The sequence below is a fragment of the Dryas octopetala genome, chromosome 6, assembly GCF_963921425.1.
Source record: "Dryas octopetala chromosome 6, drDryOcto1.1, whole genome shotgun sequence".
Lineage (NCBI taxonomy): Eukaryota > Viridiplantae > Streptophyta > Magnoliopsida > Rosales > Rosaceae > Dryas > Dryas octopetala.
This window is the reverse complement of record NC_141371.1, coordinates 56,462-1,124,681: the sequence shown is the minus strand read 5'-3', so window position 1 is coordinate 1,124,681 and position 1,068,220 is coordinate 56,462. Positions and strand designations below refer to the sequence as shown.

The 1,068,220-nt window shown below is 36.6% G+C and overlaps 164 protein-coding genes, 4 long non-coding RNA genes, 1 other non-coding gene and 18 pseudogenes across 256 annotated transcripts; 108 read left to right on the top strand and 79 right to left on the bottom strand.

The window, feature by feature from the left end:
- The first annotated feature begins 2,117 nt into the window (after positions 1 to 2,117).
- On the top strand, positions 2,118 to 6,771 carry LOC147280744 (endoribonuclease). Of its 2 annotated transcripts, none has more exons than XM_086246005.1 (12): positions 2,118 to 2,321; positions 2,486 to 2,557; positions 2,714 to 2,793; positions 3,225 to 3,450; positions 3,532 to 3,564; positions 3,715 to 3,797; positions 3,987 to 4,059; positions 4,292 to 4,637; positions 4,769 to 5,100; positions 5,327 to 5,664; positions 5,784 to 6,141; positions 6,253 to 6,771. In XM_086246005.1, exons 1-12 carry the CDS (start codon positions 2,244 to 2,246, stop codon positions 6,466 to 6,468), a joined length of 2,235 nt encoding a protein of 744 aa, XP_086102131.1. In that variant the 5' UTR covers positions 2,118 to 2,243; the 3' UTR covers positions 6,469 to 6,771. The 2 variants fall into 2 exon arrangements, with proteins under 2 accessions (XP_086102131.1, XP_086102132.1); XM_086246006.1 differs by having other exon boundaries at positions 2,253 to 2,321; positions 2,714 to 2,819.
- Positions 6,772 to 10,031: 3,260 nt separating this feature from the next.
- Positions 10,032 to 14,173, top strand: LOC147280743 (Ankyrin repeat family protein). Its single transcript, XM_086246007.1, has 3 exons — positions 10,032 to 10,368; positions 10,776 to 12,742; positions 13,491 to 14,173. Exons 2-3 carry the CDS (start codon positions 11,099 to 11,101, stop codon positions 13,875 to 13,877), a joined length of 2,031 nt encoding a protein of 676 aa, XP_086102133.1. The 5' UTR covers positions 10,032 to 10,368; positions 10,776 to 11,098; the 3' UTR covers positions 13,878 to 14,173.
- A 552-nt stretch (positions 14,174 to 14,725) lies between these two features.
- On the bottom strand, positions 14,726 to 19,859 carry LOC147280742 (uncharacterized). Of its 2 annotated transcripts, none has more exons than XM_086246009.1 (9): positions 19,727 to 19,859; positions 18,501 to 19,017; positions 17,507 to 17,886; positions 16,841 to 17,090; positions 16,590 to 16,755; positions 16,398 to 16,500; positions 15,819 to 15,947; positions 15,288 to 15,503; positions 14,726 to 15,188 (listed from the first exon to the last, which is right to left on the bottom strand). In XM_086246009.1, the coding sequence occupies exons 2-9, from the start codon at positions 18,730 to 18,732 to the stop codon at positions 14,910 to 14,912; spliced, it is 1,755 nt and encodes a 584-aa protein (XP_086102135.1). In that variant the 5' UTR covers positions 18,733 to 19,017; positions 19,727 to 19,859; the 3' UTR covers positions 14,726 to 14,909. The 2 variants fall into 2 exon arrangements, with proteins under 2 accessions (XP_086102135.1, XP_086102134.1); XM_086246008.1 differs by lacking the exon at positions 19,727 to 19,859 and adding an exon at positions 19,592 to 19,720.
- Positions 19,860 to 21,507: 1,648 nt separating this feature from the next.
- LOC147280741 (uncharacterized) lies at positions 21,508 to 23,683 on the top strand. Of its 2 annotated transcripts, none has more exons than XM_086247247.1 (5): positions 21,508 to 21,612; positions 21,726 to 21,832; positions 21,994 to 22,435; positions 22,826 to 23,356; positions 23,488 to 23,683. In XM_086247247.1, exons 1-5 carry the CDS (start codon positions 21,529 to 21,531, stop codon positions 23,566 to 23,568), a joined length of 1,245 nt encoding a protein of 414 aa, XP_086103373.1. In that variant the 5' UTR covers positions 21,508 to 21,528; the 3' UTR covers positions 23,569 to 23,683. The 2 variants fall into 2 exon arrangements, with proteins under 2 accessions (XP_086103373.1, XP_086103371.1); XM_086247245.1 differs by having other exon boundaries at positions 21,994 to 22,499; positions 22,878 to 23,356.
- A 120-nt stretch (positions 23,684 to 23,803) lies between these two features.
- On the bottom strand, positions 23,804 to 26,954 carry PEX12 (peroxin-12). Its single transcript, XM_086247248.1, has 10 exons — positions 26,775 to 26,954; positions 26,561 to 26,666; positions 26,279 to 26,427; positions 25,919 to 26,168; positions 25,652 to 25,761; positions 25,360 to 25,434; positions 25,041 to 25,127; positions 24,723 to 24,809; positions 24,362 to 24,499; positions 23,804 to 24,133 (listed from the first exon to the last, which is right to left on the bottom strand). Exons 1-10 carry the CDS (start codon positions 26,880 to 26,882, stop codon positions 24,062 to 24,064), a joined length of 1,182 nt encoding a protein of 393 aa, XP_086103374.1. The 5' UTR covers positions 26,883 to 26,954; the 3' UTR covers positions 23,804 to 24,061.
- A 693-nt stretch (positions 26,955 to 27,647) lies between these two features.
- LOC147280739 (KRR1 small subunit processome component homolog) lies at positions 27,648 to 30,162 on the bottom strand. Its single transcript, XM_086246379.1, has 6 exons — positions 30,024 to 30,162; positions 29,086 to 29,162; positions 28,878 to 28,988; positions 28,405 to 28,494; positions 27,906 to 27,944; positions 27,648 to 27,800 (listed from the first exon to the last, which is right to left on the bottom strand). Exons 1-6 carry the CDS (start codon positions 30,160 to 30,162, stop codon positions 27,648 to 27,650), a joined length of 609 nt encoding a protein of 202 aa, XP_086102505.1.
- Positions 30,163 to 35,055: 4,893 nt separating this feature from the next.
- On the bottom strand, positions 35,056 to 39,288 carry LOC147280738 (Homeodomain-like superfamily protein). 2 transcript variants are annotated; one of them, XM_086247824.1, is made up of 8 exons: positions 39,072 to 39,288; positions 37,771 to 38,563; positions 37,246 to 37,420; positions 37,071 to 37,147; positions 36,932 to 36,971; positions 36,497 to 36,554; positions 35,966 to 36,035; positions 35,056 to 35,791 (listed from the first exon to the last, which is right to left on the bottom strand). In XM_086247824.1, exons 2-8 carry the CDS (start codon positions 38,344 to 38,346, stop codon positions 35,420 to 35,422), a joined length of 1,368 nt encoding a protein of 455 aa, XP_086103950.1. In that variant the 5' UTR covers positions 38,347 to 38,563; positions 39,072 to 39,288; the 3' UTR covers positions 35,056 to 35,419. The 2 variants fall into 2 exon arrangements, with proteins under 2 accessions (XP_086103950.1, XP_086103949.1); XM_086247823.1 differs by having other exon boundaries at positions 37,246 to 37,453; positions 39,072 to 39,285.
- Positions 39,289 to 40,792: 1,504 nt separating this feature from the next.
- Positions 40,793 to 42,569, top strand: LOC147280737 (peroxygenase-like). Its single transcript, XM_086247792.1, has 5 exons — positions 40,793 to 41,111; positions 41,298 to 41,383; positions 41,496 to 41,590; positions 42,099 to 42,224; positions 42,321 to 42,569. The coding sequence occupies exons 1-5, from the start codon at positions 40,835 to 40,837 to the stop codon at positions 42,472 to 42,474; spliced, it is 738 nt and encodes a 245-aa protein (XP_086103918.1). The 5' UTR covers positions 40,793 to 40,834; the 3' UTR covers positions 42,475 to 42,569.
- A 1,148-nt stretch (positions 42,570 to 43,717) lies between these two features.
- Positions 43,718 to 49,081, bottom strand: SUVR4 (SET-domain containing protein lysine methyltransferase family protein). The gene is made up of 8 exons (XM_086246377.1): positions 48,899 to 49,081; positions 47,905 to 48,319; positions 46,636 to 47,363; positions 45,794 to 46,059; positions 45,245 to 45,311; positions 45,038 to 45,088; positions 44,571 to 44,664; positions 43,718 to 43,994 (listed from the first exon to the last, which is right to left on the bottom strand). Exons 1-8 carry the CDS (start codon positions 49,079 to 49,081, stop codon positions 43,966 to 43,968), a joined length of 1,833 nt encoding a protein of 610 aa, XP_086102503.1. The 3' UTR covers positions 43,718 to 43,965.
- A 4,871-nt stretch (positions 49,082 to 53,952) lies between these two features.
- Positions 53,953 to 55,149, bottom strand: LOC147280735 (Calcium-dependent lipid-binding (CaLB domain) family protein). The gene has a single exon (XM_086246376.1). The coding sequence runs from the start codon at positions 55,147 to 55,149 to the stop codon at positions 53,953 to 53,955; it is 1,197 nt and encodes a 398-aa protein (XP_086102502.1).
- A 1,377-nt stretch (positions 55,150 to 56,526) lies between these two features.
- PDLP4 (plasmodesmata-located protein 4) lies at positions 56,527 to 57,441 on the top strand. The gene has a single exon (XM_086246375.1). It carries the CDS (start codon positions 56,527 to 56,529, stop codon positions 57,439 to 57,441), a length of 915 nt encoding a protein of 304 aa, XP_086102501.1.
- Positions 57,442 to 58,452: 1,011 nt separating this feature from the next.
- On the top strand, positions 58,453 to 71,700 carry ATRX (P-loop containing nucleoside triphosphate hydrolases superfamily protein). The gene is made up of 26 exons (XM_086246697.1): positions 58,453 to 58,560; positions 59,185 to 59,319; positions 59,420 to 59,482; positions 59,619 to 59,714; positions 59,795 to 59,887; positions 60,309 to 60,499; positions 60,575 to 60,815; positions 60,966 to 61,079; positions 61,708 to 61,791; positions 62,554 to 63,048; positions 63,680 to 63,969; positions 64,253 to 64,343; positions 64,426 to 64,641; positions 65,203 to 65,322; positions 65,550 to 65,716; positions 66,490 to 66,631; positions 67,339 to 67,488; positions 67,576 to 67,631; positions 67,732 to 68,035; positions 68,689 to 68,824; positions 69,093 to 69,154; positions 69,287 to 69,513; positions 69,769 to 69,972; positions 70,483 to 70,561; positions 70,637 to 70,890; positions 71,033 to 71,700. Exons 2-26 carry the CDS (start codon positions 59,188 to 59,190, stop codon positions 71,412 to 71,414), a joined length of 4,389 nt encoding a protein of 1,462 aa, XP_086102823.1. The 5' UTR covers positions 58,453 to 58,560; positions 59,185 to 59,187; the 3' UTR covers positions 71,415 to 71,700.
- Positions 71,701 to 72,000: 300 nt separating this feature from the next.
- On the bottom strand, positions 72,001 to 76,035 carry LOC147280732 (hypothetical protein At1g04090-like). Its single transcript, XM_086246698.1, has 2 exons — positions 75,716 to 76,035; positions 72,001 to 73,879 (listed from the first exon to the last, which is right to left on the bottom strand). Exons 1-2 carry the CDS (start codon positions 75,924 to 75,926, stop codon positions 72,285 to 72,287), a joined length of 1,806 nt encoding a protein of 601 aa, XP_086102824.1. The 5' UTR covers positions 75,927 to 76,035; the 3' UTR covers positions 72,001 to 72,284.
- Positions 76,036 to 78,181: 2,146 nt separating this feature from the next.
- On the top strand, positions 78,182 to 86,817 carry EMB2458 (FtsH extracellular protease family). The gene is made up of 19 exons (XM_086249029.1): positions 78,182 to 79,178; positions 79,452 to 79,917; positions 80,078 to 80,278; positions 80,358 to 80,651; positions 80,742 to 81,011; positions 81,464 to 81,553; positions 81,648 to 81,779; positions 82,101 to 82,274; positions 82,420 to 82,541; positions 83,117 to 83,318; positions 83,433 to 83,561; positions 83,786 to 83,968; positions 84,093 to 84,212; positions 85,174 to 85,359; positions 85,484 to 85,558; positions 85,681 to 85,740; positions 85,833 to 85,940; positions 86,129 to 86,209; positions 86,314 to 86,817. Exons 1-19 carry the CDS (start codon positions 78,277 to 78,279, stop codon positions 86,380 to 86,382), a joined length of 3,864 nt encoding a protein of 1,287 aa, XP_086105155.1. The 5' UTR covers positions 78,182 to 78,276; the 3' UTR covers positions 86,383 to 86,817.
- A 224-nt stretch (positions 86,818 to 87,041) lies between these two features.
- LOC147280730 (Leucine-rich receptor-like protein kinase family protein) lies at positions 87,042 to 90,277 on the bottom strand. The gene is made up of 2 exons (XM_086248607.1): positions 87,623 to 90,277; positions 87,042 to 87,516 (listed from the first exon to the last, which is right to left on the bottom strand). Exons 1-2 carry the CDS (start codon positions 90,267 to 90,269, stop codon positions 87,107 to 87,109), a joined length of 3,057 nt encoding a protein of 1,018 aa, XP_086104733.1. The 5' UTR covers positions 90,270 to 90,277; the 3' UTR covers positions 87,042 to 87,106.
- A 2,319-nt stretch (positions 90,278 to 92,596) lies between these two features.
- On the bottom strand, positions 92,597 to 93,367 carry LOC147280729 (uncharacterized). Its single transcript, XR_015123106.1, has 2 exons — positions 92,986 to 93,367; positions 92,597 to 92,873 (listed from the first exon to the last, which is right to left on the bottom strand). It is a non-coding gene; the product is annotated as an uncharacterized LOC147280729 (long non-coding RNA).
- Positions 93,368 to 96,034: 2,667 nt separating this feature from the next.
- On the top strand, positions 96,035 to 99,930 carry PGSIP6 (plant glycogenin-like starch initiation protein 6). The gene is made up of 10 exons (XM_086247628.1): positions 96,035 to 96,286; positions 96,569 to 96,689; positions 96,844 to 97,029; positions 97,613 to 97,776; positions 98,014 to 98,121; positions 98,387 to 98,524; positions 98,616 to 98,753; positions 98,915 to 99,182; positions 99,300 to 99,423; positions 99,605 to 99,930. The coding sequence occupies exons 1-10, from the start codon at positions 96,035 to 96,037 to the stop codon at positions 99,741 to 99,743; spliced, it is 1,638 nt and encodes a 545-aa protein (XP_086103754.1). The 3' UTR covers positions 99,744 to 99,930.
- Positions 99,931 to 107,614: 7,684 nt separating this feature from the next.
- LOC147280727 (bifunctional TH2 protein, mitochondrial-like) lies at positions 107,615 to 112,762 on the bottom strand. 2 transcript variants are annotated; one of them, XM_086247367.1, is made up of 8 exons: positions 112,372 to 112,503; positions 111,223 to 111,283; positions 110,964 to 111,072; positions 110,486 to 110,779; positions 109,920 to 110,334; positions 109,520 to 109,783; positions 107,997 to 108,613; positions 107,615 to 107,884 (listed from the first exon to the last, which is right to left on the bottom strand). In XM_086247367.1, exons 2-7 carry the CDS (start codon positions 111,225 to 111,227, stop codon positions 108,201 to 108,203), a joined length of 1,500 nt encoding a protein of 499 aa, XP_086103493.1. In that variant the 5' UTR covers positions 111,228 to 111,283; positions 112,372 to 112,503; the 3' UTR covers positions 107,615 to 107,884; positions 107,997 to 108,200. The 2 variants fall into 2 exon arrangements, with proteins under 2 accessions (XP_086103493.1, XP_086103492.1); XM_086247366.1 differs by lacking the exon at positions 111,223 to 111,283 and having other exon boundaries at positions 112,372 to 112,762.
- Positions 112,763 to 115,295: 2,533 nt separating this feature from the next.
- TRNAM-CAU (transfer RNA methionine (anticodon CAU)) lies at positions 115,296 to 115,367 on the top strand. The gene has a single exon. It is a non-coding gene; the product is annotated as a tRNA-Met (tRNA).
- Positions 115,368 to 115,452: 85 nt separating this feature from the next.
- LOC147280725 (uncharacterized) lies at positions 115,453 to 116,558 on the top strand. The gene is made up of 2 exons (XM_086248117.1): positions 115,453 to 115,864; positions 116,042 to 116,558. The coding sequence occupies exons 1-2, from the start codon at positions 115,752 to 115,754 to the stop codon at positions 116,280 to 116,282; spliced, it is 354 nt and encodes a 117-aa protein (XP_086104243.1). The 5' UTR covers positions 115,453 to 115,751; the 3' UTR covers positions 116,283 to 116,558.
- A 2,606-nt stretch (positions 116,559 to 119,164) lies between these two features.
- LOC147280724 (Nucleic acid-binding, OB-fold-like protein) lies at positions 119,165 to 121,664 on the top strand. The gene is made up of 6 exons (XM_086246152.1): positions 119,165 to 119,455; positions 119,941 to 120,015; positions 120,119 to 120,207; positions 120,400 to 120,484; positions 120,823 to 120,904; positions 121,360 to 121,664. Exons 1-6 carry the CDS (start codon positions 119,288 to 119,290, stop codon positions 121,449 to 121,451), a joined length of 591 nt encoding a protein of 196 aa, XP_086102278.1. The 5' UTR covers positions 119,165 to 119,287; the 3' UTR covers positions 121,452 to 121,664.
- A 658-nt stretch (positions 121,665 to 122,322) lies between these two features.
- Positions 122,323 to 123,686, top strand: LOC147280723 (tRNA-splicing endonuclease subunit Sen2-1 pseudogene; annotated as a pseudogene). Its single transcript, XR_015122771.1, has 2 exons — positions 122,323 to 122,488; positions 122,797 to 123,686. The product of XR_015122771.1 is annotated as a tRNA-splicing endonuclease subunit Sen2-1 pseudogene (transcript).
- A 75-nt stretch (positions 123,687 to 123,761) lies between these two features.
- LOC147280722 (LEAF RUST 10 DISEASE-RESISTANCE LOCUS RECEPTOR-LIKE PROTEIN KINASE-like 2.1) lies at positions 123,762 to 126,858 on the bottom strand. The gene is made up of 4 exons (XM_086245966.1): positions 125,946 to 126,858; positions 125,807 to 125,830; positions 125,573 to 125,599; positions 123,762 to 125,354 (listed from the first exon to the last, which is right to left on the bottom strand). The coding sequence occupies exons 1-4, from the start codon at positions 126,649 to 126,651 to the stop codon at positions 123,943 to 123,945; spliced, it is 2,169 nt and encodes a 722-aa protein (XP_086102092.1). The 5' UTR covers positions 126,652 to 126,858; the 3' UTR covers positions 123,762 to 123,942.
- A 308-nt stretch (positions 126,859 to 127,166) lies between these two features.
- On the top strand, positions 127,167 to 129,635 carry LOC147280721 (rust resistance kinase Lr10-like). Its single transcript, XM_086245967.1, has 2 exons — positions 127,167 to 128,000; positions 128,284 to 129,635. The coding sequence occupies exons 1-2, from the start codon at positions 127,184 to 127,186 to the stop codon at positions 129,381 to 129,383; spliced, it is 1,917 nt and encodes a 638-aa protein (XP_086102093.1). The 5' UTR covers positions 127,167 to 127,183; the 3' UTR covers positions 129,384 to 129,635.
- Positions 129,636 to 138,271: 8,636 nt separating this feature from the next.
- LOC147280720 (uncharacterized) lies at positions 138,272 to 141,172 on the bottom strand. The gene is made up of 4 exons (XM_086247242.1): positions 140,353 to 141,172; positions 140,214 to 140,237; positions 139,978 to 140,004; positions 138,272 to 139,757 (listed from the first exon to the last, which is right to left on the bottom strand). The coding sequence occupies exons 1-4, from the start codon at positions 141,053 to 141,055 to the stop codon at positions 138,346 to 138,348; spliced, it is 2,166 nt and encodes a 721-aa protein (XP_086103368.1). The 5' UTR covers positions 141,056 to 141,172; the 3' UTR covers positions 138,272 to 138,345.
- Positions 141,173 to 141,750: 578 nt separating this feature from the next.
- On the top strand, positions 141,751 to 144,330 carry LOC147280719 (rust resistance kinase Lr10-like). 2 transcript variants are annotated; one of them, XM_086246326.1, is made up of 3 exons: positions 141,751 to 141,866; positions 141,960 to 142,715; positions 143,003 to 144,330. In XM_086246326.1, the coding sequence occupies exons 2-3, from the start codon at positions 142,112 to 142,114 to the stop codon at positions 144,100 to 144,102; spliced, it is 1,704 nt and encodes a 567-aa protein (XP_086102452.1). In that variant the 5' UTR covers positions 141,751 to 141,866; positions 141,960 to 142,111; the 3' UTR covers positions 144,103 to 144,330. The 2 variants fall into 2 exon arrangements, with proteins under 2 accessions (XP_086102452.1, XP_086102451.1); XM_086246325.1 differs by lacking the exon at positions 141,751 to 141,866 and having other exon boundaries at positions 141,877 to 142,715.
- Positions 144,331 to 146,761: 2,431 nt separating this feature from the next.
- Positions 146,762 to 149,402, bottom strand: LOC147280718 (uncharacterized). Its single transcript, XM_086246327.1, has 9 exons — positions 149,115 to 149,402; positions 148,930 to 148,989; positions 148,775 to 148,822; positions 148,362 to 148,494; positions 148,203 to 148,279; positions 147,780 to 147,878; positions 147,585 to 147,655; positions 147,385 to 147,475; positions 146,762 to 147,299 (listed from the first exon to the last, which is right to left on the bottom strand). The coding sequence occupies exons 1-9, from the start codon at positions 149,340 to 149,342 to the stop codon at positions 147,186 to 147,188; spliced, it is 921 nt and encodes a 306-aa protein (XP_086102453.1). The 5' UTR covers positions 149,343 to 149,402; the 3' UTR covers positions 146,762 to 147,185.
- Positions 149,403 to 152,387: 2,985 nt separating this feature from the next.
- Positions 152,388 to 155,036, top strand: LOC147280717 (uncharacterized; annotated as a pseudogene). Its single transcript, XR_015122794.1, has 9 exons — positions 152,388 to 152,694; positions 152,819 to 152,878; positions 152,986 to 153,033; positions 153,314 to 153,445; positions 153,528 to 153,604; positions 153,925 to 154,023; positions 154,143 to 154,213; positions 154,323 to 154,413; positions 154,499 to 155,036. The product of XR_015122794.1 is annotated as an uncharacterized LOC147280717 (transcript).
- A 3,842-nt stretch (positions 155,037 to 158,878) lies between these two features.
- On the top strand, positions 158,879 to 160,773 carry AMT1;2 (ammonium transporter 1;2). The gene has a single exon (XM_086246151.1). It carries the CDS (start codon positions 158,983 to 158,985, stop codon positions 160,573 to 160,575), a length of 1,593 nt encoding a protein of 530 aa, XP_086102277.1. The 5' UTR covers positions 158,879 to 158,982; the 3' UTR covers positions 160,576 to 160,773.
- A 1,719-nt stretch (positions 160,774 to 162,492) lies between these two features.
- On the top strand, positions 162,493 to 162,864 carry LOC147280715 (auxin-responsive protein SAUR68 pseudogene; annotated as a pseudogene).
- A 3,301-nt stretch (positions 162,865 to 166,165) lies between these two features.
- Positions 166,166 to 166,615, top strand: LOC147280714 (B3 domain-containing protein At2g32645-like). The gene has a single exon (XM_086246371.1). The coding sequence runs from the start codon at positions 166,166 to 166,168 to the stop codon at positions 166,613 to 166,615; it is 450 nt and encodes a 149-aa protein (XP_086102497.1).
- A 623-nt stretch (positions 166,616 to 167,238) lies between these two features.
- On the bottom strand, positions 167,239 to 172,643 carry LOC147280713 (carboxyl-terminal peptidase (DUF239)). Its single transcript, XM_086249024.1, has 8 exons — positions 172,531 to 172,643; positions 171,690 to 172,333; positions 171,447 to 171,533; positions 170,795 to 171,115; positions 169,718 to 169,888; positions 169,437 to 169,490; positions 168,136 to 168,282; positions 167,239 to 167,885 (listed from the first exon to the last, which is right to left on the bottom strand). The coding sequence occupies exons 2-8, from the start codon at positions 171,975 to 171,977 to the stop codon at positions 167,508 to 167,510; spliced, it is 1,446 nt and encodes a 481-aa protein (XP_086105150.1). The 5' UTR covers positions 171,978 to 172,333; positions 172,531 to 172,643; the 3' UTR covers positions 167,239 to 167,507.
- A 3,237-nt stretch (positions 172,644 to 175,880) lies between these two features.
- ILA (putative protein kinase regulator ILITHYIA) lies at positions 175,881 to 197,620 on the bottom strand. Its single transcript, XM_086249022.1, has 58 exons — positions 197,386 to 197,620; positions 196,296 to 196,672; positions 196,052 to 196,192; positions 195,548 to 195,929; positions 194,851 to 194,997; positions 194,439 to 194,623; positions 194,207 to 194,333; positions 194,029 to 194,102; positions 193,865 to 193,941; positions 193,735 to 193,771; positions 193,485 to 193,651; positions 192,861 to 193,044; positions 191,878 to 191,955; positions 191,292 to 191,411; positions 191,131 to 191,190; positions 190,823 to 190,948; positions 190,624 to 190,714; positions 190,348 to 190,517; positions 189,333 to 189,635; positions 189,130 to 189,246; positions 188,927 to 189,028; positions 188,697 to 188,846; positions 188,307 to 188,471; positions 188,044 to 188,220; positions 187,674 to 187,796; positions 187,423 to 187,503; positions 187,214 to 187,330; positions 186,875 to 187,047; positions 185,308 to 185,385; positions 185,028 to 185,175; positions 184,528 to 184,650; positions 184,378 to 184,434; positions 184,188 to 184,298; positions 183,735 to 184,100; positions 183,115 to 183,225; positions 182,911 to 182,980; positions 182,716 to 182,794; positions 182,029 to 182,131; positions 181,778 to 181,948; positions 181,438 to 181,674; positions 180,958 to 181,064; positions 180,813 to 180,864; positions 180,616 to 180,722; positions 180,460 to 180,519; positions 180,261 to 180,375; positions 179,915 to 180,025; positions 179,632 to 179,769; positions 179,433 to 179,555; positions 179,236 to 179,307; positions 178,963 to 179,075; positions 178,144 to 178,302; positions 177,763 to 177,859; positions 177,494 to 177,676; positions 177,078 to 177,272; positions 176,825 to 177,004; positions 176,596 to 176,728; positions 176,398 to 176,476; positions 175,881 to 176,241 (listed from the first exon to the last, which is right to left on the bottom strand). The coding sequence occupies exons 1-58, from the start codon at positions 197,498 to 197,500 to the stop codon at positions 176,199 to 176,201; spliced, it is 7,887 nt and encodes a 2,628-aa protein (XP_086105148.1). The 5' UTR covers positions 197,501 to 197,620; the 3' UTR covers positions 175,881 to 176,198.
- Positions 197,621 to 199,720: 2,100 nt separating this feature from the next.
- LOC147280711 (uncharacterized) lies at positions 199,721 to 200,329 on the top strand. Its single transcript, XM_086246370.1, has one exon. It carries the CDS (start codon positions 199,721 to 199,723, stop codon positions 200,327 to 200,329), a length of 609 nt encoding a protein of 202 aa, XP_086102496.1.
- Positions 200,330 to 203,600: 3,271 nt separating this feature from the next.
- On the top strand, positions 203,601 to 206,132 carry LOC147280710 (GDSL esterase/lipase At5g33370-like). Its single transcript, XM_086246546.1, has 5 exons — positions 203,601 to 203,943; positions 204,061 to 204,188; positions 204,352 to 204,594; positions 205,331 to 205,583; positions 205,724 to 206,132. Exons 1-5 carry the CDS (start codon positions 203,709 to 203,711, stop codon positions 205,954 to 205,956), a joined length of 1,092 nt encoding a protein of 363 aa, XP_086102672.1. The 5' UTR covers positions 203,601 to 203,708; the 3' UTR covers positions 205,957 to 206,132.
- A 2,533-nt stretch (positions 206,133 to 208,665) lies between these two features.
- LOC147280709 (GDSL esterase/lipase LTL1-like) lies at positions 208,666 to 210,730 on the top strand. The gene is made up of 5 exons (XM_086246225.1): positions 208,666 to 209,031; positions 209,144 to 209,271; positions 209,476 to 209,718; positions 209,815 to 210,067; positions 210,206 to 210,730. The coding sequence occupies exons 1-5, from the start codon at positions 208,776 to 208,778 to the stop codon at positions 210,436 to 210,438; spliced, it is 1,113 nt and encodes a 370-aa protein (XP_086102351.1). The 5' UTR covers positions 208,666 to 208,775; the 3' UTR covers positions 210,439 to 210,730.
- A 1,144-nt stretch (positions 210,731 to 211,874) lies between these two features.
- Positions 211,875 to 212,405, top strand: LOC147280708 (two-component response regulator 24 pseudogene; annotated as a pseudogene).
- A 1,454-nt stretch (positions 212,406 to 213,859) lies between these two features.
- On the top strand, positions 213,860 to 220,823 carry PTAC3 (plastid transcriptionally active 3). Its single transcript, XM_086249172.1, has 13 exons — positions 213,860 to 214,301; positions 214,415 to 214,586; positions 214,687 to 214,904; positions 215,159 to 215,219; positions 215,657 to 215,729; positions 215,912 to 215,989; positions 216,478 to 216,635; positions 217,049 to 217,217; positions 217,477 to 217,939; positions 218,088 to 218,537; positions 219,058 to 219,261; positions 219,786 to 219,919; positions 220,269 to 220,823. The coding sequence occupies exons 1-13, from the start codon at positions 213,939 to 213,941 to the stop codon at positions 220,414 to 220,416; spliced, it is 2,691 nt and encodes an 896-aa protein (XP_086105298.1). The 5' UTR covers positions 213,860 to 213,938; the 3' UTR covers positions 220,417 to 220,823.
- A 1,176-nt stretch (positions 220,824 to 221,999) lies between these two features.
- On the top strand, positions 222,000 to 232,389 carry PIR121 (transcription activator). 4 transcript variants are annotated; one of them, XM_086247468.1, is made up of 31 exons: positions 222,000 to 222,091; positions 222,179 to 222,294; positions 222,418 to 222,490; positions 222,736 to 222,800; positions 223,149 to 223,226; positions 223,344 to 223,463; positions 223,547 to 223,617; positions 223,789 to 223,881; positions 224,321 to 224,390; positions 224,547 to 224,611; positions 224,860 to 225,055; positions 225,168 to 225,319; positions 225,416 to 225,509; positions 225,642 to 225,857; positions 225,968 to 226,179; positions 226,322 to 226,463; positions 226,932 to 227,100; positions 227,647 to 227,723; positions 228,070 to 228,240; positions 228,396 to 228,472; positions 228,553 to 228,655; positions 228,802 to 228,921; positions 229,000 to 229,143; positions 229,517 to 229,666; positions 229,888 to 230,031; positions 230,239 to 230,326; positions 230,641 to 230,768; positions 231,149 to 231,356; positions 231,464 to 231,636; positions 231,801 to 232,007; positions 232,112 to 232,389. In XM_086247468.1, exons 2-31 carry the CDS (start codon positions 222,241 to 222,243, stop codon positions 232,304 to 232,306), a joined length of 3,855 nt encoding a protein of 1,284 aa, XP_086103594.1. In that variant the 5' UTR covers positions 222,000 to 222,091; positions 222,179 to 222,240; the 3' UTR covers positions 232,307 to 232,389. The 4 variants fall into 4 exon arrangements, with proteins under 4 accessions (XP_086103594.1, XP_086103593.1, XP_086103595.1 ...); XM_086247469.1 differs by having other exon boundaries at positions 222,025 to 222,091; positions 222,197 to 222,294; XM_086247467.1 differs by having other exon boundaries at positions 222,016 to 222,294.
- Positions 232,390 to 236,632: 4,243 nt separating this feature from the next.
- On the top strand, positions 236,633 to 241,487 carry LOC147280705 (uncharacterized). Of its 2 annotated transcripts, none has more exons than XM_086246930.1 (2): positions 236,633 to 240,148; positions 240,915 to 241,487. In XM_086246930.1, exons 1-2 carry the CDS (start codon positions 237,211 to 237,213, stop codon positions 241,310 to 241,312), a joined length of 3,336 nt encoding a protein of 1,111 aa, XP_086103056.1. In that variant the 5' UTR covers positions 236,633 to 237,210; the 3' UTR covers positions 241,313 to 241,487. The 2 variants fall into 2 exon arrangements, with proteins under 2 accessions (XP_086103056.1, XP_086103057.1); XM_086246931.1 differs by lacking the exon at positions 240,915 to 241,487 and having other exon boundaries at positions 236,633 to 239,428; positions 239,545 to 239,765.
- A 780-nt stretch (positions 241,488 to 242,267) lies between these two features.
- SEC (Tetratricopeptide repeat (TPR)-like superfamily protein) lies at positions 242,268 to 251,899 on the top strand. Of its 2 annotated transcripts, XR_015122833.1 has the most exons (29): positions 242,268 to 242,582; positions 242,888 to 243,033; positions 243,152 to 243,250; positions 243,356 to 243,406; positions 243,680 to 243,796; positions 243,936 to 243,992; positions 244,523 to 244,642; positions 244,904 to 244,966; positions 245,062 to 245,140; positions 245,789 to 245,898; positions 245,999 to 246,052; positions 246,154 to 246,221; positions 246,315 to 246,417; positions 246,869 to 247,071; positions 247,734 to 247,830; positions 248,067 to 248,138; positions 248,279 to 248,355; positions 248,446 to 248,562; positions 248,686 to 248,770; positions 248,855 to 249,022; positions 249,288 to 249,398; positions 249,480 to 249,566; positions 249,707 to 249,834; positions 249,957 to 250,039; positions 250,226 to 250,331; positions 250,441 to 250,587; positions 251,053 to 251,173; positions 251,316 to 251,505; positions 251,663 to 251,899. XR_015122833.1 is itself a non-coding variant. In XM_086246684.1 (28 exons), the coding sequence occupies exons 1-28, from the start codon at positions 242,429 to 242,431 to the stop codon at positions 251,427 to 251,429; spliced, it is 2,937 nt and encodes a 978-aa protein (XP_086102810.1). In that variant the 5' UTR covers positions 242,268 to 242,428; the 3' UTR covers positions 251,430 to 251,661. The 2 variants fall into 2 exon arrangements, 1 of the variants encoding a protein (XP_086102810.1); XM_086246684.1 differs by lacking the exon at positions 251,663 to 251,899 and having other exon boundaries at positions 251,316 to 251,661.
- A 271-nt stretch (positions 251,900 to 252,170) lies between these two features.
- On the bottom strand, positions 252,171 to 254,042 carry LOC147280703 (Pentatricopeptide repeat (PPR) superfamily protein). Its single transcript, XM_086246685.1, has one exon. The coding sequence runs from the start codon at positions 254,029 to 254,031 to the stop codon at positions 252,604 to 252,606; it is 1,428 nt and encodes a 475-aa protein (XP_086102811.1). The 5' UTR covers positions 254,032 to 254,042; the 3' UTR covers positions 252,171 to 252,603.
- Positions 254,043 to 254,205: 163 nt separating this feature from the next.
- Positions 254,206 to 260,727, top strand: LOC147280702 (U11/U12 small nuclear ribonucleoprotein). 3 transcript variants are annotated; one of them, XR_015123126.1, is made up of 8 exons: positions 254,206 to 254,345; positions 254,662 to 256,028; positions 256,769 to 256,883; positions 257,655 to 257,762; positions 258,220 to 258,926; positions 259,030 to 259,079; positions 260,127 to 260,204; positions 260,467 to 260,727. XR_015123126.1 is itself a non-coding variant. In XM_086249304.1 (6 exons), the coding sequence occupies exons 2-5, from the start codon at positions 254,698 to 254,700 to the stop codon at positions 258,904 to 258,906; spliced, it is 2,241 nt and encodes a 746-aa protein (XP_086105430.1). In that variant the 5' UTR covers positions 254,206 to 254,345; positions 254,662 to 254,697; the 3' UTR covers positions 258,907 to 258,926; positions 260,467 to 260,727. The 3 variants fall into 3 exon arrangements, 1 of the variants encoding a protein (XP_086105430.1); XR_015123125.1 differs by having other exon boundaries at positions 259,030 to 260,204; XM_086249304.1 differs by lacking the exons at positions 259,030 to 259,079; positions 260,127 to 260,204.
- Positions 260,728 to 261,510: 783 nt separating this feature from the next.
- Positions 261,511 to 264,159, top strand: LOC147280701 (U-box domain-containing protein 9-like). The gene is made up of 2 exons (XM_086247884.1): positions 261,511 to 262,011; positions 262,834 to 264,159. The coding sequence occupies exons 1-2, from the start codon at positions 261,724 to 261,726 to the stop codon at positions 263,911 to 263,913; spliced, it is 1,368 nt and encodes a 455-aa protein (XP_086104010.1). The 5' UTR covers positions 261,511 to 261,723; the 3' UTR covers positions 263,914 to 264,159.
- A 3,959-nt stretch (positions 264,160 to 268,118) lies between these two features.
- LOC147280700 (uncharacterized) lies at positions 268,119 to 270,578 on the bottom strand. The gene is made up of 4 exons (XM_086248952.1): positions 270,130 to 270,578; positions 269,798 to 270,013; positions 268,691 to 268,963; positions 268,119 to 268,315 (listed from the first exon to the last, which is right to left on the bottom strand). The coding sequence occupies exons 1-4, from the start codon at positions 270,133 to 270,135 to the stop codon at positions 268,265 to 268,267; spliced, it is 546 nt and encodes a 181-aa protein (XP_086105078.1). The 5' UTR covers positions 270,136 to 270,578; the 3' UTR covers positions 268,119 to 268,264.
- Positions 270,579 to 273,407: 2,829 nt separating this feature from the next.
- LOC147280699 (transcription factor MYB113-like) lies at positions 273,408 to 274,596 on the top strand. The gene is made up of 3 exons (XM_086247210.1): positions 273,408 to 273,507; positions 273,760 to 273,889; positions 274,104 to 274,596. The coding sequence occupies exons 1-3, from the start codon at positions 273,408 to 273,410 to the stop codon at positions 274,594 to 274,596; spliced, it is 723 nt and encodes a 240-aa protein (XP_086103336.1).
- A 447-nt stretch (positions 274,597 to 275,043) lies between these two features.
- On the top strand, positions 275,044 to 277,870 carry LOC147280698 (uncharacterized). The gene is made up of 8 exons (XM_086248514.1): positions 275,044 to 275,174; positions 275,536 to 275,869; positions 275,976 to 276,150; positions 276,339 to 276,516; positions 276,620 to 276,709; positions 276,945 to 277,052; positions 277,184 to 277,453; positions 277,562 to 277,870. Exons 2-8 carry the CDS (start codon positions 275,569 to 275,571, stop codon positions 277,658 to 277,660), a joined length of 1,221 nt encoding a protein of 406 aa, XP_086104640.1. The 5' UTR covers positions 275,044 to 275,174; positions 275,536 to 275,568; the 3' UTR covers positions 277,661 to 277,870.
- A 4,311-nt stretch (positions 277,871 to 282,181) lies between these two features.
- Positions 282,182 to 283,613, top strand: LOC147280697 (uncharacterized; annotated as a pseudogene). Its single transcript, XR_015122980.1, has 4 exons — positions 282,182 to 282,482; positions 282,590 to 282,764; positions 282,963 to 283,293; positions 283,487 to 283,613. The product of XR_015122980.1 is annotated as an uncharacterized LOC147280697 (transcript).
- On the top strand, positions 283,494 to 283,967 carry LOC147280696 (uncharacterized; annotated as a pseudogene).
- Positions 283,968 to 284,943: 976 nt separating this feature from the next.
- Positions 284,944 to 287,176, top strand: LOC147280695 (uncharacterized). The gene is made up of 7 exons (XM_086248720.1): positions 284,944 to 285,244; positions 285,352 to 285,526; positions 285,715 to 285,892; positions 285,995 to 286,084; positions 286,352 to 286,459; positions 286,661 to 286,930; positions 287,047 to 287,176. The coding sequence occupies exons 1-7, from the start codon at positions 284,944 to 284,946 to the stop codon at positions 287,143 to 287,145; spliced, it is 1,221 nt and encodes a 406-aa protein (XP_086104846.1). The 3' UTR covers positions 287,146 to 287,176.
- Positions 287,177 to 288,109: 933 nt separating this feature from the next.
- Positions 288,110 to 291,570, top strand: LOC147280694 (uncharacterized). 3 transcript variants are annotated; one of them, XM_086246406.1, is made up of 9 exons: positions 288,110 to 288,226; positions 288,764 to 289,061; positions 289,161 to 289,335; positions 289,435 to 289,612; positions 289,708 to 289,791; positions 290,102 to 290,206; positions 290,440 to 290,709; positions 291,187 to 291,291; positions 291,373 to 291,570. In XM_086246406.1, exons 2-8 carry the CDS (start codon positions 288,788 to 288,790, stop codon positions 291,283 to 291,285), a joined length of 1,185 nt encoding a protein of 394 aa, XP_086102532.1. In that variant the 5' UTR covers positions 288,110 to 288,226; positions 288,764 to 288,787; the 3' UTR covers positions 291,286 to 291,291; positions 291,373 to 291,570. The 3 variants fall into 3 exon arrangements, with proteins under 3 accessions (XP_086102532.1, XP_086102534.1, XP_086102531.1); XM_086246408.1 differs by having other exon boundaries at positions 289,435 to 289,606; positions 291,187 to 291,570; XM_086246405.1 differs by having other exon boundaries at positions 291,187 to 291,570.
- A 626-nt stretch (positions 291,571 to 292,196) lies between these two features.
- On the top strand, positions 292,197 to 295,691 carry LOC147280693 (uncharacterized). 7 transcript variants are annotated; one of them, XM_086246402.1, is made up of 10 exons: positions 292,197 to 292,305; positions 292,877 to 293,070; positions 293,152 to 293,201; positions 293,300 to 293,474; positions 293,571 to 293,748; positions 293,846 to 293,929; positions 294,209 to 294,316; positions 294,554 to 294,823; positions 295,323 to 295,375; positions 295,509 to 295,691. In XM_086246402.1, exons 2-10 carry the CDS (start codon positions 292,901 to 292,903, stop codon positions 295,657 to 295,659), a joined length of 1,239 nt encoding a protein of 412 aa, XP_086102528.1. In that variant the 5' UTR covers positions 292,197 to 292,305; positions 292,877 to 292,900; the 3' UTR covers positions 295,660 to 295,691. The 7 variants fall into 7 exon arrangements, with proteins under 7 accessions (XP_086102528.1, XP_086102527.1, XP_086102526.1 ...); XM_086246401.1 differs by having other exon boundaries at positions 293,291 to 293,474; XM_086246400.1 differs by having other exon boundaries at positions 292,877 to 293,201.
- A 2,070-nt stretch (positions 295,692 to 297,761) lies between these two features.
- Positions 297,762 to 300,090, bottom strand: LOC147280692 (bidirectional sugar transporter SWEET9-like). Its single transcript, XM_086246366.1, has 5 exons — positions 300,042 to 300,090; positions 299,355 to 299,391; positions 298,654 to 299,026; positions 298,267 to 298,386; positions 297,762 to 298,163 (listed from the first exon to the last, which is right to left on the bottom strand). Exons 1-5 carry the CDS (start codon positions 300,088 to 300,090, stop codon positions 297,762 to 297,764), a joined length of 981 nt encoding a protein of 326 aa, XP_086102492.1.
- A 2,409-nt stretch (positions 300,091 to 302,499) lies between these two features.
- LOC147280691 (putative leucine-rich repeat receptor-like serine/threonine-protein kinase At2g19230) lies at positions 302,500 to 305,545 on the bottom strand. The gene is made up of 8 exons (XM_086246363.1): positions 305,440 to 305,545; positions 304,463 to 305,047; positions 304,315 to 304,338; positions 303,795 to 304,226; positions 303,460 to 303,575; positions 303,044 to 303,304; positions 302,724 to 302,924; positions 302,500 to 302,574 (listed from the first exon to the last, which is right to left on the bottom strand). Exons 1-8 carry the CDS (start codon positions 305,543 to 305,545, stop codon positions 302,500 to 302,502), a joined length of 1,800 nt encoding a protein of 599 aa, XP_086102489.1.
- Positions 305,546 to 307,262: 1,717 nt separating this feature from the next.
- On the top strand, positions 307,263 to 310,929 carry NPQ1 (non-photochemical quenching 1). 2 transcript variants are annotated; one of them, XM_086249240.1, is made up of 7 exons: positions 307,263 to 307,426; positions 308,258 to 308,394; positions 308,517 to 308,568; positions 308,690 to 308,862; positions 309,221 to 309,317; positions 309,425 to 309,816; positions 310,266 to 310,929. In XM_086249240.1, the coding sequence occupies exons 2-7, from the start codon at positions 308,324 to 308,326 to the stop codon at positions 310,765 to 310,767; spliced, it is 1,287 nt and encodes a 428-aa protein (XP_086105366.1). In that variant the 5' UTR covers positions 307,263 to 307,426; positions 308,258 to 308,323; the 3' UTR covers positions 310,768 to 310,929. The 2 variants fall into 2 exon arrangements, with proteins under 2 accessions (XP_086105366.1, XP_086105365.1); XM_086249239.1 differs by having other exon boundaries at positions 308,258 to 308,568.
- Positions 310,930 to 311,408: 479 nt separating this feature from the next.
- Positions 311,409 to 314,992, bottom strand: LOC147280689 (putative serine/threonine-protein kinase PBL25). The gene is made up of 6 exons (XM_086246012.1): positions 314,905 to 314,992; positions 314,256 to 314,276; positions 313,657 to 313,853; positions 313,332 to 313,521; positions 312,752 to 313,134; positions 311,409 to 312,487 (listed from the first exon to the last, which is right to left on the bottom strand). Exons 1-6 carry the CDS (start codon positions 314,990 to 314,992, stop codon positions 311,609 to 311,611), a joined length of 1,758 nt encoding a protein of 585 aa, XP_086102138.1. The 3' UTR covers positions 311,409 to 311,608.
- A 6,857-nt stretch (positions 314,993 to 321,849) lies between these two features.
- Positions 321,850 to 323,962, top strand: LOC147280688 (putative F-box protein PP2-B12). Its single transcript, XM_086247002.1, has 3 exons — positions 321,850 to 322,310; positions 322,987 to 323,105; positions 323,240 to 323,962. Exons 1-3 carry the CDS (start codon positions 321,942 to 321,944, stop codon positions 323,730 to 323,732), a joined length of 981 nt encoding a protein of 326 aa, XP_086103128.1. The 5' UTR covers positions 321,850 to 321,941; the 3' UTR covers positions 323,733 to 323,962.
- A 5,898-nt stretch (positions 323,963 to 329,860) lies between these two features.
- On the top strand, positions 329,861 to 333,713 carry LOC147280687 (uncharacterized). Of its 2 annotated transcripts, none has more exons than XM_086249313.1 (3): positions 329,861 to 330,085; positions 331,026 to 333,304; positions 333,468 to 333,713. In XM_086249313.1, exon 2 carries the CDS (start codon positions 331,092 to 331,094, stop codon positions 332,880 to 332,882), a length of 1,791 nt encoding a protein of 596 aa, XP_086105439.1. In that variant the 5' UTR covers positions 329,861 to 330,085; positions 331,026 to 331,091; the 3' UTR covers positions 332,883 to 333,304; positions 333,468 to 333,713. The 2 variants fall into 2 exon arrangements, with proteins under 2 accessions (XP_086105439.1, XP_086105438.1); XM_086249312.1 differs by having other exon boundaries at positions 329,862 to 330,085; positions 331,011 to 333,304; positions 333,468 to 333,712.
- Positions 333,714 to 334,037: 324 nt separating this feature from the next.
- Positions 334,038 to 339,110, bottom strand: LOC147280686 (tryptophan--tRNA ligase, cytoplasmic-like). The gene is made up of 12 exons (XM_086247236.1): positions 338,867 to 339,110; positions 338,652 to 338,771; positions 337,960 to 338,145; positions 337,815 to 337,866; positions 337,621 to 337,686; positions 337,095 to 337,181; positions 336,592 to 336,684; positions 336,310 to 336,390; positions 335,801 to 335,872; positions 335,397 to 335,465; positions 335,160 to 335,270; positions 334,038 to 334,406 (listed from the first exon to the last, which is right to left on the bottom strand). The coding sequence occupies exons 1-12, from the start codon at positions 339,079 to 339,081 to the stop codon at positions 334,356 to 334,358; spliced, it is 1,203 nt and encodes a 400-aa protein (XP_086103362.1). The 5' UTR covers positions 339,082 to 339,110; the 3' UTR covers positions 334,038 to 334,355.
- Positions 339,111 to 339,849: 739 nt separating this feature from the next.
- Positions 339,850 to 341,227, top strand: LOC147280685 (uncharacterized). Its single transcript, XM_086247874.1, has one exon. The coding sequence runs from the start codon at positions 339,919 to 339,921 to the stop codon at positions 341,089 to 341,091; it is 1,173 nt and encodes a 390-aa protein (XP_086104000.1). The 5' UTR covers positions 339,850 to 339,918; the 3' UTR covers positions 341,092 to 341,227.
- Positions 341,228 to 349,127: 7,900 nt separating this feature from the next.
- Positions 349,128 to 351,573, top strand: LOC147280684 (subtilisin-like protease SBT3). Its single transcript, XM_086247218.1, has one exon. The coding sequence runs from the start codon at positions 349,153 to 349,155 to the stop codon at positions 351,442 to 351,444; it is 2,292 nt and encodes a 763-aa protein (XP_086103344.1). The 5' UTR covers positions 349,128 to 349,152; the 3' UTR covers positions 351,445 to 351,573.
- A 1,813-nt stretch (positions 351,574 to 353,386) lies between these two features.
- On the top strand, positions 353,387 to 355,678 carry LOC147280683 (subtilisin-like protease SBT3 pseudogene; annotated as a pseudogene).
- A 413-nt stretch (positions 355,679 to 356,091) lies between these two features.
- On the bottom strand, positions 356,092 to 357,317 carry LOC147280682 (F-box protein PP2-B11-like). Of its 2 annotated transcripts, none has more exons than XM_086247232.1 (3): positions 356,927 to 357,317; positions 356,724 to 356,842; positions 356,092 to 356,640 (listed from the first exon to the last, which is right to left on the bottom strand). In XM_086247232.1, exons 1-3 carry the CDS (start codon positions 357,269 to 357,271, stop codon positions 356,232 to 356,234), a joined length of 873 nt encoding a protein of 290 aa, XP_086103358.1. In that variant the 5' UTR covers positions 357,272 to 357,317; the 3' UTR covers positions 356,092 to 356,231. The 2 variants fall into 2 exon arrangements, with proteins under 2 accessions (XP_086103358.1, XP_086103359.1); XM_086247233.1 differs by having other exon boundaries at positions 356,092 to 356,631; positions 356,927 to 357,316.
- A 2,844-nt stretch (positions 357,318 to 360,161) lies between these two features.
- Positions 360,162 to 371,853, bottom strand: LOC147280681 (putative F-box protein PP2-B12 pseudogene; annotated as a pseudogene). The gene is made up of 5 exons (XR_015122805.1): positions 371,518 to 371,853; positions 371,298 to 371,416; positions 368,147 to 368,635; positions 360,550 to 360,721; positions 360,162 to 360,479 (listed from the first exon to the last, which is right to left on the bottom strand). The product of XR_015122805.1 is annotated as a putative F-box protein PP2-B12 pseudogene (transcript).
- Positions 371,854 to 373,199: 1,346 nt separating this feature from the next.
- Positions 373,200 to 382,384, bottom strand: VPS54. Of its 2 annotated transcripts, none has more exons than XM_086246731.1 (19): positions 381,429 to 382,384; positions 380,735 to 380,797; positions 380,518 to 380,597; positions 380,016 to 380,133; positions 379,828 to 379,905; positions 379,080 to 379,236; positions 378,812 to 378,900; positions 377,638 to 377,894; positions 377,032 to 377,203; positions 376,835 to 376,918; positions 376,314 to 376,738; positions 375,839 to 375,992; positions 375,421 to 375,502; positions 375,152 to 375,231; positions 374,769 to 374,930; positions 374,580 to 374,647; positions 373,933 to 374,013; positions 373,604 to 373,849; positions 373,200 to 373,412 (listed from the first exon to the last, which is right to left on the bottom strand). In XM_086246731.1, the coding sequence occupies exons 1-18, from the start codon at positions 382,260 to 382,262 to the stop codon at positions 373,714 to 373,716; spliced, it is 3,120 nt and encodes a 1,039-aa protein (XP_086102857.1). In that variant the 5' UTR covers positions 382,263 to 382,384; the 3' UTR covers positions 373,200 to 373,412; positions 373,604 to 373,713. The 2 variants fall into 2 exon arrangements, with proteins under 2 accessions (XP_086102857.1, XP_086102858.1); XM_086246732.1 differs by having other exon boundaries at positions 379,828 to 379,902.
- A 637-nt stretch (positions 382,385 to 383,021) lies between these two features.
- On the bottom strand, positions 383,022 to 387,120 carry LOC147280679 (putative disease resistance protein At1g50180). Of its 2 annotated transcripts, XR_015123062.1 has the most exons (4): positions 385,919 to 387,120; positions 383,845 to 385,637; positions 383,413 to 383,456; positions 383,022 to 383,315 (listed from the first exon to the last, which is right to left on the bottom strand). XR_015123062.1 is itself a non-coding variant. In XM_086249101.1 (3 exons), the coding sequence occupies exons 1-2, from the start codon at positions 386,964 to 386,966 to the stop codon at positions 383,875 to 383,877; spliced, it is 2,811 nt and encodes a 936-aa protein (XP_086105227.1). In that variant the 5' UTR covers positions 386,967 to 387,120; the 3' UTR covers positions 383,022 to 383,456; positions 383,845 to 383,874. The 2 variants fall into 2 exon arrangements, 1 of the variants encoding a protein (XP_086105227.1); XM_086249101.1 differs by having other exon boundaries at positions 383,022 to 383,456.
- A 123-nt stretch (positions 387,121 to 387,243) lies between these two features.
- On the top strand, positions 387,244 to 388,542 carry LOC147280678 (receptor-like protein kinase ANXUR2 pseudogene; annotated as a pseudogene).
- A 25-nt stretch (positions 388,543 to 388,567) lies between these two features.
- LOC147280677 (uncharacterized) lies at positions 388,568 to 405,050 on the top strand. 5 transcript variants are annotated; one of them, XM_086249097.1, is made up of 39 exons: positions 388,597 to 388,706; positions 388,857 to 388,926; positions 389,059 to 389,113; positions 389,211 to 389,267; positions 389,390 to 389,491; positions 389,982 to 390,062; positions 390,177 to 390,229; positions 390,343 to 390,412; positions 390,940 to 391,003; positions 391,251 to 391,399; positions 391,479 to 391,606; positions 391,697 to 391,754; positions 391,966 to 392,063; positions 393,974 to 394,058; positions 394,232 to 394,297; positions 394,375 to 394,434; positions 395,306 to 395,392; positions 395,849 to 396,035; positions 396,842 to 396,885; positions 396,973 to 397,104; positions 397,191 to 397,322; positions 397,433 to 397,485; positions 397,622 to 397,670; positions 397,963 to 398,021; positions 398,167 to 398,306; positions 398,407 to 398,588; positions 399,176 to 399,304; positions 399,385 to 399,470; positions 399,651 to 399,766; positions 399,861 to 399,973; positions 400,250 to 400,373; positions 400,606 to 400,727; positions 401,127 to 401,304; positions 401,383 to 401,608; positions 402,196 to 402,520; positions 402,948 to 403,087; positions 403,960 to 404,084; positions 404,254 to 404,458; positions 404,651 to 405,050. In XM_086249097.1, the coding sequence occupies exons 2-39, from the start codon at positions 388,910 to 388,912 to the stop codon at positions 404,766 to 404,768; spliced, it is 4,215 nt and encodes a 1,404-aa protein (XP_086105223.1). In that variant the 5' UTR covers positions 388,597 to 388,706; positions 388,857 to 388,909; the 3' UTR covers positions 404,769 to 405,050. The 5 variants fall into 5 exon arrangements, with proteins under 5 accessions (XP_086105224.1, XP_086105225.1, XP_086105223.1 ...); XM_086249096.1 differs by having other exon boundaries at positions 393,971 to 394,058; XM_086249098.1 differs by lacking the exon at positions 388,857 to 388,926 and having other exon boundaries at positions 388,568 to 388,706; positions 393,971 to 394,058.
- A 2,568-nt stretch (positions 405,051 to 407,618) lies between these two features.
- On the top strand, positions 407,619 to 408,903 carry LOC147280676 (receptor-like protein kinase ANXUR1). Its single transcript, XM_086249042.1, has one exon. It carries the CDS (start codon positions 407,633 to 407,635, stop codon positions 408,824 to 408,826), a length of 1,194 nt encoding a protein of 397 aa, XP_086105168.1. The 5' UTR covers positions 407,619 to 407,632; the 3' UTR covers positions 408,827 to 408,903.
- Positions 408,904 to 409,388: 485 nt separating this feature from the next.
- Positions 409,389 to 410,039, bottom strand: LOC147280675 (NDR1/HIN1-like protein 10). The gene has a single exon (XM_086246361.1). The coding sequence runs from the start codon at positions 410,037 to 410,039 to the stop codon at positions 409,389 to 409,391; it is 651 nt and encodes a 216-aa protein (XP_086102487.1).
- Positions 410,040 to 411,470: 1,431 nt separating this feature from the next.
- LOC147280674 (putative wall-associated receptor kinase-like 16) lies at positions 411,471 to 413,883 on the top strand. Of its 2 annotated transcripts, none has more exons than XM_086247862.1 (2): positions 411,471 to 412,388; positions 412,616 to 413,883. In XM_086247862.1, exons 1-2 carry the CDS (start codon positions 411,581 to 411,583, stop codon positions 413,752 to 413,754), a joined length of 1,947 nt encoding a protein of 648 aa, XP_086103988.1. In that variant the 5' UTR covers positions 411,471 to 411,580; the 3' UTR covers positions 413,755 to 413,883. The 2 variants fall into 2 exon arrangements, with proteins under 2 accessions (XP_086103988.1, XP_086103987.1); XM_086247861.1 differs by having other exon boundaries at positions 412,574 to 413,883.
- Positions 413,884 to 414,869: 986 nt separating this feature from the next.
- On the top strand, positions 414,870 to 416,217 carry LOC147280673 (uncharacterized). The gene is made up of 2 exons (XR_015123087.1): positions 414,870 to 415,369; positions 415,959 to 416,217. It is a non-coding gene; the product is annotated as an uncharacterized LOC147280673 (long non-coding RNA).
- A 7,777-nt stretch (positions 416,218 to 423,994) lies between these two features.
- On the top strand, positions 423,995 to 425,771 carry LOC147280672 (putative receptor-like protein kinase At5g39000 pseudogene; annotated as a pseudogene).
- Positions 425,772 to 425,856: 85 nt separating this feature from the next.
- Positions 425,857 to 431,881, bottom strand: LOC147280671 (sterol 3-beta-glucosyltransferase UGT80A2-like). Its single transcript, XM_086246785.1, has 14 exons — positions 431,618 to 431,881; positions 431,336 to 431,523; positions 430,904 to 431,152; positions 429,762 to 429,873; positions 429,384 to 429,554; positions 429,117 to 429,180; positions 428,952 to 429,009; positions 428,657 to 428,834; positions 428,137 to 428,267; positions 427,555 to 427,657; positions 427,376 to 427,452; positions 427,132 to 427,179; positions 426,897 to 427,046; positions 425,857 to 426,404 (listed from the first exon to the last, which is right to left on the bottom strand). Exons 1-14 carry the CDS (start codon positions 431,730 to 431,732, stop codon positions 426,222 to 426,224), a joined length of 1,827 nt encoding a protein of 608 aa, XP_086102911.1. The 5' UTR covers positions 431,733 to 431,881; the 3' UTR covers positions 425,857 to 426,221.
- Positions 431,882 to 432,140: 259 nt separating this feature from the next.
- On the top strand, positions 432,141 to 436,055 carry LOC147280670 (ferrochelatase 2). Its single transcript, XM_086248090.1, has 9 exons — positions 432,141 to 432,569; positions 432,704 to 432,847; positions 432,993 to 433,094; positions 433,241 to 433,344; positions 433,427 to 433,553; positions 434,141 to 434,293; positions 434,733 to 434,833; positions 435,044 to 435,245; positions 435,447 to 436,055. Exons 1-9 carry the CDS (start codon positions 432,204 to 432,206, stop codon positions 435,669 to 435,671), a joined length of 1,524 nt encoding a protein of 507 aa, XP_086104216.1. The 5' UTR covers positions 432,141 to 432,203; the 3' UTR covers positions 435,672 to 436,055.
- A 941-nt stretch (positions 436,056 to 436,996) lies between these two features.
- LOC147280669 (uncharacterized) lies at positions 436,997 to 443,160 on the top strand. Of its 3 annotated transcripts, XM_086247621.1 has the most exons (7): positions 436,997 to 437,112; positions 438,047 to 438,368; positions 439,071 to 439,799; positions 440,842 to 440,891; positions 440,970 to 441,262; positions 441,373 to 441,677; positions 441,771 to 443,160. In XM_086247621.1, exons 2-7 carry the CDS (start codon positions 438,183 to 438,185, stop codon positions 443,022 to 443,024), a joined length of 2,817 nt encoding a protein of 938 aa, XP_086103747.1. In that variant the 5' UTR covers positions 436,997 to 437,112; positions 438,047 to 438,182; the 3' UTR covers positions 443,025 to 443,160. The 3 variants fall into 3 exon arrangements, with proteins under 3 accessions (XP_086103747.1, XP_086103746.1, XP_086103748.1); XM_086247620.1 differs by lacking the exon at positions 436,997 to 437,112 and having other exon boundaries at positions 438,044 to 438,368; XM_086247622.1 differs by lacking the exons at positions 436,997 to 437,112; positions 439,071 to 439,799 and having other exon boundaries at positions 438,044 to 438,368.
- Positions 443,161 to 448,050: 4,890 nt separating this feature from the next.
- Positions 448,051 to 450,872, bottom strand: LOC147280668 (putative wall-associated receptor kinase-like 16; annotated as a pseudogene). Its single transcript, XR_015122898.1, has 2 exons — positions 449,870 to 450,872; positions 448,051 to 449,515 (listed from the first exon to the last, which is right to left on the bottom strand). The product of XR_015122898.1 is annotated as a putative wall-associated receptor kinase-like 16 (transcript).
- Positions 450,873 to 452,119: 1,247 nt separating this feature from the next.
- On the bottom strand, positions 452,120 to 459,626 carry CYP97A3 (cytochrome P450, family 97, subfamily A, polypeptide 3). 2 transcript variants are annotated; one of them, XM_086247050.1, is made up of 17 exons: positions 459,386 to 459,624; positions 459,149 to 459,299; positions 458,461 to 458,677; positions 458,270 to 458,341; positions 458,049 to 458,159; positions 457,000 to 457,191; positions 456,707 to 456,868; positions 456,002 to 456,097; positions 455,826 to 455,927; positions 455,534 to 455,566; positions 455,341 to 455,421; positions 455,157 to 455,239; positions 454,027 to 454,158; positions 453,619 to 453,679; positions 453,358 to 453,423; positions 452,548 to 452,710; positions 452,120 to 452,398 (listed from the first exon to the last, which is right to left on the bottom strand). In XM_086247050.1, the coding sequence occupies exons 1-17, from the start codon at positions 459,477 to 459,479 to the stop codon at positions 452,391 to 452,393; spliced, it is 1,824 nt and encodes a 607-aa protein (XP_086103176.1). In that variant the 5' UTR covers positions 459,480 to 459,624; the 3' UTR covers positions 452,120 to 452,390. The 2 variants fall into 2 exon arrangements, with proteins under 2 accessions (XP_086103176.1, XP_086103175.1); XM_086247049.1 differs by lacking the exon at positions 452,120 to 452,398 and having other exon boundaries at positions 452,522 to 452,710; positions 459,386 to 459,626.
- Positions 459,627 to 460,379: 753 nt separating this feature from the next.
- On the bottom strand, positions 460,380 to 462,489 carry LOC147280666 (CBS domain-containing protein CBSX1, chloroplastic-like). Its single transcript, XM_086246975.1, has 4 exons — positions 461,441 to 462,489; positions 460,868 to 460,937; positions 460,660 to 460,731; positions 460,380 to 460,518 (listed from the first exon to the last, which is right to left on the bottom strand). The coding sequence occupies exons 1-4, from the start codon at positions 461,621 to 461,623 to the stop codon at positions 460,466 to 460,468; spliced, it is 378 nt and encodes a 125-aa protein (XP_086103101.1). The 5' UTR covers positions 461,624 to 462,489; the 3' UTR covers positions 460,380 to 460,465.
- A 65-nt stretch (positions 462,490 to 462,554) lies between these two features.
- Positions 462,555 to 464,628, bottom strand: LOC147280665 (cytochrome P450 714C2-like). The gene is made up of 5 exons (XM_086246974.1): positions 464,289 to 464,628; positions 463,960 to 464,186; positions 463,614 to 463,861; positions 463,145 to 463,499; positions 462,555 to 463,029 (listed from the first exon to the last, which is right to left on the bottom strand). The coding sequence occupies exons 1-5, from the start codon at positions 464,557 to 464,559 to the stop codon at positions 462,604 to 462,606; spliced, it is 1,527 nt and encodes a 508-aa protein (XP_086103100.1). The 5' UTR covers positions 464,560 to 464,628; the 3' UTR covers positions 462,555 to 462,603.
- Positions 464,629 to 478,827: 14,199 nt separating this feature from the next.
- LOC147280664 (DExH-box ATP-dependent RNA helicase DExH12-like) lies at positions 478,828 to 486,693 on the top strand. 3 transcript variants are annotated; one of them, XM_086246665.1, is made up of 5 exons: positions 478,828 to 478,955; positions 479,057 to 479,144; positions 479,270 to 482,245; positions 482,687 to 483,076; positions 483,266 to 486,693. In XM_086246665.1, the coding sequence occupies exons 3-5, from the start codon at positions 479,288 to 479,290 to the stop codon at positions 486,455 to 486,457; spliced, it is 6,540 nt and encodes a 2,179-aa protein (XP_086102791.1). In that variant the 5' UTR covers positions 478,828 to 478,955; positions 479,057 to 479,144; positions 479,270 to 479,287; the 3' UTR covers positions 486,458 to 486,693. The 3 variants fall into 3 exon arrangements, with proteins under 3 accessions (XP_086102791.1, XP_086102793.1, XP_086102792.1); XM_086246666.1 differs by having other exon boundaries at positions 478,883 to 478,955; positions 479,061 to 479,144; XM_086246667.1 differs by lacking the exon at positions 479,057 to 479,144 and having other exon boundaries at positions 478,872 to 478,955.
- Positions 486,694 to 487,493: 800 nt separating this feature from the next.
- Positions 487,494 to 488,117, bottom strand: LOC147280663 (Late embryogenesis abundant protein (LEA) family protein). The gene is made up of 3 exons (XM_086249275.1): positions 488,019 to 488,117; positions 487,837 to 487,923; positions 487,494 to 487,715 (listed from the first exon to the last, which is right to left on the bottom strand). Exons 1-3 carry the CDS (start codon positions 488,115 to 488,117, stop codon positions 487,494 to 487,496), a joined length of 408 nt encoding a protein of 135 aa, XP_086105401.1.
- Positions 488,118 to 489,313: 1,196 nt separating this feature from the next.
- Positions 489,314 to 490,533, bottom strand: RGP5 (Alpha-1,4-glucan-protein synthase family protein). The gene has a single exon (XM_086247249.1). The coding sequence runs from the start codon at positions 490,531 to 490,533 to the stop codon at positions 489,478 to 489,480; it is 1,056 nt and encodes a 351-aa protein (XP_086103375.1). The 3' UTR covers positions 489,314 to 489,477.
- Positions 490,527 to 492,358, bottom strand: LOC147280661 (UDP-arabinopyranose mutase). Of its 2 annotated transcripts, none has more exons than XM_086247251.1 (3): positions 492,047 to 492,346; positions 490,768 to 490,897; positions 490,527 to 490,668 (listed from the first exon to the last, which is right to left on the bottom strand). In XM_086247251.1, exons 1-3 carry the CDS (start codon positions 492,158 to 492,160, stop codon positions 490,649 to 490,651), a joined length of 264 nt encoding a protein of 87 aa, XP_086103377.1. In that variant the 5' UTR covers positions 492,161 to 492,346; the 3' UTR covers positions 490,527 to 490,648. The 2 variants fall into 2 exon arrangements, with proteins under 2 accessions (XP_086103377.1, XP_086103376.1); XM_086247250.1 differs by having other exon boundaries at positions 490,529 to 490,668; positions 490,757 to 490,897; positions 492,047 to 492,358.
- Positions 492,359 to 493,012: 654 nt separating this feature from the next.
- LOC147280660 (uncharacterized) lies at positions 493,013 to 497,155 on the bottom strand. The gene is made up of 4 exons (XM_086249333.1): positions 496,922 to 497,155; positions 494,540 to 496,482; positions 494,316 to 494,431; positions 493,013 to 493,464 (listed from the first exon to the last, which is right to left on the bottom strand). Exons 2-4 carry the CDS (start codon positions 496,479 to 496,481, stop codon positions 493,249 to 493,251), a joined length of 2,274 nt encoding a protein of 757 aa, XP_086105459.1. The 5' UTR covers position 496,482; positions 496,922 to 497,155; the 3' UTR covers positions 493,013 to 493,248.
- Positions 497,156 to 498,962: 1,807 nt separating this feature from the next.
- LOC147280659 (S-protein homolog 3-like) lies at positions 498,963 to 499,424 on the top strand. The gene has a single exon (XM_086246356.1). It carries the CDS (start codon positions 498,963 to 498,965, stop codon positions 499,422 to 499,424), a length of 462 nt encoding a protein of 153 aa, XP_086102482.1.
- Positions 499,425 to 500,734: 1,310 nt separating this feature from the next.
- Positions 500,735 to 505,335, top strand: LOC147280658 (eukaryotic translation initiation factor 3 subunit B-like). Its single transcript, XM_086248976.1, has 11 exons — positions 500,735 to 501,007; positions 501,146 to 501,383; positions 501,497 to 501,643; positions 502,241 to 502,369; positions 502,478 to 502,606; positions 502,685 to 502,768; positions 502,842 to 502,966; positions 503,057 to 503,255; positions 503,382 to 503,914; positions 504,043 to 504,151; positions 504,780 to 505,335. Exons 1-11 carry the CDS (start codon positions 500,886 to 500,888, stop codon positions 505,113 to 505,115), a joined length of 2,151 nt encoding a protein of 716 aa, XP_086105102.1. The 5' UTR covers positions 500,735 to 500,885; the 3' UTR covers positions 505,116 to 505,335.
- Positions 505,336 to 505,818: 483 nt separating this feature from the next.
- Positions 505,819 to 511,566, top strand: PEL1 (Eukaryotic release factor 1 (eRF1) family protein). The gene is made up of 16 exons (XM_086246559.1): positions 505,819 to 505,979; positions 506,124 to 506,206; positions 506,425 to 506,503; positions 506,624 to 506,698; positions 506,783 to 506,839; positions 507,010 to 507,055; positions 507,592 to 507,667; positions 508,135 to 508,210; positions 508,339 to 508,371; positions 508,455 to 508,523; positions 508,761 to 508,867; positions 509,445 to 509,517; positions 509,778 to 509,816; positions 510,378 to 510,472; positions 511,062 to 511,168; positions 511,278 to 511,566. Exons 1-16 carry the CDS (start codon positions 505,929 to 505,931, stop codon positions 511,349 to 511,351), a joined length of 1,140 nt encoding a protein of 379 aa, XP_086102685.1. The 5' UTR covers positions 505,819 to 505,928; the 3' UTR covers positions 511,352 to 511,566.
- Positions 511,567 to 512,412: 846 nt separating this feature from the next.
- LOC147280656 (sugar transport protein 4-like) lies at positions 512,413 to 516,199 on the top strand. The gene is made up of 6 exons (XM_086246355.1): positions 512,413 to 512,536; positions 512,732 to 513,066; positions 513,189 to 513,821; positions 513,924 to 514,353; positions 515,982 to 516,076; positions 516,176 to 516,199. The coding sequence occupies exons 1-6, from the start codon at positions 512,413 to 512,415 to the stop codon at positions 516,197 to 516,199; spliced, it is 1,641 nt and encodes a 546-aa protein (XP_086102481.1).
- A 1,637-nt stretch (positions 516,200 to 517,836) lies between these two features.
- On the top strand, positions 517,837 to 523,711 carry LOC147280655 (ALBINO3-like protein 2, chloroplastic). Its single transcript, XM_086247896.1, has 14 exons — positions 517,837 to 518,213; positions 518,314 to 518,420; positions 518,715 to 518,842; positions 519,592 to 519,663; positions 520,184 to 520,288; positions 521,336 to 521,395; positions 521,516 to 521,581; positions 521,700 to 521,747; positions 521,986 to 522,162; positions 522,256 to 522,311; positions 522,428 to 522,545; positions 522,862 to 522,951; positions 523,205 to 523,314; positions 523,445 to 523,711. The coding sequence occupies exons 1-14, from the start codon at positions 517,837 to 517,839 to the stop codon at positions 523,557 to 523,559; spliced, it is 1,629 nt and encodes a 542-aa protein (XP_086104022.1). The 3' UTR covers positions 523,560 to 523,711.
- Positions 523,712 to 523,999: 288 nt separating this feature from the next.
- On the top strand, positions 524,000 to 529,742 carry LOC147280654 (ALBINO3-like protein 2, chloroplastic). Its single transcript, XM_086247533.1, has 14 exons — positions 524,000 to 524,450; positions 524,742 to 524,848; positions 525,521 to 525,648; positions 525,752 to 525,823; positions 526,569 to 526,670; positions 527,289 to 527,348; positions 527,479 to 527,544; positions 527,661 to 527,708; positions 527,926 to 528,084; positions 528,167 to 528,222; positions 528,360 to 528,477; positions 528,781 to 528,870; positions 529,199 to 529,308; positions 529,441 to 529,742. Exons 1-14 carry the CDS (start codon positions 524,071 to 524,073, stop codon positions 529,595 to 529,597), a joined length of 1,653 nt encoding a protein of 550 aa, XP_086103659.1. The 5' UTR covers positions 524,000 to 524,070; the 3' UTR covers positions 529,598 to 529,742.
- A 441-nt stretch (positions 529,743 to 530,183) lies between these two features.
- Positions 530,184 to 536,218, top strand: LOC147280653 (uncharacterized). The gene is made up of 9 exons (XM_086247048.1): positions 530,184 to 531,148; positions 532,011 to 532,102; positions 532,234 to 532,934; positions 533,689 to 533,759; positions 534,400 to 534,489; positions 534,581 to 534,772; positions 534,910 to 535,014; positions 535,528 to 535,666; positions 535,748 to 536,218. Exons 1-9 carry the CDS (start codon positions 530,780 to 530,782, stop codon positions 535,909 to 535,911), a joined length of 1,923 nt encoding a protein of 640 aa, XP_086103174.1. The 5' UTR covers positions 530,184 to 530,779; the 3' UTR covers positions 535,912 to 536,218.
- Positions 536,219 to 537,398: 1,180 nt separating this feature from the next.
- On the bottom strand, positions 537,399 to 540,828 carry LOC147280652 (uncharacterized). 2 transcript variants are annotated; one of them, XM_086247492.1, is made up of 6 exons: positions 540,679 to 540,828; positions 539,868 to 539,968; positions 539,689 to 539,766; positions 539,458 to 539,529; positions 538,647 to 538,744; positions 537,399 to 538,574 (listed from the first exon to the last, which is right to left on the bottom strand). In XM_086247492.1, exons 1-6 carry the CDS (start codon positions 540,700 to 540,702, stop codon positions 537,964 to 537,966), a joined length of 984 nt encoding a protein of 327 aa, XP_086103618.1. In that variant the 5' UTR covers positions 540,703 to 540,828; the 3' UTR covers positions 537,399 to 537,963. The 2 variants fall into 2 exon arrangements, with proteins under 2 accessions (XP_086103618.1, XP_086103619.1); XM_086247493.1 differs by having other exon boundaries at positions 539,864 to 539,968; positions 540,679 to 540,715.
- Positions 540,829 to 546,390: 5,562 nt separating this feature from the next.
- LOC147280651 (uncharacterized) lies at positions 546,391 to 547,204 on the top strand. The gene is made up of 2 exons (XR_015123103.1): positions 546,391 to 546,526; positions 546,898 to 547,204. It is a non-coding gene; the product is annotated as an uncharacterized LOC147280651 (long non-coding RNA).
- Positions 547,205 to 547,402: 198 nt separating this feature from the next.
- On the bottom strand, positions 547,403 to 551,508 carry LOC147280650 (nuclear/nucleolar GTPase 2-like). Its single transcript, XM_086246354.1, has 8 exons — positions 551,407 to 551,508; positions 551,316 to 551,322; positions 550,344 to 550,556; positions 550,005 to 550,102; positions 549,689 to 549,829; positions 548,831 to 548,930; positions 548,256 to 548,314; positions 547,403 to 548,037 (listed from the first exon to the last, which is right to left on the bottom strand). The coding sequence occupies exons 1-8, from the start codon at positions 551,506 to 551,508 to the stop codon at positions 547,828 to 547,830; spliced, it is 930 nt and encodes a 309-aa protein (XP_086102480.1). The 3' UTR covers positions 547,403 to 547,827.
- A 735-nt stretch (positions 551,509 to 552,243) lies between these two features.
- Positions 552,244 to 554,702, bottom strand: CXIP1 (CAX interacting protein 1). The gene is made up of 3 exons (XM_086247700.1): positions 554,346 to 554,702; positions 552,929 to 553,198; positions 552,244 to 552,550 (listed from the first exon to the last, which is right to left on the bottom strand). Exons 1-3 carry the CDS (start codon positions 554,569 to 554,571, stop codon positions 552,495 to 552,497), a joined length of 552 nt encoding a protein of 183 aa, XP_086103826.1. The 5' UTR covers positions 554,572 to 554,702; the 3' UTR covers positions 552,244 to 552,494.
- Positions 554,703 to 556,139: 1,437 nt separating this feature from the next.
- Positions 556,140 to 559,022, bottom strand: FHY1 (Haloacid dehalogenase-like hydrolase (HAD) superfamily protein). Its single transcript, XM_086248057.1, has 7 exons — positions 558,772 to 559,022; positions 558,329 to 558,404; positions 557,898 to 557,949; positions 556,920 to 557,034; positions 556,769 to 556,839; positions 556,566 to 556,653; positions 556,140 to 556,477 (listed from the first exon to the last, which is right to left on the bottom strand). The coding sequence occupies exons 1-7, from the start codon at positions 558,978 to 558,980 to the stop codon at positions 556,363 to 556,365; spliced, it is 726 nt and encodes a 241-aa protein (XP_086104183.1). The 5' UTR covers positions 558,981 to 559,022; the 3' UTR covers positions 556,140 to 556,362.
- A 3,526-nt stretch (positions 559,023 to 562,548) lies between these two features.
- LOC147280647 (loganic acid O-methyltransferase pseudogene) lies at positions 562,549 to 565,826 on the bottom strand (annotated as a pseudogene). Its single transcript, XR_015122804.1, has 3 exons — positions 565,797 to 565,826; positions 563,221 to 563,565; positions 562,549 to 562,944 (listed from the first exon to the last, which is right to left on the bottom strand). The product of XR_015122804.1 is annotated as a loganic acid O-methyltransferase pseudogene (transcript).
- Positions 565,827 to 566,093: 267 nt separating this feature from the next.
- Positions 566,094 to 568,285, top strand: LOC147280646 (uncharacterized). Of its 2 annotated transcripts, none has more exons than XR_015122843.1 (4): positions 566,094 to 566,230; positions 566,801 to 566,873; positions 566,956 to 567,027; positions 567,611 to 568,285. It is a non-coding gene; the product is annotated as an uncharacterized LOC147280646 (long non-coding RNA). The 2 variants fall into 2 exon arrangements; XR_015122844.1 differs by having other exon boundaries at positions 567,125 to 568,285.
- Positions 568,286 to 569,757: 1,472 nt separating this feature from the next.
- Positions 569,758 to 572,535, top strand: LOC147280645 (putative glycosyltransferase At5g20260). The gene is made up of 4 exons (XM_086246030.1): positions 569,758 to 570,057; positions 570,188 to 570,339; positions 571,047 to 571,401; positions 571,867 to 572,535. Exons 1-4 carry the CDS (start codon positions 569,758 to 569,760, stop codon positions 572,533 to 572,535), a joined length of 1,476 nt encoding a protein of 491 aa, XP_086102156.1.
- A 6,065-nt stretch (positions 572,536 to 578,600) lies between these two features.
- Positions 578,601 to 583,059, top strand: LOC147280644 (dicer-like protein 4). Of its 5 annotated transcripts, none has more exons than XM_086246298.1 (7): positions 578,601 to 578,704; positions 579,009 to 579,061; positions 580,335 to 580,478; positions 581,008 to 581,134; positions 581,319 to 581,415; positions 581,690 to 581,882; positions 582,583 to 583,058. In XM_086246298.1, the coding sequence occupies exons 1-7, from the start codon at positions 578,686 to 578,688 to the stop codon at positions 582,748 to 582,750; spliced, it is 801 nt and encodes a 266-aa protein (XP_086102424.1). In that variant the 5' UTR covers positions 578,601 to 578,685; the 3' UTR covers positions 582,751 to 583,058. The 5 variants fall into 5 exon arrangements, with proteins under 5 accessions (XP_086102424.1, XP_086102428.1, XP_086102425.1 ...); XM_086246300.1 differs by lacking the exon at positions 578,601 to 578,704 and adding an exon at positions 580,574 to 580,697 and having other exon boundaries at positions 578,732 to 579,061; positions 582,583 to 583,056; XM_086246301.1 differs by lacking the exons at positions 578,601 to 578,704; positions 579,009 to 579,061 and adding exons at positions 578,799 to 578,828; positions 580,574 to 580,697 and having other exon boundaries at positions 582,583 to 583,056.
- On the top strand, positions 582,956 to 584,643 carry LOC147280643 (subtilisin-like protease SBT3 pseudogene; annotated as a pseudogene).
- Positions 584,644 to 585,167: 524 nt separating this feature from the next.
- Positions 585,168 to 587,701, top strand: LOC147280642 (putative glycosyltransferase At5g20260). 2 transcript variants are annotated; one of them, XM_086246297.1, is made up of 4 exons: positions 585,168 to 585,452; positions 585,587 to 585,738; positions 586,468 to 586,828; positions 587,008 to 587,701. In XM_086246297.1, exons 1-4 carry the CDS (start codon positions 585,168 to 585,170, stop codon positions 587,668 to 587,670), a joined length of 1,461 nt encoding a protein of 486 aa, XP_086102423.1. In that variant the 3' UTR covers positions 587,671 to 587,701. The 2 variants fall into 2 exon arrangements, with proteins under 2 accessions (XP_086102423.1, XP_086102422.1); XM_086246296.1 differs by having other exon boundaries at positions 585,584 to 585,738.
- Positions 587,702 to 590,694: 2,993 nt separating this feature from the next.
- On the bottom strand, positions 590,695 to 594,263 carry CBSX6 (Cystathionine beta-synthase (CBS) family protein). Of its 2 annotated transcripts, none has more exons than XM_086249151.1 (3): positions 593,746 to 594,263; positions 593,284 to 593,656; positions 590,695 to 591,850 (listed from the first exon to the last, which is right to left on the bottom strand). In XM_086249151.1, the coding sequence occupies exons 2-3, from the start codon at positions 593,625 to 593,627 to the stop codon at positions 590,920 to 590,922; spliced, it is 1,275 nt and encodes a 424-aa protein (XP_086105277.1). In that variant the 5' UTR covers positions 593,628 to 593,656; positions 593,746 to 594,263; the 3' UTR covers positions 590,695 to 590,919. The 2 variants fall into 2 exon arrangements, with proteins under 2 accessions (XP_086105277.1, XP_086105278.1); XM_086249152.1 differs by having other exon boundaries at positions 593,284 to 593,637.
- Positions 594,264 to 594,805: 542 nt separating this feature from the next.
- CLV2 (Leucine-rich repeat (LRR) family protein) lies at positions 594,806 to 597,690 on the top strand. The gene is made up of 2 exons (XM_086247566.1): positions 594,806 to 594,829; positions 594,943 to 597,690. The coding sequence occupies exon 2, from the start codon at positions 595,216 to 595,218 to the stop codon at positions 597,409 to 597,411; it is 2,196 nt and encodes a 731-aa protein (XP_086103692.1). The 5' UTR covers positions 594,806 to 594,829; positions 594,943 to 595,215; the 3' UTR covers positions 597,412 to 597,690.
- Positions 597,691 to 597,828: 138 nt separating this feature from the next.
- On the bottom strand, positions 597,829 to 602,598 carry ABCI13 (non-intrinsic ABC protein 11). The gene is made up of 10 exons (XM_086247051.1): positions 601,809 to 602,598; positions 601,094 to 601,222; positions 600,132 to 600,227; positions 599,914 to 599,991; positions 599,742 to 599,803; positions 599,564 to 599,639; positions 599,190 to 599,297; positions 598,742 to 598,917; positions 598,558 to 598,642; positions 597,829 to 598,311 (listed from the first exon to the last, which is right to left on the bottom strand). Exons 1-10 carry the CDS (start codon positions 601,998 to 602,000, stop codon positions 598,273 to 598,275), a joined length of 1,041 nt encoding a protein of 346 aa, XP_086103177.1. The 5' UTR covers positions 602,001 to 602,598; the 3' UTR covers positions 597,829 to 598,272.
- Positions 602,599 to 606,751: 4,153 nt separating this feature from the next.
- PIN5 (Auxin efflux carrier family protein) lies at positions 606,752 to 609,612 on the top strand. The gene is made up of 5 exons (XM_086246134.1): positions 606,752 to 607,590; positions 607,711 to 607,796; positions 607,950 to 608,107; positions 609,024 to 609,100; positions 609,237 to 609,612. Exons 1-5 carry the CDS (start codon positions 606,860 to 606,862, stop codon positions 609,307 to 609,309), a joined length of 1,125 nt encoding a protein of 374 aa, XP_086102260.1. The 5' UTR covers positions 606,752 to 606,859; the 3' UTR covers positions 609,310 to 609,612.
- A 1,122-nt stretch (positions 609,613 to 610,734) lies between these two features.
- Positions 610,735 to 616,175, top strand: LOC147280637 (uncharacterized). 6 transcript variants are annotated; one of them, XR_015122790.1, is made up of 14 exons: positions 610,735 to 611,167; positions 612,051 to 612,173; positions 612,512 to 612,568; positions 612,703 to 612,798; positions 613,161 to 613,280; positions 613,376 to 613,494; positions 613,590 to 613,691; positions 613,966 to 614,082; positions 614,288 to 614,356; positions 614,554 to 614,620; positions 614,800 to 614,853; positions 614,962 to 615,051; positions 615,218 to 615,542; positions 615,658 to 615,765. XR_015122790.1 is itself a non-coding variant. In XM_086246131.1 (14 exons), exons 1-14 carry the CDS (start codon positions 611,111 to 611,113, stop codon positions 615,751 to 615,753), a joined length of 1,209 nt encoding a protein of 402 aa, XP_086102257.1. In that variant the 5' UTR covers positions 610,737 to 611,110; the 3' UTR covers positions 615,754 to 616,175. The 6 variants fall into 6 exon arrangements, 2 of the variants coding, with proteins under 2 accessions (XP_086102258.1, XP_086102257.1); XR_015122791.1 differs by lacking the exon at positions 615,658 to 615,765 and having other exon boundaries at positions 615,218 to 615,388; positions 615,501 to 615,517; XM_086246131.1 differs by having other exon boundaries at positions 610,737 to 611,167; positions 615,501 to 615,542; positions 615,658 to 616,175.
- A 2,149-nt stretch (positions 616,176 to 618,324) lies between these two features.
- Positions 618,325 to 619,211, bottom strand: LOC147280636 (ubiquitin carboxyl-terminal hydrolase). Its single transcript, XM_086248661.1, has 2 exons — positions 618,793 to 619,211; positions 618,325 to 618,668 (listed from the first exon to the last, which is right to left on the bottom strand). Exons 1-2 carry the CDS (start codon positions 618,880 to 618,882, stop codon positions 618,387 to 618,389), a joined length of 372 nt encoding a protein of 123 aa, XP_086104787.1. The 5' UTR covers positions 618,883 to 619,211; the 3' UTR covers positions 618,325 to 618,386.
- Positions 619,212 to 626,227: 7,016 nt separating this feature from the next.
- ZFN3 (zinc finger nuclease 3) lies at positions 626,228 to 630,978 on the bottom strand. Its single transcript, XM_086247924.1, has 7 exons — positions 630,512 to 630,978; positions 629,486 to 629,643; positions 629,209 to 629,271; positions 628,942 to 629,061; positions 628,154 to 628,444; positions 627,413 to 627,721; positions 626,228 to 626,819 (listed from the first exon to the last, which is right to left on the bottom strand). Exons 1-7 carry the CDS (start codon positions 630,597 to 630,599, stop codon positions 626,538 to 626,540), a joined length of 1,311 nt encoding a protein of 436 aa, XP_086104050.1. The 5' UTR covers positions 630,600 to 630,978; the 3' UTR covers positions 626,228 to 626,537.
- Positions 630,979 to 634,171: 3,193 nt separating this feature from the next.
- LOC147280634 (GDT1-like protein 4) lies at positions 634,172 to 638,195 on the top strand. The gene is made up of 9 exons (XM_086248631.1): positions 634,172 to 634,533; positions 634,629 to 634,694; positions 635,370 to 635,510; positions 635,786 to 635,884; positions 636,085 to 636,157; positions 636,467 to 636,552; positions 637,290 to 637,373; positions 637,566 to 637,625; positions 637,804 to 638,195. Exons 1-9 carry the CDS (start codon positions 634,453 to 634,455, stop codon positions 637,990 to 637,992), a joined length of 879 nt encoding a protein of 292 aa, XP_086104757.1. The 5' UTR covers positions 634,172 to 634,452; the 3' UTR covers positions 637,993 to 638,195.
- A 741-nt stretch (positions 638,196 to 638,936) lies between these two features.
- LOC147280633 (pentatricopeptide repeat-containing protein At5g04780, mitochondrial pseudogene) lies at positions 638,937 to 641,463 on the top strand (annotated as a pseudogene).
- A 210-nt stretch (positions 641,464 to 641,673) lies between these two features.
- On the top strand, positions 641,674 to 643,113 carry RIC4 (ROP-interactive CRIB motif-containing protein 4). Its single transcript, XM_086248634.1, has 3 exons — positions 641,674 to 642,185; positions 642,350 to 642,496; positions 642,602 to 643,113. The coding sequence occupies exons 1-3, from the start codon at positions 642,056 to 642,058 to the stop codon at positions 642,874 to 642,876; spliced, it is 552 nt and encodes a 183-aa protein (XP_086104760.1). The 5' UTR covers positions 641,674 to 642,055; the 3' UTR covers positions 642,877 to 643,113.
- A 140-nt stretch (positions 643,114 to 643,253) lies between these two features.
- PSAL (photosystem I subunit l) lies at positions 643,254 to 644,340 on the bottom strand. Its single transcript, XM_086248632.1, has 2 exons — positions 644,045 to 644,340; positions 643,254 to 643,834 (listed from the first exon to the last, which is right to left on the bottom strand). The coding sequence occupies exons 1-2, from the start codon at positions 644,204 to 644,206 to the stop codon at positions 643,343 to 643,345; spliced, it is 654 nt and encodes a 217-aa protein (XP_086104758.1). The 5' UTR covers positions 644,207 to 644,340; the 3' UTR covers positions 643,254 to 643,342.
- A 1,818-nt stretch (positions 644,341 to 646,158) lies between these two features.
- Positions 646,159 to 648,826, top strand: PFA-DSP5 (Phosphotyrosine protein phosphatases superfamily protein). The gene is made up of 5 exons (XM_086248633.1): positions 646,159 to 646,524; positions 647,060 to 647,153; positions 647,380 to 647,437; positions 647,546 to 647,589; positions 648,282 to 648,826. The coding sequence occupies exons 1-5, from the start codon at positions 646,367 to 646,369 to the stop codon at positions 648,537 to 648,539; spliced, it is 612 nt and encodes a 203-aa protein (XP_086104759.1). The 5' UTR covers positions 646,159 to 646,366; the 3' UTR covers positions 648,540 to 648,826.
- Positions 648,827 to 649,483: 657 nt separating this feature from the next.
- On the top strand, positions 649,484 to 650,228 carry LOC147280629 (zinc finger (C2H2 type) family protein). The gene has a single exon (XM_086248635.1). It carries the CDS (start codon positions 649,618 to 649,620, stop codon positions 649,939 to 649,941), a length of 324 nt encoding a protein of 107 aa, XP_086104761.1. The 5' UTR covers positions 649,484 to 649,617; the 3' UTR covers positions 649,942 to 650,228.
- A 455-nt stretch (positions 650,229 to 650,683) lies between these two features.
- LOC147280628 (WRKY transcription factor SUSIBA2-like) lies at positions 650,684 to 656,143 on the bottom strand. The gene is made up of 5 exons (XM_086246750.1): positions 655,630 to 656,143; positions 654,785 to 654,964; positions 653,085 to 653,956; positions 652,838 to 652,996; positions 650,684 to 651,653 (listed from the first exon to the last, which is right to left on the bottom strand). The coding sequence occupies exons 1-5, from the start codon at positions 655,885 to 655,887 to the stop codon at positions 650,921 to 650,923; spliced, it is 2,202 nt and encodes a 733-aa protein (XP_086102876.1). The 5' UTR covers positions 655,888 to 656,143; the 3' UTR covers positions 650,684 to 650,920.
- Positions 656,144 to 657,877: 1,734 nt separating this feature from the next.
- On the bottom strand, positions 657,878 to 660,686 carry LOC147280627 (pentatricopeptide repeat-containing protein At3g26782, mitochondrial pseudogene; annotated as a pseudogene). Its single transcript, XR_015123002.1, has 2 exons — positions 657,986 to 660,686; positions 657,878 to 657,910 (listed from the first exon to the last, which is right to left on the bottom strand). The product of XR_015123002.1 is annotated as a pentatricopeptide repeat-containing protein At3g26782, mitochondrial pseudogene (transcript).
- Positions 660,687 to 660,995: 309 nt separating this feature from the next.
- LOC147280626 (Putative adipose-regulatory protein (Seipin)) lies at positions 660,996 to 662,748 on the top strand. The gene is made up of 2 exons (XM_086247310.1): positions 660,996 to 661,524; positions 661,629 to 662,748. The coding sequence occupies exons 1-2, from the start codon at positions 661,033 to 661,035 to the stop codon at positions 662,412 to 662,414; spliced, it is 1,278 nt and encodes a 425-aa protein (XP_086103436.1). The 5' UTR covers positions 660,996 to 661,032; the 3' UTR covers positions 662,415 to 662,748.
- Positions 662,749 to 662,861: 113 nt separating this feature from the next.
- LOC147280625 (putative 4-hydroxy-4-methyl-2-oxoglutarate aldolase 2) lies at positions 662,862 to 665,452 on the bottom strand. Its single transcript, XM_086247309.1, has 2 exons — positions 665,274 to 665,452; positions 662,862 to 663,700 (listed from the first exon to the last, which is right to left on the bottom strand). Exon 2 carries the CDS (start codon positions 663,685 to 663,687, stop codon positions 663,187 to 663,189), a length of 501 nt encoding a protein of 166 aa, XP_086103435.1. The 5' UTR covers positions 663,688 to 663,700; positions 665,274 to 665,452; the 3' UTR covers positions 662,862 to 663,186.
- A 1,466-nt stretch (positions 665,453 to 666,918) lies between these two features.
- IPP1 (isopentenyl diphosphate isomerase 1) lies at positions 666,919 to 669,850 on the bottom strand. The gene is made up of 6 exons (XM_086246884.1): positions 669,580 to 669,850; positions 668,973 to 669,028; positions 668,377 to 668,468; positions 667,911 to 668,013; positions 667,676 to 667,813; positions 666,919 to 667,444 (listed from the first exon to the last, which is right to left on the bottom strand). Exons 1-6 carry the CDS (start codon positions 669,813 to 669,815, stop codon positions 667,191 to 667,193), a joined length of 879 nt encoding a protein of 292 aa, XP_086103010.1. The 5' UTR covers positions 669,816 to 669,850; the 3' UTR covers positions 666,919 to 667,190.
- Positions 669,851 to 673,455: 3,605 nt separating this feature from the next.
- On the bottom strand, positions 673,456 to 674,010 carry LOC147280623 (uncharacterized). Its single transcript, XM_086246349.1, has one exon. The coding sequence runs from the start codon at positions 674,008 to 674,010 to the stop codon at positions 673,456 to 673,458; it is 555 nt and encodes a 184-aa protein (XP_086102475.1).
- Positions 674,011 to 675,100: 1,090 nt separating this feature from the next.
- Positions 675,101 to 675,693, top strand: LOC147280622 (basic leucine zipper/W2 domain protein). The gene is made up of 2 exons (XM_086249250.1): positions 675,101 to 675,295; positions 675,377 to 675,693. The coding sequence occupies exons 1-2, from the start codon at positions 675,232 to 675,234 to the stop codon at positions 675,547 to 675,549; spliced, it is 237 nt and encodes a 78-aa protein (XP_086105376.1). The 5' UTR covers positions 675,101 to 675,231; the 3' UTR covers positions 675,550 to 675,693.
- A 3,030-nt stretch (positions 675,694 to 678,723) lies between these two features.
- Positions 678,724 to 683,668, top strand: LOC147280621 (uncharacterized). The gene is made up of 8 exons (XM_086247867.1): positions 678,724 to 678,864; positions 679,617 to 679,640; positions 680,052 to 680,157; positions 680,266 to 680,334; positions 680,997 to 681,490; positions 681,986 to 682,247; positions 683,091 to 683,299; positions 683,408 to 683,668. Exons 1-8 carry the CDS (start codon positions 678,860 to 678,862, stop codon positions 683,472 to 683,474), a joined length of 1,236 nt encoding a protein of 411 aa, XP_086103993.1. The 5' UTR covers positions 678,724 to 678,859; the 3' UTR covers positions 683,475 to 683,668.
- A 1,964-nt stretch (positions 683,669 to 685,632) lies between these two features.
- LOC147280620 (cytidine/deoxycytidylate deaminase family protein) lies at positions 685,633 to 689,196 on the top strand. 2 transcript variants are annotated; one of them, XM_086247563.1, is made up of 9 exons: positions 685,633 to 686,128; positions 686,207 to 686,341; positions 686,501 to 686,600; positions 686,722 to 686,847; positions 686,947 to 687,260; positions 687,399 to 687,518; positions 687,614 to 687,859; positions 687,949 to 688,065; positions 688,754 to 689,196. In XM_086247563.1, exons 1-9 carry the CDS (start codon positions 685,763 to 685,765, stop codon positions 689,003 to 689,005), a joined length of 1,776 nt encoding a protein of 591 aa, XP_086103689.1. In that variant the 5' UTR covers positions 685,633 to 685,762; the 3' UTR covers positions 689,006 to 689,196. The 2 variants fall into 2 exon arrangements, with proteins under 2 accessions (XP_086103689.1, XP_086103688.1); XM_086247562.1 differs by having other exon boundaries at positions 685,637 to 686,128; positions 687,940 to 688,065; positions 688,754 to 689,195.
- A 770-nt stretch (positions 689,197 to 689,966) lies between these two features.
- Positions 689,967 to 691,812, top strand: LOC147280619 (melianol synthase CYP71BQ5-like). Its single transcript, XM_086247013.1, has 2 exons — positions 689,967 to 691,014; positions 691,197 to 691,812. The coding sequence occupies exons 1-2, from the start codon at positions 690,037 to 690,039 to the stop codon at positions 691,806 to 691,808; spliced, it is 1,590 nt and encodes a 529-aa protein (XP_086103139.1). The 5' UTR covers positions 689,967 to 690,036; the 3' UTR covers positions 691,809 to 691,812.
- Positions 691,813 to 692,155: 343 nt separating this feature from the next.
- LOC147280618 (cell division cycle 5-like protein pseudogene) lies at positions 692,156 to 693,268 on the top strand (annotated as a pseudogene).
- Positions 693,269 to 694,141: 873 nt separating this feature from the next.
- Positions 694,142 to 695,866, top strand: LOC147280617 (melianol synthase CYP71BQ17 pseudogene; annotated as a pseudogene).
- Positions 695,867 to 696,401: 535 nt separating this feature from the next.
- LOC147280616 (melianol synthase CYP71BQ5 pseudogene) lies at positions 696,402 to 698,309 on the top strand (annotated as a pseudogene).
- A 400-nt stretch (positions 698,310 to 698,709) lies between these two features.
- On the top strand, positions 698,710 to 700,397 carry LOC147280615 (melianol synthase CYP71BQ5-like). Its single transcript, XM_086249005.1, has 2 exons — positions 698,710 to 699,663; positions 699,777 to 700,397. Exons 1-2 carry the CDS (start codon positions 698,710 to 698,712, stop codon positions 700,395 to 700,397), a joined length of 1,575 nt encoding a protein of 524 aa, XP_086105131.1.
- A 1,337-nt stretch (positions 700,398 to 701,734) lies between these two features.
- Positions 701,735 to 703,431, top strand: LOC147280614 (melianol synthase CYP71BQ5-like). Its single transcript, XM_086249121.1, has 2 exons — positions 701,735 to 702,694; positions 702,808 to 703,431. Exons 1-2 carry the CDS (start codon positions 701,738 to 701,740, stop codon positions 703,429 to 703,431), a joined length of 1,581 nt encoding a protein of 526 aa, XP_086105247.1. The 5' UTR covers positions 701,735 to 701,737.
- Positions 703,432 to 709,406: 5,975 nt separating this feature from the next.
- LOC147280613 (putative protein phosphatase 2C 33) lies at positions 709,407 to 714,744 on the top strand. Of its 3 annotated transcripts, none has more exons than XM_086249346.1 (7): positions 709,407 to 709,775; positions 710,150 to 710,657; positions 711,406 to 711,795; positions 711,890 to 712,007; positions 712,435 to 712,658; positions 712,780 to 713,283; positions 714,605 to 714,744. In XM_086249346.1, exons 2-7 carry the CDS (start codon positions 710,403 to 710,405, stop codon positions 714,698 to 714,700), a joined length of 1,587 nt encoding a protein of 528 aa, XP_086105472.1. In that variant the 5' UTR covers positions 709,407 to 709,775; positions 710,150 to 710,402; the 3' UTR covers positions 714,701 to 714,744. The 3 variants fall into 3 exon arrangements, with proteins under 3 accessions (XP_086105472.1, XP_086105473.1, XP_086105474.1); XM_086249347.1 differs by lacking the exon at positions 714,605 to 714,744 and adding an exon at positions 713,390 to 713,725 and having other exon boundaries at positions 709,412 to 709,775; XM_086249348.1 differs by lacking the exon at positions 714,605 to 714,744 and having other exon boundaries at positions 709,416 to 709,775; positions 712,780 to 713,725.
- Positions 714,612 to 720,007, bottom strand: LOC147280612 (serine carboxypeptidase-like 20). Its single transcript, XM_086249349.1, has 14 exons — positions 719,247 to 720,007; positions 718,957 to 719,093; positions 717,816 to 717,892; positions 717,489 to 717,611; positions 717,290 to 717,392; positions 716,645 to 716,682; positions 716,390 to 716,491; positions 716,227 to 716,307; positions 715,830 to 716,078; positions 715,650 to 715,715; positions 715,422 to 715,543; positions 715,193 to 715,306; positions 714,891 to 714,936; positions 714,612 to 714,750 (listed from the first exon to the last, which is right to left on the bottom strand). Exons 1-14 carry the CDS (start codon positions 719,384 to 719,386, stop codon positions 714,667 to 714,669), a joined length of 1,482 nt encoding a protein of 493 aa, XP_086105475.1. The 5' UTR covers positions 719,387 to 720,007; the 3' UTR covers positions 714,612 to 714,666.
- A 1,892-nt stretch (positions 720,008 to 721,899) lies between these two features.
- LOC147280611 (transmembrane protein, putative (DUF2358)) lies at positions 721,900 to 723,512 on the top strand. 2 transcript variants are annotated; one of them, XM_086247520.1, is made up of 5 exons: positions 721,903 to 722,141; positions 722,283 to 722,515; positions 722,630 to 722,710; positions 722,808 to 723,170; positions 723,285 to 723,512. In XM_086247520.1, exons 1-5 carry the CDS (start codon positions 721,979 to 721,981, stop codon positions 723,384 to 723,386), a joined length of 942 nt encoding a protein of 313 aa, XP_086103646.1. In that variant the 5' UTR covers positions 721,903 to 721,978; the 3' UTR covers positions 723,387 to 723,512. The 2 variants fall into 2 exon arrangements, with proteins under 2 accessions (XP_086103648.1, XP_086103646.1); XM_086247522.1 differs by lacking the exon at positions 722,630 to 722,710 and having other exon boundaries at positions 721,900 to 722,141.
- A 553-nt stretch (positions 723,513 to 724,065) lies between these two features.
- Positions 724,066 to 727,334, bottom strand: LOC147280610 (aspartic proteinase 36-like). The gene is made up of 10 exons (XM_086246100.1): positions 727,099 to 727,334; positions 726,842 to 726,974; positions 726,522 to 726,766; positions 726,162 to 726,389; positions 725,905 to 726,067; positions 725,742 to 725,815; positions 725,422 to 725,512; positions 725,150 to 725,225; positions 724,971 to 725,042; positions 724,066 to 724,329 (listed from the first exon to the last, which is right to left on the bottom strand). Exons 1-10 carry the CDS (start codon positions 727,332 to 727,334, stop codon positions 724,181 to 724,183), a joined length of 1,467 nt encoding a protein of 488 aa, XP_086102226.1. The 3' UTR covers positions 724,066 to 724,180.
- Positions 727,335 to 729,248: 1,914 nt separating this feature from the next.
- On the top strand, positions 729,249 to 731,454 carry LOC147280609 (thioredoxin F-type, chloroplastic-like). Of its 2 annotated transcripts, none has more exons than XM_086246101.1 (3): positions 729,249 to 729,643; positions 730,874 to 730,973; positions 731,066 to 731,454. In XM_086246101.1, exons 1-3 carry the CDS (start codon positions 729,309 to 729,311, stop codon positions 731,201 to 731,203), a joined length of 573 nt encoding a protein of 190 aa, XP_086102227.1. In that variant the 5' UTR covers positions 729,249 to 729,308; the 3' UTR covers positions 731,204 to 731,454. The 2 variants fall into 2 exon arrangements, with proteins under 2 accessions (XP_086102227.1, XP_086102228.1); XM_086246102.1 differs by having other exon boundaries at positions 729,250 to 729,643; positions 731,069 to 731,454.
- A 350-nt stretch (positions 731,455 to 731,804) lies between these two features.
- Positions 731,805 to 738,612, top strand: GFAT (putative glucosamine-fructose-6-phosphate aminotransferase). The gene is made up of 11 exons (XM_086246099.1): positions 731,805 to 732,145; positions 733,249 to 733,421; positions 734,251 to 734,362; positions 734,968 to 735,113; positions 735,800 to 735,964; positions 736,522 to 736,873; positions 736,961 to 737,211; positions 737,296 to 737,410; positions 737,539 to 737,794; positions 737,878 to 738,046; positions 738,277 to 738,612. The coding sequence occupies exons 1-11, from the start codon at positions 731,902 to 731,904 to the stop codon at positions 738,358 to 738,360; spliced, it is 2,067 nt and encodes a 688-aa protein (XP_086102225.1). The 5' UTR covers positions 731,805 to 731,901; the 3' UTR covers positions 738,361 to 738,612.
- A 1,882-nt stretch (positions 738,613 to 740,494) lies between these two features.
- LOC147280607 (KRR1 family protein) lies at positions 740,495 to 744,189 on the top strand. Its single transcript, XM_086249319.1, has 2 exons — positions 740,495 to 742,771; positions 743,876 to 744,189. Exon 1 carries the CDS (start codon positions 740,728 to 740,730, stop codon positions 742,735 to 742,737), a length of 2,010 nt encoding a protein of 669 aa, XP_086105445.1. The 5' UTR covers positions 740,495 to 740,727; the 3' UTR covers positions 742,738 to 742,771; positions 743,876 to 744,189.
- A 501-nt stretch (positions 744,190 to 744,690) lies between these two features.
- On the top strand, positions 744,691 to 747,076 carry LOC147280606 (uncharacterized). The gene is made up of 2 exons (XM_086247805.1): positions 744,691 to 745,256; positions 746,620 to 747,076. The coding sequence occupies exons 1-2, from the start codon at positions 744,816 to 744,818 to the stop codon at positions 746,680 to 746,682; spliced, it is 504 nt and encodes a 167-aa protein (XP_086103931.1). The 5' UTR covers positions 744,691 to 744,815; the 3' UTR covers positions 746,683 to 747,076.
- Positions 747,077 to 748,099: 1,023 nt separating this feature from the next.
- LOC147280605 (U1 snRNP-associated protein usp106-like) lies at positions 748,100 to 753,407 on the bottom strand. Of its 2 annotated transcripts, XR_015123100.1 has the most exons (13): positions 753,135 to 753,407; positions 752,839 to 753,060; positions 752,698 to 752,761; positions 752,058 to 752,137; positions 751,766 to 751,919; positions 751,303 to 751,364; positions 751,061 to 751,123; positions 750,605 to 750,663; positions 750,196 to 750,277; positions 749,496 to 749,542; positions 749,097 to 749,342; positions 748,309 to 748,898; positions 748,100 to 748,271 (listed from the first exon to the last, which is right to left on the bottom strand). XR_015123100.1 is itself a non-coding variant. In XM_086249246.1 (12 exons), the coding sequence occupies exons 1-12, from the start codon at positions 753,279 to 753,281 to the stop codon at positions 748,880 to 748,882; spliced, it is 1,245 nt and encodes a 414-aa protein (XP_086105372.1). In that variant the 5' UTR covers positions 753,282 to 753,407; the 3' UTR covers positions 748,100 to 748,879. The 2 variants fall into 2 exon arrangements, 1 of the variants encoding a protein (XP_086105372.1); XM_086249246.1 differs by having other exon boundaries at positions 748,100 to 748,898.
- A 148-nt stretch (positions 753,408 to 753,555) lies between these two features.
- Positions 753,556 to 757,027, top strand: LOC147280604 (ER membrane protein complex subunit-like protein). Its single transcript, XM_086249248.1, has 8 exons — positions 753,556 to 753,944; positions 754,571 to 754,633; positions 754,727 to 754,822; positions 755,238 to 755,285; positions 755,610 to 755,681; positions 756,130 to 756,188; positions 756,463 to 756,553; positions 756,677 to 757,027. The coding sequence occupies exons 1-8, from the start codon at positions 753,606 to 753,608 to the stop codon at positions 756,830 to 756,832; spliced, it is 924 nt and encodes a 307-aa protein (XP_086105374.1). The 5' UTR covers positions 753,556 to 753,605; the 3' UTR covers positions 756,833 to 757,027.
- Positions 757,028 to 757,451: 424 nt separating this feature from the next.
- LOC147280603 (calreticulin-3-like) lies at positions 757,452 to 761,534 on the bottom strand. The gene is made up of 14 exons (XM_086249245.1): positions 761,368 to 761,534; positions 760,823 to 760,930; positions 760,271 to 760,463; positions 759,847 to 760,105; positions 759,550 to 759,606; positions 759,426 to 759,473; positions 759,082 to 759,168; positions 758,929 to 758,986; positions 758,744 to 758,811; positions 758,574 to 758,666; positions 758,437 to 758,493; positions 758,253 to 758,348; positions 757,878 to 757,907; positions 757,452 to 757,700 (listed from the first exon to the last, which is right to left on the bottom strand). Exons 1-14 carry the CDS (start codon positions 761,507 to 761,509, stop codon positions 757,689 to 757,691), a joined length of 1,308 nt encoding a protein of 435 aa, XP_086105371.1. The 5' UTR covers positions 761,510 to 761,534; the 3' UTR covers positions 757,452 to 757,688.
- Positions 761,535 to 763,293: 1,759 nt separating this feature from the next.
- Positions 763,294 to 765,234, bottom strand: MTACP2 (mitochondrial acyl carrier protein 2). The gene is made up of 2 exons (XM_086245955.1): positions 764,924 to 765,234; positions 763,294 to 763,739 (listed from the first exon to the last, which is right to left on the bottom strand). Exons 1-2 carry the CDS (start codon positions 765,140 to 765,142, stop codon positions 763,563 to 763,565), a joined length of 396 nt encoding a protein of 131 aa, XP_086102081.1. The 5' UTR covers positions 765,143 to 765,234; the 3' UTR covers positions 763,294 to 763,562.
- A 67-nt stretch (positions 765,235 to 765,301) lies between these two features.
- LOC147280601 (NAD(P)-binding Rossmann-fold superfamily protein) lies at positions 765,302 to 772,050 on the top strand. 2 transcript variants are annotated; one of them, XM_086245954.1, is made up of 13 exons: positions 765,302 to 765,530; positions 765,639 to 765,694; positions 765,825 to 765,858; positions 766,483 to 766,581; positions 766,671 to 766,819; positions 767,303 to 767,341; positions 767,479 to 767,571; positions 767,995 to 768,093; positions 768,611 to 768,712; positions 769,105 to 769,188; positions 769,596 to 769,661; positions 769,886 to 770,011; positions 771,910 to 772,050. In XM_086245954.1, the coding sequence occupies exons 1-12, from the start codon at positions 765,443 to 765,445 to the stop codon at positions 769,970 to 769,972; spliced, it is 996 nt and encodes a 331-aa protein (XP_086102080.1). In that variant the 5' UTR covers positions 765,302 to 765,442; the 3' UTR covers positions 769,973 to 770,011; positions 771,910 to 772,050. The 2 variants fall into 2 exon arrangements, with proteins under 2 accessions (XP_086102080.1, XP_086102079.1); XM_086245953.1 differs by lacking the exon at positions 771,910 to 772,050 and having other exon boundaries at positions 769,886 to 770,123.
- Positions 771,015 to 781,306, bottom strand: DCL2 (dicer-like 2). 2 transcript variants are annotated; one of them, XM_086245950.1, is made up of 22 exons: positions 781,122 to 781,306; positions 780,874 to 781,051; positions 780,186 to 780,299; positions 779,560 to 779,694; positions 779,363 to 779,447; positions 779,194 to 779,258; positions 778,910 to 779,050; positions 778,313 to 778,441; positions 778,098 to 778,227; positions 777,901 to 777,997; positions 777,441 to 777,636; positions 777,193 to 777,353; positions 776,721 to 776,939; positions 776,415 to 776,626; positions 775,982 to 776,253; positions 775,461 to 775,894; positions 775,253 to 775,356; positions 774,774 to 774,970; positions 773,835 to 774,044; positions 773,143 to 773,553; positions 772,223 to 772,498; positions 771,015 to 772,042 (listed from the first exon to the last, which is right to left on the bottom strand). In XM_086245950.1, exons 1-22 carry the CDS (start codon positions 781,187 to 781,189, stop codon positions 771,704 to 771,706), a joined length of 4,173 nt encoding a protein of 1,390 aa, XP_086102076.1. In that variant the 5' UTR covers positions 781,190 to 781,306; the 3' UTR covers positions 771,015 to 771,703. The 2 variants fall into 2 exon arrangements, with proteins under 2 accessions (XP_086102076.1, XP_086102077.1); XM_086245951.1 differs by lacking the exon at positions 781,122 to 781,306 and having other exon boundaries at positions 771,019 to 772,042; positions 780,186 to 780,295; positions 780,874 to 780,994.
- A 703-nt stretch (positions 781,307 to 782,009) lies between these two features.
- HCF109 (high chlorophyll fluorescent 109) lies at positions 782,010 to 786,565 on the bottom strand. Its single transcript, XM_086247000.1, has 7 exons — positions 786,285 to 786,565; positions 786,093 to 786,164; positions 785,780 to 786,000; positions 784,791 to 784,994; positions 783,762 to 783,977; positions 783,151 to 783,337; positions 782,010 to 782,533 (listed from the first exon to the last, which is right to left on the bottom strand). The coding sequence occupies exons 1-7, from the start codon at positions 786,457 to 786,459 to the stop codon at positions 782,229 to 782,231; spliced, it is 1,380 nt and encodes a 459-aa protein (XP_086103126.1). The 5' UTR covers positions 786,460 to 786,565; the 3' UTR covers positions 782,010 to 782,228.
- A 1,485-nt stretch (positions 786,566 to 788,050) lies between these two features.
- LOC147280598 (large ribosomal subunit protein eL38z/eL38y-like) lies at positions 788,051 to 790,145 on the top strand. Its single transcript, XM_086247623.1, has 3 exons — positions 788,051 to 788,118; positions 789,481 to 789,664; positions 789,942 to 790,145. The coding sequence occupies exons 1-3, from the start codon at positions 788,116 to 788,118 to the stop codon at positions 789,962 to 789,964; spliced, it is 210 nt and encodes a 69-aa protein (XP_086103749.1). The 5' UTR covers positions 788,051 to 788,115; the 3' UTR covers positions 789,965 to 790,145.
- Positions 790,146 to 790,947: 802 nt separating this feature from the next.
- LCAT3 (lecithin:cholesterol acyltransferase 3) lies at positions 790,948 to 795,923 on the top strand. 2 transcript variants are annotated; one of them, XM_086247015.1, is made up of 11 exons: positions 790,948 to 791,240; positions 791,397 to 791,488; positions 791,889 to 792,016; positions 792,108 to 792,243; positions 792,366 to 792,417; positions 792,958 to 793,058; positions 793,631 to 793,810; positions 794,431 to 794,588; positions 794,693 to 794,747; positions 795,292 to 795,404; positions 795,518 to 795,659. In XM_086247015.1, exons 1-10 carry the CDS (start codon positions 791,015 to 791,017, stop codon positions 795,385 to 795,387), a joined length of 1,224 nt encoding a protein of 407 aa, XP_086103141.1. In that variant the 5' UTR covers positions 790,948 to 791,014; the 3' UTR covers positions 795,388 to 795,404; positions 795,518 to 795,659. The 2 variants fall into 2 exon arrangements, with proteins under 2 accessions (XP_086103141.1, XP_086103140.1); XM_086247014.1 differs by having other exon boundaries at positions 790,949 to 791,240; positions 795,292 to 795,345; positions 795,518 to 795,923.
- Positions 795,924 to 796,689: 766 nt separating this feature from the next.
- Positions 796,690 to 802,793, top strand: LOC147280596 (Nucleotide/sugar transporter family protein). Of its 3 annotated transcripts, none has more exons than XM_086247054.1 (7): positions 796,693 to 797,104; positions 798,679 to 798,773; positions 798,881 to 799,086; positions 799,163 to 799,256; positions 800,359 to 800,525; positions 800,640 to 800,810; positions 802,228 to 802,793. In XM_086247054.1, the coding sequence occupies exons 1-7, from the start codon at positions 797,032 to 797,034 to the stop codon at positions 802,499 to 802,501; spliced, it is 1,080 nt and encodes a 359-aa protein (XP_086103180.1). In that variant the 5' UTR covers positions 796,693 to 797,031; the 3' UTR covers positions 802,502 to 802,793. The 3 variants fall into 3 exon arrangements, with proteins under 3 accessions (XP_086103181.1, XP_086103180.1, XP_086103178.1); XM_086247052.1 differs by having other exon boundaries at positions 798,622 to 798,773; XM_086247055.1 differs by lacking the exon at positions 800,640 to 800,810 and having other exon boundaries at positions 796,690 to 797,104; positions 798,622 to 798,773.
- A 5,212-nt stretch (positions 802,794 to 808,005) lies between these two features.
- Positions 808,006 to 811,570, bottom strand: EIR1 (Auxin efflux carrier family protein). Of its 9 annotated transcripts, none has more exons than XM_086248937.1 (7): positions 810,307 to 811,570; positions 809,952 to 809,955; positions 809,435 to 809,680; positions 808,902 to 808,987; positions 808,615 to 808,772; positions 808,322 to 808,398; positions 808,006 to 808,072 (listed from the first exon to the last, which is right to left on the bottom strand). In XM_086248937.1, the coding sequence occupies exons 1-7, from the start codon at positions 811,568 to 811,570 to the stop codon at positions 808,006 to 808,008; spliced, it is 1,902 nt and encodes a 633-aa protein (XP_086105063.1). The 9 variants fall into 9 exon arrangements, with proteins under 9 accessions (XP_086105063.1, XP_086105066.1, XP_086105061.1 ...); XM_086248940.1 differs by having other exon boundaries at positions 809,435 to 809,697; positions 809,949 to 809,955; positions 810,354 to 811,570; XM_086248935.1 differs by lacking the exon at positions 809,952 to 809,955 and having other exon boundaries at positions 809,435 to 809,717.
- Positions 811,571 to 814,295: 2,725 nt separating this feature from the next.
- Positions 814,296 to 816,813, bottom strand: LOC147280594 (auxin efflux carrier component 2-like). The gene is made up of 6 exons (XM_086246348.1): positions 815,775 to 816,813; positions 815,409 to 815,691; positions 815,096 to 815,181; positions 814,808 to 814,965; positions 814,543 to 814,619; positions 814,296 to 814,362 (listed from the first exon to the last, which is right to left on the bottom strand). The coding sequence occupies exons 1-6, from the start codon at positions 816,811 to 816,813 to the stop codon at positions 814,296 to 814,298; spliced, it is 1,710 nt and encodes a 569-aa protein (XP_086102474.1).
- A 4,924-nt stretch (positions 816,814 to 821,737) lies between these two features.
- On the top strand, positions 821,738 to 823,212 carry LOC147280593 (putative WRKY transcription factor 17). Its single transcript, XM_086245944.1, has 3 exons — positions 821,738 to 822,416; positions 822,511 to 822,636; positions 822,770 to 823,212. The coding sequence occupies exons 1-3, from the start codon at positions 821,821 to 821,823 to the stop codon at positions 822,942 to 822,944; spliced, it is 897 nt and encodes a 298-aa protein (XP_086102070.1). The 5' UTR covers positions 821,738 to 821,820; the 3' UTR covers positions 822,945 to 823,212.
- A 4,326-nt stretch (positions 823,213 to 827,538) lies between these two features.
- On the top strand, positions 827,539 to 833,838 carry LOC147280592 (DNAse I-like superfamily protein). 2 transcript variants are annotated; one of them, XM_086245943.1, is made up of 11 exons: positions 827,539 to 828,200; positions 828,411 to 828,457; positions 828,667 to 828,730; positions 829,419 to 829,506; positions 829,635 to 829,739; positions 830,213 to 830,738; positions 830,851 to 831,044; positions 831,163 to 831,271; positions 832,496 to 832,644; positions 832,722 to 832,931; positions 833,266 to 833,838. In XM_086245943.1, the coding sequence occupies exons 2-11, from the start codon at positions 828,452 to 828,454 to the stop codon at positions 833,270 to 833,272; spliced, it is 1,458 nt and encodes a 485-aa protein (XP_086102069.1). In that variant the 5' UTR covers positions 827,539 to 828,200; positions 828,411 to 828,451; the 3' UTR covers positions 833,273 to 833,838. The 2 variants fall into 2 exon arrangements, with proteins under 2 accessions (XP_086102069.1, XP_086102068.1); XM_086245942.1 differs by having other exon boundaries at positions 828,411 to 828,484.
- Positions 833,839 to 835,267: 1,429 nt separating this feature from the next.
- Positions 835,268 to 841,653, bottom strand: LOC147280591 (uncharacterized). Of its 3 annotated transcripts, none has more exons than XM_086246629.1 (8): positions 841,436 to 841,653; positions 840,504 to 840,596; positions 840,237 to 840,304; positions 839,340 to 839,412; positions 838,630 to 838,742; positions 838,428 to 838,532; positions 837,300 to 837,399; positions 835,268 to 836,784 (listed from the first exon to the last, which is right to left on the bottom strand). In XM_086246629.1, exons 2-8 carry the CDS (start codon positions 840,585 to 840,587, stop codon positions 836,608 to 836,610), a joined length of 720 nt encoding a protein of 239 aa, XP_086102755.1. In that variant the 5' UTR covers positions 840,588 to 840,596; positions 841,436 to 841,653; the 3' UTR covers positions 835,268 to 836,607. The 3 variants fall into 3 exon arrangements, with proteins under 3 accessions (XP_086102755.1, XP_086102753.1, XP_086102754.1); XM_086246628.1 differs by having other exon boundaries at positions 835,269 to 836,784; positions 841,411 to 841,652; XM_086246627.1 differs by lacking the exon at positions 841,436 to 841,653 and having other exon boundaries at positions 840,504 to 840,605.
- A 1,387-nt stretch (positions 841,654 to 843,040) lies between these two features.
- Positions 843,041 to 847,009, bottom strand: LOC147280590 (obscurin-like protein). The gene is made up of 5 exons (XM_086246626.1): positions 844,753 to 847,009; positions 844,470 to 844,620; positions 844,238 to 844,385; positions 843,902 to 844,144; positions 843,041 to 843,579 (listed from the first exon to the last, which is right to left on the bottom strand). Exons 1-5 carry the CDS (start codon positions 846,410 to 846,412, stop codon positions 843,301 to 843,303), a joined length of 2,481 nt encoding a protein of 826 aa, XP_086102752.1. The 5' UTR covers positions 846,413 to 847,009; the 3' UTR covers positions 843,041 to 843,300.
- Positions 847,010 to 847,886: 877 nt separating this feature from the next.
- THX (thioredoxin X) lies at positions 847,887 to 849,646 on the bottom strand. The gene is made up of 2 exons (XM_086247818.1): positions 849,254 to 849,646; positions 847,887 to 848,322 (listed from the first exon to the last, which is right to left on the bottom strand). Exons 1-2 carry the CDS (start codon positions 849,608 to 849,610, stop codon positions 848,116 to 848,118), a joined length of 564 nt encoding a protein of 187 aa, XP_086103944.1. The 5' UTR covers positions 849,611 to 849,646; the 3' UTR covers positions 847,887 to 848,115.
- A 541-nt stretch (positions 849,647 to 850,187) lies between these two features.
- Positions 850,188 to 852,747, top strand: LOC147280588 (E2F-associated phosphoprotein). The gene is made up of 3 exons (XM_086248750.1): positions 850,188 to 850,325; positions 851,032 to 851,197; positions 852,406 to 852,747. The coding sequence occupies exons 1-3, from the start codon at positions 850,268 to 850,270 to the stop codon at positions 852,659 to 852,661; spliced, it is 480 nt and encodes a 159-aa protein (XP_086104876.1). The 5' UTR covers positions 850,188 to 850,267; the 3' UTR covers positions 852,662 to 852,747.
- A 13,152-nt stretch (positions 852,748 to 865,899) lies between these two features.
- LOC147280587 (transcription factor TCP21-like) lies at positions 865,900 to 867,751 on the top strand. The gene is made up of 2 exons (XM_086247296.1): positions 865,900 to 866,990; positions 867,575 to 867,751. The coding sequence occupies exon 1, from the start codon at positions 866,122 to 866,124 to the stop codon at positions 866,965 to 866,967; it is 846 nt and encodes a 281-aa protein (XP_086103422.1). The 5' UTR covers positions 865,900 to 866,121; the 3' UTR covers positions 866,968 to 866,990; positions 867,575 to 867,751.
- A 3,178-nt stretch (positions 867,752 to 870,929) lies between these two features.
- On the top strand, positions 870,930 to 873,984 carry LOC147280586 (pentatricopeptide repeat-containing protein At3g09040, mitochondrial-like). The gene is made up of 2 exons (XM_086249122.1): positions 870,930 to 873,743; positions 873,817 to 873,984. The coding sequence occupies exon 1, from the start codon at positions 870,945 to 870,947 to the stop codon at positions 873,354 to 873,356; it is 2,412 nt and encodes an 803-aa protein (XP_086105248.1). The 5' UTR covers positions 870,930 to 870,944; the 3' UTR covers positions 873,357 to 873,743; positions 873,817 to 873,984.
- An 815-nt stretch (positions 873,985 to 874,799) lies between these two features.
- Positions 874,800 to 875,527, top strand: LOC147280585 (uncharacterized). The gene is made up of 2 exons (XM_086248973.1): positions 874,800 to 875,176; positions 875,263 to 875,527. Exons 1-2 carry the CDS (start codon positions 874,987 to 874,989, stop codon positions 875,382 to 875,384), a joined length of 312 nt encoding a protein of 103 aa, XP_086105099.1. The 5' UTR covers positions 874,800 to 874,986; the 3' UTR covers positions 875,385 to 875,527.
- A 6,724-nt stretch (positions 875,528 to 882,251) lies between these two features.
- On the top strand, positions 882,252 to 883,678 carry LOC147280584 (putative xyloglucan endotransglucosylase/hydrolase protein 23). The gene is made up of 3 exons (XM_086248971.1): positions 882,252 to 882,563; positions 882,678 to 882,871; positions 883,124 to 883,678. Exons 1-3 carry the CDS (start codon positions 882,300 to 882,302, stop codon positions 883,512 to 883,514), a joined length of 849 nt encoding a protein of 282 aa, XP_086105097.1. The 5' UTR covers positions 882,252 to 882,299; the 3' UTR covers positions 883,515 to 883,678.
- Positions 883,679 to 885,161: 1,483 nt separating this feature from the next.
- On the bottom strand, positions 885,162 to 886,427 carry LOC147280583 (F-box/kelch-repeat protein At3g23880-like). Its single transcript, XM_086248923.1, has one exon. The coding sequence runs from the start codon at positions 886,389 to 886,391 to the stop codon at positions 885,162 to 885,164; it is 1,230 nt and encodes a 409-aa protein (XP_086105049.1). The 5' UTR covers positions 886,392 to 886,427.
- A 3,470-nt stretch (positions 886,428 to 889,897) lies between these two features.
- LOC147280582 (ribosomal RNA processing-like protein) lies at positions 889,898 to 891,850 on the bottom strand. Its single transcript, XM_086247748.1, has one exon. It carries the CDS (start codon positions 891,722 to 891,724, stop codon positions 890,105 to 890,107), a length of 1,620 nt encoding a protein of 539 aa, XP_086103874.1. The 5' UTR covers positions 891,725 to 891,850; the 3' UTR covers positions 889,898 to 890,104.
- A 4,039-nt stretch (positions 891,851 to 895,889) lies between these two features.
- On the bottom strand, positions 895,890 to 898,648 carry ABCI17 (non-intrinsic ABC protein 3). Its single transcript, XM_086247194.1, has 4 exons — positions 898,489 to 898,648; positions 897,947 to 898,282; positions 896,639 to 896,826; positions 895,890 to 896,330 (listed from the first exon to the last, which is right to left on the bottom strand). Exons 1-4 carry the CDS (start codon positions 898,517 to 898,519, stop codon positions 896,076 to 896,078), a joined length of 810 nt encoding a protein of 269 aa, XP_086103320.1. The 5' UTR covers positions 898,520 to 898,648; the 3' UTR covers positions 895,890 to 896,075.
- A 574-nt stretch (positions 898,649 to 899,222) lies between these two features.
- On the bottom strand, positions 899,223 to 904,883 carry ATSRL1 (PRP38 family protein). Its single transcript, XM_086248506.1, has 5 exons — positions 904,767 to 904,883; positions 904,249 to 904,546; positions 904,063 to 904,143; positions 901,603 to 901,674; positions 899,223 to 900,338 (listed from the first exon to the last, which is right to left on the bottom strand). Exons 2-5 carry the CDS (start codon positions 904,534 to 904,536, stop codon positions 899,523 to 899,525), a joined length of 1,257 nt encoding a protein of 418 aa, XP_086104632.1. The 5' UTR covers positions 904,537 to 904,546; positions 904,767 to 904,883; the 3' UTR covers positions 899,223 to 899,522.
- Positions 904,884 to 909,401: 4,518 nt separating this feature from the next.
- LOC147280579 (uncharacterized) lies at positions 909,402 to 913,244 on the bottom strand. Its single transcript, XM_086246347.1, has 9 exons — positions 912,968 to 913,244; positions 912,109 to 912,551; positions 911,846 to 912,069; positions 911,633 to 911,715; positions 911,202 to 911,290; positions 911,013 to 911,086; positions 910,820 to 910,870; positions 910,565 to 910,641; positions 909,402 to 910,489 (listed from the first exon to the last, which is right to left on the bottom strand). Exons 1-9 carry the CDS (start codon positions 913,242 to 913,244, stop codon positions 909,402 to 909,404), a joined length of 2,406 nt encoding a protein of 801 aa, XP_086102473.1.
- Positions 913,245 to 922,488: 9,244 nt separating this feature from the next.
- LOC147280578 (protein FAR-RED IMPAIRED RESPONSE 1-like) lies at positions 922,489 to 925,465 on the top strand. The gene is made up of 3 exons (XM_086247785.1): positions 922,489 to 922,665; positions 923,119 to 923,654; positions 925,008 to 925,465. Coding segments are annotated over exons 1-3 (750 nt in total). The 5' UTR covers positions 922,489 to 922,664; the 3' UTR covers positions 925,221 to 925,465.
- A 2,589-nt stretch (positions 925,466 to 928,054) lies between these two features.
- Positions 928,055 to 930,966, top strand: LOC147280577 (protein FAR1-RELATED SEQUENCE 5-like). Its single transcript, XM_086248103.1, has 3 exons — positions 928,055 to 928,187; positions 928,825 to 929,363; positions 930,635 to 930,966. Coding segments are annotated over exons 1-3 (741 nt in total). The 5' UTR covers positions 928,055 to 928,186; the 3' UTR covers positions 930,836 to 930,966.
- Positions 930,967 to 931,109: 143 nt separating this feature from the next.
- On the bottom strand, positions 931,110 to 933,293 carry NPQ7 (antigen receptor-like protein (DUF565)). 2 transcript variants are annotated; one of them, XM_086248806.1, is made up of 4 exons: positions 933,068 to 933,293; positions 932,808 to 932,929; positions 932,401 to 932,585; positions 931,110 to 931,750 (listed from the first exon to the last, which is right to left on the bottom strand). In XM_086248806.1, exons 3-4 carry the CDS (start codon positions 932,580 to 932,582, stop codon positions 931,306 to 931,308), a joined length of 627 nt encoding a protein of 208 aa, XP_086104932.1. In that variant the 5' UTR covers positions 932,583 to 932,585; positions 932,808 to 932,929; positions 933,068 to 933,293; the 3' UTR covers positions 931,110 to 931,305. The 2 variants fall into 2 exon arrangements, with proteins under 2 accessions (XP_086104932.1, XP_086104931.1); XM_086248805.1 differs by lacking the exon at positions 932,808 to 932,929 and having other exon boundaries at positions 933,068 to 933,290.
- Positions 933,294 to 933,469: 176 nt separating this feature from the next.
- Positions 933,470 to 936,982, top strand: LOC147280575 (Calcineurin-like metallo-phosphoesterase superfamily protein). Of its 2 annotated transcripts, none has more exons than XM_086248803.1 (4): positions 933,470 to 933,772; positions 934,068 to 934,309; positions 934,547 to 936,109; positions 936,525 to 936,982. In XM_086248803.1, the coding sequence occupies exons 1-4, from the start codon at positions 933,484 to 933,486 to the stop codon at positions 936,693 to 936,695; spliced, it is 2,265 nt and encodes a 754-aa protein (XP_086104929.1). In that variant the 5' UTR covers positions 933,470 to 933,483; the 3' UTR covers positions 936,696 to 936,982. The 2 variants fall into 2 exon arrangements, with proteins under 2 accessions (XP_086104929.1, XP_086104930.1); XM_086248804.1 differs by having other exon boundaries at positions 936,325 to 936,667.
- A 935-nt stretch (positions 936,983 to 937,917) lies between these two features.
- ARI8 (IBR domain-containing protein) lies at positions 937,918 to 945,936 on the bottom strand. Its single transcript, XM_086246758.1, has 15 exons — positions 945,473 to 945,936; positions 944,819 to 944,943; positions 944,444 to 944,549; positions 944,203 to 944,293; positions 943,487 to 943,659; positions 942,758 to 942,862; positions 942,192 to 942,280; positions 941,413 to 941,520; positions 941,120 to 941,210; positions 940,936 to 941,025; positions 939,941 to 939,988; positions 939,661 to 939,732; positions 939,488 to 939,587; positions 939,293 to 939,419; positions 937,918 to 938,638 (listed from the first exon to the last, which is right to left on the bottom strand). Exons 1-15 carry the CDS (start codon positions 945,659 to 945,661, stop codon positions 938,365 to 938,367), a joined length of 1,788 nt encoding a protein of 595 aa, XP_086102884.1. The 5' UTR covers positions 945,662 to 945,936; the 3' UTR covers positions 937,918 to 938,364.
- A 2,305-nt stretch (positions 945,937 to 948,241) lies between these two features.
- Positions 948,242 to 956,213, bottom strand: LOC147280573 (CMP-sialic acid transporter 4-like). The gene is made up of 16 exons (XM_086246982.1): positions 955,985 to 956,213; positions 955,393 to 955,586; positions 954,989 to 955,105; positions 954,830 to 954,886; positions 954,203 to 954,280; positions 953,955 to 953,999; positions 953,551 to 953,610; positions 953,303 to 953,425; positions 952,104 to 952,181; positions 951,436 to 951,505; positions 951,168 to 951,275; positions 949,809 to 949,942; positions 949,660 to 949,739; positions 949,037 to 949,088; positions 948,881 to 948,933; positions 948,242 to 948,599 (listed from the first exon to the last, which is right to left on the bottom strand). Exons 2-15 carry the CDS (start codon positions 955,555 to 955,557, stop codon positions 948,883 to 948,885), a joined length of 1,218 nt encoding a protein of 405 aa, XP_086103108.1. The 5' UTR covers positions 955,558 to 955,586; positions 955,985 to 956,213; the 3' UTR covers positions 948,242 to 948,599; positions 948,881 to 948,882.
- A 1,002-nt stretch (positions 956,214 to 957,215) lies between these two features.
- LOC147280572 (phosphoglycolate phosphatase 1A, chloroplastic-like) lies at positions 957,216 to 962,010 on the bottom strand. Its single transcript, XM_086247185.1, has 11 exons — positions 961,635 to 962,010; positions 961,269 to 961,336; positions 960,947 to 961,039; positions 960,796 to 960,867; positions 960,352 to 960,423; positions 959,611 to 959,670; positions 959,337 to 959,389; positions 959,058 to 959,155; positions 958,490 to 958,589; positions 957,594 to 957,697; positions 957,216 to 957,507 (listed from the first exon to the last, which is right to left on the bottom strand). Exons 1-11 carry the CDS (start codon positions 961,924 to 961,926, stop codon positions 957,401 to 957,403), a joined length of 1,119 nt encoding a protein of 372 aa, XP_086103311.1. The 5' UTR covers positions 961,927 to 962,010; the 3' UTR covers positions 957,216 to 957,400.
- A 5,478-nt stretch (positions 962,011 to 967,488) lies between these two features.
- On the top strand, positions 967,489 to 969,659 carry GLC (HXXXD-type acyl-transferase family protein). The gene is made up of 2 exons (XM_086246942.1): positions 967,489 to 968,025; positions 968,436 to 969,659. Exons 1-2 carry the CDS (start codon positions 967,534 to 967,536, stop codon positions 969,435 to 969,437), a joined length of 1,494 nt encoding a protein of 497 aa, XP_086103068.1. The 5' UTR covers positions 967,489 to 967,533; the 3' UTR covers positions 969,438 to 969,659.
- Positions 969,660 to 970,858: 1,199 nt separating this feature from the next.
- Positions 970,859 to 974,773, bottom strand: FT (PEBP (phosphatidylethanolamine-binding protein) family protein). The gene is made up of 4 exons (XM_086246943.1): positions 974,327 to 974,773; positions 973,595 to 973,656; positions 973,456 to 973,496; positions 970,859 to 971,523 (listed from the first exon to the last, which is right to left on the bottom strand). Exons 1-4 carry the CDS (start codon positions 974,522 to 974,524, stop codon positions 971,300 to 971,302), a joined length of 525 nt encoding a protein of 174 aa, XP_086103069.1. The 5' UTR covers positions 974,525 to 974,773; the 3' UTR covers positions 970,859 to 971,299.
- Positions 974,774 to 977,816: 3,043 nt separating this feature from the next.
- On the bottom strand, positions 977,817 to 978,998 carry LOC147280569 (protein ANTAGONIST OF LIKE HETEROCHROMATIN PROTEIN 1-like). The gene has a single exon (XM_086246346.1). It carries the CDS (start codon positions 978,996 to 978,998, stop codon positions 977,817 to 977,819), a length of 1,182 nt encoding a protein of 393 aa, XP_086102472.1.
- A 7,167-nt stretch (positions 978,999 to 986,165) lies between these two features.
- Positions 986,166 to 993,365, top strand: FAS1 (chromatin assembly factor-1 (FASCIATA1) (FAS1)). The gene is made up of 12 exons (XM_086247545.1): positions 986,166 to 987,057; positions 987,672 to 987,771; positions 988,819 to 988,966; positions 989,053 to 989,176; positions 989,256 to 989,623; positions 989,709 to 990,029; positions 990,716 to 990,797; positions 990,876 to 991,013; positions 991,567 to 991,980; positions 992,194 to 992,331; positions 992,826 to 992,871; positions 992,963 to 993,365. The coding sequence occupies exons 1-12, from the start codon at positions 986,581 to 986,583 to the stop codon at positions 993,124 to 993,126; spliced, it is 2,520 nt and encodes an 839-aa protein (XP_086103671.1). The 5' UTR covers positions 986,166 to 986,580; the 3' UTR covers positions 993,127 to 993,365.
- An 873-nt stretch (positions 993,366 to 994,238) lies between these two features.
- On the top strand, positions 994,239 to 998,691 carry LOC147280567 (stearoyl-[acyl-carrier-protein] 9-desaturase, chloroplastic-like). Its single transcript, XM_086246154.1, has 3 exons — positions 994,239 to 994,523; positions 996,453 to 996,957; positions 997,826 to 998,691. Exons 1-3 carry the CDS (start codon positions 994,408 to 994,410, stop codon positions 998,399 to 998,401), a joined length of 1,197 nt encoding a protein of 398 aa, XP_086102280.1. The 5' UTR covers positions 994,239 to 994,407; the 3' UTR covers positions 998,402 to 998,691.
- Positions 998,692 to 998,810: 119 nt separating this feature from the next.
- LOC147280566 (uncharacterized) lies at positions 998,811 to 999,552 on the bottom strand. Its single transcript, XM_086246155.1, has one exon. The coding sequence runs from the start codon at positions 999,519 to 999,521 to the stop codon at positions 998,943 to 998,945; it is 579 nt and encodes a 192-aa protein (XP_086102281.1). The 5' UTR covers positions 999,522 to 999,552; the 3' UTR covers positions 998,811 to 998,942.
- Positions 999,553 to 1,002,356: 2,804 nt separating this feature from the next.
- On the top strand, positions 1,002,357 to 1,009,633 carry ELF9 (RNA binding (RRM/RBD/RNP motifs) family protein). Its single transcript, XM_086246208.1, has 14 exons — positions 1,002,357 to 1,002,508; positions 1,002,631 to 1,002,708; positions 1,002,913 to 1,003,053; positions 1,003,152 to 1,003,321; positions 1,004,788 to 1,005,003; positions 1,005,228 to 1,005,320; positions 1,005,395 to 1,005,433; positions 1,006,134 to 1,006,223; positions 1,006,318 to 1,006,420; positions 1,007,426 to 1,007,506; positions 1,008,066 to 1,008,142; positions 1,008,496 to 1,008,576; positions 1,008,859 to 1,008,950; positions 1,009,141 to 1,009,633. Exons 1-14 carry the CDS (start codon positions 1,002,439 to 1,002,441, stop codon positions 1,009,262 to 1,009,264), a joined length of 1,455 nt encoding a protein of 484 aa, XP_086102334.1. The 5' UTR covers positions 1,002,357 to 1,002,438; the 3' UTR covers positions 1,009,265 to 1,009,633.
- A 3,645-nt stretch (positions 1,009,634 to 1,013,278) lies between these two features.
- On the top strand, positions 1,013,279 to 1,022,876 carry BGLU42 (beta glucosidase 42). Of its 2 annotated transcripts, none has more exons than XM_086246207.1 (13): positions 1,013,279 to 1,013,564; positions 1,014,819 to 1,014,885; positions 1,015,002 to 1,015,060; positions 1,015,506 to 1,015,581; positions 1,016,605 to 1,016,679; positions 1,016,751 to 1,016,838; positions 1,017,892 to 1,018,117; positions 1,019,392 to 1,019,507; positions 1,020,383 to 1,020,600; positions 1,020,686 to 1,020,720; positions 1,020,815 to 1,020,917; positions 1,021,265 to 1,021,373; positions 1,022,288 to 1,022,876. In XM_086246207.1, the coding sequence occupies exons 1-13, from the start codon at positions 1,013,460 to 1,013,462 to the stop codon at positions 1,022,481 to 1,022,483; spliced, it is 1,473 nt and encodes a 490-aa protein (XP_086102333.1). In that variant the 5' UTR covers positions 1,013,279 to 1,013,459; the 3' UTR covers positions 1,022,484 to 1,022,876. The 2 variants fall into 2 exon arrangements, with proteins under 2 accessions (XP_086102333.1, XP_086102332.1); XM_086246206.1 differs by having other exon boundaries at positions 1,013,311 to 1,013,564; positions 1,020,386 to 1,020,600.
- Positions 1,022,877 to 1,023,835: 959 nt separating this feature from the next.
- On the bottom strand, positions 1,023,836 to 1,035,261 carry SYN4 (sister chromatid cohesion 1 protein 4). Of its 2 annotated transcripts, none has more exons than XM_086246204.1 (14): positions 1,034,332 to 1,035,261; positions 1,032,732 to 1,032,993; positions 1,032,534 to 1,032,631; positions 1,032,356 to 1,032,405; positions 1,031,484 to 1,031,533; positions 1,030,853 to 1,030,964; positions 1,029,502 to 1,030,666; positions 1,029,189 to 1,029,333; positions 1,028,457 to 1,028,593; positions 1,027,286 to 1,028,274; positions 1,026,530 to 1,026,563; positions 1,026,006 to 1,026,111; positions 1,025,362 to 1,025,491; positions 1,023,836 to 1,024,260 (listed from the first exon to the last, which is right to left on the bottom strand). In XM_086246204.1, the coding sequence occupies exons 1-14, from the start codon at positions 1,034,453 to 1,034,455 to the stop codon at positions 1,024,162 to 1,024,164; spliced, it is 3,501 nt and encodes a 1,166-aa protein (XP_086102330.1). In that variant the 5' UTR covers positions 1,034,456 to 1,035,261; the 3' UTR covers positions 1,023,836 to 1,024,161. The 2 variants fall into 2 exon arrangements, with proteins under 2 accessions (XP_086102330.1, XP_086102331.1); XM_086246205.1 differs by having other exon boundaries at positions 1,029,502 to 1,030,621.
- Positions 1,035,262 to 1,036,746: 1,485 nt separating this feature from the next.
- Positions 1,036,747 to 1,045,452, bottom strand: LETM2 (LETM1-like protein). Of its 3 annotated transcripts, XM_086248956.1 has the most exons (15): positions 1,045,261 to 1,045,447; positions 1,044,069 to 1,044,732; positions 1,043,686 to 1,043,998; positions 1,042,689 to 1,042,835; positions 1,042,468 to 1,042,556; positions 1,042,249 to 1,042,341; positions 1,041,250 to 1,041,376; positions 1,040,350 to 1,040,414; positions 1,040,088 to 1,040,262; positions 1,039,690 to 1,039,884; positions 1,039,549 to 1,039,596; positions 1,038,595 to 1,038,741; positions 1,038,342 to 1,038,424; positions 1,037,738 to 1,037,853; positions 1,036,747 to 1,037,245 (listed from the first exon to the last, which is right to left on the bottom strand). In XM_086248956.1, exons 2-15 carry the CDS (start codon positions 1,044,665 to 1,044,667, stop codon positions 1,037,163 to 1,037,165), a joined length of 2,280 nt encoding a protein of 759 aa, XP_086105082.1. In that variant the 5' UTR covers positions 1,044,668 to 1,044,732; positions 1,045,261 to 1,045,447; the 3' UTR covers positions 1,036,747 to 1,037,162. The 3 variants fall into 3 exon arrangements, with proteins under 3 accessions (XP_086105082.1, XP_086105083.1, XP_086105084.1); XM_086248957.1 differs by lacking the exon at positions 1,045,261 to 1,045,447 and having other exon boundaries at positions 1,044,069 to 1,044,752; XM_086248958.1 differs by lacking the exons at positions 1,036,747 to 1,037,245; positions 1,037,738 to 1,037,853; positions 1,038,342 to 1,038,424 and having other exon boundaries at positions 1,038,611 to 1,038,741; positions 1,039,535 to 1,039,596; positions 1,045,261 to 1,045,452.
- Positions 1,045,453 to 1,046,940: 1,488 nt separating this feature from the next.
- LOC147280561 (Zinc-binding dehydrogenase family protein) lies at positions 1,046,941 to 1,050,364 on the bottom strand. Of its 3 annotated transcripts, none has more exons than XM_086248511.1 (5): positions 1,050,041 to 1,050,364; positions 1,049,554 to 1,049,731; positions 1,047,827 to 1,047,975; positions 1,047,545 to 1,047,627; positions 1,046,941 to 1,047,382 (listed from the first exon to the last, which is right to left on the bottom strand). In XM_086248511.1, the coding sequence occupies exons 1-5, from the start codon at positions 1,050,269 to 1,050,271 to the stop codon at positions 1,047,004 to 1,047,006; spliced, it is 1,020 nt and encodes a 339-aa protein (XP_086104637.1). In that variant the 5' UTR covers positions 1,050,272 to 1,050,364; the 3' UTR covers positions 1,046,941 to 1,047,003. The 3 variants fall into 3 exon arrangements, with proteins under 3 accessions (XP_086104637.1, XP_086104638.1, XP_086104636.1); XM_086248512.1 differs by having other exon boundaries at positions 1,047,827 to 1,047,993; positions 1,049,554 to 1,049,674; XM_086248510.1 differs by having other exon boundaries at positions 1,047,827 to 1,047,993; positions 1,050,041 to 1,050,363.
- A 1,823-nt stretch (positions 1,050,365 to 1,052,187) lies between these two features.
- On the bottom strand, positions 1,052,188 to 1,053,195 carry LOC147280560 (uncharacterized). Its single transcript, XM_086248513.1, has one exon. It carries the CDS (start codon positions 1,053,096 to 1,053,098, stop codon positions 1,052,337 to 1,052,339), a length of 762 nt encoding a protein of 253 aa, XP_086104639.1. The 5' UTR covers positions 1,053,099 to 1,053,195; the 3' UTR covers positions 1,052,188 to 1,052,336.
- A 100-nt stretch (positions 1,053,196 to 1,053,295) lies between these two features.
- On the bottom strand, positions 1,053,296 to 1,062,090 carry FRA3 (Endonuclease/exonuclease/phosphatase family protein). The gene is made up of 11 exons (XM_086248509.1): positions 1,061,178 to 1,062,090; positions 1,060,818 to 1,061,064; positions 1,059,395 to 1,060,187; positions 1,058,471 to 1,058,595; positions 1,058,237 to 1,058,321; positions 1,057,390 to 1,057,555; positions 1,057,249 to 1,057,289; positions 1,056,876 to 1,057,143; positions 1,056,214 to 1,056,337; positions 1,054,808 to 1,055,168; positions 1,053,296 to 1,053,994 (listed from the first exon to the last, which is right to left on the bottom strand). Exons 1-11 carry the CDS (start codon positions 1,061,968 to 1,061,970, stop codon positions 1,053,638 to 1,053,640), a joined length of 3,360 nt encoding a protein of 1,119 aa, XP_086104635.1. The 5' UTR covers positions 1,061,971 to 1,062,090; the 3' UTR covers positions 1,053,296 to 1,053,637.
- A 2,147-nt stretch (positions 1,062,091 to 1,064,237) lies between these two features.
- Positions 1,064,238 to 1,067,748, top strand: LOC147280558 (uncharacterized). Its single transcript, XM_086246345.1, has 4 exons — positions 1,064,238 to 1,064,424; positions 1,064,795 to 1,064,882; positions 1,065,037 to 1,065,145; positions 1,066,933 to 1,067,748. The coding sequence occupies exons 1-4, from the start codon at positions 1,064,238 to 1,064,240 to the stop codon at positions 1,067,746 to 1,067,748; spliced, it is 1,200 nt and encodes a 399-aa protein (XP_086102471.1).
- The last annotated feature ends 472 nt before the right edge of the window (positions 1,067,749 to 1,068,220 follow it).

Genomic DNA, 1,068,220 nt, shown 5'->3' with positions numbered 1-1,068,220 from the left:
TTATGGAGGCATTGCATAACTACTCAGCCATCTTTGACTCCCTAGATGCAATGCTGCCCAAGTATGACACAAGGAGAGCCAAAATGGAGCATAGTCCTTGTACTTCTATATATATATATATATATATATATATATCTCTCTCTGTTTTCTTGAACTGCGTAAATCCTAGAATTGCCTTTTGTTGTGGTTATTAAGATTTAAGACCATCAGTGAAGATTTCTTGTTGGTGTTGTCAAGGGTTTTTCCCTCTCAATTTACCATTTACTGTTACATGATTGCTTGTTTTACTTATCTGCATTGTATAGAAGTCCACAATCTACAATTCTGTATACATCAATCAAGCAGAATAGTATCCAATATGTATATCATATCATTTATGGAACAGCGCTCCCCTATCATACAGGTTATGCAATACAGTCCTCTGCATTTACACAATGGATGACCATAGTTCAAGTCGAACAAGTAAAATCTGAAAAAATCAATCCTACATATATTACAGAAACATTTTGGGTGACCATATTTCAACCTGTCACAACTTGATTCTCTATAGATTTAGCCATTAATGCAAACCTGCCTGCACCTTCTATTTAAGATTTTGTGTACTCTCATGCCTCAAATTGCATGCATGCATTAAGCAAACTCTTTGCACTTTTCTTCTTGTAACTCTTTGGTTTCTCTCTTATGGCAGCCATGCCAGCCACATACACTACCTTTTGTCATTCACACTTTGGTGTAATGACTATTCTTTTCATTTGTCTTGTATTTCATTTGTTCATTGGCTTGAATGTTTTGAATATAGCTTCGATCAATTCCCCTGATATCATTGTTTTCTACTTCTTTTCAGCTGTTGCTCAGCTATATATATATATATATAAATTTATTCAGGTGCGAACGAGCGGTGTGAGACCGTTCGCACGGTGCGAATCGAGCCTATATATAGCATAGCAGTGAGCGTGTGAGAAATTAAATTAAGAATTGATGAATTCTGGTATTGTTGGTGAATTGATCTTCCTTGATGGGGTGTTTTTTTTGTCTGTTGATGGGGTGTGCAAAGGGAGAAATGGAGTTGGACTTGGGTGAGGGAGGGAGAGAGAGGTTTTTTCACTTTTGGTTTTTCCTTTTTTTAAGAGAGGTGTGAAAAAAAGGTAAACAGCACAGCACTCTAAAAGAAACTTACAACTGAAAAATGATAGGGATTAATGTCATTTTACTCCCCAGATTATTACACATGTATCAATTTGCTCTCCAAACTTCTAATTTGAAAAATTAAGGACCCTGACTTTTTCAATTTTTTCAATTAAGGTTATTTCGTCAATTTATATATTTTTCATCTAAAATGTCGAGATGATCAACCAGAATTTAGCGAGAAATAAAAAAGAAAAAATGATGCATGAGAAAAAAATGATAAGATCTAAATGGAAGGGACCATTTTGCCTTCAAAGATTTGGATAAAAAATATGTAAATTGACGGAAGAATCTCAATTAGCAAAATTGAAAAAGTTAAGGGCATGTTTGGTATTCTATTCAAAAACTATTTTTTGCTTTAAAAAACAAAAAAACAAGTTTTAGTCAAGAAAACGTGTTTTGTAGATCATTTTTAAAAACAGTTTTTAGAAAAAAAATTCAAAAACATGCCTTTTTTAAAAAATGATAAAACATCGTTTTTCTCTTTTTTTTTTTACATTTTTTTTTTCTTAGATGTCATCATTTTTTAAATTTAAAAATTGTTTTCAAATTTCATACCAAACACGCTTTCAAATTTTAAAAATTGATTTTGAAAACTCACATTAAAAAAAAATTTTAATTTTTGAAAAAAAAAAATTTGAGTAGGATACCAAACGGGTCCTAAAAATTCTTAATTTTTCAAGTTAGAAATATGGGGAGTAAATTAATACAAATGTAATAGTACGAAGAACAAAATAGTATTAATTCCAAAATGATAGGCATGTTTATGCGTGGACAAATGAAAAATACAATGAAAACAAAAAACCAAAAACAAAATGGTGGTAAGTGGTAACTGATCGAACGGTTAACAAACCAAGAGATGCAAGTATGCAACAGCTTAATGTTTTTAGTTAAAAAAAAGGTTTAACACCGAGTCCAAATCAGTCCACTACTCAACCGTGGAAGGGGAACAACTAAACACAGAAACGCAAAACCCTCGCCAATCTCAAAGACACACAGAGAAGCTGAAAACCCTTTGGTTTTGGTGCAGCGGCGGGTGCGGATAGCAGCAGGCAGAGATGAAGGTGGTGGCTTTAGTTAGCGGCGGCAAGGACAGCTGTTATGCCATGATGAAATGTATCCAATATGGCCACCAGGTTCCACCCACTTCTTGCTTACTCAACTCTGAGCTCAACTATTTGATCCAACCCCTGATTTTCTTCCTTTTTTCATGATATATTTTGCAAAATATGAAAAGGGAATTCCTTTTTGAATGCCATTTTTGAAGCTTGAAGATTGATATGTATTTGTTGTCACCCAGATTGTTGCAGTGGCAAATTTGATGCCAGCTGATGATTCAGTGGACGAGCTTGATAGCTACATGTATCAAACTGTGAGTCTCTCTTTCACCCCTCTCTATAATTTTCACCTTATTTGATTGCTTTCCTTTTTTCCTTTTAATGTTGAGGACTACGTTATATTTATACATATCCTAAATTCTCATATCAGTTTATGTACTGCTTGTTGAGGTATTGATTGCTTTCCTCAGGTTGGGCACCAGATAGTTGTCAGCTATGCAAAATGCATGGGAGTGCCGTTGTTCAGAAGGCGAATACAAGGATCCACAAGGCAAGCCTTTTAAGAAGGAAATTTTGGTAAAACAAATTTTCTTATGTTTGTGGAGTTACAATTTCTGTTATTATTGTTGACTAAATACTTTCAAAACAAAATATTGCCTTAGAAAGCTATCTCGCTATGACACCGTCAAACAAGTGATTGTCCTGTCTATTCAGCTTTAATGGTGGGGATATTAAAGTAGCAATATGATTAGTTTCATGATCAGATTCCACCTATATAAAAATATTTTCAAGTTATGTTAATTGCTCCAAGGTCTTCTACAATCAAGTTTATGACTAAGATCATTTAAAGTTCAAACTTAAATCAAAATATATTTTCAATTGAATATTGTGTTTTACAGGAAAGAATTTTTTATATACACTTGATTACTTGATTGCATAGGGCATATTTTTACTTTCCAATGGCTTCTATGGGTTATATAGGCATCAGAAGCTTAGCTATAGAATGACTCCTGGTGATGAAGTTGAAGATATGTTTATATTGTTAAATGAAGTGAAAAGACAGATTCCTTCTGTCACAGCCGTATCTTCTGGTGCTATTGCATCAGACTATCAGAGGCTGCGGGTGGAAAGTGTCTGTTCAAGGTTAGGGCTTGTTTCTCTAGCATACTTATGGAAACAAGATCAGTCATTGCTCCTTCAAGAAATGGTAATATGTATTTTAGTAATACAAATGCAGTCATTTTATATTTATATCATTTTCACTCAAAAACTTTCTTTTTCCAACCAGATAACTAATGGGATTGTGGCAATTACAGTAAAGGTAAAATTTTCTGTGTAAATTGCTATTTTGTTTAGTTCTCCTTTTGCGAATATCATGCAACCTTTTTGTTTTTTGTATGAAGATAGGAACTAAAGTTTTCCCCCTTGTTTTACCTGGTTTTTGTGTGCTGATATTCTTTCATTGTCATAGGTTGCTGCCATGGGGTTGGACCCCTCGAAGCACTTGGGCAAAGAAATGGCAGTCTTGCAGCCCTATCTGCATAAGTTGAAAGAGTATGTCAATCTCTTTTTTTGGGTGTGTATTGTATACTTCCGTGCCAATATGGATATGTCACTGAAATTTCGGAAGGAAGAAACCATAACCCTCTCCCTCAGAAGTTCTCTGATATATTGATATTACCAGCCTTGATTATAATGAGCATAATCCAAAAATTGGTTTGTTAATATTCCATTTCTTGACAGGTTGTATGGGATTAATGTATGTGGTGAAGGAGGGGAATATGAAACATTGACACTGGATTGCCCTCTCTTTGTTGTAAGTTTATACCATTCCTCATCCTCTGGTTAAAATTTAAAAAAACGGAATCAGTTGTACACCACTGATGCTCAAAAATGGCCTATGATGTGCTGTGAATAAGCCGGAGTGTGCAGTTGTCTGTAATATATTATTCAGTTCTCTTATCACATTTTACAAAGTTTTGGTCATTGTATCTTTGCATTTTAATTATTTATATTTTTGCCTTCTCCGTGATATTTGAAATTTCCAGAATGCTCGGATCATGCTCGATGAGTTTCAAGTTGTATTGCACTCCTCAGATTCTATAGCTCCAGTTGGGGTGCTTCATCCCTTGGCTTTTCATTTGGAAAATAAGGCAGAGTCCTGTTCTTTGGGGAGTAGTGACAAAACCCATGAGATCTGTCAGGAGAAGATGGGTTTTATATTTGAAGTGCAAGGAGACCACCCACAAGAATATGATGCCACATGCCAGGCTGATGCTGAAGTTGATGATTCAGTTGAACTTCCTGAACATAAACTTCACATTTCGAGAACACAAAAGGGTGATGCATTTTCAATCTGTTGCTGGTTGCAAGATTCATGCACAACTTCCACAGGTAAACAGTAGATGAAATATACTTCTGCAGTTGCTTTCCCTGCAAGTGTATTTCTTCATTCAAATTCATTATGTTTTGTCCTTCAGATAGTATGATTACAATTTATTAGTGTTAAATGATTTAATTGACAGGTCTACAAGAAGATCTGGGGGCTGTTCTAAAGAAAATTGAATCACTACTTGTAGAATATGGTTTTGGTTGGGAAAATGTTCTCTATATTCATCTTTATATTGCTGATATGAATGAGTTTGCTACCGCGAATGATACATACGTGAGACATATAACTCAGGAGAAGTGCTCTTTTGGTGTTCCATCCCGCAGTACAGTTGAATTGCCCTTGTTGCAAGTTGGTTTAGGCAGTGCATACATGGAAGTTTTTGTGGCAAATGACCATACCAAAAGAGTTCTACATGTACAAAGTATATCTTGTTGGGCACCCAGTATTATTGGACCATATAGCCAGGTAAAAGTGTAAAATATATGTTATAATAAGTTGCTAATCAGCAAAAACAAGATTCTATATTGCCTTGTATATCACGCTTGCCTTGCTTAGTAATTCCCATTCGAGTACCTTTACCTATGCTTTTCTTTTTATGAACAATAGTTTGGCATCTATTGATGCTACAAAATTCCATTAATTCTGAATATGTTGTCGATCATTTAATTTCAATCAATTTGCTTGCTTCCAGGCAACTTTGCATAAGGAGATACTTCACATGGCTGGACAGTTAGGGCTTAACCCTCCCACGATGACATTATGTGACGGAGGCCCCATTGATGAGCTGGAAAAAGCACTAGAAAATAGTGAAGCAGTGGCAAGATGTTATAACTGTTCAATATCTACTTCAGCTATTGTCTTTGTCATCTACTGTTCAACCAAAATTCCGTCATCGGAGAGACTTAAAATTCAGGACAAGCAGGAGGCTTTCATCAAACAAACAAGGGTCTTCAATTTGGATAAAGGAAGCTATTCTGAAGCATTTGATCCCATTTTTCTATATATCCTTGTCCCTGATCTGCCGAAAGGGTAATTTATTCTATGTCTCTGAATTCAGCTTTTCTCTTCATTCTGTGCACTCAGAAGAAATCTGAATGCTCCTAATTTAGTTTGATTTTATCTCATCATGACTTTTTATGGCATTGCAGGGCACTTGTAGAAGTAAAGCCCATTCTATTTGTTGCAGAAGATATTGAAACAACAATTGAGAATGCGAAAGACCAATCTTGCTCAAGGACCCTTGGTTACTGGGGTTTTCAGCATGCAAACTGGCATGATTCTTGCATTGAAAAATGCATTGTCCGTGGAAAGTTATGTGCAGTTATTTTGTCTGTGAGCAGTGAACTTGTTGCCATGATCTGTTCTGACCATCAAGGTGGTGACAAGAACATAGCTGATCATCAAAATTCTCTCATAGAGAGACAGATGGATAAAGTATCAAAATTTTCCTTCTATCTTCTTGATAAAGTTATAGTGGAGAACGATTTCTCTTGGGAAGACACAATGGTTTGTTTCTTGTCTAATTACTTACATCCTGGTTAAAGTTGATACATTATCTTGATTCTCTTTACTTGTTTCCATTAATATTATTCTCACTTGCTGTCTTTCCTTACATAGTATTTGAGGTTCTACTTTCCAACAAGTCTTCAAGTGCCTCTGGATGCACTCTCTCTCATGTTGACCAATGCATACAATGAACTTGCTGAGATGAGTCAGCTGATGAAGATTGGTAAGGAGCCCATCTTCAACCTTGTTCCTGTCTTAGGTGCTGGGAGGTCTTCAGCATCCATGGATGATATAATAACCTGTGAACTATTGGCTCGGAAGTCCTGAGCTTCATTGCTTTATGTGAGGGGGAAGATCAATTTATTCTTTTAATTATATGATCTGTACACCCAAGGGCAAACTTGGAAATCTCAGAAAAATGTTTGGGTGCTGGGTGCATGTAGAAGCTCCCTAAGGAAAACTGCTAGTTGTATTAAAAATTTTGTAAAATTTAGTTCATAAACATAACTCCATAGCTTATCTGGCCAAAAAGAAAAAGGCTCAAGAACTTGTGTTTCTGTTGCATGCTTAATATTGTGTACTGGATACTTGTGACACAAGCTGTCACAATATTTTGTAAATCAAATTTCATAAAAACTCTGCGTTTTGCATTATTCAAATTTTTTTATGATATTTAAAATGAGTTGAATCTCAGAATTTGGTTCTCAACCATGCACAAGGCACAATTTGGATGGACAGGAATTGTGATGTAGTTGGAATCGTGACATAATGTGATAATGCTTTATAAAGGCAGCCAATAAAAATAATGTCATGGCCTCTATTGGACAAAAGCCTTGAATGTGTAATGTGCAATGTTCTGGTTTGGGTTTTGGCTTATCTCCAAACAAGTACCTAACATGAACACTGACGTGTTGCATTGCTAGTTGTTACCACCCTAAAGACCCGACTAATGTGATGGCTAAATGTCCTATCATTCTCAATGAAATCTCGACTCAGGCCAATATCTATTTCGATGCTTTATGGATAACATCCTATGATTACTTATGATTGCCTTAACAATTACTTATATGTAATTATTAAAGACAACAAATCAGTAGTGCAAATTCCTCATCCGTGTTTTTCTGACTTTTAGATATAGACATATAGTGTTCGTTTTTTTTATATTAGAGTTGTGAATCATTGCATCTATTTATGTGACGTGCGAATTCACGTTATAAATAAATTTTATTAAAGGGTATTGCAAGTAGCAGTCTTTCAGATCTACCCAAAAACAAAACATTGACAAACAATTTTTTTTTTTTAAATCAATAACGGAAGGAAAAGGAGAAAATTAAACAATTATGGCTTGTTACCACACCCTGTCGTCTTCATAACATCATTTCATTTCACATCATGCTCTCTCTTAGTCTTATTATGCATGCACTTAAATTATTATCAAAGAACGGTGACAGTTGCCTGTATGCATGTGTAACTCTGTATACGAGTACTAGCTAGTAGTAGTAGTAGTAGTACACAACTGCTTTGATTAGCCAAAATTTGATGGTGAGGTGACCTTATACTAGGAGCTGTCTAGCTTAGCCAGGACAACCCTCCCTCCAAAAGTCCGAAGGAGTTTAATTGAACCCATCAAAGTCATCTTGCAGGTGGAGGGACACAGAGAACCAAGTACCAATTTTTTCAGTTGTTTCCATTGCCAAGAGTGAAGTGTGGGGGCTTTCACTCTGAAAAAGCAAAAAAACAAATAAAAAGCTGTAGTTTTGGGTAGCCATGGCCACATGCATGAGGGGACCATAATATATATTGCCAATATGCCATTGCTGGTTTGAGAGGGCAATGCATGTACTGAGCAAGAAAAAAAGCACCCCACAATACCACAGTGAGGTGTAGCAGTTGAGAATTAAGCATCAAAGGGACAACAACCACATACAAGCATAAAACTCACTAGCAATGAAATCATACGGCCGTCTGGGCCTCTGATTATATGGTCCCCAATGGCCAACTGGCCAAGGCCTTTTAATCAAATACCAAAAAAGAACAATAAAAATAAACATAGGAATTGCTTTTGTTACGAAAAGGCATATATAAATTAAAAGATAATTAGAGAATATCAATTGTAAGGTTTGTGCAAAAAGTATAAGAGGCAAAAAGGAAGGTGTTTGATTTAGCTCATTGAATGTGTTGAGGAAGAATGTCATGGAGGTAAGGACTTTGGCCAAAAAAAAAGGACTTATTCAAAAGTGTTTTTTTATAGGGTTTGACAAAAATAACTAAAAGTGATTTTAAGTGTATTTACAGAAGATATCACATAATAAAAACAGAAGTCTTTATACATAAGCATGATACCCTTTAGGTGTAGTTCTCATGATTAGTATATTCCTTAACAAATTTGAGGAAAAAAAAAATGAAATAAATTAAAAATATATATAGTTAGCCCAATCAAGTATCACGTGAGGCTGAGATGGCTGGCTCCTACTCCTAATAACGAGATATTATAAGTTGGTGATGCAATCTCTCATGTTCTCAGCAGATCAAGTAGATGGCAATTTAGCATACTGTCGGTGCTCTGGTGGTGGTCCTAATTCTATGCCAACTAAAACTTTGGAGTTTAGAATTATTTTCTAATTTTTAAGTCTCTTCTGGTGTATGTCATGGGACACAATACCATATTAGGTTACATGACATAGTTCTTTTTTCTTTGTTTTTGTTTTTGTTTTTATAGGATACATGACTTGGTCCTTCAAAGAAAATATATGTCAAGTTGTGTAGATGAAAGTACCTCAATTGAGTACTTTATCACCCTTGTTAATAATGTAACAACATTCATATGAATTATATAGATTATATATAAGTCAAGAATAATTAAGACAAGAGGATGTTCTAGATCCTCAAGGTTATAATGTATTTTTTAATTTAAATACTATTAAAATCTAAACAAAATTGGAGAACTTCTGAATTTCTAGTGAACGATTTACAATGAGAGATTCCAAATTCATGAATTCAAATTCATGATTAATAGAGTTGTGCTATATGTAGTGGGAACTTTTCTGCTCCAATAATAAAACACTTATATCCGCAACATAAGTTTTATATTTTCTCACATTTTCTACCCCATATAAAAAAAAAAAATAATAACAAAAAATAACAAAAGACAAAAGCTTTCATACCATTCTTTGGTCAATGTCAAGGATCCATTGCCCGTTGGATCATGCATGACTTGGTCCAAAAAATTCAATCCATTATGTAACAAAATGACTGCATGTAATTTCCTGAAATCAAGGGGTTAGTAACGTACTTTACGTTTGGAATCAAAATAGAATGGAACAAAAATTCCGCACACCTAATCTGAATTCAAAAATTACGATAGTATGCGGAAAGTTTCTTATTCTTGTATAAAACTATTTATATATATTTTGCTATTCATCCAAAAAATGTACAAAAGTATTTATATATATTTTGCTGTCAAGGTGTCTTGTATATTTGGTATTAAATATTCGCACCTTTATTATTCGACTAACAAGTAACACCTAATTATTATATCACCGAACAAGTTTTCAACTAACTTTTAATTTAATATTATTTTCTTCATAATGATACATACTGTATGTTCCAAATTCCAATATCTACTCTTTCACATTAAAAAAAAAAACTGTATATATTTTTAATTAATACGAAGCTTTAGAGCATTTACAATCCTTGATGATAGCATATGGGAACTAAATCGTGATAATTATTACGACGAAGAAAAGTAAACTGTAAGTCTGTAACGAACTAACAACTAATTACCATACCAAGATTAAAAAAAGAAAGAAAATTCAAAACCAAGGATGGCAAGTAAGTAATTTACGACATAAAGGGAGGCAAAGGTGTAGTCTGGCTCCAAAACTGTGACAGAGAAAAAGCAAAGGTGAAGAGACTCAACCTGGAAGGAAATACAGAGAGAGATCTGAGCTAGGTGCGGGAACCGAGTCAGGGACCGAGTCGGGTCACGTCCTCTCCACTTGTGCTTTCAACTCTAAATATACTGTGAACCAGAAGAAGAAGAAGGATAATAGGATCCTGACCGTTAGATCCCATATCTGAAATCCCACACCAACCGTCCGATTAACCCCCATCTCTCTCTGTCCTTCTGCAGCTCAATTTGGAGCCCACTAAAGCTAAACAAGCAGAAGGAAGGAGAGAGAGCTTTGCTTGACTTTGAAACCCAATCAATTTTTTTTTATTTCTCAGGTATTTTCTTACTTTCTTGTTCTATTTTCTAGAGATAAAAAGAAAGTGAATATCTTTTTGGTTGCACTTGCTCTTGCTCTTTGCTCGGAAAGTTGAGGAAAATACAAGATAAAGAAAAGCAATGAAACTGAAATCATGAGTCTTTTTTTAGGTGGTATTAGGAAAATGTAGATAATTAAGTTAGCTATGGGAATTGGTTGCTTCATTTTCGTTAGGGTGTAAAGAGTTTATACATATACATATATAATAAATTGGATACACAATTCTCGGTAACCAAACAGAAAATTATGATTTTGAATTTGGGTTATTGATGCATAAATCTGAGCTTCAGTTGTACGAGATTGTCTGTTATTTTGTGCTGGTTTGGTTTGAGCTAAAAAATTTTAAATCTTTTGTTTGTTTTACAGGTTTGAAGCTTTCTGGCAGCGTCGCTATGCTATGACGGAGCTCAAGATCAGGTGGTGTAACGTTTGAGCTTAAATTTGCTTAAAGCTTTGACATGGTGAGGAAATTAAGTGTCATTTGATTCTTAAAGCGAAGTATTCAGACAGGTTTTTGTTAAATTTTCTGGTTTGGGAATCTATAGCGCTAAGCAGTAGTGAAAAGCCCTAATTGGTAGATTTTTCTGGTGTGAAACCCTAGGCATTGTTTGTGGTTCTTCGAATTGTGAACTTGAAGATATGAGCACAACCGTTTCAAATTTGAGTTCCAAAGCTTTAGGTCACCCAAAATGAAGGGAACGTTAGCTTTAGGAACAGAGAGAATAGTAAAAGCAGTAGAATCAATGGAAGATTTATCCAAATATTTCCACAGTCCAGCTCATTTGGCAGTTGCACGCCGTGACTATGCAGCCCTCAGGCGCATTATCTCTACCCTCCCTCGGCTTGCCAAGGCCAGTGAAGTAAGCACCGAAGCCGAATCCCTTGAGGCTGAGCTCCAAGCCGATGCTGTCTCAGCACTCATTGATCGCCGAGATGTTCCTGGTCGTGAGACCCCTCTCCATCTTGCAGTGCGTCTCCGGGACCCAAACTCAGCAGAGATTTTGATGGCCGCTGGTGCTGATTGGAGTCTTCAAAATGAGAATGGTTGGAGTGCTCTCCAAGAAGCAGTCTGCACTAGAGAGGAAGCAATTGCTATGATTATTGCGCGGCATTACCAGCCCCTTGCTTGGGCCAAATGGTGTCGTAGACTTCCTCGTATTGTTGCCTCTGCAGCCCGTATCCGTGATTTTTACATGGAGATAACTTTTCATTTTGAGAGCTCAGTCATCCCGTTTATTGGTCGAATTGCACCATCGGATACTTACCGCATTTGGAAGCGTGGTTCTAATCTCCGCGCTGATATGACCCTTGCTGGTTTTGATGGGTTTCGCATTCAAAGGTCTGATCAAACATTTCTGTTTCTTGGAGAGGGCTACACTTCAGAGGATGGTAATGTGAATTTGTCACCTGGTTCTTTGATTGTTCTTGCGCATAAGGAGAAAGAAATCACAAATGCTTTGGAAGGAGCTGGTGCCCAACCAACCGAAGCTGAAGTTGCCCATGAAGTGGCCTTGATGTCACAGACAAATATGTATAGGCCAGGCATTGATGTTACTCAGGCAGAGCTTGTTCCCCATTTAAATTGGAGGCGTCAGGAGAGGACTGAGATGGTTGGAAATTGGAAGGCCAGAGTTTATGATATGCTTCACGTGATGGTGAGTGTGAAGTCGAGGCGGGTTCCTGGCGCTATGACTGATGAGGAGCTCTTTGCAGTGGATGATGAAGAAAGGATGGCAAATGGTGGTGATAATGATGAATACGATGATGTTTTGACTGCTGAGGAAAAAATACAGTTGGATTCTGCACTTCGTGTGGGGAATGCAGATGGTGTTTGTGAGGACGATGAAAATGGAGCCACTGACTGCCATGAAAATGGTTCAGGAGGTTCTTATGAGAACTGTGAATCCAATGGTGTTGTTAAGGAGAAGAAGACTTGGTTTGGTTGGAACAAGAAAGGTTCAAAGGGAAATGATGAATTAGAAGATCCGAAGATTTTGAAGAAGTTCCCAAAGTTGGCCCCAGAAGGTGGCAACCAGAAATCATTTGATCATCAAAAACCATCATCTGAATTACCTAGAGATGATATAGCAGATGCCAAGAAGGGAAAAGATAAAAGTAGTAAGAAGAAAAAGAAGAAAGGGTCTGGTGAGGCTAAGCATGAGAGTGAGTACAAAAAGGGTTTGAGACCTGTCTTGTGGTTGACACCAGATTTCCCTTTGAAAACAGATGAGCTTCTTCCTTTACTAGACATCTTAGCAAACAAGGTCAAGGCCATAAGGAGACTCAGGGAACTTTTGACTACTAAACTGCCCTATGGGACTTTCCCTGTCAAGGTAATCCAAAAGTTTGAGCTTGATAGACTATGGTTTCATCTATTTTCTTCTGTTTGGTTATTTATGCAATTATGATTTTGACTAGGCTTATGTTACTGGTTCCAGTTTCTATTATAATTCACCTGATTAAAAATTCATAAACAAAATTCAACTTCTTCTGCTACAATTCCTTTGATTTATGCCAAATAATTTTCTTGTTATATGGTGTGAATGCGTAACAAAGCTCAAAATATTTTTCAAAAAAAAAAAAAAAAAAAAAGAGCTCAAAATATTCTGGATGAAGTCTTACTGTCACTCTCCTTGAAAGTTCAAGCTTTGCTCTATACAAATGGTAGATACAGATAATCTTTGGTTTAAAGCTGGGAACTTTTAAAATTAGGCAAGTTCCAGGAAGGCATATAATAGAGCAGAAATTGGATATAATACTGCAATTCTTTGTTTTAATGGAGGACCACTAACTCTTGAAGACATTTGAAATATCCAATCTTAGCATGGCACATTTGAAATCTATAAGGATTGACTAGCTCTTCTTTTTGTTGATCGATTTTGTATTTGTATTTGTATTTGCTTTGTGTGGAAGGAAAAAGTGGTGGCTTAAGGTTGTAATGTCTTATTTCATTCATTTGGTATTGTGTTGATAAATCATTGTTCTAAAAAGAATTACATCTTGTAATTATTAGGTTTACCCAATATTGTTTTGCAGCTTCTGCTTTTAATGTTAACATAATGTTTCATTTCCCTACCACAGGTTGCCATTCCAATTGTCCCAACAATACGAGTTCTTGTAACGTTCACAAAATTTGAGGAGCTCCAACCAATGGAGGAGTTTTCAACCCCTCTCTCCAGTCCAGCGCATTTTCAGGATGCAAAGTCGAAGGAATCAGAGGGATCCTCATCATGGATTTCATGGATGAGAGGGAGTCGTGGTGGGCAATCAAGTGAGAGTGATAGTCACCGATATAAGGATGAGATTGACCCTTTCTTCATACCGTCGGACTATACCTGGGTTGATGCCAATGAGAAAAAACGCCGCATGAAGGCCAAGAAAGCCAGGAGCAAGAAACACAGGAAACATGCAACCGCCAAGGGTGGTGGTGATGGGGGACATCAGGCGAGTGAGGATGTTGAAGAGTAGTTTTGCATGCATCAATGTTACCTTGCCTCTGTGAGGGACTTGGTGGGACAAAAAAGAGGTAAAGCTCATTCTTGTGCACTCCTGACCTTTATTCTTCTCTTTGGATTCCATGGTGGAAGTCTTACCAGATACATTTTAGGCTATTAATTGTTGATTTAGAAGAAGGGTAACTTCTTCAATTGTTGTATCGTTATGTGCTTTGAAATCAGAGAGGAACCTGCTTCTCTTAGTCTAATTTTTCATTCACATCAATCTTTGTATGTAAGTTTTTATCGATTCCACATTTTTGTGTTTGATATTTTCTTGTGCCTGTCATTGTAGCTAAAACTATCTGTTTCGGTTCTGTCTGTTTTGTACTGATAATTCATGAACATGCTTTAACTTTGACAAGATGTTAACAAGTTAACAACAAAGTTTGGGTTTGCCAAAATATATGCAAATCGTTGCATCTCCCTTCAAGTTATAACTTCTGCAGTATTGTTGTCGTCCTGACCTGGCTTAGAAAACTGAGCTTTGAGTAAGCATTTTGCAATTATACCCTCGTTTTTCACGTGGATTTTCCAATTGTGCCACTCCAATGAATCACAAGATGCCCTTCAATTTTTCAAAAGTAGCATTAATTCTAATCATAACCCTATCCTATCCTTTGTTTTCTGTTTTCCCTTTTTTTTAGCTATGAGTGGTTGCTGCCAAAAACCAAAAAAAAGATTGCTGCATGGCCATCCCAAACCATATCAGTGCCCAGGCCAATAACATTATGAAATTAATCAATCCCAAGCCTCTTCTATGAGCATACACTTAGCAATAAGCTCGTTGACAGTAAATTTGAGTCATTTGACACACAAAAATGAGAGTGATTCAGCACATCTACTTTTATGGATATTTTCTTATACATTTGGGCATGTACAGAACTAACATGATTAAGGATAGACGTGTATACTCTAATACTCAGTCTCATATACAGACAACAAAATTGTTGACCTATTATTTACATGCCTATTAACTGCCAGTTTAGATGAATCTCTCTATTCTCTACCAGAATCGGTCCTTGTTGACGCTCAAGTATCCAGCCATAACTTTCCCCCCAGTGTTTCTCATTCCATCTATAAGGAAGCACCAAGTAGAACCCAATGCTCCAATGAAAAAGTCAGCTTCAGTTGCCATCAAGAAATTAACAAGCGGATAATTCGTGCTAGTTTCCCTCCCAAGACTCGTCTCATATGTAGCCATCGTCATGTTTCCGACTTGGCGTGTCACATTTGTGTAGTAAAAGTCCCAGTGAGGGTACATTTTGGATTTATCAATCACTTCCTGGGTTTAGATTGGACCATTGTTAGTGTTAGATTTAATCATAATCCATAACTTCTATAATTATTTGGAAAAAATGATGCTAATGCAGCAAAATTTTACCTGCATTTCAGTAGAGAGCCAAACACTCTTAAGCTGTGGGAAGCGCTTTCTAATGCGGCCAGCAAGACCCATGTATTCTTCAAACTCAACTACCTTCATTTCGCATGCTTTGTCTCCCATTCTTACATGCATGCTGAGCAGTGGTCTAGGCATCCACGGCTTGTGATCAGACCAAACAAATTCTTCAATATCTGACTTTTGGTTGATTGTACCATCCTGCGAAAAAAGATTTATCATAAATCTTAACCATTTGAGAAGATTAGACTTGCAAAATATGTGATAGATTGAGCCCCAGAATGATGATTGCCGTTCACAGCGCACATGCATAAAACTGGATGGTTTTTTATGTTCGAACAGTTTCAGAAAGACGAAGATTGTAATGCTAAATAATATTATCTTTCCTTAATAAACTTTAGAAATGGATAAGGGATACCCCTCCAAGAATTATGAGATCAATATATGATTCCCAAATTTTATTGTCTACCACTGTCCTGCAAGCAAAACAGGGCAGAAGGGATAAAAGCAACAAACCTTGGGCCATTCCTCGTCAAAACTTTTTACAACCATATTGGCAGCTTCCTTTCCAAATGCAGCATGGCGAGCAACGTTCAATAAGCCACACGTGTACTCAGTTTGAAATCTCATCAAGTATCGTACTGCCTGAAATAATGTAAGTATGTAACCATTTACAACCAAATCTGGAAAACTAAAGTGATTATCCATAACTGAACAAATGACAACACTTGGATGCCTCTTTTAGAAGTATTAATGATGCAAGGAAAATGCTCCATGTGTCTGTGTTTACTAGAAAATGAGCTCTGACAGTGTTCCAATGCAGTCGACTATAGTGTTTTCTTTAAAAATATGTATATCTCCTCTTGTTGAAAGTAGGAGGGAGAAAATATAAGGAAAGAAATGAGACCTTAAAGTCACTATCTAACAGTAGATAGCATGGGAGTGTAGGTTTCAGATTTGCATTTATTTCAACATTTCCATAAGAAGGGTAGGAGTCTGGTAGATCTTGCTTTTCTTTGACTAGAAAGTCTAGAATGTCTTTGGATTTGTAAAAGCAAACATATCACACATTTATAGAAGAACTATAGGCGTTACCTGTGCTCTCCACCACCGACGATCCATTTTGCGATGATAAGCAACCAAACTTCCATTTATTTCTGTTGTAGGTTGCAAATGACTCCAGGGATTACCCCATATTCTGCATTAAATATTTGACATAATGACATGAAAGAATATACTCTGCCAATTACTGAGAAGTGAACTGAATATGAAAATGCAATTTGTTACCTAGGTGTGTGTCCAGCCCATATTTGCTTCGAATTATAATTTTCTTTTGCCTTAACAATGCCTTTTTTCCAGGCTTCTTCACTTTGCATAAGCTCAAATGCACGATCTCGACATTCTAGGGATGTTTCTGGAAAGAAGTAGCAAGACCAACTGGAGCGGGATGAACCTATAAATACATGGAACTTGTCATTATTTATCGAAGAAGTTATGTACCATTAAAACCACTAAGATGATATATATTTATGTTATACCTTTACAACCATCATGGTCTGCCCGATTATAGTAGTTGGTAACAAGGACCCTTTTTTCATTGATTGCAATAGCTAGAAGCCCACACATTCCGGCGATCTGAGCTCCAATGCCAAATCCAGGTAATCTTTCCCAGTCAGCTACAAGAAATTTTACACTAGGATCACTACAGTTCAAAGGATGCTGATGCATCCATATGTCTCGTTGCACTTTCCTTGTTAAGGGGTAATTTTCTTCATCAGACCCTGTAACCTACAGAAGCTTGCATAGTTGTGAAAGATTGCAGAACAATATCATGTTATCTCACTAACACTGCAGTGATTAAAAATGTTCCATATAGCACATTCTGTGCTTAAGTATGGAGCTCAGCAATCATCTATGATTACAGGTTAGAATGTTAGGGAAATAATGTTAGACTCATTACAGATCAGAATGTTCCCTGAACTTTCTGCAAGACAGTTCACGGTTACTTGGCATTCTTGCTATGCACTTATGCAGAATGGAGGGTCATGATGAAAACAAGAATTGATTGGTCTTGAAATTATAAAAACATGTGTATATATGTACAAATCATAAATATATGCATAACATTGACTAATAGCTGATTCTCCAAATTATTGTTGTAGAGTAATATAATAGTTATTGGATTATAAATCCTAGAAACATACCCAGGGAGCATAAACACCTTCAGATATAGCTTGATGTCTGTAATATCTTGACTGCTCATCAGTTGCAGCTGTTGGGTACCTGTCCAACAAACCCTTCCAGCTTGTCCAAGGAGGATAGCTCTCATTCTCAGCATGCTTATCAAGGCGCTCATTTACTTGTGTTTTCAACTTGCAGTTTTCCAAATGAGAGGCATTTGGCACACTGGATCTGCTTAGTCCAAGTCTCAGCAAGGAATCACTTTCTCCAGAATCTGATTCAGTTAGCAAAGAACTCCAAGCTGAATACAATAATGAGACTCTCTCATTATTGATCATTTCTTCACTTCTCTGTGAATCAACTTTTATCGCTGTTTTTATGGGTTTAAAACTGCTGTCTGTGCCTGTAACCTTATCTTTAATTCAAAACCAGAAAATAATCTCTTGGAAATTCTTTTGAATTCACTCAACTATTCAATGCATACCAATTACTGAAATCATTGTTCATATCTACTCATAGAGGTGCCATTAGGTCCAAATGTGACTGAAATCTAACAGCTAGTAATTGATGGTGTGTTTGGAACTAATTTCAAGGATCTAATGGGTTCAACTGGAAGAAATTCTGTAAAAGATAGTGGATGGACTTAATAAAGCAGATATTCAAGAAGCAACTATAATCCAAGTCAAATATTGAAGTGAACGAAATCTATTCATCAATAAGTTATTCTAACTTTAAGTGGCTTTGAATACACCTTTTAATAATTCCCACCCTGCTTTCTCACCCCTGATTTTAATTAAACCTCATTAAAAGTTTCTAAGTGACCAAACTCATTAAAGTTAGCAAATTATACTTCCCAAAAATTTTCAATGCATAATTGCTTCATTCCAAGTTTCCTTTTATTATAAGCAAAGTCAAGTAGAGCAAAGAAAAGCAGAAATGACCCAGGTCCACTAGAACAAAGAAACTAAAGAAGCCAAAAATTGAAACATGAGATAATAATGAGGAAATCTCACTCACTGATAATCTCTGAGCTTGAATTCCCAGTTGAAGGACCCTCAGAAATGGTTGAAGGAGAAAACCCGCCAAACTCGAAAGTACCAAGTGAAGTAAGAGCAGACATGAACAGAGAAGTAAGACAGATTCCACAGAGAAAACCCACCACACAAATTTGGCATGGAAATGAACTCCCCATTTGCAAAGCCTTCTGAGAAACAGCTCTCTCAAGCGACTTCTGATTCAATGGTTCCATAATTATTACTTCTCTTTTTTTCTTTCTCCAAAATTCTTTAACTTCAAGAAACAAAGAACCCCAGAAAACCTTTTTCACCAAAATTCCATGGCACGCCAACTAACTCATTACTAAAATCACATGAAGCAGTTTTAACTTTTTTTTTTTTTTCTTTTTTTTTTACTTCTACTTTTGTTTATGGGAATAGGTTCCAAACTATACCAAAGGACCAAAATCACAAAATTGCAATCTCAACCTTCCATTTCACCTTAAAATCTTGGTGGTCCACCTCTATCTTCCTTCCAACTGCAAAAATAAATGAAATTTCTTATCAGAAATGCATTATATGTGCCAGAATATCTAGAATATATAAGGAATTTTTTACTATAATCAGTTAATCACTGTAATAAAAATGAAAAAGTAGCAAATTCACTAATTCAACCAGATAGATAAAAAGCAACTGGAAATGGAAATTCCAAAACTATGTAAATAGCAAAAAATTAATTTTGCTGATTAACAATAAGAAAACTCAAGAGACCCTGTGTTCCCATTTGGATTACAAAAGGCAATTCAAAACCTTTAAATGAAGAAGATAGAAACGGAAGAATCGCAAAGACCCATTTTACGTTCTGAGGTTAAAAAGAAAAACACAGGAAGTTAAAGAGATAATGATAGAGACGAAATATTACAACCATGACTCGTAAACTATCTTCTTCCAATCAAGCTGTAAAAAGAAAAAATAGATACTTTCACTTGGGTAACAAGAGAGAGCCCATGCATAGAGACACATACCACAAAACAACAAGCAAACAGTTTAGAAAGCAGACACCAAAACACCAAATTTGGAATGAGTTTTTCTTTATTTCTAAATTATGGGTACCTTGAAGAAATTGAAAAAGAAAAACTTGCACCAAAAGTCCCAATGGATATCTCAGAAAACCCAAAAAAAATTAAGAACAGTATTTTCACAGAGAGAGAGAGAGGAAAAGAGTGTAAGTGGCATTGGGGTGCTGACCATGTTCAGTTTCTCAAGAAAGAAACAGACATATCATCCTCTGAACAACCCCAGTCATCCACTCAATGCTGTTAAGATTTTTGTGCAGCTGATTCAGTCTCTGTCAGCCGAAAGAGGGAGGTGCACAGTGCACATATGGTACACCCAAATATATAGAATTAGCTAGAAAGATGGTTTATTTTATGCAGTTATTAGAAGGGTGCCACATATCCCTTCTCCTTTGGTCACTTCTAGTTAAATATGATCATTATCAAAAACACCAACTCCCTCCCTTTAAAAAAAATAGTATTTTGAAGTGACCAACGTCTCTCATTATTGGCTTGCAGACTTGACACTTTACACTTTTCTTCCCCCCCCCCTCCCCCCACTTTCTTAATTTTGGTCCGGTCACTGGCCGGTGTCACGTATTATTGATTGTTCTAATATGCTCTTTACAGTTAATTAATATAAATTATCTAGGAAAAAACTAATTAGTCTAAATTATTTATTCAAGCGTAGTTGTATATGCAAATAGTTTAGCTGCTTCTATACTACATTATACATACTAATGAAAAACCCAAGATATAATTAAACTAGCTGACATAATGAATATAATGTAGTCTAGTAGGTAATGAATATAGCATTGCCATGCCATGGCCACCATGAGATGTATATGATCAGCTTGTAGTTGATATTATATATATAGCTGGATAAAAATTAAAAAGTCATACCTGTCAAATTATTTAATTACTTTGCCTGAAAAAACACGTTTTCAAAATATTTGAAAGGTTAAGATAATGCATTGATAATTAATGATAGAAAGTTTCTTTTATCCAACTAATTAAGGATAGAGAGTTAGGTTTGTTAGATATGATCATTTCCTTTGAAAAGTTTGAACAAAATTTATACTTCAGTTTCCTTTTAAATGCTCAAGAATTTAACTAGTTTCAAATTTTTATTCAAACTTTCTTATCTGGGCTGACCATTTTATCTTACACTTACACTTACCTGGTAATAGAATTAGGAAAATACGAAAATAGCAAATTATATTGAATAAAATTTTATGATAATTAAGCAGTTGAATCTTGGCATCAATAATATTAGAGACCTTAAATTTATATTCTAAATTTGAATTTTAAATATACTTATCAATGTTTTATTTATTATAAAATTAATAATTATTTAAGTGGTCCATATATAAATTAACGAAGTACTAACATATAATTTGACATCTTTGAGACTTTTAGCACCGCTCTCTTGGCATAATCAATGCAAATTTTAATTTTTTTTCTTAAATATAATTATATAACAACACTATCTTGTTAGTGGACGACCATGAAATGTTAACAATTAGTGGACCTTTTACCGAAAAAAATAAAAACAATTAGTGGACCCGTTGTGGGCCCCACGTGGGGGCCACAACACAGTCTTTTTGTTATCGAGAAAGAACATATTCTTCGCAAATTACGAATGGGTCCTTCACCAAGTCACCATTGTGCTTTCGTTATCACATTCAAATGTTTTATTTTATGGTTTTTAAGAATTGATGGTTTGGTAGACTTCAATTGTGATGGACTTTGTTACGATTGCACAGGCTCAACAGGCCCAAACATACTTGGGCCGTAAGAAGATCCATTTAGTAGATACTCGGTCACTCAAACTGACTTCCATTAAATGAAGCCAAACAATCTCAATTTCCAACGGTCATATTTTGAAGCTTGAGATTCTTCAAACTTTCTTGACCGTTTTTCTCTCTTTTCTTAAACCAGTCTCCATCTTTTCTGAATCAAAAGGCATCTGCAGTCAAAGCAAAGTAGCTAATAATGGTGTGCTTTCTAGCTTGTTTCACTTCTTGTAAGCACCGAAAGCACCCAAAATCAGTGACTGTAACTCCCTCTAAACACCAAGTAATTAAGCACCCCTTTCCAAAAGCTGCTTTACGTTTTTTTTTTTTTTCTTCTGTTGATTTTTATATTATACTTCGTTTAGATTTTACTTATCTGAGATTTGCTATATATAGAGCCTTGAAGCTGCTGATGAGGAAGTTGTTCAAATTCAACCAGCTGAAACCACAAATCTAGAACTAGAAGACATTGTGAAAGCCATTATACCCATCACAGAATCAAAGTAAGTTATCCATTATTATTGTTACAGCTTGGGTCGCTTCTTTTTGGGAGTTTCTGAATTTATGGGTTTTGTGTTATTTATGGTAATGTAGCACATGCTATTTAATATGTGTGAATTTATGATGATCTATATGTTTGTTCATTAATATGATGTGTATCCAGAGAGGAGATTGAAGAACAGTCAAAGAATGGTGCCAAAAAGGAAGCTGCATTTAATTTGAATGTCAAAGAAGTCACCAGTGATCTGGTGGAAATCAATGAGGAGAAAGATAATGAAAAGAAAGAGGAAACACCAAAAGTGATCGTACCAGTTCTGGGTTCAATTGTATCAAGTGTGGTATCATCTCATCGATTGAATCATAGATATGAAAATTTTCAAAACAGTGAGGATGAATATGAAGATGTGGTAGATTTAGAAGGAAGTGAATTGAATGCAGATGAGTATGATGGATGTGTTGATGATGGGGTCCAGAGTAAACAAATGCTAGTTCAAGATGAAGAGTCTTCTGAATCGTTGTTTTCGTTATCAATAAATTCTAGGAAACAAGTTTGTGATGCTGAGACAGATGAGAAGGAGGTCAATAGTCCAATGCCAAAGTCTGGTGTCCCTGACCATGAAGTTGAGCCAGTTGGGTCAAACCAAAATGCTAGAGATAGGAGTCAGCATTGTCATTCAGTGTTGAACCCAATTGAAAATCCCACTCAATGGAAGGAGATCAAAGAGAAAGCAACAACTTCAACAGCTTCAGAGCACCAAGAGAAGGAAGGTGTAGTAGGCAGTGAATTGAATGAAGATGATTATGATGGGCATGTTGATGATGAGGTCAAGGGTAAACAAATACTAGTTCAAGAAGAGTCTTCTGAATCCTTGTTTTCTTTATCAATAGACTCTAGGAAACAAGTTTGTGATGTTGAAACAGATGAGAAGGAGGTCAATAGTCCGGAGGTCAATAGTCCAATGCCAAAGCCTGGTGTCCCTGACCATGAAGTTAAGCCAATTGGGGCAAACCAAATTGCTAGAGATAGGAGTCGGTATTGTCATTCAGTGTTGAACCCAATTGAAAATCTTACTCAATGGAAGGAGGTCAAAGAGAAAGCAACTCCAAAAGCTTCAAATCACCAAGAGAAGGAAAACATAAGCATGGAGCAAGATTTCTACATACCCATTAGTCCAGAGCCTACTTTGAAGCTATCAAAACACTGTACAAGACCAAAGCCCAATGACCTGAAGCTTGCTGACCAAGAAATTGGGGTTGATACCAGCCTTTCAAGCTGGTTGGTTGAATCTGAGACCACACCCAAGTCCAATACTAGTAATAATTCTGTGGGGAGCTCACTGTGTGAGGAAGTAAAGTCACCGAGAAGCCGTGAAGATAGGCCAATTTTAGGAGCATGGACCGCCAAAGAGCTTAAACAGTTGTCTGCTTCTTCCACTCCCAAACGGTCGCGAAGCCCAAGTCCTGATGAAATACCAATCATAGGTACTGTAGGGAGCTACTGGAGTCGTACTGATCAGAACAGAGAGGTAAGAGTGAAGTTCATTACAGGTTTTTCTTTTTCTTTGTTTTTAGTTTTGATGAAAATATGCTTTGAATGGTTTTTCTTCTTCTTTTTCTTTGTTTTTGGTTTTGATGGAATGTGCTTTGAATTGTGCAGGATCAGAATGTGAAATGGAAGTCTACTCCATTCCAGGCAAAACTGGAGAGAGCTTTAGACATAGGTATTCTTGAAGCTTAGCATGTCTACCAATTATACCTATGGAGGATGAGATGGGGTATTCCGTAAATGTGTTGTGAATATTCATGTAATCCCATTTGTTTTGAATTCCAATTTCCAACACTCAGGTTTGTCTGATCAATAATAAGGAAATTTGTTAATTTTCTAATTGTCTTTTCACAAGTAAATTATCTTACATTTCAGTATGCAACTAACTAATTAAATCCTGAAAAATTCAGCTAATGAACTTGTCATGGAAATACAAATATTAAACATATCACCATCAATTGACAGTGCAGTTTGCATATCTGTGAATTTAATCTCGACCTGCAAGAGAATACATGAAATATATAAAAGAAGGAATTCGTCTTTATTCTTCCTTTTTTGTTTTCCCATACTACAGTTTCCCTAAAGGGACAATACGACTCCCCTAACAGAGCCATATCCCAATCACAAAATCCTTTGGCACAGGAAATATGTTATTTTTCCTTCAATATATACCCTGCTGGGTTTTCTAGACATCGTGAAAGAGCCTCCTTATCTGGTCGACGGTAGAAGGCATCAATGTGATCGGACAGCGCTTATACTGCATCAACAAAAATCCGTAGACAGACATTTAGTCACATGAGATAAATGTATTGATAATAGAGTATTGGCTCCAAAGAAGATTTAAGCTCTTCTTTTTAGCCATTAACCTTAAACAACTAAAACAGGGAAGTCCAAGGATACATATTATAGATCTTGGGATTCCACTGTATGGAAGCATAAGCTTTAGAAGTTCGTCAATTAAAATTAACACTTCTGGAGGCCTCACCTGGGAAATATACTTGAAAATGCAGGCATAGCAGAAGACAAACCCAGAAACTGTAACTACAGATGGATTCGCACGCCTCTGTGAACAGAGAGGACAAAGAGCTCTATTGGGTGGCAGTGGAATCCCCTCTTTGGCAACCTGTTTAGGATGATGGGTTAGACTTGATTATTTAAGCAACATAACAGGACTAATGATAAACTGGAAGTGTCAATTGTAAGCGTTTCAATAAAACATAAACTTCATAACTCAATCTCATTTTTAACCTAGGAGAACTTTTCATTTTTATTTGTGATCACTAGATACTTCAATTCAACTAAATATTTGGACTTGCAAAAGCTAAGATGGATCGTAAACACTTCACCTGGGGAGGAGGAGGTGGAGGAGGTGGGGGGTATATGGTAGGAGCTGACATTCTCTCTTCAGCAGATTGGTACCACCATTCCATCATCTATGAGTTTAATTCAAATCAATTACAGTTATGATGACTAAGAGAGAGAAAAAGGCAAAAACAATAAAAATGAAAGGTCAGATGTTTCATTCAATGTGAATTGAAGAACATGAGAAAACATGTATCCTGCTATTATTATTACTTAGAAAAGGAATATTGGGGGGGGGATAAGAGAAGATTTTTCCATAATTACAAAAGTCATAACATCATAGATAGGTAAGCCACACTCACTTTAAAAAAGAATACTGCTGCAATTAACCCAGTCTGTGCATAATCAAGCACTGTGTATGTACAGCTGAGCAATGTTCCTTGTAAAGCCTGTATGGTAAATTATGTCAGAATTATCACTAATCAAATAGAAATAGAAAAGCTGATTACTTGCATATGTAAGTAAGGCCTTAGTATCATATGATTCAAACCAATATGACTATGAATAAAACTCATAAACAGAGACAAAAAGCATTGGTCTTGTTACTTTCCACAAATAAATATAGTACAGAATGAGGATTTGGTTAGAGCTATTATCCAAACTAACCAAATGAAGTTATACCTTCAACCATGGAGGACCACGAAGTCTCTCACGTTCACGGCTTCTTGTTTTTGAAATTCTAGAAGAAGTATCCATCTACCTTGACACCAAAAAACTGTATTTCAAGTATTGAATAATAAAATTGAAAAATAAGAAGTCACGACCAAGTCAACTATCATTTTTCTCACTCTCATAGATTATTTAAACATTCAACAGACAAAATATATGGTACCAGAAAATCCCTGACTAAATGCACTAAAAATATAAACAGAAGAATGCAAGAGAACCACAAGAAATTCTAGCCACACTGTACCAGCTCTTGCCCAGTAGCTCGACAGACATGAATCCCAAGTGCATGTAATCCTAACGAATAAAATCCAGTCGCATCCAACAAGTATAACATCTGATAAGCAAATGAAAATCCTGCATCATCAGTTCTAGGTTAGAATGGATAATCTAACCAGAGGTTCATAAGGTGACGGTTTACATGAATAAAGAACCTACAGTACTTCTAAGCAGACTTCAGCATATAGATTCAACTCATACAAAATCAAGGATCCAGCTAGGAAGATGCACATACCTTCACTGCTAGCATGTAGGCACGGGTAGCAAGCACCTATAAATTTCTGGATCTTCTTTGCCAAACGTGCCCGAACTGATGCTTCCACATCCAAAGTTCCTCTTGAAACAACAGAAACCTCCCCTCTATCGAACATGTCAGCATCATCAAATCGTTCATCACCGTGTCCCCATAAACTTGCTTGAAGCCTGGCTTCCCTTTCTTGATTATAGATCGAACGCAATTTTGACTTAAAGTAAGGCAATACAACCTAGTACACATGAGTTCACAAATCATTACTCTTTCATATACCTAGAGCTATCAGAGAAAAGAAATCGACATAGCTAAAAAGAATGATGAACAAAATAAGCAGGGGAGTACCAAAAATACGACTGAAAGAACTTTTTGGCGCTTCTCTAACCCAGAGTGATGAATTCCATCACCTGGGTTCAATCGAGCATCATCCTTTTTGACTTTTATCTTCACAGCCCTCCTTCTTAATCCATATAGAGACTCAGAAAACGAAGCATCTGAAGATAATAGGACCCAGAAAAAAAAAAAAAAAAAAAAAAAAATACTGTAGATGGTAACAGTCATTGAATCAAATGAAAAGGAGAGTAATTCCTGTAATTCCAAAGGAGGAAAATGAATTGAGAAAATTACCTGTAGTTCGTAAGCTATGGGTTTCGAGAATGAGCATGAGGAAGGCAAAGAACTCATCCTCATAGTCTAAGACCCGGTGGAGGAAGGGTCTTCGTAAAGCTAAAACCTGTGACATTTTACATTTACAGAGAAGTCAATCATTCAATCCTCAACCAACCAAAACCCAGAAACAAAACCGGAAATTGAAATTGAAAGAAAAATGAAGGGAACTTACGCCGACGGAATAAGTGAGAGCGGCGCGGAGACTGGCGGGGAGCTGCTGAGCCGCCGCCATCTCGAAGAAGGTGGGCCGAGTCCCTTGTCCTCCCACCTGAAACAACATCCTTGCGAGCCAACACCCAGCTTGCTTCTTTTTCACTATTCTTGCCTTCTTGGTTATGCCTTTTGAGTCCACTTATCCATATACTCTATCACCATAAAATGTAATTTTAATATATTGGCCTAACCCTTTTATATTTTATTTTAAGCCTATCTTCAATGATGATCTATGAAAAACCAAAATCAACCAATTGTTTGTTTTTTGTTACATGGCCAAAAAAATAAACCAATTGTTTGTTTAACCATAAAATCGTTTATGGTATCAAACTATCAACTTCTTCTCTTGACATAATGAATAATTTTTGTTCAATTTTCATTGTTCAATGCTAGTGATGTTATGAGTCGGATAAGGTCGATCAAAACTCTTATCATGTAATAAATAAAAAATGCTAGAGAAAGAAGTAAGAAGTTTACTAATGTTCACCTGTTTCTTAAATCAAAATTTTATATAATAATTTTTTCGCAAATGCGTAGTAACAGAAATTGATACTCTTAACGTACGCACATATATTTTAATGCGTAATGTTAATGTATATGTACATTGTAGATTATGAATAATGCATAGATAGTTTTTATGCAATTTTTCATTATTTAATGCTTGTGATGGAATGGGCGGGAGAACAACAATAATAAGAAATAATAATCAAATGTTTAATAAATTTTCAGAAGTTTTAAGTAGTTGGAATAACATTTGTAACATGGTAACCCTCCATATAATATAAATTTAGAAACACAAAGTTTTTTTATGAAAAAAGCCTCAAGATCTTGATTAATCCAAAGTCTCACGATTCATCCGATCACACACCATTTTGAAATTTCTTATACCAGATGTAGGAGGCACTTTATGAACAATGCAATCTTTAACGATCTTCTCTACTATTCTTAATCCTAGACATGAACCTGTAACTGCAACAACATCTTCCTATTCATTTACAAAAAGATTAAAAATTATTAAATTTGTAAATGAGGTGGGAAGACAAAAAAATATAAAATAGAATCATCAAAATCACAAAAAGTTAATACTTACCAGAATAAAAATATCACAGCCTGTTAATTCTCCAAGTACCTACATCTCAATTATATTGTGAACAATTAGGGAAGCAACAATCACAAATTAAGAACCATATATATATATATATACATGTACGGATGTACCTAAAGGAGTGAGAAGCTATACATATATATTTTTTATTTTACGTGTAAAAGATGATTTAGATGACTTTACACACGTGCAAGGGGGAGCTCGTGAGAAATTTCCGCCTTTCAACAAATTGCTCCTGCAGTACACATAGACACATAGTAGAGGTTAGAAGAACCCTACTTACATCAAACAAAAGCTCTAATCACCATGCATGTTACATTATACTGCTGAAATTAAAAGGTCCTTGCTTCACAACTATATATAGAAAATGCTTCCAATTAAGAACATAAATGATAGCTGTTCAATAACTTAGATTTGTTTTAATAAATTTGGCAGGCACCTGCAACACAAAAAAGAAATAAGATGAAATTTAAGCAAAACTCACCTTCTTGATTCCATAATTTCTGCAAAGCCCACCGTCTATACACCCAATTTTGATGATAATAAATTGTCTTTCATTCAGTACTTTTAATGCCTGCAATCAAAATGTTGTGCGCTTAAATTAGAAAATTAATAGAAAAAAGTATGAAAAATCAGTTCCATGAAAAAGCAATACTTAAAAATCAGAATAAATATCATATCATAATTAAAGGTGGATAAAGTGAACCTAAGCTTTTGGTTGAGCTAGAAGTAAACATTCTGACATAAAATTAAATATGTGTGATTACTATTCGATCATCTTGCAACCAAAATTATTGACATGTTGTTGCCCTAGAAGATAGAAAGAATTACATTGAAAGATCAAATACCTTAGCAACGATTTCAAATAATTTGAACTTATAGAATATAGCTTATAGAGTTATAGGTTACAGATAAGAACAACAACAAAGGATCTGCCACGCATGCATTAATTCATACCCGAGGTGCCAGAACACCTATTGACAAAAGTTTTAATAGACCCCTAGCCTTGGGAATAATATCAGCTGCGTCCTCGGTTTTGGTTGTTGAGAAAGTTAAAACACTAGCAACCTGAACATAATTAAAAAAAAAACAACAAATTACAAAGATCAATAATTCAATATTACAAACTCAACATTTTTCGTAAACAGCATTTATTTTGACATACCAGATCAATTGCACATGAAATACCATACTCTTCTAAAGCAGATCTCACCATCGGCCACGCATCTAGCAGATCTTTTTCTGCGCGCAAAAAACAATGCAATTTAATTAAGGTTCATAAGTGAAAAAGTATTTGTTTACTTTATGCCCTTTTTACTCCCCCTTTGACTTTGGTTGCTTTATATATATATATATACAGCTCCTTCTGTTGAGGTATATCTCAATTTATTTATGTTAAGGTATACCCTGTTGGGGCCCACACAAGTCGTTTTGTGTCGATCCAAACTGTTCAATTTTTACATCTCCATAGATAGATCATCCTTGCAAAAAATTAACCAAATCGGAAATCATTTGCCTATCTAACTTTGATCAAATAAATAGACGAACCAAATATTTTCGATGAAACTGTCAATTTGTTTTATCAAAATTAGATAGGCAAATGATTTCCGATTTGGCTAATTTTTTGCAAAGATGATCTATCAATGAAGATGATTCTTGCGAACGGTTCGGATCGACACAAAAGGACTCGTGTAGGCCCCAACAAAGTCATACCTCAACATAAATAAGTTGATGTATACCTCAACAGAAGAAGCCTGTATATATATATATATATACAGACCAAAGTTAGATATTTGGTGGACAAAAAGACGGTAAATTTTATTGTAAATGAACATGTCATTCCCAGGCTTGCACTTTGCAGAGGGATATTGAACGTACTACCAGCTGACACATACAAAATGGGAACGTTTTATCCAAACATAATATGCACACACGTACAAATATGCATTCAGTAACTCAAGGATAATGTTAAAAAAAATACCTATATAATATATGGGTGAAAATTGTAGGATATAGCATCCCAATTGGCTACAATAGGAAATTTCTGAGCAGCCTAACAAACAAAGAAGAATAAGAACCCAAGAGAGCTAGGAAGGTACGTACCTATTGCTATAGGGATGTACCTAGAGAAAGAGGTGACTTCAAGCATGCCATCTTTGTTCCATAAAGGGCCAAACTTCTTGTTACCAAAACCAAAATGGCCAAACTTCTCCATTTTCAAGCGGCCCTCGTTGCTCTCCATCGTCACTGCTGATTTTGTTTCAGTTTTTGAAACGCTATATACACAGAGAAAGAGACAAAAGTCAGATTCTCGCTGCTTATCAAACTTAATTCACCAGAATTGCTTAGTTATCGGATCGGGTTCAGACCCTAGGCCTCCACATAAATCTAATGCAAATGACGGTCATGAGGCAAAGGCTAAATTAATTGTGAGATCTGGGTTGAAAAAGCTTCGGAGAATCCTTATTCAGGATGTTGTAAAAAGAAAAAAGAAAAAGGAAAAAGAAAAGGATATATAAACGCCTATTGAACTTGAAAAATATTGAAAAATATGTTATCAAAGAAAGAAATTGATCATAAGAGAACCAACCAATTAGTGGCTATATATAATTAAGTTTATCATATGACATAGGAGATTGTGGCTACGTACCTAACGAAACCGCTTCGCCCTTCCTTCGGCGCAAGTTCTTAATTCGAATATACTTATCCATGTAACTATGTGCTCTAGATAGATACTTATCCATGTAATTAATTAAGCCAAACTTATCCGCTACTTATCAGCTCGATCTGCTAATATGGGGTATAAATGTTAAACTTCAATCAAATCACCAGCATCTTTTCCAATTAAGAAATCGAGAAACGGAAAGCAATTAATAAGCCTTCCTTGACCCATCTAATTATATACATGTACGCTGTGCACGATGGCAAAAATAACTATGGAAAGGGTTTTTCATAATCGATCCCTCATACCCAAAGCCTCTCTCATAAACCCTAATGCCCCTTCTTGGAACAAGATAATGCTCTTGGTTGAACAAATTAAGTGCAAGGCATACACCCATACAGGATGATTGAAGAAAACATATATGTACATTGATTCATCCTATAACTTACTTCACACGTACGGCTTTGCTTGTAAAATTTGGAATCAATCTGTATATATGTTGCTTGTTTTAGAGCTAGCCTTATGGGATTCTATGAAACAAATTTCAAACCAACAAAAGCAAAAACTATGAAATTAAGCTAGCAAAGCCATATTACAATCTTATGTACAAGTTTTCGACGCATGCAGCAAATGTTTAAGAAACATCATCCATCCTTTATAATTTTTCATGATGAATTCATATTGGCTGAAGGGATCGAACACTAAAGGTCCTGCCCTTCCATCCCTTAGATAAATATATAGAAGGGAGGGCAGATCTTTTTGTTGCTCATATTGTCAAAATGAGCTGAATACAATACAAGATAATGAAAACTAAGTAAACAATATTGCTCTGAGCTTTCAGTAATGTAAGAAAATCTCATCCAGTACGTAGTAAAGAGTCATTAACACAAATGATACGGAAAACTAATTAATTAAGTAAACAATTGCTCTGGGTTTTTCAGGTAAACAAATTAATGCAAACAAATGATACTGATAACCAAGTAAACAATCTCATCCAGTAAAGAGTCATTAACACATTGATGCATGGCATCATAGCTAGCTGGGAATTTCAGATCGAAACTCATAGTCCTCATTTACCCTTCCACTGAAGCCATGGCCGGCTACCAGCACTGCCACTGCTGTTGTTGGCCCGGGGACTGCCAATGTTGGCGTTGGCTCCCGGCGCTGCCACTGTGGTGACTGGTGGTTCTGCAGAAGCAAAAACCAACTCTGCCTCTGAATGATTGGAAAGCCTACAATCTTCTAAAGATAGTGCTCTAGATAGAACATCGGTTTTAAGTAATTCATATTTCCCTCCATTGGGAAGCATCAGTACTGAACTACGTAACCCGCCCACGAGTTTCTCAAAGATTTTAATTTTCAACTCGCCAAGAGTCGATTTTGAGTCAATCTCTATGCTAAAGGAAGGCACTTTTACATCTATGTGGAGTTTCTGGTTAGCAGATGGCCCATTATTAGTGAACAATTTTACCTTGCCAGTGTACTCACCACCAAAAGTTTGGAAAATTTGACAGTTATCGTCTATTAGCTGAACATTATTCAAGAATAAAACTTGTCTGTCAATTGGTATTTGCAAGGCTCTTTGAATACGCTCCTTGATGCTTCTGACTGTGTCGAAGCTGCCAACTTTAATAACCAAGTCATTTTCTTTGTCCCGCTGAATCCGCTGAATAATCAGATCCATATATAGACTACAACATACATGCAAACACATGTATATACAACGTTAAAACTTATTACTCTATCTCTCTCATATATATATATATATATATATAATTATACTCACTCGATATTAATAAGTATCATATATACAAACACTTACCCCTCCATATCGGAGCCTTCTGATGAGACTTCCTGCTCAGGTACTGTACTTGAGCTTGGAAAATTGTGTGACAAACTATATGATAAAAAGCAATTACTATCAGATCAACACAAGAAGAATGAAACAACTATATCAAACACAGTACAATTAAACACAAGAAGAATGAAACATATTGAAACAACTACTAGCTAATACATATCATGTCATTAGAGAACCTCAAAATGCAATTATGCTACTCCTAATCATTTGAACATTATTAAGAGAAAATTAATTAATCTAATGAAGAACTGATTTTTGAAAAAAATTGAGGCTGAAGATCGAATTCCACCAAAACCCATAATCAAAATAATGACCAAAAATTAAAGATTCTCAGAAAATTAAACATCAAGATCTTGATTTCAATAAATTACAAAGGAAATTAATTATACTAGCTAATTACTTCTGATTGAGGATAGCCTCCCAATCTTGCATATCGATGTCAGTAGGTGCCACTGCGGCCATGGGAGGAAGATGGGTAAGGGAAGTGCGAGCATCATTCATATAAACAATGTGGATGACTCCTGGTGGATATTCCGAAACAGTGTTTCCATCTAAAAGTTCTTGACCCTTAAAAGTTAAAGCTTGCTGGGTAAAAACCACATCGGGGTGTTCCCTCTCAATTCTTTCTTTCACCTGTAGAACAGTGTCATGGGGGTTCACCTTGATGAGGAAATGGATGGGTGGTCCTAAATTTGATGGATGCTTTGCAAAATGTAAGTTCATAGTCTGCATATCTTAATGGCCGTATAGGGATTCACTTGCGACTGCCAAGGATATTCAAGTTAAACAAAATGGCGGAATAGATCGAACTGCGAAGAAGAAAAATTGCATCGGATTATTGCTTGCTGTAGTAGGTAACTAGGCATTAGGCTTTCTAATAGGAGCTGGCCGAGTCAAATTACGGAAAGGGCAATCTCCTATTAAATTTTAATCATCAAATTTATTAAAATAATATCCAACGGTTTTTAACTTGATTTTCTTCTAAAAAAAGTCAAAGAATTGAAGGGAAAAAACTAGAATCAACTAGCTAGCTATAGCTATAGATCTAAATTCATGCATATCATATAAATTTAAACACTATATATAAGAAAACAGAAAAAGAAAAGGATAAACGCGTATTGACCTTGAAAAATATTGAAAGATATGTTATCAAAGAAAGAAATTGATCATAAGAGAACCAACCAATTAGTGGCTATATATAATTAAGTTTATCATATGACATAGGAGATTGTGGCTACCTAACGAAACTAAACAGATGCCCGTTGCTGCTTCGCCCTTCCTTCGGCGCAAGTACGTTCTTAATACGTTGCTTTGTTGCTCGAATATACTTATCCATGTAACTATGTGTTCTAGTCTTCTAGATAGATATGGGGTATAAATGTTAAACTTCAATCAAGTCGATCACCACAATCATTTGCTCATATCAACTTCACTCCAACATATATCTTGATCGATAATGCTTAGTTTTTATGCATATTATTAATGAAAAGATTATATGCTTGCTGAGGCTGAAACATAAATGCTTAATTTTCACCAATATTTAACTAAATAATTTCAATAGTGTCTAAAATTTATTTTATTTTAGTTAACTCTTTCCATTCTTAAAAAATAATAATATGAAATTATTAAGTTGTGTACATATGCATATATTAAATCTTCATATAATTAGTTATGAATGGTATGACACAATCTTTGAATGGCACTACGTACACCCAAATTATATTCATAAGAATTTTCTAAATTCATATAAATATTTACAATGAGTTTATTTATATTGAGCATGTTAAAAAATTATTGTTAGAATTAATACTATGTTTTACACATTTGTGGCACTAATCATATATGCATCATCATCATCAATTGTCTTTGTTAGAATATTAGCTTGCCGTGCCATTTCTCTAGCAGAGACCCTTTGCTCTGAGGTGGCCCTTGGCGCTGCCCTTTGCCATGACAGTGCCATTGATGGAGTAACGACTTGTGGTGCACAAGGCAAAACCACCTCCACTCCTGAATTATTCGAAAGCCCTATGCAAAGAGAGAGAGAGAGAACCGTCAGACTCTCGCTGCTTATCAAAAATTCCAAAATTCAAGAAAATTGCTTAGTGATCGAATCGGCCAGCATTAATCTAATCTATGTATATATTTAAAATCAGACCCTTCACTTAATGTAAGCTAAACAGTGAGATTTGGATCAATGTCAGGTAATAGATAGTGATCATGTTTATTTAACGTCTATCAAGCAACCACAACCAAATGATCACATCAACCTCACTCCAGCATATGTGTTAATTAGCGTGTACATTTTAGATTATGGGATCAATGTCTTCTCTTGACAAGTAGATAATGCGTAGATTTTGCAGATTCTATTGTTCAATGCTAGCGATGAGATTGAGTTCAAATCTCATATACAATAGTTGATTAATCAAAGAAAAAAAAAATACACTAACGAGTAACAAAACAGATGCCCATTACCCCAATGGCTTTCTCGCAAGTTCTTAATTCGTTGCTTTGTTGCTCGAATGTACCTATCCATGTAACTATGTGCTCCAGATATAGATACTGATGATGCATGGTGAAGATTAATCTCATGCATGATATTATTGATGGCACTGTTAAGGAGAAAGGGCACTATAATATTGAACAGTATTCCATCTAACAATAAGCATCTCATAAGCATAAAAAGTAAACCCATCATTCTAGGTGTTGACATTTCCCAATGCAGAATCTATCCCTAGTCAGAGAATGCTAATCAGGAAACTCATAGACTCAAAAGTTTATACCACAAAAACTGGAGCCTCACTTTCGAAAGAAGCAAACATGTCAACGTTTACACAAAAGGAATAGGAAACCTTAAACTCTAGACGCTTCCTCATTCCAGTAAGCTTGGTTCAACGTCCTACCATAAATCACATGCTCTCCATCAAATCTACCAGCCAAGACCAACTCCCATGATACAAGGTTTCAATGCTATGAAAATCAACTGATAATACTTTCAGTCCTCGCACGTTTTGTGGGTGGGGCAGACTCAACATCACCTGGGTGGTCAGGATCCTCGTCATTTTTGGTTTCTTGTGCCTTCTGCTTCCTACTTACCTCTTTTGAATCTTCTTCCAAGGAAGTGCTGGCATTACTAGTGCTAATTCCTGTTTTAGTATCATCATGTTTGGAGATTTCTGACTTGTCATCTCCAGGGGAAGGAAGCACAATATTTGATGGGGCAGTAGAGTGATCATCCAAGGGGAATGATGCGGGCTTGACCTTGTTGTCTTCCATCTTTCTTTGTTGCTCAAACATCCTCTCAAGGTACTTTCCTTGTTCTTCAAGTTGCAACTGCAACTTTCTCTGGTTCTGCAAGAATAAACTATAACATCAGAACATGAGAAAGACCAACCCCACCCCCCTCCTTCTCTCGTTATAACATCAGAACTTGATGATAATGATTGTAGCATTAATACTCTTGTAAGTTGTTACACACTTCTAAACAGAAAGTAAAGAAGGCAATGCTAGCCTCCAACTGCATACCTCAAGTTGTTCATGAAGTCGCTTCTGGAGTTCCACCTGCAACCGCAACGCTTCAGTAATCCCCATACTCCTGTAAAAGTTGCAGCCGGATTTCAACTTAATAGCTCACAAATAAATCAGAAGATATATAGGTGAAAAACTATTTTAGCAGCTAAAATTACATTAAGAATGCTATTCCAAAAACAGATAAAGTTGAAAATTTTCTCTAAGGACCACTTAATGAAGAAATGGTAAAATGTAAGAAGTAACTAGAGTTGTACGGAAACTATTAGCTTTCTTATATAATAGAGTTTGGTCCTACAAGTAGGACAGATCTCTCACTCTGTCTAACATTCAAAGTTGCATGGCTTAAATTTAATACATGAAATTTCTGTCCTAATAGAAAAAAAAAAAAAAAAAAAAAAAAAAGTCAAAGTAACATAGATATAGCTATGGGACCAAAATATAGAAGATAAACGGGGGAAAAAAAAATTAAAGATAAAAAGTAAGATGCATATTCTTCAATATTCAGGGTGAAGGAAAAATACATACGCTTTCAAGTCTAGAGAATTAATTTCTTCAACAGGAGTCGGATTTTTCTCACAATTTCCTGAAAAAAAAACAACAACATAACTTACTCATCACTTAACTACTAGATTCTTTTATGTATATGTATATATATATGTTATACTTGAGAGCTTTGTGAAGTTAGAAAACAAAGCAAATGATCTATTGTATACACACAAAAACATAGGAGGTGAGGGAAAAGAGAAATGTATATATGAAACGCTGCTTAGTATTGTAAGAGTGTGAATAAAGTTTAATCATCTAGCAACACAAAACTGTTCATCACTGCCAGCAGGGCTAAATAGATAAACCACCTAGCAATCAAAACATTTTTGTAAGTGATAATTTTGCAAGCCAAAAGTGTCAATGATTCTTTCAAGCAAAACATCAGAGAAGAAGAACAAAGGAGGTGATCATTACCTTCTGATGACTCTGGTTTGTATCTGGCTGTTCTATATTTCTGAAATTTAAAAGAAAAGTAAAGGTCCAGCAAAAACAATAAAACTAACCACCAGGTTGTTATAGGGAAGTAATCAAGGATAGAAATATATCAACCTACCTGTAAATGGCTTTTTACATGATAGATTGTCAGGTTTTCAACTTTCATGAGGTTTAAGATACCCTTGGGAGTGGCTCCTGTTTGTTAAAGTTATTAGTCAATGACAAAAAAGCTCTGTGATTTCTCTCAGACCTACAGAAATAAAGAACTAAAGATGATAAGATGTGTTACCCACGTTCGCTACCACCAAGCTGGTTGACAGCTTCCACAAAGGCCTCATGAAGTTCTTGTGTCCAACGCATTCTGGGTTTGGTTGGGGCTGCAGTGGACAATGAGTCGGGGCCAGGACAAAATTCTCCAGATTGTACTGCCTGATGCTGTTGCATCTGGGGCTGCTGCTGTTGCGGTTGCTGCACCAAGATATCAGAATATGGATTCAACACCTGGCACATTGTTAGAAGTTCTAAATTAATTATAAGCAGAGTAAAGATATTGAAGTAAATTTCAATGAGAATGTTCAATTTGTTGAAATCTTAAATATGGTTCAAAAGAAAATAGCTGATACATGTCATATATTTAGGTCACAAAAACAGCTGAACAGAAAAAAAGTTCTCAAAGTAGTCTCAGGAAACTGAATATATTAAACATATTATTCTGTTAAGAATAGAAAAGCCATGAAATTCTCAAGAAGTTTCAGCTCCATTGGAAACACTGACCATGTAATAATGCAACAGGCACTTCAAAAGTACGAAAAACACACCTTTGGTTTGGGATCTACTGCATTGGCATCAACAGGAAGCTCCCAATTTGGGTCCAGAGCATCATCAAAGGAAATTAATGGATCCCAATCAGACCAATCCGTCTTTTCAGCATGATCCTCTGATGTTATGACACCAGTACTACTATCCACCATCCCATTCAGGTCAGTGACATTTTCGGAAAAATGAAGAAAATCCTGAACTGAATCTGAGCACCAGGAAATATCTTTATTTTGTACAGGGTAACTACTCAATGCTGTAGATTGTACTTCTGAATGGGAAGAATGGGTCGGTGACAATGATTTTCCGTCACCTGATGACTTAAAAATGACTGGAGAATGTTGGGAATGCCTTTCACAAGGGGAAACTGAAGAAATATGAATGTCATTGGGAAGCCTGGAAGATGATGAAAATAAGTGCGCTGGGGAAGAAGCCTGTGGTAACATAGAACATATAGTCTTCTCCCTTTGTGAGGAAACCTGAAAAGAATCTGGCAATTTGGGATACTTTTCATCAAGGGAGGTAGAGAGATTTGGAAATGATGAAGACATAGCTTTGGAAGCTCCCAAGTTACTCATCTGGTTTGTATCTTATCTTTAAATATATAGAGCAGGGTGCATGTTCATTATTGTCTGTATATCAAGAGTGCCCAGGTAGTGTCTTCTCAGCCACTCCCACAAACTTCTTCTTCATTGCCAACATAATAGGAGCAACATTCACACTATAAGGAGAGTTTTAAACCAATTCTGGCTAATATTCACATTCACTATCATTCAAAGAGCCGATTTCTGGTAGCTGTGAGAAGAAAATGACAGAACAAAAGATGCTGGTTAAAGTAAAGTATTTTACTGTATGTAAAAAAACCAAAATGCTTAAACTTCAGGGCCCAAAAAAAAGCCTAAACTTATTCTCAAGGGTTTAATATTACAAGAGTTTCAAACTTTTTAATTTTTACCAATTCCTTTCAAACCATCCAAATCTCAACACCACAAAGATGATCCATAATCTCAATCCCTTAACTATAATCAATAAATTCCCACTTAGCATCACAGACACATGTAGAAGCACATAAACCAGTAACACCGAAACAGCCCGAAGAGCAAAAGCAAGGTAACCCAGCAGCCCAAAACCGCATATTATCAAATTCTTCGTTCAAAATTATAGACAACCCAGTACAAAACACAAGAAGAAGAAGAAGAAGAAGAAGAAGAAGAAGAAGAAGAAGAACGCACTGATTTCCAATAATTTCAGAGAATATAATCTATATAAACAATAACTCAAAGTGGGTATCGACCAATCTTACCCAAGTGATAAAACCGAAAATTGAAACGCAAAAGCTGGACTTTAAATCAAAGTTGAGAGCTTTGAGGCTGCTGTGTAGCGGAAAAGCACGCAGCGAAGATTAGGAATTGGGAAAACACTGTTTGTGAAAGATTCTGAAAGATACAAGGTATGATATGGCGATGAGCCGATGGCTGTTGTCTTCTTGACTTAATCTCACACGAACTCCTCTCTCACAAGAAAGAGAGAAGAACTTACTTGTCTTGTTTTGTCTCTCTTTCTGTGATGGTGACTCGGAAAATGTTAAGCAGCAGCCAATGAATTTTGATCTTTACATTTTGGCCGTTCGTTTGGCTTAATTATAAGTTTATCATTGAGTAATTAACAGTAGTCATTTGAGAAGAATATTGGTGGTGGTCTAATTGGCTGCCACACAAGGCCAGTGGGTCCCACTCAAGTGGTCCCTCTTTGTCTTTTTATGATATTATTAATTTATTATTTCTTATTTATGCTCGAGTGTACTCTCCTTTTTTCCGGTGATTACTTAGTGCTCCTTTTTTGGTCAAACTTAGTGCTCCTTAGTCCTTGGACTCCTTACCACAGAAATTAATTGGATAGAGCTGTGAATGACGCCGCCACTTTTCTTTCTTTCTATTTACCACACTTATTTTCCAGGTGGCGCCATTTTTGTCATGTAAGTTTTATCACATATAACCAAAAAATAAAAAGAAAACTAATTAACATTTCATATCATTCCTAAATATTCTATATTCTAGAGGTCTGCCTATCGAATTTTAAATTTGTCAATAATATAATGTATAGGAAGAAAGTAAGAAACCATGTATGGAAGATGGGTGAAAAGAAGATATTAATGGTAATGGCAGTAAAGCTAATAAATCATCCATGGTGGAAAATTTATTTTGAATAATTGTAATACCGTTTATGTGGTATAATTTATATTTATATAATAAAATATAATTATTTTTGAATTATTTTTTAGTTCGAATGACTGAGATCGTTTCGGTTTAAATTCAATAATCATTTATTTTTAGAACATAATATTAATAATGTCCACTCAAATTAAAACATGTAAATTAATTACATTATGAGACAATATTATAATTATACATAATGATTTCTCCATAATGCAGAGTCAAAACATCTCATTTTAAATGTTGCACTAAAGATTAACAAATTTCAAAGGCACTAGGGAAACTCTGCGTAGTACAACAACATTAATTTGTCGCATATGGACTACACGTACTTGATCTTAGCCAAAAGGCCAAGAAAGCTACACGCTTGCTAATCTAACTTGTTGCACAAGGTAAACTCCCCCATTAACAAATTTATATATTGAAACATTGGTGCGATGAATAAATTATCGGGTATGAATAGTAAACCTATTAATATAATGTAATGGGTAGCCTGGTTTGATCGGTTGAATAGTCAAATGTTACTCTGAGAATCAGACCCAAACTTAGTTATGACTTTTGATGAATAAGTCATAAGCCTAAGAAATGATTACCTACTCATGAGTGCATGCAGTTTGCGTGAGGCAGCAGGTCCTTCCACGTATATACAAAGTTACCAACCCATACGAGTGTCCAGCGGCAACCAATGCGAGTCACTTGGAGTTTGTTGTGCTTAATTTTCAGCTAATTCTTATCTCTAATTTTCAATCAATGCATATTTGATATTAATTAATTGATAATTAGAGCAGGGTCGACCTTCTAATAGGCAGTTTGTAAGCAACTTGAGGCTGATTAATCAATTGAGGTTTGAAAGATGGCAACAGAGCAGCAGCAACAGCAGGAGGCATCAAAAGAAGCGATGGCAACGGTGGCCGAGAAGGCACCGATCACGGCGGAGAGGAAGGTCCGGACTGATTTGGAGACGAAGCTCCCAAAGCCTTACATGCCTCGAGCTGTGACTGCACCTGACATGGACAACATCAATGGCACTTGGGGCCATAAGCATTCCAACATGTCTGTGCTTCAGCAGCATGCAGCTTTCTTCGACCAAGACAATGATGGCATAATCTACCCTTCCGAGACATTTAGAGGTATCGTACGTGTTGAGAGTATATCCCACATTGAAATTGAAATATTGTTAAACTTGGTTTTGCGTTATAATATATAATGTTTTGAGTCTTTCTACCACTTGATCTGGATTAAATGTTGTACCGCATTTTTTGAATTATGTTGGTATACATTTAATAGAGATTAATTAAGATTAGTATTAATTTCAGGATTTCGGGCACTTGGATTTAATTCGGTTGCTTCTTTCATTTTCATGGTTCTTGTCCATGGAGCAATGAGTTATGCCACTCTGCCTGTAAGTTGGCTATGTTGTAAGATCAGCTAGCTACCTTTACTGATTCATTTGTCACTCATTACAAGTACGTACTGCTGTTTATTTTGTATATTTGGATTCATTTCTTTTGCAGACATGGATACCTTCTCCCTACTTTGCAATACACATACAAAACATACATAGGGCAAAGCATGGAAGTGATTCAGGGACCTATGATACAGAGGGAAGGTAACGATACTTGCCCATGTATAATATACCTAAAAAAAGATGTATTGGTAATTTGTTTAATTTGTTAAAGTTTTCAATGTGAAAAAACTAGTTAAAATCAACTTAATTGTATATGCTGATAAAATCAACCAAACTTAGCGATCATATATATACAGTTAATTTTTATTCAACTTTCAAATTTCAGTTCTTATTATCTATGGATCCCTGTTGTCCAGTAAACGAAGTAGATATGAATGATGACTTCCATTCTGTGGAGATAGGAATCCCATTCAATATAATTAGCAATATTTGTTATAGGCTGTCTATTTTGGCTAATGTGTTCACACTAAAAAACTTGTGCACAAACTAATTTTGGTGTAAATTTCTGTACTTCAAATGCTTTGGTACTTCATTTGTCTGTGTGTATCATGTATTAGTTGTTGGAAATTGCAAAGTCATTAAACAATCACATGAAATTTCAGCTGCTGCAAATTTAAGTCATGTTGTCTAATTCCATGTATGCTTGTAGGTACATTCCAGCAAATCTTGAGAACATGTTCAGCAAATATGCCCGTACGGTGCCTGATAAGCTTACGTTCTGGGAGCTTTGGCACATGACTCAAGCTAACCGTGACGCCTTTGATTTCTTTGGCTGGTCTCTCTCTCTCTCTCTCTCTCAAACACGCACACATGCAGACACACCCACATAAACATATTCAAAAGTGTAGTTAATTTTCTGTTACTGTCGCAGGGTTGCAAGTAAACTGGAATGGGGAGTTCTATATCTTCTTGCAAAAGATGAACAAGGTTTCTTAGCGAAGGAGGCTGTGAGACGCTGTTTTGATGGAAGCTTATTCGAATACTGTGCCAAGTTGCAGAAGGGTGCTGCTGGTAAGCTGGGTTGAGGCAGAGCATCATACTACGTGAATTATGGTTTGTGTTTGTATTAGTTTTTTGAGCTTCATAGACTGATAAGTGATAACAGAGAAGACTCAAATAATGTGACTTTACGAGTTGGATGAACAATTCCTAGACTTTTCAGTTGATCCTACTCAGTTGAAGCATCAAATTTTCCTATGCTTGTCACTGTATGATTAACTTGGTTAGATGGCACTAGTGCAACTTTTTTTTTTTTTTTTTTTTTTTCTGATCAAACAATATAGAGGGACAGGATTTGAACACAGAACTTCGTATATAGGAATAAATGTTCTTAACCACTAAAACAAAGTCTCAATTTTCGTCTTCACAAAGAAGCACACCATTGTTAAATTTGATAAAGAATTCACACACCAAGATAGTAAACGAATAAAGAGAAACCATGTCTTTTGCTCACACACCAGTAAAGCCTAGTATTTAGATAAATATCATTACCAACACAATCTCTCCAGATAATATAAGCAGTAGTGCACTTACTAGAGGCATACGAATTCAATAGTTGAAGGCACTTTTGGTTTAAGGAGTTGCATAGCGTGATGTCTGGCCTCTGCTTCCATTGTGGCTTGTTCAGTTCCCCTATCCATTTCAGTAGGATACAATTCAGGATGATACATCCAACCCGGACAGGATTAATAACAATTTTCTCCAGTGCAGCAGCATTCTTTATCAAGCACATTACATGTTCAACAACACATCTACAATGACAATACCCCTTGTATTGGAAGAAGGCATGTGAGAGAGTGAGAGAGTGGAGAGTGGGTGGTTATAAAATTTGGGGGCAAAAGACAATGAGTTGGGGCATATTGCTTGAAAACCAGTGTATCTCTCTCTCTCTCTCATGTTGTTTCAACTATTTTAACTGGTATATAATCATCTTAAGAGTTCAGAAGGTGAAATCCAAAAGAAAAAGTTTTTTTTAGTTGTTATGTCATATAATATCACTTGTAAAATTGGCATGATTATTGAATTGGCGTATCACATTTATACACTATAGTATAAAGTCCAGCCATTGGAAGTGGACCTACATATATAAAAACATGATGACTGTATTCATGTTTTTCCACAACAGATTTCATTTCGGGAGCAGGAAACTCAAACCTGAAGTCATTCTCTAAATTTTCAATGACAATAGCATTTGGATGATGAAAGAATTCAAATGAAGTCAATTACTATTTTCCCATTAAAACTAAAGGAGAGAGTTAGCTTTAGAATTTATAAGGATACTGTGTATTATAAACAGTATCCCGATAGAACTTCTACAAAAATATCTCTCTAAATTCTAATCATCTCCATCTTTCTTACATTTTCTTCTCTAACTTTTACAGCAAGGGAGCATTGTCCATTCTGGAATGATAAGTCATTGACACGCTTCAAAACATCAGCTATCATAAAGTCAATTTAAGCAAAAGACTAATTACAACATTGCTCATTGGACATCTAACTGCAGCAGCCAGCAGTCTTCAGGCAAATGCAGTCATCAATCTTTTCCCTGCACATGAAAATAGTGATAATTACCGGCAATAAAGAGGAATTAAGATGTAGATACACTAGAAATTTCATAATTGGAGCATAATGCACATTGACCCTTATCGTTTCTTTCAAGTCCTGTCTGGTATTTGGGATTCCACTATTGTCAAACCCAGTGTAAAAGACCTACCAACACAGATCATCCCAGATGATCATGTGGGTACATGCAGAACTGCAACCTTAATCTCATATTATAAACACACTCATAAAGTTCTAAATTTATGTGACATTGAAGACCCGGCCAGTAGCATATCATAGTCCACAATGGTCGCAAGGAAAGCCATCTTTTATACTTTTGTGTTCTAGGACATAAAATGTGGGTTTCAGTTCATAGTTTATTGACAAGACTGTGATGTACTCACCAACAGTTCCATGAAAAACTATACTGGAAAGCAAAGTAAAATATACCAACCTCTCTAACCAAGAACAAAAGTTTGGCCTTGCCATAGAATCGTAGAGAGGGTATGTTACATTATCTTCGCAGTAAAAGAATAACATATAACTCTTTTTTCTCAAAAATATAAGATCATATACTTGCCTTTTTGTTTCCTGGTCCGGCAATATGGACTTCCACAAGTACACTGGAATGCCTTAATAGGATGATTTACATCATCAAAATCAATCCCATAATCCTGTAAAATGATTTTGCAGACCATTTTGTCAACAGAAAAATTCAAACTTCATGAAAACCCAAATAAGGCAACTAATGGAATCAGTCACATCGATTACAACAGATAAATTAGCAAAACATATAACAGTGTGCATGGCTCTTTTGTTATCCTGTGTTGTACATGAAAGACCATATCCAGTTGTCTCTCCAAGTTCTATATTTTCATAGCATGTCACTTCCAAAAATAAACCCCAGAGACGTCCAACTCACCAAAAACTCAAACTCAAAACACCAACCCACCATTATCCCTACATCAAAACCAAATAGTTCTTTTTTTCCTTTTCCAGTCACCAAAGAAGAATTCAAATAGTAGAGGAAAAAACAAGCTCACTCACCCACGTCAGCTCTTCAAAAGCATTCACTTTCCTGGTAGTAAAAAAGGCAAGCTGCATACAAGGAACAACAGGAAGACACTCAGACACGCTTCTTCATACACAATGTACAAGCACAATCCAACAGAAAAACCATTCAAACTTTACAACACATACACACTCTGTGTGTGTGTGTGGAAGCATTTACATAGGAAGCAGGTGAATCCATACATGATAATAATGACGGTCAGGAGTCTCCACTTGGACTGGAATATCGACCAAGTTTGCATCAAAGCATCTGCGATTATAAAGGGAAGTAATCATAAAGTAAGGACAAAACAAGGGAGCAAAATCATTAAAAAAATGAACTATGCTACTCTAAGACAAGCTATTTAGTGAACCATCTTCATATCCTTCTCCCAAACACAAGTACAATAAAAGTAGACAAAAAATTAGCATCTAATTGATTAGGAAAAGTTGTATTTGGATGATCTTTGTCTACATCAATGAATATGACAATTACTCTTAATACAATGTAAAAGATTCCACTCATTTATATGACTCAGTAGGAACTAGTGATGAATTTTCTGACAACTTATGCGAAGATACCTCAATTATAAATCATAGGCAACAAATGGGTAGTGTGTTGAGGGATTGAAAAGGCAGATGTATAAATAGAACATATGGCCACTTTAAAAGAAGACACAAAGCTAAAGCAGTAAATGAACTCACTAAAATGGACTTAGAAAAAATGTACAAGCACACTTTGGAAAATCTTACCTATGATTGATAAATCTTGCAATATTTCCATGAAATGTTGCATCAAGACAAAGTGCGTTGTCATCCTCCAAAACTTTTTCCGAGCCCCAATCTCCATCTAGATTTACGGGGTATGTATGTCTCTCATTGCCATTTCTTTCCATATTCCTCTGATACAACTCCGAATTGGTCAATATCTCCCCAACATATTCACAGACAAATGTACCCTTCTCCAAGACCTCTAGGGTTCTAACACCCCAGCCTTTTCCTTCACGGGTCAAGAACACCTGAAGCATATCAGAACAAGTATCTACTAGTTTGTTATGAATAATAATTATTACCATACAGAAATTCTAACAGCTAACTGACATATTAATATTAATATAATGCTTAATGAACAAAAAGTACTAATATTGACAAGCATTAGCAATGAAAACAAATTCAGAAGAGCTAGTGGTGCACATACACTAATTATCATTGTTAATAGCCAAACAATGGGTGCTCAAGAAGAAACTACAAGATTCAAAGAGCATCCAGTACGACCTAGTGCCCTCTTCTAGAATTTCTGAGCAAATAAATGGAAATCGTGGTGAAATATTATGCAGCTTCAACTAGTTAATTATTTAGGAATATCCAAGATAGCAAGAGTTTGACCTTCAAGAGGCAAAAAGCACCTCTTGACTCATGCACAAATATACTTCTTCAAAGTTAGATAATCTCAATTTTAGTTTTAGGGAAGAAAAAAAAAGTAGTTAAAGTCATTTTCTTGAAGTAGCTTCCACACATTTCAAATAAATAATTAATTAGCCAAATAAGGTATCCAAGGTGAACGTTACTACCAAGAGATAAAATGGGAAACGAACCTGTAACTTGCATGAAATACCCCGTTGCACTACCCGATTTCCACACTTCAAATCACATCCACATTTTCTCCAGCATTCTTTAATAAACCTCCTGACCAAGTGTCCTTTGCATTTTTCAGGCATGTACTCATTTTTGAACCTCTCAAGGGGGCAGTCTTGACAATAAACTAAAGGGTGCTTCTCTGGTTCCCTCTTCATAGACATACAAGCACGTAGAAAATCTTCTTTTAGCAGGCCTTCTGGTGTGTACACAAACTCCCCACCAGTTTCGTGAGCACATGCACACGGGATTGCCGATGAAAGACAATTTCCTGAACAATCTGAGCAGCAATCCTCGTCCGCAATACGAGCCAGTGAGATATTCACATTAGCATTTTGGTAAATTATATTGTGTGGGATGTAATTAAACTTTGGCAAACACTCATTTCCAGTTTCATCTACCAATGATATCTTCACTTTTTCTGTCGATTTTGTGATGTCAGGGAGACGATTGCCTGACTTCTTGTCCTTATGGGTGATGGGTTGCTGCTGAACCACAAGATTAGGTGTACCTGTAGCAGAACAGCTTCCTACACCATTGAAATCTGCCTGAGAACGTTGAGTTCTTAAAGCTCCGTTCTTTGGTCCTGTAACATGAAGAGCATCTCGAGCACTTGTAACCACTTCAGTAGACGCCGTAGGTTTGACAGAACGACCCCCAGTTGAACCCCCTGACGAACCGGGAAGAGCTAGACAATACAATGCTAGGTAGTAAGAAAAAACCAGTTGCACAAAAATAAAAGGTACTAGGCTAAGGCTTATTCAAAAGGATGAACATATAGATGGGAAAAAAAAGTATCATATTTTTGGAGGCCAGTTGTCTTCATTTTTTATGAATTGGAGCATCCACGTCAAAATCATTTGACAATAAATAAAGAAATCTACTCCTTATAAATTACTAGACAATGTTATAATTTTTTAACTTGGGATAATATTCGACATTCTTCTATATCCCCGCATGTGTAGCGTCATTCAAACCAAATACGTGGACAACTCATAATACCATAAAAAATAATAAAATATATAACTCAAAACTAATTGACAATAAATAAAGAAGTACAACTCTTTATAAACTATTATACAAGACTATAATTTTTTAAAATAACATTCAACATTTTCAAAATGACATTTGAAAGTTCATTGCCGCCCAAGAAAGAATGAGAATAAAGGAACAGATTTCGACCATCTTGTAATAGACAATAGTATCTTGTAGTGGAAAGATATAAATACCTGGACGTCTCATTAATGTGGGTTCTGCAGAGACTGGAACACCATTTGTGGATTCCCTGGTTTTTGGTTTCATGAAGTCTTTCTTGTGATTACCATGTGAGATTGATGATAATGGTGCCCTCTCAGAATGTAATTTTCTATCTCCATGGGGAGTGGGAAGGGGGTCTTTTCCTCTGTCCCTGAACTGTTTGAGGGGCAGTTCAGAACTAGATCCAGTTCTGCCGTTTCTTAAACAAGGTTGAGATGACTCCATGACTCCCTGTCTTCTGACCATTGTTGAAGGATTTTCACTCTGCGCCAATGATTGGCTTGACATATCCATTTTAGAGTCCTCGGCCAAATGCAGTCTTTTACCTGGTCTTTCTGACGCATCATTTTTTCTAGTTGCTTCAGACCCATCATTTCCCACAGCAAGCTGAACAAGTACAAGTTTTATTAGTTTATAACAAAAGAATTTATATGTAACAAGTATATACATTTATTCTCTCATATCAATGAGTATATATATTCGTTATGTATAAATTTTTTTTATTTGTAACTTGTACAAAAGCTCAAGTGGCTTAACTACACTATTTGTGCACTCAATCCAAGGTTGGACCATGCTAGTTACTGTTTACAGGACAACTAATCTACCAAGTGAGTGAGTAAAATATGTCCTAGCAAAACTTGCAATGCAATTGCCAATTATCATGTTCCACTAAAAATTTTGAGGGTATCATTTTTTCTAGCAAATAAAATTTGAAATAAATTTTAAAAAGTCCATAAGATGACCTTTCAATTTTTCAACAAAATTTTTCTCGAAAACAATGGATTGTTTACCTCTAAAATAAAAATATGAGATTTTTAACAAAATTTTAAAATTATTTTAAGATTGCAAACAATATACTAAATTCGCAAAATATAAACCACAAAAACCAGATGTGATTTCTGATCAAAACACAAGAACCAAAAATTTAGTTTCCCTTATAATTAATAAACAATTAGTATAGAGTACCTTATTTTCCTTAGACTCAAAATATGCATCTACAAGAGTCCGGTAGTTGTCTTCTTCAATAAGCTCCCAATTTCTATCGTACAACTTCAGCAGAGACTTAAGAACTGGTTTGACCTCTTCATCACGAATATGCAAGCCCCTCGTCACCTTAAAGGCCTCAATAACTCTCGGGTCGGGAGACATGGCCAGAGCAAAAACTGATGAACAGTTGAACACTTAAATCTAAAACTAATTCAGAGGTCACTTGCTCCTTATGTTCCACAGCATTAATTAAATTGCTACCTCTCCTGCATTAATTTCCAGGGCTTGTTAGATAAAGCACAAAACCCATTCAGTCTTTTACGTCCCACCAATTTAATTTGCGCCTCGTTAATTTCTTCCTTTGTTCTCTGCAAATATAACAAATACAAGTAAGAATTTCAATATTTCATTTCATGCATATGTACAGGACATACTATGCTCCTAGAATAATGTATCAAATTAAATTGCTAAACATCCAATTAAACAAATTTGTGAAGATTTTTTTTTTAATTTTTCCCATGTTATACCCTTTTGTTTCTTATTTTGACTAATCTCTTTCTTTAATTATATTTACATAAAATAACGGTATTTTAAAGCATTTGGTTATGTTAGGAAATGAATCTTAACAATGTTATTCACTCTTATATTCAAAGGAGAAAATCGTCTCTCATATTTAAAAGTTCTTTTCACTCACATAATATAACCACTTAAATGGAAATGAGATTCTCAGATTTGGTATATGCACATTAAGAATCTCATATCCATATAAATCGGGATTCTCGGCTTGTTTTTGTTTTACCTAATAATATTAGTTAGTCGTGTATTTTTCAAGAATATGGAGCAACCGAATAAATAGATTCCTAACACTTTTTTAAATACCCAACAGAGTTACATAATTTTTTTAATTTATATTACACAACAAAAACAAAGAAAATGAAAAATGTGAAACCCATCAACTTCACAAACGCTCAGCTAAAATTTCCAACCCCCGATAGCATCAAAGTGAAAATCTAATAGCATTCCACAGTTTTCCCCTGTTTTCTCAGCAGCCAAAAGCACGTGGCACAACAATATACCCGTGACTGGTTCCCCAGAAGATGTACGGAAAAACCCTAAGTTTTTCTTCTTTCCCAGCAAATATTTCCCACCAACCAAACAGTAAATACAAAATACAATACGATAAATAAAATGACACTAATATAATTCTGCAGCTTGGTTCTAGAGAAAATCTAAGGAAAAGATGTTCTGCAATCCGCACTTGTATACTTTCACCATCAAAGTAATTGTTTCTCTACCAAAACAAAAAAGTAAGGTTTTGTTTCGTTAACCCAGAAAAGTTCAGGAAAAATAGGGATCACAGCTCCAATGGGTTCCCAAGAAAGTTAAAGGGAAAAGAGAAACATTCCCGCTGACCAAACAGTGTAAACCCAGGTTTTCTCTTCGTTTTCCACAAACATTTCCACTTACCAAAGAAAATATTAAACCTAAAATACAAAAAATAATTAAGTTCTTTCAAGTTCTAAAAGTAAAAATGTACCTGTTAATTTGTGACATGGATTTCATAATCGGCCCGTAACGCTTTCAAAATAAACATAGGTGATAGAATCAAAAGAGTTACACACAAATAGATCAACAAAGTTAAAGAAAAAACTAAAGGGTCACACATAAATAGGTGAAGAACACTAAAAAGTTACTTACAAATAAACGAAGAACGCTAAAGAGTCACACACAAATAGATGAAGAACGCTAAAGAGTTACACACAAATAAGTGAAGAACGCTAAAAAGTCACACACAAATAGGTGGAGAAAACTAAAATGTCACACACTAAAGACTCCCTCACGAATAGAGAGAACTTTTTATACATACTAGAAGTTTGGACCTATTATTAAAAAGAAGTTTTGAGTTTTGGGTTTTGTTGTAACTTTTGAGAACCTAGGTATTAAAAAATTAAAAATGTAAAGCCCACATAGAGATTCCCGGGCAGTGCTTGCTTGCGAAGTTGCGACGGAGTTGATAACAAAAGTAACTTGTAAAGCCGTCGGTGAACTTCGAAATTACTATAAAATTGTAGGCATTATCCTTCAACGAAATTTTCAAATAATGCCTACAATTTTACATTTTTAAAGAAGCCCACAACACCTGCAATAAATAAAGCCCAGACTCAACAGAAAGGGCCCAGCCTAGTCCAAACATAACAAAATAACATGAGCCCAACAAGAAAAACAAAAGCCCAAGCAAAATTTAGTCTGAATCAATAAACGGGTATAAAGATAAATTATTTAAAAAAAAAAAACCCATATCTAGAACCCCATGAACAGCCCGGCCTGGTTGCAAAAAACCAGTACCAAGCCGGTCCTCCACCTGCCTGCGTCGCAGCTACCTCGCTGCCAAGCTTCCCTGTCGAGCCCAGCTGCCCTTCGCACCCAGCAGCCAAGCTCCACCTCCTCCCTTTTCGCTGTCACCAATCACCGAGATACTCCCCACTACCATCAACGCCACGTCCTGTTTGGGTTTTCTGTTTTTGAGAGAACCAGGTAAGAGACAGAAGAAAGAAAAGAAAAAGAAGAAAAGAAAAAAGAAGATGAAGAATAAAGAAATGAAAAAAAGAAAAAAAAAAAAAAAGCTTATTCACACCATTGCCTCTTGTAAGATATATTTTTTTTCACTTTGCCCCCTGAAACTTAAATTCTCTCAGTTTGCCACCTGAACTTCACACAGTTGTTGCAAAACACCCTATGTCGTCAACTCTGTCAATTTTTTCGTTAAAAAAGCTGACGTGGCACCTATATGGCATGAGTGAGACCTTTTTTTAGTTAGGTAAGATCCATGTGGACAAAAAAACTAATAAAAAATCATTTTTAAACTAAAAAAATAATAAGATTCATGTCAATTTTTTTTGTCCACATGGATCTTACATAACTAGAAAAGGGTCCTACCCATGCTATATAGGTGCCACGTCAGCTTTTTTAACGAAAAAATTGACAGAGTTGATGGCATAGGGTGTTTTGCAACAACTGTGTGAAGTTCAGGTGGCAAACTGAGAGGATTTAAGTTTCAGTGGGCAAAGTGAAAAAAAGTGTATCTTATAAGGGGTAATTGTATGAATAAGCCAAAAAAAAAAAGATAACAAAAGGAGATTCTCCTTGCCGCACATGAAAAGAAAAAAAAAAAAACATAAAAAGTTTCTTTTTGCTTTTTATATTATATTGGAAGAATAAGAAATTGATTGCAGTTGCAATTAATTATTAACTGCCACTGTTTAGTAGTGTGAATCAGACCATTAACTATTTAAATTGTAAACAAATTTTATTAGTTACAGTAACAATCATTGTTAGTGTGAGATATTAACTCTTTAAATTATAAAAATACTTTATTAATTATTACTATTTGACAATAGCAATTATTGTTACAGTGATAATTTACTTATTTAAAAAAAAAAATATATAACATGAACTTATTTGTACAAAATATGAATTTTATTTATATAAAGTGGACTTATTTATCATTCTAACTTTTTAGGTGACTAAAATATACTTTGTAGTAATTTACTTAAAAAAAGGGTATGTTTTTCTTTATTCCAAAACTCCAAATGAGTAAATAAAAATTGGTGGCTTGTTTTTTTTGTTTTTTGTTTTAATGGAAAATCGGTGGCTTGTTTGAGAGTGTTTTTGTGGAATGCATTTTTACTTAATAGCGCTTATATTTGAAGCACATAAATTTAAAAAAAAAAAATCAAAGTGCTTATTGTAAATCAATAAATGTACTTGGAACTTGGAAGTCTAAAGAAACACATATTAAGTGCTTCTATAACTCAAAAATGCATTTTGCCTAACGCAAACAAAAGTGTTTTTGACTATTTGAAATCTTTTTTAATCATTCCAAAAATATTGCCAAACAAGCTCCAGTCTAGTGTTCAAATGCCCAGTGCAAAACTTTGAATGCTCGTTTGTAACTCATTTGAAACTGTTTGCTATATGTTAATTGCAATTCATAATTACATAAAAAAATAGTCACTTAATTTGCTTTTACATGTTACTTTTAAAATATTATTACACAACTATAATGAAAACAAGTCTAAAGAATTTAAAATCTTTAAAAAAAAAAAATGTGATTTGTCAATTATAACAACATATGTTCATAACTATTAATAGTTACGAAATATGAACGCCTACCAAGAGCATTTGAACGCTTATTAAAATTCGTCAATGTTATTTTATAACTTAGATTCTTGGAGCATGTTGTATTAATTGTAAAAAGTAAGTATGAACATTTATAAAAAAATTGTCAGTATTATTTTAATATGTGGAGTATGTTGTGCATGTTAATCGTAAAATATGAATTTATTTAACATTGTAAAGTATGCATTGCTGTTCTATTTGAATAAAGAAAGTATGCATTGCTGTTCATTGTTATATCGGAAAAATGAATTAGAAAAAGAGGACAAATCCGGTATTGAGTTACAAATAAGTTGACATTAAATTCATCTCATAAAAATAGTTACATTCGGCTGAAAGGTTAAAGCCTTTCGATCTCTCAATAACCAATGTAGAGGTGAAAAAAACAAAATTAAATATGAAAAAAATTGATCACACCGTCACCCTCTATTCCTCTAATTCTACGCACCAGTCTCCCGTCCAAGCCACCCCAGTGTTCAACTCCAACGTACCCACAATGCTAATCATCATCACTAACCATCGTTTATTTTTTTATCAGATCTTTGCTAAGCATCTCTTTTTTTCTTTGATAAAAAAAAAAAAACTAATCTTTGCTAACCATATTATTTTTTATTTTTTGGATAAAATCTTCCCTAATTTTTTTGGTTTTTGATCAAATCTTGGCTAATCACATGATTCACATCTTAACCTTAATTTTAATACAAGTTACGTATCAAACATACAAACCCAACCTATTTCCCATCATACCCTTGCCAAAGATGTGATGAACAACGTTGTAAAATTCACGTCAAATTCTACCGTTCGATTTGGTCACCCCCCACAAAAAAAAAACAAAAAAGGTGTCGTCGTTTTATTGGCTATCGCAAGTATGAGTCATCTTCGAATGTGAGTTCAGATGGAGTTAGATGGACCTTGCCGCCCTTCTTCTTAGCCTTCCCCCCGCCACCACAAGATATAGAAATCTCGCAACCCAATGCGAAGCACGAGAACAACCCTTTTCCGGAGCTCTGGCTCCGCCTTGTCCTCCGCCGTTGGTGGCCGCCGGTAGACGGGACTACTTTCTGAGTTTGGCTCTTGCAGTCGTACACCGCCGGCAGCTCCGTCCGCCACCTTGCAATCTTGGTCTTCAGCCCTTCCACACTGTCCTGGTCCGCCCATTCGTCCAACAACGAGTTGGACGCTCCACCCTTAGCCGCGCTATGCGGCGTAGGGTAAAGTCCCTTTGCTATGGCGGCCGCCACCACAGATGGTGACGGTCCCACGTCAGAGCAAAGAGACCCATTACCATTGACATTTCCCTTAGTGCCCTTTGGTGCAGCACTAACTTCTGAACCGTTTACAATGGAGCTATTGCAGGAACCTGCGGGCTTTTTCTTGGAATCACCTGTAGCAGAAATGCAGGAGCTCGGAGCCTTTTTGGCGACGAATTTGCCATCGCAGATGGAGTTGGCAGGCATGTTCTTGGAGCCAGAATCACTGGCCGTTCGCTCGCTTTGGGAGCGTTGTAATATTTGGAGTTTGTCATCCACTTTTGAAGAAGAGTTTTGCTTTTGATTCCAAGAACCTTTCCCATTCATTAAATCCCAGTATCCAACGGCGGAGGCGCTGAGCTCGCTGTAGAGTGGCATGCTTCGCATGGTGCTGTCGAGGAGCCCCAACCCGATGTTGAGAATCCCCTGCGGGCGGCCCGAGGGTCGGCGCAGCTGGATCGCCATGAACCGCATCTTGGAATTGTTCTGGAGATTGCTGACGACCACCGCAGCCGTGCCGATCAGCATGTCTCGGAGCCACGCGGAGGCGTAGATCTCGATCATGATCTTGGAGGTGTCGTCCCGGAGGAACTCCTCGTCGACCCGAAACACGAACTTCTCGTTCCAGGTCGGGTTGGTGTGCCCGCTTTGGTCGACCCGAGTTGTAAGTTTACGCTTCGGGTTCACCCATGCCACGGCGAACGTGCGCATGGCCTTCGATACAGGCGTTAGGTCTTGCGCGGAGATCAGGTTGATCTCCAGGAGCTGGAAGGCCGAAGCCAGTAGTGCTCGTGAAGCTGTCATTTTGATTTATTGATTAAGTAATTAATTAATTGAAGCTCCAACTAATTAATCACAGAATTTCGCCGTACGTACGACGTATGAATCGTACGGCGGCGGCAGTCTTCACGTCACCCACTGACCAACGCTGGCTGCTGGCCGAGGGGACGATTGCGAACCAGGAGGAGATCGAGGATGTGTTATGCATGCAGTGATGAATGGTTTGCGGAGACAATGAGAGGCTTTTATTGAAGGCGTGGTGTTAGGGAAGTTCGTTACAAGTCAAGGTTTTACAACCGTGATTTTCTTAACAAACCTATAATTACAAAGCACATATATATACTTCGTGGGTTGGAAAAACAAAACGAGTATAACTAACTAAATTGATGAATTCATCTCGTCATTAATTCACATTTATATATATCATTACTATTATTGTTTCATAAACATAATCTCAATTAATAAAATGCTTCGATTTGATAAATAAAATAAAATAAAATGTTCTACTCTTATTTTGCTTTTCTCCTTAACAGTATCCAACTGCTAACTAGCTTTAATTGTCATTAATTTCGTTACAATCATTGGGATACTAATTAGTTAATTACAAATTTGCTAGCTAAATTGAGCCGTTATAACCTCACATTGTATATTTGCTAGTCAGCTAAAAGTTTAATTTTGTTCGAAGTCACAAGTTTTTCTTTTTGCTAAAAAAAAAACTTTCCTCAATTGTCTAATAATTAATTCATACGATGTGTTTGTGTACGTCTACCCTGCGGACCCTGCATCCATCTTACCACATCGTAATATTTTAAATTTTTTCATGTCTTTCTCAAATTTAAAGCATGTAAATCAGCTAATAACTAAAGGATTTTGGTTTGTAATCTGCCTTTCTTCCTTGACCTCTAATAAATTAATTATGAACTGTAATTACCTCATGATCATGTCCGGGATTTTATCCCAAATTGACGAGTTTAAACAAGTAAATGATAAATTAATTTATAAAAAACCAAAGTAAATCATTCCAAAGGTGTTATACACTTATACGGTTATACCTAATACGTACCAACTTTTTACTTTATTATTTTACTCCTCTTGTTTTCTCAGCAGTCTTCTCAGTTAATTTTATCATACGAAATGTTTGATCACCCTCCTTTTGCTTTTAGGTCTCATCTAACGAGTTGTAGTAGGCCGTCAGGTTTAAAATCGCACGCCATTAGCATATGCACGCTTTTCTGGTGAAAAAGATTCACTAGTTTCCACCAAAGTTAGATAGAGGTGGGCAAGAAAAAGAACCACATTGGCATTGCAATGTTCTCTTTAATTACCTCCATTTTTATTGCATTGTACCCATTTTTGATGTGCATTGTCTCGATCGAAACCCCAACAAAACCAAAACCCCAAATGGATTTAACCTTGAAATCGTTGATCTCTCATTCATTTCATACCCTGCCTCTCCTCCTCTGTTTTGCAGCACTGTTTTCTCTATCGTCTGTGAAACCAATCTCTGACTACAGCACCTTGGTATACAAAAAATGTGCAAATCAAACATTCACAACTCCAACTCAATCTCACATACAGCAAACCCTTTCATCTCTTTTCCAAGAACTAATTTCCCACTCCTCCCAGTCCAAGTTCTTCAAACACACCGAAGCTGATCATGACGATATGGGCATTTCCGGTCTCTTTCAATGCAGGGGGGATATAAGTAACGAAGAGTGTTACAGCTGCGTGAACGCGCTGCCCAATTTATCAAACACCTTGTGTGCAGACTCTGTAGCGGCTCGGGTTCAGCTACACGGATGCTACATGCAGTACGAGCTTGATGGGGTTAACTCAGACTCATCAGAGTTCTCATCCAACCATAACTTGCTGCACAAGGCTTGTGGGGATCAATCAAGCTCAAATGGGGTGGTGGTTGGTGGTGGTGGTGGGTTCGAGGAGATGAGGGACGCGGCGTTTGCGGCTTTGGAAAGTGGGATTGTGAAGGGTGGCGGGTTTTACAAAACGAGGTACGAGTCGGTGGAGGTAATGGCGGAGTGTGAGGTGGGCTTGGGAGGTTGCGAATGTGGGGAGTGTGTGAGTCATGCAGTTCAATTGATTGATGAAGGAGAATGTGGTGCTGCTGTTTCGGGACAAATTTATTTGGAACAATGCTTCTTCAGCTTTATTTACCATCCACCGGAAAATCGCAGAGACGGCAGGGGTAAAAATGGGAAATCGATGGCAATTGTTGTGGGAGGGGCAGCAGCTTTGTTTTTTGGGTTCATTTTTTTCTTGTTCCTCAAGTCTCGCGCAAAGAAAGATGATGATGACTAAGTTTAATTGATTTGTTACTAAATAAATATCACCTTCATTTGTTGTTTACAATATATTACTAACTTGAATGGGAATGGAAGAAATGTAAATTCTTCAAGTAAATATTACTATAGAAAATAATTATTTCCAAAAATATTATGGTAGGCTTATTATTGCTAATAGAATTCTTATCATGTGAAATTCTTTGCTAATAACTTATAAAAAAATAAATACTTCACTAATATATAGTTGACAAAAAATATTAACTACATTTGGAGGTTTCTCAGCTTTTTTGGGTTATGGGCAAATCTTGGAAGCTGAGATTTGGCTTGTACTTGGCTTGGAATTTTAGCTGCAGGGTCTTGGAGTTGTTGAACAGAAGTTAGATTTGTTCCTTGCGCCATATAGAGAGAAGTAGAGAACCAAGCTTTGGGCCTTCATGTATTCAACTCCCCTAACCTTTTGTTGTTGGACTGTTGTATGAGGACCTTTTGAGCATGACTTGCTCTAGGCCCATGCCAATGTAGCACTTGTTGTGTTTTGAGCTTTCTGACCCACCAATTTAACTAAAACAAATGTAAACTATTTTGCAAGGGTATTTTAGTACTTAATTAATTTTAAGTCATATTCATGAAGGTTGGTATATATTGCAACAAAAAATTTAACAGTTTTGAAAATAAAGCCAATACTTGAAAGAAAACTTTAATTAAAATTAAACTATTTGAATTAGGTTCATGATATCGTGCAACGTTATGGATATTAGATAAAAAAAATGTTTATTTTGTATGAATAAAAAGTAAAGTATGTTAAATAAGAGTAAATAGGATAAAATGATCATACTATCTAAATAATACTAGTATTAGGCTATAAATAAAAATAAAATAATACTATAGTCTATAGATTAGGTTAATAGCAAAATTGCGTGACCAAAATAAGTAAAAAACCCGAGTTAGTGGGTAGGGTAGCCCACCCGGCCTATTGAGTATTGAACTCAGTGCGTAATTCAATTCAAACAATTTATTCTGCAAAAAAAAGAAAAGAGGGAGAGGGAAATACCAAGAGGCGCAAGGAAAAGAGCAAACACAAGGAAGAGCTCTACATTTTTCCCACCACTCGCAGTCACGCGCCGACGCTCTTCCGGTAAGCCCCGCCTCACTTTCCCTTCCTCTTCTCCACTTCTTATTGTTCTTATTCTCTGCCGAGTGCTGCGCGAAAACGGCGCCGTATTACTGGAAAATACCTAGTATTTCTGTTGCTCGATGCCTGCGAATCGACGCGAAATTTTGAGTCCTTGCTTATTCGATGAAATAGCAACTTTGTTTTTGTTTGATCGGATAAAAAAAATATAGGTCTGAATGTTACTTTGAATGCGTGCTTAATCTGTTTAACGAAAATCATTTTGAAAATTTTGAATTCTAACTTGTGCGTGGAAGCCTTGCTTAAGTAAGAGTTTGGATTCTAACTTAGCCATTGATCACAGAGAGTAACAGGGTTTAAGAAAATCGTTATGGATGAAATTTTCATATAAACTTTTCAATCAATTTTACTTAACTGTTGGAGAGTTCGAGTGTAAATTGCACCATTTCTCCGAATTCAAGTATTTAAACTGATTACGGTGGTTTTGTCATCCCTAGTTTTGCATTTCGGATAGTAATTTGGCGTTCGTTATTATTGACTAAAATGTGTGTTTATTGTTTTAGCCTTTTTAGGTATTTGTTTTGAGGCTTACTATTAAGTTTTATGTGTATTTGACCTGTCTGATAGATAATGGAAGAAAACCACGAGCAAGTGGAAGATATTGAGAGTGCTTCTGGTGATAGTGATTCAGATTCGTTTATAGATGACTCGGAAATTGATGAAGCATTGACAACTGGACAAGATGACGGATTGCATCTTGAGGCATGTTCTCACTCATGATAGTTCTAATTTTTTCTTTATTATCTTGCTTTTTTTTTTTTTAAAGAATAAATATAATGATTTTTTCATTTTTGTTATGCAGGAACCTTTATCTGATAAAGAAATTGAGGAAATAATTGCTGAATTTTTGGAAGTTGAGAGTAAGGTATCAAGCTCTTTGTTTTTTTTTTTTTTTTTTCCTGACATTCCGTTTATGTATACACACAGATATATAACTATATGTATTTATGTTTTATGCACCTGCTATGCATAATTTATTGGGTTCTTGATGCCCAATTTAGGCTGCAGAAGCTCAAGAAGCACTTGAAAAGGAGTCTCTTGCCAAAGTGGAGAGTGAAGTTAGAGAGGAGTTGGCACAAACTCTACATGGAGATGATGTTAGTTTCTTCCTTCAAATTCCTCCTTGTGGATTACATTGTATTTTACCAATCACTTATGTATTTTTACTTGTCTATAGTTGGAAACGGCTATTGCAGATGAAATGGCTACTTTGATAGAAGAGTGGCAAGCGGAGCTTGATGAGCTTGAGACTGAGAGTGCTAATTTGTTGGTCTGCTTCTTTCTTCAATTCTGAGTAAATCTTTGGTTCTTATTACATTTTTAGAGCTTGCATGTATTTTGTTGTGATAAATTTCTGCTGGATATATAAATCAGGGGAGAAAGAATGATTTGCCTCTGCTTGTAACTTTATAATACAAGCTGGGCATAGTTTTGGTCGGTCTTCCCTGTAACTCCACAAGATAAACAAACCCATGATGCCACCCTCCACCCACTGTTTACCTTTATAAAAATTAGTGAGCGCACTGTTGAAAACAATATAGATTGTGCCTTTTGAATTCGTTGAAGGTGTTGAAGGCAGTTTACTCATGCTATCTGTTTTTTTATTTTTTACTTTTAATTTCAAATATTATAAAGAAGTGTAACTGATTTTTGGTTTCTTCTCCCTTTCATTTATATGCTTCTCCAAATAGGAACAACTTGATGGGGCCGGCATTGAGCTACCAAGCCTTTATAAGTGGATTGAAAGTCAGGCTCCTAATGGTTGCTGCACTGAAGCTTGGAAAAGTCGGATACACTGGGTAGGATCTCAGGTGACTGGAGAATTTACTGAGTCAAGGGCTGATGCTGAGAAGTATCTCCAAACCCACAGACCTGTAAGAAGGTACAGTTCTGCCCTTATAGCATTGTTGATTCTGCAAGGTGTTGATTGTACAATAATCTGCATTTGTGGACTTAGGCGACATGGTAAACTATTGGAGGACGGTGCTAGTGGATTTCTGCAGAAAAAACTAGCCATAGATGGAAGCAAGGATGCTGTGACAACCGAGGTTGATTGGTGTTCTCTCAACAAATTATTTGCTGATGGTGCAACTGAGGATGGTGCTTCATTTGGCAGTAAGCACTGGGCTTCTGTATACCTGGCCAGTACGCCACAGCAAGCTGCTGAGATGGGACTCAAATTCCCTGGTGTCAATGAGGTGCCTAACCTTTTTTTATTTTTTCCTTGAGTTTGGTGGTTTTTTAAAATAATGTTCTTTTTATTTCTTTCAGAAACTATCCCCTGCAACTCATGCTCTATTTTAGCTCAGTTAATTCTTACAATGAGTTTTTACGAATACTTCTTCCAGGTGGAGGAGATCGATGACATTGATGGCAATTCTAGTGATCCATTTGTTGCAGTTGCTATTGCAAATGAAAGAGAACTGGATCTCTCTGAAGAACAAAAGAAAAATTATAGGAAGGTATGCATGTGCTGCCCCATGATTGATGTTGTTACTGTTAACATCAACCTTGTTATTCAAAGATAAATTTGTGTGTATATATGAATTTGGCTACATTTACTCATGTTGTGTCCTACACCAAGAATTTGTCATGATTTTTGTTTGCACATTCACATGTTAAGGGCTGTCAACATGGGAAATCATATTAGTTGCGAGATTCTCGAAACTTTTGTACTGTTGTCTGGGGTTGTAGACATTCTTTTTTAAAGAAATCCATCTATAAACCCTGGCGTAGGTGTTTCAGTGTCAGTGTATTTTTGCAATATTTGCATGAGGATTAGGTGGTCTTACCTTTTTGACCTACATTATAGTTATGGGGTTTTTTGGTTGAATGTCTTTTTTTCTTATTATCTCTTTGGATCTTTGATGGCTGTCTTATTGTTGCTTACAAACTGTATTGACATTTCCAGTATCAGGCATATGTCGATATATTTTATTTCTCTTTTTCAGCAGTAGATAAATAATCCTTTGCTTCTATCAGACTTAACATATAAATACATTTTCTCTCTTATCAATCACAAATATTCTTGATAATGCCTGTTTGAGTTGTACTTAAGTTCATCATGTTTATATACTTGTCCATTGAAAGGTGAAAGAAGAAGATGATGCAAAAGTTGATCGTAAGCTTCAAATCCATTTGAAATGGAGGAGAAATCAAAACAGATGTAAACAGGTATATTGTGCTTCCATTTTCCCTGTTTATCCCTTCTTGAATTCGTAGTTGCAGTTTAGATAACTTTTTAAAGTACCATTCATATTACTAATGTAGAGTTTTAGACAAAATTATGGTGCTCAGTGCTGCATTGATTTAGTTGGTTATCCACTTATCCTTGCTAGAGTCTAACAGTCATTGATTTGCTTCTGACTATTTTATTTTCTCAACTAACAATTTGGCAATTCTATTTAGAGACATTCTACGGTTTTTCATTTAGAGAATTTTTCTTTTGATGTTTGAATTTGTAATTGTTAATTTGACTAATAAGATATAATTTGTTTGCCTTATGGACTGCTCAATATTTAGTGTTTTTCTAATAAATTGTGTTTCTTATTATAAAAAAAGAAGATAGAATTGACTGTCTTATGATACTACTGACTGTCATATTATTATAGTAAGTTTTCTTTTAAACAAACAAAGGGATCAAAAAGAAAAGTCTTCTTGATGATTTTGGACATGAATGTATGATATTGAATCATTGATAGATGATGTTGGAGTGATGGAATGGTAATGTAGCACCAAATTTAATCGGGGCTTTTTTGTACAAGACATGGATCTGTCCTGCATTTAGGCATGCATTTAACATTCATTTCCTGTCATCGATTCAGGATGTTAGCTGGAAAGAAGCTTTTTCCCAGTTGATTGGGACATGGATATGTTCTGCATTTAGGCATTCATTTAACATTCATTCATATACATTTTTTCCTGTTACTGGATCAGGATGTTAGTCGGAAAGAAGTTTTCTCAGTTGATGGGGTGATAGAAAGCAACATGGGCCAGTCTCTGTCTTTGCTTGATGAAGATGGTGAAAATTTTCCGAATGATGATAATAATATTGACAAAGAAAGCATAAAGAGTAACAGTGCTTCTCCAATGCTTGATTCCGCTGAAGCCAGAGGGTCCAAGCGTCAGAATGAGAGTGAGGAGCTAAACACTGATAATAAGAGGAGTCGAACTGTTATAATAGGTAGTGATGATGAAGCTCCAATGAAAGATAATTCAGACTGCAATGTGATAAAATCCGAGGACCAGTCCTATGTGAATGAGAATATCTGCATATCTGCTGTTGATGGTCTTCCTTCACAGAGTCTGAATGAGAAGCTCTACTGCACTGCTTGTAATAAACCTGCTGTTGAAGTGTGCTCACATCCACTTCTGAAAGTGATTATTTGTGGAGATTGCAGATGCTTATTGGAAGAAAAGATGCATGTGAAGGTATGTCCATTAGTAACTTTTATGCTTTCTCTAAAATCTGTTTGAACTATAAATCAATATATTTTTGACTCCATTTAGAACTTTTTGATGATAATGAAGGTGATAGAATGAACTAAACCTAATTAGTGTTTTTTTATTCTTTTGGACCCTGTGCCTGATTACTGATTACTGGCAGCTGATATTATAGTTTCCAATGAATACATAGCTAATAGCTTCAATTAGAAAGCTCCATCTCTCTCTATCTATCTGTGTGAGTGTGTGTTTGGTGGAAGGAGCTATGTGCTCAGCATTTATAGAATTTTTATAATGTAATTTCTAGTTGTTGTCGTGTTCATCCAGAAAGCAATAAGAAGGTTTTTAAATGACTACAAACTATAACCTATGATAATGTATGATGTCCGACTTCATGGCTATTCATGATAGGAGGCTTACATAAGAGTTTTGACTTGCTGATAAATTTTAGCTCTTATATTGCAACCGAAAAAGAGAACCGGAAAGCTAAGATCTTATTAAGGCATCATGTTACATAATTTTTCTTCATCCTTTAATGCTAAATTCTTTTGTTTAATTAGTTAGTTTATTTTTGAATAAGTAAATGCTAGATCTTTTATTGACCTAAGAAGGTGTGCAGGATCATGATTGTTCTGAGTGTTATTGTGGGTGGTGTGGGCAAAACAATGACTTAGTAAGTTGTAAATCTTGCAAGACATTATTTTGTGCGACTTGCATAAAAAGGAATATTGGAGAGGAATGCTTATCGGAGGCCCAGACGTGTGGCTGGCAATGTTGTTCCTGTTGCCCAAGTCTCCTAGAGACATTGACGTTACAATTTGAGAAAGCAATGGATTCTGGAGATTTGTTAGTTTCTAGCTCTGATAGTGATTCAGATAATTCAGATGCAGACGTGGATGTTGCTATCAGGTACAATGATATTTAGTATGCTTTTTTTTTTGAAGAAATGATTTTTATACTGATTTCAGAGATGTGAATGAAACCTCAAGTAAGGATGTCAATCCATTGCTGAGGCATGTAACTAATGAATTGACGTAATTTTAGGACCTATTAAATTGTAAATGTAAAAATGTGCCATCTTTTGGTACTTTATAGTTTATGTTTGTTGCGGTGAGCTTTCCTTCTTGAGCATTAGATTTTATTGTTTTACTTAAGTTATTGTGTTTCTGAACATATGTTGTCTTTGTGCCAGTTCTAAGAGGAAGAAAAAGAAGAAAATTCGAAGGATCATTGATGATGCTGAATTAGGAGAAGAGACCAAAAGAAAAATTGCAATAGAAAAGGTACTACCTTTTTCTCTATTTCATCATCTAAAACAGGCCTTTTGGTACCAAGCAATCTTGTCATGAACCCATTCTTCCATAGGAACGTCAAGAACGTTTGAAGTCTTTGCAAGTACAGTTTTCTGCGAAATCTAAGATGAAGTGCTCTGCAAGCTGTAATGGGAATTTATCTGAAGGTGTTAGTGCTGAAGTGCTGGGTGATGCGTCAGCTGGTTATATAGTTAATGTTGTGAGAGAGAAAGGTGAAGGAGCTGTCAGAATTCCTCCAAGCATCTCAGCAAAATTGAAGGCTCATCAGGTTTTTCTCTATTTTATGGGTTTTCTTTTACGAATTCCACCATCGTTGTCATTGCAGCCACCACTATTACCACCACCACCCACCATTACACCAGAATTGCCCATACTATCGCCACCATACCACAACCATCATCCCTGCTGCCACCAACCACCATTTTCACTCATTTACATTTTTGATGCATAAAAAAAGTAGATACTATTAATTCTGTATGTAAATCCCATTATGCTTAATAGGTTAGCTAAACAAGAAACTAGGACTTAAATCTCATCTTTTTAAGCTCCATTTTCAATCTCCCTCATCCAAACGCATCATAAAGGGATAGGGGAGTTTCATGCCTTGCTTTTTCTCTTGAACTTCTTTATTGCCTTGTCCTGTTAGACTTTCAACTATTGCTTTATGTATCTAAACTTAATTGTAGCTTCTTGATTGCGATTTCTGGTAAGATTTTTCTGTTATTGCTTTATGTATCATTAAGTATCTATGATTCAGTTTTTATCTGTCATATCTTTTTTTTTCCTCTCAATTTGTACCATGAATTAAAGATCTGAGTTGTTATCGCAGATTACGGGGGTAAGATTTATGTGGGAGAATATCATACAGTCGGTCAGAAAAGTGAGGTCTGGGGATAAAGGTCTTGGTTGCATTCTAGCTCACATGATGGGCCTTGGTAAAACTTTTCAGGTATTATTCTCTGTCTATTAGAAACTCTTCCCAAGAGATGTGAGTGTTTGTTTACATGCGCTACTTTCTATTTGAAATAGCTGTTGGTACATTTAGCACTGACCCTGCAGCCTAGTGGCATAGCCATCTTGCAAAATGCAAGGAGGTGTCTCATTTGCTTTTGCAGGTCATAGCCTTTTAATGGGTTGATGGATATACTCTGCATAATTATCAAATTGCTTTTGCAGGTCATAACCTTTCTGTACACTGCAATGAGAAGTATTGATTTGGGATTAAAAACTGCACTTATTGTCACTCCTGTGAATGTGCTGCATAATTGGCGGCAAGAGTTCATGAAGTGGACACCTTCAGAAGTAAAGCCTCTTCGTGTCTTCATGCTAGAAGATGTGTCAAGGTTCAGTTTAATATTTCTATATTGCTTTTTTTGTTTTTTTGTTTTTCCATATAGAAACAAGGACTTTATTGATAAAAGTGAAAAGTTACCAAAAATTCTCCTACCCATGGACAAGAGGTCCACAAACTAGGCCAAGCTAAACAAACTTAGCATATTACATCCAGGAAACAAACTACAAACTTCTTTCTAACTACAAATACCCAAAACGAAGATCAACTTGAAGCTGCCCCTCAATCCATATGAAAATATATAAAGGAATCTCTCTAAAAACAGCAGAAACTGATTCCCCAAATACCTCACTTTATCCCCATAAAAATGTCACCTCATCCCCTAGACTTTCTTCAAAAGTTATAGTGTTCCTCTCTAACCCACCCACCCAAAATAAAGCCAACACACGACAATTCCATAAAGTTTTTGCCATCTATTTTCCCCCAAAAGCACAATGCTTCTCAAATAATAAAGACACACAAGAGGTTGAATCACCCAACTCAGTCTTTCCTCCTCAAAAAGGTTTTACCACAATCCAAGGGCAATTGGGCAATGGAGAAATAAGTTATTAATGTTTTTCTCTCCTGTCTTGCCTGCTTAAAACAATCGACAAATTGCTGTGTTCTCTTTCTTATTTCTATGTTATGTCTTTTTCGGGTTAGATGAAATCATCTTAATTAACTTTATATTCAGAAAAGAAATAACAATTCCATTTTACTTTTTCATTAATTAAAGTCTATTAGGTATTTTTCTTGTTGCTGACATGATTCCTCTTTGTTTTCCAGGGAGAGAAGAGCAGAGTTGCTTGCAAAGTGGAGAGCCAAGGGTGGCGTTTTCTTGATTGGCTACTCCGCTTTTAGAAACTTATCCCTGGGAAAGCATGTGAAGGATCGGAATATGGCTAGAGAAATTTGTCACGCATTGCAGGTTGGTTGACGTTAACCTCTAAATTTGTTTTTAATACCATGTCTTCTAATTCTGTATTATCATATGGATTATTTCCTCTTCAACTGGCCAGTCTTAAACCAATCTTTTAGTTACTTTTATTCTTATTAAATTGCTATGTAACTTGTTCAGATATAAGTAAAGAAATAACTTCTCTTCCGATTCAATGCTATTCTGATCTCTTGTTTGATCTTTTTTGTTGTTGCATACAATAGAGTGTTGCATTGTGCCTAGGGGTCAATAAATAACTCAGGTCCTAAGGTTTTATTTCCTGTCTTTTCTGTTCTACCTTTTCAGTGCACCTCTGTACCTAGGTACTTTCTTTATATCTTAAGTCAAGCATGAGTGAGGATGTTCCCTTAAATATAAGTCTTTGGAGAGATGTTTGTGATTTCAGTTATGACATAAACAAACTAGAGATTGCATGTTTTGTAACTGGATGATTTTAGTTTTTCTGTTGAATTATCTGCATCACTGGATGATCAATTGCTTCTGACATTCTCCAAGTAATATGCTCAATCATGGCACTATATAATTTAGTAGCAGCTTGTTCACTTCCCATATTTAGTTTTCATGTTCTGAAAACATAGTATGCATTTTTTATCTGAATTTTATGCTTTTTATAAGAGCTTGTGCGTTATACTAATCCAAACAATCTTGTTTCTTATTGTTACATTTCCAACTGTCAGGATGGACCTGATATACTTGTTTGTGATGAGGCCCATATTATTAAGAATACCAGGGCTGATGTAACCCAAGCCTTGAAACAAGTGAAATGCCAAAGAAGGATAGCATTAACTGGATCACCTCTTCAGAACAATCTCATGGAATATTATTGTGTGAGTTCACTTGACAACTATTCATTTTGCTATTTGTTATTACATTGTCTACTGTCTTGATTCCTTTGAAATTTTAATTGATTACAGATGGTTGATTTTGTAAGGGAAGGTTTTCTTGGAAGCAGCCATGAGTTTAGGAATCGGCAAGACTTGCTCACTCATATAAAGCCTGTTTGCTCTCTAAGTGTTTTTTAGTTATTGTCGTGTATGATTTATCTTGATCCTGCCTCCCCTTACATGCAGATTCCAGAATCCCATAGAGAATGGTCAACATACTAATTCAACTGCAGATGATGTGAAAATCATGAATCAAAGGTCTCATATTCTTTATGAACAGCTAAAAGGATTTGTTCAGAGAATGGACATGAGTGTGGTAAAGAAGGACTTACCACCTAAAACTGTCTTTGTAATAGCTGTGAAGCTTTCTCCCTTACAGAGGAAATTATACAAGAGATTCCTTGATGTGCATGGATTCACTAATGACAAGGCTTATAATGAAAAGATAAGGAAGAGAAGTTTTTTTGCTGGCTACCAGGCCTTAGCTCAGGTATATTTTCGCACATTTATTAAGTTCCCTAAGTTCCATGATTTACACATAATGACATGCACACGCTCACTCACACACACACACACTCAGACGCACACATGCATGTATGGGGAAGCATCCACTCCTCTGCATGTAGAAAGACTCAATCACCGTTCTCAAAGTAGGGTTCCAAAATGAAAATAATATTGTCCAAGTGATTAGTTAACCTTTACTTTATTGACTTTGTATGTGATGATAATCAATCATCCAGAGAGATTTGAAAAGTTACTTCTGCAAAGTGAGTGTTTCTGTTGGAAACTTTTCTAATATCCTGTTCTTTTGCATGACAATTTCTGTGTTATGTCATAATTTCCATACTTATCATGAAATAGGACAAAAATGGCATGGTTGGTTGGAAAAAAAGTAAGAGGTGTTTGAATTTCCCAAGCAATAGTTATGGCGCTATTGGATAGCGTTAAAAATGCTTCATAGTTGTCGACTTGATTGTCACGCTCTTAAATCTAGTAAAATTTGCTTGGATAAGGTGAAGGCAATTTCTATGGAATGTTCTTGATGCATGACAGGAGCCCTATATTATAATATCTTTTAAGTTATCATGCTTCTTTCTTCATGTAAAGTATTGTAATGAAAAATGGTTTTTTTGTCTGTAGTAGATATGGAACCATCCGGGGATCTTGCAACTGAGAAAAGATGACAAAGACTATGTGAGACGTGAAGATGCTGTTGAGAGTTTTCTTGCAGATGACAGCTCTAGTGATGAAAACATTGACTCTAATTTGGTTTCCGAAGGTACAAATTTTTTTCTCTCTGGTTTTTGCAAGACTTGCATGGATGTTCGTGGTACTGTTTTGATAGTAATGGATATACCATGCCAAATATTTCTGCAAATAGCAGTTATCAGTTGAGACTCAGAATTGTTTGTATGTTGTGGAGGCATGTTAAGAAGTATGACCTTTTTTTTTTTCCTCTTTATGTGGTTTGAATGTGTGTATATATTTATGCATTTGACTATAATTCTCTAAAAGTATCTAATAATGGTACATATCTTGCTTTACAGATAAGCAGAGGAATATGAACGAAATTTTGCCAGGAAAAAAAGATGATGGCTTTTTTCAAAAGGTATAGTTTTGGACAAAATATACTGTTGGATTATTAGTCTCTTTGCTCTTATTACTATTTGATTTTCCTTCTATTTGACTCTATTTGAGATGTGCTATTTAAGCGTAATGATCTGCGTTTATCGTTTTTCAGGATTGGTGGAATGATCTTCTTCATGAAAATAATTATAGAGAGCTGGATTATAGTGGCAAAATGGTATTGCTGGTTGACATTCTAGCCATGAGTGCTGATGCGGGTGATAAGGTATTGGTATTTAGCCAGAGTATACCAACCCTTGACCTGATAGAACTTTACCTTTCAAGACTACCTCGGCATGGGAAGAGATGGAAATTTTGGAAGAAAGGAAAAGATTGGTATAGGTTGGTACAAATCACTGAAAACAGTTTACAGTTAACGTAGATCTTAGTTCTTTTTGTCAGCTTCTTGAGTTTGTAATTCCTGTATTCATCCATTGGATCTCCTAGTTTAGCAAGAGCTTGGCTTGTACTATGTTATTTGTTACCTATCTATCCAAATTCTGACTCTAATTGCTTCGGATGTAAATGTAATAGCCTTTATATAAACTTGGAATGCCCTATTTTTAACAAAGTTACATGTCTTTTTTTGCACTTCAGGCTAGATGGAAGAACAGAGAGCTCAGAAAGACAAAAGCTAGTTGAGCGCTTTAATGATCCCCTAAATAAGAGAGTGAAATGCACTCTGATTTCCACCAGAGCTGGATCTTTAGGGATAAATCTTCATGCTGCTAACCGTGTAATCATAGTTGATGGTTCTTGGAATCCGACATACGATCTTCAGGCTATATATCGTGCTTGGAGGTGGGTTGGCATTCATCCTCTTGTGGTTCCTAACTTAGTTTTTATTTAATAAATTCGTTGATATTGTGTAATTCAGGCTAAACACTGATACTTAAAAATGATGAAATTAAACCGCTCGTAAAGTGATCTGTGAGGAAAATTTTAAGGAAGTAGGAAAACAATACAAGAAGCTCTTTTCACATACTTAAAAGCAACTAACTCAAATTTGGTGCTCAAACTTGGGTTTCCTCTGATCAAAGGTGTAAATATTTACTATGACCTTTTGAGCCACATTCTCATAATCACTAGTGTCCATTTCTAAGAGGCCGTGCACAAATTTCTCCCAGAAACTCTTCAAGATGGCCCCCGCCCCTCAAATTCTTACATATAGCTATTTTATATAGAATATCATATCAAAGTCCTTGGTAGGCAGGGAACAACTAGCTTGATTTTTGTACTTCTACGTAGCAGGAAATCTTTCCGAACTTATGTGACAAATTGGTGAAGATATGTGCTTTTTCATTATTTCAGGTATGGCCAAACAAAGCCAGTGTTTGCTTACAGATTGATGGCACATGGAACTATGGAAGAAAAAATTTATAAGCGTCAGGTATGGGAGAACAAAATGGACATATATGGTTCTTGTATCTGAATGAAATTTTAATGAAGTAAACTTGCCAAATAGGTAACAAAGGAGGGCCTGGCTGCTAGGGTCGTTGACAGACAACAAGTTCATCGGACAATATCTAAGGAAGAGATGTTGCATCTTTTTGAATTTGGCGATGAGGAGAACCTTGAGATTGACCAAGATAATGGACATGAAAACCAAAATATGACTGGTCAAGTTGAAAACTTGCCTAAGCATAAAGTGCCTCTTTCTCACGGAAATTGCTCTTCTGACAAGCTAATGGAAAGTTTACTTGGCAAGCATTATCCAAGGTATGTTTCTATGTTCTTTCTTATTTTATTCAGCATCTGTTGGTATGAATTGGTTTCTGGATTACACTGTCCACAATTGGCAACTTCTTAGCACTTTCTATCTCTCCCTCCCTCATTCACGGATGCACTACCTCGTTTTCAGGTGGATTGCCAATTTCCACTTACATGAGACCCTTTTGCAAGAGAATGAGGAGGAAAAGCTGTCAAAGGAGGAGCAAGACATGGCTTGGGAAGTATTCCGGAGAGCATTGGAATGGGAGGAAGTGCAACGCGTTCCTCTCAATGAATCTGCAGTTGACCAAAAGCCAGCTCCATCATATGTGGCCTCACCTGCACCACAGATGAGCAGTGTTGCAGAATCTAAGGCAAAGGATAATTTTGTGCAGCGCAAATGCACTAATCTTTCGCATTTGCTGACCCTTAGAAGCCAGGGCACAAAATATGGTTGCACTACTGTGTGTGGGGAGTGTGCTCGTGAGATATGCTGGGAGGAGCTGCATCGAGATGGCAAGTTCGCAAAGTGAATGACATTGTCCTGCACTTTGTTCTTGTGGTTTGTTGTAAATGGTTCGATTGTATATTGCAGTTGCTGTAAGTTCAATGCCCATTTGAACACAATTTGAAAGTTGAAACATTCTTTTTTGTATGTATGCGTCTAAATTAGTGTCAAATATGGGGAGCACTTTCCCTTCACATATTTATGTTGTTTTGAGGGGGAAGAAAAAGTGTTACTTTTTGATAAACAAAGAAATAGGCTTGTATAATTCAAAATTACGAGAATGAAATGAGCAATGAAAATCTGAATTGACTTTTTTCTTGGCATGAATTTCTTGTGATCTACCCAAAAGAGTTGACTCTATTTTTAAGAGGATTTATTCTCCCTTTACTCCTTTAGCGGCAATCGTATTCCTTGACAGACTTTTATTATTAGCAGTTTAGCACTTTCGGTGATGGTTTACATTGTTTTGAAATTATTTGGAACCCTACTTGTCATGATTTTAATCTCCTGTAGTGGGTTCAAAATAAAATCTCATTCATTGCAGACACTACAACAGTGTTAGCAGGTTATCCTCAGAAACGTTTTTAGTGAGCCTACAGTACCTCCTACAGAATTTAATTGCCTTACCATAATTTTCTTGTATCATGCATAAACTTTACAATTAGCAGTCAAGACTTTTCAAATACAAAGCATTTGACAAATTGAATAGAGAGAGGTCAAGATTGTATGGAACTGCATAAACTTAACGATTCAGGAGCCAACTTTCCCAAACCTCACACCTCTTCTTCAGAGAGACTTTGATCTCTAACAACCTGGAAGCTGAAGAAAAGGTCAATCCTCTTATTCCATGGCCACCCACTGAAAAGCAAGGAAAGATATAGTAATATGAGAAGAGCTAGCATCTCTCATCTCCTAACCAATTATCCTTCTCTTTGGGGCCTGTTGGTCCTTCCTCACCATACAGTTGAGTAGGAAACAAATCAACTAGGTTTTCCACGGAGAATCGAACAAAGAATGGAAGACGATCAATTAACTTTTCTAGTTCAGATCGTGAATCATACACAATGGTTGGACCCCAGTTTCTCATATACTGCAACCAACATGGTTCTGTAATAACACCATCACCAAGGTACTCAGCTGCAACAATCTGATACTTGGTGCTTGAGTCAATATAAATCTTGCTCCGAGCACAATCATTCCTTACTCCTATGTCAAACTTCGACGATCCCTGCAGGTAAGTCCCTGGATGAGGGTAGCTACTATGACCATGTTTTGAAGAATAAACAATTGGCCTATTCCCTTCAATGAACTCCAAGTCAAAAGGATCCACCCATTTACCACCACTGTGTTCTGAGAAATACACTTGCCAGAGTTCTCCAGTGTAGTTGCTCACTCGCAGAGTGAAGTGTTCCCAGTCACTGACATGTTGCCCTATCTTGTTCATTGCAATATTTACTAAACCAATTTTAATGGCAGCTGGTCCATTGAAGGGACAGAATACCCACATAGCAATATCAGTAAAAGTTCCTCCTAATGCTGGTTTTACATGAACATATAGCTCTGCACTCTCAATGTTTCCACTCTTGAGATGATTTCTAGCATCATCATCATCTGGCAAATCTATCCAGAATGCAGCATCATTTTCCCCTCCACAAGGCAAATTGGAGCCTCTATAATTAATAGGTTCACCATTCTCAGAGTCATCTCTGTACAAAAGTGCCCCATTTTTGAAAAACCATTGTACTGATGATGGCAAATAAACCTCACTAGGATGGAAGAATACAGTAGGCCCATAGTGCTCAATGAGTGTGTGAGCTTGGTTTAGATTTGGCATTGAATGTAGGGTGGAATCATGATTCTTCAAGCATGCAACTTCTAGTTCCTGATCAAAGTAGGTACTGCAAAAGAATGTACCAACTGAAACACCTCTACACAACATACCCCGTTTGCAGGGTCTTGTATTCCACACCTGAAATTGGTCCTCAGAAATCTTTGATTCCATGGCAAGAATCCGATCACTTGCTTCACAAGTCTCTGTAAGATCTTCTCGTACACATCTAACTTCTTCAAGTTTGGGCTGCTCAGGATTGTCAGTGACCACAAAACCCATGGCCTTATAACCCACAGGTGGGTTTGGGAACCAAATATAACCACACCCATCATGAGTTGAATCTGCATTCCAGACTAATGAGTAGTTGATTGGCTTTCTTAAAGCTGGTAGCTGTAATACCGAGTCTTGGATTAAACCATCTTGCTGCTTGGTAGCAACCGTGTCACGAGCCACAAGAACATACCCTCTCAATGGCTGGTCATTGGGCTGGCAGTAGTAACCAAGGCAAAAGAAGTCATCAGGGATCCCTGCAGGTCTATAAAATGTGATACCTTTTGGTTTTCCATGCAACAGATTGCAATTCCAGATGCTCTCAAACTTGGTGATTTGGATAACTTCAATTTCTCCAAGGCATATTCTTCCAGTAGCAAAACCTTGGCCTAAGGAAATGATAGTACACATTGTTCAGGAAAATGAGCTCATAATAAGTGACAGTAGAAGGTGCAAAAGCTTCAAACTGTTTCATACGAGATTAAAGAAACATTTTGGAGCTTAGAGACTCCTCAAAAAAATTCGGCATTTTAAACTATATATTGGAAGAAAATGGTATTTCACGTTCATGGATTAGGAACCAAAAGAGCAGTTCCCTCTAAGAGAAAAAAAAAAAAAATGAAAAAGGAAAAGGAAACAGAAACAGAAACAAAAAGAGTCTACGTAGTCACATTTATTTCTATACATCCCCTGTATGCTAGTGCTACATACAAACTAAAGTAGAAATTGATGCCATCTTTTGAACAAAAAGCTGTTGTCGAGCATCAAACCCTTTTAGAGTAGAATATTGAAACTTTCAAATTCCAAGAAAATTCAACTTTCAAGGCATTGCAGAAATCTCTAGGCTTCCAATTCCAAACATTGACCAAGTTCATGAATTTGTTGACCAAGTTTATTGGTTCACGCTAGGGGTGTGATTTGGATTGGAAAATCCGAATCTGACCGATTCCAATCCGAAAATTTCCAATTTTGGAACGTTCGAATCAAATCCAAAATCCAAAAATTCCGAACAAAATTGGATTGGAATTAGAATGTTTTTGTAAATTCCGATCCGAAAATTTCCAAAGGCATTCCAATTCGATATTTTCAAAATTATGCCGATTTATTCCGTATTTATATTAATATTATATCATTTATTTAGTTTTCTACTATATGTTTCATTAATTTGTTATTTGTTTCAAACATACATATACATATATATATTACAAAAAATTAACTAATACTATTAATATAAACATATGTATATTATAAATATATGTGTATCATAATAACATAAATGCTAACAAAAACACCTACATTTTTTTGTACGTGTAATTACTAAATATTTGAGTTTATTATATTTAAAATTTCAAACATGATATATATATCATGTGTGTGTGTATCTAGTAGTGACATTTATTTTCACCATGTTGGATGGTCCAAAGATTAATCCCCTCCTCTAAATATTAGATATGGGCTATTATACTGAAAAAAAAAAAAAAAAAAAAGTTGTGTGAAGATTTCAATTTTTTATCTGAAAATTTTGAATTTTTATCCGAAAGTTCCGAAATGTGATATTCCAAAAATTCCGAATTGGAATGAGACGTTGATATTCTGATTTTTTGGAATGGAAATTAGAATATAAGTTTTATTCCCAAATTTTTTGGATTGAAATTGGAACACCTTGTTTCTGATCTGATCCATCCGAAACACACCCCTAGTTCACGCCATTGATTATTATTTTTTTACTTTGTATGAAGATAAAAGCTATAACAAAGTCACTCATAATTTTTTAAATTATTTCTATTTTTTTATAGGAAAAAATACGTGTACCTCAAGCAGCCACCACCCATACCAAACAGGCAAACAGCCACCACCAAACAAAATTTCAAAAGTATGAGGAGGAGCAAGCAAAAAAAATAATAATGGAAAAGGCATATCCAAATGACCAAAGCATATTCTGATAATCAAGAGCTCAATAACCTTAAAAAAAAAAAAAAATTACGGAAGATGAAAGAAAATCAAGAAAAGTGCAATTTATCAGAATTCATGAAGCCATCCCTGCAAGAAAGTTTTTCCTAAACAAATTTAATTAAAAAATATTAAAGAAGTTTCATTCTTTTTAGAGAAAAAAAAAAAGCAATAAAACCCAAAAATTGCAACATATAATGATACAAATCTCTCTCCTTTTTTGAAGGAAAAAAACAAAGAAAGAAAGAAAGAAAGAATGAATCTTGATGGCTCACCTTGAGGCCACTGTGGAAGAGGTGAAGGCGGTGAGTAGGGTTGTGGCTCAGGCTGATGATAAATCTCAGAGTAGTCACTGCTCCAGCACCAGCACTCACACCCAAACATCTTAGCTATTATGCCAACTCTCACAAATTCAACAACCCACAAAAGTATGCCAAAGATTATGATCCTCAGTCTCTTAAATTCCTGTCCATAATTCCTAAACATACACTGAGCAAGACAGAGAAAGAAAGAAAGGAGAGAAAGCTCCCTCTCCCTTTACACTTGAGAGAGAGAGAAGGTTGAAAAGAGGTTGAGTGAATTTAGAGAAAGCTGGTTGAGACACAAAGGCATAGGAGGCTGTTAGATGTTTTTGGTCTGCTTTGCGTAAGTTTTATATTTGGAAGGTTGTTTTGTTTTAAGCTTGTTTTTTAATTAGTGGAAAAAAAAAAACTTATTTTTTAATTTGATTTTATTATACTTTATCTATCTGAACTTTTAATTCAATCTCATTTTATTATCTAAAAAAAAATTATCTTAATTTACCACATGAATTAAAAATTTATTATAATATATTATTTCTAGCTCATTTTATCTAAATTTTTGTTAAAAATAAAAATATTTTAGTCTTTTTAAATTAATTTTTTATTATGTCAAAATAAATAAAGTATAAAATTTTTTTTTTTCTAATAATAAGAATTTAAAAAAGACCAAAACACTCTTATTTTAAACAAAAATTTAAACAAAATTAGTCAAAAATTATATATTGTAACAAATTTTTAATTCAAATAATAAATTAAAATAATATTTTTTTTAAATAATGAAGTAAAATTAAACTTAAAATTTAAATGAATAAAATATAAAAAAGCCTTTTAATTATTACAAATTTACAATGCAATCCAAGCAGGCCACCAAGAACTGTCTTCCTCTACTTTGATTATAAAGTAGCTAACAGTAAAAGTCATGATTTTAACCTCACACACTCCCATTTCTCATTTTAAGTTTTAACTCCAAGGTGATTGGATAAGGATAAGCTAGATGTTAAAACCAATCATATTCTACTAATCACTAATCATTGTTCTTTGACACCGTTTATGCATGTAGCGGAGGAGATTAAAATTATGACAAGAATATGATTATGTAAATAGATAGCTGATTAGACGAAACAGTAATGAATAAAAGAAAATAAAGGCTTCAATCACAAGACTATATTATAATAACATAAAAGACACAGTATCATTCATTTGATACCTAAAGATGCTTTGTTTTTTTTTTCATTCTTTTATGAATTTGCCCTTTCATTGTCATGTGCCTATCCAATTTGGGTTCGTGAATATCCATGACCTTTAACTAAGTGTAGGCGTCGAGCTTTATCACTCTACTTAATGCCTGTCACATGCTATTAATATAGTAATTATGTTAATTTTTATAGTAAGTACAACCTCTTAAACCATGATTAACTAATTGTTCAAAGATTTAAGGTCATTTTTTATAGAAACAAAAACCCTGAAGCATTTTTTTTTCTGGCCACAAAAAAAAAAAAAAAAAAAAAAACCCTGAAGCATAAATGGTCCCAACTTGTCATAAAATTGAGTGGGGTTGGCTGAGAGCCTGAGATAAACAAGTCTAATAAAGCCGCCTCGTCGGACTTCACATAAAGAAAAGTAATATATACAAAACAAAAAAACTAGGCTTTTTTGTTTTAAATGCTACAATAGCCCATGGTCGGCACCCAAAAAAAAAAAAAAAAAAAAAGCTACCATCAATTTATCCTAGGTTCACACGATTCCAACCACAAATAAAGATACTCCTGTAATTTAATAAGATTAAAAAAAGAGTGAGGTTATGCAGACCATCCTTAACTGCTGAGTTGACCATCCTAATATATATTTTTCAACTTTTTTCCTATTTTACCCTTTATTGCAAAAACATGATAAAATCATCCAGATTCATTCGGTGGTCATCTACCGAAACATTCATCAATGTTCGGCAGATAAGTGTCGAATAAATACAAATATTTCGACAGATAACTGTCGAATGCCTTTTTCATTTCCATTCGGTAGTTATTCACCGAATAATCCACCAATGTTCAGCAGATAACTGTCAAATAATCATAAATATTTCGGTAGATAACTGTCGAATGACCCGACGAACAAAATTAAAATTTTTTGTTTTAAGGGTAAAGTTGAAATTTTGAAATAGAGTGGTCAACTCAGTAATTTAGGGTGGTCAGAATAGCCATGGCCAAAATTCAAACACATAATGGGTGGGACGTGCTTTGTATTTTATTAGTTGGGCCTGTCTAACGCCTTTGTCCAAAATTGATTGGGCTTAATTTGTGTGAGACAGATTTGGGCTTAAATTGCAATCAAATTCTGACAGAATCTGGTTGGGCCAGTGATCTAAATACAAATAGGCCCACATCCAAAACGTAGATAAAATCCAAAACCCAACTTTAGACCCTTTCACTGTTTGCAGCTTCGGCTTGCTCTGAGTTCTGGTCAATCCGTTAGAAACAATGGCGAGGAGCTTCAGCTGGAACACTCCCTATCCATAGTCACTGTCCCTCTCACTTGTCATGGACTCCATTCTCGCTTTACGTCCTCTACCCAACTGCTTCGCTCCACGCCGAGACCCTCCACTATTCTCAATTTTCACAACAAGCCGACGCCGTTTCAGAATCCAAACATTCGCAGCTTCCAAATCCCCGAAGATATTACCCCAAAGTACAATCCCAATTCCTTACATTTCCCGCGCATTCAGCTTTATAGAAGCTTCCAGAATCTCAAAGGAAAAAGAAAGGCCAGTTTTTTCCGTCGAATGCATTGCAAGGGAAATAGTGTTGGCGTTGTTTTGTTTCGCAATCGGGTTTGGTCCGTTTCGGACGGCTCGGGTTCGTGCAATCGCGGCTCCAGTGGTTGCGGAGGCTGTTTTGGATGAGAAGGAGGCGAATTCGAAGGGTCATGAGTACTCGGAGTGCACTAAGAGGTTGCTGGAGACGGTGTCCGAGTTGTTGAGGCGTGTAGAGGAGGTTAGAAGAGGAAATGGGGATGTGAAGCTCGTTGAGGAGGCGTGGAAGGCTGTGAGAGCGAAGAAGGAGGAGTTACAGGAGGGGATATTGAGCAGGCTCCACGTGGAGCTGAGGGAGCTGAGGAGGAGCAAGGAGGTGCTAGTGAAGCGGTCCGATAAGGTTGTTGATGAGGTTGTGAAGGGGAAGAGGGATTTAGAGAGGTTGTCGGGCAATGCCAGTAAGGAGGATGTGAAGGAGAGGGTGGAGAGGTTGGAGGGGAGGTTGGGGAGGTTGGAGGAGGAGTATAATGGGGTTTGGGAAAGGGTTGGAGAGATTGAGGATCAGATTACAAGGAGAGAGACGTCGGCATTAAGTTATGGAGTGAGGGAGCTTTGTTTTATTGAGAGGGAATGCGAGCAGTTGGTTAAGAGTTTTACCCGCCAAATGAGGCGGAAGGGTGTTGAAAATAGGTATTACATGGTTATATTTGAATTATGATATTGAAAGTGACTAAACTTTATGGAAGTTAAGTTGATTTCTTTCACTCTTTGCAGTATATAAATAGCCATTAACTGTTGGTGGTTTTGATAACATGAAATCATTACGTTGAATTTTTTTTTTTTGGTGCAATAATTTGTTTGAATGGTTGCACATTCTTCAACTTTGCATGCGATTTCATTCTGGGAAAAGAAAATTTAATTATCAATTTCGTTGTGTGAGTATCAATTGTTATGTTGTTGCAGTGTGCCAAAACACTCGGTTTCCAAGCTTTCTAAATCTGATATACAGAGAGATTTGGAAAATGCGCAGAGAAAACATTTAGAGCAAATGATTCTGCCAAGTGTTTTGAAAGCTGATGATCTGGGACCTCTCTTTGATTCAACGGATTTTGCTAAACGGATAGAACAAGGCCTTAGAGATTCAAGGGAGCTGCAGAAAAAGACTGAGGCTCAAATAAGGAAAAATATGAAGAAATTTGGTACTGAAAAGCGTTTTCTTGTAAAATCACCAGAGGATGAGGTGGTGAAGGGATTTCCAGAAGTTGAGTTGAAATGGATGTTTGGAGATAAGGAGGTTGCGGTTCCTAAAGCTATGGGCCTCCATTTGTACCATAGGTGGAAGAAGTGGCGTGAAGAAGCTAAGGCAGACCTCAAAAGAAATCTCTTAGAGAATGTTGATTTTGGTAAACAGTATGTGGCCCAAAGACAGGTAGCTTTTGCATCACCACCATCATTGTAGCTAGAATCATGATTAATTTCTTTTTAAAATGATTTTGTGTTCATGTGAAGGTTGACTGTTTTCATGTGAGGTTATATGGACTTGTTCGGTAGACTTAGATTATGTGCCATTTTTCAAATGTTTATTGCAGGAACATATTCTTCTGGACCGAGATAGGGTGGTGTCAAAGACTTGGCACAATGAGGAAAAAAATAGGTGGGAAATGGATCCAGTGGCTGTTCCTTTTGCTGTCTCAAAGAAATTAGTAGATCATGCCCGAATTAGGCATGATTGGGCTGCCATGTATATTGCACTTAAGGGTGATGACAAGGAATATTATGTTGACATCAAGGTAATACATGTGTACGCTGTGTTCAATTTCTTGGTGTTTGTTATTTCTTTGTGTTCTAATCTTTAAATTCTCATTCCAGGAATTTGAAATGCTATTTGAAGATTTTGGAGGGTTTGATGGGCTGTACATGAAAATGCTTGCCTGTGGTATTCCAACTGCTGTTCACCTGATGTGGATTCCTTTGTCCGAGTTGGATTTCCGTCAACAATTTCTCTTGACCCTAAGGCTGTCTCATCAGTGCTTTAATGCATTGTGGAAGACAAGAATAGTATCATATGCAAGAGATTGGGTTCTTGAGAAATTTAGAAATATAAATGATGACATAATGATGACAATAGTGTTTCCTATTGTGGAGCTTATACTCCCCTACTCTGTAAGCTCATAACCTGCCAGTTTACATGCTTAGTTTTATTATTGTAATTATTATTGTTGTTTTAATTTCTATCATTTTTTCTTATAACAGGTAAGGATACAGATGGGGATGGCATGGCCTGAGGAAATTGATCAAGCTGTTGCCTCAACATGGTACTTGAAATGGCAATCTGAGGCAGAAATGAATTATAAAGCCAGAAAAACGGATGACATCCAGTGGTATTTTTGGTTCCTCATTAGAAGCATCATATACGGATATGTTTTGTTTCATCTCTTTCGTTTTATGAAGAGAAAAGTTCCAAGACTTCTTGGTTTTGGGCCATTACGCAGAGATCCAAACTTGCTGAAGTTGCAAAGAGTGGTATTGCTTTGTTCCTTTTCTATTGCAACTTTTTATTTATAGTTTATGACAATAAAAGTGTTGCATATGCTTTGGGACATTGTAGTATTGTTTCTTGAATCTTGCCATTCCATTGTTATGTTAATGATGACTAACATGGTTCAATAAAACTTATAAGGCCTTTATGTTTAGCAAGTTTGTTAAGAGTAATTTTAGTTTCAGATTCTTTTGAGGGTGTGAGTATATCTTCTATACATCCTCTGTTTTCGTTTTAGTTTTTGAAAGAAATTGGGATACTAGACTTATATGACCATTGATAATCAATACTTTCCTGAAAAACAGCCTTTTGTTTTCTTATTTACTTATCATGGTAGTGATATATTATTAGTTCATATCTAGAGCTTTTTCTATAATGTTTAGCTACATAATTGTGCATATTTTAATCAATCCTCTCTTTTGCTGCTATCTTGCAGAGATACTATCTTAATTATCGAAAGAGGAAAATTAAAGGTAATAAAAAGGCTGGCGTTGATCCTATCACACGTGCTTTTGACCAAATGAAGGTTCATACTTGGAACTTAAAGTTTTCCTTTTTTTTTTTTTTAATAATTAAATGAATTTTGAGAAATGAATTTGTGAGATGTGTCTGGTTTGCAGAGGGTGAAGAATCCACCAATACCTTTGAAGGACTTTGCCAGTATTGAATCTATGAAAGAAGAAATCAACGAAGTTGTGGCATTTTTAAAAAATCCTGGCGCATTTCAAGAAATGGGTGCCCGTGCACCTCGAGTATGCTATTCCCAATATAATCTTTAGACATTTTCAGTATTTTTCAGTAGGGCATCCCCATATAATTCACTTTTAAAACTGTTATTGGTAATTGGCTTTTCAAACTTCGTTTGAGAATTTTGCAGCATGTAAGTTTTTTTGCACGCCGAATACACAATTCTTGAATGTTAGCTTGTGCTGCGAGCATCTGTTAATGTTTCTCCTTTTTGTTTTTGTTCAATAACAACTCAAGAGCATACATCACCCTTCTTCCAGTTTCCAGGGTGGATACTAACTTAAGAGGTTGATCTGCTTCTGAAATTGTTTATTCTTATATTGCAGGGAGTTCTTATTGTAGGTGAGAGGGGAACAGGAAAGACATCTCTTGCACTAGCTATAGCTGCTCAAGCTAAGGTGCCTGTTGTTAACATTAAAGCTCAAGAGTTGGAGGCTGGACTATGGGTTGGGCAAAGTGCATCAAATGTTAGGGAGCTGTTTCAAACAGCTAGAGAATTGGTAGTCATTTTAAAAAATTCACTCTCTTTCTCTCTCTCTCTCTCTGTCTATCTATATTTATTTTTCTCTTATTCGTGAAACAGATAAGTTTCTTGATCTTTCTACGTCTGTATTCTTTTGCTGAGTCGCTTTATGTCACTTCTAGGCACCTGTAATCATATTTGTGGAGGATTTTGACCTCTTTGCTGGAGTTCGTGGCAAATTTATTCACACTAAAAATCAGGATCATGAAGCTTTTATAAATCAACTTCTTGTGGAACTTGATGGGTAACTCTCAACTCTTCTTTCATTCATTGGACTAGCAATCCTTTGAATAGAATTCTTTTATGGGCTTATTGTATGGTCATTAATGACTCTTGAGGTAATGGGCATTTTGTATGCAATAAACTAAAGGAGACCTGAGTGGCATTTTTGTTATGTATATGTAGATATATACTTGATGTGATTTTAGCTAATAGTAACATAACATATCCAAGATGTTGAGTTATGTGGTTCCTGTGGGTACATGTAAGGAGGTAATAACTATGCATTCCAAACCTTTGTTTTGTTAAATAAATAAAAGAGTAGGCATTTGTCTATTTGAAATTTATAGATAACACAATTACACACTCACAGACATGAACATACCACATGCTCTCTCTAAGTTTCCATGTTCTCTTCTATTCTTTCTTTCTTTCTTTTATATTACATTTTTTTTTTAGTTTGCAGTTTTGCTGTTGTTCTTACTTCACCTGCCCTTTGTCTGTGTGCTTCCTAACTAATAATTTTTAGTCGAACTGTGTTAGTGATGATGGAACAATCTGCATGTTTCTGTCTCCCAATTTATTCTATGCTCTCTGCAGATTTGAGAAACAAGATGGGGTTGTATTGATGGCTACTACTGGAAATCTCAAGCAAATTGATGAGGCCTTACAGCGGCCTGGCCGTATGGATAGAGTATTTCATCTTCAAAGGCCAACTCAAGCCGAAAGGGAGAGGATATTACACATTGCTGCAAAAGAAACAATGGATAAGGAACTCATTGATTTCGTAGACTGGAGAAAGGTAATTGCTGAATCAGTTACTAAGCCAATAGCATTAATTGATTTATGTTGTTATATTTATTCTTAAGCTTTTGCAGTAATTTGCTCTTCACATGTCAACATTCTCTGGCTTCAGGTTGCTGAAAAGACAGCTCTTTTACGACCTATAGAATTAAAGCTGGTACCTGCATCCTTGGAAGGTAGTGCTTTTAGGAACAAGTTTGTCGATACAGATGAACTTTTGAGCTACTGTAGTTGGTTTGCGGTAAGAAGCAATTGATGCTGTTCTCTTATTGTCTTTAAAAGATGCATATGTATCATTTGGTTGAATGTGGTGGGATTTAGGTTCACATGCTTGCGATAATTTATCAATTGTCCTCTCCCCCCCCCCCCCCCCCCCTCTCCCCCCAAAAATAACAAACTCATGCATGTCACATTCTTATGCATTTTTCCTAAATGATATGGATGTAATCTTTATTACTTTTGCAGACTTTCAGCACTATTATTCCTGAACGAGTGCGGAAAACCAAAATTGCACAGAAGTTAAGCAAAATGCTGGTGAATCATCTGGGGCTAACATTGACTAAAGAAGATCTTAAGAATGTGGTTGAACTAATGGAGCCATATGGTCAGATAAGCAATGGAATAGAACTTCTAAACCCTCCTCTTGAGGTGAGAAACTAGTACATCTAGGTTATAAATCAAAATCACATTGCTTCTACAAAGCCTCTTAGTGTTTCATCACTGAATTTTCTTCTCTCATTTCGAAATTAATATAAGTTTATTAATCTGCCAGTGGACAAGGGAGACCAAATTCCCACATGCTGTTTGGGCTGCAGGTCGTGCTCTCATTGCCCTTCTATTGCCAAACTTTGATGTCGTAGATAATGTATGGCTGGAGCCATTGTCTTGGCAGGTATGTCCTCTCTATATCATCATGTTATTATATCTCTAAAGCTATGTTAGAAATTTAAACCTGTGGTTGTGCTTCAAGGGTTTCAATCTTGCTATTTATAGTCACTTTAGACCTCAGGTTGAACTGTTAATATTGGTAACATAAAAACGTCGTGTTTTCATGCCTAATAATTTTAACATGTTGATTTTCTCGTACAGTTTTTCCTGTTGTCTTGCTTTTTAAAGTCTGAAATAGTCTATTTGTTTTCCTCTTTGAAGTCTTCTGATGGTAATATGATCTTTTTAATCTTATAGTAGTTTGCATTATAAGTTATACCAATATACTGTTACTGTTTTATGGATCTTACCTAAACAATTTTAGCTTGTGCTGCTGACTACTTAGTCTACTTTAGGTACTTAAAACCTATGGTGATGGAAAATAGAAGTAAATCTTGTTTATGTTGGCTAGAAAAGAACTAGGCGAGACTTTTGTATTGCAAAGAAAAATAGGAAGTTCATCATTGTCCTTGGAAATATCAAAGATTTTAAACCCAACAAAACTATTTTATGATAATAGGTATAATTTAAAATGGCTTATACTGCAGCCTCCTTCATGTATGGTGAATTTTAAGTGCTAACGTTGGATCTTCAGTACAAAGAAAATGGACTTAATGCCATGCATGAGTATGCAGCATACTGTGATATGCCTATCATGGACCTTGGAGTCCAATTTACAGCCTAGCTGAACTGAGGGGGAAGGCATTGCTACTTGTTTTGTTTGCTATAAAAATGGCTTTATATTGCAGTCTCCTCCCTATATGGCGAATTTATATGCTATAGCTGTGGTCTCATTGTCTCAAGAAAAAAAAGGGTGAAAACCATATAGGTGTCCGATTTATAAATTTTGGGGGCATGTTAACAATGAAATTTTTTTTGGAATTAAATCTGGATAAACACTGGAGAAATTTGGCCTCTTTTTACAGGGAATTGGGTGTACAAAAATAACCAAAGTGAGAAATGAAGGTTCCATGAATGCGAATTCTGAATCAAGATCGTACCTTGAAAAGAAGCTTGTGTTTTGTTTCGGTTCTCATATTGCATCGCAAATGCTACTTCCTTTTGGGGAAGAAAACTTTCTTTCTTCTTCAGAGTTAACGCAGTCACAGGAGGTTGATTTTATCCTATGCTTCTGTAAGATTTTTAATCTATAAGAAGCAAAAGATATCTCAAGGATTTACAATGCATAATTACTTTTATGTTTCTCCCTTCTGTCTTTTTGTCAATTTGCAACAGATAGCTACACGGATGGTCATTCAGTATGGGTGGGGGCCTGATGATAGCCCCGCAATATATTATCACACTAATGCGGTACTCTTCTCCATTATATTCAAGAGTTGTAATGTGATACTTCTCACATGTCGTTCAGTAATGTGCAGATTATATTTCTTTCTTTATTATTATAGAGGTCTTACATGTTTTCATTGGAATAGGCTACTGCTTTAAGCATGGGGAACAACCATGAGTATGACATGGCAGCTAAAGTTGAAAAGGTATGCATGACCGTGACTCTTATTTTTTACTAATCAATTGGTGAAATATTGGTTGGTGTAACTTTCTATAATAATGCTTGCTTATTCTGTAGATATATGATTTAGCATATTATAAAGCGAAAGAAATGCTTCACAGAAATCATCGAGTTCTTGAAAAGATAGTTGAGGAGTTGCTTGAGTTTGAAATCTTGACTGCAAAGGTAAAAATCTATATTGATTTCAAATGGGCATCTCTTAATTTGACTGGTACCTTTTCAAATCTCCTTTTATCTATTACCTGTAGTCTTGATCTGTATATATTGTTTGACTTTGTTTTATGACTGCTGGGAACTACAAATAGCATTCTATTATCACTGATATTGAGATTGACTCTTCTTTATATTGGCAGGATTTGGGAAGAATTCTTGAAGAAAATGGTGGGGTTCGGGAGAAAGAGCCCTTTTTTCTATCTGGATCTCATGATATAGAGGTATTTTCTTCTGTTAGAAATTTCCTGCGCTGATGGTATCTCTCTCTCTCTCTCTCTCTCTCTCTCTCTCTCTCATATTTCTTTATCATCTCCCTTCTTTCCAGCCACTGTCTGGCAGCTTTCTTGAAGGTGGGAGTGTTTCAGGAACTGCTCTTTTAAGTGGAGCCACATAGATTTCTGAGGAATAGGCAGCTGTAGAACCAATACCTATTTTTGGCTTGAAGGTAAGAGCCCAATGAGATTCAATGTATGTTTTTGGTGCAATATGGTCTTCCGTGTCATCAGGTCACATGTTTTTTCTTAATCCTTTTGGCATAGGAGATGTAGGCCAATTATAGAGGAAATAGTTCTGGCTTGAGAAGAGGCAAAATTTTTCCTTCTCAACCATCATTTTTCATTATTGTATGATTAGAAATCCTTTACTGTATTCCCTTTTGCCAACGTTGTAAGTATTTGTTAATAGAATGATACATTTCGAAAGTATGTCTTCTGTTTTCTTTGGTGTTCATCCTTCAGGACACCCATAACTTTACTGTAAAGGAAGTTGGGAAAAGTTGTGAAAAAAAGTTGGGTTACATAGTATTTGTCCACCGCCATCAATTAATCAATATCCCTTTCTTATTAACATCATCTCTTCCTTTTGAGTTACAAGCAAGACCCCACCTTTATCAAATGATAAGGTATAACTTTTTTTTTGTATTTGTTAAGCGGCATAAAGGTTCTTGGTTACAAATGTAGGTAAAAAGAATTTTCTGTTTAGATAAAATACTTTTTTTCAATGAACATTCAATTGCATACCCTGAAATGAATGCGAGGTATAAATTTACTCGAGAAAAGGGAAAGAAAATTTACATGAAAGAAAATAATACTTGAATAAAAAGCCTGGAGAACAAGTTCCTACAGAAGGCCTATGACTGGCGAGGTGCTAAAGATTGGCTTCTCCTTGCTAGTTTTTTGTCCTTTATTCTCACATACGCTTTTCCTCCTTGGTTTTGCCTCTCCGAGCATTGTTATTATGTCTCTCATAGATGGCCTGTCTTTGGGGAGCTTGGCAGTACATAGAAGTGCAATTCGCAGGACAAGAAGCATTTCTTCTTGGACATGCTTGCATTGACCAGCTATGCTAGGGTCCAGTGCTTCTTCTAAGGCTCTCTTGCTTCTCATCTTCCTTCGAACCCATTCGACAATGTCCACAGATTCCCCAAAAGCAGGGTCTACAGGCATCTTTCCAGTTATAAGCTCTAAAAGAACAACACCGTAGCTATAGATGTCGGTCTTTTCATCAACCTTTAGGGCGTATCCATATTCTGCAGCCACAGACGATAGAAAATAAAAAGGAAATTCAAATTAATTAACATGGCTAACTAGTTTTGACAGTATGGTTTCTGTTAGAGGTCATGCTTAATAACTTACCAGGTGCAATGTACCCATAAGACCCTGCCACCATTGAAACTGTCTCATTCTTGTGGAGCATCATCCTTGCCAACCCGAAATCTGCTATTCTGGCATCAAGATTTGTATCTAGAAGAATGTTGTTTGATTTGATGTCCCGGTGGATGACCGGCGGCTGACAGTCATGGTGGAGATAATTCAGACCTTGTGCAACACCAACTGCTATGTTATATCTTGAAACCCAATCTACCAACAACTTTCCTGCGTGATTTCCATGCAATGCAGTCCCAAGGTTCCCATTTGGCATGTACTCGTACACCATCACCACATCGGTCTCATTGTGAAGGTACCCTAATAGCCGGACGATGTTCCTATGCCGGAGCCTGCCCAGGAGATTCACTTCACCAAATAGATCATCACCATTTTCAATGTCTGTCCCTGGTCTCCATAGCTTCTTCACTGCCACAACTGAATGTGGTCGTTGGATTTCAGCCTTGTAAACAATTCCAGCCCCACCCATGCCAATGACATTTGATTCTTTTATGCAAGCTAGAATTTCACTACTTGTGAAGTTAATTCTCTGAAATGCTACTAGCCTCCAAGGCCATTCTTGATTGCTCTTCTTAAACTGACTGTCAAAGAAGCTGTTACACAAGTACCATTTCCTATATACCCATCGCCCAGTGAAAAATGCGATGCCAAGAGATAAAATTACTGAGGTTCCAATAATGAATCCAGTAATGATGTGTTTGATGTGCATGTTCCGATGCTGACCTGCTGTTGTAGCCAAACTTTGAGAGCATGGTGGAAGTATGCCTCCACAAAGACCAGCATTGCCTATAAGATCATTAGGATTTATGGTCATTAAGATGCCATTTGCTGGTACTGGACCCTCAAGTCTGTTGTAAGACAAGTTAAGCATCTCCAGGGCTGGTGAGCTTCCAAAACTCTCAGGGATTCGACCAATCAAAGAATTGTTGGAAAGATCAAGAATGGACAATGTGGGCATGGTTGCAATGTCTTTAGGGATTTCCCCAGTGAACTGGTTATTTCTAAGGTTCAGATTTACCAGCTTCTCACAAGAAGCTATGCTCTCTGAAAGGTTTCCAGAGAAATGGTTGTTAGAAATATCGAGCACTGAAAGCGATGGGCAATCTTGTAACTGGTCTGGGAGTTTACCTTCCAAGTTGTTATGGGAAACCATGAAGGTTTGAAGATTTGGAATGGAAAGAATGCTAGAAGGAAGAGAAGATTCAAGGTGGTTCCAAGAGACATCAATGAAAGAAAGAGATGTAGACAAAACAATGTCCTCAGGTATTTGGCCAGTAAGATTGTTTTTAGCCAATTCTAGCCTTTGAAGAATGGGAAGATTTCCCAGGCCAACTGGGATAGTTCCCGAAATAAGATTGTTTTGCATCCGAACACGGACCAATGACAAACAAGTTGAAAGGCCTAATGGAATTGAACCAGAGAAGGAATTGTTGAATAGGATGAGTTTAGTGAGATTACCAGAATCACACAAACCTGGTGGGATATCACCTGATAATGAATTTGATGACACATCTAACCATTGCAATGGAGATTTCTTTCCCAGGTTCACTGGCAAAGGACCTGTCAAAGAATTTTTCCAGAGCTCAAGTACCTCTAACTTGGTTAACTCGCTAAGCTTGTTAGGAATTGAACCAGTTAGTCTATTGCACATTAAGTTCAAAAGCTGCAAATTTCTCAACCCTGCAAGCTCTGCTGGAATCTCTCCTGAAATCTGATTGTCAGAGAGATCCAAAAACACTAGTGATGTAATGTTACCTATTTCTGGTGGAATTTTGCCTGTAAAATTGTTTTTGTACAAATAAACTGTGTTAAGATTTTGCAGCCTACCCAATTCAGGTGGAATTTGGCCATTGAGACTGCCATCTGCCAAGTCAAGATACTGAAGATTGGTAAGATTGCCAAACTCCGCTGGGATTTCACCTTCAAACTCATTGTATCCGAGAATAATAGTCTCTAAAGACCAAAGTTGCCCAAGTTCTTTTGGAAGGTTTCCAGTAAGATTGTTACCAGAAAGGCCAAGAAATTTTAGCTTCTGCAAGTTCCTGTAAGATGCAGGGATAGTACCTTCAAAGAAGCTCCCTCTGAAATCTAGGCTTTCGAGGAACGTGGCATTTCCGAGATCCTCTGGAAGAAAGCCTGAGAAGTTATTGCTTGATGCATTCACTGAAGTCAATCCTGAAGCCCTTCCAAGACCTGCTGGAAATTCACCAACAAAGTAATTTTCACTCACATCAATGGTATGCAGTGAGGTAAGATTGGATAATGATTTTGGCAACGATGATGCAAACCCATTACAAGAAATGTTGAGAATAGAAAGACTGGGTAAGCCTTGAATGTGATCTGATACATGGCCACTGAGGTTCATGTTGGAGATGTCCAGCTTCTGTATAAAGCCTTTGGAGTTGCACCCAACTCCAGTCCAGTTACAATGGGGTGAACGTTCCTCAGCCACATTGCTTGGCATCTTCCAATCTTTGAGGCCATCCATTGGATCAATAAGACTGGCTTTGATTGACAGTAAGGTTAATAATTCATCATTTGGTACAGTTTGAGCTCCCTGAGCAAAAACAAAAGAGAGGCCAATGTAGCAGTAGAAGAACATCATAAGGGTTGACATTTGTTGTTCACTTGTTCTTCTGGTCTGTTCCTCTTAACAGAATAGTGGCATTTTCTGGGTTTTTGGAACAAAGGGAGTAAGAGAGTGGCAAGAGAGAGAGAGAGAGAGAGAGAGAGAGAGAGAGATATACAGATATTGGTTAATGGGTTCAGTTCTAAGAAGTTATAGCAGATGAGGATTAACTTATTGCGAATACGTGGGTTCTTGGGATATGCAGCAGCAGCTAATTATATGCACCTAATGACTGTCAGGCTTTGGAGTTATTGGAAATCTTCTAGACAGCCAAACATGGAGGGAATGTGTTTCCAGAGTGACTGATGATTATACTTCCACATTCTCATTATTGATCATGGTCAACTCCAGTGGGTATTAACTATTTACTAATAATGGCACCTTCATTTCCTTTTGCTTCTAATTGATCGTGGGAAACTGTACTTTCATGATTTCATCTTCTGTCTTAAGCAAGAAATATTTTGTTCTCCATCTTCCATGATTAATTGCATGATTTCCCAATAGCATTAGCACTTCAATCCCTTGTTACTTCGAAAAACATTGAGATGTATATGCTTAATTTTTAGTATTTTAATCCTACCTCTGTCTGTCAAGGCTGTTTGTGCATATAAGAATGTGAATCATGGACTGAACTAATTTGCTTTTGGGGTTAATAAAATAAAATAAATAGTTTTGTTTATTGAGCTATTGGTACTTGACATGATTACTGGGCAGAGGAGAATCTCTCCATGTTATAAGGTGGAAAAAGATTAGAAGACAACTTGGAACTTTCTCTATGAACGAGAAAGAGAGTGAGAGAGAGGGAGAGGAGGGAAGGAGAGGGCGGTGGGTCCCTATTTTGCAACAATCACATTCCATGCTCATCAAATTCCAGTCCCTCCCAAAAAACAATTACAGCCCATTTCGAAGGCTCCGCAACATCACATGCACACATCTGGCCGCTTGCAATTATTTTGTCGATATAAAAGAATGCAACATGGAAACAAATATTTGCATTTGTGGTATCACATAGAGGATAAATAATTGAAAGCATAAAAAGATGAAGAGGCTGGAGGCCATGTGAAACAGCAGCTTCCTAGGGAAAGGACTCAAAACATCTCATTATTGTCATCCATAGGACATTATACATACATATCATATATTTATATACATACATATCATATATATATATATATATATCTATGCATCTTTTGTGCACATTTGAGAATCAATGAGAGGGTGCATGATTAGTTAGGTGAGACCCCTCACCCCACATGGGCTATGCCAAAGGCATTAAGCCACCACCACCACTAATCAATCCTTTTATGATTTAAGAGAAAGACGGAGGAATCAGAGGTGGTGTTGCGGGTAGCATATGAGAGCTTTTCTCTTATAAGATAAAAATATATATAAGAATGTAAGGTTTCAGCCAATTACAAGATTTTAAGTTAGATGTACCTCTGGCCCTTATCACAAAATCAAATATAAAAAAATAAAATAAAAGGGAATGCGATATTGACACTCTTAAAATGAAATGCCTACGTTCCCAATACCTGTTTGTTTATTCTTTTGATCATGTATATCGATATAATTTCTCAATATTTGGAGCACTAAACAACGTTTTTTGCCTTCATGTGGGCAAAGCGCATTTGACATGTTCTTAACGTGTCATGACCTGCTATTACATTTCCATGATGTGCGTATGACCTTTCCATAACTTATTCATGGACATTGTTATGATTTCTCAATATTTTGAAGCACTAAACAACGTATTTTTTGCTTGAAACGTGGGCATAGCGCATTTGATTTGCCATGATATCCCGTGACTTGCCATTAAATTTCAATAACATGTCATAACGTGCACATAACGTTTCTATGATTCATTTATGTACATTAATATGATTTCTCAATATTTTAAAACGCTAAGCTTAACAACGATTATTGTGCTTCAAACGTGTGCAAAACACTTTTGATGTTCCCAAGACGTGCCTCTAAGACACCGTGACATGCCATAACCTGCCATTTCATTCTCATGACATGACATAAGATGCTCATAAGGTGTCAATCACTCATTCATGAACATTGATATGATTTCTTTATAATTTAAAGCTCTAAATAGTGTTTTTTTAGCATCAAACGGGGCAAATTGACGTGACCTTAATGTGGCATGACGTGCCCCAAAGAAAAAATGAACTGTTCGCTGTTGCACTATGCATAAAAGTTGAAATGATTAGAGCCATTTAATCTGGGTTTGGATTGAAGAAAATCCTTCAATAAGATGACCAATAAAAGAACAGAGAAACAATAAGAAATGAAAATTAAGAACAAATTACAACTGAAGTTAAGATAATATGTTAGTTTATTGATCTACTTCAGATTCATTAATTTCTTCACAACCAACATGGATAGATTGAGAAGAACTAGCAGAACAAACAAAAAAGAAATTAAGTAAATATGATCATGAGCCAAGAACCAGACTTGCCGGGTTACAATATCTTCCTTTTTTTTTTTTTTTTTCATGAATAGCGAGGAGGTTGCATTTCTATATATAATAGTCCAACCCCTTTGCTTTGGTTTCCTCCTATCTTTTTGCTGATGAGCTTCACTTGAGCACTGCATGTAGTAGTAATTAAGCCTTAATAATTTGGTGAAAGCTGTCTAATTAGTACGTACCATTAACCCCCCAACCCAAAAAACCAAAAAACAAGAAATTAAGCTGTCTAACCATTTCTAATCTCCATGGAAAGTGATGATGATGACTTGATGGACCTTAGAATAACATGGTTATTCCACTTCCACAGATGATCAAGTTGAACTCTTATGCTGAACAACTCAGTAATAAGTGGCATCATCATCGATTCTCTGTCTCTTCCTCTGCTTGAAACCAAAATTTCTTAGTACTTTGTGTGGCTTTTCTTAGTGATAAGTGTGAAACTGTTGGTCATAACTTATATATATACATAGAAAGAGAGGAGAGAGGTAAGGATTTCAATTTCTTAGTTCTTGGTATCACAGTCTCAAAGGGCAAGGATAAGCCAGCATAAAATAAAGATATAAATAATATGTAGTAAATATTTTACACTCTTTTTGGTATTCCTTGGACCTTAGTTATTGAGGAGATATCCCATAGGCACAGAACCTTTTAAAAATTAGAGTGTGAATCTTAGATCAACCAAGTTATGTGGGTCCAATATTCATCAGAAATTAATTAAAGTTCATATCCACTTAAGTCCACAATCTATATTATACATCTATAATTACTTTGTGCATTTGTAGGTTTTTCAGCCCACCACCGCCACCACTCAGCAAATTATATATGGCATGCAATATATCTCTACTTTTTCTTTCTTTTATTGAAACCCAGTTGGTGGAGTACTATATTGTATAACAATAATGCTATTTGTCCAGCATTTTTTTTTTCCACATTTGTGTATCTCAGTGTCATTACTTTACTGGACAAAGTATTTTTTTTTTTTTTTAGATTTTAATTTTAATTTTTAGTGTCCAATGCATGAATGTTATATAAAATAGTATGAAATTATGATATCAAAATGTGATAAGTGTAGCATTACTGATTGTATAATCTATACTCCCCAATTAACAAGTAACAAGTAACAACAACAATATCATAATGGTAATGACCACTAAGATTATGACCAAATTTAATTTAATAGTTGTGAATATCCTAAAAATCTATATACCATCAATAATCGACAGATGCCACAGATTTGAACGAGTGATACCAAAAAAAAAGTTTGACCTTTTTCCTGATGTCCTTCAACAGGAACTTAATGCTCTTTAGTCTTTAATCAATTAAGTGGTGGACATAAAGTTTATGAGATGTCATGTTAATAAAAAAGGAACAAAAAGTAGGAGAAAAAATAAAAAGTTTCCATAACAAAACCTTTTAGCATTCCTGAAAGAGGAGGATGACCCCAACCTTTTCACCCTTTGTTCTCAAAGTTTTATTTTTTTGGCCAGTACCTTTGATCTCAAAGGATTTTTTTTTTTGGGTCCTTTACTCCTTTTGACGAGTGATCTTTGGGTTTATTGAAAGAGTGGAGAAAGGGAAGAGAGTTGGCCCTTTCTTTTCCTGAAATTGGAGAATTAAAGAGTTGAAAATGGAAAAAAGTAGAAGGAAAATTAGACGAGCATTGCAATTGAGGTGGATATTAATCATAGAGACAAATAATTAAACAAGGGCTTGAAGTACCCTTTGTGACAATTGAACAGTTACTTTAAACGGTAGAAAAATGTTGCTTGGGTAACCAAAACGGCAGTAACAATTCTTAAAGAAAGGTGGTGAAGACAAAGACTAAATAATTGCTCATACACGTATAAGCTTTTGGTCGCACATATCAAATTATTACTGAATCTACCAAACCCCAGAATGATCCAAATGTTTTAAAGTGACTTTAGTTCTTATCCGTTTGTTTGAATTACAAGTGTGTTGCTTTCCCATCCACCAAGCACCAAGATTAGTTGTCTTAACCATCCCTTGCCAACCTAATACTTGTAGTTAATTCCATCTATGTGGTTAGATACTTGGACTCATTCATTTTTTTCTAATATTGGTATTGTGTGGCTTAAACAAGTCATGAGTGTAAGTAAAGTTACTTATATATATATATATATATATATATATATATATATATATGAAAAATGTGGTACAACAATTTATGTTATATAATCGGGTAATTCACTATTAATAGTATCGAGATTTTTTAAATGAACGCACACTTAGATGAATTTAGATGGGCCTATTGAATTCTTCATTATTCCATATTTAATTTAAATGGTTAAGTTAAAAATAATATTAACCTGGATCATAGATGACTAATATTGGTTAGTTGGCCAACATCGAATACATTAGAGCTCCCAAGGTAAGACAGAAAAACTTTTAACTCATTCTTCAGTAAATTATTGATCCATTATAAAATTAATCATAGCGAGAGTAGCTAGTTTTAGTGCATCATGCAAACAAAAGATAAAAAACAAAAAACATAAGGTGTAGGTCTAATTTTGGAGTGTCATATAGTTATTTAGATTTGTACTCAAATTCATTTTTTTAGACTAAGGTCTAAAAAATGGTATAAGATTTTAGGTTCAGGGTATTTGATAGTATTATTGTAATATAATATTAAGATAATATAATATGATAATATTAGAATTAATATGATATGTTAATATTATGATAACACAATATAATAATATTAGGATAATATTATGATTTAAATCTCATTAATTTTAGGATAATATTAGGCAGTTTTGAAATAAATAACGTCTGGACAATATTTTTGTACCTCAGTCAATTTTTATATACTATTATGGTTTTTATTAAAAGATTACTTATGAAATGGACTAAATTATGAATCACTCAAAAATAAAATAAAATAAAGTGTGGGAAGTGGTGAAAATAATGGGTCTAAAGCTGCAGTGGGCCTGTCATGATTGCCAGTGTCTCGGCCTGATCAAAGTCCTATTGGGCCTGTTCTTGATATAGGAAGGGCTCCTCCTAATTGGTTATGACATGATACTACGGTAGACTCAATTGCAGAGGATCATTCCTCTGCTTTGAAACAAGCAGGACTTTCCAAGTCCAAAATCCAAACTCGAAAGCGAGGTCAGAGACGACAAAAACACATGAAGATGAAGGCAGCATAAAATCCCAATCCCAAACTCTTTGAATTTCTCGAGAAAATCCCGCACTTTCTCGAGAAAGTTTTGTTCTTGCTTAGCGAAACAAAGGATTCAAACAAAATTGAAGGATTATAATGAGACTACACGCATGGTTTGCTTTGATAGCGCTTGTGTTGGCTGCTGCGATTCAATCGAACGGTGCGTCTGATTCGTCGTCGTCGCGGCGTCAGACTACCAAGGAGGCTTACGTCACGCTCTTGTACGGAGATGAGTTCCTATTGGGCGTTCGAGTCCTTGGGAAATCGATACGGGACACTGGAACCACCAAGGACATGGTGGCTCTGGTCTCCGACGGTGTCTCCGATTACGCCATGAAGCTTCTCGAGGTAATTATGTATTCCTATTTTGCCCTTGGGGAAATTGAGTTGTGGAGAGCCAATCTGATTAAGGGAAGTAAACGAGTTTAGGCTTAGTTGAGTTAATAAGCTTTCCTTTTTTGAGCGCGCAAAGTTAGCTACTTGAGTATCTATTAGGTTATTGGAATTAACTGAATTGAAAAGTGATTTTATAAATAAGCTAAAGTTCGCTGGTTTTTTCTAAAATCATTTTTTGCGACAAATGACCCTTAAATCAGGTTTATTGTAACTTTGGTTTGTTTTGGTGTGCAGGCTGATGGATGGATAGTGGAGAAGATTAGTTTATTGGCAAATCCTAATCAAGTACGGCCAACCAGGTTCTGGGGTGTCTATACAAAGCTGAAAATTTTTAACATGACTAACTACAAAAAAGGTAAACTTTCACTCTCCTAGTTCTCCATATGGTAACAAATCTGGGATGCAATTTGTTCTAACACGACTAACTACAGAAATCAAAACATACCCTTGTTAAGTTTCAGAAATTTGAGTTTGATTTTGGTTCTTATCTCCTGAAATTGATTATGCAGTTGTATATCTTGATGCGGATACTATTGTTGTCAAAAGTATTGAGGATCTTTTCAAATGTAGCAAATTTTGTGCAAACTTGAAGCATTCTGAGAGGCTCAACTCTGGAGTGATGGTAGTGGAACCATCTCAAAGTGTTTTTAACGACATGATGGGAAAAGTGACAACTTTGGCTTCTTACACTGGAGGTAAATTAACTCTCTCTAGTCACTTTCCACTGCCCCTCTTTCTACATTATGTTTCTTTCATATGCATGTCATTGTGACTATTTGCTTAAGGAATGGGTATGTTTCATGTAGATCATAATGTTCATATTGTATAAGGATTTGGGCTGTTCAAATAATAAATTGACTGTTACAGGGAAGTTTAATTATATTGTCAAACTCAGTGTGGGGAGTAAATTGTGAGCTTCCAACTCAAGTTTATATTTTGGCAAAGAAATTTAGTTCAACCTTCTAGTTTACAGTATGATAATGCCTAATGGTGCTGATATTGTAGACATTGATTTCCGATGAAAGTAAATTGCATCATTTATTTCTGATATTTATGTGTCCCAGTCTATGAAATAGAGTTCCTTGACATTGTGAGTTCAATAATATTAGTTGGGTACTGGTTAAATACTCAAATACATGCTTAGTTTATCATTGTCAAGCTACCTCTAATATTAGGTGTTTTATATGTTTCTCATTCATTTGGTGTTCTTAGGAGAAAGCATTAATACATTGTAGTCATCCTCTCTCTCAAAAAATTTCTGTGCTTTTTTTATTGTAGGAGATCAGGGATTTCTGAATTCCTATTATTCTGATTTTCCCAACGCACATGTTTTTGAGCCAAATTTACCACCAGAGGTGCTAAAGTCTAGACCGGTTCCCAAAATGGAGCGACTTTCCACTTTATATAATGCAGATGTCGGTCTTTATATGCTGGCAAACAAGGTACTTCTGAATAGCCGTTAGCAAAATCGTTTATTAGCAGTGATTGACTAGTTTAAAATGTTTTCACTAGCATTAATGATATTATTACCTGCACATTTACTGCCAAATGTAAAGTAGCATAGAATTAGTGTTTCTTTGTTAGTTTTCTCCTATGATATGTGCTTTACTGAGGAATAATATTGGAATATGACTTTGTGCCAATTAAGTTTTTTAATCTGCTTAGCATTGTACTTTCAGTGGATGGTAGATGAAAGAGAACTCCATGTCATTCACTATACGCTTGGTCCTCTCAAACCTTGGGATTGGTGGACATCTTGGCTTTTGAAACCTGTCGATGCTTGGCAGGTAAAATCTTTTTGTTTTGCTTTGTTGGGGGAGGGGCGGGGTTTTAGGTATCATCATTTTGGTCTAAATGTGCTTTTGTATCAGTGTGCAATTTGACATGTTTCGGGTGAGTGGTGGGTTGGTAGAAGAGGAGGATGTTGAATTGCTTATGTATTTGTCTTACATGGTTTCCATTTTGTGTTTGATCTGTAACTTTTGCATTCAAAGAGGATATAGGTAAATGATTCATGCAAAATTCTTCTTACTTTATTCACTGATACTGCAGAATATTAGGGTACAGCTTGGGGAATCCCTTCCTGGAACTGGAGGAGGCAGAAATCCAAATGATGCTCTTCTTGTTAAATTTCTTTTCCTGCTACCATTTTGTGCTCTCCTCTTTGGTTACTATCGGTCTTTTCTTCAGGTTAGCTCTTACATGATCATTTTAGCCTAAAGAGTTTGACAAATAGATATTTGGTTTTTTTGGATATCAAGGTATATCAATTTTGGTGCAGACATGGGAGTACTTTGGCTCGTTATGCAGAAGTTCAATTTATGACCAAATCAAACACCTTTACTACAAAATTAGATCTGCTGGGACTCTTAATTATACTGTTGTTTCTCCATCATCCACCATTAGTCCCAACCATCAGGTTAGATCCCTTTTCCAATTTTCTTTCACTTTAAAGCTCTTCTTATATTAAAGATTTATTTCTTATTCGCTTACCAAACTATGTAAAATATTATGTGGTCATTAAAATTATTTTTATTTGAAGAGACTTGTGTTGTGAAACAATTCTTTAACGGTGTGCAGACCAAGGTGCCTGTTTACTTGGGTGGAATCTCTGTTTTTGTCTGTTTCATGGCTGCCGTGGTGGCCCTAGCCCTTGGTCTTGCAATTGTGCCCCGACAAGTTATGCCATGGACTGGTTTACTATTGATGTATGAGTGGACATTCACAATCTTCTTTATATTATTTGGAGGTTATCTCCATCTAATATATCAATGGGGAAAGACAACAGCAGTGCAAGCAGGTACCTTTTCCTCTGGTCCTGAATCCGTGGATGATGATTCTGGAAAAGGTTAGTTGACTTGGATTGTTTAATATTGACAATCATGACTGAATTCAGTGAGTTAGTTCCTTGTTGCCTTGTAAATTTATTTTCTAAATTAGTTTATGGTTTTTGGATGTGTTATAGGTCATCAACGGCAAGTATCTTTGTGTGATAATGCTACATTGTATTATGGGCTAGGAATGGCTTTTTTGGCTATTGCTGCTCCATCTTTGCCATTTCTTTTTGGGATCACGGCTCTATTTTTAAGGTAGTTTGCTTGACCAGTAATATTGATGTCAGTTACAAGAGTATTGTTGGTTTACCCTATGTAAAATTTGAATTACAGCTGCAGCATTGATTCATTCAAATGATTATCATGATATTAGTGGAATTAAAAACCATAAATTTTAAAAAAGGTTTATATGATTTTTTAAAATTATTTTTAACAGGTTAGGTTTGATGGTCGTGGGAAGCCTAGTGTTGGCATCTTTCATGACATATGCTTCAGAGCACCTTGCAACTAGGTCATTCTTGAGAGGCCTTGAAGACCGAGATGCTACAAGAAGTAGGAGCTTATGTTTGCTGTGATGACCAGTGAACTAAAACTGACTATGTAAACTGTAAGCAGTGTTTGATTCCTTTTGCTGTAATCTGTTTCACATGGAATGCCCTACGATTAATTTGTAAAATATTGAAGAAATTTTGTTGATTTAGAATTGCTTTTTCTGCGATAAATTTTGTCATAATATTCTTTCAGAAACTTTTAATCATAATCACAACATTCTTGTGCACAATCTTAATCTTTGATCTCAATGATTAGTGCTGCTATGCAACCATTTGAAGCAATCCACAAATTTAGAAGTTAAGGTTTGGTTTGGCTAGATTACAATGGTTACTGGTCGTATCTCAATTTAATCATCCACATATGGCTTAGGCAATCCAAATGAACATTGATATCATAGCAATGCAATTATACAAATCATGTCCCATTTTTGTAGGTCTGAGACTTTGAGCCTTCTCGTTAATCGGCCAATATAAGCTCTATGCCATGTGGGTTTGTCCAAATCAGCTTTTAGCAATCCTGGGATCCATTGCAATGAGACCGTTGCTTGAATCTTGCTTTGCTATTCGTCATTGTCTGCTAGATGTTCACTTACAGCCTATTGGATTTGGATGGTTGGCAATGGACAATGATAGGGACAAATGGTTATCAGAGAGTGTAGAGGTGTTGATTATCTAGTTGGTCTGTATAACTTCTTGAAAATCTAATCTGATTTTATTAAGAGATGAAGAATTGAGGCAGTAAGCATCATTTTTCTTTTTTGTTTAATAGTTTTGTTTCAGACATTTACTTTGTAGCTTGTTATGGGCCAAGCAATGTAGCAGACTGAATTTTAGGACTTCTAGGCTTCTAGCTAGACAGTTTCAGTATGAAACATACACAGAAATATGATTAATTAGCCATACCAAAGAGGTATTTGCTTTCAAGTTGTGGATGTAAGTGAGACCTTTGGTAAAATTTACATACATAAGCAGTTGAAAATTACGTGCAGACTTCACGTCCCCGAGTGACTGTTATTTAATGCATATATTCATGAATGATTTTCTTAATGCTCTGCTATGTGTGTAAATTACGCAAACCCATTAGACCAAAATTGCATAGTATAGGACCACCTTCACACAAAAAGTTGCACGTGTTCACTATGCTTTAGTGGTTCTAAAAGTAATAAAAAAAAAAAAAAAACCCTCCTCCATTAGCAATATTCACTGATAATTGAAAGAGCACTACCATAATATGTTAGGATTCAAATCTCATTCCAAGTTGCTGATTTCTTATAAGCTATAACCTCTAAAGGTGTACGGACAACCCAACAAAGTGTTTGTTTACCTAGATGCAATTCTAGAATGATATCATTGTTTGTTGCCACTTGAACTAGGAAGGATGCCATGTCAAAGCTGCAAGTGAATTAGAATATTGAATATTGATGAAAAGGCAACAAAGTTGGTCTGTCTGTTTTCTCTAATTTGCTTATGAGATTCTGAATCTTATTCCTGCTTCAATGAACTGTCATTGAGCTAATCATCAACCATATAGTACTATATAAATTTATTAGCTTGTCACGCTGAGTCTTGGATGAGTCATGGACCAATTGAAAAATCTGAATTTGATTTGTCTTTTATTCTTCTTTTTCTTTTAAGCTGCACGTCATTTGGCACTAGATGACACATGGTGACTAACTCAAATTTTTAATAATATTGAAAAGGAGAGGAAAATGATCAATGATGGAGGAAGGCAGACTTTAGTGATATCCATCGTCCTTATCCTAAACAACTGTAGCAGATTACAACTACGTACTACATAGTCTATATTAACAAAAAAAGGATACACAAAGCTACAAATATGGCCCCCCCCCCCCCCCCCTCCCTATGTTCTGGCTTTTACAATGTGAGGAGGTTGGACAAAAAGATTCCATCTTCCCAATGAAGGTTCTTGGGTAAACTCATACATATATATATATATATATAATGATATATAATTAATGGGAAATGTTCTATTGTTATTGTTAGACAACTATAAATTTGAACCATACATTCAGTTAAAAATTAATTTAATTAATGATTCCTTTTACGGGATAATAGTGTGTTTATGTACAATTATCTATCTTCTTATCTTCACATTATGTTGTTAACATTCACAATGTGAGCAGCCCTGCAACTTTATCATAGAGGATTGTTGATGAATACATGTACATTGTCTGCATGAGTCCTTCATATATATTAAAGAGGATTTTAATACATTATCCAGCAGGGTGTTTTGTTGTTGTTCTTCTTCTTTTCCTTTTTCTCTTTCCCAACTATTTGGAGCCCTAGCATATATAGCAATTCTACTTCTCCATTTTATCATATGTGCTAGCCCCCCACCTTCACTTTTTAGAACAAGCTAGCTTGGCTAGATCTCAAATCTTCTTTATTCTGGTGCCATACACATGTGCTGGGGAACAATGGTAGGGGTCACATAGTCGAGTCATCAGCTAAAGTGGGCAAGTACTACATGATCTTTTGATTCTGCCTCATCATTACTATCACATTATCAGGGCCTAAATATATGATCCATGTTTTGTAATGCTGTGCTTCACACTCTAATTAAGGCCCTTCAATTTAAGCATGGTAGTTTTGGCTTATAAATGCTTCTACAAAAAGCTGGATTACATGAAGATTTTAATTAGATGGGGATTACTAAATTTGAGCTTTGGGAACCCTTCCATTTCATTCATTTACCAACATGAATTTTTAACCATTGTGTCATATATATAAAGACTTGTTGACCCGAGCCGTAGATATGTGGTTTTTGAAGGTCTGTTCAAAAGGTTAAAGCAGAAAAATTAATATCCCTTCATCATTCAACAGAGCCAGAGTGGGAGGATCATGTATCGTCTAATTCAAACTTTATATATAATGATCTGTCTAACATGCTATTATTATTTGGAAAGAATCAGACACGCGCTAGCTTTGTACCAAGATTCTAGTTTGGGATAAGATTCCAGTTTGGATTAGTGCAGTAAATTTAAAAGGACATGTAAAATAAGAATAATAAGCTGAGTTTATGAATAGATTAAGCAGCAGTACTTCTGAGGTGTCGATGATTCATTAATTGAACAACAAGAAACAGAGAAACCATCAGCTGTGTTTTACAAAGATGATCAAATAGGTCTCTTACAGCCATGGAGCACACAAGTGAATGCATAAAGATGATCAAATTAAAACAAAGGAAATACAATATCTATTTGGCTGCATATGCCAAAGGGGTCCTAACACTCCATAGTTTATTTCAGTTTCCTCCATTAATTTCTTGGCAACGAAGCCAAGAATTAACGATCGATGGGGAGAAAAGAAGGTCATTCATTCAAGTTGAGATAAAAGAAACAAGGATAAGCCAAGTATCAGACTTGCCTGAGGTTACATTTCCTCAAGTTGATCATCTTGTTTATACTGAGTGCAGTAAATTAGGCCATGGCTGAAGGATGAGGAGGAGTCTATAATCCCCAGCTGGTGAACTTTTGAACATGGGATTAGAAGAATGATGATCACCTCCTGATGACATTGGTGTTGATGATCTTCTCAACTTTTGAAGCAGCACCACCATGATCGATGTTAATTTCGTAGCTTGGACAAATTCAGTGACACCCAAAAGAAAGAAGCTTGAAATAAAATCTTAGTGATCTAAATTTAGCAGAAGGAAGAGGAAGAGAAGAAGAAGAAGAGAGGTAGCTAGCTAGGCAATAGAATTTGGGGTAGTTGAGGTTATACTTATATTAACGAAGGAGAGATGGATATTGTTTATGTCTTAGAAGGCAAAGCCAAAGCAGCCAAAGGCAAGGGTGAAAAGGAAATGAATTAGGCCACGTACAATTACAAATATTACATTACATGGGAGGGAGGACCTACTTCACATGTCTGTATATGGTATTACTGATAAAAAGAATATCCCATTAAGCAAAGTACCCCCTCTGGCCTTATAATTAAAGTGGGAATCTGAGGTGATCGATCAACTATATCTAATTTAATTTTGATCCACTTACCAATATATATAAAACAAAATTAAGATTTCTTCTACTCAGCTCCTATATACTTATATAGTTGGCTAAAACTACCCATTGGACCACCCAATTAGCTGTCTTCTAACTTGTAAGTCTGTCACTACTCACTAGGTTCTATCATAACCCAAGAAATTAATTGTTTTTGGGTATCATTGCATATAATTTATGGCATTTTCATTGATAAAAAATTAATATTTTAGAGATTCTTGCAAGTTTCCCGCTTTGACTTTACCTCTTGTGATTTGTGTCAATGCCTCAATGGTCCTCACCAGCTATGGTTGATTTAAATTATATTTTGTAACGTGTGTCCTTTTCATTCCACGATGAATTTTTATGGATTTCAAATGAAAGAAATATAGAGTTTATTAATTATAAAGTACTAATAAAGTAAAATATTAACAAAAAACACTCAATCCATTTCTATTAACTCTATTAACTTGCAGACATTTTTCACCAGCCCAAAACACAACATGCGGAGACCTTCCAAAAAACCAGCATCAACGCATCATAACCAAACCAACTACACAAATAGCCCAAAATCGATCTCTTTTTTTCTTGGCCAAATTGATCTCTTTCTTCAACTTTACCAAATCGACAATTGTTCATCTTCACTCTCAAGCATTCTTCTACAACTGCTACAGCAACAACGAAAAAAATAGGTTCAATCTTTACAGTTTTATCTATAGTAACTGCAACTGTAAGTCTGCAACTTCAAGCATGCAACTGTAAGTCTGTAGATTCACTTGCAATTAGTAACTACAACTGCAAGCATGCAACTCCAATAAACTGCAGTTTCAGTTCACTTGCAGTGAATAACTGCAACTGCAAGTCTGCAACTCCAAGTCTGCAACTCCAATAAAAAAAAATTTCAAGAACCTTCTACTGATAAGAAATCAAAGTAGGAATCTACCACGAGCTGTGATCATGCCTAATCGAGGAGAAGCCGGAGTGGTCGAAGCAGATCCATAAGGCTTCGATCAAGCTTGGAGCAGATTCATTGCTTCTTGGTCAGCACTGGATTTTCAAGGTCGTTGACAGCAGCGCTGCTCGTGGTAGTGGTGTTCGTTCTGAAGGTGCTTGCTCTGCGAAGAAGATGATGATGAAGATGAAAGAGAAGAGAGACATAGCCGCATAGGAGGAGAGAGAGAGAGAGAAGAAAGAGAAAGACAAAAAAGAAATAAAATAACAATTGACCAGATTTCAAAATAAGTTGTTAAATAAAATTTATTGGTGCACTAGAGAGTAAAAACAATAAGTAAAATGTAGCCCAAGGTAATTAATTCATAAATATATGGTATACCTCATATGAAAGAGTCACATGATCCACCTTAATTTTGTCTTAATCTGTTGTGCAAAGGAATCTAAGGTAAGCATGGTTTATATAATTATTAAATAATATTTAGTGGCAGTTTATTATAGCTTTAATTCTAAAAGACTTACTTCATTTTATACTTATTGTAAGAGTTCGATTATTATTTTTTTTTTATCAAAAAAAAAAGATTAAGATATTTTCAAAGAATTAGGTTATTTATAAACATGAACTTCTCACCCTTATTCTTAAAGGAGATAGCTAGATTTCATATGAATTGATAATTTGATTAGACTTAGAGGCTATTGGCTAAATAAAGATCTATTCAAGTGAAGTGAATCCAACAATTTGTAGCACGAGAATAGTGGCTCCCTATGTAATGACTTGTAAGTGGGCAAGATCTATTGGAAACATCGTTTGGTTGAATAATTAGGATTAAGTGAGGCCGACTAGCAAACAAAGTCAAGGAAGGGTACGTACGTTTTGTTTGTTGGATAGTTCACATTGATTGGATTTGCCAAATTAAGTGGGAGAGCCTTTTCATTATTTAGGGTGTATCAAATGCCTATCCAATTAATCAACTCTATATCATCAAGGCACTCAGGGCATGCATTTGTCTTAATAAGTTGGATGAGTTAGTAACTAATTATTGGTTTAATAGTATTTTTTTTTTCACTTTATTTAAGAGATTCTAAGTTCGAATTATTGTCTTTAAATTAAAAATAAAAAAGTGATTATTATATTGCAATACTATTGTTAGAAGAGATTTTAAATTTGAATCATTTTCTTCAAATTGATAAAAAAAAAATGATTCTTATATTCAATCACTATCGTTATAAGCCTCCATAAGTTGACTATAGATTCCAATTGAAACCCTGTTTAAATTTGTCTAATAGTCAATCTTGGATGCTGACATGGCAATGAATTGTGAATGATTTTTTGTTTTGGGGTCTATTAAAAAACATAGAAATATAACAATCCAGTGCATTAGCAATATGTGATGAAGGTAAAGAACACCAATACTTGGAATTGAAGAAGCTCATGAGTTTCAGGGCATATTAAAAGATTTATAAGTGTGCTTCAAAAAGTCTATCGATTTTGGCTTTTCTTGGTCCAAACCAATCAGATTTTGAAACATGTCCAAGCACACTGAGAGTGACTGCATCAGAGAACCAAAAAGCTAGACCCCACTGAAAAATATTTTCTTTTCTTCTTATGAATTATAATGATTTTATGAAATCTTCAGTACGAAGCACATCATTAATAGTGATGATGATGGTATAATCCCTAAACTATTTTAAAAACGTTATTCTCGTACAGGTAGGCAAATGTCCCCACCATATGATGGCTTCCACCAAACAAACAAGATTTTCTTGACACCACTCAAAAAAGAAAGAAAAATTAGTTGGAAGCCAAATCACTTTTTAATGCACAACTAAGCGTGATAAGTGAGAAAGTAGGAAATGTTGGTTAAAGAAAAAAAAAAAGAATGAGGAATTTGCCTTGGAAAAGCTTTAGATGGGTTCAATTATTATATCCTTGTTTACTTTGTTCAAACATAGACAAATGACAAATGTGGGACAAATGGAGAAATCCTTGTCCGAATGCATGTACAATTGTACAAAGTGGGGGTCAACCTGTCTGTCTTCTTCTCTCATCTATCCATTACCTTATAACTTTTTGTGTATGCCAGTTTCAGTGCATGTACGTTTCTCTCACAATTAATATTATTAGGGATTTTGTTTCATATGTTTGGGTTTTCAATTGCTTAGACATTGATGTTGGACTTGTTCTGACTCCAATAACTTGTTTTGAATCATGTGGCCGACTAGGATTTGGTATCATCTTATAGACTATAGTGCATATCATGGATGTCATGTTGACTGAAAAGTCATCTATACTCTTCCATTTCATATTTTTCCAATTTGGAGCATCATATAAATGTCTTTACACTCTTTTCAAAAGTGTGATGCAAGCAAGCATGCAAATTCAATAGTGGACTCCGAAAAAATATGGACCCAACCAAACAAAGTATTCATAAATCCAATAAGTTGTTAAAAGGCAAAAATAGTAGACCTGAGGAAATTGGTGGGATTTTATCTAATGCTGCTGTTCCAGAAATGGTATGCAGATCCAGCAGAAGGGTTTCCCTTTGGTTTAGCTTGGCAAGCAATTGGGGGGGTATTACTCCTAAAGTTCTTTGGTTCAGTCAACTTCAGTGTGAATGTCTGAAGTAATCAGTTTCAGTTATCAGTGGATCAGTTTGTATATAGCTTGTACCAATGTAAATTTGTGGTTGGCTGTAACTTTTAGATCAACAAAATAAACTCTTTCCTACGGATCAATAAGGTGGAAATATAGAAAAATAATAACTATCATATATATCCACCCTACCCCCTGCAGCTGAGTTTAATTTTCATCCTGGTAGATGCATCTTGTGAGACTACTGTGCTAGCTTATTACAAGACATACTAGACTACTAGTACAAGACCAGTGGGGGCTAAATGATTCAAAGGGAAAAGTCTAAAAAATGTATACACACATGTAAGGACATGTCTCTAATCATAATAGAGGGTCACAAAGATCAGATCAGAAGCAAACAAGTTAGTGAGAAAGCTGCAACATATAGCATAAAATTTGCATCTGCATTTATAATAGGACACTGGTATCATCAACATACACTATCTGAAACTGCCATCCATCCCAAATATCGAATAGCAATCAGCTATCAAAATACAGATACGGAACTTGAAATGTTTATATGGACAAACGGATGTAACAATCTCTGTTTAATTCGTTGCTGCCTGTAACCCTCCTGGTACCTGAAAAAAAAAAAAAAGAGGATTTCAAGAAGCAGATAAGACAACTCAGTTATAATAACAAGAGAAAGATCACAAGGAATATGATGAAAGAAGCCAAGGAAATTGAACGTACCCTTGTTTACAGCATCCTCATAGGCCAACATCACATTTCTGAATGAGATCACCCTGTTCAAGAAAAAGAAGAAGAGCAAGACAGCAGCAAATCTGTGGCCCTTATAAAATCAGCCACCAACTTTTATCTGTGTTCCACTATATATGAATGAGTCCTTTGTCCAAGCACAAAGTTTAGTGCATACGAACAAAAAAAAAAAGAATCCTAACACCCCAAAATGAAGGCATGTATTTCAGCCCAACTACACACAGTGTAAAGAATGCCAGTTAACCCTTTCCAATTAGAAGACCTTCCTTCCTTGTATTCTTTCTGTTTCTTAACTAAACCAGGGAACAATGGAACAAAAGACACACCAAATTGAGTCCCCACTCTCCTCAAGCTTGAACTTGACCCAATTACAATCCCTATATCTGCCTCAAGCAGACAAAGCAAATCACCCACCGAGTCTCCAATGTAAATGGTCAAGTTCTTTCTGTCATCATGACAACTTTTCAAAATTTCTTTGAAAGCCTGAACCTTGTCAATAGGAGACTCCACCTTTTTAACTATTTTACCTGTGGAAGTGGATTCTTCAAAAGTGAACTCATTTGCATGCACATTCAGTTCCTCTAAATCACCTGCCCCAAAAGTAAATAAATAGATAATGATGACAATTGATATCGAGTCACAGTGGAAAAGGGACAAAAATACCACACACAATAAAAGGAGCTTCAAACAACCCATAATCAAGAATGAAAACAAAGCCTACATAGCAACATAAAAAGATGTAGAAAATCTTGGGTTGAAATAGTTTTTAATTTGAGTCATGATAGTCACAGTTATTGGTGTTATTATGTGCAGTGTCTATGAATTTTACACACACACACACTCACAAGAGAGGAACCAGGACAGACATGAGTTGAAATCATCCAATAACATATTCGTTCAGAATAAACACACAGACATGTAGAAATTTAGTTGCTGCTTTACATTTTCCATTTTTGGCAATCTGGGATCTCAATTTGTAGGATTCATATGCAACAAAGCCTACATGGTGTCAAATTGCAACATAAAAATATATAAAAAATCTTGGGTTGAAACAGTATTTAATTTGAGTCATGATATTGACAGTTAGAGGTGTTATTGTGTGCAGTGTCTGAACTTATTCTCAAGAATCTTGCACACAGTTATATGTGCAGATTGTGCAGGGTTACTTCAAAATCATGTGTGGTATAGGGTTCTCACTTCTCTGGACATCCCTATCATATTTATCTTCGGGTATTTTCACAGTTTTAAGTTGTCTATAAGGTCACCTAGGATCATGTTCAAGTCATTTTTACATAAGCAAGAAGGATCGTATTTCAATAACTAACTCAACTTGTTCCTGACAATCAAGATTGTCATCAAGACTATAAAACTGTCTATTATCTGATAAGAGTACTTCCACGAGCGCAAATGAAAAAAGCTAACAAGAAAATAATAGTAAATTTAGCTTGTGTAAGAATATTTGTAAAAGTTTAAGAATGTTCAGAATGAAAGTATACCTGATGAAAAAGCTGATCTGATGAGATCACCACACCAACAGTATGAAAGAACATGAACATTTGCATTCAAGTTTTCACTCTTAACAATTTTCTGGAAGAAATTGATACAACCATCTTGAAGAATGAGACGTTCACCAGCCTTTTTAATATCTTCAAAATTAAGACCCTTGAGTACCCCAGACTCTATAACTCTATTGTTTGCATTTTTCTCAAAATCTGAAAGTTGCTCAAGTGCTTTATGCAGATTTTTATAGACAAACTCCACTGCAAAACAACAGAAAGTAAAAACGGCCAAACCTTAGAAAGTAACCTCCATAAAAGTGCTTCCGTAACAATTTTGACACTCAGAACATAAAGTTGAAAATTTATGAACAAGAATTTCTGTACTAGTTTAGTATACCTTTTTCAGTCGGAGCAATGCTTTCTATGCATTGCTCATACTCTTCTGTGAACTGCCTGGAAAGAAGGCCCCATGTATTCCTGAGATCCGCTGATGACATCCGAGCAATATGATTTTCAGATTGATTTTGATCAGATTTTGGTGCTGTCACTATTGCAATTTCAGCCAAAATGGCAGACGAGTCAACAACAGTACAAGTTAAATCAAAATCAGAAAATATCATGAGCCTGTCTTTTTCAGGATTATGCTCTTTGATCAGAGGAACTACAGTTGGCTGGACAAGTGACTGAGCAGAGAAGAATTCTATTTCAAGTTTCATTGCTTGGTGGTAAAGCTTTTCGATGACGTCAAGCTCCTCGCCTGTCAAAGAGACACTTAGTTTATCGAGCAACTCTTCGGTTTGCACAGCTGATGCCTAAATTCAAAGATAACAATAATTGAGCTGTTGAAATAAAGAAAGCCATTTATGCAATGTATGACCTCCAAGACCGAAATCAGCAAAGTATAATCAGACTGACCATATAAAACAAGGGGAAAAAGCCCCAATACAGAATGATATAACAAACCTGAAAACTTTCAGAAGAATAATTGTCAATCCACTTTTTGTATGGGTGACTGCCTTCATTGGAATTCAGGAGTTCCTTGAACTCCTTACCTAGAAAGGCATACAGTCTCATGCAAGGAGTCATGGCACCAAGGGTGTAAGCAGCAACTTTGGTTCTTTCAAATGGAGTTGCAAGTTTACCGGGGCCTTTTACTCCTTCAACTTTACCAGAGGCTGTTGACAATAAGAAATCTATGTACTTTACTGCCGCAGAGTTGATAGAGGTCTCTTTAGCACCATCTTCTAAACCCCATTCCTGCATGACTCATGTTTAGACAATGGAAAATGTAATGTAACTGGGTAAGAAACAGTAAGTTTCAGCCAATATTTGAATATAAAGAATACATTCAATTATTAAAAATACGAATTTGAAATATTACAGGTCAATTGGAATTACATGTCTACTCTTATATCGTAGACAAAAGAACCCTTCATCTTACCTTGACAAATGAATCATGCATTTTCAACTCCTTTTGAACTGCACTCCTCAACTCAGAAATCGTGACCTTTGCATCATCATCATCTGCACAATCTTCTGCCAATTCATACCTAAAAATCCACACATAAACAAAGATCAAATAAATAAATCACCTAAGAATAGATATCTATATCCAAACTCCCCTAGGTCTGAATAAAACTATGATAACACCTTTCCTATCTTGTACATTTTTTTCGGATTCGGGAAAAAAAAAAACTTACCTCATTTAATGCACATAAATATTTCCAAAATACCTAACCCTCCATTTGGTTGCTGAGAAAACTGACAAAAAGAAAATAATAATTTAAATAATAAGATTTTTGTTACTCCGGTTATTAAAGAACTATAAAGTCACCCAAATAAGCCAATCAATTAAATTATGCTCAGCCAAATTACAATATAATTCTCTCCATCAGTCCATCAAAATCTAAGGTTTAAATTTAGTTTTTTCATTTTCTTTTCTTTTCAAACCCTTTTCTCTGCAACAAAGAAAGCTTTGAGTTCAATATCCTAGCGATCTTCTGGTAGACTTTTAAGGGAAAAAACTTTCTTTAGAAAAATCATGACATAATAACAAAATAAATTATTTTTAAGAAAATAACCTAATATAAATACAAAGGTAAAGCATGGAAAGGTGCATAGACCAATAAATGTCAAATTACTAAACAACAAAAATTGTTTAAAACGAATGTTGTTACTTCTTTGCCATTTCCTATGTTTCCTCAGCAACCAAAGAGACCAAGAAGTCAAGAACAGATAAAAAAAAAAGAATAGCTTTCTCAGCCTTTTGGCTAAGATCAAATAAAGAAACAGACAGTAAAATCCCTACAATGAAAAATCAAGAACTCTGTGTCTACGCAAGTAGATGGTAGATACTGAGTTTTCATCAAACCATATATCCTTTCCTCCTGCTGATTAAAACTCTACATCCATAATCTAATTTCCTTTCTTTTCCCATATTTTCCTTGACAACAAATAGACCAAAAAAATGAAAGCACGAAATTCACCAGACCTTTATAATTTGTGTTAGGGGTAACACGATAATATGCAATTTCAAGCAATTCATGAAGCTTTTTCCTAAAAACTGTCAAATTTTTTCCAAACTAACAATAAAAATAATCTAAGAATTACTATGAATACTCTGAGCTAGAGTTTCTCGGGAACCGAATACGCCCAAAGGCATACACTTCAATCCTTATTTACTCAAATACTTGAGCCATTGCAAAATAAACAAACCCAGATTCAGATTTGGATTCAGATTGAATCACAACATTTTCCCAGCAACCAAACAACCCCAAAAGAAAAAGATACCCGATGAATTCATATAAAAAGAATACATAAGAATGAAAGTAAAGAAAATAAGGACTCACGCTTTAGCGAAGGCCTTAAGAAAGTGAGCATCTTGGGCGATATAATGGCGGAAAGTTTCAATCTTGAGATTCCCAGAAGCCAAACAGAGCGAGAAGGGAGTGTACATGGCGAAAACGGATTCTCGATGGAACTTGATCCAGAAGCGGCGAGCGAGACCAACCTCGTTGTCGACGGCGGAAGCCATAGCTGACTTCGGAGGAGGTACGGCCATTGAGCTAACACAGTGGGATCGGGCCGAGTTGAACCGCAATCGGAGGAGGAGCGAGTTGAAGAGAGCTGGGGTTTTGATTGGGTTTGGGGGGAAGAGTATGCGCATCAATCAAGAGGAAGAAAGAAATCGAGAGAGAGAGAGAGAGAGAGAGAGAGAGAGAGAGAGAGTAGTTTGCTATTTGCTGGATAGTGGGTGTGTGTGAAAAGAAACTGAAAAGAGAGGGAAGTTTTTATCTGCTGCCTATCTGGTGGAGGAGCCTGTTTTTCACTTTGTCTTTCTTCAATAATATTATATTCTTAATATTAATTCATTGTATCACTATTTCTTTATAGGAATTCATTTAATTACTTAGCTTTTTTTTTTTTTTACTGAATTTAAATTACATGTGTAGCAGTGTGCACAGTATGAGGCTTAAGCTACATAGTAAAACCCAACATTAAGGTTAATTATAAACTTGGCTCATCTTATGCTAAAAATAAATGTGCCCATGAATTGAAGCATGAGAGAGGCCTATTGTGTGGGTCCATTCCAGTGAAAGTATGCCCATGCACGTTTATTTAGTATAACTAGGGGCTATTTATAGCAGGTGCAGCGCAGGAGAAAGACATTGTTATATATATATATACACGCGCGTCCAATATTATACCAACGTCTCTTTCAGATATATATTTTGCTGATTGAGAAATGTGTATTTATTTCCATTCATCTGCCTGCTTTTGCTATTCAGCAACTCCTGGAAACTTGTTCCTTAACAGCACACACATACTTTCAGATACATAATTAGCTGCAGTAATCCATGTGAAGTTCATTTATTCACTTTGATGATCGAGTTTTTTTTTTATCATTTCACTTTGATGAGTTTCACTTTCAGTACTTTATTCACATTATATATATAATATGTAGCTTTTAATTGTTAATTAGTGTAAATAGTGGACAAATACAAAGACATATGCATGCTCGACAATAGCTATGACTAGTAGATATAGACAGGCAGCTGTTTTATACGTTAGCTTCCAAATTTTTGATAGAAATTAAGACATATATATTATATATATATTATGTGTATTTGGTCATTTGCCCTAAAATATAATGATCAGTCATTCGATCAGTACGTCATTTTCTTCTAGTCATGTTGGTATATATATATACTTCTCGATCAACATGTCCTCTCTTGAGGTTTACTTGAATGACATTTACTGCTCTTATTTTGGAAATAATTACTTGTGTCATATATGGTGACATGATATATTTAGACTAATTTAGAACCCATTTCAAAATGTGATCGATCGAGGTTCCAAAATTTTCAACATGATTTATAATTAAATTGCTTGAAGAGCATTGAACAGAATAATGTGAAATCCCATACCAAATTTAGCAAAAACTCACGACACAAATGTTAATTTTGTTTTTTCATATATTATTTATAATTAGATGGCATCATATTTGAAAATGTGGTGCTGAAACCTTATTGCAAAGCAGTACATAGCATGCATAGTTTTTAGGCTCGCCATGCAACACCACATAGCTAGCTAAAATTAATGCCATGTTAGTTAATTAGAGGTTTGAGAAGGAGAGCTGATGATTGGGCGTCCGACGCAGTCACATATGCCATCATTACAAAGTTTGAGACCCGAACATGGAATTTGGAATTCGCAATCAATGTCACGCGAACACGTGGCACTGGTATGTGAGTCCACGACATCACTGTTAGCAAGACGAGATGAGCTGCTGGAGGTTTGAGAAGGAGAGCTGATTGGGCCTCCGACGCAGTCACATATGCCTTCATTACAAAGTTTGAGACCCGAACATGGAATTTGGAATTCGCAATCAATGTCACGCGAACACGTGGCACTGGTATGTGAGTCCACGACATCACTGTTAGCAAGAGGAGATGAGCTGCTGGTAGTTTGGCCTGAGATATCTGCACTCATAATCCTACGTGCAGCTTCCACTTCTGATTCACTTATCAATGATACGCCTGCAGATCATGTAATAAACATTATATTAGATGATTAATTTCGTCTTAATTAATAATTAAGAACTTGACATTTATGCATGCATGTGTGTGTGTGTGTGTGTGTGATAGAGAGAGACTCACATATTGCAATAGTGAATAGAGTGACCAAGAAACCCAACCCGAAAGAAGCCATATCTTCTTGTTAATTTGTTTTAAGTTGCGCTGGTATGAAGACTACAAATTTAGTTGATATGGTTTTTGTTGTGACTCCTCTACTCCTAACCTGTAAGTATTTATAGGAAATCATATGACTCCATTTATGCCCAGAGAAATAAAAAATGCAACGTATAATTAATTTCAAATCCAGAAAATTATATTGGAATTAAAAAATCCAGAAATTTATATGCACTTTTGGTAAATAATCGATATGCATTTTCTTCATAAAGAAAATTATATGCATTTTGCTACCTATTTGGACATAAAAATATATATGGATCTCGTCCCAGAGGGGGCGTGGGTTCATGTTCTAAAATGTGGGCCTATCTAAGTTTTCTTAGTTATGGTTTAATTGCTTTTAGTAGGAAACTAGTTACTGGGCCTGGTCTACCAAACTTGCTCGTGTTAATGGGCCTTTTGTTCGGCCTAATGCATCTGGGCTTATTACTGCTTAAACAATAGCTTTTGCCCACGCTATTTAGGCCCACTATTTCACTTTTAATTATTAAAATATAATTTTATGCATAAATTATTAATTAATCAGAGTAGCGCAGCGGAAGCGTGGTGGGCCCATAACCCACAGGTCCCAGGATCGAAACCTGGCTCTGATAAAAGATTTTTTTTATATTTTTTCTTCCTGTTTTCCTACTTATCTTTTGGGAACCTTTGTACATATGGAAAGAATTCTAGTCAAATTTCATAGATGAGAATGAGATTCTAAAATCACATAGTTTGCTTTAAGCATTTGTTGTACCATTGTTTATTGGCTTTAAGTAGACATGTAAAGATTCCTCTATCTCCAAAACTCCAATTACTAAAAGTAAAAGCTCATTATATTCACGAGTAGGTCCAACAACCCCATTTAACTCCTTTCTCAGCCCAGTCTCTTTCATCTTCTTCCTCTCATTAATTGTTTCTATTTTTCTTCAGTTTCTCTGTTCAATTAATATATTTCTTTTCTCTTCAAACTATATATATATATATATATATATGTCATGGCAACAACATCATCAAACTCTGCAAATCCATTTCCAAATCTAAGGATCATAGTAGAAAGCAATCTCTCGGATTCGCGGTTATCTGAATTGGGTATCAACTCATGGCCCAAGTGAGTGCTTGTGGATCTCTCCTAATATCAGTTACTGAAGTTAATTTGTTTCCATGATGGTTTTAGTTTATATATATAAATGTTATTAGGCTTCTTTGCTCTGTTTTAATCTATTTTTGAATTTTTAATCTGAATCGATTGATCATATATTCATCATATATACTGTTATACTTTTAGATGGGGGTGTCCACCTGGGAAGTACACACTGAAGTTTGATGCAGCAGAGACATGTTATCTGGTAAAAGGGAAGGTGAAGGTATACCCTAAAGGAGGAGGCTCATCATCATCTGATAATCACCATGATCATCAGTTTGTAGAGTTTGGTGCAGGGGACCTTGTGACCATCCCCAAAGGACTTAGTTGCACATGGGACGTCTCAGTTGCTATTGATAAACACTACAAATTCGACTCTTCGTGATCTTAGCCACCCAGTCATCATCCATTTACTGATTAATTAGTTCTGGTTAATTATGTTTATATGTTTAATAAATAATTTAGCTGGTAGCTGGAGGCAGTACTTCTAAACTCCTTAGTCCTTATTACTGATTTAATGCAGTTGAAAATATATGTGATTTAGGATTTTTTTTTTTTTTTGGTAGAATGTGATTTAGGATTTTAGGGTGGTGTATTTTTGTTCTTTTGACTTTTCAGCTTAGCCTTAGGAGATTTTAATATAGCATGCAGGGAAAGCCTACTCTTTTTTGTTGCTTTGTGCACGTTATACTCTTGACCTTTTTGACAATGTGAACATACGACCATACAAGCATACAAGCAAAACCAAAAATGTTATCTTTCACACAATTCTAAATGCCCCTAATATGCAATGTCAGTCAAATGGACATTTTGGATTGCTTGACGTTTGTGTATTGTAAATTTTATGGCACCCAAAAATCAAAATCTTATGATGGTTGATGGATAAGGTTGCAGAAGAATTGCAGAGCACATGTGTCCTCTCGCATCTTTTTGGTCACGCAGAATATGCTTAGAATTTGTGCTTCCTTTCTCATCCAGAGGAGAATGTGACTATTGTGCTGGTCCACTCGAGCCTCTGTGTTCAAGAAAGATGGTATCAAGATTTGAATGCCAATGAACTTTTTTTTTTTTTCTCTTTTAACTAGGAGGCTAAAAAGAGTTAATGAAGTCCAAATTCTGATCTTAAATGTAGAGGCAAATACACATTAGTACTAAAGCTCCAAACCCCTACTATGCGAAGGGGCTCTCTTATTCAGCATAGATGCATGGGTGAATATTGTTCATTCTGCTTAACATAATATTCAAGGTCTCGAGGCTAGAAAAACTAAAAAGAAAACAGTATATGTTAATTAGAAATCCATAAATTTCACTAATACGCACTACCACATTAATTTCACTATGTAAATAAGGAATCATACATGATTATCAATGTTCAACACTAAAACCTATTAAAGTTGGGTTGCGCGCGGGTCAGTCACACTCGACTCAACCAAGTCATTGACCGTATTGGATGAAGTATTTTGAAATTACTAAGAAATTCACAAATGACAGAATTTAAAACGATGTGATTTAAAAATCTAGAATATGTAAATTCTCTTGTTTGGATAATATGTAAACATAATGGAGTTTTAAACACGGAATTTATGGTAGTTTTAATTTTTGATACATTAATTCAAAAGAGTGATAGTGATGGTGGCAACAATAAAAATGATGTTTATAGTGAGTTGACCAAATTGGTAGGGGTAATGTCCCATAAGCGGTAGGAGAAATGGTGGTGGCTAAAATTGGGGTGTTGGCGGTGGCGGTGGCGGTGGTGGTGTTGGAAATGGCGATGATGGTGGTGGCGGCGGTGACGGTGATGGTGGTGGTGGTGACGGTGATGGCGGTGGTGGCGATCTTGGTGTTGGTGTTGGTGTTGGTGGTGGTGGCGGCAGCGGCAGCGGGGGTGGTGGCGGGGGTGGTGGTGTTAGTGGTGGTGACGTTGGCAGCAGTGTCAACATGGTCGACACGATTTATTTTTCTTTTGTAAAAATTGGAATTTTGAAAATGACACCAATTTAGGTGGAATTTACAGCCTTCAAATCCCAAGTTTTTTTCCACCTAGAATTTACAAAATTCTGTATTTATTAACCCAAACAAAGAAATTAGAGCATGTAATTTCTTAAATGCTGAGTTTTGTTTAAATTCCGAGTTTTTTTCCTCCATCCAAACACACCATAAGCGAATCAAGCCAATTCCCAATCAAAATATATGTTTTCGTTTTTGGTACAGAGTGTTTATATATATATATATATATTTTGGTCGAAGGAACATGATATTAAAAAAGCAAGATAATCAAAACGACTGTTACAGAAAAATAAAACGACAACCAAATTCTCCAAATTTCTTCAACAAAATCAAACCCTAAACAAAACCCCAAAGTAATCAGCTTTCTACCCAAACCACAACGCAACCAATCCAACTTCAAACCCGAGCCGCTGACAGAAACACCGCCACACGCAAACAACGGCCACCAACACAGCACCAAATAGAACCGAAAGCATGACAATCCAGAGGACGAGATAAAGGGGGCAAAGAAGATCGTACCCATGCATTTAATCCCACAACACCACTAGGAGGGTCTCGCGAGCGAGAAATCTTCGAACCAAATCGACCCGATCTACCTAGCACAATCGAAGATAAACTGCGGAGCCACCAGGAGAACCAAGCCGTCAAAGTCGCTAGCTGAAGTCGAGTGTCTGAAAGCTGTCTCAAACAAAGACTTGAGGGAAGCATCAACCGGAAGGAAGTGGAGGAAGAAAGGGGTAGGGATCTCTTGTCCCCAAATCCTCTAGTTCCCTCTCACATATTTAAAAATACATATATATTTTTTTAAGTAAAACAAGAATTATGAAAAGATCCTCAAAATTTGTGAGAGGAGACAGAGAAGGACAGAGGATTTGGGGAAATGAGATCTCTACTCAGAAAAAAGGGATTAAAAAAGGATTAACAAGTAAGGGTTAATAATAAAAACGTTAATACATCAACAAGTAAGGGTTAAAAAACGTCTACATATAATTTTCGTCAAAATATATTGTCCACATCCCTACTCTTGATGGTCAAGAGCCACTGCACCACTAATGGATTAAGTTGTAGGTTTGTCACTGTAGATCATAGATAAAAAATTTTAAATTAGGGTCCAAGTCATACATTTATGTCACACGACTCACACAAATGTAAATATTATTTTGTTTTTAAGAAAAGAAAATGGTGTGAGTTGGGAAAATAAAGGAAATTGGTCTGATTTATTTTTTTTCTTCTAATCTTAAGAAAATAAAGAAAGCAAAGAGAAAAGAAAAAAAAAAGTTAATAAGGGAAAAGAGAAGTAGGCGTCCCGCCGCTAAGCAAGTTTTAGTGCACTGTTTGTAAAGGCTGAGCTGCTTCTTCTTCTTCTTCATTCAGGTCTTGAGAATGGGTGAAGGTAATAATGAGTGGGTGACGCCTGGGGAAGTTCTTGGGAGAGCGTCCGCATTGAAACCAGGGAGAGGTGCCTACGTGTCCCCAGACAAGCTCACTGTATATGCTTCCCTCACTGGACTCCGCCGCATCCTATCCCCCCCTCCCGACTCACCCGACCAGGTATTAGCTTTCGTTCTGTTTGCCTTCTGAGAAAATGCAACAAAATCAAATATACCCAAGATTCTGTTTTTCTTCTATTCAATAGTAGACAGCTGTTTGACTGCCCAGAAAAGTAAAGGAATTTGTTCTGGGAAAATTTTAACAGATAAAGTTGGAATTTTTTGTCTATTCTGGCCTAAAGTTCAAATTTTTAATATTGGGTTGTTCATCATTGACAGTAAATTTGAAATTCAGACATGAATAATCCTATCATTAGTTATAAATTCTCCATTTTAGAGCTGTGCTATTGTGTGTAGTTTCTGTTTGAAATACGTGGCCCTTAAGTTTTGAATCTTTGAAGTGTTTTACCCAATTAAGGAGGAAAGTTTGGGACTTGTGAATTCTCACTTCCTTTCTACTGCTTCTTCAACTCAGTGTTAATTTAACTTTTATGATATGGTGGTCTTGGCATTTTCATTGATGATATTGTTTGTTATGGTTTGTAGAGACCCACTGTGGAAGTATCTGGTCACAAGGCCCATGGTGCCATTCCAGAGCCTGGTTCTATTGTCATTGCCAGAGTAAGGGCTCATCAACTTATTACCACAACCTATTCATCAACCGTGAAGGTTTTTGTTTCCTTTTGTGTTCTTTATTAGATCTGTATTTATCTGGTTATGGTAGGTTACCAAAGTGATGGCAAGAATGGCTTCTGCTGATATTATGTGTCTTGGCACTAAGTCTGTAAGAGAAAACTTCTCTGGCATTATTAGGTATGCAAAATTCCTTTTAAATAATAAGTGGAAACTTGAGTTGCATCTATCTTGTACATATTTGGTTTGTAGTTTGTCTAATGAAGTTAGTTGTGGCTGTAGTTATGTGTCATTTAAGATTGTAAATGCTGTTTTGCTGATGTTAGTATGTTACAAGTAAATATAAAAGCTCAGAGCTATTTCTCTTAACAGGCTTCAAGATGTTAGAGCAACTGAGATTGATAAAGTGGATATGCACATGTCTTTTCGCCCTGGTGACATTGTCAGAGCTATTGTGGTATCCTTTGTGTGTTGAACACCCCTGTTAATGTTAGATGAAAATATTGCAATATTCAATCTACTGTTCAAACTAGTCAGCAGCTCATCTGAACAAAAAATCCATTCAATTAAATTGGTCAAGGAGGGAAGGTCTTTTAGGCATATACTTATAAATGCTTCAATTTGCATTTCATATTTTATTTCTTTTTTTGTGAGGATCAAGAGTTGTTTTCTGAATATAAGGAATACCTCATCTGCTCCACTTCGTTTTTATATGGTTATTCTCTGATATCCATTTAATATCTACATCAGTTAATGATTAATTACAAAAGGAATTTCCTTGATTCTTTCAATAAGCTGTCCCTTGGAGATGCAAGGGCTTATTATCTATCAACCGCGAAAAATGAATTGGGTGTTATTTCAGCAGAGAGTGCAGCAGGTAAATGAATTTTCTGAGTGTTTATGGAAAATAAACCAGAGTCTCTGCCTTTGATATGTTGTGTCGGCATTTTCTTGTTCATTTGCCTGTTCAAGTGCACCTTAGTTTTTCAAGCTCGTAGTGTCATCCCTTTCTTAAACAGTTTGTTTTCTTGTCTACTTCTGCTATCTTTCTAGGTCAATTTTGATTCCCCACTTTGAATTCTAGACATTTAATCTGTTTTCTTTTGGATGTCATGTCATGGAAAGGGATTCATTAAGAAAGATTAACAAACCTGATTAAAATTTGTTTCTCTGCCTACTATAATCTTTTGACAATATGGAAATTGAAAGATTTACAAAAGGTATACAGCCGTTTATGTTTTATCTTTATTTAATGTGCACATGGGAGTGTAATGACCCAGTCGAATCTGAATGATATGAGCTCGCATGTGGTTTTCTAATTGTTCACTGCAGGTGGAGCAATGGTGCCGATAAGTTGGACAGAGATGCAATGTCCCATTACAGGGCAAATTGAGAACAGAAAGGTTGCCAAGGTTGGAGGATGAGAAGCTAAAGTCAAAACCAATGTTTCTTCTTTCTTTCATGTTTTCCAAAGAGAAAGTCTTTACCCTTAAATTCTTGTAGAAAAAGTGTACTCAGGATCGTGGTTAATGTTAGAAATGATGATAATTTTATCTACGATTGGTAACCTTCATTTTCTACATGAAGCTGCCCCATGCACTTCTGTAGGCTATATAGCAAGGGTTTTACAAACTGGATCTGTCTGATTTATGGGTTTGTTTATGTTTTGTGCTGCATGTCACTGCATTTGGCTATATATATAGATTTTGTGGGGAGGTAAAATACTGAAGTTTTCACCTTTCCCATATGTATTCCAAGAACACATAGGTTCCAAAGCTGGAAGGTGCGTTTGACATCTTTCTGATTAATTGATGGGGATTCTTCGAGTGTTAGGTCCTACTCCATCCTATTCCCTTATCAAGCTAGAGATCATGAACAAAGTACAACGAGTGTGGTAACTATGGTTGCCTTATGATACTAGGGTTTGAAAAAGTAATCAAAATTTGGGCACTTCAACGTCACTTAGCAATATTTTTCAAGTGATGTTTGAATATTGCCGAGTGGTGCTCAATGAAGATTGAGTATCATTTGAGGAGAACTTAAATACTATTCGGTGATAATTATATGTTTAAAACCCTCAAATACTATTGATCGCTTTTATTTCTAAACTTTTAAAAAGATGAACTTTAAATATTTAATAAAAAAGGAGTTGGTTTCTAAAAAATTTCGAGAATAACCAAAATTTTTGATTTTTCAAGTAAAATAAAAATTATAACTGTGCTCAAGAAGAAAATAAAAGAAAATAAAAAATGGAAAAGAGAAGTAGGCGTCCCGGTCCCGCCGCTGAATAAGAAGAGTGAAATAGAAGTGAAGGCTGGGCATCTTCTTCTTCTTCTTCTTTCAGCCTTGAGATTGGGAAACAAAAGATAGTGGGTGAGTGACAGTGACCCAGGGAAGTGCTTGGAGAGCGTCCGCTTTGAAAGCTGGGATTCATTGTTCCTCTCCTGGCTCACTAGACCAGGTATTAGCTTTCGTTCTGTTTGCCTGCTGAGAAAAATGCCAGAAATCCAATTGAACCAAAGATTTTCTTTTTCTTTTATTCATACTTTTGACTCTTCTGCTTACAAAAATGAATAAATTTGTTCTGAGAAAATTAGTTTAACAGATAAAGTTGGAATTTTTGGTCTATTCTGGCCTGAAATTCTTATACTTTTGATATTAGTTCGTTCATCATTGGTAGTAAATGTATAATTCATCCGAAGATTGGTTATAAATTCTCCATCTTGAGGCTGTGCTAATGGGTGTAGTTTCCGTTTGATGTTGTTGTAGAGTTTAATGGGGCCTAGATGGAAAGGAAAGGGTTCAAAAGCTAATGCTCTTGCAGACCCCATGTCAAAGATAGTATTGCAGCTTCAGTCTTCTCTAATCCGATCAGATTCTCAAGGATTGCTATGTGGGAGCAACGTACTTCTTGCAGTGGAAGAAGAACAATCTGATCTCCTTAATCGTGCAGGCTTTGGTGAACCCATTATTACAGCAGAGAAGGATAAGCAATGGTATCAGTTGGGTATGGAGGAGGCCTTTTACCTATGCTATGCTCTAAAATGCCTAAAGATAGTTGAAGACAAATGTCCTAAGAATGATGACCAGCTATGGCAGTCCATGAGATCCAGAAAAGCATTGTTCCCCTATTTTTATAAGGCTTTTTCTCATCTTAGAATGAAGAATTGGGTTGTCATGTCGGGAGTTAAATATGGTGTGGACTTTGTTGCCTACCGTCATCATCCAGCTCTGGTTCATTCTGAATATGCGGTGCTTGTGTTGTCAGAGGAGGATGGCGATGCAAATAAGCGAGTGAGGGTGTGGTCTGATATACATTGCACTACTCGGCTTTGTGGAGGTGTCGTAAAGACATTGTTAGTTCTTGATATCAGTAGAAACGGTCATTGTGCAGATTCCCCATCATATTTGGAGAGATACACAGTGGAAGAGTGCACAATCACAAGATGGAATCCAGAACAATGCCGAGAAGATCATACAATAGTTGTAAAAGAAAATGGAACTAAGTCAGAGATAGTGTAGAGTCTTTTTGGTCACTTTACAGTTTGCAGCTTCAGATCAGACATGTACTTTCATATTTAGCTAGAGTGAACAACTATTGATGTGTTATAGGAAATCAGCAATGAATTTTATAAAGTAAGAAGCTTCTTATGAATTTATACTGAATCTGAAAGATCACTTTGATAATTCATTAATTTCCTCTAGACTTCTACTTAGGAACCAATGAAATAAAATAATTTTCAACAGATCTTGGTAGTGCTTATCATTTATCTGTTTTTCAAGATGAGTTTAAATTGCAAAATTGAAGCTTAAGATGAGGGATACATTTGACAGAGAGTAGTATCTATTATGAGTATCTCTGGTTCTTCCTAGGATGTGGGATATTACAAGACTAAGTACAGAACTGCTTTTCCCTTATACCATGGAGGTCGTTTCTGTAGCAATCTCTGTATGTGGCTCGGTGGATACCTCTTCATCATCTGTCTCATCAGGTAGATCCTCTGTTGGCATCTGTTGTGGACAAAAGAAAGGTTTCGGAGGCATTTGCAAGAGTTCATCTTCACCTTCAAGCATCTCTAAAACTCTACTCATAGCAGGGCGATCGGCAGGCGTCAACTGTATGCACCACAATGCAACCATGATCATCTTCTTTGCTATTTTCTCGTCATTCTCATGGGCACCCTCAATTTCAATGCCCAATCCCTTCTCTAGTTGATCATAAATCCAGGAAGGGAAATATAATTGGCTTGAGTTTTCTGCATCTGCATTCAAGTTCTTCCTCCGTCCTGCCATTTCCAATAACAACATTCCAAAGCTATAAACATCAGCTTTGTACGAAATGCCTCCAATGGTTTTGTAGAACATTTCAGGAGCTATATATCCCATTGTACCTCTTATGGCAGTAAGAGAAACAGTGTTATAATCTTTAGGGTAAAATCTTGCAAGCCCAAAGTCTGAAATTTTTGAATTAAAGTTGTCATCAAGAAGAATGTTGTGGGGCTTAATATCAAAATGCAGAATCTGCATATCACATCCCTGGTGCAGATAGTCAATGGCACGAGCCACCCCTAGGGCTATCTCATGCATTCTATCCCAACTTAGAATATGATTGTTTTCTTTTCCGGGAAAGATATATTTTTCTAGAGATCCATTAGGCATGAAGTCATAAACAAGAGCTCTTTTTGATCCCTCAGAACAAAATCCAATTAGTTGCACCACATTGACATGATGAATTCTTCCTATTGTGGCAACTTCATTGACAAAATCTTGCCCTTCACCTTTGGAACCACTCAACATCTTTACTGCAACAGGATGCCCATTTGACAGCTCTCCTTTGAATACAGAGCCATAACCTCCTTGACCAAGTTTATCTTTGAAATAACCTGTCATCTTCTTAATATCTAAATATGAATACCTTCTCGGCATAAGATTCTTGTACGCGTTCAAGAATTCTTCCACTGTATCATCCTTTAGAAACTTTTTCCAAAAGCATCCCTGACCGAGTTTATCTTTGAAATCAATTGTCATCGTCTTAATATCTGAAAATGAATACCTTCTTTGCATAAGATTCCTGAATGCTTTTAAGAATTCTTCAACAGCCTTTAGGAACATCTTCCAATACACTCCCTGGATCAGTTTATCTTTGAAATCAACTGTCATCTTCTTAAATTCTGAATATGAATACCTTCTTCGCACAAGATTATTGCATGCATTTGAGAATTTCTCAACTGCATCATCCTTTAAGAACTCTTTCCAATACAGTTTGTAGCTCAAGAAACTCGACAAAATAATAATGCCGAGTATCATTCGTGCCATCAGAGTCCATCCTGCCATAAGAGTACATGCATGTATTAGAAGTTCAATCTGGATTGATATTTGCCTAAATGTATTCAAAATTTTGATCCACGAAACCTGCTGTGGAATCAAATTATTCCAAACTTTTACTTTTAAGAAAAAAAAAATATTGTTTCTTTTTCTTGCATGTTGTTTTCAATTTAATTTCACCTTTTTTAAAGAACAAGATATATTGTTTAGAAGGACTTACCAGTGATCTTGGCGGCCTTTATGAAATCTGTGAAAACAGAATCAACGGAGAAATGATTTAGGTTCAAGGAAGGAAAGGAACTCAGATATCAATCTTAGTGAGATAGCTATATATAGAACAAGCCCAACATCAAGTTTGGGCAAATTGAAAGTAATAAGGTGCAACTCACATGATTAATTACAATTTGCTTTATTCTAATACTAGAGTACACAAAATGGAGCTAGTCAAACTTACCACGTTTCAAGTAATCACGAAAACCTGCAAAGTACAATAGTGTCAGTAAGAGATTCAAGAAGAAATATGCATTCTAAAATAATAAAATCAACCTTCACATACTGAATTAGTGTGCCAAACTGATCAAAACAATACTCACAATAGAAGGATTGGGACCGACTGTAGCAGTACTCGGGGGAGAGATAATTCTCAAATGAAAGAAGAAAACCCCTTTTCAACTGCTCACGGATGAAAGAAAATGTAATGACCTCCCCAGTTTCTCCTAACATGCTAAGAGTGATGGACAAAGGACAACCGTGAAGATTCCCCACTCCATGTCCCAACATAATGTAAGAATACGAAGTAGTATTTGTACTACTATTGCAATTGATTTTCACGTACTCAGGAGACTCAACTCGCGACGAGCAATCGAAGAAGGTTACATAACTTGGTTCTCTGTTTGCAAAGTATTCATCTCCTGGTTCTCTGATTGGATAGTATCCATCTCGCGACGAGCCATCGGTAAAGTTTTTAATTGTCAAACGGTAGAGTGGCCTGAAGGGACAAGTGTCACTTAACAGACCAGGATCGACAACTTGGATTGTATGGGTTTCATAATCAATATCTTTGACATAATATGTACCGTCGTGGAGATTTAAAATTGTGCGATTCTGCTGGCAGGATAGTTCAGCTGGATGGTCGAGACAATCAGGCGCAGAAGAACCATTAATCTTCAAGCGAAAAGGGTATCTAATGTCATGGAGATCCCCACAAGAAGCAGTCGGACAGTGTTTATCTCCCTTGGCATCATGAAAAATTACAAAGCAAATAGCTATAACACATGTTAACAAGACACTTTTTGGCATGATTGCGAGGGTTGAGTTGAAATCACAGGAAAGAACTAGGGGAAAGATAAAGAAAGAAAATTTATCATCACAAGTTTTAGGCTGGATTCATATTCTTCTAAACTACCAATCCACATGCTGATTGTTTTCATATACTTTCCTTTGTTGTCTTAGCAAGAAAATTGGGAGGTAGGATCCACTTGAGACGCTTCCACTTGCCAAGAAAGTTACACTAGAGTTAATGAATGAATGATGACAATTAATTACAATGGAACCATGTATAACGGAGGACCATGATGCGGTGATCCTCCAAGTCTAAAAGTCAACCAGTCAAGTGATAAGGTACCATATACATGGTAATTTGGGTGGACATGGCTGCAGTCTCCAAAATATGACGTGTGGATATGGAATGGACTCAATGGGAAATATGAATTTTCCACCGCATTGCATGAAAATTCTAATGGACATGAGTAAATGAGGTCTGTTGCTTACTGCTTGGTCAATGACTCAATAAATAGCATCTGAAACTGGTATGTTTTTCTTGCTTATTAAGATGAATATCCCGCAGCTGTTTCTGTTTCTGTTTTTCTTGTTTATTGTCTTCCCCATTAATATTCTTGTAGTTGTAGCCAGAAAAGCAGCAACAGCTGATGGTCATGATTGCCCAATTTCAAACTGTAGCTCTGATGGTCCTCTTATCCGGTTTCCTTTCCGTCTAAAACACCATCCCCTTCACTGTGGCCATCCACAGTTTGAGGTTTTTTGCCTCAAAAATATGACAATGATTCAGCTCTCATCATCATCACAACTGTTTGCCATACAAACGATTGATTACGAAAACCAATATTTCAAAGTCTACGATCCAGATGGTTGCCTTCCCAAACGCCTTCTTAATTTTACCATCTCCAGATTCTCCACCCCCTACTACTTGTTTCAACCAGACTCTACTTTGAGTCAGGAATATTATTTTCCGACGTTAACACTATTAAACTGTTCCACAGCACAAAATTTAAGCACAACTCGGAGCTTCAACTATCTCACAGACTACTCTGTGATGCCGATCAGATGTCTGAGTAACCCGGGGCATCATCAAGTTCTTGCTACCCCACCCTCAACTTCTCTGGATGACTTGCCGGTATCAAATTGCAGTACTTTGATTAAAGAAATCTCTCTTCCAGTACGACCTGTGAATAGTAATAGCCCCTACTATTGTGAACCGGACAATGCTTTACTTCTGAGATGGAATTGGGAATATTTTCCAGCATGTCAAAACTGTACGAGTGGATGGTGCCAATTCAATAACAGCACCAATCAATTGGAGTGTAATACTGATCCTTGTATCTTTCAGGATCCCTTAAAAGAGCCAAAAGGTACGTAGTCTACCTTGCCAATTAATATAGAGCAAATATTCTGAGATGTGGTATATGTGTGTGTGTGTGTTAACATAGCTCCTACTCTACCACTAATGTAATCATATCAATGATTTCTTTCTGTAAATGTTGCTGAAAGAATTGCAAAAGCAAAATTATTATCCAATATGTGTTCAAGATGGCTACCAGGGCCTCCTCAAGGGGTGCATTTTGAAAATTTGCAAAAGCAAAATAATTATATCTCCTGAATTAATTCACTTTTGTTTTCTCCTAATAAATTCAGGTCATGCATCACCAACTAAATCTGTTATCATAGGCGTGAGCATAACTTGTTGTTCTATGCTCATATCGGTGGCGGTGGTAGCCATCTTCTACCATGTAAAACAATCAAGGAGGATAGAGGAAAAGGAGAATCAAATGAAGATTGAAAAGTTCCTGAATGATCACAAATCTCATGTACCCACAAGATACTCCTATGCTGATATAAGGAAGATGACAAATGGATTTAAGAACAAGTTAGGCCAAGGAGGTTTTGGAAGTGTTTTCAGAGGAAAGCTTCCCAATGGAGTTCTAGTCGCTGTAAAAGTCCTGAATGATTCTAAAGGAAATGGAGAAGATTTTGTTAACGAAGTGGGAACCATTGGCAGAATTCACCATGTTAATGTGGTTCGCCTGCTGGGGTTTTCTGCTGAAAGTGGCAAGCGTGCTGTTATTTATGAGCTCATGCCAAACAGGTCCCTAGAGAAGTTCATCACTTCATTTGCTTGGGAGAAACTTCACAACATCATCACTGGTATAGCAAAGGGAATTGAGTATCTTCATCAAGGGTGTGAGCAGAGGATCCTCCACTTTGACATCAAGCCTCATAATATCTTGTTAGACCATGACTTCAATCCTAAGATCTCGGATTTTGGTCTGGCTAAACTCTGTTCTAAGGAAGAGAGTATCATATCTATGACTGCTGCTAGAGGCACTGTAGGCTACATTGCACCCGAAGTGTTTAATGGGAACTTTGGAACTGTCTCCTACAAATCAGATGTATATAGTTTTGGGATGCTGGTGCTTGAGATGATTGGGGCTAGGAAGGAAACTGCTCATACATGTAGCAACAGCGAGGTGTATTTTCCTGAGTTGATTTATAATCATCTAATTCAAGGAGAAACATTGGATTTGGATCTAGATACTGATGAAGATGCTCAGATTGCTAAGAGACTAGTGATTGTTGCACTTTGGTGCATCCAGTGGTACCCAGTGAATCGACCTTCCATGAAAGCAGTTGTTAGAATGCTTGAAGGAGCCTCTGAAAGCTTGATCATGCCACCCAATCCGTTCGCTTCCACAACTACGCAGGCAGATCAACCAAGAACAGTATTGTCAAGTTAATTAAAATTAGCACACTATTACTATAGAGCAAGTGATGATTTCAGTAATGTTCTTCTGCATGTCTGTAATAGTAATTAATAGTAATAATATGATGATAATAAGAATAATAGAAAGGTGTGCTGGTCATGCTGATGTCCAAATGATGCACTAAAATTAGTATTGCGAGTGTTTTTCAATAGAAATCAATCCAGAAAGCAGGTATTTTTCTTCTGGAAAATATAATAAACTACATACCTCAATCTCTTTCAGACATTTCATCGAGCACATTTTGGTCCCACCTTAAGAAAAAAAGTCTTAACTTTAGCACTAAATTTCAATAATCTTTTTGTTTAGATATCAAAATTTAATAGTATTTTAGATTAAGCACTAGTTGAAACGTTAAACATAATAATATAGTGAAGGGTATTATAATTCACAAATATTATATCACATGTCACATTACAATAAAAAAAAAATATAGTCAATTATAAATAAATTAATAAAAAAAATATTAAGTTTGTATTTAACTGTTACGTAGCAAAACGGCTTAGGGTTTAACTCTCAATAAAAGGGTCAACATGTTTTTGACCTAATCTAAAAAACTATATTTAAATTTAGTAATCTAATTAAAATATTATATGATCTTCATGCTATTCTAAAAAATTATTAAAATTTGATATTTATTCTAATTTTATATAAGAAAAATATAAATAAATTAATTAAATTGCTAACACGAATAAATGAGAAATTTTGTTTCGTGGGATGGTAGGCCTCACTCGCCCCCTACATAAATACGTCATGGCAAAAAAACACCACATTTTTCCTGCAAAGACCAAATGGCAAATGAATGGACTTAGATTTTCAATGAAATCAAAGTCTTCTCTTAAATGTCTATTTGATTAGATTGACTCCAGAGCAGCACCACATGATATTTTGTAGACTTAAGGTGTAATATCAAATGAAAGAAATTGACATTTCGTTTAATTTTCTCCGAATCAAGTATAAAAATATCGAAAATTTCTTAAATATCAGTATTCAGATTTATAAATATATTGATGAATATATTGATTTTGATAAATATCGGCTTAGGGTTTAACGCTCAATAAAAGGGCCAACATGTTTTTGATCTAATCTAAAAAATTACATTTAAATTTAGTATGATGCGCCCAGGTCAAAGTATGATGCGCCCAGGTCATGTCTTATGGCATGACCGGTTGGGACACCCAGGTCAAAGTATGATGCGCTGTATCCTCAATTCATCACACGGGCATCCCCTTACTAATAAGGATCTTGTGTTTAGTGACACACTATGCCAAGCCTGCTCGCTCGAAAAATTGAATACTAGACCATCATATGCAAAGACTAATAAAGACTCCGCCCTTTTCCTGCAAAGAATACAAGGGGATATTTGTGGACCTATCCAACCACCATGCGGACCATTTAAATATTTCATGGTTTTGGTTGATGCATCGACAAGGTGGTCACATGTTACACTATTGTCCACAAGAAATGCTGCCTTTGCTAAACTCCTCGCCCAGATCATTAAATTGAGGGCTCACCACCCAGATTATCCCATAAAGTCCATAAGACTTGATAATGCCGGAGAGTTTACATCGAAAACTTTCGATGATTATTGCATGTCCCTTAGGATTGATGTTGAACATCCAGTTCTCCATGTTCACACCCAGAATGGTCTCGCAGAAGCGTTCATTAAAAGATTACAAATGATCGCACGAACCAAGCTTCCAATTTCTGCGTGGGGCTATGCAATCTTGCATGCAGCCATGTTGGTCCGGTTGAGGCCCACTGCTACCCAACCTTACTCTGCGTTACAGCTGGTGACTGGGTACGAACCTGACGTTTCGTACTTACGCATATTTGGGTGTGCAGTTTATGTGCCAGTTGCGCCGCCACAACGTACCAAAATGAGTCCTCAACGAAGGATGGGCATATATGTCGGTTATGAATCCTCATCTATTATACGCTTTTTAGAGCCCTTGACAGACGATCTCTTTACCGCCAGATTTGCGGATTGTCACTTTGATGAGACAGTCTTCCCGCCGTTAAGGGGAGATAAGAACGTCACCGTTCCTGAAGAACGACATGAATTGACGTGGAATGTCCCCACTATGTCTCATCTCGATCCCCGAACCGCACAATGTGATAGTGAAGTGCGGAGAATTCTAGATCTACAGAGTGTAGCTCATAATATGCCAGACGTTTTCTCTGATCTAGCTAAAGTGACGAGATCACATATACCTGCTGCAAACGTGCCTGCAAGGATATCCGTCCCCGAAGGACGTGTCATCCCAGGAGGACGTGTCGTCTCAGATGGACGAGGTACAGCCATAGCGGCTAACCAGTCTTATGTCCCTGCCCAGAAGCGAGGTAAACCACTAGGTTCGAAGGACTCTTATCCCCGGAAGAGGATAAATTTGGCACAAACGAGTCCTCTTGACATCGCAATCTCAACCGATCCATCTCACGAAATAGTTCCAGATTATGGGTCCGTCCTGGAAGAGACGGTGTTGAGGGACGCTCTAACATCTGAACCCACTCCCGAGAACAGAGAGATCTCTATAAATTATGCATGCTTAAAGTGAGCTCTGGAATCGAAACGAGATTATCATCGATGATATATTTGTATTCGCGGTAGCTACCGAAATCATAACTAGCGATGACATCGAACCTCGCTCCGTTGATGAATGTCAACGTCGAGACGACTGGCCAAAATGGAAAGAAGCAATCCAGGTCGAATTAGATTCCTTGACAAAGAGAAAGGTGTTTGGGCCTGTCGTTCCTACACCTTCTCATGTTAAACCTGTAGGATTTAAATGGGTATTTGTAAGGAAGCGTAATGAGAAAAACGAGATTGTGAGATACAAGGCTCGTCTAGTGGCGCAAGGATTTTCTCAACGCCCTGGGATTGATTACGAGGAAACGTATTCTCCCGTAATGGACGTGATAATGTTCCGCTACCTTATCAGTTTGGTAGTTTCCGAAAAACTGAGTATGCAGCTTATGGATGTGGTCACTGCTTATCTCTATGGGGATCTTGATACAGAGATATATATGAAAGTTCCCGAAGGACTTAAGATACCCGATGCAAATAGTTTCAGAATTCAGACCACGGAACACGCTCTCCATTCGTTTGAGGCGTTCACTATATGGATTGAAATAATCCGGACGGATGTGGTATAACCGTCTAAGTGAGTATTTAATCGGGATAAGATATGTGAATAATGATCTATGCCCTTGCGTGTTTATTAAGAAAATAAGTTCTGGTTTTGCTATTGTAGCTGTTTATTTCGATGACATGAATCTAATTGGTACTCCTGAAGAGATCAAGGAAACCGCTAAACACCTGAAGTTGGAATTCGAGATGAAAGATCTTGGGAGAACAAACTTCTGTCTCGGCCTGGAGCTCGAGCATCGTGCAGATGGAATTTTGGTCCATCAATCGAATTACATCCAGAAGATGTTAAGGCGCTTTAATGAGGATAAAGCGAAGCCTTCTAGCACACCCATGATCGTCCGTAGTCTAGATCCTAAGAAGGATCCGTTTCGTCCTGCAGATGATAACGAAGAGATATTGGCACCAGAAGTCCCATATCTAAGTGCAATAGGCGCATTATTGTACTTGGCTCAATGTACTAGACCGGAAATCTCATTCGCTGTGAACTTGTTAGCTAGATATAGCTCTGCGCCAACACGCCGCCATTAGAATGGCATAAAAGACATTTTCCGCTACCTTAGAAGTACGACGGATATGGGCTTATTCTATCCCTATGCATCAAGGAATGGATCGAACCCCCTCGATCCTCGGAACGATGCTCGCCTTGTTGGATATGCTGACGCAGGGTATCTATCAGACCCGCACAAGGCGCGTTCTCAAACTGGTTACGTCTTTACCATTGGGAATACAGCAATATCTTGGAGGTCAACGAAACAGACCCTTGTTGCTACCTCTTCGAATCATGCTGAGATTATAGCCCTTCACGAAACAGTTCGTGAATGTATATGGCTGAGAGCAGTTTCCAAACATGTTCGAAGTACGTGTGGGCTGAATTCCACCACTGATGAACCAACAATTATCTATGAGGATAATGCTGCTTGCTTCTAGCAAATGAAGACGGGTTTCATCAAAGGAGACAACACCAAGCATATTGCACCGAAGTTCTTCTTCAATCAACAGCAACAAGAGCATCAGATGATTGAAGTCAAGCAGATCCGATCTCAAGACAACCATGCAGACCTCTTTACCAAGTCACTGCCAAAGTCCACGTTCTTGATGCATGTTCGAGGTATTGGTTTGCGTAGATTGGCTGATTTACCTAGTATGTAATCTTCAGGGGGAGTCGACATCAGGGGGAGTATCCCGAAGCATACTCACTTGACCATCGTGTACTCTTTTGTCCTTCGTCCAGGGTTATTTTGTCCCACTGGGTTTTGTTACCTGGCAAGGTTTTAATGAGGCACATCTTGGCATGGTCACCCTACTCATACTACATCCTGAAGATGTGTTGATCTGATATATATGCATTTGCTCATCTTTTCCCTTCAACCACGGGTTTTTCCCATTGGGTTTACCGGGCAAGGTTTTGGTGTAGCAACTCTAATGCACCCCGCTCCCATAGACATACTATCTGCTTATGATCCAGAAGATATGACTTCACCTACTTTCGAGGTTCTGATGCGACTACTCCACACTCACGCGCGTTGCACTCTTTTTCCTTCGACCAAGGTTGTTTTTGTTTCCACAGGGTTTTTATTACTTGGCAAGGTTTTAACGAGGCAACTTAGAAGCGCATAGTAGAGACAACACTAATGACATGAAATATCCAAGGGGGAGTGTTGTAAATATATTGTTATATATGGCTATCCCTGTAATTAGTTGTAGGGGCATACTAGTAAATATACAAAACCTAGTAAACCCTACTTCTATATAAGGATATTTATAACATGAATGAAATGGACTGATCATATTCTCTCTGCCTCCTTTTTTCCACAAACCCTAATTTTCACATACTTTTACAACAAATAATAGAAAGGTGTGCTGGTCATGCTGATGTCCAAATGGTGCACTAAAATTAGTATTGTAAGTGTTTTTCAATAGAAGTCAATTCAGAAAGCAGGTATTTTTCTTCTGGAAAATATAATAAACTACATACCTCAATCTCTTTTGGACATTTCATCGAGCACATTTTGGTCCCACCTTAAGAAAAAAGGTCGGTTAACTTTAGTACCAAATTTCAATAATTTTTTAGTTTAGATACCAAAATTTAATAGCATTTTAGATTAAGGGCCAGTTTGATATTGCTGTGAGAAAGAACAGCAGTGAAGTAAAGTCAGCTGTAAAGTAAAACAGTTGAGTGTTTGGTAAACTATGTTTTCAAAAGTGTTGTGAGTACAAAAAATAGTATCAAAGTGTTTGGTAAATGTTAATATAAAAATGTTGTGATTGTGTATAATTGCTAAAATGGACATGATGTTGAAAGTGCATTTCACTTTTTTGTTTGGTAAAAATAAAATGTTTTTTTACTTGTTTTGAAATTTTTAACTACAACTTTTTATTAGCTTTAATTTTTCTAAGAACAACATTATTAAATAAGTATGCCGATTATTTTTTTAGGTATATTATATTTTTAATCGTATAAATAAAATATCATAATTAATTATCACAAGATAAAATATAATTAACAATGGACATATTTTTTAATTTAAAATAAACAAATAAAAATTATAGAAATCAATGAGGGTATTATGGGTAAAATAAAATATTAATTGTTGTTGTGAGTCACTGCACCTTTCAAAAGTACCTAAAAACCTCTTTCTGTTTTTGTTGTGGGGAGTTGAGAATTGTGAGGAAAAACAATTTTTTATTTTTTTACCAAACACCAAAACTGTTGTATGTGATTGAGAATTGTCATCCACAGTAGCTTTTGGGTCCTCCACCGCAATTCCAAACGGGGCCTAAGTACTAGTTGAAACGTTAAACATAATAATATAGTGAAGGGTACTATAATTCACAAATATTACATCACATGCCACATTACAATAAAAAAAATAGTCAATTATAAATAAATTAATAAAAAAACTATTAAGTTTGTATTTAACTGTTACGTAACAAAACGACTTAGGATTTAACTCTCAATAAAAGGGCCAACATGTTTTTGACCTAATTTAAAAAACTACATTTAAATTTAGTAACCTAATTAAAATATTATATGATTTTTGCTATTCTAAAAAATTATTCTAATTTTATATAAGAAAAATATAAATAAATAAATTAAATTGCTAACACGAATAAATGAGAAATTTTGTTCCGTGGGATGGTAGGCCTTACTCGGCCCCTACATAAATACGCCATGGCAAAAAAACACCACATTTTTCTGCAAAGACCAAATGGCAAATGAATGGACTTAGATTTGCAAAGAAATCAAAGTCTTCTCTTAAATGTCTATCTGATTAGATTGACTCCAGAGCAGCACCACATGATATTTTGTAGACTTAAGATGTAATATCAAATGAAAGAAATTGACATTTCGTTTAGTTTCTCCGAATCAAGTATAAAAATATCGAAAATTTCTTAAATATCAGTATTCAAATTTATAGATATGGATATATTGATTTTGGTAAATATCGGCTTAGGGTTTAACTCTCAATAAAAGGGCCAACATATTTTTGACCTAATATAAAAAACCATATTTAAATTTAGTAGTCTAATTAAAATATTATATGATCTTCATGTTATTCTAAAAAATTATTAAAATTTTATATTTATTTTAATTTTATATAAGAAAAGTATAAATAAATAAATTAAATTGCTAACGCGAATAAATGAGAAATTTTGTTCCGTGGGATGGTAGGCCTCACTCGCCCCCTACATAAATACGCCATGGCAAAAAAACACCACATTTTTCTGCAAAGACCAAATGGCAAATGACTGATCTTAGATTTGCAAAGAAATCAAAGTCTTCTCTTAAATGTCTATCTGATTAGATTGACTCCAGAGCAGTACCACATGATATTTTGTAGACTTAAGGTGTAATATCAAATGAAAGAAATTGACATTTCGTTTAATTTTCTCCCAATCAAGTGTAAAAATATCAGAAATTTCTTAAATATCAGTATTCAAATTTATAAATATATCGATGAATATATTGATTTTGGTAAATATCGGTGTAAAGAAAGTTGACTTAGATTTTGTTCTTTTGTTAGTTTATTGTTGATTAATTAGGATTAGTGGATGAGTTTTGATCTAATTAAGGCTGATTTTGGTTTGATTTCATCTTATTCCTCTTTTCCTTTTTAAATTTTGAAATTTTTTACACAATTCTGTTGATATATACCGATATGCTATCGGTATCGTGAATATTTTTATCCATGCTCCGAATAGGTAGGTCCTATCTCCTTTGGTTATTGATCTCAAAGGGAATCAATGTATCAATCCATCACCCAATTAACTTATTCATTGAATTTCTATTTTGCATACTTTTCATGCATTCACCAATCAATCACCATGCATGGAGTTTCCAAGAAATTACAAGAACCAACAAAGTTTCCTTGGAAAAACTTGACCCATTCAATGACAATGAACAGTGAGAGGTGCATTAGCAATTTGGCATTACTGATGAGACGTGCCATTTGGTTTTCATTTACTCAATATTTTGCTGAACCATTATGCAATTTATAGCTTCTCTTTGTCAGCTTTAAGAGGATATTGCAATCTAATACACAGCCCAAACTAATCCACACCAATGGGCCTAGGCCCTAGTTTGAGTTGATTGGGACCAAACTTAATTTTGGGCTGACAAATGATTGATACCTGCTTTTTCTCTCCTGTATTTTTTCTCCTCAGGAGAAAAAAAAATATATATGCAAAAGGGTTAGTGTTAGTACTGGAGAAATTATTTTGTGTAATGAATATATTATTATGTAGTATAATTGATATATCATAACGTGTGTAATTAGTTTAATGTATTATAATATGGGTGAATATTATTAATATTATATTCTACTAATATAAATATACCATCAAATAATACTCTTATACATTAGATTGATTACACCACACGACGGTATATCGGTTACACCCAATAATTTTTCAATCAACTCATCATAGAAACTTCAATCTGACGGCTAAGATTAAAGATTATGGAATAAAAAGAAAGTTTTATTAATAGGAAATTATCACCCGCCAAAAAGCAAAAAAAATAAATAAAAAACTTCCCAAAACTGGCAAATTTTCAGTGGCTGGAAACTGAACCCAGCAGCAGCATACATGATACACTTCTAAAATGGCTTCTCTTCTCTTCCTTCAACCTCTCTCCAATCTTTCTTCCCCTACTACCCTCGTCTTTCTCCGAAATCCCCACCACATCCCTTCTTCAATCCCTCTGAAACCCTCCAATAATATCCCCAAACCCCTCCAATTCAAATATTTCACAACTTTATTCTCTCTAGCAGAATCATGTTTGGAGAGATACACAGTGGAAGAGCGCACAATCACAAGATGGAATCCAGAACAATGCCGGGAAGATCATACAATAGTTGTAAAAGAAAATGGAACTAAGTCAGAGATAGTGTAGTCTTTTTGGTCACTTTACAGTTTGCAGCTATCAGATCAGACATGTACTTTCATATTTAGCTAGAGTGAACAACTATTGATGTGTTATAGGAAATCAGCAATGAATTTTATGAAGTAAGAAGCTTCTTATGAATTTATACTGAATCTGAAAGATCACTTTGATAATTCATTAATTTCCTCTAGACTTCCTCTAAGGAACCAATGAAATAAAATAATTTTCCACAGATCTTGGTAGTGCTTATCATTTATCAGTTTTTCAAGATGAGTTTAAATTGCAAAATTGAAGCTTAAGATGAGGGATACATTTGACAGAGAGTAGTATCTATTATGAGTATCTCTGGTTCTTCTTAGGATGTGGGATATTACAAGACTAAATACAGAACTGCTTTTCCCTTATACCATGGAGGTCGTTTCTGTAGCAATCTCTGTATGTGGCTCGGTGGATACCTCTTCATCATCTGTCTCATCAAGTAGATCCTCTGGTGGCATGTGTTGTGGACAAAAGAAAGGTTTCGGAGGCATTTGCAAGAGTTCATCTTCACCTTCAAGCATCTCTAAAACTCTGCTCATAGCAGGGCGATCGGCAGGCAACAACTGTATGCACCACAATGCAACCATGATCATCTTCTTTGCTATTTTCTCATCATTCTCACGCGCACCCTCAATTTCAATGCCCAATCCCTTCTCTAGTTGATCATAAATCCAGGAAGGGAAATATAATTGGCTTGAGTTTTCTGCATGTGCATTCAAGTTCTTCCTCCGTCCTGCCATTTCCAATAACAACATTCCAAAGCTATAAACATCAGCTTTGAATGAAATGCCTCCAATGGTTTTGTAGAACATTTCAGGAGCTATATATCCCATTGTACCTCTTATGGCAGTAAGAGAAACAGTGTTATAATCTTTAGGGTAAAATCTTGCAAGCCCGAAGTCTGAAATTTTTGAATTAAAGTTGTCATCAAGAAGAATGTTGTGGGGCTTAATATCAAAATGCAGAATCTGCATATCACATCCCTGGTGCAGATAGTCAATGGCACGAGCCACCCCTAGGGCTATCTCATGCATTCTATCCCAACTTAGAATATGATTGTTTTCTTTTCCGGGAAAGATATATTTTTCTAGAGATCCATTAGGCATGAAGTCATAAACAAGAGCTCTTTTTGATCCCTCAGAACAAAATCCAATTAGTTGCACCACATTGACATGATGAATTCTTCCTATTGTGGCAACTTCATTGACAAAATCTTGCCCTTTACCTTTGGAACCACTCAACATCTTTACTGCAACAGGATGCCCATTTGACAGCTCTCCTTTGAATACAGAGCCATAACCTCCTTGACCAAGTTTATCTTTGAAATAACCTGTCATCTTCTTAATATCTAAATATGAATACCTTCTCGGCATAAGATTCTTGTACGCGTTCAAGAATTCTTCCACTGTATCATCCTTTAGAAACTTTTTCCAAAAGCATCCCTGACCGAGTTTATCTTTGAAATCAATTGTCATCGTCTTAATATCTGAAAATGAATACCTTCTTTGCATAAGATTCCTGAATGCTTTTAAGAATTCTTCTACAGCCTTTAGGAACATCTTCCAATAGACTCCCTGAATCAGTTTATCTTTGAAATCAATTGTCATCTTCTTAAATTCTGAATATGAATACCTTCTTCGCACAAGATTATTGCATGCATTTGAGAATTTCTCAACTGCATCATCCTTTAAGAACTTTTTCCAATACAGTTTGTAGCTCAAGAAACTCGACAAAATAATAATGCCGAGTATCATTCGTGTCATCAGAGTCCATCCTGTCATAAGAGTACAGGCAGGTATTAGAAGTTCAATCTGGATTGATATATGCCTAAATGTATTCAAAGTTTTGATCCACGAAACCGGCTGTGGAATCAAATTATTCCAAACTTTTACTTTTAAGAAAAAAAAAAAGATTGTTTCTTTTTCTTGCATGTTGTTTCCAATTTAATTTCACCTTTTTTAAAAGAACATTATATATTGTTTAGAAGGACTTACCAGTGATCTTGGCGGCCTTTATGAAATCTGTGAAAACAGAATCAACGGAGAAATGATTTAGGTTCAAGGAAGGAAAGGACCTCAGAAATCAATCTTAGTGAGATAGCTATATATAGAACAAGCCCAACATCAAGTTTGGGCAAATTGAAAGTAATAAGGTGCAACTCGCATGATTAATTACAATTTGCATCATTCTAATACTAAAGGTACAAAAAATTGGAGCCAGTCGAACTTACCAGGTTTCAAGTAGTCAAGAAAACCTGCAAAGTACAATAGTGTCAGTAAGAGATTCAAGAAGAAATATGCATTGTAAAATAATAAAATCAACCTTCACATACTGAATTAGTGTGCCAAACTGATCAAAACAATACTCACAATAGAAGGATTGGGACCGGCTGTAGCAGTACTCGGGGGACTCGGGGGAGAGATAATTCTCAAATGAAAGAAGAAAACCCCTTTTCAACTGCTCACGGATGAAAGAAAATGTAATGACCTTCCCAGTTTCTCCTAACATGCTAAGAATGATGGTGGACATATTACAAAAACCGTGAAGATTCCCCACTCCATCTCCCAACATAATGTAAGAATACGAAGTAGTATTTGTACTACTATTGCAATTGATTTTCACGTACTCAGGAGACTCAACTCGCGACGAGCAATCGAAGAAGGTTACATAATTTGGTTCTCTGATTAGATAGTATCTAACTCCTGATTCTCCTTTACCAAAGCCTTCGGTAAAGTTTTTACTTGTCAAACGGTAGAGTGGCCTGAAGGGACAAGTGTCACTTAATAGACCAGGATCGACAAGTTGGATTGTATGGTGTTTATAATCAATATCTTTGACATAATATGCACCATTGTAGAGATTTAAAATTGTGCGATTCTGCTGGCAGGATAGTTCAGCTGGATGGTCGAGACAATTAGGCGCAGAAGAACCATTAATCTTCAAGCGAAAAGGGTATCTAATGTCATGGAGATCCCCACATGAAGCAGGCAGACAGTGTTCATCTCCATTGGCATCATGAAAAATTACAAAGCAAATAGCTATAACACATGTGAACAAGACACTTTTTGGCATGATTGCCAGTGTTGAGTTGAGATCACAGGAAAGAACTAGGAGAAAGATAAAGAAAGAAAATTTATCATCACAAGTTTTAGGCTGGATTCATATTCTTCGAAACTACCCATCCACATGCTGATCGATTCCATATACTTTCCTTTGTTGTCTTAGCAAGAAAATTGGAAGGTAGTATCCACATGGTCATTGGGTCAAGGAAGAAATTGAGACGCTTCCACAGTTCCACTTGCCATGAAAGTTACACTAGAGTTAATGAATGAATGATGACAATTAATTACAATGGGACCATGTATAATTGAGGACCATGATGCGTTGATCCTGCAAGTCTAAGTCAACTCCAAAATATGACGTGTGCATATGGTATGGACTCAATGGGAAATATGAATTTTCCCCCGCATTGCATGAAAATTCTAATGGAAATGAGTAAATTGGCCCTAGGCCTAGGTGTGGTGCTTGGTCAATGACTCAATAAATTAAATTGGCCCGGTCAATGACTCAATAAATTAAATTGGCCCTAGGCCTAGGTGTGGTGCTTGATCAATTCCATATACTTTCCTTTGTCGTCTTAGCAAGAAAATTGGAAGGTAGTATCCTCATGGTCATTGGTCATTGAGGACCATGATGCGTTGATCCTGCAAGTCTAAGTCAACTCCAAAATATGACGTGTGGATATGGTATGGACTAATGGACTCAGTGGGAAATATGAATTTTCCACCGCATTGCATGAAAATTCTAATGGAAATGAGTAAATTGGCCCTAGGTGTGGTGCTTACTGCTTGGTCAATGACTCAATAAATAGCATCTGAAACTGGTATGTTTTTCTTGCTTATTAAGATGAACATCCTGCACCTGTTTCTGTCTCTGTTTTTCTTGTTGATTGTCTTCCCCATTAATATTCTTGTAGTTGTAGCCAGCAAAGCAGCAACAGCTGATGGTCATGGTTGCCCAATTTCAAACTGTAGCCATGATGGTCCTCTTATCCATGTTCCATTCCGTCTAAAACACCATCCCCTTCACTGTGGCCATGCAGAGTTTGAGGTTTTTTGCCTCAAAAATATGACAATGATTCAGCTCTCATCATCATCAGGACTGTTTCCCATACAAACGATTCATTACGAAAACCAATATTTCAAAGTCTACGATCCAGATGGTTGCCTTCCCAAACGCCTTCTTAATTTTACCATCTCCAGATTCTCCACCCGCCACTACTTCTTTCAACCAGACTCTACTTTGAGACCGGAAGCAGGTATTTATCCCATGTTACCGAAGTTAACACTATTAAACTGTTCCACAGCACAAAATTTTAGCACACCTCGGAGCTTCAACTATCTCACAGGCCACTCTGTGATGCCGATCAGATGTCTGAGTGACCCGGGGCATCATCAAGTTCTTGCTACCCCACCCTCAACTTCTCTGGATGACTTGCCGGTATCAACTTGCGGTACTTTGATTAAAGAAATCAGTCTTCCACTACGATGTGTGATTGGTAATGGCCCCCTCTATTGTGAACTGGACAATGTTTTATTTCTGGGATGGAATTGGGAATATTTTCCAGCATGTCAAAACTGTACAAGTGGATGGTGCCGATTCAATAACAGCAGCAATCAATTGGAGTGTCATGATCCTTATATCTTTCAGGATCCCTTAAAGGAGCCAAAAGGTACGTAGTCTACCTTACCAATTAATATAGAGCAAATATTCTGAGATGTGGTATGTGTGTGTGTGTGTGTGTGTTAACATAGCTTCTACTCTACCACTAATGTAATCATATCAATGATTTCTTTCTGTAAATGTTGCTGAAAGAATCGCAAAAGCAAAATTATTATCCAATATGTGTTCAAGATGGCTACCAGGGCCTCCTGAAGGGGTGCATTTTGAAAATTTGCAAAAGCAAAATAATTATATCTCCTGAATTAATTCACTTTTGTTTTCTCCTAATAAATTCAGGTCATGCATCACCAACTAAATCTGTTATCATAGGCGTGAGCATAACTTGTTGTTCTATGCTCATATCGGTGGCGGTGGTAGCCATCTTCTACCATGTAAAACAATCAAGGAGGATAGAGGAAAAGGAGAATCAAATGAAGATTGAAAAGTTCCTGAATGATCACAAATCTCATGTACCCACAAGATACTCCTATGCTGATATAAGGAAGATGACAAATGGATTTAAGAACAAGTTAGGCCAAGGAGGTTTTGGAAGTGTTTTCAGAGGAAAGCTTCCCAATGGAGTTCTAGTCGCTGTAAAAGTCCTGAATGATTCTAAAGGAAATGGAGAAGATTTTGTTAACGAAGTGGGAACCATTGGCAGAATTCACCATGTTAATGTGGTTCGCCTGCTGGGGTTTTCTGCTGAAAGTGGCAAGCGTGCTGTTATTTATGAGCTCATGCCAAACAGGTCCCTAGAGAAGTTCATCACTTCATTTGCTTGGGAGAAACTTCACAACATCATCACTGGTATAGCAAAGGGAATTGAGTATCTTCATCAAGGGTGTGAGCAGAGGATCCTCCACTTTGACATCAAGCCTCATAATATCTTGTTAGACCATGACTTCAATCCTAAGATCTCGGATTTTGGTCTGGCTAAACTCTGTTCTAAGGAAGAGAGTATCATATCTATGACTGCTGCTAGAGGCACTGTAGGCTACATTGCACCCGAAGTGTTTAATGGGAACTTTGGAACTGTCTCCTACAAATCAGATGTATATAGTTTTGGGATGCTGGTGCTTGAGATGATTGGGGCTAGGAAGGAAACTGCTCATACATGTAGCAACAGCGAGGTGTATTTTCCTGAGTTGATTTATAATCATCTAATTCAAGGAGAAACATTGGATTTGGATCTAGATACTGATGAAGATGCTCAGATTGCTAAGAGACTAGTGATTGTTGCACTTTGGTGCATCCAGTGGTACCCAGTGAATCGACCTTCCATGAAAGCAGTTGTTAGAATGCTTGAAGGAGCCTCTGAAAGCTTGATCATGCCACCCAATCCGTTCGCTTCCACAACTACGCAGGCAGATCAACCAAGAACAGTATTGTCAAGTTAATTAAAATTAGCACACTATTACTATAGAGCAAGTGATGATTTCAGTAATGTTCTTCTGCATGTCTGTAATAGTAATAGTAATAATATGATGATAATAAGAATAATAGAAAGTTGTGCTGGTCATGCTGATGTCCAAATGATGCACTAAAAGTAGTATTGTAAGTGTTATTCAATAGAAGTCAATCCAGAAAGCAGGTATTTTTCTACCTACCTCAATCTCTTTCAGACATTTCATCGAGCATATTTTGGTCCCACCTTAAGAAAAAAGGTCTATTAATTTTAGTATCACATTTCAATAATTATTGTTGCATGCATCATGCATGTGAAGGGCGAGGGAAACAATTGTTTGGTAATTGGCACGTAGAGTACTAGACTAGTAGTTTGTTTCTGTTTGGTTTCCTTATCATAATGTCACTGTTGTGTCGACTAATACAATTTCAATTGATTAGCAAACTTTAATTTGTTAGGGGTAACATTGATTAGTCAATTGAATTAATCAACTATACGTAGCTTCTTACTTATAAATGATGATTACAGTAATTACCCACCCACAGCTTAAAGTTTGGAAGTTCTTGATTTAATTAATTGCACACAGGGCCGGTCCTGAATTTTGAAAGGCTCAGGCGAAATCTAAATTGGCCTCTAATAAAATTTTTTGCAAAACAATTTACAATTGACAAGAAATCAATTAGAAAATTTTTTATCAATAGATAACTGACACAATAAGTAGAATGACCTAATTACAACGAAGACATTATAAATAGACCCAACAACTATTTTTTTTAATATATAAATATATATTAACATATACATAATATAAAAATTTGTGAGCCCCCCTTGAAAGTGGGCCCTAGGCGGTCGAACTCGATGCCCCCCTTCTGGGCCGGCACTGGTGTTGTTAATGTATAGTTTACAGTAGCATATTACTTTAATTTGATCAGTAGTTCAGCACCACATAATATTTCAATTTAAAACTAATTAATTACAATATGAATATTACTACAAGGTTCAATACATACACATACACAAAGAATCTTTAGCATGATTTATAATTTAAAATGAGGGGGTTGCAATGTTCATCACCATCAGTATATATTCTATTTATTTTACACGCACGAGAAGAGTCTAATTAATATATCAGTCGCGTTGTATCAAATTGGCACTTTGGATTTTATATTTTCAAGGCATTTGCATCATGATGAAGACCTTATCAGATGAGGATTCATTCAAGGAAGCAACTGGTGCTAGCATTAAACAAGTGCTTGTTTAATTTTCCTCTTGCTTCATAATTTACAATTGGTCTAATAATTTCTGAGGCTAAGAATAGCTCTTTCTGTGATAATGTAGGGAAAACTGTAGGTGTGCAAATTATCCCTCTTGTTTTTTTATTTTATTTTATGTTTCTTCTTTTATATATAATTTTTTCGTGTAAGAAATGTAAACCACATTATGTTAAGTTTTTTCTTCTTTTACTTCCCAAATGATACAACAATACATGATTATTTTAAGCAACATGAATATTCTCATCATAAATGGCGGTATTAAAAATAGTCACTAATTTTTCAAATTAAATATTGGATATGGAGCTCAAGAAGGAGAAAGAAAAAAGAAGGTTTCGCTGCAATGCTTGGCTAGCTGGTTGGCATATCTTGGAATGCTTTGGAATGAAGAGACTTTGGTCAACTTTCCATGTTTGATCTAAAAACCACACTCAATTAGTATACACACCCCCCAGAAATTAGAATAATGAATTTCTCAAATAAAACAATGAAAGGTGCATTAATATATGGTAAACAAATCCACAACCTGCCCTCTCAATTAAGCTGGAGTCACTTAAACCAAGTAACCAACAGATCTGGTAATCATAGTTTCCATTTTTTCAACACATACTACGTTAGCAATAATTAGGACATGGCAATAACCAGAATAAACCGACAAGTCTTGCCACATAGCAAAGTTGTCTGGCTCATTAGGCTGTGACAGCAGCAATGTTGATTATTCTCCCAGACACAGTTGGCTTTCCTATAAACAAAGATTTTAAGTTGCTGAACAAACACATTAAACTATTAAAGTCTTTAGAATATTCATGTACATGCAAGTCCACATAGTTTTACTGATGCACAACAAAGAACATAAGAGCAGCAGGAAAGTGACAACCATGGCCTGCATAATTAGAAGCAGAGAAGCAAAGATTTGAATTCTCAGCTCGTTTTTGTTTGACTTTTTTTTTCTTCTTCTATATGATTGCATGAAATTTAATCTTAGGAAAGGTAAACTTCTTGCTAAGTCCTGTCCACTCTCCCTTCCCACTCCCATGTATTGAAGAGAGGTGCCAGTATCTTACAAGGGCCTGCAGCAAAATCACATCAGTAGTACAGAATGATACCCAGTTGTGGGAATTCCACAAAAGACATTGTCCAAGATGTCCAATGACCTTCATACCTTGGGTATTAGCAACTTAATTCCCAATGATCTGTTAGTCCCGTGAAATATATCACACCTTTTTAGTGATGAGTGTTCAAGATTCCAAATTGGAGCTTAAGGATAGAGGACTAATGGATTGACGTTAGAAAAAGAAAACTATCTTTTCATTGTATGATCTAAGCAAATTCAAAATAATGACAAAAATCAAACAGGGAATAAGCTGACCCCAAGGCTCATGAGAATCAACTGTAAGGAACAACAGTCAACAAATAGATTTTACAGGGGAAATGCCAATTTGGATCAAACGATCATTGTTGTACATATAAAGCCTTTGCTTTAGCACAAAATCTTGCAACTTGCAGCCACAATACTCTAGGTTCATATATTCTCCCAGTACAACTTTCCCAAAACAATGTAAACATAAACAATAATCAGCATTAACTCAAAAGAACTCTCAATTTGGTGCAGTATTCTTAGAAATTACATCATACAATTATATTGTTAACTAAATAACTTATGTACTTCTTGAGACCATTATTGAGCAGTACTTAGTTCCACTTCTTTCTACTAGACAATTCTTTTACACAAAACACACGGACCAACCTGTGCATATACAAGAGAGTTAAAGGCATCGCCATGGAAAACAGAACACCAAGAAGCTCACTTTTCTTTTGATGACTTTAGTTGTCTTCCAAGTAAGACAAGTCCCAGACTGGTGAGACCAGATAAGAATGCTGATGAATAGCAGAGTGCAAGTAGTGTTCCTCTCAAAGACTGCATTCAGAGATTTTCATATTTTAGTATGCAGTACTAGGTTTTAATAAAGAACAAAGGCTACAAGTACATTGTTTTCAAGCACCTTGGCCAGCAGCAAAGCATTGTCATTTGCATACTGCAATGAACTCTCTGGGATGTTTTGGATGCCCTGAGCTAGTTCCCATGAAAGAATCCTACATTTGAAATTTTGAAGGAAAAAATAAAAAAGAAATCTCTGTTATACCTCATTGTTACAACAGAGTATAAAAGAGAACTAAGTTCATTACAGTTAAATATATTTACCCAAAACCAAAGCTGATAATAGCCCCAATGCTGGCTTTTTCTGATGTTAGCTCAACCTGAAGTTCTCCAAACTGCAGTTGGCAATGACATTAATCTTCATATCAAATGCATCTATAGTGTAGCCTAAAATTTGCCATTGGATATAGGAAAAATGCATCCATTGGTACTTCCAACTAGTGCAGTGGTCTTGTCTACCTTCAGCATCCTGCTTTCCTTCTTTGATTGTTCATCAGTCACCGTGGATGTTGATCTCTCAGATAGAAGCCTTCCAGTCGTAATCATTGCTTTTGCAATCTATAATGGTTGAACAGAGTCCAAAAATACTGCTAGTTTAGAGACGTATGACATCTAGGTATATTACATTATTAAAATAATAGAATAGGGAATTGTTCTAACAACTTCTAAAATATAACTAGAGGGTTTGAGGCCAAAGTCCTTGGATTCACATAGATTTTACCCAAAGTATTCCTCTAGAAATTTCACTCAAAAGAGCAACACAAATAAATTTACTTTGGCTTTTGGAGCAAAATAGTGAAGGAACAGAAATAGATATAAACTTTTGAAAGATTATTTAGTTCCCCACATTACACTCAGTCTTTCTCAAGTAATGTAACATACCTTTTGCAGTTCACCTTCACCATACTGTCCCATAGACTGGAATCTTCTTCCAGCAGAAACCAAACGCTTCCCAAATGCTATAACGAAATAGATATAAACTTTGAATCAAACTCTGAAGGATATATTTGAACATCAATTGCATAATAATTTTATTCTTGCCTGATTTGGCATTGTCTGTCAAAGATTCCTCCAACCCGGGGAGCTTGCTAGCTAAAGTATGGGAAGTTGATGTGTCAGCTAGTTCCCATGCACGAGAGAGATTTAACAATGTCTCTCCCAACTCTTGACCACACTGTAAAAGAAATTTCAAAGACGATAACTTACTCAGTAATTTGATAGTAAACTCTATTTTGTTCCACTCAAAAGCAGATATTTTAGACAACTATGCAAGAGAATAAGGATGTGGGGAATGTATTAGCATATTGGTGAACAGCTTACCTACAGTTGTTTGTACCACTTGGCGATAAACATGATAAGAATGACATGGATTACGTGTGATTATTTCACACCAAAATTAAAACTTTAATCCAATTTTATTCAGAATGCAGAGGAAGATAATTTAAAAAACTAACCTCATCAATGACCCGCCCATTTGAAAGATCAAAAGCTGCGTCGTTTAGCTTCACACATGCCCAGAAGAAAATTTCAAGTACTCTCTCAGTTCAACTATAACATTCTTCAAATTAAAACAACTGGGTTCACAGAAAATTTATAATTTTCTACTTACATCAAGTCGGAGGTCGCGCGGAAGCTGGGAAAGGTAGTCTTGCGGAAGATCAAAACTGTCCTGCACAGCAAAAAAATGAAAATTGAAACTTAAAGTTAAAGAACGCATACAAAAATTTATGGCAGTTTGGCATTGAAAACATGGGTGGTAAAGATTGAAAATTTAATTAGGAGATGGGTGCCTACAGCGAGTTCTTGAAGGAAGGATTGAAGGTTGGGTTGTAGGGATTTAGGGGAGTCTGATTCTGCTAGAGAGAATAAAGTTGTGAAAGATTTGAATTGGAGGGGTTTGGGGATATTATTGGAGGGTTTTAGAGGGGTTGAAGAAGGGATGTGGTGGGGATTTCGGAGAAAGACGAGGGTAGTAGGGGAAGAAAGATTGGAGAGAGGTTGAAGGAAGAGAAGAGAAGCCATTTGATAAGTGTATCATGTATGCTGTTGCTGGGTTCAGTTTCTAGCCACTGAAAATTTGCCAGTTTTGGGAAGTTTTTTATTTTTTATTTTTTATTTTGCTTTTTGGCGGGGGTATAATTTCCTATTAATAAAACTTTTTTTTTATTCCATAATCTTTAATCTTAGCCGTCAGATTGAAGTTTGTAGGGTGAGTTAATTGAAAAATTATTGGGTGTAACCGATACACCATCGTGTAGTGTAAGCAATCTAACGTATAAGGGTATTATTTGATAGTATATTTATATTAATAGAGTATAATATTAATAACACACCCATATTATAACACATTAAATTAGTTACACCACGTTATAATGTATCGATTACACCACATAATAATATATCTATTACACAAAATAATTTCTCCAAGTTACTAACACTAACCCTTTTGCATATATATATATATATATATATTTTTTCTCCTGAATAGAAAAAATACAGGAGAGAAAAAGCACTAGCAGGTATCATTGTACAGATGATCCAAGTAACGGGCAATCATTTGTCAGCCCAAAATTAAGTTTGGTCCCAATCAACTCAAACTAGGGCCTAGGCCCATTGGTGTGGATTAGTTTGGGCTGTGTATTAGATTGCAATATCCTCTTAAAGCTGACAAAGAGAAGCTACAAATTGCATAATGGTTCAGCAAAATATTGAGTAAATGAAAACCAAATGGTACGTCTCATCAGTAATGCCAAATTGCTAATGCACCTCTCACTGTTCATTGTCATTGAATAGGTCAAGTTTTTGCAAGGAAACTTTGTTGGTTCTTGTAATTTCTTGGAAACTCCATGCATGGTGATTGATTGGTGAATGCATGAAAAGTAGGCAAAATAGAAATTCAATGAATAAGTTAATTGGGTGATGGTTTGGTACTTTGATTCCCTTTGAGATCAATAACCAAAGGAGATAGGACCTACCTATTCGGAGCATGGATGAAAATATTCATGATATTAGTAGCATATCGATATAAGTGGAAACTTGAGTTGCATCTATCTTGTACATATTTGGTTTGTAGTTTGTCTAATGAAGTTAGTTGTGGCTGTAGTTATGTGTCATTTAAGATTGTAAATGCTGTTTTGCTGATGTTAGTATGTTACAAGTAAATATAAAAGCTCAGAGCTATTTCTCTTAACAGGCTTCAAGATGTTAGAGCAACTGAGATTGATAAAGTGGATATGCACATGTCTTTTCGCCCTGGTGACATTGTCAGAGCTATTGTGGTATCCTTTGTGTGTTGAACACCCCTGTTAATGTTAGATGAAAATATTGCAATATTCAATCTACTGTTCAAACTAGTCAGCAGCTCATCTGAACAAAAAATCCATTCAATTAAATTGGTCAAGGAGGGAAGGTCTTTTAGGCATATACTTATAAATGCTTCAATTTGCATTTCATATTTTATTTCTTTTTTTGTGAGGATCAAGAGTTGTTTTCTGAATATAAGGAATACCTCATCTGCTCCACTTCGTTTTTATATGGTTATTCTCTGATATCAATTTAATATCTACATCAGTTAATGATTAATTACAAAAGGAATTTCCTTGATTCTTTCAATAAGCTGTCCCTTGGAGATGCAAGGGCTTATTAGCTATCAACCGCGAAAAATGAATTGGGTGTTATTTCAGCAGAGAGTGCAGCAGGTAAATGAATTTTCTGATTGTTTATGGAAAATAAACCAGAGTCTCTGCCTTTGATATGTTGTGTCGGCATTTTCTTGTTCATTTGCCTGTTCAAGTGCACCTTAGTTTTTCAAGCTTGTAGTGTCATCCCTTTCTTAAACAGTTTGTTTTCTTGTCTACTTCTGCTATCTTTCTAGGTCAATTTTGTTTCCCCTCTTTGAATTCTAGACATTTAATCTGTTTTCTTTTGGATGTCATGCCATGGAAAGGGATTCATTAAGAAAGATTAACAAACCTGATTAAAATTTGTTTCTCTGCCTACTAATAATATTTTCAGTGGCTGGAAACTGAACCCAGCAGCAGCATACATGATACACTTCTAAAATGGCTTCTCTTCTCTTCCTTCAACCTCTCTCCAATCTTTCTTCCCCTACTACCCTCGTCTTTCTCCGAAATCCCCACCACATCCCTTCTTCAATCCCTCTGAAACCCTCCAATAATATCCCCAAACCCCTCCAATTCAAATATTTCACAACTTTATTCTCTCTAGCAGAATCATGTTTGGAGAGATACACAGTGGAAGAGCGCACAATCACAAGATGGAATCCAGAACAATGCCGGGAAGATCATACAATAGTTGTAAAAGAAAATGGAACTAAGTCAGAGATAGTGTAGTCTTTTTGGTCACTTTACAGTTTGCAGCTATCAGATCAGACATGTACTTTCATATTTAGCTAGAGTGAACAACTATTGATGTGTTATAGGAAATCAGCAATGAATTTTATGAAGTAAGAAGCTTCTTATGAATTTATACTGAATCTGAAAGATCACTTTGATAATTCATTAATTTCCTCTAGACTTCCTCTAAGGAACCAATGAAATAAAATAATTTTCCACAGATCTTGGTAGTGCTTATCATTTATCAGTTTTTCAAGATGAGTTTAAATTGCAAAATTGAAGCTTAAGATGAGGGATACATTTGACAGAGAGTAGTATCTATTATGAGTATCTCTGGTTCTTCTTAGGATGTGGGATATTACAAGACTAAATACAGAACTGCTTTTCCCTTATACCATGGAGGTCGTTTCTGTAGCAATCTCTGTATGTGGCTCGGTGGATACCTCTTCATCATCTGTCTCATCAAGTAGATCCTCTGGTGGCATGTGTTGTGGACAAAAGAAAGGTTTCGGAGGCATTTGCAAGAGTTCATCTTCACCTTCAAGCATCTCTAAAACTCTGCTCATAGCAGGGCGATCGGCAGGCAACAACTGTATGCACCACAATGCAACCATGATCATCTTCTTTGCTATTTTCTCATCATTCTCACGCCAAAAAGTTTTATTAATAGGAAATTATACCCCCGCCAAAAAGCAAAATAAAAAATAAAAAATAAAAAACTTCCCAAAACTGGCAAATTTTCAGTGGCTAGAAACTGAACCCAGCAACAGCATACATGATACACTTATCAAATGGCTTCTCTTCTCTTCCTTCAACCTCTCTCCAATCTTTCTTCCCCTACTACCCTCGTCTTTCTCCGAAATCCCCACCACATCCCTTCTTCAACCCCTCTAAAACCCTCCAATAATATCCCCAAACCCCTCCAATTCAAATCTTTCACAACTTTATTCTCTCTAGCAGAATCAGACTCCCCTAAATCCCTACAACCCAACCTTCAATCCTTCCTTCAAGAACTCGCTGTAGGCACCCATCTCCTAATTAAATTTTCAATCTTTACCACCCATGTTTTCAATGCCAAACTGCCATAAATTTTGTATGCGTTCTTTAACTTTAAGTTTCAATTTTCATTTTTTTGCTGTGCAGGACAGTTTTGATCTTCCGCAAGACTACCTTTCCCAGCTTCCGCGCGACCTCCGACTTGATGTAAGTAGAAAATTATGAATTTTCTGTGAACCCAGTTGTTTTAATTTGAAGAGTGTTATAGTTGAACTGAGAGAGTACTTGAAATTTTCTTCTGGGCATGTGTGAAGCTAAACGGCGCAGCTTTTGATCTTTCAAATGGGCGGGTCATTGATGAGGTTAGTTTTTTAAATGATCTTCCTCTGCATTCTGAATAAAATTGGATTAAAGTTTTAATTTTGGTGTGAAATAATCACACGTAATCCATGTCATTCTTATCATGTTTATCGCCATGTGGTACAAACAACTGTAGGTAAGCTGTTCACCAATATGCTAATACATTTCCCACATCCTTATTCTCTTGCATAGTTGTCTAAAATATCTGCTTTTGAGTGGAACAAAATAGAGTTTACTATCAAATTACTGAGTAAGTTATCGTCTTTGAAATTTCTTTTACAGTGTGGTCAAAAGTTGGAGAGACATTGTTAGATCTCTCTCGTGCATGGGAACTAGCTGACACGTCAACTTCCCATACTTTAGCTAGCAAGCTCCCGGGGTTGGAGGAATCTTTGACAGACAATGCCAAATCAGGCAAGAATAAAATTATTATGCAATTGATGTTCAAATATATCCTTCAGAGTTTGATTCAAAGTTTATATCTATTTCGTTATAGCATTTGGGAAGCGTTTAGTTTCTGCTGGAAGAAGGTTCCAGTCTATGGGACAGTATGGTGAAGGTGAACTGCAAAAGGTATGTTACATTAATTGGGAAAGACTGAGTGTAATGGGGAGCTAAATAATCTTTCAAAAGTTTATATCTATTTCTGTTCCATCACTATTTTGCTCCAAAAGCCAACGTAAATTTATTTGTGTTGCTCTTTTGAATGAAATTCTAGAGGAATACTTTGGGGAAAATCTATGTGATCCAAGGACTTTGGCCTCAAACCTTCTAGTTATATTTTAGAAGTTGTTAGAACAATTCCCTATTCTATTATTTTAATAATGTAATATAACTAGCTGTCATACGTCTCTAAACTAGCAGTATTTTTGGACTCTGTTCAACCATTACAGATTGCAAAAGCAATGATTACAACTGGAAGGCTTCTATCTGAGAGTTCAACATCCACGGTGACTGATGAACAATCAAAGAAGGATAGCAGGATGCTGAAGGTAGACATGACCACTGCACTAGTTGGAAGTACCAATGGATGCATTTTTTCTATATGCAATGGCAAATTTTTTCTATAGATGCATTTGATATGAAGTATTAATGTCATTGCCAACTGCAGTTTGGAGAACTTCAAGTTGAGCTAACATCAGAAAAAGCCAGCATTGGGGCAATTATCAGCTTTGGTTTTGGGTAAATATATTTAACTGTAATGAACTTAGTTCTCTTTTATACTCTGTTGTAACAATGAGGTATAACAGAGATTTCTTTTTCATTTTTTCCTTCAAAATTTCAAATGTAGGTTTCTTTCATGGGAACTAGCTCAGGGCATCCAAAACATCCCAGAGAGTTCATTGCAGTATGCAAATGAAAATGCTTTGCTGCTGGCTAAGGTGCTTGAAAACAATGTACTTGTAGCCTTTGTTCTTTATTAAAACCTAGTACTGCATACTAAAATATGAAAATCTCTGAATGCAGTCTTTGAGAGGAACACTACTTGCACTCTGCTATTCATCAGCATTCTTATCTGGTCTCACCAGTCTGGGACTTGTCTTACTTGGAAGACAACTAAAGTCATCAAAAGAAAAGTGAGCTTCTTGGTGTTCTGTTTTCCATGGCGATGCCTTTAACTCTCTTGTATATGCACAGGTTGGTCCGTGTGTTTTGTGTAAAAGAATTGTCTAGTAGAAAGAAGTGGAACTAAGTACTGCTCAATAATGGTCTCAAGAAGTACATAAGTTATTTAGTTAACAATATAATTGTATGATGTAATTTCTAAGAATACTGCACCAAATTGAGAGTTCTTTTGAGTTAATGCTGATTATTGTTTATGTTTACATTGTTTTGGGAAAGTTGTACTGGGAGAATATATGAACCTAGAGTATTGTGGCTGCAAGTTGCAAGATTTTGTGCTAAAGCAAAGGCTTTATATGTACAACAATGATCGTTTGATCCAAATTGGCATTTCCCCTGTAAAATCTATTTGTTGACTGTTGTTCCTTACAGTTGATTCTCATGAGCCTTGGGGTCAGCTTATTCCCTGTTTGATTTTTGTCATTATTTTGAATTTGCTTAGATCATACAATGAAAAGATAGTTTTCTTTTTCTAACGTCAATCCATTAGTCCTCTATCCTTAAGCTCCAATTTGGAATCTTGAACACTCATCACTAAAAAGGTGTGATATATTTCACGGGACTAACAGATCATTGGGAATTAAGTTGCTAATACCCAAGGTATGAAGGTCATTGGACATCTTGGACAATGTCTTTTGTGGAATTCCCACAACTGGGTATCATTCTGTACTACTGATGTGATTTTGCTGCAGGCCCTTGTAAGATACTGGCACCTCTCTTCAATACATGGGAGTGGGAAGGGAGAGTGGACAGGACTTAGCAAGAAGTTTACCTTTCCTAAGATTAAATTTCATGCAATCATATAGAAGAAGAAAAAAAAAGTCAAACAAAAACGAGCTGAGAATTCAAATCTTTGCTTCTCTGCTTCTAATTATGCAGGCCATGGTTGTCACTTTCCTGCTGCTCTTATGTTCTTTGTTGTGCATCAGTAAAACTATGTGGACTTGCATGTACATGAATATTCTAAAGACTTTAATAGTTTAATGTGTTTGTTCAGCAACTTAAAATCTTTGTTTATAGGAAAGCCAACTGTGTCTGGGAGAATAATCAACATTGCTGCTGTCACAGCCTAATGAGCCAGACAACTTTGCTATGTGGCAAGACTTGTCGGTTTATTCTGGTTATTGCCATGTCCTAATTATTGCTAACGTAGTATGTGTTGAAAAAATGGAAACTATGATTACCAGATCTGTTGGTTACTTGGTTTAAGTGACTCCAGCTTAATTGAGAGGGCAGGTTGTGGATTTGTTTACCATATATTAATGCACCTTTCATTGTTTCATTTGAGAAATTCATTATTCTAATTTCTGGGGGGTGTGTATACTAATTGAGTGTGGTTTTTAGATCAAACATGGAAAGTTGACCAAAGTCTCTTCATTCCAAAGCATTCCAAGATATGCCAACCAGCTAGCCAAGCATTGCAGCGAAACCTTCTTTTTTCTTTCTCCTTCTTGAGCTCCATATCCAATATTTAATTTGAAAAATTAGTGACTATTTTTAATACCGCCATTTATGATGAGAATATTCATGTTGCTTAAAATAATCATGTATTGTTGTATCATTTGGGAAGTAAAAGAAGAAAAAACTTAACATAATGTGGTTTACATTTCTTACACGAAAAAATTATATATAAAAGAAGAAACATAAAATAAAATAAAAAAACAAGAGGGATAATTTGCACACCTACAGTTTTCCCTACATTATCACAGAAAGAGCTATTCTTAGCCTCAGAAATTATTAGACCAATTGTAAATTATGAAGCAAGAGGAAAATTAAACAAGCACTTGTTTAATGCTAGCACCAGTTGCTTCCTTGAATGAATCCTCATCTGATAAGGTCTTCATCATGATGCAAATGCCTTGAAAATATAAAATCCAAAGTGCCAATTTGATACAACGCGACTGATATATTAATTAGACTCTTCTCGTGCGTGTAAAATAAATAGAATATATACTGATGGTGATGAACATTGCAACCCCCTCATTTTAAATTATAAATCATGCTAAAGATTCTTTGTGTATGTGTATGTATTGAACCTTGTAGTAATATTCATATTGTAATTAATTAGTTTTAAATTGAAATATTATGTGGTGCTGAACTACTGATCAAATTAAAGTAATATGCTACTGTAAACTATACATTAACAACACCAGTGCCGGCCCAGAAGGGGGGCATCGAGTTCGACCGCCTAGGGCCCACTTTCAAGGGGGGCTCACAAATTTTTATATTATGTATATGTTAATATATATTTATATATTAAAAAAAATAGTTGTTGGGTCTATTTATAATGTCTTCGTTGTAATTAGGTCATTCTACTTATTGTGTCAGTTATCTAGTTTCTTTCTTTAGGCTTAGGCTCCCCTTTGTACAAAAAAAAAAACTAAGTTCTTCTAAGATATAAAGTTTGGATTCTGCAACTTATTTTTCCTTGATTATTAGTTGAAAACCACTTTTTTATTTCCTTAATTTGTGTTTGGCCAACTTGCTTCATTTTTCTTTGTCTTCTCATGTGAATCACAAGAGAAGCAAGCCAACATCCTCATCTGCATGGCAGTGGATCTTTTTTGCCCTTGGGTTTACACCTTTTTTTTTTTCATCAAAAGTACATGTCTTCTTTCTGGAAAGTTGGATTCAAAAAACATGTTTGATTTGAATTGACAAAGACGGATCTCTGCCTCTCCATATAGTCTTGTGGAAAACTGGTTTTTTTTTTTTTTTGTTCTCCATAGGTTCTTTCAATCTGAAAGAAATTAGAGATGTCTCATTAAGGCAATAAGGTAATTAATGTTTGAGTGTGTTTTTCTCTTTTAATTTTTCCTTATATTCTTATAAATTATTTTTTTTTCAATTATTTTCTTGACGTTCAACCAAAAATTTCTTAATTAATTTTTTGATGTGATTGAAAATTTCTTAATTAATTTTTTGTTAATTATGAATTATTTTACAAAAAATTTTATTAAAGGCCCAATTTAAATTTCGCCCTGGCCTTCCAAATGTCAGGGCCGGCCCTGAACAACACGCAAGGATTTGCTCAACATCTAGAGACTTTTTTAATGGATCACAAAATCAAAAAAATAGAAATTCAAAGACTTTTACGATGTAGACAATTAAAAACAATAAATTAATCTAGTCGTCTCTATCACGATGATGGTCATGAATGTGACTGTGCAATTAATTAAATCAAGAACTTCCAAACTTTAAGCTGTGGGTGGGTAATTACTGTAATCATCATTTATAAGTAAGAAGCTACGTATAGTTGATTAATTCAATTGACTAATCAATGTTACCCCTAACAAATTAAAGTTTGCTAATCAATTGAAATTGTATTAGTCGACACAACAGTGACATTAATTATGATAAGGAAACCAAACAGAAACAAACTACTAGTCTAGTACTCTACGTGCCAATTACCAAACAACTGTTTCCTGGCCCTTTGAGTTAATTACACTTATACCTCTTAAGGTTTATCGTTTTTTCACATACACCTCTTAAAAATTTAATAATTACACATATATCCCCTGAAGTTTCAAAACTGTTACATATAACCCCCTATATGAGATAAAAAATGATAAGAAATTATACAAAAAAGCATGCTAAGAAGTGAAATGACCTAATAAGATTACTCAAGGTGTAAGGTCTAATCTCAATATAAATATTTATTTATTTTTATTTTTCTCTTGTAGGGGTTATATGCAATAGTTTTAAAACATCAAGGAGTGTATGTGTAATTTTTGAAATCTCAAAGGGTATATGTAAAAAAACAATAAATCTTAAGGGGTATAAGTGTAATTGATTGCTCGGCCTTCACATGCATGCAACAATACTATACCTAAACATGGGAGCTTGGCTAGCTAGAGTACCCTTATGGGCCTTATCCTCCAACATTAATTTTTATTTACTGCCGTATACCCTTATTCAATAATAATATTGCTTTCTACTAGCACTAAGCCAATAATTAAAAATTAAAATGTTATTCATTTTTATAATTCTTACAGTTTATTTATTTCTTTGTTATATTCTATAATTTCCTAAATTTAAAATATAATAAAAAACCATTTTCTTCCTTTTTTGGTAATATGAGGCCTAAATCCAAAACAAAAATTGTCATTTTCATTTCATCTGGTCCACTCTGTTTTTTGTTTTTTCTTTTCTTATATTTAATCTTCTTGATATATGCTCCTGCCTATTCCATAATCACAAACTTGCATAACCACTGCACGTCCACACACACCCAGTACTGCCCTTTGGCCTTATATTCGTCTATAACAAGAAGAAGAATCTGTCTCCACTTCTTCACTCTCTCTCTCTTAGAGACCCTCACACACACAATGGGTTCACTGAGCTGCTCAGCCTCCGACCTCGCCCTCCTTCTGGGCGCCACCACAACCTCCGTCAACACCACCGCCGTCGCCAACTTCCTCTGTGGCCGCTTCAACACCATCTCCACCAAGTTCGTGGACACCACATACGCGGTCGACAACACGTACCTCCTCTTCTCCGCCTACTTGGTCTTCGCCATGCAGCTCGGCTTCGCCATGCTCTGCGCCGGCTCCGTCCGCGCCAAGAACACCATGAACATCATGCTCACCAACGTCCTCGACGCAGCAGCCGGCGCCCTCTCCTACTACCTCTTCGGCTTCGCCTTCGCCTTCGGCGGCCCCTCCAACGGCTACATCGGCCGCCACTTCTTCGGCCTCAGCGACTACCCTTCTCCCACCTCCGGCGGCGACTACAGCTTCTTCCTCTACCAATGGGCCTTCGCCATAGCCGCCGCTGGCATCACCAGCGGCTCAATAGCCGAGCGGACCCAATTCGTGGCTTACCTCATTTACTCTTCTTTTCTAACCGGCTTCGTCTACCCAGTCGTCTCCCATTGGTTCTGGTCTGCAGACGGCTGGGCCAGCCCGATCCGACCCAAAGATTTACTCTTTGGGTCAGGAGCTATTGACTTTGCCGGTTCAGGTGTGGTTCACATGGTTGGTGGCATAGCGGGGCTATGGGGGGCCCTTATTGAAGGTCCACGAATCGGCCGGTTCGACAGCACCGGCCGGTCCGTGGCGTTACGGGGTCACAGCGCGTCGTTAGTGGTTCTTGGCACGTTCTTGCTTTGGTTCGGGTGGTACGGGTTCAACCCCGGTTCGTTCCTCACGATCTTGAAAACGTACGGTGATGGTGGTACTTATTACGGTCAATGGAGTGCCATTGGAAGGACAGCTGTAACCACGACATTGGCCGGGTGCACAGCCGCGCTGACCACCCTGTTTAGCAAGCGCTTATTGGTGGGTCATTGGAATGTTCTTGACGTCTGTAACGGCCTTTTAGGGGGTTTTGCTGCCATCACCTCAGGGTGCTCGGTGGTAGAACCGTGGGCAGCGATCGTGTGCGGTTTCATAGCAGCGTGGGTTTTGATCGGGTGCAACAAGGCCGCAGAGATTCTAAAATACGACGATCCATTAGAGGCTGCACAACTACATGGAGGGTGTGGTGCTTGGGGGTTGATATTCACTGGGTTGTTTGCAGCAGAGGCTTATGTGAATGAGGTGTACTCTGGTAGGCCAGGGAGGCCATATGGGCTGTTCATGGGTGGTGGTGGGAGGCTGTTGGGGGCCCAAATCGTACAGATTTTGGTGGTTTTGGGCTGGGTCTCGGTCACCATGGGCCCACTGTTCCATGGGCTTCATAAGTTGAAGTTACTGAGGGTGTCAAGAGAGGATGAGACTGCAGGAATGGATCAGACTAGGCATGGTGGGTTTGCTTATGTGTACCATGATGGGGAGGATGATCTATCCACTAAACCAGAGTTTATGATGAGAAGGGTTGAGCCTACAAATGATTCAAATTATGCCAGTCCTGCAATTAATCCACCCTCATCAGATGTGCTCAGTACATTTTGGGGTGCTTTTAGTAATTACTTGGCATGAATGGCATGTTTGTACGTAGCTAGCTAAGAATAGGATGCTTACGTTTGTGCTTGTGCATGTGATCAATTAGGCAAGGAAAAGATATGAAAATAGCAAATTCAATCTGCCTAATTAAGAACTAACAGCCATGTATATTTTTATTGGAGTGGTCATGCTTTTAAGCAGTAAATTAAAGGAGTACTAACTATTAGTAGACAACATGCATTGCCAACTATATGTCAGTATAAGAACACAAAATTTGATTTAGCAAGCTATCTATGCACTACGGTCAAGTCCCATCAAGGAAGACTTGATTTCTAGAGCTATCTGTCAAAGGGTAATTTTCTAGGCCATTAGAGAAATAATAATACTAATAATAAATAACTAAGCCAGCGTTCGTCAAGAGTTGTGGAAATTTTTTGAACGTTTACCATGCACCTAAAATGTATATGGAAGAATGTTAAAGTTATAATGTCATTGGTAGATCCATATATAACTAACCCCCTCACTATAATTGACTTGCATATCTTTTAACAATTCTATCTTAACATGAAAAGGCACTGCTAAGAGACAATATTCTCTGATCTATGAGAATTTCTTAGGGTCACAAGTCAAAAAATCTAGATGGGTCTTTCTAGATAACCTTTAATATGTGGTGTGCGATGAATGGCCAGAGAAATTGGCTCTTGAACATCTTCTTGCAAGGTGATCACAAAAGTTTATTTCATATCGACAACTTCTAGATAGACCTGCTTGGTTAATTTATGATAACTTATGGCTTTCTTTGGGTACATTGGACTCCTTAATTAGGCTGCAGTACGTTTACATTCTCTAAGCTAGCTAGCTTTTCTTTATTGTTCCACATATATATAACTATCATGTTTTCTATGTTAAATTCAAAATGGTAGGATTAAGTTATCTGATCCATATGATCAACTTGAGTTATGGACAGTTTGTGGGATCAGATTCAATGGGACAGTTTCTTTTAGCTAGCATGCATTATGGTGTTTGCTGCTGAATCTCTGCATAATGCATTGCTTACTTCTTTTTCCTTCTGCCACATATAATATATATATGTGTGTGTGTGTGTGTGTGTGAACACTGAAAATGTTCACCGCTTGGTCCATCTAGATTGAATTATTCAATCAAAGCTCTTCACTACTCTCAAAGCGTACTTCAATAGGTTGAAAATTCTTTTTAAACTTAACAGATAAAATAAATTTGAAGGATATGTGTTCCGAGGAGAAAGATATTGGAAGGATATGTATGTGTGCAATGAACATTAATTAGGATATGCAGCATTTTATCTTTAGGAGAATTGATTCCCATATTCATGGTAAACATCTCTCAACTGTCACGGAATCAATGCCCCATTCCCATTGGCCAACTTAATTCATCTGTCCTTTACAAAAACCTACAGATAATAATAGTAAACAGGTCTGAAAGAACATTGTAGATTGTCCAGGTGGCCTCAGGCCCGGGAATAACCTGGTTTGGCCCATTGGGCCAAACCTCAATCTGAAAAACCAATGACAGGCCCACAGGGCTTGGGCCAGCTTTATTGAGTTATCCTGGTCTTCTTTCACCTTGAGGTTTGGCCTGCATAACTCTGCCAATGTCCCTTGTAAACTATGATGAGAAGCTTCTAGTTTGAAATTGTACCTATTCTGTTCCTCCATGATGTGCTCATTGTCAAACACAGGAGATTTGGGAAGCATGGAAATCATGAAAACAGGCAACAGCCTCTCATAAACACAACCACCCATCACATTACTTTGCTCCCCTTGAATTAGTGCATAAGGAAAACTGCTCACAAGGGATTGTCTCTCCAGCTTAATTCTGTGCATATATAAACCATCAATGTCCACTACTGCCTCCCATTTCATATATATTTCAAGGACTCCATCGTCTCTTACATTATAAAGTAGCAATACCAATATGATAAGTGCCAAGAAGCTCATCCAAATGGCAAGCAAGTGGCAGAAGCTCACCGCTATCAGGCGAAAAAGAATGAAATTGCCAAGAATCATTGGGGTACTAGATGGACAATATTGCTGCAGAACATGTTCAGTGACGACTAAGGATCACTTTGTTGTTTGCACAGCTGACCAGAAACGCTTTGTTCTTCCATTGAAATATCTCAACAAGGATATCTTCAGAGAGTTGCTTAGAATGGCAGAAGAAGAGTTTGGACTTCCAGGAAATGGACCAATCACATTGCCATGTACTTCAGCCTTTTTGGAGAATGTCATTGCTTTGATCCAACAAAATAAAGCCAAAGATTTCATGAAGTTGGCAGTGCTTCTCTAATTCATCTTCCCATCAAGAACTAAACAATCAACTACTACTAATTTGCAGCCACTGAAGCCAACTTTAGAAAGTTTTTTAGGTTTGTATGTATAAATGATACAATTTAGGAAACTCATGCGTTAATAATCTTTTAGGTTTGCTAACTTGTACCCAATATCAGGACATACAATTACTGAAACTTACAGGTACTTCTTGCTGTTACATTTTTGTGATCATGATTGTGTATATTGTTTGTGATCTATTGTTCACATGGTTCTTGCTTCCCATGAATATTGGCACTAAGTGACAATAAATCAAGGGGCTTGTATCTGGTTTTTGAGAATAACTAACGTACCCACCTACATTGCCTTCCATCCAGAAGAAGACTGTAATCAGTGTCTAAAGATCTAATATTCCTTTTCCTCTATATGTCAAAATTAACCTTTATTCTCCATAGAAATACCATGAGATTGAGAAATTATGACTTATCAATATGGCAAGAAAGTAGCAGGAAATAATCTCAATGCAAAGAACCACAGGTTGTATATATAGATGCAAAAGATTGCATTACAACACAAATGCATAAGGGTTTACTAGTTGGAACATGGCCTTAGAACTAGCCATTAATGTGCAAGGACTAACAAAGATTAATTCTAACTTTATAATTAATTAATCTTCAAATTAAGGTTCTAACTTAATTAAGTACTTCTAGTGCTGGTCACATGAGCCACACAATTCAGTGGTTATGAGAGCCCTAAAAACAGGGGAGCTAGGCAACAGGTACTCTTGGTCATGTAAAGAAAAATTAATATGAAAACCATCCATTCATTCATCCATCATCAATAAATTGACAATTACAGAAAAAAACAATATATCCATCCTTGAAATTTAAAACAGTAGTCTCAATTTTGACATTTAATTTTTATTTTGAGGCGGGGTTGCTCCACACTCTGGTTCTTGGTCACAGATGAGTCATTAGTCTGCCTGGAAGTGCCACTAGAACCAGTAGTACTATTCGTATCTTCTTTCCCTAAATATCCAAGATTAACAAGCGCAAAGCAGAGTTGTGTTTCGGTAAGGTCTTGATTGTTAACCGAAAACCACCACAACTGAATGGTATCATTTAGCTTAAGTTTCTCCCTTTTATCCGTAAAAATAGATTTCCAACCACTGTTTAACGCATACATATACCTGCTGGTCATCTTCCACCTCCTCAGGCATAATTCAGATTCTTGTAGACTTGGTGTTATGAATCTCACTGGTATACCTACCTTGTCCTCGAATTCTTTCTCGAATGTATCGAGAAAGTCCATGTTTCTCGCTTGCTTTGGTGGTATTGCCAGACGATCATGATGCGTGCTCAAATCAGTACTGGTAAGTGTCTTCTCTATTACCAATTTCACTTGGGAACCATTCAAGGATTTGATCTTGTTCATGAATTCTATAGGCAAGTCTGATCGTGCTAAATCCGGTTGCATGTTCACCTTCTTTGCCTTCATCTTCTTCTTCTTCTTCCTCATCAACTTGCAAGCATTATCTTCAATATACGGATCATATTCTTCAAAACTTCTCTTTCTTTTCATCATCAGCTGGTTGTTTCTAGCACCATAAGGCTCTTTTGATCTCTCCTTGCATAGCTTCTTAAAGCTAACTTTGCAGTACTTCTTCTTCTCAACTTGGACTTTGTGTGCTGCAGTTTCCTTGGATTTTCTCGTACCAAATCGGCTTTGAATGAGATCAATGAGAACTCGTTCTGTCAGCAATTCAAGTTCTTCCTCTTGGTCTTTTGCGACGGCTTTAACCTCTGCCACAAGTTTGTCAAAAGACTCCACACCCTTGTCCAAATCTTCACGGCACCTGATCATCACCATCTTTGATTTGTTTCTGAGTTAATTTCTTAAACAAAGGTTATGTGAATGTGATCATCAAGCTTCGGGGGTCATTACTATTTATAAGAGGACCTGAGAGAGTGATCCAGCAAAACCCCTTTCCTTATTCATCAAGGGAAGCTTAATTATTTCCTAAACGAACAAGGACTGATTTTGAATTACTAAAAAGCTTTCTAATTTTTGTTTATTCCACCTGGATTTAATTAAAAACAGCTTCTAAGATTTGATTCATTCGGATTATGATTTCCTATTTTCTTTCTAGTTTCTTGTACTAGCCGTTGCACATGTGCTTACCAGAGACTCTATTCCAATACGCGGTTTTAGAAGTTTGGCGCCAGAGTTCTCATCAATTTACTTTTATACCCCTACGCTTTTGACTGAAATACGTACCAAACCGGTCCCAGCTATTTCCTAGCTCGATCTTCTGCAAGATTAGGACGCTTTGCTAATGCTAAATCCTTTCCTTGTTAAATTAGGAGGATCTGGTAAATCTTGCTAAAATCATTGAATTACTGAAAGATCTCTTACATTAATTGTCTCAAATATTCGAATCCCAGCTTTCTAAATTTGATTCGTTAATATTTGAGTTGTTTGGTTTTCGTGTTATACCATATCACAAAAAAAATAATAATGAAAATCTTTATGGGCCGGATTCGGATATAAACAACCCATATGAAAACCCAGATGGACTAAAATTTAGAAAGTTAATTGTGATGTAAACAACCCATATGAAATAAAATTACAAGGGTCTAATTTGGTACGTAATTAATAATTCAAGAAGCTAGTTATTGTAGGTTTAGGGGAATGAATGCTTCTCCTACATCAATAAGGAAAGGTCTTTGAAGTCGATCTCTGGTCCTCTTACAAAAGAACAATGCCCCAAAGCTTGAAAACCGGGCACTTCAATTCTTCAATTCAATCAAGTAGCTACCATTCTTTGATCCCCACCTTTGTTTCAGAAATTAATAGAATTAGTAATTCAAGAATTCAAGCCATGCCACCAGCAGACATGGCTGTAGAATTCAAGAGCAAGATCCGACCCTTGAATGATTCCCAAGTCAAATTAGTAATACAGAATAAACAACTTTTCCATACTGAAGTTATATTATTGGGAGGCTTGCTAAATCCTTTCCTTGTTGAATCCTGGATTCGCTAGCTAAACCCAGATGGAATTAATAAAATTACAAGGCTTTTAATTTGGTAATTCAAATTGTTCTAGCTAGGTTTAGGAAATTATGTTTCTCCTACATCAATAAGGAAATTAAGGGTTGTTTTTGAGTCTCTCACCCTCTATAAATAACAATGCCCCAAAACTTGAAGGGACGTCAAATTCCAGTAGCATTCTTCCATTCTTCGATCACTTTCGTTTTAGAAAATAATTAGGTCACTACTCACCAGTTGATCAAGAAGAATAAGACAATATGAACGAGAACATGCAATCGGCTTCACCACCACCACCACCAGCAGACATGCCTATAGAATTCAAGAACAAGATCCAATCGTTGAATGGTTCCCAAGTCAAATTGGTAATACGGAAGAAACTAACTCTCTCTACTGATCTTGATATGGAGAAACGTCTCTATAGTCTAACGATACCAGAGAGCCAAGTGATAGCGAAGGAGGTTTTTTATGAAGAATTGACCAATCATAGATCTATAAGAGTAAAAGTGATAGAACCATGTTTAAAGGAGTCTGAATTATACTTGAGGAAGTGGAATTTGGGGCGCAGCTATTGCTATGTGTTGAGCAATTTTGGGAAATCAATTTTTGCAGATAAAAATAATGAGCTTGAGGAAAATGATATAATTCAGGTGTGGTCGTTTAGAATTAACAATCGAGAACTATGCTTCGCGCTTGCTAAAGTTGAGAGCACAATTAATTAGGACTATTGTGTACTTCTTATAAATAGTTTATTAATTTTATTTTAATGATTGAAAGGTTTTTGTGATTTTTGACATTGATCGATGGTAAGTTTTATAATGGCTTATTTACATATTTATTCTCTGAAACTATAGTTTCGTATCACTTTACCCTTTTAAAGTTTATTATCTCAATTTACCCGGCCTCTAATCCCCTATAAGTTTCTTCTGTATTTCACATAATCTGAAACGACCGTCAAGTTCATTGCTAATTTATCCCCTACCATGTAGATGCCACTTTAACAAGTAATTGTGCTCCAAGTACACAATTGTCCTAATTAATTGTGCTCTCAACGTACTTTAGCAAGCTCGAAGCATAGTTCTCGATTGTTAATCCATAAGATGACTTCTAAATTAAACATATATGTATTCTAATTTGGTCAGACTGCGTGCCATCACAATTCTGAGTAAACAGCTACACTTTCTGATTGTCATTGTGCTGTTGTAGTTTTTTTTTTTTATAACTAAATAAGGCATTATATGTATTCCATTATGTATAACTCCTCTTCTAATCTGGGTAATAGTAGAGAATCAAAGTGGCAAATGGTAGTCTTCTTCAGTACATCAACTTCTACACAATTCATAGATACCCATAATCAATCGAATTAAATATTGCTATTTCCAGGCCTGTTTGTGCAATACAAGTTTTGTTTTTATTTCCTAGCAAAAACAAAAACAAAATGTGGAAAAAGTACAAACAAGAGTGGAAATAGCATATTCCTATAATTACATAATTAAAGAATTTGACAAAATATATATATATATATATAGAAATTTGAAGTGGACAATTGGAGTAGTACTAATAATATCTTGCATTAATATGATGAATGATGATAACCAACGGTGATGGTGATGATCAATGGCATTGTGGGTTTTTTCCGGGCCCACCATAGTAGAAGTAAGTGCCCCAATCGTTGTTATAGGAGCTCTTGATGTTGTAACAGTTGGTGTTCTCAGCCAGAGTTGACACATCTCGGACCGAGCTGAGGCTGTTGTCCGAGTCCACAATCTCAAGGTTCCTAAAATAGCTTGCTTTCCCGAACCCGTCTTCGGCGAAATGACCCGAACCCATTTGCGTGGAGGTGTGCTCGCCGTTGGCCCTTGTGTTCACCACCTCACCACCCCATTCCACCATTGTCGCTCGATCTGCCAAGTGTGTGAATAGCTCTGCTGGCCAATACCCCACTAGAGTGTTGTCTCCAAATCCCATCCACCAGTTCCCTACCTTTGGATCCTATATATAATATATGCATACATACGTTAATTAACAAAAATTCATCATTTTAATTTCTGAATATTGAATTTTTAGATTAATTCGGAACAGGTATATTACTTGGGTCTAATATAGTATATAAAAATTTAAATAATAATTCATAAAATTTGGGGGTCCTTCAACATTTTGAGATCCAAAACGATTGCCTCATTGGCCCGCTTTAATTTGAAAAATAAAGAATTTGTATATTTATGAATAGATGATGGATTACCTTCCAAATGAGAATGGAGACGTCGTATTGGCTGCCTGCATAGGAAGAGACTGGGGAAATGGAAGCTCCAATGGCAATCCTACTATTTGTTTGCACAAATCCAGAACACAGAAGGTTGTAGCATCCAGTCGCTTGATACGAGTCACTCTGTGTATATGCAATTTATATATATGCATCATATATCAAACAAACAAATTAATATTAATCAATATTCACATATATAAGTTGGAGTGAGAGAGAAGAGCTGCTACATTAGACCTAATTTAACTGAGATATATATTATATCCTAGCTAGCTTTGTTTTAAGGAAATATTCTCTTATCAAACTGTTCATCATTTCACATATAAACATCTAAAGTTGTACTCTATCTAGTAAGACTCTTAAAAATTAAATATGTTATAAAATTAATGAAAAAATGTATAATGTGGATATTATTTTTTGGCATGTGAAGTTGCTGTTGTTGGATAAGGGCCACATTTACATTCATTGATTGATGAAGCCTATAGATACCTGTTTTGGTTAGTTGGGGGTAGGGTCTAGGAGACTAGGACATTAGAGATCGAATGGAGCCCATATTGGCATATAGCCAAATCATCGACTTCCAATCTCTTTCAGTGTTGACTGCCATGCATGTGTGCAAAAAAAAAATATCTTCAACTCGATCTGTAGCCCATGCTCGATCTAGAATATGTTAGTTTGGCACATAAAATGTACTACACTTCGGAAAGTTCTAGCCTCTAGGGGAGTTATTGAATGCAATTGGAAAAGTGTATAAGTTGAAGCAATTTCTTCATTACCAAGGATGTCCTACATTGAAGACTTTCATCACTACTCTACACACACACACACACACACACTTGTAGTTTTCTGTGTAGATTGATCATCTACAATTTCTGGTAATGAAGCCAATGTAATATTTAAAATTTAATTATAGATTTGTCACTTGTGCAATGTAATATTTAAGCCAATAAATACAAAATTACACGCACAACTATGCATGACCTGCATATGTAAGGCAAGACAAAATCATGGGTTGAAGTCATGATCCGAAAACTTATGAGACTATCTAAATTAGTACAAACCAACTGAGACTCACAACCTTAGATGTTAGTGTACGTTTGACTTTGACTAATTAAATCCGGCCTTATTAATTAGGAGAGAATCATGGTACACAGTACACACACATAAAATTAACCTATATTTAAATTCTATAAATATTCAAGCATAAAAAATAAGTAAGCACAATTTAAATTTAAATTGGTTAATATATTAATTATAAGAGAGAAAGAGAGAGATCTGACCGTCCAGTAAGTGAACAATCTTGGCCTGCTGTCACCATAGAGCTCCGGACTGACCTGACTAGTGGAATAATCAAGGCTTCAGGAAAATATACTATCAACAATATATATCTTTTTTTCTTTAATTTAGAAAAATATAACAAATATTAATTTATATTTCCATTACGCTTCCATTTAAAGAATATAATAAAATTGTCGAAGTAATAACTGATGCCTACATAAATGCATAAATAAATAATAAATTAAAATTGGAAAAATAATAGTAAATTAAATGGAAGAAGTACCTGCCATCCAGCTTCTATGCTGTTGAGATCTGAGCCGTCAAATGATCCCGAAAGAATCCAAATCTGTGAGAGACTGAACTCGTTTACTTCTTCGATCGATGGGGTCCACACATTGATTGTCGCCTTTGCCCCATACACCTCTTGCGATGATCCAGTGTACGCGATTGCATGCTACACATGATTTGAAGTCATACAAATTAAATTTAAATCCTCATTTACTCGGAACCATTCTTTGCGTATAAAAAATTTTCAAAAACTTTTTGTTCATAATGTACGTCACAGTTGAAATTTCTATCCCTTTTTCTTTTTGAAAATAAATTTCTATCCCTTTTACTCTAAAAGGTACTACCAGCAGCAATGACTCAATTTAAATTTTTAATTAATTTCGAATGAGAATGTGAGCAATAAAAGGAGAATAAGAAAATAAATGTACCAATGACCGAAAAAATAAAAGAAGATAAATGTACATAATTTTATAAATGACTGAATTTCTTGCAACATTTTAAATAACATTAAATTTAAATCTAAACTCTACCCAAGAAAATTAATGTATTTATTAAAAAACATAATCTACTTGGCTTTTGGTGAACTAAATTTCTATTCTCAAAGTTTCATGTTTTAAAGTTCCACTTTTGAACGTACAAGTGGTGTCTTCCATTTAATGTTCTCGACAACTATGCCATACGAAAATTAATTTACATTTAATTCCTTTTTTATTTATCAATATTTAAGGATTGAGAATTTGAGATTCAAACATGAGACCTGAAATATATTTAAGGAAAATACTCTTAATCAATAGTGTCGCAAATTCCCACATGTTTAATTATTTTTCAATTAATTAAAACAAGACAAGACAAGACAAGCAGAGAATTAGAATTCATTATTAATTTAATATTAATATAGTGGATCAAAATTCAAATTAGATACATGAGACTAATTAAGATTGGCATAATCAATATATTGATACTAATAATTAAAGTTAGGAAATGATGATGCACTTGAAAACTAAATAATGGTGAAGATGATATATAATACACAGACATAATGGATGGCAATGATGATATGATGATATGATACCTCATGGCCATTCCCGCTGACTACATCGGGCGCATCGGTGCGCCTAGCAAGGGCAATGGTGTTGGTCCGTTGTTTCTTGCCAAAGTCAAACAAAGACTTGGCTCTCAGAACATCATGCACTGTGCTCCGCCGTATGGGAACCGTCCCTCTTGGACATCTAGTCCCATTTAAATGCCACATTTGCTCCCATGAACCCTTTAATCCTTCATTAATATTACTAGACCTATTGCTCATCCCATGCTTTTGGTCTCCCTCTCCCACCACATCATCATTTTGCTTCTTCATCATCTTCATCGCTTTTGGCATTTCTGGTGCCACTTTCTGTTTGGTTCATTAAAACATTATATCAAACCCCTCATCACCTCATCAACTAGCTAGCTTTGAAGGCAAAACTAACATTTAAGAGGGTAGATAGAGAGATACATATATACATGTACATATACATAAGCCACATTGAAAACCCATTTCAATACAGATTAAATTACAAAAATAAAAATAATTAAAGACAACAAATATTGTGAATAATTAAATTGTTAGCGCTGGAGAGAGAAAGTCATATATATATTCATGTGGGTTAATTGGTATCTTTTATGAAGCTAGCTTTAATAATTTTTCGACCAAAAAAAAAAAAGCTAGCTTTAATAATTTGTACCTGGATCTTGTGATTCTTTAAAAGAGGGTGATCCAAAGCTGGCTGCTTTCTTTTATGGACGCAATCTATGATATCTCCATCTGGGCTCTGCAAACATCAACCAAACAAACCAAAAACGTACAGGGAATTAATATTTACCCACATCATGAGATTTAATAATTTATTTATAACTTGAAACAAAATATAAAACAAAATCAGATCTTTTGAAATGTATATATATATATATACAGGTACATTACATACTTGTAGGGTCATGACAGCAGGTTTGTTAATCTTCTCCAAGTGCTTCTCAATCCTCTCCAGTCTCAAGCTACTAACTTGTTTATTATAACTTGGGCCAGAAGAAGCGACTGAGAGTGAAAATCTTTGGAAGATGAAGGCTACAAGTAGAAGATGAAGAAGAGTTGATGATGATGATGATGATGGTGATGGTGATGACAAGCACTGATGATGATCTCTTTGTTTCCTTCCAATTCCAACAGCATGAGTAGTACTACTAGTACCCATATTATATATTATGATCTCGATCATTCAGTGCCAAAGAAATTGACAAATTAAGGCATGTATACGAAACTAATGTGTAGCCTAGCACACCATTACTGGTAATACAAAGAAGAGAAGCAAATCTGACTTTTTTGCTTCATATTACTTGCACCAAACACCCACACAAACCACAAATGAACAAAGAAAAGGACTTGTAATAGCAAGCAATAAGGGAGGGGACCTTCCCCTCTCTCTCTCTCTCTCTCTCTCTCTCTCTCTTGTCTCTCTCTGATGTAATTAATGGTGAGGGAGAGGAGGTGGGTGAAGGATAATTAAGCGCAGTAGAGCACAGCAGAGAGTGGAGACCCCCCTTAGACCGCCTTCAGCATCAACATCATCATTGCCTGCATTGGTTTCATATGCATACATGTATACATATATATATATATATATTAATTGGAAGCAACTCTTTTTTTTTTTATTCTTAATTTGTAACAACTTGATGAAGCAAAGAAATGAAGGAGAGGAGGCCAGGCTAGAAAAGCTTTATAAATATATAATAATAATATATTAAATAATTATAAAGCTTCCAGAGACCTACGCAACTGAAACAGCCACCTTTAATTGCACTCCAATTCAATGTTTGTATCTGCCACCATACACATTGCCATAAATATTTCTCTTGAAACCGCACACCTTCTGACCTTCTACATGCACCACCTGTTTGTTTTGCTTTCTTTCCTTCCTTAATTCCCAGACTCTCCATTTCCCTTCATTTGTTTCACCCTTTTATAAGTCTCCACTAGTAGCACTCAATTCCCATGCTTTCTACCCCTTCCTACTGCCACATGTCATTGCCTAGATACACCTTTTTCTCACATACATGTAGGTATAGTATCCGAATGTGAATATGATAGGTTACCATCTTCAACATAGACAATTAATCATACGTTATTAATACCATAAACACTAATCAATAATCATGGGATATGTTACCCGGCCAATTAATTGATAGGCATACAATTTGGTGGGCGTGGCTGATTGTCCAAATTAAAAAAAAAAAAAAAAAACCCATAATATATATAGCAAGCATGTAATTAATGGTTTAGTTTATTTATTTTTATTCAAGTTGTCATGTAATGTGTACGCCTAGCTAGGGTTTGGACTTTGAGGTAATGAAGCCAAAGGAAGGAAATAGCTGTTGTTGAAATTTCAATGTATTAATTTATTTTATTTTTTTCATAGGAAAGCATTGGGTCGCAAGCAGTTCCTTGATCTGTGCTACAAATGCACCCTTCTCCATGTGGTATACATTTTAGAAAAATGTATAGTTGAAGGGTAGTAAAATAATGAAAGAAGAATATGAAAATAATAAATGTGTGTTAAACTAATAAGTAATAAATGGGGTAACCTTCTATTCCCGAATCTCGAATGCTGCTTCTTTGCTCATTAATAGAGAAAAATTTGGTTGTCAGTCTCCTCAACTCCACAAGCCTGGATTTGACTCAAACATTTCTGAACTTGAAATTACATAAATACCCTAAACGACTTCTCATGATATTTGTACTGTATTATCTCGTAGGGTTTGAGTTCATGAATTTAAAAAAGTTGACGGTAGTACTTGCAGCCTTTGGTGATAAAAGTGATGAGTGGTCCAACCTCTGAGTCTCCGATGAGTTTGAATCAATTAAATTGCCTAGGAGAATAAGAGAGGAGCACCCTAGGACTTTTATGCACTGTAAATTCTAACATCCTCACAAAACTACATGAAATTAAAATGACCTATAGGCTATAACAATTGCATTCATCCCTTTTAATAACGAGGAGTGTACTGAATATTGATACAGTATTTGGTGAGTATATTTAGTAAGTTTGACATTATTAATCATCAAATTTAATTAACATAAATCCTAAAAAACATGAAAAAGCTCAAATTATGTTACAAGCCACATATATACATGAACCTTATACAATTACATGAGGCCATTTTTCATTAAATGCATTCAATCAATTGTATGAATTAACATAAATGTGTGAATTAATGCACATAAATGAATTCCTAAGGGGTTTATTTTTAATCATTTTAAAGTTACCTTCGAAAGATATGATTGAAGGTCAGCCATATTTCCATAAATATGTTTCATTTTAGAACTTGATCACCATACAATGTATATACAACCTTGTGAACCATGAATACACCAAGTGATTCACAAATTTGAAATCTCAATCGTGCATGGCATGGGTCACCATAAATTTCCAAGTCTGATTGAAATGATATCTGCTACTATTTTGCTAACACTACTGAGACTGAGAGTGATTAAATTGGACAATGACCACACACCGTCTGGAGGGCAGGATCGAGGGTCCCTTGGTTTTTTTTTTTTTTTTTTGATTGCAGGGTCCCTTGGTCTTAATGATATACATATATACATATATATATATATAAATATAACTTAATGAATAGCCTGTGCATTAATTAATTTGGTGTGTGTCTACAGTACTCTACTACATATATATAATACTGCACAGTGCAGACCACTGAATTTTGAAGGGCATTCTAGTCATTGCACATTATGCTCGCTTCCAAGGCAAGAAGAAGGCTTGAATGGTGACTTTGGACGTAATGTTTATTATAGGGTGTTACCTAACTACACAAGTCTCAGGTAATTTTACCAAAATAACCCACCTCTCTCTCTCTCTCTCTCTCTCTCTCTCTCTCTCTCTCTCTCTGTTGTGGCTTGCAATCACTGATCATGAACTTTAACGGCTAAGGAAAGATATATATACCATGAACTACTTCACAGGTGGAAAAACCCTTGGCTAAGCAAGCTAGATATACCAACTACGACATAATTAATCAGTACAACATGACTTGCTTCTTATTTTTTTTTTTTTTTTTTTTTTCTACCCAACAGCTAAAGCTTTCGACCAAAACAACAACCAACAGGTATAGGCTGTATAGCCATAAAAGGATCGGAACAAACAAGGTCCATAGCTAGAAATACAGAGGGCGCAAAGAAAATGTGAACTACAGGTAATAGAGAAATCAACGCGCCTTTAAACTGCATGTCATTATTAACTATTTTATTTGGGAAATCTTTAGCTAACAGCCATCTTAAACTCACTTCACCCCATTAAGTATGCCGGAAAAATAGTAAGTTCTAATTGGTTGAATTAAATGAGGCCGTCCAGCAAGCCCTTGGGTTAGCAAGCAGTGAGAGAGTGTGGACAAATGGGTTAGGATTAGGGCTGACCAGGAATTCAATTTCCTTCAATATACCAAAAAGCAAAAAAAGTCTTCTAACAAAATGTAATTTAATATATAGTGCATGCTTTGGGAAAACAGGATATGTCGTTGACAATTAATTTTGGATTTGTAGCATCTTCTAAAGGGTAGTCAACTGGAGCTCTTTAGCTAAAATAGAGAGAAATGTCAAAAAGTCATTCTCCAACCCAAAAACTCTTAAGCGAGCTCAACCAATTTTGACTAGCTAAATTAGAGGTGAGAATGTGTCTCCTAATAACTAATAATTGATGACATGTAAATTGGGAAAGAATAGTTGAAAGAAAAAGTTGGAGCAAATAAGAAATTAAGTCCTAATGTAGGCAAGCAATGTGGATTACAAAGTTTTCATAAGGCCCCATTCAAGCCTCTTACAACACCCTAAATAGGGGAAAAAAAAATCCTCTGTTAATTAACGCCAAAAAACTAACGCTAATCCGAGTAAGCCCCTGATCACAAAACCAACCCTTTAAAATTACTCATTTAACATATTTGACTTGCGAGGTCAGCCCTTTGTAACCTAATAAATTAGTTATAATCATGAGTCTCCACAACTAAAGGCATATAATTTGATGAGGGGGCACATATGCACGTACTACTACTAGTCTACAATAACAGAAGAATAAGAATTAAATTGAGCAACAGAAATCATTACACTAGGAACAGCATTCTAATATGAGATCGAAAGATGGAAATTATATGGAATACAAAATATAGATTACAAAAATTGGAAAGCCCACATGCGCCCTCCTTCTATACATGATCCTTTGGACATATTCAACTAACAATTACATTGAATTTATAACACCCAAGTCTGAAAAATTGGGTGTCCAGGCCTCTCTGATTTATATATTTGTATAATCCGCAATTATATATGACTGAAAGGTACCATGAAAACATGGCTGCAGGAATCCCAAACATGTGTATTTTCTATACCTCCAACTCTTGAACTAGGAAAACAATAATTAGCTCGGCAGACCAACTGTTCAGCCACTTGCCACGGTGTCCTCACCATCTTCGCTATCATCACTGCATTTCCAGATGAAACCACCGGTGATTACAAAAAAATTAGAAAGAGAACAATAACCAAATAACTATCCAAAACACGAACATGGACAAATTTATTCGAATGATGGTGTGTGTGTGTGTGTGTAGTATATTATAACTCCAGGTACTGATATATACCTATGTTCAGGAAACTTTGACAATCGTCTAGCATCCAAGCCTGTGATGAACTTTTGTGCAGCTTGAACATTTTCAGGACCTGGAAAATATGAAACAAAAACACTGTAACAACTGCACTTCCCAGCTTCATGAACTGGATCATTAGTAGATTTTCATGAACTGCTGCAATATAACTGTACTCAAGCATAAAAAAAATACCCTTCGTCAATTGGAAGGCATGCAGAGCACATCTTTCTGCTGCAAGTCTCACGGGAGTACTTCCATCCTTCAAACACTCAGCAAGTGCAGGTCCAATAATATTGATATGGGCCACAATAACTGAAGAATTTTCCTGTAACACAATTTACCATGTATAAAATCCCTAATGATATGTAGAGTACAGTTCAGGATTTGAACATGAAAATTCAAAAACCAAAAGCATATATACCTTAGAAACTGCTTTTATAGCAGATAATGCCTTTCTTCTAACTTCACTAGAATCATCACGCAAAGCTGACACTATGGATGATATAATATCCGAAAAAACTGAGCTATTAGATGGATCACTTCGGACTTTATGAATCAGAAGTCTCCCAAGTGCCTTGGTTGAAGTTTCACGAAGAGGGAACTGTTTGAGGGAAAGTGTGTCACTAGTTTGCAAAGCATAATAAAAAATAAAATCAACTCTCAGGATTAAATACCTTCTCATCAGTCAAGGCGCCCTTAAGCTGGTTCAGAATAGACGGAAACACTGGAGACATACAAATAGCGGATGGGTTGTGCCTGAGAATGGATGAAATTGTGAGTACGGAGCCATGCCTAGCGGACCAGCTAAGAGACAATGGCAAATTTGAGAGTTCCTGAACCAGCTCCACCAGCTGAGCATCTTCCACGTACTGCAAATTATCAGAGGAAAGTTAGATCAATAACAAAAGAAAACAACATAGAAAGGAGCAGGTTCTAATATGGCTGTTGTTCAGGTGTCTGATGGACTCCTAGTCCATTTTGCTTGTATTTCCTTCAGTTTTTATTTTCTTAATAAAATCTGTGTTTCTTAGAATTAACAGCAGAATACAAGATAAATATTGGGGCAGTTCTTCAATTATCCAGGACATACCTGAGTCATGATACCCAAAATGCTTGCAGCAGATATCCGAACCTGGTCATCATCATGATGAATCAAATCCTTAAGGTGCACGTACACACGAGCTCTAACATCACTGCTCACACTCTTCCCAGCATGCTTTAGGACACCTTCAAGAGCAGACAAAGTTGCCTCCCGAACCCCACTGTCAGAAGCCTGAACAGTGAAATCCAGAACAATTGTACAATCAGTCAATCAGATTTTGGAATTCAAGTGCATCAAAGATCCTAACAAACAATCACCTTCAAACTAGATAGGAGGTCTCCAACTAAAGGGTCAACCCGGGTACTGAGAGCACTAAGCTTTCCGAGTGCGAGAGCAGCACTTGAACGAACAATTCTGCACTTGCAAAGTACTACATAAGCAGGATATATGGAGCATGCAAGCTGGACAACTTATGGACCACTGATGAGTGATGACATGTGTACCAATATATGAAAATCTAAAACACAAGTAGTTAAATGTAATCTTAAATTATGATTACAGCTATTTTTAACATCAGGGATATTAACTGAGATATCAACACATAAACAGGAACCAAGATACTAATTCCAGATGCAATGACCTGTGAGCAAATGCCATTATCCTAAAAACAATACTAGATCATTAAACTCCAACCTAACCTTGTGTTATCCTGTAGACACTTCACAAATGTTGTTTGAAGCTGAGGAAGAAAAGGTTTCAATGCCATCCCACCCTTTCTTATCATGATTTCTAAAGTGGATAAAATAGAACTCTTAACCTGCCAAGGGAACCGATCGCCTATTATCCGGATAAGAGGACTGCAGCCACAAATAATAGCCAGTCAGAATTTCTAAAGTTAAGCACAAGCACGAGAACTGGTTTCTTATGTAAGAGTTACCATGCAGCATACCAAGCTCAGTTACTAAAAAGAAGTGATCTTGATTCATGAAAGTCAAACAATGACATAAGTACTTCTTATCAAAACAAACAGTACTGGAAAAAAAAAAAAAAAACAGGTAAAACATAAAATAACAAATAAACACTCAATTTAGGAGGAAAGAAATTGAATCTGCAGTCTACGCAGCATGTGTAATACAATAATATAAAGATCATGAATATTTTCAAGAGTTTGCCTCCCACAGACCATTTCTGAGGTATGACTCAATTTCTTTTAGTAACTTACTAAGAAGCACAAAGATTAGACAAGAGCAAAATTAGACATTTTAAAGATGAAAAGCCGTGCGTTTCATTATTAATGCCTCCTCACAAGTTACAACTTCAGTCATAAGAAATCGCTAAATATAAAAAGTTTCTAAGAAAATTTTGGTCAAAGGGAGTATGTGCTGAGTTTTAAGGAAAAAAGTGCATTCTTCCTCTCAAGGGAAAAACTTTATACAAATATGACTTCTATATGTTCAAATTAGATACCACAAATTTAGGGAACAATACACAAGTTACCATACTTTAATCATACATACCCTGTTATTGGGATGACAAACTCTTTCAGTGCCTTTTCACTAGTCACTTCAATTAGTTCACCAAGACCCAGTGCCGCTTGCTCTCTTAATTCAGCAGATCCACTTATTAAACCCTAAAGGTGCAGCACAAAAACCCAGAGGTATTTAAAAGCTATGCTAAAAAGGAAACTTGTCAATCATGTAATATTAATCGGTATATCAAATAAACAAGACAATGGCTTATAGCCTTTCATTTGAAATCTAGCATCCAAGGAAAAAGAATAGCTAGCATACTTGGAGAAATATTGGAAGCACTGGTTGAAGTGCTTTTGGTAAACAAAATCCAGGTATGAGAATTGGTCCTCCCTGCATGGTCACAAACATAATATTCATATCAAAAGACCTTTCACAGAAAAACATTTAGAATGCACATGGAACTTAACTTGTACTAAAGCAACTATTATATTTAACAATCCAAACAACTTTTCCACCTTCTTTTTCCTGCGCTCCTTATCTCTGGAAGTAGATACAGCATCTCGAACTAATTTAATATATGAAGGAAGTACCTCCTTGGGAACAGAACTTACAACCCTTGATAAAGCTTCCCAAGCAACCTGTTGTACAGAAGATAAAATACAACGTCATGTACACGGGATCAACAATAGAACCTGAATTACTCGTAGCACATACCGCCACAGTAGCAGAATCTGAATCACTGAGCAAAACAATCAATGTAGATATCATGTTTGGAGCTTCATCAACCAAATATAATTTGCTGTTTTTGAAGAAATATCCTGTAAGATATGAAGCACTTCTTCTAATTGATGCCTGAAACCATGGAATACAATATCAAAGTGAGTGAGATATGTATATGTGTTTGTATACATATATATAGAGAGAGAGAGAGAAGGGGGGGGGGAGAATAAATAGGATTAAGCCTTCAATTTGCATAGTTAATAAATCAAATTAATACCTGACTATCACTGACAGCTCTAAGAAGCTCGGACGTAAGGGATTCAACACCTTCATCATCTATGACTAAGACCACAGTTTCAGCGGCCTCCCTTGCCAAAGTTTGAACGTCCTAAAATTTCCAAAGGAACAATAGTCAAATTCAACTTCAGCCTGATTAGATCTTAATAACGTCCAGCCAGTTACTGTGAGCGATTAAATAATAGTATACAGCCACTAAGATGCATTTAAACAGCCTACAAAGCAAAACCACAAGGCCAAAAAACAGAGAAAAAGATGTGTTCTTAACTAAGCATAGAAGGTTGCAAGTACAGTGGAAACATGAAATGGGCATCCCAATGGCATACCTTGTCATCAACATCCATTGCAGAAAGTAAAGCAGGAAGAACAGTTCCAAGATGAGTGTTAAGACCAGGGCCAGCAACCTCAGCGACAGCTCCAAGAGCATGTGCATTCAACGCACTGGATATTCAAAATATTTCGGTAAACAAGTAGCATTCAAAAAGGCATTTGATACACAGTAATTTTAAAAAGAAAAGGACATACGTAAGAGGAAGCTGGACCAGCTTGGGCAAGATGTGGGGCAAAACAGCCGAAATCCTGACACTAAAACAGAAAATGCAGCAACTTAGCACTAAAACAGTAATACAAGGGGTAAGAGAGAGCGAGTGAGAGACATAGGAATGTAAGTGGGTATTTCACCTTAAGATTTGTTTGAGACCATCAAGGGCAGTATCGGAAGTTTCATCATCCTCCAAAGCATGCAAAAGACTGGGAACAATTTCATCGATTGCTTGCATTCCAGCATTCTGCATTGTGACATCATAGTTATAACTATATCCCAAAATGACCATTTTAAAAAAGAAGATTCAAATTAAATAACAAACTAGAAAAAGTACCTTGTACAGAGTGTTGAATGCTAAGCCAGCAGACTCACGAACCTCAGGCATGCTATTAACAAATAAAATAAAGTAAATAATAAAAAAAAAAAAACTTGGAAAATCAGAAACAGCATAAAGGGAAATAAACCAGAAAAAGAAAAACCTATCAGAAAGAGCAGTTCGAATGGTCGGAATAAGCTCATCCATGAAACTCAACAACTGACTTTTAGCAGCACTTGCCATTACTTCACTCAGACCAATGCATACACCCTGTCGGTCACGGGAACATTAAAAATGTGTTATAGTTGTCAAACAGGTTATATATATATATTTATCAAGGTCGTAATAAGGTACTCAACTTGTTTCTTTTCAAATAACCAATAAAAGTACCCAAACCACAAGTCACACTTGCACTGGTTGGGCATTAACCCAAATCGAACTCAATAACTAAGGTCACCTTTTTTTTTTTTTTTTTTTTTCAGTCTGAAGGTCATTAAGAGTTTAGGAACCACAAGAAGACACAAAAATATCAATTCCAAAACAAAAGCCTTTTTATCTACAAGACTGAATGATAATATGAAAATATTCAGTAAATAGCAAAGTTGCAACATCAAAACAAGTAAAAGTGAAATAGAATTCTCACTTGTCTTCTGCTGGTGTCAGAGTCCTTCAGCCCTTGGGATAAAATTGGGATGATCAAAGGAAGCACTCTCTCACCAAGTTTCCTAACAAGCTCACCCAGTGATCGTGCAGCAACCTGCCGCCTTTCAGAGGACGATGATGCAAGAGAGGTAATTAGAGTATTCATCAAAACTGGCATTATTTCCTTTAGAGTCTTTGGAGTATTGGCTACAATAGTTTTCCATACATGCAACGCAGCCTGAAAAAAGAAAAAAGAAAAAAAAAAGGTTAATTTTGATTTGCAAGTTACAATTGTGTCAAAAAAAAATATCAATTCATGCCAAACAAACTACTCAGATTACCTGTCGCACTGATAGGCTGACATCAGTCCGAACCATATATAATGCAGCAAGAATTTCATCACGCTTATCTCTTCCCAGAACCTCAATTATAGCCCGCCCATGTGCTTCAGTACTAGCACCTTCATCATCACTGCCACCCTCAAGTAAAGCTTTTCCAGAAGTTCCAGCAACCTGGATTAAATACAGATTAGAAACCAAAGACTTATAAACTCCAAGAAAAAGGAAACTGGATGACAGTGAGATGAAATTACCTTAAATAAGAGATCACCCAATAATTCCACAGAGCTTTGCCGAATCCGCCAACTATCATTAAATATGCCATCCTCAACAGCAGGAAGGAGCAAAGGTAAAGACCTGAAATAAAAAATAAAAAAAAAACCAAAGAAAACAAAAGGCAACCCATCAGATGGAAACCATTGATACAGCAATATATATATTTTAGGTAAACATCCCAACTAATGAAAAGGCTTTCCACTCAGATACGAGTATAGCCCAAATGCCAAATAGGCAAATATTATCACTCACTTGTAATCCAGTTACTCACAAAAGGCTTGGATTTCCCAAGTTGCAAAACATTCCAGATTCAAAAATATATTAGAAAATTAAAGATTAGAACAATTTGGTATTCCCAGAGAAAAGTCAGTTTTGGTTGCCTTCAAGGTTATTTAACAGAAGCCAACTAGCTGTAACTGCTTAAGTCCATGACAATGTCAAGAGACCGAAGAATAAATCCCACCTTCACCGGGACTAGGAGGGTTTATGGGATGAGAGAGGGCTACCTTCCATTGTGTAGCCCCATAGGTCCAATGGGCCTCCAATGGACCAAGGTGAAAAAGTTACTCAAGACATTTTCTAGAATAGTACTAATATCCAAGACACTCCCAGAATCAAATTCCACTAAAGAGTTCATTACAATGATCAACCAGAAGAGTGCTTACGTTGTTGCATAATGCTCAACCAAGACATGCCCCGCACCGAGTGCTGCATCGCGTACAGACTCATTTTCATCGGCAAGACCTATCAGAGTATAAGCATGCATTAAGTTTATATGGGGAACCAAAATCCTATAGTGATAACATGCAACCGTATAAGTTTACAGCCTACAAATAATCCGCAGAAGGAAGTGTACTTACCATCCAAAATAGCAGGTAGCACCTGCTGCAAATATTTCTGGAATTGGATGCCTAAGGACCTCGGTAAATACTACAAAAAAATTCCGGAACAAAGGCAAACATCAAACAAAGCCAATGAAACAAATACTTGCACCAGTGGTTAACATGCTTTACGACATCTGACCGAAACAATAATAAAAATGTTCTACAACATGCAGTCCTCACCTTGAACAATGTTAAGTGTCCGTCACGAACTGACGCTTTTTGATGAGAACAGTTTCGGATAACATCAGGAAGTATATGCTCAAAGTACTCAGTCCCAAGTGCAGATAATACCTGCATTGGGATTAACCATCTCTTAGAAACCAAAAAACTATTTCTTAAGTTTATATCAAGAGAAAAAAAAAAAGACTCAGTTTCTATAAAAGAATTGAAAAGCATGACCTGAAACTTAGCAGGAATTCAGTGAAAGAAAATGTATGCGCAATTGTAAAAGTAACCAAGTAATGAAAAAGAATCAACTTATTTCCAAAACACAAAAAAATACAATAAAATTATAGCACATATGATATACAAGTAACACTGGAAAAATAGTTTCATACACCCAAGACAAATGCATATGAACATGTTTCCTACTTTTCCAACATGCAAACATATTTCCCTATTCACATTAACAAATTAATCGAGCCACTACATCAAATAAAGCAGGTTCAAATCAGGACCAAATCCAAATAGTATCATTCATATCATTCACATATATCGATTAACAGTACAACTGTACAAGTTTAATCGAAGATGAAAAAAAAAAAACAGAGGAATTTAAATTTTATAGCAGTAATACTGACCTCACTCAACCCTTGAGCGGCTCCAGAGCGCTCAACATTACTATTATCAGATTTAAGTGTATCCAATAACCATGAAACAAGATCTGGGAAGTTCTCTTCGCCCATTCCCCTTATAAGGGATCCAAGGGCCCTTGCTGCAACTGACCGAACTTCTGGAATCGGATCCACAAGAACCTTTTTCACTTCAGGAAGAAGCAACCCTATATAGGGAATCATATCCTTTGGTTCCGTAACTAATGAACACATATTGCCAACTATTTGTGCTGCTTTCTTTTTAGTCTCTGCACCCCTCTCCCTTAACCCTCTATGTACTATAGGCACCAACAGTGCCAGTGAAGGAGCATCAATTGAATTAATAAAAGTTGTCTGCGAAGAATTCATAAGCATTCAAATCAACAAATAAGGGAAACAAACTTATAAGAACAAAAGCAGAGTTCAATGTGTTATCCTTACTTGTAAGAGAATATCAAGAGAGTATCTTGTATAGTCATTTGGATCCGTAAGACCCAGTAGAAGAGTAGGGACCAGGGTTGCTATTTCAGGATTCTTTATTACACTCCCAACCTAAGAATAGCACATAAAAATATTAAGAACAATGACTATAAAAGGAGCAGAGGTAACAAATCACTGGACAATCAAAAACCTGTTGAAGCGCCGTTTGTCCTGCTGATTGAACTTTGGGATGGGTATCTGTTAAAACCTGCAATTATAAGAAAAAGGTGAAGAATGAAGCATAAGACGGTTTACATATTCAAAAAGTGCCACAGAAACTCATGTTCATATAAAGACAAACCTCAGTCAGTTTTGGTACAATCTTAGGGAGACACTGAGACAGCTGTTGAGGAGCACAATAGGCCATAGCACCAAGCAGTTGGACACTACTTTGCTTTGTTCGCCAAGCTTTATCTTCAAGACCCTATTCATATAATGTATTCACACAGCCAATTCATCAATTAAGAAAGAATTAAAGGAATGAAGCATAAATTTTGTGCAAAATAAATATGTTTGAGAACATTAACTAAGAGACCAAAGATAAGTCTTGCAAACCAATAAAACACATTATCTATGATTTAACTTTTTTGAATAATTTATGAAACTTTGTAAGTAGAAAGAGATTGTAGCATGGATAACTCTAGTCGATGATATTGTGTCAAGATGATGTTGGTGAAACCAAAAGGCAAGCAATTACCTCTTACATAATTCAAAGACATAAAACAACATAAACTTGACAATTACGCAAATTTTGAACAAGTACAAAGAAATAGATAAATAGGTCAGATATAAAATAAATACCTTTAAAAGAGATGGAAGGACCAGTTTCACTCCCTGAGCACTAAGTTGAGACATCATTGCACGAGCAGCACACTCAGCACCTTCACGAACTGCAACAACTTGATCAGAGAATGAAACCAACAGTAGTGGCAACATTTGAATTACATACCTGCACCAATAAGATGATGAATAGAGGGAGGGAGGGAGGGAGGGAGGGAGAGAGAGAGAGAGAGAGAGAGATCAGATGTATAATTTAGGCCATATGTAAAAATTACTTCCTGGTACATAACTGTTCACTTACGGTTCAAATAGTCTTCCAAGTGATTCACAAAGACACTCAAATCCAAGCAAAGCTCCTTCCCGACACTTTGCAGAATTTCTGTTTTTTTTTTTTTTGGATAAAAACAGAATTGTATTAATTACAAAAATTACATGCAAAGTGGATAAGATATCCACCAAGCGCAAGTTATAAATAACCAACTAACATAGCTTTTCACACCAGCCTAACCAACAAAAAAGCTATGTTAGGCTTGTGTAAAAAAAACTACCAAACACAAAAAAAGCAAAGACTACTAAGCATAGGAAAAGCAAAAGCAATAACTTTTTTAGGAAAAAGAGAAGGATTTATTAAAAAGAAAAGAGGAAGTACAATCAAAGTGGACCAGTGATCAACTAAAAGATACAACCCCCAAGCTACAAAGGACAGAAACACCAGGTCAAGTCCAAGATAAACAATATAACAGCAACCAAACCATGCGGAAGACAGACCAGAAACCGCCAAATGACATCTCAAAACCTAAGAAATATCTGCTTCCCAATCCAATAAGGAAAAAGAGGCAGTCACGAAACACAAAAGAAAATGAAGTGCAGAAAGAGGCCCAGAATCTGCGTTATCCCATAAGAAGTCCACTACCTCACAACCCTTACACTTGAAACTAAGTTATTCCTTTCCAACCAAACCACCCTAAGAATCTCTACACACTACACATTTACACAACCTTAGCCATCTCCCCTCCGCCAAAAAACACAAAAGCTCTCAATAAATAAAGTGTCAAAAGAACAGGCAACACCCAGCTCAATCTAGCTGCCCAAAAAGGCTTGTACCAGAGTCTGAAAGCCATGGACAATGACGGAAGGATTCATCAATGCTCACAGAAGGCCCTTTGTACCTAGTGCACCAAAGGGGGGATAAACAAAAATAAGGCCTCTTCCGTTTAACAAACTCAAAATTATTCATTCTTCCATGAGCAACCTCAGTCTTGCAAACCATTGGGGATAGATTGAAAATAGGGAGTGTGAACCTCAAATAAGGTACTAAAAAAAGACTCGCACGAAGAAATAAATGAATCAAGATACCAAAACCTTCTGTCTATTATAGAAGTTGAAAGGTGAGTATCTCAATCAATGAAATGAGGGAGGAAAGCTCCACAACCTCAGGATCAAGAATTATTCGTCTGCACAGAATATACCAACTTAAAGGAAGAATCACTCTGCCACAGAAGAGAAAAACAAACAAACAAACAAACAACCACACACAGAGATGACCACAAAATTCATTGGTAGCACCTTGTGCTGTCAATCTTCAAAGGCACCATGTGATTCTCATGATATGCTGAACTTCTATCACCACTTTGCATAATACCAAGGGAGAAGCAACACCTGTGTGTGCATGCCCTCCCACCCACAATACAGAAGATCCCTAGTCCAACCACACACTCATAATATCTATCATTCATTCAATGACAAATCAGTTTACCTGACCTACATCTTTTGGAATAGCAATAGCACTATCTAAATCTCACAAACATAATTGTCCACAGCATATGTCAATACCAGTCCGCTTCTTAACCCAGTGAAAAAAAACCAACCTATCTACAAGACCTTCTTGTAGCTTAGCCACAATCCCATACTTCTTCAAGCAAGAAATACCGAATCCCTTGACCACTCCAGCAAGCCCAAAAGCAGCTCCACGACGTTCCCCATATTTGTCACTCTTCATCAGTTGATCCAAAAGCCTTGAAACAAGAGCTGGTCCATCATCCTTGTACAGGGAAAAGAATAAAATTAGCTTTCCTTTCAACTGGTGAACCAATACAGTATCTATCAACATAAAATGGGATAAAACAATAACTGAAATAAAAGTAAACAAGGAAGGAAGTGTTAAGGCTTCAAATCCAAATTGTAACTACAATTGAGCGGGGTCATACTTGCTTTGATTGCATTAATGGAGATAGGCATGTTGAAACCGCCCGTTGAACAGCTTCCGATGGAGTGTTTAACACATCCAACAACTTCTCTACAACTGTATGAACTTTTGGATCATCCTGTTCCAGAATACAGATTGAAGCTAAACTGTAAATTCCAGAGTGCCATCCCTAAAGGGAACCAGGGGGAAAGAAGGAAAGAAATACAGTACCTTTGCCAAATGTTTTGCCAGCGCTCCAGTGAAAATAACAACACCCTCACGAACCAAATCATACTTCTCTTCATCCGATGCCTATGAAAGTTAAACTATTACGAAAGATAAATTGAAAGGCACCTACAATAGCTTTGCATAGAAACAACAGTTTCTTCCTCCCATTTAACAAAAAAAAGCAAAAAAAAAGACATGAAAAAACTAATGCTCCAACATGTGGTTTTGAAAACAGTTTGGAAAGGGAGAATAACCTTTTTGTTTAAGTAATTCTCAAAGATGGGAAATAGCAAGGAAACATTATCTCTGCCATGCTTATCAATAATCATAATACCAGCATTAATCATTCTTCCCCGAACATCAGCATTAGGATCTGCCTGCATATTGTGAAGCATTCACAAGACGGTTACAATCAACTCTTCTTTTCCTTTCTCATTTGAAAGGGGGAGGGAGCTTAAAACAGCAATGCTTCTAATATTGTGAATAAATTTTTTTTATTACCAAAAAAACCTACAAGAACCAGTCCCTTTTTTCTGAAAAAGATTTAAAACTGAAGAATATAATATCTTTTGTCAATTGAAAGCATAGTTCATGCTCTGAAAAGAACTGCGACCCAAATCTTACCAATGCTCTTGAAATCAGAAATGTCATAACTACAGGAAGGTCTTTTGTTCTCAGTACATCAGCAGAGGAATGTAATGCCAAGGCTACACCTTGTCGGCCCAGCCAACCAGCATCAACATTGTCCTCAGTCAAACCAGCATCACGGATATACAGAGAAAATAAAGTAGAAAGAGTTTCCTGAATAATAAGAAAACCACTTTATTGAGGCAGGAACAACATATCTACATCATTAATGCAGGTTGATAGTTCAAAGTCACACAAACCTGTATAGTATCTGGACATTCATCCAAAGCAGCAGCTAATGCTTCTGCAGAAGCCAAACGGATATTATAATTGATATGGGAAAGTGCTTTGAAAAGGCCTGAATAGTCGGTCCCAAAGTCATATCCATATCGATCCCATAAATCTTCTGCTGCTTCTGCAACTGACTGAAGCAAAAACAAAAATAGAACAAAGTGAATGAGCTATCTTTATAAAAATGTAAAATAAAAATTTGAGGCAAAGAAGGCAAGAAATCTTTTCTTCAATGAGAATCGAAATTTTATTAAAATGATCAAGCATCCAAGCATACATAAGATGAAAAAATAAAAATTAAAAAAATTTTGTACATACATCGGGAATGAAATTTTAGAAAAATAATTAGTCAGCCAAACCTTTTCTGGATCATGTAAAGCAACCCAAATGCTTGTAGCAACCTCAACATTCTGAGGAAGAGACCGACTAGCAACAGCGGGAATGCATTTGACAGCACTTAGGCAGGCCATTCTAACATGAACATCTTTTGCATAAACCCCATATAGAGCCTGAAGAAAGCATATTCATCAAGGATAACTACAAATAAAGAAAATCAAACAAGAATAAACCAGAAATGAAAAGAGCATACAGGTGCCACTTCATCTGGTTGTAGACCCAGACACAACTCGTTCAACGCAGGCCCAATAGAGGCTTGATAGGCTGGAACAACACCAAGAACATGATAAAGAACCTGAAAAAAAAGAAGTAAATAAATGAAAAGAAGCAAATAACAACGAAATAAAACTGATGGAAAATTGAGGTAAATTTGAGCCATAAGGAATATTGGGTAACTGAAATCATTCGAAGCCTAGGAAGAGGTAAGAGGGGGTCCATGTGCAAATAAAGAATCCGAAGCACATCATCATGAAGTCCTGTCTTCTTCGAGCATAACAGAATTCTCTCCATTATCTGACAACATAAACATCAAAGAAATATTAGCAAAAGAGAACCACAATTGAGCGGAATCTGTCATATGGAGAAGTAGGAAAACTTACAGGGAAGACAAAAGTAAAAGAATCTACAGGTAGAGGTCCACATTTACAAGAAACAGAAAGACCATTAATTATCCGCTCAAATAGACTCAAAGATGGTCTTCCACTGGCTTCCACTTCACCAACCGATGGAATCATATCCAACACAATCCGAACTTCTTCAGTCACAACCAAACGCAAAGCAGTAGCAATGTCAAGGGCCCAATTACAAAGAGGTGGAGCAGTACATCTAGAGAGTTTCACCATTGTTTCATATGCGACATCACTGACTATTGGTGACCTTAGTAATGGATCAACATAGTTAACCTGATATTAGATGAAAGATTAACAATCTATTAAAGCAATACATCAGATCTTATTTTTTTTCAAAAAAAAAAAAGGTGCTTGATAATATAATCTATCAGAAGAATTTGGTCTGAAATTTATAATTAATGGCCAACGAAACAAACAACGGGTTATAGGCTGTAAACCAACAGAAGCAAAAGCAGAAATGTAACCAACGAAACTAAATCATCAAAAAGCAATTCTTCACACTATAAATTGTTTCCTTTTGAAATGTCAAGGAAGGGTGGGAGATCATACCCTGCAGATATGACAGCAAACCAACCAGCCTAATTATATTCTTTGAAGATGGGTAACTAAGTACTTCCCCAAAAGACTAACCACAACTAAAATACTTTCTTTTTTGGTAGAAAATTTCTCCAGCCTTTCATCACATGCAGAAACTATAGATAATACAAGTAACAACATTGATACAAGACAAGTGTATTTCAAAGCAAACTTTCTTTGAGTGTGTGACTGAAAAAGAAATCACTAGCTCAAAGTGAAGTTTCCTACTCATGCACATTTATAAAGTTTAGGAACATTTCACAACATACAACATCAAAGAAAATTGACAGGTAGAAAATAAGTTTAAATTCTGAAATTAGCAAAATCAATGAAATCTATCTAAAAAGTGGGAGAAAAAATCAAGAAATGACACACAAGATTCCACAGATGCAGGATGCTAGGGACATACCAGGGAAGGAAGTCGACTGTGTGCAAAAATGGGATTAGCAATGGCCATTTCCCCAAGCGCTTTAAGCATGGAAGATAGATTTTTCTGTATTTCTCGGACCTTTTCACGTATGGATGCCTCCTCCTTAAGTAGTAATTCACGTGCCTCCTCTTTTGCAGTCTTTCCTTTATCTAGCAAATCAAAATGATTGTAACGCTACGGAATCAATAACAAGAGTAAGCGAAAAAATAAAAAAGCAAATTCCAGTACAAAAAACAGAGTGCAACAATAATTCACCAGGTTTCTTTGTCAATTTTCCAGTTTCCCTTTTCCCGACAGAACTACTGGCTGGCTCTATTTTTGCAGAATGATTAGAACCACCATGGCCCTGGGAAAAAAGACAAACACATCAGCCAAAAAACTTAAGAATTACTTTCAATGTTACAAAAATAAAGAGTCCCAAAATTAATAAAAAAGAAGAAATGTTTGGGTGTACCGTGTCATCTAGATCCTCGTACATCCGAAAACGACCCTTCGCTTGTTTCAAGTTCTTAGCAGAAACAGACTCTGCAACGTAGACACCTTGCTCGTTGGAAAGCAAGCCTTCAGGAGTATGAAAAATCTAAAACAATATAAGTGGAAACAAATTTGAAATAAGTAAGAAAACAAAAACGATGTAAACATTTAGTGAAAACAAATTTGAGATAAACCACAATATAAATGTACAGATGAGCCATCTAACATGTCAACAATGCACAAGAATTGTTTAACTGCTGGTAAATCAAGATGATAAGCTGAACATACCTGAATATCATTTTCTGAAAGTGTATCATGTGAATAACGGTATGGAAGATTTTTCAAGTGCTGCCACAGAGAACAATGTCCAGTAAGCATCCACTAATGTGATCTCGGTGGCCCTAATAAATAAACATCTATTGACACTGAGACATATATAAGCAATTAACCTTTTCAAACTCCACATAGATTTCTCCAGGTGCAATGGACATCAAAGTGCATAACGAGGAAATTGCTGCTTGCCGTTCAGATGGATTAGAGCTGGACAACCACTTTGGTCCCAGTAGGTCCTGCAACCACATTGATCCCATAGTTTCTCTTAACTGATAATTGCAATTTAAAAGACAATGGTGATCCAAAGACTGTTAAATGGTTGGCAACTTGGCATCCACACTGATGGTGTTTACCACATACCACAAATGAATACTATAATTGAGTAAAATGTTTCAGCTAAATGCATCTATAGTTTATATGTTTGTAAGACACATGAGCTCAGTTTGTATGGTCTTTTATCATGAAGATCTAGTACTAGTCTAATAGATCAACATTAGAACCTAAGCTCATATCCACCTTCCCTAGTTACCTTTTTCACATTATACCAGGCCACAAATCGAGAATTCCAATGCAGGATGTATATAAGCAACAAACTGAACTTAGAATTCATAATGAAGGATCATTAAATTAAATGAATGCATAAAAAAAAAATTAAAAAAAAAACTCAATAAAAAAATTCTCCATAAGAACTAGTTAGTTTACCTTGCACAAATTCTCCACATCAGCCAAAATATTGCCAGTGATGTCAAAACCACACGTATGCAAACATTTATGTAGCCTCTGAAGACAAAAAGAATCAATCCAATCAGCTAAAAAGTGCTTGTGTGATTTAGTCATGCCACAACAGCGGAAAATTAGCACAGGAAGGCAATACAACTCTATTTGAACAGACATGTTTATCTGTTAAAGATGGAAAGCAAACCTAAATACGCCAAAATATAGGCAAGAACTTACATGGACACATTACCACCACATAAATATAAGAAATTTTATTAAGCTTCCTTGGCGAGAAGCATTTTTTTTTATAAGAAGCATAATGCCATTGAATAAAAATGACCTAGAAAATAACAGAGGACAAGTTGTACACTGACACAGGAAATCTTCTGATCAGCTCCTAGAAGCTACATCACCTAAGAATATAAATACAAAAGAGACTCTAGGATACAACCACAACCCAATTAGAAAAGATAACAGAAAAGAATAAGTCCTCAAATTCTGAAGAAATTGATTTACACCTCCTCCCCTTAACATCAAGAAATATCATTCACATAATAAATCATTACATGAAGGGAATCAATCTTCAAACACCTTGATGCTTAAGCTTCATATTCTAAGCAGGAATGCTCTTAGGCATATACCCCACCAGCAAAGACTGATAAAAGGGCTTGCACCTTATAACTAACTCCTCCCCCCCAAAAAAAAAAGTGTTTTAACCAGCCTCTTTCTTTTTATAGGCTTACCTATGAACTTCAAGCTTGTTCTTAAAAGAACTCACCAGCTTAATCTATTTTTGACTTTTTTGTTTTTAATGATATAAATATATCTATTATTGTATAGGATCACACTGCTTCAGATTAAAACTGAAAATACAAAAACAAATTTTATGCAACAGAACAATCCTGCTAAATTAAGCAAGATAATAGAATACATCTTTTTCAATTAACAAACAAAAAAAAAAGATTTACCCTCCAAACTGCATCTCTTTTTGCAGTTCCAACCAAGTAGGGATGATGTGCACAAAATAAAACTCGCACTGATGCACTTGGAGCTACAGGTAGAGCTGCTGATGATATCACAACTAAAGCCTTTACTGAAACCTCAACTGATGGAAGGAATGGTACTTGAGTGTCCAATGAATTATCTGTTTCGCTATATACATAAAAAATTAAATCCCCACCACCAGATCAGAGAGGAAATGAGAAATTTTTATTTATAAGAGGAAATGAGAAATTATATGCACAAATATACACAAACCACCACAAACAATATTTCATACATTATTAGTTATCCAATTCACATATATGAGTATGCTGGTATCAAACTTTTGCTCAATAATAAATGAAAACTATATCAATATATGATTGAAAGGAGGAACTACTAACATTAACTAAATTCAAGGAAACTTAAGAAGAAAAAATTGCACCTCCTTTTCAAAATGAAAGTGTATGTATCCTTTTAACTTGAAGAAAAAGATTTAAGATTTAAAACCAACAATAATGACAAGGTTCAAGTAACTTATTCTTCCCCCACCCAACCCAATGGGGAGAAATAAAAAGGGAAAAACAGTGTACACCCAAAATAAGCTGTACCTTAACTTTGAAATACGAAGTTTCTCTGCAACTACAGACATGAAATTCGTGAATTCAATTAAAAGATGTTCGGTTAATTGGGGAGCAACAGGAACTATACTTCTGGTAGCATCATACATCCTTCTTCGAATTTCCCAACATGGGTGGCATATGAAAAAGATTATCAACTGCAACATACCAATAATTACTTAGTAACAATGATAAAATTCTTTCCTGAGAAAGCACATCTGAGTGGTGCTTGTTTATTTACCTGTGACAGTAATCTAACTGAAAAGGAGTCTAATACCCTGCATGACGAAAAAAGGTAGCCAAGTCACCACTAACAAATTTTCAACATAAGACACTGATAGTTATATTTTGCAATGTGAATTAATAATAACCTCTGCAGATGTTCCACCAGCATCACTTCAAGAAGATCAATACATGCCAGGGAGTCCTCAGTCGATATTTTTGAAGCCTGTGGTGCAATACATTTTCTATATAAGGGAGTATTTATATATAAAATATATATATATATTCTAAACAACTGCAAGGCTTTGAATACCATGGATATTGGTACAACTGAAGGTTCATTTTGAGATATCAAAGACCAGATCTTCTCCTTCATCACAGTCTCCTCTGAGGGTAAACAGAGAGAAATATGAGGAAAGGGATGGAAGAGCCATCAAGTTGAAAATAAATGCTAAATAATGAGAAGAAAAATGTCAAAACAATGGCCAGACCTGCTTTGATGTCAACAGCTGCAATTTTCCCGACCAATAGCAAGGCATATATACCATCCAAACGCTGAACTGCTTTAGTAAAACCAGTTTTGACAAGTTGGATGAGAGGTTCCAGTAAGGATGATATCTGCAGCGAAAAAACTAAAATGTCAACAAAGAGATGAAAGAAATAGCATAGTCAAGAACAAGTGAACCAAAGCACATCCAAATAAAACTTAATCAGCCAGCTAACCCGGAAAACAGCATCTGCATTTTTGCATATGGATCGTAGACAACGAAGATGCCCTCTTCTTAGAGCTTCCTTCTCCTTAAGACCAGAAGAAAAAAAAGAAACCAAATTTGATTGAACAGCATCAGCAGATCTTGCTGCCCATGAACCTAGAGCTGACAAACTTGCAAGCTTCACCTCCTCATTTCCTAGAAATAGAACATTCGACAGAAATAAACACTCAAAGCTTTAGGAAAAAAAAAAACAAAAAAAAAACAAGAAGGATACTCAATTAGAAAGTTAATTGAAGATTGAAACCCACAGAGATAAAATGAACATATATTTCAGTGTCCACACAAAAATTGAAGAATAAAGTTCAATTAAATACTGTAAAAAAGAACAAAATTGATAAGAAGAAAACAAATTCACATGTTACCATCATCCTTGTAACAAGATAGAAGGAAACTGCATAAGGTTTGTGACAGGCAGTTGAGGTGCTTCCCATCTGGCGCATTACACAATTCTTGCAGTGCATTGATCATGCCAATTCTCTGGTAAGGAGATATAAGTCTTCCCTCTGAACCTGTTCAAATTGAAACCTTGAGTTAAAAGTAGTGCAGCCAGACATAAGAGACCATCTTAATTAAAGATTCAAAAAATGCATCATCCAGCAGGCTGCAGCAAGCAATAATGAGAATATTTGGAACCACTAGCAGTCCCATTCAGATGGAGGGAATGGACAGGAAAATTGGTGGGAACTCTTGGGTTCCCTTGTTTGGGATGTTAAATGGAATGATCGTAAGTGAATATGGTATTACCTCCTAACCCCACTTTTATGTTCAAATGAGTGAGGGAGACGAGGGAATCAAAAGAAACTTTTAGTAAATTTAATAAAATACCTACCTTACCCATCAACTACAGATGAAAAAGAACTAATAAGGATACAATGATAAAATTATCACAAATTTACAACACGATTTTGTTCTCTTCCATTAATACTTTAAACATCGAAACAAAGGAAAGAAATGCTGTAATCCTTTCTTTCCCATTCCATTCCCTCTTTGTTACTAAATTTCCATTCCATTCTTTCCAAAACTCCCAAAAAAATAAAATACACGGGAAAACAGGCCAACCTCCAATCACAGATTTGACAGCATTGAACATTGCTTCTAAGGCATCTGGATTACTAGACTTTTGGCTCAAACATCGTACAATTGCCAGTGCCCCAACCCTTCTGCCTTCATCTTGATGCCGAGCCTGTGGCAGTACCACCGAAAGAATTTCGACAGCATACTTACTCAAATCAAGGTTGACTGATTTCAAGAGAATCCCAATTGACTCCAAGACAATCTCAGGGTTGCGTTTCAGCATTTTAACAGAAGATGGAAGCACGATGTTTTGAAAATCTTCATGTGACATATGTGTAAAAAGTGGATGAAAAGCTTCACTAAGACCCTTTGCTGGCTTTTCTCTTGCATCTAAAATTGCCTTAAGATATATATCCAGAAATTTTGGCTGTGAAAAGCAAAAGTTCGGGTAAGAACTTTGGCAGAAAAGCTATACATTAAATCAATTTAAGGAAAAATTAACATAGATAGCCCCTCTCATACACAATCATGAAACAAATAATCTCTCACCTTGCACTGTTCAAACAAAGAAGATGATTTGCTTGAGGTACTTGAGAACTCCATCAACAACCATATTAATTCAGGACTATCTTTGTATGGGATACGCGCATCTTTCAATTCCTCTATATACATTTTGTAGATGTCCAGGGACTGAAAAGGAATAAGAAACATAAATGTTAAAATAAAATAAAAATGTACTGGTATGCAAAGGATACTCATGCTTAAAGATAAGTTCGGGTTACATGGGCCAAACCTGAGAAAATAAGTGACAAAATGTCTTCTTGCAAGACCTTCGTTCACGGAAAGATCTTTTCATGACAATTTGAAGCAATGATGCCTGCACTGTGGCAACTCTACAGAACGCATTCTTTGAGACCGTCACAAACTTACTCTTACCGAGAAGGAGACACGACCAATGAAGAAGTCTGTAACAGCCAACATGTGATTGCAGCCTCACGTGTTTTTCCATGACCTGAACAAGGGCTGCTGCAAAACTTTTCATGAAGGCAACCTCTTGTAAACCTTTTGTGATGATGTCATCAACAGCTTTCTTTGACCCACGATCATCAAAAATAAACAATGTTTTAAATATTATATCTACCAAAGGCAATGCAAGCTCTGTACACATTTCTGCAGAAATAAAAATGAATCAGAACAAGAACATGTCTAGATGATCAGTTCATAGCAAAACTGCAAGAGATTATGTAATGGACATGGTAAGCACATCCTAATCACAGTACTGATTTATCTAAATGCCGAGTATTATTCAATGTTAAGTGCACAAATATTCAAACAAGTGATCAGTAAAAGAAAAGAAGAAAAAAAAAAAAAAATACTAACTTTTGTTTTTAAAGTTGTATAGCATAACAAGTTAGTTCCATTTTGGATTTCTGGAAAGTAAAGGTGATACTTAATTCCCTCCTCTTGATTATTTAAAATATAATAAACAGATAATACATGATTTCGTCCTCATTGCACTAGAAAATTCATCCTCTCTGTTTCCTAGCTAATTATATAAAGCTAAGTCAATTTCATATGTCCAGGTATGCCACTGAAGAATAAACTTACTCTGTAGACCCACCCTTAATTAAGAATATTAGATTAACTTCAACAGTTCAAGAAGATAGAGTTTGCTTCAAAACTCAACTTACTAAAACAAATATGCAATTCAAAAGAAACTTTAAACATTATTCTTAAATTATCATTAAGTTTCATATGTACTACATTACGTATAAATTTCTAGAAATTTACGTATGCATGCACATAATCCATTTAAAAATTTATTCACAAATGCAAATAGAATTACAGTGAAACTGCAATCGAGAACTAAGATTAAGACTAACCCGAGTTGTTGATAATGGAAGGGATTTCATCTCGGAAGATCCGAACCCGTTTCTTAGTGGAGGAAGTGGAGACCGACCCGGCGACGGAGAGGAGAGACTCTGCTGGAGTCGCCATTGGGAAACGGGCGGATGGATCCGAATGAAAGATCCGGTTGAGAATTTGGATGGTTTTTTTCAGCTGGCTTAGGGTTTTAGGAGCTGACGAGAGTGAAACAGAGGATATAATATATATTTATATTTATATTCTGGCTTTTGCCAGAGTTGGAGGCTTGGCTTGGAGTAGCTACTAGCTCGCATAGTCGCATGAGGATGATGATGGTGATGGGCTTTGAAATTGGGCTGTAGTCTTTGGGCTTTAGTTTTTGGGCTTTAGTCCTTGGGTTTAATGATTGTGGTTATGGCCCAGACGGTGGTGGTCGGCTTGGGTCGTTCACTCGTTGGACTAGTTGGCAAAGCTTTTTTCTTTTTTTTATCAAAACGCAAGCATTACTGAAAGAAACGCACAACCGGACCAGTTGGCAAATTGCTTTCAGGGATTAGATGAACAAAACCGAAATAAAGCGTAGCAATATAAGTAATTGCAAATAAAATATTGTCCTCAACTGCATAAAACTTTGGACTAATAAGCAAATTTCAAAAGGATTTTTCGGTTTTGCAGATCGATCCAATTGGACTAAATGTTAAATTTGGAGAATTTGCAAAGTCATAACTACCCTTCACTGTTTCACTAGAAACAAAAAAAAGTAGGGGCAATATTGACTCGTGAGAGTTTGTTTATGCTCGAAACCAGTCATTTTTACGAGATCTTGCAAGTTTATAGTTTTGGCAGTGTTTGTTAAACTGTATTTTTGATTAGTCGTCGTGTCTGTAAGTAACATGTTAACAACATAGACAACAAACAAGACCTCATTTTTGCAGTTCTCACGTGTAGATTTCAGACCTGAATCGTGCGAGAAATGTGTTTGAAAGCGACGGCACTTTTCGCAAAACCCTAGCAACTGCCCACTCACAGAGAAAAGCGCGTGGGACGCGTGGGTCTTCTTCTTCACTCTTCATCTTCCGGCGATGTCTCTGTGAAACTCCCCGACTCAGCATGTCCATAGCTACGGTGATGTGCTACATTGAAAGAGGTGAGTGATGATATTTCAGAATTCAGAGCCTTAAGTTAAGTTGTTCTTACTCTGCTTCTTTCACGTGCGTTTTGGTTTCTGTCACTATTCAATTACATATATAATTATATATAGAAAAATCCCATTTCCTGACAAAAATAAATATCTCATATGGGTTTTTGTGATATATAATGAAATTGGCTTTTATATATTTTCGTTCAATAAAAATTGTGTGCGTATGTTCATTCAATAAAAAATGGTTGCTAATGGTTAACTTTAACTTAACTGGTGAGTTCTCAAACTACTTTAACTTTCACTTAATCAAGACTTTTAAATGCAAACTAATAAGTAGTACTGCTAAGCTGCAAGCCTCCAATGCAATGCATGCATCTTATATATATCTATGCAAGTTTTCTTCATTAAACCTTCAATGTTGGAGCTAGTCTGCTAGAATGGATATGTTGCTTTGGTTTGGTTTTTATGATTGTCTTCGCTTTTCTGGTTTACACTGACAGAAATATTTGCAAATATCTAGCAAATAGGATGATCATCTTTCGGAAATGCAGTGCAACTGCTGTGGCTGCAGACTATCTCAATCTTGACTCTTGTGTCATTCTGTGTACCTCTGTCTATGGTCAATTTCCTTCTCTTAATTTTACTGATTTCTCAGCTATTTGTTTAGTTGGTCTCATAGTATTTCTATCCATTATGTTGGAGAGGTCCGAAGTTCACCTCTCAAGTTTTGAAAAAAGAAAATAAATTTCTTTTTGTACTCGGTGACACTCTACAATTAAACTATAGGCACATGTGTCCAGCTCTAACATCATAAGCTACTCATCTGCTCACATGTAGTATGCACGTGTGAAAAGGATATCAAAAAAGTAAAAATTAAGCATGAAAAATAAGGAAATTCAACAAATTCATGATATATCTTCAAGCTTAAGGAGGTTGAACAATTAGACAGGTGTTGTTTGACTGTTTGACATGTGTTCATCAAAGGGTGGTGTGCTACAGAAACAGCCAGTCTATTGTTTTACACATGTCCAATGCTCACTCTCCTCCTAAGAACCAAACCCAAGTTCTAATTAAAGCAATTTGGATATGCACAGTCCATTGCTTAGTAGTTTTGCCATCAAACACACACATTGACACACTTGAGTACTAGTAGTTCAAGCAGTTTTAGGTCACTGTGTGCCATATCTTGAATTACACAAATGAAAAATATCATGGACAAGGAGTTGGAGAGAAAGGTGGCAAAGAAACCCAGTATGGGGCGCTCAAGAAAAGGGTGCATGAAAGGGAAGGGAGGGCCAGAGAATGCTCTGTGCAGCTTCAGAGGAGTGAGACAGAGGACTTGGGGCAAATGGGTGGCTGAAATACGAGAGCCTAATAGTGGTAATAGGCTGTGGCTAGGCACTTTCAACACTGCAACAGAAGCTGCAATTGCTTATGATGATGCAGCAAAAAAGCTCTATGGCTCCTCTGCCAAGCTCAACTTGCACCAGCCACACCACCCAGCTGACCCTGCATCATCATCTTCAAGTAGGACTAATTCAAGCACCTCAGCTGTTGATATTGGGGAGTCTCTGAGGGATTCAAGTGCGGATGGTTCAGCTGTTAAAGGTGCTGATCATCATGAAGCTGATTCATTGATGTTTGGAGGGTGGGATGGAGATGAGTTCTGGGAGAGTACTGCCCCTGAATTGAGTAATTGGGCTGGATTTTGGGCTGATCACAAGACTTTTCTAGAGATGAATGACATCGGAGGAGTTATGATGGGTGGAGTTGATGAATTTATAGATTGGGATGCTTTAGAAGTTCCATGGAGTTTCTGAAGGGGCACATATGCATATGCTGTTGCTATATATTATATAGGTTATATATAGGCTTACATATAGCCTTATAGGAATTTTTTTTTTTTTTTGTGGTTCTATTTTCATATATTTCATCTTTGTATATGTTGATGGGTCAAAAAATGATAAGCATATGAACATATGAAGTTTTTTTGCTTCTTTTTTTTTTCTCAAGGCTCCACCCAGTTTGACTCATATGGGAAAATTTCCTAAACTTCTTATGAAAATGAAATAGTCACCAATCTCATTTTCAAGCTTTGATTTCTTATGTATTTGAGAATTAAATTTGGGTTGAATTTGGATTTGGATAATATTATTTTTACTTTCAAAATGGTTGCATCTAGTCCTTATGTCCTCTACATGGTTGATTTTTGACTCTTATTACATGGGACTGTAATGTTGCTCTAACAATTTCTAACCTTAATGCAACATTATTGAGGGTCTTCCTGACAAACTCAGCTCATCATCCATGGAATGGTTTTGGTATCATTGTGGGTCTTATTGCCTGACCCGAGGCCCATATTTTGTTCTTGGTAATGTTCTGGGCCTGAATGCCAATACAACTTGTGCCATTCTCGGCCCTAGATATTGGATGTGTATAATGCCCAGAGAATAGCACTTAATTGCTTTATTAGCCTGCATCCCCCTCAAAAGCAAACCAAAAACCAAACATGAAAGATTCAATTTGGATTTCAGAATTTGGTACTATTTTGCATCATTAATGTAATAGTGTCACAGTCCTTTTCTTTTGTTGTTTTAATGCAAGAATCATTTTCGCAGCCATAACATGTTTTTCCACTTAACAAAACCTGCAGTCACACTCATCCTGAACAACTAAAACAAAAAGCAAATTTGTGCAACAATGATTTTGACATATAGCTAATAGATTTGCTTGAATTGCAAACTCTCTCATTTGCAGAAACTAAAACACCGACTGCCTAGCATTTCATATAAAACCACAAACATGACTGTTTCTTCATAACCTCACAGTCACTCCAAGATTGCCATTTGGTAAAGCGTTGGAAAACTGTCAATAATCTGTACTTGGCAACCAGAAAGTGAAAGGATTGTTATACTGCATCTTGGGAACTAGAAGGTTAATTAAAACTTACAAGGATATGAATTTTTATCCTTCTTTGTACTTCATGGGAATTGAAGAGCCTGAAAAGTTGGCTTCAACTTTATGGTCTAACGCTTTGAGAAATGTCTGTTTCTTGGACAGTTGTCTGCTTGTCTAATTAAGCTATGCCACGTGAAGGCATTTTGTTGCAGAAGAAGCTGCCTCATTGAAACTTATACCACTCATAGCAGATATCTTATTTTATCACAGTAAGTATCACATAATCCATAAAACACAACTTTTGTGACAACCCTTCTTTAAAGAAGTTTTCTTAAATATTTGCTCCTAACGTTCTGAATATAACTAAATTCTTTGTTACACAAATTCAAGAAAGTGGTCAGACTATTCAGAATCTGTTATGATTTTACTGAATTAAGAAATACTGTTATGACTTCCACAATCTTTGATTCATCAACTATGAAAGAAATTTATTTTTCTTTTCATTGTACTTAGAAGCATTACATTTAATTTCAACTAATTCTGGATGCGAATAAAATGTAACCTCACCAAATTCATTGCACTCTGCGTGGCTGCAGATATAATCTCCCGCCTTTGATCTACTTCCTCTTCTTTAATAAGTGCATGTGTGTGAATTCTGTAGGATCTGAATGATAAATGCTTTGGAAATTGGCAGTTTCAGTACTGGCAAAACAAAATGAGGTGTTGCTTTTGCTGTTGTTGTTCTTGTTCTTGTTCTTGTTGTTATTTAACAAACACTTAAAAGAATACTTCATATTGACATAAACTTCATTTATGCTACTTTATAGTTCACTGGAGACAAAACTCAATCACCAACAAGTAATTGAAAAATCTAACAGTCCTTAATCCTGTTAACCCTTTTTCAGTCAAATGATATAATTTTCATTCCTTATCATCCCACAAATCTTCATCAGACTTGATGGGTTTACTACATTAATCCCAAACCATTTTCTTTGTATTGTCAGTAACCTGAGAAGGATCTGGGCTTAAATGCCTTTATTACATATAGTTTAATGTACATTCAAGTGGCATAGGATGTGCCTCTTGGAAGTAGTTAGATCACACCCCACCATATTTATTTTGGTCACATGGCTTACCAATCTGTTGTTCTTAGTCTGTCCCCCTTTTACCAGTACTTTTACCATCATCACCTTTGTAAGGCAAAGCTACAAATGCACCACACATTTTGAATAGTTGGGATGAGAGGGCTGACTCATTATATATGTCAGAATAATTATAATTCTGTACACAGCAAATTGCAACCTGCCAATAGAAACCTACCCTAACTGAATAAATTTGGAGAGTGATAGACATCCTTCTGTTCTGGGGGTACCATAAGGCATTACAAGAATAATAAACTGTCTCAAGAGGTTAGGCAAGTAATGTTTCTCCTCTGATTCTTAGTTTATCAACATAATTATGCATTCAAATTTCACAAACAAATTAACATTGTAGGCTAGCTGATCATGATTTAGGGAGGTGAATGGCTATGATCTTCAACTTATGAAATTCCATCCTTTAAACGAAGAAAAGAAAAAAAAAATGCAGAATATAAGAAAGAAAAGAACTGCTCTGACAGTGTTAGTGCTCCTTAAATGAGCTTATGATACAACAGCTCACAGAGATGGCTGCAGAATTCTAAAAGCATACTACAATTATTCTGAAAAAAAATGATATCTTCCTTCATGATTCAGAATTTTGTTTTATTGACACAGGAAACTATATCACCGCGCGCCAATTTGCCAGAAAAAGAAAGTGGTTGATTAAAGCTGCAAAAAGTAGGTAGCAAAGTAGAAAACAAGGATTGAATGCAAAGCTGAAAAATCTAACCCAAAACTTCAATTGTAATTTCATATTTTTTCACTGGGTAAATTTTGTCATGGTGTTTAAACTTGGTATAGCCACCTATATCAAAATTGCCAACACAGCAATGAAAGCGATGCAAAGTAAGTTGTCAATGTAGCACATATATTTTATATATCGCCATAGTGGAATACAATAACTACTGGCTGCCTAAATAATTCTCCATTTAACCTCCTGGAACTACCCGAGTCAGCTTTTGTAAATGGTTGTCCAAAACCTATAATCTGGTGGCGGTAGAACAGCCATTAATATGGTGCCAAGTATGAGTGAGCAATATATAAAGCTATATAGCTCATTCACTTTCCAGTGGAAATACTATCACTAGCTAGGGTGCACTAATTAAAGAGCTGGTCTGGGACTGGACTGGGATTGCATAGAGCTAGCTAGCCATATTCCATCATGCATAGAATCTTTGTTTCATGGATTAGTTTAGGCCTCCTGCTTATAATTTGTGCTGGCCGTCAAGCTGAGGGACGGGCTTTCTTCGTTTTCGGAGATTCTCTGGTGGACAATGGCAACAATGACTTCTTGGTCACCACTGCCCGAGCAGACTCATATCCTTATGGCATAGACTATCCAACTCACAGACCAACCGGCCGTTTTTCTAACGGCCTCAACATACCTGACCTTATCAGTACGCTTCTTAATTACTACATTTGTATTATATATATCCCTTTAGTGATTTTTTCCTGTGGAGGACAAGATTAATGATCATATTTGAACATATTAATTTGCATGCATTCATTTTCAGGTGAGCAAATTGGGTCAGAGCCCACATTGCCATACTTGAGTCCACTGCTCACTGGAGAAAGGCTACTTGTTGGTGCCAACTTTGCTTCTGCTGGGATTGGAATTCTCAATGACACTGGAATCCAGTTTGTAAGTAGTACTAGTACTCCTTTTTAAGCTTATTAAGTAGTACTAGTACTAGTACTAGTAATATATATTTTAAAAAATGCATGGTACTTTCTTTTTTCTTTTTCTTTTTTATTATTGAGCTATATATGTCCAATAATACATGTTAATTACCTTGGATGTGCAGCTTAACATAATCCGAATCTTCAAACAACTGGAGTACTTCGAACAATATCAGACAAGGGTGAGTGCTCTAATTGGAGCTGATCAGACTCAAGCACTTGTGAACCAAGCACTGGTTCTTATCACTCTTGGTGGCAATGATTTTGTGAACAACTACTACTTGTTGCCCTTCTCTGCTAGATCTCGCCAGTACTCTCTCCCAGACTATGTTGTCTACCTCATTTCCGAATATCGCAAAATTCTAGCGGTATATAATTTTATGTTTCCTGCTCTACTTTTTAGTACTTAATTGCACATATTTCTTTCTTTAAAGTCTTTTAACTATTTCTGCTACTACTATTTTATGCACTATACATGGAAGGTGTAACAGTAACACCATGCATGCATATATATATATATATATATATATGCCTAGAGAACTGGTCAGAAGAGAGTAGGAGGGTGTGAGTAATGGTGATGTGACTTGAAAGGAAGCAGGGAGTTATGGAAAGATATGTTTGGTTGGTGAGACCAGCAGGCATTGTGAGATTTTCATTAATGCCCTTTTGACAAATGCACTTATGATTATCTACTAGCATTAAAGATGTTTGGAGGAGAACATAAATAGTAGGGAATGTTCACAGTCCTTAGACAAATTAATAAGCATTAAACTTTTAAACTTTAAAAGTTTAAGTTAATTGTTAGGGAATGGACCAACAATATATATTAAGTTAACACATTCTATCATATGCAGCGCACCTAACATCTTACACACTAACAAATAAGCGGGGCTGGGGTTTCAAACTCGGATGTCGTACAATCATGTTAGGCAATCACTTAACTCCAAAAGTGAGCTTAAACTGTTAATTAAGAAATAAATCAATAATATATATTTAGTTAACACTATCTAAGGTGCACTAATGTGACTGATACTGACTGCAAATGCATGATTCATATGACTTAAAAATTAAAATGCATGATGTGTGGTTTCACAAATAATGCAGAGGCTATATGAATTGGGAGCGCGCCAGGTTTTGGTGACAGGCACTGGACCACTAGGGTGTGTTCCTGCATCGTTGGCCCAGCGTAGCACAAATGGCGAGTGCGCTGTTGAGCTGCAACGAGCTGCCAGCTTGTTCAACCCACAACTAATCCAAATGATCAATGATCTTAACAGTCAAGTTGGTTCAGATGTCTTTGTTGCTGCAAATGCAATGCAAATGCACATGGATTTCATCTCTGATCCTCAAGCCTACGGTACGTCTTGTTAAATTTATAGGTACAACTTATTTTTAAAAACCGGCTTGGGAAAAAAGTGTACGTGTCCAACATTTTATATTGTATTGTCTCATAGGTATGCAATAATTAAGATACATAATATTGATATGGTTTTGCAGGATTTGTGACTTCAAAGGTAGCATGCTGTGGGCAAGGACCTTACAATGGCATTGGGCTGTGCACAATAGTCTCCAACTTGTGCCCCAACAGAGATTTGTATGCATTTTGGGATCCATACCATCCTTCTGAGAAGGCTAACAGAATCATTGTGCAACAAATCTTGACTGGAACCAACAAGTACATGCACCCAATGAACCTCAGCACTATTTTGGCCTTGGACTCTAGGACCTAGCTAGCTATAAAGGGTGCTTCTTTTTATAATGATTAAATGATCATTCCATCTATATGTGTGCCCTCCTTAGTAATATTTCTATTAATTATATATTTTCCTTATATGATTATATCACGAAAACTTTAGTATAATGTTGTAATTTAATTTGCAAGTTAATTTCAAGCTAGCTTTGTATTTGTTTGTCTCTCTCACAATCATTGTCAGTGATTAATAAAAGTGACAAATGCCTCTAGTTTAAGAGGTATTTAGTGTTGGAGAAATTTTAAATTCAAATCTCTCCCGTAGATTAAAATAAAATATAAAAAATTAAGCATAATCATGGCAAGATAGCCCATCAAGGCCCAAAACACAGGATTCTTCTCAAGCATTTAAGGCCCGACCCGTTAAAATTAAGAATGATATGAAAGCCCATGCCCAATAAGCCACACCTACATATGCACGTCATTGGCCCATGTTTTTCTTGGGAAGTTCTTTGGTCCATGTTTGGCATGACCATGATTAGGGCTGTGTTTCACACGAGTTCATTCCAAACTCAACCGCTAAGACATACATTAAACAAAACAAGCCTTTATTAGTTTATTTACCTCTCGCAACTACTAGAGTGGCACACCTGCACACATCAATTGCTCAACTGAATGCATAGTGTTGTGTGTCTTTTTTGGGTAGAAATGTAAATATTTATGTTATTGTTATTATTTGTCATGCATAATTCACACAGCCACAGTGCTAGTAGTCATTTCAAAACAATTAATTGACAAAAAAAAAAATCTAATCAATGATATGGGCCATAACTTCATTAGATAATTCAGATTTCAGAGTTCAGACAGCTGTGCATGTTGAAGTACTTCAATGGTGCAGAAGTGCAGAACTACAACCTAACTATGAAGGACATGAAAACAAAAGCAAACTCTAGGAGAAGACTCGACAGCTAATGAGCTATGTACGTATGCAGTTATGAACATTTCTGAAATAAATTGCTATGGTCCAATAAAAGGACCAATGGCAGTGTGATATGAACCTATCTCTCCTGTGACATTAACTTAGCCTCCAAATGTGTTGAAGCATATATATATTTTTTCTATTTTCCTTTGCCAAACAAGTCTCGGCAAAGAGAAATCAAGAACAATAATACTAGTAGTACTCTCTTCTTTCAAACTAGCTATTTGTATATAACATCATTTCTCTCACAATTAATGACATGACTAGCATGTGATGACCATTTATTGTGAGAGAAATGATATATGTACATGTTACATGTAAGTTTTGATAATACAAACATCATAATCTGATCAAGAAAAATTAAGGATACCTACAAAGGAATTTAACCTTGATAATTACTTGGTCAGATAGTGGTTGGTTGGTTTAATTTTCCTTCTACTCTTATTAATTGATCCTATATATATATATTTAGCTTATGATCAATCTACAATAATGTTGCACTTGAACCTCATAACTCATAAGATTTAAGAACTTAATAATATATATACCAAGATTAGCTCAAATTAATTGGTGCAGTAGCAGCACCAATTAATTTGAACTAATTAATCTTGCTTAATTAATTGTACTAGCTCTTGGACATTTGAAGCTAGCTAGCTGCTTAGCTGGTCCCTTAGTATCAAATGCAGCAGAAAATTAAAGAGCCTCAAAAGTAGGTTGAGATCAAAAAGTGTTGAATAAACTCCACACAATCCCTTGGAAAAAGCTAAGGCTTGTTAGTTGAACCGTTTCTCCAGCTAAAGTTAATATTGTAGGAACCATGTTGTTGTATAGTAGTTGGTATTATAAAGGCTCCTACAAGGCTACAACTCATTTTACTATATAATATATTACTTCGTATAGTAGTGGTCCAATAATTTTGAGGGAAAGGTTCTTTGGGGGCCCCAATTAATCCCATGTTTGGTAGTACAACTTTTCTGCTAAATTACTGTTTTTGAAATGCTGCTAAGTAAGAGATATTAAGCATGCAACTATGCTTTTGAATTTAGGCTCCAATCAACCTTCTAATCATTCCAATCAGGGCAACGAATTCAGAACCATACTACAGTGTACATGGAGAATGATTGGCTGCAAATTTAAAAGCTGTGATAGTAGGTTGGCTTGCCATTAAACCTCTGCAAACTTTTTGACTAAATTATTACACATTGTAAATTATCATAATTAGCTTGAAAGGCGCATGCAGAAAGTGAATGTTCTGCACAGGCCTGTATGATGGAAAAGTAAAAATGGGGTTGGAGGGTGAGTTAAGAGAGAACAAACTTGAACCACATATATGCAGGTTAATTCAAGCTGGTTTTAAAATATGGCATGCATGTATTACTCTTAAATGGGTTGGCAATTCGGGTCAACCCATTTCCATTGGTAATTAAATCTAACATAACCGGGTTGCATTGATCCAACCCATAGGGCTAGAACCTGACCCAAATGACACCTATACTAAAATTTTTCTCACTTGTGAGCTCTGCAGACTTGGCACGGTAAGCCTATAAGGAAGATATTACTGACCAAATTTACAAAGCTTGGTTGGCTGGTTGGAAATTCACTTCCCTTGATCACAAGTAGATATTTGAAAGGTATTCAAATATCAAGGATAGCCAGCAAACACATGGTTTTGCCATAAACACAACTACCCATATAGCTTTCTTTTGTTCAAGTGGCCCTTGCTTTTCTCCAATTGACTAGCACCCCTACCTATATATAAGACCACCTCTGATATCTGATCTATTCAAACATCCACCCAAGCTCATTGCTCAAGCATAGATAAGATATAATACTCGAGCTTCTTCGTTTTTTTCTTTTTGTTTACTTTCAGACCCAACTCCATGGCTAGTTCATTGGTTTTGGGTTCTTTAATGGTGAACATTGTTGGTCTAGTAGTACTCATGGCATTGGGTAGTTTCAGTACCCAAGCTGAGGCTAGGGCCTTTTTTGTGTTTGGAGACTCACTGGTTGACAATGGCAACAACAACTACCTTGCAACCACTGCTCGAGCTGACTCTCCCCCTTATGGCATTGACTATCCAACTGGTCGACCCACTGGCCGTTTCTCCAATGGCCGCAACATTCCTGACTTTATCAGTTGGGTTTACTTAAAATTCCTACTCTGTTTCTTCTTTATATGTATGTGTCAATGTGTGTGTGTATACACAAAATTGACTTAAAATGCTTGTCTCTGTGTGTGTATATGCAGGTGAACAACTTGGTGCAGAACCTACATTGCCATACTTGAGTCCTCAGCTCACTGGACAAAGGCTACTAGTTGGTGCCAACTTTGCTTCTGCTGGCATTGGAATCCTCAATGACACTGGTGTTCAGTTTGTAAGTTCTAATTACTTTTACAACCTCAATTTTGGGGTAAAAATCTTTAGTAAGAATTTGTAGGCCGGGTTCATTTTTTAACAGTAAAGTTTAGATTTGTTAGACGAACTCAAATTTCTAAATGCCTAGCTTCATGATGAAATTATTGCCAACAAGAAATTGACTCCTAGAAGTTGTTAAATGAATGCATGTGAATTTTTTCAGATCAACATAATCAGAATGTACAGGCAATTGGAATACTTTAAGCAATACCAGCAAAGGGTCAGTGCCCTTATTGGACCTCAACAGACCAAGCAACTTGTAAACCAAGCACTTGTTCTCCTCACTGTAGGTGGCAATGACTTTGTGAACAACTACTATTTAGTGCCTTTCTCTGCAAGATCTCGCCAATATAATCTGCCAGATTATGTCAAATTTCTCATAACCGAGTTCAGAAAACTTCTTTTGGTAATTAAGTAACCGCTTAAATTTAATTATTGACTTAATTATGCAATGTAAGTGTACGTTTGTTGCTAATTGATTATATAATGTGTCATTTTTCAGAGTCTATATGACCTGGGAGTACGCAGAGTTTTGGTGACAGGTACAGGACCTCTGGGGTGCGTTCCAGCGGAATTGGCCCAGCGAGGCAGGAATGGTCAATGCGCACCTGAGTTGCAACGTGCTGCCGCTTTGTACAACCCCCAACTTGTTCAGATGCTAAAAGGACTCAACAGTCAACTTGGTGCTGATGTCTTCATTGCTGCCAACACACAGCAGTCCCGCAATGATTTCGTCGATAACCCTCAAGCATTTGGTATGCATACTAAACTATATATGATCCAACATTAAGAATTATGGTGTTCGTGTTCGTGTTCGTGTTCACTTGGGAATGTATTATAATGTTTTTGGCCTCCCCAAAGTCGTTATTGACATGCTTGATTGGTTTGTACAGGATTTGTTACATCAAAGGTTGCATGCTGTGGGCAAGGACCTTTCAATGGGATAGGACTGTGCACTGTGGCCTCAAACTTGTGCCCCAACAGAAACCTATACGCATTTTGGGATGCATTTCATCCAACAGAAAAAGCAAACAGATTGATTGTTCAGAACATCTTGACAGGCTCTACCAAGTACATGGACCCCATGAATCTCAGCACCATCTTGGCTATGGATTCCAGGACCTAGATCAAGAGTAGATCCAAAAGATTATTTGTCTTGATTTCCATTCCATTTTGAAACTATATATGGATGAGGACTTCAATTAATATTTATATATACTAGATGTGTGTGTTGCATGCCATGCTAGCTAAATACTATGATTCATATTTCTGTGTGTGTTGGAATTAATGTCTAGTAAAAGTGTAAAACTGAGCTTCCGAGGCCAGTTACTTTATTTTGTAGTGGTTGATGGGTAAACATTGACCAGATTTTATCTGTCTTTTAAGTAATAATGTCAAACTCACAATAATTACTTCCACTGAGTCTTCATTCTCTGGTTTTATTTTAAATTTTGTAAATTTACTGATCTTAACCTATGTTGCTTGGATACAGATATGCTGACAGTGTAAAATCAACTAATATCTCCAAACTTCTTTAAAAAGAAAAAAACGACTATTCCCGGAACTCAAATTTTATGGTAGACAATTACGTTGGTGTTATTTCTAATTTTCTAGGAAACTGAACATCCTTGCCTAGGCCAATTGCACACTTATGTATTAATATTGCAGTCCACTCCATACATATATACATGATGACTCTTATAAAAAAGGGGTGTGCACAGGTCAGTTTGGGTTGGGTTGAGGCCCAAATCACCAACCTCGGGTTAAGAGATAAAATAGGCTGATAATGAAATGGGCTGAAAAGGCCTTCCTCATAAAGATGCCCTCCAATAGTCCAATGAAAGGTTTCAAACTTCATTTAAGCAAAAAGTTCTCTTAATTACAACAAAATTGTTCAGATGACAGAGAACTTTTGAGCAATCGTGAGGGATAATTTGGATTAAATTAGTTTATGAGCTCAATGCTTTTGCCAACAAACTCAAGGCATCCTGGTTGACTTGTCCTTTGTTTGACACAACACGCTGGGTGCATTTAAGCTATATCTTCAAATTATTGTATGCAAAAAAAAAAAAAAAAATCTTAGTAAGCTCTTAAAACAACATTTTGCAGGTGAGGAATCTGGAAATGGCTTATTTAAAAATGTGGTGCATTGCTCAGGCCAGTGTCCCCAGCATTTTAAAGTCACTGAGAATGATAGATAATGGGTTTAGGGAAGTCACAAATTAACATTTTGCAGAATGTAAAGTACAAATGCAAGGTTTCTTTTTCATATATTCCGTACAGGTTTAACAAAGAGAAATCACCTTTTAGAGATATGAAATCTCAAAAGAATGTGTGAATCAATATATTAGATTTTGTTCTACACGATGAAAATATAGATGTCATTAATGATGTAATCAGTAATTTAAAAGTACAACTTTAGAGGTTATAAACTTGGAAAGTAACACAAAATTTAGAAATTTAGGATGAAAATGTATTAGGAGAGGATCCTTAACTTAAATAGATATAGATAGGCTATAACACAATATTTTGTTCTACATGACTCATCAAAAGATCGATCATATGGAAAATGTAAAGGATGGTGTCAAGAAAATTTCGGTGCTGATTGTGGACGATGACTCTGTCACTCGGATGTGCTATAATGCGCTTTTAAAACGTTTTAAATGTTGTCATATACAAACTCAAGTTGCAGAGGATGGGAAACAAGCAGTTAATCTCTATCGTTTTGGGACTACTTTTGATCTCATTCTTATGGACATGGAGATGCCTATCATGACTGGACCTGAGGTTGATTTATTGAACGATTTTCATGATTATATCTTTAATAATTTATATTGAGATCCTAAATAGTAACATTAAATTTTTTTTTTTAAATTTAATTAATATGCATGACAAATGGTTGACTGAATGTTGTAGGCAACAAAGGAACTAAGAAGCTTGGGTTTCACTGGGATGATCGTGGAAGTCACTTCATGTGATCTGGATTATGCAAAACGAGTTTTCATTGAAGCAGGTGCAAATGCATGTTATGCAAAGCCTCTAACTGCTGAAAGCATTACCTCCGTCCTTCAACTAGATCGATTTGGTTCATGATCGAGCTCCAATTACAACATCGACCGCCTTTGGATTTGTGCTTTTCCTTTTATTTTCAAGTCTTTTTTGTTACTTTGATCTCTGTAGTGGTGCTTGTAAGGTTTTAGTTAATTTTCTCAAAAAAAAAAAAAAAAAAAGGGCCACAAAGATTTGGACTATAGCGTACATATATATAATGTGATTCATTCGTCGTCTTTGTGTGTACGCTAGGAGTGTGATTTGGATTGGAAAATTCGAATCCCACCGATTCCAATTTGAAAATAACCAATTTTGGAATGTCAGAATCAAATCCGAAATCCGAATATGCCGAATTCCGAAAAAATAGGATTGGAATTGGAATGTATTTGTAAGTTTCGATTAAATTCGAATTCCGATCCGAAATTTTTTAAAGGCATTCCGATTCGATATTTTTGAAATTATGCCAATTTATTCCGTATTTATATTAATATTATATTATTTATTTAGTTTTTTACTATATGTTTCATTAATTTGTTATTTGTTTCAAATATACACATACATATATATTAAAAAAAAATAACTAATACTATTAATATAAACATATGTATATTATAAATATATGTGTATCATAATAACATAAATGCTAACAAAAACATCTACATTTTTTGTACGTGTAATTACTAATTTTTTTAATTTATTTTTACTAATAACAAAAAGTAACGTGAAGATTCTGATTTTTTATCTGAAAATTTCGAATTTTTATTCGAAAGTTTCGAAAATGTGATATTTCAAAAAAATTCGAAAATTTTGAGAAATTCGAAAATTCTGAATTGGAATGAGATGTTGAAATTCCGATTTTTGGAATAGAAATTTCATTCTGAAATTTTTTGAATTGAAATTAGAACACTCTATTTTCGATCCGATTCGTCCGAAACACACCCCTAGTGTACGCTTTCATTATTTCCTATTGAACAATGAATGTGTTTGTTACTTTGATGATATAAGTAAATGAATTTCATAAATTCTAAATTCTGATGGATATAATTAATGAAAAATCAATTTTATCTGACTTTATTCTAAACATATCAACGCAACTTTACTTTTCTTAATTTTTAGAGTATATATGGAGATCCATAGTTAATAAGACTAAGGTCTCATTAATTACTAATTAGTGTTTGATTTTGTCCTTTTGATTTTTTATATTTGATTCTTAATTAATTATGTATTTTAGGAATGCAAATCTTTAATTTATATGTATACGTAAATATTTCTTGTAAATTGTATTTCATTCTCCTATTATCAGACAAATGAGATCCGATATGAGGTTAATTAGATCCAATTTCAAAATTGAAAACCCCCTCAATTTTCTTACCAAAATTGAAAAATCCCTCACTTTTTGTGACTTTGTAATGTGTGGTAAAAAACAGTTAAACCCCTTGATTTTATAAAAGAAAAAACAGTTAAACTTAAACCCCCTCCCGCTCAGCCGCTCTTGAACCCCTTAAACCATCAACAGAAAAGCACCCGCCTTAATACCTTATCCACTCACTGCATCACCCCCGCTTATGCACTCAAATGTCCACTCTCCTCCTCTCCTTGAATTCATTCCCTACCTTCTTCCCCTGCAAATTCAAATCCCCAAACGACACTACCTCCCTCGTCGTACGCGCATCCGCGGTCTCAGCCCCAGAGAAGCGAACCCGAAGGAAGAAGAAGCAGCTCAAGGGAGACGATGGCTCCTCCTCCTCCTCCTCCGCAGCCGAGAGGAGCCTCCGCTTCACCTTCATGGAGGAGCTCATGGGCCGCGCTCGAAACCGCGACGCCAATGGAGTCGCCGACGTTATATACGACATGGTTGCCGCCGGTCTCAGCCCCGGCCCTCGCTCCTTCCACGGCTTGATCGTCGCTCACGCTCTCAACGGCGACACCGAGGCCGCGGTACATTCTCTTTTATTTAAATTTATATTTCCCCTAATTTCTAAAAATAATGTTCTCTCTTTCATTTGGGATTTGAATTACTGACCGTTGCTATGTGGAATTGTGAATGGAAGATGCAATCATTGAGAAGGGAGTTGAGTGCGGGGCTTCGCCCTCTCCACGAAACATTCATTGCGTTGATTCGATTGTTTGGTTCCAAGGGTCGTGCTACAAGGGGATTAGAAATTCTTGCGGCTATGGAGAAATTACATTATGACATTCGCCAAGCTTGGCTTCTTCTTGTTGGTACAAACTTCACCCTGTTGCTCCTAAATCATAATAATAAGTTGCACGTTGTTGTCCATTGCTTCAAATGTTAGGATATCTTATTTGAGTTTGTGAACAGAGGAGCTTATTCGGACCCACCATTTGGAAGATGCCAACAAAGTGTTCTTGAAGGGTGCCAAAGGTGGGCTCAGAGCTACTGATGAGGTCTATGATCTTCTTATAGTGGAAGACTGTAAAGTTGGGGATCATTCTAATGCCTTAGAAATTGCTTATGAAATGGAGGCCGCTGGGCGGATGGCGACAACGTTCCATTTCAATTGTCTTCTTAGTGTGCAGGTGACCTTTTCTGAACGTGTTGTTTTTTGCTTACTTTATCTGCAAATAATATCCATTTAGCAATTTTTCTTGGGTTAATATCCTCTTTAAAACAGTTTAAAGAAAGTGAACATGTTTGATTTGAAATATTTAGACCTGTTGGTATGAAATGTTTACATGTTGCTAGTAAATTATTGCAAGCATCTTTACCTAGTTGTTTACTATCATAGGTTCTCTTGTCAGCCTGATATTTTTCTTTCCTTTGAATGATATAGGCTACTTGTGGAATTCCAGAAATAGCATTTGCTACGTTTGAGAACATGGAGTATGGAGAAGGTTAGTTATTTTGTTTTTTTAATCTTTTAGTGCTTGTATCTTTATTAACAATTTCCTGTAAGCTATTAATCTTCTTATGATTAAGCATTGATAATCAGCTGTGTTAAAATTATTCAGTATTTGACTTTAGGAATGCTTATTTCTTTTTTCCATCTTGTGTGTAGAAGAATGCACTAGCCTTATGTAATTTAGCATTGAGTTAGTCCATGTGTCACACTCATTCTCATAACCATAAATTTGGCTTCTGTTAATTTTGGTCCATATTGAAGGAACCTTTCTAAGAGCTTATGTGGTTTATTATAGTTGTAGATTGTGAAATTGAGTTATATATTACTTGCTGCAGAGTTAGATCTATGTTTATTCAAGTTTAATTCTTCTCAGAATCCTTTGTTTTCTGTTCTTCAGGGTTTATACTCATAGTTTTCTTTACAAAACAGAATACATGAAACCTGACACGGAGACATATAATTGGGTGATCCAAGCATATACCAGAGCTGAATCGTATGATAGGTAGTTTCTGTAGCACATAAGTAATTCCAGCTGTCCATTTAATTTCAAAATTTATTTTTTTATTTTTTTATCCTATGCTTTGGAATTTCAACTTCTTAAGTTGTTTAGACTTAAAGATTTCAATCCACTGTGTTTTCTGTTTTTATATTTGTCATAACATTGGGGTTCAATATGATTTGTAGAGTGCAAGATGTTGCTGAGTTACTTGGCATGATGGTTGAAGACCACAAGCGTTTGCAGCCTAATGTGAAAACCTATGCGTAAGCATTTTGTATATTTTATTAATTATGTAAAAGTTGGTGGTGTATCATTTGTTTTTTTCTTAGTCTTTTTAATCTCCCAAGATATTTAAAAATGCACTTGAAACATTTTAATTAGAGATTTCTAACCCACGAAAGACTCTTTTTACCTTGTCATTCTTGGAGTTGTGAGACCCACACTAGCCCTAACTAGAACAATGCTATAATCTGGGCTGAAGGTATATCTGGAATTGAGTCCAGTACTGTAAAGGCCCAATGTGCTATTTAAAAAGACATTTGTTAGCCAATGTGGACTATCTACTTTGATTAATTGTTGAGCTTTGGCTACCAAACAGTGTATTTTTTATAGTTTTGTTATCTCAAAAGTTCCATTTCCTTTGGGGCAGAGACATTCTCAAGTTCAACCAACATCTTATGTTAGCATTGTATATTTCTTCTTTATTTTTCCCTTTTCCTTTCTTTTGAAATATGTTTACCTTGATGTTCAGGTTGTTAGTTGAGTGCTTCACCAAGTATTGTGTAGTAAGAGAGGCAATACGGCATTTTCGTGCCCTCAAAAATGTTGAAGGGGGAACAAAAGTTTTACATAATGAAGGAAACTTTGAGGACCCTCTGTCTTTGTATCTTCGAGCTTTATGTCGAGAAGGTATACATATGTTTCATTTATCTTCATAACAAGCGTAATCTCATTTCTTCCTCTCATTCTCTGTGTAGTAGTTGTAGTAGTAGCTCTTCCATTTTTATATCAAACAAGTTTTGGAGAATTGTTAACAAAAACTATTGAATTTTCTTTATGGATCATGTGATGTATAAGGATTTGTGCAAGTGTAAGGATTTGTGCAAGTGATGTTGGATCCTAGCTTTTCTAAAAATTCACTGTGTTGACTTGTGGTGTCAGTAACCTACCAAAATTTTGTTGCATGCTGCTATTGATATCTTGGTTGACCTGTTAGGCTCATACAATATTTTGTATGCTTTTTTGACCCATATTATGGATCTTTCATTCTTAGACTTTACTAAGACCCCATTGATTTGATTAATGGATATGTTTGTTTCCAGGAAGAATTGTTGAGTTAGTAGAAGCTTTAGAAGCTATGACCAAAGACAACCAACCAATTCCACCACGAGCCATGATTTTGAGCAGAAAGTACCGGACACTGGTGAGTTCATGGATTGAACCTTTGCAAGAGGAAGCTGAACTTGGACATGAGATTGATTACATGGCCAGGTGTGTGTGTGGGTGTGTCATGTGTGTGTTAATAGGTACTCCAGTTGCTGCAAGTCTTTTTGTTCATCCAGTTCTACAGTAGAAGGGGGAAAGAGGAAGTAATGAGTTAATGAGCAGATTTTGGCTCCCACTCACCCTCTCTCCCCTTTTCTTGTTTCTATTTACTTGTAGTTAATCTACTATAGTTTGCATTGACGATCAAAAAAAGAAAAATGATGTTAACCTTGTTGGTGTGTTGACTGATTTGTACATGAATCAGGTACATTGCAGAGGGTGGGCTTACAGGTGAGCGCAAGCGATGGGTGCCTCGAAGAGGGAAAACTCCACTAGATCCTGATGCTGCTGGGTTTATATATTCAAACCCTATGGAAACCTCGCTCAAGCAAAGGTGTCTTGAGGATTGGAAGATACACAATAGAAAGCTTTTGAGAGTGTTACGGAATGAAGGAATTGCAGCTTTAGGAGATGCATCTGAAACAGATTATATTAGAGTGGAGATGAGGTTAATGAAAATTATAAAGGGTCCTGACCAGAGTGTTTTAAAGCCCAAAGCTGCTAGTAAGATGGTAGTATCTGAATTGAAGGAAGAACTAGAAGCACAAGGTCTGCCAACTGATGGTACTAGAAATGTTCTTTACCAGCGTGTCCAAAAAGCAAGGAGAATAAATCGCTCTCGTGGTCGACCCCTCTGGGTTCCTCCTGTGGAGGAGGAGGAAGAAGAGGTTATTTATTTATTTATTTATTTTATTTTATTTTTTCCTGCTTGTGTTCTTCCTGTTGGCGGGGTTACACATCTCTGCAAGAATTTTCCCCCCTTTTGGCTGCACTTGAGTGTTCACTCTGTACTGATAATCAAATCTGATCTCACAGGTTGATGAAGAGCTGGATGAACTAATCTCACGGATCAAGCTGGAAGAAGGAAATACAGAGTTCTGGAAGCGTCGTTTCCTTGGAGAAGGCTTCAGTAGTGATCAGGAAAAGCCACTAGATGTTGCAAAATTTGAACCTCTGGATGTCTCAGATAGTGTCAGTGTTGTAGATGTTGCAAAAGAGGTTGAAGATGATGAGGCTGAAGCTGATGATCTTGATGATGATGATGACGATGACGATGATGTTGATGATGAGGAGGGGGAGGAGGAAGAGGAGGTAGAGGTAGAGGTAGAACAAGCTGAGAGACAAGATGTAGAGAGGGTTAAGGAAAAGGAAATTGAAGCTAAGAAGCCTCTCCAAATGATTGGAGTACAGTTGTTGAAAGATTCTGATCAAACAAGTACAACATCTAAAAAGTCAAGGAGAAGAGCTTCTCGATTATCAGCTGACGTATGGCATTATAGTTTTACTTATGTTTTACATTTTTTTCCCGAGGGTATGAAGTATAGAGGCACCTCATCAAACTTAATTTTTCTACGTTTTTCAAACAAGTCTCTTATGTTTTTTTTTTGTTTTGGATAGGGAACAAGAAATTTTATGACTTAGTTCTAGTCACCTCTCATGCAATATATATGACAAATATGAGGCTAGAGTGCTGTTAGCGAGTGAAATGTCTGAATTGTCAATGGTTTGTCTCTATTTTTTGGGTCTAGTGGAGGCCTTTTGGGCCTATGCCTATGATTCTAAAGAATGGGACGTAGCCCTCTCCCATCTTATAATTCTCTGTACCTTGGTGTGGGGGGGGGAGGGGGGGGAGAGATTCAATCACAGGTCTTGGTGACAGTAATAGAATTTACTAAGTGAGATGCCATGCCACCCTTCTTCTTTTTTTTTTAAATCATTACCTATTTATTTTAATCCTTCTTAGTAGTTTTGTATATATTTATACACATTTTGTTTATGGATGCAGAACGATGATGATGATGACTGGTTTCCTGAGGATATAGTTGAGGCATTTAAGGAGTTAAGGAAAAGGAAAGTTTTTGATGTATCTGACATGTATACATTAGCTGATGCTTGGGGTTGGACATGGGAAAGAGAATTGAAGAACAGACCTCCTAGAAAATGGTCACAGGAGTGGGAAGTTGAGTTGGCAATTAAAGTTATGATGAAGGCAAGTTCTTATATGTGTATAATGTACTCCATTATTCACTTGCAATGCTATTTTCATTTTCTTCTCATTAACTGTTATGTATTTTCTGTGCTTCACAGATTCTGATCCTTTGTACAAAAAATTTAACAATTCATTCTAGATTACCAGAAGTGAGTTAAAATATATGACCAATTTGATGGATTACCTCAATGAAGTCTTCAAAAAATTCCTTGTTTGTCAGTTTTCCTTATGATGCAAAATTTTGTAAAGTGGGGGAGGAAAATGTTGAGGAGAACATGTAGAGAGGTTTATAAATTTCTTGATTTTTGTTTTTGTTTTTCAACTTTTATATTACTGTGCCTTGAGATTATTTTAGGGACTGATGTCTTTTGGAAGAGCATTTGGAAACTATGGGGCTGTCACAACCCCTTTATGACTTAAGCAATGAGCAAAGGAATGCCGGCCATTTCTTAATGAGCTTGGAATAGTATATACATTTATCATTTACTGTTCCTAATCTGAAGAATTACTGGACTTCATTTCAGGTGATAGAATTGGGTGGAACACCGACAATTGGGGACTGTGCCATGATTTTGCGTGCAGCAGCGAGGGCTCCTCTACCATCAGCTTTCTTGAAGATCTTACAGACAACACATAGTCTTGGTTATGTATTTGGCAGGTAAGACCATGTTTGGTAATATGAGGAAGATGAAAATAAAAACAAAGAAGAAAATGGGAGATGATATAAACAAGGACCACGATTCCCATCCTGATGGTGATTTGAAATTTGATTCAGTAGCTTTAATAAGTTGCAGGATCACAGAGGATGGTTTACAACATATACATTTTGAATTGGGAACTTTTAAATTAACAAGAGATATGGAGATGGAGATGTATGCTTGCTTAAATATGCCTAACAAACAAGAGATGCATTCCCACACAAATTGTGTTTGCCAAAAGCTGCTTTGATTCCATTTATTGGAGATCTTGTTTTGTTTCACATCTTATTTTGTTCTCATTTTTCGCAGTCCCCTTTATGACGAAATCATCTCGCTGTGTATTGATCTTGGGGAGGTAGATGCAGCTGTTGCAATTGTTGCAGACATGGAGACTACTGGAATCACAGTCCCAGACGAGACCTTGGACAGGGTGATTTCTGCTAGGCGGACAACCTGACTGTACTGTCAATGATGCATCTTCATAGCTGCAGTTCTTAGTTTATTCTTGAATAATCTGATTTTAAAATCATATATAGCTCGTTGTCATCTGCAATTTATAGTTTTCCCTCTTTTGGGGGGTTTAGGGTTTAGGGTTAATTTAAAGTTTTTCCTTGCTGTGTACTTAGAGCTAAATTTTGCCTACTTAGTGATAGTGTCCAATGGTAAAATCCTTAGTTTCAAAAGTTTCAAAATGTTTCTTTTATTCTTTGGAAGCGGGTTAACCCCAATCTCCCTATAAGGACTAAAGGAGGTGGCCTACAGGAGTAGGTCAGTAGGTGCTAAAGTCTTTGTTTTGTTGGTCGAAAGGTGCTAAAGTCTTTAGTTCTGTTGATGATCTGTCTAATGCAATTTTCTTTTAACTTTTTTAAGTATTCTTTGCTGTATTCATTTACTATATAGCTTAAAGATAGTCAAATTTTCTTGGCGTAGAAGACATTTGATTAATGCTTGATCCTGAAGCAAACCAAAGAAATGATGGACCGACTTCTTAAATAAAACTGCAACTGGAAATATTACGGTCATCAACTCATCATATATCAACTCTAAAGCAATCAATGAATGGATGCATAAGGCCCACCACCTTAACCAATTCCCATGTTGAGTTTGGATGGTTGACAAAGCGAATTATTTATAGAAAAGTTCCTGCTTACAACCTTAAATATTCACTGATTTAAAAAAGAATTTCCATTCTTTATTGGGTTGACAAGCTCAGCGTCAAGTGTGAAATGGGGTTGGTTTATTTGGCTGAGGACAATAACTCCTCCCTACACACCCGAGTTCGAGCCCTCCAGTGGCGAAACTAGGTGCATGACTAGTTGTGCTATAGTACAGTCGAGAATTCTGCTAAAAAAAAATTAATATATATTATATAAAAAGTTTAAAAACTCAACTCATTAAAAGGGTAAAGTTAAGGAAAAAAGAAGTAAAATTATGAGCCCAATACAATCAATAATCACTTTTCATTAGCCCAATACTTTTATGATCTTCATGATTTTTTTTTTAAGTTCTTATATAAATATTTTATGTGTATTTTTTTTTACTAGAAAAAAAATTGTCTAGAGATTTAGCCCATCCGAATTTTAAATCCTAGTTCCGCCACTGGAGCCATCCCCTCCCCTGTAATAAAAAGAAAAAAAAAACTCAGCGTCAAGTTGAATTTATCTAAAATCATACGGTCATTTTTTTTCTGTAACCCATAAATATGAGCGTAAGTTAAAAAATTACAAAAAACAAAATTTGTAGTTTGTCATTTATAGTAAATGGATCTAAAATGTAATTTTCATTATAATATTATTTAAGAGAAAAGCAGAGTAGAGTATAGTATTAATAACATCCACTCATATTATAACGTATAGACTGGTTATATCACATGTCAATATATCAGTAATATAGAATAATTCTTCCAAATTAAGAGAATGCGCAATCTGATATATTTTAGGTTCTAATTAAAAAACCAAAATAAATTAATTTGAAGTTGAAAAAAAAAAAATGAAACAAAAAAAAGACCCTCAGACAAGTGTAGTGTTTTGTGGAGTTGTGTGTACCCACTCCACTCAACGGCCCTCAGACACATCACCGAAAACGGCTCGCTCGCCCGCGATCTCCTTCCCACCAAAAAAAGTCCGATAACGGTAAAGTCATTCAAAGCTTTCCAGTTTGGATCTCTGCTCAAATTAAAGCTAGAATGTGACGATTCTGCTCCATCTAAGCTTCTGCAGTGCTCCAATTTTGGTCAGGGTCAGATCTTATTGTACTAGACTGATTATCTACTGCATTCACCATGGCTGTTCCTGTTGAAGAGGCCATTGCTGCCTTATCTACATTCTCACTGGAGGTACCTGCTCTCTACTCTCTCTCACAAATGGTTTCTTTTTTTGAAGTTTGAATAAACGACTCCATTCTATTTGTATGTACATAAATAAGATTTAAACTCTATTTTTTCTTTTTGTTAATGTAGGATGAGCAAGCAGAGGTACAAGGACCAGGAATTTGGGTTTCAACTGATAGCGGCGCAACCGATAGTCCAATTGGTAAGTTTTCTTTTCCCTTTCTTTTACGCATTTGGATTTGGAAAAGATTTTGGTGTTTATTTGGAAGCCTTAAGCCAAGTGGTTGAAATTTCCAGAAAATGGTTGTAGAATATTATGAACCTAGTTGAACTGTTTTTGCCAAATATATCAAATCTTCTGAAGTTTAAATTTTAAATTTGAATGTTGAGTATGGATTAGTGGTGGAGGTATGTTGAGTACAATTCACTATTATTTCCATTTTGTAGAGTATAGCGATGTTTCTGCATATCGCCTATCTCTATCAGAAGACACAAAAGCTCTCAATCAACTGGTATGCAGCTCTTTTTTCCTGTTTTGCTTCGTCTTCTGAGGGCATTGAACTTTATTTATATAATCTTTATTCTTCTGTTCAGCTAAGTTGGTTATTTACAATATCAATGCATATTATGGATACACAATTACAAGTATTTGTTTCTTTCCTTTTCCATTGTTTCTATTGCTGTCTCTGGTTTTGTTTTCACTGGACTGATTCAAAAGAAGCATGTTTTATTCAGATAATTTGGTTATTTACCATATAAATGCATTCTATGGCTAAATTTTTTTACATTTGTTTATTCATTTTTTATGTGTCTTAATGCTCTCTTTGATTCTTTTTTCGATAAACACGGGGAACATGTAGAATGCTCTTATCCAAGAGGGAAAGGAGATGGGATCGGTGCTTTATACATATCGCAGTTGTGTCAAAGCACTTCCTCAGGTTAACTCTTCCTTAAGTTATCATTCTTACCAACTAGCATTGAATGGGAAAACATTAATAAGGTTGAGCTGACTTGTGTGAGTTGTGTCTAACATGTGTATATATACATTATGGCAGCTTCCTGATTCTATGAAACAAAGTCAAGCGGACTTGTATCTAGAAACATATCAAGTTCTGGACTTGGAAATGAGTCGTCTACGTGAAATACAGCGATGGCAAGCGTCAGCTGCATCAAAGGTATGAGCTTGTCTAAACCTCGGTTTACACTTTCTTTGCTATACTTGAGTTGAATTTTCACTGTAGCATGAATGTTTTTACAGCTAGCTGCAGATATGCAGCGCTTTTCTAGGCCTGAACGACGCATTAATGGACCCACAATAACTCATCTCTGGTCTGTCATAACATTCTTCTGAATATATCTTTTTATATACTTTTTGATCTAGTCCTTTATCACGGATATATTTGAACTCAAGCTACTCACTGATCACTGCCATATTAATGGCTATATCATTGTGAAAAATCATATGTTCTTATGATGAGGGTCAATTTACTCTTACTCCAGGTCCATGTTGAAGTTACTTGACACTTTGGTGCAACTTGATCATCTTAAAAATGCAAAAGCAAGCATACCTAATGATTTCTCTTGGTATAAAAGGTAAGACAATTCTTACCGGTCTATATCTTGTCGCTATACCTACGTGACATGTCATGTGATTCCTTACAAGTTCACTTATTTTTTTTTTTCAACACCACTTTTGTGGGGTTACTGAAATTTTAACTTCCAGGTCAGGTTTTTCTATGTTAGTTCATTGTATTGGGTTCATCATATAGCTTACATTTCCAAATTACTAATGTAAACTTTGTCAGTACTGTTTTGTGCTATGGAATTGAAGATATGACAAAGAAAGGGACAATGACAAATTTTTTTGTTTTTTTTTGGATAAGAAACAAAGACATTATTAAGTGAAAAGTCTATGAGTTACAAAAACAGTGAACCAATTGCAAGGTTCTTTTTCATATTTTTTTCTCTTCATCTGATGGTACTTTACTAGTGGTTAAATTTCATGGTTTTTGACCTATTCTGGATTTGTTAGGACATTCACACAAGTAAGCGTACAGTGGCATGATACTGACTCAATGAGAGAGGAGTTGGATGACTTACAGGTGTGACTGTTGTCCCATCACTATATGCAGGTTTTGATGGATATATACTATGACTGTTTATCTATCTTGGAAATACTATTTGTTTTTTAAACACTGGTATGATACCATGACGTGATAGTCTAATTAATACAACTATTTATGAAATATCTGCCACAGATTTTCCTTAGCACAAGGTGGGCTATCTTATTGAATTTGCACGTTGAGATGTTCCGCGTGAACAAGTATCCTGTGTTCAGTACAGTCATAGATGATTTCTTGTCTAATGCCACAAATTCTGTATAACATGAGGAGAAGAAATGATGACTTCTTGTGATACTTTCATCTCAACTTGTTTAGCTTATTATGAGCTACTAATTTGTATTTATCTTGTCCAGAAATTACAATGTATTCTGCCTTTTGTTGTTATTATTACATTCGCAATTGATGATACATTCCACTAGTATCTTTTGAGTTCCTTGACTCGAAATAGTGTAGAAGACATCCTTCAAGTTCTCATAGTCTTTGCCGTTGAGTCATTAGAGCTGGATTTTGCTCTTTTGTTCCCGGAGCGGCACATTCTTCTTCGTGCTTTGCCAATTCTTGTTGTCTTAGCAACATCATCTGAAAAAGATAGCGAGTCTTTGTACAAGAGAGTGAAAATCAACAGACTGATCAATATATTTAAGGTAATGTATAGTGATAGAAAATTGCAAGAATCAAATGGGTTGAAAAGTTACAATGATTTTGTGTCCCCTCCCAAAATCTAAATACTTATGTTGTTTCTTTTTTTTTTTGCAGAATGATCCAGTAATTCCTGCATTTCCAGATCTCCATCTTTCTCCTGCTGCAATCATGAAAGAATTATCCATGTACTTTCAAAAGTTTTCTGCCCAAACTCGTCTTCTCAGTCTTCCATCACCTCATGAGCTTCCATCCCGTGAGGCGCAAGAATATCCTTTGGTTTTATTTTTATTTTTCAAAGTACATATGTAGTTTTATTACTCCTAGTTGATGCATCTTTCCAGTGAGGCCTTGACATGCTTTACTTATCAGAGACATTATCTAATCATCAATCACATTGGATCCATCCGTGCTGAGCACGATGACTTCACAATTCGCTTTGCTTCTTCCATGAATCAGGTCTCCTCCTCCTCAATCCTCCCAAACCACAAAATAAAAAGAAATCCTATATTTACATATATGATTTCTTTCTGTTCCTCTTATGTAATTTTCTGAAGTCCATTACTTTGCCGTTTGTTCTGCTTTGTGCAGCTATTGTTGTTGAAGTCAACAGATAGTGCAGATATTGAGTGGTCCAAAGAAGTGAAGGGAAACATATATGATATGGTTGTTGAAGGTTTTCAGCTTTTAAGTAGATGGACTGCACGCATTTGGGAACAATGTGCATGGAAATTTTCTCGCCCATGCAAGGATATAGTTCCTTCTGAGTCACAAGAGGCTTCAGCATCATATTCTGACTATGAAAAGGTATTGTATCCCATATCTGAAACATTGTAATTTCTTTTGTTGATCCCAGACAATGTACTCAATATCCATCCTATGTGATGACAGTGACATGATCGTTTAATATCTCTTAGGTGGTACGATATAATTACAGTGCAGAGGAAAGGAAAGCACTGGTTGAACTTGTTAGCTACATAAAGAGCATTGGATCAATGATGCAGTACAACGACACATTGGTAGCTGATGCTTTATGGGAGACAATACATGCAGAGGTCCAAGATTTTGTTCAGAATACACTGGCCACCATGTTGCGGACTACCTTCCGAAAGAAGAAGGACCTTTCTAGGTGAGAATTTAATTTAGTTTAATATGATTTGAACTTTCTGTTTAGAAATTCCTTTATGTTTTCTACTCGGAGTTACAGTTGTTGTACATCTGTAGAATTCCTTTCTCTGTTTCATATTGCTTATAAGTTCTATTCAATTCAGGATCCTTTCTGATATGCGGACTCTTTCGGCAGACTGGATGGCGAATACAAGCAAGTCTGAATCTGGATCCCTACAGCAAGGAGGTGAAGAAAGCAAAGCAAACTTTTTTTATCCAAGGCCAGTAGCACCAACAGCTGCTCAGGTTTCCCACATCGTCCAACTTCTTTCATGCAATTTAAGATGTATTTATTATTGGTTAACCACTTATATTTGCCTTACCCAGTGTTGCTCTTTCTCTTCTTTTTTTTTTTCCTTTTTTCTTTTGTTCTCTCACAAAAGAAATAATGAGAAAATGTCCATTTTTTATCCAACTGGGACTTCCTTAATAGTCTTGCTTCTGGGAAGAGGCACATTTACGATGAAGAAGTTGATAACTTTAATTTTAAACGTTTATTGAAATTCAGATGCTTTTCCTCTAGAAAGTAGATCATCTTTTTTGTTTGGGTCTCAATATCTTGCGTATTCTTCTTTTCACCCATGTACCATAAATACTCAAATGTCTGAAATGTCAAATTTTGCTAAATTATAAAATACTATAAATTTGTGCATTATAGCATAATTGTCTTGCCCTGAGATTGAACTAACTGATCAATTCATTTTCTATTTTAAGGTCCACTGCTTGCAGTTTTTGATATATGAAGTGGTGTCTGGTGGCAATCTTAGGAAGCCTGGAGGGCTCTTTGGGAATAGTGGGTCTGAGATTCCTGTTAATGATTTAAAACAGTTAGAAACATTTTTTTACAAGCTTAGCTTCTTCCTGCATATATTGGACTACTCAGGTATTCTTTCCAACTTTACTCTGGTCTTAATTCATGTTGCAGTCTTAGATGTTTGCACTTTATATATTCCTGGCAGGACCAAATTCTCAAAAGTAACTTTTGAGTTGAAACTCTTTTCATAATGGTTCCTCCTTCTAAACGGATGCATTATAATGTATAAATGTAAATACTTTGCATGATCCTGGCTTGTCAAATTATTGGGTCCTTCGAGATGTGCATGATTAGCATAACCATTTTAAGCTCGTACATAATGCATCCTTTGAGGAGCATTAATGTAGTAATCTTGATGCTTCCATCAAAGAAAAAAATTGCTGAAATCTTGATGCTGTTTTACTTATGTTATTGCACTGGCCCAATGCCAATCATTAAAGGGCTGGTTAGCTTGGCACATGAGCATACATACCCATAGTCATAACAGTGCTAGTTCTTATTTCTTAGTGCTAGTCATTGTGTTTGAGACTGATAAAAATTGGTTTACTCATCTCTTAAAATAGAATTTTTGGCCACCTAGTAAAATTGGATTTTGTCTGTTTGATTCTGTTGCAGTGACTGTATCAACTTTGACAGATCTTGGTTTCTTATGGTTTAGAGAATTTTATTTGGAGTCTTCTCGTGTTATCCAGGTAAAACATTATTCCACAAAATAACTGGGGAGCTTCTAAGTTATACTAGCATTTTGAGCTCATATAAAAGTGCACTGAAATTTATTTTCCATTCACCGGAAAGTTCTTCACATTCTTCCCATTGGTACTGTTGGAGCCTAGAGGGACCAAGATTATTAGAAACATGCTTTACTAGTTTTTTTATGCCCATGATCCAGTTTCTTATACGTTTATGAAGGTGAAAATGTTTCAGCTCAAAAAATTTCTAAAATTGTACTTGTACAGTTGTACCCTCAAGTTTAGCTCATATTTTCTTTGCTTTCTTCACACTTATATTTGGTGAAACATGTTTGTTCTCTGTGTGCAGTTTCCCATTGAATGCTCTCTTCCCTGGATGTTGGTGGATTATGTTCTTGAGTCACAGAATGCAGGTATTCTAGAGAGTGTTTTGATGCCATTTGACATCTATAATGATTCAGCTCAGCAAGCATTGGTTTTTCTCAAGCAACGGTTCCTCTATGATGAAATTGAGGCCGAGGTACCTGAATTTCTGCACACTTGGTTGCACCTCCTGTCTTTGTTTGATTACTTTTGTTTATTATGAAAGATATTAGCCAGAACAATATGTTTGAGAATAGATTGTTGTCGATTTCTTTGCAGCTTGTTGATTTATTATTTTCTTTTCCCTCTTAGGTGGACCATGGTTTCGATATATTTGTTTCAAAACTATGTGATACTATTTTCACATATTACAAGAGTTGGGCAGCAAGGTATGCCAACTTCCTTTGGCTAATCAGCTATGCCACTAATAGATTAACCTTTTGTATGTGTTGGTTGTCATATCTTGCAGCGAGCTACTTGATACGTCATTTCTCTTCGCATTGGACAATGGAGAAAAATATTCTGTTGAACCTATGAGGTTCACTGCACTACTAAAGATGACCAGAGTGAAGGTGATTTCCAATCTTGATATGTGATTTTCATCCCTTTTTCCCTATTACATAATTTATCTGCTTATTTATGTATCTATATTTTTAGAATATTTGAGTTTCGTTAGTATCTCTTTCCTCTACTTAAGTACAATTCTTATTGCATACAGTTGCTTGGGAGGATGATTGATTTGAGAAGTTTGATTGCTGAGCGGATGAACAAAGTTTTCAGAGATAATATTGAGTTTCTATTTGATCGTTTTGAGTCTCAGGATCTATGTGCTATTGTGGTAAGTAGTTTCACTTATGGTATCTTAATTTTATGTTAGCAATGACATTGTTAACATATATGACTCTTTGGTTGGTAGGAATTAGAAAATCTGCTGGAAATCTTAAAACATGCCCATGAATTGCTGTCCAGAGATCTCTCAATAGACTCATTCGGTCTCATGTTGAATGAGATGCAAGAAAACATATCACTCGTGTCATATTCTAGTCGACTTGCTTCTCAGGTTTGGAAAATGTTTCTCCCTATCATTGTTGTTATGCTAATTTGTGACTTATCTCTCCCCCCATTTTGTATTAGCATTTATGCAGTGAACTTAACGTGGACATTATGTGAACATGCCATGAATGTAAGATGGGATATAGGTTGGGGACATTTATCATTGTCACTTAAGGCAGTTCATTGAGAAATCTCATTCATTGTATTTGAACTATTAAACTTCCCTAACCATTTGGTTGTTTAAATGCATCATAAACCTATATTTCATTGTTATTCAAGCTCTTTTACAGAATGAAAATAATTGGGTTTCAAAGGTTACTATAGTCTTAATTACTGGAACAAAGATAATGATGAGTATGCTCATTTTGTTTGTCTGTTAGATTTGGTCAGAGATGCAAAATGATTTCTTGCCAAACTTCATCCTCTGCAATACTACCCAGCGTTTTATCCGATCATCAAAGGTTCCTCTTGTTCCTGTTCAAAAGCCATCGGTTCCCTATGCCAAGCCTAATTTTTATTGTGGTACTCAAGTAAGAAATCTTTCTTTAGGATTTCATTGTTAAATGTTCTTATTTGTTACTGTAAATGCAATTTTTTCGGTTTTGTATAAGAACCATCCTAGATCTTTATCACCTTTGTGATTCCCATATATTTTTTTTTGTTACTAATAAAATAGGTAATAGGTTTTCTTAACATTGGCTCGTCCTCGTGATGTTTTTAACTCTTTTGTTTATTGACTGTTGTCATGTAGGATTTAAATGCAGCTCATCAGAGTTTTGCACGGTTGCATAGCGGATTTTTTGGGATGCCCCACATGTTTTCCATTGTTAGGCTTCTTGGTTCTAGATCATTGCCCTGGCTGATCCGAGCACTTCTAGATCATATATCAAGCAAGGTAGGTCATGCTATGCAGAAATCAGTAGTTCATACACAAATTGCAAATGTAAATCAATAAATGGTTATTTGAAGTTGCACATGTTTCATCTGTTTAGTTATCTTCATCATGTTAAAGAATTTTCTGTGTTTAATACATGTCAAGTTTTTATGACACCTAAAGTTTAATTGAGGTTCACCCTTACTGTTTCATGTGTGTTTTTTTCAGATAGCTACACTGGAACCAATGATAACAGGATTACAAGAAGCATTGCCAAAGTCTATTGGATTGCTTCCTTTTGATGGAGGTGTGACAGGTACATGGCAGCATTGTTAATTTTCACATGTGTTCACATGCATAGATTAGTCTAGACTGTCTTTAAACTTATTGAATAGGGCTTATCTCCTTTCTTTTGGAGCAGAGTACAATTTCTCTCTTAATGTAGTTTTGAAATGTGAATTCATTAGGCTGAACTTCAGTCCACTTTTTGTATTTCTTTTTCTTTCTTTGAAAACTAAAAAGAGAAAAAGAAGTGAACTATAGCTGAAGTCCCCCCCCCCCCCCCCCCCTTTTAATTTGTGGGGTAGTTTTGGAATACCATGATTTGTGTTTATATTTCTTTGAGTACAGGTTGTATGAGGCTTGTCAAAGAACAACTTAATTGGGGAACCAAATCAGAGCTCAAAGCAGAAGTTCTTCGAGGGATAAAGGAGACTGGAAGTGTACTGTATTGGTTGGGGCTTCTTGATATCGTTTTGGTTAGTGTTCCAGGTTCTACATTTACAATTTCATTGGAGATGTTTCCATGGTGTTTATATATCTGTATTCATAACAATTTATTCTACAAATCACTAGGGACTTCTAAGGATGCAATGAAATTCAAACTTGCGAGTGATTGAAATTGCATATCTTAAACTGTTGAAAGTGTGTTACATAATACACTTTCCTGCAGCATATACACAAACACACACATGTTCATGCGTGTGCATGCTAGTACATACATGTTTCCTATAGATTCTTAGCCTATCCTGTTCAGAAAGCGTGCGAGTAGCTTCTATACTGATTACTATTTTAATTGAAATGAATCGTTATGGCTGCTTGATCAATCCTTACTAACGCTATTGCACATGCTTTACAGAGAGAAACAGATACAATTCATTTCATGCAAACAGCCCCTTGGTTGGGCTTGCTTCCTGGTGCAGATGGACAAATATTGCATTCTCAAGATGGTGGAGAAAGCCCTATTGTCAACCTCTTTAAATCAGCTACTTCTGCAATTGTGTCAAATCCTGGGTGCCCAAATCCAACTTCCTTCCATACCTTATCAAAACAGGCAGAAGCTGCAGGTGTGCAGTTGCATGTTATTCATAAACAGTTCCTGCTTGTACTGTATAATTATGCAGTTCTGTGTAAAACTTCTCTGGAGATATTTAGATTCACATGCTTTTTGCAGATCTTCTGTACAAGGCTAACATGAATACTGGAAGTGTGCTGGAATATTCCCTAGCTTTCACTAGTGCGGCTCTGGATAAATACTGTAGTAAATGGAGTGCTGTTCCCAAAACAGGGTTCATTGACATCACAACTTCAAAGGATTTCTATCGAATATACAGTGGCCTTCAAATTGTAAGGAGTAACCTTGCACAGTTTGTTTCTCTAAGATCATTGTATTGGTAGATACTTGAAAAAAATAAAATAAATCAGTGGGCATATTCAGATAACCTTTTTTAAGTAGTTTGGGTATATTATTATGATGTCACTGCTAATATGTTCTAGTTCTTAAATTGTAGTGGTATCTAGAGGAGTCTGTTCGAGTATCACCAAGCAGTCATGAAGTGCTGGGTGATTCTGTAGCTTGGGGTGGTTGCACCATAATATACTTGCTGGGGCAACAGCTGCATTTTGAGCTCTTGGATTTTTCATATCAGGTCCTCAACGTTGCCGAAGTCGAGGTTGCATCATTTACCCAAACCCATAAGAGTCCTCATTATGTCCAGGTATACAGGTTACACATTTTTATCTGATTTTGAAAATTTAATCATCATGTTTAGCTTTGTTTGCATGGATATTTGGTTTTGTTTTTGACTGGATTGTTTATCAGGGCTGGGATGGGTTGTTAGAAGTAATGAAGAAAGCAAGGAGGTTAAACAATCACGTGTTCTCCATGTTGAAGGCACGTTGCCCACTTGAAGATAAGACAGCTTGTGCTATCAAGCCAAGTGGTGCCCCTCTGCATCGCATTAAGTTTGACAACACAGTCTCTGCTTTTGAAACACTACCACAGAAAGAGGCCTGAATTAGTAATAGTCCATTACTTGTTATGAATGTTGCCTTTGTTCCTTTCGGTTTCTGTACCTACTTAATCATGATTTGAATCAACATTCTGTGTATGAGTGAGAGAGAGAGAGAGAGAGAATCCACTATAATGTCAATTGGTTGGGTGAAATTTTGTTAGACAAAAACTAAAAGAGTAAAGAAATGATAATATTGACAAAGAAATAGTTCTTTGTAAAAATGAGAGCCACTTGAATAGGAACTCACCACAACCATTAATAAACATGGGAAGAAGTCTATAAACAAGTCATAAATCAGTACCCGATAAACTTAAGTTGGAAATCACCTAACATATTATATGTGAACTATATTAAAATCATACCATATAAAAATATCTTTCATGTAGGGGGTCGTCAGCAATGACATGTAATTTGAACCAGGTCAAAATCATAAACTAAGTTGAAAACAGGTAAAGTATGAGATATAATATTGTATACCTACTAGGTCAGCCCAATTTTATATTTTATATCAAGTCGGTCTTGTTGCCACCATTTACAACTCCACTCTCAAATATTGAGAGAATTTTTTAAATGTGACCGATACACTATTATGTGATATAACCAATTCAACGTGTAAGGGTATTATTAGACAATCTATTTATATTTAAGTTTTGTTTATATATCTTAATTTTTTTTATTAACCGACCCCTTTCAAAAGAAATAAGAACCAGTGAATCAGAAAAAATTAATTAATATAATTTTTTTTAATATACAGTAAGATATAATATTAATAACATTCATTCATATTATGACACATATACTAATTAAATTATGTGGCAGTTTATTGGTTACACCAAAAAAATCTCTCCAATATTGCTCCCATAATAATAAAAAGGCTTAATTATCGATTTACCACCCAAAATTGTAACTTATTCCCACTTTGCCACCTGAAAGTTTTTTTGTCCCAGATTACCACCTGTAATTTATATCCGTGTCCCATTTTACCTTGTTCCGTCAACAATTCCGTTAAAAATGATGACCTAACCGTTAATGCTGACGTGGCGCGCTGGATGTGTGCCACGTGTCACATCTTTCTTGTATTTTCTGATTTTTTTTATTTTCCTATTTTTATAAACTTTAAAAATTAATAAAAAATAGCTCCGAACTTAGAAAAATACACGAAAAATTCCTATTGACTTGTCTTGACTAGTACTAATTTACTATGGGGTCAAAATGCCAATTTTCCCTCTAAAAATTTCTTGAAAATTTGGAAAGTTCAAATTTATTTCTAGAAAATTAAAATACTCTAGACTCTTTGGAAATTTATAGGAGAATCTCCCGAATTCCAAAAAATATGAGGTCTGCACCGTTAGTCTTTTGAAAACTAACAATACATTTCTCGTGAACACTTGCTACTCAAAAGACCCCTCGGTCTTAGAGGAAAATAAATTTTCCTATAAAATAAATTCTAAAAATTTTTTAGAATTTTTGTAAAGTTTAGAAATAATTCTCTAAAACAGGCTTTTAGTAATTTCCAAAATATTTTTGAGAATTTGTCCAAGAGTTTACAAAAATTCTAGAATTTATTTAATAGAGGGAAATTTATTTTAATTTTTTAGAAATAAATTTAGACTTTCTAATTTTTTTAGAAATTTTTAGAGGGTAAATTGGTAATTTAACCTGATAGTAAATTAGTGTTAGTCAAGACGAGTTCGTATGAATTTTTCGTGTATTTTTCTGAGTTCGGAGCTATTTTTAATTAATTTTTAAAGTTTATAAAAATAAAAAAATAAAAAAATTTGAAAATAAAAGTAAAGATGTGACACGTGATGCACATCCAGTGCGCCACGTCAACATTAACTGCCAGATCATCATTTTTAACGGAATTGATAGAACAAGGTAAAATGGGACACGGATGTAAGTTATAGGTGGTAATCTAGGATAAAAAAACTTTCAAGTGACAAAGTGAAAATGAGTTACAGTTTTGAATGATAAATCAATAATTAAACCTAATAAAAAACATGGGTTTATTTCATATTTAGTACCTAAACTTTGACCCTTGTCTTAATGTGGTACCTAAACTTTTATTTGTCCCAATTGAGTACCTAAACTTTTATTTTGTGTCTAATAGGTACCAAAATGAATTTTTGTTAAAATTGTCAATAAAAATTAGGGGCAATATAGTCAAAGTATATTTTAATTATTTTCTTTATATGTTTAAAATTATTAAAAAAAAACACACAACAAACAAAAAAAATTAAAAATTAAAATTAAAATATAAATATAAATTTTTTGAAGTGACTATGTTGCCCCTAACTTTTGTTGATAATTTTAACAGAAATTCATTTTGGTACCTATTAGACACAAAATAAAAGTTTAGGTACTCAATTGGGACAAATAAAAGTTTAAGTACCACGTTAAGACAATAGTCAAAGTTCAGGTACTAAATATGAAAAAAAATCAAAAAACATATAAGAAGGCTAGCAGCTAGTGGCGGGGCCCTGCCTTGTGCTGTTGTGCGTTCACGGTGATCGGTCAGTTGAAATTTGAAAATCAACGCACAATAAAAAAAGTGCGTTCATCTGTTTTAAAAATGATTATATATATATATTGTCAACATAATACTTCATTCATTAAAAATGATTACAGAAAAAAGATCGCCTCTCCGAATGGCATACCCAGTCAATTCATGGGCAACCGGATTTTCCTCCGGAAAGCATTGAACAACTATATATATATATATATTACATTAATTTGTGCTACATTGCAACTCATTACACCTTCTACATGAATATGCATGTGCTATTTTTGATCTTATGGACAAACATGGAGATGCCTAACATCATTGAACCTAGAGAAACGTATCAATCTAAAGAAAGTAAACTTGCATATTAATTTCTTTTAATATCTCATTTGTATTTATTTTTAAGATACATTTCATCAAACAAATTATTTAATTGACATCTCATTCTTATTTAACTATATGCACTATGCATATAAATGTAACCACAACATCACAAAAAAAAAATAGTATGATTATTTCCTAAAAGATACATGTGTTAGTATGCAATAAGAAAAGCATCTCGACATAATAGAATTTCTTTTATAACAAGTGTGTAAACAAATTAGAATAATAGAATTTTTGTTTGTGTTTGTCAGGCTAGTAAATTATTAAAGATTGAGTTTTTTTTTATATTTAAGTTCAAAATGAAAAAGCTCATGATCGACTTGATAATCTTCCATGGTTAAGCATAGTGTTTGGTTACAGAGAAAATGAGAAGGAAAGAGAAGAGAAAAAAAAAGATAGAGAAATGTAAAATGTGTACTTGTAATGATTAATCGAATGAATTGACAATTTGTTGTACATTAAGCGTATATAAAGCTAAGCCTAGCTGTTATAACTAATACAACTAACCAACAACTCTAACAACATCATAACACCCACAAGCTTAACTTAGTTGCTATCCTTATTACGATTGACCCACTTGCAAAAATACGATGACAGACCAGTCCACTTTAATGAGACTGCGAAGTAGATCTATTTATTATTACAATTTTTTAAGTAAATTTATTTATCATTAATGGCTCTAAAATGAACTTTAGAGTAATTTAATTTAAAAAATTATGTTATAAAGTTTACTATATTGTCAAGACTAATAATCATATCGCGTTTGATTATTCTCCACCTCCGGACCTCCATACTTATTTGTTTATTTATTTATTCTTGAATTATTAAAAAATCTCTTATAAAAAATAAAGAATTATTATGGAATCTTTAGTCAACTTGAAATTCCAGTCCACCCTAGTTAAATATATATTTCGAAGATACTTGTTTATTCAGCTTCGATGCCAACAATGTGCAACCCAAATATTTAATCCAATTCTATCCACAGTAGTGCCAAAAAAATAAATGTTTACAAGACTATGAAAGCATACACTCTCCAACCAAAAAAAAAAAACCAACTATGAAAAAACCAAGTGATACCCAAAAACAAAAGGACAAAAATATGGAAAACCTTACAAGGCCGGCCTCCAAGGGGTAGCGCTGGCTTAAACAGATTGCATTAAAATATTAAACAGTCAAAACTTATCTTAAGCAAGTGATGAAGATGAGGTCAAACTTGACCTCAAAACTATATGACATTTTAACTAATTAATTAAGTCTCAAGAATTTTACTGGGCTCAGTTCGTTCCCATCTCTATTCTCTCCAGGGTAGCACGCCTTGAATTTCTTTCTGAATTCCTTGCTTTGTTTTTTGTTAAGTAAAAGTGTAAAACAAATTAAACAATACAAAACTGAAAGAAAGAAAATGGAGAACAACAGTTGGCTTTGTGAAGCACTAAAATATTATGGAAGAGGAGTAAGAGAGGAGAAAGTGTGTGCATGCTTTGTCGGCCATTCCTGGCTCACTATCTCTATCTATCTATCTCTCTCTCTCTCATTCATATCCTTGTCATTCACACAAAGTGGGATCTTGTAAATCATTTTGTAGAAGACAAAATGAATACTTGGCCTTTTATGTTCTTTATTCTTTAAGATTATCTTTAGAAAGGTGGCAATTCACTGCACCTGATCATGGGTTATTACTCAAGAAAGAAATTAAGAGGAAGACAAGCTCACCCATTTTCAATGCACCAATCTTTTCAGTCAAAATCCAATGAGTATTCCCAGTAATTTTTCTTTTTCTGGGAAAGTGAAGTATATTTCTTGTTGGTTCCTAGAGAATTGGTTGGTTCTCTTTGATGGGTGCTTTTTGTTTTCCATTATTGGTCATCAACTTGAGGTATGTAAAATAATTGTTCCCCTTGTAGTACTTCTGTACAAGTTATGGAATGCTGATTGTATCATTCTGATGAATCTTTGCTTTGGTCCTGTTCATGTTTGTTTGTGCAACAACTTCCTTGAACTGTAAATTAATTCCATTTGATGGTTATGGAGAAAATATCATATGGATTGTTAACTACTATAATTGTTCTTGTTGCTGCCCTTATGGTTTATGAATCCGAGGGGATTAATGATGAGGGTCAATACCTTCTAGAAATAAAGAGTAGATTAGTTGACGGATTTGATCATCTTGGTAGTTGGAATTCCAATGATTCCACACCTTGTGGATGGAGGGGAGTGAATTGCAGCAAGGGATACAATCCAGTGGTCTTGTCTCTTGACTTGAATTCAATGAATCTTTCCGGTTCTTTGTCTCCAAGCATTGGTGGATTGGTTCACCTGAACTATCTTAACCTTTCTTACAATGAATTGTCTCGGAATATACCTCAAGACATTGGAAATTGTTCAAGTTTGAAGGTTCTTCATTTGAATAACAATAATTTTGAAGGTCATATACCCATAGCAATAGGTAGACTTTCTTATTTACAAGTCCTGAATGTGTGCAATAATAGAATATCAGGGCCTTTCCCTGAAGAAATTGGAAATCTCTCTTCCATGTCCAATTTGATTGCATACAGTAATAATCTTAGTGGACCACTGCCACCTTCTCTTGGTAACCTCAAAAGTTTGAGGACTTTTCGGGCAGGGGAGAATCTGATATCAGGAAGCTTACCTTCTGAGATAGGTGAATGTGAAAGCTTGGAGTATCTTGGGCTAGCTCAAAATCAGTTAAGTGGAGAAATACCAAAAGAGCTTGGAATGCTTGAGAATTTGAGCACTTTAATTCTTTGGGGTAATCTGCTTTCCGGGGTTATTCCAAAGGAGCTTGGCAACTGTACAAATTTGGACACTCTGGCCCTCTACGAGAACAAGCTTGTGGGAGAGATACCGAAGGAGTTTGGGAGCCTTGCGTTTCTAAGGAAGTTATATCTTTACAGAAATATGTTGAATGGGACAATTCCAAGGGAGATTGGTAATCTTTCTCTAGCAAAAGAGATTGATTTTTCCGAGAACTTGTTGTCAGGAGAGATACCAATTGAGCTCAGTAAGATAGCGGGGTTGCGATTGCTTTATCTTTTTCAGAATCAATTTACAGGTGTTATTCCAGATCAGCTCACAAGCTTGAAAAACCTGACTAAGCTGGACCTCTCTATCAATTACCTCACCGGTTCAGTTCCTACTGGATTTCAATACATGACTGAACTGATCATGCTACAATTGTTTCATAATTTTCTGAGTGGCATAATTCCTCAAGGACTTGGGGTGTATAGCCCACTTTGGGTGGTTGACTTGTCTGAAAACAACTTAACAGGAAGAATTCCTCGTCATGTCTGCAGAAATTCTAATCTGATTTTGTTAAATTTGGGTTCTAACAGGCTCACCGGGAATATCCCAACTGGGATCACAAGCTGTAAGTCATTGGTGCAGCTTCGTCTAGTTGGAAACAACCTTACAGGGCTTCTTCCATCCGAAATGTGCAAATTGGTTAACCTTTCTGCAGTTGAGTTGGGTCAGAACAAGTTCAGCGGTGCCATTCCTCCAGAAATTGGGAACTGCAGAACTTTGAAAAGGCTACTCCTTTCATACAACTACTTTACATCCGAGTTGCCAAGAGAGATTGGTAACCTCTCACAGTTGGTGACCTTTAATGTCTCATCAAATTTACTTTCTGGAAAGATACCACCTGAAATTTTCAATTGTAAAATGCTTCAACGGCTTGATCTTAGTGATAACAACTTTTGGGATGCCTTGCCAAGTGAGATAGGATCACTTTCTCAGTTGGAGCTTCTCAAGCTTTCTGACAACAATCTTTCTGGGAATATACCAGTTGCTCTGGGAAATCTCTTGCATTTGACTGAGCTACAAATGGGTGGCAACTCATTCTCTGGTGGTATACCGGCTGAGTTGGGTGCCCTTTCAGGCCTGCAGATTGCATTAAATCTCAGTTATAACAATCTTTCTGGGGAGATACCTCCTCAACTTGGAAATCTTGTTTTACTGGAATTCCTTATACTCAATAACAACCATTTGACTGGTGAAATTCCAGGTTCTTTTGAGAACCTGTCAAGTTTACTTGGCTGCAACTTCTCATACAATGACTTGATGGGGAGCATTCCTCCTTTGCCACTCTTACGGAATATGGCTATTAACAGCTTTGTTGGGAATAAAGGACTTTGTGGTGCCCCTCTTGGTGCTTGCGAAACACCACCATCTTCAGTCTCTTTCCCTCCAGATATAGGGAAGAAACATACTCGTTTAGGTAAGATTGTTGCTATCATTGCAGCAGCCATTGGTGGTATTTCTCTCATTTTAATTGTACTACTTATATATTTCATGAGACGCCCTGTAGACAGTATAGTTGCTGCTTCTTTGGAAGAAAAATCATCGTCTTCTCCAGTTTTGGACATGTACTTTTCCCCAAAGGCAGGGTTCACTTTCCAGGACTTGGTTGTGGCAACTGAAAACTTTGATGAAAGCTTTGAAATTGGGAGGGGAGCTTGTGGAATTGTGTATAGAGCAGTCTTGCCAACTGGTCGTACAGTTGCTGTTAAGAAGGTAACATCCAACAGGGATGGGAGCAGTATGGATAATAGCTTCTATGCTGAAATTCTAACTTTGGGAAAAATCAGGCATCGAAATATTGTAAAACTATATGGTTTCTGCCACCACCAGGGTGCCAATCTTCTGCTTTATGAGTACATGGCAAGGGGAAGCTTGGGAGAATTGCTTCATGGAGCATCTTGCAGTCTTGATTGGAGAACTAGGTTCATGATTGCTCTTGGGGCTGCCCAGGGTCTCGCTTATCTGCATCATGATTGCAAACCTCGGATCTTTCACCGTGATATAAAGTCCAACAACATTCTTCTAGATGATGAGTTTGAAGCTCATGTTGGAGATTTTGGGTTGGCAAAGGTGATGGACATGCCACAATCCAAGTCCATGTCTGCAATTGCAGGTTCTTATGGATACATTGCCCCTGGTAAGCTATATTTTCAGACCTTTTATTCAACAATGATTATCTTTTCTTTATGTTTTTCTGATCACTCCTGCTTTATCAAATTTACTCTCAGTATTGTTTAAGGCTTTTCTTTTTGAGTGAATCCCTCATTATGTTACTGGATAAAAACCATTAATTGCATTTGCATCTGTGTTAAGGGCTGCACTAACACCTAATTGCATATTGTGTAAGCATATTAAGTCATAATGAATTCCATAAGATGACTTCTAAATTAAACATATATGTATTCTAATCTGGTCAGATTGCTTGCCATCACAATTCTGAGTAAACAGCTACACTTTCTGATTGTCATTGTGCTGTTTTAGTTTTTTTTTTTAAAACTAAATAAGGCATTATATATATAACTCCTCTTCTAATCTGGGTAATAGTAGAGAATCAAAGTGGCAAATGGTAGTCTTCTTAAGTTTATAATTTCTATTCAACTTCATTCTCCAACAAGCAGCTCATACTACTAATTGTTGTTTAATCTTCATAACAGCCTTATGCTACTAATTGTTGTTTAATCCCAACCACAATGCAACTTAGAAGATCAGATTATAGATCAACTTAGTGCACTATGAACACAATGCCTTGGAAATTCAGACCTCAACGGAAGTTTGGGGTTTATATCAAATAAGGCCATGAATGTTATTGTTATTATTGAATTTCGTCTCTACCAATACCTGTATATATAGTTAAACTGGTTCATGATGCTATAGTTAATGATATATGATATCCTGAAATCCAGAGTATGCATACACCATGAAAGTCACAGAAAAATGTGACATCTACAGCTATGGAGTGGTCCTTTTGGAGTTGCTGACTGGCAGAACACCTGTGCAACCACTAGAACAAGGTGGTGATCTGGTAACATGGGTGAGAAATTACATTCTCAACCATTCACTGTCACCAGGAGTACTGGATGCTCGATTAAATTTACAAGATGATGATGAAGCTGCAGCCACTGTCTCTCACATGATCACTGTCTTGAAAATTGCTCTGCTCTGCACAAGTTTGTCTCCTTTTGACCGCCCAAACATGAGGGAAGTTGTTTCCATGCTTATTGGGTCCAATGAGAGAGGACACTCTGAAAATGATTCTTCTTCCCCAAGTGATGATGCCAATGAACCCACAGATGAACCTTGATTAGTCTAAATGTGTATTAGTATAGTAGTAATAGTCATTTCAGTTACACCAGAATGCATGATTTTATTTTCCTATTCAGTGGGAGAATTTGTTTTTTTTCTATATTCATCCTTGTATTATTAATTTAAACAAGTATTAAACTTTCTTGTATATACGTTATACATAAGTCCTATGATATTCGGTTAATGTATAACATCTTCTATTGTGCATATAATACTAGCTATACTTATAAAGTGTGACAAAGATTTATTGTGAGAATATCATATATCTTCAGAATAAAGTCAAGTCATTTTCTTTGATTGATAATTAGGTGCGAAAGGGTGACCAACAAAGATCAATAAAAAAATCAAAGGAAAAAGGAAAATGTTCTAAAACAAAGGGGGGGTCATTTTGTATTTTTAATTTATCCACTCAAAACTTATCATACGAGGTTTTCAGGTTCAAGACAATTCAATAATTTATATCTTAATGCATTCTAAATAAGTATAGGTTATCCTTTTTCTTTTTCCCAAGCATTACAATTTTTTTTTTGACAATTGGTTGATTGAAGATAAATACAGTTTTACTTACCAAAAATAAATAAATAAATACACTTTTTCTTACCAAAAAAATTTAAATTCTACATGCTAAAAAAAATAAACACGGTTTTACTTACAAAAAACAATAAATACATAATGAAGAGTTAAATAAAAAAAGACTTAAATATTTGGATACACAAAGTAGTCGATCAAACTAAAGTTACGTGTCCAAATAAGTAACCGAATCTCGTGCAATTACAAACCTAACCGATACGACATCCATTGTAATCCGAAATTCCCAATCACAGTCCGCATTAACGGCCCAGATCACTCCTCACCCTCAACCCCACTTCTTACCTTTTATTTTTTTGGCCATCACTTCTTACCTTTTATTTAAATCCCTTTCTCTGTCCGCGTAGTTCCGATTCGGAATTGAAAATAAAACCGAAGCCGTTCCCAAGTTCACAACGCAATCACAAAATAGAAAAAAAGAAAAGGAAGAAGGCAGACAGCTCTAGAAATATATAGTGGGCCATCCGACTCCGATCGCAGTTTGATGAGAGTGATCGGGGGGTGAGAGAGAGAGAGAGAGATCACGATGATCACGGTGGTCAAGGGCGAGGTCCGGCAGCCCCAGCTGGTTGGGGCGTCTAGGGCTCAGTTCGGTGTCGGCCGCGATGAGTCCTTTGCGGTTAAGCCTGAGCCCTCGTCGCTCAGCTTGGTGACCTTCAAGCCTCACGATGCTCATGAAGGTCCCAATTTTTTTTTTATTTTTGTTTGGAATTTTGAAGGAAATTGTAATTATATCTTCAATTGTTTTTTAATTTTTTTTGTATTGCAATAGATGAAAATTCTAGCGGTCATAAATTTTCAATTATGGATGATGATGGCAAAGCAGATTAGCTATATGTTATTAGCTCCCAAATTTTAGAATTAGGGCTTTCATCTATTGCAATACAAAAAAAATAATTACATATGAATGGAGGGAGCTACATGATGCGGAACTTTTGAATTTTCTTATAGTTGAGGCTAACTGATGAATTATTTGATGATATAGTTGATGAAGATGCACATTTGACTCTTGCTCACCAGTTGTACAAGAACGGCAACTATAAAGAGGCACTAGAGCATAGCAATATTGTTTATGAGAGAAACCCGATTCGCACTGATAATCTCCTTCTTCTGGGTGCAATTTATTATCAGGTTCTTTTTTTAATTCATTATACTGTAATTTTTTGGCCATTAGTTGGTTTTCACTTATTTAGTTTTGTTGGGAACCTGCAATCAACTAATATTATGCATGCACATTGTTCCGTGTCAGTTGCATGACTTTGATATGTGTATTGCCAAAAATGAAGAAGCTCTTCGAATTGAGCCACATTTTGCTGAGTGTTATGGTAACATGGCTAATGCTTGGAAGGTAAAGTGATGAATATACAATTACCTGCAAGTAGTAGTATTACCCCTTTTATCTGCGTTCGTTGAACAATTTCCCTAAGAATAGTGCTGTTTTCTCTTAACACAGGAAAAAGGCAATAGTGACCTTGCGATTCGCTACTATTTGGTTGCCATTGAGGTTTGTACACACTTATATTATTTCCGATTCAGTTGTTCCTGCTTCCCTACTTTCTTAGAAAGGGGAATAAAAATGGATGTCTTATTATTTTTGTTAATTTTTGAATTTCAGAGTTTAATTTACTCCGGTTTAGTCCTTGAATGCGTTCCTTTAGATGTCTTTTTAAAGTTCCAAGTCATTCTGGTTCAGTTCTTGAATTCTTTTTCAAAACAGATGTCCTTGTCTTCCCATAATTCTGTGTAGTTTGTTGATCTTTGTTACATTTGACTGCAGCTTCGACCCAATTTCTGTGATGCATGGTCAAACTTAGCTAGTGCATACATGCGGAAAGGAAGGCTTGAGGAGGCAGCACAATGTTGTCGTCAGGCACTTGCACTAAATCCCCTTTTGGTAGGATTCTATCTGGTTTGTTTTTACCTTTCCATGTGGTGTTCTGGTGGTTCCTTCCTCTGATCCAAGGGTCCACGGTATTCCGGTATTTTGGTTTTAATATCTGCAAGTTGACTCTAAACTGTCACTTGTCATACAGGTTGATGCCCATAGCAATCTTGGGAATCTAATGAAAGCACGGGGATTGGTGCAAGAGGTAAGTCTTAACAAGGGAACACACTGCTTTGTTTAGTTTTTTAGTCTCTTTATTACATAGTGGACAGCTAAGATTTGGATTATGATATATAGGACTGGGTACCGAGTTTGCCTGTACAGTTTTGGCTAGATTTATGATACTGATGTATCACTTTCTGCTCTGATGACAGTGGAAATGATTCTTTACAGACTTTGGTTACTTATGTCTGAGTTAGTGCTCTAATGAATTTTCTGCTGGTGCAAACTCTTCCCTTGCCCAGCCTGTGTGGGGTGGGGGGGGAGTTTAAAAGTACTGGTTTCTTCAATAGTCTGCTGGAAGGACTCAATTCTATTCCATATTAAGTTTTCATAATGCTTCTCCAGTAAAGTTACTGATGGAAATAATTCATGTGTGGAACTGTGTGAATTCACAGTTCAGCACAGTTCAAGCAGATATCAAGTTGTTATCCTCAAGCCAGGACTCAGATGCTGGTCTTGTTGTTACTACCATCCCCAAGACTGCAAATAGTCAGAATCTAACCTTTTGTGCAGGCATACAGTTGCTACTTCGAGGCTCTACGTATACAACCAACATTTGCTATTGCGTGGTCAAATCTTGCTGGTCTTTTCATGGAGTCTGGTGATCTTAATAGAGCCCTTCAGTATTATAAGGTATTCTTGAACCTGTTTTCAACTTTTAATTAATCTAATTTTTCGTCTTCTTGGGAATTTGGGTTACTGGGTCTTTTCCTCTCAATACATACATCCATATTTTGTCCTTACACGTTAGCTTATTAATGCTTTTCAGTCATCATACGAAGCTATATTGAATTTGGTGCTTGTTTAGTTAATGTGATGTGATTTATTTGTAGTCTCTAGCTATTCACTGAGAAATTTTGTTGAATCTCATCTTCTGGAAACTTTCAATCTCAGGAGGCTGTGAAACTCAAGCCTGCTTTTCCGGATGCTTATCTCAACCTTGGGAATGTTTATAAGGTAAGCTGTCATGCCTTATGCCAGTAAGGTTCGGTAGGTGCAAGTGGCTGGACTTGTATTGGAGAAAAACAAGATCTTTCTTTTGCCTTTTCCAGGCTTTGGGAATGCCCCAAGATGCAATTATGTGCTATCAGCGTGCTCTCCAGACAAGACCTAACTATGCAATGGCTTTTGGTGAGTTTTAATATACCATGTCCCAACTGTTCAGAATCAGTTTTGCATTATGCCTAAAAATTGATTTTTAAATTACTGTGTTACTGGTCTTTTAGTGGAAATTTTTATTTATTTATATTATTTCCCTTGTATTATGGTGATGCGAATTGTTAATGTGCATTTCTTTATGTTCATATCCCATGTTTCATGTCTGATCTAGATTGAAGCCTGTTACCTAGTTAATCTTGACCTATTATCTTTGTGATTTGGCATTATAACTTCGAAATATATTTATATTAATCAGAAAGAAAAATATTACAAAAAATTATTACACATGGATGAGTCAGTTGATGGCTACTTTCTAGTCTCAACTTACTACTTTAATAGGCTCACCTCAGTATGTGAGAAATATTTGCAACTTGTAATGGCATTATAACTAAGTATATTTCTGTTAACTGGAAAGCAAAATATTGTCGCAAAACAGTTACTACACTTGGATGAGTCAGCTGATGGCTACTCATCTGATTATTCTAATAGGCTTACCTGAGTGTGTGACAAGTATTTGCAACCTGTACTTTGTAGTACTTTTGGCAGAGCCCTCTTTTCAGCTATTCATAATACGATAGTAGCATGTCTTTCTTTGACTGCAAGTTGAACTGTATTGTGCAGGTAATTTGGCTAGTACGTATTATGAGCAAGGTCAACTGGATTTGGCAATCCTTCATTATAAGCAAGCCATTACTTGTGATCCAAGATTTTTAGAGGCTTATAATAATTTGGTTGGTTCTCATGATTCCAGATGTTGTTTGAGGTTCTTTAGTTTGCATTTGCAATTTCCACTGACTTGAATTTTCTTTTAACTTTTTCCACCACTTGAAGGGTAATGCTCTGAAAGACATTGGCAGAGTGGATGAAGCAATTCAATGCTACAATGTAGGTTCATCTTGCTGTGTTCGGTTTTGTTTGAAAGTGCTCATTGATTGTTGCAAATGTCTCCTCAATTTTACTTAAACCTTTTATGTGACTGCATGCAGCAATGCCTTACTTTACAACCTAACCATCCACAAGCACTTACCAACCTTGGGAACATATATATGGAATGGTATGTGATCATGAAGTACTTATGAGTCTTCATTACTTTTGAGATAACTTGTTCTGCCGGGGATTTTAACTATCAATGGCACTGTATTCACAGGAACATGGTGGCTGCTGCTGCTTCATATTATAAGGCCACGTTGACTGTAACAACTGGGTTGTCTGCCCCTTTTAATAATCTTGCCATTATCTATAAACAACAGGTATCGGTTGCTTAGTTGTATATATGCATGGTTTTCCATTCTTATGTCGAATCTAGAAATTTTTCCCCCCATGGGGTGTGTGAGTGTAACCTTAAAAAAACAATATGAGTATGGTAGTTCATTTTATTTTTCTTTTTCTTTTTGGGGGCGGGGGTTGGGGGGAGGGGGGAGGAGTCCATACTCCAATTTGGTAACCATATACGTTGAAACTCTAACAAGACAGGGTTAACTCCGAAAGTGAAAATTGAAATTTCATCTGAAAAGAGACTACGAGATAGATTTGGAATGAACCTAGAAGAAGTGATTTTTAGAAAGAATATAGAGCCGAGTGACAATAAGAAGTATATGAGCACAAAAGTCCAGTTGTGGTCCTTTTAGAACTTTAGTTGAATTGCTGTTTTTTTTAATCTCCTGGATGTTCTAATCTGTGTTATTCTTGCTTTGCTCGCAGGGAAATTATGCAGATGCTATTTCTTGCTACAATGAGGTTCTTCGCATCGATCCCTTGGCAGCTGATGGGCTTGTCAATAGGGGCAACACCTACAAAGAGATTGGTAGAGTTAGTGAAGCAATTCAGGACTACCTACGTGCAATAACTATTCGGCCAAATATGGCCGAAGCTCATGCAAACTTGGCTTCAGCCTACAAGGATAGGTATGTTTATTCCTGTTTTCACTGTCAGTACTCTTTTTCGTGTTTACTGTTTAGTTGCCTAGATAAAGCATGAAATTTTCGAGGCTCTTTGGGATTTCAATGGTCTTACTCTTGGATGGGTGGAAAGAAATTGGATCATCTCAGCATCTGGGCACAGTCTGATCACCCCAACACAAATTGAAAGTTTATTCAGGAATTTCATTCTTATTTTGACCTTTTTAATTAAATCAATAGGATTTTGTTCTGGGTGTTATTGAAATTTGCAATCCCATTGTGAGGAGTACAATGCTCTTTGGTATGACGCAAATTCCTTAAATGATTTTAGAGTTAATGCTTCACCTTTAGGGGCCCAACATACTGCAACTGGGCACAGTTTGATCACCCTATTGAAAGTTTATTCAGGTGAAGCATTAACTCTAAATCATTTAAGGAATTTGTGTCATCCCAAAGAACACTGTACTCCTCACAATGAGATTGCAAATTTCAATAACACCCAGAACAAAATCCCGTTAATTTAATTAAAAAGGTCAAATAGGAATGAAGTTCCTGAATAAACTTTCATTTTGGTAAAGGAAGTTTGATGCATTGGAGGGATGTGAAAAACCGCTATTTCATTGTTATTTTCTTGGAACTAAGATTTCTGTAACTCATATGCGGCACAGTGGACATGTGGATGCTGCTATTAAGAGCTATAAAGAGGCGTTGATTCTTCGACCAGACTTTCCAGAGGCAACTTGTAATCTTTTGCATACGTTGCAGGTATCTTCTGATTCCAGTATCAGTGGTGCATGGTACCCTTTTACTTCACATCACATGCTTGTTTTATGTTGGCTGATTTAGACTGCACAAATAGAAGTGGCACATGATATTCCCTTTTAGTTTTACTGCATCTTATGCATAGATTGTACTACATAAATGCCTTGTGTTAGTTGCTATGATATTGAAATTGTTATCCCCTCCCATGTAAATTGATTCAATTTCATTGTATATTCCAGTGTGTATGCAGTTGGGAGGATCGTGATAAAATGTTTGCTGAAGTTGAAGGGATTATCAGAAGGCAGATTAATGTCAGTTTTTATAAGTCATGATTATAATTTTCTAATATTGAGTGTTCGTCTTTCTATAGTATATTTCTGTTGCTCTATCTTTATCATCACTGTACAACTTTGCCCAGATTTACTTGAATGCCACTTTCTTCTGATTTCAGATGTCTCTTCTACCTAGTGTGCAACCTTTCCATGCAATAGCATACCCTATTGATCCAATGCTTGCACTTGAAATTAGGTATGAGTCATATTAGCAACTGTAAATATGATGTATCCAGTAGAGATAAACTATTTCTCCTTATTCACACTTTTGTCTACTCTTTTGCAGTCGTAAATATGCTGCACACTGCTCCATAATTGCATCCCGATTTGGACTTCCTGCCTTTAACCATCCTGCTCTAATTCCCATAAAGCGTAATGGTGGGCATGAGAGACTCAGGGTTGGGTATGTATTGTGAGAATAAGCTTACAGCACTTTTTTTTTTTGTTTATTTTTTTGTCTATTTTTTTGTTTATTTTTTTGTCATGCCTCTACAAATTTTTAACTCTTATCTTTCTTGATTTGCAGATATGTAAGCAGTGACTTTGGTAATCACCCCTTGTCACATCTTATGGGATCTGTTTTTGGGATGCACAATAAGGAAAATGTTGAGGTTTGTAATATTATACTCTTTGTTTTGACTGTACAGCTTTCAGATCTGTGTTAGTAATCTGTATGACTAAGAATTTTTATATAGGTTTTCTGTTATGCCTTGAGTCCAAATGATGGAACGGAGTGGAGACAGCGTATCCAGTCTGAAGCGGAGCACTTCGTGGATGTCTCATCCATGTCATCAGATATGATTGCCAAATTGATCAATGAGGATAAGATACAGATCTTAATTAACCTTAATGGTTATACAAAGGTATAGTTCCTATGATGATTTTTTATTTATATCCCTTAAATCTTCTTTGATGACATGCTTGTTGTAAGAAACATGTGGACCTAGAAAATATACCTATTTATGGGGAGCCTTTTCCAATTTTTTTGGCTCTATTATGTGGGGGGTGTATTATTAGATTAATTAGTTTAAGTCAGGTTTTCTCTTCACTCAGCTTCTGATTATCTAATTTGCAACCTATATCTATTGTTACTTGTTGGACTGACCTCATGGCACATTAATCATGCAGGGGGCAAGAAATGAAATATTTGCTATGCAGCCTGCACCTATTCAGGTTTCATACATGGGGTTCCCTGGGACCACAGGGGCAAATTACATTGATTACTTGGTCACTGATGAGGTCGGAGTTGAGCCATTTTTGTCTAAGATAGCTTAATTTTTTTGGCTATATTTGTCTGATGTGCTGTGTCTTTGCTTTCAGTTTGTTTCACCTTTACGCTTTTCACATATTTACTCTGAGAAGCTTGTTCATCTCCCGCATTGCTACTTTGTGAATGATTATAAGCAGGTATTTAGTTTAAGAAGTAATTATAGAGAACTCTCTAATCTTTTTTGCTATATATTTAATTTGAGCATATCTGAATTACTTACACCTGAATTACTTGTGTGCCCTATCTGACACCTGAATTACTTATTTATGTTGCTCAGAAAAATCAGGATGTGTTGGATCTGCACTGTAGGCACAAGCGATCTGATTATGGTCTCCCTGAGGATAAATTTATATTTGCATGCTTCAATCAGTTGTACAAAATGGATCCTGAAATATTTAATACTTGGTAATATCAAGATGGTCCTTAGTTCTTATGCAAATGTGAAATTCCTACCAAAAAGAAAAACTAAATCTATAAGTGCAATGCTACACAATTTGGCATCTCACCAATTACTCTATTCTTTCTAGGTGCAATATTCTTAAACGTGTACCAAACAGTGCACTCTGGCTCCTCAGATTCCCAGCTGCAGGCGAAATGAGACTTCAGGAATGTATGTGGAATGCTTTACTAATTTATAAGGAATTTTTAATAACATCTTTCTTGCGGCACTCTATGTTTTCCAGATACCCCTTCCTAATAAAAGAAAAAAGAAATCCTTGGGCCTTTTAATCTGAAATAAAAACCATTTATCAATACCCGCGTTTTGATATTTTTGTTAATTAATGGACTGTTTCAGATGCTGTTGCTCAAGGGGTGCAGGCAGACCAAATAATTTTCACAGATGTTGCTATGAAAGGCGAACATATCAGGCGCAGTGCTTTAGCAGATCTATTCCTTGACACGTAATCTTCTTGTCCTTGATTCATACAAAATCCCAAGGCTTTCTTTTTCATTGCGTACCACATAGGTGCCTGGGTCTTGAATATTGATTGTTGGATTTTTCATTTTTAGGCCTCTATGCAATGCACATACTACAGGCACGGATATCCTATGGGCAGGTTTGCCAATGGTGACCCTTCCCCTTGAAAAGATGGCTACCAGGGTTGCTGGATCACTGTGTCTCGCCACTGGACTGGGTGAGGAGATGATTGTTAGTAGGTACGTCTTTCAGTTATCTATATAAAGCACATTGACAGTCTTGCAAAGGTAACCTTCACTAAAATGAATGCCAACACAGATGTGGTGGAATATGCTTTTTACTTTCTATGCTCGTAAATTTTCAGTACAATCCCATAGTTGTTCAAACATGGAAAGGTCACATGCTTGGGGTGTAGGGGTCTTGACGTGTTGGTTTCCGTAGTGGGCTCTCTTGGAAATGTTTTTAGTTATTTCAATGTAAAGTGATGCATTAGCCTTCACTCATTCTCGATTTTCTCTATATGTTCTATAATCTATAAATGATGTTCTCGTGTATTAACCCTCGTATTCACCCAGCCCTATTACTTTGTACAATGCTTGTTTCAAGGTTGCTGTTTTATGTGTTTTCACCAGACTTTTCTTTCTTCAACATATTTGTGGTATGAGTTTATTGTAACTTTGTTTCCCTGTTTTAATTTCTTATAGTATGAAAGAGTATGAAGAGAAGGCAGTATCTTTGGCATTGAATCGCCCAAAGCTCCATGCTCTTGCCAACAAACTGAAGGCAGCCCGGTTAACTTGTCCTCTCTTTGACACTGCACGTTGGGTGCGTTCAAATTGTATTTTCAAATTGTTTATCCGTTTGAAACAACATGCTTTGTGCATTTAAAGAATTCGTACCTTTAGACTGTTATTTCATTTCTATGCGAAAAAAACTGTTAGTAAGCTTTTAAAATGACTTGTTGCAGGTGAGGAATCTAGAAAGGGCTTACTTCAAAATGTGGAATCTGCATTGCTCAGGCCAGCGGCCCCAGCATTTCAGAGTGGCAGAGAATGATTTGGAGTTTCCCTATGATAGATAGAGGAGAGAAATTAGACGGGATTGTAGATAAAATAGGAGAGAAACAAAATAGGTTACTTCTATGGATTAGGGAATTCGTAAGTTACCAAAATGATAATCTTTTAACCTGTTTCAAATTGAATGAAATATTTGGTTGACAATGCAGTACCCCTAGAATTCCATAGGTATATTATGTAATCTTGTGATTTTGTACGACTCTTGAATAATGAAGATATTTGTCCGAAATTCTTGCAGATTCTCCTGTGGATCTAGCTTTTCTCGTTCTGGTCCTTGTCTCGCAGCATCGCGTCTTCCAATAGAATTATAATGGGTAAATTAAGCAGTCCATGTTATACCTCAGTATTGATTGTGCTAGATCATTAAAATAATGAATAGCATAACCAAGGAATGTGGGTGTTTGGCATTTATCGTTGTATCATTTCGTTAATGTATTGATTCCATCTGTTTTTTATGCCCTTAGTTTTTTGTTGGCATTTACTGTTCTACCGTAATTATGATACCATGTATTTTTCCGTCATTTTCTCCAAGAAAGCTATCAATCTGATTCTGGGTCAATGCTAAAGCTGGACGGAGTCTATGTCACTTGCCTGGTTAAAACATATTTATGGAATTTATGCTTAGTGTTGATAGCGGTTGGTGGAAAAATAATATTATGTTCAAAGATTGATTATGAACATTTAAACCACAAAAGTGTTGTGTTCTGCCAACACATTCTCATCCTCACAAGTGATAGTCCCCGCTTGTTTGCTCCATACTTTGGCAAACATTAAATCAAGTTTCATGCGCAGAGGCTCTGATCTTATAAAACCTCTTTGAACCATAAAGAAGAGTTCTGTGGGTAGCAAATTGTATATATATATATATATTTTTTTTTTTGGGTAAAAAAAATAGTAAATCTTTGAAAGAAGGCTTAATGCTAATAGCTTCATCAAACACCCGTTTGAAGAAATGCTTCCAACTGTTCCATCTTCTTTACAAAGTAGGTCAAGCCTCCCATAAGTTTTATGACTAGTTTAAATCTTTGCAGTAGTGTTACCAGAGCAGCACAAAATACTCCTTTAGAGCATATAAAGCAATCATATTGAACAATGAGAGCATCATTTCTTCCTTACCCACCTTTCCTTAGTCATCCTTCCAACGGTAAAAAACTGTATCGTTCAACACTCATTGAAGCATCATGTGCCTCTGAGAGAAACTTCCAATTGCTCAATCCTCTTAGCCAGGTCATGCTTTCCACAATTCTTCAATCCATCAGTAACCAAATCAAAGCACCGGGAAATTGGCATCAACCCCATCTCAGTCATCTCCACCAAGTAATTAGCAGCCTCCACAAACCGACCTCCTCGTCCGGACATAGTTATCAACATGGTATACACCGGCCGGTTTGGGGGATGCCCCTTAATCTTCATCTCACTGAAGAAACAAAATGCATCATCAAACTGACCCCTCCTACACATCCCCTTAATTATAGGGGCATACAAGCTCGGAAATGGCTTATGCCCGTCCTCAATCGAATTCTGCAGAAGCCTAAACGCGTCGTCCATCCGACCCACCTTTGAAACTGCCGGTATCAACACCTTGTAAGTATTGATATCAGGACAAAGCCCCAATCGAGTGGCTTCCCAATAAAGATCAATGATAAACTCAACCTCCCCACATTTACAAATAGCTTCTATCAATGAATTAAAAGTAGAAACATCAGGTGCAGAGCCTTGTTTAACCATTTTCCTTACCATATCCTTTGCAGCCTCAATGTAACCTGCATTCAGCAACCCTTCAACCAGAAGGTCACGGCCTCGATTCGGCGGATTAAACCCTTTGCTGCTCATTTCCTCCAAGCACAACTTGGCCTCCCTCATTTTCCCATTCGAGCACCAAGCATTGACCAAAATTGAATAAGTCCTTTTATCAGGGACAAGCCCTTTTCGTATCATCCTTCTCACCAACGCATAAGCACCATGAAAAAGCTTAACTTGGCAAAGCGAAAAGAGCAAAGCATTGTGTACCTCCACGGTTTGCAAGCACCGAAAGCTCTTGGGGGCTCGGTTGAAAAGCTCAACGGCCTGGTCCACAAGGCCGTGCTTGCCATATTCTTGGATTATGAAGCAAAGGGTGTCTTGGGAGAGCGTCAAACCGTGATGGGTCTGCATAGAATGGAGGAGCTTCCACATGGACTCGTACTTTTTGGAGCGAGCGAGGGTCTTGACGAGCTCTTCGAGTTCCAAGGTGGTGGGGTTGTAGGTGGGGTGGTGGGTCCGAGCCCAGTTGAAGAATCGGAGTGCCTCGGTGCCTGAGGCCGAGCAGGCGCGGAGGACTCGGTAGACGAGGTCTGAGTTGACGGCGATGCGTAGCTTGTTGAGTGTGCGTTCCATGTAGTGGTCGCGCCGAACAATGTTGGAGATATGGTGGATGGCTGAGAAGTAGTCGTCCTTGGTCGGAACGACGCCGGATAGGGGATGATGAGGGTTCTCGGAAACATCGAGGGTGGTGACGTGGCGGAGGAGGAGATGGATGATTTGGGGTTCGAAGGTGTTTGTGTTAATGTTTGTGGTGGTGATTCGGTGGAGAAAGTGGCGAAGGGAGTTTTTGGTGGAACCAAGCATTTTTGTTTTCTTTTGTCATTAGAGCTAAGCTGTTGAGCGAGCCACTTGTAATCTGCTTACTACAGGTTCTTATTTGGGCCTTTTTTGGGCCGCATGTGAAGTTGAACCAGCCCAGTCTTTTCTTTTTCGGGCTGAACAAACAAGGTACAATAAGAACGACGTCGTACTTGTCTTCTTCAATCTTGGACATGGAACACAAAATCAGAAGGCCCTGTTGCATGAAGTTCGTTACCACCCCTTCCCAGCTCCCACTGCTCTCAAGACTCAAGCTGGACCGAAACGACGTCGCAGTCAGTTCAACACGTTGATTTCCGGTAACTATCTATCTCTCTCAGTCAAACCTGAAATGCTGAAAACCGAGCAACGGAGCAAGCCGCTGTGGTTTGTTTCTAGGGATCTAGTATTTGAATTATATAAAATATTTGCTTAATTCAGTTTAGCTGTTTTTGGCTTAATCTTGACTCTGCTGTGGCTTATGCATTGGAGATTATGTGTCTGATAATCAGGGCCTGACTTCTCTGTATATATACAATATACAGGTTTATATTTTGCTGTTATGCTTTATTTTTGGTTAATCTCTATCCAAAATCTTGTTACGAACTTCTGACCCCTGTCTCGTATTTGTATCAGATAATATTTCAGGCTGTTTCTTGGCTAGAATCTGCCATGAACCGCCCTCCTGCTCAATTGGCCCACCCTTTCTTCTCATTCATACCATCAAACTCTAATCCCAACCCCAACTTCTTTCACTCTCAGCCACAAAACACACAACCTGAAATTCCCACTCCTTTGCCTCCTGACCTTTCTACCACACTCTCATCTCTGAGTAACCTCATTCACAGCTCCTACCAGACCCTTGAGTCACTTTCAGCTCTCCTCCCTCTCCAAACCCCAAATTACCATAATTCCAATAATGCCCTCGTCCCCTGCCCTTTCAACTTCCACCACCGTCTGCACCCTCACTCCCTTTTCTCCCACTCCCTCCACTGCTCATCATATCCCCACCCTCTCCCACCGCTCAATTACCCAAAAACCCTGAAATCCTCTGACCAATGCCGTACTGAAAAAAGTTTTCTGCAAACACTTCACGGCTCAGATGCTGACCTGTGCTTGTCTTTGGAGCATTACTATGCAGATTTTAGTTCCAATTTCTTCTACCGTGACTGCCCTGGTGTCGTTGATATTTCTTCTGTTGATGGTGTCGACAGAACGTTCACATTTCCCTTAATTTTGTCAGTTGAATGTGCAAATTTTATTGGTAGAGAAGAGAGAGAGATGATGGCTTTTGAGAAAAAGTGGTGTAAAGTTCTCCCATCTGAATTCTGGGCTATTAAAACTGAAGTTGAGGGATGGAATGAGTATCCTTGTGTGTACTCGTCCTGTGTTCTTTGTGCCATATTGGGGTTGGGTGTGGTTAGAGAGTGTGATTTGGAGTTATGGGTAATCAGAAATTCGCCCCAGTATGGGATTGTGATTGATGTAGCTATGAGGAATCATATATTTTTGCTTTTTAGGCTGTGCTTGAAAGCTATTGTAAGGGAAGCTTTAAGTAAGGTAAAGGAAAGAGATTCTGAGAATATGCTTTTTGAGTGTCCAACTTTGGTTCAAGCTTTGACGTGGTTGGCATCTCAGCTTTCCATACTGTATGGTGTGGTGAATGGGAAGTTATTTGCCATAAACATTCTTAAGAAATGCATATTAGATGCTGCATTGGGATCTTTAATTTTCCCATTGGAGCAAAAGGTTACACAGTCTCCTGCTTTAGAAGAGGGTTCATTGAGCTTGGATGCCAATGGCAGTAGTGTTAGCCATGCTGAAGTTACGAAGCCTCAAAGCACAAATAGTGAATGGAATAGTGTGGTGAAGGAAAACATTATCAGTAGGTTGGTATTTGTGTCCCAGGTTGCAGCAGCTGTTGCAGCATTGCATGAACGGTCCTTGCTAGAAGAAAAACTTAAGGGACAACGGGTTTCACAAACCCTTACTAGATATCAACGGTATGGCACTACACTCAGTTTCTTTTGTGTTCAGCTTGCTTTCAGATTTACTTTTGATATGCTAAAAATCTAATTGAAGTATAGAACTTGTGAAAATGAAAAATTAAGAAAAATTAAAATCAAAATGCTCACTTAATTAAACTTTGTCAAGCTAAAGTACAATATCAGTGCTCATGCACCAGAAATTCATGTATTGTTTAATGTGTTGACTCTTGGTATCGGTGTGTCCTCATCTTATTGTTTCACTACTTATGAGCAGTGTTCTGTCTTGTATTTAATTTGGTCTATAATCATTCTGAATGGTCTCTTTGGGACTCCAACAGTTGTTTTTGCTGCATGAAAACAGATTTCCGGATTCTCAATGGGTTTATTGTACTAACCGGAAGAGCGCACACACATATTCATACACATCCAAAAACTAAGGTTGGCCAATAGAAATAGATATTATACAATGGACTTTATAACAAGGAAATATTATAAGTAATTTAAAAAGTGCTCTACCAGTGTTGTAAATTTCCGTATAAACCTTTTGTAAACTAGCAATACTTTGTTTTTGTTTATGATATTTGGTTATGTATGTTGTTTGGAGCAAACTGTCCTAACATTTGGTCCAACTAAGTTCTTATACACCCTCAAGTCTTATTCATAAGTCTATTTTTCAGTTTTATTGTTTGACATATGTACCAATTTTTAGGTTGCTTAAAATTTCTTAGTTTCTCATGTAACTTCTTTATCTGTAGGATGGCTGAGCATGATTATGTTTCACAGAGAGCTAATGAGGAGCGGAAAAACCGAAGTGAGTATAGACCTATTATTGACCATGATGGGCTCCCTCGGCAGACATCAAGTAACCAGGTACCTGTTAATAGCATTATTTCTACATAAATTAGCAGAAACACCATACCTGCATACCTACATTTCATCTTTTGAAACTTCTAAATACGTTCTTCTTTAGTGGGAAATTGTGTCTTAATTACATATTTTCGAGTTTGCACAAATGGGCTCCTAACTGGAAACTACTAGATTATAGTCAATTGCTTTCGAAACTTGATTTAATGTCAACTTCATACTGGTTTCCTTACTTTATTGCATCTCTCTCTCAATAAATAAATAAATGATTTGTTTTATTAGAAAGTGCCAACGGGGTGTAATCTATGTTTGGAAAGTAACAAAAAGTACAAAATAAAGAGTAAGAGCACTGTGAGACATGCAAAAGTTTAGCTTCAAATCTCAAAGTTTGCCAACTTTTATTTTATGTGCAATATATGCAGGTACTTTACTGCGCTCATCTCTCTGCTGGGTCTAGGACTCTTTCTTGCCATTTTAGATTAACTAAATGGTAATTTTAAGAGAGACCTTAAATCGTTAAACAATAGACATAGAATTATGTCATCATGACTAAAGATCTTGTCTCTTGTAGTGGTAACTGCATATGAAGTATGGCTGTCATCAGCTGAAGAATAAACCTAGTGATAGCCTGAAATCTGGCTCTTCAGGCTTGACTATATGATGTTTAACTAGATTATTTTCTTGTTTCTAACTTCTCAAAAAAAAATTTGGTTGTAAGGAAGAGAATTGGTTTCACTCTTAAATCTGACAAGTTCTTCTTTGTTGGTTCCGCACAAGGAAACGGGCAAGGCAAAGACTAGAGAAGAGCTATTGGCAGAAGAAAGGGATTACAAAAGACGAAGAATGTCATATCGTGGCAAAAAGGTGAAGCGAACAACTCTGCAGGTAAGGATCAGGTTTATATTTTTAAAATGTAATTGTTTTCCTTGTTTGCTTATTGTACATTTATTATGGCATTATGCCCATTTAATTTACTTAGATGTTTCTGAGTAGTGTTATTTTGACTTCTGTGACTTTATTCTTATCAAAATTTTAAAAAAATATATATGGATCACTGAAAAGGGAAAGAATTTTAAACAGTCAAAAGAAAATCTTCAGGAGCCCTTGATGTTTGTGATTGAACCTAGATACAAAGCATTGTCTGAAAATGATGCGGTGGTACTTGCGTACTTGCTAAAAATATTGATGTTAATATTTCATGTCGTGCAATATTATGGCACTGAAGGTAGGAGACTAAAGAATAATCATTTTTCTTTTTCCCTGTTGAAGCATTGACACCAACAGTTCTTTTCCCCATTTTTGTTTTATTAATACTTTATATTTACTTTTTTATGTTCCAAAGGTTATGAGGGATATTATAGAGGAATACATGGGAGAAATTAAGCAAGCTGGAGGGATTGGGTGCTTTGACCTACCTTCAGCTCCTGATGTCACCACAGATGTTGACGAGCCAACAAAAAGCAATTATGACTCAGCAGGAGGTAGCCCAAATTGTAGCAGGACACAATCACATTCTGGTTATCCTATCCATTCTACAACTTCCAAGGATACGTCTGCTACAGATCACGAGAAACCAAGACAGAGTCTTCAGGGACACCATGAACATCTAGTAGATCAGAGGAGTGTCAGTAGGGACAGACGTGATACGAAGAATTATTCCAGAAGCCCAGAAAGGTACCAAAGTCATGGAGGGTCACACGGGAAGACTCGTCATCGCAGGGAACAAGATGATCTGGAGGTGACCAAGACAAAGCATCATGAAATCAATAGGTCGTCTTCTAGCATATCCAAGTATCATGATAATAGATCATCTTCTTCTCTGTCGAATTCTCACCATAAATCAAGAGTTAGAAGGGACAGGAACACATATGAGAATCATAGTTCAGACTCTATGGTACAAAGTACTTTTGACGATAGATATGATCCTTCGGAGTCTCGTGACATCTATGAAGATGATCTCGCTACTAACAGAAAATATGCTCGTCAAGGCGGTTATTCTGCAAAAGAGAAAATTCCTGACTACCAATAGAAATCCGAGTGCCTTGTGGGGTAAGTTATTCTTGCTTTTCTTCTATGTATTTGTTAGTATGCTCTTATTTGAATTTGAAAGTGACCTTTCTTTGTGACATGGTTTATTGACACAATTTTGCAGTATGAAGTCATCAAGTTTCAGCAATTTTAACTTCATCTGTATCCTCCTTTGTATCCTTGACTGCTTTTTTATGATCTGTTAAGCATTTAGATGTTTTCATTGATCCTTGTGAAAACCATGCGAGTATAAGAAATTTTTGGTCATTTCCATTTCCATTTTTATAAATCATGATCTTTGACCTTCATCAACTGATATCATGGTATCAAGTGAGAGGGTTATTAACTGCATTCTTCTTGTCCGTATTTACATCATTTTCATTATGGTGACTCATTGTATTAAATTTAGGTATGAAGATTCTTTTCAACTGGTATGCATAAGCACATCTGAGTGCACATTTGCACACTTGCGATGGTGATTCACATTTAGCAATTGTTAGTCCAGTTCAGTAATACCTTTGTCACCTCCCATCCCCTTTATTTTATGTTCCTATTCCCTTTGGCCAATCTAGCATGGTCATAAAGTTCAGTTCCACTAATTTCAAAATTTATAGGTTAGGCCTTATCATGTAAAAATATACATGAATTTTCAGTTAGACTAAAAATCTGAATTACAGGAGAGAAGAGCGAAAGCTTGTTTAAGGAAAAAACATTTGACCTTCTTACATTTTTAACCCTGTTTTCTTCTCCTCTCACTGACTGGTCAGTCATATGATCTTTATTCTTTTCTAGGTCAACCTTCCCATTTAGCAGAATTATAAACACTTTCCTAGTGAAGGAAAACCCAAATTGAATCTAGTTGCTTAATGGCCCACTATGTGATTTCAAATAATGATAGAAAAAGTCTATTGGGGGGGATGGGATAGAGAATGAATTATAGCCCTGGCCATCTCCCATATTACTGGAAGCTAGTGTAATGTCTGATCCATGAACCATGGATAGCCCCCTTTACCAGTAAGTTGGCTTACACCTTCCAACAGTGTCAATTTGATTGGTTACAAGTATTGTATATGTTTTGAGCAAGCAAATGGCACTAAGATTCTAGACCAGTTATTGCCATATTCTGATTGCCATATTCTGAGAAGGCCTTCTGTTACATTTTTGTGTAGGGGAATAAGTAATTTGACTAATATCTTTTTTCCTATTTCTTTCCAATTAAAGATTACCATATAATATAAATCCTTACCAAAGGACAGCAGCCACAGTACAAGATCCCGATCCACACATAAGGGTCAACAGGTGTGTTGTTGGATTGCAGACCAGAGCATTGTTATATAGATTTTTCAATCCTCTGTGTTTTTCGTTGGGGAAGCTATCATTTCTCAACCCCCACCCCCCCCCCCCCCCCCCCCCCCTTCCCCTTCCCCTTCCCCTTCCCCTTCCTATTATTTTTTTTCTCTTTTTTTGTGAGTTGAATTAACTTGCTTCTTGCTCTGATTTGTAGTATACAACAATACCTGTCATGGTTGAATTTGCTGATACGCAATCTCTTTGGTTGCAGATGCAGATATGAGAATACCCCCACAGCTTCTGCCAGGAGAGGAACATAGAAGGGACTAAGAGGGGCCCCTGCAAACTTTTGAAACAAAATAAAATTAATATATGTTGTAGGATGTGTTGAGCATGTTTGTCACTTGTAAATACAGTTTGTATTCTCTTCTTCTCATGAACAATCAAATACCACCTAACTCAACCTCACAAGTAACAACACTCATTTGGATACTTTTCTTTATGGTTATGGGTAATAGGAGTTTTTTTTGTATTTAATTGATTCCTATTGTTTTAGTTTCTCTGTTAAGAGTTTATTTATTTTTGAAATAATAAGAGTGGTTTATTTGAACCTAATTATTTTGTATCTTATTCTTTACCTAAATTCTTTTATGTAAGTTCTTAAAACTACTCTTTATAAATGAGGCACAAAGAACAGAGTAGTTCTAAGGTGTTTATCATTTTTTCTTCTTCTTTTTCTTTTTCCTTTTGGTTTGACCAAAGCTAGTTTTTGATAAAGAATATAAAACAAGGACTTCCTTTTTTAATGGATATAAAGTTATAAACGCATTGCGGAATATGGGGACGAATTTCCAAGCATTCATTGGTCACAAAACTCAAATGACAAGAAAATTCCCAATGCATTTTTTTTCTTGGTCTGCAATGCATTTTTTTTAATATATTCCCTTTATTGAGTTAATTATCCAAAAATTTATAATTTGGTGGGAGTAATTTTTCATTTGACACATGAATTCCCAGGTTAGATAAGTGTGTAGTTGTGTACAAATAACATTATTCTTTAACAAATAATTCACAATGTTATTTTATCTTTTTTTTCTTTACCAACAAAAAGAAAACAAAACAGAAGTTAGGTAATTTACCGATTGCACCCTCAAAAGTTATATATTACGAATTACACGCTTTGGCACAGTGACGGTAGATACCTACCACACCCGGTGAGTTAATCACTAAGCGGTAGTGACTGACAGGGAGGGACCGAGGGAGTACATACTGTTACAAGTTACAACATCTGCCTGTTCAAACTTCAAACGGAATTTTGCGTGTCACTCTCCTTCACAGTGAGTCAGTCACAGAGAAACAAAGAAAACAAAGAAAGAGAGAAAGAAACAGAGCAAACACTCTGCTCTGGTCTTACTCATGTATGAAGCGGCCCACAATTCTCGACGTCTGTTTCTCTGTGGCAAAACCCATTAATCTGAACAAATAATAAGAAATTTTGATTTATATTTTTGTTGTTTGTCTTTCCCAAATGGCCAAGACAGGTGTCTTGGAGACTGACCCTTCTATGGTGGCAGCAAAGGCCATGGAGATTAAGAAGCAGTTGGAGAGACTGGTCAAGGCCATTGTTGATGAAGATGACTACAGGGTTGAGACTGCTGATGAGGCTATCAGCGCCTTGTCTTCTTTAAAGGACTTGAAGTTGAGAAGGTCTCTCTCTTTCAAAGTTGATGGTAGTCTACTTTTTGTTCCTCAAGAATTTAGATGTCCCATCTCTGGAGAGCTCATGAGAGACCCTGTTGTCTTGGCCACTGGACAGGTTACAATTTATAGAACCCTTCTTTTCTTTTCTTTTTGATTGGAATTTGCTTCTGCTGATATTTTGATTTTGATGAGTTTCTGACCAATTTGAATATGCATGCAAGAATTTTATATATTGGAGATTTCGATCATTCTTAGTTTTGGGAATTGTGTCTTTTTCCCTTGACTTTTGGTATCAATATCAGTTCTGTATTTATGGAGTTGGGATTTCAAGATTTTGTATATTTTGGTATTTCTGCTTGTTCTTTTGAAGACCAGAAAATCTATTTTGTTTTAGAGTTTCAAAATCGTGAATTGAAGTACTTGTTAACTCTGTAACTGTTATTTGTGGATATAATTCCATGAAATTTAGAAGTTTCAGAACCCCAATTCCACACTACCAATGGACAGTGGGGGTTAACTTTAGTCATTCGTTCTGTGATCTGTTTTTTCTTTTCCCTCGCTTCATTTCACTGGACCTATTAACTTTGTTATGAAGAGTATTCTAATTTAAGACTCTTGTCAGTGATTCAAGCTGTCTTCCTCCATTATAATGGGAGAAGCAGAAAATTGTTTGATCATGGATACATCAGAAAAATCTATAGTTACTTTGGTATAAACCTGTAGGTAATGGTTTCTTTTTGGGTATAGTTTGTTTATCTCTGAGGACTGCTTTCATTGATATGGGTTATTGCTTGAACTGAACTTCTGAGATGAATTGTTATTGTAAAATGTTTAACCATGTCTCGACTTTACTTTGAGTTCATGCAGTTTCTAATATCTTTTACCTCTCTCAATGAACTGCAGACTCACAGTATTACATATTTTTGTTGGATTACAGACTTATGATAGGCCATTCATTGAGAAGTGGTTGAATGAAGACCACCGGACATGTCCCCAATCTCAGCAAGTCCTCACTCATACCATCCTTACCCCTAATCACTTGATCCAAGGAATGATTTCACAATGGTGCAAGGATCATGGAATTGAGCTTCCAAAACCTGTTCAGTATATTGATGAGGAAGTAGTCACCAATGCAGACCGAGGCTATCTGAATTCACTGCTTGAGAAGATGTCATCATCCCTATCTGATCAGAAAGCAGCTGCAAAAGAGCTTCGACTGCTAACAAAGCGAAGCTCATCATTTCGGGCACTTTTTGGTGAGTCTATTGAGGCCATTCCACGACTACTCAATCCACTTTCGCCAGGCCAGGCTGATACTCATCCTGGTCTTCAAGAAGATTTGATCACAACCGTACTAAACCTTTCAATCCATGATAATAATAAGAGATTAGTTGCAGAGAACCCGGTGGTCATCCCTCTGCTTATTGAATCCTTAAAATCTGGAACCATTCAAACAAAAAGCAATGCTGCTGCAACTTTCTTCACATTATCAGCCATCGATTCAAACAAGATTATTATTGGAACATCTGGTGCTCTCAAACCTTTGATTGAGCTTTTAGATGAGGGGCATCCATTAGCCATGAAGGATGTTGCTTCAGCCATATTCAGCCTATGTACTGTCCTTGAAAATAAAGCAAGAGCCGTTCATGAAGGAGCAATCAGGGTGATTCTGAAGAAGATAATGTTTCGTGTATTAGTTGCTGAGTTGTTGTCTATACTTGCAATGCTTTCCAGCCATCAGAAGGCTGTTCAGGAAATGTGTGAGCTTGGCGCTGTGTCTTGCTTGGTTGGCATCATAAGGGAGAGCAATTGTGAGCGCGACAAGGAGAATTGTATTGCAATCCTTTACACTATCTGTTTTAGTGACCGGACCAAATTAAAGGAAATTAAGGAAGAGGAAATGGCCAATGGTACATTCTCTAGTCTTGCACAAAGCGGGACTTCGAGAGCCAAGAGGAAGGCCAATGGACTTCTTGAGAGGCTGAATAAGACTGGTTCACTAACGCACACTGCTTGATGGAACTGAATCTTTCTTTTTTTGTATTTGTCCCCAAAAAGGTATTACCCCATCACCCTATGTAAATCCCCTTTCTACATCTGCTAGTACTGTACTCCATTACCTGTACAAAGAATTCACACATTTGTACACATTACCTGTAGTTTTGGTCCATTCCAGGCTTATAGACATGTATAGGTCATTGGAACTTCACCTCTCTTTATCACAAATGAATGCACAACTGGTATATTTTGTTTTTCTGGGTTATTTATTATCTTGTCCCATTTTCTATTTCCTGGCATGTCCAGTTTTTTCCAGCTGTATATTTTGCCTCTTTGAAATGCCAACATAGCTTCATTTGGATTATTTGATTGAAATAATGATACTTGACATGGATTATTTGATTGAAATAATGATACTTGACATGTTTGATCTCATTCAAAAGGATTGGTCACTTAGTCAGGGCCTACTGAATAAAAGGAGCTGTAGGGTCTCTCCCTTGTTCCTGTCACCCCATACTTTTATAGTGTCGGCAGGCACAGCACTATATTGTATAATGTTTAATCACTTTCTTTATAATTCCAGTAATCTTAAATTATTAATTAGTGGATAAAGTATTAAACTATAATTAATGTTTGATAAAGACATATTTGGACGGCGGTATAAGATTTACAACTTTAATAATAAAAGGAGGAAAAAGGGAAAATTAAGGCAGACTGATGCTGAAATCTAGTATTTCATGCTGCAGCTGACTCATTATTCCATCACCTACCTTTCTCAAGATTGCACTATACGTCTAGACATATATTTTAATTCCATAAAATCTGCACTGAACTTTCTAATTGAGGGTAGGTGAACAGTGAACTGTAGAATAGTTTAAGTGATGTTTACACCTAGAGAAGCTATGCCACTTCATCTTGAATCTTACTGGACAAAAACAAATGTGATCCTCTCTAGTTTTGTTTATCTTCTTTTATTATTATTAGAAACTTACAGCCACTACTTTACTTGGAAGACCTAATCTTCCAACCACCTCTATATACCATTGAATGATCACTTTTGGAATTCATTGGCCTTCTGCATGCTTAGAAACTCTGGTTGGCCACAATACCGTACAAATATTATTTTATTTTATATAAAGATTCTTGGTTGTCATTAATCACTTCTTTAAGTAATTGTCAAATTTGGATACCAGGTGCAATTAAGGGCAAACAAGAGAATTTTTTGATTTTCTTTAATTCTGGTATTCCTTATATCACTAACCATCTCTCTCTGTACTTTTAATAGGATGGTATGAGTGTGACTGGGGCATAATTTAGTTGAAAATAAACTTTTTAGCTGAACTTTTATTAATTAGTTTCTTGTTGCTTATCAGTGACATGTATCAACCTTCCAACAAATTGTCACTTCCTATCTTCAATGGCTACATATATTAATCTACTCAATATATATATATATTTCTTTTTTTTTTTTAGAAAGAATTAATTTCAGGAGTTCCTTTAAACACACCATGATGTTGAAGCATAGACTGTATAGTGGTCTTAACTTTAAAAAGAAATTTGGTAAACTAAGCATATGACATGACAGGGGGTGAACATCAGATGCAGAATCCAATTCTAGGTGGCAGATTGGTTTTTCAAGGGTGCAAAAAAATTGGGCTTTCTTAATAGAAAATCTAAAGTCTTATGCATTGGAAAATGTCAACCACACTTCACTAGAAGACATTATAAACCCATGTCACTTTGGAATTTGGATATATAAACAGGACAAATCATGCAGCCTATGATGTGTCATTTGCTGGTCCCCCCCCATCTTTGCTGAAAAAATAAACATCCATGAAGAATATAAATTTGTTTTTTGTACCAAAAAGAGGTGGAGGAATCTAAGTTCACCATGATGTTTGGAAGGGATAATAGGTACCCCCAAATGGCTTCAATTTCATTTGAATAGAAATGTTTGGCATGTAGTAGGCAGGTTTTTTCTCTGAACCATCTACACAGTGTCAAAGCACCCTTTTTCTTTATTTTTTTCCATTGCTTTTGGTTTAAGTGGCCCTTGAGAGGTGGGTGAGGAACTTCTACAGTTTGACAAGCAATGCCATAAAGAATTAGATGGTCCAAGATTATGAAATTGTTTATTGCAACTTTATTCCCTGCTTAAAAGAATATGTATGATAATGAAAGCCCAAAATCAGCGGGTAACGCTTTTTAGATCCCTTGTGCAGAGTCTTCTTTCTACCCCAAAATATGGGCTTCAAAAAGTAAGAAGCCATGGTCGGTAAAAGGTAAAAACCATCTCCACAAAGAAAAATGAAAATAGTAGTCCACCCAAAGAATTCTTTTTCTTGTTTTTGAGTGCTTTCCTATCGGCAAGTTGAGCACCATCTGTGGGAGAAATGGCATACTGGTTACATGCTAGTGTAGAGTTTATTGTTAGTGATGTGCAAGTGGGGATTGATGGGTCCTTAATTTAGTCACCCGCACCACCAAACGAATATGGAAGTTTATCAAATGATTTTGACATTAACGTGTGCGATTTCATTTTTTATATGCTTATGATGATTTCATACTTAGCTGATGTGAGTTTATATGTATTTCTAATCTTTACACTAGAAGTCAAGATAAGAACTAACAAAGTCAAGGGGATTCCAAAGTTTCCATGTCTTACACGGCCAATTCGCAATGACTTACCACATAATAAACTATACTTGGATGCAACAATTCAAGGGCTACGCTCAGTAGATTCAACTATTGTCAAACTGGCTTAATAGATTCAACTGGGCTCAAAGAAAACTAGAATAAGGAGCCCAAGATAAGCAAAGGGAAGCCCAGACGTCTGAAGTTGGGCTTTGTCTCTCTTGGGCTTAGCAGCGAATTGGGCTGCAATATTTTGGTTTCCCTGCAAGCCCTGTGATGTGTGACACAGGCTAGGCTTGTTCCTGGGTAGTTTTGTTTGTTTGTTTTGGGCCTTTGTCCCTCCTTATTGCAAATTTTTTTAAAAAACATTAGGCCTCTTAGCAAGATACCATCTGAACTTTGACTAGATTTACATGTTACCACCTAAATTAAAAATTGAAGTAAGTTGTCATCTGAATTAAATTTTGTTTGCAAGTTATCACCTCCATTCAATTCCTCAGGGGTAATCTGGTCTTTTCATAGAGAAGAACTTAGGTGGGGAAGCTTTTGCAACCTCAGCATGCTGAATGGCAAGGCTCAACCAATTACAAGTGACCACATGTACAACCATTTTTCTATTTTTATTTTCTTATTTTTACAAACTTTGAAAATTAATTAAAAATAGTTTCAAACTCAAAAAAATACACGAAAAATTCTTACGGACTCGTCTTGACTAATACTAATTTACTATAGAGTCAAATTACAAATTTGTCCTCTGAGAGTTTCCAGAAAATTTGAGAAGTCCAAATTTCTTTCTAAAAAATTAAAATAAATTTTCCTCTATAAAATAAATTCGATAAAAATTATAGAATTTCTGTAAAGTCTCAAAAGAATTCTAAAAAATATTTTGGAAATTACCAAAAACCTGTTTTAGAGAATTCTTTCGAGACTTACGAAAATTCTAGAATTTTTCTTGAATTTATTTTCCTCTAAGACCGAGAGGTTTTTTGGGTAGCAAGTGTTCACGAGAAATGTTATGTTAGTTTTTAGAAAACCAATGGTACAGACCTTGTATTTTTTGGAATTCGGGAGATTATCCTATGATTTTTCAAAAAGTCTAGAGTATTTTAATTTTTTAGAAATAAATTTGAACTTTCCAAATTTTTTAAAAACTTCCCCACCCAAGTTCTTCTCTATAAAAAGGCCAAAAAACTCCTGAGAATTTGGATGGAGGTAGTAACTTGCAAACAAAATTTAATTCGAGGTACAACTTTCAATTTTTAATTTATATGGTAACATACAAATCGATTCAAAGTTCAGGTGGATATCTTGCTAAAAAGCCAAAAACATTATTTTCATTGTGATGCCTTCTGCCCATTAGGATCATATATATCTTTTAAAGTTTAATGTTTTCCTTCATTTTGGGTCCTAGAGTTTTTATTTGATGAAATATTGTATTTTGATAAACTTGGATAATATTACTCAAAAAGGCGATGAAACTCTTCGCTTTCTCTTGTGCTGACATTAACTCAAAATTAAAAACACAAATTAGATCACAAAAATCACAGAAATGGCATTAACATCTAACTTTGATCTCATGCATGGCTTGGTTTCATGTCATTGAACACATCCTGATGAAAAGAACATAGAGCACCGTTTTTGCTAGGCGCAGAGCACTAAAGAGACATCCTCCCTTATATATAATATAGGCATTAATTCTATCTGAAACTTCATGAAGCCCCTTTTTTATTCCAAATTCATGAAGCACAAGCAGGCACCAGGCAAGAAAACAATCCCAGCATTTTCTTCTACAAAACAAAAATCACCACAGTAAAAAAAAGTGATAATAATGACAATTATTACTCAGATACATGCCAAGTGTAGAAAAACACATAACAATATAAAAAAGAGAGATTAAGTAGCAAGTCACCTCATAGCTCATATTGGGTTTGAAATTAAGAGCAGTGGAGGCTATGTTTTCAAAGTGATGTTGAAACTTATTAATTAGTGCATGCATGACCCTTTCGTGACTAATTAATTAAATTTGAGTACCATATTCAAACCTTATCAACTAAAGATTCTTAAACTATCCATTCGGGTACCATTTGTCTGGATAATAAATAAATAGTCTGAATAATTATTAATGACTTGGCAAAAGAAAAAGTGAGAGAGGCATGCAGTACCCGCTTGGTAGTGTGAAGGAGCTCAGGGGGGATTTTGTAGAGGTCTTCATCAACAGGTTTAGGCGGGCGAGGCCTAGTAGAAGTAGTAGTGGACACTCGTCGAGGAGGGCGTGGAACGGTGTCGTTTTTGTGATAAGTGTGATCTGGAATTGGGTAGTGGTGTTGTTTTGTTGGCGGTTCCGTCACGTCACAGACTTTGTTGAGCTTGGGTTGCTGCTTCTTTTGCTCCATAACATGCGGACCACGCGGGCATCGCTTTTCCCTTCCTCTTGTCTGCAACGTGCCAATATATGTCAATGCCAAGTCTCTCACACACATGTCTCATATAATCATTAATATAAGGGAATCATCAATTACCTCTCTCTCTCTCTCTCTCTCTCTCTCTCTCTCTCTCTCTCTCTCTCTCTCTCTCTCTCTCTCTCTCAACGACATTGATAGATGTGCATGCTTAGAGATCGAGTTACATGTTTGTTTGGTCACTAGCTAGGAAAATTAATGTTTGACAAGATGGGTCAACTAAAACCTTACCATCATGAGCACAACCACAAAGTGCATTCATTTTGGCCATTTGAATATGTGATGTGGTGAAATATACGCATTTGAATTGCAAAAGCCCTCTTGTATATGCTCATATTTTTGAAACTGGGTTCCTAACAGTCTAACACTAAGCTTAGTAATTGGTAATGAATTAAAATCATTTGGCATTACTTGTATTCAAAGACCTAAGACCACATTCTATCCTTGAGGTACTAGTGGAGAGGACCTAGCTCCTCCCTAGCTTAGTTAATTAGCTCATTGGTATAGTTAATTAGGCTCCACTAGACTCAAAAAGATATTAAAAAAAATTGCAACACACTTGCACACATAAAAGTTAAGCAACATTAGGTCTCTAATTTTGGAAGAATATTTCCTTTCACACTCACTTGTAACAAAACTATCCCATCACCATGGGATGAAAAGCTTTGCATCCACTAAACATGGAAAGGGAATGAAATAAGACAAGGTCAAAGGCTAAAAGAACAAATTAAAGAGAAAGCTCATATATATATATATATATATATATATGATAATAATGATGAAAATGAAGGGGATGAAAAATATTGGAACCTTTCGAGAAGGAACAACATTGCGAGAAGGCTTGTTAAGATGAACAGCATACAAGTCAGGACGCACGTAGGCGGCATCACCACTTTCACCAGAGGAAGAGCTGAATCGTATCAAACCCGCTTGTCTCGCACACTCAAAGTACTGAGTGATTGGCAGCTCGTTTGCATAATCCCAGTCCCCAAACGCCGGTATTTGACCACTCCTCTTACAATAGTCCTACATTAACGTACACCATCACCACCATTCACAACCAAGCTAAGTAAGATTTAAGACCATATCCAAAACATTTCAAAAAAAAAAAAACACAATAAGAAGAAGAAATTAGAACTTACATCCATTGTAGGTTGAGTTGAGAGTTGAGAGTTGAGAATAGTGAGTGCAGAAATGGCCAAGACTTGAAGAAGGGTTTAAAAGGATGGATATAATTGAAGGGATCGAAAAGGTGGAAGAAAGGTAGATAAAAAGGGGTTTTGGGTATTGAATGGTTATGGGGTGTGAGAGAGACTGAGAGTTAAAAGGGGTGGATGGTGAGAGAGCAAGCAAAAAGGTAAAAGAATCTGTGAGGGGGATTCTGAATTTCTGAGAGAGACTCCACAGAGGATATAAATTCTGGTCAGAGGTTTAGAGAGAATCTATGGAAAAAGAGAGTTAGATCTCTAATTTTTTACTAGTTTTATAGCATACAGTAGCCACAGGTTCTGAACAAGAAAGACAGCTTAGACAGGCCCTTGTTTGAGAGAGAGAGAGAGAGGGATGATGTTTACTGTTACAGTTGCTGCACTGTACAAAGCTAGAGAGAGAGAGAGAGAGAGTACTTGAGAAGTTGAGAGTTGGTAAATGGTGCAACTTTTTTCTGCTTTGTGATGTAGTGGTTGAAGATGTATCCAAACCACTGCCACATTGCTACCATGCCATCATGCCATCATGCCATGATCTGATCTGATGATTCTGATAAAAAGATGGTTTTTCTTGGGTCACGCGGCAGACAGGTGGGGGCTAGCCATATAAGGACCCTTAAGTCTTCTTGGGGTTCCCACCTAATAAGCAGATTTGTGAAATGTGAATTCAACTCTCCTTCCTGCACAACTGTGGTCTGTGGGTGTGCCACTGTCACCACGTATGGACAAGTTGAAAAGGGCTTTTGAATTTTAAAAAAAGTATGTATTATTATTAATAATGTGTGCTGCCAAACTTTGCAACTGTTGGCTTTTGGTGGTGAAGCTAGTAAAAAGTCGCTTTCGGGAACAAGCACTTTTTCGAGAAGTAACCCATCCCCCACCATTTTGGGATCTTGTCCGGTTTACCCGCCCGAATCCAGCAACAGTAGTGCAACACGATGTCATGTGGATTCTGAATAAGGCAATGCAACTTGGAGAAGGTCATTACTCATTTATGGTTATTGGTTGGCCCATATTAGATTGGATTCGGACTCGGAATGCAACCCTACCCGGACCCATTTGTGATTGGGCCAAGTTCAACCGACCCATTACTCAGAATGTGAATGTTGCACTAAAATATGACCATTTGTTATTGGGGGAGCTAAATTTGGATTATTCTTTGCATTAAACTCCATAGTCAATGCCAGAAGTTGATGGGAATAAAATAACATAAAAAGACCAACAGCATGCCACCAATGCCAGAAGTTCATGTGAATATGCCTGAGAATCTGATTACAAAAACAACTATAGTCCATAATATCTTGAAAAACATCCTCATGCCAGAGTTTTTATTGTTTTAAATTTTTATGGGGAAGAAAAAAGAAAGAAGTAAAAAAGAAAACTCAACCGCAGCAGAAGGAGAATCACTGTTATCGAGGAGTCCCAAAGTTTTGACTCTTTCAATCATACTAGATTATAATTATTATTTATAGATTGAATAATAATGTGTAGGTTCAAGGTTGAAGTTTGGTGGTGGAAAAATTGTAAAAAAGTTTGACTCCAAGGCACCACTTTTAACATTGGGGGTAGTGCAAATGTTGACCAAAGTGCATGCAGAGGTAGCCAGCGAAGAAGGAAGTAGATCATGTGTTTCTTTGCTAAATTGCTTTGCTTTGGTTGTAGGATGAGTCAGTTGTACTCTGAGTAGGGTTGGGTTGGGTTGAGGAGAAGAGTACGTGAAGACGAACAAGTGTGTGAAAAGTCAACACTCTTATCACTTTCCACAGTGTTGTAGCGGAGCATGAGCTGACAGACAAATGTCTTAGTGCAGTTTCTTGCTTGCTACGCGACACTAGCAACCAACCAAAGACCAAAGAGTTTATCAAAAGTCCAAAAAGGAACAACGGACCAAAGGCTCAAAGGGTGTGCTAAAAGCCACAATTCATCCATATATTGAGCACAGACGTCTCACAAATCACAATTGTCTCACGTGACCACCAAAACTCCCTTCTTTTTCTTTTCTTTTTTTCTGGGTCGGGTTTTAGTTGCCGGATCTAGGTAGAGTGGTAGACTCCTCTAGCTCACAGCTCGAGAAGGCTTGGACCTTTAGCTGCAATTAGAGGCCCACTAAGGGATAAGATGGGGCTAGAGTTATTTCAAAAAGCTTTGGGCTTCTTTAACAATTATTATTATTGGGTTGCTTTGAGCTTAGAAGGTTGCCTTACAACCTTCATTGACGTACAATCACCTATCATGTAGCCCATCAAAACTTATTTTCTTCCTACTTTTTAAGAATATCGAAACCAATATATTGGGCTTGGGTCCTTGCTTATCATTAATCATTGCCTATAAATTCTATAATTGATCTATTAGGAAAGTAATTCATTTAGTCATTTTCAAATATAATTAGATTTATGTGATTCTTTGCAATGTTTTTATATATATTGGGCACTAGTTTCACGTTGGATCAACTAAGTGTCAAATAAAGTTATAAATACTCATTAACCCTCTCCAACTAATAATTTAGGCTTTTAGAATTGAAATTCAACAACAACAAAGCTCAATTATTGCTAGTTGGGAAAGCACCCCAAATGATGTTGAGCATGTGGGTTTGTAGTTTTACAGAGCACAGAGTGTAATGCATGCAGTATTATGATATATACATGGCGGTCCCTCCCTTTGCCTGTGCTGTGTATGTCTTAGAACTGGACCACGGTCACACATAGCATATAATCTGATAACAAGAAATATGTATATGACTATACAATATAAATAAATCATTTGTAAGGCCAAACAGATAAACTGGATAATTACAAGTAGACACATGCATGCATGCAGCATGAGATTTTAATTTGGGGAAATAGTAATTATTGAAGAATCCATATTGGCCAAATAATGAAAAAAATGTACCGCAGAGACATACTAATGATGCCTCATTATAAACAGGCATATAGCCATTCTATCTTGGAAAGGAGATGGACCATTCACCTTATTATAATTCATATTCATCATTTCATCATTCATGTGAACTTATTAGGGGGTTAGGGATGTTAGGTATATATGAAAAGAAAAGGACAAAACGAAAACTTAAGTATGTACATGTACCATGATGATAAATATTGGATATAAATATATATATTTGTATATATAAGTGGCTGGGAGTGAGCAACTTCGATGGAACAATGTAAATGGAATTCAATTTGCAATATCAGAGAGTAGTAGTGTAGGAGGAGATGGGTGGCATTCCATGGACTAAGGAAGAGGATGAATTGCTCAGGAAATGCATAGAGAAGTATGGAGAAGCCAAATGGCATCGTGTTCCTCTCTTGGCTGGTACGTAAATTGTCTAGAAATGTATGCTCTTAATAACTACTAGAGTTACATGTCCCTTATATTCTTCACTCAACTGTTTGAAATTAGTGTAAACATACTTCAAACCATTTAAATGTCTTTATTAGAAGAATATTTCGCTATATATATATATGTGTGTGTGTGTATGTTTTTTGAAAATTAAGGAAAAGTTTGAGTGACACAAGCTTGTTAATCAATTATGTTCATAATATTGGATTTTTGGTGCATGTTAAGGTCTAAATAGGTGTCGTAAGAGCTGTAGGCTGAGGTGGTTAAACTACCTCCGCCCAGACATCAAGAGAGGGACCTTTGCAGAAGAGGAAGTTGATCTCATCATCAAGCTGCACAAGCTCTTGGGGAATAGGCAAGTTTTAAATTTCTTTATGTGGCCTTGTGCAATTAATACCAAAAAAAAAAACATAAAAAGAAATTTACCATTATACTTTTTTCTTGAGAAATGAAGAAAACTTTACGGATCATGACCATACAAAGTCTTAAAAGTAAGATAAACTCGAGTGTTATATTAGACTTTTAGGGTGACATTAAATCCGGCACATAAATGTTATTTGATTTTTCAGGTGGTCATTAGTTGCAGCTAGACTTCCAGGAAGGACCGGCAATGATGTGAAGAATTATTGGAATTGTCACTTGAGTAAGAGGCTAAATGCTCAAGAAACTGATCATCAAGAGAAGCATTATGCAAGAAATAATGTACAAGTCATAAGACCCCAACCTTCAATAAGCTCAGCTGCTGGCACAAGCTCAAAAACCAAGCCATCAACAAGTTGGCAATTACCAGCAGTTGTGGTACAAGAAGAAAGTAACAGCACATCAATGCCAATGCTATGCAATATTGAAGATAGGCAGACTACTCATCAGATGTTTGAGACAGATCACTACAACAAGAATAATGTTCCATGCGTGGATGATCAAGAACATGGCATTATGGGTGATTTGGCAATGGACCTTCAGTTTGAACAAGTAACAGATCAATATCATGATCAAGAGGTCAACAACAAATGGGACTGGGACGACTCTATCTTGGACATGGACCTTTGGACTGATTCTTAATTAATCATGAGAGTCTTTGAGTGATTAATATTCTTAGGAGTGTGTCAATAGTATGTAATATAATGGTTATGATATCAAAATTAATAAGCAAAGGGTTTGCCTTTGAAAGAGGTGGTAGTCAATTAGTGAAGTGTTAAATGGATGTCGCTTTGTATTCCAAATGATGGTAATGTCTCTCCGAACAAAGGATAAACTCTGAGCTCCGACATTAAAAATATAAAAACCCACTATTAAATATTAATGGACCAGTGAATAAAAAGCAAAAACCTTTTCTTATTCCTTCTTTATCAAAATATATTTTCACTCTTTTAATTAGCGAATGTTTAATCTTGGTTCTTTTTCTTGTCATTATTACTTTTTTAAAGCATCAGGAAATGGAATAAATTTTGGTAAATGACCCAATTGGCCAGTTCATAGAATGAACCATATTTAAAGGCCAAGTGAGCAGTAAAAGTGTGGCTTTTGTAAGCAAGTAATGATCAAGGGGTAAGAGGCGATATCATCTTTTGCTTCTTCATTTCCGATTCCAAGCGTGTTTGTAAGTCTGGTGTTGCTTTCAACTCTCTCTCAGCCTCTGGGTAACCCTTCTTCTTCTTGTTCCTTTCCCTTCTCTTTTTTTTTTGGTATTTTATAAAACCCTGTACGTGTTTTTTGGTATTTTGTACATTTTTTTTTTCCATACAAAGGAAAGTCTCAATTTCATTCACTTTCCTACTTTTTCTCAGCAACCAAACGGAATAACTAGAATCACCCCATAAGCATACAGAGGAGAAATTGGTTTGATGATCCTCAACAAACATAAGAAAGGACAATATTTCTTGTGGAATAAATTTGAGTACTTTGTTTTAACTTTGTCCAGTGTGATATGTTTGATGTCTTGTTCATACTAAAGACTCTTCCTTTTTTTTCGCCTCACTTTGATTTTTGGTTTTGTTTTAGGCATAACATAACTAAGTGCTTGTCTGCGTTATAATGGCTTACATCCCACCCCACAAGCGGATCTCAAAGGAAATGGAGAGGCAGTTGCTGACTCCGGAGGTGCTTGCTCCTCAATTCGAGAAAAATTTAAATATCAAGTCATCATCTAAGATTAATGTGGATAAGAGTGCAAAGTTTATTTATGCAAAAGAACATATATCGAGATTGTGCACCATTGGTTTGGATGATAAGGACCAGTTTCCATCTTTTGTTAAGCTTGAGCCCATTTCCTTGGAATCCACCGAGTTTATTGGAGAAAAGCCTCTAGCCTTAATTAACACTTCTCTACATAATGGTTAGTAGCCTTAACACTTAATCCTTTATTACTGCATTTATTTTGCAATTTTGATACTTGATTTAAGGACCTTTTTGTATTTTGGTTTTGCTTTCTTGGTTGATAGAAGGTGGTGAGGTGATATGGAACTTGCCAGAGAGCCCTTGGGTGTCTATAGCAGAAAATGTGCTGGATGATTTGCTTTCTTCTTTCAAAAATGTGAGGAATGAAATGGAGTGCCAAACGCTTGAAGAAGTAAAACCCCATTTGGTTGCTAGAGTGGGCAAAATTCTTTTCCATAGGTTAGATCTTTTTGGTTAATTCGTTATTTAGATATTTTGCATTTATTTAATTTGATATTGATGCTTAATCACTGTCGGTGTAATCACAATTTGATGTTAGTTTTGTAAAATCCAAAAAACATGTTATACTCCCTAGTTGTTATTGAACATGTGGCAAACCAAATGTTATTGAAATCTTTGTAATTCAGGAACTCTCCAGTTGACCTGGAATTTGTCCGAAAAAGTTTGGCTCCTGAAATCTTGAAACGATGGAAGAGGTCATTTCACACAGGTGTTCCCGTGTCGTATAAGGAAAACATTGTAAAGGAAGTTGTCCCCAAAATTGGAGTTGAATTCAAAGGGGAGAAAGAGACATATCATGTAAAGGTGTTTAATTCTTTTGTTATTCAAATCAACTTTCTGAATTCATGGTTTGCACAATTTGGATTTGGCTATTGAATCCCTCATTTATCTCCTTATTCTTGTATAGCTGTCAGACTCTAGACGACCAGAATCAACCTTCACTTGCAAATGCAGGGTAACAAAAGAACATGGAAATGGAAAGCTACAACTCTATGAGGCAAGTTTTTAATTTCATATTTTCCACCTAAATTTGGTGAAATAGTGTATGATGCATATCACCTGTGTAATTCATGGCCAAAAAAAAAAAATCACCTATGTAATTTAATTACTTCTTCAACTTTTTGAAAAATGTGTGAGGGGCTTTACTCTCCCCGCCTTTATTTTTCTCTTTTGTTTGTTACAGAGTGTGTTTATAGTGACTTAAACTGAAATGCATGTCATCTTTCTTTTAGATTGAATTGAATCAACTGCGAAACATGGTTGTAGACTTGTCATGCCTTGATAAGAATCTGGACCTGAGACTGATGCTATGCACCAAGAGAATCCCAAAAGACCTCACTGTAAGTTGCTTCAGCCAATGCTATTGAACCCAAGTTTTGATGTATATTCTTTGTTGTTTTGGCAAATGAATGAAGAAATTAAATATTGATTATCTATTCTGTGATGTGATTAAATATTGTTGGTGTTCCAGGATGATGAGATGCAAATCATTAGGGATCTGATTAGTTCTGCAGTTGTAGATCCAGATGTGAAGGGTGGATTGAGATGGCCCTTCGGAGAGGCTTCTTCTGGAGATCAATACAATGTTGTTGGCATTTGGCACAAAATAACCACTACTTATAAAAATCGATCATTGAAACTGAAGATAAGACAAGCAAATCGCTTTAATTTTAGGACTTCAGCTGGTGAAGTTTCTTGGGAGATTTGTCTGTTTTTCAAGAATCTCTTTTTAAAGTTACAGGTAAATATATGATTTATATTCATGTTAATATGTTATAAGTAACAAATTAAGATGCAAAGTACCATGTCATGTACTGATCATGAGCTCCTTTTCTTTCAATTTTTTCAGGAAGAGAATGTTGAGGTCAACCTGATTTCTGGGATGCTCCAAGAAAATTTAAGGTTGATGTGGGACAACTTCTTATGCTGTGAAAGTTTTCTTATGTGAAGTTGCATGTTGAAATTGACACAAGGACTCACATGACACTAGTAGCAGTGGATTATAGTTTATGATTTCGTTGAAAATCATCTGTATTGCACGACTAATATGTGTGAAATTTTTAAGTGCTTTACTTTTGGGACCTCATCTGTCTACTTCATACAATCATATACTAGAGTTGTATGATATGCTTGCATTTTGATGGCCTCTGATCTCAAGTAAAACCCGATTTTGACATTCTTGCCTCTAAAGAAAGAAAGAAAAAAGAATGTAACAAAAATTAACTGTTGACCAATTAAATATTTTTCTATTAATATTTTTCTCTCTCTATAAAATGGGAGAAGTTCCAATTTTGAATACCTTTCTCAAAAATTTAAAAATATTTGGTAGTGTTTCAAAGGGCAAGCATTCAAAAGTCCTGCACTAGTAAACTGAAATAAATGCTCTGTTCAGTATTTAAGCCAAATTTTCTCTTCATCAAATTACGACAAAAATTTACGTCTTCTGTCTACTAATGTTTTCTTTTGGGTAAATTACTAAATTCTATCAATTACTGTCGTGGAAATGTAATATTTAACCACGTTCAGAACAACAGTAAAAAAAAAAATAAAAACAATTTAACAATGAGATTTTTTTTTTTTTTTTTTTTTTTTTTCTGGTGGAATGGGCCAACACTGGCCCAACTACTTATAAGCCACCTTCTGGAGTGAGTCATTAATCAGTAACTGGTTAGTTAATGAAGAAATCTGATGAGTGTCATGGCTGCTGTTCGGCATGTTTACGCAGTATCCAATGAATTGCACCATAACACCATCCAATGAATTGCACCAGATTTCTATGTATAATGCGGAAAACAATGTTGAGGCAAATGAAGCAATCGAGGCAGTTATCTTGGACCACCATATTTAATAGACCCCTTATATATTATGGAGTTCAATATCCTTATAAGATAGTAAGATACTATAGAAGATTATACATTTTCTATATGGGACAACGGCCCATTACCGCCCCATCAGCCTTTGCAATTTCTCTTATAAGATTTTAAAGAAAGTTCTCGCGAATAGGCTGAAGGTTATTCTCCCAGATATTATATCTCAAAACCAAAGTGCTTTTGTTTTGGATCGGCAAATTCAAGACAACATCCTTATTGATCATGAAGCGTATCATCACCTCAAACTCAAGAAAACAGGGAAAGCTTTCGAGTTAGGTCTCAAGCTTGATATGAACAAGGCCTATGACCGGGTTGAGTGGGACTTTTTGGAAGCTGCTATGCTAAAGTTGGGCTTCGAAGCTAGATGGGTCTCACTGATTATGGAATGTGTCAGCTCGGTCTCTTTGGCTGTAAATATTAATGGGAAGGCAGGCATCTTCTTCCACCCTTCAAGGGGGCTTAGACAGGGGGATCCCCTCTCTCCTTACCTCTTCCTTTTTGTTTCAGAAGCTCTTTCCTCCATGTTAACTAAGGAAGTAGAAGTTCAAAACCTCCAGGGCCTTGCTTTGGGTCATAACGGGCCCATTTTGTCGCACCTATTTTTTGCGGACGACTCGCTTTTGTTTTTAAGAGCGTCTGTACTAAATTGCACTCGGTTAAGGAGTGTCCTTGATATTTTTTGTGGTGCCTCTGGGCAGTTAGTGAATTTTCAAAAGTCAAAACTTATTCTTCTCCCCAAATACTCCCCTAGAGCTGAGGGATGAAATTTGCTCTATTTTGTCAGTTGAAGCTACGGAGGATCCTGGAAGATACTTGGGTCTTCCAACCTTTTGGGGCAGATCAAAAAGAAAGGCACTGGCTTTTGTCAGGGAAAGAATCAAAGGAAAAATCGCGGGATGGAAGCAGAAGTCCCTAAACAATGCTGGCAGAGAAGTGCTCATTAAGGCGGTAGCCTATGCTATCCCTAACTACCCAATGCATTGCTTTCGGTTCCCAAAAGGCTTGTGTGAGGAAATTGACTCTCTGATTGCAAATTTTTGGTGGGGGCAGTCTGGTGAGGAGAGCAAAATTCATTGGAAATCCTGGCAATTTTTGTGCTCTGCTAAAAACCTTGGAGGGATGGGCTTTAAATCATTGTTGGCTTTCAATGATGCCCTCTTGGCAAAACAGTGCTGGAGGCTTGTGCAATTTCCCGAGTCTCTATGTGCAAGAATCATTAAGAGCATTTATTACCCCCATGGTAACCTGCTATCTGCCAGAAAGGGTTCAAAAGCCTCGTGGGCCTGGAGTAGTCTTCTATGCGGTAGAGACCTTTTGGTGGAAGGAGCCTTATGGAAAATTGGAAATGGCAAGAGTGTGGATATTTGGAATGATAGATGGATCCCGAATCACCCCTCGGGTAGAATCACTATGGACCACCCCCCTGCAGCCCCTCGCTGGGCGAATGAGCTTATTGACTGGCAGGATAGAACTTGGAACCTTGTCCCAATTGCTTCAGCTATTGATACCCCTACCTTGAAGGCTATCGGCTCCATTTTGCTAGGCTCGGAAGAGCTGGAGGATAGATTGATTTGGCCTGCTATTACTAATGGCAGTTATACGGTACGCTCGGGATACCATGCCATTCATTCTAGGACTATGCGCTTGGTCCCAAGGCCTATTGGCTCATCCTACACACTGGACCCTACCGTTTGGAAGAAGATCTGGGATATTAAAACTCTTCCAAAAGTGCATCTTTTCCTCTGGAAGTGCCTCAATAACGCCCTACCAGTCTTTTATAACCTTTTCAAGAGAAGGGTCATTAAGTCCCCTTTGTGCAGTGTGTGTGGTGAAGCCCCAGAAACCATTGAGCATTCTTTATTCCTATGCCCCTGGGCCAGGGGAGCATGGTTCAGCAGCAGTCTAAATTACAAAATCAACTCTCAAGAATTCACAAATATTGCACACTGGTTCTCTACACTAACTTTTCTCGCAGGTACACAAAAGGAGAATCGGGATAGGCTACTCTCACATATAGCCTTTCTCTGCTGGCAGATTTGGAAGGAGAGATGCAACTTTGTTTACAGGGACTCCCCCCCTTCTCCAGTTCTTGTTGCTCGAATGGCGGAAATTGCTACAACCGAATTCCTTGCAGTAAGACAGCGGTCTGCAATCCAGAATCAAACCCCCCACCAGCCTTGTCCCTCCTCGGCCACCCAAAGCCATAGGCACCAGCGGCTTCAATGGTCTCCCCCCTCCCCTGGAATTATCGAGATCAACCTTGACGGAGCTTGGGATCCTTCCACCTTGGAGGCAGGAATAGGTGTGGTGGTTCGGAACTGCTATGGTACTCTAGTTGATGGAATAGCGAAGTCTTGCTTAGCTGCATCAGCTCTCGAAGCAGAAGCCTTGGCGGCCCTCGAAGCGGTCACCCTTGCTCAAAAAAACAATTATTCTTCTATCATTTTTGAATCTGATAACCAAGAACTCATCAATTGTGTCTCTGGGAAAATTAAGAAAGGAAATTGGAGGTTGTACCCGATTTTGGTAGCCATTAAACAAGCCTCCTTCTCCTTCAACGCTTCAGTTTGGTCTTGGACTCCCAGGAATACAAATTTGGCGGCGGACTGCATTGCCACCCTAGCTCGGCGGAGGATGTGCCCTGAACACTGGGTCAGAAGACCCCCATCCTCCCTGGTCTTTGTGTTGTCTCGCGATGGGCTACCATGCCCTCCGATGACTTAACTAGTTTTTGGAGCTGAAGATTATAGCTCTGGTTGACCTGGGCGGTTGTCTCAGTTTCTTTGCTTGGCCAGATCTAGTAATCTTCAGTTTCCTTTCGGGGGCTTGTCTGTTGTAATTGATTTGCCTTTCCTTCCTTATCTCTTCTGTATGGGCCTCCTCTGGGACCCACCCCTTTTGTTTTTCCTCTGCCTCTCGCTTGGCCTTTTAATGAACCATCATTTGCCCAAAAAAAAAAAATATGGGACAACATTCTCACAGTTCTTTTTTTTTTTTGGGCAAGTAACATTCTCACAGTTCACTACACACAAGCAGCGATGAGTTTTATGCTTATCACTTTAAAGACTCAAAAGTTGGCGAGTTAGAGAGAGACTCAAAAGGCATTGCTGAATGAATAAAGCTATAAATACTGTACACAAGAGAAGAGAAGAGGCGATTTCATCTTTTGCTTCTTCATTTCCGATTCCAAGCGTGTTTGTAAGTCTGGCGTTGCTTTCAACTCTCTCTCAGCCTCTGGGTAAGTCTTCTTCTTGTTCCTTTCCCTTCTCTCTTTTTGTATTTTATAAAACCCTGTACTTGTTTTTTTGGTATTTTGTACAATTTTTTTTTCCATACAAAACTTTCCCACTTGTTCTCAGCAACCAAACGGAATAACTAGACTCACCACTGTAGGAGAAATTAGTTTGATGATCTTCAACAAACATAAGAAGAAAAGGACAATATTTCTTGTGGAATTATTTTGAGTGCTCTGTTTTAACCTTGTCCAGTGTGATATGGTTGATGTCTTGTTCATACTAAAGACTCTTCCGTTTTTTGCCTCACTTTGATTTTTGGTTTTGTTTTAGGCAGAACATAACTAAGTGCTTGTCTGTGTTATAATGGCTTACATCCCACCCCACAAGCGGCTCTCAAAGGAAAAGGAGAGGCTGTTGCTGACTCCTGAGGAGCTTGCTTCTCAATTCAATAAGAATTATAATAGCAAGGCAGCATCTAAGATTAATGTGGATAAGAATGCAAAGTTTATTTATGCAAAAGAAATTATATGGAGATTGTGCACTATTGGTTTGGATGATAAGGACCAGTTTCCATCTTGTGTTGATCTTAAGCCCATTTCCTTGGAATCCACTGAGTTTATTGGAGAAAAGCCTGTAGCCTTAATTAACACTTCTCTACATAATGGTTAGTAGTCTTAACACTTAATCCTTTATTACTGCATTTATCTTGCAATTCTGATATTTGATTTAAGGTCCTTTTTGTATTTTGGTTTTTGCTTTCTTGGTTGATAGAAGGTGGTGAGGTGATATGGAACTTGCCAGAGAGCCCTTGGGTGTCTATAGCAGAAAATGTGCTGGATGATTTGCTTTCTTCTTTCAAAAATGTGAGGAATGAAATGGAGTGCCAAACGCTTGAAGAAGTAAAACCCCATTTGGTTGCTAGAGTGGGCAAAATTCTTTTCCATAGGTTAGATCTTTTTGGTTAATTCATTACTTAGATATTTTGCATTTATTTAATTTGATATTGATGCTTAATTACTGTCAGTGTTATCACAATTTGATGTTAGTTTTGTAAAACCAAAAAACATGTTATACTCCCTAGTTGTACTTGAACATGTGGCAAACCAAATGTTATTGAAATATTTGTAATTCAGGAACTTTTCAGTTGACCTGGAATTGTCAGAAAAAGTTTGGCTCCTGAAATCTTGAAACAATGGAAGAGATCATTTCACACAGGTGTTCCTGTGTCGTATAAGGAAAACATTGTAAAGGAAGTTGTCCTGAACATTGGAGTTGAATTCAAAGGGGAGGAAGAGACATACCATGTACAGGTGTTCAATTCTTTGGGTGTATTTGGGTAATCTCAATTGAGATTGGGTTGAGAGTTAGAGAGATTAAGAGTGTGTGAAGAGGCTATTTCCTCTACAAGATTGTAATCTTCTTTCTCTTGCCATAGTGGAATCATCGCCTACGTCCAGGGACGTAGCTCAAGCAAGGTATTGAGTGAACCTTGTAAATCTTGTGTTCTTGTTTGGTTATTTGTCTATTGCTTGAGTTTTCTCTTTTGTTATTTGAAGTTCTTGGGTATTACCTGCAACCATCTCAGTTGTGTGATCTTGGGAGGGAATTCTAGGGGTTTGGAATTCCCAACAAATAAATCTGGCACATAAATGTTATTTGATTTTTCAGGGGGTCATTAGTTGCAGCTAGACTTCCAGAAAGGACTGGCAATGATTTGAAGAATTACTGGAATTGTCACTTGAGTAAGAGGCTAAATGCTCAAGAAACTGATCATCAATAGAAGCATTATGCAAGAAATAATGTACAAGTCATAAGACCCCAACCTTCAATAAGCTCAGCTGCTGGCACAAGCTCAAAGACCAAGCCATCAACAAGTTGGCAATTACCAGCAGTTGTGGTACAAGAAGAAAGTAGCAGCACATCAATGCCAATGCTATGCAATATTGAAGATGGGCAGAGTACTCATCAGATGTTTGAGACAGATCACTACAACAAGAATAATGTTCCATGCGTGGATGATCAAGAACATGGCATTATGGGTGATTTGGGAATGGACCTTCAGTTTTAACAAATAACAGATCAAGAGGTCAACAACAAATGGGACCGGGACGACTCTATCTTGGACATGGACATTTGGACTGATTCTTAATTAATCATGAGAGTCTTTGAGTGATTAATATTCTTAGGAGTTTGTCAATAGTATGTAATATAATGGTTATGATATCAAAATAAGCAAAGGGTTTGCCTTTGAAAGAGGTAGTTGTCAATTAGTCAAGTGTTAAATGGATGTCGCTTTGTATTCCATATGATGGTAATGTCTCTCTGAACAAAGGATAACCTCTGAGCTCTGACATTAAAAACCCACTATTAAATATTAATTGACCAGTAAATAAAAAGCAAAAACCTTTTCTTATTCCTTCTTCAACAAAATATATTTTCACTCCTTTAAGTTTTAATTAGCGAATGTTTAATCTTGGTTCTTTTTCTTGTCTCTTTTTCACTTTTTAAAAGCATAGGGAAATGGAAAGAATGGTTTTTGGAAATTGACCCAATTGGCCAGTTCATAGAAATGATAGAATGAATCATATTTAAATGCCAAGTGAGCAGTAAAAGTTTGGCTTTTGTAAGCAAGTAATGATCAAAGGGTAAGAGGCGATATCATTAATCATCTTTTGCCTCTTCATTTTCGATTCCAAGCGTGTTTGTAAGTCTGGTGTTGCTTTCAGCTCTCTCTCAGCCTCTGGGTAACCCATCTTCTTCTTGTTCCTTTTTCTTCTCTCTTCTTGTATTTTATAAAACCCTGTACTTGGTTTTTGGTATTTTGTACATTTTTTTTCCATACAAAGGAAAGTCTCAATTTCCTTCACTTTCCCACTTTTTCTCAGCAACCAAACGGAATAACTAGAATCACCACTACAGGAGAAATTAGTTTGATGATCTTCAACAAACATAAGAATTAAAGGACAATATTTCTTGTGGAATTATTTTGAGTGCTCTGTTTTAACCTTGTCCAGTGTGATATGGTTGATGTCTTGTTCATACTAAAGACTCTTCCGTTTTTTGCCTCACTTTGATTTTTGGTTTTGTTTTAGGCAGAACATAACTAAGTGCTTGTCTGTGTTATAATGGCTTACATCCCACCCCACAAGCGGCTCTCAAAGGAAAAGGAGAGGCTGTTGCTGACTCCTGAGGAGCTTGCTCCTCAATTCAATAAGAATTATAATAGCAAGGCAGCATCTAAGATTAATGTGGATAAGAATGCAAAGTTTATTTATGCAAAAGAAATTATATGGAGATTGTGCACTATTGGTTTGGATGATAAGGACCAGTTTCCATCTTGTGTTGATCTTAAGCCCATTTCCTTGGAATCCACTGAGTTTATTGGAGAAAAGCCTGTAGCCTTAATTAACACTTCTCTACATAATGGTTAGTAGTCTTAACACTTAATCCTTTATTACTGCATTTATCTTGCAATTCTGATATTTGATTTAAGGTCCTTTTTGTATTTTGGTTTTTGCTTTCTTGGTTGATAGAAGGTGGTGAGGTGATATGGAACTTGCCAGAGAGCCCTTGGGTGTCTATAGCAGAAAATGTGCTGGATGATTTGCTTTCTTCTTTCAAAAATGTGAGGAATGAAATGGAGTGCCAAACGCTTGAAGAAGTAAAACCCCATTTGGTTGCTAGAGTGGGCAAAATTCTTTTCCATAGGTTAGATCTTTTTGGTTAATTCGTTATTTAGATATTTTGCATTTATTTAATTTGATATTGATGCTTAATCACTGTCGGTGTAATCACAATTTGATGTTAGTTTTGTAAAATCCAAAAAACATGTTATACTCCCTAGTTGTTATTGAACATGTGGCAAACCAAATGTTATTGAAATCTTTGTAATTCAGGAACTCTCCAGTTGACCTGGAATTTGTCCGAAAAAGTTTGGCTCCTGAAATCTTGAAACGATGGAAGAGGTCATTTCACACAGGTGTTCCCGTGTCGTATAAGGAAAACATTGTAAAGGAAGTTGTCCCCAAAATTGGAGTTGAATTCAAAGGGGAGGAAGAGACATACCATGTACAGGTGTTTAATTCTTTTGCTATTTAAATCAACTTTCTGAATTCATGGTTTGCACAATTTGGATTTGGCTATTGAATCCCTCAATTATTTCCTTACTTGTAATAGCTGTCAGACTCTAGACGACCAGAATCAACCTTGACTTGCAAATGCACTGTAACAAAAGAACATGGAAATGGAAAGCTACAACTCTTGATGGCAAGTTTTTAATTTCATATTTACCACCTAAATTTGATGAAATGGTGTATGATGCATATCACAATTGATGTTAGTTTAATATAATTTATTTGCTGCAAAATCCTGTTTTGCATAAGAAAACTACCTGTTATGTAATTTAATTACTTCTTTAACTTTTTGAAAAATGTGTGAGGGGCTTTACTCTCCCCTCCTTTACTTTTCTCTTTTGCTTGTTACAGAGTGTGTTTATAGTGACTTAAACTAAAATGCATGTCATCTTTCTTTTAGATTAAATTGAATCGAGTGCGAAACATGGTTGTAGACTTATCATGCCTTGATAAGAATCTGGACCTGAGACTGATGCTATACACTACGAGAATCCCAAAAGACCTCACTGTAAGTTGCTTCAGCCAATGCTATTGAACCAAAGTTTTGATTTATATTCTTTGTTGTTTTGGCAAATGAAAGAAAAAATTAAATATTGATCATCTATTTTGTACTATAGAGCCCCAATCAAAACAAACAATTAAGGCCAAACTTTGGCACCTGGGAATGAGGTTTAAATTGTGATGCGATTAAATATTGTTGGTGTTCCAGGATGATGAGATGCAAAGCATTAGGGATCTGCTTAGTTCTGCAGTTGTAGATCCAGATGTGAAGGGTGGATTGAGATGGCCCTTCGGAGAGGCTTCTTCTGGAGATCAATACAATGTTGATGCCATTTGGCACACAATAACCACTACTTATAAAAATCCATCATTGAAACTGAAGATAAGACATGCCAATCGCTTTAATTTTACGACTTCAGCTGGTGAAGTTTCTTCGGAGATTAGTCTGTTTTTCAAGAAGCTCATTTCAAAGTTACAGGTAAATATATGATATATATATATATTCATGTTAATATGTTATAAGTAACAAATTAAGATGCAAAGTACCATGTCAGGTACTGATCATGAGCTCCTTTTCTTTTTTATTATTTCCAGGAAGAGAATGTTGAGGTCAACCTGATTTCTGAGATGCTCCATGAAAATTTAAGGTTGATGTGGGACAACTTCTTATGCTGTGAAAGTTTTCTTAAGTGAAATGCATGTTGAAATTGACACAAGGACTCACATGACACTAGTAGAAGTGGATTATAGTTTTTGATTTCATTGTAAATTATCTGTATTGCAAGACGAATATGTGTGAAATTTGTAAGTGGTTTACTTTTGGGACCTCATCTGTCTACTTCATACAATCATATATTTGAGTTTGTATGATATGCTTGCATTTTGATGGCCTCTGATTCCAAGTAAAACCCGAGTTTGACATTATTGCTTCTAAAGAAAAAAAAGAATGTAACAAAAAGTAACTATTGATCTAGTAATATTTTTCTGTATATAATTTGGGAGAAGTTCCAATTTTGAATACCTTTCTCAAAAATTAAAAAATATTTGGGAGTGTTTCAAGGGGCAAGCATTCAAAAGACCTGCACTAGTAAAATGAAATAAATGCTCTATTTAGTATTTACGTCTTCTGTCTAGTGTCTACTAATGTTTTCTTTCGGGCAAATGCTATCAAATTTTTTTTTTGGCCAGGTCAATTACTGTTGTGGAAATGTAATTTTGAACCACGTTCAAAACAATAGTAAAAAAAAATAAAAAAAAATTTAACAATGACATTTATGGTTTTTTTTTTTTTTTTCTGTTGGAATGGGCCAACAGGCCCAACTACTTACAAGCCGTCTTCTGGACAAACCAAGAATTCATTAATCAATAATCATTAATCAGTAACTTTTTGTTTTTGTTTTTTGGAACGATGCTATTATTAAAATAATATTATATTTATCATATTTTTATACCATCTTACGTGTCATTATTTTACTGGACAAAATTTTTTTTTTTTTTTAAATTTTTATTTTTATTTTTTAGTATCTAATGTATGAATGTCATATTAGCTACCACATAAGGTGTGGTATAAAATTATGGTATAAAAATATATTAATCTAACAGTACTGTTTATCTTATGCTCATCAGTCATCACTTTACTCAAAAAGGCATTGCTGAAGAATAAAGCTATATGTACTGTACACTTGTACAGAAGAGTAGACAAGAGGCGATCCTATATTCATTTTCGACCGAGTTTGTAAAATTAGTTAAGTCTTTCAACACTGTCTGCCTCTGGGTGAGTCCTTATACTTCTTCTTCTTCTTCTTCTTCCTTTTGCTATTAGTTAACCGCTAATTGCTTGCACGTAAGCCCTTCTCATCAGTCATCAATTGCTTCTTTTCTTTATAATTACTTTGAAAATCTCATTTTGCATGAATTATCTGCTCTGTTTTGTGTTAGTATCATTTTGACACTGTATTTGGCTCTAAAAGAGTGAAAAACAAAGGTATTAAAGCTTGTGATAAATATAATCAGACTCTTACTTTAGTTGCTGGACTTATTTTTCTTTTCCTAAACAAAAGAAAATTCTGATTTTCCTTCACTTTCCTAGTTTTTCTCAGCAACCAAATGGAGTAATTAACTACAATTAACACTACAGGTGGATGAGATTGGTTTGATTATCTTCAATAAACATAAAAAATGGCATTTCTTGTGGGATAAATTTGAGTACTTTGTTATATTCTATTATTTGTTCAATGTGATATGATGTCTTATTCTATCATTTGACTTTTTTTTTTTTTTTTTTTTGCCTCACTTTGATTTTTTCTTGTAGGCATAAGTGCTTGCTTTGTAATTAATGGCTTACATCCCACCGCACAAGCGGCACTCAAAGGAAACGGAGGCGCCATTGCCGACTCCGGAGCTGCTTGCTCCTCAATTCAAGAAAAATTTACATTTCAGGCCATCTATGTCCGATAATAAGTACAAGATTGGAAAGATGATTTATGCTGGTTTAGATGAAGAGAACCGGTTTCCATCTTCTGTTAATCTTGAGCCCATTTCCTTGGAAACCATTGAGAGGAAAAGTGGAGAAAGGCCTCTAGCTTTAATGAATAATCGTCTAGATAATGGTTAGTACTTAGTACTGTATTATTTCTTTAACTGCTTATCCTGTAATTTTGTGACTTATGGATCTGTTTGGTTTTGTTTTCTTGGTTGAGACTTGATAGGGGGTAGTGAGGTGAAGTGGAACTTGCCAAAGACCCCTTGGGTATCTATAGCAGACAATGTGCTGGAAGACCTACTTTCTTCTTTCGAAAATGTGAGGAATTTAATGGAGTGCTCAAAGCTCAACAAAGTAAGGCCAACTTTGATTGCTAGAGTGGGAAAATTCCTTTTTCATGGGTTAGCTTTCCTTCTTATTTAATTGATTGATTGGCTGTTGGGTCATTCATTGAACAGGTGATAATTAAACCAAATGCTATTAAAATCTTTGTAATTCAGGAACCCTTCAGTTAACCTGGGATCTATCAGAAAAGATTTGGCTCCTGAAATCTTGAAACAATCGAAGAGGACATTTTACACAAATATGCCTGTTTCGTATACAGAAAACATAGTAAAGGAAGTTGTCCCGAAGATTGGATTTGATTTTGAAGAGGAGAAAGATATATACTATGTAGTGGTATTTCTTTTGTTATACACATCAACTTACTGAATTCATGCTTTCCACCATTCAGATTTTTGGCTGTTGAGTCCCTCATTTATTTCCTTGTATAGGTGTCTGATTCTAGAAGACCAGATTCAGGTTGCACCTGCAAATGTACTGTAATGAAAGAACATAAAAAGTTACAACTCTACAAGGCAAGTTCTCGAATTAATGCCAACTAAATTGGATGAAATGATGCATGATGCATTAATATCACTGTTCACTGTTCTCTTGCCATGTTATTAATTTAATATAATTTATTTATTGCAAATTCATCAGTGTTGTATAAGAATACTAACTTTTTATCTGAAAGTGATTAAATTCTCCAAATTTTTGAATAATTTCTGAGGGGCTTTGCCAAACCATCAATATCCCCCCTTAACTCTTCCCCTCCTTTACTTTTCCCTTTTGCTTGTCGTAGAGTCTGCTTATTAAGACTTACATAAGTTTTCAACTTTCTTTTAGGTCGAAGATTTTATGCGCAACATGATCATAGACATATCATGCCCGAATAAGAATGTGGACCTGAGACTGACGCTAGGCACAAAGGCAATCATAAGAGCTTTGACTGTAAGTTTCTTCACCTGGTGCTATTGAGAACTTTCATTTATATTCTTTGTTGTTTTGGGAAAAGAAGTTAATTATCATCCATTTAGTATAGAGCCACAACCAAAACAAGCAAGAGAAAAAGGTTAAATGCTATTAGTGTGGTGGGACAATGAGGGTTAACAACACTGGAGCCCTGGCTGAACTTTTGCACCTTAGATGAGGTTCTCTGATCAGATTAATTGTTGCTGTTTCAGGATGATGAGATGCATAGCATTATGGATCTGATTAATTCTGCAGTTCTAGATCCAGATGTGAAGGGTGGGTTGAGATGGCCCCTGGGGAAGGCATCTTCTGGAGATAAGTACCATGTTGATATTGTTTGGCACACAATATCTAAAACGTATAAAAGTCCATCATTGAGACTGAAGGTAAGAGATGCTAATCGATTTGATTTTACAACCTTAACTGGGAAAGCTGCTTGGGAGGTTAGTCTGACGCTGAAAAAGGTCGAATCAAAGTTACAGGTAAACACTGCCATTTCTTTCAGACATTTTACTCTGCCCACCTTATGTACTGCATTCTTCTAGGCATTGGAGTGGCCACATTTTTGTCTGGCTTCTTCACCGTGCTTCTGTGTTTCAATGATTCTTGAATTTTCAGCTAATGTGGCATTTTGACTGCAAGATACATGTCCTAGTTTCATTTCTCAATACTTAAATGTGGGCTTTTTCCAATGTAGTTTATGTTTTGCCTTCACTTTACAATTCTTATAGGACAATTCATGACAATGATGTCTCAGTAGAACAAATTTTTATTGAGCATCAATTGAATGAAATTGCAGTCAGACCTCTTTAGAAAATAGTAGTGAATGGATCAGATGTTTCCCTTTTTGTTACTTGATTAATGCTTATTTAGCTTTGCTTTGTTGACAACTTGTTATGATTTTGTAATTGGAAACAAAGATGTATCATGTTCTTTAACCTTTTTCTTTCAATTTTTAGGAGCAGAAGATTGATGCCAGTTCGATTTCTGAGACGCTGAAGGAAAATATGAGGTTGATATGGGAAAACTTCTTATGCTGTGAACGTTTTCCAACATGAAATATTGTATGTTATAAACCTCTCCTAACTATTGTGAAGTGTATTTTCAGAATTGTTTTCCCATTTGTAAGTTTTAACGTAATGCAGGAGTTGCTAGTTTTTGAACCTGTCTACTTCATGTGTACACTTGAGTTGTATGATCTTGCATTTGGTGACCTCTATTTTTCAAGTAAAACCTGACTTCGACATTCTTGCTTGTAAACATAATGTAACAAAAGAATAATGGTACGGATCTTAAATTTGGATCCAAATGATGTGTTATTACATTGTTAATGCTTTTATCTTTATGGATTTTATTCCTCTGTTTTAGAGGGTGTGTTGTTGCATGCATTTCATAAAATCATGTACATTGAAAAAATCCAATGGCCTAAACATGCCATATCAACTCTCCTTTCAATATTAAAAGAACTGGAAAAGAGTTAATGAGGCTTAGAGTGGGTCGTGTATCAATGAAAAAAATATTCAAATTTGAGATACAAATTTCGACTCCAAGGGTAACAGTGCTGAGCGTTTCTCGGATTATGATTTCTTGTATTAAGTGAGTTAAATTAGTAGTCTAATTTTTAAATTGAACTTTTAAAAAAAAATAACCCAAAAAAATTTACGTCCTTTGTTTACTAATGTTGTGGAAATGTAATTTAAACCACGTTCAAAACAATAGTAAAAAGAAAAAGAAATACAATTTAACAATGACATTTTATGTTTTTTTTTTCTTGTGGGATGGGCCAACAGGCCCAACTACTTACAAACCGACTTCTAGACAAACCCAAGAAGTGATTAATCAGTAACTAGTTAACTGCCCACGATGAGTTTTATGAAAATCACTTTAAAAAAAAAAAAAAAAGTACAAACAAAACAACTGTTCATCTTTTGTGATTATGGTCAAAGACTGAAAAGTTATAGAAAAACTCAAAAAGTCAAAAGGCATTGCTGAATGAGTAAAGTTATAGATACTGTACACAAGAGAAGAGAAGAGAAGAGGCGATCCTATGTTCATTTTCGACCGAGTTTGTAAAATTGGTCTGTCTTTCAACACTCTCTGCCTCTGGGTGACTCCTTTTACTTCTTCGTCTTCGTCTTCTTCTTCCTCCTCTTGCTTTTAGTTAACCGCTAATTGCTTGCACTTGAGCCCTTCTCATCTTTTTTTTTTTTATTTTTATAATTACTTTGATAATCTTGTTATGAATGAATTATCTGCTCTGTTTTGTGTTAATATCAATTTGACACTGTATTTGGCTCCAAAAAGAGTGAAAGAAGAGGTATTAACGCTTGTGATAAAGTATAATCAGACTCTTACTTTAGTTGCTGTCTTGCTGAACTAATTTTTCTTTTCCAAAACAAAGGAAAGTCTCATTTTCCTTCACTCTCCCACTTTTTCTCAGCAACCAAATGGAGTAACTTCAATTAACACTGCAGGAGGATGAGATTAGTTTGATTATCTTCAATAAACATAAAAAAGGGCATTTCTTGTAGGATAAATTTGAATACTTTGTTTAACCTTGTCAATGTGATACGATGATGTATTATTCTATTATTTGCTTCTTTTTTTTTTTTTTTTTTTTTGGGGCCTCACTTTGATTTTTTCTTGTAGGCATAAGTGCTTGCTTTGTAATTAATGGCTTACATCCCACCGCACAAGCGGCACTCAAAGGAAACGGAGAGGCCATTGCCGACTCCGGAGCTGCTTGCTCCTCAATTCAAGAAAAATTTACATTTGAGGCCATCTATGTCCAATGTGGACAAGGGTGGGAAGATAATTTATGCAAACCGTGCCATATCGAGATGGTACGTTGTTGGTTTAGATGAAGAGAACCGGTTTCCATCTTCTGTTAATATTGAGCCCATTGCCTTGGAAACCATTGACAGGAAAAGTGGAGAAAAGCCTCTAGCTTTAATGAATAATCATCTAGATAATGGTGAGTACTGTATTATTTTTTTAGTGCATTTATTGTGTAATTTTGTGACTTGAATTATGGACCTGTTTGGTATTGTTTTCTTGGTTGAGACTTGATAGGGGGTAGTGAGGTGAAGTGGAACTTTCCAAAGAGCCCTTGGGTATCTATAGCAGACAATGTGCTGGAAGACCTACTTTCTTCTTTTGAAAATGTGAGGGATGAAATGGAGTGCTCAAAGCTCGAAGAAGTAAAGCCAACTTTGATTGCTAGAGTGGGAAAAATTCTTTTTCATGGGTTAGCTCTCCTTATATAATTGATTGATTGGCTGTTGAGTCATTCATTGACCAGGTGATAATTAAACCAAATGCTGTTGAAATCTTTGTAATTCAGGAGCCCTTCAGTTAACCTGGAATCTATCAGAAAAGATTTGGCTACTGAAGTCTTGAAACAATGGAAGAGGTCATTTTACACAAATATGCCTATTTCATATACAGAAAACATAGTAAAGGAAGTTGTCCCGAAGATCGGGGTTGATTTTGAATTGGAGAAAGATGTATACAAAGTAAAGGTATTTCTTTTGTTCTACACATCAACTTACTGAATTCATGCTTTCCACAATTCAGATTTTGGCTGTTGAATCCCTCATTAATTTCCTTTTTGTATAGCTGTCTGATTCTACAAGACCAGATTCAACTCTCTCCTGCAAATGTACTGTAATGAAAGATCATAAAAAGTTACAACTCTACAAGGCAAGTTCTCTAATTAATGCCAACTAAATTGGATGAAATGATGCATGATGCATCAATATCACTGTTGACTGTTCTCTTGCCAAGTTATGAATTTAATATAATTTATTTACTGCAAATTCATCAGTGTTGTATAAGAATTCTAACTGTTGATGTGAATGTGATTAAATTCTCCAATTTTTTGAATAATTTTTGAGGGGCTTTGCCAAACCATCAATATCCCCCCTCGACTCTTCCCCTCCTTTATTTTTCCCTTACGTCAAAATGTCACTGTTGTTTTAGGTCGAACTAAATCAACTGCGTAACATGGTCATAGACATATCATGCCCGAATAAGAATCTGGACCTGAGACTGATGCTATGCACAAAGAGAATTGTAAGAGCTGTGACTGTAAGTTTCTTCACCCGGTGCTATTGAGAACTTTCATTTTTATTCTTTGTTGTTTTGGGAAAAGAAGAAGTCAATTATCATCCATTTAGTATAGAGCCACAACCAAAACAAACAAGAGGAAAAGGTGAAATGCTATTAGTGTGGTGGGACAATGAGGGTTAACAACACTGGAGCCCTGGCTGAACTTTTGCACCTTGGGATGAGGTTCTCTGATCAGATTAATTGGTGCTGTTTCAGGAGTGTGAGATGCAAAGCATTAGGGATCTGATTAATTCTGCAGTTCTAGATCCAGATGTGAAGGGTGGGTTGAGATGGCCCCTGGGGAAGGCATCTTCTGGAGATAAGTACAATGTTGTTGGGGTTTGGCACACAGTAGCTAAAACGTATAAAAATCCATCATTGAGATTGAAGGTAAGACATGCTAATCGATTTGATTTCATGACCTCAACTGGGGAAGCTACTTGGGAGGTTAGTCTGATGTTGAAAAAGGTCGAATCAAAGTTACAGGTAAACACTGCCATTTCTTTCAGACATTTTACTCTGCCCACCTTATGTACTAAATTCTTCTAGGCATTGGAGTGACCTCATTTTTGTCTGGCTTCTTTGCTGTGCTTCTGTGATTCAATGATTCTTGAATTTTCAGCTAATCTGGCATTTTGAATCATTCTTGCAAAAGATATATGTCCTATTTTCATTTCTCAATACTCAAATGTGGGCTTTTTCCAATGTAGTTTATGTTTTGCCTTCACTTTTCGATTCTTATTGGACAATTCATGACAATGTTGTCTCGGTAGAACAAATTTCCATTGAGCATCAATTGAATGAAATTGCAGTCAGACCTCTTCAGAAAATAGTAGTACATGGATCAGATGTTTCCCTTTTTGTTACTTGATTAATGCTTATTTAGCTTTGCTTTGATGACAACTTGTTATGATTGTGTATATACTTATGTAATTGGAAACAAATATGTATCATGTTCTTATAACCTTTTTCTTTCAATTTTTAGGAGCAGAAGGTTGATGCCAGTTCGATTTCTGAGACGCTGAAGGAAAATATGAGGTTGATATGGGAAAACTTCTTATGCTGTGAACGTTTTCTAACATGAAATATTGTATGTTATAAACCTCTCCTAACTATTGTGAAGTGTATTTTCAGGATTGTTTTCACATTTTTTAAGTTTAACGTAATGCAGGAGTTGCTTGTTTTTGAACCTGTCTACTTCAAGTGTACACTTGAGTTATATGATGTTCTTGCATTTTGGTGACCTCTATTTTGAAGTAAAACCCGACTTCGACATTCTTGCTTGTAAACATAATGTAACAAAAGAATGTGGGAAATCTTGAATTTGGATCCAAATGATGTGTTATTACATTGATAGTGCTTTATGAATTTTATACCTCTGTTTTAGAGGGTGTGTTCAAGGAATAAAATTTCGGGTTTCGAGGAAATTTCGATGGAAATTTCGACGGAAATTTCGAAGATTTTTAAATTTCGACAAAAATTAGATGGAAACGATGGAAATTACTATCAAAATACGGAAATTTTGAATGAAACTTTACCATATGTTTATTTAACATATTATTTACTAAATTGATAAAAAACATTGAAGAAACTAATTATATATATAGTAGGCTTCATGTGATATAAGATGAATATAATGTGCGCTGGAGACAAATACTGTTAAATAAAATTAGTATAATGAATAAATGAAATTAGTATATTATTTATACTCTATAAGCTATACATTAAACCCTATATATTTTATAATCTATACTCTATATTGTTTAAGATATGGTATATGATATTAGGATTTAGGCCTTTTATGGTATTTTTAATTATTTTTTATATAAAAATATGTTAAAGTTTATTGATTTAGGGTTTAAAAATAATTAAACGAAACTCCAAAACAGTCAAAAAAAATTCAAAACCATTTTTTTTTCTTTACAATTGCCCAAATGCCTCAAACCCCAATCAATCCTAAACCTTTTAATTTTTTTATCTTTTTTATTATTTCTTTCCCTTTTTTTCTTTTTTCTTTTTTTTTTCCTTTTTTCTTTTCTTTTCTTTTTTCCTTCTTTTTTTTTTTTTCCTTTTTTCTTTTCTTTTTTTTCCTTCTTTTTTTTTTCCTTTTTTCTTTTCCTTTTTTTCCTTCTTTTTCTTTTCCTTTTTTTTTTTTTTCCTTCTTTTTTTCCTTTCTTTTCTTTTCCTTTCCCCCGTGACCGTAAGACTGAGAGAGATTTGAAGGCAAAAGAAAAATAAAAGAAAGTGAGAGCTAGTCTAGCTAGATGACAAAAGAATCTAGGAAGAAAGAAAGATTTAATACTTGAAAAAGCTTTGCTTGACCTTTCTTATCAGTCTTGTCTAGGGATGTGTAATTGAAGAGATAAAAATACACGCTTTGGCCTTTGGGTTCCTCAGCTTTCTGTTTCTTTTATTATCCATCGATTTATATATCCAAGTTGTTTGGCCGTGAGTCACTGAGTCTCCAACTCTCCATCTCCAGTTTTTTTTTTCTTTATCGCCCCTCTGCCACCGCCGGCCTCAACCCACCATGTCGCCCCTCTGCCACCGCCGCCCCCTTTTTCTTCGTCGATCTCCACTCTGCTGCCCCCTGCCGCGCCCTCAACCCACCCTCATCTCCCCCATGCCGCCCCTCTGCCATCGCCGGCCCCATCTTTCTCCCCCCTGCCGCCGCCCCCTTTTTCTCCGTCGATCTTCGCGATTCTCCTCTAAACAGCCATGTAAGTGTCTGTTTTTTTTTAATGTTTGAGGCTTTACATGTTTTTTGGGCGAAGAGACAGAGTTCTAAGGCAATCGGGGGCTGAGTTTGTGACAGTGTGTTAGTTGCATGCATTTCATAAAATCACATATATTGAGAAAATCCAATGGTCTAAACATGCCACATCAGCTCTCCTTCAATATTAAAAGAACTGAAAGATAGTAAATGAGGCTTAGAGTGGGTCATGTACTCATGTATTAATGAAATATCGTCGCATTATTTTGAGATTCAAATTTCGAGATTCAAATTTCGATCCCTAGGTAACAAAAAAGTAATCCCCAATTAGCCATGGCATTCGTACAATCATAAATTCCTTTCTAAGCCATGTGGCCTTCATTAAGCAATACTGTCATGTGATAAGTTTCATATGATCGAAGCTGATCAGGTGGTTGCTTATATCCGTCGCATGAATATTTTAGTCAGAGAAATAAAATAAAAAATGATGACGACAAATATTATATATCTAGCCGAACAAACAAATCCATCATAAATATATGCGAAAAAAAATAATAATAATAATCTCTTACTGATATAGAAAAATTCTGGAATGGCATACACAAAGGCTTTTATTCCAAAGTTACTGGCATCTAATTAGGTGAATGCATACACACTGATATATATGAACTATAAATTTATTGTATTGATATTCATTAATGTGCAATGAAATTAAGTATGGCTAAAATTATGATCACTCTTCAATGGCGCACTGTAAGCACTATACGGTGTGGTGGTGGTGGTGGTGGTTATATAATTTGGATATTGGTTCTGCAGCTTGTTGAAGGCAAAGGTGTGCATCATGTTGGGTGCTACTCTTTGAAAATTATGATTATCACTGGCACTGCGCACCAGCTTTGGACGGTTGTTGTTGGTGGAGGAGGTCAAGCTGCTCAAAATGATGTCCAGGCTAGTCCTCTTTGATTTTGGGAGCTCCATCATCATGTCTTCTACATCATTAATTGTCATTTTGGCTTCTTCAACATCATCATCTTTTTTCCCTCCTGAATTCTTGTATATGAGGTATAGGATCATTTGACCGACGCCAAATAGAAATCCCAATACATTTGGTAACTGCTTGCCATATAGTACATTGAAATTAATTAATTAATGACATCTTAATTAGTAGCTAGCATCAAACCCAGAAAAGAAAATAGAATATGAAATTGACACTTACTGCAATGTAGTAATCGTTCACGAAAATTCCGTAGAAGAACCACATGGTGGCAGACAGTGTGAGGAAAAATGACAAAGAGAAGGGCATGTATTCTACACTTTTCGTTCTTATTACTTGCCTCTGCAACATATGTAATAAAAATGTATTAATATATTAATTAAAGAAAACTGGAAATTAGGATTTTATATAAAAAGTTCATGATAAATAAGTTCAAATGAGAGAGTTGATGCACAAATAGTCGATCTACTCTTTCAAAAACAACACAATTTGATTCATTTTTAAGTGTCTAACATGAATAAATTAATGTTCAAATGCTAACAACCATATATATATAACATGGTTGAAAATGGAAATATTAAGTAAGTAAGTAATTAATTAATTAATTACCATAATGCTTAAAGGGGCAGCAAAAACAGCAATGTTAAAAATGGCACAGATCCATCCAACGGCGGAAACGCGGGTGGACCCACTTAGAAGGAAGATAGTGATGACCAAGACCAACGCAAAGGCTCCTACATCCACGGCCAGGATCATAGTCAACGTAATCACCTTGCCTTCGTTGGGTGCATAAGTAAGGTACATGATGAGGTAAGCAATTTCAATGGCACAGCCAATGCCATTGATGCTGACGATCAAATTAGCATTGGTCTTGAGCACACCATAATACAACAACAACGTTGCACTCAGAAGTGCCACCACATAAGGTATGCTTTGGAACCCATTCGAGGATTTCCTCTTGTATATTGTGTAGAACGTTGGTCTGCACACACGTACACAACATACAGAAGCAGATCCATCAAACAGATCGATATCGCTATTTAATCAAGTATATTATATATATTAGATTCAATTGTTTTTTTTGTTGTTGCTTATTTTAATTTGTTTTGACTTTTAATGTTAATTATGTTTTCAATATTATCTACGTGTAGAGAGTAGAAGATGAAATTAATTTGTATCACTTTTTAAACATGAGTAAATCTAGTTGTAAATTCTTAAATTCATATTCACTGTTAAGATTAAGAAAAATAAAGAATCCCAGTAAATTAAAGCAAGTAATTAATTAAGGGAAGGGCCGGGGGCAGTCTTACATTGGAGCTAAGAAGACCATGAATGAGACAATGTTACCTGTGAATTGCATGCGTCAGAATTAATAAGATAGTAGAAGATAGCTAGATTTTAATGTAATTTATAATTAAGCATGCTACTAATTTAGTCTTAAATATATTAATATGAGAGACAACATATATGTTTTAGATTTTCCACAGGATTTTGTAGCCAATTAATGATGTAGACCTCGTTTTACAACATTTGGATCTCATTTGATAATGGTTTCGATCGCTTTTTCTTGTATAAAAAGTTTTTTTTTCTTTCTCAAGGAAAACCTAAACAAAGAAAAATCATTTCGTAACAGCTTTTTTACGTTTATAAGGAGGTATATATATATATATATATATATATATGGAAAATAGAAAGAAATGCAAAAGTAATATAAACAAAAATAAAGACTAAAGAGATGGAGAAACTAGAAATATGAAATTTATGTTCAGGGTCTCTTCAATTATAATACAATAAAAACCAAAAATGGGTTAGATAACATTGAGATTCACATTGTAAATATGGGTTAACAAACTAAGATCGAAAAGTAAAAAAGAAAATAAAAATGTATGTTAACTAAGGCCATACAGAAATATGGGCTAATTTATGCAGAAATTAGCTTCTACATAAGGCCATATATACTCATGCATGTATATATAGATATATATATATATATATACCTAAGAGACCGAATATGAAAGCCAGTTGCTGATTTTGCTTGAACTCCATTAATTCTTTTTATGAATCTGGTGATGAAGATGGATCGATTAATTAACTTGAGGGACAGTACTGAAAAGCTTAATTCCATGTGTTAGCAGATAACTTCATTTATATAACCAATTTCTAGCTAGCTAGATAAGATCGAGTTAGGCATGCAACTTATGATCGATCAATTACGTGATACGTGTGTGGCCATTTTTCAGCCTAAGTACTGAGCGAGCTTCCATCCCCATTCCAAAATCCAACTTTTAACTTTTTATGATACTCATATATTCATATATCAATGTACTGACCAAGTGAAGAACTACCTTAACCATGAAAGAGTGACTTGGTTATTTCCCAATCACCCATTAAGCTTTATTGCCAACAGATTTTTATATATTTATATAGATTAACTTTGATCGATGATGGGTCGTGATATATATATATATATGTATATATCACATGATCTTGTCCACCTGCCATTCATCAATTAAGCTATTTACCAAGTTAATTACCGCACCAATGTGGGGACAAATAATCAAACAGTACTAGCTGGCCTAAAATATCACCAATTGTCTAGATATTTTAACTTGTGTTTGCTCACTATATATCCTACAACATAATATTAGCTAGTATATATTAGATTTTTAATATTGATTTGGATTTGTTTGTAACCGTAAATCTATCGATTAATTATAGTAGTACTCCTCCACTAATTGGAGGTTGTGGTTCTGCATGAATTTAATTACCAAACAAGTTAGGAGGTTTTATATAGGATGGGAACATCCTAAGCAAATGTTTGATATCCTAGGTAGACCACTCATCTGTCATGTGACAATTAAGAGAGTTTACCAGCAAATTAAATTACAATTAAGTCAATTAATTAATTCTGTACAATGAATTTGTCTGGTTTGCTAGGATTGGACTGTACATGGAAGTCATCTTTCTCAACTCCTATAATTAATTATGTATCATCCAAAGAGAATGCCGTCAATTAATACAACACATCAAATGCATGGGTACAAGAACCACAATATATAAATACATACATGGGATCACTTTGAATGCATTTCCTATTTCCACACAGACGGCTTTCACATACACTGTTTCTCTACCTGTCCTGTTTGCCCTAAATCTTTGTATAGTAATATTGCTCACCTTGCACCGTGGCACTTTAAGCACCATACATCTATATATACTTTTTTTTTTTTTTTCACATTGAAAGTGGAAATCGAAAATCTAACTATATATTCACTCTCACCAATCACCGTTAGACTAATCCCAAGAACTTATCTACCAACCTAGTTTCACTAGCTACCAAATATTGAAGATTAATTAGTAATATATGCTCATGCTGGAGGCGTACTTGTTAAATCCTCCGGTTTGATATCACTTTAATTAATTACATAATGTTGATAGTATATCCAACATTAAGATCGAATGTAAAATTTTACGTTATATATATACAAATTCAATCAGGTGTGAACGAGCGAACATACAAACGTACAGCTAAGCGTGGACAAATTGAGCGCTCGGTGTGCGGATGTCTGCACCTGAATGTATACATACAAATTTGATCAGGTACGGACGAGCGAACATGCAAACATGCCGCCCAATGCTTGGTAGCTTTGCCAAATATGAGAGCTTGGTGTAAATAAATTTTGAAAACAAAATGTGGGTTCATTGATTTTGTCAATCCCAAATTATGAAGTTTGAAACTGAAGGTTTAGTGTTCCCTTTATTTTCTGTCATCCGTTAGTGAAGCTTGGCTTTTTTTGTTTTTGAGAGAGAGAGGCTGCTTTCTTTGTTTTAGCCGGCCTATGTAGATTTCGATTTGGATGTTAAGTGTAAGGCCTTAGGCTCTGAAGCCCCTGTGTAGATTTAGATTTTAATCTGTAGCTAGGTTGGTCTCGTTGGTATATGGCAATTTCCTTCTTTTCCACCAGTAGGTTTAATTAAGTCAAGTTAGTTCAAGTTTTGAGAGTATCTGAGATAATGGGTTAGAATTAAAATAGATTTAAGATTGAAATCATGTAACTAAAAATAAATAGTTATAGCCTTAATTTGGCCGTTGATTAAGCATTATAATTGACCAAAAAATGAAAAAGGCATTCAATATAATATAAGTGTCTTCTCGCTTGTGACAGGGAAGATATAAATGATATAAAACTATGTACATCACAAGGATTGATTTTAGGATCACGAAGAAAACTACTATGCAGTGGGTACACCTAGATGGCTAGATTAATTACATCGTTATTTCCGAATAAATTAACACCAATCTTACTTTTCTTTTTCTTATAATTTCTTTTATCTGGAGGAGAGAGATTCAAACTAGAGACATTTCTAACATGGCTAGTTCGTCACCGATCTTACTCTTCAATAATTCTATAAACAGCAGCCAAAACCTTCTTGAGTACCACGATCGCATGCATGTCAAACTGAAAACACAGTATCTGAAGATATAGAGAATGGTGTCGCTGATGAACTCACCCCTTTCTTTCCCTTCTTCTGCACTCAAAGAAAAGTAGAACATAGATTTTGTCAATATAGCGCGCACACACACACATATATATATATATGTCTGCTAAGAAATGTATGTGTACAATAAGTCAATAAGATTTCTATATTGGCTAACTATAAGTTTTGAGTAGCCTAACCATTTCAGCAACAGTGTTCTTCCAAGCCTTGTCCATCTCTTCAAAGACAACGTCGATTGTAGGGCGACCTTTGCTTGATTTGGCAACACAAAGTACTGCAATTTGTAGGATTGATTCAAAGTCCACCTTGTTGATCTTTCCATGTAGTCTTGGGTCTTCAAGATCCTCAGATGGACGTTTGTTCATACTCACATCCTTTGCCTACAAAAAATCAAACACTAGAATTCATAATCTCTCTCTCTCTCAGTACTCTCTCTACCTCTAATTAAAGTAGTCTAATTAAGCGCAAGTACGTTAAAATGGGTGCATGATGGATGTACCTTTCTTGTGAGTTGGTCTCTAGCATCAAGATCCAGCTCAAATACCTTTTGCCCTGATAGAAGTTGCAGAGCAACAATACCAAAACTATAGACATCACTGGCGCAGGTTAACTTGGCATTGGTCATATATTCTGGATCCATATACCCTATGGTTCCTCTAACATCTGTAAACACTTTGCTCTCCTCCATCCCCAACATCTTTGCCAACCCAAAATCAGAGAGCTTGGGTTCCATGTTCTCAGTCAAAAGGATGTTGGTAAGCTATATATAAACCAAACATGCACGCATCAACATCAAGTACTTAATTAGACAAGTACCAAGTCAAGCAAACTAATTTGAATCAAGCATCTTTGTGAAAACAAAACTAAGGAAATGTCAATTAACTGTAGACCAGAGAAGCATATCATATGTATTACCTTAATATCTCTATGAACAATGCATCCATCAATATAATGGTGGAGATATCTCAAAGCAAGTGTACAATCTCTTAGAATCTTAACTCTTCTTTCCCATGCTAAGACAGGATCATTTCCTGAAAGTAGAGACATGCGCATGGGTATCCTTTATTCAGAAAAATATTCAAAAGGCATCAAGAAAATGAAAATGATTCTTATTGTGTTCCTCTTCTAAGCATGTTTGAATTACTTGTTGGTGCTTTTGATTACAAAAGTTTAAACAATTCAGAAAAGCATTTCCAAGATGCTAACTAAATCTGTTTTAGCAAGTAATTAGGATCAGAGGAAGTACTTACTTAGGAGATGTTGAGCTAGATTCCCTGCTGCACAATATTCATACACAAGATATTGCTCCCCATCTTCGACACAGCAACCAAAGAGGCAAACTAAGTTTGGATGTCGAACCCTTGAAAGACCTTCCACTTCTCGTGTAAAAGAATCAGATGTATTACTCTTGTTTATGTGCTTAATGGCAACAACTTGTCCACTAGGAAGAACCCCTTTATAAACTTGGCCAGCACTTCCTCGTCCGAGGTTCTTTCTTTCAACATTTATGGCATTCTCAATCTCAGTCTTGGAGAATCTATACAGGCCAGACCATGTATTAATTGATCCTGATTGAACCGGTTTTAGAGGCTTCTTCTTGCTTACATATTTTATCAGCAGGATGATCAGCAATATTACAGTGATCGCCATAAAGATTGAAAGTATCCCTTCTGCCAAAGAATCTGTTTAAGCTAAATGATTAATTTCTATGAGTATACAGGTAAGTGAATTTGCACTAAGTAAGTAGAGAGAAAGAGTAGTTTCACTTACATTTGAGGTTGAAATACTCTGGTTCTGCATTTTGACCAAAAACAAAAACACAACAAAACAGAAAATTAAGCACACACAAATCAATATTGATCAGTCAATTACAAGTTTCAATTTTCATTGAGCAGCATGAATTGAAGTAGTTTCTTACCAAACTTGTCTGACTTAGACAAACACCGAAGGTAGTCATTATCAACCCCAAAATAACTGTTCTGCATTTTCCCGGCTGCAATAGAAATAGCAGCTGCTACACCACAAATGGCTCTTTCAGTTTTATTCCCACTCTTTGCTTTATATTTTTCAGATAAACGATCTCTCAGATATGACACCGCAGCACTGCAATTGTTACAAGCATCGTCAAATGAATTATTGCTAAGTTGAGAGCATGACTTTAATGCATCTTGGAAGGGCTGGTCTTGCTTAATGGATGAAATATTAATGTTGGAGCACTGACTGCTGCCATAGAAAAGGTCACCAAATTGACATATTTCCACAGACACAGACTGCTGCCGGAGAAAAGGGCCACTGCAATTTTTCCATTCCTCTTCTGCAAGAAAGATACTGCCCTGTGACTTAACTACATGAAGGGCCAAGGCATGGGACAAGGTGGTGAGGGCATTTTTACAGCACAGATTTGTGGGGTAGCTGCCCCAAGCAACTATTTTGGGTTTAACAGGATTGGTGCACTCCCCAGTTGGTTGGTATGGGTAGGATGTGAAATTCAACACACAGTGTCCTGCAAGCAGTCATCCATATATGGAATCTTGTGAGCGTCATGGTCCAACTTTATTTATCTACAACTCAAATAATCATCTTCCTAGTGACAAATTCATCTGTCAAAATAGTAGATTACCATCTTTAAAACATATTTTGAATTTAATTGATGCATGTATCAGACAGTCAATTAATGATTACCCAAGTACATGTTTCATCTTTGGAAACTAGGGTTCCCTTTAATCATTTGGAAGCTGGTCAGCAAAAGTAGAAAATAAAATAGAACAGAAACAAAAACTTTAATCACCAAAAAGAAAAGATCAAGTCTTCAAGAAAACATATATAGTAGTGCGGCTAGTGCCTAGTGGGTTAATTAATTAATTGATTAAAAAATAAAAGTAGAGCTAAATGGACCTGAGGGATCATCTGGTGGAAGTTGCTTCTGTGAAAATGTTTGGATAAAATAAGTGATGATGAATAAGATGGTAAGCTTGGAAGAATAGTATTGTGTTGCTGTCATATCCCCCAGTTGCCTTTTGCCTTGTTACTACTTACTAGCTTAGCTATATCAACCCCATATGTTGTTTGGTGAGTGAGAAAACAATGCAAGCGAAAGTTTTCCAAGGGAAGTGTGGGACTGACTACTTAAAGAAAACAATCATTCCTTGTAAAAATCGAAAAAAAGAATAGGCATATACTAGTTTCTTCTAATTGGGTTCTTACAGCTAAGCTCTTACAACCTTGAAATTCTCGATGGGTGGCGCTTTGATCATCATCATCATGTACATGAACCTTAACTAAGAGATGCGCATATTTGAGTGGTGATTTAAAAACACACCCACTTGGGAAATGGCTCCAAAACCATTTTGAACCAATCGGGTAATCTTGAATCACATCGCCGCATCGCTGTATAAAAAAGTACAACTATATCTTATCTGTTATGCCCTGTAAATTCCCAACACTAAACATTAGTTCTTCTTCTGCTCTCAATTAACTAATCTCTTTTTTTCCCTTCATAATCTAATTTTTAACTGGACCATTATCTTGTGTTACGACAATTTATAAAGGGATTAGATGATTTTGACACATATAATTAAGGCATAAATTCAATTTAGACACATAATTATATAAGCTATTTCAACGGGGTCCATGAACTTTAAAATATTTCAAATATACACCCGATTTATTATCTAAATTGAAAATAAATTTCTGCTCATTGATTCATTGAGAGATCAGTTAAATGACAGCTTGGCTTTTGCTGACTGGGATTACTTGACGACGTGGCGCTATCTCAGCAAACATTTCCCGCCAAATGAGCGACACGAGCCCACAATTTAATAATAATAGAGAGAGTGAGAGTTTGTAGGCCCGTACCAAGGGTTAGGTGGACCCGTGTCGCTCATTTCCCGCCAAATAAGCGACACAGGTCCACCTAACCCCTGATACGGGTCCACAAAGTCATCATTTCTTTCTCGCTCGTTGAACATAAGTGAGAAATTTATATTCAAATTTGGGGGAAACGTGATATTTTTTGGAGACTAAATGGTTAGGAGAGCGTTCGACGAGTGGAAAAGATGTGATGGGTGTGTGGGTCCGTGTCAAGTGGACATGTGTTGGTCATTTGGCGGGAAATGTATGCTGAGTTGGTGCCACGTCGTCAATTAATCCCCGTTAGCAAAAGCCAAACTGACATTTAACTGATTTCTCAATAAATTGATGGACGGAATTTTATTTTTCAATTTACATAATAAATCAGGTATATATTTAAAATATTTGAAAGTTCGTGAACTCCGTTAAAATAACATATATAGTTATGTGTCTAAATTAAATTTATGCCTATAATTAAATATACCATTTGGGGTACCACTACGGCACTACCAATAGAATCTCCTATTCCATTTCCAGAAGTACCCGAAATCCTAAACTAAGTAAACTTAATTTTAAATATATATATTTTTTTATAGTTATAATGGGCTTCCCATGACAACAATGGTCTCCCTGCCCAAGTTATGGAGCTTTGCCATCCAAATCATGGCCCATTGTCATGGTTTCATTGACCATCCAAGTCCTGGCTCCATGACAATATTTTCTTTTTCTTTCTAAAATATTTGCTTTTTTTTTTTTTTTCTAATAACCATTAACTAACATGTATTAAACGAAATAAAAATAAATGGGGGGAATACGTTAAAGGGCTGGTTTCCACACGATGGCTAGCTACTCTTATCCGTCCATGTAATCTAACCAAACTTTGGCGCCCTCTTCTCTTCTCTTCTCTTAGACTTGTTTCTTCTTTTTTTTGGGGTCGTGTCGTGTCGAACTGTCTGCTCCTCTTTACTTCAAACCAGATAAGCTGTTGCCATGCACTGCATCTCCTGCAATACACCCCAAGCTACTCTCTAAGGTACTCTCTCTCTCTCTCTCTCTCTCTCATATATATGTATATATATATATATGTATGTATAAACTTTTCGCAAGTTTAATTCAGTAGTGCTATGAATCAATCATTTCACATTGTATGCATAACTTTCCATTTCTATGCTTTGCCTTTGGTTAATTATATATTTAGCTATTGGGTCTCTCTGCAATCTGCATGTAGTGTTAAATTTTTAATGCGACCCACTCGGCAGCCAAGTCTTGTCTTTTGGATTTGGCGGTAGCTTCTTTTACACCATCATTCATGTTTTAGATTGCTAAAGTACTCCTCCTTTGTATTTTGCTTGTATTTAAGGGGAAATATCAACTAATTGGGTCTCTTGGAAAATCTGTGATTTGACAAAAATAGGCAAAGTTGTCTCCTTTGAATTTCATTCTATTCCCATATAAAGATTTATGAGGTTTGTATATACTTTGTTATCATCATGGATAATTAGAGAAATTGGCTTCGGGGTACATGGAAAATTATTTTGGTGTATTCAAAATGCCATCTATATCATTATCTTCTATTCATTGGAATAATTGGGTCACTGCTCATTAGCATAATTTTGAAGAGATCAAATCCAATCAAGGGTTGAATCAATTTTCAAAAGAATTAGGCCAAAAAATAAGAACTTATTGTGGGGCAATAAAACTTCTGTCAAGGAGAAGCAAATGAAAGGTTGTCATAACCATTATTGAAGTTCTCATTGTGTAAATTCCAGAGGAAAAGAATCAATCTAACCAGTGCTTTTCATTCCAACCGATTTGTAGAAAATAAAAGAATGAATACCACTGATACAATGAACTGTGTACTCAGGTCGTAATTTGAAGTCAAAATACTGAAGTATGGCAGTCGCTGCACGTTCAATCACCCTGTCCCATAATGATAGTATTGGTAAGACATGCATCAGGTTGGGACTTACAAGTGAAGAAAGGTTTCAGAAGAGAAGGATGGTTGGTTTTCATTTCGTTGTGAAATTTTGTTCCAATAGCAGAAAATCAAGATACTCCCAATTGAGCAGTTCTAATAGAAACTTTTGTGGTTTGGGGTCAAAATTTTCTTCACTGCTCTCTAGCAGGACAGAGGAGGCTTTTTCAAAATGTGGCATGAGAACTAGTGAACCTGAGGTAAATTGCAAAATATATCTGCACTTGGCTTCTTTATGCAGAGTTGAGGAATGAATGATGACCTCTCTTTTTCTTTTTCCTCTCTCCCTCCCTCCCTCCCTATTGTGCTTCCTCTTTGAAGATGAAGACGGTGATTAAGTTTCTGCATGGAGAAGTATTAAATTTCATTAAAGAGTGGAGCCAGTTACACTTCATGAAAGTGGTTGGTTTACTGGCATGCACTTTCATGGTCATTCCATCAGCCAATGCTGTTGATGCTCTCAAAACTTGTGCCTGCTTACTTAAGGAATGCAGGTAAATCTTTCAAACGAGTCTGATACTTAAGTTGGTATCTTTAACATGACTGCTAGTAGCACTATACTGCTTTCTGTCTACACTTTGTTTTCTTTCTCTTATGCTATCAAAAGGGTTAAAGGGAACTTAGTTTCAGTATATTCCAATTTTCTGCAGTTAAGTCTTTTAGGTAAAAACTGCAGTCAAATTATTTAGTTTGTAAGGAAACTCATTAACAAGTTTTTAAAATGTCAAACATATGCCCAATTCCTGCAGAAAAAGTGTTGTTTTTTCTTTTTTTGTTCTCTATGTATGGCACTCCAAAACTGAGGTTTTCCTTTGTCCTTAATTTGATTACGGGAGAATTTATTCATGTTAGGGTAGAACTTGCAAAGTGTGTAGGAAACCCGTCATGTGCTGCCAATATTGCTTGTCTGCAAACTTGCAACAATCGACCTGATGAGACTGAATGTCAGGTTAGTTCTGTATCTCTTCCTTGATCACATTCACCAGTGCTAAAGTTTATACTACAGGAGGGAAATTCTAGTCTCATATATGTTTTTGTCTTCTTCCTTTTTTGCAGATTAAATGTGGGGACCTGTTTGAAAACAGTGTTGTAGATGAATTTAATGAATGTGCAGTATCGCGAAAGAAGTGTGTACCTACGAAATCTGATGTGGGAGAATTTCCTATCCCAGATCCTGCTGTTCTTGTTAAAAGCTTTGATATTGCAAGTTTTAATGGGAAGTGGTTCATTACTAGTGGCTTGAATCCTCTGTTTGATGCTTTTGATTGCCAATTGCATGAATTCCATACAGAATCAAGTAAACTTGTAGGGAATTTGTCTTGGAGAATACAAACCCCAGATGGTGGCTTTTTCACTCGAAAAGCTGTGCAGAAATTTGTGCAAGATCCAAACCAGCCCGGCGTACTATACAATCACGACAATGACTATCTTCACTATCAAGATGACTGGTAATTCATGTCACATCTTGTTCCTCTTGATGTTTGATTATGCATGCTTCCATCCATTTATGTGGTGGTTCCCCCCAGATTTTGTCTTTGATATAACAATAGTTACAATATTATCAATAAAGCTAAAGAAAAAAAGAGTAAGCAGAGGCAATTCTCTGTGTGCGTTTAGTGACCTCATACCATGCATTAAGAATTTGATCACTCATGACACTTAGCTATGTGCATTATATGAAGAAAAGAAGGGGCCAACTTGGGTATCTTTATCTGCAAAAGGTTTCTTATTATATGGATTTAAAAGAAGAGCAACTCGATTCCTTTTTTTCTTAATACTAATAATGAGAACAACAACTTAGAAAAAATATAGATTATGTTCATGTAGTTATTTTTTTAATCAATATTGCTTTTGCATTAACTAAAAACCTTACAAGAATTCGTACATGACTTTGCAGGTATATTCTATCGTCCAAGATAGAGAATAAACCGGATGACTATGTATTTGTGTACTACCGGGGCAGCAATGATGCTTGGGATGGGTATGGTGGTGCGGTGGTGTACACAAAGAGTTCAGTTTTGCCAGAAAGCATTGTTCCTGACCTTGAAAAAGCAGCTACGAGCGTTGGACGAGACTTTAGAAAGTTTATCAGAACAGATAATACTTGTGGGCCTGAGCCTCCTCTTGTAGAGAGGTTGGAGAAGACCCTAGAAGAAGGGGAGAGGACCATTATAGAGGAAGTTAAGCAGATAGAAGGGGAAGTTGAGAAGGTTGAAAAGACTGAGATGTCATTGCTTCAAAAGTTAGCTGAAGGGTTTAATGAGCTTAAACAAGATGAGGAAAATTTCTTGAGAGGTCTTAGCAAAGAAGAGATGGATATATTGAGCGAGCTCAAAATGGAAGCTGGCGAAGTGGAAAAGCTTTTTGGAAAAACACTTCCACTTAGGAAGCTAAGATAGTACTTTGAGTATGAAAGGGATGGGCTTCTTGGTTATACCATATTGTTATTTATCTATTTATTTTTTGCAGAATGTAAGTTGATATTACATATATCATTCTTGCAAGCAAGCTTGATTTTGCTTTCAATTAATTTTATTGGTGTGAGTGTAATGGGTTGGTTAGTCTGCAGTTTTTATATGCATGCGTTCGGGTGTACTGATATGGGACTATGGATCCCTAATTCCCTATATTCAACTAGGCAATTTAATACATAAAACTCATGAATGAAAGAGTAGTGAGGTAAATTATAACAAATAAGTACATTCCCTTTTAATGTCGCCACCCTGTACAATTTACAATTGGTCCATTGCCTTCTCTTAATAATTTGGCAGAGTAATATATATTAAATTCTTCTTAACTGAAGCAACTCATAATTAAATAAGTTTTTTTTTTTTTTTTTCTTGGGGGGTTTTGGTTTGTTTGTTTCTCTAATTAAGTTTTAACTTTTAAGGGTATAATGTCATTGAAGAAAAAAGAAACAAGAAGTCCTGAAATGTAAGTATAATTGAAATTATCTGAAAAAACAGAAGAGAAGCTGATCATAAAATTGTCGGGCTCCCCATGTATGTAGCTCTCAATTGGTGGCCTCCTTATCAAAATACCAATGCTTCTTCTAGCTATCTTTCAAGGACAAAAGCCATGCATGCATATATGGCTCATCATCATCATTCATCAATACAAAAAATATCCCATGTTGATCAATCGTATACTTGTATGCATGTGCAGGGAATGACAAATTGTAGTGAGCACTGAACATCTCCTGCTTCCCTGCTGCTGCTCCTGCTCCTGCTTTGGTCTCAATTAAGAAACAATAGTTCCATCTTGTTCTGATCCCCTGCTGCTGTTTTGGTGAGCATCTACGTTCTTTGGTGATTCTTCCTCAGTAGTACTGCAAATGGAGCCTGATGAAACAGCACTCTCTTCCTTTGTTGATGATGTTCTACGGCTGCTTGCTCGGGTATAAGAAACACTTCCTTGTGTTGATCCTTTGCTGCTGCTTCTAGAAGTAACACTTGCACATTTTGATTTTGATTTTGATTTTGATTTTGATCTACTGCTGGTGGTGTTGCCTACAGTAGCATCCAGATTTTGATCACCCTTGCGGCTTGAAGACGCACTTGATCTTTTGCTGCTACTTCTGCAACTCGAAGAAACAGTACTTCCATCCATGCTGTTGCCTTTTTGGCTTGAATTTGAAAATGAATGCCATTCTTTGGATTCTGAAACTACTCCTTCTTGGGGTTCATCTTCGCTACCTTCTTCTTCTGAAGTGTCATTGATGCTACGGCGGCTATGGTTTTGACTTCTGCTTACACTCTCATTATCTGAACCCTCATCCTCATCTTCATCATCTCCTGCAGCATCTGGGTCCTGATCATCATCATCATCATCTGAAGATGAATCACATTTTGAACCATTTTGGTCCTGATCATGGTTTTCACTTGGGGCTGGATCAGCTGGAGGAGGAGCAGGGTTAGCACTCGGTGGAGGAGGGGTTGTAGAAAGAAAACTAAGAGTAGCTACAACATCACTCATGAGAGGACGGACTCCTGCTTCCTCTTGCAGACACATGGCTGCTATTGCAACAGCTTGATTTAGATCTTTTTCTGGGAATTGCCTGTTAAGAAGAGGATCTGCCATATCAGGAAACTTTTTCGGATCCCTGAATAAGGGTTGTGCCTGCTCATACATGCAAAATAGAACAAAGTTACAGATGATGATGATGATGACTTGATTATGACGATGATGAATTGATGATGATGATGATGAGAGGTTCTGTTATTGCTGGTTTAATACCTTTGAAACACTTTCTTATACATATGAAGCTCAGAAGCTAGAGTATAGAATTAAAGAAGATTGGCAAAGCATGATCTTCTTCTATATATATAAGAGATATATATATATATATATATGTATGTGGAAATTAAGGATAAGGGATTTTACCCAAGATACTAGATTTTGCTCATCATTTGGTCTTGTGGTGTCAACGGCTCTTCTTCCTGTAATGAGCTCCAATAGAATAAGTCCAAAACTGTATACATCTGACTTCAGTGTGACTTCACCTGTTCTTGAAATCTCTGGAGCACAGAAACCATAGGTATCCATCAGCCTTGATGGTCCATGCATCTTATCTCCATCGGGACCAAGCTTGGCAAGTCCTGAGAGCTTTGGATTGAGATTCTCATCTAACAAGATATTTGAAGATTTTAAATCGCGATATATAATGGGGGGATTGGCGTCATGCAAGTACTCCAGTGCCATAGCAGCTCCATAAGCTATTTTAACTCGGGTATACCAATCTAATGCCTTGTGATCCGGTCCATTACCTGCAGATAAGTATTCATCGGGGTAAACTACATGCTTTTGTTAGATTACTGATTAAGTAGAGATTGCAGTGAACATGGGATTTATGGTACTCCAATTACTCACAGGCAGCCACAAGCCTGTTCATCCATATTTTGGAGCAGAGCTAATAAAATGGTCCTAAATCAAGGAAAATGTATCAGAAAAGGAGGGCACGTACCAAGAACATGGTTGTCTACAGTACCTCCTGATATGTATTCATGCACCAAAAGCCTTTGATCTCCATCAGCACAGTATCCAATTAGATGAACCAGATTTGGATGGTATAGGTTGCTTAGAGTAAGAACTTCTCCAAGAAACTCCTTGTTTCCTTCCATTCCATTTCTGTCCAGTTGCTTCACAGCCACCACCTACAAACAAGATAGGAAAACTCATCCTTATAAGGCCAGTACTCACTAGCAGGTCTTCATAAAAAACCAAAGGAACAATTAGTGTAGATATCTATCAAACAGTCATAAATCCAAAGAAAGTTAAAGTTCTTATACCTTCCCGCTCGACTGAAGAGTCCCCTTATAGACTCTTCCAAATCCACCTTCGCCCAAAAGACATTCCTGACGAAAATTCTTTGTTGCTGTGGCTAGCTCACGGAAAGTGAAAGTCTTTGCATCAATTTTTGATGTATCAATTTCCTCCTTTGTGTTTCTGGTTTCACCAGCAGCTTTTTGTTTTTTCATTTCTGCAGAGAAAAATGAAAGGCCCACAATCATTCTTCTTAGTTATGAGGGCAGACTTTTATATCTAGTACATAGTTTTTGTAGTTGCTTCTTTTTCTATAATCTGTATTTCATAGCTAAAACAATTTACAGATTGATGAAAACTAATACCATAGGTAGTAGACCAAAAACAGTCATTGGTCATGAAAAAACTACAGTGGTTTTAAAAGTAAAATAAAACATTTGCTGGCTACCAAAATACTCTGTAGTGGTTTGTCTCCTCTAAAACTTTTGGAAAAAATAAAAATGGTGAGGGTAACGTGATTTTACATGCATTCATCTCCTGCGGATTATATTTATGCAATTTCCATAAGGATCATTCTTGATATTTCCAAACTTCATAGTTGCTTCACATATACATATCTAAAATATTGAGGCAACTGTTGTGAATTCTGATCACCCAACAGAAAGGACTATAATATGTTGATGAGTGAGAGACTTCATATCAGCAGAGCAGGGCAGTAATGACCTCTTCCTTTTTATTTCTCTGTTGATGAGTGGCAGATGCATGCATTAACGTTTACTAAACATACACAACAGAGAGAGAGCAGTTTCCAAATTTTAGAAAGATAATTGCCATCCAATTATTGTGGTAGTTTTTCTTTTTCTTTGGTTGGAAGGCGGCCTATGGCCCGAGAAGAGGAAATGCAAGAATCAAACTCTCTCGCCATGGGTGTAGAGGTAAGTGCTCTGCTATGCAATTATTATATTTGTCAAATTAAGTATATCACAGAATATTTCTTTCTAAAGTGCAACATTCATGCCTTTATATCTATATAAGCATGTGAAACTTAACTTTATTCCTCTATTGCCATAAACCAGTTGAAAGTGATATGTCTTTAAAAATATATGATGCTATATTATAATGTAGTCAGGAGTCAGGACATTGCACTGCAACCGAGCATTGTTTAAATTTGATTATTGAAACCCAGTTTCAGTTTCTGAAATCAAAATCAACCAAAGATTCAAAAAAAAGGAAAGAAAGAAAGAAAGAAGAAAAGGAGGACTTACCGTGCTCACTATAAGCTATAGGGGCTCCATTATCCTCTGTTTTCCTGCCATTTGATCTCTTGCTTCTCTGTGAGCCGAAACACGGAAAGCAACTCATGTCTTCGACTATCTCTCAGATATATTCAAGAATTCCCAGCATTTATATACGTATATATAAGAAATTTGGCAAATGAATAAAATTGAATGCAGTGCAATGCAAGTCTTTTGTTCCCAATGAAATTAAATTTGAAAAGGGTACAAACTGTATGTTGAAACAAATAAAACTTGTAGGTCAAAAATTTTTGTTTGACAAGAAATGAATTGATGAGGAGGAGGAGGAGCGGAGGGTCCTCCAAGAAAATTGAAGGAGGAGGACCCTGCAGGTGGGAAGAGGGTGGCTAAGTGCAGTTTGGAGTTTGGGGGGAGAAAACCAAAAGATTAACAAACAAAGAAGAAGAATGGCAGGCAGGCATTGCCATGTTTTAGGCTGTACAACAATGAGAGACTTTTCCTTACACTTCTCGGGAGAAAAAGGTGGAGATGTGAGAGGGTTGCTTAATTTGAAACCAAGGGAGAGCAAATTGTGGGATATAGCATTGAATTTCAGTTAGCATTACAGGCCATACATGGAGGACAATGAAGGAGATTGTACCTCCACCCCAGGATTTCTATTTTGCCAGCAGTACTTTATTTTAGGATGTACTTGCACCCCATTTTAATCCCAACCCCATTTCTTCTGTTAATTTGTTATTTGCTTTTCCAATAGGATTTTCACACCTCATATATAAATATAACCAACCATGTTACATGCGCATAGCTGCATACACCTATATATACATATCTACCATGATGTATTTCTCATCTTCGATCTCCAAGACTCAGTTCAAGCTAGGGATCCAACTTAGGCCACAAGTACTTATGGGGTGCATATATAGAATTTGATTGGTTTTCTTCTGCCAAAACATACTAAAATAAAACAAATGGGGGATTATCTATGTTGAATTTTGTTTGACAAACAGGTACTGCTCAAGAACAACAACAAAAAAAGCAATTAATTAACAATAACATTAATGGGATTGAATTGAAAAGTCGAGAATAATTATTGGATAGACGGCAGATTAGCAAAAGATTTTCTCCTAGAATTAATGTTTGTAGGAGGTCAACATATTGATGTTTGAGAATTAAAGCAGATTAAGTTCACGTCTGATGATCATGCATGCATGAATAATGAAGGATGATAATGTTTAACCAAAACCAAATTAACATTGGAAAGCACAGGCGCACAGCTCCTGCTGCTGCTACTCAAAACGACAATCCATATGATATGCCCATTAATTCCTTGTCAACTAGTTTGCTTAATTATATTAATTAATTAAAAAGAAAAAGCAAAACAGCTTTTAATTATTTTCATTTAATTTTGTTTTCTGTTGATTAGAAAACAATAAACATGTGGGATTGAAATGGAAATGGATTGTGGAAGTGCGTTTCCGACTGTAAAAAGGAGGGAAAAAAACTTTTTATCACAGATGATCTCTCAACTTTGATCAAAATATCAATTTGGTTTTTAAAATTTAATTTAATTTATTGTTGTTTTCCATATTTATTACTGCACATCAATGTTGCCCTTCCGTTCAATTCCATTTGAATTGCCGTAAAAAAAAGGTCACATACACTATACGAAACCATTTTTTAGGAGAAATTACATCTTAACACACCTAGAGAGGGTGGGTTAAGACTCGGGTTAGGGATCATTTTTTTTTCTTTTGTTTTCTTAATTATTTTATTTTTAATTTTTTTAGTATTTTTCAAAGATAAATTTAGAATTAAATAATTTTTATGGTTCTTTTTTTGTGGTTATGGGATATGTGAAGACCATTATGATTATGAGAAAATGATCACATGTACTATATATGACAATTTTTTACGAAAATTCGAACGAATTGAAATGCAACAGAAGAACATATTGATGTACAATAATAAAGATGATGCACTATATTGAGTGAAAACACACTTTAATGATGAAATTGATATTTAAATAAAAATTAAGTGAAAAAAAAAAAAAAAAAGATTCAAAGTAGAGGGGAAGATTGCGACTCACGTGGCCGCTATAAAGGTCACATGCAAATTGCAAAGCAAATACTTGACACATACAAACCCCTCTTTGACACGTCAAAAGACCACATCCTCGTCACTTTCCATGCCTATCCTTTAATGATTTCTCTCTTTTTTTTTTTGACCAATAGTGATTTCTCTCTTTAATTACCCTATTCACTCTTCTTAATTTCATATTCAAAGTAAAGACTTTTATAATAAATTAAGATTAATATTATAATTAAACTCTATTTTCTTCCTCTTCATATTGTAATTTTCTTACAATTAAACAGATGAAGCCTGATCACGTGCTCTTCAGCGTCAGATACTAGTTAATAATGAAGCTTTTATAAGTGCGTATCATACGTCTCTTTTTTTATTTTGAGATTTGAGTCTTTTGCCATGTGACTGGTCTCCTAGACCAGATCATGTCTTTTGTTCATTTTTTATTGTCTAGACTGTCCACTAATCACTTGATGAAGCCCATGCTGTGTCACCAAATTTAGGATCCACCAAGGTACCTTTTTTTTATTTTTACACACCCTTTAAAAAAAAAAAAAAAAAAAAAAAAAACTCAAGAGAAAAGATCTTATATTCCATCTATTTTTCTTTTTACACACCTTTCCTAAAAAAAAACAAAACACACACACCCATCCCCACCTCTCCTCTCTCCGGCACATACCCATCCCCGACCACGCCGAGCAACCTACCACCACCGGCGAGCACCCCACCTGTGACGCCCCGAAACTGGGAACACCACAGCGGCACCCGTCTTAAAGATCTTGAGACTATAATACCCCTTACCCCGAGTATTATATTCCCAAGCTCTCTAAAACGAGTTAAGCCCTTTTTATTGAAGAACCCGGGTTGGATCAGAGTAGTAAAAATACAACGGAAGAAATTACTGAAAATGCCTCATATTATAAATAACAGTAAAGAGTACCAACCCGTGAGGGTTATATGTTTCAAATACACTAACCCTAATGCTACATAATAAAACAGTAGATAAACAGATATGTCAGGATAGTCCAACCCACGCCAGAGTGATTCAGTCTTCAACAAAGTGGTGCAACAAATTGGACTCATGGATAGCCATTGGGATATGCCACCTACGAGGATGAAAGAGAAACACCACCACGGATCCAAAGAAAGGATCTAAACCAGATAGCAAGACTGAAACTGACAAGCTACAAGTGCCACACCCACGACCTCAATCTTGGTTTCCAACAACTGGATTATCTGCACTCACAAGAGTACAGTAGGGGGTAAGCGTCACATACGTTCATCGCTTCCCCTCGAGGGAAAATCCTGGTTAGGTTTGAAACAATATTCGAAAATATAGGATTTCAAAGAAAACAGTTTAAAAGCAATGCACACCCAAAAACAAGGTATCAATACCAATAATATTGTAACCAAAGCCAGTAATGATCAAGATAATTATGCCAATAATCAGTGAGTAAAGCCTTTGCATGCTCATACATCTTTTTCAGTGAAAATTCTTCCTGTCACGTGACATAGTTCAGAAACATACCTGCGACCGATCACATACAGGCCAACCACCAGTATCGGAAATTCAACCACCACCTCGATACTGTGGTGAGAGTATCCATTTACCTGGTAATACCACATTGGTTAGCCTCCCCAGAAGGACATTCGACTAACCAGTCCGTACTTACCCCTCCGGAGGTTTAGGGGATCGAAACCCAAGGTCACAACACGTGCCCGTTACTCTCAGGTCGTCCAAGGTAACATACAGAGAAAATCACACAAGTATGCCATACAAAAATCATGCACATTCTCTGTGAAAGACATTTTCATATACATATAGTACGAAAATAGGCAGGAAATCTAATAACCGGGATATGGTACCTTCCCCCTACCTGCTTTACCAAAGTGTGTCCCTTGCCTGATCCCTTTCCTGTGTCTGGGTCCCACTTGTACCTGTTGGGAAACTGGAGATCCGAATCCGACGACAGCTATTAGGAACGTACTAAACGTACTCTCGGCCTTGTCTGTTAAGACCAGGTAAAATTTAGAGGTTTGGCACTAGCGTAACTTGCTAGGCTTCTCTAAATTCTTGATCCGGCATGACCCTGCTCCCCGAGGCAGACAGTCATGTCAGACCGTGTGGTTTCTAAGTTTATTTTAATTTATTGTCGAGGAGGTTGATCAGATATGAACCTTACAACGTGACCAGGTCAGTGCATGGGGAAACTGAGGGAGCTCTGGCTCAGTACCCAACGCTTGTATGCTCATGGACTGACCTTAGTCATCACGTTATTTGGTTACCACTGATATGGCCTCAATATTTATTAAGTTCATTTAATAACAACAGTTAAACGGCGTTTCGTCTATAACCACCACTTAAACAACAGCAAATTAAATAAGCTGGGTTAAGGGTATACCTGTTGAAGACTTCCCACGAGCAGAGTCTCGGTACTACTAGACTTGCTAAATAATAAGATTAAAATAGCCTAATTAACAAGAGATTTATTTAACAAAATTTTAGCAGAAATTCGACAGGGATCAAGAAATTACCTATGGAGCTCAGAAATGATTTTTTTTTAAAACTTCACCAAAACATAGCCTTCACACTACTAGAATTGAAGAGCTCATCGCCACGATCGCGTAGGCGAAATCGGATCGTCGATCGGAGCTCCAGAACTCAAGATAAACTCAAAACAAGATTGGAGAAGAGAGAGAAAGGAGGAGAGAGGAGAGAGAAGCTCTCTCTTGGGAAGCGTGCGGCTGAATTTGTGAGGATCAGCTGGGGTTCACGCCACTATTTATAGGGAGAGTGAGTGAGTCAACTCGGTTGACTCATCCGAGTTGACTGGGTTGACTCAAGTCAACCGTCATAACTTTGACCAATGAGAAATTGACACGTGGCGAAGGCTTTGACACTTGGCTGCACATGCAGCCATCAGATCTTGCTGCCATGCAGCGATGGACGCTCCAGATCGTGCCACGTGGCGCGATCTGGTGATTTCCTATTTTATTTTTCTTTTTCCTATTTTTCTCAACTTCAAAAATTAATTAAAAATAGCTCGGGACTCGGAAAAATACCCCGAAAAATACTACGGACTCGTATCGACTAGTACTAATTAACTATGAGGTCAAATTACCAATTTGCCCTTTAGAAAAATTTCGAAAATTTCAAGCTCCACAACTAAGATAAAATGCTTTTAAAAATGAAATTTTGGGAAATTCATAAAATAATCTCCCGGACTCGGAATAATACGAGACTTGCTCCGTTGGGTTCGTGAGTAAAAGTACCACCTTCTAAAGGTCTAACTTGGGTCAAAACTCTAGTCAAAGTTGGTCAAACAATTAAAGCTTAAGGTGAAAAATACGATTTTCCGCCAAACAAATTTCTAGAAAATTCTAGAAATTAAAGAAAAATCCCAAAATAAATTTGGAAAATTTTGGGTCTCACACCACCCCCTCCCTGCCCTTTCTCCTCTCTCCATTTCTCTCTCTTGCTCTCTCTTAAAAAAAAAATTGGAGCGGGTTCGGTGGACCAGTGCCGAACCCAATGGTTTCGTTCGGAAGGTACCCACCGAACAATCCTATTCTATTCGGCGGGTACCTGTCGAACGAAACCACCAGGTTCGGCACTAGTCCGCCGAACCTGCTGCAATTTTTTATTTTTTAAAATTTTTTTGGCTGTCTGCTTGGATGAGAGAGAGAGAGAGAAAAAGGGGAAGAATGTGGTGGTGGCTATTTTGGCTGTGCATGTGGTGGCTGTTTGTAGGTGGTGCATGCGGGGAGGAGAGGAGGGGAGGGCTCGGGGGGAGGTGGTTGGGGTGGGGGAAGAAAAAGAAGAGAAATGGTGGGGGGTGGGCTTCGACCGTGAAGAAGAAAAAAAAAAAAAGATGGAGATGGGGTGTGTAGGGGGGGAGATGGGGATGGGAGTGTGTGGGTGTGTGGGTGAGGGGAGAGCCAAATGGTCTTTTTTCTTAAGTTTTATTTTTTTTATTTTAAAAAGATTGTGTAAAAAAAAATTTAGAGGTGTGTAAATAACAGCCCCTCTGGTAAACACCCAACCTGCACGTGTTCTATCTTATTTATCCTTTATTTATTGGGTAGCAGCGCCGCAGATTTTATTGGGCCCATCGCTTGTTACTTGTTGCGTACAGAATCTACAGATGTGTTATTTTTCAGCTGAGAGCAAACGTCTATATCATTCAAAAGCCAAAATAAATTAAACATTTTTTTTTTGTTTTGAGGAAAATTATAAATTAAACATCAAACCATATATTTCGATCGATACATTCAATATTGTCATGCAAACGTTGTGGGAGCGAACTCTTCGGATTCAGACTTTTTATTAGTTTTTTCTCAATTTGTTAATGTCACGCAAATTAATCATTAATATATAATATGAATTAATTATGTAGATAATCAAACTCTCAATACAAAGCCCGTATTATATTATACTATCTTAAACAGACACTAATTACAAATTTATTTGGAATGATTTCCTTCCTATTTAAGTTTATGACCATTTCAGCAAGATAAGTTTTGACTTTTTTTTTTTTTTTTAAAAAGCCCACTATTTTTATAGACTTCAAAGTTCAAACGCTGTACATGGCATGTTCTTCTATTTTCAGAATTTAAGATAAAACTTATACTTTTACAAGGAAAAGTAAAATTAGTGTAAATAACCTACTTTCACTATTATCCTTATTTATTCCGTTGACCTTAATTTTGTGCACCAATCTATTTAGTAGATTGCAATTAAAAAAGAAAGAAAAAATCTGCTTAGGATTTTTTATTTATTTATTTATGAACTTTTATTTGTGGTTGATATTCAGGATCTGACAGCCTTTTCTAGAGAACCAAAGACTTAACCGCTAAGCTTTCCTCCCCCTATCCAACTATATAAATATACAGAAGCACAACACAGTAACAACATCACCATACAAGTCGTATGTCATATATATAACCAACACAAGACATAGAGAAGAAAAGTAATGCTTAGGTTCTTCTCAAACGGTGGTAGAGACGGCCAAAAGGAAATAGACGTCAGTGGAGATGAAGAAGAAGGGGAAGGAGGAATCACCTGCGAGTGCGGGACAGTGCTGGATCTGCAGGCCTTGCCGGAAGGATGCATAGCCAATGTCATCTCCTTGACGAGTCCTCGAGATGCGTGCAGGCTCTCTGCGGTTTCCACGAGTTTCCGGTCGGCCTCTGAATCCGACGCCGTTTGGGATGGATTCCTTCCGCCTGAGATCCACACCATCCTATCTGCAACCGCAACTGCGCCTCTCTCTGCCAAATCCAAGAAGGACCTTTACCTCGCTCTCTGCACAAACCCAGTCCTCATACACGAGGGCAAGATGGTAATTTCACTACACCCTTCCTCCTCCTCCTCTAAGGTGTCCCAACTTCGATTTGATTTTAAAAATATAATGAAATTTTTGTGTTCTCAACTTAAATTTGAATGGATTCTAATAAAATTTAAGTACCATTAACGCAGGTTTTAATGAATTCTAACAAAATTTAAGTATTCTCAAAAAGTCATGAATTTCATTAAGTAAAGAATTTTAATAAATTTGAATGAATTTGAATGTATCTTTTATACACACAAAATTTTATGAAAATTTTACCTAATTCTTTTAAATTTGGATGGACCGTATAAATTTTAACCTTAAAGTCAAAATTTCTTTGGATTTACAGATTTATTTGTTTTATCATAAAAGTCTGCTGGTTCTGTTGTGTACATTTATGTGGACCCGGCTTGTAATTTGCACATGACTTGAAGTAACGGGTTGTACCTTGGATGACAAGACAAGAGTACCTTAAAAGAAAGTTGTGACATTTTTAATGTGAATGTTTCTGTGTGCGTCTTACGTCGCGACAAAAAATCAAAATGGTGCGGCAGAGTCAGAGATTGACCAAATTGTAATGAATAGTTGAAAACTTAGTTAGAAATTTAGAATTAATGAATGCAATATGAAAAACGAGTTCGAAATTAGCTAGGAGTGTTATTGACTTGATCATGATTGATTGATGCAGAGCTTTTCACTGGACAAACGGAGTGGGAAAAAATGTTACATGATATCTGCAAGGGAGCTTTCCATTGTTTGGGCTGATACTCCTCACTATTGGCGGTGGATTTCTCTGCCTGACTCCAGGTCTGTAAAATTAATAACATTAAGTCATTAAGCATGCATGCATATTGTTTGAGATATATGTATGTACATTATATGGTTGGTTGGTCATAGTCTCATAGATTGAAACGTGTATTTAATAAATCAAAATTGAACAGGTTTGAGGAGGTGGCTGAGCTTGTGAGTGTTTGTTGGCTTGAAATCCGAGGGAAAATTGGTACACGCTTGCTGTCCCCAGCAACTGTATATGAAGCTTATCTTGTGTTCAAGTCAAGTGCAGGGACATATGGATTTGAATACCAACCTGTGGAGGTCACAGTGGGAGTGGTTGGAGGAGGAGAAGTGAGCAAGAAGAGTGTGTTTCTTGACGCCGAAAGAGGGCGGAATCAGGGCTACCAGATTGTGCCTAGGCGTGTTGGCATATTTATCAGGAGACAAATTTTGCAGCCATTCCAGCCCTCCCCAGAGGTCGACCAAGAACAATATCCTAAGGAGAGGGCCGATGGGTGGTTGGAGATTGAGTTGGGTCAATTCTTCTGCCAAGGAGGAGAAGATAGGGACTTGGAGATGACTTGTTTGGAGGTTAGGGGTGGTCAGTGGAAGGGTGGCCTCATTGTTCAAGGCATTGAGGTCAGGCCCAAAACCAACTAGAGTTTCACTTTTAATAACTAGATGATGATCCATATCTCTAAAGGGTTTGACCTTTGTCTTTTACTTTGTAATTTGCTGAGAAAAAGTCCCATAAGGGATTGAGAGGTCAGTGTGTCTGTAAATCATCCATCTATATAGGGGTTGAGGTCAGTGTTGAAAATAGTCTCTTCTCTGCTACCTTTTACATTGCAGTTGACATTTATGAATCATGTCATTGTCATTTTGCTTCATTGTTGTTGTAATCTTCAGTTGGTGCTTATAAAGTACAAACTATTGGCGCTATAAAGCCTAATCGGACTGTTGATTAATTTGAAGAGAACAAACCTTGAGTACAGTACAATCGTGCACGTACAAGGATTAAAAGTTAGTGACATGATGTAACTTCTATTTTTGGTGGTTTCTGCCTGATAGGTACACATAAATTAGCCAAGAAAATAATTATATGTAACTGGAGATTATTGGATTTTTTTTTATTTGATGATGTTACATGTATGATATGAAGACTTTCTCTTCTTACAACAACAAACAATTTCGGAATGGCTTTGTATTTTCTATCGATTGTTACTCGAATTATAAAAATACATGAGCATTGAGGAATGAGGAATGAGGATTGATGAATTGACTATAATTTCGACTTATTTGACTTAAACTTTATGTATCTATTCAGTTACAATATGTCACAAACTTTAGATACCCAATGAAATCTAATCTGAACTTTCTCGATTTTTTTAAACATGTAAACTATGTTCTGATCATTTCACATGTAAACTATATTATAAACTATATTTTTATCATTCCCATTTTTTTGTACCCAAAAAGAAATGATGATTTATGTTTTAAGGTTAAACTAGTTTAGCTTTTATTAAAAGGAATCATTCTATGAAAGTTTCTTCAAACATGCTCAGAAATCAGAATGACTTTGAACGAGGGGTGAGGTTCGTTACTATGAGTGAGAGAGTGAGAGAGAGAGAGAGAGAGAGAGAGAGAGAGTGTGTGTGTGTGTGTGTGGAAGTGGAAGCAAAAGGGAAGTAGAAGAGTTTAGGACATCCTAAGTCAAAATTTCAGTTCGTAACTCGATGTATTTTAAATGTTTATACCTTTAGTGCGTTACAAATTGAACCAAGTGACATTCCAATTCATGTTTTAACGGATTTCAAGTCATACATTAGAGTTTCTCAAGTCATTCTTTAAAATGTCTCAAAGTCATTCTTTAAAACGTCTCAAGTCGTTTCTTAAGGCATCTTAAGTCATTAATTAAAAATTTCAATTCGTAACTCGAGAGTTTTTCAATGCTTATACTCTTAGTGCATTTCAAATTGTACCTAGTGACATTCCAAATCATGTTTTGACGTTTCCCAAGTCATACCATAAAGTTTCACAAGTCATTCTTAGGGCATCTGAAGTCGTTCCTTAGGGTATTTGAATTCGTTCATTAAGAATTTCAGTTCGTAACTCGAGAGATTTTAAATGTTTATACCCTATATGCATTTAAAATTGTAACAAGTGACATTTCAACTCATGTTTTGACGGTTCCCAAGTTATACTTTAGGGCATCTGAAGTCGTTCCTTAGGGCATCTGAAGTCGTTCCTTAGAGCATTTCAAGTCGTTCCTTGTGAATTTAAGTTCGTAACTCAAGAGATTTTAAATGTTTATACCTTTAGTGCATTTCAAATTGTAACTAGTGATATTTCGAGTCATATTTTGATGGTTCCCAAGTCATACCCAAGAATTTTTCAAGTCGTTCATTAAGGCATCTAAAGTCGTTTCGTAGGACATTTAAAGTCGCTCCTTGAGAATTTCAGTTCATAACTCAAGCTATTTTAAATGTTTATACCCTTGATGCATTTCAAATTGTGCCTATAGACATTTCAATTCATGTTTTGACGGATCCTAAGTCATACTCTTGAGTTTCTCAAGTCGTTCTTTAGGGCATCTGAAGTCGTTTCTTAAGGCATACTAAGTCATTCTTTTAGAATTTCAGTTCGTAACTTGAGAGATTTTAAATGTTTATATTCTTAGTGCATTTCAAATTGTATCTAGTGACATTCCAAGTCATGTTTTGACGATTCCCAAGTCATACAATAGAGTTTCTTAAGTCATTCCTTAGAACATCTGCAGTCGTTTCTTAGGGCATTCCAAGTCGTTAATTGAAAATTTCAGTTCATAACTCGAGGGGTTTTAAATGTTTATACTATTGGTGTATTTCAAATTGTACCTAATGACATAACAAGTTATGTTTTGACGTTTCTCAAGTCATACCCTAAAGTTTCTGAAGTCGTTCCTTAAAGTATCTGAAGTCGTTCCTTACGGCATTCCAAGTCGTTCCTTGAGAATTTCAGTTCGTAACTCAAGGAATTTCAAATGTTTATACCCTTGTTGCATTTTAAATTGTATTGAAAGTCATGTTTTGATGGTTCCCAAGTCATACCCTAGAGTTTCTTAAGTCGTTCCTTAGGACATCTAAAGTCGTTCATTAGGACATCTTAAGTGTTCCTTGAGCATTTAAGTTCGTAACTCGAGGGATTTTAAATGTTTGTACCCATGGTGCATTTCAAATTGTATCTAGTGATATTCCAAGTCATGTTTTGAGGTTTCCCAAGTTATATCATAGAGTTTCTCAAGTCATTCCATAGGGCATCTGAAGTCGATCGTTCCTTAGGCCATCCCAAATCGTTTGTGAAAAATTTCAGTTCATAACTCGAGGATTTTAAAATATTTATACCTTTGGTGCATTTCAAATTGTACCCAGTGACATTTCAAGTCATGTTTTGATTGTTCCCAAGTCATACCCTAGAGTTTCTCAAGTCGTTTCTTAGGGCATCTGAAATCGTTCCTTAAAGCATTCCAGGTCGTTCTATGAAAAATTCAGTTCGTAACTCGAGTGATTTTAAATGTTATATACCCTAGGTGCATTTAAAATTATACCAAGTGACATTGCAACTCATGTTTTGATGGTTCTTAAGTCATACCCAAGAGTTTCTCAAGTCGTTCTTTTGGGCATCTCAAGTAATTCCTTGAGAATTTCAATTCGCAACTCAAGGGTTTTTAAATGTTTATATTCTTGATGCATTTCAAATTGTATCTAGTGACATTTCAAGTCATATTTTGACGGTTCCTAAGTCAGACCCTAGAGTTTCTCAAGTCTTTCCTTAGAGCATCTGAAGTCGTTCCTTAGGACATTTCAAGTCGTTAATTGAAAAATTCAATTCATAAATCGAGGGGTTTTAAATGTTTATACGTTTGGTTCATTTTAAATTGTATCTAATGACATTCCAAGTCATGTTTTGACGTTTCAAAAGTCATACTCTGGAGTTTCTCAAGTCGTTCCTTAGGGCATCCTAAGTCGTTCGTTGAGAATTTTAGTTCATAACTCAAGAGATTTCACATGTTTATATCCTTGGTGCATTTCAAATTGCACCTAATGACATTCCAAGTCATGTTTTGACGGTTCCTAAGTCATATCATAAAGTTTCTTAAGTCGTTCTTTAGGGCATTTGAAGTTGTTTCTTAGGACATCTCAAGTCGTACTTTAAGAATTTCAGTTTGTAACTCAAGAGATTTTAAATTTTTATACCCTTGGTGCATTTCAAATTGTACCTAGTGACATTCTAAGTCATATTTTGACGGTTCCCAAGTCAGACCATAAAGTTTCTCAAGTCGTTCTTTAGGGCATCTCAAGTCGTTCCTAGGCATTCCAAGTCATTAATTGAAAAATTCAATTTGTAAATTGAGGGGTTTTAAATGTTTATACCTTTGGTGCATTTTAAATTGTATCTAGTGACATTCCAAGTCATTTTTTGACGTTTCTCAAGTCATACCATAGAATTTCGCAAGTCGTTCTTTAAAGCATATGAAGTCGTTTCTTAGGGTATCCTAAGTCGTTCGTTGAGAATTTTAGTTCGTAACTCGAGAGATTTCACATGTTTATATCCTTGGTACATTTCAAATTGTACCTAGTGACATTCAAGTCATGTTTTGTCGGTTCCCAAGTCATACTCTAGAGTTTCTTAAGTCGTTCCTTAGGACATCTCAAGTCGTACATTGAGAATTTCAGTTTGTAACTCAAGAGATTTTAAATGTTTATACTCTTTGTGCATTTCATATTGTACCTAGTGACATTCCAAGTCATGTTTTAACGATTCCCAAGTCATACCATAAAGTTTCTCAAGTCGTTCCTTAGGGCATCCTAAGTCATTTCTTAGGGCATCCCAAGTCGTTCGTTGAGAATTTCAGTTCGTAACTCGAGGGATTTCAAATGTTTATGCCCTTAATGGATTTCAAATTGTACCTAATGACATTCCAAGTCATATTTTGACAGTTCCCAAGTCATACCCTAAAGTTTCTCAAGTCGTTCCTTAGGGCATCTGAAGTCATTCCTTAGGATATCTCAAGTCATTCATTGAGAATTTCAATTCGTAACTAGAATGATTTTAAATGTTTATACACTTGGTGCATTTCAAATTGTACCTAGTGACATTCCAAATCATGTTTTGACGCTTCCTAAGTCATACGCTAGAGTTTCTTAAGTCGTTCTTAGAGCATCTTCAGTCGTTTCTTAGGACTTCCCAAATAGTTCCTTGAGAATTTTAGTTCGTAACTCGAGGGATTTCAAATGTTTATACTCTTGGTGCATTTCAAATTGTACCTAGTGATATTCCAAGTCATACCTTAAGGTTTCTTAAGTCATTTTTTAGGACATCTGAAATTGTTCCTTAGGACATTCCAAGTCGTTTTTCGAGAATTTAGTTCGTAACTCGAGGGATTTTAAATGTTTATTCCCTTGGTGCATTTCAAATTGTACTTAGTGACATTTCAAGTTATGTTTTGATGGTTCTTAAGTCATATCCTAGAGTTTCTAAAGTCGTTCCTTAAGGCATCTGAACTCGTTCCTTAAGACATCTCAAATCCTTCCTTGAGAATTTTAGTTCGTAACTCGAGGGATTTCAAATGTTTATACCCTTGGTGCATTTCAAATTGTATCTAGTGACATTCCAAGTCATGTTTTGACAGTTCTCAAGTCATACCCTAGAGTTTTTCAAGTCGTTCCTTAGGACATCTAAAGTTGTTCCTTAGGACATCCCAAGTCGTTCTTCGAGAATTTTAGTTTGTAACTCGAGAGATTTTAAATGTTTATACCCTTGGTGCATTTCAAATTGTACCTAGTGACATTCTAAGTCTTGTTTTGATGTTTCCCAAGTCATACCCTAGAGTTTCTCAAGTCGTTCTTTAGGGCATCTAAAGTTGTTATTTAGGACATCTCAAGTCGTTCCTTGAGAATTTTAGTTCCTAACTCGAGGAATTTTAAATGTTTATACCCTTGGTGCATTTCAAATTGTACCTAGTGACATTCCAAATCATGTTTTGACGGTTCTCATGTCATAACCTAGTGTTTCTCAAGTCGTTGCTTAAGAATAAAGTCGTTATTTAGGGCATCTCAAGTCGCTCTTTTAGAATTTCAGTTCATAACTTAGGGATTTTAAATGTTTATACTCTTGGTGCATTTCAAATTGTACTTAGTAACATTCTCAGACATACATTAGGGTATTTGAAGTTGTTCCTTAGAGCATCTGAAGTCATTCTTTAAGGCATCCGAAGTCATTTCTTGAGAGTTTCAGTTCGTAACTCGAGAGATTTCAAATGTTTATACCCTTGGTGCATTTTAAATTGTACCCAGTGACATTCCAAGTTATGTTTTGACGGTTCCCAAGTCATACCCTAGAGTTTCTTAAGTCATTCCTTAGGGCATTTGAAGTCGTTCATTATGACATCTTAAGTCGTTCCTTGAGAATTTTAGTTCGTAACTCGAGGCATTTTAAATGTTTATACCCTTGGTGCATTTCAAATTGTACATAGTGATATTTCAAGTCATGTTTTGACGGCTCTCAAGTCATACCCTAGAGTTTCTTAAGTCGTTTTTTAGGGCAAGTGAGAATTTCAGTTTGTAACTCAATAAATTTTAAATTTTTATACTCTTGATAAATTTTAAATTGTACCTAGTGAATAAATTTAATAAATGTAACATTATTATTTGTGTTTTTCGTTTTCCTAGCCCAAATAAGGTTCGTTTATTTGTTTTCTCAAGAAAATGTTTTTCTTGGGTCTCTTGACGGTGAAAATGCGTAATTGGGTTTCTGGGCTTAGGCTTCCTCTTTCACATACATAAAGGAAAAAAAGAAAAAAAACTGTCATTGGGTCATCAAACACAAACGAAAAAACAAAGAAAAAGAAAATAAACAAAAATTTTGTTGAGTTTGGTCTATCGTCTCGAATTGCCGGACCCAAGAGAGTAGAAAGAAGACGACCCAAAAGCGGCAATCACCGGCAGAAGCAGCAACCCACTTTCACCCACCAGGTACTCCGTTTTCCTTCTCAATTTTTTTATTTTCATCTTAAATATTTTCTACCACAAAATAAAATTAAACAGAAGTTGTCGATTTTCCTTTTGATGTTATTTATGAGTAAATAATTTTGTTCAATGATTGTTAAAAAGGAGAAGAACCTACTTCATAAAAGTCCTAATATTTAAAGCCTTTTGGGGTATTGGGATCTCTGGATTAGTCTTTGGATCCGTTCTGAGAAACCCAAATGTTGTTTCCAAAAAATTGTTGGAATCTCTGGTCTATGATTTTAGTTTGTGTAAAACTCTCGTTTGGGGTTTGAGTTGGGAGTCATTTTGGGGCCGAATGCTCCATTATGGTAACTGGGTTATAGTCTTGTAAGTGGTCACCACGGGCTCAAATGGTCACATTGAGTCATTGACTCCTCTGGTGAGCTGTGCCTTTTGTGCAGTCGATTCTGGTCTTAGTGCTATTCCCATTCGACCTACATTGTGTTCCATGGGTAATGAATGAGAACTCGTGGAGTTCCTAGATGACTGTCCTTGAACCATGTTCTCTGACTTCTGTCTTTGAGTTAGCGTTGAAATCTGGCTGAGGAAATTGATATCTTGGTGTGAGGAAGGAACGAGGTGTTAAATGTAGCTTAACTGTGTTATCCGTAGATTTGTACGCAAATGCGAATTGACTCTGATATAGGAGCAATAGTGATAGGGAGGTTTAGTACAGTTAATTGCATCAAAGCATATACCTTGAAAATCTCTTATTTTATATCGAACTGATTTATTAGTTTGTACTAGTATGATTCTTCCCATTTGGGCCTCCTGTTTTTCAGTTATGCATGTGTGCGCTCACATACACCCACAGAAAAATGCTACTTATTTTTTCTTTTGTGTTCCCACTGCTGTAACCATATATGACTGGAGGTTTGATGTGGTGCAGTGTTTACAATTTCAGTCTGTGTCAAGATGAGGGGAACCCTTAGAATCATGTGACACTTCCGCTCCTTCTGCTTGTGGATACATGGAAGATCATTCTTTACCTTCACCAAATGCTTCTCTTGGCCTGACAGAATATCAATTAGATTTAGCTATTGGGCAAGAGTTTCCTGATGTTGAAACTTGCCGAAGAAGATTGAAGAATATTGCCCTAGCACTGCATTTTGATCTTCGTATAGTGAAATCAGATCGCAGCCGGTTTATAGCCAAGTGCTCAAAAGAAGGCTGTCCATGGCGTGTACATGTAGCAAAATGTCCTGGAGTTCCAACCTTTACAGTAAGAACCCTACATGGTGAGCATACCTGTGAAGGGGTTCGCAATCTTCATCATCAGCAAGCATCTGTAGGTTGGGTTGCTAGGTCTGTAGAAGCACGGGTTCGGGATAATCCACGGTATAAACCAAAAGAGATCCTGCAAGATATCCGTGATCAGCATGGAGTTGCTGTTTCTTACATGCAAGCTTGGCGTGGTAAGGAGCGTAGCATGGCAGCACTTCATGGAACTTTTGAAGAAGGATATCGCCTTCTTCCTGAATATTGTGATCAACTAAGGAAAACGAACCCAGGAAGCATTGCTTCAGTCTTTGCCACTGGACAAGAAAATTGCTTCCACCGCCTTTTCATTTCTTATCGTGCATCAATTTATGGGTTTATACATGCTTGCAGGCCACTTTTAGAACTTGATAGAGCACATCTTAAAGGCAAATACTTGGGTTCATTACTTTGCGCTGCAGCTGTTGATGCTGATGATGCATTATTTCCATTGGCAATAGCTATTGTTGATGTGGAAAGTGATGAGAATTGGATGTGGTTTATGTCAGAATTACGAAAGCTTCTTGGATTAAACACTGATAACATGCCTAGACTAACAATACTCTCTGAAAGACAAAGGGGCATTGTAGAGGCAGTGGAAACTCATTTTCCAAGTGCCTTCCATGGATTTTGTCTGCGTTATGTCAGTGAAAATTTTCGTGATACATTTAAGAACGCGAAGTTGGTGAATATCTTTTGGAATGCTGTTTATGCTCTCACTGCAGTTGAATTTGATAGTAAGATTGCAGAGATGGCAGAGATCTCACAAGATGTGCTACAATGGTTTCAACACTTCCCTCCTCAACTTTGGGCTGTAGCATATTTTGAAGGTGTGCGGTATGGCCATTTTACTCTGGGGGTTACAGAGTTGTTGTATAATTGGGCCCTTGAATGCCATGAGCTCCCTATTGTGCAAATGATGGAGCATATTCGTCATCAATTGTCATCTTGGTTTAATGATCGTCGGGATATGGGCATGAGGTGGACATCAATTTTAGTACCATCTGCTGAGAAGCGGATTTTAGAGGCAATTGCTGATGCTCGGTGCTATCAAGTACTTCGTGCAAATGAAGTTGAGTTTGAGATTGTGTCAACTGAGCGGACAAATATTGTGGATATACAAACTCGTGTGTGCTCATGTCGCCGTTGGCATATATACGGTTTACCTTGTGCACATGCTGCTGCTGCACTTATTTCTTGCGGACAAGATGTCCATTTATTTGCTGAGCTTTGCTTCACAGTAGCAAATTACCGAGAGGCCTATTCACAGATGATTCATCCTATTCCAGATAAGAACCTATGGAAGGAGCCTGGCGAGGGAACAGAGGGTGGAAGCGCCAAGGTTGATATCATGATACGCCCACCCAAGACTCGGCGGCCACCTGGAAGACCCAAAAAGAAGGTCCTTCGTGTTGAGAACTTCAAGCGCCCAAAGAGAGTTGTTCAATGTGGTCGCTGCCATATGTTAGGACATTCTCAAAAGAAATGTACCTTGCCAATTTGACCTGATTAGCTTGTTAAAATATTCCCCCCCCTGTTTCTGGTTCGTTTTTCATTTCATTGTTTCTAAAATGAAGTAGAATCAATGATGTGTTTGTAATGTTAATGTATGTTTTAATGAACTAATGTAGTTGTGAAATAAGGATTTAGTCTTTTTTTTTTTTTTTGGGGGGGCACAGTGCCATCTATTTATCATGTGCATTTAGTGGCACCATCTTTGTGTTCTGGCTTTATACCAATAACATAACTCAGTTATAATGTCTTATCTGAAATTGTTTGTTAGGGTTTATTTCTCTTGTTAGATTGTATTATGATTGTCCAGGGGTAAACATCTCATGGTTCCAGTCAGTCAATTGAGAAAATCTACAGATCCTCAACGCCCATATAGCAATCTGCTGGAGATTCACTGGTGTTTCCAAAATTCCGGTAAATATGTACCTGGTGTTATAGGTCATTGCTGTTAAATATGAACATTATTGGATTCCGGAAGTGTGTTAGATTTATAGGTTCATCTTAAATGTTTTTCGCATTTACTTCTCATCTTGCTAGTCTTCTTTTTAAGACTTTACCACTTAATTATTTTTAACAGGTTCAATGTGCATCCATGGCCAGGAATGAGATCCACTGCGCGTCATCTGATGTAAGACTACTATTTCAATCTTGCTTCAAGATACATCGCAATGAAGGTGCTCTTGTGAGCTGTTCTTTTGGGGGTAGGGGGTTTGTTAAGAAAGAATCAAACTTTGGTTCAACATAGTAGAATTTCTGAATATATGAATTTGGACACTGATAGTCCTAGAGTATGTTCGACTATCCTATTGTCTGGATGTTACTTTCTATACATTATTTCATTGAAATTGTTGTCTTTGTAACAACTTTCCTAGTATTATCTTTTTCCTGCATTGCAGTTTGCTTCTTCTTTCAAGCTATCTTATTGATGAAACTATGTGGAAATCGAACTTCTATTATGTCTTGTCAAGCTGGTTAACTTAGTTGACTAAGTTAATCGTGTTTTTTTATTATAAGAATGATAAGGTTAATTTAGAAAATTATGAGTATTGACTATTGAATTAGATTCTTCTTTTTGGAATACTAATTTGATACTGTTCCAAAAATAAATCCATCAGCAAAAAATATCTGCACATACAGACAGTATTTATGGGCGAAATATCATACAAAATCAAACTTGAAACCATGGTGTTCAACTCAAATTGAGTTTCAATAATGTTACTGTTACAAAAAATATGGTCAGTGTCTCGTATTTTCCTTTGTATCTGAACCTCAATAACCAAAATGACTAAATCTAAATTTGAAGACTACTATCCAGAATAACAGATTGTTGTTAACACTGAAATTGCAAGCTCCATTTGAACTTCTCAATGCACGCTTCAATTTAGTAATGATTGTAAGGTAATGGCACATAAAGTAACATTCTTGGACACTCTAGGATATGCGTGTGTAAAATTCTGTCTCAACTTTAGTTGAACATATTGGGTAGGGGCCTCACTGCCATAAATGCATCCACCATCTGCAAGAAGGAAACATGATGTAAAAATTATCATTAATTTCAAATATGGGAAGTTATGAATGAAAACATTCCATTCACAGGAAAGTGATACAAAGGAGAAGAAAGCAGACTTAAACCCATAATATGAAAATTGAAATTAGAGCTGGGTTGTAGATCAAGTGTCAAATGTTGGCCTAAATTACTAACTTTCCAATATTCACATTACACATGACATAGTTGGTGGACAAAATAAAACTGAGAATCAAAGTTTTTTCACATCGAACATATATTCCTTTGACATGTAAAACATACATTTTCTTTCTTTCTTTGGATGAATATGTTCCTCTCTAAAATCAGGACTGTCAATCCTTCAATGCCAAGAATGTCATGAAATGACCATACTCAAATTATATGATTATATATATATAGCTATTTTATAACAACTACCATTTCAACTAACTTATCTTCTTCTTTTTTCCATTCAACTATTTTATACTTACAAATAAAGTACTATTTCCATCTTCTGAGTCATTACTAGGGATACATATAATTCAAAATGTCTGTTGACAATTGAGTAATCATGCAGCAAACACTTTTGTCAGTGAAACTAATATTTACCTCTGGTCCCACTAACTTAGTTACATTGATGTCATGTGCCAAGAAGCATATTAAAGAAAAATATTCTTCTTGGGTGGCTAGAATCATTTATATAAACACAGTGAAAAATAACAACCTATAGAAGGATCAATTCTTTAAACAATGCAGGAAGCTTACCTCATCAGTCACAGCAGCCCTAGCCCTCCGATGTCTTTCTACTATTTCAGTCAAAACTTGAATAAGCCGTTGCTTCACTTCACCTGTTAACATGCGTCCTGCACCATACTCCTAACAGCGCCCGAAGCAAATGTTATTAGAATTGTTTACTAATATCATGAAACACACAAAAACCTTGCTAATAAAACATATGTTGACGAAAAAGTTAATTAAGTTCATTGGAGACAGCAATCTCACCTTTCCTATGCGTTCGAGCTCACCATCATCATCTAGGAAAAAATTAAGGTATTTGAATGGTATATCTACCTGTAACATCCAGACAAAAATATTCCACACCAAGTCACAGCCTACAAGGTACCAAGTACTAAACAAAAAAAAAAAATTGATAAAACAAGGAATTAAATATGCATTGGCATGTGAAGTGCCAGAACGTGCAAGATAGATAAGCAGATATGTTGGATTTTTGTTTGGATAATCTACAGGGGAGTCCTACTAGTCAACCTCATTGGGTAAATAGAAGATAAAAATAATTCCACAATTCAGTGAGAAGAGAGGGTAGTACATCCAGCAGAAAATAACACTTCTCATGCCAATGATGGAGGACAACTTTCTATTACTAACACGTCAGACAATCCAAATACCTCAAGATTTGCTCCATACTGTCTGTGTTTCTCTATTGAATCTTGTCCACCAGAAAATGCATACTTGTTTATCTGCAGACACCCACACAAATGTGATTTCAGTAGAGATCATGTACAAAATAAACATAACCTATGTGCATATTCATAATCATCTCTTGATGAATTTTTAGACCATTTGGATTGTGATATTAGGTTGAAAAATTTGGCACTGTGAAACTAGGGTTTGGTGGTGGAGAAGCTAAGAAATTAGGATGTCGTTTTGGTTTGTTCGTGTCCATTAATATAAGTAGCAGTCATAATCTTAATATAGGAGACTAAGAGTATTCAAACAAAGTGGAAATACTCATAGAGTCCCATCCCACAATATTCAACTACAATTTGCAGAGAAGAGAACAGGATAAAGAACTGTTGTCCATCGTTGTCTATTCAGAAAATAGTCCATAACATAAATTAATTTTAGTATATACAAAGGTTGAAGAAATAAACCTAAAGCAACATCAAATGCGAACCTTGTTCTTAATTTCCTTTGCGGAATCAGTTACATATATGGCAGAATTTGGATCACTAGCCGACATTTTTCCATTCTCTCCCTGCAAGTATCCACATCCCAGAAAAGATGTCAGATAAATAAGCAAAAAAACAGATACCAGAAGTCATATTCTGCATAAAAATCATAAAACTATATTTGGCTGGAAAATTTGAATATTGTAGTCTTTCTTATCCATTCTTAAAACTTAGAAACCACTTTAACAAGTAGAACATAAGTACACTGTGCCAAATCCTAAAAGTACCTGCAGGGCAGGGAAGAAAGAAGACTCAATCAACGCAGGCTTGTGATATCCAATCCGCGGAGCAACATCTCGTGTCATTCTGAAATAAGGATCCTGGAAAAACCACAAACAAATAAAGTATGTTATTAGGAGATAAATAAATAAAAGTTCACTCAAATGCACAGGCCACTTTAGGGTCAGGTGGTTCCCAAAAAATTTAGCTGGTGAAAAAATAACTGTCCCTTGTAGATTTCATTCCTTTTAAAAATATGAAGAAACCTTCCAGCAACTAACTGTAAATATATGTTCTCCTAAATAGTAAAAGAACTTGTAACATAATGCTCCAGCAACTAACTGTAAATATATGTTATCCTGATTAGTAAAAGAACTTGTTACATAATGCTACTATAAATTTACTGTACACTTCTATCATTGTCATAGAAACCATACATATAAAAATAACTTAAGCACTTTCAATCATAGTTGAGATTTCGTGCTCTGAGAATTATCTGTATCATGTATACCTGGTCAATCGCGCAAGGTATTAAGCAACGAAGATTGTCTTGGCCAGAGAAAAGATGTGGAAATGAACTTGGAAAAGATGGAACCGCCTGCATTAACACATAAAGAATTATATTGGATCTCCGTAATAGATAATCCAGCACACTTTTACATCCTATGATATTAGATAGTGATAGTCAAATAATAAAAACAAAGCAACAAACTGGAGGTTTCAGAGAGATTATTCTTGATGAAGCTTAGACTTGGACTAAGCAATGTTTTGTTTTCTTTATTCCGCTGCCAAATACCAAAGAAGTTCACCACTCACTAGAAAGCGTTATATGGTTGACTGGCAGCTAAGTCAAAATTATTGCTTATAGGAAAATAATAAGCAAATATGAGCCCAATCGAACTTACATGAGGTGATGTTTCTTTGAATTATAGAAAGAAAATAGATATTAGCTTCACTCGTTTTGGGGAACTAATCAGAAACTAACAAACATTTCATGATTTCCATGATATCATAAGCAGTGTGGGCAAGGACAATACCTGTACAGGTGGAAAACTAACTTTTCCTATATGATCTTCACCAGTGAAACCAAAAATACCAACAACCTGGATATCCCAACCTCACAAAATGATTAAAAAAACTCAAATAAGGAGGTACACAAAATATCTAGAAATAGAAGGAATTCAGTAAAGCAAATAAAATAACTCTCCATGGGGATAAAATTGTAAATCACCTTATTATATGTGACACACTTTCCAACCTTCACCATGTTCTTGTAGAAGGCACTGCACAGGATATTTGTTACTAGTTTTGTGACTTTCAACTAAATTTTGGGATTTTTTTCGCACTATGTTGTCAAACGCACACATGTTACTTACCCACCAACATAATCAAAATCGGAGAAGATGAAGGTTCTTGTTATGTCAAAACCACAAGCAATAATGTCTTTGGCATTTTCCCTGGCAAGTCTCTGGCTCTCTTCCACGGTGAGATTTTTCCACATGCATTTCTCATCATCAGTAAGTTGTATAACTAGAGGAACCTTGAAAGCATCTTGCAAATATCTGCAAGTAGAATTACACAGCATAAAGGGCATAAGGCATTTCAGTGATAACACTTCATTAATTTACTTCAAAACAACATGCAAGCCGTGGAAAATTCCAATACAAAGAACGCAGAGATCGAGGATTATACTTAAGAAAGAGGAAAAAGTGTTAAACAAAATTATAAAGAAACACCAACATAAGAGGTTGATGTTTTCTGAAAGTATCAACAGAAAAGCATATAATGTTAGCTTTATATCCCAATTCACTATCAAATACATATTTCATTTGTAATTTTTTTCTTAAAAATTTTGGGTTTGTGTTGAGCTCTAAAGTTTTGATTAATCCCACTTCAAAGTACAATAGTACAATGTTTAGTTGCTGTGTTGGTTGTATTAATACCCTTATTAATTCCCACTTCAAAGCACAATGTTCTGACTTCTGTGTTTGGTTCTATTTAATCGACAATGAGACGAAAAATAAGTAGAGTGAAGTTCTGCTGAGGAACTCAAAAAGAACCGCCTTACCTAGTGAACATGAAGGGTACGAGATGCCCCAAATGCAAAGCCTCAGAAGAAGGCCCTCTTCCCGTGTACAAATAGAACTTCTCCCCTCTCTCATACGCATCAAGAATCTCATTGAAGTCCCTGCACTCACATACATTCCACTATCAAATCCATTTCTGTATTAAAAAAAAAAAAAAAAGAAGCTAAATTTATCAAAGGCAATAGGAGTTAGAGACCGGTGGGCGAAGAAGACGCCGCGGCGGAGGAACACGTGGGGAGCACGAGAGGTGAGACGGTGGACGCGGTCGATGAGTGACTGGTTGAGCCTCTGACAGCCGAACTGGTCGATGAGCTTGTCGTAGTCGATTTTGCCGCCATCTTTGGCCGCCACTTTCCATGGATTGACTATCTGCTGCTCATCTTCTTCACCTCCTTCTCTCTTCTCCTCCATCACACTCTGTTTCCCTCTGTCACAGTAATCGACGGCAGTCTATTTCATCAGGGGCAATACTGTTTTAAAATTGTTTATTTGCATATTTACCCTTTAAAATTTTAATTTCGTTTCATTTTTGCTTATTGTTTCAAATTTCAATTTACATATGTAAGTTTTTTTTTTTAATGTTATATAATCTAAAATTGTCAAGTTCATCTATTCAACTATTTAAATTGCTAATGTAACATTTAAGGGGCACTGGATAAATTGACAGTGAAATTGACAGACTTGATATAATTGAATTATGAAAAATTTGAGAAAAATAATTGCAACTAATGTGTCAAAGCCAAATCTTTACTCTTACTTCAAAAGTGAATTCATTAGAATTAATATTTCACTTAAACCTCAAATAAAGCTACTCTATCAAATTCATTACATTTTTAATCACGTGCATGACTTTCATTTTCTATTACATTTGAAACTTAAGTGAAATATTAGTATTAATAGATGTATTTTTGAAATGAGAGTCCTCATCTGGCTCTGACACATAAGTTGAAATTCTTTTTCTCAAATATTTTTTTTGATTATGTGAGACACAAGAAAATGAGAGTGAATTGAAACTATAGTTTCAAGGAATAAAGTAATATGAAACTATAATTTCAGGAGTAAATGTACAAATAAACTTTTTAAAAATGTTGTTTATATTTTCACAAACGGCGTCGTCTAGTCCCCGTACGATAAGGTATAGCGTATAGGGTCCTATTTTTCAGAATTGAATCCCCAAATTGAAGTAAGCGTGGCGTCGGCGTCCCTGCCAAAACTGCCAAGGGCTTGACGACGCCGTATGATTCGACGATGAAGAACAATGAAGCCCAAGCAGCGAAGAAGACAAGGGACTTGCCCAATCTCTCAGAGTGTCATTCGTGCCACCTGAGAATCGACATCGCCAACGCCAAGAGCAAGCTCCAAATCCTATACAGCGAGTGGCGCATCGTCCTTCTCTGCAAGAAATGCTTGCCTCGCGTCGAGTCCTCGGAGCTCTGCTCCTATTGCTTCGCTACTGCGTCTTCGTCCCACGACGAGTCTTTCTCTTGCTGCCAGTGTAAGCGACGAGTCCACAGGCATTGCCATTCTGAGTATCGAAACGTTGGGCTTTGGTCTGATTCCCGTTTGGCCCTGCAGTTTTCGGTTTGCGCCGATTGCTGGGTTCCGCAATCACTGGCCCGGTGGAGAGGGGTTGTGAGCTGTAGTAAGGCTGGAACTGGAAGGAATAGCAAGAGCAGGGTTGGTTTGGAATTTGGGAATTCTAGGGTTTCGGAATTGGGGGATGGAAGGAGGAAAAGTGATGCCTTTGGTGGCGGAAAGGGCTCAAGCAGTAGGAGAAAGGAGGTGGCGACTGGGAGGAAAGTTTTTGTTGCCAAGAGAGATGAGGTTGCTGCTGTTGATGATGATGATGATGATGATGATGATGATGATGATGATGATGATGACGATGATGATGATGACGACGACGACGACGACGATGATGATGCGCAGTTGGCTGCCATGAATAGCTCTCCGAATTCAAGTGTCTGTGTTTGCGATTCGTCAACGGACGCGGGTTGTTTGAAGCTGGAGCCAGGGCTTGACATTGAAGAAGAGAACGGGGAAGAAGGGCTGTTGAAGGAAGGAGAAGGGAGTTGCTCAAATGGTGTTGACTTGGATTTGGAGTCTCCAGCTTCTTATAAACAAGAAGAATGTGTCTGTATTACCACGCCTCAGGACCAAAGATGCAGAGCAAAGCTTGATCCCTATTATTTCAAGTACAGGAAAAGGAACACTGCTGAACGCTCTGTGTTAACATACAAGAGGAGAAGACCCAAAATCCCATATGCTGCTTGTTCTACTTTTATGTTAACATATAAGAGGAGGAGACCCGAAATCCCACATGCTTGTTCTTTGTTAACATATAAGAGGAGGAGACCCCCTTTCTCTATGCCAACTGATTCATCTTTGAGACCAGTCCTGAATCCTGATAGCTGCAGGTAGGAGAAAACATCATCCACCCTCTTCCACTGAATTTAGATTCAGTTCTTGCTGTTGAGTTTTGACTTTCATATGCTTCCATTGTGATTTCTTATGTGCTTAGTGTTTACAATGTAATGGATTGGTATGATGATGTTCAGTACTAATGCATTTTTGCTTGCAAGCTGAAAAGGCAATCTCTTGTCATAATTTTGGCTATCCATATTCTTGTTATTTCTTCTGAAGGATAGATCTTTCCATAATTTCTGGCTGAAAAGTAAAAAATCCATATAATTCTTCATCTTTCAATTCTCTTTCTCTATATACCCTACTTGTGAGCACTGAGCACAATCAAATTATTAAAATGTAACAGATCAAATTGTCAAAATAATGATAACACATAAAGATTGAAATATGCCTTAAGATTATAAATTTAAACAGCTTTATTAATTTATTCTAATAGTTGAACATTGGACAACCTTAATTGCCTGAGGATTAAGACATGAACATAACCAAGCATAAGAGGCACTGTGGTGTAGGATCTCGTCTGTCAAATATATCCTGGTTCAATTTCACAGGCTACCTGAAGGAGATGGTGGTCACAAGCAATTATCACCGTTGCAGTTAACATGGAATCCATCATTGGCTGTAGGAGGTGGTGGCAAATGTAAGCAATCATCAGCTCCACCACAGTTGGTATGGATTCCTTCATTGGCTGCAGGAGGTGGTGGCAGTTTTAAGCAATTATCACCACCGCAGATAACATGGATTCCATCATTGGCTGCCGGAGGAGGTGGCAAATGTAAGCAGTTGTCAGCTCCACTGCAGTTAATATGGACTCCTACATTGGTTGCCGGAGGTGGTGGCAGCTTTAAGCAATTATCACCACCGCAGTTGACATGGATTCCGTCGTTGGCTGCTGGAGCTGGTGGAAAATGTAAGCAGTTGTCATCTACACCGCAGTTGACATGGATTCCATCGTTGGCTGCTGGAGCTGGTGGAAAATGTAAGCAGTTGTCATCTCCACCGCAGTTGACATGGATTCCATCGTTGGCTGCTGGAGCTGGTGGCAAATGTAAGCAGTTGTCATCTCCACCGCAGTTGACATGGTTTCCATCATTGGCTGCAGGAGGTGGTGGCAGCTTTAAGCAATTATCACCAACACAGTTGACATGGACTCCTTCATTTGATGTAGGAGGTGGTGGAAGCTCTAAGCAATTATCACCATCGCAGTTGACATGGATTAGCCCTTCATGGGCTGTAGGAGGTGGTGGCAGCTTCAAGCAATTGTCAGTTCCGCCACAGTTGATATGGATTCCTTCACTGGCTGCAGGGGGTGGTGGCAGCTTTAAACAATTATCAGATCCACGGCAGTTAACACTGTAATAGATATCTCTGCTGGCAAGAGTAGTTTTGCCAAAGAGCAAGCAGATCAATAGAACTGCCTGCAGGAAAAACGGAAGCATTGATCCCTTGAACACAGCCATTGCATATGCAAAAGAAATTGAAACAGAGCAATTAACTGTATTTGCAAAATTACTATGAGTCTAAGACACTGGATCGAATTGCTTGGATTCAAGCTGTTTTGGTGTGTTTAAATAGGCTAGTGAAGGTAAGTATAGATGGAAACTAATGAACGTTTTTTTTTTTTTGGTAGTCTAGTCTTGAAAAAAACGATGGAAACTAATGAACGTTTTTTTTTTTGTGGTAGTCTAGTCTTAAAAAAAACGAATAAAAGGTGTTTATTGCCATATGTGCATGCATTAATTAGATTGCCATATGAGCGTGCATGCATAGAACCTCTATAGGAATTGATCATTGATGAGTGATTTCTAAGGAAGGTGTACTCAACTCAGATTTTAATGAATTTTAAAATTCCAACAAAATTTAGGTTTTCTCAATTAGGATTTTATTGGATTTCATAGAAATTTAGGTGTCCTTAACTCGGATTTTAATAGATTATTTAGAAATTCAGGTATCATAAAAAACTCGGGGCGATGTCCCCAACTTAAATTTTATTAGATTTTAAAAATTCAATTAAATCTAGGTATCTCAACTCAAATTTTAATGGATTGCAAATATATCAAAGTGTCCCCAATTCAGATTTTAATGTATTTCAATCCAAATGTGCTAAAAAAGTCATTGATTTCATTAAGTAAAGAATTTTAATGAATTTATATGCATTTTTTACACATAATAAATTTGAGTTGTCATAACAAATCTGGATGCATTTTTCCAACCAATTTCCTTAGATTTTGATAGATTTTATGGATTTTAAAATCTGAATTAGAGACACTAATTCTATGAAATCTGCAACTCTTTTAAAATCCATTAAAATTCCAATTGGGACACCCCCTAATTCTAGAAATTCAATTGAATAATATCTGACCATGCTTTATTTGCAGTTGCATGTATATATCTGTGTGAAGGTCATTTTTAGGGAAATAAATTATACACGTATGGCGTTTCATATCCATAGATCTTCTCAAAAGGAAAAATAAATAAATATCCATAGATATATTTTCTTTTTGCTAGTAAATCCATAGATATTAGATAGATATGGATTTATTTTCAATACAACAACAATGGATGTATTGATTCTTTTTTTTGTATGATGGAGGACCAAAGCCCATAACCAGATGTACCATTTGAATTAAAACCCCTTACCCTATAATTAATGCAAAAATTTCCAACACATTTCACCTTCCCAAGATCCCAACCCTCCTTCCGTACGAGCACATGCTTGGGAAGGTGAAACATGTTGGAAATTAACATTGATTAATTATAGGGTTTTAGTTTCACTCGGTAAAAAAAACAGATAAAAATAATAAATGCAGAGGATTAACTTAGGTTACTGATCCTTAGGAAGTTGAAAAGTGTTGGAAATGAGCATTGATGGATTAAATAATAAATGGGCTCGTTTGGCACTGCTTTTAAAATTGTCAAAAGCGCTTTCAAATTAGTAAAATCACTTTTGATAGCGTTTGGCAAAAATAATTAGAAGTGCTTTTGAGTTATAAAAGCACTTCTAAGAGGTTTTTTGAGAAGCACCTGACAAGTGCTTTCTCAAGAAGCACTTTCAAGTGCTTTTGCATAAATAATTTAGAAGTTTTATAAAAATTTATATGTGCTTCTTAACATAAGCGCTTCTGATAAAAGCGCTACTAAATAAAAGTGCTTCTAAGAAGCAGTGCCAAACGGGCCCTAAAGGAATTTAATTCACTTAGTTTAACAAGATATTTATTTGTTATTTCCTTTGTTTTGGCCAATATAAATACAGCCATTATTTGTTCAATGAGGTGCATAAGAGCCCATTATTTGTTCAATGAGGTGCATAAGAGCCATTATTTGTGAATTAAGCTTGGGTTGGCATATATACAGGTTCTTTCTGTTGAGGTATACCTCAACTTATTTATGTTGAGGTATGACCTTGTTGGGGCCCACACAAGTCGTTTTGTGTCGATCCGAACCGTTCGCAAGGATCATCTTCATTAATAGATCATTCTTGCAAAAAAATTAGCCAAATCGGAAATCATTTGCCTATCTAACTTTGATAAAACAAATGGACGGTTTCATCGAAAATATTTGGTTCGTCCATTTGTTTGATCAAAGTTAGATAGGCAAATGATTTCCGATTTGGCTAATTTTTTGCAAGGATGATCTATCTACGGAGATGTAAAAATTGAACGGTTCGGATCGACACAAAACGACTCGTGTGGGCCCCAACAAGGTATACCTCAACATAAATAAGTTGAGGTATACCTCAACAGAAGGAGCCTGGGCATATATATATATATATATATATATTTGCTTTGTGGGAAATAATGGACAATAGATTTACAGTAACATCCACACAGGAATCCCTCATCAGGTTCTCTCTATTGAGTTTGAAAGATGAAGATGATCATCATCCTATAATCTTGAAGGTCCAGAGACAACATGAAGCAGACATGTCCTACAGGACCAGTCGCAAAGTGCCGCTGATTTATGTTATGCGAGATTACTGTCAACGTAAAGGTCTTGTTTATGAAGAAACACGTTTCCTTTTTTGAAGGAAAACTGATACGTAAAACCGATACCCCGGAACACTTGAAAATGGAGGATGATGATGTGATTCATTGTGTCTTTTATGGTCATTGTTTGTTTTTGTTTTTGTTTTGTTTTTGTTTTTTTCAAATTAAATGTGTTCGTATGATGCACTCATGAACACAAGCAGAGTAGTTGTATTGATCTTTCAAATTAGTCTCATGTTGATGCGATCCTCTTTTCCTCCATACCCATCTAATACTTTTGATTAATAATAAATAACATTTGGGTTAAGTACTTATATATTGAAGCATGAAATCCAAAAATTACCGGCAAGTCCTCTGCCTCTGCAACACGAAAAAGCTAGCTCTAGCTGCACATATATTCTACATACATAATCAATGGGGGAAAAGTTTAAAACAGTGATCTGGTAGTTGGCAATCATTAATGGGTAGTTGGGGACCATTAATTTAATGAACTTCAAGGTCGTTGGCAGTAATTAAGTCTAGACTGGTTGTATATAAGAGGAAACCTCTGTATGGGAATGCAATCTCAGCATAATTTCCCTGAAATATTACTAAAAATATCTGAAGGTGATCCTCAAATATTGTGGGAATGGAGAGACCAAGAGATGGTTCTGTAATTCTCAAGGTGAAAAGACAATATGAAGTTGATAAGTCCTACAGGATTGGTCGCAATGTGCAGCTGAAAGATGTGTTGCTACATTACTGTGAACAAAAATGTCTGGTGTATGAAGAAGTCCGTTTCCTTTTTGACGGAAAAAGGATATGCGAAAGCGATACTCCGGAACGCCTGGAAATGGAGGATGGTGATTTTATTGATGCAATGTCTGATCAGATTGGTGGCCATGTTCCTCCATCATCCGTTTAGCTATATATGTATTCATTTTGTATCATTTTGTGCACCCTGTTTAATCAGACCATGTTATCCATTTGCAATCAGAATGGGGTTTAAAGTTTTTTTCTTCTCTTTTCTCGTTTGTAAGTGTAAAGGTAAATACTTTATTAGTGAGAAGGTAAATGCTCTGTTTGTGAAGTTATAAGCTGCCACAGTTTGTTTCAATTTTCTCTTTTGAACTTATTTTGTTTTCAATGTGTTGGCAAGGATATGCAACAGCACTTTGACTGGAAGCATTAGTTTTTTCAGTTTACCAAAGCTACCTGAGAACCTTGCCCCATTGTTCTTGTAGCCAGCAGGCCAAGGATAAGCATTTTGTTTAATTTAAAATGTGAGTACTTAATTATATTCCTTTTATATATATTTTTTTTTATAGGGATATATTTTTTTTTTTTGGCAAAATATTTAAAGATGTATATGACACGTGAATGTTGTTATTAGGGAAACAAACCTAGCGCATTTCAAATCCATAGAAAATAGACATGAATTTTAATGTCAATACATGATGCATGAAAACCATACTCTGGAACACTTGGAAATGGAGGCTCGTTCATGAAATTGATGCAAGGTGGACCTGAGGGACAGAACTACATAACAAGACTGGACCTCAGGCCCACAAAGCCCAGCCCACAGCCCAAAACATCCCTGGTTTCCCAAGTCAAGTACACAACGTACCCTCTCGCTCTCACTAACTTCTGCCTTCTCTCTTCACTGATCTTTTTGATACTTTTAAATGTATAAAAAAGAATGCTAAACTTTGGTATATTTACTAGCGTATATTCATACATTTGTACTTGGCTAAATCCTTACTAGCTCTATCTTTATTAATAAAATTCACTCCTGGGGTTTACTTGTATTTTTTTATTTGTAGATTCTCTAAATTTAGAATTGAAAAAGAAAAACAAATCAGATTCTACCCAAATATCAACAGAATCTTTTCATTGAGAAAAAAAAAAAAAAAAGCTTAAAGATTCAATATCCATGCCATTTTCAAATGTTGGCATAAGATAAGAGCCATTGTGGATGAAGTTTTGATTGGCATGCATTGTAGGAATGAAGAGAGCAACAGCCACACATGAAACCCTGGTCAGGCTTTCTCTTGGGAAAGAAGAAGATCCTATAATTGTGAGGGTGCAGAGACAACATGAAGCTGACACTTTCTACAGGATTGGTCGCAGTGTGGCGCTGGAATATGTGATGCGAGACCACTATGATCGAAAAGATCTTGTGTATGAAGCAATGCGTTTCGTTTTTGATGGAACAAGGGTAAGGGAAAGCCATACTCCGGAAGGCTTGGAAATGGAGGATGATTTTGTTATTGATGCAATGTCTGATCAGATTGGTGGATGATGTTGTTCTTTGATACATTTGGCTGTTAAACTCATTTTGTGCACCCTGTTTAACTAAAACACATCTCACCATAGTCACTATGCGCGTTAATTGTTACTAATTATTAATCTCTTTTGTATATCAATACATGTTAGCCATTTGATTTCTATTAATTTGGAAATCAAACAGAATTTTAGTGTGGCTTAAAGGTATGTGGAGGGGAAGAGCAGAAAACAAACTCTTTTAGCTTGTTGGATACGTAAAGGAATATGCTCTATTAGTGAAGTTACATGCCGCCGAAGTTTTTGTTTCATGTACTCTCTCTCTCTCTCTCTTTCTCTCTCAAACATTTTTGCTTTTGTTTGTTTCCCATATATGTGCTGGCAAGCGTAGGCAATGGTTTGAACCTTGCCCCATTCTTTTTGTGGCTAGCAGGCCAAGGATTATCACTACGCATTTAGTTTAATTTAGTTGGTGTGAAGATTGGATTTTCTATTTTTTGGTTGCCGGCATCAGCAGTTTAAAAAATAAATTCATGGACGGGGATTACAACTGTTGATTCGTGAGTTGCCATTAATGGCAGCAAATGAGTTTGAATGAATCAATCCATACATATACCAAGAGTGCATGTCCAATGGGTTGGTTCAATATATGAAGCATGTTGTTTTCCTGGGCAGTAACGAAATCTTGTGCTCTACGCCCCTCACCATAAAAAGACTACTCAATTTCTCTATTTTCCATCTGCCAAATAGAAACTCCAAAATTTCAGCGTAATCCATGGCAGTATACACTTTAAGCCGCTGGGCCAACGCGGAGAAAAGTTAAAAAAAAATTATCATCTTGAATTCTTGACCATTGTACATCAAGTGAGCTGCCATGAATTAGTGTTTTAACATTTTATAATTCTTTCTTGTCTATCATATTGTGATATACTTATTGACTATTTGACTGGGCAAAAAGTTTTTGAAGCTTCCGAATCTAGTCAATGCAAAATGTTAAAAAATGGAGAAAAAGAGAACAAAGGTATTGCACCTTAATTTGTCCAGCAGTACTTTGTATACTTCTGTAAGAAAAGTATGCTAATCTACGCTTTTTCTAAATCTACAGAAGTCTTTGGAGGAAATGAAAGAGAAATAACGAGGTAAAGAGGCTTGATATTTATACTTTACAGCTAAAAGTTTACAAAAATCTATAATTTAGAAAGAGGAATGCTATTCACATTTTTCAATCTACATTCTTCACTAACTTTCTTTTTTATTATTTTCATTTCAACCATTCATTTTTTAGATCTAACTATGAAAATCATCTTTATAAAAAACCAACCAAATCAAAAATCATTTGGTTATGTAACTATAATTAAATAAACAGACCAATTTGATTAACCGTTTGTTTATTTGACAACGATTTTTGATTTAGTTATTTTTTTTTTTTTACAGAAATGATCTTAAAATAATTATCTAAAAAATGAACATTTCAATTATGAAAATACACAGTGGAATGAGAATAATAAAAAAAAAAAAGTCGATGGAAAAGGTGAATAGCATTTCCCATCTAGAAAAATTTATAAAAGTGATTGACATTTTAAATACCTGCTGAAAGTCTTGATAGAATAGCCCATGACTTTAAAAGTCTATGAAAGTCATGATATATTAAATACCAGACTTTTTAATTCAACAAAAATCTTTTAAAATCTTGATTGAATACATCCCTTTAGTCATTCACAGCCATATATTAAATAGCGCTAAGCCTATATATCTCTCATATATGTTTGCATGCCTTAGCAAAAAGTTCTGGGTTGTTCAACATCAAACAATGAGGCATAATGATGGGATTCCTCTTTCTTTCATTTTCTCTCTTGTTGCATTGTTTCTGTTAGCTCTTCATGTTAAAATGTCTTCAGCAGAGAGGTCTACTTACATTGTCCACATGGACAAGTCTCTCATGCCCAAGTCCTTCACTAGCCATCACCATTGGTACTCCTCCATTGTTGATTCCTTCAAAACTGAAACATTGAATGCCCACAAACTCCCATCACCATCCCTTGTATACACCTATGACAATGCATTTCATGGTTTCAGTGCAGTTCTGTCTGTAAATGAATTGGAGACTCTAAAAAAGTCCCCAGGTTTCGTTTCGGCTTACAGTGACAGGACTGCTACACTTGACACCACTCATACCCCTCAATTCCTCTCCCTCAATCCTTCCACCGGCCTCTTGCCTGCTTCGAACTATGGCGAAGACATCATCATTGGTGTCATTGATTCTGGGGTCTGGCCAGAGAGCAAGAGCTTCAGAGATGATGGAATGACCAAAACTATTCCATCTAAGTGGAAGGGTACATGTGAGGTTGGACAAGAGTTCAATGCCTCTCATTGTAACCTTAAATTGATAGGAGCTAGATACTTCAACAAGGGTGTGATGGCTGCTAATCCTGGCATCAAACTTATCATGAACTCTGCTAGAGACACTGAAGGGCATGGGACTCATACATCATCCACAGCAGCAGGGAACTATGTAGATGGGGCTTCTTTTTTTGGTTACGCTAAAGGAACAGCCAAAGGTGTAGCACCGCGTTCTAGGGTGGCCATGTACAAGGTCCTTTGGGAGGAGGGTCGCTACGCCTCTGATGTTCTAGCTGGTATGGACCATGCTATTGCTGACGGTGTGGATGTTATTTCGATCTCCATGGGATTTGATGATGTGCCATTGTACGAGGATCCTATAGCAATAGCTTCTTTTGCAGCCATGGAAGAGGGTGTGGTGGTTTCGTCTTCTGCTGGAAATGAAGGGCCATACCTTGGGGCATTGCACAATGGCATCCCTTGGGTCTTGACTGTTGCAGCAGGCACAATAGATCGCTCATTTTCCGGTGCATTAACTCTTGGTAATGGGGTAACCATTACTGGATTTACCTTGTTCCCAGCAAATGCCATAGTACAAAACTATCCACTGGTTTACAACAAGACCTTCTCAGCCTGCAATTCAACAGAGTTATTGTCAACTGCCTCAAATGCAATCATCATATGTGATGACACTTGGCCTATTCGTGGTCAAATGTCTCACATTGTTGAATCACAGGTGCTTGGAGCTGTCTTTATTAGCAATGATCCTGGAATTTTTGAATTAGGACATGTTACATGTCCTAGTGTTGTGATAAGTCCAGAGGATGCACCACAAGTAATCAAATATGCACAAAAAAGTGCCCTGCCTTCTGTCAGCATGGAATTCCAACAAACATGGGTTGGGACAAAAGCTGCGCCGGCTGCTGCTTCTTACAGTTCAAGAGGTCCTTCACCAAGTTATCCGGGTGTCTTGAAGCCGGACATAATGGCACCGGGGTCATTAGTTTTGGCTGCTTGGGTTCCAAATGCACCAGCAGGCCAAATTGGGTTGAATGTTTTCTTACCTAGTGACTACAATTTGATATCTGGGACATCCATGTCTTGCCCTCATGCTTCAGGCGTGGCTGCGCTTTTGAAAGGTGCACATCCGGAATGGAGTGCAGCTGCAATTAGGTCTGCTTTGATGACCACAGCCAACCCATTAGACAATACTCAGAGTCCAATTCGCGACAATGGTGATAATTTCAACTTTGCTTCACCTTTGGCTATGGGAGCAGGTCAGATTGATCCTAACAGAGCACTTGAACCGGGCTTAATATATGATGCAACCCCACAAGACTATGTCAATCTCTTGTGCTCCACCAATTACACTCGTAAGCAAATCCATACCATCACTAGATCAAATGCCTATGACTGCTCCAACCCATCTTCTGATCTCAACTATCCATCATTCATCGCTTTGTATGATCATCACCATAACAAAACAAAATTGAAGGTTCAAAAATTTCAGAGGACTGTGACAAATGTGGGAGATGGCGCGGCTGGGTACAAGGTTTCAGTGACAGCTCCAGAGGGTTCTGAAGTAGCCGTCTCGCCGGAGATATTGGTCTTTGCAAAGATATATGAGAAGCAACGCTATACTGTTACTATAAAATATACGGGGAACAAGAAAGGAAAGGTTTCATTTGGTGAACTTGTTTGGGTTGAACAAAATGGAAAATACAATGTCAGGAGCCCCATTGTAGTGTCACCTTATGTTTGAGTTAATGATCTTGTCTCTGAAGCTTGGCTGTTTAGATGATATACATTATTTTAAATAAGGGAAATCTAAACACTATTGTTGAGCTATTAATGAATTAACTTTTATGTAACTTGTCTTTCTTATTTCCAATGCAATGCACTAATTTCCTTTGCAACAAACAATCGAGGTATTCACACTGTCAGGCAATACATTCATTGTCATATTGTGTGAATGTGTCATATGATTACCAACCATTTTAAAAATTTAAGTTTGCAAGATCATTGAGCTTCTTTGTTTTTCAATACCTTGGACCAAATTGATGCCTAAACTCTAAACTTGATTCAATTATGCTTTTCTCTAGAATTTTACTAAAAGATCCCCATAGAGTTATCAAAAATATATATCAGCTGGCATGACAATGACTTCAGGTGGGTGTGTGACTGCATCATACAAGTAGGAGAGCAATAGCTTCCAAATTTTGATGAGTACATGAACTGGTGCAGCTAGCTTTTCAATTATGCAAACGAAATTTCTCCACTTTTGCCTTTTTTATCATATTGCTAGCTTAAGAATTTTCCACTTTTGCCTTTTAGTATTTGGTCTTTGCCTAAAAGCCAGCAATATAGCCATATAGGCCCCATCAGTTAGCTTTTTTTTTTTTTTTTTTTGACCAGTAGGCCCCATCAGTTAGCTTAATTAGTCAATGAAGAAGGTATCTTGGAAAATTCTTACAAAATGATTTTGCTATCAACTGCTAAAACGGTTGAATTATTGTGCATTCGGAGGAACTTAATGAAGTGAAAGTGAAAGTGAACTATAAATAGACTAGTGAAGTGACTAAATAGACTAGATTGAATGTATTAGAAGATTGCATGCATTATTGCTGTGGCATATCTTTTCCATGTGAAGCTGATTTAGCTGGATATTGGCTGGGCTGGAGGAGTGGACTGGAATGGACAACTGGGCTGTGTGGACTGAGGGTTGGCTGGAGCTTCGCATGTACAACACTTTTCTAATGGGCTCATCTGGGTACAGCCCAGCCAAGCCCAATAATATCTCTGCCTCCTAAAATTGCATTTTAGTTGCTCCAATTTTCCTTGGCCCAAAAAGTAGGTCCAATTTACTTCCTCTTTTTCTTTTCTTTTTTGGTCAATTCCATTTTTTTCCTCAATTGACACAATTTATAGTAAAATTCAGATTCAAATATATATATTTTAAATCCAGCGAAACAAGGTGTCTCTTCTTATGACTGGAACTTATACGTTATTGTCTAATTGATTTCTATCTATGTTATATGCATAAACAAACACCTTGGTATCTCAAGTTAGCTGTCATTGGGTTTTCAAGAATTGTTTTCAACTCAAGTTTTGACCATTCGATCGGTAGTAATCTTTTATAGTTCCATCCACTTTGCATTAGGCGCAATTTAACTTGGCTTTTCATTTCACACTTTTTGTATCAAAATGTTATTCATACAGCTTTCTGAATTGTGTCGATATGTTGTGATTAAATGATTAATTTACTTACAACCGTTTAGTTTTGCAAAAATGTGAGTTGACTGAGAAATCAATCCTTTTTTTTGTTTTTTGAAAGGAAGAAAACAATCCTTATACTCTACCAAAAGTCATTATTCTTAGTAAACTCTTCAACAAGAAAATTCTTCTTAATAATTGTTAGAATACGGATTTTTAATTAGGGTAAAATTAATGAAGGGTCATATGAAAAATAAATTTATTCATAATAAGAAGGCAATAACATTTTTCTTTTTGGTCGAGTAAGCTAATTAACTTTCTTTTGATACCTTTGTATTAATTATTAGTTATTGTATGTGTCTATAACAGAGCAGCAAGGGGTTAATTTATTTACTACTACCTCTTCATCCCTCACTTTTACTATCATTCAAATGTAGAATAAAAACCCATAAATGTCTATGCTAAATTTATAAACATTGCTAAAGAGAAAAATGGGGATTATCTACAAGGTCACTCTTTCACATGTTTTAGTCTTCTCTGCTGCATGTTTTTTGTTCATGTTCCATGCCAATTCACTCTCAGCAGAGAGGTCCACTTACATTGTTCACATAGACAAAACTCATATGCCCAAGATTTTTGATAGCCATCATCATTGGTATTCATCCATTGTTGACTCCCTCAAGCCTAAAAACCTTGCTTCATTAGATGACCAATATCATTGCACACCCTCCCTTGTCCATGTATATGATAATGCTCTTCATGGATTTAGTGCATCTCTATCTGTAGACGAATTCGGTGAACTAAAAAAGTCCCCATGGTTCCTGTTAGCTTATAGGGATAGCAATTCCACACTTGACACCACTCACACATATGAATTCCTAAAGCTAGATACTTCAACTGGTCTATGGCCTGCCTCAAATTTTGGTGAAGATGCCATCATTGGTGTCATTGATAGTGGGGTTTGGCCGGAGAGCGAAAGCTTCAAAGACGATGGTATGACCACCAAATTTCCAGCTAGGTGGAAGGGGACATGTGAAGCTGGATATAAGTTCAACTCTTCCATGTGCAACTATAAGCTCATAGGAGCTAGGTACTTTAACAAGGGTCTCAAAGTTGCAAATCCTGATGTTCCTATTGAGATGCACTCTGCTAGGGACTCATTAGGGCATGGTACCCACACAGCTTCTACTGCTGCTGGAAACTACGTAAATGGTGCATCTTTTTTCGGCTACGCTAAAGGAACAGCTAGAGGTGTTGCGCCCCGCGCCAGATTAGCCATCTACAAAGTCACTTGGGAAGAGGGGCGTTACGCTTCGGATGTTCTTGCTGGTATGGATCAAGCCATTACAGATGGTGTTGATGTGATGTCCATCTCCCTAGGCTTTGACGGAGCTCCACTACACGAGGATCCTATAGCAATAGCTTCTTTTGCTGCTATGGAGAAGGGTGTAGTGGTTTCGACTTCAGCAGGAAACAAAGGCCCAAGTCCACGAAGTTTGCACAACGGAATCCCGTGGGTGTTGAATGTTGCAGCAGGCACCATAGACCGTTCCTTTGGAGGGACAGTAACTCTTGGACTTAACCATACCATTAGAGGGTGGACCTTGTTTCCAGCAAGTGCCATTGTAGAAAATGCTCCACTACTGTACCATGAGACACTCTCTGCCTGCAACTCATCCAAGTTGTTACAGAATATTCCCTCTGTCATCATCATATGTGACAACGTTGGTTCTGTGGGTAATCAAATCAAGAACATCATTGCGTCAAAGGTACTTGGGGCTATACTCATAACCAGTGACCCTGAATTGTATGAATTAGGAGGTCTTCCATGTGCTTGTGTAGCGATTAGGCCAAAAGATGCACCTGCTGTGATCAAATATGTGCAAACTAGTCCACTCCCTTTTGTCAGCATGAAGTTCCAAGAAACCATTATTGGGACAAAGCCTGCACCAGCTGTGGCCTTTTACAGTTCAAGAGGCCCTTCACCAACTTGTCCAGGCATTCTGAAGCCAGATATAATGGCACCTGGGTCTCTCATATTGGCTGCTTGGATTCCAAATGATATAGTTGGTCTAATTGGGTCCAATGTTTTCTTATCTAGTGACTATAATATGGTATCTGGAACATCCATGGCTACCCCTCATGTTTCTGGGGTTGCTGCCCTCTTGAAAACTGTACACCCAGAGTGGAGTGCAGCTGCTATCAGGTCTGCACTCATCACCACAGCTAAAGCACGGGATAATTCCAAGTATCTTATTAGAGACTATGCTTACAATTCTTCTTATGCTTCACCTTTAGCTGCAGGATCTGGTCAAATAGATCCGAATCGAGCACTTGAACCTGGTTTGATTTATGATGCAACGCCACAAGACTACGTCAATCTTTTGTGCTCCATGAAGATGTCCAAGAAGCAAATTCTAGCCATTACCAGGTCCAAAAACTATACATGTTCCAAGGCATCTGCGGATCTTAATTATCCATCTTTTATAATGTTTTACAAAAAGCCAATGACACAAACCGTTCAAAAATTCAAGAGGACTGTATCCAACGTAGGTGACAGTGCAGCGTCCTATGTTGCATCATATGCAGAACCAAAGGGTTCTGTTGTTGAAGTGTCACCAGAGAGATTGGTATTCAAGAAGAAGTATGAGAAGCAAAGCTACACTTTAACAGTCAAGTACAAGAGTACCAAGAAAAAGGCGGTCTCATTTGGTGAATTTGTTTGGCTGGAAGAAAATGGAACACACTATGTGAGGAGCCCTATTGTAGTGTCGCCTGCTTGAGCCTTTTGAGTTTGAAGTAATACTACATGCACCAAAATAACATGTCAAATTTTGGGTACCAATTTTTAGTGATACTATTTGAATGGTTCGTCCCTCTTTGTTACCTTGCTCAACTTTTAGGCTTTAGCCACTTTACTTTGTCAACAAAATCAATATAAATAAAAGTCATCTTTTCTTCTTGCAGTAAGTTACTAAACCATTTCATATCAGCTGCCAAGTTTGTCCTTGTAAAAAGGCATCATAATTCAAAAACTTTCTTTAATTTCGGTCTCACATTTTGCCCATTGGTTTTTCTCATTCTAAAATTACATTTAGCATATGCTGCATATCTTATGATTTTAATTTCTTGATTCAAGTCCAGTTTTAAAAACACCCACTTTTTCATTCCAAAATTACTCCTAAAATCATTTGAATGATTTAAATTCCAAAATCTATGGAATATAAACACAGAAGATGACAATAACAATGAAGCAAAATGAACATGATTCATAACTGTCAATTGCAACGCAAAAGAGGCAACAGTGAAAAGACTTGTAACCAAAAAAAATAAAAATCAATTCCTTTTGGGCCTGAACTCAATTCCATAAACAATGAGGCCACGCTTACACAGACCACCATGGATCTCCACAACAGCCATCTCCAAGTCCCCATGATGGTCTTCTTCTCGTGGACAGAAGAAGTCACCCAGCTCGACCTCCAACCAGCCATCAGCTCTTTCCTTGGGCCCTCCATTTTCTCTCTGGCCAGTAAGAAACACAGACTTCGTAGTGGATTGACTTCCAGCAACTCCAACTGTCAACTCCACAGTTTGGTCGTCAAATCCATAAGCAATCGCAGAAAACTTGAACACAAGATAAGCTTTGTATACAGTGGATGGGGACAGCAAGCGAGTATCAATTTTCCCACGGATTTCAAGCCACCAAACTTGGAGAAGCTCGGCCACCTCCTTAAACCTGTATTGCCTTGTAATTACATATTTTTATTCAGTGCTTAATTACATACAAAATTAACTTAAACAGCAAGAAATTAATCTTAATTTACAGACCTGGAGTCAGGACGAGAAATCCATGTCCAATAGCGAGGAGTATCACCCCAAACAATCATAAGCCCCCTAGCAGATATCGTATAACATTTTTTCCCACTCCATTTGTCCACTGAAAAGCTCTGCATCATAAAGATCAAATTTTGGAAATTAAGAGCCAAATTAAAGAAAGAATTCCATGGAGGAGGAGGGTGTGGTGAAATTACCATCTTGCCCTCATGGATGAGAACGGGGTTGTCGCAGAGGGCAAGGAAAAGGTCCTTCTTGGATTTGGAATTGGAATTAGGGCTGTAAGAGAGGGAAGAGGAGGATAGGATAGTATGGATGTCAGGCGGGAGGAAGTTGTCCCAAACGACGTCGGATTGGGCGGCCGAACAGAAACTTCTGGAAACGGAGGACAGCCTGCACGCATCTTGAGGAGTGGTCAGTGAGATGATTTTGGCTATGCATCCTTCCGGCAACGCCTGCAGGTCCAGCACCGTCCCGCCCTCGCGGCTGATCATTCCTCCTTCTCCGCCGTCCGTTTTCTTTTCCTTGTCTACTCCTCGCATCTTGTATGTATGTGGTATGTCAGTATGTGTTCTGTTTCTGTATATTTATAGATAGACAGAGAGATATTGGCCAAAAAAAAAAAAAAAGACACGGAGAGATGAAATCTTAGCAATTAAGGAGTCCTCCCCGGGAACCAAAAAAAATAGTCCTCCCCCGATTCCACAACTACTTCTAATCCGGGCCAAACAAAAAAGTGAAAAACCCATTGACAAATCCTCCGGCCCAATTCATTTTTTTTTTCCTTCTGAAAAGTCTTTTGAATCAAAAATCTAAGGAATTAAGTTAGGTTATGAGAGCTTGGCTAATATAAGAGAGAAATGAAGGATAATCTTTAGATGTTTTAGTCGAATTCTAAATTATGATACAATAAATAGTGCCTAATTTTAAACCCCCAATTCACCTAAAAAATTTGCCTAAACCCCCACCTATTTAGAAACTTTTTCAAAACCCCCTATAACTTATAATCCTAAATTACTCTTCTGACGCGTGCTGAAGCATGCTGACGCACGCTGACATCACTGTAACTTTTTTTTTTTTTTTAACAGTCCCTGACATCACTATAAGAATTCAGTTACACTGAAACTGAATTTCAGAAATTCAGTTACACTAAATTGAAGAATTCAGTTATGAATTCACTTACTGAAATTAAATTAAGTGATAAAACAATTACACTTCACTAAAACAATTACACTTCACTAAAACAATTACACCTTAATTAAAAAACAATTACACCTTCACTAAAACAATTACACTTCACTAAAACAGTTACACCTTTACTGAATTCTGTTTCACTAAAAAGAACACAGCAACCTTATCAAAAATAAATAAATAAATAAATAACAATACAACAAGTCATCGAGATGAGAGGAGTAGCCAACACAGCAAGCCATCGATGTGAGCCTATCAAACAACTATAGACTAAATTCAGTTTCAGTCTGAATTCAATTTCAGTGAATTCAGTTTCATTGCATTCATTAAATTCAAATTCAGTTCACTAAATGCACTGAAACTGAATTCAGTGAAATTGAATTTAGTGAAACTGAAACCCTAGACAACGACGTCCGATCACCTAAAGCGCGACAAGTACACGACAATCGCCACTGCCTCGATCTGTTTCTACCTGCAAGTTTGATCCATCATATTTTAGAATCATAATTTCATTCAAAATTTATTTAAAACTCATGTTTCACGAACTGAAACTGTTTAATCAACAAATGTAGGCTTAAAGTTCCCTATCCAACTATTGTATTTTCACGAACTAAAACTGAATTTTTACATTGTTTCACTCACTCATGCACAACACACACAGATGCACACATAAGATACATATTTACAAACACAGATGCACACCTGCACACACAAACAACCACACATGCCCAACATATATAATAACATATAAAACAAACTAGTTCAAAAAAAGTAGTTACTAGACATATTTTGCTGCAATATGTTCTTTCTTTTGGAGCAACACACATTTACAACAATACACAGTTACAACAACACACAATGAGGTTCGATTTGAGGTTTTTTGATTCATCAGCAATTGGTCCAATCCAAACACATAGAATTGAAGAGTACAATGAGGAGAAGAATATTAGTACCTGACTCGACGGAAATGGCAGCCGGAAAAGCCAGATCGCCGGCGGAGAAGCCGCGGCCTTTGTGCCTTCGATCTGCCGTCGTGGCTGATCAGATGGAGAATCCTAGCACACCATCTTGGTTAGGACGTCGAGAGGAAGAAGGCTTGGGTGGTTTGGCATTCCAACTCCGTCGAAAAAGGCAGATCGCCGGCGGAGAAGCCGCGACCTTTGTGGCATCGATCTGCTGCCGTGGCTGATCGGATGGAGAATCCGAGCATACCATCGTGCTCAGGACGTCGAGAGGAAGAAGACTTGGGTGGTCCGGTATTCCAACTCCGCCGAAAAAGGCAGATCGTCGGCGAGCACCACCGATCGTAGTCGCGGCGATCTGGGCTGTTTTGGCTTGATTCGGGGCGAGTGATGACAGAAGGAGGAAAAGGAGAGAAAGACGAAGCTGATGGTGGTGGTCTTGCTGGCAACCGTTTCCGGACGAAGCCACACGCGCCGACGACAGCCGCGCGCGGAGGAGAGAGAACAAAGAAGGTGCGGGAATGTGTGTGTGAGAGAGAGAGAGAGAGAGAGAGAGAGAGAGAGAGAGATAGCGCGTGCGTGAGGATAAGGATGAGAGAAATTAAAAAAAAAAAACTGATTTGAATAACAGGGTTATAATAGGAATATTTATAAAAATGTGGGTCAAACATAAGTGGATGTTAGTTGACCAGGGAGTTTTGGGAGAGTTTAAGTGACTAATAAGGGGTTTTGAATTAGTTTTAATAAGAATGGAGGTTTTGAAATAACTAAACTCTAATTAGGGGGTTTTGAATAGTTTACACTACAATAAAAGTACAATTTTTTTAATAAAACTACACACACACGACTGTGGACACTCCTGGTGTTGGTTCTAAAATAAGACTAGAAAAAAATTTAAAAAATTAGAATTAAATATAAAATAAAACGTGAATTTTTTTGACACAGATCGATTAGTTAAAGTGCCGAGCGTTTGGTGATTTTTCGTTGTTATTTTTTTTTTCGATTTGTTATATAACTTTGATTGTCGAATAGTCACAGTTGTAATTGTCATGCAATTATAGCTGTGACTATATGAAATTCATAAAAATTCAAAGTTTATAAGAGTTTAATGCTTTTGATTTAAATTTGAGAAATGAAATCCTACAATCTAAAGACTAAATATTAAATCTCAAGCATCGAAAAAATTAAAAAATAACAAATTAGTAAAAAAATTGTGATTATTATAGAATCACACTTGAGTTTGTAAAAATTAAAAAAAAATTCTTCCGAGCCTTTTGGTGTACAATGCCGAGTACTTGATAGTTACATGTTTTTTTAGAGTTTGTATATAAACAATGCGGTCGGGTCTTTTCTTGGAATGTTGAGCTGCTGCTCCTTCATCGATTCCGGGCCCTCTGTTTTTTCTCCAGCCAGTAAGAAACACAGTCTTCTTCTTAGTGGCTTCTCCTCCAGCAAGTCCAACTCTAACCGCCATAATTAACTGCGCCTGCAGTGAACTTGAAAACAATAATGAGGAGTATGACCCCAAGAAATCAGAAGAGCCCTTGCAGATATCATAGAACATTTTTTTCCCACTCCATTTGTCCAGTGAGAAGCTCTGCATGCAAATAAACAAGTGGTTACTGGAAAGAGGAGGAGGAGGAGGAAGGTGTAGTGAGTTAATTTACCATCTTGCCCTCGGCGATGAGGACGGGGTTGTCGCAGAGAGCGAGGTAAAGCTCCTTGTTGGATTTGGAATTAGGGCATTGGATGATAGAATGGATGTGAGGCGGAAGGAATTTGTCCCAAACGGCGTCGGATTCAGCGGCCGGCCTGAAAATCCTGGAAACTGAGGACAGCCTGCACGCATCTCCAGGAGTGGTCAAAGTTATGTAAGTGTATGTAGTTTTTTTTTTTTTTTGGCCAAGGTAAGTGTATGTAGTTTGATAAGCATAATCCAACTAGAATAGGAGTCCTAACCTAATTCTTCTATATATAGTACGTACAACTCCTTATGTATATAAAATATTAGAATTCCAATTGTATTTAAGCCCATAATTAAGATTTTAAATTTTTTTATTCAAGTCAAATCTGATATTGAAAACATACTGTTTGTGGATAAATCCACATGGATTCAATGGCCAAACACAGACCAACACGTGGCACACCAGGTCCCATTTTTGTTCAGACTCTTTGATGGTCAACTTGGTCAGACCCAGCCATCTATGTCATCATCTCAGCTTAGCAACGCCAACATCATGTACATATGAGATCGGCTCTTACCTCCGGGTTACCCATATCCGATCCGAACCGACATTGGGATTCACCAGGAATTCGAGAGATCATCTTTTTCGGCACCATCAGTTCGGCTCGGATCTGGAGATCATTTTTCTCCAGTCACACCTCGACCATTGGTTCGGCTCGGCCCGGCCCAATGACCGATCACGATCAGACGTGCTTCGACAATCTTGTCACCACCTGATCATCTCAACCATTAGTTCGGCTCGGCCCGGACCAATGACCGATCACGATCAGACGTGCTTCGACAATCTTGTCACCACCTGATCATCTCAACCATTGGTTCGGCTCGGCCCGGCCCAATGACCGATCACGATCAGACGTGCTTCGACAATCTTGTCACCACCTGATCATCTCAACCATTGGTTCGGCTCGGCCCGGACCAATGACCGATCACGATCAGACGTGCTTCGACAATCTTGTCACCACCTGATCATCTCAACCATTGGTTCGGCTCGGCCCGGACCAATGACCGATCACGATCAGACGTGCTTCGACAATCTTGTCAGCACCTGATCATCTCAACCATTGGTTCGGCTCGGCCCGGCCCAATGACCGATCACGATCAGACGTGCTTCGACAATCTTGTCACCACCTGATCATCTCAACCATTGGTTCGGCTCGGCCCGGACCAATGACCGATCACGATCAGACGTGCTTCGACAATCTTGTCAGCACCTGATCATCTCAACCATTGGTTCGGCTCGGCCCGGACCAATGACCGATCACGATCAGACGTGCTTCGACAATCTTGTCAGCACCTGATCATCTCAACCATTGGTTCGGCTCGGCCCGGTCCAATGACCGATCACGATCAGACGTGCTTCGACAATCTTGTCAGCACCTGATCATCTCAACCATTGGTTCGGCTCGGCCCGGCCCAATGACCGATCACGATCAGACGTGCTTCGACAATCTTGTCACCACCTGATCATCTCAACCATTGGTTCGGCTCGGCCCGGACCAATGACCGATCACGATCAGACGTGGATCTCCACATCACCACATCAACTCAGTCCATTCCATTCCCAGTTCGGATCGGCTCGGCTTTGGTGATCGTCATCTCAGAACCTAGTTGCGGCCGGATTTCACTTGAGAGGATCACTGCACTACCTACCTAATCGGCTTGGCCGACTTGTCTAAATCCGATCCGATCACACATGGGTTTCACGTCTACACGTGAGGACATGTGTTCGGATCGGCTCGGCCTCCCACCGCCATCCTAAAGAAGATCACGTTGGGACGAACCGCCATACTCAAGTGCACCTGACGTGACTCTCTGACAGATAAGACATTCCAGCTCACAGCCATGACTATTGGGGCATTCCACCTGATCTTCCATCCTTGCATTCAATGCAGCATTGAATGCAAATGAGGTGAGTAGCTGTGCATGCTACTAGTTATGACCGAACGCGTGGATCTCTCTCAGCCACTCAATCACATGCAGGTAACTTACTCTCTACACCTTCCCTTGTCTATATAAACCAACTTATATGCACAAAGCCAAAGATCCCATCCATCCAGCCATCACAAAGCAAACACTTGCACAAACTTTGGCTTACCAAAAACACACTTGGACTTGCTGAGAATAAACCCAGAACATTTGCCTTGTTCTTCCCATTCTCCCAAGTTCATCACATGTTCTTCCTCACTTCCATTCAAACACCATCAAACACACATCACTGACTTCATCATCGGAGCGTGTTTGGCTGGTACCACACCGGTCCATCTCCTTTGATCTTGTGTTTGTCTACAGGAAGATCTCAATCAACATCCACGTCATCATCCAGCAGGACTTCGGATCAGCCAGGTCACTACCCCTAAGTTGTTGTAACTTTCTTACGGAAATTTGCATCAACAGATTGGCGCCGTCTGTGGGAAGATCGACTTCAGCCGTTGTGTTCATCACCACAAGTGCTAAGCTCTTCCTTCACAAGAGTCATCATGACTACCATATTTCGCGACGGTAGCTCTTCCTCAGGAGGATCCCAGAATGATGAACAACATCAGCCTGAGACACCTGAAAAGACGAGAAGAGCCAATCCCTCTGGAAGAGCTGGGATCAGCAATGACCCAGCCGATCTCAGAGCTACCAATAGGCTCTTGAGAAGGGTAAATCAAGAACAACTTGCTGCTGAGAACGAACTTCTTAGGCAGAACAATGAGCTTTTGACCAAACAGGCAGAACAGACCGCCGAACTGCAACGCCTCCGAGCTCAGCAAGGGATGAGTGTTCGGATCGGCAATAACACGAGAATGACCCGAGCTGATCCCGAGGTTCTTTCTCCAGCTCGTCCCCCACAAGTCACTCAGGCTGATATCGACAATCACCCTTGCCGACGGAACATCGATTGCTCATTCCCTGGCTTCGAGAGTATGCCCTTGATTGATCAGCTCGAGTTCTTAAATGCTCGGCAGATCATCCAACAAAAACGCCAGGCCTATGTCAGAGACTCTACTTCACCTCCCGGAAGTTACCATGATGATCCGAGCGAGGAACCGAGGTCGCCGATCCGAACCAGACTGGGGACTCCACTCGGAAACCCAATACGGACCGGATCGGCCGAACAAAGAACTCCAACCAGGAGTAGACTTGGTCCGCAGCCGAACGTAATCCCGGAAGAAGAGCCCGAACCTTCCTCTTCCAGCACCCAGACCGGCAGACAACCTACACGGGATCGGCTCGGCCCAACCATGGTCATGTCCGACCGACGTCCAGTGAGTGAGAGGATCACTCGTCAGCCGGTAAGCGAGAGACTCGGTAACCGGACCGAGTGCTCAGGGGAAACTGCGGCCGAGCCGACCCCACCCAATGTGGAAAATCTTGTCCGGACTTTAGTCCAAAGCCAAATCCGGAGTGTCCACGATCGGCTCGGCCAAGTCGAGGTCTCCAGGGGGTACATCGGTAGAACCGATCACGGGGAAGAGCTTCCCCTCCCATATACCAGCAGGATCATGGATGCTGAGGTCTCCCGGGATACAAAACCCCCCAAGATGGATCAGTACGACGGTACTAGAGATCCCTACGATCATCTTGACAGCTTCAGATACGCCATGGAGGCCCGCCAGGCATCTGAGGCCACGAAGTGCAGAATCTTCCCTTCAACCTTGAAGGGATCGGCTCGGGGGTGGTTTCGAACTCTTCAGCCGAACTCCATTGACTCTTTCTCCAATCTCCGGAGAGCCTTCCTGACGAGATATCGGGTTGTATCCGAACGACTCTACAACTTGAACGATATGTCACTCATCAAACAGCAGGAAGGGGAGAGCCTTAAGACCTATCTGATCCGCTTCAACATCGAATACACGAAGTGTGATGATTGCGACGACAGATCGGCTAAGAACGCTCTTATGCAAGGTCTGCTCGCCGGGGGACTCCGCTCCCATCTGATGAGGAACCCTCCATCCACCTACGACGAGCTCTCCGCTGAAGCCACCAAATGGGCTCGAGCTGAAGAGTGGAACGCTCAAGTGGAAGCACTGAAAACCAACCAGTCAACTCCCAAACGGAAGGAGGAAGAAACCTCATACCCTAATCGCCTGTCTCAGGGGAAGAAGACCAAAACTGCGGAGTCAAGCCAACTCCTAAGCGGGGAGCCTCGTTACGTCCAGTACCTTGAGTTCACCCCGTTGAACACAAGCTTGGAGGATATCTTTTCCAAAATCAAGGATCTGCTCCCGGTCCCTAAGGAGATTCGAGGTCCACCTCAGAACAAAATCAAGGAAGATATCTATTGTAAGTACCATTCCAACCATGGTCACGTCACGAACAACTGCTACTCTCTTCGCGACGCAATAGAGACTCTCGCCCGAGCTGGCAAGATTAATCAATTCCTGACCGGAGCCCCAAGGGTGAAGATCACTGACCCAAGGAGGACCACCAACACCGTTGAAACCAGAGATACTCATATTGGTTGAGGGCTGAGACCTTCGACTTCGCCTCTGGCCCTTCAGATCGGGTCGGATCATCCCGGCGGATCCCCCACATCCAATCCGACCCGATCTGAGGATATTCTAAGAATTGAGTGTTCATCCTTTCTTGGTTATCCCAGCTCGGCTCGGCTCGGCTTTGGTGATCATCATTTCAAATCCTAGTCACAGCCGGATTTCACTTGAAAGGATTACTGCATTATCTGCCTGATCGGTTCGGCCTCTCCCTATTAGGGATTGGGAAGAAGTCCCGGTTTTTTCGAGGAGAAATCGGACCAACCTGTTCGGATCGGCTCAAGACTCAGATCAGCTCGGCTCAGTGCTCAAACGCACTTGCATACCTACGCACAAATACTGAAGTGTTCGCCTGGTTCTACAATGGTGTTCTAAACATTTCCTCTGACTTGATCAAGATCGGGGACTTTCCGATCTGATCTTCTTTCGACAAATATAGATGAACACATCTAGATCCACTTTGATTCTCAGATTTTGAAGCTAAAAACACCTGGTCCAAGCCGGAGCGACTGGCCACAGTCCCGGCGCCCAACAGGAAAAGACTCAAAGGTCTCTAAAAACACCTGGTCCAAGCCGGAGCGACTGGCCACAGTCCCGGCGCCCAACAGGAAAAGACTCAAAGGTCTCTAAAAACACCTGGTCCAAGCCGGAGCGACTGGCCACAGTCCCGGCGCCCAACAGGAAAAGACTCAAAGGTCTCTAAAAACACCTGGTCCAAGCCGGAGCGACTGGCTACAGTCCCGGCGCCCAACAGGAAAAGACTCAAAGGTCTATAAAAATCCCTGGCCGAGCCGAAGTGACTTTCTACAGTCCTAACGTTCGACAGGATATTTCCAAAAAGAAAAATATTTTCAAGCTCAAAACTTTTATCGTGCATACCGAGCCGATCTGAAAGTAAGTTTGAATATTTTTCTCAAAAACAAAATTCCTAATATCTCAATGGACACATCAAACCCATCTGAGATCATCAGGGATTTATAGTTTCTTCTTATTTTCGTCATGCTCATCAGACTAATCCGAAAATAAATTGAGAATTATCATTGCATTTTATCATAATGGCCAAGTCAGGCCGCATGTCACTTCTTACAGGTCATCACCTTTTTTCAACTTCCAATCCATCACAAGTCTGCTCGGACCGGAAGTTGGGGGACTCCTGTTTGTGGATAAATCCACATGGATTCAATGGCCAAACACAGACCAACACGTGGCACACCAGGTCCCATTTTTGCTCAGACTCTTTGATGGTCAACTTGGTCAGACCCAGCCATCTATGTCATCATCTCAGCTTAGCAACGCCAACATCATGTACATATGAGATCGGCTCTTACCTCCGGGTTACCCATATCCGATCCGAACCGACATTGGGATTCACCAGGAATTCGAGAGATCATCTTTTTCGGCACCATCAGTTCGGCTCGGATCTGGAGATCATTTTTCTCCAGTCACACCTCGACCATTGGTTCGGCTCGGCCCGGCCCAATGACCGATCACGATCAGACGTGCTTCGACAATCTTGTCACCACCTGATCATCTCAACCATTAGTTCGGCTCGGCCCGGACCAATGACCGATCACGATCAGACGTGCTTCGACAATCTTGTCACCACCTGATCATCTCAACCATTGGTTCGGCTCGGCCCGGCCCAATGACCGATCACGATCAGACGTGCTTCGACAATCTTGTCACCACCTGATCATCTCAACCATTGGTTCGGCTCGGCCCGGACCAATGACCGATCACGATCAGACGTGCTTCGACAATCTTGTCACCACCTGATCATCTCAACCATTGGTTCGGCTCGGCCCGGACCAATGACCGATCACGATCAGACGTGCTTCGACAATCTTGTCAGCACCTGATCATCTCAACCATTGGTTCGGCTCGGCCCGGACCAATGACCGATCACGATCAGACGTGCTTCGACAATCTTGTCAGCACCTGATCATCTCAACCATTGGTTCGGCTCGGCCCGGTCCAATGACCGATCACGATCAGACGTGCTTCGACAATCTTGTCAGCACCTGATCATCTCAACCATTGGTTCGGCTCGGCCCGGCCCAATGACCGATCACGATCAGACGTGCTTCGACAATCTTGTCACCACCTGATCATCTCAACCATTGGTTCGGCTCGGCCCGGACCAATGACCGATCACGATCAGACGTGGATCTCCACATCACCACATCAACTCAGTCCATTCCATTCCCAGTTCGGATCGGCTCGGCTTTGGTGATCGTCATCTCAGAACCTAGTTGCGGCCGGATTTCACTTGAGAGGATCACTGCACTACCTACCTAATCGGCTTGGCCGACTTGTCTAAATCCGATCCGATCACACATGGGTTTCACGTCTACACGTGAGGACATGTGTTCGGATCGGCTCGGCCTCCCACCGCCATCCTAAAGAAGATCACGTTGGGACGAACCGCCATACTCAAGTGCACCTGACGTGACTCTCTGACAGATAAGACATTCCAGCTCACAGCCATGACTATTGGGGCATTCCACCTGATCTTCCATCCTTGCATTCAATGCAGCATTGAATGCAAATGAGGTGAGTAGCTGTGCATGCTACTAGTTATGACCGAACGCGTGGATCTCTCTCAGCCACTCAATCACATGCAGGTAACTTACTCTCTACACCTTCCCTTGTCTATATAAACCAACTTATATGCACAAAGCCAAAGATCCCATCCATCCAGCCATCACAAAGCAAACACTTGCACAAACTTTGGCTTACCAAAAACACACTTGGACTTGCTGAGAATAAACCCAGAACATTTGCCTTGTTCTTCCCATTCTCCCAAGTTCATCACATGTTCTTCCTCACTTCCATTCAAACACCATCAAACACACATCACTGACTTCATCATCGGAGCGTGTTTGGCTGGTACCACACCGGTCCATCTCCTTTGATCTTGTGTTTGTCTACAGGAAGATCTCAATCAACATCCACGTCATCATCCAGCAGGACTTCGGATCAGCCAGGTCACTACCCCTAAGTTGTTGTAACTTTCTTACGGAAATTTGCATCAACACATACCAACACAAGATCGATCACAACAACGAAGGTTCAAACTTGAAACAGACATTTTCTTGTAAACAGAATATAAGAAAACTTAAAAAGAAAAAAATGAATTCCTTTTGGGCCTGAGCTCAATTCCTTGAACAATGAGACCCCCCTTACTGGAAGCACCACTGATCTCCAACTCCCCATGATGATCTGGACGGATGAAGTCACCCAACTCGACCTCCAGCCAGCCGTCGTGGGCTCTTTCCTTGGGATATTGAGTGGCTAATTCTCCATTTTGTCCGTGGCCAGTAAGAAACAGTCTTCTTAGTGGGTAATTCTCCTCCTCCAACAACTCCAACTGTGACCTCCACAGGTTGGTTTTCAAATCCATAAGCCACTTCAGTTAACTTGAACACAAGATAAGCTTCATATACAGTGGATGGGGACAGCAACCGAGTATCAATTTTCCCACGGATTTCAAGCCACCAAACATAGATAAGCTCAGCCACCTCTTCAAACCTGTATTGTATAATTGTATTGTATCATTGCATGTGCTTTAATTAATGAGCAAATTACAATTTAGTACCTCAACTTTACATGTTTTAATTTAGTATCTCAACTTTAAAAACTTGCAAAAAATTACCTCAACTTTCTGTTTGTCTCAAAATAATACCTCCGTTAGTTTTTCTGTCAAATAAATCGTTATCTGTTGATGTGGCAGAGGTATTTTTGTCTTTTTATCCACATTTAAAAAATAATAATATTTTTAAAACTTTTGAATAAAAAAATTTTCTAAAAAAATTAAAACTTTCAAAAAAAAAAAAAAAAAAGTAAATTATATATAAGTACCTCAATTATACACTGACTTTCAACTTAGTACCCCAACTTTGAAAACTTGACAAAAAATACCTCAATTTTCATTTTGTGTCAAAATAGTACCTACGTTAGTTTTTCTGTCAAATAAACCGTTATCTGCTGACGTGGCATGAGTATTTTCGTTTTTTTCCCCACATTTAAAATATAATAATATTTTTAAAAGAGCAAATTACAATTTAGTACCTTAATTATACACTGACTTTCAATTTAGTACCCTAACTTTGAAAACCTGACAAAAAAGTACCTCAACTTTTATTTTGTGTCAAAATAGTACCTCCGTTAGTTTTTATGTCAAATGAACCGTTATATGTTAACGTGGCAGAGATATTTTCATCTTTTTCCCCACATTTAAAAGATAATAATATTTTAAAAAACTTTTTAATAAAAAAATTTCTTAAAAAAATTAAAATAAAAAAATTTCTTAAAATAAAAACCTTTCACCTTCTCATTTCCCCAGCCTTGCCCCATGCAACATCACCCTTCGGTCCCAACCCCGTCCCCCTCCCTTCCCGTCCTTTCCCCCACCCAGCCAGCCCCCACCCTAGCCCCTTTCCCTGCCCGACCCTCACTCTCCCCCCACCTCAGTCTCGTCGCACCCCCTCCCCCTAGCCCTTACCCTGTCGCACCCCTTTCCCTCAGCCAGCCCCTCTCCTTGCCCGACCCACCCTTTCTCTCCCACCCCAGCCCCCACCCAGCCCTCCCCCACCCATCCTCTCCCCTTCCTGCCCCCACCCATCCCCACCCCACCCCACCCCACCCCACGCCACCCCTCCCCACCCCACCCCACCCCAGCCCCCACCCATCCCCTCCGCCTCTCCCTGCCTGACCCACCTTCTCCCCCACACCCAGTCTTGTCGCACCCGTCCCCCAACCACCAGCCCCTCCCCGACACCTTCATACAGCCCTTCCCCAACCCAGCCCCCTCACCCCCCTTACCCAACCCTGACCCTCCCTACCCATCCCCCAATTTTTTTTAAAATTTTTAAAAGTTTTAATTTTTTAAGAATTTTTTTTATTCAAAAGTTTTAAAAAATATTATTATCTTTTAAATGTGGGAAAAAAGACGAAAAATACCTCTGCCACATCAACATATAACGGTTCATTTGACAGAAAAACTAATTGAGGTACTATTTTGACACAAAATGAAAGTTAAGGTACTTTTTTGTCAGGTTTTCAAAGTTGGGGTACTAAATTAAAAGTTAGTGTATAGTTAAGGTACTAAATTATTATTATCTTTTAAATGTGGGGAAAAAGACGAAAATGTCCTTGCCACGTCAGCAGATAACGGTTTATTTGACAGAAAAACTAACGGATGTACTATTTTGACACAAAATGAAAGTTGAGGTACTTTTTGTCAAGTTTTCAAAGTTGGGGTACTAAGTTGAAAATTATTATATAATTGAAGTACTTACGATAATTTGCTCTAAAAAAAATTTTGGGGGGAGAATGGCAGGGAGGGTTGGGGGGGTGAGGGGGCTGGGTTGGGGTTTGGATAAGGTGGGGTGAAGGGGGGTGGGTCGGGGAGGGTGCCGGCTGGGTTGGGTTGGGGGGAAAGAGGTTGTTGCTAGGTGTGGCTGGGTGGGGGATGCGACTAGGCTGGGGGTAGGGGGGAGGGGGTGCGATGGGACTGGGGCTGGGGGAGAGGGTGGGTCGGGTAAGGAAAGGGGGAGGGGGTGCGACGGGGTTGGGGGTAGGGGTGGGGGGGAGAGGGGGGCAGGCTGGGGCGAGGGGAGAAGCTGGGTGGGGGCTGGGAGGGGAGGGGAGGAGAGAGGAGTGGAGGGGAGGGGAGGGGCTGGGTAGGGGGTGGGGGTGGGAAGGGGAGGGCTGGGTGGGGAGTAGGGGCGGGAAGGGACGGGGCTGGGAATTGGGGAGGGGGGAGAGGGGGAGAGGGTGCTGTGTAAAAATAATTTTTAAGAAATTTTTTAATTTTAAGAAATTTTTTTTATTCAAAAATTTTAAAAATATTATTATTTTTTAAATATGAGTAAAAAGACGAAAATATCTCTGCCACATCAGCAAATAACAGTTTATTTGACAGAAAAACTAACGGAAGTACTATTTTGACACAAATTGAAAGTTGAGGTATATATTTTTTTGCAAGTTTTCAAAGTTTGGGTACTAAATTGAAATAATATATAAAATTGAGGTATTAAATTGTAATTTACTCTTAATTAATTGCATGTACATATAACATATATATACTTAATCAATTCTATATAAGTACATACTTAATTACATACAATGCTAATTAAAGTACTAAAACCAAACAAATTAAACTTCATTAGGGTGAAAGAATTTTAGAGACCTGGAGTCAGGCAGAGAAATCCACTTCCAATATCGAGGAGTATCAGACCAAACAATGAAAAGGTCCCTTGCAGATATCATGTAACATTTTTTCCCACTCCATTTGTCCACTGAAAAGCTCTGCACGCATATATGAATATGATCGTTCCATGTCAACAACATATATAAGAGATATATTCAAGGATTCTATACTATTCGGAGGGAGGGTGTAGTGAACTTACCATCCTGCCCTCGTGGATGAGTACTGGGTTGTGGCAGAGAGCGAGGTAAAGCTCCTTCCTGGACTTGCTATTGGAAGGCAGCTGGGACGACTGGTTGGATGTGGACAGGATGGTGTGGACGTCAGGCGGAAGGAAGTTGTCCCAAACGGCGTCGGATTCAGCGGTCAAACTGAAGGTCTTGGAAACGGAGGACAGTCTGCAGGCATCTGGGGGAGTGGTCAATGAGATCACGTTGGCTATGCATCCTTCCGGCAACGCCTGCAGGTCCAGCAGGACCAGCACCTTCCCTCTGCCGCGCCTGATAATTCCTTCTCCTCCGTCTCTAGACGCACGCATTTTCTGATGTTTCACTGCCAACTCAAAATCTTGTGTTTCTGTCAGTAAACAGTACGGATGTATGTATAGAGACAAGAGATCAAGTCTTTTTAACAATCTTAACAATTAAGTCATGGACCAGGGCACAACAACTTTTAATCCAGGCCCAATGATAAATCATGCGGCCCAATTTAATTTCCTTTTTTCTTGCCAGTTACTCTTTAAATTTTGTGTACTCGTTTAAAAATATAAAAAAAAATTCTATCAGTTAGATTTAAAAGGGTTAATTTCAGTTCAGTACTTCAAGTTTGCTTCAAATTTCAATTTAGTAACTTATGTTTAAAATCTTGCAATGTTAATTTGTTGCAATGTCATACCTTCGTCAGTATGACTGTTGAAAAATTTATTAAATGCTGATGTGGCACACCCACATTACTGACTAGATGTCACGTGATCTGACAACATGACATGTCATGCCTAATGGCATAAAAAAAAATTTAAATTCTAAAGATTTAAAAATAATTATGTGGCATGATGTGCCATGTTTCTAAATTTTTAATTATTTTTATGCCACGTGGCATAACATGACTTATTATCAGATCACGTGGTATCTAATCATCATTGTGGGAATGTCATGTAAGTGCCACATCAACTTTTAACAGATCTCTTAATAATCATACCGACGGAGGTATAACATTGCAATAAATTGAAAAGATAAGGTATGACATTACAAGATTTTAAACATGAGGTACTAAATTGAAGTAAACTTGAAATACTGAATTGAAATTAATCAAACTTTTTGTTTTATTTTGTTTTGTTTTAATTTTAGTTTTATTTTCAAGTCGTACCACAAATTTTGATTCTGGCCAAGCAAATCATAAAAAATATAAACTTTCTTGCATCTGCATTTTGAAATTTAATTTCAATCTCTCTTCATCACCTAATAAAAAAAATTATGCCAATTTACCAACTTAATTTAAAATTTTCTACAATATCAAACCTCAGACAGCTTCTGTCACATTTTTCATTTCATTAAATCACGTGAGTTGGACGTGACCCCCTTTTAAGGGGGGGTTTTGGTGTTTTTATGTATAGTAGTAAAGAGGAAGCAATAATATTTTCATTTTTCCCATTTACCTATGAATCAACTTAAATAAAGAGAGCAGTGCCCAACAAAAATTTGTCTTTATTGTTTGTTAAAAGATAAAGCTGGGAGATAAAGATATTCCATCCTAAGAGACAATGTACAAGAAAAAAATAAGCTCTTATTTACTATTTATGAAAAACATTTATGCATCAACTCAAGCATTGGTACAATTAGATGTGATTCAGGCCCCGGAACTTGAGAACTCAAAAGCTGATACTGCTTTACTTATCCCTTCACTAAATAAAAAAAAATATCAATCGGTTTCATCTTTAACCCAAAACTACAATCATGGGAACAAAACATTGAGTCCTAGTAAATACAAATTGTAATTCAAGTGTGACTGGTACAGAAAAAATTCTGGTTTCAACAACCTTCTTGTCACAATATTTGGATCTGATACACGACTTTATACATCTCAGAAAAAATGCAAAACCTGGAAAAGAAAGTCATCCAGTAAGCAAAATAAAATAGTGAGAGAGAACTGAGAGAGCTGAGAGAGAGAGAGAGATGCATGACTTTATTCTCCTACCTTTTTAACAATTCATGCAACGAGAGAAATGTAATTCATGCAGCGCACATAACTTGACACCCTGCATAGTGACTATATGCCCCTAAAGTTATTACCTTCATCAAATTGTACAAGGGAAATGAATAGACCGAAATTGGTTCTGACATCCTCAAATCTGATTAGCCATCTCCAAGGAAGCAACTGATTTTCTATTTTACAACAACATTTAACCAGCTTCCGCCCCAAATCTCTGCACCAAGAATTCATCCAGCTGACCCCAGTTCGGTATACCAGATTCACTCACTTTATCAGAAGGTAAAGATCGAATACATCCAAGAATGTGTTTAACATCCCGGTGCAGCCTGGTAGAAAGTGGAATGCTGTTTCATTAAAGAGTTCTGATAGCTAGTATGCACACAAGGAGAAAAAAATGAAAAGGTAGTACCTGTCCATGGCTTGTGGTGTGCTGACCTCTAAGTGTGAAAATGCTTCTGAAATTTGTGAATGGAAGATTAAAATCACTTGCCTGAAAATTACAGACCACAGTAATCAATGAGTTGCAAGATTGAGTTTCAATTTGAGCACAAATTGCTCCCCCAATCAAATTATGTCTTTACAGATTACCAATGAACACTGATATGGATGGACAACGCAAGAACATCAAGCAAACCAATGGAAGGAAAAGGATGAGTATTTGACCAGGTTGCTGAGCAGCATCTTTTTTTTTTTTTTCCTATGTTATCGTACAATAGCAACCAAACTTATAGCACCGTAACTTATTTTTGGGCCTGATATGGCACCAAAACTTCCTATTTCAATAGAACTTGTACAGCTCTCTAATACCGAAAAGTTCATTATATTGATCCAAACAGAAAGGTATGTTGAAGGTCCAATGTCACACCCACCAGATGCAAGACTAGAATCTTGGTGTAAACGAGTGCTTGGAAAGAGCAAAAAGAAAAGAAAACAAAGGACACCCTGGAAGGGCCACCTACAAATTTATACTACAAATTACTGAGGTACAGAGGCAACAACAAACATGTCAAGTATCCAAAATCTCAGAATTAATCACATGCTAAAGATGAGCCTAACCTGAAAATTGCTTGAACATCGACCTCATGTAAAGTTCGAGTTAGAACACGTTGCAAGTATCCAACTTCCTGGAAATGAGTTGGACAGTGAGGCCCACAAAGATCAATTAAGATAAAGAAATTTCCAGAAACCACTAGTTCTTTTACATTTAAAAGAGGTATAGTAAGAGGGTGATACAAATACAGTTACCTTGGTAAGCGATCGAGCAAATTGACTGGGCTGTGGGTCAGCATCTTCAGGTCTATTCCAGCTCTCTACAATTTGAGGCAACCCACGTAGATGAACCAATAACCTTTCTCTCATGATCTGGACCAGCTTCGTATGTATTTCATCTCTGTGAACCTTATAATCCTGTTTTAAATTGAATGAATAAATTTATAATGGCAAAACAAGCCCCCAACTAGCAACAGGAAAGTTCAATGAACAAGAACACAAGCATCAGGATGTTCATATGGCAGTCCCTAACTCACTTTCCAAAAATGGGGATAAAAAAGAAAAGATATAAAAAACTGAAATAAACAATACGGAACCATGACAATGTTTAAAATGTTTCCCAGTGTAAAAACACAAACCTGAGCTACTCGATCAATTTCAGATAGCAACATTGCCTTTCTTGTCTCGGGTACTTTTAGAAAAAGAATTTGCCTGAGTTCTTGCAGCAAAGAAAGAATAAAATCACCATATTACTCAAAAGCTCCGTGGTCAAAGTAGAAACTGTATACAAATATATATATATATATATATATATGAAATACAATCCGTAAAGCAGCAACAACAATTTGTTTTTTGGTACTACAACATCAATTTTTAGGGAATAAATTATTCAGTTAGAATTACCTACCAGGAATAATAGCATATGTAAAACTGATGACTTGACTTGCCAAGGCCAAGTGTTTAGAAGTGATAGACTTTAAACCAGATACCTGCAAAACCACATATGATCTATCAAAAAGCTACAACAATGACTCCGATATAACAGAAAATGTAACCAAAAACATCGAAATAAAATTTATGCAAGGTACATAAATCAGGTCCTAAAAAAATATTTGTGGAAGCTTATAATAATCACTAGGTTTTCTAGGCTGAAGACAGAAAATTGCAAATAAAATCAGTGAAAATGGTCAGTTACATGTACATATAGCACGGTAGATATATAATAAAAAAAAGTTGCATAACCCTTTTGGGGATTCTGTGTGTCAGTTTCATATTACATAGTTTGTAAAGGCAATATCAACCAATTACTGAGAGAAATTTAGTACCTGCATGGCCCCAGCACCAAGAACAAGCTGGCACGTTCTTGTATTGAAAAATTTCAAAATTTCTACAATACGGTGAATAACTTCTGAGGACAGTGTTGGAAAAAAATTGTTCATATCAATGTACTCTGACAACATCTTCATCAATATCAAGCCACTGGAGGAAAAATACAAGGGAAAAAATTGAATTAAAGGCTTATAACAAAAAAATACAAGGAAAAATACAAAAGTTCTTTTAATTATTGGAAAAAAATATTAATAATTTCCTCAATGAGGGAAAAAAGAGTGCAAACGAAACTCCAAATACCGTAAATCAGCATTAGTTTAACACAAACACTATCAGAAAACATATAGCAGAAATCAGCTCGGACTATTATAACACCTCCATTTAAATCCTACGCACCATATCCAAATCTGAGAACTTTCAATGAAAATAATAAAGAATAAATTAAAATTTTTTTAAAAAAAAGTAACTAACCAGTTTACCATGTGAAAACCAACACCTTTGTATGAAAGGGTTTGAGAGGTTGATTTTCCCCGCTCCTTCATGTTGCTATGGTTATTTTGAACCACAGAATTTGTTACATCAGCCTTATTTTTTTCAACTCCATCAGCATTGGGTGTAGACTTCTCCTTTGCAGTCACATCCGTAGATAATTCACTAGAATCAGCCTGCTTAAATTGCTGTTCGGCAATTGATGGTCCAGTATCTGCTACATGTAAACTAGTACTACTTGTGGCCACCTCACTGTAACTTGCTTCCGTAATACCTTGGACAGCATCCAGGTCCTCGGATACCAATGCTTCAGAACAAAATAGTGAAGTGACAATAACCTGAAATTCATCAGGAACATCTACTTCCACCCAAGTTTCTTGGTCAAGAACTGCCTTAATTTTTGTCATCTACAACAACCATGAAAAAATAAAAAACAATTAGCTCAAAGTAACATACCAGGTGCAATAGGAACTAAATGTAAGTATGCGCAATTAGAAACGAACTCGAGATTCATGCTGAAAATCGATGAAGGCTTTGGCCTGTGACTGTAGTGTTCCCCTAATGCTAAATCCCGGCCTTCCCCCAATCTGTTTATGTTGGCACAAAATGGCATCACAGACATAAGCATTGTTTATAAAACTAAAAGTTATAAAATGGAAAAGGAAACAAAAGGGAAAGAAAAAAATACAAAGAAGATTACCTTCTCTGTAGCAGTTATAAACTCTTGGGTAATGTTATATATGCTCAAGAACTCCTGCAATCTCAACTTAGGATGAAGAAGAGCACGAACCCCAAGTAGCTTTGCCCATCTTCCCTGAGCAGCATCACATGCTGCAACAACGGCTTCTGTGTTTTCTCGTAACACATCAGCTCTGTTTAGAATCGCATTGTTTCAGAATATTGCATACTTTTGGCAACATTTCAAAATCGGAACAGATCAAAACTAAACCTTTAAAATTAAACAGACTGATGGTATAAAACCACCTATTCTGAATTTGAAAGAACTTCGATGGGATGACCAATTGAGAGATGGTATCCTAAACCCATCTTGACACCACCATAGCAAGCCGCAATAAGCATTACTATGATACATAAAAAACCATACAGTGGCACATTCAACAGTGGCACATTCAGATATTTTATCTGGAAAGAGCCAAAATTTTGAGCCGTACCCACCAAATAATAATGAACCCTAAATCTTAAAATTAAATGACAAACAGTGTTTTCCAGCATGGGAAAATTTTAGGCAGCAAAGGAAACAAGAGTAACATGAAAGAATTAACACGATCAAGAGAGGAGAGTTCACCTAAAATTTTTAGAAATGCTTGAAGGACTTGCTGCATCATTTGCTTTTCCTTGAAATGAAAGAACCTTTGCAGCAACTCTCTGAGGTGAATATGGCAGAAGCAAACCACCTTGACCATCATTCTCTTGAGCTGTTTCTGCAGCCGCGGCACCAACAGCAATTGCAGCAGCAACTGAATCAGCTGCATAGTGACCATCAAGGTTGCACATAATCCACTCGATGGCCTTTTTCACTTCAGCAGCCCGCACTAGATGTGCCTGCATTCACTAAAATAAATCATATGACATCACACTCAAATAGTGGTTAAGGCTGAAAGAAAATAGACAAGAACTTAGAGGAAGCTCACATAATTATCATGCATAAATACAGCTTATATGGCATCTAATTATACAACTTAAAAGCAACCTAAAAACAAATCAAATACCGCAACCATTAAAACTGATTGTCCCTAATGCTCTCAAATGAATTTGACTGAGACTCAAACATTTAAGTCAAAGTAGAAGTCTCCAAGATGTAGACAGAGAGGCAAACTGTTTATCATTTCTTTTAGAGATGTTAGGGTTAGAGAAAATATCCGTAAGTCTCTCCCAAATGACTTCAACTTGTAGGCTCAGAACATTTAAATTGGAGTAGGAGTCTCCAAAATGTAGACAGAGAAAACCTGTCTATCATTTCTTTAGACATGTTAGGCTAGAGAAAATATATGCAAGTGCTTCAACTGCCTCAGGTTGCTGAATAATTACAAGAACAGGCAACATTATGTGCTTCATACTAAAGAATGGTGCGAGAAAAAAAATAAATTTAGGATTAAAGGACAAATATAGTGTAATGACAAGAGTTTGGTTTAGAAAAAAAACTTAGATTAGTTTATGCAGCACTAGAAACTGTAAACAGCAACTCAAAAAAAGAGAAACTTGTAGTTGCGCAGATTGATTATTATGCATAAAACACAACCCCAAGCTAAATCTATTCTCAAGCTGAGCCTTATGAAGGAGAAAAACTTGTTTGCAGCCCTAATCATTGTCATTCATTAGAAACATATAATTTAACTTAAACCACACCATAATCAAATGAACAGTGAGTATACTGGGAATTCAACAGAGAAATTATAGTCAGTCGAAAAAGAAAAACGCTATGTCTCGAAAATAAAGCAAGAATAGTCTAGTACACATACCCTTACAATCAGAAAAATAGCACTTAAAAGTTGAACAAAGCTTTCAGATGACAGGCTCCTCAACTTGCTTGCAAGTGATGCACCAATACCTAAATCACCATGTGTTAAAAGATCAAAGAAACCGTACATATTAGATAAGCAAAGAAGAAAATTTGTCTGAAACAACGGGGCACCAAATTTGATCATGCAGAACATAAACATATTAATTTTTACTAGCAAATTTTTCAGTCATGTGCATAAAAGAGAAGCATCGTGAAGCATTTCTCACCATCTGCATCTACTACTCGCTCCCCAGGTGTAAAATCTGACTCCAGAGGTCGGGAAACAAGAATAGGAAGCAGCTCTGCAACCGCATTCTTAATAGCAGTCTTCATGTCAGCAGTAAGTTGGTCACGATATAGCCTCAACACAGAAGGCAGCTTGGCCTGAAAGTAAAAAAGATACCATCAAACATATACTTAAAAAGATCATTTAAAGTTCATACTCACTGATCACAGAAAGGAAACAATTCCATCCCGTCAGAAATCAGAACAGTGAGTAGAAGGGAAAAAAAATTGGTTTGACAAAGAATACCATGGTTAAACAATTTTGATTGCTAGAAATACTTCTGAATTTGATAATTTTGATGATATTACAGAAACATACAAAAACTTACATAAGCATCAAATATATGAACTATGGCACAACCTCACACTGCACAAGTGTGCATTCACACAATCAAGAATGGCATGCAAAGACCAACTAAAAGTTAAACCCATAAACAACATTTAGTCAGGTGAAGATTATTCATTCAAAGAAATCTTGCAAGCCCCACCTAAGCTACCCATAATTCACACAACACAATAAATAATTTCTATATTATATTGCACATTTTTCCAAGGTCAAAACATAAACTTCTTTCCCTCTCTTTTCTTGCTGTAACTCTGTAGTTTCCCAGACATGAACAAATTTATGCAATAACCTCCGTAAATAATTACTCACTGTTTAACAGCCCAAAAAAACCCATAGTTACTCACAGTTCTAAGCAATCCAATGATGACAGGAAGAAGACGATCTTGAAAATTGGAGGTTTCTTCATCATCCAACTTAACCTGCTAACATAAAAATACCAGTAATCGATTCACATATAGAATCCACAATAAAGGAAAATGACTTAAAGTGAAGCAGCCACAGGGCAGTAAAAACTGTACACAATTGAGCTTACTTCACCATCTTCTCCATTCATGAGAATGGATGCCCTTGCTTTCGCTCTGGATATAATTATAACATCTGTATCTCCAGCATCGTGTATTGAAGCACGCATAAATTCTGCAGAAAGAATGCTACAAGAATAAATTTAATAAGTTACTATAAACATGCCTTATATCAGTTTATTTCCATCTGAAAGACACAAAATGTTTATTTAGGTTGAAATCAAGCAATATTTTGATCATCTAACTCGGTCAAACTGAATTCAGCAAAGCATATCGTTTCCAAAAGATCAGATTGCAACACAAATACTGCTAATCATTGTGTCAAGGTTCAGATTCTCAGAAGAAAGGAATTAAAAAATGCCAAGCCCAGTCCCAAATTCACACACCAAGACATAATTAGATGGAAAAAAGACAAAGCAATTAGTGAGGAGCGGAATAGAAGACGTTAAAAATCAACGCAAATGGTGTCTCTCATTTCTTCATAACTAATGTCACAATAACGGGAAACTATACCTGTTTATGGATTCTATTGAAGCTGCTACATGATCCCTGAGGTGATGAAAGCAATGTAGACCAGTAAGCTCATCCCCATCCTATTAAACACATATAAACACCAATAAGTTGCATGGAAATTGAAGTCCAGTAGATTGTATTCTTCCTTTTTTTAAAACACTAGTTTCAGTGGGAGGCAGAATTAAAAAAAAAAAAAAAAAAGGTAAATAAATAATACCAGCAAATGCTGCAAATCGTCTGTGATATCCAAACCTCCCGCACAATCTGCAGAGGCAACAAGCTGTATGACAGAAAAAGTAGATCAACTTATATCACAAAAGTTGCAACCTATAGTAATAACCACATAAGTTTTTGCTTAACTCCTCAGATGAAGAATCATGAGCATTTCGAATAAGAAGACCTAAAAGAAAATCATAAACTAGGCAACTAAAGTCTATTTCATATTATCTTATTTCTAGTTTGAAGCCATGAATTCTTCTAAAAATCCATCAAAAGGTTAGGGGGTAATATTACAACAGAAGATCTTGTATGGAGTATATTTAAGTACTAGTACAACAACAAAGAAAGGGATGAACGGCAAAACTTAACATTAACCCATTTAACCATATTTTCAGATGTCACCAATCACATATCAGAGCTTTCAGTTGGCTCTTATCCTAGGAACCAATTGGCAATTGACTAAGAAGAAAGTTACATATGAACATAACAAATTGGCAATTGCCATTTTATAGTGCCATCTAGATATATCAAACATCAAGTTCTAAACGGCAAGTAAAACAAAGCAAACACTAGAATTCTAGACCATACAGCTACCAATTAGAAAAAACATGAAAAATTCAATCCACTACTAAACCGAAGTGATAAAAAAGAACGAAAGTAATAATAATTCAAAGCGCAATCGAATAGCATACCAGTTTAAGCGCAGAAAGAGCTTGATTGACATACAATATGAGCCTCAATTTCTGTTGAAGAGCCAACAAGTTGCTCCTGGTGACATTCAATTCCTGAATCTGCCTTGCAGACTCGACCAAATCGACATCCAAGAGCAATATAGTCTCCTTGAGCTCGCGAATCCGACTACACCCCTCGACGATCTTGACATTCAAGTCCTGCAACTGCCCCTGGGCCTCGAAGAAGGAGTTGGAGCGCAGCGAGATCTCCTTGACCAAGTGAAGCTCCACCACGTCCAAGTAATGTGAGAGCTTCTCCTGCAGCACCAAATTCTCCGACACGTTCGAGAACGGGCACGCCGACTTGAACGTCGCGCCGTCTTCCAAGGCGAAGTCTTCTTTGAAATACAGGGCGGGGACTTCTCGCAGACACGCGACGAGGGCTTCGCCTTGGCCGCCGATGGAGTCCACGTCCAGGTTCTCTTTCTTGACGTGGTTGATTATGTCCTCGAAGCGGTGGTAGTGATCGGAGATGGAGGCCACGTAGGGGTTGAAGTCGGATCGGGTAGCGGTGTCGGATGCGGATTTGGGTACAAGGGGTGAGAATTCAGGCGGGGCGACGGCGGTGGAGGAGGACCACCACCCGACCCAGGTGGAGGAGTCGGAGGCATTGGGGTTGTTGAGGATGGACGAGAGGCTCTGGCTGGTGCTGGAATTCGGGTCGGGTATGGAATTGGATCTGCTGGGGGACCTTCCGGGTTGGGAAGGGTGGGAGTCCATCATTACCATTTTCTTATTAGAACCATGACTGTTGTGGAGGTGGTGTTGGTTGTGGTGCTGGTGGTGGTGGTTCATGTATTGGATAGAAGGGAGCGAGTTTGGTGAGTTGACCCGGAGAGAGTTGCATAAACCCTAACGACCGATTGAGTGGGAATGTGGTGGTGGATCTGGGATTTGGATATATAGGATCTGAGAAGAACGCCAAGACAGTGGAGAGAAAATAATAAATCATCACAGAAAGACAGGTCGAGGTCGTGTTCGTGACACAGACAAAACCGGGCTGACCCGGATAGACAGCTGGATTCAATTCTTAAGCCCAAAGAAGTTGGAAGTTAAAAAGCTGACGAACGGCCCAAATGAGCCCAAGAAGGTTTGAAATCAATTCCGAAACCCAACCATTCAATTTTTATTTTTTCTTTTCTTAAATGATTAATTTCTCCTTGTATTATAATACGTGTCGAATAAAGATTGGCTGATAAGAATGAATTTTTTCTTAAGGAGCCAAGCATTGTTTTTTGAGAACTAAGAAGTTCACAGTCAAACAGGTTTGTTCCTCTCTCTCTCTCTCTCTCTCTCTCTCTCTCTCTCTCTACACTCTTATTATTTTTAATGGGCAAAAAGAAATTCATTCAGTGTCTGTTGTCATATTTAATCCAACTATTGCTTTTCTTACAAAATTAAAGAGATAGCCTTTGAGTTTATGTAGACCACAAACACCACCTCTGTTCATTCTCTAACTAGTGTACCAAGATGGAAATCTGTGAAACCTCGCTCAAATCATTTCAAGTACATACATGTATTCTTTAAAGTAATTTAGTTTGAGAAAGTGAAGGATGACACTAGAAGATCCTTTGTTGATTGAACAAATTTTCACACAAAGATTGATCCTTTTACCTCATTTTGTTGAGGGTAGAGTTATTGGGAACAATGTTGAAAATCCTTGAACTTAGAGTTTACAAGTTCACACATACTAAAAAAATAAATAAGCAAATAAAAGAAGACATATCCTCTTGTGTGTCCTTGTGGCTACTTAATCTGCTATCGTATTTGCTGATCTTTGTCAGTGATTTTGAGCTAAAAATATCTGCTAGGATTGTCTCAATCTTCCATTTAGCTCCACACTGACCCCTTGAAAGACCATTGAAACCTTCTTTAGAGTCTGTTTCTGTTATGAATTTTAGTGGAATTTCAAGCACACTACCTAATCTGCAGAGAGACTACTTACCAAAGAAAAAAATCTGCAGAGAGACTGCTTGCACATTTATGATCCTGCACTCGACAAAGCCACTGTTAGTGCAAGATATTAGCAATTAGTTCTCACTACAACAAGAGAATAAAACTGAGAATGAGTTGTACAGACTACAGACAGACCATAAAGTAAGGAATACCTATTTGTAGAATTGGGAAGAAAGAAATAGTGAAGAAATAAACTCTTTCTCTAGGAAACATTAAGTTACATTAAACAATTAGCCACCCATAGGCCAGTCACCTATCCTAGAGTAAGTTGAAGTGCATGTCAAACAGTACTGAATTACCATGAGACAATTTAAAGAAGAGGTTCAACCAAAATCTAATTTAATTTAGAGTCACAAGGATTAGATAAGAAATTGACATAACATTATAATGGAAAATTTCTAGGAAATTGTGGCATTCTTACCTGAGGATCACCCTTATATCGTACTTAACTTCAATTCCGAATTACAATAGATGGCACATGTTGGACTTTATAAAAATCCTCTCCTTCAGTTCGAATGTCAACTTTGAATAAGCATCCATATATCTCCAATTCCTGAAGACTTTTGACAAACCTCAGTGCCGCTGGGATTGTCTTCAGTTTGATGCAATTTGAGATTTCCAAACGACAAAGACTGGGCATTGCTCCTTCCTCCATCATCCAATCTTCTAAATTGGGCAAGCCACGAAGGAGTAGAGATTTGAGTTTAGGAAAACCTTGATTAGAGCAAACCATTTTCTTTCCCATGAACATTTGCCATCCACTTAGCACTCTCAAATTAGGCAACTTCTCCAATGTTGGCATGGGGTCTTCCACAAATCTAGAGCCCCATAAAGTTAACTTGGCAAGGTTTGGAGGGAACTGAAAGCATTCTGGTAACTTCTCTATTCGTGTTTCCAAATGCAATTTATGAAGACGCCGACAACTTAACATTAGTTGTCTAACATCTACTACGTCATCAGGAAATGAAAGTGTCTCACTTGTTAAGGACAAAGACTGAAGGTAGCTTAATGTGTTGTTTGGGGGATTGAAGATTTCCACCAAACTTTTGAAATGCTTTGGATCATTTAGCACAAGTTTTCTAAGATTAGTCAATCTAAGAAGATCTTTTACATTGCATTTGTTTGCAGGAAAGTTTACCAGTGTCTGCAAGTTGTTAAGATTTGCCAATTGCAGCTTATCAACTACATTGTCACACCACTTGGGAAGATATAAATGCCTTAGCCCTTCCATCTTCCATATCACATTTGGTAGCTGTACAGTTGGGTCCCAACTCAATTTACTAATGGTTTGCAAGTTTAGGGTTTTCAGGAAGATTAAATTTCCTATGGATGATGGTAGTTCCCGTATACGTGTTTTCTTTAAACTTAAGAACTGCAACTGAATTAGGCCCCCAATATCTTCAGGTAACTTTTCATATGGTCCCTTGACACCTTCAAGATCTAGGACTCTGAGCATTTTGAAGTCCAAAATCGGTTTTATAAGCAACCAATTTTCCAATCTACACTTGTTTCCATGGAAATATAAAAGTGACCTGAGGTTGAAATATTCTTTTGTTTTTGATGGAATAAGTTTATCAACAGATGCAGGTAAGAAGATAGCAAGTCTGCGAGTTTTACCAGTTGATGTTGCTTGAGATAGCATCTGTGAAGAAGAACCTACCATCATACTTTCACCTGAATAGTGAATAATCTGGAGAAAATTTTCCTGCTTTGCTTTTGACAAGCATAAATCACGCATAAGATCATGGAGGCGACATGTTTTAATTCTTCCAGTTGATCCCAGTGCTCCCACTTGAACCATGCACCTATTAATCAGGTGACCCAGGTAGCGTTCTGCAACATCCTCTAGCGTTTTGTCTCTCTCCACTTCATGTGTTGGTGATACAATGCCTTCCGCAATCCATAATTGAACCAATTTCTTTGTTGGTATTTCAGCATCCTCTGGGAAATGGCTCAAATAAAGGAAACATGGTTTCAATTGGAAAGGCAAATCATGATAGCTTAAAGCCAAAACCTCAGGTACTGTAGAGTGTTGTTCATGACCCTTGGCTCGCTTTAGGTACGAAACAATATCTCTATGCACCATATCCCAGTCATGCACTGTTTCTTTAGTTGCCAAAAGTCCTCCAAGCACAACAATCGCCAATGGTAAGCCGGCACACCTTTTAACCATTTCCCTCCCTAACTTCTCCTTCTCTTTGCACATTGTAAAATCTGCATTAAAGCAAACAAAATAATTTAGGGAAACTCTCATGTGATGAAACTGAGCAGTATAATTGACGAATAGAAAATAATTGGTCTAGCCATATCATCAAACATGAAACTGAGTATGTACTGATAATATCTCTAAGTCCTTTATCAACAAATTCAAGAATCAAGAAACTATGTACTGTGTACTAGAAATAATTGGTCCAGCCATATCATCTGTGGTAATGAAATGCCGATCATATAAAATGTGGATGCATAACAATATTTGAATGGGGTAAACTAGCTACCTGCAGGATCATCATTTCTTGGAAATGCCTTCCTCTGAAGCAACTCCCATCCCTTTTCTTCAGTCAAATTCCCGGGTTCATGAAGAACACCTCTTGGATCTGCATATGAAGCTAATTCTTTATTACGAGTTGTAAGCAATATTCTGCTGCACCCCTTCCCAGATGATGGAAAGGCAGGACTTAGAACTTGCCAGGTCTCAGTTGTCCAAATGTCATCAAGAACCACCAAACACTTCTTGTCTTCCTGAACCTGATAAAGCTTCTTTGCAAGCTCGTCATCTCTCAGTTTTAGAATATGATCCCTCTCCTCTTTGGATGGAGAGGTTAGTTTAATCAAAATGCCTTCCCAAACATCTCTGGGTTTGCATTGTTGAGATATATAAGCCCATGCAGAGGCATCAAAATAACGCCTAATGTGATCATTACGGTAAACTTGCTTGGCCAGAGTGGTCTTGCCAAGACCACCCATTCCACAAATGCACACAACCCGGCCATGTTTTTCTTCATTCACAAGCTCTGCCACTAATTCCTTAATGTTTCCTTCTATGCCAACAATATGTTCTTCAACAATATGGGAATAGGACCACCTCAATTGTCGTTGAGTACTTGACGAGTCTTGATCTAGTCTTATAGCATTCAAGCCATAGGTTTGTGAACTTCTAGCAAGGTCAGAGATTCTAACTTTTATGGCGTCAATCTCAGACCCTATTTTATGAACTTGTGAAGCTTGGTTGAAGAAGCAAGCGTACCTTTTGAGCCGATTTGGTACTGGGGTTAGGATTTTGATAGAAAAAGCTAGAATGACATCTTCAGCATCATAAGCAACTTCTCTGAGGTCTGAAACCCAATTCCGAAGGCTATCATCTTCGTCTTGCCTCTTGTCTGCATCTTTCAGAAAGCATTGCATCTGCCTTAATTCGACTCGGATTTGCTCGGCTTGTTTCTTCACCCCATGTAAGTTATGCAACGACGAGATGGCAACCGAGACTTTTTCAACCAGCAGGTCGCCGAGCTTGTCAACAACAAAGGATACTACAAACTCTGCCATGATTGCTATGCTACTTGATCCTTAGTTACAGATAGCACAACAAAGATTTACACAGATTTCCTTTCTTTCTCATATATCTGCCTACAAAACCACTGCCTTGTAATTTGTAACGACCAGTGTGAAAGTGAGAAGGGTCCAATGTGGTGTGCGTGGAATTGGTGTGGATACGATCACTGTGAAGGTGGGAAGGGTCCAATATATGTGGTGTGCGTGGAATTGGTGTGGATACGATCACTGTAAAGGTGGGAAGGGTCCAATATATGTGGTGAGCGTAGAATTGGTGTGGAATTGTGGCCCTTCAATTATTATACGCGGTTTTCTCTTTCTTTTTTTTGGGCAAGATGACTTGACTTGACTTTGGGCTGTGCCGATGCACATAAGTCATAATTGATTGGATAATTGGAAGTTGGAAGGCAACAGCAACGATCACTAATTATGTCTGTCTCGCGTTTCTTCTCTCCAAGGAAGAAAAAACATACAAAACACCAAAATTGGGCCTTTGCAGAAGAAGTATGCCGTCGCTTTTCACTGGATGAGATGAGAGCAGCAACTCAATGTTTCAGTCATAGCTCATTTATTGGTCAAGGTGGCTTTGGCATAGTGTATAAAGGGTATATCAACGATGGGGCCACACTCGTTGCAATCAAGCGCTATTCTGGACATTCAAAAGAGGGAATGCGTGAGTTCAGGGCGGAGGTGCTGCTACTCTGTCAGCTGCGCCACCCCAACCTAATCTCTCTCATCGGATTCTGCGAAGAAAAAGGAGAGTCTTTCCTCGTTTACAACTACATGCCCAATGGTAACCTCTATGATAGCCTTTTCAGGAGGACTGAGGAACATGATCTGTTGTCGTGGAAGCAGAGACTGAATATCTGTATTGGGGTGGCGCGTGCAATACACTACCTTCACGCAGGGGTTAAGTATGCTATCATCCATCGAGACGTGAAATGCTCCAACATTCTATTGAACGAAAGCTTCGAGGCTAAGCTTTCAGACTTGGGGTTGTCCAAGATGGGTCCTCCTACTCTGTCTAATGCATTAATCAGAGTGGACTCGATGGTGAAGGGTACATACGGGTATCTTGATCCAGAGTATGCTCTCTATGGCCAACTTACTGAAAAATCTGATGTGTTCTCATTTGGAATCGTGTTATTGGAAGTGTTGTGTGCCAAATCTTGTTCAAGCATGTGCATGGATCGGGACGGCATTATTTTACCTGATAGGATGGATCCATTCCTGATTGGAAAAATAGCTCCAGATTGTTTGACAAAATATATGGAGATCATCCAGAGATGCATTCGATATAGCGGAGCTGAAAGGCCCACAATGGGTGAAGTGCAGGTGGAACTTGAGTCTGCACTGGACCTGCAGGAGACCGCAGACACCACCAACCTTAATCCTGCCGATCACTATACCTTCCAAGGGATATCATTTTCTGAAATCAATCACACTCTCTCAGAATTGTATGCGCCGCTGGTACATTCAAGTGTGTCTCTTGATCTGGATTCAAATGGCTCTGTTGATCTGGATTCAAATGGCTCTGTAGATCTTCATCCAAATAGCTAGCTAGTCCTCCTCTCTTTCAAACTTAGAAAGCTCCTTAACCCCAAGAATCACCAACTGTTGCCCTTTGCTGTGAGAAGAGGTGTATTTCGTTGACCATACCAAATGAGCCTCTAGCTGCTGTAATAAGCCGTGACTTCAATGGTGTCATAATAGATGTCAATATTTTTTGTTGAGGTACGTTTTGAGTTGTGACGTTGAGGGTAAGATTGTAATGAAGGGTCATTTAAGGGTGAACATGAAAATGAACACCGATATCAAAATTTCGATTTGCCGTTGTAAATTTTTTTCTTTTTTAATTCAAATCTTAATTAACCTTTGGTACAGGATTACTCATATTGACTTCCACTGAAGATCCAATAGAAGCTATTCCTAGTATAATGCCTATGAGATTTAGGTATTAGACTGCTTATATTGCTATACAAGAAGAACACAATTCACAGGGATGATGCAAATGAGGATTTCTGACTCTTAACGAATATTTGGTCTCTTTGGCTTCGTTTGAATTTACTCATGATGTATTTCACAGGTTTGTTTTGTCCAATTATGTGGCTGTTTTCAGAACCCTGCTTCCTTATGAGCAGGTGATTTTAACAGTTTCTTGTATAAATATATTACCTTTTTTAATGGATTTGCAAGTAAAATTTTCATAACTGAAAAGATTGCTTGGAAACTCAACAGGTTCTGCGTCATCAGATATGTTCACTTCTAATGACTTCACTTCGCACGAATGCTGAGGTAATTCTATTTATGTACAAGTAGTACAATTAATTTGTTGGGGGATTTTAGTGCTCTCTTGGACAGAATTTCAATGCGGTTATCTTTTTTTTTTCCCTTAATTATTTTCAATGTCAAGTCAGCTTGAAGGAGAAGCAGGAGAGCCTTCTTTCCGTCGATTGGTCTTGCGGTCAGTTGCCCATATTATCAGGCTTTACAGTTCATCCCTTATCACTGAATGTGAGGTGTGTCCTGTATATGATTGTTTTAACCTGAAAATGACATGCGGATGAAACTTTAGGAATTCCAATGCTATAACAGTTGAACAAGAGAAAAATCTATTCAGTTATTGAACCTTCCACCAAAAATTTCTATTAAACTCATGCTCGGCCCTTGAGGTCTGCTACCCAGTTGCGAAAATTTGGGACCAAATATGTACCAATTCTTTAGATTGTAATTTAATACTCAATTATTCCCTTTTCTTAAACATTTTGTTTCCATGGCTCTTTCATCACAATTTCATGTTCTAGCATGTTAGACTTCTTTTAGGGATATCCTGTTCTCACAACCTATTTTAAGGATTCAAATTGTCATTTATCTGGAACTTAGTTTTCCTATTATCTATCTTTATGTAAAAATTGCTTTCTGCACCTCAATATACAACAAATGATTCAATAAGTTGTTGTTGTTTTCCCTCTGCCAATTCCTTTTATTTATTTTTTTTTTCAAATGCAGGTTTTCCTTAGTATGTTGGTGAAGGTTACATTTCTTGATCTGCCATTATGGCATCGTATTCTTGTTCTCGAGATCCTGAGGGTAACTTTGACATTGCAGCATATAATATTGTTTTTTTGTGTGCCTGACATATGATATATTGAGTGGTCACTATCTACGTGTTTTATAATCATCATATATGGTGGAATTTGACAGGGTTTTTGTGTGGACGCAAGGACATTGCGGATTCTTTTCCGAAACTTTGATATGTAAGTTTGCAGTTGCCAGTCTATTTTTCTAATTTATATTGTACTTTTCTCGTTGTTCCATCGGATGAGCGACCTATCTTCTATAAATATGCTTCTCCTCATCCTCCTTGTAGGAATCCCAAGAACACCAATGTAGTGGAGGGCATGGTCAAAGCTCTTGCTAGAGTTGTTTCAAGCGCACAGGCAAGATTTTATAGTTTTTTTTCTCTAGCCATATTGTTGATAGGTGCATGAAAATCTATTTGTATGTCTTGAGATGAGTTGACTGTGTGTTGTAATCATATGTGTTTGTATTGAGGAGTAATGATTTAAATTTCTATAATATGCTGACCTGCATGCCATATGTTGATCATGGATCATGTTTTGAAACAGACCTCAGACATCTTACATGCAAAGTCACTCTTTTCATATATTAACCTTTAAATGGTTGTGGGCATGTTCTAGTCATGCAACTTGCCACTCCCAAGGGATGCATGTCAGGTCTTGTTAGTATTGTTGTGAGCTTTCTCTGAAGTTCGCAGTGCTTGTTTGTATCCCCAATTTTATAATGTAGATGGTCTTCCTGCCTTTTTCTAGAACAAGACACTTTCAGTTTGGATAATTTAATAAATATATAGAAGATTAATCAGACCAAAAAAAAAAAAAAAATAGTAGATTATAACCATCATGCATATTTATTCCATTGGCTAAGGAGAATCTAAATGTTACAGGTTCAAGAGACTAGTGAGGAGAGCCTGGCAGCTGTTGCAGGGATGTTTAACAGCAAAGCTAAAGGTAATCGCTTGCTATGTTGTCATGAATTTCAATAAGAACACCATGTGTTAGTTGGTTATGTGTAACTTTGTCTTGGTGGATATCTTGTCCACTTTGTATGTCCTTGTTGTGATCAATAAATCTCGTTTCTTATAAAAAGAAAAAAAAACCCTATAACCTGCTGCACCTTTCCACTTGTGGGGTTCACAAATTATCATTTGTTCTATTCGTTGATGCACATAGAAAATGACCAGTTCACTTCGTACAGGAATCGAGTGGAGCCTTGATAACGATGCATCGAATGCTGCAGTCTTGGTTGCTAGTGAAGCACATTCTATAACTTTGGCAGTTGAAGGTCTGCTGGGCGTTGTCTTTACTGTTGCTACATTGACGGATGAAGCAGTAGATGTTGGGGAGGTATTTATTTACCTTATATCTTCCATTCTAATATTCTGGGGAGGCACTTTATCATTTGTGACAAAGTGCTGTCTACTAGATTGAATCCCCCCGACATGATTATGATCCACCTGCAAAGTCTACTGGAAATACTGCCTTTCTGTGCCTCTCAATGGTTGATTCGTTATGGTTGACGATACTAGATGCATTGTCATTTATTTTGTCAAGGTTGGACTTTTCTACTAAAGCTTGTATAGATATTAAACAATGCTTAATTTCGTATGTTATAACTATCTTCAAGTTAACTTTGAATTGAAGGTCACAAGGAGAGGCTATTGTGTTGGAAATACTGAAGGGTTATCAGGCCTTCACCCAGGTAACCAAAACCTTGACTTATTAACTCAGCATATAATCTTGGCTGCCATTTTGAGCTGTATTTCATTGCTTTTTCTGCCCTCTGTTTTTTCAAGTGATGGACATGTTTTCCTAGTTGTTGGCATGCATACAGGATCAACTTTATCTTTCTGGATAATTCCCTTTCTCTAAATTATGATAAGTCAATGATGGTTTGTTTTATGACAATTCAGGCATGCGGAGTTCTTCGTGCTGTAGAACCTTTGAACTCCTTTTTAGCATCCCTTTGCAAATTTACAATCAATTTTCCCATTGAAGCAGAAAGAAGGAGGTATTGATTTGTATATATCCCATGGTCATAGGATAATCAAACCATGTTAATTTCTGCAAATGCATTTTTTTATTTCATCTTAGTTTAACAAACTTCTAAAATTTTATCAGCTTTTTTTTCTTTTTTTTTTTTTTTTTGGGCAAATTACACAAAAGTACCTCAACTAACCACCCTATATCACTTGAGTACCCCAATTAAAAAAAGTTGCTCGTAGGTACCTCAATTACTGATTTTGCACTCCCAGGTACCTCCGTCAACTTTTCCGTCAGGCCTGCCGTTAATTGCCTACGTGGCACACTAGAAACATGCCACGTGGACAAAAAAAATTTTAAAAATAAAAATGTTTTTAAAAAATAAACTAATTATTTAAAAAAACAAAAAAAAAATTAAAAACTCAAAAACTCAAAAAAAAAAAACAAAAAAATGGAGTTGCAGGGGAGTTGCAGCCAGCCTCCCTCCGCCTCCCACCCTTCCCTCCGCCTCCCACCCTTCCCTCCGCCTCCCACCCTTCCCTCCGAGACCCACCCAACCCAGCCACCCACCCCTCCGACCCCAGCCACCTTGCCGCCGACCCCAGCCACCACGCCGCCGACCCACCCCTTCTCTTTCCACGCCCTTCTCCTCTCTCTCTCTCTCTCCCCGAAACCCCAGCCCAAGCCCAACCAGAGCCTAGTGACCCACCCCCTCCTCCCTTTGCCTCCCCCAGTGACCCACCCACCTCCCTCCCATCTCCGGCCACCAGCTCCATCTCTCTCTTTCTGTCATTCTCTCTCCCTCTGTTTCTCTCTCTCTCTCTCTCTCTCTCTTTTATAGATCTGAACGAAGGTGAAGCTCAGGGCAGGCGGGCGGGTCGGGGCTGGGGTTTCGGGGAGAGAGAGAGAAAGAGTGAGGTACAGAGAGAAGAGATGGGAGGGGAGAGAAAGGGGGTGGGTGGCTCGGTCGGGGAAAGAGAGAGAGAGAGAGCGAGGCAGAGAGAGAAAGTGAGGGGCGAGGAGAGAGAGAGAGTGAGGCAGAGAGAGGAGAGAGGGGGTGAGTGGTTGAGTGGGTCGGCGGTGTGGTGGGTGGATCGGCGGCATGGTAGCTGGGGTCGGAGGGGGGGATGGCTGGGTTGGGTGGGTCTCGGAGGGAGAGGTGGGAGGCGGAGGGAGGCTCCTGCAACTCCATTTTTTTTTGTTTTTTTTTGAGTTTTTAATTTTTTTTTTAAATAATTAGTTTATTTTTTAAAACATTTTTTATTTTTAAAATTTTTTTTGTCCACGTGGCATGTTTCTAGTGTGCCACGTAGGCAATTAACGACAGGCCTGACGGAAAAGTTGACGGAGGTACCTGGGTGTGCAAAATCAGTAATTGAGGTACCTACGAGCAACTTTTTTTAATTGGGGTACTCAAGTGATATAGGGTGGTTAGTTGAGGTACTTTTGTGTAATTTGCCCTTTTTTTTTTTCTTAATATCATGGTTAAAAAATCATTATTTTGTTTTCCTTAGTATGAAAAACCCCTTGTTCTTTCTAGAACATGTTAGAAATCGTATTCTTTTATATGGTGTTGCTTGTGATTAGGTATGTATCTGAGTATGTATGTAGCCGACCCTTCTGATATTCATATAGGATACATGTATGTGTATGTGGACAATTAATTGATTGTTCAGTGGATTGTTACCACAAGAGATGTCTAGTAGCTGTGTGATTTTGCAGTTCCTGAAGAAATGCTTAAAAACATTTTCGTTTTATCTTTTTTTTTTTATTTTAAGATTGATCTTCAAGATAGCTAGGTGTTATATTATATGTTTGGACGTTTTTGCTTTCCAAGATTTGTCTGTGTTTATGTGTTCACTTTTTAGCTTAGAATTATTGTTTCAACATATACCTGGTCTTAGTTAGGCACCTGACAATGTTGAACTTTTTCAGCAGTACTTCACAATCTCCTGGGCCAAAACGCTCTGAACCATTAGTTGATCAAAGGGAAAGCGTTGTTCTTACCCCCAAGAATGTCCAGGTATTTAGTTTGGTTCTGTAGTTGTGTTATGTATTGTAAATACTTTCTACTAAATAATTTTTCTGTCCCTTTCATTTCTGTATAGAATGTTATTGTTACAATTTTGTCCTTGTGTGTCTATTCAATTATATCTTATATACATATATTGAATCCAATTTGCTCTTGCTATCCAGGCCTTAAGAACTCTCTTCAACATTGCTCATCGATTACACAATGTATTGGGGCCATCCTGGGTTTTGGTATGTTGGTGTACTTACATATTCATCCAGGAAAACCTAGAATTCATACTCTTATCGTTTCTGGCAATTAACTGTAGGTATTAGAAACCCTAGCAGCTCTAGACCGAGCCATCCATTCGCCCCATGCCACCACACAGGTAATCTTAGCAAATGTTTATAAATACTTCTTGCTGTTCAGAATTGTATTGTATTGCCACATGGAGGAACCAATTTCAAGAATTTGTATGCCCTAGCGATTCCACAACATTGATTTGTTTATTGATTTTGAACTTATATCTACTTGAAATTAAATGGTTTTTGTGTTTAACAGTTGAATGTTAAATAATGCATGTTTGATACAAAAAAGTGTACGTTGGCTTCTCTTACAAGTTACAACCTATTATCCGAAGAAGGTTTCAGTCTCAATGTGGCTTTCTAATAAGTTGCGGTGTTAAATATTCGGGCTGGTCAGTTGTGATGCTTGAAATTAGTATGGCTTTATAGGGGGGATGGTGTTAATTGATGCTAAGATTTTCCAATTCAATTTTGTTGATAGGTCAGGAAGTGTATCAAGTAGTTGAACATAGTAAAGGTGGGGATGCTTGATCTGGGTTACTCGGGGTGGTGTGTGGAGGAAGCAAGGGCTGATCATTCAGATACTTTGTTTCTTTAAAGTTATAGGGCTTTGGAATTCCATGGTGGGGTTATTTACCCATCACACATGCATACCTACTTCCCAATTAAATCAGTTTATACTTTCCGGTATTAGATGTTGATTGTTCGTTCACTTATACTACCCCTATGAAGGATTATTGGCTGATCAAATAAGATAGCTATTCTGAAAATTATTGTAATTGATGTGGGTTGTTTCATATTGTTTGCTTAATATGCAAAATTGTCTGTTGTTTTCTTATGTGCAAGCCAAATTCTAGTTAATAGTTGTTTATTCTCATTTAGTCTGTTAATCCAATATAGTTTATGTTAGCTTCCTCATGTAAGCTTTTAACTATGTTAGTTATGATTTGACAGGAGGTGTCCACGGCTGTGCCCAAGCTTTCAAGGGAATCATCTGGTCAATCCAGTGATTTAAATATTCTTTCTTCTTTGAATTCCCAGGTGAACCAAGAAACTTTTTTTCCATTCTGATAAATCTAATTCATAGGTGTACTCCTCTGGAAACCCTATTAGGAAATTAATTTATATATCAATTTCAGGTTTTTCCATTTTCTTCTCATTTGCAGAAATTAATGGACCCATGTTCTAGAAAATGTAAAAGTACAATGTAATGGTTCCTAAAACCACCTAAATTTGACCAATTTCAAAGCAATTATTAAAAAGCCTGTTGTTCTCCTATTTTCATATAGTTTTTATTTTTATTTTTAGAATTGAAAATATGGTTTTTGATAAATTACTGTATTTATTATATAGGAAAATCATATGAACCCTTGTGAATGATTGTTATATGCATTACATATGCATTATACGTAAAGATATGTATACATGTGTGTGCGTGTGTGTGTGTTTATCACTATCTACATGCTCTGACTTTATGCTTTTCTCCATTTTGCAAAGCTGTTTGAGGGCTCAGCACTAATGCACATATCTGCAGTGAAATCCCTTCTTTCTGCACTATGCCAACTGTCACAGCAATGCATGGCTGGGATTTCAAGTGGTTCTGTACCCGCATCAAGTCAAAAAGTTGGAAATATAAATTTTTCAGTTGAGAGAATGATATCCATCCTTGTCAATAATCTACACAGTATGTAATGCCAGTGAAATTGTAGAAAGTAGTCATAATATGATGGATTTTCTGCAGTGTTTGTATATATTGAATATTTGAATCATAAATGTTGTTCAAAGGAAAATGTTTGGTGTCCTGCAAGTGTTACCACATTTTAGATTTCAAACTGGTGTGATGTAGTATTCATGCCATGAATAACTTACTATTTTACCCCCGTGAATTTGGTGTGTACACTCCCATATCAGTTTGTAACCTAAAATGTAGTAGACTTGTACTAGTTGGTTGAAAATGTTAATATCTTCATTGATATAAATTATTAGTTTTTCAAGTTTTCCCATAATGTTTCCATGTTTTTTTAGTAATTTTCCCTGCTTTGATAATCTTTCTAACTAAACTTTGTTTTGAGTACGAATGTTGATATTCATGTTTCTTTACTCCTCAGTATCTGAGACATATGCAATCAATCCAACTTTGCTTGCCTAATTCTATCTATCTATTCATTTTTTATACACATTTATTTATCTTAAACTGATCTGTTGCTTGATTCAATATTGATCATAAATCTGCTTATACTGACTTGTCAAGGTAATTGCTCTTAAGCCTCTTGTGGACCCTTAATGTGACAATGGTCTTTATCAGATTTCATTTGCATGTCTTAATATGTATAATCATAATCATCAGGTTTGCCCCATTATTTTGGGGTAACATTTATATTGGCATCTTTCTAGTTGGATGTTATTTTGTTTGAATGCAAGAAATGTGTCATTGGTTTGAATTTAGATTCTGTAAATGGCTTGATTCTGTATATCTTTACCTTTTTACAGGAGTGGAGCCACTGTGGGATCAAGTTGTTGGCCACTTTCTTGAGGTGATCATAGTTAAATTATTTTCTTATAGTGTCTAGTTCTTGCACTATTTACCTTCTCCTCCTTGACAGCAGTTGAATATCTCACAGCTTGCAGATAAATCTAACCAGCATTTACGTAATATGGCCCTTGATGCATTAGATGAATCAATATGTGCTGTTTTAGGTTCAGACCAGTTCCAGGACAACACAACAATCAGACCTAATGGCTCATCTAAGAGGGTGAGAACTCTCACCTCCTTATTCTTGGAAGCTCTTTCTAGTGAAATTAGGAATTGACACTGCTTATCATTGGCATACCTCTATAGATGGAAACCGTGCTTCCGGAGTTGGGATCACTTGAATGTGCTGTCATATCTCCACTAAGGGTTCTTTATTTATCTACTCAAAGTGTTGATGTACGTGCTGGATCTTTGAAAATTCTTCTGCATGTTTTAGAGGTAATATATAATCAACAAGAACTCATTTCAAGTTTTCTTTCACAAGTGTGCCCTGATTATCACCCTTTGTTCATAATGTCTTCTCACTGACTTCACTAAAATTTTTTTAGAGGCATGGGGAGAAATTACACTACAGTTGGCCAAATATTCTTGAAATGTTGAGGTTTGCCTTAAATTTAACTTTTTTGTTTCCAGCCACTTGTTCTGTCTGCGATTCTATCTGTTTCAACTTCTGTATTTTCTTCTTTTCTATTAACAAAACTTATTAGTTTAATTATTTATTTATTCATTTTGTAAAGGTCTGTAGCAGATTCTTCAGAGAAGGAACTTGTTACTCTGGGTTTTCAGGTTAGAAAAAGACCTGAGCTATTTGGGGAATGAATTATGTAATATGTTGCAACTTCCTTAGGCTACACACATGTACTGAAATCTGTATGCATACATAAAAAAGGCAATTAACCTGTACTGATAGAGTCCTACTCTTCAGCATTTCTGGTTTTGCACTGCTACAGAAACCATACAGCAGCTTACACTTCTGTCGTACACCACAATGCTACCTTTAGAAATGATATTCTGTGTTTATAGATTGATTGTCTTGGCAGTTATGTAGATCTGATTTCACTCACGTGTTTTCTTCTAGAGCCTACGTGTGATAATGAATGATGGATTTTCCAGTATACCTGCAGACTGCCTTCATGTGTAAGGTTTCAAATTTTGGCATTATTACACACACACACACACACTCACTTGACACAGACATACATGTGTATAGGTATATATAAATAATAAGTTTCCAAATTTAAACCACTGTTAGGATTATGTGAGTGATGAATCTTTTTTGCAGCTGTGTAGATGTGACTGGAGCATACAGTGCTCAAAAGACAGAACTGAATATAAGCCTGACAGCAATAGGCCTTCTATGGACAACAACTGACTTTATAGCCAAAGGTCTGATCCATGGGCTTGGGGAAGAAAAGGAAACAGGTTAGATTGCCATTGTTGGTTGTTAGCCGATCAATTATTTTTGTGGTATACAGTATACTTCTGCATAAAATATATTAACAACCGTTTTGAAACATAACAGGGATTTCTGAGGTGCATCCTATTCAAAAGCAATCAGATGGTGAAAAGCCAAAAGAACAAACATTCGATGTATTGGACAGTGTCAATGACCAAACTCCCTTGATAAATATAGTTGATTGTGATAGGTTACTTTTCTCTGTTTTCTCGTTACTTCAAAAGCTTGGAGCTGATGAGAGGCCAGAGGTGGGAAAGCATGTCTTTTTTAACCAACTTCCTCTGTTCATTCTATGCATATGCATTCTCAATTTGGAATCTGGTATTGTATATTACTTATACAAATCTAAAGGAATTCTCTCATAAGGTGCAATGGCAATGTATACTAGTATGCTTGAAACCTTCACATCATTTTGGATTATCTTTTAGTCTTTATTTGCATATTTATGGTAATTTATTTTTCTTAACATAAAATGGACCTACTTCAAAGCCTTGAACATGTGGCAATATATATTAGTTGATTTTTTTTGTTGCATTTGTGTATGCCTTAATACAACACAACTTCCTTTCTTTGACATCATAATTATCTCTGTCTGTCTATGTGTGTGTGTGTGTGTGTGTGTGTGTGTGTGTCTCTCTCTCTCTCTCTCTCTCTCTCTCCCCATCCCCTCCCTCTCCCCCTCCCCCCCTCCCCCCATTTGATGAATTCTTTGACAATTACACCCGATTCAGTTTTCCTGCTTTTCCTTTGTAGAATATAGAACATATAACCCCTCCCGTGGAGGAGGTTGAGTAGTATGAATTACAACTTGAATGGCTGAACTTTAATATTCCAGGTTAGAAATTCAGCAGTCAGGACACTTTTTCAGACACTTGGAAGTCATGGGCAAAAACTTTCGAAAAGCATGTGGGAGGATTGTCTTTGGAATTATGTTTTTCCAACACTGGATCGTGCTTCTCACATGGTTTGTTGAAGTGGTTGTAAAAGACAGATCAAGAACTTTTTCGATCATGTACTGTTGTGATTTGAATTGTTTGTTTTCAGGCTGAAAATTCATCAAAAGATGAATGGTATGGGAAAGAACTCGGAACTCGAGGAGGAAAAGCAGTTCATATGCTCATACATCATAGGTATATACATTTAGAGACTAATCTTTTTCTTCCCTTTTCTGCTCATGTTTTTTCTAAAAAAAATAAAAATCAGGGATGGATAACTACAATTATAAAGACGGAAGAGATAGAATCCATATTTTCCCCCCCTAAGCTGTTCTCTTCTTATATTAGCAACTCTTGTATTGAACAAAATTGCAGTCGCAACACAGCTCAGAAACAGTGGGATGAAACACTTGTACTGGTCCTCGGGGGCATAGCACGTATATTACGTTCATTCTTTCCTTTTCTTAGAAGTTTAAGCAATTTCTGGTCAGGTAGGTTACAACTGAATCCTGATGCATCTGGGATTTTTATTTTCAATATTGAGTGTCAGTTTTATGGATAACACTTGATGTCTCACCTTTGCAGGATGGGAATCTTTGCTTTTATTTGTCAAGAATAGTATTTTAAATGGTAGCAAAGAGGTTGCTCTTGCTGCAATCAATTGTTTACAGACACCTGTTCTTTCACATTCTGCTAAGGTGATCATAATTTGAAGAAGCAGATGCTCTTATATTTTGTAAATTAGATTTTGTAATCACATCTTGTCTTTCCTGTGTTAGCTGTTATATTTTTAAAAATAATAATAATAATAATAATAAATTTTTTTTGAAAATGAAATAGAAATTACAGAAATAGATGGACAAGGTGTCCATTTATACTTAAAAAATGAAGCAGAAACTAAAAAATTAACCTTACAATGTTCCTGAACTTTTATGATAACAGCTATTATAGAATGATATATTGGTGTCAATCAGGGGAACTTGCCGATGCCTTACCTTGAATCAGTACTTGGTGTTTACGAGCTTGTTCTTCAAAAATCAACAAACCTGAGTGGTAATGCAGCTAGCAAGGTGAAGCAGGAGATTCTACACAGTCTTGGTAATGCTTTAATTCAACATGATTATTTTATTATTTGTTTCTTTGTATGTTAAATATACAAGAAAGGACGGAGAAAATTATTTCAAATGTCCAATTAATATCGAACATCTCCATCGTTTGATCTGTTACTTAGTCTAGCTGAAACAGATATTTTGATGTTTGCTGCTTCTTTCTTCTGGTCAAGTGACTAATTTTCTCATGTGCTTTTGTTTCAACCTGTCTGAACTAACAGGGGAACTATATGTGCAAACACAAAGAATGTTTGATGATCGTTTGTATAAGCAGCTGCTTTCAGTCATAGGTTTGGCTGTTAAACAAGCCATAGCTGCCAATGATAACTGTGAAACTGAATTTGTAAGTCAAATTTGCTCTTGCCCTTCTTATTTTACTCTCTTTTTCCCCCATGGTTTGTGGCTGTTCATATGTAGCCGCTACCTTCAAATTCATAATGTAGTGTAATTTGTCGCACCAGTAAGAAATATATAATTGAAATGGAAAATTAGCAAAATTATTCACTACTGGTTCCTCGTTATACCTGAACCATCCCCCTGAAAGTTAGTCAAGAGAGTCCTCTCTAACGTAGCCGTTTATGTGCTTGTGAAGAGTGGATACTCTCTTTAGCTCCCAGGGAAGTGTAGATTAGAAATTACATTAGTATTTAGTAGTAATAGTAACAGGGAAAAAAATGCACAACACTTATCTATGTTTATATTTGATATTCTGTGTCATAGGATTTCACTCACTTTTCTCCAGGGAAATGTTCCACCTGTATTACGTACGGTTATGGAGATCCTTCCAATGTTACGTCCAACAGAGCACATTTCTTCAATGTGGCTTATTCTTCTTCAGGAATTTTTACAATATCTGCCAAGTGCTGTACAAAGTGAGGAAGATGACGCAGAGGAAGCCAGCACTAGCGACCGAGTTCCAGGTATAAACTTGGCTTGTTTTCACCATACTTTTGTTTGTCCATTGTAACTTAAGAAAATTTTAAAATTTATTTCTGCAGATGCTCACTTGAGAATGAAACATGAAACACCTAATGGGACTGCTTCCATATCTCCAAACAGAGTAGGAGATTCTCCAAGTTCTGGATTAAAGACATCTGTAACAGCAGGCATCCCCAATTATATGTTCGCAGAAAAGCTTGTTCCCTTGCTGGTAGAACTTTTTCTACAGGTCCCAGCAGTTGAAAAGTATATCTTGTATCCTGAAATTATTCAAAGTCTTGGGAGGTACTGATGGCTCTTTGGTCTAATGCTAAATTTGTGCTGCAGTTATACTGTTTTAGAAAAGATGGTGGTGAACTGAAAAGGATAGTTAATTGAACAGTGGTGTATAAGTTGTTAAAATATTAAACGCTGTAGAAGTGGGGAAAAATCTATTGTAATCTGCCTACATTTACAATTTGGAGGGACTGTTGAGTATTCTAATAGTAGGTGAAGCTGAAAGGTTTCCCTGGATCATGATGCCTGGGTGTCTAAGATGGATCAAGAGGGAATAATGAGAATATGTCTACTTTTTAGTGACTGCCATACCATATATGATCAATAATTCTCTAATGTGGGACAAGAATTGTGGGGCAAATGCAGGATGTGCCCACATTGATCCGCATATGCATCCCAGATTAGAGAAGGCCTCCATATATGATTCCTGTGGTCAGTTTGAAATAAAAAAGTACTTGAATCTTTAGGGAATACTTAGAAGTTTAGTAGCCACAACCATATCATCCTTGTAATTATATCTGTAATTGTCGATCTTGTTTATTTTAGGATTAAACTCTTTTCAACTAGCAAATAACAGAATCAGGCTTTCTTGTTAGGTGTATGACTACAAGAAGGGACAATCCAGATGGTGCTCTTTGGAGACTAGCTGTTGAGGGCTTCAACAGCATTCTGGTTGATGATGCCAGAAAACTGGCTATAAATCCCGGACCACATTCAGGGGCTAGTAAACCCACAAGAACACGTATATGGAAGGAAGTTGCCGATGTATATGAAATTTTCCTTGTGGGTTATTGCGGGCGAGCTCTTCCTTCTGATTCTTTCTCAACTGTGGATGTGAAAACTGATGAGTCTCTTGAGATGACTGTCTTAAACGTTCTTGGTGACAAGATTCTGAGATCCCCAATCGATGCACCTTTTGATGTAATTTTCTTACCAACCATAATACTGATAGTAGAGTCTGATAATGTATAATTCAAACAGTTTACATATTGTGAGTTAGCATCTGTGCATATCTTAGTGTTGCATTCTGTGTGGTACAAAATTACAATAATATCCTGATGTGGTAAGAGCCTGGTGAAAGGTTCCCTTGTCCTATTTTGTTGACCTCTGCTGGTTTTTGGGATTATGTAGACCATCTATGGTTCATTTGAGTCCAAGTTTTTTCCACATCTTAATCATGACATTAGCTTTGCAAATCACCTGGATGTGGGATGTCATTTTGGGCCTTGCACCACCAACCTTGAGCTATGTGTGGAATAGAGATACCTTAGAAGCATTCTTTGAGGTCCGAGGCTCTGCTCAACTTCTATTTATTGTTTCCTGATAGAAATTTTTTTATTTTAAACAGATTTTGCAGCGGCTAGTTTCCACCTTGGACCGTTGTGCATCACGTACTTGTTCTTTACCTGTCGATTTTGTGGAACTTATGCCTCTCCACTGCAGCAGATTTTCCTTGACTTGTTTACAGAAGTTATTTTCTTTGAGCAGGTAATGCATCAGTAGAGTTATATTCTACTTACATTGCACCTTGATATTAAAATATGTCAGTAGTGATTTCACTGTTGCTTTGAGTATTTTACCATGATGCGGTAATGGTTGACCATGTGTAAGCCCTGTAAATATTACCCTCTATGAGATGGTTCCAGTTTATTTGTTTGACCTTCTTACTACTTTCTAGGACCTGAATGCTAATGCGATTTGTTTAGTTCAAAAGACTGCTCATGATGGTTCTTTTCATTTGAAATGTCTATTTGTTTTGAGTTTAATCTGTTTGTCTCGTCAACTCAAATTTATCATGGTTTTGCCACGTAGGAACTTTATCCTCTGCATTTTGGAACCTCTTTTGTTGTATAAAGATAATAATAAACTTTAACAGTGCATTTAGATGGAGGGGAAGGAATGGAAAAATAGGTGGGACCATTTCTGTTCACTTTTTTGGATATTTTGTAGGAAAGAATGGAATGTTTATGAAGGAACACTATATTCCCTCATAACCCGTGTTTTGTATTCCTCTTATAAGTTGGAGGAATATGCATTCCCTTTTAACATTTAGTAAAATTTATGAAAATTCCAAAGTATCCTTCAACCAACAAAAAAAAATGATTAGGACACAATTGTAAAGTCATTAATCATTTCTTAAAAGAAAATAATAAAATCTGTATAAGTATATTTATTCCCTTTCCTTTCTACTTTAAACGCCCAAAGAAAGGAAAGGAACACTAATATTTCTTTACCATTAGTTTCTACTTCATTACTATTTATTTTGTTCCATTTTTTTCAAGACTCCCAAACACCGTCTTGATAATGTCTAAAACCTGTTTGCATCCATTTTATTTTCTCACAGTATATTATGTTCTCAGTTATGACTGCAAAGACCATGATTGGAATTCAGCAAGATCTGAGGTGAGTAAAATTGCAATCATGGTACTCATAACCAGATGCGAATACATCTTGAGCAGATTTCTGATTGACGAGAATGACTTAGGTGCGTAACTTATGTTAACTCCTTACCATTATCATCCTATTATTTATAAAAAAAAAAAATTAAAAAAGGACAAGAAAAAGATGAAACTTATTATCTTATATTATCATGTGCCTCTTAAGTTCATTTGACCGAGATTGTACACCCTTGAGCAATCCAACTATTCCTGCAGGTGGACGTCCATTGCCAGCAGCAAGACTTGAAGAAATTGTTTTTATTCTTGAAGAGTTGGCCCATCTGATAATTCATTCAGATACTGCATCCGTTCTTCCCTTGCAACCATATTTGACAAGTGCCCTATCAAAAGAAAGGAATTATGACAAGCGTCCACACCTGCTTGTTCTGTTTCCCTCCTTTTCTGAGCTCGTAGTATCAAGGTGTGTAATTTTTCTTTTCCCTTCTCATGTACTTGTCTCTATGTTAGCATGCAAAGCGCCAGTGCTTCAACCTTGGTAGTGAGAAACATAACCTTATAAAGCATACATGTATACATGAACTCTTCATAACTTGTATGCTACAGTACACCAGTGTGCTCACTGCTTGTTCCTTTCTAACGTTTTGCTGAACAGAGAAGTAAGAGTAAGAGGGTTGGTGCAAGTCCTATTTAGACTCTTCGCCAAAGAATTAGCACTAGAAAGAGTTTCCTTAACCAGTCAAAATGTGGAAGAATTCTTTCCGAGGACATAGCTGTCCTAAGTTGTTCGGATTATGATGTTATAATTTTTCTTTTTCTTTATTTGTAGAAGGGTTGGTGAGGATTTTTTTCATCCCCCAGTTTTCAAGGTAATACATAGTTTGTACATTGTGTCGATTTTGTTGTATTTAAAACAGTTACCTCAAGGTGATAAGTTTTGTTGATCGATTCTTTAGTGCAAAGGTTGTAAAGAGTTATCGTATTTAAACCACTAAATATTCTTTCTAATGCTTGCAACTAGCTTCAAGGCTTCAGATTGCAGTTTTAAATTTCAATGCTGCCTTAAAATGCATGCCAGCTTGACGACCGAATAAAGGAAGTGAGCTCTTTTTAATTATTATTATTTGTTAATAGTAGACTATATGCCACAATAGGGAGGATATTAAAACGTTTTGAACTTCAAATACCATAGTGAAAAGGGCAAAAATGTTGTCAAGAGTTAACTAGTTAGTTAGGTAGTTAATACAAAGTTAAATTATTTTTTGGGTTCGTCATATAATGTAATTTTTTTTTATAATTTGAATTTTTTATTTTTTAGATTTTACTTTAAAGATAAAAAATTATTAAAATCGAAAATCTTTTAGTTATTTGATTATAATAAAGACCATTTATATGCTTTTATAAGCAATTTTAGAAAGTGTTTAGGAAGGTTTTGAATATATTGTTTGTCTCATCTGCCGACTGTTATATTATTTTAAGGTGTAAACACTATGCCTCTATTTTACTTTTCTAAAAAGAGAGATGAGTTAGAAAACACAAAAAAATTTCTTTCCTGCTATCAAATTTGATCTCGTCTTGAAAGTTAGTTCCATATTAGCTCAGAGATGATAAAAAAAACCCCTATTATTGGTAAGAGTAATGGGTCATTTTGTTCAAACCCAAACGAAAAGACCATTTGTTTGAGAAGGTACATTACATAATACATGATCAAATTGAAATAAAAGTGACAAACACAACCCACAAGACTTTCGTGAGTTCCTCACTCTTCTCCTCCTGTGTATTGCTAGTGCTAGACCCAAAGCCAAAAAAATACATATGAGTAGGCAAGAGGTAGTGCGGGTGCAATTATTTTGATATTTCAGTACTATTATTCTGGTTGAGCGGCTTGAGCCTTTTGCCTATACTTCAAAAGCCCACTAACAAAGGAAGCAATTGCGCTTTGCCAATAGGCTTTTGGTGGATGTACTTACACATGACCCAAAAAAAAAAAAAATTGAATGCTTTAATATTATAGGTTATGGATAATTTGTTAGTTTGATGTATATTATTAACTTACTAGTCTCTTCCGCGAGTGTGAAGCGGCTCTTTCTATTGCGCAAACACCGATATTTTGGCAAACGTAATTTGTTTCATAGGTTTTTCCTATTTCTATTATCAAATTACAAATACAAACAAACCTAGTTCAACCCAAATGAAAGATCCAAAAAAAAATTGAATATGTAAAATTAAGGATAAATTAATTAAGGATAAAAAATTAATGAAAAATTAATTAAGGAGAGAGAGGTGGTAAACCAATTCTCATAGGCGGGAAAGTGAATTTGAGAAATAAATAACTGACCATTGGATTTAAGTTAAAAAGATTTCAGTCATTCGGACCCGGAGATAAATTTTAGGATTTAAAAACTGTTCTGTTTTATTATATAGACTAGTCTCTCCCGCGAGTGTGAAATAGCTCTTTCTATTGCGTAAAAACTGATATTTTAGCAAGCATAATCCGTTTAAGAGGCTTCTTCTATTTCTATTTTCAAATCACAAATACAAACAAATATAATTGTTCAACCCAAATGAAAGACTAAAAAAAAATTGAATATGTGAAATTAAGGGGAAATTAATTAAGAAGAGAAATTAACGAAAAATTAATTAAGGAGAAAAACAGCAAACTAATTCTCATGGAGGGAAAGTAAATTTTGGAAATAGATAAATGACCATTAAATTTAAGTTGAAACGATCTCAGTCATTCGAACCCATAAATAAATTTTAGAATTCAAAAACCGTTCTGTTTTATTATATAGATTTTTAATTAATTACAACTCATTTGTCTGCAAGAGCATAAAGCATAAGGGGGCTATTCAAACCACCCAAAACTACTAAGTTGACCACCCCCACAATTTTTTGCCCATTTTGCCCCTGCATTAAAAAAAACTCATTTCTCCAATTTTGGCTGGCACCCCTCCCCGCCACCGGCACAACCCCACCCCTCCCCTTCGCCAGCGCGACCCACCCACCACGATCTCCCTTCTCTCTCTCTCTGCCTTCTTCCCTCTCTCTGCCTCCTTCCCTCACCGGACCACCATGGGTGGCCGGCGCGACCCCCGATCTGGAGGTCTATGGGGTCGCGCTGGCCACCCATGGTGGTCCGGTGAGGGAGGCAGAGAGAGGGGAGAGAGAAGGAAGAAGGCAGAGAGAGGGAAGAGAGAGAGAGAAGGGAGATCGGGGGTGGGTGGGTCGCGCTGGCGATGGAGAGGGGTAGGGTCGACCGGCAATGGGAGGGGGTGGGGTTGCGCCGGCCACCCTGGTGGTCTGGTGAGGGAGAGAGGCAGAGAGAGGGGGGAGAGAGGAGAGATCGGGGTGGGTGGGTCGCACCGGCGATGGGAAAGGGTGGGGTTGACCATAAAGCATAAAACAACTTAGGCAAGGTTGGTGAGTTTGAGTTTGTGGTTTTGGGTGGTCTGAATACACCCCCCCCCCCCCCCCCCCCCCCAAAAAAAAAAGGCATAAAACAACTTAGGCAAGGTTGGTGAGTTTGAGTTTCTAAGACGAAACTTAGGCAACGCGTGCGTGAGCATAAAGCATATAAAGGGTTGACTATGAAGACTTGAGTTTTGGGCTTGGGTTGCCCCTTGTTCATCATCATCTTATGTATATTTACTTGATGGCAGGCAGCAAATACAATAGCATAGTCGCGGGTAAAAGGCCGAAAGCAATCAATCAAAACAGGATTATGGGGTTTACTCCACGGTCTATCTCATGTTTCTTCTTATCTCCAAGGAAGAAAAAACATCATCAAAATTGGTCCTTTCTAGAACAACTATGCCGTCGCTTTTCACTGGATGAGATGAGAGCAGCAACTCAATGTTTCAATGATAACTTACGTATTGGTGCCAGTGACTTTGGCGCAGTGTATAAAGGGTATATCGATGAAGGGGCCACAGTGGTTGCAGTCAAGCGTTTTTTGGGAGATTCAAAAGAGGGAATGCGTGCATTCAAGGCGGAGGTACCGGTGCTGCTACTCTGTCAGCTGCGCCACCCCAACCTTGTTTCTCTCATCGGCTTCTGTGAAGAAAAAGAAGAGTATTTAGTTGTTTGCAACTACACGCCCAATGGCAGCCTCTCTGCTAGCCTCTTCGAGGCTGGAAAGCATCCGTTGTCATGGAAGCAGAGACTGAATATCTGTATAGGGGTGGCGCGTGCAATACACTACCTCCACGCAGGGGTTAAGCATGCTATCATCCATCGAGACGTGATATGCTCCACCATTCTATTGAACGAAAGCTTCGATGCTAAGCTTACAGAGTTGGGGTTGTGCAAGATGGGTCCCCCTGCTTTGTCAAACGCAGTAATCAGAGTGGAATCGAGGTTAACGGGTACATATGGGTATCTTGATCCAGAGTATATACTTTATGAAAAACTTACGGACAAATCTGATGTGTTTTCATTTGGAATGGTGTTACTGGAAGTTTTGTGTGCCAGATCTTGTTCAAGAGACATAAGAACAGGCATCAATGAAGGCGAGACTTTTGGGCCTGATATGATAGATCCATTTGTAATTGGCAAAATAGCTCCAGATTGTTTGACAAAATATATGGAGATCATCCAGAGATGTCTTCACCTTACAGCAGCCCAAAGGCCCACAATGGGTGAAGTGCAGCTGGAACTTGAGTCTGCACTGGAGCTGCAGGAGAGTGCAGACACCACCAACCTTAATCCTCCCGATCACGATCACTATACCTTCCAAGGAATATCATTTTCTGGAATCAATCACATTCTCTTACAAGTGTTTGGGCTAGATTCAAATGGGTCTGTTGGTCTTCATCCAAATGGGTACATGTAGATTCTCTTATATGTATTTGGGCCTCCGTTTTTCTTGCCTTTGGTCTCATACTGGTTTCTGGCCTATTTGACCTGTCATTGTACGTTTCTTTTGTTAGTTTCATTATTAACTTATTTTTGAACATCTTAAATACTTTTTACGAATTTGTTGTCTAACATGGTATCAAAATAAATGTATTGTTGATGGAGATGAAGGAGGAGTACCACTGAGTGACTCCAACCCTAGCATTGACACTTGAGAGAAAGTACTAGCTATCATAGTCCCACATAATTTCGTACCTTTGAAATATATATATGTAGTATATAAATTATACATGAACATTAAAGATTCACATATTTGTCTCTTCTGAGACCATGATGTAATATTGAATCACATGCACTAATAAGTAATGTGGTCAACTGATCAAGAACAATTATATCGAATGATATATATATATATAAATTACGTACGACTAGAAACGACTTTTCCATAAAACGTTTTAATCAATCTTATGCAAGTTATCTAAAAAAATTAAATTAATGTACGTAAGAACCATACCAAAAAAAAAAAAAAAAAACCTCAGTTACGTACAGCTATATATGCTCCGTAACTTGGCATGACGATTGCACTTGGTAGGCTCAAAACTAGTAGTGCTGACAGTACTGGCAGATTGTCCGTCATTAATATCAGTAGTCATGATCAAAGGAACCTTCAAGTTACACACGATCTTGAGCTGCACTCGCCATCTGGTAGAAGACTGATCACGTTGCGACGTGAAGTACTTATTTCGAAGATGGAGTTTGACAACGATATCGTGAACTGTAGCACCACTCTCAAACTTATAAAGCTCATCAACCCTAAGAAACACCAACTGCTGCCCTATGAACGAGGGTGTTAAAACAATAACTGTATTATTATTTTGGTAAAAGGGGTTCAAATTCACTCTATCAAGCATATGGTTGTGGTAATAAGCCATGACTTCAATATTATCGTAATAGTTCTCATAATATTTGTTGGGGTTTCGAACTTTGATGTTGAGGGCAAGATTGTAGCGAAGAGTAGTGTTGGTGGTGGTGTAGTTGAAGTCACTGAGCGTGGCTTGAGTTACCTCAAAGTTTACAATACTAGGGCGCTCGCCCAAAAAACAAAAGAAATTGACAAGGAAGGCCAAGATGCTCAATGAGAGTAATGTACAGGAAATAACCAAAATATTGCTACAAGTAGTTGTCGCCATGGTTGAGAAATTAATAGAGGGTTTAAGGGTTTGGCCACAAGATATCAATGATTAATTCTCATATATTTATAGGTTACGTATGCTTTGGCCCAGTACCCAACCAGAGGTCATTTTTAATTTTTAACATTTTAATTAGTGCATCAATTCATACAATTGTTTTTGATTAAAAAAAATATAATAATACATTTGTTTATTATATATCAAATGAATTTGCTGCATGTCCTTATTTTCTTTTTGCAAGAATGAGATCAATCGCTGTACGAATTTTTATTTCTCGATCTCCCCAAAATTTTTTTCATTAATTGTCAAGAGATCGAGAGTGCAAGAGATCACACACAGCCAATTTCACCCAATTGTAGAGATTAGAGAATAGTAGTAGTATTGTCTCATATGAGTCTTCTACTCTTCTTTGCCAGCAAGCAATTGGATTTGATTTGATTTCTTGAAAATTACCTCCAGATATCAGTATATCACTACAAAAAATATGAGCAAAACCCACTAATGATTGACGACTACAAAAGGGGTGGCAATTTGGTACTTTAGTGCATATTGCCCCATTGTCATCCATTTTTGTTAAAATAGAGGCACTTTAGTCCTATTGCTAATTGCCACCCCTTTTATAGCCACCAATCATTAGTGGGCTTTGCTCATATTTTTTGTAGTGTATTTAGGAAATAATCATGAGATACAAGTATACAACCACATGATCTTCGAGATATTCCATATTAAATATTCCTGATTATATAATATTTAATTGAAAAATGTATGAAAATATTATGAATGGGCCACAAGGCCCACAAGATGACAACATAGGGTCAGTAATATTTAAGATTTAATGTCTCTTTGGCTAATTCAGTTCTAAGATTCCTTGTTTTTTTGGTCTAGCTAAGAGATATGCGATCAGTAATATTTATTATTTAATGTCTCTTTTGGTCAATGCAGTTCTAAGATTATTTTTTGGTCAAAGTTTTAAGAATTCATACAGAGCAAGCTCTTGAACTTTGATATTGCCACGTTGTAAGCCAATTTGACCGGGAACTACACCACTTACCAGTCAAAATCATGAGGTAAAGTTGTGCAAGGCTCTAGCTAGTATTGGCTTTTATGGAATGGTAGTTAGCTGAAGATATAATCTGATTTGAAATGAGACAGACACGTACCATCCCAAGAAAGAGACGTAACAATTCACTTCAAGCTAACTGACAATTCTGATTCATTTCTTATCTTATCTTCCTCATGAATCATGATATAAGTGTCAAATCTAATGTTTTGGGTAATTCTGAGTTGTTTATATATTCTTCTCCCAGTGGGAGGTTTATTTAGGAAATACAAGGGAACATAAGGCAGACACAACATGCCTTAACCCATGCTGATACACACATGCTGTAACCCCTACAATATTTTAATATATTCCAACAATAAGTTCGGAAACAACCAGGAAATTCATGCCAAACCATTCTTTTCTATATTAATTATATCTGACCTGATCTATAAGAAAAAGCCAAACTCATATCTGGTTTGGTATCAAAGTGATCCAAGCCATGGAACCATTTTCATTCTACTTCCTCTATTATGCATACTCGTTCCTGCCCTTATTTTATCAACCAGCACAAGCTCAGCAGGCATACCTCAATAGCACACAGTTTAACTGCTCTAGCAACCCTGCTATATCAAAAGGGTACCTCTGTGATGGCAGTGCCAAGTCATGCCAGACCTATGTCACCTTCAGATCCCAAACACCTTATGACACCGCCATCAGCATCGCCTATCTGCTTGGCACTGAAGCCTCTGCGATTGCCTCAATCAACAAAATTTCACCAGGTGACACAATTCCAACAAATAAGTTGATTATAGTTCCAGTTTCTTGTTCATGTTCAGGCAATATATTCCAGCACTCCTCTCCTTACACAGTTACAAAAGGCGATACATATTTTCACACAGCCAATGACACATACCAAGGCCTCACTACATGCCAGGCTATGATAGGCCAGAACTACTATGACCCTGAGAATATTCCAGTGGGAGCAGTGTTAGTGGTTCCTGTGAGATGTGCTTGTCCTAGTGAAAATCAAACTGTAGATGGGATTACCTCCCTGCTCACATATATAGTAGCCAAGAATGACACAATTGCATCAATTGGAAACATGTTTGGGGTCAGCGCACAAAGTGTAATGGGGGCAAATATGTTGTCTCAGGACAGCACTATCGACCCTACTACGACTCTTCTTGTTCCACTCAAAGGTAAAAAATGCCTCAGCTCTGATGCTTATGTTGCAGATGGGAGCCTTGAATATCTCAATTGCATTCATGATGGTAAAAGGTTTCCTGTGAAATTGGTTACACTATTAGGTACGTGTATCTCTCCTTAATTTTCTTTTCTGTCTACTTAAGTACTTTTATCAACCACCGATGACAAAATCTGCAAATATTGTTGTTGAAATTAAACACAGCACTCAGATATACAATTACTATCTGGTATTTCAACTTCAGATATAATCTGATTGGTTTTCTTTCTTTACTCATTTTCGTAACAGGTATTGGCATTGGCATTGCATTCATATGTCTGTTCCTTTCAGGGTACAAGTTATACCATTGCCTAAAGAGAAGGAAAATCAAAATCCATAAGGAGAAACTTTTCAAGCAAAATGGAGGCTTTTTGTTGCAAGAAAAATACTCATCCTATGGAAGTACTAGTAATAAAGCGAAACTATTTACTGCAGAGGAGCTGGAAAAAGCAACAGATAACTACAACCAGAGTCGGTTTCTTGGGCAGGGAGGCTATGGCACAGTTTATAAAGGGATGTTACCTGATGGTACCATAGTGGCTGTTAAAAGGTCAAGAGCAATAGATGCAAATCAGATTGACCAATTCATTAATGAAGTTGTCATTTTGTCTCAAATTAATCATCGAAACATCGTGAAATTACTTGGTTGTTGCTTGGAGACTGAGGTTCCAGTACTAGTATATGAATTCATTCCTAATGGAACACTCTCCCATCATATCAAGCAGAAAGACATTGAATCATCACTTTCTTGGGAAATTCGCTTCAGAATTGCTTGTGAAGTTGCCGGAGCAGTAGCATATATGCACTCTGCAGCTTCAATCCCCATCTTTCATAGAGACATCAAATCCTCTAACATACTTCTAGACCATAAGTTTAGTGCAAAAGTGTCTGACTTTGGGACTTCAAAATCAGTCCCACTTGACAAAACTCACTTAACCACACAAGTACAAGGGACTTTTGGGTACATGGATCCAGAGTACTTCCAGTCTAGTATATTCACAGATAAAAGTGACACCTATAGCTTTGGAGTTACACTTGTAGAGATACTCACTGGGAAAAGCCCATTTTCTTTTGCTAAAGATGAAGGGGAAAATCTGGTTGCATCTTTCATTTCATTGACAAGGGAAAATCAACTTGTTCAGATTTTGGATCCTCAAGTGGCTAGAGAAGCAGAGAAGGAGCATATTCAAACAATTGCTGAGCTTGCAACAAGATGTTTGAGGTTGAATGGGAAAAAGAGGCCTACTATGAAAGAGGTATCAACAGAGTTGGAAGGATTGAGGAACACTCAAAGATGCTTGGAAATGTTCCAAGAGCCTCAGACATTGAAAGATGAAATGGCATTCATGCACTCTACCAGTGTAGTCATGCAAGCACCTATAGAGCAAAGCATTGATTTCTCTTTGGAAATGGAATCTGCATCAGTGTAAATATCAGTTTTTTTCGATCCCCAGTTTTCTTTCAGGTTCATTATGAATGATTATAGAGTTATGGCATCTTTGATTTTCATGTATTCGAAAAACTCCAACCATACATAAGATCAGTTTCTATTTCATGTTTATGGTTTTCTAGACACGCTAACTAACTAAGAAAAAAAGATCTCTATCATCTATTATTTGTTATGACTAGAATAGAAGCATGAAATCGATACAAATGGAGATGAGAATCACAGTCCTAGGATAAATTCCAAAAGCTAGAACCAATAACATGTAGGAAAGGAAACAGATGGACAGAAAAAAAGGAACACGAAGAGAAGTATATATCTCCTTGCACTCGGCAGTCTCAAAAGTGGTAGTGGCTGCAGATTGTTGATCTTCAGTATTATTGTAAGTAGTGGTGATCAAAGGAACGTTCAATTCACATGTGATTTCAGACTTGGCTAGCTTCTTCCCAACTGGTGATCAACTTAGTACGCGGCGAGATGAAGTAGTTGTTTCGAACAGAGAGCTTGACAACAATATCATAATTACTAGCAGCCTTAAACTGGGAAAGATCCTCATCACCAAGAATGACCAACTGTTGGCCTTTGAATGTGGGTGTGAGAAGTAGAGTTGTGTTCTGATGGTCTTGGTAAAAGGAGTTCATCAAATTCGCCATAGGATTAGGACCCATATCAAACCCAAACCTCTGGTTCTTGTAATAAGCCAGGAGTTCAATGCTATCGTAATGGACGCGATGATATGTGTTGGGGTTTTGGAGGGTGATGTTGAGGACAAGATTGTAGTGGAGGGTGTGGTTGGGGTTGAAGTTGAAGTGAGTGAGCAAGGCATGGGTTACGCGAGAGTTAATGGTATAGGGGTGGCGGTTGATGACCATCAAGATCATGAGAACAATGCCAAGGATCAAGATGATACCTTGGAGAGTGCGGACAAAGTAACTGCAATGATTAGAAGCCGCCATGGTTGGAGGTTTGCTTTGATTTTCTTTGGGGCTGGAGGTCTGTTTTTCTCTTAGGAGTGTAGGACTAACCCCAAAGAGAGAGTCACGTCTATACAGCAACCTTCAGTTGCGGGATCCCGCAAATAGGCTGGATGCGGGAGAAGAATGCTGGCCGTTGGATCTCATTAAAAGAGATCCAACAGTGGAGGCTTTAACTCATCTCTAACCCACTTGAACCAACTTAACCCATCCCCCAACAGAGAAAACCCACACCTGAAGAAGAAAACCCACCCTTGCGCCCACGACCCAGCAACCGACCACCACCATCACCCAGCTCGCCGTCGACCCCCCCCTTCCCACCTAAGCTTACCGGCGAACACACCAGGCGCCGGCCACCCTCCCGAGCTCACACTCTCCCCTCATTCTCTCTCTCGCCCCGTGTCTCTCTCTCTGCTCTCCCCCTCTGTGCGCAGCACCGGCCATCAACGTCGGCCTCCCCTCGCAGTCGCCACTCTCCGGTGACCTTCCCTCAGGCCGGCGACCTCGCCCAGCACTCCTCCAGCCAGCCCAGCCGCGCGCACAGAAAACCCAGAAAACCCACTGTTTGGCTCGCCTTTGTCTCGTCGGATTCTGACCAATTTCCAGCGCCAATCACCTCCATTTTTGGTGAGATTTCTTCCTCTTCCTATGGGCTTTTATTTTCCTAACTGATATTGATTAGATTCGAGTATATAGGAATTTGAAAATTTTGGGTTTTGAAGCCATTCGGGTTGTTCTTAAATTTTCGGACTAGAGGGCTATTTTGTTGATTTGAATAATAAATTCTATTCCTAGGAACCCCAATTGTGGTTTAAGATTGAAGGATTTGAGTGGGTTTCTGGTTTTCTGGGTTTTCTTGGTTTTCTGGGTTTTCTTCTGCATATAACCTTGGATATACTCTGTTGGCTTCTCCCTGTTATGTTATCATTAGATTCTCTGTTGCTGGTTAGAATTGAATGCTGGGGGGTTGCAGAATACTTGTAATCTTAAAAAGAAGAGTGAGGTTCAGCCCACAACCATTTATAATTTTAAGTGACACCATCAGTTTAGATAATGTTCAGCTTCTGTTCTTGCTTACCATTTTTTTTTTTTTTTGAATTTGTAACCTTATTTTGAAATATTTGTGGTAGCACTATTCATATTTCTCTGTACATGTATGTTCCTCTTTGTGGTTCTCTGACCTGTGCTTTTTTGTATCTCATGTTTTTCCTTTCAGCAGACCATTGCATTGGTTTAATACTGTGGTCTATCCTGTGTAGAATGGTGAGTTGAAGGAAATGCTTAAGGATATTGCAGATAGAGAAGAGAAGTCTGCATAAGTTTTAGAATTTGAAGAGTGTAGGTTAAATTTCATCCATGTAAGCTTTTGTTGCTAAAAGATGACTAGATATGTGGTTTTGTTTAAATTCTTCAGATTTAATAAACCCAATTCGATATTTATCAAGCAATAAATGTCGCTTATTATTCTCCTTTCATCTGTCATCTCTATGCAATATGTCTTGTGTCCACGTGAGCTTCAATTTAACACCTCCACTTAACACAGTAAGGCCCAAGAGGGAACTCTGAGGAAACGAGTTTGGGTGCCAATGGAATAACATTTTTAAAAGATCATTGCACCTTATTGTTTGTTTTTTGGTCATAGTTGCAGCTTATTGTTAAATGACTCAAAAACTCTCAACCTTGAATAATAAAATATTTCTAAAAAGATTTCAGGAAATAAAAGTTAAAACAAAAAGGAAGAGGTGGTGGTTATGGGCTCCTGTTAGTGGCAGCAATGGAAGCTTAAGTAAGAGGTGGTGGTTATGGGCTCCTGTTAGTGGCAGTAATTTCCAATTGGCATTTGATTTCCAATTGACATTCGAGTGCTTAAGTAATTGCCATATGAGATGTCGTAATTGTCATATGATATGTCAACTGTGTCATTACTGAATGTAAATTACTGCATTGATATAAAATTCTAACAGATTCCACAGAGGTTTCCAATTGGCATTTGATTTCCAATTGACATTCGAGTGCTTAAGTAATTGCCATATGAGATGTCGTAATTGCCATATGATATGTCAACTGTTTCATTACTGAATGTAAATTACTGCATTGATATAAAATTCTAACAGATTCCACAGAGGTTTCCAATTGGCATTTGATTTCCAATTGACATTCGAGTGCTTAAGTAATTGCCATATGAGATGTCGTAATTGCCATATGATATGTCAACTGTTTCATTACTGAATGTAAATTACTGCATTGATATAAAATTCTAACAGATTCCACAGAGGTTTTTTTTTGGTCTTTGCGGTTTTTCAACTTCATCCTAGTAAGTTAAAAATCAAAATCATATATTCAAAGACAAAGAAAGCAGAGAAAATAGCTAAAAGGGGGATCGATGGGCATATGCTTGAGAGAGAATACAAAGACTCTTTTAATTAAAGATCTACAATTATGTTGACGAAATCTCAAGAATTCAAGGTCTCTCTCTGCATCTACATCAAATTTAATTACTCGGGTTTCTTGAGTTTCTTATGATATCCAACCGTGGTAAAATAGCAGATGGTATAATTGTAGCATATGCCAACCATTTTGTATGTAAGGCCGATCCCATCAACTACTAAATATGACTTTCCAGATTACGGTATACAGTAAACGCAAATATAGCTGCAACCTCAATAGCTCAAAATTTCAAATACATGAGTGGTGCAAATGTAAAATGGTTAAACTAAAAAGATGAATAGCACAAAATCAAATGACCAAACTCCTAGGTTTCTCTGTTGTTCTTCCATCTTCCATACAATCTTCCATCTTGCTCTTCCAGGGTATCCATATAATTACCCAAGTTATCACAGAACTGTGCAAGTTACAAACCCAACCTAAGCAACAAGAGTGCTGGCAGTGGTTGACTCACTGTAAAACAAAACACAGTACTCACATTATTATACAGTAACAATAGAACAAATCTGCAAAGAATAAGCCTAAAACATATACAAACTAAGAATACTCAAATGATTAAGCTATTGTGTTAAATAGGTACAGATTTCAGTTCCAAAAAGAAGTTAGAATATTGCATTGCCCATCAAACGAAGATATGATTTGATTCATTTGAAACCCTATTTGTTCAACGCTATATGCCCTCCATATGAGGACAGTTGTCACATAAAAAATCCACTGAATTTTAAGTAGAATTGAACAGCTACACCTATGTGTCACTTCTAAACCTTGTGAGCCTATCCGAACTACATTACTGGCTGGGAGGTAAATTGGTCACATAAACAAAGCAACAAGTCATAAACATGCCTAAGAGTCGTGCTCAAAACCATAAAAATGTAGAAGTTGGAAAGGAAGTGAGAATGCTTACTATTTCCAGACAGGAGGAAGCTTTTTTGTTTGCTTGTAGTAACGAGAAAGTCTGTGTATCCTGCTCTCCACCAGAATCAGCCGAAACTTTGAATCCTTGTCCTTCCTGTTCCTCTCCAAATGCTTCCTAATTGACACTGCCTTCTTGATAAGATGGTACAGGTCCTCAGGAATTTCAGGAGCAAGACCTAACCAACCAAAGGAAATTATAATAAAATAACAAAATAATAAAAACTAGGCAGCAATTTAGTTAGTAGAAGGAAACTAAACCAGACAATATCAAATACTTCAATGAGAACAAAAACAAACTCTGAATCTTCTTAACAATTTCATTACAGAAGACGAAATATATAAAACGAAAACAGAAAGCTCATCTTATCGAGCTAGCTTAATCATACAACCACAATTGGGTTTCAATCACATAATCCCAATCAAACAAATAGTGTAAGCACTAAGCAGTCAATCAGTGCTTATTCTCCCATCCTCTCTTATTTCACCTATGTAATTGAGCTCATTGGAGTAATGGGTTTTCAATCCCACAAGTCCCACTACACACCCAAACCTTCTAATACAATTTCCCGAATGGCTTCAAAACCCAAAATTTTCAAATTCCTATATACTCGAATCTAATCAATATCAGTTAGGAAAATAAAAGCCCAAAGGAAGAGGAAGAAATCTCACCAAAAATGGAGGTGATTGGCGCTGGAAATTGGTCAGAATCCGACGAGACAAAGGCGAGCCAAACAGTGGGTTTTCTGGGTTTTCTGTGCGCGCGGCTGGGCTGGCTGGAGGAGTGCTGGGCGAGGTCGCCGGCCTGAGGGAAGGTCACCGGAGAGTGGCGACTGCGAGGGGAGGCCGACGTTGATGGCCGGTGCTGCGCACAGAGGGGGAGAGCAGAGAGAGAGACACGGGGCGAGAGAGAGAATGAGGGGAGAGTGTGAGCTCGGGAGGGTGGCCGGCGCCTGGTGTGTTCGCCGGTAAGCTTAGGTCGGAAGGGGGGGTCGACGGCGAGCTGGGTGATGGTGGTGGTCGGTTGCTGGGTCGTGGGCGCAAGGGTGGGTTTTCTCTGTTGGGGGATGGGTTAAGTTGGTTCAAGTGGGTTAGAGATATGTTGGTTCAAGTTGGTTCAAGTGGTTAAAGCCTCCACTGTTGGATCTCTTTTAATGAGATCCAACGGCCAGCAATGTTCTCCCGCATCCAGCCTATTTGCGGGATCCCGCAACTGAAGGCTGCTGCACGTCTATATATGTATAAGTAAATTCTCACAAAGAAGCACAACTGTGCCTAAATAACTTGATTCTTTCGTGTATAAAGAAAAAATAAAAAACAAAAAAACTGAATGCTCCAGCCAAAATAACTTGATTCTTTCCATAGGTTACGTATATTAGCTTTTGATTTATATAGATTCTAACTCATTTCCTCATGGCCACTTGAGCTAATTAATCTTGAGGATTTGGCTCATCACTACAAAATCAAAATTTTATGAATCACTCGATCACTAACAAATACTAGTTCCTACCAATTGTACGTACCACTAAGATAGGATTCAAGATCCCTAATATTGCATCGTATGAGTTTCTGATTAACAAGTAATTTGATTTGATTGATTTCTCTAAATTTATGGCTTGATACTTAAGAGATACACATTAATTAAAGATACTCTAGAGATTCTATATTAATTGTTCTTGATTATATGATTGAAAATAATAAAGATATTATGAGTGAGCTCTACAAGATAGGAGAAAAACTTTCATGCATCTATACATTCAATATATCTATCTCTTTCATCACGCAATAAGGAAAAATTATAGGGTATAACCGATATACCGCCACGTGGTATAACCAATCCAACGTGTAAGGGTATTACTGGACGATGTGTTTATATTAGTAGGGTATAGTATTAATAACATCCACTCATATTATAACAAATAGACTGGTTATACCACGTGTCAATATAGCGGTTATATAGAATAATTTCTCCGCAATAAGTCATTGATGAAAGACAATAGACAAAAAACATATATGACTATCTGATATATGCTATCAATAATATTTATTTATTATTCCCTAAAAAAAGACTTTTTTCTTATAGTATTTGAACCTTGTTCTTTTGATATTTTTATATGTTCAATGTAATTTATTACTTAATTCAACAGTTCCTCCAAATTACTTTGAGTAATCGAATTAGACAAAACTTATAATCCAGCTAAAATAGTCACAAAGTGTATATAGAAAAAACTGCACAATTTGGTGGATCAATCAGTTAATTCTTTTATTTGTTTTGTGAAAGAGAAACAAATATTAATTGAAATAAAAAAGTTATCCAGGATTAAGGTTAATACGAAGGCCGAGGCCATATTTAGGCTAGCCCAATCTGTAAACTCCAACATGTGAATTGCGCGCCTAGATTTGTCATGAATATAGGAAAACGATTTAAAAGGATTAAGAATTACACCAATCAAACCCAATATATATAATCCAAATTAAATCGATAAACTCATATATAATTGAGCATCAAATTAATCGGCGCGGACATGCAAACAATAAATCGATAAACTCATATTATTATCTCCTAGGCTCGCAAACAATATATATATAAGGGCTAGAATATTTGTATTACAGGACTCCAATGATGAAAAGCTTAAAATAAATGACAATGGCGGCGATCGAGAGAAGGAAATTAAACCAACCTCCAAAACATAGAAGCAATATAAAGTAGATAAAGAAGCAGATGGACAGAAAATGAGGAACAGGAAGAGAAGTATATGTCTTGATGCAGTCGGTAGTTTGAAAACTGGTCTTGGCTGCAGATTGTTGATCATTATGATCAATAGTATTGTACGTAGTTGTATTACTGGTGATCAAAGGAACGTTCAAGTGACATGTCATCTCGGACTTTGCTCCTTTCCAGCTGAACAACTTAGTATGCCGTGAGTGCAATCGTGAGGTGTAGTAGTCGTTTCCAACAGAGAGCTTGACAACAATGTCGAAATTACTTGCGGCTTTAAACTTGGAAAGCTCCTCATCCCCAAGAAGCACCGAGTGTTGGCCTTTGAATGAGGGCGTGACAAGACTTGTGCTCTTATGGCCTTGTTTAAAGGGTGTTGATGAGTTCACCAAATCATTCGCCATGCCAAACCCAAACCTCTGGTCCTTGTAATAAGCCAGGACTTCAATGTTGTCGTAACGGACGCCATAATGTTTGTTGGGGTTTCGGAGGGTGATGTTGAGTGCAAGATTGTAGTGGAGGGTGTGGTTGGGGGTGAAGTTGAACTCAGTGAGCGAGGCATGGGTTACGCGAGAGTTAATGGTATTGGGACGGTGGTAGATGGCCATGAAGACAATCAGACCACAGCCAAATATGAAGATAGGGATCTTGGGGAGAATGTCGACAAAACAACAGCAATCATCACATTCAGAAGCGGCCATATTTTTTTTTGGCCATATGAATTCAGAAGCGGCCATATTAATTCAGAACAAAGCTAGTGATGAACGATAAGCTATGGCTACGAGTTGATAGGTGATATACGGTTCTTTAGTATGTCTACATATAATGTTTTTAATCTTTACCAAACTCCTTGGGAAAGAAGGTCACTCTCAATTCTAATCCTAATCTATTTCTAACAGGACAAATCCCAAAAGCTTATTTAGAAAAAAAACCTTATGACTTTTTTTTTTAAAGAAAGCTCTTATTTTTTCTAAATAAAGTCATTTGATCATTGCCTTGTCAAAGAAATATGTTATTCTTTTTTTCTAAATAAAGTCATTTGCCAGAGTGAGCCTCATTTGATCATTGCCTTGTCAAAGAAATATGTTTTTATTTTTTTATTTTTTGAGGGTATAGGGTACGGGTTATTCTCATACCTTCCTAAGTATAGAATGAGGTTTGTGTTTTAAAATTCTAACTAAAGTCCAATAATATTGTAACAATTCTATATTACACAATATTGGTCTATTATTTTCTATTTTTTTCACACATACCAGGCGCCGAATGGTCAGCGGTAATTTTCAATTGTTCGGCAGTACATCTTTACTTCTTTGTCAAGCCATAATTTGTCGGCTTTATTTAGTATATTATAAAACTAAATGACCTAAATGAAAGTCTTCCTAAATTTAATTCCGGATTTGATGCAAGAATTGAGAATAGTTAATGTCTTTGGATCGTCTGAGTTTAATATAAATGTAATCCAATGACTATTAATTAAATACTTTCAGTTTGTTATTAACAAAGCAAATAATTAATTAACTATATATTGACGGTTGTGATATAGTTTCAGGACGTACTCACGCACAAAGCCAATGGCACCCAACAAGGAGTTGATTATGTTTCCAGTTTCTTGCATGTTAAGGCAAAACTCACTTAACCACACAACTACACAAGTACAAGGAACTTTTGGGTACATGGACCCAGAGTACTATCAGTCTAGTAAATTCACAGATAAAAGCGATACCTATAGGCTATAGCTTTGGAGTTACACTTGTAGAGATACTAACTGGAAAAACCCCATTTTCATTTGCTAAAGATGAAGGGAAAAATCTGGTTTCATCTTTCATTTCATTGTACAAAGGAAAATAAACTTGTTCAGATTTTGGATCCTAAAGTGGCTAGAGAAGCAGAGGAGGAGCATATTCGCACTATTGCAGAGCTTGCAACAAGATGTTTGAGGTTGAATGGGAAAAAGAGGCCCACTATGAAAGAAGTATCAACAGAGTTGGAATTAAGGATTGAGAAATACTCAAAGATGCTTGGAAATGTTCCAAGAGCCTCACTTATTGAAAGGTGATTTAACATTCATGCACTCTAGCAGTGAAAGTATGCAAGAAGCTATACTCCAAAGCATGGATTTCTCTATGGAAATGGAATATGAAACAGTTCAAAATTTTAAATATCAGTTTGATACTGGAGCTTTTGCTTCAACAGTTTCTCTCAGGTTCATTTGTATGATTATTGAGTTATGCCATGTTTTTCTTTCATATTCACAAAACTCCAACTATAAGATCAGGCAAAATGGTGGCTTGAGTGAGAAAGGTACGAATACTAATTGCAAAGGAGGAGCAAAGAGAAAAGACAACTTCCATTCATAAGGTTAGTCTATTTGACTTTTTGAATCGTTGATATAACAAACTGTCATTCCTTGCATTTACAAATTGTCTGAATAACAAACTGTGGACTGTGGACTGTGGACACCACCTTTCTACAACTTAATTCCCTTACAAACAAACAGAGTGCCATCTGTTCTTGTTTCAATAAATAGTCTTTGTTTTACTAATCTATGAGTTATAATTAAGTAGACGTATGTGAGCGAGAAGAAAGGACTATGAATCTTATTTTTCTTTTGTTCCCATATTTTTAGATTTTATAATCTGTACGTACACAATTACAATTAAAAGTTCAAGAAACAAACAAAATATCCAAATCGTTTTTGCCAACATATAAACAAATGAAATATGTAATCCAACACTCAAACCCAATATATAATCCAAAATCGGTAAACTCAGAGATAATATTCCAAAATATATCAGTAAACTCATATAAAATTCAACACCAAATCCGACATGCATATGTAATCAATTCCATGTTATCTCACCATTGAAATAAAAAAATTTCCGCATTATCTATCTCTTAGGCTCGCTAACTATGTGGGAAGGGTCCAATGTGGTGTGCGTGGAATTGGTGTGGATACGACCAGTGTGAAGGTGGAAAGGGTCCAATGTGGTGTGCGTGGAATTGGTGTGGATACGACCAGTGTGAAGGTGGAAAGGGTCCAATGTGGTGTGCGTGGAATTGGTGTGGATGAGGCCCTTCAATTATACGCGGTTTTCTCTTTTTTTTTTTTTGGGCAAGATGACTTGACTTGACTTTGGGCTGTGCCGATGCTCATAAGTCACAATTGATTGGATAATTGGAAGTTGGAAGGCAACAGCAACGATCACTAATTATGTCTGTCTCGCGTTTCTTCTCTCCAAGGAAGAAAAAACATACAAAACACCAAAATTGGGCCTTTCCAGAAGAAGTATGCCGTCGCTTTTCACTGGATGAGATGAGAGCAGCAACTCAATGTTTCAGTGATGAGATGAGAGCAGCAACTCAATGTTTCAGTGATACTGATAGCTCAGTTATTGGTCGCGGTGGCTTTTGCTCAGTGTATAAAGGGTATATCAACGATGGGGCCACACTCGTTGCAATCAAGCGTATTTTTGGAAATTCAAAAGACGGAATGCGTGAGTTCAGGGCGGAGGTGCAGCTACTCTGTCAGCTGCGCCACCCCAACCTAATCTCTCTCATCGGATTCTGCGAAGAAAAAGGAGAGTCTATCCTTGTTTACAACTACATGCCCAATGGTAACCTCTATGATAGCCTTTTCAGGAGGACTGAGGAACATGATCTGTTGTCGTGGAAGCAGAGACTGAATATCTGTATTGGGGTGGCGCGTGCAATACACTACCTCCACGCAGGGCTTAAGCATGCTGTCATCCATCGAGGCGTGAAATGCTCCAACATTCTATTGAACGAATGCTTCGAGGCTAAGCTTTCAGACTTGGGGTTGTGCAAGATGGGTCCTCCTACTCTGTCTAATGCATTAATCAGAGTGGACTCGATGGTGAAGGGTACAATCGGGTATATGGCTCCAGAGTATGCTCTCTTTGGCGAACTTACTGAAAAATCTGATGTGTACTCATTTGGAAGCGTGTTACTGGAAGTCTTGTGTGCCAAATCTTATTCAAGCATGTACAAGGATGGGGACGACATTATTTTACCTGATAGGATGGATCCATTCCTGATTGGAAAAATAGCTCCAGATTGTTTGACAAAATATATGGAGATCATCCAGAGATGCATTCGAATGAGCGGAGCTGAAAGGCCCACAATGGGTGAAGTGCAGGTGGAACTTGAGTCTGCACTGGACCTGCAGGAGACCGCAGACACCGCCAACCTTAATCCTGCCGATCACTATACCTTCCAAGGGATATCATTTTCTGAAATCAATCACACTTTCGGGCCGGTACATTCAAGTAGGTCTGTTGATCTTGATTCAAGTGGGTCTGTTGATCTTGATTCAAATAGCTAGCTACTGTTGAATTTTCATCATGAGGGTATGTAGTCCTCCTCTCTTTCTTTTTTTTTTGGCCATGCTCTTCTCTTTCAACTCAGAAAGCTCCTTAACCCCAAGAATCACCAACTGTTGCCCTTTGGTATGAGAAGAAGTGTATTTCGTTGACCATACCAAATAAACATCTAGCTGCTGTAATAAGCCAGGAGTTCAATTTTATCGTAATGGATGCGATAATCAGGGTTGGGGTTTTGGAGGGTGATGTTTAGGGCAAGTTTGTAGTGGAGGAGGGTGTGGTTGGAGTTGAAGTTGAACTCTGTGAGCAAGGCATCAGTTACCTTAGAGTCAAAGATATAGGGGGGGGCTTAGGATCAAAGGAAAGATGACGCAACTACAGAGACCAAGGATGAGGAAGATGATGCATGAGAGAAAAACGCAGCAACATTCATGTGCAGCCATGGTTGAGTTGATCGAGAGACCAAAGTAATTAATACAACAATAAGGGCTAGCCCTCTAGCAGCTATGAGATGATGATGATCGACGATCAGCTACAAACAATGTGGCATGTATATATAGTTAGAGAGCATGAGGTATTGGAGCTAAGGTCGATCTGCTTTCCTTTCCTTTTTTTTTTTGTTGCCCATAAGATATGTTTTTTTTTTTTTTTTTTTTTTTACGATCCTGCTTTCTTGTGTCTAAAGCTTTCCGATAAATTAAAGGGTAAACTTACAATTCTAAAATTTCATGAGTTAATTAAAAAAATCCCAGATTTTCAATTCGGGAAACCCATAATTTGACACAGTTAAGCCACTGACCTTAAAGCATTGAATTTGAAGCTCAGCTTTCACCTTGTTTCGTGAACAACAGGGTCAAGGAAAACAATAAAGAGGGAAAAAAAAAATACATGTGTAGGACCGCTAGACGATCTGTGTGATGCGTGTGTTCAATGTTGAGTTACATAAGTATACAGTAACAGGATATCAGAATGTGACATTTGTCTGATGAGTGCACCGGGCATGATATGAAGACAAAACATAAGAAACCTGAGGATTGAGAAGCCAAAACATCCCTGTATACAATCATGTGTAGGAGTAGCCAAAACATCTCCTAAAAGAAGATAACCCTCGTCTAGCTGGCAATGGTTCGGGTTGTTCATCTTCAGATTTATTTTGAGGAAAGTGCTTATGAAAGGCATTCACTGCTCCTGTAACCCCATCTTCATCCTCCATTGCCTTGGCGATTTCAATAGCACGCTCCTTAACCTGCATGAAGTTCAACAACAAAGTTACTTACAAAAAAGTTACTTGTTATTGAAAAGACAGAAAATAAGCTAAGGTATTTGAGCATAATATAGGGTATTTCTTTCTTTTGATAATATACAGAAACAAAAGATGGTTATTTAATGCTATGCAATCATTTCAATTCCCATTTGCTACATCGCAAATCCCAGACACATTTAAATGTTTTAAATGTTCTGTTGTGTTTCTTAAAGATGGCCACTTTGGGATCTTTTCCACCACAAATGTTAGTATTTGCTCGTTAAAACTGTATGCAACCAAACAATGCCAATTTCAGTTCAATGAAAATGGAAGTAGGGTGACAAAACCAAGTGTTTATGATGATGATGATGCATGAAATTCACCCTCTCTCTACGTGTATGCATACGCGAGAATTCTACAGTCATCAGAGATGACAAATTTATAGCACTGATGTATGTAAAAGCTACGAGTTTGAAAATAAAAAATGGTAAATACCTTTGGATCTAACATGAAGTGTATGGCGTCAACCAATTTTTCAAGCGAGAATTCATCCGCCGGGATGGGTGCAGGACCTACTCCTCTGGCATGAACCCTCTCACCCCAAAAAGGCTGGTCGCCAAAGAAAGGCACAATTGTTGTTGGACACTACAAATATCACAGAAGATGACCCACAATAAGCCACTAAATCATTCACAAATTACGATTCCCCAAGAATAGCATAATCAGTTACCGCAGCTTTCAGACCAGCAGCAGTGGTCCCAGCACCCCCATGATGTACCTAAAAGAATTTTCATATCCCGTGAGAAACCAGATATGCTCACAGAACGGTTGAAACATGAACTCGGGCTCCTCTTTCTTTTGATTTTGGCTTCTTTGTTATTCATAACACAAGTTCCAACATGGGTCATTTTTCAAACACCAGTGCAGTGAAATATCAACCAAATCAAATTGAATTATTAGCATACGATATTTACCACAGCAGAGCATCGTTGGAATAGCCAATCATGGGGGCAATTGTCCACTAAGTACACAACATCATTTGGTTTTGTCACTGAGAAGAGAAATATATTATATATATATATATAGGTTTTCACATGTAGAGAAGCATAAAAATACAATGTGCTTGAAAATAATCTTAAGAAAGAAGACTTACAATTACCAAGGCCGCCCCAGCCTCTGTTGATGATGCCTCTCTGTCCAGTTGTTTCCAGAGCTTGAAGAATAATATCAGTCATTTTCTCTGGTTCTTGAAGAGGCTAATACAAGGTCATAATAAAAGAAAACAACTTTAGCATGTAGCAAGACTATTTACCACTTAATTAATTGTTCAATCGAGTAACCTTACTATTCAATTCACAAGCATAATTTGCATGCATTAGATATGCCTCAGTGAAGTTAGAAATTGCACAAACAAAGGGGTGTGTATATGTCTGTTTCCACTCCACAACTTAATACTTCAGTTGTGACAAATAGACCCCCACAACCTGATGGTTGGGTGGCCAACAAGAAGGCGGTCACTTCTTGGCGGAAATGAAGCTACTCTGGGATAGAATTTACCTTTCTATTCTCTATGGGCATCTTTATTAATGCACTTTAAAGATAATACTTTTAGTATAAATCTTCTTAATTGGGGGAGATTTTTGAAGATAATATCTTGTCATTAACCATGGTGGATGTTATTTGTACACTTAAAAGAAATATTAAACATGAATAGAAAAAGCTGGGAAAATCTCACAAGGCTACCAAATCCAATATAGACAGGCTCTTCACCAGCTTCAAGCCACTTCACAAGTGAATTCGGGGGTTCATAATTTGAAGCAAGGTCAAGAAAACAAAACCCAACAACGTCAATCTTAGGTCCCCAATCTGCAGAACAAGCAAAAACTAGAGCATGTTAGAAATGCATCGGCAGGAATGCTGCACTCAAGATATCAGAAATAGTATGAAAGCAGGACAGTTAAAAGAATTATAAAAACTAGAGCATATTAGAAATGCATCAGCAGGAATGCTCTAATATGATAAAGCGTATCTAATCAGTTCCTACGTGCAAGGCAACCTGTAGATGCATTGACGTAGACAACCTGTAGAACTACAGGCAACCTCTGACACAATATGGATAGAAAACCTGAATTCAATCTCCCATTATGACATTCTAAATTATCAGTTCAACTTATTATAGCAGCAATCCGTGAATTTATATCATGTCAATTCATGCAAAGTTATAATCTAAAGGAAAAAGGATTTAAATATATGACCTTTAGGTTTGGGAACAAGATGAGGACTCCATATATACCCATAGGGCACGTCAGAAGGAGAACTATAGTATCCACTTAAATATGTGATAGGTCTCAGCTTCAGCATTTTCTTCCTAAACTCATTTATCATGTCTCGAATTCCTAGCCAAATTAATGCATCGACTATTTGATATGATAGCTGGAAAGAAAAGAAAAGGAAAATTTGTTTAATTACATAATATAGGACTGGGCAACAAAAGTATCAATATAAATCAAAATCAGTAAGATATAGAAGGAAGTATTATATGACACTCACTCTATATCCAATCTGTTGCTTGACGCGGGATAGAGGATGGGGGAATTCACTTGTAGGCCTAAGAAAAAGTAAATAGTAGTCAAGCAATTGATAAATATGCAAATCTAATATGGAAGACAGTAAGCTACATACAAACTTGAAAGAAAATTATCAGACAATACTTACGTCCATGGCATTGTGAAAAATATATGAATTGGGACTTTTAGTGCCTCAGCAACATGAGAGTGCCCTGGACAAGTGTTTGCAAAGATTAAAAGTCTATTAAATGACTTCAAACAACATTAAAAATCATTCAGCATTTGATATCAAGTAAAACAGTTCAGATATTCAATTTAAAAACAAATCTTCTTGTTATTGTTATTTCCAAACAAAAAAAAAAAAACTATTGATCCTTGAAAACCCAAAAGAACATAAAATGTGATGAAATCTAACCATATGCTGGTGGGTTGGCAATTATTGCTTCTGCTTTAAATGGAACTTTGGAATAAGGATCAGGTTCCTTGCATGCAGGAAGTAAAGAAAATATTATTTGCTTTAGTTGATTTCGCTGAATAGATATTTCTGAAGGTCCTGATGGCAAGAAACCTTTATTCTTGACCATATCTGTAAATAAACACTACGTCAATACAAAGGTAATAATAACCTTACATTTGGTTACAAACAGTGTATAGAACTCAATGAAAAATCTGTCAAATAATCAGCAGAATACCAAGCATCGAACCATATTCCTAGTAAAGTGCAAGAAACTTTAAACATCTAGAAAAGAATGACATATTCCTAGTAAAGTTTGAAAACAGGATCTGCACTTACATTCAGCAAGAACTTTTGGGTCTCCACCTAAAGGAAAGAACTCCAAGCCAGCAGTAAGGACAAAATCTTTGAAATTTGCATGAGTTGCTAGCCTAACCCTATGGCCATATTCCTGCAAGTAAAGTAACATGTCCATCAATGCAGATAGAATAAGGGATGAGTTTCTCATTTTACGCAACCAAAAAAAAAAAAATCACAATGTACATGACTAATATATATGTATATGACACAAACACGCATTAAAAAACTAATTTAATAAATCATGTAGTCAGTTTCCAATATCCAGCCTTTATTTGTAGTATCATATATGAACATCCAAGGTTCAGTAGTCCTTCAGAATACAACTTTACAACATCACATTCATAAAATATATATATATATATGAGTAATCAAAAGTGCATAATAGTAGTCACAAGGGAAATTGAAAATAAAAATTAACAGATTATGCAATTGAATGAGCCCAAATAAGAATATAACCTATCCCAGGAGCTAGATATCACAAACCAGTCTATGGTTTAAACTATCAGACAACGAAGCACATGTAAAGAAAAAACAAAGAGAAGGACAAAAGGTAGAGAAGCAAAGACAGGCAAATAGAGAGAGAGAGAGAGAGAGAGTACTCCAGTTGGAGTAAAATGGCGGATTAAGCACCAATGATTAAAACATATGTTGCCAATGTTCATATCCGCTGGACTGCCGCATCTGGCGTTCTTTAAAGATGCTCCTCCAGGATCTTAAAGTAAGAGTTTTCTTTCAGAATTGACATGTAAATTAAGCCTCAGTGATTAAGAAAAGGTATAATGGACAGAGCTACTTCAAAGAGTTTCATAGAATCCAGAAATCAATGTCATGCAACAGTCTCTACAATAACCAACAGGTACAAACCCGGCAATAAATCAACAAAGCAACTGAAATTTGAGAGCAGCAAGAGCTGGTATTTCAATTGAAACAACATCGGTTTTCATCATATTATTAATCAACCCTAATCACCAGTGGAGAACACTAAGAAAAGCGGGTGTGGGCATGTAGCCAGCAAAAGATCACGAACTGTATTACAACTTAAGTCAACATACCTAAAAAGGTACATACCAAATCATGCAACATTTCATTGATAAGCTCTTAAAAGCTAAAAGCGTAATAACCTGCAAGCGTTTTCCAATGGCAACAAATGGTTGCACATCTCCTCGCGTACCGACAATAAGCATTACAATTTGCAATGGAGGTATATCATGAGCATCTTTTTCTGATGCACCAGAAGTTTCATCACCAGCAGCTCCATTATAAACAACACCAGTTTCGAAATCCAGATGCTGTGGTGTAATATCTCCCGGAACGTCAAATTGTACAGTGCCGTCATCTTTAACTGTTGCCACTCGTTTTAAATATTTATTCTGCAGAAGTTTATAGCAGTGACACTTACAAATCTTCAAAATTTCAAGCACCAAAATCTACAAACACTAATCTTGCAAAGCGAAATTGTGTGAAAGAAAAAAAAATAATTTCAATTACAGCTTGATTTCAGTTTCCAAATATGTACATCTATCTACAATTCCTAGGGCAAAAAAAAAAAATACCATCTTTTTTAGAGGAGTTTTTCCGTTGAAGAGTTTGGTTAGTAATACAGATAATGCATTATTCTCTCTCCATTTCGTGCTTGTAGTGAGCTGACTCTGACCCGAACTCGAACTCGAACCAGATGATGTTCTGACCGTCGATGATTCTCCAGGTGATCTCTCTATTGGCACATCCCTCTCAGTCATTGCTACGCAATCCACAAATTTTTTCAAAAAATTATATAAATCAAGCAAATATTCCAAGAATAATAAAAATAATAATTAATAAAAAAGCGAAGAAACCTGAAGAAAAGCTGGCATTGCCGTCATTAGCATCCACTTCTGCTTCGTAATACACGGACACGTCGCTGGAGCTACGCGAATGGCTCCGGCCATTGTTGGCCGAAGAGTCCGCCATGGATTTGCAGTGAGAGATTCTCAACTTTCGAGGCCGAGGATGAAAATGCGAATGGGAAAGGTATCCAAATGTGTCTCGCTGGTTGGAGTGTTTGGTGGAACAAAGCGAAAATGAGAGAAATTAACGAAACCAAAAAGAGACACAGAGACGAAGAGAGAAAGAGGGGTCACGTGGAGCAAAAAGAGTTACAATTGCGAAGTTGTAAGGACACGTTTCACAGGGAGAGGGCGCCAAAAACAATGCGAACCGACCCACGTGGTGGTCCGGGTCGGGTTGGTTTAAACCCGATTGAATACGAATTCGAACCCTCGGAAGTGAGTGTGTGAGAGTGGCTTACAACACTCCACGTGTCCTCACTGTGCACTCAGCTCCCATAGCCAAAACCACCTATCTCTTGCGCTTCTTGTATTGTATCTTTGCTTGGTTTGCCTCTCCTCTCTCTCAGAGGGCTCACTGTGGCTCATTCAGGCAATGGCTGCTGAATCCATCGCAATGCTACCATGGACCATCTCCTCCTCCATTCCCTCCGACCACAGGCTGCTGCCACGTGGACTGTGCGCCTCCTCTCACGGTCACAGCTCCGGCACTCTATCAAGAAACGGCATGGTTGCCAGATACTCGTCGACACAATCTTCGCTGCTATTCTCCAAGCATTCGCTACGGAAGTGCTTGCCGCCGCTAAAAGCGTTAGTGGCTTCGGAAACTCAGGCTGAGGCTGCTGTTTCTACGACGCCGTTTACTGGTGATGATAAAGTCGGAGTCTTGTTGCTGAACCTTGGTGGGCCCGAGACTCTTGACGATGTCCAACCCTTCTTGTTCAACCTCTTCGCAGACCCAGTAACTTCCTCAACCCCCTAGTTTTTTTAAGTTTTAATTACTGAATTTTAATGAAAGGCTATAAATTTAAAAATAGTAACTTTTAAGGTTATTGGTTGTGATTTTATTTCTAAGTGTATGTGACGATTGGGCAGGATATCATTAGACTGCCGAGGCTGTTCCGTTTTCTTCAGAAGCCATTGGCGCAATTTGTATCTACTCTCAGAGCACCAAAGAGCAAAGAAGGCTATGCCTCAATTGGTGGTGGCTCTCCTCTTCGGCGGATAACTGATGCACAGGCATGGCCTTTACTTCTCTCTTCACATTGACTCAAATAGTCAAATCCCCTTAATTTGAGTGCATATTGTACAAACCGTAGTGATTCAAGCTTATTGGAAATGATATCTAATCAAAAATTTTATGGCTACCCTTTTCTTTATTCAGGCTGAAGAGTTGAGGAAATCTCTTTGGGAGAAGGATGTTCAGGCCAAAGTGTATGTGGGTATGCGTTATTGGCATCCATTTACCGAAGAAGCTATAGAACAGGTCTTTTTTTTGGCATTTCATTTTTCTTTACCTGCACATTTGTTATGTGTTTAGTTTTCTTATTGTGCTCTGTCAATTCTTAAAAAACTTTTTTTGGTGAGCAAATATTCATGGATCTGGTTGTTGATTTTAAAATAATTTTGTAGATAAAAAGAGATGGAATTACAAAGCTTGTTGTCCTTCCGCTTTATCCACAATTTTCAATATCGACTAGTGGTTCAAGCCTTCGGCTCTTGGAGAGTATATTCCGGTGATGTCTAAGCATGTCTTTTCATATCATTTGAGCTAGAGTATAATCTGTAATCTGACCAACTAATACATTGGTTCATCAGGGAGGATGAATATCTAGTCAACATGCAGCACACAGTTATACCATCATGGTACCAGCGTGAAGGATACATAACGGCAATGGCAAATTTGATTGAAAAGGAGCTAAAAAGTTTTGACTGCGCTGATAAGGTATCGTGATCATAGTTACTTTCCACTTGAATTTGCTCATGTTGTTTCTTCATTGAATTGTCCTATCATTTTGTAGCTGCAAAGCATGCACTAGATATTTCTGTTCCAAGACCCAATTCTTTACTTGAAATTTAATAGCAGAAATGTGTACTTGCTTTCACAGGTGTGATTGAAGATTGAAAGATAATTAAACCACCCTGTATTTGTTTTGGATAACAATTGAATAAGATTTAGGTTCATAGAAAAGTCAAACTTATATGCATAGTGTGTATCACAAGTTAAGGTGATTGTTATATTTTGAATGTTTTGGTACATAGAAAATTATTATTATCTTGTACAATTGCAATGTCTTTAAGTGAGTTACTTTTCCTTAATCTTCTGAATAAAACCTCGTGAAAGCAGAACACCTATCCTTAAGCGAGTTATGCCCTTTCTATTTTGGTAGATAAATGTTTGACATATATTCAAATCTTTTCTGTTCTCCTGTAGCTTTTCTCTTATTGACACCTAAGTTCCAAAGGCAAATTACTTGGTTGTATCATCCTGGTGTATATGTCTGCCAGCTTAATTGGGAATGTGCATTATAGGTGATGATATTCTTTAGCGCACATGGAGTGCCACTTGCATATGTGGAAGAGGCTGGTGATCCATACAAGGCAGAGATGGAGGAATGTGTAGATTTGATAATGGAAGAATTAGAAAAGCGAAAGATGAATAATGCATACACCCTTGCGTATCAGGTACGTTGGTGTTTTTCAATTTGACTTCAGTCTCGTTTATTTGTCTCCTGATATAAACTATCAATAGGTAGAGATCACTTGACTGATGATGTGGATAATAGAATACAATTTAAGTTTTATGGGGGAAAATTGATTTCAAGCATCTGGAGACATGGATGATATGGGATGGGTTATTGCTGATTCTCAAGACCATAATAATATTAAAGAAGAAAGACAAGTTAGATATTGCTCAATGCAGATCAAGTGACTAGCGAGTTGTCAGTCCACGATTATAAAGAGAGGTAGAAGAGTGCAAGGCAACTCTGGACAATATTTTATAAATAAATAAAGCAACGCCCATATTTGATGTGAGGTTTTTCTGATTGTATTACATGTTGGTTTTGCACATCAATGTTATATTCTTTGCAATTGGGTTGATAATTAGTGGATGTTCTTACAGAGCAGAGTTGGACCCGTGGAATGGTTAAAACCTTATACGGATGAGACAATAATTGAGCTTGGGAAAAAGGGAGTTAAAAGGCTGCTGGCAGTCCCTATAAGGTAATTTTTTTAAGTCTTTTTTCCCCATTAAGACAGCTGTATATAGCTGCATTCTCTCTCTCTCTCTCTCTCTCTCTCTCTCTCTCACACACACACACACGCGCGCGCACACACTTCTGCTCTCCTATACACATGCAAACCACCTATACAAACATATGTATGAATTGTGGAGCTTTGTTATGTGATTAAAGTTTGATGCTTGATTCACAGCTTTGTCAGTGAGCATATTGAAACTCTAGAAGAAATTGATGTTGAGTACAGAGAATTGGCTTTGAAATCGGGTATACAGAATTGGGGGCGGGTTCCTGCACTAGGATGTGAGCCCACCTTCATTTCAGATTTGGCAGATGCTGTGATTGAGAGTCTTCCATATGTTGGAGCTATGGCAGTCTCAAATCTTGAAGCTCGACAGGTACTTTTAGAAACTCTGCCCTCCCTGAACAGTGTTGTGTCTTTTGTGTGTGCTTGCATATGTGGGGGTGGGTGGGTGGTTAAGGCAGAACAATGCTGGCTTATTGTAGCATTTTTCGCTTCCATTGTCATATTGCAAACCCATCGTATTGTTCTCTACTCTGTGCTTTCCTCTAAATGGTGTTTGGGTCAATTCCTGCAGTCTTTAGTTCCACTTGGGAGTGTAGAAGAGTTGTTAGCGGCATATGATTCACAGCGTAGAGAGCTACCACCACCTGTGACAGTTTGGGAATGGGGTTGGACAAAAAGTGCTGAAACTTGGAATGGAAGAGCAGCAATGTTGGCAGTGGTTGTTCTATTGGTCCTAGAAGTCACCACTGGGGAGGGGTTTCTGCACCAATGGGGCATATTGCCCTTACTTCACTGAATCTAATATCCTCCTCTTCTCTCTCCCCCCCCCCCCATAGCATTTTTCTTTTTCCTTTTCTTAAATGTACCTGTTCATAATATTAAGCCCCTTTCTTTTTTCTTTTTTTCTTTTTTTCCCATACATATTTTATGTTGCATACTGAGGCATTAGTGTCCACGCTTACACAGGATCAAATTTGGGAAGTCCAGGTGCAGCACTGTGTGGGGGCAAAAGTTGAAAATTTGTATGATAGATAAGTTGTCCTGTAATTTGTATGCTCACAACCTCACACAATGTTCCATGAACGTTCTTGTGGTAAAGTTTTGTGCTCTGCATGGACATTTCGGTATTGTTTTGGTCCTGAACTTTTACTGTTCAATATAAGAAGCTATTATAATTCAATTTTTCATCTCCTATGCATGCGCCCTGTGTTTTAATCTGTAAACAGCAACATCTATACATGCTTTGGCAGTTAGGCTTGAACTTGGCTAAATGCAATAAAGACAGTTGACATGCTCAAATGTGTAGTTAAATCACAGCTAAATCACTTGGAACATAATGCGTATAGTGGGAACTGAAAGACGTGCTCTTTGCATAGTGGGAAATGTGTGTATATGTATATAGCCATATAGGAAAGCGTATGCTAGTTTAGGCATTTACCAAATTTACATGAAGCTGATCATAGAAGGAGACTCCGAAGTCCAACTTAAAATATTGTAAGTGATGTAAGAAAAAAGTCACAGACATTTCCAAGGAGTCAAAACATATCCAATAACTGCACTGCAGCAACTGAAGGGGACAGTCCCGTGTCCAGCATTATGAACTTGGCTGGGCCCACGCATATATCCCCATACGGCCCGTGTGGGGCCCACTTAATAATGACGTGTCATACCGTCTTGTCATGTTCTCAGGCGCGCGCGCGTGCAGAACAAGTTTCATAGACTCATATCCCAGCTTGTGCGTGCACGTCACGTGCATTTTCTAGATGGAGCCCACCTTCTGCAAGACAAGACGTATAAAGCTGTAGCTCGTTGGAACGCATGCAGAAGCGCGCGTTTCTAACCCTCCGAAAAATTGAAAAGAAGCGCCATCTGTAGATTTTGTTGGCACCAGCAGTCGGCACGTGTTAAGTTCAGCCGCGTGTGTGCACTCGCGGAGAGAGAGAGAAAGAGTGGCGTTTGAAATTAGAAACAGAAGAAGAAAAAAACGCATAAAAGAGAAACGTTTCGATGAATCACTCAGTCACTCACAGAGTCAGAGTCACTGATAAATGCTCTCTTTCCTGTCTTTCAACTAAGTAAACAGCAAGAAGAGCCCAACGCATAGAATAAAGTAAAGTGAAACAATAACATTTTTCTACACACACAGAGTCACAGAGCTCTCAACGGTGGTGCGTGCTCCGACGTCGTTTAGCTCTTCCCTTCTGTCCAGTTTGGTCGTTCTCCATCCTTTTTATCAGGTGCTCTCTATTCAAGTCTAAATTTTTTCTTATTAGACATTCACTTATTAATATATGTTCCTGGAAATTGTATTATATTGCTTAATTGTGTCTTAGAGAATGAGGTTAGTGTTGGGAAACAAGTAAAAGAAAACAAAATAAAGAGAAAGCCAAGTGATGATGGGTCTAGCTGAGTGCAGGTTTTGGGTGTCACGAGAAGATTTAATCTTGGAAAACAAGAATGATGCATTGCAACTCAATTCAGCATTTGGGTGCTTAATTAGGAAACCCAGTGAGAAATGTGTATAATCAATCACCCATGCATTGTTGAGGTCCTCTGTAATTGTTTAGCTTAATAAGACGGCCATGAAAGCAAAATGTGTATAATGATTTAAAGTAGTTAGTCTCACTAAAAATGGTAAATCTTGCTATGGGGTAGAAATATGTTCTTATTTTCCTTTTTTCAGATGCTTTTATCAGCACTATGGGGAATACATAATCTATTCATGCGAGGTTTTACTCAAACAGCCCTCTCATTTGCTTAACCAAACAAAATAATACCAAAAAAAAAATTATGCTTTAGTATGTCCATGGATATACCCAATGAATGAATATCATATATATGCGGATTGCAGAAGGAAGAATAATAGGAAAAATAAAAAGTAAAAGAAGCAGGACAAAACATTCTCATTTTTAACTCTTCTCAACGGAGTTTTTGAACTGTTAAAGTTAAACATGTTTAGCCGGTAAGGAATTGCATCTAAAGATTTTTCAGTTTAGGTAGAAAATGTTAGCACAATTATTGTCTGCTACGTTCCTCCTAATAGTGACCACCAGTTCAAAGTAGAACGGCAATCTGTCTTTTTTCCTTGATCCATCATTGTATCGCTACTCATAACTGTATTAATATGACTTTTTGTTTAGTTAATTGGATTTTATCCCTTCATTTTTGCAGGTTTTTCTGTGTGGAAAATGTGACTGTGAACATAGTGGAATAATAGATATTTCATGTGGAAAAATAGCATTTTTGTTTTTCACAAATGAGGTCCTAGATTTTGGAATTGCAACAAGATTTCTTTTCGGGAGCTCAAATGTCTGGCAGAAAAGTGTTTTTGACATACAAGCGAAAGCAGCAATCAAGAAAGGGTCTTGTACACGGCAATGAGTGCCATAATTCACTTTCTGTGGCTCTCAATGACACTTCTTTAACTGGTCCAGACTTGCAAGATCAATTGATTGATAAGCATGCATCAGAAGATTATAAAAGACACTCAGCGGTGAGATTTTAGAAAGTTGAAATCTGTTCACCTTTTTTAGTTTGTTTATAATACATGTTGCATGTCAATCAATCTTTGTTTATGCATCTTCCGTTCTGACTACTACAAGTATGTATATGAGCGACCATTGGTAAATAACAATTTGTCATTTCCCACCATCATAAAGTCACTTGGTTTTTTGTACTTATGAATCTCATACGTGGTGGTAGCTGAGTATGGAAACATTGTTGCTTTGTGCTGATTTTGGCATCACAGACTTGTGAGGACTTCCTGAAAGTTTCAGTTAATTTAATGCTTCTGTAGCCATAGAGCTTACTGTCAATCCCTACTGTATCGAACCTTGAAATTTTATATCTATTGAGATGAAGATTTAAATTGGTTTTTTAATTTTGATTTCTGTAAAATCTTCTCTAAGTTGTCTTAGATCTATCTTCTTGCATATCATTGTTATTTGTTCTGTCTCAGCACATTTCATTTTCTTTGTATGCCATGTATGTGTTGTATGTTGTGTCGGGGGTAACCTGATGCACTGTGATAATTTTCTTCAGTCTTATCATCTTCAATGTCTAGATAGGCCCCTTAAGGTATTCTTTTTTATGGAAAAGCAAAACCATTGTTCTTTTGGCATCATGTGAAGTAAAGACATAGGTTCTTTGAATGCCTAATGATGTGATATACTGTTTTCACCTCACTCTCTCTCAGCGTGTTCGGTGTGGGACAATGTTATCCTGCGGGTCTTTTAGAAAGAAAGGTTCCTTAACATCTCAGCCTATACAAAAATCAAGCACTCTGAAGGATAAGAAACACATTGAAGTATCTGACACAAGACAAATGACAATTAATTTTCAAAAATTTCTGCCTGACGAGGGTCCCTCTCAAAGGGATGCTTATGGATTGTCTTCTATGGATCTATCATCGGAGAATAAGTCAGATCATGTTAAATTTGGTTCATCTACATATGTTAATGCCGGTGCATTGGGTGATGATAGTAATTATGATGGAGGGAGGTTAGTTTCCGAATTGATGGGGAATGCCTTTGAAATGACCACTGATTTTGTCAGAATAAAATCATCATCATCATCATTTGAAAGAAAAATCAGCTCTGAATGTGATGATAGTTCGTTAAGGTTGAATACATCAAACTTGGAAGACATTGATTCATTCTCTAAGGATAAGTTAGATGACTTATGTGGTGATTCGACTGTCCAAACCAAGTTGACCACTCCATTGATTACTTTCTACCGAAGGAATAAAAGAAGAAAGGATGTGGATGAGTCTCATATACAAGAAAATGCACTCCATGTGGAAAATAACTGTTCATTGATAACCAAAAGGAATAATTCTGAATGTGCTAATACCACTTCATGTGAAGCAACTTCCCCTGAATGCTTCTCAGTAGATCATGGGGCAGATTTGAAGCCCTCCAGAGAGGTATGTAGTATGAAGCGTATCTTTGACAATTTGAAAATTTTTTATGTACCTGTGAAGCACAGACATAAAAATGTGACCTGAGAAAAAACACGATACAGACACGGAAAACAGTGGGGTTTCTGAAAAATAGGTTGTGACAGTAAAGACATGCTTATTTACATAAACTTATATTCAGTACAGAAAATTAAAATTAATCAACAAAAAAATCTACTCAGGATTGTGGTGCCTAAACTATATATATATTCATGTAGCATCCAAGCCTTCTTTGATTGAAGGAAAAGTTATTTTTAAATTTAAGTGTCATATGTCTAATACATATTGGAGGAGTGCCCTACAAGTGTCGGCATCCAAAATGTGTTGAATCCAGGACATGGCCTCTCAAGGAAGTGTCTGTACAAAATAGGTATGTCTGTTTAGCTTACTAAAGGCTTCTTGGCTTGTTACTGGAGTTGCCTTCTGGTTCTCCGTTTAATGAAATTGAAAAGTTACTGAGTTTCTGTTCCTTTGTATTCAGTTTGCCTACTCATTTATGAAATTATTTTCTTTAATTCTACTTTTTGGTAGTCTATTTTCATTAAAAAAAAGAATCACTACATGTTGTTGAAATGTCGTTTAAAATGATAACTTGCTGTTATGTCCATTTCATGTGTGTCTCAATATATTTTTGCAGTGTTCATAAAACACAAGATTTAAAGTAGAAGGTAAAGACCAAGACCAACTCAGGAAAAATTAATGCACAAAAGGTTTGATAGGAAATACTGCATATAATAGAAGAGGATGCAAAATTAAATGTATTGGTTGGCCAGTACAGCTATCCACTTACACTTAACAGTAAAATTGACTGCATTACTTCAGAGCCGTCTCTTTTTCCTTGTACACTGACAGTGATGCAACACCATACTAACAAAACAAGGTTAGAATAGAAGGTGCCTTGGATCATTTAAGTGCTTAGGGCTGACTGACTCCATTATTGTGTGCTTAGTTATCCACTTCATCTTATTATATATTATTTGTAATCACCCATCTCATGGCTTTATGACAGATTATTGATTTTACATGTGTTCCTGCTGGATCTGCTCCTGAAACTAAAATGTATGTTCATGTCAACTTCAGAACTTAAAACTCATTCGTTTCTTTATTTTAATTTCTTACTTCATTGATCCGGAACAGTTTGGTGCATGAGGAAGACAATGATGACTTACATCAAGCTGGAAAAGTTCTTGACCAGAGTGCTCAAAGTGTGATGGATGTCGAAGAAGCTCTTTCTATGGATTGTTTGGGAAACTTGTTAAATAGTGCTATGATAGACTCGTCTTCTGAAGCTGTAACTGTGTGTAAACCACCAGGAAATGCATTGGTGAGAGAGGAATCTCAAGATTTTTCAAGTGATGATCTTAAAGCAACAGCAAGCCCTCATTTAGGCAGACCACTTCCTTATCTGGACCTGTCTGAAATCCCTACTGGTAGGACTTCATCAATTCTAAGGATGCATTTGAACCAGTAATTTCATTGATTCACATTTCATTTTATTTACAATACTGCATAAGTTATCTAACAGAATTCTTAATAGCAGATTCATGTGGCACTTTGGATTTAAATGTTGACTTAAATTTGAGTTCTCAAAAGGATCATGTCCTTGCTGCGCCAAAAACTATACAGGACTCCTTGGACTCTACTCGCAGAAGTCATGTCACTATCTTACATGAACTGTCTCCTCCAGAGATGTTGGTTGTCAGAAATGAGAGAATGGAAACTCAAGTTTCACAGTTATATAGAGATGAAATTGAATGTTTAGATGTTGGTGCCAGCTGCAAAGATAATGATAAAGTTAGTCCACAATGTTCCATGGACTTTACTTCAAAAAACAAATGTCTACAGGTGAGTTTTGTAAGTTTTGTTGTTTGACTTCTAGGAATACTTTGGCTGTCAGATTAATTTCGTTTTATTTTTCATTTTTGGAATTGAGTCCAGCTATTTTTAGAAGAAAAAACCAGTGAGATTTTCCATCCGGTGACAACACAGCCTGAGGTGACTGCTTCTATGGTTTCAGAAGAAAGAAAAATCCTCCAGTTGGGAAGCAAAAATAGTCAACCGAAACAAGAATCTCCAATGTTTCTAGGTCTATCCTTACCAATAACGCCTATGATTTCAAAATGTGCAACTAACACCTGCTTCAATACATTTCCCTTAGTGAACTCTATCGTTGAAACCAGAGAATTTATCCGAGATGCAGCTCTCCAATCTTCCTCAAGCCAATTATCATCAGCTTTGAGACACAAGCTGATGCATGATAGTATTGCAAGCCAAGCAAGAGCTTTGAATGAAAGGGAACGTTTTCATGACAAATTTAAGCCATATAGTACTATGTGGTCTGAAGAGGAGTTGGATTTTCTATGGATAGGTGTGAGGAGACACGGAAGGGACAATTGGGATGCTATGTTAAGGGATCCAAGATTACACTTCTCATGGTGGAGGGCGGCAAGGGACTTAGCTGAGAGGTGGGAAGAGGAACAATCAAAACTTATGAGTGGAATATGTGTTCCAAATTTCAAGTATTCAAGAGCACAAGGCAGTTCTTTGGAGTGCAACGACTTCTTCGGCCCAAAAACAGGAATAAGGAAAGAAAATACAACAGACGAAACCCAAGTCTCACTTGGTAATATCTCAAGGAGGCCAATATTCAAGTCAGCTTATATCTTCAATGATGGTGATGAACACCTCCAGAGGCATCTTAGTTACCCAAAGAGGGCATCTCGTTTTGACTTTCGAAAGGCCGGCAAATATGATGAGGAAGGATTTAATAAATTAAGAAATAGGAGTATGTTCCGGGGCAAGCCATTATCAACTGATGACCCGTCAACTTGCATTGGAGCAAAGGGCAATTTGCCCCACTGGCTAAGAGAAGCTGTTTTTGCTTCTCCAAGTCTGACAGAGCCAACTCTGCCTTCAACTGTTCCATTGGTTGCTCATTCAGATATGTTGAATGTCACCCACCATGATTTTGCACCGAGGAATGAAATTCAGTTTACATTTGGTGGTTTAAGAGGAAATGAGCTACGGCCAATAAAGGCAACTGCTCCTCGTTTCAATTACTCATCAGGAATAAGAGTTGGGATGGCGAAATTGAGAAGGGAATCTTGTTATAAACAAGATGATTTGATTATTATTGACAGTGATGCTTCTTCTGAAGAGACCATATCTGATGATCATAGTGCTAGGCTGTAGCTTCAAGGCTTTTTCGCAGGTGGAACTCTCTTTGTTTATTGGGGAAGTTGTAAAAAGTTAATGTGTATAGTTTGTTTGTTAGTCAAATGATTTGTAAATGCAAGGAATGAATGGAACTTGTTATTGTGCTTCTTGAGTCGAGCATATATCAAAGTCTAAAATGGACTAATAAAAATCCAAGAGAACTGCAACTCACAACTGTGAACTCTCGCTCTCTCTCTCTCTCTCTCTCTCTGTAAAATGGACTGTATTGCTTGACCAATGGCAGCAGAGACACTAAGACGGCAGTTTGAGAGAGACAGAGCGCCCGCCGGAGGCTGAAGAAGAAAAACACAGCTCGGTCAGTCGAACAAAACATAAATTAAAAACTTGCAACAACGTCTAAACTTGAATGATTTAGTTAATATTGCCCTTTCTAATTTTGTTGATCTAGTTAAATTTTAATGGGTAAAAATGATTTTGTATATTCACCAAATTCAACAATTAGTCCAATTGGATCTATGTGAAAAACCGAAATATCATTCATAAAATTTGTCTATTGGTCCAAATATTATGCAGTTCAGGACAACGTTTGATGTTTAATAACCTATGTTCCTCTTTTCTTTTCTTTTTTTAAGTTTTGTTCATTTAAACCTGAAACAATTTGCTTTTGCCAACTGTCCCTGTGTTTTTCTCTGTAATGCCTATGGTTGCATTTTGTTTAAGTCTGTGACCGAGGGAAACCAACTGCAAAAACCTGAACTCAGAACCTCCGAAAGTCGAAGATCATATCTGGAGATTGGCCCCTCAATTATGATGATCTCAGAGCTTTTATTGACCCCAAATTGTCAAAGGTATGGCCTTTTTGTTTGTTATACTAATTTTGTATCCATTAGTGTTGTGCCATTCGATGAGGAAGATCAGACCAACCAAAAAAAAAAGATAGGAAGAATTTGTGTTTTAAGAAGCAGGCGAATGCCAAGGGGCAAGCCATGATTTTGAATGTTACCCACCACAATTTTGATCTTTAGGGAATCAAATTTTGCACCAAGAAATGAAATGCAGTTTACATTTGATGGTTAAGAAAAAATTACTTGTAATTGAGAGAGAGAGAGAGAGAGAGACCTATTTAACATGTATTTTTGTAGTTAATGTCATATTTTTCCTGACGTGTATTTTTGTAGTTAATGTCATATTCATATTTAACATGAATATGGAGTCAGAGTTGTTGTTGTGGTCAACACTAGAACTACTTAAGGAGAAATTAGAGAGCAGCTATGGTAATGGTGTTCAGATCCACCCAGACGCCCTATCCCTTGCTTGTAGCATTGCCATGAGATACTCTGATGTTTTACTGTCAGCCAACAAAGAACATGACGACAACAACTCACTGCTGCCACAGCTCGCAGTTGATATACTGGAAAGAGCATCTTCTCAAGTGCTCCTGATTGAGGATTATTTCGATCAACACTTGCAGCTCATTCGTGCACGTATTGAGTTGAGTGAAGCCGAGAAAGAAAAGAATCCTGCCATCCAATGCTGGATTGATTATGTAACAGATGAGTAGCAACAACTTAAGGACAAGTGGAATACATTCGAGACCAAGTGGAAGCCGCTCTTGCAGTTGTGGCGGAGATCAGAAACAAGAAGTCAAGATGTAGCAGCACTGCAGCGTCTGCGCCTTGAGCTTGTTTCTTATTTGCAGCACCCGGAAATGGACCTTGTCCAGTTTTCCACCCTTGTCAATGAGCTTGGGCTTGCAACTCACAAAGATCAAAACGAGCTGTTAACTATTTCTCCTTCCATGGTAGCCAAGGTCTGCAAGTTTGTCACATATATTTACCTTGCTTTTCTTCCTCCATTAATTATGATATATACACAATTTGTAACAATCTGAAACAATGAATGAATTTTGATTGTGTTTGTGTTTGTGTAGGTAGCCAAGTCCTTGACTGGTATTCCAAAACCGTGGTTACTTCATGCTGCAGAACCACTATTTCTACCTGATGTTGGCTCCAGGTTTGCAAGGAGGATTGTAGGGCAACAGCTTCCTAAACTTCCCGTCACCGCTGCCTTGTCGACACGTAGGCGTAGGCCTGGGCCTCACCCAATTGCTTCCTTTCTCTTCCTGTGCCGGCCTGGCTGTGGTAGAACAGAGATGGCTAAAGCTGTTGCTGAGCAACTGTTTGATGAAAAAGACATGTTGACTGAATTTGACATGTTAAACTATCAATGGGAGCTCCCAAAATCAGCATTTAGGGACCATCTCATAGAAGCTGTGAAGAAGAGGCCTTTTGGTGTTGTCTTGGTTGATAATATCGAAAGGGCCCGTCCTTCTGATGTAGATATTCTGGTTGAAATTTTATCTCATGGTAGACAGAAAGATGGGCAAGGACACATTGTTGATTTCACCAAGATAGTGATTATTCTGACATCAAATTTTGTAGTTGATACATTCAGGTTGTGCAACTGAAAATGTGCAGGCATGGTTGAAAAATTTCCTCTAAAACAACTGGACCAACATTCATCAATGTTGAACTGTGATTGCCGCCATCTTTCAATTCTTAGGAAGGTAAGGTCGTTGTTCGGAAGATATTTGTACTTTTGAATTATTGCTCATTTTTATTACAAGTTTTCTCTGATGGTTGTCTTTGTATTTTACAGGCAAGAAAACATTTTAGGAAAGAGTTGTTGGCAAATTTGGATGATGTCATTCCAATCGAAGGCCTTTCAGTACATCATTGCAGTTCTATCACAAGATTCTTGCTGAGGGACATTGCATGCTCCATTACACCAAAGCACATCTTCTTATACCCATCTGAAGCTGCAGTTATAGCTATAGTATTTAAGTCAGCTTATTTCTTTGATGTAAGTAGTTTGTTGTGTTTCCATGAATCATAAAACTTGGAATATTATGCACATCGTAGAAGTTCTTTACATTTCACTATTCCAAGATTTGACACTAAAATTTAATTGAAATCTGAAACCACTGACTGATTGCAGTAGATTTCTTTTTGAGAGGACACCTTGCATATATTTAATATATATATGTTGCAACACTTTTTTAATCTTGTTAACTTGATATACATTGTCTGTATATTCCTTAACAACTTAAATTTTTGGAGTTTAGTTGTTGCCTAACAAATATAATGTTAAATCAAACAAATTTGCACTAGAACAATCTTATACCTAGTAGACTTTTATGGTTAAATGGTTAATGTTTGACTGCTTTTTTATATATTGATGAATCAGGGAGGTGCAAAGAGTATAAGGACTTGGCTTCAGAATAATGTGAAACCTGTTCTATATGAGCTGCTTAATGAGATCGATGATATGTCTGTTGTCTATATTGATGCTTGTGTGGGGACAGATGAGTTGTCTTATAGATGGGAGAAGATCAGTGGTGTATTAAAATATGATCAGGAATTAAGGGAGTTCCTAACATCTTCAAGGGAATTAAGAAATATGTACGAGGAAGAGAAGTTCTGGGTCAAGAAAATTTCCATGTTGAAGGGAATTTTTTCTGAATTGATGGCTGATGAAAAGATGGTGGGGGATCCAGCCAAAGTTTCTGAGGTTATCCATGTGTTAGACAGTCTATCAGAAAATGCAATTGATGCGAACACCACTGAAAATACAAGATCTATGGTACGTGTAATTTTTCTTTCTCCCTCACTTTTTAATAATTTGAATATTTAGTAAGCTATATTTGGAAAACTTACTTTAAATATGAGAAAATTTTATTTAGATAGAATCTTGATTGAATGTACGGTTTAGATTGACAATCTCGAAACATAACTTGCCAAATATTTGACAAGAGAACAATACTTCTGTTAACATTACTTCTTTTTTTTTTGGTCGTGGGTGTAGGTTGCATTTGGCTCCTTGAAGGAAGATGCTGAACATATGGATGGTCAAATGGTTGAGACATCTACCAAGATGGATAGGAAAGCGATTAATGGTCTTCAAACAGGATTGCACAAGCTGACAATAACAGAAGAATTCATTGGTGTAGTAGCTGAGGCATTTCTCAAGTCTATTGGTTCACCGGTTAAGGCATTTTTGTTGTTAGGTCTTACGGAAGTTAGTAAGGCAGACCTTGTAAAGGGTTTAATGGAGAACTTTGTTAGTGACGATGGGACAAGCCTATTATTTCAAATTGATATGTCCAAGCACGGAGGCATGGAGGCATTTTTGCAAGCATGTAAGGGAGTTTAATTTGTGTTATTATCGCGGCAATCTTTTTTTTCTTTCCTTGATTTTGGGTTAGAATGGAGTTGATGATTTCATTTGGTGTATAGGTACAGTACTAGCAATGCTGAAGCTCACAGGATAGTGCCTTACAGCATTTTCTTTATTGATCGAGTTGAAGAGGCTCATGCTTCTGATTCAATGCTCTAATCTCGCTGCTTGACTGCAGTACAGTGAGTGACCAGCAAGGACAAGTGGTTATTTTTCTTTAGTCCGACTCCGTTTGAATATGTCTAGTTACTTTCCAATTAACATTTTTCTTTTTTACTTGTTTTTGTAGCCTGATCCAGAACATGCGGAATGCCAAGTGCGAAGTGTGTTTTTTCTCTTACAATGGCGTATCAGAGATGCGGGGATTGGTGGAACTGATGTTATGGACATGGCTAGTTTTTATTGTAACTTTTTTGGAGATCGTCTAAGATTTCTTAAGCCATACAATTACTCTACATATTGCAATCAATGGAGTATTTCACGCATTTTCTCCAACCTCTTTTAAGTTAACCTTCTATGTGTATTTAGTTTATGCCGAATTTGAAGAAAAATGTTTTATGAGTAGTCTGTTTCTAATATTATTCCTTTACCTTGTAATATTCATTTGCTAGCATGTTCTTTTTCTTTTTATTTTTGGTCATAGATTTGCTGGCATAAGTGATTAAATTTGACTATGCTTAGTTGGGACAAATAAGCAGGTGAACTTTAGGAAAGTTGTGTAGAAATTATCATATGAGCATAATCAAAACATTACTTGCCAATACCACCTTGTGAAAATGGGAGTGGTGGACAAATAGAACTTCATATTACTCTTGATTTTCTGGATCTTTCTAATGAATCGTTTTACTTTGGTTGACATGGCCTTAGAGACTCCTCATGACTCTAAGTAGCATAGATACCTTATGCAGATTTTGTTCCAGAGGTTGGGACTTGAAAATTAAGGGCTAGAAAACCATAAATATGAACTAAACTTACTGATCTTATAGTTGGAGTTTTGCGAATATAAAGAAAAACATGGCATAACTCCATAATCATACAAAATGGACCAGAGGGAAACTGTTGAAGCAAAAGTTCCAGTATCAAACTGATATTTAAACTGTTTCATATTCCATTTCCATAGAGAAATCCATGCTTTGGAGTATAGCTTCTTGCATAGTTTCACTGCTAGAGTGCATCAATGTTATTATCACCTTTCAATAACTGAGGCTCTTGGAACATTTCCAAGCGTCTTTGAGTATTTCTCAATCCTTCCAACTCTGTTGATACTTCTTTCATAGTGGGCCTCTTTTTCCCATTCAACCTCAAACATCTTGTTGCAAGCTCTGCAATAGTGCGAATATGCTCCTCCTCTGCTTCTCTAGCCACTCTAGGATTCAAAATCTGAACAAGTTTATTTTCCTTTGTCAATGAAATGAAAGATGCAACCAGGTTTTGCCCTTCATCTTTAGCAAAAGAAAATGGGGTTTCCCCAGTTAGTATCTCTACAAGCGTAACTCCAAAGCTATAGGTATCACTTTTATCTGTGAATTTACTAGATTGGTAGTACTCTGGATCCATGTACCCAAAAGTTCCCTGTACTTGTGTGGTTAAGTGAGTTTTGTCAAGTGGAACTAACATTGAAGTCCCAAAGTCAGATACCTTTGCACTATAGATATCATCCAAGAGTATGTTGGAAGATTTGATGTCTCGATGAAAGATGGAGTTTGATGCTGCTGAATGCATATATGCTACAGCTCCAGCAACTTCACATGCAATTCTGAAACGAGTCTCCCATGAAAGGGATGATTCAAGGTCTTTCTCATGAATATGATGAGAGAGAGTTCCATTAGAGATGAACTCATACACTAGTAATGGAACCTCAGTCTCCAGGCAACAACCCAACAATTTCACTATGTTCCGGTGATTTATTTGGGATAAGATGAAAACTTCATTAATGAATTGCTCAATCCTGTTTTGATTGATTTCTTTTGACCGTTTAACTGCGACTATGGTGCCATCAAGTAACATTCCTTTGTAAACTGTGCCATAGCCTCCCTGACCAAGAATCCGGCTCTCTTTGAAATTTCCTGTTGCTTCCTGCAGCTCTTCTGCAGTAAATATCTTTGCTACCACAGTACTTTTTTCAGCTTGGAATTTTTGTTGTAACAAGAACCCACCATTTTGCTTGAAATATTTTTCTTTCCAAATTCTGCTTCTTCTTTTCCTCAGGAATTGATTTAACTTGTAACCAAAAGGAAGCAAGCACAAGAATACAGTCCCAATGCAAACACCTGAGTTAATAGATAAAGAAACATTGTACCAAATTATTTGATGTTCCAAATCTTAATGAATTTAGTGGAAATCTCATTCATTTTCTCAGACAGAAATTAAGAGTTTCAAATGGTTATGAGGCAACAACACATGTCCATTTGGTAAGAAAAGAGAACAAGAATTGTATAGAATATGACAACAGATAGTGAATGAATTTATTCCTCTTTCCCATTAAAAATGAGACTGCAGCTTTCTGCCTAGCGAATAGTTTTTTTTAATTCTTCTTTAGGAAAGTGATCGCTTGGGTGGGGGTAAGTGTGTGTGTGTGTGTGTGTGTGAGAGAGAGAGAGAGAGAGAGAGAGAGAGGAACATACCGATGATAACCTGTTTGACTGTAAACTTTTTACCAACACGTACACAATCGAGACCCCTGAGTTCCATTCTGTTGTGTAACCACTGGGACATTTGCAGAAGGATGTCCCGGGATTTTCACTGCAAGTCTCATTTTTGACTGGAACCAAAAGAGGAGTAAATGGGTAGATGGTGTCGTTCCCTGACAACATGTTTGCATCAAGTACGCTCTGCTCATCTACCCCAAACTTGTTTCCAATCAAAGAAACATTGTCACCCCAGGTGACCATATAAGCCAGCAGAGCAATAACCCCATTTTCCAATTGCCTTCCACTAGGACATGCACATCTCATCGGAACCGTCAGCTCCACACCGGCGGTAAGATCTTCAGATTCATAATAGTTTTGCTCTCTCAAGGCCTGGCATATAGGCAGGCCCTGGTAGGTTTCATTGGCTATATCGAAATAGTTCTGAGAATCCTTAACAGTGTAATGAGTGACATGCTGATAGATATTCCCATAACATGAACAAGAGACTGGAACAATGATCAACTTGTCAGTGGGAATTTTGTCATCTGATGAGATGTTGTTACTTGAGCCTATGTAGGAAGCTTCAGTGCCGAGGAGGTAGGCGATGCTAATGGGATTGTCATATGGCGGCTGGGATCTGAATGTGACATAGGACCTGCAAGACTTTAGAGGGCCATTACACTGGTTCCCTTTTGATATGAAAGAGTTGCATTCTAGTTGTTGGTTTTTCGTGTATTCTTGTTGGCAGTTCGATGATTTACTGAAGAGAAACAGGAACAAGAATACATAGAGGATGTAGAATAAGGGTAGGCTGTGTAGCTTCATAGAGGATTTCAGCTTCTGCGTCCAAGATCGATATATGCAGAGCAGAGCAATGAGACTAAATTTTCTCCTCATGTTTAAGCTACAAGAATGACGAACAATTCATATCATCAGGAATAAGAAGTAAAAATAAAAACTTTTCAACTTGAAAACAATGCAGTGTATCTTCTACTCTTCCAGTCTTCATATTTTTCCAATTTGCAGTCAAAACTTGGTTTTTGACCAATCAATGCCTTCCCATCCTTACAAGTCACAAACCAACCACGCACTCACTTTCTTCTTACTTTCGTTATCCAATATATTCCAAGCAGACCAAATGACCCCTCCATGAGAATTAAGAAAGCCTCACATACACAATGATTCCACGCAGACCAGATTTGACAATTCCACGTACACCAGATTTTACACGTTCCTTGTACTTGTGTGGTTAAGTGAGTTTTGTCACGTGGAACCAACGTTGAAGTCCCAAAGTCAGTTATACTTATCATCCAACAGTATGTTGGAATGGAAGATTTGATGTCTCGGTGAAGGATAAAGTTTGATGCCGCGGAATGCATATATGCTACAGCTTCAAGAAGATTGCGCGCTTTGCCTAAAAGACTTTTAACCATTTTTAAAAATTTTAGAATTTTGTACTCGAGAAAGGGTAATCGGAAAAAAAAAAAAAATTGTTAAAAGTCTTTAATTTTCTAAATTTATCGGTCTTTAATTTTCTAAATTTATCAGTCTTCTAAAATTGAACAATTTAGAACCTAATCTTAATCTGAAAAGTCAATATTTCCCTTCGTAATTTTGTTGATCTAGTTAAAATGTGAAGGGCAGAACTGATTTTGTATATTCTCCAAATTTAACAATTAGTCTACCTGAATCTATCTGCAAAAACAAAATGTCGTTCTTAATATTTGCTTATTGGTCCAAATTTTATGCAGATCAGGACAACAATTGATGTTTAATAACTTATGTTCCTCTTTTTTATTTCAGCTTTCTTCATTTAAACCCTTAAACAATTTGCCTTTGCTAATTGGTACTGCGTTTTTTTTCTGTAATGCTTGCTGTATTTGCTATTTACTCCTCTCCCAGAAATAGAAGGAGTCAGTCGAATCTGTACAGGAATCAAATCCAAGTAAAAAAATTTTATTTTGATGCTTGGATCCCCGATGAAAATTTTGTTCTTTCCACGATTCAGGTTTGATCGTGTTTACAAATTAATTGATTTTTCTTGATCACCCATGATCGTATTTACTTACCCTTTTTTAAAAATTTTATTAAATTGACTTGAACAAGCGACAAGATCTAGATGAGAACAAAGTAGGTCCTCACCGATGAGGACTTGATCATTATACCACTGGAATTTTATATAATTTGGTATCTGATATATTAAATGCATAAAATATTAATAATAAAAATTTATGTAAACGTGTATGCCTATAAAGGTTAAGAGCAATATTTTCATGGTTGTGTTTTTAACATTACACTGCGAAGATGAAATGCTTCAAGGGATTTTATCAACAATGATAATTAAGAACTATATTGATGACTTGAAAATGTTGAAAAATAAAGTCGTTGCACTATACAAATACATGTTCTTTCATAGTTTTGCAACCCCTTTTTTTTTTTTTTTTTTTTTGTGGCAGGGCTCCACTATGCAGTTGTATCTTGAATGAATGTCGCCTCCCTCAATTTACAGCATAACTTACAAACCTGGCATCATCAAACAGCTGATTTACGGAAAACAAATTAAAGTATACCAAATAATCATATATTGGTTACCTCTTTCCCGAGTAACATAAATCTCATCCTATGTGGATATATGTAGTACATTGATCAAGAATGAGCAGAAGAAACTTCACCTTTCTGACCAACTAAAGAATCCCCTTTTGAAACACCTGCAGATGTGTCCACTTCAAATGGAGGACTCTCCAATTTGGGCAATATGGGAGGTTTTATTCTTCTAGTGACTGTCATATTCAAACCTTCTGTGGTGTGGATTGTTGCTCCAGTAGTCATTTTCACCTGCATGGAGAAACATTGTTTACATAGAATCACATGCTGTAAGTTCAATAATATTATAGGAGTTTAAAAATTACAAGTTCACTTTGCTCATAAACTTCATTATGGTTCTCAACAATACAACCAAATCCTCTCCCAGTATTAGCCATCAACTTCTAAATGCTTTGACTGTTAACTCTGGTTAACCTATTTATTTCAACGGTCACATCGGAAGGTTTAAAGCAAGCTGACACTGCTGACCCCAAGAGGCTGACAATCTCTTGGTAGTAGAAGTTTGTGTTCGCCATTGAACTTTAATAGCTTTATATTGGCAACACATATATGCAATTTGTTTCAAGTTAACCACGAATTATCTGTATCTCCTATAAAACAAATATATATATTTGTATCTGTAGATGGCTCACAACTACCCAGAAGGGGAGGTCTCATGTGCCAACTCTGTCCAAAAGAGCTAGCCCAAAGGATTTTCCTGGTTATCCACTGTGCCAGGAGGGGAGAAACTAGACATGGTCTGAGATTACATGTGGTGCCCCACAACTTTATGAAAAAAGAGGAAATAATTTTAAAACCATTAGTCAAAACTTCTAGGATGTGTCACATCACCAACAAATATCAAGTTTAAAGCAAGGAAATAACCTAGGGCTACTTACCTCAGGAGCACCAAGTGCCATTTGAAAGTTAAATCTTTGAACAAGCATTGCAAGTGCTACTACAGTCTGTAAATCATCAAAGAGACCGTTTCAAAATACTTAATTGTGAATACTTGTAAATGGTCATCATAAGAAGCATGCGCAAATTTCAGTGATTTATATTCAAAAGATATAAAAGTATTAAAATCACAAAAGTTGACCATCCAACAAGTTCAAATATTTAAGTTACCTCAAGTGGCCAAAAAAAAAAATTTAAGTTACCTCGTATGTGGCAAACATGTCACCTACACATTTCCGTGGTCCTCCACCAAAGGGCAAGTAACTGAAACAATAATTACCACTGTCATTTACTTTTGAAAAAAAATAATAATAAAGCGATACTAGAGATGAAACTTCAAGAGAAATCCAACCCTGAATGCCACATTCCCACCCCAGTCCCTAAAAATGTCAGAAATCATCGTAACTACTAAGAAACTGCAGTATTCTCAAGTTATCTGGTAACCAGATTAATTTTGGAACTTCAATAACAACATTCAGAACTTCAATAACTAAACAGATTAATTGTAACTCTGGTAAAACAATAATGAGAAAAAAAAAAAAAAAAAAAAAACCAGATCAATATTTTGAAACATGAATCTGTTTTGTAAAACAAGCAGAAAGATTAAATACCTAAAATTTTGGTTTGTCTCATTTGGATTGGGTCCATCTAATGGCCATCTTTCAGGCTTAAACTTATCTGCATCATCCCAAATCTTTGGACTGCGATGCAGATTCCAAATACAAATAAAAATATCCTCATTCCTGTAAGATAAAAAGATAGTAATGGCATTAGTATGTTGCATAGAAGTAATGATATATATGTATCTTTTTCTATAGCATGCTTCTAGGATACTATCAAATAATTTATACATGAAAGCTACTGGTTCCATTAGAAATTAAAAGATATTCAGGAAAATGCACACTAAACTATAAATACCTATTATTATTTGTTCATATGATCAAGGAACAATTTTATTTTGAAAAAAATATGCTACAGAATAATCATGCAGTATGATATAGATAACTGAACGGATGACTGAATCTCGTGTATCAATATGCACAAGTAAAAATAAACTTGAAAAGGAGGAATTATTAAAATTTTTATCCTAATTTTCCAATATTGGCTTGCTTCGCCGGTTTCTCTGACTTGATTCTTCTCTGGTCAAGTAGCCTTCCACCGGGAGAGAAGCGCGCGGGATGAAATTGCTGATGCTGTAGGTCACTATTTAACTCATTCCCATTGTATCATAAGGGAGGGTTCTGAGTTGTCAGTTTGTTCTTAGATAGATGCAAGTACTCAAAGACTCAGGGCACAAGACTTAACTACAGCCATTACATTAGATTTCAAAAGTTATCAGTTAAATATTTTCCCTTTGGAAGGAAACTGCGATTATTTCCAGTTAGGAATTTTTTACTTCCCATTTAAAATTTTTTACTTCCCTTTAATTAACCAAGTTAGTATTATAAATTTATAATATATAGAACTTTCCTTCTGAGGTGTTTCATTGCATACAAATGTCATATATGAGAGTTTCATTGTAAAGCACTGCCTGTGGAATATTACCAGAGGTCCACAGACAGAACATATCTCTCCTGTGAGATAATACAGTAGAACATACAGCATATGAAAAAGACAAAAAAGATATAATTAAGTAGGTAAACTTTTTTTCTTTTATAGGGTTCTTGGAAAGAAAACAAACAAAAATAAAATATTAACCACATATATTAATAGAACTAACAATAGCTTTTCTAGGTATAACCTTTTTATCGGGTAGTTTCCAAGCTCATCATCCTCGAGAGAACGACGAATTAACACAGGTGGTTGTGGGTAAAGCCTCAAGGACTGCAATGGAAGGAGGAAAGTTAAACTAAACAATCAAAACTGACCATAAATATAGAAGATTAACTTTTTAAAATCAATCTGATAAAAGCCGATAGGCTTACTTCATTGATTACTCGAGTTGCATACTTGAGTTTCTTCAAGTCTTCAATGGTTGGAAATCTATCTCCTAGAACGGAATCAACCTAAGAACACAAAGTAATATAAATTAAAATTAAGTGATAGCATATAGACCAAAGTATTCATGATTATTGATTCTTTTGGTACAAATATGGATGGATTAATGCTATAGAATACCTCCTCTTGGAGCTTGGACATGACCCTAGGCTCCTGCAACCAGTCAAAAGGTCAAATCACGATGACTTAGATTTTCGAATCATGCATGATAATTTGTAGCCCTCATATTATATGAGTCATATGTATAACAGTTGGAACTTTCGGATCTTCTTTAATTACGTGCTGTAAATTCATCACATCCTAATAGGGTTTTGCAAGCATGCCCAGATTTATGAGTTGGTATAATTCTACACCTCAAGTAAAGACCCATATAATGTAAGAAACTATTTCTTTACTAATCCTCACGTGTTACCTTAGAAAGAAGATAAAAGGTCCATGTTAAAACTGCAGCTGATGTTTCATGCCCAGCTATAAGCATTGTCATCAAGTCATCGCGGAGTTGCTTGCTAGACACCTACAAACAGTTGTGTAAAAGGTTTAATCATTTGAGCTACTAATATGCACGTCTGGTAGTTAGCAGTTACATACATCATCCCCAGATGCCAAAAGGAAGTGGAGAATACTAGGATCTTGTTCATTCATGTACTCCTCATGAAACTGTAACTCTTCTTCGTCTACCATCCTCTGCAGGTGTAGAACAAAAAGTAAAAGAAAATTTGCATCAGCTTAGCAGCCAATCAGCCATGCTTCCAGTTAAATTGCCCTGGAATTTTTTGGATAAGTAATGAATTTTCTGTTCAATACATGACCAGGTCCACCAATATAGGACCTGACTAAACCCCAAGTTTTTTTTGGTCTGAAACCCCGAGACTTTAAAAGCTAAAATTCAACAATCAAGCTTGAGAAAGATCCCAATTATAAAAATATATGCCTTTTCCAAAATGATTTTTTTTTTATTTTTTGCTAAGCCTTTAAAATTATAATTAGCTGCACCATTAGCGTGCCTTGCGCATTTACTGAAATAAGCATCCTTATGGTTGATCAATTTATGTTTCCTTATTCCTAGTTATGTTTCCTTATTTCCAGGATGACTCAGAGAAACCTATTAAAGAAGGCACCTGCAGTAGCAGACTGGAGATTCTTGAAATAGACTTGTTTGAAATCCAATTGGATTGGAATTCAATGGCCCTTCTGTATTTATATGCACAACATATTGGAAAATATATCCACAAGAGAAATGAAAAAAACAAATGAGGACCACAGCTGTGTTGTGCCAAAAATTGATGACTTTACCTTACATATTGCAATCAGATCATCCAGTGTACCATTGATTAATTTGAGGGCTGTCGCAACCTTTTTCTGTCGTGGTGAAATGTCTTTCCATATTGGGATCTCCCAGACTGGTATTGGTGCAACACTACGATCTTCTGCTTCTCTCAGGACAGTGTAAACAGCCTGCTCTAGCCAAAATACAAAGACATTAATATGAAATCAACTTCAAAAGAGAATCAATGAAGATAAGTGAAACGTAAACAGGAAAGAACCTCATATAACTGAAGCTAAGATAAAAGGAATGAAAAGGATACCTCAACTATCCCAGTGTCATTGGTTAATGAATCAAAATCATAATTAAAAAGTGCCTTGCCAATGATGTCGAGTGTCAAACGAGAGAAAAGTGACTCCATCTCTACATCTTCCCCATCAGATGCAGCGACATCTAACTTTTGGCAAAGCCTATCTGTAGCTTGTCCGAAGAGATTAATCATAGCTGCTACATACTGCAGTTTTAAATCAAAACAGAAATCAACAACATAAACTGGTCAATTAGAAACTAGTTACACATTGTTTCTAAGGCCTGCTTCAAGGTTTATCTAACAGTGAGGTAGCTCCAAAATTCTACAAGAAATTGGACAAGGTGCTTATAAGGCATGCAATTCACAAGAAGCAGCGTAGTCAAAATTGTGCTCCATTGTTTCTTAATAGTTATATGTGCAGTTTTTTTAATTAATGCAAGTTATTTTTCATTATAAAGAAAGATCATTTTCCTTCATATATGAAGGAAATAAATTTGCTCCTTAAAGTTTTGAAAATTGGTTAATATATATAATATTTTAATCGTTTTTGAATCACAAGGAGCAATTCGGAGGAATAGACAGTCTAGAAAAAAACCAAATAACTGTTCTAGAACGGTTATTCCTCAAAATTGCTCCTTGTGATGCAGGTGCACTGTAGCATTTAGAATATCAAGATGCAGCAACACCTATGATACAAGTAATATTTTAATTGTATCAGCACATCTTTTTCCTCTTCATTCTGATTTTGGTTTCTATATCTCATATACTACAAACATAGATATTTAGTACCAAAAATGCATTCCTTCTAGCAGTGACGAACATTGTGGGCTGCACAGCCAGCAGCCCATGCAAATTTTTTACTTCTTAGCTTTACCCATGTAAGATTTAACCCCAGCCCACCCTTATATCTAATACTGGATTCGTCCCTGCCTCCTAGGAAGTAGGAACTGGATACCTTTCCAGTGCTTTTGCCTTTGAAAATATTGAATTTAAAAAGTCTCACATTTTCTCCTCAAAACTAAAAGGAAGTATATTTGAAAAGAGCAGGATAAGAATCATACCTTCTGATGCAATGCAGGGACTATAGCACGTCGTCGAACACGCCATATTTCACCATCCGCTGGGATGAGTCCCGTCCCCATGACAAATTCGAGAATTTCAGCCAAAATTCCCTGCACCACAAAGTGGCTATCAATTGAGTGAGTGAGTGAGTGAGTGAGTGAGAGAGAGAGAGAGAGAGAGAGAGAGAGAGAGCTGGAAAAGAAATTACCAATCGGTTTACCTTTGAATAAGCCTTTGAATTATCCCTTAATATATGTTTGGCAATGGAAGGATCAGAAACTATTAAAAAGGACTGCAGCAAGAATCAACAAGTAAATCACCAAAAACACAGTGGCAATCCCGTCATAACAATCAAGTAAGTTTGAGAGAGAATATTAACATACAATAAGATTCATATTAGGAAATACCAACCTTTGGTCCAAAGGTCAGCCTGTAAATTCCACCATATGTGAGGTAAAGCTCATATAGTGGGATGAAAAAGGCCTCACTTCCAAAAGCACTAATTGATCCTCTTGCCTCTGGAATTTTTGGATAGTCTTCATCCCCATCAACCCAACTGAATAAAAATTCTAGAATCTCCCTAGGAACACCCAACTTCGACAAACCATTCCTCAATTGAGATGGATAACTAATTACCACATCCAAAAGACTTGGAATTATGAATAAATAAACAATAAATGACGTATATTAACACAAAAATTACTTTGAATAATGAAAATTAGCTTATTTTTATGCATTCCTAGATACTAAATTACTTCCACAGGTCCACAAAATAAAATAAAACACTGGGAAGAAGACCTTAAGCCTTCACATTATGCTATAAGTATCATAAACTAGCATACTCAGATGATCTTTTACATCCTTAAGTGAGCTAAAACTAGTAGACCTTCTTCTCCATGCAAATTTAAGCATACCCAGAAGACTTTTCACCACCAAATACATAATGTTAAAACAAAATAGAGCTTATAAAGCTAGCTTTTGCTGGGATAGTGGGATTAGGTATGTTAAAAATTCAGTGAAAAATTGTATTCAGCAAATTTAATCAAATTTAGCTGACAACATAAGAAAACAAACTCCATAGTTCATTCTCTAAGTATACCCAGATTTCTTCACAGTGAATTCTCCGGAGGCAATCCGAGCAGACAGCTCAGCACGCCTTTTCTCTTCAAGCAACTGCTCCACGCTCTTCACAGCACTGTCCCCTGAATCAGGCTCTCTTCCATTGGAAGAGGAGCATGTAATCATACATACTGCAAAAACCCACCAAAAGTATTAACAAAAAGAATGAATAGTAAGCAAAAAGAAGCTCAAAAATTGAAACTTTAGTGGAATGGACCTCTTTGCTTTGGGAGTCTGAGTCTGTCTGAGCGAAGCTTGGTTTGGAAGGTTTTGGAGGGCATGGACTGAAGCAGAGGAATAGAGGCAGCCATTGGTTATGGGACTGCCTCAGGATCGGTGAGGCTGTTAGGCTCTGCAAGTAACTCACAGAGAGTATAAGGAAGGAAGATGATAATGCGAAGGCCAAATGTGGCCGTTTTCTACTGTACACACACTATGCGTGGGTGGGTATCTTTTCAAGTGGTACTTCCTCAGCTAACTGTTTGATACCCGCCCAATACCGTCCAAATGGGTCAACAATACCATTCGGATCACTACAATTTCATAGGTCATCAATTCACCATGACAGTAACCACTACAATTCGGTACTTCATCAGCTAACTGACACTCTTATATTTTATACTAATCTTTTTTTTTTTTTTGGTCGGGCATCGTATCCTAATCTCAACATTATATAATATAAAATAAGATATTAGTGGGTTAAGCATCTTAAGGTTAAGCTTAAACTTGTCCATGTCAAATTTATGTCTACTCGTTTAACATCATAATTGGTCGATCCGATTTAAATTATTTATTTTTAGATCATGTAAATTGTATCATATTGTGTTATCATCACAATATATCTATTAACAGATTGAATGAGTTGTGTCGTAATACTCGGTTAACATAACTCATATATATTAAGCAAGTTACACAAATCATAATAGGCTACGTATACAATTACTCGAAAATATATGCCCTTAAACATTTCACACCATTAATTAAATAAATCTTATCCTCTAATACCTCTAATTATACAACAAAAATTGCCACTCTTTAATTCGACGCTTTTAGTTCTAACTCTCTAATGTTGCCACTCTTTAATTCCACGCTTTTAGCAAGTAGAAATGTAGAATAGAGATGATGTTGCAAACCTAACTAGGGAGAATGAGGACGTTAAAAAATCTTTCATCATAATTCCAAACGATTTCAATGCCTGATAGTTTCCAAGGCTAAATCGTAGTTCTTGGTCCCTATTTATTTACAGGGCTAGAAACCATGAAACACAATCCTTGTAACAAAGAAAACGAATTAATGATCAGACAGGCAGACCCTCCATTGCTTTGAAGATGTCAGTCCGACTTACAATGCCTGTCCAACAAAATTTAGAAACCTGAGTCAGACCCACTTGAACAAAGTGTTTCAAATGAATCCAAAACATCTAGACACCTGCATTATATGCTAATTAAGGACATATATTTCTTCAGAGCTCTAAACTCACAAAAAACTTACCAACAACTTGGCCCTCTTCATTCACAATTGGGATCCTATGGATCTTTTCTTTAAGCATCACGGCTGCAGCATCTGCAGTTCCAGATGAAGCATCACTCTCAATTAATCCTCATTTACAGCATAAGTAAATTTGATGATATGAATGGCTAAAATCATATATACGACTGCCAACATGTGTTCATTGTATGAAAAAATGGAAAATGCTTACCTAAAACTGTTTTGTTGGGTAATAGGGTCATGGGAGGAGAGGACATGACTTCACCCACTTTTGATAATAGCTGCATTGAGGTGTCAAATTTGTAACCACACCCACATGTAAAAGATTATTAAAACAAGACTTCTTATAAACCAATTTGGAACTGTGCTAATAGAAAGCATTACAGTGACAATGAAACACACACGCACATACACAACACCCAATTCACCTGACTAAATCTTCCATGGGGCATGCCCCAGAGTCTCTCAATTCACCTAGTGTAGCCTTTTCGATCATTTAGATTATCTTAATTGTTCCTATAACTTGGTCACTTAAACAATGATCTTATCTTTGTTACACACCAAAGCTCTACCTCTAGGCTACTACAGGAGTATGGATAAACCCCATTCCTCCATTCCCAAATTTTCATATATCTTACTACCATCAAATCCTATCAAATATGTGATTTACAAGCTGAAGTTCAGAAAATTCCTATATTTTATGTATGCTTCATTTTAATGATCTAGCATTGTAATGGTAAAATATCCAGAGAGTCACAGACACGGAGAAAGATAGAGAGAGGACCCCATTGGAAGATCTTTGCTTGTCCTTCTTCGAAACAACCCCAATGCACTTGTACTGCCCATCAATGACAGGAAGCCCAGAAACAACATCAAAATTCTGATTGATCTCCTCCAGAGTCTGCTCAACTGTTGCTGTCCGGACTGTTGAAGACATCACCATTCCCAACAGTGCAGAAGGGTCCATCTGCAATCAAATTTCTAATTTCTCTTTGGTTAATTTCCAAATATAATAACATCATAAACACAAAAACACATAACAAATCCCATGTTCTTCTTCTCATTGAGCACAACACTAGCGGATTGAAAACAAAATTAATTAGTTTTAATTCATAAACACAATGCACAAAGACCTTCTCTTTGAGAATTCGGGGTTCAAGAAAAGCTCTGAGATCATCATAATTGAGGACAGAGAAATTATCAGGCCAAACTCCAGTTATGTTCTCTTCCGGGTGACTCTTATTTTTTTCTACTTTGCTGGAATTCCCATAGGAAGGTGAAGAAGAAGCACGTACAAGCATCAGTCTTTGTTGGGTGTTGCCAATAGTTATGGTTCTGTTTAAGATAGGAAAAGCTTTGTTATCATTGTGGTTGCGATTAGTAGTGAAGAGAAGCAAAGATGAGCCTGATTTGGGCCAGCATGGAGGTGGGTTTCGGAGAATAGGCGTGGCCTGTACGGACTGACACGCCATTATAGTTGTACAAGCTTGTTCTGTGCTCAGGTTTTTGCAGTTATAGTTTTCTTTTTCTTTCTTCTTTTGCTACGTTGGTTTTTGCAGTTACAGTTTCCTCCGGCTACAGTTGGGTATTGGACCAAGTCATAAGGCTGACTGGCTGAACTTAACCAAATGGGCTGGGCTCAAATGGGAATTCTTATTGGACTTAATTGATCCCAACCCAATTTGCACCAGTCAGGAATTGAACTTCACCCTGTGGTATATTTTGTTTTTAAATATTACTCTTTTTGTTTATTGATTGATAACTTCATATGGTTTTGTCACTTGGGAAAGCTAAGCAATAAAAATTTGTCTTACTTCAATAACATGGAAGGAACAACTTCAATTATATCTATATGAAATAAGCTCATAGGCCTTGTACAAGTATATGGGGATAAAAAATAAAAACAGGAAATGGTAACAAACACTGTTTATTATGCTGATGAAAAGCTCACAACTTGTTCACCAAGAGATTGACACCTTGTTCAGGCTCAATGACCAACCTTATAGCTGGTCTGTGGCAGTACTTGGGAGAGAGGGAGAAATAGAATTTAGATAGTATAAGAGTCATTAGTATCTTGAGCTCAATCATGGCCAAGTTCTGCCCAAGACACACCCTTGGTCCAACTCCAAAAGGCATGTACAAGTGTGGAAGCTTACAAGCCCCTGTTATTCCATTTGCAAATCTTTCTGGGTTGAACTTGTAGGCATCAGGTCCCCATATTTCTGGGTCAGTGTGCAATGTCAATACCATAACCCACAGGTTCACACCTTTGGGAACAAATATACCCCCAAATTTCATGTCCTTGAAGGCCTCCCTTGATACCACTGACACAGGGGGGTACAGACGCAATGATTCATGAATCACCATTGTAAGCTGCAAAAGCAAATAAACAACTTTTTCATTTTGTGAAAGAAAGTGAAAGTAAATATTGCTTATTTTCATATACAGTATAAAATGTTATGTTGACTGACTGTGAATCTAAACTTACTTGTTTCATCTTACGAAGCATGTCAGCATCCGGAATGCTTCCACCACAAACTTGAAGAACCTCGGCACGGACGCATTCTTGCCATTCTTGATTTGAGGCCAACAACATGAGCAACCATGTGGCAGAGACAGCAGTGGTCTCATATCCAGCCAAGTAGATGTTCTTGCAGTTATCCACAATGAAGCGATCAGTAGCCTCTTGGCTTAGGTCACTGTTTTTGGCACCCTCAAGTACCATTTGCAACAGGTCCTTCTCATATCCAGCTTCTGTTCTCTGCTTCACTACTTGGAGTATCAAATTGCGAACCTCTTTTTCCAGTCCCCATGCTTCTCTTCTGTTCTTTGTGGGAAGATGCCTATACATATCATCATGATCATAATTTAAGTGCATTTATTAGTCCAAAACAAACAATTGAGATTATAAAAGAAACATTAATATTAAGGAATATTAATATATTATATACATATACCTCATGCCAGGAATGCCAGTGGCCAAACATTTCCTAGACATGGCCACCTGGAGAGCTCTTAGTTTGTAAAAAATCTCTTGGCCTTTGGCAAAATTGCTCCCAAAACAGGCCCTTGAGATAACATCTCCAGAAAAACTTCTCATATCCTCATCAATATTAATTTCTGCAACTCCACCCTCTTTGTCAATCCTACTCTTCCATGAGTCTTGCAGGGTAAGTGCAGATTCTGTAATAAGATTTATCATCCCCTGCAAGTGTTTAGGAACATGGATTAGCATTACATAATATATTTTTTTGTTAGAATTAACATGTAGCTAATCTCATATAGTTATCCATTAATTTATACCTTAACCTTCTCCATGTATAATTCTGGAGCAAGGACTTTTCTCTGGTGTGTCCAAACAGGCCCATTTGAAGTTAAAATGCCTTGGCCAAGCAAAGGACCACGCTCTTTGAACTGATAGGTAGGCTTCCCCAAGTCCAAGGATGTGCATGTGGTTATTTCTCTCACAGCATCAGGTTCATTCACATACAATATCTGTGTGTTACCAAGTGAAAAGTTGAACACTTGACCTGCATAAGATTCACCAAAGCATGCCACATAATAGTACCGTTACACACAAGTATTTCTCGCAAGAAAGTTTGTGGTGTATGTTATATATAAATCTGAATTACCATATTTGTTTCTCCAATCCTCGAAAAATGGAAAGAGAGAAGCAGCAAGGTTGTGGGAAGTGGATGGAGTGTGAATTTGTGTTGTGGATTGAGCTTTCTTGATCTCTCTGATATTTCCAAGCAAAAAGGTAGGTGGTGGTCCATTGATCCCTTGCTTCCTGAGCATTGATCTTAGCTTTGCTGGTTTCAACACCAAGGCATGGTATAGACGTACAACCAAACACAGAAAACCAAGCAATGCAAAGGACATGAACATCTTAACCACCTCCATGGCTATGCTATGCTATCTTAACAAGAAGATCAGAAAGAATGAGGCAGTGGGATACCAAAGCTTTTGAGGCTACGTTAATATATATAGTGAGTTTGGCCGGACCATTTTGGCATATGAAAGATAAATAAATTATGTCCACAGGAACGTGATTTGGTCAGTACTAATAAGATTATAAGAAGAAAATCAGCCGGCTTGGCTGGAATCCAGAATCATAATTAAGGACAAAGAGATAAGTATTAATTTCATACATATGTATATATATATATATATATATATATATATATACACACACGGATATACTTGAAAATCGAATTGAAAACGGTAAAAAAACGAACTTTTGGGACCAATACTATAATTTGGCATATATGCATAATTTGATAACTCAGTATCATTGATTTAGTGACATTTCTCTTTACTTTTTTAAAAATATCTCAAGTTTAAATCTCCTATAAGTATATCATGAACTACAAGTCTACAACTAATAACCAAATGAAATAAAATAACGTATAGTAATATTAAGTGGCGGACCCAGAAATTACCGTTCAAATTTTAACAATCGACATGGACCATATAAACAATACCCAATATTCAACAAACAATAAAAAGCTACTAACTTATTACTTATTTGAAACCAATAAAAAATCAAACATAAAACGAGTTAATTACACTTACACCCCCTGAGGTTTATCTTCTTTTCACATACACCCCCTGGGGTTTCAATAATTACACATACACCCCCTGAGGTTTCAAAACTGTTGCATATAACCCCCTATAGTGAGACAAAAAATGATAAGAAATTATGCAAAAAGGCATACTAAGGGATAAAATGACCTAATAAGATTACTCAAGGTGTAAGGTTCAACCTCAATACAAATATTTTCTTTTTTGTTTATTTATTTTTTTCTCTTGTAGGGGGTTATATGCAATAGTTTTGAAACCTCAGGGGGTGTATGTGTAATTATTGAAACCCCAGGAGGTGTATGTGAAAAGACGATAAACCTCAGGGGGTGTAAGTGTAATTAACTCAACATAAAACATTCAATATTTCAATATAAAAGAAAAAAATAAAGAATTTCGGTAAATAAGCAAAGCACTCTCAGGTAAAAGATAAAAAAAGAAGTAAAGCACTCGATATAAAATAGTTAACCTCCAAATATTCAAGCACCCAACTATTATTACTTAAACAAGTATCCCTTTTACAAATACACAATACAGCAATACCAATTATCAAATAATCAAATATCAAAATTCATAGATAAGTCATGATAATGTGAAATCAAAGTGAAAAGCTTCTTTCCCTTTTCCTAAGGGTTAGCGATCTATTTCTATTATCTCGTAGGAACTTACCATTATGAATAAAAATTGAATTGGAGGAGTTTAAACACCAAAAATAAGTTTGGAAGTATGACTTCTCTGGCCTTAATGGCTTGATTCAAAATACAAAGAATTTCTGTAGACGTTGAGAGATTTGGAGAGATAGCCAACTTGGGCAGGTCCATTAATAAATAACAAAAAATTCAACTCAGGCGTGTTTTGCCCTACAGCTTGCTCAATTACCCCTATCAGCTTCTCTTTGAGGTATTTTGTCAAACACCTTGCCCCCCCACGCCCCACCCGTAAGAAAATTATTGGATTGTTGGGGGAAGCTTATGGCTGTGGCAAAGGGTGAGTGAGGGCAATTGCCTTCACTGGTCCCTCTCTAGGTCCACAGAGGAAGGGCAACCAAAATTGGCCGACGATCACATATTACAGTCATCAATAATTCAACATCTTCCTTTGTTTTGCAATAATATTCCAACGTACATAGTACCAGCCAAAAAACAATAATGATGTTCCATCCTAGGATCAACTTCAAATCAAAATTGCAGAAAAAGAAAATTATATAAAATAAAAGGATTTTATAAGAGTAATGTTAGGGAGACCATGTAATTATACCACATAATGTGGTTTCTTAGGCACTCTTTATTTCTTTCTCTCTTTCTAGTAAAGATAATTAGAAAGCCACGTTATATCGTACCACAAATGTAGAAATGACATAATCCTCTAACGTTACCCAAAATAAAAACATAGAGAGAACTTTTGCACTTGAATTAAAAAGGTCAAGAAGAACGTGCTGCATATATTAGAGGGAATCGAGTTTGTCTGTTAAACATAAGATTCCCCACCCCGACCAGTTTTGACTAACAGCTGGAATGCTTCTTGCTAGCTAATTGATAAGGACATGTTGATGTTACTTAACATATATAAAAACAGAATTCTCTGTTTAGAGTAAAAAATATCAATTAAAATATGAAATATGAAATTAAGCATGAATTTAAGTATTTAACTGTTTAACTGTTTAAGAGAGATTCGTTAAATATTTATTGAAAAGACTATTGGTGACGGCCCTTTTGAAACACGTTTCTTTACTTGCCGGCCGGACAACAAAAATCTCACAGCAACATAAATCTTTATTATATCCAAATTATTATATGATGAGAAATTGTGTTCTAAATTTCTTAATTCAATAATAGTATGTACAATGTATTTTATACAAGAAAAGAAACAATCTAGATCCTGAAACTATGTCTAGCTTACTGCCTTTTCTATACATAAAGAAAGTATTAACGCATGATTCCTGGGACTGCCTTTATCAAAGCTAGTTGACTTTACTTCTTTCCTTAACACTCCCCCTCAAGTTGGAATATATATTGATGATACCCAACTTGTCAAGTAAAGTTTCAAACTAGGAAGAACTCAAGGCTTTGGTAAAGAGATCCGCCGGTTGTTGCAAAGTGGATATGTGTGCGGTTTTAATCAAGCCTTCTTGTATCTTTTCTCGAATTAGATGACAGTCAATCTCAATATGTTTCGTTCGTTCATGAAATACTGGATTGGAAGCAATATGTAATGCTGCTTGATTGTCACAATATAGTTGGACTGGATGAGGGTGCTTCACCTGCAAATCATTCAAAATGTATTTTAACCATGTAATCTCGCAGCAAATGGTTGCCATAGAGCGATATTCTGCTTCAGCAGTAGAACGGGCTACCGTTGTTTGCTTCTTGGTTTTCCAAGATACGGGTGATTGTCCAAGCATAATACAATATCATGTGACAGACCTTCTAGTGTGTCGACAATGAGCCCAATCTGCATCACAGAAAGCCCTTAATTGAATAGGACTTGTAGCTGAGAGAAGTATACCTTGTCCAGGTGTATTTTTAATGTACCGTAGGACTCGATGTGCTGCTTCCAGGTGTGTTACCTGGGGTTTGTCCATGTATTGACTCAAAATATGCACAGCATAAACCAAGTCAGGTCGTGTGATGGTCAAGTATATTAGACGTCCAACAAGCCGTCGATATGAGGATGAGTTACCAACGAATTCTCCTTCAGTCCGGTTAAAGGACAAATTTTGTTCCATAGGAGCATTGACTGGCTTGGATCCTAAGTATCCTGAATCCTTAAGGACATCAAGTGCATATTTTCTTTGGGACAAGACTATTCCTTTGTTACGTGCAACTTCTATACCTAAGAAGTATTTCAATTGTCCAAGATCCTTCAATTTGAACCGCTGGTTGAGAAAGCTTTTGACAATTTCTTAGTTTATCAAGGCTAGCTGACTTTACTTCTTTCCTTAACATTATAATAGATTTTAATGGATTTTAAAATTCATAGAATTCATCAAAATCCAAAGAAATTAGGTGAAATTCTCATGAAATTTGTTATGGGTAAAAAATGCATTCAAATCCATTCAAATCATTCACTTAATAAAATTCATGATTTTTTTAGAACACATGGATTTCAATAGAATCTATTAAAATCTGAGTTGGGCACACCTTGATTTTTTTGGAATCCATTAAAATCTGAGTTTGAGACACCAAAATTTCATTAGACTTTAAAAATCTAATGAAATCTAAGTTTGGGATACCCCAATCTAAATTCTTTGTTACTTATGTTTATGTCTTAAAATATGTTGGTTGAGTTAGACTTTTTCACTTTATCATTTTGGCTTTTAAGGACTTTTCTTTTTTTAACTTTTTAAGAAAAAAAAAAAACCCTTAAACACCAAAATGTCGTAATTTTAGACTTATACACAAACTGAGTAACAAAAAAATCAGGCTAAACAAGTTGAATATATAATTTTAACTAGAAAAATGCATGCTTATGCTCACACGGTCACACCAGAAATTAATATAAACCAAAAGTCAACTGATTTGGTCTAAATTCAGTTGAAATTATAAAGAAATTAACCGAACAGAGTTCCTAGCTATATAGCTAGGCTAATTTAAGCAGTTTGAATGGAAATGAAAACCATGTAAATTTAGTCCACAAACAAAACTAATACCAAAGTTTTAGGTAATTATTCTAGAATATGGAAAATCAGACGAGAGTGTGTTCGATCTCCGCAGAATTTCCATGCTCCAACTGATCTCACAGACTTCACAGTATACCATGGCCTTCTGCTACCATGAAAAACAAAGTTGAATATTAATGAATAGATGTATTAGGTAATACTAATTTTCATGGAGATTAATTGTAATTTGTAAATGAAATGAGAGTTACCCACCATTACGTCTCTTAATAAAAAGGCGCAGATGAGGGTCTATTGGTAACCCCATGGACGCATACATGGGATCATAAACTGAGTTCCTAATAGCTCTGCAGGGGAGTTATATATAATGTAATCAGATAATTTCATGACTATTATTGACAATGCTGAAATTAAATAGCTATATACAGTGAGAGTGAAATTAATATACTGTGAATATGAATTTTATATCACATTGAAATTAATTAATGATGTTTAATTTACCTTGGAAATTGTTGAGGATAGGGAACATTGTTGCCAAATGGATTGTAGCCTTGTGGGCCAGGATAACCTCGAGGATACCAACCAGCTAGCTGCGGTGGTGGTGGTGGTGGTGGTGGAGCTAGCTGTACTGTTGGTGGTGGTAATGGAGCTAGCTGAATTGTTGGTGGTGCTTGTGGTGGAGCTAGCTGAACGCTAGCTGGTGGTGGAAGTGGGTTCATGTTGTCTTGCCAAGTCATTGGCTGCAGTAATATATGTTAATTCCAAGATCAGCAAAAACAGAGAAATTAGTGTTCATAATTATTTTTTATGGAAGATTAATTAATTGGTGTAGAATAAATAAGAAGCTATATGGAGATCAACCCTTGACAATGACTAGACAAAGGTCAAGAATGGAAGAATCATGTAAAATAGAATGAAACAAGAGAACTAAAATCGTACCGCATTTGGAGGCCTCATGTTCAGTAGTGACTGCTCTCCTACATGGAATGGATTTGGTGCATTCACAAAATTCCCAATAATTTCTTGCTGAAAAAGGTTTTTAATTAGATTAATAAAGTGCCCATTTAACTAATAATTTGATGAAAAGTAATAAATATATATATATGGAATAAAAAAAGCATTTAATCATATGAGATACATTATTTTATTTTTTTTGGTCACTACATAAGACACATTATTAATCGCACTACAAACTATTATATTGAAAAAATAATTAATCTATGTACCATGAGAACAACTTATATACATATGAATATGTATCCATGTATAGATCGAGTACAAAACAGCCCGTCTGCTAGAAATATATGCTGCATCTATGTATAAAATAGATACTACTAGGAGGTCAAAGTGATGATATTATGAATAATTTTCTAGAATCTTTTAAATATTTATAATTAATTCATTGTTACCTAAAAGTAATTGATTTTTACCAAGTTTTCTTCTACCAGTTATACATGATTATATGGGAATTTTTCCTGCTCATATATAAACCTATGAAGTTAAAGATTATGGTCATACCGGAGAAATTTCAAGCACAATCTTCTGAAAATAAAACATAATTAAGAACAAGCATCCACTTATAATTCTGATATTATGCAGGAAACAATAAAAGCAAAAATCATAAATGGCTAAGAAATTTAATGATTTAGAACAAGCACAATCATAAATGGCTGAGAAAATTAATGCTGTAGGAAACAATAAAAAAAGAAAAAATTTAAGAGAGAGACAGAGAGAAGAATAATGCATACTTCCTCAGTTGGGATATTGTTTTGGAATTGGTTTTGATTAAAACTCATGTCTTCCCCACTCATTGGAAAAAAGCTGCTGCTACTAGTTGATCCAAGACCCTGATGCTGCTGCAGCAACCCTTGGAACTGATTTTCCTTTACCCTAGATATATATATATATATATAAGTTCAATATATGTTAATGAGTACTAATTTCCACTTGAATATATAGAAAAAAGCTAGCTAAATTATTTTAATGATTTATTTAGATGAAGAATTAATTAAAAAAGAGAAGGATTTAAATTTTGGTAATAAGGCTATATGAGGTAAAATGGTTAGGTACAGTGTAAAATACTCAATTTAAAAACACAAGGTACAATGTATTAGCTGAAATCCACATATATGTTGTCTGTTTTTCCATATAAATAATATAAAGACACATATTTCTGCATTGTCACCATTAATCAATTCAAATGAATATGAGCATGTGATTAATCAGATATACCCAAATACAGTTGTACTTGCAGCAGGCTTATGCTGATGCAAGGTAATTTGGTTCTGGTGTTGCCATTTAGTCCTCTGGGTCTTCATGAAGGATGAAAATATTCCACCGTTTCCACTTTCCAATTGTGTCTGTATTTATAGACAACAAACATGTAATGAATTATTAATATAATTTTAATCACTAGATTAATTTCATAAAATAATTAGTTATTTCAAAGCAATAAATTAATTAAAATATGGAATATATATCCTCACCATTACTTGCTTGTGGGACATTTGAAGCCTGGAGGAAGAAGAATCCAATCGAAATTGTGAAGGCAAATTTGATGTGGGAAGATTATAATTGTTATTGTTGAGGATATTGTTATTGCCATAAGTACTATAAGCTCCATGAGTACTACTAGTACTCCCAAAGTTTCTCCTTAAGTCATCAATAGGGAACACCAGCTTGCTACCATTGGTGGTATGCTTCTCCACACCCCTGCTTTTAGAGCTAAGTAAACAATTAATTAATGTTAGTATTGATTTTACTCACAAAGATAACATATATTATTTCAACTAATCTGTTTTAACTTCTTAATTAGAATTAATTGGCTGAAATTAATGGCTATCACATATATATTCATAGATAGAACAATCAACAATGTAGGTAGCTAGATGTACATACAAGAGCATACGCGGCTTGGTCTGAGGGCCACTTCGCTTAGGAAGCCTTGACTTTGACTTATTTCGAAGGATTACAGCCAAGGGATTTTGGCTAGAGTTCACTGATTGAGTATCTTCCCATGATGAATCCTTATCCACCTAATTAATTAATATATATTAAAAGCCTTAATTAGAAATCAAAAAGAAAAACATACCCACATAAACACTTAAATATTTATATATAAATGTATGAACTATGAAGTCAAGAATTAAAGAGAGAATCATGATCATACTAAAGTTGCTGCAGAGAGGTGTACTTGTTTTGACTCTGGAGTGCTTGGGGAAGCATCCATCTCAATTGTCACTTTTGGCTCCGGACTAGTACTACTGTAATAATTGTCAATAAAAGTCAGCCCCAAATTAATTAATTAAAAGAAAGGATTAATGCATATAAATATATTAATTACCGTTGCTCAGGATTAGGGGGATCAGCAATTAAATCCTGTTTAGGAGTAGTAATTGGTTGAGGTTCATTGCTACCATCCAAGAGAGAAGGGGATGATTCTGATCTTAATATTGTTGCTACCTGCAGCTGCTCAGACTGCTCTACCTGCTCTGATGGCTGCTCTGCAGAGCACTCCACTTGCTCCTGCAGCTATAACAGAATTAGAGAATTAATGGACCAACTTAATTAATTAAGAAATTTATATAATTAAACAAGTATTAATTAAAATTCATTTATCATTCATCTTACAAGATCATCTTCATTTGGTGGTGACTGCTGGGATATTGTATCACCTCCATGTGGCTCTACTTTCTGGAAAGGAATAGTATTAATATAGAGGAAATTAACAAACTTGATTCAGTAATATTATTCATGACCACTCTCTCAAATTATATCAGAAACCAAATGAACAAATCCAAATAGCATGTTACTGCAAAGAAATTAAGTGATCTACTAACTTTCATAATTGTGGAAGCCTTAATATTAAGTAATTCTAACAGCACTCAAACTGATGGATGTCAAATATTGGCATATATGCAATTGCTTTCAGAAATATTAATTTGTTTTGAAATTTATATTAGCAGGATAACTGATGCTTGCCGTTTATTTAATGAGTAAATAAAATATTAATTAATTCTAATTTCTTAAAGACTTATGTAGTGGGAGATGGATCATACATATATAACAAGAATCCAAGAAATTGATTAGTGATCAAATATGCAAACAATGGATATATAGTGAAGTAAGCCGGCTCATGCATTACCCCTTCATCTTCCATAGATTTTGAAGTGTCTTCAAGGGTGTTTTTGCAAAAGTCTCCTTCATTTATAGGTTTTGAAGCGTCGACTTCAAGCGTGTTGCTACAAATCTCCCATTCGTCTATATGTTTTGAAGTGTCTTCAAGCGCGTTGCTGCAAATGTCCTCTTTATCTATGGGTCTTGAAGTGTCTTCAAACATGTTGCTGCACAAGTCTCCTTCATCTATAGGTTTTGAACTGTCTTCAAGCACGTTGTAGCCAATGTGTCCTTCATCCATAGGTTTTGAAGTGTCTTCAAGTATCTTGTTGCACAAGTCTCCTTCATCCATGGGTTTTGAAGTACCTTCAAGGGTGTTATTGTCGATGTCTCCTTCATCCATAGGTTTTGAAGTGTCTTCAAGTGTGTTGATACTGAAGTCTCCTTCATCCATAGGTTTTGAAGTATCTTCAAGCGTGTTGTTGCTCAAGTCTCCTTCATCTATAGGTTTTGAAGTGTCTTCAAGCTTGTTGTTGGAAACGTCCACTGCATCCATAAGTTTTGAAGTGTCTTCCAGCGTTTTATCGCATATGTCTCCTTCACCTATAGATTTTGAAGTGTCTTCAAGCGTTTTGTTGCATGAGTCAATCTTATCAGTTGACATTGTAAACAAGAGACCCTAATAAGATACACAAAATTCACAATGAAATTGTAGAAAAAAGATTAGAAAACCTTTTCACAAAATAGATTAACGAATGATTATACAACAAAAGTAATCATCATGGACTATGGAGGACCTAATAAACCTCCGGTGACAATAATTTCAGCAACATATATGATGTATATTTTTTAAGACTAAGAAAATTAGTAAATAATGAAAATGTAACTAAATAGTACTTGTTGACCGGCTGTTTGTTTTTATAAGATACATAACATGATATTTGGAGCTTTTGGTCGACCGACCGGTCGGCCTAAACTTAAGGAAAATACTTAGATTCTCATGTTGAGGACAAACCTTGTTCTTATGGTCAATTAAATGAACTCCACCATGAGAGATAAAAGAGAGTTGGGATGATGGACTCTATCATGAGTTCATTTGATTGGCTATGAGGATAAGGTTAGTCCTCAAACATGAGGACACAAGCATTGCTCTAAACTTAATTGCATATTAGAAAAACAATGAGTATTTCATCAATTTCATTACCCAAATATAAAAGAAACATACTATTCGTAACTGACTACTTGAAATATTAAACAAGAATAGTGTAATAGGAAGTGATTTATGAACATTTGCAAATGAAGATTTACAGAGATAGTGAAATACTAGCATACATAAAACGTACACAAGTTATTTTGGTTACTATTATGGAGGGGAAGCGGCGCCGATTCTTTTTTCTTTGATTCAGGAGAGGGGAGACTCAAACTTGAGTGCAGACGGACAAATTCTACGGCCCTTCCAACTAGGTTGTCCACCAACTGCAGCGGCGCCGATTCTTAAACACAAAAAAAATATATATAAGATTTATATATATGGGTGATGTATAGGAGTGGTATTGAGCTCGTGAAGTTTTTAGTGGCAAAGTTACTATAATTGGAGAATTTAAAAAAGAAGAGAAAATACCAAAAATAAATAAATAAGGAAATATTACAGGTTAGTTTTTTATGCCCAACAAATTTCTTGCTTGGTTCACTTTATGTCTTCATATGCAAAACAATATTTGCTAGAATTTTATAATCATTATTATAAAATATTTATTGATCACTTTATATATAGAGTTCACAAAATAATATAATGAAAAACCAATAAGAAAAAATGATGTACAATGTATTTGTCATACAATGACAGATTGGTTTCCTCATATGTTGTGTATGTACATACATGTCCAAAATTGGTATATTCTTCAATTAGTATGTATGACAATTAGATTCTTTAAAAAGCTAATTACTAAAAATAGAGCAACAATATTTAACATAATGATGCCTTGTACAGAGGACCAGGTGATATATTGCAAGAGCAGTGAGGGCAAAGACTTATGCTGGACTATTTAGCACATCATATTTTGTATATAATTAAAAATCAATAAACTCATTTTTCACATTGTTTTTTAGTAGAATGGACTAAAGCCTTTATTTGCAATTTGAGTTATATCCACATAGAAGTTTTGATTAATTTGTACTCAGGTTCGTAATTTTATTGATACTGATTTCCTTTCCCTTTTTTCAATTTTTTTATCGGTGTTTTCTTTCCGTAAAGAATCATAACATCAACTTATAATTTTATTTTAAAAAATAAGTTTATTAGTTACAACAGAATTTGTAATTAAAAGTTATAAAATTTCGTCGCCAAATACTAGTTGTGCCTGTGTCGTTCCTAAAAACAGATATTGTTAGTAAAAGTATTACATGTTTTAGCTACAACTACGGTATTAGTAACGAAAAAATATTTTTGTCGCTATATCTTTATTTACTCGGTTGGATCATTGGAACTAACAATAGCATTAATAACAAGAAACCCCTGTAGCTAAAGAACTGTGATTCCGTTATATCATTTTGATCTATTTTCGCTTTCTTCTTTAGTTTTCTTCTTTACCTTTAATTTAGAACATAAAAACGTTATCAAATAGGCTAGCAAAATTAAGGATTCGATAGGACTAGTATATATAAACATTTTAATTACTCTCCAACTGATATATCACTTGAGAAAAAAGGGGTGGCATGATATATGAAATTTTCATATTAAAGAATATGAAAGGTTTTTATTTTTATTTTTAATATACATTCGTATATACCGAAAACAAAACAAAAAAACATTGATCATACACTTGATCCACATTTCATTTATTATTATCTTTCTTAGATTGTAATTGAAATGTTATTATTCATGAATGTTATCTCATGTTTTATATGTGTAAGAATCATGTTGTTTTAGTGTCTGATCCAAATAATTATAATTTGACATGAATACAGTATGAGAATATGAATTACCAACCTATTAAGGGAAATCAAGTTCAACCTCTTGAGTTTGAAATAGATTGTTGGATTTAGGGTCAGTTTGGTATTACTGTGAAGAAAAATAACTATGAAATAAAACAGCTGTAAAGTAAAGCAGTTAAGTGTTTGGTAAACTATGTTTTCAAAAGTGTTGCGAGTACAAAAAACAATATCAAAGTGTTTGCTAATTGTTAATGTAAAAATGTTGTGACTGTGTATAATTACTAAAATGGACATGATTCTAAAAGTGTCTTTCACTTATTTATTTGGTAAAAATAAAATGTTTTTTTACTTGTTTTTGAAATTTTTTGCTACAAATTTTTATTAGTATTAATTTTTCTAAGAACAACATTATTAAATAAGTATGCCTATTATTTGTTAGGTATATTATAATTTTAATCGTACAAATGAAATATTATAATTAATTATCACAATATAAAATATAACTAACAATAAACATATTTTTTAATTTAAAATAAACAAATAAAAATTATAGAAATCAAAGAGGGTATTATGGGTAAAATAAAATATTCATTATTGCTGTGATTCACTGCAGCTTTCAAAAGCACCTAGAAACCTGTTTTATGTGTTTGTTGTGAGGAGTTGAGAATTGTGGAGTAAAACAATTTTTAATTTTTTTATCAGACACCAAAATTGCTGTAGGTGATTGAGAATTATTATCTATAATAGTTTTTGGGTCCTCCACCACAATTCCAAACGGAGCCTTAATCATGTCTTTTATTTAATAAACCATTGGTACATAGCATTTAAATAATAAATAAAAATGAATGATGAGATTATTATGGGGGCATATGGTTGGGAAAAATAACCGAATTAGCGAAAAAAATCGCAATACCAACAGAAAAATATCAAAAACCAACTGAAATGGTGGCAACCGATACCGCCGTCAGCGGTTCTATACCAATTTAAGGCTTGTCGGTAGCAGCAACGGTCCTGGAAATCTCAAACCGTCGGAAACTGTCCTATATTGGTACCGACCCTTATTCTTCTTCTTTTTCTTCGACCAGTCCCTTGCTTGGTCTATGCTGGAAATGTTTTGAATATGTCTCTTTCCAACTCTTTCTCCTTCTTTCTCTTTCTTTCTCTCTCTCTTTTTCTCTCGCTCTCTCACTATGTATGGCGCCACCCTGATCTCGCTGCAACACCGTCCACCGTCCATCGTTCACAGTTCACCGTTCATCGATCGGTCTTCTTCTTCTTACTCATTGCAACACTGTCCATCGGCCACTTCTTCTTCTTGCTCGCTGCAACACCGTCCACCGGCCATTTCTTCTTCTTGCTCGTTGCAACACCGTCCACCAGCCACCAAGCTGCAACGTCTGTAGCCCTATGCCCAACTACAACGTCACCATTTTGCCCATCACCCCGCTGTAAGTTTGCCTGAAAAAAAGAGAGAGGAGAGAGACGGTGACCGACCACCGCCGATACCGAAGCTGTCGGTAACCGACCCTGTCGGTGGCGACGGCGGCATCGAATATGGCTATTCCATTGTTATCGATTCAATATTCGGTTGTGGGAGATTGATTCGGTTACCGAACGGATTCCACCCCTATAAAAGGCATAGCATTAGTCTTCCACTCTTCCCCATTATAAGTAGTGTAGATTGCGAGTGAAGTATTTCATTTATATATATATATAACTATAAAAAATTATTAATTATAATAAATTAATAAATCATTAATCATTTAAATATCCCCTGTACTATGAATCTATGATTTTTAAATATTGGAAGTGTCAAAAGAAATCATATATATCTCAACCAAAAAAAAAATCATATATATGCTAGTAACTGAGGGGGCGAACATGCAAGCTATACGTACATCATGCAAAAATGTTACAAGTGTTTAAGAAATCATACGGGCTTTTTATCTTTCTTATATTTGCAGGCAACTCCTGCATATTTTAGAAGTCGTCGCTACCTCAACACTTTTTGGCTAAAAAAAAGTTACCTTCAACACCTTTAAATGAAACAAATTTGAGATTTCTAGTATTATTATGTTTATAAATAACCTAATGTTGATTCTTCCTCTCCACAAGTCTATTTTGCACTAGTTTAAAAATTTAGTGATATAATGTGATGTAACTATGTAAGTGTATTGATTATCTTTTTAAATAAAAAATACTTGGTGCAATATAAATTTTGAAAATGATATTTTTATTGGAAATTTGTTTATAATAATGAAAAAAAGGAGAAGGAAAGAAGTTTTGTTTTGTTTTTTGTTTCTTGAACTATGGGATGGAGGCTGATGAGCCTATAAAAAAAAAAAAGGTCAGTGCTATTCCAACCACTCTAAATTGCTGAGTTGACCATCCTATTTCAAAATTTCAATTTACCCTTAAAATAAAAAATTTCAATTTTGTTCGTCGGGTTATTCGACAGTTATTTACCGAAATATTTATGGTTATTCGACAATTATCTGCTGAACATTGGTGGATTATTCGGTGGATAACTACCGAATGTAAATGAAAAAGGCATTCGACAGTTATCTGTCGAAATATTTGTATTTATTCGACACTTATCTGCTGAATATTGTTGGATATTTCGGTAGATGACCACCGAATGAATCTGGGTGATTTCATCATGTTTTTGCAATAAAGGGTAAAATAAGAAAAAAATTAGACAAAATATGTTAGGGTGATCAACTCAACAACTAAGGGTGGTCTGCATAGCCTTCTCACTCAAACAAAAAACTACAAGAAATTGTATTGGGCCTGGAAACCCAACATGAATCCTCCAGATGCAAATGGGTAATTGAGTAAGTGTTGCAATCCAATAAAACTCAAGCCCAAGAGATTCAAGTGGAAAATAATCAAGTTCGAAGTTCGAACAAATTGGAGAAGTAACAAAAACATCAGAAACTGTAAGGTCGGTTCAGACTTCAGACTTGAGACTATATTTTGATAGCAATACTTTGGCGGCCACTATTGCCAAAGGCGGTATTGGAATCGGCGAGCGATATAAGGAGTAGTCACTGTGAGTGCCTTTATCCTTGTCAATTTCTTTGTTCTTTTAGCTAGGCCCTAGGGTTTCTCTGTGTGCTTTATCCTTATCAGTTTCTTTGTTGTTTTTTTTAGCTAGGGTTTCTGTTTGGGCTCAACCGTGAATCACCGACACATGAGCCTTCACTTTGCTCAATTTCAGTAGACGAATTCCTAGTATTTGGTCCGTTTCCCATTTTCCAATTCCGTCGATTTACTGTTGCCATTTGTTCTCTTTCTTTAACAATGCATAAAAAATCAAGTTTGTACTAAAACCCTAGACTCACCTGTTTGTTTTTCTCGTATTAGGGTTTTTGAGATCTCATAATGGCGCAACACTTGGGCGGTGGTGCGGAGGCGCACGCCCGATTCAAACAGTACGAGTATCGGGCGAATTCTAGTCTGGTCCTCACCACCGACTCTCGCCCACGTGACACGCACGAGCCCACCGGCGAGCCTGAATCCCTCTGGGGCAAGATTGACCCTAAAAGCTTTGGTGACAGGGCTTACAGGGGAAGACCCCCTGAGCTCGATGACAAGCTTAAGAAGTCTAAGAAGAAGAAAGAGCGCGACCCCAATGCTGAACCTGCCCCCATGCGCCAAACTAAGAAGCGCCGCCTTCGCGAAGAGAGCGTCCTCACTGCCACCGAGGAAGGTGTATACCAGCCTAAGACCAAGGAAACCCGGGCTGCCTACGAGGCAATGCTTAGCGTCATTCAGACACAGTTGGGTGGCCAGCCTCTGAGCATAGTCAGTGGTGCTGCCGATGAGATTTTGGCTGTCCTTAAGAACGAGACCTTTAAGAACCCTGACAAGAAAAAGGAGATCGAGAAGTTGTTGAACCCTATTCCCAACAAGGTGTTTGATGATTTGGTTGCGATTGGGAGGTTGATAACCGACTTCCAAGATGGGGGTGATGCTGGTGGTTCTACTGTGGCTAATGGTGATGAGGCACTAGATGATGATGTGGGCGTTGCAGTTGAGTTTGAAGAGAATGAGGACGAGGAGGACGAGAGCGATCTTGATATGGTCCAGGAGGATGAGGAAGAAGACGAGGATGATGTGGCCGAACCAAATGAGTCTGGGATGCAAATGGGTGGTGGGATTGATGATGATGAAATGCAGGAAGCAAATGAGGGTATGAGCCTTAATGTTCAGGACATTGATGCTTACTGGCTTCAAAGGAAGATATCTGAAGCTTATGAGAAACAGATTGATCCACAACAATGCCAGAAGCTTGCTGCAGAGGTGCTCAAGATACTTGCTGAAGGTGATGACAGGGAAGTTGAAACCAAGCTTTTGGTGCACCTTCAGTTTGACAAATTCAGCCTTATTAAGTTTTTGTTGCGAAACCGGCTGAAGATTGTCTGGTGCACCCGTTTGGCAAGAGCTGAAGACCAAGATGAGAGGAAGAATATTGAGGAGGAAATGTTGCGCTTTGGTCCAGATTTGGCTGCAATTGTTGAGCAGTTGCATGCCACAAGGGCTAGTGCAAAGGAGAGGCAAAAGAACTTGGAGAAGAGTATTAGAGAAGAGGCTCGCAGGTTGAAGGATGAGAGTGGTGGAGATGGGGACAGGGCTAGGAGGGGGCTTGTTGATAGAGATGCTGACAGTGGTTGGTTGAAGGGCCAGGCTCAGCTGCTTGATCTTGACAGCCTTGCACAAGAACAAAGTAGGCTCTTGGTGTCAAAGAAGTGTGTGCTTCCAGATGGGTCTTACAGACATCCCAGCAAGGGATATGAAGAAATCCATGTGCCAGCATTGAAGCCTAAACCATTTGATCCTGATGAGAAACTTGTAAAAATATCTGCCATGCCAGACTGGGCTCAACCAGCTTTCAGAGGAATGACCCAGTTAAACAGGGTACAAAGTAGAGTCTATGAGACTGCTCTTTTTAAAGCGGACAATATTCTCTTATGTGCTCCCACTGGGGCAGGGAAAACTAATGTTGCAGTGCTCACTATACTTCAGCAGTTTGCACTCAACATGAATAAGGAGGATGGTTCCATAAACCACAGTAATTATAAGATTGTATATGTTGCTCCTATGAAAGCTCTTGTTGCTGAAGTTGTTGGAAACTTGTCTAATCGTTTGCAGCACTACGGTGTGACGGTGAGGGAGTTAAGTGGTGACCAGTCACTGACTCGCCAACAGATTGAAGAGACTCAAATTATAGTCACAACTCCGGAGAAGTGGGATATCATTACCAGGAAGTCAGGAGATCGTACCTATACGCAGCTTGTCAAACTTCTTATCATTGATGAAATTCATCTTCTTCATGATAATAGAGGTCCTGTTTTGGAAAGTATTGTTGCTAGAACTGTTAGGCAGATTGAAACCACTAAAGATCATATCCGGTTGGTGGGATTATCTGCTACACTGCCGAACTATGAAGATGTGGCATTATTTTTGCGTGTTGATCTTAAGAAAGGACTGTTTCATTTTGACAATAGTTACAGACCTGTCCCTCTTTCTCAGCAGTATATCGGAATCATGGTGAGGAAGCCATTGCAGAGGTTTCAATTGATGAATGATCTCTGCTATGAAAAGGTGATGGCTGTAGCTGGAAAACATCAAGTTCTTATTTTTGTCCACTCAAGGAAAGAAACAGCCAAAACAGCTCGTGCTATACGAGATACTGCACTTGCTAAGGACACTGTTGGTAGATTTCTGAAAGAAGACAGTGCCAGCCGTGAGATTCTTCAAACTCATACAGATTTGGTCAAGAGCAATGATATCAAAGATCTTCTTCCATATGGTTTTGCTATTCATCATGCTGGGTTAACCAGGGCTGACCGCCAGCTGGTTGAGGATCTCTTTGCTGATGGGCATGTACAAGTTTTGGTTTCCACTGCAACACTTGCTTGGGGTGTGAATCTGCCAGCTCACACTGTCATAATCAAAGGGACCCAGATATATGATCCAGAAAAGGGAGCATGGACTGAACTAAGTCCTCTTGATGTTATGCAGATGCTGGGTCGTGCAGGAAGACCTCAATATGATTCATATGGAGAAGGGATAATCATTACTGGCCACAATGAACTACAATACTATCTTTCTTTGATGAACCAACAACTTCCCATTGAAAGTCAATTTGTGTCCAAATTGGCTGATCAATTGAATGCTGAAATCGTTCTTGGAACTGTTCAAAATGCTAGAGAAGCATGTAATTGGTTAGGATACACTTATTTGTATGTTCGCATGTTACGTAATCCTACACTCTATGGATTGGAAGCTGATGTTCTCAAAAGAGATATTACCTTGGAGGAGAGACGAGCTGATTTGGTATGCATCACTCCACTTTAACTTTTTTTTTGCTGAACCCATCCTTGTTTGTCATTTTCATTGTTTTAGCCACATTAGTAAAAATAGTATATAATCAGTGTCTTAATTGCACATGACAATAATTGGCCATAGGAATTTGTTTTGTCCCATTCTATTAATGGTATTTGAGTCTGTGTGGGTTGACCATTTGGATGGTTTTTGGTCCCTCATATATTTTTTCTTCGTCATGTTTATTGCTTGTTATCTTCAATTCAATCTTGTTAGAAGTTGATTTATTTGGGTTCTTGCTGGTTTTGTATCTGGTTCCCTTTAGCTAACTGACTCATTTAGTTCTTTCTCCATGCTGTTCTTATCCTTGATGTGGCACTTTGGCAGTGTTTATTTGTATTCCTATGGTCTATATCATGGATGTCTCATGTTATATTTAACCTCTTTGTGCAGATCCATTCTGCTGCAACCATCTTGGACAAGAACAATTTGATTAAGTATGATAGAAAAAGTGGATATTTCCAGGTTACAGACTTGGGTCGCATTGCGAGTTATTACTATATAACTCATGGAACAATATCCACATATAATGAGCACTTGAAGCCAACAATGGGAGACATTGAGCTTTGTCGATTGTTCTCACTCAGTGAAGAATTTAAATACGTGACTGTGCGGCAGGATGAAAAGATAGAACTAGCGAAGCTTTTGGATCGCGTTCCCATTCCGGTCAAGGAAAGCCTTGAAGAGCCCAGTGCTAAGATTAATGTTTTGTTGCAAGCATATATTTCACAGCTGAAACTTGAAGGGCTTTCATTGACATCTGATATGGTTTACATTACACAGGTTTGTTTTAGTATCGTCTCTCTTTCCGTTCTTTGTTATTTGAGTTACAGTTGAGATAACACTGCAGCCTGCACTATATGTATTGACTTTGTTGCATTGTTAATTTTCTGCATATATATCACTTCAATTGGTTACATTTTCTTTTCTTTGCCTTTATTCATTTGTTTCTCTTTTCCCCTACTTGGTCAGAGTGCCGGGCGTCTTCTACGAGCTCTTTTTGAGATTGTGTTGAAACGAGGATGGGCCCAACTAGCAGAAAAGGCTTTGAATTTATGTAAAATGATTAACAAGAGGATGTGGAGTGTACAAACACCCCTTCGCCAATTCAATGGAATATCAAATGATATCTTGATGAAGTTGGAGAAGAAGGATTTGGCCTGGGAAAGATATTATGACCTCTCTTCACAGGAGCTGGGGGAGCTTATCCGTGCGCCAAAGCATGGAAGAACACTTCATAAGTTCATCCACCAGTTCCCCAAATTAAACCTTGCAGCCCATGTGCAGCCAATTACTCGCACTGTACTGAGAGTTGAGCTCACCATAACACCAGACTTCCAATGGGAGGACAAAATTCATGGATATGTGGAGCCGTTTTGGGTAATAGTAGAGGATAATGATGGTGAGTATATTCTTCATCATGAATATTTTCTACTGAAGAAGCAGTATATTGATGAGGATCATACTTTGAACTTTACAGTGCCAATTTATGAACCACTTCCGCCTCAATACTATATCCGGGTTGTGTCGGATAGGTGGCTTGGGGCACAGACTGTTTTACCTGTTTCTTTCAGACACCTCATCCTACCTGAAAAGTATCCTCCACCGACAGAGTTATTGGACTTGCAACCACTTCCTGTGACTGCATTAAGGAATCCATTGTATGAAGCTCTGTATCAAGAGTTTAAGCATTTTAATCCTGTCCAGACTCAGGTCTTCACTGTTTTGTATAATTCAGATGACAATGTCTTAGTTGCTGCACCAACTGGGAGTGGGAAGACCATTTGTGCAGAGTTTGCTGTATTGAGGAACCATCAAAAGGGTTCTGATAACGTCATGCGTGTTGTCTATATTGCACCCATTGAAGCTCTTGCTAAGGAACGTTATCGTGACTGGGAGAAGAAGTTTGGAAAGGGTCTCAAACTACGTGTTGTTGAACTAACTGGGGAAACAGCCACAGATTTGAAACTGCTTGAGAAAGGTCAGATTATCATCAGCACTCCAGAGAAATGGGATGCTTTATCCCGCCGCTGGAAACAGAGGAAGCATGTTCAACAGGTTAGTCTTTTTATTATAGATGAACTCCACTTGATTGGTGGTCAGGGTGGTCCCATCTTGGAGGTAATAGTCTCTCGGATGAGATATATAGCCAGTCAATCTGACAACAAGATTCGTATTGTGGCTCTGTCAACGTCTCTTGCCAATGCAAAGGATCTTGGAGAATGGATTGGGGCTACCTCTCATGGCCTTTTCAATTTTCCACCTGGTGTGCGCCCAGTGCCTCTGGAAATACACATTCAGGGGGTGGATTTAGCTAATTTTGAAGCGAGAATGCAAGCGATGGCAAAACCAACATACACTGCAATTGTCCAACATGCTAAGAATGGGAAACCAGCTCTTGTGTATGTTCCTACAAGGAAACATGTCCGACTAACTGCTGTGGATCTGATGACTTACTCAAATGCAGACGGTGCTGAGACACCACCATTTTTATTGCGGTCTGTAGAAGAAATAGAGCCTTTCATTGAAAGACTTAGTGATGAAATTTTGAGAGGTACTTTGCGCCATGGAGTGGGCTACTTGCATGAAGGCTTAACCAGTTTGGATCAAGAAGTTGTGTCACAGCTTTTTGAAGCTGGGTGGATTCAAGTGTGTGTCATGAGCAGTTCAATGTGTTGGGGAGTGCCATTATCAGCCCATTTGGTGGTTGTGATGGGAACCCAGTATTATGATGGCCGGGAAAATGTTCACACTGATTACCCTGTTACTGATCTGTTGCAGATGATGGGTCATGCCAGTCGTCCTCTGCTAGATAATTCTGGGAAATGTGTCATCCTCTGCCATGCGCCTCGTAAAGAATACTACAAGAAGTTCTTGTACGAAGCATTCCCTGTTGAAAGTCATCTGCACCATTATCTGCATGACAATCTAAACGCAGAAGTTGTTGCTCAAATTATTGAGAACAAGCAAGATGCTGTTGATTACCTTACATGGACCTTCTTGTACAGGAGGCTCACACAAAATCCCAACTACTATAATCTTCAGGGAGTTACTCAGCGGCATCTTTCTGATCACCTCTCAGAGCTTGTTGAAAATACACTGACTGACTTAGAAGCAAGCAAGTGTGTTGCTATTGAGGATGACGTGGACCTTTCTTCTTTGAATCTGGGAATGATAGCTTCATATTATTACATCAGTTATACCACCATAGAGCGTTTCAGTTCTTCCATAACTTCCAAAACAAAGATGAAGGGCCTTCTTGAGATTCTAACTCATGCTTCAGAGTATTCACAACTTCCTATACGACCTGGGGAGGAAGAGGTGGTTCGAAGGTTAATTAACCACCAGAGGTTTTCCTTTGAGAATCCCAAATGCACAGATCCCCATGTTAAAGCAAATGCTCTGCTTCAGGCCCACTTCTCAAGGCAGCCTGTGGGTGGGAATCTAGCATTGGACCAGCGAGAGGTGCTCCTTTCTGCAAGTAGGTTGCTTCAGGCAATGGTTGATGTCATTTCCAGCAATGGATGGCTAAGCCTTGCTCTGCTAGCAATGGAAGTCAGCCAGATGGTGACTCAGGGAATGTGGGAGCGTGACTCAATGCTTCTACAGCTTCCTCACTTCACAAAGGAGTTAGCAAAGAGATGCCAGGAAAATCCTGGAAAGAGTTTAGAGACGGTATTTGATTTGGTGGAGATGGAAGATGATGAGAGGCGTGAGCTACTTCAGATGTCAGATGCACAGTTACTGGATATTGCACGATTTTGCAACCGGTTTCCCAACATTGATTTGACATATGAGGTGCTGGAGAGTGAGGATTTAAGAGCCGGGGAAGATATCACTCTGCAAGTTACTCTTGAGCGTGACCTTGAGGGGAGGACAGAGGTGGGCCCTGTTGAGGCTCTGAGGTATCCCAAGGCCAAAGAAGAGGGGTGGTGGCTTGTTGTTGGTGATACCAAGACCAACTCACTGCTTGCCATCAAGAGAGTTTCCCTGCAAAGGAAGTCAAAGGTCAAACTTGAATTTGCTGCTCCTGCAGAAGCCGGAAAGAAGTCATATACCCTTTATTTCATGTGTGATTCATATTTGGGATGTGATCAGGAATATCCCATCAATGTTGATATTAAAGAAGCAGCAGGGCCAGATGAAGACGGTGGGAGAGAATGAAAAGTTTATTCTGCCGAATATTTTGCTTCTGTTCTAACTTTAATTCCCGCTGTTTCTTTAATCATGACTACTATGTTCCATGTGATGCATTACTGTACTAGCTGATGATGATTTGCATGCTTCAAAGAAATTGGAATGTAGCTTAATATTACAAGTTTTGTCTGAAACCTATCCACTCTTGTTAATTAACTTTTGGTTCTCTGAAATACTACTTTTATGGCGAATTCTAATGTTCTTGGCGTGATGTCTGATTTCTTATATTTTGAGGAGCTTGGTTTCGCGAGTCTAATCTGGGGGCTTATTGATGAACAAAAAATACTGCTTTGGATATAATGGAGACTTATGGTAGTACGGATTTGGCTAAATATATGTATTCTGTATGATTAATCATATAAGTAGTTGGCCCAGGTCAATGTCTCATGGCTCTGGTCATCTCATGGCCAAGGGTTTGGGTGATAGGCTCAAGGTTGCTTACCTTGCATAGACAATTTAGAAGACATTTATCTTTTTATTATGGTGGAGGTTTGCCTCTATAATACCTTGTGAATGTCTACAGCAACTGTAATGACTTGTATTCCTGTGAAAGTATGCATGTTCGACTTTGTACTTTGTAGTAGTTTTTCACTGGCATCAAGCATGCAATTAAATTAAGGTGCAACCTGCACCAAACATCTAAATTCGCTTTACAAATGTTGCTGCCCTTTTGATCATGTCTGTTCCCTCCTCTTTCCATTTGTGCCTAGTCTTTGGCTTCTCGTGGAACTTAACCCATTCAGGCATTCACAAAGAAAAGAACTCAAATCACTTCACAGCAGTTCACAACTATTTTAACAGATCATAAGGAATGATTTATTGACACTTGGAAGTAGAATTTCCTTTTACACCCTTATACATCACATCATGCAACAAACAAACTAAACACTTTCTTGTAGTGAAAGAAACAGTAATATATCCCAACAACATATATATGAAACGCGAAATAAAACCACATTTTTAGAACAGAAATACAAGGAATTAGGAACAGGACAAATGACGATCAGTTCTTGTTCTTGGTATTCATGCTTTTCTTCACTTGATCTGCATTTTCTTTGACGAACTCTTTTGTTTCGTCGGCCTTGCCCATTACATTGCCTGCGGCCTTTTGGGCAGTGTCCTTAGCTGAGTCCCATGCATCTTGCACTGTCTGCTTTGCTTTCTCAGTCACATCTTGTGCTGTTGCAGATACCTGCCCGGCTATATCTTTGGCCTTCTGCGTTACCTACAATACTCATTCACATGAATTATCAATCACCTATAAACATATGAGTACCTGCAAGGTAAGCAGGTCACTAATCACTTATAGTATAGATAAGTGTGTGTGTGTGTGTGTGGTTAATTACATGTTCACCAGTCTTCTGGGTTTCATTTGCTCCTTGTTTAAGTGCGTCTTTGGCTGTTGACACCGCGTCTTGCTGTGAAGTACTTGCCTGTCAATGTGATGAACCAAATTACATTGCATATATGCATGTTCTTTAATGAAACGATTCAAATCCAACAGATACAACCATAAACACAAAATTACTTGAATATATCTTGGGGATGTGACCAGAAATATCCTAGGAGTTGAAGCTCCAACATGGGAAAATTTGGAGAAGCTGGTAAATAGGGTTAATCTTGCCATCTCTCTAGCTATATAGTTCCTTTCTCTATTTTGCTTCTTAATTCTCTACTTTATAGCTTGGCTTTCTCTATTGAAAGAAGATTTTGTTAGAAGCTGAGTATATAAAGAACCAAGAGAACACAAATGGGGTTCTTTTATGTTGTGCATGGAGAGTATTTTCCGCAGATGATTGGTTAGAAAATTAACTGTCCTTAAGGTCACTAGGACCCATTATTCTAGGACATGCAGTTAGCAATATTGGGGTTGTCAGTTGTCACAGTCTGACTTAGTTCAGATCTTAAAATCCTTCACACCAAGTGATCCCAATTCCCATGGATGTTGGAATTTAGTTGATCCACGCAATTAATGGACAAAGTTCTATGTAGTAACTAATGGTACAATATTAATATTAAACCCAAAATTTTGTTATTAAAAATCTTTCATGCTGATACATGCAACTGATTGTTACTAGTTCTCTCTTTTCTTAAATCATGCATTCTTTTTCGGTACCATAACATTTACCGGTTGAATCTAAAAATTTTCCTCGGTAAAGATTCATGTATATTCTTTGTGAGATTATGGGCCACGCACCAACGCAATCATTCACAAATAATATGGTTGAACGTCTTGAGACACTCACTGTCTACATTCTGCAACGACTAATGAAATCAGAAGTGGGATCAATGATTCTTAAGCATTGAATTTTATGCCTCCAAAAATCTACAAATTTATTGTTTCTTTAGCCTTTCGCTTCGTTCTTGCCTCTTTGGTTGTATTACTTCATTTTGAGATTCAACTCATCGTGGTTCCACAGCCTTCAAAAGCTTTAATTAACAGAAAATAACGTTATTGACTGCGAATTTTGTTAGTTACGGGTGGATGGTAATACAAATGACTCAATGCTTTAAATAAAATAAAAATGGTATCATATAAATTTTTTTTATTGGAGGGAGTCGAAGTAGCATGTAAATTCAATTCCAAACAACTCTGTCCACACTATTAATATTTTATCATTTTTAACAAAGCTTTTTGCTAATTTAGATACGGAGAGTAAACCTGCACTAATTCCACAGTAAGAACAGTGGGTTCTCCATTGATTTTTCAAAGGCATTAATATCACTTGGAACTTGGAAGTTACATTGCCAACAAAATTAAATTGCAGGGCTTCCTCAAAATGAATAAAAACAAAAATACCAAATTATAAATACATCTCCATGAAAACAACCAACATGGCATCAATTATTTCCAATCCCATATAAGAAAGTAATTTCATCATATCAGTTAGTGATATAGGATGGTTGAACATTAGAAATATATAAAATTTTAAATTATAGCGGTACTGTTAAAACAAAACAGGAAATGCCGGTTCAATATTAAACCATTAAGCTCCAGGTGAGCTGGACCCCACCGACTTCCAGAGCTTCAGCCACTCTGTCATGGCATCAGCTGCACGAGCAAACATAGGATCCACCTTTCCTAGCTGCTCCTTCACTGTCTTTGCCATATCGACAACACAGTCATCTGCTGTAACTGCTGATCGCGGTAACCTAACAGACTGAAAGAAAGGTAACACTTCCTCCATCAGCTTCACCCCCTCCCACTCTTTCTTCAAGCTTTCAATGGCATCACCTCTTTCCTTTCTCCATACGTAAGGTATCCCACTTTTTACACCAAGTCCCAGGTGATCACATATAACCTTTACACACATTCCGCACCATATATCTTCCACTGTCTCCCACCTCAACTTTCCTTCCCCTGACAACTTCAAAGCCGGGAACAAAGCTGGCCCCACAACCTCACGATCAAAAGCAATGTTGATTCCACTTACAGGCATTAAAGCTCTTGCTGGAACAGTCATTACAGCATCCACATATCGAGAATTCCTCTGCCCTGGCTTGAGGGCCTGCGTTGGTGCATCATAGTCTGCCAAATTGAGCCACAGTCCACATGATAGCACACATGTAACCCCACTCCTCAGGCTAAATGGGTAACCACGAACAAAATCTGCTCCCTTCCGGTAAGGATCATATAGTGTGTTAAAAAAGAAAGGGGTTGCTGGAGTTTTAAGGTTGGCAATATGCTGTGCCACGACATCTACCAAATCGCCATTGTTGTCCCTAGCCGGGACGCAGTCATCATCAATTGAGATAATATATTTTTTCCGTGATACTAGATAACCAAAATACCTGCATGAGTAACCAGAGAAGCGAACGGAGCTGGAAGAACCCACCACTCGGTCAATGTCAGACTTGGTAAAGACATCCACATTAAATCCTTCTGCAATCTGGAGTTCCCCATCCATATCAGGGTCTTTGACAATAATCAGGTGGAACTGGGAGAATATTGGTTTCCATTCATTCATAAATGGTGTCAGGTCCGAGTTGATTGCTGCAATCACGATGTCAACCTCTCTATCCTTGATATTTATGTTAGACATCTTCAAACAGGCCTTGAGAGAACAATAAACAAAAATAAAATGCTTGGATTTCTTTAGTTAGTTGATCTTTGTCTTCAAAATGTTCTACAGTGTGCTCACACAATTACACCCAATCTCAAAACTTTTCAGAACATCCTGCAAGAGATACTTGGCTGTCAGAAGTGAACTGCACCAAAATCAGTTCAAATGTAATAGAAAAGGCAGCAAAGTGGAATTTTCTCACATATAACTTACTGGTAGGAAGGACAGGGGTGAGGGTCTGCCGGATATTAAGTGCCTGGATTAGTGAAAGGACTTCATCCTTGCCAGTTGCTATGAACAGTTTCAAGACTTTCTCATTTAGCTTTCCAGCTCTCAAAGTTTTCTGTCATGAAAATGAGTGTTACCATAGGATGTTGATTTATACCAAATACATATTCAATCATGGATGAAAGTAAAGGGGCACATAGAAACCTATAGAAAGGAAAAATGATCAAGTTATAGCGGCAAATTTACAATGTTCTAAGACACCATATAGCAGCAAAGAAGCCAGAAGTAAACAAAGACTACAGCATCAAACTATATTTTAGTCTTCTTTCGATTTGTTACAGAATGCTATTTGTCAACTCCAGCTAAATTTTAATACAATGCTCATCAAGCACAAAGATGCATCGTAAGAGCATATCCCTACCCAAAATTTGGGCTCTATAACAAAAAGAAACCAAAAAAAGAAAACCTTGCTGATCTTTCAGAAGAGGGACGGGGATCGGTTTGGGGGCTGGGGGAGGGGGAGGGCATGTCTTTTTCACTGTGCTAAATAACATCCGCCATGAATGATCAAGGGGAACATATCTTTCACAATATATTGCTGGAATTACAAAAATCTTGATCATAGGTCCCATGAGTGACCCACGTGGACCCAGACAATGAACTGATCCAATATAAGCACTGGAAATATTCAAGTTGAAATGATATCAAGATTCAGGAAAACAGATTTCCTGAGAAAATTCTCAACTTTTAAGAAAGGCATTATCCAGATTAATTACCATAAAGACAGATGAAGAGGGATAATGAAATCTTTTCAAGGATCATTCAGGAAACATTTGCAGGATGACAACATATGTTACTTTAGAGAAAATCCATTACACCGGTTGGTCCAGTTTCCACTTCCCAATATCCACCTAATATGAATCAAACCCAAAATCCAAAAAACTAGAGATCTTTTGATAGAATTTGACACATTGTCTGCTTAACAAAAAAAAAAAAAAAAAACCCTCTAATCAAGAGAATCAGCATATCAAGTACCTTTGAATCACATACATCCAACCACCATCGATTAACATGAATATTTTAAGACAAACCCATTTCATATCTCACCAAAGTAAGCCTACCCATTTCCCCAAAAACATAAAGCAACCCATTTCGCATCTCAAACCAAAGTGCACTGTTGAGGTAAAAAAGAATTTACTAAATGAACAAACAAGCATACAAACCCATGTAGCTGAATCAACAGATAGAGAAAGACAGAGAATACCAAGAAGAGATCGAGGAGGATATGGTCAGGGAGAGGAGAGAGGTCGGGTATGCTGGAGAGGTTGAGGAGGGCTGAGTCAATTGTGAGAGATAGCAGAGAAGGCGGAGTTCTCATTCACTCATTCATATAAATATTTATGCGCAAAAAATCACTCTCTAAAAACAAGATACAAGAATTGGTCCAACGTGGTTTGTCCAAGATTGCAGATTGTAGAGAAGATCAAGAGAGCAGATCCTTTTGTTACTTTGTTTTTCGAGATTTATGACTGTTTTCTCCGTCTCAAGGTCAAGGCCTCTCTCTCTCTCTATAGGGCCTCAAGGCCATTGGCCACCTGGTCCGCACGTCACTTGTCACGTATGCGTTCTGAACCGACATTCTTTTTTTAAGCTGAAAATTACACAAAAGTTTACAAACCAGTCCAAACCCAGTGGGCTTCCAAACCTCTAGTTATGGTTGGGTTGGTTTGGGTTTCTTATACTTGTTTTGGGAGTTGCCAAATGCACCCAACCGATTTGTCACTACACCCAACACCTAAAATTCAATTTCACTATCATTGTTTTCATCTTTATAATTTCACTAAAAAATTTAAAAACCAGTCATGGGCCCATGGCCAACCACAGCTGAAATGAAAGCTGCCCCCTTCTTTTCACCCAACAAAAAAAAAAACTGTCCCCTACCCTTCTCTGAGGTCTGAATCACAATATTTAAGTCTTAAGTTTGAAGAAAAAATTGGGTGTTGGCAAATTTCTTTCTTTATTGGAGAAATGAGCAACTGGGAGAGATGGCAATGAGGATTGGGAATTGAGATCATCATCATTGTTATCCACACTCTACAAGTCTACAGTTTTTGGTCAAGTGGTAGAAGTAGGGCCAAACAATATGAAGTGCAACACTTTTCCAGCTCTCAACAGATGGTAGAGATGATGTGAAACTATACAAGCTCTTACCTTGTTGCCTTGTTGGGACTTGGGAGTGGGAGCACAAACTTTAAATTAACACACTAAAAGGGTAGTCTGATATTTGGAGCTTACAAACGCTTTGCAAAAAAAAAAAAAAAAAAAAACTGGGATCTGTCTAGCTTCCCTCATAGAAAATGCTAACTAATACACGCAATGTAACTATACTAATGCTCTTATAGCATGACATGTAATTCAAAGAGACAACATAGAGAATCTACAAGTACAAGCCCTGATCAATTCAGTCTACTTAAGACCAATTATAGACATGAGAAAGCGAAGTTTGTCATTAACTTGTGCAAGATCAGGAGAGTCATTGAATGATGCAGGAGGTTCCACACCCGTGAAGATGTAAAGAGCCTTCAGTTCCTCTATGCATGTTGCATGGGGTGTGCCCTTATATCCTACTATACTTCGCATAGCATCAATCTTTTCCCTTATGTTGTCCTCATTGTATAGTACCTGAAGATGCAGCAAACTCATTTCAGCTATCAGTCACACTAAGTTACAGAACCAATTTGCAAAGATAAATATAAATTTTCCTTTGTATGATGTGCCGTCTTCAAACATTAGACTTTCTGCATAGGTACATACATTTTACAGAAATAAGAGGCTGACTCAAAAATAGGTTTCCCTGACATGCTTCCACAAGGAAGCTATTCTTTAAAACAAAAATCATTAAGGAGAATCAAAGCAGCCTCTGCATCCTAGTCAACTTATTTGTATAGCTTCTCTGTTTCAGCCTTCATTACAATCAATAGAAGTGGATGATGAGAGAGACAATTGGGATGACACTTATTCAACACAATGATCGATCACAGCAGTATTCACCAGTTTTGTCTTCTAAAGGGAGGTCAACAATTCAATATCCAGAAAAAGACATGCAAGTTTCCCTATTCTCAGCCGTCAATTGCATTGGGTTATAGCATGCGGCAAAATAGTGTTGATATAATGTCTTGACATTCTAAACTTGTGATAGAACTCACACTACAACCGTATTAAAATCAAACATTATAATCAGGAGCATTGTAACATCTTCCATGCAACTGCTATATACATTGGCCTCTCATAGTAACTGGTCATGTGACTAACATGTGAGCAGTTGATGTGAAGGAGCCTTTGTATACAAAGGTTGCAAGGAAAATATTCCCTCTTGAGCATATATAATTCATTTGTTTTAGCAATGCAAAAGTAACACAATACATCACTTATCACCAGGGCGCAGAACTTCCACATTTGTTTTCCTTCACTAACTTATGAACCAATTATATATGATATGACTTATCTCAGAAAGACATAAATCAAGCTCTTACCCCATCGGAATGCATAGTGAAGTCCTTTCCAGAAGATATCCCAGATTTTGTAGATTCATGTGCACTGCGTGAAACAGGGAGCTCTTCAAAACCTGTACCCTCACCACCCACATGACCTGAATATTCTCCAAAATATTAGAATAACTGGATCAGGGAACAAATTCATTTTCAATAAAGAAAATACAGTATATGACATTACTGTGATGATTATATTTGAACTTTACCTTCAGAAGCTTCATAAACAGCATGCCAGTGTTGCTGAGTAGATACATTCTTCTCATCAAACAAATTAATCCCGCTTTCATCAGCAATCTCTCTAGCATCTCCATTTGAGACAACCACATTTTCCTTCTCTCTAATCAACTGAAAAGTTACTTCGTTGGTATAATCCTCTGCTTCCCCTCCTTGCATTATTGACTCTTTGTTTATTAGACGCTTTTGATTGTCTTCCATGATCCCGTTCCCAACCACCAAATTAATTCTCGTTTCTGTCACTAAATAGTTATTAACATTCTTGGTTTCCCCTATTGGCTTTTCCGCGTCTACGTTGTTGTCAGCATTCTTGCTTTCCAATACACTTCCAATTTCTTCAGTTGGTTTCACATCCTCAGAAACAGTGTTTGCATCTTTCACATATTTCATTTCATGAGTCTCTTCACTCTCTTTTGGAATTTCCTCTGTCCCAGCTTCTGTGGTACCAGCAGGTTCTTGCAGTCCAACATCAGCATCGACAATTTTATCTTCAACTGGTGTCTCTATCTCTTCAGCATTCCCACCAATTTGTTGATCTCTCTCCTCCTTACCTCCTTCAACTTTCTCTACTTGCTGCTTGTCCATTTCCATTGCATTATCAGCATCCCTAATTTTTTCTAGCAATCCCCTTGTCTTTTTCACCAATTCGTCCTCTTCTTGGCCACTGCTTTCTTCCATTACTACGGTAGTCACATCCTCAGAAATAGTGTTTGCATCTTTCAAATATTTCATTTCATGAGTCTCTTCACTTTCTTTCAGAACTTCCTCAAAACCAGATTCCATGGTACAAGTAGGTTTTCCCAATCCAACATCAGCATCAGCAATGTTATCTTCAGCTGGTCTCTCCATCTCTTCAATATTCCCGCCAATTAGTTTATCTATCTCCTCCTCACCCTCTTCAATTTCTTCTACATACTGCATGTCCACAACCACAGCATTATCAGCATTGGATTCATCCCTAATCTTTTCTAGCAATCCCCTCGTCTCTTTCACCAATTCCTCTTCTGCGAAGTCACTTACTCTTTCTTGACCCCCGCTTTCCTCCATTACTACAGTAGTCACTTCAATTGGTGTCACTCCAATTTCTTCATCACCCTCAATTAAATTCGACACCAATCCGTAAACCTCACTGACTGGACTCTCATCTGGCACCTTGTAATTCTCACTCAATCCTTCAGTTTTCACCCCATGGTTAATGTTCTCCAATATTAACTTTTCCTCCAGCTCAAAACACTCACCAACATCCCCCTCAAATCCATTTCCTTCTACATAATTAATGTCAACCACTTCTTTAATCACTTGATCTTGTGCATTCTTCTCAACACCCTCTTCACCATACTCATCCCCCTCCAAGACTTTTCCTTCCTCATCAATTTCATCATTTTCCTTCACGAAAAATTCAATTGTCATCTCCACCCCTTCTTCTAGTATATCCCCCCTATCCCCTCCTTCCTCCTTTTGGATATCATCAATCTTTCCACCTACCCATGTCCACTGTTCCTCATTTTTCTCTTCTACTTCTTCTTCTTCTTCCTCTTCTTCATTATTTGACATTAATATTGTTTCATGTTCCAACAAATTAAGAGGAGGTGTAGTACTATAAGGAAGCAACTTACTCATGAGCTTCTCAGAACAAGCATAACTTGCCAAGACAACCCCGGAAGGAACCCAACATGCAAACCCAATTGCTGAAATGGCCACAAGAGGTAGAAGAACCAATGCCACAAGAGGTAGAAGAACCAATGCCACAAGAGGTGGAAGAACCAATGGAGCAGAGGAGATGATAACACCAGTCACCAAAATTTTCTTTCCAATTCCCAATCCCTTGTTCAAGATCCACCTCACCTTCCCAGTGTTCTCTTGGGGGGATGGGTCTTCTTGAATCTCCCAGTACTCCCCACTTGGGTCTCCCATCCTATATATAGCAACCAATTAATTCTAAGTTATTTGGAATTTTGGATTTCAAACCCATTCTGATAAACTGCTATGTTGCTTGGAAACCAATTGAAAATCAAAGCTCAACAAAAAAATTTAAAATCTTTCCAACTATTGAAGGACAACGTCTAGCAAGCTTGCAACAAAACATCAACCCAAGTAATGAAAAATAGAATTGAAACCAAATATGGCAGGTAATCACAGGGAAACCACAGCCTTTTGATTAGATGCTCAGAAAAGTAAATGAAATTAAACACAGAATCGGAATTGACAAAAAAAAAACTAATTAAGGGCAACTGAGATAAGTTGAAGTTCAATTCAACGGACATAACTTTAAACCTTTAATTCCTGTTTGTTTTCTAAGAGGTAAATTAAAGAGAATCCTGAAATTAAGCAAACTAAGAAATCTTAAAGTTTACCTGAATTTGGGGCTCTAGTACTGCTAATTAACTTGAGTTGATCTCATGGTAAATCTTGGAGCAGTAATCAATTAATTAATGAGATAATCATAAAGAAACACACTCTCTCTCCATCTCTACATGTGTTTGTAGTGGAAGCTGCAATGCATGCCTCTAGGGTTTTATATAATTACCACAAACCTCTGAAACTGATCGATGACACGCGTTGGAAGGAAGGCATTGACAGTTGCTTGCTAATAAGGGGTAATGTTATATCTGCTAGTGGCTAGTACTAGCTACTGCATGCAGATGGCTATATCAACGTGGCTGCACATAACAACAACACCTGTACCTGGGCCTCTGACTATGGATATATCAAAGTATGTCATATATGACCTGAGTTCGAGTCCTCCCGACACTCGGAGACAGGCAGGGAAGCAAAATTTTTTATGAATTTCTTAAATTCGGCGTGAATTGTTTGTCTGTAACCGGTCCAAAGAATTAGTCTAGTATGTAAAAATTAGACTAGAACACCCTCGAATACCAAAAAAAAAAAAAAAATAGGTCATATATAGATATATCAAAGTGTGATATATTTGAGAACTACATCACCAACAAACATTGATAGTGAGACTCATTCATTGTAAATTAACACATTAATTATAGAATAAATAAGTGCAAATATTATATTTGAAATATATGAAATTATTATTTCCATTATGTTGAAAAGCTGGCTAGCTTTCTAGGAGAAAGTCTACGTACTGTCTCCCCTCCATTGATTGGCTTGAATTTTTTAGAGTTTCTAATTAGGTGCTAATGCCCATGAAGCCCACAAAATGAAAATGACGAAGGACTTAATACATTATACATTAACACAAATTGCTCAACTTAATTACTCTAATTAAGCATGAATGTTATTATTTTCTTTTAATTGGTAAGGCATGAATGTATATTGTGCAGTATTTAGTCCATAATTGAGCAATTAACGTAATAAAAGAAGATTTACAAAATATATAAACAATATCAAACGTATGTGGTATAAGGTTAATTATTTATTTTTAAAGAGCAATCAATTCGATTTGGAAAAATCCATTAACCAGAATGGGTAGAGGGAGGTCAGTTTTCAAACTTATGAATCATTAGTAATTGAAATTAAGGGGGTGTCCCAACTGAGATTTTAATAAATTTTAAAGAAGTTTGCAGATTTCATAGATTTTATGAATTCTTATTAATTTCTATAGAATTCATCAAAATTCAACAGAAATTCAGAATTTTATGGATTCCATAAAAATCTAGGTGTATTCAATTAAGAATTTTAAAAATTGCATTGAAATATAGATGTATTTAATTTTTCATAGATTTTAAAGCATTTCATTAAGTGGTAAATTTTGATGGATTTCAAACATAAAACAAAAGTTATGAGAATTTCAATCTTTCCCCATTAGAATTTTATGAATTCTATAAAATTCCTAAGAAGCCATTAAATCTGCAGGAGTCTATAACTCCTTTAAAATCTATTAAAACCTTAATTGAATACACCTCCTAAAATTCTTGTAAACTTTTTTATTTGAACAAAATCCATCCAAATTCACCACTTAATGAAATCTACGAATTTTGTAGAACACTTGATATCTACACCTATATTTCTATGAAATTCACTAAAATCCTAATTGAGAACACCTATATTTTATTAGACTTTTAAAATCCGAGTTAACCAAATTTAAAATTAGTCTTGACCAAAAAAAAATTGGGAATTTATTTTCAATAACACTCCTATATAGTTGGAATATTATAACAAAGATGCATGTTATATATTACCTAGCTCATCCAATGATGTAATGAATTTAATTATATAATATAATATATATATACCATCTATATTAATTACCTCATCTAATGAATAATATTTTGCACACAGGCATGTATATACATATGATAGTCCATGGATTTGTAAAACTGCATGTACAGAAATTAATGGCAACAAATTAAATAGTAGCATTCTTTTGCTATAAAAACATAATAATTACTCTCTTGATTCATCGATCAGTGCTAGAAAAAACAAATGAAGGGATTAAATTTGAAAGCAATATGGGCATTGCAGTTTTACTGTTTTACTGTTTTGCTCTTGCTTGGCTTAGCCTTTGGTGACGGTATTACAGAGTGGTGGTGGCCTCAACCTTTTACAAAGAACTATGTGCGCATTGTGAACAACCTGAATGGCAAAACACTGGATTTCCAGTGTAAATCTGGAGATGATGATCTTGGTCGTCGTAGCCTTGCCCCGAATGAGGAGTACGAATTCGGATTTCGGGTAAACTTTTCGGGTAGCACACTTTACTTCTGCAATTTCTGGTATTCGGACTACCATGCTGTTTTTGACGCATTTAAAACAGATGATGATTTTGTTCACGATTGTGGGGGAGCACATTGCATATGGAAAGCCAAAGAGGATGGGATTTACTTGTTTCAGATCAAGTTTCAAAAAGATGACAAACGGCATGATTGGGAAAAGATTAAGAGCTAGTCTTTAGACCTCTATGCTTAATGTGCTCGGATCAAAACAATTGTATCGTTGATCAGCAGGAAAAATAATAATAATATTAATAAACTTGTTTATTTTATGCTTTATCCGTCTTTTGTATGATGAAAATCTCTTGCATTTTCGAGTGTTATGACTTAGTTACAGTCTTACAGAAGAGATATATCTATTTTTTCATATTTTTTTAAGGATCAAGTGGGTTGGAGAACATCAAACTCTAACAATAAACGAAAAAACAACTCAAATTCAATTTTGTTATTATTCAATTTTTTATTTATTTATTGTATGAGTGTTTTTTATGTTATTATTCATTTTTCGGTATGAGGAGCTTTCTCCCGTATCTGGGGCGTTTTCTCGTGTGCACACATCCAAAGCGTTTTCACTTATAAGAGGTGTTTTTCCGTATAAGGTGTACTTTCATGTATACTTGTATAAAAGTGTTTTTTTGTATAAAGGGCCGTTTTCCAATATAAAAGATGTTTTTTCGTATTTTAGGTTTTTCTAGTATAAGGGGAGTTCTCTCATATTTGGAGTGTTATTATGTATAAGGGACATTTTCTCGTGCACATGCATCATGGACGGTTTCTCGTGGACCCATCTTTGTCATTTTCCTATGTGCATGTATCGTGGCGTTTTCCCACATAAGGGGCATTTTCTCGTGTGCGTGCATCATGTGGGTTTTCCCGTATCGGGGCATTTTGTTAGGGATCATTAGTGATTTAACACTAAAATTTATGTCCCAAATGTCACGAATGGTCCTTATGTTTTGCCTCATATTTCAATCTTACTCTCATGTTTTCAATTGTTTCAATCGTACTAATGTGGTTTAAAACATTTTTGTTTTTCTAAAAAATCAGATTTTGCTATATACCCATTAAGTAAAGTGTGCATGTAGGTCACTTGAGTAGAAATGTGTGAACAAAACTGATGGATTTGAATTTTTGAAAGGACGAGTCACTTTTTTATATTAAGATTAATGTTTTAAATCTAATGAACCACATGAATCTTATGAACATATGGAAACATTATTTCGATATACGTATACTCAGTTTAATTTTGTAAAAAGTAACTCAAAACAACATTTCACATACGATTTATTTGACAACCATTTAACAAAATCTTAATCTTTTAATAAGATTGAAATCATATTAAACTACGTAGATATGATTAAAAAAAATTAAAACCACTAGAGCAACTGAGCAAGATTAAAATCACGACAGTCATTTGTGACATTTAGCAAAATTTATAATTACAGAGATTCTAAATATTAAAATTCTGTAAGTTGGAGAAAATATTAAACACAAAGGAGACAGCCTCACCAAAAACCCTAAAACCACAACCGCACGCACACACTCTTTCTGCGTCTCAGTCCACTGCGCCCTCTCAATCTCTGGCGGTATCTGCAATTGCAAGCTGAGCGTCTCTCTATAGAGAAAGAGGATAGAAATGGCGGACGTGATGATTATGAACGAGATAGAGGCCACGGCGGCTCGCCTCGGCATCGATCTCTCGCAGCTCGACCTCGACTCCATCCATCTCCCTCCTGGCGAGGATTTTGGCATTCTAAGGTAACCCTAACCCTAACCTTAACCTTATCCGTATCCATACCGCCAACACAGCCAAAAAATTGTAATAGCAACATTTTCTATGCCCTTCTGTAGCTTGCTTTAAATATTTTTTTGATTAATTAGTTGATTATTCCGTAGTGACGATGGAGATATATACCAAGAGGAAAATTCGGAGATGGAATCTGGGTTTGCCAACATAATTGTTGTCGATAACCTCCCGGTCGTTCCTAAAGAAAAGTTTGAGAAGCTTGAGAATGTCATTCGTAAAATTTACGGTCAGATTGGTGTGATCAAGGACGATGGCTTTTGGATGCCTCTTGATCCTGAAACCCAGAAAACCTTGGGCTACTGCTTCATTGAGTATAATACTCCTCAGGTATCTTTCTGTCTTGGAAATGACAATTTTGTGTTATTTTTTGCTCTGACTGATATATAAGTAAAACCATCACTTGGGTGCCAAATTATAAACTTGCATTATTGTAATTGTAGGAAGCTGAGCTTGCCAAAGAGAAGACGCACGGATACAAATTGGACAGATCACATATTTTTGCAGTCAGCATGTTTGATGACTTTGATCGATTCATGAAAGTTCCGGATGAATGGGCCCCTCCTGAAAGTAATCCTTATACCCCAGGGGTAATTATACTCTAAATCACTTATCATATATGCTTCTGCTACTGTCCTGTTTCCAGACGCTGTATGGTTATATCACATCTCAGAAGCTACTTAATGTGCCTCTGTGTGCTAATTTGGTTTGGCATTTTATTTTGTATTATTTAGGAGTCCAGGTTCTTTACGTGTCTCTATAGTTAATCTAACACTGACTTAGTTGATGTCCCTTAGCTTAATTGACATATCTTAGTTTCTCATGTCATCTGCATTATTTATTTTTAAATACATGAAAGCCTTTTCTGCTGGGTTCTTTTGTTGGGTATTAATCGGTACAAGGAAAGATTCTAAAGAATTTTTTTTTGTTGTTGTTGCTGGACTTGAATGAAATGTCAAATATATCCACTGTCATACCTCCTCTCTCCTCTTAACTATTTGGGAAAAAAGAAGCAAAAATTTATAATTTTTGCACATTTCACTTTTATAAATCCTCACACTTATCCCATAATTCTTACATTCACACTCCTCTAATGATCAAGAATTGTGATTTTTATATTTTGCACACCCATTAAATATGCATAGGCTCAAGTATTTATTTTGCTATATACTTGGACATCATTACAGGAGAATCTTCAACATTGGCTTACTGATGAAAAGGCCCGAGATCAGTTTGTGATTCGTGCTGGTAATGATACTGAAGTTCTCTGGAATGATGCACGACACTTGAAGCCTGAGCCTGTTTACAAGCGTGTTGTGAGTGGATGCCGAGTCTTAATGACCCTTTAGTCTCTTTTTTCCTGTAAATCAGTCACCTTTTTTTCTTAGTTTGATGGTGAATGGTCATATTTGTTTTTGTTACAGTACTGGACTGAAAGCTTTGTGCAATGGTCCCCTCTGGGGACTTATTTGGCGACTGTTCACAGACAGGGTGCTGCTGTTTGGGGTGGCGCCTCTACTTTTAATCGTCTGATGCGTTATGCTCATCCACAGGTTTGTTTTGGTTTCAAAGTTTTTTAGTATTCTTACTTTTTTTCTTTATTAGCCCTTAGCTCTTTTTGTCAACTGCAGGTTAGACTGATTGACTTTTCACCTGGTGAGAAATATTTAGTGACCTACAGCAGCCATGAACCAAGCAATCCTCGTGATGCAAATGTGAGTTATTTGGACAGTGTGGTTTAATGTTTTTTTGTGTTTCTGAAATTTCTGACGTGGAATTATTTTATAGCGGGTTGTGATAAACATTTTTGATGTGAGAACCGGAAAAGTTATGAGAGATTTCAAGGGAACTCCTGATGATTTTGCAATTGGAGGAACTGGAGGGGTATCCGGGGTCTCTTGGCCTGTTTTCAAGTAATGTTTCTATGCCACTAATATACAGTGTGATTTTGAGTGTTCTTGTTTCGTTCAGTATATTAATGTATTACTCTTTAATTTTTGCAGATGGAGTGGCGGAAAAGATGACAAGTATTTTGCCAGGATGGGGAAAAATGTTATATCTGTTTATGAAACAGAAACCTTTTCACTTGTTGACAAAAAGTCTATGAAGGTAGAGAATGTTATGGACTTCAGTTGGTCACCAACTGATGCAATTCTTGCTCTCTTTGTTCCGGAATTGGGTGGTGGCAACCAACCTGCTAGGGTGAGTAGTTATGATTCATTTGACTGGCTGTTTTCTTGGATTTGATTTTTTTTTTGTTGTCTTTTTTACTCTTTTCCTATTGTAGTTTAGGTTAATGGAACTAATGCTTCACATTGATACGAATAGGTGAGTCTTGTTCAAATCCCTAGTAAAGAGGAGTTGAGACAGAAGAATCTTTTCAGTGTTAGTGATTGCAAGATGTACTGGCAAAGCTCTGGGGAGTATCTTGCTGTTAAAGTTGACCGTTATACAAAAACAAAGAAAAGCACATACACAGGCTTTGAGCTTTTCAGAATCAAAGAGCGAGACATCCCTATTGAAGTTTTGGAGCTTGAGAATAAAAATGACAAGATCATTGCATTTGCTTGGGAGCCCAAGGGTCATAGGTTTGCAGTTATTCATGGTGACAACCCAAGGCCTGACATAAGTTTCTACTCAATGCGGAGTTCTCACAATACAGGCCGTGTTTCAAAGCTCACTACTCTTAAAGGAAAGCAAGCAAATGCTCTTTTCTGGTCACCTTCAGGGCGGTTCATAATACTTGCAGGATTGAAAGGTTTTAATGGGCAGTTGGAATTTTACAATGTGGATGAGCTTGAGACCATGGCTACAGCTGAGCATTTTATGGCGACAGATATTGAATGGGATCCTACTGGAAGGTAATGAAAATAATTCTTCTGTGACTTTAACGTTCGATTATTCAAATCTAGAGATGGCTTTGTTTTGAGTTTTGCACTTAAGTGCTCTTATATCTTTGTTTTGACATGTTACATTTTTGCATCTTTAGATATGTTGCTACTGCAGTGACTTCAGTTCATGAGATGGAGAATGGTTTCAACATATGGTCCTTCAATGGCAAGCTCCTTTATCGGATCCTAAAGGATCATTTCTTTCAGGTAATGCCATTTTGAGAGAGTTTTTTTTTTGGGGGGGGAGGTACATGAATCTTATCTGCATACCTGCTATTTATGACATTATATGCGTGCTGTTGAAAAAACTTTTATCATGTCCACTTAGATCAAGATTCTTACAACAAGAAATCAAAATGAAGAAAGAATTTGGGAATAAATAAATGCAATATCTGCTAGGGATATTTTCTTTCTTTCAGTTAATGTTGTTTTGGAATTTTAATTGTTTTACAGATAGTGGTTCATTTTCAATAAGTTGGTAAATAATTTGAAGTACCACATGCAATATAATTCATTTCATTCTGTGGTGACTTTTATTAAAGCTTTTGTTTCTAGTTGATATTAGTAGGCATTTGTTTTGCTTTGGTGTGTAGTCTTCACTGATGTAGGGCGGTGGACTTCTTGTCCAGTGGCTGTACTTTATTGTGTTTTTAATAAAATATTGTTTCTTATACAGAGAAGGCATTTGTTTTGGCTATTTGAATTCCTTTCTTCCATCAAGTACATGTTCTAATTGCGTAGACGTAGACATAAAGAAAAGAAAAGAAAAGAAAAGAAAAAGAAGCCAATGTTCTAATCATGTGTGGGATACTTGTTTTGTTGTTGTTTGTGATAGTTCTTATGGCGTCCAAGGCCACCATCGTTCCTGAGTCCCGAGAAAGAAGAGGAGATTGCAAAGAATTTGAAAAAGTACAGCAAGAAGTATGAGGCAGAGGATCAGGATGTGTCAATGTTTTTGAGTGAGCAGGATCGTGAGAAGAGGAGGATGTTGAAGGAAGAATGGGAGAAATGGATTGCTGAGTGGAAGCGGTTGCACGAGGAAGACAAATTGGAAAGGCAGAAACTTAGAGATGGAGAAGCAAGTGATGAAGAAGAGGAGTATGAAGCTAAAGAAGTTGAGGTTGAAGAGTTGCTGGATGTTTTAGAGGAGGTCGTTTCCTTTGAAGATTGATTATTATTTTATGTCAACTTTGGAGCTTATGAAATTAGATCCTCTATTTTTACCAATGTATAACTACATCTAGATTTTGTTATAAACTTTTGGACCGACTTTTTTGTTTCTTTATTTGTCGACAACGTATTTTTGTTGGGATTCAATTTTGATGGTCTTTGTTTATGTTCTAATTAATATTATTGACCCAAGAAATTTATTGGTTTCAGACTTTCAGTGACGTATGTATGTTTTTATGTACTTTTTTGCCCTTCTATTTTCCTGGAATTATGTTTTTTTTTTTTTATACTTTTGCACGAAAATTCGGATCATATGAATAAAAATAAAAAAGCAGTTGTGGTGCTGAGAAAAATTTCTTATTTAAATTGGGTTTTATCATAAATACCTTCGCATTGAAAAATGTCATCTAGGGTGCCAAGTATGTGGACATGCGGCTGTCCGTGGGCCACCTGGTTGGGTGGACACGTGGCTGCCGACAGACCCGTGCGTTGTCGGTTGCACACATGGCAGCCCGTGTAGCATTTGGGTGTAGACACGTGGCGGCCTTCAGGTCTGTTGGATGGACACGTGGCTACCCAATTTGTTTTTCCTTTATTTTCTTTTGGGTCAAAAAATGGAGAGAACCCAAGTTAACGGCCCAAGTCGACAGAGGCCCACCAAGTGTTTCCCCATCGCTCTGGGAAAGACACTTTTACCCGCCACTCAACAGAAAGCTTCTTATGCTCTTCCGAGTCTTTCCCCCGTCAGACCCAAAAACTCAGTCTTTTTCTATTTCATTTGAATTGGAGAAAGTAATTTGATTGATCAGAGAGCATGAAGATTGTTCGCAAGGACTTTGTTCCCAATGGTCCCGGCAGCGTTAAGGTACTGTTACTATTGTTTTTGTGATTTTTTGTGGATTTCCGATTTTCAGTACTTGGGTGTAAGAATTTTACGTAGGAAGAAGTAGGGTTAATCTGGAATTCTGAGTTGAATTTTGGGTAACTGTGGAATTTATGGGTGTGGCAGATGATACCGGTCGATGCCGATGATTTATGGTATGCTTATAATTTGATTGCTCCTGGAGACACAGTTATGGCCGTCACTGTAAGGTAAATACTTTTTATTTTATTTATGAATTATATTGAATTTTAATATTTATTTACTCGTTATATCACCAGCTGAATTCTTTAATTTTAATTGGAACATTGCAACTTTAATTTTGTGTACATTTGGATTTGTTTGTTTCTGCGGGAAGCATTCAGTTGAATTATGCTAGAAAACGGTTCCAATAGAAATTTTCATGATGACCATATACATTCTGTAATAGGAAAGTTTTAAGAGAAATGGCTACTGGTGGAAGAGATACAGAGCGTGTGAAGCTCAAGTTAGAAATAGAAGTCAAGGAGGTATGCAGAAAAATTAACTCAATTTCATTAAGAGTTGGTTTTTTATGTGTGTGTAACAGGGAATTTTCTCAAGATGATTTTGGTTTGATATTATGTTCTTATTTCTGATATTACTTTTAGGTTGCTGATTATGACAAGGTAGGAGGTGTCTTGCGTATACGTGGAAAGAATATCCTAGAGAATGAATATGTAAAGGTAATTGTGGCATTAAATTGAATTTCAAACTAATGGATTGGCAATTTTAAGTGCTGCTTTAAGTTTCTCATCTTCTTATTGCAGATAGGAGCATTTCATACGTTGGAACTTGAGCTGCAACGACCTTTTGTGTTAAGAAAGGCATGCCTTTTCTTTTTGTTAATTCCTTCAAATTAAAAACAAGTCGTATTTTTCTTTTCTTTTTTGCTGTTGAGATTCTGTGAATACTATGTGGTATAAAACCGCATGCTTCAAAAGATTAATTGCTTGCTTTTACTGACTTTTGGCGTGCTATATGTCATATTTTTTAGGATGTTTGGGACACATTGGCCTTACATGAACTCAATCAAGCCTCTGGTATGCCTTTCCCCTCCTTTTCTCTCTTTATAATAACTTTTTGATATTCTTCAATTAATGGTGCTCCTCTTTGAGATAAGATCACTATGTGTTATAATAGGGTGATATTGACAAAAGCCTAGATATGTTTAGTCTTTGAAATTATTTCTCATACCTGATCTTCATAAATGACTGGCTTATGCTAGATTATTAGACCTACCTAGGCTGAGTCAATCCATTGTGACATAGATATCCAATTCTCAAAGCCTTTGAAATTTACGTATATATCAATGGAATAGCCAATGATATTGGGTGTAGCGGCGGCTGGCACATCCTCCCCCCTAAGAATAGGGTGGAGGCTGAAGTTTAGGGTCCAACCGTTACGTAGCCGACAAAATAGAATAAGTGTTGTATAACATGGAAGGATAAATAAGACAAACTAACTTGATTCTTAGGATTCCAAGTTGCATGGAAGTGCCATCTAGGGTACCAAGTATGAAGGCTGAAGAATTCAATGTCAACCATTTATGTGATGGTCTTCTCTCTACATTTTTCAGATCCTTCTGCAAGTGCTGATCTAGCTGTGGTTTTAATGCAAGAAGGATTGGCACATATTCTCCTTGTTGGTAAAAGGTTTGTCTGGCTTCATTTAGGGCATGATTCCTTTTTGAACCTTGTCGTATGCTATCATTTGATGGTTTCCATGGACAAGTTTCAAGCCTATATGCAAACTATTTTAATTAGTGGGCACATTTCTCACTCTTATTACTATTTCCCGCTCTTTTTTTAGTAGTTATATCTTGATTATATCCCTTGAAGTGTTTGCTAGAATACTGCATGGCATCTTTATTGACTGACTAGTTAAAACCTTCTGACCAAGTTACACCTGGGCTTCCTTTTGGAAATGTGGAGTTTGAAAATCTCAGTCATAAGTTAAAAAAAGGAAAATAAAAATAATAATACCCCAGTTTATAAAAAGCTCAACATCTAGATTATGATTATATACACTGTTAATGGAATTTACTATATCCTATAATACATACCATGCACCTTCAATAATGACCTTATGAGACTGATGTTCTTACAATTAATCATATCAGTATGACCATCACTCGTTCACGAATAGAAACTTCAATTCCTCGCAAGCATGGACCTGCCATTGCAGGCTATGAGTCGGTACATTTCTATTTCCTTTCACAATTTTTTTTTTTCCTGAATTCAAGTTAATCTGGCAGGCCATAAGAGTAGTTGTTCTAAGAATTTCTGCAATTATTGTGTCACTAATATCTTTCTGTCTTTTGTAGGCTTTGAATAAGTTCTTTGAGAATGTGTTACAGGTAATTTCAATTTGAGTTATATTACTGAAGCTCCTCACAGTTCCAAACATAGTTTATATCTAACATGTGCCTATATGTTATAGGCTTTCTTGAAGTATGTTGATTTCAGTGTTGTTCGCTGTGCTGTGATTGCAAGTCCAGGTTTCACAAAGGTTTGATATGAGTCTGTATGAGGTTTTTTTAAAAGGTCCTTCTTACTGTGACATTATGAATGCCCATCAAACCCTTATTTTACCAGTGGACTATTTACTAGCGCTGCAAATAAAACTTTCTTCTTTAGATTGGCTACTTGTGGAATCAGATTTCAAATGGTTTTGAGTACAGTCGTATGAAGAAAAAAGGTACAGAATCTTATGCTATATTAATGTTATATATCTTATGTGCTCCAGGATCAATTTCATCGTCACTTATTGTTGGAGGCAGAAAGAAGACAGCTGAGACCCATTATTGAGAACAAGTCGCGGATAATTCTTGTGCATACAAGCTCGGGTTACAAGTATGGTCATGCGTTATTTACATTTCTTAAAACAGTAACTGGTATCTAATATAGTACCAATCTCTAGATAACATATGGTCATGTGCTTTCATAATTCTGTGTAAACTGAAATAAAAAATGCTGCATCCAAACTTTGATGTTGGTGACTAGCTATTCTTTTCACTATATGTTCTTTACAAAGCATGACCTAATGGCTTAACTCAAAATTACCAATCTCTTTGTGTTGTAAAATGTTCTGGGTTTTATCATTGTTCTTGTATCGCTTTTATTTTCCACTGGATCACATTGTTGGAGTGGTCTCTATGGCAAATTTCCAGAGCATTCAGGTCTGCATGTCATGTCAGTCATATTACATCTTCAATGAGTACTTGTGACTACTGACCAATGTGTTTCATCTTTGAAATTTTCATTCCTATTGGCAAGAATTTTTTTAATGAGTGAATAAACATTGATCCTTAGTGATGAGCTGATACACAGGAATTGTTGCTGACCTAAAGAACAGTTTACCATTGCAGTTGATGATCTCTTGTGTTTAATCTTATTTACATACATGCATTTTATGTTCTTGCAACCACAGGCATAGTATGAGAGAGGTTCTGGATGCTCCAAATGTCATGAATATGATAAAAGATACTAAAGCAGCACAAGAGGTACAATATGCAACTTGGTTAACATTTGCAACTTATTTCCTTTAAATTGCTAAAATGAAAACAGTAAAGAAATAAACTTGTTTTTTTTTTTTTTTCAAAAATATTTCTAGTGGCACATCCTACATGTCATACATCAAATAATACCAAAAAGAATAGAACTTAAGCATCTTATCTTGTGCTTGTTCTGCGTATTGATCATGCTGTGAACAATGTTGGTTTTACCCCAACTGTAACATTATTTATTGGGCTCTCTTCTTCAGGTCCGAGCTCTGCAAGATTTTTTCAGCATGCTCTCAAATGTCAGGTTCTAAATCCGAAATGTATAATTTGTTGCTTTATTTAAGGTTACGATCCTACGGAACATTCATTGGAGGCTTAATCTTGATAAGCATGTCTACAAATTAATGATTACATGTAGACCAGGCAGCTTAAGTTTTACCTCTTAATGAGGACTGATTGATTCCATGGTATCTTGAGACTGGCAGACATCACTCCATACAAGGTCTTTGCAAAGCAATTTTTGATGTAGGTAGAGATGCGGAAATGCTAAGAACATGGTTATAATTAAGAAGACTAAGATTAGGACGGAGAGTAACAGCTTTAGGTCAGACTATGGAGGATAAAGAACCTAGTGTGGTTTTTCCATTTTGTTTAGGAATCTTATCCTACTTGAATCTTGGTAAAGGTCTATATTTATTGATGCATCTCTTTTGGTTTGATGAAAAAACCTTCTTAAGAAGCTATGAAGGTCAATTGGAGAGCTGTCTGGGGCAACTTGAACCACAAATGTGATGCTTATTATATTATCTATCTTTTTGATATATTGTACATTGTAATTGAACCACTGTTGTTATCGGCAGGATTCAGCTCGTGCATGCTATGGACCAAAGCATGTCGAGGTTGCTCATGAACGAATGGCTATCCAAACCCTTCTGATAACAGATGACCTCTTCAGGTTAGTTTTGAATCTTCTGTACGGGCTAATTGAGAAGCAGTGCCATATGATTTACTATTTGGTAATAAGTCCATCAGAAGACTCAGAACCAGATTGTATCTGAGATTGAACAAAGCCGTTTAGGAGCTGAGTTAGCACTCATCAGACTGAATATATTAAAAATTTCTATTAAAAAAAATGTGTTTAAGGACTTATGGTTCATTTATTTGGTTGTTTTCATGTAACTTGTAATGATAACTTCAATTATAGGTTTAGGACTTAGGACACCCTTCAATATTGTGAAATATGAGCACGTGAGAATAGAAAAGTGCTTCAGAAACATGTTCATTGATACTTGCAGTTCTAATTGATTAGTTACTCATGCAGTGATCACAGTTAAAGCTTTGGGATTATGTTCACACACATACATATACGTGTTGGTGTAGTTGCCATTCATGAGCTAACTTGAGATGGCCTGTCCCTCTTTGCTTACTTTACCATACTGATTATTTTCTGATCATGCATCAGTGGTCCAGAAAGCTGTTATTATTACCTGAAAAATACATGTAAGTTTAAAGGGCTGTAACAATGAGAATTTCTTGGTGGACAGGAATGCTGATGTAGTAGAGAGGCAAAGATATGTCAATTTGGTGAACTCAGTGAAGGCTTCAGGGGGCACTGTTCATATATTTTCTTCTTTGCACGTTTCAGGAGAACGTGAGTAATTGCATCGTTCATTTGAATGCTGCTGCTAGAAGTATCTGACACTTCTTTTAACTATTTTTCTGAACTCAACCAACTTGCTAATGATCTTATCAATGAACAGAACTGGCACAAATAACTGGAATTGCTGCAATCCTTCGTTTCCCTCTACCAGACCTGGAAGATATAGAGATGTAACGGAAGACATCGTCTGTTGGAAAGCATCAGTCGTATCTTGTCTTGTGTTGTAGATTATAGTTGGCCTGCAATTTTTTAGTTATGTACTATTTTGGCCAATGCTTTGTACACGTACACAAATAGCAGTTTGTAACATTTAGGGAAGTTGCAAAGATGCTTCAACTTCTTTGCAAATACTCTTTATATCGCATTTAATAAAATATATATTTACTTAATTTGATTGGTCCCTTTTTTTGGTTCATCTTTAGCTATTGCCAAAAAGAGAAATTTTGTTCCTTGTATAAATCTTTGTTTTCCAATTTTATTCAAGTTCGAAGTATAAGTACTATTTCTACTAGAAAAAAGGTGTTCTTGGAGACTTAGCAAAATTACCACCCTACTTAGATTTTTTTAGCCATTGGCAGCCTACTTCTTTGGTCAGCCATTTGTTCTATTGCCCTTGATGAATCCATTATCTAATGGAAGCCAATTTTTGAGCATGCTATTAGTCTTATCCAAATAGTAAACCAGAGGAGGAGTACTACTATATTTGGCAAAAAACTACATGTGGTAAATATCAAATCGTTCAAAATCCTTAATGGACACCCACCATTTCTGCAAGTGCAAGCTTCTATTTAGGGACTATTTCTAAGGGAGGCTTTTCAGTGGGATAGGCATTAAAAGAATGAGAGGCCAAATTGAATCAACAGGATATATACGGAGGAGCTCGGAGTCTATGCCTCTTTCGTTTCTTTGGTGGACATTAGGGGTTCATCAAAGTAGAAACTATACTTTGAATGATCCACATTATTCCCCAGAGAATCTATGAGGAAGAGTTTTAATAAAACAAGGCACTAGCATGCCCATGATATAGTTTACTGAGCTAAGAATGGGCTAGCTCTAATGTATGAGCACTTACCTCACACTCATGACAAGAATCGAATTGTCAATTCTTGCCCACTCCCTTCCTTGAATCCATCCGGAAAGAGAAAAAGATAAACGATTCTTGTCCGCTCCCTTGAATCCAAAAAAGAGAGAAGAAAATAAAGAATAATAAAAAATTTCTTAAAAACTGTTGAAAGATGGCAAGAGGGGTCGTTGTTGTTGTAAATGGGGTGAGGCAATATGAAGGTAACATCACCAACTATGTGGTGGTGACTTGTCTGGTTGCTGCCATGGGTGGTCTCCTCTTTGGTTATGACTCAGGTTGAGCTCAAGCTACCCTCTTAATCATGAACCATTTAAATTCTTCTTTATTCCTGGGGTTATAAAGTTAGTAATGACTTGCTATTTGATGACCAAGATTTTGAATTTAACAATGGAAATTAAAAACCACACACTTAATATTGATGTGTATATATATAGTAACATTTAGCGATTGCAAATGGTATTGTTTTGCAGGAGGGGTGATTACAAGGGGTCCCGTCCTGAAGAAGTTTTTTCCATCTGCATTTGAAGAAGAGAAAGATGACCATGAAATGGATCATGGAGGCGTGTACTGCAAATCTGATGGCCATCAGCTGCTGACATTGTTTACCTCTTCTCTGTATATTGCAGCATTGGCATCTTCCTTCATTGCTTCCTCAGTAACGAGGGCCTATGGCCGAAACATTTCCATGTGCCTTGGTGCCTATATCTACTTCACTGGCGCTGTCGTAAGCGCTGCTGCAATTCACACTTCAACGCTCATCATTGGTCGCATATTGCTTGGCATAGGTGTTGGTTTTACCATTCAGGTATATTATATAAACAAGGAAATGTTCTCTTAGCAAACTGTCTGACGTGTTATGTTACCAGATTGTCAAATTAGTACCATATTCGGACTCCTACAATATCTGATGGGTGTTGCATTATGCAGTCGATTCTAATCTATATATCAGAAATGGCGCCACCAAAATTTAGAGGAGCTCTCAACGTTGCTTTCCAAATGGCAGTTACAATTGGGATATTAGTGTCGAATTTCGTGAACTATGGTACTGCTCAAATAAAGGGTGGATGGGGATGGAGACTCTCATTTGCTCTTGCAGTTGTCCCAGCACTAATGCTGGCCGTTGGATCAATATTCTTACCAGACACTCCCAATTCCATGCTTGAGCGAGACCAACCTGCAGGGAAGGCAAAGGAACTATTGAAGAAAATTCGCGGCACGTCCAATATAGAGCTGGAATTCCAAGACCTTGCTATTGCATCTGAGGCGGCAAAAAAAGCACAACATCCATGGAAGACCATCTGGCAGAGGAGATATAGGCCTCACCTTGTGATGTGCATCCTGATTCCATTTTTCCAGCAGCTGACTGGCATTAATGCCATCATGTTCTATGCACCAGTTATCTTCAATACATTAGGCCTTGGTGACAAGGCTTCACTTTTATGTTCGGCCATAATTGGCGCTGTTAATGCGGTTTCCACTTGCGTTTCTATTGCCTTTGTCGACACTTGTGGGAGGAGGCCTTTGTTCCTTGAAGGTGGTGTTCAAATGTGTATTTGTCAGGTAAATTTCATGTGTTTTGTTATGTTTTACGCATACCATATGTTGTCAAACTGTGAACCAGAACGTAAGACTCACTTAGTAGTCTTAATTGTTTGATTGCAGGTAGCTATAGGAATCTTGATAGGTAGCAAGTTTGCAGTGTCTAGTCATGGGTCGTTTTCAGAAAGCGAAACGGATTTACTGGTGATAATAGTTTGTTGCTATGTAGCAGCATTTGCATGGTCTTGGGGTCCATTGGGTTGGTTAGTACCAAGTGAGATATGCCCATTAGAGATCAGATCAGCAGGGCATGCCCTGAATGTGTCTGTCAACATGTTGTTCACTTTTGGGATTACTCAAACTTCCCTTACCATGCTTTGCCACTTCAAGTGTGGTCTCTTCTTCTTCTTTGCCGGCTTCATTGTCATCATGACTGTCTTCGTGTACTACTTCTTGCCCGAGACCATGAACGTACCAATCGAAGACATGAACATAGTGTGGAAGACGCACTGGTTCTGGGGGAAGTACATCCCGGATGATGCAGATGACTTTGTTGACCAACTCCACGCAGGCATATCCAGGGGCGGATCCACAGAGGGAGAAACTTTGCCAAGTCCGCGGCTTTGACCCCCCGGAACGACCAGAAGAATCCCGAGAGGTTTTTAAAGAAACAAACTAACAGCAGCCCACCAATTCAATACATGGGACCCCTCCCCTTCTCTCAGAGTCTCTCCCTCACTCTTTCATATTCTCTCTCAAACTCCCACCACTACTCTGAGTAACGACTGCAGTCATATATACCACCCACCACCATATTCTCTCTCACTCTTTCATTACGGTATATCATCCAATGCGGCATATCGAGGGTGTAGTTTTAGTTTTATAGCCAAAGTTTTGGAGTACCACAAATTTGAGTGTACCAATAATGTACTTTCTTTGTGTCTATGAATTCAGTTGATTGTACATTTTCAACAAAATTAATCTTTCTTTTGATGTATGATAAACTCACTAGATTTTAACAGCTTAAACCATTCCACTTAGAGAAAGATTAAATCAATTAATCAAAAAACTTAATATTATAAATTAAAGTGTAATAACTTAATCAAATATTGTTCTACCACCAAGGCACCAACTAATTATGACTCTAGTAATACTAATGTTACAATTAATGAGTTTGAGTTTTCTCTCCATGATTTAAAAGAGTAAAAACAAAAAAAGGTTTTATTATAAAGATAATGATTTTAACACCCAGATTTGGGCTTGTGGTTCCTTTGCGGTCCTAGTGGTTTTGTTGATTTCTAATTTGGCCTCATTTCCTCTTTGCCGGCCCTCTCAATTTTCTACTGGTCCACAATTTAATTTTCTTATTCCCTTTTTGCCCTTCTTGCAGTTAGCTTCTCATTCAGCGACTCAAAGAGCTTCATCAACCTCCAAACCAAAACCTCAAAAGCTCCAAAGCCTCACAACAATGTCCACCACCAAAGCAGGTACGAAGGAGAAGCGCGGGACTGAGCCCGATCTCACCAAATTGGACAACCTCGATCCCGGCGTTAACCTCTCCAAGTTCGTTTTTCTATAATCTCTTCCTTCTTCTTCTTTGAGATTGAGAATATGGTGGATTTTGATAGTGATATCAAAGGCCTTATGTCGGCGCTGCAGTAGATCAGAGAAAAGGCTCACAAGGACGGCCTGAAGAAGAACGAAGAGACAATTTCCAGGTAATTTCAATCGTTTTTGCTCTGATCCGACTCAATTAACACTGAAATTCGAAATTTGAAGCTCCTTCAGTGATTGTTTTACAAATTTTTCTATTTATTTTTCTATTTATTTTTCATTGTTATTGTTATTAGAATTGTTACTGTCTGAATTGTTATTGTTATTGTTAATGGGACTGGGTTCTATTTGCTTGTTTCTCATATTTTTCTTTGGTGTTTGGTTTCGAAGAAAAGTGTGCTGAATGTGAAGATGGAAGTATGAGATTTGACATTTTGTTTGTTCTTCCAACTTTTGATTAGCTTTGATTTTTCTAATTTTGTTTTTCAGAATGTTCATTTCTTCTCTGGTATTATTACGAGGGATGAGATTCAATAGGATTGCAGTTTCTAAGACTTTGGGTTCTTCAATTTTGTTTTCTAGTTTCCATAGTTCAACATTATTTCTTCCTCCATCAAAGAATCCCACGGGCATCAGAGCATCAAAAAAGATCTTTGTTCTCTTCATGCCTTAGTGCACATAAACTAGGCTTTATGCCTATGCTTGCAATTTATCTTTGCATTGTCTTTTCCACCTTTTTTTTTTATTACAGCCACTGTCAGTCTTTTTTCTTCTTATTTCAACTCTTTAATTGCTATCATATATGTTACTGGGATTTTTAGGATTTAAAATTTGGTTTATTGTGATTTTTTCATATTGAATGGTTGAATGTACTAAGCTTTTTGCCCATTTTTTACATAGATTTGAAATTGTAAGTAACAAATAACAATATGTTATATATTGTTACTGTTTGACAGTAACAACTTGTTATATATCGTTACTATTTGGCAGTAACAACTTGTTATATATTGTTACTGTTCGACAGTAACAACATGTTATATATTGCTACTGCTTGGCAGTAACAACATGTTATTGTTACTGCGTTATATATTGTTACTGTTTGGTAGTAACAACTTGTTATATATTGTTACTGTTTGGCAGTAACAACATGTTATATATTGCTACTACTTGTCAATAACAACATGTTATTGTTACTGCTTGACAATAGCAACATGTTACTATGATTTTTATGTTTTTTCTTATGGTTTAAAATTTGATTGTCTGTTATTGCCACGGTTAGACAAGGACAATTCTCTAATGGATAGTGGCAATCTTCTAACAAGGAGAGAGACCAAGGAGTGGGTGGGTTGGGTGGGGATGACTAATGGTTTTATGTTATTGTTACTGTCTAACAGTGACATTTCTCAAATAGACAGTTGCAATTTTTTAATATGGTTCAGAATGTAGTTGTTACTTGTTGTCAGTGACAACCTTAATATTTTTGTTTAACAATAACAATCTATTACCGCCCATTTATGTTTTAACAATGACAATATACCCTTGTATCATTTTGAAAAAAAAAAAATGAACATGTATAAATTTAGTTCGCCTAAAAGCAATGATGTCAAAACAATCAGCATGCGGTTCCATTTTTACTCCTGCAATGGAAGCCATGCAGCTGCAATATGGTTGTACATGCAGCAGCAAAATTTGCCCGTTCATGTAATGACTTTTCTTCTTGGATTGAGGATGCACCTAGTTGGCTGCAACTTTTTCTTTTGTCTGATGTATCTCGCGGTGATTAATCAATGAAAAGCTATGTGTTTTGTCAAAAAAAAAAAAATCAATAGCCTAAAAGCAAGAACAACACAAGTTATAATAGTTTAATAATAAAAATAATAAAAGGTACATAAAAATCATAGTGAAGCAGGTGACAAGTTGTAAGAGTTTAATAATAAAATAATGAAAGGTAAATGAAAAGTATAGTGGAGCATTAGTTATGCTACGCTGTCGGAGAAAAATCGATGGCAATATTGTAATTTTGATTCATTTTAATGGCTTTTCTCACACTTGATTCGGGTCTTTTAAAAAGTGGACCGCTACAGTATTTTACTGTAGCGAATGGGCCGTGTAATCATCCATTTTTTGCATTTGGACTTAAAAAAAAAAAACCCTTTATTATACTTCATTTATCTAAATTTTGAATTCAATCTCACTTTATCATTTAAAAAAAAATGTCTTAACAATAGAAATTTGAAAAAGATCAAAACAATCTTATTTTTAACAAAAATTATTCAGGTGATAAATTGAGATAATTTTTTTTAAGTAGTGAAGTGAAATTGAATTTAAAATTCAGATGGAGTAAAAGAGTAAAAAGAACAAAAAAAAAAAAAAACACACTCTCGCGAGTGTCCACGCGCTCACAACGCGAGTGAGGAAATATATACATTTTACGGAAAAGCCTAAAACCCTGCTTCTCCCCCTCCTTCTGCATCGGCCGCTAATGGCAACCTCGAAGCTGTCATCTCAAATCCGTCGCATTCGCCTCTCGGCTCTCAACTTCCTCCCGGCTCTCTCTCACGCGCGTGAATTCCACCTCCTCACAAACCCCAACCCTAATCCTAACCCGAACCTTCTCTCACCTCGAAATGCCTACGTGCTTGCACAAACTCTCACTTTCTCTCACTCTCGATTTCTCTCCACTCGCTCTTTAGATGACTATGAATCGGATTTCGATGGACTCGGCGGCTCCGGTGCTGACTCAGCGACTCAGTCGGAGGTTTGGAATTTAGACGGTAGTGCCGGTGAAGAGCCGCTGCTTCCGGTTCAGGCGCTGATGTCGGTGCTCGACGGGTTTCATGAGCTCACTGGTCTGCCATGGTGAGTGTTGGTTGATTTGTGGTTGGCCTTCTTTTACTGTTGTGTTAGAATTTGTATATGTTTTTTTTTTTTTTTTTTTTGTGATTTAAATTATTTACAGGTGGATAGTGATTGCGTCCTCTACTATTGCAATGAGAGTTTCATTGCTCCCCTTACTTACCATGCAACTTAAAAAGGTGCAAAGGATTGAAGAGTTACTTCGCAAATGTGAGTTTTACAACTTCACTTCAATCCATATGATTACTTTTACTTCCCAAAACTTTGGTTCTGTATCAGAGACAATTACCAACTGTATCGAGAAATGCTTTTTTATGCATTGCTATTCGCCGACCCTGGTGTACAATAGCATGTAGTCAGTTAGTATTTAGTGTTCTATATTTTGTTTGGAGGTTATACATAAACAAAAAAGTGTTTTATTTTTCTTTTGGCATAAATATATTTTGTTTTTCAACGTAGCTATCTACTTATAAATTTTGTTTCACTCGTATGCATTTCTCATAGTGCCTCCTCCACTGCCACCACTCTTCTCAGGAAAGAGTTATATTGATCAATTTTCTCTATTTCAAAGGGAAAGGAGGGCAATTGGATGTCCCTCTGTTTTATGGTTCCCTGCATACTTGTTTGTCCAGGTAATTATCTTATCTGATTTCTGGGAGTTATCTTTTGGAATGATGTATTGTTATTTTTTTCCCATATGGATATAGTTCATCATAATATAGTTCATATATTAATGAAGCTGTGAAGTTGAATAAAGCAGTTGTACAAGCGAGTAGGAACAAATTAGATTCTTTACTTTTTTTCCCACTTACTATAGGAGCGGAAATGTGGACATGAACACATTGCCATGTGATTCCTGAGGTCACCAAATTTATTTTCTCTGATTGTGTACTGTGATATTGAAGATTTGAGGATTAATAGAGTGGATTAGAGCCTTTGATTGCTAGATGATTGATCTGAACCTAGAAAATATTTCATTTGACAGCCACATAGAATGGGTGGTTAGTAATGGGTTAGAAATCTTTTAATCTGTCATATATATCCTGTACCTCATCTTCTTTAATTAAGTTTTGATGACTTTTACATTGGACTCCTCATACATGTTGAATAAATGAGTGGTAAGATAATAAGGACAGAATTAGAAGTGAATCTGCAAGTTTGCTAAGAGTTAGCAACCTTGATGGCTGATGTAGGTCAGTTGAAGGCTTTGGTAAAACTAGGAAAGTCAACTCTCTCAAGAAGAGTGTGGGTTATGGTTGTGAAAGAAAGATGTGTTGGCATTTCTAATCACACGAAAAATAGAGTTTTTGCAGAAACAATATGTAATTTTCAAATTTTTTCCTAATTAATGATGTTGCTCTGTCTTCCAATTCATCTGCAGGCTCCATGCTTTCTCTTGTGGTTTTCTAGTATTCGGAGAATGTCACTGGATCATCATCCAGGGTTTGATTGCGTAAGGAACTGATGTACTTATGATGATACATACACGAATGCCTTTTATATTAATGACATTACTGGTGAAATTATTACTCAGTGTCATCTATAGCTTAGCTTCTCATATATTCATAGTTGAAGCTTCTCATATATTCTGCTAGCTTTCTGCAAGCTTCTCCAACATTTATTTCAGTTCTTTAAAGTATTGTGTACCACATAACTATCAATTATCTACCCTTTGATCAAGTGAATGCACCAGAAGTGAAAATGAATTAGCAGTGGATGTAACTGTCAACATTTATTTCAGTTATTTTTTATTTACATATTTTGTTATCATGGGAAAACATATATTATAAAGTGTTTTCCAAAAAAAATGTAGCTTATTTCATTTTTATGTGATGCTTGTGGAAAACCAAAATGCATAATTCTTCACAGAATTTTTTGAAGGTAGTGCAGTTCTAAAATATTGCTAGCATTTATGCAAGTTTTCTTTTGGCGTTGAAAGCAGATGAACATGGAATTCTGTGCTTTCATTTCAGGGTGGCACTTTGTGGTTCGAAAATTTGTGTGAACTACCATCTCATAGTGTTTCAAGCTCCATCTTTCCTTTCCTGATTGCTGGTTTGCACTATGCATCTGTTCAGGTATTCAATCATGTACTTGGTCTCTGTTGATTACCTGATTTCAACCTTATGGGTGATCATATGGCCAATTCTGTTAAAAGAATCTGTTATACTATAGAGCTCCCATTGCCCCATGTGTGGGTGCTTCAGTGTGTGATTGTTATTGTACTATGATTGATACGGAACTCAAAAGGCCACCTGATAAGTAAAATTAAAGAACCAAAGATCATTGAAATCAATGTAACTCAAGGCTGGAGTAGATTTGAATTTTCTAGTTATTACAGTATACTAAATAAGAGTTCTGTAGTGTTTAAAGAATGGGCCAAATCTTCTTAATATTTGTAGGCACAAGGGTCTTCTTTAAATAACTAGGTTGGGGTAATTTAAATTTTTTGGTCTTTTGCAGTGTCCCTTTAGCTGATGAGATGGCTTTTTATGTGTATGATGTTAGTTTGTGGTCAGGTTTGGGGTGTTGTATATTTTTCTTAATTATGTTCCTTGTACTTCTTATCTACTGAAGCCTTGTTTCAATTAGTATTCCTGCCCCTAAAGATTTCCGAAAGCCATACCTTTAAATGCTTACCAAACTATCCTATTATTTTTCTAGTAAAAACAAAGATCTTGCATCCTAAATTCCTAATTTGGTCTCCAAGTTGCTATCCTACATCAAAGCACTTATAAAGTTGATTCTTTCCCTCTTTCTGATACAAGTTTTTTCCCCAGCTGTCCTGTGCCAGATTTTTTCTTGCTACAAAATGAAGTTCATGACATATGCTTTGTGCATTAGATGCCCTGGTTCTAATTCTATTGCTCCACCTTTTAACATTTCTGTGGCCTTCAAGATTAATGCTGGAATATGGCAATTTTTGACGATATCATATTCTGCTTGTGTGAGAGTGAAATATTACTTGTTAAAGAGTTTGTGTCTTACTGTCATCTCAAATTTTGCTAGATGTCTTGTGACATTATATGGCTGTAGGATTTGACTTATTTTTAAGAGCTATATATATATATATATATATTTCAATTCTAAGAGTGTAGCTGACATTTATCTCTTCAACTCATCAGATTTCTTTTAAGACATCTTCAGTTGGGAATGGGAATGACCAGTTGGACTCATTAGCAAAGGTGAGTAGATATCTCATTGCAGTTGACTTTTTATTTTATTTTTTAGAGTGTGTGCTCTTTTTTGTTAGCTAAAATTATATTTTTGTTTTCACACAATTGATCAGACTTCTCTTAGTGCAGCTCCTCAAGTCTTTTATGAATTTCATGACACTGCCTATATTTTTTATTGGCTACAATTTTCCTCAGGTACTTGTATATCTTGTCTTTCTAAGTTTGTAAATTTAGGCTTTGTTATATTGGATCACATCGTTGTTCTCTATGTTGGCCAAGGAAATTTCCACATACAGTCTACATTCTTTTGCAGGGAAGCCTAGTATATTGGGCTACCAATAGCTCGCTAAGTGTCATTCAGGTGAGTAAACTGTACTAATCTTTTAACTTCCTTATAAATAGAGATTAAATTTGATTTTGCATTCTTGATTTTGTTTTTATATCTCGATACTTGAAATTTATTTTTTACGCCTTTTAGAGGTGAAATTACTTTTTCTGGGAGTGTAACATAGGACAAGGGCAATGTTTGTATCATTCGTACATTGTAAATAAGAATCATAAAACTATTTTTTCCTTCTAATATCTCATAATCTTTTCAGAAATTAGCTCTCAAACATCCTGCTGTACGTGCAAAGTTAGGGTTGCCAGACAAGGATGCTCCTACAAAGACTGCGAATTCTGAGGAGTTGAGCACTCCTGAAATATCACCCTTGGCTTCTCCTGCAAGATGGAAGAAAATATCTTTACAGAACCTGTCCCCTAAAGAGCTTCATAATGTGAGTGTCTATGAACTAGAACTTTGTGCACTATTTTTATGTCAGATGTCATTTCAGCTTTTCTGATAACTTCACGGCTGGGAGTGTGGACAGCTTTCAGTCCAAGTCTTATCAGAAGGAGATAAAGAAAGAGCACTTCCTTTACTAAAGTAATTGTTCTCTTCTCATCTGACTACATATGTTAAATTATAAGTTATTATTATTTGTGTATAGGATTTGCCAGCTTTCTTGATATTGTTGCACTGAATAAACAATTTTAAAACAGACTTGCTCTTGAGAAGGATCCTGAATATGTAGGAGCGTTGATTGTAATGGGTCAGACTCTATTGCAAAAAAGATTGCATGCAGAGGCTACTGAATACTTTGAGCGGGCTATCACCAAGGTCCCAGTTAATGTTTGCTTTATATGGTTTTTAGTTTTTACCTTTTGTGTTTTCATAACAGCAGTTATGATTGGGTTTATCTTGGGTGTACTAATTGCATTTGCACCATAATTTGTGATGATTAGTTTTAGAATTGCGCTATACGTGTGTCTGCCTGCTTAACAAAAAGTCAAAAGTCAACGAATATGATACTTAAAAGGGATGTGTGTGATTAGTCTCTTATGCTTGTCTTTTCCTTGTGTTTACTGTTTCTAGATTGGTTTCCTTTGGTTATTCATTATTAATCAGAAGCTGCTCTTCTCTTAACTATCATCAGCTCTTAAGTACTGGCCATCCCACAGAAGTGGAGGACATTGATCTTCTAATTCTTGCATCTCAGTGGACTGGTATTGCCTACATACGGCAGGTGATGCTGAGTAATGCTTTACTGAATTTTAAGCTTTTTTGTATATAAGTCTTAGAAGAAAACGTTTGAGACTGCTAAATATTCTTCCAAGGAAATGCTATTGCTGACACAGATGGTTAGCATGGTGACATGTTTATTAATCTGCAATGCTTTGGTGTTTAGGGTTTTAATAAGTGTTAAGACTGAGCCATGGAATGGTTCAACAGGTTCAAAAGCCATATTTTAAATTTTCTCTTCGGGCGTGTTTGAGCAGGGAAAAAGTGAGGAAGGGATAGTACACCTTGAAAGAGTTGCAAAGCTGAAAGAGCCAGATGAACCAAGGAGCAAGGCCCATTATTTTGATGGGTTGTTATTGCTTGCAAGGTAATTTATTTATTCTTTTCATGTGGATGCAAGGTATTATCCTTATTTATTATACATTACGGTAGTAAATTGTGAAGAAATCATGCACATGTGGTATATAAAGTGCTTGCTTATTATTTTGGGTTTTCAGTGCTTTATCGAATGTGGGTCGCGAGGATGAAGCTTTGAAGTATTTGCACTTGGCTGCTGCTTATGATCCCGCTTACAAAGAATACTTGGAACAAATATCACAACGAGGACCATAGTTTTCTACTTTTGTTCCTCATCTTCTCAGCAGATCGATGCACATTTTATTTTTTCACATTATTGTATATTTTTATCTTCATTTTTATTTATTTATAGGTACTGAATACTGAATACTGATCATTGATTTGTATTTTAAAATAATATTCTTCAACGTCCTAGATTAGATAATTTACCCAAACAATCAATTAAATAATTCACAAATTCTTGTTCCATCTATCCTCGTCAATGACAATTTGATTTTTGTGTGAGGAGGTTTTAAGTTCAAAACACATTGACATATTATCAGATGCTGATAAGAAAATGATAGGAAAATAAAAAGTAAGGCATTTTTTACTATATAAGATTAAAGAAGTCAACTTGTCCTCCCTTCTTGAATTAAAAGAAAATATTCATTTAACGGAAAAGCCTAAAACCCTTGGACCAATAAAAAATAGTAAATTTCGGACCAATAAAAAAAGAGCCTTAAACCCTGGTTCAGTGACAGTGGTTCTTCTTTCGCATCCGCCTGAAATGGCAACCTCCAAGGTCTCATTCCACATCCGTCGCATTCCCCCCTCCGTCTTCAACTCCCTCCCCGCTCTCTCTCACGCGCGTGGATTCCACCTCCTCACAAACCCCAACCTTAATCCTAAACCTAACCTTCTCTTCCCTCACCTCCCTTGGAACGTCTACGTGTTTGCTCAAACTCTCACTTTCTCTCACTCTCGATTTCTCTCCACTCGCTCTTTAGATGACTTGGATTTCGATCGACTCGGCGGCTCCGGAGCTGACTCAGCGACTCAGTCGGAGGTTTTGAATGTAGGTGCTAGTGCTGCTGAAGAGTCGCTGCTTCCGGTTCAGGCGTTGATTTCGTTGCTCGACGGGTTCCATGAGCTCACTGGTTTGCCATGGTGAGTGTTCATTTTTTTTCTTATGTTTTGTTTCGGAAGATTTCTTTTATAATGTAATTTTCATTCTTTCTCTGTTTTGTATGCTTGCTTGTTGAGAAAATGAGGGAAAGAACTAGATAAAGGAAATAAAATTTTCCTTTTATTCTTATTTGGCATCATTTACAGGTGTTAGAATTATAATGTGGGAAGTATCTTTTTTACTTTTAAGTGCTAGAATTTGTATATGTGTTTTATTTTTCTATTTGTCTGTTTTTTGTCATTTTTTCTTTTGTGATTTTAAAATATTTACAGGTGGATAGTTATTGCATCCTCTACTTTTGCAATGAGAATTTCATTGCTCCCCTTACTTATCATGCAACTCAAAAAGTTGAAAAGGATTGGAGAGTTATTTCCCCAATGTGAGTTTTAGACTTTCACTTCAATTCATTTGATTGCTTTTACTCTTTAAATGTGTTATGAATTTTTTACTTCGAACTCAATTGGGTTTGTGGTTTTAACTATTATTCATTTGGGTTTGTGATTTTCAAGTTTGGTTATGAATTTGTGAATGTCACCATGTCACGCCACCATCTGAACAGTCCGGAACTGAATTGTGAAATGCTTATCTCTGATAGCACAACATATCAGGCCAAGCCTTTTTCCCCAAACGCTAATAATTTAAAATCCTTAAATTTAAGTTTGGGTGATTTGTTTTAGGGTTTGCAAGTAATTTTGATAGATGCTTTTCGCTTATATCTTTATGGTAATCAGTCGTGCAAGTTGGAATGGAGAGTCTATTTGTTTGGCATGGACCAGTTAAACTTGGAATCTGGATAAACCCTTTTGTTGTACTAGTAGAGATGTTTGTTCTGTGCTCTTCACTGTAATCCGCTATAGTCATATTTAATTCTCTTCGCCGACCCTAGTGTGCAATAGCATTTAATCAGTTAGTATTTAGTGTTCTATATTTTGTTTGGCACAACATAACTAGTAGCACATATTTGTACTTTATTCTTACTAAATAAATATCTTTTGTTTTTCAACGTAGCCATCTACTTATAAATTTTGTTTGACTCATGAATTTCTCACAGTGCCTCCTCCACTGCCACCACTCTTCTCAGGAAAGAGTTATATTGATCAAATTTCTCTATTTCAAAATGAAAGAAGGGCAATTGGATGTCCCTCATTTTTATGGTTCATTGCATACTTCTCTGTCCAGGTAATTCTCCAATCTGATTTCTGTGACTAGCGTTATCTTTTGGAATAATATACTGTTATTTTCAGCATTAATGATGTTGCTCTGTCTTCTAATTCATCTGCAGGCTCCATGCTTTTTCCTGTGGTTGAATAGTATTCGGAGAATGTCACTTGATAATCATCCTGGGTTTGATTGTGTAAGGCACTGACATACTTGTGACAATGCATATATTCATAGTTGAAGTGCTGGTATCTTATATTAATGAAATTACTGGTGAAATTATTACTATCATTGTCATCTATAGCTTAGCTTCTCATCTCATATATTCATAGTTGATTCGCTGGTATGAGAGTATGACATTTTTTTAAAGACCTGCTAGATTTCTGCAAGCTTCTCCAACATTGTAGGGGATTTTAAAATATGATTTAACATGATTTCACTGGTATGATTAGTTTATTGCCATATTTGTGATTCAGTCATTGAAGAGTTGGGGATGAGTGGAAAGGAAAGGGAAGGGAAGGGGGTTTATTGAGATTCCCATTCCCAAAATTGCATTATGTTGTTATCAAAATGGTATAAGATATTTCAACCCTTTTACAGCAGAAACCACACAAAAATGTTTTGATATTATTTCTGACCATACCTTTTGGCAATATATTGCATTTTTAATGTAAGTGGTTTGTCTTATGCAGCTTGCTTGTCTTTTTATTACATATTTGGTTATCATGGGCGGACATATAAAGTATTTACCAAAAAGAAAATGTAGCTTAACTCAGTTTTATGTGATTTTTGTCTATACTATGGTCTGTGGAAAATGGATATGTATAATTCTTCACAGAATTGTTGACTGTAGTGCAGTTCTAAACTATTGCTAGCATTTATGCGATTGTTCTTTTGGCGTTGAAAGCAGATAAACATGGAATTCTGTGATTTCATTTCAGGGTGGCACTTTGTGGTTCCAAAATTTGTGTGAACTACCTGATGGTGTTTCAGGCCACATCTTTCCTTTACTGATTGCCAGTTTGCACTGTGCCAATGTTCAGGTTCTTAATCATGCACTTTGTCTCTGTTGATTTCAGATGTAAGCAATTTACCTTTTTATCTACTAGTTTACCTGATTTGAACCTCCTGGGTGATCATATGGTCAAATCCCTTGAAAGAGTCTTTTATACTGTCAAGCTCCCATTGCCCTATGTCTGGGTGCTAAAATGTGTGTTTTTTATTGTACTATGGTTGATGCAGAACTCAAAAGGCCACCTGATAAGTGATAAAGAACTAAAGATCATTAAAATCAATCCAACTCAAGGCTGGAGCATATTTGATATTTCTTGTTACTACAGTATAGTTACAGTATAGTAAATAAGAGTTTTGTAGTGTTTAAAGAATGGGCCAAGTCTTCATAATTTTTGTAGGCACAAGGGTCATCTTTAATATTTTTGTGGCCTTCAAGATTGATAGCTGGAATATGACAACTTTTGATGATTTCATACTCTACTTGTGTGAGAATGGAATATTACTTGTTAAAGAGTTAGTTTGTTACTCTCATCTCAAATTTTGCTTGATGTCTCAAGATATTATGTGGTTGTAGTATTTGACTTATTTATGAGTTATATATGTCAATTCTAAGAGTGTAGCTGACATTTATCTGTTCAACTCATCAGATTTCTTTCAAGGTAATTTCAGTCGGGAAAGGGAATGACCTGTTTGACTTATTAGCAAAAGTGAGTAGATACACTATTCATTCTAGAGTGTATGCTCTTTTTGTTTGCTAAATGGCAATAATAAATTTTATCAGTTAAAATATTTTTTTTTTCCACACAATTGATTAGAGTTCTCTCTATCTCATTGCAGTGCTACAAGTTATATTTGTATACCATGACGCTGCCTATACTTGCTATTGGCTACTGTATTCCTCAGGTAGTTTTATATCTTATCTATATAAGTTTGGGAAATTAGGCGTTATTATATTGGATCACATGATTGCTCTCTATGTTGGCCTAGGAAGTTTCCACATACACTACATTATTTTGCAGGGAAGCCTGGTATATTGGGTTACAAATAGCTCGTTAAGTGCAATTCAGGTGAGTAAATTGTGCTATTTTTTTTAACTTCCCTATAAATAGAAAATAAGTTTGTTACTTTGCATTGATACCTAAAATTTATTCTTTATGCTTTTTAGAGGTGAAATTTCTTTTCTGGGAGCGTAACATAGGACAAGGGCAATATTTGTATCATTAGTACATTGTATATAAGTATCATAACACTAGTTTTACTTCTAATATGTCACTATTTTTCCAGCAATTAGCTCTCAATGATCCTGCTGTACGTTCAAAGTTGGGGTTGCCAGACATGGATGCTCCTACAGAGACTGCGAATTCTGAGGAGTCGGGTACTCCTGAAATTTCAAGATGGAAGAATATATCTTTACAGAACCTGTCCCCTAAAGAGCTTCTTAATGTGAGTGTCTATGAACTAGAACTTTTTGCACCAGATGTCATTTCAGTGTTTCTGACGACTTCACGGTTGGGATTGTGGACAGCTTTCAGTCCAAGTCTTATCAGAAGGAGATAAAGAAAGAGCACTTCCTTTGCTAAAGTAATTGTTCTCCACATTAGACTTCATATATTTTTAATTTTCTAATCTTAAATTATTAATTTTTATTAATGTTTGTATATAGGATTAGCCAGCTTTCTTGATAGTTGTTGCACTGAATAAATAACTTCTTAACACAGACTTGCTCTTGAGAAGGATCCTGAATATGTACGAGCATTGATTGTAATGGGTCAGACTCTATCGCAGAAAAGATTGCCTGCAGAGGCTACTGAATACTTTGAGCGTGCTATCACCAAGGTCCAAGGTCATGTTTGCTTTATATGGTTTTTAACTTTTGTGTTTTCATACAAGCACTTATGATTGGTTTATCTTCAGAGTACTAATTGCATTCGCACCAGAAATTTTGATTATTAGATTTTAGCATTGCACCATATGCCTGTCCGCCTGCATAACAAAAAGTTAACAAATATGATACTTCAGAGGCATGTTTGTGATTGGTCTCTTATGGTTTTTTTTTTCTTGTATTTACTGTTTCTAGATTGGTATCCTTTGCTCATTCATTTATTAGTTTTAAGCTGCTCTTCTCTTAATTGTCATTAGCTCTTTAGTGCTGGCCATCCGACAGAAGTGGAAGACATTGACCTTGTAATTCTTACATCACAGTGGACTGGTGTTGCCTACATACAGCAGGTGAGGCTGAGTAATGATTTACTGATTTTTAAGCATTTCCCTATACAAGTGCTCAGAAGAAAAGTTTTGAGACTGTTAGGTTTCATGTATGGTTCCGACAAAAAAAAAAAAAAAAGGTTTCGTTTATGGTTGAATAGTGTATATATTCTTTTATTTGACCAAAAAAAATGAATATATATTCTTTAAGCAAATGCGGACAGATGGTTAGCATTGCGACATCCTTATTCATCTTCAATTCTTTGGTGTTTAGGTTTTTAGTGTTATGACTGAGCCATGGAGTGGTTCAGCAGGTTCAAATTTAATTATCTTTTTCCGCATGTTTGAGCAGGGAAAAAGTGCGGAAGGGATAGTACACCTGGAAAGAGTTGCACAGCTGAAAGAGCCAGATGAACCAAGCAGCAAGGCCCATTATTTTGAAGGGTTGTTATTGCTTGCAAGGTAATTGATTTAATTTTTTTCATTTGGTTGCAAGGTATTATTTATTAGACATTAGAGTGGGTAAATTATGAAGAAAACTTGCACCTATGGTATATAAAGCACTTGCATATTACTAGTAGCTCTGGTTTTCAGTGCTTTATCGAAAGTGGGTCGCAAGGCTGAAGCTTTGAAGTATCTGCGCTTGGCTGCTGCTTATAATCCAGCTTACAATAAATACTTGGAAGAATATGAAAACGAGGATGACAATTTTGTTGGTGATCTTGTCAGCAGTAGGCGAGGGGATTATTGATTCCGCAGCCATATATCAATGCAACATTCATTTGTTGTGATTTGTTTTTCACCTAATTGTATATGTGTATGCTAATTTTTATAGGTGCTGATCATCGATTTGTAAATAATATTCTTCAACGTCCCCGATTATATAATTTGCCCAAATAATCAATTACGAAAATTAATCGGTGATAGATCTAGTAACAGTAGGTTTTTAGTCCCCGTAATTTTTCTTATGTAATCACGAATCATGTAACTTTAAAGTGGGGAGGCTAAAAGGACGAAAAGTAATGGGAAAATATAAAGAAAAAGAAGCTGGCTGATTGCTGGAGATCAGTCACTATAGTCTTTAGGGTAGTATGTATCGACACTCGTGACTCGACAACACTTTATTTGCAGCCCCACGTGGCCTCCATTTAATACAATACAAGTTAATAATTCAATCTTAGCCTTTGTTTTTTTTAATGAGTCTTACCAAGTATTTTTTCATAGACAACTCAAAGACTGAGCAGGGATTGCTTCGGAATCAGACCACAGGGATTGCTTCGGAAGGACCACAGGGATTACTTCGGAATCAGACCACAGTGACCACTTGTCTAGTCTTGATGTATTTGACTATTTGCACCATCTCAATTCTCACATTGAATTCAGTTTCCACCCAAGTTTTTCTCCAACAAGCCCCCATCTAACCCTCATTCAATCTCCTATTAATAAACCAAAAGAAACAAATAGAAAATCTGTATTCTCTCTCTCAAACATTCCTTTCTTCCCCACAGAATAAATTACTTTCCAAATTAGAACGCCGGATCAGGCAGGAAAACAAGGACTCAAGAAACCTCAGGAATTCAAAAAGTAACGTATCAAAGATTGCAGTACTGAACCCACCAAGATTGTCTGCTTTTCCCCTTTCTCTCTACAAGCTCACAACTTCTAGCACAGGTTGATTTGAGTTTGACTGAAAAAGACCCCCTACTCACAATTCTCAACTAGCCTAGAGAGTCTAGACTTTCATTGTTTTTTTTGTTTGTTAATACTCTTTTGCCACTTATTTATTTCTGCTCAAAGTTTGGCAAAACTCTCAATTTTCAGAACAGCAATTTCATCCAAAAACTTACAAAACATCACATGTCCAAAAGTCACTAAATATCTCTCTGCTCTGAAAGACAAAGTAAATCAAAGGACAAGAAAAAGAAGAAGAAGAATGTCATGCCCATCACACAGCATCAGCTACAATGGCAGCCACTGCGCATGCGCAGTTGGGCATCTGCTGAACCAGACAAGCAACACCTGCGTCCTCTTTGCAGCCAATTCCACCATATCCATCGACTCTGGCATCGACACCTACGCCATAAGCTTCCCGGAGACCATCTTCTCCTTTGACTCCATCAAGAAGTTCACGCAATCCCAAGCCGTCTTCTTGGAAGCCACGCTTGTCTTGCTGCTTTCTTGGCTTGTCTTCTGCTTCTTTCTAAGGTTTATGAAGCTTGGCAATGATGGTAGGAGCATTTGGTTTAGGCTTAGATGGTGGGTCAGCAGATTGGATGTTTGCTTCGCCACTAGGCATTGGCTGGTTAGTTAGCTTTAATTACTCACTTACCCACTTTTTTTCTTGTGCTAATTAATGGCTTTGATGAATAATTTGTGAGCTTATTTGCACCATCTTTATATTTAGTAATTGGTGTAATTGAATCACTACCATCATAAGGGGCCACTTGTCACTAATTTATTCTAATAATTGTGGGATTGGGGCAATATATGCCTTTGAGAATTCGTTGAATGCTCAGAGTGTCCCTAGAAACCTAATAATCATGAAAAAGAAAAAAGATTGTGATTAAATTCATTAGTCAGTTAACATGTACTCAAAATGTTGTTGCTTGGAACTTAAAAGGCAGTATGAGATTTTAGGCTTTTCCCTACTTGGGTTTTGCTTCCACTCTGTGAATCTTAACTTACCAGTTGTAGTGGTGCTATCTTTGTTATACTGTGTATATGTCCAACTTCCTTCATAGCCAAAAAGATTGGTGCATCATATATGAGCTTTGTTGTGATCAGGATATGAATAGTAAGGTTACCATGTGAATGGAATTATCATTTGTTGAAATGATAAGATGGTCCTCATGTGGAGTATTTCATCAGTTTACGTACTTCTGTGTGATAAACCCTGAAGATTTAAATCCTGAGAGACACTGATTATGCTTCCTAGTTTCTGTTCAAGTATTGCTACAGTTTATATTTTCTGTCAGATCGTACCACTCTTTTACATTTTTGTTGTAGAGAATTGATCTGTTGTGAATTTTGTCTATGGCTACTTATTGAAGCCACTTTTCAACATTCAATTTTTTTACATTTTCCTTTCAACAGCTTTGTAGCTTTCTTATCCATCCTGATAACAAATTATGACAAAGGTTTAACTAGCTTTGTTTGTGGCACAGGATGATCAAAAGGTAGTTAGGAAACGGAAAACAGAACTTGGTGGAACTTTCTCAATAGCAAGTTGGATTCTCTTCATTGGTTTGTTTGCTGCGTGAGTATTTGATAAAATTCTTTTCGAACCGTCACTTCTTTCGTGCTATTTTATTTAGCTGTATGGGTCTTTTTTTGGTTACTATTTGTCATATTAGTTTATATTTACTTGGCTTTTCAGTTTTTTTACAGGTTGCTCTACCAAATCATAACAAAGAGAACTATTGAGGTACATAATGTCAGAGCAATAAATGCACCTGACTTGGCCTCCTTCAACAATGACATGGAATTTAACATAACCGCTATTTCTAGTATGAGCTGTTCAAACTTACGTGATCTTGGTACTTTAGTTACTGGAAATCCTGGCTTCATTGACTACAGAGTGGCTCCTCTGTCAAAATTTGGGAACTACTCGTGTCAAAATACGAGTAGAGGACCAACTATAACTCTTAGGTGCAACAATTGTCAACCAATTCAAGACAATTTGTACATTTCCTGGCAGTTTGTTGATCTTCCTGACAGTCCTGCTGCTGCTGTTGGATTTCAGTTCAATCTTACTACAAAGAGTCATGCTAATAAAAGACATGTGAGCTTTGTTAGTGGAACCCTTAAGAATGGAAGCACTTTTGATGATAGACCTGTTACGTTCAGAGGGAGTAATACAAATATATTAAAATTCAGTTTATTTCCTCGGATATACCGTAATCTACATGATCTACGGCTCATCCAACCTCTGTTTCATGAGTTTGTTCCGGGTTCATTTTTTCACGACACAAGTCAACTACAAGCATCCCTTGGAAGTTCTAAGGACGGAATACTTAACACTACATTGTATGTCAACTTTCTCTCTGCCTATATTGTGGAGATAGATAACCAAAACATTATGGGTCCTGGTAAGTAATATGTGCTTTCCTAGCTATATAAGATCCATCCTTTCACTTATGTTCTACGTTTAATCTGTAATTCAGTAATTTACAAATCTTGTGTTCCTGTCTTTGTTTTAAATTATTCTCCTTTTTTACTGTTGCAATGCTTCTGTAAACCCAGTTTAGTCATATACATCTTCTCTCTCTCTCTCTCTCTCTCTCTCTCTCTCTCTCTCTCTCTCTCTCTCTCTCTCTCTCTCGGGGTCTCCACATTTCTATAACATATTGTGATTATTAGCTGCTTGATTCATGACCCTTTTGATAATTTTAAAAGGTATCTTTATTTCGTTAAGTCTAAAACAAAGAGGATATTTGATAGGTTAAATTGAACTGTTTACTGAGTGCTACCCCATTTTTCTTCTCACACTTTTGTGTTAAAGGTACTTGGTCCTCCATTGATGTATTCACTAAAATCATGTCACTGATTTTAAAAAAAACCTGGTTTTAAGAAAGAAAAATCTTCCGGGCTTGCACTTCTTTAGTAAACCAGATCAAATTGATTGCATTGGGATTACTCAACTGAGTTAGACTGATCTGATCAGAGTCCAAACTCACACAACCATTTCTGCCCTAATATTGATAACAACGACTCCAAAATATTGATTTTCTTGTTACCTAGTCTTAGTTGAAGTTTTCGCTTTTATAATTTAGTTCTATTGGTAAATAGTTGTAAATTTGTTTCTTTTGACCATCTAATATTGTCTTCTACCTTAACATGTAGTGAGTTTCCTTGCGGATCTTGGTGGCCTGTATTGCATCTCTATTGGCATTTTCTTCTACCTTCTGGTGCAAGTATGATACTTGATTCTTAAAGTTTTGTTTTCTTTCTTGATCACTATTTTCATGTTCAATTATAAAGCATATGAAGAAGGAAAACCTAATGCAAAGAATCTGGGACTTCAACTGTAAAGAAGATAACGTTAAATGATGCACACCACTACTTAGCCTTTGCATAACGCTTAGGAAAAGTCTTTATATTAGGTCCCAATGAAAAGTCTCTCTAGGGGTCTCCTATTCCTGTTTGCTAGCAAGTGCAGCACATGCAATGCTATTTTTCACAGCCCACCTGCTCTGGGCAATGTGCTAAGTATGACACTGTCCCCTTCGAAGCTTCCTTTTCATTGACCGTTTTCATGATTAATTATGAAAATTATATGAAAATGGTCAAGTACCCAAATCTGAGGCTTGCAGTATATGAATACTATTTTCAAGAATGCTTAAGATTCTTGTGCATTTTGTGAAGAATGCTCGACAAGGTTCTTCATTTATGTGGCTCCTTTTTTTGTGTTTACTGGCAAGCACAGCATAAGTGATGCTTGTTCTCACAGCCTACCATTTTTGGGGTGGCATGACATTAACCTAGTATTGTAGACTGGAGGACAAGCATCGGTCAAGCCTACCATTTTCTAATTTTTGTTTTTTACTTTTGTAGTGTGAGTTTAGGATAAAAAAACTCCGCAATGAAGATAGCGTATTGCGCAAGATCAGAAATCGGCGAAAAGCTCAAGACCACTGGGATAAAGTAATTTCTCTCATAAATTCCCGTTTTATTTTACTTCATATTTGTCTGAATCTATATAATAAAATTCACTGATACATATGCTTTTAACTAGTTGAGAAAATATGTGATGTACACATGGGGCTGCAAAGCATTGGATGATTACTATGAGAGCACAGAAAAGGGATCAGGTTGCATTAGTTTCAATACAAAACCAATACATCGAAATGGACCATCACACAGGCAAAGGCAACAAGAAATAGATACCATTAGTTTTAACAGGAAGCTCAGCTTACCTAACAAGAAGGTCATGCTCTATGCTTCTGTCTCTGTTTAGACTTCTGAAAAACCCATTTTCAAGGTTTTCTTTCCTAATGTTTAGTACTTTCTTCTCCAAAAAATGACTTGGTTCTTTTAATTTTTAATTTTATGTTAATCATGCAGACTGCTGTTCAAGAGTGCTCCCACACTGTTGGGGATCTGAAATCATTTACACCAGGAAGTACTCTGAAACCTGAGGAAAGTTCATCACACTCTGGAGTTGGACCTGTGAGTCACTCTTCTTGTTTGTTTCTGAAAGAGCATGGGTATATTAGGTCTAGTTTGCCTTTCTTGACAATCCTTCCACCATGTTATTGTTTTTCAGTACCCCACTTAGAACCAAATTTTTTGTTGATATCAGTATATCGGCTAAATTTCAATCCTTGATTGTCACAGATTATCTGCAAGCCAAATCACTGTTTGAGAATTCCAACTCATCTATGCATATTATTAAAATGCAGTAGTTTTGACAATTGTATAGTATAAGCTAACTCTACATATTTATTTTTAGATGGCTTAACACCAAAACCAGAAGAGAATTGTGTAAAGGCTTCTAAAATGATGTAATGTGTGTTAATCAAGATTTGAATGTTGTTCTTTCAAGAATAAATGATGAAATAACTCAAGATTTATGTGACTTGTCTATCAATCCGGATATGTCGCGTTTGCTTTAAACTTTTTTGATTGATGAATATTTGAACATGACATGTTATGTATCTTTCTCATCTTTATGACTTCCAGCCTCTGCAAAGTGAATTGCTTGGCTCTGCAAAGGATGGAAAACAGCAATCTGTTGGTTTGTGCAAGGAAGGTTCATCCCTGCCTAAAACCTTATCTCTGACAAATGATGATGATATCATTCCGCCACCACCTTCACTAGGTAAGAACAAGGGCACCATCTTAAAACCGAAGGACCCTTTTTAAACTTTGCTGATGTTACTTGTCTACTTGTTCACTGCAGAACAGAAGGACCCTTCTGAAATGGATATGGCTGATGTTCAGAAGAATCTTAAAAGTTTGTACGAGTACAATGTTATGCTGAGGGAAAAGTTGGTGGCTGCTCAGTCTTTGTTCCATTCTTTAGCTACAAAACCCTCATCTCCAGTAACAGAAAGCGACATGTAGCATTACATAGAATCTGAACGACACATCTCCAGTAGCTTCATTCTCTATACGATGTTTCTTGAGGACATATACCATTATATAACTTTGTAGTGTGCTCATTATTTTTATTTGTTATTGGGGCACTTGGGGGGTAAAGTAGTTCACGGGTATTGGGTAGTCTACATTTTTTAAGCACTGTTAATTTTGTTAATTCTTTACACTAAGCATTAGCAAATATGATTAAACAAATTTTAGTCAACCATATAAAATTGTTCATTTTTTTTTTTAATTTAACAAAAAAAAATGAAAGAGTTTGTCCTTTTTGTTTCATCTTCACCTACAAAATATGTCAATCAAATCTCAAATTCGGAGTTCTTGCAAGTTGCAACCACACAAACATCCACGTTTAAACCCCACCCACCACAACGAAGATGATTATTGATGATGGCATTTCATTCTGATGTTCACAAAAATAAAACTCATGCAAGAAAAGCGAAACCAACAAGGGAAAAAACAGGCAGCAATACTGTCTAATAATTGGGATAAATTTTCAAACAGTACACTTATTTTGGGGTCAATCTTAGTTTAGGACACCAATTTGGGTTTGTCTTAGTGTAGGACACATATTTAGGATTTGTGTTAGTTTGGGACAATCCGTTAACTCCGTTAACTTTTCTGTCCAAAAAGAGATAATTTGATTATTTTATATTTTTAAAACAAATAAATATTAAAGAAAAAAGAAAAAAACTAAAAAACAAAGGTTACTACCTAAAAAAATCAAAACTTTTTCTTTTGGAGGAAAAAAAAAATCATGAAAAAGTTTAAAACTAAAAATTAATTTAAAATAGATTAAAACTAATAACAAAAAAAGCAAAAAGAAAAAAAAAAAAAAAAAAAAAAAAAAAAAGAGATCCAGCCCCCGTCGTACCCCCTCCCCCCTCCCCCCAGCCCCCGTCACACCCCCCACCCAGAACCACCCCTGCCTCTCTCCCCCAACCCAGCCTCCCCCGCCTCGCCCCTTCGTAAGCCCCCCTAGCCCCAGCCCCCGTCGCACCCCCCACCCAGCACCAGCCCCCCCACCCGCTTTCTTCTTCCCCACCCAGAAGTCTAGAACCACCCCAGCCTCACCTCACCGCCCCGCCCCTTCGCAAGCCCCCCCACCCAGGCCCGACGACTTCCAATGAGCTGGAGAGAGAGAGAGAGAGAGAGAGAGAGAGAAAGAGAGTTTAATTCTTTTAGTTTTTTTTTCATTTTAATCTTTTTTGCTTTTTTTTTTTAGTTTTTAAATTTATTTGTTTTAAAAATATAAAATTATCGAATTATCTCTTTTTGGACGGAAAAGTTAACGGAATTGACGGATTGTCCCAAACTAACACAAATCCTAAATATGTGTCCTACACTAAGACAAACCCAAACTGGTGTCCTAAACTAAGATTGACCCCAAAGTAGGTGTCCTGTTTGAAAATTTTTCCCCTAATAATTCATAAGCTCAAATTATTCAAATAATATATAACAGATAGAATTCATTAAATAAAATAAAATTAAAAACACTCCATAGTCTTTGAGTGGCAATCTAGAGTTTGTTGATTCGTGCTTACATACACCACCAATTGCAGGCTTACAGCAATTAACTATCAAGCAGAATATTCTGCTTGACAGCAACAAAATAACAGCTGTTGAGCTGTGCATCATGCAGGCCTCTCTTCACAAAATAACACATCCACTTCGGCTGACACCATCATCCCCCCAAAGCATTTCTGCAACATGAATTATGAATTTGTTTTTACATGGAATAGCTGCTCGAGTATCTGCTGGTTGTATCGGCTGGCTATGAGGATTATCAGTGTGCATCCACAGAATAAAACTATAGAAGTGAGCAGCCAAGCCAACACACTACCGAAAGGCTCAATCCTTTTGCCATGCATCTCCTGACATAACATCAGAGCTCTAAACACATGCTCATAAACCATCAGTTAGATGGACTGAAGAACCAAAATACTCAAGTTGATGTGCACCGAGTAAATGAGAAATGAAACGGTGAACAACCATATGCTTTTCTAAAAACTTCAACCCTTACTCCGTGTTAACATGCTTTATGTCACTGCTTTTTGAAAGAAAACCATTCTTCCCTGAGCGTGTTCCCAGGGCATGAGCAAACATCCTCTTTGCTGCTCCCAAATGTTCCCTTTTGAAGTATTCCTCGTCTACACCATTTCTTCCATTCTGTGATATGCTGCTGACAGCACCAGAAATCTTGTCGGTTTGTTTTTGGGATGTCTTCCTTTCACTTGGAGTTAGAGATGATGCATTAAAACTATGGTTGTTCTTTTTCACTTCACCACACGAGTTCACATTTTGGCCCGAAAGGGAGAGGGTCTGCTGCAATGCTTCAACAACCAAATTGGGCTCAACTTCAACCTTGCCTTGAATATTCAATTCATTAGAATGCCCTCCGGAAGCTTTGCAGTCCTCTTTCGTGGAATCCTGATTGGATGGATTGATTTTTTGTCCTAGGGCATGTGCTATCATTCGGCGCGCAACAACAGGGACACTGCGTGGCTTCTGCCTGACATATTCCTTTACCTCTCCCAAGTCCCTCGAAAATATTCGTTCACGAGCAGCCAAATAAGCTGCTTCTCTCTCCTCAAGTGAATGTTGCAGCGAAGGTGATTTTTCCATTAACACTAAATTAGAGAGGCTTCAGTACCCAGTATTATGGAAAATACTAATAAAAATAAAAGAGGGAAAGTCATTACCTGAGGGAGTGTCTGTCCTCTTTAATAATAGGTGTGAAGTTGTCGGTGATTCAGGCTCATCATATTGCCACAAAATATCACTAACAAGGATGGAAGGTCTGCAACCCAAATGCACAGATTATCAAAAGAAAAACAGGAGATACTGGGCTAGAATTAACTCTTAATCTACGTTAAAACACTATTATATCCCCAATCACTCTTATTTTTCTGACTTCAAATTTCAAAAAAAAAAAAAAAAAAAAAAAAAAAGATGTTTGCCTTTGTTTAGTTCATTCTGAAGAAATCTGACACCTAGTCTAAATGCATTGTATTGTAGTAAGACACGTTCCTCTTATATGCCAAACATCAAAGACCACCATTAATTATTCACCACTTCAAGTCCAGCTCTTGTACCCTACCTAGTCAGTGAAGCAGTTTTAACTTTAATCAGATTAGTAGCATTTCTAATGCTGCAGTCTTTAAAACTACTTTCAATCCACCACCACTAATGCCACTCTACCTTCTACCTTTCTTGACATAGGCGTTCATCAACTTGACAATCTTTTCATATCTACACCCATTCAAGTACATGTTTATGAGTCCAATAATTACAGATAGCCACACACAAGATATTTGTTGTATTACAACTAACGTCTATAGGTTCCAAAATATGAATGCACAGAAACATGCAAGATTTCCATCAAAGCCCCCATAATTACAATTTGAGCATAACAATCTTTATCATGATGTATAGGAAAATAGGTGCAGCAAGTAAAAAACATTTTTAAATTAAGATATTTATCGGTTATGGTTTGTTAGAGTCTTCACATACATTGACGTCTCCGGGCATCGCTCCAAAATTAAGTGCCGCTCATCTCCTTCACCAACAGATTCATGGGAAAATCTAGCAAAAAACAATATATTATTATCAACAGAAGACAAATACATGTGAGCTATGAAATTCTTCACCAAAAAAAATTATTTATCCTGCAATGGAAGGAAAAAATTATACAAAACATTTAACAAACCAACAATGAGATGATAAAAAAAAAAAGGAAAATACCCAAATATATCTGCAAGACGATGCAGGAGAAGACGATTGTATGAGTTCATTGGTTCCAACTCCAAGACCCCACTGGAACTGCAACCCAAATTTTTTTTTAGTACTCCCAGCACAGTCAATGATTAGAAAAGGGCTTCATAGAATTTCATGGAAACAAATCTTAAGCTCTACATACATGCCTGGTATCACTCTGAAGGAAGTCGACCAAAGCCTCTTCAACTGAGAGAATAAGATGCTTGCAAGAAAGATTGTCCTTGACAAGAGAAGCCAATTCCTCAACCTGCATTTTGGTAGTATTTTTATGAAATATAGAGATCAAACATAGACTCCAACATCAAGCATTTCATATGTATATCATATGTTTTCTTTTCTAAAGTTCTCAGAGGTGGCAACGTTGCAGAACTAGCAGAAGATTTAGCTTCTGTAACAAGCTCTCTGCCTATGTCCTATCTTGAAATGCCTATTGGGCTTCACATCTCCAGAAAATAAGGGAAATACGCTTAAAAGAATATGCTCTCTCATCTTTTGACTACATTCACATGTCCTTTTATAGTTTTATTACTCCAATTTTAATTTCTACAAGACTTTAAAAAATTCAATGGATGTTCTTTGAAATCATTCAAATGTAAGATGAGTTTGTAAGTAATATAAGTACCATTAGCTGAATTAGACGGTGGTTTCTTTACATATTAACTTCCCAAGGAAATTGATTGTACATAAACTAATATGGGCATTGACATGAAGCTTCAAGCTTTATAATTATGAATAAACAAAAAGTAACTATAACTTTGAAGCGCTAAAGTTCCAAATTTCTAAATTTTAGTTCATACAGCAAAGAAAGAATACATGCTTTATAAATCAGCACTACCCAGAAGACCTAATTGAAGCATCATTAAAAAAAAAATCCAAATTCAAAGTAAAAGCGCAAAGAACAGCCAACGAACACGTTAAAGCTAACAAATTAAGAGAATTATAGAGAAGAAAACATACCATAGCGAACTGGGTCATGCTCATCTTGTTGGGAAACTGAATCGACTCCAAGAATTTCTCACAGTCAGAAGAGAGAGAGAGAGAGAGAGAGAGAGTTGATAAATCAGATTTGCTTCAACGGTGCGTGTTTGGTCGTTTCTCTCTTTGTCAATCTTTCATCGTATTTGTGTCTGTCAGAGGACATTAAGAGCATAGTCTTACCCGTTTTCGGTAGGCCAATATCACCAACCAATGACAGCCTGCCACCTACCTCTTGTAGGTACTGCCCCAAGGCCCTCAATTGGAGAGAGTCTCATGGAAGATTAAGTCCCCTCAATTGGGCCTACTACGCCGCCCCAAAAAAATAGCTTTTATTGTTTAATCTTTTATAGCCAAAAAAAAAAAAAGTTAAATATGTCAAACGAAATATGCTAGTAAAGTATAGAATTTGCTCTAGAAGAGTTTCAGGAAGATCTGTTCTGCTGTGCAAGCTTTCCTAGCTTGCTTGTAAATTGTGCAACTTTATAGAAGTTGATTTCAAATAAAACCTTATAATTCATCCAAAAATAAATAAATTACATCAAACAGGTATGGTATGATTTAACTTTCTAAAATTTTCATTTAATTCTTTTTTTCTTTAGCCTGAAAAAAAAAATATTGCAACTTTTCCCTCCATTTTCCTTCAACAAGTAGAGAAAAAGAAACTTATATATAGGCTTGAAGTGTGATACTTTTCTTTGCTTGCATTTTCTCTTCTAACTCCGCTTATTCATATCAAAGCATCCTCTTAGGCATCAGCATTAGACAATTAGTAAAACAGTAGACTTAAAAGGAGATTTTTATTCTAAATGATCACATGAAAAAACAACACAAAACCTTTGCATTTTTATCCCCAAATGGAGAATTTTTAGTACTGATTAATGCAACAGTAGTGCTAGATATACCACATTTTTATACCACAATTTCATACCACCTTATGTGGCAACTTACATGGCATTCATACATTGGATACAAAAAAATCAAAATAAAAACTCAAAAAGGAAAATAAAAACTCTGTCCAATAAAGTAATGACACATGAAATGGTATAAAAATGTGGTACAAGAATGTGGTAAGTATAGCATTAATATAGTTTTCCTTGAAATTAGAATGCACAACCATGGAGAACAAATGAATTACATAATAACACCTTCCAATTATCACCAAGTCAAAGACTACACTTCCATAATGGTGTGTTTGGATGGAGGAAAAAAACTCGGAATTTAAACAAAATTCAGCATTTAAGAAATTACATGCTCTAATTTCCTTGTTTGGGTCAATAAATACAGAATTTTGTAAATTCTAGGTGGAAAAAAACTTGGGATTTGAAGACTATAAATTTCAACTTTAAATTCCACATAAATTGGTGTCATTTTCAAAATTCTAATTTTTACAAAAGAAAAATAAGTTATGTCGACCATGTCGACACTACCACCACTGCCGCCAACGTCACCACCACTAACATCACTGCCCCCACCACCCCCACTGCCGCTGCTGCAGCCACCACCACCACCACCACCACCACCACCAACACCGAGACCGCCACCACAGCCGCCGCCACCACCACCATCACCGTCACCGTCACCACCATCACCATCACCATCACCGCCGCCACCACCATCACCATCACCGCCATTGTCGACACCACCACCGCCAACACCTCAATTTTAGCCGCCACCATTTCTCCCACCGCTTGTGGGCCATCACCCCTACCAATATGGTCAACTCACCATAAACATCATTTTTATTGTTGCCACCATCACCATAACTCTTTTGAATTGATGCATCAAAAATTAAAATTACCATAAATTCCGTATTTAAACTCCATTATGTTTACATGTTATCCAAACAAGAGAATTTACATATTATAGAATTTTAAATCATATCATTTTAAATTCCGTCATTTGTGAATTCCTTAGTAATTTCAAACTACTTCATCCAAACGCACCATAAAAGAAATTCTCAGTGACCAATTTTTTACGAACACCAGATGATGTGATACAATAAAAATATTAGAATTAAAAGTAAGCCAAATAACACTTTTGGTTCATGTACTTTTATGAAATTTTCATTTTGATCCTATTTTTTTAATTTTAGCAATTAAGTCCAAATTGTAAATCTCGTTTAAATTAATAATAAAAAATTTGATGTACATTACACGTAAGTGATATTTTAGACATTTTACTCCACTCGAATGCCTATATATATAAACTCATATCCACCCTTATACGCAATCAATAAGAAAAAAATAAAAAATTTTAACATCAAACTGAATATGTAAATGATGAGTATGAGCTTAAATAGGCATCTAAGTGGACTAAAAGATTCAAAATTCGCACATGCTCTCACGTTAGATTTTCCTTCAACAATTTAAACAATGTTAATTATTTAGATTTAATTGTTATCGTATAGAAAGTATAGAACTAAAATCACTAACAATAAAAATACATAATCAAAGTGAAAATTTCTTAAAAATACAAGAACCAAAATTGACATTTAGCCTTAAAAGTACTACACTTAGGTCTCATGAGACACTATAGTCTGGCGAGACACTCGAATGTCTTACCATCATACCGCCGTCCCCATTAGCACCACCCATGTTTCTATAGTAGTTGTCACTACCTTCCCCACTATACAATCACTCACATTGCTTTCAAATTTCATCATATCTAATAGGTTAGCCGTTAGCCTTAGCCAAACTATAAATTTTACAAAATTTATGACTTTCAATTCCATCATTTTAAATTCTGTCAATTTAAATTCACTTCCAAAGTTCATCCTCAAAAAACACCATAAAGAATACAAATGTGAATAGTAAAGCACTTAATTCAAAAGAACATGAAATTTAAAGTGCAACTGCAAGAAATAGGCCCAATTTTTAAAATGGGTTCAGGAAAATATGTCGAGATCTGCAACCGGACAATGACCATTAAAAAAATTGAAACTAATTAAATATGATTACATATTATTTAGATGTCATAACACTGAAAAAAAAAAGAAAAGGGTTTACTCCTGAAAAAAATTAAAATCACAGGGACCGCATTGTAAATCAAGGGAAATCCTATGGTGCAATCTATAATTTGCTCTTCCTTTTCGCGAGAGATCGCAACGACGATTTCGTTCGTTTCATGAACTCAAAAAGCAAAAACCAACTGACACTCATCAGACACACAACGTCACTCCTGGTCTCCCTCATTTTTCTTCCCTCTCTGCGATTCTCCATTCTCAAAACCCTAAGTCGCACCGCCATTCGCACACTTAAACCGCACCACTCAGCTCCGCCTCTCTCGGTCTCTCCTCTCCTCTCCTCTGCTCACTCACACCAAACCGACGCTTCTCTCCTGGTTTTTACTTTTTTTTTTTTACCTAGTATTTTTGGTTTTTGTGATTTCTTTTATCTGGTTTCCATGTTTCTCTGTACCGCACCACATCTCTGTGGTTTCCAGGTTTAAAAAAATTTCAATTAAATTTTTTATTTTTTTTTGGATTTTGGTCTAAATTTGTGCTGCCTGTATGCATATATTTGGAATTTCTGTCTCAGTAGGGTTGCTCTTGGAATGAAAGCCAACTTAAATATTGAATAACGAAGTGGGATGGGATTTATTAGATTTCTAAATTTCTAATGAATACAAAATATATATATATATATATATATATAAAGGAGCGTATATAACATTAGGAAGTTTTGGAAGCCTATAAGCAGAAAAGACAAGTTTTAGATAAAATTGAAACTACGAAAATTATATAAGATTGGCTGGATGTGTATAAGTAATTTAGAAGGAATGCAGCAAAGTGCAGGGTGTGTACTTAAAATGGATTTTCTTTTACTAAATAGAATGTGTTCTAAAGAAAAACATTATAAATAATAGTAAATAAAGATTAATACACTTGGTGGATGTTTATAATTATAGTTGGTGTCCAATAGCCTAATCTCTTTGGTTAAGGCTGTTCAGGGAGACCAATCAGTGTTTGGTCATTCCAGTTGAGCGTGTGGCTTTATTTTGTGAAGTTCTTTTCATTTTTATTTTGGAGTTTGGAATTTAGGGATAGTTCTTTCTCTGTAATTTTTTCAAACCTCCCCCTAGCTCCGGAGCCGGAGCTTGATCTACATTTGGGCCCCCCCGGGGGGGACAATGATGTTCTCGAGCTCACTCGAGAACGAAAGAGAAACCGACTTTTATTAGCCGCGCCGGGAACCCCTCCGGATGAGGGGTACGTGAGGTCCCTTGTGGACACAAAAGGCCTCATAATTGATGAGATGGCCAGTCGCCACCCTCATTCTTTCTGGGTTGAGCAAGGGCAAGCTGTGGTATATTAATGTCTTTCTTATTTAGCTGGCTTAGCTTGAAAGAAAAGAAAAGCAAAATAGGTGGATGTTCTAATCATGTTTATTGTTTGTGACAGATCTTGTGGCAGTGCCCAAGACCACCGTCGTTCTTGAGTCTTGAGAAAGAGGAGGTGATCACCCTGAGGAGAGGATGATGTTGATGGAAGACTGTGGGAAGAGAATGCAAGAAATAGAAAATGGAAAAACATCAATAATAAATACCCACAATAGACATTGTCAATAAAATAAAGAAAATATAAAAGTTGATGTGAAGACTTTTAACATAATCTTCAAAAGAAATTACCTCTTCTTCATCGGTTATTTCTCCTTCGCTTAGCTTCCTCTTCCCGCAGTCCTCCATCACCTCCTCTTTCTCGTGACTTAATGGTGGCCTTGGGTGCCACAAGATCCGTCACAAACAACACAAAACAAGTCATGCACATGATTAGAGGGAAGGAATACATATCCAAAGAAAATGCCCATTAATATAAATTGCAAACAAACAAATTAAATTATATAGTCACAACATAATGACATGCACTTCAATTAGAATCTAATTATTGTCATAAATTAAAGGGCATTAAGAAGAATGTTTCTAAACCCCCTCCCCCCCTCTCTCTCAACCCTCTCTCTCTCAAGGGCATTAAGATTTATGTTCCTAGAATGAAAAGCTTCAAAGTCAGGTCCGTCAAGCTGGTAGCTTAATTGAAGTGCATGTCATTCTGTTGTGACTATAGAATTTAATTTGTTTGTTTGCAATTTATATTAATGGGCATTTTCTTTGGATATGTATTCCTTCCCTTTAATTATGTGCATGACTTGTTTTGTGTTGTTTGTGACGGATCTTGTGGCACCCAAGGCCACCATTGTCCTTAAGTCACGAGAAAGAGGAGGTGATGGAGGACTGCGGGAAGAGGAAGCTAAGCGAAGGAGAAATAACCGATGAAGAAGAGGTAATTTCTTTTGAAGATTATGTTAAAAGTTTTCACATCAACTTTTATATTTTCTTTATTTTATTGACAATGTCTATTGTGGGTATTTATTATTGATGTTTTTCCATTTTCTATTTCTTGCATTCTCTTCCCATAGTCTTCCATCAACATCATCCTTTCCGCAGGAGTGATCACCTCCTCTTTCTCAAGACTCAAGAACGACGGTGGTCTTGGGCATTGCCACAAGATTTGTCACAAACAACAAACATGATTAGAACATCCACCTTTTTTTTTTTTCTTTTCTTTCAAGCTAAGCCAGCTAAATAAGAAAGACATTAATATACAGCTTGCCCTTGCTCCACCCAGAAAGAATGAGGGTGGCGCCTAGCCATCTCATCAATTACGAGGCCTTTTGTGTCCACAAGGGACCTCACGTACGTTGAAGGAGTATTCCCATTGGCCATCTCCAAAATGAACTATTGCAACATGGATTGAAGGAGTATTCCCATTGGCCAACATTTCCTCAACTTTACGTTGAAAGAGAGTTTTTTGGTGGTTGTGACATCATTGTCGGTGAGTTAATTTTAGTTCTTGTAATATTTTTATTGTATCACATCATCTGATGTTCATAAAAGATTGGTCACTATTTTCAAAATTATGCATGAGAACATTTTAACTGTGAACTTGGTTTGCTTGTGCATCTTAAATCTTCAGCCATGGAATCAACTAAATCAAGTACATTGAACATACAGATAAAAAATTAGAATTAAAATGATGAATATATCTGATCTTGCCAATTTGCCATTACCTGCTCTATCAAACTCTCTGTTTAGTGAGTACCATGTTCTCTGCATTATGTATTGAATTGTTTGTTTATATTATATCAGAGTTGGCAAATATGTCCAATGTGTATGCAATCTTTAATAAAACTATTTTGTTTGCAGAGGCATATAAAAGCAGGGAATTGCAGGAACTACTGGAGAAGGCAATGTGCTCCTGAAGCTTTGTGGGTTACGATTTATGGTAGTGTAGTCTTTGACTTGGATGGTGATAATTGGAAGCTACTTTTATGTAATTCATTTTTCCTCCATGGTTGTGCACTTTGATTACAAGGAAACCTGTATATTGTATTATTCAGTACTGAAAATTCTCCATTTGGGGATAACAGTTCATATAAAAACATGCAAAGGTTTTGTGTAGTTTCTTCATCATTTTGAATAAAAATCTCCATGGTGAATGGTCATTCCTTTACTCTACTGTTTTACTAATTCTCTAATAATGATGCCTAAGAGGATGCTTTGATATAAATAAGCTACTAACCATTCCATACATGGAGGGATATTAGTTTGTTACCTATGAACGACATTATTCTTTGTTTGGCAAGCAAAGAAAAGTATCACACTTCAAGCCTATATATAAGTTCCTTTCTCTCCACTTGTTGAAGGAAAATGGAGGGAAAAATTGCAATCAATTTTTTTTTTCAGGCCAAACAAAAAAAAAGAATTCAATGGAAAGTTACATCATACCATCCCTGTTTAATGTAATTTATTTATTTTTGGATGAATTAGAAGGTTTTATTTGAAATCAACTTCTATAAAGTTGCACAATCCACAAGCAAGCTAGGAAAGCTTGCACAGCAGATCAGATCTTCATGGAGACTGCTCAGATGTCTCGGCCTCACCAAGAGGAAGCTGTTCGTATGTCCCAGCCTCAGCGGCAGGAAGCTGTTCAGATGTCTCGGTCGGCCTCAGCATGAGGAAGCTGTTCAGATGTCCCAGCCTCAGCGGCAGGAAGCTGTTCAGATGTCTCGTCCCCCCCCCCCCCCCTAACTCATTTTCATTGTAAACTGTAAAGATCCCTTTGAACCGGGACACTCATTTGCTGCTGAGATAAATAACATCTGCGATGGCTCTAAAAGCTGATGCCTGGTTGCTATCTATCACTGTATCATTCTCTATATCATTAACACCGGTCTCCTCTGATGGCAATTCTCTTTGTGGAGGGGGTACGAAAAATGGTATCTTACCCCTCTGCCAATCATGGAGGATCATCTTTGCTGCAGTCATCAAGTCAGGTTCACCACCCTACAAGCAGCCCAATCAAAAAATTAAAGGGAAACTACCTACACTTGATATTCGCAGAAATAAGATTCCACTTCACTTTCCTTTTTTTTTTTTTTTTTTAAGAAGATATAATTAGGAAGACACCAATTGACTGAGTTTGAGTGGAAAATCTTGCAAGCATTTGTAGAAATTTTAATACTACTGTGGTAGCTAGCAAGCATCATTAAGTAGCAAGTTACCTTCAAAAGTTTGCCGGATGATTTGCACAGTTGAACTAGACAGTCATTATCATCATCCCCGAGAACAAAATCACATCAGGATATTGTTACCTGTAACTCTTCGTTTCTGAGAACACATGCAATTAGAAAGATTTCCATGACCAAAAAATAAGCAATAGCAAAGTAAATTAATCAACAAATTAAGATGATTGCAATCTCAATGAACTTGTCAGGGCATAACAAAGTAGAAAACCAACCTAATACTACAGCATATTAAGATTACACCCTTTTCAAGTATACTAACAGAACATGGCACTCATACAATGCTACCTGAACCATTAAGTAAGCCACATAATAATTTCAGGTTATTTGTTCACATACACATAGTTCATTCTTTTTAAAGTAGACCCTTAAAGATGCAGAACTCAGCCTATAACTGGTGAGTCAGACTAACAAAGACAATGGTTGGAGGGTGGAGAGAGCCCTCGCAAACAAAAGCTTAAAAAGCCCAATACACTAGAGATTTCCATTTAGTATCAGGAGTCAGGACCAAAGCATCAATATTCGATCAATACACACAGACAAAGAAACATACCAGTCTGATATCTTATATGCTCTTTGCAGGTGTTCCTTCTTAACTCGTTTCAAAACTTCCCCTATGTGTTCTGAAGCATCCTGCAAATTTGTGACACGTACCTGAAAAGAAGGCCTAAATTATTTCCCAACTGATGTGCATGTAGAATATTATGCTTGCAGGCAAACGCCGAACTCAGGCTCCAGCCCCACAGTGAATAAACAAACAGAAATTATAGCCTCTAAATGGGTTGCACAAGCACAAAAAGGAGAATTTTACTATTGAACCAGTCTAAAAGAGCAGTCTTTGGAGGAAGAACAAAGGAAGCTATAACAAAGTAAATTTCACAAACCAGACTTCAGATATGCCAATATCCCATGGATGGTATAGAACAGCAAGTAATTGGTAGAAACATAAATAAGATTTCATAGAACTAGAACACTCCACTATGGGAAAAAGTAATATCTATAATAATTGAAAAGACTTGCTAGCTTGCACAGTCTCCATGTCATTTTTGAGCCTACACTCAAACTCATATATTTGCAACTCAAATTCAAGACACGTTGACCAAACCACGTGCATCAAGGTATAAACTTAAAGTAAAAGTTCAGGTAGCATATTCTAGAGTGAATTGTGATATAACTCACATGATCATCATTGCTTCACTGGATTGCTCCTATCATTCACTTATTTAAAAACCAAAAGCAAAGTCCACAAATAATGAGCAATTTAAAGATGATATTGGTAGCGAATCAATATTTCAAAAATGATTTGCACAAATTATTTATAATAATAGTCAGTACTTAACGCTTAATGAGAACAAAGAAAATACATAAATTCACTATCAACTGCCATAATAGCAAAAGCAGAAAAGACATACCACACCCTTCAGTACAATATCTGTTTCAGAGTCGCTGCTTTGATAGACAACTCCAGGGCAATCAATCAAGAAGATCCTCTTACTCAGTGCTATATACTGCCACACTTCAGTTTCACCTGGAATAGGAGCTTCCTTGCAAACCTGTGGAGAAAGAAACACAAAAAAATGTCAGCTTTATCCAGTACCATAGTTAGAACATAATGTAATATAACTAGAACAGAATGACAAAACAAAACAAGAAAGGAAAGGGAAAAGGAAAAGGAAAACCCAGATGACAATGTAGTCCATAAACGAGTTAAACATACTTTCTGGCAACCTTCCTCGGATCTTTCTCCGACTTCGGAGCTCCAGAACCCGATTCTACCCGATCATCATCAGCCCCAGACGATGAAGCAGTACACAGGCGTCCGAATTCTCAAAGGAATATATTGGCCCAACCCCACAATTATTAGAATAATTAGTGACAAGTGGCCCCTTGTGATGGTAGTGATTCAATTACACCAATTACTAAATATGAAGATAGTGCAAATAAGCTCACAAATTATTCATCAAAGCCATTAATTAGCTCAAGAAAAAAAGTGGGTAAGTGAGTAATTAAAGCTAACTAACCAGCCAATGCCTAGTGGCGAAGCAAACATCCAATCTGCTGACCCACCATCTAAGCCTAAACCAAATGCTCCTACCATCATCTTCATAAACCTTAGAAAGAAGCAGAAGGCAAGCCAAGAAAGCCGCAAGACAAGCGTGGCTTGCAAGAAGACGGCTTGGGATTGCGTGAACTTCTTGATGGAGTCAAAGGAGAAGATGGTCTCCGGGAAGCTTATGGCGTAGGTGTCGATGCTAGAGTCAATGGATATGGTGGAATTGGCTGCAAAGAGAAATTTAGTGACTTTCGGTAGAAACAAGAAACTAAGATAAATAAATATCATGTTACATCACTCAAACAAAAATGACATTGCTTCAGTGGTTCGGCATCTTCTCCTAATCCAACAGGGTCCAAGGTTCGATAGAAAATAAAGACGTTTTGCAAAATTTAAATGGCCAAAAAGACACTTATGCCACGTGGAAGCACACAATGGGAAGCCTGCGGGCCCACATGGGCCACGTGGCAACCCACCGTTGGAAGACCGCGGGCCCACTTACGCCACGTTGGAAGCCCACGGGCCCACATGGGCCACGTGACAACCACGGATGAAGGCCGCGGGCCCACATGGGCCACGTGGCAGCCCACGGTTAGAAGCCAGCGGGCCCACATGGGCCACGTGTTAGCACACGGTTGGAAGCCGGAGGGACCACATGGGCCACGTGTGAGCCCACGCTTGGAAGCCCGCGGGCCCACATGGGCCACGTGTCAGCCCACGGTTGATGCCTGCGGACCCACATGGGCCACGTGGTAGCACACGATTGGGCCCGCGGGCTTCCAACCGTGTGCTGACACGTGGCGTAAGTGGGCCTGCGGGCTACCAACGGTGGGCTGCCACGTGGCCCATGTGGGTCCGCCGGCTTCCAACCGTGTGCTGAACGTGGCCCATGTGGGCCCGCGGGCTTCCCACTGTGTGCTTCCATGTGGCACAAGTGTCTTTTTGGCCATTTAAATTTTGCAAAACGTCTTTATTTTCTGTCGAACCTTGGACCTGTTGGATTAAGAGAAGATTCTGAACCACTAAAGCAATGTCATTTTTGTTTGAGTGATGTAACATGATATTTATTTATCTTACTTTCTTGTTTCTACCGAAAGTCAATAAATTTCTCTTTGCAGCCAATTCCACCATATCCATTGACTCTAACATCGACAACCAGGCATCAGCTTTTAGAGCCATCGCAGATGTTATTTATCTCAGCAGCAAATGAGTGTCCCGGTTCAAAGGGATCTTTACAGTTTACAATGAAAATGAGTTTGGGGGGGGAGGGGGGAGGGGGGGGGGACGAGACATTTGAACAGCTTCCTGCCGCTGAGGCTGGGACATCTGAACAGCTTCCTCACGCTGAGGCCGACCGAGACATCTGAACAGCTTCTTGCCGCTGAGGCTGGGACATCTGAACAGCTTCCTCACGCTGAGGCCGACCGAGACATCTGAACAGCTTCCTGCCGCTGAGGCTGGGACATACGAACAGCTTCCTCTTGGTGAGGCCGAGACATCTGAGCAGTCTCCATGAAGACCTGATCTGCTGTGCAAGCTTTCCTAGCTTGCTTGTGGATTGTGCAACTTTATAGAAGTTGATTTCAAATAAAACCTTCTAATTCATCCAAAAATAAATAAATTACATCAAACAGGGATGGTATGATGTAACTTTCCATTGAATTCTTTTTTTTTGTTTGGCCTGAAAAAAAAAATTGATTGCAATTTTTCCCTCCATTTTCCTTCAACAAGTGGAGAGAAAGGAACTTATATATAGGCTTGAAGTGTGATACTTTTCTTTGCTTGCCAAACAAAGAATAATGTCGTTCATAGGTAACAAACTAATATCCCTCCATGTATGGAATGGTTAGTAGCCTAATTATATCAAAGCATCCTCTTAGGCATCATTATTAGAGAATTAGTAAAACAGTAGAGTAAAGGAATGACCATTCACCATGGAGATTTTTATTCAAAATGATGAAGAAACTACACAAAACCTTTGCATGTTTTTATATGAACTGTTATCCCCAAATGGAGAATTTTCAGTACTGAATAATACAATATACAGGTTTCCTTGTAATCAAAGTGCAAAACCATGGAGAAAAAATGAATTACATAAAAGTAGCTTCCAATTATCACCATCCAAGTCAAAGACTACACTACCATAAATCGTAACCCACAAAGCTTCAGGAGCACATTGCCTTCTCCAGTAGTTCCTGCAATTCCCCGATTTTATATGCCTCTGCAAACAAAATAGTTTTATTAAAGATTGCATACACATTGGACATATTTGCCAACTCTGATATAATATAAACAAACAATTCAATACATAATGCAGAGAACATGGTACTCACTAAACAGAGAGTTTGATAGAGCAGGTAATGGCAAATTGGCAAGATCAGATATATTCATCATTTTAATTCTAATTTTTTATCTGTATGTTCAATGTACTTGATTTAGTTGATTCCATGGCTGAAGATTTAAGATGCACAAGCAAACCAAGTTCACAGTTAAAATGTTCTCAAGCATAATTTTGAAAGAATTTGTTAGTGACCAATCTTTTATGAACATCAAATGATGTGATACAATAAAAATATTACAAGAACTAAAATTAACTCACCGACAGTGATGTCACAACCACCAAAAAACTCTCCTTCAACGTAAAGTTGAGGAAATGTTGGCCAATGGGAATACTCCTTCAATCCCTGTCGCAATAGTTCATTTTCTAGTATGTTTATTGTTTCGAAAGGTACATTCAACGACTTCAATATCTGTACGACAGTGTTTGAAAATCCGCATTGTGGAAAATCCTTTGTTCCCTTCATAAAAAGAACCACTTTTTGTGAATTAACAACTTTGTCCAGTGTATTCTTCAGCTCTGGGGTTAATGCTGCAGAAACACACAGACAAACAGAGGGAGAGAGAGAGAGAGAGTTAGTACCATTCGTAATTAAATAAAGAGGGAGCTTTAAAAGCTATTTCAATACTCTAATACAATAGACAAAGTTTCAAATAAGGGGTATATTATGAAATCTCCTCCCCAACTCCAAGTGGAAGAGCCTGGGAAGACTGTTCTATTCATAATGGAAGAAATTAAACCAAATATTAGGATTTACTAAGATAACTCCCCTCTACCTGCTGAGCACCAATCCTGAGCCCACATTTGGTACACAGTCTAGACAATACTGAACCCAGCTAACAATTACTTGACAGATTTATGCTTAATTTGGATAACCATACAAGGACACTATAAGTCTTTCACCGAGCTCACTCTAATGAATATAATTGTGAATGATCATTTGGTAATTATTCGACAATCTACTGTTTCCAATCAACAGAAATATTAAGGAGAGCATGGCACCAACCAATATCCTTATGAATTATGATAGTTGTGAAAATTAATATTTGGCTATTGCAATTGACAATATATTCACTGTATGATTCACCTCCATAGGCATCACAGATACGGAGCAATTCTGTCCTTCTGTCCCCCCTCAACCCCTTTCTTTTCTTGTGTCAACTTCAGCACATATATAAAATCTCCCCAACTCCAACAAATAACTTCTATACAAAAATAAGTTTTTACACTTAATTTCTTTCTTTACCACTTTTTGATCATCATCTTCTTCTTCTTCCAGGAAAAAAAATGCCTCCAAGTTGGTTATGCAACATTGTCTGCTTAAATTTTGCTTCCAAATTTCAATTTTCTTTTTTAGTAATGCAAGGATATATTACTAGACATGTTGACTTTATCCAGAAATGCATTCTAGTAATCATTGTGAAACAAGGGAGCATCCTAATCTTTGCTATATCCATTCAATCCTATCAATTTATCCAAAACAAACAAAACCCACATACGAAAACCTACAAAATTATAAGAGAATCTGCCTAGATTCTTTTCGACAACCTTCACCAGATCATACCCATCAAACTCTTTAACACTTTTCCAATACAACAAACAACAAATACATATCAAACACGGAAATATGAAGAGTAAAAGACAATGATATTCATTGAGAGAAGGGTTAGTGATGTACCAGCAAAGCAACGAAAAGAGGCAGTCCTCTTAGAAGAGGACTTGGGTCGAAAAGACAAGTGATTTGCGAGAGTGAAGGTGAGAGGAACATGGAGAGGGCCAGAAGGGTAGTGAAGGTGGAGTGAAGTAGGTGTACAAGTATTGGGTGCTTTGCCTACACCTCCAAAGACAGCTCCAGAGGCAGATGGTGTTATAGGAATTGAATCTACGGCCCCAACACACCACATCTTTGAATTCAATCTCCTTTCTTCAACACTCGCTTCTCTCTCTCAGTCTCTCTACTCTTTTTTCTTCTATTGCTTGTTATGCTCTGTAATTTTTCCCAAGAAACAGCCAGCCACAAAAGGTTTCGTGCTCGGTGATGAAGACGTGTAGTCGTCTAGAGTTTTATCATTTATGGTTGCCAAATTTAATTATTTTTAGGAAAATATAATTTTTTCCTTTTTTGAGAAATAAGTAAAAAAAAAAAAAAAAAAAGGAGAAATGGTTGAAAATGAAAGAGGAAAGAATACACTTTTAAATTGAAAATAAATTTGCTAATAAAAGGTGAGTTGTTTCCTTCTATAGATTTTTAAAAAATTACGTTCCATCAAAAAAGACTTTTAACCTTTTCTTTTTATCATGTTTTAACCTTTCTTTTTACCATTACTTAATAACCCACAAAAGATATACATTAATTATACATGATTATCGGTATAAATGATCTATACCTCATGTTCGGCTATAGCATAAATCCCGAAAATCGGAAATATCCCCATTCATAGGTTCGAGACACTCGTTCACCATAAAGCAAAAAATTTATCGCTCACCTAACCACTCAGCAACGAATTTTAATGATCAGAATTGTTCATATTCCTCTAGGATGGACCAAAAAAATAGATGGTTTCGATCATTGAATTCTCCGCTCTATAGTGAGCGGATGGTTAAGTGAGTGACAAATTTCTCGGTCTATGATGAAAGAGTGATCATTACTGAGATATACATAACACAATGAATTATCATCACAAATGCAAAATAAATAACATGTAAACAATTTATTAATGGCACAAATACATCTTTACATTTCTAGGTCTTCAAAATCTATCATCCTTAACTTTAATCATCAATATTATTCACACACATTCTAAACTCATAGTATGTCCTCATAGGTCTTCACAATTCACAACTTATCCTCCTTTAACCTTAATCATCAATTTTGTTTTTTTAAATGTACATATAGAAGATACAACCCAATCCAATCCAAGTGCATTCTTCTAAGGATGGGCATTTAAACTGTGCACCGAAAAAACTGGCCGGACCGCACCGGTAAAAATTGAAAAAAAAAATCGTGTTGACCAAAAAGAGTCAACATCGGGATCAAACCAGATCGGACCGATTCAATCCGATTTCAATTTCACACTTCACAAAAATGAATTGGACCGGACCAGACCCGGTAATTAATATATATTAATTTTTTATACATATTTAATATTTATACAATATTTATACACATTTTTACATACATTTTAGATAATAAAATTAATATTAACCTAGCTATATTTTAGACCCTAAAATATATTTTATATACCCTAAACCCTATAACCCCAATTGAAAGTTGAAAACTTGAAACCCCAATTAAGTCACATAGTCAACTATAACCCTATACCCTAATACAATTATAACCACATACCCTAAACTATATTAATTACTCTATACATAGATAAGTAAAAAGTATATAACGTATATAACTATGTAAGTATGTAACCCCAATTGAAAGTTGAAATATAAAATTCGAGAAAAAAGGAAAAAATTTATGAAGAGTTTTGTAAACATTTCTATGCCTATGCATATAACTTGGACATATGAAGGCGATTCTCTTTCTGGAAGTTGCACAGAAAGTAGTCAATTATGTTCTCATCCTGAAAAAATTCCTCATTCCCTCCTCATAACAAGCAAGAAAGCAACTAGAAAAACAAATGATGTACCTAAAATTGAATAATAAGAAAGGATCAAGACAACTATTCTTCTGTATGTTTCTTTTAATCTGTTGAAGTGTCAATGCCCATCAAAGAGAGATCTTGACAAAGCAAATCTACATTTTTAAAATGTAGACCAATGATGCCAACTTCCTTTGCTGCCTCCACATTTCTCATCCTGTGATACAACCAGAAACCAACATTACGAACTAGTATGAAAAATTCATTTCATTCAATTTGAATCCAGCTTATGCAAGGATGCAAACCTGTCATCGATGAAGATACAGCTTGCTGGATCAACTTTGAGATGTCTCAGAACTTCCAAATAGTATTCAGGATCGGGCTTCCTCTTCCCTGAAACACAAAAGTCAATAGGAAAAAGATTGAGACATTCATGTAGACATATGCTTGTGCAGCTAACAGATGGAAGAGAATCCCAAAAATAAAATGTCAAACCCACTTAACATACCATTTATACATGAACAGAATGTCCAAGATAAATATTTTGAGATGTTTAATTTGTCCTCAATCATCTTGTACCTACATAATAAAATTTGCTGAATAAAAAGATGAACTGCTTCGCTTAATTAGAAAACATGATATAGAAATTTTCCTCTAACCAGATGGGATAGTTTGTGAAAGCATGCATCTCATAGTTGTTATGTTTTAGTACATGAAGCAATTCTTCAAGACCTTGAATATAGGAATATCCTTTTCTCATGCAACGTTTCAGGCCTGCAAAGAAAAATGAAATACTTTTCTATAAGATTCAGAAAGAAGCGCATAGATAACCTATTATACAATAACACATTTTGGTATTGATTATTTGATTATTTTCCTGATTCAGCCAAATGCTATAGGATTATCTATGATGTATTGATTATGATAACCTATTATAAGTTTGGAACCAATATGATGTATCTACATTTCGCAAGCAAAAAGTACTTCAGGATACAGATTGGAAAAGAATCTGATGTATGAACAGGACAAATTCAAGAGTCAAATGCGGTGTTAACCTATCAACCAAAAAAAGGGAAAAAATTGCCCTCCTTGAATGTGCAACAGAGACTTCATATAGTGCTCGTGCTAAACTTTGACCACCAGCACTTTACCATGGCACCCCATTTTCCCCACCTTTTTCGAATAAGCATCAAAATGGTTCATTTTAACAGGAGTTTAAAAGGAATCACAGGTTACAAGTTGCACCACATTTAAGGGGTGCCAAAAATGAGAGTTAGGATGCTGTGTATGTTGTCATGAAAAATACGCTGATGGCAAACAATTTAGGCTGCATAGAATTTACAGACAATCAAATCCCACAGTACATATATCATTGTTCTTTTCCCTATCAGTACCAACCTTCATAAAGCAAGAAAAAGAATGATTTACACAAAAGATTATCAGCGGAAAAATGAAGCGACATGTATGAAATGTCATTTTCTAGTGACATGAAGTACATTCTAACTAGTTCTCACTTTATGAATGAGGTAACATTTGAAATACATAAAAGACTGCAGACATGACTGAAAATTGTACACTAAAGCTAACATCATTGATTTTTTATGTAAGAAAAATAAGTGTAAGAAATTCCAACTAACCTTCCAAATCTAAAGGTCTTCCATCCTTAAAGAATTTTCTTGCTAGCTCCACCTGGGGAAAAAAAAAAAAGAAACGGTAAAAAAAAACAACTGAATTCCACTTGCTGATTTTCAAGTTCCAAGTTCCAATTAGTGTCTCATAAAGTACCCTAACTTCAAATGCAAAAATTTCAAGAAAAAAGTACAGAGAAATAATACTATGAAATGAAACTATGCCAACTAAACCAAAGCCAATTTTCGTTCAAAGCTTGTTAGAAGTACTCAAAGCCAAATTACAAAATGAATCTTAACATTTTCCATTCAAATTTCATAACTGAAAAAATTCAAAGTAGGCACTGAAACCATATTCATTTTCACTTGCATATGGGACACGTAGGTAAGACATGAAAGTGTTAGTAAACATAATTTTCTGACATCAATTCCAAGCATACCTCATCAATCATCCCCTTTTCAAACTCAATCCATGCAGTTGGGTGCTTGCATTCTATTAGTTCTTCGAAAGACATTCTGGACATAGAATCTCAATGTGATTACCTGAGAATTAAAATAGAACATAAAAAATATTCTGGAAAGTAGAAAGAATTTATGCATAAAATAGACATTCTATTAGTTGTTCTACTAATTCTGTGTTTTATGCATAAATTACACACCCATAAAGCCACCAAAACATCCAATTAACCCATTTTCCTAATGCAGATGCATTTCAACATTTCCAATAACTGTTATGCAGCTAGCGAACGAACCATATGACACATGAAAAGTTCCAAATCAGTGAAAACTGATCAAATTCTCATCTTTTCATCCCTTACGTTTTATCTGAAACCAAACAGACAGAACCCAATTCGAAAAAGAAGGAGAAGAAGAATTTGGGTACCTGAAGAAAGCAGGGACGTCTTGGTAAAAAGGGTCACGAACAACGGTGTCCATGATATCAAAGAGCAGTACAGGAAGCTTTTGAGTGGTACTAGGAAGAGAGACCTTGGTGGTGTTACTGCTGTGGGTATTTAGAGCCATTCTTGTTGTGGAATGAAGTGAGTGTCTTACAGGGAAAGGGATTGTGGGTATTTTCAAGAACACAGCCATTATCCAACTGCCTCAACTCCACATTCTTTGACTTTGTTTGAGTTTTATTTTCCTCTTTTTTCTTTTTTCTTTTTTCTTTTTTCTTTTTTCTTTTTTCTTTTTTCTTTTTTCTTTTTTCTTTTTTAAGCATGCCTAATTCCTAATTTCCTATAAGTCTATAACAGTTCAATTAGCATGTCAATTAATGAAATTTTGTCACTAATCGGGGATAAATTAGAGGCTTGCCGCCAGGGCCATCTTAAACGCAATCCAATGATCCATGACTACCATCAGAGGACTGGGCCTGGGCCTGGGTTTGGTTCTGGGCTGGGCCTCTATTTTGATGGCATAGCAAGGGTATGGCTATGATTTGTGACTACCATTTTAGAGGAATGGACTAAAATACCCCTGAAAATGCAGTCACATGTTGAGCACATGACTAGTTCTATTAATTTTTTGAATGAAAGTTAACGTTTGTACTGTTTTGGTACAATTTGAAAAATTCGTGGACTAAATTGAGACTTTTATAATTAATTGACCAAATTGAAAATTACAATAAAATTGATGGACAATTTTTATATTTAACCCAAAAATTTATGTGACTTGTGTTGTACCTATTTGTAAATATATCCAACAAAAGTGAGAACACCAACTCTGGTACTATATATTCAAAGATGCTCCAACAATAAACCAGCTCTGGTACTATTCAAAAAAGACCAATTAACTATTAAGATAAACATTAAAAATTTGATAACATATAGGCTAGCTAGGACTTGAAATTAAAAATCCATTAGTACATGCCTGCACCAACTGTCCTAATCCTATAACTAGTTTAGCAGCATGCATGTCAATAACTGTTCTAAAACTGATGATGATTAATCCGGTGATAAGCAAAAGCTTTAGAGGCTCCACACCAACTCCAAGGCCATCTAAACCGCCATCCACGACGACGAGGGCCTCTATTTGTGATGCCATGGGGGTATGGTTATCATGAGTACCATCAGAGGAATGGGCCTGGGCCTCTATCTGTGATGCCATAGTTGGGCTATGGTTATGACTACCTTGAGATGAATGGGCCTGGGCCTCCATTTGGGATGTCATTGCATGAGCAGGGCTATGGTTATGAGAGGAAGAAGATATGTGTACCAACTAGAGGTGTGTTTCGGGCGGATCGGATCGAAAATAGGGTGTTTCAATTCCAATCTAAAAAATTTCGGAATGAAATTTCTATTCCAATTTTCATTCCAAAAAATCGGAATTTCAACATCTCATTTCAATTCGGAATTTTCAGATTTTTTCGGAATATCACATTTTCGGAACTTTCGAATAAAAATTTGAAATTTTCAAATAAAAAATTGGAATCTTCACGTTACTTTTTGTTATTAGTAAAAACAAACAAAAAAAATTAATAATTACAAGTACAAAAAAAATTAGTAATTACAAGTACAAAAAATGTGGGTACTTTTGTTAGCATTTATGTTATTATGATACACATATATTCATAATATACATATGTTTATATTAATAGTATTAGTTATTTTTTTTAATATATATGTATGTGTATGTTTGAAACAAATAACAAATTAATGAAACATATAGTAAAAAACTAAATAAATGATATAATATTAATATAAATACGGAATAAATTGGCATAATTTCGAAAATATCAAATCGGAATAACTTTGGAAAATTTCGGATTGGAATTTACAGATACATTCCAATTCCAATCCAATTTTTTTCAGAATTTTCGGAATTCGTCATTTTCGGATTTGATTCGAACGTTCTAAAATTGAAAATTTTCAGATTGAAATCGGTCGAATTTGGATTTTCCAATCCAAATCACACCCCTAGTACCAACAATATAACTGCTTCAAATTGTCAGAATTTAACAGCAAGGCGCAAAGCATTGTCTCCTTCGTTGGTGACATCCTCAAGACTTTGTGGACAAGCCAAAATAATTTCTTTTAATACATCAATTCTTCCTCTGGTTGCAGCGTAATGGAGCGGAGTCCATCCGTTCACATCTTTATGCCTAGCAAGTGTTGGGCCAAATTGGAAACATTTGGAATATGAACAAAAAAAGAAACATTTGGAATATGCCTAGTGAGTGGAGAATTCAATGATCGAGACCGTCTATTTTTTTTGTCCATACTTGAGGAATATGAACAATTTCGATCATTGAAATTCGTTGCTGAGTGGTTAGGTGAGCGAGGAATTTTCCGCTTTATGGTGAACGAGTGTCTCGGACCTATGAATGGGGATATTCCCGATTTCGGGGTTCCTGCTATAGCCGAACATGAGGTAAAGATCATTTATACCGATAATCATTTATAATGTATATATTTTGTGGTTTAAACAGAACAGATAAGTCTTATAAACCAGTCAACAGCAACCACTCTACACACAGTAAAGGATACTAGAGAAGAACCTGGTAAGTGGAGTTCTTGGCATAGCTGTTGGGGCCATCCCCACCTTTCATTGGATATTCTTCAGAGAATTTATTGCATTCCTCTTCTGCCATCTCTCTCTCTCTCTCTCTCTCTCTCTCTCTCTCTCTGTATTTTGAAGGGGGGGTATGACAATATGGCATATTGTATTACCGGTATCATTTATTTTGATATCTTCTACTTTCACTGGACAATAATCAGAGATAAAGCAAATTAATTAAGATAAGTAGAAAACAACAGAAAAAGTCTTTGTGGGTATCATTGTCGATCATTAATATTATATCCATTTCCACTAGTTTTCTGGTTCTCCTCTTTGTTGTTGCTTCTTTCTTTGGCATCTTCTTTTATTATTTTCCATACTCTGACTGTTCGCCGGGGAGTGTTAAACATCTTTAGGATGAATTAGTCAGAGCACATTTAGTCCAAATTAATTTGTAATTAGCTTTTGATTAGCCTGAATTGACTACACACTTACCAGTCCTAATCAAACTCATGTGAATATTATTCAAACCTCCAAACTGAGAATAAAAGCAATATTCAATTTCCAAAACCTTGACATCTAATCTCCATTTATCAGTCATCTGTTAACTCAGTGCAATGCAGAATGAGACTGGACACCTAAATCTCGCTGCTCGCTTCTTCCTGTTTAGGATGGGATGCACGTGAAGCTGTTTGGAAATTAGCAACAATAGAATGAACCAGGTACAGTAACGACATAGTATTGTCACTTGGGAGGGAGGGATGTAAAGAGTGTGTTGAAACCATTCAGGGATCTAATTCAAGTCCCCAGATTCCATACTCTTCAAATGTGTAGGTCTTGCACTGCCACTGCCTAGAATGTATTAGGCCCAACAGAGCATATATACCAGTTCAACTATAGCTTTTGATTTACTAATCCATGTGCTGTGGATGTGATAAGTGAATAACAATATCACAAATTCATTTACTTATCCAATCCAATTACATGTAATTATTTTTTGAGTCAAGATTTCGATACATGATTTAAATACAAGCATAGTCTCTCAGCCTAGGAGTATATATCTCTCCTGCTTGTTATTGTTGCTTACAAATTTATATTACAACAATTAAATTTACATATCACTTAGTCCTATAATAATAAAAACAAAAAACAGACATAATGATGAATCTAGGGAAATTCAACTATAGCTTCATGAATAAGAAAACAACATGTTCAAATCAATTTGCCTTGCGTTTAAGCACAACAAGAATGTAATTGCCTTCCCTGAGTTGAAGATGGCGTGTTGCTCTTCAACTTTCTTGCGATACAAGTCGAACAGCTCATCTAATATTTCTTCTCCAAATTGCTGCTTGATGAGTCCCTCCATGGAAGCTCTAATGTGAGATGCAATCAGTTGGGTACTGTTAGATACAGTGCCATGTGCCAAGACCTGAGGTAAGTTTTCCATTATCTCTATGCTAAAACATCCATTTCGTTCTACAGAAACTTCAAGTTCATGGGGAGACATGTAATACATAGGTATGTTAAATGAATCTACTTTCTCCTCACTGAATACTCCCTGCATAAAGAAAAACACATTGCAGCCATAAGAAGGTGGTGCTGCTGGTGCTGCTTGTGAGTTATTTTTTTACTTATTATGATATTTACAATACTACTTATGTTCAACGAAAGAAATTTCTTCTTTCATTTCTGAGTTATAGCAGATCAGATTATTGACATGACAATTGACAACACATAATAGGACCATGGTGGACTAGCCATAAATCTTTAGTACTATAGTCCACTATATGGCACTAGCGCAATATCAATCTTAGAGCAGTTGATCATTGCTTACCTTCTTGGTCATGTCCTCAGCATATTGAGCTTCATAAGCCCTTACTACTTCATCTGTGGAATTTAAGTAATGGATCCGTCCTTTATTTCAAGCAGGACAGTCTTTTGGAACTCTAGAAAGCCAGTGATTGGCATAAGAAGAGTGAACAAAGTGAATGGAAGCTTTAGGAAATATGCGACCACAGAAAGAACCAGGCGCACCCGCTGCATAGTATGGCCTGTTCTGAGGGAGGGATTTGAAGAGCATGTTAAAATCATTTGTGGTATGATCATTAAAGAAAACTTGAATTTCAGGAATTTGAGCCAAACCGAAAGTCAATTGGGCTATCAATTCTTTAACCTTTAACTTTTATACAACTTAGAAATTTGGAGCACGAGAAGAGAAGGCCAATTAACCTGTTCTAAAATCAATAACCCGATTCTGCAAAAGTCAAAGGCCTATTTTCCCATGCATATCATAGATAGAAAACTAATTTCCTCAGAAAATAAGAGAAAAAAACAAAAGAAGGTTAAACAAAGCAACCCAAATCATGAACATCAACAAACCCATGATAAAAAATAAGAAGGAATCGCTAGTACTTTGCATCAATGACAACCAAATACTTGCCTAATGTTGAAAACAGAAAGGGAAAAAAAAAATAATAGGAAGATTGATGAAATAAACTTGGGGCAATTGACATTATAACTATATCCAAGTATTTACCCATGAAGCACAATTTCCAATAAATACTTGATGAAAAAGAAACCATACGCTTTAACAATCCCCAACCCAGGTTCACAATGCAGAAATGAAGTTCAAAGAAAAATTACTCTTAACTCAATCCTAGTTAAACCCTATTATAATATATCAAAGATTAAAATAAGACAATAGAAGAAATACCACAGAATCCGTGATGAAGCTTCGAATTGGAGAGAAGCAGAGAGAACCCGCGCAGAAATGGAGAGTGAGAGGGTTTTTATAAAAGAAACAAAAAGGAAAAAGAAAATATGCAGGGAAGAAAGGAATCTTTACAGATTTTCTACTTGTTTCTTTTGGTTTATTAATAGGAGATTGAAGGAGGGTTGGATCAGATGGGCTTGTTGGCGAAAAACTTGGATGGAAACTGAATTCAATGTGAGAATTGAGATGGGGCAAAATAAAGGTACAACTTGAAATAAGATAAATATAATCAATGTTACAGATCAGAACAAAATTAAAATTGGTTCAGCGGTATGGCACCTCCTCACTACCCAGCAGGTCCGCGGTTCGATTCATATCAAACCCAGCATGCAGATGACATTTTGCTAAATTAAAATGGCCGAAGAGACACGTGGAAGAAGATGGTTAGCGAGACGGCAGACAACCAACCGTCTCCTGCCACGTGTCACAAGGGCGGCGGGCAGTTAACCGTGGGCTGAAACGTGGCCGAAGTGGGCCCGTGGGCATCCAACGGTGGGCTGCCACGTGGGCCCGTAGACACGTGGCATTGTGGGCCCGCGGGCTTCCAACGGTGGGCTGACACGTGGCGCAAGGGGTCCGCGGGCTTCCAACAGTGGGCTGCCACGTGGCCCAAAGGGCCCGCGGGCATCCAACGGTGGGCTGACACGTGGCACAAGGGGGCCCGCGGGCTTCCAACGATCGGCTGACACGTGGCCGAAGTGGGCTCGCGGGCTTCCAACGGTGGCTGACACGTGGCGCAAGGGGGCCTGCGGGCTTCCAACGGTGGGCTGACACGTGGCACAAGGGGGCCCGCGGTCTTCCACCGGTGGGGTGACACGTGGCCGAAGTTGGCCCGCGGGCTTCCAACGGTGGGCTGCCACGTGTCCCAAGGGGCCCCCGGGCTTCGAACCGTGGTTGACACATGGCGCAAGGGGGGCCTGCGGGCTTCAACAGTGGGCTGACACGTGGCCTAAGTGGGCCCGCGGGCTTCCAACGGTGGCTGACACGTGGCGAAAGGGGCCCGCAGGCTTCCAACGGTGGGCTGACACGTGGCCGAAGTGGGCCCGCAGGCTTCCAACGGTGGGCTGCCACGTGTCCCAAGGGGCCCGCGGGCTTCGAACCGTGGTTGACACATGGCGCAAGGAGGGCCTGCGGGCTTCAACAGTGGGCTGACACGTGGCCTAAGTGGGCCCGCGGGCTTCCAACGGTGGCTGACACGTGGCGCAAGGGGCCCGCGGGCTTCCAACGGTGGGCTGACATGTGGCTGAAGTGGGCCCGCGAGCTTCCAACGGTGGGCTGCCACGTGTCCCAAGGGACCCGCGGGCTTCGAACCGTGGTTGACACATGGCGCAAGGGGGCCTGCGGGCTTCAACAGTGGGCTGCCACGTGGCGCAAGGGGGGGTCCGCGGGCTTTTAATGGTGGGCTGCCAGGTGGCCGAAGTGGGCCCGCGGGCTTCCAACAGTGGGCTGCCATGTGGCCGAAGTGGACCCGTGGGCTTCTAACGGTGGGCTGACACGTGGCCGAAGTGGGCCCGCGGGCTTCCAACGGTGGGCTGCCACGTGGTGCTAGTGGGGCCCGTTGACACGTGGGAATTTTGGGTCCGCGGGCTTCCAACGGTGCGCTGCCACGTGGCCGAGTGGGCCCGCGGGCTTCTAACCCTGCGCTGCCACGTGTCATGTTTGGCCATTTTAATATAGCAAAATCTCATGTGCATGCTGGGCAATCGAACCGCGGACCTGTTGGGTAGTGAGGAGGTGCCATACCGCTGAACCAATTTTAATTTTGTTCTGATCTGTAACATTGATTATATTTATCTTATTTCAAGTTGTACCTTTATTTTGCCATCTCAATTCTCACATTGAATTCAGTTTCCATCCAAGTTTTTCGCCAACAAGCCCATCTGATCCAACCCTCCTTCAATCTCCTATTAATAAACCAAAAGAAACAAGTAGAAAATCTGTAAAGATTCCTTTCTTCCCTGCATATTTTCTTTTTCCTTTTTGTTTCTTTTATAAAAACCCTCTCCTTCTCCATTTCTGCGCGGGTTCTCTCTGCTTCTCTCCAATTCGAAGCTTCATCACGGATTCTGAGGTATTTCTTCTATTTCTTCATCACGGTTCTCTCTGCGCGGGTTCTCAATTTCACATTCCGAGCAAGGTTCATGGTGTCTGTGTTGGCTGTCTTTAGTCTTTACATCCTTGCATAATTTGTTATCCTCCCGGCTTTCTCCCCCAAATAGAAGATTCTTATAGTTCTTGTCATTAGTCTTGTTACATCCTTGCATAATTTGTGATCCTCCTGCAGCACCTTTTAATCTCTCTTCCTCCCCTGATATGAAGTTACTCATAATTCTTGGTTTTTTTACACCCTGAAAGGAAATGGAGAGAGAGAGAGAGAGGGGGGAGCTCTCATACCCAGAAATACAGCCTGCCACTTTTTAGAGTTATGGTACCTTGTTATATGACGGAGAGGCAGAGGGAGAGGGAGGGAGGAGCTCACATGACCCAGAAATACAGCCTGCCACTTTTTAGAGTTACGGTGATGAGGGAGAGGCAGAGGGGAAGGGGAGACCCAGAAATGCCGCCTGCCAGGCAAATAATTTTGTGCGTCTGTGTTATACTTGGTTTATTTTGATACCCTTGTGCAAATCTGTTCCTGCAGGTGGGTAACTTAATATGCCTTGAGAATTTCTCTGATTTTCCACAACTTGGAAGATTTACTCTTCGTACTGAAGGTCACTAAATTATCCTTACCTTGTTGATCCATCTAGGATGTTTTTTGGTATGTTGTGGTGACATATGTTTCTATTTCTGCAGGCAAGACTATAGCTGTGGGAAAAGCAACCAAGCTTCCGTCAAATTAAGTTCTTAAACAATTTTGGTCTCAGGGTATGGCCTTTTGAATGTTATTTTGACATGTTATGCTCGTCTTTTTTTATTCTTGTTCATAAATTTCGTATATGCTTAAATTTTATTTTACTTGCAGAAGCAAGGTTACTCTGGTCTGCCTTGTTATTTCATGTACTTGAATGGGTGTAGATGTGAAAAGATTGTCAAGTTGATGAACGCCTATGGCAAGAAAGGTAGAAGGTAGAAGGTAGAGTGGCATTAGTGGGGGTGGGTTGAAAGTAATTTTAAAGACTGCGCGCAGCATTAGAAAATGCTTCTAATCTGATTAAAGTTAAAACTGCTTCACTGACTAGGTAGTGTACAAGAGCTGGACTTGAAGTGGTGAATAATTAATGGTGGTCTTTGATGTTTTGCATATAAGAGGAACGTGTCTTACTACAATACAATGCATTTAGAATAGGTGTCAGATTTCTTCAGAATGAACTAAACAAAGGCAATCATCTTTTTTTTTTTTTTTTTTTTCAAATTTGAAGTCAGCAAAATCCTCATCGCCAGCCGATACAACCAGCATATACTCGAGCAGCTTTTCCATTTAAAAACAAATTCATAATTCATGTTGCAGAAATGCTTTGGGGGATGGTGGTGTCAGCCGAAGTGGATGTGTTATTTTGCGAAGAGAAGCCTGCATGGTGCACAGCTCAACAGCTGTTATTTTGTAGCTGTCAAGCAGAATATTCTGCTTGATAGTTAATTGCTGTAAGCCTGCAATTGGTGGTGTATGTAAGCACGAGTGAGGAGAAAGTAGATTCATTTAACGTACCTATGTATTACATGTCTCCCCATGAACTTGAAGTTTCTGTAGAACGAAATGGATGTTTTAGCATAGAGATAATGGAAACTTACCTCAGGTCTTGGCACATGGCACTGTATCTAACAGTACCCAACTGATTGCATCTCACATTAGAGCTTCCATGGAGGGACTCATCAAGCAGCAATTTGGAGAAGAAATATTAGATGAGCTGTTCAACTTGTATCGCAAGAAAGTTGAAGAGCAACACGCCATCTTCAACTCAGGGAAGGCAATTAACATTCTTGTTGTGCTTAAACGCAAGGCAAATTGATTTGAACATGTTGTTTTCTTATTCATGAAGCTATAGTTGAATTTCCCTAGCTTCATCATTATGTCTGTTTCTTTTTTTTTATTATTATAGGACTAAGTGATATGTAAATTTAATTGTTGTAATATAAATTTGTAAGCAACAATAATAAGCAGGAGAGATATATACTCCTAGGCTGAGAGACTATGCTTGTATTTAAATCATGTATCGAAATCTTTGACTCAAAAAATAATTACATGTAATTGGATTGGATTACATGTAACTGGCTACTTAGTGGACCATTTTTCTAATATTGGTAGAACCCACATAAGGGGATTCAACACATATGAATCTCACCTCTATTTAAAAAATAAAAAATAGTTCACTATGATTCATCCATTTTTTTAATGAAAAATTAGCATTCGATAAGCAAAACAAAAACCGGTAGTATAATACAGAAAGGCCCACGTCATAGAAAAAAACTCATATCAATTTAGTAAACAAATGAGAGCCATAGAAAAAGAGATTTGAAAAGATGTACTACCTTATTTTTATCTATCTTCACCCACACGTACAAGTTAACTCCGACACTTTTAGTCTGAGACAAAAAAGGAAAATCAAACTGTTGGGGTTAATATGTTACACAAGAATTTTCTTCTTAAGAAAAATTAAACTTCAACTAGTGTGTTGTTGGGTTGTTACGTGAGGAGGAAGCAACGCAACGATCAGAGAGCGGGAGGAAGAGGCAGTGCATACTAATGAGATCGAGAGGAAGAATGGGTGAGTGGGAACTTATTTATACAGGGATATATACTATATACTAAATACAGCAAAATTCAATCACCTATCTTTCATATAGTAAAAGATTTTACTTTCCCAAAAATAATTGTAAAAGAGACAAAAGAGTCATAAGCAAACATCTCCTAAAAAAATTAAGTATTATTATTTAGATTATCTCAATTGACTAATTTGTGTACTTTCTCTCTCTAATATATTTTTTATATCTTAAAAGATATTACTTTCGGAAAAAACAATTGTAAAGACAAAGGGCTCGTAAACAAACATTTCCTACAAAAATTTGAGTATTGTTTTTAGATTATCTCAAATCTCTAAAAGAGATTATTACTCACACTTACCCATATACAACCTATACAGGTATAGGTGAGGTATAGGTGAGTCTCGCCTAGAGAATATATACAAGACCAAATTGACAATTAGATGGTCTAAACAATTTTAAAGTGAATTAACAACTACTAAGAAAACATATGACTCGGTGTCTCAACATAAATTAAGATTTTTTTGATTTGTGCTATACTGCTATGAAGGGCCGGAGCCCAACAAATAAAAATACGTACAAGTTTTTTTAATATGTATATATTTTTTATTCTTTTTATTTTATTTAAAAATGGATCGAATAAAATAACAAAAAATTGATGTTCTAATTGGAATTTGGTTGTAATATTGATTCATTTGTTATTAATTAGTCCCCTTAATTTACGTTTTGATTTGAACAAAATTATGCAGTGGCCGAGGCACACCTACTTGGTTTTGTTTGTAACTTTTGTAATTTGTACCATCACATTCACACAATCCGCAGCTGCAGTGTACTGTGTACCAAACAAAGAAAATCCTCCTATAATATGCAAAAGGCTGTAGTGCCTGTCAGGTAGCCATGGCAGCAACCTTGTTAGATTTGCGTTCTCCATTTTTTCTGTCTCTAACATTTTTCCTCCTCTTGGTTTTAGTCCTCTTCTTCTCTCCCTTAAACCAGAACCATCTAATCTCTCTCAATTTCTCTTTCTCTTCTCCCACCATTACCAACACCTCCACATCATCATCTACTCACCAACAACAACAAACCACCCACAATTATGTGTCACCAGCACCTTCCCCATCAGCGGTGGAGTTTCACTACCCACATGCCCATTCCTCAATTCTCACTGCGCCTGAACTACTCACTCACACCATCAAAGTATATATGCAATCTTTGAAATCAAATATTGTTTCATTTTTGAGATTTTGGGTTTTAATTTGTTTGATCTTTCTAGCTTCCTCTGTTCTTCATTCATTAGGGTGACTAGAATTTTATGTCCATTGTCCAGAACAAGAGCAAAACACAAAGGATTGAAGAAGAGTTAGGCAGAGCAAGAGCCATTATTCGCAAAGCTATTCTTACAAAGAATTACACCTCTGACAGGAAGGAGATTTACATCCCCAGAGGAAGTGTCTACAGAAATCCCCATGCGTTTCATCAGTTAAGTTCTTTTTTATTTTATTTTTTTATATGAACTATTTTTCATTTTCAATTCTAAATATTGGGTTTTGTTTGTTTCTTTGGTAATAATTTTGAATTCCATCTTGCATTGAAAATTGGGTGCTCCTTTAAATCTCTGTTCACTTGCCACCTTGCAAGTATCAGTGCACAAGTAATTATTCCAATTGGTTTTGCTAATGTAACAAGTAATGATATTTTGAATATACAGCATTCAAGTTTTTGGGAAACTTCCATCCTAAATTGTTTTTAATTGCTAGGCCTTCTGTGGCTTCTTACATCCAAAGAAAAGAAAGGTTCATTTGCTTAAGCGGTCCACATTCTTACCAACAAGTGGCATTATAAATATATTGTATTATATGGGCTCGTGAGCTACGTTTTTGGGGTACATGGTTTCTAGTTTTGGTCATATCTTCAAGATACGCAACCGTGGGTCCGTGGTATCTTTTCATTCCATTTGAGTTCAAATATCTTTTTGTTTTCATCTTACCCATTTGAGTTAACGTTAAGAAATTTTTTTATAATTTTATTTGATTGGGTTGGGTGTAAATATATCTTTAATTTTTGCCATTTGCCTTTACAATTATTTAGTGGTTATGATTGTTTAGTTTTAAATTTGGTTCTGATTTTAGATTTAAAAATTTAATTTTGTTTGGCCGGGAAACCCTTTCTTTAATTTGGGTTAACAGGAGTCATATAGAGATGGTTAAAAGGTTCAAGATATGGGCCTATAGGGAAGGAGAGTTACCAATGGCCCATAATGGGCCTACGACGTACATCTACTCGATAGAAGGCCAGTTCATTTTTGAGATGGAACGTGGGCCAAGCCCATTCATGGCCCAACATCCAGATGAAGCCCATGCATTCTTCCTGCCATTGAGTGTGTCCAAGATTACTGACTACCAATTCAGACCTCACCACGAGACCTTTTTTCATCGACTGGTCCGAATCTTCACAGACTATGTTTATGTTATATCTGATAAATACCCCTATTGGAATAGGAGCAGTGGAGCAGACCATTTTATGGTCTCATGTCATGATTGGGTAAGTAAGCTTATATTTATTCATTCTCAATTGTAAATAATTTTATTGTTAAATTGAGATTAATGTTCTATTGCCACACAATCTTACCTGTCATGAACATAACATTTGACTGTTAGTCTGAACTAGACATGAACATACACTCACTCCATTTATGATTTTCTATCTTGACTGACTATTTGGTCAACAAATATTTCATGTAATTTCAGATAACATGGTTGGTTAATGTATCAATGATATCTTCCTACTAACCCAAAATAAAAAAATAAAAAGAAATGCATCTAATTAGAGACTTAAGAGTGTAGAGATGTATGCCAAAATGGAAATTCTAGTGGTCATCACAACTACAAAAGGCACAAAAAGATAGGTTTTGAGATGTTCAAATTTTGGAGTCAAGAGTTGTATCAAATGTCAAACTATACTAATTAATATATATGTTCATAACCTATCATCTATTTGAATTTTCAGGCACCAATTATCTCACGTGATGATCCCAAGCTCTACAAGAATTTCATAAAGGTGTTATGCAATGCAAACACCTCTGAAGGATTCAAGCCTACTAGAGACGTCTCATTGCCAGAATACAACTTAAAAGCCTTTGATCTTGGCCCTCCCCGTTTTGGCGAACCCCCTAATAAGCGTCCGGTACTTGCCTTCTTTGCTGGTGCAGCCCATGGTGACATAAGGAGCATTTTGTTTGAGCATTGGAAGGAAAAAGATGATGAAGTTCGCGTTTATGAGAAACTTCCTGAGAAGCTAAACTACCACAAATTAATGGGGCAAACCAAGTTTTGCTTGTGCCCAAGTGGGTCTGAAGTGGCAAGTCCTAGAGTAGTGGAGGCAATGTATGCAGGGTGTGTCCCAGTGCTAATTTCCGATTACTATGCATTACCCTTTGATGATGTTCTTGACTGGAGCAAGTTTTCAATACAAATACCACCCAAGAAAATACCGGAAATTAAGACAATATTGAAGGCTGTCTCGTACTCAAAGTACTTGAAATTGCAGAAGAGGGTGATGCAAGTGAGAAGGCATTTTGAGCTCAACCGACCGGCTAAGCCATTTGATGTATTTCACATGGTACTTCACTCAGTGTGGCTTAGAAGACTCAACATTCAATTACCAGATAAATTTTAAAGACTATGCATCTTGTAAAGTGTTTTCATCATTATTTTTAATGCATGAGATTAAACTCACTGTGATGCACTCATCTGCAACATTAGTTTTATAAGTTTGTGGCAATATTCTTTTCTATATAGAGTTCAGATATAATATTTTCCAAGGAAAAAAATGAAAGAAACATTAGATTATAGTTACTGATTCTCCATTTCCTTATTTTATTTTTCCCTAAAACCTTGCATGTTGGAATTCTTCTTGGTTTTTGCTAAGCATTGCAAAGGTAATTAAGCTGTGGCAAACCAAGATTATTTTTGACATATGAAGAAAATAATTTTGTTGTCAAGTAATTACAACTTAATTAGGTTCTATTTAACATGTGCCTTCAGATGTCCCCTGAAATTCTTAGCCTTTTTAAAATAGTAGCAGTATATGGCTACTTGATAGGACCAACTAATATATATGAACCTCACTATTGTAGTTCGAACGTTATATAAGTGGGAGTTTCATTGCTCTAGATTCTAAGCTCTTACCCCACCTCTACAACAAGAGTTCAATCTTTGCCTCCTCTGGGCTACCTCATGCCTTTTATTCACTACAAAAGCCAGCAATCACATAAAAGAAAATTAAAAGAACGCATATAATTAAGCCAACATACACCCCCAGACAGTATTGCTGCCTGTTTTTTCCGTTGTTGGTTTAGCTTTTCTTGCATGATTTTAATTTTTGTGAACATCAGAATGAAATGCCATCATCAATAATCATCTTCGTTGTGGTGGGGTGGGGTTTAAACGTGGATGTTTGTGTGGTTGCAACTTGCAAGAACTCCGAATTTGAGAGTTGATTGACATATTTTGTAGGTGAAGATGAAACAAACTCCTTCATTCTTTTTTGTTAAATTAAAAAAAAAAAAAGAACAATTTTATAAGGTTGACTAAAAAATTTGTTTAATCATTTGATATAATTGCTAATGCTTAGTGTAAAGAATTAACAAAATTAACAGTGCTTCAAAACTGTAGACTACCCAATACCCGTGAACTACTTTACCCCCCTATAACAAATAAAAATAATGAGCACACTACAAAGTTATAGAAAATGAAGCTACTGGAGATGTGTTGTTCGGATTCTATGTAATGCTACATGTCACTTTCTATTACTGGAGATGAGGGTTTTGTAGCTAAAGAATGGAACAAAGACTGAGCAGCCACCAACTTTTCCCTCAGCATAACATTGTACTCGTACAAACTTTTAAGATTCTTCTGAACATCAGTCATATCCATTTCTTCAACAATTGTGAAGCCTACAATGTGATTTCAACAATTGGAGTCATTCATTTTATTCGTTTATACTAAAAGATCATCTCTGCAAAAAATCGACCAAATCGGAATTGATTTACTCGATCGATTAGTATTAGAAAATTCATGATCGTTCATAAATTCAAGCACCGTTACGTAACTTTTACATTTCCGATTGAGCTAATTTTTTGCAATGATGATCATTGAGTGAGGAATTAAAAACTGAACGGTTTGGATTAATGGAAACACGATCACATTATATGAATATAACCTACATAAAATTGTACAAAAAAAAAAAGGCAATGAGACTTTGGGCGAGGAATATGTATGTTCCTCGTCCATAGATTGGGTGACGAATACGTAAGTTCCTCGCCCAAAGTGACTTTGGGCGACGAACATAAACATTCCTCGCCTAATTGTTATCTTCATATATCTCTTTTTTCTTTTATAATATTTTTCCCCTTTTTTACTAATTCTGGTTTTTGGACTCCTCTTTACTATTTCTCTTCATGTTAAAACTTGGCTGTCATGAATTTTTCATTTAGTGTACGCTTGAAACAACCTTAACAAATTTTTTATTTATAACAATTGTTATTTGTTAATTAAACAAGCTAGCTAGAATATAAAGATCTTTATTAATTTTGAAGACAAAATCAATCCCCAACTGCTGTTATCACCAAATCACAGCCCAAACTCACATAGTGGAACGCATCCATGCATCCATTCCCTTGAAATTAAGAATCTATTCTGATCAGAACGTACAGCAATCATCTATCAGAACAATTCAACTCATCCATCCGGTCCCCATTAATTAGAATTCTCTTTATTCCATGCATGCATGCAGTGGATGTGAAGTGGGCCCAAAGATCTTGTTATGGACCTGAGTTTTTTCTCCTAATGAGTAATCATCAGATTTGGAAGGTTTAATTGCAGAAAGTATATATTAGAATGCGGATATATACATAAATCATTGCCATACAATTATTAAACTCCAAAAAATTAAGCCCATTTTGTTAAGATATGAAGTTATTGTAAATATTTCCTTCTTAATCTGTATAGTTGACTACTAGAAGCTAGTTAGGATGCTAGTTGTAGTTAATAGCTAAACTATAGGATCTAGAAGTGTTGTCTTCCTGTATCTCTCTGTATTTAGCTTTCTTGTATTGGTGTCATTAATTGTAATTCAATTCAATAGAATATACAAACTCTGTTTCTTCACACATTTAGATGAACTCAACAATTTATATATATATATATATTCTTTTTTTTTTTGCCATTAACTCAACAATTTATATTAAGCTAATTAACATCCTTCCTCACCTAGATAGAATTATAGGTGTAGCTCCGTAGCAAATAACTAGCTAGAAATGGAGATTTAGACTTTAATTTTGAACTTGGACCTATTAAAACTATAACTTGAATATCATATTAGATAATTACTAAATTTCAAAAATCTGATACTAATTAGACGTTAACTTAATTCTTAACTTTAGATTGGCAGTAAAAGATGAACTTTTACCATTTATATGGTGGCCATGGACCTTAATTAAAGACAGCGCGCAAAGGTTTAAGGGTGAGGATGATGACACACCATATTTGCTATCCTAAAGGTGATCGATCAAAAACATTTAAATATAGATACAAAGCTAAATATCAAAATGAAACAGAGTAGCTAGGGCCAACGTTCTTCAAAAAAGCTTGTACGTAACTCTTTGTAACTTCAACATTTTCCTATTAAAAATCCATCACTCTCAATCAATTAATGTGTTCCAATATTTTCTCTTCTTTGAGTTTCTGTAAACATGTATACGTGTACGGCTTCAAGGCAACATGTAGTTATCCAGATGAGCTAGGCTTAATTTGTCAGCATTGCAACCTGATTTATGATTGACCCGGTTGTTAATTCCTTAGCTCCCCCTGCTATCAAGCCTATCATCACCCATCTCTGCCTATAAAAGGGACAGCAAAAAGGCATTAAAACAGAGATATCAAAATTTGGAGCATTATATATGTAAATTATTGTGGTCTCAGAGTGTTTTCATGAAGCAGAAGAGAGTCGGTAGCTGATCAGAGTGTTGCCAGCAAGTTGTCTTTGGCTACATTTAGCTCTCTCTTCTTCTCATGTCACCCTCGGAGACTAAGACGTACTGTCCATGGTAATTATGGTTATCAACATTAAAATCGATCAGATTATGAATCTGAATCACATAATTATGTATTTCTTAACTTAGTTTTTGGTTCAAATTCATAATCTGATGAGCAGATATATATTTTCAATACTCGTACACCTTTATCAATGGGGAAGCTACTAGTTCGTTAGCCTGGACTATAATTACTCGAGCGAGCCCAAATATTTTATTTTATTTTTCATCTTTACTAAGGAGATTTTACTGCTAGCTTTCATGTGTGTATTTCTGTCGAAAAATTATTAATTTATACTAATTTTTTATGGACAAATGTTGGCATTGGTTGGAAGCAAGGATTAATGCAGTTAATATTCCCTGCAAATTAATTAAACATCGGCTGACTGACCTGTAAGTCAACCAAATACCCCTGCAACCTCCATTTGTGTGTGTCACCCCAAAGGAGTTAAGTTCATAATGTTCATTGCTCAACCCGCTGACCCGAACCGAACCCAAAAAGTCGGTGTAGGTCTCGATGCTAGAGTCTGATATGGTGGAATTGGCTGCAAAGAGAAATTTAGTGACCTTCGGTAGAAACAAGAAAGTAAGATAAATAGAAAACATGTTATATCACTTGAACAAAAATGATATTGCTTCAGTGGTTTGGCATCCTCTCCTAATCCAACAGGTCCAAGGTTCGACGCAAGGCAAAGACATTTTGCAAAATTCAAATGTCCAAAAAGAAACTTGGTCCACGGATGAAAACCCGCTTATGCCACGTGGCAGCCAACGGATGGAAGCCCGCGGGCCCGCTTGTGCCACGTGGCAGCCAACGGTTAGAAGCCCGCGGGCCCGCTTGGGGTGTTAGCCCACCGATGGAAGCCCGCGGGCCCGCTTACGTGGCAGCCCACCGATGGAAGCCCGCGGGCCCGCTTACGCCAGCCCACGGATAGAAGCCCGCGGGCTCGCTTACGCCACGTGTCAGCCACGGATGGAAGCCCGCGGGCCCGCTTACGTGGCAGCCCACCGATGGAAGCCCGCCGGCCCGCTTATGCCACGTGGTAGCCAACGGATGGAAGCCCGCGGGCCCGCTTGTGCCACATGGCAGCCAACGGTTAGAAGCCCGCGGGCCCGCTTGGGCCACGTGTTAGCCCACCGATGGAAGCCCGCGGGCCCGCTTACGCCAGCCCACGGATGGAAGCCCGCGGGCCCGCTTACGCCAGCCCACGGATAGAAGCCCGCGGGCTCGCTTACGCCACGTGTCAGCCACGGATGGAAGCCCGCGGGCCCGCTTACGTGGCAGCCCACCGATGGAAGCCCGCGGGCCCGCTTATGCCACGTGGTAGCCAACGGATGGAAGCCCGCGGGCCCGCTTGTGCCACATGGCAGCCAACGGTTAGAAGCCCGCGGGCCCGCTTGGGCCACGTGTTAGCCCACCGATGGAAGCCCGCGGGCCCGCTTACGCCAGCCCACGGATGGAAGCCCGCGGGCCCGCTTACGCCAGCCCACGGATGGAAGCCCGCGGGCTCGCTTACGCCACGTGTCAGCCACGGATGGAACCCCGCGGGCCCGCTTACGTGGCAGCCCACCGATGGAAGCCCGCGGGCCCGCTTACGCCACGGATGGAAGCCCGCGGGCCCGCTTACGCCACGTGGTAGCCCACCGATGGAAGCCCGCGGGCCCGCTTACGCCAGCCCACAGATGGAAGCCCGCGGGCTCGCTTACGCCACGTGTCAGCCACGGATGGAAGCCCGCGGGCCCGCTTACGTGGCAGCCCACCGATGGAAGCCCGCGGGCCCGCTTACACCACGTGTCAGCCACGAATGGAAGCCCGCGGGCTCGCTTACGCCACGTGTCAGCCACGGATGGAAGCCCGCGGGCCCACTTACGTGGCAGCCCACCGATGGAAGCCCGCGGGCCCGCTTACGCCACGTGTCAGCCACGGATGGAAGCCCGCGGGCCCGCTTCGTGTTGGCCCACCGATGGAAGCCCGCGGGCCCACTTGTGCCACGTGTCAGCCAACGGATGGAAGCCCGCGGGCCCGCTTGGGCCACATGGCAGCCAACGATTGGTAGCCCGCGGGCCCGCTTGGGCCACGTGTCAGCCCACGGATGAAAGCCCGCGGGCACTGCTTGGGCCACGTGGCAGCCAACGGTTGGAAGCCCGCTTGGGCCACGTGTCAGCCCACGGATGGAAGCCTGCGGGCCCGCTTGTGCCACATGTCAGCCTACCGATGGAAGCCCGCGGGCCCGCTTGGGCCACGTGTCAGCCCACGGATGGAAGCCCGCGGGCCTGCTTGTGCCACTTGTCAGCCCACGTATGGAAGCCTGCGGGCCCGCTTGGGCCACATGTCAGCCCACGAATAGAAGCCCGCGGGCCCGCTTGGGCCACGTGGCACAAGTGTCTTTTTGGCCATTTAAATTTTGCAAAACGTCTTTGCCTTCTGTCGAACCTTGGAGCTGTTGGATTAAGAGAGAGTGCCGAACCACTGAAGCAATGTCATTTTTGTTTACGTGATATAACATGATTTCCATTTATCTTACTTTCTTGTTTCTACTGAAGGTCACTAAATTTCTCTTTGCAGCCAATTCCACCATATCCATTGACACTAGCATCGACACCTACGCTAGCTTCCCGGAGACCATCTTCTCCTTGACTCCATCAAGAAGTTCACGCAATCCCAAGCCGTCTTCTTGCAAGCCACGCTTGTCTTGCTGCTTTCTTGGCTTGCCTTCTGCTTCTTTCTAAGGTTTATGAAGCTTGGCAATGATGGTAGGAGCATTTGGTTTTTGGGTTCCACTATATATAGATACACACACGTAGAGACCCACATACATGAAGTAAAGTTTGTTGAAAGATCTAATAAAAGCTTCATCCAGACAGCTATAGTGAGAAAGTATTTTATAATAATCATTTTCTTGTTCTAGGGCATATTTCTTGGATCCCTATCTTGCTGGTTAATGGTTATCCCTTATGTTGTTTGTGTAACTTCTAGTTATTGCTGTTCATGTCTAGAAGGTTAATGACTTGCTCCTTTTTAATTTCCTAGTTTTACATGTATGTTTTACTCTTTCAGGTGCAAATTTATCGAAAAGCATCAATAGTCTTGAAAAATTACTTGATGCTAAGGTGGGTTCTGGATTTTTAAATTTGAGATATATATGGGTTGCAAATCCTTGTTTTTATTTCTTTAGAGTAATCGATCATCCATTCTAGCTTTCACTAAAGATTGGGCCTCATGAATACCCATCTAGTTTACGAAGTCCTGTCGGACATATGGAAGTATCCTTGTTTAACATACTTACAAGGTCTTCCACATGATCCTTGCCATGCAAAGGCTTTCTATTCAGGATTTGGGCTGTAGTTTGTTAACAATGATTAGCTTGATAGCTTTTAGTGATGGTGCCCAACGGTAAAATTTAGAATATAGGCCCAACGGTAAAATTTAGAATATAGCCAAGCCTTTCTGTACTGTAAATGTATATGTAGAACTAGAGGAAGGATGTAGTTGACCTCATATGTGCATAATTATATTGTTCCCCATTATGCATAGATATGACATATATGTATGTATTATATGATAAGCTTACAATAATATATTGTAAGATTATATTCATTTTTCTACACGCGCACCATGTCTATGTAGTTTGTCAGCAGTATGCTATTTTCATATTTGTATAAGGTAATATGCTACGATAGAGTGTTATATAGGAAATTGCATTTAGGATATGAGTCTTCCTTTAATTAGCTAAATTATAACTTACAGTTTTTCTAGTATACTAAACTTTGTTTAATTATGTTTCCTGCTTGTTAAAGTAAAAAATTATCTTCCCCACCTCTCATGTTTGTCCTTGTTAGCACTCCGAAAACTTAAACCATAAGAAATGAGCCAACAAATATATGTGAAGCCTCATCTTGCATTACAGGATGTTAACAAAAAATTGGGCAATGGGAACGAAAGGTTTTTGAATCCAAGACCTCTAGAACCACAGCTCTGATACCATCTTAGATTATCATTGTACCTCAAAAGTTTTAAGTTATTAGAGAGTAGGTCAACAATGCATTTCAAGCTAGTAGTTCTGGGGTTAAGATAAAGTGTTATTTTGGGTATAAAATATCCAAAAATGTGGTTTGTGAATCCTTTTGGCATTAATTTTGTGTTATATTTTGTCAGAACCATATTCTAATGATTTCATAATTGAGTGTGTTGGATAACATAAATGAGTGATCGGCATTTTAAGAAAAGCCATGCCCTAGGAGGCTAGGACTGGCTTGTTAGTTTGGAGCCAAATTCTCATTGGGTTGGCTTTCTTCAGGGGCTGGACATGCACTCATGTTGTTGTACTGATCTAGGTGCTCGTAGTTTCCATGTCTCAGTTATAATTTCGCCCTTATTTTGTAGGTTTATTCAGTTGAAGACAAGGAAGAATTGGATCGTTTTGTCGCATCTCCTGTTATTAGAGTGTATCATTATGATCCTGTTATAAGTGGCACATCCAGCCCCTATATGACTTATTCTAGTAAACTTGAGCAGATGAAACGCCAGGTATATTGTTTTGACATTTATTTTGGTTCTAGACAGGCTTTGACTTGTTCACAAATCTTTTGTAATTATTCCGATTCTTGCTATATCATTGACAGTGTATAGCAGAACTTAGTAGGCGGAAGAGTGACCCCCAAAGTTTAAGGAGTAGAAATGTTAAATAGAATGCATGAGAGTATAATATATCATTTGGAAAATCTTGGCCTTTGGGGAGCATTAAAAGTAAGCAACTTTAACTCTAATCACTTTTATTGGTTTCTCTAATTATTTGTTATCTTTTTTATCCCCTTGATAAGTAGTCAGTTTTATTCACAAGAGAGAGAGAGAGAGAGTATTTGTTATCTATACTATATTCAATATTTTCTGCATCCCATTTGTGTAAGTCTTAATCTCTCTCTCTCTCTCTCTCTCTCTCTCTCTCTCTCTCTCTCTCTGCACTTAAAAGATTACTTAAATGACTTTTTAAGATACATACGGGGTCCCTAGGTTACTTCTTTTTTTCTTTACTTTTGTTTTGTTTCCCTTTTCGAAGGCTAGTCATGTTCTTTCGAGTGGGGACCACTTTGAGCGGAATGAGTTAATAGAGGCAGAAGGAAATAATGGTGATGATACTCTGTGTGTTAGATATCTGGCCCAGGTTGATGACATCCTTGCTAAAGGTATTCTAGCGTGTTACTGTATCCAACCATGCTATGTGGTTCTAATTATCTGTGGATCACTACTTTCACTTTTACAGCATTTTAGTATTTTGAACTATAATCATTAATGAAACAAAGTTTGCTTTGTGAAGCAACATCATTTCTAGTACTACTAATGATCGAATTTTATTCTCTGTTCCTATAGATGCCAGTGCTTCTGATGTATCTTGTGTAGAAAGTTTAAAGGAGCCATCTTTCTCAAGAATGGTCTTACGTCTTGTTGAAATTCTTTCATCCTTCAGGCTGGTATTTATGGGTTCATTTCTGTCTTCTATGATCATTATGTCGTTTTGACCATCTGTTGATACCAAGGTTTTGAAAACACAAAAAACTTAAGCATGGGCATTGTGGAAAGTCTGAAGACATTCATCACTCTTCATGTGACCCTACATTTCATCCTATTTGTCATTGGTTTAATGTTCACTTAGACATTTAATTTTATTCTTGTACTCTGTTCTTCATGTGACCATATATGTATAGTGGTTATGCTTAGAAGTATTTATTTTCCATTTTCAGGTTGCAGGAAAATATGAAATGCATAATTTTTGTAAATAGGATTGTTACTGCGAGTTCCTTGTCATACATACTACAAAACCTTAAATTTCTAGCATCTTGGAAGTGCGATTTTCTGGTAGGAGTCCACTCTGGACTGAAGAGTATGTCAAGGAAGAAGATGAACATCATTCTTGATAAGTTCCTGTCTGGAAAGGTAATGATTAATCTTTTTCAGTTTTTAAAAGTGGATTGTTTTGTGGCAAGACGTTAAATGCTATCAAATTTTAGTTCATCTTTCTTCTGTCAGCTTGATATCCAATAATATGGGCCAGAAAGGATAAGGAATTACTACTAAGAACTATGTGGTAAAAGTATATCTTCCATAAGAAGTGGAAATTTTGGCTATAGTACATGGAGAGTAGTAGATTTTGTGAGGCACCCATGTTGGATATAAGAAACTTATATAAGCTGAAAATTTTTTCTAAGGAGAAACAATAATTTTGTTTTTCTTTTGTTATCATACTCTAATGTGATCTTTATCTAGGTGCAAGGATCCATTATTATCACAAGTGAGATGAGCTGCACTTGTAATAAAGATAACTAAAGCATACATCCATTTTTGGTTTGCATAAAGGTTTAGTTGAGTTTAGTTAAGTTTATTACATGGTGTCTTATGCTGCCCAATTTGGTTTTGTTATGGGAGAGGCACCATGGAGGACATACGCTTCTAACATAGAATAGCATAGCACCTCACTCGCATATGCTTTTGTCTATGTACTTGGTATAAATGGTATTGGGAAAGGGTCCCAAGAATCTTCTTCATAGTGTGATAATGATGATATATGTATAAACATAATACGATCCTCTGCAGACTGAGGCAGGATGCTAATTCCTTTGGTTTGTTGCTTTGGCAGCTGAATCTATTGGTTGCAACTAAAGTAGGTGAAGAAGGACTAGATGTTCAGACTTGCTGCCTTGTGATACAATTTGATCTTCCAGTTCACATATCCTTAAAGTTGCTTATGTTGCCCCTCTTTCTATATATGGAACATAAAAAATCAACTCAATCGTATGAAGTATGAACCAAGGTTTTGTAGTTGATAGCTAGATATGCCCTATATCAACAGATCACGAATTCCAGTCTTGTCTCAAGTAGATGATACCATGCGCTTTCTTCATGGAATTTCTTTTTCTTTCCTGCATTTATTCTTTCTTACATTGTTTGTCTTAATTAATGTCCATGCGTTTAAAGCAACATCGACTAAGAGGTCCTTGTATATTGTCCACATGGACCTGTCCCATATGCCTAAAGCCTTTTCTAGCCACCATATCTGGTTTTCCTCTATGATTGATTCCCTCAAGTTTGATATGAATCCTAATTCACTAGATAATCTTCCATCTCCTTTTCTTATATATGCTTACAACAAAGCCCTTCATGGTTTTAGTGCTTTAAAGAAGTCCGCAGGATTCATCACAATTCATGATGATACAAGTCTCACTTCTGATACCACCTACACCCCTCAATTCCTCAAGCTCAGCCCTTTCACTGGCTTTTGGTCCAACTCAAATTTAGGCAATAACATCATAATTGGTGTTGTTAATGTGATTTCTATCTCCTTGTATGGTCCTCGGCCTGCATATAACAATTCTGTCGCCATTGCTTCGTTTTCAGCCATGGAGAAAGGAATATTGGTTGTATGTGCTGGGGGAAATACAGGCCCGGCTCATGGCACTGTGCATAATGATTTCCCATGGGTCTTGACTGTCGCCGCGGGAACAACTGATCGTTGGTTTGGTGGAATTGTGACTCTAACTAATGGAGTAAACATTGTTGGATGGTCTTTGTTCTTAGGTACTAATTCCTCCTTACAAAAATTGCCACTAGTGTACAACAAGTCCTTTCTGAACTATCAGAAGCCCCTGCTGATAGCATAATCATATGTGACAACATTGGGTATCTCAGTCGTCAATTAGCTTTACTTGCACATTCGAACGTGACAGGAGCTATACTTATCTCCAATAGTTCTAGATCATTGGACTTCCAATATTTTCAGTGTTCTTGTGTGGTAATTAGCTCAAATGATGCAGTAGAAGTGATCAGACATGCAATACATGATATTACTCCCTTAGCTAGACACTAATCTTGCACCACTTGTAGCAAGGTACAGCTCAAGAGGCCCTTCACAAAGCTTTCAAGGCATCTTGAAGCCAGATGTTATGGCACCTGGTTCACTTATTTTAGGTGCCTGGCCCCCAAATGTTTTAGCAGGCAAGGTTGGAAAAAATGTGTCATTGTTTAATGACTACAACATAGTGTCTGGGTCATCTATTGCTTGTCCCCATGTTACTGGTGTGACAGCTCTTTTGAAGCTAAGCACCCGGAATGGAGTCCTGCTGCTATTAGATCTGCTATCATGACCACTGCAAATCCATTAGACAAAACTCGAAACCCAGTCCTTGAACTTGATATTGGTAATGATTTTCAACTTGCTTCACCTCTAGCTATGGGAGCAGGTTATATTGATCCAAATCGAGCACTTAATCCAGGTTTGATATATGATGTGACAAGACAAGATTATATCAATCTATTATGCACCATGAATATTGATAAGAAACAATTATCAGCAATTACTAGATCAAGCACTTATAATTGCTTGAACAAATCTTCTGATCTCAATTACCCATCATTTATTGCTTTATATAATCATACTTCTTTTCCGATGGTTAAAGAATGGAGAAGACATTGTAACTTACAAGCCATGGTGAGAGCACCACCTAGTTGTACAGTCAATGTATCACCAAAACAATTGGTGTTTCAAACCATGTATGAGAAGCATTCTTACACTCTCACTTTGAAGTATAAAGGGAACAATAAAAGACGAGTTTATTTTGGTGAACTTGTTTGGATGGAGAAAAATGGAAAACGGAAAGTGAGGAGCCCAATTGTGGTATCACCTAATCCTAATGGTTTTTAGGTCACTTAAATTGTTATTGCTGCTGGCAAATAAAATTATAAACAGCACAGCATTTTAGCATTTGTATTAATCGAGAAATTAACAAGATTGTTACTTGGGTTATTGTACAAAAAATTTCAGTTGCAAATAATGTCAATTAATATGGACCCAAGGATTATGATGCTGCCACCCACCATATAATTTGTCCTCTGGCAAACCACCAAGACACAATGGTTGGATTTGGAGTAATGGAATCCAACTTCATTTTATTTTTTAATTTTCTTTTCAATGAACTTGCATTCCTCTTTCTAACCTTCCATTAGGCCTATATCCCCAGGCCCAATTTATGACGTGGCAGCATAGTAGTTCCTTGTTTATATCCCCCCTTGGTTTCCTCCTGGACCTGGGCTCTGTCTGCTTTGCCCTTTTGGGCTTCTATGAAGTAAGCTTTCAACTAAAAATAAAAGCAAAAAGACAAGAGAGAGGTAGAGGTTAGCTACTTAGCTGTAATGTACATTTGGTGAATCAGACATTACTTGTTAGGAATGGCAACCTTTGAATTCCGATCACCCTATTTACTCTCTCTAACTTTTCTGCTCCTTCTCCTTCTAGTCCTTTCCTTCTCTCCCTTCAACCAAAACCATTTCAGTCTCATCAATTTTACTTTATCCTCTGCTGCTTCTTCTTCTAAGACCTCATCTAGCCCTCCACAGCTACAAAGCAACCACACCACCCAATATGTCTCACCTGCACCCTCTCCTTCTTTGGCAGTCTTTCACCACAATGACCCTCCTTCTGCTTCTACTTCCATTGTTGCAGACCATGTCAAAGTAAGCAATTTTACACTTCTCTGCTTATGTGAGTTTTTTTTGTGTTTTGGTTATGGGTTGTTGTTGTTTTTATTTTATGTTTTGATTTTTTCTTTTCTTAGGTTCTACATTTTTGTACCATAATTTTTTAGCAGAAGAAGAGCAATACAAGCAAGATTGAAGCACAGTTGGCCACAGCAAGAGCAGCCATTCGCAGAGCCATTCTTACAAAGAATTACACATCTGACAGACAAGAGATTTACATACCCAGAGGAAGTGTGTACAGAAATCCCTATGCATTTCATCAGTTAAGTTTCTTCTTCAATTTTTTATTTTTTTTTTAACTCTTAAAAATTTGGCTCCTTTAATTATGTACATATATCTGGTAACTTCTTATAGTCGTCCTGATTGCATTTTTAATGGCATAATGAATGAAAATAGTTTATTTAATACTGTAATTGTAATTATTAGGAACGGTCCAAATTCTTGACTTGTCTTTTGTTTGTTTCACTAGTTTATACTGCAATAATACTCACCGAAATAATTTTTGGGGTTTTGGCCATATCTTTGGCGTGTACATACAGCCATGAATTGATACTTTCTCACAAATTGCTTCCAATAATTATGCTAAATTCAAGGGAAATTAAATTTGAGTTTATTTACAACTGGAATTATAATATTTATTTACCTTTTTTGTCTCTTCCTTATTTTGTGCATCAGTTATAGAGATTAAATTTAACCCAAAGTTTATTATGTAAGCAATCTTATTCTTTTAATAAAACTATTTGTGTCAATAATATTATTATTTTTTTAATCCAAGTCAACTATTTCTTCAAAAGAAATCAAAAAGTTGCTTAAACCATACGAAACCCAAGGTAACCCTGATCCAGAGATGCCCGATTGATTTTTTAAATTGGTTTATAATTTTTTAAATAATTTGTTTGGCATTCTTTGCACGTTTACTTTAATTCAATCTTGATTTCAGAGTTGAGAAAATTTGAGATTCTAACTATTTTGGTTATTTGGGTCTTAGCAGGAGTCACATAGAGATGGTAAAAAGATTCAAGATATGGGCCTACAAGGAAGGGGAGATACCCATGTTCCATAATGGGCCCATGTCGTATATCTACTCCATTGAGGGCCATTTCATAGACGAGTTGGACAGTAGTGGGAAAAGCCCATTTTTGGCCCACAATCTTGATGAGGCCCATTCATTCTTTGTACCTGTAAGTGTGAAAAGGATTGCTGATTTCCTCTATGATCGGCCCAACCCTTACACCTTTCACGGTCGATTGGTTCGTATTGTCACCGATTACATCAATGTGGTAGCAGAAAAGTACCCCTATTGGAATAGGAGCAATGGAGCTGACCATTTTATGCTCTCTTGTCATGATTGGGTATGCTTGCTTGCTTCCGGCAATTGTTACCAACTCTGGTATTGAAAAGCTTTTTCAGCCACAGTAGTAATACTACATTGGAACCTTAGCTTCACTAACAAGTTTGGAAGCATCTTTTGCCTAGTACATGATGTTGGGATGTTTTCAATTCATAGGCCTATCTTTCTTTGATTTTGCAGGCACCAGAAATCATAGATGATGACCATGAGTTCTACAAGAATTTTATGAGAGTACTGTGCAATGCTAACACTTCGGAAGGGTTTCGTCCCGGGACAGACGTCTCCTTACCGGAATATAATTTAGCAGATGGAACTCTTGGTCCATCACGCCTCAACCGACATCCTGATAAGCGTCCTATCCTGGCCTTCTTCGCTGGTGGTGCTCATGGAGATATAAGAAAATTATTGTTTGAGCATTGGAGGGACAAAGATGATGAAATCCAAGTCCATGAGTATCTTCCAAAGGGGCAGAATTACCACCAAATAATGGGACAAACCAAGTTTTGTTTGTGTCCAAGTGGGTCTGAAGTTGCTAGTCCTAGAGTGGTTGAGGCCATGTATGCAGGGTGTGTCCCAGTGCTCATTTCTGAGTACTATGCATTACCCTTTGCTGATGTTCTTGATTGGAGCAAGTTTACAATACAAATTCCACCAAAGAGAATACCCGAAATTAAGACAATATTGAAAGCTGTTCCCTATACAAAATACCTGAAATTGCAGAATAGAGTGATGCAAGTGAGAAGGCATTTTGAGCTGAACCGACCAGCTAAGCCTTTTGATGTATTTCATATGTTGCTTCACTCAATATGGCTGAGGAGGCTTAACATTAGGCTACCGCATTAATTTTATTAATAATCATGAGCATTCTTTAACATTTTAATCCTTATTCTAATAAGCATGACACATATTCCACTTGTACCTCATGTTGAACAATCTTGTATTCTTTTGATCTTTTTTGTCCTTGCATCATTTTCTAATTATTAGTAAAACAAGTGACCAGTTATCATTGAATTTGTTTGATTCAAAACGTTTCTTACTGAAATTCAGAATGAGAAACGATGTAATAGCAATAGCAGCTCTGAAAGATGACAATATATCACACTTTAGTACTTAAGCAAATTGCGACATTTAAACACAGTGGAAATAAGTTTAAATAGATGATCGAGGCCAAGTAAGACACCCTCCATTCAATCATCACATTGAAATATTGGTATATGACTTGTCTTTCACAATACAAATTACAGAGTTTTTTGGTTTCACAACTTTTAATAAAATGTAGAGAAAATAGTTGAATATGTTATGTCTATCACTCTTTCTCCTCGGTGGATATCATCAAAATTAAGCAAAATCAAAATTGTTTTCAAAACCTAAAATAGAAACAAAGCAGAATTCACACTAAAATATTCATTGCACCACAACATCAGTTAGATTGTCAATCCCAGCTTGCAAGGCCTGTGAAGTTTTCATTTCACCATTTCCCAAATTATCAGCAGACTTATGAATAGAAAAAGAAAGAAAAATGGAGAGGAAATAATTAAGATTGCTAAAACACAGTGCACAACATTAATAAAAAAGATGGTAAACTTGTAATAAGAAAAATTAACGAAAAGAAATTTCAGAAGCACAGCTAGCTTTTTATGGAGTGATTCTTCTATTCCTGGTAGGTACAGCCAGAGGACTATAGGAATCTAATTTAAGAAGTGTGTCAAACAAATCAACATACCAATTAAGTTTAACCAATTCAGGATCTACTTTATTCTTAGACAATAAATCAACTATCCATTTTATGGTTGAATCATCTGCAGAGAAAGCCCCTCTGCCATTTCTTGAATAAGTCCAATTGCCCTTGATGTCTAGTTTATTCTTTGAAATTAAATCATATGTCAATTTCGTCGTTGATGCATCTAACGGGAAACCCTTGTCCACCATTTCTTGCATAAGTCCTAACGCCCTTGATATCTCATCATTATTGAGAAATCCTCGGATCATTGTGTTGTAGGTGACACCATCTGGGGAACAGCTTCTCTCTTCCATTTCTCTAAGTAACTCTCCTGCTTCACTAATTAGGCCCTCGTTACAAAGTCCACTTATCAGTATTGTATATTTCTTGACATCAGGTTGAAGTCTTTTTTATGGTAAACTGCAAAAGAGATCCCTTGCAGATTCAGTGCTTCCAGCTATGCACAAAACTTCAATAAGAATATTGTAAATTACAATACCCAACTGCAACTTTTTGCCTTCCATCTCTCTAAACAATTCCATTGCCATATTAAGTTGCTGGTTTTTGCACAGGCCATCCAATAAAACAGCATAAGTTTGAATATTTGGAAGTTGGCCACAAGCTTGCATCTTAGAGAACAAGTTTTGCTCATCTTGCGTTCTTCCCACTTTGCAAAAGCCGTCCATAAGTGTCATACAAGTAATGGTATCTGGAACCATTCCCTTACTAGACATTTCGTCAAACAACACCACTGCTGCATCTATATTTTTTCTTGCAGTATCTATTTATGAGTATGCTATAACTAAAAGCATGAACAATAGAGCCCTTGAGCATTAGATCAAAAACACTTTTTGCTTTATTCATTTCTCCTTGGGAACAGTAGCCATCCATACCGCTTTTCATCATCGAATCAACCACTTCTTTAGCTTCCATTATCATGCCCTTCTTACAAAAATTATCTACCACGACACTGAAGGTTTGAACGTTTGGAAGGATACTCTTACTCGCCATTTCTTTCAACAATCTTGTAGCTTCCTTCCATTGACCTAATATGCAAACTCCATGAATCAAAGAGGTATAGGTAATGACATTTGGAGAAATACCCTTACTAATCATTTTTTGAGAAGAGGTTGAATGCATCACCAACTAGTTTGTCCTTACAAAGACTGTCAATGATAGTGCTATAGACAACTACGTTAGGCTTACAACATGCTTTTCCATCTTCTTAAGCAACTGAATAGCCTCACCATTGTCACCCTTTTCACACAAAACGCTTAATAACGTACCAAAAGTAACAGCATTGGGCTTACAACCTCCCTCCACCATTTTTCTGAAAAGTCCTGTTGCCTCATCAAATCTATTCTCAAGAGAAAAGCCCTTCTTTAGAGTGTTGAAGGTCGTGACATCTGGGTCAAAACCCAATTTGAAGAATTTTCCAAAGACTGATAAACTAGATCCCATTTGGTTCAAACGACAAAAGCAATTTATGATAATGTTTAGTGTATAAACATCAGGAACAATTCCCAGCAGACACATTTGGTTATTCAACGAGATGACTCCCGAATAATGTTTCAATTTTGCAACTTGGCCCAAGATTTGAGTGAAGCGGACAACCGAAGGCAGAGGACGCATTTGAAGCATGGAATTGAACAAATTCAAAGCATCCTGGAGATTAGTGATTTTGGTTGGGTTTTGGGTGTTTGTAGATTTGCTTGGCTTTGAGGATTGAGAATGAAACAAGGCCAATTCCAAGTAATTGTTGAAGAAAACAACAGTAGAGCGAGATTGAAGACAATGCATACCTCTGTGTCTGTTGCAATAAGAGGAAGCAGCTCTCTGCATCATCATCTTTACCTTCTTCGAGTCTGAGCCAACATTCAAGATAGTTGGGAAGGAAGGCTCAAATCTCCAATGTCTATCCTTCAGAATGCTCAAAGTGGAGAGTCCACGAATCATCAATTCGACAAAATCTTTCTTTCGTTGAGTTTCGATAAAAGGCTTCCTCTTTCATTCGCTTCTTGATTGTTATGACTTATGAGTATAGGTTTCGACAATTGGGCTTCCCCAACAGCCCCATTAACTCTTTTATCATGTATGGCGATAAGTGAGACAGTAACGGTACAACATGATTAAAGCAAGGTGATGACTGATGCGCAAAATTGAACACAAGTGGACTATTTCACTTGATACATTGTTCATTGCTGCAACCAAGTTTTGCAAAAGGTCAAATTGTTACAAACCCAGTTTCAAAGACTCAAACCCCCTTTTTACATCCTAGCCAGCACAAATTGCATAGGAAACAGAAATTACTGAAATAAAAAATAAGAAGAGTACTTCACAGAAACCAGACGAAGAAAAGAAGAAGAAATAATTCAATTTTGAATGTCATGACCCTCAGTGGAGCGGCCTGCAGCAGGAATTGTGGGGGCTGATTGTTTGGTGACAGCAACCATAATATCTGCATAACCCACCACTCCAACTAAAACATCATCACTTTCATCCTCAGTCACCCACACATGGGTTGCCCTGTGAGACAGCATCTGAGCCATGACTGCAGCCAATGAACTCGTAACCTTACATGTCAAGGGTGCACTTCTGCCCCTATACATGGTTCTACTCACTCCTCCCAAGGTCGGGCTTGCAGGATTGAACCCTATACTCCTACTACTGAATTTCTTCGGCCTTGCTGACCCGGCACCATTCACTAGATTATTATTGCCATCAGTTGGATTTACAGAGAAATTTGGCAGTGACCTTGAGGCCACATTATCCTCAACTCCCATCACAAATTGCCCAGCAGAGAGATTGGCTAAAGCCCATGCTGCTGCTAAGTGATCACATTTCCATAGTTTGGAGGCAGAGATCTCTCCAATGATCTTATACTGACCTTCCGGTGTGTGTTCAATAACAGCAACTGCACTAGGGTCATCGGGAAGTTTTTGAGTGGCTTCAATGGCCGGGGATGAGGCTTCAATAGATTTGTAGTTTGGGTTAATGGCTCCGAGGGAGGAGATAGAGGAGAGAGGAAGAGGTGCTAGGGCACCTAGGCAACCAATCAAGAAGCGGATAACATCTTCTCTTGAGAGACAGCAAAATTTGTCATGGGCACTGGTAGTAGAAGATGAAGAAGGCCAATTGGAATTGGCAGCAAGGTTATTGCTGCTGCCACTAGTATCAACATTCTTGAGCCACTTACCATTATAGAGAATTGAGAAACGCTTACTCATGCCTTTCCATACCACACTCTTTCGAACAAGAAGACGCTTTACGCCATGCTTCATCATCTCCAGTGCATCTATCAACCTTGCAGAAGAGGAAATTAAACAAAGGCATGTTACTTTTAAGAAGCGATTTCTTGTTTCTTTCTCTAAGCCAAAACGTAAAGCAATTTCTTGATAGAACTTCACAACTAGGAACTCATATATACCTGGGGGTAGTTTTTTCATATTAAAACACAAAATCCCATCACGGTTAGAGACATCAAGATATAGATACATATACACCCTATAAAAGCGATTTCTTAAAACTTCAGATTTCCTAGCAATCTCCTTGTTTAATTGTTATCAGAACTTGAATCTTAATTAATCATCAGATTAGATAAAGTAGTTATTTCAAGCCAGTAATCAATTACACAATGGCAGTGCAAAAGAACAAATGATCATTAGATGGATGGATGGAAACAAAAAGAAAAAAAGAAAAAATTACAAAGAAGGAATGGTGGCAGCAGCATGTTGCAACATTACCAAGAAGTATGAACAAAAAGGCAGACCTAAAATTTCAAGTAGAGCTATCTTCTTTAAGCATCTAATAATGTCTTGGAGATCATAAGAATAAACACTACCAAAACTTCCTCAGATTAAAAACCTGGTAAAAATCCATAGTCAACGTCCACATCTGTGAATTTTCAAGCATTGCCCTCTCAGCATAATACATATCTTCCATATATGTGCCCTATTACACTCCCCCAAAAGCACCATGAACCACAAGAAGGAGCAGTTCTCAAAATTATTAATTTCTATTACAAAATCTAAAAGCTTGCCACATGCCAACCACATAATAACTCCAGAACAAAAGAAAATCACAAAAGCTTTGGCAGATTCTGTTCTTCCCCTTTTTTTAAGATCTCCCAGTGGAAGTAAAGTCCTAAAATGAATGTCCACAAACATTCATTGACAACTAGTTGAAGATGATAACAAGAAAGTCAGATACACAAAGAAACACAGGAAAAACGAATAAGTAATTGACATGGAACACCACTTAACTCTTTTGTAAAGAAAACAAAAAAATAATCAAAAGCAAAATTAAATAGAGTTAAAAAAAAAAAAAGCTTTGGAAACACCTTAATTTCTAGAATTACAAAGATCAACAACTAAACAACAAATTCCATTTCAGAAATGTTCCTTCAGTGCTGCAAAAGAAACAAAATTGTAAACTTTAACACAATGGTCAGACTGTAAAGCTAATTATCAACAATAGGCAAAGTTAACCTGCCAATCGTTATGATCACAAACTAAATCCAACAAAAACCATCGCTCTACAATTAGCCACAGAAACAACACCTATCACAGTAATGTCTTATTTTGTACTGCAAGATAACCAAAATTCAACCCAATAGGGTAAAACACCATGATCAATAATGATAGAAACAACACCAATAAAACTGCCAAACTTAATCTAATATCTCTAAAAATTCATAGAAGGACCATATAAAGTATTAAGATTGAGAACTAGCTAACCTTGTCGCAGGATCAACCTGCCTTAGCAAAAAATTATTAGGAACAACAACATCAGAAACTGAAGTCTTCAAAGCCTTGTCCTGATCCTCCAAACACTCACTTTTAGCCAAGAAAGCAACAATGTCAAGGGTATTGAGAATGCCCACAAACCTCTGCTGCCTCATTTCATTATTTTCAACCATACCCATATGCGATTTCCTCTTCCACACCGGTATGCCGCATTCGGTCGACTCTCCAATCGCTCTTATGGCAGCCTCCACCGTCTCCGTCTCACAGAATTCCACCATCTCCGGCTTCCCGACCGTTAAATCACCCACTACATGGTACAGAAACACCGATGCCATTGCCAATTTTCTGTTCGGATGACGAGAAACTTAAGCAAAACCAAGGAAAATAGTGATATCTCCATTCCATGTTGTTCAATTAGCAAGAAAATTCGATTAAAAATGGAAATTTATTTACCTCAAGAGACAAACTCAAGAACTGGGTTCTCTCGTTCCCTGGGAATTCAAGCTTCTTTAAAAGTACTTCAATTTTCTGTTACTCTCCCACCTTTTCGCACCAACCAACCAACCAAAAAATAGTAGACAAAAAGGCCGTTTTTGGGGGCAGAAATTGGTTCTTGTTTTTTTTATTTTTTCTTAAGAAAAAATAATAAATCGAAGTAAACCCAGATCGAATACACAATAGATCGGATCAAAAGATTCTTGAGAAAACTCCAGACATGGAATCTTCTCGAGAAAAACCAGGAAACCAAAAGGTTGATTGGGCACCGGAAAAACCGGTGAAAGAGTGAGAGTTATAAGAGGGAGTGGAGGAAGATTAGGAGGAGATGAAAACCAGTAATGGGTAATTTGAGAAGGGTCAGGAAGATGAAGGAAGTGAGAGGTTTGGCCATTGATGAAGCACAAGAGCAAGGTAAAGGCCCATCAATGGTCTCTCTTCTGACTCTCTGAGGTCTGTGTGTGTGTGTGTATGCGTGTGTGTCTTTATGTCCCCAAGTGCTTGAGTTTTGGTGATTTTTAGGATGAGAATGAATGACAGCGAAATTCTGAGTAACGGTGATTTTTTTTCAATGCAGTGAAACTTTTTTTTAGTTAACTAATTAACTTCCCATTTAATCAAGATTCAAGAGTTTGATATTTTTATCCCTTATCCATTGATACAATCATGCCTACCATGGTGTTCTGTTCGAGGTTTGTTCCAGGCAAAAAGTGATAAGATTCCAATTCGAGTATTGTTAGAAATTAGAATCGTCAAATTGTCATGGCCAAAGACAAAAAAGAATCGTCAAATTGAATTTGGTTTTTTTCTTTTGTGCTCTAGTAAATTGACAGCCCAGCCCAGCCCAAATTACTACTGGATCCAGTTTATGGGTGTTTTATTTCATTACCAGCCCACACTCCTGAGCTCAGACTATGACTTAAAAAAAGTAAAATAAATAAAAGGCCAAAGCAAAGAAAACTTTATAGTCTTTATTAATGACTTTCCAAACTCCATATTCCTTTGTTTCTTCAAGTACAATACATTTGCTTCACTCTCATCTGTAAGTCTCAATCTCTTTCTCCCTACCTCCCCCCTCTGCACTTATCAGTTATCACTTTGCTTTACACATTATTACATTACATTCTTGTTTGTTTTTCTAAATGTGACTTACAGTTGTCCCAGATTTTGCTTCTCATATATCTTCTTCAAGATGGGAGATGGGTTTCGGCTTTTTTCCCCTGTGGTAGGTCTAATTTATAGCTACTGCCACTGAGCTTTTTCTTCAGCTTGTACAATATTTTTCTTCTTCACCATCTTGTTGAAGATGGGCTTTATCTTTTCATCCCTGTGATTGCCTTAAATTTTACAGCTACTGCCACTAAGCTGTTGTTGTTCTTCAACCTTCTTTCACTTGCCATCTATTTAGCAACCCTCTATTTGTTACTCATGGGACACGAATGGGTTTCAGCTTTTTTTCTCTGTCATTCTCTCAAATTACGTGCACTGCTACTGATATTCTTGGTGCTTCTATGCTCAAACCTTTCTCAGTGTGTTGATCTTGACCCAGAAGACAGAGCCTCAGTTTTACTATTTAGGTCATGGGTCCAAGACCCTAGCCAGAGCTTGTCAAGCTGGGTTGGGTCCAATTGTACCAACTGGACTGGAATCACCTGCGAGAACCAGACTGGCAGGGTGGTTTCAGTTAACTTGACCAACATGAACCTGTCCGGCCAAATTCACCCCGCTTTGTGCAAACTTCCATTTCTTGAAAATTTGGTTTTGTCCGAAAACAACTTCACTTGTCCAATCCCATTATGTTTTGGAACTCTGGGCAATCTCAAAATTCTACATCTTGGTCACAATAGGTTTCAGGGTATTGTACCTGATACACTCATGAGGCTTAGGCAGTTGAAAGAACTTGTTTTGAATGGTAACAAGGATTTGGGAGGTCTAATTCCTTGGTCGATAGGTAATTTCTCAGCACAGTTGGAAAAACTAGATCTAGGTTTTAATTCATTTCATGGTGAAATTCCTGAAAGCTTGTTGTACTTGAAATCTTTGAAGTATTTAGATCTTGGGAACAATTATTTATCTGGTAGTCTTAGTGATTTTCACCAATCTTTGGTCTTTCTCAATCTTGGGTCGAATCAGTTTTCTGGAACTTTGCCTTGTTTCTCTGCTTGTGTTCAGTCTCTTACAGTTTTGAATCTGGCTAACAATTCTGTTGTGGGAGGAATGCCTACATGTATTGCTTCTCTTGAAGCTTTGAAGCATCTAAACCTTTCATTCAATCACCTGACTTATGAGATATCTCCAAGGCTTGTATTTTCGGAGAATCTTCTTGTATTGGACTTGAGTAACAATGATTTGTCTGGTCCTCTTCCGAGCAAGATTGCAGAGACAACAGAGAAATCTGGGCTTGTTCTTCTTGATCTGTCTCACAATCGTTTCACTGGTGAAATCCCATTGAAGATTACAGAACTCAAAACCTTGCAGGCATTGTTTTTATCACACAATCTTCTTGTTGGGGAAATTCCAGCGAGGATTGGAAATTTAACTTATCTCCAAGTGATTGATCTCTCGCACAACTTGTTATCGGGCTCAATTCCATTAAATATCGTTGGTTGTTTTCAGCTGCTTGCATTGATACTCAATAACAACAATCTTTCTGGTGAAATTCAACCTGAACTTGATGCATTGGATGGCTTGAAGATACTGGACATTAGCAACAACAAGATTTCTGGTGAGATACCACTTACTTTGGCAGGCTGTAAATCGCTGGAGATTGTAGATTTCAGCTCCAACAATCTCTCTGGAACTTTGAGTGATGCAATAACCAAATGGTCAAACCTCAGATATCTGTCCCTGGCTCGGAATGCATTTAATGGAAATCTGCCCAGTTGGCTCTTTACTTTTGAAGTGATCAGAATGATGGATTTTTCAGGAAACAAATTTTCTGGTTTCATACCAGATGGTAACTTTAACATGAGCAAAAGTTTTAACAATGGAGGGTTCAATAAAATGCGGAGAGAGCCATTTGTTGCAATGCAGAATGTGGATGCAAAAGTTTTGATTATTGTCACTGGTAGTATGGAATTAAGCTTCAGTTATATACTACCTTCAATGGTTGGAATTGATTTCTCTAGTAACGTGCTAGATGGAGAGATTCCAGGGGGTCTATTTGGATTACGTGGTTTGGAATATCTGAATTTGTCACACAATTTTCTTGAGGGCCGTGTCCCAGATTTAGAGAAGATGTGGAGTTTGAGGGCCCTAGATTTGTCACATAATTCTTTGTCTGGTCACATTCCAGGAAACATTTCCAGCCTTCCAGACCTGACTCTTTTGGATTTGTCGTATAACTGTTTCTCCGGATTTGTTACCAAGAAGCAAGGGTTTTGGAGGTTTCCAGGAGCATTTGCTGGAAATCCAGATTTGTGCTTGGAGTCTTCTAGTGGAGGGTGTGACCCGGCAAGCCTTCCGGTGGTGCCTGGGAAGGCATTTGAAGTGGAAGAAGAGGTTGAGGGGTGGATTTCTCTTTGGGTTTTTTTTCTAAGCGCTTTCCTCAGTTTCTATTTTGCGGGTTTGGCCCTCTTTTGCTCACCTCGAACTCGAAATTACATTCTCCAGACAAAAGCTTAGGGCAATGTACATGCGGATGAAAGCTGTAAGTTGTAAATTGTGATTACTCTTTTCTAGTTACTAATGGACGATTTTGTTCTTCCAAGCTTGCTAACATAGAACCTAGCTTATGCAACAATAATATGCCATAGGCTTTCATGACCCCTCACCGGTTGTAAGGAGAAATTCCTGATTATAACAGATGTATACTATGTTCCTTTTACAACAACTAATCATTTAACCAGAAATTAAGGAGGTGAACACGAAAGGAACTTGGTTGTATGCAAATTTGTGCTCCTACGAGTGACTGCGTGCATCTTTTCTTTTCCATGGTTGCTATTGTCAACAAAATTTAAGGAATGGCATGCCGTTGGTTGGCTCTTGCAGCTCTTAAATGTAAAGAATAGATTATGGATTCGATCCTATCTAATGTTAAAATAAAAAACCTCTATTTCATTAGAAATAAGATCACTCAAATATTCTTCAGTTAAGAATGCAATGCATTTTTCTTTTAACAATGGGGCTGAAAACATGACCCAATTTCATAAATTTGAAACTAAACTAGAAAGTTAATAATAACAATAGTATAAGGAAAAGAGAGGAGACAAAAAGAGGCAAAGATCGTTGTGACATGTATTTGCCATGAATACTTTGGAAGATGGCTCTCTTAACTCAGATGCAACCAAAGATGCATGGGGCGTGATTTCTGTTAGCAATTAATTCTCAGCTCCAATTCTTCACTGCAATGAAATATAAGAAAGGAGGCAGCCTGGATGGATGCACGCGCACCAATATCTGACCCATTTCTCAGCATTCTCTACAGGCAGGCAGCAATCCTCAAGGGCCATGTATTCTCTAATATACGCCACCCTAGCAGAAGTTCTAATATCTAATTGGGCCGTCCAAGCTCCCAGATGCGAACTGAAAACAACACCCCAAAGAGGGTAAGTACTGGGACTACTTAGGATCATCATAAACTAAAATCCCAACTAGAGAAGAAAATTGAACAAATTTATTTTGCGATACTTCAAATTATACCCTCACTTTCAAGGAGTCGGATCAAACAAGCCTCTGTCAATTTATCAACTTACTAGAAGTTCGTCTCCATATTTGAAGACATTGTGAAGCCACTTGGTCAATTCGGTGCAAAACCAAATTTGTCATTACCTGTTGAACGATTGGATTTGTTGAAGTTGTGAATTCATCAGTCATTCCTTGCCAGACTATCTTGCCGTCATAGAGAAACAATAACCTATACATACATATTGAATAAAATTTTCTGTTTAGAACACATACGAAACAATCACCGTGCATATTCAGTAATAACATCACAATTTGGATGAAGCACCACCTGTCAACAGCTCGTCTGATGGTACTATGTTGGTGAGTAACAACAACATAAGATGCAATCTGCCCAGGCTTCTCAATCGCAACCTGACCTTTTGTATGGACAGAGCGGATGAGGTCTTCTACAACAGTAGATGCAATAGGATCAAGTCCAGCTGTTGGCTCATCATATAAGAGCACCTGTTGAAGGGCATAGAAGACTGTCAGGACTCAGGAGACGGACACTAATTTCTGCATCTGTCGGACCATGTGAACACTATGCACTACTACATCCTAAGCTCAAGACAGATGATACTAATGATCCTTCTGAGTTCTGATTATGACATAATACAATGGGAACCACTGAAAGGCCATTGTTTCAATTGAATTCTGCAACAGCTATGCAAGCATTATCAAAGGAAACAAAAGCAGAAAATAAAAAATACAATAAAGCTATCAGCTGTTCAATATACCTCTGGCTCTATGGCTTCCTTTGTGGTATCGCAAATTATAGACCGAGCCAGAGCAACTCGTTTCTTCATTCCACCAGACAGCTCCGAAGGTAATCGATCCTCAACTCCCTAAACAAATCACCAAGTAAGGTTTAAACAAATTTAAAACTCGAACTACAGTTCCTTTCTTTTTTACCGGGAAAAAGGGGGGGGGGGGGAGGATGAGCAGTGTTATTAAACATATTAAACCACCTACTAACAAGATCATTGGAAGACAGTTGATGGGAGGGTGGGAAGGTGTAGAGAAATATCGTGATAAAAAAAACTATTACATGTGGGACCAGGTAAGTTGGCGAAGGTACATGCAGACTGATAAATTGGGATTTTAAGCATACCTTTAACCCGACAGCAGCCAAGCTATCAGTCACAAGCATTGAAATTTGATCATCTGACATGCTCGAATTTTCATACCTAATGAATTGATAATTGACATTATATTAAAACCTACACACGCATAAAGTGGAAAACAAAGCAGAACAATGGCAAACTTAAAAGAATCTAAAGCTGTCTTACAGAAGGAAACCAACATTTTCACGAACAGTTAAAGAATCAAAAAGTGCAGCACTCTGAAACACCTGTTAGATAGTAGATAACTGCATTAAAAAGACCTTCAAGGATAGAAATTGCACCAGAAAGACTACCAATAGATAATGCATAGCATGCAAGTTAATAATAATAAGCTTACCAATCCAATTCGAAGACCAGATATCTCCTCATCGCTGATCAAACCAGCTCTCTTTCGACCTCGAATATATACCTCCCCCTGCTCAGTACACAATTAGACAGTCTATGTAAAAGAACCCAATGCATAACTAAGTGTTCCGACCATAAAAAGAGCTTGCCGAAGTGTATAACTAATTACACAAAGGTGAGCACAATATGAGAAACTGATTAACTATTAACCTTGTCAGGAGTGAGAAGCCCTGCAATAATCTTCAAAATTGTAGATTTCCCTGTGCCAGAAGGGCCAATTATCCCAACAGCTTCGCCATGTCTAATCTATAAATGAATCCAGAATTAATACAATATAAGACGAAATCTGGAATAACCTCAAACGAAAATTTGACCACTAATTTATTATGATAAGAAATAAAAATTTTAATGAAAGTATAGGAAAGCACAAAGTAATGGAAGGAGGACCAGTAGTACATCCTGTGCTAACAGAAAAATATTGAAGAAACAATACAACACATAAGAAAAAGAAAGAAAAGCAGTCCTAAACAACACACTTTCCCATCCCTAAAAAAGAGAACGACTGAAAATTTCTTCAAAAATAGATGTAGTCAAAGCCCAAAATAACGCAAAAAAGATTATACTCCTCCAAGTAATTCAAACCCTCTTTCCTTCTCTTCAAGAATTCTACTGTTTCTTTCACTCCAGAAACCCCATAACAATGCTTTATCAGCATAAGTCCATAAAATTTTACCTCCATTCATTTCCTGAAACCTCCAAAATCTATGCTAAAGATATAACTTTGGAAAAAAGCCAAGCTACCTTTGAGGAAAAACCCCAAACTACCTTTGGTAAGCATAACAATCTACTACATAACCCATAGCCAAATCACATTCCAAAACAAGTAATGCATTGACTCCCCTTTATTTTTACAAAGTATGCATTGTTGAGGAGATAAAGAAAGATTTGATTTCCTCCAAAGAAAATCATTAGTTTCAATTTTTTATAAGCCAGAGGTCCAAGTTAAAAATTCAACTTTTAGCCTGCTTGACCAAAAAACTATATTCTACTCACAAGACAATGCCAATGTTCAAACCTATGCAACATTCTCACAAAACCGATGCATGTAAGTTCTTGAAGCAACTGAAAATACGTAATCAAATGAACTTAATAAGTGTTGAAATTAGATTCACCTTGAAGCTCACACCTCTCAATATATGCTTCTCACCAAATGATTTATAGACATCTCTACACTCGATAAGAGCATCATAATCATCCTCAGGCTCCCGAACTGTGCTTAAATCCTCTGGTTTAAATGAATCCTGGTGAGACAAACCTTGTCAGTCATCGCTACCATATGGGACCGGTCTTGATTAAAATCCACTACTATAAATTTAGAAATAGAGCATTTAATGTGACTATTGGAACCCTGAACAAAACCCAAGTCAATATATAGCCAACGAGTGAGTAAAAATAAGATAAATCAAAAGGAATTTTCTTTTGACCATATGCAATAATAATTTGTTCGAATTAATAAAGTAAACTATATGTAAGATGAAGATTTGCATAAAATTTGATGGCAGAGAAGTTAAAAAAACACAATACAAAAGTTAGTAGTCAAATAAAAAAAATCCAGTTACACAACTTGCCTATATATGGGCCAAAGTGAATAAACTAGATAATACCTATAAGTGGAGCAGCTAAGAACAAGTGATTAAAGCACAACACCAGTATTGCAAACTGCAGCTTATCCAAAACAATATAAAGGAACTGACAAACACCCATTAAATTTAAGCGTTGATAAATTCGAAATAAGCACAAAGCACGGTTATTTAAATAAAAACAGATTAAGAAAAACAGAGTTGTTCAAATACATTTAACTAGAGGGAAAGGTTGTTAAGGTCGTACCTCGAATTTTGTTGCAAAGGATTCATCACTCCTCAAGTTCTGGGGAGGTGCATTACAAGCACAGAAAATGTTTCTTGGCTCTCTCTTCTGCTTATAATTACACCAATTGATTATTATTGCAAATCCAGGGGACCGAGAATATCCATTGGAAGTAGTCAGAGGAAACAACACTGAATTAGACAGAGAAACCATGCTTATTCTCGGAGCAATTGGGCTTCTAGGTGTTGAAAATTTGAAGCAGACCCAGGTCAGATTATTGGCTAAAAACCACTTTTGGAAGCAATTCAGGTCCTTGGTATTGGAAATTTGTGATTTTGAAAATGACCCAGATCAGATTATAGGTCAAAGACCAGAGGTTTGGAGGCAATTCAGGTTCTGGGAAGTGGAAATGTTTGAACTTGAAGCAGACCCAGATCAGTTTGTGGGCCAAAAAGCCCACAAGAGAAACCAATTGAATGCAATGACTGAAAGTGAATTAGAAATGGGTTTTGCAATGAAGAAGACTAGCCGAAGGTACAATACAAAAAATGCCGAGAATGCAAAGAAAGCAGACGGATTATGGTGCAATACGTATTTGTTGAGCTGTTGTGGCGGCTGTGAGGTGCGCTTTTCTGATGTCACGTGACTTTTTGTTGGGTGCTTTACTCCTCCTTCCTTGTGCCTTTCTTGGGTTTACAGTGAGGTATTGGAAACTCTGACTTGCGAGTACTATTCAGGCTTTGCCAATGACTCAATTATCAGGGGATCAAGTATATTTTTCATTTTTGATCCCACGAATTTTGCATATCTTTTGGCCTCATCTAATATGCATATAGAAACAAAGAGATGAGGTTAGATATTATATAGGGATATTTAAGCTTGTATAAGTATAAGTTGTATAACAAAGTTTCATTAAAATTAAAAATAAAGCTCAAAAGTCAAAAGCTAACAGCTGACTTATGAGCACATCAACTGCAGTGAGAATGGGCTTCTTATTGGGCCCATGACACCAAACCCAAAATATGGGCTTTGTTCTACTTTCAACCTTGTTTAAGAGGTGAGCCCAGTAAAGGTGAGAGACGGGCAAAACCACGGTGGCAGGCGGATATTTGTGGTCTCTAAAGCCAAATTATAGCCCAAACTCTGCTCATTTGATGGCCTAATATTGATCCAAACTCGCATTGGGCTCAAAGCAACTACCCACTACTACCCAGAAGGCACTTATCAACGATCTCTACACAGTTTATGGTTGTGGGCCTTTTGGCATGTATGGAGCAGAGCATGAGAGCAACATGGCAAGAAAGAACATTCAGATATGCTAGGTGAAGAGATTAGATGCCTAATTCCCAACCCAACCAAAAAGTTGTAATATGCCATCATCCTCAGGACTCAAGCTAGACTACTCTGATCAGGTGATTCTTCTGAATACTACTACTCACCCACCAACTTTAATTTGTCCACTCTCATTTTTGTCCAATATTCAAACACCATATATATCTCTCTCTCTCTCTCTCTCTCTCTCTCTCTCTCATGAGCTGCAATGCAAGCTGCATTAATGTCAATCTGGCATGAACATTTCTAGTTTAAGACGTAAAAAACACAGACACACACATATATATAGAAATGCATAAATTCGTAATGGTTTTAATTATATATTCTGCATATATATATATGTATAAAGCGCACAAAGCAAGCATTGAATAGAATATTACCCATGTTTTAATAATAGTGTCCAAGTAAGGTATTTCCCACCACAGTCACAAATTAAGATGACATTTGTCATGTTAGGAACCACAAAGAGTTTTGGAATTTGTTCTTTGGACTAGTATTCTATTCTTGCATTGTATGCACTTCATTAGTTCATTTGTCCAATGGATCGATAATGGAAATAATTAATAGGCACGCGAACACAATATGCTCAAGTGAGAAACAATGCATATATCAAAGTATTATCCAAATGTCAGCCACCCACCAGTCACCATCAGGGCCGGATCTGACATGGTACAAGTGGTGGGACCGCATTGGGCCTCATATTTTGGACCAATATTATATAGGCTTTATTGTTTACTAAACTATGAAATAGTGAGATAATTTGTTAAATATTTGTCTTATATATGGCTTGTGTCTCCAACTAGCATGTTAAAAAGCTACCAAGGCCTTACAAAAAGGAATAGCGTGACATAACTTACACTAATAATCTAATGTCAAACTAATTAAAAATAGTAAAAATAGCCATAAAAGATAAAGAAAAAAAATGTTGGGCTTTAATAAATCATTCTAAAAGTTTTATATTTGGCCTAAGAAAGATAATTTAATTTACTCTTCATTTTTAATTAGGATTTTTCTTTGTTTTTTATTTAGATGTATTGGTATGGTAATTCAATAGTTTTCTTTGATATTGTTAGGGTTAACAAAATTATAATTTAGCTCTATATTCTTAACTTCAAATATATTGATTTTTTTATTTTATATTGTCATACATTTAAAGAAATGTAAAAATGTCTTATTATTTCTTAATTAAAGTTTGCATTTGCTTTTTAACTCAGTACTAAGCATAGTTTCCTTATTTTCTTCGTAAATGTTGTAAACTCATTTCATTAACCTTAATATTGATGCATTTTATTGTAACTCAATCTTACAAATAGGCATTTAATATGTTGGAAAAAAAAAAGGGCCCCATTTTTAAATTCCGCACAAGGCCTCATAATCTTAGAAACGGCCCTGGTCACCATGCACTAACTAATTTCTGCTTCAAGTACAACAACCTGATGAATTGCTCCTAATTTCATTGGTCTTGGTTGTTCATACTAAGTCATAATTAGCAGTTGCTTAGTGGATATTAGGGATGGAATGGCTTAATTGGTGCACTTAATTAATTTGATCCTGCATGCATGTGCCTCAGATGTGATGGCAAAAAACTGAGGCTACAAATTAGCTTGAAGTACAAGAACCTTTATGCATGCGTAGCTAGGCACTGATCTCTAGTCTAGCTCGCCCTCTGTTTTGAATATTTAAACATCTATCTATGTATATATATATAATTCCCTAGCTAGCTAGCTTTTAAATTCTATATATATTAATTTTGACCTTGTTCCAACTTAGAATTGCTTATATAAAACAAAAGAGGAGAACAAAACTTTTATGTATGATGACCAAGCAAATCACTACGTAGTACATGTTGTTATTGACTTAATATTTATTAATTAATTAGTGGTCTTGAAAAGTAAATGTGTTCTATTATGGAAACCCTTACAATTGATAAAGACAATTTGTACATTTCTTTTAGATGCATGGGGACTGCTGTGGGGGTTACTGGGGTATGCGCGCAGTCATGAATGAATACAAGCCAATGGAAAAAATAAAGTAAAGCGAAGTAGACAAAGACCCTGTTGCTTAATATATATTTGCGGACCAAAATTGTCTTTGAGTACTCTATGACACAAAAAAAAAAAAAAAAAAAAAGGAAAAGAAAGAAACTTATTCCAATCACATCTGTTTTACCTGTAACGTACTCTAGCTAGCTAGTTGTCACTCAACTTTGAGTGGCATTGATCGAGCGCTACAATGAGTAATTCAATTAGTAGAACCTTTATACTACACAAGGATTAGATATATTATACTATACAGACATGCACATATGATACTAGCTTGCAAGTATCCTAAACCATCCAATTAATGGCAAAGGAAGACAACCCAACAACAACAATTCATCCAACTATAGCTCAGCTCCACCATAAGAAATCAATGCTTTTCACATTTATATATATAAAGCATATTTCACATATATATCCCATCAAAGACTAGCTAGCAAGAGAAGAGGAATATATATAATAGTGAGCGGAGAGCATCGATCAGTTTGAGTTCATATGTAGAATTGATGTAAAGCTAGCTAGCTAGGTACCACTATTAATGATGGAATTGCATGAGTTGATCGAGGTACTGGATTTCATTAACTTAATTTTGCTACCTTAAAAAACAGAGAATTGATCATGAGTTAATTAAGTTAAACCAGAACATGGTGATTATCTTGAAAAATAGAACTTATTCCTTATATATATGCTCATCAAGATCGCATATTGTATATGAATCACTGTCCCAAATAATCACTGATCGATTTGTATGTGCTTAAAATTCCCAGATAATTGGCATCGATTATAAGGTGCAAATTGTGACAATGATGATGATTTTCTAATCCTTTTGCATTATTGCAGTATCAGCCGAAACAATTTCAGCACACAATTATGAAATTGTGGTCGAAGCCAATTTGCAAAGGTGGGTGGAATAATTGCTGGACCTCGTTCCTTATTCTATATATATATATATATATATATATAATTAGAAAGATATATTGCTGACCAAATATAACACAATTAGTTAGCCCATTGGTATGGTGAAAGCAACTTTACAATTTCAGGCACTCACGTACAGCTTGCTATATATCAAATTACGTACGTACTAATGTCACTCTTGATCGGTCAAGAATCCACCGGATTTATAGACATATATAGAATCTTATACACCCACCAACCTAACTATACTCCTCAGTCCTCATACACAACTAGTGCTGCGCGCTTTAATCATGGATATATCGATATTGTGTTTGAATTCTGAAAGAGTTTTCTAGTTTTAATTTGACCGAATTTCATAATTCAATTAGGTTTGAAAACAAAATTAATATATGTATTGTGGGATGTGTTTTGTAATAAAAGACGCGTTCTACATTAATACATACATTTGGTAGGAATCAATGAGTTTACAATAACCTTAGAGTGTTTTGTTTTTCGTTCGCTTATATTGCCCGTTACATCATCTTTGCAATAACATCCCTGCAACTACAAAAATTAAAAGGAATAAAAAAGAGAAAGGAACAACTTTAAAGTTTGCTTTGTCCCTGCGTACGTGCACATTACAAACATATATAAATACCCAACAAGTTCATGTACATATATATATATAGTGTTAAGCTAAGTACTATACATACATATCATTCTTCTATATATTGTTGCAGTAGCTAGCTAGCCAGTGGCTAGTGCTTGAAACTATATATATAAATATATATATAGCAAGTTAAGATGATAGGATGGGAAGATGTTTACAAGGTGGTGGTGGCCATGGTTCCACTGTATGTTGCACTGATTTTAGGGTATGGCTCTGTGAGGTGGTGGAACATATTCACTCCCGAGCAGTGTGGCGCGATTAACCGCTTTGTATGCTTCTTTACCCTCCCACTCTTTACATTTGAGTTCACTGCCCATGTCGATCCTTTCGAATGGAACTACAAGTTCATTGCCGCGGACGCGATTTCAAAGCTCATAATCGTGGTGGTGCTTGCATTTTGGGCAAAGTGGAGTAGCAAGGGAAGCTATAGTTGGTCCATAACAAGCTTCTCTTTGTGCACTTTAACTAATTCCCTTGTGGTAGGGGTGCCCTTAATGAAAGCCATGTACGGCCAAGTCGCTGTGGATCTAGTCGTCCAATCCTCGGTGGTTCAGGCTATCGTATGGCTCACAATTCTTTTGTTCGTCTTGGAATTCCGACGAACCAGGTCCTTAGACATGATTACTACTCCTAATACTGTTACGAGTACTACTACAATTAGTAGTACTCGATCAGTTGATCATGATCAGGTGGCGCAAGGGAAAGATTTAGAGGGCATGGAGGAGGTGGTGGTAATTAGCAGTACTAGTACTAAAAAGCCTTCTAATTTCTGGTATTTAATGAAGGCTGTGTGGCTGAAACTTGGGATGAATCCCAACTCGTATGCAGTTTTTATTGGCATTGCTTGGGCTTTTATAGCAAACAGGTAGCTAGTGTTACGTACATGCAAGAGTTTTCAATTATATATATATTTGATTCAAAATCAGAAAATTGATTGTAAATTAGTTAATTAATTCATGTGTGCATATATATATGCATGGTGCAGGTGGCATATTGAGCTGCCAAGCATTATGGAGGGATCAGTTTTGATCATGTCAAGAGCTGGTACAGGCACTGCCATGTTTAGTATGGGTGAGACCACTGACTGATCATATATAAATGCAATATTATGATGATCGATGATCGATGATCGATGAAGCTAGCCTAATATATAGGGTTTTAATTATATATAAATACTTATATATGTAGTTATGTAACTTATGTGTGCATGGATATTGCATGCAGGTATCTTCATGGCACTGCAGGAAAAATTCATCGCCTGTGGGACAAGCCTAACTATAATTGGGATGGTTTTAAGGTTTATCGCTGGACCAGCAGCTATGGCTATCGGCTCTATCGCTGTGGGATTGCATGGTGATGTTTTACGAGTTGCCATCATTCAGGTAATTAATAATTAATTAATTAATTAATTATATCTAAATTAATAAATCATATATATATCATTTTAATCTGCATAATTAAATAATCAGTAACTTCTCCCTTTTCAATAGAATATATTAATCAGTACGTAACATCTCATTTTTCAATAGAATACATCTTATTTCGTGGAGGTACGTACGTTGTACGTAAATTCTATATTGTGGAATAACTTAAAGGTACATATATTATGAGCTGCCCAGCAAATTAAGCGGCTAATAATTAATTTCTTCTCACTAACGCCACACCAATATTCGATCTCTAATTAATATATCACTTTGAGAAAAGGGACTACTGGGACTCACTATCAAACATACTTATTCTCAATTTTATTTTTGAAATTAAACACGAGGAAGTATGCCTATTTTCAAATTACTCAGTACTCACTATCAAACATTCAAACTAGCTACTAGCTATTTTCAAATCATGATTTAATTAATTCGAGAATACACAAAAGGAGATATGCCTATTTCAGGAATATTATATATTGATCCGTCAGTACACAATCGAAAACTTTACATAAACCCATCTTATCTTAATTTTTTGGATGATTAATTAATTAAACCATTTTATTTAATTAATTAAATTTCAGATCTGACTAGCTCCCAACACCACACTTTTTAAAATTTATTGATATATTAACCTTTTGTGGCCAAACCATGCACAAATGGAATTCAAATTAACCGCACTAAACGTTTGTTCCCACTAATTTTAATTATATTAACTGACAATTTGAAATTAATGCATACGACTTGATAGGCAACTATATGTATGAATATTCTGTTACATCATCTATCATTTTAGCTTTCAGATAATTATATTTAATTTAAATGACTTATAATTTGCTAATTAAAACATCATAATTTTTAATGAATGTTGCAGGCAGCATTGCCACAGTCCATTACCTCCTTCATATTTGCCAAAGAATATGGACTCCATGCAGAAGTGCTCAGCACTGCGTAAGTTTCTCTTAAACTGAAAAATTAATGAACCTTCTCCATCAATCACCATTAATCAATTGTAAATATTTGAATTTTTCTTCGTCCTTCACTTTGTATTTTCTAACTTATACTGTTCACTCATAATAAATGGCAGGGTGATATTTGGCATGATGGTGTCCCTTCCAGTGTTGATCGCTTACTATGCAATTTTAGAATTTGTGCATTGACCCTTTATCTGGCATATTGTTTCAATCAACGGATCAATCAAGGAGAAAAAATTGCTGGTCCTCTTTTGTTTTTTCTTTTCAATTTTGTTGGTTTTTATTTTGGTTTAAAACTATTGGACTAGTTTAAATTAGTCTCTCTAGTTTCCAAAATTTGTAATCTAATTAACATTATCATATATATATCCAACTCTCAAAATTAGGCTTCGAACCACAGGTTTTATTGTAAACTTTTTTTGGCTCCAGATGGTGGTGATCTATGCCAAGTTTAATTTGATAATTCCATGCTTAAACTATTACTTACTATGATCATCATGACTTAATTAATGTTGCTTAATTTCAGCTATTATGCTTTTATAATTTCAAGATTTCTTTTCTGTTGGAAGAGCTAACTTCATTCAGAACGCAAATGATCGAGGAGGGTCCAAAGGCCCAATACAAAGAGACTAATAAATTTACAGTAACCCTGAAAACAAATTAAAGGAATAAAAAAGAGAAAATACAAAGTTTGCTTTGGCTCTGCATGATTAATGGAAAATTGTTATTGTAATTTAGAACCCAAATGATGGGGCCCAAAGGCCCAATTCAAAGAGATGAATAGTGGGCTTGATCACAAGTGAAAGAGCGAGCCCAAAACGCAACTGAAAGAGGGTCTTCAATTCATGCTTATTTGGACTCACATGAGATTGATAGTTGCTGTAGGAGTGGTACCCACGACGTGAAGAGCTCAGCTAATTAGAAGTAACATGTAGGTAGACATAGTGTCGGTGGGTACAAGCCAAAGTCCTATATGCTGTTTCTGTGCTCATTAATGTTGATTTTTACATATGTCACAGTCTTTAATTTCTTTACCTTTTACCTTTAACTTTTTCTGTTTTTTTTTTTTTTCTTCAGATATACACTTTTTTCTTAATTGGGTTTTCTTTTTCTTTTTCTTTTTCATGTTTAAAGAAGACCTCCATCTAAACTGTTTATTATGCCACGATCCACTCCACCCAAGCTAGCTCCTTCAGCCTTGGTTTTCCTTTACCCATTTTTCACATTTGGAAATTGGAATGGTGTTGCCATCAAACGTTAGGTGTGGAGTTCATGTATCATAACATATAAGCATGGCTGCTAAAGGAAGTATTTATCTATGTATAGTGGATACCATTATTAAGAAAGCTCTCCTTGTAAGCCATAGTATAAATTATAAAAAGGAATATCAGTCATTTTATTAGAAAATAATAAATTAAAAATAGAAAAGGAAAAACATTTATTATTAGCTTATAAAATAAAAAGAAGAAGATAAAGAAACGCGTAACGGTGACAACGTGCTGTCCTCTCAAGCACGAGAAAAACAACAAAAAAGATCTCTATTGAGACTTGACTCAGATTTGGGTCATTATGAAATTCATTATTGTCTATTTTTAGTTTTTTCCAATTACCACTAATTATTATTCGAGTTTTATATATTATTTTTTTTCCTAGCCCATAACGAAGAACAAGAATCGTGGTAGTACTAGTTCCCACTATTTTCTTAAATATTAGGAGCGTGTTATTCGGTTGCCTTAATAAACACGACCCTCTTTCCCAATTTGTTTGACGTTGTGATCATGTTTATGTTCACCCAATGCTGCTGTTGTAGTTGTTGCTCGACAATGTTTGTTAATGGTGTTTCTGGGTTCCCGTGATCATCGTACGTGCTCTTTTCTGCAACATATTTTGTTTTCCCGGGAAAACTCGGAAACAAGAGCTTTCAAGTTTCATCCAAAAGAATAGGAAACAAGGCTAAAAATATTAAAAAAAGGAAATTGTTTGTTGGATGATTTCTGTTTCTGGGTTCTCTGGATTTTCATGGAAAATGAAGCCCTGCAAATGTGTAAGCACACCTTCTTCCTCTTTAACTATATACATGCATTCACCGTCTACACGTTGGGCAAATGCTTTTCTTGGTGTTATTGATTAAATGTTAATGTAATTGTAATTTGTTACTGAAACTTCTTTTGTTTTATTGTGATTTTTATGTCTATTAGAATTTAGAAATACTGAAACTTCATTTGTGCTTTCGATTTTATATCCAAAATCGTGTTATTTTATCCATATATATAATCGTCTCTTTTTCACTCCTACTGGACTATGGAGCTTGCTAGTACAATTGAGAATCTTTATCATTTATTTATTTTCTTGGCAATGGCTTTCTTGCTTTTGATTGTAGCATAATTAAATGCTGAAATATGGTTGCAAATGCCCTTAGGGATTAATTTGTATTGCATACACAAACATATAAGTGTGCCATTAAGAAAGGTTATTTTGTTGATTCATACTACCTGAAAGTAATCCTACTTGTTAATTTCTCAGTCTATACGGTGATTCTTTGTACTTTTGAAATTCTTGCTGGGGAAGTCATGTAATGTTTATTGATTAAAAAGTACCCGGGATCGAAGCAGTTGGTATAGCTAGCTGAGTTTCTAATAAATTGCAATAAATGTTGCTTTGTTTTAATATGTGAAGTTAGTAATTTTGCTTCTTTTTTTTTTTTTTTTTTGTGTGTGGATATGGGTTCTTTCTCCGCCATAAGTGTATTTCGTGTGAAAACTGCCATTCATATGTTGTTTTGGTTATTAATCATCGAATGATAGGTCTTTGTTTGGATGCAGTTCCTTAGGAAAGATTACCCTTTTTTCTTTTGTTGTGATGTCTATGGAGTTTTATGCAACCATTTAAATCATTTTGACTTCTTTTCACTACCTTTTTCTTCCCAGGTATTGTTACATGCAGATCTGAGAAGTGGGAGATCATGGTTTTGTAGCCTTCTCCCCACAGCCTCTTTGTTATGTCTACTATTTCTCATGGGGAGTGCATTCATAGCATCAGATTACAAAGAGGTAGACATGGCATTTTCTACTCTGGCATCTAATTTATATTGTCTGCATTGCACAGAGATTTGTCTATATCTTTCTATTCTGGTATGTAGTTTATATCTGATCAATTTACTTATATTCACCTATTAGATTATCCTATGGCTTATCTTAAATCAACATTTACGATTTAATAACTCAAAATCCTGTGATTTTGCTTTCCTTATCAAATTTGAATGGAACATTATCTGCAGTTTAAAATTTGGTTTATATACTTTTATGACTCAGTCTGAGGCTTTAAGAAGGGAATTTTAATCTATTAAATAATTGGGATAACCACAACTATTCTGGGTCCTGTTGCACAGAAACCATCATTTTGGAGAGTCACAAACAGTTTGCAGAATGTAATGTACAAATGCAAGGTTCGTTTTTCATTCAATACAGGTTTTATGCATTATATATATTTTCCATGAAAATAATCAATTCCTTCATTATGCATTTTGCCTATCAAATGTGCTGTTGGGACTTATTACTTGTAATTGTTTATCTGTTTTAGAATCAATACAGGCCTTATGGGAGTGAGGCATTGCCTGAAGGTATTGTCTCAAAGACTTCAAATTTGGAAATGCGGCCATTATGGACTCCTAAAAAGGTAAGGTTTATGCAATGATGGATGGAAGTTCCAATTAGTGATGATTGTCCCGTCAGCCTTCAATTGATGTGTTCCTTTCAATTGTGAGGAAAAAAAAATTTATTATCTAATTGAACTTTAGTTGTGAATTATGATATGTGTGTGTGTGTGTGTGTGTTCACTGAAAGTTCTATAGTTATTGAGTCTTTCAAATATTGTGTGTGAAGATAGTGAATAAATTCATTCAACTGATTGTGTATCTTTGCATTGTGCTCGAAGTGATAGTGCTGCAGTTTGTTAAGGAAATACTTATAGTTAGAGCCTATGATTTTTGGATTCTATGTTTGCCTCATTGATTTTATTGGTTCTTATCCTTCACGCAGATCCGTTCAAATCCTTCAGTTAACCTGTTGGACCAGGAAAAAGAAATTTCTTCAACTAATTTATTTGCAATGGCTGTTGGGATAAAGCAAAAAGATCTTGTCAGTAAAATGGTGAAAAAGGTATTCCTATAAAAAACAATGGTAAAAAATTTCTAATAATCAATTTTCCTATTCATAGCAGCATGTGTAATTGATTTTTGCCCACCATACTGCAGTTTCTGTCAAGTGGTTTTGTTGTGATGCTTTTCCATTATGATGGTATCGTTGATGAGTGGAAGGAGTTTGAATGGAATGATCTTGTTATTCATGTATCTGCAGTTAATCAAACTAAATGGTAAGTAGTCTTATCCTTCTACGCCGGACATCATTTCTAATGGAAGTTGCATTATTTAGATGTGTTTTCTGAGTGATGGCTTTCTTGATGCCTAGGTGGTTCGCCAAGCGTTTCTTACATCCTGATATTGTTGCTGAATATAGTTACATTTTTCTCTGGGATGAGGACCTTGGAGTTGACAATTTCCACCCTAAACAGTATGCTGACTGCATCTCTTTTAGCAAAGATGAACATATATTAAATTAAAAGTTCCAAAGAAGATGTTGAGACTTAATCCCAAAGAAGATGTAGTAGAAAAGAAGAAAAAGAGAACAAGAGAAACAGCGCCAAAATCATGCTCAGTTCTTTTGCATGTGTTACTTTGTTTTTATTGACTAATGTATCGTAATAAAAGCATAAGGCCTAGCATCTAAGGTACTCTATAATGGTATTCGACAGATGTGCAAACTTCATATTTTTTGACACTTTTAGGTATATATCCATTGTTCAAAGGGAAGGACTTGAGATATCACAACCAGCACTTGATTATTCCAAGTCAGAGGTGCATCATCAAATTACTGCACGTTTGAGAGGATCAATAGCGCACAGGTCTCTTATAATTTTGGCCTTATTAGTATAATATTTGTAATTTTAAGGTGACAACTAATCCACTTGGGCCCTGTTAGCAGTTTGCCTGAACTTCTTTTTCGCCTCTTGTGAAATGTGAACAATGCAAAAACATTTAACAAGGAAAGGTCCAATATCATTATTTATGGCTAATTCTTAAACCTTTCCTGGTCTTTTGTTTCTGCAGGAGGACTTACAAGCCTAATAGCAATGGGAACGGATGTGATCAAAACAGTACAGCTCCCCCTTGCACTGGGTAAAAAAAAAATTTCAACTAAACTACCTTATTTTAACTATTTGTCTCATCTTTAAAGCTTAGGAATTGATTTTGTTTTAATTGCTGAAGAAGTATGGTTATCTATGTGAGCTATTTAAGAAAATTCCCTTTCTTTACTATCGTGGCAGTAGAAGTCATCTTAGTTGAGGAAACTAAACTGAAAATCTGCATTGCAGGTGGATAGAAGTGATGGCTCCTGTTTTCTCTCAAGTTGCTTGGCGGTGTGTATGGTATATGATCCAGGTGTGTCATTTCTACTGTCCTGGAACTCAAGATGACTTTTTCTCTTTCTGCATATATAGGATACTTCTTTGTTTCTAACTAGTTGTACTATTACATTGTGGTGAATTTCTAATGGTGACAAAGACTGGAATTCTTGGTCCTTTAACTCAATTACGTTATTGTTGTTGAGTTATTTGCAGAATGACTTGATTCATGCTTGGGGCCTGGATATGCAGCTTGGCTATTGTGCACAGGCAAGCTCTTTAATGTATTTGTTATGCCATTTATTATACTTTCTAAGGATTTCCTAAACAGGCTCTTTTGTTTTCCTAAACAGGCTCTTTTGTTCTCCTTTTTAATAGGGTGATCGAACTAAAAATGTTGGTGTTGTGGATGCTGAGTACATAGTCCATTATGGTCGACCAACATTGGGAGGCTCAGATGGAGATGAGGTTAATATAGAAATAATTTGCATTGAACTTAATGTGGCATGTAGTTGAGCTCAAGGTTCTTGAGATTCCTGCTACATCACTACCAGTCCATCTCTTGCTCAGTTCTATATCGAACCTATTACTCTTACAATTATCACAATTTTTGAAGTTTATACACTCATCTCAGGCTGCACTCAATTTGATCTTGTCATCTGGTCATGCACTATATCACTGTGGGCATTCTTGTATATTAAATAGGAGAAAATATTAGAACGTTATCAGGTTTTGCTATAGAAGGAAACAATTGCATCAGCAGAAGTACATGACAATAGCAGTGAAGGCTAAAAGACCACAATGTGTCTGTTTTGTTGTTCACTCATCCATTCCCTATAACAGTTTTGATTCTCTCTCCTTATTTATGGTTACATTCCAATCTGAGGCTGACTATTTAATGTCTTTGTATTTTGCAGGAATCATCTCATGTGTCTACTGCAAAGGACCATAGAGTTGATGTAAGTCTTGACACAATATATATATGATACCCTTTCTGCTGGGGAATTGTAGTTCTTTTGTTTCAATATATTAGGGTTGTAAATTGTAATTGACTAAGAATCAATTTTTGTGTAGGTGAGGAGGGAATCCTACAACGAAATGAAGATCTTCAGAAGGAAATGGGAACGAGCTGTCAAGGAAGATGAATGTTGGATTGATCCGTACCAGTGAATGAAGGATGATTCTTTATTTCTAGTTCACAAGTTCATGTAAAGTTTGTGTCATTCATTATACATCAAACTTACATTTGCAAAGTAAACACATGACTGCACCAGATGGGAGTAAGGGACTGGCGACAAGGTTGAGTTTCGCAGAGATCCTGGGCTGTGCAGAGCATTAGGAACGCACAACTCACCAACTCAGTATTCTTTATATTGACTTTTTTTTTTTTTTTTTTTTTTTAAAGCTGCCAACAGGCAAGATTTATATTGACTATTGAGTTGGAAAGTTATTGCGTTCATGTATGTCACACTGGAAGGTCCCTGAATACTTTTGTTCTTTCTTTTACACAGTGGAAATGTAAATGTTACTTTATACTTATAGTGAGGACATGTCTTGTAATCTCTTTTATATCCTTCTGCCCATGTCTTTCAATCTTTCATATCCTTAATGGGTAATTTCTTTATACTAGATTTATCGTATTTTTATTTCAATTCTAATTTGTACATGAAGATGCTGTATTTTTAATATAGAATATGGGGAAAATGACAAGGAAAACGAAAGCCAATATTATGAGATAGGGCGTTACAGCTCACTTATAGTTATAGATATTAACACAAGAAGACACTTTGGTCAACCTGACATCAAGTCATGGTAATAAAAACTTTACAACTGGTTCACATATAGTCAACGACTCAACAGGTAATGTGGAGTGTGGACCACCTTTGAAAACTTAGTTGGGGTTCATCATATGTGTAAATACTAAATACCCTGTCTCAATTGGTTCAATATGGACCATTTAAGTAAATGATTTTGCATAATATACAAGTCAAGCAACCATTATAAGACTATCAAAACATGATAGCAAAATCATTTATCATTTTTAGCAAAAGGGATTTGCTTACTTGAGTGCCTACAGGAAATAAACATAACATAATATATATATAATATATATATATATGCACTAGGAAATGGGAAACTCTACAGTTAAACATGACCTCACTAGGACCAGTCAGCAGCCAAAGAAGTTCACAAGAAATTAAGGGCATGAATGCATGATGTAAACGACTACAATAAGGTTGTCATATGTTGTTTGAGCAGCACATCAGCACATGGGTTGTTGGCTTGTGTTGTGGCACTTACTATAGACTATAGTCATCAGTATCACAAATTCACAGTCATCACAAACAAAGGTCAATGAGATTCCCTAAACTCTCTTATCAAGACACAAATTCACAAGCCCACCTACTGCCATCTCTATAAGACTATATATCTCTCAATTCTCATGACTATGACTCATGAGCCCCACAAGCCAACCATAGATATACAATTTCCACCCAAAACAAAAAACTTTTGGTCGATTGAGACTTTCATCTCTAACCCTCTACAATAACTATTAACTACAACAAGGGTCATATAAAAAACCAGAAATATACAAGCAATAAAGTATGCATTAATACACCATGTCACGATTGTAGCAACCCAGTGGCTATGGCTTAATTGCCCCTACCCAACTTCCAGCTATCTTAATATTAGAGTTGGCTACACCTACATGCATTAATATCATCACACTAACTTATCTACCTACAATTAAAATCCTTCTATTTAAGGCTTCTCCACCACCAACAATTAGCAATCTCATCTATTTGAGGTAATGCAATAGCTGGCAAGGCATCTCTGCATACCAATTAGGGTGCCCCATATAACAAATCTCGGGACCACTCAATTCACGACATGATCTATTGGAGCTTTGAAATTCTTTGGTGTAATGAGCCTACATAATCCCCCTCTCACAGTAAATGACGATTTTGTTGTATACACCTGATAGAAGTTCTTAGGTGTACCTATGAATTTCTTGTTAGAACTTTGCAGGACATAAAATATAACATGCCCTTGTGACATTTTCATTACACGCACATGAAATGCAAGCACTACAGTCATAGCAAGCAGCAGATATAGCCACTTCCAAGGAGTAGCATAAACTATAAAGTATAATTATGCAATGAAATGCTTGAAATTTCAGACGAAACAACCATGTCAGATCTAACAATTCACTTTCCCCTAACATCAAATGGAAGATCAGAGAAGAAGGTAGTGGAAGCAGCAAAAACATTAGTGGCAACAATAAGTAACCATTTTCAGTTAATAAAATAAAACCCCCCATCTAGTTCAATATATATACCTCCCACTAGTACAAATTAATAATTGCACATGTAATAGAACAAGACTAAAGTAATAGAGAACTTGAATCTTAATCCTTGTCATGAGTGTCACAGCAGCTCTACTGAGCACTTACATTAATATATTCTTTGAAAAGTCAATGAAAATATAGAAGCCCCAACAGCTCCATTAACAAGGACAATGTTTCCTCAAATACCTCACAAATTATGCTAATCCTGGCAATGTGCTATCTTCAGGCATTGCTTATTTCAGCAAAAATAATGCACAAAATCCCACTAGAGAGAGCAAAAGGCTAACCTGGAAATAGCTCAACCCCTCCCCCCAGCTAATAAAAATATAAATTTCAGAACTTATAAACAAACAAATCAAGAACAGATATTCTTTCCATCCAGACTCCCAACAAAATCAAGATTACCCCAAATTAAACAATATAAATAATAATAAATTGTAAAATATAGAGAGAGTTAGATATGGCATCCAAAGCAATTACAGGTCTTGGGAGTGAAAGAACAGAAGCCAAAAGGCCTGTTGGGAATGTTGCAATTGATGGCATAGCAACAAGGAGAAGGCAAGCAAAGTCCTTTAGCACCTCCACAACAAGTACACAAAGCACAAATCTGAAAGCTACCCAACTTCCTTCTAGTCTCATTCATCACCAAAGTCTTCATCTTTCCAGCTTCTATTAGTGGCACCAGCGGCTCCACCTTGTCCTTCTCTGTCGCCGCCACCGCCGCAGACCCATTGGCCTCACAACAATACACATACATTTCAATCCACAGCATACCCAGAAATAAACATGACCAGTTTGACAAAAAAGAAAAGTACAGAGATCTATGAAAGAAAGATAGGTACTTGAAGAGAAACACTCACATGGGTTAAGCTTGCTTCACTGCTAGTGATCACAGTAGCCAAAAAGAGTATCAATATGAGAGAGAAGATGACCCCATAAGCAGGCATCATGGCTTCTTGAGGTGGGAGTAATACTTTGGTCTGAGTTTTGTGTGACAAAAGTTTGCGGGAATTTGGAGAGAGTGTGAGCTGTGAAGTGGGTCTTGATCTTTTTCTTTAAAGGCCTTGATTTGGTATATCATAAATGATTTTAATGCGTTTTGAGCTGCTTAGGTGGGGTTAAATTGAGAGGTTCACAAATGGGTTTTGCATATTTTGGCTTTTGGGGGTTGGAGGATCAAATGAAGTGTGAAATGAAGAGAGTGGTTTTGGGTTTGGGAGGAGTTTGTTGAACTACAGACTAGTAGACTACAGTGGTGTTAACCGTGTTATGTCCACTGTGGTGAATGCCATTATGTGAAGCACTACAGTGTCCACACCTCTCTTGTAAATTCCGGAGGCTTTCTGCCACGTGGCATGGCAATAAGAGGTGGGTTGATGCAGTACATTGATTAGGGCTGGAAACTATTTTCTTTTATTTTTTCCCCTTAAGGCAATAGGGGGTGGGATGGTAATATACAAATATAACATTTGGAATTTTATTTTCCCTTAAAATAAAATAAATAGTAAATAATTTGTATTCATATTCTAATGTTTAAATTTGTGCACTAAAAGTGAATTTGAGTTAAACTAGTTGGCCGAGGACAAAAGTTCTTCGCCGCTCTCTCCCTCACACACGGTTCGAACCCTACCCTTCGGTCCTTTCCCTTATAATTTTAAAAAAAAATTTGTGCACTAAAAAGAATAAAAAATTGTTTAAATTTTCAATAATACCCTTACTTATCTTCTATTACTACATCGAGGTTTGAACCTAGAGATCAGTTGGCAATAACACGCTTACTTGGGTTGAAGTGTTGAACCAACACCTGGTAATGGCCTCCTCATATATAAAACAACTAGGAACTAGCTATATGGAAGATCGGAAGGCGTTTACTAATGTTAATTTGTTTGACGTACTTCTGAAGACTCCAACCCCCAATAGACCAAAAAACTAACAACACGTAATGATTGTAATTACTTAATCAGAACTAGTTTCGTATTCCAATTAATTATGGGATTCGTAGTTTTCCTATTTGAATCTGATTCGTTCCAAGATTTACTTTCCGTTTTAGTTGAATTAATTGGATTTCCTAGTTGTATTGGGGTTTTGTAGTTTCCTATATATTCTACTGATTCTACAATATATCAAGATCCTAATTACTTCCAAATTGTGCGTCATGGGAGGTGGTGATACTGCTCATGATGGTTACTTAGAAAGATCATCAAAATTAGTGATGAATCTTGATGATCTTCCTGACACCGTATTGGTTAAAATCCTGTGTCGACTTCCATATAGATCCGCGGTTCAATGCAAGTGTGTGTCTAAACATTGGTCCACACTCATCTCTGTTCCTTATTTTTTAGGCCTCTTTCCATATGAAAAGCAAAACCCCATGATTCATCTGATGTTCTTGGTTACATCAGCTACCAACCGCACAACGGAAGAGCTCAAAACTGTAGGCAGCTGGTTAACTCATAGTGTAGGCTGCTGGCTATCTCTGACTCTGGGTTTGCTCCCTCCTTTTCAAGACAAACAAGAGCCATTTGTCATTTTGTTGTAGCAACTTACAATGACTTGGTTCTGTGCTGTCCAACCAGGTTTTATCAACGTCGTTACTACATCTGCAATCCATACACCAGTCAATGGGTTGCTCTTCCTCCCACCCCTCGATGCCACAGGGTGGTACAAGTTGGATTCATCTGCAATCTCTCTAACAAGCAAAATAGTAGTAATAGTATAAGCTTTAAGGTGGTACGAATTATTGCATTTGAAAATAAGAAATCGTTCGAATTCAATGTGGAGATGTTCTCTTCTGAAACAGGTAAATGGAGAGAATCAGTTTTATCATGCCTACCAAAAAGTAGGAGTTTCTTTTTCTCTTTCAGCCGTGCAGGCGTTGCTTACAATGGAATGTTGTATTGGCCGGGTCATGGGGGCAGCGGTATGGGGTTGGATCCGGATCATCCGAATCCGTGTCATTTCATTGAATTTGATGAGCTTGCAAACTATGAAACAATTGAATTATGTATAGGTGTTTACCGTGGGAGTCTGCGGATGTGCCGCCAATTGTTTCACATGAATGATCATGATCCGCGAATCAGTTTATGTATTTGGGAGTTGAAAGAAGATGTAGTAGTGGAAGGAAGCAATAAATATAAATGGTGTTTGATACACAAGGTTTCCCTGAACCAAATGGTTGTGGAAGATGATGATGATGATGATGCGTTGATCACCCGATGGGTAAAGAAGCAAGACAAGATTTGCGTGCTAGCTTTGGACCCAAATGATGAGAATATCTTGTATCTAGATATAGGTGGACACATTGTCACCTGCAACATTCCAACAAGAAGCTTAAAGATAGCTAGAAAGAGTTCATTTACTGATGGCACTTGGCCATGGATACACGTCTTCCCGTTTGTGCTTCCCTGGTGGGCCACACCAACTGCTACCATAGATTATGTTCAGAGCAACAAAGTGATTTGATTATTCAATTTTTGTGCCAGATGGATTTACATAAATTTTTAATGAAGCACAAACTCAGCTGGTTTATCCGCCTTTCAACATGCACTCTATTATACTCACAATTATACACACAATTAAAAGTCGATCATTAGTTCATCACCAATTGAAACTTCCATCCGTAAGTCTAAAATCTACCTAATTCTAATATAAAAGTAATGGTGTTAAACTCTATAAAAAATTTAAGGGCTAAAATCCTAATATCCTAAGTATGTAGAAGGCATCTATCATATATAGCCTTTATTTTGTATGATCATATGTAGCCTTTAAAGTTTCAATCTTTGGGTAAATGTGTTTGAAAATATACAAATTATTGTGTGTCATTGTAACGCTACGTGATATGATCCCAAATTAAAATTTGTGTCCAATCATTAAGTTTAAAATTTGTGTATAATCATTAAGTTTAATAGCTTGAAATTTATATATTAATGAATTTGTAACTTTTTTTGGATGTGGGTATGGTTACATGTGTGTATATATATATATATATATATATAGTAATAGTTGTTGTCCATGAACTTTAAATTCAAGACTACTTTCAAGTACAAAAGAGGACTAGATGAGGTCCACTAAATCAAATTTGTTTTTGGCACATCTATATATTTATAACACTTGAATTTATATGAACAAGAAAAAACATAGAATCTCAGTTCTAATTATGATGTATTGTATTATAATTTGCTTCGATTAATAAGATTAGGCTATGTGAGCACTGAGTATGACACGGTCATATTACCATCACATTTGATAATTTCTCCATTCATTAAAGCCCAAAACAAACAGAACAAACAGCAGCCCAGAAAGAGCTGAAGGCCCAGATAAAGAAAGGCCCCAAACATATGATACGTGGAAGCCAGAGACAAAACTGAACGAAGACAAAGCAAACAGACTCCACAATCTATGTATCTATCTATCAGAAATCAGAAGGACTGCAATCTAAGACCATCACCTGATTCGGATCAGCAGCTTCACGAGGAATGTTGTTCTTGGGTTCAGGAAGGCTCAGCTTTGGCTTCTTCCTAACTGGCAGTATAGTTTCATCAGTATCATCTGCAGCAGATTTACCACTGAGGTTTAGTAGATTTCTGAAACCCAATTTCACTCCTTTAATCCCACTCCAGTCCTTATTCAGATTATTAGCTCCATGAGGAATGTCATTGCTAACATTTATGATCAGCTCACCTCTCAGGGAAACTATGTTCCTGTTTCTGGGTTTGGGAAGGTTCATCTTTTGCACTAGAGTTTGGTCTGTATCAACCCCAGCAGCAGGCTTTTCTCTTTGGTGTGGACTCCTAGCAGGTATAGTTTCGTCAGTATCAACTCCAGCAGACTTACCACTGGGGTTTGGTAGCTGAAACCAAATTGTGTTTGGTAGCTGAAACCAGATTGCGCGCTCCTGTCATCTCACTCCACTGCTTGTTCAAATCAGCAGCTCCATGAATGTCGGGGCTAACATTAATGCCCTGCTCACCTCTAAGGGAAACCGTGTTCCTGTTTCTGGGTTTGGGAAGGTTCATCTTTTGCACTAGAGTTTGGTCTGTTTTAACCCCAGCAGTAGACTTTTTACTTTGGTGTGGACTCCCAGCAGGTATAGTTTCGACAGTACCAACTCCAGCAGACTTACCACCGGGGTTTGGTAGATTTGTGGGTTAAGGAAGGTTCATCTTTTTCAGTATAGTTTGTTCTGTATCAAAACCAGGAGCAAGCTTTTTTCTTTGGTGAGACTCCCAGCAGACATGTCTCTCTCATCCTCGTCCATATCAACAGGTTTTAGGCCATCACCAGGCTCATAATTTGGTTCATGATTCTCATATGCATTAAGCAGTTCCCCATACCGATCAAGGCATTTGGATGAGGTCCTATGCTTAAAAGCTCTGGAAACAATACGAATATAAGCACTTGCAGGAAGTTGACAATCCCTCCTAATCTTCCTAGCAAATTGAAGAAGCCTCCAATCCTTTGTTCGAGACCACTTAGCCTACAAGAATCAGGTTATTGAATCAGTAAAAACCAAATGGAAAAAGAAACGTGTAAAGTGACATGAGGAAGGAAAAGCCATTACGAAGTATCGACACTTAGAAGGCTTCAACTTTCTCATTTTGTGTAAAGTGGCAAGCTTCCTGGCCTCTTCAATGTGTTTCTCCCTAGCCTTCCTTTTGGCCTTCTTGCACCTAGTGTTGGCTAAACGAGCTCATGACTCGAAAAACATATCCTTCTCATTGTTATCCATATCAGCAAGATTCAGGCGATCATGCCTCGGGCCATCACCAAGCAGTTTTCCATACTGTTCAAGGCATTGGGATATGGTGTAATCGAGAATTGAGGCTATTGACCTCCAATTTGTAGGCATGAGCTTAGCAAGACCAACGAGTTTTGCATCCTCATTCCTACCCCATGTAGTCTACAAGAAGAATTTCTTTGTTGACATACTGCTTCTAAGTTGTGTACCAAACATTGAATTTCTTATCGAACCCTCAATTTCAGTTTCAGAGTACCTCTTTGGCGAAGGGATGAAGCCACTCATACCATCTAGCTTTGCACTGCTTGATCGATTTGCGAATAAAGAGTGACGAGATCAATCTTGTAGACTACATAGGGTAGGAATGAGGATGTGAAACTCGTTTGTCTCGCTAAGCTCATGCTACAAATTGGAGGTCAATAGCCTCAATTCTCAGTTATACCACATCTCAATGCCTTTAACGGTATGGGAAACCGCTTGGTGTTGGCTTGAGGCCTAATCACCTGAATCTTGTTGATATGGATGACGACGGGAAGGATATGCTTTTTGAGTCATGAGCTCGTTTAGCCAACACTAGGCGCAAGAAGGCCAAAAGGAAGGCTAGGGAGAAACACATTGAAGAGGCCAGGAAGCTTGCCCCTTTTCACAGAATGAGAAAGCTGAAGCCTTCTAAGTGTTGATACTTCGTAATGGCTTTCCCTTCCTCATGCCACTTTACACATTTCTTTTTCCATTTGGTTTTTATTGATTCAATAAACTGATTCTTGTAGGCTAAGTGGTCTCGAACAGAGGATTGGAGGCTTCTTCAATTTGCTAGGAGGGATTGTCAACTTCCTACAAGTGCTTATATTCATACTGTTTCCAGGGCTTTTAAGCATAGGACCCCATCCAAATGTCTTGATCGGTATAGGGAACTGCTTAATGCATTTGAGAGCAATAAACCTGGTGATGGCCTAAATCATGTTGGTTTGGATGAGGATGATGGGAAACTGCTTAATGCATATGAGAATCATGAACTGAATTATGAGCCTGGTGATGGCCTAAAACATGTTGATATGGACGAGGATGAGAGAGACATGCCTGCTGGGGATCCTCACCAAAGAAAAAAGCTTGCTCCTGGGTTGATACAGAACAAACTATATTGAAAAAGATGAACCTTCCTAACCCAGAAATCTACCAAACCCCAGTGGTAAGTCTGCTGGAGTTGATACTGTCGAAACTATACCTGCTGGGAATCACGCATTAATCTATGTGGATCCCACCTCATGTGAGAGCTGCCGCTGGGGCACGCCCCACCGAAGACCCTCTCGGGAATCACACCAGATGGACAAGAAACAGGCCTATGAATGACAATAAATAAAAGGGTAAAGTTGCGAAAGAAAATCAGTTTTACCCAAGTAAATCGTCTCGTCTGCTGGTTCGTTAAAAGCCCTTTCTCAACAATGTTATGCCCTTGACGGAGGAAAAGTGTAAGAAATGTTTTTTTAATGGGTTTTGTTTTGAGCTCTGCCGCTGTGCTGGTGGTGAGAGAAAAATACAGTACGTGGAGTGGTATTATGTCTACGATTTTGAGCTCTCTTGTAAATTCGGAGGTTTTATGCCACGTGGCAATAAGAGGCTCTGTTGATAGTTGATAGGATTCTCATTTTGCAATGGATCCGAGGTGGGACTGGGAGGGAGGAATGTAACATTTGGAAACTGCAATTTACATTTTTCAATCTTAATAGACCCTTAATTATACGACTATAGAGAGCCTCCATTTGTTTCTGACTTCTTCATAGGTTCTGCCTTTTCCAATATTTTCCATGACCAAGATTAAAAGACTTAACTTGACCCAACAAAAAAAAAAAAAAACTTTAAAGACTAAAAATTGTTCGAGCCATACATTATAATTGACGATGAAAAAAAGAACAAGGACTACAGCCAAAGTGTTCATGGTCACAACACAACAATGAATGTAGTGAAGATAATGACAACAGCGATCCAGGTAATAGCAACAATTGGGGAGAAGGGAGATGGTGGTTGCATATTAGTGTTGTGAGTTTGAGCATTACCCCACCATAACCATTTTTCAATACTTCTTTTTGGTGGTGAACAGTAATTATGGTTGCCTATAGAGAATGTAAAGACTATGAAGAGTAGTGAAAGAAAGTGTTGCGAGAGAGTATACTAATCAAAACCATTCTCTAGACAATGACTTCGTTTCTACACAACAACAATTTGAAAACACATTTCAGAAAATGATTTCCACACAAACAATTTCCACATGATTTCCATGTAGTTCGTTTCTGCATATAATGCAGGAGATAGATACATTTCATAGTATAGTTGTATTCAAACAATTTTCAAGACACTAATGGATTTTTGCAACAAGAACTAACGAGGGCAAAAGACTCCTGAGATGCAAGGTAAAAGTAGTTTTAGTTGTAAGCATAAGAGGATGAACAACAGGGAGGGAAAATGACAATTATATGAGAGCATGGCCATGGAGAGGCCATTCCGAACCTAGGTGACTACAGTGAAGATTCACCAGAAACCAGGATTGAGGCCTTTAGAACTTGCAAAAATAAAATGCTTTACATATAATACTGGGGAAAAAAATAAATCACAAATATCAGAAAATTGGGATTTGGGACAGACAGAATGTTCACATTGGTTTTCCAAATGTGACAGTATTTTCAGATTTTTATACAATGCAGCAATGTGAAATTCAGAAGGTTGAGTCTGTCAGCTGAATGCAATTTCAGGACATAATCAACTTGACATGATTTCTGTAAATCTCCAGCAATTGGAGATGAATTTACAGATAACTCTTGTTTATCCCTCAAAAGATTGTTAATGTAAATGGCTCTCGTTTTCGAGCAGCTTTCAGTCCTCTGTGTCAATATTATCCTCTCCAGAAGGCATCTGCCTGGTCTCTGACATTGAAAGTCTCCTAGGCTTTGCTGATCCTGCTTCAACTAGTCCTTCTGATGACAAATTTAATGAAGTGGTACCCGACGTTGACCCCAACAAACGTCGGACTGGAGCATCAGCCGAAGATGATGCAGAGAGATTATAAGTGAAGATACCCATAGGGTGGTCAAACTTGCAACTTGGACCAAACTTACAGATACCATAACGAGAATAAAAGATGCACAAAGGCTCTCCCTGTTGAAAATTGCACCAGGTTCATCATGTAACATATCTTTAAAGTTAGACTACTTATTGAAAGATATAATACACACATTTTTTTAAAAAAGAATTATATCTCAAGTCAAAAGAATGATAACAAGTTTAAACTTCTAAATTTCGATCTTTTTGTGATAATTGAGCATAAATCAACCATTCAACCACAAGTGCTAAAAATAAAAAGATAAAACCAAGGCTTTTAAATGTTTCAATTAAACAATTTATGACTGTTCTATACGATACTTTTGGGATTAAAATGGGTTAAAAAGCATAAGAAAAAAAATCTTGTTTTCTAAACACTACCCCACTCTTAATCCTCTGTGTTTAAATCAAAGCTTCTACTCTCTCTCATCCAAACTATAGGGGATAACACCTTTTATTTGATAATATTTTAAACAAGCACTTGTTTGTCAGAAAAAAACCTGAAGCATGTACAGAGAATCCAATATCCAATAAGGAAAAAAAAAACATAAAATCAAGAAAAATTCAAAGCAAACAAAGTCAACAAGGAGAAAACCACTTGCAAAGTTTAAGATACTCATAACCAATTTCCAACAGTAAAAGTAACTCACCGGTCTTAAAGGAAGGCCTATTGGACTCAAAACACAGTCTGGAGCAGGAATTAATCTCTCCCTAGGATGATGGAACCTACAAACTGCACCAAACTTACAGTCACCTGTCTTCATGTAAAACTGGCACTCAGGCTGGCCAGGTCTCTCAGGAAATACATTTTCCCTCTGCAATGCATAGAACCCTACAGGGATGGAGCCAGAACGGTATCCGGAATTTTCCGGTTCACCTTGGCGTGAAGTTCCATAGATCTGACTGTTTCCCACTGTTTGCTGCTGGCTCTCTGAAGATGAAATGGAGCCAAGCTGGCCCTGGAAAAATTACCATCGAATAAGCATGTTAATACTTCTCAGGGGTCACAAGTTCCATGGAGCATGTATACTCTCAAACATAAACACAGAGGCTTCTGCATAAAGACTTCTCAAATAGAGTGCAACAATAAAAAATTGCAGACAATTCTAAATTAATTTATTTTTCTTCTCATAAGGTAAATTACCTCATAATGGGCTTACAAAATAAAAATAAAGTAAAGGATTATTTCTTTAATCTTTATCACACCCCTAAATAAGGAATCTCTCTCTGTCTCTCTCTCATACACACACACACATATAGCTCTGAGTTTAAATCAATTCAAAGACAAACAAAAACTAATTTATTTGCTTCCATTGGCACCCTAACATGCTATCATAAAGTAAAACAAGTGCATCATAGCATTTTGCACTAAAGGGTACAACAAAGCTTACACTGTATGCGCCCCATCCTGGAACTGATACCACTCCCTGAGGAACAATCAGAGGAGCATAACTTGATGGACCTTGCCAGCGTGGACTGGGAATAAAAGATGCCCTTGACCAATTTGTAATTCCTCCCGGATACGACTGCTGACCAGGAGTAGTTGGAGATTGGACAGTAGGATATGCAGGAGAACCACGCAATGAAACCATCATATTACTAGGTTGTGGATGGTGGAATTTACAAGTGCCTCCAAACTTGCATTGTCCAGTTCGTAAATAATAAGCACATTCGACCTCATTCTGCATAAAAGAAAGAACGACAAAAGTTAAGAAAAATTATCATTTAATAAGATGCAGACGCACCTACAGAAGAATGATCTCCAAATCAGATAAGCGAGAGACATTTTCAGCTCTACAACATGCCTAAGAAAATGAAAATGTGCATCATATAAGAAAATAAGAAAATGTGCATCATATGTTCAAAAGTACAGGTAATATAGACACAGCATGGCCTCCATACATCACAACACAGATGCTTTAAATTCGATTATAGAGAATGAAGGGGGAACCCTTAGTAATAAATTCAAATATAATAATGATTTTTTTTTTAAGAAGCATATTTATGAGTCATACATCAGTCTATTTTTAGTTCCCTATCTGTCCATATGCCACAAATAACCTAATTAAGTAGTAAACATTCAAGTAAAGCAAAGAACAAAAAGAGATGGAAATGGAAAAGACCAATTTGGGACTTGTGTCAAACTCATAATGAGTGAGAGGAAAACAGAAAATCGAACCGGTCGAAGTGGATAGCCTAAGATATTTAAGGCAACTCTTCCAGCGATCCCTGCCTTTTCTCTAGGATGATGAAACTTGCATGTCGCTCCAAACTTGCAAGTTCCTGTCTTCAGGTAGTACTGGAGGGCAGTTCAACCAATATTATTAGTATGTCAAACCCAAAATTTACAAGAAATGAGAAAATAAAGATTCCATCACACAAGGCTCAATAGGATTTAAAAATACATTACTATGTCACAACAACAAACTTCCACACAAACACATGCCTGACATTCAGGTTGTCCAATTCTTTCTGGGAACTCTCCCTTCATCCTTGCAGTGGCAATAGCCTGGTAACAAATAGAACCTTGTTATATATATAATTTCAATTGACAACTTATGAAAGTATCCCCAAGTTTCCAGAGAAAAAGATTCTAAATAAGATACAGTAGTACATGAACTACACTCTCTCCCTTAAACAAAGTAGCAATACAAGTTGGACATATCAAATATCACATTGACCCTAAGTTCATAAAAGTTTGTCCAAACACAGTGCTACTATACCAGCTTCCGGTTAGGAGGATGATTAAAGCGACATGTTGCCCCAAATCTACAAAGGCCTGTTCTGATGTAATAAGAACAATCTGGCTCTCCAGTCCGCTCAGGATAGGGTCCAGGTTCCATTGTTTCACTTGATCTCAAATTCATTTGCCACATTGCATCTGAAATAACATTATATGAGTAAGTTTATTCATTGTATCATACAACGTTATCAAAAATCAAATAAAAGATATATTTTCAAGAGCTCATTTCCTCCACATTCTATTCCTAGTCACTTACCTTAAAATACAACTAAGTAAAGAAATTGTGCCTTGAACCTGTACTTAAATTCACTGCTTGCAGCTTAAAAAACCTTGCCAAAGCCTATATATTCAGGAAATGCAACGACAGAGATTATCTAAAAAGCTTAAAAGGAAAAAAGATTTATTCAGGCGGCATTTTATATTCTTTCTCTTATTCCTCTTAAGATACGAATGGCACAGAATTGCTTTTGTCATCTAAATTGCTTTTGTGATCACGATCCTTGTAATCCCTCTCTTTAATCTTTGTCCTATAAACTTACCATATATGAATTACACGCAACAGCTGAACCTTCCATTATTGACTACTCCAAATTCTATACATAGCAAGCAAGAGGACCATAGAAACACTCAAAACACGGAAGCAGCATAACCGCATAACAAAAAAATCGAAATCAAATAAAAATAACTACATTTGAGAATCAATTGGGAAACAAAATAAAAAGTTGAAAATGGAAAGAAAATGGTTTTGGTGACAGATCAAAAGAGTAGCAAGCAAATTCAAGTGCTGGGAATCGAAGTTGACAAAATTGAATGAGATTGGAAGCATTGATCATAACTGAATTGTGTAAAGGGAAGGGCAAAAGGGACAATTCACATGAAGGAGGCGGCCATGATGATTGAGAAACAGGAAAACAATGCCAACAAGAAAAACAGAAACAGAGAAAACAATGAGAAACAGAGAAAATGTGTATAACTGTATATGTATTGTATATAAGAGTGAAGAGACCTTGGGTCAAGGAGGGTGACAGTGAGGGAGCGTCGGTCACGGGCGGAGCAGCAACACGGGACATGGGAATTCCGGCATCGAAGTCCATGCGGCTCCAGTCGCCAGCCAGTCAGTCAGTCACCACCACCACGCCGTCACTCTAGCAAGCCTCGCCGGAATTCCCATACATTCATTCACTCACCCTCCCCACCACACCCACACACGCACCCAACACCTACCTGTCACTCTAGCCAAATCCCCTCCTCAACGATCCAACACAATTTCACTATCTAAATCAAACCGAACCAGACCAAACGAAAACAGAGCCCAACAAGAATAACAGTTTTTAGAGAGAGAAAAAGTTGTTTGGGAGTTTTGATGAGAGGAGCAAAAGGAGAGAGAGCGAGCGCTGTGTTCTCCTCTCCACAAATGAGGAGAGGAATAAAAACCAACCATCTCTCAACCAGACAGCTTTTTCACCCGCGTTTTGGAAATAAACGGACCAACCCACAATCTCCACCTCGCGACTGCCTAATTTCCTCTACTCGCTCTCACTGCTCCTTACCTTTTCACTTTGCTTATTGCCTCTTTAGCTTTTATGCTCGACGTCAATGCCTAAACTATTTCTTATTCGACACGTGCTCGCCATTTACCGCGAGTGCTTCCTGTTTTCCAGGGTGCGAGTAGGATCTTTACCAAACCGGATACCAGAAACTCGGGCCGCTTCGTATAACCGCTTTTACTATTTCCAGCTTATTTCTTTGTAATTTCCAATATCTTCTTTCTCTCTTTTTTTAGTTTTAAATTCTGTGCTTTTATTGGTGTCCCTATATTTTGTTACTATGGATTTCATTCAAAACAAGAAAAAAGATTATCGGGAGGTTTTACACTTTTACTTTTACTTGCGGAAATAGCAAATAAGGACGTCGCAATTTACATATAAATTCCAATTTTCAGAGATATATTAAGAAGAATAGTTGAAAATTCTTTTCTTTTAATAATAAAAGAAAAGGTATATAATATAAAATAACCAATGCATCCATAGTTGACGCAAGAGTGATGAGTGCGTGAGTTTATTTTACACAAAATAAATAATCATGATAAGATGGGCCCTTCTGTTGATATTTTGATGAAAAAAGTAAGAATAAGTTTAGAGGAAAAACAGGATCTAAAGGCTAAAAATAGTAGTGAAAAAATAGTAGTGAAAAGGAATATTATTTAGTGTAGGCTCTAATAAACTACTTACCATTATATGAAAACTCAAATTATGGCTCTTCCTCTTTGTAAGCATCACAAGCTATATTTACTATTTTCAGGAGTGAATTCTCCTATATTTGATTTTTCATCTCTAAAATTGGATGATATTTGGTCAATTTTAGTGATATATATCTCGAGGATATTAAGAAACCAAAGGACAATTATATATCTTTATTGTTTTCTAATAATTAACTAAAATATAACAAATCTCAAAATAATAAAGGTGAAATAATCAAACTTGAAAAAGGGTTGTCATTTTTTATTATCAAGCTTGGAAAAGAGGGTTGCTTTATGTACTATATTGGTTAGTTCTTCAACTACCAGATCTAGTTGTCAGGGCAGCAAAGCAAAGGAAAATAATTTTTCCAAAGCAAGATGTCCATTTTTCTTGCTTTAGGCATACAATGGAGTTAATTGCTTTTTGGATGTTGTTCTAATTTGTTTTTTACTTCAATTTGGTACTGGGAATTTCTACCTTTAAATTCGTGTTATTAATACACATTAAAGAGAAACAAAATACGTCCACTTGTATACAGATTTGGAATGGGATTGGGAGTAGTAAAAGTTGGAGGGAAATTATCAAAAAATTTGGTGGCAACACGAGGAACCCGTTGGGTAGAGGCCGTTTGAACCGGGGGCTTACTATGATGATTTAAAGGCGCGAGAAGGTCGCACGCATTGTCTTGATTGGGTTGGGCTGGGCCGGGCCCTCATTGGCCTTCCTTTCAGAGAGACAAAAGGAGAGGATTAGAAGGTCTACATGTGGAGGGCTTCCATTTGTCGTTTCACCATGGTTTATATGCAATCACTTGTTTTATAAGTCTCTGTATGTTTTGGAGCTTCTAGGATTTTGGTTGGTTGGTTGTGGACGCTGGCTCAGTTACTCAATTCACTCGTGAGTGGTTGTGTGTGTACGTGTATATTTCAGCCTATAGGATGAGTAATATTATTTGTTAAACAATGTTGCATTTTTATTTCATCACTCTTTCAATTTCCAACAACTAAAGTTACTAAAGGTATCGTGATCTTATTTGTTACATTAATTAACGTCTCAAATTTAAGAAAAATTATATGTTTTTAACAACTAATTTGTTACAATCGCTAGTATTATGGATACATATTGTTGCGTATATCAACAATATTTCACCCAAAAAATAATATAACATTATTAAGTCATGTAATAGTAATTGTCGCATGGACTTGTAACTAGGGGTATTAAAGTTAGAGAAATTTAAAGTGTAGTCTATTTTATGAGGCTTTCTTAGATTAAGACCGATAGTAATTTAGAGTTTTTAATCTAAATCTTTTTATTTTTCTTCTTTGACGGCTTTATGTTAGGTTTTAATTCCGAAATTTTGGAATGCCTACTGTACACCCTAAGAGGAGAAATACCCTTCAAATCAGGGAAGAACTTTATTATGAATTAAAAATATTTTCTTATAAAATAAAATGACTTTATTATGAATTAAATTTATTTTTTTAAAATTAAAGGATTTTATTATAAATTAAAAGGATTTTCTTATAAATTTTAAAACACTCTCGGTCTCCATCTAAAACATGTTTTTTTAAAGTACTCAACCCTAATTATCTCTTAAAGTTAAACCAAAATGGGTGAAATGTTCTTAAGTATGCTCTAAAACCTTTGGGTTAGTAGGGCACGCCACCCTTATGAGTGGGTAGTAAGTCATATATTTTGCTCATTTTGATTTCACATGAGTCATGTGTTTTATGTCCTAACTCTCTCCGTGACTTCGCTAAATCGTTCAAAATATAGTTATTATAAATGTAAACAAGTGCATGCTTTGTATGCAACTTTGATATAGCCATTTCCAATTAGGTGATTGTTTGGTACACAAATGATCATTAGAATGTAACAGTCAATTCTTAAGAAATGCATGTTTATTTTGATTGTTTAGTTATCATATATATTGTGATAACAAAATTTCAATTATGGAACAAATATTCTCAATTATAAGCGAAGAATATCTATTTTGTTTGAACAAATTTAATGGACCCTAGGACTTGAAGTCCATAACACATGTTTTGAGCCCTATATCACATACTTTTGAGGTTACACCATGAGTCTTGAACTTGAGATCCCAAGCAAACCTATACGATATCAATATTGGGTTTAAGCCATGAATTTTGAGTTTCGGACATCAAATTATAAACTATAGACTCGTCTATTGAATTCTATAATCTAAGCATCAACCCCACACCCAATTCCAATTTAGAATAATGGAAGACAAATACAACAAGTTCAACAACAAATGTGTGTGTGTGTTTTTTTTCTGTAGAATGAATTTAATGAAAAATGATTAAGAAAGTGATTATTTGACGCATAAGTTAACGTATTTGAATAATTATTTTGATTTTGCTGTGGTTTGGGTTTCACTGTAGTTACTAGTTGTTTACCTTGGTCAAACCTTTCCCTCTCAGTTTCAACGCACTCTCTTCTCTCCACCATTTTTATATGTGAACCGTTCAGACTCTAGTTTCTAGAGATCTTCGCTAATAGCAAGATCTCTCTCTCTTTCTTAGATCCCAGCAATCTCCTTAGGCAGGCTTTACGTAGGATCTCAGTAAGTAAAGGAGGAGGCTCTCTTTTTAGATACCTTCTCTGTGTGTTTTAGGATTCAGATCCATTTTCCCGAGAAAATCCATCTTTACCAATCAGAATTACAGTCGTTCTAATTCCCGTAGTCATGAGTTATCGCTCAAATCTTAGAACAATTACACTTTCTCTCTCCCTCCTCTTGCTACTCGTCTTCACCGTCTCTGCTCGGGTATCTATATCTATCTCTCTCTGTATACATATTATGTATAAAAAAATATATAATATATATATTTTTTCTAATATACCTTCATTGTGTCAATTTAGGAGTCTGCGGGTGAAACTGAGAGGGGGGAGTCCGGTGGATCCAAAGATCTGGGCCGTCGTAGCAAGGTTTGAGAATCAGCTCACTCTCTCTCTCTCTCTCTCTCTCTCTCTCTCTATATATATATATAAAAGGTATATCTATCTATCTCAGTTTACAATCTGTTTGGTTTCTGAGCAAGGAAGAGAAAGCTTTTGAATCTGTTGGTGATTTTGTTGGTTTGGTATGTGCAAATGATTGTGATTGCGAGCAATTATCACTCATCGGATGCATCATATTTCTATTATCTGATTGTGAGCAATTATATATATATATATATATATATATATTTTGTGGGAATTGAGTGTTGAATTGAATTAAATATTGGTTCGGTGACAACTGACAAGTTACAGTTTGATGCTTCATGAAGTGTTTAAAGTGGGAGTCTAACTTGTATAACATTCAACACAATTTTAATCGAATTAGGTAGTGTTATGTAACATAGGTTTATGCTTTGATTTGATATATGGTTTGATGCTTCAGAAATTTAGGAACAGTAATTTTGGAGTAGGGCTTTGTAGGTCTGAATTTCATTCTTATTTCAATTGAATTTGGTTGGTTTCGTTTACAGTTTGATGCTTTTGGGAGGGTACTTTGATTGGAGTTTTGTAGCCTTTATAACAGTAAATATAAGGTTCAGTACTGTTCTCTTTGGATTTTTTTGTTTTGTTTTAATATTTATATAAATTAATTTCTTTGTACAGATTAATTTAGGCATCCTTGAAGTCAATGCTCTTGGAGACAAGAATGCGGGCGACTCAGTTGTTCTTGGTCTCAACGTGGAGTCTGGTCTTGGAATTTTTGATGCCTTTGTTGCAAGCTTTTCAATGATACTAGTCAGTGAGGTTTGTGTACAAAATTTCTGATACTATTTGCGCCAACTTTACTCTGCAACTTATGGTGGATTTACGAGAGTTTTCACATATTTGTTCAGTTAGTAATTAGTAATCCCATATAGAAAGAATGAAGATTGAAATTTTGGAATCAAGTAATGTGCAGAAAAAAGTGATTAAGTTTGCTTAGTGGTACTTCTTTTTTATAGGTTTTGACTCTATCTGTTTTCGAGACAGAGCTATATTGATTAAACCAATTTTCTTTTAACTGACGAAAATGCTACTAGATTGGAGATGAAACTTTTATAATAGCAGCTCTTATGGCAATGCGTCACCCTCGGTCAATTGTCCTATCTGGTGCACTCTCTGCCTTGGTTGTAATGACGGTAAGTTATCTAAGTTTATGTCTCTATTGTGGCAATAAGTATCATAACTTTTTTCTTTTAACATCCCTGCACTCTTTATGTGGCTCTAATGTGCAATGGGTTTGCATGGTATTGCAACGGAATGGTTTCTGAAACTGCAAAGTTCTATTTCTTATACTTTTGATGTAATCAAGGTTTAAGTTGTTGCACGTGTCAATTAGGTGCTTTCCACTGGACTTGGTCGGATTGTGCCAAATTTGATATCGAGGAAGCATACAAATAGTGCAGCTACAGGTAAAGATGCTCATTCTTTTTCTTACTTAGCCTCTAAGAAATCTTTTGAGACTTAGATTTCCATAACTTCTTTTTGGACTATACATGCAGGATCTTGTTTCAGTTTTCCTCTCTCTCTCTCTCTCTCTTTCAACATGTCAATACATGCCTGGTGTTGTTGAATAATTTTGTTGCCAATATTCTTTCAACATGTTCTCTCCATTTTAATTTAAGGTTAACAAAACCCATGGAAAATCAGAATTGGTCCTACAATGCATGTGTGATTGATTAATGAGGAACTAAAGTATTGTAATTCTGTTTTCTTTGCAGTCCTTTATGCATTCTTTGGAATGCGATTACTTTACATTGCTTGGAGGTCAGATTCAAAATCTTCCCAGAAGAAAGAAATAGAAGAAGTATGTTCTTTTATAGTCAGTCCCAGTTTCTGATTTGTTTATGATATGTTTGCACGTTATTAGCCTTCTAACTGACTAGATACACAAATGGAAAATTAACAGTGCTGGGTACCTGCATTTGTAATTATCCAGTTTTTGGATCCTAAGTATCAATTTTAGTTTGTAAAAAGTAATATAAAGTTAGTGTCAGATAGAAATCTTTTGAGAACTGATGCTTTTGAATGCACATCTGGCATGAGATCTTACATCATCTATCATATCATTAGGCCTTATAATCAAATGGACCTCCCTTCTATATTATGAGGAATATCTTCAGAAACCTCTAAAAAAGTTGTGTCTATAATGTTGTAAGTTGCAAAAGAAGTTTACCTCAACCTTGTAACTGATTAAGGAGGCTGATGAAATTGGGTAAATTGGTCTCTATCTTTGAAACTTATTAGTGTCACTGGGTTTTGTTAGATTAACCATGGAGGTTATCAGATATACCAATTCTCCTTCACCTTGTGTTATTCCCGCTGAGGAATGTGAAAGTACTTGGAGTTTAGGAGAAGTAGGATTCATCTCTTAGAATTCATATTTGTTCTAAATTGACTGTGTGTATTATTCCTGGTATCTGATCACTTTTTGTTTGAAATTGTGTGTTTGGAATATATGAGCTTAGAAATTGAATTTTGTTCTTATACTAGTCAATTTGGTATTTTCAATGTCTAAATTTGTTTGACACTCAATATATCCAGGTAGAAGAGAAACTTGAGTCTGGACAGGGGAAGACATCCTTCCGCCGTTTCTTTTCCAGATTTTGTACACCAATCTTTTTGGAGGTATGATTGTTGCATTGGTACTTGAATTAATGATTTTGTTTGATTCTTTTGTTAATTATGGATTTAGCTCAGACCTTTACTTGTAGCACATATGATCCGTATGTGACTCTATAGCTAGCCATACTGAGACCTTTAGCCGTCATTGTCTTTTGATAACCTTCATAACTAATTACCATGCTTTCTTTTATGCAGGCATTTGTTCTAACATTTTTAGCTGAGTGGGGAGATCGTAGCCAAATAGCAACAATTGCTGTAAGAGAAAATATTCCTCCTGCCCCTTTGTCATAGTTCATTTTATGTTTGTGAAGACTTTTGCCTCTAAAACTGAGGGATGAAATTTTTTGTTGCTTTGTAAATTGTAATTCTAATTGCAATATCATATTAGGCTTTCTCAGTTTGTGTTTAACATCGAATTATTTGGACGATGCAGCTGGCAACCCACAAAAATGCGGTTGGAGTTGCCGTAGGTGCGACATTAGGACATACCATCTGCACCTCTGTGGCTGTGGTGGGAGGGAGCATGTTGGCATCCAAAATCTCTCAACGCACAGTTGCTACAGTTGGAGGCTTGCTCTTCCTATGCTTCTCTTTGTCTTCCTATTTTTATCCTCCTCTATAAGTGTCAACATACCCTAGGCTAACCTGATTCTTTAAGAGCCTACAATGCTCTACACATTTTCTTTTCATGTATTCGGTTTTGTTTTTTGGTACCTTCACAAAGTAGAGTATGTATGCTATTCGTTTATATCAGATCATTCATCTTCTTCGATTGTAAAATGTTAGTATATAGAGATATCAATGCTTCCCTCCCCGCTTCCACTAGCTTTTTGTTTTTCCAATATTAAAATGTTTTTTCTCTGAATTATTTATGGGTTAATTGCTCCATAAATTTTCCGTTAGCTCTCTCTCTCTCTCTCTCTCTCTCTCTCTCTCTCTCTCTCTCTCTCTCTCTCTCTCTCTCTCTCTCTCTCTCTCTCATTGGTCTTTTATAGGATTTGACTCATTAATACGAGAAATGACTGTTAGTCAAATTGATGTTTATCGCCTGCTGCTAACATTTAGGCTAGTCTATAGAAAATTTACTTGACTGATCTCAGAAAAGTGATGTTTTCCACGCGAGGTGTTCTTTGTTATGGCGCATCCAATTAGATGAAAGGTGCTTCATCCTGAACTATTTGAGGTGAAATCGAAGTGGAATGAGTAACGTTATACTGAGTTTGTATGGGTCTTTTTATAGTTTGGTAAAAACCTACGATTCAAAAAAATTTATCTAATTTGTAACTTATTAATTAAAATACATGATAGCCAACTACTTACTCAAAATTATTTGATTATTATATCTTGTCCGAAATACATTATACTTTTCATTGTAGAGTTCTTGGAAGTTGAAAATTTTCACCACAAAAACTTTTGCCTCTCATTCAAGTCCTACCAGCTACCATATAGATATATAGTCAAAACCCACAAGTTGACCCCGAAAAAGTTATTTAATTGCTGCTCCACATCTACAAGATGACCTAATAGCATGTCGAACTCATCATCCCATCCAAATTTGTTGGTAACATGAGATGGAGTTGTCTGAGCACCAGATACATAACCTCTAATTTAATTTTGAAGCATACCCAATTTATCTACTGGGCCACTTATATCACAACCACCAACCAATTTCAGTTTCAAAGATTCCAACAATGTGGGTACCAATCTTGGACAGTGGGTGATTTGCCAAATGAGTCATTGGCTGATACCCTTCATGCCAAATCGGTCAAGAATGGTTCTTTGCAAAATTTGAATGCGAGGAATTATGTCATTAGCTTGTATATGAAATCCAAGAGGTTGGATGATGCGCACAAGTTGTTTGCCGAAGTGCCTGATAGGGATGTCCGGTCATGGACTATACTTATATCGGGGTTTGCTCGAAGTGGATCGAGTAGAATGGTGTTGGAGCTTTTTAAAGAGATGCAAATTGAGCATGTTTGTCCCAACCAATTTACATTATCAAGCGTCTTAAAGAGTTGTTCTAGTTTAAGCGATTTTCGGATGGGTAAAGGAATTCATGGATGGATATTAAGAAATGGGATTGACTTGGATCCGGTGTTAGAGAACTCTATGCTTGATGTTTATGTAAAATGTGGCACCTTTGATTACGCAGAAAGGTTATTTGAAATGATGAAACAGAGAGACACAGTTACTTGGAATATAATGATGGGTGCATATATGCATATTGGGGATATGGAGAAGGCTCTTCATTTGTTCAGAAGATTGCCCTTCAAAGATGTTGCTAGTTGGAATACAATCATATATGGGCTGATGCGAAATGGGTATGAAAGATATGCATTGGAGCTACTTTACGAGATGGTGGAAAATGGTTCTCCATTTGTTGAAGTAACTTTCTCTGTAGCTTTGGTTTTGGCTTCATCCTTATTTTCTGTGGAACTAGGGAGACAAATTCATGGCTGTCTAGTAAGGTTTGGTATTCAAATTGATGGGTTTCTTCGGACTTCATTAATAGATATGTATTGCAAATGTGGGAAAATGGAAAAGGCATCCCTAATATTCAAAAGCATGCCTTTGAGAACTTCAAATTCTAACTTCTCTTGTGATGAGACAAAGACAGAAATTGTGTCTTGGAGTTCAATGGTTACTGGGTATGTTCGTAATGGTGAGTATGAATATGCTTTGCTAACTTTTCGTTCTATGGTTCGTGAACAGATTATGGTGGATAGATTTTCTGTAACAAGTATTGTTTCTGCATGTGCTAACGTTGGGATTTTGCTTCTCGGTCAACACATCCATGCTCACATTCAGAAGATTGGATACAAACTAGATGTTCACTTGGGTTCCTCATATATTGATATGTATGCTAAATGCGGGAGCCTAAATGATGCTTGGTTGATTTTTAAACAAACTATTGATCTGAATGTTGTTCTGTGGACTTCAATGATTTCTGCTTGTGCTTTACATGGGCAAGGGAGGGAGGCTGTTCGGCTTTTCGAACTCATGATAAAAGAGCAAATTAAACCAAATGAGGTTTCTTTTGTGGTGGTTTTAAATGCATGCAGCCACGCAGGGCTCGTTGAAGAAGGCTGCAAATATTTCAGCTTGATGAAAGAAGTTTATGGCATCAAGCCCGGAGCTGAACACTTCACTTGTATGGTTGATCTTTATGGTCGAGCAGGTCGCTTGGATGAGACTAAGGAGTTCATTCATGAAAATGGTATCTCTCACTTGAGTTCAGTTTGGAAGTCATTTCTATCTTCTTGCCGGCTTCATAAAAATTTAGAGCTGGGAAAGTGGGCTTCTGAAACACTACTTCAACTTGAACCATCTGATGAGGGACCTTATGTTTTGCTGTCAAACATGTGTGCTGGGAATCATAGATGGGAAGAAGCAGCTGAAATGAGGAGCTTGATGCAACAGAGAGGAATAAACAAAGTCCCTGGTCAATCTTGGATCCAATTGAAGAATCAAGTCCATTCTTTCATCATGGGAGATAGGTCCCATCCACATTCCACAGAGATATATTCGTACTTGGATGAACTGATTGGAAGACTGAAGGAAATTGGGTATTCATCAGATGCGAAACTGGTGATGCAGGACGTAGAAGAAGAACAAGGAGAAGTACTTATTGGTTATCACAGTGAAAAACTTGCAATTGCTTATGGCATCGTTAGCACAAGTACTACTTCTGGGGTACCAATTCGGATAATGAAGAACCTTAGAGTGTGTACTGATTGCCATAACTTTATTAAATATACTTCTCAGCTTTTAGATAGGGAAATAATTGTGAGAGATATTCATAGATTCCATCATTTTAAGCATGGTCGCTGCTCCTGTGGAGATTATTGGTGAAGGTCTAATTAATACAGATTGAGTTTGCTAATCTCAGTGTCATCTTGAATGAGCCTCTTATCGAATGGAGCTCCAATGAACCTCAGAGTTTGTTGAGTCCTATGAGGTCATTCATTTTATTTGTCTTTTGTGGTTGGTAATACAACCGTAGCTTTCTTCTTCTTTTTTAGCCAGAACCGTAGCTTTCTTCACTTCTTCCCCAACGACTTTGTTTTTCTATTCTTACAATCAATCATACATGCCCTGCTTCTAAGAAATACCCCAATTGGTCTTCCTGGCCATGAGCTTGATTGTAACCAAGAAAGATGGCTTCGTATACACTACTTGAAGGTAGAGTCCAAATTAAGTAAACAAACAAAAAAAGAGAAAAGGAAATAAGATAAAAAGAGATGTGGGAATTTGGTGGCTTATTCTGTAAGAGAGGTAAGTGAAGTGGAGAACCCAACGCACTGCTGAGATTTGAACTTAAAATTAAATTGGTTTATCCTATGTGTCCAAGTTTGTATGTGGGTTGGGAATGGGGTGTTATTAGGTTAAACTTCACAATCGAACCTTCTTAATGTTGATTCCACGTCCAAACATACCCATCACTTGGGTTTTGCAAACACTGATTTGTTTATTTCTCTCCATCTCTACCTAACAGACTTGCATATGTAACTTGACTTTTTTATACGTAAAATTATTGTAACTTGATAATAAAGCCAGTGCATACTATTATAACAAACCATTTCCACTCTCAAGTTGCATTTCCTCAACCACCAATTTTTATTCTCCACATTTATCTCTGTCTTTCTTTCTTTCTTTCATCTCTCGCTTGTGCTGTTGATGGAAAAATGAGAGAACGAATGGAAAGACTTGTTCTTCTTCCTTTCACAATTGGTTGTGTTTCTGAATCAAGTGTTGCTGTTGGTGTACAGCCGCCCAGGAGATCAAAATCAGATACAAATAACCCATCTTCAATAAGTCTCTCTCTCTCTCTCTCTCTCTCTCTCTCTCTCTCTCTCTCTCTTTCACAAACACACACACACACATTCACACACTCACACACAAACAAGTAAACAACTCACATGCAGCCCTTCAATTTTAATTATCTATAGCTTATCTGTTTTTTAATGATTTTTCTGAAGGAACTAAAGAAGTAGAAGAGGATGAAGATAGCTTATCAAGCGAAAGCATGAAGAACTCATTTAGATCCCTGGCTCTTCCAAAACCAAACATAGCTACTGGTATTCATAGGCTCTTCAAGGGTTTCAAGATTTTCTCTCAATTATTTGGTAAGTCTCACTCTCAACACTCAACAGATGGGTGATTTAGTTAACATTTGCTTAATGTTATCTATTGTCTATATTTACTCTTGTGCCCATTTCCTTGACATATAGTGTACAAGGATGATGAAATGGAAGAAGTACTGGAAATGGAAATAGGGTGTCCTACAGATGTGAAGCATGTGACACACATAGGTTGGGATGGTGCCGCTTCTGCCGCTTCTGCAACAACCGACCCCATTAGGGGTTGGGACAATCTCATATCTCCTGATTTGCTCTCCGTTTCCCCTGTTTCTTGGAGGCAACAATTTGAACTCTCCATGCCTTCACAAGCTGATCATCATCAAGATCATGCAGTAGAACCTCTTGTTAACGCCTCCTCTTCTTAAGTATTTGTCCAAAGAGATTGGTGGAGAAGTGATTGATAATGATGTGATTATATTTAAGACTCTAAAAATCATTGCCAAATCCAAATTAGGATTCTCTATCTCCCCTATGTGCATTTCCATTATGGTTTTTTGAAGCTTAAATGCTGTAATGACTGATGACTATATATATTGCTTTGTAATTATATGGCATCTCATATACATATACATATTTGGGATTTGATACAATCATCAATTGATGTACATTTGACTGTAATAATCAACATTAATGGGGCTTTCAAGGAATCATATTCCTTGATCATTAGGCCATTCAGATATATATAAATTGTTGTTTTATCTTAGCCAGGCAACTAAAATGGTAATTAAGTTGAACAAAGTGGTAAACATAAAACATATGATTTTCACAAACAATAGCATACATTACAGTCAATATTACAGGTTGAAGAAAAAGCAAGACAGAACCAAATATCTACTTGACGTAGTAAGGAAGGTTTAGGACATAGAGGAGGAAGAAGGCCCAAGTGACACCTGAAATGCCTCCAAAGAAGAAGCCACCGGTGAATTTTGCCCATCCATCGGCCGTTTGAAGCTGGTCGGGCTCCTTTTTCCGGCCAGTCAAGGTCAATGAGGGAGCTGTGGATGGCTCTCCTTCCTTGAATGATGCAATTCCATACATTGTCAAGCAAAGGCTTAAGATAACAACAAGACCAGCAGCAGCCAAGGACCCAGCTCCCCCAGCATAGGGTGTGTTCCTCAATGGGCCGGTCTTCACGAATGGGCCTACCAGTAGAAACCCATGGGCCAGGCCCACCTCAACACCCCTCAGAAGTGGGCTCACTGCTGTTCTGTAGGCTGGGAGGTTGGACAGGTACCAAGCAATCAATGGGCTTGATGTTACTGGAGTCTCCAGGCTTCCAATGAAGGGATCACCATTGATGGGCTGAACCACTTGGAAAGTAGGCTGCAACAACAAACCATAAGAACAATATCAAATGACCCCTTTGAATACATGATATATATACACATGTGCTCATACCTAAAATACACACAAACATACACATGTGCATTCATGCATATGTATAGAAATGTATATGTAGAAGTATGCTTACACACATACTGTCATACATAATGTGTTCATATCATATATACAGAGGGGAAATTAGAAAGGTACCTTTTCAGATTGGACGGCTTTGATGGTGAAGGAAGAGAGTCTCTTAGAAGGCAAAAGCCTCAGTGGAGAGGAAGAGAGGCCTTTGGGTGCAACCAAAGCTCTAGAGATTGGAGAGGTGAAGTTGGACTTGAGCTGGCTGGCCATTGGTGAAGCAGTGGCCATGACTGTGCTTTGATTCCAAGGCAAACAATTAATTGTAAAGAAAGAGTGGCAGAGCAGAGAGTGAAGAAGTCAGATATTATGATATTAGAGAATCAGAGATGCTCCTCTAATATTTTGCATAGTAAGCAAGTGTGCAAGAGGTTGTGGCCATCAGCGACCCCTCTGATTTCATTGGATGAAGTATTACTAAAACCTTATCCCTTATCCAACTATATTTTATGTGGTTGGACATGGAAATTGAAAATGGGTTGGATCATTTTGGGGTCAAAATTGGTTGGACTGGCATGGCTATGGACTTTTTTGTATTGGGTTAGAATTGGACTGGCTAGTAGGTTTGGTTGAATGGGTTACCAGCAATAGCAATTTGGGCCTGACCCCACAGACTTTCAGCAACCTACAAACGCACCCTATGACCTATGTAGTTCTCTGACTCTCGAGAAGCTTACCTCTAGGCTCTAGCACAGCCACAGCCAAGACCAACTTGGTCAAAGCTGAGGGCATGGAGAACACCACCAGGCACCAGGTAAAGAATGGATCAACAAGGCCCACAACACAAGCTATTTGACTTTTGAATTTGATTAACCATCGTTTTTTTCATTACAATTAGAAGCAAACCAGAAAAAGTCCGAGTATAATATGAGAAGAAGATACTAATCAACCAACTTCGAAGCAAAAAAAGATAAAGTTCCAATCAACATACTTGAATGTGCGTTGACAAGTCATGCATGGTTTGAATCAAACCCATTAGTTGGTTATATAGCTTTTTCTCATGTGAATTTTATACTTCTTTTTAACAAATATTGATAAACAAAGTTAATGGCTATAGTATTACTCAGTAATTGACATCTCTAGGCTATTTAGGAAGTTACTATCAAGTCTCTTCTCGCTTTAGATGGAATATATCATTGGCTTCAATATGGTTTTATAAAACAAAAGAAAGGTGTACGTAGCAGAGTAGCAGTCACAATTTTCTTTTGTATTAGTTAAAAGAGCAGTCACCTATTCTCTGCTCCAAACCAAATTCAAAAGCAGCCATAGTGAGCTCATATTATTGATACTCCCACTAAAGCATAAATGCTGATGCAGAGATCCAATGAATCTAAAAGAAGAGGACACAAGGCTTGCCCTTTTTAATATGGAATATTTTCCTTTTTGACTCAGACAAAATAATGCATACACATGTGAAAACTTGGAGAAGAAGGATCAAATAGACTGAGTTCAACCTTATCCTAACACACTTGGGAATTGGGATTCCTTGTAGATTATATTCCTTTACCATCAATTTTGTCATGATAGTCCAAATTTAGTTCATATGTGGACAAAAATATGTAATGCTCAAACTGTTTCTGTTAGTTCTCTACAACCCTAAAAGACCCTAAATTTAATTTTCTAAGGGTTAGAGGTTCCTAAGTTAATTTAAGTTATTAGTTCTATTTTTTGTAATAATTTTAGTTTTTAGTTTGAGGAGTTACCACAAAAAAAATAAAATGATTTTAATTGGTTGTCAGTATAGTTTATTTGGTTGCCAAAAACAAATTTCCTCTAAACCCTGAGAATCCTAAACTCAATGAATGGTGGATTTTGAATTACACCAAGGCTCATAACCCACACTACCTATTTAAGTTTTATCTGTTTCACTTGCTCTAGAAATTTCTGTTGAATTTTTTGATTAGAAATTTTACATTTTAGCCAAAAAAAGAGTAACAAAAAATCTCCCAAATTATGAGTTCACTAAAAACGGAAAAACCAAAATTGAAAAATAAAAAATTAGAAAGAGAAAATTTTTAAAAAGGGTAGGGTCTTGAAAATTTGTTTATATAAATAATAAAGATTAATTAGATAAAAAATGTGCGAAAATGAGAAGACAAGTCCACAGGAACCTCGGACTCTTTCAAGAAAGTTGTAATCGAAATCCAGCTCAAGAACCCATTCAATCACTTTCACTTTTTCCTTCTCCTTTTTTATAACAAACACCGATTTTGACATTACTAACCCCTTCAACGCCGTCGTTTGGGTTCGTCTCTGTCTCGCTCTCGCTCTCGCTTTCTTCTCTCTTTCCTTAAAACCATGAGCTCATCTTCCTCGTAGCATTTGGATTCTGTGCGTGGGTTTATATCAATATATAAATACGAGAAGAGAGGAACCAAGAGAGGGACGGATATGGAGGAACAGAAGAAGCACAAGATGATCGACTACGACGACGACGTTTTAGAGCCGCCGACCAATTTCTCGATGGTGGAGGACGGCATTTTCAGATCTGGTTTCCCGCAACCATCCAATTTCCCTTTCCTTCAATCTCTCAGTCTCCGATCCATCATGTAAGTCCTTATCTATTATTTCTATATATATATACATACATATATTTATATATATATGTATATATATGTAATAGTGTGGTTGGGTGAAGGTGGCATTTTGAGGTTCTTGGTTGCTGAGAAAACTGAGAAAGAAAGGAAAGATAAGAGAAGGAGTCCTTTTTAATTAGTATGGTTAAGTTTTAGTGTTAAGTAAGCTTTTGTGGATCAAAGGATTTGATTAACGTATCTAATTCTTTCACGAATTTGTTTAATGTGTCTCTTTTGGAGACCGTTTGGTTGCCGAGAAAGTTGAGGGAAAGAAAAGCAAGAAAGTGATTAAGAGTTGTCTTTAGAGGGAAAGTTAGAATTGGCTTCATCTGAAGACTTGTCAAAAAGAAAGAAAAATGATTTTTTTTATTATTATTTTCTTTTTTCAAAATGTTTTGAATTTTCCTGGTAACCGAACAGAGAATCGTGACTTGGTGTTTGATTTTCTTTTATGTGCTTTAATGGGAATGTGGACGTTTATTGTGATTGATTGTGGGATTTGGAACAGATATCTGTGTCCTGAGCCCTACCCAGAGGAGAATTTGGAGTTTCTTCGCTCTCAAAACATTCAGCTCTTTCAATTTGGGATTGAAGGGACCAAGGTACGATCTTTCTCTTTTTGCTTTTCTTTGCTAAAAATTTTCTGTTCACTTCTTTTTGTGGGATTCATATGTGCTATTTGCTATTAATAAATGCCTAAGTGCGTGCATGCGTGTAAGTATCCGTATACAGTTTTATGCATTCATTGAAATGGGAGCGATGGCATTGATGGAATATGGACTCTTTTGTATATAGTGTTGATAATTTTATGAACATTTGTATATGCAGGAGCCTTCTATATCTATTCCTAAGGATACTATCTTGGAGGCTCTGAAAATCTTAATTGGTAATGGACTGATATGACAGTTCATTTCATTTTTAACTTTAGTTTGTATTTGTTTTCAAGTATTTCTCTTGCTTATTGTTTCTAACATTAACTCTTTTGTGTTTCTAGATGTGAGAAATCATCCAGTTTTGATCCATTGCAAGCGTGGAAAGGTAAATCTTTAAATTCTTTACTTCTGTGAATGGTATCCAGTCTGTTGGTAACATTATCAGCCAACTAATTTAATTGTAATAGCATTTTAACATTCCCATATGTTTGACTTTTTTAAAGAGAACTTCTTCAGAACTCATTCTAGCATCTGTTTCATTGTAGTTTTCTGAGGAACAGAAATTACTGTACCTTACCGGTCCATATGATTTGATGATTTTATTTTCTAGAGTGATTAGGATTTTCTTTATTCAACCAATGTAAACAGTTCATCATTTGGACCATTGACCCTTGTTAATATTACAGTAGTATGGCCTAAGAAAGTTATCTTCAACTTGTAAAGATTTAGTTGCTTTCATTTCCTGAAACAGACCCTTGTTAATAAGCTTTGATGCGGGCTCTGCTGTTTAACATGCCGACAAATTGAAACTGAATTTCATACTTTTAACTATATGACACACTTGTTATCAGTGAGAGTTAGGTACTTAAAAGGGATTTTTCTTTTCTTAGCAAATATTTTCTCCATGCTTCTAGATATTAGCTAGAAATCATTTGTGAATGGGCTGAAAACACTAACCTGCTCGTATTTTCTACAACCTCGTATAACAACACATCATGTTTGTAGTAGTTCATCTTAGGACCTCCTTGAATTTCAAGCTGATATGTACCTTCACTGTTTGCAATTTTATTCTTACAGCATCGGACAGGTTGTCTTGTTGGTTGCTTGCGAAAATTTCAGAATTGGTGTTTGTCTTCTGTGTTTGAGGAGTACCAGCGATTTGCTGGCCTGAAGTCTAGGACAACTGATTTGAGATTTATAGAGGGATTTGATACATTGCGCCTGAGGCAGTGCCTTTACAGCATTATCTACCAGTATCAAGGTTATGGTTCCAACAAGAGGCGGTTGTTGTACAGAGAAGACAATTTACAGAAGCCCCAAACCATGAAAGTTTAACATAGAACTCGGAATCCCCCTTTTTTTTTTTTTTTTTTTTTTTCAGGTTTTGCTTGCTACTAGTCACTTAGATCTCTATTTGTTGAGTATAATGTCTGCCCATAGTTATCCTTGCCTTGCACACAGCTCCTGGTAAAAACACCCATTTCACAGTTTTTTCCTTCATTCATAATATGATGCCAATTGGTACAGACTACAGACCAATTTTTCTCTGTAGTTTCGTAATGGCCTGTACAATGACAGTATTAGCTTTCTCTCTCCACTTATAAAGACCAGTGTTTTTTATATTTTTTTTTTTCTACCTTCTGATCAATAGACCGATCACATGAGAGGTCGTGTAATTTAATTTGGCCGTCTCATAATTCAACACAAACTTGTGTTTGGCTACAGCAGATATTCTTTTGAATTAAATTGGTGCTAGGCTGCTGAATTGTCAAAATCGATCGACTCTTGTTTAAAACAACACTCTTTTGTTTTACCAAAACAAAGAGGACAAGTACTAGCATCGTGAAGCTTGGACTTATTTCAACTTGTTTCTCAACTGGAAAAGGCAAATCGCGGACTGACCAAGGTTGGGGGAGCTGCACCGATTTAACAGTGAGTAGAAATGTGGAGAAAAGTATCACTTTATTGAAAAGAAAAATTGAGATGGATACAAAGCTCAATTTTCGTGGGTAGAAATCAACCCTCCGTCCCTCCCTAGCTTAAAATCACCAACATTCTATTACTTTTACTTTTTAACGGATTAGGCATTTTTCTAGCTTAAAAATATATATATAACTCGAAACCCAATTGGTTCAGGTCAGGAAAAGTCAAAGAACCAAAGCACACCTTAACTGGAGTGTCCAATTAAATTGCACCACGTCACCAACCTCACATAGATCCTATCAAGTGAGCATCAAAGATAGATAGCCCTATATATAGAGTTATAGACACACCGTGCACTCAATATCTCTCTCCATCAACCTCCTCCCCCCTCCGTCTTAGTTTTAGGGTTTTCTTTTTCCTGTGCCTGCCCATCTCATCTCAGCCGTCCAATAGCCAAATCAAGGAAGGTTGTCTCCTCAGTCGTCCGATCATGACAGGCAAAGCCAAGCCCAAGAAGCACACGGCCAAGGAGATCGCCGCCAAGATCGACGCGGCGACGACGAATCGCGGCGGCGGCAAGGCGGGCATAGCCGACCGGACCGGCCAAGTGAAGGGTGGGCACGCGAAGCTGGAGTGCCCGCACTGCAAGATCACGGCGCCGGACATCAAGTCCATGCAGATTCATCACGATGCAAAGCACCCGAAGATGCCTTTTGAGGAGGACAAGCTTGTGGACCGTCACGCGAGCACTAGCCAAGTGGCCGAACCCTCTGTGAAGCCACGTCCTGGCGTGCGCGGTAGCCTCAAGAAGTGAAGAAGAAGAATGGAATGGGAAGGATATTTGGATATATGGGCGGGCGTGGTGTCTGTGTCGTGTCGGTTTTTGTTTGGTTCTTGGGGTAGTGGTAGATTGGTAGGGGTCGGACTAGCACTTGTTGTGGCAGTGCAAGTGCCAATGGGTTTGGGGGTTTGGAATTTATGGAATGTGTATTACTTTTTTTTTTTGCCTATGAATATGATGATTAACAATCAAGAGCGGTTTATGGGATGTGCTCGCTTTCAATCCATCTTTTTCTTCAAAGGGTTTTGTTATTTGATTGAGATAGTTGTGGTGCTGCTGTGCTAAATTGATTCTATAATGCTTCATTCATTGAAGAAGCCCTTTCATAGCTTCATATGCATTAATCATTTTGAGATTTGAGAATGAATTGAATTGATTTCTAGCATTACTTCTAATTGCTTCTGTTTGCTTTTGGTTGGAGTGTCTGTTTGTTAGAATCCCCTTCCCTTGTTAGAAGGTCATGGGAGTAATGTTGTATGAATGCACAGGTGCTGTGAGGGTTTATGGTATCTAGAAGACTACAACCAGTTTCGTTTTTGTCATAAAATTTATCATGCATTCAGAGTCCGTCATAATGATACATTTTGGTCAGCTCCAAGGACTTCCAACTTTAAAATAAAACTGATATGCATCATCATCCTCACGGGTTCCGGACAACTTGCAAAGTGCAATCAAGAATAACTCAAAATACACACCAGAAACAGAGACAGAGACAAAAGGGAAATACTATGTATGTATTAATTCCTATTGATATAGTTTATGAAGAAACTGTAAACCTTTGTATGAAATCTGTGTAGGAGTTTTATAAGATTCTTGATAGGAAACAAGAAGAAAAAAACTATCACAACAGAAAATTCCAAGAAAATAAAACCTTGATCACCAGTATAAGGCAAGCAGAGTCTGCCTCAGTTGATGACTGCTTTAGAAGCAAAGAAAAACAAAAACAAAATTTTTAGGATGGATAACCTCCCATGATTCTATGATATAATAATGACGATGAGGTCGATAATGATGCATTTGCCTGATCAATGATGGGCAGGCAGGCATCATAAAGGTTATCATCCTTTTGCTCTTGTTTAGGCTTTAGGAACCTTATATCATTCTCCTGCAGCTGCTGTCCTGAAAAATAAGGCTGCACTGGACAAACTGATTTTCCATTACTAAAATCAAAACCAGCAAGAGGCAGATTCCCGGATGGGGGAAGATTCAAAGGCAGTGAAATTGGGAAGTCCGGGACAACAGAACCAGCCTGATGGGCCACATTGTGATTAGCACTTAGTCCAAAAGAACCATACGGCATGGTATTTTGTAAAGGACGAAATTTCATTTGGTAAATGGAGGAAGCTCCAAATTTCAAGTCATTATTGAAATTCCCAAGAAAACTAGGACTCAGGTATTCATTATGAAATTCTGGTTTTCTATCAAAATGAGGTGCAAGATCTTGTACTTGTGTCTCAGGCTTTGGAATATTGGTATTTCTAGGTAATGCCAGAGCTGGCTGAGCATTGCCAGTACCTGGATGTCCATTACCGCCACTTGAATTTATGTGATTACTGTTTCTGGCTGCAGGCACTTCATGGTTGTGTTTTCCCTCATATGTTGTAATTACGAATTTCAGATTGTGGGAGGCCCTTTCCACATGCTTCCTTACTGAACATCCCGCACTCGTACATTTATAATAGCTCCTATAGGATAGAGAATAAGTAGAAAGATTAATTGCATACATATTTATAATTGGAAGCACAAGCCCTGTATCTTACCACCATCAGGACAGAACATACCCCAACATATACACTTACATGATTTTATGCAACCAACATTGTGAATATAAGGATAATGAGCTATTAACTTATGTGAAGAACCAAGGGTCCGTTTGGTACCCTATCTCAAAACAGTTTTTCTTATTTAAAAATACATAATTGTTTTAAAATATTGAAAATGCGTTTGGCATATCATTTTGAAAAATAAATATCTGAAAAAATTTCAAAAACATGCCCTTTTATGAAAACGATGAAACATCGTTTTCTGGAAATTTTTTTTCTTTCGCGAACTTCTTCCTCACCACAACTCTGTTTAATCTCTCTTTCACCACATTTCTGCTTAATCTCTCATAAAGACCATAGAGATAGAGATAGAGGCAAATTTAGATCTGAAAAGAGTATCAAATATAGAAGCAAGCTAATGCAGTTTTCTGTTTGGTTGCCGAGAAAGTCATCGCAACTCGCCACTCTCATATCTGATGGGTTCGATCTTCGTCCAGATCATCATCCTAGTCCAGTCTACTCATCGTGCCAAGCTCGATGAACTCTGCCTCCTCCAATTCCAAGTTGATTCTCATATCCAATCGACTGGGTCTCCATGATTGAGTGAAAATTTGATGGAAACACATAGTTTTACTTTGAATGTGTGATGAGAATTTTACATATGTTTAAATTTGTGATTAGTTGAGTGGTTTTTGTTTAAATACGTGATTAGTTGAGTTGATACTGTAAATCATTAAATTGAGGAATTTACTTGATTTTTCATACCAAACAGATTTTTAGATTATAAAAATTAGTTTTCAAAATTCTAATTTTCAAAATAAATCGTAGTTTTTGAATTTTTTTTTTTTGAATTCAATACCAAACAGGGCCTAAACGATACCAAGAAAATGTTATCCACTATTTATTTATTTTCTTTAACTCTCCCATGTTCATAACTTGGCAGAAATCTACACATGATGAATACCTAGAGTTTGGCAGAAATCCAGACACGATGAATAACTCTTCCATAGATTATCTAGAGTTTGGATTTTCTTCTTTAACTCTTCCATTTCATAACTTGATGAAATACACCACACATGAGAGAGAGAGAGAGAGAGAGAGCATACCTAGGGTTTGGATTTCCTTTGACAACTTTTTGCCCATACTTCCGCCAACGATAGCCATCATCAAGTATATCGACTTCACTCTCAATTTGGACAACTACTCTTGGTTCCCGGACAGCCCTGGATGCTAAATTTGTTTCAATCAAGCAGCTCTCTTTCTTCCTGGAAGGGAAAATCAATGCGTGAGATAAATATATCCTGCTTAGTCATGGTGGCCTGGAAATAGACACCTTTAAGATAGAGGGCATACCTTCTTTTTGACTCAGATTCTTCATCATCTACATCATCTCCAAGGGATATGCTTCCTTGGGTGGCCCGATCATCATCATCATGACTAGCAAGTGTGGATGAAAGCTCTGGAGTTTCTGCTGATTCAAAGATACCCACAGATTTCCCTTGGGTAGTTGATAATGGATCAGAAAGCTCAGTGACAACAGATGTTGAGGGTGTCCTTTCCAGACCATCAGCCCTCCCATCATAACCAATTTTAATATCCTTGCTGGACTGAAAATGTGTCCAAACTGACCCACCTTCAACTTGGACAGAGGTTCTACTGCCTTCACCCATCTCTGACATCTCATCATATGAAAATGCTGATCCACGTGATGCTCCAGCTCGGCGATTAGGCTGAGGCTGTGCATGATTATGAGGAGCTCCCTTGTATATGATTTCCGTTATTTGACCATCAAAGGATCGTTCCACCTTTTTCTTTACCTGACAATTTGGATGTGTGCATTTATAGTAGCTCCTCGGGTATTCACTACCTTTTACCTGTTTCTGCCCATACTTCCTCCAATTGTATCCATCTTCTGAAGTCCTTACCATTCCCACAGATGGGTATGACCCCTTACGGTCTCCTTCCAAAAAGTGATGGGTCCCAATGTCCTCCCTGTGAATCAATTCTTTGGGAAGAGAGTTTTGATCACTAGCTACACTGGAATGAGACATTTGCAAGTCAGCGCAGTTGGTATACATGATCACACTGTTCAATTTTTTAAGATCAGCCATGGATGGATCCACATCATAGTTCTTTGCATTAGCTTCTTCCGGAAACTCCGTTGGGAACTCAAATTCCATTGGTTGTTGCTCAAAAGAAAGAGCTTGATAGTCAACATCAGACCCCTGCAATGGGAAAAACCAATAATTCATATACAACCAAAACCCTTAAATAAATTATTGGTAAGTTCAGAACTTAACAGCTCCAGAAACTTATCCAAATCTATAAAGGAACCATTAACATTTTGGTTTTAAAAAGTGACATTGCATATTCATGAGTTGCTTCAGATATGTGAAGGCATGTGCATAGAAGAACTGTATAAAGTTGTCTCCAACAGTTAAAAGGTATGGAATAATGACCACTTTTGTGTGAAGGCATGTGTATGACATAATACAGATTAGGTAATTAATACTTAATAGAGTACATTTTCACAGAAAGTAAGAAGTTAACCCAGCAATAATATGCCAAATCCTACAACACGGAGGATTTCTATAAAGAGAATAGGTTAATTTGCACAAATGTTTTTACATGATGACCATCAATATAAAGGAACTATGCACCAAACAGACAAGGAACATTTTAATCATTGTAATGTAATTAAATGGACAACCTGTCACATTTTACAGTAATAATTCTATTATATATCATATAACATGGACATTTAGTTCTTCCTCTTTTCTACCAAATTTAAGGGGCACGCCATCTGATTGGACCTTGAGCCCCATCAAAGGTCAGCTTCTTCAAAGAGAATGTTTCACTCCTGGTTTGAATTAAACAGCCAATTTCTTATTTTGCCCAATTTCGTAAAAGTAATTAGACCAAAAAAATTTTAAAAAACCTCTCTCTCGTTTAAGAGTATAATCACACTTAATTCCAAAACATGTTAAGTTGAGGCATCTATTTGTATTTTCCTATTATTTTCGGAAGAAAGAAACAATCCATGTAACTATTACCTGAATTTCAAAACTAGAATAGCCTGGCAGATATTTAGGATCCCCATGACGCTTGAATGTGAAGGATGAACCAAAATCACTCCCCCTACGACCATCTTCATGAGTCGCAGATTTCAGCACTGAACTATCATCAATGGGAGGAAGTAATGGAAAAGTGCCAGTGGTGGGAGAAGGCAGCACCTGGAAGAATACAAGAGTTGAAGATCACATATTTATTTTTTTGCAGGAATTGCTAGACAACATTTAAGACTTTCTCATTCACACAAAAGAAATACAATTATGCTTTCGGATACTCTGTAACTATCAACATCCACAATTTCATTTGCCTTCTGGCTTACACGGAACAGAATTTTGGAGCTGTACGCATACAACTGAGAGCTGTCAAGTTTTTGGGAAATAATATAAACCAAAAGTGGATCTGGAAGTGAATTTTGGGGCAGAATGACAGTTCAACTGTTTCATTTTTCTTAGAAAAAATACCAACATATCATATTGAGAATGCACTCTCAGAGAATTACCGTACCAAACATGAAGAGAGTGAGTAAAAAAAAATAATAATAATTAAGAAGTAGCACCAAAATACTAAAATTAACTTCATTCTTTCATTGTTTTTTACTTCCGTCCTACTATCAATTGCATTAACAATTTCAACAAGACCCAGATACAAGACTTCACATTTTGAGCTTCATAAGCCCTAAAATTCACAATAAAACCAAAAAAAAAAAAAATCAGTTTCATTGATCAGCCAATCACCAAACAGCTCCCAACAAAACCCAGATAGAATCTCACACATTCAGCTCCAAAAAACTCCAGAATTGACAACAAAACCATGAAAATTACAAAACCTGAGAATTGGGGAGCATCATGGGGGAGTCGAGCAAAGCGGTGGGGCTGATACCAGGCGGAATAGTAAGGCAGGGGGACCTGGCGGCCGCGGCCGGCGATGGGAAAGGGCTTGTGGTCCTAAAACGCGCCGTATTGATCCTCTCCGCATTGAATCCACACTTGGCTGCCCTCCTCTCTGCTATGCTAATGCTGTTACCACCACCACCACCGCCACCGCATTTGGGTTTGTTGTCTACGACGGAGTCGTCTTGGTCCATTGGTCTTACAAATCCGTTGTTTACTCTTATTCTTTTGTGTATTGGTAGAGTGAGTGACAAGGATGTGACTGTCCTCAAGTGTGAGTATTTCAACAATGAAAAACCCCAGCTCTGGTTTGGTTTGGTTTCAGCTCCTCAAGACCTTAAGAGTGATTGTGGAGCTGAAAACCTTTTCATTAAGTGAAGATTTCAATAAGTGTCTTGAGCCTTTCAAGTTTCAATGTCTGTCTATGATGGATTCATTAGAATCATACAAGAAAAGAATAAGGTGTTCTCACTTTTCAGAGGTTCCAAGACGAAAGAAATGGATTTTGAGTGAGAGAGAAAGGGGGGCCACAGTTAAGGTGTGCAATGTTTTACATCCACATCACTCAACAAATCAATTTTGTCGGTTGCAGTTGCCCAAAACCATTAACAATTTGGTGAGACTTACTTCCTTTTAAGGTATGTACATCTTAATTTCTTAAACATTTAGCAAAAATTGGCAAGTATTTTTTTTTAATTGGCAAGTTTCTTAACTCTCTTACCAAATATAAGTAATTCATTTTTTTTAATGTATTTGATTAATATTGATAAGTTGAGAATTGATTTACTTAAACATGTGTAGTAGATCGATTGTGTTGAGAGTTGCTAATGGCTAGCCGCAAATCTTGAGGGGGAGGTTAGGCTTAGGCTTGTATAATCCAAACAAGATGCAGTTAGAATTACAAGGGGCACGTGTCTACTACTCAGAACAAAGACCTCCGAAATATATGGCACGTGACAAATAATCTGGCTGCTGTTAAATCTTGTAGTTGTAGTAACCTTGGCTTGGCTTTGAGTTCTTTTTCTTTTGTACACCATAAACGGATTAATCTCTTCATGAATCTCCTCAATAGTCTTGAAATTCAGTCCAAGTTTTCAACCATATTTAGTAATTAATTAGTATACTATTTTTCACCCTCATGACTCATTGCCATCAAATAATTTCATCATACCTCCTACCTACTACACAGTGACACAGTGCCTAGTGACTGTTGTGCTGTGCTGTGCTGCAATTATGGAAATATATTGGTTAATTACTTAATTGTTTTAATTTTGATGAAAAAAATATTTAAGTTCTTAACTGCCAACCATATTTTCATGTTTTGTTTGTTTGAATTCAAACGTGCTAGTCAATGAATTCACGATTCTAACTAGGTATTACCTTAATGAGGCCCTCATAATAAGGAATTCATTACCAACGGCTCTCCAAAACACTTTACTTCCTGACTATTTATAGCCATATTCATGAATCTTACTATAACTCATCAACTCCAATGCAAAAGAAAAAATAAAAACACAAACAAAAGTTTATCCAAAAAATTACTCACTCTACCTACCTTCTAAAGTTCTAATCCTACCCACTATGAAAATTTCAAAATTAATCATTTTTTCCTTCAACAGTAGTCAACACCATCTATAATTTTAAAAATAACCCTGTAACAATTTTTTTTAGCTAGCTAACCAATATCATCATCCCAACATCTATTATCAAACTGAGTGCCACCCAGTGTTTTTTTGCCAAAGTCTGATGCATAGACTACATTTTTCTGAGCATTCTATTATCCTCTGACAAAAAACACAGAATAGTTTACCACCACACCCCCATTGTACTAATCTTTCCTATGTTGAGATCACATTTCTTAATTCTTATTGCCAAATCAGTTTCCTCTGTTTGCATCTTCATAACAGCACACATATGATTGCTATAAAATCAGTAAATCTGAAGATTTACCATCAAAATATGAAACATGGGTAGTAATTAACAGTTGCTTTAAATAACTATAGTGCACAATGAAAAATGAAATCCATACATTAAAAAGAAAAGACCGCAGAAAAATTCGTCAAAATTGGTTTGTTACTCGATGAGATCTGCATAAAACATAATGTGTAAACAATATACAGAGACGCATAAAAGATAAATGATAGATGCTTAATACACTGAGATGCCCTTCCTTTCCATATGACATCAGAACAGTACAGGTTCAAGCTCATATGACCCCTGTTGTGATTTACAGACCACTTTAGACAGAGGGATTGAGAAAGCTAGAGGGAGAATTAAAAGCAATGAGCATACCAGGTCCCAAGGAGGCTGCAATGGCAACACCAACTGCGACCAGCCAAATTCCCAAGCATGCAACTGCAACCATTGAGATCAGCACATACACAGAGCTTTTGGAAGAGCTCGCATGCTTCCAGACCTTTGCAAGACATGAAGCTCAGAAACAAGAGGATCATTTTATATTATCCAGGACATCTTTTACCATATGGGAAGTCTAATATTGACCATATGTGCACAAAACTCAGTGTTCACCAATAATCCCCACAGGAGCATGCACCACCCTTAAAATGGTGGAATCTATGAGCATCTCTCATTACAATTTCCCTTCCCGTAACCTTAGAGATAAACTTGGTAGCTGTATGACAATCTCCACAAACTCTAAGATTCTTTTTAATTCTAATAACACTCTCTGGTCCTGAATTTAAGAGTCCAAAAACTATTGCAAGCTTCTCGCTATGCACAGACAACATTTTCTCCTTCATCTCTTCCTCCACATCATGCAATACAAAGTTCAAATCCGGCTTGTACCCTTCTTGTCGAATCCTGTTTATCACTTTCTCCAACTCTGAATAAATTAAATCAGATTGAGTATGTGAAGTATCTCCAGCCACAAATGTATAGACCTTGTTTTTAATCTCTATACTGGTGTGACCAGCAATTTTCCTTACCCTTCTTTGTTTCATTAACTCTCTAATCTTATCAGCATCTTTCCGTTTGCCAGAAGATGTATAAATATTGGACATGAGAACATATCGACCTGGGTTCTCCGGATCCAATTCAAACAAATGTTTTGCAGCAATTTTAGCCAGTTCTATATTAGAATGAATTCTACATGCCCCAAGAAGTGATCCCCAAACACCAGCATCTGGCCTTACTGGCATTCTCTCAATAAAATCATAGGCTTCATTCAGTCGACCAGATCGACCCAAAAGATCAACCATACATGCATAATGTTCGGGTCTTGGTGTGACGTGAAAATCCTTGCTCATGGAATTAAAGCACTCCCATCCTTCAGAAATCAACCCACCATGACTGCAAGCTGACAACACCGAGAGAAATGTAATGTGGTCAGGTTTTATTAGAGCCTTCATCTGATGAAAGAGGTTAACTGCTTCTCTTCCATGACCGTGCATCCCATATCCTGAAATCATGGTGCTCCAAGAGATTATATTTCTCTCTTGCATCTTGTCAAAAAAATTTCTTGCATATACCAAACCTCCGCATTTTACATATAGATCAACTATAGAGGTTTCAAGCGCAATATGCTTATTGGAAAAGCTACGAATAATGAGTCCGTGAATTAAACGTGCTTGCTGAAACGATGCTAAATTTGAACAAGCACGAATCACGCTCAAAAGTGCCACCAAATCAGGGAGAATCCTTTGCAGTATCATCAGTTTAAAGAGCTCCAAGGCTTGAAGAGGCAAATCAACTTGCACATATGCTTCAATCATGGATGCCCAGGACACCAAGTCCTTATCACTGATTCTATCAAAAAAACCTCGAGCAACATCAATTCTTCTGCACCTTGCATACATTTGCATTGCAGCATTTTGAACGGATCGGTCCATATCAAGTCCGTTATCTATCACAACTCCAAAAACTTCATCAGCTTCATTCTCTCTAAAAACACAAGCCATCACATTCAAAATGGCAGCCCTGTTAGGCCTAATTCTCTCATTCAACATCATTGCAAACAAGAACAGCCCCTCCTCAAAACACCCATTTTGCGCGTACGCACCAATCAACGAACTCCGAGAAACCACATTTCTGTCCAGAATTTTATCAAACACCTTTCTTGCAGTCTGAACCTGGCCAAATTTACCATACAGTCCAATAAGTGAATTACTTACAAACAAATCAGAAGCATAACCACATTCAATCACATGCCCATGAACCTTTACACCCAACCTATCATCACAAACATACCCACAAGCCTTAATAACAAAAGGGAATGTAAAATTATCAGGTTGAATACCCATTTCCCACATTTGACCATACAAAGCAATGGCTTTTTGATATAGGCCATTGTCCACGAATCCTTTAATCATTACATTCCAAAGGAAAACGTCCAAAGAGGAAGAGAAGGCAGAGAAGAGGGTATAGGCATGAGAGGCTGAGCCCAAAGAGGCATAGTGGGCAATGAGGTTGGTGCAGAAGAAGAGGTTGAGGTGAAGGTGGGCTCTGAGGATAGAGGCATGGACAGCTTTGAGGGAGTAAAGGGTGTTGCATTGCTTTATCAGTGATATGCAAGTGCTTGGTCCAATGGGTTTGTGAAAGAATTGGGATTGGGGTTGTGTGCAGTAGAGGAGATGTGCGTGGTGGTTTAGAGTACGCAGTAACAACAGGGTATTTTGCCTCTGCATGGGAAGAGTCGAAGAGACCAATGCTACTTTTCACCAGTTTACGACTCTTATTAGATTTTGCTTTGACTAATGCTAGAGGGTGTATGTTGGAGGGACACGTACACTTTTACATTATATTAACCATAATCATCTAAAAAATGTCATCCCTTTAATTAAGAAAAAAAAAAAAAAAAAAACAGAGTTGCATTAGGCATTTGTTTTTAGCCAACAATTTGAGATTAAGATCTTGTTCATGCGACCTAATTAACTTCTTCTTTTTGGTATATTAGATGGATAGAACCGTAGCATATAAGCTATCACCTGTCACCATTTGAACTGGAATGGAATTGGGGATTTCTTATTTTGGTCAGCTTTCTGTTTGACAGCACATGTCAACTCCTCACACACCAGGGCTGCCACGTCTCATCTATTCCTTGCATGCACATACACAGGTGGAGCTCTAGCTAGAACACACTCTGTGATTCTGTGACTCTGTCCCTCTCTCTCTCTCTCTCTCTCTCTCTCTCTCTCTGAGACATGAAACCTCAGCCCACATCAACCATCACCGACCCACCACCACCAGAAGCAGTAGCAATGGATCAGGATGATGAAGAAGAAGCCCAATCCCACTATGATGATGAGTATCTGACGATACCAAAACCATCAGAGTGGCTCCCAAAGCTAGTATCTTTACAAGCAGATTTGATTTACAACTGCATGGTCACTCTCTCTGCCCCCATATTCTCCCTCTTGTCTGTGGCCTCCGAGTCTTACCACCGAGCCGAGGAGGCCAAAGACACCGTCGAATCGGCGGTGCACAAGGTTCCCTACAACATTACACATGGCAGCATCCTCCTGCTGAAGCAGCTTGGAATTGGGTTACTGGGGGCTGCATATGTGTGCATGGTTTTGATAATGGTTTTGATTCTGGCTGCCATGGTGGGTGTTGGGTTGGTGAACCATTGGGTGGAGGAGCCTGTGTTTGTGAGAGAGGCGCTGCACTTTGATTACACTCAGCCTCATCCAAAGGCTCTATTTGCCTTCGGTGGTGGTGTTGGTGCTGGTGAGGGAGTACATGTACATGAAGGGATCATAGGGAACAAGAGATCTAGAAAGCATCTTGGGGTTCCTGTTGGACACACTTTTTATGTCTCTTTGGTCCTATTGATGCCTGAATCTGATTTCAATAGGGACATTGGGGTGTTTCAGGTATATATGTATACGTACTATAATATTAATCAAAATCAAATGGGTTTCTCTTTATTTTTTAGAAAAAAATGGTTTTACAATTTTTTTCGTTTTATGATGATTAGATGAGTGCAGAAGTATTATCAGTAAATGGTGATGTGATTGCAAAATCAAGCCAGCCATGCATGTTGCGATTTAGAAGCCTCCCAATTCGACTCACACGAACATTTCTTATGGGGGTACCGCTAGTGCTTGGAATCTCTGCAGAAACCCAGAAGATGAGCATTGGAATACTGAAGCACAAGGAATTAGGGAGTCCAAGAACGAATGCCATAAGAGTAAGTTTGAGTCCAAGAGCAGGAACCTCATATGTTCCACAGGTGTATGAAGCTGAAATCATAATGAATTCGCAGCTGCCTTGGACAAAGCAATTGGTGCACAGTTGGAAATGGACATTTTATGTGTGGGCGTCTTTGTATTGTTACATTTTGTTCCTTATACTTCTGATAAGTTGTTGTAGACCACTCTTCTTATTACCAATCACAATTATCACAGCAAGTACTACAGCCAATTCAAATGTCAGTACTGACGACCATCTATATAGTACTGGTGATCAAAGCGAATCGAGTGGAGTTAGTGTAGTTCCACGCCGTCGCACTAGAGAAGCCAGAATGGCGTCTACAGGGGCAGTTAAAGATGATGAAAGTGATGAAGTTTCAGAGTTCTTCAGAAAATGGCAGCGCAGCAGAAGCAAAAGAAAAGCAATCTATTTGCAAGCAGGGGATTTGAATTTGCCGGGTACTGCAGAAACTGTTGGTTCATCTGCAGCCTCAGCAATTAGCATAAGTAGAGATGATACAAGTATTGCAGCTGCTGAAGATGTTGGGGACTCCGAATCAGTGTGTACTTAATTAGTAAGTTGACTACTTGAGTTGTTGGTATGAGAGTGTGTAATTAATGCGTACGTTTAAACCTTTGAACTGGTTAATCATGGTAATGAGAGCTTTGGGGTATGTAGATTATGTTGTGTTCGACAGTAGAAAAAGATTTGATTTGGTTACGATATTATAAATAAACCTTCTGAATTTTGGGCTAATTATCACTAATCCATGGTGTAGTAAGTTTCTGTTGTTAACAAAGATCAGTAGTTTAGCATAACCAGCCACTTCAACCCATAAGCTAGTAGACATTGCACTTTGTGATCTGTTTTTCTCTTAGATATTTTGAGCAGTGATAAATAGTATGAAAGATTTTTGGGATATATAATTCAATGAGAGTTGAGATTCAATGAAATAAGCATTATGTGATGGGTGTCAATGAAATCGGAGAAGGGATTTAAGCTGATTGGGAATGGTAGATGAGAAAGAGAAAGCAAAGCATAATTGATAGTTTAACTATCATGGAATGTTGCTTAATACAGTAGAAATTTGGAAAATGAGCCAGGCAAGACAACCAAGGTACAATAGCAGATTCATGACCAGGAAAAAATACAGTACAATAGCAGAGCAACTAAAGAAAGACGTACATCCAGAACTGACAATTTTTATGCTGCAGAGACTTGGTCTTTCAAAAGAGAAAATCTTCCTGCAACTGTTGTACACAACAGCCCTCTTACAACAACTAGTAGTCACATGATCAGCAGGTGAAGGGTTTGATGTGTAACCAACGAGTGTTTCTTAAGGTTTAGACAGATAACTCAGTACGAGAAATCAGAATTCCATCAGTGTCTGCATAAAGCCATTCCCCATCACAGATCCTTGTCCCAGCAATGGTTATGGGGACCTGTTTTTCTCCAACCCCCTTCTTGTTGGCTTTCATTGGATGGGAAGCCAGAGCTCTCACACCAATGTCACAACCATTAATCTCATCAACATCTCTTACACAGCCATTCACCACTATACCTGCCCACCCATTGTTCTGAGCTTGAACTACAGGGTTCCCCCCCAATATTGCACACCGCTTGCTACCACCCCCATCCACAACAAGAACTCTGCCATTGCCTTTCTCCTCAAGAAAGGCACGAACCAGAACGTTGTCTTCAAATACCTTTATTGTAACTATTGGTCCAGAGAAGACCTGTCGACGGCCATATATCTGAAATATTGGCTCAAGCACCCGCAGATCACCACTTCCTATTAGTTGTGAGTGTGCGTCGCAAACTTCAGCAGTTGTAACCAAGGCCATTTTTTCCAAACACCTTCAGGATAGGACATACATCAATATATTGTTAGACTGGTAACAGGCAAATTACAGTAGGTTTGGTTTCCACCAGGACACCTAATACAAAAGAACATGGAGCAGGACCATGATACTTTATAATCTCTCATTCCATTTAGCTTTGAAAATCTCGGTCATCTAGATTACAACTTGGACTTGAAACCCCATAAAAGAATTACAGTGAAGCTACATTTACTATGAACCCAAATGAGAAAAGAGATGCAATCTTGAAATTTGCAAAGCCATATTTACCTAGAGCAGACAAGATTCATAAAATCAATAACCGGATGAAATAGTAATCATATAGATCTACTTTGAGAAAGATCAGGATTACAGAAAGCACTTAAAGGAAATAAATATGCTAGATCAAAAAACCATGTAAGAAACTCGGCATAACCTATTTCTTCTTGTGCTATGTGTTCCTGCCTAAGTGCCTAATGTTTTCCTTGTGCCCTTATAATTCAAAAAGATAGAAATAATCAATCATAACCTAAACCCATTTCTTAGCAGTAATAAAAATCCTCATCCAAAATTGTGCACTGGTTAGGAAAGGACATTGAAATTAAAAAAATATGACCCTCCTACGTGGCTCTCCTTTTCAGCACCATCAAATACAGTTTTGGTTTTCTATGCACAGGGCTAATCACCTCAGTGGGGTGTCTCCTAAAAGTGAATTCGGGTTCTATCTCTTTGAAATAAAAAGAAAAAGAAAGAATTCAAGATGATAGATGAAGAATACCATGCAAATAGAGGTTTGATTTGGCCATCCAGGCAAAAAGGGAGAAAAGAAAAGATATGAATATGAGACACTACGTGGTCACAAGACAAAGCTTGCAATATTAGTCTTGTATACACCATGATCAACAGAAGTATACAAAGTAGAATCAGAGTGAAATAGAATAGTTCAAATTAAAACCATGAGATGTGTATATTTAGAAACACAACAGAATCCCTTTCAAACTGAGACTTAACAAGTATCAACAGTTTCAAGCATTCAATCAAATTTAGGATGCATAACACTCTTTGAATCAAAAGTAAGCTTATATTCGTTTCCTTCAGCTGAGACATGGTTGTTCAAATCTGGATACAATCCTAAAGAGCAGCATAACATGTCATAAGTCACATGAAACACACACACTAAACTCAAGATGCAAAACCCATAAACACATCGCAAGATTGGATCTTTATGGTTAACAAACCATCATACAGAATCATAACTAACAATTTAATCAAAAAGCAAGCACATAAGTTGGAACCAATGTAAATTGTAATATTATTTATTAATCACGCCAACTTGTTCTGATCTCATGACATCTTTCATACAAACCCAAGCTATAAATACACCGAATGATCCAAAACAATAGAGAAAAAGAAAAAGTTTATTAATTATCATACTGGGTCTGTCTGTATGCTTAGAAAATGCTAGAAACTGCACTGGAAACTATTGAAATTGAAATTGGTATGCCAATTTTCTTAGTAATCAAAGATTCAAACAAGCAAAACAGAGAAATCAGGAACAAAGAGGAGATGAAATCTAAAGGCTCCAAATTTACCTCCGATGGAACAGCAGGACACCACAAGACGGTGGAACAGAGAGAGAGATCTTCTGAGTTCTGACTTATGATTCTGAGCGTCCCTCTCACTATAAACATGGAATGGAATGGAAGGAGTTTGAGAGAGAGAGAGAATCTGTGTTAAGCTGTAAAGCGCGTGGAAATGTATTCTTTTTCATTTCTCGCTGAGTCGCTGTTGCTTTTTTTTATAATATAGAGTTTTTTATAGTTTGCTTTTTCTTATAATAGAGTTTTTCCTTCTTGTTTTTACATAACTATTTAGAGATGAATTTAGAGATGAGCCAACAAACAAATATAAAAATCAATTTAGAGATGAATTTGGTGGCAAAGTTTAATTTTCAAATAGGAATTATAGAATTGGACAATTAAGACACAAATCTAATCTTTATCCTTTTCTTTTTTGTAATTATTTTCACAAAAAACACTACAAATAAAACGGTTAATTGTCATTAACCTCCATTAGCGTACTTTTATAAGAGTGCAATTTTTCTAATGAAGGTTTCCACATAGTGTTGCAAACGACAAACATTTATGAGAATGAACTATTTTTTAAGTAAAAGCCTATTGGTTTCTATTAAAAAAAAATATTAAATTTGGATTATGTAATTGAAGTAAATTTAACTAGAATCACTTTAGTTTTAATTTGTACAATTAGTCAACTAACAAATTTATTAAAAGAGATTTAATAAATTTTCAACATATGGAATCTAATTTATTATTTAAATTAAATTATTGTCGTTAAATGAACTAAAATGCGGAGGCCAATATGAGTGAACATGTGATTGGTGTGAATAGCATGTAAACGCGTTTTATAAGAGAGTAGAAAATGGACCAAAGGTATTGCTTTGACAAGTAAGCATCATTATTGAAAAAAGAAAAATAATAAAAGTATAGCATTATTGAAGTGACATCATAAAAAAAGAGGGTGGGGTGATCGAGAGGCGAGGAAACCAGTTACCGCTTGACACCTGGACAGGCGGGCAGCACCACCTACAAACCTCTCGAGGGGCAAATTTGTCAACGCGAGAAATGCACGCGAGGCATCGGTGTTTCTTTGTTTAACCACACGAGGGAAACACCGGCAAAAGACCCCAACTTGATTTTACCCGCGGTGCGGGAGGGTATAGGGTTTAGAGGCACGTGCATTTCCCAGCCCCACACCCCAAGTTGCTGGGTAGGCCATCCAATAGCCCATATAAACAGCAATAAATGCTTGCATTTGTCGATGTGGGATATTGTATTTTTAGCCGTCTGTGTGGTCCTCCTGCCAAGGGACCTTTCCCCTTTGCCTGGTATGACTTCTTTTTTATTATTTGTTATAACTTCCACCCTACAGTTTGTAAAGCCTTATCTTTTTGGAGTTGGTTGTATTAGCAAGCACATGAGAAGAGCCTCTCACATGTCATGCAATCAGGTTCACAACAGTCCTTGTGCATAAATTAAAGATTTATTATCTTAGGTCACAAAGATTCTTTCTTTTGTAGCTCTTTACACTTGGATAAAAAGTGTGAAATAGATGACAAGCAATTTAGACTTGGGTTTTTGCATATTAAAATAAGGGGGTTCAACTCTTGCCCTCCTGGAGCCAATCATGCAATTACATCCCAGTCCAGTGTTGCTATGATGAAAGAAAAAGGCATTTGAAAAGTTTCTTATTGATTAATCAGTAGATCAGGTCTCCATTACAAAACCAGAGCGCCTGTTTCAAATGTAACAAGCCATTTAACAAGTTGTTTGGTGAAGACAGAACAGAGTCAACAATCAAGCAGCAACAAAATGCCCACTTGTTTGGGACGCTTTATGAGTCCAAATTTATTGGAATAAAAGCCATTAACAATAATAATAACAATAGCACAATCAAGCTTGCTTTCCCAGAGACCGAGTCCATTTCATCATTTAAGTCAACCTGTGGATGGTTTTCATGTCAGCAGCTTCCTTGATGGTGCGTTTCTCAACATGATCCCACCACTTGAACAAGAAATTGTCCACAACCAGTCTGAACCAAGGGGACAGCTTCAGACCTTCCTCCCCAGCATCCGCCTTCCTCAGCAGCTCCTTCAACTCCTCCTGATTTACGTATTTAATATCAGCCACTTCATCAGGGTTTGGGTGCACATTCACATCCCGGACTGTGAACAGAAGGTAATCAACTGCAGATTTAATAAAAAAACACCCAAGGGTCAGCATGACAATGTTCCACCCACCGATCTCATGATAAATCAATTGGATTAAGATTGAATTTTTAATTGTAATGATTGAACCTTACAGTTAGCAAGCCACTTCATCTAGGTTCCACAGATCAATATTAAAAAAATAATAATAATAAATAAAGAAAGAACACTAAATAAAACAATGTACAGTAAATCGAGTTGGAATATTACGTTCATGTTCTCCCCACTTGCCATCAGAAGGTGCCTTGTACAATATGCGACCCAAGGGAATAAACTGATCAACAGGCACATCTTCCGCAGGAATACCCAGTTCATCCAAAAGCTTCCTTTGAGCTGCATTTCTTACCCCTGGGAGAAAATGGGAGGAAAAACAATTAAGAGAAAGTCATAGTAGGACTAGTAAAATTGACTCTCAAAGGCAATTAAGGTACTTAGAGAAATATACCAAGAGCATTCTCGTCAATAAGCTCAGATTCACGGTATAGCGGATGGCTACAACAGGTGTTTGTCCACACAAGGGGGAATGTTACCTTTGTTGCAGAACGTTGCTGCAGGAGAAGACAGACAAAAATCAGCATGTCACCCACTATATTTTACCAATGGTCTCAAATTACAAAATATCAGAACACATAACTAGCTATGATCTCTATATAAGTTGAACAGATTTATAACAACACTCATACATTTGCACATTCCAACTCACACGTTATCCTTCATACATAGGTGGCACTGGTTTATACATACAAATAATGAAGACATAAACATATTGCACAATTAAATTAGCTGCAGGAGAATTTTTAAAAATAAGACAAGAAGATTATAATTTCTGAAATAACCATGATAGATTCCACCACTGCTAATCATATGTTATAGCTTGGATGCTTTCAGTTAACATGGCCTAAGCAAAATACCTGAAGAAGCAGCTCATTCTTTGAGTTAAACAAAAAGACACTGAAAGCTCTGTGAAGCAAATTTTCAGATTCAATCTTTTCCATCAAGTGACCTGCAGTTCACATAAGAATTTTTTAAGAAAAAACCAAAAAATGGTGCAACAAGTAAGAACCGATGATGGTATCAATACACACAGATTCAATTTCCAAAGAGTAGAATGCAGACAAAATCCAATCCAGTACATAATTCAATTTTCCCTTCTAAGCAAATCTAATCTTCCAAGTAATTGTTTTTCACCGTAGCTTTCATAATGCACACTACTTTAAAGAATATTTACATTAATATTAAAATTTATGGAATCTCATCAGGAACCTTTAAAGGAAAGGAACAACAACCTCAATTACCATATCACCAAGAATATTATCTTGTGAAAACAATGTCTAGTTTAGTAAATTCAAAACAGCCTAAGAAAATACTTTGTGCATCACGATATGCCATATCAGAATCATGGTATGCCAAAGAATTCTTGTATTCTTTTTTTGGCCATGAAAGAATTCTTGTATTCAGTTACAAATAAACACACAAAAAGAAGGTTAATGCATGAAATATTGCTTACAATTGTATTTGGTATCATGACCAACAACACGATCATTCTCATCCACTAGAATGCATCTGCAAACAATATGAATATAATAGATCATCAGCTCGAGGAAAGACTAACACTGAAATAAACATTGGACTGAATACTAAATGTTAAAAACGCAAAGGACAACGGGAAGCACTCATTGGACTTAAAGTCATTCGCATTCTTTGAATGAATTGAAAACATAGGCAATTAGTATTCTCATCCCAAAAGTTCTTGGCAAGGCAGCAACCAAAGGAGACCAAACAGATTACGTCACAATTCAAGTGGGTGAAAAAAGAATGATTAATTGATCAAAATAACATGGAAACCGAATCCTGAACATGAATTTATTTCCTTCCGATTCCTCCAGTTTCTAAGAAACCAAACAGAGCACAACAGAATCAACAGAATCCCGTGAATTCATTTTCGCTTCTGTTCCAGCATTTTATCAACAACCAAAACAGAGCACGAGAAGAACAGAGGGAGAGTAAACAGATCAACCGACCAACAAAGAATTGGTAATACTTGGAAGCAAAAAAGAAAAGGGATGGTAAAAGCGTGAATAAGATAGAAAGGCAGGGGCAAAGTGGGAACTTACTCGTCTTCGAACATGAGGCGGCGCTGGACAGCGTCCATGCCAGCATCGGGAGCGTCGCCCATGGTGGAGATGTGAAACGACAGAGATAGCCTCGCAGGGAGAGAAGGGAAGTCGTAGGAGATGGGAGAGATTAGAGGGCGAAGAGGAGGGACGAAGGTGGAAGAGAAAATATGAGATTTGGGTAAGAAGGAGAGTGTGGTTGCAGCAGTATTTAGAAGACCAGAACAGAGCGGCATTGGAAATATATACTAGTCTCGAGTCTCCGCCTTACTCCAATCAATCTCTTTCAGTTTTTAATGTTGCTATCCGTCCCTCCTAAACCCTATCATACAATACAACACTATAGTGGGTTGGGAATTTCTGGAAAATAATGAAAATTTTGTAATTCCACTCCTCAAACTATATTTGGATTCAAATTTATTATAAATTTTACTCTTCTAAGCTTTTATTACAAAATATGTATTATAATGAAGATAAAAACTATAACCATTTTTTAATTAAAAAAATTAGAGTGGCAAGTATAATTCATCTCACTCACTCAATAAATTAAATGATTAGAAGCTCTCACTTAAGTAAATAAAAATAGTATTTTCCTATCGAAAAAAACAAAGGACCAAAAATAATAGTTCGTGGATACTTAAAAGCAAAAACGGTAGCAGTTGTTGGGTATCTCAATTGAAAAAGTCGTGGAATTACCCACTATGCATTCAAATTTGATCCTTCATCTCCTAATTCCAAAAAAAAATTAATAATAATGACAATAAAAGTTTTACGCAAATTGATGTGCACTTTTAATGATTGAGCCCTTTTAGTTAAATAATTAATCTAATAAATGCACAGTATACAACGTTTCGGTTAGCACTTTATATCATAATTAGATTTCTAAATAATTTTTTTTGGTTCTATGGTTTAAAAAAAAAAAAACAGAAAATTGTAGAGAAAAACCTTTTCTACTAAATTTTTTGAAAGTTGCAATAGATTTTAAGAAAGTTTTTATGGAAAAAAAAATGTATACAGTTAACATTTTTCCAATAAAATCTCTTTGTTTTGTTTAACAATTCCAAACATAGAAACTAGTTTTTATGAAGATAATTACAATGACAGGTTGCGTTGTTGTGTTGGAAATACCCGAACTTGTTGTATCTAATTGTACTTTCCCTCACGTTATAAATTTGTGGGCACATGTTACATTTGCTTGACCGACATTATCATTATTACTAAAAAATAAAAACGGCCACCAACTCCCTCTCCAAGTGGAGTGGACAAGGTTGACCAGCCAACCAACGTACCTTTGACTCATAACTCATGCACTTAATGTGTTATATATTTTTTCTAATCTATATTTTTTATTGACTTTTTTTTTTATTATTCTTATTATGTAGTGTAAATTTATAATCGAAATCGTTTATTTTTTAGATCTAATTATGATGATCATTTATGCAAAAAAATAAAAAAAATCAGAAATCGTTTGGTTATATAACTGTGATCAAATAAACATACGATTTTGGTAACAATTTAATTCACCGTTAGTTTATTTGATAACAATTATATGATCAAACAATTTTTGATTTAGTTAATTTTTTACATAGATGATATTTAAATAATTATCTAAAAAATAGATGGTAAAAGATCATTAAAATACATTGTGGAATGATAATAATGAAGAATAATATCTGCGGAGAAGGTGGATAACATTCCCTCTTAATAAAACAATCAATCTCAATTTAATTTTAATCGACGAATATAACAAAAACAAAAATTGATAAATTTCAATTGACGAATATAACAAAAAAAAAAATCAATAAATTACAATCATATCCAATAATTTTTTGTAAAAATGAATTCCAAACAATATTCTTTGCGGAATTATGATATATTTGATAAAAGTTGATTCCCTTATTTAATTTTTATAAATGGTAATTAAGAAAATATACAAATAAAAGCATAACCCATCAGCCTACAGGCTACCACCGACTCCATGTGATGTGGATGTCGTTAGTCAACTTTGTCACCCCGTCTAGTCAGATGTGCCAAACGTTGTTTGCATTTTAAATTGGGAATGGCAATGTGCCAATGTTGACGAGGAGAACAAATCAAAGATATAAGACCCCAGAAGTTGGAGACTTGCTTCTTAAATGTTTTTTAAAAAACATAAAAGCAAATTAATCTCAATGCTTTCTTTTGTTTTTGGCTGACAAAGTGACAATCTGAAGTTATTATTTGTTGAATAAATGCCAAAGAAAAAGAGAAAAAAAAAAAAACAATTTATTAGGTTGTTGGTGCCTATAACTGTGTAAGTAGACATATGTGGGATTGATATCTTAATTTGTTAAAATAAAAAAAATGATATCCACCTTCTCCGCCAATCTTTTTATTTATTATTTTTATTTTACAATATATTTTTATAATTAGAATTGTTCATTTTTTGAATATATCTATGAAGATCATTTATGTAGAAAATCAACTAAATCGGAAATCGTTTGGTTATGTAATTATGATCAAATAAATAAACAGTTTTGGTAACAATGTAATTCACTGATAGTTTATTTGATAACAATTATCTTATCAAACAATTTTCGATTTAGTTAATTTTTTACAGAAATAATCTTCAAATTATTTTTTAAAAAATAAACGGTTCCGATTATGAAAATACATTATAAAATGAAAATAATAAAAGAAAAAGTCAATGGAGAATGTGGATATCATTCCCATTGTAAAAATATATTGTGTAGAAAAAGAAAAACTTAATGGTGGCCAAATTGGCCTTTATTGTAGGTATAAGTTTTTAACACCATATAAATAATCCGAGATAGATACTATAGCCTTATTTTTAGAAATTTAAAAAGGAAACTTTGTATGGTGAATAATATTAATATTAATATGGATCACATTTTGATTCTAGAGATACAATGCTTGCATGTGGCAGCCTATTACCTCCACATGTAATATTTTGAGTGGAGTGAGGGTGTTACGTGTTAACACCATTCTAAGTAACACTAACATAGATTTGTGAGATGGGCATCAATATTGATATTTGGGGTATAAATCGGGGGCAATGTATTACATATGGTGCTTCTATTTATACTCCACATGCTCACTGTACCTCTTTTAATACTCTATTCAAAACTTTTATCTTTGTCATCAAATTAAATAATGAAATAACATAAAATAAAGAAAGAAAACCCTCGTGCATTTCCCATCATGCCTCCCCGATAACTCCCACGGTCCCACCTTACTCTCATGGGCCAACAACCCCCTCTACTCTCCCCCTCTTTTTTCCTATTATTATTATTTACTTTTTTAATAAGAGGGAGGGCCAAAAGCCTAGAAAATAAAAGCTAACTAGCTAGAAAGGAGAATGATCGAAAATTTGCTCTCTTCTTCTCTCCCACGCTCCCTCTTAGGCCTTCCACTATGGTAAAGCCATTTTTTGTGACCCAAAACCCATTTTGGGTCACAAATAGTGCTGTGACCCAATTCTCCCATTTATGGTGCTGTGACCCATTTTGGGTCACAGTGTTTTATACATATTTAAAATATGCCTAATATTGATTAAGTGATATTTAATTGATAATTTTAAATTTAAAGTATAATAAAAATGATTCTAGTGATCTTATTTTAATGAGATCTTTAAAATAAGGTCAATATTGAATATATTTAAAATAAGAAAATTTCATAAATTAGACAACATAAGCCTTACAACATCGGGACTTCAACAACCACAAACAAGAAAAACAACACGATGATTTAAAGGAAAAACAAGTACAACATGATCACTAAAAAGGAAAAAAAAACAAGAACAATACGATGATTTAAAGAAAAAACAACAACAACAATCATAATGAGAACAATATTGACGAACCATGATCCAGGTCGTCAATATGTTGGGGCAAGTGGTGGGTTCCCCTCTCGGATCCAGATGTGCTCAATCAAATTAGTTTTTAGGGATTCGTTGACATTTCGGTCCCTAAGCAAATTCCGACGAACATTCATCTCAGGTAATGATGATGGAGCGGCACCGGTCGGACATGGTTCTACACCTTCGTATTCAGCTTCTGCCATTCTAGTGCTCGCTTCTGGGTCTATTGGGTCATCCCTACCGTCATCCTCAGGGCGCTCATCCTCCACGATCATATTGTGCAATATTATGCACGCCTTCATGATATACCCAAGCTCAATCGGACGCCAATAACGAGCAGGTCGTTTTATAATCTGCCACCGGGCTTTTAAAATTCCGAACGCCCTCTCCACATCCTTCCTGTATCCCTCCTGTCTAGCGGCAAACAACTTATGGTGGGGAAGAACGGGACTGTGCAATGTAGTGATAAGAGTTGACCATTGAGGGTAGATCCCATCTGCAAGAAAGTATGGAATGGTGTAGTCTATCCCATTCACAGTGAATTTCACCCTGTGGTTTCGGCCGGAAATCATATCATCAAAGAGATGAGAACAGTCCAGCACATTGATATCATTATTCGACCCAGGTATACCAAAATTTGCATGCCATATCCACGTGTCGTACCCAGCAACGGCTTCAAGGATAACTGTTGGGACACGATAATGCCCACGGTACACAACCGTCGGGAGACCTCTCTAGGTATGCCATCACTAGGGCTTCATCTTCAGCTACCACCCAAGCACTTCCTCTTGGAGCCATGACAAAGAAAAAAAAATTTTGTGTAAATTTGGTAAACAAAGGTTGTAAATTGTGATGAAACCATATGAGTGTTGTGTGATATATATAGACATCCTTGAAAATATAGCTGTTGGAGGGTTTGGGGAATTTTTTAAAATTTTTTCGAAATTTTTTGGCAATTTTTCGGATATTATATCTATTTTAAATGATTTATTAAATATTTGTTTAAAAAAAAAAAGAAAAGGCCGATCTGGACCGTTGATTATCAACGGTCCATTAATATCAGCCGTTGATCCATCAACCGGCCCATCTAAAAAAAAAAAAAAAAAAAAAAGGCAAAACGCAGCAGCCGTTGATCACCAACGGTCGGCCGATCTGGACCGTTGGTGAGAAGGAAGCCAGCCACGCGTCAAGCTTCCAATTCCCCAGCGCTGCAACCGAGCCAGCACGTGACGTCAGCCGACATCTGCGTCAGCAACTGCAGCTTCCGTCAGCAGCAACAGGCGCGGGCCCCACCTCCTTTTCAGCTCAGCAGCTCTCTCTCTCTCTTCACGTGGGCTGCTTTTTGGATTTGGGTCACAACACATTTTGGGTCACACATGAAACCCACTTCTGAGTTACACTTTGGGTTACACCCTCTTTTGGGTCACACATTCCGGCCCGTAGTGTTAAAGTGTGACCCATTTGTGGCCCAAAATGGGTTTTTGGGTCACAAAATCCGGTGCATAGTGGAAGGCCTTACCAACCTAATTTAAAAAAAAAAAAAAAAGACAGAGCACCACCGCCACCACGTGTATAAAGGGCAAAAACAGCGCCACGTGTATAAATGATTTTACAAAACTTAATTTGCTACAGGGAAGCTAAATGGAACAAGTTGTAGTTGTAGGTTAGGTTGGCGTATTGTCATCACAGATTCACAGGTCATACTGTAGATGTTAGTTTGTAAAATTTGATTGATCGACACAAGTCTAGTACCAAAATTTGGATTCATACTTGATCACAGAAGTCTAGTAACAATGCGGAGAGAGATGAGCCCCGGCTTGAAGATTCTCTGGGTCTGGACCCTTGGCACCGCCGCTGGTACTCTGTCTCTCTTTGTCTCTCTAACATACACAGGCCTATTCATAGACATATTTATAATTGGGTATTTTTTTCTTGTAGTTCTAGTTACCAGTGTGGTGAGGACGAGGCTGAGAGACACGGAGAACCTTATGAAGACTGAGGAGCAACAGCAGCACCAGCAGCAGCAACCCAGCATCACCACTGACACAGAGACACTATCAGTGGACACTTTGCCTCAGTCCAGTGATGTCATTCAAGAAGAGAAATCATAGGTCTGACATTAATCCCAGTTTTGCATTTTTGTTTTTCTTAATTTCTTGCAATTTGATGGGGGAAATGGGTTTATGGCTTTCGGAGAAAGGCATGAAATGTGTTTGATGAATGTTCTCAGTTAAATCGTCATGACCCTTTTTTGATGTTTTTTATTGTATAACTTATTTTTAGTGGTAAGAGTAATTTGAATGTGCTGATATAGAAATGCGTGTTGATTTGATTGTGTTGAGAATTGAGATGCTTTACAACTATGTTATTGTTGATGCGTTTTCTAATGGTGGATTGGTGTTAGATAAAGGTGAACTATTAAGACTAAGATTTATATGACCTATTAGAAGAATTGATCATGCTTTTAAGACCCCCAGGCCCCAACTCAAGTTGCTTGCCAGCATTTTCAATGTGTCCTTAATATTAATATATAAGAGAACAGTTGCTGGAGGAAACATGGGATTTAGTAAACTTCTTTTACAAATATTTGAGCAAATTAAATTTCATGGTCGCATTGCAAAGCGAACACAGGAGTTATTAACTTACTACTATATCCTTGTTTCTATGTGAGCTTCCTGTCAGTTTAATGTAAAGTCAATGAGGTAGGACCTTAAACAGGCAATCTTTCACAAAAAGTTTAGGCTGGTTGTAGCAGTTGAATTTATATGGTGCTTTGAGCTCCATTTTTGGGTATCCTTTCATGGTGTCTTGTGACTATGAATGGAGGTGAGGATATTGCCAAACAAGCATATGGATGCATGATTTTGAATGCTCATAGAGATAGAAAACCATATTTTGAAGGGTGCTTTAGTAAATATCCTTCATTTTTCTTTCCTTGTGCACTAAGTCTTGGCACTACAAGAGTGGCGATGTAGAAGGAAGGGTTGGGTTCTCTTGGTGGCAAAATTTTTCTGTCAAATTGATTGCTTAAGTTTGGATAGAGAGCAAATAACCTTCGAAAACAGAATTGTTTGATCTATTCCTTTTTGCATATATGACAATAAGACAATTTTTGCATTCAAGGAAACTGTTTCATTGATCTGCTTTTTTTTTACTATCCTGTTGGGTTAAGTTCATTAAACTTGTTTCATTCAATGATCTTGAGTAGGTGAACTTAAAAAGTTCTTTAGTTTCTGTACTCATAACTCATTAAAAAAGCAAAGTCATGAACGTAAACGGAATTCTTGTGTAGTACTGGGCAATAATTTACCACTGATGTATATGACATAGTCATTCTCCTGAATGCAATTAACTTCAAACATCAAAAGTGATTGAATCCACTCTGTCCGTCTGGGTTCTGATTTGTCATTTCACAATGTTTCTACTTCTCCTTCAACTTTGATCTTTCAACTACTTTGGAGGATTGGATTGATTGGATTGAACCTAAGCAGGGAAGAGCTCAAAAAAGTTGGAAATTGGCTGAGTAGGAGTTTTTCCTTGAAGTGGACAGAATTAAGATTTGAGCAACTGAAGCCGACAAACTTTTTTTGATTAACAGATACTATAGAACTTGGGACCTTTAATGTAACATAAACGCGGATAATATGGTATTTGGGGATTGATGTTTGGATTAATTATTAGTTTGTGTATGAGAGTTACCAACTTACATTACGTATCCTTCCATGGTAATTTACAACTTCAATGCATGATTAGTTCTTTTTTATTTATGCCTTTGAACTTTCGAAGTCTATTCATTATTTCCAGGATCATGAGTTAAAACTTAAGATGAGTTTGGTTATGCAGTTACTCAGAGAGGATCCTTTTGTTCATTTTGCCACCCTTCCTCCTTGTTCAAAAACTAAACAGGCAAAGTCGTTTGTTTTTCTCTCCCTCCTCTTATCCAACCAGTTTAGGAGAAAACTAGTACAAATTTTCAATTATGGAACCCAGTGGAGTGCTGAGTTACAAATTTTCAATTTTATGCTTATTGAATATTGATGGGCTGAGTCTTAGATTGAGGAGAAAACTTTGTGTGTGTCTATTCCTGACACGTGACAGTATTGAATGCTAGAACAACCGATGTGCAGAAATTGGATGATAACTTTTTTTAGATGGAAGTATGTTTTCCAAATGAGTGCGATACAACATACTAATTTAGGTGACAAGCTGGTACTTGTAGGTGGTGGGGAGTGAGTATAGGCAATTTGGGCATGCATTGCCATTTATATCATTACATAGCCCGGATTAAGGGCTTTTCCCTTCCCTGCCTTCTTTCTTTATGCCACTATCAGACCCTACAATCGTGGGTTTTTATTTTTTGGGTTATATGATTTTACCAACCTTAATCACCAAAGGGGTCAAACGGGCCGCAAAAGGTAAAAAGAAGAAGAAAAGGTGGGCGGTGGTCACTTGTCCTTTCCATATGTTACTGTAGTTTTCCTTTTATGGCAGAATTTTGCTTAGATTTCAACAAATGACAATGTTTCATCTACACTAGCTAGAATCTATACTTTGTCACACCATCTCAGGGCACATTTGACAAGGAAAGTTTTTTATCATAAAGAATTGTATTTTGTAGCATTAAAAACCAAAATAAAACTAGAATTACAGGAAAAAATGACATTAATTCTCATCCAAAAATGCTATATAATATTGTTTGTAGCTTGTAGCTGGAGTTACAACATACAAATGTACTTTATTTCTTTGGCCGATGACAAAAACAAAGTAAGTCAAACTGCCACTTTGACCTACAAGAAACGTGATGACACCCATATATAGGCCCATACAAATGCACTTACAACGAGATGCCACTTACAAGTTACAACATTCAAAATGTACTTGAACCATAAATCTTAGATCCTAAAGGCCCATGACAAAAACAAAGTAAATCAAACTGCCACTTTGACAGTTTGACCTACAAGAAACGTGATGGCACCCATATATACCATTTTACCAAAACGTGTACAAAATAGTGTTGTAACACTTGGCGGTAAAAATAAAAAGAAGAGAGACAAAAGTTGAAAAGAAAAAAAGAAAAAAAGAGAGAAGACGGTGAAAATGAGAAACCCATTTCAGTGATTTCACCACATATATAGAGCAGGGCACTTACGTTGTAACTTGACGGGTCTTGTACCTAAAGAACTGCATGTGATTTGCGTCTGCATTTTGTTTGTTTATTTCGTATTTACTTTTACTAGCTTTTATTCTGTCCTCTCTCTTTCTCTCTCTAATAAATATCAGTTGCCAACCCACCACACCCTCCTCTATTCCCCTCTTTCTCTCTCTCTATCTCTCTCTCTCTCTCTAATCGAAAAAGGCTCTCATCGCTCAGTGTCTGCCTCACCGCCTCTCCGCCTCTCCGATCCCTCTTCGTCTTGGTTTATGAGGTACCCTTTGTCCCTCTTTTTCTTGATACTTCCTTTTCTACCTCCGCTCTGTGATCTCTATGGTTTTCTTTCCTTTTGTTTATTTTGAAAAAGAGATTGTTATGGATCACAGATCTGGTTCTCTATCAGAGTGCTTTCTTTCAAGTATTTTTACGAAAATATTGTTTCTTTAATTGAATTCGTTGTTTAGGCTTGTTTATCTAGGTGGGTTATGCTTGTTTTGGGTTCTTAATTCAATTTCTTGACCTTATATGCCTTGTTTTTATTTTTGTTTGCAATTTATTTCTCTTAGATTTACATTATTGTTTGGGCCTTTCCAGATTTAAAGAAAAAAGTGACTTTTTTACTAACTTCAGCAGAAAACAGATGTCCTTTATTTTTTCTTTTAATTTTTCATTCTGATCCCTTTTATTGTGGTGTAAATTTGAAAGTGTAAGCCGGGGTGGGGGAGTATCTATCTTTTTTGGGCAACCTGCAGTTCATTTTACTGAAACCCTTTGAATTGGGTTTGTGTGTTTGTTTTTGATCTGAGAATCGTTTTTTATTTATTTTTTATTGGGGGAAGGGAGAATAGGGTGTATTTACTTTCGCTAAAAAGTGTTTTTTTAAAAGGCTTTTCAAAGTTTTCTTTCAGGTTTCGTTTTCTTCTTCTTTTGATATACTTTATTTGGGTTTGAAAGTTTAGGCCAATAGAATATATGCACTGTTACATACATACTGACTGATATTGACTTGTGTTTTTTTACCTACAGCTCGAAGGAGAGACCCACTCTCGGGTAAGTCTTGATATCTTTTATTTGTCATCTGATTTACTGTCTGTATTCTTGGGATATGCTTTGATCTTAGGTGCCAGACTTAAGTTTTATTTAACTGATAACAATATTGTATGAAGTAAGTCAATTTTAAAATTTCAAATCAATTTTGACATACAATAGATTTCATATATGCTCTTTTATAATGACAATAAAACTTACCCAAACGAGCTATTGCATTAGGCTTAAAAAATAAAATTGATAGTGATTGAAATGTCGTTATTTGAGGTTCTGATCATTCATCAAATCTAACAAAAGAAATATAAGAAGAGAATGGATCTATTTGTGCAATATAGTCTTTTACATTATTAATATGAAATGTGTATTCCCTGAGCCCTGAATTGTGTTTTCATTTGTTTTTTTCCTATATGTCAGTGGCACGCGGATTAAGACCCGCAAACGGAATATTGCAGCGCCGCTGGACCCTGCAGCTTTTGCGGATGCAGTGGTCCAGATTTATCTGGATAATGCTGGTGATCTGGTAATTGTTAGCTATGCATTAATGATCTTATCAAATGTATGTGTATGCATGTGTGTACTTTGTCACCTGATCTTCTGTTAAAATTAAACAAGTATTTGCTTTGTGCAGGAACTTATTGCCAAGAGCATTGAATCTTCAGACCTTAACTTCTCAAGATACGGTGACACCTTTTTTGAGGCAAGGTTCTTACTGCTGTAGAAACTTCTGGTTGCATTTTTATTTTTAAATTTTATTTGAAGAGCAAAATTTTGATGATCTTTTGAGTTTAGACTAATGGTCATTATGTGCTTTGACTCTTTATCGTGCACAATTTGTAGGATACAACCTTAGATCTTAGAATTTTCCATAACCAGTCCAATTTCTCCCATGGGTAAAAGATATGAGATGTGGTGTTCACAATATGATATATATATATTTAATTCTTCTTGTCTGTACAGTATTGAATTTGAGTTTTAATCCGAATGTGCAAAAGAGGACAAAAAAAATTATGTCTATTGAAAACTTTTGTCTATTAAAATGTTTACCAAGGTTTCCAAAGTTGAAGAGCCCTGAGTGTTTTGTAAAAGCTAGTCTATGAGAACTTCATTCAAGGATTCAAATCTATTAGCATAATTTATAAAATGAATTTTCCCTATATTCAGAGCTCTAGACCATACTCCTGATTGATAATGCAAAAGATCCATTGCTCAACTTCACATGTGGATGTCTTTTTTACTTTTTGCATATGTCCATTGGACACATGTTAAGTTTTTAGTTTTCTGCGATTCCAATAATTTTCTATTATTTTCCTGGTATTAAATACTTTATGGGTTAATACCTAATTTGTCACACAACTGCAGGTTGTTTTCACTGGGGGCCGTACACAACCTGGAACAACAAAACCTGATGAGGGGGAGCGCCACCCTTACTCTGTACTAGAGTCTGAGCCTAGACGTGAAGTCATTTTACCATCTGTGATCTACATACAAAAAATTTTGAGGCGGAGGCCATTTCTGATAAAGAATCTTGAAAATGTCATGCGACGATTCCTTCAGTCATTGGAGCTTTTCGAGGAAAATGAAAGGAAAAAGCTGGCAATTTTCACAGCACTTGCATTCTCTCAGAAGCTATCAGGACTTCCACCGGAAACTGTGTTCCAGCCAATGCTCAAGGATAATCTTGTTGGCAAAGGGCTAGTTCTATCATTCATAACTGACTTCTTCAAGGAGTATCTGATTGATAATAGCCTTGATGATTTGATTTCGATTTTGAAGCGGGGTAAGGTGGAGGACAATCTTCTGGACTTCTTCCCAGCTGCAAAGCGATCTGATGAGAGTTTCTCTGAGCATTTCACGTAAGTTTTAGCTATTATTGATAAGCAAATGTTATTATTAATCATCTTGGAAGATAACTCATTATTATTTTTCTAAATTAGTAGCTGATGCATTTGATATTCTGTAGTTGATTAATACTGTTTTCTTGAATCTGAAGTAGCAGTCCCTGAATGGTTTCAGTCCACTGCTAAGTTCTAGTTGCCAGAAAATATTTTACTTTCATGTGATTTGTCCTTTGTATGACTTCTTCAGAATATTTTATTGTTTTTTCCCTTAAAAACCTTCTGACGGATTATGCAGCTTTAGTTTATTTCTTGCATTAGTGAAAATTTATTATGTTGTGAATTAAAATAACATTTTAACTCAAAGTGATAGGTATTTAATACCTTTGGTTTGTCATTCCAAGATAATTTATCCATTCAAGAAAATCATATGTGATTTATTACTTTCAATTGCTCTTTAATGGGTTTAAGCATGTGCTCACTTTAACCTGTTTTATTCATGCCAATTTTCAGCAAGGAAGGGCTAGTAGCCTTAGTTGAATACAACGAAAAGAAAATATTCGAGGTGAAGCTTAAGGAAATGAAATCTGCTTTAACAACCCAGATAACAGAGGAAACGGATATATCTGAAGTCATAGAAACTGTGAAGCAGCGTGTTAAAGATGCTAAATTGCCAGATGTTGAGGTTGTGCGGATTCTGTGGGATGTCATTATGGATGCTGTGCAGTGGTCTGGTAAGAACCAGCAGCAAAATGCCAATGCAGCTCTTCGACAGGTATGCTTTAATCTCATGTATTCACATGCTTAATCAATTTACCTATGTAACTGCAAGTGAAAGAAATACTTTCAGTAGTTAGCATTATAATAACTCTTTGTAATTTTTGTACTCTGTAAAATGATTGAGTTCAGCTCAAGCACTCAGAAAAGGAGTAGGATATGAGTTTAAGTGGTTTAAACAAGATGAGTTGGGTTTGAAAAACTGAAAAGAAAAAGAGGGTTTTGTTGCTAACGTGTTCTGTTAATGAATAGAGAAATTGGATTTTGTGATTTTTTAGTGTAGTGGATGACTTTGTGCTACCTAGTGGAGCATTCCAATCCTCTGCATGGTTGATGATGTTCATTTGAATATACTCTTTTTTTGTCTTCCTCGTGGATTTAAAATTTCAACTTGGGTTTGATCCTGTGCTACCTACTGTGTGATCCCAAACTTTTGATCCTTACTTCGAGAGCTGTACTTATTTTAGGTAGTGTCCTCGACATTAAATACCTTGAGATAATAGATCAATGTAAACTCAAAAAACATGAAAATGGTAAACACAAGAGTTAAATGTAATTCGTGGCCAAAAAAAGAGTTCAATGTAATTTTTCTTAGAAGGTAAAATACAAAAGTACATAGCACTTGTTAATACAGACTATCACGTGCCCATATTTGGTAATACAAATGCTAATGGATTAGACAAATGAAATTTGCATGCATGATATCTTCACTCTGGAAATTTTATCTAGTCAAAAGTTCTTAGTTTCTCTCAGTATTTGGCAGTGCATAAATCGATGTTTTTTTCACCCCTGAAAACAGTATGCTTTGGTTTGTTGACTACATTGGGTTGTTACAATACAGGTGAAAACATGGGCAGAACTGTTGAATATCTTCTGCACCAATGGGAAGCTTGAGCTGGAACTGATATACAAAGTTCAGATGCAGTGCTATGAGGATGCTAAGCTGATGAAACTGTTCCCTGAAATTGTGAGGTCCCTCTATGACCAGGATGTGCTTGCAGAAGACACCATTCTCCATTGGTTCCGAAAAGGAACAAACCCCAAGGGCAGGTGTGCTTTTGTTTCCACACCACAGAATTTGATTAGTTCCTAGTACTTGTTGTTGCCTTTTGTAGTTGTAACTTATAACTTAATAATACGTTATGGAAATTGTTGCAGGCAAACCTTTGTGAAGGCCCTGGAGCCTTTTGTTAACTGGCTGGAGGAGGCAGAAGAAGAGGAATAGATGCAGCAGCTGATGCTGTTACTGTTCACTGCAATGCCTGTTGGGCCCTGCCCTATTATATCTATCTACCTTACCTGCTTTCCTAGATGAAATCAACTCTTGAATGTTCTATAACCGACTTAGCCTTGGTGTGCATGTTGAATGTTGATGATGATGATATATTACATTATAAATAATTGATGCTTGTTTTATTACTTGCAATTTGCACCCCTCGCATGTCATGTCGCAGGTTCATGTGCATAGTGCTATCAGTGCTGTGGATGAAGCATAGTTGTATTACCATCAGTGGCTTAGTGCTCTCTGAATTAGAATTTTGTGATAAAAGAATTTGGTTAAAAGATTTCTAGATGAAGCATAAAAAAAACTTGTTTTATATTCATGGCAATTCAATCGTGATGATTTTTAAATAATTCCAAAATTAGTAGATTTTGATATTTCATATAATTTTTGGTGAACCACATCCAAATGCAAATATGCAATTCAAAAATTGAAAAAGGAAAAAAAAAAAAAAGAATCCAAGTGAATTAAGCACTATTTGTGAAGGAAATTTGGTGACAAATTCAGCTAATTGTGACGAGGGAGTTATTCTAATAACGCAAAAATTATAAAATGAAAGGAAAAAAATAATAATAATCAAACTGTAAGGCTACGTTTGTTTCACCGTGTTAGCTAGTGTTAGCTAGGATTGTGTTAAATAACACTCTATGCCCATGTTTGGTAGCAGCAGGTATTAATTTAAGTAGGATTAGATAGCACCGTGTTTCTCAAAAAGCCTCGCTACGCCTTCTTATTTAACACGGTGCAAATGAGGGGCGCTATTTAGCAACCTGTTAGAGGCTCACTAAATAGCACACAACCTTCTCGATCTTGCTCGCGCCTTCATCAGTGAGTTCACCTCTCTCTCTCTCTCTCTCTCTCTCTCTCTCTCTCACTGTATCAGATTGGGTTGGAATTAATATACTGGGTTTTTTTTTTGATCGACATACTGGGTTTTCCAATTTTTCTGGGTTTTTTCTTCCATTTTTTCTTTGGGTTTCTTCTTGGATTATATGAGTAATAAATTTATTGTTTGTCTCGTGTGATTGCTAAGATGTATCTGCCTTGTAAAATGTTTGGGTCTCACAGGTCTCAACAGTCAACACTAGTGAATGCTTTTGCTCATCAATGACTTTGGGGAACAACACAAGAGCACTTGTCCAGAAATGACTTGGATCTTTTTTCAACCTATACCCACTTAGAAATTAGAATACAAAATCAGAAGTTGGTGCAGCTCGTGGGTCCAGCAATGACTTTGATCTTTTTGCAATTGAATTGGATACAAGCAATTGGAATTGAAGCTCAAAGTGGCTCTCGGCTCGCAATCCGATTCTCCAACCTTTAGCTCATGGGTTTATCTTCTCTGTTTCCTTCATGGGCTTTCGATGATAGCTTGGCTTGGAATTGATCTACTGGATTTTTGTTTTTCTGAGTTTGATGTATTGATCAGATTGATGGCTTGGGTTTCTCAAATTTTCTATGTTTTTTCCTTTGTTTTTCATTTTTTTATTTTCTTTAATTTCTGGGTTTTCTTTCCAACTTTTTTCTGGGTTTTGTTCTTATCTTTTCCCTTCTAATTTGTTTTCCCTCCAAGTTTTTTCTCTGCTCATCAATGGCTTTGGAGTTTGGAACAACACATGACCTCTTATCCAGCAAGTGCAATTGTTAGCGTAGGATTATTGGCCATATTATTTTTTAGGATAATTAAAAAAATTTAGGATTATTGGCCATATCATCTTTGAATTTGCAACATTTTATTAATTTATTTTAAAATAAATAAATAAATAAAAGTTAATTAGCTATATTATTTTTTAGGATAATTAAAATTTTTTATTAATTTAAAAATAAAATTAATTATAACTTAGTCCGATTATGTACCAAACACAGAATAGTGTTATTTAGCTTATCTAGCTTCATAATCCGACACAGCACCAAACACAGGATAACATTAGTCCAGCTTACTCCAGTCCAACACTATCCAGCATAATCCATAAGAATAGTCCAGTCCAACACAGTCCAGCGTGCCAAACGTAACCTAAAGGGACTAATCCAAGGCCCAAGTGTACTCTTCCTTTTGGGCCATTTCCAAGTAAGTGGGTAACTTTTCTTTTGGGCTTCGGCCCCTCTTGTACCCAAAAAAAAAAAAAAAAAGTAAGTGGGTAACTCGTGCATGAGAGAAGACAGAAGAGAAAAGCGAAGAGTGTCTGTCTCTCTGTCTGTCTACTCGTGTGTGAATTGTAAATTGTGATGTGATGGCGGCTTTATCTTCACCTCCGACAGTTTACTGCACCGCCACCGCCACCGCTTCCCACAATAATACTAATAGTACTCACTCACTCAGCTCCCACGCGCTCGATGCCGCCTACATCCGACGCGCCGCCGAGCTCTCCGACAAATCCGCCGGCTTCACCTCTCCCCACCCAAACTTCGGCTGCGTCATCGCCACCCCCTCCGGAAAAGTCGCCGGCGAGGGCTTCCTCTACGCCCAGGGCACCAAGCCTGCCGAGATCCTCGCCGTCGAGTCTGCCGGGCAGTGCTCCCGTCGCGCCACCGCTTATCTCAACATGGAGCCCGGTGACTGCGACGGCGACCACGCCGCTGTCGCCGCCCTCATTCAGGTTTTGCCTTTTCATTTTCTGAAAACAAAATCACTAGAATACGTTGAGTTTGGATTGCTGACGTGGGCAGTGGATTAGGCAGGGATTGAAAGGGTGGTGATTGGGCTGAGGCATCCATTGCAGCATCTAAGAGGGAATGCAATAAGGGCATTCCGAAGTGAAGGCTTGCAGGTTCATGTTCTTGGTGAGGACCTCAACAGTAAACTCATTGAGGTATAAAGGCTTACCCTTTTCTAACTATATCTTGCAATTTTCGTGATAATTGAGAATTTAAGAAATTTGTTCTAGCTAGAAATATTGGCAAGTAATTGTGCTCCCAATTGAAATGAAGTAACTAACATTGAATTTAACATGTCATAATTAATCTGACAGGAAGCTCGGAAATCATGCCTACTTGTCAATGCTCCTTTAATTTGTAGAGCTGCTTCTCAAGTCCCCTTCTCTGTTCTCAAGTATGCTATGACCCTTGATGGTGAGCATTCTCAGTTTCATAAACTCAATAACTTTTCTTTCTTCTTTTAAGAAAAGTGTAAATTACAACAATATGCAATTATGTAAACAAGTCTCTGATTGTCTTCCAATGGTTATGACAGGAAAAATTGCTGCTAGCAGTGGACATGCAGCGTGGATAAGCAGCAAAACTTCTAGGAATCGCGTTTTTGAATTGCGGGGTAGAAGTGATGCAATCATTGTAGGGGGAAACACGGTACGCAGGGACAGTAAGTATTATCATTTTCTAAACTTTTGTGATTGTTTTTGTTAATGGTAGTTGGAGATGCTGAATGCTGTCTTATGTTCTATCTCGTTTTTTGAACTAGATCCAAGATTAACTGCAAGACATGGAGGTGGGCATATGCCCATGCGGATTGTAATGACACAGACTCTTGATCTCCCAGAGGAAGCAAACCTTTGGGATATCTCTGATGTATCTACTATAGTTGTGACACAAAGGGGTGCAAGAAGGAGTTTCCAGAAATTTCTTGCATCTAAAGGAATTGAAGTGGTGGAGTTTGACATCTTAAACCCCAGAGAAGTTATGGAATACTTTCATGATCGTGGATATCTTTCAGTTTTGTGGGAGTGTGGAGGGACATTAGCTGCAGCTGCTATTTCATCTGGCGTAGTACATAAGGTTTTGTCCCCCCTGCTTCTGTTCTCTCTTTGAAGTTACGTCAATCTTCTACTCTTGTCTGCTTAAAACTGATGAGTTAGGAATGTTGGTATAGTTTGTAGTTTCAATTTGTTTTTTCATGCACTTTATATGCTGCAGGTGTTTGCATTTGTTGCTCCCAAAATTATTGGTGGGAAGTATGCACCCTCCCCTGTAGGTGAACTCGGGATGGTTGAAATGTCACAAGCCTTAGATTTGATTGATGTTTTCTATGAGCAGGTTGGTGGGGATTTTTGGAATTTTCTTCTAGCAGTAAATTCTTTCTCATTGATTGGATATTTTTTTTATAATGCTTCTGGGACTTGGAACTACAGGTTGGACCTGACATGCTTATTAGTGGATTTCTTCAACCCATACCAGATCTGACGCCTGTTATTCCATCAGTTGATGAAACTTATGAGATTGATCCTACTGTCACTCCATATGAATCAAGGATCATATTCTTCTTCAAAACATGGGACCCTTATGGTGCTTTTTCAAACTTTTCTCCTCACCCAATTAAGATGCCTGATGCCAGTGGTGATTATGCCACTTGGTTGAGCATAGAGCATTACTACCAGGTACTTCCCTTTTCTGTTTGAACATTTTTTTTTATATTACAAAACTGTGGTAATTCTCCCAAAACAATACTAACATGTAGGCTCACAAGTTTGTTGGGGTGGATGATCCCGTGGCATGTGATTGTGTTGAAACTGTCATGTCTGCAAGAAGTCCGGAAGAGGCAGCACGAATAGGAAGGTCAATGCAGAGGCAGCGCCCTGATTTGGTAGGGTCCTATGCATATTTGATTGGATTTTAAATTGGCATCTATCAACTATCATGTCACGAAATGCAGTCATGACATGCCATGCAGTGGTCATTTATGGTTCCTATCATTTCTCAATGAAAGAAATTTAGAAGTAAATAGATATAATCATGGTCTAAACATCTAATTAAGTATAGACAATGTTGTATGAACTTAAGATCTCAACCCTCAACACCCCCCCCCCCCTCCATCCCATGCCACTTGAGCTAAGGTCCATGGGAAAATTTGTTTCGCTTTATTAGATGAGTGGTTTTTACTTGGTCCTTACAAATATAGACATTCACAGTTTTATTTTCCTAGTATAAAATTTATGTTTATTAGTGCACGTTTGCAAGTTGCACGAAAATGGTTGTCATTGAGCAAATGCTTCCAATTCAGTAGAATAGTAAGGTGAGGCTCCCTCCTCTACATACAAAGATCTCATTATCTCAGAACTTGATCTTTTTGTACCATGAGGATCCTTGGTCATTGGTCAGAGATTGCAAGATTTTGTGAAGAGAATGGAAGTATGTATTATTGTATTTTTCTACTTAGCAGAATGAGATAACAATTGTTTGATACGGGCATCATTTAACATTACTGATATGTTGACAATGTCTTTTGGTTTATGTTACAAGTTGGCTGAAAACTTGTTCTGTGTGCTATGCAGGTAAGACCCGATTGGGAAAGTGTGAAGATAGATGTGATGTACAGGGCACTAAAGTGCAAGTTCTCGATATACCCACATTTGAATTCTATGTTACTCGCAACTGCTGGATCTGTTCTTGTTGAAGCTTCACCGCATGATCTTTTCTGGGGTGGAGGCCGGGATGGAGAAGGCCTAAATTATCTGGGCAGGCTTCTGATGCAGTTGAGATCGGAGTTTCTTGGTGAGTCCAGTGAGAGCTCATGCAATACGTAGATGTATAATTTACCATACAAATATAGTACCAGACAGTAATTTGATGTGTATTGATTCTTTCCTGTAACATTATTGCTCTTTTACAATGAAATTAGAATACCTAATCAGTGAATGTACTGAAAGACTTACAGGGGCGTTGCAGGTAAGGAAAAAACTGGAAATTATAAATGGATTGATAGCAATGTTTCCTCTAACCTACTTTTCAATCTGTTTAAAAAAACAAAACAAAACAAAACAAAATGAAAGTCAGTTAGAGGAAGCGTGTTCTGCTGATATATATGTTAAGTCAGCACGGCACTATTAAAATAGGCGCGGCGGGGCATGACACGGCACGATTAAAATAGGCGCAGCACGGCACGATTAAATGAGCCGGGCCGGGCCGAAGTTTTTAGCCTATCGGGCACGGCACGGCACGGCACGAGCACGACACGGGCTAAGCACGGGCACGAAATGGGTCCGAATTAGGTATGGCTATTTTAACATTGTTTTTTTTATTTTTAAAAAATTTTTCAACAAAAATATTCAATTTTTATGATAAATAATGTTAATATTTAATTATAAATAAGAAAAAATATTATAAGATTAATTTTATTACCCAAAAAAATAAAAATAAAAAAAGTCTGTGGGCTGACTCATTTAAGGCACGGCACGAGTATGAGCACGAGTACAAATGGCCCGTGGGCCGTGAATTGTATCGAGCTTAAGTCTTAACTATATGGGCCGGCGCCATTTGAAACCTCTAGTCACACACGCATCATTATTTTCAATTTGTTTAAAAAAACAAAACAAAACAAAATGAAAGTCGGTTAGAGGAAGCGTGTACTGCTGAGTGTTGACTGTTGACTTAACACATATATATATATACACACACACAGTCACACACACGTCATTATTTTCTAATCATGCAAGCAGCATAAATAGGAGCACCCCACACTCAAATGTATTATTGCACCGCCACAACAGTTGTAGTATTGTACCTTTGCTAGCGAGCTCAATCATAAGAGCTTTTTCTCTGATTAAGGTCCCTAATAATGCTCCAAATTGATCAAATTCCTTCCCTTGATCATCCTCTGTTTACTTGTCTGGTCGTTTTAGTAATCCTAGTTATATATTGGAAGAGAGTGAAAACCCAGTACAATCCAATTGATGTTATTAGGTTGCCCCCAGGTCCATGGAAGCTACCTCTTCTTGGAAACTTGCATCAATTGGCTGGTTCATCATTACCACATCATTCCTTAACAAACTTGGCCAATATATATGGACCTATCATGCACCTCAAACTGGGACAAGTATCAGCCATTGTCATTTCTTCACCAGAATTAGCCCAAGAGGTGTTGAAGACACATGAGGCTGCTTTCTCACAACGGCCCATTATTCTTGCAATTGAAGTATTGTCCTATAATCTTTCAGGTATCATCTCTTGTCCTTATAATGATTACTGGAGACAAATGCGCAAGATTTGTGTGTTGGAGTTGCTAAGTGCAAAGCGTGTGCAGTCATTTTCATCCATAAGAGAAGAAGAGGCATTGAATCTTGTTGAGTCAATTGCTTACTTATCACAGGCACATGGGGATGGGGGTCATGATCATCATCACCATCCAATTGCTATCAACCTTAGTGAGATGATCTTCTCCATGCAAAACAGCATCACTGCCCGAGCAGCCTTGGGAAAAAAGTGCAAATACCAACAAGAATTCATATCATTGGTGAAGCAAGTAATTATGCTTGGAACAAGGTTTGACGTTCCTGAATTGTTCCCTTCTCTCAAATTCCTCCAATATGTCACAAGGACCAAGCATGCACTTGAGAAAGTACATCAAAAGATGGACAAGATTCTTGATGAGATCATCAAAGATCACAAAATGAAAAGCAGAAATATCAATTTCACCACCAGAAATGACAAATCAGGTGATCAGGAAACAGATCTAGTTGATGTGCTTCTACAACTTCAGGAGTCTGGTGAGCTCCAAGTTGATGTCACAACAAACCATATCAAATCTGTCACCCTGGTATTATATATTGATACTGGCACCAGCTCTTTATTTAATCAAGATAACTGTTTCAGATAACTTTTAAGACAAATCTTATTTTATTTTTTTCTTTCTTTCTTGAATACTTTTGTCAAGGTCAAGAAATAGCATTTAAGATGAATGTTACTACTTTGTTGATATGACTGAACAAACTTTTTCAGGACATGTATTCTGCTGGAAGTGAGACTTCAGCAACTACAATAGAATGGGCAATGGCAGAACTTCTGAGAAATCCAAGAATAATGGAGAAAGCTCAGGCTGAGGTACGGCAGCTTCTTGCAGGAAAGAGGAAAATTGAAGAGGCAGACATTAAGAAACTTGACTACTTGAAGTTGGTCATAAAAGAGACTCTACGATTACACCCCCCTGCTCCCTTAATTCCAAGACAAGCAACTGAAAGGTGTAAAATTAGGGGATATGATATTCTATCTGAAGCCAAAGTTTTAATCAATGTTTGGGCAATGGGGAGAGACCCAAAACTTTGGGCCAATGCTGATTGCTTTCTGCCTGAGAGGTTCCAAAGTTCTTCCATTGATTTTCAAGGAACCAACTTTGAATTAATTCCATTTGGTAGTGGTAGAAGAATGTGTCCAGGCATATCATTCGCAACTGCATCAATTGAACTTACACTTTGTCAACTGTTGTACCAATTCAACTGGAAACTCCCCAATGGGGCAAAGTTAGAAGAGCTCGACATGACTGAATCTAAGGGACTGAGTGCTAGGAAAAGGAATGAGTTGTGTGTTATTGCCATTCCTTTCATACCATATTGAATGGAGCAATGTTCATGTTGGAAACCGAAAACCAAAAGTATATTGTGTGTATGTCTTTTTCAATCTTCTTCATGTGTTGTTCTTCTCGAGGATTTTTCTGTTTTCTTGTTAAGTTTAGATTTATATTCCTAGCAAAGTTTAGTTTCCGAATAGGGATTCTTGTCTTAGTTTACAAGGATTAGTTATTTCTTTCATAGTTTAAGATTTCCTATTCCTATTAGAAAAGGATTTGTGCTCTATATAAGCACTCCTCTAGTTTATAATTTCATTCAAACAATTAATCAGAAAACCAGAAAATTTGAGAAGTATTGTCTATCACCGGTAGACTCCGAGGCTTGCAAACCAGGATGAGGACCATGATTAAAGGAGGGTTGTGGAGGAACACGGAGGATGAGATGCTCAAAGCAGCGGTCATGAAATATGGCCAAAACCAGTGGGATCGAATCTCGTCCCTTTTGGTTCAGAAATCAGCTGCCATGTGTAAAGCTCGGTGGTACAAGTGGCTTGACCCCTCGATCAAAAAGACAGAGTGGACTAGAGAAGAGGATGAGAAACTTGTCCATCTTGCTAAGCTCATGCCTACACAGTGGACAACAATTGCCCCAATTGTTGGTCGTACTCCATCCCAATGCCTTGAGGGCTATGAGAAACTCCTCGATGCAAAGGATCAGAATTACGAAGCAGGTGACGATCCACGCAAATTGCGGCCTGGAGAGATTGACCCCAATCCTGAGTCAAAGCCTGCTCGTCCAGATCCTGTTGATATGGATGACGATGAGAAGGAAATGCTTTCTGAGGCACGAGCTCGGTTAGCCAACACCAGGGGGAAGAAGGCTAAGAGGAAAGCCAGGGAGAAGCAGCTTGAGGAGGCAAAGAGGCTTTCTTCTCTACAAAAAATGAGAGAATTAAAGGCTGCTGGCATTGATACTACACAGCACAAGAGGAAAAGAAAGGCCATAGACTACAATGCAGAAATTCCTTTTGAGAAGAAGCCTCCTCCCGGCTTTTATGATGTTGCTGATGAAGTTAGACCAGTGGAGCAGCCTAAGTTTCCGACAACCATTGAGGAGCTTCAAGGGAAGAGAAGGACTGATGTGGAAGCACAGTTAAGAAAGCAAGATATTGCAAACAACAAATTGAATGATCCATCAGCTATACTGCAAGCCAACAAGTTGAATGCTCCCCAAACAGTTAAGAAGAGATCAAAACTGATGCTTCCTGCACCTCAGATTTCGGACCATGAATTGGAGGAAATTGCAAAGATGGGCTATGCCTGTAATGAAGATTCAGGGACAGCAAAATGGAGTTGGAAAGAAATTTCCAAGTCTTTTACTTAACAAAAGATTTTCTGTTTGCCATGTTAATTATTTTACTTTTTTTTTTTTTCTTCAACTTTTCTTGGAGCATAGTAAGGATCACAGTTGTAACTTGTTGCTTGCTGGTCATCTTCCTTTTTTGTTTTTTTCCCCCTTGATATTTCATATTTTATATTGAATACAACATGACATTTGACTCAAGAAAGAACTCAAATATTAATTTATGCTCCTTGTTGTAGTTTTATAAACAGATAAATACTACTAGGGTTGGTAAAAATAACACCATTTGATAAGTACAAAGTAACATTACATGGATCACATTCTTATTATATTTGTCAATCAACAATATATATATATATATATAGCAGAAGACAATTATAATAAATATATAGCAGACAATTATGCATTACAGCAACTCTGTTCTTCTAATTGTACTGTGATTGAATAAGTAATGAAAGACTTAGAAGGGCATTGCAGGTAAGATTTAGACATGCATATATAGCTATAGACAAGTCGAATTCATTTGCCACGCATTCATTTTTATCTAATCATGAAGTTACACCAACTTTTGAATTCTCTTGGCACTTTTGGTTTAATATACTCGTTTTTTTTTTTTTTTTTGTTATATTGGAAGGAATCAAACATGGATCTAGCCTAATTCTAATCTTTTTTTCACTCATCCTCACCACTTAAGCTAAACCCAAGGACTTAATATACTCGTTTGTTTACGAAAGAGAAAACTTCAAGATTCTTTATATATATTCCATTCCAACAATCAGTGCGTACCTGATTGTAATCTCTCTGCAAGTAGCATATATATATATATATATATATATATAATAGGAACACCGTACCCTGTAAGTCAATGTATTAAATATATTGCTAGTTGGATTTAAAACAATTCACGTAAGTCGATGGAACCACTAGCATATTAAATATAATATATATATCAAGCATCCACTATATTTCAAGAATTAATCCAGAAGGCACAATTGTGCAAGTTTGCTATTTAGCTCAATGATAAGATGAGCTTATTCTCTAATGTCCCTAATGATGCTTGAAATCCAAACTCTTTCCCTTCCTCTCTTTACTTGTCTGGTCTTCCTAGTTGTCCTAGTTTTATATTGGAAGAGATTCAAAACCCAATACAGTACTCCAATTGGTGTTATTAGGTTGCCCCCAGGGCCATGGAAGCTACCTGTTATTGGGAACCTGCATCAGTTGGCTGGCTCTTTACCACATCATTCCCTGAGAGACTTGGCCCAGAAACATGGTCCTATCATGCACCTCAAACTGGGAGAAATTTCAGCCGTAGTCATTTCATCACCCGAATTAACCAAAGAGCTGTTGAAGACACATGAGACTGCTTTCTCACAACGGCCTGCTACTGGTCTCGCTGTTGATGTTGCACCCAATACCCTTTCAGGTATCTTCCTTAGTCCTTACAATGATTATTGGAGACAAATGCGAAAGATTTGTGTGTTGGAGCTGCTAAGCGCAAAGAGTGTTCAGTCATTTCGATCAGTAAGAGAAGAAGAGGCATGGAATGTTGTTGAATCAATTAATTACTTATCATCATCACAGGCACAGGCACATCCTGTTGCAATCAACCTCAGTGAGATGATTTTCTCTATGCAAAACAGCATCACTGCCCGCGCAGCCTTGGGTAGAAAGTGCAGATATCAACAAGAATTTATATCAATGTTGAAGGAATCACTGGTTCTCACAGGAGGCTTTGGCGTGCCTGATTTGTTCCCTTCGCTCAAATTCCTTCGTTATGTCACCAGGGCGAAGCCTGCACTTGAGAAAATACACCGCAGGATTGATCAGATTCTTAATGATGTCATAAATGAACATAAATTAGCTAAAAGCAAAGATCAACAACCTGCAGCAGATGGTGATGATCAGGAAGATCTTGTTGATGTGCTCCTAAAACTTGAGCAGTCTGGTGAGCTTCAATTTGATTTCACAACCAACAACATCAAAGCTGTTATCCTGGTATGTAATGTATGATTGATTCATATATTGATATATATATATATATATATATATATTTGGACTCGTTAAAAGGCCATGTCAAAATGACAACTTAACCACGTACTCTTTGATCCCCAGGAAATGTATGCTGGTGGAAGTGACACTTCAGCAACTACCGCAGAATGGGCAATGTCAGAACTTCTGAGGAACCCAAAATCAATGGAGAAAGCACAAGCAGAGGTGCGACGAGTTCTTGCAGGGAAGAGAAAAATTCATGAGGCAGACATACAGAAACTTGATTACTTGAAGTTGGTCATAAAAGAAACTCTACGTTTACACCCTCCAGCAACCTTAATTGTGAGAGAGGCAAGTGAAAGGCGTAAAATTAGTGGATATGACATACCATTCAAAACCAAAGTTTTGGTTAATGTATGGGCAATGGGGAGAGACCCAACACATTGGGCCAATGCTGATTGCTTTCTGCCTGAGAGGTTCCAATTGGAAAGTTCTTCCGTTGATTTTCGAGGGACCAACTTTGAATTCATTCCATTTGGGGTTGGTAAGAGAATGTGTCCTGGCATATCATTTGCAACTGCATCACTTGAAATTGCACTTTGTCAACTGTTGTACCACTTCAACTGGAAACTTCCCAATGGGACCAAACATGAAGAGCTCGACATGACTGAATCAATGGGATTGAATACTAAGAGGAGGAATGATTTGTATGTTATGGCCATCCCTTTCATTCCCATTACTAATGGGTGAATGAATGAGAATTAATTGGATTGGCTAGTATATTTGAGTACACGCAGTCCAAAATTTGTCTTTATGTTCTTAGTATCTTGTTCCCCTGTTTGCTTAATACTTTAGTATCCATTCACTTGGTTCCCAGAAACAAGTTTACACATTATTTCAAATTATAATAAACTCTTATGCAAACATTATATATGCTAGTTTAAATTAAGAATACCTAATCAGTGAACGTGTACTGAAAGACTTAGAAGGACGATGCAGGTAAGACCTCAAGCTGAGTATTTTAAATAGATTGATAGCAATGCCTCCTCTAATCAATTTATTAATAAAAACAAAATGCCAGTTGGTTAGAGGCCGGATGCATGTGCTAGCTGCTCACTTATCATAATATATATGTATATTATATATGTATCAGACAAACTCATTTCCCACACATTATTGCTTTCTGATCATGAAGTTACATCAACTTGTAATTATATTCTTTATATAAACACACATTTATATTAAATTCCAGGCAACAACCAATGCATTGACCTCATAGCTGATTGGAATCTCTATGCAAGCAACATATATGAAAGGGAGCTTCCTGTAGAATAAATCCAGCAGCCATTGCTAGGCTAGCTCAACCACAAGAGCTTATTCTCTGATTAAGGTCCCTAATAATGCTTCAAATTGATCAAAATCTTTCCCTTGATACTCTTTTTACTTGTCTGGTGGTTATAGTTATCCTGGTCTATTTGAAGAGATTGAAAACCCAGAGTCCAATTGATGTTAGGTTGCCCCCAGGACCATGGAAGCTACCTGTTATTGGAAACTTTCATCAATTGGCTGGTTCATCATTACCACATCATTCCATTAGAGACTTGGCCAATAAATATGGACCTGTCATGCACCTTAAACTAGGAGAAATATCAGCCGTAGTGATTTCATCACCAGAATTAGCTGAAGAGGTGTTGAAGACACATGAGGCTGCTTTTTCACAACGCCCCACTGTTCTTTCTATTGAAATTATGTCCTATAATCTTTCAGGTATCCTCTTTTGTCCTGATAATGATTGTTGGAGACAAATGAGAAAGATGTGTGTGTTGGAGCTGCTTAGTGCAAAGCGTGTGCAGTCATTTGCATCCATAAGAGAAGAAGAGGCATGGAATCTTGTTGCATCAATTAATTCCTTATCACAGGCACAGGGGGAGGGGGAGGGGGGTCATCATCCCATCAATCTGAGTGAGATGATCTTCTCCATGCAAAACCGCATCATTGCTCGTGCAGCCTTGGGAAAGAAGTGTAAATATGAACAAGAATTTATGTCAGTGATCACAGCTCTGCTTGCAGGAGGCCTTGAAGTTCTGGATTTGTTCCCTTCACTCAAATTCCTTCGTTGTCTCACGAGGTTGAAGCCTGCCATTGAGAAATTACACCGAAAGATGGACAGGATGCTTGAAGAAATCATCAATGATCATAAACTGAAAAGAAAGACTAAGACTTCATCAGGTGATCATGACCAGGAAACTGATCTAGTTGATGTGCTTCTACAACTTCAGGAGTCTGGTGACCTTGAATTTGATGTCACAACTAACCATATCAAAGCTGTCACCTTGGACATGTATATTGCTGGAAGTGAGACTTCAGCAACTACAACAGAATGGGCAATGGCAGAACTTCTGAGAAATCCCAGAGCAATGGAGAGAGCTCAGGCTGAGGTACGTCAGCTTTTTGCAGGAAAGGTGAAAATTGAAGATGCAGACATTAAGAAACTAGACTACTTGAAGTTAGTCATCAAAGAAACTCTAAGATTACACCCTCCTCTTCCTTTAATTCCAAGACTAGCAACTGAAAGATGCAAAATTAGGGGATATGATATACCAAGTGAAGCCACAATTTTAGTCAATGCTTGGGCAATTGGGAGAGACCCAAAACATTGGGCCAATGCTGATTGCTTTATCCCTGAGAGGTTCCATTTGGAAGGTGAAGGTTCTTCCATTGATTTTCGAGGGACCAACTTTGAATTCATTCCATTTGGGGCTGGTAAGAGAATGTGTCCTGGCATGTCATTCGCAAATGCATCGGTTGAAATTGCACTTTGTCAACTCTTGTACCACTTCAACTGGAAACTCCCCAACGGAACAAAGTTTGAAGAGCTTGACATGACTGAATCTGAGGGAATGAGCGCTAGGATAAGGAATGCCTTGTGTGCTATTGCCATTCCTTTCATTCCGTGACTCATCTGGTCCACCAATCTTGCTCATGTGTTGTTGCTTTTCTCAAGCGGTCCTTTTATATTTCTGGTGTGTTTATTGTTTCGCACAAAACTTGTTTACAAATCTGTTCTATGTGCTCTGCCATGTGTTGTTGATTTGAGAGTTTCTTCATCTTGTTGAGACATCCTATAATCTTTCAGGTATTATCTGTATAAAATTGGGTAGTTGTTGCGGCTAAGACATGTTGTTCCATCAGATTCAGCTCCATAAAACTGGTTCACACCATTTATGCCCACCATTTATGGCGAGCATCCTATTCTATCCATTTATACCCACCATTTATTCAATCCTATCCAATCCACATGCATGGACATAACATGCATGCTGTATGTATGGACAATTATAGGCAGAGTAAGGTCGTGTATAAGACAAACTCATTTTCCACACATATTATTATCTTCTAATCATGAATTTATTACATCTTATGTCAACTAATTCTAATGAAAGACGTCAATGTACTATTGCTAGCTAGTTGATTTCTAATTCACCAAACAGAACCCCTTGCATACATATATATCAAGCATCCAATGGTTTCAAGAAGAATTGATCCAGCTAGCAAGCACAACAATATTGTACCTTTGCTATCCATCTAGCTCAATGATGATCCAAATTCCTTCCCTTGCTTTCTTTACTTATTCTCTTGTCGTCCTAGTTATCCTAATTAAAAATTGGAAAAGATTGAAAGCCCCCCATACTCATGATCATCCAGTTGATGTTATTAAGCTGCCCCCAGGGCCATGGAAGCTACCTCTTATTGGAAACTTACATCAGTTGGCTGGCTCTTTACCACATCATTCCCTAACAGACTTGGCCAAGACATATGGTCCTATCATGCACCTCAAACTGGGACAAATATCAGCCATAGTCATTTCTTCACCAGAATTAGCCAAAGCTGTGTTGAAGACACATGAGGATGCTTTCTCACAACGACCTACTGTTCTTGCCCTTGAAGTTCTGTCCTATAACCTTTCAGGTATCATCTCTTGTCCTTATAATGATTACTGGAGACAAATACGCAAGATTTGTGTGTTGGAGCTGCTAACTGCAAAGCGTGTGCAGTCATTTGCATCCATAAGAGAAGAAGAGGTATTCAATCTTGTTGAGTCAATCAATTACTTATCATCACATCAAACACAGGCACATCCAATTGCAATCAACCTTAGTGAGATGATTTTCTCCATGCAAAACAGCATCATTGCTCGAGCAGCCTTTGGAAAGAAGTGCAAATATCAACAAGAATTCATATCGTTGGTGAAGCAAATAAATATGCTTGGAGGAGGCTTTGAGGTTCCTGATTTGTTCCCTTCTCTCAAATTCCTCCGTTATGTCACGAGAACCAAGCCTGCACTTGAGAAAGTACGTCAAAAGATTGACAAGATTCTTGATGAGATCATCAACGATCATAAAATTAAAATGAAACGTACTAGAAAGATCATCAATGACGAATCAGCTGGTGATCCAGAAGATCTAGTTGATGTGCTTCTACAACTTCAGGAGTCCGGTGACCTCCAATTTGATCTCACAACCGACCACATCAAATCTGTCACCTTGGTAATTTAGACTAATTCTTTATTGATTACTTTACTTCTGTCAAGGTCAAGGACTTGATGCATTACATTTAACATCAATATTATCTATAACTGAACGAATTTTCCCTTGATCAGGACATTTATTCTACTGGAGGTGAGAGTTCAGCAACTGCGACAGAATGGGCAATGTCAGAACTTATAAGAAATCCAAGAGCAATGGAGAAAGCACAGGCCGAGGTACGGCAAATTGTTGCAGGAAAGTGCAAAATTAAAGAGGCAGACATTAAGAAACTAGACTACTTGAAGTTAGTCATCAAAGAAACTCTTCGCTTACGCCCTCCTGCTCCCTTAATCCCAAGAGAAGCAACCGAAGCAAGTAAAATTGGAGGATATGATATACCAAGTGAAGCCAAAGTTATAATCAATGCATGGGGAATTGGGAGAGACCCAACACATTGGCCCAATGCTGACTGCTTTCTGCCTGAGAGGTTCCATTTCGAAGGTGAAGGTTCTTCCATTGATTTTCGAGGAGCCAACTTTGAATTGATTCCATTTGGGGCAGGCAAGAGAATTTGTCCAGGCATATCATTCGGAACTGCATCCATTGAGCTCGCACTTTGTCAACTGTTGTACCACTTCAACTGGAAACTCCCCAATGGGACAAACCCAGAACAGCTTGACATGACTGAATCTTTGGGAATCAGCTCTAGGAGGAAGAATGATCTCTATGTTATCGCCATTCCTTTCATTCCCTGAATCAGGATATGCTTGTTACTATATGTGTCATATGTGTGCCTACTACATACCAAATTATGCATGTAAGTCATAATTATTTATGTTACTAGATTCATGTACCTGCTGGAGATTAATACATGAATGTACGTACTAATAATAGTGAATGCATCAAGCTTGTGACTTGTGAGTGTATGTATGTAATATATGTTGGAAATCAAAAAGCCATTATGTGTCATACAGAGTCACTAATCGCTGAAAATTGGAATAAATAATTAAATAAAAAAACCAGACCATTCATTCAGCTGTATTCAATCCACCAAAATAGTATATGATTAGAAATATCATTAGTTTCTCTACCAAAAAGATATATATTATAGTTTCAATAGTTTGTGATGACCCAACCAGATTCTGCAGTTACATGCTTCAAGTTTCGGTGGCTGCTCCCCTGCCCCCAGGCCCGCTCCATTTATGATAAATCGACTTTGGTTATGTATGATAACAGAGCATTAGTTAATTACTTTCTTTGCATATTTGATTCACAAACGAAGCACATTGTTCGCATGATCCATTGGTGGTGGAAGTGACACTTGACTTTGAGCAAGGGCCACAGAATGGGCAATCTCAGAACTTGTGAGAAATCCAAAAGCAATGGAGAATGGAGAATGCTGATCTTAGTGTTTTCCCCCCTAGTTCTTGGCTTTTCCTTAAGAGTTTGGGGCAATCTGTTTGGTAAAATGCCTCAGAGAGGTAACTAAGTTTCTTAAAGGGCAAGCAACAGTACAACATGTGTGGAGAGCTTCTTCAGCTTGCCTCCACAAAGAAAAATTCATGAATCCTCCACTGTTGAGCTGAGACATCCTATAATATTTTAGGTATGTATTATCTCTATAAAATTGGGTAGTTGTTGCGGGTGAGACTTATGTTGTTCCATCAGATTCAGCTCCATAAAACTGGGTCCACACCATTTATGCCCACCATATTTGTAGGACATGCACTACACTTCGTCTTCATGCTTGCACTCAGAAAGGATTATCATCACCACTCCAAACGCAACACGCCCATTCCCACTCCCACATGCTGACATGCATGGACATAACATGCATGCTGTATGGACAATACTAGCAAGCGTGTATAAGACAAACTTTTCCACACATTATTAATTATCTTCTAATCATGACTTCGTTACATCATATATACATACATATATGTATCAAACAACTTTTTATTTATTCCAAAAACCAGTACTTAAGTCGATCGAACCCCTTGCATACATATCAAGCATCCTGACAATTGTACCGTTTGCTATCTATCTAGCTCAATATATGATAAGATTAGCTTATTCTCTGATGTCCCTAATATTAATGCTCCAAATAATCCAAATTCCTTCCCTTGCTTTCTTTACTTATTCTCTGGTGGCCCTGCTAGTTATCCTACTTACATATTGGAAAAGATTGAAAACCCCCCATACTCATCATCATCCAGCTGATGTTTTTAGGTTGCCCCCAGGGCCATGGAAGCTACCTCTTATTGGAAACTTGCATCAGTTGGCTGGCTCTTTACCACATCATTCTCTGAGAGACTTGGCCCAGAAACATGGTCCTATCATGCACCTTAAACTGGGACAAGTATCAGCCATAGTCATTTCATCACCGGAATTAGCCAAAGCAGTGTTGAACACACATGAAACTGCTGCTTTCTCACAACGGCCTACTGTTCTTGCGCTTGAGGTTTTGTCCTATAATCTCTCAGGTCTCATCTCTTGTCCTTATAATGATTATTGGAGACAGATGCGAAAGATTTGTGTGTTGGAGCTGCTAAATGCAAAGCGCGTGCGATCATTTGCGTCAATAAGAGAAGAAGAGGCATTGAATCTTGTTGAGTCAATTAATTACTTGTCATCACAAGCACATCCAACTGCAATCAACCTGAGTGAGATGATTTTCTCCATGCAAAACAGCATTATTGCTCGAGCAGCCTTTGGAAAAAAGTGCAAATATCAACAAGAATTTATATCATTGGTGAAGCAAATAAATATGCTTGGAGGAGGCTTTGAGGTTCCTGATTTGTTCCCTTCTCTCAAATTCCTTCGTTATGTCACAAGGACCAGGCCTGCACTCGAGAAAATACATCAAAAGATTGACAAGATTGTTGACGAGATCATCGACGATCACAAAATGAAACGCACTAGAAAGATCATTAATGAATCATCATCATCAGGTGATGATCCAGAAGATCTAGTTGATGTGCTTCTACAACTTGAGGAGTCTGGTCGGCTACAGTTTGATCTCACAACCGACCACATCAAATCTGTCACCTTGGTAACACTAATTTCTTGATTACTTCATTCTTAATTTCAAGTTAAACAAATACATAACAATATCAAAGATGAATGTTAGTTAATTAGTTGATATATACATGATGCATGGATCAGGACATATATTCTGCTGGAAGTGACACTTCAGCAAGTGCGACAGAATGGGCAATGTCAGAGCTTCTGAGGAATCCAAGAGCAATGGAGAAAGCTCAGGCAGAGGTACGGCAAGTTGTTGGGGGAAAGAGGAAAGTTGAAGAGGCAGACATGAAGAAACTAGGCTACTTGAAGTTGGTGATAAGAGAAACTCTACGACTACGCCCTCCTGGTCCCCTTATCCCAAGACTAGCAACTCAAACATGTAAGATTAGCGGATATGATATACCAAGTGAAGCCAAAGTTATAATCAACGCATGGGCAATTGGGAGAGACCCTACACATTGGGACAATGCTCATTGCTTCAAGCCTGAGAGGTTCCAATTGGAAGGTAAAGCTTGTTCCATTGATTTTCAAGGAACCAACAACTTTGAATTCATTCCATTTGGGGGTGGCAAGAGAGTGTGTCCAGGCATATCATTCGGAATTGCATCCATTCAAGTTGCACTTTGTCAACTCTTGTACCACTTCAACTGGAAACTCCCCAATGGGACAAACCCAGAACAGCTTGACATGACTGAATCTTTAGGAATCATCTCTAGGAGGAAGAATGACCTCTATGCTATCCCCATTCCTTTCATTCCCTGAATCAGGATATGCAGATATTACCTAATCAAATCTCAGACCTATGCTTTGAGAGACTCAGTATATTAGACTTTTGCCGATTTGATAAGCATTCAATTTTAATGGCTTAACATTTGTTTAAATAATTGAAGAAAAAACTAAACCATTCACCTCTTTTCAATTCCACTAATTAGAAGAGAAATATATTAGTTTTTGATGACCCAACAGGATTCAGTTGCATGCTTCAATTCGGTGGCTGCTCGCCTGCCCCGCCCCCGCCCATTAGTGATAAATTGACACACCCAAAAACTACGTAGAAGCCTACGTACCCACTAACTAGCAAGGCTGACGTTGACTGATTGACATTGAAATAAAATTCATCATATAGTAATTATGTGTAGAATTGTCCAACTGAACATGAAGATGTTAAATAAATAAGTTTCAAACATAATATATATTAATAATATGATTAACAAACGAAGCACATTTGCCACATTGTTTGCGTGATCAAATTTCTAGATTGCATTATATGTTTAAGTTTCAAACATAAAATCATTTACTTTAATTAATAATTACTTACGTAGCCGGCTATCCCTTGTATGCAAAATGAAAAGATAAGGTTATAGAATGAATGCGTGAAAAATGTGACAAATTTTAATTAGTTGGTTAATTAATTAATTGAGATTAATCAAAAGTGTGACGTGACGAGTACTTGACTGAAGAATTAGTTTTAGCCTTTTAGGCATGCATCACCAGCAAGCTAGTTGTGGCCAGCTGTCACGTACGTACTTAATTACGTGCAAGTTAGTCATGACCTTAATTACGCTCCTTAATTTTCATTAAACGGGAAACTGTCCTCATCAATCTGATCATATGTACGTATATATATGTAAGTCAAATCAAATCAAATGTGTACTTTGTTGATGTATGTGGTATTTTACCATGAAAATAATGGGTAAATATAATTTGTTAACGTAATACCATGAAAATTTTACAATAAATATGATTAATGGGTAAAACAAATATTATTTTATGTACCTAATACTTATGTGGGCCTCAAATATAATAGTTGGTATGACTTATGAGCATCATTTCATATTTTTTTTAAGGACAAATATACATATGTCAGATGAAACTGAAAAAAGTTTATGATAAAATTACATGTCTGTTGGAGCAATATATTGACCAGAAAACTGTATGTGGCATAGGCTGCATAGCATTGTAATTTTGATATGGTGTTCGCTACCTCGCTCTAACACTTGGTCCTTTTTACCTACTCGATAGCGATCACATATAAATATAAGATATCAATGATTGAAATGCATAAATTGTGCGATATGATCGATCAGTCAAATTTATATAGTACGTGTGAAAAGATCATGCATATGTCATGTCAGGATAAGATTGCTTCTCGATCTCCTATATATCATATCATATCATGATATGATTATGAATGAGCGCATTGAAATTGAAGTGGATGAGATATCTGCAGCGTACGTAGAGGGCCCCTGATCATGTGCCCCATGCCAATTCTTTACTTTTTCCATATATATATATATATATATTTCCTATAGCCGGCTATAGGGACAATTAATATATACAGATATTTTGATTTCTGTAGTACACAGATATTTCCTACGTGTTGTGTTTTTATCGGATGGACCTAGTATCCATGTTGGGGTATATACGTATTAATATTAAAGTTTTTGTTTTTACTCCCATAATTCTACTTTATTTACCCTCGATCTTAATCGAGAATTTACCGTTGTAATTCGCTATAAACACTCAATATTAAATTATATAATCACATAATTAAGAACGTTATGTTTGTTTCACATGTTCGATCACTTCAAAGTCCAAACTCCAATCATAAAACTTGATGGAAATTTTGGGACCACATCCACAAAGACATATATTGATAGAAAATTCACAAAACTAATATATGTGTCATGTATCATGTTTAATAAGATAATTGCAATGGCTTGAGTAATTTCACATATAATTATATATATTTAAAATTTATCTTAATTCTACATGTGAAAGGTTAAGATAATTAAGTAAAATTTATATACGTGTGAATGGTTGTGTGAAAGATTGAGAGAACAAAACGAAAAGAGAAGCATATACACGCGTGGATGGTTGGGAGGTTGGGTGGCTCTTTTATGTTTTTTTTTTTTTTTTTTTTTTTGTGTGTGAAGTGGGTGGCCGGCTAATGGGTGTCCACGTAATATCCCATGTTCATGTTCATATGTATAGATCGATGTTGCCAATTTAAAAGATATATATAGATCCTGGCCAAAAATAAAAAAGATATACATAGATAATAAAGAAGGAATGTAATTTGAAAACAATGAGACCGACCAAATCTGGTCGGGTTGTAACTTTGTATAATTTTGTATTGTATATGCTTTTGTCTGCCAGAGTAACACGGACATATATATATTAATGTGCATGCATTATACATGGTTATATATGACCTTATAATATATGGTCCAATATATGGCATAAATACTAGCTATATCACTATAGTAGAGATTTGGGACAGTGTGAGTGGCCCACGTAGAAATTAAGGGACAAGATGATGTGTGATCTCACAGACAGCTATACTACTTAATCTTATACATACATGCACTATATACTTATATATATATGTAGCATACTAACATGCTCATTTAAGTAGATCAATATATATATGTCAGTTAATGAATATACAGGGGGGATAAAGGTACGTAGAATAACTAAACCACTATTAATCCTTGATAAGATTAGTTTACACACGTCACAGCAAGCAACGTACTACTTAGTGTGTCAAACATAATAAAGTTCGATTAGAGTAGAAATGTGGTTAAATTACTGTGTATATATATAATTTTATTTAGGTGTGGATCTTCGTACCGTACGAATGTTTTATACTAAGCGCTCAGTGTGAGCCTTTCATACAGTGCGAACTTCCACATCTGATCGATCAGCCTATATATATAAATATACAGGGCCCTTCCAATAAGGGATCCCTCATTTAGTGTTAAATGAGGGATCACCTTGTGGGGCCCACACGGGTCGTTTTGTGTTAATCTGAACCGTCCATTTTTTACATCTTCATTGATAGATCATCCATGCAAAAAATCAGCCAAATCGGAAATCGTTTACCCGTTCGATTAAGCGGTCAAAGTTTAGGTGTTTATAGAGAAATTTGATGTTCGTCCATTTGTTTTAAACTTTGACCGCTTAAACGAACGGGTAAACGATTTCCGATTTGGCCGATATTTTGCAGGGATGATCTATCAATGAAGATGTAAAACATAGACGGTTCGGATTAACACAAAACGACCCGTGTGAGCCACACAGGGTGATCCCTCATTTAACACTAAATGAGGGATCCCTTATTGGAAGGGCCCTGTATAAATATATATATATATATATACTGCAGGCTCTTTCTGTTGAGGTATACCTCAACTTATTTATGTTGAGGTATGTCATGTTGGGGCCCACACAAGTCGTTTTGTGTTGATCTGAACCGTTCATTTTTTACATTTCCATAGATAGATCATCATTGCAAAAAATTAGCCAAATCGGAAATCATTTGCCTATCTAACTTTGATCAAATAAATGGACGAACCAAATATTTTTGATGAAACCGTCCATTTGTTTTATCAAAGTTAGATAGGCAAATGATTTCTGATTTGGCTAATTTTTTGCAAGGATGATCTATCAATGAAGATCATCCTTGCGAACGGTTCGGATCGATACAAAACGACTCGTGTGAGCCCCAACAAGGTCATACCTCAACATAAATAAGTTGAGGTATACCTCAACAGAAGGAGCCTGATATATATATATATATATATATATATATGCAAATAAAGAGTAAACGGAGAGGTAAGAATTAGAGGGTGAGAATTGAGAATGGACAGTCTAGATCGAAGTGGGATCATGTGGTTAATTATTATATTATCCTTATTTTTAAACATTATTATAAAAATTAATTGTACAAATAATGATTACAATCCACAAAAAAAAAAAAAAAGTTATGAGATAATTCAGCTATAATTATCTTCGATTGGTAAAAAAATAGTGTATAATTTTGTTTTGTTAAGACATTTTTAATTAAATTGATGTGGAAGTGGAATTATGGAAACAATAGAACAAAGGAGAATGCAGAATCAGAAAAGCTAAACTGGATTAATGTTTTTAATGTTTTGTTTTTTTGTTTGTTTAAAGCTAGCCAATTATCTTGCATTTAATTGCAATTTGCATTTCATCATAGCCGGAGGACATTTTCAAGCTAGTGTCCATTGCAGCAATAACAGTTTTAACCATATATACAATTCATCTCAACACAAACAGAACTGGATTTTTTTTTTCCTAAGACAAGCATAACTGTATTATTTCAATTAATTTGATGGTTTATTAGATGCATATATGACCGTTATATCCAAATTAACCTTTATCTTATACTAAATAATTTTTACCAAAATTGTCTTATCTTATCCTTGTCTTTATCTTTGTCATAATAGATCCAAGCTAAACTTTGGCGCCTTAAAAGAAATACATAATTTATTAAATTTACTTTTAAAAATATTATTTAATTAACTTATACTAATAAAATACAATAATTATTATTGACATTGTAACAAATTGAAAGAAAATGTCACAATGAGTTTTTTTTTAACCAAGAGTTAGTTGATGAGATAGAGAGAACAAGAAGATATAAAAAAAATTAAAATTATGATATGTGTATTGCATAGGAGAATATGGGGGTGTTTTTGTGTTTTGGTTTAGTTAGGTTCAGTATATCTTTTGGTTCACATTAGGTTCATGAGTAATATCAATTACCAAATAAAATACACAATATCAAACAAAATTTTCAGTTTCTAGAAAATTATACCAAATCAAAACCTAACAATTCAATATTTGGGCCTTCAAAATTGTGATATATGTATATATACCATTGCACATACAATATACTCGTATTCTTAAATCTTAAGTTCTATATATACAATTGTCTTTGTTGAGAGAATCTCACGTCAAAAATGTAAGGGTATTGTTAGTGGCTTATAAGGGTTTAAGCTACTCTTTCCGTTGCTAATTAGTTTTGGGATGAATGTCAAGATTTCTTTATGCACGTTATCCACGTGATGAGCCTAATGGCCACACATGTTCCCACGTCACCCAATATAAATTATCTACGTGTTAGCCTTAAATGACGTCATTCATGCAGAGATGTGTTGAGAGAACTCCACATCAAAAATGTGAAAGTCTTATTAGTGATTTATAAGGGTTTGAACTATTCTTCTCATTGTCAATTAATTTTGAAATTTATGCTCTTCATCGATCAACTTTTCATTCTCCGAAGTCTCAATCAATTATTGAATGCACATTTATGCCACTATAGTTTATATAAATAACGGCGTATCAAATTCTCCTATATATCCTTTAATTGATAGTAATGGGGAAGCGAGTTTGTATTCATGGTAGATAATAAAAGACCTAACGAAATTGATATTACAATGTTTAGTAATCTATCTTATTATCTTCTTAGTACAGATAAAATGAATAATATGAATTAGTCCAAAATGCCAAAGCTTTCCATACCAATGTGATATTTCCATCCTCGGCCATCATTCTCTAATCTCTATCAAATTTTTTTTTTTTTTTGGGTAGAGTATTCTCTATCAATTTCCAACCCATCTGATACTGTACTAAATGCCCAAATCTCAAAATACATTTTTATATAAGTTCTATTTTATTTTGTTTGCTGAAGTTTGTGAATGTGACAGGCACTCAGGGCCTTGAAGTTGCAATTCCCTGTAAGCATTCTGTTACTAACTTACTATGTATCTTTAAGAACTCCCTCTAAGAAAAAAAAGAAGAAAAAAAAGAGGAAAGTAGGAAGTTCAACCTCTAGAAGAAGTATAGTATTTTTCTCTCAAAAGAACTTTTCTCGCTCTAAATTTTTCTCTCTCTGAACTTTTCTCGCTCTAAAAAGATTAGTAGTTTGTTCCAGTCTCTCTCTAGAGATTCCTTCTCTCTGTTTCTCTCTCTAGAAAGTCAGGTCATATTACAAGAGCGGGTATTTTTGCAATCTTTTATATTTCAGTTGGTGTTGGTGGTTGCGATTATTTCTCATATTCAAAGTCGCTCTCTTTCTCTTTCATTTCCTTCTCTCTCTAAATTGGCTCTCTACCCACTTCCTGTATCGTGATATCGTTGGCAAAGATGCTTGCTTTATTCGAAGCCGTGAGTTGAGCTGCTCTGTTTTCTGAGCCCATTCTCTCTACTGTAATTTGGCTTCTTCTCATAAATTCTCTTCCATTCGTATTTGGTTTCAATGATTCCAAGCTGGATCTGAGAAGGATAAGCTCGTTCGGGTGGGTTTGGTCGACATTTAAAGCTCCATTTGATTTATATCTGTGAAAATATTAGGATTATATGTGCACAATTGTGATGGGGAGCTTTCTTGTCGAATTTGGGGATATGGGTTTGTGATTATAGAATGGTTTGTGTTGAAAAAGTGGGTTTTTGAACATAGATCTTCTTCATAGATCTGCTTTCTTTATGCCATATATGCCTTTTGTTAGCTTTTTCATATGTTTGTGATTTAAAAATAGAAAAGAGGTTGGCCATCTTGTACATCATTGGTGCTTTCAACTCTCAAAAGTTTACGAAAAAGTGTTTTCCTTCCATGGCAAGTAAAAGCAGGTGATATTAAATTCTGTGTTTTGCTTAATGTTGGGTGCCGTAGGTGAAGCTTGGGTCCAAATTGAAGTGCTTTCTGGGCAAATTTGTTGGGGTGGACAATCTAATAGTTAGACTAATTCACAAGAGTATTATTGTTCAAAGATTAAAGAGTGGCTTTAGTGGTCGCTTAGGCCCTGAGTTTGAAGGTGTCTTTGGGATTTTACCAAGAATTTCTGACGGATCCGTCAATTGAAAATAAGGGGTGTTACTGCTCGGCTGGTCTGGAGTGCATACTAAACATAATCAGGGCCCTCAGAATGGGTTCCTGCTTGTCTGCAGAAAGCAGGGGCCCTCTGCCCGATTCACCGTCGTCTCTGGGATGGGGAGTCAGGCGGCGGAAGACCTCCAAGAAGAGAATGGGATCTCGAAATTCTTCCTTTGATAGCCGCCGGGACGAACCGCTGCATAGAATTCCTGGGAGAATGTTCTTGAACGGCTCAAGTCAAATTGCATCTCTGTTTACCCAACAAGGCAAGAAAGGAACCAACCAGGATGCCATGATTGTTTGGGAGGTTAGCTCTTTAATCATATTCTTAACTCAACTCAGAGTTGAGATTAATTCATCTTTGTACTGATTAATCAATTTTATATTAGATTGGCAAAAAAAAAAAAAAATCAATCTTATATGAGGATGTAAAATCCACCTGTGCAACTTATTATTTCTTATGTTATCTTCATATTTTGCCTTCACTTTCTTGTGTAGAAGGAAATTGCACTTCCTACGATTCTACTTCAAGAAAAAAAAAAAAAAAAACAGCCTTTTTTTTTCTTTTATATTAGTTGGCTGCAGTTTCTCTACCGTTTTTTCAGGATATTATCCAAACTAGCAAGCCTTACTTCTGTGCTGGCAAAGTGAACTCTTGCTTTGTTTTATTGTTCACCTTGGCTATCACAAGTCCTTGTTTGATGAGCAAATTGGCTCACCTTCATTGTCACATACTTGAAGGTTCCCATAGAAGAGGTTACCATGTTCATATTTATATGTGTGGATTTTGCCCTATATTGACATTCTGATAGTTTTATCCTTGTTTTTTTTACTTCCATGTTTTTTAAACTGTTATATTCATTTCTCTGATTTTTACTGATTTCTAGTTTTTGTTGTGATATGTATCTTATAAGAAACATATCGCTGTGTATCTTATGCTTACATGTTTGATTGATTGACCATTGTCACATTTCATTTTTCAAAAGTACTAATATCTCATAGCATTTTTGAACAATGTTATTATTGTCTAAACTCTTTTTAAATATGGATTTCAGAATTTTGGCTCAAGAACAGACACAGTGTTCTGTGGTGTTTTTGATGGTCACGGTCCATATGGTCATATGGTTGCTAAGAGAGTGAGGGATTCTCTTCCTCTGAAATTGAGTGCACACTGGGAAGTGAACATAACCAGTGAGGAAGTTCTCAAGGAGGTCAGCCTCAATACTGCTGGAAGCTTGAATTCAGATGATACTGGCTTTGTATCTGTTGATGAAGATTTCAGGGCCTCCATTGATATTGAGGAAACAGAAAAGCATCCTGAGATATTTCAGACACTGAAAGAATCATTCCTAAAGGCTTTCAAAACTATGGACAGGGAGCTGCGTATGCAACCAAGTATCGATTGCTTTTGTAGTGGGACAACAGCAGTAACTTTTGTCAAACAGGTGGTCCCATAGTCTTTGGAAACTTGTCTTGATTTGGTGTTGGCTTTTTATGATGTACTCATCTTGATCATGCATGTATTGGCATGTTTCTTAGGGTCGGGATTTAATCATTGGAAATGTTGGGGACTCCAGAGCTGTTCTGTGCATGAGAGATAAAGATGACACTCTAAATGCAATTCAGTTGACTGTGGATCTCAAACCAAATCTTCCAGGTCTCTCTCTCTCTCTCTCTCTCTCTCTCTCTCTCTCTCTCTATTTTTTGGAGTGTTCTAAAAGGCAATAGTTGGAACTGGTTGGAAAAGATCTTAAAGTCCATTAATTTTTATGTACAATGAATCAAGTAAAGTTCATTGGCTTTGCAGCTTTGATGCTGCTTTCATCAGGCAAGCAAGCTTGGAATATACTAACTATGGTTTATGGTTTATGGTTTAGTGACATGTCTATTTGTTGTTTTTCCATTGCCATTATAGAGAGTGAATTTTTGTACATTTGATAATGGCTTCCATCTACCTGAAACAGTGAACAAGGAATACAAAAGAGAGGGTTCTATGGTCAATTGTGGTCTGCTTGCTAGTTTCTTGTGATAAACTTATTTCTTAGTTCTTACCTACTTTTTTCTTATATTTTCCTCACTAACAGCGGAAGCAGAGAGAATACGTAAGTGTAGAGGGCGTGTCTTTGCTCTTCAGGATGAACCTGAGGTTGCTCGGGTCTGGCTGCCAAACAATGACTCCCCCGGTCTTGCCATGGCACGGGCTTTTGGAGATTTCTGCCTCAAGGATTTTGGTCTGATCTCTGTGCCTGATATATCCTATTGGCGTCTCACTGAGAAGGATGAATTTATAGTCTTGGCTACAGATGGGGTATGGAACCAACTAATTTGAAGATATTTACACTTTACAGAAGATATATAACATTTCTCTTCCTTTCCCCCCTCCTATTCCTCCTCCTGCTCTTCAAATCTAAAAGTTAACTTTTTGGCAGATTTGGGATGTTCTCTCCAACAAAGAAGTGGTAGACATTGTAGCATCAGCCCCAACACGTTCCTCTGCAGCTCGAGCACTGGTTGAGTCAGCAGTTCGAGCTTGGAAACAGAAATACCCAACTTCAAAAGTAGACGACTGTGCTGTAGTTTGCCTTTTCCTTGATGCAGACTCGAGCACTATATCAACTGCTGCTAATGAGCAGCCTACTACAATGGATGAGGTCAATGCAGGGACTGAGGAAGAAGATCTCTCTGGGCCAACTTCTTTAGTCCATTCAGGGACTGTCAGAACTGGCAAAGAGGTTCTTCAAAAAGAAGAAGAAGAAGAAGAGGAGGAGGAGGACGAAGAAGAAGAAAAAGGAAGTAAAGAGAATGCTGCAGAGGACATTAATTCGGAAGTGGGTAAAGAGTGGTCTGCTTTGGAAGGAGTTTCTCGTGTTAACACATTATTGACCCTGCCAAGGTTTGTTCCTGGAAAAGAAGACAAGAAGGCCTGGAACAAGGTTTGATTTTCCCTTGTTTCTCATAATTTCTTTTGTATTATTCTATTTTTTACTTTTTCCTTGTCTCCAATTATGTTTTCGTTTTCTACATTTTGGCAATTTGTAGGGCCATCAAAGTTAAAATTTTGACCGGAGAGGTGGGCCCTCCCGACTATATTTGCATGTCTGGGAAAATTGTCCTTTCCAGTGTGGGTAGAATTGGAATTTTTGTAAAATCCAACTCTCCGTCAATTTTTTTTTCCTCTGTTTCATAAAAATTTCATGTGTGTTATGTCGATAATAATTTTGTGATAATGAAGCCTCATCTTAGTTTCAGCTTGAAAATTGAATGGTCTGGTTTTCTTTTCCTGCCTGTCATGTTCAGATGTGGAATATACTTGCAATGTAATGTTGTTGCTCCATTTGCAAAAAAGATATTTAGCTAATTAGCTTTCTTTCTTGATTGTGGTTGTCACTTGCTTTTCAATTTTAATTGATTGGTGGAGATTAATGTGCATCATCTTTTTGTTAGTTGCTATCCAAGTTGCCAAATACCAGGCTGAAAGAAGAGCTCATTAACAACAATATGAAACGGTTAAGCTTATTTCTTTTGACTTTATGGGGCTTCCATATTGTGTCCATATCTGTCATACTCAAAGCCTGAGTAGTATCCATCACTGACCACACTGCATTTCTATTGAATCATTGAGTTTTCCCACCTTAGTAATTCATTATATATACAGTTTCAAGGAAGATTTACATGAATTGATGAGGGTTGTTTTCAATCTGTTTATCAAAAGTCAATTCAGAAATTAATTAGAGGGTGCTGTTTTCCTGCTCATTTTATTTTTGGAAGTTTGATTTGGAAAGATGATGAGGTTTTTTCCATTTGGGGTGAGGGGGTATGTAGATAGACAAAGACACCTATATTATTTGTCAATAAGGGATATTAGCTGCTTTTTCAAGATGATGGCTTATTTGCAAGGTTAACCATGTTGTAGGCCCCCAATGGCCTTGGCTTGAGGGCATTAACCTCGTCACAGTTGTTCACATTTCACACTAACTACGTATATGATATGCTCATGCATGTGTGTTTGCAGTTGTTCACGTGTCTGTGGGACCTTATGTACATTACACAAATAACTTTACATATGTATTAGTCATGTGAAAGAAGAAAAAAAAGAAAAACAAAATGAAGCTCTTGTCAGATCGCTTGCTAATCATTTCTTTGGTGTAAGATTAATATTTGATAACGAAGTTGTCTTCCATATATATATATATATTATAATGCATATATAGAGAAAGAAATATGATGAAAAATGGAAGGGAATGGCTGGTGCAGGTAAAAAGGAAAAAAGAAAAGAAAAGAAAAAAGGTTTCCCCGGCGGTGATTGTGAATGTGAGTCATATCGGTTTTGCCTCCAACCAGCGGCTGTAGAAGTCCAGTGCCTCCCGTGGCTTGTATTCGGGGACAGTGTGCCCAGATCCCTGCATGCCCCACCCACCACAACATTAATAACTTCAATAAAACAATTACATCATGTAGTTTATGAGAAAAAGAAACTTCATTTACATCCTCCTATATATTATCAAAGTTGACCAAATCAAGAATTATATAATATACAGACCTTGATGGTGAGAAAGGTGAGGTTGTTTTCATATCCTTGTAAGTATCTGCAGCAAATAACAACAAAAATATTCTTTAAAAGCTGCTTCACTCTATATATCCTTGTGAATATGTGGAGGAAATTAAGTTAGTAGAAAGTTATTTGATTGCCACATATATAGTGGGATATTGCAAAAGAAAACATATATAGTGGGAAAGTGGACCAGCAGGACCAGCAGGTCCAGCACTAGCAGGATATGTAATTAATGTTTAGTAGTGAGTAGTGAATGAAGTGTGAAATACTGAAATTAATTAAGTAGATACCCTGCAACTTGGTTATTGGATAGCCAAGATCTCCATGGATCTACAGTCTTGTATCCAAGTGATCGAGTCCATGCCTCGCTCCCGGTATATGGAACACACATATCATGGTCTCCACTGCATATATGCAAACAATAAATAAATAATTGTTCTGATCAAGCTCTATATATTTCCATGGTACCATGTAATTAATATATGCAGAATATAATTTTCTTAGTAAGAAAAAAATTACCTGTAAATGAGTGCTTGGTATCCTTGGGTTGTAAGGTTCTGGTGGTAAGGGATCATACTTCCAGCATCATGAGAATACTCTATTCTACTTGTGCATAACTCCCAAGGACCAGCCACACTTTCCTGTCATTCATTCATTGTGTCAAATACGTATTAAGTGATCGATTAATTTGTACCTGAAGCAATTAAGCTATATATATGGAATGAGAAAACTGATCCGATAACTTACTGGTTCAGCATGAACTGCTTCCCTAACTGCAGGGCTGTTCAGCCAGATAGTTGCAACTTCATCATTCTACACTTGACAAATACATGCACATCCAAATTAAAATGTTTCTAGCTAGCTAGCTAGAGCCATATGTTAGAAATTAAAGTGTAGAAAATTAATTAAGTAAAATAAATTACTTACAACGCAAGGAACGGATCGTGAGTTTGCTAGTTGAGGCCACAATGGGACAATGCCATCTTCAACGGGTGCCCGGAAAGGCCAAGCGCGGCCGAACATCCTTTTCCTCACTCCCAGAGGCTTCTCTGCGGTACTAGTCTTATTCCCTAATTGCTGAAAGCTTAATGGTAAATTACTGCTGTTTCCATTCGTTCCTCCTGGGCCATGGTAACAAGGCTCAAGGATGTCGTAAATGTTTAGTCCAGAAATAGCCTAAATTTCAGTCACCAAAAACGTACAAATTAATTATAGCAAGCTACCATATATTACAATTATTAATATTGTGAGCTAGGGAGAGGAAATATATATTAAGTAATTTAATTTGAATTTATACAAGACAATTGCGCGTATTAATTTGCACCTCTTCTACTAGGTCACGTTTATCGCTGCATTCAGAAGTTGAAGGTCTATAGTAGTTTCCTCCACATGCGGCTACTACTTCCTGCAATATAAATATATATATATATATATAGTTGTCAGTTGTCACCAATAAGCAAATTAATGTATATATAGAGTGTAGGTACCTCATAGATTTGATCTGAAATGAGGGCCATGCCATGAGCAAATGGGACTAAAGCATTGCCATCAAATTTTCGGTCAGTCACTCCATTCCCCACCATGTAACCCTACATGTATGTATATGCATGAATAAATCAACTATATATATATATAGACTATATAGTTAAGCTTACATTAATTAGCTTAATTAATTCTTTTTTCAATTAAGGTGAGTACTTGACATAATGCACGCAGCCAGAATGCTGTACGTAAGTACGTACCTTGAAATTCAGAATTGGTTTTGTTCCATTTGCAATACCTACGTACAGGAGAGAAGATACACGATACGTACAGTTGTTACACACACACACACATATATATATATATATGCAGCAAATCCTACACTAATTACACATATGTACACGAACATAGTAACGTGACTATATATGTGAGGTATGTACACATAAATATAAGGGTTAAATACAAAAATGGTCCACGAACTTTACAGTGAATTTTAATTTGGTTTACTAATTATAAAAAGTGTCAATTTGATCCACAAACTTTTCAATTTGTACCAAAGCAATACACACGCTAACTTTTATCCAAAAATTAACGAAATTGGTCACATGAAAATGTGATGAACGGACTGAAATACATGTGAAAATGTAGTCACTTGCTGTGCACATGATCACTTTTCGTTAAATTTTTCAATAGAAGTTAATGTTTGTACTGCTTTGATACAACTTGAAAAGCTCGTGGACCAAACTGACACTTTTTATAGTTAGTGGACTAAATTGAGATTTAATGTAAAGTTTGTGGTGTCAGTTTTTATAGTTAGTGTACTAAATTGAGATTTAATGTAAAATTTGTAGCTATTTTTGTATTTAACCCTAAATATAATGCATGAATGAAATTGAAAAACGTACCTTTGACAACTTGAGAAGCAAGAGTTGGCACATATATTCCAGCATAAGACTCTCCCGCAATATATAAAGGATTTGAAACAAACTCCGGGAATTCCTCAAACCACTGCATCCATATATGAATGCAGAATTCCATGAATTAATATTACAAGTACGTACAGAATTAATTGTTGATCAGGAATCAAATTACGTAGGTAGGTACCTTGAGGAGGAAGGAGTGGGTATCAGAAGCAGTTTGCAGGTCCCCTGTTACGTATTTGCTTGAGTTTTGAGAGTATGAAAACCCAACACCCGCAGGAGAATCCAAATAAATTATGTTCGAAACCTGCACATCCATAAAAGATTATCATATATTTATGATCAACAAACTTTTTAAAAAATTATATATAAATATCTAATTAGTAAATAAAATGAGGATGAACTTAATTAATTAACTGCCACAGATATATACAAATAATATTAAGGATTGCCATGAGTATTAAGTAGTGACAGACTGACAGTCACAAAAATAAATGTTTAGACCACCAACCTTGGACCAGCTATTAGGATTAAGGTGCAGGACAGGCAATTCTCCTTTTTGTTTTCCTTCTTCAAAATTGAATGGCCCTGCAGCGTGTATCCATATATTATATATATATATATATATATATATACATATACTTTTACTTTTTGGTCAATCTATATACAAGTAAATCAATCTCTCTCCTTTCATTCCTTGAAAAAATTAAGCTATATAATTAGTTTCACAAAAATTGATCAAAAGTGAGAAATCTCTTATAAATCCAATATTGCAAGCTCTAGCTAGCTACTTAATTATAGATCTGAGAAAAATTCTTGATGGTGCTTTCTGCTAGCAATGCATATATACAAAATGAATTTTATTTGTTTATTCGATCTGAAGCATAATCAAGCCATATATATATATATGCTTGACAAAAAAAAAAAAAAGCCATTTATATATGCAAGTTGCAGAAAATGTACATTATTGACTGTCAATGTGACTAGTGTACAATTTTACTATTGTGTCGTTACTAGTTTGGTTACAATGTACGTACCAAGACAAAAACTCAAAACAAACATCAAAACTAACGAAATGAAGCTCTCAATGAAATTATAGGTGCAGGGCACCCTCAACATGTATGTACTATATATTCCATGTATGTGGACGATGTCCATAATCTCATAGACAATACTTACACTAATTAAAGCTTTACATCCATAATCAACATTAAGTAGTTGGGCAAAAATATATAAAAGACAAGAATCTAATCATGTAGTGCATGCCAATTTGCCCAACTACTTTATTATTAGAGCTGAAATGAACAACATTTGGTTTGACAATTAATTGTGGTTCAAAAGGTATATAAAATATATATAGTTTTCTTTCCAATCAGCACCCGTGACCCAACTAATTGATAGTGACACCGACCCCCAACTAATAAGACGACAATTGATATATATTATAGAGAAAAATACAGAAAAAAATTATAAAAATGTGTAACAGGAACAGCAGCAGCATTATCTTATTAATCAGACAACGAGTCCAATTAATTAATACTGAAAGTACAAGATGTATTGTAAAGTAGATTAGCTTGATTGATGTACCTAATTGGGGGAAAAAAGGAAGCAGTTTAGAAAACATAAGAAGTATAGTAATGTAGGAAGCATACCATGTTCATAGACAAAGCCATCGAAGCTAGAGCAGCCGGGTCCACCATTGAGCCACAAAACAACTGGATCATTTGCTGGGTTTCTTTCTGAAGCTACCAAGTAGTAGAAAAGATTCTTTTCATCTATGCTTATATATCTACATAAGAAATTAATTCAACATATATAAGACCAAATAAATTAATTAATGCATTGCCATCAAAACCAATTAAATTAAAGCACCTACACTAGCTATAGATGCATTTTGTATATATGCAAACATTAATTTATATGAACGTTAATGAGAACTTACCCTGAGTAGTGGTTGGATAGAAAAGTACCATTAAAGCCAGGAAGTTGGGTGATTAGAGAGCTTTGAGGGGCACCCTCAATTGCAACCAAACCCACTATCAAAATCATGCAAATGAATTTGGCCATGCCCCCCATGGCCATATATGCCTTACAATTTCTTACTAAACTGATGAACAATTTAGAGAGAGAGAGAGAGAGAGAGAGAGATGGGGGGATGTGTGATAAAAATTAAAATCAATGAGAAGATAGCATTATCTGCAGACAACTATATATAGACAAGAAATGAAATGGGGGAAGGAAGAAAGTGCAATTTTGGCATAATTAATTAAAAAGGTATATATGAAAAGGAAGATTGGGAGGAGAGAAAAGATTGAAGTTGATTGAAATTGAAGTAAGGCAAAGAGGACAAGGAGTCAAAGGAGGAGGAGCATGCATATATGTTGGAGTTGGACCGGCTAGCAACTATAAATTATAAATTTATAATGGTTTGTCCAATCATATATGAGTGTGTATATGAATATAATATGTATGGGCTATAGGGCTATAGCAGAGGCAGGGTGAGAGAGGCTTCTAGTTTAACATGTAGGAGGAGGAATGGAGGATATATATTGGGGTTTTCGATGGCTACAAGGAATTGACTCATTAATTAATTTGTTGCTATTTTGGTGAAACTTATGCATAATTGAATGTATAATTGAATGAATGATGTATAGTGGTGTTTGGGTGAAGGCTAAAAGCATATGGATCGTTGTAAACAAGACTAGTGCTCAAGACACAGGAGAAGAGAGAAAGTGACAAAGGTGAGCTTTAACTCCACCCCACCCCACCCCACCCCAAATAATAATAATAATACTACAAATATTAACAACTGAGCTGATAATTTTGCAGCAATGAGTTGGAAATGATGAGAACGTGAATCCCAATGAATCTTGGAATGTTCTGCTGGTGCTTGCTATGCTCCATTCCTCCTCTCTCCTCGTCAAGTATTAACCCCATTAAACTACTTGTGCCTCTGCCTGTGCTAATTTCTAATTAGTGGAGCAGACCAGGCATTTTCAAGGAATTTAAGTATTAATTATTGCCTTCTCCTTTGGGAGAAGAAACCAAAATCAATTATATTATTGTTAATCGATCAAGATTATCTACTTGCTATGATTTCACAAAAACGAACACACACATGAGACAAGTGTGTATGTGAGACTGAGAGGGGAGGGGTCCTCTGCTCTGCTCATCTTTACTACTATATATGTAAATTTGATTCTTCTTATTATATGTGCTAATTAATATACTATATATGCATAACCGTCGAATATCTAATCCAGCTACTTGATCATCACTACACTACTGCCAAACGTACATCTTGGTCCTTTGACTGTTGGACATGAGATGTGTTCCAAACTTTCAATACTTGATCAATGCTGTCATGGGGGGGGGGGGAGAGAGAGAGAGAGAGAGAGAGAGAGAGAGAGAGAGAGAGAGAGAGAGAGAGAGAGAGAGAGAATATATAGGTATTATATGTGAGAGGTATTGGTATTAACTATATATCAACCCAGAAATGGACCAATGGCTACTTTGTAATAAACCTTTATGGTGATGTTCATATTGACTAGGACGTCTTTGACACATTAGCTAGGGCGATGGAGCAATATGCATGGGCTGTCGCTGTTGACAATACTACTCCATACTTCTATGCAAAAGAATCCTATGCATATATATTTTTCATGCATAGCATTAACACGCATATGGGCCATATGGCCATATGGAAAACAAACATATATAGATATCTATATATATGACAAAAATAACAAGTCTAGCTACCTTGTAAATGGCTACATGCATTGAGTGTGAGCTGCAACTTGTACCTCTTAATTTTATTATCAAGTAACATATTTTCTTCATGTATATATATAACTGATTTGACATCATATATTCTCTCTGCTGCTTAACAGATCATAAATATATATATATACCGATTTATTGTTGTACTAGCTAGCTACTTGTAAGTACGTAGTTGTAACCACTTTTTTTTTTTTTGGGTCAAACTTGTAACCACTTGCTATATACAAGTAAAATGCCCAGCTCCCTGCAAAATTTTAATATATGTATAGTAACTAAATCATCCAATAACTTTGCAGTACTTTAATAAATGAATTAAAAGAGGAACAAGTAAATTAATCATTAAGTTTACATTAATTGCAATAATTAACTGCACATGCGCATCGATCATATGTATGTTTAAAGTTGTTAAGGATGTATGCTTAACATCTAACATACTAATGAGGATTAAAGGAACACTTGATTTAAAAGCAAAAAAATTCAGGATTTGACTAAAATTGACATCAGTTTTTTCTTTAACTTTAACTGTGAACAAATTATATGGAAAATTGAACATAAAGAACAGAAAGGCCAACATGTTAATTTTTTGTCTTATTATATTTTTATACATGGAAATGAAATAAAAAAAAATGCATACCCAGCAAGTTGGTCCGGTGTTACTTTCCAAGGGCTCCATTCTTCCAGTGAATGGTTGGGTCCAATGGTTAGTCTGTTGTGTTTGGGCCTTTGGCCTTCCAATTTACGAAATTCTAAAAAAAAATAAGTGGCTACAGCTACACCCAAACACACAGAGAAGTAGCCCAACCTTATCCAAAACAAGAGGGAATGAGAGGGGGGATGCAATTGTATGCATGGAATTAGGAGGGCAGGTAGCAGCAATAGCCAATATGGGGAGAGATGAGTAGCTGTGTTTGGATCACTGCGCTTGTTGCTTCTACCTCAGCTGCTGCTACCAGCATTAGCAGCAGCCAGCTCCGTCGCCAAACACCTTGCTCCGCCGCCACGACTAGTAAATCTATTTTCATCTCCAACTCCAACTCCAACCTCTTTTTACTGCGAGGTCAGGGATTAATTTGCTTCTCATCTCTATTCATTTATATAAACTCAATTAGTTGAATTGGTTCATTCATATATGTAAAATACCCTTATAATTAATAAAAGTAGAAATGTTAGGCCTAAATTGTGACATGCATGCATGCAGTAACAAATGATGGTCGTAGGAGGAGTGAATTGGAATTGTCCTCTGAAACTTGTGAAACATCAGAAGCTGATAGGATCGTTGATGGCATGAACTTTGGGGAGCTGTGCAACGAGTTTGAGTGCATTAGTAGCCCCTTGGTGGAATCCACAGCTCGACAACTTGTACGCGATATCTTAGAGCTACGCCAAGGCAATCGCGCCCTTGGAACCTTTGCTGTCTCTGTTAAATACAAGGTACGTAGTACGTACCTCTCTTTCATTCTCTCTATATATATATAGATATGCTTCTGCATAATCACATACAATACAAGCAACTATACTCATATTATATACGCATACAACATACAGGACCCGGTTAGAAGTTTTAGTGGTCGTGATAAATACAAGAGACCACTATGGATCACCACTGCACTAGAAAACCCCTCTGTGGTCAGTCACTCTTCTCATTTTGTTTTAATTACTCTAATTAGGAATTTGTTTAATTGTTGATATTGATGATGCTGTTAATGTTACTTAATTGTTACAGAGTGTGCAAGAAATGAGAATGTTATCGACCAGTGTCCTAAGTATCAAGTGGACAGTCAAAGGAAAGCCCAACAACATTATTGTTGGTGGTATTCTAGGAGCAGACTTGATACTAAAAATTGATTCCCAGTTCACTCTGAACCAGATAAGTGGGCAAGTGATTCAACACCAAGAGTTTTGGGATTTATCAGCTTCGTCCAATTCACTAATTGCGCAGGCTTATTTCTGGACGTCGCGTCGTCTTTTTGCCACCATTGAGGGTGGAAAGGACTTGTCTGATCTTGCTAAAACCTTCTCCAGCAGGTTCCCCACAGAAAAACAGAACATGGAGATATATCAAGACCCTTCTGGTGACCCAACAAAGGTGAGCAGAGCTACACAAGTACACACACTTCCTCTGTTTCCTCTGTTATGATGCTATTTTTTTATCTTTTAATCTTCAATTCACACATTCATATATTGAATTGCTTTCATTCAGTTCTTTCAAAAGGACGACGGTTTCCAAAGAGATGTATACCAAATTGCACTCTTTCTGGCACTTGTCTATCTTGTTGTACAGTTTTTGAGGACCACGTTGTAAAATGTAAACCCCCCACCTTTGTCTACACTCTACACTTGTAATCTTTCTTTAATCTCTATCACTAATACTATTGTTGTAACATATATTGCATCATCGATCATAATCAATACATCCAAGTTTTTGTCATCTTCAGTGAAATGATAGCAAAGAGAACACCTATTTATATTTCCTTGAATTGCTTATTATAACCATGAACCTGCACTCAGTTTCGTACTTGCTGCTACACATTATGCATCTAATCTAATCCATTATAACCCCCAACAAACAAGGGGTGGAGGAATCATTATACAATTTAATGAATGAATGGCCAATCAACCAGTAGTTACATTTGAAACATTTACACCTCAATTCCAATCAATCCAAGTAGACTCTGATTCTGTAAAACATGGATTTCCTGAGGGTCTGTTAGAATCGACAATAAAAGCCACCCCAGATAGATAGATACTATGCCAATTGCTGCCATATCATCCCATGGTCTAATCGATCATATGCGCGCGCATATTGGTTCCTTCAGTTCAGAGATATCAACCCCATGACATGATTCTTAAAAAGTTTCTGAGAGCAGAATAAGGCCTCCATGCAAATTACAACCAAGCTCATAAAAAATATGTGTGTGTATGTATCTAAATAAATAAAAATAAAAAGAAAATTGGCACCAGAAAGGTGGACAAAACTGGAACCACCTAGGAAGATAGATAAAAGACTTCCAAAATAAATCATATGAATCACTCCTTTTCTTTCATTGAATAAATTATGGTGCATCAAAATGAATGGATGCTGTGCCACTTTTTGAATTAATTGAACATTTGCAGCATACCAATTACTAATAACAAGACTGTCAATAGTCTTCCAGCTATTAGACTGGAAGCTGAAGAAAGATTGTGGGAACCAACATAGTATGCATTCCCTGACTTCTCATCTTTCACTTTAATGCTTGAAGAGCCTAAAAAAGCAAAACAAACAAAACATAAGAACTCCCATATCAAGTACACATGCTTTTATATTATTTGTACCGTACCAATCAAGATTACTACCTATCACACCAAAAAAGAAACCATTATTCATGCCAACAAAACAGGTAACCTTGTTTCCTTTTCTTTTCAAGATAACCAACTTTAAAGGAACAAACAATGATCAAATAAACAATGCAGTGAAGCTAATTCTTAGAACATGGAACCTCAGTCCTTCACATGTTCTGATATAATTAATGTTCTCATGTGGAAATCAGAAACTGCCCAGCTCCACGATCGAGCTTCAACAACTCATATTTTTCAATATACCTTTGTCCAGAAAAGGTATCAGTCACCAGAGATGACTGTTATCTGAATGTACAGTACACACATGTAAATTGTGGGAAGAGAAGATAATCCTACTGACATCTCTCACTAGAGAGATAATTTAGAGAGATGGAGAGACTTAATTCGCGGTCTCCATTATTGAAAAAAACTACAGACTCATAAACGTACAGGTTTGGCAAAGGTATGAATATAAGGAGCATTCATCCAGAATGCAATAAATGAAAATAAAGGTAGGTCATGAACCTGATAATAACAAATATAAAATCAAAGACTAAAAGCTACTCACAGTTGTGATCAGCCCACCCAATGGCCTGATTTTCAAGATCATATAGGACTAGCTTATTTGAAAGCACCAAATCTGCAAATGAAAACAATTAGAAAGGTCAATGAATGAATGAAATTAAACAAATACCCATGTGAAGAAACCAACTAAATTTAATTTCAACATGTAATTCAAGACTCTACCTCCCAGAAGAGTTATGGGATTTCCATCTTTAGATTCCATTGTGTTTTTCTGCCAACCAGAACACCAGACATCATCCTGTGTATATGTCATGAAAAAGGTGAATTAGTCAAGAACCTGTTGAGAAGGTAATGACCAAAATGAACTGTTGCTACTAAAAAGAACAAGTATAAATCTACAATAAACAAACCACTTGGGAGAAAATCCTATATCAATGGATCACAAAATAAAAAGTGGAAAATGTGAATTATAATTAAATCACTAAATAACTTACACGTAACCGGAATAGATATTCATGAGGATAGACTGTCAGAATAACAGAATTCTTAAAATTGAACTTCACAACTGGAAATCCATCATCAACACTGCAAGAAAAAACCTAAAGAAAGTAAGGTATTTTTCTACAAGTCTCGCTGCTCTTCATATATTGATACACCTTACTGAAGTAAGTAAAGCAAAACTTCTATTGTTTAGACCTTAAATTAGCAATTTGAAAGCAAAAATAAGAAGAAACCAATGCATATAACAAAAAAATAACAAATAATCAATAAAACAGAAAGCAAAAGTAATAGCAAAGTTAAGTTAGTGATTTACTTTTTGGAATACTCAAAACATGTAAACTCCTCCTCGACAGTATGCAATTTCAAGTTAGGCTGCCGAGCTAATATCTGATTTATCAAAAATACCAGTGTAGTACCAATGTAAGTATTTAGACGACAAAATCCAAATGAATGGGAACTAAAAGAGCATTATCTACCTTTTTCATAAATGAATCATAAATGTCTGGGTTAAGATAAGCCAAGGTTGTGCCACTGTCAATTACTGCCCCTTTCCCATCTCCAAAGCCAAATATACCCGTGGGAAGTTCTATAACTTCACCACCCACCTCAATTGTCTTCAGCACAACATTGTAATGTGCCCTAAGATAGTCATTAAAATAAAATTAGGACAAGATTCATAAGCCAAGACCTAACCTGATTAAAGAATTCAGAATTCAGAGATAGTGTCACATACTGATTTGGTACCATTGGAGTTGTATTCTTCACTTTGGGCTCCACCACTTCCCCAATGGCATAGATTCCACCACCATTTACATTATCCAAGCAATGTGCAAATTGTCTTTTCACCTTTCCAGATGAAGCTAGCTGTGAAATTATGGATGCATTTGACTGTCCAAAACCAAGTATCCCATCAAGTGCTTCAGAATCTTGACCTTGCATCCCAGATTGTTTAGCTCCACACCTATTCCGCAATAGACAGTAGTTTAATACACACAGGAACAGCAGAGCAACAATGAATTACAAGTAAGCCAATACAAATAGACAATAGGAAATAGGAAGCTAACACAAAAGAGAATTAAGGGAAAAAACTCACCCAAATATTACAGTTCCACTTATTGTTTCTGTTTTGTCGTTTCCAGTGGCTTTATTTAATTGTATATTATCCTTGACGTAGTATCCGGCAGTTGTGCTTCCATCTCCATAAACAACATTATATTGGCAGAGTAAATCTGGCTTGCAACCAGGAAGTGGACCATTGAATGTGGAAGTGCAAAACTCTTGATCACAAGAAACCTTGCTTGAAGTTGAAGAGCTCTTTGGATCGAATAGTCTGAGTTTCTGTAGCAGAAGCAATATTTATAACAATAAATGTTCATTTTCTTGATGAAAATAAGGGTAATAAATGACACATACACCAATAGTACTACTTTTGGTGGGACAGTTGGTGCAGTCAACACAATTCACCCATAAAATGTCACTTCCAGTATCAACTTGTACGTGGTAGTCCTTTGAAGGAGTCCCAAGCCCAATTTTAGCATAGTAGAGCCTAAAACCAATCAAACAAATAATTCAAAAACAAACGGTTGAAGCTGAAATTCAAACACCAAAACGGCAAAACCAAAATTGAAGCATTATGCAAAACATAAACGATTGAAGAAGAAGAAACGAACCCAGTTTCAGAAGGATGGCCATTGCCACCCAATGGGAGATCGACTGCAGAGAGAATCCTACCGTGACGGCGAGCATCGTGGTCTTTCAATGCACCCAAAGACCGCTCACGACCCTTGAACTTGTGATTCACAGGGAACACTATGTTAGCCGACACATTGAAAACCAACGCCAAAAGAACCACAATGCCACCCAACAAGGCCACTCTAATTACTCTTGTTGTTGTTCCAAAATCCATTACTACAATGAATATAGGATGCAGCAATCCAAAGATTCAATTTTTTAAAAATGGGTTTGGAGTTTGGACCCAACAACAACCTTTTTTAATTAATTTGGACAAAACCCAAATTGAAAACGTACAATGCCTGCCTGACTTGAAACGTTGAGGCTCAGAAATGTGGGTTTTGTGGAAATAAGTTTATGGCCTGAGTTGGGTGGCAAAAGAAGAAGCCACAAGGCATGTGTTATAAGAGGAAATGGAAGAAAAAGAAACCAAGAAACAAACAACGTACGAGGGACGAGAGAGTTGCGCGTTTCCAATGGCAAACGACACGTCTTACTGTCTTACGAAAAATAGTAAACATCCAATTCCCTGCCAACCTTTGCCTTCTTTCTTGTTTCTAATTGTTGCCATTTTACTTTTTTTGTTGTTTCGATTTCTATTTTATTTTCTTCTTAATTGTCTTATCCTTATTATTAATGATTTATTGCTGTATTTTTGTTGTTTCCTGTTTTTTCTGAATTTCTTTGGTTTTGAAGTTGGAGGGAATTACTTTGCTTGCTTTATTTACGTGACTCTGTTCCTCTCTACAACAACGGGTTTCGATCGGTCCTATGATGTCCCCATTGACCTCCCTCCCTTTCTATGGAAAATAATCAATATTTGACTCAATTCACTAGCTTGCCTTTGACCAAGAAAAAAAAAAAACCTAAATAAATATATTAATTAGCAATGACTTGTACCTGAATTAATACATGAATAACTTCCAATTTTACCAAATCTAGACTTGTACCTATCCAAATTCCAAATTGAAAAAAAATATATGAATCCTTTTAGATAAGACTTCTTGAAGAGCAATGTGTCAATGACTTGGTTTGGCATGTTGCCTTTGTGAATGTATTAAAGAATGCAAAATGAAAGATGTACGCATGTCATGCCAATCAAAGAGTTTAATTGATTACAGTTAGGTGGGCCTGACACATGGACTGCATGCTATTCATATCATGTGAAAGATAGAACAATGAACAATCCAACCTAAACTAGTTTCATGTTTGAGTTTGGTAAACCTAACTTGTTCAAGTTGCATAGTTGCACACTTGCCTCTCTTCCCTAGGCCTTGACAAGCCCAACCCAACAAAACAAGTACCGGATGACTCAAGTAGCAACCCAACAAATAAATCAAGTCACTATGGGCTATGGGCTATGGGCTATGGGCCTATGGCATATACATTCTCCACTAAACCCCATTGTTTTTGCTCACTTACAAGTCTACAACTTCATGTCCACAATAAATATACAATTTTTTTCCCTTTAACATTTTTGTATACAGAATATATATGCCATGGAAAATAAATTTTTTTAAAACTTCTAGAAGATTTAATAGTACAAACTGTTCTGTTCTGACAAAAAAAAGGACAAATGGTTGTAATTTATTTCGTTATTATATTTTTGACTAGTCTTTTAACCATTTATGTGGACGAGCTTGAAAAATGATCAACCAAATGACTTAAACACCCCAAGATTTCCATTACAAAATGATTATCAGATGATTATTTTGGTCTTCTCACAACCTAAAAACCAAATAATTCTTTCATCCTCCCAAAAGCTCTCCCATCCACCATCACTCGTCAGTCATTATAAAATTTCCCTTGAAACCTTGAAAGGACCAAAAATACCCCAAAAGTTTAATGAATCTTAAAAATACCCCAAAAGTTTCCCTTGAAAGGACCAAAATGTCCCCCTGGGTTTCCCACAAGAGCGGGTAATGTTGTCTTTCCACTATCACGCCAGCCATGCCGTCATCCACAAAAAAAGTTTGTGAAGTGACGAAATGGACAGTGGATCTCTCAGAACATTCCCCAAACCCAAAGGACAGAATCGTCTTTCCGATGAAGAGCGCCTCCTCTATTATTTGCAAAATGCAAATTGCAACGGATTCACTGGGCTCTCGTCTCCTCTCGTGTCCTGTCCATCACAGATACGTAGATAGAAATGGCTCTGCAGTCAGGCACTCTCTCTCCTCGGTCCTCAGCGTCGTTACTGTGCGCCGCGAAGCATCCGATCGTATATTCTTGTTCCTCAAGTTCAAGTTCAAGTTCAAGCTGCTTCCTTGGGCAGAAGAAGAAGAATGTGGGTGTGGGTGTGGGGTTGTTGGGTAGTAATAGCAAGAGGAAGAGGGTGTGGGCTTGTACGGTGAGGTCGAGCTTGGACACCAGTGCCGGTCAGGTCACAGTGGGCCAGGTCACTGAGGTCGACAAGGACACCTTCTGGCCCATCGTCAAGGCCGCCGGCGACAAAACCGTCGTCCTCGATATGTACACCCAATGGTACGTTTATATCTATTTCTACTTTTATTTTCACTTTATGTTTGCTTCCTCACAAAATACATGAATAACTTCAATCAAAGGAAACAAAAATTTCAAGAATTCTTTTCTTCACAACCTGAATTTATATACATGTCAATACGTTAATGCTAAGAATTAAGCAATGGAATTTTAACTATGTTTTGTTTTGAGCTAAACTTTAGGTGTTCAAATTCTTTGCAAATGTAGTTCCCTTTTGGATTGTGCAAGTTAATTACGTGTATGAAAGCAAGAATGTTGTTCAAGGTTGTGGAATTCAAGTGTTTGTTGGTAAAATAAGGGTCCATATATTAATTTGTTGATTTTCTGTTAGTTAATTTCCACCCACCAGTCATGATGATTATGCAAATTACATGACTTAAAAGGGGTGCTGATTTAAATCATACCTCCTTCACGATGCTCCCCTCGGAAAAATTATTGTGTACAAATACATTTTGTTTCAATGCAATTCCATTGGAGTTTTCCAAATTGGATTAATAGCACAGGCCCAATTAAGCCATTAGTACACACACGAAACAAACCAAGATCATAGCAGGTACTCTGGCTGGAGTTGAATCGTTCAGAGGCTTAGCAAATGGTTATTGGTGTGGTACCCTATTTAGTTTACATGTATGGGAACCAAAATGACCATTTACAAACATGAAAATGCAAAGACCAAGTAACAGAGCTTTGGCCTTGAGTACTTAAGATCTTGGGCATATTTTAGTTGATCATTATTCCCAATCTGGTTTACTGTGAAATTGAAGATTTACCGTGTTTCAATCCTTGAAATGTAATGTGATCTGAATTTAAACTGGAAGACTATATTGAATATTTGATCTTACAATTTGGTCCAAATTAAGTACATTGGATTAATTTTTTTCTTCTGTATCACATCAAGGAGTGGTTATTGTTATTAATTTGATGATAACAGCAAAAAGGTGCATGAACATGATATATATGACATGACTATTATATTAGATCATTACGTTTAAGCTTGATTTGGAAGTTCTGGAAATCCTGATATGGTGGTTTTGGATCATTGTTCGATTGTTGATTACACAGTGGGATTGCATATGGATCATCTTCTGGAATATCGATAAGGATTTGTAAACCTGATCCCCTAAGAGTAGATTCACTACATCTTTTGTTGAACTAAATTTTATCATCCTGCTTTTCTATCTTTATGCCTTAAGATCTCTTGATTTCTTGCAGGTGTGGTCCTTGCAAGGTGATGGCTCCAAAATTTAAAGAATTATCGGAGAAATATCTTGATGTCGTATTTTTAAAGCTTGATTGTAACCAAGAAAACAAGGTTTGTTATAGTATGTCATAGTTCATTTTTCTTGATTGATGGAGTGCGTGACTGTGCTCTTGCTTATGGTTTAAATTGATTAATATTGCTAGCAGCCATTGGCAAAGGAGCTTGGGATAAGGGTGGTTCCAACTTTCAAGATCTTGAAGGACAACAAGGTTGTAAAAGAAGTGACAGGGGCCAAATTCGATGATTTAGTCGTTGCCATAGACGCTGTGAGATCGGGGTGAACCCTACCTTAAATTTTCTCCATGAGAGATGTTAAATAATAATATATAGAAAAACGTCTGCTTGGAGCCTTGGAATTGATTATTATTCGACTTGTATGTATTTATCCATGTGAGCTGTCTGTGTAATTCTAGTTCAAACTTGAATGGACAAGAAATGTAACCATTGCATGCTTCTTGCTTGTTTAGAAAGAGAATGGTCTTTATGATTTGAATACAATATTACAAACGCGTGAATTCGCTTAACTTGCTCATTTTCTTCTAGATTTGTAACTATGTACCGTTTCTCTGCTTGGAAAATGCATTCTCTCTTGGGGCTTCTAAGAAAGTACAAGTATGAAAAGTGGAAAATACAGATAAAGATATCATACGCCATACGGTAATTGCTGGTCCACGATATTGTTGGTAACCAATGGAAAGGCGCCACAGTAGCACACTGATGCAAAGTGAAAAGACAACAGCACCCTTTAACTTTTTCCCATATAACAATCAGACCTCAGCCCTCTGCAGTGTCTCAATCTTCTGGACGCATTGTGAGTGACTCAGTCAACTCTGCAAATCCGCCAAATAAAATTAAAAGTAAAAATAAAAAGAAAGTCAAAGGTCAAATTCCTCCACTTCCTTCTTAGCAGCTGATCATTCTTTCCCTCTCTGTGTGTGTCTCTCTCTCAAACACAGAAGAGGAAGAAGAAGAAGGAGAAATGTGTGGGATATTTGCATACCTGAATTACAACGTGAACAGAGAGAGGCGTTATATTCTTCAGGTGCTATTCAATGGGCTCAGGCGTCTCGAATACCGAGGCTACGATTCCGCTGGGATTTCCATCGACCATTCTATTTCCTTCGATCCAAACACTCCCCAATCTTCCTCCAACTCTCTGCCTCCCCCCCTCGTTTTTCGCCAAGAGGGAAACATCGAGACCCTCGTCAAATCCGTCTACCAAGGTAACCATTCCATTTCATTTTAAATTTTCTAATTCTATTTCTTTTCATTTTCTTAATTGTATGTTCTGTTTGTTTTCCCGGAAAAGTAACTGTAATGGATACAGAAACTTGACCCAGTAAAAGTGGTCCGGGTTAATCTGACAATTCATTCTTTTTCAATCAGTTTCATTGTTAACTTGTTGGCCGGGTCAGTTTTGGTAGATGCGGTTTGGGTTTATCGACCCGCACTTTTTCATGCTGGGTTGGGACCAGATAATGCCAGCTTAACCTTACCTACCGTTTGGTCATTGGGAGGCACACAAAAGAAAGAGCACAACACAAGTTTGGAACTTGGGATCTCTTTTACTTTTTTATCACTTTTACTGGATAGAGAAACAAAAACTTAAAGGATTCTTTGGTGTTTCCTGTGTATTTATTACATTTTCTCACTTGAAAGCTTCATTATTCTAAAATTTAAAATATAGTTGTCACTTGTTATTTTCTTATAGGAAAAAAAAATTTAGTCTAATATATTGAGTAACAAGTTACTTGTTTTGGACAGTTACTGATTTATTAGATACTACGCTAACTATATGCTAATGGTTGAGTTTGGTGATATTCCAATTTTTGAAAGCTTTTTGTTAAAAGGAAACTACTATTTGCAGTCTCATTTTGGGGGTTCTCTTGCACTCCAAAATTAATATTTTACAACTTTTAAAGCACTTAACAAAAAGAAGTGCAAAAAGCTCATGGGGAGTGCGAATAATAGAAGTGGAAGAAAGTTATGGGGAGTGTGAATAAAATTACTCTTGAAAAAAAATATGAGTAATAGATGTTTGAACTAAGAATTTCTGGGGTATTGCAAAGTTCTCACTAATCAAGAGAAACAAATGAAACGTTAACAATTATAACTTCTTTGGATTCAAATTACCTCACCCAACCAAACCTTGTGGTACTTCAATTTTGATGCCTTTGCACATATATTGATAATTGAAATACATACATTTAGTGTTTCCTAACAGGTTATCAGATATATAGTGAATTTATGATTTTGTTGTCCCTCCTTCAAGCTCTTCGTTTTTATTTCGAATCCATAGAATTAATGTTGATTTTGGTATTTCCAGAGGTTGCTGAAACGGATTTAAATTTGGAGGAATTTTTCTCTCACCATGCTGGAATAGCACACACCCGGTGGGCCACTCATGGAGAGCCAGCTACAAGGAACAGCCATCCTCAGAGCTCTGGTCTTGGAAATGATTTTTTGGTTGTTCACAATGGAGTTATCACTAATTATGAGGTTTGTTTAAGATTTCAGAAGTGAAATGGTGTTTTTCCTTTTGAAATTATTGTTAAGGTTTTTGGATTAAACAATATCTTGGAGACTATGACTATATTTGATTACTAATATATTTTTTCATTGGATTGTTGATGGACATGAATATTTGTTTCTTTTTAGGGAAGGAAACCCTTTGTTGATTGTTGAGAACTTGTATTCCTGCCTTTTGGTGTTTTGTCTTGCTTTTGTTGTGGGAGTTTCTTTCCAAGCTTATCTAAGGCCTTGGACACACTGATGTTTTCACGATCCTTTGGTCATCCATATTGAATATAATTGACTTATGGCACTTTGTGAAATTATGATACTAGTAGAGTACATGCACTTTATCGTACTACCAAGTTCCAATTAGCAAGAAATGGTAAATTGTGTACTTCAAAAGATCTTTACTTGTTTAGTACAGTGAAAAGATTTTTGTTTTAGTTAATGTTAATAGTTGGATTTGACTGAAAGATTAATAGAATGTGAGAGCCTGGTTTTATTGGTGGCAAGTGTAGTGGAGGTTGTGGGTGAGGCAGCAGTAGTTGTATAGGGATCTTGCATTGTGGGATTGTATCGTTGATGGAGATGGTAGTAGCAGTTGTAGTGGAAAGAAGTACATGGTGGCATTGTTGGCATGCTAGTGTGGGGTGTTAGCATTGGTACAACTAATGGTGACGATGCTGGTGCGGTGGGTGCCAGTTGTAATGCTGGGGGTAGCTTGTAAATATATTTACTTTCTTTTGGGTTGTATACCTAACAGTCTCTGCCAACAATGGGATCTGCTGATTTACTTTCTTTTTCACTGTCTCAGGCCTTAAAGGAATCACTAGTCCGACATGGATTCACCTTTGAATCTGAAACAGACACAGAAGTAATTCCAAAGCTTGCCAAATATGTTTTTGATAAAGCTAAAGAAGGAGAAGGTAATTTTATATGTGATTGGAAGTTGGAAATAAGTTAAACATTTTCTTCATAAGTATATCTTACATTTTGGAGTTCAAAATTAATGCTTTACAATCTGCAAATGCGACATTGAAGTTTATATGGTTCATACAATTGTTTATTTTTTAGCTAACAAAGCTATAATTTGAAACTCATCAATTGATATTTTTGACAGTTAAGTGGGTTAATGTCTTTAGCACGTTCAAAAGTAGAACAAAAGAAATTTACTGAAAGACCAAAAAGTTACCACATTAAATTATTGAAGTGGCAAAAAGCTTCTTCGTTTCTCTGGAGCCAATATCTCATATGGACTTAACATACTTTCCCAAAGGCAGGGAAAGTGGTTTTTCTGCAATAGAAATGGACATGATCAGTTAATTTTTTTTTTTTCCCTTATCAGGAAGAATGCATTTTACTTACTCTTGTTGGGGGTTATATATAAAGCCAATCACGGTGTCTTGCATATACCGATAAAGTGCATTTCCTTTTATTTATTGTTTCTTTTAATGGTTTTTCCCACTGTTTCACATGAATATTAAAGCACAATCCAGGGTGATGTTAGAGTGTTATCTGGTTTGTGTTGCAGGTGATCAGACTATTACATTTAGTCAAGTTGTGCTTGAGGTTATGAGGCATCTTGAAGGAGCCTATGCCCTTATTTTCAAAAGCCGGCATTATCCAAATGAGTTGATTGCTTGCAAACGTGGGAGTCCGTTGCTCCTTGGTGTCAAAGTACGTTACGTTTGAAATTTATGCTTAATAATTTCGGTTACTAATGCTTTAGCCCTAGTTTTGGTCTTTGTTGTTCCCCCAATAGTTTCTCTTTGTCAATCTATACAAGTTATTTATTCTATCACATCATTCCTTGTGCAATGTAGTTATTTCTTAGTGTAACCACCCTCTGCCTGTCCTCATGTGTGAACACGTGCACAAAAGCCAAAAGCCAAGCAACAAAAGGAAATTAGGACAATTTAAGCAGTTGCTATGTTGCTTTCACAGGATTTACTTGGGTACTCGTCAAACTTGACTAAACTTGCAACCATTTTATATAGAATTTCTGCGTAAAGAAAAATGGTTGCATTTGGCAGCTTGGAATTGGGGACTTAATTGGAAAAACACATGAATAGGTCTCATTGACACCGTTTACGTGGTTCATCAAATAAACTCAAATCTGCCAACAAAAAAAGAACATGTTTCCCCTTTCCTTAAGGAATAAAGTTAGCAACTTTCAAGTTGACATTATTCACCACATATTCAGCCATGATTGTTCTAAGATATATTTTTGAGGTTGCATATTATTAGGTCAGAAATATAGTGTATCTTGTATCCCATGTGGATTGATTTTGCAACTACTTGTATCCCAGTGAGGGGATATATTTCTATCTTCAGGCTTGGTTGACCCTTTGCTATCATGTCAGGAATTTAATGAAAATGCTAGCAATGGATCTGCATTTCATGATGATAATTTCCTATCAAAAAGTGGACATGCTAAAGAACTCTTCTTATCCAGTGATGCCAATGCTGTAGTTGAACACACCAAAAAGGTTTTGGTGATTGAGGATGGTGAAGTTGTACATCTCAAGGTACTTACTCGAATATTGCCTTTTATTTTTATTTTTATGTTTTAATAGGACACTTACATATTAGTGTCCTATCATCTTTTTTAACATAAAGTATATCTGCATAGGGCTTATGCTTATTTTTCTTCTTAACAAAGACGACTTAATTTTCCATTCAATTTTTGTGAATGATATCCATGTATGTGCAGATTTTATTTCTTGGTTACCATTTTTTTTCTCTTTAACAAACATTTTATTTAATTGTTGTGATATCCATGTATAGTATGTATGTTTAATCTTATAATTAGGGAGACACTTGTTTTAGGATACCCCCCTTCAACATTCATCTTCATCAATTGCTCTGCATTTGTGGTAATTACCCTTTTAGTTTGATGTCCCGGTCCTCATATACTGTTTTGGACCTTTCAGAGCTTCAGCAGCCTTGGGTTTAACTATGACAATATTATTTGTCGTGCCAAGATAGTATTGATACTGATTTCTCTGCTAGTTGTACTATTGCTTTGAAAATATGAATTCATAAATGTTATTTTGTTTTACCTGCGGTGGTGGTGTTGCTTCAGGATGGAGGTGTGTCGATCCTAAAGTTTGATAAAGGAAAGCATGGTGGCCTTTCTAAAGTTGCATCAGTACAACGAGCATTATCCATTCTAGAGATGGAGGTTGAACAAATAAATAAAGGAAATTACGAACATTATATGCAGAAAGAAATCCATGAACAGCCTGAATCTCTAACTACCACAATGAGGGGGAGGCTTTTACGTGGAGGTTCCTGCAAAGCCAAGACTGTTCTCCTTGGTGGACTGAAGGATCACCTTAAAACAATTAGGCGCAGCAGGCGAATTGTTTTCATTGGTTGTGGTACAAGCTACAATGCTGCTTTAGCTGCAAGACCCATCTTGGAAGAACTTTCTGGTGAGTGCTTTTGTCTGTTAGAAATGCTTTGCTGATTGTAAATCATGTTTTGATTATCTTCTGGTTTATTACACATATAAACAATAGGTATCCCTGTGACAATGGAAATTGCTAGTGATCTGTTGGATCGGCAAGGAATTATATACAGAGAAGATACAGCTGTCTTTGTCAGTCAATCTGGTGAAACAGCAGATAGTCTGAGTGCATTGGAATATGCTTTAGAAAATGGTGCTTTATGCGTTGGCATAACAAATACTGTTGGTAGTGCAATAGCCAGGAATACACACTGTGGTGTTCATATAAATGCTGGCGCTGAGATTGGTGTGGCAAGCACCAAGGTAAATTTGCATATTTACTCTATCCCTGTTTTCTGATTTTGAATCTTTTATTGATAGTCATATCATCATCATCATCATGAATAGGCATACACAAGTCAAATAGTGGTGATGGCTATGCTAGCACTAGCTATAGGAGCTGACACAATTTCCAATCAAGCAAGAAGAGATGCTATAATTGACGGTTTATTTGACTTGCCAAGTAAGTTCCAGTTATTTTCTTTTCTTAACATGTCACTAGAATTTTTTTTTTTTTCCCCAGTCTGTTACCCAAGATGCAACTTGTAATAAAGCTTAACAAAATGAATTTGTTCTTTATGTTCTTTGCAGACAAAGTCAGAGAGGTCCTGAAGCTTGACCAGGCAATGAAGGATCTTGCAAAAGAACTGATTGCTGAGCAGTCACTTCTTGTGTTTGGGAGAGGATACAACTATGCAACAGCTTTGGAGGGTGCTTTGAAGGTAAAAGAAGTGGCACTTATGCATAGTGAAGGAATACTTGCCGGTGAAATGAAACATGGTCCTTTGGCTTTAGTTGATGAAAATCTCCCTACATTTGTGATTGCTACCCGTGATGCTTGCTTCAGGTTTGCCCTGTCATGTTTGGGAGCATTTACATGCTTTGAAAGTTTAACTGGTTTTCTTATTTACTACATGTGATAATTTACAGTAAGCAGCAGTCAGTTATTCAGCAGCTTCATGCCCGCAAAGGTCGTCTTATAGTAATGTGTTCAAAAGGAGATGCTGTATCTGTATGCGCTGGGGCATCTTGTCGAGTGATTGAAGTGCCTCAACTTGAGGATTGTCTTCAACCTGTAGTTAATATAGTTCCATTGCAGGTATTTTTTGTTTCTAATTTTATATTACTATATTCTCATTATTTGGGTTGAAGTTGCTACATTTTTCGCTCATGTCAGACTTTGTGGTAGCCATTATTAAGTACAAGTTTTAGTAATAGACTGTACATATAGATAGGTAGTTCTTCCTTGTAACTTGTTTGTTCTTTTTACTTTGAGAACGAGTGAGATGTGCCATTAGTGTGATTTTTTCTTTTCCTCCCCTGGTGCAGCTGCTGGCATATCATCTCACTGTTTTAAGAGGTTTCAATGTGGATCAGCCTCGAAATCTTGCTAAGAGTGTGACGACACAGTAAACAAGTTTGTCGACATCCCTCATATACATTGTGTGATTCTCGATGATGCTGAGAACAATCAGGACCCGTTTTTGTTGGAGAATTCTTTTGCTCTGTAATGTTTATGTTGGTAATCTATGATGCTGAGGTTGTACATCTTCAGCTTTGTAAATTATTAGAAGTAGGAACGCTACTAACACCCTGCCCCTCTCTCATTACGAAGCTTGTTATAGTTTATCAAAACTTGTTATATCGATCATTTCATTTTCAATATCCTCCTCCTTTTAAAATCATCTAGAGACTTGTAGTTGTAGATGGAGATATTTTGTATTTGCGCCATAATATTTCCATATGACAACCCAATTCTTTTCTCAACTCCCTCTGATAGTCAGTCTCAATTTCATAGGTCTCAACTCTCAATTTCATCAGCTTATTCTCTGATGTCCCTAATATTAATGCTCCAAATAATCCAAATTCCTTCCCTTGCTTTCTTTACTTATTCTCTGGTGGCCCTGCTAGTTATCCTACTTACATATTGGTGGAAAAGATTGAAAACGCCCCGTACTCATGATCATCCAATTGGAAAAATTGCTGCGGTACAACATGAAAAGAAGAGAAGGGTATTATTAAATGACTATTATGCTTTTAAATAAGTTAAAACTGGTATTAAATACAAAATTGATTAAACATATGTTACAAGGAGGATCAATTAAACAAATAAACACAAAATAAGAGAAATCAAATAGATTGCAGATGTTACAATGAGAAAGTTATCCAAATTGAAATGATGGTATTGACTGCAAGACCCGTGTTATCTCGTATTCAGATTTGTAATCTCCAAAAACACTGGAGGTTTCCAAAATGGTATTTAAAACATAAAAAGAGAAAAATAAACAACATCACGTGTGTGTATATATAAATTTATCATTCTCATTATGTATTAGGAGAGCAGTTTTGCTCACCTCTTTTAACTCAGGTGTATGCTCACCTCCCATCTAAAATGCTGCCATGTGTTTAAAAAATTAACCATGAGTTAATTTATTGTATTTAATGATTTATGATATTATAATGATGAGAGAGAAAAATAAGTTGACAACTCTTTTATACTTTTATCCTTATATTTTATTACTCAATTTTTTTCCACTTTTTTATTACCTATTAATTTTTATTTTCTCTTTTATTTAATTATTTCTAATAATTTTTGCTTTTTTTGTTTTTTTGCTCTTCTCCATTACGCCTCTAGTATCTAAAAAACCACATGCATTTAATAATTTTTGCTTTTTTTTTTTTGCTCTTTTCTAGTATGCCTCCAGTACCCAAAAAACCACATCCAATTGTTTTGGGTCTTCTCATGTATACACATTTTATCTACTTTTTTAATTAATTAAAAAAAATAATCCAACAACACTTTTTTTTTTTTTGCCTAAGAATTCTTCTTTCTTGTCTCATACATGACCTTTTTAGATCAAACAAATTCTTAAGTCAATCTGAGGTGTTACAACATTTGAAGAAAGAAGAATAGTTGCAACGACATAATTTTTTTTTTTTTTGAACTCATGTAACTTTTTTATTGGATTTTCTATGTATGTAAATGAGTTGTTTTAGATTTTTGTTTGGCCAACATTTTAGATTAAACTTTGCAAATGAGTTTTTTGTTCGAATTGCAAATGTGTTGTTAGAATATTTTTATTTTTTAATTAATTAAAAAAATAGATAAATGTGTATACATGAGAAGACCCAAAAAAATGGATGTGATTTTTTGAATACTATAAGCGTACTGGAGAAGAGCAAAAAAACAAAAGAAGTAAAAATTATTAGAAATAATTAAATAAAAGAGAAAAGAAAAATTAACGGGTGATAAAAAAAAGTTGAGTAATAAAAGATAAGGATAAAATAAGAAATGAGTTGTCAAATTATTTTTCTCTCTCATCATTATAACATCATAAATAATTAAATACAATAGTTAACTCATGGTTAGTTTTTTAAACACGTGGCAGTATTTTAGATGGGAGGTGAGCATACACCTGAGTTAAAGGAGGTGAGCAAAACTGCTCTCATGTATTAGGTCATGTAATATAGAGACAATCGAAATAGATATATATACATATACGTATTTATATTTTTAATTACGTGTCAAGTCATGTAACGACGAGAGAAATGTATATAAAAAAATAGTTCATTTCTTCTTCTAAAAAACAAAAACAAAAATAACAATTAAATTAGTCCCCTTATTTATTTATAAATATATAGGAGTATTTTTAAGCAGAAGTGAGCTGCGTGAAGTTGGACAGACACTCTGAAACCCTAATAATAATCCCCAAAACCCAAACCCCAAAGTAAGAAGAAGAAGAAGTAACAACTCAAAACCCTAAAGTTGGAGGAAACAATATGGGTGGCATGCAGCTATTCGACGGTGGCAGCGACTCCGAAAACGACGATGTATCAAAGATCAAAATCAATGAAGAATACGCTCGCAGGTACGAGCACAACAAGAAGCGGGAGGACCTCCAACGCTTTGAGGAGCTGAAGAAGCGAGGCCTGGTAGAGGACCCCTCTGAAAATTCAGACTCAGATTCAGAATCATCGTCCTCCGAGGACGATGACGTCGTTCTCGCCAATTCCAAGAAGAAAGACTTGGAATTTTTGGATGCTATAATCAAGGTAAAAAATCGAGACCCTATCTTGAAAAACAAAGAGGTTGAACTGTTTAAATCTGATGAAACCGAAAAGACCCAAGTAAAAGAAGATAGCAAGAGTAAGAAAAAGATGTACTTGAAAGATGTAGTGGCTAAACATTTGATAGAAGAAGGCCCGGAATTTTCGGAGGATGAGGATGAGGATGAGGATGAGGATATTACCATCAAGACTTATGGTGAAGAGCAAGAGCAGATTAGGAGAGAATTCTTGGATGCCGCTGCCAAGGAGGAGGAGGAGGATGGAGAGTTATTGACAGTGAAAGACAAGAATGTTGTGGGGGATGATGATGACGATGGAATTGATAATGCTGAGTTCGAGAAGAAATTGGATGAGTATTTTGGTGAGGACTTGGATGACAATGCTAAGTTTCTCAGGGATTTCTTTAAGAATAAGATGTGGGTGGAGAAGGGGAGTCAGGGAAGAGGTACTGAGGTAAGGGAGGATGATTTGGAGCTGGTGTCTGAGGACGAGATGGAGATTGAGAGGCAAGAGGAGTATGAGTATAGGTTCCAGGAGAATGCAGGGGACCGGGTTTTGGGGCATTCCAGGGAGGTTGAGGGCTCTGTGAGGAAGAAGGTCAAGGCGAGGAAGGAGCAGAGGAAGAGCAAGGAAGACAGGATGGAGATTGCAAGGTTGGAGAGGGAGGAGGAACTGAGGCATTTGAAGAATTTGAAGAAGAAGGAGAACGATGAGAGGCTTAAAAAGATAATGGAGATTGCGGGGATTAAGGAGGGTGACGTGTCCTTGTTTGGTGCCAAGGAGTTGGAGGAGGAATTTGATCCCCAGGAGTATGATAGGATGATGAAGAAGGCTTTTGGTATGGAGTATTATGAAGCGGAAGATGTTGACTCAGGGTTTTGTAGTGATATGGACGAGGAGGGTGGTGACATTGAAAAACCGGATTTCGATAAGGAGGATGAGTTGCTCGGACTTCCCAAAGGTTGGGATAGTGTTGGGTCTAGTGATGGATTCTTAGCTGCAAGGGAGAAGGTTTTGAAGCTCAAGAAGGAGAATCATGGTGACCATGAAGACGATGAAGGACAAAAAGGAGGGAAAGAGGAAGAAGAAGAAGAAGAGGAAGAGGAAGACGAAGAAGAAGAAGACGAAGAAGAAGAAGAGGAAGATGAGGAAGAAGAGGAAGAAGAGAAAGTGAGTGAGGAAGGTAAACAAGAGAAAAAGCGTAAATTAGCTATATTGGAGAGAGCTAAAAAGGAGATGATGGATGAATACTATAAGCTAGATTATGAGGATACAATTGGAGACTTGAAGACACGATTCAAGTATGCTAAAATAAAACCTAATAGATTTGGGTTGACTACTGCTGAGATATTATTGATGGATGAGAAGGAGTTGAATCAATATGTCTCGTTAAAAAAGCTTGCTCCTTATAAGGAAGAGTGGAAGGTACCCAATAGTAAGAGATTTGAGATAAAAAAGAGGGCTAGAGAGATTTTAGAACAAGGCAAAAAGGGTAGTAAGAAGAATGGAAAGAAGTTGAGAATAAAGGATGGTGCTAAGGAACCAAATTCGTCAACAGGTGCCATAGAACATGGGAAGGTAGGGAACTCAAATGGTGATATGAGCAAATTATCCAGGAGTGCTAGAAGAAGGCAACACCAAGCTGCACGGAAATTACCACCTTCTAGGCTCATGGCATATGGATTGATGCCTTCAAAATCTAAGAACAAGGAAAAGCACTGATCAGAGCCACTAGTTAAAGCAGAGCAGTAAACAGGTGATTCTTTCATGAATCTATAACCCGAAGCATTTTTTTTATTTATAAGTACCTTATATCCTTAAGCTTTGATATATATATATATATATAAAAAAAATATGTTGTGCTTTTTTTCTGTTTGTGACTTCTTTTGATATAAAATAATATGCTAATACAAAAATGAGGGATCTTATAATAATATCATTAGGTCGCCATGTTTTCTCTGTCTTTTTTCTGTAAGATTTGAATTCTAAGCATCAGAAGTTATTATGATTCTTTTGATGTTACTACTATGCCATTTTGCAAAAATTTATTTATTTTTCAATTAAAATTTTGTTCGTCACATCTCTGGAATCAAGAGTGACCTTTTGCTGTTTTTAGTTAAAGGCATCTTCCAATGTGTGTTCAGCTGTTCTCCCAATATGGGGTCCATCTTGGTGGGTTGTGGAATTAAAGAAATAATATATGCAACCTCCACATAAATGTCCTAATTTTCTTTGACATCGTTATACCATAAATTGGAGTCGTCATTTTGTTAGATTGTTAAGAAACTAGATAAGGAGAATGATGTCCAAAGGAACAAGGACACAGGGTTTTGATTGTTTTTGTTCTACATTTTTATCCACTAGTTATGAGAAAACAATATGAGTTTGACATACTTTGGAGAATGTAATTATTAATTTTACACCTTAAATTTAGATTTGGACTATTGTAGTTGATAAAGTGAAAAATTGGAAGAACACAATGATTCAGTTGTACTGACGCCACCATGGTCATATAAACTGATGTGTGAGATGCCTGTTCATTTCTGTTTGTAGCTTTTTTACTCAATTTTCGAACTTCCCATATGTGAGCTCTGTGAACTCGTCAACTTTAGTTTCAATCCATGTCTCTTTCTATGTCAAGACAATTCCTTATATTTGGTATTGTTTTCATATATCTCCATGGGGGTTTTTATTCAGATATGAAGATAATGGAATACATTTGCTCTTTTTACTTCTGAATTTCTGTTACATCTAACATTGGTATTATTTCCTTTACTGTTATGGATTATGGATACTGATGCTCACTGTTGGGTTTCATTTTAAATCATACATTTGACGTTTTTTGGTATTTATAACATAGAGATGGAGGAATGCAATTTTGCGAAGAAGGTGAAGCATGTTGAGGGTTTTGTTAAGTTGATGATAACATAACAAAGGCGAATATTTTTGAAGAAGTTGAAACGGAGGCTATCGTCACCTTTTCTTTTCCCATTTTATGAAAACATACGCACCAGTATAAACTATAAACATGTTGTTCATGTTGGCATATACAGCCGCTTATAAATGTATGAGAGGTTTTTGATCTTCTTGTTGTCTGTTGGACGTTTTCAGTATGTGGATTTTTAATTTAAATTGGTGCTTGTATGTGTAATGCTGCAATTTGAGTTTTGAGTATGATCGGATCCAAAAGCGATTTTGATTTTGAGTTAATGATATTCTTTATATGTTAAAGCTTGTAAAAAGCTCATCCACTGGAGAGACATTGATGAGCTGATGGTGAGCTAGCTGCTGCATTAGAAAAGAAAGCAGCAGCTACACTCACTGACAAGTCATAATCCGTTAAACTAAAAAGGAAGCCAATTGTCTCAACCACATATCATATATAATTATAGGGGGTAATGTTAGGAAGATGATCTCTTTGTATTATTTAGTGTATTATTTTTTTAATAGATTTGAGATTTACCAATACAAATGAGGTTCATCTCTATTAGAAAGATGATACACTAGATAGTATAAAGAAATGGTGTCCCTAGCATTTTCCATAATTATATAGTGCGAGTATTGTGTTAACTAAAATGGTTAGTTAGGGATTGAAACAGCAACACCCCAAAATGAAAACGCCTTGTTTTGACTTTTGAGTAGCCAGGCTGCACTTTAAACTTCCAACACTAACTATTTAAAACACCAACCAATACCATACCCCTTCTCTTTCTCTCTCTGAAAGACGAGACCACCCTCTCTCTTTCTCTCTCTAAAAAACCTTAAAAAACAAGCGAATCAAGAAAGATCAAAGATCGAAGATGGGTCCCCTTGTGAGGCTCTCCGTGGTCCTCCTCTCCCTTAATCTCCTCCTCCCTCGCAGCAGTCCCTCGCCGTCCATCTACGATGACCTGCGGGTGCACGGGCTACCCATGGGGCTCCTCCCGAAAGGCATCACGGAATATTCTCTGAACGTGACGACGGGGCAATTCCTGGTGTTCCTGCAGCAGCCCTGCCACGCCAAGTTCGAGAACCAAGTCCGGTACGATTTGAACATCTCCGGCACTCTGAGTTTCGGGCAAATCGCCAACTTATCGGGCGTCTCGGCTCAGGAACTGTTCCTCTGGTTTCCCGTGAAGGGTATCCGAGTGGATGTCCCCAGCTCCGGCCTCATTTACTTCGATGTCGGCGTTGTCGACAAGCAGTTCTCTTTGTCCCTCTTCGAGTCCCCCCCCGATTGCACTCTTGCCAGCCAGGTCCAGGTACTACCCCTTCCTAATTATTTCTCTTCTTTTCTTTCTATTTTTCATTATTACCATCATCATTTTTATGGTTTATATAGCTTATTTGCTTGTCTTCATATAGCTTTCTAAACCTTTACTTTCTTTCATAATCCTCTTATTTTGGAACAACAATTTTATGTTTTATCTACTTGTTCATTGCACAGTCATCTTCATTCGATGTGATTTTCGTAATAGGAATAGCATAGTCGTCTTCATTATGTGCGCTCATTCATATAGTTCAACATCACATGGAAAAATCACAGTAACTTCTAGGTTTAAATCCAATTGATTTAAGAAGGGAAAAAAGAACAACATAGTTTAACCAATATTTGTTGAATTGTAAATAGATTGGGAAATAGGAGATGCATAAAAATTTAATACTATTGTACAATCTCACATCGCTCACAAACTATGCCCTATTATGGTATATAAGCTTGATGTTGCATCTTCAAAATAGTCTGGGTTTGGAAGCATTACAGATGGTATCATAGCCATGGCGGTGTCGAAACAATTTGTGAGGAGTGGACCACGAGTCACTAACCAATGACCAAGGTTTAGGTGGGCTTCCTCGACTCATCGACCTCTAAGGTGCATGTAGGTCCTGCAAGGCTGCTGGCCACTAAAGTACATGTGGGTCTGTGGGGATGCGATTTAGAGTACGGAATATGAACTTTATGTTGCCTCTTCCCAATAGCTTGAGAGAAGAGGGGGGGGGGATGCAAGTATGAGGGACATTTCTTCCCTAATAGGTTGTTGGGTTTAATGATAAGTCCTTCATTTATGTTTATGGTCAATTGAGTAAAATACATTCTAATAGTTTCATGCGCATGCAGCCATTTAATACTCTAGATGGTAATTGTATTGTTTATGCATAGGGTTAGTGGATTAAGAAAGGAAAAACTTGGAATCTGTACGTTACATGAAGATACTTTTATTCTGAATTCCAATTTAGCGTGTTTTCTGTCTGGTGATGTTGTCTTGGTCTCCTTTTAAAGTTTAACTAGTCTGTGGTTCCAAGGATTCATTATAGCTGATCCCAACAGTATAAATTAGAACTTCATCTAGTTGGGCACTGCATTCATTATCCCAATTAGCATTTATTTATTCTAAGTTCTTTATCCTCCAATTAAACTTCTTTATGTTGACAATTTGTGGTCTAATAAATATCTATCCTTCAATAGTTTAAGTTGATATATCTAATTTTATGGCATGGTTCCTGTTTTTATGAATTATGGAATCTCAATAGCTATTGTACTGCTTGATTATTCCTCAGTAATCCTTCTAGTGAAGCTTTTTGTGTCCAATGAAGCCGGTGCTAAAATTGTTCAATATTAATTTGCAGAACGAATTGCAAAATCTAGCGTATGAAGTCGGTCAAAGAAATGAACTGACGGCTGCTTCATAGATTGTGCAGGCAGAGACATGGTCCAAATGATCTCAATCAAGCCGAGGGGTTTTTATTTATTTAATTTTTTCTCCTTTTGCCTGAAGTGAATGTCAAAGATTCTGCTTCATAGATTGTGTGCTTGCTTGCTATGCTGTAGGGACATGTTGGCCTGATACTTCTGTCATTGAGAGGAGGGGGGGGGGGTGTGAGGAGAGAGAAAAAAAAAATGGAAAGAGGCAATGAAGACATTTAGTAGAGGGAGACAGGGGCATCGGGCCAGGTTGGTTTTGGCTTAAGTAATTTGTTTGAAATTTATGTCATTTGTTGTCATCATATAAGTTACTTGTTATATATATAATGATATATGGGTTTTGTATTGATTTTCTGTAAATGGTGAAAACTGATTCTTATGTGATGATATGTTGAGAGGTTTTATGGGCGTTATCATATGTATGTGCATGCATGTACAAGTTAAAATTTTGGACATTACGATGAGAGAGCGAGGTAGCAGTGGAATCATCCGTGCGTTGGCATTAAGCGTGCAGTATAAAGAGTTATTCCTTTCTTTTGTTAGTTTTTTTCTTTCTTTTTTTCCACAGCCTTGGGCTTGAGGTGAATTCAGGATTCAAGTTGAGATGAGGTGAGTGGCTGATATTGAATGGCAAATTGGCAAGCAAAGTGAACAAACGAAAAAGGGAAAAAGTAAGAAACCTACATTGAAAATAAACTGTTGGATTATGTTAATTAAAATGGCTATTGAAACGTTCCATGGGTGGAAGGAGTGTGATTGAAATGAGTAGAGGCGAACAAGTAAAACCCTATTCGTACCCATGATTTCTCAAGTAAAGAGATTATGCATAGCATGGCAGAACAGTGATGGATTTTCGAGAACCTTTTTAATTTCTTTTTAATCAATTCCGTGTTGTGTTGAATCCCACGATGGCATTTTGTTTTGCAGCTGCACTAACAAGACTAAGATGACAGATGAGAGACTGACAGGAGATATCTTATCACCGCTAGTTGACCAGACAAAATGAGGGTAAAAGCTCTTTTCCTGGGGTTTAAACAAAAGCTTCTAATTTAAGAATTCGTATGACTTTTAATCGTATGACGGTATGACCCAAGATGATACCCATCAACCAATTTAGAGTGGAATTCCCAATTAATTTTTCTATTTGGTGATATTTGTACAAGGATTTTTTAAAATAATTGGAAACTATATCCATAATCGTACCATGTGAGAGGTATAAAGATGGCACAACACGACCCACTTAAGTCGGGCCCAATTGTATTTCATGCCTACCAGTACCACAACCCATTCTCCTGATTTCCATTGATTACATTCTCACGAGGTACTTTCTACCAGCACATCTTTAAGGGCATTACTGTATATTCATTAAAATTAGTGAAAATTAAAATAACTAAAAAGAACCCATACCAAAGTGTAATAACGCTTGATTCAAAGAGTTGAAATTGTTGACAGTGTTACATGTGTTTGTCAATTACATATCTTGGCCACCATGGGATCATCTGTCAAACCAAATATTAGGTGCTCGCTCCAGCAATCACATGACATGTAAAACCTCACAGCTACAACTCCCACCAACCTTATATTAAAACCTCACAGCTACAACTCCCACCAACCTTATATGTTCAGAAGCTAATGCTGCATGCACAAGATCACTGAAAATACGAAGCCATTTCACGTACTGCACAATTACTTTTGTCAATCAGAACTTCCCTCTTCCTAAAACTGTTGAAACATCTTTCATCCTCTTCAATGCAAGGACTAATGCTTATGATGAAAAATTAGGTTCACCCCACCACCCTTTCCCACCTCACTCCATATGGATTAAACTAAATGATGAACCCAGCCACCAAATCTCTTAAATTGAAGTTGAATTTCAAGTCGGCAGCAGCAACTACTTAAATTACGGCCAATCTTATTTGGCCATAAATTACAGCCAAATATTAAGTAAAATGTAAACAGCAATATCTTAAAACAGAGTAAAACATACCTCTCAAACATACCTCTTAAACAGGAAGTTGACAAAAACTAAGCAGCAGTCCTTACATCCATCACAGAAGAAACAGCTCAACTCCACCAAAAAAAAATTTGGAAGAAACATAAAATCATCTTGGTACATGAGTTTTAAAACTGACCTAGACAAGAACACAAATTACCCTTTTCCACATGCTCCATAGCAAGGATCACTTAGTACCGATCATAACGCCTGGAAGAACAAATGATTATATCAGATGAGGATCCTCTACATAGTTTCCAAATTTGCATATGAATGACTCAGTCACAAAGCAGATACAAGATAAGGCAAAACCACAACCAAATTCCCCTAGGGTAATCATTTAGTTAAACTTATCACAACAATGAACAGAAATACTTTCAGAAATGGCCACCATGGAAGAGCAAGCACCTGTGGCGATCATAATCCTTGGAACGTTCTCTTGACCGTGAGCGTGACCTACGGCGACTTCTCGAATCATAATTGCGGGAACGATCTGAATCTCTGTCACGCTCACGGTCATATCCACGATCTCGATCATAATACCTATCACGATCTCTGCTCCTACGATCATGATCCCTCCCCCGGTCGCGGCTATCTCCCCGTTCTCTATCCCTACTTGGTTCCCTGTCACATTCCTTACTTCGCTCCTTTGACCTACATGGTAAATAATTAAAAGAAAAAACAAGAATCATATTTATAAAGAACTTAATGCATGGAACACATGATATATATATATATATATACATATATATATGTATATATATATTTCTGAAAGAATTAAAACAAAGAAAGATCATCTAGAGTTACCTCCTATCATCATGCCGATCAACCTTGCGACTCTTGTTTCTCTCTTCCTGAAAAATTGAAAACCAAGAACGTAGAATTGGCACCCCCTTTGTTAATCAAATGACATGAAATACTAAATTGCCTGATGGAAAGACAAGGGACATATGCGCCTATCTTAATAATGTCGCTGTCAGACAATATCCTACAACAAAAGGATACAAATACATCCTTGTGTCCCCAGAAACAAAACACAAATTTCCATGCAGATGGCATATACCAGATTATTATTTTTCTTTGTAATCTTAATTCATAAGGATATCTGAGGAACATCTAACAAGTGCAAGTCTTGAACAAGTTGTCTTCAGAGAAATATCTAAGCAGGGTCCAAAATTATATAAAGTAGAAAAGATATTCGAAAAATTTATACTCACAGATACCATGTTATGAGAATCTCTATAGATTTGAAACATTATACCAGAGCACCTGAACCAACAGTTTCAAATATGAACTTAACGAAATTCAAAGACTTTGGGAGGTAAAAATGTAACACTTTGATTATATATTTTCAAAATTACTTTGCCCAAAAAGCTGAAAACATATTTGTCAAGAGCATTAGCTAGTATCCAGTAAGAAAATTCCTGTTCATCTTCCCATTTTTACCAACAAAAAAACTGAAACCAACCAAGAGAAGTGTATATAATTACAAAATGGAGCATCTTACCTGCAGCTCTTCTAACTTCTCACGGATTTGCATATAGCCTAAATGAAGCTTCCCGCCAAAGTGATCAGCTAAACGACGATCACTGAAAACAACAACAAAAATCAGAATAGTTCACTCATTTTAAACATGTAAAAGCCCCAACAGGTTTTGTTCATGTACGTTCCAGATTCCCCATAAGTTTTCTAGCCAACAATAGCATGATCTACAAACATAAAACAGAAAAAGACGCACATTCTTTAGCTGCAAAAGTTATCCTCGTAAAACTGGGCACAAGAGCCTGCTGGTGACAAGGAGGTATAATCGTTGGGTCAAAAGCTGAAGCACTTGAAACCCCAAATACTAATTTTATGTATACCTAGAAAGCTAGAGACTAGAATAGCAAGCACGGTTATTCGAGATCAAACTATACCTGTCATAAACACTCAAAAACGCTCCACAGATGTCACAAACACGTAGCTTTTGATCAGTCTGAAACACCATAATTAACAAGTTAGGAGTTGCTCAGCAGTGAAATGATAGGAGTTGATCAGCAGTGAAATGAACATGCAAATACTTGGATCTAGCCACAGGAAATGCTGGGCAAGGGAGCATTAAATATTATCATGGATTTTTGTTCCTTTTTTTTATCCTCCATAAATTAAGAAATTAACACTTATGTTAAATGCACACCTGGAAGTGAAAAATTCATTCAAGAAGCTTACAAGTACAACCTTGATATTAAATTAAAATCTACTTCCCACTTCTGACCATGAAAGTTTGACACTTGCCCAAAGTGTTGAAGCAACATCTATGAGTACTTCCCATGTGACTATGCGAGTGTTATAAAGCAACAATAAACAAACAAATAGAGGAAAAATGGACTCACAATGCGCACATCAGCAGCAGTGTACTTGGAGGAATCCAGGACAGGTTCCTGTCTGGCAGGCAGCTGGAGAGAGAATAAATAAACGATCACTCACTAGTCATCGGAAAGAAAGAAAAAGGACAAAACAGATGCACAACTCAGAAGTAAAAAAAAAAAAAAAAAAACAGATATTAACAAAAGTCTTAGAATAGGTCAACTACTTAACTACATTACAAACAAGAGTATTGTTCTTTAAAGAATACCTTCTTCAGTGCTTCAGCCTCTTCCATCGCTTTTTTTGCCTCATCAACCATTCCTTGCTCACCTGAAGATGGTAAAGAACTTTAGGGACTAATATATAACCAGATTCCTTGAACAGAAACTAACACAAGATATACACATACCATTGATTAGTTAAATTACTTTCAATGACAACCAAAAGAAAAGACCTTATTCTTAAACAAATATATGAAAAATCAATTGGAATTGATGAATCAATATGCCAAAACAATGACATAAAATTCCATCTCAGGTCGTAATATTTCTCATCAGTATGGTACCCACCATAAACTCACAATAAAGCCTAATACCCCAAAGAACTAATTTCATTTTAGTAACTGCAGAAACATAACTACCACTTATTGCAGTTGGCAATGATCTTGTATTCCAATTGGTAAACCACTTGACAGGCCATCATCCAATTAATTTGAGTAATTATTCACTTACCAAGGTCCTCTGCCTTCTTCAACTTTTCATTTATCATTTCTTGTGTTCGAGCATCAGGAACAACTACAGGCAAGGGTGCCAAAGGCGGTGGGTTTGGCAGGGGTTGAGGTAAAGATGCCCTATCCTTATTGAAAGCATCCAAAAGAAGCATGGACTATTAACAAAAAAAGTATAAGTTAGAGTGCTGACAAGCTTGTCAACAAGTCAACCACACCAAGGAATAATACACTGAAACAACTTGGAGATATTTCAGTTTATACATATTTGGAATAATACGCTGACAAGCATGTACCTGTTTGTCTGCTCTCTGGCCTCTGAGTTCTTCTACTATCTCCATAGCTCGAATCTTAAGATCTGTCTTGCCTTCAAGATCTGCAAATTTATGTCAACAATTTGAATCACAAAATAAATTTCTAGTACATATTCCAGAATTGAACATTTACAACTGAACTTTAAATACATATAGACCCAGTGAAAACAAAAAGGTTTGACAATTATAGGAAACAAACATTAATTGAAGCATCTAAAATGCTTTGTCCTCAAAATTCAAAAAGCCAACATTTGAAGCTCTTTTGGTTCTCAGATTATCCAAATTGGTGCAGCCTATTGCTCTCAATCCGTTTCCATTTGTTTTTAATTGAAAATGGCATTTTGGTAAAATCATAATATAAAAAAATGGATTTATTAGCAATGGAATTTCTAGAAAGAAGAGCAGCCCGTATACAAGACCATGCAATAACAGTGGATAATTAGTACAAATTTCAAACACTACAGCGATTCATCAATTTTAGTGAATTAACCTAACCAAACAAGCAATGTCTAGTTATATATATACACAAAATCCGAGGAACGTCCTACTGTTTTGAGATAGGATCTAGAAAAAAAATTTAAAAGAGACGGCAGAAGTTAAATAGAAATTAGATAAAGGTTACCAAATTGATCGGCTTCTTTCAACTTCTCCTTGATCTGCTTTGACAGCTCAAGTACCTCTGGTGTCTGGAATTGCAAAAGAATGAGTAACTAGGCAATCATGAGATTTAACTATGCAAGTGAATTGATAGAGTTATGATCACCTGAGTGACCTCAGAGACAGAAATTGCAATAGCAGCTTTTGCATCATCATCCTCAAGGCGCTTAAGAGCTCGAGCAATTTTCCTATCACACTCAACAATGAGCCTATCTATGACATCCTCCAGGTCTCTGTCATAGGTATCAGTCCCTTTAGCTTTGGCTTCTTCGTACTCTTTTCTGAGCTGCAAAGAGTGAACCTTTGGGCAGGCACCCATATCCATTTTCTGAAACAAAACCAACAATCATATCAACGTTCAATTGATTAAGTGCAAAAAAGAAAAACATTCGAAACAATTACCGTTAATTGGAAGAGCTCGTGGGGGCAGAGTCCGACCAAGTAGAGGCGACACACATCGCGATCGTAATACTTGCGATTGACCTCCCGCACGTCGCCGTTTCGATTGGCCCCCATGAGCTGGTCCAGCTGCTTCCTCAGCGCGTCCATGTCTCTCTCTCTCTGGTCTCTACAACTTTGGATTTCAGTTACAGAGACAGAGAATAGGGTTTGTTTCGGATTCGGAGAGTTGGGGGAAAAATAATGAGAGGATTTGGATTGTGTTTGTAAGTTGTAACTTTGTATTATGTATTGTATTTAATATTTTATTTGCTCATATACCCTTGCGGTTAGGCGGGCCGGGTAGAAGCCTCGCTTGGCCCACTACGATTTCACTTTTTGGGCCCATTATCATTCTTCTCATATCACAAGTCATAAACTCAGAACTCTGATTGTGATTCTGACTGTGAAGGAACTCAACTCAAACTCAGAGCAATGGCTGTGTCTCCCTCCCTGACCCATTTGTCGTTGGTCTTCGCAGTCTCCGCCTTGTTGTGTATTTCAGTAGCTTTCCAATCAGATGAGCTCTTAGTCGACGACGAGGAGTTCGGTCTGGAAGGAGGGGTGCACACTAAGTCTCCTGATCTCACATACACACGATCCTCGCCTCCACCACCACCACCACCAACCACAGCGATCCCCCGGAAGAGGTTTTCGGATCAGGATTCGGACTCCAAGATCCAGTTCCAGCTCCAGCACGCCTTTGGGGACTCTGATTTCTCTCCCGCGGGTACCTTCAGTGCTCGGTTGAAGACATGGAATCATGGTGGTCAGGTTGGTTGGTTCATCTTTAGCTCTATTTGGTTCCTGAGAAAACGAGGCAACTTTTGTAAATGGGAGAGTTTTCAGCTGCAATTTGAGGTTTTGCAGTGGATTTTCTTGGCGTTTAAATGGGTTCTTGGTGATTGGCAATTGAGTTTGGAATATTTGATTGGAGGCTTGATTTGTTTGAGTTTGGAAGTTAATTGTTTATTGTTTGTGGGTACTGGGTAGAGGATAAGTTCAACTCTAAAATATGGAAAGGAAATAAGGAATACTCGAGTTTGGTTGCTGAGAAAATTTAGGTGAAAAGGAAGGAATATAGTCCTTTGTTGTTGATAAATTCTTTAGGTGCAATGGATGCAAGTGCATGATGATCAACTTAGAAAGGTTCTTAATACTTGTACCCTTCAGTTGACAATATGTTTCATATACAAATGTAACATAGCGGACAAAGCTTGGTAGTTTGAGCTTTAAGTGGGCTTGAAGTTTTCCTTTGTAATTTGAGAATAGGCTCTATATGAGCATTGTGTCAGGCTTAGTTTACTCTACTTTAGAACACTCTCAGGCCCTATATTTCACTTCGTAATTCTAGAAAACTTAACATACAGCTTAACTATGACATGGTTTTGTTGTAACAGACGCTAACAAAGCTGCGATTTTCGAGGAACACTTTTACTGAAGAGGAGAAGGAGAAGTTTGCAGTAAATTTCTCCCCTAAACTTATGTTTCGTCCTCTTTGATTGTTTCAAATTAGCACTCTAGCTTAGTTTGAAATATTGATGCTTTTCTTGCAGCTTCTACTGAAAGGAGATGACTTCTATAGGATAAGATTACCATCCAGTGTTTTGAATCCTCCTGGGAGGGATTATGTTATTTCATCAGTAAAAGCGGCAAGTCTTAAGAACTCTCTATTAATCAACGATGGGCTCTATTATTGCCAACTAATCTTATATTTTTCTAATTGTTTTATTTGCATCTTCTTGCGTAAATTTGCAATAAGAAACCCGATGCTTGAAAGAGAAGTTCTTGTATTTTGTCATTACTATGTTGTAGCTTTTGAAACCGATGTGGGTTGTAAAAGGAGTTGATAATCTGTGATCAAAGAAATTGAATAACTAGTTGCTTCTTTCACCCGAGAAGACAAAATTTATCTTCCTTCCGAAAATTCAAAGTTTAATTTTCCATACAAAAATTCTACCGTAACAGCATCCTAGTTCTACATGCTATTTATCTCATGGGTTTTGGGTTACATGCATATGTGATTATTAGAGCTTAGGGTTACTAACAATCTTTTTAAATATCCAGAGATGTCTTCCGCGGGAGAGTTTGGACGAGCATTTTGTTATACACACGGTAACTTTCAACTTTATATATTTGAATAAATCTTCAACTGTTGTATAAAGCTACACAGATATGTCAAACAATAGGTTCAATTGGATAAATTTCTTGTTGATATGTAGATCTGACATACGACCGTACTTGAACAGGTTCAATGCTATAGGTTGTACCCACATCTATGAGTTCTAATTAGATATGTAGATCTGACATTTGATGCCTATGATATTTTGGACTATATACTTGTTTCTACAGTTCAAGACTCCATATTGTTGACAGATACTTTTTTCTTTACAATCAAGTCTTAACGCAATTTCTCTTTGAATAAATTTGTTTCCACAGGATGGTGTTAATATCTTGGCAGTTAATTATGGTTCCCCTGGGGCATGCCCATATCCTCGGCAAATGAGACTTGTAAGTTAGAATCAAATTTTTTTTTTCTGGTCTTGTTTGTCTCAGTGAACCTAAGATAAATAGAAATATGTTAAGCTCTTACCCTATTTCCTATAAAAGTATATATAGTTCCCTTGGGGGGGGGTTGTGTGGAGGGGCTGTTCTCTTGCTTTTATGTTGCTTGTGTGCATGTGCGTGTTTTTGGTTATCTGTTTAATTCCTTTCTTTTTAACTTCTTGGAAATTGCATCCCTACTGCAGCAGCATCTGGGTGCCTTAAAAGTAATTTTAGGTTGGCCATATCATTTTATCCATAATAGACAACTCATCCCTATATCATACTGTCAAAGACCATGTGAGATTAACCCCTTTTTAGTGTGAATAAAAGTTGTGGCTTTGTGAGGATGGAAAGAGAGTTTTGTTGAATAAGCTGACCTTCTTCGAATGTCTTTTGTTATTTGTATTTTCAGCCTGCAAAGTGGTCTTTTAACTCTCACACGGTTTTGAAGAACAGTGAGCAGGCACCAAGGTGAAATGCTTTTGCTTTTTTTGCTCTCTCGTCATTATACGTTCAGATTCTGGCATGGTCTGCTTGCTTAACTCTGACAGGAGGTTGATAGAGCGTAAATATAAAATTGGCAGTTGATTTGCATTATATATTAGGCGAGATGCAGGAGATGAGCAATCAATGGAATGATCTAACTTCTTTATGTTGAATGCTGATTGTATCTATATTATGCTGATCATCAAAGGTCTTTGTGAAGGCCCTGTAAGTTAATATCTATTACAAAATGTTTCCACAGAGCTCCAGTGTTTGCTGAGGAGATTCTTGGTGGTGAGGTAGGAGAAGGTGAAATTATGCAGCCACCAGAAAGGACCTTTTGGGCAAAATATGTGAGTGTTCAAAGAATTAATTGTCTCCATCTTTACCTCCTATAACTTTCTTTTATTGATTTGTTGACCCCAAAAAAAAAAAAAAACTGTCATTGATTTACCCTATTGGAATGTATGTATCAGTGGATGTACCTGATCCCTCTTGGGCTCATTGTCATGAATGCCGTAACCCAAGCAATGAACATGGCAGAGGAACCTGCTGCTGGTCCGACACCTGGTCAACCACAGCAGCCAGCTGCAGTCCAGCGTGGATCAAGTTCTGCTGTGCGAAGAAGATAGCCAGTTTGCTAACTTGTTTCTAAATTATGTGACATCACCCAAAGTGAATGACATTTTTAGGTTTTGACATTTTTAGGTTTTGACATTTTGATTGTATCACTAATCCCATGGGGACTATCATGTGGGTTGTAAAATTTTAGTAATTTTGTTATAATTTCAGTAGGAACACAGTGCCACTGAATGGAAGGTTGAATTGTTGAAAATTTTGGGATTAGCATTTATAGAGAAGATAATGAGTTAAATGTAATAAACAAATTCTGAATTCAGCATGACATGCGACTGCAAATGAACAGGGGCATAGAATCCTTTATTGGTTTATGCTTATCCTGTGACATGAGGTAAATGGTCATACGGTCATGAATGTTAGCCATGGCGTCCGTTGCTCGTCACTATCAGCACATAAGCAAAGTAGCTTATAGTTAGTGATAGTTATAGTAGGGATCAGATCAATAAGACGAGTGAGCTTGTATTATCATGTGCAGTACTCGACTGGTGTTAGGAAGTGTTGTAGATAGAGGGAACCAATGCTTCTACACACAGTACGTACTTGCATTGTAACAGCTAGCTAGCGGATTGGCAAGGAAGGCGACAAAGGATTTTGAAATTTGATCAATAGAAATAAAATTGAAAAGAAACCAGAAATTAAAACAACATTATGGTAGAGTAATGAGTTATTTGTTGTAGGGCAACTACCGCTGCTTTAAAGGAATACTCGTTACAAAGACTATTACATGTGGAAGCTGAACTTATGCGAAACACATACATTACATACTCTAAAGTTACAGAAAGAAAAAAGTGATTCTGAATCTCTTGAAAACGAAACCAAGAGGAAGACAGATTGAGGCCGGACACCCAATCATAGCTCATCCTGCAATGTGCAAACCAAATTAATTAGAAAAGTCATCATCTGTTACTGTCTTATACGGAATATGTTGCTATGCTCAAGTAAATTTCATGCAAATTTTGGGTATAGTTGAGACAATGTGCAATAAAATTTTGAACATATTTATATTCTATAAGACTATAGAGCATGATTGATGCTTACATGATAATCATCCCAATCGCGGTGGTGATGCTGCACAATAAAACATCCAAGTTAGAAGCAGCAGGGCCACAAAAACAGGTCTCAAAGAAGCTTTAGTTCAAAAAACAGCTACAAAAGGATTTCATTATAATTCTATCAAAAGGGGAAATAAAAGAAGGGATAATAAGAAGTATGTCTAAACTCATTTAGGGGGAGGTGTCTTTGAAACAGAAACAGCTTTTGGTTGGGCAGAGCCATACTAATGAAGAAATTAGTTAAGTAGGCCGAAAGACCAACTTTCTTCATCCCTCAACAACAGGGCCTACTCAAGGTGATCATCGAAAAATCCATATTAGATGAAAGTTGTAACAATTAATGCAAAGGATTCAAACATACCCTTCTGTATCTGTCTCTATGTCTGTCTTTATACCGTCGGTCATGACCCCTATCACGTCTCCTCCTTTCACCCTCTTCTCTCGCTCTTTGAGCTTCCTGCACAATAAGGCCTCAAACTACTTATGAATGAAATTCAACTAAGCATGACAGAAAATTTTAACAAGCAGTGATCACAGCCAAGAACCTCTTCCTCTTGTGCTTTCCTCTTCTTTTCTGCTTCTTCAAAGGCATCCTTCTCAGCCTGAAACACCATAAGAAGGCATATAATTTACTGCCAATGAACTGGGAAGTACCAGTGACAGTCAATAGAGGCAGGCTTACCTCTCTATTGGCAAAGACTTCATCAACAACTTGTTTTGCATACTCTGGATCATCACAAATTAAAATGTTGTCGAAAACTGAACCAGCCTTTACCTACACCACATTATTTCATCCCATTAACACAATGATCATAACATCCTCAAATTAGAAAATTGATACCAATGTCTTACCTGCCAAACCTCAAGGCCCACATACTTAATTGGCTTAAGCACATAAAGATCAGGGTCATCTTCAAACTCTGCATAGGAGAAAAAAGAAACCTCTAAATTCCACATATTTTTTCTTTTAGATCTGTAGTTATAGTTATCTATTACTAATATAACCAGAGCAAGTATAGATATCTACTGAACAATACCTGGATTATCAATCCAAGGAATCTTCCATTTCCCTTTATAATTGGGGTTCTTGATTTTCTGATATGTCAAACAAAGTTACGCTAATTAGAAACTGCAAAAAAGAATTGACCTTCAGTTTCATCTGTTACCTCTTTAAAGCTTAATTAACCTACCTTGCGTTTCCATGGTCCTTTGTAAGCTGGATTTGGTATCTTTGGAGCTTTCCATATACCATTCTCTTCTTCATCCCAGTCATAAGGCTGATTAGAGGGTAAAATATGAAACTTATTGATTAAATTTTGATATCTAAATATGCACCAAAAAGCAAGAGCACAGCACTAAAAATCAAACTGAAGAAAAGGAAAATAATATTGGACAACAGAGTAGCTTTTCATGGTTCAGTTAGCACAATGAAGGGCCAAATAATAGTGGTCCAACACTCCAACATCCAAAAGGCCAGACAGCAGTCAGATACGTAGTTTTGTTTATAGTACTACTCCATAAGCAATCAACTTACCTCTTTAGCTTTTGGATCTGGAATTTCTTTTGGAATTGAATCATATCCCTGCAATACCAAGATATACATCAACGGTAACACATAAATACAAGCATTAGGAAGAGAAACAAAAAAGTTCCCATACCTCAGGTTTGAGGTCATTAGGGTCATCAATGTATTCTTTAGTATCCCAGTCTGCAGGCTATGAGAGATGGCAAATGATACTGTTAAGTTAAAGAAAAAAAATCTAGAAATTCAAATTGTATAACTTAGTTCACTCTAAGAAAAGTTAGCTCGCAAGATTTAAAATGGAAATTGAAAATTGATACTGAGCATGAAAAACATTATCATAGTGAAGTCACTAAGTAATATAATATAAAGATTACTGAGTATTTAAGCACTTAATAGGACCTTTCTTTTTGCATTAAGATCTTTAATCTACCTTCTTTGCATTAACATCTTTAATCTTTCTTGGAGGAAGAATATCCCAATCTGTATACATGCTTCCAGAGTCCCTTTCTCTATTGTCAACTAGGACACTATAAGTTGCATCAGGCCTAAGAATAAATGTGTAGAAATGCATCAGCTTGTCAGTTTCACACTGTAAATCCTTCTTGATGGGGTAATTCTGGCCTTGGTAGGAGAGTATAACATGGAGCTTCTTTGTGTCCGTGCCACATAGATCTGGTCCAAACATTAAGCTACACAGACAAAATTCAGCAGTAAACAGGGATGAACATAACAGAAAACAAGGGATGAGGAAAATAACAGATAAATGTGTGCATCTCAGCTATACAAAGCAATGTCACAAACCTCATCATTGGAATATAAATGTGTGCATAGAAACTGTGTAATAAGAAAGAAACCTGTATGGAGTGTCCCCACTGAATTTTTTCTGATTAACAAATCCAGACAGAAGCTTTATGTAGCCCCCACCACATTCAATTTCCTGCTCAAATTTAATAGAGTATTGGAGGACCAACGTTCTGTTCTTGTTGCTGAACTCCGGTATCTTTGCAGATATGGCAAAATGTTTGGCATCACTAGATGTCTGAATTCCTGTAAGATTTCGTGTACTATCATAAAACCAGAAGTTTAATTGCCTTGAATATATGTCAAATATTAATGCTGCTACATTCATTACTGAGGAAAGGACAACCACTAGTGGCCCACCCAACAAATAAAGCCATAAAATTAAAGCACCAGTCTAGCAGAAAGCTCCTACTTTGTAAACAACAGGATGTTACCTTTCACAAACTTTCAGAAATTCTATTACAAGACTAGTATTTCAAGGACAAAAAAGGGTTTACCGAGATTTTTAAAACACAACAAATAAAAGTTATCAAATTGGACAATTCTTCAGTTTGGCACTTTGGCATATAATTAGCAACAGGAATGATAAGTGACAGAAGCCATACCTCTGTCATCTGGGTCCCCGGACCACTTTCCAGCTGAGTGCTTAAAGGAACCTGCTTTCCCTTCACTTCTTTTCCAGTCGGATTCAACCCAACGGCTCCGCCACCCGTCTAACCCAAACAAATCAACAAATAAAGATTTAAAAGTTAAATGCCTAAAGATTCCAATTCTCTCTTCTCTTATCGAATATCAAATGTCAAAGACAGTTTTCTTCCCCTCTCATAGTTTCATTGAACAGGGATCCAACAACAATTACAACACTCTTACGGTGAAGTTTGAGGAAATTAAACACAACAGAGTAATTTTCTGTTGGAAAAATCAGTGGTTGCACACATGTTTTTCACACATTTTCTTTGACAAAAAACCAAGCAACTGCCAAAAACTTCACACACACACACACACATACGCACGCACGCACAGCCCCATCTAACTGTACAAAAGTTAGTTATTACCGGTTTACCACCCCTAACTCCCTAAGGCCCTATCCAAACTAAAAGGTGTAAAATTATAATAAAAGTAAATTGAACCGAACAAGAAAGGATGGTACCTTCAAAACGCTCTTCAAAAATGATCTCTGCAAGTGCAGAATGAAAGAAAAAGGAAAGCAAGGACAGTGTTGTCAACAAAAAGAGCTCATGACCGTTAAGCTTAAGCTGCTGCTTCTTCTTAACAAGGTGTTGCTTGGCCATTTGCACAAGCTTGGGAGGCAGTGTTTGCTTTTCGGGAGTACTTATAGTAGTGGAAGCAAATTATTGTCCTCAGTTTGATATTTAATTTCGGTGATGCCCTTGGAAATTTGGGTGGACTTGGAATATGGATCGAAGACGTTGGATTTTATGGTCTCCTCAGGACGTCGTCTCAAGTGGGGTAGAGCTGAGCACCCACTGGCCACTGCCACTACCACTGCCCTTGTGTTTGCTTCCTTATTTCTTTCTTCTCTCCTCTTGACTTTCAATTCCAACCAATAAGAAATCAATGAAAACGTTGCATTACCCAATCAAAACTGTGAAGTGATGTCTACTCTTACAACAGGAGGGTTTATGTATATTTCTCTTCTTTTTCTCCCTCGTTTGATAAATAATCCAATTAATTAAATCAGTATTGTGCGGCCTGCACTGCACAATTCGAATTTAGAAATTTAGAATAATACACAAGCAAGTCTTTGCCGTTGGGTGTTTGACCAATGCATACAATCCTTCATCCTTGTGCTACTAATTTAATCAACCTTTAAGTGGTCATTTCAATTTTTATTGATCTACCAAGTAAGAGAATTCAATGGGAAAAATTGGAAATTTAGAAGAAAACAGTAGTTCAATTAATCTTGAGGGAAAAACTTTTGATGCAAGCAACTCTGGGTTCATAAGAAACACGTGTGATTTTTCTTCTTGTTCTTTGAACAAACAAACATGACTCAATTGCCTTTTCTTCTGTGACAATTTCTATTAGGTTTCGAGGAACTGAATAGGTCGAAATCAAAATGAGTCATCATTACAGTCTCAACTCAGACATTTCTTATGCTTGACTCAAGTCATCTGCTGAAAATTTGTCACAGAAGCCCATTTCCAATAAACTACGCGTAGTGATAAATAAATGAAACAAAATTTAAAATTATATAGGAAATGGCCAGCCAAGCCACTCTTGACTCTTGACTCCTGAGGGACAGGATGGATATAAAAAATAAAAAATAAAAAATTGTAATAGTGTTTTGAAAGGAATGACATTAAGAGGGCAATACAGAAGACTTGGGTCTTTTTTTCTGACTTGCATGCATACAATATTGAATTTGAAGACACTGTCAAAGTCTTCTCCCAATCTGGGCCAAGAGAAGAGAGTATGGAACAAGTAGATAATCAAAGGTGAAGAGTAAGACGTACTCGGCAAGGACTTTCAGTCACCATCACTCTGTACAAGTCTTCTTCATTCCTCTTGGTGCAGGCTTGTGGTGTTAATGATTTCTCGCATTCAATATGATATGGGTAAAAACTACAACGTTTAATCATACCAAATCGGGTGCTTTATGAATTATGATTTCTAACATTGAAACTACAAAGAAACTCAAAATAACCTAGAAAGAAGTTGAGGAGAATGAGTAGAGAAAACTAAAGTGTGTTTTGTACACACACACAATTTGTGCGTGCTAAATGCTAGTAAATAAATAATGGCATCATAGGCCCGATAGTTTGGCATTTACATTTGCTCAACCAAAAACACAAAAAGGTAATTCAAACATATTTTCGATTTTGATTAGCACAATAAAGTATAGGAAATTGTACATAGGCCTGTAGAGAAAATGAATAAAGCAACTGGAAATAAAATCAAGATATAATAATTTCAAATTAAAAGAATTGAGGGTAAGAAGCAAATTACCATCGCATTTTATTTATTTTCCTTATTAGGTAAAGGACCGTGAAACATAAAGCCATGAGAAACAGCAAACGTTCATGACATTTTAAACACGTAATATAAGACATGATTTCAATAAGCAATAAACAAGACCAGATGACTTTATTTAAAAAGAAAACATCAATGAAGCAATGAAAGAGTTGTTTTAAACACACTTCCCATAATCTGGAATGGCCGCACTCTAGTTTTAAACACTCTTTAAACAGAATTAAAAGTAGCAGAAAACCCAAAATGGGGTTTAGGAAAGGGGAAAAAGATATGAAGATCCAAAAGTTCTACTGACAACTATTCCTGGCAGGAAACAGGAGAAAATTAAAAATGAGGCTTCATGGTTTTCCCCTACTTCGCTTGAGGGTGAGAAGAAATAAAGTCAACAGCAAGACCAATTGAGTTGATCTTGTCTGCTTCATTATCAGGGATCTCAAACCCAAACTCCTCTTCAAGAGCCATCACAATCTCCACAGCATCTAAACTATCCAATCCAAGATCATTCTGGAAATGAGCATTTGGTGTAACCTGCCAAAAAAGAAAAATAATTGTTGGAGATTATAAAAAATAGAATGATACATATTAAAATAATTGCCATAGAACAAATTCATCATGAAATGTGACCACAAATGAGCATGAGCATAGAATCCTGAGGCAAATTGGTTATACATAAATATTTAAGAAGTAAAAAAATAAATTAATTAATTAAGAGAACGATTGAGCTTTGGTGCATTAACCAGATAGCATCAACAACCACATACAGCTAGCAATTGGAATAAAAGATTGTTTTTCTAATCATGTTTCATGAGAAAATATCTGATTCTCAAGAACTCCAGTAATCCTGGAAGAACAGGAGCAGAATTAAGGACGAATATACAAGAGTTAAACTATTATCTGCAAACTGGCCAAAAAAAAAAAACTATTATTTGCAACGGAAAACAATATAACAAAGTCCTATGGTGAACAAGCAATCAAATCTCCAAGTTCCTGCCTTAGATATATAATTAAAGAAGTAATTAGATTTGAGCACGCCTAAAACTAACATTTCCTATACATATACATAGCCTACATGTGCATTTTAGTATCTCATAAAAACGAATCAGCCATGCTGATGCATTGATACAAATGAGCCCAAGGTTTGCACAACACAAAGAGCAATATTTCAATCACACATCTACATACACCTATCGTACAGACATTACGTCTGCGGCATGTGCCGTGTAACAGTCACAGGAAATGATGAATTTGCATTGCTTTTCATATTCAAGATCAAAATGCTATGACTCAGGACCACAAGCAACATCTACATTGACATACACAAACCCTAATTTCTCCATATTCATACAAAAACCCTAATTAAGCAAAAGATACTATCTTGAAAGTATAAATCTACTTGGTAGAATCGAACGCAAAATTGTCTTATTTTTCGACTAAAATGAACAATTTCTTGAAAACTTTTAGGAATCGCACCTTGGAAATATAAAGAAAATTTCTAAGAGGCCAATTTACTCTACTTTCTTTCATTTTCTAATTAACCAAACAGAACACAACACAAAAGGAACGGCTCCCCTTTTTTATTTAAAAAAATAAATTATACTAGAAGTTGTTCAAACTTTGAATTCATTATACAATCGTTCTTAATTTTTTTCATTTCCTTTATCGTTGAAGAGAAACGAAACAAAACACTTGGAGGCTTATTCTCTTTTCCTGACCTTGGACGGATCAACTTTCTGGAAGTTCTTGACGACGGAGATAACCCGATCGGCGACCTCGGATTTGTCGAGGAAGGTGCCCCTGACCTCCTCGGAGTAGAAACGGCGTCGTATGGCGTTAAAGGAGGAGAGGAAGAGAGGGGAAGTGGAGCTAGGGTTTTGAGGCACGGCCTGCACTTGCACTCTCAGGTACTTTAGTAGTAAGCTCTTCGCCGCCATTGAGCTCTTTACGCCTCAGGCTCAAGGAATGGTTTCTGTTAGGCGAGTGAGGGTGAAACTTTCACTTGAGAGAGGGAGAAAAAAAGAGAGTGTTAAATTTACAATCTGATCGATGGGAAGCGGGTCGTCTGAGCAATTGCTAGAACCCGACCCATTGACATGACAAATAGTGGACCTATTTTGGGCCAACGGACCCAACCCTCCAAATATAAGGTACTGAGCCTGATTTACCGCCCGAAGTCGTAACTGAAACAAAACAAGAGACTATAAAAAAAGTGTAGACAGAGCTCAAGTGTGAAGATGACGATGCTGGTGGTGGTGCTCTTCTTCATTTCTCTGTGTCTCCTTCTTTTCCTCTTTCTATCAATCAAATTCGTCACAGCTGATGGTATTATTCATTATCCTGAATTCCCAACCCTCTCACAGACACTTGTCTCTCTAGTCTCTCCAATTATATATACATGTATTTCTCAGCTCTTTGTGTATTTTTATTCAGGGGATTTTACTTTGATGTCCAAACGACATGTAAAGCGCGACCAGGTTGAAGATAAAGTAAGCCCATCTCCATACTTATACTGATTTCATATGAAACTTTTTTTTTTTTTCTAAAAAAAAAATTGTTTCTTTTCCCTTTTTATCGTCAAATGAGTAATTTTAATTTACATTATAAAAATTGCTTCAGGTTTTTTGGATTACTGGGGCTAGCCGTGGAATCGGTAACTCATTATTTTTGCTTTTGTTTCTTTGTTTATATTTTTGAATATGTAATTAAGCATATAAATGACTTAATTCAGGTTTATCATATAAAACTTATGCTTTAACCAATGCATAACTTGTGCTCTAAAAACATTGAATTTCTTGATGCTTCTCTTTTTTTTTTCCTTAAGCGGGTTCGATGCATATGTGTGGGGTTGGTCACCATGAATGTTTTTCAAATTTCCCGTGAAGCCTCAATAATTGTCATTGACATTGTCACCATTGTCATTATTATTATCACCAATGTCTTTTTCATTACTCTTGTGATGACAACAATCTGTTATTACCAATTAATTATGATGATGCCTATCAAAGTAAATGAGCAATGTTTCCATTAGTTTAATTATTGTAGCAATGTAACTGCATATTGTCTAATTTCCTTTAGATGGTGCATTCTAAATTGTCGTGATGTACTGAGATATCTATAACTCATAACCATAATGGCTTGGGATGATTCTTATCTCTACTGTGATTTATATCTGGTGCATACTACCCAAATATTGGAATGATGTTCTCATTGTTTCTATCACTATTTCATATGTGCAAACTATCTCACTGTTTCCCCCTGTAATGGTGGTGTTAAGGGGAGGTTCTTGCTAAGCAACTTGCAAATTTGGGAGCTAAGCTCATTATTTCTGCACGTAATGAAGCTGAATTGGAGCGAGTCAAGAAACAACTTACTGGTCTGTGTTCTTTAACTGCAAGCTGGATAGATACCCATTCATCTCTTAAATTTATCTCTACTCTCTCTTAAATTGGTTAGCATTCCCAGGTAAACATGCACCTGATGGTGTGAAGGTTTTGCCATTGGATTTGGAATCTGATGAAGATTGTCTCAGGGATGCTGTAGAGAAAGCAGAATCGTTCTTTCTTAATGCCGGTGTTGATTATATGATCCACAATGCAGCTTTTGAGCGTCCTGTAAGTGGGTGATTCCTATTTGTGAGACTGACACATTGTTAGTTGTTTACACAACCAATTGAAACACAAAAAGGCAAACATATGTTTGTTTATTTTAACTACTAATAAATGTTATATGTTGGAGCACTTGTGATTATGAGAGGAGAAAAGAGAGACTAATTCTTCATGTAATACACACACAATATGCATCTGAGGAATGTGCTAAAGCCTTGCATTGTTCAATTTCATATCTGAATGGAAAGATACGATAGTCTTGCTGATTTGTTAGCCAGGATGAAAATGGAAGGGTACAAATCTACCTCTATCTCCAAGTTGAACACTTGGCTTTTCCAACAGTAAAACAGCACCACTGTACCTTACCAGTTCACTTGTTTTTCCGATGATTCTGTGTGTTGATTATTAAGGGTGATAAATTAAAAATGCATTGTCTTTACAATAACACCATTTCTTCTAATAAATCTTCCCTATTTGGTTCTCTGGCAGAAAACTACAGCTTTGGATGTTACTGAGAAGAGTCTGAAGGTATGCTAGATATATCTCTAAGATAATTACTGGCTCCTATGGGTCAATGGTCATGTGTTGTCTTTCTTTAATAAAACAAAAAACAAAAAAGAAGCTTCCTTATAAAAGTGATCCCGTTAACTCTTTCTTGCAAGTAGGTAACATTCAATGTCAATGTTTTTGGGACAATAACACTTACACGGTTGCTAGCACCTTACATGCTGAAGCGAGGGAAGGGCCATTTTGTTGTGGTATGTGGAAAATTATGTTCTTTTTGAGTAATGCTTATGTATAACTTCTGTCCCAGACCCATTTGTTACATTGAAAAAATATATTAAATAAATTTTCAATATTTTCATTGGGACATGGACAATAGCTTTATGCAGTCCAACATGTGATTTAGTATGGCACATGGCACCTAATGGATTAGTTTTTTTAATCCTAACCAATCCTAACCATTTTATTAATCAATGGAGATGACTATGTCAAATGTATAGGACTGGGTAGTTATGTTTACTAACTAGACATAGGATAATAGGATTTGTCACGTGGCTCCTTTATCTTAGGTGCTAATTATCAGGCATGTTCCCTCATTATCTCCAAACTGTGTTTCTTTTCCTTTTTTGGCCTTACCCTTCTTGGTTCTTTTATTGTATGCTTAAATTTATGTGCAGATGAGCAGTGCTGCAGGAAAGACACCTGCACCAGGTCAGGCCATATACTCTGCCTCTAAACATGCCTTAAATGGGTACTTTCACACCTTGCGTTCCGAGGTAATAATTATAACTTCTTTCCTGGGAGAAAAGAATCCGAGTTGCGCTTTGTCCTTTAGTCTGTTGCTGCAATTTGTTGCTTATGACTTATATATGTTGCATGATGTGAATGAAAATTTAAAAAGGATAGGCAGCCAAGATCAGGATAATATTCGGACCAGCCTTTTTATATCTTGTGAGCTGAATGGTAATACTTTGTCCTTATGGACCAGTTGTGATAGTAAACATTGCACAATAGTGCAGGATATTGAGCAAAGAAGTGGATTGATAAATACAGAAACTTTAGAATTTTGCAAATGCCTCCTGAGAGTGGAAAATATTCACAATTCTCACTGATCAAAGTTCTCCATCATATCTACATTTTCTTATATAAAATTAAGAAACTAAGAGTAATGGTGTGTTTAATAAAATTGTTCTAATATATTCTTATCAAAATAAAATTAAAATTGTGAATATAACTTCAATTTTTGTTTTCCATTTTTCCCTTATGGTGCTAGTTCATCTTTTATGAGTACAGCTCTATCAGAAAGGAATCGGAGTGACCATTGTTTGTCCTGGGCCAATAGAAACATCAACTGGTCCTGGAGCAGCAAGCTCAGAAAATAAAGCGTCTTCCGAGGTTAGTTCCTTACATTGATATTGTGTGTGCATATATGCAATTATGCATACATAAAATTGTTCTTCTGTTCCTGTATGGATGATGCTGGAGAACCTCCCTGCCAAGTCACCAACACCCCCTGTATATATATATATATATATATATATATATATATTCCTATTGCCTTTTTTCCCCTCTACTGCGGTCAATTTCTTCTTTTTAACAAGTGGGTGATATGCGATACTCATTCTGGCCGTGTATGTAACCTTCAAGTATCTCAATTCTTATTGATTCATTATTTTTATGCTTCCAACTGTCAAGAGGGCTTTGATAGGCTGGGGACATGATTTCATTTGAACCTCTTGCATTGAAATGTTTCTTAATCATTTCTTGTTATCTTTTTGTTTTGACAGAAGCGCGTGTCATCAGAAAGGTGTGCAGAGTTGACAATAATTGCTGCCACCCATCATTTAAAGGAAGTTTGGATATCGTACCAGGTATTAATATTAGTATTGCCACCCATGTGTAGTTACCAAGAAATCAGTTGGGGTAACACTTTACTGTTCCGCCTATCAATGCAAGGCCTTTAAACATATTCTTTGCATATGTTTGGAGTGGAAAACTGCATTGTCTTTAAGATCAGTTAGAATTTAAATGTGTGAAAAAACACAAAATAGTAAATCTTGGTTCAAACCCTTCACTACTGGGCGATATATCTAAATACGTGCATGTGTGTGTGCATGCTCAGAGATACTTATGGCAGAGGATTTTCTCATGTCAATAATCTCCCCTTGAACATGGTTATCTTTGTTATTTCTGTCTGTAAAATATGCAACTAATTTCTCACCTTTTCCTTAATCTATCATCCTATCCTAATTCTGCTTATAATTTTTCTCTACTGTAGCCTGTGCTGGCTGTAATGTACTTGGTGCAATACATGCCAACCATTGGTTATTGGCTCATGGACAAGGTATTTTCTTTGCCATCAAATTTATTTGTTTTTCGTTGAACCTTTTGTGAGTATGCTGAAAGATACATCCAACTATAGCATTGTGGACTAAAAGCGTGTTAGCTGAAAGATACATTCATTAGGAATTCCTCTCTTTCACTTGTGGTTACCATGAGTTGGCCTTTATTTTTGGTCATTGCCTGTGTCGCTAACACTAATTTGGAGTTGGTGAAAATAATTTCTAGATTGGTGGAAATCGAGTCGAAGCTGCTGCAAGGAAGGGCAACACCTACTCAATGAGCTTGTTGTTTGAGAAAAAGAAGGCATCGTGAATCTTTTGATTTGAAGATATATCTTTCATTGCTTTAACGGTCAGGACTGAATGCGACTTATAGTTTTTACATACTTATAAGGTTGCATTGATAGAAACCATGTGGAAGGAATTACCCTCAGCTCAGCATATAATCATATCTACGTCTTCAAGATGCATGACCCTTACTTTTCATGCTTTTCTTGTATGGCAGTTTGCCAACCTCCATGACCGTTTCTTTTCAGAATCCTCAAAAACCATCCTTAATTTCCATAATTCTAAGCAAAAGGGATCACTCAATTCCAAGGTCAATTGTGAATTGGCACACCAAAACGTCAATCAACTGCAACTCTGGATTGAAAAGTGGTTCATCAAAACAATTAGTCAAACGGTCCTAAGCAGACGAGATTTAAGAAAACGCACAAAACCAATTCAAAGAAAAGAAGCCAAAAAAAAACACCTAAACTTGTAGATATGTTTTGATTATTAGAAAAACTTCAACTTTACCAATGAACATATATTTGATGTTAAGGTGGGGCTGTGGGTGTTGGACAATTAATATGAAGAGAAGAGATACTTTTATTTATTTGAACTGGCTGCCGGGATCACTGAATCAGGTCTCAAGACTCAAACAACTACTTTAACTAGGTGCACATGAGATCCTGCGTATTTCAGTAGAACAGAATCTTGTGGAAATACATATTCTCCCTGCAAGAAATCAAATATTTGTTTCGTATTTATACCAAGAATTTATACAAAAAATTCCAAGTGTACATCTAAAATTTTTATTAGTGCTGCTGTGCTGAGAACAAGAAATGCCAACCCTTAAAAACAAAAAATTGAATCTACCCGTTATCCATGTACTCTAGCTCATGTGACCTTGTGACATTGGAGTGGGAGTAGTAGGTAGTAGTCAGTAATAGATAAGCTTGAATTATTAAGAAAAAATTGCATCCTTTTTCATTCCCAAATCTATTAACTAGTATAAAATTGCATCTTTTTCCTTCCCAATTATCTATAACTACAAACTGCATTTTGATTTGGTTTGGTTTTTCTTATTGTTGTCATTGCTATATTTACGACCCAAAAAATTTTATTTGTGGGAGCGAAATAAGAGGAAGTTTTCATTATAATTTTTTTTTAAGAGAAAAAAAACTCTCAAATATTCCCAATTGTCTTTGCTTTAGCTTTTTTCAATCATTTTATCAAGCATCTTGCCCTCACACTTAAGGAAAACATTAAAAAGAAAGTTGGAATGTTTGAGAAATTTAATGTGTGAACCAAATTGTGAGAGGGGGCAACTGCCCACACTAGACCCTTAACACCGCCCTTGGCTATTTTGTAAAATAAATTTCATAATTTAGTAGAAATGAAACGAGGCAATGAAGAAATTGTCTCTCGGTAGAGAATACTATGAATCAATTATCATACTCAAGCCAGTAAAGTTGAATCCATTGGTAAAAACATTTGGTAAGCCGGTATTGTAATCTGTTACATTGCTCCACCAAATACCAACCGTTGACACATAATCTGTAAATGTTTGGCAATTAAAAAGCCACAACCGACGACTAAAGCATCATACCTGAGAAAATATTCATTACTTTGAAATAATATACATTACCTTGAGCATGAATATCCATCCCAATCAATACTATAAACATATATTCCTAATTACTTGCAAGCAATGTGTACGCAAGAACATCCTTCAAGATCATTTCAGATTTGTTATATTATCAAAAGCTGTTGAAACTCATTAGCTAATTGCTTTCAAAGACCTCAAAACTTCTTTGCAAGCTTTTTTTTTTGCTATCCTCTTATCAGAATCTGTTGATGTACGTTCGTATGTGACCCCATTAGCTTCAACCTCTATTGTGATGGAAGCCACAGCATTTTGGAAGGACTTGAGTTTCTTCATTTTATAATGCATTTTTGCGCAATATTCATTCAACTCTCTTGCAGGATGAAGCCTCATTGTTTCCGGTGTGATCAAGGGCTCTAACAGAGGACTTATACTTTGAAAGACAATATTCTTATCATATCCAGAATCAACAAAAATTGCCCCTGCTAGAGACTCAATAACATCTCCCAGTACCTGTTACAAATAAAGGGAGAAATCTTGAGAAAACCCCATACATCTCTAAGTGCTTGGGGATTAATAATTGTCAACATTCTTCAATTTGGATTTCTTTAGTGAAAACTTGTAAGACTGTCATTTCTGGTAAAAGCATAAATAAAAGACTATAAATTAGATTGTTTTTATAAAATAAGATACCTTGGGGAAGGATGTCTCAGATTCCCATCCAAAAGTTTCTGCTGATAACTTCTCAAAGTTTTTAATTGTGTAAACTATATCCTTGTGGAGTTGGTGTGAAGCATGGAGAATGTGCTTGAACAATTCAGCCTTCACAGCCGATCGTGCATAACAATCGTTGTTCACAGAAGCAGACCTCATATCAGTTAAAATTCCTGGCGACATTCCAGGATATTTATGGTACAAGTAGATAGTGATCAGATAATCTAATACCGCATCCCCAAGAAATTCTAACCGCTGCACAACAAAAGATATTTTTTTTTTGATGAGCAGAGATAATAGAGCTTGAAAGACTTCATCTCATGAGAAAGTAAACATATGGCCTAGAATTAAGTGCATCATGAACTCAATGAAGCTGTTTAAAGATGAGCAGGATAAACTGCCGCTTTATTTTTTCTCATCATTGGGATGGAATTGAACCCATCACCTATCCTAAACCTAACCCTTTTCCCCACCTCCTCACCACGTAAGCTAGCCCCAGGGGATTAATGCATCATGGACTCTATGAAACTGTTTAAGCAATGAGGAGCAGAATAAACTGCTGCTCTTTTTCGATACATTGGGATAAGATCCAACCATGATAATTCTATACCTAAACCTTTTCCCCATCCCCCTCACCACCTAGGTTATCCCCATGGGATTGATCAGCTGCTGCTTTGTGCAGCACATTTCTAAAATGTAACAATACGGGGCAATAAAAGAGAGGATCCAGCAAACTTGAAATAAAATAAAGTGCATTTTGTATTTCCAATTTTCCATGCCGGTGAGTGAAATAAAAATAAATTAAGCAATAACCACTGCTATTGTGTCAACGTATCACATATGACGAGGTTGGCATACAATAGTGATATGCAAGGAATAAATTTGGTCATTGGACGTACCTGATAACATCCTGGAATCTCTGGAAGCATATAAGAACCATGGGTCAGTGCTTCCACTAGAAGAGAAGGATCACGAAATGAGTAATTCAGTAGGGACTCTACTTGTCTGACATTAACAAGCTTCTCTGGCTGCACTTGGAAGTTCCTCTCGTATGGTATATGGACAAGATCTACCTTTATACCAACCCAATTCATGAAATACGTGGCAGCTATTTCCCCACCTGAGCTAAGAAATGCACCAATTAGTGCCTCAACAACATCAGCAACACTCTTACTTTTTACCTTTCTTCTTCCCCTGATGTAGATTTTTCTTTCATTAGAAAGCAACTCCTCATTTAATAAATAACTTCCAGAATAATCTCCAGGTATAATCCACTCTTTTGGATCAAAAGACTCGTTCCGAATAAATCCCTACAATATGAAAAGAACAGAAAATGAATCATAAATACAGAAAACGATTTATTTAAAAATTAACAAAACCTAGAAATGAAAATATTATTTTGATGTCATGAAGGAGAACTGCGAAAAAAAATTATAAAATAGTCCTCATAACAATTTAAATGCAGCTTCCAGAAAGATTCATGAGGATAACAGAAGAAAAAAAAAAACACTAACAGCTTCCAGAAAGGTTCATGAGGATAACAGAATTAAAAAAAAAACACTAACAGTAAATAGAAGAAGGAATTGTTTACCGGAAGTTTGTGGTCACATCCAAGCTTGCAAAGGGCAGCATTAGAAATTATTTTGTCCTTCTTTACACTAAGAAGGCCTTCATGATTATTTTGATAGGTTTTAAAAAGCTGCTGACTAGCAGCATATTTAAGAAATGAATCTCCAAGAGTCTCTAGGGATTCCAAATGGAATTTCTCTTGGCATTTTTTTGTTGTAATAGCTTCCAAGACCTACAAATAGATATCAGATATCACAAATGCAGATATAAAGTTTAGAACCACAATGAAACCAAGGATATCGACAACAAAATAACAAGAATTTCGATAAGGGCATAGTTTAAGAAACAAAAAAATTGAGAGTTGCAGTTATGTTTCGTGTGGAAGTTGACAAAAATACTAAGACAACAATTTTTCGATACATTATATAGTGCAATAAAAAGAAAACAGAAGCTGAGAGTTGAACTGTGTGCCATATTATAGTTGATAAGATACCAAGACTACATAATTTTAATGATAGAGAGACTAAATAAGTTTCCTGATGCATTATCTACCATTTAGATGCATTACTTAAACCTAGCTCCATTATACTCGTTTTATGTAAATACAATGACAACAAATCAGTTGTAGGGACACTAAGAATAATCATTTTATCATTCCACCAAAGTCTGTACTAAAGTAACTTTACAACCACTAACAATAATCAATTTATCTTACTTATATGAAGAAAAAATGGAGGAAATGAAAAGAAAAACGAGGAGGGGGTCATCATGAGTAATCAAATACATTCAATGAGTTGTCATGGAAAACAAACCTAGCCTAAACATCAATTTCATCAACTTAAAGAAAAGTCACTACAAAATATCAACAAAAACTTGGCCATAGGAATATGCATTCTCAATTCAGAAATGCTTCATAAGTATAGTATACTAAATTGTTCTATCAAAAAATGTAGTTTAATACCTTAATGGTTGGAATAATAACATTTTGTGTGCAATGATCCAAAAGCATCCTTTTCAAGTTGGCAGCAATAAGTAAAGCCTCAAGGCGATGCATGATTGATGGAACAAATGAGAATGAATATAACTTGCTGATTGATATAGGTGACATGATTATAGAGCAAAGTTCGGGCGGCAATTCGACAGATTTATGACTTGATTCTGCAAATAAAAAATACATTAAGCTTAGTATTCAACAATAAATAAGCATGAGAGAAATAAGAACTGGACCCAATGGACACATTAAAATCTTTAAAATCTTTAAGTGATATCATTGACCAGTTCTTTCAACTTCTACCTCATTCTTATTATAAGCCCACACCCACAATTCCCTTTCAAAAGACAAGACTATACAAAGTAGTGCAAAAAAAAAGATATACCAATTAAATGAAACTTGGAATTCTTGTCTACATGAGAATCTAACATAAAGTAAGGATATCACACCTTTCTCTGTCTGTTGTCTGCCCCTCTGAAGATAATTTTGCACCTGAAAAATGCGTGTCCCATTCAGCAACAACTGTTGATCAAAACGCAAGTTGATCCCATGCCTGCAATGAGAGAAAATAAAATGAGTTACTCATCATGATTTTCTTTTCTTTTTGAATATTAATGAAACATACAAATACATGAGGTATACGATAGCAGAACATACCGTTCTTCATAGTACTTCTTGTAGGTCAGAGCACTGCCATCCCTGCGCCTCAGAAGTGAGTTTCCATTCAACTCATCCAAGAAACCAGTGATGCAATACAGGAAACCGTTATGAGGGGTATAGACCACAGAATTCTGGATCATGCAACTGCAAACCATACCGTTTTCGGTATGTATTACACAGGAATGATCGTTGGGTAGAGAACAATCTATGTGATCCTTAGAATATTCTTCACATGGAAACAACACAGATGTAACGCATTCCCAATCAATGATCGAAGGTCTCTGATGTTTTCTGGTCCCCGGGAGCAAAAGATAATCAATCCCAAGATTTTCTCCATTACAAAGTCCATCTATAACGTCTTTCAACTTATTCCAATTGTGTTCCATCAGGATTCGGAAAATTGTGATTTGGAACCTTCTGGACAGAAGCACCTACGAAATAAAATTATACAAACAGGTTATAACATCAATTGATCTTATGCTATTACAAATGCAATGAAAAAAAATTAGAAACATTACCTGCTTTGAACTAAGATGAATCTCTCCAACATATTTAAAGTTCACTGTTAAAGTACCCCTGCCAACTTCTAAGTCAAAATGCATATTTGCAATATCGCAATCAAGCTCACTCCTCATGCCAAACACAATATCATTAACAGGAATATCATATCCAAAATTCTGATTCAGCTCAATTAAGTAGCAATGATACAATATACTATCATCATTTGAACAAGGTTTGACCAGTTCAATTGGAACATAACTACATTGTTTATCATCATAAGGCTCACACCCTGCACATAGAGCAATTAGAAATTAAAAAACGTAGGAATCACATGGATGTGCAAAACAAAAAAAAATGAAAAAAAAAAAAAAAGCAATAGAAAGTGTATTAAAAAAATTATACGTATAAGAGGCAGTCAAAGCATTGGCAAAAAAGATTTAGAGAAGCTACCAAGATCCTGTGTGGCTTCTTCCTCAACAACATCTGGAACAAGATTATCTGTTAAAGCACCAATCTTGTGAAGTTGCTTGCAAGCTTCAAAGCATGCAATCTGCTTCAGAAATTTAAAGTTTCCTTCTACATGAACATGAGGTATCGGACAGCTCTTGGGAAGATTCAGAGTGCAGGTCTCCTTATCCCACCTTGGAGCAGGTTTAAAATATCTGAAAAAAGAATGTAGGAAACAAAAATTCCAAGTAAAAATTAATAAACCAATTAATTAGCAGCAAAAATTATAGTGCAATCCACTAAACTAACCCATCAGAAGGGAGCCTTGAGCAATAGAAGTACAACAAAGCAATAGAAAAATTAAGGGTCAAGCTTGCTCCAGTACTTTCAACCTCATAAAAGCCATCATCATGCAAATCAATTTCCAAAGGTGTGCAGGGAAGAGAAGAATGGCGTAAGGACTCCTTTCTCATTATATCTCCGCTTGCAAGATAATTTTGTAATCGAGAAAATGTCTTAGAATCCCCACTGTAGAAAAAGATAAAAAAAATATGACAAATAAAAAGGGAGAGTAGACAAAGTATTACACACTGATCCTTAAATAGATTTGCCCAAATAGTCAAATCAGTTATGAATACACAAATCATACAATCTGAATTTCCTAGGAGAGAAGACACAGAGATAAAAGTAAGGAAGACATTAGTTTCAGAGACTAAAGCCATGCCCCATACAAATAAATTTGAGAGGTCTTCTGTGAAATGAAGACAAACAGAACAATTACCTCTTCACCATTAATACATAATCCGAGTTTTGCATCCTTGCACGACCTCTAGACTGTATAAAACTACAAACAGTGGAAGAAGGGTCGAATCTAATAACCAAATTGCAGCTTTGAACATCTAAACCCTCTTCAAGAATTGATGTTGCGACAATGATGTTCACCTGAAACATATACATTTTCAAGGTCAAACATGGCAATTGGTAAGAGATAGCGTATTGAGACTCAGAAAAGGACAAAAGTAAGCATACCATGCCATTACGAAATTCTTCAACAATCTCGTTCTGATTTTTTCTGGTTTGGGACTGCACCCCACTGTTATTTCCAGCAATGTACTTCGTCTTCCAGCCATTGTGTTCAGGAAGAAATTCACTCAATAAAGATTCAATGACAACAGCTGTGATGACCCTTTGGACAAAAACTATACATCTCAAATCCTTTAAGCTCCTGAGTTTTAATTATAAAAGATTCATTACATCTAACGTTCTACTCGAGAACAGAAAATATAATATAATATAACTATATATTATATATGTAAATCTTTTAGCATCTAGCAATTGAATTACCAAAAAAAGATTGAGCAATGCAGCCCAAAATAGGAAACCAAAAGCGAAATAATAAAATTGTGTATTGACCTTGACACATCCAGGACACTCCAAACTATTCTACACTTATTCACAAACATAAAATGGTCATTCAGGACAAACCAACCTGTATTCAAGAAGCAATTGAATGAGACAGACAACTTTGGAAGTTAGAAACCCCTCATTCATCATGTATGTAACATCAGCAATAGTCCACTTTGGATCTAAGTGAAAGGTGAAAAAGAAAATGGAAGAAAGAAACACTGTAAGAAACAATAACAAATCAAAATCTACAGCAGTACTCAGATGAGTTAATAGGCATACCAGATGGTAGAAAAGATGCAAATGCCTGGTAGGCTTCGAAACTGAATTTTCTAACAATGGTCTCACCGAACACATCCAGTTTCTCCCATGAAAACAAGTCAGTTTCTTTGTGTGAAAAGGACCAAGCCGCCTGTTTTTCAAATGGAAATCCAATTATGTCTATTATGCCATTTCCAGAGAAACCTAGAACAAAGCCAAGGACATTGATTACATACCTTTGACGCCAGCCAAACACCAAGTTCATCCAAACAAAATGCTAAAGCTGAAGAAATCTTCATTATCTTTCTGCTTATGGATCCTGATGTAGACTCACTGAGGTCGAAAGTTTCAAGTGACAGTTCATGCTGAGGAGCAGTAAACCAATTGTCAATACCCTCAAAGAAACAATCTACTGCTTTCCAAATTTAAAAACAAAAAAAACAAAAAAACAAAATATAGGATTCAAAGAAGAAAATCTGCTTTTTTTTTTTTATTGGACAAAGACAAAAGCATTATAAGCACATATGGTCTACACTTCCAAGGAAGAAAAAAATATGAAAATACAGCATGAGTATCCATTCAAGTACTGAATAACAGAGATTCACACAAAATTTCAGCCCAAAAAAAGAAAAAAAAAAACATTTTTCAATGCTAATAATTCCCTACACAGATCCTCAACATCTACTCATTTCCCTTTTGACCTTCCTCTTTCCCTTACACAGATTCAAACTTTGAATGAGTATTGGAACTCAAGAGAAAATTTAATCGGTTTTACAAGCATCATATGGAAAAGAAAACAACAATTCTAATAATGCATTACATAAATTACACACCTTTTCTTTCAAATTCTTCAACTGATTTGTTAAACGTTCATACAAGGAATATGGAATCTCCTTGTGGCTGTAGTATTTAAACTTTGGAGTTGAGAGTGGTATAAACTCAGCAAGCACAGATTCACTAACACACGTATACACCTTGAAGCACCAACCCAAAGCAGAGGACAGAGAAGGTTAGAAATAAAGTTGGACATGGCAGATGGCTAGAAATAAAGTTGGACATGGCAGATGGCTAGAAATAAAGTTCTACATGTCCTAGACATCAAATGAACAGAATCAACCTTTGAATTCATCAGGGTTTCAAGTTCATTAATTGTTTTCCAATAGGATAACTCTGACTTTCCACCTACATCAAAAGAGAAATTATTCATAATAAAAACAGAATAAAAAATGAATATGCATTTAATAATAATTGATAAATATGATATAAAATATTCTTAAGGCATATACCTTTTTTTTTTATGGGGGAAGCAGTCATTCCAAATATCCTTGGAAGATCAGATAAGCCAGAATGTAACTGACGATGAAAGAACTCCTGCACATCATCCAAATCCTTTCAAGTATTACAAAAACATGCACCGTACATGCAACAATCTCATTATGAAGAAGCAACACAACTAGGGAACAGTAACTTTCAGTTACTTAACCTTCATTATGCAAGCATATGGGTGGTCACCCCTGGCATTATGGCATTCATCGATAATCAGAACCTTTATCATCCTTAGTTTGAAGAAGCTATGCCTCAAATTAGTAAGCAATATTTGCGGAGTCATCACAAGCACCTGTAATTATAAAGCTAAAAATTAAAGAACCTACTGTCTTCCATATGTATACTATAATTAAGAGAACCCACTTTATCAACTACTAAGTAAGCCTGTAAGAGAACCCACTTTGTCTACTAATAAGAAAAGAACGAATATACCACCAAAAGTTTTAAACGTTTTAATAAATAGGATGACACGAAGAAGGAAAAAAAAAAGGAATAAAACAGTCATTGTGTGTTTTTAATCGGCCATTTTAAGAAATTGAGGAAAATGTTGTGGCCACTTGCACCTTAAAAGATTTTTTTGACTGCCATAGTCCATTTAGAAATCATCAGATGGCTTATGGCCATGAAACAGTTTTCAAAGAACACAAAAACTGAAAAACATGAATATTGAAATTGAGAACACAAGAAATTTCCAAATGAACTGAGTAATCGAAGCAGATTTCTAGGATAAAATTATAATCAAAATACATAATTTATATACACATATATAATCAGAACTCCCACCTCATATTTTTCTATTTGTTGCTTCCACATATCAGCGTCCCAGAAGTCAACTCCCATATCTCCCCAATACATACCCACTTCCAAGTCAGTGTGCATTTTCACAGCTTCAGCTTGCTAATGTTATAGACACAGAAAGCATAAGAGGAATGAATGAATATAGAATCTTAGCTTTGACAGATATATCTAGTTATCCCAAAATCTATTATCCATGATATATTAGGGATAGAAGTTTACGACTTCTAAACTTTAACCTAAATAACTTGCACAGAACAAGTACATTTTTTCAACTTCAGCTTTCAACGAAAAATCAACAGTTTATGCAATATAATTAAGTGCTAAAACGTATATAAACTTTTTCCATTAAATTTAACTTTGAAGACCATTCTTAACAATGACAAAAACTCATACCCCTGCCATCAACTTCCATGGGACAATTTAAGTGGAAATTAGACATAGCTAATAACTCCAAAAATGTCATTTCCATTTGGAAAATCTTAAACCATATCGTTTTAATGCGGCATTGAAACAATGAAAAGGAATGTAATGTAGCCCATGAAAACACAAGAACTAGAATGCATATATATATATATATATATATATATATATGCAGGCATAAATATGAAAAATGTGGAACTTATAACAGTTGATGTGCGAGTGTAGAGACAAGGGGGAGTTGTTGGTTGCATACTTGTTTGACCAAGACAACTTGGGGAACCAAGAAGACAGCAATGAAGGGAGAAGGCTTGCGGAGCATATAGGCATAGCTTCGGAGAAGCATGATAGCAATGAGAGTCTTGCCAGAGCCAGTCTCCAAGTACACTATTGTGTTCTGCTTAATGGCTTTCTCTAATGCTTCTAGCTGGTAGCTGCAAAGAATGAAAACAATAGAAATTTCAGAGTGGATTTAACAAAAACGAAGAAAAGCAAAAAACGAACCTTCTGGCAAATGGGAGAGCATCAGCAGATAGTTCGGTTTCGTTGATCTCCATGTTCGCTGGTTCCATAGCAACTGACAGAGAGTGATCGAATGAAAGCAGAAGCACCCAGAGAGTGAATTTGCTGAGAAGAAGAGAGTGCGTGCGGGAGTCTTAAGCAGCAAATGGTATCAGAATTTATAGAGACAGAGCCCGTGAATGTGACGAGTCTATACAGTCACATGTAACAACTTCCTGAGGAAGCAGCTTCCGAGAGAAACTTAATTTGATTGGATTCTTTTCTTTCCTAATTCTCCGATTCTCTCCCCCTTGCAAAGAAACGAATGGGAAAGCTTTTGTGGGGCCCGTCCGGTTCTTAGTTATAAGTGGAAACTTGAAAGTGTTGTTTTCTTAAGTACACGCTGCTTCACCTCTCGACAACTTTTCATATTTCAGCATCGTCGCTGTCGCTGACAAAAGACTTGAGTACTTCACACCCAAGTTTCTCTCTTCAGTTTTCTATCAATAATAATAATTGTCATACTTATTTTTGAGAACAAAATAATAATAATAATTCTCATCTGTCTTCTGTGTTCACTAATACGTAATAACAAAGTTTCCATAATTTTACCAAAAAACAAGTTTAATACGCGCCAAACAAATCGGATAGTGCTATTTAAACCCTTTATTAGTTTATTTGTTCAGTAAGTCAAATTAACCCTCCCCTTCGTAAATTTCTTAACCCAATTTTATTCTTGAAAAAATTAAGAGATAAAAATTAGAAAACATTCCCCTTCCCCTCTGCGATCCATCAACAATTGGATGGATGGATGATGATCCAATGTCTTTTTCTATTCATTGGTTTCAGCACGAATGAGAGTAATGAGAGGTTATAAAGCTTGACAATTAATTAATAATTAATTGGATCCTTAACCTTCTTTCTTTATCTTCATTGGGTATTGGGATTTGTCAATAGCTCAAACAACGTTTGCTAATATACATACATACATACAGAAATATGAAACATCAGCCATATGCCTACCTCCTCATCCTACATTCAATTATACAATTTAAGCATGTACCAACCCAACCTCAAGTAGATCATAAAAATGGAATTACATGCTGAATTTTAATTAGCTACACTTGCAGCCACTTTCATAGTGTATTTATGTTTGAGGTAAGCTTTAATGTAAGGCTCCAAATCACCGTCCATTACGGAAGTGATATCCGATGTCTCATATCCTGTCCTTACATCCTTGACAAGTTTGTATGGATGGAACACATAGTTTCTTATCTGTTGGCCCCATTCGGCCTTCACTACGTCTCCTCGTATTTGCTTAATTTCTGATGCCCGTTGCTCCTCCGCGATCACTAACAGCTTCGCTTTCAACCTGCTTAGAGCCTTGATTTTGTTTGCAAGCTGGGATCTCTCTTCTGCATTGTAGTCAACAAAAAGAGCTCATCACACAACTCGCATTAGGCATTATACTTTTCAAAAAATTTCACAAATCCAAAATGGCAGCATAGTAATTATACGGATCATGCAAAATCACAAAGAAATACAAAATAACACATCAATCAGCCAATTCAACTCTATACTCTTCAAGTTAAAACTTAAAAGGCAAGAGAGCTCAATCCAATGCTGAAACATTCAGGTGGGTCCCAGTCCATAATAGTATAAAAAGTGCAAATGTTGATGAAAATAACATGAACAAGCTTAAGTAAGTACTTGAACAAGATATGTACAACTCCAAAAGTCACATGTCACAAATACAATATTGTAAACCCCCTGATAGCAGCCAAATATTTTCACATATTGAATGTTATCCAAGCCATGTGGGGATGTTTTCAATCAGATGAACCATAATACAAGTTGATAATTGAAGTCGTGGATAGTAAAATATTTTTTCAGAGATTACATAAATAAATGGAGATAAAAATTATCATGCTCACCAGGTCTACAAACAGATTAGGGACTTAATTTGATGCAATGAACAAAGAAATATCTTTCAATGGTGAAACTAACAAAGAAATCATGGGGCTAAAGAAACCTGTGCAGCGAACAGTAACACCAGTGGGGATGTGAGTAATTCGGACAGCACTTTCAATTTTGTTCACATTCTGGCCTCCTTTCCCGCCTGCCCTCGAAAAACTTATGTCCAGGTCCTCTTCAGGTAGTTCAACTTTCAGTGATTCCTCAGGTAGAAGAGGCATGATGTCAACACCAGAGAAGCTTGTCTACATGAACTTTAAGTTAGAATATACACATACAATAGGATATATGTGCAAACTCACCCTCTCCCTCCCTGTGTGCGTGTGTGTGGTGAATACATAACACCCCCCCCCCTCCCAAGAGAGAGGGAGAGAGAGAGAGAGAGAGAGAGAGAGAGAGAGGGGAAAAAACTAATTAATTTTCACTTTTCTTTTCTCCCGTTCTTTTTATCTCAACTCTAACACATCTTTGTCTCTTCTTATTTTTCCCTAGTCTCAGGGAAATTCTTTTTTCCCAACAGTATGGTGGCTCAAAATTACCCAAGGCTGGTCCACATAACAATGTTGACGGGTGTCAACTCTTGCATGTGAAAAGCACTATGTCCTCTTAATTAGTATTTTATAAATAAATTTTTAATAATTTATAGTTTCCCAGAGCGTTCTTAGATACCTGGCGAAGACCTTTGGCATTAAAAGGAGACTGCCGAACAATGCGGTGTGTTCCTTTCTCCCCAGACAAATATCCATAAGCATAACGACCTTCAACTTCGATTGTTGCTGACTTAATTCCAGCTTCCTCTCCTGGGGATTTCTCAACCACTCGTGTCTTGTATCTCTGCTTTTCTCCCCACCTCACATACATCCTGAGTAACATTTCAGCCCAATCCTGCACTGAAAATTATCAAAGTTTTTATACAAGAAAAACATAACCTATAACCTAACCCTCATGACTCATGAGCAGCCTTAACTTTTACATGCAGGACTTCCCAACATCTCTGTCCTTCTGGTGAATTAAGACTTTTCCTTTAATTATCTTTCATGTTTTAAGCCATTCAATGGTCAGGATATTCTCAATGGTGATTCATTTTAGCCAAACACTCGATTCACATAAAAATCAGATAATGACAACTCAGGAATAGTAACCAACCAGCAGAATTGTTCCCTCTTGATATATTGAAAGACAAAAAGAATCCATCATAAAGCACATAAATGGCTCTTTAGATTCCATTAAAGCCCTAAAGAGGAATAATCCTACAGAAGTTAACTTTTTCTGGTGTAATTGAAGTAGAACAAGCAAGGGCGTATCACTATCAAAGCTAACCATTAACTTGGATGCAGAGGATACCCATATGAAAATGAACTTCACCTAGCTTACCAACCATCAGAAACGTCAATCTCCCACCACTGCTAAACAACCAAGCAGAAGTTCAGGCAAAGAAATCCAGTGGATGCTTATGGCAAATTCAGTAATTGCTGAACATAGCTATACTAGCCCCATGCAGTATTCTCACAATGGTAACAAACCGGGGTAAGCTAATTTTGGCCAAGGATGAACCAAATAGCTATAAATGCATTGTTCTTGATTCAAACGGTCAGTTCTGGTCTCTATAAATGCATCTCACAGAATCTAAAATTTCCATCAAACTAGTAAGAATCAAAAGAATTTGTTGCTATTGCTTGCACATATTATTCTAATTACCTGTGCATCAGTGCCTCCAGCACCAGCTGTAATAAAGATAACAGCACCTTCTTTGTCATAAGGCCCAGAAAGAAGTTGAGTTAACTCAAACCGATCCAGTCCCTTGTTCACTTCCTTGATGGTACTGGCAGCCTCTTCAAGAAGTCCATTATCTATGGAGTCCATCTCTTCAGTTAGCTTGACTATTGTTTCTGCATCTTCAACCTGCATCCAATGTATCTTAATCATCAAATTAACAACTTTAAATATCTTATCTTGAACAGGCAACCTGAGAAAAATGCTCTTTCTTAGGGGATTTCAGATGTCCATATGTCCATACAAGCCTAGCAAGAAGCATGTTTTCCCCGGTAAAGCACCATAGGTCAAAAATTAATAAATATTTTTCTTCCTTTTTAAAAAAAATAAAAAAATTGGAACCAAAGATTCATCCCAACCCCAGCCCCATCAACTTACGTGGGCTAAAGGCTAACTTTTTAGTGCCCACCTATCAATGTCATTAAGTTATCTGAGAGCATGCACATGAAAATATCAGCATACTAAGTCATAAACATGACCTTAAAAGAGTTTTACAAGGGTACCATAAGAGAAATGTCACCACACCAGTTGTTAATTGGAAATTTCAGAGTCCCTATTGCTTTTTGCGTTCATTGAATGGGAACCTATCTTTGAAATAGAACTTCCAAAGCCTTACGTCAACTCATGCTGGTTCATATTGTGAAAAATAAGTTTTGCCCCTTCCAATTTCATGCTGGTTCATTGATTACAAGTCTGAACATAAGGGTAAGTAGTTTTACAGAAAAGTATGAATTCTTCATAGCAAAACTGCACAGTTCATAAATGATTATGACCATATCACACTTGAAGCACAATCCTATCATCTTGAAAAACAACCATGATGCGACTGATGCCATTTTAACCCCCCTCCTCTCCCAAAGAAAAAATGATGTGAAAACAATACTCTAAACAAAATAAGAAATTTGGGAATTGACCTGTGATTTGAACTCATTAAGCAATTTTATCCTGTCTTTGACATCAGTGAGGGCTAAAAGGTTTTCTTGAGCCTTAACTCGATCATCCCAAAAAGAGGTATCAGTTGCTTTCAACTCCAAATCTGCAAGTTCTTGTTCTAACTGTTGCAGACAGGCAGAGGCTCTTATCTCTTTAACACGCTCTGCTGTAGTTTCGACATCTTTTCTTAAGAAATAAAAATCTGTGAGAGATAAGAAGAAATTACAACACTGTAACATAGCATAGCATTGCATGCTCAACCATAACACAAAGTTCAAAATACCCAAAACAGACCTTGCATTGCCCATTCTCTTGCGTCAGCGTTGACCCCCGCGCTTACTTGACTCTCAGGTGTCGCGAATAGAACTGAGTAAAATCAAGCATCAACTATATAAGCAATTTGGAGCACATAAATATAAAATCCTATACAGAAGAAAAAGCTCCAAATGACAAGTGCGTCAAATAGAAAGCTTCAAAGAAACGCACCAGGAGGGGGAAGTCGAGAAGAGGTTGAAAGGTTTGTAGAGAAAGCAAATGTGTAGCATAAACGAGGAGAGGAAGTGGGCTTGTGTGGTAAGTGTGCTAGTTTACTATTTGGAGCAGGTTTGGGAGATAAGATGGCTGTTGAGCTGCATAGAGGAGGTCTCAGATGACCCTCCATGGCTATGGCTTTGGCTTTCAGGCTTTGGATTTAGCTAATAGCTGAGAGGCGAACAGAGCTCAATCCATTCAATTCGGGTTTGGGTCCTCTGGGAACCAAATTCAACCTCAACTAATCGGGTTTTTTTTCACTGTCAATTAATCGGTTAACAACTTAACATTACAGATGATCAATAATGCTATTTGTCCCATATTTTTTTTCTCACATTTGTATCCCACCTGATGTGTCATTACTTTACTGGAAGGTTATTTCTTTTTTCTTTTTTAAGTTTTATTTTTTAATTTGTAGTGTCCAATGTATGAATGCCATGTAAGATGGTATGCAATTGTGGTATAAAAATGTGGTAAATGTAGCATTACTGTACAGATGATTAACTAGTGGCCAAAAAAAAAACATTACAGATTAACTGATAAAAGTATAAATATGATATAATAACTCACCAACCAAAAACAAAAGTAAAATGTGATATAATACTAATATAATAGGCCTACAAATATGAGGGGTATAAAATCAAATATTTAGAGATACACATATTAATGATACAAAATAAAATGCATAAAGTTACAAGTTAAAATTCTTAAAGAACGATTTGAATTGTTTTATGACGGGACTTAAGAAACTTTACGAAATGACTTGGAAAGTGTCACGATATAACTTGCAATGTCGCTATGTACAATTTTGAATTAATCAAAATTATAAACACTTAAAATGCATCAAAGTACGAACTGAAATATAAAAAAAACGATTTGAGATGCTTAAAGCAATAAATATGTTATTAGAAGAGTAAAAATATAAAATATCTAAATGTACAAATATGGCACAAGAATAATACAAAATATGATATAATATGCTACAAATATTAAATACCTAAATGTACAAATGTAAAATAAGAATGGTCCAAATATGATAAAAGAATTTTACAAAATGAATATGTTTAAAGGTATAAATATGATTTGAGAATCATACAAAATGAAATGTCCAAAAGTACAATAAAATGCTTAAAAGTACAAATGTGCTACGAAAATAATAGTGGTGTTTTAAATTCTTCAATTAACTACTTCAATAGTACACTTGTTGATGCAATGTATAAGGTGGGATGTAGATATGACTATATGAGTACAAAGATGATACAAGTAAGGTTCTAAATGTTCTTGAAGTTCTTTCATATATGCAGAATCATAATTGGTTTTCTTATTTGGATTTTAAAATAATTTGATAAGTGCAATCAGAAGTAAAATTGAGAATTTCAGCAAGAAAAAAAAAGAAGTTCGGATGATGAATTTTTAAATTCTTAGATATATTTAGAAGTCATTTGAATAATAATATTTAAAGATTCTTTTACCAAAAAAAAATTATATTTACAGATTCATTTATTTGGGTCTGAATCATTGAATCTTATTTGAGCCCAGCTGTTAGAAAAAGAAGAATACTTGAGCCCAATAATAGTACATAACATAAAATGGGCTGCAATTCAGAGCCCTTTGCCCATCAACCTTCACGAACATTCAATCAAAGCCCTAGGGACAATATCGGTAACAAAAAAGTTTTAAATTAGGGTTTTAGGCTTTTAGCGTATATAGTCTCATTTCGATATCAAATCCAGCCTTCAAGTCCTTCATCTCAGAGAACTCGCAGCCTCAAGACCAAACGAGCAAAATGGTACGTCTTCTCCCTTAATTTATTGTATTTTCCTTTGATCAAAATGCACCCTATTTCCTAAGTAAATCATCTGCCTTGTATCAGCTTGAGATGCTGTTATGTAAGATTTCGGTTCCTCAAATTTTAAGAAGAAAATTGAATGTAGATCTTAGATAGGTTGTCAACCTATTATTATTGTGTTTTTTTTTTCTTAGGTTTTGTATTGGATTTTGTATCAGTATTATTTTGTTTATTTGTTTGTGTGACTGTGTGAGCTTAGAGCTTTTATATTAGTTTGATTCTAACTAAAGGAAGTACTCTGTATTGCATTTAGCTTTCTAAACCATGTAGTAGATTTTGAGTGAATTTTTTTTTTTTCCTCGTGAGGTTTTTTTAAGTAATTTCATTTATTTATTTTTTTTAACTTTGGGTACCTAAAAGAGTAGTGTATATTGATCAGTTTCGAGGGCATTTGTGTACTTAGATTTTTAATTTTTTTAGGAGACGATACATAGAAGAGATGGAGGAGGAGAGAGAGAGAGAGAGAGAGAGAAGAAAACACAAATTTCAAAATAGAAACTAAAAATCATTTCAACTAGTTTTTAGTTCTAATTTTATCCAAGCCCTCCTCTATTTTTTATTTTTTTGGTTCTATCGCACTCCCTGTCCTACATGAAAAAACAGAAAAAAATAATGAAAACATTATCAGATGGGCTTCAAATTTTAGGATTTTTTTTGTGTATTGGAGCTGAACTAGATGATAATATTTTTGGAGTAAATAAAGGAATTTATTATTATGAGACTGAAGTCAGTGGTTAATGCAGTTATGAGTCTGGAGAATGAACTTTCTATAATGATAAATGTGTGATGCATTTCATGTTTGCTTTTGATGCTTTAGACCATATATTTTTCCCAATGCTCCTAGTTTATATTAAACAGGTGCACATGTTGTTTTAATATTGCTGTATCTTTGATCTCTGGTTCTAAAACAAGATACTATTTGTATTTATATGAATTGGACCAGAGGATAATTCACTAGGTGTCTGTTGGCTTTCCAAAGTCACAGAATATTGCACTTCTCATCCTTTTTTCCTGAACACTATGGTATCAGTTGGATATGTAGTTCGAATGTATTTTTATGAAGCATGTCTGACAGTGGTTTGTGTATTACTTTTCGTTGGTGTTTTACCCGTTGTTCTTGTAACTTTATGCTAATATAGTTTTATCAATTCTTCTAAGAAGTTTATTGACACACTAATAATCTTGTATAATTTTGTTTTAAGTGATGGATAATTGATGTTAAAACATGTGAACATCCAAGCATTCTTCAGACTTGAATTTGAGAATGCATATAATGTCTATGCTTTGTCTCTCTTACAACAGCCGAAGCAAATCCACGAGATTAAGGATTTCCTTCTAACTGCGAGAAGGAAGGATGCACGTTCCGTCAAAATCAAGAGGAGCAAAGATGCAGTCAAGTTTAAGGTCCGATGCTCAAAGTACCTTTACACACTTTGCGTGTTTGATAATGAAAAAGCTGACAAGTTGAAGCAATCCCTCCCTCCAGGTAAATCTTTTCTTGTTAAATTGTGTCATTGAATTTTGATGATGGTTTACTGTCATTTGTGAATTTAGATGCATGAAACCATGTACTCGCTCTCATATGTCCCATGTGTTTTGGCTAGAATGACCATCCTTGTTTGTAGTGTAGCTTGAAACAAGGTGGATACAACCTCTTGAATGAGTTTTTGTTGAGATGACTTTTGAGTCCGAGAACTTTCTTCTTATTTTTTTTAAACAAGGTGCATAGTTATAACTATATTGTTTTGATCTTTTATTTGTAGGTTTGAGCGTGCAGGACCTGTGAAGGATTTGGGTAGCTCCACAAATTCTAACGAATGGAATGAGATCTTTTGATTTTTGAATTTTGGAAAGTTAATGCTTTGATAGGACTATGTTGGTATTGGATGTTATGCCTTTATATTTGGCTTTTATGTGTAGACTTGAGTTATTTTTTAGTGTTTATGGATCCAGTGCTGTTTGAAGTTTATGCTCGAGTTGGGTGACTAAATAGGTTTTGGCTACTAGTTTAGTAAGAAATGAAATTGGAAACAAAGGCTACAAAGCTTATCTTCTATACGACAATGAACCAAATCCAATGGTTGGCATTCAAACATAATTCAAATCCCAGTAAAGTGCATTACTTTTTGACCAAGTGATAAAACCATTAATGGCTACAAATAGTGATGTTATTTTCATTAGATTTGAGTTGGATGTTGGGAGAGTTTGCGAGTGAAGCATCGTTTCGTAGTGTATGTTGATTTCACTCTCACACTCCAAAATTCCAAAAATAACAATGTACCGGTGAAAGGAATGAATGTCAAATCTCATGAATAAATTTATGAAATCAACAGTTTGTTGTTTTATGTTACTTATTAGTGGTCGTTTCGTCATAATTGTTATAGTAATTGAACCAAATTAAATTGATAAAACAGGACCCGAAAGCAACATCATCAAAGCAATCTAGAAGATGGGCATCGACTATTGAGTATTCCTCGGAATATCCTTGCTATATGCCATTGTACTACCATTATCCATTATCATCTCAATCCACACCGTTTGGCTTACTCTTGAGAGTTGAGATCACTTGCTTTCCCTCCAAAGTCCAAACCCATCGCATTGAATTGGAGCCAAGTGTCATGCTTGACGGTTAGGTACAATACAACTAGAGACGTCGAACCAAGTAGATGAAAACGTGCCTCGCTATCGGATTAAACTTGTGTCACTCTCAGCCTGGCACTCTCAGCCTGGCACTCTCTGGAAGCGGTATAAAGTTGTAACGTTAACATAAGAGGTTCTGAGTTGCAACTGCCATTCTTCACCATTTTTGAAGCCAAGTTGGTGAGCAACCAGCATTATGGTGGGGGGCTTGTGCTTCTGCCCCTGTTTCGACAGTGACAACCGGCCTCCGGAAACTTCTGGAAGCGAGCTCGACCCGGTCCTGCTCGTCTCCGGAATCGGAGGCTCCATTCTACATTCCAGGAGGAAGAAGTTCGGGTTCGACACCCGGGTTTGGGTTCGGATCCTATTGGCTGACAAGGAGTTCAAAAAGAAACTCTGGTCTGTCTATAATCCCCAAACAGGTTCGCTTCTCTGTCTCTCCCAAATACATAATACATGCATCAGATCAGACTCAGTAATATTCCCATTATACATAGTTTGCTTGCTACCATGCACAGTAATATTCATATAAGTTTTCCTTTGATGTCCTATTTTTGTAAATATTTGGCTGTTTCCAGGTTATACAGAAACGCTAGACAAAGACACTGAAATTGTGGTCCCTGATGATGATTATGGGCTTTATGCAATTGATATTCTAGATCCGTCAACGGTAAGAATAATACTTGTGTCCATGAATTTCTACCACATTTTTAATGATTGTGAAGCTACTTTGTTTTGGTGGACTTGGATTGATGAAAAGCATTGTAAGCATGTAACTGCTTTTGCACCTTGAATGAAAAATACAAACTTTATTTAGAAGCCTATTATTTTTAATTCTCGATCAATAGCATATAGCACATTTTGTTCTGTGGCAGCACATTTCTCTTCTTATGCGGATCCTGTGATTGCACACCCAGTAGAAAACAGTTAACTATCACTTCAGCTCATATACTTTTGCTTATGTACTTATTCTTTTTGCATTTTGAGAGAAGAACCTTTTACTGCCTCTTATTTATTTCTGATACTATTCCTAAAAAGATACTCTGATACTATATTTCTTCAATTTCCAGTTTGTGAAGTGCATACATTTGAGCGAGGTATACCAATTTCATGATATGATTGATATGCTTGTGGGATGTGGGTATAAGAAGGGAACCACATTGTTTGGATATGGCTATGATTTCCGACAAAGCAATAGGTAATTTATTTTCAAGCAACTATTTCAGGTATTTAACAATCACAACAATGTCTGATAACTAATCTGAGAACCATGGTTATATTGTTGGCAGGATTGACAAGTTAATGGAAGGTCTAAAAGTGAAATTGGAAACTGCTTACAAGGCTTCTGGGGGTAGAAAAGTAAATATAATTTCACATTCAATGGGTGGACTGCTAGTCATGTGTTTTATGTCACTCCATAATGATGTGCGCATACTTTCTCTTGGTGACTAGTTGAAGTTTATCAATTTTCATGGAATATATGCAGAAAATATAAACACCTTGTCTCACAAGAGGCATGACCGATGATTTATATCGTTCATCGGCAGGTATTTTTGAAGTATGTGAGTAAATGGATTTGCATAGCTTGCCCTTTTCAAGGTATTTCCTTTATCCCATTTGTGTTCATGTTTGGACTACAAGATATCTATTGTATATATCAGCAATAGTTCTTGAAATCTGTCCATCGACTTTTCTCTGGTAGCTAGAAAACCATACGATATATTCCCTTTTGGCCTTTTCAACCAAAACCACAACAGTGTTTCTTTCTTTTTTGGCCGGTAATAGTGGATTTTTAAGTTATCTTGTTAATTATCATCAAATATCATTTCTTGATTGATAGATCTAAACCCTCTATTTAAAGTGTCAGAAACAAAAAGTTCCCCTGACTGGAAGTTGAAGCATGTGGTTTCGCTGAAGCCCCTCCTCCCCTTCCCTCTCAAGCTCCAACCCATGAACAAATAAATACTTTTGTCCGAATTTTTTATAGAAAATTTTTCAATCTTTTAAGAAACACTTACAGGCTTTCACATCCGTTTAGGAGAGAGTCTTAGCCCATTGTTGGTAGACCTCAAGAATTGATTTAACCCTAATTTTAAAATTTGAGTAATTTGTACATTGATTATGAAATACAATTTACAGGTGCGCCGGGATGCATCAATGATTCTCTTTTAACTGGATTGCAGTTTGTTGAAGGCCTTGAAAGCTACTTTTTTGTATCAAGGTGGACTATGCACCAGCTGGTAATGCATTAAATTAAGCTTACCTGGCTTCATGAGTGTATCTAAACTTAATAAAGGAAAATCATGTGATCATCTTTCTTGGTAAACCATTTTCTCAAATGGAAGTATGCATGACATGATATGAATGAGTCCTTATATTAGTAACAATTATCAAATCCAAAAAAAAAAAAAAATTCTAAATGGAAAATACATAAAGACAGAGTTTTCTTTTTGGCAAATTCTTAAAAAATGTGTCTCCTGGGTGACATTGTGAAATGTGTGTGGGATTTTCTTAGAGAAAGTTTGAGCTGAAGGGTGCAGTTCCATTGAACACCATTAAATATTGCACATGGTTGTTCTTGCAATATGTGTGTGGGGTGACTACTGTAATTGACTTCCATAATTATCTTTTTTTGAGGGGGAGGTATATCCCTCCTGCTAATTCACGTAATCAATAAATTATAGTTAACTTTAGCATTTCATCTGTAACAAGTGTTTGGCTACATTTTCCATTTGTCACAGTAATATGTTCTGTAAGTTGTTTGCTGATGTTGTGAAAAACTAAACCTGAATATACTTGTTTTCACATATAGTTGGTTGAGTGTCCGTCAATCTATGAGATGTTGGCAAATCCAAAATTTAATTGGATAAAGCTGCCAGAAATTCAAGTTTGGAGGAAGCATTCTAAGGATGGGGAAACTTCTGTTGATTTGGAGTCCTATGGCCCAACTGAAAGTATCAGTTTGTTTGAGGAAGCATTGAGACATAATGAGGTACAACTTTTCAGTTTTATCTTGCTAGGAAACTCAAGAAAGTTTTAAAATTTATGTGTCAAAGCATCTGCTTGTGTCATTTTAGCTTGTCTTATTATCTATTTCTTCCTGGTGATAATATCAGGGGGCCCACATCTTGCTTGTTTCTGGAATAACATTGAACTGTCTATTGGAAAAAATTATGCACAATATAATTAGACCCCATACCTATCAAAGCTCAAACATTTTTTGTGGTTGATAAGGATTCACCAATCACCATGCTAGCACTATAGCAGTTAGGGAATATAAAATCTTTTACCAACTTAACAAGAAAAATAATAAAATTAAGGCCCCGCTTCATCACCAAATGACTGAAATTGATGATTCAATAGTCTAACACGCTAATCACATTGTCAATGCCAGTGGACAATAGTTTATTCACTGGGTATTTTTCTGTTCACCTTTCAGTCCCTAGCAAACAACAACCAGATTCCTGGGCCTGAATTTTTCCTATGTTTCGGGATGCAATTTTAGTCTGAAAACTCGGAATTTTGTCTCACTGAACATGTCTAAATGTCTCATTATTACTTCTTTTCCCCCTTAACAAATAGCCAGAGCTTAAGTCTTCTCTTTCATTGCAGCTAACTTATGATGGTAAAACGGTAGCTTTACCGTTTAACTTTTCTATTCTCCGATGGGCTGCTGAGACTCGCCAAGTGTTAAACAATGGTAAACTACCAGATGGAGTCTGCTTCTATAACATTTATGGAACATCATTCGACACACCATTTGATGTTTGGTATGTAAGAGATTTGTTGGATCAATGAATTCAGAATACTTTTCCAATCAAATTATGCAATTGTTAAGTTGGTAAGTGCATCTGACATATATATTGCTATGCAGCTACGGTTCGAAGGCATCTCCAATTGAGGACTTGTCTGAAATATGCCATTCAATGGTCAGTTATTCTACTGTTTGCAAAATCATGGACTTTCTTTAAGTCAATTTATGCCATTCTAACAGCCTAGATCCTCTGTCTACTTCCTTTTTTTGGGAAGGATAAATCCTTTGTCCTTTGATCTCTGATCTCTGATCTCCACGTCATCATTGATATCAACCATATCATAGTTAAACAGAGTTGTATACTTGTAGCTTTAAGCTTTATTTTTGAAAATTTGTAGTCCCTTGTTGTCAAATATTATCCAGACTCTGAATTCCTAATCTGCTATGTTTTTAATCTCTAATTGTTCATATTTATGTTTCCCATTTCTTGTTATTTTAATATTATTAGACACATTACATGCCTTAAGCCATGACTCTTATTCCCTGCTTTACTTGCACCTACAACTTTATAATTAAGTCAGTAACTTCCAATTCTGTTTACACAACTAGGATATGTTGTCCCTTTGGCTCAAATAGACATGATTCTGAATATGCACCTTGACTGTTAATATCTTATGCCCTTTGTCCCATTTGTGATTTACATGATCTCTTTGTTCCAGCCTCAGTATTCTTATGTGGATGGAGATGAAACAGTTCCTGCCGAATCAGCAAAGGTGCTCTATCTGATCTTTCATATGATGCATCAGCATTCTTAGATTCTACTCGGTGTTATGTGAGAAAATATATGCTCTATCCAATAGTTCTTCTGAGCTTCATTTGCAACAATTAGTGTTTCCTGCATTTGAGCGAATAAAAAATCAAAGTTTCTTTCTTCCTATTGCACAGGCGGATGGATTTTGTGCAGTCGAAAGAGTAGCAATAGCTGCAAGACACCGGGAACTATTAAGTGACAAAAAAGTTTTTCAACATATCCGAAAGTGGTTGGGAGTTGAACAGAAGGGCAGCATACATTCTAAGACATCCAGAGTTGCAGATGCCTCTTCAAATAAGCGTGTGAATGTGTGAAATCCTTTTCTGCTTGAAAAGGGACATTTCGTTCACATATTTATGTTTAAATTATATGACCATGATAGCATCATAAACCTATTTTCGTTTTCATTTCTGGATCCTATCTATTATTTCATTGTATAGTCATGGTGAACTGAGCGTGTTTTGTTTAATTGTGCGTTGTCGTGACTTTAAATCTAAATTTAATAGTAGGCAGCATTATTATGCTCAGTCTTTATTTCAATGTTTGAATAACGTGATTGTCAAATTAATTTGTACAAATGCGATACCTGTATACACTTTACGTACTTGTACTACGGCACGAAAACATATGCTACATGCGCTGGTGAGTATTTGGGGGATATGAATACTTTTGTATCTCAATTTGCTACCCAAACTATCATTGTTTCAATTTGATATCCAAATTTTTATTTTAACCCAATTTAGCATATAATGTGACTTTTATCAAATGGTATTAACATACTTATCTCCGATCAATTTAGTCTTCAATTTTTAACATATGAATAGCTACCCACCATAATTCAGGGACTTTGGAACACCTCGTGCATTTGGTTTAACTTTTTTCATTCAACTAATCACTTTAATGCTCTAGTTGCTTAATAGGTCTTTGGTTCAACTGGCACAAGAATCTTGACTTTAGCAGTGGCACAAAGCCAATATGCCATAATGGCTCCGACAATTACTTTAATGTTTTGCTTAGTTATAAACTCATGCACAACGATGCTTAGTATTGTTAATTTTGTCTATTTGTGTAGGATAATATGTTTTTTTCTTTTAGGAAAGATTGTTTGACAAATATCACATTATATATCAAATTAAGACAAAATAAATTTTAGGATGAAATTGAAACAAATAATAATTTAGAAATTATGGCTAAATTTCATGTACTAAAGTTGAAAAGACTTTTTTGGTACTAAAACTAAAAAAAAAAAGTTTTTTTGTTCTAAAAAGGTTTCAAACAATGCTCAACTGTCGGTACTTTGGAGTCTGGAGCAGGCGTGATTTCCTCAATCTTTTCTTTTTCTTTCTGTCAAGTGTCACAGACAGCAACTTCAAATTTCCGCCATCACCGCTCTCGCCGGCCCACGTGTCTCTCCCTCTTTGTCTCACAAATGGATACCCCTTTCGGCCATTTGTCCGAAAATCCGTGTCTGTTTGTTTGAACTCAAACTAGTACTCTGCTGCTGCTGCACCCTCACTGTGACCCCAACTTCTCTCTCTCTCTCTCTACGCGTTTAGAGAGTGACCCAGAAATCCAAAAAACAGACCCATTGTTATTTCTGAGAGCGACTGTGTAAGAGATCGAAAGGTTACTGCTTTGTAGCCGTAAAATGTTAAATTTCTTAGTAAGGAAAGACGTTAGGAAGATTCTCAAGCGCAAGGATAGTGATGCTGGTGAAAGAGGTACTTTTAGCTTCTACTAATTCCAATATTACTGCTAACTCTTTTAAAAACTAAATAAATAAATTAGTTTGGGACTTTTCCCTCTCATTGGGGTAAATGGGTTTTGCATTTAATAAGCTTAATTTCACAAGTTTAGTTGATTAGGCATAGCTATGAATGGTCTCTTGGTTTGGTTGATCCGGGGGACAAAGATGTGTCTTTGGGTGATTAATAGTGTGAAACAATTAAAGAATATTCCAGTTCCGTAGCTTGTTTTATGGAAATTGTGTGCCTTGCGTTTCTGGGAGTCATTTATTGAATTCACTTTTGGGGGTTTAACAACTTGCATGCAAGTTTTGCTAATTTCTGGTTTTCTTTTTATTTGCAAGTTTTAATTGCTGTTTACTTATTATTACATTGACCGATTTGCATGAGCCATTCCCATTTATTGAAAATCTTCACTTTTTTGTTGCATAAGCTTTTTTTGGCTGAAGAAATAATAAGCTAGTTGCAGACCATAAAATCTCATATTTTTAATATTTCTTTTATGCAAAGCGATTTTCTTTTGGGTTTGAAGAGAGAATATAGATTTTTTTTTTTTTGCGGACATTTAAAATAGTTTTTTTTTTCTTTCTCTTCATTGAGTGCACAATTTATTGTAAATATATTTCTGCAATTTCTTTTTAATTTACATTATCCCTTTTTTGGTCTTAAGGAATTTATTTCTCACTGAGTTGGAAATATGTATGCATATGGGTGTTTTATTGATGAGCATCATATACTACATATGCACACCAAAAGCGTTAATTTATGATGAGACATGTATGGATTGACATTTGTCATATTTCATGAGTACATTGAGTAGGTATTTCAGTTTCTCTAGTTCTTTCACGAAAGAGAATGCTATCATATTTTGATTACTAATGAGTGAGGCCTAAACCCAAGTACAATGGACCTGAAGGGGTTCATGTCATGCTATGATTCTTTCCTTGTAAGAAAAAATGCTTCTGTTCATGAGATTCCCCAACCTTGAGTCTGTGATATGATATGGTGATCTCATATGGTATCGTTTTAAATTCAAATAGTTATCACTTTTCCCATAAGTTTGTTTGTATTGTGACAATGCAAAATATCTCAACATTGATATAATGAGGTTGGACTACTCCTGTTTTCTTTTTTCTGTACCAAAAGGAGGATAGCCAATGGTTTCTTCAAGCTTTGATTCTGTATAATATAGATTTCGTAGACTTGGTTTCTGAGGTGATCTAATCCCATCTTTTTCAAAATCTTTTATTCATGTACTGGAATGTACTTGCTTTCTCACTGTCTTTGATTTAGGTGATAGAGTCGTAGTGACTTTTGTCAGGTTGCATCATGCCAATAAAATAGGCTTGTAGATCTTTTGGAAAGGTGAATTAAATACACGTTGAGCAAACCATGTAATGTATAACTGTATAAAAATAGTCATGAATCTGCAATATGTTGCTCATTGATATCATTTATTTATTTTTTTCCATCTCTATTGTTCATCAACTCAGGAAGAGCCCTAGAAGACTTGCGAGCCTCTGTATTTAATAAGTTTCGCTCATCTGAAGGTGTGAAGTCTCAACAGCAACAACTATGTGGCCCTGCTACTGCTCTTACGTTCAATTTTGTAGTTGCTGTTGGTATTATTTTCGTTAACAAATTGGTTTGTATGCTAAACTTTCCACATCTTTAATCTATTCGTATTTGCCTCACTGGATTTTAAAATAGCACATTTCCAGCTGGTTACCTGTCTGGCTTGTGTGTCTTCAGGTGCTCAAAGTTGTTGGGTTCCAGTTTCCTATATTTCTCACTTTTATCCACTATGTCATAAGCTGGTTATTGATGGCCATTCTAAAGGCTCTGTCTATCCTCCCTGCATCTCCCCCAAAATCAGCCCGCTTATCTACATTATTTACTCTTGGCTTTGTTATGGCTCTATCTACTGGCCTTGCAAATGTTAGCTTGAAGTACAATAGGTGAGATATTTCATTTCTATTTTTTCATAATTAAATAAATTTTTTTCAACATTGAGTTTAATAGCTGTTTCTTCAGTGTGGGTTTTTATCAGATGTCTAAGATTGCAGTTACGCCATCAATTGTTCTCGCAGAATTTTTATTGTACAATAAGAGAGTTTCTTTCTCCACGGTAATTGCTTCCCTTTTGGCCTAAGTGTCTTGTCAATATGAAAATAAAATGTAGTTTTATATTCTTGCTATGGTGGGCTGAGTTACTGCTATAGTAGAATAGAAAAATTTGAGATCATTCATGTCTAGTTTTACATGTCACAAAAAAAGTTATTCTTGTCCGGTTATATGTTATGTGAAAATTGGGGTAGTATATTGTTTTCACTATCCTCAATATTTTCATTTTGTTTTTCGTTATACTCTAAAATGAGGAGGATGTGGATCTTACATTCAATGTGTCCCTCCTCTTATAAGAAGTAAACAATAAATAAAGTATAAGAAGTAATCTTTTTCTAATGTCTACTAGTTAAGTTTGGAGTCAATGTGTCCACCATCAGTTTAACGTGTCTTGGCACCTTTTCTGGCATGTGTACAATGTCAAACGTGTTACTTCAAATCTCTAGATACAGCCAGGAAATCTTACATACATATCAAATGCATTACATAATTTTGTGCCTCTCTCTAGAGTGTCCTGTCATGTGAGCTACTTTTCTCATGTTAGTCTCTTGTGTTAGCTCGATGTACATTTTGGCCCATTCCCTAACAGCTTATGACCTTCAACTTTTGGGGTTTAGTGGTTGTCTAACATGATATTAGTGCTCTAGTTGTAGGAGGTCTTGAGTTCGAAACCTTCAATCCTCATTCTCCACTCCTTTTTTGGTTTGCAAAGTGCAGGGTGGGGCTGCACCCATATGTTTCTATCCATCTGCATTTTTCTGCCTCTCCATGAACAACCTGGCTGTACGTGAGGGAGGGTGTTACCTTGGTAAATAATGTTGGCCCCTTCCTAATAGGTTAAGCCTTTTGGGTCTAGTGGTTGTCTAACATTTTGATTTTGTCTTATTATTCTTTTGGTCTTCATACTTTAGCATGTAGGGTGCTTGTATAGGCCAGGTACATGGAATTGATTATTTCCTTTTTAAATTAAGATGTAATGTTTTTTTTCTTCATTTTTTAATTGTTGTTCTTCCCCTTTACAAACTTGCTTCACATTACCCTAATACTAATTATACGTAACAGATTCTTCTTTCTGTTCTCTAACTCCTTAATATGAAATCTTTCAGGTCCTAGCACTTACAGTAGTATCCATTGGTGTTTCTGTGGCTACAGTAACTGATCTGCAATTCCAGCTCTTCGGTGCTTGTGTAGCATTAGCATGGATAATACCAAGTGCAGTCAACAAGATTCTTTGGTCTAGTCTGCAACAGCAGGAGAACTGGACAGCCTTGGCGTAAGTGATGCTCCTTTTGGAAATCTTCAGTTTCTATTGGGATCTCCTTGATATTGACTTCTAACTGAAAGAATCTATGTTTAAATCTTAACTAAAATGCGAGTCATTAAACAGGTTAATGTGGAAGACAACGCCAATCACCTTATTTTTTCTCGTCGCACTGATACCCTGGTTAGATCCACCTGGTGCCCTCTCCTTTAATTGGAACTTCAATAACACCTTGGCAATTCTCATGTCAGCTATTCTTGGTTTCTTGCTTCAGTGGTCAGGTGCTCTAGCACTTGGGTATGTGATATCTATTTGTCCTTTTTGATTATCCTATGTCATGTCCTGTTTGGTTCCAATTTTTCTGATACAAGAGTTTTGACCTCCAATTTCTTGGTTTAGAGTTTACATAGGTCAGTAGAAAAACATGGGAACTTTGAAGAAAATGCAAAAATTAGTCAACGTACACTATTAGAAATGAACTTTTATATATAGAAATAAGATCCTTAAAAATGACCTGTTTTCGTAGCGATTAGATTAGATATGGATGGCTGAAACTCATTGAGATAAAAAGTATGGCTACTTCAATTCTAGCTGTACTGACTTTCACATCTGTTGAATCTCTCTCTCTCTCTCTCTCTCTCTCTTCTCTCTCCCTCCCTCTTTATTCTTATTTTCTCCCCCTGCCATGCTTTTATTTTAGCTTCTTTGTTGGAGAGGGAAAACTTTAGATTATTACTTAAAAAGTCCAATGCTGGAAATGAGAATTGGTCACCTCTCAAATTGATAAAAAGAAAGATAAATTGTCATTTTGTGGAGCATCTTCCCTATTTACTTTTACTTGAATAATTAATTATAAGAATCCCTCTCAAGTTATTCACTCAACCATTTTTGTTACAACCCAAGATAATTTAGATTTGAATACAGAAAATAGCTTCCAAGACAAAAATTGTTCAAAGTTTAAATCTATGATCAAAAGCAGGCTAAAGAGTTTGACTGAATATTATTGGCATTCTGTTTTATTTTTGTACACCTGTGTCCATTATTGTACTTGTAGATTCAAAGAATTTAGTGCTTAATCATGTATTATGATGTGCATTGTACTGTCTATCTATGCATTGTCTCATTTGTATTTGATTTTGGGGTCATGTGGCACCTCATGGCTATCAAATCAGCCAAGATAGCACCTTGTTTGCAACATTGCACTTATACAACCTAGTAACAAGGAACAACATTTTTAAAGAGTGCAAACTGTAGCTGATAGATAGACTACAATTGAAGGAGGCTACTTTATCCATTGTAGACAACTAACAATAATTTATAACTAGGGGGAGGATTAAACAACACAGGCCAATACGCTGCCACAATAACTAGAATTACTTGCAGGTACAAGATTGACACAAAAACACTGGGCTAGCAGCCATAGACGAGGCAATGGGCCTGGACAAGCTTGACTCCTAACACACTTTGGCTTATTACCACTATGTTAAATAACTGGCAACATCTGATCTAATAATAACTACTTCAAACATGGTGTTGGGACATTAGATGATGGTTGAATTGTTGTATTTAGTTGTAATGTACCTTGAAGACTATTATACATATGCTTTACACTTGTTCATCACAATTTTTATTTTACTTTGTGAGTTAATTAGCTTGTAAAATCTTATTTCGGTTCTCATATATGTTTTTGTTTCATCTTTCTATTAATTGACAGGGCTACATCTGCCGTCACACATGTTGTTCTCGGTCAATTTAAAACATGTGTTATTCTTCTTGGAAACTACTATCTCTTTAGCTCCAATCCAGGCACGACCAGTATTGGTGGGGCTTTCACAGCCATAGCTGGAATGTCCTTTTACACTTACCTTAACTTGAAGCAGCAATCGAGTAGAACTTCCCCACGACAAGCCTCTTCGTTGCCAAGATCTAAACTGAGTAAAGAAAATGGCAATATCCATGATGGAAATCATGGTGCCGAATCTGTCTAACACAATTAATCAGGTTAGATACATGAGAAGATCTAACTCATCACTAACTTGGGCATTGTTTCATTTGTTTGTCTTTAGCTTAAAAGTTTTCGATTCTGATTTTAAAGGTAGAGCTCAATCCACGCTAACCGTGATTAGTGTTGGCCGTTGGGTGTTAGTTTATATGGCAGCACCTTTTGTAGATTCTGTTTGGTGCTTCAGTATTGTCTTGGCCTCAAATTGAACATTGTATATATATATATTAATGAATTGGAGGTTTTCTTTACAGGATATAATTTAATCATATTTTTCATTTCATTTTTGTTTGCTCTCTCACTTCTTATCATAGCTATATTTTCCCTCTCTTGTTCTTCAACCTTCTGTGAGTTTGCTCAATTCAGTCTACCAGAATAATATTTAAGATAAAGTTGTGCATTATAGTTGTTTCCTCAGCCCAGCTGTCTAATGGAACAGTGCTTTTCCTTTCATCAATTTATGGAAAATAAAGTTTTCATTCTCATGCGGTCAATCCGGTCATGCCATTGGTTTATTGGCCATTTTGTGCATTTTGGACCTCTTTGTAACTAGCATCTTCTTTACCAAAAGCAGCGGACTGCACTTTTAGCACTTTCCTGGGATATAATTGTGTTCTTGTAGCATTTTACAGGAATAAGTTTTCCCAGGTTAGATTGCTATCTACCTAGCATTTAACTGTATTGAACCCTAGCATTTTACTGTAAGACCCCCTTTTATTTTGGTTGCATGGGGCCAGAGGCCCAACAAGACTAACCACAAACAAATCTGGGCTTGGAAGCCCAATCTTCACTCAGTATCTTTAAAACTTAAGCAAGGACATTGTAAGACCACTTTTGCTTACATAGTTACAAGACAAAAAGCTCAGGCCTTTAAAAATAAAGTTACGACAGACAAATATTGTTCTGTTACCTTTTAAGCTATTTGATTTTGGAGTGGCCAAAAAAAAAAAAAAGCTATTTGATTTTGGGCTTTGGCTCCTCTCCTATTGGGCTTAATGCACCAATCTACATTAACCAAATTTTAAGTTTTTCTAATGGGCAATATTGTTTCCTCTTTTTTTTTTTTTTTTTTTCACCGGTCATAATTCATTGAAACAAATAGGGTGTTACATAGTTTCATGGAAAAGTGGTTACAACCAAAAAGAAACTACATCCTCATATAAATGAAAGTCACTACAATTCAAAGCAAAACTAGTAAGCGCATATGCAACTTGATTATAGTTTTGAGAAAAATAACCACATGTAGAAACTCTTAAATAGATGCCAAATTCCCTTTGCCTCATAAGATGCTTGTCTTATGCAAGATCCTCCGCCGCACAAGCTTCAAAATCGATTGATGATAGCTTGAGATTCGACTCAAAAATCACAACTTCAACACATGCAACCAAACAACTGTAGTCCACAAAATATTGCCAAAATCCCCGTTTGCTGAGATGAAGAGATGCCGAAAAGAGGATGGACAATCACCACCACAACCTCCCCGTGATTGTCCCGAACAAGAACACCAACACCTACATCCCCCATTGTGGGTACAAAAGCACCGTCCACACTACCTATAATTAACTAATAAAAATGAGTCCATTTTTGCTCACAATTGATGGTCGGAGAAAGCCCTAAATCAAGAGAAGGACTCAACAACCAAAACTAAAACTCTCGATCAAAGGGAGAATCGACAAACTAAAGCAACAAAATCACCTAAAACACTACGACGACTAAATCACGAGCTTGCAGCGGCCTGGAAAATTACGAGCCTATGGCAACCTGGAATTCTAGGTCGCCGCAGATAGAAGATTGGGATTTTTTTCTCTCTAGCAGCTAGGGTTTTCTCTCTGACATAGATGAGAAAACACTTCTCACTCCTTAGTTTTTGGAACTCTTTCATTGAGTGTTTTAAAAATGATAAAATATTAATTTTTAGGTGCGGGGGGATAAACTATGAGTGTAGGAGCTGCCTTTCTTAGCCCTATTTTTTTTTTTTTCTGATTAATAATTTCTTTTTCCATAATTATTTTATAGTTGCTGAAGCAATTTGGTCAACACTTCTACCCAAATCTGTTGCATATTCATCCAATTTATAAGTGTGATTTGACCTAGTCATTATGTAAGAATAACACAAAGTTCAACAAATTTATTTACTAAACTTTGTTGAATGATGTGTAATTAGTTGAATAAAGTTTGGTGTGTACAGCAGTAAATTGTATCTAAAATAGAACAGTCTAACAATGGACCAACTTTCCTTGTATAATGTAGTGTACACCTTTCATTCATTCGGAAACCCAGACATTTGATTTGCTGAAGTTGTGATTCTGAACCTTGGAAATTGGAACTCATTAGAAACTCATTATATTATTACTACTAGATTGATTCTCACGCACACAAACACAGACCCACAGAACAGAGAGAAACCCACAAGAGACTACTCAGAGTCAGAGTCAGAGAGAGAGAGAGAGAGAGAGAGAGAGAGAGAGAGAGACATCCATATCCACATATTCACATGGGCCACAGCTTTTGGTGCACTTAATGCATGGTGTCCACTAAGGTTTACAGGAACTGCTCAACTCTGTTTGTTTATTGCAGAGATGTCTCAGAGATGACAGGAACTGAAGAACACCTTCATGTGCACTTCTAATTTCAATTTAATTAACACTAAAACAGACACTCGCTTGGCTGCCCACGTGAGAAAGCAATATTACACTATATTATACAAGCAATGGCAAATTGGCAATAATAATATAGATAATATAGAAAATACCAAACAAATATTAATATAATTTTCCTAGTCTAACTTAGCTTTCACGATTTTAATAATTTTCCATATCTATTCCTAAATACTAATAGTTATTGTCTATTCAAAGTGCTGTCTGGATCACCTTGATGTGATACCAAGAAACTAAACACATGTATTGTTTTGAATCTTGTGATCTTATCTAATGTTTGTAGGACAAACAAAGGACCCCATCCTTCCTATAAGCATTTGGTCCTTTCCCACCATGCTAATGAAACTTCATATTATATTATGGAGGTTTGCAACTTTGCAAGCATTATGTTAGTGTAAGTTGAGCATTAGTTGCGCATGGCATCGGATAGACTAAGGGTTTAATAAGGCGGTAAATATTCAACAAATCTCTCTAATTATAATCACTTAACTAATATAGTATCAAACTACCAAGCATATAATTTAACCCTTAATTAAAAAAGTTCACATATCAGAATTTGTAAGTCACTTAGAAGATCAAGGGATTATTTGTATCATGTATGACTATCTAAAAGTCACGTCATAATTAAAAATGTCTAATAAGTTTATATATACTAATTATGTCGACTCTCGGCTTACAAACTTAAACTTTTGATCGTGAGTTATTAATTTCAACGTTTACAAATTTAGACCAACAATGATTATCCATGGTCCACACAGTTTCTCAAAATTTATTAGTCGTTTGAGCAACTTTAAATGGAATGATTAATAAACTTGTCAGTCAATTGTAGGGCAAAATGATTAATAAACTTGCATATTAGATCTAAATTGGATGAGATGAATCTATAAAAGCCAATTCTAGCTAGCTCAGAGTTATTAAAACGAAGGTTTTGGAAGATAGTAATATGCATGCATGATGCATCATATATATATCATTGCATATGTTAGTCTGATAAGATAATGCAGAATTCAAGACCTGAAATCTGAATGCAGATTATATATGGTCAATTTGCAATACAAAATGCTTTTGTCTACCGGACGTAATAATATTATAAACAAACAAACATCAAATCTGTCTTCGATAAAATGCAATTATATATATATATATATATATATATATCTACAAGAACAATGTAATGTGAATCCAAATTTAATTTTCACTCTGCAGGAGCAGCCCCTTTTTGATCAGTAGGGTCACATGCTTCAACCGTTAGAATATCACCAAGACTGCACAAAGCAATGCTTTTTAAAAAGGTAAGATTTGGAACTATGCATTTGAAGCTAACTAGACCTTGCCATTGATTACTAATTTTCAATTCACATCCAAAGTAAGTAATTATAAAGTCAGCTCAATATTTAGCACCAAATCTTAGCCAACATCATCTAAATATATGTATAATGTATATATATCTCTCTCTCTTCCTATTTAAAAGAATGAGGCACCCAATTCTTGATATATGAATCCCTGCAGCCTCAGGAGAGATAAAATCTTTTAATTGCAAGTAGAGATATTACTCTGACTCTGATGAGATCATGAGTCATGAGTCAGAAACATTTCAAAGATTCCCCTTTGATTCCATTTATTCAAAGAAAAATACTTCATTAGATGTATGGAGAGATATCTGTGGAGGTTATAATTTGATGGGAGTGTGTTGGGTGTGCAAGTGTTGTTAGTATATGAGTCCCACTCTGTTAGCTTTACTGATTTATTGAGTTTGTTAGGATATATTAGTTAGGATGGTTAAGCCCAATTGTAGGACTTCTATATAGTCTAAGATCGACTCTATGTGTAATTGTTACAGAAGCTTATCAATACAATGTAGACTCTTTCGGTTCTCTCTCTCTCTCTCTCTCTTATCTTTTCTCTCAAGCCATAAATATTAATAATTACGAACCTCATGAACTTATATTGTTATGTTGTTAAACTATTAATTTGAGTCATTAATAAAAAAGATTTTTATTTAAATGTGTAATTCTAATTTGCAATGTTCAGACCTACCTATAATCAAAAGGATCGGCAGACCCAATTTTTGAGATAAATATAGGTTTTAATTCTACCCTTTAGCTATATATACACCTAAACAATAGAATTGAGACCTATTTAAGTATTCATGCAACATACCCAGCGATTGAAACCCATTAGAAAGCTAATAATTTGCTAGTAGTCATTCCCCAACTTCCCCCTTTTTAAAAAAAATATTTGAGGGCCACACTGATCCCAAGCATAGATAAATGAGTCAGCAGTATGCTAGAACCTCAGCAATAAGTCAATGATATTTCTCAGAAACATCAAAACAGAATCTCTTCAATTTGCTGATCCAAACCCCAACAAATAAAAAAACATAAACAAAATGCATGAAGTTAGATCGGAGTACATTAATTGTTACCTGGATTTAGGGTCAAAGTTAAGCAAAGAGCTAGCTACAATGATATTGGTGTAACAAATATCAAATTAATACACATAAAAATCTGAACCCAAGAAAACAAAAGGTAAAAATTTAACCCTTCTCTAACTTTCTAAGATCTATTCTATTACTTAATTTCTATCTAATATAATACTAACATGAAGGAGCAAAAATATTGAAGGCTACTATATCAAGACTCAATTTGTCACATGCAGATCGAGGATCATATGATATATATGTTATTTCCTTGTTGAACACTGAATCCAATGGCATGCACACATATGACTTTGATCCTTTAAAGACATTTATGATCTATATATGCATCCACCTAAGCCTGACTTGGATATACAGTAGTATATATTTGTTCTTCCGCCTTCATTTTCTCATAAACTAGAGCCCAAGAAGAACATAGTAGAGTATTGTTATGGGCAAGGCAACCAGCATTCCAAAAATGACCCTGCAATAATTGCAATGCCATAATACAAGTCAGAGTCCCTTCTTCGTCATCTTTTTAATGTATATATAATATTCTTTTTATCATATTATGTTGTCAGATTGTGAATCGAAATCAAACATTCACACAAATTAATAGTTTGACAACCTACATATAATAATTCATGTTTAGTAATCGGACATTTCCACTTTTTGATACCTTTATTGGTAAATTATTTGTGGAGTTTTTTTTACATTAAAAGAAAAAACTTACGCAGTGCTAAGTATGTCTGCGTGGACATTGTATTCCTTGGCAAATACAAAAGGAACAATCCCCTGAGGAAGAGCAGCCTGCAAACAAAAAAAAAATTATTACTATTTTAAGCATTTAATTAATTACTTAATTACTTATATAATCTTAGTACCAAAATTACATATAATCTTAATTGGGGCATTTATACTTATGAGGAAAAGTTTGCAATATCTAGTTACATATATTGTCTTAATCAATCTTAATTAATTAACTTAAGATTTAAAGAGTAGGGTATATATAGTTAGACGGTGAACCTGAACTATTGCAACATGCAAAAGAACTCCACGAAGACCAATAGCAATGGAGGTTGCAGCAATCACTGCTGGGCCTGTCAAGAACCTAACAGCCATTGAAAATATTGCCACAGATTTTCCACAAGCTATGATCTTTGGTTGTAAAGCCATGAATAATCCTGAGAAAAAAGAAGTGATCGATAATGGATGGATTCAAACATTAATTAACAAGCAAAAATTTTCATTTGGATAAGTACACTTTAATATGTTAATATATTTAGGTCAGTGAGTCAATTGAAGATAAGTACCGAGACTGAACATAGCCATTCCCAAGCCAGCGTCAGATAATATAGATATGGATCCACTTACAATGGATGGCATCTTGATGTGCCACCTGCCAATACATTGAATTAATATCAAATTTAGTTAATCAGTTGTTGGTAACATATACTAATTGAACATATCTCAATGGAAATATTCATACCATATATATATATATATATATATATATATATACTCTCATTTTCCCATGTATTGAACAAATATATCTTACAAAATTAAAATTCACGTGTGTGATTCACTATTATAAAATATAAGATATTTTGAGTAAATATAGTGTATGTAGCATTATTCATAATATTTTGAACAATTTCTTAAAAAAAAAAAAAAAATTAAACCCACCAAATTTGTTTACCAAATAAAGAACAATTTTACTCAGTTATAAATAAATGACGTTTATAGTGAACCCAGGTCTGAATAAATAGAAAATTATGGCGCACAAGTTGGTAAATATATGTTGGTGAGTATAGTAATAGTCTTTTTAGAGAGAGAGAGAGAGTACTTGTATGATATGAGGGACCATGCCACACCAAGAAGGCTTGAGTAGGTGTTGGGGTTTCGAATGAGCTTCCTCCAGACCATGATGAGTATAAGCCTACTCATGACACTTGCAGGAGGCATTTGGTGTTTCTTTGGCACACCTCCTTCCATGGCCACCTTTTTCTGACATGAACTGCTATAGGGAGACACACTTGCTGGAAACTTGCTTCCTTCTTCTATTTCAAGCTCCCTATCTCCACTCATTTTCCTTCCAGGACTCATGTTCTCAATTAATTCATGCACGCCTGCATAACATATATACAACCATTTAAATCAAATTAATTATATTCAAGAATATTGATCCATATATTTTGAGAAAAAAGAAAGACAGAAAGAGAATTCATGAAAAAGAAGCAATCAGATCGATCTCGAGAAAATGAATCAATTCGCTTCATGTTTTTGTTGTAGAAAAACAAAAATTCTTGTCCAGTTGCTAGCTAGGGTGCATGTGAATTAACCAGGAGTGCTGATGCAACTACTTTCCTAGCAGTTTACGAAGAGACAAATATGGTTTGGGTGGGATATGACATTATTAATTTGCTCTGATCGATGCTGATAAATCATCAAATTCTGTTATAACATTTTGCATGTTCAGCAAGTGATATGATTGTATTTCATTTATTTAATTATGGGTCTAATATATATGAACGTTCTTTTTATCTATTTTCAAACATAGAAACAAAGATATGTACCGACAAGTTATTTCGTAAGCAGATTTGGTAAAAAATGGACGAGTCTCCCATTATTGTTTGATTTAATCAAATTTGGTTCAGTCTGATCTTATTTATTTACAACAACTAAAATATGAACATGAAAGCTGACACAATCAGTGACTCCAATTAATATTACCTTTTGAAGCAGCAGTTTCCTGATGAAGAGGCACAGGCTTGGAAGGATGAGAGGAGGCAGGTGGATTGAGTGCATGTCTGAGATTCCCTTCCGAAACTGGGGAAGCAGTACTAGAACTCCAAACAAACATATGAAGCTCCTTGTTAGGCTGCAAAGCAGCAGCAGCAGCAGCAGCAGCACTGCTACCACTCTCTTTCTTCTTTGGGCCACCACTGGTAGACCCCGAAAACATGGGATTCGGAGGCGGGTATGAACCCAGAGCAGCATTAAAAAGCTCCCCACTCATACTCCTAGCCTCCCTTTTCTTCTTGCTTATCTTCAACATCTCCTCATCAAAGTTGGAAGTCCTTGGCGTTGCTCCTTTCGAAGACTGCACGGAAAAAAAATCACCAGAACCAGAACCCCCTGGCTGGCATCCATGTTTGGGACTGGGAGCCTTGCTGGCATTAAACATGGCGTAGAAATCGGTCTGGTTGAAGCTGGAAGCCCTCGGGGTGGGTTCTCGGGAGGATTGCACGGAGTAGATCTCGACGCCGGTGAGATTGGAGGCTCGGGGAGTAATCGAAGTTAGAGAATTGAACCCATGTGACTTGTTGAAAGAGGACACCATAGACGACGCAGCGGATCGTTTCACCACCACGTGGAGCTTCCCATCTTCTCCAATCTCCGCGTCCGTCTGCAACGGCTCACGTCCGTTGAGCGAGACCACGTCGGAGTCCACCCGGAAGGAGGTGATGGACCCCGCGGTCTCCGGGAACTGCTCGCGAATCAGGAGCTTGGCTCCTCTGTACTCAAACATGAAGAGCATCAGCGTGTACCAAATCACGCTCTGGAGTACTACTATTTGGACCATCAGATTGCCCGAGAAGTCGCCATACATGGCCTTGAGGAGCGGGATGCCCATCACCAGGGTGTTGGGGAGGGTGGACAGAGAAAACAGGGTGATCATCCACTCGATGCTGCCACGCTTCGAGAACGTTTGCCAGAGAAACAGAGCCGTCAGAATGATCACCTTTTGAAGAGAGTCCGCCGCGATGAACTGATAGTCCATTGCGTACGGGTCATTGGAGGAGATGAAGTGGAAGGAGAGTAATGGAACGGCGAAAACAGCCACGAAACGGTTGATCCCGGAACACTGGTCCGGTGTGAAAATCTTCCACCACCGGACTGACCCGTAGGCTAAGATCATGGCCACATACAGTGGCACAATGGCTGCCAGAACATCATATATGTCCTTGCCTGTAATCATCATCAAGGAGATCGCGCGGTGTGGCTTTTCTTGCTTAAGCTGGAAACTTTTTACAAGAAACGTTTCTCACTGTTTTCATCAGAGAGATAGAGAGGAAGAGGGAAATCAATGCTTTGTTGTATGTCCTCTCGCTCTTAAAAGGAAGATGCACCAACAACCTCGACAAGAAACACAGAACGACTTGTTTTTAAATGAGAACCTGTCCGAGTGTGGACACAGAAAAGGGTGGCAGTGGCAGAGGGTGCTGACCGCAATAAAAAACGGAACAATATTTTTAATTTACATTCAAGTTTGTGTACAAAAATCTGTGCTACCTGCTAATTAATGTTTAATTTTATAAAAGTTTATATGTAGAGGTTTTGAGCTAAATGTGAATGGATGGGTTGGATTATAGAGGAGGTGTGTGTGTTTTGCAGTAAGAGAGAAACCTAACTAAGCGCCACTGTAGTCGTTCAAGCACATGTTTTCGCCAATTTGCAGTCACCTGCATGCGGTAGCAGAAAGGATCTTCTGTCTGGATTTTGCTTCTATGCATTTACCATGTTTGCGGTTTTCTGAATTTAAACTAATCTTGGCCACTCAATTAATCTGCCTTGGATACTTGATATCACCATAAACAAGAAGAAAAAGAAGGAAATCACACAAAAAAAAGGAAGAGAACCCCACATAGATAGAGCTTCAAGTATGGGATTCTATATTAATAGTATAGATCATGATACATATTTATCAATCTAAGTTGAGTAACCGGAGATATATCATATATATATATATATAATATGCCAAAGAAAATATAAAGTATATGTGAGGTTTATTTCACATTATATTTTAACGATCCAAATCGTCGACTATTTTTTAAGTTTATATTCAAATATCATTTTTACAAAAAATTAAACAAATCGAAAACCGGTCATTAAGCTATCAAACTTTGATCAAATTAATAGATGAATAAAATATTTTCGATAAACATTTGAAATGGTGATCATTTAATCAACGGTCAAATGATTCAATTAATCTAATATTTTGCAAGAACGATCCTTTAATGAAGACAAAAAAAGTAGACGGTTTTAATTATCGAAATCCTACAAATAAGGCTAAATGTGGAATCCCACCCTGATTAGTTTTTCTTCCATAACAGAAAAATATATATACCATTGACATTGTTTAGTTGCTGGAATTGGATCACAAAATTATGTATTATTTCAACATTACACCATACGCTCAGCAGAACTACCAAGCATTAAGACACTCAAGTCGCCAACCCAACTTGAGACCACCGACCCAAAGGCCCAAGAGCAACGAGCCTGACCTCAAATGCTCGCCTCAGAAAGCCCAATTATTGGGCAAGTGAGCCGAAGTCTCGAACAAGCAACCCACATCCACCTGGACCAAGAAGAAGCACGAACACTCCGTGCACATACCACCTCATCAACCCACCACGTGGACCCAACCAAGAGGGTGCACAACAAAACTGTACCCCTTCGGGTCGGGTCAATCACCACGTGGCAACAATGGGTTGATATACCTTTCCTTTCAGCGACCTGTTGGAGATCTCATTTATGACCCGTATAAATTGTGTCACCACTATTCAGGTATGGGTAGACACATTACTGGCACTCACATTTACTCTGTCAACCTACTGACTTTTTTTTTTTTGGTCGAACCTACCGACTGGTAGAGGTAGTTCTTGATAGTTCTATCTTGTACATCAAGTAAGGTGTATCTTGGGAAGAGTCTTTGCTTGTAACTCCAACACCTATGTAATTATGTCTATATATATAGAAGCAATACGATAATTAAACCTCACAACTAAAGAAATTCATCCAAAACCTTTTATTTAGCATTGACTTGAGCGCCGGTGTCTTTCTTGTTCACCTCGACACTTTTGTCTTGCAGAGTACACAGTCTATCCTCACATCACCTAGAAGGACCCATCTCGATCAGATTGGAGTTCATATCCCGTTGACAGCCGAGTCTAAATTTAGGCAACAACATGTATTTTGGACACGATAGGCCGAAATTGGACTAAAAGTCATGTTCGAGACCCATAATGTACTCATGTCTCATTTCAGGTCAATTAGACTCAAGTAGTTTAGGCTTTGATCTAGAATTTTAGTATAGTCTGAAAGCTTTTAGGTGGGCAAATATTTATTAGAATTGTTGTCCATTTTGATAAAATTTATCGAGCTCCAACTAATTCCAACTTCCAAACGAGGGCTAATGGACTTCATTAAAGGATTACATTGTAATTCGTCTCCAATGAGAATTATGCATAGGAGAGAAATTCTTAAATAGGGCTGCACACATGTCAATATATAATGGCTCTCCCACCCTCACCCTCTCCACTTGGACTAACCTCAATAGCTTATATGTTTTAGAACTTTGTTATATATATAATGTGTTAGTGCAAAATTTTCAAGAGGTATTTTATGATGTTTTATCAAGGTTGGTTATTTATGGGTAAATCATGACAGGACACGAAAATTAACAGCTTGAGTTTAAGTTTGAATATGTAGACACAATAAGTTAACAGGTCGGGTTTGAGTTTGTATGTTTAGACACAATAAGTTAATGAGTCGGATTTGAATTTAGCGTAATTTTATGTGATACAAATTAACACGCTAAACACGATACGTTGTCAAGTCTACATTTATCGGCCTAAGCCTGACTTGGATATACAGTAGTATATATATTTTTTTTTTCTGCTGCCTTAATTTTTTCTCAGAAACTAGAGCCCGAGAAGAACATAGTAGAGTATTGCTACGGGCAAGGCAAGCAGCATCCCAAAAATGACCCTGTCATAATTGCAACACCAAAATACAAGTTAGAGTGCTTCTTGGTCATCTTTTTCATGATTTTACTTTAATAACGGATCAGATTAACAATTTAACAACTTAACATGTCAGAATATCTAATACTAAAACATATTGGCAAAAAAAAAAAATTTAGGTTTTTTAATTAAAAAAAAAACTTACGCTGTGCTAAGTATGCCTGCGTGGACATTGTATTCTTTGGCAAATACAAAGGGAACAATCCCTTGAGGAAGAGCAGCCTGCAAAAAATAAATATATTAATTATTTTAAGCATTTAATTACATATATAATCATTGGTCATTTATAGTCATGAGGAGACTAAAGTTTGCATATCACATGCAGTACATTGTACTAAATTCGATCTTAATCAACTTAAGATTCAAAGAGTAGGGTATTTATAGTTGGAAGAGTTAATTAGATGGTGAACCTGAACTATTGCAACATGCCAAAGAACTCCACGAAGGCCAATAGCAAAAGAGGTTGCAGCAATCACTGCTGGGCCAGCCAAGAACCTAACAGCCATTGAAAGTATTGCCACAGATTTGCCACAAGCTATGATCTTGGGTTGTAAAGCCATGAATAATCCTGGAAAGAAAAGAAAAAGTGATAATGGATGGATCCATATATCATTAATTATCAAGCACAAGTTCATTTGAACAAGTAAACTTTTATATGTGAAATTTGGGTCAATCAGACAATTAATGAAGATAAGTACCGAGACTGAACATAGCCATTCCCAAGCCAGTATCAGATAATATTGATATGGATCCGCTTACAATTGATGGCATTTTGATGTGCCACCTGCCAATACATAGAGAAAATATTAATGTTAATGAATCGATCAGTTAGTAATATTTACTCTAAAAGGCACTTACATAGAATATATTTCAATTAATAAAACAAATACTATTTGTATTATTTTTACTCATTAATTAGATTCTTGATCACATTTCTCATAAAAGTAAGATTCGCGTGTAAAATTCACCACTATAAAATATATAGTACTAAGAGAGAGAGAGAGAGAGTACTTGTATGATATGAGGGACCATGCCACACCAAGAAGACTTGAGTAGGTGTTGGGGTTTCGAATGAGCTTCCTCCAGACCATGATGAGTATAAGCCTGGTCATGACACTTGCAGGAGGCATTTGGTGCTTCTTTGGCACACCTCCTTCCATATCCACCTTCTTCTGACATGAACTACTGTATGAAGCCACACTTGCTGGAAACTTGCTTCGTTCTTCTATTTCAAGCTCAGCGTCTCCACTCATTTTCCTTTCTGGATTCATATTCTCAATTAAATCATGCATGCCTGCATAATATACAAGCATATATTCATTATTAAACAGGTAAAATAATAAGATACTATTATAAAAAGGAAATTAATTTGGTCACCTTTTGACGCAGCAGTTTGATGTTGAAGAGGCAGAGTCCTGGAAGGATATTGAATGGCTCCAAAGTGAGTGGAGGGTGCATGACTTGGGTTCCCTTCGGAAATTGTGGATGCATTTGAAGTCCTCCAAGCAAACATATGAAGGTCCTTGTTAGGCGGCAGTGCACCGGCAGCACCGAAACTTGAAGTCCTTGGCAGCGTACAAACATCAGCAAAAGCCTCTTGGAACCTTGCGTATCCATGTTTTGGACTCGGCGGCTTAAACATGGTGTAGATATCCAAGTGGTTGAAGCTGGAAGCCCTCGGGGTGGGGACTCGGGAGGATTGAAGCGAGTAAATCTCGACCCCGGTGAGATTTGAATCTCGGGGAGAATGCAACCCATGGCCAAGTGACGACACCAAAGATGGCGCGGCTGATGGTCTCACCACCACGTGAAGCTTCCCATCTTGTCCAATATGGGCGTCCGTCTGCAACAGCTCCCGTTCATTCAGCGAGACTACGTCGGAGTCCACGTGGAAGGAAGCGATGGACCCCGCCGTCTCGGGGAACTGGTCGCTGATGAGAAGCTTGGCTCCTCGGTACTCGAACATGATGAGCAAGAGCGTGTACCAGATCACGCTCTGGAGTACGACTATTTGGACCATCAGATCGCCGGTGAAGTCACCGTACATAGATTTCAAGAGCGGGATGCCCATCACAAGGGTGTTGGGCAGGGTGGAGAGGGAGAAGAGCGTGATCACCCACTCCATGCTGCCGCGCTTGAACAAGGCTTGCCAGACAAAGAGACCAATCAGAATCACCACCTTTTGAAGACAGTCCGCCGCGATGAACTCGTAGTCCATTGCGTACGGGTTGTTCGAGGAGATGAAGTGGAAGGAGAGTAATGGAAGTGCGAAAACTGCCACCAAACGGTTGATCCCGGAACACTGGTCCGGTGTGAAAATCTTCCACCACCGGACTGAACCATAGGCTAAGAGCATGGCCACATAGAGTGGCACAAGGGCTGCAAGAACGTCGTATATGTCCTTGCCTCTAATCATGATCAAGGAGATCGCGCGATGTGCCTTTTCTTGCTTAAGCTGGAAACTCTATCTATACAAGAAACGTTTCTCCCTGTTTTCATCAAGCAATCAAACTGATTGTATTAAAGTATTTCATTGGACTCATTGTAATCTGTCGCCATTGAACTATGCATAAAAACTATCAGCTAGTCAACATATCAATTTAATTGGGTGGTCAACATTGTTTTAAATAAAGGTGCAAAAATCTATTTCACTGTCAACATAAAATAACCCTTGCAGTGCATGCACGAGTTTGGCCCTGTTATGCATCAATATCTGACTTTAATTAAATAATAACTATAGAGTACTAGTATATTATATGTAGTTTATTATTATTTCTGCGTGCATGTCTTTGTTTATGGGAATGTGCGTGTGTTTGTCCTTCATCGACCGAACCATTTAAACTTCTCGATCATAAATATGGCCGTTACTTTCAGCTAGTCTCAACCTCCTCTCTTTCATCTTTATATATCATAATCACTTGTTTATTATTTTCTCATTTTATATGAATTGAAGTCAGTGCTTTCAGTTGTGATGCTTTAAGACCAAATTTATGAGCTAGGGGACACGCAGGCACAGGAGGACTCATGGATACAGTAGTATATGTCAACCAATATAATTAATTGGCTCCATCGGAAGAGATGACTGAGCTTTTATGCAATGGCATTGGATATTTGGAAGAATATTCGAAGCTCAAGCTAGCTACAATATTATAGAGCTAGCATGCCTCAAGCGAGGAAGGAGCAAAAATTTTGCATGATTTATGCTGTTGATCATGCTAAGAATTTGGATCAACTACCAGTGCATTGCTCGAAAGGTCGAGCAAGTACGTTGTCTGAGCTCGCTCTGCTGGGTGAGCCAAGCAGGTGCATCGTCACATAAACGTACCCTACAAAAAATGAAATAATTATCGTACCTATTGTACGTATCGTACGTGGTATCGGATAAAAACTTATTTATAATGGGTGTTGTGTTCAATTATCACGTGCAAAAATAAAAAATCAGCTAGACAAATCATAAATCATTAATTGCCTCTTTGGTAATGTTTTTGTTTTTATTTTCATTTTTTTTTATTAAAGAGATATAGGGAAATGATTTTTTTTTTACATTAGAAAGAATCGAATCCTTATCCCACCTACTCTCATTACTTAGACTAATCCCAAGGGCTTAGGGAAATGGTCCCTCTTTTTTTTTTGGCCATTGAGGGAAAGGGTCCTTCAACTATAAAGATTTTGTTACTCAAAAAGATATTTGCTTTTGACTTTATATTCCAGGATAAAAACTAACGATAAGAAACAAATGCTAAAAATACGAAAAAAAATCAATATTATTTAAAATTGTATTTAGTTTTTAGTGTTTCGTTATTTATAAACTATTTTTTTGTTTCTTTTGTTAAATCGAGTATACTTTTGTTTTGTGTGAACAAAGAAACAAAAAAGAAAGGGAAATGAAAAGAAGAGCAAACTCTTTTCTTCAACCCCCATGGGTTGATCCTCCAAGGCTGGAGCTCAGTCCAAATTTGCATTTGTGTATTGTAAATTGAATCAGCCCAGTTGCTCAACTATTTGAAAAAGGCTCAAAGCTGTATATTGGGCCAAGGATCCGTCTAACCCAATATGGGTTTCCTTACTGCATTCAATAATCACATTTTGTGTTTTGTTTTTTCCCCTATCATTGAGAATAAAAGACTGAATTTTATTAAGAATCCTTGGATATAAAGATTGAATATACACGTTTCTTCAATATAAAGCAAGCAATCATATTGCACTCTCGTGGTTGATAAAAAAAACCCAATACAAAGAACTGACAATTAAGATCAAAGAAGAAAGTTTGATGTGTGATGTGTGATGCATGCTTTACTATTGAAAAATTACAAATATAACAGTTAGATATGTAAATTTCATTCTAAAGTAATTTGTCATGATCTAATTATAATATATGCAATGTTGCTTAGGAAACCCCCACCCCCTTTCTTACTCGACCATATATCTCTCTTTTTTTTGTTACGCAACTTCTAGCTGTCTTTCCAGCAGTTGGAATTGTAGTGCACGCGTTTAGATTAAGAAGGTCCACGTCATGCGCATTACTAAGAACATTTTTAATTCACAAAGTCAACCACTAATAGCGTCACGTAGCCCTTAGATGAGCGTAGACTCATCTGACGGTGGAAGGAAGGTCCCATCCCCTAACCCATATAAAGCTCCACCACCACGCATATTTTAGGAATTGAAAATTCGGTCAACTATTTCGCTCACTACAAAATGTCAACTCAAAATCGTAACAATTCATTAAATTTGCTTAATCAATTTTTCATGTCAAAATTAAAAGAGTATGTTTTTTCTCTTAATTTAGTACGGAGATATTTAAATTTAGGGCCTCTTAAATATTATTAAGAGAAATATTACTAAATTAATAGCTAGTATGTATATCAAACCAATATTTTTTTTTAAATAATTAAAGTTAACAATGAGTTCATAACAAAGACACTGAAAAGTTATCATATTGAATGCCGTTCAGTTAAGATACAAATTTTGATCACAATGAGCACTTATTATACTCAATTGTTATATCTAAAACAATAAGTCAATATGTTATTAATTTCAGCATTTACAAATTCAATCTGACAAATATTATACAAGGTCTCTCACAATTGCTTAAGATTTATTCCTCATTTGAGCAACTACATTATCATATTATTTAATGAGTAAAATTTAATAAACAATTTTGAGAAATGTTAGTTGTCTTTTCTTTTGTGTTTTCTCTCTTTTCTTGTGTTGATTTATGATCATCGTTCATTAGATAATCCTTTAAAGATCATCTACATATAAATTAACCAAATCAGAATTATTTTGTCATATAATTATTATTAAATAGAGCAACGATTTTAGTAACAGTTAGATTCACTGTTATTTATTTGATAACAATTACATGATTAAACATCCTTCAATTTGGTTAATTTCTTATAATTCAAATAGTGAGACTACACTGTAGAATAGGCACAAAAAGAATATAAAAAAAACAAGAGAAAATTACGAATATGGTTCATTTATTGTTCACTTTTGTCTCGGTTTCGTTCACGAATTTTTTTTATCTATCTTTTTTTTTTCTTCATTTAATGTTTATTTATGATATTTTGACGGAATAAACAAAAATGACAAACGTAATAAAGTTCATAGATCATAATAGCAAAAAAAAGTTGTAAACTAAACCGAAACAAAATAAACAATAAGTAAACTAAATTGGTAATTTCTTAAAAAAACAGCAATTATTTTTCAACAAATTTTATTTGGATAGCATAGATTCGAACCGAAACAATAGGTTGATTAAAAGGGGGCCACGTGGCACGAGCACATAGATTCCTGTTCCATAACGTTTACCGAGTCTTGTAAAAGTTTGAAATAGTGGGCCACCACCCACGCTCCAGCGCATTCATACATGAACGTACGTTTACTGTGGCTGTGTTTTGCAAGTTTGGAATTAGGCATTGCGTGGAAGGATGAGGAAACTTCTAAAATTGGTCAAATGCAAAACTCGTGAACATCAATGTCATAACATAACATGACATAAGCGTTTTCCATGTTGCCAAACAATTCTTCACTCTATTCTTATTTCTCAAAAGATAAAAATAAAACTATTCTTCACTCGTGCATGGTAGACGACCACCTTTGACTGCAACTGAAAAAACACACGGTCAAGTAAACAATTTTCTCCTCTCACTTCACCACCACCACCACCAAACAAACAAACAAACAAAGTAATTCATTTCTTTCACTAACACCTCTAGGATTTTAAAAATCAAGTGACTGCCCTACCAAGATTGTGATTATCTAGTGTTCGATTAGATTATTAGCTAGCTATGTATGTGAATTTTACATCATATTAATTTCACACACATCTGGTTACACATTTATTAACTTTTATTTATGAAAAAGCCTGCTAAGTCCTCTTATTCTTGATAAGTTGGTCACTTTTTTGAAGCATTTCAACAAACAGATTTCTCTTTTAACTTTAACAGGATCAAACCAAAATTTTGAGTTTAACGTCTACAATTTTATTTTTTATGAGATCTATCACTGTACACACCAACAATTCACGACCTTTTTATAAAGGCATTAACAACTGTAGTAAGCAAATTCAATAGGAGGATTGGGTTGTCTTTCTCTTTTCTTTCCATTGCTTATACCAAGCCCAAACTTATATTTGGTCATTGTTTATTGGGTTGAAGACGGCAAGAAGCAAAAACTGTGTTTTGGTAATTTGGTTGATTTTGAAACATTCACACTATTCATGTACATGAAAAAGTCAACATAAGCAACTGAGAGAATGCCTTGGCCTTTGAGTAAAGTTAAAAATTACCGGCAGAATAATCTTTTATTTACTGTGAGAGCAAGAATCTGTACCAAGTACTTTTGCACAAGCCAATCCAACTAAGATTGGACATTTTCAACCCTCATAATATTCCACTAAGAAAACCATGCACCCATTTGACTCTATGAATAAGTGCCTTTATATACCCATAATAAATTCAAAACATTTACAATAAATAAACAAATGAAAGATCTAGTATTGCTTTTCTCACACAATATCTTCAATTTTTAATTTTTTTTTTTTTAACTTTTGTTTTCCCACATTGAGGATTGAGTGGATTGACCAATTGTTATTCTCCCAAAAAAAAAAAGCGCCAGTCAGTGCATTACAAGCAGAACCCTCTTTAGCCACGTGGGACCCATCCCCCAACTCTCCTTTAAGACCTTTTACAGTGACCCTTATTTTATTTCCATGTCATCATGTGCCATGCAAAATCAATTAAAAAAACCCCAAACAAATCTCCACCGTCCGATCCTGCCCTTTGACTTTGCACCTTCTTTCCCTTTCTTTTATAAACCCCCCCCACCCCCCTCTCCCAAACTCCCCCAATCTCAATCTCTCACTCTTCTCCTTCTCTCTGTCTCTGTCTCTCTCTCTCTGATCTCAGGCCAAGCTTCAATGGCCATTGATCTAGTCACGTTCTCGAAGGTGGACGATCGAACGGCCATGGAAGAAGCAGCCTCCGCCGGGTTAAAGAGCATGGAGCACCTGATCCGCGTCTTATCGAATCAAAACCCAGCAGCTCAATCCCACCTCGATTGCCGAGAAATCACCGACTTCACCGTCTCTAAGTTCAAGCAGCTCATCTCCGTCCTGAACCGGACCGGCCACGCCCGGTTCCGCCGCGGACCGGCTAATCCGTCCACCTTATCTTCTTCCCCTGCTGCTGCTGAACCGGTCCAACTCAAACCGTTCCAACCCAAACCAGTCCAAACCAAACCCCAGGCTAATTTGACTTTTCAATCTACCAAGTCAAAGGACTCATTCAGCTTATCTCCTCCAGTATCCTCCACAACGTCGTCGTTTGTGTCCTCTATCACAGTCGGAGACGGCAGCGTCTCCAACGGAAAAAACATCTCCTCTATTCTCGCGCCTCCAGCGCCGGCTTTCTCTGCCGGGAAACCGCCTCTCTCTCAGTCTCACCGGAAACGGTGCCACGACGACATCGCCGGTAAAATGTCGTCGTCCGGACGCTGCCATTGCTCTAAAAGAAGGTACTGAGCTTGATGCACCCCGGCGCATTTTAGCATGCTCTTGTAGTTTATAAATTTTTTCATTAAATTAATTTATTTTAATTATCATTTGTAGGAAGTCTAAGGTTAAAAGGACGGTTAGAGTGCCGGCGATTAGTTCGAAAATCGCCGATATACCTTCCGATGAATTCTCTTGGAGAAAATACGGTCAAAAGCCGATCAAGGGTTCACCTTTCCCACGGTATTATTCTATTCCTTTAAATCTCCACAACTCATCTTGTTGAACTTTTCATAGTCAAAACACGGATCTCGATGAATAAGTTTTCATTAATTAATTAGTTAATTAATCAAATTATTTATTTATTTGTTTGCAGAGGGTATTACAAGTGTAGCAGCGTGAGAGGGTGTCCAGCGAGGAAACACGTGGAGCGAGCACAAGACGACCCCACCATGCTTGTCGTTACGTACGAAGGCGAGCACCGTCACCCCAACCCGCTCCCTCAGTCCGTCACAGCCGGCGCTGTGAGCCTTTGTTTCCAATCAACCTGAAGACGGACGCGTCATTGATCAATGTTGTGCGTCCTTCATGACCGTTGAAAGCGCGCCGTGACGAGGGAGCCGTGGCATTTGCGGGTGACTTTAGGGTGCCTGTCTGGAAAGTCAAAGAAAAAATGTCAATGTCAAATATACGTTGTAATTGGAAGTGGGAAAATGTGGGGGTTTGATGTAAATTACGGAGGAGAAAGAAGGCTGAAAATGGAAATGGCAATATAATTTTGTTGTACTGAATATATTGAATTAATTCATTTCTATTAAATTTTGGCACAAAATAATTTTTTATTTTTGAGAATAATTGATTGTTATTAATTATTTTGGGTAGATGGGTTATGGGTATAGGATTCTGTGGTTGAAATTTTAAATCTGGGTCGCACGCACAAAAAGTCAAAAGGGTAGAGTAGAATGGAATAGAATAATCATCTTTTATTTTTGATGTCGCTTTATATGAAATAAGTCAATGGTGTTATTATGGGTGGGTGGGGCCACGCCAGCTATTGCATGTTTGGGTGCGTTCGTTGACTGTGAGATCTGTGATTAGTTGTGGTGTGCAAAGGGGTCAAAGACTTAAATGATATTGAATGATGGGGTTTGGGGCAGTGAGCCAAAATTTGGTTATTGACTTGTGACTTGGGACCAACTAAGGTAGGCCATGTGATGTTGGGGAATACATCCAAGGAGCACTAGATTTAGACAACTTGAAGAGAGTCTTCACTTTTTTATTCTTTCTACGTTTTGGCTCCATCATACATAACTACATAATTACATACTAGTTGAGTTTGGATCTAACATGGATGGGATTATTCTATTTTGGATGCCCAATAGACTGAGAAACAAAACATGAGTGCTACAAGTGATCCATTCTAGATTTTATGTTTATTTGCTATTCTCCATGATATGACACCTTTTCACGCTAAAAACTTTAGCGTAGGATTGAAAATTATTTAATTATTTATTTAATTATAATTATATAACTGAATAATTGATTGATGAATTTATTGATTTATCAAAATACTATATTTATCTTTTTTTTTTTTACAATTAAATATTTAAACGATTTTTTGACAAGTTAGCGATATTAGTGATGATTGATCAAGAACATATGAAATTGTTTGAAGCTTATGACCTTTCTTGTCATTGAGTTTTGGGTAGATCTAGCCTCCCTCCTCCCCTGATGAGTTGTTGATGAAGGTTAGGGATCTCTTTGCTTAAATTAACTCCCAATCCTTTTAGAAAGCTAGGATGTGTTTTCGCTGGTCTTTGTCTCCTAATGGTCTATAGACAGCTACTTGAGTATGGGATAAAATCAGTATCTCCAAGCCTGGTGATCCAAACTGAGAGTCATTTACTTTTGTATGACCGACACAACCCTAGAAGCACTACCTTCATTCTTGGGCATTTTAAGGGTAAATTAGCCACTAAGCTACTAAAATTTAGTAAGTGAGCCAATGAGAGGTAACAAGAGCACTTGTGCCTAGCTTAGAAACAAAGTCTCCTCATTGATTTGTAGGAGGCCTATTTTCAATGAATGTGTCTCCATCCTCAAAGAAGAAAAATTATAACTTCTTTACTCGCAATGAATGTATGGTTATTACGGAAAACCATGATTGTTTCCACAATATCAAAGCCATCTAAGAGAGTTTAATTTCCAAAGTGAGAGAAAAGGATGATAAAATATACATTAGAGGTAGAATGTTCAATAAAAGACCTTTTACCTTGGAGCAAATGGGATCAATTGACCTCATGAATTTTGATTTCTTCCTCTATGTTACAAGGTTAACCCTATAAATTCTTGTTGGTCCTTAAAGTTGGAGTGGGTAATGGTATTTTGTAAAAATGCCTCGATCGAAGAGGCTCCTAATTTTCAACACTACCATACAACAGTGGATTGTGAATATGGGTTGTTGGTTTTGGGCTAGGCAGCTAGCCAGTCTTGTGACTGGCTCCGTGCCTGCAGGTTATGACCAAGAATTTTTTGTTGGAATTGAACTGGGCCCATGAGCCAGGTCCAATGGGCATACATGATGGGCTTGATTATTATAATTGGATGTTATAGCTGGATTGGAACACTATCAAATAGTTAACCTATTATATCTAGGAGTCTTTATCACACGAGAAAAGGGGGTGGTCTAGGCCTTGGCCAAAGTTTCATGGTCTTGTCTGCCTTGATCACAATTAGATGTTGTGATGATTTTTATTTCGTCTCATTTTCTATATGAATGATTTTTAAATGAAGATTTTTTTAAAAAAAAAAAGATGGTCTGAATCATTTAATTAAAATGTGAAGTAAGTCCTATAATGTGTTCTTTAAATAACCATATTTAAAGGTTCATCAATAATATTATGGATTCTAAATTTATATCTCAAATTTGGATCCGAAATAATATATCATTACATATTTTAGTGTTTTACTTGTTGTAAAATAAATAATCTTTTAAGACGAACTATGTAATTAAGAATCAATAAAATACTAACACATCATTTGAGATCCCTAACACCACCGCTCAAAATTAATACATATGTACATGTGTCTAACTTCTCAAAATTATCAATAAGGCTTTTTAATATTCACGGAAGTTGTGGGGATGAAGTCACACTAAAAAAAGGTAATGTCCATCTTAAAGGTATCTAACAACATATTTTGTCCTTCTTAATTGTGATGAAAGGTTTTATATATAATTACAACCTTTTAATCATGTGAGATGGCCGTTGGCCTAGACTTAATGGGTTTTGTGCTGTTTTATACTTTTATCTATACACGAATTAAAGGTTTTAAAGAGAACCCAGGATTTATCCCAGCTCATAATGATGAGATCGCAACGCTTGATACCACTCATACCCCTGAATTGCTTTCTTTTAATCCATTGACCGGCCTATGGCCTATCTCAGATTTTGGCAAAAGTATAATTATTGGTATCATAGATAGTGGTATTTGGCCAGAAAGTCCGAGCTTTGAAGACCATATTATGAATCAAACAAACCCAGAAAAATGGAACGGAACATGTGAGGGAGGAAAAGACTTTAATTCCTCCATGTGTAACTCCAAAATCATAGGAGTTGGATACTTCGATAAGGGTTTGAACTTTGAAGCAAGAATTAGGCGTAGCAATTGTGGACTCAGCTAGGGACACTACGGGGCATGGGACCCAAATTGCATGTATAGCTGCTGGGTGTTGCACCATTACGTAAAGATCGAAAGTGTCTTTTTTCGGTTATGCAGAAGGGACATCTAGCTAAAGGTGTTGCACCATTAGCCAAATTGGCTATCTACAAGGTTAGTTGGAATGAAGGAACATATATGTCAGATGTTTTTTTTTTTTTTTTGTATAAATCAAGCTATTGGTGATGGTGTGAATGTAATTTCCATCTCTTTAAAGCCAACTACAAAAGACTTGTTTGAAGATCTTATGGCAATAGCTTCATTTACTTCCATGGAAAATGGAATATGACTGTGCTTCACCACTTCAATCCAAATAAGGCATTTGATCGATCCTGGTTTGATTTATGATGCAACAATACAAGATTATGTAAATTTATTAGCTTTAATTTTCGTTGTCTTTTTAAGTGAGTTTAGTGTTGCTGACTTGTAGTTTTATATTTGTATATTAGAATATAAAGTACTTTTTGTGTACATATTATGTATTTGTGGTTATTTCTATCATTTAAATATGAAAAAATTTAATTCATATAATAATAGTATGAGGGCCTTGCCATCCCTAAAGCCAACAGCCATAGACAGACTTTGTTATGCACGAGACTCATTGAGAGTGGGGGAGAGTGTAGCTTCAAGTTTGAAGGCTTGAAGCACAAAACATGTTGTCCCTTTGCCCGCCTCAAAGAAATTGCTCTTCCTTTATTCTGGGGAATCTATACTTTATTTAAACAAGTCAAATTTCGACATCTTTTTTGGTACTATCAAATGCCCACATTTGTTGTATGCTTTAGCTTCGCTCTCAGACCAAAAGTAAAGCATATGATAAATGAATATAATATCTGATGAGCTTCAAGCCTTCAATTCAACAATGCTTGGGACCAGAGGACTCTCCCGTTGACTGGTTCCTTTCTTCCAAAATATGCACCTTTCCGCTTGATATGGAAAGTTGGTCTTAATTAACATGATTGAAAATTTCTTAATACACCTGTAAGTAGCGGTTTGGTCCAAACTCCAAGGCTTTGGCTTTGCATTTGACTAATGAAATGGATGGAGAAAGGAAAAGAAAGAATACTAACCTTATGACATAAATCTAATAATACTTAAAAGTATTACAAATCAATTTTTTCGTTTGATCATAAAACTACGATGCAGAATGAATAGTAAAAGAAAGAATGTAGGAAGAAAAAAACACCAAAAAGAACATAACTAGCCTTGCTTTCTATACAGAATAATTTCTTCTACAGGAGAGCATGAGACCCATCTATCTATCCATGTGGATCTCACACATACTCTTCTTATCTATGCGATCGGGACCAGTGTTTGCGTACTGCCGGGAAACCTTGTGAGATAGACTCGAAACACTTCGAGTCTTTGACAAAGACATACGCACACACCCACACACCCACACGTGGGGACTCATCTCTCTCTCTCTCTCTTCTTCCAATTCCCCAAATGCCTCTCTCTGTCGGCTCAAAAGCTTCTTCTTGTTTCTCTCATCACTCCAAATCCGACCCAAAGTTTCAAACTTTAATCAAACTTCCACGCAAATCTTGAACTAAACTAAACAAACCCAAAACAACCTTCTTCCGGAGAAGAAAACAAAGTGCAAGCTGACGAAACTCAGCGTTTCCCAACCCAAGTTTCGACACTTTTGACCGTTTCTTCACTTCTTTCTTTTGTTTTTTCCCATTTTCTTTTCCATTTCCATTTTCCCGAGAAAATTATGGACAATCCAATTCATCTGTTTTCCTCGTAAACTTATTTAATATTGCACTGTGCTGTTTGTACATTTCAGAATTCATTGCACTGCACAGAGTCACAGACACACAGTTGTTCTTTTTTTTGTTTTTTCTTTTTTGGGTTGTACAACATATGGAATATCCAGGTCTCCTCCTCACCAATTGCAAGTTTCCATGTCCTTTTTCCGGGAAACAAGAATTAGTACCAATATTATATTAAAGAAATTGCTTGCCCAGTTGACTTTCTCGGGAAAAACCCATATTTGCTGTCAACCCTGTTTCATGGGTTGCCACACTTTTTTTAATACGTTAGAGATCTCCTATTCCTTCATCAATGCCACACCTTCTTCATTCCTGGTAATGATTTTTTATTTTCTTTTTTGATTCTGTGCTTTGAAAGTAGATTACATTTGGTGTTGTGTTTGATACTTGGTGTTTGAATGTTTAGGTATTTAAATTCATGAGCTTTTGTTCAATCTTAATATTGTATCAATATTACAAGAATTTGAAAATGATCTATCTGCTTGAAGGGTTTTGATCTAATTGCTCTTTAAATTGTTTTCGAAGGTCTGTGAACCCCAATTGATGAAGAAATTGCAGTTTCAGAAATGACTGTAAGGAAACAAGACTTGAAAAAGAAGGTTTTCTATTCTTGTTTTACTCTGTTTTCATCCTAATTATTCATATTTGTTCTCAATTAATATCATTTTACAAAATTGGATGATTCTACCTCTCTAAATCTTTATCTTCAAGCAAACAGAATAACCCCTTTTTAATCAAATTGTGTTAATTAATTGGATTTTGTGTTACCCTTTTGATCCAGTCTTTTATTCATAAAATTTTCACCATGAAAGAGAGAGAAGGATGTGGCTCGTCTGATTTTCCTGGTGAGTCTTATCAGATTTCTGCTTTTTATACAATTGCTTATCATCAATGTTTTCAATCTGACAAAAGCTAGAGGCAGGCAGTGAATGTGCTCTATCTTTGCCTCCTCAGAGCTGTGAGAGGATATTCCTTGTGGTTGGAGAATCGTGCAGAAAAAATTTATCTTGCTTTTTGGTTATACAGATAGCAGAATACCATTCCATTTGCTTTTTAAAGAATGTGATAGTACTTTTCTTTTTGAATTGAATGGCTATGCTTCTATATCGTTTGTTGGTAAGATAACAATGATTAATTGGTCTATCCATATAAGAAATTTGGTCTAAAATGTCTTTGTTGGTAAAAAAGATATCAATTGCTATAGAGAGGGGGAGAGCATCATGGCAATTTGATCTAGAACATATTCATTTTTGAACTTTAAGCTAGTGCAAGTGTAAGAAATCAAGCAAGGATAAAACATAAAACATGTCCCTGTCCTCCCTTCTCCCCCAAAACCAAAATTTTGGATTATATCCCCTTTCTATGTCCCTATAAACCTATGCCATCAGTTAAAGATAATTGGTTTAGTTTGGGGTAGAGTTTTCTGAGCTTCTTGTTTAACCTCTAAATAATCTCTCTCTTGCTTAATGTGCAACTATTATAATTTTAACATCTTATCATCAAATTAATTTTCCTTGCTTGTTTCTTTTTCAGAAGCACGGTCTGATCCAGTTCTTGACAATCCATCTATAAGTGGCACAGGACCTCAAATGTCTGCTGGTCAAAATGTTCAGTCCTTTCGGTAATCACAGTTTATGACTTTTTTCCTTTCCTATTTCATGTTTCTGTCTTTCGTCCCTTCTGACAATAATATATATATATATATATATGCTTTAAGTTTTGATGTTTCTTTTTCGGTTTGTGTTTCAGAATTTTTGTAGCAACATGGAATGCAGGAGGCAAATCTCCCCATAGCGGGCTTAATCTGGATGATTTTCTTCAGGTTAATAATCAATCAGACATATATGTCTTAGGGTACGGTTTCTCTATTTCTTGTTTTTTCGTCCCTTGCTGATTATTCTTTTTCATTTGACAAAATTTTCTTTGGGATTCTATGCAACCCCTTTTTAATTAGTATTTTCTTTTCTTTCGCATCATTTCAATAATCGGAGTTTTATTTTGACAATTTATTTAAGTAAAAATGTATATTTAGGTACTTGTTTCTGAAACAAGTCTACAGTGATATGGATCACAGTGCCTGTCACAACAGTTAGCACTTAGCGTATGATAGTGTGTCTGAGACACACACACACACACACACACACAAGCAAGAGGATTAACATTTTAAAGAAACTAGTGACTCTGTGTGCTCTAGCTGTGTAGTTTCTTACTTTCTCATACCATTTTAGTACTACCTGGAAAAGAAAATTTATTGCCATATTAATTATTCAAGTTTTCTGTAACAAATAGACTTTTTCCTTTGATTAATTTTTCTTTATAACTATCAGGTTTCAGGAAATTGTTCCTTTAAATGCTGGAAATGTGCTAGTTCTAGAAGATAATGAACCTGCAGCAAAATGGCTTGCTTTAATCAATCAGTCACTGAACAAATCATCCAATGGGTCTTCAAGACTCGCAGCCAGCCCTGGTGGTTCACTGTTTTTCTCGAAGCCTTCCCTTAAGAAGGTCAGTAAGACTTTTAGGACAGAGAGCAAAAGGAGGCTGAAGAGTTGCAACTGCACTTCTGAACTAGAAAGGAAGCATAGTAAGGATTTCTGTTTTCGACGCCAACAACCAAATATAAGTGAAGATGACCTTTCTTCTGAACCGGATGATGAAGGATCTAATGTCTTTGATATCTCGGAAATTTCCATTGCCTCTACTACCAACCAGATGAAGTACAGCCTTATAGCAAGTAAGCAAATGGTGGGAATTTTTGTTACTCTTTGGGCGAGGAAGGAGTATGTCCAATATGTTAGTCACTTGAGAATCTCCTGCATTAGTCGAGGAATCATGGGCTGCCTTGGAAACAAGGTATTGTTAAAAATTGTACAAGCAGAGGTTTATCGTGTCAGTTATGATTGAAGATATCATATAACTTTTTACTGTGCACTTATGTTTTATGATTTTGCTTCACTGGTTGCAGGGGTGTATTTCTGTGAGCTTTTTATTCCATCAAACAAGCTTTTGCTTTGTCTGCAGTCACTTGGCATCTGGTGAGAAAGAGGGGGACGAGCTTAGGAGAAATCTGGATGTATTGGAGATACTTAAAAACACTCAGTTTCCTAAGATTTGCAGAACAACTCATAGTAGGATGCCAGATAAAATTCTCGGGCATGAGTGAGCATCTTTTAACTTTGTTATTAAAGAATTGAACAGTGTTTTTATAATCCATCACCATTTTCTCACATTTATGGTCACTGATTATATGATTAATCCCTTTGGAAAATGGCTCTAGTAAGGTCATATGGTTAGGGGACTTGAATTACCGCATTGCTTTGAGCTACTCTGAAACCCGGAAGCGTTTGGAGGAAAATGACTGGGATGCACTTCTTGACAAAGATCAGGTAATTGACTTTACAAAGAATTATAAATTTAGGTTGGAGCTTGGACTATATATAAAAACAATATTCATTTTGGGAATGTTTAGCTGTCTTATGAAAGTTGATTGCTCAATGTTTGATATTATTGCCTATTATCATATTAGGATCATCATTAAAAGTAAAAAAAGGCCAGATGGTGTGGTGTTTCATGAAATCGGAAACTCACCACATGCCAGTTGTTATTCAACTTTCGTTTTATGTCTCCATCATAAAAGATATATGGACTTGTTGCTTTCAATATGCTATGTCTACTGCAATGAAGCTGTTCAGTTGTAATTAGATAAAGCATCTTTTAGTTGTTGAAGCAATTGAATGAACACCTTTATTTTTAGGCTTATTCACATCATTACCCCCTGTAAGATACACTTTTTTTTTCACTTTACCCCTTGAAACTTAAATCCTCTCAGTTTGCCACCTGAACTTCACACAGTTATTGCAAAAGACCCTATGCCGTCAACTCTGTCAATTTTTTCCGTTAAAATAACTGACGTGACACCTATATGGTATGAGTGAGACCCTTTTTTAGTTATGTAAGATCCATGTGGACAAAAAAATAATAAAAAAGAATTTTTAAACTAAAAAATAATAAAATCCATGTCAATTTTTTATAATTTTTTTGTCCACATGGATCTTACATAACTAGAAAAGGGTATCACTTATGCCATATAGGTACCACGTCAGCTTTTTTAACAGAAAAATTGACAGAATTGACGGCATAGGGTCTTTTGCAATAACTGTGTGAAGTTCAGGTGGCAAACTGAGAGGATTTAAGTTTCAGGAGACAAAGTGAAAAAAAGTGTATCTTACAGGGGGATAATGGTGTGAATAAGCCTTATTTTTAATTGTTAGTACCAATGGAGATAATGAGCCATTCTTTTGTTGGAAATGAACACTGGATTGCATTTCAATTTTTATCCAAAATACAACAAAAGTTTGTAGTTTTGATTGCCTCAATTTTGAGTAACACCTTTATTTTTACAATTTTCATTTCAATTTGATGAATTTTACAATTTCTGGGGTTGGATAAGTCTAGAGCATTTCAATGCCTTTTTTTTTTTTTGTTTTATGTGCGTCTCTCTCTCTCTCTCTCTCTCTCTCACACACACACACACACACACACACATTCCCAAACCTTCCAATTCCATTATGTTATGCACTCATATACCTTTTTTTTGTTTGTATTTATAGCTCAAGATTGAAAGAGAAGCAGGGCGAGTATTCAAGGGATGGAAAGAGGGAAAAATTTACTTTGCACCAACTTACAAATACTCCTACAACTCAGACATTTATTTTGGAGAGATGAAAACATCAAAAAAGAAAAGGAGAACCCCAGCTTGGTATGCTGATTGGGAGAATATATTTATGCAACCCAATTTACTTTTAACAAATAAATCTGACTAGTTTGAACTTGCAGGTGTGACAGAATACTCTGGCATGGAAATGGGATTAGACAGCTTTCTTACATACGTGGAGAGTCCCGGTTTTCTGACCACCGGCCAGTTTGTGCGACATTTCTTGTGGATGTCAAGGTTAATGAGAATGGACTGAAGAAGGAATTAGCTGGCACTGATTTGAAAATTGAAATTGAAGAGCTTTTACCAAGTACTAGATACTCGAGAAACATGTAAGTTTCTGACCAAATTTAGTAGTGTTTTTATTGATATAGAGTTTTTGCGATGTTAGCATGATGATACCATTTTGTCAAGATCAAAATGTATGGAATGCCCAAAATTGACCATCCGTATGCATAGTCATTTGAGTCATTTGACCAATTTATCCTCGCCATAAGTGGATACTATTGCTCAGAATAGGGGCCATTTTTTCAGATCTAAACATACAGTTTCATTAAAGTAGGATAGATTTTATTATTATTTTTTCTGTCTAATATTTTCTGGCACTATATGATTGTCAATTTTAAATTTTTTTTTGCCCTGACTGTCCTTTTGTATTGTCCTCAGGTACTAAAATGCTAACCAAATAGACTGAAAGGTTGAAGAAATACACAGTTTTGCTGATTACAGGAGATGGGGTAGCTTTCATGATGCAAAGCTTTTTGCAGTACAAGGTGTAAATAGTTCGCCAACAAGTGATATGTTCTGTTCAGAAATGTTTACACAATCCAAAATTTCCAGCATGCATTATGAACTGTGTCCTCATAGTGAATATCCTTAGCTTTGGATGATCTGATTCCCTAACAAGTTGATGGTCAAAGATGCATAGGTGACAAATTATTTGTGTGAATTGGTGTCTTGGATATTGCCATACATCAAAGTGTACTTAAATTGTTTGTTGTTGACATGTCGTTTGTCTTGGCCAAAATTGGGTCAAAGAAAACGGCGACAATTGTATAAATTCTTGATTCTCAATATATCTGATCTTTTATGCATCAAACAATAGTTCAATGTGTAACTCAATTTTGATCACTTAGTCAATGTAGACTATGAAGATCCATGGTCACCAACTGTTAGATCAAAATCATGGTTGGCACTAGTTTCACAAAGTAAAATACATTATTGAAATTTGAATCAAGCTTGAATGCCAACTACCAAATTTTGAGACAACGACCATTGATCTTCATGGTCAATGATGACCAAGTGATCAAAACTCGCATTTAACATATAACATAGGTCGGTGCAGGTGAAGGTGAGAAGCATATGGTAGTTAAGTGTAGGAATATAATAATAACAAAAGCATTCAGTTTCAAACTTTGGTGTGCAAATTGGCATTGCATTGGTAATGTAGCCCTTAATTTTTAAGTTCAGTGTCAAATATTTTAGGTGTATCTATGTCACTTACTGTATCTTGATATGTAATTATGGTAATTATAAATTAGTCAGAAGGCAGAATCCAAAGTTTTCCAGCCAATTACCTCTTATTAAATCACGTGCCCTGATCACATGATTGCCCTCCATAAGTAAAACTGGAAGCAAATTTCTTTGTGGGATTTGGCTTTGGAACTTGGAAGCTAAAGTAGTCAAAGATATATACATCACATGACACTCCTGCATCCAATCTCCATTAAATATAAGTTAAGAGCAGCAAATAAGAAGGTTATTAAGGAAATTAAAGAACACACACACACACACACACACACTCACTCTCTCTCTCTCTCTCTCTCTCTCTCTCTCTCTCTCTCTCTCTCTCTCTCTCTCTCTCTCTCTCTCTCATACCATGAGCTTATAAATAACCTCAAGTCATGATTAGCAACATTGGACCAAGCATTTGGCAAGAAGACATCCTGTGAGTCAGCAAAACCATGAAATCCTGCTGCAAATCATTGGTTAAAGTTATCATTGCTATCTTATTGATGTATTCAGTTTGTACTAATACAGCCTTAGCCAGACTCCATCCACCATCTTCTTTGTCTTCAAAAATGACTCCATCCTCTCAAGCTCTCCTGCATACACATTCCAACGAGAAAAAGCCGATGGTCACCGCACAACCGGTAGTCGATAGCCTTCGGAGAATACCTCCCAGCATTCCAAATCCTACCCAGAACAAGTAATCTTCATTACCCCTGTTTCTCCTCTTAGCTTCCTATATATCTATCTGGGTATTCATTCCAAGACATGTTTATGTGCTAGGTTGAAACCTGGGAGAATGAGCTGAAGTATCTATCACACAGTTGCATGAAGACTTCAAAGTTGTAGGAGCAAAACTTCTATGTAATTGGTGTATATACTTAGTGTATTTTTCATCACGAGCCTTATTACTTGATGAGAGAAATAAACATAATAAACATATTGGGTATACACCCGTGATAGGAATTTTTTCTCAAGATGTAGATGTTGTCCCAAAGTAGTTTCTTTGTACTTTACTAGTACTTCTTTTAGTTGTATGTGAGAGAGTACTTGTTTTAGTTGTATGCATGTTTCTTTGATTCTAGGATTAGCAAGTTATAGAAATGATTCATGAGAACAAAAAGAATGTAAGAGAGCAGCTGGTTATAAATTTTGGATATGACACAGTTTTGTAAAATTTATAGCAGTACAGGCGTACAGCTTTCCTACCCAAGTATCGAATGTAGCTTTGTGCAAAGCAACATGCTGCTTTTAGCTACTGGGCTAATGGGTACAATCATAACAAAAATCTAAAATGAAGTAGCTAAATGACATTACTAGACTTTGTACTGCCCTTGTAAGTTGCTGCTGTCTTTTTAAACCAGTCCAGGCCTCTCTTAACGTAGCACAGCTGTCTATCTTTTTTCTCTTCAGATTCTCTAAAAGATTCACAGCCCGTTGTCGACCTGCTGCCTCTGGCTTTAAAATACTATGAGGAGGCTCTGCCATAAACTTACCAACATGTCTTACGCAATGTAAAACCTGTCCTTGAAGCAAAGCATAAGCAAAAGCTTGCACTCGATCTTGAAACTTATCATATATTACCAATTGGCAAACGATTTAGTGGAGGCTCCCATAAAACCTGTCCTTGAAGCAAAGCATAAGCAAAAGCTTGCAGAGTGACATAACGTAATACTTGGTCAGTTAGAGGCTCATACTCATAGTACGGTTTGGAATCTGCTGGGGCTGGACCAGAAAAATCGCAGAGAGACCGAGCATACTCAACAAACCATTCTGATTTGACACAAGTAACGCTGTGCATGTATGGTCGTCCTGTCCGTATTAACTCACTGTACACCAAAAAATCAGGTGCAAAATTAGCAACAGATGACACTTCCACTAATTAACCATGCACTTCAATTTTGATGGACTTGGTAAGAAGGAGTGAAGGACAACACTATCAACAGGGAGTTTGGATATTTCAGCTAAGGAAAAGTTAAAGAGGTTTCAGCCACAACAACAAGCCCTTCTCCCTCCTTGATGTTTTCAAATACACGAAGCTGAACTGCTGCAGGAAGCATGGATTAACGAGGATGAACATGGAGAGGGAGGGAGGGATTGAAAGTGACGGAGGCGACGAGAAGAGGGATTGTGTGGGGGACGGTTTATTGTAGGCGTGTTTAATACCCAAGCAGTGACTGACACGTGTAAAAATATTAAATTATGCATTGGTGTTTGAATGGATTTTCTTGGGGTGTGTTTTTGACTTTTTTCAATGCAATTTCTTGGTCATTAGAACGGCTTAGGTGGTCTCTCCAACCTTCTTTTACTTCTCTAGGCTTAAACACTAGTTCGTACCCACATAATTCTCTCAAAAAATTTCTTATAATTCTGGACAAACATTTTTAAACTGAATCGACCAAACATCTTTACTGAGATAATACATGCATGATGAGGACAGTCGGAAGCAAAATTATGAGGGAAGATGAGTCTTGGCCTTCCTAACTAAGGATACACTTATTAAGTGACACGAATTAAGAGTACAACCATGATGAATATACAGGTCATTAGAAACATCACAAGCCATGTGAAACACGTAGTCTTGGAGGTCTTCGAGTATACATCTGTCGCCCGAGCAGTGGCATGACCAGTGCTTGCCAAGCTACTTTCAACAGCCTTTTCTGTAGAATCAAGTATCTGCACGCAAACCATAATTAAACATAGATATCCAGCAGCATTATAAATATACTCTCATTTTGAGGGTTTGAATGCCCTCTTTTCCTAGGTCTGATTGCTAAAGCTTATCATGTTATTCTTCAGCTTCTTTCTCTTACTTCCCTGAATATTGAAAACCATACCAGATACCATCTTGCAAACCTCCCCTAACCCCTTTAAACTCTTTTTCAACAAAATAAATAAATAATTAAGTCAGTTCTCCTATTCGCACCTAAATTTCTTTGCTAGTCTAGTGGTCTCAGGGTACTCTTCACAGTCCCACAACAGCACCCTCAAACCTTGGTTTCTTTGTTTTTAACATTTTTTTTCAAGCATTTCTCCAAATTCGTGCACCTCTAAATCCAAAACATCCTTTCATAACTTTCATTCACCCTGGTCACTGTCACCCATAAACACAAATCAAATCACAGCCAGCTAAATCCTAATATGGTGCTGAGGTTACAAGATCATGCATCAGATAAATTATGGTATCTTACTTTTTCAGTGTCTTGCAGGGAGTGGCTCATCATGAGACTACTCTCTTTGAGTTGCCTTGCCAATCCAACCATTTCATCGGTCAAATCCTCTTGAAGCTTTCTGAAACGAGACAAAAATTTATAAAAATCCTAAACAAGATATGAAAAGCAAATATAGCTAGCCGTAGAAGTTTTAACAGCTGAACTGTGGGAACTATACTTCACAGACTTCAATTGGCTTAGGATAGAGGCATTTCCAATTTTCCAGTAGAGGTAGACTCTGCTCTGGTGGTGTCTCTGGTTGAAGGACAAGTTGATTCAAACCACCCCCTTGTTGGGCTTATTATGGAATGTCAACTGCTGTGGATAAGGGACTGGCAGTGTTGCATCAGACATATGCATGAAAGCGCAATTTCTGCTGATGGGCTGGCAAACTTGGGTTGGACATGGATTTGGGCTGCCACATTTTGGGGGGTCCTCCCAGTTCCTTAACAAGCACTCTTAACTATGACCAGGCTGGGGTTTCTATGCCCAGGTTAATTTGTAGGTAGTTTATTGCTTTAGGCCTTTGGCCCCTTTGTTACCAACAAAAGAAAATCTCAAAGTGCATTTAATTGCAATTGACTATTTAAGCAATGATGGTAAGAAATTTAAGATATTCAGCATACAATAAATAGCATGCCAGATAAACCAGTGGACTGATTAAAATCTCAAGTAGTATTTAAATTCAGATAAAACGTCCCAAAGCCAAGGATGACCCAGTTAAAGCTATTCGAAGAACAGCATGGTACCCTGGCACTAGAGCCTCAAAATCTCAACAGAATGGTCTCAAGTACAAGAGTGCAGATACTAGTAAAAGTATTTCAGCTGCAAACAACTAATCCTGAAGTATTCACCTCAACGTATTGGTCCAATTTTATCGCTATTGTCAATTCCTTTAGTACAAGAAGCAATTTTTATATTTTTTAAACAAAAACTAACTTCTTCTATTCTTTTGTCCAGAAAAAAGAAACTTCATATTGGAACATAAATATTTACATCACCGTGTTAATTTGTGATCCAACATTCTAGCATCCTGCTTTCAATTTCTTCCATAGTCTTGTTACTCAAGTTTTAATAGCAGGAGAAATCGAGAAAGTACCAAATTACCTATGCTTTTCAATGTGTGAATGGGCTGCAGCATCCAGTTTGACAGGCACTGAAGAATCAACAGTTGCAGTCTCACGAGTTCCATCTTCAACATTTAAGGTAGGCCTATTTAATGAATAAAACCAGTTAAAATAAAACAAATGAGAGCCTAAGGAGTCAAACCAAAACATAATCAGATCCTAACTACCACAGATTCACTTACACAATTCTCCTTCTCAGACCAGGAGAATGGGGACTCTGATTGTCTCCTGTTTCAGAAGAGTTTGCTTTGACAGAAATTCTTGCAAGGGACTCCTCGGGTGTTTGCACATCAGGCTGGGAATTTTCCAAAGAAAAAATAGTTAGGAGCAATGGCCTCCATATATTACACACACACACACACACACACACATATATATATATAAATATCTTTATTGTATATGTGCGCTCTTCGGATGATGAAATAAACTGGCATAACAAATTACATGTGCAGATGCAGTAAAAGAGAACACTTTCAGGATTTTTATAAGCGTGGACTTGGGTGGGTCCTTCAACTAAAAACCACCTCTAGAAATTCTTCCTAGCATAAAAGCTAAAATAAAAAAAAAAATAAAAAATTCCAAGCATCCATCACCGCCAAGAACACTGTAACATCTTAGGTGTTTTGTCGACCTGTCTCAGCTACTCCCAGTCTCCCACCCAAGTTGTATCGGCCTATCAATATTTTTCTTTCTCATACATTGTCATTATAATTTCCAGTTCTTCAACATAAATCTATTATCAGTAAAAAAAATTACTTAAATTCATAGAAAATCATAAATTCGAATTACAATTGCCAACGGTTTAAAGTAACATTAAAACAGAAATTCAAGAAAAAGCAACAGAAATTCAAGAAAAAGCAACATGTATGCTTTCTAGATCAAATGCACGCACCAACAGAGCAGCAAATTTGGAAGCAATGGCTTCGATCTTCTCTGAATAATCACTCAAAACAGCTTTTGAAACTCTGTATACAGAATGGAAAATAATGTTAAATTAGTAAATTAAGAAACCTACAACCTCATATAATAGAAAAGACCACTATGTTGAGTTATAGCCAGTGGCGGACCCAAAAAATTTTATTCGTGGGAGCAAGATAAGAGGAAACTTTCATATAAATTTTTCTTGAGAGAAAAAAACTCTCAAACATTTCCAATTGCCTATACTTTAGTTTCTTTCAGACATTTTATCAAGCATCTTGCCCCACACTTAAGGAAAACATTAAAAAACAAGTTGAGATGATAGAGAAATATATATGTGGATTAAATTGTGAGAGGGAGCAACTGCCCACACTGGACCCTTAATGGGTCCACCCCTGGTTATAGCCCCACCGTGAGGGCCCACAATAAAAGAACAAAAATCAAAATCTAATTATAAAAAAACATTAACAATACAAATACGAAAATTTTACAGTAGTAACACTCGGATAAAATTAAATTGTTTACTCCACACACTACATGAGCACACCACAAACCACACTGGGAACCTCACTCTCTCAAGTACGAACACACCCTAGAACCACAAACCATTATTTACACCGGAAATATGCTAATAATTTGAGAGCATGTCTCTCAAATTTGTTATGAGTATAAACAGCATATTCACTCTAAACACAGTGTTTGGCATGTTAGTCAATACTTCCATTTGTCTACCAAAACCTTTAGGTTAATTTGCAGAGTAGGAGAAAGCTCACAGTATTACCATAGATGGAAGCATGTTGGTATATGCATCAAATTATTGAAAAATTACAGTTAAAAGTAAATCAAGGGGGAAAATAAATCACATACCAACCTTGGTAAGCCTTCTGGAGTTCTCTCTTCAGCTAGTTGTTCTACCAGTTCTCGTAAAGTAGCAACATACTGCAAAGTTACAGTACCGTGAGGTTTTAGTATGAAGACAAGAAACAAGAAAATTTTTGGCATAGAACAATTCACTGAAGATGAATGAAGGTCTACAACCTAGAATTCTAATAACACCATTCATATCAGAGGGTTTTTTTTTTATTATTATAATTAAATAAGAGCATTCATATCACAGGTGAGAGGACAAGGATCATACATGTACAAGTTTTGCCTGATTTTGCTGCTGAGGAGCAGCTGTAAGCAGCCTCCTCAAGTTCACTTCTGTTTTACTGATTTTCATTCTAAAATCCTACACCATCAAACAAACATTAAAACAACATAGACTCAATAGTCAACCAACACCCAAAATCAAACTTGAATTTTTCCTTGAAAAAAGACTCTTCAAATTTCATGTTCTCTTGATGGTCAAGAAGTATATAAGAATCCCCATGAAACTGGAAATAAGTAAAAAACATTAATTTTGCAAGAAAAAAAAAAGTGTTGTTTTGGTTATAAAATTGGAAATAAATATAAAACAGATAATCCTATTCTATATTGAGTCTTGACCCTCCTATCTGTATTTCCATGGGAGAATAGGAGAGGTTCAAATTGCTTTTCTATCAACTGAGGATTAAAGATGCTTTCTTTAAGCCTCTCAACCTGAGCACCCTTATTCATAGTATTAGACCAAAACCTGAAAACCCACTACACACGCACTTCTCAGCAAGCAAAATTTTTGCACAAGATTCTAAGAAAAAAGTTACAAAATAAAAATAAATAAAAAACCAATTCCTTTTATTGCATCCAAACTAACCACACAAACCGCTGAACCTGAACCTGACCTTGCAGAAACCCAAATTGAATTCAATCGTAAACCATCAAACTACTAATCTAAATCTTACAAGGCCTATAAACAGGTACGATGGCCGAACAAGTATGTGTTTTGAGAGAATTAATCCCAAGAGATTTGGAAATCAAAGATAGAATTCGATCAAAACACACACAAAAAAAAAAAAAAAGGATCAAAAGGCGTACATTTCACGAATTTTCTAAATTCCAAACTCTAGTAAATATATAGATAAATAATTTAAAAGAATAGAAAGTGAAATAAGAAAATTGAATACCTATCAAGAAAGTATGAAATGAAACCTTAGGTAGAGAACGGGCTTTCAATTTGGTGACACTCAAGGTGAAAGCTATATCTAAACATAGCCTCCTCTAAGTTTATGATTCTAAAACGGCAGCAATGGCGCTCAGATGCCCCATCTGAACCACAGCGATAAGAAATTCTCTCACAGTGGTCAAGGCTGAAGAAGAAGAATTAGAGGATTAGAAAAGAATCAAAGATCGATTTTTTTAAAAGACAGTTTTTTTAGGGTAACATTGTAATAATAGGCAATTCTTTTAATCAATTCAATATATAATTGGTACGGCAAAAATTGACACGTGGTTATCTGATGACATGGCAGTTTTGCCTTGTTTTAGTGCTAGTATGAGTTATTACTCCACCTTTCACGGTAAACTTACTTACTCTTATTATAGAGTAAAACTTTCATGTAATAATACATTTATTGTCTGTATTTTTCTAAACTCACTGTAAATGTTCATTGCTAGACTTAAAAATTCGTATATCAGCAATACTGGAAAATTCGTATATTACAAGGTAAGTTTTTTATATTTTTATATTTTTTGGATTATGACTTGTTAAAAACTAAAATAAAAGCTTATACATATACAATTGATACTCTATGAAATGTAACTGCATATTAGGAGTTAACCAAATGTTCATCGTATAGAATATACATACATAATACTCTATGCATTATACACCAAGTTCTCACAGTACTTTAGTACTTTACATTATAGATATTAGCCTCTTCGCACTCGGTTATAAGTTTTTCTTATTGCACAAACATCAATATTTTCGTAAGCACATCGGATTTAATAAGATTTTCCTATTCTGCATACGTTGAAAACACATTTTTTGGTTGCCAAGAAGGTTCTGCTTGTTCATGAGAAGCAAGTTCTGGAACCAATTTGTAGGCTCTTCTGTCAGGCTGAAAGTTCATTTCACCTATTTCGATATGGCTGTTCTGCCAACCAGTAAGAATTGCCCCTCTCTGTAGATGGATGTTAGCAAGTATTGCATACTTGGCAAAATATATGGATAGTATTCAACATAGTAACCTGCCAAACTAAGCAGTTGCAGGTTTTAATGAAACAAGAAACAATAACGTCTTGAGATATCAGAAAGTACCACCAAAAACATGATTGTCTGGATTCTAGACCCCAAGTGCCTTGAATCAAATATCATTTTTCCTTCTTAAGCTTTCAAAAGAACTCTATTACCATTCTACCACCCCAACACAATTAACAATTTACTCTTTGCCATCTCCTTCACGCTATGAAATCAATTGGCCACTCAGTCTTTCTACAAGAATGAATAGTGTGAAGAAAGCCAGATGATTAATTTGAACTTTTGAAGGCACCAAAGTAGCAACTCCACAAGCCATACCTTACAGTCACCCAAGTATACGTTAGCGTTCATTTGAAAAGCTGAATGGATAATGAAATACCTAATCTCACAAGACCAAGCTAAAGTTCCAGTAGGAGGATCACAGTTTAATGCAACATGGATAGCTGCTGCATATAACATCCTTCTGTCCTGATTTGAAACTATCCAAAAAATGAAATACCTTCTCCTCTTTTCATTAAAGTGTCCCATGAATCAAATTCCAACAGTAGGAGAGAATATAGAAACTATAGTTATGATGTAAATTGTATATAGTTTCACAACAGCTGCAACATTGAGTTGAACGGGAAGCATATAACACTACCAAGAGGTACTTTCAATTTATTACATTATTGAGATAAACAAAAAAGACACATTTCATGAGTAATTATTTATATTTTTTATTCTTCAGATCGATCAGAACATGGTGAAACTAAATGCACAATATAGCCAAGTTACAAAAAACAAGGGTGAGTAATCTTCACTACTGCACCTCGATATCTCATAGTCGAGCATTTAGACTAGTATGGCTTAATGGGTCTGTGGTCTGCACAGAAGTTATGTTTTTTTCAGTTCCCTCCTTTTTGGAGGCTGCACTTCCACTCGTTTCTTGAAAACAAAGGTAAGACAATGATTGCAGCCAAGACACTAAAGTGGGTTTGCGCGTAACATCATCAGATTCTGCAACCTGTGAATATAATTCATTCAAAATCATATTCTGGCCATCTTTTGGGAGTTGGGCGATTAGCTGGGCCAACAACTTCATCAAGTCTGGTAGTACCTGCTCAAGTAAATACTAATAGTCAGTAAGTTTAAAAACCAGAGTTGACAGAGAAATAGGCATAACACCTTTGAGACAACTTTTATTTCATCAACATTTCCAATATCTACATGCAATGCTCATGGTAACTTACAAATGACTATCTCTCGAAGGATTTCATAATAACTACTTATATCTCAAGCATTATGCAAAAAAAAAAAAAAAACTAGGGCATTGAAACCAAATTTTCACTTAGAACAAAAATTAAGATGAGAAGCAGCAGTGAATTTTTCTGAGGGAAACCAAATCATTTGGAAGCAAAAGAAAGAAAATATCCACTTACCTGTATATCAACCAGGGAAATCAGCCGTAAAAGCAAGTCCAGGATTTTTTTGCAAGGCTCTGACTCTCCTTGCCAGTTTTTCCATGTATCAGCCTCCTGAGCAAAGTCTTCACTGCAGAGCCTAGCTTTCTCAACAAGAGAATGAATACAATAAAATATGGCTGGGCTTCCAGCAGGAAGGTGTCGAACCAAGGCTGCAACTCCAGAAGCCAGTCCCTCAAAAGGAGTAATGCCAGGATATTCCTGCATTCACATCAAAGAAAAATTTTAGTATTTGGTACCTTTTATTGATGAAGCTCAAATTTAAGCATCATAGTCATCATTTTCTTTAGATACCGTTAGTGATCTCTGTATGTAGTAGAAAACAAGCTGCTCCTTTAATGACACTCTTTCATCTTGATCACAATCCTTCCCCGAAGATATGAATGCCACAAACATAGAGTGTGAGGCTCGAGCTACTTTTCCATTAGGATGTCCCATATATCTGATTAATTTTGTAATAAGGAACCAAATTGTTCACCATATTCTATATAAACAACTACCCAAAAGATCATACAGTATAGGATACAAGAACATAGTTGGAGCAACCACCTTCCCAAATACAGGGCTAGGCAAACGTCCAATACAAGTTGGAATAACTCGTAGGTAAAACAGAATGCGAGCAGTTTGAACCTCATCCTTGGACCATACATACTCCATTTTCTGCAGTAAAGAAACATCTGAAAGATCACATTAAAAACCTTATCAATGAAAAATATCACAATAAAAAAGAGAGGTAGAAAAAACCAAATTTTGCAGAAAAGTCAAATGTTAACATGGAATCTAGAGCTAAACTGGCGACTAAAACATACCTGGACCATCCGTCAAGTCAACATAAGTGGGCATCGATTTTACGAAAGACACACAAGCAGAATCATTTTCCTGAACACTCACAACAGTACCTCGAATTGTATCCATGTATTCTGGTAAACGAATGCGCCGGAAATACTCAACACAAGACAATGAAATAAGTATTCGCACTGATATATTCATTTGAGTTTCCTGGTTGAATTTTGAATTCAACTTGTGCTTTGTGACTGCCAATGCAAAAAGTACAACCATTAGAAAAGCAGATTCAGCAATTTTCTCCATATCTCCAAGTAATTCATCCTCTTTACCGCGAAGAACCAAAGCCACCTGTCGGTGTTCCATGTATATATGTTGACAGTAATCCCATATAAGATTCTCCACCATATATTGGCTCTGTTCATCAACTGAAACATACTGAGTGCAGAAAACACCAGTTATGGCCCCTGCTTCCTTAAAAGTAAGACTTTCCAGGTGTTCTCTGACCTCATAAATCCTCGGTGCAGCTGAACTGCTATGCATGGATTTAAGTACCTTCATATACAAACGTCTCAAGGGGAAGATTTCGGTCAACAATGCAGAAGCAAGGCATATAAATAAAGGGGCACAAGAAGAGACCACACCACTTCGAGCCAATGCTAATGAAACACACTGCAACAGAAGACTATCTGTGAGATCATTACCTGAATCGGTAAATCCTCTTGTTCTTGAAATTAACTCTCTTGCTACATACTCTATCCGATCTTCTGCAGATTTTCTCAGTCTGGAAATCGTATTCAACCCAAGACCACTCACTAGAGATCTATTCAAAGCCCTCAGTACTCCAGCTGCAGCCATGACAACCGCAAATGGAACATAGTTTGCCTTTGAGGTCTCTAAAGCCTCCTGGGAAAAAGTATTAATTTTCTCTAAAGAACGAAAATTGGTCAAACCAGACATTACCCATTCCGTCAAATGCAGAATCATGAGCCCATGAGAAACGCTACCCTGAGGCCCACTTTCCTTGCCCCAAATACCCAACATAGAATCCAAAATTGTAACATAATGAACATTCACAGAAGAAGATAGAGCATACCCAATTCCAGCAAGAACATCTGGAATTAGTCCACTAAATGACCCAAGTACATGGTAGTCTTCTGTCAACAGCCTACAGAGCAACTCTAAACATACTATTTTAGAGCTTTCAGACGCTGAAGGCGCAAAAGAAAAAGAACCCAAAAGGAGAACACCTTCAGAGAAGAGGAAAGGACTCTTATTTGAGTCATATTGGGTAGAGAATAGGTTAGAGAGGACCTCCAGAGCTGAACCAATGAGAACCGAAGAGGGTCTGGTGGATTTCCTGACCCATATATAGAGAAGCCTGAGAAAGAGAGTATAGGATTCATGAGGAAGAGAAATGCCTGGAGAGGACAGAATGGACAGCAGAAGCTTTGCTTGGGGCTCAGCAACATGAAGAGAAGTCTGAGAGCTGACAAGGGTCTTTAGAGATTGGAGATGGTGGGATTGGAATGATTGGTGCTGGAGACAGTCTCTAAGCTCAGCCCATGCTTGAATTATGGCTCTTGCAGATGAGGCTGAGTAGTTTCTAGAGCTGAAACTATTGCTACAGCCACTGACACTCCTCAGCCAATCCTCAAGAAAAAGGGTATTAGCAGCTTTTGCCATTTTACCAAATTCGAATTGCAATACTAGCTATCAATTATCAAACATGGTTTTTTCAGTTCAGCAATCAACTTTGGTCATATTGGTAGTACTTTCTTAACGCTCAGCGGTCATACACATAGCAAAATAGGTTTAAAGCATGAAATCATCAACATATTAAACCAGAGTACCAGACACCTCCAATTAGCAGAAATTATTGAAAACTCAGATGCCCAGTTAGTTTCTGATCAAAATAGTGGTAACCCACTAGTCCAAATGAACCATACCTTCAAAAAGAGTTGTTAATTTGGCCCTTACTTTTCCTACCAGAAGCACCACAAGCTCCAAAGTTCCAGTTTATGCTCACCATTCAAAACTCAAGCAGAAACAACCAGAAGAAAACATCAAATGAGAGAGAAAGGTTGGAGAAACAAGAATAGAGGGAGAGAACCGGTGTACGAGAGGCAAATTATATCTTTCTCTGTGTGTACGATGAGGTCATCGTCGTCTTCTTATTTCCTAGACTTGAGACTTGGGCCGTTGAGCACTTGGAGCTACACCGAAGAAAGAGAAGAACTTTAGTACTTTACTTGTCCTCCTCTTTCTCATCTCTTTTCTCTCTTTCCCTCTCTCTCTCTCTCTCCTTTTCTCTCAATTTTTTATCTCTTCAAGAAATGCAACATCAATTTAAATTTTTTCCCGAAGAAAACATATACTTCTTTTTCTTTTTTCAGGCAGAAATATATTTTAGAAAAATACCATTTTAGCCAAATATTTTTCTAATCCTCTTATTCCTAATTTACATATCATTTGTATAGAATGCTGCTTAATTAAAGTTACAAATTTTTTACAGTTGTTGGATAGTTTAGTTGGAAGAACTGTAGAATTGCCCACTTTACACCCAAATTCAATTCTCCTTCTCCAACTCATAAAAAAAAAAATTGAATATTAGTGAACGCTCATTACACCCATGTACAATTTAGATTAATAGTTAATACAATAAGTAATGAATTATTAATTTCACATCTTATAAATTTAATCCAACGATCAATATACATTGTCGATCACAATTACTCAAAATTTGTTCCTTCCTTAAGTAACTTTACGAATGTGATTTGTCCCTAGCTTTACTTGCAACAATGTTGATTTCTTTTATTTTAATTTTAACTACGTAAGCATGTCATTATATTTTTATTTTTCCATGCATGGTAGGTATTAAAAATGGCGAAACTCACCTTTACACCTGACCAAATTTCACTTTGTCACTGATTCAAAAGGTCACTTTGAGTCATTGCCCCTAGTATCATTTGTTGAAATTTGAGGTCAGATACATCTGCTTGTCAACTTAGAGGAATTTAGGAAAAATAAGCTTAAGGGAATGGATGTATTGCTATGGAATGTTTGTTTCCAGAATGATGGACAATACCAATTGTATTCTTTACCAATTTTCAATTCTTCCTATTTTAGTCTATTATTTTCTCTACATTCCATATTTCCATTTGATTTCCAATCTTGATTCAATCTAATATTCATTGCAGCAACCAAATACAACCTTAATTACATTCATGTACTCCAAGAAGCTTAGTCCATCATCTGAACAATCTTCCACAAAGACAAGAACATAGTGCCAAATCCAGCCTCATGATAGTTTTCGGAAATTTACAGCTCAAATTATACAATTGAATGCAAGTATAATACACTATATAACAAAAATAGGAAGGGATGGACTATGCCACTGATATTGAGTCCAATAAAGCATCCACATACTCTTTAAGCTTCACTTTTGTGATTGCACCCTCTCTTCTACTTTCTGGAACTTCCTGTCCATTCTTGAAGAGAATCAAAGCAGGCAACCCATAAACTTTGTATTCTTCAATCAGTTTTGGGTTTGCATCATGATCAATCTTCACAACTGATAACCTGTCTCTGTATTCCTAAGTTTATAACAAATATATAAACTCACATTTCAGATAATTTGCATGATTTTTATAACAATCCAAGGAAAAATAACAGCCAAAACTAGTCTAGAAAAAGACTATTTCATTGTCCCCCTATCTCTATAATTAAAGCCATTTCCAAGCCTAGTTTCAACATGACCTTACATATCAAATAAAATCATGATTCTGTTTCTGGGTCTTGGTCTTTTTTATGACAAGAAATGAAAACAAGCATGGTTTGGAGAGACAGAGAGGAGATGAAGTGCTATCCAAAACTGTTGACCAGAAACAAGGTTTATGCACTCTTAAACGGTGCAGGGGACCTATACCCTTTATCGTTTACGCGAAAATTCTAAAAGAACCACATTTTCTTACCACATTAACTCATCAACTATCACATAATACACATAATACACGACAATTGATGTAAACTTATTAATCTATTGTTCTATGATATCGGGATAATCAACTCACTCATATTGTTGTTGAGTGTTATGAATCCATCACTCTTTCAGCTACGCAATGAGTCCGATACACTAAGACCGATCTTGATTATTATGACCGACTGATTATTAATCCACTTTAATATGCTGAAAAATGTGTTCCACTAGCTACAGAAATAGCAATAACTCCCCATTTTATGGCTCCCAAATCAACATAACTCTGTTCAACCCCAACAAAGTTCAACAGATTTTGACCATACCCAATACATTTCTTAAGAAAATTTTTACTTCTTTTTCTCTTAAATCAGATTTTGTTACTACTACTAAATATTGAAAACAATGCTTTTTCTTTCTCATACAGTCTGAAAATAAATGTAATTACTTTTTCTCTGTTCTCAAACTTTTCTCAATTTTTGCAATTCTCTACAATATGATGAATGAAAAGACAGAGAGAGAGAGAGAGAGAGAGAGAGGGAGAGAGGAACCTGAGCGAGCCATTCCATGGCCGGAGAGATTAAGCGGCAAGGGCCACACCAATTGGCAACGAACTCGACGAGAACCGGACGGTCCGAGTTAAGAACCGTATCCCGGAACTGGGTCTCGTTAATTTCCTGAATACCAGCAGCACAACGAACTGTACGAGAAGAAGAAGAAGAATTACGGAGACCCACTTGCTTCCTTTGGCTCCGAGAGCTGTGGAAGAAGCCGGAGAAGAGCTTCTTTGACGAGAGCGTGAGAGTGAAAGCGGTGGTTGGTGAATAAGAGTTGGAAGTAACTGTACGGACATGAGGGAATGATGGAATGGATAGTAATGCGGATTTAGAGGAGACGATGGTGTCCATGTTTTCTACTGAGAGAGAAAGAGGAAGAGGGGAACGTGTAATAATCTTTCTTCGACTCAAGGCCACAAGATATATAATATATATCAAATGGGGGTGGTACGTCAATCTGTCACGTGATGTGGTCACGTGACTGAGAGTGAGACTCCACTGTGGATGAAGGACACGGTTTTATTGTAAAAATGGAAAAATTGTGAACACGATTGAGTGCGGGTGTCTCGATGTATCAGTTACGAGAAATAATTATTTTTTGTGACAGAATGATTATCGTCTTCATTAATTTTATTAAGCTATTTAATCATTTATTATGTTTTTTTGTATAATTTTTTATTATTTTTTATCTTACTATAAGAGTTATATGCAACAATTTTAAAATTTCAATATATGTATTGTAATTATTAAAATTTTAAGGATGTAAGTAAAAAGATAATAAACCTCTTAAGTATAATATAAGTATAATTACCTCGCACTTATTCTTAATCAAATTACAAAAAAAAATTGTTTTTTTTTTTTTAATTTGTAATTAGACCAAAGCAAAATAAAAAGAACAGAGAAGTGAGAAGACACATACACGAGTGAAGTCCAACTTAAACCCCACTTTCCTACTCCCACAAAAGCAATTACATCGGAAAGAAAGGGAGAAACAGAGCAGAGACGGAGATGGAAGGAGATGACAAGAACGACAACATGGGCTCTCCAACCAATTCTCAGAAAACTGGTAATCTTCTTCACCTTTCTTGTCTTGTTGTTCCTCCTAAAAGCTTCCGTTTTCCTTTTCCTATCTATGTTTTCTCACCATCCAAACGGAGCCCAGACCCGGGTTTCTTGTTTTATTTATTTGGATTTTTTGATTTGTTAGTTAGATTGGGGTAATTGTATGGTGACTTCCATGTTCAAGTGAATGACTTAGGATACTGTTCTTGTGATTGTTTGCTGTTCAAATTTTGTTAGATTTCTTAATGCTTGGATAGTTGGATGTATTGTATTTAATCCCTTGTAATTAATTGTATTCAAAGTAAAACTGAAGTTTGAAGGAAAGGAAGAATTTTTTTTCTTCTTAAAAAAAAAATTGTAGATCATTGTCTTAGGGCTGTTTAATGGGTAGTATTCTCTTTGTATTTAATGTAATGGAATGAATTTGATATAGACAATGTGTGGAATGCATTTTTCTTGGTATAATCGAGATATACAATCAATTTATCGAACTAGAATCAATTCGACGAAAGATGTCTGTGATAAATCCTAAAAGTCCCCACATGGGCTAATAAATAAGGTTGCAATTCAAAATCACTTCTTTTAGTTCTGCATTACTCGTAGATATTTGAAGCTTCAGCTAAGTAGTGTTATATAACACTGGAGTAACTTTATATGTCAAATCTTTGAAGTTAAGAATCTAACCCATGTTGATATGTTGCATATTTCAGTTTCTGATGATGATGAAATAGACTACTCTGTCAAACCAGAGTTCTATGATCCAGATATTGACGATAAAGATGAGTTATGGGTTCAAAAGAAAAGGAAAGGTCGTAGTTCTGATGCTGTGCTTAGTTGTCCATCTTGTTTCACCACACTCTGCCTGGAGTGTCAGAGGTATATATGCATTGGATATGAATGTCAGAGGTTTATATGCATTCTTATAAGGATGTCAGCATGATTAGTGGTTGCATCTTTTCCCATCCATGAAAATATATTTGTGCATACCCTTTCCTTTTCTTGCTGTTGTAGCTATAGGAGGCTCGCTCTATCTCTTTTTACTTTTCGTATCTCTTTGTGTCGGTCTGAATTTATCATTGGTTGGAACGGGTCCACACTGAGGAGAATAATCTTTTTACAGTGACATTCTCAATCTTTTATGTGTGTTTTCAGGCTTTTAAAAATCACTCATCATATGTATTCATAGGATCCTAGGTAAATTATGATTTAGGTGGATAGTTGATGAAGTGGACAATATGAGTACAAAAGGTATCAGGCTTAGAATTTATACTATTTTGGATTACCAATGGACAAAGAAAAAGAATAGAAAACAATGGAATTCTCTAACCTTCCATTGTTTGGTTATCAATGAGAATGCTTTTTTTAAAAAAAAAAAAAAAAGACAGAAAATAATTCTAGATTTTGCTCTCAAATTCTCTCAGCAAGATATGTAAGGTTTGAAGGAAAGTTGGCTCATAGGAATTAGTTACTCATTGCATTTCTTGTTGTTATCTTCCTTTTGTAAACTTCACTAAAATATTTAGAAATTTCTTTTTCTTCTCTTCTTTATTCTCTAGTTGAAAGCAACCAAACATAGGGCTAGTTAAGAAAACAAGCTCAGTATAACAATTTGAAGGTGGAAAATGTGAATGATTACTTAAAACATTTTTCTAATAACTATTGATGTGGCTATGTAAAGCCATGATGGGGGCAGGCAGTAATAGGATTGTTTTAGTGGTCCGGCAGTAGTACTATGAGGATGATAGTTGACTATGATACCAACAGTCATGGTCATGTTGTAGTGGTAGTGATAAAGTTGGCATGTATCTGTAGTGAAATCAGCAATGAAAAAGTAAATACAAATAAATAAATATAAGCATTTTTCTGTGAACAAAAAGTGAAAAATAAGAAATTGTAGAAACAGCAGAAGGGGTTGTGAAATCCTCTTCCTGATTCACTCAAATGTGATTCTAACCTTAAATGTATTTGTATTCAGTACCTGCAGAATTTATTTTTTGCAAGGACCTGAAATTTTTTTTGTTATGGGTGAGTTGTACATGATCATGTACATCTGCATATTGTATCTGAGCTTTGATTTCTTGTAGGCATGAAAAATATATGACCCAGTACAGAGCAGTTTTTGTTGTTAACTGCAAGATTGGAAGTGATCAACTGTTCTATCAAAAAGGAGCAAGACCTCGAAGGGGCAAAAGAGGGAGAGAATCTTCTGCAAGGGAAGCAATTCCTGCTGGGAACCAAACCTTCAAGCAAGTTTGCTGCGTAGTTTGCTCAACAGAGGTAGGTGTAATTGATGAAGACGAAGTTTATCATTTCTTCAATGTTCTTCCCAGTGAGTCTTGACCTGCTAAGTTTCACTAATAATGCATGTTATGTGTATTGTACTGCATTCTCATGAATTATAATATGTTAGTTCGTTTATCCCATAACTCATGTGTCCCACTTTGCAATGTTGGGGAGGATGAATGGGTCCTTCCTGCATCTTCGTTTTGGTTTGGCCTGCATACATACGCATGCATGTAAATGCACACGACCCCATATACGAAGAATGGTAGCCGAACATGTATAACTGGGTGATCTTGTAGTGGTGCTGTGTTGAGTCTTGAGACAGATACTAATATTGGATAGCGTTCTTCACTTTGTAATGTGGTGTTATGGAGAAACAAAACACCAGCTCAAGAAAATGAGGTTCTAAGGGGCAAGTGCTATAATCTTATATATAGGCTATAGCAATGCATTGATTAAACCGATAGCGCTTCTACTAAATGTAAGTTGTGGTCAGTGGTGGTGGTCTCCACTTTCCATTTAGCTCCTTCCAATATTTAACTCTCCTTTTGTCCATGGTCTGCTCTTACTGGGAATAATCAGCTTAAAGTCTTTTGGGCCTAAGTAAAGGGCAGAGGTTGTCATCCTATGGACTATCACTGGATTTGGGCTTTGTTCTCTGGATTGGACCCCCTCTCATTACTCTTCTTCCTAAAGCCCAGGTTGGTTCTAGGTTAATTGTTATTGTTTTAGGCTCCGGCCCTTCACTTCATAGTATAGTTAGTAGTTTAGTACTTTAACAAAAAACATAAAGGGCAGTGGGGGCAAGAAAAGGTTCAGCTTATAGTGGCCAAAAAAAAAAGGATCAGCTTAGGACCTATTTGAGAGTACTTTTGAAATTGCTTAGCGTTTTCTATGGCGCCGTAGCATACATATACGGAAGTATTTTTAGAATTTACAAAAACTGAGGTGTTTCACCAAAAAGGGCTTTTAGGTGAACATGTAAAGAATCGCTTGAGGTTTAATGAAAAATTTCATGTGCTTTTAACAACACTTCTAAGTAAAAGCATTGTGTACAGAACTCCCAAATGGGCCTACTCTAAATTGACAATGTATGTACTTTTTTTTTTTTTTTCTGCAAGACAGCAACCAAAAGGGAAGAAGTAAATAAAAAATGACAAAATGAAGCTACAGCGCCAACTGAACTTTTCACAGTACTACAGTCTACATCCGACGAGATATGAACTTAGAATATTTCACTTTTTCACTCAATGGTATAGTAAAACTAATATAGCAAACCTGTATATATATATATATATATATATATATATATATGTGCTTATTTTGTTGAAGTATATCTGATTTTAAATATAATGAGGTATATTTTGTAGGATTCATCCCGTATTGTAATTCAATGATCGAAATTGTCTATTTTTTAAGTCTTTATATAAGAATTATTCTTACAAAAAATTAAATAAATCGAAAATCATTAAAACATTTAATTGTGACCGAATGAATAGACGAACATAGATCCACATTTTGTGCAACTAGAATTGTTAAGAGTTTTTTTTTTTTTGCCCAAAAAAAAAAGTTACGAGTGTTGTTTGGCTGTAGGAATATCTGAAAGTATCCTAACAAAAGACAAGTTTTAGGAAGCTAAGTATTTAGCATGGCATTGATTAGTGCATTAAAGATAAACTTTCTGCAAATGGCTTCATTAAATTCAAAACCATCATACTTTTGAAAGGGTATGATCCAATTTTTTAACATAGCAACTAGCAATGTGCCACACTGTGGTTGGGTTCTTCCTGGAAAAACTTGCTGGTGCCAGTCACCTTTTGAATCTTCTATATTCTTAATTAGACTATACAATATTACAATAATATTATAATATATTAACCTATCCTCCTTTGAAAAAGAGAAAAATAATAAAAGTTACATTCTCTTTCCAGAAGTCCCTTTCCATGAAATTAATAACTCCAAAAATGGGTGAGATGGGCTCCAGCTATTTTTGATTTGCTGGGCAATTTAGAGCCTCATGTCATGTATGGCTATGGCCCCTTGTTTTTCAATAAAGGAGACGAAAATGCGTTTATATTTTTATTGAATACCTTAGGTACTGTCTTCTGAGTCTTCTGACTCTGAGTCTCCTGAATCCTGATAAGGTCAACCAGAGTCTGCTCTGCTCATATGCATGGCCTATTTTCAGATGCCTTTACAGCTTTTGCTTCCACTTTTGTAGGAAAAAAAATTGTCATTCCCTGAAAATGAATAACTTCAATATTACAATATGGATCATCAAACACAAGGTAAAGCTTCATGGTCCTGGATGATATGCTCAACAAATTAACATATGTGTGTATATTATACTTTAGATAATAAATTTATGATAACAAAATATAATTATAAAAGTTTGCAATGTTCAAGCATACACTAGAATTTCTAACTTTGGAAAACACCCTATCTATTTCAATGTAAACTTTATCTATATTATTAAGATAGCTCACATTGGCAACCATTCCTGAGAAAATCTCAAATAAAAATCATATTTCTTATTGTTTTTCACAATGAATAATATGGTAATTACATATTATCCCACTTTAACCAATTATTCTCATTCAATACACTATACACCTTACTTTTGAATCCCAATTACAGTTGCACATTGTGTGTGGAATCTAACTTTGATTAGTCCTAGATGGATATTAAATAAAGTGAGTTTGTTTTAAAGCTCTCTTAATTTGGTGAATAGATTTGTTGGATGTGGTATTGTTCTTTCAAATATTGCATGTTACTTGTGATTAAGGCCATTAGGGTACGTGCGAATACATATATAAATTTCTTGATTACCTTTTGCTCTTTTCAAAGTTTTACAAAATAGTGCGCTTTCTTTTCATTCTTCTTGAAAAATTGAATTTAAACATATTAGCATATGATCATATTAATTGAATTTTGATTGAGAAGGAAAAAGAAATGTAGCAAAGAACTAGTCCAACCTTTCTACTTCATGTGTAAGAATTAAGAACTGGAACTTTGAGAAAATATTTACAAAGAAGGGCTAATTAAAAAGAAAAAAAAAAGAAGATAAATAATAAATATGATAACTAATTAATGAATTAATTAGAGGTCAACTATATCTATATATAACCCAAATATCCTGTTCAGATGTTCCCTCTCCATGCACATCCATGCAGTGCGTTTGGTTGGAGTCATTTTTAAATATGGTCCAAAAATAAGATACAAAACTCTGAGTAGATGTAGACCCATCAGTAAGTTTCACATGCAATATATGAGTTGAGCTTGGAAGGTAATTATGTATCATTGAGTTTGGTCCCACATATATACTTAATAATTTAGCATTCTCCATCTTCTATCTGCAATCAAATTAAACACATTCACGTGTGCATAAATGCATATGCTGAATATGGCCAAAAAAGAAAATACATATGCACAAATGAGATCACTTTTGAGCCATAATTGGGAGGTCTGTGGTTTGGGGCCATAGGATTCACCGATTCAGTTTTCATTTGGACCATACCGACCCTTGAATCTTTCACCTTGGAGTAACCTATGCGGTTTCAAATAGTCAAATAATTCTCACCTAAGAATCCTAATTAACTATATTTAATGATTGAACTGTTAAAATCAATATTTATTGAAGTGAATTTAATTTTTGAATCTATTGTCTTTTACTATGTCCTTCAATTTAAGATTTATAGGTGAACACTTTTATTCACGTCGTAACGCTAGGCGTAATCATAATTTAAGCATGCACATGTGATGCATGTGCAATATGATGAAAGTTAAGTAAGAGTTGATGCTACAAGAGTGAGAATGTGAGACATTGGATGCAAGTGCTAAGATGGAAATGAGTAATTTGTAGTCAATTACAATGAAAACGTACCTTGGTTTTTAATCTATTATTTAAAATGTTTAAAATAATAATGTGTGGGAGCTTGTTGCTCTAGTAGTTGAGAGAATTTACCACTACATCTAAGGTCAAAGTTCAAATTTCCTCTCGCCTCCCTTATAACCAAAATAAAAATAATAAGTGTATAATAGATATTTCACTTAAATAAAATCAACAAAAAGAGTGCTTTTATGACGAAAGTCTAATATGTTAAATCGCACATCCAAACATAATTTGATCTAATTGATTATTATAATTCATAAATTAATAGCATAACATATAAACGCTTAACATTCAAAAGAAAATTGTTCTGTCTTAATAATATGGAATACAAACTCCGTCATAATCATAAGCATTCCATATCTTAGACAACCTAACTAATTCTACTTTTTTTTTTTTCCAAAAAAAATGGCGGGAAGACAGAATTAAGGAATCATTTTCCCTTAATTACACACAGGGCTGTTAATCCTTATGTCATGAGGATTCCATTATTTGGCTGCCGCTTTTTTGTATGCTTTATTTTTCCTTGTTTTTGTTGTTTTGTTTACACGTTTCCTTGTACTCTTTCTACAAGAAGCAAATAAAATTTGAAATAAAAATCAAATTAACCAAAAGCAGAAAGATATTGCTGAAATTAGGTTTTTTGGGGAGGGCCACCCAATTGGGCCATGCCCAAATATAAACAAACACAAAACCCCAAACCCAGGAACATGTGTTTTGAGTCTTAGCTAGTGAGACTATAGTTTAACAATATATGATTAATTAATTCCTTAATAAAGTAATAATTAAGATCATGATCTGATCAACTACTACTATGGGGTTACAGACTACAGAGGAATGTCCCATCATTCGTACGTCAAAATTATATTAGATTTAATTAATAATTATCAAAAGCTACAGTTGTGGATCACTATTTTGGTTACATGATCACCAAATGTAATATAATTATAATGTAGTGGTTAGAATAAAGATATTGATAAAATGTAAATTAATCAAAATAATTGAGAATTAATTAATCAAAAGCAGCGCATGAACGCGTCATTAGGATACGGAATATATGCCCTCGTGTGTGTAATTATCCACTTTTGCAATATTGAAATTTGAAAGTAAGAAACCGCGTTACTTGGGCCTAAGCCTAATCCAAGACCTTCACATTAGTCAAAAAGTATTAATAAAAAAAAAATTATATAATGTTACTGCTTAGTGCTTACTGCCCACCATAACAGAATATATGAAAGTTTCCTCCTCTTGTCCTATGAAAAAAATTATGAATCAGTCACTGTTCTTATTATAAATTCTTTTCTACTTTGTTGATTGCATTAGAAAGATAAAAAAAAATTAACGTTATTTGTTGAGTGATAAATTTTGGTTTAATTATATCAAGGAAAAGGTTAAATAATCTCCCTGTTTACTCTATTCGATCTGATGATGAAGTACTAAGTTTTGTTTGAGACATGTCTTATAGGACCCCCACAAAGGAATAGTGTTTTCTATGAAAGTCATATTGGGTCTTACTACTTATAGACAATTGGTTTTGAGTTGAATACTTTTATTTTTTTTATACTATATATGTATTTAAAGATAAAGTTTCAAGTACGAATATCTTCACTTAAGAAAAATGAGGACATCCTACCTCGAGCCTACAATTAACTAATAGAATCGTCTATATTTTAACACATCATTGAATTGTCATCTCTGCAAACAAAATCAGCCAAATTATAAACTTTTTAATAATGTTATTAACATCAACATCATTTCAATTTTATCTAACAAATACGTTTGTCTGCACAATTTGCATAACCAAACAATTACTGATTTAGTTGATTTGTTACACGGATGATCTTTAATGAGAGACTTAAAAAATGAATAATTTTGATCATTAAACTACATTGTCAAGTGATCCTCAAAAAAGATGTTCTTTTTTTTTAAAAAAAATAAGGACATCCTCACTTAAAACTCCCTATGTATTTAAAACAAAAAATTATGTCAAGAGTGAAAAAAATATAAAAAGGTATGTTATTTGCTAGCCCTTCAAAAGAAACTTTTAAGGGAGTGAGAAAGTTGCAATAATTCTTAGTTAATTTGGAAAAAGCCGGTTCTCTTTGTCTTTGGGCTTTCGTTCCTCAATCCATTGTTTCGCTACACTTTATGCGAAGGTATAAAGTGAGTATGCAAAAATTATGTTTAACATGTATTGTTATATCTTTTTTTTTTTTTTTTTTAATGTGGCCACCTATCATGATCTAGATTCAAGAAGTCCAATTGAGCATCTCGTTTTGAAAATTTGATACTTCGTTTCAACTTTCATCAAATTATATCAATAGAGCTAGTTCAATACAAGAAAAATTACAAGAACGTAAAACATGCAATCATAAAAGGCGAAATGCACTTTATCTATCTTCCTACGTTAAATTTAAATTTCAAGAGAAATGAACAAATAACTTGTCCAGTTGTCCATTCATGACTCCAATTATGTATAATTTTCATCATGACTTTTCAAGTCTAATTTTCTTTTTGTCTGCATGTAGTTAAGTCTTGAAGTCTGAAGATTCTGTATATTGAGAAAACGGCTGGCATTTTGATGAGGATAATAAGATGAAGACTTATGTTGAACATGACATGTGAGGTTCACTTGCAATGTGTTACCATAAAAATTTATAATCTATCACATAAATTGAAAATCGTTTTTTTATTCATCAACCGACGTCTATGATATATGAATTAAGGACTTATTCTAACAAATGGAGATTAAGTGTTATCTAATAAATTAAATGGTCATTGCTAATTGAAAATTGTTTAGTTATCTAATATTATAATAATCAGGCCAATGATTCTTTGATCTAATTAATAGATAATTCTTACCCTCCCTTTGAACAGTTCTTGAATTCAAAACTTATATTCAATTAATAAAAAAAATGTTATAATAACTAGTGTGATTCCACTAATTATTGCCATTTAAACTAAAGAGATATTAGTGGCAAAAAAAAAAAGAGTTCATTAATATATAGGTATTGACATTTAATTTTATTAACCAAAATCACCTAAAGCCTCATTCTTCATTTGTGGACCAACTACCACAAACTCATTCTTCATTTGCGGACACCACACCACACCACACCACTAGATCCTAAAATACCATCCGAAAATAGACATAACATTTATACATCTTCCAAAATACCAGCATCAACGCATCACAAAAAAGGAAACTGAAACTGCAAGTTTGCAACTCCAATAAACTGCAGTTTCAGTTCATTTGCAGTTCCAGAAATTACAGTTTCTGCAGTTTCAGTTCACTTGCAGTTCCAGAAACTGAACTAAAAAAAAAAAAATCAAGAACCTACTACTGATAAAGAAGCTGCAATTTCAGTTCATTTGCGGTTCCATAAATTACAATTTCTGCAGTTTCAGTTCACTTGCAGTTCTAAAAACTGAACAAACAAAAAAATTCAAGAACCTACTACTGATAAGGAAGACACGAGAGTGGAGTTGGCTTCCCCAATAACTTTCTAGGCGTTGTTATAGTGAGGAACTTGGCTTGTTCTTTGGAAACGTTGCGACAAGGCGGAGATCAGAGTCAACATCGAGGCTCCGATCGGGTCCGGGGTTGTTGGATGTTCCGAGCTCATAGAGATGAAGAGGAAAAAGAGAGGAACTCAGGGGTGGTTCTCTCGTCGCCATCCATGGCCAGATGCACACGCACACCGTCGAGGAAAATTGCAGCGATGGAGAGTAAGAGAGAACAGAGAGATAGTGCTTGGGGAGAGAGAAAATGTAAAACTAACATTCTAACCAACTCAGCTAGCAAGCGCATCACATGTTGCCTGAAGTGGAGTCACATGCTCAATTACCTGATTCTTAATAGACTAACCTAATTCTTACATTATATAAATAATGGTAGTAGAGGTTACAAACAATAACTAATATGTAGTCTATAGTAATTAATTCAAAAAAAAAAAAAACTAAAGAGATATTGATTATTGCACATTTCACCCCAAAAGAAAGTCAAATAAGTTGAGGTTGTGTGGCAGCTGGCTTGGCGGCAGAGCGACAGTTGGTTCTGTTAAGTCATAATTTTTTAGTCACATGGGCCCATGTGGGCCTCAAATTTAAATAGTTTGAAATGGTGGGAGTAATTTACTAATTAACCAATCATATTTATGCTTACGCAAGTATCCACACTTAACTGTGTAAATGATTTGGATTTTAATTGATTCGTGATAATGGCATGTTTTGTTACAAACGTATAAATTTTTTCTTTATTAACAATTAAAATGCTTCCTGTAAATATTTGTAGAAGTGTTTTTTAGTACAGAAGTGTTTTTTAGTAAACACTTGGTATGTGATTCTCTAAAAAGGCAAAAACCACCAAAAGTGCTTTATAGTTCAAAAACACTTTTAGCTAGTTTTTTTTTTTTTTTTTTAGTACAGAAGAGGGGGGAGAGTTTGAACCCGGATGTGGAGGGAGGGAGTTTTTATCCTCGGTCAATTAGACCAACCCCAATTCACCACTTTTAGCTAGTTAAACACCACTAAAAGTTTAAGTCTTTCAAAAACACCAACAAATAAACTCAAATTCATAACAGTACATTTTTTCTCTTTATCTGCTAAAGAATCCACTTTGTCAACTAATATTCAATAAGTAATAGAAGGATAAATATACCCATACAATTTTAAGATAGAATATTGATTATAAAATATATATATAACTAACTTATTTTTCATACACAATAACTTCTTCAGACTCGATCCCCAGCCTTGCTTCCCTGCAAGGCTGGTACCAGATTCAAATTTGAGCCCTTGAAGACTATTTATCTCTCTACTTTTTCTTTCTCTACTTTGTTTTTAAAGGCTCAGATTTGAGCCTGGCACTAGCCTTGTAGGGAAGCAAGGCAGAGGTTCCAGATCCAACTTCTTCAGGCTCAATCATCACTAAATTGACGAAAACAAATTTTATCCTTCAATTGCAAACCTTATGAAATTATAAGGGTATTATTGTTGAAATGAAAACTTCAAAAACAAAAATGATACAAAGGCTAAACTATAGGAATGAAAATGCTCATTTAACCCAGAAAAAACTACTGGTAACTTGGTAAGCACTAAGCACTGGGCAGGAAACGTACGTAGTATAGCGTACTTCTTTTGGTTTTGGGCCTTTTGGCTCCGTTGATCACCAAAAAAAAGAGGAGAGAAATTAGTTCTCAAACATTCTCCATTGCTCACGCCTGAGCTTCTTTGAAGTATTTTATCAAATATTTTATCCTCATTTTAAAGAAAATTAGTTTGAAAAAAAAAAGTTAATTAAGTTACTGGGAGAATTTAATTGTGGGAGCGGATGCCTAGTCTGCCTTCCCTCATCCCTTGATACATTTATCACTAAATACAAAATTTATATGGTTATATGCTTGATAGACTTAAATTGACATTAGAAAACCAATCCTTTTTAAATTGGCTTAAATTGACCATAAAAAGAATATAAAAAGCTTTTCTAATGAATAAAAGACCAAATTACGTTTGTGATCCTTGTATTTTGGACGAGATTCCACTGAGGATCAAAAACGTTGTAAAAAGGGGTATTTTTGCATGGTAATTTTGGTTTGAATCATCGATTAAAATCCATATTTATTACATTGACTCTGAGTATGTGCATGAGTTGGAGCAGATAAGCTGAAGTGATGTGTATGAAGGTAGAAAGGAAACACCAATTTTCCACCGTTGGATTTGTGGGTTGATGAATTATTGTTGTGCATCACATTCCCAAACATTCGTCTACCTCATCATTGTCGCAGAAGAAGAGAGATAGAGCTGTGGCCTCTGAGTGCCTAATTTTGAAGTTGAATTCGCATCTACAAAAGTGGCAAATTACGTAAATAAAATTATAAAACAACCCACTGCTGCCTTTATATGTCAGTCTAGGTGTCAATTTTGTACACTCACTCACTCACTCACTCACTTCATTGAAGCCAAAAACAGCTCTTTCCTTCACGCGCCGCACTCAGGGCCGTGCAAGCCACGTCTACCCGCGTAACACGTTTTCCATATTTTAGGCTTTTAAAATTTCGGGAAAAACCCAAAATGGTTTTCCTTCTTGTTTTTTTTGGACCAATGTGTTTTTCCATTCAGGACAACAGAAATGACAGGGATCACAAAATACTAATCAAGAAAAACTACAGAAAAAATATTAAATTTTCGAAGATACCATGATATATCATATATCATATATGCTAAATAATATTCTTTTGGCCAATTTTATAAGAAAAGACTAAATTTTATTAAAAATCAATATTAATTACAAGATACATAGATTAAATACAGTCTAAAAGTTAGAGAGGGTCATCGTCCAATCAAAATAACATATTACCTTGCTTTAATATAAGGAGAACAATCTTATTACGCTCTAACAACCGATAATAAAAACATGAGAATTGGTTAGAACCAACAATGATATGACCTAATTCGTCAAATTTTTCATTGTTAATTATGTAAGCTTGAAGAAAGCCATACTCCACGATAAAAAGCAAATAACATGCATCTACAACAAGTTGCACCGTCTGTTTGACTGCTAAGAAATTCAACACAAGAAACTTCTTAATCCCAAATTGATAACGTAATTTCACCAATTAAACTGCAATCATTCTTAATTCAATAACCACAACAAACTTCTTATCAATTTGCTCAATATATACTCAAATCCTTTCTTCCTTCTTGCTTCAAGGATGGGGAATACAACATAGGGTTAGGAAAAGACATGATCACAGCCATTGCGAGAGACACGACAACGCACAAACTAAAACAAAACTAGAGTTTATGATGAAATCCTAGAGAAACCCTCTTAAAAATCAAGAAAGGGCCAAATCCTCTCTAATATTAATAAATGGACAAACCCTCTCCAAGATCAAGAGGAACTTTCCAAACTAAGACAAACAAATCAATAGCTTGCGGTGACCTAAAATGCTTAAGATTGCTGCAGACGAGAATTTAGAGATTTTTTCCTATCTAGCGACTATGGTTTACTCTTAAAAATTGTAACGTTATGAAAGATTCGATATTTAAAGAATATGCTTTAAATTACTAGAACTACAAGTTCCCACCAGAATAGTAATACTAGCACACCAAAACAATTCTTAAATTTTAATTGATGTGTTAGTAGAATTATCCTTTAGAGCGGTTAACGCACTAAAGCACTTTTTTTTTTTGGTGCGGATTTACAAAATTAATTGATCAACCTTTTTTTTTTTGCACTGGCTGAAGTTTCATGCATTAATCGATGGTGGTTTATGACGTTTGTCTCCATTTTTTATCCCATTACCGACGTGTTTAAATCTTATGGTGTATAATTGTTTTTGGAGCTTCAATGTTAGTTTGAATCTCGGGTTTTGGGTGGAGCAACTAACGGGTGTCCCCGCTGATTGGGTGTATATCTAAGCAACTAACAAGTGCTCGAACAATGTGATTGATCGAAACTGCTGCATCTACATGTTGTTAACTGTTTTAAAGAAGTACTATGTGTTGGTATGTCAGTTAATATTTAAAATTTAAGATTTAGTATGATAGCTGCGTGTGTGGTACTATCAACATTGTCCATGACCTAAACACATATGCTAACATGAGTGCACTTGAAAGATGTTGGCAACTTAATTCTATATATACAGTTTAATTAATTGGGTACATTAGAGCTTACCGGCCCTTTACTTGTTGGTTGCTAATGCTGGTTTGTAGGGTAGGAAGTCTGACTAGTAGTGTTTGTTTATAAGTCCAATTCCAGCTGAGATATTAGATTTGAACCAATGATTTAACAATGTCTGTTGACTATAATAGAATAATTGGGGCATAAAATTGAAGCTGTCATTGACTCGGCCTTTCAACTAGCCTGGTTTTATCAATGAGACTGTATTTAGGAATCATTCTGACAATTTGATAAAGGTTTAGAATATAATAAAATGAGAGATGTTTGAACAGTTGTTTATACATGTGAATAACTCTCAATCGTAAATATATGTTGTAATATTTACATAAATTAATAATGGTTGAGAATCACTAAAGCCCAATTTGTCATGAACGTACGTTTCCCTTATAAAATAGGGATATTTAATCACTAAGAACTACACTAGTGAATGACATGTAAGTATTATGTTGTGCATGGAAGGCAATGAGTATGCTGCTGAAAAATTCAGGAGTTAGAATGAAGAGAAATGAAAAGAAAAAGACCAGAATTGATTATATTTTGATTTATAGGTGGGGTGGTGAGTTGAATATGGATCAGATTAATGTAGAAAGTTTGGTGGGGTCATTTCCTTTACTTTATTGTAATTAAGGCCTAAGCTATTATGTTTGGTTCTCATCAGTAAGTAGTAAGTACACAGATTTGTGAGTATGTGACCCTGGTCCCTAGCTACAAATGTTAGTAAGCTACACATGGGATATAAGGCTTGATTTTTGATAGCATCCTGCATCCATAAGGAGTCTTTTTCTAGGGAGAATGCCAAACTCTAGTTTTTTTTTTTTTTTTTTTTTCGATTAAACCAAACTCTAATTCAGTGGAGTTTAAAAACTAAACTTATATTTGAACTATTTAAATAAGGGTCTGATTGGGTGTTTATGCATCAAATGCTTTTATTAGTAGTGTGATCTGGACCAATGTCTGGTTAGAAACACATGAAATTTCATTCAAGATATGAATTGTTATTTGTTTGAGCACCAAAATTCGTTTATTTTGAGGGAGACATAAATACATTCTAAATTATTATTTGAAAATATAAAAATAGAGATAAAATGTTAATATTGACAAAATTCGAGACAAAGAACGAACATTTAGAAGGAAACAAAATTTTTGTAAATGAAACCTGAGAAAGTATTTATTTAATAGCTGATATTACTATTTTAATTATAAAAAAATCAGTAAGCTTACAAGCATAGTAAATTAATGTTTCAGACAGAAATTTTCATTGCTGTAATTACCATCCATTCCTCATTTCATTTGGGAATTGGGACTGAACAAACGGCACTGGAAGAAGATGCTCGATCAACAACATCCGCACAGCCACCGCCCTGCCTCGCCCCACATACGGCGTCGCTTTGTGTCACCAACACCCTCCACGTCGCCACCAGTTTTGGGCTGAAAATCCAATTTTTGATTGACCAACTTGTCCAAGTAATTTAATTTATTTATTTAGAATAATTTGAGTTTAAATAATAAAATATTTGGATTTTTTGGTTGCGCGTGTTTCACACAGTGGGAAGGAGAAGTGTGAGAGTTAAGAGTGTTTTTATGAAAGTGGGGACCACGACCCATGTGCCCCTCCTCTGTCTCCACCAGCTCCTGTCTGGACCTCAATGATTAGAGAGAGCTGTGTGTTGTGTGTGTTTCCCTCAGCCCCCTCAGCCCTCCTCCCCCTCTCTCTCTCTCCCCCCCTTCTTCCAACCCCCAAAAAAACCATCACACAAACCCTCCCTTTCTCCCTCTCTCTCTCTCTCTCTCTCTCTCTCTCTCTCTCTACAATTTCCACAACAAAGTGAACAACACGCACCCACACGGCCACACGTACACACACAACGAGTGGAGTGTACCCAAACCCCCCAAAACTAAAAGAGAGAAGAAGCAGCTAGCAGCAGCCCAGCTCAAGCTTAAAAAATGTCTAATTCCGACGCACCCAATAACGGTGAGCTCACCAATGGAGGAGGAGCGATGGTGGACCCCAGGCAACAGCAAAACCAACAGCAGCAGCAGAACCCGCCGTCAGGTAACGGCGTCTTAGCCGTCAAGAAGCCGCCGTCTAAGGACCGTCACAGCAAAGTCGACGGCCGAGGGCGCCGCATCCGCATGCCCATCATATGCGCCGCACGTGTGTTCCAGCTCACACGTGAGCTCGGCCACAAGTCCGACGGCCAGACCATCGAGTGGCTCCTCCGCCAGGCCGAGCCCTCCATCATCGCCGCCACCGGCACCGGCACCACCCCCGCCAGCTTCTCCACCGTCTCCGTCTCCCTCCGCGGCTCCACCGCCGGCAACTCCCTCTCCACCTCCTCCACCACCTCCTCCTCCGACCACAAGCCCCTCCTCTCCGGCGGCGGCGGTGGACCCACCCCCTTCATCCTCGGTAAGCGCGTGCGTGCCGATAACGACGCCGCCAAGGACGCCGAGGCCAACCACACCGACGGAGGAGCGGTCTCCGTCGTCGGGCACTCCATGGGCTCCATGCTGGGCCCCACCGCAGGCGGACCCGGTGGGTTCTGGGCCCCGCACTTTGGCCAGGTCTGGAGCTTCGCCGCCACGCCTCCGCCGGAGATGATGGCCCAGCCGCCGGTGTCAGTGTCCCAGCAACAGCATCATCATTCGTTGTTCTTGCAGCAGCAACAGCCGATGGGCGAGGCCTCCGCGGCCAGAGTGGGAAATTACCTTCCAGGACATCTCAATTTGTTGGCTTCTTTGTCCGGGGGGCACGGCAATTCGGGTCGGAGAGAAGACGACCCGCGTTAAAACCCGATATCGTCCTTGTGCTGGTGGGTTCGTGATGTGCTGGTGGTGTGTTTTGTTGGTATATATAAATATGTGTATGTGTCTATTGCTTTTTTGTGTGTTTTAGGGGATGAGGAGGTGAGGGAGTTTCTTAATTTTTTTTTCTTGATTTTAGTGGATTTTAAGGTTAGAATTTAACTAAGCTTTGGCTGGAAGAATAAGGGTTTGTGCAAAATTTGTGAATTTTAAGCATGTATCAATGGATTCAAATTAGGGGTTTTAGGGTTCCAAATTGTTTTAGGATTTGGTTGGGGGGTTTTGTTGGAGGAGATGAGAGAGAATGAAGAATTAGGGTTTTAGATGGAGGTTTTGCTGTTGTAATTGGAAAGGGCTTTCCAGAATTTTAATTTTATAAAAAATATTTATTTCAACTTCCGTTCTATTTTTGAGTGAAAATTCCAGTGATTCTAATCGGTGTTTGAGATCCAACTATGACATTTCTGATTGGTCTTATTACAAATTGTGGACTTCATGCATAACATTTCTTCTTGGTGATGGTCAAATTCATACCAACTACTTTGCTGTTCTTCTAGACTTGAACATGAATTCGATCTCTTTGCCTTCACAGAGACTTGCATTTTGCTGCATTTGGAGGCATTCTGACTGTTCAATCAAAATCTAATGGCCGATTCCACCCCCATCTGGAAATTGAATCAATTTTGTGATGCTTGGTGTGTGTGGCATGTCCAATTCATTCAATGTTGGGATTCAATGTCTGCTACTAGCCTACTACATAGGAGTACATGATTTTTGTTTATTTGCTATAATATTGATTTCAAAGTTCATGTTGAAGTACTGGTTTTAATGCATGAACAAGTGATGTGTTTTTTGTTCCCTTACATTGTTGGGATTGATTCTCAGAACATTGAATCAAGTGATCATTCTGATCTAGAAACACTAATACTGTGGTATAGCACAGTAGCAGGGAAGAGCTACTTGATACTTACATTTTGCTTGTTCCACATTTCACCAGAATTCAGCCGTTGATTTTAACTTAAAATGAAAATTGCTGTGATTTATCCCTTTTGGGAGGAAAGTTTATACTTTTGAAGTGAGATATTCAATTGACAACTGAACTATTGCAGCTCGAAAATGTTTGATTTCCTAAAAGTTGGTCTGATAGGTTGTAACTTGCAACAGGTACTAATGCCACCTTTTCCTAATATTTGGTTAGCTGTGGGAATGATAAAAATTTTGTGATTGGAAATGCCCCATATTTGGGAACTGGTAATTATGATTGATTTGTTTCTTTTTGGCTGAGAAATCTGATAATGATTATTGATTGAGGGTTACTGAATTCCAAACCGTTCAGTTTATAAACTTTTCTTTCCCAAACAGTCTTGTTTTCTGTTAAACATCCTCAGGCCAACTAAGTGAATGTAAGATAAGTTGTAATTCTTCAGGTTATGTCCAACTAATATATGATCCAGCATTAGAGTACATGTTGGTATGTGCTAAATGCAAATCATATAAGAGCAGGTTGTGCTCTCAAATTCAGGGTTTAAGTGCATTTTCTTTTTACAAGGGGAAAAAAAAATCATGTTGGTATGTGAAAACAAGACTCTGGTTCAAGGCCACATCAAATGAGTTCAGAAGTTATGTTTTCATGGTTCATAATGCCACCCACAAAAGTCAATAAGTAAAATTTTTGAAGGTCTTAAAGGGCAATGGCATCACTTCTTCAACAGGCTACAATCTCATTTAAGAAAAAGTTCCAATTGGGTTGGTTACTTATAAACGGAAGCACCAAAATCTGCACTTTGGGAAAGTTAAAACTGGAGGCAGGAGAATTGCTGCTGAAGATGTCAATCCAGTTTGTGACTTTTAGAAAAGAAAAAAGTATGATAATATACACATCCGAAAAGCAACTTAAAAAATAACTCAGAAAGTTCTTGCTATAGCCTACAAGTGTCGTCTTCAGTCTAATTCTTGGTACGGGTCCATTGTGTGATGAACATTGGACTGAGGCTTCTATATGGCCTGCACATACAAATCTTTTTAAGTATCAAGATAGCCAGATAGGTCATCTGCTAATTTTCATTTAAGAAGGACAAGTTCTTTTCTGAGTCCTCTTTGATATGGAATAACCAAAGATTCACATAATAGTCCTATCTGTTGCCCCACAGTCGAAAATTGCAAACTCATCTGCCAACTGCACTTGATCACTAATACAAAAGGGATACTTGTGCACATATTTGCTTACTCCCACATACTCGGACTAAGTTTAAGATATTTATGCAAAGAGAAATTACAATAAAAGAAGACAGGTTGGATCTGCTCCAAGCAAACATAAAAGTAAAAATGGCCTGGTTATGCAAGATCACAGAGACCACATTGGATGACTATTTGCCTATTACTGGGCAGCCAAAATACTTATGCATGTCACGGGCATTCAGTGAAGCTATGACAATTCGGTTTGTTAATCAGAGTATGCAGACATAATAATCAGGGTACTTACAAAAACATAACCCATGCAGTAAATAACTATATCTCTTAACCATTTCCACTCCAAGCGAAGCACGTTACCGATACCACTCAAGCAAAAAAGTGAACAAGTAAAACTCAGCAGTCTCTCAAGTTTGCTTAATGGACACATAGTTACCCATGTCTTAATCCAGAAGCAAAACTTAGTTATAGAATCCAGCATATGTTAATGGATGTTCAGAGTTTACCTGAAAGTGCTCAACATCCTCAACATCTTCAACATCCCTATCTGATGGTTGTACATAGACTACGTCCCTTGATACATGGCCGGCTCTCAGGAACAGGATCAATCTCAAACTTTACAAAGGTTTTTTCTTCCTCCTCTGGATTTTTATAAATTTTTGCTTCATGCAACTCCAATGTCACATTCTTCAAGTAAAAATCACTCCATTTTTAATTCAATAACATCATAGGTTTTTTAAGTGGAAATCACAACATTCTACAATCCATCTTGCAAAAGTCTCATACTCGTATGTAAGTTCACTTTAGGTTTCATTTAGGCCTTCTATAATGGTGATCTCCAAATATCCAATTTCCAAATCAATTTTGGGTATCAAAAAGTGTAAAAATATAGATTTTGAGGATCACCAACACAATAGTGTTGAAGTCCAAATATGATGATATTAATATTTAACTCATTTATTTGTTGGTGGGCCAGCTATTTAATAGTTTTCATTTGTTGTTGAGCTAGTCATTTAATTTTTGGATATAGTCTATACCCAAAACTGGAAATAGCTTTTGGGTCTCAAAAAATTATGGAGATCACATTCAGGCCCATTGTGACTGAACTATACCTATTTTATACCCAAAAAATAAATTTGGGGATCAGATTCATGGTGCATTGTGAAAGACTTTATTTATAGCAAATAAAAAACTGACATTTCATCTAATACATTTGTTAGGATTAATAAATTGGAATACAAAATGTTGGCTCTAGCAAAAATTATTTGGTGTAACTAATACACTGGTTCGACCTTGGATTAGATACATAATAATTCCACACATAGCAGTGTATCGTATCTTGCATAGCAGTGACCGATACACTACTACTCCGTCACACATAACAATTTTTCGCATCTCGGATCATTGCATCTCGCATCATTGCTTTTGCAAACCCATAAAACCACCCGGATCTTGCCACATCAGCGAAAGGACCCACCATGTAGTGGTGCCACATCCGCTAAATTCAAGATTTTCCTTCTTCTCAGTTTTTGGGGGTCGTAGATTTTCTTCTCAGAAATTCAGCATTCAACAGTTTCTCAGCAGTCAAACACAACATAAGGAATTGATCATGCCCTGAAGCTGCTTCTCAAAAGAGAAATTCTAAAGAAGACCCACCCAAAATCTGAGCAATTTGGGTTGCTCTACTTAGAATTTCTCTTCTCAAAATCTGCAACCTGCAATGCAATGGACCAATGGCCAATGGGATTCACTGATCAATCTCTCAAAGAATAATGAGAAGCTTAGGTGTTAGACTTGTTCTTACTTCAAGGCTTAAAGCGTCTGTTCTTTCTATAACCAAATCCAGACAGTTCCATGCAATCTCCAATGACCAACTCCAACTCTACAGTTCCAAATCCTTGATGGGTAAAGACCCAACTGCCATTGCTGCTGCTCTTTCCCTCTCTGAGAATTCAAAGTCATGTTTTCTTGGAACCCAAATCCATGCCCGTATTATGAAGTTGGGACTTAGTAATGACGTTTTTGTATTGAATAATTTGATCAAAATGTACTCAAAATGTGGGCTTATGGGCGATGGGTTCAGGGTTTTTGATGAAATGCCTGAGAGAAACCTTGTCTCTTGGACTTTGCTGATCTCGGCTGCTGTCCAAGATGGTCAATTTGAACTGGGTTTGGATGTTTATTTGGAATTGGTGAAAAGTGGGTTGAGGCCGAATGAATTCACTATTGGTAGTGTTCTCAAGGGGTGTGCAGCATGTGCTAGTTTCAAAGCATATAAATTTGGCATGAATGTCCATTGTTTTGCTTTGAAAATTGGGATTGAACAGAACCGCTATGTGGGTAGTTCTATTTTGAACATGTATGCTAAGTTGGAGGATGTCGAATCCGCCAAGGGGGTGTTCGCGTCCATGACCAATCTTGATACTGCTGGTTGGAATGCTATGATTGGAGGGTATGTGCAATGTGGCTATGGCTTTGAAGCCTTGAAGGTTGTATCTTTGATGGTATGTAAAGCTATAAGAATGGACCAGTTCACCTTTGTTAATGCTCTTAAGGGGTGCTCTGTTATGGGAAATTTGGATTTTGGGAAGCAACTTCATGGATTGATCATCCAAAGTGAGGTGGAATTCAGTACTTCAGTAATGAATGCTCTTGTCGATATGTACTCTACAAATGATAGGAAGGATTTGGCTTTGAAGGTTTTCAATAGGATACAAACAAAAGATGTTATATCGTGGAACACTGCATTTGGGATCTTCTCTCAAGACTCTAATGGAAGAGAAATTGCAAACTTAGTCCATGAGTTCATGCTAGCAAACATGAAGCCGAACTCTGTCACTTTCTCAGTGTTGTTTAGACAATGTGGGGAGTTGCTTGATCTTAACCTTGGGCTTCAGTTTTACTGTCTTGCATTGCAATTTGGATTCTGGAATGAAGCTAATGTCAGAAGGTCATTAATCAATATGTTTTCTAGATGTGGGGCTATGGAGATGGCACGCTCGTTTTTTGACAGCTTAATTTACAAAAACATAACTTCTTGGAATGAGTTGATCTCTGCGCATAATTCAAACTACTGTTATACGGAAGCAATGAAGGCTTTTTGTAATCTATGGGACTTGGGAGTTGAAACGAATGAATTTACCTTCTCCAGTATATTGGAAACTTGCTATAAAGATGAACAACAACAAATGATTAGACAAATTCATGGTGCTGTTGTTAAGTCTGGGTTCTCTTTCCATGGATATGTTTGCAGCTCATTAATTAAGTGCTATGTTAAATTTGGACTGCTAGATGATTCCTTTGAGTTTTTTAATGGATTTGAGAGATTAGATTTGGAATCTTGGGGAACTATGACATCTGCTTTGGTGCATCAGGGACATCTTTTTGAAGCTATCAAATTTTTCAACTCTCTTATAGAAGTTGGTGGGAAGCCTGATGACTTTATTTTGGGAAGCATTCTGAATAGTTGTGCTGATATCGCAGGATATCAGTTAACTAAATCTGTTCATTCCATTGTCATCAAAATGGGATTTCACACACAAGTATTTGTTGTTAGTGCAGTTATAGATGCTTATGCAAAATGTGGGGATATTGAAAGTGCAAGGATGACCTTTAGCCAGTCATTTAGATCTGGTGATGTTGTCATATATAATGCTATGATCATGGCTTGTGCTCATCATGGTCTGGTGGAGGAAGCTTTGAGTATCTTTGAGAAAATGAAGTTGGCTAATCTAAAGCCCAGCCAAGCGACATTTGTGTCAGTTATAGCAGCTTGTAGTCATATGGGACAGATCGATCAAGGTCGTTTTTTGTTCGAATCAATGACCTCAGATTATGAGATGGAAGCAATATCGCTGGATGTTTATGGTTGCATAGTTGATATGCTTTCAAGAACTGGATACCTTGAAGATGCTAGACAAATGATTGAAGTGATGCCTTATACTCCTTGGCCTGCTATATTGAGATCCTTGCTGAGCGGTTGTAGGATACACGGGAACATAGAGTTGGGAGAATGGACTGCTAAGAAGTTAGTTGAGTTGGTTCCAGAAAATGATGTACCTTATGTACTATTGTCCAAGGTTTACTCTGAAGGGGGTAGTTGGGAAGATGCTACAAAGATAAGGAGGGAAATGATAGAAAGAGGTGTACCGAAAAATACAGGATATAGTTGGATTGAGGTGTAGCAAAAGGTTTGTCTCCAGTGGTGAAGAAGCCCTCAATTGTTCACCAAGGCAGAAAATCAATGGGGCAGAAATATGGAATCGGACCATGACAAATGGTAAATCTGTTCATCTCTTGAAAATGTTCGTCTACTTATGTGGAAATATGTAAATGGCAACATGACAAATTGCAAGGGTTGTATGAGGACTAAGTACGCGAATGTAAGTGATTTTACAACCTCTTAATGCACCTCAATGGTGCAGTTCAGTTGGTAACAGGAGTTGAAGCAGAACTTGACTGTCCGAATACAAGACAAGTCTCTGGAAAGGGGCTTCATCCCACTCTAGATCAAAGCACTTTAGAGAGTAGTAGCAAAAGGAAACGACCGACTAACCAACCAACAATGCAAGGTATGCACCCATGCCAATCCTTATCCTTCACTACTACCAGTCAAATGTTACTGATGAAAATGCAATCGACCAGGTCACCATTCTAATCACTATCAACAACATCCAGTAAACTTGGCAACTCTCTAGGCTTCAAACCAAGGAAGATAGTGAAAAAAACACGACGTGGGCTGTATCATGGTTTGAGCCGAACCAAGTCATTACGGAGTAGTAGCTTGGGCCAAAAGTAGACGTCAAGTTGGAAGAGGAGAGTAAATTTCCGAAAGCAAGTCAATAGATCCATTCATGGAGTGTCAAGAGTCCGAATTAATCTAAACACAATTGTATTTATTTGGGCACGTTTTACTTACATGGAAATGAAAAATCATTTCTCATTCCACACTAATTTTGTGACTTGTATATTAGAAATTAATAAAAGTAAGCAAAGCCCACTTCAAAATGAGAAATCACTCCCCCAATCTCATTTGGGGGGTGAAGAGTTTTTATTTTGATTCATAATCATTAGTAAACATAAAAGTGTGAATCAACTTCATTTTCATTCTTAATCAAATAATTAGTAAATAACTTAATGAGAATGACTCATCTCCACTCCAATTCATTCTCTCACTTAGATTCCTTTTTTCTCTCATTCCATATTAGTAAACATGTTAGACCAATTCATCCTCTTAAACTTATTGTTTTCAAGTTATTTGTATTGGAAATATTTGTCATATATTCATTGAATGACATAAAATCATTATTTCATTTTTAATTGTTATTATGTTCACTTTTTTACTACATGTATAAATCCCTATGTCATAAAATCATTGTACCAAATCGTATCAAATCCAAATCAAAAAACAAGAAAATCATATAATCCAAATCCTTCAAGACTTCTAGTATATGTACAGGAGATTAATTAATGTATGCATGAGAGATCATGTGCTTCATTAGTCTTACCGAAATAAAGAAAACGTAACACGTGATATGATATTTGGTACACGTGGCAGCATCAGACAAAGGGACGTGTGGATTACGATCTTCTTCCTCCCTTAGACAGAGTCCTTCCCTTTTCCCTTTGACAAAATATTACCCAAACCTCAAAGTCGAAGAAGCTTTTAATACAATAATCATCATAAAACCAAACCCAAAACCAAAGCTCAGCTAATATCTCAAATCTGTAACCCTAAATCCCAAATCTAAAATCTGAAACCTTCTTCAATCCTCACCCAGTTTCCAGAGCAAAGCTAATCAGCCAAAATCAGCAATGGCGTATGTGGATCACGCATTTTCGATTACAGACGAAGACATAATGATGGAGACCTCCTACACTGTTAATAACAAGCCTCCCATCAAAGAGATCGCTCTCGCCGTCGCCCTCCTCGTCACAGGCACTCTCGGCCTCGTCATCGGCATCCTCATGGCCTATAACCATGTCGGCGGCGACAAAGCTCACGGTACCCTACTAACGCTAACCCTAAAGCTCACACCTTTAATTCTTCCCAAATTTTAGTTTTTCTGACTTCTGGGTTTTCGATTTCAGGCTTGTTCTTCGCGATACTTGGCGGGATCTTGTTCATCCCGGGGTTCTATTACACGCGGATTGCTTACTATGCTTATAAAGGGTACCAGGGCTTCTCTTTCTCCAACATACCGCCTGTGTAGCAGCACCCCATTTGCTCAGCTTCAGCTTCACATGTACAGATCTCTCCTTAATTTAGTGTTTTTCTGTAATGGGTTATTTTTTATTTTTTTGTTATTTTTAACTATGAGATTGTATACTGATGGTTGTTCTTAATAGAGGGAGTACGGTTGAGTTTGTTGCAAATTATACTACTGGTTATGTGGACCAAATAGTGAACTTTTTTTCACTCGTCTTATTACATCATATATGTAGGGAAAACACTCAAGTTGTATAATGAGTAAATAAAAAGAGCTCTGTTCTTTCAAATTTTAGCTTTCTAACTGTGTTTGCACAATTTGTTTCCTAAATTATAGGAATGCAGATACAGCCAAATGCCAATGTGTGATTTCTGGGGCGTTTAAATTGTTTTAATGTATGATACTTTTATTATTTCTAGGTTTGTGTTTGTGTTTGTTGAGTTACTTGGTTTAGCATTTGAGGGGAACTTGGAACTTGGAAATTGGACTTTCATCCAGCTGGAAATTGAACTTAGATTTCTTTTTCTTTTTCTGTTTTTATTGAATGAAACCTCGGATAAATTCTTATTGTTAGATAAATGATTTCTGAACATGAATAGTGGTGAATCATTGTTACTGTAAAGCCATTGGTCCGTTGCTGACAGTAAACCTGTTCAATGCACTGTTTCTTTTGCTAGCTCTTTATGGATGAGTCTTAAGATTTGAAATTTTTTTTCCCAATACATAATGATATTACTAGTTTGTTTGGAGTTCAGACACGTTGAGGCTTGAAGAACTTGTATTCAGTGGGAGGCACTGAAGTCGCCATTCGAGCTTGCTTCATGAACAATAATATAAATTGGTGTCCAGGCTATTACTTTAGAGTAAAGGATTAGTTTAGCTGGAAAGTGTTACATCTTTTTCAAAAAGAAAAAAAAGAAAATGTAAGTTTTAGAAAGTATGAGAAAGAAAATTATGAAACTAAAAGAAGATACAGGAACTGTTACCTTCACTTCAAAACAGTTTTCTGGCTACTCTTTGCTTGAGAAATACTAACAACACAATATGTGTTCTTGGTACAACCTTTTCACCTAATGTGAAAACCTAAATAGACCATCTAAATCTGCATCAGACCACACTTTTAAGCATTTATATTTGTAATCAGATGTTTTTCCTTCTCTATTAGAGGGGTTATCCTTTAGGATGGGAATTTGAAACAAGTGGAAGGTCTGATTGTATAATTTGAGCTTGCCCTCAGAAGACTGGAGATGAAATTTTGTTCTTGACTTTTTACCATTATAACTGAAGCTCCCCTATTGAGTCACTGATTGATGGACTATATGGATAAAAGATACACCAAAATCTTGAACATAGGCAGGTCAGCATTTTTTTATGAGCTTGGAGGTAGACTATGGATTTTTTTAATATGCTTTTGTAATTTCTGCTGTTGGAAATGGAGAATTCCAAACTATTTCATTGAATCACTAACTGATGGACTTCCTGTATGGATAAAAGATACACAAAATCTTGAACATGGGTAGGTACTTGTGTCTTTGATCAACTATATTGGATGGTAGATGATGGAATTTTTTGACATGATCAAATTTCTGCTCTTTGGAAAATGGAAAATTCTGTCTCACCCTTACACCTGCCCTGGTCTGTAAGAGATTAAATTTTTTGATTTTCCTTTTAAAATTTCATAACATAAAGAAATCTTAGGTTGAGGTAGGAAGAAGATGGTCGAATTGAAAAGGGTCATTTTAGCTTGAAGGGTTAAAAGTATGCTGAAAAAGATACGAGTAGAAGGTTATGTGTGGGCTTTCGGAACTTAATATGTCAGTGAAGGGTCCTTCTAGTATACTGGAATTTTGTGTCTTGATAAATTTGTGGGAGCACAAACCAAATCTTGGTATTAATACCAGCCTCTGGTTTGTTGAAAAAACCTGTGAAGGAATCCTTCACAGTTAAAAACAAAATAAAGGGAAAGAAAAAGAAAGTGAATCCTCCAATAATTGCCCAGTGGGATGGAGGTGAGTAAGTGCATGCTGAGTTACAGGAATACGCTCCCATACCCATAGAATTGAAACAGTTCAATGAATCTGTCAAAAATGTAACTGAATTCAATTCCATACTATGAATTCTCTTCTTTTTTTTTTTGGTCTGAACTTAAATTATGAATTCAATCATTTGGTTTCAAATGCATAGTTAAAAGACGGGCCAATTATGTATTTATTTGGCAACTCGCAACTACCTGCCTTGGCAAGCAAGCAACATTTGACGAGGAGTCGACGACCGATGTTTATGTTTACTGGTTAAGATGGATTGATATGTATCGACATGTATTTTATTTACTTTTCATGACTTTAAAATTTGTTACAAGGATTATTGGCTCCTATATATTATGCTTGATGTTGATGGTAACCCAATGTAAGCTCAATCATGTTTTTTTTTTTTTGGCCAAGTAAGCTCAATCATGTTAATTAAAGTATTATTGCATTTGTTTTGATTGGCTTCCAATTCAATCTTATCGTTTTGAACCAACCTGGTCTAGACTCTATACATCTATCATGTGATAAAGATGATCTATGAATCACACCTCACCAAAAAACACTAGTAATGGAGGTGTAAAAAAAAAGAGCAAATGGAGGAATTCCTTGATCCCCAATCACAAATGCATGTCATTTTTTCTGTTTTCATTTCAAATAAATAAAAAAATTCATTCATACATAAAATCAAAACACAAAAAGGGACATGTGTTTGTGAGAGGAGATGAAGATTTCCTCCAACCGCAGGTGAAGCCAAACATTGTGAAAAAGTAAAATGAAAAAATTGTTTAACTATTATACTAATTTTTAAAATATTAACTTACGTTGTTCATATATGAATTAAATTAAGAAAAATGCTCAGGTCCTCAAGTTTGAGAACCAATTTTGTCTTCATGACCAATCAAATGAGTCTATGATGTGATCTATTATCTTTTCTCTCATGGTGGACTCCATCATAGACTCATTTAACTGACTATGAGAACAATATTGGTCCTCAAACTTGAGGACTCAAGCATTGCTCTTAAATTAATGGATAATGGCTTCGAAATAGTCACTAGATTAGGCACCACTAAATGTTTTTATATCAATAAAAGGTGGGTTAATGGATGTTACAATTATAGTGTCGGCTTCAAGATGTTGGCACAACCCAATCAGCAAAAAAAATAGTGTCGGTAATAACAACACTTAACAAATATATACATGAGTCCGGATGTTTGCAAGATAATTTCCAGACTTAGTGTCGATCCATCGATACTGTAGAATTTACAATGACAAAAACATGATTGCTTCAACCGAATCTGTTTCCTACATTTTTTTATTTCATTTTTTATAGAATTTATATTTTTGGCTTAGACCCGAAGATTCAAGAGTTAAAAGCTCGATTTCTAAGTGGGTGTTAATCATTCGGGGGAGAGAAAATTTTCAAAGACCGATTGATCAGATTTGCAGCTTTCTAGTATATATATTTTAAAAGATACCTATAAAAAATAAATAATTTGACATGTTATATTGTGCTTGTAATGCATTATCTTTTTCTCTTTTTCTTCTTTTACTATTGATGAGAAGATAAACATTTTGGTATTTGAGATGTCATAGGATTGTTCTTTGATTTGGTTTTTACCGAATGGACCGATTACAGACCAAATTTTTTTATTTAGTAAATTGATTTTCACAATTTGAAAATTGAAAATCTAAAACCAAAAACTAAAAAAATCTGAAAAAAGTTAGTAAATTGATTGATTACCAAAAATTATTACTGAAAAAAATCGAATCGATTATTACCCAAAAAACCGAAATATATACTCAAAAAAAATGAAACAATTACCAAAATTTAGTTATATATGCTTATATAATACTATTATCTTAGTGGTACAATAAATATTAAACTACTAATATTATAACAACTATAAGAAAATATAATTGTATAATGTTATCATATTAATATTAGGGAGACTTAGAGTTCAGTCCATTTTATGAGTCTTTCTTAGACTAAAACCGGTAGTGATTTAGGGTTTTTAATTAAGTCATTTTAGTTTTCTTCTTTGACAGCTTTATGTTAGGTTTTAACTTCAAGATTTTGAGCGGATTTTACAAAGCCTATTCTATACCCTAGAGAGGAAAAAACCTTCAAATTGAGAGAAATACCTTTCAAATCGGGGAATAACTTTATTATGAATTAAAATAATTTTCTTATAAATTAAAAAGACTTTATTATAAATTTTAAAAATTTTTTTATAAATTATTAAGAATTAAAAGGATTTTCTTATAAATTTTAAAACACCCCGATCTCCATCTAAAAACTGTTTTTTTAAATGACCTAAGCCTAATTATCTCTTAATGTTATCAAAAGTGTGACTTAAGATATAGAGTTATTTTCTAATAAAGTAAATAGAAAATTAGGATTAAATACCAAATCTCAATAATTTTTTAGCATAACATGAAGACCATATAATATTTCAATTGAACTACTAAATTTAAATGTAGTTTTTTAGATTAGGTTACAAATATGTTGGCTCATTTTATTTGAGCATTTTTCTTTTGACATTTTTATCCTTTAGCCCACATATGATGAGTGTTATTTAAAATTTATAAGGTTTTGACAAAATTACCCTTGAGACTTTTATATTATCTTGAAAATTTGCTAATGTAGTCTCAATTTCACATTTAGTTGTGACTGTACGACATTCACAACTTCAAATTTAGTTATGACTAAACGACAGTCACATCTAAATTGTAAGACTATCACAGTTAAGTTGTGACTTAATTGAATTTCTTTTAGATAAATTATACTACAATATAGTATAAATAGAGGTCAAAACAATACTTTTACTCAAAATAATATATAGTATAGTGGTGCAAGTTATCTCTTTCAATTTACCAAGACAGTCACAGTTAAGTTGTGACTATATTGATTTTTTTTAAAATACAATATAGTATAAATTAATGTAATATTTGTGATATAATATATTTTTTTATTTTTTTATTGTAGTGACATGTGATGTAATATTTGTAAATTCTAATATCTTTTACTTTATTAATTTATTTGACTTTTCAACTAGTACCTAATCTAAAATGCTATTTAATTTTGGTACCTAAACTAAAAAGTTATTGAAATTTAGTAGTTAAAATCAATGGACCTTAAAGTAAATGTTATTATTTTTAGGAAAATAAGAATTTCATCTTTAGGTAAGTAATGCATATATATATATATATCTACTCATATTTATCGGTATATATACATACTAAATTAATAGGATATGTACTAATATATATTATTAAACTAATTATACTAGTATATATTATTAGTAATATTATAATTAGAGACAATTAGGCTTGAGTCTTTTAGAAAAATAGTTTTTACTTTTAAGGTGGCAACCAGAGGTATTTTAAAATTTATAAGAAAATTATTTTAATTCATAATAAAGTCATTCTCCGATTTGAATGGTATTTCTTCTCCTAGGGTGTAGAGTAGGCTTTGTAGAGACTCCGCCCAAAATTTCGGAGTTAAAACCTAACATAAAGTCGTTAAAGAAGAAAAATAAAAAAACTTGATTAAAAACCCTAAATCACTACTGGTCTTAGTCTAAGAAAGACTCATAAAATAGACTGAACTCTAAGTCTCCCTTAATATTATTATAATTAATACCAGTACTATACTAAACTACCAATACTACTTGAGCAAATATATATCTATCTAATATGATATTTATGCATCATAGTTGATTAAAATTTTAATTTATATTGCTATATAATAATTAATATTATTACAATTAAATAAAATATATATAAAAAATGAACCGAAATTACCAAAATCAAATAAAAAATTGAAGTTTACCAAAAAATGACCAAACTAAAAAATATTGAAACAAAAAAATATTAAAATATTAAATTTTATTTTGATAAACCTCAGTATCGAAGCAAATGGACCGATGGGTAGATGATACGAATGTACTAGAAAAAGAAAAGGAATTCTTGTTGACTGGCCCGTAAGGCCGTGAGCACCAGCCTTGCACGAAAGCAACATCTGACTAGCATGGCATGTAAAGACTGTTGCGTTTTGGCATAATTGACATTGACAATTTGAATTGACAGTAGCTACCTTCCTTTGGGCCTTGGCTGATCGACTATTCGACTGAGGGAGAGCAAATTAAAGTACGTCATGCTTTTAGACTTCCAGCACACACTACACGTTAAACAAAGCCAGCCAACAATGTTTGAAAAGTATTAAATGTCCCTCTTAGCTACTAACTACCTTTTTTAAGTACCTCCCTTATCATCTTCAATTCCTTATTAAGCCAAAACAATTTCAACACTATTCATGGCAACCGACAAGGTATACTGTAGGTGAAACATCCAACATCCTTTTTCATGCAACCAATAAATTTATTCAAATGTATTCATAAATTTATAATTTACTAAGAGAACATTACGTGTCGAGTAATGAATGCTTTTTAGTTTTGGAAACACAATGATATTTTGAAGAGCGAAGACTTGTATTAGAAGACAATTAATTATAGCAAACAAACAAGGATTCTACAGCTGTGATATTGTGTATATATGCGATTTGAAGTTTGAACCAACCCTCTAGGCTCTGTCTCTAGTCTGGGCTGCCTCGAGCCTTCCTTCTCATACCTAGCTCACAACCGCGTAGAAGATATTATGATTCCCATGATGGCCATGCAATTCGAGAACACTTAAAACGTCATCTTCATTAGCTGTCTTTTAAGGTCCCCACCCAACTCTCACCAATCATATACATACACAACACACACACACATTCCACTGATTGAATTTCAATATCATTGCCTTCTTCCTCACTCTCCCTCATGCTATATATATACCCTCACCACTTCCATGCATTTCATCAAACACTTGTCTCTCCAACCAAACCATTATGACTAAGATGGTATTGCTTGCAGTTTTGGTGGTTTTCTTCAACATTTTGGTGGCTGTTGCGGGCAACTTAAACCAAAATTTCGACATCACATGGGGCGACGGGCGCGCCAAAATACTTGGCGATGGGCAGCTTCTTACGCTGTCCCTCGACAAAGCTTCGGGTTCGGGGTTCAAGTCCAAGAACAAGTACCTGTTTGGGAAAATTGATATGCAGATAAAGCTTGTGCCTGGCAACTCTGCTGGTACCGTTACAGCTTACTATGTGAGTAGTTCATCATGTACATACTCATTCTCTATCTCGATCACATACTATGTTGTCATATTGAAATTTTCTTTTATCGAATCTAGTTGATGTGTGTGTATGGATTTTTTGCAGCTGTCCTCGTTGGGTTCTACTCATGACGAAATAGACTTTGAATTTCTAGGCAACCTAAGTGGAGACCCCTACATTCTACACACAAATGTTTTCACACAAGGGAAGGGTAGTAGGGAGCAACAATTCTACCTTTGGTTTGATCCCACCAAAGACTTCCACACCTACTCCATCCTCTGGAACCCTCAAAGCATCATGTAATTAATTAAATTAAACTCTCTCTCTCTCTCTCTCTCTCTCTCTTATTGATTTCTACATACCTATCAACTTATAGATACTGTATTTATTGACCACATTTCAAGACTTGAGACGGTTGTCTTATTTGTCTATTTTGAGAACCAACTCAATATTTTATGTTTGTTATAAGTATGGTCAACAAAATAAATATGGTACATATAATATTACTCAATATCGTACTAAACGTTTTTCTTTTGTTCTTTCTCAATTAGCTTCTCTGTGGATGGGACACCCATCAGAGAGTTCAAGAACTTGGAATCGAGGGGCATCCCATTCCCAAAGAACCAAGCCATGTTGATATACTCGAGTCTTTGGGATGCAGAGGATTGGGCCACACGTGGTGGGCTTGTGAAGACAGATTGGAGCAAAGCCCCTTTCACAGCCTCATACAGAAACTTCAATGCCCAAGCATGCATTTGGTCCTCAGGCTCCTCCCATTGTTCTAACAATTCACCAAACCAGTCCTGGTTGACTCAGTCACTGGATTCCACAGGGCAAGCAAGAATCAAATGGGTTCAAAAAAACTACATGATTTACAACTATTGCGCAGATACTAAGAGATTCCCACAAGGACTTCCTACTGAGTGCTCACTGCAGGCATAGAGTACTTATGATCGATTAATTTCCTCTCCACATAATAATTGTAAAAATAAAACGACTAGGGATGTTTTTCTTTTATATTTAGTATTATGTGTTTTTTAGATTAAGCAATTGTAATAGTGCAACATGAACCATATATATATAAATAGAAAATGAAGTTTTGGTAACATGATGTCTAATAAAAATAATATTGGGTTGTTCGAAAAATTCACTTTTGATACCCAAGTTGTGGAAATGAACTTGATACATAATGAATTGATCATGATACCGAGTAGCATAGGGCCTTGTTACACAGCCTATTGAAACTTGGTTTTTTCTTTCAATTTGATAAGCTTTTTTTTGTTGAAATCAATTTGATATGCTTAGAGTAATATTTTTAAATCCAAAGAGTCTGCTTGACATGTGTTTGTGACTAACATGATCCAGGACATGCTCATGTCTCACACAATTAACTCATTACAAATGGTGTCATCTAGGAGAAAGAAAAATAATTTCAACTAGGAGTTTTTTTTTTTCTTTATCAAAACTAACAAAAATTTACCCTTTTTAAATATTACCTGATTTTATATTGACGAAAAGTTACCTGATTTCAAAACTAACAAAAGCATATGATAGAAACAGCTGCCTAGTTTCAAACTGCGAAACCAATTGAAATGTGTAACTAGATAGTAGATACTTTCATAGTTCCATAGTTCCATACAAACTCTTATAAAACTAAGGTTCACAATAGACGAAGAACTACTTAAGAAAATACATCAGCATTTCAGATAAGAAGTTCCATAACAAGAAAACTTCGAACCTGCAAGAAAGAAAACAAAAGAAAACAAAATACCACTATGTTAGTAATCACTGCAGAGTATTGTAGTTGACAGCAGTAGCCATGAGAACTTTTCTTATTACTTCCTCAGGAGTACGAATGTAACTTGCTCTTCATGCTTTACATAAATGAAAGCTAAATTGATAAATGAAACCATTGGAAAAGGCATTCAATGCATGAACTATTGAACAATTCTATTGCAGCAGCAAATAAGACCATTTTATATGAATACACAAACTTAACTATAGTAAACTGTAAAAGCAACAAGTCCACAACGCTACAAGCACTTATGAACAGACCAGTGTAACCATGTTTATTACTATTTTTTTTTTTAACTTCTTGTTTTCCAAACATCTACTATCCATAAATATCAGCATTTCGTTTTTAACTTCTTGATTTCCAAATTAAGTTTTCACCAAAGCTGAGTTAAATTTAGTTACCAAGTTGTGTTCTGTGGGAACAGAAGCCAGAAAGACAATCAGCTAAAACAAGAAAACAAAAAAAGCAACAGAAATTTGACAACAAAACACCCAGACGAAGAACAGAAGCCTAAAAAGCTAAGAACGGCACCAAACCCACAACAAGAACCCCACAGAAATTTTTTTAGAAAAAAAGACACCCAAAAAGCTAATAAAGGAGCCAACCCCACAACAAACAAAAAATATAACACTTAGGTAAGGGACTAGATCAAAATACAGAGAATCAAACTTTGTTGCAGTGCTAAAATCTAAGGGTCATAGATCAAACAGAATTGGCGGCATATGCAATTGGAGAAGTAGAAAATAAAAAAACACGGAAAAGCAGCATTAGAATCACCTTACCTGTTCTTTCCCTCAGTAAGAAACTGCATCAGTCTTGTCGAGTAAGACAAGGCTCTCTTCGTAAGAATCAACAGAGTAATATTTATATTCAGAAATCCCAAGATTTTTAAATTGTTGGGTCACAAGGTCTAGTGAAACTAATGCATTTTTACCTTCTTCTGGTGGTACAAATAATGCAAATGCACTCCTAACTTGATTAGCAAGTACCAACAGTACTTCACCGCTCTTCCTAAAACATAATGCCTTGGGTAAACTTCTTTCTGGACCTTGTGGACCGAGAGTTATCAATTTGGTCCACGACTCCTCTTTGCAATACCCTTTCATTACCCATATGTCAAGAAAAGAATCTTTGCAACCATAATCCATTATAAACAGAGCAATGGATTTTCGGTCTCCTGAAACGGACAATCGCAATCCCAGTGAGAAACTCCATTGGAAACTCCTTGGTATCATTATCTCACGAAATGACTCATTGCCCACATCAAATGCCAAGATGAAATAGTAATAAGCACCATCTATCAAACGTCGTGCCTCCCAATGAAGAGTCCCATTAACAAAAGCCTGGGGTGTGCATCCACCTATTCGACATTTGGGAGAAACAAAAGTAGGATTACTCCATGAGCCCATGGCTAGTGAATAAACCTCAACAAAAGTTGGATTGTCTTCTTGATCTGTGACAAGTCTGACAACCTTATAGTCATTGGTCATAGCATCAAAACCGAAACCAAGAGTAGCATCATACCCGCCATGTGTATTGAAGGTAACATTAGGCTTGGGAAGGGTCACTGACTTTCTTATAAATGGGTTCCATATTATGAAGTTGTAAGCATAAACCTGCAAATCATCTACAAGACAAACCAGCCCGTTACAAATGCCGACCACACGGAAACATGCATTGTACGATATCTCCTTGAGAGCAATTGGAAATTCGATCTTGCAGTACTCATCAAAAGCATGGTTATCATAATGAAAAGAGTAGACCTCTTCTATTGGCCTCTTCATGAAAACTTTGTTGTCATAGACGTTGGTACAAGAAGCACTAGAAACACCGTGGAGAAGGAGGAGGTGAGTGCCATATTGGTCATTAGAATTGATTGTATGGCTAAGATGGGTGTCAATAAAACTAGGATTTATGATCATAGACCTCCATGACTTGCATACCGAGGTGCATTTGATCAAACCTTTAGCGGGTAGTCTAATTAGGATATTCTGTATGATTTCTTGAGGGAAAAAGTCCGACATTGCTTCAAATTTTCAGTACCCTTGCTGCAATTCCCAGAGAGACAGACTGAGTGAGGGAGAATCTTTTTTTAAATTTTTTTTCTTAAATTTCATTGCATTCAAACGAAAGTACATCAAAGAATTTAAAATTAGTAATTTTCTTTGTCTAGAATTGATCTCAAATTAGTAAGAAAACCAAAAACTAACAATACTACTTAAAAATTATGCCTTTACAGGACATTTTGTTTGTTTCCTACATGATGGGTTTTTTCCCTTTGTGTTTTTTTTCTTTTGTTTTCATTTGCTTACCCAGACAAACCAAATGGCAAACGAAATAAAAAAAATATTTAAAATAATAAACTAATTCACTTTGCTGATTCTGAAACAAACTGTAGAGAGGGAGAGATTTACCTTCACAAGAATGTCAAGAATGCAAGCAGAGTGAGTCTTCTCCTTCCTTGTGCAGAGTGTAGATGGTGAGAGCAAAGGTAAAGACTATGGCGTCCACAGAAACCCTAATGAGTAATGAAGCATTTCATAGGGTGCTCTCTATTTATATGCTGATGATGCTGATACTGCATTTCTATTCAAGCTTAAAGCTAAGTTCAGGGTTTATTTAGGACTTAAACGTACTGCAAAGCACCATGATGAACTCGCCAAATAATTTTTCAAAATTGCAAAACTTCCCACGAAGACTGTATATATAAAGGATGGCCCACCACTGATATTCCAGCACAAGTTAAAACTGGCAAGGTAGGATTTTTAATTTATTTCCCGTTTTGCCCTTATTGATATAGAATTCATATGGAATTCACTTATATTATTAGATAGGGTCAATTAAAAAATACTTACATTAAGTGTCAATTTCAATTTGATACATGAGTTTTAAAACTTAATAATTAGATACACAATTTTTGCTTCATTTGACAATTACATACATTTCGTCACCTCTCTTATTAAATCCGTTGTTTTCTGCTTACATATCCATGTTAAATGTCATGTGGCACTAGTGGGACGTGCTACACATCTTTTCGACATTTTAGATTCCAGTTTACTCTTTTCCACCCATCAAATGGGTATTTTACTCTTTTTTCAACCTTCTTATGTAAGGTAGGCTCCGCTTACATCCCTCAATAAGCCAGTTAGGGCAAAAAAAAATTGGGTATCCAACATTTTGAAGGTTCCATGCTTTTCCTTTTTTCTTTATGTTTCTTTTTTGCTACTACCTACATAATTTTGTTTCTTTTCAGTGCTTAAGCTAAAGCAATCAGCAATAAGCACTTTAGCATGCAGGTAGACATTATGCCTTCTTATTTGGAACACTGCAAGATAGCTCATATTATTCTAAAAACCTATCAAGTACTAATTATTAGATCACTACCAAATGATGACTGGAAAACCAAACCCCTGAACACCAAGATAATATAGCTCCCAACAAAACAGAAATACCTTAAGCAATATCCTCATGACAAGAACAAAAATCAAATCTAATACCCTAAGCAACAAGCTAACACCCAAATCAAATACTAATCCTATTATGATTATCTGGTGAGTGCCAATTTGGCCATCCAAATAGCTAATTCATGCCTACAAGTTGCATGACTTATACCTGTTAACTACTATGGTTTATGCAGTACTATGGTTTATGCAGCCATGATGAACACAAGGATGCCCCCAACTCATAACACAGAACTTGAACCATAGGACCATATCCTGGCCCAAAAAAAAAAAAAGAACCATAGGACCATATAAATTGGAAACACACACAACACAACAAGCACCTGAACATTCATAGCACCGTAAATTGAAACATCAAATATTCCAAGACCCTTGGGTCAGGAGAACGGTAATCGACTACAAAAGAAGATAACAGTAATCCTACACTTGGAATGGAATATAGGACCAACTAAATGTGGAGTTAGGTTCATAGAATCCTTGCCTTCGCAGCCGCTTCCCCAAGGGCCAAGACTTTACACTTGTATGTTTTTAAATTACTCTTGACATTCAACAGGGTAATACTGTTTTAACCACCAGAGCCATGCTTTCCTAATTAACTCTCCGCATCAAATTTCAATAGTAAATCAAAATGATCATTATAATAGGGTGTACTAACATCATGTACAAAGAACTGAAGATTATATTTCCTAGTATCCACGTAGCAAGCCCTCTCAACATTCAAAAGCACTGAAACAAATGTGGATCCATTTCCACCCAAAATTAAATAGTAGGATAAAAAAAAAAAAAGACAGACCACATAGAGACAAATCATGTATGTCATGATACATTAGAAACACCATCACAATGTTCAAAGGTTTGTAATTAACATCACATGATCATAACAAGAACTGAAAATTGTATGCAGATTTTGTCAAGGCAGTTTCTCCTAAATGTGATAATATGAAAGCATATTAGGAAAAAGGCATCTACTAAAGAAGCCAATGTTAAACAGTCTTATCTGGCTGCAACTAGCATCAATTGTGACAAATCGTCTCTAAGAATGCAGATAACAAAACCAAAAACACTAATTTGTCTCCAATGTGATTTATATATTCACAAAGATCTCATTTCGATAAATATCAGTATATATTAAACTCCAACACAATTTGTTAGTAAAGGCTCCCAAATGCCAGCATATCCAGCCATGGATATCTCTACTTATTAATCAAGAAAAAAAAAGGGACTCAACCATGGATTCAATCAATGGAAACAAGAATGTAAAGTTTGAAGATGATGAAAGGTTCAAGCAAGCACCCATCATATTTATCATATTTGTAAAGCTTCCAAACCTCATCCAGTCTAACCATCCGAACTCTCCAAAACCAGCTGGAATAGATGCAGGGTGATCAGAAATGTAAAAAGAAAATAAGAGGGTGGATCCTCAACCTCAGTGTAGATGCACAACAGAACATGGATATAGCTATTTGGAAGATTCAACCAGGCTAGTTAAAAAATAAGCACACAATGAATCGGTAGAAAGATATATGCAATTTGATACATATATATGACATTGGTGAAAGGAAAACAGTTCAATTCTTCTTGCATTGTAGTTAATAGTTCTCCTACCTTACCATTTTGAAGACAGATTCACATCACCCTGTATTACACCCCTCTCGAATTTAAAAACACAAAGGCAAAGTTACATCTATGAGAAACATAGATATTCTGACACAATTTCAAGTTTTCTCTATATGCAATGACAATATAGTTCATGACAATATGTTACACGTTCCCTTGGTGAATGATTTGGAAATTCTATCAACTCTAACATAAGAATAACTGAAAAATTAGTTAAATACAATGCAGCACATGCTGAATCAAACACAAAAGGACTGCTATCCTAGCAGCTGGTCCTTGTTACCACTGGCTAAAGGGAGCCAAGTAAAATCAAAGACAAAGTAAAAGATCACAAACATCTAATTTTGAAAAGTAAGACATCGATTAAAAAGAAACTTGAAGAGTATAACATCCACAGAAAAAGATAATGATTCATAGAGTATAGAACATTCTGAGAATATTAGTAACATAAATATCAAATAAAAGGCACCATGCCAATGCGTCATTTCATTAAATTTTCTGAATAACCCAACATAATTGTTTGAATTAACTTTATGACCAAACCCAGCATAACGTAGGCAACAAGGAAGATCGGGCAATCGTTAAAGTTGTGTATGACAACTGAACAAAGAACAAATTTTTTTTTAACTAAAAAATGACCATACAAAGAAACAACTCTGCTAAGGAGAACGACATTTTATCTTCTTTATGCGCTTGATAACCTTCCGAGCCTTCTTCACAGTAACAACTCTTACTTTCACCTTTTTAGTTGGGGGAGGCATTTCCCTAATGGGACCTGGAGGTACTCCTTTCTTAAGTGCACTTCCTCTCGGCGTAGTTGAGGGAGGCAATCTTAAACTCTGCGGAGGTAAAGGGCTTTGGGGCTTCCACACCACATTATTTTTCATAGAAAACCTTACCTTCTTTGCATTCTTCTCCCCACTCTTTGCATTGGTGCCACCCTCAGCATCTTCTTCAACGGCTTTCTTCACTCTCTTTCTCTTCTTAGAGACAGCACCCTTAGCAGCCACTGCAGGCAAATCACAGGCACTTGGAACATCATCATCCATGCCTGCTTCAGCAGCAATCTTCTCGAATTGCATCTGTAGGTTTGATATCACACAATCATTAAGTTTTATCGAATTGTCACCAGTAATCTGTTCATGATCTGAATTCTCATTCTCCCTATCTGTAGAACTCTTCTCAGTGTCAGAATCCAAAATCCCATTAGCCTTCTTATTCTTATTCTTTTTCTTTTTCTTCTTCTTCTCTGCCTTTTTATCAGCACCACCAGATTCCTTTCCAACCTTCTTGCATTTCTTCAAAGGTTTTCCGGCAGACCCATTGACAAGTTCTGAGTTACCGCCTGCAAGAGGATTCGGTACTTGCTCATCATCATTGCAAACAACATCAGGAATAGAAATTTCAACCCCGGAAGATTCCAACTCTTTTTCCAACATCAAAAACTCATCATGCAAGCCAAATAACACTTTCCTATTCCCCTGACAGCACTCAGGTGAAGAGCCCCACTCATAAAACTTGCTCGAAAACCCCATCGTCAACCCAATCGACCCAAACACTACCACATCATCACCCAAATCGACCTCCTCCCCCAATTTCTTAACCTCCAAGAGCCTCTTCCCCATCTTCAGCAACACATCAAACATATTCCCCTTAATCTTCCCCAACAAGACCTTATCTGGAACTTTGGCCGAAACCCGAATAAAACCCACCAAAAGAACCTCAACCACTTCCTTCCTCACCGGAAGAAACGGCCTAAGCTCTTCAAGAAAAACAGAGGCAATGTGGTAATTAACGCCATTCCCCGGAAACTTATCGTCAGCGAAAAACGTCCTCTCCTCCAACACACCCATCAAACGTTTCAAAAGCTCTAAATCCCACGAATTATTTCTCATCAAAGCAAAGAAACTAATCATAAATCTGCGAATCAACAAGTAGAACTTGTCTAACCTCAAGGCATCGATGCCGGACCACTCGCGGCGCATGGTGAGCAAGAAAACAGAGAAGTACTGAATGGAAAGCTCCAGGTGGAGGCTGAGAAGCAGAGAAGAGAGACGATCAATGAGTTGGGTCTGAGCAGGGAGCTTGTCGGCGTGCCAGAGGCAGTAGAAGAGGCCCTTCCAGAGCTTCCTCATGTGGTCGTCGGAGAGGTCGAGTTGGGTGGGCAGCCATGTCTTGAGGAGAGCCCTGAGAGCTCTGTCTCGGGCGCTTTTGTTGCATGAGGCTAGCTGCTTTATCAGTGACAACCCAGCTTCAGTTGCTGCTGTTTCCACCTCCATTTGAGTTTGGGTTCTTCTGGTGCAGATTGTGAGAGATGCCGTAATAATAGCAGCAGTCGGTGGTTTTTGGAGAAGGTTGAAATGAACAAACCCTAGTGTTCTGGGAAAAAAGGGAGGAAAGGAAGATACTTGGGAATGGGCCGAGTGCCGTTACTATCTGGACAAGGTGAATCAAATTTTAAGGCCCAGTCACTCAAAGGGATTTGGAAAAAATTGAGAATTTCTAGATGAACTCCCCTAATTTCTCATTACACACTCAATTTCAATTTTTTCCAACTTTACTCTTAACTAATTGTTGATACACGTCTCTACCGAGTAGAATTATGGGTCGTAGAAAGAGAAACAACCAAGCCTTGATCACATTTGGGTCGTTGTCTGCATGAATTTGGGTCAATAAGGCCCAAAAAACTATAGGACATTTTCATAGGCTTGAAGGGTCTAATGGACGGAGCAAGGCTTAGGCATGGGCTCGAGACCCAAAGGACCAAGACCCAAGTGTGGGTTTGGCGACCGTAGGGCCAAGGCCATAGTAGACTTGGTGACTAAGAGGTACGGGAATAGGTATAGCCTCAATACTGACACATGTTGTGACTCATGAATAAACATGGGCTTGAAACTCATGGGTATGAGCCTAAGTAATAGCCTCGATACCATAAGGAGATGACTTATGGGTTGATGCTCATGGGATGACCCCTCGAGTATGACCCTTGCAGCTATGATCCTACCATGGTACGAGGTTTAAGTATGACCTCAATACTCAAAGTTATGAGGCTAGGCACAACCTTGATACTAAGAAGGTATGAAGCTAGTCATAGCCTCAGTACCAAGAAGGTACAAGTCTAAGCATAGCCTTAGCAAGGTACGAGGCATGAGCATGACCTCAATACTTTAGAGGCGAGGCCCAAGGTTAGGGCTTAACATTACTTCTAAGGAGTTGCCTTTGACATGGGGTTCAGATTTTATCACAAGGAAGCCTCAGAGTCCTGCACCCAGGGCCACCTCGAGGGGTAGGTGCTATGGAAGTAACCTGGTGCCAACTCAGGGCCATGCCTTACGAGTTAGGACCTTACCAAGAAATGACCCAAGAAGCAAGATCCATGAGGTAACATAGTACCAACTCAGGGTTATATTTAAAATGTTTACCTGCTAATTATCCCTTTAAGCAATCACATAAAAAACATTTCTTCTAACCAAAAAGTAATTAAATAAAATACTCGAACAAAAAAATATATCACTTTATATTGAAGCTTTTGGGGTTAATCCAAGTGGTGAAGGTAGGTGAGATAAAGGTTAGAATTAAGCTAAATCCAGGATTCGATCTCCTCCAATGCAACCAAAAAAATATCACTTTGTGCTTTCTCTTTCTCTTTACTTCTTCTTTGATACTTCTATTTGAGTAACTTTTGGGTGCGATTGTAATATCGCTACGTGATGTTACTAATTCATCTATGTTATAATATGTATATATTTACTAATATTATATCCTAAAAGTATAATTAGTAGTGATTGAATTCCTTCTATGGTTCCACATGATAAACTTGTACGAATATAACCTACATGTCCAATTAAACTATAAGCTAAAGATCTTTTGACTTTAATCCGTCGTTCACCCATATTATAACACATGAATTAGTAACACCTAAAATTTTGTCCTTCTATTGTAGAGTTTGTATTATCTAAATGGGTCTTTTCTCAACCACCAAGTACCCATCCAAGTACCACTATTTCCCTTGTTATCACTATCACTATTTTCACCACCATAACAAGTGCCACAACCACCACCCGTCCTCCGTCATCTTCGATGTCACCATCATCACCATCATCTTATTTTTGTCGCTACCACCCAATCATTACCACCTTACTCCCACCACCCTTGCCTCCATCGTCTTTGTTGCTATCACCACACACCCCTCGCACAAAAATCATATTTAAATTTCATCATGTTTAATAAGTTAGTCAAATGAGAAATTTCACAAATTCCAAGACATTGACCTCATCCTTTTTCAATTTCGTGATTTTTTAAATTCTGGATACTTTCAAAAGTTTCTCTCCCATTCACACTAGTAATGAACATTTCTTTTGTGTTATGTTGTTTTCGTTAAGTTATCACCGAATCTCATAAAACTAAAAAGTTAATATCAATTAATTGTGCTAATGTTCTATACAGTCTCTCATCTTATACGTGGAGAGAGATAAGTAGAAAGAAAAAAAAAAAAGTACAAATTTTGAACCCAGAATTTCCTACAAGGCTACAAGGAAAGCTTTGATGTCATGTCCAAAAAGCGTTTCTGAAAAAAATAATAAACTATTACCAAATGAGCCGTTAGCAATTTACAAGATAAACCTTTTTGACCAGAACACTGAGGTGGACTGCCAGAGCTGAGTGGCATGCAGAAAGGGCCGGGGGTAGCCGAAGGAAAAGGTAGAATGGTATTCAATAAAATAGTAGGAAGCAAAGGAAGAGAGGCAAGGAGTTAAATCCAAAGCCAACAAGAGTACAAAAGACTAGAGAGAGTGTAAGTGTAACCGAACGAGTGTTTTGAAACGGAGAGAAAATGAAATCAGAGAGAGATGAAGACAATGAAATGACTCAAGAGAGGGGTCTCGTGGCTGGTGGTGGCTTCGAAGATGGACGCCTGGCACGCCCATCAAGAAACGTGTTATGGGGATTCGGTGCTCCTCTTGCCGCGTGCTTCCTCTCAAACCCCATTTTCTTCTTTTTGGTATATAAACTCCTAAAGGACCAAAACCCAGTTCATTTGGGCCTCTTCTGCAATCTGCATTGCTTTGCTTTGCATAAAACTTAGTGGCTCTGTCTCTCTCTCTCTCTGTTTCTCTCTGTTCTTTGAGAGTCTGACTGAGCTGCAAAGCAAAGCAGGGCAGCAAAGAGATGGATTGGTTGCATAAGTTAAGGAGAGCTCTGCTTGCTTTCTCTGCCAGACTCAAACTTCGGAAATCTGTAGGTCAGTTCTTGCTTCCTGTTCCTTCCTAAATATGTAATGCTTGTGTACCAGTTTGATCAATGTAATTCCTTGATATTCTTTAATTCTTAGTCCAACTTGTTTTGTTGTCAGACTCTCAATCTCGACCATTCATCAGGTAAATTGGTTTTCTTTTGGGTGGTACCAGATTAACGTCAATTACCCAGTTCTTCATTTTGATTTGTTTTACTGTTTTTGGTGTTAACATGACATTTGGTACCGCCTGAAATCAAATGTCAGATGCTCAGGTTTAGCCCATAGGTTTTCATAGTATTGGACTTTATGGGCTAAGAATGATTCTGGAGAAAATTTTTGTGAACAATTGACTTTACCAGAGAACATGTATGAGTAACACTATCATTAAGGATGTATTACAAATGTGGTATAAAAAATGTGGTACAAAAAGTTTTATCCTGTGTGTTAGGATTTAGGAAGTGTATTTTATGAGACAGGTAGCGTTGCAGGGCGTGTTGGTGGTGAGTGTGATGGTATAGGTGGTCTGCTGAAGCTTCAAGATGATGTACAAATGTGTGGATATCAAGACGTACAGATTATGTGGAACATGCTAAGCAAAGCTCAGCAGGGGGAGATGATGATCATGGCAACAACAACAACAGCTCAGCCTCCCAAGCCCAATAAGCAACATCGACAACGACACTCTTGGTCTCTCAGGACCTTCTTTTGGAGCAGCCACAGAGCTGCCTCTTGGTTAGATTAGAATAGATGCTTTGTTCACTTGAGGAAGACAAATATTAGTATGTGGTATATATGGTGGTGGTGGCCTGCCGGGGGAGTAAAGAAAGGTGAGTGTTATGCGCATGTTGTAAGTAGTTCCACCTCATCCCCCTCTAAAAATATGATCATAGTAAATAATACAAATATCTGCGCGCAGAATGCAGACTCCTACAAAGATCCCTCTTTTCTAGTGTTAACTTGATATACATTATTCTGTTGGTCTCTTCTTAATAGCTTAAGTTTCCGGGTCTAAGGGTTGGAGGGTCTCAAATTCTAAACCTCCAATTCCCACTCTGGCGCATTTATTTGTTAATTTGCAAAGTGCAGGATAAAGGAGCATGTGTGAGCTTCATTACATGGTTAGCTTAATTCCTATCAGTTTAGACTTTTGGCTTTTGGGTTTAATAGACATTGAGAACTAGGGAAAAGAACTGATTTAGATTAATTTGAGGCGACAACAATTGTTTACTTTCAAGACAAAAGATGTTGATTTTCCATCATTTCAAGGATGTTCGTTGGAAAATTAATTTGAAACGTAGTCTGGTACTCAAAGTGCTATATATATTGTGTACACAACAATTATGAAAGGTCCAATGTCCAGAGAGAGAGAGAGAGAGAGAGATTGGGAGATATACTTAAGAGCTGAGTTGAAGAAACCTTAGTGCCATAGGATGCTTGGCTTCTGAGAGTTTCTCTGCTTTTAAAACTTCAACGATCTCCCCATTCACAAGGAGGCACACTATATCAGCAATCCTCTGAATTTGCTTGATGCTGTGTGAGACCATTATGATTGTCATACCTTCTTTCTTCTTCAGCTTCTCTAGAACACCCTCTATGTGCTCTGTTGATATTGGATCCAAGGCACTGGTAGGTTCATCCAGTAGCAAAACCTATAGGTAGAATAAAACACATTATTAACTTAAATGGCCAAAAATGTTTTCTTACTAAATCGTCTGGTATAACATAACAATGTTGCTAATAGTCTAACAACATAACAATGTTGCCAATCATTAATTAGGTCGATTCTCGACTGAATGTGTAGTCTAGATTTGCACTTTGACAACATGACATGTCAGACTGTTTGATAAGAAAACATTATCCGTTATATGGCAACATATATAGGCACAATGGACTTGAGAAAATGAACACTGTCAAGATTTCAAAGTGGTTCATGATCATGCATAAGCTGGCTGTTTACCTCAGGTGAATTGGCTAGGGTCCTAGCAAGTGCAACTCTTTGGGCTTGACCCACAGACAGTTCAGAACCAGTCTTTCTGAAAAAAGATGAATCAAGGTCTGCAAGGGTCAGAAACTTGTAAACATCTTGGTCACTCAGCTTCTCCCCCCTCAATTGAGGACCATAACGTATATTGTCTGCAACTGTGCCTGAACAAATGTAGAGTGTGTTGTAAGTACATATACAGTCATATAGAGATAGAGATGGTACTGTTATTGCTAATACGCCCACTTCCAGATCTAAGTAGGGAGATATATGTCTAGAAAGTTAAGACCCAAATTAGAGAAAATAGTAGGAAAGCTTGATAACAGAAATTATCAAACTGCATTTGTCATTGATTGTCAATTAATACCACCAAACCCATATTACATTAATCGTCCTATTGTCATTTGATTTGATGTTTCAGAATCCTTTTCTGAACATATGGAGTCATGTTCAACCGCACCATCATAGTTTTTAGACATTTGAAATTGAAATCCCAATACCATCCAAGTAATAGGACAAATAGGTTTAGCCACTACTGACTTCTATGTAAATATACAGATTGTTCAAGTTCCATTAAAATAAACATAGGTTCGGATTGGCAATGCTTACACCAACAAAAGTCAACATATGCTAAATACAAACTTAATTGGATTGCTTACACCAACAGTGACAAATATGCATAATATAATATCATTAATCTAAAACCATCATGGTTTTATATTATTATTATCACTCTCTAATATAATGACCACCTAAAATGTGAGTGGGCACAAACACACAAACACACAAACACATACATAAGGTGGAATGGTGGATAAGCATATAGAGCTTGTGTGTAATTATAACTTATACTTAAAAATGTTTTTTTGCCAAAAAGTCGGCCAATTATATTACGTTGCCAAATAGTGAATTTGGATATGGAAGTGGCCATGACCATCACTCCTTTTCCAAGCCCTCGTCCTAGTTTACATATAATTGATTGAGTTGACTTTTGATCAAATATATAATCCAGATTCACAGTTTGACACGTATAAATTGGAAACATAATTAATTTGTAAAAAATGTGCAACCAAGTGTATAAGCTAAACAAGTAGTTGAGCAGAAGTTACAAGTTAGCAGTTATAAAAATTGATAAAACAATCTGTCGTTGACAAACTGTGATGGTTCACATGTGAGAAGGTGGGTGGGTGGGTTTTGATTCTTTGAAGAGTTGGACTGACAGAGATAGATGTTAGTTGGAAAATGAATAATTGATGAAATATGAAATGAAATGGTAAATGGTACCTTCAAAAAGAACAGGTAGCTGGAAGAGCATGCCGACCTTGCGACGGAGCGTGAGAACATCGAGATCGCGAATATCGTGGCCGTCCAAGAAGACCGTCGCAGACGGTGGCTCCCAGAGGCGGTTGAGTGCTCGGAGCAGCGTGGATTTGCCGCTGCCACTGGGGCCAATGATCCCTACAATAACTCCTTTTGGTATGTCCACGCTCACACCGTTGAGTATCTGTTGTTGTTGTTGTTCTGATTTCTTGGACAGATTTCGTATCCGAAACTTCACGTCCCCGTCGGCTTCTCCAACGTCCACCACCAGTAGGTGCTCTCCGGCTGCTTCATCCTCCTCTGCCAAACCAACCAATTTCAGTAATTCATAGATTGCAATTCAATATATATAGTGAAATTTTCTCATCATATCATTTATTCCTAGTAAGTACTAAGGAGTAGTAGTATTGTCACATGTGATGTGCATACATTTTGCATGATTTAGCAAGTAATGAGATACATAGATACAAAGAATGTATTCACTCATGACAGACAAGTTTACTCACCAACAAGATTAGGGTGTGGCAGAGAAATCATTGTAAATTTGTGAATTTGTGGATTGTAATATGAGAGTGAGATGGAGAATAGAAGAGGGTATGTATTTATGGAAGGCTTGGAAGGTACAGATATTGTTGTTGTACAAGTACATAATAAGTAAAAGCCTTCCCCAGAGTGCAGGATTCCATTTGTGACCTGGTGGGGTGTGGACAAATATTCACCTATTCTGAATGCAACCCCTCAAAGAATGATTTGTTAAATCTCTTAAATGGGTATCTTATAAATCATAAAAGTAATAATATTAATAAATGGTTCCATTCACTAGTGGGACAGCATATCACATGATCACATGTACACATGGACATAGTCAGATACTGCGGATGGTACGGACAGGATAATCGAATATTTCTGCCTAGCTAGTGCCGGATTCAATCTGTTTAATTAACAATGCACTTGATAATGCCACAGGCTTGGCTTCCATGGATTATCATGTAATGCCATTATGAATTGTAACGTCAACAACCTTTTTTCATTTTTAATTTTATTTTTTGTGACACAAACGTATATCTAACACCGGCCTTGGTAAAATAGAAGACGACTTGTTTTTAGTTTAGTTTTTTATTTTCATGTTGCTTGCACCTTATTTCTATGCTTTAAATCTCTGCACATAACATTGTTCTATTAAAAGTCAAGTCAAGTACTAGCATACTACTACAGCAAGTTAACTTCAAGACCCGAGACAAAAAGTTTGAAAGACTGAAGATAATTGTGAAAACTGTATCTCAGCATGTAATCGGTTATCTTAATGTTACAGACTCAACATATGCCCAATAATGAAGCATGTAAATAAATTGTAAAACTGAAATTCCGATTAAATGTCTAATATACATGAAGCACTGTGATATATCATCCATCAATCCATTTCCATGTCTTTGCAGACACAGACAGAAAGGAAACCTGAGGTAAGATTTTCTTCCTTTTTCTTTTTTAGCCAGAAGACTCAAATGACTCATCTGATAACAGATACAAGAGCCTCTTCATGCTATTTCCATCGAGAACCACCAAGTCTAATCACCTCTTCACCACCATTATCACTCCTGCGAATCCTATCCATCGTAGCATCCCCTTTTTGCTCACTTACATCACCATAAAGATCCCTAAGTTTTGCAAGATTGCTAGATGCAGATGTTCTATCCTTGCTCCCATCTCTTTGTGGGCTCAAATGATGTGTGGTGCCAGCTTGCAAGCTCCGACTTCTACTCCTGCTCCTACTGCGGCTCCGACTCCTACTCCTATGGGAATGTCTACCGCCATCACGGCTACTCTCATAATAGTCCCTTCGGCTTTCCCTCTCGGCATATTTTGACCTCCGATCATAATCAGAACTTCGTTCTCTATCCTTCTCTCGCTCCCTAACTCTATCCCTCTCTCGATCCCGCTCCCGATCCTTGTATCTTTCTCGATCCCGATCACCATCCCTGTCTCTTTCCCGATTTCGATCCCTGTCCCTTCCCCTATCTCTGTCCGTATGTTCTCTGTCAGAATACTCACGACTCTGGCTGCGACGGCTTCGTGGATCATCACTGTTGGGTTTGTCATAAGATGGTGGGGGTGGTAAGGTACGACGAACAGGTGATGAGTCCCTCGTCGAAGCACGATGTGGGGCACGTTGACCAAACGAGACTGAAAGTGCCGCTTTCACAGAAGGTGGGCGACGGGCAGTGTCATCAGATCCATGACGGGTCGCCTCCCCAGTAACACCTGAAAGTTTGGTGGAGAGTTTCAACCTCTCAAGATGAGCTGTAATCTGCCGCATCACAGGAACAGGGATGCGAGGGAAAAGGGTATCAAAGTAGTACTGCAATAGCACCATATACAATGTTAATTCACTTCAAAACAAAGGATAGCAATGGAAGTATTATGTGGGCAACAAAATAGTATTTATAGTGCTGCATGTTAAGCTCGATGTTGTTAAATAAGGTGCACCTTGCAGAATATGCCAAAAATTATCAAATATGATCAGTAACAAAAGCTATTATATATGTACATGTAATATGTCATCATGAAGCCTATCAAACTGCAGCTTCGAGCACAACAAATTAACAATTCGCTACCACTCTTGGACAGTTTCTATATGGTGAAACTCAAATTGGGAAGAAATGCTATTGCTTTTTCACGTTTTGAGTTTGGACCTTAAAACAGTAGCACTCTGAGACCATGCTTCAAAGCTCCAAGAAGAACATGTATTCAATCCTTAATCCCACTGTAATCTGAAACAGCACCTGTGATCGTAAAGGACTGCATTGGTGGAGCATTAGGTAGAACATTTGAAGGTATTGGCCCAGAAGCATCAAAAAGTATTTTTATATAATGATTTCAAGTTTGATGTGTGTGTAGGTGTGTATTAAAAGTAGATTATTTTTTCTTTTAGGATCGGATGTATTAAGAGTACATTGAAAGTAAATTCTTCTTTTGAATGGACTATAAACCCACCAATGATTTATAGTGCTCCAAACAACTTTAGCTGGTGATCTGACTTTCACAAGTTTGTCAACAACATTTGCAAGTAACTGTAGTGTAGTGTAACCTTTTTTTCCTTAAAAAATGTAGTATAACTTAATATCAAATTTAAAAAAAAATAATTGGTAAAAAAAACACATGAAACTTAATTCTTGGTTTAAATGAGGTTGCCACAGATTTAGGCTACACAGCTTGTTCTACCTTTCTACTATAAGGCGACATTGAATCTTAAATCACACCAGCCAACAGTAGATGCAAAATAAAGCATCAAAACTGGCGACATTCAGTACAACAGGCGTATTTGTGGACAAAGAGCTCCCAGTTGACCAGCTAAAGGACTATATTTTGAGTCTTCTTTTTTGGGTGGTTAAATGCTAGAATGTGTGTAGTAGAATTAAGTTCTCATACCACTGAGGCTTTGCTCTTTTTTTATTAGTACAAATGACTTAATTGATCCCAGAGAGAGAGGGAGAGAGAGAGAGAGAGAGAGAGAGAGAGAGAGAACAATACAAAGCAGGGATGGGGAGTAATAAGGGATACAGGATAGAATTCCCTAGACACCATAGCATTTGAAATATAAAGCATGCTTGAAGGCAACTAACCTGTCCAAGAAGCAAATCACGCACATATACGCCCATAGTGGTCATTCGTCCATTGGAACCAGGAGAAAATTCCTGAAACCAAAGTCAGCATAAAAATGAAGAACTCCAGAAGAATAGAATCAAATACTAATAAAACAATAAAATAAGAAAAAATAAAAAAGTGACTATAGCCATAGAAGTTGCATCAGTGGGAAATAAGAAACTAGAACTATAGACAGCTACAGAAAAAGTTGAAAGAGATGATAATTTACAGGAGAAATAGATTTAGAGCCATGATTGTAATTGGAGACCAAAAGTAATATACGAGAATAATAAAAGGTATTAGAAACAAAATCCCATAAGTAAAATTCCAAACAAATCCAGCAAACTTTCCAGATGATCATTGATGTTTATATGTTAAGAATATACACACAGAACTTGAGTAACAGGAGTAAGTTATTCAAAGAAAAGGGTGGCAACTCAAGTCGTGTCATGTTGAGATAGGAACATGAAGTTTAGTACCAACCAAAACAAAACCCCAGAAATTAAGTTTAGTTCAGCAAGGTAAACAAGAACAGTTCATTCACTGCCTCGCAGAACATGTCACACCGAACCTACTTAATTAATTTTGTCCTTCAACAAAAAAATAAAAGAAGAAGAAGAAGCTATAATCAGGCAGACAAAACAAAATCAATACAAAACAAAAAAAATCTTGTTGATTCAGTCAGGTCGAGCACTAAGATCCAAAAATATATGGTGCAAACACAGTTAAAGTCAACCAAAAGTCAATATTTTAGTTTTGAAATTCCCACTCCATGATGCACTCAACTGCAGATCCTATGGCAAACTCTCACCATTAATTGTTATCTTCTATCAATGTTGAGGACAGACATCTTGACCGCCTCTTTACTATTGCCATTTGCCACACGGCCCTTTCAGAAAGCATAAAATTGGCACCCCTCTCTTCCTGAAATGCCATGCTACTCAACTGCAGATCTTATGGTGAACTTATGTTCTATCAATGTTAAGGAGAGCCATCTCGACCCACTCTTTAATATTGCCACCCTCTCTTCTAGTGCAAGGAATTAAGCCCCTAAGTATTCTTACAACGCAATATTTAAGTTTAAACAAAAGCCAAGTCAAAGAATACGAAAAAGAGATTTTTAAAGCAATTATTTTCCAATCAGTAGGGTTCACACACTTATCAATAGGTATTGTAATAAAGCACTTTCATCCAACAGTTGATATGATACACGTCCTTTACTCACACGCTCTACACTTTTGTCTTATTAATCATAGGATTTTCATCCAATGGTTTAGACCATGGTAAGTGCTTTATTAAAAGTATTAACTTACAAGTGTCTGAATATTACTAATATTCTAATAATTGGTGGGGGGCGTAATTTCTTTTCCAACACCCTCTTTATATGGGTCAATCTATGCCAATAAATCACTATTAAAGTAACCAGCCCAAAACCTAAAGACAACAGGCACCTCAGGTGCAAGATATGCTGAATGTTGGTCAGGTTTGTTCAATGAAAGGGTCAGACAAACACATTTCTAGTTCAAAAGAACTTCACTAATACATACACCTAATCTGTATCTTTAGTACCTGGATCCAAATTTAAGAAAATTTTCTAGGTAGTGTTTGCTAGATTACATCACTTCATTTCAGCCAACGGCATAACAAAAGAATATTGAACTACTTCAGTAATTTAAAAAAGTGCCCGTGTCTAAATTTGTGAGTGAAACAAATTTAACACTTACACACAAAGCATCTGACAAAGGTACCTACTCCATGTAATAGCAACTCCGCCACTACCATAATTTCATGCCATGCAAATTGAGACACAGGTAAATGGTTAGTATGTTTTGTAAAAGCACAATCATTGGTATACAACAACCAATTAATGGCAGAGAGGTCCAAATACCTGAAAAAGGCTGGGCTTTGCAGCTTTAGAAATTTAAGAGTCAAAGGACTTTGACAAGGATTTTCATTAATTCATAAACCCTGAGAAATGCAATAATATCGTATGCATGCTTGCAAGGGTGTTCATTCATGCAGAATTGCACCGATAATCACTCAAAATTGAGATATGGTAGACAGTAAACATCAAATGAACCCAGTTTGTAGTAGACTACATATTATATTTACTTCAACACAAAGGAAGCATCTAACTTAAAGTGTAATTTTGAAATGAACTCTGAAAGTTGAAACCATCTACGAAGAAAAAGAAAAAGAAAAATGAGTAAACAGTTCAAATTAGCTTAATATTTCCAGCTTGTTTGACACACTTAATAAGAAATTTGCACACAGTAATAAGAAGCAACATTCCAGCGTAAAAGGCATACCATACCGTATGATGCAAAACAGCTCCATAGATACAATAAGAAAAGTTCAAATTCAAACAATAAAAATAACATCAGCTGTCTATTATTCAAGTCATAAAAGCAGTTAAAACTTAAAAGGGCTTCAAATACCTCATCATCTTTAATATAGGGTTCAACCCAAGTCCACAGAGTCTTCGGGTCTGCAGCATATCTCAAGTAGAGGAACCCAACCTGAATATAAGATCAAAACCATGATGATTAAGAAGCAGATAGCACATAACACACTAATTCGGAACATGGAAAACAGCACATATACAATGTTGGGTTAACATATACCGCTCTAATGTAAGGAGAATCGGGGTGCTTTAAGAGGCCGTGCATTTGCTTGGCGGTGAGTTTCATGGTGAAGAACTTGTAGAGCAGACAGAAGGCGGTGGAGGGGCCGCGGCAATTCCCGGTCATCCATGGCTCGACGTGATCTACTTGGTTGTAAATTTCATCAATGACTTCGTGGTACGTCTTCAACCGGTAAAGCTCTTTGAAGTAATCGGAAGACAGAATGTTCATACAAAGCACCTTCTCCAGCAACGAGTCAATGGGTTTCCCACACGTCTGTATCTCCATCCACGCCTACCTACACTTCCCACAATTCAAACATTCAATCATCATCCTCACCAATCTTTCGAATAAGCATACAATTTGTTACATTTGAAAAATAAAGAAAATAAAAGACTTGTAATTTAGTTTGGCTTCGAGGTTCTGAAGCCAGATCCGCAGAGAGGGATTAGGGTTAGGGTTTGGGTTAGGAACGAAAAAAGATTTTGGCGGAAATCTAGAGAGGAAGAGCGAGTTACCTAAGCGATGAACTGTCGGATCGGCGATCAGCTGCGCGCTTCAGACCCTCTTCGACTCTCTCTCTTTCTTCTTCTTCCTGAATCCCGACGACGAGGACCGAGGCCTATAGCTTTTCTTCTTATTATTCTTATCTCTTTTTCTATTTAATGATTTTATAAAAAAAATGCCAAAAACAAATGGGTAAACATTTTGGGTCGGACTTCGGGTTAGTTCAGACTTCAAAATGGGCTTGTTTTCCATAGGGTTGAGACTTGACAATGGGCTTTTTGGTTGTTTGATAAATAGGAAATTCTAAAAGGACCCCACTTAATTTCTACTTTTGAAACCCCACAATTTTTTGTTGTCAATTATTTCCTAGTTTGCCCCTAAATATAAAAAAATAAAAAATTCTAAGCCAAACCTAAACCCATACAGCCCACCCCACACCACCCTCCCCCACCCACCACCAACCTGTCGTTGTCGAACTTACTACTAGCCGGCACATCTCCCCTCACCCCTCGTCCCCTTTGTTTCTTGTTTGTGGGAAAACCCACATCTATCCGAACAACCAATCACGGCCCGACACGTGGCTGGTCAACACCCACCTCCGAGTTGACTCTCAGTGGTCAAACTTTGACCTCCACATCATCACAGATCAGCATTTCCTCTGCCAGCTCAGACCGAGTTTCTACACCGGGCCCACCATGTTCGGTCCGAGCCGAACCGATGATCTTCCAAGGGATCGAGTGTCCATCTTCCCACGATCATCCCGGTTCGGCTCGGCTCGGCACAGGAGATGGTCTCTTTTCGAGTTCTGGCGTCGACCAGTTAGGGCTCGGAAAGACCCCAATCTACTGGACCGGCTCGGTCTGGAATCCCATGTCTGATCCGACCATACATGGACTTCGTGTCTTCGCATAAGAACACGTGTTCGTATCGGCTCGGCTCGGCTCTCCGCCGCCATTCCCAGGAAGATCACGCTGGAACGAACCGCCACACTTAAATGCACCTGACACAAATCTTCTGACAGATAGAATGTCAGGCCTGCATCCATGACCACTGGGGCAGTCTGTCTGAACCTTCCAACCTTACAGTTAATGGGGCATTCAATGCAACATTAAATGCTGAGGAAGTAAGCAGCTGAACATGCAACTAGGTCTGGCCAGATGCGTGGGTCTCTGGCAACCATTCATTCACAATGCAGGTAACTTACTCATCAGGTTTTCCTTTGCTTATATATATCAACCCATATGTGCAAAACCAACACACTACGCATCCACCCAAAAACACTTATACAAAAACTCCCACTCACCAAAGAGCTTACTCAACTGGCTGAGAATAACCCAGAACATTTGCCTTGTTCTTCCTATTCTCCCAAGTTCATCCTCTGTTCTTCCTCATCCCCCATCAAACACCATCACTGATTTCATCATCGGAGCGTGTTTGGCTGGTACCACACCGGTCCATCTCCTTTGATCTTGTTTCTTTTGCAGGAAGATCTCAATCAACGTCCACTTCATCATCCAGCAAAGCATCTGATCAGCCAGATCAGCTGTTCTAAGTTGTTGCATCTACCTTACGAGAATTTGCATCAACATTTCTCTCTCTCTTTTTCCTTCTTCTCCTTTTAGATCAAATTACCTATTTATAAATAAAAATGTTAGGAAGACCATCTATCTGTACCATCTAATATACCATTTGTCTATTAGATGAGGCTCACTTGTATTGGTGAGTCTCACCTATATTAGAAAAATAGTACAAAGAAATGGTGTCCTTCACATTACCCATTTATAAAACAACCAAAAAGCCCATGCATTCTCAAGTCTCAACCCAATGGAAATCAAGCCTATTTTGAAGTCTGAACTAACCCAAAGTCCAACCCAAAATGTTTACCCATTTGTTGTATAGTTGTTTTATGTATACATTCATTTTTTTACCTTTAAATGTTATCCAGTTCACTCCCTACGTACAATTAATACAAATTTTTATTTTTAAATGATGTATAAATTTTCCACTATTATATGTAGTTGTACACACAACCATTATACTACAGACGAACTATTAGTAGTTGTTGGGATAATTTAGTTAAGAGACTATATAATTACCCCTCTGCATTCAAATTAGATTGAAATAAATAAATAACAAAAGATGAACTACTAAACTATACATGTGTACATGAGTACATCTCACTATTTTACTTATTAAAAATAAATAAATTGCCACAATATTTGTGAAATTTTTTTTCTCTGAATTTGAGTGCCCTTACTAAGACAATAACTTTGATACCAAAAAAATAAAAAGACTAAACTTATTAGATACATCGATTATATAATCAATATATATATATATATACACACCACGCATGGCAAGGAAGAAGATCAACTTGGGACATGGACTACCAATCAGTAGCAAGTAGCAACCAACACACTTAAAATTAATTAAATCTAAGGAATATATATATATATACATATATATATAATGTGTTTCGAGAGCGAGCTAGGTAGAGAGAGAGAGAGAGGTTTTGAACGGTGCATGGTCAAAGACTCAAAGGTCAAAAAGGTTTGAATCCCAAACAGAGTATTTGTTTATTTAATTAGTAATTATATACTACTAGGGTTTTGGGTTTCGATATAATTAATTAATTGAAAATTGAGATGAACGAAAACTCCAAGTCCAAGAAAGAGACGTAGAATGAGCATTCCTAGGAGTTGTTGGCTTATGGGAGGATTCTATTTCAGATAAGTAAGAGTCAGTCGCAGACACGCATGAGGCATGCATCGCCATTTGCAGATTTGCAGGCTAGGGTATAATAATAATAATTATTATTAATATATATTCATCAACAAATCAATCTCTCTCTCTCTCTCTCTCAAACTGAAAGACGACTACTGCATCTATCTGTTTGCTCGTTGCACCCTTATCCACGCAAGCAATTTGCAAGCGACCCCTTCCACTGATTGCTAATTCTCCACCCGGCCTCCATCAAGATTCAAAGAAGAGATTTTATTGCAGGTAGCTCAGGAAGTTAAATTAATTTAGACTTTAACTATTATTCTATTAATAATTAATTAAAGCTACAAACCTCCAACCCTATATCCATTAATGCCGGGGACCGCTTTTAATTTTCTCCCATGCTCCCACATAATGCTACAAGATAGTACTTGTACTAGACAACAAATGCTCTATATATACCATATATATGTACAATAACTCCAAATATTTCAATTGGAGGTATGTCAACACGTACAAGATATTTCTTTTTCTTTTTTTTGGCCATGAGTACAAGATATTTCTTTAATTAATAAGATACATACATATATAATTCTTATATATTCTTTGTAGTTACTAGTTAGATACTTAGATAGTTCCATATATATAATTAATATAATTAAGAGTAGAAGCTAATGAAGAATCCAAAGCTTAGATACATAATGAATGATGAGAAATACATGCATGTATATATGGACCCATCAAATTGCGAACCCAATAATTCTTCTTCCTCATGTTGACAAGGCACAAAAACCCAATGTAAAAGTCAAGTAGCATGAGACAATTCTATGAGAGAGAGAGAGAGAGAGAGAGAGAGAGAGAGAGAGAGTGAGTGTGTAGGAAGCAAAATATATTTGACGCAAGCTAAGTTTAATTAGCAGGCCAGTGGGGTGGAGGTTTGCTAATGGCAGTGGCCCAAAGCAAATTAACCTCAGTGGAAACTACTAACAATCGCTTTGGGCGACTGTCATTAATTAGCAAACCTCAGTGGGGTGTGGATAAGTTTGTGGGGCGAAAGGTATTCTTTCCAAGAGGGCACGGGTGCTCCGCTGATTTCTCCAATGCAATCCCAGTTCCCACAGGCAGCTTTTCTTTCTTGGCTCTCTCCTCAGTCCTCCCTCAAAATATATAATATTTTCCTCGATTTTCATGCCACTTATAAATTTGTTATTATTACTCCTTAGCCAGTTAGCCTAGCTAGGCTTAAGCTCTTCATTCTTGTACATGAGGAAGTTGAGCACTATAAAGTATGTTCATCAAATTTGTTTTATCTAATTATGTCACGTCAATGAATTGTAGCGAAACGTTACCATTTGACTACTAACAATTAATTAAGTAGAGATCAATTATATAGCTAAATATATGTATTTCAAGTTGAATTTGGTTACATAGATTGATTAAGACAGTACGTCAACAAAACAAAAATGGAAAAGAGTGCGTTATGCCCCATTCTTCGTATCATATATATGAAATTAATTGATATTGATCAATTTGTGATTCAAAATTACAAAGCTTGGTACGTACTGTTAATAAAATTAAGTACTTTCCGAGGATTCATTGGATTAATCTGAAGTTCCCAAAATTCATAGCAAATGATCGAGAAAGTACATGATCGATCTCACAAGCTATTTCTGAACTTCAGCTACCATGGATCCCTTGTAAAAAAAATAAAAATAAAAGGCCTATCTATCTTCCCTAACTGACTAAACTAGGTCATTTAGTGAGCAGAAGAGAAGGAGAATAAAATCAAAATTAGGAAATTAGTTTGATGTATACAACCTTTTCTTTCCCTAGCTAGAGCCTAGTACTAGTAGACCAATGATCCATCCCCCATCAATTTCCTTCATCGATCCAATTCATCGATCCAATTAGTGAATAGGATCGATCTATGTGTCATTCCAGACAGTGAAAGTAGTAGGAGGTCCATGAGCCTGCATACTAGTGTTAGAAGAGGACCTTGCAAGATGAGTTGGAACTGCTGTTGGCACCCAATTGTTATGATCATATGCACTGGCCTTCACCACTGATGATGATGATGACTGCTGTGGATTTAGATAATACAAGTTCCTTGCTGCTGCTGCATAAGCATTATCTGTTGATGAGGAGCCATACACATTATGATCATCTCGATCACCATCTCCAAAACTAGTAGCATTAATACCATTTCCAGCAGAATCTTGATTTTGGGTGCTGCTACTAATGCAATGATGATCATTATTAGCTATAAATGTTCCCCCCATGGCCGTAGGGATTATATAGCCTCCGCCGACGCCGCCACCACCACCACCGTATCCTGATCCTCCAGTAGTACTGCCAGCGCTATATTCCATAGAAGAAGTACCCGAATGATCCATTAATCCCATGAGGTTGAGGTTGTGCATAGCCGCTGGCTGAAAGAAATTGTGAGTACTTCCCAGCTGAAGTTGATGATGACGAAGATCATGATCATCCTGACTATGATGATCATGAATTAAGCTGCTTTGATTGGAATTGGTGGTGTCTTGCTCTTGCTTGCACCAAACCCTACTCTGCCCGCCATGCTGCCCATATGCGGCGGCTGCCGCAGATGAGTAGTGCATGCTAAAAGGCGGCTGTTGATGATGATGATGATGAGCAACTTGGTTAAATGCAAGAGTTGGCCACCCTGCAGCGTGGTACATTCCTGCAGCAGCAGCAGCATCACTACTACTCATCAGCTGTTGATGATGAGAATTAGCTGCTGTACTACTCATCATGTTAATGTCATGATCAACACTACTCGTAGTACTACTCATCATCATCTGATCATAATGAGGATGGTGAGTCGTCTGCTGCTCAACGTCTTTCAATCGCTTGGCAGCCCCAATGGGCAATGTGCTGCTCTCCAGGATCGACTTCACATCATATCTGCTCATGTCAAAATTTGTCACTGCATTCAGTCCTCGGAACTTTATCGCAGCAATGTCATACGCCTCTGCTGCTTCCTCTTGGGTACCTATATATATATACAAATCATATATGAATAATTAATTAATGCATTACGAAAAATAATAATAAAGATCCAACTTACTGAATGTTCCCAGGTACAGATCTTTGTTCCCTGCAACTCTTCCAATCCTTGCTTGCCATCTCCCATGCTGGTGGTGTCTGTTAAATAATTACAAAATGAATCAAATGAATTGCAACAAATTAATTGTACATAACAACATGCATTCATACAGCTCCTCTTACAACTTAAGATAGAAAAGAAAAAAGGAAAATTAACCCCAGAATAATATTCATTACTCTGTGCTATATATATAACATTGTACGAATGTATGTTTACCTTGTTACCCCTCGGTAAATGGATGCACCGCGAGAAAACCCACTACTCTTCCTGCACCAACATCCGATATGTACATATATGTAGTATATTGTTAGTACTTTCATGATGATAAAGGTACGTAGTTTGAGATCGAGATGATGATGATGATCGATGATGCCACTCCACATATATATATATATCATCAATTACATACCTTCGCAAAGATGCAACATACTCCTGTCTTGTCATGTCCTTCATTTCGTGTATCTCCGTCTCATAGTTACTGATCTGTAGATTAATCAAATTGTCCAAGTATATTCTCAGATAAACGAATTATAGGAAAAACGATCATAAGCTCACCGGGAATTAGTGAATCTTCTGTTTTATTTGTTGTGTAACTCACCGGGAAGTTGGTAGTGGTTGTGGTACCCCAATATTTCAATGCGGCTAGGTCATAAGCTCGAGCTGCCTTTTCTTCTTTGTCATAACCACCTACGGATGGATGGGAACAATATTAAATTGAGAAATCAGATCATATATAGAATAGCATATATAGGAAAACAAGGAAAATTTAAAATCTGAGAAAAAGGGAAATACTTTAGATTAGGACATAAAAAGAACACACTTAATTGCTTTAAAATGCACATACCCAAATAAACTGCAAGGAACGATTGAGATGGAAAAAGCCCCAGATCATGAAAATACACAAATGCACCCACAAAAGAAAAGCACGAAATTAGTTAGTGTGCAAAATCGATCTATATATGATGTATCTTTAATTAAATAAATATAAAGTGAAATTAAGAAACATATATAATCTACAATAGTACGTACCTTGCCTTCCCTTGCGAGTTTGTCCTTCCCTTCGACAACTATTATCCCATAGATGAGCTTCATATCTCCCTGTCCATCTGTGCCTGTACGTAGTAAAAATCAAATTAATTAAGCCCTAACCGGCCTAAATCAAATTACCCATTCATAAAATTACTGAAAGTAAATTACAAAATAAGAAAAATGAATTAATGAAGTAGATCATCAGTTAATTACCTGGTAACACCCCGGTATATAGAAGTCCTCTGTCCAAATGTATCAATGGACTTTCTGGGCACGGCGGCAGCCTCAATAGCAGCAGTCCCGGCAATGGTTGTTGTAGTGGTACTCCTCGGCTGCTTATTATCTGATGAACAAGTTTGATCTCCAGGTGTAGTAGCAGTAGCGCTAGTAGTTGCTGTTGCGTGTGACCCGGTACTCATTGAAAGCGATAGAGTACTCTGTGCACTCGTCTTGGTAGTCACATTATTTACATTCACTGAACCATCGCCATCGTTGTTCTTGTTGATCTCCATCTGCTTCTGCTGATCATGAGGCGGTGCTGCTGCTGCTGCGGGTTGATTCCTCAGCCAAGTCTTAATCATGGACAACCCAATGGAGCTGCCACCGCCATTATTATTTAAATTATTTGTTGTGGCGGACGTCTCTGATGGAAGCTGCAAGGAACAGCTGGAGAACATGTAGTCATGACTACTGGTGCTGTTATTGTATGCTGCAGTAGTACTAGTGTGGTGGTGATGATCATGATCTGCAAAAGAATGTCGGCCAAGGAAGTTTTCCAGCTTTGGTTGTTGTTGTTGTTGTTGTTGATCTTCAAGGTTGTGGCTACTGCATGAACTTCCCATCAGCATAGACAGCTCTGAAGTACTGCTCTTGTAGTTGCTATCCTCTGAGTTCATGCCTAAACCCTTCATACTCCAATCTGCTCCATCATTTCAAATATTAATTGCTCATCCCCAACAAAAAAAAAAAAAAAAAAAAAAAAAAGAAGAAAAGTAATTTGGTTGTTATTCATGCCAAAAAAAGAAAATTAGAAAAAATATTTTAACAATACTTTTAGATTTTACTACTTGATCTTATGTAAAGTACTTGAAAAAGCAAGAATCAATATATGCTTATTTTGTTAGGGTTTGCGATATATACTTAATTTGAGAAGCTGACATATATATATATATATATATATATGTACTTTTCTGATCGAGAACAAACTTAGGGTTTTCATTACGAGTACTATTTGAAAGAAAAAGATATTTTTTAAAATTTGGAGTGAAAAAAAGAAGAAGAGGGAGTAGTAGTAGTAGTAGTGTTAGTTTGTGGTGAAGTGAGAAATTAGCAAACCTTGGGAGTGGTTGATGTTGCGGTTGAAGGCTTCAAGTATGCCAAAAGAAGAAGGGAGGTGGTTGAGAGAAGGTGGATGAGCAGTGGAGACGTCAGAAGTGAGATCAAAGCAGTCGCCTCCGGAGACATCGGTGCCGGAGATTTCATCGGAGTTGAAGGCAAGGCGATGAGAGACTACAGTGGCCTGATGATGATGATGATCTTGGTCAGTAGCCTCTGATGGAGGAAGCTGTTCTTGAGGCGAAAGAGAGAAACCCAACCAGTTCATGGAACCCATAAATATTAATTAAGAGTAGTAATTGCAGCTTGCTAGCTAGCTAGTTGGGTGTGAAGATATATATATATATATATATATATATATATATATATATATGGTCAACAAAAGGGAGAGAGAAAGAGTAGATCGAGCGAGTGATTATAAGTTTAGTCCATGCATGAAGTTGAACAAGTGAAAATGAAATACAGAGAATCCATTTCCATGGGTATATTGCAAGTGAAGGAAGAAGAGGAAAGGTCAAAAACTTGCAGACTATAATTGAAAATGAATGAGAATCATTTCTTCCAAAGCAAAATATCCATATATATATATATTATATGAGGATTATTAATTTATAACTCTCTCTCTCTCTCCCTCTCCCCCAGTTCACACGCACAAATCATAAAATGGGGCGCCTACTCTTATATATTCAAGGGCACTTGGATTTTTAAACTCATAGTTACTCAAGATTAACGACAATAGGACATGATGGGGGACGGTGAGGGGTGATACCGTAACTTTCCCCCTAAAAACAAAAAACAAAAATCAGGTGCCCATATCACTATATATAGAAGGGGTTAATAAATCATTCTCTGTGTATATATATCTAGATTTTATTTTTGATTATCTGTATATATCCAGATTGCTTGCTAAAGTACTGCCTGACAAACAATAATAATAATTAAAAGGTACACGAGCAGATATATTTTATATATAAGGAAATTAATCAAGTAATTTTGAACGAAGGCAGGCCGTTGTACGTAGTCTACTATATACGTACATAGGTACTATGTAATTGTATAAATTAAGTTAATTAAATAAAACCCTGCCCTTAATTTGGGTATTAATTAATTCAATCTAAAAATAGGAATGCAATTCATAAAGTAGTACGTGGAGCTAGCTTAATTATCTTGGTACGTTTAAAGGTGTTATTTTAATTAATTAATTAGAGAGACTATGAGCCGAGGGTAACACATGGGTCATATATAAGACTCGTAAACCCATGAAGTACATGTGCTATTTCGTAATCTTAAAACAAACTTATTAATATATATATATATATGTACCCTCTAATTCCTCTAGCATGCCGGCCTCTTGCTTTTCATGAGTTTTTTCCTTTTCCCCTGCCTAATGGGACTTCAAACATAATATATATCTTCTTTTTTTGTCAATAAGCATAATATATATCTTCTTCTTTTTTTGTCGATAAGCATAATATATATGATATATCATATATCTTACCTTAATAAAAGAAAATCCAAGCTACCTATTATATATTCCAACTCTCTCTCTCTCTCTCTCTCTCTCTCCTCTCTCATGTGATGAGTAATGAGTCTAATGACTGATGTTAAGTAAAGTGGTTGCATGCCGTGAAACGAAACACCTGTAGGAGAAATTGATATAATAATATACATCTGACAAAGTGTGAGAAAAAACCGAGAGACTCTTCAATGGCCATGCGCCATACAAGATTTAGTGAAAAAACCCACACGCAGCCCCTCTCCACACCCATTTATTGATGCCCACTTGGACATTAGTCTTTTCATGTCAGATCATCAGATGACTCAGATGTATGTGTTATTGTGTTATGTGTATTACTATTATCACACTCATCTCTCCCTCCAGGCTCCAACTTCAATAGTTCAATTCCATCGGTTCTCCTTTTTCTTTAGTCTCTGACTCTGCCTACAAACCAAACAAATACCCATAACTTTCTCACATTCCATCACTCCATATCACATTATTTAACTATTATCCCCTCGTCCTAATCATCAATCTGCTCCCCCGCTACAAACGGGAGTCTCTGATCACACACACACTCTCTCCCTCTCTCTCTCTGACATCTGAATATATATCTAATAATATATATATGACAATGAACAATAATTCATATATGCATGACTGACTGACACTTTTTTTACAATGAAAGAGAAATCTAGCTAGGCACAGCCAGGGGTGGAATCCTAAACTTATAAGCATTGTACAATATGGTATTATTTATATAATATATAATACTAAAACAAATAATTAATTATATAATGAATATATAAAACAAAATATATAGCAGAGATGGGCCGGGTTTGCAGCTTGCACCCCAATATGAGGACATTAACCCTTGTCTTCGGGGTCTTTGATGATCATGAGTAAGTTTATAACTTCACTCTCTCTTTTAAGTTTTACTAGTTTATTTTGAAACTTGAAAGGGACAGATTGGAAGAAAATCTAACTCCAACTCCTTCACTCCTCTCTATTTTAATTAAAGCTAAAGCTTTCAAATGGAAATGGAATTCATTGATCTCAGAATCTCAGATACACGGCCCTTTTCACCTTTCACTGCAGCTTTTTGTCAACTCAACTACATGCATGCCTCTTTTTAATTTCTACTCAATACTCATTAATTAATTTCATTATTTTTTTTTTCATCTGTATGTATCTAGACCATAATCAAATATATATTCTTATAAATTTACAAATTAATTTTACCTATCTTTTTGATCCATTTGTAAAGGTTGCACCTTCACTAATTATTAGGAAGAACAAATTCAAACTCTGACTCAACTTTCAGTGTGGATCGAGTAAATGTTGAGAGAGATAATACTAAACCCTTAATTAGATTCGTGTTAATGTTGATACTACTTATAAAATTACATGTTGAAAATTTGAAGTCTTATATTACAATATATATATATATTAAGTACATATCAATAATCCGTTAAAAATTGATGCAATTAAAAGTTCCACTTAATGCATTATCTCTCGATTAATTAGGTGTGAAATCGATAACACATATATGACATAGATCCATAAATATGTTGAGAGTTTCCATATTAAAAAGACAAAGTCTTAAGTAATAGTTTATAAAAATTTTGAATCTCCGTTTCCATGACTAATTGATTTTTAATTTACATGCGTAAAGTTCTTTCGTATATCGTATCAGAGATATGTACATTAGTATTTTACACATGTGTGTATACATATAATTTAAATCAAATTTGTAATAGCTGGTCTCAATATATATGGGTGGGTAGAGAGAGAGAGAGAGAGAGAGAGAGAGGAAAAAGGAGACAAGGGAAGAGAAAATAAATAAAGGGGGGGGTGGAGCCGTGGAGGTGGTGCAGAAAGGAAGGGAGAGAAGAGAGAGATTCATCTCGAAGGCTTCAAAAAACACCTCCCTAGCTCCCTGTAAGTTTGACCGTCAAGGAAGGAAGGAATCAAAGGCGGTAAAACACATCACATGGCCCTCCAGCCATTTCTTTATTAAGTTCTTATTTAACAATTATTTATCAAAGCCTGTTGCCACTGTAAAAATTAACATAAATTAATGCATGCTCTCGGTAATATAATCATAATCATGCCCAACCTTACCCCGGTCCTCTTCTTAGACAGAGAAGATTAATTAAAAGCAAATTCTAGAGAGATATCGACACAAACACACACACACACGCACAGATAGAAACTATGACTTTTTGACCCAGTCCAGTGAACATCTTTAATTAGGGTTCGCAGCAACATAATGACTAACCCTAGCTACCTCCGCTCCATCATGATATTCTTAATGGCTTTCAAATTTCACCGTCCTTTAATTTGTTTGAATTTTCTGGTAGCTCCCCTCCCATGACCCAATATTGACCCATGAGTGAATAATTATATATATAATATTATTGCTCAAGTACTACTATTATATAGCTAGCTAGCTACAGACATGAGATACACATGGCAGCCCTATTTGGGGTGGCAATATGCCAATATCAACACATGGCTTTCATTCACCGGTTATTTAGTAGCTACTACTCCTTTTTGGATGCCTCCATGGTCCACAATCCACAATCCACATGCAAATTAATTCAAATAAAGAATAATTAAATATATTATGTACGTGTACAATGTTGATACTTAATACATGCAAGTGTTTAATTAAATTTGTAAGATTAATTTGTTTGTTTGTTTTTTTGTTAGCAAGATTTGTTGCCCGTACCATATTATACTAGCTAGCTATTCCATACAGATTTATTTTTTTGCACGCATATGCTTTAGCTTATCGAAGAATGAAGAGGCTGGAAATGGAGAGATTTTTTTATTTAACCGATACACCATCACGTGGTGTAATAAGTATATGTGAAGGTGAATACTATTAATATTATACTCTACAAGAGATAAATATGCCGTCCAACAATATTTTTACACTTTGGATTGGTTACAAGACGGAACGGTATATCGGTTACACAAAAAAAATTCTCCTGAAAATGAGATATTTAAGCAGTAGGGTCGGATCGAGCTGCGTGTAGGATTGTACGTAGGGGTTACAACAGAAAATACTTAATTGTGTGTAATTTCATGAGTGAAATATATAGTGCAGATAAAGCAGCAATGCAGCTTGGGCTATTGCCTATTGGTGAAATGCTTGGGCTGCTTATATATATGCGCGCAATATTATTTGACTGGAGTTCATGCACGTACAAATTAAGAAGCAGCTTATATAAGCATACATGATACATGGGCGGGCCCAATATGAGCAACAGTGGGCCAAGTTTCCCTTATCTCTCCTATATATATATATATATATACTACGCCCTACGGGAGGAAAAGAATATCGTATATCATATATTGTTTTATATATATATATATATAGAGGGTTGCTATTTGCACACCCTTAAATTTCTTTTTGCACATCCTTTCAAAAAAAAAAAAAAAAAAACTCAAGGGAAAAGACCATTTGGCCCTCCCCTCACCCACACACCCCCATCCCCATCTCCCCCCCTCCTCCGTACACACCCCATCTTCCCATCTCCATTTTTTTTTTCTTCTTCAACGTCGAAGCCCACCCCCCACCCTCCACCTTCCTCTCTCTCTCTCTCTCTCTTCTCTCACCCAAGCAGACAACAAAAAAAAAATAAAAATTTGCAGTGGGTTCGGCGGACCAGTGCCGAACCCGGTGGTTTCGTTCGACAGGTACTCGCCGAATAGAATAGGATTGTTCGGTGGGTACCTACCGAACGAAACCACCGGGTTCGGCACTGGTCCACCGAACCCGCTCCAAATTTTTTTTTTGTTTTGGTTTTCTTCTCCGGCGAGCTGGGTAGGTTAGGTGGTCGGCGTGGTCTTGGCGGCTCTGCATGCATGTGTGCAAGTTGGGTGGGGGGAGGAGCGAGGGAGGGGGTGGGTTGTGTATGGAAGTTTGTGGTCTGTGGGGGTGGGCTGTGGGGGTGTGGCAGGGGGAGGGGAGGGCGATGGCAGAGGGAAGAAGAGAAATGGAAGGAGAAAAAGGAAAGGAGAGGGGGAGAGAGAGAAGAGAAGGGAAGGGTTGAGCCGCCGGCAAGCCCGCCGGCGACCTTGCCGGTGGTGGGGGTGGCTGAGGGAGGTGTCGGGGTGGGGTGTGTGTTGTCTGGGTTTTGGGAGGGGTGTGTATAAGTTGGGATATTTTGGTAATTGGGAGGGGTGTGTATATGAGAAATGTTAATTGTGGGAGGAGTGTGGGGGTGTGAAGTGAGAAAAAGTGAGGAAAGGGTGTGCAAAAAGAAATTTAAGGGTGTGCAAATAGCAGCACTCTATATATATATATATATATATGTGCGCTGATAGGCTACAGTACTAATTAATTAATTAATTACAATTATTTTAAAATTTTAATAGCGAAAGAGTGTATGTGAGGATACATGCATTCATTTAAGAGATAATTAGACTCGGTTATTTTAGAAAATTAATTTTTAGATGGAGACAAAATGTGTTTTAAAATTTATAAGAAATTTTTTTAAATTTATAATAATTTATAAGAAAATCTTTTTAATTTATAATAAATTTTTTTAAATTTATAAGAAAATCATTTTAATTCATAATAAAATTTTTTCCCTATTTGAAGGGTATTTCCCCTCTTAGAGTGTAGAATGAGCTTTGTAGAGGCTGTATATTAGGTTAAAATCTTAAAATTAAAACCTAATATAAAACTGTTAAAAAAGAAAAATAAAAAGACTTAATTAAAAACTCTAAATCACTATCAATCTTAATTTAAAAAAAAAAACTCATAAAATAGACTTGGCTCTAAACCTCTCTTCATTTAATACGCATGCATTTACACAGTAGCTAGGTAAGGTGGGAGACCTTGCGGTCATTAAGTGACTGTCTATCAGAAACTAGTTACATATATGCAAAAATGAAGTTGCATTTACTTACTTTTCCAACAGATGGAATATTACTCAATATTAATTAGCTGCCTGTCAATTATTGGGAACAATATGATAATTATATATATATAAACCCCAAAATAGGACTTTCTTAATTAATAAAAAATTAAAGAAGTGTTGATTAAGATTTAGGCACGAGGGTTCTGGTAGTGTTGGTTATAGATGTAGCTAGCTAGGTGCGTAGGTCATATGATTCATATATATTGATATATAGGTGGGTGACAAATAGACAGACAGAGAGACAAGCAGCTGGTAACAAGCAGGAGAAAATAGCGGAGTGATTTATTTGTGTGTTCATGTAATTAGATGTAGCTGGGGTTCAGGTAGGTAGGTAGGTAGCTTGGTAGTTTGGAAATTAAGTGAACAATATAGTGAGTACGTGTCAAATAATGGAATTTACATCAGCGTAAAATATGGTACAACGTTTGATAGTGGCCAACCATTATTGCATTATTTATGTATATATATTAGAGGCCTGGGATGCTGGTGGGAACAATATTGAATCCATTCAACTTTCAACTTATTTCAATTCTAATCCATTATCCATTTAGGGTATATTTGGTACATCGTATTAGGCTCTGGATAGGAATAAATAATCTATGTCAGTTGTTTGGTATCCACTTGTATTATTTAATTACCTGACTATGTAAACCAGACTGGGCTTTTAATACTCTCCTTACCTGACTAACTAATACAACACACACACCTAGGATTAGATAATACACGCTTAAATTGAGAAAACAAAAACACGCTGAAAATCAACAGAACAGACGTTATTTTCATCTTCTTCTCCCTAGGGTTTTCTCTGCTATCTTCTCCACAGGTTCTTCTCTTCACTTTTCTCCAGGTATCCATCTCTCACTCTGTCTCTCTCTCTCTCTCTCATACTTTCTCCAATATGCTTCTTCTCTGTTCTTCTCTTTGTTTATATATTTCCTCTTCTATGTATGATGTCTAATTATCTCTTCTTATTTTTTCTTTTAAATTTATTCAATAGATTATTTTATTACATTTTTTTGGAAATTAGGTTATGATTTGTTCTTGAATAAAGATGTGCTTATATACTATGTAAAACGTATGATCCTAAGTTCTACAATTATGAGAATGAATTTCCTCATGTCCTCTTGTCCTATAGATCTTGGCAAAAACAAAAGAAAAAAAAATCTTGGTTGTATGAATCTTGCCAAAAATAATTTGTGTCATATGAATTTTAATTTTTACTAAGTTATCAAAGAATTAAAAAAATAGTTTGATCCGCTGCTATCCGACAGAGCACCAAACGCCTGATAATATTATGGATAAACAGTCAGTACTCTCCGAAATAGATTAATACTATCCGACAGAAATTAGTCAATACAGTCCGACGTACCAAACGAGCCCTTATCCTATTCACTCTCGTCACTTTATTTAATTATAACATTAAATATTTGACGTACCATAGATACTTCTTTAATTTGATGGTGTTTAATTACAAGCCTCACTCGTAATGGGCCGGACATACAGAGGTGGTGAACACTGAACGGTGCAGGCAGGTGGGCAATCCACAGAGAGCGCGATATGGTTTACCTGGTCCTGGGAATTTGTGCCTCATTTTGGACCTGGGCTGGGCCATCATTTGAAGCCATAGCTGCACCATCTTTCTTTTCTTTTTTTTGGAAAACCAAGCAGAAATAAGCCCGGACCTAGCCTAGTAACACCAATTTTTATCCATACTTTTTAATAGCAAATTACATTTAAATCAATATAATATTTCAATATTACATAATAGTCAATGTAAATTTTATTTTCCCATAAAGGTTAATGAGTTTTGAAATTATATTTCATTGTAGTCACTAAACCCAATCCACTTGATAATGTCATGTATTTTAGTGCATTAAAAAATATCAATTTGCCCATCTTTTTTTCATTCCTTATGAACGTAAAATTATAACATTGTACTTAATTTAGTTTAAGGTATAAAAATGACGTGCATGATATATAAATGAGGTTTAGAGTTTAGAGTTTAAAAATAGAGTTTTGAAGCTATTTGCCCAAAACTCGAAAACTAAATCCTAAGCTGTTTTGCTGCATAGCAATCAAATATAAATCTAAATTAGAATAATAATATATGTTTATTAATCTATTGTAATTTTTTCATTTTGGTCAATAATGACTAAAATAAAATTATGAAAAAGTGCATTGATTAAAATTTAATTGTGCAAAGTTTTATTGATTTATTTTAATTAGCCCTACTTTTAATTACTAATATTACTGTCATATGACATGTTATCTCTACAGTAGGCCCATAATTGAATAAATAATATATTATCATATTATTTGAGATTTTTAAAGCTGAGATAATAGTTAGTGCTCTTAGTACTATTTTTTTTTTTTAAATATTAGGAAGAAGGGCAAGAGGCCAGCGACTCTCGTGGAATTTTCAAACAGTTTGGAGGCCTAGTAACTTTATTTATTTATTTTATTTGGAAAAAGTAAATTCAAATTTAAGATTTTTTCAACATTATAAAGAAAAATATCACTAAATTAATAGCTAGTTAATAACCCTTAATAGATCTATTTCAATGTAGTTAAAAATTTCATATTTTAGAATCTTTATAATATAATGTGTTTGTGATGTTCTGTTTTGGTATGAAAAAAAATATATCTTTTATGAGAAGAAGGAAAGAGAGAGGAAAATAAGATAGTTTATTGCCTCATACTACTAAACCATTAATATATTTAATAAGAAAGACATTAAGGTACTAATTTAATCTAAAGGACAATTCATTTGCATAAAATGCATACATTAGTGTAAATTATACTGTTGAGTACTCGACCAATGTATAAGCATTTATTGCTCGATTTTCTTCTGGATTATTTACTTGAATCTTAATATTTGTGGGGCTTATTAAGTTTTTTTAACTGTGTTTTAAAGGATTTATCGGTTGGAGATTTAAATTTTGTCATGAAAATTAATAATGCAACTGGTTGTCCAGAGTAAGAAAATTAGTTGAAATGTTTTTAAGGTAAAGGCGTAAAGCACCCAAAAGAAAAACTTTCATTCGGCTTTCAACCCGTTTGGGTCGGGTCAGAAAACCTGTTTGGTCCGTGTTACCCTATTAATCGCCCATCTTTCCACTCTGAAGTTTTGTATCCAGACCTATTTGGTTTCTCTTGCACTTTTCCCTGTAACCAAACATAACATACCTCCGATTCTGTCGGTGGGTTCAAGTGGTTTTGGTGGCTGTATGCTCTTCTGGGCCAGCTTGAGAACCAATGAATCAGTAAGTTCTCTTTTCAGAGATTTCTTAATCAGAACGAAGAACCTATTTTCGGTTGATTTATGGAGTTTCCTCGTGGTTTCTAATATGAATTGTATAGTGTTTTATTTTTAAGTATTATTATTATTATTATTGTTTCATATTGTGTACATGCCTCACACACACACACACACACACACACATGTGTGTGCACATATATTTGTCCATTTGAGTGTGAGAATGTGAATGCAAGCCATCAAGATGAAATATGCTGATTTCTTGAACCTAGTGTAATCCATTTGACCATTTTGTTGCTTGATTCGAGCTGACAATAAATGACAACATTTCATCTCCAATTGACAAGGGATTTTCTTGTATTACCTCGCTTTTGTTGATTTTTTTCTTGGTACAAACTTTTGTTAATGTCATTTTGAATCTAAAGAGAGAAGTAATGGCTCAAAGTTAATGCTTTTGCAGTGGATTCTGTAATTGATACGAAGGCTCAAACTGGGGTGTTAGATAATTCAGCAGATGTTCAGCTTAGATTAAATAATGAGGGTGCAACTCTAGGAAATTCGGTAGAGGAGGTTTCTGGTCTTGGACAAATTGAGGAAGCGGGTCAGAATCCTTCAAGAGTGGAGCAAAATGCAGTTGAAGGAGATGAACCATGTGTTGGTCAGGAATTCGAGTCAGAAGCAGCTGCACATGCATTTTATAATGCCTATGCATTGAGAATAGGTTTTAGAACACGTGTGAACGATCTATCTCGTTCTAGGGTTGATGGGTCTATCATTGCGCGAACACTGGTGTGCAACAAAGAGGGTTACCGAGTGGCTGATAAGCGTGATAGGAAGAGTATGAGACCTCGGCCCCCCACTAGGGTTGGATGCAAGGCAATGGTTTCAATAAAGAAACTGAGTATTGGGAAGTGGGTGGTTGCAAAACTTGTGAAGGAGCATACCCATCCACTGACTCCCGGGAAGAGTCAAAAGATATTGAATGATCAATCTCCAGTAAGTTCTCCCTGTTAGTGGCTTTGTACTTGTTCATTTATTTTTTCAGTGTAGTGTTTGTTAATGCTATTTTGAATTGTGTATATCTATAAATTAGGTTATTGGATACATGTCCTCTTGAAATGCTTGTTAGCCAGCTTAAGTTCCCAATTTTGATGCTCATGAACTTGTCTACCTTCGACAATATCGTCATCAGAGTATTGACCATTCAATTTAGTGTGAGACCCATGAGAAACTCTTTCTTATTTGAAAATTGTTTATTCATATATGTTGTGCAACTATAGTGAAAACTTGGTTTTTTCCTTGATATTTAAATCCCAACAACACACTCACTAATTCTCATGTCATTGTGTTTTGCCTCTGGATAAGTCTTGTGTTTGAGGTAATAAGGTTGTGATTATTAAAATTCTGAGATCGATTAGTGTCTTGCTGGAAGTGTTTTAGGTAGAAACAAACTAATTAATTTCACAACTAACTGGTTCTGAGAAATATGCTATGTTAACTCTGTAAGTGAGATGTGCAGTTGAAAATGTTAGCCTGTTTTTGACCTTTCTCTTATGTTTGCCACCTTAGTCATTTATTGACCTGTGAAAGATGTTATTATTTGGAGTATCATCACAATACATCTGCCCTTAATTAGTCCTTCACAACAATATGTGTGAGTTTGTCAGTGTGCATATTCAGATGTTCTTACTTTTATTGAGGCTTAGAAATTGGGACTACTGTCCTCTCTTCCTCATATTTCGGCTAAGACAAGCTGATTATATTTATTTGCCTATGGGATATAATATAATGTTTTGACTGCTTTTTGGAGTTTCCAGAAGGAAAAAGAAACATTATGGCGTTACTTTTTTTTTGTATTCTCACTTCTTTAGTCTATACCATGGTATAAGTTGGCCCTTGCTCTGAATTTGAATGAATATTGAATGCATACATGGTGCTTTGTTATATTCTTTTAATGCATAGAGAATGGTTGCTTACAACAATTTCAGGGAAAAGAGTACATTTTTACAATTGTTTCAATTATGTCAATCTAGTCTCTCAATCTTTGAATAATAATCCAATGGATGCATGTCTTTCTTTGATCAACTCAAATGTGTAATGGACACTTTTATCCTAGTGTCAAATTTAAGTTAAGTGACTTTAAGGAAGCCTTTTGTGAAGAAAGAAATGAAAAGTAAAAAGACCATGATAGAGGGAGAGAAATTGAAGTAATTTGCCACTTCTTGTTTAAACCAATTTTATGAAGATCAACTTATTTGCAGGTTCTGATTCTTGAGCTCTATTTTAATTATTTTCGTTTCTATTAAATTATAAATAATCATGCATATGCATGGTATTGATTACTTGCAGGATGAACAGATGAAAATCAAAGAATTAACTCAACAGCTGCTGGTTGAGAGAAAGCGGTCTGCTTCATATAGAAAAATCATAGACCTCCTATTTAATCACATTGAAGAGCACACTCAACATCTCTCACAAAAGATCCAGCGCATAACTGATAATCTTAAAGAGATTGCATCATCTGAACCAAAAGGAAAAGACCGTCAAAATCTCATCCGCTAGTATGCATCTGTGTCTGCGCGCTTTTTCATTTTTATAATGTATTATTGTAAAATTTGTAAATTATCTCATTTGCTTTCGGCTTTTGCAGTTGATTGTTGTGTTACTTATCGATGCTTCTAGTTATAGATTATAATTGTACCATGGATGAATAGAATATTATCTCATATAATTAATGTTGGTACAAATTAAGAGATCTATGCAATTGAAATTGAAATTGAATTATGTAAGATATGATTTTCAGTGCAGTTGGCTAAGTGCATTCTATCAAGAATGGAACCTAAAACATTAACGATTGTGATTGCTTTAAATGTCCTCACGGAAAATTATTATAGTGACTATTTTTTTCTTCTAATTTTCTTTTATTTTTTAATTCTCTCAAATGAGAAGAGTTCTTATCTATAATATCATGAAATCTACGTGGATATCCACATAAAGAGTCGGAAAAAAGAAATTAATTAAAACTCTAATATGCTTAATCAACAATTTATGTGTTTGCCAAAAAAAAAAAGAGAAAAATGCACAAATGGTTTACAAACTATATCATTTTTCTCAAATTAGTCAACTAATTAATTTTTGTATCACATTGGTCTATTAATTCTATTTTGCGGCCCAACTTGGTCCATTCCGTCTATTTTGTGCCAACTTCCGTTAATTCTGGCCATGTGACTCACACGTGAGGTTTTTGTGAGGATTGGTATTTAAAAAATAAATTAAATTAAAGTGAAAAAAAAAATTTGGGATTTTTGTGAGGACAAAAGCAACACCCCTCCCCCCTCCCACCCCCTCCTCCCATCTTCAACACGCCGGCATCCCTTCTCATCACTGGCAACCCTTCTCCCTCTCTTTCTCTCACTTCATATCTACTCTCTCTTTGCCTTTCTTTCCCTTTCTTTCTCACTGCCTCTCCTCCCTCCCTATTTCTTTCTCCGGTTCTTCACAATCAAACCCACCAACCCATTCGAATTTGCAGGTGGGGAAGTCGGTGGCAACTTGAGTGGGCGAAGTCAACAGCAACTGGGGTGGGTGAAATCGGCTGCGACTGGGATAGGCAAAGTCAGCTGCAGTAGGTGGGGGAAAAAGAGGAAGAAGATAGTAACGATTGGGGTGGGCAAAGTCGTCGGCGAGGTGCACGGGTGAAGGAGGGGAGGGAGGAAGGAGATGGTTTTTTATTTTTAATTGATTTAAAGTTCAATATAAATTTGAAAAAATATATAATAATTTTTATTTGATTTTTTTTTGCACAAATTTTAATTTGATATTAATATATATATTTTTAATATTAATTTATTTGAAAAGGTAATTGTTTGTATTTCTTTTCAAGATTTTCATTTAGGACAAGAGGAAAGGCTTGTCTCAGGGGGATGAAAATATTAATTTGTCCTCACAAAAGCGCACATAGGACACACATGATGGACTTTAACGGCCAAATGGGTTAAATGCGACGGAAAGGACCAAGTTGGGCCGTAAAATAGAATTAATGGATCAATGTGATACGAAAATTAATTAATGGATCAATTTAGAAAAAATGATATAGTCCGTGTACTAATGATGCATTTTTCTCAAAAAAAAAAAAAAAGCCAACTTATCTATTTGAAAAAGGCTTAATTATCGATTTACCACCCAAAATTGTAACTCATTCCCACTTTACCACCTGAAAGTTTTTTTGTCCCAGATTACCACCTGTAACTTACATCCGTGTCCCATTTTACCTTGTTCCGTCAACAATTCCGTTAATGCTGACGTGGCGCGCTGGATGTGCGCCACGTGTCACATCTTTTTTGTATTTTTAAATTTTTTTAATTTTTTTGATTTTTCTATTTTTATAAACTTTGAAAATTAATTAAAAATAGCTCCGAACTTAGAAAAATACACGGAAAATTCATACCGACTTGTCTTAACTAGTACTAATTTACTATGGGGTCAAAATGCCAATTTTCCCTCTAAAAATTTCCAAAAAATTTGGAAAGTCCAAATTTATTTCTAGAAAATTAAAATACTCTAGACTCTTTGAAAATTCATAGAATAATCTCCCGAACTCCAAAAAATATGAGGTCTGCACCGTTAGTCTTCTAAAAACTAACAATACCTTTTTCGTGAACACTTGCTACCCAAAAGACCTCTCAGTCTTAGAGAAAAATAAAATTCTCTATAAAATAAATTCTAGAAAAATTCTAAAATTTCTGTAAAGTCTCGAAATAATTCTCTAAAACAAGCTTTTGGTAATTTTTCAAAATATTTTTGAGAATTTGTCCAAGAGTTTACGAAAATTCTAGAATTTTTTCTATAATTTATTTAATAGAGGAAAGTTTATTTTAATTTTTTAGAAATAAATTTGGACTTTCTAATTTTTTTGAAAATTTTTAGAGGGCAAATTGGTAATTTAACCTTATAGTAAATTAGTGCTAGTCAAGACGAGTCCGTAGGAATTTTTTTTGTATTTTTCTGAGTTCAGAGCTATTTTTAATTAATTTTCAAAGTTTATAAAAAATAAAAAATAAAAAAATGGGAAAAAAAAAGATGTGACACGTGGCGCACATCTAGCGCGCCACGTCAGCATTAACGGCCAGATCGTCAACATTAACGGAATTGTTGACGGAACAAGGTAAAATGGGACACGGATGTAAGTTACAGGTGGTAATCTGGGACAAAAAAACTTTCAGGTGGTAAAGTGAGAATGAGTTACAGTTTTGGGTGGTAAATCAATAATTAAGCCTTTGAAAAAATAATACTAATGTATCCGATCGACGGATCGAGTTGAGTGATTCGGCTCTTAACCCGATTACATATTCAAATTTAACAGAAAACAACCCGACCCGTAATATATATAACGAAGACTGAAATCGCAGAAAGCCTCTCTCCTCTCGCAGGGCTTCAGCTTCTCGCTTTGAAACAAACAAACATGGAGTTCTTGTGGATCTGACCCGCCAGGATTTCTATTTTCGGGCTTCCATAAAATTCAATGATTCAGTGAGTTTCTACAATTCACTGATTTTTAAATTTTTCTCTCAGCTTCCAGTTTCAGTTACCATTGGATGCATCACATTCTTACTTAGTTTGAAAAATCTGATTCTTCTTGATTTTTGTCAATTGGGTTTTGCAACTTCTCTGGTTTCTTGGTTTGACTGTGATTTTATTATTACCTTACTTTTCTTTAAATTATAGATTATGGAAATTGGTTTCTTTCAAATTGTGTGTTTATGTTAAAAAGTATTTTTATTTGTTTCATATGACTTTATATCTGCTTAAATATAAACGTGGGATATTAGAATGAATGTCATAGTCACAGTTTAGTTAAATTAGTACCCGAGGGCCGCCACCCGGGGTTTTCAGTTCAGGTTTACGAATATTTCTTTTTAATAAAGTTTTAAGGAATATTAATTGCGTGGTCTTTGTTTATGATCATATTTAAATTACATATATATACATATTAATTTTGGTAATAAGATTCTGTTATGACTGTGGACTGTTTTGTAGTACCCATTCTGCAGTAAATTTCGATATTTTTTTTTTCTTGGCTATCAATTCCATATATACTGATCATGTAAAAAAGAATAATTTCTATTGCACTCGGATATTTATGATTCCATGAATTTGTATGTTGCAGTGGATTCTGAAGTTGGTATAAATGTTAATGATGGGGTGTTAAATGATTCAATTGATGTCGAGCTTAAGCATGGCAATGATGGTGCTTTGGTAGGCAGTTCTTTTGAAGAGATGCCTCATCTTGGACAAAATGATGACAGGACTCAAAATTCTTCTAAAGATGGATCAAGTGTAGTTGAAGCAGATGAGCCGTATGTGGGTCAGGAATTTGATACAGAAGAAACTGCACAGGCATTTTATAATGCCTATGGCATGCATATGGGTTTCGTTACTCGTATGAACTATCTATCCCGGTCCAAACATGATGGAACCATCATAGGTCGCACACTTGTATGCAACAAAGAGGGTTACCGGAAGCCTGATAGGCGTGATAAGAAGACTATAAAGCCACGGGCTCCCACTAGGGTAGGTTGTAAGGCAATGCTCTCAATAAAGAAACTGAGTATTGGGAAATGGGTTGTCACGAAATTCATCAAGGAGCACACTCATGCATTGACTGCCAGCAGAGGTCAAAAAGGATTGATGGATGATCAAATACCGGTCAGTTATTGAGATCTTTTGCAGTTTCTCTGGACTTAATTTGTTTTAAGCAAATTTTTGTCTTGCCTTACGCAATTTTGTTATGCATTTTATGCATATTGACTCAAGTTAAACCAAATTGGACAACTCAAAAGCTTGTGCACGCGTATCTCTGTATTATCCATGTGGAAGGTTGTTATAGAAAGACACCTCAGCCATGTGGAATTGATATTGGAAGGATCAAATATGATAAATTTAATTGGCAGGTGAGACAGAAGAGCAAGTTTTTGAGGTCAGCAATAAACTATTCCTTGTTTCTAGATCTGCCAAAGTTCTGGTCCTGTGTAAGGAGATTGCTTGTATCTTCTTTTCAGGCAATCTTCTTTCAGGTTGCATGTGCTTCATGAGTGTTTCATCTTTTTCATTGTCTGATGAAAATCAAGATGATTATTCCCCAACATTAGTGTTCTAAAATTTCAAAGCAACATATTTTTAAGGGGTTCCTTTAGATCTTTGTTTACACATATGTATGTGTATGTTGGGGGGTGGGATGGAAGAGGGTGATCAAGACGTTCCACTTCACTTGTTTCGTTGTGTTTGTTCAACCATCATTATTTTGTAGGTAATTCATTCAGTCCTGCCTACTGTTTCAGATATTTATTTGTGCAGTAAGGTGTCGGAAAAAGTTCTCAGGCAATGATTAAACACTTTCTTCATTGACTGACTGCTAATGTCTTCATCTGCTTAAAAATTTCTGTTCAGATTTGACTGAAAACCCCACCTGGTAAAATAACCTTATGTGAGCATTCATTATCTTCTTTTTCTTACAATACCACCTTCTTGCCAAAACTGTCATCAGAAACAAATTTAGGCTCAAGTTGAAGTGCATTCAAACAGCTGGACCAAATCCTGTTGATATCAATTCAACGGGTTCTATTCCCTTTTAGTTGATTCCTCATTGTTATATATTTCGAAGAGTTGATTTCAATGACCTCAGTTGGTATAGGTATAATGGGAGGACCAGGATGGCATTATGGATAGAAGAGTTGCAAGTACTGGGCGATGCCTTGTAAGAAAATGCCAGTTGACATCCAGGTCTATTAGGAGATTGTTTCTCATCTATATCTTATACATGTTGCTCAAAAACATAATTTTCAGGAGCTTATATGACAATTAAGCACATTATCTAATATACGTAAATTTTTTCCATGACATGTACATTAATCCTATTAGTATGACCTGAATTTCATTTATACATCTCATTTCTTTTTTCCCCCACCGTGTGTTTGTAGGATGATAAGACAAGGATTGAAGAATTAACTCAGGAGCTGTTCCTTGAGAGACAGCGGTCTGCTTCACTTAGAAGAATTGTAGATCTTCTATTTGATCACATTGAGGAACATACACAAGACCTGTCGAAGAAAGTCCAGTATGTTGTCGACAAGGTAAAGGAGATTGAATCGGAAGGGAAAACCCGCCATAACCTCAGATAGTCCGGCACTCTAGCTAATGTATATTGTATATATTCACATTAGCTATATAATTTTAATTTATTTTTCTGAAGAACTGTTACTTTGCAATCTGAAATATTGTGGCATTGAAGAAAAAAGTATTGGTTAGTTTTTTTGTGAATTTCTTTTTTCTTTCTGTTTTTGAGTGTGCATTGTTAGTATATTTAAAGAAAGGGAGAGAGGAAAGAAACAATGATAACTTTTCAATCTCTCAGAAAAGTATAGTTTTAAAAACAAGATATTGAGAACTGCCATGTATAGGACAAATTCTTTATTTGCAAAAGTGCAGTTTATGATATACACGCGGATCAAGTCTGGACAACCTATCAATGGAGCTAGGGTGATTAAAACACGAGTTTAGCAATAATCTCCAGCTTCCAGCCTCCCAACGGCTTACGACAAAGAGGCTCTTCTCCATGAATATCCCAAAATTGAGGTGGATAAAAGCATCGTTAACTACCCAATTTAAAAGCATCCACAAAGAGTCCTAAGCACACACCAGCTTTCCAGTAGTTCATCATCATGACAAAAGACTTCAGCCTCCCACTTGATAGAGAAGGGGGCTTTCTATACATAAGCATACCAATACCCTCAATGGCAGCAACCACAATACCTGCAACCAAAACATCCCAATCGCCTGTCTGCCCAAGGATTGTAGCCAGTGCATTTGCCGTGTAGAAACCCAAAAGAAGAAGAAATATCTTCATGGGAAAATTTTTCCTGGCTAAGTTCAGCTTCTCCAATAGCTGTCTTCCACCTGCAGTCACAATCCTACCTAAACGAGTGCGATTGAGATCAGAGCTGTTGTCATTGAGGCCCTCTTGCCCACCATTATCAGGAACCCCACCTGTGTCCAAGGCAAAGGCTAATCTCCACCCATGTCTTGTTGACTGAAAGCTGTGACAGGATAACAAAGATAAGCATGTTAAGAAGGGCATCGATATGTTCTTATAAAAGAAAAAGGGATCAGTATATAGCAAGTATTTTATCTAGTTGCATTTGGACCAGGAAAAATTTATAATTATTAAACGCAGTTCAGAGAACTTCGACTTGACGTGGATATATAATCAATCAATTGCGCAAACAAAACACCCATTCAAGAGAAAAAAGGCATGCTTGTATCAATTGTAGACAGCCAACAAAAGTTACAAACTAAAAAGAACCCATATTTTGAACTGGGAAATAGGTAGGTAGGAACACGGCAGAGCGAAAAGATGAAATACAAGAATGAATGTGAGAACAAGAGTAGCAGTCCATGCCACAAGAAGGAACCTTGCATCTCAACTATTATTTGGAAGGGTTCAGGGATTCTGTTAATTATTCAGGAATCTTCACAGAAATAAGAGAATTTTTAAGTCCTCCAAGGTTCATTGAGAAAACATAATGCAGTTCACTTTATTTCACGAACAAACAAGAACAAAGCAGAAAGAAAGAAAGACTTTTGATTGATATTTTTTAATAAGCTACAAAATGACAAGGCTCACAAGCAGCATAAGGCCATAAAGACACGAATGCGCATGACAAACACTTGGTTTCATAACGTATACCTCCTTTGGGGAAAAGTCACAGACTTTATGCCATTCTTTGAAGTTTGCATACTGAAACTTGGTTCACTGCAACAGTTCTGGATCATACAAGTTGCAAGGGTCATAGAAGATCTTTCAGAGATTTCATTCTCCACTACTGGTAAACTTGACTGTAGCATCATAGTTCCCATTTGACAGGCCATGAACTACAATGATAGAAAAAACCCATATGATTTTTTAGTACACAAGACTTCAAATGATTACTCATAAGAATCTTCAGACCATATATATGATTTTTTGGTACTCAAGGCTTCAATGGTTACTCAGTCCTTGTTGAAACTAACAATTACTAGGCTATACTGATACTCTTAAAAAGTACACAATTTTACAATATAACTCATATTGAATAGATGGTATGTAGCATGGACCTCAGAAGCCCCAGACAAGTACAATAGAGTTTATCCCAGTTTAGCCCTTCAAAACCGACTCATTCTTAGGGTTCCATCAATTTTCACAACGAGCTCAAGCCCAATTGATTCCACGACACCCTCTTCAGAGTTCAAACCACATTCTTAGTATTGATCTCAATCATCCAGAATCAAATGAAATTAACAAAAGAAAAAGAATAATCAACAACCCAGATAGCAGAAACTTGCAGAAAACAAATAGAAATTTAGAAATTGCTCACCTTGAAACAGAAGAAGACAGACAGTGGCGATAGAGTTACAGTGAGTATCTTTATGACTTTATGAATAACATACAAAGAGCTGGCATGAGAGAGCTCGGTGATTGTGGCTGGCCTTTGCAGGCAGTGGTGGTGACTCTTCTTACTTTGAGCAATTAGCAAACCAAAGCACGAGCTCGGCTTCACTATTGTGTTTGTTTGTTATCTTTTGGTACTACAGAAATTTTTTTTTTTTTTTGAAATAAAAAAAAAACTTTCTCCGCTTCCATTGGAGTGGGTGATGTGGCTAGACATAAAAGATTGCGGAAAGTATGTATGCATGCACGTGCACCTAACTGCAGAGAAACAAAACCCCCACATCTCCAAGAGGACCAAGACAGAGAAACAGAAACCTACGTTGAACATAAAAATTGGGGAAAATGATTGTGATGGTGCTGCAGGTGTTGTTATGGCTCTCGATCTGTATTCATGCAACAAGTGAGGAATTGGAATTGGAATCAACTTCTGCAAAACCCAAACCCAATGGGGAGCTAAGGAGAGTGATAGATGTGAAGGGAGGCCCAGAGTCAGTAGTGTGGGTGGTTCAGCTTTCTGATCTCCATTTCAGTGTCCACCATCCTGACAGAGCACTGGACTTCAAGGAGCTTGTGGGCCCTGCTCTCTCCATGATCAACCCTTCTCTCGTCTTCATCACTGGTGATCTCACAGGTTGCTTTTTATTTTCTTTCTTTTACCCTTCCCCTTTCAATTTACGTTTCTCATTTAGCTTCATGGATATCCATAGATTTCATGTTAAAGGGGCATCAAATGCTGATAACTAAGGAGTCAAGTCGCACGCTTTAGTTGGTACCAGAAAGTCCTCTTTGTAAATATAGGCGTTATGTTCTATGGATGCAAAATATTTGCATCTCATAATTATGTTTGGATTTTTCATCTATATTTATAATAATCATTATAATAGCAATAATAATAATAATACTCTCATTTTCCTTATCTCCATTAGATGGAAAAAGCAAGGATTTGTTGACAATGAAGCAAAATGAGGAAGAGTGGGTGGAATACCAGAATGTGATGGAAGATGTTATAAAAAGGAGTAGGCTTGACAAGAGCGTCTTCTTTGATCTCAGAGGGAATCACGATAACTTTGGCGTACCAATTGTCGGTGGTTCCTTTGATTTCTTTTCAAAGTATAGCATCAATGGGCAACTGGGCAGAACTGGGAATGTCAATAGTGTCACTCTTCAGGTGAGTTACTCATTTCAGAGCTGGTTGATATGCGATGCATTCCAAGGATAACCCCAAACAGTCCCAAAGTTTTAATTACTGAACTCAAGTTCTGAGCTAAACTACCTAACACTGCGTTGAAGTTTAATTGTACATTCCCAAGCTTTGATTATAGATGCTGGCATGTCATTGTGTATTTATTAGATGAAAAGCTTTTCATTACTTCCCCAACTTTACACTCCTCTCTCCTCAATCCAGACTGGTGAGCGGAAGCATCTCTTTGTTGGAGTTGACAGCACAATGTCGATTGGTTTACGAGGCCCGACTAATCTTTTCGGGCATCCAACTGATCAACTTTTAGCAGAATTGGATGGGGAGCTCTCGCAGTGGGATTCTCGATCAAAAGAACCATTAAGCAAGATTTCCTTCGGGCATTTTCCTCTTTCATTCTCAGCAACCTCATACTCTGGGAAGAGCCTAAAAGATATTTTCCTCAATCATTCCATATCAGTTTATATATGTGGCCATCTGCATGCAAGGTTTGGTAAAAACTTGAAGCGGCATCATCAGTTGGATCATCCCTTTTTATCCTTGCAGAAGTTTTTCCAGCTTAATATACACCGACTATCTTCACATGGTACTGTTAATTGTTCAATGGAAGCCCCAGCATACAAAGAATTCTGGGAGTGGGAGATGGGTGACTGGAGGAAGAGTAGAGCCATGCGAATTTTGGCCATTGATAGAGGTCATGTTTCGTATGTTGACATCGACTTCAAGTTAGGCACCAAAAAGACTATCATATTGCCCACTTTTCCCCTGGACTCTAGGTTCATGTCAACATCTTCATCCCATCGCAAATATGAATGTCATCTTATGGTCCCTTTATCTTATGAGACGGTCAGAGCTCTGGTATTTTCTGTTTCTCCAATTGTGTCAGTTACAGCTAAGATCTATGACTCAAGACCTGGATATCTCAATTTGGTGTTTGAGGCAGTCATGAGAAAGCTCGAGGATGACATCACCAGGGGAGACCTTTATATTGCTCCATGGAATTATAGAGCCTTTGAGGATCCATCTCCTAATAGATACTGGTTGCAAATAGAAGCAACTGACTACATGGGTAGATCAACTCTAACCGATTTAAGGCCGTTTTCTATTAATGGTCTTAGTACTAAGCTTTCATGGACATGGAAGGAGTTTATGGTTATGGGTTGTCAATGGGCTGCCTTGTATTACCCAATGCTCTGGTCTGCTGTATATTTTTTACTCTCCATTCTCCTTATTCCAAAAGCTCTCCTCATTTTCTCAAATAGGCATTTCAGTTACAAGAAAAGGGGCTTCCTAAATGGTATAGGATGGGTTTTACAGGAGCTCTGCGGGGTTCCCATAGCATGGTTTGGTTTATTAGGATACTTGTTGTACCTTATAGTACTCCCCTGGTTTATTGGGCAAGTTTTCACTGACGGCAAGGATAAAGGATTCATGACCTATTTGGGCTGGAGGGTTAAATCTTTCAATGAAAAGAGAAAACATGAATATGTTGGATCTCCAGATATAATGGTGGTTGTTCTTCCACATCTCGTCTTTGTGGTTTTTCCTGCTATTTTGGTTGCTGGTGCTTTGGCTGCTGAAAAACAGATCTTTCGGGAACATTTTCTCTCACTTTCAGGGAAGAAAGAAGATGATCATCATCAGAAGGAAAATAGATCTTTTTGGTATGATTACCAAGGCAGTAGGAAATCAAATTATTTTTCTGTAAGGCGGTGGATTCGGAAAGTTCTTTTGGTTCTTTGCTTGGCAATTTGTTGGAAGCATTTTATGGTAAGGTTTCTTCTATTGATATATTTCAGCTTAAAATGCATTATGTAAGGTTTCTTCTTTGTTGTGTCATCCTAGTTATCAGTAGGAAGGAATGAGTAGTAGGTATCGAGATGCATCTTCTTTTTTATTTATTTATTTTTCTGTAAATGGTTTGCATGTTTTACTTACGTATGCCTTGCTTTGGTTTTTCTGTTTCTTTTGTCTTTGGATTACAGAATTGCAGGGCTCTCATCAAAGCTTATGAGATGAATCCCATTCTCCATTTTCCAGGATATAGCCTCACAATTCCACTAGTGTTGGGTTATACTGTTTACAAAACTAGGAGCGTATAATATTAAGCACATTGCAGAGAGCAAGAGTTTACTTATTCTTCAAGTTGTATCAACATTGAACACTGCTTGTTACTTGCTCGCAGCAGAATATGATGCACTTGATGCAGACTTGGCTTCAAGAGACCAAACAACTGGAAAAAAGTGATGCTTTGAGGTCTGAAATATTGGCAGATAAAAGTGATATATGGGTTTTGGACTTTGGAGATGGATTGATTGTTGGCGTTGCATTTCAGAAGCCGGAGTCCAAGAATTAAGAAATTGATGTTTGGAAAGCAGCCCTGCCCTACCTTAGCATGGTAATTCTTGTTACAACTTACAAGTGGCTGTAGTGGCTTGCTTATGAGTTTATGTGTTATGAAAATGCTGTGTGTAGTTGTAGATAGAGCACCTTGAGCCTGGAGCCTGTGGGGCTGTGCGTTGGCCCTGGATCAAACATTTTTTCTTTTGTCATCCATTGATCAAACATTTTCTTTTGTCATCCCTTGATCAAACGTTTATGTGGTAACCATAAAATGAGAAATAATAATTAACATTCTTTGCATGATAATGTTATGAAATGGTTATTAAGACTGATTTTACTCTAATTAGTGGTGTCATGTTTTTTTGTCCACTTTTTCCCCCACTGCCCAACACAACCAAGTTCTAATGGCAACTATACTCCTCTTATGGCAATTACCCTCGTTTATTTTTTTTCAACAAAAAAATGATGTGCCATGCCGTTGCCAAAAACACAGCCCAGGAAGTCGGGGAGGTTAGGGAAGTGGTGGTGGGAAGAGAGGTGCCAAACGGGGAGGAAGAAGGGCATAGAAAATAAATATATTTTAAAAAAGTTTTTTAATTCTTATAGTTTCTTTTAAGTTAAAAAAAAAAATAAAAAAATCAAATTTTTGAATATGCTGGCTGAAATCGCTTTGCCTACAATATGCTGCAGCAACTCAGTGGTTGAAATCATCTTCTCTTGAAATTCCCAACCTAGTGGAGTCTGATGGTTCACTTGTGTCAGAAAGACCCAAGCAATCGGAATCACGGAGCCCATCTCATGCACTAAAATTAAGCTCGTTTAAAGTGGCTGTGGAACTCATACATGATCAAGTAAACACATATTCTGACCCAAATATTTTGCAGAGCCTGGGACCAATATTGAGCAGTAGTTCCCAAGCAGAACCGTATTTGGCTCATCTTGCCCAGTGGATTTTGGACAATGGAAATGACCAATGAATTCCATTATTTTCCATCTGTGATATAAGGAGTTCAGTGGTTTGTTGGATGCCTAGAATGTCCCAAATTTAGGTACTTGTTAGAGAATTTTGAGTTGATACCTCCGTGCACTAGGAAATTATGCTTTTCTTTTTGGTTCGTGTTGGGTGTTTTAGAGTCACTTCCATTGGAGAAGTCTTCAGATGACAAAGTTCAAACAAACTGAACAAAGAGAACCGTAAACCCAAAAGAGAGGGATTTCGCATGCAAGATGAGAGGTTAGGCAAATAATTAGTACATACTTATTTCATTTTTGCAGGGGCCAATTCAGTTTCTTGTCCCCAACTAGTTTAATCTTACGACCACTTTAAAGCTTCAAACTTGATACAATTTTATCAGCAACTAATTAATGACAAGAAAATTACAGATGCACACATTTGCATAAATCAAGACAGCCACAGATATGCTAGGCAAACAGCAGGAACTATATACAGCTCAAGTCCCAATAACACAAGACGTACAGAGTGATAGTGCCTTCTCCTTTTTCTCCTCCCACCCTTTATTGCTGCTTTGACCTTGCGTTTATAATTCCAAAGATGCATAACCGATGGAAATCTCTTCCTCCCTAGAGCAACCCACTAGGGTACTTTACTGCAACCGACCAGCCAAAGAGGCATAACCAAGGCCTCCACATCCAGATAGGTCAATTTGCATCAGAAAAATAAGTTACCGGCGTTGCTGACACATCTGACAGACAGTGGCCGACTTGACATTTGCAAAGGTGCAATGTTCACAGGACCAGTGGCCTAAATCATCAATATTTCTACTGGAACTACTTGACCTGGATGTTGCAGCCTTGCCCCTCCCACCTCTTCCCTTGCTGCTTGAACCTCCCAAATTCTTTGAGCTTGCTGTCCTGCTGCTGGTACCATGGGAGTCCACATCTGATAGACCATTCTCTAGAGCTCGAACTAAATTTTCAAAGTAGTTTCGAGTCACGCTGCTTTCATTGAAATTGAACAATAAATCAATAAGTGGAAAAGCTATAACATCCCAAGTCTGTCAATATGCCAAGTGAAAAATGATTTGAATATGAGTGATAATTTATTGAAAGAAAAAAAAACATATTTGGAACAGTCTGATAATCTCCAATGAGTTAAAGGGTTCTGGAATAACTGACTTGCTTTTTCACATCAAAGCTTAAAAAGTCACAGAAATATGTGGACAACATCTCTCAGTGACAGATATTGAGCAAACGTGACAGAGAGTTGTGAAGTAATGCCCTGCTTCACTTTACCAAGTTGGCAAGCCCCAAACCACCCTTCTCTTTAACCCAAGCCACTACCTTCCAGGTGACTAAGTACTCCCCATAAAAAAAATCCCTCTATTTTCTCTAATCTCCTTATCACTTGGGTTGGAATATTGAAAAGAGAGGTAATAAGTTGGCAAACTGCTTAAAACTAATTGAATCAAAGTTCACCTGCCTCATGGAAGAGGGGAAGAAGAGAGAGGGTGGGGCTAACACTACTCTAGATTTCTTTTTTCTTTTTTTTTTTTTTTTTGAAAAATAACTACTCTAGATTTCTAAAATCCTCTCTGAAATTAGGCCTTGTAATCCAGGTCAATATAACGAAAATTTTTAGTTGAAAATAACCTGGTCAATCCGGCAAGTTTTGTGCGGAACTCATTGAAATCTTTCAATGGGTCCTCTTCATTGAGGTAAACTTGTAGCTCCTTTTCTGCACACTGATGAAGTCGTTCCAACCCAGACTCAGCCTCACCTGCACAAACAGAAATTAATTAGGACAAAGCAACAGGATGCAACTTCAAGCTTGAGAAAATGACAGACCTTGCAGGTATTCAAAGAACTGTCTCTTCGCATGTTCGTGCTCAGGTAAATAATATCCATAGGCATATGTCCATTTTAGCACTCGCCTACATTCAACTATCTGCAAATGGATAGAATTTAATAAGAAAAAGCTATAGGCTCTCAGTTAAAAAAAGAAGTAACTTGTAGTTTACCTGTAGCCAGGCCTCTGTAATGAACTTCAGCTGTGACTCAGGTTGGCACTGGATGTCGCTCAGCTTCTCAAGCTACAATAACACAAGCATTGAGCTCTAAGTTCAGAAAGCAAAATGACTAGTAGAAAAAAAAAATTGTAAATATACAAAGTACGTTATGCAGCCTATGCTACACAGCACAAGTACCCTGGAAGACATCCGCCACAATTGATAGTCAAATCAATCAGCCATACTAGCATCACTAACCACAAAAGACATAATAGTAAAAGGTATTACATACATGCACAGTTTGCATCTGCTGCAAGTCTGCAAGTGCTTTTTGCCTGGACTGCAGTGAAGACAAAAAAAAGTTCAGATAGTATCACAAATTATCATGAAAAGCATGTATTTAAAATTATAGAAAGTGCGGCAGCATCAATTTTTTTTTTTTCACAAAGGGATCTACATACACGAGTGCATACACAGAATTAGAATATGATTACTTATTACCAAGGCGTCAAACACAAGTAAGTTGAACATAAGCCATATGACTTATGTTACAAAGATAACCGGTTTTCAAATAAATTATTAAAACATTTCCAACAATGAGCGAAAATCAGGACTTCAGAAAACTGATCATTGCAAGCACAATGACAAGAAATTGAATCAGTTTTACTACATTTTGACAAACTTGTACATAGTTACATACTAATTGATTGGTTGCCCATATTTCATAACAAGGAGTGTCCACAGCATAAATGGGAACAAAAAAATTCTATGAGTGCGCATGCACAGACACATTTTGTATGGTTACTTACTACCAAGGTGAAAGATACTTTTAGAAACCATGACTTATTTAAAAGGGTTTTTTCAATTTTGGCCCTTGTCTCAATTAGGTACCCAAACTATTATTTGTCCCAATTTCATACCCAAACTTTTATTTTGTCCCAATTTGATATATAATGTGACTTTTGTCAAATAATAATAACAGACGGCGTCAAAGACATGGAAATAATACTAATAAGGAGTGTCCACAGCATAAATGGCAAAAAAAAAAAAAAAAAGTCTTTTTTTTTCTCTGTAAGTTTGTATGCACAGAGACACATTATGTATGATTATTTACTACCAAGTTGAAAGATACTTTCAAAAACCATGACTTATTTAAAAGGATACCTTTTAAATAATTAACAAACATACAACCATGAGTGAACACAAGAACGTCAGAAAACTGCTCATTGCAAGCACGATGACAATAATTGAATGAGATTTACTATATTTTGAAAAACTTATACATACCGATTGATTGGTTGCCCATCTTTCATAATAATGAGTGTACCTCTCTAGAGAGTTCTTCGCCATCTCTCTTCGTTTCTCTGCCTCATCATACTGTAAATAACCATACGATAAGAATCATACACAATGCCCTAAATTGAAAAAATGCTCAACTATCAAAATAGGCATGCAAACTACATTAACATACCACTCCCTCCTGCTTTGCTGTTTCATAGCGATTACATGCATAAAACCCACCGGTCCTTTCACCATGTTCCGACCACGAACCAAGGCAAAGCCTGAAAGCATATACAACTTGTATCACAATGTTCTAAAAGCAGATAGTGTTCACACAAGACACATGATAACATGAAATCCAGCTTTGGCATAAAAGGTGTGTCTATCTAGAAGACTAAAAAGGGGGCGTAAGGTATTAATCACCCTTTTATATGATTACAGTGCACAAGAAATAAAATAAGGTAGTGTTGCTAAAATGCTTACCAGCAAAACTCAAATTTACAAGGTGGTGTACAAGTAATATGCATACAGCCTTGATTTTTCTCGATCGGCCGTTTGCACTTTGGGCAGGGCTTGGAATTAGCCAATATCCTGAAATCCATCAACCATATAACTTAGCATTTTTGGCCTAAGAACAATATAGACAACAAAAGCTTTTATGAAGCCACCATTTATGATGTATTGAAGGCATTTACATGACACTAAATCCAGGCCTCTTGTTGGCATGCTCACAAGAGAGCGAGATATGCCCTTAAAGATTTTTAACTTGCTGGATTCAGATGGATTCATCATGTATTTTTTAGATCATAAACAAAGGGAACCTTGAAGACTATATTCTTCTTACAATCCATCTAACCCAAGACAAAATACCTATCTTTCTTTTCTGCTACACCCACCAAATATAAGCAAGATTTTGTTCTAGATTATAATGTTTCAAGGAATCATGTAGAACTCAATTCCGGACTTATAAAGTCCATACTAAGGTGACTATCACACACTGACGCACCTTTAACATTGGCATCTATGCATTATCTAGCTAACAAGATGTCATGCTATAACATGATCAAAGCCTACATCCAGGTAGACAAAGATAGACAGGCCATGCAATTATCATGGTAGGTACTGGGCCATTCTTTCAGTAGAATCACCACACACCACTTTACATTAGCACATAGGTTTTTGTCCCATCACCCTATGGCCCAGGGAAAATTCAAGTGTTCACATTTCATCACAGTCCTCATACTATATAATGTATTACATACCAATTCATATTTTCAGATTCAGCACTATTCTTCAATATCCATTTGGACACAGTTCCGCAATCAACCGGACGGTGAGCTTCCTCAGTACACTGCAAGGTCAAATTCACATGATGTAAATGCCATGAGCACCTATAAGCACGGATACTCCCAAATTTTCAGGTGTAGAGTATCCAAGGGATATGGAAGGGGTTATTTTTTAATTTTTTTTTTTTTTAGTAAAAGAGGGTCTGAGGGCAATTTTAAAAAGTAATGGAATTGTTTTTAAGAAAAGGGAGATCTGAGGAGTATTTTAAATGTTAAGAGCTGATATGAAAACAAAATAAAGCATAAAATAAAAAAAATAAAAATAAAGAAAGAATTAAGTCATATATATTATTTATAATGATATCCTTGCCATATTCGTATTCTAATTTTTGGAGATTTCTCACATCTTCATATCGTATCATATCATATCTTGTATCTTGTATCCGTGCAACATAGATGAGCATGAGCACAGATAGGCAATTCCCTTAAATTTATATTCAGTAACGATAACACATATCTTGGAAGAATTCAAAGAGACTCACATTCCAGCAAAAGCTATATGAACAGCGGCAAGTAACATCATAACTTCCACCACCAACAATAAAATCTATAGCATAATCACAGCCTGGAGCAGGACACCATTTGGTCTGCAAAGAAACAACCACAAAAGAATATGGTCAACACAATGTTAAAAGAAGGCTTGTTCAAGAAAAATCTGATACAGACTATGTTTGCAAGCTTATGATATTTTAAGCCAGTTATAATATTAAGGTGTTGATGTTGCACAGAACAATCAGGACAATATATCAAAAGGAATTGCATCTGGTAGTTGAGTCGGTTATGATATTTTATAGTTAGAAGAATATAAATCATTTTTTTTAAAAAAAGCTCAAGCGGGGTTTGTAATGAGCAAAATAAAGCAATCTTTCAGTAAATAAAATCTAAGAGATATAATTTACTTTTATGCTGCAACTACTATACCATTCTCACTCTGATATAATTAACTACAATGTCACCAAGTCAGCTATACGTCTAATTTACATACAGACACAAGTACCGTAGAGAAAGATGCTCTTTAATGCTACACTCAACTCAACTAAGCCTAATTGGTCAACTTGCCTACTACAGAGGTCATATTTACTTTTAATACTATGGAACAACAAAATAATTTTAAACATTTGTCAAGTAATAAGATATAAGGACTACTCAGAATTTGCACGTATTTCGGGAGTGGACAAAGTCACTCATCAAAGTTACAAAAGTGAGATTACCTTCCTATTGTCTTCAACATAAGATCTAATAAAGTAACGAGAATATTTCTCCCCGTCTTCATCGGAAGCCAACATGTTAATCATATCTTGGCAAACAACGGCACCACAAGATGGATCAGGACAGCGCAACATCAAACATCCAGGACCATCATTAATGGCTGTGCTAATATAACCTACAAGGAGATAAGAAAATGACAAGAACATAAGCTCAATTCAAAACTTATTTGGAAACACAATAACAAGATGAAAACGATAGAAACTCCAAAATTCTTGGGTATAAAATGACAGACACATAACAAAACCACTCATACGATACTTGTCTCAGTTGTAAGTAGAAAAAATAGAGCTAGATTACAAAAAATAAAATCGTATAGCCAACCCAACACACACATGTATATATAGCTCCTATGAAAACCTATACCATATGAGATGACAAGGAAAGAGGACCCTTGAGTCTTGCCAAGTGCAGTCATAGTAACATCGCTAACACCAGCCTTGCATTAATATATGAGGTGCACAAGTATAGAGGACTCTATAGACAAAAGTTAGACCAAATCACTGACATATTTTTCTTATATTCACGACACTTTTCCTTATATAAACAAATCCCTGGAAATAATAGAAACATGCAAAAATCATGCAGCACTGCACTGAAAGTACAGGTTTTCCATGGAAGAATAAGGATAAAGGCAACAGTTTATGACATTATATCACACCTGCCCAGCAAGAGTAACAAAAAGGATGACCACAAGCTGCAGCATGCATCTTATCATGAGGATAGGTTTCAAAACAAATCCCACAGTTAACCTGTCAAAAAAAAAAGAACATGTTATTTTAAAAAAATTAACAAAATGTGACTTTTTGGAGCATTAGAACACTAAATAAGTAGTCAACATGCCCAACTTTCAAGCGAAAAATGCCAGAACTTGAAATTATCCTAAAGCACTGACTACTTACTTCTGTAGCATTAGGGTATTCAACAACTGGCTTCTCCGGTAAGCCAACAGCCTTGCGAACCTTTTCTTCATCTGCAAACCACTCATCATGTACTTTACTGACACTCCTGTGAGTATTAAGGAAGTATAGATTCTTTAGAAAATACAAGTATGAGCAACTAAAACATGAGAACATACACAATGCAGCATGATATAAAGCTTATAAATTAAATGCATGGTAAACAAATTGTGCAAGGTCTTGTGAACATTTATCTGACTAACAAAATTTACTTCCAAGTAACCCAAATATCCTGTAAAAAAGGTAAAGGGACCAACAGAATAATGTTAAGAAATAAACTAAACAAGAAAATGCACCAGATTGGTGACAGAATTTTACCAATTATAGTAGCGGAGCAGGATGCTAGCTGCAACTTTCGGAATGGAAAGCACTGTAGATATCCTCATAATATCCTCCTCTTGATGTTGACGAATGTCAGCTTCTGTCAAAACAGTGTAGTTTTGCTGCAACAAGGAAGCAAAGAACTTATTTTTGGCGTATAGATGAGTATCAGTGTGCTTCCACATCCAAAAGTCGTAAAATTAAGATGCATTTAGTAAACGATAATATATAATAAAATTCCCAAAACAAAAAACGAGAGAAAGGAAAGCAAGGAAATATCATAACATAATAAATCAATTAAACCCAAGATTAAAACCAAAATAAATAAATCAATTAAACCGAAGATCAAAATCTAACAGCACTAACATTACCACAACACCCAAAAAAATCCCAAATTGATAGCCCAAACAAACCCAATTTCAAACCAAGCTGATTAGCATTACCACGAGCAGCAAAATCAAAATTTCTGATTAAACCCAACATCAAATAAAGCAAAATTAACATTTCGGCAACAACCAAAAAAGGCCCAAATTTTAAAACCCAGATAAGAATACAGAAAAATTTAAATTACCACAATCATTTATGAGAAATTATAGAAAACGGAAAGAGCTCAAATTGTAACAATTAAAGAGAAAATAAGCAGAAATCCACCTGGTATCGATGCGAGGCGACGTCATTGGAATCATCGGAGTCGTTGTCAATGAACTCGTAATCGGCAACGCCAGCGTCGTCGCTGTCCATAGCAGCGGCTGCGTCGTCATCACCGCCACTATAGAAATCCTCGTCATTGTCGTCGTCGTCGTTGGCATCGTGCATGTCGAACTCGTCCTCAGATTCCATTACTTGGGTTTTCTGGTGAAGAGGATCAAAACCCTAACTGGGAATCAATCCTAAATGCATCGAACTGAAGTGGGTTGGGGTTGATTGGAGGAAAGAGAGAATGAGAGAATGAGAGAATGAGAGGGGGTAGCAGATATGTAAAATGGAGGAAAAGGGAGGGTGAAATGAGGAAAAGGATGTGAGCGTTTTCTTTGGTTGATTGGTTGATTGAAGAAAAGGGAAAGAAAGAAGGGATTCTGAGCAAATGGAGAGAGAAAGAAAGAGAGGAAAAGGTTGCTTTTCATGATGAGGGTTGGAGGAGAAATAAATGTGATTAAGAAATAATTATTTTATTGTATTTAATTGTTGATTTCTATTTTTGTAATTTGGTATTGGTAATGGTAACATAAGATTATAAGAATAAGAATACCATGGTTAGGGATGACCGGATGAGTTATTGAGAAGAGAGTTGCGCTTTTGTTTTTAGGTGATAGAAACTTTTTTTTTTTTTTGGAACTATTTTTCTATTTGGGGAAAGACAATTCGAACAAATTTCTTTCAATAAAGAGAAATATCATTCAACAATATATATATATATATATCTACAAAATCATTATCAAAATTGCCAACAATATTGAAAATTTTATGAATAACCTTGTGTTGTTAAATTTTTTGACTTCCAACCAAGATATTAAATTTCGATTTTCGGGGGTTTCGAAATTTTAACACAACACTACTAAAATTTCGTTCTAATTTCGACGATTTCGCCGAAAATTTTGAAATTTCGGCGAAATTTTTGGCCGCCGTAATCGTGCGCTGGAGCTGCCGCTGGCTTCTCGGCATTGATCCGCCTTGTACAGTGGTCCGATGAATAATCGGAGGCCACCAACATGTTCAAAATGACGAGAGCTTCAAAACTCACTAGGCCCGGCATCTCAACTTCGCCGGGATAGGCAGATTGCCGCCGGAGTGGCTGTCGGCCCACCGCTGGCTTCTCGGCATCGATTCGCCTTGTACAGTGGTCCGATGAATAATCGGAGGCCACCAACATGTTCAAAATGGCGAGAGCTTCAAAACCCACTAGGCCCGGCATCTCAACTTCGCCGGAATAGGCAGATCACTGCCGGAGTGGCTGTCGGCCCTGTGGCTTCGATTCGCCATGATCGGCAGTTATCTGGGACAGAGAGAGACACGAGGATGGAGAGTAGAAGAAGACGAACCTTTTGGTGGTACTCTCGTCGTCGTTGGCCTCCGGACGACGGCGAATTTTTTGGGGAAAACGATCGGAGAGAGAGAGAGAGACAGATAGAGAGAGGGAACAGAGAGATACGGGAAGAAAGGAAGAAAAAAAAGAGAAAGGAAAGAAAGAAAAAAAAAAAAAAAAAAGAGGAAAAAAAAAGTTTATTATTAATTGGAATTTGGGGCTTTTGGGCAATTAGAAAGAATAAAAAGAATTTGGAATTTCGTTTAGTTATTTTTAAACCCTAAACTCTAATATATTTATATATAAAAATAATTAAAATACTTTAAAGGGCCTAAACGGCTAAACCTTAATATCTTAGTGTGTAGATTATAAAGAATAAAGAATATTAGAGTATATAAGATTTAGTGTATGAATTATAAAATATTAATATATTAATTTCATTTATTCATTGTACTAATTTTATTTAACAGTATTTGTTTTCAGCGTGTATTATATTCATCACATATCACATGAAACCTACCATATAATTTGGTTTCGTCAATATTTTTTATTAATGTAGTAGATAATATGTTAAATAAATATATGATAAAGTTTCATTCAAAATTTCCGTATTTTGATAGCAATTTCCGTCGAATTTTTATCGAAATTTAAAAATCTTCGAAATTTCCATCGAAATTTCCTCGAAACCCGAAATTTTATTCTTTGCCTCCAACAAAAAAGCAAAAAAGTTTACAATTTTGAGTCATTTAAATTGAATTATCTTTCACTTAATGGTGGTCGAGATGATGATTGATTGTTCATAATAGTCGAAAAAAAAGTTGAGATGGTGATCGAAATGGTCTTGATCACATCTTGACTATCATAAGAAGGGTTATTTGAATATTCCATCCAAAAATTTGTCCAAATATTTAAAATTGTAAACTTTTTGACAACGCTATTGCTATAGCATATTTGTGCTGACCTATTTGCTTTTGTTTTTTTCTTTTACAGAAATTTGCTTTCATGAATGTGTTTGACAAACAAATATTTTCAAAGGAAAAATTATTATCTCAAAATAAGGGAAATCTAAAATAGAATGGTTATATGCCCCACTTTTGGTCTTTATTGGTTATTTGGAGTAGGGAATAGGTTTTATTGCTAAGCATCAAATGGTATGATTAGCAGTCAATTTATTGATACAACTCAAATTACATAAAATATTAGGTTGATTTTTTTGTTCATTCCAACTTGATAAAGTAAGAGAAAAAGTTGTCACCAACTAAGTTATTATTCTAATTTGATATTTCTCTCCACATTGTTAGAAGAGATACCAAGTTGGAATCTCCCCTCACTCAGATTTTTTTAAAAAAATTGTCATTAAGAATTTAAGCGCTAAAGTAATTTGATAAAATCGCAGATGGCAAATAGATTGAGCTGGCTATAATTACTAATATATGATGGCAAGTAGAAACTTTACTGTTCATGTAAAACTAAGATTACAAGTAAAAACTGCAGAATTTTTACAGAGCACCATTGATGGTGAAAGAATATATAATATATATATATATATATAATTTGTATTTGTATACCCGGTGAGGATGCAACGAATTTGCTAGAATTCAATATGACTAAACTTTCTTGTATTGCAGTTGCAGATACCTAACTTGCTCAAAGGCCTCTATTTGAATGCCTGGAGGCTGGAGGCTACACGAAGGATACACCAAGATATTTGCCTGCTGAGTCCGACCAAAAGATATTTGCCTATTCCAATCATTCCTGAAAAAGAACCAAATTGTAAAACATTAACATTTTGGTATCTTATACATACTGGCTTCAGTTTTTGCAAGTTATCATTTGTTAATAACAAATACAAGTCGGGCAACCTTGACCCGAATACCCAGCTTTGAGCTAGGTGCTTCAACTGAGGCTCTGAAATTTTCCCCCATGCTATCACCAGTTGTAGCGAGGTATTATTAAGAACTTAGTAATTAACAAAAATGATTTTTCTCCGACTAATCAAGAAGAGAAAATGGTGGAGATCTGTATAGACAAATCACCTTTAGACAGGAAGAAGAGGTTTTCTCTCATCATTTTCAACACGATTGCTAGCCTGAAAAAAATATTTTAAGAAAAAGGAATTTATATACACCAATCCAATGTATCAATCAAAATGTATCACAAGTTTAATAACAGTTGTGACTAAAGGTGCTTACATCATCGTTTTCCCCAGCTGCCATATTTACAAAGGATGCATCCTTCTTCAACCTAGAAATAATGCGTCAAGAATAGACATCTTTTGGGTTTCAATAAGCTTCATTCATATATTATTTATTTTCAAATTTCTTAGCAATTACATTAACTACGATATTAGGAAATTCAGAATGACACCTAATTATTGGCAATAATTAAAAAAACAACTTTCTTTTACAAAAAATATTTAAAAACAATATAAATAATTTGCCTGCCAATATGATACTGAGGGCACATGTATACTTTTTTTTTTTTTTGGTCAAGAGGGTACATGTATACTGGCATTTCAAATGAAAAATTGGTATTTATTATTATAATTACTTAAAAGGAGTAACAAAATATTACTGAAACTGTGTTCTATTCTCTTCAAAGGAATTTACATTTACAGTTTACTAGAAAAATTTGCTGATTTAATTTTAACAGAAAAGTCTAGATTGCTAACATAAGAGTTCTGTAGTTAAAAAATTAGCAGATGAAATCACATGATCGAACTGACATTGGGATTTCACTAAATAACAAACCCTCATAATCATAGAATTGCTTTAAAATTTTATGTATGGTTCATCAACAGAATACAAGCACACACCTCTGATTCTTCTGACTGTCCATTGTTTCCAAACTGCCATTCTGTGAATCATCCTTGACTTTTGAAATTGGTGAAAAGAACTGCACAGAAAGATGATACATAAGCTAAGTTTACAAAACAGGCAATCTCTCCCTCCCTCCCTCACTTACCTGATGCATGGAGATGAACACAATAGAGATTCCTAGTATGAAGTTTATAGTCAGGGTATGACCAAACAATGCAGCAGATGCTATTCCAGTAAAAATTGTGGCAACAGTAGATGAATATTTTTTCAAAATTGTGTCTGCAAGCAAAGAAATAAATGATTGAGACATAGCAGAACAGAAATGTTAAAAGTTAATGATGGGGCAAATTATGATATCAATCAGAATACAACTCCACAGCAGCCTCCTGGAATTATACCCATTCCTTTGTGTTGCAATACAAGTATTTATATGTAATCATAACCAGTACAGATTCCAATAATTTTAGGCAGGCATAAACCAAGTTCTGTGAACCACAGGAAAAGTTAACACTCTAGTAGCTGAGCCACAGCCCACATGTAACTTTTTTTCTTTTTCCTTTGTTGTCACAATTCATGGTGAGTTTTAGCAGTCAGATTGATCTTCTCCACGATATAACAGACAACATAAATTCTCCCAAGAATTTTTTTTAAGATTGAGTGTCCCTTTGGTCATGACTCATGGCATCTATACAACTCTTAGCTCTTCTCAAACCCACCAACCAAAAGAGGGAAAAAAAAGAGTCCCCTCTGTTAGCATTAGGTTGGAAGTATTATAAGTCCAGTTGCCTCAACAAGAAATGCAACACACAACCCTGCCATATTCTTAACCTAAAATAAACTGACCAGTGCCTAGGTTCTTAAAGTCCTGTAGCACTTTGTGAAGGACTATCAAATTTAGAATAACAGACCCAATCAAGCTTATTCAAGCTTATATGTGTATGTGGGATGGAGAACATTAAAACTATTGGGTTTGCTGACAGAACATTCACTTTAAGCAAGCTTATAGTTATAAGTGTATGTTGAATAGAATTAAATGTTTTCTGACATAATATTTAATTGTATTCCACTTAGCTGCGGTCAGAAGGGAACAGCCATCTCAGTTCTCCCATTTATTATCTAGAACTTCTTTTTTATGGAGTTCCAAAAATAAAGGCAACCATAGCATCAGTGTGATTGTGTGAATACACAACAGCTTGCTCCAATTGGTGTGGTCAGTACATAAAAGTCAGACCATTAGAAAGGGAGTGCTTATGGACAATTAAAAATTGTTTGTTTACCACTATTTCCGAAGCTCAAGCTGTTAGGATGTGGGCCGACAATTGTTTTGTACTCTGACAGACTTGTAGTGCTTTAAATAGAAAATTTAGGGGTGTACGTTTCCGGTGGCAATCAGTGAAAACTTCAAGAATTGAAGTAATAAAAAGTAAGAAAACATAGAGATGTTAAAAACTTTGGCGACAAGATAACAAAGAAAGCAAAAAAACTAAGGTAGTTCAGTAGTTACCTGCATATTTAAAAAAGAATGATGATAAAATGCCTTGGGCTGCATTGTTGCAAATTAAAAGCATGGTAGCCTTTGAATGTCCTTGTAGTATATCCAAGCTACTGGGACCTTGAACATTAACATACAAAGATTAAGAATGCAATCAAATCGAAGTAAACTATTGCCCATTGGAATAAGAGTACAAGTTGACTATTGATAGCATTTCTCAATCAATGTGGTTCTTAAACATAAATATTAAGTTTATTATCTGTATGCTTAACGTCTTTACCTTTGAAAATAGCAATTCCAACAATTGCTAGGAAGTTGAATATGGCACCATAACCATAAAGAAACAAGTTCTGCATCATATACAAAGCAGCATTTCTGATAAGAGAACATATAAAAAATTCACATCTGAGAATACTAATCTACTGCTTTAGAAATCCAGAAAACATATAAACACGATGAGGTTATTACAAATGACTGTTTGAGATGCATACAGGCTACAGAACCTTTCTTAGATTGAACAACCCAGGAGGCACAGGAAGGGATCCAATATCCAATTTTTTTTTTCATTTCTATATAAGCCCAATATTCAATCAGGTTTTCCAGAACTCCGCCAAGGGACCTAGATGGAGGTAAGCATAACCTATGCAGGACTGAAATTAGAGGTCAAAAGCCAATGCATTTTGGACCCAATGGCACCTGCTCCCCCTTTAACAACAATGGTGCTGCGGAACGATTATTATATGTTCAATACCCACCAGGTGGTTTTCTGTGAATTACCAAGCATTAGAAAAAAAAATAAAAAAGAAGGCCAATATTCAACATATTCAGTATAATCCTTTCCAACGTTTAGCTTTGTGCGACTCTTCTCTAACTGTGGAAACCAATACCATGAAGCTCTTATACAAAGGAAAACATACGAAAACTATCAGATGAGCACGAGAACCTTACCTGAAGGTAAATGCTCGTGTCAAATTGACTCTTCAAAGCATACTCATTATAGACTGATGCCAAAGATGGAACAGTGACCTGTATTAATGTCCTGCTTAGTTTCATATTATCTAATATAAGGGATATAATATATCACATAGAGAAGATGTCATAGATGCAACACATTTTCAATATGTGTGTGTGCTCAGTGCGAACTGATTACAGGTGATGGAATCGAACATTTTCTTATAATATAACAAATATGGTAACAATTACAGAAGAGAAAAAATAACAGTCGTCAATATAAAATTATAATTTTCCAACCTCAAGCCTTGGTAATTTTACTTTTTTTTTCCTCTTTTGGAATTCACTTTTTATCTGAAACATTGTTAAAATCATAATCCTGTCCTGGTTTTCTAATCTTGCATTAATATGAGTTCAATGCCCTAATACCAATGCAGTTCTTGGGAAGCAATAGATATTAGACATAAACAACATTACAATCACACTCATCACCAACTGGAATCAAATTTGATGAACAGAGATGCAACAACATATCACTAATTGTCCATTTTCAGTGATTGGAATGCATCAATCTCTCTCCCTCCCTCCCACATCCCCCACCCGGGGGGTGGAAGGGTCCAATTCTGTCACACTAATTATGCGCCTTGAGTTCAATTACTTGACGGGTTGAATTCAACCAGACCTATATAACATTCTTACATATGGTCTTCTATATTGTTCTTCCTTGTGCTATCCATAGGTTACCAGAAACTGCATCTGCATGCTTTAGACACGGTTTTCACTCTAGATATATGCTTAATATGTGACAATTGCAAAAACTATTTTACAACAATGTTACTGTATGTGTTTGGTTAGGTATTTGGCTCGGGTTATATGAACTTCAACACCCCGTAAATGGTGGCGGTGTTTAAATAATAAAAATATAAATTTAACTATCATCACAAGCATATTAATCCATGCTCAATGACATAAATAATCTATGCAATACGTAGTTATTTATAAACTTTAACAATAATAAGAAGCTAAACTTATAACTTAAAATACTGTAATCGGTTAAAAAATTAAGTTAATTCAAAATTAAACAACTATTCTCTACCCAAAAAAAAAAAAAAACATTAAACAATTATTCACTCATTGAGTTGGAACAGTGCAAACCAGCCACAATGAACAATAACACAAATCTTTTAAATACGTACAAATATCAGCGTGTACAAGTACGCGACTGTTGCAACTGGATGGCCTAAAGCAGCTGTACCCTCAGGTAGAGATCGCAGATGATTCACACTAATTCCAATAAGCAACAAAGCAAGAGCTTCCCACTGTTACAGGATAATGAACCAATATAACACATGTAGACCAGTATGAAACCTTGGGACTTATACACCCAGGGAGTCAAACTGCAATAAGGATCAATAAGAAGAAAGGACATAGCATTCAAACTAACCTGAATTATGGAAAACTGCCGCCTCATGATTACTCTTAATAAGATAGCAATGACCAAAACCTGCAAATGAATGCAAAATTAAAATGTTCTTTAACAAAAGAAACAATCTAGAAGACTCTTACGGATCGATTGCATCCCTTGCAAACAAAAAAAAAAGAAACGAAAAAATCAAAGGAACTTTAGTTTCATACAATCATACTACATTTATATAAGTTCAAAATTAATTAATGGACTGATCCTCTGAATTATAACAACTAGCATGCTGAAATAAAGTCTACATGTAGTTTGGTTATCATACAATACATCCACCGCAATGTGTTTCCATAAGGCTAAATGACAGGCTCTAGATCAGGAAAGAAAATATTAAATGATAAAAAGTGTGTACTGTCACTATAGAAAGATACCTTCATGTTGCTGAGCATCTTCACTGTTGCAGGATTGAAGTAAAGCTACAGAAAAGATAAGGATATTTAGGATTGTCAACTATGATTATACACACACTAACCAATTACGAAGACTAGCCTCAAGAAGCAAATTTCAACAGATAACTACATCACAATCAAATCATTTTTCCCTTTTAATCATGACAGAAAATCTCCATATTATGCAAACAAGCTAAATATAAAATATCAGAAAAAGGAAGAAGCTTTACCTGCATAATGAACTTTAAGTAATTATTAATAGCATAAAGGAGAGCTGGAACAGCGAGAAGCACATTGTTTCGAGCTGCCTACAGGGGGAAGACAACAGGTAAGGGACATGCTGAAATCTGAAAGTAATGCTCTGATTGGTTTAATGCACCTCTCAGCAGTGGTAGATGCAAAAGGAAAAAATAATTGACAAAGTATGTAAGGCTTAAGTCACTTTTATAAACAAGTATGGCATACATAAATTGCAAAAAATACCTGGGCAGGGTTCCAAAAAAGAAAAACTTAATAGTATATCTCAACAAAATCATTCATCTAACAAAGCCCAACAAAACCATTATCCCTCAAATTTAAGAATGAATTATGGTCCCAAAGGGTAGTGTTCAAATTTATTTGAAAGAAAACACTAGATGTAATGCAAGGACATCCTTTTCAGTCCAAAAATACTCTCATTAAGCAATAAAAGTTGGACAATTATATTCCTCCTCTCCTTCCTACCTTTTTATCATTCATTTTATTCTTAATGACCAATTGCAAATTTAGTTTTCTATTGTTCTATTTTATTTATGATCTTCAGACACCATTTTGGCCCCCAAACTAGCAGCCTAGCAGGCAATACTGGACATTCTTACCTGTACAAATGTGGAAACAGAGAGAAGAGATTTCTCCCCAACTTTCTTACTCCTAGCCTGGAAGTGGAAAATTTTCAAACGTAGGAAGCAAGGCGTAAGTGTTTGCCCAAATATTTGAAAACTAAGATCAGAGTTGCAATGAAAAACATGTAAATGTACCTGGAACAAAAGCATTGTTATAGCAAATAGAACTTTTGCTAACTCTGTCAAAAAGTTAACACTGATAGGACTAAACATGAATTTTCCATCCACCTTCGACACATAAACTAATATGGGCTGCAGAAAAAAGGACAAAAAGATATGTAAGTGACTTGAAAAGACATGTTAAGTAAAGCTTTGAAATTGCTTTCAACGAGAAATCTGATCATTGACCAAAAAAAAAATAACAATTTTGATAGTGGATTAGAAAACTCTATACTTCTAAATTATTTGTGAGAATAACATCAACCATCACTTCCCATAATCACATAGCAAAAAGCAAGCAGCAAAGTGAAAATGCAATTCTGCAAAGAAGAACTGTAAAGTTGTATAGAAATAAACGAATCAGGTGAAAGTAGAATCACCTGTAGACCAACCAAGATGCAATCACCAACAACCAAAAGGATATTAAGGACACGAGTTTTTGAAGAAACATCATTTTTATGCCGGTCATAAGCCCTGGACACGGTTTTAGAAGTTGGAGACAACAATTTCGAGTGGCAAACACTGCATTCTATCATCACGTTCATCCACTCACCCACCAGCTCTTACTGCAAAACTGTGTTTTTACAACCAATCAGGATTATTGAATTGAAGCACCAGAAACATTCCACTATATGCCCTTAGACATCGGGCAACAACACAATACAGATAATCAATCTAAACATTCATTGACAGACATGAAATTCTACAAGCATAGTAAACTTTTAACTTTAGCTCTATATATATTATGCAAGAATACATATTGCGGCTGAATGTTAACTGAATTCCAGCTCCATATTATTCATGTAGAAATGCATATATTAACACCACAGTATCACAAATTTGTTAACTGAATTCAATAACAAAAAGAAAAAGTTTAAGCATTTCAAAACATTGCAGCTAAGATACTCAAAATTAATCTGAAGGAGACGCACAGCAAGCCTAAAATAAAAGGAAAAAGAAAATAAAATGTACCCCGGATGGTAAAGTATGGAAAAGCACGCAACTTGACCCAGATCTTGTTATGAGTCTATACCCGCAATAAACCAGTCGCTCGATTCTAGGGAGAGAGAGAAGGTGAATTGGAAATTGGGTTTGGTGGATCAGATTTTAGGCACTGAAAAATGAAAATGGGACCAACAGTGTCAAAAATTTGTTTCCTTTTTTCCTTTTTTGTATTACATAAATCATGAGAGAAAGAGAGAGAGAGAGAGTTCTGGTGTATTGTGTCGCTTGCTGATTCACTATAAATGCCATTATCAGTCTATTACATATTTTCTTATTTTATATATAAAACTCCTCAAAAAGAAAAAAGAGAGAAAAATTCTAGGTAAAAAAATAACAAATTACATTTAAAACCTCAAAACTAAAAAAATTGATAAGTACACCCTAACCCGAATTCTCCTTCAATTCTTATTCATTTCTTAGATTGTTTGGGTCACAAGAATAATAGAATTTAATGAGAATTCGGATTGGGGTGTACTTATTAATTTTTCACTATTGAAATTTTGATTTCTAAGTCAGTTTGAGGTTGTGTAATGAATTTGAAGACTTTAAACATATTTCTAGTAGCCTAAAAAATTGATTTGAGGTGTTAAATTCGAAAGAAATTGAAATTAGAAGAAATTTTAAAAATCTAGAAATTTTCTTTAAAAATAGGGCAGTTTCGGATAGCCTACTTTAATATCATTTATCTTGAGTTTTATAGCTCCATTTTAAAATGCTTTTTAGGAGTTTCATAGCTTCAAAACTAGTATAAGATTGCTGAATTTAGTATATATTTTATTGGTTAAAAGTTAGGCCAAAATTGAGAAGAAAAAATGGAAAACATGAAACGGAATGGACTATTTTGTCCCACCATTTAACGTTTATTTGTGATCTTTTAACGGAATAGACCAAAATGGCAAATGTCAGAAAGTTCGTGGATCCGATCACATGACCACTTCTGGTAGCCTGTAGGGTTGCAATCTGATGCAAGGTTGTGTCAGCTATTAAAAACCCCTTCAGTTCATTGTCTCAACTCCACTGGGGTTAGTCCGAGACTTTGGGGTCATATATGATATCAACACCATATATTACCTCTTCAACTACTATGCGTGCAGCTATGTGCTGTTTGGTTGCAAAGAATATGCAGGAAAATGAAAAAAATAAATATTCACACATATATTATCCGAATACTACAGCAACCAGTTTAACAATCACATAATGAGCTCAATAATACAAATTTTATTAATGTACTCTGTTTCTTTTTATTTCTGAAAGTCCTTAAAAAATCATAAGAGAACAAAAAACAAAGTTACATGGACAGCCAAGTGGCTATTAAAACATATGAAAGTTATGATTTTCAAAGTCAAATAAGGACAAATAAGATTGGTTTTAGTGGTAACATAATCATACAGTTGCAGCTTTGAGAGACAAAAAGTCTGAAATCTTGTTCGTGTAGAAATCTGGTTGTATGGAGTTGTTGGGACTCTGAAGCACTGATAAAGTGGTTACACCTATTATACATAAAGGAAAGCCTTAATTAGCTTAAATATAACACAAATGAAGTAAACTTGGGCCAAATTATGCAGAATTCAGTTACCTGAGAGAACAAGAAGAGTTTTGCAACCACCATTTTGTCCAAACAAAATATCAGTATCTAATCTGTCCCCAACCATACAAATCTGTGACTTCAGGATGCCAAATCTGTCATTGATTAGATCCAAGTAACTAATATTAGCCATTATATATCCATCATGACCAGTATGTTCTCATCAAATCAGTATGACAAGTGTTCTGCGATTTATTACATAGTTGTCTTGGTTCGTCAGCATAAGCAGGGCAATCTATTATTTTGAATATCAATATTCATTATATATCTCTTATAATGCATCGCTGACTATGGATATTGTGGTATGGATAATGCCTATCGATCTTATCCCTTTATTTCATTTTTTAAATGGTTAACATTTTCATCAAAGATCAATTTTACAATTAAGTTTTCCTCATCCACTTTGGCTGTTCACAGATGTTACTTGTGACATGCGAAACCAATAAAGAATATTGCAAAAGTTAAAGCACATTTTTTGTATCACACTATGGGCCCGTTTGGCACTGCTTCTTAGAAGTCCTTATAATCAGTAGCGTTTTTGCTAAAAGTGTTTCTGCTCATAAGCACATACAAATTTTTATAAAAATTTCAAGTGCTTCTCAAAAAACCCCTTAAAAGCGCTTTTATAACCCATAAGCACTTTTATTTATTTCTGCCAAACGCAACCAAAAACGTTTTTACTAATCTGAAAGCACTTTTGCCAATTCTAAAAGCAATGTCAAACAGGCCCTATGTCACTATATGATTTGCACATTAAAAGACTGCCTCGGTCTTAAATAACATAAAAATTTTAATCAGATAAATGCTCTTTGCTCAAGATCAACAGCACTCATATTACTTCCTAGGATAAAAACGATGAAGAACAAGAAATAAAGAATTTGAATTACTCGTTTGCTAAGTAGTCCATCATAAATGTTGAGGGCTTTCCCACAACCAGTGGCTCACGTTGAGTAGATCCCCGGATAGCACCAACCATAGAACCACCACCTGAAGTTAAGAATTAATTGTAGTAGCTAATGGGAGAAGATCATGAAGTATATAGTCAACTATTACAAAAACCAAATTTATACACACAAACACAGACTCCATCAAGATGTGGTCTTTTGAACCAAAACCAAGTTTCATTCAAAGTCCAAGCAATGCGAACTCAATAATGATTCTTTTTTTTATAATAAATAAACATATACAATCGGTTGCTTTATCAATTCTATAATACTTGTCCGGCCAGCTATTTTTGGGTCCAGAAATTCAAAATTTTCCTGGTCAACTCTAGAAGTTTAACTCGTTCAGGATTCAACATTCAGCAGATTAACAAGTTTGTTAAATTCCAATAAATGACTTTTGAATTTTACCCAAATTCCAATTAGCAAAATCTTTATGTACTTTGCAGCATAATGTGTTTGAAAATAATGTAATCATAATGCAAAGTGCAACAAGGGGAGGAGAGAAGTGAACCCGCCCATTCCTGAGCATCTGTGAGATGAGTGACAGCATCGCGATTTGTTGCAATGAAAAGACATCCAGGGTTTTCACGTATACAGAGTGTACCATACCTACCATTAAGTAAACATTAATTAATGATAACTGACAGAAGAGAATACCAAATGCAATGCATGTAACAAGCGCATATAAAATAAGACCTTAATGTTTATATTTGTATATTAATGCTTTGTAACATAATGTTTGCAGGTAGACCTGAGCTTCAGCACAAATACAAGAATCAGAAGAACTTACTGAATTTTGTAGTAGTTGAAATATCGATCAAATCCAACCACAACAGCTCCAACCTATAAGCCAATGAACAAACAGAATTACCAGTATTAAAAGTTGAGACTCTAGCTAAAAGAGAAAGGAAAAGAAGAAGGAATCTAATATTTCTATGTTCAATTTTTGGTACCAAAAAGGACTGCAGAAGCTATAAATCATTGAGAGAAGTCCTACTTGTATTTTATCAGTACGAACCCAAAATAATAGAAGTTCTATGAAACAAGAAAGGACAGAGGTATACATTCTCATCATGCTCCATCAGAAATCCAGGCTTCAGCTCTATCTTCTTCCCACCGTCTTCCTGTAAGAGAAACAAAGCATTTGTAATACTACACAACATATGTAATTTAACATAGCAATCCAAAAGAGATGTATCCCAGTCTATCTGCCAAACTACCAATTATAAACAATTATAACTAGCTATGTTTCCTGATATTTTAGGCACACAAGCACACTGATGCAAGAACACTCAAAAAGCACTCGGAAACATAATGTTTACAAAGATAGTATGATAAGGGGGGGGTGGGGGGGTGAGAGAAAGAAAATATTTAGATTTCCTAGGTGGAGCAAACTGCATGGTCCCATAAGAGGAGCAGGCAGGCTTCCTTTACTTCATATCTCAACATTCATACTAATTTAATTACCATGGGACCTTTCAGTTTCCAAATATTTACATTTTCATCCAATGAAGATGCCAACCTCTTTAGGAAAAGCATTCTGTCCCTTGAGCAAGAGCAACAATTAGTATTTAGAAGGTTTATGCGCAGGTTATTTGTAAAGTTTGTGATGTTTTATCCTCAAACTTTAAAATGAAAATGTAAATACAAATGCAAGGGAAATAATTACACCAAGTTTGCGCAATTCTCTTGTTAGTCAAATGAATAACACATCATTTGATTTCATAGACTATGATAGAAAATAGAAAAATTTCAAGTAAACGTGGTATGTACTGAAACTTATGTAATTTGAGACTCATACTTACTGGTCCACCAAGGTATTGAAATCCAGCAAGCTCGAGCTCCTTCAAGATGCCATCCTCACCAATCACATAAACCTATAAAATGCCTGATCATCAGTCTATTAATTGTCATCTAAATTCATCATTACCATTATTTAGTGTTAATCATGAGGGACCAGTCCACTTACCAGTAACTGTACATAGTACAGTAAGACACAATTTATTAATTTATTACATATTTATCTTGTAATTTATAGCCTTAATATATCGTTTCTATACGCAATGAAAATATTACATGAAATAATTATTTGAAAACATTATATATAGGTCTATGATGCAAGCCATTACACAAAAGAATCACATGGCATATGATGCAAACCATTCCTTTTACAAAAATGCCAGTTTTAGGCAAATGGAATTGAAACCAAATTTTTTATTTTACTTTCACCAACCAGGCACGCTAGCTACCTTTTTATCTTTTGGGAAATTAATGGACTTCAAATAGGCAGCAGCAGCAAAAGATGACGCAAAAATTTCCTCCTGAAACCGTTCAAGTGTGGTTAGAATTACAGACTTTCTGAAATCTGCGAACATGGAAAGAAAAAAATGGCAAACTTACCTCAGTGACGTTCAGACCCAGTGTCTCAAACTTTTTACCATACTGCTTCCTCGACTTTGTTGAGTTGTTGGTTACAAAAACTAATCTTTTGCCCTGAATGAAAAGACAATGGACAAGTGGTTTGAGGCCACATAACAATGCTTGTCTCTTAAAATTATCTCCCTGTCTTTTTGCTGACAAAGAAGAGAATATGATGCTACATTTGGATCCAAGAGTAAGCCTTAAAGAAATAGTTAAATATACTCTAGCGAAGAAAAACAATTTTGCTTGCCATATGAATGTGTACAAAGCTACAAATACATGACTACATTCACAGCCAGACCTTGGACCGTAGCATATCAAGAGTTTCTGGGACGCCATCTATCAGCTTATCTCCTTTCCATATAACTCCTGCAGTTGTTTGGTGATGAGTAGAAGCATTATTTAATGGAGCATTACCATCCAAACCAGAAATATTATAAAATTTTCCCAAAACATTATTTTGGAAAATTATTGAATAATCCTAGTTCCCCCTCAAATTTATGTGGATATACTATCAATTGTTCTTTAAGTCCCTTAAATAGACAGTTATGGAATATCTTGAAATGATCCCACTTTCAGTTCTCCAATATCAAATTCAAACAAAACAATCCCCAAATTAAACGTACAAGTCATAGCAAGTTGAAGTTGAAGAAGAAGGTGGCCTCACCATCGCAGTCGAAAATGAACGTCTGGACAGAGTCTATGAGCTCATCAGCATTCTTGAGAGGCTGGGCCGCTGCCCGGGTTGTGAAACTCTTCATTGTTGACGTTCTATACTTGTTCTTGTTCTTGTTCCATGAGAGGCTCGAAAAGTTGAATACAGGGTTTAAAGCAGTGTGGGAGAGATTGCTGTTGAGCCCCAAGAATTGAGAATTCCTAAAGAAGAAGTAGTTTGATGGTTTTGCAGAAGTAGCAGAGACTGAAAGAGAAGCTGCTATGGCTGTTGTTCTGCTCAGCATCTCTCTTCCTTTTTTGTTTTTCTTTGGTGTTGGGCGTTTGAGGCCGTTAGCCTTTCGAGTTGAAGTGGTTGTTTGTGGTCACGTGTAGATTGAGTTGCTGAGTATGGATACCACACCCTTGTTCAGGATAATTTTGGTTAGGCTAGTTCTATTTCGACAATCTTAAATTGTTAAGTTGATCACCTTATTTTAAAATTTTAACTTTATTATTAAAATAAAAAATTTTAATTTTGTTTATCGATTCATTTGACAGTTATCTACCGAAATATTTATGATTATTCGATAGTTATCTGCTGAACATTGGTAGATTATTCGATGAATAACCACCAAATAGAAATGAAAAAGACATTTGACAATTATTTGCTGAAATATTTGTGTTTGGTTGACACTAATTTGCCGAACATTGGTGGATGTTTCAGTAGATGACCACCGAATAGATTTAGATAATTTCATTCTATTTTAACAATAAAAGATAAAATAGACAAAATATATTAGGGTGGTCAACTCAACAATCGAGGGTGGAAGGCACACTCTTTTGGTTAAGGCTTAGGGCGAGCTTTGCGTCCTCGGCTTCAATCTTAAGTTCTTAACCAAAATATTACGAGTTATGCGGTGACATGGGTTTGGAGTGTGGACAGGACAGCAAATACAAAAAAAGCCTCCATCTCCACTCTCCAGGCCACCTCACCCCAAGGCCCAGCTCCAGCCTTCACTTTGCTTCAGTCCAAGGCCCACTTACAAGGCCTTGTACAATGAAAATTCATAATTGTTCCAACTTGGAAACTAGCCCTTGTTTAATTTATTCATCTCTTTGCAACTCAAACTCGCACTCTTCCATGGATTCCAAGCTTAGATCCAAAATTAAGCCTGGCCCGGCCCACTTGGAAATGTCAAATTATGGACATGGTCATGGTACTAGCTAGTTGTCTGTCATTGTATCAAATTAGTCAGCTTCATTGAAACTTCAATGGTTCTTACTTTCTTGTGTGTTTAATAATGGAATAGATAGGCTTGGCCAAAAAAAATAATAATAATGGAATAGATAGGTGAACTGTATGCATTAACACCGAAAAATTAGCTGGTTTTTGTGATCGAAATTGGAAGCTTAATTTAAGCTCGTGATGCCTTTGTGTTGTCCAGATCTAGAGTTGTAATGGACAGCAGACCCATTTTCGTGTACTTGTCGTGGGGTCTCGGCCAATAGCTCAATAAGAGTACTTATATAGTAAGTAGTGCACTCTCCCTTAATTAATAGTCTATATACATATATGTATATACAAAAATGTTCTAAAACTAACTAGTTAGTAAGTTAATACAAAGCTAACCACCATATTGGGCTCACTACACAATGTAATCTCAAAATCTGAACCGTCTATTTTTTAGACCCTACTTCAAAGATCATCCATGTAAAAAATCTTCAAATTCGTAAATCATTTAGTCATTTGATTATAACAACAACTATTTATATGTTTTTATCAAAAACACTGATCGTCTATTTATTTGATCTCAATTAGATAACTAAATGATTTCTGATTTAGTTGATTTTTTGTAATTATGATATTTGAAGTATGACCTAAATAATTGACTGTTCGGATTATAAGATTAGTTATGTGGTGGTCCCAAAAGCATGGTTAGCTTCGTATGAACTTGCTAACTAGTTAATTTTAGAGCACTCCTCTGTGTATATATATATATATATATAATTAAGAAAAAATCATTCATATATATATATATATATATATATAGAGAAGTGCTCCAAAACTAACTAGTTAATAAGGTAATACGAAACTAACCATGTTTTTTGGCCCACCATATAACTAATCTCAGAATATGAACCGTTCATTTTTTAGTTCATACTTTAAAAATCGTCATTGTAAAAAATCAACTACATTAAAAATCATTTAGTCATCTAATTGTGATCAAATAAATAGACGATTATTGTTTTCAATAAAAACATATAAATAATTGTTATCATAATCAAATGGCTAAATGACTTTCGATTTTAGAGATTTTTTATAGAAATGATATTTGAAATATGGTCTAAAAAATGAATGGTTCAGATTTTAAGATTACATTGTGTAATGAGCCCAACATAGTGGTTAGCTTTGTATTAACTTGCTAACCAACTAGTTTTAATGCATTATTGGTGTATATATATATATCAACACTTTAAAATTAATTATTTAATAAAATAATATGGTGCTAACCACTTTTTTAAATCCACTATATACTCATGCACTTAATCAATACTAATCGCTAAGAAAGATGCATTGATAAATCATATATGGATACCTATATTCCCATCTCTGGCGTGGCTGGGCTTTAATTTCAAGCCTTTCAAGTTTCAACCATGAAACATACAACTTAATTAAATCATAACCGGCCATATGATATTTTTTTTTTGAAATATTGATGGATCTGACCATGAAACATATATGCATGATTACTAATTAAGTTGGTGCATGGTGTATACGCATGCATGTATATGGTTTTGTTTGTAGACAAGTTTCCATATATGACATGTCAATGGCTGACATGTCATATATGTTCTTCATATTCGAATATATATTAATTAGTCTTTATTCACGTGCTTCAGTTTGATGAGTTTTAATCATGCACCGCTCATCATCAAGACGCAGAAGATGATAAAAAGGACGCATCACCTACACTAGCTACTACCAATAAATTCTTTCAACTAGTTAAACTGTCCAATATTATCTGTGCACAAAATGTTAATGAAGGTTTCAAATATATATATGATGGTGATCGATATCATTTATATATAATAGATGATTAATTGTTATTCAAGACATTTGAATTCATAATCTTCTCCCTTAAAGAAGAGATCAAATGCTATCTATTACACTAAATAATCATTAGCACATATATATGAGTGATCGATAATGAAAATATATAGTTAATCAATTTTTCTTTCACAATAAAGTGAAGAGAAATTGGTTGGATGATATATGGGGTTATCGAAGTTAATGCTGACAGCTGCCACTTATAAATACTAAGCTAGGATTGGGACCATCCCTTCCCAATCCCTTTGATAATTTGATTGTGACAATTATCCTTAATTTGATAATTTGATCGTGACAATTATATATAAGCAAATTACATTTTAGTACTTTAATTTTACATGTTATTTTAAATTAGTATCTTAATTTTAAAAACTTGTAAAACAGTACCTCAATTTTCATTTTGTGTCAAAATAGTACATTCGTTAGTTTTTTTGTCTATAAAACCGTTATATGCTGACGTGACAAAAGTATTTTTGTCTTTTCAGCACATGTAAAAAAATTAATATTTTAAAATATTTTTGAATTAAAAATAAATAAAAATATCTTTGTCATGTCAGCAGATAACGCCCTTATTGACAAAAAAACTAACGGAAGTACTATTTTGACACAAAATGAAAGTTGAAGTACTAATTTAAAATAATATGTAAAATTAAGATACTAAATTATAATTTGCTCATTATATATTGAGTATTCGACTCCACGTAGATTAAGTAGATGACTGCTATTTGCACACCTTTTTTTTTCTTTTTGCACACCCTTTTTCTCTTTTTTCTCCTACACACCCAACACACTTACCTCAAATTCAAAACCTCTCAACACACACCCAACCCATTACCAAAATACCCTCATTTCATTACACATCCTCCCTTATTTCCCTCTATTTTTTCTCTCATTCACACCCCCCTTCCCCTGTTTTTTTTTTCTTCTTCTTCTCCAGCCAGCCCCTCCACCCAACCCACCTAGCCCTTCAACCCCCTCACCCGACCCACCCCTCCCTCCTTCCCCCTCCGGCCTCCCCCCTCTACCCAACCCACCTAGCCCCTGCTCAGCCGCTGCACCAACCCCCCCAGCCCCTGCACCACCAAAACAGCCAACCCACCGACTCCCCTCAGCCGTTGCACCGACCCCCCTCAGCCCCTGCACCACCAAAACAGCCACATTCTTCTCTCTCTCTCTCTCTCTCTCTCTCTCTCTCTCTCTCTCTCCTCTCGCCCAAGCAAATAGCAAAAAAAAAAAAAAAAATTTGCAGGTGGTTCGGCAGACCAGTGCCGAACCCGTCGGTTTCGTTCGACAGGTAACCGCCGAACGAACCAGCACTGGTCTGCCGAACCACCTGCAACTTTTTTTTTTGTTGCTATTTTCTTGGGCGAGAGGAGAGAGAGAGAGAGAGAGAGAGAGAGAGAGAGAGAGAGAGAGAGAGAGAGAAGAATGTGGCTGTTTTGGTGGTGCAGGGGCTGAGGGGGGTCGGTGGATTGGCTGTTTTGGTGGTGCAGGGGCTGGGGGTGTCGGTGCAGGGGCTGAGGGGCTAGGTGGGTTGGGTGGAGGGGGGAGCCCGGAGGGGGAGGGAGGGAGGGGTGGGTCGGGTGAGGGGGTTGAGGGGCTAGGTGGGTTGGGTGGAGGGGCTGGCTGGAGAAGAAGAAGAAAAAAAAAAAACAGGGGAAGGGGGGTGTGAATGAGAGAAAAAATAGAGGGAAAGAAGGGAGGGGTGTATTGTCTTTTTTTTTTTTGGTTTTTTTTTTTTTTAATAGGGGTGTGCAAAAAGAAAAAAAAGGGTGTGCAAATAGTAGCTCTCATTAAGTATTATGAAAACAGCCAATTAATTAAATATTTCACAATGTGAGAGTTAAATTAAGGTCGTGTCCGTACTTACGGTTGCCTTACATAATTACTATAGAAATATTATTTATTGATTATAGCTTCGTCTTATGACTCTTATATAGTTATACATTTCATATTGATCAAGTCATCAAGGGGACCGAGACTCCATGGTGTTCATTCATTTTCTTAAATCTTAAATAATTGTGATGGTTAGGAACGGTAATGTAAACTGTTTGACATTTTTATCATACTCCCGGCTTGCATGCATCTTCAAGATTAATTTGAATAGAAGCAAACCATGGCTGGTATGTACACACTGACTCATGACACGTACGTGAATAACAGATTAATGACTGCTGTACCAATCAGTTAATTATCACTTTGCCTCCTTCAATTGTTATAGATATATTTCCATATATGCTGAAACTTTATCAAGTACAGTACTCAAATCTATATCTATATGCATGATTGGCAAAACTGGCCCAAACATGTTGAACCTGGAAAAAAAAAAAAAAAAAAAAAAAAAAACAACCGTCTCGACCACACTAATAGAAAGGCGTGCAGGTGTGAGAAAAAGTTAGCATTTTATGACCCAACCAGCTGCATGCGTCCCCCACAGGGGCAGTGCTCAAATAAAACCCTCTCTCTCTTATTGGGTGTGCACTGAATCACTGATCGATACATCAGAGAGACATTATGTTTTAACTTTATTGGATTCCATTTTAACACAGCTGCACACTATATAGTATGGGGCCTGGACCAGGACCATATATATACATCTATTATCTATATATATATATATATATATAGAGTACTCAGTACCACAATTAATATTTGTGGTTAACAAATTTCAATGATTCAATTAATTGCATCATCTTAAAAATCTTTAATTAATTAATTGCATGTATATATATATATATATCACAATTCACAGGGTTCCCAATTGATATTATAGGAGATCTAGATCGCTAGCTTCAAGACGATCATGGGAACGACGTCGAGCCTCCGTGATGAGCATGTAGATAATGGCGATGAAACAGTAGGTGGAAGCCCTCCTCTCCTCCGAGACCTCAAGGTCACTGTCCACCACTCGTCTCTAGTTTTCCCATCCCAACAAACACAAAGAAGATCCCTCTTCTTATCAAACATAGACCAAGTTCTCAACTTCAATGTCGAAACCGTCCATTTTTTCAGTGCCCACAAGGATTTTCCTCCCCAAATTGCAGCTGAGAAACTGAAGGAGACCCTAGCCAAGATATTGGTGCCCTATGATTTCTTGGCGGGACGATTGAAATTGAACCCAACCACAGGTCGCTTAGAGATCGACTGCAATGCAGCCGGGGCAGGCTTCGTGGTGGCCTCTAGTGACTATGCATTACAAGAGATTGGAGACTTAGTTTATCCTAATTCAGCTTTTGCGCAACTCGTTTCCACCAAACCACCGGATGCTAATGATCACCCACTTTGCATTCTGCAGGTACATATATTACATCTAGTGTACATGTTTCTTAATTTAGTTCCTTGTTATTTATATATTTTACCATTAATAATTCTGCATAAATAAAACAACTATGAGCATTTTGTATATATCATGTCTCTAAAAGTACGTTTAGGGTACAAATAGTTTTATTCATTCATGTTTAATTTATATATTCATCAATCGGCTAGCTACAATTAATTAAGATTGTGATAAATTAATAATGCACTTGCACTGTTGCACATGCGGACTTCCCAGCCATTATAACTATAGTCGGGGTAGCTAGGTGTCTAGCAAGCTAATTAATAGAGTCCACATGTGTGAGGTGAGATGGATGATAAAAAATATATACTGATCGATCGCTCTCAAAAGTTTAATTTGACTATTTAATTATTGAACTAACATAACAGGTGACAACATTCAAGTGTGGTGGATTTGCAATGGGCTTATCAACCAACCATACAACATTCGATGGTTTAAGCTTTCGAGTGTTCTTGGACAATCTAGCTGCCCTGGCTGCCAACAAGCCCTTGGTAGTCATCCCTAACAATGACCGTCATATCTTAGCCGCTCGATCTCCGCCATGTGTCACATTTCCCCACCCGGAGTTACAGGAGCTGAAGGTGCTGCCAGGATCTTCATCCGGAGGCGAAGACATGAACCCTACAGTGTTTGAATCCACCGAAGAAGAGCTGGACTTTAAGATCTTCAGGCTGAGCTCCAGCGACCTGGCCGAGCTGAAAGAGAAGGCAGCAAAACCCACCACGAACGGTACAGTCAGTAGTAGTACGAGTGGACCCCACACAGTTGAAAATAAGACACGTAAGATGAGTAGCTTTAATGTGGTGACGGCCTTGATTTGGCGGTGCAAGGCATTATCATCAGCATCATGTGAGAATGATAGGGATAGAGAGTCAAGGATTCTTTATGCGGTGGATATAAGGGAGCGGCTGAATCCAGCACTGCCTCGGTCGTACACAGGGAATGCAGTGTTGAGTGCGTACGCACGTGGCAAGTGCAGGGAGCTGGAAGAAGGGCCGTTCTGGAGAACGGTGGAGATGGTGAGGGAGGGAGCAGAGAGGATGACGGATGAGTACGCGAGGTCGGTGATCGACTGGGGAGAGTTGCACAAAGGGTTTCCTCATGGGGAGCTGTTGGTGTCATCATGGTGGAAACTGGGGTTTGCAGAGGTCCAGTATCCATGGGGGAGGCCCAGGTATAGTTGTCCTGTTGTATATCACAGGAAGGATATTATTTTGCTCTTTCCTGATCAACTACCACTTGATCATGATTATTCATCAACTGCTGCTGTTGCTGCTGCTGCTTCTGGGGTTAATATTTTGGTGGCTCTCCCTCATAAGGAAATGCACAAGTTCCAAGCCCTCTTCCATAACTTCTTGTTAGGCCACTGAAAAAAATAATTAATTCAAATTCAAAATAAACTTTCTCTTAAATTAATTACTTATATATAAAAATGTAACATAATCAATCTGGTATTGTACTTCGATCCATCATATGGCTTCATTCTTGAGGCGTAATTAATTGTATGCCTACTTAAATTGATATATATATCATATATCATATATGTGTGTGGGTTTCTCTCGTCTTAATACAATACAATATTGTGTGATTCTTTCCCAAAATGTATGCGGGATTCTTCTTTCTTATATCAATACCCAAATTAAATCCCACACTAAAGTAGTCCAATCAGCAGCTTGGACAATGTCATATATAGTTTTTTTTACACATAAATATGTCGATCATATATATATAGTTAAACAAATAAGAATAATAGAAAAGTACTTCACTCGCTATATATATATATAGTATATGTATAGTATAGAAAGCCAAATATGTGGAGTCACGCTTTTTATATATAATATATATGTATATATATAGTTGCATGCATGGAAACACCATTGTCAATGCGCATATATGGAATTAAATTCATCAAACAGTTAAGAAATGAATAAGAAGAGGACTACGAATATATATAAATATATCTATATTATATTTGAATATTTTGATCGATATATTAAAATTAATACCTAAATTTAATAAACAACCATAATTTCAAAGCGCTTGGTCACCACCGATCACTTGGCCACTACTGAGCGCTTGGCAAGCCAGCGATCGCGCAAGCGCTGCCCAATTAAATTTCAAAAGCTTGCTTCTGGGTCCCACCTTGTCTTGGTTTCAAGGAGGTCAATTGGTAATAAATGTGTCAATTTTTTTACTTGGCTATTGATAAGTCAATTCAATAGCCAGCTATTGACCTCCCATTGCAAGTGTTTTTTCTTCTACAATGCCAATATATTGAACTGGCCTCATATGTATTGCACATACTCTAATGTCAATTCAATTTCAGTTTATTAACATTTTTTTAGAAAAAAAGTTTGCAATGGATGTCAATGTCAAAAATTAAATCGACATGGGTGTTAAAAAGTCAATGAATTGATATGCAAATTGCAATTGACTTCACAAATAGAAAGAAAAAGCTGGACCCACTTAAAAAATAAGATGAATGTGAGGAGAGAGAGTATACAATTGGCGACTTCTGATTGGTCAAAACTCTTCCTATATTTTCACTCTTACCATTTTTTTGGGTATTAATTTAAAATTATTTAAAAATATTAAATATTGGACTCATTTGAAAAATTTTAGTGAGACATTTTGAATGGTATAATTTTTAAAATCATTACATTTATAAATTTTAATTTGTAAAAGAATATACAAAAAGTGATTAAAAAATATATAAATATTGACTTATATAATTAACTTGAACCATTATAGCAAAACTGTTTCATATCAATTCAATTATTGACACACGATCAATAAAACTTGAATTGAATTGACATTGACCCTCAACTATTACACCCATATTTTGTATTGAAACAGTACAACATCATATCCCGAAACCGAAGAAGATGGTTAGATGGAGTACTGATCACTACGTACTACGTACGTATATGAGTTGAATAACTTGGCCAGCTTTAAATCCCATCGAGCTAGCTAGCCTTACAACTTACAAGCATCTCCATGCACTAAGTACTAGACAATGTTGCAGTTGTTGGAAGTGAACGAGTAATGCCAAAACAAGCATGTGCACACCCGTGCTGCACTAGTACTTAATAGAAACTATGCATAGTGACTGGCAAAAAGCTAAATTATCATTCCTTATTTTTTTAAATACCACACTAATTATGATCTTACACATATTGGTTATTGCCTTATAGGTCCATTTTTAATTGAACGTATAATATCAAAGTCATCATCATCTTCTCCTTCCGCCAGAGCCGCTCTCCCTTTGACAGTTAAAATAGACGGCAGCCACCGGCAATCCAAGATTATAAAGCTCAGCAAAGTCTCTGGTGTTAAAATTCTGACGCCACCCCGGAGCATACACAGTTTGCCTACCCAATTGCCGAAACAACACCAAAACAAAGCGATGAATCCCCACTGTTGGCCGCGGACTTTCATAGCACACTATCTCTTGCCCTGCAACATACGTATGTGCAACCATGTATTTATTATATACATATATTAATTTTATCAACGAACCATCGATCATACTGTTAAATAAAAAAATTGTCATTGATTGTCAGCTTAAATGGATGAGAATTGAGAATATGAAAAGAATAGGATTCAGCTCTTATAATTAACCAAATAATAAAGCCTTATATCGAAGACCAAAAGCCCGAAAGGCCCTTTATTGTAGAGCTTAAGCCCAATACGACATAGCTAGCGTGTGTTGTCCTTTGGATTATTTTCTATGGAATTCAACTTTTAACCACTCATGCATGTTCACCGTTGACCTCCTAATGGTTAAAAGTTAAAACATACAATTAACTACGACTGATTGTTTGTGGGAAATTCTACGACTGCACACAGGCATTTTATGTCGTCAACAAAAAGTTACCACTTACCATTTCTAGAGTTCTGAGTTATTAAATAAACGCTTATGCAAGTGATAGCCGACGATCAAGATAATTGTAATTAACTTACTAAAATCTTGATTGAGAGTTACCAATTACTTTCTGTCAAGTTTGTTGTAACTCGAAGATAATTAACTTGATTTTTTCATAGAGTTACCACAAATTTGTCGAGTCGCTTGAGAACAAGGTAACTTTATGTCAAGTTTATGGTAACTCTTGTTGGGTCGCTCAATAATATGGTTAGTTACCATTTACTTGACCCATTATTGAAGAACTAGTAACTTCAAATCAAGTTTGTGGTAACTCTTTCTAATAGGCCTATTTCAAAAGTTACCACTTCTTAATATGTTGCTCAAGTAAGTAATAATTAAATCTCCATCAAATTTCTTGTCACTTACCACTTTCTTGATCCAAAGTTACCTCCAACTTGAGCCTTTCTTCAAAAAATGGTAGCTCTATGTTAAGTTTATGGTAACTCTATAAGACATAAGCCTTTTTTTTTCATAAAGTTACCACAAACTTGACTCTGACTTACCATTTCTTAACAGGTTGCTCAAAAACAATGTAACATCTTATTAAGTTTTTGACAACTAACCATACTTTTGATCAAGAGTTACCACTTATTTAACCGATTATTGAAGAATCAATAACTCTGAATCAAGTTTGTGGTAACTTACCACATTATTGATTGCTAGCTAGCACTTACTTGAGTGTTTATTTAAGAACTTGTAACTCCATATCAAGTTTGCAATAACTCTTAGTAATCGGCCTATTTCAAAAGTTACCATTTCTTGATATGTGGCTCAAGTAAATAGTAAGTAGTAAGTCTCCATCAAGATTCCTGTAACATACCTTTGGTAATTACCACAAACTTGACTCGGAGTTATCTTTTTCTTAAGCAACTTGTCAAGAAATGGTAAGTGGTAACTTTTTGTTGACGACATACAATGACTGCAGTCATTGTAGAATTTCCCATTGTTTGGTGTGGGTATACATCAATTAAATTAAAATAAGTAAAAAGTCATATATATATATATAATCAATACGGTTAATATGAGAGATAAAATAAGAAGAATAAGTAAGAGGCAACATATTTAAGGGTTAGATTTACTTCAACCATACATGTACCCGATATTGGTTTTACAATCCTATATATATCTAAAATAGTAATGTTAATAAAAAAATCTAAAATAACCATGAAATTAAATTTCAAAAAATCCGTCGAAATTTAGAAGAAATTTCCATTGTTCTTTAGGTTTTGAAATATTACGGAATCGAAATTGTCGAAATTTTTTAAAAAGTTTTAATTATTTTAGTCCAAATTTCCAACGAAATTAAAATTCTTTCGAAATTTCTATATTTTTTAACCTTTAAAATTTGAAATTTAATTGCTTGAAAATAACAAGGGCATTAGATAAATATATATATATATATATATATTTATAACGCAATTCAATTAATGAACCATTGTAAAATGTAGATAAAAAGTACTCACCGAAGCTTGCCCCAGTTGTTGCTGGAATGTCAGTCACTAACCTGAAAAGGTAGGAACAATTCACAATTCACAAGTTACTGAGTTACTGAGTGTGTGTGTGTGTGAGAGAGAGAGAGAGAGAGAGAGAGAGAGTACACACCAATGCAAATATTCCTTTAGGTTGGGGTCACTTGGGCTGGGTGCATCAGGATCCACCATGACCTGCAATTGATGGAAGATAAGATATATGGAGGAAATCAATTAAAAGCGGCCATATATAATTTATTGAAATTAAACCCTATATATATATATGATCAAAATTAACAAATTAATTAAAGAAAAACTTAGAGTTCAGTTCATTTTATAAGTGTTTCTTAGACTAAAATCGGTAGTGATTTAAGATTTTTAATTAAGTTTTTTTATTTTTCTTCTTTGACGGTTTTATATTAGGAGGCACCCTAACATGCAGCCTCTACAAAGCACAATCTACACCTTAGGAGAGAGAATACCCTTCAAATCGGAGAATGACTTTATTTTGAATTAAAAAGATTTTCTTATAAATTAAAATGACTTTATTATAAATTAAAAGAATTTTTGTATAAATTATTATGAATTAAAAAAAAATTATAGATTTTAAAACACCCCGGTCTCTATTTAAAAATAATTTGTTTAAAGAATCTAAATTTAATTATCTCTTAATTAAATTGTGCATGCAAGAGAAAGAATGGTCGAGATAACTTAATTAAAGATCCATGCATGAGATGGAAGAAACAAATTAATTAATTAATTAATAGATAGAGTGAAAGCAGTAGTACGTAGTAGTAGACTAGTAGTGTTGCAAATTAATAATATAATTAATATTATCTAAAAACTAACTAGGTAGGGAACTTACCAGAGTGTAAAAGGTCCTAAGATCATCCCCACCTATATCAACTCTAGGTTGGTTGACAACTTGGGAAGGTTTGAGCTCACAGCCATTGTTAACCTCCCTATTACCGTAAGTCACCCTCAGAGAAACCGACCTTGTAAAGAGGTGTAAAACATCTCCTATCACTCTTCCAACAACAAGGGGGTCCCTGTCCCTAGGCATATTGACCTACGAGGCACAAGCAAGCTAGCTAGCTACCTAGCTGATCAGATCGACGAGCTGATCGATCAAGTATATATGTAAATATACAAATATATAACTTAGCTGTGGCTAGGGCTAGCTAGCTTGCCGCCTGGTTTGGTTTGTGATCAAACTCCAGAGACCCATTGGCTATTTATATTCGATGGATCAAAGGAGCTGTTAGATGGCATCATGGTATCTGCCCAGTTAGCAACTGCTTTTGTTTTTGTACAACCAATAGAATGTAGATTCCATCTCTTTTGCCTTTTGCTAGCTTGCCTCTCATATTTTCCTATATATCTTTTGATTCTTACTAAATTCCTAGCTTTCATCAAAACATGGCGCTCATGATATATGCCCTTCCTCTTTCATCAACTGTACCTAAAGTAAAGTAAGTCAGTCATATATGCAATAGTAGTGGACCAGCTAGTACTTTTAATTTATTCCCATTCATCCATCAGACTACACCTGATATATGCCTTGTCGGTTCCCCTGCCCATCATCGACTCATCGTACACCTCAATTGTCCGCATCTGCTCTTTGCCTTTTTCCTCCAAAATAAACTTCTGGCTACCATTCGACCAAAACAAAATAATTTCTAGCTACCTACCTAAGCTACCTACCTATCATATAAACAAAAATATATATTAAAAAACTCATCCTGAGTATACTCATTCGGGTTCTTAATTACTTTGATTTTCATTTGAGTTTTTATGAAGATAAAATATATGCATTACCTTTAAATCTTGATGTTTCATTTTAAACTGAAAAAAAAAAAAAAAAACTAAAATTCTATTTTGCATTTCCAATACATGGCCGGCGTGTAAATATTGAAAATAAGAAGTTCGATCACATAATATACTTTGTTTTACAGTTGAGTACGTTGAGGATTTTGATTTCATTTTGTTTTAATTAAAAATTATAATTAACTAGTAATCTCAATCAAGAATTTTTCGTTAATATTATTATAACTTCCGTAAAAAATTAATCATGTTTTCGACACATGATCAATTTTTGAAGATAAAAGTGTCTATTCCTTTAAAAAAAAAATTACAAAAAAACAAAACTAAAATAATTAGAAAAAAATAAGTTTTAAAAAATAAAACTAAAGTATAATAAAAAAATTAAAATGAAAAAAAAAAGGGTGCCCTCTTTCTCTCGCTCTCTCTCTCTACTGGGCGCGATGCCGCCGGGCCCAATCACACACAAGAAGAACCCCACCTTATTGTCATCGTCGAAGGGCATAGGACGGGAGAGCAGAGCAAAGATGTCCTTTTTAGAGAGGTTTTGATACCTCTGAGGAGGCAACAAATCAGAGGACGCCACACTGCGAAACGCCCTGTTGAGCCTCGCTAGGTTTTAAATCACCGGCGGAGTCAGGTACATGAACACGCAGGCCACACAGCTCTCCGGTATGTCCCCTCCGCCAGGTTCGAGAGCGACGCCCCCATGTCTTCTTCCATAACCCTCCCCCCCAATATCACAGTCTATGTAAAACTAATGTATTTTGCTCAGGTTATGGTGGTCCGTACAGTGTCTTCTTATTAGTTTTTGTTTTTTTGTTTTTTATAACTATTTTTTAATGATTAAATGCTTTTGCCCTTAAAAGTATTTTTTTGTTTTTCTTAACGGATAATTATAGTCTTAGACTCTTAGTTGGATAAAATATGGTATAATGAAGTACTTTTATAAATTTTTTTAAAATTATTTTGTACACATCACGATTTATTTGTCATATAATAATAATATTATTAGTGTTAAAGTACCATCTTGCCCAACCCATGTTTATTAATTATTAGTGTTACAGTGTAACTGTGTTTGAGAAAAGTTGGAACACCAATACTTATTGTTTTTTCATTGGTCGTCTTTGACAAATCATCGAAGCGAGAGGGATGGTCATTGTCGTTGCCAATTTTCACGGGGTAATACTGCATGATGCTTAAGAATTATTTCCACAAACACTTGATTTAAGTGGTTACTTTTTAGCCCAAACACTCAAACAGTAAGAGAGACTGAGAGAGAGAGAGGAATCTGGGAGAGGGTTCCAAACTCCAAACAGACCTAATCAAAGCAAAAGGGAAAGAGGAAAGTGGTACCTCTTACATCGATCCATATTGATTTTGTACAGTGTGCAAATCATATTTGATATTTCAATTCATAAATTATAAGAAAGGTGATGGAATAAAAATCAAGTTCTTTTCTAGGGGAAACAAAATGAAATATATATACACTTACTTTTCAAATTGGAATGAATTTTTTTTTTCTTGTAATGTATTTAAGTTTTGTAGGATTAAATAAGGTTAAAATAGTTTTTTAAAAAATTTATGTGACAATGACATAAATTTTAAACCAATTATTGTGGCACCTAGCAGATATTTTCTTCATTACTTTATTATATATGCAACTTTTTATGCTATATGTTTCGGGTTCCTTTTTAAGCGTAGTGATATTATTATAACCCTAGGGCCGAGGCCCGACCTAGTCACCTAGCTAGCTAGACATTTTCATTTTTTATTTTGTATGAACTTCGTAGTTCGTACTGCCTTACTAGCTAATTAATACTGTAGCCGTTATGTCATGAGTCATGACGACTTGATTCTAGATTTCAATGATCTGTCACTAGCTCACAGCTGCCATATATGTAATATATTGGATTATTTCTTTTATCTCTCTATCGACAGTAATTTTTTTAATTTTTTTTTTTTTTTTTATAGTGCAGACTGCAGAGGGTAGCGGTTATAGAACACATATTCATATTGTGGTGGTAGGCTGGTAGTTAGGCCATCTACAGTGGTGAGAGTGAGAGTGAGAGCAAGACATAACTTGAAAAGTGATTTTTTGTCCTGAGAGTGAGAGTGATATGTGCTGAAGCTACAGTGGTGCTGAGAGTAAGAGCTGAGAGTAATGTAATTGTATGTAATTAAATTAAGCCTAGGTTAGATTAAGTTATAGTTAAGTTATAATTTATAGTTTAAATATTTATAAAAATTATACCATTAGTTTTATTTTAAAGAGATCTTTAATATAAGGTCAATATTGACTATATTTGAATTTATAATTTTATTACCTAAAATATAAATTCTATATTTTGTCTCCACCAATACCTTTATTTCATTTCACCAACATAAAACAAGAAAATTTAAGACAAACATAAATAAACATAAACAAATAAAACAAAAAACAATCACAAACAAACACAAACACAAACACAAACACAAACACAAACACAAACAAACACACAATGGTATTGGAGACATCTTCAACATTTCGGCGTTCATCGCCGGCGTCGGCGTTGTGCTTGACCACGACTTCCTTCTCGCGTCCAAAGGTGCTGGACCAAATCATTCTTCAGTTGCCGGTGGAGTGTTGTTGACCGTATCAACCTAACCCGAGAAAGCCGTTGCTCTAAAAGAATTGGCTGATAACTTTGGCCTCCATCATATGGTTCAGTGTCATACCGTGCCACAGCCCGGGAGATTCTTTCCTGAACGTGGTCAATGTCATCGTCCGATTCATCGTCCTCGTTCTCTGGACGCTCGTCCTCAATGATCATGTTGTGCAAAATTATGCATGTCTTCATAATATAGCCCAGATCATTGGCTTTCCATCCTCTGGCGGGCTTTTTTAGAATCTCCCATCTAGCCCTCAGAATCCCGAACGCCCTCTCGACATCTTTCCGGTAGGACTCTTGATATCTTGCAAATAGCTGACTTGCCTCTCCTACCGGATTCGTTATTGTTTGTATAAGCGTGGCCCATTTGGGATAGATCCGATCCACTAGATAATACCCCATTGTGTATTCATTGCCATTAACCTTATACTTGATCTGATGGTTTCGCATCTGCTCCTCATCATCAAAAAGGTGTGAGCCATCCAATACGTTGATGTCATTGTTGCTCCCTGGAAAACCAAAATTGGCATGCCAAATCCACGTGTCGTACCCGGCAACGGCCTCTAATATCACAGTTGGGGTGTGATAATGGCCTTGATATGCCCCTTGTTGTCCTACTGGGCAATTTTTCCATTCCCAATGCATGCAATCCAGACTCCCTAGCATACCTGGGAATCCTCTTTTTTTAGCCTTACGCAATAGCCGTTGGAGATCAGCCACTGTTGGTGTGCGGAGGTATTCCGCTCCGTACACCTCCGAAATAACTCTTATGAACTTCTTGAATGACTCCAGCACTGTGGTTTGGGCAATTTGGAAGCCCTCGTCTGGGGCATCAGCCGAGTACCCAGCGGAGAGCATTCTCATGACCGAAGTCAGCTTTTGCTCTGGCGTACAGCCCCATCTTCCAGTAGCGTCTTGTCTTTGTTGGAAGTAGACATCTTTGTTGCACACATCTTGCATCATCTTTAAGAATAGTGATTTCTTCATCCGATAGCGTCGTCGGAACATCTCTTCAGTATATCTTGCTCCAGGGTCGAAATAGTTGAAAGGCCGGGGCATCCTCATCCGCGCTCAATTGAACCGCTTCAGCTTCGGTATCGGCATCAGTGGGGGTGTCGGTTTGTGCATGTTGCCACTTCACAAAGTGTTGCATCTTAGCAAAACAATGGTGCCAAGCAAAAGGACGGTTTTTCGGGTTTATTGCTTGGTATCGTGCGTTGGCAAAGGTCACATAGTAATATGAAAACAAATTAATGAATTATAAATGGTACTCAAATATTTGAATTTAATTATCACAAATATTTGAGTTTAACTAGCAAAAATAAAGTATACACAATCTCAAATATAGTACACACATATTGATCAAACATAAATATGTGAATTTAATTAACAAAAATATTTGAGTTTAACTAGCAAAAATAAAGTATACACAATCTCAAATATAGTACACACATATTGATCAAACATAAATATGTGAATTTAATTAACAAAAATATTTGAGTTTAACGAGCACAAATAAAGTATACACAATTTAAAATAAAGTACACACATATTAATCAAACATAAATATGTGAATTTAATTAATAAAAATATTTGAGTTTAACTAGCAAAAATAAAGTATACACCATTTAAAATAGAGTACACACATATTAATCAAACATAAATATGTGAATTTAATTAACAAAATTATTTGAGTTTAATTAGCAAAACTCACCGTATCAATTTGATTTTGCCCGCTAGTGCGTGATCGTTCGGCCGCCAAGATACATTTATGATATTTCGAGGTGGCTTGCCCTATTTTCTTGAAGTGAGCCATGACCGCCCCAATTTGTCGCCCATTCCTCACGGCGAGAGGACATTTCCGAATAAATTGATCGTACACTTTATTCCAAAATTCCATGTTTCTTTGATTGGATCCGATTTCACAATCTTCCGAATTTTCTATCCAAGCTTCAACAAGCGCTACCTCTTCTTCAATGGACCAATTCTTTTTCCTTGCATTTTCCATGATTGGAAAAAAAGAATTTTCTAGGAAAAGTGAGGTGATTTGAATAGATTGATAAAATGAATGAATTGGATAGATAGATGTGTGAAAAAATGAAGTGTGAATGCTCAATTTATAGGAAAAATGATGAAATAGCCGTTATAAATTTTTCAGAATTTTTAAATATTTTTTCGAATTTTTTTTGTATTTTTAATTGCATTATAACGGTCAATTAATTCTAGCCGTTGATCTCCAACGGATACACTCATCTGAGCCTCCAGACGCTGCCACGTGTTGCTGCCTTTTTTTTTTAATTGAAACCGGGCTTAAAAAGAGGACCGTTGATCTGCAACGGGCAAGTGATCTGGGCCAACGGTGTGAAGCAAGCGCGCGTGTGGGCGAGTGGGAGGCAGCACCTGCGCTGAACAGTGGCGTGTCGGCCACTTTATCTCCTCCCTCCGAAGTACTAGTATGCCCCTGCCAATAATGAAAATTCCGGACCGTGCCTCAGCTTTTTCAATTTGTCAAAAGCCCTTTTTTGTCTTTTCGAGTTCGGTGCTTCTGCTGGTGAACAGTGGCTTGTCGGCCACTGTTTTCTCTCCCTCCGCAAGTACAAAAATGCCCCTGCCAATAACGAAAATTCCGGACTGTGCTGAAGGGTTTTAATTCTTCTCTCTGCCCTTTTTCGTCTTTTCGATTTCGGTGGGGCCCACTGTGATAAAAAACTCACACACTCTCACTCTCAGCCGGATCCTCTCCTCACCCTCAACTCTAACCCTCACTCACCCTCACTCTCATTACTCCGGCCCACTGTAAGCAAAATTAGAGCTTCAGGGCACTCTCACTCTCACTCTCAAGCTCACCACTGTGGAAGGCCTTACTAGTTAATTACTTTTTTGATAGTTACTAATGGGATTGGGAGTAGCTTGCTAGGGACAGATTATAGATACATGATGGATCCATCAATCGAAAAGAAATCGTCAACAAAGAAGATAAAAAACGGGACACTGAATAAAATGGCCGGGTAATTAAAAAAGGGCAAATTACACAAAAGTACCTCAACTAACCACCTTGTTCACTTGAGTACCCCAATAAAAAAAAGTTGCTCGGAGGTACCTTAGCTACTAATTTTGCACACCCAGGTACCTCCGTCAACTATTCCGTTGGAGAGGCCGTTAAGTGCCTACGTGGCACACTGACATAATGCCACGTGGACAAAAAAATAATAAAAAATAAAATAATTATTTAAAAAAACTAAAAACAAAATAATTAAATTAAAAAAACAAAAAAATAAAGAAAAAATACAGCCCCTCTCTCCGCCTCCCCCTCCGTCTCCCACCCCTCCCTCTGAGACCCTCCCAACCCCAGCCACCCACCCCTCTGACCCCAGCCACCTTGCCGCCGGCCCCACCCACCACGCCGGTGACCCACCCCGACCCCTTTCATCTCTCTCTAACTCTCTCTCTCTCTCTCTCTCTCTCTCTCTCTCTCTCTCTCCCCGAAACCCCAGCCCAACCCCAGCCCCGAGCCTTCCTCCTTCCTCCTCCCCCGCGTCGGGTTCGCGCCATACAGCGACTGAATTCCCAAAACGTCGTCGCTCTGGAGCTCCACCTTTTTCGTCATGGACGCGATCGTCGGGTACATAATTGACTCCTCCACCGAAGAGTGCCCCAGCCCCAGCAGATGCCCAATTTCGTGCACTGCCACTGACTCCAAGTCAATCGCCGACGCCACAGATGACGTGTCGACGTCGCCGGTGATCACCCAGTTCTCGTCGCTGTCCAGGTGGAACAACCCACTGAGTTGGGTGGTCGAAGCGGGGGAGGAGGAAGGAGGAGGGCTCGGGGCTGGGGTTGGGTTGGGGTTTCGGGGGGAGAGAGAGAGAGAGAGAGAGAGAGAGAGAGAGAGAGAGAGAGAGAGAGAGAGAGAGAGAGAGGAGAGGGGTCGGGGTGGGTCGCCGGCGTGGTGGGTGGGGCCGGCGGCAAGGTGGCTGGGGTTGGGCGGGTCTCGGAGGGAGGGGTGGGAGGCGGAGGGAGGGGATGAGCTGCATTTTTTCTTTATTTTTTTGTTTTTTTAATTTAATTATTTTGTTTTTAGTTTTTTTAAAAATAATTATTTCATTTTTTAAAGTTTATTTTATTTTTTATTATTGTTTTGTCCACGTGGCATTATGTCAGTGTGTCACGTAGGCACTTAACGGCCTCCCCAACGAAATAGTTGACGGAGGTACCTGAGTGTGCAAAATTATTAGTTAAGGTACCTCTGAGCAACTTTTTTTTATTGGGGTACTCAAGTGATATAGGATGATTAGTTGAGGTACTTTTGTGTAATTTGCTCATTAAAAAACAAGTGAGAATTGGTATCCATCATTCTAGTACTTTAGCTTCTAATTCCAAATTCCAAGTTCCAACCATCCATTGACCCATATATATGGATATATTATATATATAACTGATTAATTAATTAATTTTTTATTTTACTTTTTGGTAATAGTGGGGGCCAAAAGCCCCAGGACAACAAAAAAGAAACTAAAAGAGGGCCTTAGCCTAGGATCTTAGATCCTAGGCAAGGAGCTTCAATGCCTAAATCAGTCATTTGATCAGCATCACCATTCACTTCTCTATACACATGAACCACCTTGCAACTTCAATTCTTGCTAAGCATCTCTTGGCAACTAATTAGACTCAACAGTAACTTCTCTGTAATACAAATTTCAAGCAATTTTAATGCATCTTTTATATTTTACGCTAGTCCAATTAATTATTTAATTGAGCTAGCTCTAAAATATAGAGGATGGAGAAGATAAGCAATTAAGGGACAAAGTGCATGCCAACAACGAAAAAACAAAAGAAACGAAAGTTGGCAAGGAACAAAGGACCCGAGAATCGATTGGATGATGTTTAGCAACGCACTAGTTTGTCGACATGAACATGGCATGAGTATCGATCACACACTTTTATCTGTTAGTGATAAACAAAGCATTGGTCGCCAGAGAACCTTCCCAATATGGAAAGTATTCGCTTGGTGCGTGGTGGACCGGTGGGTAAGCCGTAAGCCACAACTCCTCCTCCTATCCGAATTCCAATATCCGCCCATAAAGCTAGCCTTTAAAGCATATGCACTTTATCTCCATCTCATCATATTCATCATTCATGTATCTTGCGTTTTACCAATTAAATTCCACATAATTATTATACGCCCATAATTAAAGTCCACTCTCCACTTACAAAAAGTGAAAAGGGAAACCATCCTTTTGCTTTTTCAAGGACCTGATAACAACATTCATCAATGAATTTCATGAATCAAAGCCTATCGATCTGACTTTTGTGCTTATCCCTAATCCCTCTAACATATATACTTTCCTCTAATTTCCATTTTTCCTAATTACGTATATACACATAAATATTTTCTTCCAAAAAGTTTGACACCATAGCAATAGCAATGTTATATATGCTGCTAGCTAATTGATCCAAAATAATGATAATAATAACAATATTATACTATAAATCTAAATTATTAATTGATTAATTAGTTGAATCTTTACTTTTCTTTGGCCATGGTTCGTTGAATCTTTACTAAATATGTGGATTTGTTCCATATCTACTGTTTGAAACAAATTAAATGGTACTCCATATATATGTACAAGTTCTAGGAATATAAGAAGACAGTCCCACTCTCATCAAAAATGCTTTAAATCTAATTAGTTTGTATGCTAATATAGTGCTAACCACCATTTTGAGCCCACTACACTATTTAATTTTATGATCTAAACCGTTCATATTTTAGGTATTCATTCAAATATCAACTTTGCAAAAAATCATAAATCATTTAGCCACTTGATTATCATTACAATCATTTCATGTTTTATTGAAACACTTGTGTTCGTCCATTTACATGAGCACAATAAGTCAACTGATAGTTGGCTAAACGATTTCCAATTTTGTTGATTTTTTGAAAGAATGATATTTGAATGAGAATCTAAAATATAAACGATTCAGATAATGGGATTACAATGTGTAATTGACTCAAAATGATGGTTAGCGTCATATTATTTTACTAATTAATTAGCTTTAGCTAGAGTGCTACTCATATATACATATTTAATATAAATTATAATATTCTTATTATAGCTTGTTAGTTCAGCTGTTATAATTTAATTAATTAATATTAATGGGCTTCAGTTTTTGGTCTGAATTTTCAGTCATTTCAGTCATGGACTCATGGGTTCATAACTTCATAGTTGATAGTTCATTGTTGTACTTGTCAATTGTCATATCGATAAATCTACAACAGTTGGGTACGTATTTGTAGTTGTCTACACGATCTAACATACATAAACATACCAAACATTCCACAATATCGTCGAACATGGATACAGAATAAACTATATGTTGGTTAGTCGTTAGTCGATCTATTTTTGGAACATGAACATACACAATGAATATATTCGTGCATATATGGGCCGTCATTTGTCAACTTCCGTTACTTTTGAATTGAAATCACGGACCTCATTTTTGTTAGGCCCAGTATAGTCTTACGCCCTATATTCGATTGATGGGATTTTCTTTTCTATCCCGGGGTTTGATTTTTATCATATATTCCAATGTCATAAGCGGGGTGGATAACGTATTAAACATTTAAAATTATCAAATTTAAATGCATACAGGTGATGGTAGTAGAGATGGAAGTGGAATGGTGGCAGTGGCGACATTGACAATGATAGCGAAAAAGTGGTAGTGGCTACGATGGTATTTGTGGTGGCAATAGTGGGGGTAGCAGAGAATGCGATGGAGGAAGTGGTGGCAACGAGGGTGGCAACAATGGTATTTGTGTGTGTAGAAGTACTAATAGTGCCATAGTGGTAGTGACAAAATGGTATTCCAGATCGGGGGTCGCGCCGGCCACCCATGGTGGTCCGGTGAGGGAGGGAGGCAGACAGAGGGGAGAGAGAGAAGATGGCAGAGAGAGGGAAGAGAGAGAGAGAAAGGAGATCGGGCGGCGGGGAGGGCTGGGTGGGTCGCGTTGGCGGCGAAGAGGGCTGGGTGGGTCCCGTCGGCGGCAGGGAGGGTTGGAAGGGGTGGCCGGCCAAAATTGGAGGGTTGAGTTTTTTTTTTTATACAGGGGCAAAATGGGCAAAAATGGATAAAAAATCAATGGGGTGGTGAACTCAGCATTTTTGGGTGGTCTGAATAGCCCCCCCTAAACCAAATCATCCAGTACTATGCACCGTCAACTACACGAATAACAATTACTAAGAATGTGCCAAGAAAAAGGGACTATGAGTACAAAAATAGGGATTGTGCAAAAAGTGTGGGAAGTGGAACTTGAAGCCAAGTACTAAATGTCTATATAAAGGTCAAATAATCTAAATATTAGGTATGAAAAATATGTTTTTTTAAAGGAATTTAGACACTTTTATAAGTTATTATGCAAGGTAATAATATTTCAATGTGGGACTACACTTCACATTCTCGCATGCCTCCGCACATGACCACGTCACTCAAGCCAAACACGTGGATAACTTATACTCATATACTTATACTGAGTGACGTGGATAACACGTGGCTATTTGGCCTAACATAGATGGGTGAATATGCTCTGATAATAGAAAAGAATCTAGACATTTATACCAAAATCGATTGACAATAAAAGTAATAGTCAAAAACTGTTATAAGTTACTATGCAAAGTTATAATATTTAAATGTTGGACAATACTCTACATTTTCACGCTTTCAATATTTGTATCTCACTATGACTTAGGCAATTAAGAGTTTTCTTACACCCTTCTCCACCCTCATCATGGCCATTGAAGATAATGTCTTCTTTTTAAGACCAATGAAAGATGATCATTTGTTGGATGCATTTTTACGTGAGATTTTATGCCCCAACACTACCAAATGTCATACCTTTTCCATGAAAGTATTTAAAATTTCTTATTAATTATGCCAAATAAGAAAATTAAAGATTGTCATTTCTCAAATTATAAATTTATAACTTCCAAGTTCAATTTTCTAATCACTGTTGATCTTCCGAAAAAAACACACAACGTTAAGAAATTGTAATTTGAAGCATATTGCTATTCCACGCCGCCACGAATCCTCGCAAGTGAGAGGCTCACCACGTGTCTCATTTATCGGTGTCTAAAGACACCTCAGCTCGCCATAGCGACAACCGCGCAACCCAAAGAATTCAGGCGCCAAAGTCGAAAAGGCACAGAGCGTTTGCAATTTGGAGCCAAACGGCCCAAATTCGTTGGCGGGAAAAGCAAAAGTTATGATGATTAAAAAAAGACTTTTATTTGGATCTCCAAACCCATTTTATTTATTATTTATGGAAATAGAATTTGTTTCGTGTTTCAAAATTATTAAGTTATATATCTGTTTGCCGCTATACGTCTCCACCATCGGTCCATCACCCATTTTTTCAGAAAAGAAAGAAAAGAAGAAAAGAAGAAAAGAGGGTGAAAATATTTCAAAAGCCACTACTTCTCTCACTAGGGTTTCTGGGAAACTCATCTGCTCACTTGTCTGTCTCCCATCCATATGACCCAAGCAGCGTCGTTCTTGCGTCTGGTTCAGATTTTCTAGGTGTTTGGGGTTTTAATCTGTGAATTTTCATCTGGGTTTGTTTGAATCGGAGTTTTCTTGCTCTAGGGTTTCGAAAATGATGTGTGAAGTGGTGGCAATGGACGGGGGAGATGGCCCAAGTGGCCAGAAATCCAACGACCAAGATCGAGTGAAGAAGACCCAGAAGCGAAAGAGGGCTAGCTTGGGGCCAGAATGCTTGGGACTTGAGGCAAAAGGGGTTCAGATCGAATCATTTCGCAAACAGCTTGATGGGTTGTTTGGGTTCTACAGGGAAGTAATGGGTCAAAGAGTGGGTTTAGATTTGAAGCAATGTGGTAACAATGTGGATTCGTTCATTGGGGCTTTGATAGAAGAGAGTAGGCTGCCATTGTCAAAGCTTGTTGATGAGGTTTTTGAGAAGGTCAAGAACGTGAATGATCATTTTGGGAATGTGACTTTGGCCTCTGTGAAGAGCATTGTGCTTCTTGTTGGGAAGAGAGCGATGTATGGCGTGCCGAATGTTGATGCCGATGTGTTGCAGGACGACTCCGAGTCGTGTCTTTGGTGTTGGGAGGTGATGGTTTTGTTTATTTTCAAGTTGTGGTGAATGTTAAGTTATTTTGCCAATTTGTCTGGGTTTGGCTTTGTTTTGGTATTTCTTTTGGGTTTTTGATTACTGGGTTTGCCCATTTTTCTTTTTTGTTCTTATGTATTTTCGTGAATTGTGGTGATAGGTTTTATGAACTTCTGTTAGCTAGTTACTTATGTTTAGGTTTAAATTGTTTAGATTATTGTGTTTCTTGGGTATTCTAGTGTTTATGTAAATCTTATATGAATTTTGGTGCTTCTTGGGTATGTCTGGTTCTTCATTTAATTGCATTTCTATTGTGGGTATATTTAATTTGGTGCTGGGAGGGAATACCTTGCCAGTCTCTTTTTGTTTCTTATTTTCTTTTCTGTTTGTTTACTTAATATTTGAATTTCTCTGTTCTTAAACTTATTGCATTTGTTGTATAAATGGAAGGCTTTTGTTCTCCACTCATAGCTTTTTTCTCTGTGTTTGAGGTATTATTGCCTTGTTGCTGTTTGCTTACTTGCATTTTTGTTCAGTCACACTAATCTTTGTTGTTTGTTACCTTCAGTTGTACTTTCTTGGTATATTAAGTATTATACTTTCTTATTGTATAGACAAGGGATGTAAAGTTGATGCCAGCATCTGTGCGTGGAGTATTGAATATTAGGCGTACTTGTCGAAGAAAGATCCATGAGAGGATTACTGCAGTTTCTGGTATATTTATGCTTCCTTAAATACATGCCTGGTTTGGTTGTTGTATGAGTTCCTTAAATGATAAGGACGAATAATACGATGATTCAACCTCACTCTTAAATTTGGGCTGTATCTGAATAAACGATTAATCACATCCTCAAATTAACCAAAAAAATCACATCCTCAACCTGTAATTTATGTCCATTCTTTTTTCTTGATAATGAAGAGCATTTGCATTGAAATGTTCTTGAAAGAAAATAGAAAAGAAGAATGATTATAGGATGCACCACCGCACCTAAGACCCCTGCCTGCCTCTTCTCCTTAGCTTTCTAATCAAGTACTAGAAAGAGAAAAAAGGTTATTGGTTATTTTCTATTTTGTGAGGGGTTAGTCTTTCTTTCACTTTACACAGATTTTAGAGTTGGATGAAGATAAGATCAGAGAAAATAGAAAAGTAGAAAAGATGATGATGTAGAGTAGTTCAAGAATAAAGACAGGAAGTGAGTTGTTCTGTAACTGTTATTGATTTGCTCCAGTTGTTGAAATCTGATAATGCCTCTTTAGGAGGCATGACCCTAAAATGTTGGAGATTATCTTTGTCAAATTATATATTTGATTTCTTTAATCTCTTTGGGAATTGACATGTCATGGCATGGTGAAATGTTCCCCTTTGTTGGAGAAAAGGCTGTGCATCGTTTCTAAGGTCCCAATAAATGAATGAGACTGTAGAGTAATTAAAGCTGATGCAAAGTGGAGCTCTATTCTGTTGTACACTGATGTGTAGTAGAACATACCATTATTTTATACCTGTTGACAATGTTTCTTTTAGTTCTGGAGCCTGTCTCATGGCTTGCTAGTCTATTCACTGTGTACACATGAATTCAGCTCAAGGATGTAGGTTATATCTATTCATTTTGATTTGAGTATGAAAAGAAAATAAGTTGGTTTTGCTGTGTCTGTGACTCCATGCTCCACTTGAACAGTTTAAATATCTGCTCTGTCATCTTCATTATGTTCATTTGGTTTTTGGTTGTAAGGCGAGTTACTAATGTTTGTGTTTTGTTTTAGCAATGATAATGGCATTACAAAAGCCAGAGAGCGATCAAAGTTACATACACGACTTGATGAAGGCATCAGAACAGCTTGATAAAGTATTGTGTGAGGCAAAGATTCGCTCGTTAATGGATCGCCTATCACTGAAAAATGGTGCAGACATGTATGTATATGCAGTGAGTATCAGTAATAGTTTCAAATTCATATTTTATTTTTGTTAAGGTTGTTTTTGTTTAACTATTGTCATAGGGCAAAGAAGGAAGCAAAAAGAGAAGAGAAATTGCTACTCAAACAAATGGAGAGAGATAAACGGGAGGCTGAGAAAGAGAAAAAAAGATTAGAACGTGAGCGTCAAAAGGAAGAATTGCAAAGTGTAGGTTATTTGTTGAGACAATTGTTGAAAACTTTGATGCTTCCTAGTTTTCTTGTTATGAACTGTAGGAATATTTCAGGAGAAGGAGCTAAAACGGCTGCAAGAGGAGTCGGAAAAGGATGAAAAGCGTCGTGAAAAAGAAGAGTCTGAAAACAGGAAACTGCAGCGGAAGCAGCAAGAAGATGCTGAAAAAGAACAACGACGTCGAGAAAAGGAAGAAGCTGAATTGAAAAAGCAACTTTCCATAAGAAAGCAAGCTTCAATTATGGAACGTTTCCTTAAAAGAAGCAAAACCAGCCCAGGATGCCAGAGTGACCAATTTCTAACTAAAGTAACCACATCTGATTTGTTGAGCAAAAATAATGAAAATATGCTTGATGCAGTTACTCAGTCAATGGATTATGCTCTTTCATCTAATGAGGAGATTAGTGCTGAGGATATCCGCAGGTTGGCATAATTAATGTTGAAACCATATAACCACTAAAGCCGTATTCTTCTCAAATTATAATGACAGATTTTCCTGACATTGCAGGTCACACTTTTCTTCTTGGCGCCACATAGGTCATTCTATTCGTTCAAACAAAAACCAACATTGGGGCATACGTCAGAAACCTAAGACTGAACTATTTAAGGAACTCAAGCTCACAACCAGTAAAGGACTAGTTCATGGTGATGATTTAAGCACAGAGAAACTTGTAGATAGATGGGGAGAACATGTTTCGGATGATAGATCATGCCAGGCTAATGCAGATTGTTCTCTTGCTGAAATCAAAAAATTGAAATGTGGAAAGCAGTTGTTACAATTTGATAAGAGCCATAGACCTGCATTTTATGGTATATGGCCTAAGAAAAGGTGAGCTCCTCTTTCATGAATTTTAGTTGCATGAGAGTGAGACTACTTAAGTGAGATATCCTGTTCACAACTTGTGTCTGAAAGGAGAGTCTAAAACAGGCCCCTGTATAGAGGCCATTATTTGATCAGTAATCTCTGATGGCTGCTTGAAGTTTCTGAAAGTGGTATATCATTTTTCAATTGTCAAGTAATTGGTTGGAAACTTGCCAATGCTTGCTTTTACAATATCTGATAGCTAGAATCCATAGCTATCATTGGCTTGGGCTATCCTGGTCTGGCCTGTTCTACATCCCTATCTGGAACCCATAGGCTGGCACATTATCTATTATATTTGTGTCTTGTTGAAGCTTAGCCTAATTATTTGGGATCAAGTTTCAATCAAACACTTCTATCTCTATATTGTTGGGTGCAATAGTAAAAGGGAAGTAAGAAAGTAATGTCTTGAGTGCTTTACATGTGTTGTTTGTCTATTTGGATTTTTAAGTATTATGATGTGAAATGTTTCTGCAAATAGAATTAAGTTTTGATTCAATAGTGGAATTAAACCCGTAGCATTTTATGTGTTATGGTTCAGTGCGGAAAGGTTTTTCCTGGTTGCCTAACCTGGGGAAGTGATGCCTAGAAGGGTCAACTGCAGTGGGTTGAAATATGACACTGATTATCTTTGTTATAATGTGGTCTTTCAGCCATGTTGTTGGACCATGCCACCCTTTTAGGAAGGACCCAGACTTGGATTATGACGTGGATAGCGATGAGGAGTGGGAAGAGGTAATATGTGATGTTTTGTCATACAATGTAGTTGATATATAGGAGATGATTGCCTGTAACGACTGTCTCATTATCCAGGAGGATCCTGGTGAAAGCCTCTCAGATTGCGATAAGGACGATGAAGAAGAAAGTTTAGAAGAGGGATGCTCAAAAGCTGACGATGAAGATGAAAGTGATGGCTTTTTTGTACCTGATGGTTATCTCTCAGAAAATGAGGTGAGAACTTGTGAAGTTGCGTTTCTCCCTTGTGATAATGGTGTGGTCCTTTTGGATGATCATTGAATATGTCTACCAAAATCTGATTAATGTATAAAATATGTAGCAAGCCATGTAAGCTGTCATGTCATGGAGTAATTCTGTAGGCATAGCATTTTCCTTTTCAAATGTTCCTACCTATTATTGATGGGTGAAACTTGTCATTCTCTTCCTTTAGAGGAAAAAAGGGTAAGGGTGGTTCATAGCTAATTGCATTTCAGTTTCATGGGTGAGTTTTAGTTTTGCTACATAATATTCAGGCTTCCAAAGTATTGAATTGCTCAAAACTATTTTCTAATTGCACTCACCTGTTATTTTATGAAAATATCCAAGTCATTTATATCCCATCTTCTTTTAGTCCATTATAAAGATATCCATGTAGAAAGATTTTGGGGGCAGCTTTATGTATTTGATGGGAATACCTTAACTTAGTTACTGATGCTTGTGTGTGTGTATTTCATGAATAAGTGACTCAAGTACCTATTAATGAAACTTGCTTGTTTTATGCATGCAGGGAGTACCAGTTGACAGGATGGACTCTGCTATTACATTTGAGGAGAATAGAAACTCACCTAGTTGTAAACAAGATTTAGAGAGCGAGAAATTCTCTGTTTTGCTTCAACAGCAAAAGTATTTAGGAAATTTGACAGAACGTTCTCTTCAGAAAAACCAGCCTTTAATTATAACAAATTTGATGCATGAGAAGAGCTCTTTGTTAACGGCTGAAAATCTTAGTGGTACTCCTAAGCTGGAACAGATGTGCTTACAAGCTCTTAGTATGCATGTATTTCCTGGTGGCTCACCTATGGAGATATCAGTTGATGGCATGCATGAAGAAGACCAAGAAGTTTGTCTTTCAAGCGGCAAGTGCAGTATTAAACCAATCTCTGCTGTGACTGTTATTCCAGAATCAGATTTGCCTACAGTGGTAAGTAGTACATTTCACTGTACATCTCAAATCAGAAACCTTTCTTGGCGTTTTTAGTGTTTACATGAGCAAATTGATTGGTATTGCATCCAGACTATTAAACTTAGTGATAGTTTGAACTATTAAGATAGTTTTGTAAAAATTTTGGTTTGTCCTTGCATTTGTTTTGATGGTGCAATAGTTGGCTGCTAAGAGTAATCTTTCAATTTTCAGGTGTCTGTCATTCAGTCATGCTCACAGGGTATCAATAAGGTGTTACAAACTTTGCAACAGAAGTTCCCAGCTGTGTCGAAGTCTCAGTTAAGGAATAAAGTCCGTGAGATATCAGATTTTGTGGATAACCGTTGGCAGGTTAGTTACTCATCTATACCTTACATTGATTCCCAAAAATATGCTGTAAATGAAGATAAAAAATACAATAACATCATATCAATAGGTGATTATTTTATTTATTATTGACATTTGAAATAAAAAATACAAAAAGAAAACAAAGATAATAGGTTGAGTCATTAGCTTAAGCAACATTTTGACTGTTGCAGAGAATGGGGTTAAAAAAAAAAAAAAAAAAATGCTAAATAGACTGCCTGGAATAGCCAGTTTTGTGCCTGATGGGCCAGATATCTCAGTCCACCACGGACAGAGATATGAGCATAGTAGAGTACATTTTGTGCTGTTGCCATTTAAACATGTTAAGCCTGTCATGTTTGTGCCGGTCCGGTTCGTTTTCAATGTCTACTTAGGTAAGAGCCCTTGGTAATGATAAGTCACTAAGCTACTTTGTACGGGATTCATAAATGAAGGACCCATGCCTTATTGCTTACTACTTTTTTCATCTAATAATGTAGGTCAAGAAAGAAATATTGGACAAAGTTGGCTCGTCAATTTCTCCTGGTATGTATGACCCTGTCTTTGAACAGAGATGACCTTTACTACCATCATCTACTATGCCATTAAGATTAATATTTGTTTGTCTGATTAGCAGAAAAGAGTGCTGGGCGGACCAAAAGTATTGCTACATTTTTCTTGAAGAGGTGCTTGCCACCTACTGGTAAAAGTATCAATCCTAATGAAACCTTGCTTCAGCCAGCTATGAAGCCAGGCTCTGCTGTGGAAGGGAAGCAAAGTTGCACATACGCACATCCGTAGCCTCTTGTTTTAGCTCTTTTAGTTCCGAGTTTTCTTTTGTGATATATGGCTGTTTTTTGCCCATGTTTCATGACATATGTTCACAGATATCCATGTCTCCCGAATCCCATATAGGTTTGGTGTAAAATTTTCGTTTCAGATAGAGTAAAATAGAATCAAATGGCGTTGCTTGACCTGTGTAGAAATTTCTACGTGTTTGATTTAGGGTGTGATATCTAATCTATCTTTTATGACTGCAATGCGTAAAACATACTTGTTAAATTATGTCATGATTATGGAGGGGCAATAAGGATTTGAAATGGAGAACTGGTTAAGACTTCTAAACAAAATTTTGGTTTGGGTAAGCAAGTATGTATGTTGATTGTTGAGTCATATGGGTAGGGTATTGGTGGTAAAGCTTTGACAAGAAATCCAGTATTGATTTTGTCCAAAGCTTTAGGATATTTATTGACAAATTGATGCCTTTTTTTGACCCACCAGACCAGACGATTGATTTGCGGCTGTCAATGACAATGGTCAATGGATCGGTGTATTTATTATAATTCCTTGATATGTATATCTTTTGAAGGTGTCCACTGCCCACTGCTGTAGTGTTACTTGTCGTCATTTATCTTAAAAAGGAAGCGCTATTATTATTGAATCAAAGGAAGGTCAAAAAAAAAAAAAAACCATCACAATGCACAATGCCCACTTACGAATCCAAACGAGTGACACTTGTTTCCTTTACACAAATGCTATGATATATATAGGACAAAACACACGAAAGAAAAATAGATGAGTTATTGAGTGTATAGTATGCAGGAAGCAAAAGGATCTACGTGGAATATTACTTCATGATCTTCTCGTTTTGGGTCCTACATCCCCATGAAAATTTAATGGTTGCTCTTACATTTTGGTGACGTACAAAACAACACCATTATTTAGCGATACATATATATATATATATATATAAAATAAAGAAATGAAAGGAGCAACCGACTGACCAAAAATCAAAGTGGCAATGACGTAATTAGGTGGGAAATGACGGGTCCTTAATGAGCTTCCCCACTCTGTCGCCAAACACCTCCTCGTTTGGTTGCCTCTTCTCTCTCTCTTGGTGCGTGTAGTCTCTCCCACTCACTCAGAAACAGACAGAGGAAGCTCCTTCTTTTCTTTCTTTCTTTCTGTATTAAAGTAACAGGTGGACGATATGAGCTCAAACAAAAAATCATTAGCAATTAGCCTTTAGCAAAGCTCTCTGTGAAGAAAGAAAGCAAGAAAGCAACAACTAAGAAACAAAGAATGGCTATCAGTCTCAATTCCATGATGACCTTCCCATCTCACAACCTCCCTTCTAAATCCCACAATCTCAGATCTCCAAAAATCTTCATGGCCTCCACTATTCACTCATCCCCCAAGTGAGTTTCCTTCTTTATTTTTTCCCTTCATTTCTACCTTTTTTTTTGTATTGCATTTCTGCGTGACTGATCATGCTGGATTCTGTTTCCCGTTGCAAAAATGCAAATGGGAATCCTCAAGAATGAATTTTTAGCCATTCTGTTGATCTGGGTTCTTGTTTTTTATGCCGATTAATCTGAATACGGGGTTAAATTCCTAAACCTTCTGGCTGCTGCCGTGCTTTTTTATATTCTTGGATTTTCTTATTTTTCTGATGGTGTTTTTTGGGTTTTGGGCTTTGTCTTTGTCATGGGTCTCATTCATATAGACATAGTATTACATTCTGACGAGTGTTATGTATTATATTGTTCTTATTGTTTATCTCCCTAAATTTAGTTTTGCATGTTGCGTGATGGTCTCTGAAAAATATTAATTCATGGGTCCTTAATTTTCTGTTTTTATTTTTATTTTTTATTTCATGAGATCAGGTTGTAAGCTACTTTGGTTTTGATTGGATTTATTCACTACATGCAAGGATATCTGTTCATTCTGTGCTGGAGGAGCATATAAAAAATTCCTAATAATGTTAAACCTTATTCTCTTTTCTTTCTCTTGAAAAAACCAAAAAAAAACCTTTTTTATGTTATTATTTGTATTGCATTTTCCTTGTGTTGATCTTTCTGGGGATATTTGTAATATGAAATTCGCTTGTGAGGCTTTCTGTTTGTCCTTGCAATCTGAAAGTTAAGGTATGCGTGCATTATTTTATTATTTCTCACATTTGTTGAGAGTTAGGTCTGATTTTCTTGGGTTAACTCTTTCTTTTGGAACTAGGTTGACTAGTTTCATTCTTTTAATTGATTTATTTAATAATATGCTATTTCTCATACAAAGATTAATGTAAAGCTTTTTTCCCCCATGCCTTCTTCATTTTCTTGCTATTTGATGTTTTATTTTTTCTCCAATACTTAAGATGCATTTATTTAGTTTTGTAATTGATAATTATTATAGCTGTTTTTCTTTATATACTTTCATAGTGATTTTCCACCCGTATGATTCACAATGGTCTTACTCTAGTTGGACTCTCCTTTTCAATTTAAAAGCCACTTTTGTTTGTTATATGTTTAATTCTATGCACTGCTTGTTTGTCAATTGTATATCCTTTCATTGGTACAATGTAGTCAGCTGATTGTACGCATTTCTATGTTACTCTCTCTCTCTGTTCATCTGTTTGTGTGGAACAACACTTACAAAATGAATTAGGAATTTTAGGACTTGCTGGACAACTATCACATGCTTTTGGATAGTTTATAATCTATTCATATTATGCGATACTATACAAATTTATTTTTCCCCATTTTCCCATTTTTTAAAAGTGTAGGTGTCATATCTGTTGACATGGTTAATGTTTTTTTTTTATTGCATTTGCATTGGTTATCCATACCTTTGTCTTTGTTCCCAAGTTTTCAATTTAGCTGTGACACTGTAAGCAACAATTACAATTTTGTATACATAATGTTTGCTCTGTTCAGTTTTACTTCTGAATTTGGTGGCTGCATCTTTGACTTCCCTGTTCTCTACATGGTGGTTGATCAAGTTTGGTCTTGTTCAAAATGATCCCTCCCACTCTCTCTTCCAGTTGGCATTCTTATTCTTTTGCTCATTTCTTATTTTTTTATTATCTTTTTGTTCTCTATTTCTATAATACTAGAAAACTGTTAAATTTAAGACTATATATTTATATGTAAGCTCTCTCCCTCTCCTATTTATATATATATATATATATAGATGAGGTTGCCTAGGAGAATTTATCTAATTACATTGTACTTGGAAGTATGTTAAGAATTATACAAGTTTTTTATTTGGGGAAGTAGAAGGCTTTGTTTATGGTTGTTAAAATTATCATTTGAAGTATACCTTTTTAAGATCTTTTCTTCTCCTTGTTATAGAGAGACCGAGAATCTGAAGAAATCTTATTGCCCTCCACGTGAGGCACATGTTCAAGTGACTCATTCCATGCCTCCTCAACAGATCGAGATCTTCACATCATTAGAGGATTGGGCAGAGAATAACATCTTGGTGCACCTAAAGCCTGTTGAGAAATGTTGGCAACCCCAAGATTTTCTTCCAGTCCCTGAGTCGGAGGGATTCTATGAGCAAGTAATGGAGTTGAGGGAAAGAGCAAAGGAAATTCCTGATGATTATTTTGTTGTGTTGGTTGGAGATATGATCACAGAAGAAGCCCTTCCAACATACCAGACAATGCTTAATACCCTAGACGGAGTTCGGGATGAGACTGGTGCAAGCCTTACATCCTGGGCAATATGGACCAGGGCATGGACTGCTGAAGAGAATAGGCACGGTGACCTTCTTAACAAGTATCTTTATCTCTCCGGACGAGTAGATATGAAGCAAATCGAGAAGACAATTCAATATCTTATTGGATCAGGAATGGTGAGACTTTTGTTCCCCTCATTTTTTCAGTTTTGGTTATGTCTGAACATTTATGTTTTTGTGATACTTTTCTGAGTAGACACTTAGGAATTTTGGCATTATAGGAAAACTTTTGAAATTAAATTAATTCTTAAAGAAGGATGCAAACTGCTGGACTAAGGTGCAATGCCTTTGTTCTCTTTTTTCCCCATTTTTTTAACATTTTGCATTGACAAGAGATTGGGAAGCTTTCAAAACTTTTAGCCAGTCAATAAGTATATCACAGTATGATAGACAAGAAAGAATGATAAAATGTTAAAACACTATTTCATGGCCTTAAATTTCCTGCCTCATTTCTTTTTCTGGAAGCCTCTCTTTATGTTCAAAGCTCTATGCTTCTAGTAACTCACGGAACATCTACATGGCAACTAGAGTGGAATTTCAGTCTAGTTTATACCGAGTCTTTAAAGGGTTGTATCAAATTGTAGATTCCTCGATGCCAAAAAATGGTGTTTGTCTCGATCTGTGGTGACGATTATGATCAGTAACTGGGACAGTTATACTACTTCTGCATGTACAAATTATTGTCTGATATTTCATCCCTCAGACTGGAAAATCAAACCATTTATGTGTGAGCATCCAGTTAACGAGTTACTTTATGGAGTGGCAATAGAAAGATTAGCTTCATTGCTAGGTTATACCGGTGGATCATTGTCAATTCTTTTGATTGATGTAATGCACTTTTGGTTTTACCGGTGGATCATTGTCAATACTTTTGGTTGCCTGATTCACACTCTGTATGGCATGCACTTTCTAAACATAGTTGAAATTTTCTCTTTATTATTATTATTATTATTATTAATTTTTCAAAATTTTGTGTACTTTTTAGGATCCTAAAACAGAGAACAATCCCTACCTTGGGTTCATTTATACTTCATTTCAAGAGAGGGCAACATTCATCTCTCATGGGAACACAGCCAGGCTAGCCAAAGAGCATGGGGACGTGAAATTGGCTCAGATATGCGGCACTATTGCCTCAGATGAAAAACGTCATGAAACTGCCTATACAAAGATTGTGGAAAAGCTCTTTGAGATTGATCCGGATGGCACTGTCTTGGCTTTAGCTGACATGATGAGGAAAAAAATATCAATGCCAGCCCACTTGGTGTACGATGGTCAAGATGATAATCTTTTTGAACATTTTTCAGCTGTGGCCCAGCGGCTTGGAGTGTATACTGCTAAGGATTACGCTGATATCTTGGAGTTTCTAGTTGGCAGATGGAAAATAGAGAAATTGAGTGGTCTTTCTGGTGAGGGGCGTAGAGCACAAGATTTCGTGTGTGGATTGCCGCCTAGAATTAGAAGGTTGGAGGAGAGGGCCCAGGGAAGGGCCAAGCAATCATCCCCTGTTCCATTCAGCTGGGTTTTTGGTCGAGAAATAAAGGTTTTAGCTGCACGTGGTTAGCATTCACCCCGCAATACCTACCTTGTTTCTATAGAGTAATATAGATAGAAGTTGCCAATTTTCATTCCGATGCGCCCCTATCTTGTACTGCTGTGTGTAGATAGAAACTAGTGCTGTACTGTTGTGTTGGATGGGTTTTTTTATTTTCATACTAGAAACTAGAAAGAATTGTTTTCTTCTTTCCCTCTAAGATGTGTTGTGTATGTACTCTCTCACCTGTTGTTTCAATACAAAAATAATGAATGAATTACTGTGAAACTAGAAACTAGAGAGAATTGTTTTCTTCTTTCCCTCTAAAATGTGTTCTGTATGAGTACTATACTCTCTCTCTCTCTCTCTCCTTCCTGTTCTTTCAATACAAAAATAATGAATGAAAAGCACAACGCAATCATTTGAAAAACAAAGCAAAGGTTTGAACTGAATTCCATACATGTTATAATAGGTACTGAACAACAGAAAGAATAGAATTGAATGAAGCAATTAAATAGGGCGGGCGGTGAGGACCGTGAGGTGGTGGCACGACAATCCTTCAAATCGAAGATTAGACTTGGAAAGGCCATGGCCAATCCTTCAAATCGTCGTCTGCTTGTTGCACCTTGGCACTCCTCATAGTGGCAGGCGCAGAAGCACCTTGAACGTAGGCATAGTACTTCAAGAAAAAGGCAAGCGTCAACACCACCCACTCCAAGCAGAAGATGAGGACACTGAGGCCACCCCCCAATTTGAGAATAACACCGCCATCCTCTTCCCTCACATACGACTTCAACTCCCCAAGAAAGTCAGCTGTCCTGGTGAATATGAGCACCGACACTGACCCCTGAAATATTGCCGTGAGGACTGTGGCCACCATGTGGGTTCCGTACCACCTGCTGCTCCCCGTGGTCATGGTGGACACCGCCGCGCATCCTGCTATGGCCCCGCCAATGGTGAATATGTGGAGCAGGATCAAGAAGAACCCGCACACCGAGGGCACCAGCCGCAGAGACAGCGTCAGGAAGATGCAACTCGAGGCTGCACCTAACAGAATGTAGTTGCACAACAGGAACACCTTGTGGGTGTGGTACTGGTACTCGGATGATTCACCTTTCGACACATTCATATTCATCGAGGATATACCCATTTCTTCAATTTCCAAGCTCGATCGATCACAACAAAATTCGAATGAATGAGAGAGTAATGACCCTAGGGAAGGAATATATAAGGGCCAAGCCTAACGGTCATATGGACGGAATATGACCGTTGGAGTAGAATACTTTGGGTCCCACCCCAGCTCAGCTGTTCTAACGGCTACTTTCTTTACTTTTTTGGTTTGTGTTTTTTTTTTTTGAATGAAGTTCCATTAATAATAAACAACCAATGTCTCTGTTTCAGTACCCGAGCTGTTCCGAATGACCACCCTACCTCGCGACAGCCATCCACCTCCACTAGGCCGTCAACATTTATCTTGTACCAACCGGATAAGAGGACATTCTCACCATTCCCACCATTCCCACCGTTCATTAAATCATTTTCCCTTTATTTCAAAGGAATAAAAGTTAGAGAGGTTTAGAGTTCAGTTTATTTTATGACTCTTTTTTAGATTAAGAACGATAGTGATTTAGGTTTTTGATTAAGTCATTTTATTTTTCTTCTTTAAATAACATGCAGCCTCTACAAACACCCACCGATGCCAATTTTGATCATGTAACATTTTGACAATTACATCAAAATAATAGTTATTCAAATACATTTTTATTCTAAGTTATATGTGTGATACACTGATACTAATACAATAGATTAATACACGCAAATAAATAAATACAATTCCCAAATAAAATAGATATTGTATAAACATTATATTACTGAGTTACACAAACTTTCAAACACTCATTTTGACCGTCCAAACGTTCGTTTCCCTTAAAATTAGGTCAAAATGAAATTTTTTTATTATTCTAAATATTTATTAAGATTTACAATTATTATTTTTTAAATCCTGTGACATATATACTTTTCTAATAAAAAAATATAGGGTTAATTTCATATATATACTTCAACTATACATCACTTATCAACTGGGTACCTCTGGTTCAAAAACTTTCATTCGGGTACCTCAACTTCAATATTTCGTTAACTTAGTACCTTTGTTAGTCTGACCGTTAAATGCCTATGTGGCGCTGACGTGGCACATGCGGACCCACCACTAAACGTTGACTTGTCTTTAAAAAAAAAACTATATATACAAAAATTAATATAAAAAAATCAAAAAAACCCATTAAAATTATATAAAATTGAAAAAAAAAAGTCAACCTCCACCTAGCACCCTCCCTCCCCTTCCTCCCCTACCTCCCCCGCCCTTCCCCCCCAAACCCAACCCCCCTGGCCCGTCGCACCCCTCCTCCCACCTAACCCAGCAACACCTCCACCTCCACTTCCCTCGCCCCTCCCCCCTCCCACCTCCCACCTAAGCGTATGAACGTACGTACTTCCTCTCTACATTGAATCTCTTGATCATCATCAGCTGCTCTGCTTGCTTCGTATAAATACGTCTCTTTCTCTCCCTCTCTCTCTCTCTCTCTCTCTCTCTCTCTCTTTCTCTTTCTCTCACATTCACACACAGAGCTCACAAAAATGGGTATCTCAGTCCCAACCTTCTTCACAGAGAGAAAGTACCCATTCCTCTTCGCCCTCACACTGTTGCTGGTCTGCTTCACCATCCTTCTCTTCACCAACACCATCGCCTCTTACCCTCTTTTCTACTTCTCCGATCTCCAAACCTCATCGCAGTCGTCCGTCTCTTCTTCCCTTTCATCGACTCATCATGCCTCCACCTCTAACCCCGTCACACCACCCCCCTCCCAAACAACAAGGACTCATCCAACCCCATCACCCCAACCCTCCGAAACGGTGTCGTTTCCAATGGGTCTGCTGCTTCTGTTTCTTTGAATTTGATTTAGGGACTCTGCAAGGGTCCTGTGGCCGTTGATTACATACCCTGTTTGGACAATTTCAAAGGAGAGGGACGAGGATAGAGAGTGAAGCAGAGAGTGATCGAGTAAGGTAGAGAGAGAAAGTGAGGGCCTGAGGTTGGGGCTAGGGGTTCGGAAGGACGCAGGGGGGAGGGTGGCGGTCAGTGAGAGAGGCAACAGTTGGGTGGCTGTGCAGGGGAGGTGGAGGTGTTGCTGGGTTAGGTGGGAGGGGGGTGCGACGGGCCAGGGGGGTTAGGTTTGGGGGGAGGGGCGATGGAGGTGGAGGGGGTGGCTTGGGTTTGGGGGGGAAGGGCGGGGGAGGTAGGGGGTGGCCTGGGTTTGGGGGGGAGGGGCGAGGGAGGTGAAGGTGTTGCTGGGTTAGGTGGGGGGGGGGGTGCGACGGGCCAGGGGGGTTGGGTTTGGGGGGGAAGGGTGGGGGTGGCCTGGGTTTGGGGGGGAGGGGCGGGGAAGGTGGAGGGGGTGGCCTGGTTGGGGGAAGGGTGGGGGAGGAAGAGGAGGGAGAGTGCTAGGTGGGGGTTGGCTTTTTTTTTTTTTCTTTCAATTTTATATAATTTTAATGGTTTTTTTTATTTTTTTATTAATTTTTGTATATATGGCTTTTTTTTAAAGGCAAGTTAACGTTTAGTGGTGGATTCGCGTGTGCCACGTTAGCGCCACGTAGACATTTAACGATCAGGTTAACGGAGGTACTAAGTTGATGAAATATTGAAGTTGAAGTACCCGAATGAAAATTTTTGAACCAGAGATACTCAGTTGATAAGTGATGTATAATTGAGGTATATATATGAAATTAATCCAAAAATGTAAATGGACCTCAGGTTAAAAGAGAAAACAAAATGAATTTCTGACGAAAAGTATAAAAAGAAATGAAAATGAATATGGGTTGGGTCCAACGGTGTGGACCTCAAGTAGGTGGGTCGAGTAGAAAGGTTTGGACCCAATTGAAGCAATCCAACCCAAGTCAAGCGAAGAGGTGTAAAACGAGGGAGCCCAATTCTCTTCCCATCGTTATATTACAATTACAATTTACGAACATCTTGGTTTGTTGGTGAGAATCGCAGAGGGAGAAGGATGTCGCCGCATAACGGCTTGGAGAATCACCAAGAAGAAGAAAAAGAAGAAGAGCAAGCACAGCAATCGGGTGAGTGCAAATCAATTATTATTTGATTTGATTGGATGATGATTCCTTAATCCTTACTTGTAACATGATCGTATAATTATAATTAATTGTTTAAGAAAGAAAGAGAGGGTCTTGGTTTGCAGGTTTGAGTGATGTAGGATGGTTCATTCTCGGTGAAAATCAACAACACCTTGGTCCCTACGCATTGTCAGAGCTGCGTGGTGAGTTTGTCCTTAAATTAGATTAGATTAGATGGGATGAATATGAATACAGTTCAATTTTCTGGAAATATCCTAAATTTACTGGCGCATTTCTTGAATTTCAGTTCTACCGGTAATCAAATAGCAAGCTTTCAGTTTCAGGACTATTATCATGTTCAAAAATTTCAGTAGTTCTACTTTGCTTATTTACTTCCGCCTGGACAGAGCATTTCTTAAATGGGTACCTCACCCACACTACGCTCGTCTGGTCCCAAGGAAGAAGCGAATGGCAGCCTCTGTCCTCAATTCCCGATTTGATCGCAGCAATTTCTCACCATGACCAACGACCTCATTTTTCAAACGCAGGTCAATTGGATCTCTCCCTTTTTTCTTTTTGGGAATTGGGACTGCCACTTTCATGAATTATAGGTCTTACAATTCATTTAATTTCTTATTTTCTGCAGTGCCCCCCACTGATGATGATGACGACTTTGAGAAATGGCAGAAGCAGATTAGTGAGGCAGAAGCAGATAGTGACAGACCTTTGACACCACCAGAGGGCGAGGAAGAATTCACCGATGATGATGGGACTACATACAAGTGGGATCGGGGCCTAAGGGCTTGGGTTCCTCAGGTTGGTTCATGGAGACATCATATGTTTGAGTTATCATTTTTTCATGGGTTCTCTTATATTATAGGGTTTTTCTTTTAATTGTTTGGGCTGTTTTTTTTTTTTTTTCGTGAATCAATATACTTGCACACTTATTATTTTGTCTTGAATTTCAACTGAACTTTAAGACATTTATGTGCATTTACATGTTACATTGGGGAGGAATCATTAAATCAGATGGGGGTGTCATGTGATCTCCCCTGAAGGAGATCTCATGAGCCATTGAGCTTGTACATTAGATGGAAGGTGTTAAGTGCTCAAAATCTGGGACACATGTGTGCAATAGATTTCATGGTACATTCACCAAAGCATATGTGTATTTGTAGTTCTAGGCTCAAAGTTAGATAACCACCCTAACTCCCAGTAACTTGTTCTTTATCCTTCCAAATTTAATGGCACATGGTGTTGGGTGCTGTTTTGCTCCTATTCACAATAATTTTGTAGACTCCTAGGCTACTGGAAATGCAGCTTATTTCTTCTCTAAAATCATCTCTCACTTGATGGGTCGTCAGGACACTCAAGACTCATTAAATGGCAGTATGGCTATTTTTCTGACTTCAGTTGCATTGGTAAATGGGAGGCATTTGACTACTTTTTAATTTTTAATAGCCAAAGTTGGTGCTCCACATTTCTCTTCTGATGCAGGACAGAAGCAAATGCTGCTATCTTGCTGTTGTCTTAGGGCAAAAATCTACAGCAGATAGAGCTTCCAGCAACAAACAGTAAAGAAAAAGAGAGAAAAAGGATATAAGATCAGTAAGGAATGTAGATAAATGAGTTCTAGGGTTAAGGAACCCAAGAGAAACTCTAGAGTTTGAATTCTCAGAAAAAATATAATGCATACAACTGTTATTTACATCTAAGGCTTAAACTTATATAGGAAAACATAAACCTTAACTGAGTCGGAAAAATAAAGTCAAATCCTAATTGACTAAGGAAACATAATTACTAAAAGATCTAATAAAATCAGGGAAACTAGACTCTAAATTAAACTACGAAATAAAAATCAGAAAGTTACTAAAAAATTACTAATTCTTGGAAACCCTAGTTGATGCTCCTGCATCATCTTCTTGGAGTAAGAATGCCAGTAAGAATGCTGGTGAATAGTGATACAAGCTGAAATGAAATGAAAATAAGCAAGAATTTTAAAATATCCACCTTTTGCATCTAAAAACTACATAGTTTTCTTTCTCTTTACCTTCTTTTAGTATTTTGGAGCTGGTTTTTAGTCATATCTTTATGGAAGTTCGGATGTTTACATTATATTCTAAGGAGAATTTTGTGATGGTTAACCTAGTTAAGGAACACCGCAATTATGTTACCCTGGTAAGAAAATCGAATTGCTCATGTTTTTGGCCCTCAACCATCATACGAAAGTTGTCTCACTTGTTTCTGTTGAATGTATATTTGACTGCTTTAATGTCTTATAGGATAGTGCATTTGGGGTAGATCAGATGACTTTCTTGCAAGAAGAAGAAGTTTTCCCGACTATCAATTTTTCTGATGCCTCTGCATTGGAAGAGGTTAATGCAACTGGAAAGGTTTCTGATCCCCCTAAAGAGGAAGATGTTAATGGTAACAGTGAGGTAGAAGAAGGAAATCAAAATTCTAAGAGAAAATTTTCGGATAAGGAAGCTAACAAGAAGGTTTGCTCCCTTTTATCTTGTTCTTCTGCTTTTGATGACAGTGTATCATGTATTGATTGAAGTCTATTATATCAAAGGCTATTGTTCTGATGTAATCTGATTGGATCCTATTTATCTATTTGGTTATGCTAGTGTGGGTTGGAAATGCTCTATTATGTATACAGAAGTTATTAAAGCACTGCCAGTTGAGTTTTCCTCCGATTTGTTTTGTTCTATTTTTGCAGGAGGCTAATAAACCTCCAGATAGTTGGTTTGAGTTAAAGGTCAACACACATGTTTATGTGACTGGATTGCCTGATGATGCTACGGTGGATGAAGTAAGTCACAGTCATTATTCCATCCTCTCTTATTATTTCTTTTGACATAATACTCATTTAGGGATATTTTTCAGGTGGTAGAGGTGTTTTCCAAGTGTGGGATTATAAAGGAGGTAAAAATTTGTCACTTATAAACAATTTACTGTGCATGTCATAATTTCCTTTCAAGATGTGGTATATGAGAATAAACATTTAACTTTTTCCAGAATGACATATGAGATAATAAACAACTTATGTTATCATGATCGTTCTCTTATCTTGGTAGTTTTTTTTGTTCTTTTGTATCTCTATTTTTAAAGCTTCTGGATTTTTTTTTTTTGGTAGAGTGCATGTTTGTTAATTTATTGATTAGTTTTCCACCCAGAATTGAAGAACTTTATTTGAAATTATTTTTTTTATTTAAAGGATTTATTTTACTTATCTGAGAGTGGATAGGGTCGTACTACTAGGTTTTATATTAATTGTAGCATTAATTGTTTTCTTTCCTACATAGCAGATTATTTTCTTACTTGATAGTTTTCTTGCTCTTTCTGTTTGCAGATATTAACCAAATTCTCAGTGCCTTGTATAGAGTTATTGTGCAAATACTAGGGTCTTTAAATAATACAATCAACACAATGCTATTTATCATGTTATGGTGCAAAATGACTAGTCATGTAACACTAGTCTTATAACCTTGTCTTCCCATCATGACACTGATTGTGAACATCATACTTTGTGTTTCTTGTTGCACATCACATCACTGTGTAGCATAATACAATAATTTATCTACTCATTTGCACATCTTATAAACAAATGTAAAGAAATTCATAGGATCCTGAAACAAAGAAGCCTCGTGTGAAGCTTTATGTTGACAAAGAGACCGGAAAGAAAAAGGGAGATGCACTTGTTACATATCTGAAGGTACAAATTTTTTCTTTCTTGCTGCTGCTGTCTTGTGAATATAACATGTCATATCTGGTATTTTATTGTGTATCTTTATGTGTGTATACTTTAGGAACCCTCAGTTGTTTTGGCTACCCAAATTTTGGATGGAACACCTCTACGTCCTGGTGGCAAGATTCTTATGTCAGTCACGCAAGCTAAGTTTGAACAGAAAGGTAACATATGTGATCCAGATACTTCATATTCTTGGTTGTCATTGCTTTTAACTGGGTGATGGTTTGACAACTCTTACCAGCTTGTTTTTGGAACGCCACTCCATGATATGCCAGATAAGCAATTATTTTAGTTTCTCTTCAGCAGGGTGGTAGCCAGAAAATTTGATCAAAGTGGCCAAATTATATAAAAATAAAGTTTGATAAAATCACAAATATTAATATATATTTATTACAAAATTTGTTTAAAACATGAATTAATAAACTACCTTCTTTGTATCTTATCAAATATGGAATAGATATGAACAAGAAGATAAAATGGAGATGGTCAACTATCTCTGTTGAAGTTGTGTTTGACGATCTTTCAGAAATTAGTAATCATCTATTATTGAGTCATAACTAAAAAACTCTTGACAAGTTCTGAATGTATACCAACTAAGAAACTTGCCCCCCATCTTATTACGAAAATCTTGTTTCAGTTATTAATCTGTTGATATACATTGAATTAATTTATTGTTCTTAATACTTTTAAATTGAGTTTTAAAATGTTTGTTATTTTAAAATACAAATGAGAACCACTTTAAAATACAATCCTTATCCACACAATATTTAAACATTTTCTATAGCATGCCTTAGAATTAGAGGCCACTGAGTCAAACGTAAATGAAATAAAATGTTCTGAATCATTCCTTTCATTTTATATTTTTATTCTATATCCATCGGTTTAATTTTTCTCATAAAATCACGAGAAATTTTACAAAGATATAGATAATAGAACAATATATATATATTTTTTTTTCAGAAAAACAATACACAAAAATGCAAAAAACATGAGTTTCTTCTTATATTTTTTGAGCTAATTTTACCTATATATCCTTATTTGCTTTTCTTCTTTGTTTTAAATAGGGGGCCGAGTGTGATGTTATTTAAACTTTTCACTTCACATAGCTCTGTCCATGATCTTTAGGTCTCTGCTATTTTACTTATGAGCTTTCACTATGTATTCAGGGGAGAAATTTGTTGCTAAACAAGCAGACAACAAGAGGAAAAAGAAACTGAAGAAGGTGGAAGAGAAGATGCTTAGCTGGGGTAGGTTCTTATCGTTTTTGCTGTAGGAGTTGATTATTTAGTATTGTTGACCTTATATTAAATAAGTCAACCTTCTTGAAACAAATATCTTTATTTTGGTCACTTAATATCTTATAATGTGAAATGCAGTTATGTTCAAAGCATCTAATTTTGTTTTCCATATGTAGTATGTATGGTTTCTTCTGTTAGTTGGTTCCCTTTCTTCCTTGGATGATAATTATGTTTTTATGTTTCATCATTCAGAATAGAGATTTGCTTACAGCAGGCGTATAGCATGCATATACGCGTGCCTTTAAATAAAAACTGCTTTCTTACCCAAATTTTGTTCAAATTGTTCCAACTTTTACACACATAATGAAATGCCTGTGGATCCTGAGTACTTTCTTGGTGTGTCCGAGGTACAGTTCAGAACAGTTTGAATCTACAACATATATGTGAAGCTGCTGGACGTTTTCTATGTTTTTCCATATGTGCTGTTTCTTTCACGAATTTTAGCATTGATTACCTTATGTGCTCTGTAGTACTCATAGTTAGATCACATTTTCTCCATATGGAACAGGTGGCCGTGATGATGCAAAGCTATCAATTCCAGCTACTGTTGTTCTTCGTTATATGTTCACTCCTGCTGAGATGAGGGTAAGTTCATAATAGACTGTCACACATGGGCCTGGACACTATGAATTGAATCCACATTTATTAACTCAATATATGTGCAGATGGAAAACTTGTGTTTTCCCTGTGTAACATTTCTTAACTGATCAATGTTTAGAGTTGGTTACGTGAACACACAAACTTCTTAAAATAAAAACTGTTTTTTACGTCTTGTAGAGCTGTAATGACTCTATTTGTTATTATAAATCATTTTTTGTTTAATTATTTATTTTTTGCAAAATGAAAGTTACTATCTGATCGTCTTACAAGGAGAAGGTTATTTTACCATTTATTGATCCTTATCTGGTATAGTGAGTATCTTCTCTTAATGTTTACAGGCAGAAGAAAATTTTCGCTCAGAATTACAGGCAGATGTTGAGGAGGAATGCCTGAAGCTTGGTCCAGTGGACTCGGTCAAGGTAGTATAGCTTTCTATTAAAATGATTGGCCATTCTCATTCTCAATCTCTCTCTCTCTACCCCCCCCTCCCCCCTCTCTCCCCAAAAGTGTTCATTAGATTTTTTAGCCTTTCAATAGATAACTTCATAATTTGTATGGAGTTTTGTCTGGTGAGTTGCATGAAGACATTAGGATGTTTAAGTCAAAAATTGTATTCAGAATTCTCCATGTAAGGTATCTATGTATGTTCTTTTTTCATTTTCTTCCTAATTTCTTCATGTTTCTGTTTTGTTTTCTTGTAGGTCTGTGAGAATCATCCTCAGGGTGTTGTTTTGGTAAGATTTAAGGATCGGAAGGATGCTCAAAAGTGCATAGAGTTGATGAATGGAAGATGGTAATTGATAAACTTCTTCAATATTTGTGCTCAGTAATTGACAATTGCAGTTATTGTGCGAGTTTGGGTAGAAATCATTAACCTGATGGAGCTGCAGAGAAGCATACTTTATCTTCTTTTGTTCAAATATTTGTTGTCTCCCCATTTTCTTTTTGTTCTACATTTAATTATTCTTGTCATATCCATTTAGGTTTGGTGGTAGACAGATACATGCAAGTGAGGATGATGGTTTAGTTAACCATGCTTTGTTCCGGAATCTGGATGATGATGCTGCAAGGCTAGAGCAGTTTAGTTCCGAACTTGAAGCTGAATGAGTTTTAAGCTACAGTTGTATTAGTCATACATGCATCTGGATTAATGTTCCTTGTAAAAAGTCCAACATCCGATGATCTTTTTAATGTTGACAGTGTTGGTAGTGATTGCTGTTACATGGGTTTAAGAATTTGAACAGGCCATATGTGAAGAACTTTTACGGGGTCTTGTAGGTGAAACCGTAAAAGTATTCCCTTATTGCTTAGAAAGCAGAGATGCATTTTTGAAATCATCACCAGTGTATATACATTCTGGCTAAGGTCTTTGCTAGTAACTAACTTGCATACTCTATTTTTTATGTTGTCGCTTTTTTCCCTCAAGTAGGTTGTCATTATTAGTTGAAATTATTGTTTCATCATTCATGAGCTTTTATTTTCGGGATTAAAGCTATTTGCACATGAAAGATGATTTACCATTTGAGGAATTTGAGATTGTGATTTGTCATACCTTTATATGGTAATTGGAACAAAATCTTGCCCTATATTTCTCACTACACACTATTTTATTTCTTTTCAATCTTACCTTTAACTAACAAAATTTTAAACAAAAAGTAAAACAAATTTTTTATAACACTCTTGGCTTCAACTCATTGATCTTCCACCTACCCCACCTTCTACTGTTCTTGATTCGTATGATATTATTGTCGCATCATAAATTTTCATATATAATGAGTCTACTTATATGATCAAGAACAGAGTTTATCGCTTGATCTAGAGCAAGAAAACAGAAAAGTGTAACCTAAATTTTGATAAATACGAAGTGGTGAAAATTGTCCTTGCGTAGTCCTTAGGGTCAGTTTGACATAATGAATTATAATTACAATAGATTTATGGTTGGATTCCTGAAAAAAGTTATCAGGAACTTCAGGAGGAGAAAATAGAGACTCAGGACAAAATACCAACATTGCAATAAATTTTCCCCATATGAATTTCCCGCTTTCTCTTCTATTATTTTTATTGTAATATTATTATCAAAACTACTTATTTTTTAAAACTAATCTCAACAAAAAATTATTCAAATCAAAAATCGTTTCATCATGTAATTATTATTAAATAAATAAACAATTTTAGTTATGATGCCACAGTCCAAAATGAGAATAATAAAAACAAACAAATATAAATAAGCAGCTAGTATTTGAGTAATTTTATTTAATATACCTTTTTAATACTCTATAAACTATTTTGATCTCCCAGTTCAAAATATAACTTTTATGATTCCCTTTATGTGAAAATGTCACCACATGGTCGCTACGAGGTCATCACAAGTCGATTTGTGTCGACTACAAATTTCACCATGTGTTGATCACAAATTCCACAAATTCAATCATGTGCTATAGTACCACCATGTTTCTGGGTTCTTCATTTCCTCTCTTTATCTCTCTCCGTCAGATCTGAAATTGAAATGTTATAACAAAGATTTGATTGCAAATCTTTTGCAAAAAAAAGAGGAGTCCATCCTCACAGATCTGTGAAATGGTGGATCTTTGGATTTGTTGCAAAGCACAAAAAATTATACCACTTTAATTTGCACAAAATTAGGATTGGCTTTAGCGCTGTTCTTTACTTTGGATTTGCCTTCATATTTCTATATTAAAATCCGTAAATATATTGATGTTGGATTATATTCTAAAATTTTCTTTAAAAAACATGGGTCAGATTCTATAGAATTAAACTTATGGGACTTAGGCCCCGTTTGAGATTATTGTGGAAGACCCAAAAACTACTGTGGATGACAATTCTCAATCACCCACAACAGTTTTAGTATTTGGTAAAAAAATGAAAAAGTGTTTTGCCCCACAATTCTCAACTCCCCACAGCAAAAATAGAAAACAAGTTTGTAGGTGCTTTTTGAAAGCTGCAGTGAATCACATCAACAATGAAGATTTTATTTTTACCAATAATATCCTTATTTTAGTAATTATAAATAGTCACAGCAGTTTTACATTACAATTTATCAAACACCTTCATACTGTTTTTTATACTCACAACACTTTTGAAAAATATAGTTTACCAAACACTTAACTGCTTTACTTCACAGCTATTTTACTTCACAGCTGTTTACTTAAGGAATGATGAAAGGGGATAAAATAATAAAAGAACAGAGGAAAAAAAAAAAAGTTGAATAAAACTGAAGTAGAAGAGCCTTCAGTGATCTTTCTTGGGAAAGGTTTCCAATCAACGAGCACCTGGATCGTGGGCAGCAGTGACCGACCAGTGGGTCTTTTGGGCATGGCATGCGGATTCGGAAGTTTTAGACTCCAAAGCATGACTGGATCTGTCTGCAAATATCTTCATGCAATCCACTCCCTTACGTTGGATCTGTTATTTGATGCAAATATCTTCAAAATATCTTCAAAAAGCAACTAGGTTGATATCTTCAAAATATCTTTAAATGTGTTCTGATTTGAGCTTTGGCATGGCAGAGGGTAGGAGAAGGAGGGAGAGAGAAAAAAAATTGCTACAGGCACAATAAATTTAGATTTTATATGAAGGGTGTTATAGACATTTTATATACAAAAGCGTCATAAAAGTTATTTTCTAGACTTCGAGTCAAAATAGTTAGAGAGATATAAAAAGATATATTCAATAAAATTACTCATAATTCCCTTATAAAGATTTTTGCCGAGACTGTATCGGCACACTTGGTTTAGCATCAACAGCAAAAAGTAGACCGTACGCTTGTTCGGTTGTTCCCAGTCACAGCCTCATTCAATAATTCACTCGAAGTTTCGAATAAAAAAAAAGGTTTTTTTTCATATTTGCTATTTGAATTTTGACCCTAAACTCTTAATTTGTCTAATATAGATACTTTAATTATTATTTTATCTCTAATTGATATCAAACCAAACTTCTGTTAAAAAAATTAACAGAGGTGGCATTTTTGTCTAATTCGTTTGCCCATCTTCATCTTCTTTTCGATCCCTTTTTTTTTTTCCTCTATCTTCCATAGAACCAAACTCATTCAACTCCACCAAATCTGAAATAACCCATAACCTCTATACAGGGGTGTTACGCATATCACGGTCTCGGATGTTGTGGTTGAGAGGGACCCCAATGCCGAGATTTTGCATTGGTTGGATTGCATGAGGTTGGCTCGAAAGGTTTATAATGTTGTTCCTCCATGCAAGTAGAGTTTTAGTTTGGTGAAATATGTTCTGAATTTCATTTCTGTAAAGTTTGAAACTGGTTAATGTTAACAAGTGTGGCTATGGATAAATGAACTTCTGCATTTGATGAACATCGTTGACAGTATTGCAATTATATAACTTAAATGAGATATGACAACAAGAAAACCAGGATTTGGTCAATCCAATATTTCAGGGCCATGATGAAGATGGTTCTGATCATTTTCAGCTTTTCTGTGATGGGTGTTGGCCTTGTACTTTCCAAACTCAAACTCATGACAAAGTTCAGGGTTCCATTGTAATGATTTATGTTATAGATGAAGTTGGCTAGTTGGTGAAGCTTTATTCTGTAGGGCATACAGTTGGGTGGCAATTGATAATTGTTAGCAGAAACAAATCTAACATTTTGATTTCTTCCTACAACATTTGTTTGTAAATTACAGAGGTGGTCATGAGTCTTGACTCTACACCTTCACTTGTGTGTTCAAGCCTCAGACCTTTTGATGATATAGGGATTTCAACAAACCTAACAATTTGATTTCCTCTCTATGGGAGGTGGGATTACCGGATTGGGTTATGGGTTATGGGTTATTTCAGATTTGGTTTAGTTGAATGAATGAGTTTAGAGAAAACAAAAAAGGGATTGGGAAGAAGATGAAGATGGGCAAACGAATTGGACAAAAATGCCCCCACTTTTGTTAATTTTTTTTAACAGAAATTTGGTTTGATAACAAAATAATAGTTAAAGACTTAAAGTATCTAATAGAAACAAATTAAAATTTAGATATAACATAGATCAAAATTTAAATACTAAATATGAAAAAAAACCAAAAAAATAATAATAATAATCCACTCAAAAGTCATGTATATGCTGCATGCTGCAAAGTGCACCTACCATACCATACCTACCACCATTTCCAGAGCTCACAGAAATAGATCCACTACCACTAGCCATAGGCACTAACCAAACCCAACCCTCTGGTCCTCTGGACTTGGAATTAGAGATACATAGACTGTATAAAGCGAGTCCTTTCCTTCTTTCTTGGCAACTATTAACTATACGTAAGATAGGAATGGCCAAGAAGGACTTGTTGAAGGAACATGAAGAATCTGATGAAGTCTCTCGCAGCGACTTCCCTCCCAACTTTGTCTTCGGCGTTGCCACTTCTGCCTATCAGGTTTGCTCTTCTTCTTTCTTAATTGATTACATCCATTTCTTGCAAATTTTTACTCCTAACATTACATTCACTACCTTTGTTTGTATTTGTCTTCATTTTCTTACAATGTATGATCTGGGTTTTATTTCCCTTACCACTTCGATTGATTACTTCAATTTGTATGGGACTATGAACTCCGTTTTTCTTTATTCTATTCTGCTCACTACTTTTCTTATGATCAATTTGTTGTAAAATAGAAAAAGCTCCCCCTTTTATTTTCTGCGTTCCTTCTGGTACATTTGAGTGGTTATTAACTTGATTTATATTTTGTCCTTTTTAGATGTAAATTTAGCTATCTTCAGCTAGTTCTTGTTCCAAGTTATTCAAAATTTGAGGTTTTTTAAAAAATAAAAATCTAGTGTTTGATGCTGGAAAAGATGCGTATTAGAATTACATAATGTTGTGGGATTGTGGGGATTCTTTTAGAGTTTTTATTTTTAATTCAAAGGTATTCTCTTATACTAAAATGCTGGGTTTTGTCTCCTTTTATACAAAGGGTACGGCTGATGAATTTTATGCTTCTTCCAATGGATGTAATATTGATATCAGTGTAAAAGCATTTTTGTTGTCCCATGTACTCGAATAATGAAATAGAAAATATAAAACAAGAGAAACGTTATCACAACACTCCAAATTTGATCCAGACAAACAAATTCGTTGGCCTTGACAAATGCAACCTGACCGCATCTGGAATTCTCTCCTTTGGCTCGTTTCTTCTATTAGCTAATAAATAAACATACAGAAAAAATTGCTGTTAGCTTATTAACGTTGCTAATGGGCTTCAATATCAACTTGGTTTCATACAAGTGTACTTTGTGCATAGTTTCACTTTCATGAAAGAAATTGGATAAAATAAGATGAAAGATGTGAAAAAATAGACAAAGAATGTCTAATGGTTGACAATGCTTCCCTCTTTTTATAGGGGTTTGGCAAGAATAACTCGTGCAAGAACACTCAATAAAATAGTTTCTTTTCCTCAATGGAAATCTTAAGAAAGAAAGTTTGCAAAATTTAATATAGATATAAACTATAACATTGCATCAGCATGTTTTCAGTCATATATTTGCAAAACAAAATAACTGGAAACAGAGTATTTGGTCTCTTCTGGTTTTCTTTTTATTTTCCCTTTTCTACCTTTCAGTAGTCTAATGTACTATCTTAAATTTCAAAAAGCTCACAGTCTAGGAGTTTAGTCTGCTTGTTGTTTATTTGCAGGTTGAAGGAGCCTGCAAGGAGGGCAGTAGGGGCCCTAGTATTTGGGATGCTTTTGCACACTCAAAAGGTACCTTTTTTCTATCAAGCTGATGACAATTTCTTCCAGGACAAGAATTTGGAGACATGTCAAATGTGATATTGTTTTTGGTTATGAAACTTATTATGTTTGTCTTAAATCATTAGGCAAGATCATTGATGGAAGCAATGGTGATGTTGCAGTGGATCAATATCATCGGTATAAGGTTAGTAATAATGATTTTAGCCATGAACGAATTGCCTTTTTTGGTTTTGGTCTTTTAGCACTGACATGTTGATAAAGTTTGTTGGTTTACCACTATTCCCAAAATCTTAAGTTATTAGGATGTGACCAACATTTGTTTTAATATGCGAAATGTTATCTTTCTGAAACAGTAAGTCTTGGAATTTGCAATGTATCTAACTATCTACTGGTTATCAATGTCTTTTCCCCCTATCTATGTTGATGGTGAAGGACGAGGACAAATGTAGTCACTTTTTTCTGGCCTGATCTGTTTGTAGTCTTTTCCTTTTAGAATGATTTAAGGAAAACATGATTAGATTCTTTACACTTGTTCATTCCTTCATTTTGATCATATAGTAATGCAAGTCTGGAATTTCAATTTATGCCAACCTTTTAACATGAATCACAAACCATATAATACTACACAGGAAGATGTTGAACTCATAGCAAACTTGGGATTTGATGCTTATCGCTTTTCCATATCATGGTCTCGAATCTTCCCTGGTATGTACCTTTTAGTATCTTTAATGCAGTTATTGCTAATTGTAAAAAGAATTGGATATTATCAATTCAGTATTCTGTATGGTTTTAGGTGTTAATCAGTTGCTTTTTGATTTAAATAAAAATAGGTAAGGTCCAAAGACTGTAGAAGTAGGGATTGAATTTTACTCCAAACACCGTCAGAGCTAAGATTCTTTTAAAGGAGAAATTTGGGAGAACCTTACAGCACAAGATTTCTGAGTATTTAAAGGACAATACTGAAATTTACTTGCCAAAGTTTTAGTACAATGCATTGGGTTCCCTCTCTTTTATAGTACCAGCTTAATGACCTTCTACTACTCTCTTAATGACTTCTTATAGTTGCTAGAATTCATTTATTAAGTCTCCCAATTCAATAACCAAAAACCCTTTTCCCATGATTAATATCTGCATCATTTACTCCCCATTTGATGAGAAAACCCCATTTTCCCATGCATTGTGAACCTGCTTCACTTTTTTCCTATTTTTTCTTTTGTATAATAGCATTAATTTGACTCTTCTTGACATCCATGCCTTTGGGAAGTCATCTCTAGATTTAAATATAGTATTTGAAGTGATTTGAATGACATAAAAACTTGTCTGCATAATTCCTCTTAGGAATTAAGGATATAGTAAAGACACGGCCAACTGGTATTCTAAGAGTGCCTAGTTGAAATGTCATTGAGATCTTCAAGATTGGACTGATCCTTTACCAATTTGGCAAACTTGAATGGAAAATGTTGCTATGGTGTTTTGACGACAATTTCATGATTGATTCCTTAAGACAACTAAAGGATAGTTGTGGCAAAACTGAGTTGTCTGAAATGTGAAATCATGTTGAGTTTACAATGTGAGATATTCTAAGTGGATATCCCCAAGCAAAGAATTCAGATAAAGACTTAAAAAAGTTCTTCAAGTGGACTTGCATGTTCCATTTCTCTCTTGGCTTAGCTTAAAAGTGATAAACTGGTAATGAGTGTATATCCATTATGGTTCTGTTTTTTGCAGATGGGTTGGGAACCAAAGTCAATGAAGAAGGGATTTCTTACTATAACAATGTCATTAATGCTCTCCTTGAAAAGGGTATGAAGTTGTTTATGTTCATTTCCTTCTAATTACATCAGTGATCTATATTCAACGATTTGTCCCTGCAGGCATCCAGCCTTATGTAACACTGTACCATTGGGACCTACCCTTGTACCTTCATGAGAACATGGGAGGGTGGTTGAATAAGGAAATTGTGTAAGTACTATATCATTGTTAAATTGTCATTTTTATTTTATTTTTTTATTTTTGCACATAACCGTTTCTGGTCAAATTACAAATAACTTGATAAATAATATTTCTCTTGTGAAAAAATTAGTTTTCTACAGTTCATTATCAGAATTCTTGAAGTGTAGACATTTTGAAGCATTTTTTCAACTCCCTTTGTGTTTATGGCTAGAATTTTGTTCGGGTTTTTGGCTGAACGTTCTTTGGTATGTGTCTGAAGAAAACATGTGTCCAATACATCAGATTTGAGGGAAGATATTTCTGTCTAGACTAGAATATGTTTTGCAGGTCTGGCACAACAAGCTTGTGTGCAGTCCATATGATACAAGCTGAACGATATGGGCTACTGAGGATTTTTGTGTAGTTGATGCATAAATAACCATGTCATGATACTACCAGAAAAACATTTATAAAACAAGCAATGAAATTGAATAGAAAAAGAGTTTTAACATAGACGCTATACAACAGAATGCCACAAAAATCCTTCCATCGTGAATTCTGGATAGAGATGTTAACATTGCTAGATATCATGCAACACCAGCTTTTGAACCTATGACCTCGAGGTCTCATGCAAGCACTTAAGCACAAGGCTAGAAAGAAGGCCGGTCTACATGTGGCAACTGCAGTCATTTTATGATTCAACCCACAAGAAGCCAACCCTAAATAGTTGGCACAAGGCTTTGTTATTATTGATGTGGCAATAACTCTAGGCAGAAAAGATTTCAGGGTCTTGCGGCTAATTTGAAAGGTTCTGTTAGGGACTAAAGGTTGTAATGATCTGAAAATCATAGACAACACAGCAATCATCTTTTTTTTATTGTCTGCATCAAAAAGAGTTGCAGGGGAAATCAAATAATGGTTTACAACAAAAACTTCCATTACTTTCATGGGAAAAAGGTTATAGTAACTTTCCATAATTTTTATGTCATTGTTAAATGGTGTCCTTGTAGAATCTACATATCTCATCTATTTTCTGGAGATTCCATCACATAAACAGTCAAATTATATTTTCTAAAAATGCAGAAAATGCTTCTCAATCTATGCGGACACTTGCTTTGCGAGTTTTGGCGATAGGGTAAAGAACTGGATTACAATCAATGAGCCTCTTCAGACTGCTGTTAATGGTTATGGTATGGGGATTTTTGCTCCTGGAAGGCATGAACATTCATCAACAGAACCATATTTGGTTGCACACCATCAACTGTTGGCCCATGCCACTGCTGTTTCCGTGTACCGAAGCAAGTATAAGGTATACTGGTCAATTACTTCTTTGTTATCTCTTTTTGTTTCCTGGTGAGGCTATTTCAGGGGCCCATGGGATCCTAAGATGGATAGAGCATCCGATCCCATTAATTTCCCATTTCTGATAAAAGGAGTTTAGCAGTCCAATAAGTCGATTGAAACCACTAAAGCTGCTTCATTATATCCCTTGGAGATTTTCTTGCTTTGACCATAACAGATCAAGGTGTCTTCTCCTTGTTACCGTCACTTGTAAACCTTTTGTCAATATCACTGACCAAGGTCCTGGTATTTTCCATTGACTACATCACTTGATTTATTGAAGGACAGATGTTCCTAACAGGGGACCTAATATATTAGTCAGAATTTAGGTAATATGTAGCTTCCATTCTGTGTAAGATTAGATTGTGAAGAAGCAAATATAAAGTTCAGTGTTTTTTTCTTTAGTGTCTTCATCATGAATGTATTATATTTCCTCTTTCCTTTCATCCTAATCAATAAGCCTTTAGGTTGCTCATACTCATTTCCTATCATCTTTTCCTCTTCCAGGGGAAATGTCAATTTAAGTGTCTCCTTACATACACCTCTTGATGTATCAGTTGTAAATCCGTTATTGATATTACTAATACTTTGGATTACTAGAAGGTGGAGCCATACGCGAAGGTGAATTTAGTCAGCTAAGAACTGAGGAGGCAGTGGTTTAACTTTATATGTTTGGATTATGTATTCTAAATTAGAGTTAATGTCATATGGGAAAGTGTACTAAGGCATGCTTGAATCTCTTGTTTCAAAATGAGATATATGTAAAGTGCAATCAATATGAAGTTGATATAAGGATAAAAGAAAAACACAGTACCATTTATAAAAGGTATTGCAGTACAAAGAATAGATTTTTTATAAAAGAAAAAAATTGATGTAGCATTGATAAAAGAAAAACACAATACCATTTATAATCTATAAAAGTTATTGCATAGATTTTTTATGTAGACCTCATTAGCAGTTAGCTCTGTAAGACATAATAGCAGAACAAAAAATATTAGTTTATACTGAACTTTAACTTTTGACAGTACATAGCATATATTTTTCAAATGGACATTGTTCAGTAGTTTCTTCTCTTGAGTTATTTGCTGAAATGTTAAGCGCCAATAGATTCCTACTATTATACATGCATAAATGAACCAGATATTGGGTGCGAATGCTGCCGCTCCCAGTACAAGTTTTAAAAAATTTCATATATCTTACTATTTTAAATTCATAATCATTTTGCAATCTTTTTCCTTTTAGGAAAAGCAAAGGGGACAAGTGGGCTTGGCGTTAGACTGTGAATGGGCAGAGGCTAATTCTGAAAAAGTTGAAGACAAAATTGCTGCAGCAAGGCGCCTAGATTTTCAGCTTGGATGGTAGTTACTTGTTCCCTAAATTATGTACTATTTGGTTACAAAACTACTATTAACTAACCGTTTTGAATATGCTCAAATTCCATGGTATTGTTCCATATTTAATTAGATAAGTACCCAATAGAAGAAGTATGGATTATAGTCTTCCAAATAAATTAAATTGTAATACATAAATGTGACGATCAATCTCTGTCTCTGTGTGTGTGTGTGTCTCTCTCTCACACACACACACAAACACACTCACTCACTCATTCTCAATTATATTTCATGTGAATTCATGCAAACACATTAATGTGCTTGACTATTTCTTTTGTATGAGAATCTTATATTTCTTTTGTATTTCTTGGAAGTAGATATGAGAATCTTAATATATTTCTTTTGTATCACTTGAAGGAGCCCTTTCTCATGTTTTCAATGTAAATTATTTAAATGGGCAGAGTAGGTCCATGATAAATGAAAATCACAAAAACATAAAAATACAATGTTCGTAACTTTAGAAGTACTGTACATATGCATAATTTTTCGTGCACCATGCTGCTCTTACCAATTATATCAGGATTTCCTCTCAACTTGAAACTTGAAATGTAACCCAACTGTCTTGCTGCCTTCTGATAAGAAGGAAATCATATTAATTGAAAGTTGCATTCTGATTAAATCCTTATAAGCTATAAAAACTATGCTTTAAAATATGGAAGAGTATATGGGTCGCACTGTTGAATGGTTGCCAGATGAGTCTAGCATTTTCAAAGGCAAAAAAGTCACATTGGTATGGTTTAGAACAATTTACACTGGCATAAACACCATCCATTAGTTAGATGAAATTAAATATTATTCTCTCCCTTAGTATTGTTTAGAATCCGCCTCATCTAATCCAAAAGCAGGTTCTTGGATCCAATATATTATGGAGCATATCCCAAAGTCATGCGCGAAAAACTTGGGGATCAGCTTCCCATATTCTCAGAGAAAGATAAGGAGTTGCTTAAGAACTCATTAGACTTTGTTGGTCTCAATCACTATACATCAAGATTTATTGCTTATGTAAGTGAGAACCCCGAAGAGGGTGATTATTATAAAGCACAAGAGATGGAGAGAATTGGTAAAATTCTTTATCTACTTTGTCATTGATTTCCATAATAAAAGTTTCTCTTTATCTTTTTCTAATGTTCTCTCTTTATCATCAGCTGAATGGGAAGGGGGTGAGGCTATTGGTGAGAAGGTATGGACTCTCTCCACACACACATTCCACTTACTACGAGCACACATGTATCTTACAGAGTGCTTCCAGTCTAGTGAATGATTTTGTGTGGCAGGCAGCATCAGAATGGCTTTATGTTGTTCCTTGGGGCCTCCATAAGGTTCTGAATTACTTAGCACAGAGATACAATAATCCCCCAATATATGTTACTGAGAATGGTATGCATGGAGACTTTCCTAGGAAAAGAAAATTGAATTTAGAATTTCCTTCGTACTTTAATTAATTTTGCATTTGAGTTGTACTTTCATTAGCAGTCCCACCAGTCACCCCTCTAAAATCTCGTTTCATGTTAGGTTAATGATTGACTACTACAGAACCTTCTGCATTCACTTATGGTATAAATGAAATATAATCAGGAGGTGAAGTCATGATTAAAATACTTTTGATTATTGATCTTGGAAATGACTTAGTGCACCCTTGTCAGCCATACTTGAGATGATAAAACTATAGGAGTATGCACTTGTTCTACATTATGATTCTTTCATTTATCCGACCCCTATTACAGGTATGGATGACGAGGATAATGACACCTCCCCACTTCATGAAATGCTAGATGACAAATTGAGAGTTGTTTACTTTAAGAGATACCTTGCAGCGGTTGCCAATGCAATAAGGTAAGTTGACTTAATTTTCATTCATTTTATCATATCAACAATCCTTCAAGTCTTTATGATGAATTATAGTAGAACGTTCATGCTATGTGCTTTCTCAATGTGGTAGATTGGTGCATTAATATTCAGTCTCATTTTTTCATAGGTTTTATGAAAAATGGACTTTACAAATTATGAATTACAAATTAATATTCAGTCTCATTAATACTTAGCATGCCTGGATGGAGTAGTGCTACCATTACAAGATGGATAATTACTTAATGTGTTTTATTATTCTAATGAATTAATGGCAGTATTGTCTGTGTCTTGATGTATAAGGCTGAGGCTGGTGCTGCTTATCTATGTATGAATGAATATGCAAATATGTGATATTTAATGTCACTTAGATGGGTCACTAGGAGACATCCGGGTGAGCCACCTTACCCACAGGCACGCCCAGGGTTCTATCCATGGCAGCGTCCTATCAAATTAAATTTAAAATGTCGCCTAAATGGAAGGTTGGTTTGTAACTAGGGCAATAACCTGGGGTATTTGGAATGCCCCTCCCTTGAGGATATGCAAAATGTCAAGAACTCAAGATATTTTCATTGGTATAAATGGGCACAAATCTCTTCGCAAATTCAGTAGTCAACTTATTTATTTTGAGTGGGAGACTGTAAATAGGGAAAGACATAGATGACACATTTCACAACGTTGCTTCACTTGGTCAACTTTTCTTCATCTTTACCATTTTTCACATGTCTTTGCACATATTTTGACCTTGAATTTAGTTTGCAGTCCACCTTACGTGTGTGCATGTGCACTCATAATTTACTTGTGCATGAACAATGGAACCCCTACCGATCAAAAAAGAACAATGAAATCCCTGAAAGGTAAGGAGGACAAAACTGTTTACTGTTTTCTTTTTTACTTGACAGGGATGGAGCAGATGTGAGGGGATACTTTGCATGGTCATTACTGGATAACTTTGAGTGGGCTCAAGGCTATACCAAGCGCTTTGGCTTGGTTTACATTGACTACAAGAATGGGCTAACCCGGCACCCAAAATCTTCTGCTTATTGGTTCTTGCGGTTCTTCAAAGGTGGTGAAGGGAAATATGGCAAGGAAGAGTAACTGGCCATCAATCCTCAACGACGGGCCTTTCATAACTTTATCTGATCATGTACCAACTTTGCTTGCTACTTCCTGATTTTATGCCAGAAAGGGGCCCTCCCGCAAACATGTTTCTTGCTTCTGTAAGTTACCCTGAAGTGTTGTTTATGTACCGAGTCATTCTTGTCCGGAATCCTCCAGAAGAGTTTTTTATGTACCTTGAAACATTTGGAGTTGACCAAACTCCTGGTGCTCATTATCATATCGTTTTCCTTCAAGTCTCACTCAAATAACCCGCACCTGTGTTTTGAAACCCTATAGCATGTCATTGACTCTTGCTTCTGTACTGTGGTCGTTGTATGCATTTTCTGAGAGAACTCGAGGTTTGCGTTTGCATGTTGTATATTTTGCCAATGATGTGTGCAACTGTATGTCAATTTTTGTTAAACCAATGGGTGGAACTTATTCTTACAAAATTGACCTATAAGGAAATTGTGCCTATGTACTTAAACACATGTTTAAAAGATACTCACGCGATGTGGGGCTATGCTAATAATATTTATCAGAATTAATGTCAGTTGTACCTAAACCATTATTTTTTTAAAAAAATTCTCACTACTCTGGAAGAAAAAAAAGAGAGAAGAAAACCCAAACCTTCCCCCCATACCCCTCCCCTCTCTCCTATCTGGTGCATCCACCACAGCGTTGGTAGTCCCTCCACCCCCCTCCAGGGCTACCGGCAAGCACCTTCTCTCTTCTCTTTCTTTCTCTCCTCATTCTCATCCTCACAGGTTCAGTCTGGAATCACTCTCGCTCCCCTCTCATTCTCATCCACACAAAGTCACAGGTTCAGTCTGGAATGATGTCAGCGATCTCAGGGGCCTCCAATCATCTACTCTCTCTACTTCCGTGCATAAGGTCTACCATCTTTAATGTGACATTATACATTAAAAAAAAGACGATCTTCACCATTTGACAATTGACATGAAGATTGAACTTTGCGTCTTTGCCAATCTTTATGTCATGATAAAAAGGACAATCTTCACCATCTTTATGGCTTGTGGGAACCTTTTCCCTTATGATGAACTAAAATTAAAAGGACTATACACAGATGAAATTTATATTAGATTGGTAAAAGGACTATACACAGATGAAATACCTTTTTCAAACTTCTAGGATCAACCACACATCCACCTTTGTCCCTCTTAATTTTGTAGATTAAAATAAAAAGGTGCACTTAGTTTCAAACATGAGAGTAAAGCTGTAAGCAGCCATCTTAAACTTTAACTTATGATTCCAGTCTCGACTCTTTCCATTTGGGCAAGATAGCAAAGGTCAAAAGGGCCAGGCTTTATGGAAAAAGACAAATCAGATCTATAATTGCAGGTGATACTTGATTTACAAATATATACATCATATATATATGATCCACATTACAACATTGTTGCTAGAATCAACAAGATGATACACGTGTCCCTCAACCCCACTGATAAACTACCAATTACACAACCTAATGAGAACATAAATCCTAGCCTAGGGGAAAAGGAATCAATTTGATTTTAAATTAAAAAAAAAAAGATTTTGTTTTTGAGAAAATACCTAATCAAGGAAAAGAATAGTCCCAATTCTTAGTCGAGCATCAGACAAACCAAAACTATAAGGGCCTTTTCAACAGTATCTGCTTTTCCTATGTAAGATATCAGAAGTCTGATTTCATGAGCTTTACTCGTGCCTTTATGTTAATGTTGTCAAAGGGATTTGCCTGTTCTACATTGATGTAATCCCTTGTCTTAAGAACCTGCAAAACAGTGAATGGGACCATGACCAAACTGGATCATTAATTATTAATAAACAAAAATCAGATTCAGAACACAGAGAGAGAGAGAGAGAGAGAGAGAGAGAGAGAGAGAGAGAGAGAGAGAGAGAGAGAGAGAGAGAGAGAGAGAGAGAGAGAGAGAGAGAGAGATTTTGGACAAGAACATCTAAATTTACCAAACCAAAGTATTAAACATAATGACAACTGAAACCAGTTAAGCTAACCTGTCAACTATACTAGTTATGTTGGAAATTATTTCCTAAAAATATATCCAGGAAAAAGAAAACAAGAAACTAAAAGGCACTTCCATCCGTAGTTCTCTATGTTCCTTCTCTTTCAAAATCAATGATGCCACATAAAAACCCTGTCTCATACATTGCATGATGCGGAATACACAAAGCCAGCTAATATGAAGAAAATTGCAAAAGTACCCATGATCCATCCCATATCAATCCTTGATCTATCATTGTTTTCAGTTCTGAGACCAAAAGTTTGATACTCAACTACCAGTGTGCCATAACTCCCCTACATCTACTTCCCACAAACATCAAACTTTTGCAACAACCACAATCCCAGTTTCAATACAAAAGACAAACAATTTGCATGTTGTTACCAAGAAAAACCTCCACACAAGCTCTATGTAAGCTTTGCCAATAAAATATGTTCTCTATTGCAATAGTTTAGGAATCTAGCAAGACAAATCATAACTTGAATCATCAAATGATTAATAAACAAACCAATTTTCCATAAAGTAGTACAAAACTATCATATTGTCCTAATTGCTGCTGCTCTAATATATCTTCAAAGGATTTGTTTTACCTCCGTTCATTTCATAAAGCTACAAAGCTATCATATTCTCATAATTTCCGGTGCTCTAAATTCTAATCTATCTTAACGGTATTTGTTTGAGCTTTGTTAATTTTCATGTACATGATTTTTGAGTTCCCAACATTGTATATAACTAAAAGGAGCAATTAAGAGTGCACAATATCCTCATTGATGAAATAAGTTCTCTACAACTATAATTTATGAATTTACCAAGACAACAGAGAAGTTCAACATAAGAATGGTAAGAACACTTACCAATGTTTCAAAAAACATCCTTGAAGCTTCCTTGCGAGTTTTACCAGTTAATAGGTTGTCCATGCCAAGAACCTTTTTCCTATGCACAGCTTCCTTATCAAATAAAGTTTGAAGATACTTGGCAACGGCTCTATAAGAAAAACAAGAGTTAGTTGTTAATAATGGAATAGTGATATCACAATGTATGATAATAAATAAAAGATAAAATCAATAATAAAAAGAATAAACAACAATTTTAATACACTAGTCATTATAACAAAAAGAATTCTACATTATAGGAAGCATGTAAACAAAATCCAGAGTGCTAATACGTAATAATCTTCTCGGAATAGTGAGAAACAGACAAACTCACTCGCAGAGAGAGAGAGAGAGAGAGAGAGAGAGAGAGAGAGAGAGAGAGAGGCGGGGACAATTATCCACAATTTTGTTTTAAAAATTGCTAAATCAATATGGCCAAAAAAAATTGCTAAATCAATATACGGGCCACTGCTTAACCAAAACATTAAGTCCAATTTCTTTCATATTGTAGCAAGGTTTCAGAACAAAAACTTGTTAGTGCCACGTTCTGGGTCATGCAAACCAGTAAAAGCAACTCTAGTGACTTGCAAAAGAAGCATAGCACTGAGCATATGAAGCATACACACCTGGTGCGGGAAGACCATCCACTGTTTTCAAGAAGACGACTATCTTCAGCACACATCATTTCATCGTCATCTTCAGCTATTTCATCATCATCTACATTCAAAAATTCTAAGAAGAAGAAAGGAATACGTTATTCAAAGGAACTCCAGCCCATAAGAGCTAGTGCAAAAGAGCAAGTTGATTGAAATTGATGTGAGAAACACTAAAATGAGGCTGAAATGACATAGATATAACAAGAATGCACATAGGCATCAAAATATGTAAGGCAGAGAACAAAGCTCTAGGTGGTTCACAGCATTTAATTTCTGTTAAGGCTCAGTCCAATAAAGTTAACAAAGGAACTTTAAAGAGAAAAAACTGTACAAGGAGTACAATCCTAATTACAGCAAAAATAAGTTTCTGCTATATGCATAACCCATGCAGACAAAATTTTCTTAAAATAGTTCCCGAGCAAGAAATGTAGAATTGAGACACAAAATATATAAATGAGAAAGAATCAACAAAGCAAGAAGATGAAAAAGTGAACCTGTATCATTTCCAAAAACTACATCTTCGAAATCCTGCACAATATAGCCAAAAATTGAAGTTAAAGCACATAATAAACTTAGATCTAACTAAGAAAGAGTCAGCATTCTGAATGCAATTGTTTTTTTAAAGAAAGAAACTTTTATTAACACATCATAAACAGTACAACATAGACATCCACCTCTAATTACATCATACATACAATAATATGATGCCCAGCTTCTTATCAAAGCAAGAACACAACTGAAAGACACATAACATACATTGACATAAAGTAGAAAATAGCCATGTTCCCAGAAAATATTGCCTATTGGCAAGGAAATAAACATTTTTAGTTAAGGAACAACATCACCAAGTCACTTGAATTTTTTGTTTTTCCTTTTGACATTCAGCATTACCAATACTTTATATTTTATAGGTATATATTATGGAACATAATAAAATCAAACAATTCCCTATGCAGTCAGGAGTAGAAGTTGGCTATCTTTAAGCGAACAAATGGCCCAGAAAGCTTCTTCTGCCAGGCAAGGGAATGAAGCAAATTTGTGTCTAAGAATATATGTTTAAATTCTAAATAAGATTTGACCGTAAAAAAAATCACAAAGAAGAAAAGGAAGAAAGAATACATGAAGTAGGTGGGGGTGCGGGACTGACCATTAAGGAATTATTGGATAACAGTAAAACCGAGTAACTTAGCCAAAAGTGGTCATTCAAAAAAAAATTTAGAATTTGAAGAGAAATAATGCTCGGAACTTACAGCACGATCTTCTGCAGGGTGGTCTGCAGTGACTTCTGCATCAAAGCCACTCTGTGGATCAGTCTCCTGGCAGCCTAGATTTTCCTTATCATTCAAGGAAGCATATTTTGCGTCCACATCAAGTTCCAATGAAAATGTAGAACCAATGTTGTCTCCTTCACCATGCATACAACTAGACTTTGGGTCCTTGTCATCACAACCCAAGTTTGCATCCAGGCCCTCATTTTCATTCACAATATTTAGCTCATTATTTCCAATTTCTTCCAAAGGTTGATCATCATTTGAAAAACTCATGTTTTTGCGTTCACCAGTTTCAAGAGATGCAGTTGCAAGCACAGCATTTACATCGTCAGTAGGTTCAGAAAAACATATCTGAACATCTTCTCTGATTTCAACATTATGTTCAACAATTTCAATGGCATCAACTCCTATTTGAATACTTGCATCCCCTATAGATGCATCCATGGGTTGAGTGTCCAACTCCTTATCTGGTGACATGCATAATGCATTCATCTGCAGAGAAGCATCTCCATCATCAGTTTTACCTATGAGCCTTGACTGGACGTTAGTATCAGCTAGCATATTGTAAATGTCTCCTGAAACAGGATCAGCAACTTCAAAATTCTCTCTGTCAATTTCCGTTGCCAGTACCTCTCCCAAGGGTTCATGTATAGAAGTATGAAATTCTTCTAGGTCAGCAAACCCCAGCCCTCGAGCATCAAAATCCTGAGACCTTTGGTTATGATCTTCAGCCTTCTGATTTTCAATCTCGATAGGAATGTTAGCCGTTTGTGCTTCTGCATCATTTCTCACCATTACAGGTTCAGTGCTTCCTAGGGTTTCACTTTCTTTAGTAACATCTGGCCTCACAGAAGACACTACATCCTTCAGTAACTCTGCAGAAGCATTGTCTCGGTGAATCTCGGAAACCCTGGTTCTACTCAGTTCAAAAGTTTCCGTGTGCAGAAATACCAGTTCCTCTGACATGCCTGACAAACATCAAAACCAACTCAGGTGGCTTGTAAAGGTTTTTTGACGTATAGCAATTATTCACATGGCTACCAGTCTCCCAAAATAAACCAATAAGTAACATACAATGATTGTATATTAGTCTGTATATGTGCATGTGTACTTGTATTAGTGAATTAAATCTTTGGCATTATTAACTTACCAGTAAAGATGGGTTGAGTGAAAATATCATCTTCCAAAAATTCTCTCTGAATCATTGAAATTTCTGAGCGAGTACAAGGAGCTTTTTTTCGCACACGACGTATGTCTTCGGTATTTGTCAACTGTTGGCGTATTGTACTTCAGAAGACAGGCAGGCAAGTAGTTAGTATTTTACAGCAAGAATAGAACCTATCATAGGAAGAAATATACAAAAATATATGGGGGAAAAAAAAGATATGTGCTTAGTATGACTAGTTATATTTCAGAGCGTACTGAGTATCTAAAGTAAACTACTACTCAGCCAGGTCCCACTCTGCTAACATATACATAAAAACTACCCATTCTAAACATGTAGTGAACAAAATGTCATATATCCCACGAGAACAGGCCGGATGCCCAAAGAGCCCAACCATTGGCATCCATCTCAAGACATGTTGACAACTGAAGATCATGAAACTAGTAGATCATTTAGAGACCAACATTGCATTAATGGGGGTGGATGCGGTAAAAAGACTCCATTATACAAACTTAGTAGTAGAGATTTTTATATTGGAGGTCAAAAAAAGAGCAGCAACTATTCTTGAATAGAAGACGCTTTTGTTGTGTTGTTTAATGTAAAAAAAAAAATAGAATAAAATAATTAACTGGAACAACCTATGAACCAAAAATGAGGTTAGTTGAAATTTGTTGCTAGATATACGAATTTAAACAATATATTAAAACTATGACATACTCGCCATGCAAGACCATTGTATCATCCATTAGCACTTTCCTCTTTGAGGCAGTACCGCGGGCAGCAGTTCTGGAGCGTTTTGAGGAAATTATTTCCGGTGCAGGCGGAGTGGGTTTCATTTTTAAAACTGAAGATCTTCTACCAACTGAAGCAACAACAATTACAATTCAGTCATAATCATATCAGCGATATAAAATTCTCCCAATTGAAGATTCAAGGGAAAATAAAAAATGCCACAATGATCTATCAACTTCTCTGATCAGTCAACACAAAATGGCATGTAGAAATTTTCAAGAGAGAACCACTTTGATACCTAAAATCGAAGACAATAAATCATCGTCATCAGGGATGGATTCTGCAGTTCTCTTTCCTTGGGCCTCCCCAAATGATTCAACTGAATTTAAACTCTGCACAGTCAGACTACTTTCTGTGGAACTACGTTTCTTGCCCGAGATGAGTTTGCTCCTTGCACCATCACCAGCATCCGCACCTATGACTTCTTTATCGGGCGTAGACTCGACTAGCAAATCACTTGGTTTAGAAGTAATCCCCTCTGGTATAGAGAGCAACTTTTCAGGTGCAGGCAAGTCAGAAATGGCAGACCTATCCAAATTCTCCACTTGATTGTCACAAGATGTTGTATTGTCCAATGAAGTTGTCTCAACAACCTTGGATGGTAAGTTGAAAGGAATTTCTGAATTTTTGTCTGCAGGAGATAGCATATCACGATGACTCAGGTGGGAATTGCATGCTTGTAGCACAGGCATTTGGAGAGATTCCATCTCTTTATGAGTAACAGGAATGAAAGAAATTGTAGTGTTGGGTGTGCATGATTCTCCCATATTATTAGCAATTTCACTGTCATTCGGAATTTCAGGCTTCAAAGATGTCTGTTGATCCTCCAAATAATCCTCTGACACTCGAGCACAAATACTACTTGAACAAATCTTACGAGCAGGGTCCTCCAACTCAGAGGTGACCTGGGAGCAGCTAGGAGAAGCAACAGTTTCATCCAACCTAACTCCTGTAGGTTCTATGCATTGTGCATCCATTTGATCCATGAAAGGCAAAGTAGGTTCATTGTTTATTACAATATCATTATGTATATCTTCCACCCTGTTTGGGCCATCTAATGCACCAACTGTCCCATTTGAACATTCTAATACTGGAGAAATGGGTTCAATTTGCTCATGTCCCTGTGGCTTTGCTTGTTTGATCTCCATGTCGCCCAAATGGTAGCCATTCTCCTCAGGCAAAACCATTGTACGATCATCCCCACAAGGAGGATCTGACTTGCTACAAGTATTTTCTGTGCTCTCCATAGTTGAATTTGTTAAATTATGGTCTTCCAAATCCAAATGATCATTGCAGGCCATAGCTTCCTGAACACTAGACAAATTTGGCTCTTCAAATAATCCAGGAGTTGATGGAGCCTGAGCATATGTGAGAAATTCAGTATTTGCAGCTAGGACTTCATTCTGTTCAAAAGGGATAAAATTATTCATCACCGAGACAAGAATTGTATTATACATATTAACACATGAATTGTACCTCCCCGGCCCCACCCCTAACAACATCCGGAAAAAAAATCTTGCTTATACATGAGAAATGACGAACAATAAGGCAAAGCCAAATAAACAGATTTTTTGGGTAATATAATAAACCTGGTTTCCAATTCCATTCATTTGCATGGTTTCTGAAGTTCCAGGTGTCCCCTCATAAATTTCATGCTTTTCTAGAGGTGTTTTGGGTTGGGTCGACGCCTGAGGATCACCACTGTAATAAAAGAAAAGGGACAGATCAGAAAGTTCATAGTGTTCTAAGTGATTCCATGGATCAAGAAATAAAGATACCACCCAACCATCCGCAACCATGGCCTAACAGCTGAAAACCTCTTCAACATCAAGAGAAGAATGTCACAGAAATTTCACCATTAAGTTCTATCATGCTAAATAGGTTAGCTAAACAGGAAAATCCACAAATCCTAGGACTTAAAATTTTGTCTTTTCAAAGCCAATCATTTTAAGTCATTGGTACTTTCAGTTACCTCATCAAAACGCACCATTATGATTTTATAAATAATTATCTAGAACGATATGGTGGTCAGAAAGAATATGGGTGAAACACAAGCTTTGTTTACTGGGAAAGAGATGCGATAGATACAAAGAGTCTAAACAATCCATCAAAGAAGTTAATTTGTTCTAATTATAAGCTCCTCTTTGTGCAATCAAACAATGTGTAAGAGAACCAACATAATCACTCATGTTTGACACCACAGAGATATAGAAAGGTTACTTTGAAATTCCATCATTTCCTTGAGCTGCAACCTTGCCTAAGAACGGGTCCTGTTTGTCATCATTCAAAAACAATAAATAAGTAACATAAATATGAGACAATGTGAGGCCACAAGATTTTTGCATAAGCAACACATAACACCCAGAAAGAAAGGAAAAAAAAAATTGAAAGCTAGGCATATCCCAAAGGATTAGAAGACATTGAAAATTGATGGAGACCTAGAATTGAAAATCATGAATATATGAATTTGTGCTTGGTTTCTGATAAAGGATATATAAGAGAAAATTCAGCAAAGACACTGACAACTTGGGCACATTTGATTTTTTGAACTAATTATAACGTATATTTTATCACAAACACCAGTCAGTAAAAACCCAGTGGCCCACTTATTACTTTGTCCCAAATAGCCCATATGGTATGTGTGTATGTACAAGTGTGAACTTTAGGAAATCCAACCATACTTTAAGCACTTTAGGAGGTTTTACTTTTAGTAGGTGAGTGGCAAAGTTAGGAACACATAACCATACTTTAACCTTCATCAACAATATTTCTCACTAGAAAACCTTATTTTGGGAGCTGAATAGAACTACAACCCCAAATCCTTTCTTCTGCAATCCCAAACCCTAGAACAAGAAAATTTTCCAAACCCTAGTAACAAAATAGTAAAAGCAATGGCTAGCCATATCTACACAGCATCGAGGCGAATTTAAGGAAACCATGCACAAAGAAAGAAACAAGGTATAAGTTCCATGTGTGCAAGGAAAGCAAGCAACTGGTAATTCAACCACATATTCAATTTCCAACTCCATGACAAAATTCTTCAATTTTAAAGTTAACCTTCATAATAGTACAAAGCAGGTGCAAAGAATTACCTCATCAAAGTCTAGACCAATTTGAGAAGTATCTCCATCACCAAACCGCTCTGAAAATAAGCCATGCAATATTGGACATTTAGGTTTACTTGGTGCATAAACATCAGTAAGTTTTACCCTAACCACCAAATTTAATTCAATGTACCATTGTGTCATCGATGAATTAATGAATACTAACCATCCAATCCAAACTGAGATGTGGAGTATACCACACCCTCCATTGTATCTTGGAGAGTAATCTGCTCCCTTGTACTGACATGGTGATCAACATAGTTGCTGCAATATTACTAAAGGTTAATATACACAAATACAAATCTTCATCTCCAGCATCTCAATACTTAAAGCTTTAGTCCTAAGCATAATTGAGCATACTAACCCCTGAAAAATTTCATTATCCGGTAGCTCAAAATCATCAAGATCAAAAGTCTCCGGCAAGGTGATGGAATGATATGGTGCAGTAGATTCTTCTGGAGGTAAATCAACTGCAGTGGAGCGAAAAGCTTGCTTTATCTTAAGCAAAGCCTCACTGCAATCATCAAAAAGGTAATTCACCTTTCTAGAATATATCCTCACCACACCAAGCAGGAGATGGCTGGACAACCGGAGAGCAATTGGAACTTCAGGAAAAAGGATAGAATCTGTACCAAAAGATAAACCATAAAGTTAGAGGAACAGATAGATGAATTTGACAACAAAACAATAATAACAATAGGAAAAGAACTGAAATTAAAGAAAATAATAGGTTTGATCATTTTGTTACTGTTTTAGTTGTTTCACAGACATCTCGTCTGTGTTGTTTATAGCTCCTTTTTTTACAATAAATATGTGGTTCTTATCAAAAACAAAAAAAAAAAATTCTATGGTCCTGAAGATTTACCAACAAAAAAAAAAAAAAGAAACAATCATAATCAACTGACAAGAGTCTGGAACTACCTAAAGAAAATTAGAGAGTTTTCTTTGAATGGATATTAACAACCAAAGAGGAAATAGAAAGAGAATGGCGTTGATGCCAAAATTTTAGACCAAGATGAAATCTACAAAGGGATAAAAGATCCCCCACTCATTTTAAGTGCCGCATTTTTTCCTTTCTTAGGCCTTATCAGTAAATGAGTTAAACTACTCCTACATGCCCTTAAACATTGGCAAAGAGGTTGGAGAAACTAATGATAACCTTTTTTTTCTGGAGGGCCATGGAGAAGGGAAAAAATATAATTTGGTGAGGTGGGAGATTGTGTCTAGTTCACATGAGAGAGGAAGGGTGGGGGTGGGGTGGGCAATTTAGGAAAGAAAATGCAGCTCTTCTTGGAAAATGATTGTGGAGATTCCTTTGGAAGAAATATGGATCACATGTGAATAGGGCAGGATTCTAGTACTGTGGTTAGAGGCTTCAGTCGTTGTCCTCAGGATGTCATTCATTTTTTCCACTAATATTTATGGATTGGAGATAAAAATTAAGTTTTGGAAGGATATATGGATTGGGGAGTCTCCTTAGTGCAAATCATATCCTCACCATGCGCTTCCACACATGCCAATTGGCTTTCTCACCGTGCTAAAGAGTGGGTTATATGATAAGTACTGTTTTTTTTTTTTCTTTTTTTTCTTATTATTTCATTTTACAGTTTTACCTTCGAAAATATAGTTTTTTATTAACAAATTGTATTACGAAAGGGTATTTTAGGCAATTTCATTTTTGGTGAAGCCTGAGCCTGTAATACCAAAACTCGGGCTGTATAATAGTATACATTAGATTTTCTGTTTCATACAAAAAAAAAGATAAATAAATAACCTTCATTTAACTTGACTCAGCCTACTCTAATTACCATATTAAATTAAGGTAATTTTCCACTGTTCACGAAATTAAAAACACTATGACAAATTAAGCTTAAATTTTACTGCTTTCTTTTATTTTCCTAATTTTTCTCAACAAAACTAATAAAAAAAAGCATGAAGCACATAAGGTAAGTATCAGAACTGACCTACGGAGACGCCAATATCGGTGTCGGCAACCTGATTCTTGCGAAGCTTGCGCTCCAAATGTGCAGCTATCCATATCGTCCCAAGCGGGCCTTTCTTTGCCAATATAAACTGAGAATAAAACATTTCCCTGTACTTTTCCCCACCTTAATTCACCACAGAGACCCTAAAGTTCATACAACAATCTTCTCCAAAAAATAAATCACCTAAATTTAAACTTTTCTATATAAATTATGCCTGGAGTGAACCCCAAATTTTCACGCCAGTAACGTGCCCCAGATAGAGTTAAGCTTCTACACCATCTTATTCAGTACCAAAACATCAAAATCAAGCAAAAACACTTCAGATTCGATAAGTTTACATGACCCACCATTGAAACCCTAAATTTCAGACAACAGAAATTACCCAAATTGTCCTCCAAAAACCAAAAATGTGCACTCCTATTCTCAAACTGAATAGACTAGATTCAGCAAAATCCCCAAATTAACGGCAAAGACAAAACCCTAACTACAGAAGGGCTACTATTCCCCCTTTTTCATACCCCCGGCACTTGAAAAATAAAATAAAAAGGCATCATTCGCGGATATTTACAGAATCACCGCGACCTTTTGAAACTTTGGCGGAGAATGAGATGTTGGAACATTTAAGTGGTTGGAGTTGACGAAGCGAGGCTTAATTGATGATGTTATATCTTTGAAACCCTAGGTGTAGTAGAACGACGCTGTGTAGTTGTAGAGAGACAGGCATACAGCTTGGAGTGAGTTTTGCAATGACTGAGATTGAACTGCCGAGTCAGAGATCGGACTGAGTCGAAGCGTTTATGAGCAGAGAGAGACTGTGAAAGAGGAGAGAGAGAGAGAGAGAGAGAGAGAGAGGGTCTTGGGTAGCGCCTTCAGATTTTCGAACTTGGCTTATGTTATGGTGTGGCTTGGTGTACCTTAGGTCCACTGCTGAAATTTTTGCTGAAAAATTATATATCCAATTTGCACTAAAAACGTTCTCGAAAAAAAAAAAAAAAAAACATTTGCACTGGCATGTGCCATGTGGAGAATAATTATTCTCTATCAACTTACTATTTTTCTTTTTTCAGAAAATCTATTTTCTTTTCTATCATCTTACTATATTATTGTTCTAATTTAATAATTTTGTCCATCGACACGGGTTCACGCGAGCGTCAAAAGCCTTACTCTATTGTGTTATATTAAAATTTTAAAATAGATTAAATTGCTGATCTTGTTCTTATTCTTTTTAAATTCTTTTGAAAATAATTTATTTTTATTTACAATTTAGTGTTTTACGATTTTATCATCTTTAAATATAATTGACAAACTAAGAGTATTTTTGGGTTATTGAAATGACTACATGTTTCACAAATCTAGGAGAGTTTCCTTTATATATACTTCATAAAATAATTGTTAAGTTGTAACAAATTCTCTTAAGTGTGGGTATTTTTGGTGTTATTTGAATGTTTCACCAAACTAATAAGGGAGTTTCCCTTATATATATAGAAAAAAAATAAATAAAGTTAAATTTTTAAATAAATATAAAGGAGGTGATTTTCACACTTCACAAAACTCTACTTGCACTCTTTCATCATTTATTGAATTAATTACTATAGGGTGCATGTTCTACATTTTATTTAATCTCTAGTGCACCAATTAATTTTATTTAACAATAAGGTAACTATCAATTGCATTAGAGGAGGGGGTGTCAGCTAGCTTATTTTGAAATATAGTCAATTGTTATTTTATTTCTTATTTTTTGTCTTTTTCTTTCATATTCTCTCTCTCTCTCTCCCCACTATGTCTCTCTTCATCATCTTCTTGTTCTTCTTCTTCACATATCTAAAACTTTTTTTTTTTTTGTCAAAAGATATGGAATTCAAATCTAGAAAAATATTGAAATTATAAACTGAAATTACAAAATAAAAATGCAAATTGAAACTGCGACTTTTGGAGTTTGTTAACTGTGTCAGACAATTAAAACTGCGACTTTATAATAGTATTTTTCATAACTGAAACTGCGGTGAAAACTGAAATTGTAGGTGAAAATTGAAACTTTTTACGATTAAATTTGTTTGCATAGTGCTGAATATGTTTTGGGTTGTGGATGAGTTTATGTTACCTAAAAATTAAATTTGTGCTTTTGAATGGGTTGATGTTATCTGAAAATTAAAATTATAGTTGTTTGTGGGTCAATATCACCTTAAAATTAATGAACTCCTTTTTTATTGAGCGGAGTGGAGGATCAACTGAATCAATATTTTTTGTTGATCTAGGATAGTTTTTTGCATACTTGAATAACTGAATGGTAAATATGGGCTTGGTTAATTTGGTGAAGGCACCAATTAACGAAGTGTGTGTAACATTGTTTTGTTGCGAGAAGATTGATACTGTAACTGTGGCGTATACAGGACATATATAACCAGGAAGGCCAACAAAAAACATTGAATATGTAATGTGTATGCACAAATTTGACATATTCACGTACATTGATGAATTTCATCAAAGTAAAGGACGATCCCTATCACCTAATGTTGTATGCTAAAAAGAATCTTAAAAAAATATTTCCGCTTTATTCCTGCTTTGTACAAATTGGGATACGAAGCAACCCACGTCTTCACTCTTCTTCAGTCTTCAGGATATGTATATTAGTATATATATATTGGCGAGGCGCTAAACAAGCATCTAGATAAAAGTTAAAACGCAGTAGATGCATGCCCCGAACCCACAAACTAACCAGAAATTATTCAAGTTTTTTTTTTTTCTTTTTTGTGGACGAAGAAATTATTCAAGTCACTTTTGAATTGATGAAACTGGGTGCACCCTCGCCTCTATGATTTTCCAGATTCATCAGTATCAGCATCTTCTGTTTGACTACCCAGTCTGACAATATCTTCAACTAGTATTTTTCCTTCTGTTGGAAGCAAAACAGATGGAGCGGTACTCGGTTATTATTATGCCAAACAACAATGGTAAGATTAATATTAAAAAGAAAAAATTAGAAAAGAAAACAACCCAGATGAAAAGATAGAGATGAAAGTTATAAATGATTTTAATGACAAAGCAGTTTAAGCAAGCATATATTAACTCCTTTCCTTTTAAGTCATTTATAAATAAATTTGAAATAAGTCCATTAGATCATCTCAGGGACTTGCACAATCATTAAAATGGTGATGGCTGCTTTCTTAATCCTCTTTTGCTTTCATCTCTAAGTGGCATCGGCTTATTAATTAATGAGACAAAATAATTAACAGTGGGCTGGTTCTCAAATGGTCAATGGGTCAGTCCATTTAAATCCCAGAGTTTTCACATACGATCAAGGCACTTAATAGATTCTTAATTTATCAAGTCAAAAAATAGTAGCTGGAAATTCAAAATGAGGAAAATGATATATATAGTCACTGACCTCTGTCTTTGGAAAGGCTGCTAATTAGTTCATGGATGCCCTCCTTGCCCAAGGTGTCCTTAAGGTACATAGCAGCAGATGCAACCTCTTCCGGTGTTACTTTCCCATCATAATCCCTGGCATACATATGACAAATTGATATGTGTTTTTATGACAGATCCAATCCAATAAGAAACAATGAATTATTTATGAAGGAGCACAAAGAAGCAAACAATTCTTTCATTATCAGCAGAAATTTAAGAGAGTCTATTTGAACCCCAAATTTACAAAAAGAGGCACCTACGCAACCAAATAGAGGCTGCTGAAATGACGGAGGGGGAGGGGCTGGGAGGACCAAGTGTTCTTTTCGAAATCAATAAATAAATTTGAATTTGAATCGGAATTTTATTAAAGAGTAAATTTGGGACTAAACAGTTAAAAGAATTGAGGGGCTAACTGAGCAAATATGGGGATTCACCCAAAACTTAATGTAGTAGCATCAGGACATGAAATTTGTTGTAGGGGATAATTTTAGGATTACTAACTGCTTTCAATTAGCCACCAGAAAACCTCAAGTTCCCACCAATACCAAGAGACGATTAACATTTAAAGACAACTAACAAACCTGTCAAGCAACCGCCAACGATCTCCAATTTTGGCATCAACATCGTCAATTTCCTTTTCAAGCTTCTGCAGCATAGCATCAACCTGAAATGTAAACATCCATAAAAACATGTTAGTTCTTTTCAGTGCCACATTGAATATATTACAATCCAGAGGATGTTAGATATTTAATCTATTGGAACTAACAAGTCCGGCATTGAAGAGAAAGAGACAATGGAAGTTATAAAATTCAAAATTCTTCAAAATCTAATTACCCTGTCTATAAGTGCTGAAGAAACCCTGTCAGCTAAAGTCATCTCAGCTGCATGGTCACCATCCTCCCGAGCAGCTTTGTATGCCTTCTTAGCGTCTTCTTCACCTTCAGTACCCTCCTTGTCCACCATATTGTTATACAGTTCTATCTGAAAATGATAACAGAAACAAACAAACATAATCTTGTTTTGTAGAATTTAGACCAGAATATGATGAATCAGATACAAATATAAAATAAATAAATAAATGACTAAACATATAAATGAACCGGGGCACAATTTTATACATCATCTAATTGGGATTTCTATATGCCAGGTTGTGAAAATCACAGTTCATGTACTGGATAATACAATATGATTTAAAAAAACAAATACGGGAAAATGTCTTAGCTGACAAATTTCACCAGTACCCTCAACAAAAGTAGGGGGAATTATTCAGATAACAGTTTACTAATATCACTTTGATAGTTTATCCCATGGCACCCAGGGCAATACATCAGATGGGAAAAAATGGTTACACTGCCAGGATATTTGAGAAGGAGTATGGAATCAATGAACACTGGTTTCTTAGTCAAAGTAACTGAAAATGTTCAGATAATTATCAAAAACTGACCAAAAGAATTTGGAGAAAAGCAAAGATGAAATTGAAATGCAATTACAGTGGTTCAAGTACAACCAGGAGGTTTGACCAAAAATAAAATAAAAGTACAACCAGGAGACATCTGCTAAAGGAAGAAACATGACCATAAAGAGTTGAGAAGTCTGTAACATATTAAAAAGGGTGACCTTTTGAATCAAAAGCAATAGGATTATAAACATGGTAAAAACAGGAGATACTGTCATTGTTAAGCCATGATGTCAGCATCATCAGTTCTATAGAATCTCAAAATAATCTTTAAACTTTGAAAATTAAAATATATTTGTTCAAAAGTCAGATACAGACATTAAAAAGTCTACCTCCTTCTTGACAAGTCTCAAGAACTCTTCACGTTCTCTACTGACTGACTGAAAGAAGACAAGCAAATCAATCATCCTCTTATAAATAAAAAAAATAATGCTTAACAAGCCTTAAGACACATAATGACTTCTAATCCTTACGGATGCTGAAGCTAAAACAGCCAAAGCACGACTGAGCTCACAAAGCGGTTCCTGTTTCTCCAATGTTTCTGCTCTTGCCTGTTCTTGTGCCTCTTTAGCTGTTGGAACAGTCATCTCCTCCAAAGCCACGTCCTTTTGCCTACTAAGAAATTCCTTCATCTTGGCCTGATTCTCTTCCTCTTTCTCTTCCTCTTCCTATATACTAAATCATTTAGAACCAGTAACCAGAAACAGAAGTACTTAAAAGCTAAGTAGAAGCTTGCAGGAATACAAAAATTTCAAATCATAGTAGTAGTGGTAGTAGTAAAAAGCCCAAAACATGGAAAATACTACAAGTTCTCAAACCACCCAAAAAACCCCAAACATGGCAAAAGCAGCTAAAGCATATTAAAATCAACCTTGATCAGTTCTTCCTGCATTTCCAGGAACTCCAACTTCCTCCTCCTTTCTGCAACAGAATCTTCAGATGGCAAAGTTGTCACCCCAACAGTATCCACAACCTCATCTGGCAAAGAGGAGAGTGTAGCTTGAACAGCTTCCTCTGGCTTAACTTTTCCGGACACAGAGAAAGCTCTGCAGAAAGTTACCCGACCAAAAGCAACCACTTAGATGCAGCTCTATGTCCTGGAACACATATATTCTGATGAAGCATTGATTTACCTAGAAAGAATCAAGAGGGAAGACGGTACAGAGTGACTGAGAGACAAATCCAACCAATCACGCAACTGCAAAGAGAAATATTTAAATGCTTTTATGAGGAACAAAAGATAATTAAAACATAAAACAGTGGTAGCTGCCAAATCTTCCACCTCCAGGAAGTTTAATAAAGAGGTTACAGATATTTGAGGGGAGGTTCATTCAAAAATAGGCCCATCTCATTTTTTCTAGAAGATTAATTAGAAATCATTTAGTAGTTAGCAACTTTAATTATGTTAATAAAAAATTATTTTTGCTACTTTGGCCAATACAATTGATCATATGGAGAGAAGAAAGCACTCAAGATAAACCCACTACTTACTTTACACATCACATGAGGTCATTGCATGCTGTCCAGAGTTTCAAACCATGTTAGGTAAAGCATGTGCAATTATGTTGGGAAATAAACATATAAATTGATTTTTTGTTCCTTCAGCATAGACATACAATTATGCTGTCACACATTGATCTACTTGCAGTAAGTAAAGCTAGAATTTTTCATTTAACATCCATGACATTCAATATTGGATTTGTGCTGAATATATCAAAAGAATGTGAGAGTTGCTTATGCAAGCATTTAAAAATGCCATGAACGGATGACCTCATTATTGACTAAGCATTATTTATGCAGAACTTTCCTTCATTTTATTTGTTTTTTAAACTGGAGCATACCTTTTATTAAAAAGAAAGAAAGACAAAATCTACAAGTAAACCACAAATTGTGCAAGTTCTATACAGAACCTGTTGCCTCATTTCATACATAACTGTAATACAGAACTTTAATTAAAATAGACATTTTTTAAGTTAATCTGTAAATAGTGCAAGTTTTCTCACTAGAGAAAGGATATAAGATGAAGCATCAACCTCTTCCCTCATTTCCTCAACAGAACGTAATCCAAGTAGGCCTCTATCTCGACAGGCTTGACGAAGCTCTGCTTCTGATAAGGACTCCACGCCCTCAGCTTGAATCATCTTATCATCATTCTTGATCCTGCCAAATTGAAATGATGCAATGTTTTAAAATGCAAACATCAAACCAATTATATAAGAAAAATAATTAGGTATTCAGTTCCCCTCAATTTTGAATCCTCAAAATGGAAAAACATAAAACATATCTTTGCAAGCTCACATATTTCACCACATATGTAAATTTTACATAAGGAATGAATAATTGATTGTATTTGGTACAAATTTCTTAAAAAAAAATTGTTTTCACTTATAAATTTATAATAGTTATATATATATATATATACATATCATTCACAAAATGCCTACATTTTCAAGAAATTCCCTACTTTAGTGAGACCAACATTGGTAATGGAATTGTAGCAAAAGACAAAATATGTATAAGTTGCACACATAAAAGTAATGAAAAGTACAAGGCAAAGGAAGTTGCAGGTCCTGAGCATGGGTAAATCTGCCACCAAGAAATTTATAAATTTATAAAAAATAAACACAAAGAGGACAACAGAGACATCTTTTCCCTTCTTTTCTTTTAAGATAAGTAACAGACCAGTAGAAATAGAAGCCTCTTAACAACTGCCACAACGGAGCTCCCTTGTCTAAAGGTCTATTCTACCTTTTCCTTCCAAGTAGACCAAAATGCTTTCATGATCAACAGACAAAACAAGGTCTTACAGAGAATATATGGAAGACATATACCGAAAGTTGATCAAATCAGAACCTTCTTGGCATGTGATAAACAGAGACGCAAAGATTTGTTATAAAATAGGTGGTCCACTGCTCAAAAAACAACTGTCCAAGGCTGCCATAAAAGAACTGACCACACATGTTGAAACTTCATGTGACGAAAAATTAAACTAAAAAAGCCCCCAAACAAAAAGAAAAGCAACAATATCTTACTGTTGTAGTCTTTTCCGAAGCATATAACGCAAATATGCATCTGTTCCATATGGGCTGATACCCATATATTTGCACATATTTACTAACCGAGGCCTGTACTTGACAATAAAACAAGTATTTTTGTCAAATAACAATAAGGTCACTCAAGATGAAAGAGAGTCATAAACAAAAGGGCAAAAACATGTCCAAAATACTGATGCAAATGACAGACATACTGACCGGCTAATGTTATCTAAAGTAAGCTCATCATTGAATAACTTGGCAAAGCCTAAAATTTCATCATTAGAAACACAGGTGCCTCTTCTAACCTGTTTAAATGGCAGAATAAAGCCAAATATAAATAGGTGATACTTTAGTTTTTTTTTTTCTCTTGATAAAATACACAAAAACATAAAATAATACTACTAGTATTGCTCACGGAAAAGGGAAAAAGGACTTACCTTGTTCATAAACTCATCAAGATCTTCTGCTGTCTTCTTGATCTCTCCACTTCGCGAGCTTTGGATTTCCTTAGCCATTTCTTTCACAGTGTCCTGAAGAAACTTTGCATACTCTATTCTTGCATTAAGCTTTCTTTTCAATTCCTCCTACAGGTTAGCATTTTAATAGAGACACCGTTATTACGCTTGACAATTGGAATTAGAAAAAACCAAAGGATACACACACACAAACATTAAACCTACATATACATGATCATACATCTGAGTAAGGAAGCCAAATTATTAAACATAAAAAGCATTTAGAAGCAATTTCTTTCATAACAATAGGTAAGATAAAGAGCACTTAAGAAACAACTACCACTGTACTTTATATCATTAAATTATGATTAGACTACGTCAAATAATAGAAGTAGAGCTTCCATAGTTTGTTGTAAAAAGAAAATTAAATGTCTGTTTTTTTTTTTTTTTTTTGAAACATTTAGTTTCACTATTTTTCTATTTTGCTTCAATGAAATACATTCTGGGCTTCATCACTACAAGTCTAATACAAAATAAGGGTTTTTTTACTAATACTTTTTAGAAGTTTGCACTAATATTTGTCTTTGTTCTCCTATTTTTTTACATTTTAGTCTTACCACTCTTAAGTCCCAACACCAAATGACCCATTGACCTTGGTATTTTATGCGCTCATAAGTCACATTATAAAATAAGTTCATGAATTATTTGGTCAAAATGAAATAAGAAAAAAGATTAGAACTGCAGAAACACTAAGACAATAAAATTGAACTCTCTTTTAGAGATGCCCTTACCAGAGTCAAATAGAAATATAAGTATTCAGAATGTAATTTTATCTTTATCCCTTATTTAAAAGTATGAAAAATCTACAAAATAAGGAAACAAAGAGGCACTTATAATCTGTGTTTCGTTTGACCAAAGAACAATCTCACAACCATAAGCTAGACCCACCTGCACCATCATTCAAGAAGTTAAGCATTACCTGTTCTTTCATCTTGTCCTGGAAGGTTGATGGTAACATGTTTGGAAATAACTTCAGGAATACTGGCAGCAAGAACTCCATGAATGGAACTATAATGAAAACTGCAAAAGGAACTAGCCTGAAAATATCAGCTGTGGTGCGTGTGAGTTGCTGCCTCTCCCTTCTGGAAAGATTCTTCCCACTAGCAAGCTTCAACAACAACCTTGAGCTAATCCTAACATCAGCCCAAAGTAATTTCGTACCCAACCAATAGTGTTGCATCGTAGATTTAAATTCATCCTTCCAGTGATGAAACTTCTTAGCCCAGTCCACCCTGAAAGACAGATGATTACTACATGAATCTAATTAGAGCAAGCGCAACACTGAGGAGAGAAGGTTAAAACCTGCTCATGGAAGCAACAGCTTTTAAAGCAGGACCAATCCCCAGAAGCTTTGCCCACACTTTGTCCATAAAATATTTAGCACTCTTTTGGGACTCTTGCATCTGCTTAGCTTTTGCTTTTGCTTTTACTGTGCTCAAACCTTCAACTGCTTGATCACACTCCTCTGGTGAAGCTTCCTTTTTCTGTTTAGAAACCTGTTGCTCATTTCCATTGTTGCCACTGCCCAATTCAGGTTGACCAGCCACGGATGAGGAAGCATATGATACAAATTGCAAAGTCCACTTAAGTCCCAGAGGAGAAATGAAGTCTGCCCTTCCAATTCCATTACCCAAATTTGATATCCTAAAAGAGTTATGCCTGAGAAGCCCTGCTGCTTTGAAAGCTGATAATTCATCCTTGGAAACTACAGATGAACCTCCATTTCTACAATCATCAGTAGTTGCAGATGGTTGACTTGCAACCCAGCTGAAATTGCCTATATCACTATATTGGGACGGTCGCCTATACTCGAAATTTGAGAAACCCTGAATCAAGTGAGTGGGTTGATTCAGGGAATTGAAGAGATATCTGTTCCTTCGCAAGATTGCTCTTGAAGCCATTATCTACGAAGAGAAAAATGGTGACAAATCTCATGCAGCCACTTGACTTAGCCAGTCTGTAGACTCTGTACACAACTAACTGTAAGAGAGACTATCGGCACCATGCAGTCAACAAGCATATAAAACTGCCTGGGATATTTGATAAAATGCGTAATGCACACAATCTCAACATTCATCAATACTTTACTCCCAGGCAAATAATACCAACGAAATTTACAATTACCCACCAAATGGTTTCACGAGTCTTTACAGATAACAGTATTTAACGAAGCAAATTAACAGCACCCAAATATGTATAATGATGATTTGCTTTCAATTATAGCTGGTGGCATTCCAAAACCAAAAACACACACGGACACACACACTCATAAGTATACGCATTTGGTGCAAGAATAGAACAAAAATGAGGCAATTGATGAACGAGAGAAAAGAATTTCATTCATACAAACAATAATTGATTAAAAAAAGCTTAAGAAGCAGACAGAGCAATTTTGGTAAAAAGAAGAATTATAATTAGAGGCATTATATAGAAATCAAAGAGCACCAAATAAACAATAATTAAATAATAACAAAGACAAAAAATTGATGCGTACCCTTTAAAGCTCGGAGCAAAGATGAATCAGAGAGTTTGAGAGAGAGAGAGAGAGAGAGAGAGAGGGGAGCGAGAAGAGCCTGTACTAGTCTCTCTTTGACAAATGAGAAATGTTATGGTGTATCACGGTCTTAACTTTATGTAACTAGTAACTAGGAACTCGCCACTACGTTAAGGCGTGAGTAGGATTCAGTAGTGCTGATTAGAAAGCACAATCGTGGGCTGCTGATGCAATTAAGGGTGTTTTTCTTTTAATAAAAAATAAGCTACATTTTTTAAAGGAAAAAAAAAAAAACTACACAAAACAAGCTTCCGAGTTCCTATAAAGTTGATTTTTTTTTTTTTAAGAAAAAAAAAACGATTGGACCAAACAAATTAGTCTAATCCAACTTGATGTCTTGATTGATAGTCGATCAATTTATTTAACAACTTATAGTTAAATCGTACTTGATGAACTTATTCCAATCCACGTACACATTTTGTATTTTCATTTAGTTTGTGTCGTCTCCTCTGAAACTTCGACTTCCTCTGCATTACTTTCATTTGAACTTGTTTTGTATGGCACCTTTGTGGAACTAGAATTGTTGTGTTCGTTCTCTTCACCAAAATAAGTGAAACGAGATCGAGCAAGCATATATAATGCCACGACTTTCGTGCATTACAAAGCTTTGTCTTTGTCTTTGAGAGTTAATTTGCTCCAATTAATGGAAATGTAGGTGCACATGAATGATGTACCAGTTTTCTGCATGGCTTGGCATTTGGCAATCGTCCCGGTAACCGCTAACCATATGATCTGATCATTAAGATGCCAAAACAAGTTCATGGCTAATTGGCTATTAGAAAAGAGGTATTGATTAGTCCCGAAAAAAATCCCATGAAAACGCCCAAACAAATAATTGAGTGTTGATTGATCATATCCACAAGTGCTTTTATGCTCTTTGGGATAGGTTCTATTGTTTTAAACGGATAAGTTGCAGCAGAGCCTGCCATCATCGGCCTGCCTTTAACCACAAACACTATCAAACGCCATAAATCCGCAGCCACTCCATCTGGTGCTCCTTCCAATGGTGCCTCAACCTCATAAAATTGCCCTAAACAGAGCGTGAGTTAGTTTGTGATTGAGACTTATTTGGTTGCAGTTCTGGTAATTAGTATATTGCCATTAAAAACAGCGGACTCTGATCTGATGAGGCAACGTTCAAATGGATTCTGTGGTCGGTATTAGGCTTATACAAAATAACAAAAACTCAGCTTGGACTGGACAACACATGCATGTTATTATAGTTCATATAAATTATACATGGACCCACTTGCACAAAGCAAAATTATACACGGCCAACTATTTTAAATGGTAGTGTAAGGTTGGCCGTTTTTTGGTCAGCAATTTTGGGTTTGGGTCCATCTTTGGCCAAGCGTCAAATTCAACCCGGCTGAGGTTAAAAATTGAATAAAAATTGAGATTACAGTGGGAAGGAAAGAGAAAAATCAAGCACCAGTACAAAATTCATACTCACAATTTGGCGAAACAACCTAAAATAAGTGCAATGTGGCATGATTAATAGAGAAGATTTTCCACACTCTTTTAAAGACTTTAGAGTGATGATAAATGTACAGCAACAATTGCGAGCAGGGTGATTTGACAGTTTACGAATCACATTCAGATAATTTATAGCTCAAGAAATCTGTAAATTGCCTCAACTTGGCCATCTCTTGTTTATAAATATTTAATACATCGTTTAATCGATCATTCATGGGTTACACGAATGACTTGCTTGCCAACATTTTTCCCAGAAAATAACCCAACAAAAGCAGATGGAGCACTTTCCAAGCCTTCATTCATGTCTTCAATGTAAACAATCTTCCCTTGTTTGTAGTAACTAATAACATGTTCCAAGAAGCGTGGGAACAAGTGCATGTAATCACTTTGCAGGAATCCCTGCATCCTGATGCGCTTTGTTATGAGATTGAATACATTGTGGATCCCTTGGGGGTCAGAGAGGTTTTTCTCAGACACCATCCCACAAACAGCAATGCGACCATGTATTCTCATGTTGACAAGTGCTGCATCAAGCATGTCCCCACCCACATTATCAAAGTAAATGTCAATTCCCTGAGGAAAGTACCTGTTAATGTTAAGAAAAATAACATTAAAGTGAAGATCTTAATCTTATGCATTTTGTAACAATTTAAGTTCAGAGATTGACAGGAAGAATGGTCACTAGGCTTGAATCATGTAACAAAAGAGGTTTTTTATCATACTTGCAACTTAGTAACTCATCACTAACCTTTTCAAAGCTGCATCCAGGTCTGGCTCTTCCTTGTAGTTAAATGCTTCATCAAACCCAAGCTTCTTCCTCAAAAGATCAACCTTGTAAGTAGTAATGTGTCCCAATTAGTCCTATTGCTTGTCAGTGCAATTTCATTTTCCATGAAATACACAGTCTGCCTTGTAGTAATTAGTAAAAGTTTTACTTGTATCACGTATATTATTTCAAATTATCTACAAAAAAAAATAAATGATTCACAAAATACATGTAATAATGCATATTACAGGAACAAGACCTTACTTTTTGGCTTGAGCCCGAACTTCCAACTACATAACAGCCATGTAACTTAGCAAGTTGACCAACAAGCTGACCAACGGCTCCAGAAGCAGCAGAAACTAAAACATATTCCCCTTTCTTAGGGGAGCAGACCTCGTAGAATCCTGCATATGCTGTAAAACCTGGCATACCTGTAAGAAGATCGAATGTCTAGTTTGGGTACTGCTTTAAGAACTAAATTTTTTTATTTAAACTAATCCAAGCAGCCATACATGAACCGCAGAGTCTTTCATTTTTTCCTTTCCTCCTAGTCTAGAAAGAGAGCTAATTTCAATCCCTCACCTCTCCTCTCCTTTGCTGTCCAAGGAGAAAAGGAAAGCTTGGATACAACACTCTAATTAAGCTAAACAGGCAGAAAAAAGCACTAGCCAACAATTTTTGGTGCATTGAATAGCTGAATCACAGTGTCTTATGTTTCCAGGGAAACAAGAGGGGCTCTGAAAGAGCCTGCTGGAAAAAATGAACGACTTAGATGTTGAAACTGCAGTGGTTGTTAGAAGTGGTCTAATGAATCAGGATATATCCTTCCAGAAATTATTGGTCATCAACTGTTAATGCTTGATTAGACTAACCAGAAAAATGAATGGTTCACACTTTAAGCAGTTAGATTAGCTTATGATTGTTGGAATTAAAATTAATGTCAACAAATCAGTATTTTTGCCACAAGTACCCAAAGATCACAAGTTGATCAGCTCCCTCAAAAAGAAAATGTTCCAGAAAATGAAAAAGTATAAAGTAGAAACTATATACATAGAGAAAGTGTAACCTGCTCTCTCTTATCGTATAAGAAATTTTTCTCATACTCTCTGGGGTTGACCGCACAAATACCTGAACAATCTTCATAACTAGAGTAAATTATGCGTTTGGTCCACTTATTATTCCATAAATCCCGTTTTGGTCCACAAATTTTTTTAAGTTCCATATTGGTCCACGAATTGCCTGAAGTGTTCCATTTTCGTCCAAACCGGGCAAAACCGGACAATTTTGCCCCTCAGTTTTGTACCAATGAGTTGACTTTGAGGGACAAAATTGTCTATTTTGGACCAAAATGGAACACATCACACAATTCGTGGACCAATATAAAACTTAAAAAAATTTGTGGACCAAAACGAGATTTATGGAATAATAAGTGGACCAAACACATAATTTTCTCTCATAACTATAAGGTATTCAACTAGATATATTGAAATTGAGAGATCGTGAGGCACTTTAGATCCTTAAAGTTGTAACTCTAACTAGAAGCTACAAGATCAAATTAGGATTTTTTTTTTTTCCTTTCAAGTTAACAATCAAAACAAAGGAATATTCAGATGACATACTCTCTGATTTTGCTGATTCCTTTGATTATATTTCATTCTAGCCAATTTAACATTAGATTCAACTATTAAAAGTGTCCCCCTTATAATTTTTAGGTCAGCACTTATGAAGTCAAGATTCAGTGACTACAAAATTTTACGCACATAAAATAAACATAGAAAAAATGACAAAAATTTAATAAAAAGAAGCATTGATGAACCAAAAAATTAATAAGAGAAAGCATTGATGATTCTAAAACTTAGAAGTATAGAGTCTACATTAGAGGAAAAGACTTAAAATTGTGTCTGTTTGTGTCCAAAAGAAGGGAGGAAAAAAACAGTCCAAACTAATATGACAGATGTGAAATATTTTATTGAAAAGCAAGATTAACATACCAAGAAGACCCACATGGAATGATAGAGGGATGTCATCTGGCTTAATTTTTCTCAACTGCTCAGTTCTTTGGATCAAGCTGTATTCTTCCCATCCGGTGATCCCCGAGATGAAGTCGCCTGGCTTGAAATTCGGATTATCAGAATCCAAAACTTTGGACACACCAAATCCTTCAATCGGCTTCATAAAGAAAACCGTTGCTAAGAATGACTATTATAACAAAATCATCAATGCAGATTTCTCTTTTTTGGTACAATGGGGATTATCAATGCAGATTTCAAGTGTCAGCATTAATAAAATGGTAATATACATATACTTCTGTTGTTTTCTTTTATTTAAAGGGACACTTATAAGCAGGAAATGAATCAAATTGTAGTGACAGTAATAAGTTAGAACAGTGGCTGAGTGTTGGGTGGTCATACCTACTACGAAAGCACACCAGCAAAATTAAGAAATGGAAGAAAAGTGAAACGAGAGTAAATGAAATACCTGGTCAGGAACGAAGGAAGGAATATAGGAGTCATGGAAATCACGCATACGGCCCCTCATATAAGGGTCACAAGAGAGGTAGAGATTCTTGACCAGAAAAGCTCCAGACCCTTTAGGGGCCTTGAGCTTAATCTTCCCATCCATAACTTGCAAGTCTGTTTCCTTTGGAGTCCCCTCTATGAACCCCTTGAATATCACTTGCTTGTTCTCTACTTGTACTATTTCTTCCATTACACAAACACAATCAATCAAAATTAGAAACGATACTTGTAAAAGATTGAGAGACCAATACTTTCTTTATGGAGTCGACAACTATTAACCAAAATAAACGCTACAACACACTGCTGTTTAATTAGGTGCCGGTGTTACTATGTTCACCACCTACCACCTGATACGTTTCGCACGTGCTGCTTCTATCTTTTGGTCCACACTCGCACGTGCTCCGGCCACCTATGAGTCTATGACCTATCTAACCGGCTAACCTCTTTGGAAGAAATTCTAAATGGACACCTCGTTTGCTCAATTACCCCAACTAGCCCACTCCTTGTTGGCCTCCGTCTCTCTATTTTTCTCAACCTATTCTTTGAAAGTAGTTTTTAAATGAACCCACTTAATTGCTAAATTGAGCTCATACACAATTTTTTTTTTCTCAAGTGAAAAACTTTGCCTATTAATGAATAAATAACAAATTCTCACATCAGTTTGAATTTATAAAATTGAGATACAAAATAGTACATGTAGCACTACGGGGTTAAGTTTTTTGTTTTTTCTAATTGTATATATGTGCAGAGTGGGAAATTTGAATAAAAAATCTTGTGAAGGGGCTGGGGGGTGTCAACTCAGGAGTTGGTGCAATTAGAACTACTCAAGGTCTTATTTTTTATTTTTATTTTTTGGTAAAACTGGGGGCCAAAGGCCCAAAGCATCCTCAAAGAGGACAGGCCGACAGGTATACAATTCTGAGGGGATGCTCAAAAACAGCAAGACCTAAGTCCAACGAATGGCCCAGATCAGCCACCTGATTCCACTCTCTATAGACAAGAGTCAATCTGCAGATTCTGCACTCCCCATCCCTCCCATTAACAGCAAATTAATTGTTGAAAAGGTAATACATGAATCTTATAAAAGAGGGACAGGGAAAGAGAGAATTCCTCCTTTCCTTTTTCCAAAATTGTAATCATATTTTCAGAGAGGACAAACCATGTCCGAAAATCTGAATCCACCATTTGAGAAGGAAAAGAAGAAGCCATATTGTCTAGCCAATGTAACTCAGCAGAGGATAAATAATCGATGTATGAAAACCTGATCCACCATTTGATAAGGACAAGTAGAATCCAAATTGTCCAGCCAAGGTACCGTAGATAGAATAAGTCTACCCGGCGAGTTCAATTTCCGTGATACGAAATACAATATGCAAACAAAAATTTTCTTCACTAGTAAAACAAATTAGCCCTGTAATGGATATGGAATTGTTGCAATCATTTAATTTAGAGTCCATTAATTATAAGGTACTAACAAAGCAAAATATTAACCAAAACCACTCAATCTATTTTTATTAACTTGCACACACTATCTACCAGCCTCCCAAAATATAACATGCGGACACCTATCAAAAGAAACACATCACAACCAAACCAACTACACAAACAGCCCAAAACTGATCTTTTTTTTTTTTTTTTGCCAAATCGATCTCTTTCTTCAACTTTACCAAATCAACAATTGTTCATCTTCACTCACAAGTATCGTTCTGCAACTGCAAGCCTGCAACTTAAAAAAAAACTGCAATTTCACTTGCAGTTAGTAACTACAACTGCAAGCCTGCAGCTTCAATAAACTGTAGTTTCACTTACACTGCAACTGCAAGCTTACAACTCAAATAAACTGCAGTTTCAGTTCATTTGCAGTTTCTGAAACTGCAGTTGCAACTCAAATAAACTGCAGTTTCAATTCATTTGCAGTTTCAGAAACTGCAGTTAGTAACTGCAACTCCAATAAACTGCAGTTTCAATTCACTTGCAATGTTCCATAAATTGCAGTTTCAGAAATTGAGCTTAAAAAAAAAAATCAAAAACCTTCTACTGATAAGAAATCAAAGTAGGACTCTACTGGTCAGAGCAGATCTAGAAGGCTTCGATCAAGCCAACTCCTGTGGCTTCGATCTAGAACACTTTCTTGCTAATGTTTCCCACTTCTCATAATGACCCACTTGGTTGTTGTTGTTGTCCCTGTCTTCCTCTTCTTCGAATCTGAACATGAACACTGCGTGCCCATCGTCGTTAATGTCGTTCTCGAAAAGCTAATTGTAAACGTCCCACGAGATTTGCAACGGAACCCCATCGACTTCGATTCTTTCATTTCCTCTAAATTTCCACTTCAAACGCTTAATCTGCAAAACCTTTTTGCCGTCGACACTGAAACTGAGCCTGCTGAAGTCATTGTACCCGCAATCGATTTCGATGTCTCTGATTTTCCCACCAAATCTCGCTTTCGTGGTGTAGACTTTCTTGGCAACCACGTGCTCACGTTTCAGAACCAGAGCTTGGGGTTGAGGATGAGGATGAGAAGTCTCTGCAGATTTGTGATGATGGGCTTTGGTTTTGGCATAAGCTTCTTTGTTCAAGTCCTCAACGAGAAGGGTCATCTTGGAATCGACGACAACGGCTATGTAGAACCCGGATTGGGGTTCGGGTCCGGATCCGAACCGGGCTCTGGAGAGGTCCCAGAAGATGAGAATGTTGGGGGAGAGCTTCTTGGAGCCATGTCTCTTCCAGAAAATGAAGGGTTTGATGTGGAGGTGGAAAGGAGGAGGAGAGAGAGAGTTGGAAGGGGCGGGAGAGTCGAAGGAGTGGTGGAGGAGGTTGAGGTGGAGAGAGCGGCCGTCGAGGAAGGAGCGAGACCAGGTGAGAGAGAAGAGGGCGAAGTCGGTGTGGTAGAAGCAGGTGGTCAGGTTGGAGTGGCCAGAGATGGGCAGTGGCGGCGGAGATGGCGGTGGGTGGTGGTGGTCGGTGGTGGAGGGGCGGAAGCAAGAAGGGAAAGTGGAGGAGTGGTGGCGGGACATTGGGTGGTGCTGGGTTTTGAGAGAGTGTATACTTTTTGTTGTTGCTGATTCTTACTAAAGTGACCTATTTGTTACATTTTAATGATTATGGTACTACAAGTTAAAAACAATAACTAGTATGTAGTTTAGGATAATTAATTCTTTAATTTTTAACATACAAGTATACAACAAACAGCAGTAGCTACAGTAACATTCAATTAAAACAAAAACTGACTAGAATTACTTTCTTACTGAAGGCCAGTACTCACATTTGTATTCAGTATTCACCATACCTGTACACTTAGAAACTTAAAATCACCCCAGATATTTATCAATTGGACTCAGACTTGGCTCAACAATTGATGTCAATTCACATGAACCATAATTCAATGAAAACAAATCAAATTAGAAAAGCAACAACGTTTCTCAGTATTTACAACAAAATCCTTGGAGATTTGGCTTATGACCAAACATGGCGATTTCTTACCTAATTGGATTAGCCATAAAAAAATCTTGTTCTTCCCATCAACAAGTGCCAGTATTATTGGGTCTGTGTTGCTTTAAGGACTATGCAAACTCCACAGGTGGTCAACCACATCATACGATTTGCTAAGGTGTTGGAAATCAGACCGGTGAAGAACAGTCCCTTGGGTTTGTCTGGCGCTGTGCCCAGGGGGGTCACTTTGCTTTGTCTTGGCTGAACAGCAGTGACGCACACAGACACGGTGATGTCTTGTGTTATTAGTGTACCTCCCATGCACCTTAACCACCAATATAACTTCCTTGTCTCTGGTGTCTTCACACCACCAATTTTGTGGGACACCATCAACAAACTCTTCTAGGGTTTGGTGTTCCTCATGATGAACAGAGACCTCAGCTATATGATCTGGTCTGATAATGCCAGCTGCAGGAGTAACCTGTTTCAAAATCAAAAGTAATTAACAAGCAATTTTAACAGTAGATCCAGCAGCTCATCTTAAGATTGAAAATCCAAAGTTGTAACCTTTAGTTGACAAATTTCTATTAAATTTTATTTTTGATGAAATGAGGAGCAGAACCATGCTTGAACAAGACACCAAGTTACATCCTGATCCAAATGGAAAAGCAATTTAATTTTGTAATAGAAAATGAGATGATCAAGGATACTTGAACTTCTTCTGAGATAATATTCACAAGAGTATGCTTATTATACGGACTGTACAATCTGCCCGTTATACGGACCGTAAAAGAGTATGCATGTTTTGGTAAATGTTTTTCCTAACTTGAGAATGCAGTGAAACATGCTTTTGCCTAGAAGGAATTCATAAGACTAGTTATATAATCTACAAATTTTTCATGTAGCATCAAACATTAGTGTAGCTCTGATGTTCACATCCATATCTTAGTCTGAAATTTCTGTCTCTATAGAACATTCCCTATCGCAAATGCATAGAGAATTTTATGTGGTCTAATTCATCTTTCTAATGAGATCACTTTGACAAAAACTCATTTTTATGTGGTCTAATTCATCTTTTTATGTGGTCTACGTATAAACTCATTTCTAATTGCTCCAATTGTTAAAACTCCCATGCATGCACCCTGTTCTTGTCCTAATTGTTATTGTTGTTGTTCACAAAGGTGAACAAACAACTTTACTGCAAAACCCCTGTCTTTCCTAGCACTCTCCACAACCAAAACACTCAATTACTGTAATGGAAAGCACATATACTGTTCCAAAGCATAGAAGGTACCTCAAGCCATCGTGGAAAGCCAAAGGAACCTCTAAGACAATGATCTGACATGTGACCATCTTCCTTAATGATAGACTGCCCTTCACAAATTATTTCAAATAAAGCATCTTTGCTTCCACATTTATTTGTAATACGCAAAATGGATGTGTCCTGGTTTTGAAGGATTATGTTGTTTGTACTGACAATAGTTTCAGGAATCTTGCACAGTTCTTCAAGCATACATTTGATTTTCTCATTTGATTCAAGAATTTCTCCAAGCTCTTGCCTCCTTATTGATTCATCAACTCGAGCAATATCAACAGTAAAAATGCAGCGGACAGGCTTGTGATCACTGTCTGTAACGCCCATGCAGGCTTCATACCTATTAAACAAGATACGTGATGTACTAAAAAATAAAAATAAACAGAAAAAAGATAATACTAAAATGTGCATACTTGAATGCATATAGCAAATACAGACATAAAATGTAGTGAATTAACACCCTTGCCCGTGACCTTTTTCTTTGATGTATTCTAGGATTAGATAATTAGCAAACACACACAATAACAGCAACAATAAAGCAATAAAAAACACCAAGATTTGTTCTTGAGATTCGGCGAACTTTGCCTTCATCCCCGTGTGATCCTTAGAGAATAACAACTGCACTATGTATTGAATAAGATTACAAGAACTTATTGAAACCCTAGACTACCCCCAACTCACAGCCGCTCTCTTCTCTCTTTCACAAATAGCCCTCTTGTGTTTTTCCCTCTTGAAAAACCCCCTCCCTTGAAGTCACTCACCCTTAAGTCTCTAACCCGAGTCTCCCTTTGAGTTTCTTTCCTTGAAGTCTCTAGCTATTCTCTCTTCTATGAGACTTGTAGTAGCCTATTTATAGAGCATAGGCTCACCACTTACAATATGGATTCCTAGTCCTACTAGAATTGGGTAATTCACCTATTAGCTAATTCTATTTCCTTGTACACGAGGAAAACCCTTTAGAACTCCTTCCCACATTAGGAAAGTCTTGCGCAAGTCCTCTTTGTCTTCCAAAACCGTACCCTTCTAGGAAACCCAAAATCTGCCCCAAAACTCGACTCTCTGACTTCGGCCGACCGGTTGGCCAAACTGCCCCGAAACTCCAATTAGCTTCTGGAGCTGGGCGACCGGTCGGCCAAACTCCCTGAAAATTCCGACAAGACAAAATCACAACATAAAACCCACCGATATAATTCATAAGAAGCATGTTGTGTCAGACTAGAAAAACATTCCACTCTGATTCATAAAGCAAACTTATTTGGGAGAAAGAAATGCCTTTAGCAGCTAAACCCTAAACACAAAGGCAAATGTATACCAATGCTCCCATAGTTATTATTTGATCCATATTCCCTTTAAATGGTCAAAAACTTTACAATAGGAAAACTTACTGTGATATTGAAGACACTACAGGGCATTCTAAGCTGCATTCTGATACTGAGGCTGAGCGGCTGTCACGGTACAGGATTCTATCGCACCAGGCTGGAATGCGCTTCTTCTCACCAGAATCATACCCTATAAAAAGACAATTCACACATGTTTAGAGTTCAGAAGAAAGAAACTGCAATGCCTACCACTTTAAAAAGGTGTCTTCTCTTTATATTTTTCTTATGAAAGCATAAATTTCCAAAAGGTTCAGGGCAATAAAAAAAAAATTAAATAATGAGATAGAGATTCAATAAGCACAGAAACATTGTCAATTTGAGTCTTGGATCACCCATCACACAACAAGTTATAACCAAATATTGCTAAGGCCCTAAACAGCTTACTCAGTATTCAGTTAAGAATCTTCATCCAATCCTATTTGGGTGCAATTTCCAAAAGGTTCAGGGCAAAAAAAAAAAATTTAAATAATGAGATAGAGATTCAATAAACACAAAAACATTGTCAATTTGAGTCGTGGATCACCCAACACACAACAAGTTATATCCAAATATTGCTAAGGCCCTAAACAGCTTACTCAGTATTCAGTTAAGAATCTTCGTCCAATCCTGTTTGGGTGCCCGGCCAAAGCAATGAATTTAGAAACTCATGCAAGTACAGTAAAATGTACCTGCTAAACCAGCTTGATGCCTTTCAAACTTGTATGTAGGAGGAAATGTAATATCTGCCTCACGCATTCCTTGGAAGACATTTCCAGCTTCCATTTCCACTCGGAGTTGATCCCTTTCTCTAAGCCAATCAAAGCATCTTTGAGAAACAAAATCTCTAGCCTCATCATAAGATATGCCGTCAAGCCGATAGTTAAAATCACCAAGAAATATGACCATGTCTGCCTCAGATAACTCAGGCATCCCTTCTACAGAATTATTACCAATAGCCTGAAAAGTCATCAATGCTTATCAAAATGGCTGGAACAAAACTGATTATATAACAAGTAGTTCAGAAACCAAAAAGGTGCTATACCAATCATGGTATATACATACATTTGTACCGCGAAGCATTTGAACTGCAGATGAAGCATTAGCTGCAATAGAAAGGACCAATGGCAAGCCAGATCTATAAACAAACCAAATAAATACATTGAGAAGGCAAGGGAACAGTAGAAGAAATGTACGGTCCTGTACCAGCTGCACAATTGAGAAGGTTAGTAGGTCGGCTGAAGGTCATTGTTCGATATACATGATCGAAGTCTGCATTGCGACGATTAACAGCTTCCAAATGTGCAGCAAAGTGGCAATTAACAAAGCACATTATCCGATCATACATTCTAATCCTCAAACCAACAGCTCCCTGTTTGAACAATCTTTAGCCACATTAGTATTAAGAATAATCAAATGTATATGAAAACATCGTACTATTGTGAATCAAAGTATCAGTATACCTGTGTTTATGCATATCAATGGACAGAAAAGGGAGACAGAGACCACCTAAATGTTTTTTTTTTTTTTAACAGAAAACAGAGCAAATATATCCATGAAAATGTAATACATTACAATGAAGGTGAACAAGCAGTCCACCAATCAAGTCAACATAAATTTAACAGCTAAAAAGAAAGCAATCTCATAAGTAACTATAGCCTCCCAATCCACAAGGCATTTTAATGAAACTCAGAAGAAGCCAAAGCCCACAGAGATGCCCAACAACGAATTTTATCCCTCAAGAAATCCACCTCCTTGCATCTGGTCTAAAATGTCAAATCCCATTTGCAATGTATAACTGCTATTAACACTTATTTTCCACCAGATATATGTAGTTTGAACTTTGAACTCAAAATAGCTACCGGGCCAAGCATAAACCTATTACAATTCATCCCACATACAAAACACTAAAGGCAATCTCTATCTTAACATCTTTCATCTTTCTTTCTTTTTTGTCGCTTTGTTTTCTTAGAAAGCCTTTTCTATGATTGATCTCAACACAAAATCAATTTCTATCATACAGTACAAATCAGCATAACAGAGGCAACCTCACCTTGTTACCAATGGCACGCCCAAAACCACATGGAACTGCTGCAGCATCAACATCCCCAACATGAGTCCTAAGATCATTTCTCACCCTGAAAGACAAAAATTGAACTGCCATAATGAGAGGCTCAGAAAGGAAAAAAGCCATAAATTTTTTTTAAAAAAAGATAAGATACAGAAACTGTATTAATAAAGAAAAAGCAACCAATAAACTGGGGATGTTCCCATTAAAGATTCTCACCACGTAGCAATGAGCAATCCTGCCAACTGCCTGGAACCAACACGTTCAAACGTTGACCCTTCATCCAGCGTTTTGCCAATCATATCCAGCCACCACTGCCCAACAGAGCTTCCCTCAAGACCTACCTAAAAAGAGATATGATGAGAGGTGATTCAGTCAACTCTACATATGAAGGATTGGCATATGAGCAACCATTCCATTGCTTTCATTCAAAAGAAGATTGTGGTTAGTAAAGGTATCTTATTTAGGCAAGGTAGACTCCACACACCTAATTAAAAATCAAAACCTTAGAAGTTGTATTGTGTTTTCTCTTAGAAGATACAGACTGATGTCCCACAGTTCCACTTAACACTGGCCCATGCCTCTAAACAAAGCATGAGATTTGGTTGATTGAATAGCAGTTGGTTGGTTGGGAAAAGAAATATCCATTTTGGAAGCCATAAGTTAAGGACTTATGCATCAAGTTTCATAACCTCCTAAACAAAAAGCTCTGAAGTTTCAAAATAAGTGTGTCCATGCTCTTAGGTTATTGGCAATCAAATGACCAATGCTCACACACAATAACATGCATCAATGATGTCCTTGATGCAAGGCATCTTGACAAGCATCTCAAAGATAACTGCAACTTGCATACCATCATTTTTATAATAAAATAGTTATTGACCTAGGCTTCTTGAATCAAATGAACATTGCTCACACACAATAACATGCATCAGTAATGTCTGTGATGGAAGGTATTTTGACAGGCATTTCAAAGATAACTTCAATACCTGGATCAAATTGACACAAGGAGGCATTCTATGTAGCTCAAAATTTTCTTGCCTTGACTTTTATCCTTAAGTCATCAGGCAGCAATAATATCAACTTACAAGTGTACGTTTCATAAAACAAAATTATTCAAAAAGAAAAGAAGAAAAAGCTCACAGTTTCTTTGGCTGCAGACATAGCAAGAAAACCAGCGCCCATTTCAACTTCTTGCAACCCAACAACCACAATGCCAACATCAGAAGCTACAGAGCCTAGCCAGGATATAAGTGAGTCATGAGATGCTCTTCCATGTCCAACATTCCATGTACCAGTCAATATTTTAAAGTTTTCTATCCTGGTATATAGAAATTCTTTGCAGGCCAATTCTGAACGCAATATGTTGTCAAGAGGTCCTGGGGATGAAATATTCCAACCACATATACCACCATGATTAGCCAAGGTAAATATATAACCAGCTCCTGCAGCCATTTTTATAACAGGACTGCTATGAGCTACCCATCCTCCAAGCAGATTACCCTCAAGGTCCAATACCTGGACAGTGCCACTCGCATAACCCACCCATATACGTAGCCCAAACGTACAAAAACATTGGACAGCAGAATAATGGTAATGGAAATCTTGTATACGACTGCCATTTCTATCCCACTGCACTAGTAGGCCATTTGTACACCCTGTCCAAATCATTCCATCTACTGCTATTACCAATGCCTCAGTTCTTCGGTTATCATCTCCCAAGGCACCCTTCACTGCAACTCGACGAACAGCATCAGCTGCTCCCATTATTGCATTACGTGATCGCTGAAAGAAACCAAAAGAACTTTGTGTTTTGTCTTTTTTTGATCCAGAAACAAATTCCACTGATAAGTCCTGTGCTGATGAAATGTCCACTCGATTCTCAATCTGACCATCTGTATTAAAGACTTTCAGTAACTCCCTTGTACGAGCATCCCTGTAATATGAAAACTACTAGCATAACTAAAATTCATGACTTCAGTCTGCCTTCACTTACAAATGTACAAACCTACACCTCACTCTATGAAAATGTGAATATATTCATTGATCTAATGAGAAAGGTATAAAGCGCATAGTAAACAAAAACTACAGGCACCATCAAGACACCCTCTTTTAGCTACTTATTCACGCATGGCAAGACATGAAGTACAGACCACGCTGGCATAGGGGGGACCCACATTCAAACTTTAAGCTAAATATTCAATGTATTAGTGACACACAGTGTCTCAAAAATTAGTTTCTTCAGACAAAATATTAGTCAATTAAAAACAAACAAGGAAAAATGCTCAATTCATCCTAACAGGCAATCATCAATATGTCTGGAGTCACAGCAGAGGTAATTCGAAAAGTTAAAATCATATGCTAATATAAAATTCCATGAAATTTTACAAAAAATGATGAGTTGACATGAGAATAATCCAAATATAAATAGTTGAATTCAAATTGATTAGTTTTATCAGGCAAAAAGTGAAGTTTAATCCAAAAAATAAAACAAATCAGCAGCTGCAGCAATGGGCAAAGGTAAGTATTAAAGTCAGAAATTAGAATATTGAGAGAGCAGACGTACCACAATGCGAATGAGAGAGAACCAGCAGTCCACACTTTTGCTCTAGATTTATCGGACAATAAGTACCTAACATCTGAAGTTAATATGTTAGTAAAACCATTAACGGCAACTTGGGTCCAAGGGTCAATGTAAGACCTCTCCACCACAGACATGTGCCTTTCTTCGGTGGTTAGAGATAGAGCTTTTTCAATGGCTTCCCACGGCCATATCTTGATGACACCACCCTCTGAACCGGACCACAGATCCCCTGTATCAAAGAAAAACAATGTGATTGATAAACGTATAAACATTGAAGAAGAAAGAATGAATAAACGAATGAACCAAGATTCAATAGTAATTGATAGGTAGTGGTAGATTTACCATAACAAGAGATGACAAGTGAAAGAACGGGGCCTCTATGAGCCTGCCAAGACAGGCACTCCTTATAAGGATTGGTAGAAGACGAAGGAGCAGAATCCATCTTCCAACATCTAATCCTACCATCTCTATGCCCACTCCACAACGCCCTATTCCCCTCATCCCCAACCAAGCATATCACCGCCGATGTGCACACCGACTCCCTAAACGGCACCGTTTCCTCATCCCCTGAATTGCCTTCGCCTGCCGCCGAGTACAGATCCTTGAAATTCCAAACCCTAACGGCGCACTCCGTCCCCGCCCACAATTGGGACTCGGTGCTAACCAGCGTCCGTAAGAAGCACCCTTTTTGAGTCTCCCTCAGCGGGTGGGGCCTCACTTCCAGCCTTGGCGGCCGGTTCGGGTGGACCGCCGCCCGAACTGGGACTTTGAAAATTCCGGTCCCTCCACCCTTGGCAACGAACTCCGGGAGCGAAGAGTGGTGCTCCTCGGAAGCGTTGCTTTTATTATTCTTATTCTTGTTGTTGTGCTCGTCGTTGGTAACGGAGAGCTTGCGGTCAAGGAATTGGAGCATATAGTCGATGCGTTTGGAGGTCGAGTGGAGCGAGACAGCGTCGTTTTCACCTTCCGATGAGGAAGATGAGGAGTCCAGGAAGAGTTTTGGAGCGGTGGGAGTGAGAGTGTCACCGTGAATCTCGTCGAGGCTGAATTTGCGGAGGTCAGGGTGGCTTTGGTTTGATCTAAGGGGTGAGTCACCGAGGCTCATAGACGATAGGACGTCGTCGTTTCCGTCCATCTGTTGATCAGTTGAGGAAGCAGAATCAGAATGTTGGACTGTTCACTGTTGGTCGCTGAAGCAGAGCCAACCACCGAGATTGGAGCTCTGCGAATATCTATGTCTACGCCAAATAACTAGTTCAAGTCTTCAACTAACAAGAGTCTCCGCGAGAAAGAGTTTCCTTTTTCTTTTCCTTTTTTTTTTTTTTTTGGTCAAATTCTATTCCTTTTTATTTAAGTTATTATTTTTTTTTTCTCTTTAATGGTACATGGAATTAAATTTCGAAAATTTCCTCAAAAATTTTATTTTTTTGAGATTTCAAAATATTACCGAATCAAAATTGTTATAATTTTGTTAAAAGTTTCAATTGTTTTATTTTAAATTTCAACGAAATCAAATTTTTTTTTGAAATTTTCATATATTTTAATTCTCAAAATTCGAAATTTAAATCCTTATATAGTACACTATTTTTTTAAATATTTTTAACCCATCTAGCTGTTTTGATCTGAAATCACAAAGGTTCCTCATAGTTTAAACTTTGTCAATTTTGTCATTGTGTTTTATGTCTTTTTACAATATTAAGTTGGGTTTTTTTTTTTAAGTCTAAAATGAAAAAGTCCATGATCGGCTGGTCCACCTACAAAAACACAGTGCCTTGTTAGTATACTTTAACGAGTCTAGCGCTCAGTACTTTCACCGAGCACTAAGTACTATTGACCAAGTTCTTGACAATTGTCATTGTGCGACAATAACTATTTGAGTTGCATAAAACACTCGTGTTATACTATTACTAATTGCCACTATGCGACTGTGGCAATTTATCCAGATGAAAAAAAAAAAGTCAAGTAGAGGCTGATTGGTATCAAAAACACGAAAGAAAATATAATGTGACCTTTATTTGTACAAAGTAGACCTATTTATTATTATAATCTTTTAAGTGAGTTTAGTTATCATTAAGAATCCAAAATGAATTTTAGAATCATTATTTGTATTAAGTTTAGGATTTAAGGTTTTTTGTTACATATTAGGATTAACAATTAGAGTTACCAATTAATGCGACAAATTATGTTACATATGAGGGATACGGATTAGGATTACGAATTAGTGTTATGGACTAGGGTTAAAAAGTAATATATGGAGTGTTTGGTTACAAGTTTTGGTAATTTTAAAAGCAATACATGTTTTAATGTTATTGGGCCACATAACACCCAAGTTTTTTTTTTTTTTTTGTTATTATTATTGTGGCTATGGATGGGTGTTGAACTGTTGATAATGGTGTAATTTGGAAGAAGAAATGAGAAAAAAAAAAGGGTGGGATTGCATTGGGGGATCTGTAGTGTGGGGTTTGTTTGTTTTTTAGTTATTTTAGTTTATAATATTTAAAAATTCTTTGGTGATTTTTCTCTATTATTTTATTACCATATGGCACTATGTGTCAAGCTACGTGTTAGACTACTGACATTCACGTCAATTTTTAACATATTATTTAACAGTAAGACTATGAAAATGAAAGTATGATATTACAACAAAATGAAAAACTTTTGAATATAACATTCAAAATTCTATACATATGATATTAAGTTAAAATTTGAAAGAAACTTTAGAGTACCGAAGTGAAATGAACCCAAATATAAATATTGATCGCCTAGTTTCAATAAAAAAAAATTGATCGCTTATGTTCCGTACTAAGAGTCAGTTTTGTATTATTGTAAGGAAAAATAACTGTGAAATAAAACAGATATGAAGTAAAATTAGTTGTAAAGTAAAACAATTAAGTGTTTAAAAAACTTTGTTTTCAAAATAGTTGTGACTACAAAAACAATATCAAAATATTTGATAAATGTTAATATAAAAATATTGTGTATGCGTATAATTATTAAAATAGACATAATATAAAACTTGCCTATCCCAAAACAGGGATGTAGCATCACACCAAAAGAAAATGCGAGAAAAACTTTCCTCTTTCTCTTTCTCTTTCTGTTTTTTTCTCGGTGCGATGTCACATCCCCGTCCCGGAAATAGGCAAGTTACTCAAGCAAATTTGGTCGCTTTGAGTTGTCTTGGACTTTGAAACTGCCGGCTTAGTTTCCACGTGGCAGTCTCTTGTTGTTCCTATATGCAAGGTGTAGCATATAAGAGTTGACTCCATGTTTCTCCTCTTTCTCCTCCTCTCATCGCTGTCCTTGAAAGCATATATTTTGCAGCTGCGGGCCGGCGAATCAAAGAAGCAGCTAAAAATACGGGCACCCTAATTAAGTTAGTCTTAGTCTAGGTACGTACCTAAAATGACTAATACTGACGGGGGTTGTAGTAGGAGAGTCCCCGGGATGCCAATATTGATGAATGGGCGGAAGGACCACAGAGATCATGATCAAGATCTTATTCTATTCCAGGAGTTGCAAAAGCGCGAAAAAGAACGCAATAATATCGCCAGCCTCCTCCAGCCTGTTTCTGATGAGTTTGAGCCAAATGGTATATATGGTTTCAACTTTCATATTAATTTATATATAGAAATATCTCTGTGTTTTATCATATGTATATATATGCTTGCTCATTAGCTTAATTGACCTTAATTTTCTAAATATGTATTGAAGCTGGCAAGAAAGCTGTCTTTTAATGTTAATTTGTGCTTCGGCCCGGCCCCAGTGTACGCGCGTACCAAACAAAAAAGCTGGCTAGAAAGCTAGCGCCTAAGTATCGAATTATCGATCTTCTTAATTATTCATTTTTAACATGATTAATTTATTTAATTACTAGCTATAGCAAAAACAAAACAAAAAAATATTTACTAGCTATAGCTGTTGTTCCATATAATCAATAATAACTACGTACGTACATACAGGAAACTATCAACTCTACAGAATTGCATCTGCCAAGAAAGGATCTGGACTTGAATTTCTTGCTGAAAACGACAAGAACGATTATGATTGGTAAGTTGGTAACTGGCTTCCCGCTAGCTAGCTACCCTTTTATTTCTCCTTAATTACTAGGATCATATGCCTATATATATATATATATATATATATAGAACTGACTATGTACGTAATAGAAGCTGATTAATTATTTGTTTTTATATACATCAAGGTTAAAAACACCGCCTGCAACTCCTCTTTTTCCATCTCTAGAAATGGAAACAAATGGCCCTGAACTCGTCATTCAAAGGGAATTACCAATCCTCCAACCTCTTTCACGGGTATGTATATATGCAATATGTATTAGAATGATCGATCAATTTTAGTTGGTATTTTGCACATTTAAATTACTACACAAGTTTTTTTTTTAGCACAAGTTTTGTTTTGAATGCTAGTCTCTGATTTTCAATCAAATTTTTTAAATTATTAATTACTTTAATTTGAAGTACGCCCTAATTAAGAAATCTAATAGCCAGAAGAAGTTATATATATAAATATATGGGAAATGCTAGCTACATTTTTCTTACTACATTCTTTTTTATTTTTTATTTTTATAATTCTTATTTTGCAGTGTAGTCTTATAATTCGAACAGTTCATTTTCTAAATCACTCTTTAAAGATCATCATAGTTTGCAAAAAATCAACCAAATAAAAAATTGTTTATTCATGTAACTCTTATCAAATAAACGGTAAATGAATATTTAACTGTTATCAAAACTGTCTAATTATTTGATAACAATTACATGACCAATGATTTGGTTAATTTTTTGTAGAAATTATAATTAAAGAGTGATCCATAAAGTGAACGGTTACGTTCATTAAATTACATGGCATAATAGGAATTATAAGAAATAGTAGAAGAAAGTGGTAAAAATAGGAAGGTAGCTAACATATATATATAGGTAGCTTTCAATAAGGGATCCCTCATTTAGTGTTAAATAAGCGATCTCCCTGTGGGGCCCACACGAGTTCTTTTGTGTCGATCCGAACTGTTCATTTTTTACATCTCCATTGATAGATCATTCTTGCAAAAAATCAACTAAATCAGAAACCGTTAAGATATCCAATTTAGATCAAACAAATAGACGAACTACAAGTTCGCCTATAAACACCTAAACTTTGACCGTTTAATCCAACGAGTAAATGGTTTCTAATTTGAGTGATTTTTGCAAGGATGATCTATCAAAAAGATGATCTATCAATAGAGATGTAAAAAATGAATGGTTCGGATCGACAAAAAGAACTCGTGTGAGCCCCACATGGGGATCCCTCATTTAACACTAAATGAAGAATCCATTATTGGAAGCTACCTGTATATATATATATAGGTCTCTTCCATTGAGGGATCACTCAAATAATTTTATTTAAGGGATCCCTCATGGGGCCCTCTCCATATAGTATTTCAAAGATCCGAACCGTTTATTTTTTAAGTCTATATTCAAATATCATCCTTGCAAAAAATTTTAATTAATCGGAAACCATTTGACCATTGATTAAATGGTCACCATTTCAAGTGTTTATCGATAATATTTTATTAGTCTACTTATTTGATTAAAATTAAATATCTTAATAGTTTTCAATTTGTCTACTTTTTTACAAGGATAATCTTTTAATATAAATTTAAAAACAGTAATGCTACACTTACCACATTTTTATACAACAATTTCATATTATTTTATATGGCATTTATACATTAGACACTAAAAATTAAAAAATAAAACCTAAAAAAGAAAAATGAAATACCTTTTCAGTGATATTGATATATATATATATATATATCAATAAAGGCCCCTCAATAAAGGTTTTATTGATATATATATATATATATATATATCTTCTCCAGCTATTATCGAAAAAAATCTTCTATAACTAAGGCATATTACATACATGGTGATTACCTCTAATTAAAAAAAAAAATTATTTGTTATATTTTATTGATGGGTATGAACTTTTATAGACTATAGTTATTACTTTATCCAACATATATATATGCGCTCTACAAATTAAATCCGATTGGATATTCTTCATTTGTATTAACTAATGAAACGTAAAAGGAACGTCAAACCAGTTTGCAGCTGCCAATTGCAAGTCAGAGGCAGTACTTGAGGCAAGCAATGGGAGGCTAAACTCTCCGAACCCGAAACCAAAACTTCCCCTGAGGTCTGTCACCCAGAGTCAAATTAGTGGACGAAGCATAGTATCAAACCAAACAAAAAACACCAAAGCAAGATCACCACCTGCAATTCTGAACCAGCAGAAAGCAACCAAATCAGCCGCTGACCTGATCACTAAAGAAAGAGCAAATAATGTGGTCAATCATACTCATACAGCAAAATCCATCGACCAAAAAGAAAGCCATACCAATTTCCTTACTTCCCAATTTAAAAGCATGGGAATTATAATGGATTCAAAAAGTACGTCAAAACCTGCAACAAGTAGAGGTGCCTCACCTCTTGTGAGATCAACATTAATTCCGTCGCAATTAATTCCAGGCGTTTCTAATGAGAAACCGCCTAATCTGAGAACAGATCAACGCTCGACTTCTGCTTACCGGCCCGGCCGACCCAGCAAACCCGCACCTGCAACTGATCACCGGAAAGCAGCTGAATTACCTGCACCCCCAAAGCTAAGGAGGCAATCATGCTCACCAAGCGTCTCTAGGGGTCGGAAAATAGAAGCCATGCAGCAGAATTTTCAAGGCAATGTGAATACTCAAAAAGGAAGAATTCAAACAGGAAATGGGACGCAAGTTTTTGGGAGTAGCATGGTAGAGAGAGTGATGAATGCTAGGAAAGCAGCAACTCATGAACAAGAAAAAGATAAAAAGCAAAATTCTCGGTTTCTGATTAATGGAAGCTCTGGTTTTAATTGGAAGAATATATGATGTCTAATTAAGAGTACGTTTACTGGATATAGCTCTCCAGCATATTATGGTATGGTTCTTGCCTCTTGGCATCTTGCTTTTTCATGCTTTCCATTTCATCACTTGAGTTTAATGGAAGAATATATGATGTCTAATTAAGATCGAGTACATTTAATTTCATGCTTTTCAATATTTCATCACTCGAATTATATATTAAAGATACCAACTAACTGTTTGTTTAATGATTTTTCTCTTTAATATCGTGAGAAGTTCTAATTAAATTTGATTTCCCCTCTCCAAATTTAGAAGAAAGTATTTTTTTTTTTCCCAGCTGTTGATGCTAAAAAATGGTAGAGCAGTCAACGTCGAGTCGAACCACGTAGGCCCGTTGACCCACCACTGAGTGGATGACACGTCGAAGTGGGGCAGGAACGGGTAGCTGGGTCCGACTGGTGAGTAATGAGAGAGAATGATATCCAAAGCACCCTGCGCA

Bases quoted from the DNA above. Each gene is read 5' to 3' on its own strand.
- LOC147280744 (XM_086246005.1), top strand. From the start codon at position 2,244: ATGAAGGTGGTGGCTTTAGTTAGCGGCGGCAAGGACAGCTGTTATGCC. The intron at 2,794-3,224 runs GCAAGCCTTTTA...TGGGTTATATAG, and splicing joins CGAATACAAGGATCCACAAG to GCATCAGAAGCTTAGCTATA. The intron at 3,798-3,986 runs GTATGTCAATCT...ATTTCTTGACAG, and splicing joins TATCTGCATAAGTTGAAAGA to GTTGTATGGGATTAATGTAT.
- LOC147280743 (XM_086246007.1), top strand. From the start codon at position 11,099: ATGAAGGGAACGTTAGCTTTAGGAACAGAGAGAATAGTAAAAGCAGTA. The intron at 12,743-13,490 runs GTAATCCAAAAG...TCCCTACCACAG, and splicing joins ATGGGACTTTCCCTGTCAAG to GTTGCCATTCCAATTGTCCC.
- LOC147280742 (XM_086246009.1), bottom strand. From the start codon at position 18,732: ATGGAACCATTGAATCAGAAGTCGCTTGAGAGAGCTGTTTCTCAGAAG. The intron at 17,887-18,500 runs GTGAGTGAGATT...ATAAGGTTACAG, and splicing joins TTCAAGCTCAGAGATTATCA to GCACAGACAGCAGTTTTAAA. The intron at 16,501-16,589 runs GTAACAAATTGC...TATTTAATGCAG, and splicing joins TGGGCTGGACACACACCTAG to AATATGGGGTAATCCCTGGA.
- LOC147280741 (XM_086247245.1), top strand. From the start codon at position 21,529: ATGGTGTGCTTTCTAGCTTGTTTCACTTCTTGTAAGCACCGAAAGCAC. The intron at 21,833-21,993 runs GTAAGTTATCCA...ATGTGTATCCAG, and splicing joins ATACCCATCACAGAATCAAA to AGAGGAGATTGAAGAACAGT. The intron at 22,500-22,877 runs GTCATTCAGTGT...ATTGTCATTCAG, and splicing joins TAGAGATAGGAGTCAGCATT to TGTTGAACCCAATTGAAAAT.
- PEX12 (XM_086247248.1), bottom strand. From the start codon at position 26,882: ATGTTGTTTCAGGTGGGAGGACAAGGGACTCGGCCCACCTTCTTCGAG. The intron at 25,128-25,359 runs GTATAACTTCAT...TTTACCATACAG, and splicing joins GTGGTCCTCCATGGTTGAAG to GCTTTACAAGGAACATTGCT. The intron at 24,500-24,722 runs GTGAAGTGTTTA...CATCCTAAACAG, and splicing joins CTCCACCTCCTCCTCCCCAG to GTTGCCAAAGAGGGGATTCC.
- LOC147280739 (XM_086246379.1), bottom strand. From the start codon at position 30,162: ATGGAGAGCAACGAGGGCCGCTTGAAAATGGAGAAGTTTGGCCATTTT. The intron at 29,163-30,023 runs GTACGTACCTTC...TTTTGCGCGCAG, and splicing joins GTACATCCCTATAGCAATAG to AAAAAGATCTGCTAGATGCG. The intron at 27,945-28,404 runs GTGAGTTTTGCT...ATTGAGATGTAG, and splicing joins GAAATTATGGAATCAAGAAG to GTACTTGGAGAATTAACAGG.
- LOC147280738 (XM_086247823.1), bottom strand. From the start codon at position 38,346: ATGAGTAACTTGGGAGCTTCCAAAGCTATGTCTTCATCATTTCCAAAT. The intron at 37,454-37,770 runs GTGTGTTTTTCG...ACAATGTGCCAG, and splicing joins CAGTAGATCCCAAACCAAAG to GTGTTGAATCCATATTCTGA. The intron at 36,555-36,931 runs GTAATGATCACC...TTTTTTTTTCAG, and splicing joins CAAACCAGAGTCATCAGAAG to GAAATTGTGAGAAAAATCCG.
- LOC147280737 (XM_086247792.1), top strand. From the start codon at position 40,835: ATGGCAACAGAGCAGCAGCAACAGCAGGAGGCATCAAAAGAAGCGATG. The intron at 41,112-41,297 runs GTATCGTACGTG...TATTAATTTCAG, and splicing joins CCCTTCCGAGACATTTAGAG to GATTTCGGGCACTTGGATTT. The intron at 41,384-41,495 runs GTAAGTTGGCTA...TTTCTTTTGCAG, and splicing joins TGAGTTATGCCACTCTGCCT to ACATGGATACCTTCTCCCTA.
- SUVR4 (XM_086246377.1), bottom strand. From the start codon at position 49,081: ATGTCTCCCGACCCGAGAGTTATTGAGGCCTTTAAGGTGACGAGGGGC. The intron at 48,320-48,898 runs GTACTCTATACT...GTACTTGTTCAG, and splicing joins TTGAGTCTAAGGAAAATAAG to CTTGCTGTGGGAAATGATGG. The intron at 45,089-45,244 runs GTATGGATTCAC...CCTTGTATGCAG, and splicing joins CTGACCGTCATTATTATCAT to CTTGCCTTTTTTACTACCAG.
- LOC147280735 (XM_086246376.1), bottom strand. From the start codon at position 55,149: ATGACAGCTTCACGAGCACTACTGGCTTCGGCCTTCCAGCTCCTGGAG.
- PDLP4 (XM_086246375.1), top strand. From the start codon at position 56,527: ATGGATTTAACCTTGAAATCGTTGATCTCTCATTCATTTCATACCCTG.
- ATRX (XM_086246697.1), top strand. From the start codon at position 59,188: ATGGAAGAAAACCACGAGCAAGTGGAAGATATTGAGAGTGCTTCTGGT. The intron at 59,715-59,794 runs GTTAGTTTCTTC...ACTTGTCTATAG, and splicing joins AAACTCTACATGGAGATGAT to TTGGAAACGGCTATTGCAGA. The intron at 63,049-63,679 runs GTATGTCCATTA...GAAGGTGTGCAG, and splicing joins AAGAAAAGATGCATGTGAAG to GATCATGATTGTTCTGAGTG.
- LOC147280732 (XM_086246698.1), bottom strand. From the start codon at position 75,926: ATGTTTAGGAATTATGGACAGGAATTTAAGAGACTGAGGATCATAATC. The intron at 73,880-75,715 runs GTGAGCCATCAA...TCATTTCCTTAG, and splicing joins TCTTCCACAGTGGCCTCAAG to GCCAAGGTTTTGCTACTGGA.
- EMB2458 (XM_086249029.1), top strand. From the start codon at position 78,277: ATGGACTCCATTCTCGCTTTACGTCCTCTACCCAACTGCTTCGCTCCA. The intron at 81,012-81,463 runs GTATTGCTTTGT...GCTATCTTGCAG, and splicing joins TGCTGAAGTTGCAAAGAGTG to AGATACTATCTTAATTATCG. The intron at 83,969-84,092 runs GTGAGAAACTAG...TTAATCTGCCAG, and splicing joins TTCTAAACCCTCCTCTTGAG to TGGACAAGGGAGACCAAATT.
- LOC147280730 (XM_086248607.1), bottom strand. From the start codon at position 90,269: ATGTCAACCCTTATGATGTTCTTCTACTGCTACATTGGCCTCTCTTTT. The intron at 87,517-87,622 runs GTAAGTTATTAA...CTGTGGCTGCAG, and splicing joins TTATGGGTACATTGCACCTG to AATATGGATACGCCCTAAAG.
- PGSIP6 (XM_086247628.1), top strand. From the start codon at position 96,035: ATGAGACTACACGCATGGTTTGCTTTGATAGCGCTTGTGTTGGCTGCT. The intron at 98,525-98,615 runs GTTAGCTCTTAC...ATTTTGGTGCAG, and splicing joins ACTATCGGTCTTTTCTTCAG to ACATGGGAGTACTTTGGCTC. The intron at 98,754-98,914 runs GTTAGATCCCTT...AACGGTGTGCAG, and splicing joins CCATTAGTCCCAACCATCAG to ACCAAGGTGCCTGTTTACTT.
- LOC147280727 (XM_086247366.1), bottom strand. From the start codon at position 112,688: ATGCGCATACTCTTCCCCCCAAACCCAATCAAAACCCCAGCTCTCTTC. The intron at 110,335-110,485 runs GTTTGTTATATC...CTTTGAATTTAG, and splicing joins ATTCTTCTGAAAGTTTTCAG to GCATCAGCTGTGCAAACCGA. The intron at 108,614-109,519 runs GTATACTTTCAT...CTTTTGGGGCAG, and splicing joins CAGATCAGCTTTTTCATCAG to GTGATTTAGAGGAACTGAAT.
- LOC147280725 (XM_086248117.1), top strand. From the start codon at position 115,752: ATGGCAACAACATCATCAAACTCTGCAAATCCATTTCCAAATCTAAGG. The intron at 115,865-116,041 runs GTGAGTGCTTGT...TTATACTTTTAG, and splicing joins GGTATCAACTCATGGCCCAA to ATGGGGGTGTCCACCTGGGA.
- LOC147280724 (XM_086246152.1), top strand. From the start codon at position 119,288: ATGGGTGAAGGTAATAATGAGTGGGTGACGCCTGGGGAAGTTCTTGGG. The intron at 120,016-120,118 runs GTAAGGGCTCAT...TGGTTATGGTAG, and splicing joins GTTCTATTGTCATTGCCAGA to GTTACCAAAGTGATGGCAAG. The intron at 120,905-121,359 runs GTAAATGAATTT...TGTTCACTGCAG, and splicing joins TTCAGCAGAGAGTGCAGCAG to GTGGAGCAATGGTGCCGATA.
- LOC147280722 (XM_086245966.1), bottom strand. From the start codon at position 126,651: ATGCCAAAAAGTGTCTTGTTAACATGTGTTATAGCTATTTGCTTTGTA. The intron at 125,600-125,806 runs GTAAGTTTGACT...CTGTTTTCACAG, and splicing joins TCGTGATTACTTGAAACGTG to ATTTCATAAAGGCCGCCAAG. The intron at 125,355-125,572 runs GTAAGTCCTTCT...CTCTTATGGCAG, and splicing joins AAAGGCCGCCAAGATCACTG to GATGGACTCTGATGGCACGA.
- LOC147280721 (XM_086245967.1), top strand. From the start codon at position 127,184: ATGAATATCCCGCAGCTGTTTCTGTTTCTGTTTTTCTTGTTTATTGTC. The intron at 128,001-128,283 runs GTACGTAGTCTA...TAATAAATTCAG, and splicing joins TCCCTTAAAAGAGCCAAAAG to GTCATGCATCACCAACTAAA.
- LOC147280720 (XM_086247242.1), bottom strand. From the start codon at position 141,055: ATGCCAAAAAGTGTCTTGTTCACATGTGTTATAGCTATTTGCTTTGTA. The intron at 140,238-140,352 runs GTGAGTATTGTT...TGTACTTTGCAG, and splicing joins CCGGTCCCAATCCTTCTATT to GTTTTCTTGACTACTTGAAA. The intron at 139,758-139,977 runs GTAAGTCCTTCT...CTCTTATGACAG, and splicing joins AAAGGCCGCCAAGATCACTG to GATGGACTCTGATGACACGA.
- LOC147280719 (XM_086246325.1), top strand. From the start codon at position 141,890: ATGAACATCCTGCACCTGTTTCTGTCTCTGTTTTTCTTGTTGATTGTC. The intron at 142,716-143,002 runs GTACGTAGTCTA...TAATAAATTCAG, and splicing joins TCCCTTAAAGGAGCCAAAAG to GTCATGCATCACCAACTAAA.
- LOC147280718 (XM_086246327.1), bottom strand. From the start codon at position 149,342: ATGGCTTCTCTTCTCTTCCTTCAACCTCTCTCCAATCTTTCTTCCCCT. The intron at 147,476-147,584 runs GTAAATATATTT...TTTCAAATGTAG, and splicing joins ATTATCAGCTTTGGTTTTGG to GATTCTTTCATGGGAACTAG. The intron at 147,300-147,384 runs GTGCTTGAAAAC...CTCTGAATGCAG, and splicing joins ATGCTTTGCTGCTGGCCAAG to TCTTTGAGAGGAACACTACT.
- LOC147280714 (XM_086246371.1), top strand. From the start codon at position 166,166: ATGCAATCGGCTTCACCACCACCACCACCAGCAGACATGCCTATAGAA.
- LOC147280713 (XM_086249024.1), bottom strand. From the start codon at position 171,977: ATGATCGAGATCATAATATATAATATGGGTACTAGTAGTACTACTCAT. The intron at 171,534-171,689 runs GTATGTAATGTA...TGATGTTTGCAG, and splicing joins CTGCTGTCATGACCCTACAA to AGCCCAGATGGAGATATCAT. The intron at 169,491-169,717 runs GTACTTCTTCCA...TCCACTAGTCAG, and splicing joins GCATAGAAGCTGGATGGCAG to GTCAGTCCGGAGCTCTATGG.
- ILA (XM_086249022.1), bottom strand. From the start codon at position 197,500: ATGGCGACTCCAGCAGAGTCTCTCCTCTCCGTCGCCGGGTCGGTCTCC. The intron at 196,673-197,385 runs GTTAGTCTTAAT...TTATTTCTGCAG, and splicing joins TTCCATTATCAACAACTCGG to AAATGTGTACAGAGCTTGCA. The intron at 176,729-176,824 runs GTATATATGCTT...ATTGTGTTACAG, and splicing joins CTATAAAAGCAGTTTCTAAG to GAAAATTCTTCAGTTATTGT.
- LOC147280711 (XM_086246370.1), top strand. From the start codon at position 199,721: ATGGACAAGGAGTTGGAGAGAAAGGTGGCAAAGAAACCCAGTATGGGG.
- LOC147280710 (XM_086246546.1), top strand. From the start codon at position 203,709: ATGCATAGAATCTTTGTTTCATGGATTAGTTTAGGCCTCCTGCTTATA. The intron at 204,189-204,351 runs GTAAGTAGTACT...TTGGATGTGCAG, and splicing joins ATGACACTGGAATCCAGTTT to CTTAACATAATCCGAATCTT. The intron at 205,584-205,723 runs GTACGTCTTGTT...ATGGTTTTGCAG, and splicing joins CTCTGATCCTCAAGCCTACG to GATTTGTGACTTCAAAGGTA.
- LOC147280709 (XM_086246225.1), top strand. From the start codon at position 208,776: ATGGCTAGTTCATTGGTTTTGGGTTCTTTAATGGTGAACATTGTTGGT. The intron at 209,032-209,143 runs GTTGGGTTTACT...GTGTATATGCAG, and splicing joins CAACATTCCTGACTTTATCA to GTGAACAACTTGGTGCAGAA. The intron at 209,719-209,814 runs GTAATTAAGTAA...GTCATTTTTCAG, and splicing joins AGTTCAGAAAACTTCTTTTG to AGTCTATATGACCTGGGAGT.
- PTAC3 (XM_086249172.1), top strand. From the start codon at position 213,939: ATGTCCACTCTCCTCCTCTCCTTGAATTCATTCCCTACCTTCTTCCCC. The intron at 214,302-214,414 runs GTACATTCTCTT...TGTGAATGGAAG, and splicing joins ACGGCGACACCGAGGCCGCG to ATGCAATCATTGAGAAGGGA. The intron at 215,990-216,477 runs GTAAGCATTTTG...CTTGATGTTCAG, and splicing joins CCTAATGTGAAAACCTATGC to GTTGTTAGTTGAGTGCTTCA.
- PIR121 (XM_086247468.1), top strand. From the start codon at position 222,241: ATGGCTGTTCCTGTTGAAGAGGCCATTGCTGCCTTATCTACATTCTCA. The intron at 223,618-223,788 runs GTCTGTCATAAC...CTCTTACTCCAG, and splicing joins CCCACAATAACTCATCTCTG to GTCCATGTTGAAGTTACTTG. The intron at 228,922-228,999 runs GTAAGTAGTTTC...TTTGGTTGGTAG, and splicing joins AGGATCTATGTGCTATTGTG to GAATTAGAAAATCTGCTGGA.
- LOC147280705 (XM_086246930.1), top strand. From the start codon at position 237,211: ATGGTTATGGAGAAAATATCATATGGATTGTTAACTACTATAATTGTT. The intron at 240,149-240,914 runs GTAAGCTATATT...CCTGAAATCCAG, and splicing joins TTATGGATACATTGCCCCTG to AGTATGCATACACCATGAAA.
- SEC (XM_086246684.1), top strand. From the start codon at position 242,429: ATGATCACGGTGGTCAAGGGCGAGGTCCGGCAGCCCCAGCTGGTTGGG. The intron at 248,356-248,445 runs GTATGAGTCATA...ACTCTTTTGCAG, and splicing joins ATGCTTGCACTTGAAATTAG to TCGTAAATATGCTGCACACT. The intron at 249,835-249,956 runs GTAATATCAAGA...TATTCTTTCTAG, and splicing joins CCTGAAATATTTAATACTTG to GTGCAATATTCTTAAACGTG.
- LOC147280703 (XM_086246685.1), bottom strand. From the start codon at position 254,031: ATGCTTGGTTCCACCAAAAACTCCCTTCGCCACTTTCTCCACCGAATC.
- LOC147280702 (XM_086249304.1), top strand. From the start codon at position 254,698: ATGAACCGCCCTCCTGCTCAATTGGCCCACCCTTTCTTCTCATTCATA. The intron at 256,029-256,768 runs GTATGGCACTAC...CTTTATCTGTAG, and splicing joins ACCCTTACTAGATATCAACG to GATGGCTGAGCATGATTATG. The intron at 257,763-258,219 runs GTAAGGATCAGG...TATGTTCCAAAG, and splicing joins TGAAGCGAACAACTCTGCAG to GTTATGAGGGATATTATAGA.
- LOC147280701 (XM_086247884.1), top strand. From the start codon at position 261,724: ATGGCCAAGACAGGTGTCTTGGAGACTGACCCTTCTATGGTGGCAGCA. The intron at 262,012-262,833 runs GTTACAATTTAT...GTTGGATTACAG, and splicing joins TTGTCTTGGCCACTGGACAG to ACTTATGATAGGCCATTCAT.
- LOC147280700 (XM_086248952.1), bottom strand. The intron at 268,964-269,797 runs GTTCCAATATTT...GGCACGTTGCAG, and splicing joins ATGTTGTTCCTTCTCGAAAG to ACAAGAGGAAGGGAAAAGCG. The intron at 268,316-268,690 runs GTACTGCATGCC...TTTGTTTTGTAG, and splicing joins TCCTTCACACTACCAAGCGG to AAGAAAATGCTGGGATTGTT.
- LOC147280699 (XM_086247210.1), top strand. From the start codon at position 273,408: ATGGGTGGCATTCCATGGACTAAGGAAGAGGATGAATTGCTCAGGAAA. The intron at 273,508-273,759 runs GTACGTAAATTG...GTGCATGTTAAG, and splicing joins TCGTGTTCCTCTCTTGGCTG to GTCTAAATAGGTGTCGTAAG. The intron at 273,890-274,103 runs GCAAGTTTTAAA...TTGATTTTTCAG, and splicing joins CACAAGCTCTTGGGGAATAG to GTGGTCATTAGTTGCAGCTA.
- LOC147280698 (XM_086248514.1), top strand. From the start codon at position 275,569: ATGGCTTACATCCCACCCCACAAGCGGATCTCAAAGGAAATGGAGAGG. The intron at 276,151-276,338 runs GTTAGATCTTTT...TTTGTAATTCAG, and splicing joins GGCAAAATTCTTTTCCATAG to GAACTCTCCAGTTGACCTGG. The intron at 277,053-277,183 runs GTAAGTTGCTTC...TTGGTGTTCCAG, and splicing joins GAATCCCAAAAGACCTCACT to GATGATGAGATGCAAATCAT.
- LOC147280695 (XM_086248720.1), top strand. From the start codon at position 284,944: ATGGCTTACATCCCACCCCACAAGCGGCTCTCAAAGGAAAAGGAGAGG. The intron at 285,893-285,994 runs GTGTTTAATTCT...TACTTGTAATAG, and splicing joins AAGAGACATACCATGTACAG to CTGTCAGACTCTAGACGACC. The intron at 286,085-286,351 runs GCAAGTTTTTAA...TCTTTCTTTTAG, and splicing joins GAAAGCTACAACTCTTGATG to ATTAAATTGAATCGAGTGCG.
- LOC147280694 (XM_086246406.1), top strand. From the start codon at position 288,788: ATGGCTTACATCCCACCGCACAAGCGGCACTCAAAGGAAACGGAGGCG. The intron at 289,336-289,434 runs GTTAGCTTTCCT...TTTGTAATTCAG, and splicing joins GGAAAATTCCTTTTTCATGG to GAACCCTTCAGTTAACCTGG. The intron at 289,613-289,707 runs GTATTTCTTTTG...TTCCTTGTATAG, and splicing joins AAGATATATACTATGTAGTG to GTGTCTGATTCTAGAAGACC.
- LOC147280693 (XM_086246398.1), top strand. From the start codon at position 292,901: ATGGCTTACATCCCACCGCACAAGCGGCACTCAAAGGAAACGGAGAGG. The intron at 293,202-293,290 runs GTGAGTACTGTA...TTCTTGGTTGAG, and splicing joins GAATAATCATCTAGATAATG to ACTTGATAGGGGGTAGTGAG. The intron at 295,376-295,508 runs GTTGATATGGGA...AACGTAATGCAG, and splicing joins ACGCTGAAGGAAAATATGAG to GAGTTGCTTGTTTTTGAACC.
- LOC147280692 (XM_086246366.1), bottom strand. From the start codon at position 300,090: ATGGAGTTCAAGCAAAATCAGCAACTGGCTTTCATATTCGGTCTCTTA. The intron at 299,392-300,041 runs GTATATATATAT...TGCAATTCACAG, and splicing joins TTTCATATTCGGTCTCTTAG to GTAACATTGTCTCATTCATG. The intron at 298,164-298,266 runs GTAAGTGTCAAT...TATGGCAAGCAG, and splicing joins TGAACGATTACTACATTGCA to TTACCAAATGTATTGGGATT.
- LOC147280691 (XM_086246363.1), bottom strand. From the start codon at position 305,545: ATGACAGCAACACAATACTATTCTTCCAAGCTTACCATCTTATTCATC. The intron at 304,227-304,314 runs GTAAGTGAAACT...TAGCTTAAACAG, and splicing joins AGAGTATTTCAACCTCAAAT to ATTCTTTGGCAGAAGGGATA. The intron at 302,575-302,723 runs GTTAGGCTACTC...CTTTGAGTGCAG, and splicing joins AGAACACTGTTGCTGAAATG to AAGAAGGGAAAGAAAGGGGT.
- NPQ1 (XM_086249239.1), top strand. From the start codon at position 308,287: ATGGCAGTCGCTGCACGTTCAATCACCCTGTCCCATAATGATAGTATT. The intron at 308,569-308,689 runs GTAAATTGCAAA...TCCTCTTTGAAG, and splicing joins TGAGAACTAGTGAACCTGAG to ATGAAGACGGTGATTAAGTT. The intron at 309,318-309,424 runs GTTAGTTCTGTA...CCTTTTTTGCAG, and splicing joins CTGATGAGACTGAATGTCAG to ATTAAATGTGGGGACCTGTT.
- LOC147280689 (XM_086246012.1), bottom strand. From the start codon at position 314,992: ATGAGTTGCTTTCCGTGTTTCGGCTCACAGAGAAGCAAGAGATCAAAT. The intron at 314,277-314,904 runs GTGAGCACGGTA...TTGGGTGATCAG, and splicing joins TGGAGCCCCTATAGCTTATA to AATTCACAACAGTTGCCTCA. The intron at 312,488-312,751 runs GTAAAATCCCTT...ATGTATGAGCAG, and splicing joins AGCAAAATCTAGTATCTTGG to GCACAACCCTTATTCAGGGA.
- LOC147280688 (XM_086247002.1), top strand. From the start codon at position 321,942: ATGCTTAGGTTCTTCTCAAACGGTGGTAGAGACGGCCAAAAGGAAATA. The intron at 322,311-322,986 runs GTAATTTCACTA...TGATTGATGCAG, and splicing joins TCATACACGAGGGCAAGATG to AGCTTTTCACTGGACAAACG. The intron at 323,106-323,239 runs GTCTGTAAAATT...AAAATTGAACAG, and splicing joins ATTTCTCTGCCTGACTCCAG to GTTTGAGGAGGTGGCTGAGC.
- LOC147280687 (XM_086249313.1), top strand. From the start codon at position 331,092: ATGGAAGATCATTCTTTACCTTCACCAAATGCTTCTCTTGGCCTGACA.
- LOC147280686 (XM_086247236.1), bottom strand. From the start codon at position 339,081: ATGGAGGAGAAGAGAGAAGGAGGTGAAGAAGATGAGCAGCAGATAGTC. The intron at 336,685-337,094 runs GTATACATGATA...TGGTTTTTCCAG, and splicing joins TACCTTGCGCGATTGACCAG to GATCCTTATTTCAGAATGAC. The intron at 334,407-335,159 runs GTAAGCTTCCTG...TCCTTCTTGCAG, and splicing joins GGGCTGCTGTGACTGATGAG to ATGGTGGATGCATTTATGGC.
- LOC147280685 (XM_086247874.1), top strand. From the start codon at position 339,919: ATGAAGAACAATGAAGCCCAAGCAGCGAAGAAGACAAGGGACTTGCCC.
- LOC147280684 (XM_086247218.1), top strand. From the start codon at position 349,153: ATGAGGCATAATGATGGGATTCCTCTTTCTTTCATTTTCTCTCTTGTT.
- LOC147280682 (XM_086247232.1), bottom strand. From the start codon at position 357,271: ATGCGAGGAGTAGACAAGGAAAAGAAAACGGACGGCGGAGAAGGAGGA. The intron at 356,843-356,926 runs GTAATTTCACCA...TTTATGATGCAG, and splicing joins TCATCCATGAGGGCAAGATG to AGCTTTTCAGTGGACAAATG. The intron at 356,641-356,723 runs GTCTGTAAATTA...TGTAATTACAAG, and splicing joins ATTTCTCGTCCTGACTCCAG to GCAATACAGGTTTAAGGAGG.
- VPS54 (XM_086246731.1), bottom strand. From the start codon at position 382,262: ATGAACCACCACCACCAGCACCACAACCAACACCACCTCCACAACAGT. The intron at 378,901-379,079 runs GTGAGAAATGCT...ATGGTGATTTAG, and splicing joins GCGAGTAGTAGATGCAGATG to GTATTGGTGCATCACTTGCA. The intron at 374,648-374,768 runs GTAACTGTATTT...ACTCATTTCCAG, and splicing joins TTGCTCGATCGCTTACCAAG to GAAGTTGGATACTTGCAACG.
- LOC147280679 (XM_086249101.1), bottom strand. From the start codon at position 386,966: ATGGCAGAGTTTGTAGTATCCTTTGTTGTTGACAAGCTCGGCGACCTG. The intron at 385,638-385,918 runs GTAGCTAGTTTA...GCTTTAATGCAG, and splicing joins AAGAAATGATGATCCTGCAG to ATTTTACAATGTGCAAAGAG.
- LOC147280677 (XM_086249096.1), top strand. The intron at 397,486-397,621 runs GTTTGCCTTAAA...CATTTTGTAAAG, and splicing joins AATATTCTTGAAATGTTGAG to GTCTGTAGCAGATTCTTCAG. The intron at 403,088-403,959 runs GTAATGCATCAG...TTATGTTCTCAG, and splicing joins AAGTTATTTTCTTTGAGCAG to TTATGACTGCAAAGACCATG.
- LOC147280676 (XM_086249042.1), top strand. From the start codon at position 407,633: ATGTATATTTACTTGATGGCAGGCAGCAAATACAATAGCATAGTCGCG.
- LOC147280675 (XM_086246361.1), bottom strand. From the start codon at position 410,039: ATGGCGACAACTACTTGTAGCAATATTTTGGTTATTTCCTGTACATTA.
- LOC147280674 (XM_086247861.1), top strand. From the start codon at position 411,581: ATGGAACCATTTTCATTCTACTTCCTCTATTATGCATACTCGTTCCTG. The intron at 412,389-412,573 runs GTACGTGTATCT...TTTTCGTAACAG, and splicing joins GAAATTGGTTACACTATTAG to GTATTGGCATTGGCATTGCA.
- LOC147280671 (XM_086246785.1), bottom strand. From the start codon at position 431,732: ATGGCGGACTCTTCGGCCAACAATGGCCGGAGCCATTCGCGTAGCTCC. The intron at 429,010-429,116 runs GTAAGTATTGTC...ACTTTTTCTTAG, and splicing joins TTTTTCACAATGCCATGGAC to GCCTACAAGTGAATTCCCCC. The intron at 427,047-427,131 runs GTAACTGATTAT...TGATATTTGTAG, and splicing joins CTGCTGGTCTGAAAGCTGCG to TGTCCAACAACAATTGTGCC.
- LOC147280670 (XM_086248090.1), top strand. From the start codon at position 432,204: ATGGCTGCTGAATCCATCGCAATGCTACCATGGACCATCTCCTCCTCC. The intron at 433,095-433,240 runs GTCTTTTTTTTG...ATAATTTTGTAG, and splicing joins CCGAAGAAGCTATAGAACAG to ATAAAAAGAGATGGAATTAC. The intron at 433,554-434,140 runs GTATCGTGATCA...TGTGCATTATAG, and splicing joins GTTTTGACTGCGCTGATAAG to GTGATGATATTCTTTAGCGC.
- LOC147280669 (XM_086247621.1), top strand. From the start codon at position 438,183: ATGTCTGGCAGAAAAGTGTTTTTGACATACAAGCGAAAGCAGCAATCA. The intron at 441,263-441,372 runs GTAGGACTTCAT...TCTTAATAGCAG, and splicing joins CCTGTCTGAAATCCCTACTG to ATTCATGTGGCACTTTGGAT. The intron at 441,678-441,770 runs GTGAGTTTTGTA...AATTGAGTCCAG, and splicing joins CAAAAAACAAATGTCTACAG to CTATTTTTAGAAGAAAAAAC.
- CYP97A3 (XM_086247049.1), bottom strand. From the start codon at position 459,479: ATGGCTGCCTCTATTCCTCTGCTTCAGTCCATGCCCTCCAAAACCTTC. The intron at 455,928-456,001 runs GTATGTAACTGC...AACTGTTTGTAG, and splicing joins TTTTGGCATCTGGGGATGAT to GTGTCTAGCAAGCAACTCCG. The intron at 455,567-455,825 runs GTAACACGTGAG...GACTGGTTGCAG, and splicing joins CCTTTTATCTTCTTTCTAAG to GAGCCTAGGGTCATGTCCAA.
- LOC147280666 (XM_086246975.1), bottom strand. From the start codon at position 461,623: ATGGACCCTTCTGCACTGTTGGGAATGGTGATGTCTTCAACAGTCCGG. The intron at 460,732-460,867 runs GTAAGCATTTTC...CTGGAACTGCAG, and splicing joins ACCCAACAAAACAGTTTTAG to ATGCTGCAGCCGTGATGCTT. The intron at 460,519-460,659 runs GTAAGTTTTTTG...TTTGTTGGACAG, and splicing joins TGAAGAGGGCCAAGTTGTTG to GCATTGTAAGTCGGACTGAC.
- LOC147280665 (XM_086246974.1), bottom strand. From the start codon at position 464,559: ATGGAGGTGGTTAAGATGTTCATGTCCTTTGCATTGCTTGGTTTTCTG. The intron at 463,500-463,613 runs GTATATGTATAT...TGATATGTATAG, and splicing joins ACTGGCATTCCTGGCATGAG to GCATCTTCCCACAAAGAACA. The intron at 463,030-463,144 runs GTAAGTTTAGAT...TTGCTTTTGCAG, and splicing joins TGCTTCGTAAGATGAAACAA to CTTACAATGGTGATTCATGA.
- LOC147280664 (XM_086246665.1), top strand. From the start codon at position 479,288: ATGGCGCAACACTTGGGCGGTGGTGCGGAGGCGCACGCCCGATTCAAA. The intron at 482,246-482,686 runs GTATGCATCACT...CTCTTTGTGCAG, and splicing joins AGGAGAGACGAGCTGATTTG to ATCCATTCTGCTGCAACCAT. The intron at 483,077-483,265 runs GTTTGTTTTAGT...CTACTTGGTCAG, and splicing joins ATATGGTTTACATTACACAG to AGTGCCGGGCGTCTTCTACG.
- LOC147280663 (XM_086249275.1), bottom strand. From the start codon at position 488,117: ATGGCAAGATTAACCCTATTTACCAGCTTCTCCAAATTTTCCCATGTT. The intron at 487,924-488,018 runs GTAATTTTGTGT...TCACATTGACAG, and splicing joins CATCCCCAAGATATATTCAA to GCAAGTACTTCACAGCAAGA. The intron at 487,716-487,836 runs GTAATTAACCAC...TGAGTATTGTAG, and splicing joins CCCAGAAGACTGGTGAACAT to GTAACGCAGAAGGCCAAAGA.
- RGP5 (XM_086247249.1), bottom strand. From the start codon at position 490,533: ATGTCTAACATAAATATCAAGGATAGAGAGGTTGACATCGTGATTGCA.
- LOC147280661 (XM_086247250.1), bottom strand. From the start codon at position 492,160: ATGAGAACTCCGCCTTCTCTGCTATCTCTCACAATTGACTCAGCCCTC. The intron at 490,898-492,046 runs GTATTCTCTGTC...TTTTCATGACAG, and splicing joins TCCTCCTCGATCTCTTCTTG to AAAACTTTGAGAGCTGGAAA. The intron at 490,669-490,756 runs GTGAGAAAATTC...TATCTCTTGCAG, and splicing joins TTCCTACCAGTAAGTTATAT to GATGTTCTGAAAAGTTTTGA.
- LOC147280660 (XM_086249333.1), bottom strand. From the start codon at position 496,481: ATGGGAGACCCAAGTGGGGAGTACTGGGAGATTCAAGAAGACCCATCC. The intron at 494,432-494,539 runs GTAAAGTTCAAA...GAGAATATTCAG, and splicing joins TGTTTATGAAGCTTCTGAAG to GTCATGTGGGTGGTGAGGGT. The intron at 493,465-494,315 runs GTAAGAGCTTGA...CTGCATCTTCAG, and splicing joins TCACTATGCATTCCGATGGG to GTACTATACAATGAGGACAA.
- LOC147280659 (XM_086246356.1), top strand. From the start codon at position 498,963: ATGAAGGGATTAAATTTGAAAGCAATATGGGCATTGCAGTTTTACTGT.
- LOC147280658 (XM_086248976.1), top strand. From the start codon at position 500,886: ATGGCGGACGTGATGATTATGAACGAGATAGAGGCCACGGCGGCTCGC. The intron at 501,644-502,240 runs GTAATTATACTC...ACATCATTACAG, and splicing joins GTAATCCTTATACCCCAGGG to GAGAATCTTCAACATTGGCT. The intron at 502,967-503,056 runs GTAATGTTTCTA...TAATTTTTGCAG, and splicing joins GTCTCTTGGCCTGTTTTCAA to ATGGAGTGGCGGAAAAGATG.
- PEL1 (XM_086246559.1), top strand. From the start codon at position 505,929: ATGAAGATTGTTCGCAAGGACTTTGTTCCCAATGGTCCCGGCAGCGTT. The intron at 507,668-508,134 runs GTTTGTCTGGCT...TAATCATATCAG, and splicing joins ATTCTCCTTGTTGGTAAAAG to TATGACCATCACTCGTTCAC. The intron at 508,868-509,444 runs GTATGGTCATGC...TTGCAACCACAG, and splicing joins CATACAAGCTCGGGTTACAA to GCATAGTATGAGAGAGGTTC.
- LOC147280656 (XM_086246355.1), top strand. From the start codon at position 512,413: ATGGCAAGAGGGGTCGTTGTTGTTGTAAATGGGGTGAGGCAATATGAA. The intron at 513,067-513,188 runs GTATATTATATA...TGCATTATGCAG, and splicing joins GTGTTGGTTTTACCATTCAG to TCGATTCTAATCTATATATC. The intron at 514,354-515,981 runs TTGACCAACTCC...AAAGAATCCCAC, and splicing joins GGATGATGCAGATGACTTTG to GGGCATCAGAGCATCAAAAA.
- LOC147280655 (XM_086247896.1), top strand. From the start codon at position 517,837: ATGGCAACCTCGAAGCTGTCATCTCAAATCCGTCGCATTCGCCTCTCG. The intron at 519,664-520,183 runs GTAAGGAACTGA...CTTTCATTTCAG, and splicing joins ATCATCCAGGGTTTGATTGC to GGTGGCACTTTGTGGTTCGA. The intron at 523,315-523,444 runs GTAATTTATTTA...TTGGGTTTTCAG, and splicing joins GGGTTGTTATTGCTTGCAAG to TGCTTTATCGAATGTGGGTC.
- LOC147280654 (XM_086247533.1), top strand. From the start codon at position 524,071: ATGGCAACCTCCAAGGTCTCATTCCACATCCGTCGCATTCCCCCCTCC. The intron at 527,349-527,478 runs GTGAGTAGATAC...ATCTCATTGCAG, and splicing joins TGTTTGACTTATTAGCAAAA to TGCTACAAGTTATATTTGTA. The intron at 528,085-528,166 runs GTGAGTGTCTAT...GATTGTGGACAG, and splicing joins CCCCTAAAGAGCTTCTTAAT to CTTTCAGTCCAAGTCTTATC.
- LOC147280653 (XM_086247048.1), top strand. From the start codon at position 530,780: ATGTCATGCCCATCACACAGCATCAGCTACAATGGCAGCCACTGCGCA. The intron at 534,773-534,909 runs GTCATGCTCTAT...TTAATCATGCAG, and splicing joins TCAGCTTACCTAACAAGAAG to ACTGCTGTTCAAGAGTGCTC. The intron at 535,015-535,527 runs GTGAGTCACTCT...TATGACTTCCAG, and splicing joins CACACTCTGGAGTTGGACCT to CCTCTGCAAAGTGAATTGCT.
- LOC147280652 (XM_086247492.1), bottom strand. From the start codon at position 540,702: ATGAGCATGACCCAGTTCGCTATG. The intron at 538,745-539,457 runs GTATGTGAAGAC...TTTGGGTTGCAG, and splicing joins CGATGCCCGGAGACGTCAAT to ACCTTCCATCCTTGTTAGTG. The intron at 538,575-538,646 runs GTAATGACTTTC...TCTCTAATTTAG, and splicing joins GAGGACAGACACTCCCTCAG to TGTTAATGGAAAAATCACCT.
- LOC147280650 (XM_086246354.1), bottom strand. From the start codon at position 551,508: ATGGCTCTAAAAGCTGATGCCTGGTTGTCGATGTTAGAGTCAATGGAT. The intron at 550,103-550,343 runs GTGGGTCAGCAG...TATTCCTTTGAG, and splicing joins ATTTGGTTTAGGCTTAGATG to AATTCGGACGCCTGTGTACT. The intron at 548,315-548,830 runs GGTATGTTTCTT...ATTTTGTTCTCG, and splicing joins AGCATATAAGATATCAGACT to GGGATGATGATAATGACTGT.
- CXIP1 (XM_086247700.1), bottom strand. From the start codon at position 554,571: ATGTGGTGTGTTGGGGCCGTAGATTCAATTCCTATAACACCATCTGCC. The intron at 553,199-554,345 runs GTACATCACTAA...GTGTTTCTGCAG, and splicing joins CTCTTTTCGTTGCTTTGCTG to CATTAACCCCAGAGCTGAAG. The intron at 552,551-552,928 runs GTGAGTTAATTT...TTTTGTTTGCAG, and splicing joins TGGTTGTGACATCACTGTCG to AGGCATATAAAATCGGGGAA.
- FHY1 (XM_086248057.1), bottom strand. From the start codon at position 558,980: ATGGCTGTGTTCTTGAAAATACCCACAATCCCTTTCCCTGTAAGACAC. The intron at 557,950-558,328 runs GTATGCTTGGAA...TTTTTTCCCCAG, and splicing joins AAAAGGGGATGATTGATGAG to GTGGAGCTAGCAAGAAAATT. The intron at 557,035-557,897 runs GTTAGTTGGAAT...TTTTCTTTGCAG, and splicing joins AAGACCTTTAGATTTGGAAG to GCCTGAAACGTTGCATGAGA.
- LOC147280645 (XM_086246030.1), top strand. From the start codon at position 569,758: ATGGCAGCAACCTTGTTAGATTTGCGTTCTCCATTTTTTCTGTCTCTA. The intron at 570,340-571,046 runs GTTAAGTTCTTT...TTGGGTTAACAG, and splicing joins AATCCCCATGCGTTTCATCA to GAGTCATATAGAGATGGTTA. The intron at 571,402-571,866 runs GTAAGTAAGCTT...TTGAATTTTCAG, and splicing joins TGGTCTCATGTCATGATTGG to GCACCAATTATCTCACGTGA.
- LOC147280644 (XM_086246298.1), top strand. The intron at 581,416-581,689 runs GCTGGTATTTAT...TTCCATTTTCAG, and splicing joins GAAATTCTTTCATCCTTCAG to GTTGCAGGAAAATATGAAAT. The intron at 581,883-582,582 runs GTAATGATTAAT...TTGCTTTGGCAG, and splicing joins ATAAGTTCCTGTCTGGAAAG to CTGAATCTATTGGTTGCAAC.
- LOC147280642 (XM_086246296.1), top strand. From the start codon at position 585,168: ATGGCAACCTTTGAATTCCGATCACCCTATTTACTCTCTCTAACTTTT. The intron at 585,739-586,467 runs GTTAAGTTTCTT...GGGTCTTAGCAG, and splicing joins AATCCCTATGCATTTCATCA to GAGTCACATAGAGATGGTAA. The intron at 586,829-587,007 runs GTATGCTTGCTT...TTGATTTTGCAG, and splicing joins TGCTCTCTTGTCATGATTGG to GCACCAGAAATCATAGATGA.
- CBSX6 (XM_086249151.1), bottom strand. From the start codon at position 593,627: ATGGCATCGGTGTTTCTGTACCATGTAGTGGGTGATTTAACGGTCGGG. The intron at 591,851-593,283 runs GTTAGCTAGTTC...CTCTTCTGCAAG, and splicing joins CAGGTTGATCCTGCGACAAG to GTTGATAGATGCACTGGAGA.
- CLV2 (XM_086247566.1), top strand. From the start codon at position 595,216: ATGGGACACGAATGGGTTTCAGCTTTTTTTCTCTGTCATTCTCTCAAA.
- ABCI13 (XM_086247051.1), bottom strand. From the start codon at position 602,000: ATGGTTTCTCTGTCTAATTCAGTGTTGTTTCCTCTGACTACTTCCAAT. The intron at 600,228-601,093 runs GTGAATCTAATT...ATTCATTTATAG, and splicing joins TGAGAGGTGTGAGCTTCAAG to ATTAGACATGGCGAAGCTGT. The intron at 599,804-599,913 runs GTAAGCTTATTA...ACTATCTAACAG, and splicing joins CTGGTCTTCGAATTGGATTG to GTGTTTCAGAGTGCTGCACT.
- PIN5 (XM_086246134.1), top strand. From the start codon at position 606,860: ATGATAGGATGGGAAGATGTTTACAAGGTGGTGGTGGCCATGGTTCCA. The intron at 607,591-607,710 runs GTAGCTAGTGTT...TGCATGGTGCAG, and splicing joins TGGGCTTTTATAGCAAACAG to GTGGCATATTGAGCTGCCAA. The intron at 609,101-609,236 runs GTAAGTTTCTCT...AATAAATGGCAG, and splicing joins GCAGAAGTGCTCAGCACTGC to GGTGATATTTGGCATGATGG.
- LOC147280637 (XM_086246131.1), top strand. From the start codon at position 611,111: ATGATTTCTGTTTCTGGGTTCTCTGGATTTTCATGGAAAATGAAGCCC. The intron at 612,174-612,511 runs GTAGACATGGCA...CCTGTTGCACAG, and splicing joins TAGCATCAGATTACAAAGAG to AAACCATCATTTTGGAGAGT. The intron at 614,854-614,961 runs GCAAGCTCTTTA...CCTTTTTAATAG, and splicing joins AGCTTGGCTATTGTGCACAG to GGTGATCGAACTAAAAATGT.
- LOC147280636 (XM_086248661.1), bottom strand. From the start codon at position 618,882: ATGATGCCTGCTTATGGGGTCATCTTCTCTCTCATATTGATACTCTTT. The intron at 618,669-618,792 runs GTGAGTGTTTCT...TATTGTTGTGAG, and splicing joins GTGAAGCAAGCTTAACCCAT to GCCAATGGGTCTGCGGCGGT.
- ZFN3 (XM_086247924.1), bottom strand. From the start codon at position 630,599: ATGGACTTCGATGCCGGAATTCCCATGTCCCGTGTTGCTGCTCCGCCC. The intron at 627,722-628,153 runs GTAAGCTTTGTT...TAATTTTTCCAG, and splicing joins CAGGATGGGGCGCATACAGT to GGCCAGCTTGGCTCCATTTC. The intron at 626,820-627,412 runs GTGAGTTACTTT...AATTTTCAACAG, and splicing joins TAGGCCTTCCTTTAAGACCG to GGAGAGCCTTTGTGCATCTT.
- LOC147280634 (XM_086248631.1), top strand. From the start codon at position 634,453: ATGAGTTATCGCTCAAATCTTAGAACAATTACACTTTCTCTCTCCCTC. The intron at 634,695-635,369 runs GTTTGAGAATCA...TTCTTTGTACAG, and splicing joins ATCTGGGCCGTCGTAGCAAG to ATTAATTTAGGCATCCTTGA. The intron at 635,885-636,084 runs GTAAGTTATCTA...CGTGTCAATTAG, and splicing joins CTGCCTTGGTTGTAATGACG to GTGCTTTCCACTGGACTTGG.
- RIC4 (XM_086248634.1), top strand. From the start codon at position 642,056: ATGAGAGAACGAATGGAAAGACTTGTTCTTCTTCCTTTCACAATTGGT. The intron at 642,186-642,349 runs GTCTCTCTCTCT...ATTTTTCTGAAG, and splicing joins AAATAACCCATCTTCAATAA to GAACTAAAGAAGTAGAAGAG. The intron at 642,497-642,601 runs GTAAGTCTCACT...CTTGACATATAG, and splicing joins GATTTTCTCTCAATTATTTG to TGTACAAGGATGATGAAATG.
- PSAL (XM_086248632.1), bottom strand. From the start codon at position 644,206: ATGGCCACTGCTTCACCAATGGCCAGCCAGCTCAAGTCCAACTTCACC. The intron at 643,835-644,044 runs GTACCTTTCTAA...TTGTTGTTGCAG, and splicing joins AAGCCGTCCAATCTGAAAAG to CCTACTTTCCAAGTGGTTCA.
- PFA-DSP5 (XM_086248633.1), top strand. From the start codon at position 646,367: ATGGAGGAACAGAAGAAGCACAAGATGATCGACTACGACGACGACGTT. The intron at 646,525-647,059 runs GTAAGTCCTTAT...GATTTGGAACAG, and splicing joins CTCAGTCTCCGATCCATCAT to ATATCTGTGTCCTGAGCCCT. The intron at 647,590-648,281 runs GTAAATCTTTAA...TTATTCTTACAG, and splicing joins TCCATTGCAAGCGTGGAAAG to CATCGGACAGGTTGTCTTGT.
- LOC147280629 (XM_086248635.1), top strand. From the start codon at position 649,618: ATGACAGGCAAAGCCAAGCCCAAGAAGCACACGGCCAAGGAGATCGCC.
- LOC147280628 (XM_086246750.1), bottom strand. From the start codon at position 655,887: ATGGACCAAGACGACTCCGTCGTAGACAACAAACCCAAATGCGGTGGC. The intron at 653,957-654,784 runs GTAATAGTTACA...TTCCCATTGCAG, and splicing joins ATTCTAGTTTTGAAATTCAG to GGGTCTGATGTTGACTATCA. The intron at 651,654-652,837 runs GTATGCTCTCTC...TCTATCCTATAG, and splicing joins AAAGGAAATCCAAACCCTAG to GAGCTATTATAAATGTACGA.
- LOC147280626 (XM_086247310.1), top strand. From the start codon at position 661,033: ATGGTCACTCTCTCTGCCCCCATATTCTCCCTCTTGTCTGTGGCCTCC. The intron at 661,525-661,628 runs GTATATATGTAT...TATGATGATTAG, and splicing joins GGGACATTGGGGTGTTTCAG to ATGAGTGCAGAAGTATTATC.
- LOC147280625 (XM_086247309.1), bottom strand. From the start codon at position 663,687: ATGGCCTTGGTTACAACTGCTGAAGTTTGCGACGCACACTCACAACTA.
- IPP1 (XM_086246884.1), bottom strand. From the start codon at position 669,815: ATGCCGCTCTGTTCTGGTCTTCTAAATACTGCTGCAACCACACTCTCC. The intron at 668,469-668,972 runs GTAAGCAATATT...TGTGAACTGCAG, and splicing joins TCATGATACCAAATACAATT to GTCACTTGATGGAAAAGATT. The intron at 667,445-667,675 runs GTAATATTCCAA...TTAAATCTGCAG, and splicing joins CAAGTGGGGAGAACATGAAC to TTGATTACCTTCTGTTCACA.
- LOC147280623 (XM_086246349.1), bottom strand. From the start codon at position 674,010: ATGATTTCCGGCCGAAACCACAGGGTGAAATTCACTGTGAATGGGATA.
- LOC147280622 (XM_086249250.1), top strand. From the start codon at position 675,232: ATGCGGAGAGAGATGAGCCCCGGCTTGAAGATTCTCTGGGTCTGGACC. The intron at 675,296-675,376 runs GTACTCTGTCTC...TTTTTCTTGTAG, and splicing joins GACCCTTGGCACCGCCGCTG to TTCTAGTTACCAGTGTGGTG.
- LOC147280621 (XM_086247867.1), top strand. The intron at 681,491-681,985 runs GTAAGTTTTAGC...GCCAATTTTCAG, and splicing joins AGTTTCTCTGAGCATTTCAC to CAAGGAAGGGCTAGTAGCCT. The intron at 682,248-683,090 runs GTATGCTTTAAT...GTTACAATACAG, and splicing joins CCAATGCAGCTCTTCGACAG to GTGAAAACATGGGCAGAACT.
- LOC147280620 (XM_086247562.1), top strand. From the start codon at position 685,763: ATGGCGGCTTTATCTTCACCTCCGACAGTTTACTGCACCGCCACCGCC. The intron at 687,261-687,398 runs GTTTTGTCCCCC...TATATGCTGCAG, and splicing joins CATCTGGCGTAGTACATAAG to GTGTTTGCATTTGTTGCTCC. The intron at 687,860-687,939 runs GTACTTCCCTTT...ACTAACATGTAG, and splicing joins GCATAGAGCATTACTACCAG to GCTCACAAGTTTGTTGGGGT.
- LOC147280619 (XM_086247013.1), top strand. From the start codon at position 690,037: ATGCTCCAAATTGATCAAATTCCTTCCCTTGATCATCCTCTGTTTACT. The intron at 691,015-691,196 runs GTATTATATATT...AAACTTTTTCAG, and splicing joins ATATCAAATCTGTCACCCTG to GACATGTATTCTGCTGGAAG.
- LOC147280615 (XM_086249005.1), top strand. From the start codon at position 698,710: ATGATGATCCAAATTCCTTCCCTTGCTTTCTTTACTTATTCTCTTGTC. The intron at 699,664-699,776 runs GTAATTTAGACT...TCCCTTGATCAG, and splicing joins ACATCAAATCTGTCACCTTG to GACATTTATTCTACTGGAGG.
- LOC147280614 (XM_086249121.1), top strand. From the start codon at position 701,738: ATGCTCCAAATAATCCAAATTCCTTCCCTTGCTTTCTTTACTTATTCT. The intron at 702,695-702,807 runs GTAACACTAATT...TGCATGGATCAG, and splicing joins ACATCAAATCTGTCACCTTG to GACATATATTCTGCTGGAAG.
- LOC147280613 (XM_086249346.1), top strand. From the start codon at position 710,403: ATGGGTTCCTGCTTGTCTGCAGAAAGCAGGGGCCCTCTGCCCGATTCA. The intron at 712,659-712,779 runs GTATGGAACCAA...ACTTTTTGGCAG, and splicing joins TAGTCTTGGCTACAGATGGG to ATTTGGGATGTTCTCTCCAA. The intron at 713,284-714,604 runs GTTTGATTTTCC...TGGCTGGTGCAG, and splicing joins ACAAGAAGGCCTGGAACAAG to GTAAAAAGGAAAAAAGAAAA.
- LOC147280612 (XM_086249349.1), bottom strand. From the start codon at position 719,386: ATGGCCATGGGGGGCATGGCCAAATTCATTTGCATGATTTTGATAGTG. The intron at 717,612-717,815 runs GTTGGTGGTCTA...ATGGATGTGCAG, and splicing joins ATCCTAATAGCTGGTCCAAG to GTTTCGAACATAATTTATTT. The intron at 716,683-717,289 runs GTACGTTTTTCA...TCCTGTACGTAG, and splicing joins TGCTTCTCAAGTTGTCAAAG to GTATTGCAAATGGAACAAAA.
- LOC147280611 (XM_086247520.1), top strand. From the start codon at position 721,979: ATGAGTAGCTGTGTTTGGATCACTGCGCTTGTTGCTTCTACCTCAGCT. The intron at 722,516-722,629 runs GTACGTAGTACG...TACAACATACAG, and splicing joins CTGTCTCTGTTAAATACAAG to GACCCGGTTAGAAGTTTTAG. The intron at 722,711-722,807 runs GTCAGTCACTCT...TAATTGTTACAG, and splicing joins CACTAGAAAACCCCTCTGTG to AGTGTGCAAGAAATGAGAAT.
- LOC147280610 (XM_086246100.1), bottom strand. From the start codon at position 727,334: ATGGATTTTGGAACAACAACAAGAGTAATTAGAGTGGCCTTGTTGGGT. The intron at 726,390-726,521 runs GTGAGTTTTTTC...ATTGCGGAATAG, and splicing joins AGTGGAACTGTAATATTTGG to GTGTGGAGCTAAACAATCTG. The intron at 726,068-726,161 runs GTATGTGACACT...TGACTATCTTAG, and splicing joins ACTCCAATGGTACCAAATCA to GGCACATTACAATGTTGTGC.
- LOC147280609 (XM_086246101.1), top strand. From the start codon at position 729,309: ATGGCTCTGCAGTCAGGCACTCTCTCTCCTCGGTCCTCAGCGTCGTTA. The intron at 729,644-730,873 runs GTACGTTTATAT...GATTTCTTGCAG, and splicing joins CTCGATATGTACACCCAATG to GTGTGGTCCTTGCAAGGTGA. The intron at 730,974-731,065 runs GTTTGTTATAGT...TAATATTGCTAG, and splicing joins ATTGTAACCAAGAAAACAAG to CAGCCATTGGCAAAGGAGCT.
- GFAT (XM_086246099.1), top strand. From the start codon at position 731,902: ATGTGTGGGATATTTGCATACCTGAATTACAACGTGAACAGAGAGAGG. The intron at 732,146-733,248 runs GTAACCATTCCA...TGGTATTTCCAG, and splicing joins CGTCAAATCCGTCTACCAAG to AGGTTGCTGAAACGGATTTA. The intron at 733,422-734,250 runs GTTTGTTTAAGA...TCACTGTCTCAG, and splicing joins GAGTTATCACTAATTATGAG to GCCTTAAAGGAATCACTAGT.
- LOC147280607 (XM_086249319.1), top strand. From the start codon at position 740,728: ATGGGTGGCATGCAGCTATTCGACGGTGGCAGCGACTCCGAAAACGAC.
- LOC147280606 (XM_086247805.1), top strand. From the start codon at position 744,816: ATGGGTCCCCTTGTGAGGCTCTCCGTGGTCCTCCTCTCCCTTAATCTC. The intron at 745,257-746,619 runs GTACTACCCCTT...ATTAATTTGCAG, and splicing joins CTCTTGCCAGCCAGGTCCAG to AACGAATTGCAAAATCTAGC.
- LOC147280605 (XM_086249246.1), bottom strand. From the start codon at position 753,281: ATGGACGCGCTGAGGAAGCAGCTGGACCAGCTCATGGGGGCCAATCGA. The intron at 752,762-752,838 runs GTGATCATAACT...TTGCAATTCCAG, and splicing joins CTGTCTCTGAGGTCACTCAG to ACACCAGAGGTACTTGAGCT. The intron at 751,920-752,057 runs GTACATGCTTGT...TTTTGTTAATAG, and splicing joins GCCAGAGAGCAGACAAACAG to TCCATGCTTCTTTTGGATGC.
- LOC147280604 (XM_086249248.1), top strand. From the start codon at position 753,606: ATGGCTGTGTCTCCCTCCCTGACCCATTTGTCGTTGGTCTTCGCAGTC. The intron at 754,634-754,726 runs GTAAATTTCTCC...CTTTTCTTGCAG, and splicing joins AGGAGAAGGAGAAGTTTGCA to CTTCTACTGAAAGGAGATGA. The intron at 756,189-756,462 runs GTGAAATGCTTT...ATGTTTCCACAG, and splicing joins AACAGTGAGCAGGCACCAAG to AGCTCCAGTGTTTGCTGAGG.
- LOC147280603 (XM_086249245.1), bottom strand. From the start codon at position 761,509: ATGGCCAAGCAACACCTTGTTAAGAAGAAGCAGCAGCTTAAGCTTAAC. The intron at 760,931-761,367 runs GTACCATCCTTT...TGTTTGGGTTAG, and splicing joins TTTTGAAGAGCGTTTTGAAG to ACGGGTGGCGGAGCCGTTGG. The intron at 760,106-760,270 runs GTTTCTTTCTTA...TTGTCTGTGTAG, and splicing joins AGTGGGGACACTCCATACAG to CTTAATGTTTGGACCAGATC.
- MTACP2 (XM_086245955.1), bottom strand. From the start codon at position 765,142: ATGGCGGCGAAGAGCTTACTACTAAAGTACCTGAGAGTGCAAGTGCAG. The intron at 763,740-764,923 runs GTCAGGAAAAGA...CTTTTTTGGCAG, and splicing joins AGAAAGTTGATCCGTCCAAG to GTTACACCAAATGCTCATTT.
- LOC147280601 (XM_086245954.1), top strand. From the start codon at position 765,443: ATGACGATGCTGGTGGTGGTGCTCTTCTTCATTTCTCTGTGTCTCCTT. The intron at 766,582-766,670 runs GTCTGTGTTCTT...TAGCATTCCCAG, and splicing joins AGTCAAGAAACAACTTACTG to GTAAACATGCACCTGATGGT. The intron at 769,662-769,885 runs GTATTTTCTTTG...AATAATTTCTAG, and splicing joins GTTATTGGCTCATGGACAAG to ATTGGTGGAAATCGAGTCGA.
- DCL2 (XM_086245950.1), bottom strand. From the start codon at position 781,189: ATGGAACCAGCGAACATGGAGATCAACGAAACCGAACTATCTGCTGAT. The intron at 777,998-778,097 runs GTATGCCTATTA...CCTTTCACTTAG, and splicing joins TGCATCTTTTCTACCATCTG to ATCCAAAGTGGACTATTGCT. The intron at 772,499-773,142 runs GTACGTCCAATG...TTTGTTGTGCAG, and splicing joins AGATTCCAGGATGTTATCAG to CGGTTAGAATTTCTTGGGGA.
- HCF109 (XM_086247000.1), bottom strand. From the start codon at position 786,459: ATGGAGGGTCATCTGAGACCTCCTCTATGCAGCTCAACAGCCATCTTA. The intron at 786,165-786,284 runs GTGCGTTTCTTT...GATTTTACTCAG, and splicing joins TTCTCGACTTCCCCCTCCTG to TTCTATTCGCGACACCTGAG. The intron at 783,978-784,790 runs GTAATTAGAATA...TTTTCAGTGCAG, and splicing joins CTGGAGGCACTGATGCACAG to GATTGGGCTGAAATGTTACT.
- LOC147280598 (XM_086247623.1), top strand. The intron at 789,665-789,941 runs GTAAATCTTTTC...TTTTATTTGTAG, and splicing joins GAAGCAATCCCTCCCTCCAG to GTTTGAGCGTGCAGGACCTG.
- LCAT3 (XM_086247014.1), top strand. From the start codon at position 791,015: ATGGTGGGGGGCTTGTGCTTCTGCCCCTGTTTCGACAGTGACAACCGG. The intron at 792,244-792,365 runs GTGCGCATACTT...GTTCATCGGCAG, and splicing joins TTATGTCACTCCATAATGAT to GTATTTTTGAAGTATGTGAG. The intron at 795,346-795,517 runs GTGCTCTATCTG...CCTATTGCACAG, and splicing joins TTCCTGCCGAATCAGCAAAG to GCGGATGGATTTTGTGCAGT.
- LOC147280596 (XM_086247052.1), top strand. From the start codon at position 797,032: ATGTTAAATTTCTTAGTAAGGAAAGACGTTAGGAAGATTCTCAAGCGC. The intron at 798,774-798,880 runs GTTTGTATGCTA...GTGTGTCTTCAG, and splicing joins TTATTTTCGTTAACAAATTG to GTGCTCAAAGTTGTTGGGTT. The intron at 799,087-799,162 runs GTGAGATATTTC...CTGTTTCTTCAG, and splicing joins GTTAGCTTGAAGTACAATAG to TGTGGGTTTTTATCAGATGT.
- EIR1 (XM_086248935.1), bottom strand. From the start codon at position 811,570: ATGATTACAGGCAAGGACATATATGATGTTCTGGCAGCCATTGTGCCA. The intron at 808,988-809,434 runs GTACTCTCTCTC...ATGTATTGGCAG, and splicing joins TGGTCCCTCATATCATACAA to GTGGCACATCAAGATGCCAT. The intron at 808,073-808,321 runs GTAAGTTTTTTC...CAATTATTGCAG, and splicing joins GCAGACATACTTAGCACTGC to GGTCATTTTTGGAATGCTGG.
- LOC147280594 (XM_086246348.1), bottom strand. From the start codon at position 816,813: ATGATTAGAGGCAAGGACATATACGACGTTCTTGCAGCCCTTGTGCCA. The intron at 814,966-815,095 runs GTACTTATCTTC...TTTTCTTTCCAG, and splicing joins AATGGCTATGTTCAGTCTCG to GATTATTCATGGCTTTACAA. The intron at 814,363-814,542 runs GTAAGTTTTTTT...CAATTATGACAG, and splicing joins GCAGGCATACTTAGCACAGC to GGTCATTTTTGGGATGCTGC.
- LOC147280593 (XM_086245944.1), top strand. From the start codon at position 821,821: ATGGCCATTGATCTAGTCACGTTCTCGAAGGTGGACGATCGAACGGCC. The intron at 822,417-822,510 runs GTACTGAGCTTG...TATCATTTGTAG, and splicing joins TGCCATTGCTCTAAAAGAAG to GAAGTCTAAGGTTAAAAGGA. The intron at 822,637-822,769 runs GTATTATTCTAT...ATTTGTTTGCAG, and splicing joins AAGGGTTCACCTTTCCCACG to AGGGTATTACAAGTGTAGCA.
- LOC147280592 (XM_086245942.1), top strand. From the start codon at position 828,452: ATGACTGTAAGGAAACAAGACTTGAAAAAGAAG. The intron at 829,507-829,634 runs GTAATCACAGTT...TTTGTGTTTCAG, and splicing joins CAAAATGTTCAGTCCTTTCG to AATTTTTGTAGCAACATGGA. The intron at 830,739-830,850 runs GTATTGTTAAAA...CACTGGTTGCAG, and splicing joins TGGGCTGCCTTGGAAACAAG to GGGTGTATTTCTGTGAGCTT.
- LOC147280591 (XM_086246629.1), bottom strand. From the start codon at position 840,587: ATGAAAATCAGTAAAACAGAAGTGAACTTGAGGAGGCTGCTTACAGCT. The intron at 838,743-839,339 runs GTGCGTGCATTT...GAAAATTCCCAG, and splicing joins CCAAATTTGCTGCTCTGTTG to CCTGATGTGCAAACACCCGA. The intron at 838,533-838,629 runs GTAAGTGAATCT...TTCATTAAATAG, and splicing joins GGTCTGAGAAGGAGAATTGT to GCCTACCTTAAATGTTGAAG.
- LOC147280590 (XM_086246626.1), bottom strand. From the start codon at position 846,412: ATGGCAAAAGCTGCTAATACCCTTTTTCTTGAGGATTGGCTGAGGAGT. The intron at 844,145-844,237 runs GTATCTAAAGAA...ATGTGAATGCAG, and splicing joins ACATACAGAGATCACTAACG to GAATATCCTGGCATTACTCC. The intron at 843,580-843,901 runs GTAAGTGGATAT...TTACTTGAGCAG, and splicing joins TTTCCCTGGTTGATATACAG to GTACTACCAGACTTGATGAA.
- THX (XM_086247818.1), bottom strand. From the start codon at position 849,610: ATGGACACCATCGTCTCCTCTAAATCCGCATTACTATCCATTCCATCA. The intron at 848,323-849,253 runs GTTCCTCTCTCC...TTATAAACTTAG, and splicing joins CCATGGAATGGCTCGCTCAG to GAATACAGAGACAGGTTATC.
- LOC147280588 (XM_086248750.1), top strand. From the start codon at position 850,268: ATGGAAGGAGATGACAAGAACGACAACATGGGCTCTCCAACCAATTCT. The intron at 850,326-851,031 runs GTAATCTTCTTC...TGCATATTTCAG, and splicing joins AACCAATTCTCAGAAAACTG to TTTCTGATGATGATGAAATA. The intron at 851,198-852,405 runs GTATATATGCAT...GATTTCTTGTAG, and splicing joins CTCTGCCTGGAGTGTCAGAG to GCATGAAAAATATATGACCC.
- LOC147280587 (XM_086247296.1), top strand. From the start codon at position 866,122: ATGTCTAATTCCGACGCACCCAATAACGGTGAGCTCACCAATGGAGGA.
- LOC147280586 (XM_086249122.1), top strand. From the start codon at position 870,945: ATGAGAAGCTTAGGTGTTAGACTTGTTCTTACTTCAAGGCTTAAAGCG.
- LOC147280585 (XM_086248973.1), top strand. From the start codon at position 874,987: ATGGCGTATGTGGATCACGCATTTTCGATTACAGACGAAGACATAATG. The intron at 875,177-875,262 runs GTACCCTACTAA...TTTCGATTTCAG, and splicing joins CGGCGGCGACAAAGCTCACG to GCTTGTTCTTCGCGATACTT.
- LOC147280584 (XM_086248971.1), top strand. From the start codon at position 882,300: ATGACTAAGATGGTATTGCTTGCAGTTTTGGTGGTTTTCTTCAACATT. The intron at 882,564-882,677 runs GTGAGTAGTTCA...GATTTTTTGCAG, and splicing joins GTACCGTTACAGCTTACTAT to CTGTCCTCGTTGGGTTCTAC. The intron at 882,872-883,123 runs GTAATTAATTAA...TTTCTCAATTAG, and splicing joins TGGAACCCTCAAAGCATCAT to CTTCTCTGTGGATGGGACAC.
- LOC147280583 (XM_086248923.1), bottom strand. From the start codon at position 886,391: ATGTCGGACTTTTTCCCTCAAGAAATCATACAGAATATCCTAATTAGA.
- LOC147280582 (XM_086247748.1), bottom strand. From the start codon at position 891,724: ATGGAGGTGGAAACAGCAGCAACTGAAGCTGGGTTGTCACTGATAAAG.
- ABCI17 (XM_086247194.1), bottom strand. From the start codon at position 898,519: ATGATTTCTCTGCCACACCCTAATCTTGTTG. The intron at 896,827-897,946 runs GTACCATTTACC...ACATTTGTTCAG, and splicing joins GCTACCTGTTCTTTTTGAAG to GCACAGTTGCAGACAATATA. The intron at 896,331-896,638 runs GTAAACAGCCAG...TTCTACCTATAG, and splicing joins CCCTAGCCAATTCACCTGAG to GTTTTGCTACTGGATGAACC.
- ATSRL1 (XM_086248506.1), bottom strand. From the start codon at position 904,536: ATGGAGATACAGACGTGTGGGAAACCCATTGACTCGTTGCTGGAGAAG. The intron at 904,144-904,248 runs GTATATGTTAAC...TCTTATATTCAG, and splicing joins ATTCTCCTTACATTAGAGCG to GTTGGGTTCCTCTACTTGAG. The intron at 901,675-904,062 runs GTATTTGAAGCC...CTTTGGTTTCAG, and splicing joins CCTATATTAAAGATGATGAG to GAATTTTCTCCTGGTTCCAA.
- LOC147280579 (XM_086246347.1), bottom strand. From the start codon at position 913,244: ATGGGTTCCATGAACTGGTTGGGTTTCTCTCTTTCGCCTCAAGAACAG. The intron at 912,070-912,108 runs GTGAATGTAAAT...ACGAGTGCACAG, and splicing joins ACAACGATGGCGATGGTTCA to AGTACTCTATCGCTTTCAAT. The intron at 911,291-911,632 runs GTACGTACTATT...ATCCATCCGTAG, and splicing joins AACTCGCAAGGGAAGGCAAG to GTGGTTATGACAAAGAAGAA.
- LOC147280578 (XM_086247785.1), top strand. The intron at 923,655-925,007 runs GTAAGTTCTCCC...GATTACTTGCAG, and splicing joins TATTGAATGATCAATCTCCA to GATGAACAGATGAAAATCAA.
- LOC147280577 (XM_086248103.1), top strand. The intron at 929,364-930,634 runs GTCAGTTATTGA...GTGTGTTTGTAG, and splicing joins TGATGGATGATCAAATACCG to GATGATAAGACAAGGATTGA.
- NPQ7 (XM_086248806.1), bottom strand. From the start codon at position 932,582: ATGGCCTGTCAAATGGGAACTATGATGCTACAGTCAAGTTTACCAGTA. The intron at 931,751-932,400 runs GTATACGTTATG...ATCCTGTCACAG, and splicing joins GTGACTTTTCCCCAAAGGAG to CTTTCAGTCAACAAGACATG.
- LOC147280575 (XM_086248803.1), top strand. From the start codon at position 933,484: ATGATTGTGATGGTGCTGCAGGTGTTGTTATGGCTCTCGATCTGTATT. The intron at 933,773-934,067 runs GTTGCTTTTTAT...TATCTCCATTAG, and splicing joins CATCACTGGTGATCTCACAG to ATGGAAAAAGCAAGGATTTG. The intron at 936,110-936,524 runs GTAAGGTTTCTT...ACTTGCTCGCAG, and splicing joins TTTGTTGGAAGCATTTTATG to CAGAATATGATGCACTTGAT.
- ARI8 (XM_086246758.1), bottom strand. From the start codon at position 945,661: ATGGAATCTGAGGACGAGTTCGACATGCACGATGCCAACGACGACGAC. The intron at 942,863-943,486 runs GTAATCTCACTT...GTTTCTTTGCAG, and splicing joins ATGTTGAAGACAATAGGAAG to ACCAAATGGTGTCCTGCTCC. The intron at 941,211-941,412 runs GTAAGCATTTTA...ATATGCTTTCAG, and splicing joins TGTAAATTTGAGTTTTGCTG to GCTTTGCCTTGGTTCGTGGT.
- LOC147280573 (XM_086246982.1), bottom strand. From the start codon at position 955,557: ATGAACGTGATGATAGAATGCAGTGTTTGCCACTCGAAATTGTTGTCT. The intron at 953,611-953,954 runs GTATCTTTCTAT...ATTCATTTGCAG, and splicing joins AGATGCTCAGCAACATGAAG to GTTTTGGTCATTGCTATCTT. The intron at 952,182-953,302 runs GTACGTATTTAA...ACATTAATACAG, and splicing joins ACTTGTACACGCTGATATTT to GTCACTGTTCCATCTTTGGC.
- LOC147280572 (XM_086247185.1), bottom strand. From the start codon at position 961,926: ATGCTGAGCAGAACAACAGCCATAGCAGCTTCTCTTTCAGTCTCTGCT. The intron at 961,337-961,634 runs GTGAGGCCACCT...AAACAACTGCAG, and splicing joins GTTCATTTTCGACTGCGATG to GAGTTATATGGAAAGGAGAT. The intron at 957,508-957,593 runs GTAACTGAATTC...TATGTATAATAG, and splicing joins AACTCTTCTTGTTCTCTCAG to GTGTAACCACTTTATCAGTG.
- GLC (XM_086246942.1), top strand. From the start codon at position 967,534: ATGGGAACGACGTCGAGCCTCCGTGATGAGCATGTAGATAATGGCGAT. The intron at 968,026-968,435 runs GTACATATATTA...CTAACATAACAG, and splicing joins ACCCACTTTGCATTCTGCAG to GTGACAACATTCAAGTGTGG.
- FT (XM_086246943.1), bottom strand. From the start codon at position 974,524: ATGCCTAGGGACAGGGACCCCCTTGTTGTTGGAAGAGTGATAGGAGAT. The intron at 973,497-973,594 runs GTGTGTACTCTC...CTACCTTTTCAG, and splicing joins CTAAAGGAATATTTGCATTG to GTTAGTGACTGACATTCCAG. The intron at 971,524-973,455 runs GTGAGTACTTTT...CGTATGTTGCAG, and splicing joins AACAACTGGGGCAAGCTTCG to GGCAAGAGATAGTGTGCTAT.
- LOC147280569 (XM_086246346.1), bottom strand. From the start codon at position 978,998: ATGAGGATGCCCCGGCCTTTCAACTATTTCGACCCTGGAGCAAGATAT.
- FAS1 (XM_086247545.1), top strand. From the start codon at position 986,581: ATGATGTGTGAAGTGGTGGCAATGGACGGGGGAGATGGCCCAAGTGGC. The intron at 989,177-989,255 runs GTAGGTTATTTG...GGAATATTTCAG, and splicing joins AAAAGGAAGAATTGCAAAGT to GAGAAGGAGCTAAAACGGCT. The intron at 992,872-992,962 runs GTATGTATGACC...TCTGATTAGCAG, and splicing joins TGGCTCGTCAATTTCTCCTG to AAAAGAGTGCTGGGCGGACC.
- LOC147280567 (XM_086246154.1), top strand. From the start codon at position 994,408: ATGGCTATCAGTCTCAATTCCATGATGACCTTCCCATCTCACAACCTC. The intron at 994,524-996,452 runs GTGAGTTTCCTT...TCCTTGTTATAG, and splicing joins ACTATTCACTCATCCCCCAA to AGAGACCGAGAATCTGAAGA. The intron at 996,958-997,825 runs GTGAGACTTTTG...TGTACTTTTTAG, and splicing joins ATCTTATTGGATCAGGAATG to GATCCTAAAACAGAGAACAA.
- LOC147280566 (XM_086246155.1), bottom strand. From the start codon at position 999,521: ATGGGTATATCCTCGATGAATATGAATGTGTCGAAAGGTGAATCATCC.
- ELF9 (XM_086246208.1), top strand. From the start codon at position 1,002,439: ATGTCGCCGCATAACGGCTTGGAGAATCACCAAGAAGAAGAAAAAGAA. The intron at 1,008,577-1,008,858 runs GTAGTATAGCTT...GTTTTCTTGTAG, and splicing joins GTCCAGTGGACTCGGTCAAG to GTCTGTGAGAATCATCCTCA. The intron at 1,008,951-1,009,140 runs GTAATTGATAAA...ATATCCATTTAG, and splicing joins GAGTTGATGAATGGAAGATG to GTTTGGTGGTAGACAGATAC.
- BGLU42 (XM_086246207.1), top strand. From the start codon at position 1,013,460: ATGGCCAAGAAGGACTTGTTGAAGGAACATGAAGAATCTGATGAAGTC. The intron at 1,016,839-1,017,891 runs GTAAGTACTATA...CTAAAAATGCAG, and splicing joins TGGTTGAATAAGGAAATTGT to AAAATGCTTCTCAATCTATG. The intron at 1,021,374-1,022,287 runs GTAAGTTGACTT...TTTACTTGACAG, and splicing joins GCGGTTGCCAATGCAATAAG to GGATGGAGCAGATGTGAGGG.
- SYN4 (XM_086246204.1), bottom strand. From the start codon at position 1,034,455: ATGTTTTATTCTCAGTTTATATTGGCAAAGAAAGGCCCGCTTGGGACG. The intron at 1,031,534-1,032,355 runs GTAATTCTTTGC...GATGACAAACAG, and splicing joins TTGGTCTAGACTTTGATGAG to GACCCGTTCTTAGGCAAGGT. The intron at 1,028,594-1,029,188 runs GTATGTCATAGT...TGTCTTCTGAAG, and splicing joins ACAATGGTCTTGCATGGCGA to TACAATACGCCAACAGTTGA.
- LETM2 (XM_086248956.1), bottom strand. From the start codon at position 1,044,667: ATGGCTTCAAGAGCAATCTTGCGAAGGAACAGATATCTCTTCAATTCC. The intron at 1,042,557-1,042,688 runs GTAAGTCCTTTT...CCATTTAAACAG, and splicing joins TTGATGAGTTTATGAACAAG to GTTAGAAGAGGCACCTGTGT. The intron at 1,040,263-1,040,349 runs GTAAATCAATGC...AACTTTCTGCAG, and splicing joins TCCCTCTTGATTCTTTCTAG to AGCTTTCTCTGTGTCCGGAA.
- LOC147280561 (XM_086248510.1), bottom strand. From the start codon at position 1,050,271: ATGGAAGAAATAGTACAAGTAGAGAACAAGCAAGTGATATTCAAGGGG. The intron at 1,047,628-1,047,826 runs GTAAGGTCTTGT...ACTACTTACAAG, and splicing joins GTTCGGGCTCAAGCCAAAAA to GTTGATCTTTTGAGGAAGAA. The intron at 1,047,383-1,047,544 runs GTTAGTGATGAG...TAACATTAACAG, and splicing joins CTGGATGCAGCTTTGAAAAG to GTACTTTCCTCAGGGAATTG.
- LOC147280560 (XM_086248513.1), bottom strand. From the start codon at position 1,053,098: ATGTCCCGCCACCACTCCTCCACTTTCCCTTCTTGCTTCCGCCCCTCC.
- FRA3 (XM_086248509.1), bottom strand. From the start codon at position 1,061,970: ATGGACGGAAACGACGACGTCCTATCGTCTATGAGCCTCGGTGACTCA. The intron at 1,058,322-1,058,470 runs GTGAGAATCTTT...TTTGTCTTTCAG, and splicing joins GGATTGCTCATTGCTACGTG to GGTGAGAAATGATCTTAGGA. The intron at 1,057,290-1,057,389 runs GTACAGGACCGT...TTTCTATTGCAG, and splicing joins CCTTCTCAATTGTGCAGCTG to CTAATGCTTCATCTGCAGTT.
- LOC147280558 (XM_086246345.1), top strand. From the start codon at position 1,064,238: ATGACTAATACTGACGGGGGTTGTAGTAGGAGAGTCCCCGGGATGCCA. The intron at 1,064,425-1,064,794 runs GTATATATGGTT...ACGTACATACAG, and splicing joins TGATGAGTTTGAGCCAAATG to GAAACTATCAACTCTACAGA. The intron at 1,064,883-1,065,036 runs GTAAGTTGGTAA...ATATACATCAAG, and splicing joins GACAAGAACGATTATGATTG to GTTAAAAACACCGCCTGCAA.